The sequence below is a fragment of the Ambystoma mexicanum genome, chromosome 6p, assembly GCF_040938575.1.
Source record: "Ambystoma mexicanum isolate Mex_15411 chromosome 6p, UKY_AmexF1_1, whole genome shotgun sequence".
Lineage (NCBI taxonomy): Eukaryota > Metazoa > Chordata > Amphibia > Caudata > Ambystomatidae > Ambystoma > Ambystoma mexicanum.
The window spans coordinates 399,272,499-400,425,931 of NC_090935.1; the positions used below are offsets into that span (position 1 = coordinate 399,272,499).

At 45.7% G+C, this 1,153,433-nt stretch overlaps 1 protein-coding gene across 10 annotated transcripts; it reads right to left on the reverse strand.

Annotated features, from left to right (window-relative positions):
- Positions 1–69,574: 69,574 nt before the first annotated feature.
- Positions 69,575–890,509, reverse strand: TTC33 (tetratricopeptide repeat domain 33). 10 transcript variants are annotated; one of them, XM_069627185.1, is made up of 8 exons: positions 890,393–890,509; positions 884,951–885,049; positions 884,538–884,625; positions 878,427–878,612; positions 781,803–782,024; positions 348,189–348,270; positions 154,472–154,603; positions 69,575–71,264 (listed from the first exon to the last, which is right to left on the reverse strand). In XM_069627185.1, the coding sequence occupies exons 5-8, from the start codon at positions 782,021–782,023 to the stop codon at positions 70,914–70,916; spliced, it is 786 nt and encodes a 261-aa protein (XP_069483286.1). In that variant the 5' UTR covers position 782,024; positions 878,427–878,612; positions 884,538–884,625; positions 884,951–885,049; positions 890,393–890,509; the 3' UTR covers positions 69,575–70,913. The 10 variants fall into 10 exon arrangements, with proteins under 10 accessions (XP_069483286.1, XP_069483289.1, XP_069483287.1 ...); XM_069627188.1 differs by lacking the exon at positions 890,393–890,509 and adding an exon at positions 889,613–889,703 and having other exon boundaries at positions 884,534–884,622; XM_069627186.1 differs by lacking the exon at positions 878,427–878,612 and having other exon boundaries at positions 884,534–884,625.
- Between the last annotated feature and the right edge of the window lie 262,924 nt (positions 890,510–1,153,433).

Below are 1,153,433 nucleotides of genomic sequence, written 5' to 3' on the forward strand. Positions count from 1 at the left end.
TTTGGTCTGTGTACTTCTGTACATTTTCCAGGCTTTTTGTAGGTCTATCAGCATTTGTTCTAGAAGTACTAGATCATCTGCATAGATTATCTAGCCCAACATTACACCATTGATCCTTGGGGGGCAAGTTGTTGATATATTTAGGGCCTATGATATCTGAGATAAAAAGTCCAAAAAGAGTTGGTGCCAAAGAACAGCCTTTTTTCAGACCTTTGCTTGTCGGAATCTTTGAGGATAAGAGCCCCGCATTATTTAGCCTCACTTGGGCGTTCTCAATTTTTGCCAAAGGCAGTTCCGATCCACACTATCAAAAGCCCGTTTTACGTCTATAAAGGGTATATATAATGGCCTTCCAGATTTTAATGCACAGATTTTTAGGATGTTAAGTAGGAGCAGATTGACATTACATCCAACTCCTTTGATGAAAGCCAGGCTGTTTCTTGTCAATGTTTCCAGTTTTTAATACCCAGTTTTTGAATCTTTTCAGCAGCATTGAGGGAAAGAGTTTCCCCAGCACATCCAGAAGGGCGATTGGGCGATAGTTGAATGGGTCCAAGCGCTCTCCTTTCTTAAAAATTGGAACCACAATGCCATGTTTACAAGTAGGCAGGATTTTCACGACCTTCAATATGCGTTTGAGAAGGATAGAACAGAAACCGACCAAAGATGCTGGTCTGCCTTCAGCATATAGTTTGTCAGGCCGGCTGGTCCAGATGCTCGCAAACTACTCACAGTAGTTTGTCTCTTTCTTCTTGCAGGTTCAATGATGACCAAACCATTTCTTCCAATATCGGTTTAACAGCACCTGAGGCACTAAATATTTGTCCATAGTGTCGGACCCAGACTTCCTCCGAGATAGGGTTGCATTGCAGGGCTTCCTGAGGCGAGCTCAGGGTATTTACTATTTCCCAGAAGTTTCTTGGATTTTTGCCCAGTACTACATATAGCATCCGTTCCTCATCATTCTGGATGAGGGTAGATTGGTGGGATATCAACATGTTTCGATATTGTTGTTTCCACTTCCTTATAGTTTCTGCTTTTATTAACTTTGGAAGTTCCCTCATTGCTTTTAAATCTTTCCTAAGCTCTCTTCTTTGTAACTTTATTTGAGGGTCCTAGCTGTGTTTCCGGTTAAAATAGGTTTCTTTGTTGCCAACCTCTTCTCCATATAACTACTGAGGAACGGGGCATAGTCTTCCCCCTTATGGCTGAGCTTCAATGTATCTAGCAAAATTGCTGCTCAATGTTGTATGTCATTTGTTCTTATCCGCAACCTATTTCATACAGGTTCACCTTCGATCTTTCCTATGTTTACCCCAAGATTTTCATTTAGGGTTTTGCTCTAACTTATCTCAATAATGTCATGAGCACTCAGATCAATCTTCAACACTTTCAACAAGGTGATTTCATCTAAGATATTCAGGGAAATGAAGCAATAATCGAAAGTGTCTGATTGGTTTCCCTGTCTCCAAGTTGCAGCACCTGGTGTGTCTCCAAGGTGTTCCCGTTTAACATGTGGATCTCTCTTTCTTCCATTGCCTTCATCCGGCAAAAGGTCCTCCCTTTCTTGGATTTAGAGATCTTGATGCAGAATATTATCGGCAAACTCATGTTTCAAACAGTCAATGTTCAGGTAGGTCTCCAAATATCATTACTCTTAAGGTGGTGTAGGTAGTTATTTCCTAGTCTATTAGTCTGGTTACTTGGTTGACCAGATTTTGCATTTCTGAGTCTGCTGGGTTTCAATAGATGTTTATTAGTAGTAACTACTTGCGTATAGACGCTATTCTAATCCCTAAAGCAATCATTAGATGTTGAATATGCATGCTCTGCTTTTGATTTTCTAAAACCTTCCAATCCTGCTAATTTCTTATGATGGTTAACAAGCCGGATTTTGGGCTTCCTTTAATTCCTTACACAGCTGGATTGAGATATGCAAAGAAACCATCAATCAGTGGTTTCTCCCGCAGCCACGTCTCTTGTAAGCAGAAGATGTTGATTCTTTCCCAGTCCAAGCTTGTCTTATTAAAAAGATGTTTAAAGCCTCTAGAGTTCCATGATAGTATTCGAGTAGGTCCCCTGTGCTTGTCTATGGGGAGCTACTTCCTATTCCTTGAGGCCAGACTTCCCGCAAGCCAATCCCATGAGTAGTCACTCACTTTGTTAATGTCTTCCCTTCTTCTTGTTTCACAAGAAGTACTTCTAACCCCATTAGATGTGGTAACACACATTCTTAGGGGTTTAGCGTCATTGTTGTAGTTATCCCTAATTCCGTCATTCCCCATATCGGAGAGTGGTTGTTTGTCCTGTCTTATGGATGATTTCTTTTTTCTTTACCATTAGTCCATTCTGACTTTCTTCTCATTGTTTGATCCTCTACTCTCATGGTTATATTGTTTGTCTTTTCCAGTTCTTGTATTCCAAAACCTAAGGATCTTATAGCTTGTGCCGCTTCCAGGATTTGGTTGCACGCAATATTTGAAGGAATATGTATACTGACACAATCCAGTTTGTCTTCAGAATAGAATTCAATTACTTATGTCCCATGAGGAAATCGACATCCGATTTGTTTCATGATGGAAAATTCAGAGAATATTATTCCAGTTTAGAATAAGCTTGTCCTCAATACTTAGGATGCGTTCCAGGATAATCACATTGCCCATGGTCATCTTTTCTTGTTTTGGCGTGACTTCGATTCTTTACCTTTATGAACTACACACTCTGTTATACTTTGATTCTTATACATTACTTTTAGTATTTGAGATAGTCCTACAATTGTCTTCTGTCTCATTCCATTTGAAACTTACTTCTCTAGGGTTTTCATCTAATAATTTATTTTGGTTATATTGATCATTTGGTTGTTTTTTGGCAGCCCTAGATCTCCTCTCTTCCAAAGGTATAAAACAGGGGCTCATACTGGCTCCTGTGGATGATTGGTTTCCGTGAGGTCGCAGATTTGATACACAGGTCTCAACTGATTCTATCTGTGCCATTATCTTTGCTGTGTTCTAAATCGTTATCATCGTCATAGATGGATAAATAAAACACAGAGATGCCGGTACACTGCAACTTGAAGTGACCTACGCCCACAAAGACATCTCCTTGGAAGACACTGATTGATACGACTGGCCAGATAAGCAAGGCCAGAGCATTGAAGGCATTTATGTGTCAAAGTTTGAATTTTGTGTTCAACATGTGACTGGACTGGAAGCCAGTGGACTGCCTAGCAGGAGTAACATGGTCCCGATGAGAAAGATTACAAACAATTCAAATCGCACTGTTCTGAATAATATCCAATTTATGGAGGTTATCTTCTGATGTGCCTATGAAAAGGTCATTGCAGTAATCCAAATTTGAACTCACAATTGTCCCAGATAGAAAACATCAATTGATATCAGAGAGGTAGGGTCTGGTATGTCTGAGCAATCTAAAATAGTATGCTCAAGAGGATCTAAGCTGGCTGATATGAGGAGTCACAGAAAGATCAAAGTCCAATATGAATCCTAATCTCTTAACATTGTCAGTTGCTTTAATGTTGCAGACCAAGATTAAGAAGGACCAGTAGCAGGCAAATGTAACTTCTTAATACGTTGATTAGCACCAAGGATGAGCCGCTCGGTCTTCGCGTTGTTCAGTGCAAGAGAGTGGGCAGCCATGCAGGCCTGAATACCAGAATAGACTTGATTGATAAACAGGGAGTCTCTGTCATAGTGACCAGATAATGGTAGCAATATCTGGGGGTGATCTGCGTAATTAGTCTAGCTCACACCCATGTGGTCAAGAAGATCAAACAGAGGGTGAAGATGAATGTCATAGAGGATGGGAGCTAAACAGGATCCCTGATGGACTCCACAATCAAGAAAGGTTGGAGCTGCAGAGGTATCAACTGCAAAGGCCTTGGCTTGTCTATTGGAAAGAAATGAGTTGACCCAACCAGAGCAAGATGGGGAAAAGTTAGAAAGAGCAGCAAGGGACCGACCAGGAGGAGATGATCAATCAGGTCGAAAGTGGCACATAAGTCCAAGCATAAAGAGTGCATTATGACCATGATCAATGATAATAGAGATGTTAAGGTCAATCAAAGAAGTTTCAGTACCATGGCGCGATCAGAAGTTGGAGTGCTTAGGAAATAAGTTTCCAAGACGTGCTGAACCGGCAAACAAGCCACCCTATCAAGAATCCTGAGTAAAACGGTGTGATGGTAATAGGCCTGTAGTTGGAGGGGAGTAGCGGGTCAAAAGAGTCTTTCTTTGAGAGAAGAGTGATCCTGGCCTGTTTAAGATCGCTAGGCATAAAGGCTGCATCAAAAGTATTTCTCTGTAATAAGAGGTATTAATTATTCTGCACACAATTTGATAATAGAAGCAGGACAGGTGTCTCCCTTACATGCTGTGGGTTTAAGGTGATTGATCATTTGCTGCGTTTTCGGAGACATAGTTGAAGAAGTGGAGGATGATGCTCCTTCGTATCAGATTTGGCCGAGTCAATACATGTGCCAAAAGCAGCTTTTTTATCCTTAAATATCGATTGAAAGCTTGGTTGTTAGATAGTGACCACTGTGTTCTATTACCTTGATTATTAAATATAGAAACCCCGACCCTACATGTATGCTCATCCGAAAGAACAAGATTCAGCTCCTGTGATAGTGAGGTGTGATAACTGCAGGTATTCTCTTCAATAGATAGATGAAGAACATTTTAGTAGTCGTGACATGTTATAAAAAAAAGTAGTCAAAGCAAGATCTACAATGTCAATTTGCTGGGAATATCCTCCAGTGTTCTTGTGTTAAACATACCCATGTAATGTTTCACAAAGAACTGAGGCCATCTATTCCCCTGTTTATTACCTCCAGGCCAAAACAACATAACCTTTGGGACTCCACTAGCACCCATCGTAGTAAGGCATACTGAATCATCAACAGCTCCACCGTCGGTATTAAAGTCATCCCATATTAATGGAAATGAGTCTTTATGCATCATGCTGATAAGATTAATGGCTTTCGCAATTGTGGGCATAATAAATTGTGTTTGTTGCCAACCTCGAAGGCCATAGATATTAACAATCAGGAGCGGGGAGAGCCATTCTTCAAGGTAACATTTACAGACAATGAACCGAGACAATGATCATTATGCATCTCCTCTGTAATATAATTGTAGATTACTCCTATAAAGATTCTACCATCTTGTTTATCTCTACCGCTTCCTTTAGTACAAAGCAATTATGGTATAATGTCAGAATGCAAAGCAAACTGCAACAGCACCGAATTGCGGTGCCGATCACACTCGGAGGACACCCTGGAATAATTTATGAGGTGCATTTTGAATAGCATAACTTGTTGATGGCTGCACCTTCTGTTTGCAAGTAAGCAGAGCCATATTTAATTGGGAGCCTATGCTTTTGCAAGCACGGAATTACCTTAGAGACTTAAAGACCCAAGTCTTAGAACCATAGATCACCTGGACAGTAAGCCTTACTTCTAAGTATGTAAGGGCTCCTGGTTTGGACCCTATTCTGCCCAGGAGGGCTTTATAGTCAAAAAACAAGTGAACAGGGTCACTCTTGCCTATTCAATTACCCCAAGAGTATTATCAATATAACATAGTAGACACATTATCTGTTGTAAAATCAAGTTTCTTGATTAAAACAACTTAATAAATAAAAATAAAAAAATAGTCAACACCTTTTTTTTTACGATAAATGTTTATATTCAAAGGAGGAGACCATATGGTCTAATAGCACACGGAATACATAGAAAATTGAATTAGAGGCCAAACATGAACCAAATGCATGGTACTGTAAAACATACATGTATGAGACATTTTGAACTCATTAATGCTTGTGTATCTTACCGTGTTTTAAGGTAAGATGCACAAGCATTAATTGATTTAAAAATAAATAAGTTATGCTCACCACCTTGCCTATTCGACAATACTCAACATTGATTCTGCCCCATGTCTTTCTTCCTCTAGGCAGCACACACACAGAACAGGCTATTTCTCAAGTTTTTCCGTTTTGATGAAGGCCCGCTCAAGATTGGCTTGTACAGTAGCCTGTGAGGGCCGAAACACACCTGTGTAGACTCTCTCAATTCTACTCCTTATGTCAATTGTCAACACTGTTCACCACCTCCCAATACTGTGTCAAGTAATTGTATTATCTATTGTGACCCCTGTTTTTTCTTCCAACAGTAGGCAACTCATTGTTTTTTAGTTTATGTGTACTGAAATTTGAGCAAAAATGTCTCAAACATGTATGTTTTACAGTTCCATGCATTTGGTTCATGTTTGGCCTCTAATGAAATGTTCGATGTATTCCGTGTGCTATTAGACCATATGGTCTCCTCCTTTGAATGTAAACATTTATCGTAAAAAAAAAGGTGCGTCTACTATGTTATATTGATAATACTCTTGGGGTCATTGAATAGGCAAGCTTTACCCTGTTCACTTGTTTTTTTTACTTCTAAGCATTACTTACTAATCATTGGGTCATGAAGAAAGTGGAAACAACAACATACCCCACTGAAACGGGTCAACCAGATACGTAGCGAGATGCCCAGCCAATAACTGGGCATCCGTGACAGAAATATACAGTTTCTATTTTTCACAGTTGGGCTAATAAGTAGAAGCATTAAAATTGCTCTTCTCCCACTTAAGCCCACAATCCAGGCACTACACTTTGCCTTTTGGATTTTTTAAAATCTTATTCTGACACAGATTCTGCTGTCTCTGGACTTTTTCAGCCATAGCGTAAGCAGGGTCAGTGTCTTCTCTGTCCCCTAGCAATAGACAGGCGGCTCACCACCTCCGTCTATGGAGAGTCAATCATCTAGGATCCAGCTGGTTTCAGTTGGAGGGTCATTTAGGCTATTGGTTAGCAGTTCTTGGAACAACATAAGTGAGTTAATGATCCTGTATCTAATGTGTGTGATAAATGTTTGGGTGTTGTGTTCAAGAGTCGAGTTACCCAACTTCCGGTCCTTCTGTGTATTTATTGTCAGAAGGCAAAGACCACTTGTCTCAAGAACACAACTTCCCCTAAAAACAGGTTTTCCTTAGTTTAATCACCTGTGGACTTTTACCTTTTAAAGAAGGGATCTTCCACTCCTCATCTGGTTAACTCTTGAACAAATACCCGAGGAACAAATAATTGGATCTTTGTTGGGAGAGTTGTCTTTCCAAAGCTCTCCACCAGTGAGGAGAAGACTGAGTGTTCAAGGCACAGGCAACCTCTGCTTTCTGCCCATCCACAGGAAAGATTGCATGTGACCTTCGCTGGAGCAAGACCTGCATCTCTGCCAGCCACCCTGCTGCGAAGCACCTCACTGTGATGAAGGTCCTCATGGCCCGCACTCCTTCAAAAGCCCCTTTGAACTGCAATCGACTTCAGCTCAACATCCGCTCCCATCTGGAACTACTCATCCTTGTATGTGACTGCTGCGTTCAAGCCACTTTGAACTGCATGAACAGTACAGAAGAGCATAGTTCACGGATGTCGAAACGCCAAGACCAGCTAAAGGTATTATTAACTGATAACTACCCACTTGGTCCATCTTTGGGCGCTGGAGACTTGTTAGGTTCACTGTTAGTACCTTTTTCGCACCAGAACATATGCTGCATAAACATTGTGCTTATTTGTTGCCTTTCTCCATTTGCTTCATTACCCAGAGTGCGCGCATCTTTGTTTCTTTGCATATTCTGCGTTCTTTCTATAGGTATGGGTTTTGTGTAGAGGTAATAGGATTCATTGGTCTGATGCTAATTTAGCAAAGGTAAAAAAATGTTTCCATAATAATAATATTGATCATCTGATTACCTGCTCTGCGGATAATATAATTGCCTGGCTATCTAAGCACCTACATGATATTATGCCCTCTGGAGGTAAACTTAGCCCTATAAGAATAGTCTCAATAGAACGAGAGTATATGATAGGGTCATAAGAGATATGGAAAGGGAGAGGCGCAGAAAGCTGCGTGTCTGTGACTCGAGTGGCATATGTCCTGAGATGCTGTATAAAGAGAAGGATTAGAAATATTTACCGTAATGAGATAAGAAGATATTGTCAGGTGTATCGACCCACGTTCAAGTTATTATGCTGCAACATTTGGTGCTGTGGGCTTAGAAAATCCAAGATGGGCGAAAAGCCCACATTTGCGCCAGAATCCAGGAAAACCACGCAGTTTTTGTGCACACCAAAATGGTCACCTGACCTGCCACCCACCAGTGCGAGCGTGATGGCCCAGAAGCGCCATGAGTGAAACGTGGTGCCAAAGGAAAAACAGCATTGCCCGTTAGCTCAAAAAGCACTTTAAAATAACCTTTGTTTCTCTGAATGCAAGCTCAAAATGCCTATTTCAAACATTGCAAGATATTCAAAAATCTTACTGAACACCAGCAGACGTCTGGTAGAATGAAGTCTTGTGTGCATACCAAATCTGGAAAGATGAAGAGCCTAAAATAATGTTCATAACAAAACTGGATGAGCTGTGGATGTCAGCAGCTTAAGTGAAATTGGACTTAAAGCCACTAAAATTGAAATGTTTAAAATAAATGAGTGACCTACTTTGGAGTGTCACATAGGTTGCAACTGTTTAAATGTCATAGTTTTGAACTTAGAATCAGCGTTCTAGCTGCATGTGTCAAAATTGTAAGTTTGATTTGAATGAAGAAAAATGGGAACAAAAGTGACATTTGGCTGAAGCCTGGCTTAAAGGGATTGAATTCTGCCCAGCAACTACCCCCGACAGGAGTTGAAACTTGCCCAGCAACTGCATTCACAGGCCTGGCCTGCCTTCTGCTGCACCACCAAAAGGAGATTACACCTCTCTGAATGAATCATGGGAGGAGTACCTGGGAGCAGGGAAACAGAACAATGAACTTCCCTTTGCTGGAAGCAATTCTAAATCAGGGGGTCGTAAATGGCTTCCTCTTGGAAGGAAATGGGAGGGGCACTGTCTCTGTGAGCCAGCTGAGCTTGAAGGAAGTGGACAAACCAGAAATCCCCTATGTGCTTTGGGAAACACCCCCCCTCTGGGCCAGAGCATAATTTTAGAAAGATGGATAATTCATAGTACATAATTGTCAAAATTATATCAATATCATCATGATTCCTGTGATTTTTCTGAGTACATTTTAAGAGGTGTTAGGACTCTGTGGTATGTTATGAGGGGTAGTAGCGTAAAATAGGGTATTACTCCAAATGTATGTATGTTAAAAATCTGACACCATCATCTGATGCCCATATTCCTTGCGCACATTTGTGTAAATTCTGGGGCAGAATTCTGTCAGAAGTGAACACAACATCTTACAAAGACAGGGATCGGATGGTTTGGCGCTACAGAAAATATGTTAACTGGACATATAATATTAGAAAAATTGTACATAGATAAATATGCATTTAAGTCAAAAATAGATTTGTGTGCAAGGTGACAAGGGGAGTGTTCTTTCTGTATGCCATAAAAAGGATGCCGGATGACTCACAACTCTGTTCTCCTGTAAGAGCACAGCAAATCCTTTAACCTATCAGGATCCTCAGCGGGTTGGGCATGGAAAGTCAGCCTTCCCAACCACTTTCAAAAGACATAAAAAGAGCCATTGAGACCCAGGTAGGGACTGCTCTTTCCACTTTCTTGCGAAGCACTTTGCCGGACGACTTCAAGTCCAGACAATATTCAGAGACCAGAACTTCGAAAACCAGATTCCAGAACCAGAACTTAGAATCCAAACTTCAGAACTTGTAGAAGAGAGGTCTAGTCTACAAGCTGACTCCTTCAAAGACCTCAGAATCCAGCTACCTAACCAAACTATTCAACAGCCGGGCGAGCTGTTTGATTCTTGCTAGAACCCTGTGCCAGAACCCAGAAAGCAGAGCTGTATCCAGACGGCCGTGCAGTGGCGATAGAAGACCAGACCCAGACCAGACCGCTGTGCAGTGCCAGAACTTTTGCCAGAACCAGAGATCCAGACCAGCAGAGCAGAGTGGACCGCAGCTAAACCTGTTGACCAGATCTGTGACGAGGTCCATTCCTTCCAAAATTAGGAGTGAGTATCCAGCCAGAGCTGTGCAAAATAATCTCTTAGTTTAAAATAATCTAATTCAACCAATTTCAACCTATTTAGAACTGCATAGAAATCGTGTGTCCATTCTGTGATTTCAAACCTGTGAAAGTGTCCTTATAGGTTTTCCATAATCGCGTTTTACGCACTTGGAAAAAGTGCAGTGAATTGAAAACTAGCTCAATCTCACCACACGTTAAAACATCGCTGTCTCTTGCTTGCATTGCTGAAATTCGTTTTCAACCTGATAATCCCTCATGAATCACTGATAGTGTTGACCTGAACCAATCTTAAGTAGCTGTCACCTACCCTGAATCTCCTATAGGGAATTAAAATCATTTTTAGCATATTTTCACTTCTTTGCAAATCACATTTAAAGTATGTTTGCCTGTGTATTAAAATCATCCCTGTTGCTCTAAACTTTCTAGGGGGGAACTGAATTGGTATTGCATTTGATTGTATGCTCTCCTTCCATCTCCTTATATTGCATAGGGGGAGTGATTTGTCAAAAGAAAAAGTGATCATATTATCTCTTGTGGAAACCATCTCAGTTATTTCTGTGCTGCATTGTTTTCCATCATTGCATTTCCTTGAACCCATAAAAGCCTTCTCAGCTACTTTATCCTCTCTATACCAACTCCTAAGTAATTAAAAAAGTGTGCTAGTGTAATATTATCCATTGTTGATCACTGTCATATTCATAAGTGTGCTATCAAATATTAATTTATTTATAAAAGTGTGATATATATCTTGTTTAATTTTTCAAATAAATCTTTTAATTTGCAAAAAAAACCTACTTCTTGGCTCAGTGAGGTAAGGGGGATTCAAAGAGAGGGGCATTCTACAAGGGTTTATCATCCAGATCTATGAACTTGTCATAAAAATATATAAATAAGGGCTTTAATAAAGTTGGGGATCCCAGACTAGGCACTGACTTAGTTGGAGTACTGAATTGAAGTCGCTTAACAATATCTGGTCTCCGAGAATAACATCAACTGGCAGTATATGGTTCGCCTTCTCTTGGATGGTCATACTAGGAAATTTTGGGCCAGTTTTGAATCTCTTGGTAAAGTTGGGGATTCTGAGCCAGCTATTCCTATTGATAGCCATACGTGGGTCATGTATCTTGCCAATAAATTTAAGGGTGACGCGACAATTTTGGTTAAGAAACCTATCTATACTCTGACTATATTAAGGGAAGACATTTTAATGGCAATTAAGAATCTTAAAGTATCCAGAGCCCCAGGGCCAGATGGCCTCTGTCATTGTGAAGGATAACCCGGAGGCCTAGTCTAATATTTAAGGGATCATTTTCCGGAAATTCATCGATACTTGTGTTATGCCTATTTCCTGGAACATGTCACACATTATTCCTGTCTTTAAGTCCGGATGTCGGAGTCTACCTGAGAATTATAGGCTACTTGCTCTTACCGAGGCGTCTAGTAAGATTTCTTGTACACTAATCCTTCGCGAAATCATGAAATGGATTGACAATAATAACATCCTAGATAAGGCCCAAACTGGTTTTGGCAAAGGGTGTTCCACCAAAGACAATATTTTTATAGTCACTATCCGCATTGAATAGGCTAAGGGTAAGAATAGGCTGCCTCTATACATGTTATTTGATGGTTTTTCATCAGCTTTTGACTCAGTTGAGCATAAGAGGCTGTGGGCTGAACTTAAGTTACTTGGTACGCCATCCCACCTCCTGTATGTCTGTAAAATGATATATGACGAAAGTAAGGCCAGGATTCGTATAGATAATGAGGGTGCTATGTACGAGCCTGTCATTATTGCTAAAGTGGTAAAACAGGGTTGTACATTGGCACCTACATTATGTAATTTATTCAAGGCTGACTTTGGTGGAATATTTAAAGCAAAGATGAATGCTTTCCTAAGAATGGGCTCCCACAAAATTGGCTGGATCTGCTTTGCAGATGACATCGTCATTTTCGATAATACATATAGTGTCATCTGCAACGCGCTAGTGCCATCTGCGAATATGCCAATCCCAATGGCCTTATAATCAACATCAATAAAACTCAGTTTATGGCCGTCGGCCTGAATAGCTGTAAAAAGTCTGGAATTATTTGTTCGCTGGGTGAGATAAGGAAAGTAATTTCCTATAAATATCTGGGTTATGAGTTGTGTGGTGACAGAGGAAAAATTAACAAGCTGGTCCAACAGAATAAAAGAGCAAAAGTTAAGGCCACACTTACAGCACTTATGTCCTTCTCTAAAAAAACGGCTAGGTATAGCTCCTTGGAATTATTAATATCCATGCCTCCTTCGGGTCAGTGAAGTGCATCGTTGTACCTGCATGATAAATCTTTCACGTTTAGGGCCTGGAGCTTTCTTTTAAGTTGGTCAAACGACTGCTTGGTTTTTTGCACTTCCCTCGTATAGTCTGGGAACACCACCACTTTGGACCCATTATAGGTCAGTGTGCCTTTGGCGCGTGCCATCTGGAGTAGCGCATCCCTGTCCCTATAATTTGGCAGCTTTGCGATTATGGTGCGTGGGGGCGCTCCAGGTATCGGTCTTCCAGTGGGCATCTGGTGCGCACGCTCGATTGAGAAGAACTTTGAGAATGTCTGGAGCTCGAACATATCAGTGAGCCATTGTTCAAGGAACAGTTCCATGGAGGGACCTTCAGTTTTTTCTAGCAAGCCCAGGATACGAACGTTATTTCGCCTTGATCTTCCCTCACTGTCCTCTACTCTCTCCTCCATTGTTTTCAGACGTTTTGTAACCCCAGCTAGTCTCAGTTCTAGAGTGCGCAGTCCGTCCTTGGTCCCAGAGATTCGTTGTTCCGCTTCCCCTGTGCGGGATGTCAATTTCTGTAAGTCGTGGCGGAGGAGTGAGACGTCCATACCGATGTCATCCATTTTTTGTTCCATGGAGGCCTTGGAGTCTGCTATTGCAGCCATGATGTCTTTCAAGGATATAATGTTTTCCGTTTCTGCCATGGTGTCTGATTGCTTGTGTGCCAGTTGGGAGCCCACCGTGGACTTGGTCAATTGGTCCATTTTACTTTGATTGGTCAGCTTTCTTGTTTTATCCTTCCCCATGACAGCTGCAGGTGCCAAACAGTCTTGCTTGGCAGGTTCCGTGGCAATGGTCGTCAGGCAGTTCGCCGCGATTTGTGCCTATTTGTCAAAGACAGATTGCAAGGGGTAGTTGTTAGGCTGGAACGTGTGCCGTTGACAAATATGGCAGTTTCTGCCTCGCTGTGTGGTTCCTCGCCACGGCCCTAGGTATGATTACGTTGGTTCTCGAATCTATGTTCCATGACTTGGCTGTGCCTGGAGGGGGTAAGCGGTTAGCTTTTGTTATTTCTCTAATCACACAGAGGCTTGTATTGGATCCGCTGGTGTTCTTTCAGATCAGCTCTCACATTATCCCTCTTATGTCAGCGTTCCGAAGTAAACTGTGTCAGGAGGATATGTTTCGATTTTAACCCTAGGGATTTTGCAGGTTTCATTGTGACATTTTGCACCCTTCTCTTGATCTACAGTCTCTCGATGCTATATTATGAAAGGGGCAGCAGAGGACAACGCAGTTTTGCATTGCGGGCCCCTAGTGCGCCCTCCCTGGTACGTTTGCTTATATGGTGTTACTTCCCATGGGTGTCCAGCCTGTTTCGCCGTGCGGGGTGGCTGTTTCTGTCTGTGTTCTTGGATGTGGCCCAGGGGCCCATCGCCGCTCTGCGGTATGTGAGCAGCCAGTTGAAATGAGGCCTGCACGCTTTTGGTGTGTACTCACTTATGGGCGTACTGCTGGCTGGACGCCTGGCTCTCCCGCACTCCGCCAGCCGCTCTGCTCCGCCCTCGCCGTCCTTGTCTCGCGTGGGGCTCCTCTTCTGGGGCTGCTCACGGACTCAGTGGTTGTCCGGGTCACCTCCGTGCATGGCTTGTGGACACTGCAGGCACATCGCGGTCACCGCGCCAGTTGCCTGTGCCACGGTCTCATCCAGAGTGCACCGGAGGTTACTTTTGCTGGCGAATCAGTGCGGTCTGCACCAGGCAGCAGTCAGTGTGTTGTGTGCCGATGGAGGCGCTCCTCGATTCCTCCTGCTGGGCAATTCGGGCACCGACCACGCCGCAATGGGCTTACGTCCTACAGCAAGCTCTGTGTGAGTTTTGCCTACGCGCACCGCATCGGCTGCGTATCATAGCCGGCGGCCATCTTGTTTCTCCTCACCTCGCTCCACCATGGATTTTCAAACTGTCAGAATATCACTTGTGGGTCGTTTCTGGTTCCCCAGTTTAGATCAGTCTGTGCTCCAGCTTTTCAGCCACCAGTGGTGCTGTTTACGGCTCATAGCAGCGCGGATGTCAGGCTTTTTCCACAGGATATTAGCAACAGCAGCAGGAGCCCCGGGGGACTCACGTCTGCATCGCACAGTAGTTGGCCACACCCCCCTGAATCAACATTATTGATGCAAAGAGAAAGGCATTGGCATCATGACAACCACTTTTACTGCCAAGACTGTCTCCATGTTTATCTTTAACACTGTACGGGATTCCTCAACACATTACTGATTTACAAAGGTAATAAGTTCAAAGTCCTTTGAGCTTGACAACCGCATCACAGGTGGCACCATATGGCCTGCAGCACAGCAGTTCCTGAGGCCTGATAAGATGGGAGTTGGCTGCTTTTCTTTCACAAAACAAAATGAATAAATCCAAAACCTTTTCAACAATGTTACTGGAGAATGATGCCAGCTGGTCACCGTTAATATAATTAAGTCAACTAGGGTGGTTTAGAGTGCTTTCCCTCAGGGGAAATGAATCGAAGTTTAGTAAATCCTGGCAGCACTTCTTATTGTGGATCTTTGTGGAGATTTGGTGAGCTGTTATGTCAGTTCAAGATCTTTCCATTATTTTCACAACTTGCAGGAGTTGACTTATTAGAATAAAGGTTTTTCTACAAACAATATCAGTGTCTAGTAACACTTTTAGTATCCCCAAAGCCATCCGTTCTAAATACTACAATGTCTGCAACCAGAGCAAATCCATTAACATTAATTCTCTTTAATGTAAGCATTTTATTGAAGTATGAATACAATTATACCAACGTACCAGACAAGAATTAAATTAATATCTAACAAATTCAGCATTTGTATTTGTATTTATTTGAAGAACATGGGTGCCAATTTCCAATTTCTAACAGATATTACTTACAATAACACATTTACAGATGATGGAAGTATTCCCACGAAGGGTGCATGTACAATAGAGTAGTGAGCCAGTGTATGATGGTGTACAATTATTAGGACAATGTACCAGGGACAAAACAAACAGAAACCAAATGTTGCAAGAAAACATGTGACTTACATAGGACACATTAGCCTGAGGGGCAAATGCTTCAAACCAAAGAGGAATACTGATTAAATATACACAATTCCATTATTAAGCATCACTGCAGGCATTGGTGGGGTCAGGTTAGGGTGTATGGAGTACGGGTGGGGTTGGGATAGAGGTTGCTCTGTCTTTATCAAGTAAGTGAAATTCAAGCCGAGCTTGAAGAGATCCACAATTGAGCTGGCTTTCATCATTATGGGCAGTGGGTTCCAATGGAGCGGGGTGAGTAGGGAGAAAGAGTGGAAGTGAGAGGAGGCACAGGGAGGGTATGGGACAGCGAGATCCAGTGCAGAGGAGGATCGGAGGGAACGGGATGGTGAGTAATTTGGGATACAATCACACAGATACTGAAGAGCAAGATCATTGATAGTTTTGTAGACTAAGAGAATGAACCTGAAAAGAGAGTGGTTGTGCATGGAGAGCGAACCGGAATGTTGTCAGTAGGTAGAAGTGGAGGAGGATCGGGGTAGATTGTAGAGAGGGTGGGTAGTAAAGTTGAGGACTTTGACTAGAGGGAGAAAAGAGCAGAGAAGGAGGACACGGAGTAAGGAGTAGGCTTGAGTAGCAAACCAGTTTTCTTTTTAAAAAAAAACTTTACTAAGGCCAGCAAGCACAAATTATACATGTTCTTATGAAGTTAAGACACAGTACAATCATTCCATAGCAGGTCGCAAAAACCAACAACAATAAAACATAGGCAGTATGCATCCACCCCGATAGCAATAGGAAGACTTCTCTAGTCTCTGGCTCGGAATGCGCCCCATATATCTTTCAGAGATCAGCTGCATTGTCACATGTGTCCCAACAATCACTTACCCACGTCAATTCCCGCAGCAATTCTCGCTCACCTGAACGATCCTTATCTTTCCATTTTCGTACAATGCATGTCTTGGCTACCATACATGCAATATTTAAGAACAACAACAAGTGATGCTCTTGGACCTCCCCACATATCCCAAACAACATGCTTATAGGTGACTTCTCCACAGGTCTCGCAACCATGATAGTCAATGTTGCAAATACATGTTCCCAGAAGTCCACAAGCTCTGGGCAAGACCACACCATCTGTACGCATACATCTCAGGCACCAACCATTATGATCCAGGTATATGTTCCTCAGTGGTGTGTAGTGCAGAATTTGTTGGATTTTATATTGGATCTGTTTCATTCTGATGTTCAAGGACACTGATTTAGTAAACATGCACATAAGTTTCCACTGTCCATATGTTATATCCAACTCCAATTCAACCATCCACTTACCACAGGAACTATCTACACCCACTGGGGTTCCCTCTAATATTCCTTTATAAAGGGTAGCTAATATCTTCCGTCAGCCAAAGGTGTTGGATATAAGGACAAGCAGTTTATTCTCGGGAGATTCTATATGGTAACATTCCCATTGCTTCTGTACAGCAGCCCTTAGTCTAGAAAGCAGAAGTAGCTCTGTGGGTGTACCTCTGTGCCCCACCCTCAAAGTATGAGGTGTCAAAAATGTCCCTTCTGGGAACAAATCCCCTACTGTTTGGCACCTCAAACTATTCCAGTGCAACCTCATTGAAGCATGCCATGTTGGGGTTAAAGCAGGGAAGTTCTATAAGGGTAACCAGCGCCATTTCAGACTGTCTGCGTTAATTTGCATAAAAATGCAGAGGTACTCAGAGCTAATTGTGTTGTCTGCACAGGATCAAACTGGGCAGTCATCCTTGTAGGCTGTGTCCAATATCAATGACTGCAAGTTAGGATTCCCTGATGCTGTCTTTTCCAGTTTGACATGCAGTGGGAGCTCATCTACTCCGTAACAGTAAGATACGCACTGCCCCTTAACTGCCAACCAATATAACTCCATGTGTGGGTTAGTAAACCTCCCTATCTTACAATTTGTTCCTTACGGTGCCATAGTACCACAACAATCTAGACATATCACTATGCAGGTCACAAAAAAAAACATTTACCTGGCAACATCAGCATGTTTAGAAAAATATATAGCAGTTTATGCATATTATTTATCATAGTTCACTGTGATTCCTGAGTAACGGCCAATATAAGTTATGTCCTCCATGATGGGGTCCAGGTTAGTTTGGGTGTCCCTGACATACAGCAGCACTTCATCTGCATATGGTGAGATGATCTCCAGCTGTCCTGTTATTTCAATTCTCTGCCTCCTATGGAGGAGCCTTATCAAATCTGCCATGGGCTCAATTGCCAGGGCAAATAGTATGGGTGATAGCGGTCAGCCCTGTAATTTCCCCCTATTAAGCTTGAATGGTTTAGACTGTACCACGTTCACGCAAACAGTGGCAGTCGGGTACGAGTACAGGCGTTTAATGTACCGGATTAGGTGCTCCCCTGTATCACATTTACGCAGAACCACAAATAGGGATGACTAGGACACCATGTTGAATGCTTTTTGTGTTCCCAATGGTACTGCTTGAGCCATTTGGCGATATGCGGGATATGAAATTAAACAGCCACCTGAGATTCAAGGATGGAGATCTATCAATAAGTAAAGGGCCAGCAGGGGCCCATACTCAATGTAAAATTCAGCTGTTTGTCCATCTGGACCTGAAGATTTGTTCCTTGGCAGTTATCTAATTACCTGCAGGATTTCTTTCGCCGTGAAGGGCATGCTGATCTGCCCCTGGACCCCCCCTCCGAGAGGACAGGCATAGGGATAGTGTCCCACAGAGCTTGCAGGCCCTCTTCATGGCTCACCCCTTCAGCTTTGTACAGTGATTTTTAGAATTTGGCGACTACCTCTTTGACCCCCTGGTCTGAATATTCTATCTACTGATGTTCATCCCACATCCCAAAAACATATTGCGTGACCCCTTCCATCTGAATCATTTTGGACAGATTCCTGCCCAGTCGCTCTCCCTCACCATACCTCCTGGCCAAGTTTGGTCCTCCAAATATTTCACCTCCCTGTCTGCATTCAATTTAAACACCTCCAGGTGGGTCTTAATGTCTGCCAGTGTGCCATGGCTGGGCAGAAAGAGGGAGGTACTTAAAGACTACCAGACATTAGAAGCCTTGGAGTAAAGAGCAGAGATTTGCAGAGCAGATGAGGAGCAGAGTGCCAGACAGATGCTGTAATGGGTGAAGCCCCTAAGGCCTCGCTCAGAATGCAGGAACTTTGGTGAAAATGGAGCTCCCAGCCAGCGAGGGGCTGCTGAGGCAGGAAGCACCACCAGCACTGAAGGCGAGAGCTCCTGGCGTCCCTGAGCACTGGTGCCAAGACTCCCAGGAGGAGGAAGCCACTTGGAGCCACAGACCAACCCGACTTGGAGTCAAGGACGCAAAACCACAAGGGCAAGGCACACCCATAGCCTGCGAGGGGCTAACGGAAGGACTACCCCACACAGAGGGGAACAAAAGCTAGCAGCCAACAGGGCCAGAGAAGCCCATTGCCCTCAGGCGGCTAACCAAAGGACTACCCCATACCAAACCCAGGAACTGCCAGGGCTAGCGAAGCCTGTAGCCCATGAGCAGCTAACCGAAGCACTACTGCATGCAGGGGTGAACCAATCTCAGCAATTGACAGGGCCAGAGAAGCCCATATCCTGCAAGGGACTAACCAAAGGACTACGAAGGGGTGAACCTAACTGAGAACCCAAGAGGACTAAAGAACCCCATAGCTCACTTGGGCTGAGAGGGGGACCATCCCACGAAAAGTAAGAGATCGGTTAAGAAGGGCCGAAGAAGCCTGTTGCCTATCCGAGGCCAACAGGAGCAAAAGCACAGGAGGGCCCAAGAACGAACATGTTTGGACTTGGGTGTACCAACCTTCCGGGTCAAGTCTACAAATCCCTGTAGACGGGATAAAACCAGAGTACCTGAATAGAATATTACTTTAGCACAAAAAGGAATTTTGAGAGACAATTTTCTTTTGGAGAAATCATTTCTTTTCTTTTGAACTACAGGAGACTATGAACCATTGGGTGGAGATCAGAAAACCAGCCAACACTAACTCTTGAGGTGAAAGAACCCAGAGGGCTGCAGCAAAAGGCCCACGAAGGATTTATCTGCTGGTCTCGGCCAGAGATGCTGCAATGCTGTGGACTACCTTCAGACCTCTTTAGAAGTTTGTCACCGCAAAGCCACTGCCACTACAAAAGGTAAGACTAGTGGGCCGCCTCTGGCTTGCAAATCTGCTTGGTATATTATGTCCCCATACTGTAATGCTGCCCGTTTCAGATGTCTGCTGATCTTGCATACGCCACAACCCTCCCCATTCCTCCCTTCGAAAGCACAAGTTGCATGCACAAACTATTTGATTAACAACACGTTCTACTTGGACACCTGCCTGAGGAGAGCACTGCAGGCTTCTCCATTCACGATGTGGAACTCCTGCGCCATTCGAATACCACGACCGCACCCTCCAGTGCCCCGAAACGCTCTGGCAATTTCCCTGACATGCTGCTGCAGGCTGCGGATGGAGTCCCATAACCAATGGTGAACCTCTGGGAGGGAGCCACCAGGCGACGGCGGGACCCTCAATAGGCCCATGAGACATATGCTTGCTAAATCTTTAAGTCTGTCCTCCTTGCTGCAGCAAAAGCACGACATGCATGTTTAGACTAACTTAACACTGATTACTTTTTTCTATATATTATCCTTGTGCACACTGATGTAGCCCCCAGCAGCTGGGTGTGGCTTTTCTGATGTGCACCAACATGACACTTGATGATTCCATTCTGCCTTACTGCACACACCTGAGGTTGTCCCTCCTAGCTTCATTGGGTGCTACTTTTCTGGCACGCATCAACACTTCTTTCATTTACTGCTCCCTTCTGCCTGCTGTGATCCGTACACCCACCATGTTGATTATGGATCTAGCAAGTGAGGCATGCCCAAAGTTATCCCTATTTGTCTCGCAACTTTGTAACCTGTAACTGTCACTTTACTAATGTTCCCCTTTTGCATGTTTTGACCAGTATACCTACCATGCTTAATATGGACCCATTAAGCAGGGCATGCCCAAACACTTAACTGTATCACAACCTTTTTACTTGATCCTGTAACTATACCTAGATACCTCAGAGCTTTGTGTGCTGCTATACATGTACAACAATTCATTAAATAAATAAATATTGGCTCTCCAGCTTTTTAAGTGCAGCTTCAAAGTGGGCTATATCTCGGTGTATGGCCTTAAGCAGACCAAACTCTCTGTAAGATAGCCATACCCCTGATAAAGAACTTGAACGTTTGCTAAAGGGTGCCCTGGGATACTGTGTTGTCATTCGTGTGAAAGAAAGTGTCTTCCACGATATTCGTTCTGAAAACTAAGTCTTGTAGTGCCACCTACTTAAATCACCATGTCGCTCTGTTCCAATGCTTCCTGCCCCACCCGACAGAGAGCAGTAGCAGTGAAAGATCCAAATAGGTACAGGGCAGTATGTCGACTGCCACCGTCTGTCCCACCAGGACCTCAGAGATTAAAAACAAGTCCATTCTGGATGACATATCATGTGCCAATGAGTAATAGGAGAATCCCCTTGCCCCAGAGTGCAAATTCTGCCATATATCATAGAGTCGTAGCCTATTCATACAGTTTAGAATGTATCCTGCCACCCTCGAGAGCGATCTGGGCTCCATCCCCACGCGGTCCAGGTCCAATATTGTATTCATTCTTCCCTCCTCCATATAATCAGTGTCAGGGGACAAGTCATGAGAAGCACCTCGTAGAACTCTGGATCATCCAGATTAGGACTGTATGAATTTGCCAACAGCACTTTCTTACCCAACAGTTTACAGTGTACAATAACATAACGACCATCAGGGTCAATATCTGAGTGCATTAGCTTGAACTTGACACGCATATGGGTCAGGGTCAAGATCCCCCTGGACTGTGTCGAAAAATGTGTGTAGAATCTATTGGTCCCCCACCCCTTGAATGAGGTGGCATTCACATTCCCAGGAGTTTCGGCAGTCATAACAGAGGATTTGGAGTATACGGCCATCTTGTCCCTGCAGTAGTCCAGTTTTCTGAGCACAAGAGTGTAGATTAGAGTAGTTAGAAAGAAAAGGACACATTTTTACTAATGTTGCAGAGGTTAATACCAACAGCAGAGGCAGTGGTAGTGATGAATTGTTGCACTCGTATGTCCATATCAAAGAGGACACCACAATTGCGAGTCATTTCCATTCTTCAGTATTCAGAATTGACCGCTTTACCATAGAAACGGAAGAGATGTAACACTGTGAATAATCAAGAATGGAGATGAATGTTAAAGCGAGGTGTGGTGCAAGAGTTAAGTGACCTCACCAAACATGAAAGAACACATCTGTATTATGTATGCACTGTGCTTTATCATAGGTACATGGGCATGTCCGATTTACAGACAACATGATTTGCAGCTTCAATTTAAAGCATCCACTATCATTTGCAATTTCGACCAACAATATTTCACAGGTCGAATTCTAATTCGCAATCACAATTGCATCTCCCTCACAAGTTGCATATGCCATGATTCACAAACAAAAATACATATCCAGGCACAGGTCCCTACATTGCACAAAAAACACTACCGATTAAAAAAGTGAAAAAATAGAAAAGTACATTTTTCATGAAAACTGCTGTCAAACTTTGGGGAAAGAGAACCACTCTTAAGGAATTTTATGTTTAAAAATATTTAACTTGCTCATTCAGGTATGTGATATGCCATATTGGTACAGGGCCAACATGTTACTGGAGGAATCTTTTTTGTTTTGTAATATCCGCCCTTCACAGACACACCCACATGAAAAGTATGTGTTGCAGAAAAGGGTAAATCCTACTTGGATCTGTTCAGACCAGAAGGACCCAGGACCAGAACACCCAGCTCCTCTAACAGCAGGTAAGAGCCATTCAATATGCAAAACCTCACCCGTGTTACCATGCACTCCATCATCCACCACTACATGAAAACTGATGCTTGCCAATGTATGCTCAGCAATCAACCATGCAGCTGACATCGCTGACTTCATCACCACACATGACTTGGATGCCATCTACATTACTCAGACCTGGAAGACATCATCCGCTGCCCACATCCTAGCTGTCCTCATCCCCAATGGCTTCAGAATTCTACAACAAGACAGTCCAAACAAGATAAGCGGAGGCCTTGTCATCATTTACAAAGCATCATGGCCATGCACTCAACTGGACTTGGCTAACATTGACTCTTTCAAAAACCTATCCTGCCACTTCCCACTCTCACATCTTTTAACTGGCACTCACTTTTCACCTCTTGCACAGACCACCCAAGCCCAACACCTCCTTCACTGAACACATCACTGACCTGGTCAATACCATGTCTCTCACGCATGCCAATATCTTCCTTGGGGACTACAACATCCCTGGAAACCCAGCAACCAAGTCAATGAAGGAATATCTCCACTGCCTGCTTGACGCTCTGAACCTCACACAGCACACAAAAGACGCAACTCACAGGAAAGTTAATATCCTCAACCACATCATCACCGCCATACCCACCCTCCATTGGAGAACTATTCCGTTCAACTGGTCAGACCATCTGGCAATCCCCTTTGAGATTAGTCACACCACACCTCTCAAACAAACCCATCGGAAACCCAGCATACAAGCCTTCAAATCATTTCAAGAACTTCCCAGTGGAGGCTCCCATGGAAGACTTCACACCAAACTCCACCTCAAATGGGCGGATTTAAATCAGACGAACTAGGACTGCGACTTGGTTCTCCAAGTCGCAGTCAGCACCATCCTAGCAAACAACCTCCAGGCCCCATTGAAAAAATGCACCCTCAAGTCTAAAACTTCAGCACCATTGTAAACTCACAAACTGTACTTCAATAAATGAACCATAACAAAATGAGAAAGTAATTGGTGAAAATTCTGCAGCGCATCTGACCTCGCCCTGCTCAAGGAACTCTGTGCTACACGCAGAAGACTGATCACCACTGCCAAGGCCACCTACTACGAAAACACCATAGCAAAAGCCAACAATGAAAGCAGGGCCCTCTTCAAAGCCATCAAGCAATTCATCGGCCCACTGCCCAGTCCACCCATACCGGACACCATTGAAAGATCTACAGTCATCAACTCTTTCTTCGTCAATAAGATCAGTCTATTCCGCCAACACATAGACACCAATGCCACTACTGAAAGCACAGCACACATCCCATCTCATAAAACCACGATACCTCAACAACTTTCAAGACTTAGTGTCACTCATGGCCACATCATATGCGTGTGACATCCTTCCTGCCTCCGTACTCAAGACCCTTCTGATTGAAGCACTCCTACCTTACATGACAATCATCAACTCCCTAACTCAAGCCACCTTCCGATCGACCCTCAAGACCGGACAAATCCTTTTGCTTCTCAAGAACCTAAAACTGGTCCCTGACAACCTCAGCAACTATCACCTCATCAAATATCTTCCCTTCCTAGATAAGATCCTTGAGAAAGCAGTAGCCATGCAACCCCGCCAAGACATTGAAGCCAATAAATTCCTCCAGCCCTACCAATCTGGCTTCAGACCCAGATACAGCACATAAACAGCTACCATCAAGGTCATCGACGATGCACTTAAAATACTTGAGGATGGCCATGCTTGCCTCCTGGTTCTCCTTGACATCTCAGCAGCATTTGACACAGTAGATCACCAGAAACTCACCGACAATCTAAGTTATCACATGGCAATCAGTGAAATCATCTTCAGCTGGTCCAGATCACCAACTCTACCAATCACCTGTGGGATCCTGCAAGTATCCATCCTGTCCACCGTGATCTATAACCTTTACACGGAACCGCTGGGACCCCTCGTCGCCACACACCATACACATTAACAAATGCGCAGATGACACGCCTCAAGAATGTAGTGGAGCAGGTAGACACTTTCTCCCTGATCTCTGCCCCCTTAGCACCATCCCAATGGAATGACAGACGAAGAGCCACAGTTGGGAATCCATGCATGAAAACTTGCAATATTCCTGTATCACGTCGAGCGTATGAGAGATGATCTGCACTCAGGCAACCATTTAGAGTGTACCCACAAGCTGACATAATGGAAGAAAACTACCAAGAAGGATGCCCTTTGCTGAGCTGGCGAAATGCAGCCATGAGCAGAATGGATGTACGTTAAAACAAAGTCTGATGATAGTAAAAGAATGTCAAAGAAGATATAAGAACCTATGGTGAAACGATATGAAAATAATTGAGGGTGACAAAGTAACTGGAGTACTAAGAGAATCGTGTACCCAATGATAGTGTAATCATGAGCACAAAGAAGAATGAAGTGACTCGCTGGTCAATAACTGTAAATACGCCATACCGCAAGGTAGAAAGAAGACATATAAGCTTGCTTATAAGATGTATATATTCAATGTTTAGGACGGCCATTAGAAAAAGATGGTCGACGGCTTATGTCAATCAACCCAGCTAACTTACAATACAAGCCCAGGATCCTGAAGTAAAAAAACAATGAAGAGGCTGTTTTTCCCTTGCAAAATAAAGGTGTACATTGGCCTGAGACCAAGGATGCTATTTTGAGAGATGAAGGCAAAGTACGAAGGGAGTCTAATGAGCAAACCATGTGCAAAGGACATATATCAAGATTAGGAGGAACAAGAACATTTACAGATGCCAAGTATTGGACAATTAAAAGCGTATAAAGGTTCTATGGGATAGAGTGAGCAAGTCTCTAAAGGCAAAGAGGAGCAACTGTACCCAGTGTAATTGAATCAAATAGTGTTAAATACACTGTCGAAATAGAACAATTTGCGGTCTCTTGACACGTGACGAAGAGCATGCAAACAATGGCTATTCATTAGGCTTGAAACTAAGATAATGGTATGCCTACACTCCATTGAGTGTTCCGGGACAGTGCAGACTGGAAAGGTCCATCTTCAAAGAGAGGACACTGGCAGGAGGCCTACCGATGAGAGGGTAGACTAATTAGGAAAGCAAGGGAAGAGCTGACATATCTCAAAGCACCTGGGGTTTGTTTCTATGTACAAGCTGCTAGTGAGCCGAATGTCCAAGGTTGAATTTGGGTTGCCAACCAATTAGAAAAGCCTGCCATGCACTTTTACATACAATGCTGAAAGTATTATTCCACTGCCATATTCTTTGCTGTAATCAGTATTATACGTACTTAGGAGTCGCTCAGGGTGTGTCCTACAGACAAGAGACCGCCAATGGGAGACTAGTACTCATGTATTCTGTATATAGACATGTTGCCATAATCCAATCCCACCCCTCAATATATTTTTGTAATATGCCACGTAGGATGACGTCATAGATGACATATCTAGCATTATATAAACTAAGTATAATCAAGAAGACATTGTGATCTTGCATGAATCAATTTGATGAATGACGATTAACCCTGCTTTCCTTCATTGAGATAAAAGCAGTATTTTACCATCTTCTTTGAGTCTGTCTGATTATTTGGTCTGAGACATTTTATTGTTCATTCCATCTAGCCCCAAAGATGCTTCAAGGTGCTAAAGCACATTTGGTAGCAGAGGATGGTTCAGGTCTGTTCGACCTAGAACCCAGACCCAGATTCCTAGACGATCAATGGCTCCCGCCATTAGCCAGACGATTGCATTGTTTCCTGCGGAGAGCAGCGTGTAAAGAATCACATGATGAACATATGGTCGAGCAGGTCCCCCTTTGATGAAATTCCTGGCTGGTCCCCGCAGGTGCCCGCAGACAAAAGGCGATAGGTCGATTGTGAGAGAGTCGATGCTGAGGCACTCGATCTGAGTGACAGATCTAAGTAGAACAATGCAGATGGTAAAAATATAGAGTGGGGAGGGACTGTGCTAGTGTTGTGTTGTATATATAAGAGACATAAAGAGTAAATGGATTTTGGGGATTATAAAAGGAAAAGAGATAAGAATACCTTGAATTCACAGGCCGGAGAGGGGCAGAAAGGGCACATGCTATAGCTCCATATCAGAGCATTAAGGACTCCTAAAGGCAGAGCCAATTATAAGAGCGTGTGTCAAAGTCCCAGACGGAGTAACAAAGACAGAGGAGTTACATTTACTAAGATTGTAAAGGGAGACGTATGTAAGGGGAATATATATATTACAAGGCCTGCGGTAGCAGCCCTGTAGTTATGGTTATGTTGCTCAACCCATAGGAAGAGCACTTTTTGGGCGGCTTATAACTTCGCCCTCCCTGAACCTATCCTCACAGAACTTTGCAGAAAAAGTATATGGCCCAGTCAGATCAGATCGATCCTGCCAAGTTTGGTGAGGTTCCGTCAAGGGGAGGCATAATTATAGGGGTGTGGAGTGCCAAAATGTGTCGTTTTTCCCATAGAAGCAATGGAAAATAAATTGTGCCCATGCCTACAGCCCAAACAGCTGGAAGGATTTTCACCAAATATGCAGCATGAGCGGCAGCTTGGTCCCGAAAGCGTGCTTTTGTAAATTTGGTATAAATCCGTCCAGTAGTTATTTAAAATGAGTCAAAAGTAGGTAAAAAACCATCTCTGGGTCCCGTCGGCAGACGCACATCCCTGTTCGGTCCGTGGACGGGCATCCATTTGTTCTAGAGGGCCACATGAGGTCTGCGGACATACTTGCTGATTGATCAATAAGGTGCGTCAGATATTTGGAAACGCCCGACATGTTGGATTTGCGGTGTCCGCAAACATCGCAGTAAAAACATATTAAAAAAACACAACATTGCACTTGTCAAACTAATGAAACAATCTCTGGGGAGGTGAGGGGTGACGAGGCTGGGATGCGATACGACCTTGAAAAGCCCAAAGAATAGGTGTTTTTCTTCTGCGGTGTGCGCGAACAGACCGGGGCAGTCCTGTGATGTCTGCGGACATATTAGATGTTCGGGGGCATTTTTGCTTATTTGTGCATTACAGGGTTGTTGAAAAGCAGTTTTTGGATGGCTTATAACTTTGGCTCCACTCAATGAAACTGCATGAAATTCCGGGATTTGATTCTGAATGTTTATTAAAATTGTGGTGCTGTTTTGTCAAGAGGGAACAAAATAAGAGGGGGGTCCCAAAATATTATAAAGACTTATAAATGTGGTGCCATTTAACAAATCTGTACAGAAGTTTGCAAAAAGAGTCTAGATCTAGATAGATGTTTTTGCAAAGCGTGGTTGGATTTTGTTAAGAGGGGGTTAAATTAGAGGGAGGTCTCAACATTTTTAGATGGCTTATTACTTTGTTGCTGTTTGACGAATGTGAACAAAGGTTTTCAGAAAGATTAGAAACCCAACCTTGAATGTTTGGACAAAGTCTGAATGGCTATTGTCAAGTGGGGGCTAAGTTATATGACTATTGTATGTACGTATATTTTGACACTTTTGAAAAAATAAAACATTGCGGATTTCCAGCAAACCTGTGCAAGGAGCAATGGCAAGGTACTGAAAGCATGGTTTTGCAAATGTGTCTGTGTTATATTTTATTGACAAGTGTCATAATGTAGGTACAAAAAAATAGTAATATACCTTTGGTGGCTGAGGTATATAGCCTGTGGCCATGGGCAGTGGCCAGATTGTCCGGGTCATGGCATAAGGTCATGACCGGGACAATCTCGCTACTGCCCATGACCACGGGGGACGACTAATGGGGATAAAGTGCCATGTGCACCAGGGACAGGCTATGTGGTAAAGTTTGCGAAATTGTGATGAGTTTGAAAGGGAAAAAAATATGCTTGTGGTAATAAAAAAGTTACTCACCGTAGTGACTACCTTACTCCTAGTCGATAGTCCCCTTTCCTCCACATTTGTGGGACATTCCATCCTTCGGTAAGGGACTGGAGCACCTGTGTCTAAAAGCATCAAAAATGTAATTTTCGCCCTTCAGTCCTTTTCTATCGCCAGGTCGGAGACCATTTAAGCATTCATAGAGGATGCTTATTAGAGGGGATGGTGGGCAGGCGTATGGAGCAAAGGGGACTATGGACTAGGAGTAAGGTAGTCACTACGGTGAGTAACTTTGTTATACCCCTTTCCTTCATACTTGTGGGAGATTCCCAAGCACATACCATAGGTAGTACGGGTGGATAGAAAACCCCTTTACAGGAATAAGTTCTTAAGAACAGCCTGGCCAAATTGGGCATCAGCCTTGGAGCTCAGGTAAAGCCGATGGGGAGGCCCACAAAGCCCCCTTGGTGATGGACTCCCAAGGGACATACTTTGGCAGACAACAGCAGTCGCTTTGCCATAGACTAGCTGTGCATGGATACTCTTCGGTGGATGAAGGCCTTTAATGCTTTAGGCTACTGAAAAACATGAGGCAAACCAGCAAGGAATAGTTCCTTTGGAAGCTGGTTTCCCCTTTAGGTCTCTGAATGTGACAGGAAAGGAGACAGATTGGTTCAAATGAAAATCAGCAACCACCTTAGGCAAGAAGAAAGGATGAGAGCGAAGCACTAGTTAATCCCTGTGGAAAGTGAGGAACGGATGCTTCAAGGAAAGAGCTTGAAGCTCACTTACTCACCTTGCCGATGTTATTGCGATCAGAAGGCAACCTTCCAAGAAAGGTACTTAAGATTGATAGCGGCCATAGGTTCAAAAGCTTATAACGCCCCGGTGGGAAAAGATGGATTACTGGATGACTGGATTAGTCAACGAAAAGGAACAGCTGTGCGTGGACAGATAGGCCACAACAGCAGATAAGTAAGATCTGCATAAAAGAACATGGATGCCAGAAACGGCCAGATGAGCCTGGGATTGAGGTGTTTAGCTAAACACAAACGGCAAAAACGGAGTCATTTCCTCCTGTACTAAGCTCTCGTAGGGGCTTCCTGGCCGCTTGGCTAATGCGCACAATGTCCTCGGAAAGATCAAACTGTGTTAACGATCTGAAATCAGGCCCCCGGCCCCCAAGCTGACCGATTGTGGGGGTGGTGCCACATCTGGCGAATGCTCAGGTGAAGCAGGTCGGGAATCTGCAGAAATCTGATCGGGAGGTACCGACATATGCTGTAGCTCTGTAAACCAGAATCTGACTGCCCACCAAGGAGCCTTGAACAGGAGAGTGCAGTTAGATATGCTCCTGAGCTTACAGAGCGATCGATGGATAAGAGGCAATGAAGAGAAAGCATCAGCTTACATGTTGTTCCAAGGGATCACAAGGGCGTCTACCAGGGAGGATGCTCTAAACCCATCCCTGGATGCATAAAGAGGCAGTTTCTTGTTTAAAGAAGTTGCAAAAAGGTCCACCTTTAGAGTGTCCATTGATGGAAAATGTTGGAGAGGACATTGCTGTTCATCTCGCACTCGTAACATGCCGACTGGCGACTCAGTGCATCTGCGGCCACATTGAGGTGGCCCAGGATGTGTACAGCCTGAAGCCAAAGCATGTGCTGGATGGTCCAGTCCAAATTTTTATGGCCAGATCTACAAGGAGAGGAGACTTGGTGCTGCCCTGCTTGTTGATGTAGAACATTGCCACTGAATGGTCTGTGCAAACATGAACTACACTACTGCTGTAAGGGAGGTATTCAAAATGGCCGCTGTGCTCTGATGAGGTTGGGCCACCATTTTGACACCTGCGGTGAACTGCGTCACAGTGAGGCAATAGTCTCCTCGGGTGAGTCCAGTGCCTTGCGTGCCATCTTAACCTTGAAACAAGGAACCTCGGCGGAGCCGCTACTGGCAGTGCTAGGGTGTTTACTCGCCATGTTAGAGACTGCCCCAGAATTAGCCTCTAGTGGAGGATCCTCAGCAGATACTGGAAGGCCTATGGTGCATGACCACCTTCTTTTGCCCCCCTCTACAGAACTGGTCTCACCACGGCCGTGCGCATAGGAAGGCTGAGGGATATACCTTACAGCCAAGACCCTCGATGAGGGCCCTCAATTCTGTTGGTGTCTGATTTAGCCCCAAGAAGGGGAACCTCAGGTTTAACCCTGGTCCATATAGCCACCTCGAGAGGGGCCTCAAGCCAGGACTCGGTACAGTTAGCTCCAGATGCAGAAGCCTCAGGGCAAACCCTGGTATCCAGAGCCACAGAATAACTGGGCTCAACCTTAGCCCCAAATGGGGAACCTTGGAAGAAAATCTGGTTTTGGCAGACCCCCTGCATGGCCCTCGGATGAGTTTCCGGTGCGTCTCGGTGACGAGAACTGGAGATATATCCCATGGGGGGTCCAAATCAGAATGTGCATGTACACATCCTGGAGGTCCAGCACACAGAGCAAATAGGACTGTGAAACAGACAGGAGTAATAGCCCTGCTCACCCCCCCCTGCTCCCCGAGAGGAACAAGTTCAACCGCTCTGAGGTCTAGAAGTTCCTGTACCCCGGCTCTGGGGAAGGGCACCCTGATCTGTAGGAAAGGAGGTTTGAAGGGTGGGGTAGGGGGGAAAAAGCAATCAAAACCAGCCTGAGCGATGGACAAACCCACCGGTCTTCAGTGAGGGGCTGCCAAGCCTCCAGATGAGACGAGATTCGTTCTCCCACCGACAAAAAATATGATTTGGATAATTTGTCGGCAGGGAAAATACCTGTCCCTGTAGAGGAGGGTGATGGCCGAGAGAAAAACCAACCACCTTGCCGCTGCTGTTTTCGGCGGGGCCACCAACTGGAGCTTCAGACCGGTATGCACAGCGACCCGGAAGCCCCCTGAATCCAGAGAAGAACCGAGTCTGGGACCCTGACCACTGTGTAGAAGGGGCCTTAGCTGAAGCTTTCGCCAGGACCGATAAACAGGTTTTGTCAGCCACATAGCGTGGAAAGGCTGCTCATCCCCAAAAGAAAGGCTCCCAGCACCAGACGTTGTGAACGTTGGTGTAAAGGAGGTATCCAAAATGGCAGATGTGGCCCCAGAATGTTGGGCCGCCATTTTGTCAACACCTGAGGAGAACTGCGTCATTGGAGAAAGTGAGGAAACTGTCTCCTCAAGGGAGTCAGGGGACTCAAGTAATACTTTAGACTTGAAACAAGGATCCTTGGCCGTGCAGGTGCTGGCAGATCTAGGATGTTTACTGGACATCTTAGGAACTGTCCCAGAATTAGCCTCCAGTGGAGGAACCTCAGCAGAGCCGGTACTGGAATGCCTGTGGTGCTTGACCGCCTTTCTTTGCTCCCTCGAAAGAACCGGTAACACCACGACCCTGATTGTGGGACGGTTGAGGAACGTACCCTACCGACAGGACCCTCAGAGGATCCCTCGACTGTCAGTACTAGATTGAGACCCAAGAAGAGGAACCTCAGGTTTTAACCCAGGACGAATAGCTCCCTCACGAGGGGCCTTGAGCCGAGGCTTGGTGTGAAAAGCTCCAGAAACGGAGACCTAAGTGCGTACCCCGGTATTAGTGTGGAAAGTCCAGAAATGGAGACCTCTGGTCGAACCCCAGTATCCAGAGCCACTGACTAACTGGGCTAAACCTTAGCACCCAAATGGTGAACCTCAGAATGACATCCGGTTTTGGCAGGCCCTCTGGAGGAACCCTCGGAAAACACTCTGGTGTGTGTATTAGGAATCCCTGGTAACAGAGCTACACAAGCCCCTCCCGGTCATGGCATGTTCTCAGCGAGCGGGGCTGCTCATCACTGTCCTGATCCGCTTGAAGATCATCCAATGAGTTGGGAACAGAAGACTGGTCCCCCATGCCTACACCTTCAGGTTTTAAAGTATTGTCCCTGTCCACCGGTGTCTTCTCTAAAAGAGACAATGGGGCAGACGAGGAAGAGATGGAGGAGGTCCAGAAGGAAGGGGCAGAGGGAGTGGCAACACCAGAACCTGAATCAGAACAGCCGGAACAGGAGGCCCACGGTACATTTCCCTTAACAGATGCTTGAAATATGCCCTCATAGGCACAAAATGCCTGAGCACCTGAAACTTGCCAAAAAACTCTTCCTCAGCCGAGGGCTTAGGCATTGGAAGAGGAAGATGACCCTCGTAAGGGGCATACCCCCACGAAAGCAGAGAGGATGGCTGCCAGGAGGTTCCAACACCGGCTGGGTCGACATAGATCAGTGGAGCAGAAGCAGGAGGGAGCGAGACAGTATCAGGCAGCGAAGCCCACGCACGCCAGTCAAAAGGAGGACGAAACAGATTTTTGTTGTTCACATGGCATGGAGAAGGCGGCTGAGCCCAAATGGAATACTCCCAGCAATAGACGTTGTGAACATAGGTGTAAGGGAGGTAGCCAAAATGGCTGCCGTGGACCACGGAGGTTGGGCCGCCATTTTGTCCACACCTGAAGAGAACAGTGTCACATGTGGAGATGAGGCAATTGTCTCCTCAGGGGAGTCAGTGGAATTAACTAACACTTTAGCCTTACAAGGATCCTCGGCAGAGCCGGTACTGGATGGACTGATGTTTACTGGACGTCTTAGAACAAGCCCCAAAATTAGCCTCCGATAGGTGAACCTCGGCAGAGCCGGCAGTAGAGGAATAATGGTCCATGACCGCCTTCTTTGCCTCCTCGACAGAACTGGTACTACCATGACCCTGAGGATGGGATGGTTGAGGAATAAACCTCACTGACAAGACCTTCAAAGAGGGTCTCTCAGATCTGTCAGTGTAGACCTTAGCCTCAACAAGAGGAAGCTCAGGTTTTGACCCGGTACTAAAAGTTCCCTCAAGAGGGGCCTCAAGCCATGACTCGGTACATAAAGCTCCAGAAGAGGAGCTTCAGGGCGAATTGCGGTATCGCTGTGGAAAGCTCCAGAAAAGGAAACCTCAGGGTGAACCCTGGTATCCCGAGCCACAGACTAGCTGGGCTTAAACTTAGCACCCAAATGGTGAACCTCGGAACGATGTCCGGTACTGGCAGGTCTGCCACGGGAACCCTCGGAGAACACTGCGGTACGCCTATTAGGCCCCCGGGGGCACCTCAGGGGAACCCCTGGTGACAGAGCTAGACAAGCCCCTCCAGGACCTAGAATACCCCGGAAGGAGTCCCCTGGCCGGGGCACCCTGAAAAGTAAGGAACTTACCAGGCGTTTCTTATGAAAAGCTTGAAATGAGGTGGAGGAATGCGCTGAAACACTTCCTCCTACCGAAGAAGACGACGTTGGAATGAGCGGACAAAGAGGGAGTCGCAGTAGAAGCACGAATCTCAGCAATGCTCCGGGCCTAGACACTCCACAAAGAGAGTGGGGAGTCACCCATGCAAAACAACGTTCGCATGAAGAACAGGACACGAATCCCAGACGCTCCGGCATAGACGGAGGACTAGATGACCGAGGAACCGGAGCAGGAAGGAAGGACAAAGGGAATAAAAATAAAAATTCCCAGTGATGCTAGTGCAACCAGCCCCGACCGTGCGGAGAAAAAGACTGAAAGGCGATGCACAGGGCAGCGCTCAGGAGGGCAGGGTTACGGCCACGTGCGGTGCCCCGCATAAAAATGAAAGGACAAACATTTTATTTTTGATGCGTTTTGACAAAGGTGGACGGTCGAAGGATGGCATGTCCTACAATATAGAGGAGGGAGTTGGGACGTAGGATTATATGCTCATAGGGTTCTCTTTCTGCCTTCCGCAGGATGCCATGGAAAGGGCAGAGGGGCTCTGTACGGAGCCCCACCTTCCCTTTGCATGGTGGTCATCTTGGAAAAGGATTTTCCTTCTGACAGTGGGACGCACGCACGTCCTGGTGTATGAAGAAAACTTTTTTTTTGGCAACCATGAGCACTAATGGCCTTCATTCCTCATTGCAGGGGCTGGAATGGGGGATAACGGGGGATAACGGTCCAGAGCTTTCGTTATCCGTCCTTGCTTCGCTTGGCCCGATAACTTGAGCTGGCGGGCCGTCAGCCCACGTTCCAGTCCCTGGAACTGGGGATGAACGCCACATTATTTCCATTAGCATAACACAAATGCTAATGGAAATGTTGGAAAATCGTATTGAGTGTTTGTACTTTACTGAGAAATGTAGATGAGTGTATAGGATTTTATTTTTAGTTCTATCTTTTAACTGTGAAAGGTGGTTCCTAAAAGGAACCTTATTTGTTTATTTGATTTTTTTTTTTTTTTTTTTTAAGAAGGTTAGAACGTAAGGTGGGGAGTGAAATGAGGGAAGAGGCACCAAGCATATGGAGGAGCAGGGGGACAGGTGGAATATGGAGGGGCAGGTGGACAGGGGAAGATGTTGCGTGTGTGTTGCATCTAAGGTAGGGGGCAGTGTGTCTCATGCTCCTTGATTACAGCTTCAAAAGCACTTTGAAATTGCTCCTCCCATGCAGAGTGGTGTGTTGCAGTATATACAGAGGACTGTTGTCTTCGAAAGATATGGATCAATAGCCTCTTTTATTGCTTGCAAGGTAGCTGGTGGGATTTTGTTTCCCACAGAAGTAGGCTGTGTGGTTACAGTACTGGTTGAGGAAGGAGGTGGAGAAAGACAGCCTACTACTTGCTATGAAAGGAACAGTCTTTCTGAGAGCATTGCGGTGGTTGGATTGGGTGTGGTGGCACATGGAGGTGGTTCCGTGGGAGTACTGTCCAGGTAGTCTGTGACTGAGTGCAATGCACTCAGTGCATTTCACTTTGGTAGCTTTAGCCTTTGGTACATTTCCAACAGTGGTAAAGAACTGCCACACCCATGATTCTCTCTTGGTGCTGCAGGTAGGCACTTCCTCTACCTCATCTTCTTGGTCCTCTTCATTGTCTTTGGAAGTACTGTGTTTTTTTGTTGTGTAGGTCCTCCAGCTGGTGGTGGTAGTTGTTCTTGGGGGGGAGGGATGGCAAAAGCTGATGCCATTTTTAAGATAAATAGCAGTTTTGCTAATATTCTTCCAAGTGTGTGCTCTGTACTAGATTTTTTTAATGGATAACGAGTAAGAATAGGTGTAGCAGTAGTGCAAGGTGAACATTTTGAGCTCGAAAGTTCCTAGATCCGTCGAAAATGCAGTTCCAAACTGTCCACGAAGCACAGACCCGATCGCGAATTGTGGACATGTTCACCGATGCGTGATCATGCTGTGCATGGTCACGTGACACTTTACCGAAGGTCCGCAATGATGTCAGACGTCTGCGAACGTCAACTGACACAAAAAGAGTGGCATAAGTTGCAAAAAGTGTATAGAAGTGTTAAAAATGCTGCAAGTAGGTGGGAAATGGCAGTTTTAAGGTGAAACTTTGTATATTTGCCATGAATGTTGCAATATTGGGGGTAAGTGTGATATTAGCAGGTTGTAGGAAATTAGCATGCACTGGTAAAAACCCATGACATTCACTGAAAAATCTTTGTTAAAAGGGACCTTATGTTTAAGTTGCACAAATAAAAACCTACGAAATTCAATGAAAAAACGCTGTTAAAAGGGACATTATGGTTACAAGTAAAACCAAAAAACCTCAGAAATGCACCAGTTATGGTAAGCTAAGCAACCATAACTCGCACCACCACCGTGCACTGTGAAGATTAACACCCAGGACATCAAAGATGACATTACAAATGTCATTGATGACATCACTGATGATATCACATGTGTAATTAATTTTGATGAAAAGTCCCTCCAAGGGGTTGTGTTTATAATGTTGGTAAAAAGATGTCATAGGTGATCGGAGACCTATCATGAACTACTTAATCTATTAAAGAATGTAATCATCTAAAAAAAACCTTGTATTGGAGTGTTGTTAACCATTTAAGTGCCAAGGACGAGTATACTCGTCCTTTTTACATAGACTTCAATAATAGCCTGGCACTTAAGAAATACAGGAACCTAATCATACGTAAACATAGGCAGTGGATGCAGCATGCACCATGGAAGTACACTATTTGTAATCTTGTAATTTTGGATAATAAAATAATGAATGCTACCTTATCAGAGTTTTGAGTAATGTTAAACATGTAATAAATAGCTAACAATTCAAGACTTACTACACATTTGTGCTAGTACTAACAATACATATGAAGACCCACAATGCATACAAATCAGAGGCAAACACAGGGAAACTAAAGTAAGTAAGGAAGAAATAAACACCATCACCAGAAAATGTTAACATTAAAACTCATCGTCATGTATACAAATGAATTGTGTGTTTAAGGCCTGCTTATTGCCAATTGTATGTGCACCATGAGCTTAGACCAAACCCTAAGGAAAGTATTTTAAAAACATACGACAAGGTTAACGTCTAGATATATAGTACCTTTTGAATTTTAATATTATGAATGTAAGTGAACAAAACCACCTGGACTAGATATGTCAGTGAAGAAAAACAAGTGGCCTAGATATGTGATGCCATCAGTGATGTCATCAATGACATTTGTGATGTCATCTCTGATGTCTTGGGCATTCGCCTTAGAAGTGCACGTTGGTGGCGCGAGTTATGCTTGCTTAGCTTACCATTACTGGCGTATTTCTGAGGTTTTTCGATTGTTACTTGTAACAATAACGACGCATTAACAAAGTTTTTTCTTTGATATATATATATATATACATATTACACAGCCACGGTAGTGGCTGTGTAGTTATGGTTAAGTTGCTGTTTCCACAGGAAGAGCACTTTTTGGGCAGCTTACAACTCCGCTCCCCCTGGACGAATCCTGACCAAACTTTGCATAAGTAGTATATGGGCCACTCTGAATTTTCTTGCAAGTTTGGTGATGTTTGGTCCGGGGGTGGGGGGGGAAATTATACGAGGGGTCCCAAAACGTCTTTTTTCCCATAGACTGAATGGGGGAAAAACTTTGCGCATGCCCACAGACCAAACCGCTGGATGGATTTTCACCAAATATGCGGCAGGAGGAGGAGCTTGGTCCCGAAATCGTGCTTTTATAAATTTGGTGACAATCCGTCCAGTAGTTTTCTTTAAAACAACCAAAAAGTATGTCTCAAAAAATTTGTGATATCGTGTCCGCTGATTGGCTGGAGTGCGGCATGATGTGCTTCAGATTGTTTGGATGCACCCGACATCTTGGATCTGCCGACAGCGCGCCGGCGAACAAAGGTGAAATGCAGTTTTGGGGAGTGTTTTGGTGTGTCACAGTGCTTGGAGAGGTTTAGCGAGTAAGAGATGGGTGAAATACTGTATTTGTTTAGGCGGCAGGTGCTAATTATGTATTCGCCATGCTCGCGCTGTCCGGGATGTTTCTAATTACTGAAAATGAGGGGTCTCATAAGGATAGTATTTCTGTCCGTGCTGTGCGCAGGCAAGTTGAAACTGTTCTAAGGACACGTGTGGTGTCAGCGAACATTAAAATTGAGTACATGCCGCAGTTAAAATGTTTGATTCTATGGGTGTGGTACTGATTTATAAGCCGCCATGGGTTTGATATGCTGCAGTGGTTGTGGGCAGGGCCTAGAGTCTTGGGTGCATAGCCGTAGGCCATACACCCAAGACTCTAGGCCCTGCCCACAACCACTGCAGCATATCACAGCAATAGATACACCCGTGGTATTGAATATTTATTAGGTGGTTGTGGGGAGGGCCTAGAGTTTTGGGTGCATGGCCAAAGGCCATGCACCCAATACCAAATTTGAAGTAGTGAAGTTATAAGCCACAATGGGTGTGATATGCTGCGGTGGTTGTGGCCAGGACCTAGAGTCTTGGGTTCATGGCCCAAAGGCCATGCACCTAAGAACAAAGTTAGAAGCACTGATGTTATAAGCCACCATGGGTTTTATATACTGCACACCCATAGATTCGAATATCTACGCCCATACACCCAAGACTCTAGGCCCTGGCCACAACCAGCACAGCATATCATAGCAATAGATACACCCGTAGTATCGAATATCTATCAGGTGGTTGTGGGGAGGGCCTAGAGTCTTGGGTGCATGGCCAAAGGCCATGCACCCAAGACCAAATTTATAAGTAGTGAAGTTATAAGCCACAATGGGTGTGATATGCTGCAGTGGTTGTGGCCAGGACCTAGAGTCTTCGGCCATGCACCCAAGAACAAAGTTATAAGCACTGAAGTTATAAGCTACCATGGGTTTCATATAGTGCGGTGGTTGTGGGCAGGACGTAGAGTTTTGGGTGCATGGCCATAGGCCATACACCCAAGACTCTAGGCCCTGCCCACAACCACCGCAGCATATCACACACATACATCACACCCATACAATCGAAAATCTATCTGGTAGGTGTGGCCAGGGCCTAGAGTCCTGGGTGCAAATTGAGTACATGCTGCAGTTACAATGTTTCATTCTATGGGTATGCTAATGACTTATAAGCCACCATGGGTGTGATATGCTGCGGTGGTTGTGGCCAGGGCCTAGAGTCTTGGATGCATGGCCGTAAGCCATATACCCAAGACTCTAGGCCCTGGCCACAACCACCACAGCATATCACACCCATAGATACACCCATAGAATTGAATATCTATCAGGTGTTTGTGGGCAGGGCCTAGAGTCTTGGGTGCATTGCCGAAGGCCATTCACCCAAGACCGAAGTTATAAGCACTGAAGTTATAAGCCACCATGGGTTTCATATACTGCAGTGGTTGTGTCCAAGATCTAGAGTCTTGGGTGCATGGCCAAAGGCCATGCACACAACACCAAAATTCTAAGTACTAATGTTATAAGCCACAATGGGTGTGATATGTTGCAGTGTTTTTGGCCAGGACCTACAGTCTTCGATGCATGGACAAAGGCAATGCACACAAGGCCAAAGTTATAAGCAGTGCAGTTATAAGCAGTGCAGTTGGGTAGTTATAAGCCCTGAAGTTATAAGCTATCATGGATTTTATATACTGCACTGGTTGTGTCCAGGACCTAGAGTCTTGGGTGCATGGCCGAAGGTCATGCACCCAAGACTGAAGTTATAAGCACTGAAGTTATAAGCAGTGAAGTTATAAGCCAGCATGGGTTTTATATAATGTGGTGGTTGTGGGCAGGATGTAGAGTCTTGGGTGCGTGGCCGAAGGCCACGCACCCAAGACTGAAGTTATAAGCACTGAAGGTATAAGATAGCATGGGTGTGATGTGGTGCGGTGGTTGTGTGCACGACCTAGAGTCTTGGGTGCATGGCCGCAGGCCATGAACCCAAGACCAAAGTTATAAGCAGTGAAGTTATAAGCCACCATGGGTTTGATATACTACGGTGGTTGTGGGTAGGACCTACAGTCTTGGTTGCATGGCCGCAGCTGTTGGTTATACATTCAGGACTCTAGGCCCTGGTCACAGCCACAGCACCATATTACAGCCATAGATCACACATATAGATTCGAATATGTATGAAATGTGTGAAATTATACTTACTGTTTCATTTGTTGAGATTCGATATATTTTTTACATGACTTTAGTACTTGGAGGAAATATTCTTTTTCAATTTCTGTGATAAAAGAAAAGAGCATGTTAGTGTTTGTATTTTATAAAGACTTATTACATTGCATAATAGACATTTTAGCTTTTTTTTACCCTCATATTTAGTTTACAAACCAGTGTACTGTGCATTTTGCTCAGTTTCTGCGTTTGTTGTTCAAATCATTGGGTCTGGGGTAAAAAAATCCTCGTCAGATTAAAACAAAACCTTTCTTTGCTATGCTACAAACTATTTCTTTGTTTCCTTTGAGTGTTGGCTGGTTGCGGATTTTTGAAGCAGTTACATACCTGTTGGCGTATTCAAACTGTTTATAGTCTTTTAATTGCATTTTTGTTAATGTTGAAGTACAGATTAGTTATTAAATTTTGGCTCTAAAAAGATTAAATACGTGTTTGTAAGATTTGCTGGTAATCTCTGCCTTTGAGTAATGGTACTATCATTACATTCGACCCATCTACATTTCTTTTTAATATATGCAATGTAATGACCTGCATTGGTTGTGTCTCCTGCGTGGTAGATTATATCTATTGTTGTGAAGGTTTTATCAAGTGACACTTGACCGTGTGTGAATCCAGTCAGCTTGCAGTTGTTTTTGGTACCATGTGCATTTTAACGTAGAAGCATTAGTATTACGTAGTTACTATGTGTTTGTATAAGTAAGGTGGAGCGATTATCTGAATTGCAGATATCACATAATCTGCCATGGTTGCATTTTGTACAAGTTGTTGAAATGGAATGGATTTACAATTAGGTATGGATACATACACAAAGCGTTCATTAGGGATTCGTTCCTGTGTCACATTGTTGCAGAGAGTGCATGTATGTTTCCACATGTATGAAATCTGGAAGATTTCATTTATAGGTATGTTTTTGTTTTCCAGTACTTGTAGTAAGTACATTAGAAATTCTTGTGGATCTTCTTGTGAGTTTATAGTGAACCTCACCATTCCAGCACAGTAGTCCAATTCTTGTCTTATTCCGTGAATACTATACATGTTGTCAGGATTGTTTGTTGTGTTTCTATGAAGGACTAACATTTGCAAACACAACTGGTCTGTACTGTGTAAGTAAATGTTGTTAACAATTGGTGGCAATTGAAAGACTTATTACATTGCATAATAGACATTTTATCTTTTTTTTTTACCCTCATATTTAGTTTACAAACCAGTGTACTGTGCATTTTGCTCAGTTAGCAACTTACACCAGTTACATTTGAAAATTTGAATGGACCAGATAGTTCTGTGTCCGAGTCATTTTTTCAGAGTTTGTGTTACTTCTCTGAAGTACCAGAGTTACTTTCAATAATAGGTTCTTCTTTGGTTGTGGTAATAGATGAAGTATTAGCATCTTTTACCCTCTTTGAAGGATTTGCAGTCGGATCCTGTTGCATTTCCGTTTGAATTAGTTTTCTTTTACAATGTTTTCCTTTTTGTGGAACAGGATATGATTTGAGATGGGGGGTGTACAGTGAACGTAGTCTATTGTATTATAAAATGCAAGGATATCAGCGTTTACTTTATTTGCATCAAAGTTGATTAGAAATAGACGGTCAAGTGTACATAAGCGTGATAGTGCTACATAGCTCATGCCTTCTTTGAAGACAGTGTTCCCAATATCTATCAATGCTTTGTCTAGGTTAAGACCTTGGGATTTATGAATGGTGACTGCATATGCAAGAGTTAGAGAAATTTGTTCTCTACGTTCATACATGTCTTTGAAGAGAAGGAATGGAGCTGTTGAGCGCCCTATCCTTTTTACTTCTGAAAGTTTGTCAAAGAGAATATTGATAAACTGAATGTTGTTGTCACGTGGGTATGTTTGAAAGCCAACAACGGTACCCAGTGCTCCATTAACTAGTCCTTGCTCCACATCAAGGTTACGTTTAAGTATTACTCTACAATTTAAGGATCATTTTAATTTTGTTTCAACTCAGCTGTGTTGGAAATAGAATTTTCTAAGGTATTTAGTCTTGTTGTGGCTTGTTGACACATGGGTAGTGTCATACCATGTACGTCCAGTTTGTCTGTGGAGCAAATTTAAATTATTGGTTGCATTTCTTTTTTTAACATTGTTTCATTGAATTTGGAACAGCTTGCAAGAGTTGCCATCAAGGCCATACAATTGACAGTTTTGTGCGCCAATTGTTCCATAACATCAGTAGCACATGCGTTATCGCCATAAAGTGAATGGATGTGCCAGGTTTTCAATATTGCTTGTGCTTCTTGAGATAGTAAACCAACACTAATACTTTTTAAAATGTTGGCGTAAGTGAGGTCTGCAGATTGACGCATGTTTTCTGTTCATTCTCTGTATTGGAAATGTTGCCAAAGGTTGACATTTCCTATGCTGCCAACAGTCTTACAGCACAGTTTGTGTCCTAAGGTTTTAAAAATAGGTTCACCTTTCACTGGTGTCAATTGCAGAAGATTTCCGAAAACAATGTGTTTTCCTCCAAAGAGTTCTTCGTAGTTTCTTTTGAGTACTTCTGGCAATCTAATGTGAATCAAAGCCAACATTAGGTTGGAGACCAGGCTCACTTCGTCTATTAGTAGCATTTTCATTTGTTTTAATACTTTGCATAGTTCCATTGCAGCTTCTGTAGCAAGTTTGTAATAGTCAAATGTGTTTTGGTGTTTTACTGGAAGGAGTAGTAATTGGTGCAAAGTGACACCGCCTATGTTGTAGGCAGCTAAACCTGTGGGGGCAGTTACAACAGCTGACAGTTTTTTGTTTGTCAATTGTTGAAGGAACTTGCTGATGATTTTGATTAAGAATGTTTTGCCTGAACCAGCTTCACCACTGACGTATAGCAGTATAGATTTGTAATTTTGGCAGGTACATTCTTTATTTTCGTGTTGTACACGATGTGCAATTTCTCTTGTTACTTCTTCAAAATGGTGCACTGGTCTTTGTTAAGTTTTGACAGTAGTACAGTTAAGTCTTCTGTATCTTCTTCATAGTGACACATAGTGTTTTGTACTTCTGTCATAGCTAATTCTGCCTCATTTGCTATTAGTGGCTGTCCTAGTGGTTCTTGGCTTCCTGTTACAGAAGGTTGACTACTGTCGGAAGTGTCCTTATCTAGTTGGGCCTGGAGTTCTTCTTCGTGTTGCTGTTCATTGTGCAACATTGTTTTGTACTGCGTAAAGTTCACATCGGTGATAGTGCTTTCATTTGCTTTGAAAACGTCTTCATAGCAGTCATAGTTATCTAGTATCTCCTTTTCTCCATGGTTTAAAAAGTTGTAGCAGGGACATGTAATATAGTTCTTTCTGTTGAGGAGTTTTTAATGACAATTTGACATGATAAATTAAGCTTTGTTTGGTAAGTTTCACTAAGCTGCCTTCACAATCTGTCACTCTATATCTACCTTTGTTTTCATCAGGTTTTATATTATTTTTGTATGCAAAGTATTGGGCTATGTGGTATAGACACATGGTTTCAAAAGTGGTACTCCTGTTCGTGTAGTATGTGTCTAGTAAATAGTTTTTCAAAATGTCTTGGCTGTTGGAATAATTTCTTGCTATTGTTTCTATGTCCTCATATGATTTGAGAACTCTTTTTCTAGATTTAGAAGGACCAAGACTTAGCCATACTATATTTTCAGATTTTCCATACAAAGCAGTAGCGGTTAAACAATCTGCAGCTTCATAGCTGCCACATTCTCTATGAGCGAGCATTTTTATGCCTAGGCTGTACAATTTCTGAGATAGAGTTTTGTCTGATGATAGGTCATTCCAGAGGTCTTGAAGCTCTGTTATTTCGGCTTTTGTTAAGTAGGCTGTAACATATCGTGCAACTGCAGTGGAATTGTCTGCAATGTACTGCATATCTATGTTTGCATTCCATAAGAGGGCAATGATTGCATTGTAATCATTGATATATTTTGATTCTTCTGTTCTTTTTATGTAATAAGTGTTCTTAGGTGATTTACCTTTAACACTGTCAAACTGAAGACATGAAGTTGTTCACTTCACCTGTTTCTGTAACTGGTCTAGGGAAACCAAAGCGGCATTTGGTGTAGTATTTCCCTTTGTTTTTGTATTTGCGACGACAATATTTGCCACATTTGTGTCTTTGAAATTGTTCAATTTGTCCATGAAGGTCACTATGTGTTGTTTGTGAAGGGATTTCACAAGTGACATATTTTTGGATGAACTGCAAAACAGTGCTATCACTGTCCTGACCAAATTTAGGAGCATCTTTAATCCATAAAAATATGTGGATATGTGGTGCTCCTCTGGCTGGTTATTCTTTTCTCCAAAAGAAGTGCTGCACTTCTCCGAGGGGAGGAACAGTTTTATTACAAATAAAGTGTAGCATAGCAATGAAACGATGGTGGAAATATCTTGAAACATTAACAGGATCTAGAGAGCAAAGTTCTCCAGGTGTTAGTATGTCTATATTGGTTTTGTTTTTGTTTGATATGCGTAGGAAATTATGTAAATTTTGCCATGCTTATTCTGCACAATTTAATGTAACAAACCAAGTGGGTGGTCCAAGATTTCTGATCGTACAACGTACACTCCGTGATGTCGGAACCAGTATTCTTTCCTACCACACGTTTGCAAACAGATTTGTTATGCTTGATTGTAAAACAACATCTTTTTCTTGCACTTTTTGTATTAATTGCGTAGCTGACATATTTTGATAGTGGGTTCCCGATTTCGATGTGTGCAACTCCGTAACATAGGGTTGCTAGTTCACTTTCAAAGAGTAGGTGGAATATGTATTCCACATTTTGTCTAAATCTGGGATCTTCAGAATACATCCGTAATGAGCGGTATTCTGATGCTGTTATCTGAGTGGGTCCATCATCGTACATTCCTCCTTTGTCGGTAGGAAATAGTACAGAAAAATCACGTGCTTCTATACTTTTTTTGCATATGCTCATTGGTGATCCTTTGGTTTGTCGCATTTGATAAGTTTCTAGTACATCATCTATGCTGTCAGAGTGCAATGGATGAATTGTATAATGGTCCAAAAGAGTGGATACTGCAGCAGGATCCAGAAGTTCAAATTTACCAGTTTCTGGTGACTTTTGAATTATTTCAGTTTTTTCCCTTAAGCTTTCTTCAATATTTAGGTCTTTGTAATATTCATTATTGTCTTTCAGATATTGCAAGGCTTGTCTAACTTTATGTAAGTCCACAAGTTGTTGCCAATTTTTTTTGTCTTTTGTTGGTACACCATTTACTAAGACAATTAAAGATTGCTTTATTGGATGTTGCACTCCTAGAGTGTGCACATTTTCTGTCAGATCTAATGGTAAATAAACTACTTTGCCACAAATGCCTTTCACCAATTCAGAGGGAGGTAATTTTGCTGTTTTTGGTTGAAGGCGTATTATTGCTTGAAATGGCTGTTTGAATAATGATGCTCTCAGACAAATTGAGTTGTTGCAGGGGTTTTGGTAGTGGGAATAATTCCAAGTTATTTGTGATAGCATGTGAAGGAGTTTGGTTGTTGTCAAGTTTTGTAGTGCAATAACTGCAACATATTAAGGGTTCACTTATTTCATATTTGTTTTCTGCTAAAAGGTAGAGAGCTAGTTCAAATCATTTGATTCTTCATTGTCTTCCATTTTGTATGTTGCATCTATAGTTTTTGTGTTACTTTTGTAAAAAGTTCTGCGGCAACACACATGGTTTGGTACTTCAGCGGATGTACTTTTAAATTTTAGTATTTCTTTTTTGTATGGGTGTAATAGGAGGTTGCCATGTACAGAATTGTCGCTAGTCTGTTCTAAAGCTATTGAATTTTGTAAGTGGCTTTCACTTCCAAAATATTTTCTCTGGATACGGTCGATTTCTTCTTGTAGGTATTTGGGTGTACCATGCAGAAGAGTGTTATTGATATGATATGGCATTTGTAACACGCCTATACACAAGTGTTTCAATTGTGTTTAAATTGGCTAGTTTTAAAGCTGGACTTTTAGCATAGTACAGTTTATACACTAGATTTCTTACATTTGAATGATGTGTCGATATCATTTTGATATTATGGAAGGTGCTTTTGCAAATAGGTCCTGAAATGCAGGCTAATGAATGTCCTTTTAGTCCTGTGTATTTGCGCACTGGACAGGTATCCATATTTTGCACCACTTTCATTTTGATTTTGCCTTTACCTTTCACATACTGATTGAGGAACTGGCGTGAAGATTTTAAAGATTTGTTGGGAATGTTACACATTGACGTGCACGGCCATTTGTATACTGGACATTCTGGTTCAGTCAAATGGAGAGGTAATTCTGAGTTTTCTGAGGATACTTTTGTAAGCAGTGTTTCTTGTTCCATGATGGTATTATTGATTTTTTCATATCCTCGTCCACTGCTATGGATGGCAATTGTGTTTGTTTGGTTTTGTTTGTATGCTTCTTCATTAAAATATGATTCTGTGGTCGTCGTGTGACTCCATTCACCTCCACAGATATTTAAGAAGTTATTTTTGTTGACATTCCGTTTATTGAGAAGTTTCTTTCGTAGTTTAGTACTTTGTTTTGTTAGTGGTTTCATCCTGTTTAAAAATAAAATAAATAACTTCCTTTTGAGAAGGATTGCACGGTCTACGAGAGCTTCTAGGATTACTTTTCTACGATAGGTGTTAAGCGTTGTGGATGATTTCGCTGCTCTTCTTATTAGATTCTGAAGGGCTCTGTGGTGTAACATTTTCGCTAAAATACTTTTTTTACTATGGTTTCTTGCTAATATATGAGGATTTATAGGAACAGTGTTCGCAGTAGTGGTAGCCAAATTCTTGTTAAGGATTTTCTGTTTCGTGCCAAATTTTGATAGAGGAGGCAAAGTTTCTGTAGTTGAAGCTTCTTTTGTTTCGCTAAATGACTGCATTACTTGTTTAGTTTGAACATTTTGTACAAACTCTGGTATAGATGGATGCTTACTTTGGACACAGTTTTATTTGCTCCATTTCTGCATTGCTTCCTACGGACTTGCTTTTTGGTAGGCATTCTTTGGGGTCTGTTGAAAAAAAAAAGAAGGTATGGGTTGGTCTTTTTTACAATGCATGTGTGCTGTGTGCATGTGTGTACGAGTTTGATGGGGAAGATGTTTGTGGTGGTGTGTGAATGTGCATTGGGCAGTTACAATGAGTTGGGAAGGCTATTTTCCTGTTTGTATGTTACTACACTGTGCTTCAGATGAGAGTAGAAAGTGAGCTAGTGGTGAGGAGAAGCATTAATAGTAAACCTAATGGTATAATATTTAAACAGTTATTTGTTTTGTAATACTAACATTCTAAGGCTCGAGTATGTTATTTTTGTTCCAAGAAATTGGGGATTTGTGTGCCAATCTGCTTGTTAATCTTTGTTTAATAAATGGGGATTTGTGGGCAGAATGATTCAGAAATCAATTTTTTTTTGGTGCGCAAATGAAAGGAATTAACCACACAGTCTCTTTGAGGAACAGTAGGAATATAAAAGTAGTAATGTACTTACTTTTTTTGTGGAATGAGCAGGTTTCTTCGGATATGTTTGCAGTTTAGATACTGTTGATTTTCAGGAGTGTGGTCTTCAGTGCAATTGTAAAAGGAAGAAGTTAGTAATTTTGTTTGTTTATGTACACGTTGATTTTTATGCGTTTGTGGTAGTATTCTCGTTTCATATCTGAGCATAGTGTATGCATGCATTTCATTTGACTATGTGCAGCCTTTATATGTTATTTGCAGTATGTTAGTTCAACCTGCTTCGCAAATGAGTAGAATATTAAGTTCATGAAATGCCCTTGTTGTTTTGCAGCTGTGTTGTAGATAGCAGAGAGGTTTGGAAGTGATAGTTTATTATAGTAGATGGGAAAAATTTGAATAATTTCATAATATAACTAGACCTGCGAACAATCGGGAGCACCCGAGAGGGAGATTTCACCACAGCAATTGGGACCGTTTATTTTTCTCATACGCTCGCATTGGCATTAGCATTAATTTAGGCGGAAGACAGTAAAAATTGAGTTTCGCACATAAATCGGGAGGGTTGGCATATATGTATAGGTTATGGGGGAGATAGTAAAAAATAGTGCGATTTTTCACTGAAAAATCGTGAGTCTCGCACTTAAAGCGGGAGCGTTGGCATATGTATTGGCTATGCAGATTTAGTGGCATTGCTTGATTTATATGGAATCATAAGAGTTGTACATGTACTCTGAATAAAATATGCATACCTGTACTTTGTAATCATGCATGTGGATATGCATGGAGCTGTAAGTAGAAATCTTCGAGACTTGCACAGTAGGTTTTGTAGTAGGTGCTTTCCAATGATATGACACTTGTATTCAGAGTGATCAACAGTACTTTTGAAGTGCGGAACTCTGAAGGAGTTAGATGTAGAGGTCTTGGCTGTGATTGGTGGATGGTTGTGTGACTGCTTAGCTGTGTCCAATGAGGGAATGGATTTGCAGGTGATGCGGAAAGGGTGGAAGGGCTGGCTAAGAGAAGTGTGTACCATTATTATCGCTATCTTCCGACATTTCGTCACGCGGAACATTCTCTTTGAGCCACTCCAAAGTACTGCACATTTCTGTGTGAAACACACCAATACATTAATTGTTCTGTAGCTCATACAAAAAGTCTACAAATAAATAAGACAAATGAAGTTTATTTACTAGTTTCTGGAAATTTGTATTCGTTGTGTTGAGTTTGTGAACGGTCGCTTCTAGCTATGTAGTTTCTGTGAGGTCATTATGTTGGAGGCATTTCTATTTTGTTATGGTATAATCCATTTCATTATATATGGTATTTAAATGGATGGTTGATGTGTTAGACGTGTAGGTTCCACTGCTTATTTGTTATTACTTATAATGTGTTTATGTGCTGCTTTTTAAACGTGTGCAATTTTTATATGGTATGATAGAACAATTTCAAATACCCCCTGAGTGTTTGGGTAGTGTTGATGTTGTCCGCACCCGCCCGCGGACATACGCACAGTCCGTGGCCTTCAAAAATCATTAGCAAGGAGGTTCTGTATGTTCTATGTTACATGTATATATAACATAAGGGATTCCTAGTAAACATCTCCCAAATTCACACGATGAAAGTGTATATTCAGTAAAAAAAACTTTGTTAAAGGGATGTTATGGTTAAGTTGCGCTACTAAAAACCTATGAAATTCAGTAAAAAAAACGTTGTTAACGGGACATTATGGTTCCAAGTAAAACCGAAAAACCCTTGAAATTCACCAGTTATGGTAAGCTAAGCAACCATAACTCCCGCCACCACCATCCACTGCTAAGACGAACACCCAGGACATCAAAGATGACATCACAAATATCATTGATGACATCACTGATGACATCGCATGTCTAGCCCTTTCTTTTTTGTTCACTGCCATATCTAGGCCAGGTGGGTTTATTTACTGACAGTCAGAAACTTAACTTTCAAAAGATATTAAATTTATAGATATTGCTATTCTCACATGTTCTTACACTACTTTCCTTAGAATTTAATCGCATCTTATGATGTACATATATGGGGGAAGAAGCAGGCCTGAAACACAGCAATCATTTTTGTGCATGAATACAGTCATGTAGATTATACACAGTTGCTAAGGATACTGCCTCTTGTTTGCTTACTTTACTTTTCATATATAAGCCCCATATTTGTATGCATTGTAGTCTATTTATGTTTTGTGTGTATTAGTAGAAATATGTAGTAAGTGATGCATTATTAGCTACTTAGTACAAGGTTCACAGACCGGAAAAGTCTGATACTAAAGCATTCACCGTTTTATTATATAACTTTGGAAAATTACAAATATAGCACCTGTGTCGTGTATGCTGAAGCCAATACCTACATTTCTGTATGAATAGGTTCCTGTACCAGAAAGAACACTGCAATGGAATTTTCTTTAGAACACTACATTGCGTGATGAAGTATTTAGTTTATTACACATCTCCCGATAATCCCTGAAACTTTTTTGCCAACATTACATTCACAACCCCTTGTATGAAAAGTAAATGCACATGTGATGTCATCAGTGATGTCAATGATATTTGTGATGTCATCTTTGATGTCCTGGGTGTTAGTCTCAGCAGTGGACGATGGTGGCGGGAGTTATGGTTGCTTAGCTTACCATAACTGGCGAATTTCAAGGGTTTTTCGGTTTTACTTGGAACCATAACGTTCCTTTAACAAAGTTTTTTTTTACTGAATAAATATATATATATATATATATATATATATATATATATATATATATATATATATATATATATATATATATATATTTCAATAGTAAACAGCATACTAGAACGCTGTTCCGGCGAGCAGCACTCCACACACAGTAGTTCCAAACACAAGGTTTCCAAATATCTTGTCACGGGCAGGAATCAACAGGAAAACTGCTACGCGGGTTGTGTATAATATAACATTTATTTTCATATTTAGCAGTTTAAAAAATCAGGACGTCCCAGTCAAAGCTTTTGCCAGACGGCAGCCTGACACGTTTCGCCACAACCTAGTGGCTTGTTCACAGTTACTCCACCCCATGAGGAAATTCATTTTAAAAACACCACAGTGATAAACATAAAAGAGGTGACTTGCACAGTTCACACCATATATATATATATATATATATATATATATATATATATATATATATATATATATATATATAGAACGTGCACACATTTAAGGGGTATAATATATATGTATAAAGGATTACGTGTTTAAAATGAACGACGAAAAAATAAGAAACAGCACAAATAAATAGAAAAACGATTTTTCCTTACCTTTATTGGACAAAAGATTGAGGTAATCAAATAGTCTGAATTAGATGAAACCAAAATATAAAGAAGACAGCTTAAAGATACTAAAAAACTAAGAATGATATAAAAATAAGTAACGGCATGTGTAAACTAAGGAGCGAGAAGAACCGTGTCAATAGATTTTTTCAAATAATAATAAACATGTAGTGAAAATACTGGATGTTCCTCCAAAGTATTCCACATCTTTGACATGTATCTTTGACATGTAATGTCCACAGCTGTGCACTTCGGAAACATTTTCAGCAGGGAGCGTCCTACGTTGATGACGTTGGGTTGATGTCCCTCGAAGGCCTCCATCGAGGGCGACGTCACCGGATGTTACAAATAGGACGCACGGCGCCCATAGCCTCAGTTTAAGTTTTTTCCCTCAGGACGTGTGGCACCAGTCTCATGCCTGCTTGACTGCACTTAGCCTTGCGGAAACTGAAGCTGCAATCACATAAGAAATTCTGCAGAGGGGCAGGCTGGGAGGGCGATGTGGAATACGTTGGAGGAACGTCCAGTCAAAAGAAGGTTACCAGTTGGTAAGTAACTTGTTCTTCAAATGGATTGTGTCCTCCAACGTGTTCCACATCTTTGACAGACTCCCAAAGCAGTACCAGTAAATGGAGGAGGGAAAAGAATTTAAAGTACCCTATTAGATTGCAGAATAAAGAACCGCCTTCCCAAAGGCCATATCCTGTCCATGGAATGTATCCAGGGAGTAATGTTTAACAAAGGTGTGGATTGAAGCCCATGTGGCTGCATCACAAATATTCCCAATAGGAACCCCCCTACTGGAGGGCTGTGAAAGTAGCCATGCCCCTAGTGGAATGAGCTCACAACCCTTCCGCAGAGTCCTTACCCGCCAATCGGTAACACTCCGTAATGGTAAGGCTAATCCGCCTGGACAAGGTCTGTTTGATAACAATCTGGCCCAATCGGTGTCCAGCATATCCTACAAAGAGTTGATCGTCCACTCTGACCCTGGACATCCTACAAATGTAAAAGCTCAGAGCTCTCCTAGGATCCAACCGATGGAGTCGCTCCTCTTCCTTACCAGGATGAGGAGGAGGGTAGAAAGATGGAAGAACCACCTTTTGACTCAAATGATATTCAGATACTACCTTAGGTAGAAAAGAGGGACGTACCCGCAGTACAACCCTGTCCTTATGAAACACAGTAAAGGGTGGCTTAGATGAAAGTGCCTGCAATTCACTCACTCTGCGAGCGGAAGTAACCGCAACCAAGAACACAGCCTTGAAGGACAGTAATCGCAAAGTACAAGAGTGCAAAGGTTCAAAAGGAGCACCCATGGGAAATTTCAAAACCAAATTCAAATCCCAAACCGGCACCTGTAAAGGAGACGGCAGGAATACATTAGTCAGTCCTAAGAACTTTCTTCAGACGAGCGCGTAAAGATGGACAGCGCCGGCAGGTAACCCTTAATGGTACCCATTTAAAGGCCCCTGTGGGCCAAGGAAAGTAAGAAAGACAAAACCATAGGAATGGAGCACTGAAAAGGATCAACCTTGTGACCTCTGCACCAGTTGCAGAACTTACGTCAACATCAACGGTACAGGAATTTTGTTGCAGGCCGCCTGGCCGAAAGCAACACCTCCATCACGTCATCCAGAAGGACCCAATCCTTATACCTCAACTTTTCAGATACCAAGCGTGAAGGTTAAGAGTCTTGACCTCTGGATGGAGAACCTGACCCCCCTCGCACGATAGCAGATCCTCTCGGTAGGGAAACCAGCGTGGCGGGCAAATGGACATTTCTAGAAGGAAGGTCCAGGTACCACTCTCTTCTGGCCCAATCTGGAGCAATGAGGATCATATGGGAACCGAACCTCCGTAACCTCTGCAACACTTGAGGAATGACAAGGACTGGAGGAAACGTATACAGCAGAGGGAATGACCAATCCACCACGAATGAGTTTCCTAAGGCTCCTCCTGGAGGAAATTCCCTTGAACAGAATCTCTTGCACTTCCGGTAGACACTGGTGGTGAAGAGATCCACTTGCGGGGTTCCCAAAGGGCGAAGATCTCCTGAAGGAGTTCCTGAGCCAACTCCCACTCTTGAGAGATCGTGCTCTGCCTGCTCAGAGCGCCTGCCACTGCATTTTCGTCTCCGGCCAGATTAACTGCCGAGATCGAAATTCCATGCTGGATGGCCCAGAACCAGAGCTACATTGCTCTCTGCACAATGGGAGTGACCCTACCCTCCCTTTTTTGTTGAGGTAATGCATGGCCACTGTGTTGTCTGTCATGATCAGGCCACTCTTCCCACATTTAGAGGGCAGAAAAGCCTTCAGGGCTAGCCTGATGGCCCTCAGCGCTAACAGGTTGATGTGGAGTCTGGACTCCGACAGAGACCAACGACCGGTGGCGGTCAAATGTTGACACGAGCGCCCCATCCTCTGAGGGAAGCGTCCGACACTACAGTCACCCATGGTAGCCAAAACTGTTCCCCCCCCCCCCATCAGGGTCCCTTTGTTGGCTCACCACAGAAGATCTTGGGAGACCGAGAGTGGAATCTGAACGGGATCCGACATCTTGCCTGAGAACTGTGACCACTGCATCTTGAGAACCCATTGCAGGGATCTCATCTGCAGCCTGGCCTCTGGCACCAGAAAAATGCAGGATGCCATGAGGCCGAGCAACCTTAAGAATTCAAAAGCCGGGAGACTCTGGGCATGTTGAAACTTGTCCACCATCTGCACAATGTGATGAGCCCTCACCTTGGGAGGCAAGCACTTCCCCAAGGATGTGTCTAACACAGACCCTATGTACTGGAGCTGTTGGGAAGGTGTCCGATGCGACTTCTTGAAATTCAGGGAGAAGCCCAGCCTGTGGAGGGTGCAGCAGGTGAGACCGAGGTGATCCAACACTTGCTCAGGAGAGCGCGCCCGGATCAACTAGTCATCCAGGTAGCGGTAGACGTGAATCCCACCTCACCTGAGATACACTGCCACCACCACCATTAGCTTGGTGAAGACCCTTGGTGCGGAGGTCAATCCGAATGGCAGGACCTGAAACAAAGTGCGAGTCGCCAGCCGCAAACCTCAGGTACTTTCTGTGCTTGGGATGAATCAGCACATGAAAGTAAGCATCCTGTAGGTCCATAGACACCAACCAATCCTGAAGATGAAGGGCCTGGAGGACTTGAGAAAGAGTAACCATCTTGAACTTGTCCTTCTTGAGAAGTTTGCTCAACCAACACAAGTCCATGGTGGGTCTCACGTCCCCGTCTTTTTTCAGGATCAAAAAATAAGGTGAATACCATCCCTTGTTCCTCTCCGCTACAGGCACTAGTTCTATAGAGCCTTTCTCCAGTAGGGTCAGGATTTCCTGCGCAAGGAGCGGATTCGGAAGCTTCAAAGGGTTTGCCCGGTGGATTGTCGTGAGGCTGCTGACGGAAGGGCAGGCAGTAGCCGTGGGCAATGGTATACAGCACCCACACATCTGAAGTAATGGCTCACCATTCGTCGAGATGCTGAGACAGTCTGCCCCCAACCGGCAAACCATGGGACATGGCCTCATGAATGTTTGGAAGCGGCTACGGCAGTGCCTGAAGGCAAAGAGGCAGCTGCCTGAGCGGCTCTGGCACCATGATTTCCCCGACCACCACATGTACTTTTCCGCTGGCCCCTTTGACTGGCAGCCCCTCTCGTTCTACCAAAGGAGGAGTAGTAACGAAAAGAACCTCCCCTCCATTGCTGTCCCTTAGGACGAAAAGGCAGAGGTTGAAGCACAGCTGCGCTTAAAGATTTAGCCGCAGCTTTCGAGGGCTGCAATCTCTCAAGGCTCTCGTCAACCTTGCTGCCAAACAAATGTGCGCCATCAAAGGGCATGTTGAGAAGATGGGCCTGCAAAACCGGAGCAGAATCCTAATTCCGCAACCACGCAAATCTGCGTATAACGGTGCTCGCAGGCATGGACCGGCTAACACTGTCGGCCGTATCCAAACCCGACTGAAGGGATTCACACATGGCATCCTTGCCGGCCTGCACTAGAGCAAGGAACCCATCCCTTTCTTCCTCCTAGGGAATATGCTCAGCTGCTAAAGAAACACAGTTGCACAGAGTGTGTGAGAACCTTGCCAAGGCACAAGTGGAGTTGGCTGATTTCAATGCCATGCTCCCAGCAGAAAATACCTTCCGGGCCCAACCGTTAAAGCGCTTGTTGTCCCTATCCAGAGGGATGGTAGGGTACGCAGCCTGCCTCGAGGAGGCCGTAGCCACCTGAACCACCAAACTCTCGGGAGTGGGGGGGAGTAGATAAATAGCTGGGGTCGCTAATAGAAGGGTGGTATTTCTTTGTGAAAGATTTATTAACAGCCGGTAGAGATTCCAGGGACTGCCAAGCAGCTGCCACCCTTTTCTGTAAGGTGAGATGAAATGGTAAAACTGGGTCAGGGGACGGACATTGATGTAAGATGTCCGTTAGATCATCCTGCACAAAGTCTTCAGGAGGACTGTACCAGCACAGATTCTCCGAGACCCTAGCCATGAGCCTCCTGTACGAAGACTCCGCATGAGCCCCAGGTTCAGGCCTACCAAATTCCACTTCCAGGGAAGTGTCCAACCCACTGGCATCATGGAGGGTCTGCTTCAACTCCTCCAACTGACTGTCTCCAGATAAAAGTGGAGCTTCATCAAGTTCACCAGGGTCCTCAAACTCAGACCTTTTCTAAATGTCAGCCAGAAGGATTGGAAACCTAGGTCTGGTGACAGAGGAGGGCCTGGAGTCCAAAACAGGCCTCACAGACTTCACCGTAGCCTTCCTAGGAGGATCCACCACATTGGGGTACTTCAAAGGTAGATTGCAGGCAAAAATACCCGAAGGCGCTGAGAGTGCCGAAAAGGCTTAGACATCGAAAGTGTCGACAACTTCAACGTCATGAACGCCGAAGGCTTTCGGCGTTGACACAGGTGCGGAAGGCGCGGTGGGCTGATACAACGTCAAAGTGTCAACGTCCGAGTAGGACGGACACGGCGCTGACCGAGTCAACGCCGGCATCGAGCCCTCAGTAGGTTGCTGCGGTCTTGCTGGTGACGAGGACCGAGACCTAGAAGCACGTCTCTTGCGACTTTTCGAATCCTTGTCCGTACAGGACCTAGAAGGCTCCCGATGCGAGTCGCATCGTGGACCCGAGCCGGAAGGCGTGCGAGACAAGGTATGAGACCGATCCTGGCCGGCTTCGTTAGAAGGTGCGACCGGACCCGTGCCCTGCGACTGAAAAATCACTAACATTTGTTCTTTAAACGCAGCCCATTCCTCCAGAGTTGAGGACTTTGTTGGCCATGCTACCTTCCTCGAGGCACCATCCTCCGAGGACGGGGAAGGTGACCGGTGACGGCACTTCCTAGAGTGCCGGGACAAGGAAGAAGAATGGCAGGTACCATTTGGGACCGCGATCCTCGGGAACACATTCCGACGCATAGAGAGTCGCCCCTTGAGTCGTCGTTGGAAACCCCTTTGGACGATTTGGATTTTCGGCAGTCAGCGACTGGTGACTCGCCCAGACACCACAAACAAATGTGATGCAGGTCGGTGATCGACATTTTCGACTCGCAGTCCCGGCAGGTCTTGAAGCCAGACTGCAGAGTCAGAGGGGTCGAAGAAAAAGAAGAAACTAATCTAAAAACTCAATAGGGTTTCATGTGATATTGATGGTGATAGCAGCTGGTATTATGTTTTGTGTTTTTCTCTTTAGTATTATGGCACCGCGAAGTGTTGCAGAAAATATCATTAACATGGAGGGTATTAATGACACAGATATGAAGTGTATTAATCAAACACGTATTATTGTCCCCACTATAAGCACGGATAGTGTGTTATATAATATAGCTACAAGGATATTGTGGTTTAAGAGAAATACTGAAGACAACCATGAAGGTATAAATACATACCTTGAAAATTCAGTTAATTTAAAGAATCACCTATGGTACCAGCACATAAAAGAGGCGGGTGAAAGAATGTCAGATGAGAGTTGTTATGTTTGTTCCTTAATACAGTATGCCATTAATGTGGCAAGAACCTTTATTGCAAGAGAAATTTCTCCACATGATGCAAAATGCATCAGTCGTCTACCAGCATGCACAACTAAAGGACAATTTGAAGGAAAATGGGCAATGTCACGATGGCAAACAAAAGTGAGATTCCCTGTGAAAACAAGAAGGATGGAAAATGGATTAGGATGGAAAAGCAAGAAACTCATGTATCCATCCCAGATAGGAGAACGAATAAAGGTTGTCCAGATGAAGAGGTTGAATTGCTCAGACATCACTGAAGAACCAGGAGAGCCAAGGTGTGGAGAAAGACATCAATTGTTGATATATGGATGTGTTTTCACAAGTACTGGATGGGAAGAATGACTATTGGCCTGCCCTGCACATCTCTGGAAGAAGAAATTAGCAAGTATAGTGCAGATAGTGAGTGACAAATGTCTGGAATCATGGATCAAGTATTCAAACGTACTCACATGGGTTGACAACGAAGCAGGACCAGTTGCCACGATGCATAGGAATGTGCACTCTCCAACAAGCCGAACACTTGGTAAAACATTATTTTTGTCCGCGCACCTGGCAGTTGGCATGGCGCCTCTTACAACGCCCGGTATGCAGACGAGTTAACGCTGAACATCCTAATGTTCTATTGCGGGGGGCATGGCTACATGGCTGCGGGATAAGATGTGCTTCCCGTGAGCTCCTGCTGATCCTCTGAAAAAGATGCATCTCTAACCCACCATGTGCGCTGGATTTACATCTACAGATGTATGAAGGTTCTGGCCACACAAGGAGCGTAAACGGGGAAGAACCTGTAGTGCGTGGAACGAGCACTATGGCAATGAAGTCCCGCAGTACCTAGCTTGTGGTGAATAAAATATGGCGGCTGGGAAGAACAAAGGACTGATGAGCCGACGGCCCAGCGCACCACAGTGAGAAGAACTAAGGGTGTAGAAAAGCAACCCTGCTCATCGTGATATGCAGAGACTCATAAGAGGGACACAGTGAAGCGGCAGGGGCCGGTGAGGCATCGGCGCTAATGTGGGTCTGGGCGGCTGCATCAGGGCGAAGGAGGCTGAAGGGGATACAAACAATTTTGCAGTAAACGGATGTAAAGCAAACAAATCCCCCGACCCCGCATCAACGACGGAGCGAGCCCCGACTGCAGGAGCAACGCAGCGGTGCAGGAGAAATTGGGAGCCTCCTGGATGCATCCCGCTAGCTGAGAAGGGCACGAAGAGGCTTGCGGCACTGCAGCCAGGTAGTGTCACTGGCAGGACGTGATCGCCGTGGCTGAGGAGTCACGGGGGTGCGACAACAGCACTGGAGAGCGGGCATTGGGATAGGAGTAGGAGAGTCTAACACGGCACGGTTATGAGGCAGCTGGGAGTCAGCGTATAAATAAACATTGTGCTAATACAAAGTAGCACAGAAGATACCGTGCAAGCAAGCGGTATTGAACCAGCAAGGTATCCGGATGTGAGGCAGGTCTGAGAGCTCGCTGAAAGGACAAGGAGCTGCTGCAATACGCTCAATATCAGGAGAGAGCCCAGCAAGGGACAGACAGGGGCGGCACAGAGGCTGGCAGAGAGTGGGCCACAAAATGGAGACACAGGTATATCGCCAGCTGCAATACATAAGGATGGTTTGCTGGAAAAGCCACAACTGCGAGAGCACTCCCACATGCTTGGAGCGCAAAGCCCTGAAACCAAAAACACATTGCTCGGAGCAAGCTAGGGGGCAGCACAAGGTTGAGGCTATGGCCCCACATGAGAGAGGGGTGCAAGCCAATGAGGAAGCCCCTACATGGAGAGCTGGAGCAAGGTCCAGGGTCAGATGGCAAAAGGGATAACCGCATAGACAGAAGTGAGACCACTATAGCCTGGCAAAGCGGGAAACCCCTCCAATACCACGAACGCATAGCGGCTAAAGCACGACGGCCTTGCTCAGCACCACAACAGCACTGACCATGGATTTAGAGCAACAGCAAAGAAGAAGCCCCCACGAACAGAAAAAATTGGCCCCAACACAGGAATTGAGACCTTTTGCAGTGTAGCACCTGATACAACCGCCTTTACACATACGAAGATGGCATCTAAGTTTCTCAAAGTCAAGGGGAAACAATCAACACTAGAGAAGTTCTCTAAGTCACCACCAGCAATGGAAGGGGCTAGACCTAAGGGACAGCACACACAACAAGAAGAAACCACAGCCCGCAACGACAAACAGATACTAGCTGCTATAGCGGAATTAAAAGTATCTTGGGAGAGCAAGATGGGCGCTGCTATCCTGGAATTGAAGACCTTGCTTGAGTTCAAGATTGATGCAGTTAAGTGTGGATGTAAATCTACTACGACAAGATGTTCCGAGCACTAGCCAAGCGCACAGGAAGCTTGGAAAAGGAGGTGAAAGCCAACACAGGCACGTGCTCGACCAATGCCAAGGAGATCCACACGTTGCAACAAGTGCACAACCTCGAAAGCAGAGCTGAAGAAGCAGAAGGACGTGCGCGTAGAATTAATGTACACATTGTGGGACTTCCAGAAGGTGAGGAAGGATCAGACCCGACAAATTATGTTGAGAATATGTTATTGCAAGAGATAACCGGCGGAGCACTCAGCCAGGGGTTTGCAGTGCAACGAGCGCACAGAGCCTTGGTCAGGAAGCCACCACCGGGAGCCCCCCCCCGCAGACAATCATCGCTAAGATACTGATTATAAAGACAGAGAAGATCTTTGGGCATTTCCGCAAAGGGGGGGGACGATAAGCAGAGCATCAGCAACCATCACGACGTACCCGGACTACACCCTCTTGGTGCAGAGACAGCATATGAACTTTGTGGCGGTCAAAAGGAGGCTGTGGGAGGCAGGCCACAGTTGCTTGCTGCTACATCTGGCGAAAATGAAAGTCCTCCATAAGAACAAGGCCCTTTTCTGACTCTCCAGAGGATGTGACAGCATGGCTGGATGCAAGGAACTGCCCATCGGGGTCGGGAGACCAAGCAGAGCGTGAGACGGAGAAGTGAATCAGTACCTTTGCAGGGCCATATGAGCGGAGATATAGATCCCATGAAGATAAGTAAAGAGCATATATTGACTTTGGGACTGGACTATAATCGCGCATTATATCCGAACCCCTGATCTATAATATATACGGAAGATAGTTGGCCTGAGATGTGACAGTCATGCAGCGCTTAGCATATAGAAATGTATGACAAACTGTAGCTTCAATGCAGGAATGGAGGAGACGCACCTTTACCCCCAGTAGTTAGATTAGTTAGGATATTAGTAGTATAGTATCCCCCTGCTGGGTTCCGAGTATCAGAAAAGCCGCAGAAAGGCACTAGATGCAGAGTAGCCCGAGATCTGGGGATGGAGCTGGGCAATTGTTTGGGCAGTTGGAGCAGTTGGGGACGGGAAGGGCAGGGGGTGGGAGGGGTGTTGGGGGATTTGCAGTGTTATTTGTTAGGAAACGAGCTTACACATATGCGCGCTGGTGCTTAGAGCAGGGAACGAGGGACAGATGTCGAGACGGAACAAATTACTTACCTGTAACATTGCCAGCAGCGGGGGGAGCACTTCTCTCGTGTACATTTTGTAGAACTCACTGGGGAGGCCATCTGCACCCGGGGTTTAACTGGTGGGTAGTTGCTCAACCACCACTTCTAGTTCATCCAGTGTAATTGGGGCATCTAGGTCCTCTCGCTCTTCGGCACTTAATTTTGGTAAGCCAATATCCTCTAGTGTTTCCACTATCTTGCTCCCTTCACCCCCTCCTGCTTCTCCATACAATCGTTTATAGAATTCAAGGAAATCTCTGTTCACGTCCTCTTGGGTATCCAATATTTGTCCACCCTCTCCTATTACTGCTCTGATCGTTGGTCTGGGGGTCTCACTTTTATACAACCATGCCAGCAGTCTCCCCGGCTTGTCTCCCCCAGCGTGCTGTCTCTCTGTATATTTCTTATAGTTTAAGTCACATAATCCCTCCCTGTGCCCTACACATTCCTGCTGTAATTGGTTTATGGATTCAGCATCCTCCTGGGAGTTACACCCTCTACCAAGGATTGTCTCTAGTTTCGCATCTGCCTTCTGCAGCTCCCGTAATATGCGTGCCTGAAACCCTTTAGATTTGGCTATAGCTGGTCCTCTCATCACCACCTTAAATGCTTCCCATAGGGTACCGGCTGATTCAAGGCTCCCAGTGTTATTTTGGAAGTATTCTACAATGTCTTCTCGCAGGTCCTCCCTAAACATTGTGTCTTTCAATGCTTCGGCTCTGAGTCGCCATTTTGGGATCCTAGCTCTAGCCGGCACATATTGCCATGTTAAGACCAATGGTCCGAGAGGACCCTCGCTTTGTATTCTGATCGCACTATATCTCCCATCATCTCCTGTGAGGCAAACATATACTCTAACCTTGTGTACAAATTTTGTGGGGAAGAGTAATGCGAGTATTGTCTATCATGTGGGTGGTGTAGCCTCCACATATCCTTCAGCCGAAGGTCTCCCAACAGGGTATTTAGGATCTTAGCAGCGAGGGTGGGTTTGTCGAAATTGCCTGTCTGACATGTATACCCTTGGATCCAACATACAGTTAAAGTCGCCTCCCCATATAACCGCCCCCCCAGGTACGGACTAATTTTACTATATAGGGTCTTGAAATATGCCACTGTGTCTTGGTTCGGGTCATATGTATTAATAATACATATTTCTCTGTTTTCTATCAATCCTCGTATTGCCACCATCCTCCTCCACTGTGGTCTGTAGCAACTGGAAAGGGACATGTGGTGCCACCCAAGTGATCGCCTCTCTGGCATATGCCGAATACGTTGCACCTATGGTGGTCCCCTTCCATTTCCTCTGTATCACCTCTTGTTTCTCTTTCATGAGATGTGTTTCCTGCATTAGGGCAATTTCTATTTTTCTGCCTTAAGTATATCATGATCTCGTTCCTCTTCAGGTAACTGTTGAGCCCCCTGACATTCCAGGTAATATCTTAAGGTCTCCTATATTTCAGTAGCTCCCATTCTCCAGCATGGGGTCTGGCATGGATTCACATGCTCATGAATATTCCCCGTCGTCAGGCTGGGAATCCTCGGTAAAGAAAAAACCAGTATCAGTTTCGTTTCTGATCTGGGCGTCGAGCTTCCCTTCTCCTGGGCCATGTCCGGGGCGGGCCCGAGAAAACTTCTGGAGTCCTCCAAAAGAGTAGCTCGACGAAATCTTCACCCTTGAGGGGCGCAGACGAATCCGACACAGGTCCCCGTTGATCGGATGGAGAGTCGGTGGAGCTTGAGGCTCTTTTGACCGAAAAAAACGTTTTTGAGAAAAAACGTGAAAAAAATAGCACTAACGCTCGAGAGCAATAGCACGAGGATCCCAACACATGAACGTGTGGTAAAAATCTGAAGATGGCTGCCAGAGGCGGGGCTTAGGTAGAGGGCAGTCATTGGCTGTGGTCAGTATGACGCAGAGACCAGTGATTGGTTATTACTACGAAAGACAGATCAGAAACGAAACAGAAACTGATTTTTTTTTTACCGAGGTTCCCAGCCTGACGACGGAGAATATTCATGAGCATGTGAATCCATGCCAGAGCCCATGCTGGAGAACCTGTATTATTCAGTAGGCCTGACTTATCACTGGGTGTCCTCCTTGGTAACGGGATAGTTTGCACTGGCATGTTCTTCCTCGATTTACTGGATTACGCTCTTTCAACAGAATTTCCTTTAAACCCTCTGATCTTCTGATGAAAATGTTTCTTGTTCAATTCTTTTCATTCACCTTCATCACCAAGTAGTTTCCGTTCCATGCAGAATCCACCTATGGTCAATCTTACTCTCCTTCTTAAACGTTTATTGCCATTTTTAGAATCATTAATAGATACACTGTGACATAGAACTCTCTCTCTATTCATTTAGGAAGTTGTAAGTTACAGCAGATCATAAAATATATCTTCCAAAACCTTTTCTTACTTATGGTACAAATTATCTTCGGGAAGCATCTAACATGTCTGTTCAGCGATAAAACCCAGCAATACAGGACTAGCAAATAATGGCTTGTTAGATAGAGTACTCGCATGACACCTTTCCCAATTACTGATTCCTCCTGTGATCCACCTGAGTTCATGTGGAATATTTAGCATCTGAGGATTTAAATCGGTTCAAAAAAATGGGACCAGGTTTTGCGGAAAATACCCACTTTCGCTCTCTGTATGTTCCTTTCCACCTCACATGTCAAATGTACATTTTGTACCCACTCCTTCTTTGTGCATGAAGTGGGGGACAACCACATGCTCCGATCATGACCGCATTGAATAGCCAACTAACCCATTCCTCCCTAAAAAGAGTATTCAGAAGTAATAGTTAAAAATCTAAGCCTAATACATATCTCATTTCTTCCGTAACTGATATCCAGTAACTCCTCATCTTACTGCAGTCCCATATCATATGTTCAAGACTGCCCACTCTGGTACATTCTTTCTGTGTGTTCAGTGTAACATGTTTGGGATTTTCATCTGAAATACCCTTACACTCTAGTTTAAAGATGTCCACTTGAAGGTTTGTGCAGAAGTTACATCATGTGTCATGGCTCAACTTCTGCTTTAGTGCTCATGAAAATTATACAAAATGTCTCCCCTCTATAGTGCTCGGCCTATGAACTAGGCTGCACGTTGTTGATGCAGTTTGGTTTAGCGCAAATGTACAGAATTTGCTAAATTAGTTCACTCAGCAGGATCTTTCAGGTGCTCTAACTGCCTTTCCTTATGCGGCTTGTAAGGTAAATTATTCTCCACAGGCACAGCTGGCTATACATCTCGTTCTTCACAGTACACACTCCCGCCACGGGAATATTTGCGATATGGGCCGCTGGTGGGGGTAATCTGGGCATAAGCAGTCGTTCACCGCAAGGGAGCAACCCCCGAGGTAAGCCGCTGTCAGCAGCCAGGATATATAAGCAGCTGTCTCGGGGCTGAGCTCACGGCGAGGCATAAGATTGAGCCAGCTTGGGGGGGATGACTGTGGGTCAGATTTCCTGGGAGATTGCTGGCAAAACACATGGGCAAAGATTCAGTGTACCTCCACCTCTGCATCTACCACCCAAACCCTATATATGGTTTACAAAAGAGCCCTCTGGACTCCATCAAGGCTGAGGAAAGGAGACTTACAGGGCCAAGATTCTCTCTGTTGATCATGTCAGGAGGGAGGGAGGGGGGGTATCTTATGCATATGCTGTTCACAAGTAGATTGGCCTTCTGACTGTCAATCTGACCGTCCATTTTGAAGATATGTAACATGGACCTACCGTTCTCACCTAAGACATAGTGTGGGTTCAAAGTTGCTTGAAACTAAGGAGCAGAACAACAAATTAATTACCCCTGGGAATGTTGTTTCAACTGGATGTTCCTCCCATGTATTCCTCATGTTTGATATACTCCGATATCCTGCTTGCAGCTCAGAAACCTTTTTCAGCAGAGGGCGCCGGGCGTCGTCATCGACCTTGTGTCCCTTGAGAGCCTCCGACCTACTCGAGTAGGATGTTGATGCTGGTATATATGGCACGCACTGCGCCCATTGCCTCAGTTCGTGTTTTTCCTCTCACCAGCACAGCAGTCTTCAAGATGAAAATAAGAGAGTTAACGGAGAGGAAGGTGTAAACCACCGAACCTCCTTCTTGGCAGAGGGGAAGGATGGGAGGGCGATGAGAACTACGTGGGAGGAACATTCAGTCAAAAGAAAATTACCAGGGGTAAGTAATTTGTTCTTCGAATGGATTGTGTACACCCACATATTCCTCATCTTTGATATTCTCCCATAGCAGTATGTTGCAGGAGGTGGGAAAGAAGAGTTTGATTTTTATTTAATTTTCGTGTATGCTGTGTACCACAGCCTTTCCAAATCTGGATTCCCGGTGCGAAAGGGAATCTAAACAGTAATATTTTGCAACGTGCGCACAGAAGACCAGGTGGCAGCATTGCAGATGTCTTGTAGCGGTACCCCTCTCAGGAGGGCTGAAGTGGCTACACCTCTGGTCGAGTGGGCCCTTAGACCTTCTGGAACCTCTTTCTTGAACAGGTTGTAACATTCACATATACAAAGTATGATCTACTGAGACAGCGTTTGTTTGGTGACCGCTTGTCCCATTCTGTGGCCGACATAGCCAACAAATAGTTGGTAGTCTACTCTTATTTTAGAAACCATGTTGATGTAAAAGCTCAAGGCTCTTCTAGGGTCCAGTCTGTGTAATCTCTCCTACTCTTTAGATGGATGAAGAGGAGGGTAGAAGGCAAGGTTAAAAGGGTCTTTATTCAGTTTCACAACTTCAATTTCCTTGTTTTCTTAGTCTCTGGTATACTTCTTTTACCATGTGTTTTGCAAAGTAAGTATGCAAGTAAGTTTCTTTCTGTGGTTTTAGTGGACTTCCTGGTATACTCCCCTGCCACAAATCATTTAGTAGGTTCATCAGATCCCCTGGTATACCCTCCTGCCAGGTATCTTCACACAATTTTAGAGTGCTTTTTTTAACTTGAGCTTGCCTGGTCTTTTGACTGCCAGGACATCCTTTCATCTGGTTCTTAGATCCCCTTGGTATACTCCCCTGCCAGGTATCTTGCTACAATGTCTGATTTTTCCTTATATTTTGAATGGAATACCAGGTGTACTCCCCTGCCAGGAATCCCCTTCTGGGGTCTTACAACAGATCCCCTGGTATGCTTCTCTGCCAGGTATCCTCCCCCCAAAAGTTCACTGCGTGATGTTCTACTTTCTTTAGGACCTCTTCTCTGAGTTCACTGTCTTTTAGTATGGCACAGATGTATTACTTCACTGTGCCTATACTACATTGGAACCACGTGCTCCACCAACCTTCCCCACATTGATCTCTCATATATGGAGACTTGTTCAAGCTCTGCCTTTTAACTTCTTCATTAGTATTCATTTCCTTGTGGTAATACTTGCTCCAAATTTCCCCATATTTACATCTCATCCATGAGGACTTGTGCAAGTTCTGTCTTTGTATTCTACTTGTTCGGTATTCGAAACAGTTTCTTAATTGCTTACATGCCTGTCGGTACACCCCAAGGTCCCCAATGGCTCTAGGCAGACTCACTGGTGTCTGGTAGCGTTCCCAACCTGTGGCACCTTGCTGCGTTGAAGCTTTCTCTCTGGGATGGAGTCTCGCACTACAGACCTTCTACCAGCTCTCCTGGCAGCGCTGCATTCACCCACCGGTAAGTCTGCAGCTGGCTCACCAACGCTACACAAATGGTGCCTGCTGTGTCTTTCTTGGCCTTGTGCCACGCTGGTAGGTAATGCTTGCAAGCGGCTGCCTGGATGTGCCTGCTTTCTCCAGCACAGTCCGCTCCCGTGCTGCTGCCTTCTCCCTCGGATCTGCTTCCTATTCTCTGGTTCTCTTCCCCTGAATGCGAACACCATTATTAAATGTCCTGGGCACTCAGGCTTTATTACAAATAGCCTGCATACTTAGCTTAGTGTTTCCTTCGATCCACATTAACTCCTTCTTCCTCTTCTCAGTACATGAGGGTTTATGGAAATTGGAGTCCATATGATTTCTGGGACTTCTAAAGTGATATTGTTTAGGATTTTTGTTTAGAACAAAAACATCAGAGATGTTAGGTGTGCGTTAGGTGTATATGAGGCATGAATGCTATTCTGCCTAGTGTATCCTGAAAGAAGGGGTTTTACAATGGGAGGGGGTTGTATAGTGACAACAAGCCATGAAGAACCTAGGAATTATGAGGTTATCTTCCTCAGAAAGGGAATAATACTGCATCTCTCCTGATGTGGTCACCACCTTCCTAAGACAGCCGTCTCCTCCCTCATAATATCACCCCCACCGTCAGCATCAGGTAGTGGCTGCCGTCTCCTGGCCATGTGGGAGGAGATCTTTGATGGGGAATCAGTGATGTCTCCACAGGATTCATCACACAGGAACCTGTTTCTGAACTACCCTCCCTCTGCTCAAGGAGAAAGATGTCAATCACTGTAATCAGAAACTTTGATGGATGAAACCCAAAGCCTGCTGTGCATGCAGTGAGATCACTGCCATTGGTGACTCCATTTGTCTCCCCGTTAGTAGGCTAAGGGCAAGCTTCTGCATATTGTCTCCCACATGCCTCATGAAGGTCTGTCAAGTGGGTTAATGAGTTTCAGAATTATTTCATCCAGCTTCTGCAAAAGAGCCTTTACCAGGGTCTTGCATTCAGTGCTAATCAAGTCACCAGTCTGTAGCTTTCTGATAGCATTGACCACTTGTCTTTTTCCAAAGCACCAAGATGGATGAATGTCTCAAACTTTCCAGCTGCATCACTCGCAACACAAACGTCTATATTTCTTGCAATAGATTATGTTATGCTATGTGGGTTTTTCTTGTAGAGCGCTTAAACCACTAAAAGTGGTCTTCTGCCACTGAATCAGAGCTAAGCTGTTACATGTGCCAACCACTCAATAAGATCAGCTAGACGAGAACAGGAGCATTTTTAGTTGTTTTTTCAACAACCTGTAATCATGTGTGGCCCTAAATACAAGAGGAATAGCATTTCAATGCTTGGATGCCTGTTAGGTGCCTATTGGATTTGCCAAGCGGCTTTCGATTTGGTGGAGGACGATTGCCTCCTACGTCACCTGGGGCATTGTTCGGAGGAGGTGGTCGACTGGTTTAGCTTATTTTTTTTAATCGGACTGCGAGTCGAGAACCCAGTGAGGTTGAGCTTTCTGTACAACAGCACTTATTCGGTGTGTATTCCCACACAATCCGAGAATGGGCACCATCTCCGACGACCATATCTGAGAACCCAATGAGCTGAATCTCAAGGCAGATGGTGTAAAATGTTGCAAAGAGGTCGAAAGGGATCAAAACGTCCACTTCTCCTCCACCTGGTTCCCATGTTAAATAATCAAGCAAAGCAGTCACTATAGATTCTGTACTATGTAGCAATCGAAATCCTAACTGGGATTGAATTAGCAGGACAAGGGTACTTACTGCAATAGTTGAGTGGCTCCACTCTCCAACAATTTACCAGGAAATGAAAGATTAGAAATAGGCCTCCATTTATTTATTTAATTGGTTTTTAATAACGCACCTAATACCGTACCTGAGTTTGGTTTCTAAGCGCGGATCCGTGATTTGAACCTCTGTTGCTCTGCATGGTCTTGCTTCCAGGACCAATGTGTTCCCCTGTGCTGTCCTCCGTTTAGACTGGTGTTTCATACTCAGCTGGTATTTTAAGGAGGGTGGTCACAAAGGCAACCTTAAAGACTTTTGGATAACTTCAGAATTTCTCACAGGTGGGTAGCTTTGGGTTCTGAGGATGCCAATTCCTTGTAAGCCTTTGGAGGTCAGCAGGTGATCTGTCACACTCATCCTCGAGGCTGAGGTATCACTGCAAATTAAGAGGATTAAATGCCAATAAAGTAGGCAAAGTACCTGGTTCAGCCTAAAGAAGGGAATTACAATAGTAGATAAATTAAGGTAATTGTGTGCTATATGTTCCTTAATTTACTTTTCCATTGAAGGAACTAAAAATGATTTTCACATTAAGGTTGTGATGGAATTATATCATCATAACATGCCGAGAGGCTGCATAGTCCTCGATCTGGTAAAATTCTGTCTGCATAGGAGCAGACACAATCCTCTTCTGATAGTAATGTTTACGGCATTTCTATGAATCTTTTACACTTTTTGTGCTTTCTCTGGAAGATCAGTTTGGCTACAGGATCATCATTTCATCTCCAGTCACTATATTTTTCTGTTTATTCATTTCATTGAGTTTTTTAGTACACCATTTGGTATTCTGCTGCTTTTTTCCCAATTATTTTTTTTATCTCTACTGGAGTTTGTTCATCCAGTACTGCTATAACGAGTCACTGAACAATGAAAACTGACCATTTAGGTCGACTGAACCGTTATCCTCCTCTAAATCACTAGTTGACAAACTTTCCATACGTTTTTATACAGATACATCCTTTCATCTACAGGGTACTGCATTTTTTGTTAATATCAAACGGTTTGATCACAAAAATGGGAGTGCAGACGGACCTTGCTAAGTCGAGTCTGCACTAAAGATCTAGAGTGTGGCCTTTTTCATGGGAAGTTCTCCATGCATGCTGAGGAAGATGAACATCTTCCTTAAATGTGAGTTATTTTTTACCCTAGGATCTTTCTTAAAATTGAATTTTATGTTACAATCCTATAGTATATTTATGTTTGTAAGTGGCAAATACTACTGTGGCTAAATTGGCTAAACGTTGTTGTGATATTTTCTGTTCGGGTGGCCTTGGGCATGTTCCCATAGAATCTGGGTGCCAGCTCATCCAACGCGGGACATAGTCTGAAGTTAAGACTATCAATTCCTCACTTTATAGGCATTCCTCCAATCTGGTGATCAGTGTCTCTATTAACTTTGGCATCTCTATTTCCGAGAAGAAAGATTGCATCAGGACATCGTGTAGTATGTGTTCCTGTGAGTACAGTTCCTGAAGGAAATGTCAGAAATTGTTAATTAATCTCACTATGGTCTTAAGTTAGTGTCATGGACTCTTTGTCAACCATTGGAAATTATATATCTCATTTTCTGCATGGAAAAGTTAATAAGCCACATGATGGCTGTATCTCTCCACTTATGCAAAGTACAAGCTTCTTGTTTTGAATTAGGCTCATTCAATCTTGTTTGACACTGGCTTGTTTAGTCCATTCTTTTTCTTGTCTCTACAGATGTGCCTTCAGCGTATATATTTATTTTGGAGTTTCGTTCTAGTTCTGTGAATTCTTTTGCCCTGGTCCTCTTGCTGTTGCTAGATAGGCTCATCAAAATACCTTGTATAATGCACGTAAAGGCCTTCCAAATGACTCTCCTTAACTGTCAGATAAAAAGTATTCTACATTTAATGGACAGAGCGTGGTTTCATAATGTATTATTCAGCTTATTTATTTGTAATAACTTTGGCACCTCTGCTTAAATACCCCTTAATCATTGTCAAGGATTGGAAACGTTGGTCTAATTAACACAATTCAACATCTTACTCGATTTATACTTTTACTCTCATTGGCACTTTACGAAAGAAACAAATAAGACTGTATCCACCAGATCTACCACTTACCTTACTTTCTATTAGTCTTGATTGGACAAACGGTCCGCATTACTCCTTGCTTCATAAAAGACACAGCTTTACTTTCTCAAGAATGCATCTCAAAGTCGCAGTTCACCAACTCAGTTTTTTTTTATTTAAAATGCTCCATGGGAACACACATCCTGAAAATTGGACTACATTAAATTAATTTACCCTAACACAATCCTCTTTCACTTCAACTTCTAAAAACATGTCCTTGGAAGGAACACCAGCACATGAAACAGTGCCTCTCACTGCTTATTATTACAACGACCTTGAAAAAGGAAAGCGCAGAATTCTTTTCAGAGACGACAGCATGTTGAGTTCAGCAGCACTCGCCCTCGCACACACGTGCTGTGCCCTGGAGAAGCCTCTCTGAGATTTGGAAATGGAACTCCTCTGGTTTTTAGACTGGTGTATCTTGTCACTTCCGATGGTGAGGAAATACCATCCAAGATAAAACCATATCAAACTAACTAACGATACCATCTCAAATATTATATTTACGCCTGTTGGGTATAGGTCTGAACTTGAGTGCATACAGACATTTATTGTGCAGTGTTTGCCACACTCCCCATCACTTGGGGAGCAATAGCTATTCACTTGCAGGCATCAGCCTACATGACATCTAACATTTTAGTACTATCTTTGGTCAAATTCCTGGCATAATATCTGCAAATCTATCAATTCTTCAGGTCATCCATTGATTAAGTGAGATATCAACGAATATATCAATTGCCCACAGATCAATTCCAAGAATATTTATGTTGCACATCGCAAAAAGGTGACCAGACTGTACCCTTGACAGCTTAAATTGTGCCTCCCTGGTCTGAGACTACTGCAGATTTTACATTTTTAAAAGTAGAGCCAGATCCAATTTACAAATATAAATACAAGGTCCTGTGGCTATAAACCATTCACATGGCAATTCACGCGGGATAATCTGGCAACCTGGCCTGTTTACAGAGTCTGGAAGAGTGCACCACGGATTTAAGGCAACAAAGAACCTATTTTTAACTATTTAAGTGGAGACAGGCTTGTGTTTTACATACTCGAGTACGTGCCAAAAAGTTGAACATATTTTTGAGGGAAAAGTCTCAAAAGGTTCTCCCGTCAGAAAAGAAATGTACTGCATTACAGCATGTTGCTCTCCGGAATTGATATTTAAGATCAATGGTTGCCTGCCATTGCTTACAAAACCTGTCAGTTTTGATCCAGAAACAGGGAAGAAACACCCCATTTTGCGCACTTATTGGATATATGAAGGGTACATTTTCATTGTAATTGCAGTCTATCACATAGGATGTCTGCCATCTCAACAGTGGGAGCTTTGACGTGCAGGATTATTTAGAAAACAACTATTTTAAACACATTCTTCGGCTGGACGTCATACAACAATTAATATTTGTTCAGTCTTGCAACCTCAGTGCTCTATTTGGCTTTTATGAATATATTTTTGTCTGGAGTGGATGCGTTCTCCTCTTTCTCAGTCCTGGTTTCCACGGTGCCGGACGCAGACATGATGACCACCGTCTTGTCATCAGCCTGTGCCGATTTATGCTTCTGTGCGATGGCAGCACATACCTCCACTATCTCATCACTTTCAAAGTCATAGTCTGGGATCACTTCTAGAGCAGCACCTTTGCTTTCTCCCCCTGGCAGCTCAGCCTTCTCAGCTGCCATCTTCTTCTCCAAAAGTTGTCTTGCCCATGACAGATCTTCCTCCCACAGTTCACGATTGCTTGGAAAGATGTGCAGAGCAACTTGGAAACTTCGAACAGCCTAAAAGCAGAAAACGCAGGTTTTACTTATTTAAATTTTACACATAAAAAGATGAAGAAGCAGCACACATATATATATTATTGGTTTTATTAATAAAGAGTAAACTCTTCTCAAAGCTAGGAAAAGTTACTGCGTCTAACCATTGCTCCATAGGCTTTTCCCGTATACCAATAAGATTGGAGCATGGTATGTGTTTACAGGGATGGAAGGTCAGCTGTCATGAAGGGGGGGAATCTATCCCACCGCCAGGAAACCACCAGGTTCGAGAACTATCTATTCCTCCTATTAACTATCATCTATATACATCAGAAAAAGGAAGAACATGCTCACAAAATCTAAAAGACCTGTGTTACTGCTGACAAGAAACGGGCAACAAGTCATCCTTTGATACATTTTATTTATTAGTTTGGCATAAATCTGAGTTATTACATCACACAAAGGGCTTAATATTCATAAATGTAATTGATAATTCATAAAGGATACTTGTTAAAAAAAGACACTTCTAAACAAATCATTATATATATGTATAGAAAACAAAAAACACATGCTGACGAGAGAGACATACACACATTTCAAATCCATGTGTTTGTTTCTAAACCAAATTCAACAAATTTCATAGCCTCCACTGGCTCATGAAATTGCTGCTTTACTTATTAGGCATTACGCTCAACCAGCGGTGAGCTATTTACAATGGGTTAGGTTTGAGGGACATTCTGAGCAGGTTATGGAGGGGAGTAAATGGAACAATGACAGAGGACAATACATAAGTAGACATACATAGATTAATTTCAAAGAACATTGGACATTTTTAAGTGCTGGTAGGTGGCACGGCCAGCTGTGCTCGGGATGTGACCATGATGGGTGAAGTGCTGTAGTGGAGGAAGAGGAAGTGAGGGACAGAGGCAGGTTAGAAGCGAGGAATGTTTATTAGCTATCAGGCAGATGAGAGTTTTGTTAAGAGGGTAACTTGGAGGTGAAGATGTAGGCTCTTAGTTTGGTTTTGAACAAATCCGTGTGCAGCGTTTCTAGTATGTCCGGGGGAAGTGCGAGCGGTTAGAAATGAAAGGTGAACACAAAGTTGTCATGCTTTTGGTTAAAGACATTGATCTTCATTAGGAGTGTGGCAGTGCGGAAACAAGGGTGCCGGTAAGTTTACAGGCACCTTTTTTTAAAAAAAAATGTATTTGGTTAGTTCATTTTATTGAACCTTTCAATTTGTTTTTTTTTACAGCATAATCAAACTTAATACCTTTTACATTCTAGGATTATTTATAAAAATATAATTTTCTCAATACAATATGTTAATTCCATAGTAATAATTTCATTTATACATAAGTAGACATACATAGATTAATTTCAAAGAACATTGGACATTTTTAAGTGCTGGTAGGTGGCACGGCCAGCTGTGTCCCAAAAATGACGTTGTTTAGGTAGTGTAGATTCGACCCCATACGTAAGGATAGGAGTCACGTTTTGTTTATAAAATAGCAGTATATGGGAGTAGGAAAATTTTGCATATTTATGTGTTAACCTTGCCTGGGCGATTAGAGGGAGTAATATCTGAGTAATTCCCATCTCATTGTCATTCTTTCTCAGAGAATTGGAGATCATAACACCCAGGTATTTATACGTATTACATTTTTCAAGTTGTTCACTTCCCAGATAACACTGATAGGAATTAACCTTCAACTGCTTTTTTGGTTTGCAAAGCAATATTTGCGTCTTTGCTGTGTTAATCACCAAATTGTTTTTCACTGCATACAGATTTAGTGCATTCAGCATATTTTGTAAACCACTCAGAGTTTTGGATAGCAAAATAAGATCGTCTGCATAAAGCAGATAGTTTATCAAATAAGAACCCAGTTTTGGAGCATCACAAATTATATTCTGAAAAGCACGACCTATGTCTAAAATAAAAAGATTGAATAGTGTTGATGCCAAAATGCATCCCTGTCTCAAACCTCTCAGTGTGCGAATGTAAGCAGATAGTATTCCATTTAAAGTCATTCTTACTCGCATGTACGTATTAGAGTGGAGCAAGCCAATCAGGGCCAGTAGAGTATCAGGACAATTGTAGCGCTTTAGGTTCTGGTATAGTAGCAAACGGTCCACAGAATCAAAAGCTATTTTAAAATCAACAAATGCTAGGTAAATTGATTGACCAAGATTTGCATACTTATCCTTGATTAAGTTCAGGATCATTATGTTAGGTATTGTGCCCACTCCTGTAACAAAACCTGCTTGGAGAGGATCTACCATATGTTTATTTTGGGCCCAGTATTTAAGTTTTTTCAAGATAAGACGCGTAAAGATCTTCCCTGGTGCGTCTAATAATGCTATTGGCCGGTAGCTATTAGGAGCCTGATGGTTACCCTTTTTATAAATCGGTACTGTAATTGAATGTCTCCATGACTGGGGGATGGTTTGAGAAGCGTTCACCATAGTAAAAATATTATAGAGAATTTGGGCCCACATCTAAGGGCTCTGTCTTAATGTCGGATATTTTCAGACCGCCATACTACGAGTCGGCTGGTAGGCAGACTCATCACAGAACCACTGACATCGTTAGTGACGGTGCCAGTGCTTCCATGAACCCATGGAGTCCTATGGGACTTCATGGGAATGGGGACTAACATTTTTCAGCACCTAGCTTCCCGGTCCGCCAGGATTTGTAATGTCCCAATGCAAGGGTGTTGCTAGGTCTGGAAAAGACTCGGGGCTCCGCTGATGTTGGAAATGTCGAGACCTGGGACTAGCTAGCCTTTTGGTTGTTGCTCCTGAGATTCTATCCGGGGCTACAACCAAATGATCAGGGGCTATAGCCCATTAGCCCCCCCCCCCACCCAGCAACGCCTCTGTCCCAGTGGCAACGGGAAGGTAGGTGCTGGAAACAGGTTGGCGGCAACCCACCGGTAGCAATTTCTACAAATTACCTTTTGGACCTCGTAATGAGGCCCATTCATTAAATAAATATGGGTTGGTAAAACGCCTCTTTGGTCCTATTCTAAATAGGATCTTCCCTATCTAGAAACGAAATCTAAGGCTCTACATGTGTCAGTATGTCAGTATCTGAAAAGCCATCCTTGTGTCCAAAACGTCCTACCCTGACCCTCACACTAAAAAACAACAAAGGGTGCAGGGAAATGTCTGATGTTGGCAAAAAGTGTTCAAAACCAAAACTATAAGAATGACTTCTACAAAAGGTTCCGGAGGGTGATCCCGTTCCCCTGGATTAAAAAGAATGGAAAACATCTCTCTTTAGTTACCAGTTCCTTTGTGGCTTCAATGGACTCACAAGGTTCTTGTTTAAACAATAGGTTCTGTAACTGTCTTTCTGTAGTATTTCTTTTAACTTTGCAGATCGCCTGGTATACTCTTGTGCAACGAATTCTGATACAATTTCAGCTGCCTGGACTACTCGCCTGCCAGGACTTCTCTTATGGTTCTTCAGATCATCCGGTGTACTCTCCTGCCAGGAATCTTCATATAATTTCAGCTGCCTGCCTGGTAATCGCCTGCCAAGAGTTCTCATTTGCGAGTTCTTTGGCTATACCACAATAGCATATGCTGTGAGGTGCTTGGTATATCTGTCTATGGTAACATTTGCTCAAACATCTCCCCCCACACTGGTATCTCATGCATCTGTACTTGATTGGGGTTGGACTTTGTACTTTGCCTTGTCTGCATTCAAACTTGCTTCTTATTGGGTGTTGAATTTGTACTTTGCCTTGACGGCATTCAACCATTCCCTGCATCAGCAATCTGTACCATGCAAGCATTTGTTGGCACACTTGTTGGAATGCCCCCGGTCCCCAGCTGCTTTGGGCAGACTCACTGGTCCCTTCCAGCATCTACGACTCGGCTTGCGCCTCTGTGGTGTGGTTCCTTCAAACGCTTTCCACTTTGGAGTATGCAGAGTTCTTCCAGCATCATGTGCGGCTGCGCGGTTACACGCCACCTTTCCTTTTCGGCTCAGACTGGAGAACACTGCCTCTTGGAGTGGCCCAACTTCCAGGAGCTCCTGCGCAGCCCTCAGCGTCTCCACAGACTTTCCTGCTCGGATGCAGCATTTCTCCTCCTGTCCCTGTTCCACCACACCTGTCTGTGTGCCCCGCGTTCGTGAGCGTCAGCCTGCGGTTCAATGTCTTCTCCTGCACTGCTTGAATCAAACTGGTAATCTATGGGACCTGACAGAGCCATGTGTGACTAACATATGAAGAATTTATAATTACACAATGTAGCAGCAATGTTATGAGCCTTAGGAAAATTACAACAGGCCACAGACCCTCGGCAGAAGTTGAGCTGAGCGAATTAAGGCTGCTCAGAGGAGCGAGAGTTTGAGACAGGGCCTGCTGCCAAGGCCACCAAGATACGACTAACATTCCAGTCCCTGAAATGCAGTAACACCGGCACAATACATGCAAATAAATCGGAGTAGTTCAGTTCTCCAGAAGCCCCAAACACGGTCTCTGAGCATGTGACCCCGGCCAAGCCGATTATGAACCAAAACTAGCAGCTGGGAAAGAGGAGAAATCTCACGCAGCCAGACAGAAGAAGCCGAATGTTGCATGATATAGACGGGCACTCTCATAGTCTTTGGTGGTGCACAAAAGTTACAATGCAGACACATAGATGTTCTTATTACCTTGAAAAGGTACACCTCGAGCTGGGAAGTATTTTGGATCCCAGGCCTGGGGACGCCAGCTCTAGCCAACGACAGCCCAGGACCCTAGGGGTGGGTAGCAATGGATAAGAACCAATGATCGGACCCTCACACTGAAACATTGTTTACTAACAGCCTTAGTGGGACGTGCCAGGCCGGACATCTGACATGGTAGAGCCAGTAAACTAACACATTTAGGGTCCACTATAGGTGGACTACCACTCAACACCCAATCCTGAGTGATGATAGGTTTTCTGGAGAGGGGCCCAGGTTGTGATGCTTTTGTGACGCAAGAATCTATCAAAACTGGCCTGCGAGCCAGAGCTCACTGAGATGTCACTGGATTCCTTTGTCCATGTACTGATACCGGTTGGTTTTCTCCGTAATAAACCGCAGTTTGAACTTGCTGTCTGGGCCTGCGTTCCTTTTGGGGAAGGGAAGGAGTTGAGCCTTCCATGAGTTCTGGGTCCGCGAACTCCTAGCAGCCCTCAAATCTACCTGGGAGTTTTATCTCAAAAGCAAAGTAAAGGGGCTGGAGGGCTACAAGGGTGCACACCGAACAGCTAAGTGTATGAGAGGGCAAGTGCAGGATAAGGGTTGGGGGGGGGGGACAAGGGAATACGTGCAAAGGTAGATGGGGCGGGGGGGCCTAGAGCCCTGTAAAACTGAAGGAACCAGACCACCAGGCTCAGCCAGAGGGGACCTTAGCAGGGGAGGAGGAGGGCGGATGAAGAAGAGGAAGGCCTTGAGGAGCTTCCAGAACTTAAGGAGGTCCAGCTCAAGTCTGAGAGGGGCAGGGAGGCCCTTCCAGAAGGAGGCACCTGTGGAAGAGAGAGATCTACCCCTCACTCTCTGCTTGGAAAAGCGTCTTATTTGCAAAGAGTTAGGGCTAGACGCGCGAATGGCTCTAGTGGGGAGGTATTCTGGGAGAGAAGGTTGGATAGAGCATGGTCCCATGCCCCAGGAAGCCTTGTGGAGTATGCAGAGGGTCTTGTACTTGATCCTCGCAGCAACTGGGAGCCAATGGAGAGATTTAAGGGCTGGAGAGATGACGTCCCTGGGCTCCAGGTCAAGAATACTTTTTGCATCCCTATTCTGAATTAGCTGAAGTGTGCTAAGAGAAGAGTTACGCAGACTGAGGAATAGGCTGTTGCAGTAATCCAGACTGGAGTGAACCAGAGCTCTGGACACATTCAGTTTGTGGGAGAAGGTGAGGAAGGGGAGAATGCCTCTGAGAAGGTGTAGTTGAAAATGTGCCTTCTTGGCCAGGTCCATGATGTGAGGAGTCAAGGAGAGGGAGGAGTCGAAGATGACCCTAAGGTTTTTAGCTTCACACAAGAGTGAGGGGATGGGGCCCAAGCAGGGTGGTCAGAGTGTGGGAGGGAAAAGGGGAATAGGGGTCCAAATTAGAAGGATCTCAGTCTTACTGGCAATTAAGGCATAGATCGTTAGTAGTGCTTCATACCTGAATAGCAGACAGGCAGTCAGGAATGAGTGAGGAAGAAGCGGGGGTGGGGTAGCTTGAAAGAAAGCTGCGTGTCATCAGCATAACACTGAAAATTAGGAAAGAAGGTGGAGATCAGATGGGCTAGGAGGGCCAGGTAGATTTTGAAGAGCCAGGGTGAGAGGATAGAGCCACGAGGGAAATCGCAGGTGGAGAATGCAATGGTGGAGAGTAAAGGGCCCAGTTAAACTTGGGAAGGACGGTCCAAAAGGAAAGACATCAACCAATCCAGAGCCCGGTCCGTGATGCCAAGGGTATCTTGGAGCCGATTTATCGGGTTGGTATGATTGACTGTATCAAAGGCAGAGGAAAGTTCAAGAAGGATGAGAACATAAGGGGAGCTGGAGCCAAGATTGGAGAGCAGGTGTTCACGGGTGTTCAGGAAAGCAGCTTCCAGGCTTCTGGCTGCTCTGGAGCCAGACTGGTGGTCGTGCAAAAAAACAACCAGCCTTCATGCTGTACTTCAAGCTCCTGTAACTTTGCACAAACTCCCTCATCCTCCTTCTTGTCTCAGTACCTGAGTGGTTATGGGAGTTGGATTCCATGGATGAGGTTTCATATAAATGCATATTAGAAACAAAAGGTTTTTGTTGTGTGAGTTGTGGGTGTTTGATTCAAAGGTTGACAAATCGGCCATTAAAAACTCGGGTATTAGAGGGTCTTCCTCATGGGAAGGGGGGGGGGGGGAATACTGTGTTTGGTCCAATGAAGTCAAAACATCTCCCCGGTAGTTGTCTCCTCCCATGTGATCCTCCCTCATATAACCGCCCACAGGGTCAGGATCAGGTAGCGGCTGCCGTCCCTTGGCCACACGGCAGGAGATCACTGCTGGGGAATCTGTAATGATTCCTCCACTGGATTTATCACAGAAGAGAATTCCAGGCAAATTGAGAAAGAGGAGAGGAGTGGAAGCTAGCCAAAGCTAGCTGTAGGGGGGTCTTGAAGGTTGTGGAGGTCTAAGAAATTAGTAAAATGGTTGACCACAACAAAAATTACAATGTAAATGCCTGGCCAAGTCAATGCATACAAAGTAAATGTCTGGCGAAGTCAATGTGACAAAGTAAGTGTTGCCGCAGTAAATGCTGGCAAAGTAAAGACATACATCTGTGTGGATTTTGGGTGCATGCATTCCTGTCATGTGGTCGGATTTTGAATATGGACTCTCAATGTGGTGCTTCTGACAGCATGCAGTTGGAGTTTATACATGGAAAATCTGCATGTGGTTGTGTCTCAGCAGCATGTATGAGAATACCCACAAGGTAAAAACATGCATAAATAATATTTCTGCATATTTCAAATTACTTGAACATCCATCAGAATGGGTTGTGTGTGTGTGCAGAATATAAACAACTCATGATTTACATTGTATTTGAGATATTAATTTCCTGAAAATTAAAAAAAATAAGTGTGCAGTTTAATGTATTGTGGCCCATTGAGCACAGTCTTAATATGCAATGATTCTCATATTTCTTCATTAACAGTTATTTGAAGCTGTCTCCTTCTGTAGATCTCATTATCTGTGTAACACATGACTCTGTTTCATAATTAACTCTGACCTGTTTGCTAATGCATTTCTTAAGTGATCTGAGAATGTTGCCTACATAATAATTTGGGGTGTAGGCACACCAAAACACAAATGGCAAATTCAGTTGTACAATTATAAACTCTGTGTTCGCATATCTAGACATATTCTTTGCAATAACCCCAGTAAAAGACTTCAATTCAGAATACATTTTACAAACTGAATGTAATGTTTGTCTTGCTGGTAACTTACATGAATTTCAAAAATTGTGATTGCATTTATTTATAGGGTGGGTCCCAAGAATGACAGGGATCAGAAACCAGAACAAGCCTAGATCTTTGAGAAATAAACTCTTTATTAATTGATTTACCACTGGATGGCAAAGTCAACCAATATAAGGAAAAGGTTAGGCATAATTATCTCAAAGTAAAAGAGAAAAAAAAGATGTTTTCCTCTTCTCTGTTCGGTTAACTAGGCCACCTGGGATCTTGCGTTCATTATTCTTCTTTCACTCCTCTTTCAGACTTAAAGGTACCCGCTCCATTTGACGCTCCTCCACTCAGTCATGGGCTTGAGATTTGTGAAGTAATTTCTTTTATGTGCTAATCTCATGTTTAAGGGATTCCTGCACCCTTTTATTTTCTCACCTACTCTCAGGCTAAGGGGTTTCCCAAGTTGTTCTTGCTCTACTAGACCCAGGCTTAAGGTTTTCATGTACTCTTTTCGTCTGTTGCTTGAATTCAGAGTTTGGTTTTAGTGCTTAAATATTCTCATGCACATGTGAGGAAACTGGAAAGGTAGAGCAGAGGAGCTTTGATGACCCCGACCTTTCCCAATGAGCCCAGAAATGTCCTCCGATTTCCCAGACTTTGGAATTGTCCCCTCATTGATGTCTCCTTAATCCAGTCCTGGCTCTCCTGGACACTGCACCACACTCTCATGCCCCTTCCAACACGGATCTAACCCCTTCAGATCACAACCTTCCGCTACCTATTGCCTGGAGCCCACATTGCTACCTTGAACCTCCCTATACTGTGGATCTAACTTGCCCTTCTGTTCTTCTCCAACTTCGTCTTGTTGTTCACCAATCTTCTCCTTGTCTCCTCCTACCACCTTCTCTTGATATTCATCCACTTCAGTCATCTTCTCTTTTTCTTTCACCTTCTCCCCTTGTTGGCCAACCCTGTCCTTTTTTTATTTTACCACCTCCTCTGACATTTTCTCTTTAACTTCTGTCAAATATAGCCCAGTTTCCTTCCCAATCTCCTCGACTACCTCCACATGAGATACACCAACCTCTTCCACTTCCATCTGATGTTGCCCAACCTCCTCCTCAATTACGGTTTCTGAAGTCACCTTCTCAGTTTCTCCTACCACAGCCTATTCCTCGATTCCGGCTTCCACCTCCTAATGATGTAGCCCAACTTCCTTCTCAATTTATCCATCTACCTCTCCATTTAACCTCCAACCTCCTCTCCAAACTTCACTTTTGTCCCAATCGCCTCCTATTCTCCAAAGTCATCTTTCTCTCCAGGCCCCTCATCTCCAATCGTTGCCAAACTCTTACCAGTAGCTCCTTCACTAAACATCCATGTTAATTGACTGAGTCTGAGCTGACATAGCCCTGTTGCCTCTTCCAACAGGCCAGATTCTCATTGAGGATCTGAACCTGTGATGGGAAATTGGCAAATACCAATAGGCCCACTAACTGACAGTGGAGACGGACCAGGCCTTTAAATGGCTGGTCTGCCATCTTGAATTTGATGTGCATCATTACAGGGGTCTGCTGGGAGTCTTGGCTGAGTGGCATTCTGTTCCACTGGTGCCAGCACTTGAACATTTTTGTAAACATGCAGTGAGTTGTTTAAACTCATTCTCTTCTGCATTGTCTGGCCAGTGTGATCATATGCAAATTCACTCCATGGAGTTTCTTGCATCCTCTTTTCTCTCCTCATTTGGACTTCAGGGTTCCCGCTTCTTTTGGAGCTTGAAGTCTTGCGCTTGAGGGCTGTTACACACTTTGTCTTGCAGTCTTTCAGACTTCCCGCACCCTTTTTTCTCTGTGCTAATCTCTGATTTAAGTGTTTCCTGCATCCTTTTCATTTCTCTACTACTGTCAGGCTTAAGGGTGTCCTGCACTCTTTTCTCCTAGACCTATGTGTAAGGTTTTCCTGCACTCTTTACTTCTCTTGCTCCAAGCGTCTTGATTTAATTCTGGGTTTGGTCGTAACTCTACCCATGAGGTTCCTGCAAATGACTGATGCCTGCACCAGGCCACAAAATAGTACACAAAGGGTCCCTTATGTCAGCTTGGCCTCTAGTACAGAATAGCAATTTCTCTCGTGATGTGCTTTATGTTTCCCTGGGACAGTTTGGGCTACACTTTCACAAAGGGACAGAAAATGTAGAAAATGAGGGAGCGCTTCTACCAGGATCAAAGGGATGGTGGGTTACTGACCTGTCTTGAGCCAAGGTGCCTTTGATGTTTCTAAGAAGGGCAGAATCATTGTTACTATTCCTATGACTGTTCCCCCGCTCTACAGAGAGATATGTGGGGGTGACCAGGAGATCCTCAAAATACACATGAGTCCCATCATCTTCTACCATGGGGAGGTACCCGGCCCACTTGGCCACTGCTCTAGAACTTCCCATAATCAGGCGGGGGACTTATCAAGTTGTGGAGGAATGTTATGAAAAAATAACTTTCAGAAGATGATCAAATACTTATGCAACTAAGACTCGGCTGAATTTTTAAATGTATCCACTAAGTGCTGTAGGTCAGTGACTTGAAATTCTGCAGCATCAAAAGAAAACAAAGAACATGGAAAACAAAGTGATTATTTTACCCCCTTTACTGTAATTTGCTTAAAAACAACAAGATCTAGGGGACCAGAAAGAGGTGGCGTTGGTGTGGGAGAATATATAATGTAAGGCAATTATTTCATAGTGCTTGGTAAACTTCAATAGTCAAAATCACAGTATAACACACATTGATGGCAGAATAACTGAGAGCAAACGTATACTTGGACACCAGGGAGCAACAAAGTAGCACACACATTATTAGGGGGGTACCACTGAGCAAAGTCACAGTATAGTACACATTGATAATGGTATGCCAGGGAGGAAATGCAATGCTGAGATTGAGAGCTCTACTAACCATACAAAAAAACGGTTTGAATTTTTTTTTAAATTAGAAAATCCTCATTTACATTCAGTCCTGCCGTCTCCCACAGTGGATGACTGTTCCAACATTCAGAAAGCCTTTTCAGACAAATTGTGGTGGCACATGCTAAAATGGCTGCAGACCGGGGTTGGGGTACACCACCTGAGGATAGGGCAGCACATGTGAGCGAGTATTCTCAACTCTCTGACTTTTCCTCCATCTCAGTGACAGCCATGGAGGAGGTTTTAGGGAAAATGCCTCCCACATTCTGTGATGGCGACACTTTGGGGACAGGCGTACTCTTCTCAAGAAATGTCTAACTGTGGAGTTCTGCAGGGAGGGGGTTTGTCCCCAGCTCTTTTCTATGTTTACTTGTGTCCTTTGTGTGATACTCTTGACACAGTAGTGGTCAGTTTCACAAAATACGCAGATGGCACTCAGCTGTTGATCGGATTGAGCGGGGATTGCCGAGGATGTAAGGAAGGTCCAGAGCATCTACCAATTGATCAAAAACTTGATGACAGATAACAGCCTCTGCTTGAACAGTGCAAAGACCGAGTTAATAGTCTTCAGTCTCCCCAAGCAAGAGCAAAACTAGGTCCAGGGTATGAATTTTTTTATTGATGGTCACCACATTAAAACTTTAGACAAAGTTAAAACCCTGGGAGGTATTGTGGACCACTCACGAGGGGTGGATGTGCACATGGAAAATGGTGTAAAGAAATCTCAATACCATCTTTGGCTACTTAAGTTGGTGAACCTTATGTCAGTAGTATAAACTGCAAAACTTTGGTAGGGGCTACCATTATGTCACGTATAGACTATTGTAATGCTCTCCTTGACGGAGCAAGTAAGAACAGTATAAACAAGCACCAGATTCTGCAAAATGACACGGTTTGAATCACTAAAAAAGGACCACATAACTTACGCCAGGAAGGAGCTTCATTGGTTGCCAGTGGTGTCCAGGATCACCTTTAAAATTCTCACACTAACACATACATGCTTACAGAGATCTGCACCCGTGTATCTGAAAAGTAGCCTTACCCTTCAATCACAGCAGAGAGCAACAAGATCTAGTAACACCTTCCGGCTCGTCTGCCCAAAGATAAACAGAGCCGTGGCACGGTAAGCTCTTTCCCGGTTCTAGCTACACAGACATGGAATGGACGCCCAGCGAAGACGCCTACAGAGCAGAGTATCCCCACATTTCGCAAGCAGCTTAAAACCATGCTATTCAATTACAGAGGCTGTCATCCAGTGCATTTTATTTGCCTTTTTGTTGTGCATGTTGTGAGTTGTTCCGTTATCTGTTTTATGTGCGCCCTGATGCCTCCAGACTGCAGTACATTATAAGCAACAAATAAATAAATGACTTAATAATGGGATACCAGGGAGCAATCAAAGGACTTGTGGCAAGGCTGTCCCAGATGGCAGAAGAGGAAATCGAAGTATAGAGGCCCACTGTGTGAAAGAGAGATGTATTACTTGAAGGAACATTGTTAAACAAGAAACAATACGCCAACAGTGGCAAATATCATTTCATGTATAAAAACAGTGGTCGAAGTGTAAGAAAAGTAGTGGAACTATCTTCCCTGCTAGCCTGCCCCGCCCCTCACAAACCCCATCGCACTACCCCATCCCACACACAATACAAACCCCCAACCACATTTGCCTGCAGTTTAAGGGAATGTTCAGTACAGTGCACTGAAAGTGCAAGTTTCAACCTCTTCCTACACTGTTATTTTAAAACGAAACCGTTCCGGAACGCTTTCTTTTTAAAGTAAAAGTATAGGAGTTGTAGAACTCAATTAAAAAAAGTATAGGAGCACTGCTCTCATCCGTTCCCGCTCACTTCGACCACTGGATAAAAGAAAATCTCATTGTGTGAAAGCCCTGGCAGGAGAGTAGACCAGGCAAAGTCCAGAGTGAGGAGAATTCCTAGGAAGTCACATGCCCTTAGGCGTTTAAATTATTTGAAACGTAAAGAGAAACCTGGGGAAAGGAGCCATTTTCCACAACTGCAAATGAGGAAAATTGGTCTGGCCTCAGTTATTTAGCTAAGGGAGTGCAGGGGGTTCAACAGGATGTTATTTATGTATCTTGACAGGTGGAGGGCGAGCAATACCCGACTGCCCATGTTAGCACATGGTGCCACCGCAAAAGGACTCGAAGCGCCAAGGCATAACAGGGTGGAGGGGCTGAGCTCCCCCCCCTCCTTGGCCCCGCCTGCAGCCTTTGTATGGAGGCACAGGCATGAAAAGGAAGTGGGGCAATATATTATGGTGCCTGCGCAGGGGGAGCAGCCTCTTTGCACGTCCGCTCCCCCTAGCAGGATCAGTTTTGTCACATCCACCCACCCACCCGAACATAATTTCTTTGCAGGTTGTCTAACGATTGTGTTTTTTGTCACAGGCTGTAACTCAGGCGATCAAACAGTGCATAAATTAGCCTTTTCCATGGTAGCCTAACACGGCGGGGGTCCTGAGGGGCACCCCCCATGGTCGTCCGCTTTCAGCTTGGGCTGGTGGAAAAGGAAAGCATAACGCCACTCACTGCAACCCATCAGTGGCGCCGGCCCATGTGTGTTGCCCAGACCGAGACTCTGGGAGTTTAGGGGAGTGGTGACCTAAGTATGCTGGAAATGCACCAAGAGGAGGGAGCCATCCTCTTGGGGTTCTAAAGAACTTGGTAATGCTTTGTTTAAACGTTTCATATTGGTAAACGAAAGTCCTTCCCTGGAACTGTGAATATTAACCACTTGGAACTTTTTGTTGGATTTACATCTTTGTGATGAAGTCGAACATTTGTGAACCTTACGATCCGGAGACACTATCCTTTGCACTTTAGAGTTCGCTTTTAGAGTATGAGGGCCAAAATAGGATTTCCAGACAAAGGACATAGTTTTACTTTTGGACATATTGACAATGGACAAATCCCTTCGTTTTTGGTTGATGTAGGGAAATACCTCCTAGATTAGGGATAGTGAGGCATTTTCCAACCCCTTATTATTTTGAACGAAGTATATAACCAAAGCCATGAGTCCTGTGTCCGTATCTCATTTTTGGATCCTCACACTTAAAACTTCATCTTTTTCTAATGAAGTGCTAAAGGATATTGAAGGGGCTAGTCCCTGGGATATATAGGGCAAAACACGAGAGAGTCGACATGTATCATAAGTTCCACTGCATATCCAGGTTTTAAAAAACTGCTGGTTTTGATTTTGAAGGCAGCGCCACCAACAGTGGATAAGGCGTTTGCTTTACTGGGGAAGCGGAAGCCCCTTCCCATGAGGCCAGGGTGCTGAGGTCGCTACTCCGATAGTCACCCGGGGGTGGTGCTCAGCGGGAGAATCTCATGGGGATAAAATCTTTGCATCTATTCAATGGATGGCATTAGTTTATTACATTTTGTAACAAGATGGAGTATGATACCTGATGCTCCCACATTACAGTACATGTGGATGTTTCAGTGCATGTGATGACATACTCTGTGACACAGCAGTGAATCTGCAGGTTTCTTGTTAGTAAACTGAAATCATGTCTGTACTCGACGGACACTTGGAAGTTGCTTGGAGCATAACATGTCAAGTGTGGGCACCACATCATCTAAAGAGAACAAAAATAGGGAATTGAGGAAAAACTGCAGAAAGTCGAGATGTAGAGTTGATAAAAAAAATCCCTTCATAATCCATCGATCGGAGCTCAGCAAAACTAATCTACAGCACAATCAAATGTCTTCATCCAAATGACTGCTGTACAATACCACAGCTTAGTGCTGCTTTGGGCAGCCTTTGGTGAACTCCAGTTGCAGCAACTTGCGGCTTGTGGTTGCAGACAATCTGCAGAGCCATTCTCTTGGTCCAGTGCCAGACAGACTGCCCTGAGGGATTGGCCGTGTCCAAGACACGGCACAACTAACCACTTAAATATAAGAACATAGCCGAATACATGCAGTGTATATGTTAGTTGTGGAGATGTTTTTCTGAAAGTGTTTGCCCATAATTCTGAGTCCGTTTCAATCAAGGGATATTCACTGTGATGATTTCCGGTGCTTCAAAACTTTTACAGGAATGAACGTATGCGCTATAATGAATTGTACTTATTTCTCCAGCTACTGCGCTGTGCAATTTTCTCCGCACAAGTGATTGGGGAGATGATGTAATCAGCCTTTACTGAAATCAAGAAATCCACATGAGAGATCCCAAAGAATGCTGTTTCAGGTATTTTCTACATAAAAAATAGGAAAATAGGTTATTCTTTGTAGTTACTTGATCAGTCTGAACATTAGCAAAATAATATTCTCTAACTTGATGAAGGCCGTTGTGTAAGCCACAGAAGCCGGTCTACCGTACACCAGCAACAGTTTATAGTCCCATTAAGTGCATATTCCTTCAAACCCATTGGACATTTCTTTCGGAGCTCATTCCCAGATAATGCAAGTTTCCATTTTCCGATTGGCCGTACCAAGGTGCACAAAATGGAGGGATTGCTATTGTTGATGCTGGCAGTGAAAAAAAGCATCCCGGGACAGTGACAGATTTAAGCATTAAGGGTTGTCCTCCCATTCTCATCATATAGCAACACACAAGCGATCACGGCTTCTCATAAGAAATGAAACAGTTCATTTTGAAAAGCCAAGCGACTTTTTTGTTTACAGTTGCTCCAACTTACTTTTTCTAAATCGATGTGCTTTTTTTTTTACTAGCTCGACGTTAAAACATAAAAACAAATACGCACTGAGATGCCATTCTCACAGCCCTTTAAACTTGGATTGATGTATTTAAAGAAATACAGGCTTGGGAAGACATTTTTCTCCTGGCATAAAATAAAAATATAGAACATATTTCTAAACTGTAACAGCTGCCACGCCATGAATAATGGCTGTCCGCTCTGTAGGTCAGCCATTCCCATTAATGCTGTCAGCATGTTTACAAACTTCATTTTTTTCACAAATTCTATTCTGTTTATTTCTTTACTGAGACTGGTATTGGTTGCTTATTTGCCCTCATGCAATCCCAAGTGATTTTAAAATGTATGCATGGTTTTGCCAAAGAACCCCTAAAACAATGTTTATTCGATACAATTAATATGTAGTAGTCAGTCAATATAGTTGGCCAAAAGAAGCTAGTAATTTCTAAAAAATCGAATTTGAATCAATATAATGTATTGAGTCTTGGTTGAATGTGCTGGTGAATGATGACATTACATATATTGTTTGCTCTATATATCAGAAACTCTCAACTCTCCCTTAAAGCACACGATCCTAATAATAATATTATTTGTGTTTCTGCACAGCCCTTCCAAGTGCTAGCCCATTTAACTGTGCTCAGCGGAAGGATGAAAGGCAGAGTTGGCCCAGTCACCAGTTTCAAAATTGCAAAGTGGAGTCTGCCCCTATGGCAGAGGTGAGTTCATAACTCGTGAGCTATCCTCCGACAAGGCTAATTTTGGATTTGTGTTCAAAGTCTCATACTCTTGCACATTGATGTGGTGTAAAGTGATCCATCCGAGATGACATGTTGGCCACTAAGAGCAATATTACATTCTCCTTCTCGCTTGATAGGTTGAGGCTGGCAGCTCAATCAGCGACCTTCACTGGCCTCAGGTAATCGTTGTAAGCTTTACAAAGCCTTCTCTACATAAGAGGCGCCTAGTCTACTTGAGCAGGTCCATGGCCCTTTCAGATGTTCCCTGGTGAGGCAGGAACAGACTTGTAATCAGGCCTATTAGAATTCCTTGACTGTTACTCTTCAGCTTGCCCCTTCTAATCCCGTTTCCACCACAATGGAAGACAAGGTTATTTTCTGAAGGTTTTGGGTAGCTTGTAGGTCCAAGGTGACAGAGGTTTTGGATCCGTATCCTACTTATTGTTATATTTATGTTTTTGTGTACTAGTAAAGTGCCAAAGGTATCGCATAAGGCAGCCTGGAAGCGCGCAGCTTTAGAGGATTGGCTTTCTGAGAGTCCGCAGTCTGGCATAGCATACATTACAATCTTATACAACACTCACACAGGCATTGATCGCCAGAACAATTAACATAAACTCAAAGGAAGATGTACTATCTGGGTTAATAAGTGTGACCAACCGAGGTCGTGAGACTCTTATAATAATGTGTGTGCATGTATATGCCCGATAGCCCATTTTCCCATTGGCACTGACAGCAACACATGGAGTTAAGCATCAAACATATAAGCTTAAAATCTGCTTGAATCACTCAATTGTTACAATCAATAGCCGTCAGCAGGTGTCCGGCATGACCGGAGCACGAAAATGATCCTTTAAAGTAATTCAGTACACATTACGGCTGCCATACACCCACTTAGGAATATATCATGTATTCACTTGGGCTCAACACAATGTTGGATGTTATGCTCTGCTGTATACAGAGAGTCTTTGCAAATTGACATTTCTCCGAGTAACATATAACTGAATATTATGCAGCAATCATTTAATGACTGTCTATATAAGCGTACAAACATGACTCGATGCTGTATTACATGGAAGCAGCAGGGATGTGTGGGAGCTGGGAGTCAGAGTGCAAAGGTGCAGGAAACACAGTGTGATGAGTAGGGCATGGCGGAGTGACAAGAAGGAGGAAAGAGGCAGAGATGAAGATGTGGAGAGAGGGATAGTAGAAGAAGAGAGCGCGTGGAAAGGTGAATTAGGGGAAGAGAAGGTAAGAGAAAAGAGTGGGGCAGAGATGGAGGAGTAATAACTTAAGTGAAGCTCAGCCGGGTAGGAGGGTGTTAAGCAGACACTGGCGGAGAGAAGAAGAGGAGATGGAACACCACAGGAAAGATTAGGTTAATGTGGAGGAGAAAACAGAGGAACAATTAAGGGAAGAAGCAGGCGAGCAGCCAGGAGAAAGTGCAGAAAGACAAGGGTAAGGAATCAGTGGGGAGGGACAGAGAGAAAAGCAGACCAACCAAAATCATGGGGCGGGAAGAAAAGGCATCAGAGGAGTAGTAAACCCGGGTAGGAAGTCAGAGAATGTGAAGTCCTTCACAAACTGTGCTAAAAGTGTGTTCCTGTAACAGCGAATGAAGGGCTAGAATAAGAGCACAAATGGGAACCAAAGAGCCTAAGCTGATGTAAGTTTGAGAGACGCTGGAGGGGAATGCTGCTAGTACAGCAACACAAGTGGCAAAAAAGTCCAAGGGAGTCCACTGCGCTTGCAAATAATTAGAAAGGGTAACGCAGGCTGCAGGTAACTGGTGAATGTGGGTACATTGCCTGTGTACACCACAGAAATAGAAAGTTCAAACAAGGAATCCAGTCACACAGCACCAATAGTCCCGTTTTTGGAACTGCTAGAGTTGCAGCAGCATTTATTGGACATAGCCTGATGCGTGTTTCGAGCATACTGTATCATTTGTGTCTGCAGCAAAAAATATATTGGCAGTACCATCAGAACCCTTAAAATACGGATAAGAGAGTATTTGTCAACCATTGCTAGCCATGATGCTAAATATCCCTTGGGCAGCCACTGGCAAACATGTCATCAATTGGATCTCAAACAGGACATTACGTTTGTTGGCCTAGCCTGGCCAAAATCACGTTGCCTCCGCGTGGGGGGGCGGGGGGGGAGGAGGAGACCTAACATTGCAGTTACAAAGGCTTGAAGCAAGGCTCATTTGCAAATATAGACTGTGTACTGTGGTTTAAATTCGGACCATGAATTTGCTGTTTTTTTTATAAATTAGTTTTTCTGAGGGTCTTTATAATAAAGTATGTCTTTGATCTGGGTTTAAAACATGCCAATGCAGCTCAGGTTTGGTTTACTTTAATATGTGTCACTTGTTTAGATTTAGAGAGTGTAAATATCTGCATATCACCAATTGGGGTGTAAATGTTATTTTGTATCAACAAATGCCCTAGAAGTTGTTGCATGGGTGTACAGCTGAGCAGGTGTTATGCACAAGTTTGTGTGTTACTGTGTGTTACTAATACCTTGGACTTCCTGATGTCACACCACATTCTAATTAGTTCACAAGATCCAATTTACAGTGAACGTGTTCATTTCAGCTATGGTTTAGCCCGTTATATTCTGCAGTTTATTTTTTTTGTCCCTGTTTGGGTTTTCACACGGAGATCGTCTACTCTGGCTATTGTAACTCTATATAGTTTAGTCTTGGGAAAATAACCTATTTTCAATATATGCAGCATGCACTTACTTATTTGTTTTTGCATTGGTTTTGTATCAACACAATACTCATTGAAGATGGCGGTGGAGCCTTGCCGTTTTTGTTATGGGCCAACTACTGGCTAGTCACCCTTCTAATACTCTAGAGTGTGAGCGGCTCGGCACTAGTGTGGGGATTACAATCCTAGACCACCAAGGTAAGACAACTGATACACAGTCCCCAAGACCACCGCTCAGATACAGGCTGAGCGCTTCACTCGGAATTAGATGTGAGATGATAACGAGTAGTTCAACGATGCTCATACTTGTCCTTTTATTTCTTTTCACGGTCTCGCATCGGATAACTGTTTACTTCAATGATGCTTGACCGCTCACTCAAATTGTTACGCCTATCGCACATGCAGTATATGCCGCACCTGCAAAGCTTAAGAGGTATGTTCACATTAGCTTATGTGCACGTTATTGAGAGTGCATTCTTGAATCAGGCACTTTCACCTACATCAATACAGACCCAGTTTTATAATCTGCCCATTACTAAACAGTAACCCTCACATTTTTTGTCTCTTTACTACAGTATTATGAACATTGACAGGTTTTGCAGGATAACATACCTGCCTTGTCCCACTATCAATCTGCTAAAATCCTTCTCACATATAAGGTACTTTACAGCAATATGGTTGTGCATATACAATGGCTCTAGCGAGCATCCGCCCAGCTGCAATTGACCCACGAATCTCAAATGGAGCCAAACTAATATTTGCGTTTTTGTCTCTCTTTCTTCATCTCCCAATATACCCATCTTCAATTTGAAAACATGTTACACAGTATTTGGTTTTTCTTTTTCCTTTGTCCATTGTAAATCTCATTAACCTTGTGCATTTTGTATCAAATTTTCTGATGACTTTCTTAAATTTATATATTTTGTTTTGTTGTTGGATTTTGACTAAACCCTTCTTCCAACCCCCACTCCCCTCTTTTTTCAATGGAATGTCAAATATGGTTGGAGATATTTGATTTGTTTGTCCGCCTTGCCAATCTCTCTGTTGATTTGTGACCATTGTAATTGTATATTATTTGGCCTTCTCAAATGTCCTTTATATACTACCAGCCTCAGAAGAAGAGCACGTTTATGCTCGAAAGACGTGTCAAGCTGTCCATGTCCAATAAATACTACTGCAACTCAAGCAGTTCCAAAAACTGAACTAATGGCGCTGTGCGACTGGATTTCTTGTTTGAGAATGCTGCTAGTGCTCTGGGGTCTAACCAGCTACTGCCTGATGCCCAAACCCATCAGACCTAAGGCAGTAGGTGGTGGTGCCTGAGAGAAGAGATTTGGTGGACCGGCACATGACCCGGATATCATCGGACACAACCAAGAAGGACACAGAGCCAAGATAAAAGAGTGGTGCACTAGAAATCCTACAGTCTGTGAGCGACTTTTTTGCCCACCATCCAGACAGTTCAGAATTAGAAGAGAGGGGGAAGAATTGAGGTCTATGGTCCTAAGAATAGTCTAGGTTTAGACCCAGAATGTTGATTGTACTAATATTAACTGCATCCCGTGGGCTCAATCAAACCTAATCCATACTTTGTGTGACTAAAACAAAACAGATAGTGACCTTTAAATTACTCTTGTGTCCTCTGTCCATTCAAGATCATGAATTCACAACCTACAAAGCAGGGCATGTGTTGGGAGTTATAATGCAATGCAATGGGCCTCATTACAAGTGTGGCGGTAGGAAACAAGGGTGCCAGTAGCTTACCGGCACCCTTGTTTCCGGGCCGCCACACTACAAGTCTGCCTGCCAGGGCAGCTGCGCCCTACAGGTCTGACCCTGCCGGGCGCAGCAGCCCTGGTAGGCAGATTCTTCACAGAAGCTCCGGCAACGTTGGCGACGGTGCCGGCGCTTCCGTCTGCCCACTTCAACAATGGAGTCCTTGTAATGTCCCGGTGACAGTGGTACCGGTGGCAGTGGAGAGTCAGGCGCCGGATCCGGTGTTACAGGGTTTGCGGCAAACCACTAGTCGGACTGGCGGGTTACCGCCAACCTTGTAATAAGGCCCATTAGTTTCGAAGCAGGAAAGAAGGTGCGAGTGACCCGACAGATTGGAAAAGTGAAAATAAACGCGAGAGACAGCAAAGAGCGACCAGAAAGCAGGAATGAGGGTGCAAGCAACCCGAAAGCAAGAAAAAAGGGTACGAGCAACTCAAAGGCTGAAAAGGAAAAGTGAAAGAGGCATGACAAAGAGAAGGGCAGGTGCAAGGGTGCACAACCAAAGGAGTAACAGAGTGTCCCAGGGGCACGATAAAGACAAGAGCAGTGTGCATGAGGCACAGTAAAGTGAGAAGAGGGTGCAGTTGTGAGCAGCAAAAGGAAAGTAAGGTGAAAGAAGAAAAACCAGAGTGGAAATAGCTCAGGAGGGACAGGTGCCAGAAGAAACATACAGAGTACAAATGGAGGGGTAAGAAGTCAGAGTGGTCGTGCAGGAGAAAAGCCAACGCCCAGCGTTTTTGAAAGTCTCTGACACTACCCTATGGAAATAATTGTGTGTGTTAAAATGGTGCATCCTGACAAGGTGAACTTTTGTTTGAAACTAGAGGGGCCTAGACTTTGGGAATGGAACCGTATGAGTCCCACACTAGATATTGTTGACCTTGGTGAGGAGAGGCTTAAACTTGGGGAAGGGAACCCTGAGAGGCCCAACTAGAATTGTGCAGAGAAAAGTACATCCAGACAGGAACATTTATTTTTTGAAAGATAAAAGGGGCCTACAGTTGGGGAAAGGAACCCTCAGAGGCCCACAAGGACATTGTGAACTTTACAGGAGAGGTCTAGACCTGAGGAAGGGAGCCCTAGGAGGTCTGAATAGAACTGTGAATCCTCAGTTGTGTTGTAAAGTAAGAAACTGTGAATCATTTGAACCCTGAGAGGACTGGAAAGAACAGTGTCTTTTTGTTTTGAACTGGAAGGATCGAAGCTTGGGGAAGGGACGACAAGAGACCCAGCAACATTGTGAACTCTATTAATGTATGTCAAGAGCTCTACATGGAAGGTTCCAAGGGCAACCCTTTTGAGTTGAACTATTATGAACTGGCAGAACTACACCTATTGGTAAGACTAACTGAAACCAGCTATGGTTTACATTTCCATTATTTTTTAGTCACCATTTTTTCACTTTAAGAAAATCCCCTATCACATTTGGTTTAAGAGTGAGGGCAAGCATAGGTTTGGACAGAGGCGAACTTTGGTTTTGGACTTATGGACATCAATGGATCTTAGAAGCATCAGAAGGGGGAACAATCCCCTTAGAGTTAGGGCCAGGTAGGCATTATACCAACCCCACAAAGTCTGATAATAAAGGTTATCAAACTGTTACTTTTGATTCTGTGCCTCTCTTGATACCATGCCTGTCTCACATATGGTGTCAGTAGTGGGATACAGTTCAAATGATAAAAGTTGAAAGCCTTAAGTTACTTGTAGTGTTTCGCCCAGTGGGAAAAAGATCATTATACAGGCATAAGACCAAGATAGAGCATTTGCGGAGAAGTAAATTATTCTGGGCAAAATCAACATTCTTATTTAACACCAGGACTTGTTTTTCCAGGATCAACCTCTTATTGATACCCTTCCACTATGTACCACCTAAAGCAGTGGGACCACCTCATTCTGAAGGTTAGATACCCCCACACCTATATCAGACCCAGTGGGTTGGGAGGGACGCTTGCAGAAAAGGGGTTAACCACCACAGATTTACCAACTGTCTCGACTAAACCCACCTTCCATCCTCCGGAACAACTTCCCGGAAGCACAAAGGATTTAGAGCAGGGGTCTGACACCAGCTTTGAATTCTTTTAAGACTCGGATCAGGAGAGAAGTCAGACAAAACTTTCACATCATCTATAACCATGGCATCCATTGAGGCAATACTAGTCCGCTTAGCGGACCATCAGATTGAGGTGGAGAACAGTTTGCAACCAGGACTTGAAAAACGAATAGCGGTGCAGACTAAACCTAGCATTCCCCAAGATGTCCTACAGCCGTATAAAGAAGGAGAAGACTTGGGAATTTGTTTTTTGAATTTTGGTTTAAGAGTGAAGGCAAGCATAGGTTTGGACACAGACGAACCTTGCTTATGGACTTACGGATACTGACGGCCCTTAAAAGCATCAGTTGGGTGAACAATCCCATTAGAGTTAGGGCTAGCGAGGCATTACACCAACCCCACAAAGTATGATAATAAATGTTTTCAAACTGTTATTTTTGAGTCTGTATCTCTCTGATACCATTCCTTTCTCACAGGTGGTTATTGGGTTTTAAAATATAGTAATGGCCTTGCAGGCTTTTTTAAAATGCAATGTATACCAAAGTGCATAATCACTACTAATGGTTTGTTTTATTTTTTCTGCTTCTTTCTCTAAATACACCTTTCATGCTCCATCTCCTGTCCCCTTTTCTCTCTCCCTTTTCTTTTGAAAATGATACATTCACGCAATTATTATATATTTGTTCTGATGCAACTATTTGCTTCCAAGTTGCCTTACAATTGTTAAAATCATGCACCCCAGCCTTGATAGCCTTGATAAGGACTGCAGTATGGCTCACACGTGTCGGCTTGAGGGAAAATAAATCTCCAACTTTTGGCATTGTGAACATTAAAATTGCCTAACTTTGGACACTTGAACACAATTATTTGTACAAATTAAAATACTTTTCATAACTAGTGTTATTTGCCATTTAATTGTTTGGGCAAATAATCTGCTCAATCATAGTCAGGGTGAATTATTGTAATTCTATTGTATGTATAGATTCAATAGGACTTTCACAAGAGTCTAGGGTGTACCACCATTGCTTTCAAAATGCATACATCACTGTTTGAGCAATCATGTACTTCTTTATGTACATATAGAAACAGTAGTCAGTTTGTAAAGTAACAAGTTGCTGGCTCTTTGCAAAAGAATGCATCACTAAACTAGCCTTGGTGAATGACCTACATACAGAAACCTAGATAATTTTAAGTATTGTAAGCACACTTGCGCTGGAGCCAACATAATTTCACTATATCTACTAATCTAGCATGAGGTTGTGTGCTATGCTCTCCACAGCAGAGCCACATTACTAGTCACTCACTCATAAAACTTAAAGAGTGGTGCAGTCACAAAGTTCTAAGAACTCCTCGGCACGCCTTTCGTGCTTGGTAAGGCTTGGAGAACACTTGAGAATCCGTGTTGGCTATTCAAATTTCGCCCTCTTCTCCCTGGACACTTCTGTATGCAATCTGGCCTTTTTGGCGGGGTAATATTCACAGAAGACCTGTCCGGTCAAGCAGATATTCAGCTTCTCACAGATGCTGAATCTGACACCAGTGTCCCCTCATCCAACCAGGCCATCAAGAATGAGTGTCTGTCGTATGTCTTAGGGGAAAAAGATTATCAAATCTCACAAGCCCAAAAGTGTTTTGGTTTGGTCTCCTGCTATTGTGAGGTTGTCTATCGGAACACACACACTTGAGCTCAACCCCTAAGGTATGAAAGGGCGTGACTTCCCTCTTTCCAGAGAACACCCGGTGGAAGAAACTATCCGAACATGCTCAAATATGATATATCTTATTGTATGCAGACATGTCTTTTTTGAAGTTGTAGGTGAAGTTTAGTCATTCAGTCATAGAAAACATCAAGCACATGTAGAGCTTCTGAGAGGAATCCCTAAACAGGTCATACAAAATAAAAATATGTCCCCCGAAGGCAGAGATAAGATGGGCTGTTGCACATTGCCCAGGAACCAGATGGCCCAAAATAAAGTTAATTGAGCACTAATGTGAATGCACGATTTTTGTTTATGTACATCTAAACTGCTCTGTCATGGTACAGAGGAATTCCAGCCTAGTCAATACTCTATGTGAATCTATCAAAGAGCCAATGTTGGTGAACAGGGCTACTATAGCTTAGCATGAGTTAGAGTGAAGAGTGAGCCAAAAGGGTGCATGGGGTAAACCCAACCCCAATTAAAGAAGGGAAAACTGAATTTTCAATGGTAAACGTTTGTATACCCAAAATCAGTAAAACATATCATCATTGGAAATATATATATCTTCCCCAAAGGCCACATGGAGTGTTTTATGAAGTACAGAACGAGTGTATAAGAGTAGATCTCTCCAGCTTTGAAATCCCTTCATTGGCTCCCAGTGGATGCAAGGATTAAATTCAAAACCCTCTGCATTGTCCACAAGGCTTTCTGGGGCCTGGGTCCAAAATACCTTTGACTATCCCTCCGTAAATACCTCCCCTCTCGAGCTCTTCGCTCCTCTACCCCTCTCAGGGTCAGTCGTTTTTTCAAAGAAACAAGCCGGGGGTAGATCTCCGTCTTCGGCTGGGGCCTCCCTTTGGAACAGCCTCCCTGCCGCTCTGAAACTCGAGGAGAGAATCATCTCTGGTTTCGGAAGCACCTCAAGACCTTCCTCTTTGCTTCAGCCTTTGCCCCTCTGTCCTCCAGGCCCAGGTACCGGCTCACCCTGCCACTCCCCTGCACTGCCTCCTGGCCACCCCCTGCACAGGGGTCTGTATCTGTACCCATACAGTCCCCCACCCCCTTTCTTTTCTTCTGCACTTATCAGACATACCCTGTCGGCTAAACCCAGCACTTGCCACTTGCTGACTGCACTACCGCGGTCTATTGCATTCTTTCTTTAATGCCTTTATTATTTATTTATTTAACTTATTTATTTTATTTATCTGTTCCCCCCTGTTCCGCACTTTCCATTTCTCCCCCCTTCCATACACTTTTCCCCTTTTCCCTTCCGATGCACTTGCGCGTTCTCAATGTCACTGGGCCTAGTAAGATCGCTGTTTTTGTCCTCCTCCCGTTCCCCTCCCTTGCCTTGTCGTGCTCTGAAACACTGGTGTACGAGTGCAATATAAATAAAATATCAATTCAATTACAAATAAGTATATGTTTAAGGTAGAGAGACTGTAGTCAAGGGAAGAAAAACTGGAGTAGCCTTCTGAAAGAAAGCTAAGACTGACTGTTGCAGTCTGTCTCACTAAGTACTGCTAAAAGAAGACCAGGGGGGGCAGATGGTGGACTCCATAATACACAAGCAGAGAGGAATTCTTGACACAGATTCAATGGGGCAATGCTATTTTTCAAAAGCATGCAGGAAAGTGGGGAGATGAAAAGGCACCCAGGGATAATAAAATAAATATGTTTGGTTCGACCCACTGGATTCTCGAATATAAAAAAGGCACCAATATCTTTTGGATCAACCCTCTGGGTTCTCTCTGCTAAAACTTATATCTGTCCCATAGCATAAAAAATAAATACACCATCTGACACCATTGGCTAAAGAGCACTAAACAGGCACATTTTTCCAAATTTGCACGCAACATATGATTTTCCATGGACATGGTTTGTATTACTATGAAAATATAGACCGGACCAGGCTCATCCCTGGGTTCTGTAAATCTAGCCCAAAATGCACAAACTGTTTCCAGTTAGTGCCCTAAATTGAAAAATGCCTTTGTTATTTTTCTAAATGAATGCTAATGAGTTGCCCTGTAGCTGTCTGGAATACAATGGTTTGAGAACATGTCAAGCGTAGGAAATACCCTACAGGGTTCGTCTGGTATGGATAAACTACAAAGTGCCTGAGATTTCTATTCATATTGTGGACTGTGGCCTGGTGGGAAAAACTGGTGGATTCACCCTTAGGAAGTGATGGTGAAATTAGAAAGCAAAGATGCACTTACCACAGGCAGTAAACACTGCAACCAATGCTAATCAAAAGACTGTCTCTGAAAGAAAAAAAAAAACAATGTGCCTTTTAATATAACGTGTTTAACAGATTGTATTGTCTCTGGTTGAGTGCAACCGTACAGGGTGTGGTTGTATGTGATCACCAAGAGTTGTGAAGATCCGAGGTACATTGAGGCCCTGCAGACCCTATCAGTTACTTTATGTCAAACAAGAAATATAACATAGTGAAGATAAGTGGAAACACAATTTAACAGTATGGTTGGAATTATGAAGAAACAAAATGTCATGTAAGTTACAGATCCTTCAAAGGCTCACTGATGAGTCTCAACAAGGCCGAAACGTGTCTGGGGATGCTTGTGGTCTCGTGCAGATGGGATGTGACCTAGCAGTTCGGGCTGGACTGCCCCTTTTGGGGTGGGACCAAGCCTGATTGGCATATGGTCTTTCCACTTCTGTAATGGCTTGGCAGGCGAAGAGCAATGGTCTGGAGGGTTGCCAAGAGCAATGTCAGAGGTTAAGATATATTATAAACCTTCCAGCCATCACCATTTGTGTTTTGCTATTTATAGGTTACTACAGAGGTTTTTACTATATTGTAGCACTATCCAATATACTGGTAGTCCAGTTATTGCCCCTGGAAGAATGAAAGAGCTGAATCTGCCATGCCAAATCTATTCCAGTAGCTACAGGGATTGATCTGCAACTAATTTATAAAAAAGCAGTTCCAAGTTTATATCAAAGAATGCACACTGCCTTACAATACATCAAAACATTATGAAGACTGGCGGACAAAACGGTCTTCGGGTAAATACAATTTTGCTTATATATGGGTACAGCACTTAATATTAAATAAGTGCTACAAACATGTTTCTTGTTAAATTGAAACTGCCGTTATAATGTTACATAGCTAAAAAGCATTCACAAATGCTATTGTTCTGGCTTTTGAATTTGTTTGGTGCCTTTTACATTTATATGCATGAAATTTAGTTGACGCTTAGAAAGAACAGACCCAAACAACATGCAAGCTGAAGGGGTGATCATCAAGTGACTATTATTGTGTGAGCTCTTAGCCTTTACTGGCTAAATCAATACTTCTAACAATATAAATCGGCAGCTGAGGCACAAAGCCTGCAGTTCACAAGGCCTACTACAAAGGCCCATAAAATGTGTTTGATCTTTATTTATTTATATATATAGGCGGAACAATACTCTTAGTCACAAAAAAAACGTACAATAGATAAGAAATCTGATGTGACAGGAATCAGGGAGCTACTTACAACAGGGTGAGTTTGAGGGAGATTCTGACCAGGTTGTAGAGGGGAGTAAATGGAACAGTCACCAAGGACAATACACAAGTGGACATATATAGATTAAGGCCAATGAACATTGGACATTTTTAAGTGAATATAGGCGGTACGGCCAGCTGTGCTCAGGATAGGTGAACTGCTAGAGTGGAGGCAGAGGAAATGAGGGATAGAGGCACGTTACAGGCAAGTGAAAAATGTTAGCTAGCAGGCAGATGAGAGGTAGGTTAATAGGGTAACTCTGAAACGAGGAGTTAGGCTTTACAAGTTTCCCGAGATACTTATAAAGTCCACAAAATTATTTTTGTATGTTTGTACTCTTTATTCAGGTATACCAACACTCATTATTACATGCAAAACTCGTTATTAGGCACGTGCCATCAATTACACTTCTTGTTCACTCAACAGAGTGGTGTTCCAGCACTTCCAGCTCCACCTTTTCACCCAGACACAGTTTTTCTGCCTGGGGGTCTGACCGGGTCTGACCGTATTGTGCTTTGTTAAATTACACGCCATCAAGATAAACATCTGACTTTCGTTTCAGACAGATCTATAAACCCATGCTCTTGAGACACAATACGCATGTTTAAATATTGTGTATGCAGATGGGCTCACTTCCTATACTTATCTAAATCTATGTAAAAATTACAAGCAGAAAATTCGCTTCATTCCTTTCATCCGGAAACGCTGTCGGTTGCTAAGTAACCCACTAATCATGTGCCTGGTCACATGACCAGAAGTGAATCCCAGAATCCCTTAGCAACCGGCACTAACATCTGACGCTATACACCTTCCGACGGTGCACTTCAACACTAAAATTAAGCAGAAGACTTTGAACGCAACAATGCGAATAATATGAGTGATACCATTAGAGCGAAATCTGCAAAATGTTGTAAATAGAAGGACAATCTTTACAAGAACCTTTTCACCCGCATTCACTGAGCCTCTGGGTCTCTATTGCCATTGCAGATCACTGCAAACTTAGGAGGATGTTACTGGCGCCATTTTCCAGAAACGTCATGGTTATCTCAAGAAAATGAGCATCGCAGCTCCCAAGTTTCAGGTAAACTGAAAATTCTGTATGTACGGAGACTGACAAAGAGGTCGGAACATTAACTTATAGTAGCGTCACCTCGCTTTTTTCTATAGTTATGAGCAATCCTATCACTATGACTAGTACGAAAGAATAAGAACAGCGGGTGCTGTATAACGTCAGTCACTACTGTCCGCATCACTTAGCGTCTCTTTCAAAAACTACAGGTAATTTGAATCTAACGACTACAGTATTGAATTTAACACTGTGTTCTGGGTGAAAACATGGTTCCTGTCTGCTGTTAAAGAAAAATGGTTATCTATAAGATTGAAAAACCAGAGGGAACTAGCCTCAAAAATAATACCGTGCCACATGGACATTATTTAAGTTGTCGGCCATAAAGTTGCAAAAATATCTATTATTCTCTGTACACCTGAGAATAGTAATTGTAAGCAATCTTTTATTTACATGCTTTTGCAAACAAACATACTTACTTGTATCAATATACGTATAATGTGATCTAACATTTTGGTTTTGTTCCACACTTAGTAACTCTGACCTTCTCTCTTTTTTTTCTCTTCTCCTCCAGATTTTGGTCCCTTTCTTCCTGTCATATTACTAGATTGAACCAGTTTGCTAACCAATGTGATTTGACATACGATTATGGACAATTGATTTAAAATTTGAGTGGACCCGTTTTGTCATAAGTATTATTTTACGCCCTGAGGACGACCTTAGAGGGTCGAAACACGTGTTGGCGTGGCGTGGCTCAAAATGAAGTTACATCTTTCCACAATGATATGATATGATATGATATGATATGGTATTTGTAACGCGCCTATACACAATATTTATAGTGTGGCCTAAGAAAAATGCACAACTATTACTGCAATAGTTATACTGCTATGTGTGGAAACTCAAGTGTGATGCACACGATTGGTATGACAATTTATTAATACCAATCTGAAATTGTCAATTATTCTCTCATTATTTGTTTACACGTGTTTGAATTTACATGCATTTGCAGATGTTAAAACGTATGTGTGCTTTATAAATTTGGTATGACAACTACTTAATATCAACCTGTACGCCTAGATTATGGTTTCATATTACTAGTTTTAAGTTGTTTACCAATAAACCAAGCACCCACAAAGTGCTTTCATGTTTTAACAATGGTTGGTTTGTTATATCTTTAGGAAGTGAGCGCAGACAGAAGGATACCCATTCAAGTTTTTAAACACTATTTTAGGTGACAGTGAAAAATCACCTAACCTTTCCCACTGCTGCAGCACACTCTAGTTTAAGGCCTGTTTACTCAATTCAGAAGAGGATTGCGCACTTCCAGCTTAGGGCTTTTTTCACAAAACTTTACGTCCTTCCTGTGGATAGATTTGTGAAGCAGGAGAAGAAATTTAGATCTGGCCCTGTTTTGCATTATCAGCCATCCAATCTGGTGATTGTATGAGGAAGTAGGTGTAAAGTAACAGAGTTCACAGAGAGTCTTTGTAGCAAAGTTTATGATCTTGTCGAGAGGACAGAAAGCATAGTTGAGGAGACCAAAGGGGATGCTGGCACAGTAGTCCAGTTTAGAGAAGACAAGCGTGGTTAAGAGATGCTTGGCAGTGCTGAAAGTAAGGAGGTGCCTTATTTTCCAAATATTTAGGAGGTTGAGGCGAGCTGCTGTTCCAGTTCTGGAGATGAAATTAGAAAAGATGTGAGAAGTCACAGATGACACAGAGGTTTCTAGATGAAGAAGAGTAAGGGAGAGTGACATGTGGGAACTGAATAGGCAGAGGAAGAGATGAGATGGAGCTTTTGTCAGAGAAGAAGAGCACCTCTGTTTTGGTGGAGTTCAACATCAGAGAGTGTGAAGCTATCCAATATTTACTGATAGAGGAACAGTAGGAAATGTGTATAGAGAGATCAAAGGAAAATTCAGGCAAAGAAGAAGAATTAGGTGTCATCCGCGAATAGTTGGTATGAGAACCCAAAGGAGGAGATTAGTGCCTTAAGAGTAGAGGAGTGAACCCAAGACAGAGCCTTGTGGCACACCAACAGTTAGAGGAGTGAGTTATGATATGTTGCTCCAGGAGACAGACAATTGGCGAGGTGCAAGGTAGTATTCAATCCAGGCAAGGGCTTGAGCGCGGATCCAAATAAGAAAGAGTATTAAGAAGATCAGAGTGATCGACAGTGTCAAAGGCAGCAGACAAGTTAAGAAGAATTAGGCTAGAGGATAAGTTGGGTGCTTCGCATAGGCAATGATAAGAGGAGTCTCCGTGGAGTGACGGGAGCGGAAACCTGCTTGTCGGGGTCTCGAAGGTTAGGAATGTCTCTGAAATTGGTAAAACGTCTGAACACAACCCTTTCGAGCACTTTAGAATAGTGTGGAAGGAGAGACACAGGGCGAAAGTTAGCCAGTAGGTTCGGGTCAGCCCCTTGCTTTTTTAGGAGAGGGATGACCATGGCTGTTTTGAAAACAGAGGGAAAGCAAGCAGAGTCGAATGACAGGTTGAAGAGTTTGGCCAGGTGAAGGGCCACTGAAGGGGCAATAGGCTTGACTAGCTGAGCAGCAAGAGGGTCTGATGGGGCACAAGAGGGTGAGCCTTCATCAGTAGAGATAGCAGTTTGTCAGTATTAGTGTGACTAAAGTGGGTGATAGAGGCAAAGGGTGATTGCAGAGTGTTAAATGTAGGAGGAGGGAGTGTGAAGGAGGTCAGGAGAGAGTCTCTAATTTTGGACATTTCTGCAGCAAACTGTTCAGCTAGGTCATTAGTTGTGAGAGTGGAGTTGATAGTCAATGACTTAGGAGGAGTGAGTTTACGATGCCCTGTAGCCGACAAGGATGTTGGAGTGCGAGTTGATGAGGGATAGGTAGAATTCTCTTCAGTTCTATCAAGAGTGGACTTGAAAGAGGTCAGTGCAGAGAGATCGTCATACCATCAAGCAGGGCATCAACAATCATGTTAAAACGCACCTTTAAGTGTTAATTACCCTACCCAGGGCAGTAAACAATAAACACCAGAAAGGCGTAACACTTCACAATCCATTTGCTACATGGGCAAAAAGCAGGATTGTACCACTCCGGAACAAAATGCAGACACACATGATATATAAAATAATTTGCAGGAGGGCATGTACTCCATGATGACTATCTTTGCAGCAAGATGATAATATTGTGCGGTACCTAGACCAAGCAACAATTTACCAGCAATACCTGTGCAAAGAGAGCATAAAAAAAAAACTTAGGAGAACACAATTGTCATAACTGATGTCAGGAAGTTCCAGTAGTGTTAAGGACATAAGCTCAATTATGGCTATGAAACCTTTGAGCAGGATTCACGCCAAACCATTTACAAATCCTTAATTTAATATCCAATAAATCAAAAGAGATTCCAACTTGGTGCAATAGGAATATCTATAAAGCCAAAAGAGAATTTCCTTCGAGAATACACAGCCTGAAAATGTTCAATCCACTTGGACTCTAAAATAGGATTGAGTTGCACACTTTCTTGTGGGTTTGTGCAACTATTAATCATACTTCAGACTTCTCTAGTATTCTTACTACTAATCTGTTGGACCATGCTTTGGGACGTCAAAGCCAGTTTCTATATTGGTGTTTTAAGGTCTTGTGCTCGACAAAATTGCCAAGGGGTAAATTGCAAAGATTGACCCGCAATTCTCTTTTTCGTGCACAAATTACTGGATCGTAACAATGTTTATTCACGGTACATATTTTATGAGACTTCGGCATTTGATTATAAAGTGTTTTATAGTGATACTCCGTACTCAGTGTACAGACTATCTCGTAAATAGGTATTCATATCTGTATGATTCGCACAATAAAATAATTTTGAATTCAAAATGTAGACATTGCGAGGGTTCCAAAATAATCTGGTCCTGCCATTATTAACAGTAAGCGCATAACGGGGGGGGGCACTGATCCTTTTGGAGAAGGGTGATGCTCCACACCAAATCGAAGAGTGATCACTCAACAAGCAAACTGAGATTAATAAAGAAAGAACATTATGAAATACCTCCTCGGTCACAAAAGATGTACTCCAAAATTAGTTGCCATGGCCCCCAGACCAAATAGCGTTAGCCAGAATTTCTCCCTTGTTGTTGCCATTCATTACGAAACCCCAATAGTCCATTAATGACAACCATGCATTATCCCTACGTCATGTGGCTACCTCAGAGGAGCCATTCCCCTGTGAGACTGGCATGCAGACTGAATTTAAAAGCCAGACTAGGAAAATATTATTGGACCCTCTGGTACTGTGCCAATCAAAAATAATTTTCTTGATTACAACAAATAATTCTGATTGGGAGATGCCAGTGGGATTCCAATATATATTGATAAATAGTGAGCATTTTAAAGAAAGCACAACCTTGTCGTTCCATTCAACGGAACTCTACTTGGCATACATCATTCTTTGAAAAGGATCAACAGATCATGGAGAAATTTGATAAGTCTGTTTTGGAAAATGATATTGATGACACTTTGACGGCCACTGCAAGTTCTGTGGAGGATACGCAATATGTTCTGAATGGTGGTACAGTAATTGCCACAGGTAGGAGGGGAACGATTTACAGACATACCACACTGCAAAGCATTAGAAGACAACAGCAGTTATCTTTAATGGCTACTGCTTTCATGGCTATTGCACATCCGGCATTATGGATATGGTACATCTGCAATGGCCAAAACCATCAGCTCTCAGAATACTTTTGGACTGAAGCTTTCATAGAACCATCACAAACAAGAAAGCTTGTGTTTCAAATAAGAACAAACAATAGTTTGTAGATGTGTTTAACACAAAAAGGACATTAATTACTATTTTATAACACTCTTTATACCGGAGACCTAAATTCAAACCTGTGTTGCTCTGTGTTATCTTGCTTCCAAGACAAACGCCTTGCCTTGCCCCCAAGTTATCGTCTCGGCACTGCTTAATTTATACGAATGACCTTCATACAATAATTGTAAAAACAACATTGAGCAGCCTGATTTTTATTTTTTTTAAATAAAAGAAGGAATATCTGAATGAAATATTTAAATGGAATCAATCAGAAATGTGCAAAGAAAAGGCATGACACCCTTGAAATGAAAAGGACAATTGGGGGAAAATGTATACCAGAGCATCCTATTCTGCTTTATGCTTTAATGAGTTGTGATACAAGTGCCTTGTTTGAGAAGAGCACTTTACAACTACTGTATGCTACACACACGTCACCAGAAGTTGATATACATGATCACAGGGGTGTTGCCAGGTCTGTTTGTTTTTATTATTTATAATGCGCGAGGGTACCCGGGGGTATCAGGGCGCAGCCTTTACAAGAATATTCGAAGCTGGGTTACAGTACAAAGAATATACATAATACAGGAATAACTACACCAGTGTTATATACAAATCAGTGGTAGGCCTACAGGCCATTATATACAGGTAGGCAAGGCACACAAGCAGGTAAGCAGGAAGGCACATATAGTTACAATGTGTACAGGTGGTGCTGGTCTTAGTGGGTCTCGCTTTTCAACCATGAGATTACCAGTGAGCGGAAATTCTGGAAAAGACCCGGGGCTATGCTGATGTTGGAACTGTCGAGACTGGGGGCTAGCTAGCCTTTTGGTTGTAGCTCCTGAGATTCTATCCGGGGCTACAACCAAAAGATCAGGGGTTATAGCCCCCTTAGCCCCCCCCCCTAGCAACACCTCTGCATGATCGGATGAATATTGCAGCAAGTGTTTATGTAGTGAAAATCTAAATTTGCTGTGCTGCAAACAGTACTTGAGTACTTGAACAAAATGGCCACTGCCAAAATAGAATCCGCAATTGATTGGGGGTGGGGGGAGGCGTCTCCTACATACAATGCTGCACAGTACCATCTGGATTCCTGAGCACAGTATAGAAGAATCAGTCCATTGATGTTCTAAACCTAGCACAGCATGGCAGGGGAACTGTAGATTGAGAAGCCAGTAACTATGGATCGTGATCTGGCTACAAATACATCACTGGACAGCAATGCAGTAGAACTTGCAGGTACAGACATTCAACGCACTGTGCAGAACTGTGAAGTATTGCACAAATGCAGGCACTGAAGAACAAGAGGGTGAGGAATACCAGATGTATGGTGCATCTAGTGGTGTGAATACTGTGTAGTCCTTAGAACATGTTCAAATTGTACTCGGGTGAAAAACGAATTGTTTTTAAATGACATTTTATGCTGTTGAGATCGGTTTTATTTTTGTACTCGCTGTTTGATGATTCTTTTGTGCATTTCTGCTACAAAATCTTGCTGTTTTTAGTGTTTTCTCTTTCATGTGTGAAAAGTTTTGTTTTGAAACTATAACGCACAATAAATACATTGTTTGCATAAATATTTTTCCATATGTACCATTTATTTTTCCAATGGTATATTTTACTGCCCGGGTATGATAGGTTGCGATACAGTGCGCATGCTTCCGTTAAATCTTAAGAAACGTGTCTGTGTTATTTATTCTGCCATTAAGGGCTGTACAGAAAGCTAATCAACATGTGATACTTTATTCTTTATAATGTTTTTCCTGCAGATCTTTTATTGTCATTTTTGTCTACGTGGCAATACAACACATATGCTCCAAGCTACCTGCAAAAGATGCATCAGTATTATTTATTCTGACAGAATGTCAGAATAATTTAAGAAACATGTTATCTGTAATTTACTGTTTAACTTTTTTTCCTGTGGGTCTTTCATGATGTCACATTTGGACTTGTTATTTTGGAAGTGTTTCTCAGTGGGCGGAGCGCTTGCTGCTGCGATCTGTGTGGGATCTTCAGGTTGCGGGTTTGAATCCCGGCAAAGCTAACTCAGTCTTTCCTCCTTCCGAGGTCGATAAATGAGTACCAACTTGGGTTGGGTGATATTGTTTGTAAATAGGACTGTGTAAAGTGCTTTGGCGAAAATGCTACATAAGTCGCATATTATCATAATGTTACAATACAATGCTAATTCTTTACAGTAAAACAAGAATTATTTTTGTGTACTGAGGATCGATTCCTTTTTTTAGCATTTGTGTACTGGACTAACTTCAACCACCATCTGCAGAATGAATGCAGATCACAGCAAGCTCTCACCAAGCTATTTTATGACAAAATCAGGGTTCGAAATTGAGGTGAGCTTGGAGATATTTAGCTCCTGCTTGTAGCCTAGAAGAGCCTGGTTAACTTGACAAACAGTTAGCAGGAGCTACTTTTGTCTCCCTAGCCAACCGATGCCAAACACACCTATGTGCATTTAACTCTGTGAATTTGGGACAATCTATAAAGCAACATTAGAACACGTCTATATGACATTTAAAACATACGGGTTGATAAATAATGGACAAAATGATATGCTTGCATCTTACTGGCAGTTAGATTTGTGAAACGCTGTGTACTAGCCCCGTGTTCCTCAGTGGTAGCCCCTGCTCACTGGTTAAGGCTAGATACCCAGGAGCTGCTTTAGCTCCTGCTAATACTTTTTAATCTCACTTCCTGCAAAATTATTTTAAAAAAGAATAAAAAAAGTCCTTTAAGTCAGAAATATGAAGAACTGAGGAAGAAACATTAAGTCCATTAGAATAGGCCACCGGGCCCCAATGAGAGGATGGCATTGGTAGGGTACAGCACAATGAAATGGCCCTTATTGGATACGAAACATGCTTTACCATTGAGTCTGAGTGACGGATGAAACCACCCACAAACCTAGAGGGAATGAACAGGGGCAAACCTGAGAAAATTGCCAGCCTTAAACATATGTGGCCGCTGCAAGGCTTTAAGAGGAAATTTACTGAAAAGCGGAGGCACCGGGTTATTTTCCCACAACCAACAAAAAGGATTACACGTACTGTGACATTATTCACTAGATGGCCCGTGTAATCATTTTCCAGAGCGGTCGGCACTGGCAGCCCAGACGGAGCTACTGTATACATCTTGCGTTGACTGATGAATAGGCGCACGTCTACTGCTGAAAGTTTCATCCTTAGAAATGGAGATGTTTTCATACTGCCGGACTGCTCTACTCGCATAACTATCGAGTGCGTATCTGAGTGTTAGTTTTAATGCACTGTGAGACAAAGGCTCTTTTAAAAAAGCATTACTGACATAATGCAGGTGGATCCGTCTTTTGCTACATGCAGTTAAACGGATTTGGAGTGAGCGCTGAAGGGCTGAACAGTTTGTGCTACGGCAATTAAAAGTCTGAGTCATATGTTCTCGCTCCCATCCCAACATATTTCTCAGGTTTGTTTCCATTTATTTGCGGTCTGATTACAATCTGGGTGATCCTAACGCACTGTAAAACGCGCTCTGCTATTGCCATGGCAGGCGAGGGAGTTTGCAAACAAAGCTGCGGCGCACGGAAGGCTTTAGACGAGACTGCTATTTTCAGTCAAAATGTACTCCACCAAAAACGCAGCAAAGAATGACGCTACCACGGGTGCGCTTCTAAGACAGTCCAGTGGGTCTTATTGCGTTGATTTACAAGAATGGAGTGAATACTCCAAGAAAGCATGTAAAAAGGCTTGGGAAAAACAGTTTTACCTGAATTGTGTAAGTAGGATAGTTAGTCCATTTGCGCCAAGTCACACATTCCACAACTCCACCCAGGTTCGGACTGGCCTATAAGGCAACAGTTCCATGCCCGAACCAAAACCACAGAATGCTGGTGTGGGCAGTTTTTTGGGTCAAAGTGGGCCAGTTTTCTGGTCAATATGGGTCAGTTTGATGCGTTATTTCACCCTGCGGACAGTAGTTTTGACCAGTGCTGCCGAATACATATTTTTTAAATGCACAATTTGCATCACACTTTATCAAAAAACTCCCACCCTGGTTACTAATTAAACAGTGTCATTTGCAACCGTGGGCCGCTTTTTTGGCCCAGTCCGACCCTGACGCCACCCACAAGCCATTGCTGGAAGTTCACCTCAAGTTCTGAGACACCTCCGCATGACATTGTGGGTATGCAAATTAGCCCAAATGCAAGCCTTTCTCTCCTGGAAATTGCCTTTGTTTTAGAGGGTAGTGCTGCATTATACATAGCGTAAGCAACCCAAGACAGACATTTTTCAAGGAAGGACAACTACATACATGATTTCACCCTTATTAGGGATCACCAGTGCAGTATAGTCCCGACAGCCTTGTGGCTGGATCATTGGGGCATGTTTAAAATACACCAAAAAAGAAAACGCTTAAAAAAAATCTCTCACCTGAAATGCGAAAGTAGGATAGCTCATTTCAGCCAAGTCACACATTCCACAATGCCACCTGGAAATGAATTAAATTACTACTAATGGGGACTGAGAAACGTTCACTGCGCGTGAGGTTTTTGACACCAAGGGTGCCAATATTCTGATCCCAGCAAAGTGGAGGTTTACTTACCACTGCATAGATGAGATGAAACCCACCAGGGGTCTGACATCACTTCAGCCCCTGCAGTTTAGACAGCGGTGGCTGGTGAGATTTTTTTTAATGGAAGGTTTCCTTAACCAACCAAGTGCGGTTTAGGGCTATTTTCTAACGCCCCCACCCCGAGAACATTTTTTAAATAATATGTTGAAATGGTGCATTTTACAGAACACCTTTTAGAAAAATTGGGTAAAAAGCAACATGGTTAGCAATCGGTTTGTTGGGTGACTCATCAAAAATAAAATAGATTCAAGTCACAAACAGTGGAGAGGAGCATTTCTTTATATGCCACAGTAACACATATCCAGACTGGCCACCAACATAGGTCAGTCTTGCCACTTAACACAATGTGAGGGTGAGGGGGGGTATGCCTGGACATGACATGCCAGTCTCATCACCCCTGCACCCACAGGCTTGCAGGCTCTCTGACTGTGCAGGTGAAGGCAGCGGTACCGAGACCTCCCTCTATTCCATACACAATCAGACCCTGATTGGGCATTGGAAAGAGGGGGCAATCCTTTCCCTTCCTCCCACAAAATCAGAGGCTGATTGTGCACGGGAAAGGGAGGACAAGCCCCTCCATTCCGCAGACACAATCGGAGGCAGGCTCGGTCTCCGGCACACACGCATTCAACAGACGCTCTTTCATTCACTCAAACGCTCGCACACATGATGCATATATACAAACATACATACACTGTGGCAAGGAGCCAGAAGCAGAAGTTGGATACATAGGTGGTATAGTTCAAAGTGAGATTTATTTATAAGAAAAGAAAACCTAACTATTCCTAACTCTATAGGGATTCACCAACCTAATAAACAATAATCTCGGGTCAGTCTAGTCAGAATGTCTGTTCAACGAATAAACCTGTCCTCCGTCCAAACGTCTGATCTAGCCCTATCACTACTAACAGAAAATCACTAAACACTATTCGGGAGGATGACTCCCTCTTCCTCATTAACAAAAGGTTTTAACTTTCCAACCCTAAACATTTAGAATTCAAATCGGGACACCAGGAAATCTCTTCTCTTGACTCAGTTCCAACAAGGATTTCCAATGTTTTAGTTTGTCTGTTACTCTACGGTCCGATTTGTCAACCAGGAGAATGTCTCCTTTTTCCTGGTGTAAATAGTTCCTTGGTATGATCAACAAACACTTTCCATCAGACGTTATAACTCCTGCCACAGTTCCCCCAGTGTGTGGTGCACTTTCCTCCTTTGCACCCTGGGTAATGGTCCAAAGATCCTCTCTTCGGTTCTCTGATGATTTACCAATGCTTCCCAACTTTTAACTGGATCTCTCTTGATGAGATTGGTATGAGGGAGTTTACTTTTGACCCACACTGCACAGGTATTTTCTTCAGTAGTTTCTTCAGTGGCACTGAACCGAGGGAGACCACCCCCGACGTCATGATTAGCGATCTTTCCTTCAGTGGTTTTATCTCAACCACTGGGCCATAGGAGATCACTTTCAGCGTACCGATTACAGTCTCTTTGCCTAGTTGCATTGTCTCTGTCACTGATGTGGATAAGAGATGTAATCTTCCTGAGAACATGGGAGTTTGTTATTCAGTGACCAGTGAGGCCCGGCCACATGGTAGGGTCGACTTGAGGCCAGGTAATAAACCTAGTGCAAGAGGTCCTTAAGGGCAAAGCTGGCAAATGGTGTAATGGTTTCTATTAGGTTATCAGTGAAATTACCAGGATGTGATGAGAGGCCATGTGAGAAGAAATGGTAGTTGTAATAGACAGCATGAAACGAGAAATACCATAGATGCCATAGATGCCAGCATGTCTGGGTGGATAAGATGTTTATCATTGGTTCAAAGGAAACTTGTTTTTTTCTCTTCCTCCTCATACTGATGAAGTGTTGATTGATTGATTTGTTATTATCGCCTATAGACAAGTGTTCCAAGCTGCAACAAGGCAAGGGAGGGGTAACAGAGGGAGGACAAGAAAACGATCTTACTAGGCCTTGTGCAAGTGTGCAAACAAGAAGTGCAGGGGAAAGGGAACAGGGAGAAAGTCACCCAGAGCAGCAGAGCCCAGAGTTAAGTGCTGCAAAGCGGCAATCCCAGCACAGCAGTGCAAGTATGACCAGGCAGCAAATGCAGGGGGACTGGTCAGAGTGGGATTGGTGTCCTGCAAGACTCAAAGGACAACCACGGAGCCAGTCAGCAGACAGGAATGGAAGGTTAGCAGGGTAGAGGAAGAGAGAAAGAAGCAGAGAAAAGATAGGTCTTGAGGATTTCCCGTAAACTAAGGAGGTCCGGCTCGAGGCAGGGAAGCCCTTTCAGAGGGAGGCACCTGCAGAGGAGAGTTCTAACCCCCAATCTCTATGTGGAGAAGCGACTCTTAAATTAAAATATATGGAACAGAAACTTATTTTTTGTACCAATTGGCACATTACGGGGCTCAATGAAGAACTTGAATGGCCAGTATAACTGCACCTTATTTCTAGGCTTCCAGCCCTTAGATGAGCTCATTCCCTTTGTTTCTTTCTATAAAACTTTCCCTGTCTTCAGTAACTTCCCTTCGGTCCAAGAAGGCAGCCGCGTTTCATGGATTCATTCACATAAGTTTGCGTTCAGTTTCTGATCAATCATGTGATCAACTGGAAACATTATACTTCTCTAACTGCCTAACAACGGGCCAGATTTTTCATTCCATGTGCCAGTAGAATTTCCGCGAGGTAGCCAACAAGTGGCAGCAGCCCCCGTTTAAAGAATTAAAAGTATTCAGGTAATTGATGTATCCTGAGCCAGTGATGACAGGGAACAGGAACCAGGCTGACTCAGGTAAGTGTAAAAGGAAACAGGCTTTAGTCTTCTTGGTTACATAGCATAGTCAATGAAAGGTAAGAGTAGGTAATAAGCCTCTGCCCTGGTTCCCAGTCAATCTCCCAGTCCCAACCGTCACTCCCTAGAATCATCAGGCCGCCCACACTCCAAGCTCCACTTCAACATTCTATGAGGCCCTTGCATACATGCAGCCATTCACCACAATCATACCAGGATACCACCCATCCCCCTCCTTAACAAACAAAATAAGAAAATAAGAAACAGCCTCTCCATCATGTTAGGATCACGATCAAAACAAACTAAACACCTTCTACCCCGGCCTGCCACACCGAGGTCTCAGTGCTGCCACCACCAAGCGCGTACCTTGCCACATGGACAATAAAAACTAAACTACCATGATAAACCCTCCTAACCTACCACCTTTTGCCAGAACTGTCACTCCTGGCCTCAAGTCTGCCACACTTGAGCACTAACCATGTCCCAAGTGAGACCAACATACCTTCCAAATATAGTGTAGCAACACGTACACAATTGGCCTGAACAAAATCCTAACATGCCAGCAACAAAACCAACAGTATCCAAAACAAAAACGCCTCAACACCTATCCCTTCTCCCCTAAAGAAAACATAGAAAAGGATGAATAAAAGCAAAGTGACTAACTGGACAAAGACCACATAAACCACAACACAACCACAAAAGACGTGGTGCATAAAATGCGCACAGCCACTACCGTGCAAAACAAAACTACCACCCAAGCACCACAAAATTATAAAATTGCGGCACTTGCTGAAAGTTCCCACTACAAAAACACTAAAAGATTAGTGTAAGCACACACAAAGTGGAAAAATGTAGTGCTTCTACGATGTTAAAATTGTTAGATAATAGTACAATAATAAATTCATTGTCTCCCCATTGACAATTAAAACTTCTCAACTGTCTGTGTGCTAAACTCGCAGTAACTTCAACCTAACTAGGCATTAAAAAGAATAAACATCTCTCATGAACTGCACTTCCTGACACCACAGACATTAGGAGTCCAATAAATCACTCCTAACCCCGACACTATAACATTCTACAGGAGACAAAAACCAAAACACTAAAAAAATATATGGTTAGTGTAGCCTACTCCCATAACTTCACGCGTACTACCTACGCCTCAATGTCTCCTACTATAGTGTCCTACTATAGGATGTTTATATATTAAGATCCTCCAAGAATAGGATGCTTCCATCTAAAGATCCTTCCCGAACACAAATCACTTATTTGTGTTCAACCTCCAAACACCGGTCTCCCTAGGGTCTCCATAAGGCATCACACCTGGCCAGCATGTGATCCTCACCCTCAACTATATGCGTGCTACCTCTCACACGCCTACTTCTCCCAACGTATGTACTCACAACTGCACACACCCATTGCAATCACATTCACTTCAAACTCGCTACTTCACACACGCTCCCAACATACACATGTATGTCACAACATACCTACAAGTTGCATGCTCCCAATGCACACTCATCTCCAGATGCATACTAACTTCGCAACTTCAACATGCATGCAACTTCACTAAATTGCATTAAACTTTACATATGCACTCAATTTTCGCCCACTATACATCTACTGAAAAGGGATGATAGAAACTAACAGACATGGTGTTGATCAGGCACCACCTGGAAGCGTCATCTCAGAGATAGAAATTTCGTTTTTTAACAATCCCTTATTTGTGCAATATTAAGTTCAAAATACATTTTTTTTTGTAATTGCATAAAAACTCTGGACATTAACATCATCATATTATATAAAAACATCATTGTCTTGCTAAAACTTCATTAAAACCTCAAGAAATACTTCTAACCCATCTCAAACTTGCGCATATTCATCAACATTCCCCATATATATGCCGTACAGGATGAATAGAAAAAAACGTTGTGCATGCATTTTCAAATATACTATCTGTATTTTGACACCTTCATCTTAAATGGCATCCTAAATTCCACAACTCTCCATGCACCATTCCAATCAATCACGCGACAACTCAACTTCAATATATATAAATCCATTCTAGTATTAGACCTCTATGGTGCCCATAATCTAGACATCGTCTTTTCCTAAAAGCAAAAAATATCTCTTGAAACCAATAACATTATTATTCCCATAAACTTGGTTACACTGCAACCTCGTTTAGCATCTCTTCAGTTTTTCCCTTTATTTTTTTTCTGCTAGCAGTCACCGAACCGGAATCTAATAATGCGCAGAAAGCAAAAGGTTTCCTTTATTATATATATTTTTTCCAGCACGGACGAACATTTATAATCCGTCCGGAGCTCCAGCTCTCGCCCAATGTCATAATACACTGCCAAAAATGCTTATCCTACCGCATGTCTATGTGCCTGTGCTGCTTTAACAGGACGCTGCCGTATGATCCGAACTGATCAAACTCCTTGAACTTTCCACTCCAACATCGCTGCTATCAGTGTCTTCATCGTCTGTCACATAACGTTGCAACTGCAAGTAAACTCCAATGCCCGTTACAATAATTGTTCCTTTTTATGCCGCATTACCCTCCTATTGGCCACATCACTCTGAAAACAAGTGCTTCCGTGTGCATCATCACGTCGTTGAACGCCCGAAGGCCCTTTCCTCGAAAGTCTTCCCGAACACGGAAGGCAAAGTGATGGGGTTGGGCACTTTCCACTGCGTTCCAGCCCAACGGCAGCGGTGGAACGCAGGAGGGCACATTTGCGCGCGTGCCACCCACAGCCCTCCAGGCACCCTAAAATTGTTTAGATTACACCCGGCATTCTCCAAAGTACCTGTGCGTTGTACTCGTTCTCCTGTTAATAAGGGTTGCATCGCCCAATTTCTGCATTTCTTCACTTCACGAAGCAAATGGCGCGTCTACTCGAGCACAGCTGCTGCACAATTCAAAGGTTGGTTTCCTCTCCTCTCCAGGCAGCACAACAATTGGTTGTTCTACTCTCCAGGCAGCACGGCAAATAGCAAGACTCCTTATGCCAATATCGTTTTCACTCCGGTTGACATCCTAAAACTCCGGTCTGGTTTGGATGGGCTGTGAACTGCTACTTTTGCCTGATGCAGATGCCATCTCCGGGGCTTCTCTAGTTTTTAAACAGTTCACTAAGTCAGCTCTACTCTCCAAACTCGTAATCAGCATCAGGCACCTCTACTCTCCATATGATACGGTCTCCGCCTCAACTCTATGGACTCTGCTAGATATGTGGTCCGACATCACCTCTGAGGCCTCACTTCTCCGTCTCTCTGGGTCTCCTACTCCAAATTACAACTGCTTCCCACTGTCCTTCAGGTTCTTTAACTCCTCGTCGCCAAATGATGTATCCTGAGCCAGTGATGACAGGGAGCAGGAACCAGGCTGACTCCGGTACGTGTAAAAGGAAACAGGCTTTATTCTTCTTGGTTACATAGCATAGTCAATGAAAGGTAACAGAGTAGGTAATAAGCCTCTGCCCTGGTTCCCAGTCATTCTCCCAGTCCCAACCATCACTCCCTAGAATCATCAGGCCGCCCACACTCCAAGCTCCACTTCAACATTCTATGAGGCCCTTGCATACACTCAGCCATTCACCACAATCATACCAGGATACCACAGTAATGCTCTCTGCATTTACCCTGGTTCCCTTAAACTCTCTTTTGGGGTGACCTTGCACTGTGTTTTTTCCATGCGCTAAACGTAAGACCTCTGTGTCTCCGCGCATTACATCTTCCATTTTTAATGCAGACCTTGGACCACATTTTCACAATTGGTTTTTGGTAATCAGAATGGCTACATCCATATGATAAGGGGCTCTCTGATCCTACTGTTAACGCGAGTGGCCACCCAGTTTCAAGTCCACGCTGCTTCTCCTTAGCCTTTTCACCCCTTGGAGCCAACAGATCAGGAAAGTGTATTTCCATTCCAGGGAGCATGTTGCTTATATACGTCACTTAACTACATCTGCATTTAAAATATACAATGTAGATGCGAGAACGTGTAATGTTTGGTTTGGCTATTTTTAGTGATTGTCCCTGCCAATATTGACAAAGTTTGTTGGATTAGTGTCCTCCTCCACATCACGTCATTAGTGTGAGGGTGGAGGGCCCCAATGTGAGTGCATTAGCTTCTGGCACCTAAGGGAGATGGTGGAGAACTCATTCTCTGGTTCTTCACATAGGGGAATCAACCTGGATGGTGAAGACTTGCAGTCATTTTCAGTACCTATGCTCTACTGTTGAGAGTATTTCAAGTAAGAGACACACATACATATACTTATTTGTACATCTTGACACAATAATTCGTACTTCGATACAGGTCATTGCATGTTTCTGTCGCACATTATAATTAATGCATTTCATATATTGTCCACAGATGATATATGACGGTACACCACTTGGCATCTGAGCCATATGGAGATCTGAAATATCATTTGGAACTACTACTCATTACTATTCAATTAAACCCCCTGAAGAATGTTCCGTACCAGTTGGAACTGAAACATGTCGGGGCACAGCACTGAGTATAGGAGACATTCCACAGCGGATTGATTTTCCATGTTTAGCGTGGCTTTTTGTTCCACACTATGTCACTGAGTATGGTAGTGGTTTATTATTTTTGAATATTCAGAAGGTTATTTTCGATTTATAGAGGTAATAGTACCGCTTCAGGGCAGTTTGTTTATACTCCGGCTTTTTAAACCCTTAAGTGCCAAGGACTAGGTATCTCGTCCTTTTTTGGCTCTTCACTTTGTGCAATCGCTGCAACGCTTTTCCAGGCCAGCCAGAACTCCAGGATGGTCGGAGGTGATGCCTCTGGTCTTGGGCGCCTGTCTCCCATTTGGGTCGACTGTCCCTAAGTTCAGCAGCAGCTCCGAGGAGCCCCGGCAGGGACCCCATTCCTCCCCGCAGGTGAAATCTGTAATGCAGCACAGCCAGAGGTGCAGCCTTGACTTGCGGAGGGTCAACCCACATGGCCTGGGACATCATCCCGACCATCCTGGAGCTCTGGCTGGGATGCGTTACAGAATTGACCTCCAGGAAGGGAGGGGGACCCTGCTGGGGCTCCCTGGGACTGCCACTGCACTTGGGGATGGTCAACCCACATGGGAGACGGGTGCCCAAGGCCAGGGACATGACCCCCAACCATCCTGGAACTCTGGCTGGCTTGCATTACAGCATCTCACTCCAGGAAAGGACGGGGAAATGTGCCAGGCCTCCCTGGAACCACAGCTGGGCTTGGGGACGTTCAACCCACATGGGAGACAGCTGTCCAAGGCTCGGACATTACCCTCGACTTTCCTGGAGCTCTGGCTGGCCTGCTTTACAGCTTCACCCTCCGGGAAAGGTCAGGGACCCTGTGGGGGCTCCCTGGAACCACTGCTGGGCTTGGGGATGGTGAAACCACATTGGAGACAGCTGACCAAGACCAGGGACATCGCCCCCGAACATCCTGGAGCGCTGGCTGGGCTGCGTTACAGAATTTCCCCCTTGGGAGGGAAAGGGACCCAGCCAGGGGCTCCCTGGCGCTGCTGCTGTGCTTGGGGATGGTACACCCACATGGGAAACGGATCCCCAAGGCTGAGGACATCACCTCCAACCGTCCAGGAGTGCTGGCTGGGCTGTGTTACAGCTTTTCCCTTTGGGGGGGGTATTTGCCCACTGCCAGGGCTCCCTGGTGGTGAAAAGGTGTAACACATGGCTAGCAAGAACTCCAGGACTGTTGTAGGTGATGTCCTCGGCCTTGGGCAGCTGTCTCCCATGTGGTTTGACCGTGCCCTAACACAGCAGCTGTTCCAGCGAGCCCCGTCCTTTCACGCACGGAGAAGCTGTAACGCAGGCCAACCAGAGTACCAGGATGGTCAGGGGTGATGTCCCTGTCGTTGGGAACACATGTTTTCATCCAGACACATGTGGGAATGTGGGAAGGTAGGACAAGTGTTGTTGGTGGCGTGTTTCAGTAGTTTCCAGGTGGGAAATGTCTGAAAATTGTGTTTTTTTCCTCAATTTCAGACTTTGCCTTGGCGCGTGGGTAATACATTCTAAGGCGATTTACCCAAGTCAGACCACTGTGGATTCCCACGGGAATCGTCTTTTCAGAAATGCATGGGGTTCCCTGTTTTCCTTGGTGACTGCGACACCACAGGCCGAAATCTGTAGGTTGGCTCGACAACCCCTTTGGGGGATAGCAGTGGTTTAGCCTTTTCCTTTCGCGCCCAGTGAGGTACCGTCTCTGTCGGGACACCTGTGGGAACGCAGGAAGGTAGTGTTGTTGGCGGCGTGTTTCGGTGGGTTGGCAGTGGGAAATGTCTGAAAATTGAGGTTTGTTTGGCCACATTTTTGACTTGTGCGTAATAAATTCTGGGGCGATTCGGCGCAAGTCAGACCTCTGTGGATTCCCACAGGTGTCTTCTTTGTATGGGGTTCCCTGTTTTCCTTGGTGGCTGTGACACCCCAGGCCCAAATCTGTAGTTTGTCCACAAGAGCTAAATCCTGCAAAATCTGCTCTGCCAAAACACTTGAGGTTACCAGTGGTTTAGCCTTTTCCCTTTGCGCCCAGGTAGGTGCACCCACACATGTGAGGTACCGTTTTCGTTGGGACACCATTTATATAATTATTTTTTAACATTTATAAAGCACGCAGCAGCCCGTAGCATCGTGGCGCTGTTCCAGACATTGGTTATAGGTTGCAGGAAGACCTGTGGGAATGCAGGAAGATGGGACGTGTTGTTGGCAGCGTGTTTCGGTGGGTTGGCGGTGGGAAATGTCTGAAAATTATGTTTTTTCCCCAAATTTCAGACTTTGCCGGGGCTTGCGAGTAATACATTCTGGGGCGATTTGCGCAAGTTAGACCTCTGTGGATTCCCACGGGTGTCCTCTTTTCGGAAATGCATGGGGTTCCGCGTTTTCCTTGGTGGCTGCGACACCCCAGGCCCAAATCTGTAGATTGTCCACATGAGCAAAATCCCACAAAATCTGCTCTGCCGAAACACTTGGTTACCAGTGGTTTAGCCTTTTTCATTTGAGCCCAGGTAGGTGCACCCACACATGTGAGGTACTGTTTTCATCGGGACTCCTGTGGGAGCGCGGGAAGGTAGGACATTTGGTATTTTTATTTTATTGTTGCATTTAGTTTTTCATACAAACTTTAACAACATTTCAATATGGATAATAAGATATCACCTCAAAAATACAAATTGATACAAAATGTTTCTGATGTATTACAAGCTAGAAGAAAGAAGAGATAAATATAAACAATCATAACACCACTGGATAATAAATCTTTGAAACTAACCAGAAGCTTGATCGTAAGAAGAGAGGTAGTACACATGCAATGTAAACATACATACATACAAAACAGATTGCACCGTGGTATAGCTTGATGTGCAAATAGCAAACAATTTTTTAAGAACAGTCGAACACAATAAAATATAAGCACCTTGTATTTGCTGCAATCATTAAAAATAATCAGAGTATAAATGTTAAAAATAACAGATACAAGATTAATACCAACACTAAATAAAAACATTCTGCCTATTACATATACTCAGGGACGAGAAACCATAAAACATTAGCAATCAATCATATCTCTTATTGATGCATGAGGTGCATCATCTTATTGGCACATCTCATTATACACCTCGTATTAACAACCGTTACCCGTTTTATCGTGGTTCAACATTTCCCCAAAAATGTTTTCAAGGTGGAGACCATTGTGTGTATTTTAAGCAAGTCGTAGGCCTTCGTATCTGTTTGTACTGTGTAATAGGTGTTCTTATCAAATTTCAAATTTTAATAAGGCATAACTTAGAGAAAAATAGTGTAGCCTTAAATCGAGACCACCGAGTCTCTGAGTTTTGTACAAACCTACTTGGGAAGTGCAGTAAAGCAATCTTCTAAACCTTGCAGATACACATTTCGGTAATCTCCTAACACGTTCAAAGCCCCTATTGACAGAACAGAAGCACCCCCTTTTACATGGTTTATACTTCAATACGGACGACATGAAGTCTTCCCGCTCCACACCTGGAGGAACATAAAATATAGTTCGGACACAACCTCTATAGTCCTGAGTGTCTGGGTATACAAACATTTTGAAAATAGGCTACCGTTATAACCAAAATGAGAAGTAAAACATAATAAATCATAAATCAGTTGGTTTTTAATGCAAGTGCCTCATTAATAATCGAGAGTAACCGAGTAAATGCCTGAATACATTTAAGATTAGTGCTACTCATGTAACGCGCCCACAGCGATTCGCGAGAAAGCAAGGAGTCACAAATATTTTCCTCGCCCAATACAGTAATACTGTGACGATTGAAATATACACAAAAAATCACAGAGTGCTTTCAAGATTCTGCCTGCGTGGCAGAAGCGCAAAACCTACACAGGTCTGTAGCCGAGATTGCCTTCTTTTGGAGCCAGTATTTGTTTCATAGGTCAACATCTGGTTAAGCTTAAATCTTCAGGTCAATCTCACAGGCTTTGTTACATGGGAAGCATAGTAAGTATAACTGGGAAGGTAGTCTTCTGGTGATGAAGGCTGCATTCTCTTTGTAACATGTGTAATTACTTAATGAGTTGACAGTCACACCAGTCGAATTCAGAGGTTTTTTTTCTTTTTTACATATCCCGGCCTTAGTTATAGATCATCAAGAGACGATCCAATTTTTAAAGTATATTTTCCATATTCTCATGAAACAGAATAGAGGGAAGATGTCCTGTTTTTAGCATTGAGCAAAAGTCCTCAGAGAATTAAGTCGGGGGGCATTAATTTTGGCATAGTTATTTAAGAGCCTCCACTGAAATCTGGAAAGAGGGAAACCAACCCTAATTCGTGGTGTAATATGGCATTTGGAAGAGAGTTTGTCAACCTCAAACATTGCTTCCAGATTCTCCCTTGCAGTTTGTCAAGAAAGAGGTGTATTTTAGCTAAACACATATCTAGAACATACAAAGTTATCGGTTCCACTTTTAGTAGATAGAAGTCAAACAACAGCCCGATTGAATATTTACATACTTTTCTATATATAATCCTCATTTGGTAAATTAACAGATTAATTTTGGAATTCAAAGTGGCTCTCCCCATCACTAAAGATTGAATATCACTAAGATTATACCCCAAATAGTGAACTGCATGTGTGCATTGTATAGGAAGATCATTAATGGACCACTTGTAAGAAGACACTTTTCGGTTTAAGTTGTTAAAGATAACAATCCTTCACTTGTTGGCATTCAATAGTAGATTTAAACCATTTGGGTACTGTGCAAAGAGATGGAGTTTAGCCTGTAGGCCAAATGCAGTACGATCAAATAGTAAGATATCATCCACGAACGCCAACCAGTTAAGAGATAGCCTGTCAAGTCTCACAGGGAAAGAGACTGCTGAGTCCCATATCTTGTCCATATTACAGAGGTAGAGGTTAAACAGCGTAATTGCCAAATTGCACCCGTTTAACCCCCAAACAAGTCAGTATAGGGCAAGTTAGGGCTCCTTGTTCATTTGTTTTAATCATATAGCTTGTATTTGTGTGGTGTTTCGAAATTAGAACAATTAGCTGCAAGGGAAACCCAATGTTATCTTTGTCAATAAAATATTATGAATAATGCAGTGAAATGCAGAGGTTAGATCCAATGATGCCTTATAAACAGGACCCGTATTCGCAATTTTAGATCTATATAAAACATGAGCCAAGACGGTAGCATTTAGGGTTGTTCCCATTTGCTTCTGAAAGCCACAACGAGATAGAACTTTATTGTTGAACATGTAAGTCTCCATTTCGCCCAGAATTAAAATTGCAAACACTTTTGCTGATGAATCCAAGTGCGAAATGGGGCGAAAGTTAGACTGATCGGCCGGGTTTCCTTTTTTGTATAAATCGGCACAATTATGCCGGTAAGCCACATGGCAGGCAGAGTATCTGTACGAAAGATGTTGTCAAATTTGATTTTCAAAATGTGTGCCCACAAACTAGGATCCTGTTTCAAGACGCATGGAGGTATGCCATCTGGGCCAGGGGCTTTAGAATGGTTCAGTTTCAAGATCGCACATTGAACATCTATTAAAGACCAAGGACAAGCCCCAAGAGAATTCCTCAGACTATGATTAAATGCAACATGTCTAAACTCCAAAGGCAATTTAAATATATTGGTAGGTAGTCCATACATCAGCTGAAATGGAAGTTTGAAATTAGACGGTAGAGGGAGACGAGATTTTTCTGAGCGCCGCCCAAAAAGGCCATCTATTGTTCCTAGATAGGTAACCTAAAAATGTTTGATTGTCATGACTGTGCAAGAGATATTTTATTGCTTTCGCTTTGTTCCTATACGAGTTGACAATCTGTTTCTTCTGCAGAAGATAGGACTAAATAGGTAAGTTAGCACGTTTTAAGGCTCTTATGTGCACATTTTTTTCCCTCTTCAAAGAATAAATTTGTCGATTAAAACCATGAGCATGTAACGATTTTGGACTTGTTTTTTAAAAAGTCGGAACATTTCATTGATTATTCGCGTATTATGATTGTCTATGAATTGTAAGGTATTATCATTCGTATGTGGAATTGATTTGAACATATATGCCTTCAGAATCATATAGTTCAGCTTCTTGCACAGAAGAGGATTCCAAGGTATAGATAGAGCAAAGCGATCCATTTCAATATGTGCCACATTTTCATTGAGATAAAGAAGATGACAAGGTGAATTTATCATAAGGGATATGATTAAATTATACCCTACCCCCAGGGCAATAGTCGGAAGTGGAGTGAAAGCCTGAATAAGGTTTGTAAAAACTACAACAACAAAAAAATCGATGTGATTTCTTCTTCCCACTTTGCCACGTGAAGGGAGAGCCGTTCAAAGGTTTATCAAGAAATAATAAATCCCAATGAGCAAAAAACTCAAGCCACTTTCTACCTCTTTTATTAGAGCTAGACTGACCAACAGAATCAAAAGTGTATGCTTGAGAGGTAAGGTTAGAGGTACATACAGAGTTAAAGTCACCCCCGACAAGAATCCTATATTTGGGGTTATATACAAATGCTTCTTCAAGTATCAACTCCAAAGTTGCAAACATTTGGAAATTATGAGAAAAGTTGCAATATCGTCATGAGGCAACAGCTTCTACGGCTAAAATATCATCATGTGCTTCAACTATTCTCGAGGAAAATTTCATATTGTTATTAAGAAGAATAGCTAAACCACCATATGGCCTGCCATACAGCCCGATGTTGGCTGGAACACAGTAAGTAGTATAGCCATTAATATACAATCTGTTGAGGTTCATGGATTCATGACATAATAAAATCACAAAATCAGTGGCAGTTGATGTAGAATTAAGATAGAAGAACAAGTTACTTACCAACTGGTAACGTTCTTTCGATTGGATGTTCCTCCAACGTATTCCTCATCTTTGATAATCACGTCCAGCTTCAGCAAAAGAATTCTCGGCAGAGGGCGCCATGCATTGATGGCGTTGAGTCGATGTCCCTTGAAGGCCTCCGTCGAGGGTGACGTCATTCAGTGTACAAGTAGCACGCACAGCGCCCGTTGGCCTCAGTTCTGTTTTTCGCCCTTGTTCTTGTTGGTTGTCAGTGTAGACAGGCAGTAGGCAGCCCTGCGAGAGCTGAAGTTGTAACAGCATATGAAATTCTACAGAGGGGTAGGATGGGAGTGGGAAGAGGAATAAGTTTGAGGAACAGCCAATCGAAAGAACATTAACAGTTGGTAAGTAACTTCGAATGGATTGTGTCCTCCAATGTATTCCTCATCTTTGATAGACTCCCAAAGCAGTATGCAGAATTTGGTGGACGGAGTAGAATTTGAGATGGTCTGTATTTTATAAGGCCGAATATAGTACTGCCTTACCAAAGGCAAAATCCTGAGAGTGGGAAGCATCTAGACAGTAATATTTTATGAATGTATGCAGTGAAGACAAAGTTGCTGCATCACAGATTGATTTAATAGGATCGCCCCTTTAAAGGTCTGCTGAAGAGGCTACACCTCTGGTGGAATGAGCCCTCAAGCCTTCTGGCGGGTCCTTGCCTGGCAATTTGTGACATTCCGAGATGCCAAGTATAATCCACTTTGATAAGGTCTGTTTTGAAATAGCTTGACCCAATTTTCTTCCGGTGTACCCAATAAAGAGTTCGTCATCCACTGTGAGCTTGGAGAACCTAGAAATATAAAAGCTTAAAGCTCTTTCAGGCTCCAACCTATGGAGCCTTTCCTCCTCTTTACCGGGATGTGGCGAGGGTAGAACGCTGGCAGAATAATTTTCTGATTCAGATGGAAATCCGATAGAACTTTAGGTAGGAAGGAGTCTCTTACCCCCAACACAACCTTGTCCTTGTGGAACACGGTATAGGGTGGCCTGGAAGAAAGTGCCTGCAACTCGTTCACACTACATGCAGATGTCAATGCGACCAATAATATGGTTTTAAAGGTTAACAACCCCAATGGGCATGTGTGCAAGGGTTCGAATGGGGCACACATTAAAAACTTTAGAACCAGATTAAGGTCCCAAACTGGGACTTGAAAGAAGAAGGTGGGAACACATGTGTGAGCCCTTTTTAAAGAATTGAATCACTAAGGGAATTTTTAAATAGGAGCATTCTTCCGAAGAGCGATTGCAGATGGAATGCGCTGCCAGGTAATCTTTAATGGTCCCAACATTGAGACCTTTATGTGCCAATGATGAGAGGAAAGAGAACACCTCTGGAATTGTACATAGAATAGGATCAACATTCTTTTCCCTGCACCAGTCGCAAAACTTGTTCCAACGGCAAGGATACAGATACTTTGTTGCTGGCCCTCTTGCCGAAAGCAACACCTCCATGACGTCATCCGGGAGGTCCCAATCCTTGCATCTCAGCCTTTCAGAAACCAAGCGTGAAGGCTGAGAGTGTTGACCGCCCTTCATTTGTGAGAGAAGATTCTCTCTCTGCGGAAGCCAAATCGGAGGACAGATGGACATGTCTAGAAGGTCTGTGTACCACGTTCTCCTGGCCCAATCTGGGGCAATTAGGATCATGAGGCTTCCGAACCGTCTCAACCGCCTGATTACTTGAGGAATGACAGGGATCGAGGGAACGCGTATAGTAGTGGGAAGTCCCAATCCACCACAAACGCATCTGCTAGAGCTTCTCTCTGAGGAAATTCCCTTGAGCAATACATTTTGCACTTCCGGTTGACCCCGGTCGCAAACAGGTCTACTTGAGGGGTTCCCCAAAGGGCGAAGATCTCTTGAAGGACTTCCTGAGCTAGTTTCCACTCGTGGGACACTGCACCCTGCCTGCTCAGAGCATCCACAGTCGTGTTTTCCTCCCCAGCCAGGTTAACTGCTGATAAGGAGATTCCTTCCTGAATTGTCCAGTACCAGAGCTGCATTGCCTCTCTGCACAGTGGTAGTGACCCTACACCACCTCTTTTGTTGAGGAAATGCATGGCCACTGTGTTGTCCGTCATTATCGGGACATTCTTTCCCATACAGAGGGCAGGAAGGCCTTCAGTGCTAGTCTGATTGTCTTCAGCCCCAAAAGGTTGATGTGTAGTTTGGACTCTGATGGAGAAAAATGACCGCTGACTGTCAGATTGTTGACGTGGGCTCCCAACCCCATGAGAGAGGCATCCGGCACTACTGTAATCTCCGGCCATGGTTGCCAAAAATGTTCTCTTTTCAGAATATTTTCCTCGCAGGCCCAAAACAGGAGATCCTGAGCGACACTGCTTGGAACCTGGAGCAGGTCCATCATCCTTCCTGAGAATTGGAACCATTGAGTTCGGAGAGCCCATTGAAGAGATCTCATTCTCAGGCGGGCTTCTGGCATCAGAAAAATGCAGGATGCCATGAGGCCGAGCAAACTCAAGAAATCGTAAGCTGGAATATTTTGGGCACTAAGAAATTTGGAAACCATCTGAAGAACGTCTTGAGTCCTCGCCTTGGGTGGCGAGCTCTTTCCCAAGGATGTGTCTAATACAGTTCCGATGTATTGGAGCCGTTGGGAAGGTGTCATCTGTGACTTCTTTAAATTGAGGGAGAAGCCCAGTCTGTGAAGGGAGTGGCAGGCAACTTTCAGGTGATCCAGGGCTTGCCCTGATCAGCCAATCGTCCAAGTAGCGGAAGAAATGAATCCCCCCTCTCCTGAGATACGCTGTCACCACCACCATCAGTTTGGTGAAGACCCTCGGGCGGAGGTCAACCCAAATGGCATGACTTGAAACTGATAGTACAAGCCACCAACGGCGAACCTCAGGTAATTTCTGTGCTTGAGATGGATCGGCACATGAAAATAAGCATCCTGAACGTCCAATGACACAAACTAATCCTGAAGATGGAGGGCCTGAAGGATCTGAGAAAGAGTAACCATCTTGAACTTGTCCTTCCTGAGGAACTTGTTCAAGTATCTCAAGTCAAAGAAAGGTCCCAGTCCTCCCGTCTTTCTTGGGGATCAAAAAATATGGGGAATACCAACCCTTTTTCCTCTCCGCTACAGGTACCGGTTCTATAGCACCTTTCTCTAGGAGGGTTAATATTTCCTGCACAAGGAGTGGATTGTCTTCCGCACACTGGTGTTGCATGACGCAAGCTCTCAAAGCGGATTTGAGGCGGTTGCTGCAGCTGCTGATGGCAAAGAAGCTGGAGCTGGTATTGCACTTTTACCTCGTCCACCACAAAGGTTTCTTTGGCCTATTTGACTGGCCATTCCTCACGCATTTCCTAATGAGGAATAGTAACAATAGGATCATCCCCTCCAAGATTGTCCTTATGAACGAAAAGGCTGATGTTGCCCAACAGTGGCCCCTAAAGATTTGGCAGCCGCTTTCGAGGTCTGCAACCTCTCAAGACTCACGTCAGCCTTGTTGCCAAAAAGGTAAGACCAGTAAAATGGAATGTTCAGAAGACGGGACTGCACATCTGGTGCAAAACCCGACTTCCGCAGCCACGCAAACCTGTGCATAACAGTGCTAGCAGCCAAGGACCCGCTGATGCTATCTACTGTGCCCAATCCAGATTGAAGGGATTCCTGCATGGGTTCTTTGCCATCTCTAACGATAGCTAGCAAACCCTCCCTTTCCTCCCCTTCTGGTATGTGCTCTGCCGGCATGGAGCTGCACTCCCACAGAGTGTACGAAAACTTGACTAAGGCACAAGAGGAGTTGGCCGACTTTAAGGCCACACTGACAGCTGAAAATACCTTGCGTGCCCATCCATCCACACAGCCAAAGGAGGAGAGTTCACCGTCTCCAGATGAGCGATAAATTCATTCGCTTCATCGTTCGAAAGAAACAAAAAGAATGTTAAGCCCAGTTGAATTAAGTCTGCACAATACTCCCAAACGAGTTTACTGATATTGGCAGAATGAAAATGTGAGATAATTCAGTGATTGTCTATGTTATTAAGGGTTTGTCAATCAAGATTGGCCGAAGTATTCTCAGAGGTGGTATATCATCGAAGGCATGAAAAATGAAGGCTCGGATGATTCTCCTGTCACCTTTAATTGCATGGTCACTGACCCATCCCATTGTATTTATGGTTTGAGATGAATTTATTCCTTACATTTTCCAGTCGATTAGCTCCATCAAGCGTTTGACCAGTGAGTACCTGTAGAGTTGGGTCAAGACTAGTTCCAACAGGAGAGCTGGTCGCGTCAAGAATAGTGCCACCAGGAGGAAGGGAGGAATCAGTTACATTTGTCACAGGAGACGCAACTCCTGGCAGTGAATTGATAGGTAATTCTGCTGGTGCACAGGCAGATGGTGGCATATTCAGAGCAATGTTACAGGGTACCCCTATCGACTGCCGATTAGAGCCAACCCGTTTTATTGACGTTGATGGAAAGATCAACGATAATTGAGTCTGCTTAGTAAAGAGAGTATGTGGAATAGCCAGTGATACATTAAGGTTAGAGGGACCAGAATTTAAAGATTAATTTTCAGGAGCAGGGTCCTCACCACTCTTACAGGAATCAGCTGGATGATTATTTGCCGTTGAATCTGTCTGTTTTCCCTTATTAGTGTTTTTTTTAGTTTTCTTGTTATTTGATTTGTTAGGGTCAGAAGAGATAGATGGTGTTTGTTTTACTTGAAGAGCAAGAAGACTTTCGTCATTTAGCTGATTTCGATCAAGAGTACCATCTTCATTAGACAGGTTTTTAATTTTCGAGCTGTGCGATTTAATTTTAGGTATAGATTGATTCTTTGAGAGCCTCAGCCCTTTGAGTTTTTTTGAAAGCCAATCTTTTTATGGCTCGATTCTGGAGCTGTCTAGCTTTGCGCGACAAACTGTTTGGGAGAAGAATCTATCCCACAGTCATCATTGCTCTCCTCCTTTATTACACTTGACCCAGGTAATATATCCTCTTGGTCAATGAGGTCCGCGAGAGCAGAGGGACTGTCTAGAAGTGTAATGGGAGGAGCAATTTCCTCCATGCTAGATGCATTTTGAGAATAGCTGTTATGTAAACGAAAAATGATCGAGGCATTCGTGGTTTCAATTGCATTTTCCATTTCACAAATTTTGGCAGAATTTGTTAGCACATTATGCCATAGATCCCTCATTTCAATATGCTAAGTATCCCGCAAGATCTTGGTCGTAAGATTTTGGCGGGTCACAATCTAGTGCATTGATACAGCAAAACAGGCTTTGCAAAGGACACAGCATGTGATGGATTAGTTGCAGTGAAAAATTCCCTGGCACACATAAATCCTTCTAGCTTGTTAAGTTTGCCCATTATATATCGACAAGCGAAGTTTTAATGTCTTAGTTCCAAATGAGTACGTTTGTGGCCCTTGTCCAACAGGTTTAAAATTTGTGTTAACACTGGAAACTCATCGAGCATCATGATTTTCCTTTGACGGTCATAGCCCATATGACCAGATTGAGGAGGAGTAGGGCAATACTGGTGATTATCATTAACAATTTCATGAGTAACACTTTCCTCCAAATTAATTTTGGACTTTAAAATAGGAGAGCTCGTGGAGGGGTTAAATGCATTTTCTATGGGAGGAGTGTCAGGTGTATTAGAAGCATACATGACCTTTGGTTGGGATTGCCTCATTAAAAAAATGCACTTCATCAATACCTCTGCGGGATACAATCACAAGTGTAGATGGTCCTAAAGAAAGACATACTCTTTTTCCCAGCTCCGCCACAACGGCGCGGGCTAACATGGATACGTCAGATATTGATTTATTCAAATATTCAGAGGAATGCGATGGTCGAATAGTGTTATTCGTGTTTGTAAAGTGCTGAGCAAGTCATGGATGGATTGTAAACTCTACATCATGGGCCCTGTGCAAGGGAAATAAGGGAGTTTGTTTATTTACTGCATCTATCTGTTGGGTAACCCCACCGACATCCTTTGCTTCTATTTCCACTCCTTGTGTGGAACACACATGGCCCCCTGTGTTGCGTGCAATGCTGGCAGACGACATAGAAGCACACACTACAGCGAGTGCGTTTGAAAGACATCCACTTTTCTTGTTAATACTATCAGAATCACCAGGCGGACCAGGAGTGGTAGCAACATGGAGTGAGGGATCAATACAGAGGCGCCTGCTGCGCAGTCCGCCCACCATACTAGGTTCTTAAATCCTCTATACACGTGATAAGTATGCAATACAAAAGTTCAAGGTGGGGCCTTATTAGGGAGATCCTCTGAGCCTAATCAGAGGAAGGGCGCAGAGAAATCGTCGGTCGTTTGCTTATGCTATCAATACGAGTATAGCATTTGCCTTCCCAGTATATGCTAGGAGTGTTTGATAAAGCAAAACCGGCTTGTTGCTAAGGAAGATCAAAACCAACACACACCACCCAGACCAAGAATAGTAAGGTGAGAGATGGAGTGACTTCAACAGTGTTATATAATACAGGCGGATTGCAGTATTCAAACACAGGGCCAAAATCGCTATTGGACCGCAACAGATGCATAAAGACTTAACTTAAACCGAAAAGTCTTGCAGTGCATTGCCAGAATATACTGATTGGTGGGTGCACTGCGTTTTCAAATACAACAGTAGAGCGGACTTTCAGAGATCACTGGTACGCATATCACAAAGCAAAGAGTTGATTAAAAAATGCCATAGGGCACATCATGAGAGAGGGGAGCGTTTATAAAACAGGATATTAGGGGAAAGGGTGCCATGCGCACAGCCAAACAGCACAATTAGGTGCACTTTGGGTGCGCGAGCACATAGAAATTATAGGATTAGCAAACAGATAGAAAGTATGGAGGTTTAAAAGTTTGTTTAAATTTCAAAGTCAAAGTCTTTACTTGAAGGAAGAAAATGAGTCCTCACACGGGAAGCCGGCTAAAAGCCAGCGGGATTGCAGCACAGGTTTCCACACTGTAGGGCTTCCTTTAACTGACGAAGACGGGGCAAATACACAGAGCCACAAGCAGCACCATGAGCACAACAGCACACGTAGGTGCACATTTGTTTTCTCTTGGTTTTCATAACGTTTTCATACATTTGCTGCTGCACTTTGTCACACAACCCTTTCATTTCCCAAACGTGACCTACATTTAGTCACTGCTTTAGGCACTATGCACTTTTGTAACCTGCATAAGTCACCTACTCTTCAAAAGGTCTGCCATTGCTCTTTAACAAAATGTATGCCTGCCATTCCACACCATAATTTTTTCCTTATTTACACATGCTAAGGCCATTAGCATAGAAATCCTGTGTAACACGGCTCAGTTTTTGGCTTGTGGCATTGGTTGTTTTGTGAAACATTACGAAAAATGTGTGATTTCCTAACTGGAAGAGTTGGGGAATGTCGCGGGGCATTGCTTTTTACAATACTCACAGAAGCCGTTCCCTTACAGGGTCAACCATGTCCACCACATACCTTTTTTATCTGTCATTTTTCCAATTTTTCCCCAAACTCTGGGAATTTTCCCTACATAGTTGTTGCCTGACCTGCGCAAATCGCCCCTTTGGAAAATTTAAATGTGGTCTACATTTCAGAAATGTATGCCTTTTTGTCTTCCCTTTCAGCTTTCCTACCCTCTTCCATTCCGTCCACACATATCCTATTGGAAAAAAAGGGCAAAATTGCCTACCTCACAAAACTGATGTTAACCTTATAAAAATATGTTTTTTTGGTTTCCACTCAACCTGTTCTTGAAAGCCTGTAAAATGGCGAATTCAGCACAGCAAACCATGTGTTCCTAGCTCACGCAAGGAAAAAAACACAGGCTTCTTTGTACATTATTTTATTTCAATTTTCTGAAAAAACACATTTGCTCACTTTTTAGTTATTTTCTCTCACCCCCAATACAGCAAACTAGGATTCCTTGGCGGCGTTATGACCGCCTACATGTGGGGGGAAAAAAAGGAGCCGAATTTGGCTAAGATATCACATGTAACAAAAAAGTTACAAGGGACTGAATGGCAACAGACCGAAATCACCAAAAAAGGGCTCGGCCCTGGGGGATGGGGGAGAACCATTGGCAGTTAAGGGGTTAAACTATGATGTTAAAAAATAAACATTTAATAAACTTTGTTTGTGAATGATCACTTATGTACTTTAATTGAGTTGTGATTTAACAGTATTAAGTAAATTACATCTGTATCCTTTTGGGAGCCCTCCCCTCTTTTTCATGGGTATCATATTTTGAAGCACCCTGGTTTCAGATGTGCTCATTTTTTGGAACTAGGTCCCTATCTTTGTTCTTTACCAAGATCCAGTTACTTACACATTTTTCTCTGTGTTTTAAGGGCAATGGCAAGGTGCCTGTTGGCACAAATGGGAACGGCAGCTTTACACTTTGCATTGTTGATTTGACACAAGGTACATCAGCACTCCTCGATGTGTCCTGTCTTGTGGCAAGTTTTCTTACCAACAATTACCTCCAGCCTGGCGAGGTGTGTGCAGTCTCACTGCACTGCATGTGCCTGTTCTAGTTGTACCTCAAAAACATTTGCTACTTGCCAGCCCCATGCCTAAAGCCACATATGTGCCCATTTTGCCCCCTGTGCCCCTTGCATCCCCTGTTTCATCAAATATGAATAATCTATTGACTTTGCGTGGACATAAGAAAGTGGAATCTTCAAATCAGACTAGAAGGTCAAATTACACATCTACAGCATCTAAAGAAGCCCTGATGAACTTTCCTGAGCAAAGCAAATTGTTTAGTAGAACTCACACAGTCTTTTCTTCTCTTTTGGCTCCCAGTGTTCAAGCTATTGCTAATGTGAAGTGGCTCCAGGTCACTCGCTGTAAGCTTTTACGGTTTTTCAACTCTTCAGAATCAGCTTTCAGTGCTATAAAAGAAGAACTGCAGGCCTTGAGGCTTATGGCTACGCAAAACGGGTACACCCTCGGCCAGGGCCGGTCTTACACCAGATTGCACCCCAAGCGGGAAGCATCGTTGGCAGCCCCCCCCCCCATCAGAATGAGCCCCTCCTCCCCCAACTGGCTCAGGTCACTCCCAAACTACACCTCTGTTGTGCGACAAAACCCCTCCTCAATATGAATAAATAATTGCTATATAAATGAAGCTAGTTTCATTACATTGTAATTCAAGTACTTTACAGAAGAATGCTGTTGCTCTCCAAGTAAATGGTTTTTCTGTCACCTGCTCTTAGGGATGGCCTTGCCCGAATGCAGTTTCAAACTGTCCGTACTAGCACACTACGGGATCCGAGGGCCACTGCTATCTATCCGTGGGCACCACTATTATCTGGGGTAAATCTTGGGGACAAGGGCTGCCTTTGCGAGCTTGGTGGCCACTGGCTAGACCAGTATCAACGGGCCAATGCAGGCACCACTACTTGTGGGTACAGCACTTTTGGCGCTAAACCTGTCTTCAGGGGCTCAAATTGGCCTATTGGTCAATAAATGCCCAAAAGCACTGGCTTAGCATCTTACTGTTGGGCAGTTTTTTAGGGGGACAAACGGGTCTGTTTAAATATACTTTAAAATGCACAATATGTCACAGCGCCCCCTAGGTAAATAGCACCCCAAATGTCTGTGCCCAAAAGTATCTAAAAGAACTTTTGCGATTGTGGCTCACTTTTCATTAGCGCCCAGACACATTTAAATCCCGGTCCAACCCAACCCAGCATGCGCGGTCTTATTTTCCTTGGCTCATTGTAGAGTGGGCACAGTTGGTAACTTAGAAGAACCCCCACTATGACCACCGACCCCCGTGATGAAAACCCAGCTATGTACAGCAGAAACACGAAGAGGACAGGGGGATGAAGGGGGGGAGAGAGAAAGAGAGAGAAAGAAAGAGAGAGAGAGAGAAAAAGAGAAAAAGAAAGAAAGAACAGCCCAGGGGCATGGAATAAGAGAGAAACCGACATTCTGTACTAGCAGCAACACAATGCAACAGCATGCGGTGCGGAACAGAAACAGCAACTGGAGAAATCAGAGTAGAAAATATTTTATACAATTATCTGCGTCTGCGAAAAATCTGCCTGCCCTTTTACACCTGTTTTGCTGCATCTTGGACAGATGTCCCCTCAAGTGCCTTACAGTAACTGTTACCTCACAAACTGCCATACCAAAGAGCCCCACACAAGGCTCCCTCATGTTTGAGCATAATCAATCAGCGTTGACTGGCATGTTGGCCCAGTGTGAGGTGTGAAGGTCAAGAGGAGGCTGAGTTTGTTGAGTGTGAGTCGATGCTTGGTATACTGCTCGGGTAGAGTAGAGCGAGGTGGGTGATAGCGGTGAGAGGCACAAGGTTCCCTCAGAGTGATAGTGTCGAGGATCTAGACTGGCTTACAGGGAACCACTTGAGAGATACTAATGCCGGGTCACTGCTGTTTTCACAATTTATGACATTGAGTTGTGAATGTTATCGACAGAGTTGTCGTTGTTGTACTCGTCATCATTGCAACCAATTAAATGGTGACAATTTCAGGAGATTTTGCCACAGGTTGAGTACTTGGTACGGTGCTGAGGTGCCAATAAGCCGGTCGGCCAGTCACTCTTTGACACTAACCTTCATGATCTGCGGGGCACGTGATGGGGCTAGAGCTTAACATACGAGGGTTTAGGGTGCAGAGGACCCCAGACTGGTGTGCAGTATGGCTGAACCTGTTTCTGGAGCTCTTACACAGTTTCTTTTCTGAATGTACTTAGGGGCTGGTCTGAAGTCCGACTGGCATTTCTGTATATCGTTTTATTGTGTATTAAGTGTGTCCACGTCTGGTTTTCCATAACTCTAATCACTCGTTATGTTTTCAAGGTGGGGGTCAGCTCTCCATACATTGGATGCATATCATTTACTACTAACAGCACAATATTGCCCAAAAAGCGCAATTATTTTTTTCCATGGCACTCCGTTCTGATGGTGCGTGGAGACCCCCAATTGATCACAGAATACATGCAATAAGAGCCTATGTCTCGGGAGGAGGGGCAAAGTGCTTGCCTTGGAAGGAAAACGACACAGAGCAAACACAGGTTCGATCCCTGCATCGGTGCTTAGAAACCTCTGGGTATTTAAGCGCGTTATAAATAACCTATCGTATCATATGTAATATGACATATACAAAATAGTTTATGCTTCAGGACTGCATAACGCCTCTCCACCATCAGCAATTAAATGAATCTGATATTACACAATGCACTAGTGTAGATAGCCCACGGGCGAGAGAGCGGAAGAGGAGATAGTAAAGCAGATAAAAGAAGGGAATTTAAAGAAAAATAAATAGGAGTTGCAGAGATGGAAAGAGAAAGTGGGCGGGAAAGGAAATCGCAGTCTGGAAAGAAAATGAGGGTGTCTGCAGTCCATGACAATCACCGTCCACCCCCTTCCGATCAATGCTTTCTACCTTTCCCTCCTGCCACTGTTTAACTTAATGACCGCCTGGCGCCGGGAAAGTAGGTCTGCCTGCCCGCTCGCCTCCCTGCCCCCCCACCCCAAACACTTACCTGCGCGCACGGTTGCACTGCACGTTGCAGGACCCACTCCTGTTTTGCAAAAAGAGGGTTTTTCAACTGTGCAACGCCATCACCAGCAGCCCCCAATCCCAATCAATGTCAGAGTAGCAGTGCACTTCTGTGTGCGTGCACATGGCCTGGAGGAGGGCACGTGCGCCCATGGGCGTGGCTGGCGCCAACGCCACCCGGGAAGTCAATAAAGCAACAAATAGTCAAAATTGGCCTGCCAATTGCTGCCCTGCCTGAGGAACGAGGCTGCCTGCCGCCAGCTGCAGTGTGGAATACAAACGTAAGTTAACCACACATGAAAACGATGCATCATTAGGCAGTTTTAGGCTGCCTAATGATGCATCATTTGAATGTGTTGTTAACTTATGTTTGTATTCCTAGGCTGGCTGGCTTTGGCTGGTGCGTGCGACCTAGCCCAGTGGCTTTGCACTGGCTTGAGGCTCAGGCGAGCACCCCTTAGAGGCTGACTGACATCAGGCAGCCGCCTGAGCTGCCTGACACAAAGACCAGCCCTGCCCTCGACCTCTTGACAGCCATGGAGGAAGGGAGGGGGTGTTTGTCAGAAAATAGGGAGCACATGTTGCACCTTTATGCCCCCTAATGATTCGGGATTTGGGACTCTGACAAAGACAATGGCTGCACTGCATAAAACCTAGGGTGGTCATGGAGAAAGAAGCAGGAATTATGAACGAACCTTGGTTGGACTTTCTTTTTATTTGGGTACCTTCTTGGATGAGCGTAGCTGTGAAGATCCTTAAGCTGGTTTTTGTTTTGTTGCTCATTTTTCGTACCCGTCAGATGCTCTTACGATGCTGTTTTGCTAAGATACTGAAAGCAGCTGCTATGATGACTGACACTGGCCAACACTAGGGCCACTGCCCTTTCATATCACATCAGTATTCAGACGGAATTAGAAATGGATCCAGGGTTGGTTGGGATTCCAGGTGCTGTCCTATGTCCTCCACCAAATTGGGATGATTGTGTGGAAAAGTGGGTAGATTGCGGAAACAGTGGGGAGATGAGTTTTGTTGGTCATAGTGGAACTAGCATGAGAGATGTTTGTAGCATTTTGATTCCCTGAGAAGATATTTTAAAAGGACAAGGAATGGGTTTGTTAGTTAAGGAATTAACTAAAGGTGGGAATGTTGGGATGGTCAATAGTGGTTTCATTGAGAAAGAAGGGCTTGAGTTGCGTGCGTCATATTGGTGACTGGGGTAGACACAATGTTAGCGCGATATTGCAATCAAGTATATATCTAGTATAGTTAATGAGAATGGGATGATTGTTACTATTTGTGTTATTTTGTGTATAGTTGATACATTTTAGATTTGCATACATGTAGCAACATACTGACAAGTATGTAGATACAGTGTGAACACAATGCATTTGTGTGACGTGCAATGTAGTGCCTAAAGATGGGAAGAGAGGAGCTTTATATGTGCACATGAGAGGAGATTTGCAAATGGGGAAGACACTGAAGGGACGCAGTAGTCTTGAACACATGTGCACAGACATAAATACACAGGGATTTTCAGGGAAATGCGTTTGTTACAGTTGGTGAAAAGGGGGTTCATGGTGAATACATGGGGAGGTTGAATACCGTAGGTCCCTCATAGCTGGGGTTTGTGCAAGCATCAAGCCTCAAATATGGGGGGCCAGACATGTATAGTTGGTTGACCAAGGCAGAAGGATGGGGGAAGGCGGCTAACTGCATTCGGCCAGTTGTGATAATAGCAAATGGTCAGTTGCAGCCAGGACGAAAGGAAGTGCTAGTGGGTCATAGGTTTACGACTTGGTGCTGATGTGGATAAGAAATGTAATTGTCCTGAGAACATGGGAGTTTGTTATTCAGGGACCTGGGAAGTCTGGCCACATGGTAGAGTCGACTTGGGCCAGGTAATAAACCCGGTGCAAGAGGTGCTTATGGGCAGAGGTAGCAAATGGTTTATGGGTTTTAATTAGGTTCTCAGGGAAATGACCAGGATGTGGCCAGAGGCCATGTGAGCTGAAATGGTGATTGTGATAGAAAAGGAAACTTGTGTATTTCTCTCTCTCCTCATATTGGTGAAATGTTCTTGTAAATGTCATGTGCATCACGCAGAGGTTAAACAGTGGCCAACCAGATGGAACTTGTAATAAATTAGGATTGTTGTAGGTAATTATGTAATCGTTTGATTATATCATGACTGACTATGGAAAGAGCACAAAAAGGGCTTACACTTTAAATAAGAGAAAATGTAAATGTATGTTGAAGGGGATGGTGGTTAGTTGAATGTATCCAATAAAAGTGTGGAACTTCGGGGATTAGATTTCCTTGTATAGGTTTAGCTAATCATATTTGGGGGGATGACTTTGTAATGGAATATGTGAGTGTGTGTTAAATGTTGCAATAATGTATGTGTGGTGCGAGGAGAATCGGGTTAGTTCGGTCTCTAAGGAGTCAACTAGCCCCTCCTGGCCATTTGAAGACAAACTTGCTTTACGTACAAACATGCACCTGCTTCTTGAGAGGTGGGCTTATTTGGAGTAAAGAGATCCGAGGTCCACCCCTACACTTTATCCCACTTTCACAATTCAAATCATTACTGTACTGTTAGTAAGAACGCAAATGACAAAGTGAACAGTTAAGTAATTAGGAAGTTACATAGGAAGAACAGATAGGATATATACATGTTTGGGATGATAGATAGGGTAGGGTGTGTAGATCAGGAGTAAAGGAACGTTGAACATACAGATAAGGTGAAATGAATGATGGGTTTGGCAGGATGCATACATGGATCACTGGAAATTACTCTCCAAAAGGAAATAATGAGAAGATATCCAGATAGAAAGATGGTCATATACACAGCTAGAAGGATAGATATGAAGGCTACTTTCTTTGTGTGCAAGGCTGGTCTAATGAATTGCAATGCTTTTAAAAAGTATTAATTTCACACTGAAGGCTATTCCCATTTACAATGGAACATATTAATTAAACATGAATTTGGGTTTCATTTTCAATCTAAAAATGTTTGTATGCATTTCTGTGATGAATAATTCTTTTACGACGGGTTGTGGGCTAGTATAGAAAATGTTAAGGTTGGACACTATCTCAGTCATATGGAAGCATCTAAAGCCTATTCTCTCGCTGTGCATTTTATATGAATAACAGGTATGAAGAATGTTGGTGGATCTCACATATGTGTTTTATGTAATGCTGTTGTTGACACTACTGTATCACACTGATTAGTTGGGCTATGAAATGAGAAAATATATTACAACACTTTTTTCAAATTCTTCAAAATGTTGTAATAAAATAAACAATTATCCATAAAGGTAACACACAATATATTACAATGTTCATTATCAACACAACATCCTTTTCCTAAGAACAGAAATTGGGTCCTTTCGTACAGCAAAACATGCAACTGATCAGAGAAGAGCTAAAGTTAGATCAAAGTTGCGCAACACAGGGCCTCATTACAAGTGTGGCAGTCTGGAAATAAGGGTGCCGGTCGCACCGTACTGGCACGCTTTCTGGACCACCACACTCCAACTCTGCCTTCCATGGTCGTTGAGCGCAGCAGAGTCCTATGGAACTCCATGGGAATGGGGACTTACACTTTCCACCGCCTGATAACCTGGGCTGCCAGGAATTGCAATATCCCGGTGGCTCCGGAATCTCAGGTGGCGCAAACAGTGTTATGAGTTTGGTGGCAAACCGTCGGAAGCACCGGCGGATTACTGCCAAACTTGTAATGAGGCACACTGTCTAAAATAACCATGCTTAAAAAATTGGAAATAAACTGATCTGCATAGGTTCAGCATAAAAAGGATAAAAGAACAAAATCATGCAACACACCTTTTTATCCTGATCTGAAAGACATGAACAAGCCAAGTGCTCTAGATAGTGAGTATTTTACTCTCTATTTTTAAACTTTGAGAGTAAATATGAATTTAAGGGAGTAAAAATGAATGTTCTCCTTCACAGGAGAGTAAAAGATATGTGACATCCAGCAGACGCATGCAAAATGTTCAAACTGTATGATAATCATTATCATGCAGCAGCGTTCCACATTGTGATAGAAAAGCAGGTTTCTCGCAATCAAGAGCTTAAGCAAAGGGTGCAGTAGCACAAACACCATCTAGGAAGAGATGATCATTAACAATCTGAGTTTCCCGTGCATGCAAAGAATAGGTACAATAGCAGAATCAGCTTTTTAAAGCTTGGCACACAGTACAGGTCAGCTTGAGTAGGGCAGTGCAAGCTACCTTCACACAAACAGGAAAGGAGAGTCAAGGCAACAGCAATGTAAGCTTTTGTGTTTTAGTACTGATGGAGCGAGGTAAAGCCAGGTTAGGAGATCCACACAGAACAGATAAGCAGTGGGTGTCTGCTGTGAAAGCTTCCCTAACATAGCACTCCTGCAGCCTATGCTGTACCGTTTCTAACTCTGTTTCAGGAATCAGAAATGCTGAACATGGCATGAAGTTAGTAAACCATAATTAGAAGGAATTCAACCTTAGAACAACAAATGATTTAAATTCCAGGGAACTCTAAAGCTGGTTCACTTCCTGCAGAACAGGATGTCATTGTGCAGGAGGCTAAATCACTCAATACATCTTTCATTATTCCTTTACAAAGGGTTGCACATTTAATCTCTTCTGTACAGATTTTAATTCTTAAATCTCAAACAAACCAGGCCAATCACAAAGTAAAGCAAACAAGACTTGTACTTATACTATGTGATTTGAGGATTGAAAGCTGAATTGCGTTTTGATGATTAATGAAAGTCCTAATTTGCCTGAACGAGGACTACATAATGGAATGCCTGTGCTCATTGCTAAAATCTATATCTAATCTCATCTCATGGTCAAATGTTGGCTGGACCGGAGGCACCGTTGCACGAGTTCCAAGAGGGCTGCTTTACTTTAGAGCTTGAGACGCAGAGCCTTCACAGGTTATTATACAGCCCATATCATTACTAAAATTGCTGCAGAAATGACAATGCATTACTACCCGTAAAAGCATTTATGATGGTTGTATCTGCTTAGATTCACATGCTGTGCATAGTCCGACATCCAGTGGTCACTGCGGAGTATTGCATTTTGTTTTCGTAGTCGAAAAGGGGACGTCGACAAGGCGTGTCTGTAACACTATCCCTATAGTGACGTGCATTGTACCCACAATCCCTCACGCGTCGAGGTCCCTTTTTTCTGCCCTGCAGGAGCCTATTAGACGTGAGTGAGTACAGAAAAGAGAGAGATAGATAAAGGATGTCTATGTTCCTTCCATCCGAGCGGGGAAGGAAGGGTGGGCGCATGTGAATCTAAGCAGATACAACCATCAGAAATGCTTTTACGGTAAGTAATGCATTGTCTTCTGATGTTTGTTAATCTGCTTAGAATCACATGCTGTGCATAGACTAGCGAGCAGTACCCGTAGTAGGAGGTGGGTTGTGAGAAGGAACAGTAGAGAAAAGATGTCTTAATAATACTTGTCCCACCTGGGAATCAGATCTAGAGTGAGCATCTAGACAGTAGTGTTTTGTAAAGGTGTGTACAGAACTCCAGGTTCCCGCTTTGCAAATGGACTCAAGAGGGACATTTGCAATGAATGCTATGGAAGCCCCAGTGCCACGAGTAGAATGTGCTCTCGGCTTGAAGGGTAGTTCTCTCTTAGCAAGAGTGTAACAGAGAGTGATGCATTGGACAATCCATCTAGATATAGTGGATTTTGAAACTGCATCTCCTTCTCTTCCTGCTGCCACTGAGACAAAGAACTGATTAGTCTTTCTCAGAGGTCTAGTTCTTTCCATATAAAACATGACGGCTCTGTGCACATCTAGTGTATGCAGGCTCCTTTCTCCTAAATTTGAAGGGTTTTGAAAGAACGTTGGTAGTTCTATAGACTGGTTGACATGGAATTTTGAAATACATTTTGGTGCAAAGCTAGGATGTGTGCGAAGAACCACCTTATCTTTGTGAACTGTTACAAAGGGGTCTAGCATAGAGAGCGCCAGTAGTTCACTCACTCTCCTAATGGAGGTGATAGCTATTAAGAAAGCAGTCTTAAGAGTGAGGTCCTTAAGGGATGCCTTGTGCATGGGTTCAAAGGGTGAGCCCATAAGCCTGGTAAGTACCACATTTAGGTCCCATCCGGGAGCTGGGTTGGCTATAGGAGGGTATATCCTCTTTACTCCCTCCATGAAGGCTTTAATAACTGGGACTTTCCACCAGGACACTTTGAGTTGAGAAGTGGTGTATGCGGAAAGTGCAGCTAGATGAACTTTAATAGACTTAAAGACCAATCCTGAGTCTAATAAGCGAGTCAGGTAAAGAACAATATGTGTGGGAGAGCAGTCAACGGGGTTGATGCTCTTATTTCTACACCAGATGACACATCTCTTCCATTTGCTAGAATAGCAGTAACGAGTGTTAGGTTTCCTAGCCTCCCTAAGAATCTCCATGCATCTTTGAGGGAGTTGTAAATGTCCAAATTCTATGACCTCAGGAGCCAGGCTGCTAAGTTCAGGGTCTGTGGGCATGGGTGTAGCGTTCTGCCCTTGTCCTGTGACAGCATGTTGTACGGGCAGGGAAGTTTCACTCGAGGAGTTAGAGACATCTCCAAGTGAGCGAACCATGGGTGCCGGGCCCACATAGGGGCCACTAGTATCATGGTGACTGGTTCCTGGTGCATCTTGTGCACTATCTTGTTGAGAAGGGGAGTCGGGGGGGAAAAGTATAAACAAATTTCCCTGACCATGTTATCCAGAGACCGTTCCCTTTGGACTGGTTCTGGGGGTACCTGGAGGCGTAATCTTGGCATTGGGAGTTCTCCAGAGTTGCGAAGAAATCTATTTCTGGGAATCCCCATTGTATGAAAACGTCGAAGACGATGTCTTCTTGTAACCGCCATTCGTACTCTGCGGGCAGAGGGAAGTCTCTGCTGAGTTCGTCTGCTAGCAGATTGAGTTCCGCTGGTACATGTTGTGACAGGAACATGTGTTTCAGAGCCCACTTCCAGATGTTCTGGGACAGCTTGGACAGCCCTGGAGAGTGAGTGCCCCCTTGCTTGTTCAGGTAGTACATGGCTGTGGTGCCGTCTGTGAGGACCATCACCGTCTTCCCTTGCAGGTGTGCCTGGAAAGCCTTCAGTGCTTTGAAGACTGCTAGCAGTTCCAGCATGTTTATGTTTTTGGACGCTACACTCTGAGTCCAAATTCCGTGTGCAGTCTGATGGGATAGGTGAGCCTCCCATCCTTTGAGGGATGCGTCTGTGGTTAGAGTGGCCGCCACTGCGGGGGTGGCGAATGGTTTCCCCATTACAAGGTTTTCCTTCGATCACCACCGCAGCGAGAGAACCAAGGCCTGCGAGACCTCCACTAGATCGTCCCATTGTCTGCTGGCCGGCACCACTGGCTGTTGAGCCACTCTTGTATTGGGCGCATGCGCAGACGCTTGTGAGGTACCAAATATATAGATGACGCCATCATTCCTAGCAAATTGCTTTGCGTACCATCACCTCTCGACCGGCCACATATTGAGGGATCTGAAACAGCATATTTTGGACCCTCTCGTTGGAGGGGAAGTCAAGGCCGTCCTTTGTTGGAATTAGAGCCCCTAGGAATAGTTTGATCTGGCTGGGGTCTATGCTGGACTTCTTCTCGTTGATGGAGAAGCCCAGTTGGACCAAAAGGTCTACAGTCTTTTGGGTATTTGAGAAGCATGGCTCGTAAGAATCCCCTGTTATGAGCCAATCGTCGAGGTAAGGGCATACTGGGATGGACAACCTGCGCAGGTGGGCCGCTGCCTGGGCCAGTACTTTTGTGAATACCCTCGGCGCTGACGCTATGCCGAAGGGTAGCACTCTGAACTGGTAGTGTTTGCCCTCTATCATGAACCTGAGGCATTTTCTGTGCGCTGGCAACAATATGAAAGTATGCATCGTTCATGTCCAGTGTTGTCATGTAATCTCCCTGTGAAAGTAGGGGGATTACTTCCGGTAGGGTCACCATGTGAAATTTTTGAGGTTTGACAAATTTGTTTGCTGGGTGCAGATCTAATACAGGGTGCATGGTTAAGTCCTTTTTGGGTACAAGGAAGTACACTGAATAAATACCTTCCATTACATGTGATAGAGGCACAACCTCTATTGCTCCTTTTAGTAGCAGCAGTTCCACTTCTTGAAGAAGAATGGCGAGGTGCTCCATTGATAAGCGTCGTCCCCTTGGGGGTCTGTACTTGGGGGACCGACTGAATTCTATGCAGTAACCGCGGGCTATGGTTGACAATACCCAGCGGTCTGATGTTATTCCCTCCCATGCTGGTAGGAAAGATGTTAACCACCACCGACCGGCGATGCACGGGAGGGGACCAGAACCTTCGGGTCATTCGGTGTTGGTAGCCGGGGATCCTCTGGGAGTGGGGCCCCGACCTCTACCCTTGCCACGGTGCTGTCCTCTTTGCATGTACTGGCCACTGGTTCCCTGAGTAGAGGACCAGTTTCCTGCAGTGTACTGCTGTTGTTGCTGTTGTTGGCCTCGAAAAAAGCGTTTGTTGCCGAATCCTCGCTTATTGGGAGGCTTTGAGATTTGGTCTAAAGTCTTGAAGGTGTCGAAATCCTTCTTCGCAGTCTCCAGTGCGTCGTCCACTGCTTTCCCAAAGAGGTTAGAATCCTCTATTGGTTTATTAATGAGTGACGCCTGGGTTTCTGGCTTAAACCCGGAATTACGGAGCCAGACATGACACTTCAGAAGTATTCCCTGGACTAAAGAACGGCCAGCCGTTTCTGCACCATCAAGAGTTTTTTTAATGATGCTCTGGTTAACCAGAGTTCCTTCCGTTACTGTGGTCAATAAGCAAGTTCTTAAAGGCTCAGGGACTTCCTCGAGGTCCTGCTGTAATTTGCCCCATTGGACATCAGCATAACTTGCCAGTAGGGTAGTAGTAGTGGCAATTCTGGTTGAAAAAGCTGCCAAGGCTGTAATTCTTTTACCCAGGGCGTAGAGTTTCTTTCCTTCTTTGTCTGGGGGTGCTTCACTGGTTGACAGTGGAACCCCTGCTCTTTTCCTTGTGGTAGTTACCACCAAGGAGTCTGGAATTGAGTGACCTCTAATATATAATGGGTCTGAATGAGAGGGAGTAAGCAGTTTTTCAATTCTGGGATGGACCACTCTGACCAGTGCTGGTGTAGACAGCGATGGAGTGATTTGTCTCTTAACTGAGGCGAGGAGGGGAATGGTTTGGCTAGTGGGAGGTTTTTCTTTAATGATTCTTTCTACAAAATCAGTATCGGGAGTAATTTCACCAGTTTCAATCCCAACGTGCACTGCTGCCTTCTGTAGTAGTGCATTGAAGGTGGGTTGATCATCTATTGGTGAAGGATTCCTGACCGGTGTGGTCTGAGGAGAGGGAAGGTTTATGATCTCAGAGTCTGTAGACACTGTTGGCGACTGCCAAGGCTGTGTGCCACCTTCATCTGGGTCTTCCTCGAAGCCCCCCCCCCCCAGCCATATCAAGGTTTCCCTCAAAACCTTATTCTTTGAGGTTCTGTTGGTCTTTATTATCCAAGAATTCTTCATCCTCTTGGAAGTGATGGTCTTCTTCAATGAGGTCGTAGGTATTAGATTCCTCTTGAAGGGGGTTAAATAGCCTAGGGTATTTAGCCCTGGGGTCCTCATGCAGTAACTCTCTTGGCCTCTTGGGAGTTTTTTGTTCAGGAGTGGACATAAATCTATCCAGTTTCTCCATACACAATTGGAATCTCTGAAGAGTCCAATGTGGTAACCCAGAACGGTCTGGAGGCAAAAAAGGAGGCTGTTCTGCCCCACAAACCATACAGGAAAGGATGGAGGGCCTGAATTTATAGATGCCTGGTGAGTACTTAACACGTGCATCCGTTCATTCTCCTTTTACTTTTCCGTTCATGATTCCTACTCCTGCATCGATATGTGGCTCATTTCAGATGTGCTTCTTGATGGAGTCACAGACATTTCTATGTTACCCACAACATACTCAGACCATTCCCCTATCTGCATTACTCTGGGACTAAGCAGGCATCTTAACCCCCGTAGTAGCTGACGATTTAAATCCCAGGCACTGTTGGAGGTAGCCTTTGAAGCTACTATGGGAAGCAGGTCCAGTTATACATTCAGCAAAACGAGGGATTGGCATTGTCGATGAGCACACTTTGGGAGGCCTTTAAGATTTCCATTCAGGGAATTGCCATGACCACCGAGTTTGGGGTTCTTGAGATAATTCGATGACACATTAATGACCATGACCTACATGACTTGGAACACAGACATTTGGCTACCGCCGCCCCCCCCCCACTAACCTCTGCACTAGCACAGATTAAGGAAACGGTTGATAGGTTTACAGATAATGCTGCAAGTGAGTTAAAATATTTAGATGGTCCGGCAATGGCAAGACGATACGGAGAAGGGGAAAGGTCTGGAAGATTGCTTGTCCACGCAGTGAGGCAGGAGGGTGCTTGTGGTTCTATCCCATTAATGCAAAATGAGACGGGAGAGCTGCTATATAGGCATGCAAAGGTCAATATGGTGTTTACAGGAGTTATTCAGATATATACGCTAATAAAGATATTAAAAAGGAAGAGGGTATTGATCAGTTTCTTGAAAGACTCCCGCAGCTGTCATCAGACGCTGGACCCCAACTAGACCTCCCTATTTTACAAGACGAAATAGCTCGAGCAATTGATGATCTACCATCAGGGAAAGCCACTGGCTCGGACGACCTCACAGCTGAATTTTATAAACTATATAAACTTTCGCTGACAACCTATTTGCATAAAATTTGGGTTGACGCCCTTGAGGCACAGACGCTCCCGAGCACTACGAGAGAGGCATTCTTAATGGTCCTGCTGAAAGGTAATAAGCCTGCAGAGGATGGTAGCTCTTACAGGCCTCTATCATTAATAAATACAAATGTTAATATTTTCGCGAATATTCTGGCTAATGGATTGTCACCATACATGGCTCACATAGTGCACCCTGATCAATCAGGCTTAATCCCGGGCTGTTCAATGGCACTGAACCTCCTTCGACTCTTCCATATAATGGCACAGATGAACCCAGAGGCCCAGCCGGTAGTCGCTGAGCTTGATCTACAGAAGTCCTTTGTCTCAGTTTCGTGGCAATAGATGTACGAAGTGTTTAAAAAGAGTGGGTTTGTGCAGGTGTAGCCAGGGTTTGTACTAACCGAATGGTGTTACCATCTGTTGGGATCGATAGGGGCACCCTCCATGGTTGTCCTCCATCGCCTTTATTGTTTCCCATAGCCATAGAGCCTTTAGCCTCTCTTGTCAGAAGTAAGCATATCCATAGAGGAATAAGAACTGGTGTACCTGATGGCGCCTCACTCTATGCTGATGACACAATATTAGATATTAGGGACTGTGACAAATCTCGAAGTAGCGTCACTGCTTTAGATGGGGAAGTCCCTTCTTACGAGGCCAGGGTGGTGAGGCCGCTACACGATAGTCCACCTGGGCGTGGTACTCAGAGGGAGGATCACATGGGGAGGGGGACCCCATTAAGAGCAATGACCATGAAGGGAGAACGCAGTATCCCTTTAACCCTCCCACCTTTCCTGTAACCACTTCTCTCACCCGTTCAATAAACAGATCAATGTACTATTGTGACATATCTCCAGTAGAGGTCAAAGACACTCACAAGATATCAGAGAAACCTACTCAACCCTCGCTGAATTAGGGTACTGAGATGAGGAAGAGGCAGTGAGTAGTGCAGAGCACGTGCGAGTACTGAGGGCTCGGTCTAGTCTTTTACTTCGCCCGATTGGTCCAAGTTCATTCAAAACACAAGAGAGAACAGGAATATGGCGTTCTTGTTTCTCTCGGCAGAGACGGAGTGCGGCAGCTGGCGAACACGTAGGAAACGGAGCAGCAGAGCGGATTGAGACTTTAGACCAGTGACAGGCGTGCCCAGGAGAGTGCCGCAGAAGCAGTACAGAGGCGGGGAGAAGCCAACAGCACTTCCCGACAGCCGAGAGAGCGACGACCGAGAACAGTCTGCCAGGGGAGCAGAGAAAGCGCCTCAGCAGAGTTGGGGAAGTCAGAACACCAGAACAAGTATCTGTGAGCCCACGGGGAAGGGTTGGGATGCCAAAGCACTGTCGGGCGAAGCACAAAATTCCCTGAACAGTGGAACCTGGGTCTAGGACCCAAACAAGAGGCAGAGAGAACTTCTCCTGGCAAACAGCCCATGTCTGGAGTGGAGACTGGGTTTGCTGATTACAGGGATCGCAGATAACTGTAAAAAGGGGCTCTGGGACCCACATGGGGAAAGCACACCCCAAAGTTGTAAAAGAAAAGATACAAACTTGGCAAACCTAAGATGCCCAGACACACCTTGGCAGGAGAGTAAACCAAGGCTGTAGAAGGGGATAAAAGCAGATACAGAGAATTGCAGAACTGACCACTTGAAGGGGGCCCGAGACCGAGCACAAACACAGAGGAATATAAGATTGAGTTGCACAACAAACACTCAGGGACCTTGGCAGGAGAGTACTCCAAGAATCTGGGTAAGGCTGAGGTCCAACAGTGAGAAAGAGATCATTGAATACTCTACTTGGCAGGAGAGTGGACCAAGGTGGAAGTATTGTGAGAAGGAGGCCAAGGACATCAGCACGGCTTGGTGAAAAGAATTCAGGTCATTTTTCTTGTTGCAGAGCGCCTGGGAAAGCAGACCTCCTAGCTACAGACAAGGATTCATTTGTAACCAGTGAAGATACAGGAATCAGTTTGTGTAAAGCTGAAAAGACTTTGGGGGAAAAGGGGAAAAAAAACAAAAGTCTTGTGGAACTTTTCAGTTGCTTTTGTCTACAGCTTTTGTTTGAACTTTTATTTGAGAACTGCACAGACGGGCTGCAGGACAGCAGCCAAGAGACATTCTCCCATTACTGTATTTTCAGTTTAGCTTTTAAGGGATAGGTTAGAATTTGGACACAGAACAACAAACTTTATTTAGGACATCCTGACACTGACAGTTTCATTAGCTAGTTTTCTTGACGCAGGGAACTCCCTCTTAGAGTTAGGAATAGCTAGGATTCCCTCAACCCCACCCCCTATCTTTTATGAATAAAAGTCTTTGCCAATGAACATGCCACCCTTGTGTCTGTCTCTTACTCCTAGACCCTCACAGGACCTTCATATACACCTAGTGCCAATTATGCAGGATATCTGTGATACTGGAGAATTGTCAAAGCTGCAAGTGAACTATACTAAGTCAGAGGTGTTCCCCTTGACGGGAGCTACAGTTAGGCCTTGTAACCTACAGGGTCTTGCATAGGCTCCATCTACCATTCGATATTTGCTAGACCAATGCATTATATGATTGTAACTATGAGAAGTATATGAGGCATTTCGATTCTAAGTTTAGAGTCTGTGCACAGCTTCTGATGACCTTCGCTGGTAGGATTGTACTGCTTAAAATGATTGTGCTTCCACAGCTACTCTGCCTTTTCCAGAATGTACCGGTCTGGCAAGGTGAAGCCTTCTTCATGGAGCTGGAGATCACTACATTTGTCTGGCATTTGAGCGTAGTGCGATTAAAATGGACCACATTGACCAACCTGTACGGGAAAGGTGGGTTGGCAGCCACTGATTTTCATTTATATTGGATAGTAGCACAGGCGCAATATGCGCTGTTCTGGTTTGCAGAAGGTGCACCTGCTCCACAAATAAAGCCTGAGTGATAATCAGCTGGAAGTAGAGACCTCAGGTCAATGGTAATCCCAGCCGCATTCGCACTTGATTGCCTGTATGATACGGCAAGTGTGACTTCGCTGGCATAGTGCAGGCTATGGAAACTGCTGGTGGTATCCAATCTGTATCAAGCGATGTTCCACTTTGGAACTGTATACCAGGCTTTTCTCAGGTGGGTGAAACTGTCAAACAAAGCTGGATTTGCGGCTCATTTAGTCTACTGGGAAATATGTATCTGTAGGGGAATTTCATAACCACGGGCGATACTCCTGCGCTTTCACGTGCAAATCCTCACAATGGCTACTCTACCTGGGATTGCGCAGAGCGTTCAAGAGTATATGGTGCATCTTCCCAGTGGAACCGGATAACACCACTATCATGGGATATATACTATCAACTGTGGCTTGGCACCCTATATCGACTTGTACAAGACCGTATACGTGCACCATTGACTGGGGTATTCTCCAAATACGTGGGAGACATGCACTTGGACATTACAGATGACATTTGGAAAGTTATGTGTGCGCAAACACGGGAAGTCTCATGTAATTCTAGAGTTAGACTGATTGAACTTAAAGTTCTACACAGATACCACTATACACCAGCACCGATGTGGCTAGTTTCACCTAGGGGGGGGGGGGAGTAATTGCTCTAAGTGTGGGACAGACGATGCAGGATATCTCCATATGATTTGGGATTGTCCAATACTTCAAGGGTCCTGGAGAGATGTATGTGTAGTACTGGGGGAGGTCACCAGCAAGGATATAACTGGTGCCCCTTTGCAATGTTTAATTAATGTATTTGATCAAGAGATGGGCTGGGAAATCTGTCTGTATCTGCTTATTGCTGGCTACACCTTGCATTTTAACACCATGGATGAGCCCCGAACTTCAACGAAAGAAGGCTGGCTATGGTCAGTTACTTGGGCTAACGACATGGAAGAATAATGGTCTTTTATGCAGCCGGCTAAATTCCGCTATAAGGATATATGGTCCCCATTCAAAGCATATGTTAAGCATAAACACCCACACAGGAGGGTGCTGTGACCTCGCCTACGTGATAAGATCATACTTCGGACTACAAGATATGACTGCACTTGGCTGTAGATGTCACTGACGTTTGTCTATAAAACAAGAGTCCCTCTTTTTAGCAGTTCATCACACATTTGTCCGCTTATGTCATGAAATACTGGTGAGTAATGTGTGTTGCTAAGTGCGTTAGTAAAATATGTTTTAAAAAACAAAGAAATGTTGGCTCGACCAAGTTATCCTTATATTCTTTAGAAAACGGTAAACTGAGAATTTCTATTTCAGTTGCAAATGTAATACTTTCATTTTTATTTGTTTTGCCTGAACTTGCACTGACCGGTGAGTCAGGTTTTTGAAAGTTGGAATAGTAGTGTTGAAGATTTGAAAGGGGTTTTGACCCCTGTTGTTCGTTTAATGACACTCACCCACCATTAACCAAATTGGCTCTAAGTTAAGGTTCAATGGATGTTTGTCAGACGTCGCATTTTTATTGGTGGCCCAGATAAGGGTTTGAGGTAATATTATTGTATGCATTGGGACTCGTTATGAGTTTGGCAGTAAAATCAGTGTTGAATCTGCCATTGTATTGCCAAAATGATTTACAATTACTGCCACTCAGTCGTGGTATTACCACAGGACTACTAGTGATGGTACAGCAGTGTAAATCCCCATTTATGAGTATTGCCACATGATAAGTCCGACGATTTTTGGAGATAAAGTATACGATTCACCTCCAGCTTTTTGCTGTTTGTAAAAGGTTCCTCTTTTTACCTCCAAGCATGGAATTCAGTTGTGCAGTAACAGTGGCAGTAATTCCGTTAATGCCAAAAAGTGGCCTTATTTGAATTAATGTCGCTTTTTTACTGCACTGTAGACTATTAATAAGGCTCACTGTTTTTATAATTAGACCGTGAATTTAATTTTAAGAGTACAAATTATTTGCCTCCATTAGAGTGGCAAAAGTATGTGCCAGGCAACCAAAACATGACTGGACTTGAAAACTAATAGAGCACATTAGAAAAAAAAACACAATTGTATGATAAAGATGCCTGGCTTCAAACAATATATTACATTAGTCGAACACGTTCTTCTACACATTAAAGTGTACGACCACACTACATGTATTCATTTAAAAAGCAGTACAATTGTTTATAATTAATATTTCTCAATGATAACTAGGTTTTCTTGGGTATTACTCAGAAGGTCCTAAAATGCTAGAAAACTAAATATTCATGAATAGTGCTCTTTTCTATGAGCATCTACATACACGAAACACAGCAGAAGTTGGGCAAAAAGAAACCATTCCTTAACTCAATGTGTGCCTTTTTTTCTGACATTAGTGCATACCACAGCTCAAAGAAAAAGATTCCTGTTTTTAGTCCATGAAGATAAAAACCAAGAGATCTTCTATGGTTTCTCTCAAGTCACCTGTCCTTTGCACATGCCTTCTGCTTCCAACTGGTGTGATCCATACAAGGTGTCCTATTTACAAGAAGTTAATGCAGAAAAAAGGCCCAGTACGACACTTATCTGGAGGCCTGAACAAGATTTACTCTCACAATAACCACCACAAAGATTTGCTATGATTGATCAGAGCAGTATCGTCCTAAATCTTGTCAATAAAGAGAGTATGTACATTTTTATTCCCAGGACAGATAAGATAATCAAAACTGTATTTCCTTACAGCCAAGGAAAAATTCTGCACCTGCTCAACCATGGCAAACTGGACGTCTGACATAAACTGGACTTCTGAAGTTGGGTTAAATTCTTTAGCCCAGTTTCTCATGTTTGTGCCAAACAGCTTTGAGGCCACATTTTGATTGATAACATTTGGGATAACCTCAGTCACCTTCCACAAAATGTGGGACGACAGCTATCAGCCCCCATGGCTTTCCCACTAGTCAGACAGGAGACGTCATCTTAAATAGAGACATAGGTACATGTTGTCTTGTCTGACACAACAATAATTAGCATGGAAAATATCTGTGGAGAGTGAGTAAGCAATGCCCACTTTTCTCACCCAACTACCACATTTACACCTGTAAAATATGTTGAAACAAAGCTTTGCAAAATTGTTTTGTAAATCTTGGCTTCAGTAGCATGTGTCAACTTCAGGGATCAAAATTAAGATTAGATAAGCAGGAGCTGAATGCAGCCCCTAGTATCCAGCATTAACCAGGAGCTACCACTGGAGCACAAGGAGCTAGTACATAGCATTCTGCAAATCTAACTTCCACTTATGATGCAAACATATAATTGTATCCATTATTTATGACCCCATATGCTTTAACTGTCATGTAGATGCATCCATATGTTTATTTGATGATTGTCCCAAACACATAAAGTAAAATGTACATAGGTGCATAGCGTGTTTGTTCGGCATCGGCAGACATGGGGAGCCAAAAGTAGCTCCTGGTAGATGTTGGTATGAAGCTAACCAGGCTCTTCTAGGCTGCACACAGGAGCTAAATAGCTCCCCTTTCCCCTCAATGTGGAGCCCTGCAACTTCCATTCCAGTACAGTTTATAAATACAACATAATTGTGAGGTTAAGAGCCTAATTCCCACCCAGCATGGACAACTCGAGATCCTGCCTAATGGGCTGCCCTACTTTCAAGGCATTGACACTTTCCAGGATGGCAGCTCTGGTAAAGTGACATGCTTGCTGACACAGGCATCCAGCCAGTTGTTATGCATAACATGCATGATGTTTGCAGTTCCACAGAAAGGTTTAACATGTTTTGGGCACATAAAATAAACAAAAATGCATCAAAGGATGTGCGGAAAAATATAGACAGATGAAATTTGGCCAGGTTGGCAGGCTGCGCGCGGGGACGTGTGTTCTTTGCCCCTCATGTCACAACCTGTGTACATCACTGAATGATTCTGAAATTAAGCTTACCATACGATTCTGCCTTTTTCTTTCCAGCACCAAAAAACGTCCTTAAACTATCATTTGAGTCAGAAGCAGTGAAGGGGCTCATTCAAATATTCATACTTTTGGATTTAAAAATGTGCTGCTGTTAAAGGCCTCCATTGCCCTCTCTAGTGAGGTTTACATCGTTTCTCTACACTGAGAAGTTCTGTAAAACTGCTGACTGAGCAGATGTGGGAATTAATCTACCTGTGTCTCTTTGGTTCTAATCCCACATTTTCCACTTGAACGGTCTTTTCCTAATCTGAAATGTTTGCAATTGCCAAATAGGGGTCTTCAAATGTATCTATGTTGAAGGCTGTAATTTATTGTGTGTTTTGTTCCAATAATAGATATTAATTCCAAAACAGAATAAGCGCAGTATTTTGTTATGCTGGTGGCACACGCGGCATCGGACTGAGCAATTCCTTTCTCCTGCAGAGTTTGTGCGCTTATTATCCTTTTTATTATTATTATTATTATTATTATTCATATCACTATCTCTGTTCCCTACAGTGGCCGGGCAGCTTTGAATCATAGGAAAAGAGGTCTTTCAAATGTGTCAATATCTTTTCCTGAAAAAATTAAAAATTATTCGGGGTGCTTCACCAGTCGAGAGAGGAAAAAAAAAGTTGTACGCCAGGCAATAAAATGCTTAAGGGCCATCATTCTTTCAATTTTTTTAAGAATGCTGGTTGAACATGTTTGTATTTTCCCGGTGTAAAATAACAGGAACAACACAGGCTGCAAACAGTCCACAAACACTTGCACAGTTGAAACGCCACCACACAAACGTTGCTTGTTTCCCTGAATCGGGGCGTCTTCTAGCATGTAAGCCTGCAGAGCAAAACGCTCCTATGCAACTGACAAGCAATGCCTACTTAGAGGAAAACGCCAAATGACGGCGTGGGGGGAAATCATATGAAACACCCAAGGACATGAAGCTGTCAAATATTTGCAGCATGAAAGCTGTGATTAAAAACGATGCAAGCCATAACTAGTCGAGGGTTTAGGAACCAGCGGAGTTATGATTCTCAAAATTCCTGGCTGCAAAACAAACTTACAACATAGTGGCAGACTCATCAATCATCCAATAAGAAGGTTCTCGGGACGGTAATACCAAAAGGGGAAGAAATGCCTATGTATACTGTGGCATTCTGCAGTGGGGCCGCGCGCAGCTGGGGCAGGAAGCATCAGCTCTGCCTGCAACGTGACAGAGGGCTCATATAGAAGGGAAGGGCCCGAGCCACGCAGTGCAAAGATTAGCGTTCCTGGGTGAAATGGAAACTAAACACACACTCCCCACCCAATAGCTCCTTACCAAGGTGATTTCTCCCAGGCCAAGCTGTGCGCGCCCCAGGGTCTGCCAGGCCTCCCAGCAGAGAGGATTCCGCGCAATAGCCAAGTTCGCAGTTTGCACCGCAGGGAACATTTCCTGCAGACACAGCAGCACCTATGGAAGGAACCGACAGATTTCCATAACATGAGCAATATATCGGCAATTTAAATCAAGTTATGTACCTTTATTTTAGAAGGGACAGTCACACTAAAGCATCAACTGAATGGATTTAGCCAGGCAGCATTCATGTAACATAGTAATCACAAATTGCTCCATATGATATATGACATGATAGGTTATTTATAACGTGCTTAATACCCAGAGGTTTCTAATCGCGGACCGGTGTTGCTCCGTGTCGTCTTGCTTCCAAGGCGTGCACGTTGCCCCTGAGCTATCCTCCCGAGAGGTACCCAAAATAGAACATATTTCTGGAAAATAGATACTCGAGAGGTCATGAAACAATAGTGTCAAACCAATTATATCACAAGGTGGCATGCAGTGATGATAGATGACAGCAGGAGACATCATTACTTTAAATTCTCAAAAGCTCAAAACTGGCACGGGGACAGCAGGATATTGTACAAGTTATAACAATGAGAACAAAATCAGTCACATGAGATAAAACATTAATTAAAAGGTAAACAAAGGAACAGAAACACACAGAAAAACAAATTATGTATAGGCAAGTCTTAAGTGCTTTCCAAAGTTCATTTAAAGTAGGAAGCAGTCCAATGGAAGGTTGCAAGGAGTTCCAAGCACGTGAGGCTACAGCCGAAAAACCCTGAATTAAGAAGATAGAATGACTAAATCGAGGCATGTATGCCACAATACAGGAGGACTCCTGGCGAGCCTTGACTCACCAGAGATGTTGAGTTTAGTGGCTAAACAGACAGCCTGTCCCAATACCAACATTTTATAGGGGATGCAGTAGGCCTTCAAATGTGATTAGAGTGAATTGGGTGCCAATGAAGAGACATTAAAGCGGATAATGTGCTTGAACCGTCATACACTCAATATTACATGAGCTAGGGAATTCCAGACAAGGAGGACCAGGGTGCAAGGTGGATGATGGGAGACCTATGAAGTTAGCAATACCAACCTACCAAGCGTGAAATAACTAAAGCTTGGACGGCAGTATGAAAATCAGAGGGAGGAATACAAGTTTCAATCTTCCTAAGCAACGGCAACTGAAACAAGCAAGTGAGATAAGAGGTGAGAAAAATGTGTTTTAAAGTTCAGATTAGAAACCAGAATAAAACCCAAAGATTTTACTGAGGATACAAGGGTTAATAATAACAACAATAATAATAAATTAATAATGAATAATTAATTAATAATTATTAATTATTATTATTAACCCTTGTATCCTCAGTAAAATCTTGGAGTGATACCAAGAGAAGAGAGTGGAGAAAGGCACTCTTGTAAAGCTGCAGCAGATAATGAGGCAGAGCAAACCAAAATATACAGTTAGTTTTAGAATGGTTCAGTTTTAGTGAAAGTAAAGATAGCCAGTCCTCAATGACAACTGAACAGTTATGAAGGTGGACAACATCAGTCACAGCCAACAACCTAAGCGACACCTGGGTTTACTTGGCATATTGCTGTACATTGAGACTCCATGTAGACATTAAACAACATGGGGGATTGGATCGAACCCCAATGAACTCCATACCACATGACATGGCCAGCTCTTCATGAACAAACTGCACACGGTTGAGAATATTTGAGGCAAAACCATTTGCTCAAAGCAAATTCATACTGAGAAACTGTGCGGTTTCCTTTTTAATGTGTCGGGTATTGGAAACCGAATGGAAAAAGTTGTTTAAATACAGAAGAGAACAGGTAATGGCTTATAACAGCACCAAAAGAGAGAAACGGAGAAACTGTTGGAAGTATAACACTCACCAGGAACATTTATGCAAGAAAGCCCCGTTTTGCTTTCAAATGGACCGAGGCACGAATGGTTGAGAAAGATACTCTTCGAACTAAAGGACACAAGACACAGACACTGCCTCCATTTAATGCTAAAGGTGCTAATGGAACATGTGTATATTAAGTAAAAATACATATCTATCCACCATTTGCTTCATCGAAACAGCAATGGGAGCATGAGAACTATATCTCTGTTGAAATTGGAACATTGTTACATCCAAAAGTGTTGACGCCAAAGCAGTTAGAATGCCATTACTAGCAAAATAACTCAGATCAGCCCACTGAACATTATTTTGAAGCTCTGAAACATAAATGAACCAAACTAGGATTTCAACATATTGTCACACTCCTGATGTCATTTCCATAGAAAGTTGCAGTTTTGAATTAGAACATGATATATTACTTGTTTTCAATGATTGTGTATTACATGGTACATCTTACGCCATTCAACAATATAGCAATTTCCTAAAATCTTTTAGCAGATGGCACTCTGTACTCCAACTCAATATAAAAAAGAAAAGAGAAAGCAGAAACATCTCTACTTTATTGGTGTGCCATCTCAAGCTTTCATGCATTTCGTCAGCATCATACTATCTAAAAGAGAGCTATATCTAAACACCATCAGCCTCATCACGAGTTGGGCAGTAACCCTTAAATGCGGCTGAAACAGTATTAGCGCCGCAAATACTGCTCCGCCGGATCACGACTTCAAATCCCAGCAGCGCTATTACAGCAGACTGTAATAAAGCCAGCTGTAACACCGCCGGCTGTAATAGCGCCAGCAAACAAACGCGCTATTACAGAGCTATCACAAGTACAGCATTGGTGCTGTTAGCGCCGGAAAACCGTCCGTAATACCGCCAGAAATACCCCCGGCCAAATGCTGGAGGTAAAAACACACACGAGACAGCAATAAGGGCCCAGGTGACAACAATGCACGCAAGAGGCCTACAAAAGACCCACCCATGCACAAAACACCCTCCCCAACACCATGTTTCCATCTGGAGCCGGGAGCCTTGATGTGGACATGTACTTGCTGCGCCTGGAGCTACAGAGGCCTGCCAACCAGCCCAGGCCCCTGAGAGCACAGGGTGGTGTTGGGGATGAGGAGACCAGCACCAGCAAGGTGGCCAGCCATCCCCAGGGTCAGTCCAACACTGTGGGCCCTGACTGATGGGCAGTTGGTGACAGAGTACATGCTGGACAGGGCAACCATCACCCAGTTGCTGGACACAATCCAGGCTGACATAGGCAGCCGGATAGCCATCAGCACCGCTGTGCCCCCACTTGTGGAGCTTGTGTCTGTCTTAGAGTACCTTGGGACTGGCAGCTTCCAACACACCGTTGCCATGATGCATGGTATGGCCCAGTCCACCTTCAGTGTCGTCCTGGGACAGGTGCTGGATGCATTGCTGCTCCATGTCAATGAGCACATTGCACTGCCAGACACACAGGCACAGGTCAACCAGCTCAAGGCACAATTCCATGCCATTGCCCAAGTTCCAAACATCATAGCAGCCCTAGACAGCAACATGTTGCACTAGTAGCACTCCGGGAACATGAGGCAGCCTACAGGAACCGTAAGAGTTACCATTCCCTGAACGTGCAGATGACCTGTAGCCCCGACCTAACTTTCAGCCACTGCTGCGCCTGCTAGCCAGGATCCACCCACGAATCCATGATACTGTGCAACAGTACCCTGCCAGCCTACATGGAGAGGCACCGAGGTCAAAATACATGGATGTTGGGTGAGTACAAATCTTGAGTGAAATGCATGCCAATGTTCACTTGAAGGGGGGGGGGGAGGGGAAGACGCACAGGAATCCCTGCATGCCACCAGGCGACACAGCCAGCAATAGCACTGCACCATTTCCATGCATGTGTGTCGCAAGAGAACCCTTGCACACATTCCACACATCAGAACACAAATTGAATGCCACACACTTGTGAAAGCACAGTCACATATGGAAACCCAAATACCACAATGCATCTTGTGTGTGTTGCAGTGCTGCTCCCCACCCTGACACACAAGAGATATCCCACCCAGGCCACCAGACAGTCATGCCAATAGTCCTAATGTAGGAACATCCTGAAAACCACTTCACATGAGTAGATGGAGTCATGACAATGACTATCCCTGAGATAGTGACCTCTGAATGGACATTCATATGCCTGGCCAAATGTGCATGATTGTGCCAGGTAGCAAACGCAACACCAGCCATAGGTACTGTCTGAGTGTGACACACATAACCATTAGCGTGAAGGATGTATGAAAACATTGCAGTGAAATAGCATATACCTTTTCTACACATACATTACTTTGATGTTTATGTCATTGATGTCTGAGCCTTGTACATCCACTGAACCTACATATGCCTAATGTACACGTTCTCTTCCCTGCAGGAAATTCTGGATACCCGCAGTACACATGGCTCATGAACCCTGTGCGTAATCCACACACTCCAGCTGAGCTGCCATATAACATTGCCCATGGGCGTACACGCAGCTGTGTGGTAATGGCATTTGTATTGCTTAAGGCACGCTTCCGGTGCCTAGACCGTACGGGAGGGGCATTGATGTATGCACCAGAGAAAGTAGGCAAAATCATACTCACCTGGGCCATGCTGCACAACATTTGCTGTCGCAGGCATGTGCCACTGCCCCGATGCTGATGGCCAGCCACCTGGGGATGGGAGTGATGAGGAGCATGTGCCCATAGCCGGGGCAAATGCACAAAGGGATGGAGTGAGGGAGGGGAGGTTGGCCAGACAGGCCTTGATTGACAAATATTTTTCATCTGGTGGATGGGTACATGTAACAAATATTACCTGTAAAATAAAGAGCTCTTTCAAACAATTATGAATGTCCATGCTTTGTATGCATTATGAACAGGATTTATTAATTGTGGAACAATCCCCTCTGCCTCCTGTGAACACCCTAGCACACAATTCCCCCCTGTGAACACCTCAGCACACAAACACCCTCCAACCTGTGAACACCCCAAGACAGTGTCGGTGGGTCCATGTGCCCGTGCCTCGGCACAACTGTGCTATGTCGATCTCTGATGGTCATGGACGCTTACCACGTCGGGGTCCCGCTGGTGAGCAGCGTGGGAGATTGTGCAGGGAACGGCGCCCTCTGTGGGTGTGGTGGAGATAGATGGAATTGCACCTGCTAACTGCAGCTGCCGGTGGAGCAGATTGTTTGTTCCCGCATCTGCTCAGCATGTGCAGATTGCCCCTCATACAGCTCACAAAGTCTCTGTCAAAAACCTGTCAGGTCAGCTGTACAGCCCTCCACCACTCTACGGGTGCGGGCATTGTCACGCACCATGGTCTTGGCTGCATTACGTATGGTGCAGCTTATTGTCTTGATGTGGTGGCTGTGTTCAGCCGCCATGGCCTCAATTTTCCGCTATCGTTCCTCTATCACGTCCAGCCGTTCCATTACAGCAGCTCCCATGACTATGGGTCTGTCTGGTGTGCTATGGATTGGACTGACAGCTCTGCGCAGGGCGGCAGGGGAGCTGTAGGGGGACAATGCGGCCTCTCTGATGGGGCTGCCACGGTTGGAGGGGCTGCCTTCAGGGGAACCATAAGAAGGTGTGTCCACATCAGGCTGGGGTATGCGGGCACGGCATACACACTAAGTGGTTTCAACCCAGCACCCCAACTAAGTGAATGCCTAGTATGGGATGCCCAATGGAAACCCTTATTTATATATTTATATGTCAAAAGTTATTTTATTTCTGGAAGATGTACCCTTATATAACTCCCCTCTCTTTGAATCCCCCGGCCTCACTGAGCCAAGAAGTAGGTTTGTTTTGCAAATTAAAAGATTTATTTGAAAAATTGAATAATATATATCACACTTTTATATATATGAATAATAACTGAATATCACACTTATAAATATTTAGGCAATGATCAGCAATAGGTAATATTACAATATCAACAATCTCTTTAATCAATTAGGAATAGGAAGAATAATGTAGCAGAGAATAACTTTGTATGGGTTCAAGGAAATGCAATGATAGGAAAGAATGCAACACAGAAATACAACTTGATATTACTTCAATCAAAGACAAGGTGATCACTCTTTCCCCCTGTTACTACTCAGTCCCCCCCAATATGCAAAATGAAGAGATGGAATGGGGGCACACAGGTATCAGGAATAACAATCAACAATTGCAATTTCAATCCCGATTCCCCGCCACAATCTTAGAGAGAACAGTAATGATGTTAAACAGGTCAATTGCTTTTAATTGTGGTTTGAATTGAATGGGAAAAATGCTAAAAATGATTTTTAGTTCGCTAAAAATGGGATTCAGAACTAGTGAGAGTTGCTTTGGATTGGTTCAGGTAGACACTAGCAATGATTGTAGAATGATTAGCAGGCGGAAAACGAAATTCAGAAGTTGAAAGCAAGAAATAGCTGTTTTTACATGTGATGAAATTGAGCCAAATGCGAAATCGCAGCAAACTTCAGCGCACGAAAAACACGATTACAGCACAACTATCAGAAGTTAGAGGTTTTAGTGAAGGTCGATTTTTTTTCTCAAAAAGAGGTCAAGATTTTACAAATGAGACTGCGCTTTTGAAGATTTACCAACAAAGATGGGCTTATACTAAGGGGCTATGAAGATGCAAGATACATAACAGTCAGCCACCAGAACAGGGCGCCTTCCGCTCTGATTTTTGTCCGCCAGGACACTTTACTTTCTTCAGAAAAAGATTAGTGCACAGATGATTATCACTACAATTATCACAGAATTATATGAATGAGAGAAGAATTCAGGATAGCTACAAGAGATTCTACAATGCAGTTATGGATATGTTGGAATGGGTTGGATTGGATTACTTAATACTAAGAGATTTGCTATGCACAGTTCTATGCTAAATACTCACTACTATGGCTTTGGAATGGAATGGATCCGTCAAAGATCTGGTCAAAGGTTTGGCTGGAATTCGCTCGCCACCGGACAGGATTCAGGACACCTGGACTGCTCTCAGCAAGGCACTCTGGTCTGCACGGCCTCTTGGACTAGATCTGACAGGTTCTGGGTTACAGCTCTGCTGGACTGATCTGGATCTTGGGTTCTAGCAAGGGTTTTTGGCCGAAAGCAGCAAACAGCTCAGCCAGGTTGTTGAATGGTTTAGGCCCCATGGAAGTTTAGGGGTTAAAATCAGGTTGCTAGATTTCAAGGCCTGCTGAAAAGGGTTCAGCTTTTTGGGTTAGGCCTCTGCTTCAGGGTTCTGGAATCTAGTTCTGGAGTCTGGATCTTCCTTCAGAGTGCTTCGCCAGTCGATCAGTGATGAGTGAATGTGTGTCTTTCTGGGTCCTCAACAGTCCCTATTTATCCATCTTCCAAAGGGGTGGGGAGGCTGATTATACTATGCCCAACCCAACTAAGGATCTGATAGGTCAGAGAATTCCCCCTCTCCTGATTTGAGAAAGGAACAGTGTGTCATCATGTGTCAGAGTGACATGGTGTTTAGGTCCAAAGAAAAATCCTCCCCTTTTCTTCTGTTTCAGAAAATCTATTTTTCCTAAAAAAAAATATTTCCAAAATCCCCAACTTGATAATATTAAATATACACATCACAGATTCATTAAGGCACGTCTCTGTTCAAGTCCCATCTTCCTACGAGTTTTGGTTCACAAATGACAGTTTTTCGCGCTTTTGGGCAGTTACTCTGTGTTAGTTCTGTACCAATTTTTACACATGCATACACATACCATCTGGGCATATTCCTGTTATTTGTCATGTTCCTAACATAATCACAATAGCTAGAATATGAACTTTTTCGTGGTTCAGTCTCTGAATGTCGCACACATTCCAGAGTCCAGTGTATTTTTCATTTTAATAACCTATAAACCACATATTTTTACCAGTTCAGTACAATTTGCTATAAGTCTTTTCCACAAACATACAGTTACTTCAGTTTCAAATCCACATTTTCCGTCTGGCCCGCCTCCAAGGCTTGGCTGAGCCAGAGAGTGTGGTATGTTTTTCCCCCCACTAATCCAGACCCTGCAACATTACTGTGCACTGCTTGCATCAGGAACATCAGAATGGCCGCCGGAAAGCATGCTGCTCGCTAAAAATCACCCAGAAGTGCACAGTAAAAATCTGAAAAATAGGCCGCCATCCACTTTTGCCTATGTCAGTGGTAACACAGGAGACCACTGCCAAAACCCATCATTTGGCTGCCCAAAAAGCAAGGCTGATTGCAAAAGGAACACAGAGCTGTGTGAAAATCCGTTTTTCTTGGTTGTCAAATTTGCAAAAATCATGGCTCACAAGCCACCCAAAAGATCCAATCTCCTTGTTGGGTGTTAAACATCATTCTACTTCAAGAATCCACATAAATACAATGTCCATAGAAGTACACTTATCAGAAGAAAATCCACATTGAAGATTGCTTGCTTGGAAAATTATGTTGAAAATGGGCGCAATACCATTACTCACCTCTGTCAGAAGCTGGCGATTTCTAAAACCTGTCATGTTTAAAGTTGTACATTGAACTCAAAGTATGCCAAGGAAAGACTTGCTATTAGGAGCCTCAGAGGTGGATACAATTCAAAACTATATTTTAAAAAGGCTTGAATTAAGAAATTGGTTGATGTATTTGTTAAAAATGTAATTTATATTTTAGGACAAGACAATTTCAGACATTGTGTTTAAAAGTTAAGGTTTCCCACACTGAGCTTCAAACACATTCCACACCTTCTCCCTAAACAAAGGAATCTTTTCCCCTGTTCTCTGCTGAGTATCTGACAGGAAAGTGAAAGGAAATGGGAGGGGCACTCTTACATGTTACTCTGAGTGAAGACAAAGGACTCCCTTCAGCTGAATGAAAATGCTAATGTGACTGACATCAACTGCCCTGGCAGGAAGAAGCCCATGTGACTCTCTGACTCAGCCGAGCCTTAGAGGCGGGCCAGAGTGAAAATGTGGATTTGAAACTAAAGTAACTGTATGTTTTGGGAAAAGACTTATAAAATATTGTGCCGAACTGACAAAAATATGAAACTTAGAGATTATTAAAATGAAAAATGTGCTCACAGTTTAAAACTAATCTGGAATCTGTGCGATGTTCTGAGACTGAACCACAAACATTTTAATATTGTAGCTATTGTGATTATGCTATGAAGATGAAAATTTACAGAAGTATGCCCAAATGGTATGTGCAAATGTGTAACCAACCAAAAACGCGAAAAACTATCATTTATGAACCAAAACTCGTAGGAACATGAGACTTTGACAGAAACGTACCTTAGTCAATCTAGCATGTAAATATGTATTATGAACAAGTTGTGCATTTGTAAATGTTTTTATGAAAAATAAGATATACTGTACAGAGACAAAGAGGAGGTTTTCTCCCTAAGCCATAAACATGACACATCATGCCACATTTTGACACACTGTTCCTTTCTCAAATCAGGAGAGGGGGAATTCTTTGACCCATCAGATCCTTAGAGGGTTGGGCATAGACAATCAGCCTCCCCACACACTTTAGAAAATGGATAAATGGGGACTGCTAAGGACAGGCAAAAGGACACACATTCACTCATCAACTGATCCACTGGCGAAGTACTCTGAAGGAAGATCCAGAACCAGAGTCCAGAACCCTGAAGCAGAGGCCTAACCCAAAAAGCTGAACCCTTTTCACAGCAGGCCTTTAACATCTAGCAACCTGATTTAACCCCTAAACTTCCACAGGGCCGAAACCATTCAACAGCCTGGCTGAGCTATTTTGCTGCTCTGGCCAAGAACCCTTGCTAGAACCCAAGATCCAGATCAGTCCAGCAGAGCTGTAACCCAGAACCCGCCTGATCCAGTCCAAGAGGCCGTGCAGACCAGAGTGCCTTGCTGAGAGCAGAACCAAGTGCCTGAGACCTGTCCGGTGGTGAGCGAATCCCAGCCAAACCCTTGACCAGATCTTTGAGGGCCCATTCCATTCCAAAGCCATAGTAGTGAGCATTTAGTATAGAACAGTCCATAGTTATTTCTTACTTTAATGTAATCCTATTCAATCCATTTCAACCTATCCAGAACTGCATTAGAAACTATTGTGTCCATCCTGAATCCTTTTCATTATATAGTCCTTGATAATTGTAGTGATAGTCATCTGTGCGCTGATATTTTTCTGAAGAAAAAGTCAAGTGTCCTGGCGGACAGAAGTCAGAGCGGAAGGCGCCCTTGTTCTGGTGGCTGTCCCATTGGGCATCTTGCACTTTCATAGCCCCTTAGTACAAGTCCATCTTGGTTCCTAATCTTTAAAGCGCATCTTTCATTTTGAAATTTTGACTCACAAGAAAAATCTACCTTCACTAAAACCTCTAACTTTTGAACCGTACGTCCTAGAAACGAAATTTAAATGTCATTTTGAAGCTAACATCCTCAGCTTTCAAACAAACCTTCCAATTCCTTATAGTTCTTCCGTAATCTCGTTTCTCGCACGTGGAACAGTTGCCGCGAATTTGCATTTGGCTCAATTTCACTCCATGTAAAAATTGCTATTTCTTGCTTTCAAATTCTGAATTTCGTTTCCCATCGGCTAATCATTCTACAATCATTGCTAGTGTTGACCTGAACCAATCCAATGCAACTCTCACTTGTTCTGAATCCTATTTAGCAAATTAAAGTCAATTTTAGCATTTTTCCCATTCAATTCAAACCACATTTAAAAGCAATTGACCCGTTTTAAAATCATACCTGTTCTCTCTAAGCTTGCTGGGGGAATTGGGATTGAACTGCATTGTTGATGGTTATTCCTGAAACCTGTGTGCCCTAATTCCATCTCTTCATATTGCATAATGGGGGGGTGGGGGATTGAGTAATATCAGGGGGAAAGTGTGATCACATTGTCTCTGATTAAGTTCATATCAAGTTTTATTTCTGTGTTGCATTCTTTCCTATCATTGCATTTCTTGAACCCATACAAAGTTATTCTCTGCTACATTATTCTTCCTATTCCTACTCCTAATTGATTCAAGAGATCGTTGATTGTAATACTACCCCCATTGCTGATCATTGTTCATATTCATAAGTGTGATATTCAGATATTATTCATATTCATAAAAGTGTAATCTATATATTGTTCAATTCTTCAAATAAATCTTTTAACTTTGCAAAACAACATTCTTCTTGGTTCAGTGAGACCGGGGGGGGATTCAAAGAGAGGGGCGTTATATAAGGGTACATCATCCAGAATTAAAAGAACTTTTGACATAAAAATATATAAATAAGGGTTTCCATTGGGCATCGACTAGGCATTGACTTAGTTGGAGTGCTGGATTGAAAGCACTTACAAGAGTCACATGGGCTTGTCTTCCTGTGCAGTTGGTGTCAGTCGCACCCGAATTAGCATTTTCTTTCAGTTCAAGGAACCCATTGCCTCTTTCCCAGAGCAGCAGAAGAATTCTCCTCCCCTTCTCATTAGCATTCCCATGAGATATTCTCTCCTTTTGGTGGGAATGTACAGGGTGGTGTGTTCTCAGTGGGGGAAAACCTCTAAAGTTTTAGCTGAATCAGGATACCTTATAATCAATTGTGACATGTATTCCTTGTGAAAAATTACAGTTACAAATTTAAAATAAGCAAATATATCTTCAATTCCAGTCTTTTTCAACATGAAAATCAATGTGTGGCACCCTATATTGCATTTGATGGAAGTCCCTTCTTTGGCATATTTAGCTTTTGGGACACAAGTTTCACCTGACAGATTTAGAGATCGCCAGCGTCTGACAGAGGCGAGTAACGGTATTGCACCCATTTGTGACATATTTCTTTCCAGAAAGCATCTTTAAAATGGATTTTGTTCTGATAAAATATACTTCTCCTGACATTATATATTATGTGGATTCTTGAAGTAGAATGATGTTCAACACCCAACAAGGAGGTTGGATCTTTTTGGGTGGTGTGTGAGCCATGATTTTTGCAAATTTGACAACCAAGAAAAACGGATTTCCACACAGCTCTGTGTTCCTTTTGCAGTCATTTTGCTCTGTGGGCAGCCAAATGATGGGTTTTGGCAGTGGTCTCCTGTGTTACCACTGACATAGGCAAAAGTGGATAGCGGCCTATTTTTCAAATTTTTCCTGCGCACTTCTGGGCGATTTTAGCGTGCATAATGCTTTCCAGCTGCCATTCTGATTTTCCTGATGCAAGCAGCGCACAGGAATGTTGCAGCGCCTGGACCAGTGGGTTGAAACATCCCACAAGTCATAGGGAAATGGGGAGTGTGTGCTTCCACTGGCACCTGCTCTGGGCTCCCTTTGGGTGTGCCCATCTCATGAGTGGCACCCTGGCTGGGTGAGCACACCAGTGCACTGTGTCCTTCCTCAGTGGATGTGTGGCCCCGCACTAGAGTTTGACCCACTGGTGGGCTGCCTGCACATCCTGCAGACCCCTGGTGGCTCCAGATGTTTGAGGCGGTGACACCCTGCAGCCTTGTTGATGTTAAGCCGGTCTGAGTGGGCTCCGGTGGGTGACATTGGATGTGTCCTGCGCCTTGCCTTCTCATGCGGTATCTTTGCGGGGTTGTGGTGCTGGTTGATACGCGTTGGGGCATGCGGCTGGATGTGGACGCTGCTTCCGCATCAACATTGCCCTTCAATGATCGCTGCATGCCTGTAGGATACATATGGTGTTGTATGAGTTGAGGGCAGCTTACATTTGTATCATGCATTTCATGTCTCACAGTGGGTTAGGGCACAGTTTGTATCATGCTTGGCCATTGCATATTTGTCATTCCCCATCTTGTGATTGCTGGAACGTCCACCGGGGAGGAACACTGCTCGGATATGTTGGTGTGACATCTTCAGATGTCTGTTGTGAATACACAGATCCCATGTCGCTGTGCGTGAGAGGGGGCTTTGATATGCGCACACACACACACATCACGTTGCTCTGGTATGGCCATGGTTCTGTTTCCCTTGGGGCTTACATTGTAGGTACTTAGTCATGGTACCAGAGGTCGCTAGGGTACGGTGGTACAAGGGAGCACTAATGGGTGGCTGCGGTGCATCACACACATTACAAGCACACACATTGTAAACACATACATTCACACTAGGATTGGAGGGGTGGGCCTATCAAGATTATGCATTTTCGAAGTGAGGGGGGGTCCTCACCTGCAGCCTTCTGGGTACTGGTGCCTGCCTCCGCTCCACTGACTCCCTCGATTGTGCCCATGTCTATCAGGGTGGTCATCCGCTCCTCCCAAGGTGTCATGTCAGGTGGTGGTGGTGATGGCCCTCCTCCAGTCGCCATGCTCTCGCTCCTGTGCTGGGCCAGGAGACCACAGACAAAGACCCGCAAGTCATTCAGCCGCTTCCGTCAATCCTCGCCGTCCCTAGGCACACGGCCCACCGCTGACACCATATGGGTCACTTGTCTCCATATCTGTGCTCGCCGCTGTGCACTCGTCTGGCGCTGTTGTGGCCTATATAGCTCTTCTCGGTGGCCTATCACCTCTTCCACAAGTACAGCAAACTCCTGATCTGTGAAATTGGGTTTTCGGACCCTGTCCAGGGCAGACTTGCCCCTGATACGTTCCTGTGATATTTGTCAGGCTTTGGAAGAGTGGATGGCTTACAGGGGCTGAGATTTTTGGCGGATTGTGATTTCCAAGATGGCCACCACTTTATTTTCTGTTCCGGGGGTGACGCATTTCCCGTGGCGCTAATAGCGTGCCGTAGCTCGGCAGTATCGCAATGCGCGCTTGATTTATGGGTTTGCAGCCACTTTTCCAGCTGGACGCTATTTGCGTTACCACCAAGGCTGTGTGCGTGCTGAATCATGATCTGGCGCTGTTTCCGCCAAAAATTGTGGCGTTAACGCAAATAGCGCCCGACACAAAATACACCGGGAATACCGTCAAACTCGTGATGAGGCCCTATAAAAAGTTAAAGTAAACTCGTAGATTGGGTTACATAGTATTAAAACACAATCATAAAAACACAATACATTTTGACCAAATTCATAGTGAATACATAAAGTGCAAAATCAAGATCAACAGTGCAAAGTTTTTCTGACAGCAGTTATTTTAACCGGGTGAAAGAAGATGTGAAATAACATTTATGTTAAGAGAAGAACAATGTAATATTTAAAATAATCACATGAATTGAGTTTCCTAATGCTTAAAATAACAGTCCATTTTACCAAGTGCAAAGTAAGTCCATGATGTGCAACATCAGGATCAAAGCTACATAGTCTATCTTATAGGGGCTATTTCTTCCACAGAATGGACACGGGAAATGGGGGAGGGAGAGGTCAGATATACTAGTTCAAAATCTAAGGTGCTAATTTTCAGCAATAATCCAATAAGTATAACTCATTGCAGCTATAGAGCATGTCCTCTAGGTTTGTTAACAAACAGTGCCTTATTCGCTCCCACAAGCAGGTTCCTGTCTTGGACATATATCTGCCAAATACTGCAGAGCGTAGTGCAGACAAATCATGAGCAGTTTTAAAGTCTCAATGTCAGATCCGCAAAAGCAGCATAGTCTCTTCTGCCTCAGAGTTTTTGTTCTTGCTTCAAGCACATCGAGAGTAGGGAGCAGGTTGAGATTTATTCTTAAAAGAACACTTCTACATACGTGTTTCAGCAGAAGCGGCAGCAAGGTGTTTTATGATTTGACATCCAAATGAAAATGGTCATACACCTTGTAACCAACCAACAAATCATTGTTAATAATACAGCCTTGTTATAGAAGTTTTGTTTTGTTTACCTTGAAAGAATAATGTTCTAGCTCCAAATCAGTGGACTCAACTTTAGCAGTGTTGATAGACAAGCACCAACCCATGCATTAACTATCTTGCATGAGCGACTCATCCACAGGGAATTCAGCATAACAAAAAGAGTGCTTTCTGGCCGCACTAACAGATTATAGTAACAATTATCGTCGCCATTCAATTCGTGCCTGTAGGGAAACTAACCCTAATTCGTGGCGAATTGCTGCCAGTGGAGTGCCCAGTGGGAGACACAAGACCCACTTCCAGAATCTCGATTCAAACCATACCCAGTTTCAGCCACCATCTAGTGTCTCAGCGCCATACATTTTCTGATTATACATTATTACCTGTTTCAGTGAGAATCAACCTCATCTCTTATCCAGTAATCACAACTGGGCAGCTGCACTTGGTGATTTTATCAATGCATCACTTGTCAATTGGGACCCCCTATCACAAAATCAGACGCCCAGGTACTTCGTTTTTAACAATACCAATGGCTTGGTTTTCGATTGGCCATTTGTACAAACTTCTTCTCGTCTTTCTTTTCAAGGGATTCATTATCAAGATTTTTGATTTGGGAATGTTAAGTTCCAAATCTATGTTTTTAAAGTATTTATTAGCTGCCTCCAATGAGGGCTGCAGTCCAATCGGCATGTAGTCAATGAGTACCAAGTCATTTGCGTAACGCAGATAGTGTACCTTATTGGTTCCCACAACCATTAAGCTGTTACCAATGTCAGATATGTACATAATAAATAGAAACAGGGCCAATACTCATTCCTGGTGCAGGCCCCGCTTACTACTCAAGCAATCTGATAAAGTTCACATTGGTCCAACTTAATTTGTATCCTAGTGCCTGAATGAAGTGCCACTAACATGGCCAGTAGAGGAGGACAGCCTTGCAAACTCATTTTTCCCCAAAGTTTAGCTCTAATGATGCAATCAATAGCTTAAGTTATATCCAAAAAAACAACATAAAGCTGTCGCTTTGCCTGTACTACTTGCCTAGCTCAAAGATGCAGCACCAGGTAATTCAGTGATGTATTAGTATCTCTTTTGAATCCAGACTGATGGGGATCTAGACACAGCGTTTTCTTTGCCCAGATGTTAAGGGCCCTCAAAACAAAGGTTTATCATTTTATATAGGATGCATCCAGGAGTGAGATTGGCTGATAATTGGCGGGATTAAGCCGATCCCGAGATTTAAAGATCACTACTACTGTTGCGTCTTACAATGATGGAGGAAAAGCTCAGTCTCTCACGATGTTACTAAACACATTGAGCAGGATCTTTGCCCAAAGCAGCAGATCTGATTTTAGTGTCATGCTTGAGGCAACATCTAGCCCAGGGGCATTGGAAATGTTTGCTTTTAAAATTGTGCAATAGATGTCATTTAACTTGATTTCTTAAATGTTCCAGGATGAAAACTCTTTACATATTACAGCAATTGTTAGTTGATGTTTATCCCAATCCTTGGTTCACGAATAAAGACTGAAAAAATAGCACTCCCAAGCAGGCCCTGCGATCGGTACATTGTTCATCAATAGACTTCAGCAATGACCAAAAACGTGACCCGTCGCTAGATTGAAGGCATTTCAGCATTGATTCTGCATTGTGCTGAAACATTGTATGTCAATAACTCTTAACCCAATTGGTATAGTTTGTTTCCGTTTTTTTATACAATTCTAATACTCACCCAACCCTTCTTCATAGCTAATTGTACCTTAGACCTCAGTTCTCTTTTTCTGCAGTATCATAATATTGTGTCTGTGAAGATGATTACCCATACCAGAACCCTTATTAAGTTTCCTAAAGGGGACTAATCCTCTTAACAGATTTTGCAGCAGGGATACAAAGTCAAAAGCTCAGCGAACTTCCTTCTTCATACCATTTGTTTATTGAGAGTTAAACCTCGTCGACATTGATTGACACCAGATGATTGCGTGATCTCTCCCCCTTATTTCTAAGCATAAATTACTAATTCCTGTCTCGGCATTACTTGGCAGTGGGCTCTAGCTTCCTGAGATCCAACAGTCACATTTTTGCACCTAGGCACCAAATCATGAGAGAAAATATATAATCTCAAGTTGACTCGGCAACAGAACTAAACCAACTACACTTTGCAGGCATATCTCCTATTTGATTACCATATAAAGGATTTATATCCCACTCATCCAGGGTACTTCTAATAATACGACCTCTGTCCCTCAATGTCTTTGAAGCTTTTGTAGCCCCTTTCTATCATAATAGTGTTCATCGAGACACTCCCTATTAAAATCCCCCAATAATATAACACCCATACCTAGTTCTGGTGCATGTTCCTCAAGAATGTAAAATAAATTCCACAAAGTGCCATAGTCTAGTAGTTAGTGGATTAAAATACACATTCAAGACAATGTATACTATATGTACACGGGAATCAACATCACACCAGTCTAATCTATCACCTCTTCCTATATTGAGCATTGTCATAGTAATCGCACTAGTCAACCATAGCGCACATAACAGCCCTCCCACCCCGTAGGGGAACCCGCTTGTGCCCCTTCATGCTGGCTCAAAACAGACCTCAAACACATCCATAATTGGGATATCAGTGAGCCATATCTCTTCTAGACAAAGTATATCCGCTATAGACCCAAACTGATAATTTGATGTAAGGTGCTGAAAACCATGTGTGTTCCATGACACCACAGTTGTTTGCTGATTTCACATACTCCCTTTCCTTCTAGCCCCTCGTTCATGCAATTTGTTCAGGATGGATGGCCAATCATAGGACACTATTCGTTTTTCTGATAACCCTTTGTTTTATCATGCCCACCTGGCCTTTGTGGTTTTATTGTAACCACTAAGGGCTCTCGTGGAATAGGCTGATTAATACTAAACATCAGATCTATTATTGATGTAAAGTTCGGGAATCTTAAACATTCTTGTAGGACTATGTTCTTTACCAGCTTAGATTAGAATCCAGTGGCCTCGTAACGAGTCCGGCAGTAGCCATGTTGGTAAAACCGGCAGGCTGCCACCGGACTCGTAGCGATTTACTGGCTCCGGACTTGCCAGGGCATTACAGCCTTGTTGGTCCGGTAATTCCGGAGCTGGCATTCCGTTACTCCTCATTTGACTCCACGGGAATGGGGGCTGTTGAAACACTGGCACCATGCGGTAATGGTGCCATTGTTTCCACGTCCATCTGCGGCCGGTGTCGTTACGCCCACCAAATTAGACTCGGTGGGTGTAACACCACACGGCCGCAGAAGTCGTAGTTAGCCGGTCCGGAAAACGGTGCTGATACGGTTTTACCGGCACCGTTATATCTGGACCGGTTAACTCGTAATGAGGCCCCAAGTCTCAACAGATCCACTCTTCTGTTGTCAATAAATTCTACCTGAGCTAAGTCCTTAGATGTTAAACATTTTAACCTGGGCAATTCCATGAGAAAAGTTAACACGTAACGCCTATTCAATGGAAATGTACCACTTGCTACAGTCGTTCTAAGGTAACATATGTCAGAGCTGCCGTCCTCTGCCCCTCAGCAGACTCAGAACTAGAGCTCTGTATCCCTACAGGCAGATCTCCTATTCAAAATTGGTTCATCGACTTAGTGACTTGTTGCACAGTCAGATTTACTGAGACTTTAGCTGATGTGCTTAACTGACTTATTATTTTCTTTCTTTTTTCCTCCAATGAGAGGAAAAGTGAAATTATATTCTCTGCAGTACATGTTTGTTGACTAGCTAGTACAAAGGAAATTGCATTCAGTTTTAGAGATGATGGACCCATATATAAACCCTTTGGCCCTTCTACTGATGAGGCTTTCTCAACCTCAAGTACATTGCGATCTTCTGTATGCTTTAACAGTGTGTCCATCTCATCCTCGTCCCCATGGCATGGATAGAAATAAAAGTGGAATTTTCAGAACTATTAAGACCTGTCTCTCGAAACGGTTTTAAAAAGCTTGTAATTAGTCTATTAAAAGCTATTTTGTTTTTATTAATGCACTTAGATGTTAGGCACTTCCCTTTTGGTAGAACATGTGTCTGGCCTGAGGCAGATTACTTTTCTTTACTATTTTCAGGTGGTATTTTTCTTGTGTTTACTTTTGTCGTTCACATCACTGAGATCTCAGCTTCATTAGTCTCCATCGAGGAGCCTACTACAAATTTTAGTGAGCAGAGGAATTTTCGAGATCCCTTTTTTCTCAGTTGTAGAAGGTTTTTGACATTCTTCAATTTCTTTTTCCTTTTCTGTTGTTGAAATGTTATAGTCTCAGCATATTCCTCCACCTGGAGGAGCACCTCTTTAGAGCAACCTTGTTTCGGAATGGCCAGAAACATAGCATCCTCAATATCCTGGTCAACCACTTTCCCACGTAGATCGTTGGGCAATGTTAAACCTCAGTTATATTTAGGTCCTTCCAAAGGGCTATGTATGCTATCAGACGATGACATGGTTTGACTTCCATTGTCGGTTACCATTGATTTAGGTTTAATTGAATTACTTTGGCAGGATCCTACAAGCCCAGTTTGATGTTCATCGATCTCTATGGCAAGTAGTCAACCACTTGCCATAATGTATCCCTCTTTGAACTAAATGTTTGCACATAAGTCCCGAGGTGCTGTTCGTATTTCCCTTAGTTCATACTGGACCAGGTCCTGGCCTTTATCCACTGAGTTTAGGATCCTCTACAATACAGGAAATGAGAAAGTATCTATAATCTGCTCCCCTTGTATACTGTGGTTGATTGTGTTAGAGGGTCCCAGGCAATCTATCAACTGGCTCCTCTGATTGATGCTCGATAGGTGAGGACTCCTCTGTAGGTAATGGATTCATGATTTGCAATTTCTTTCTCCAAATAGAATAGGCGATGATTCAAATGACCCTTTTGTAGGTCTATATAGAGGAACTTCCTCCCTCCTGTCCCATGATGGACTACAGTGACTAGCAGACCTGCATAGCTAGTTCTTGTGATACAGCTGGGGCAAGAATGTAGACATCTGGGATTAAATCGAAGACAATAGGTCCTCTTCAATTTATTCCATTGAGCATAAGGCACCTGCACCCTCACAATCAGCTTCACAGTTGATATTAGGAGGCCACCCAAAGGGGCTCCTAATTTGGAGGTGGTGTCTGTCAAAAGTTATTGGCATGCCTTCAGCCCCTCGCACATGCAGCGCTGGTGGTGTCTGATAATAATCATCACTTCCTCTAATCCCTGCCACAACTTGCGCCACCATTCTTTTTCTCAAGAGGACTGTTTTTTTAATTTGCTGGCTTGGCTGACAAAGTCTGGTTTTTATTTTAAACCATTTTGCTGGCTGTGAAAATGGGAGGCCCCCTTAGGTTGCTGTTGCTGTTGCTCCTAAGGCTGTAAACCGTGTAAGCACACCAGTGTCAGAGTCACTATATAAAATTCAAAGCAATTAAGATGGATATTAGGGCTGGTCGATGCATGATCTTGTAGTTAGGATAGGGGTATAACCTTACCTCTAGAGAGCGGCCGCCGGACTGCAGAAATGATCACTCAGCCTCACTCCGCTGCAGCGAGCGCTACGCGCTGCATGTTTCCAAATGAAGGATTTTTCAGGCAGACTGGGCAGTAGCACCCATATTCAGCAGACTAGAAAATCCAACCAGGAGCAATAGATCATCAGGGTCCACACGACAACCTCCAATGACTTTTCCACTCTGTTCTGTATTGATTACAGTAACAATGTAACAAGCACTGTTCCTCTGCCAGACTGCCAAGATAATCACCCAGCCTCACTCTGCTGCATCATGAATAATGAAGAATGAAAAGAATGAGTATCTGTATTTATTTATAAATAATGTAAAGTGTTTCATTAGGAAGAACTAAATAAAGGGCATAGTGATTATTGGAACAGTCCCAATGCTGGGTGTTTTACAGTCACTAAAAGGGACAGTGGTACGGAAGTAGCTTATACCAGTAAACGGAGAAAGCACAAGACATACATTTAAATATAGATGTACAAATTACAGGATTTATAGCTATGTACAGATATGCAAACCAGGGGTTTTGAGTCACTGGGAGTTTAGTGTCATTGCTCTATTAGACTTTGTGACTCCTGTCAGAAAATATGGAGACAAAGATAATTTTCCTAAAGTAAAATGAGAACAGAAAGTGTTTCAAAAGAGGCATTGCTCAAATGAGTTTGTTTCTGCAAAAATGCCTCTTGCTTGCTACCATGATAAAAAAAGTATACCTGCCAGATACAAATAATTACCTGTGCACCCGAGAGACATAAAAATAACAATTTGTAGAGCCTTGCAGTACATTGCATCTAGAGACTAGGTGGTTGATGCCAAGAATATTCAGAGAACTCTTCATGTGGAAATAAATCAGGAACATAAAAGTGCTAAGACACAGGCATCTGGAGTTTGATTATGAGCAAAAGAACATTTATTTTGGAGCTTTAGATAAACTAACAGTTCCAGGATTTCACCAGTGCCATGTTCCTGTGACCCAAGAACAGAGGGAAAATGTACTTGTGTATTATAAAATAACATTTTATTAGTTTTTAACAATTGTATCTTGCAATGTATTTTAGTAAATCAATTATAGCAAAGTTTAAATAAAAGGAAAGCAAACGCCATTTGAAGTTTCATTACTTTCCATAAAAGTGTATGTGGTTGGTTTGAAAATGGCACATCCCTATATCTGCAAACTGGATTCAGCTTGGAGGTCCTCACCTCAGGAATTTGTCATCGTCCCTCAGATCCTGAGTCTGGTTATGAGACGTGTTTACCTCAAGAGAAAATCATATTTGAAGCTCTCCCCCATAGGCGTTTTACAGAAAAGAGCTATTTGGGATGTGCCAATGGTGACACCATGTGGCCAAAACCAGCATTTATTACATACATTTCTGGTCAAGTTGAGCAATAAAAGTTCCATGTGTAGTAATTTAATTTAAAAAAAATAATCTATAAAAAATGTATAACTTTACAGTAGAAGAACCTAGAAACTTGAAATAAGTTGGGATTTATAGATAAACAGTATTTTTTATTTAGCAGATACACGAGCTGCCTGGTTTGTAATAATTAAAAGTATAAACAATATAAAAAATTATCATCTCTGGAAATATACATATCGCAGAGGCATGGCATGTCTTGAATTGTTCGCACTGAAGTGTTCATTTTAATGATCTTCATTTTTTATAAAACTAGCATATCCACATCAAAAGTTATGTTTCAAAAACAAAATGCCCTCCATAAATTTAGGAGTCTGTTTCCCCCTCCCTCTTCCAGTTGCAAGACTAGGGGAGGATCTTAATTTATTAGAACACAAGAAAAAGTCAGTTCTTACACAAGGATACTACAGCAATCCTGGTATATTTGAACAATCTTGTTTTGGAGATTGTAGACATCTACATCGTGACTATGGACATGGAGTCATTATACTCTAAGATCCCCCAGGGAGAAACCTTGAGAGTCATTGCAAGTGTGTTACAAACTAAAACTTTGGAAATGCCCGTTTCACTGATAATGCAACTAGCGGAAATAGCCCTGACCAAGAATTATTTTTTGAATGGAGAATGCTATTACCAACAGATAGCCGGAACAGCCATGGGCGCAACATTCGCACCCACCCTAGCGAACCTGTATGTCGCTAATTTTGAGGAAAACCATATATACCTAGAGACAAATCCCTTTGCCACCAACATTGTGATTTGGCGGCGCTACATCGACAACATATTTTTGCTGTTAGATGGAGACAACGCCACCCTGAACAACTTTATGAGATGGATCAATGGATTAAATCCCTTCCTTAAATTTACCCATGAGGCAAAAAAACAGTAGCCACATTCCTCGATTTGAAAATCATGAGGACAGGCCAGACATTTGAAACCACGGTTTTCCAAAAACCAACTGACAGAAACTCCTTTTTGGATTATACCAGCTTTCATCAAAGGTCATTAAAAGAAAATCTACCTTTTGGTCAGTTTCTCCGGTTCAGGAGGAACTGTACTACGAGAATTGAATACGATCAACAAGCGGAAAGACTCTCAAACAATCTAAAGGAGAGAAACTACCCACATCGAATAATAAAACAAGCCAAAAAGAGGGAGAGAAATATACCCAGAGAAATAACCCTCAACCAACATGGCAAAAGAAAGAGAGATGACAATACGATTACAGCTGTATGTAGTCACTCCCCAATAATTAACTGTTTGAAGTAAGAAATTCGGAAAGCCTGGCATATATTGAACATCGAAGAAAATCAATTACCTAAACCACTGTTTGCCATAAGAAGGAGAAAAAAACATAGGGATTTGTTGGTCCAGACCTATAAAGAAACAACCCCTTCCACTAATACAACTACACTTTGGAACACACCCAGACCACAGGGCCACACCATGTGGGAACTGTACTGTGTGCAAATTCACCCAACGCACCACAGCTATAGATATTGGCTGGAAATATCCCTGGGAACAGATGAGTCTGACTAATTGTAACACTACAAATGTAGTGTATTTAATTCAGTGCCCTTGTAATAAGAAGTATATCGGTATGACGACAAGAGCGATAAAGATACGTATTGGGGAGCATAGATCGAACATCAGAACTCAAAAAAGAACTGCCCCATTGGTAGAACATTTCATCGAAATGCAACATACTGAAAATGACCTAACATGGACCATTTTGGAAAAAGTCAGAATACCAAAGAGAGGTGGAAACATAGCAGCCCTATTGTTGAGAAGAGAACAACAATGGGTATATAGGACTCGTAGCCACCTGATAGGCCTAAGTGAAGAGATTTGCTGGCAAGCTTTGGCGGTCCTATGAATAGTCTGCTAGTCAGTAGGGAATGCACAGTGAAGAGAAATATTCTGCCACCTATACTCAGTGAAACACAGCTCTGGTCCCGCACCCCCCTTCTCCCTTCCAGAATGATATTAACAACTGCCGATAGATGGAAGGGCAAAGTTAACACGTATCCTCTCTGGACAATAACCGCAAATCCTTTCCGTGTTTGGTGAATAATTAATACTTCACTTCTGTAAGATACGGCCACCAGACATCCATTACGATAGTGCCAAGGTTTATATACGAGGCAATTAACCGCAAGATAATGTACACATAATTAGAAAGGTGTATTCGCGCTACAAATCCCAGCAACACTGGGGATTTAAATACACTACACCATCTCTACACATTATCTCTCTTAACCGAGAGATAATGTACTTATAACTGAATGGTGTATTTGCACCAAGAATCCCGACATCACTGGCGTTTGCAGTTACACTACAACTACACTTCCCAGGTGAGCTTGGGAGAGTTTTGTAGTTGATACGCGGCGTCACGCTCACGTGAGCATGACGCGATTATATAAACATACTGAACAAACTGAACACTGTATACATACAAAGTGTTATCTTGATTACTTTAGTAAGCAAATGGGATTCTAGGATTGATTTCCATCTCTTACAGAATCCTGCAAACACATGCAGCTGAGGTCAAGATACCCGCAGCACATAGGCATGAAAAAGAAATCCGATATATAGAGGTAAGGAGCCCTCTACCTCTACAGAGATGGTAGGAGCATCTATAATACAATTTGAATAGGGTTTTAGTAGCACTTTGAGACTGATGACAGTCCCACCTGTCTCTCTTGTTTTTTTTATACTTTAGGATCAGGGACCATTCCATTAGACTGAGGTGGACCCCAGAAGATATCCTCAAAAACTTCATAGAATTGAAGATACTTATAGAATACTAGATCCACAAGTATTTGTCCTGAAGAAAGCGGCCACTCAAGAATCCTGCTGAAAACGGTTGACTGTTTTTATAGAAGTACTGGTTGATAACCCAGACTCAGATACTCTTACATATAGAGAAAAGGGCTTGTAAAAAGAAATCGCCACTCATTCTCTCCCCTACACAACATATTGGCGAGAAAATACGTTTAAAAAAAAATGTCTCTATTGACCAATTGTCATAGAGTTTTTGCTAGTTTGTTTTTTTAATGATAAGACACATGGCTTAGGTGTCTTATTAAAAAAAATATGTTTTTTTTTTTTAATTTCTCTATTGACCATGTCGGGTGTCTTGACCCACGTTTGAATTATTAGGCTACAACATTTGGTGCTGTGGGCTTATAAAATACAAGATGGCCTAAAAGCCCACATTGCGCCAGAATCCAGGAAAACCGTGCAGTTTTTGCGCACACCAAATGGTCGCCTAACCTGCCACCCACCAGTGCGAGCGTGATGGGCCAAAAGCGCCATGAGTGAAAGGTGGTGCCAAAGGAAAAACAGCAGTGCCTGTCAGCTCAAAAAGCGCTTTGAAATCACCTTTGTTTCTCTAAAATGCAAGCTAAAAATGCCTATTTTAAACATTGCAAGATATTCAAAAATCTCACTGAACACCAGCAGACATTTGGCAGAATGGAGTCTTGTGTGCATACAAAATCTGGAAAGATGAAGAGCCCAAAACAATGTTTATAACAAAACTGGCTGAGCTGTGGATGTCAGCAGCTTAACAGAAATTGGATTGAAAACCACTAAAATCGAAATGTTTAAAATAAATGAGTGACCTACTTTTGAGTGTCACGTAGGTTGCAACTGTTTAAAGGTCATATTTTTGAACTTAGAATCAGCATTCCAGCTGCATGTGTAAAAAATTGTAAGTTTGATTTGAATGAAGAAAACTGGAACAAAAGTGACATTTAGCTGAAGCCTGACTTGAAGAGATTGAATTCTGCCCGACAACTACCCCCGACAGGAGTTGAAACTTGCCCAGCAACTGCATTTGCAGGCCTCACTGCCTTCTGCTGTTCCCACCAAAAGGAGATTACACCTCTCTGATTGAATCAGGGGAGGAGCACCTGGGAGCAGGGAAACAGAACAATGAGCTTTCCTTGGCTCAGGCAAATTTTAAATTAGGGGGGGGGTCGTAAATGGCTTCCTCTTGGAAGAAACTGGGAGGAGCAGTGCCTCTGTGAGCAACCTGAGTTGGAGGAAGTGGACAAAACAGAAATTTCACCATGTGCTTTGGGAAACCACACCCCTCTGGGCCAGAGCATAATTTTAAAAAGATGGATAATTCATAGTACGGACTTGTCAAAATTATATAATTAATAGCATTATTCTTGTGATTTTTCTGTGCACATTTTAAGAGCAGTTAGGACTCTGTGGTATGTTCTGGGGGGAAGTAGCGGAAAATAAGGCATTACTCCGAATGTCTCTGTTAAAAATCTGACACTATCATCTGATGGCCATATTCCTTGCGCATGTTTGTGTAAATTATGGAAAAGTTTAGAGGTTGTGTTCTTGATGAAAAGCGCAGAATTCTGTCATAAGTGGACACAACATCTTACAAAGACAGGGATCGGATGGTTTGGTGCTACAGAAAATATGTTAACTGGACATATAATATTAGAAAAATGGTACATAGATAAATATGTATTTGGATCAAAAATAGATTTGTGTGCAAATTGACAAGGGGAGTGTTCTTTCGGTAGGCCATAAAATTGATGCCTGATGACACTCCATTCCTTCCCCCAATCAAGGGATAGAGGAGAGCTTGGCCAATGATAAGTTGTGAGGGGCAGGCTTAGTTATGCCCACGCGCACACCCATTTTCAAAAGACATAAAAGGAACACTGAAACCCAGGTAGAGAATTCACTTTCCCCTTTCTTGCGAAGCGCTTTGCCGGACCAGACAATATCCAGAAGGACCATCTCCAGAACTTAGAATCCAGACTTCAGAACTTTTTCAGCAGGCCTCAAAATCTTTTGCAAATTATTCGAACAGCCGGGCTGTGCTGTTTGATTCTGGCTAGAACCCTGTGCCAGTACCCAGAAAGCAGTGCTGTATCCAGAATCCACTTGATCCAGACCAGCAGAACCAGGAGATCCAGACCGCCGTGCAGTGCCAAGTGCCAGACCAGACCAGCAGTGCAGAGCTGACCCAGAGAGCTGTGACTTCAGAACCACCTGCCAGGAGTCCAGTCCAAACCTGACCAGACCTTGACAGCCTATTTCAAATTTAGAGTGTGAGTACTCAGCTAGAACTGTGCCAGAACCAATCTCTTAGTCTAAAATAATCTGATTCAAACATTTTAAACTGTCCAGAACTGCATCATAGGAATCGTGTGTTCATTCTGTCATTTCAAAGCTGTAAAAGTGTCATTTTGTCATTCTGAAGTTTACTTTAATTTCGAGAAACTACCTCCACAAAATCGTCCGTATCTTTTGATTCCTTATAGTTTTTCCGTAATCACGCTCGACGCACGTGACTAAATTGCTGCGAATTGAGAAATTAGCTCCTGTCAAAAATAGCCGTCTTTTGCTTGCAACTGCTGAAATCTGTTTTCCCTATGATAATCATTCCTGAATCATTGCCAGTGTGACTTGAACTAATCTTAATAGCTATCACCTACCCTGAACCTCCTACAGGGAATTAAAATCATTTTTAGCATATTTTTCCCTTCTTTGCATACCACATTTAAAGTACTTTTGCCTGTGTTTAAAACCATCTCTGTTTCTCTAAGCTTGCTAGGGGGGAACTGAAATTTGTATTGTATTGTGATTGTATCCTGAAAACTGTGTGCTTTACTTCCATCTCCTTATATTGCATAGGGGGGAGTGAATTGCCACAAGGGGAAAAGTGAACATATTATCTCTTGTGAAACCATATCAGTTTATTTCTGTACTGCATTTTTATTCATCATTGCATTTCGATGAAATCATAAAAGTATTCTCAGCTACCTTATCCTCCCTATACTAACTCCTAAGTAATTAAATCAGTGTGCTGGTGTATCATCCATTGTTGATCACTGTCATATGCCTAAGTGTGCTATCAAATATTAATTTATTCATAAAAGTGTGATATATATATATTGTTTACTTTCTCAATAAACCTTTTAGTTTGCACAACAAACCTACTTCTTGGCTCAGTGAGGTCAGGGGGATTCAAAGAAAGGGGCGTTATAGAAGGGTTTATCATCCAGATTATAACATGTCATAAAAATATATAAATAAGGGCTTCCCTTGGGCGTCCCAGACCAGGCATCAACTTAGTTGGAGTGCTTGATTGAAGTCATTAACAGATTGGGGCTCGAGCCTGGGATTCTGGATTAGATCTATCACTTCTGCAGCTTGTTACAGTGTGCTAACTGATAGGATACATAAATCCGGTTGGATCACCGCACTGTTATGCTGTAAAAACACCCCTCAAAGGAACGTTCTAAGGAAACGGTCTGTTTTGCAAAATAAAATACAAACTTCTGTAAGTCAGGAAGGAAATCAATTTTCAGAATGACATTAGTAGACATCAAGATAGCTTGAGAACACCTCTTACATAAACTATTTGTGAGAGGTGAATGGTCTGAACATGACCAGGCGGCGTGGTTGCAGGCAATCGCTCCCCAGATCACTGCAACGGGGTCAGACATATGGAGAGATCAGGGTCCATTACATGTGGCCCTGAGTGAACTATATATGGCCCCTAAAGCCAAAGATGAGCATGACAAGATTGCCAGGATAGCGGCATATTTGTATTTATGTATCGGGGCCATACAGCACAAATGTGCTGAAGGCCAAGATCTGGCCAATAGGCAACAGATGGCATTAGAGAAGTGCCAATCTGACCTGGTCTCTTCTGAGCAGAGGCTGCACAGGAGCCAGGAGTCAGAAAATGATAGTAGGCAGTATATCATTAAAATAAAAGATGATATGGGTATCCTACAACAGGAAAAGTCTGACCAGGATACCAGATTTCTGGCCTTGCAGAAGGAGTACCAAGAAGGTTTGGACTCCCTACTGCAGAGCCAGAAAAAGCTGGAGCAACAACTTGACTTTAACAGGGCATGCACAGAGCAGGTAGCCACCCTGAAAAGTCATCTAGATAGGGAGAAGGCAGAGAGCAACAAACTGATTCTGAAAGACCTGGATACGCAGACAGAATTTGAGGAAGAGCGCCAGAAAGCTGGTGCCTTTCAAAGGCAGAGGGACGACCTGGCTGCACAGATGCAGGCTCTTAGCCAGGAAAGGGACACCTTAGGCCAGGAAGTCTGCCAATTAAAAGGAAAAATTGAAGAAAATCACTTGGCCCTCCAGGGACTGGGTGACCTCCAAAAAGAGCATCGGAACTTGTTAGAGCACACCAGGAGGGTGAAAGATGCTCTGGCAAGAAAGGAGCAGGATAGTAGGGATGGGACTCAGGAGGTAACCCTCCTGCAGCAAAGACTGGCCCAGTACTCCAGGATCAATCAGGAGGCGCAGAGAGAAAATTAGGCTCTCTGTCAGCACAATGATAGGCTCCAGCAACAGGTAGCCATGCAGGAGAGACTGATGGAGTCTAGTAAGGCCTTAACTGAGGAACTGAAAGCGCAGGCTCTTGCATTGCAACAGGGAGCAGGGGCTGACCGAGACGAAGTTCGCTGGGAAAGGGAAACACCTGAGCATAACCTCAGGAGCCCTAGTACCAAAGGCCTTCATCTCTCCCAGTCCTTGGACTCTGCCACCCCCATGTCCAATGGTGCACATGTGCCCAGGGCCACAGGGATGGCAGATTACTATCCAGCCAAAAGTATGGGGTTCATAGGCCAGTACCTCCCAGGAATGGATGGGCGGGCATCTCGGTATGGGCACCCAAGCACAGTGCAATTTAGTGGGGAACCCCAGGAGAGTAGGCCCACTAAGGGCATCCTAAAAACCTCTGCCCAGTTAGGTCAGTGGGGGGGTACCCATCAAATCCTGGCAGCAAGGAGGGATCTGAAGACTCCTCTGAGCGGCCCAGGACACAGGAGACTAGGTCCCCACATTCTGCCAGCCATTCCCAGTCTCGCAGAATCCGGGAAAACCTGGAAGATATGACGGGCACCTCTGGGAGCAGTGCTTCGGAGTCAGAGGATGAATGGACCAGGATTACCCGAACCAAAAAGGCCAATAAGGCAAAAAGGGCCTCGCTTAAGGACCCCTTAAAACAGATTAAGGCAATAAGGTGTGTCATCACCCCTTATCACAAGTATTCTGTTTGGGAACACTTGGAGATTTATGAGCAAATGATGGAGACTTTCCATTTGAAAGACAGCAGTAGCTGCATTCAGTATGTCAAATGGACATGTTCCCCAGAATACTCCAGTTTCTTTGCGGGGCTGGAGGACCAAAACCATTCAAGATGGTCCACATATAGGGCGGCCATCTTGAAACATTTTTCTGTTCACAGAAATCCCCAAGAGGCTCGCAAGGCAGCCTACAATTTGCAATGTGGGGAGGATCAGGCCCCACAAGAATTTGTGCAGGAATTGAAGCATGCTTTTCCACAAACTACAAAAAGGGTGCGCACGGACAGTAAAGAATTTGTTAATACGTTTTTCCATGTCTTACCCAAATACATAATGACCCAGCTCGTGATAGATTTTCACAAGAAAAGATCTTTAGACTGGGTCATTGAGCAAACCACCCGCATCTATGAGGTGCAGAAACCGGTGGAAAATAAGAATCAGCCCAAAAACCCCAAAACCAACAGCACCCCTGCTGCTGCCAAGGTGGTTGAGGTAAAGGTTGCCCCTGTTTTAGATTTGGAGATGGGGGGCCTAAAAACCTGCCTGCACCGAACAATTCACAGCCCAGAAGGCCCTCAGGCCAGTCACAGACAGGGAGTCAAGAAGGTAGTCCCACAAATGGGGCCCCTCACTCACCTGATTATGTAAGTCCCCGTTTCAAGGGAAACCGACCCATCCTGGGTTATGTGTAGACTCCTCCAGCCCAAGGGGGGGATCCAGCCAAGCACCTGACCCAGGGAACTTCCCTCCTAACTTCCCACAGGAGGGCAGAAATTCCCCAAATTTGTTCCCCAGGTATCCACCCAACTTCCAGCCCCAAAATCATCCATCCTTCTTTCCCCACTTCCCTGAGCCCAGACCACCTAATCCGGGAGAGGGGATGCCAAGGGTGGAGGGGTACCCAAATCTTCCCAACCCGGGGTACTACCAGAGAAGGGATAGCTACCCTTCCCGGGTTCAGCCCAGGGGAGAAAACAGAACCCTGTATAAGCCTGAGCGGGTTTCCCAACTTGAGCGGCAGGTCCAAAATATGGCACAGAAGCTGGGTCGCGTGCTAAGGGCTCAGCAGAACCCTCAGATGGGCATGCCGGCACAGAATGCACCAAACTCTGGGCCTGGTGCTCCAGAACAATTTCGGGGCAGCACCCCGATAACCCACCGGTTACCAGGGAGGAGGCACAAGGGGAAGGGTGGTGTAAAGGCTTGGAGGGAGCTTCCTTCCCCACTTGTAAACAGCCCCTGGAAACACAGGAACCGGAAACAAAATCTCCTACCCCTGAAAGTCTGCCACCCAAGGAGCAGAGAGGAGGTAGGAGAAACAAAGGACCCAAACAGACCCATTTTGTGGAGGAGGTAAAGGTCTTCCAATTTGAGGGAGAGGGATCCTCAAAAGATCCTGTGAAAAGGATCTTCTCCTTCAGAGATGGGGGAACTCCTCCCAAGGAAAAATGGGTCCCAAGGGATTCCAATCCAGACTGGGTAGATGTGGGGATTGAGTTGTCGCCGCCATTCATTCTATCCCAGAACCAACAATACCAAAAACCCCTGGTTCAAACCCATCCTGGTGACTGCCTCCAAAAGGGGGGGAGGGGTGGCCCAGAACCAGGGGAACCCAAAACCGCATCAATATCTAATTGCCAACTTTTTCTTTCAGATTACTAAAACTCCCTGCCGAACTCTGTCCAAATCTCTTCTCCTTCAATGTCCAAAACCAGAAAATTAGCCCACCAGTTGTCCAAAAATGTGCATTATCTGTGCCGCCTTGAGGAGAAGGAGGGAAGATACTATGCCCCGGTACAAGTACAGGGGGGCAGGGTACAATTTTGGCACTGGTGGACACGGGATCCCAAGCTACCCTTTTGTCCAAAAGGGCCTTTGATGAACTAAATGCAGGAAGGGGGAAAATTACCGAATTCCTCTCACCTCTCTTCTTGGACAACTTCAGAACTTTGACGGGAAGGAAATTCCCGTTGAGGGGACTGCAGATTTAGACATCAAAATTGGGCGACAAGGTGAAAAACCCAGTCATAGTAGTGACTCCAGAGGGCACCCCTTTTTTACTAGGGAATGACCTCCTGAGAAGGTTGTCACCCCTAATAGATTGCGTAAACAAGGTCCTCTGGACCCAGACTAGCCGACCAATAAAATTAAAACAGAGTGTCAACCATGTTAGTTTAAACAGTACATGCCACATGGTTGAACAAAAATCTGACCAAGTAGAATTTCCCTTCCAGAACAACCAAATTCCAGATGTGACAGTAATAGCAGTAGGACAACAGACTGGTGATGGGGGGTCCTCTCTATTTCTGAAAATCAACCTTCCCTCTAGTTTAAGGTGGTATTCCACACTGGAAGGAAATACTCTGAAATTCTTTACTAATCCACAATCAGAAACTCCCACTCCTATAGTCCAGAAAGATGTGAAATCAGCTCAGAGCCTGGCTGATGTTTTGGAGACCAGTTGTTCATCCCTGTTCAGTTAAATGATGGGAAGGACTCTGTTCTCGCCCGAGTGTGTGTGAACAACGGTAAGAGCTTAATCAGCGAAGCCATGTTCCGCCAACTCCAAAAAGATCCAGCCATTCCCACATTCAAACTGATAGACAAATGGGAAATGGACCTGGAAGCACCCAATGCTCAAAATCTCCACTGGCAACAAGAGCATAGTCCATAATTGTTGGGTCGTGTGAGACGTCACTGCCGCCTTTTACTTAGGCAGTGACATTCTCAATCGCTTTGCCATTAGTTTGGACCTAATAAACCTCAAAGGTTGGTCCAGATTAGCGGATAATCCCATGGGCTTTGATGATCCAGAAAAAGCATTTAGGTCAGCTCAATTGCTACCTTATGCAGTTGAAATTCAGGTTAAAGAGGAAGTCACCATCCCAGAAAGGACCAGACAATTCTCCCTGGAAGTGAAAGTTAAAAGAGGACAAAAATTGAAAAACCCTGATGCTTATATTCATCTAAATGCTTCTCTCCAACAGCAAGGGTTGGGGGTAAACCCAACACCATTAGTCACCATAGAACATGACACCATTCCAATAGAGGTGGTTAACAGCGACAAAGAGTATTAATCTAGCCGCAGGCACCATTATTGGAATGGCGGTTGATGACTGACATTTCTCCATTGATTTAGGAAATGAACTGTTAGGACCAATCCCCAAGGACTGTTTTGACAGTGACGGTGATGACAACACAACCCCAGACAGGATCTTTACCCGGCATGGGGGGAACTTCCTGGTGCACACTTCCTGCCCTTATGGTAAGGAAGATGTGACTTGTGACTTCAGGAGGGATGAGGTGATTTTCCAGGTCCATGAGGGCTGCCTTTCCCACCTGAAGCCTCCAGTCCAAATCAGCACTCTGACCAGGGACTTCTCCACCCAGCTGGAGGAGGCCGCTGAGATAGCCAAACCAGAGGTCTTTCCAGGCTTCAGGCAGATGGTGGAAGAGAGAGTCAACATAGGTGATGCCTGTGTGACTCTGGAACAGAAGCAAAAGTTGAAACAAGTTTTCTTGGATTTCCAAGATCTCTTTGCGGTAGACTCATATGACTGTGGTCGCACCGACATCCACACAATTCCCACAGACCCTGGCATGACTCCAGTGTTTGTGAAGCAATATCGCTTGCCTCTTGCATCAATGGAGTCCCTTACTGAAATAAAGAAACTTGAGTCCCAGGGAATAATCCGTCCAGTTCACAGCACCTTCAATACTCCAGTGCTGGGAATATTGAAGCCAAACGGCCAGTGGAGACTCTGCGCCGACCTTAGGGAGCTCAATAAACGGGTCCATACTTCCCGATGGCCTCTTCCCTACATTGAACAAGGGCTGGCCCAGATACAGGGGTCACAGGTATTCACTGTAACAGACCTGACCAATGGATACTGGACCGTGCCTGTCAGTAGGGAGGACCAATACAAACTGGCTTTTACCTTTGGGGGCCAGCAGTACACATGGACCCGGACTCCCTTCGGATACCTCAAATCCGGCAATGAGTTCAACATTTTCCTACACAAGGCCATGCCCGACCTGGGTGCGAGGGGTAACCTGGCTTATGTAGATGATGTCCTCATCAAAAGTTCAACTGTGGAGGAACATATAGCAGAGAACCGTTATGTTTTGACCCAGTTGAGGGCCGCCGGAGCAAAACTTTCCTTTCAGAAAGCACAGTGGTGTAGAACCCGTGTTAATTTCTTGGGGCATGAGATTTCTCCTCAGGGTCTCTGTCCCCAGGAAAAGAAAGTGGAAGCACTCCAGAAACTGAAAGACCCCACAACTCTGCGGGAACTAAGGAGCCTCCTTGGACTGACTAATTACAGCAGAAAGTTAATTGAGGGCTACACAGAGATCACCAGACCCCTGATTCATCTCTTGAAGGGGGGGGGTCAAGTGGGAATGGGGTCCAGAACAATCTGAGGCAGTAAGACAGCTCAAAAGAAGCCTCTCACAAGCGCCCTGCCTAGCTTATCCTGTCAGAAGCAAAGAGTTTTTCTTGGAGACAGGGTTCTGCAATACATGCTTGACTGCAGTATTATATCAAAAGCATGACAAGGTCAATAAAGTAATCTCCTATGCGAGCAAAACTTTATCCTCTGTGGAGGAAAAATTCAACGATTGTGAGAAGGCACTCCTGGCAACGGTGTGGGCATTGAAGAATTACCACCCGTTTATCCAGGGGGAACACATCATAGTGGAGACCCCACACCAGCCTCTGCAATATCTCCAAAGTGACAGAATCCGGTCAGGAAAGGTGAGTAATTCCCGAATTACTTCCTGGATTCTGTCAATGCAAGGCTTTCCTGTGGAGGTCAGATATGGCCAAAACAAGAAGAGTCCCCTCGCGCAAGGTCTGGCTGACTTGCATGATTGTGCCAGAGAAAACTGCCTCGAGGACGAAAGTCTAAAAATCAAGGACAACATGGAGGCATACCTTAATTCCCCCCACAAAGTCTTTGAAGAAGACAAGTGTGAGAGAATGCCCACTATCTATGTGGATGGATGCTCTTACCATGTTGACAACAACAGGGAAAAATAACTTGTGGCCGGCGTAGGGAATGCATGGGTGAATGAGCCCCCAGAACCCTCCGCTGGATACAAAATTGGTCCCCGAAGTAGTCAGGTGGCAGAATTGATGGCTGTGTATCAAGCCATCCTCACTGCTGTCCAACATCAACTCCAACACTTTGTTAATTGGAAAACCAGAGGCATGTTATGTGCTAATAACAAACCCTTGAAACATGGGAAGTTAATTCAAAACATTGATGATCTGGTCACCGTGAATGGGATGACCATCTACTCGAAAAAGATCAATGGTCATTCCAAAGTAGAGGGACCAGACAAAACTGGAAATGACTTAGCTGATCAGCTTGCCAAAACTGGGGCCATCCAAGGGGATCTAATAGAGATTGAGTCCCTATTGGGGGAAATCCAGGTCACTGCTATCACTAGGTCCCAGACAAATGCTCACAATGATCTTTCAACTGCACAATGGAGTAAGGAGACCCTAGATGCTGATTTGATTACGGCTCAGAAGGGGGATCCAATAATTGGTAAGTTTTACCAACACATGGAGGACCCTGAGAACTTTCCCCTGACGGATACTGATTACATTGGGAAAGAGGACCTTAGAGTGTTGATGAATTGTCCAAAAATGTTCCGAATCCAAGACGGTTTGTTGGTAAGGAAATCCCAAGCTGGCCATGATCAGTGGGTGGTCCCTACCTCATTCCGAAGCCTGATGTTAAGTCACGCCCATGATGCGGCCACCGCCGGTCATAGGGGGTTTCACACAACACTTGAGATCTTAAGAGAGGTTGCATACTGGCCACACATGGGGCAGGACCTCGACCAATATTTGAAGGGGTGTCTTGTGTGTGCACAATTTCAGCAAACATCCCTCACACACCGTGCACCTCTCCAAACAAGGGGGATGGCACTGCCATGGTCAGATTTGCAAGTCGACTTCATAGGCCCCGTGATTCGCTCCTCTAGGGGGAATAAGTACATGTTGACATTGACATGCTTATTTACCAAATGGGTGGAATGTCTCCAGGCCCCAAACTGCAACGCAGAAACAGCAGCTGCCCTGTTGATCAACCACATCTTTTCGCGTTTTGGTCTACCCCAAAGGATTGAGCCAGACAATGGTAGCCACTTCACCAGCGAAGTAATGATTAAGATGTGGGAGATACTGGGGGTTAAAAGGAAGCTACATATTGCTTACAGGCCAGCCTCTTCTGGTGCAGTGGAGAGATACAACAGAACCATTGTGTGCATCTTAAAAACGTTTGTGGCAGATTCTAGGCCAAGTTGGGATATTCGATTACCTCTGGTCCTAATGGCCAACAGATCTACCCCTTCATCTGCAACTAAAATGTCACCATTTGAGCTGATGACTGGACGCAAGATGGTGCTTCCCCAGCATTTGCTCTACAGGACTCAAGAGCAGACATTGATAAATGCCTCCACAACCCATGAGTATGTGGAGAATTTAAGGAAACACCTTCAACGTGCTTTTGCCTATGCTCAGCGGAATCTAGAAAGATCAGCTGATAGCATGAAGACCCATTACGATTTGAAAACTACCAGGAAAGAATACAATGTGGGAGGCCGGGTCTATCTATACAATTTCCAAAGGAACCAGGCCAAACAGCAACAATGTTTGTCTACATGGAAGGGACCTTTTGAAATTGTAGACAAGATCTCACCAGTCGCTTACAAGATCCGCATCCCCAAAGGTAGTTTGGCGGAAGGGGAAGACAAGTGGGTCCATATAAATCAGTTAAAGTGTTGCTATCCCAGGCACACTCTGCAGCAATACCAGAGGGGGCCGCTCCATAGTAATTCAGTTCCAACCCTAAAATATCCCACATATAGTCTCTAAAATATTATGATTCTTGAATACAAATGTCTCCTGATTATATCTTGTTTTTTTTAAATGAGAATGCAAATGTCTCTTGATTTACAAAATGTATATGTCGCCCCACTATATCGATAGTGGGGGAGAAATGTCTACGAATAGGTATTGGCGCTTTGCTTTGTCATCCTAGGAGAGATAAACCATGGAGACTGACCAAGGACGACGACCGGAGCACCGGGAGCGAAGATCCGAGGGGCCCGGGGTACCGCCCAATACTCCCATCAGGACCGGCGAATAGAACCGATCGATCCACCCTGATGGAGGAAAAGATGCTGAACTTTACCATCTACGGAATCGGAAGATGATGATGCGGACATCCCAGCACGTGGATCAAAACATCCTTTGCACCCGACTCCCCATCGACTCGAAATCAAAGTGCAGTCGGGCGGGGGGGTTTGTCGGGTGTCTTGAACCACGTTGGAATTGTTAGGCTACAACATTTGGTGTTGTGGGCTTAGAAAATCCAAGATGGCCGAAAAGCCGACATTGCGCCAGAATCCAGGAAAACCGTGCAGTTTTTGCACACACCAAAATGGTCGCCTAACCTGCCATCCACCAGTGCAAGCGTGATGGGCCAAAAGCGCCATGAGTGAAACGTGGTGCCAAAGGAAAAACAGCAGTGCCTGTTAGCTCAAAAAGCGCTTTGAAATCACCTTTGTTTCTCTGAAATGCAAGCTAAAAATGCCTATTTTAAACATTGCAAGATATTCAAAAACCTCACTGAACACCAGCAGAAATTTGGCAGAATGTTATCTTGTGTGCATACAAAACCTGGAAAGATGAAGAGCCCAAAACAATGTTTATAACAAAACTGGCTGAGCTGTGGATGTCAGCAGCTTAACTGAAATTTAAAACCACTAAAATCGAAATGTTTAAATTAAATGAGTGACCTACTTTTGAGTGTCACATAGGTTGCAACTGTTTAAAGGTCATAGTTTTGAACTTAGAATCAGCGTTCTAGCGGCATGTGTAAAAAATTGTAAGTTTGATTTGAATGAAGAAAACTGGAACAAAAGTGACATTTAGCTGAAGCCTGGCTTGAAGAGATTGAATTCTGCCCGCCAAATACCCCCAGCAGGAGTTGAAACTTGCCCAGCAACTGCATTTGCAGGCCTGGCTGCCTTCTGCTGTTCCCACCAAAAGGAGATTACACCTCTCTGATTGAATCAGGGGAGGAGCACCTGAGAGCAGGGAAACAGAACAATGAGCTTTCCTTGGCTCAGGCAAATTAGAGGGGGTTGTAAATGGCTTCCTCTTGGAAGAAACTGGGAGGAGCAGTGCCTCTGTGAGCAACCTGAGTTGGAGGAAGTGGACAAACCAGAAATTCCACCATGTGCTTTGGGAAACGACACCCCTCTGGGCCAGTGCATAATTTTAAAAAGATGGATAATTCATAGTACGGACTTGTCAAAATATATAATTAATATCATTATTCTTGTGATTTTTCTGTGCACATTTCAAGAGGTGTTAGGAAAATAAGGCATTACTCCGAATGTCTGTATGTTAAAAATCTGACACTTTATCATCTGATGGCCATATTCCTTGTGCATGTTTGTGTAAATTCTGGAAATGTTTAGAGGTTGTGTTCTTGATTAAAAGGGAAGAATTCTGTCATAAATGGACACGACATCTTACAAGGACAGGGATCGGATGGTTTGGTGCTACAGAAAATATGTTAGCTGGACATATACTATTAGAAAAATGTTACATAGATAAATATGTATTTGGATCAAAAATAGATTTGTGTGCAAATTGACAAGGGGAGTGTTCTTTCTGTATGCCATAAAATTGATGCCTGATGACACTCCATTCCTTCCCCCAATCAAGGGAGAGAGGAGAGCTTGGCCAATGATAAGTTGTGAGGGGCAGGCTTAGTTATGCCCACGCACACCCCCATTTTCAAAAGACATAAAAGGAACACTGAAACCCAGGTAGAGACTTCACTTTCCCCTTTCTTGCGAAGCGCTTTGCCGGACCAGACAATATCCAGAAGGACCATCTCCAGAACTTAGAATCCAGACTTCAGAACTTTTTCAGCAGGCCTCAAAATCTTTTGCAAATTATTCAAACAGCCGGGCTGAGCTGTTTGATTCTAGCTACAACCCTGTGCCAGTACCCAGAAAGCAGTGCTGTATCCAGAATCCACTTGATCCAGACCAGCAGAACCAGAGATCCAGACCGCCGTGCAGTGCCGAGTGCCAGACCAGACCAGCAGAGCAGAGCTGACCCAGAGAGCTGTGACTTCAGAACCACCCACCAGGAGTCCAGTCCAAACCTGACCAGACCTTGACGGCCTATTTCAAATTTATAGTGTGAGTACTCAGCTAGAACTGTGCCAGAACCAATCTCTTAGTCTAAAATAATCTGATTCAAACCATTTTAACCTGTCCAGAACTGCATCATAGGAATCGTGTATTCATTCTGTTATTTCAAAGCTGTAAAAGTGTCATTTTGTCATTCTGAAGTTTACTTTCATTTCGAGAAACTACCTCCACAAAATCGTCCGTATCTTTTGATCCATATTTGCTAGGGACAAGATTTCTTTCATTTTAAAGCTAAGATTCTAAGCTTTCCAACAAGCCTAAAACCGACCTTCTATTCCTTATAGTTTTTCCGTAATCGCGCTCGACGCACGTGACTAAATTGCTGCGAATTGAGAAATTAGCGCTAGTCAAAAATAGCCGTCTTTTGCTTGCAACTGCTGAAATCCGTTTTCCCTCTCATAATCATTCCTGAATCATTGCCAGTGTGACTTGAACTAATCTTAATAGCTATCACCTACCCTGAACCTCCTACAGGGAATTAAAATCATTTTTAGCATATTTTTCCCTTCTTTGCATACCACATTTAAAAGTACTTTTGCCTGTGTTTAAAACCATCCCGGTTTCTCTAAGCTTGCTAGGGGGGGACTGAAATTCGTATTGTATTGTGATTGTATTCCTGAAAACTGTGTGCTTTACTTCCATCTCCTTATATTGCATAGGGGGGGGGGGACTGAATTGCCACAAGGGGAAAAGTAAACATATTATCTCTTGTGAAACCCTCTCAGTTTATTTCTGTACTGCATTTTTATTCATCATTGCATTTCCTTGAAATCATAAAAGTATTCTCAGCTACCTTATCCTCCCTATACTAACTCCTAAGTAATTAAATCAGTGTGCTAGTGTAACATCATCCATTGTTGATCACTGTCATATGCCTAAGTGCGCTATCAAATATTAATTTATTCATAAAAGTGTGATATATATATTGTTTACTTTCTCAATAAACCTTTTAGTTTGCACAACAAACCTACTTCTTGACTCAGTGAGGTCAGGGGGATTCAAAGAGAGGGGTGTTATATAAGAGTTTATCATCCAGATTATAACTTGTCATAAAAATATATAAATAAGGGCTTCCCTTGGGCGTCCCAGACCAGGCATCGACTTAGTTGGAGTGCTTGATTGAAGTCCTTAACAACCATTGGTCATAGAGTTTTTGCTAGTTTGTTTTTTTAATGATAAGACACACGCCTTGGGGGTGGAAAAATTAAATATAAGATACCGACCTCCACCTTGTGTGCACTTACTTGTAGACACTAGGAAAGTGGCTTAGAGAGGATAGAGTCAGGATCTCGACATCCCCTTGTAGTCGGCGCAGTAGCAACAACTAGGGCCGTCAACATACGGATACGAGATATTTTACAGATAGGGTCATTTAACTTTGTGCTAGGGACTCAGCGTTAGGAATAATTTTATAATAAATTAGCCTTCTGTTACATATGTGTTACTATACTGAGGTATAAACGGAAGGTGAGTGCCTTTCGATTCCACTTTGTAGTTACTAGGGGAGGATCTTGCCAGTCCTAAAACAAGGAGCGAAGACCGCCCACCACACAGATAAAAAGGAAGAAAAGAAGAGAACAGTCAGATTTCTGGATATTATTGAAAGCTAGCTGGCTGGCTGGCGAAGAGAACTGAGGCAAATTGGAGACTTGCTTACACACACGCTGCAGAAAGGAGAGATGAGTAGGCCATATTAGAGACTGGGTTCGAGACAGGCAGCTGAACGGGGGCTTGCTGATGGAGTAAATCCAAACAGAGAGGGCACAAGCGGATTCTCCAAAAAAGAAGCCACATTTAAAATGTAAGTTAGAAAACCCCAATATAACTCCAGACCTATAGTGCTGTCCAAGGTAAATGCTGGTAATAAGAGGGGCTGGGAGCACCAGAGAATACTAGGGGGATAATAGTTTTAACAGGGATACAGGGGCAGTGAAAGAAGAAATGGCACCAAGTTCTCTGTTTGAAACTGAAGGAGAGTGAGATTTCATGTTCAACAAAAATAATTGCATTTTGTAATGTGTCGCTTCAAAACTGACATTTTGTGAAATTTTAATACAGTTTTGTTTTGGTAAAATGACGTATCCTTTAAAAGAATCCTTGAGTTCCTATGGGCATAGCGAATGATGCAGGACATAATGTCATGAAATATTATTTCCTGATGGAATACCACTTAAAACTTTTGCCGGTGGAAGACTAGTCATTAAATAATGAGAATTAATTTTATTCACAGAACATCATGCAGTTTAAAAACCATGCAATCCATTCTCCTGAATGAAAACCTATGTGTGATGTGAAATTGTAAGGGTGTTTTAATACTGTACCTTTTACATGAGATACCCACCTCTAGCCCATATTCTGTAGATCGCAAGGCAAATGAATAGAAACAGATTGAAATCTGGACAGACACGTTAAAGAAGCCACTGTACCATGTTTAGTTAAGTCGCTGTAAATTTTACAATAGTCCTATGATTTTGTAAACGACGTCTCATCTGGGAAAATGACAATTTTATGCCTCACGTTGAAATACTTTGTGAAGTTAAGAATTTTGATAGACATTGACAAGGAATAAAAGTGTGTTTATAATGCCTAGTATTCTATACAGCTGAATATATACATAGGATTGATTATGGTATTGAGTGCTTCCATGTGAGTTAGTAAGATTTATGTAGGAAGTGCTTACCTTTGCACTCCTTCCTGGGAGAGAAAGTTGTATTTAAACGAAATCTTGAAGACAGCCATTGCTTATTGTCCTCCATTTCTAGAGTTGGGAAATTCGAGTGATGGGTGCAAGGAGCGAACGCTGGTGAAGCATATGAGAAATGGTTGAGTTGATGATACAAAGCTAGGTGGATGGCTGGGGTCTATAAACAACTGAATTTCAATAGGGAGCAATATTGCAAGGATAGCCATACCCATATAAAGTATGGGTGAGTATCTCCAGAGGTTGTAAGGGTTAAGCAGTGCACAGATTAATAGCTTGTTGAGAGTAGGAGGAGAGAGTCCCATGAGAATGTCACGGCAATAGTCCAGTAAACTCAGTACCAAAGTCGTAATGTGTGTTTTAGAAGAGGGAAAGTTAAGATGAAGATGGATTTCCTGATGTTTAGGAGGTTAAACCCAGGCAGCCGTAGCAGACAAGGGGGTGAATTGCTCATGTTTCAGGCCGCTGTCAAAGAGAACACCCAGATTGCTATCACTGGTACATGCTGTTAGGAGGCCATGGGAAAAGGATGCTTAAAAAGGAGTAGAGGGCATGGCATTGAAAGCTATAAGAAAGACGGCTTCAGTTTTAAAGTAGCTGGATATTAGACAACACCGTGCTATCCAGTGACTAATAGCAGATAGGTAGCTAATGATGGAAGAGAAGATCAAGGGTGAAGGAGGAAATGACAGATGACATACGAGAAGCCAAAGGAGGGGATGAGTTTGCCAAGAGCAGAGGTGTAAAGTCTAACAAGGACTGGACCTTGTGCATACACTTGCAGGGCCTGTACAGGGTGCAAGTGATCTCTTGCTTCAGGAAACTGTGCAATCAACTGTCCTGCAGGAGGCTACCCACACGAATGTTGTAGGCCTCTTTGTCTTGCATGCAGAAGGGAGCATTGTTCATGCTGCAGGGCCCACAGCTGATGCCCAGAGTCATCTGAAGTGGTTGGATGTGGAAAAAATAATGTCTTTAAAATGTAACATGTGATAATCGCATTTGAAACCCACCTCTCTCAATACAGCCAATCTGAATAAGGTTGAGCGAAAACATATATTGAACAGGGAATAAAGGGTTAAAAGGTTAACAAGAAAGTAAAGGAGGAAAAAAAAGTGATGTGTCCAAAAACATCTAAAATCAGTCAGGCTTAGAGAAATGGTGATACAGAACACTGAAGGAAATTGTATTTTTCACTTCTTGTAATGTGATGTGCTCACATCACCCTCTGACAGCCAAAGAGAATGGCTGGGGTGTCTTCCCCTAGGTTCAGGAAGCTGTTGCAGGTTCCTTGGTCTTGCAGAGAAAGGGGAGCTTTGCTTTTTTACTGTATAACCCCTCAAGAAGATAACTATGGTCCTCATAGGTGTGAAAACTGGTATATTTTTAGATGACAGAAAACATAAATAGCTGAGATTACAGAGAGAGAGAGAGAGAGAGACAAGAAAGCGGAGGAGGATCCCACACCCACGAGAGAAGTGGTTAAGTGCAGGGGCAGAGGGAGTACAATACAATGGGGTTCAAGGATATCAAACAAGACCCTGGTGCACGGCAGAGATGTGGGACAGAGCTGTGGGACCAGACAGGCACACGAGGAGAAAGGCATGCAAGAGGATGAAAGGCATCTGAAAACAAGAGTGGTGTCTCACAGCAGCACTGTAAAATGTTCGCTGTGAAATGCAGGAGTTGTATTTCTCCAACCCCGTTGTCTTCAATGGAGCAGCCAATGTTCCAATATTACAATGAAGATTAGTACCCCGGGGAGTGACATTTCAGTTCCTGATGGGTGAAACCCAGGGCTTAACATTCTGAGTGTTTCCTCTTGTGAAAGCATTGAGTTTCCCAGGTTGGTACTGCTCTGTAGTCCCCACTCACATTCTACTTCTCCTCTGCCGCAGCTGACATCTTCTCATTCCACAACCTTTCCCAACCAGTCTTCTTGCGTCTCTCTGACAACTTCATTGCTCGCAGCCTTGACTCAAATTTTTTGGGTGTCCAGATGGCCCAGGTCTTCTGGATAACTCATGTTTCCAATTCGCTGGATAACACCAGTGTCGCAAAGTGCTGCCCTGCCTCACCGCTTAGCGTCTCACCCCCCACCCCAGACACCTTTTCATATCAGTATCCTGGGTCCACAGCTTTGCAGCCTTTCTGGAATATCTAATTGCCATAAACCCCTCAGTTGGTGAGTGTGGCTATAACACCTGGTATCAGCACTGGTTGACATAATAACATCTGTCAAGTAGCTTAATATTATAAAGGCTTGACTGGAGAATCATTTTTAACATTCAAATTGTGTTATGGCAATCTGACAAATTAAAGTAACTGTATATATAAAGATACTTAAAAAGAATACCCACAGGGAACAAGAAAAGAAGCCAAAAAAATCAAAAGTTTTATTTACCAATCTCATGGTAAAATATACAGAATGGCGACATGTAGATGTTTTAATACATTTTAGACCAGATTAAGTATTAAGTGAGGTAGTGAGGTGGCATGTTCACAATCATACATGTGCAAATACCATAGTGTGAATGGTAGAAATGATACTAGAAGATTATAAAGAGAGCAATTATCTCCATGTTACTTTGCTGTTTATCTAATCCCAAACATCCACAAGAACATACACCTCCTTTTCCGATAGCTGCTATCATCGAAGACATAGGCAGGGGTCTGCAACCTATGGCTCCCCAATTGTTTTGGACTACAACTCCAATGATCCTGCACCATTGATTATCCTACCTAGGGATGATGAGAGTTGTATTCCAAAACGTCACGAGATCAAAAGATCACAGACCCATGATAGAGCAAGTGGAGAAAAAGACATGTGCCTTGGTTTCTGAACTGGAGTTATGAAAAAGTGTGTATGTATGTAAAAATGGCGAAAAGCGGAATAAGCATAGAAGAGGTGTAGGGGAAAATGTGCAGTGTTACCTTTTCACGAACACAGAAAAAATGTTTTGTGAAGTTTATATTTAGAATACAATGTACAACATTTATTTTATAAAAGGAACAAGTGAAGAAGGAAGAAACAGTGAGCTATTGCTCCCTTAAAGTGGTAAGACATTTAAACAGGGTTGGCCAACTCCAGGCCCCGGATCCTGACAGGGTTTCAGGATATTCCTCATTAATATGCATGAAGAAAAATGTGCATATGTTTAGAATCATTGTATGCAAATTTATCTCATGAATATTAATGAGGGGTATCCCAGAAACCCGACATGGATCCGGCCCTCGAGTTGGACAATCCTAAACTAGTGGATTTATAGTGTGGGCATGCAAACAAATATGCTGTTCTTCTTAAAAATTAGCTTTAATCAACTTTTGGATTGTTGTGACATCCACAGCAAAACAATATATTCACAGCGAACATGGTTAAAGTTATAGAAAACAAGTTGATTCAAAGAAACATCTTATCCACCTTTAGAAATGAACTTGTTCATGATGAAGTTAATGTTACATTTTGCTGTAGCCCACAGTGAGTTTCCCAAAAGCATCTGCGGATTGCGTCCAATAGGGAGTCGATAAATAGCAGCCTGATGTACATGGAGCCAATGTGTGAGTCAGCACGAACAAACTGCCTGATATTTTGGATATAATTACATTTTAAATGCCCATGAAGCGGATTGATTTCAAATCTGCTGCATTGTTTTTTGATGCCCTATTTAGTAGTTAATGGGCGTTTGTTCTCGGTTAGCATACAAATTGTGTTGGCAGCCAAGATAAAGCCACTTTCCTTTCCCTTACTAATGTCCCTTAGTGAATCAGTCATCCGAACAGGATACAGGGGCTCAGTTGACACTATATGTAGGTTGACACAGCCATGTCAATTTAGTCATGAGATGAGCTGATCTTGTCCTAGAGTTTGCTAAACCTTACAGGGTATATGGCAAGCTATTAATACCAAAGTGGTGTCAAGAACCCCAGATACATGTATTTAAGCAGGGTTACATGGCTTGCATTAGTATGGATGCATGATTGTTCACTATATATGGACTATCTTGAAGAGAGGTGGCATAGAAGAATATGTGTTGAGCTAATATACGGACTGAGACTCCAAGGCAGTTTTGGAGAATTATACAATAGAAGCCCCACTTTGCTGTTCTGTATACAGTCAGATTTTCCAAAACTTGTGGTCAACTTTGGGACCTCGTCAAGCTGATGCTCATTGGCATCTATGCAGTTACTTGCTCGATTACCTTTGGATCAATTTGGGAAGCCCTCGGCATCTTAGCACAGATGGCTTAACGTCAGATGTTTCCAAGAACCTAAAGCATGGTGCTCTGCTTTGTGTCCTCCATCATTACTATACTCGCCTCACACTCTTTTCCCAAGCAGTCTTCTATTGCTTTGGCCTGCACCTCGGCTTCATGGTCAGGTGTTCATGAAAAGAGAGAAAATACTCATCTTTCATTTTTTATGGGGTTGACAGAGAAAATGGGTCAACTTCATCAAATGAGCTAATCGTTCACATAACTACGCTCAAGTAAGAACAAAAATGTATTTTGAGTCACTGGCCACTTTAAGAATGCCTTTCAGCACTACCTAGAACTTTTGGAAGTAATCTCTCAGAGATAATGCTTTGAGGTTTACAGTTATTTGTGGCTGCCATCAGATCCAATTAGCATAAAACACGTCTGGGGATTTTAAATGACACAGAAAAAGAGTCACCTCAACCTTTGTTATGGTGAAAAAACCCAGCCACGTTCATTTCACAGCAAATTGACCAAAGCCCCAGTATCAGTCAAATTAGCTCACTCATCTGAACTTAGTGATGCACTCATCAGAAGTGGTCTGCTGCAGCGACCTCTTGAAGGAAAAACTGTTGAGACATTTTGTATGTGGGCAGTTAATTTGGGAGGCCCAGATGGAGAACGAGTGAGGGGGACCATACCCACTCTCTCCCCAATCCATACGCAAGTGCGGATTTCTTCATTGTTTCCGACTTGATTAACATTTTCTCTCTCCTATGCAGTCTCTGAAGAACCATTTTCTGTGGACGGGGATGGTACAGAGCTGGTAAATGCTTTTGATAACTTCATGGAGTGCAATGGGTTGAGTGGGAATGAAGATGGAAGGCCTCACAAACTCTCACACATAAATCTCAGGTCCAGAGATTAGCAGTACCTACAGCAGTACCTCCTGTTAACATTTATTAATGCCTATCATTGTGCTCCCTCAGCGCGAATTCCTAAGTAAGGCACAAGCATTGCGATGTCCGGTAATTGGCATAAGGGGCTACAGATGTCACAGAAGGTAAGCTCATACTGTTTGCACTAAGGTTTACTATTATTAGTGGGTGCATTATTCCCCTGCATGAAGGCAGAGAATGCTAACGTGCTGGTGGGTAATTAAACATTCAAGAAGGAAGGTTTTAGAGACTGTCTGCCAAACTATATGCCTGTTGTCCGCATAACAGAAATATTTTAGTCCAAAGTCACAGATAAGAGTGAACAGTTAAAAAAAAATAAATCATATTTCATTGGTATTTTGTAACATAACATTGAACAGTGTATTAGAAAAAATAAAGAGCTTTAAGTGGCTCATGAACACCCCTAACTGTCCCCTATATGCATTTACCCCTCCCACCGGCTCCCCCATCCACTCTCCCACCCCATCTAGCACACAGTACATATAACCACATTTAACCATGTGAGGTTCGAGGCAGTGTCTGAACATTACCATGTGCACCTTGGGTCGTTTCTTTAGTGACCATATTTTGAAGAAAATAGGGCAGCCACATTTCTCCAACCTTAACCCTTGATTCATTAAGAATGTGTCATGTATTCCATTTTGTCTGACTTTCAGCAGCCATTCCCCTTCTGTGGGGGCTTTGTCCCGCTTCCAAAATGTTGCCACACAGCACCTAGCCGGCACCATCATCATCATCATGGTGTGTGTAATGTAGTTTCCCTGGTCTGCCCCTTCATTTGTATCCCATACCCCAAACAGGAGGTCCCATGGTGATAGTCCTCTTGAAATCCCATCAATCCCCTTGATCCATGAGAGGACCTCCCCCCAGTAGATCTGTATATGGGAACATCCCCACCACATGTGATAACAGTCGGTGCCAGGGTGCCGGAATCTCCAGCACCGCAAGTCTGCGCCCGGATACATCCTAGCCAATAGGGCCGGAGGGAGGTGCCAGCGGTGTATGATCTTAATTGCCTGCATCCTATACAGGGGAGATGCTGAGGATTGTGTGACCCTTCTACACATGGTTAGCAATAGATCATCTGTTATTTCCCTCTGCAGGTCTTTCGGCCATCGTTCCCTAGCCACCGGGTCCTGAAGAGGTTCCACTCTCAGCAGCACCTTATACAGGCATGCTATGCGGCCCTTTGTATCCTTATCTTGTAAGAATGGCAATTCAAATGGGGTGAGAGCTATACGCAAGTTGTTTCCCCATCGTGTATCATTGATAGCTCCCTAGATCTGCAAGTAGCGGAATGGAGAGACTCGGCCAACCTGCAGAAGGTCTTCCAATTTCCCAGATAGATAAGAACTTCTCCTTGTCCCAAATCTGCGCCACTACTCAGGCACGCCTCATACCATTTCTGAAACTGCAGGGCCTCATACCATTTCGCCGACAGGTTTCTCACAACAGAGTGGGCCCAGATGCAACTCAGTGGGAAGGGCCATGTCGTGATCCACCTTGTATTATTTCCTTCTTTCCAGATCGTCCATAACGCCTCTAGGATGGGGTGTCGCAGGATCCTACGTGGGATCTCTCTCTGGGGTACCAATAACCACTTCCCCAGGGAGACGGGGTCGAAGATAGAGTTGTCCATGGCCACCCATTGCTTCTCTGATTGCGGCTCTAGATGTTCTATAAGTATGCATAACAGTGCCGGTTTATAATAGGCCTCCAGGTCAGGTAGCCCCTACCTCCCTCTTCCTTTGCCATTGTGAGTACTCTAAAAGCTATTCTGGATCTTCTGCCAGCCTACAGAAATGTCAGAAGCCTTTGTTTGACCGTATTTGAAAAGTGTGCGGGTACTATTACTGGGAGCATCTGGAACACAAATAGAAATCTGGAGAAAACTGTCATCTTCAAACAGTTGAGTCAAGCCATCCGTGAAAGGTTAAGCCTGGTCCAACAATATAGGTCTATCTTGACTTTTTCTCATAGGGGGATAATTTATGTCAAACAAATAGCTGATGTCCCTGGGAATCTCAACTCCTATGTAGTGGAATCCTCCCCCTATATTGAAACCCAGCCCCCTGATATAGGCTCCGTTCTGGTCCCTCCCCGGTCCGATCGGGTGTGCCTCTGATTTGCTACGGTTTACCTTGAACCCTGATAATTGTCCATATACTTCCAACCTATCTAGCAGCATTTGGGAGGGAGGTTTGGGGTTGGGTGATGTATAAAGGCGCGTCATCTGCAAAAAGGTTGAGTTTGTATTCCACCTCTCCCACCCTGACCCCTCGAATGTCCGTCTGTGTCCACACATCTATTGCCCATGGTTCCATCACCAAGGCATATAGGAGCGGTGATAGGGGGCAACCCTGCCTCATTCCCCTTCCTAGTCTAAAAGGCTGTGACTCCTCCCCATTCACTGTCACCCTTGATCGGGGTCCCGAGTACAGGGCTTATACTTAGCTCACCCATCTCTCTCCCATTCCCACCTCTGCCAGGACCCCCCGCAAAAATGACCAGCTCATCCGATCAAAAGCCTTTTCGCCGTTGAGTGATAAAATTAGAGCTCTCTCTTCTCTGGCCTCTGGTGAATGATGTATATGTAGGGTTTTTCGAAGATTATTTGCCACCTGCCCGTTTCTGATGAAATCCGTCTGGTCGGGATGGATCAGCCTTGGGAGATACCTTTCCAAACTTGTTGCCAGTCCCCGTGTGAAGAGCTTAGAATCGACGTTAAGGAGTAAGGAGTCTTTATGCTTGGCCATAGGTGCGGTCCTTACCAGGTTTTCGAAGCACTACTATCTTTGCCTCCAAAAAGGAAGAGGGAACCCTACCACTTTGCCAGTGGGTTTCAAGCAGTTCCTGAAACTGTTTATAGATATCTGCAGTGTAGCCTCTTCCCCAGGGGCTTTCCCATTCTTTAGTTTCCCTGTGGCTGTCACTATCTCTTCTGCCATAACTTTGGCTTCCAAGACTTCTAATGCATCAGTGGAGAGCCTCAGGATGGCCAGGCCTTCCAAATATGGTTAACCGTGTTGGCCCTTGGTCCTGGTGCCTCTCTGTACAGTTCCTCATAGTACTCTGCAAAACGTCCAGGGATCCCTTTCTTCGGGTCCACCAGCTTCCCTCCCCGATCTCTAATCTTCACCACCTGCTTGCCGCCTCTACATCCCCGGATCCTATTTGCCAGCATCGTTCCCACCCGGTCCCCCTTCACATAGTCTCGTTGCTTGGTTTATCTCATTTTCTTGATCACCTCTCCTATTAGTGTGGTATGTAGGGATTGCCTCTTGTCCCGGATCTCCTGCAGTAGGACTGTTATATCACCTATCCAGCTATTCAACAGTGCCCTAAGCCCCTGTATATCTGTCCATAACCTACTCTCGATGAGGCCCCTTTCCTGCTTTTTCCTTGCCCCTTCCACTATTAGCAGCCCCCTCATTGTGGCTTTAGCGGCTTCCCACACAAGGTTGGGGTGTACTTCCTTTGTGTCATTGGTCTCATAGAATGTGTGCATTTCTTTTCCCATAAACTATCTAAAGACCGGATCTCCAAGTAGGGTGTCGTTGCAACACCACCCTGGGGTGACTTCTTTTTGCCTCAAACTTCCAGGGCGCCGTGAATCTCTCATGGTCCGACCATGTGACCGTCTACACCGTGGGGGCTACCATGTCCTCCTCCTGTTCCCTAGGGATCAGCAAGAGGTTGATCCTGGTTTAGGTCGATTGGGGGTGGGGGAGTGAGAAGACTGTGTAGCCCGGCTTCGGAGTGAGAGGCCCTCCATACGTTTATCCAGAAGTGGTCTTCCAGGAGGGCGGCAAAATCCCTGTTCTCTTTCCCCATTTGTTTGTCTTATCCCCCTATCGCTGACCACCAAACCAACCTTGGGTCGGCTACTAGGTTGAATTCCCCCGCCACACCCGCATGTGTACCTCTCCCCACTCCTCCAGTACGTAAGGATCTTTCTCAAGAAGGAGAGTTGGCCCGAGTTGGGTGCGTATACCGTAGCCAGTGTCAACATGACCCCATCCATTTGTCCCTTGACCGTCAGAAATCTCCCCCCAAATCCTCTCTTGACCTGGAGCTCTTTCATCTGAAAGGATCACGATTCCCAACCCCCTTCCTTTTTATGTCCTTTGTTGGGGGCCCAGAACAGCTGTCCCGCCACACAATTCCTCAGTGGCCATTCCATCCCCTGCTTAAAATGTGTTTCCTGTAGAAAAAGGATGGACAGCCGGAGATTCCGGAACATATTGTATGTCAACCACCTTTTGTTTGGTGAGTTAAGTCCTTTGATGTTAAGGGTTGCTACCTTGAGCTCAACCATACCATATTATGGGGTGTTTTCTTATGGCCAGGACCGCCCCACCCCCTGTTCCGGATCCTCGCTGCCCCTCCCGTGTGTGTGCTCGTTCCCTTCACTCCCCTCTTCTCCATGTCCCCCCTCCCGGTTTGCCCTTCTCAGCCCACAACGGTAAACCCCAAACAAAACCATAAACATTCAGGGAATATAGCCCAACTAAGTAGAGACATCTGGATATCTCCAGGTCACCAGGATATGTGGAGGCTAGCGACAGGCCAAGCAGCTTCTACCCTGATGCGTACTTAAACATGAAGGGAAGCTGATCCTTGTGTAAGGCCCCCTTTTTCCCCAGCATTGTCTAGCCCTTGTTTCTGTTCTTCTTTGAGGCGGTGAGTGCCAGATCCTCGGCTTTCTGGTCCGCCTCAGGCTCCCTTCTCTCCTGCGTTCCGTGGGTTGGGCGAATGCACTCTTTAAACGTTCCCTCAATTAATGCTGGCTCTCCCTTTCCGGCAGTGTTTCTTCGCTTTGTAGTTCTTTAAGGAGGTCATCTGCGTCCACCCCCTCAGTGCAAAACAATCTTCACCATTAAGCTCGAATGCTTGGGCAAAGGGAAAGTGCCAACGATATCTCACCCCCTTTTCTTGTAGCCATTTTGTTAAGGGCCTGCATTTACTGCGTTGATCTAAGGTGTACATCGATAAGTCTTGGTAGATTGTCACTTGGGCTCCTTCCCAGTCTATTGTTGTTAGGGAGAATTCTCCTTCTAGGGCTAATTTCCCTCACCTAGAGAGTCCCCCAGCAGCTTTGCTGGTTTTCTGGAGTTTATTTTTTCCACCTGGTAAGAGTACATCCTTTTTCCACTCTTACATGTGTTTTGGCCTATATGTTTTTACTCATTGTGTGATCTTGGGCACTGGAGCACACCACTCCTGGTGCCCCTGTTCTTGTAAGGGTTACACAGCACCGTTTGTGTAGTAACCCAGGGTTGTCTTTAAGACTTCCCTCTGACTCCATTTCGCTGGGGCAGACTACTGTCCCCCAGAGAAAGGTAAAGTTGCCATTTACTTTACATAGTCATTTTTACCACAGACCCAGTACACCCCATCTTACATGGAATACTGGAAAGGGCTAATCTGTACCCCTTTTCTGTCTGTACCTCCCTGAGCATTGTTTCACTCTTAACATTTTGACTTGGCTGGTGGCAGTGGTATCTACCTTAAATTTTCTACCGCGATTATATTAGATAAACGTGGTACTGTTCTTGGCTATTATATTAGCCTGGAACATAACCCCGCTTGACCAAATCGTCTTTCTTTTGGCTCTGGTTGGGTTTATTCGCCATTTCTTTTTGTTAAAGTCCTTCTTGTGTTTTACTTTGTGCGGCAAACTAGGTTCGCCTTCTTTGTTCACCGTCTTTTGGCGGGCTTCTGCAGAGAAGCCCTCTTCTTGGCGCCTGGGTGTCTAGGTAGACAATGTGGGGAAGGGGTGTAGTCACCCCCTGCATAGGGTATCCTAGGAAACCCAAGTCGCACTTTGCCATGATTGGCTGAGGTGGTTGTCCCGGCTGGACTGCGTGATTGACAGCCAGGCTGTGTGAATGGGGGTTTTGCGCATAAAAGACAGGTCTCTTGGGCTAGAAGTCAGAGTCGCCTCTGGAACTACAAGGAACCGAAGAGAAGCGGAGAGAACGACAGCTGCTGCAACTACCCCGTCCGGGTGAAGCCCTGCTGCAGTCCTGAGCTATCTACCCTTTGACGACTAAGAGGAGATCCAGTCCGGAGTCTTTTTCCCTTGAGCCTGGTGGGGATAACCAGCTCATCTTCTTCAGCCAGAGATCTCCACCGTGGTCGAAATCGCTGCACACTGCTGTAGTGGTCCGGATAGCCACCTGCTGAGCCTCTCCTGTTTTTAAGAAGCACACCTTTTTTCGTTGTCGCTACTGCCGGCTTCATCCCCGTGTGGTGCAGACCCCCTTCAGAAGTCGTCCTTCACAACGAAGCTCCAGGAATCGTGGGTCTGCGGGAAACCAACAGGAACAACTGCCAGGGCACCAGCTGCATCGTTGGAATAAGGTACTGTGCTCTACTCGAGGAAAATGGGTGAATCCCTTTTCTTCATCCTCAAGGCTCGTCCTTGTCTTCCCTCCTTCTTATAACTTTTGCTTCCGAACATTGACAATATCCAAGTACTTTTTGGCTACACTGAATCGTGAACTGTCTAACGGTGTGATCTTTGGCACAGGCCTCCGGTGTCCCCTAAACCTGGCTCCGACCCTTTGACTTTTGAACTCATGTTTCTGAGTGTTTCTCTATACTGTCTGCCTAACCTAAATATTGCCTGTGATTTTGCCTCCAACTCCCTCTGGGTATCTCAGGTGCTAAGTGTGTTTTTGCCCCGGTAGCATTTCATGTCACGGATACGCGTTTATTGAGTAGATCGAACTGTCAAAAAGTGATCACAACTGTATCCGTGGTATCGTGTTTTGTTCATAACAGCGGTTCATTCAAACACAGGGTACTTACCTTGAGACTTACTGTACAAAGTGAATTGGTTAGTTGTAGTATATTTAACGTGTGGTTTTGTTTAAAGTTTAATAGAGGATTTGTGTTTATAACTGATGGTTTAAAAAATAAATGTACTTATATTTTTTACCTGAAACCTTGAGTCAGTGTTTGCTTGAGTCAAAGTAATTGTTGTCCCTTTGTGTAATCTCTGCTACTGCTCATATACTCTTAAGATAAACTTGGCTGCTCTGCTACTGCTACCACTATAACTTATTAGTACAGGCTTGTACCAAAGGTAAACATGTATTGCCACCTGTGGTCTTAATTGTGTGTAGTGGTCCCTAAGGGCACTGCACAGGATTCTGTCTAACAATTGTGCCTTTCTCCCTTGCCTTTCGAAGATTTCCACTTTGTTCCGATAATAGTGGCATTTAGCCACCACAGAGCGCGGTTCCCCTCTAGACCCGGTGCCTCTGTGGACCCTGGCAAATTTGAATTCTCTCTCCTCTATGGCCCCTAATAGCTTGCGAAGCAGTCGCTGCAGGGACTTTTCAAGGCCTTGTGGTGTTTCTGTGTCCTTGCCTGGGAATCCCCAGATGCGCAGGTTATTTCTCAGTTCCCATTTTTCCATATCATCCACCTTGTGTCTGATCTCCCTGTCCCTGCGCTCCAGTTCCTTGAAGCTCATGCCCACCTCCACGTCCAGTATGTCTGCCACCCGTTGCGTGTCCTCTAGTGCTTCGACCCTGTCCTCCACCTTTGTGACCCTTTCTGTAATGACCCCCATTGGGCCTTGAACCTCTGCCCTAAAGGTGTGCAGCTCTGAGTGCTGTGTGGATGTCTTGGTGTAGGCCTCTCAGGGCCCTTAATTGTTGTGCGGCCCCGCCTATCCCGCCATCTTGGCTTCTGGGATGGGACCCCTCTGTGTGGCTCAGCTTCCCTCAGATACTAGCCTCGTGGGCTCGAGTGCCCTCGGCTGTGGGTTTGCTACTTGGAAGCTTCACTCAGGGCTGTTTCTCACCTCCCAGGGCCTAGTTGGGCCCATGTTTTATCTGGGTCTTCACCTGTGATATTATTGGGTTACGCACCTTCAGGGACTCCTTGTTGTCTGTCCAGGACTGGGGGTCTCCACCTCTCCCATCTCCAGCTGGGCCCTCCTCAAGCCTCCACCGATCTCTGCTGTGTTGTGTGGGGGGGCTCTCTTCAACTTAAATTCCTATTTACTGTGTAACGGTGCCAGTGCTCCCAGCCCCCTTCACCTTGACGTGGGGGGTATGCCTTGCTGGCCTCCTGCCTTCCTCTCTGTATCAGGGGGGGTGGGCCTGCTGCTGGCGGCTGATTCGGGGCCACATCACTGTTGCAGTACAGAACGCAACATGTCTCTCCTCGGGCCCCCTCCTTCCGGTGCTACCGTATCAGCTCTCATCCTTGTTGGGTGCATTTCCAGCGTTTTCCGGTGCACTGCGCTGTGGCGGGAGGGGCTAAGATAAGGGGGGGCTCCTTCCCTACCATGCCTCGCTCCCGCTGTGTACCTTGTTTTGCAGGCTAACAGTGCCGGTGCCCCTCGCTTGTCCTTTGCTGTCTGATGTGTGGGGGTGTGCTAGTCTCCTGGCACGCTCCACACCTCTAGGCTCCCACTTGCAACCGGATCTCTTTGCCTCATTAGGGGGGTGGGGGGAGGTGTCTGCAGTTTGCCACGTTCGGTAGGTGGCTAGTTTGCATCTGCCTCCGCAAGGGACGCGCCTCGTCCCGCAGTAATCACACTTCCCTCACTGTGTCGGGTCTTGCGGTGCAGCTCTCCTTGACTTCTGACACCTTTGCTGCGTCGCCCTTTCACCTGTCGGGGTCCCAGTTATACTTCTTTTAGTCGCCCGTACGCGGAGCACTTCACTCACGCGGCCATCTTCATCCGCTCCCCGTGATCAGTTGTTTTAAGTGGACATTAAAGACTAGATGGCAAAGTGTTGGCCCTGGGACAAACTGCAGTTCATGATGGTTGGGGTGGAACACCAACACTGTCCTTAACTTCCAGGCATGATTCCAGGCACTTAAAATCCATTATTTTGAATGGAGTACCCCAATGAGGTGAACAGTTTTCTATGTCTAAGCTAATTCAGTAAATTGTTGAATAAATCAATGATTTGTAGTTGGCTGTTAGAAATAATGAGAATATATGTTTTTCAGGGGTGAAACTTGGGGAACCAGTAACATATGCAAGGTTATTTGATATAGAACCTTCAGAAAGTTCCCCTTCTGAAAGGGCCCCTCCAACAGACCTACTCTGGTAATCTGAGCATGGAGTGTAAATAGACGGAGATACCAAAACAAATCAAGAACAGTTGAGGAAACAGATTTCAAACGTGATGCAATTAAGAATAATTCATCCAAGTGAAAATGCAACTCTGCAAAAGACACATTAATGATTGGAGGGGGATGCTGATCCGATGCAGCATTCTGCAACCGAGCGTATGTTGTTATGTGGATCATATTGGGTACAGAATGTATTTTTTAGTTTGAAAGCAGCGGCATGCAACCACCCACTGGAGCAACACTTAAGTAGCAGTGCCCGCTGCAGTAATGACATTTCAGGGAGCATGAACTGGACCCCTTACGGTCCCAGTGGCTCTGAAGTGTCTTCCTGCATTGGCAAAAGTCAGCAAGATCTCCCGCTGCGGACACATCTAAACTGATGGTTCCCCACATGTCTTACTTCCTTGCTTGTGTTTAGTGTTTTGTAGTCTTTCTTAGGGTGTAAACTTATTAGCCCACTGATGTGAGGAGAGTTAGTGGATGACAACAACAAGGAACATTTTACACTGTACAACATCGTTATAATAGTTATCATAAAAGTATGTTTTTAAAAAAGATATTAGCACCCAAAGGCAATATCGAGAAAAACAGCACAATAGTTACTTACGCTCGATTAGATGCTGATAGATCACAGATTAAAAACACGTGGCTGTGATATAGAGGTTTTATCGGTAAAGGAGACAAACATATCACATTGAGAAAACAAGCACAGCATTTACGAAAGACAGACAGCAATTATATTTAAGGCATCACAGAAATAAGTAATTCGTACTGCAGTTACTGGAAGACACATTTCAATGGTGTTTTTCGTGTGATAAAAGAGCATTTCCTAAAATGGTGAAGTATATTGCAAAACAATCCTTGAATGAGCGTATAAGAATCTGCCGTTCCATCTTGCTAGCCAAAACATCTTGTATCTCCAAATACATAACAAAAAAACCCAATCACAAGATGCAGTCAAACATTATTTGTGGATCAATGTAATTGTCGCGGCATGAAGTTTACCCACAGTGGTTGGATTTACTTTGAAAAAACATTGAACTAAAAAAGCAAAATGGCAATGACAAAAACAAAAGCTGTTTTCAAAGCATAGATATTACGCCCTTCGCTATTGTTATTGCACAAGCAGCAATTTTAACCAATGTGCAAGTATAGGAGATGCAGAGGCGTTGCTAGGGGATGGCTGAGGGGGCTATAGCCCGGGGTCTTTTGGTTGTAGCCCCGGATAGAAGCTCAGGGGCTACAGCCAAAGGGCTAGCTAGCATCAACAAGTCCAGGCAGTCCCGACATTAGCGTAGCCCCGGATCTTTTCCAGACCTAGCACACCCCTGGGGAGATGCATGCTTCACTATGCCCGAAGCGAGGCCCTGGGTTCGAAATTGCTGGGCAAAGTGCCTCGGGAACTGCACTTTGAGCAGCACTGTGACACTACTGGAGTGGCTGCGAGAAAGAAGACGCTTATGAGTGGAGAGGAAGGAGAGGCAGTGAAGAGGTGGAGCTTATTTAAACTGGAGGCGTGCACTTAGTACTTGAGAAGGGCCTTAGGAACGTGCAGTTGAAGCAGCACTGCAACACTAATGTGTGCAAGAAAGAAAAAGCTTTCGAGTGGAGAGGCGGTGAAGAGGCAGAATTTATTTATACCGAGGACATACACAAAGCGCAGTAAATTTCAACAGAAAGTGCGGTTGGAGAAGTTACAGCGGTAGCTGCAGACCATGGACAACTCGTTTAATGTAACCTGCTATCCAGCTAAAAGCGGAACGGCAGGTTGCCCATAACCTACAGGCCAATAGGGACAATAACGAACAGAAAAGGAGTGCCTATGGTAAAAATGTAAAGCACAACACTTCTACTAAGCTATTTTAATAGTAGACACATACAGACATTTATTGAATAGACAGCATGGCAGGAAAGAAAAGCAAAAGTATACAACGGTTGTCAAACAAAAAATGAAACACTGATAGACATGTGATCTAGTTGAATATTAAATACATGTTCTGGCATGAACATTTCATCATCGCCAAAAGACTTTACTCAGATGTTTTCTTAGACATATAGGAAAATTCAAACATACAAAAAACAGATCAATCTTAGAGTTTGTGTAATATCTAATCATAGATCAGGCAAGTTCAGTAACAGGCATAGAGTTCTCTTATGTATCATAGATAACTATTTGACTATCTCTACGAAAGTGATTCAAGGGACATTATTTGAAGCGAAATATGTCCTCAATGGTAACAAGGAAATCACTGACCGGTTTCGACGTGCACTGTAATGTACTTCAGCATGTCTTCATCAGGATGCAACAAAAATGTGTAAAGAAAAAACACGAGAAGACTTGATTTACACTGCACTATCGGTCTAGTCATTAATATTTAATGAGTACAAATATTGGGTCCATTTCATACTCGAAGTCCTTCAGAGTCAACCAATACAATGCTGACCTGAAAAAGGCAGCGGGAAAACAAACCTTATCAGGGTGTTCCCACATTCAACTATAGAACCCACACCCAGAGTGAGCCACCACCTGAAATACTCACAGACCAGGCCAAGGACTGAGATACAAAAAGAAGGTAAAAATAAGCGAACAATGAATAACGTATCCACGCTGGAATTAATGAACATGATATTGTCAAATAAAACACCTACTTGAGGTAGGTTACAGACGTGACTGGGAGTTCAGCCGCCTACTGTAGTCCCAAAGCAAAGCGTACATCCATAATGGATGCCTCAGCAGCTTAAAAATAAGCTGCCAAGCAAAGGAATACCTTAATTTACTCAATAGTCTCGCAACATGCAATGGACAGCCTAAGCAGCTCTTCCTGACATTAAGAAAGAGACAAACCGTTGACAAAACAGCAGCACCAAGGCAAAATCTGCATATGTCTAAAACACACTCAAAGGAGTCTCTACATAAGGAGCACTAATCAGAGCATGTGGCGCCTTACCTTTAGTCGTAGCCATGCTGGGTATGCAGTGTGTGCACTACACAGCACTCTGTGTTCATGGTAATCTGCGCTGTTGATGGCCAGATTTAGACAGACTCTGGGGCTGCAACTGGTAGCCAGCACCCCAAGGGTACCGTGAGATTCTTTGCATGGAAATGAAGAGGAAGATTTTCCAGGGGAGCTAAAAAAAAAATAGGTTGGACCCGGTGTAAGACTGGAGGGCGGTAACTGTATTTCTGCCCCCTATATGGTAGGCTAGTGACAGAGCACCCCAGTCAAGGTTCTCTATATGGCATCTATGGACAAGCAACCAAGGCTTAAGCTCTCAGGAGGTGATGCAGGCCGGTTCTTAAGTACAGTGAGCCTCCAAACCCCCAAAAAATGAATGTCCACACACTATGTTATGTGCTAACACAGTTCTTTATATACAATTAAGGTTCAGATATATATACACAATTCAATAACATACTTTGTACTCTGGTAATACTATAATGACACATCTATACCATTCTATGTGGTACCACACTTAGACTTTAGATTCCTTTAAAATGCATCAACTGCTGCCAGTTATAATAGAGCATACAAATAATTCAGTAAGGTGCATCAACATAGACAATAGGGAAGGAAGACAGTTTAAGGTTAAGCAATGGCAGAATGCTTTCTTTGGATATAGATGCACAATTCTGAATGAGGATCTCTCTCCTGAGCAACCTGTAATAAAAGAATTAACAAGCCCAGTCCATAAATGTTCAATAAGCCTTGATTCTTGGTTAAAAGGTTCAACCACCCCAATGCACCTGAAGTAGGAGAGTTTCTTCGATGGTTCTTCAACGATGGATCCCCTTTGAAGAAGGTGCCACTGAGCATCGGGATCCCAAAGGAAAAGCAAAAACACTTGCGGCAATACAGCAGTTTCTCCCTTCGCAGTGCTTTTCCAACAATCAATGGTTTCATCGATGGTGGAAGTCCTGGGAAGATGAGGGGTGCGGTGGGCCTCGATGCAAAATGTTCAGTGCCGCAAATAAGACTCAGTGGACTTGAAAACCTTTGGTGGTGATGGATGCCGGCCCGGCAGCGGGCGTCGGATGTCAGTGGTCGGCGTCCTCTAGCCAGTCGGTGCTGCAGCACATACCTCGGGATAGCTTTAGCAATCAGGACTCGACCACCGGCTGCACCTCGGATCTTCAGTCCGTCAGTGTCCTTGGGATGTCTTTGTCGGCTTCTGGTGGCGGGAAACCCACCAGTTGACTTTCCTCGGTAGCAGCGACCTGGACTTTCTCCGGCGGGACAAAGTGTTCGGCGGTGATGGCAAGGGAGCCCTCTTTCAAATGTTCTTAGACAAGGTGGAACTTTCTCTGCTCCGAGGGTCGAGCAGCACGGTGTCATGGTGTCCCCAATTCTGGGCGAAACGATTTGACTTGGCCTCCAGCAGTCACAAATCTCTTCTGACCCCAGTCAACGCCAATGGACTTCGACAACCCTCGATGTCCAGGTGCTCTTTTCAAGATTCAAGATTCTCAGTGGACCCCTTCTCCGGACGCTAGATTCACAGAACTGGTTTCCAGTGTGCTTCGATGAGGAGCAGCAGTTTTTGTATGATGGTCCCTTGTAGCTCGGATCAAGGTCTCCTAGCCAAGTCCTCTCCTGGATCAGTCCTCAGCAGACTCAACAGCTTTTGGATTACATGGAAATAAATTCAGCAGCAATCTTCTCCTCCAGCTGGGCTTCAAGGATCTGCTTCAAGTTTGGACTTCAGCGTCTGAACAAATTGGTAAGTGAGAGGTCTCCAGATATACACATCCATCCCTCATTCACTCTGGCTGAGCCAGGCTCAGTCAGCCAAACACACAGAAGGGCATTCATACAGGCAGCCAGCCAATCAGGCTCACAGGCAATTCACTCCACCCAGACACCTATAACAAGGAATGTGGATTGGAAAAGCACCCAGCCTTTCAGCACACTACACTGCATCCATGTCAGTTTCAGAGATGGCTGTCTCATTCATTGTGTCACACACACAAACTAGACACCCATAACATGAAATACATATTGGTCACACACTCCATTCACACAGGTTCCACCCCAAGGGTGTACCCACAACATACAGTCACTGGGAAGGCTCCAGCCAGTTGGCCTGGATTTCCCCACAATACCATATATGGTTCTTCCACCCAACAGCCAGTCAGAAGAAGGGACAGTCAGGGCTTCCCAGGACTTTGGGAATACAAGGTAACAGGCAATAGAAACCAAGAGGCCCCAGGGGCCATCTTGTCTTCCATCAGGAATCCACAGATTCCTATGGCAGGGCCTGGGTATCCCAAAATGGAGGATACTTAGAGCTCCCGTCACATCAGCATGAAGCTGCCACCAGCCCATACCCTGCTCTGTGGGCAACACACAGGTGCCCATAAACATACACTAGGGGTACAGGATTGTACCCCCACCCATGGGTGCCATAGGGGTACCCCAAAGTTCTCTGTTGACATAACCAAAAAGAGGACAAGCTTGCAGCCAGGGGTCCCAGCTGGACTCCTCTGCAGAAAGTAACAGAGAACACACATGATAAGGGAGTACAGGACAGGGACAGGGAGGCCATGTGCCTCCAAAGCATTTCCAGCATCACACCCGGCGGCCATCTTCAAATAGCAAATGGAGCTGGAAAATTATGTTTTATACACACGCAAACCATTCTTCCAACTGAATGAATCCATACTCAATATTTTTTAAAATATAAATCCAAACCTTGTTCTTTGTATGAAAGTTTTTTAGCCAACAGGTTTGACTCCACTCACTTTTTCAATGCAAAACCAGAGCATATCAGCAGCAGTGTGGCCCATTTCTAGGAAATGTGTCACCAGGGGGCAGCTATTGTACCAGTCTGTGTTTTTGAGCGATGTTCATTAATTTGCAATTGCACTGCCTGCAATGTTTTTCCTACACATATTTTCCTACATGGACAGACAATAGTATATATGACGTGCCTACTCTTAAATGTAGAATAGGGTATGTATTTGCCATGTGCGCCCTCTGAGCATGACCCGCAAGGCACATGGTGTAAAAAGGGTACATTCCACATATTGGCGATAGATCCACCACATTTGTGAGGTGAAAGTCTCGAGGCCTTCACCAATTTCTCTTTGACATTTTCCTGGTCAACTTGGATCAAGTGCTCGTAAGATGCGCCAGATCTTTAGGATCGCTCCTTTTACAGCATTGCTGAATTGGCAGAAAATGATGACACAAGTTAGGCGACCAGAGTTGTTTTTTAAATGTTATCATTAGTTTCAAGGAGGACATCCTTATTAGTGTACCACACTCTTGTGTACATTTGTTACAATTAGGATATGAGTTTCCCATGTTAAGAAACATTATTTCAAGTGACATTGACTTTGTAGAGTTTGTGGTTAATAGTAGGACAGACAGCGTACATATGCATCTTAAATACAAAGTAGTAGTTGCATTACTATTAGAGGAGACATAACATTCATGTTGGGAAATGATGTGAACTGTGTTTCTAATAAAGGTTTATGTTGATAATCAAGACAAATCACTGAACCAGAGGTTCCACAAGGTTCAGGTCACAAATCCTTGGTCTTGCTCGTCAATTAAGACCCGATCTTTTCTCAATGGGGGGTGGGAGGGCAAGACAACTTTCACCATAGACACAAGAATCAGATCTCACAAAATGAATTGTGTTGCTCTTTGCAAATATCTTGTAATACTGACATCAGCAAACGTGGGGTTAATTTTGTACAGAATACTGGGCTTTTGTTGAATGATTCATCAGATTGGTTATGGCTTCCCACTGCTCTTCTGGGGATGGACCCTTGGGACAGCCAAGTTGTCCTTTTTAACACATACTCATTTAAATTAATATCATGGAATTCGATGGGCACTTTTTCACTGTTATGGTGTGATACTTCTTCAAGAAGTGTGGCTTTTGGATACTTGGTTTCTTAATGGGTATACTACTAAGTTATGTTACAAAATGCACCTTGCCCAAGCAAAGGTAGGCCCATAGGAGGTCTATTGACAACAGTAGATAATTGAATATTTCCTAAAACTACAATGTGGTCAACAAGTCATTTGGGACTCCTTGCAAGTCAAAATCACTGCCTGCTGAGCTACTAATAGTAAATGTTTATTGGAACCCTTATAACATCTAACCTGGATAAAATCATGGAGGTTCTTACGGAAAATCTGTCCTCTTGATTGGAGGAGGGTTATCCATGTAATTTTATAGTAGCTGGGGATTTCAACTGCTCACCTTGACCAGAGGAGGTAAACATTTTTAATACTCTTTCAGCACAACAGAGAGACAAGAGCCTCAGTTGGGAATTTTTTTTAATGCATGGGGCCTCATTAAATTAAATCGAAATTTGTTGCTGATATTCCAGCTGCCCCTACGTCGCATAGCGGCTGTAGTCATTAACATACTGACAATGTTTACACCTCTTCCTCGATGTCCCAGTGTTGTTCTAGATTCCGAGGCAACTATACAGATCTAAGGGATCACAATTGGTTGGAAGCAGAATTTTGCATTCACCAGCCACGGTTTGAACTATTTCCCTTATTGAGCTGCTTACTTATATCTAAGAGAGGTAACAGTGTGTGCTGGAATCCTACTAATATTCAACATTCTAACACAAAACATTTTAATGGGTTTACTAGAGTTATGTTAACAATAACTTTTGCTAAGACTTCCAATGGATCCATTGATTTGAGGTACGCAACTAGAACACATTGCATTGATTAAAAGCACAAAAACACGCTTTGGGAGGAGTGGAAAGCTAGAGAAGCAATTACCCCTCTTTGGTTGCCAAAATAAAAGGTTATAAGAACTGGCTTTAATTTCATTAACATACTATGATACTTAAAGATAACCAAATGATGTTAGAAATAATATATCAAAGATATGATTAAGATTGTTGGAACAGACTAAATGGGGTTTTTGCAACCCATTTTCAATACAACAGACCCAGATAGGAGAGCATATGTTATGTTATGTTTATAACATTTATATAGCACCAAAGCCGTAAGGCATCCAGGCGCTCACTCACAAGCAGAAAGAGGACAGCGAGGATGGCCGATGATTAAGTAAACAGTATCGTTTTCAAGGACTTTTTAAAAGCCAAGTGATTAGTTTCTTCTCTGAGCACTAAAGGTAGATTAGAAGCGTCCATTTCCACGTGCTCCCTTGGTCCTCGCCACTTTTAGGAACTGGGCAGAAATTGATCGAAGATTTCTAGTGGGCTGGTATATGGAGACTTTCCTTTAAAAAACTGGATGCAGCCCCATAGATGCACTTATGACAGAGTCAACATTTTGAAAGAGATCCTGGCTGATATAGGCAGCCAGTGCAACTCCTTTCTGGCAAGAGTGGTCGGTTCATACCATTTCATACCATAAACAATGTGAACAGACATATTTTGATTTTCTGCAGTCTGAAAGTATCTTCCCTGCTGGCACCCCCCAGCAGGGCATTGCAGTAATGCATACGTGAGAGGATAACAGCGCTCACTAGTTTGGCTCGATTATTTTTGGAGATTAGCAGAGCCACCTGTCTCAATACTCAGATAATATTGAGTGTTTTTTTTTATGGCATCTACTTGGCCCGCTGCATCCAGGGAGGCTTCCAAATATGCACCTAGGGTCTTTACCCATGGCGTTCATATTTGTCGCAATTATTATGCAAACCCCTGGATCTATGACTACTTACATGTAAGATCATTAGGGGCCGACGACATCTTAACATCTTAGAAGAGAAGGTTAAATCGATAGAGGCAAAAACTACCCACGCTTGTGGCCCTGATGGCATATTGAATCTTGCTTTAAAGTGTGATTCTACACTATGGGCAGCGATTCTTACAAGTTTTTTTAAACACATTATAATAAACAATTGATTGCAATGTGGTGCCATGATAAAATAATAGTACCAATATATTAGAAATTAGACCATCTGTCTCCTTTGAAGTATCACTCTGTTTCCTTATTAGATGCATTGAGCAGGGTATTTACTTCAATAATTCTGAACAAACTACAAAACTGGTCTGTGACATCAGGTAGGATGGACCCCCATCAATCCCGTTTTAAAAAGAAGGTGGGATGTCAACTGAATGTGTATGTGGTTGCCTGCATGCAAGGGCAAACCGAACGTAGAGAATGCTCTCATATATATGCTGCAAATGTGGACTTATTTGCTGCTTTCGATTTTGTGAATGTGTTTCGTCTATGGCACAAATTAGATTCCTGGGGTATTGAATAGGGCCTTCTCTGGATAATCATTGCTCTCTAACAGCTATACCAGAGTTCTAATTAAATTGTCTGCTAGAGGAGAGGTATCAGCCCCAATGGGCCGCACAGAGGCGTGAGACAAGGATGTGTTTTGGCCCTTTCTCTTTAAACTCTAAGTGTATGATTTGGGGTCTGCCTTTAAACAGCAGAAGTGATTTCCTCTGGGTATTGGATAGACACATATCCAGTATTTAACGTATGCATTCAACATTCTTGTGTTCAATTCCACTCCGATTGGGCTGTACAGGGCACTTACTGCACTTCATAATTATTTTAAAAAGAACGGGTTGAAAGTGAATCCTGCTAAATATAACATCTGCTTTTCAGGGGGATAAAAGGAATTCATAATTTTAATCGGAACCCTGATGGTCATCAGTTGGACGTTATCAAACCATTTGCGTTATCTTGGGTTCCCAATTTTTATAACATCAAATAACTCCTATTCTCTTTAATAAGAAAAATGATTGTGATATTTGCTGCTCAGGTGTGGAGTATTCAAATTAACAAGGGGGGTCCTGGGAGTCCCTCTGCCAGACATTAGTCCTGGTTACGAGAGACTTACCCAGAGTCTTTAGCTCACTATCTTTCACAGAGAAGAAATCTCCTAAACATATCAGTCTTTGTCCTGCCCTGGGGCAGTCCAGCACCGAAATGCTAGGCAATTCTCCTCTGAACAAGAGTACCAACAGAAACCCCAGACACGTGTTTCGGTCTGGTTGGACCTCATCAGTAGGGTGGATCTGTGCCTCTCTAAGAATAGTGAGCAAGGGGTCCACGTCTGGATTCCCCTAGTAACTTAGGGTGAGACCCAAAGTTACTTAAATATGCAAATTAACAAGGGGGGTCCTGGGAGTCCCTCTGCCAGACATTAGTCCTGGTTACGAGAGACTTACCCAGAGTCTTTAGCTCACTATCTTTCACAGAGAAGAAATATCCTAAACATATCAGTCTTTGTCCTGCCCTGGGGCAGTCCAGCACCGAAATGCTAGGCAATTCTCCTCTGAACAAGAGTACCAACAGAAACCCCAGACACGTGTTTCGGTCTGGTTGGACCTCATCAGTAGGGTGGATCTGTGCCTCTCTAAGAATAGTGAGCAAGGGGTCCACGTCTGGATTCCCCTAGTAACTTAGGGTGAGACCCAAAGTTACTTAAATATGCAAATTAACAAGGGGGGTCCTGGGAGTCCCTCTGCCAGACATTAGTCCTGGTTACGAGAGACTTACCCAGAGTCTTTAGCTCACTATCTTTCACAGAGAAGAAATATCCTAAACATATCAGTCTTTGTCCTGCCCTGGGGCAGTCCAGCACCGAAATGCTAGGCAATTCTCCTCTGAACAAGAGTACCAACAGAAACCCCAGACACGTGTTTCGGTCTGGTTGGACCTCATCAGTAGGGTGGATCTGTGCCTCTCTAAGAATAGTGAGCAAGGGGTCCACGTCTGGATTCCCCTAGTAACTTAGGGTGAGACCCAAAGTTACTTAAATATGCAAATTAACAAGGGGGGTCCTGGGAGTCCCTCTGCCAGACATTAGTCCTGGTTACGAGAGACTTACCCAGAGTCTTTAGCTCACTATCTTTCACAGAGAAGAAATATCCTAAACATATCAGTCTTTGTCCTGCCCTGGGGCAGTCCAGCACCGAAATGCTAGGCAATTCTCCTCTGAACAAGAGTACCAACAGAAACCCCAGACACGTGTTTCGGTCTGGTTGGACCTCATCAGTAGGGTGGATCTGTGCCTCTCTAAGAATAGTGAGCAAGGGGTCCACGTCTGGATTCCCCTAGTAACTTAGGGTGAGACCCAAAGTTACTTAAATATGCAAATTAACAAGGGGGGTCCTGGGAGTCCCTCTGCCAGACATTAGTCCTGGTTACGAGAGACTTACCCAGAGTCTTTAGCTCACTATCTTTCACAGAGAAGAAATATCCTAAACATATCAGTCTTTGTCCTGCCCTGGGGCAGTCCAGCACCGAAATGCTAGGCAATTCTCCTCTGAACAAGAGTACCAACAGAAACCCCAGACACGTGTTTCGGTCTGGTTGGACCTCATCAGTAGGGTGGATCTGTGCCTCTCTAAGAATAGTGAGCAAGGGGTCCACGTCTGGATTCCCCTAGTAACTTAGGGTGAGACCCAAAGTTACTTAAATATGCAAATTAACAAGGGGGGTCCTGGGAGTCCCTCTGCCAGACATTAGTCCTGGTTACGAGAGACTTACCCAGAGTCTTTAGCTCACTATCTTTCACAGAGAAGAAATATCCTAAACATATCAGTCTTTGTCCTGCCCTGGGGCAGTCCAGCACCGAAATGCTAGGCAATTCTCCTCTGAACAAGAGTACCAACAGAAACCCCAGACACGTGTTTCGGTCTGGTTGGACCTCATCAGTAGGGTGGATCTGTGCCTCTCTAAGAATAGTGAGCAAGGGGTCCACGTCTGGATTCCCCTAGTAACTTAGGGTGAGACCCAAAGTTACTTAAATATGCAAATTAACAAGGGGGGTCCTGGGAGTCCCTCTGCCAGACATTAGTCCTGGTTACGAGAGACTTACCCAGAGTCTTTAGCTCACTATCTTTCACAGAGAAGAAATATCCTAAACATATCAGTCTTTGTCCTGCCCTGGGGCAGTCCAGCACCGAAATGCTAGGCAATTCTCCTCTGAACAAGAGTACCAACAGAAACCCCAGACACGTGTTTCGGTCTGGTTGGACCTCATCAGTAGGGTGGATCTGTGCCTCTCTAAGAATAGTGAGCAAGGGGTCCACGTCTGGATTCCCCTAGTAACTTAGGGTGAGACCCAAAGTTACTTAAATATGCAAATTAACAAGGGGGGTCCTGGGAGTCCCTCTGCCAGACATTAGTCCTGGTTACGAGAGACTTACCCAGAGTCTTTAGCTCACTATCTTTCACAGAGAAGAAATATCCTAAACATATCAGTCTTTGTCCTGCCCTGGGGCAGTCCAGCACCGAAATGCTAGGCAATTCTCCTCTGAACAAGAGTACCAACAGAAACCCCAGACACGTGTTTCGGTCTGGTTGGACCTCATCAGTAGGGTGGATCTGTGCCTCTCTAAGAATAGTGAGCAAGGGGTCCACGTCTGGATTCCCCTAGTAACTTAGGGTGAGACCCAAAGTTACTTAAATATGCAAATTAACAAGGGGGGTCCTGGGAGTCCCTCTGCCAGACATTAGTCCTGGTTACGAGAGACTTACCCAGAGTCTTTAGCTCACTATCTTTCACAGAGAAGAAATATCCTAAACATATCAGTCTTTGTCCTGCCCTGGGGCAGTCCAGCACCGAAATGCTAGGCAATTCTCCTCTGAACAAGAGTACCAACAGAAACCCCAGACACGTGTTTCGGTCTGGTTGGACCTCATCAGTAGGGTGGATCTGTGCCTCTCTAAGAATAGTGAGCAAGGGGTCCACGTCTGGATTCCCCTAGTAACTTAGGGTGAGACCCAAAGTTACTTAAATATGCAAATTAACAAGGGGGGTCCTGGGAGTCCCTCTGCCAGACATTAGTCCTGGTTACGAGAGACTTACCCAGAGTCTTTAGCTCACTATCTTTCACAGAGAAGAAATATCCTAAACATATCAGTCTTTGTCCTGCCCTGGGGCAGTCCAGCACCGAAATGCTAGGCAATTCTCCTCTGAACAAGAGTACCAACAGAAACCCCAGACACGTGTTTCGGTCTGGTTGGACCTCATCAGTAGGGTGGATCTGTGCCTCTCTAAGAATAGTGAGCAAGGGGTCCACGTCTGGATTCCCCTAGTAACTTAGGGTGAGACCCAAAGTTACTTAAATATGCAAATGAACAAGGGGGGTCCTGGGAGTCCCTCTGCCAGACATTAGTCCTGGTTACGAGAGACTTACCCAGAGTCTTTAGCTCACTATCTTTCACAGAGAAGAAATATCCTAAACATATCAGTCTTTGTCCTGCCCTGGGGCAGTCCAGCACCGAAATGCTAGGCAATTCTCCTCTGAACAAGAGTACCAACAGAAACCCCAGACACGTGTTTCGGTCTGGTTGGACCTCATCAGTAGGGTGGATCTGTGCCTCTCTAAGAATAGTGAGCAAGGGGTCCACGTCTGGATTCCCCTAGTAACTTAGGGTGAGACCCAAAGTTACTTAAATATGCAAATGAACAAGGGGGGTCCTGGGAGTCCCTCTGCCAGACATTAGTCCTGGTTACGAGAGACTTACCCAGAGTCTTTAGCTCACTATCTTTCACAGAGAAGAAATATCCTAAACATATCAGTCTTTGTCCTGCCCTGGGGCAGTCCAGCACCGAAATGCTAGGCAATTCTCCTCTGAACAAGAGTACCAACAGAAACCCCAGACACGTGTTTCGGTCTGGTTGGACCTCATCAGTAGGGTGGATCTGTGCCTCTCTAAGAATAGTGAGCAAGGGGTCCACGTCTGGATTCCCCTAGTAACTTAGGGTGAGACCCAAAGTTACTTAAATATGCAAATTAACAAGGGGGGTCCTGGGAGTCCCTCTGCCAGACATTAGTCCTGGTTACGAGAGACTTACCCAGAGTCTTTAGCTCACTATCTTTCACAGAGAAGAAATATCCTAAACATATCAGTCTTTGTCCTGCCCTGGGGCAGTCCAGCACCGAAATGCTAGGCAATTCTCCTCTGAACAAGAGTACCAACAGAAACCCCAGACACGTGTTTCGGTCTGGTTGGACCTCATCAGTAGGGTGGATCTGTGCCTCTCTAAGAATAGTGAGCAAGGGGTCCACGTCTGGATTCCCCTAGTAACTTAGGGTGAGACCCAAAGTTACTTAAATATGCAAATTAACAAGGGGGGTCCTGGGAGTCCCTCTGCCAGACATTAGTCCGGCTCTCTAACAGCTATACCAGAGTTCTAATTAAATTGTCTGCTCGAGGAGAGGTATCAGCCCCAATGGGCCGCACAGAGGCGTGAGACAAGGATGTGTTTTGGCCCTTTCTCTTTAAACTCTAAGTGTATGATTTGGGGTCTGCCTTTAAACAGCAGAAGTGATTTCCTCTGGGTATTGGATAGACACATATCCAGTATTTAACGTATGCATTCAACATTCTTGTGTTCAATTCCACTCCGATTGGGCTGTACAGGGCACTTACTGCACTTCATAATTATTTTAAAAAGAACGGGTTGAAAGTGAATCCTGCTAAATATAACATCTGCTTTTCAGGGGGATAAAAGGAATTCATAATTTTAATCGGAACCCTGATGGTCATCAGTTGGACGTTATCAAACCATTTGCGTTATCTTGGGTTCCCAATTTTTATAACATCAAATAACTCCTATTCTCTTTAATAAGAAAAATGATTGTGATATTTGCTGCTCAGGTGTGGAGTATTCAGCACAATTTTGTCATTTTTCAATAATCCCCGGGTTCGATTCTGCAATGCAAACGTTGTTCCCACTATAGCCTATGGTTGGGAGTTTTGGCACTTACAAAACTGGGTAATGCTCACTCGACTGGAAATAATTCTGTGGAGGAGAGTTGTGACCCTTCCACAGTGTGTGCCAATTGCTAGAATAAGACATGAACTGGGTCTTTCTTCTTTGGGGGCCTGGATAAAATGTAATATGCTATCATTGCATTTCAAACTTTTAGAATGTCTCCCCATCTCTATGTTCGAAGTCCATTCTGCTTGCATTCCAACGCTTGTGTGCATTTAAACGAATTGGTATTCAGGTGTGGGAACATTTTGGCCGATAATGGGATTGCTCTTGATGCTTTTAAAGGTGATCGACTCAGAGCTAAAGTGAAATTCATTGAGACTAATTGGATTAACACAAGTGACTCTCTTTCGTCATGTACATTATATAACCTGCATCCTTCACAAGTGAAGAAACAGACGAGTTTACCGCCCTATCTGGAGCGCTTTCCCTGTCAGGTATTTCGGGGGACTTATCTCAGATTTCACATGAAGACTCTTCATAACGCTGAAATCCGAAACATCTGTTTAGGGGTACCAGCAAAGTTTAGAAGTTGCAGCTTCTGTAATACTAAGGGTCGGGCAGAATCCTGGTGCTATCTTTTAAAGGAATGCGCTGTGTGAAGAATCAGCCTTGATTCTCCACAAATCCTGGGTCAAAGACCCCTCTCATTTGGCCAGGACACAACAGATGCATCTTGACCCAATCCCTGAGAGCAGTGACGTGAGGATGAATTACCTTGGGGAAGAATCCAGTCAATGGAGGAGGGAGATTAAAAACCTTAATACCACTAAAATATTCAGAAATGACTACAGGGCATAAGTTACGAAGAACCCGGACGTTTTTCGGTTTGAACTACAAGTCCCAGAAATGCCAAACCCCTGAACGTAGGAAGAAGTAGCCTAAGTGAGGGACATGGTATTCCCCTTCTCCCCATTTTCCATCAAAAACCACTTCCTCAGCTTTCATGTGATATTTCCAATCCCATTCCATATCTCCCTCCCCATTGCCAACTAATACTGGGAAGAAGAGGAGGCAACCGAGAGTAGAGAGGATTAGTCATGGGAATCACCTTGAGAAACAAAGAGAAGACTCCCACCAGTTACCATTAGGTTGTCCCTAGACAGATTGAGTCAGACAGGGTCAGGCATTTAACAATGACCAATTACACATGACTCTACCTTGACTATCTTTTCAGCACTGAAAGACAGTTATGTCCTGTTAATTGGAGTATTGAAGGTCAGGCAATCCCAGCCCTGAACACACACCTGAAGCCCATTGGTACAACACAGGTGTATAAAAGGAGACTGCTGCAAAAGCAGGCCTAGCAGCAGTTGGGAAACAGAAGGGAGGTGTGGCTGAGTCCAGCAGGGGATGCCTTCTCAGTCCCAGTCCAATTTTTGTCAGAAGCAGAGAATGAGCTGGGGCTAGTGTCTGGACCAGAAAAGCCAAACAGCAGAGGCAGAGAGTGGGGGGAGCTGAAGGCTGGAGAAGAACAGTGTGCCGATACGCTGGCCCAGTGTCTGTGAGGGGCTGCAGTGTGACGGGGGGGGGGTGTCTCCAAGGAGCCGGAGTGAGGCTGCCTGCATCCTGCTGGCGGTGTTCAGTGGAATGCTCATTCCCTTGGGACCTGTGCCGGCCCCAAGAGTGTCTGAGGGACAGGTGGTGAGACCCTGACCTCAATCCTGTGTATCCTGAAGGGACACCCTGTCAATGCGATGCTGCCGCGTGAGATTTGTGAAAGTCAATGAGAGAGAAACGCTGGAGCGTGCAAAACTATAAAGCAGCACAAAACGAAAAGCAAGTGACAGATTGCAAAGAGGCATGAAACAGAAAGTAAGTGAAAAGAGTGTGAAGCGAGATGAAGCAGGAGAGCGAGTGAAAATAATCCTTTTGTGAACTTACAGTCCACTATGTCCATAGGAAGAGGGGTATTGTGGGACTTGTAGTGAAGAGCCAAGTTATATGAGAAAGCCCAAAGGGGTCTGGGTCCCGCATAAATTAGAAAGTTAAAGGGGTCTGGGACCCATGTCATAAAGAAGAAGAAATACTTTAAACACCAGCATTGCCTCAGCCAAAAGGAAGCCAGCAGTGTTTCGCGGAAAGACAGAAATAAGGGGGCGTGAGCGAACCGAATGTAAACCAAGAATAAACGTTTAAAAGTGCAAAGTGTGCAGAGGCAAGACAACGAAAATGACTGGTGCAAGGTTGCACAAAAGTAAAAAAGTAAACGTGCAAGTGGCACAATGGAGAGAAAGTAAATGAAAGGAAGGTATGAGCGGCACAGGAAGTTGAGAGAAAGCAAGACAAAGAAGGTTCAAGTGAGGACGATAACCAAGGGGTGCAGGAAGCACCTGGAACAGGAAAGGACAGAAGAGAAGCAAGTACAGGAAATACAGAGAGGGGCCAAAGATCAGAGTGGTCACACTTAGGATGAGCCAAGAACCTAGCGTTTTCGAAACTCTCTGATATTACCCCAGAAGAAGGTTGTATGTGAAAGAAACAGTAAACAAGAGAAGGGCACAGCTTGACAAGTTGAACTTTTTTTGGTTTAAAACTGAAGAGGCCTAAGCTTGGGGAAGGGAACCACACTGAGAGGCCAAAGAGACACTATGGAGAAGAAAGGTCTTACGAACAGCCCTTTTTGATTGAACTAATTTGTTGTGACACTGACCAAACTATATCTTGTGAGAAGACCACCTGAAACCAACCTTTCTATTTCTATTTCATTTATATTGCGCTGGTAAGGAACAAGTTACTTACCTGTAACTGTTGTTCTCTAGCATGGGTCTGGCATGGATTCACATGCTCATGAATATAAGAATACATAGTACACACATGCTCAAGAATATTCCCCGTCGTCAGGCTGGGAATCCTTGGTAAAGAAAAAATCAGTATCAGTTTCGTTTCTGATCTGTCTTTCCTGGTAGTAACCAATCACTGGTCTCTGGGTCATACTGCCCCCAGCCAATGACTGCCCTCTACCTAAGCCCCTCCCCTGGCAGCCATCCTCAGATTTGGTAGCACGTAAAGTGGCAGTAGGACCAAGTGAAGAGCCGCAGAGGGGAAGGAGGGAGGGTTTGCATGTGAATCCATGCCAGGCCCATGCTGTTGAACAACAGTTACAGGTAAGTAACTTGTTCCTTCTCCAGCATGGGGTCTGGCATGGATTCACATGCTCATGAATATAAGAATACATAGCAGTACACACATGCACAACCACGGGAGGTAGCAAGGCTCAACATTAAGCATTACATAAACTCAACATTAAGCATCTCTTACCTCCTCACCAGGCCCACCTTCAGGCGAACAGGTTGCGCAGCACTGCTTGGCCGACCCCGGACTCCTCCCTGGAATCCCGGTCGACGCAGTAGAATCTCGTGAAGGTGTGCGTCGACCTCCACGTAGCAGCCCTGCAGATGTCCAGCAGGGGTACACCAGACAAGAACGCCGTGGTAGCAGCGATCGCTCTGGTCGAATGGGCTCTCGGACGGCCAGGCAACGGTCGGTTTGCCAACCGGTGGCAGTGCATGATGCAGCCGGAGAGCCACCTGGAAATGTGAGCCTTCGAGAGGGCCTTCCCTTGGTTCACAGGTCCAAAGTTCACAAAAAGTTGTGATGTCTTCCGAAAACTCTTCCTGAGGTCCACGTAGAACTTCAGCGCTCTAGCTACATCCAGCGAGTGCAAAGTCCTCTCGGCCGGTGACGAAGGCGACGGGAAGAAAACTGATAACACCAAGGGCTCGTTGAGATGGAAGTCCGAGGGCACCTTGGGCATGAAGGAGGGGTGCGTCCTCAGCACCACCCTCGTCTCGTGAAAAGTCAAGTATGGAGGCTTGCAGGATAGGGCCTGGATCTCTCCCACTCGCCGTGCGGAGGTGATGGCTACAAGAAAAGCTGTTTTCCACGACAGGAACTTCAACGGTGGGGGCTGACGCTGACAAGTCCAGAAGGTCTGGGGGTCACGCCTGTGTGACGAGGATCATCCTGCACCAGGACCTCTTGAGTTGGTTGACGAGTCGCAGTAGCAACGGCAACGGGGGGAACGCATACAGGAACAGGCCGTCTCAGGGGAACGAGAAAGCATCGCCCATGCTCCTCGGCTGGGGAAACCTGCTGGCGAACCTCTGTCACTTGGAGTTCGCCGCCGTCACGAGCAGGTCGATCTAGGGTTTGCCCCATCGTCGGAAAAGTCGATCCACTTGGTCCTGACGCAGTTCCCACTCGTGGCACGAGCGCAGCTCCCTGCCGAGTGAGTCAGCGATGGTGTTCTTTATCCCTGCTAGATGGAAGGGCACCAGAAACATCCCCTGGGTAATGGCCCAATGCCACAGATCCTGGGCCTCCTTGGATAGGGCCGGGGTCCTGGTTCCTCCCTGCTTCCAGATGTAGAACATCGTGGTGGTGTTGTCGGTGAAGACCCTCACCACCTTGTCTTTGAGGGCTGGGAGAAACGACCCAAGAGCCCAGAACACTGCTCGGAGCTCCAGGATGTTGATGTGGAGTGACCTCTCCTCCGGCAGCCAAAGGCCTCTCGCGTGACGATCTCCGGTGTGCGCTCCCCATCTCTCCAGGGAGGCATCCGTCGTCACCGTCTCCTGGTGTGCTGGGGTCTGAAAGTCTGTGCCCGCCGTGAGATGCGCGCGGGTGCCCCACCACCGAATTACTTGGTGGAAGACCTCGTTGAGCGGGATCTTGTCTTTGAAACTGCCCGCTGCTTGCATCCAACAGGCGTCGAGGAACTCCTGTAGAAGACGCATCCGCAGCCTGCATAGGTGCACCAGGTAGATGCAAGAGGACATCATGCCGAGAAGGGACTTGATGGACCTCACCCTGGCCACATCATGGCCAGCAGGCGCTGCACCTTGCCCAGGATGGCCTTTGTTCTTTCCTCCGACGGAGAGGCCAATCGCACAACTGTTTCGAGCTTGGTTCCCAGAAACAGTGCGACCTGCGACGGAACCAGGTTGGATTTGGGGAAGTTGATGGAGAATACCAGATCCGTAAGCAGTTGGACGGTCTTCCGTGTGTGCTAAACGACGAGTTCCCTTGTCCTTGCTCGGATGAGCCAATCGTCCAGGTAGGGGTAAACGTGGATCCCCTGCAGGCGCAGCCGCGCTGCCACTGGTGCTAGGAACTTGGTAAACACCCTGGGCGCCGACTTCAATCCGAATGGCAGGGCCTTGAATTGGTAGTGCCGTCTTTGGACTACGAATCTAAGAAACTTTCAGTGTCCTTTTAGAATGGGGATGTGGAAGTAAGCATCCTCCAAGTCCAGTTACGATAGGAAGTCGCCTTCCTCCAGCTGTCCCAGCACGTGCTGGAGGGTGAACATCTGGAACTTCTGGGCCTTGATGTATTTGTTTAACCGACGCAGGTCCAGGATGGGCGCCAACCGCCTGTCTTCTTTCTGACAAGTATCTTGAGTATACTCCGGAGCCCCGGAGACTCTTCGGGACGAGCTTGATGGCTCCCTTCTTGAGCATCGCCCTTACTTCTAACAGCAGTTGAGGTACGTGATTTTCCTTCCTGGCCACGGGGGGAATGCGGGGGCACTTCTTTAGGAATTAGAGAGTGTGCCCGTGGGCCAGGGCATCCAGCACCCAACGGTCGGTGGAGATGGACTCCCATACGCTGACTAACTTTGCCAGCCGGCCTCCCACTGGGGTGCTCAGGTGGGGGCCCGACGCTACGGCCGGTTCAGTCCTGCTTGGAGGCGGCCTTGCTGCCCTGGCCTCCTTGGCGACGAGATCCTCCTGACTTGCCGCGCCCTCTGTAGGCCTCTTGCGATGAGGAATGGGATGCCTGGCGGTACGTAGAGGAGCCACCGCCGAATCCTTTGGAGGCACCTTGCTTGCCTCCGGAGTTACGGAAGGGCGGCCGTTGTTGCTGCAAAACTCCCAAGGCACGAGCCATCTCTGCGTCGGTCTTGATGGCCTGAAGTGACTCATCTACTGTCTTTCCAAACAGGTTGTTCCCGTCGAAGGGCATGTCCAGAACTCTGTTTTGCCCGTCCTGGCGGAAATCTGTTGCCTTGAGCCATCCCCGCCGTCGAAGGGAAACACCGTTGCCCAACTGGGGGAACCCAGTGTCCGCGATGTCCGTGGCCACCGTTATGGCGTGGTCCGACGCCACCTCACCTTCCTGTAGGATCTCCTGGGCCTCTGCCCTCTTGTCGTCCGGTAGGAAGTCCAGCAGAGGAGTGATCTTGTACCACAACTCCCCGTCGTAGTGGGCCACAATCGCTAGGGCGTTGGCCGCCTTAATTGTCGTCGCCGCAGACGAGATGACTCGTCGTCCCATGGCGTCCAGTTTCCTTCCCTCGCCATCAAGTGGGGAGGTTGAAGTTGAAGCCGTCGCCCCCGCCACTTTCTTCTTGGCTGCCGCCGAGAAGACTGAATCCAGGTCGGCTGTGCCCTAAAGCAGAAAGGGGCGGAATCGGGGACCCGGTACTACTTCTCATACCGATCCCTCTTGGCAGGCGTTGTGGACGGGTTCTTCAGGAGAGCAAGTCCCTCGTCCCAGATGTCGTCAAGCAACGGCACCACGAGGACCGTCTTCCTCTTGGCCTCGCACCGTTGATAGAGGAAGCCTTCCTTCTTCTGCTCTTCGGGGCAGAGCTGGAAAAGCTCAGATGCCCTGGCAATCTTGAAGGAGCCAATTTCGTCGGGTGGGGAGGCTCGAGGGGGTGATGATGGAAAGACAACCCAGTCGTCACCACGGTCGTCGTCATCCATCCCCGTCGTGGCCATATCTGTTCCCGTGTCATCCCTAGGATCAGGGGAAGGAGATGAAGGCTGAGCGGGCTGGAAGGGCGGTGGGGATGAACTCTCCTCCGCTTATTTGGAGGGCTTCCCGATGGCCTGGTTCTGCTGGGTCGTCCGTTGGGGGTAGAGGCAACCTCGTCGTCCTCTCCGTGCATAAGGTTTGGATTGCGATCAAAATGGCCACCGAGTTGTCCTGAGGCTCGGGCATCGGCTGCGACGGGCGCAATGGTTGCTCCTCCTCCATGGGAGCCTCATCGGCGCCGCCGTCGCTCTCTTCGTCCGCCTCCCCGGAACTCCTCCCCTGCGACCGGATCTCCTCAAACCTCTTGTTGAGGCCCTTCACTACTTCAACCAGCACCTCCGCAGAGGCTGTGTCCATGTCCGTAACGGCCCTCCCCTGTTTTTACACCGGGGTCTTCACAGGGGCCTTATCGATGGGCTGAAAAGTGGATTCCCTCCGAAGTGGCAGGGAAACTCTGGGCCCCGAGGTCGCCTCCACTGGGGTAGCCTCCACAGGCTTTGCCAGGGCCGCCATGACTCCCTCGATAGAGGCCTTAGCCGAGTGAATCAGGTCCTTCACGACTTTTGGCGTGCTTGATGCCTTCACCTTGGGGGGGGGGTCACCGCCTCGCTCCCCCTCGGCTGCTTCTGTTGGGATCGACCGGGGCTTCTCCAGAAATTTAGCCGGGTTCTCTGTCTCTCTTCCCCGAGCCAGAGCGTTGGCTCGTGGTTGATGGCGTCGGTGAAAGTGCACCCTGCCTGGCAGCCGAGGAGCCCGACCGTTCGGCACCCGCAGACTCACGGTGCTTAGCCTTCTATTGGGGCCCTGTCACCGGAGCGCCCTCAAAGGACTTAGAAGACCGCTCTGACCTCTTCTTCTCACCTACCGCTGGGCTCTTCCTTTCCAGCCAGTTGGTGAGGCGGATTCGCCGATCCCTCATGGTCCGCTCCGACATGTTCTTGCAAAACGCACCGTCCTTCTCCACGTGCGTTTTGTCTTCGTGAAGGCAGTAGAGGCATCTAGAATGCTTGTCCTCCTTGAACACATTCTGCAATCCGCATCCAGGGCAGTTCCTGAACAGCTTGGATCCGGGCGTCGAGCTTCCTTTGTCCTGGGCCATGTCCACGGGGTAGGCCTCAAGGTCTTCTGGGATCTTCCAAGAAGCGTACTCGACGAAATCCCTGTTGATCAGAAGTAGAAACGGTGGAGCTTGAGGCTCGATTGAGCGAACTCTTTGAAAAATCGCAAAACACAGTAAAAGCTCGAGAGCTATAGCACAAGGACTCCCAACACTTGAACGTGCAGTAAAAATCTGAGGATGGCTGCCAGGGGAGGGGCTTAGGGAGAGGGCAGTCATTGGCTGGGGGCAGTATGACCCAGAGACCAGCGATTGGTTACTACTAAGAAAGACAGATCAGAAACGAAACTAATACTGATTTTTTCTTTACCGAGGATTCCCAGCCTGACGACGGGGAATATTCATGAAGATGTGTGTACTGCTATGTATTCTTATATTCATGAGCATGTGAATCCATGCCAGACCCCATGCTGGAGAACTCGCGAGTCTCGGGCGCAGATACATGGACACATGAATACAAACAAAAATCACGGGACAGGCGCAGATTGAGCAACTAGATGGTTGTTACTAGTCAGTTAACTGAAAATATGAGTCTTCACATGCTTCGGAAAGTCTAAGTAGTTCACCTCTTTTCTAATGTTGATGGGCAAGTTATTCCATAGACCTGCAGTAACTGTCGGAAAAGATTTGCCTAGACCTAGCTTACGATTGTGCTTTGCTACCACCACTTTGTTTTGATCAGCTGATCTTAGACAGCGGGTAGGAACATATATATGTATTTTTGATTTCAGGTACCCCGGAGCTTTCCCATAAATACAGCTATGTGCAATGGTGAGGGCCTTGAATTGGATTCTATTCTCTACTTTAACCCAGTGCAATTCTCTCCTGGCATTGCTGATGTGGTCGCGTTTAGGTATGCGCTTAATGATCCTGACGGCATTATTCTGTGCGATCTGGTAAACTTTAATGCTTTTGTTGTTTGCCCCTACCATCAGGGCATTACCATAACCCAGCCGAGATAAAATGGTTGCCCTATCCACTGTGGCACAATTATCCTCTGATAAGTAAGGTCTGATGATTTTAAGGAGTCTTAGATAGTTGCTGCAAGTTTTCTTTATATATTGCGACTGTGCTTCAGATCCTAGTGATGCTTCCATCATTATGCCCAATATTTCAACTTTATCCAGGACCTTAATCTGTGTATTATCGATCTGGAAAGAGTTGTATTCTGGGGAGAGAGAATTTCTGACCTGCTGGGAGCCGAAGACCGTCAGCTCTGTTTTTTTCCATTTAAGCACATCCAATTCGTATCCATCCACTGCTCAATACTAGAATAGATGCTAAGTAGATTATCATTATCTTTCTTATGATCTCCAAAGAGTTCAATCACTGAGTATCGTCTGTGTAGTTCATAAAATATACATTTAGCTGGTCCAGTACGCGATAGAGGAATCTGAGATACAAATTGAACAGAAGTGGGGACATGCTGGCTCCGTGTGGAACCCCACAGAGGATTTCTCTTTCTGACGAGAACTTGTCACCCCAATGAACCCGTGATGTCCTGTTTTTAAGGAATTACATTATCCACCCATTGGCTGCAGATGAGCAATTGGCCGGTTTACTCAGGGCAACTTCGAAGAGGTTGCGGTCAAGAGGATTGAAAGCAGCACTAATATCCAATAGGACAAGAAGGCCTGCTGTCCCATTGTCCATAATGCTGAGCATCTTTGTTTGATGGTCTAACATAGTCGTCTCTGTACTATGGGCCAGTCTGAGGCCCGACCGTTGGGGATGAAGAGATTCAGATGCTTCTACATGCGCCTGTAGTTGAGATGTAGCTATCCTATCCATAATTTTCAAAAGGAAGTTACAGTTGGTAATGGGCCAGAGATTGCTGGGATTCAGGCCTGGTTTCTTGACAAGTGGAGTAACAGTAACCCTTTTTGTGTCCCGAGAGACTATTTGATCCCTAAAGGAGGAGTTAACGATTTTAGATAATATGGTTGAAAAAAGATCAAAATTATCAAGGATCATTTTTTCTGGTAGGATATTTTCAGCGCAAGATGTTGGCTTCATAGAGGCGAGTGTTTTTTCCATCTCCTCAGACGTAATGATAGAGAAGTTAAAAGTTTTGACATTGCCAATGGCCTCTTCAATAGGTGGTTTTGAGTTTTTTGGTTTGTCTAATTGGGATTTGGTAATTAAGTCTCTAGCTGTTTCAATTTTCAAAAAGGCTTGTTGTGGGTTCTCACACTCCTGTTGAGACAGGATGAAAGGGGGTGAAATGGCCTTTGGTTTTTCAATAGACTTCAGGATGTTGAATAGTTTACCTGTAGCATTACCTGCTGTTGTAATTTGATTATCATAGTACTGTTTTTTGCCTCTGTTATCTCTTTCTTGTATCTTAACTATATGTTCTTCCATTTTTCCTTGTTCTCTACTGTAGGATTTTTTTCCATACATTTTCTAGCTTTCTTTTTTTCCCTTTAAGTTCTGACAGGTCTTTAGAAAACCAGATGATGCCCAACAAGGCTGAAACACGTGTATGGGGTTGCTGTTGGTACTCTTCTTCAGAGGAGAATTGCCCAGCATTTCGGTGCTGGACTGCCCCTGGCTAGGACAAAGACTGATATGCAGGGATATTTCTTCTCTGTGAAAGGGGCAGTGAGCTAAAGACTTGGTTGAGACTCTCCCAGAGGCCATCCTCCCAAGAACAGGTCATTGGGCTGTGTTCGTGCTGGTAGAGAGAATCCCAGACCCCCCTTTGTTTTGCATATTATGACATGTCTTTGCATCTCATATAAAAGGTAGATTTGCAGTGCACTATGCACTAGCTTCTGCTTCTCTATGGGTAGCTCCTGCCTACCAAGTGTTGCCCAATACCCAGGGGCAAGTTTTAGCTCCTGCTCATGAATTCTTAATTTTGACCCCTGAAAGCCTGGTGTGGGGCGCATGCGAAACCAAGAAAAATGAAGCATGACATGACACCAACGTGCGAGTAGGAGCGATGCATATTTCGCTGTTTCAGAAGCAAAGCGAGACATTTTGCGTATGTGCAAAGAAAGTTAAGCACATACGGGCTCCTTTGTGGGTGAAATGTATTGGTGCAAAGTGGAACAGCTTAACAAATTGACGTTTTGCACATTTTAAAACAAGAAAGATCACACCAGTGAATCACGCTTAAGCAGTACATTTTTCTGCGCACTCATCTCAAGTTCTCTGCACAGCATTTTACCCCTTCCTAACCCCACTTTCTGTCCCCCTCCTATAACGTCATGTCTCATGCTCAGTGTGGGGCCACGCCCTGCCCTCCAAGACATCCGTTGCTCCCCATTTCAACCCACCTGCCAATCTTCTTTCGTGTAAGCCATATTTACAGGGGGGACTTGCATTCCTGGCCCCCCTCCCCCACAAACCATTCTTGACGATGCACCTGCAAGTTAAAGAGCAAGGGGTCTCCGTGCTGAGAACCCCTTGCCACTGAGCTACGCTTGTCCGCGAAAAACTGACTGCAGTAGCATGACCTGCTCTTCTAGGTTTGAGGTTATTGTCAAACAACGGGAATCGGGAAAACATTTACATACACAATATACATCAGGCAATGTGTACCACTCCCATACAACCATTTTATATATATATATATATATATATATATATATATATATTTGGTTATTTATAACCACTGGCACTTAATACCCAGAGGTGACTAAGCCCCCGGGAGCTAACTTGTGTTGCTCCGTGTCGATTCCGTTGCCCCTGAGCAATCCACTAGTATCCTGTCACCAGACCCCTTGTATGGCAACTATGTGCATGCAGCATGTGCGCGAGAGCCTCATATTCACATATTCAGCACATAAAGGAAAGCCAATCTATATGGGGTTATACAGTCAGTTATATTGTATTGATAAGAAATTTCAATAATACTCTAAAAATACGGATAAAGCATTACTGCTGTTTCAATCCTCACATTGATCAGAATACCGCAGTGGGTGACTAAAGAACACTGATCCCGCAGCAATAACGGCAGCGTTTCCTTGTAAGGCTTTGGTTTACAAATGATGTGTCCGAGACGACCAACCCCCATAAAACATGCATCTGAGTTTAGAAAACATGGGCCATTCATGTTGTAAAACAGATTTATAGGATTTTCGTAAAACCTGATCTGCGAACATAAAACGTCGGGTCTCATGAAAAATCGCTGCATGGGGTCTACTTCCTTGAGTTTATATAGAGCAGCCTTGGCCTTCGAACACTTTGTCCAGACGTATGAACGTTATGGCAGTTTGACTTTTCCTGTCTTTTTACATCTACGACAGATTTTTGAATGGCCGACGCGGAGTTTGTCAAAATTACTGTTAAAGCCATATTGACATTTTCTAAATCAACATAGAACGCTCTATTTAAAATGTTTGGATGTATGTGCTGTTGCCGTTTCCATATCATCCCAGCCGCCGCCAACCCCAAAACATGTCTGTCACCCAAAGGTACTGGATGAAACCTGGACATCACATGAAGCGTGTGCACTGGTGGAATAACACTGCATAGTCTCTGGGTATGCCAATGCTGCTATTTATTTGCATTTCTTTTGTATCATCGGTCTCCTGTTTCTCACTTCATGCCTCCTTCCTTTTACAGGCGTTTTTTCTACTCCGCTTTGGTCCCCTTGATTTTTAGCCCATCCTTTAACCTCTCATCTCATTCACTTAGAAAAAAAACATGTCTTCTCCCTCTGTTTTCTCAGGTCAGAGCAATACCTACCCCTACCTCTCTATTCCCCCACCTACCCATGCTCTACCACCCCTTACGATGCTGGCCTGTTTCCTTTCAGTACAATTTCCTCTATTTAAATGGCCATCCACCTTTCACTCCACACCCCCTTCAACTTCCCACCCTGGGACCTTCCTTACCTTTAGTAATGTATCTGTTCATCTGTCCACGCCGTCCTATTGCCTTGTTTTCAGTAGCTGTTAACTATATTTTCCAGCAACTTCAAAAAAGTTCAGTTATTTGAAAATCAGTTGCTTTTTTCAACGCGCGCTTGCACTTTTGACTCGCACCTGTCGAATTATTTTTATCATTTGAGCTACCCCCTAAAGAAGGATGCTCAACCATCCACCCCCGAATAATGTTAACACAACAAAAATGTATATTTTGAGTTTCAATTTCAGTCTCGGGCAGCCCTCCGTTTGATAATTTAGAGTGTAATAACCCCACCCTCACTCTCGAGAAAAGAAACAAACTTGTTTGCACTTACAATTTCTATATTGAATAAAATTGCATCAAAATAATCTGCCAGATAATACCCCAAGTACACCCGCACCTCGATCTAAGTAAGCCAAGTGTAATGTGTGACATCACTCTAAAAGTATGTACACAAATTAAACATTTAATTTGCGATGTGTGAAACCATTGAACAAAACTGAAATATAAAGGTTCTCCAGTTCTCGGGCCGATTTAAATAGAAAACGTTGGACACTATGATAAACTTGAAAACATTCTTAAATTCATTTTCTATGATGTCGGGCATATTACAAACAATTACAAAGGCTTAGGTTTCTTAAGCTTTCTATTGCTTTTGGAATGATGGGACAGTGGTACGTAATGCACCGAATATGTTCAAGACATCAGAAGCTGGGCAAGCACAAATCAGAACAGCACAGTGGAACAGAACTGGTTGATAGGAGATGAAAACACCACAAACTGTGGTGAGAGATTTTATACAATTAAAGGTTATTTGCATAGTCGAAAGCAGCTGTGATTAATGTTGCAAAATACTAAACATCTTACTAAGCCAATTAGTGGGACCACGTCTGTCCCCTATAGCCAGGCATCAACGATGATTGTAGGAAACAATCTTGACCCCTCTGTTTATCACCTCCCCTGTGGCGCCACATTTCTCCCCGCTCCTCCCCAAGAAATACCCTTTTGTTTTTATTTGTAATACAAAATCGTGCTGACGTCCGGGTCTTTATTATTCTGCCATTGGTCAGCACACATAGGCAAAGACGCAAGACAACCTGGGTCTGTGGGATGGAAGACATTCACACAGCATCCGACCAATGAGGTGCCTCGTGGACATCAGTGAGAACACTATATACTTCCTGCCTTTCAAACTCACCTTTTGATTGGCTCCTTCCCACATCAACCCGTCATCCCACATCCTTCTTCCCAGATCCACCTGCCAAGGGGTAATTTGAAACTGCTGACCACACTCTGTCAGTACTTCCCTGAACATGCTTTTATTAATTTAATTCTCCCCGGTCCCTGTACCTAGCCCTCCGACCTTGTATGCATCTGCTGGTTCCTGTTCCCAATGACTACTGTCTCCTGGGTACAGTCAGCTGGCATCATTCTTCCCGCACCCCATTTACCATAGAGCGCTCATGAAATGTTATGTTTGCCCGTCATGCAGGGTCTGTCAGTGTTATACCTACGTTATTTACTTGCCTGTGGTTCTCGCCTCATAATGGCTATAAGGGGGTTGGCCTTCATTTTAGGTTCCCCTAGTTATCCCGTTCTCATAACCCACACTTCCGAAACCCCCTCATATTCCCCCCTTGAACACTCCACCCTGATCTTGTCCATGGACTTCTGAAGCTGCATGTGTGCCTTAGACACCTTTATTACAGCTGTCAATGATATCTTATCCTTCTAGGGCTGCCCTGCTCCAATCATTCCTGCAGCTGATAGTTACGCCCTCTTTGACAACACTGGATCAGCACCTTTACTGCAACATCCCAGTTCAATGTGTTCATTAAGGAATAGATTTCAATTACTATATTTTCTATGACTGATACCCATCATAATCACTTGTTCCATTTGAGATACCCAAAGCTTACAGACACCTCCAAAGTTGCAGAAGGAAGACCTAATCCAATGATGCTACGTAGTGTTTCTGTTTTAATTATAAATCACAAAGCATATAGCCCTTAGACTATGTTCCCTTTTTCAGTTATGTAACTTTTAAACAGGGTGCCCAAATAACGTTAAATGCTATCTGGGATTGAATTAATTCTCATGCTCATGAAAAATATTCAAATAATGTTCAATCTGTGCACCAGCTCCAAAATCGCTCTCAGGTAATCTGGTCCTGCTTTTCGTATGGAGTCTGTATTTAGTGCAATCTGGATAAGGATCTTCAAAAGGTGTTTATCCTCATCAGCTACATCAAGTTGGAACGCAATCAGCTTCTCTGCCGGCTGCACCCTATTGAAGGGTTCTCTAGTTTCTCTTCTCTGTTTTCACAAAACTTCTTCCTACGCGTTTGAGCTTAAATACTAAACCAACTCCAACCATGGAGCAAGGGTGGCGTACAGCTGATTCCTAATGATCAAATCACAAAAGAAGGTTGGACACAGGGGTGTCTTCATTTTTATTTTAATTTCCTCGTAAGCCAAACACACAAATCTGACATTACTGAATTACAGACTAAGTAGAATAAATCCACAACTGAATAAAACAGAATCACTTGCTCAGGGGACTCCCTCTGGATAAACCGTGTCCCCACTTCCATTTGTCTAGAATGTGCCTATGCAAAATTATTATTCTAATATCTTAGTTGCAAAACTTCACTGAATTACTACACATTTTATGTATGGATGCAGCATATGGTCACACTAACAAACATATGTTACATATGTTTATTTTCATTGTAGGATATTGTGCGGACAACATATGGCATTTTAGGTGGTTCTATATTGTAAGATGATTCAACTAATGAACTTTAAACTTTGCTGACAAAACAATAAGGTAAGAGTCGGTTTAATTTTCTCAGAGAATTCTCTATTTCGCTATTTATTTATTTATTTATTTATTGGGTATTTATAAGGCATCTATACAACAAAACATGTTTTCAAGGTGCCACAATGCAAAAGTGGGGAGGGAGCATGGGGAGTAGGCAGGCAGTAATAATAATAAATTAACAATTATGGTCCTACTATGCCTTGTGACATTCGGAACGTGCACGTGCAGTGTCATGAGGTGCAAGGGAGAGGGAACGGGGGAATGGGGCATGGGATAGAGGGATGGGCAAGTGCTGCTGGGAGCCCAAAGGGAAGTGCCATAGGGTGCCAGGAGTACGCTGGCTAAGTGCTAGGGTGGAGCGGTCCATCCACCCATAGGATAGTGCTAAGGGGGGTGCTGGTGTCGACTGGGCGGAGGGCCTGGTAGCCTATAAGACACATGAGGGACCAGGCCGCATGTCTGAACAGCGATAGGGAAAATTAGCATGGGAGGGAGAGAAGGAAAGAGGTAGAGAAAAGAAGAGTTCTTAGGAGGTCCGCCTCAAGTCAGAGAGGGGCAGGCAGGCTTTTCCAGAGGGAGGCACCAGCTGAGGAGAGAGATCTGACCCCCATTCTCTGCTTGGAGAAGCGTTTGATCAGCAGAGAGTTGGGGCTAGAGATGGAGCAGGAAGATATTTAGGGAGAGAAAGTTGGAGATAGCGAGGCCCCAGGCAGCCTTGTGGATGAGGCAGAGGGTCTTGAATTTGATCCTCGCGCCCACCCGTATTCAATGGAGAGATACGGTTCCTGGGCTTGAGGCCAAAGATAAATCTTGCAGCCCTATTCTGGAGAAGTTAAAGGGGGCAAAGGGAGGAGAGGGGCACATTGAGGAAGAGGCTGCTGCAGTAGCCCAGCCTTGAAAGGACCAGAGCTCTAGAGACATTGGGCTTCTGGGAGAAGGTGAGGAAAGGGAGAATTCCTCTGAGGAGGTGAAAGTGGTCCTTCTTGGCAAGGTCCAAGATGTGAGGGGTGAAGGACGGAGATGAGTCGAAGATGACCCCAAGATTTTTGGCCTCCTTACATGGAGAGGGAAGAGGGCTAAAGTTGGGCGGCCAGAGGGCTGAAGGGAAACATGGCGCAGGTGTCCCAATAAGAAGGATCTCAGTCTTACTGGTATTAAGTCAAAGATCATTGGAAGCGCAGCATGCCTGAATAGCAGCCCAACAGTCGGAATGAGGGAGGAGGAAGAGGAGGTGGTACATGGAAGCTTGAAGGAGAGTTGTGTGTATCAGCATAACACTGGAAGTGAGGAGAGAAGGAGGAGATCAGATGGGCATGGGCAAGAGGAGCAAAGTAGATGTTGAAAAGCCAAGGCGAAAGGATAGAGCCCTGGGGAACCTAGCAGGTATAGAGAGGTGGTGGAGGAGAAAGCACTCAGTTGCACCTGGGAAGGGCAATTTCTAAGGAAGGAGGTCAGCCAATCCAGTGCCCAGTCTATGTTGCCTGGGGTATCGCAGAGCCGTTTTAGGAGGATAAAATGGTTGACAGTGTCAAAGGCAGAATATGAACAGCAGGAGAGTTAGAATCAAGATTAACAAGCAGGTCTTCACGGATGTTCAGGAGAGCAGTTTCTGTGCCTCGGATGCCCAGAATCCAGATTGGAGATCGTGGATATAACCAGAAAGTTCCATGTGATGGATACAAAGGGGAAAGACCAACGTCTCCAAGAGTTTGCCCAGGAAGGGGATAGTAGAGCTGGGACAATAGTTTGCTGGGCAAGAAGGGTCTGCAGACAGCTTTTTTAGGAGACGGTGCACATAGAAGCGCTTGAGGGATAGAGGGAAAGAGACAGTGACAAAAGAGTTAGAAATTGGCTAGAGCCGGGGAAAGAGAGGAGCTATTGTCTTTAATGGTTCTGGAAGAGTAGGGGGGCACCTGCTTGCATAAGACATTCATAGAGAGGATAACTTTAGAGACCTCATTAGGTAACATAGGTGAGAAGGAGGAGAGAGTGGGGGGAGGGCCAAGGGAGATGGGGGAGTAAGGAGGGGAGTAGAGGTGGCAGTAGAGGAGAGTGAGGACAGGATGTCCTGTGTTTTAGATGTGAAATGGGAGGTCAAAGCAGTGCAGAGAGCCTGTGAAGGAAGGGGAGAGGTAGAGACTGTGGTTGGATTGGCAAGTTCCTTGCAGATTGCCATATTGTTAGGGGGTGCCAGAGATGCAGGCTTGAATGTGGGCCCTCTTCTTGGAGTGGAGAGAGAAACGGTAAGGCCAGTTTATCAGTGGATGTACCCGAGGTCTGCCACTTCCATTCAGCAACTCTGCACTTGCATTTCAGAGAGGCTATATCAGAGTCATCCCAGCGATTGCGCTTGGAGGCAGGCTTCAGGCGGATCCTAATGACAGGGGCAAGGATGTCAAGGGTATTAGAGATGGAGACATGAGGGTTTACCAAGGCCAGAGTCAGTGGGAGAGTCAATAGTATGGGTATTAGGGGTGATGAAAGTGAAAGCGAAAGCGAAAACAGCAACTGACACTTGCTTCACCGGTCGTATGACTGCAAAGGAGGCTGGCAGTGCGGCAGGTGGCTCAGCCAGAGGGCCAAGGGGCCTCAAGCGAGAAGAGTGGAGAGTGGAGAGGGGGTCGGACCAAAAGAGAGGGGTAGTGATCGGGTTACAGATGGGGATGTCAACAGAGATGGAGGCTTCCAGAGTGTGTCCGGCTGAGTGAGTCGCACCAGAGGGAAGAATAGTAAGGTATAAGCAATCACAAAAGGTCACGGAACAGAGAGGTGGCTGATTCAGGAGAGTCAAGGTGGATATTGAAGTCTCCAAGAAAAAGGAGTTAAGAAGTAGGTCAAGAGAGAAGAGGTGAGGTCTGCCCATTCAGCGAGGAAGAGAGAGACAGGGCCAGAGGGCCTATAGATGGTAGAAAATGTAAGAGAGGGAGTGGTAGAGCCTACAGATGAGGCATTCAAAGGAGGAGTATGACTGAGTAGCTATGGGACCCATTCAGGGAAGATCAGGGCCACTCAACCTGCAGACCAGTTGGGCCTTGGTTTGGAGAGGAGTTTATAGCCTTCGGGAAGGAGAGTGTCAAGAGCAGTGACAAAGGTGGCATTGAACCACGTCCCGGTAAGGACGAGGATGTCTAGGTCAAAGTCTTCGAGAAGGAGACAGATGTCAGAGGACTGTTTGTTAGCAGAACAAACATTCAGAGTAGCTAAGTGGAGCTGGTTACCACCTTTGAACATTTTACGAGGATGGATACTGATGTGTGGTACTCCCATCGGTGGTGGTGAAGAGGTTAGAGGGGAGGAGAAAGGAGGAGGTGCAGGAGAAGGGAGAAAGTTAATGAGACAGCAGACACCTGTCAACAAGGAGAAATTATGTTACTCACTGTAGTGACTGTACACTTAGTCCTTAGTCCCCTTTCCTCCATACTGCAATAGCGTCCCTTCCGGGAGACAGAACCTTTTTCACCAGAAAAAAACCTTCCCTTTAAATTTAGAGGCGCGTGGGTGTGCGGCCCTGGGACCATGCGCTGCCCTGATTCCGCCGATCGACGCCACACCTCAGTCCTCATTGACAATATTTTAACATTGTCCAATGACACCAGTATTATTAGGGGGGGGAGGATGGTGGGACGTATGGAGGAAAGGGGACGATGAGTAACATAATTACTCTTACGTCCCGTCCCCTTTCCTCCATACTGCATGGGCGATTACAACTGAAGGTAGCCCCAGGGTGGAAAGGAGACCCTCCGTAAGTGAATAAGTTCCTCAGAACCGCCTGTCCGAAGGCCGCATCTGACTTAGAGCCGGTGTCCAAACAGTAGTGCTTACAGAAAGCCAAAGGGGTGGCCCAGGTGGCCGCCCTGCTTATGACTTGCCATGGAACCTGCCGCTGGAAGGCGATGGCCGTGGCCTTGGCCCTGACAGCGTGAGCATGCATGTTAGCTGGCAGCGGCCTGTGCTGCCCCTCATAGGTCTCATTGATGGCTGCAACCATCCACTGTGCAATAGAAGCCTTGGATGCTTGATACCCAGGTCTGGAGCCCCCAAAGGTGACAAAAAGCACATCCGACTTGTGGAAGCCCTTGGTCCTGTCCAGATAAAATTTCAGAGCGTGTCTGACATCCAGACAGTGCAAATCTCTCTGAACCTAGTCCTTGGGGTCAGCAAAGAACCTAGGTAAAACTATTTTCTCGTTTAGATGGAAACCGGAGGGTACCTTAGGTAGGACTGTAGGGTGAGTCCGCAGGACCACCTTATCCCTGTGGAAAATGGTATAGGGTTCTGAGGCACCCAGAGCCTGGATCTCGCTGACTCAGAGCAGAGGTGAGTCCCACTAACAAAGCTGTCTTAATGGTAACCGGCCTGATGTCTATGGATGCCATTGGCCCGAAGGGTTTTTGCGCCAACGTGCCCAACACCACATTGAGGTGCCGCACGGGGTGTGGCTTCTTGATGGGCGGGTAGAGCCTGGACAAGCCCGCCAGATGTTTCTTGTCTATCAGGTTGGAAAAGGAGAAGACCTCCTCCTCTCAGTTTCTGTAGGCCCCTATGGCTGCTAGATCGTTGCAACATGTGTCCACCTGCACAACCAAGTGCGCTAGGTGTGCAGAGAAGGAGAGCACATCATCCAGCATGCACCTAAGTGGGTCGATCTCCTAGAGTCCGCCCAATGACAGAAGCTTGTCAATTTACTCTTAGATTGGCTCCTGGTAGCCTTGCTCCTGGCACCCTGAATGATCTCCAGGTTAGCCTGTGATAGGCTCAGGTGCCTGAGGGAGACCTGCTCAGGAACCTGGCTGCTAGGGCTAACTTCTGTGGGGCAGGGTGTATAACCTGCCCCCTGCTGGGACAGGAGATGGGCTGGGCCCAGCGGAAGGTTAATGGGAGGTCTGTCAGAGACTGAGCAGTTCGGACACCAGGGAGCTGTCAGAATGATGCTGAGGTGACAAGCTTCCTTTATCTTGCTGAGTACCCTGTGGACCAGGGGTGTGGGAGGAAATCCATAGGCTGTCATGCCATCCCACTGTATCTGTAATGCGTTGACCAGGGAGCCGGGGCCCTGCGAAGACGCAAACTGGTGGCACTTCCTGTTCTTCCAGGAGGCAGGCAGATCCACCTGAGGGTGCCCCATCTGCTGAAGACCTCCAGCAGCACCTGGTTGTTCAATTGCCATTCGTACATTCGGCCCATTCCCACATGCTAACTGCTAGGGCGCACAGCGCATGGGGCCTGGTACCTCTCTGCTTGTTGACATAGAACATGCTGGTGGAGTTGTCTGTCTGGATAACAACGGTCTTGCCCCCAAAGAGCGGAAAGAAAGCTCTGAGAGCTAGCCAGGTGGCCCCGAGTTCCAGCCAGTTCACGTGCCATTCCTGCTCCTGCCGGGTCCAGACACCATGGACGCTGTAGCTGTTCAGAATGGCTCCCCAGCCTTCTAGGGAGGAGTACGTAGTGATGGTGACCTGCGGAAATGGCTGCCGGAAGGGCTTGCCTGTCCGCAGGTTGCAGTCCCAGGAAAATCATGTGAGGTTGACTACGGAGAAGGAGGTATGCCGATTAGCTCCGCTTGGGAGCCCTTCTCCTGATTCCATGAGGCTACGAAGTGCAGCTGCAACCTCCTCATCCTGAGTCTTGTGTGTTGCACAGCCAGGAGGACCGCTGCCATGAGACCCAGTAAGGGTTGGTACCACCAGGCCGAGGTCACTGTCCTGGTAAGGAAGTGTGTAGAGGCCCTCTTGATGGCCGTAATCTTGTCCTCCGAGGGAAAGACTTTCTCGGAGCCCGTATCCCAGATGAGGCCCAGGAAGGTGAGGCTCTGCGTGGGCTGCAGCTGAGACTACTCCTTGAGGATGATAGTAAACCCCAGTTTGTGGAGAGGGTTCATAAGTGCGGAGGAGGTGTGGGTAAAACCTTCCGGAGATCTCACGCTGGCGAGCCAGTCGTCCAGGTATGGGTAGATAAGGTAGCCATGGGCCCTGAGGAGGGCTGCCACTGCATTCATGAGTCTGGTAAATACCCTGGGGGCTGAGTTGAGGCCGAAGGGTAGCACCTTGTACTGAAAATGGCAGCCCATGATCGTGAAGTTCAGGAAGGCGCGGTGTGGTTGCCAAATCGGGACGTGAAGACAGGTGTCCTTCAGATCCAGGGAGCACATTGTGTCTCCCTTGTCTAGTGTCTCTGCAATGAGTGCTGGCATAACCATCTTAAATTTCTGAAGAGGAAGGGACAGTTTGAGGGTTGATAGGTCCAACACAATTCTCAGGCCAGCCTGGTTCTTCTTTTGTATGGCCAAAACATCCTGGAATAAAAGCCCAATCCTCTCTGGGAGGCTGGGACTTCTTCCACAGCCTGGCTCTCGACGAGCGACCAGATCTCCGACAACAGAGTTGCAGTCACAATCTGTGGGAGTGGAGGGGAGGAAGGAGGAGGAGGACAAGGGATTAGGGTTAAATTTAGCAGCCAGAAGCCAGGCCACCCTTCTCATGTCCGTGGCGATGCAGGTGGCTCGGCCAGAGGTATTGATATGGGCCACAGGGGACTCCATGATGTCCTGCGCTACCAGCTTGGCTTCTCCTAGACCCGCTGTGAAGAGTGTCTGGCTCTGTGCCGGAAACTCCGGCAGGAAGTATGCTATTTCCCGCCAAAGCCTCTGGTTAGCGGCTGCCAGCATGGCATCCGCGTTGGATTGGTGCAGGTGCTGCAAGGCGTTGGAGTACAGTTTCTTCCTGTGCGCCTCCAAGATCATCTCCTCCTTGCCTAGCAGCGCCGAGGATGAGGTGGCCAAGGACGACTGAGGCTTAGAGTAAAATGACGCTGCAGCAATCACTGAATAGTGCAGTTGAGGGTGCACTGATAACAAGAGTGAATCCCCCCTCCGTCTATACTTGGCGCCGATTGACAGGTTGGGCCGAGTGTGGCTTGAGCCACCCCTTCTTGACAAAGGCAATATATCCTCCTTCATCGGGATACCCGTTTTGGTAGGAGGTCGTAGGGTGAGGACTTCTGCCAAGACCCCTTCCTCTGGCTGCTCGACCTCCCGTTGAGGAAGGTCCAGATATTCAGCCAAACCTGCGAGCCGGTCATGGAAGGCCTTCGCTGACAACGGCATGTCCGGGTGCTCCTCCTCCTCGTCTGTGTCCACCCGAGTGTACAGTTGGTCCAGAACAATTGGAGGAGTGGTGGGTGCCGTGGGCTGCAGTGTGGGAACGGAGCCAGAGGCTGAAGAGGAACCGCCTGAACTGTGGGAGGCAGGGGTGTTGGAATCAGCGGGGGCTGCGGTGGGGCCTGTGGCGCCAGAGCCATAGGAGGAATGACCATGGGCGCCGGTGGAGTGACCGGTGGGAGCAAGTCCCTGACTGCATCCCACAGGATAGCCCCCATCTGGGGTGTTCGCATCAGCACCAGGAACCTTTTGCAGAATCTGTCTTCGGAGGCAGAAGAGGTGGCAGGTGATATTGATGGAGTGGCTGGGGGCTGTTGGGGCAGAAGCGCCCTCTGCCTAGGTTGTAGGGGAAACATGCCCTGCGCTGCTGATGGATAAACTGCAGGCCACGTACCTGGTTGACACCAGTCCCACCTTGTAACTCGTTCACCAGCCTGCTCTGTTCCTAGGAGTGGCATCTGACGAGCAGCCATGTTGTTTGGCACAGTGGCAATTTTGTCGAGCTGTATGCCACGTGCCAAAGTCGTGGTCCCTCCCTGGGCCCGACCCCCTCAAGACTCTTGGTGGTGGAGCATGAGGCCTGCCCTGCACCTCAGGTCTAGGCCTGGAAGGCATATTGCCCTTGGCATTGTCGCCGGTAGTGCTGCATGCAGGCGTCCCTGCGGACATTGAACTGGTACTAGGGCATTGCCCCTCGGGTGTACACCCGGTAAAAGAACCTTGTGGTCCCTCAGCACTGATTCTGGAAGGATCTGACAACCCCTCAGCCATGAGGCTGATAGCTAGACTAGCCTCGGTACGTGTGCTGGTACTAGAACCCGAGAAGTTACTCTCATTCGGGGGTTTCCTCAGAAAGTAGTTGCTCTTACGGGGTTCGAATGAAAATAGTGGCCCTCCCGTCGGCCTCGATCTCTGTTTGACAAAGTCCAAGTCCTCTGCAGACGACCTTTCGAAGAGCTCCTTCCACCTAGCTAGCCTGTTCTTCAGTGCTCATGGAGTCAGTGCGTCACACGCGGTACAACCATCCCAGCCGTGGTCAGGGCCAAGGCAGCGGAGGCAAAGAACATGTGGGTCGGATGTAGAGAAGAACCCCTTGCTGGCTGGACACCTGCTGAAGGCTGCAGAAGTCTACATGCGCCGGGGAGGAGTGTGACGCCGGAGGACAGAGTACCTGAATGACAAAAAAGACAAAATGACACGACGAATCCGGGGAAGAGGGTGTGGTATTACACGGCTGAAGCCAAATCCAGGAGTGCTGGCGAAATTGGCCCGTTCCCGTCAAAGCGGAAAAGGGGAATGAGGTGTGGCACCGGTGGGCAGCGCCAGGGTAGTGCATGCTCCCAGGGCCGCACCCCCACGCGCCTCATAATTTAAAGGGGAAGAAGGTTTTTTCTGGTGAAAAAGGTTCTGTTTCTCGTCTTTAGGAAGGGACGTCCATGCAGTATGGAGGAAAGGGGACAGGCCATAAGAGTAGATAGGGTTGAGAACCCTGGGTCATGACAGGGCCATTGTGATAGACATTAATGATGCACCTAGAGGATGAGAAGTATGACAAGAGTACTTCCCATCTACTACCGCCATTTATGGGTGAAGAAGAAAAAGGGTAGAGGGTTGATACCAAATGGGGGATCCATAGGTCTGGGGAGGAGACAGAAAAGAGGATGTCAGTAATAGTATTCCTGGAGGACGCATTGACATAAGTGTCAGCAATAGGTAGGCCTGGGTTAGAGACCAGGAGAGCTTTTTTTAAAATGTGGTCTTCCAGGCTTTGAAAGTGAGAATAGATAGGGTGGATGGAAAGCGCCATGCGGTAGGTGGGGGGAAGAGATGCATAGAGGAGCTGCACTGTCCACGAATGAACTCACCAGGCGGCCTAGCAGCCGATAAACAGGCAGGTAGAAGTCCAACCAGACTTTAAAGGCCGAGGTCAGTCAGCTCCTCCTAACCAAGATGGGTGCAGCACAGAAGTAGCAGTAGGTGAGGCCAAGGGACAGTCAGCAGAGATGGGGGATCCTCAACGGAAAAGGGCATTAGGAGGAGGCAGTTCATTGTAGGAGGCTATCACAGTTGCTACAATGGGACAGGTGTGGCACCAGGGGCGCGGGCAGGGAGCGGTTCTGCTTCTCAAGTGACCTAAGATAGAAAAGAGATCTGCTCCACTAGATTTGCAATGTGAAATGCTGTTACCTTTTAACTTACTATGCTTAGTGGCCTGTATATTACCTGAAGATGTTAGATCATATGTGGCAAGCTTTGCGACTCATAGTATGCAATTAAACAAACAGTTACCCTGTCAACCAAAAAGAGACTAATTTAAGAATACTCCAGACTGTGCAGCAACCCCTGAAGCTTGTCACATGTGCAGTAATTCATTTGTTGCGTTCTGCATTGCATTGTGGTGGCCTATTTACAAATGTAGCTTCTCTTGTGTCTTTTTTTGTCAGCCCTTCAAACTTTACGCTGAGTTTGCAGCGGATTTAACTATATTTAGCTTCTCTTTTCTCCAAATTAGATTTGCAATGGTACTGACCAGGTACCATAGTTCCTGAAGAAGACCACATGAAAGTAAATTAAATTACATATGAAGGTCGAAACATGCTATGTCATAACACAGAACTCTAATTAAAGGACAGAACTATTGATAAACCTCTTCTGAAAGTCCCAATTAGAATTGGAGGGTCAGTTACCCTCCTGAATAAAACAGTTGTTGAACAAATCCTCATATCTATGACTCAGCTTGTAGATTATTCTATCCAAGATGGTATTAATCTTTGTAAAGGTTTTCTGTTGTATATCATTTATGTTTTATTTAGTGTCATTTGTAATGACTTATTTTAAATATGACTACGAGTGTATTGTTCATGTACCAGCTCTTTCTGTGTTAAATGATTTAACCAATGACTTATTTTACATAAATTTGTTATCACAAATCTATCACTGCAACACTCCAATTTATGTGTGCTATTTCTGACTATTAATTATGAAACAGAGAAAGATACTACGAACACAGTTTTGTGACAGATATAGCTATAGCTATAGCCCATAGGTTCCTAGGGAATGAACACCCTTGTGACTTACATTATTTTAAAATCAACCTAAATTTTCAGATTAAAAACAGCCCGTTCCAAAAGTTTGGGGTGGGATTGTCGTGGGGCAAAAGGCGAAGATCAGGGGATGTTTTTCCATAAAAAAAAATATTCAAAACAGATATATTCCATATCTTAAAGCCATTATAAGTCCCTGAGCCCCCTTTCCATCAAATGTGTGTTGCTCTTAGCTATATTACGATGTTGTGGAGACTATCTTGTAGAGAGTTCTCCAAATGCTTCTACATGTTGTACTTTTCAATCCTTTTTTGTTCACAATCCAAGAAACAGTCATGTTCTGAATGCAACAATGTGTTTATAGTGAATACATGTTTTCTCGACTATAAACATGGTATGTGGGTCAGTCGCTGCGTGCAAGAAGCCTTGTGGCTCTACACTGGCAGCTAAATACCATAATGGTTAATGGTTTTACAGGAGATCAGGAAAATTAACTCAGTTTACTGAGAAATTAACAACTGGTTTCTGCTAGAATTGTCAGTTATACACCTATAATAAAGGCAGTAAAATAGCTACACATCAAAACAGAGCATTGAAAGAATGAACCATCGGGAAAGAGAATGCTCTCTAAAATAAGGAATAACAAATCTATATTTTTGGGGGTTGACTGCAGTTGTCACAGATGTCTACAGTTAGATGGAAATAGAAGTGTCTATGCCCTGGGAAAAGGTGACTACTGCGGCACATTAAACAGGAAACTTGATGTAGGCCATCTTTACACAAGAAGCAACTGCGGAACAAGTGGACTCACGACTAAGTCATCCAATGTTGATTTATGTGACTGTTCAAAAAGGTCACTATGGTAACTACTGCCTCTAGCTGTGCTTTAATGTAATAGCGGAAGGCACCCCAGCTAAGGGCCCATGTCTGACTGATTAATGTGAACCAATTCCCACTCAATTAAATAGGTAAACAGGTATACAATTCTTTGACTTAGTCTTTGCTCATCTACCTGTGATGACAAGGTCCAACAGACTGAACCAGTTACAGCGATTATACCTGGGCTATCCGGAGAGGCTGCCACACCAGGGAGTGGGGAACCCCAACTACATGGGTAAAACAGTTTGCAGACGTCTGAAGCCTGTTGCAAGCAGTATAAAATGCATGCTCTACCAACATGCCATTAAGCCAGTCATCCATGAAATAAATTAGTTTTAGTGCAACAACCGTTTAATGGAAAGAACATAAGAGACCAACATCAAATTAAAATGCACTACCAAGCCATTTGTCAGGAAGGGGAGTGATATATGCTTAAGGCAGAACAGCTTGACAGTTAAAAGATGTTTGTATTGTATTGGATCACCGGTATAATGGTGACATTCTTGACATTATACTAGAAAGTTGAAATGGAAAAATACTCAGATACGACTAAATGTATTCATAACTATTTTCTGGTGATGTGATATATTAGAAGACGTAGTCCATCTGATGGTTTCTTGGGAGAAATACTGCCGACAGGCATACAGGTACACCAACACTCAAGTGTGTCCACTTAATTCCGTGCCAATGGCTACACAATGCAAAATGTCCTATGTCCAAACTAAAAAAGCAACATGGAAATTATAGCATATATCACATTCATCTTGTCTGGCCTTTATCTGGATAGACCTATCAAAGTCCACACTTCCAAGTCCCAATACGTCCTAAACAGACAGTGAGATTTATAAACCACTACTTTCTATGTGATTCTGATCAGGATACACCAGTTGGAGTCCAGAAATAAAGCTGTGTCATTTACTTGGAAGCTCTACAAATCTGCCACAAGAACAATTACGCGTTGTATGCTGCATGCATCTGTACATCAGAACAACTAAGACACCGTTTGAGAATAGAGTGCAGCAAAACACGCACCTGGCAGAGACAGAAATCTTTCACCTATACAGTAACTGGCATTAGTACCCGGCGAGTCAAGCAGAATGCAACACGCATTCTGATTGGCTCTCGCCGGGTCCTTACCCGCCCGGGAATCCCTCTGTCGGGATTCCACTGACTTTGTCCCCGGAGGGGGGGGCGTGGCAGCCCCTCTGCCAATGAGGAGGCTCGAAGCGGGGCCATCCCAGCTCAGAGCCTCCACGCAGCTGAGAGGCTGCCTTCGCCCCTCGCCGGAGACTCGAGTAAGCATTATTTATTTTTTTATTCCCTTCCCTCTCGATCTCCCACCCGCCCCCCCAACTTACCTTCTTGTTCCTGCGTCGGAGGAACTCAGAGCTCCACACAGCTGGAGGCTTCCCTCAGCCCCCGCTGGGGACGCAGGTATGTTTTTTTTTTTTTTTTGTGTTACTTTTTCCTTCCCCGTCCCACTGCAGCCTTCCCAACCTGACTTACCGTGTTTTTGTTCCTTTTTCGGGAGCAGACGCGCTGCGAACAAGTGTTCCCAGCGCGTCCGCTCCCGATGGCCGCCGCCATGGAAAGGGAAAACGGACTCAGTTTTCACGTTCCATGGCGGCGGCCATTTTCTTGGTCTTTTTTTTGGGACAAAAAAAATGCTTTTAGTGCCCCGGTCACGCACATAATGCGGGCCGGGGTACTAATAGCAATATAACCCTTGCGGTGGGGGCATTACCAACTCAGGTAATGCCCCAGGGCCTTCAGTAAGGCCCTTGCTTCGCTTGGGGCCTTACCTATGGGCCCCAGGGCATTACCTGCGTCGGTAATGCCCCCACCGCTCGGGTTATATTGCTTAATTAGATTACACTTCCTTGGCTCCCAGGTGTGCTTTTTTCATACTTTTCTACACACACCTCTTCTGCTACGCGACCTAATTGCACTGTGATCTCTCTCACTGACAGACATTAATGATCTGGGGATTATGGCGTTTCTAAATTAAATTGTGCGTTACAGCTAACACGTACCAGAAAGATGCTACAGTTTGCCGATTGATTGAAGAAGCCTTCAACCACATGACGCAAACACTTGTTTGTTGTAACTTGTTTGTTGTAACAAAGCCTTGTTGTTTACAACCAAAAGCCCTACTGATCTTTGGTGAGGTAGAATCGCTCAAATCAAACTACCACCTTGTAAAACCATTATATCCCCACTATATGTATGATACACTTCCGCGAATAAAATCGGTTTACTCCAGTAACTTTGCAAATTTTGAACCAGGAGAATCTAATACAATTCCATGTGTACCAATACCAGATCCTGCATTTGACCAACATCTCCTGATTATGAGAAAATCACCCAGTTTTCAGTAGAAAAAAATTAGAGTGCTTGTAAACATGCTGCACATCAGAGTTAAGCACTGTAAACATACACGAACCACGGATAAAATTCTGTTACTTTAGTGGTAACAACATTTACACTGCTGGGCTATGCAAATGTTTTCATGCATTCATTCATTGATTTCATCCTATGCTGTTTTCCTATGTATTGTGTGAGATATAGAGTGACAGGTTTATTAAGGGTTAAAGGCAGAGAGACCCGTTCAAGCAAACCTGTCTGCATGTCAACCAATGGTATTTGTAAAAATCGAAGTTTTGTAAACCTTGTTTACTGTTGAGTTTCTTAAGATTTGGCAGACCTTGGGAGAAGATTCAGAAAATGTGTGACTTTAACAGGAAGATAACCCTTGACCAAAGATACTTTAGTGAAAGTACCCCACGTGCGTCTAACTCTAGGGCAATGGTAGTCAAACCAGGCCCTCAAGCCTACAAGCCCACCAGGTTTAAACAATAAACATTGCATATGTACATTTTGTCCAATTTGACCCCATTGGATGCAAATTTATCTCATGACTATTGTGGCGGGGCGGGCCGCCACAAACTACCACGCTGACTCTTGAATAAAAGTTCAAGGGTGTTTATTAAAATAAGTTGTCAGAATAGCGGTTTCTTGTTTCTTTAATTCTCGTGGGCGTCTAAAGGACTGGGGATTATTGGCGCTAGGGCCGTCCCTTTCCTCTCTCAACTTTCCCGGGCATGTAACTCACCTCCCAGACGCCCCTATCGAGCTGTTAGTAATCTACCGATCGGTAACCCCTCTCTGTCTTCTACTTCTCTACTCTTCAGGGCCTTGCCCTAATGCAATGGCTACCTAACTCCCCAGGGAACTTCTAACTATCTCTCTCCTAATGTTGGTTAGTTACTGGGAAAATAGGGAAGTGTGCCTTCTTTCACGCAGCGTCATGAACACTCCATCCACAACCTCTCACTCCTGACCCTTCACTAATCTGACCTCGTAAACTAATCTCCTCCCTCCACGTCACTGTCCCTTCCAATCTCTCACTTTGCCTTTCCACCTCCACCCTCCGGTTTTACTTCCTTTCCCACTTCAATTCTTAGTAATGCTTCTAATCCCAACTATCCTTCTCCTTCTGTTATTCCTTTTCCCTCCTTCCTCTCACTCTACCTTTTTGCCTCCTACTATTCTTCTAATCCTAACTCCTGTTCAACTCTATACCAATATCAGCTCCTATTCTCACACTCACTGTCACTCCTTTAATCCTAACTGTTGTTCAACTCCATACCAATAGCTACTCATATTCTCCCGCTCACCGTCCCTCTTCCTGCTACTACCACGACTACTGTTCCCACTCCGCTACTACCAATAGCTCTCTCTATTACCTTCCAGATCACTCCGGGAGATGGTCCCTGCACACCTTCTAGTGACCCCTGTTCGACCCTCAGACTTGCAGGGATATGGTGCCCTGCTCACCATTCTATTAACTTCCACTCTACACCAATGTCCTGCGCTAGCTAATCCCACCACCTACCACCTCTACACCCAACCACTACTTCCTCCGTCACTACTATTACTACTACTACTACACCACTCCACTACTCCACTACTCCACTACTCCTACTCTCAGCCCTACCGATAAGGGGTGTATTGGCCCCTTTTACTCTCTAAAAATAGGCAAATATACCCCCCCAAAATGGGGTGTAAAAATACTCCCAACAAAAAATACATATGACCTTGTGTCCCTGCTTTCACTTACACAACACCATGGATATGTTTGGTCCAGCAGTGCGCGTAGTACCACAGGAAGAAACTGCCATTATTACTGCGTGGTTGGAAGAAGTAAACCTGTTATCTTTAAATGTGCATGCATAACTAGGCGCAAAGAAACCATTATTCCAAAACATTTGTTTCCTAGTATTTTACCTGCTTATAAAATACTCCTATTAGCAATTGAATTTACATTTTTACACCCGAAAAAAATCATTCTACTCCCAACTTTAAAAAACAGGGAGTAAAATACTCCCACTTCAAATTATTATCTGGAGCACTACCTACTCTACCTCTACTGCTCACACTCCCCTCACTCTCTCACACACGAAACCTCTGTACAGACCCCCTCCTACCAATAGCCTCCAAACTCCAAAATGCTCTCTGCTTCACTGATCTCTCGGACGTCCTCCACTCCCTCCTGTCCTCGCCCAACTAACCCACACTGACATGCACTTTCTTAAATAGCCCACCCCTTCACAGGATTGGCCACTTACCTCAACCAATAGTTTACCTGGTTCCAGGGAGTGTGACAGTGGTAGGACATAGGAGGGCTTTAATGGGCTGATAAGCCCGCCCCTTTCCAACATGGACCCTGCTGGGGTCCCAGGACGCTGGACTGCTTAAGGGCTGCAAGCCCTTTCAAATAATATTAGTGTCCCTGGTGGCATAGTGGCTAAGGCCTTCATGGGGCCTGTATTTAATTTAACGATAAATGCCTGGTGGGCTAGGGTTAAAGGCTTCTGCGCTGCCTTTATGTTTTCACAAAAATCCTTGGTGGGTTAGTCGTGTCATTTTTTTCCAGAGGCTCCAGCTGACAGCTGTCAGCTGAAGCCACGTTCCTTTGCTGGACATTGTAGGGATTAGCGTGACACCCTTTTCATGCCGCGCGCCCCTTTCCGGCATTGCTTCCAGGTGTGCCGGAGCTCTGTTTCTTCCTGCGGCCTGAAGGCTGCCGTTGTTGCAGGTAAGGAGGGGTAGGAGGGGGCCTGCCTGCATCCAGGCACCAGTGGGGTTGGGGATACCCACCCCCACCCCCTTCCTGACAGGGCCACCGAGCTGGCCCTATCACACTATTCATGTCCAAAATCCTGAGGAGGTTACCTGTTTGCAGCGCCCGAGGACTGGAGCTCTGCACCCCACCCACAGCAATGAAATAACTGGACATGGTGCTTACAAAGGGCTAAATGCCCTTAATCCTCTTATTTTACTCATAAGCAGTATCAATATGAAATTGCACTATCTTGTTGCACACAGCTGCACGTGTGGTAACCGTTTGAGCCCACTTGTTAAAAATGCAGGACCATAAAGAAACGTATTACCCAAGCAAAAGTAACAATTTGAATTGTAGAAATAATTGACATTTTGCACTTTATACTATAACATCCAGGAGGCCTGTAGGTGTGCTTTACAGAACCTGCACATGTTCTTCAAAATGTGCACTTACCACTAACCATTGGCTAATGATATTTGACACTTGGCGAGTAAGAACGGAGTAGTATCTTATCTGTTACTCCACTTCTCCAGCGTTGGTATCTTTCATAGATTCACATGCTGTGAATATTCCCCGTCGGGCGGATGGGAATACCCTGTTACTTTGATTTAGTAATTTTCCTAATGAAAAACCTGACACCTTGAGTGTGCCATCGACGTTGTTGTGGGTGCTTTTGGTCCCCACAAACAGGACATTGAGTGTATGGCTCTGCCGCAGCAGCTTCTCCTCAGATTATATCCACTCTAACTGGAAGATTACTGCCTGTAGAGGATGTTTGCCTGAAGGGTGGATGCTTGAGGGCACATGTGAATCCATGAAAGATACCAATGCTGGAGAAATGGAGTTTCAGGTAAGAAACTACTCCATTCGCCAGCATTGGATCTTTCATGGATTCACATGCTGTGAATAGATTTTATAGCAGTATACATGCTAGGAGGAGATAAACCAGGCAAACAAAGATTAGACACGTTTGCATTTTTTCTGCGCTGATGCGAGAAGTATACATACGTAAGTGAAGGAAATACGCTGGAAGCTGCAGGGCTTACCTTACTGGAACAGCCATTGAAGGATTGCCTGTCCCATCTGCATGTCTTCAGAGTGCTGCTGTTGTAGGCAGTAACGTCTGGTAAATGTGTGAGGCACTGTCCATGTTGCTGCCTGACAAAAGTCTTTGATGGGCACTCCGGAACAGAGAGACGCTGAGGCGGCTGTAGTCCTTGTAGAATGTTCTCTAGGCATAGTTTGCAGAGGCCTGTTGGCCTTTGTGTGGCAGAAGGAAATTGCTGAGGATATCCACCTTGAGATGCCTTGTTTTGAGATGGCTATTTCCTTGTTTGAGGGACCAAAGGCGAGAAAGAGCTGTTTTGTTGCTCTAAATGATTTTGTACGGTCCAGATAATATTTTAACGCCCTTTTCACGCCAGGAGAGTGTAGCGCTCTATCCGCTGGGGAAGTGGAGTTTTGAAAGAATGTAGGCAGAGTTACTGTAGCATTTTTGTGAAATTCCGATGGCACTTTTGGGATAAAGTAAGGATTGGTGGAAAGGATTACCTTACCCTTCCCGAATCAGAGTTACAGAGGGACCACCACTAAAGCCTGTAGTTCAAAAACTCATCTAGAGGATCTAACAGCAATTAAGAATGCCACTTTCCAGGTCAGAAATGTAATGTGTGCTGTTGATAGAGGTTTGAAAGGAGGTTTGAAAGGAGTTTTCATGAGGCCGGCCAGGAAGAGATTCAGGCTCCATACCGGAGGAATCCTTTTCTTTGGAGGAAAAGTATGAAAAGACTCCTTTTGGGAAGTGTTCGAGTAGCCTGTCGCTGTAGAGAGGAGGTGATCCTCTGTTCCTGGTGAATCTAGAGATTGCAGCCAAGTTCACCTTTATAGAGGAGATTTCTAGACCTTCTTTTGCCAGTTTGAGAAGGTAGGGAAGAACCTGTTGAGGATTTATGGTCATTGGTTGAAGGTTGGGCTGCTGTGCACACCATGTACAGATCCATTTCCATTTGTGGTTGGAATAAATGTTGGTGGACGGAGCCCTAGCTGCAGCTAGAATGCATTGGCAGTCTTGCAGAATGTTTAAGTAGCCGAATTCAGCGTGATCAGGACTCACGCTGTTAATTTTAGGGAGCCCAGGTTGTGATGTAGAATCACCCCATCGTTCTGCGATAAGAGATTGGCGTGTTATCCTAAATGGATTGGAGTGTCTGCCGTCAGTTGAAGGAGGTCCGAGAACCAGGTTTTTCTGGGCCAGTATGGTGCTACCAGAATTATTTTGCAATGATATTTGTGTATCCTCTGGATTGTTTTCCCGTTGAGCGGAAATGGAGGGAACGCATATGCGGACATGCCTGTCCATGGGAATGAGAATGCGTCCCGTTGAGAGTCGGGATGTGGGATCCTGCTTGCACATTTCTTTCACTGCTTATTGCTCTCAGTCACGAAGAGGTCCAGAGGAGGATGACCCCATGTCAAGAAGATTTTGGATATTTGGTTGTTATGTAGTTGCCATTAGTGGGACTGCAACAAATACCTGCTGAGGGTGTCCGCTTGTTTGTTGTGAATCCCCGGGAGGTGGAAGACTTGCAGCAGAATGTTGTTGTAAATGACCCAGTGCCAAATGGTTTGGGCTTCTTGAGACAGGGTGAATGACCATGTTCCGCCCTGTTTGCGCAGATAAATCATTGTGGTTGTGTAGTCTGTGAGGACTAGGCACAACTGAATTCCTGATTAGCAGGAGGAAAAACTTTAGGGACCAATTTACTGCACGCAGATCCATTACATTTATGTGGAGGATGGATTCTTCGGGGGTCCACAGGCCTTTGACTTGGTGTTTGTCTAGGAAAGCTCCACATCCCGCTAGGGAAGTGTCGGTCACAATATTGGGTTCTACAAGGGGCATCTCCTTCAAGATGTTGTAGGGGACTGACCACCATTTTAGTGTGTTTGAGAGAGTCCAAGTGATGGTAATTTTGTCTGACCAGGACCCGTGTGTTTGGGAGCATCTGGTTCCAAGAAACCTGTGTACTGGCCACATGGTTAGCCTGCAGTTGGGTATTAGTGGAATGCAGGATGACATGGTCCCTAGTAGAGCCATGTATTTGTGCACAACGATCAGCTTGTTTGGAGTGTAGGAATTTGTCACGGTTATTCATTTTTTATGAGGGTTTGATGGGGCTTCTGTCTGTGAGAAATTGAGCGCCCAGAACCACACAAAATTTTGAGGAAAATGTGCAAGATTTGGTGCAATGAATTGCAAATCCCAATTGATGGAGAAGAGCTTCTGTTTGTCTCAGAGAAACCATGGTTTGCTGCTATGTTGGCCCTCGAACCAACCAGCCGTCTAGGTATTGTGGGATGTTTTAACCCACATTCTGCACTGCTATGCTGCAGCATTGTGTTATGATGGTGCCAGAAACATCGAAAATGGCTGTAAAACCCTTGTGTGTGCCAAAATCTCTGAAAATCACGCTTTGCTACGCCCAAAAAGATGGCTGCCCAATCTGCCATGCATGTTGTCAGTGGTGGAACAGAGATCTCACTCCTGGAATATGTTACTGGGCTCCACAACAAGCAAACAGGGAGGAGAGTGCTTCTGAACTTCAGGGAGACAGAAAGAAGCGGAGACAAACAACCATCTGTGATTGAACCTTCACAAAGAACACTTTTTAAAAGACTTATAATTTGCCAGTGAAAATTGTGTAAAATATAGCAGAAACAGATTTGTGAATCTAAATTTTGGCTGCACGTTTCAAGAGGCGGCAAAATCATGAGGCAGGTTCTGGAAAGAAACGGCAGAAAATGTGATTTTACACAAAATGTATTGCTGCTAGAAGTATGAAACTTTATACACTTATGCCCATGTTAAACGCGCACACTTGTAGAAATGTACTTATAAATTGGACATTGTGTTCCTGATGAAAAGGGCAACATTTTGTGAAAAGGCGAGACACCGCTACGGGGTTTGGAGGTATAGCGGCTACATACAATATGTAATTTGTATATGTGATTCTTATAGAGGTTGCACATGTGTAAATATGTATGGTGCCAAAAGTAGATTTTGTGTTTAAGGGGCCAGGGGTTGATCCTCAGCCTCATAAAATCACACCATAAAGGTGACACTGTTTTTCTCCTCCTATCAAGGCAGAGAGGAGACTCTGACCCAATCAACTGTCAAAGGGACGAGCTTAGGATAAACCAGCCCATACACCCCTTTACCATATCATAAATAGAGACAGCTCACCACTCAAAAAGACAGACAGATTCACTCACTATCCCGATGCTGGCGGAGCCCCCTGCTAATGAACTTTACATCTTCCTTGCTCCAGACTCCAGAAACTTGGCAAAGCAGAAACCCATTGCATAGCTGAACCATTTTCAGCTAGGCCTCAAACTCCAGAACTAGAACCCCACAAACCTGAGGGGAAGCATCAAAATACAGCCGGGCTGTGTTGTACTGCTTGCCTGCTGAAAGAATTATCATCAGAACCAAGAAGGGCTGATCCAATCCAGTCCTGTGCCGTGCTGTGACCACAGAGCATTGCAGATCCAGCCCAGTCCTGTGCCGTGCTGTGACCAGAGCACCTTGCTGATTGCATATCCAATCCGATGTGCCAAGGCGTCTGTCTTAGAGCCAGATGCAATTCCCTGACCAGAATCTTGACAGACCAGAATCTGGACGGTTCCGTTTAAAAACATATCTAGTGAGTATCTATAGATAGAACTGTGTCACTAGTATAATTACAATGCTTAGTCAATCCCTATCTTAAACCCATGCTATCTTGTATTCAGAACCTGTATTGTTAGGAGTCTTTTTTAATTGTCTGAACTCTCTGTCCATTCCCTCCTATCTTCCTCCTGTGCTACTATTGCTAAAACTATTTCTGCGCTGATATTTTCTCATCTGAAAAAGGCGAGTTTCCTCTGCAAGCAGTCATTCTGATCAAGTGGCTGTGTTCCTATGGGGTATTTGTTTGTTCATAGTCATCCTCTAGTGTAAGAAATCCTTTTTGTCATTTTAAAAGTGCTTTCCTGTTTTCCCTTCTTGCGCCTATCCCGAAAAAACAACCTCCACTAAAAATGTCCATAACTTCCTCAGTGTTTTTTCCCAACTTTTGCTTGTAGCTAACATCCACAGCTTTTAATCACATCTAAAACCGCATCCCAAATCCATACGGTTCTCCCGTTATCGCGATTACCGTGCAGTGAAATGTTTGCCACAAATTTCTGTTTAGGGAAATTCTGACACGTGTAAAACAGCTTTTGATTGCCTCCGACTTGTATTTTAAGATTTCAAATTATTTATTGGTATTAAATCATTGCTTGTGTTTGTGTGCAACTATCCAAAGTGTCTCCCATAAGAATTCATAACAATTTCAGCAATTTTGACCATATTTAGTGTTTTACCCAGTCCATTCTAAGATAACGTTAAAAGCCATTCTGACAGCTTGACAGTCGATTCCGTTTTTTTCTTGTGTTTGCTGGGGGAAAGTGGGATTGATTTTCTGTGTGATTCTGCCATTCCTGAAAACCTGTTCCCTACTCCTATCTCTTTACATTGCCTATTGGGGAGTGGAGGGGTGTGCAGGGGGAACCTTTAACCACAGTGCTATCTGATCTGTACACACACACACAAAAGTATTATTTCTGTGATGAATTGTTTTGCTCACTATTACTCCTGGTGTATTAAAGAGATTATTCTGTTTTACATCACCCCATTGGTGATTATTGTGTACCCATTAAAACAGTGTGATTAAATTGTAAATACATAAATAAATATTTTAACTTTGTAAACCAGCCTGATTCCTGGTTCAGTGTGACCGGGTGGGTGCGTGATATGAGTCGTATATCATTCAGAATAAAGAACTTTTAGACAAAAATAAATAAGGATTTCAGTTGTGCATTACACGCTAGGCATTGACTAGGGTGTGTGCCGGATTGAAATCACTTACAGCATGGTCAGACGTGGTGGGCCTTGTTTTCTGAGAAAAGCTGCCACTGGTGCTAGGAATTTTGTGAACGTCCTGGGGGCTGATTTGAGGCCGAATGGAAGTACTCAAAACTGCTAATGGCTTTCGCCGACCTTGAATCTGAGATACTTTCAGTGTCTTTGCATCTAGCAATCGTCTGCCTTTTGGAATTTCTTGGTACTTGTTGAGATAAAATGCCACACTTCCTCCCAACTGTGTTCCCCTGAGGCAGTCATTGTTGGGCCGTGTTCTGTCTACCCATTTGTGAGGTGGCTGATCCGCGTTTGCGCTGCCCCTGGTGATACTACCTGTTGCGCTGGGAGGACTGGTAATTTCTCTTGCCATGGGAGAGTAATATTCAGAACTGCTGTAATATTTGTTGTTGCTTGAGGACGAGAATCTAGAATTACACACGGCACCTCAAAAAGAACAAACGACTTTCTGCCCTGTAAGGTTGTTCGAGATTAAGCAGTATCAGAGTCTGCTTTCATTGTTTTGAGGGCCTCATCGATCCTGTCACCAAAAAGGTTTTCTCCCTCAAACAGCATGTCAACCACTTTATGTTGTACCTCCTCCCGAAAATCTGTGCAATGTAGCTATTGTTGCCTTCTGATGACTACCACATTGCCAGTTTGTTTGAATCCTGTTTCAGCGAGATCCACGGCGATGTTAATAGTGTGGTTTGATGCCTCCTCACCTTCACGCACCAGTGTTATGGTTTCTTTACTCTGTTGAACTGGCAAGTGCTCTAATATAGGAGCCAAACGATGCCACATTTCTCGATTGAAGCGAGCAATTTGGCTGCTTTGACTGTTGTTGCTCCGATGGTGAGCACTTTTTTACCAAAGGCATCAATTTTCCTGTCTTCATTGTCTGGGGGAGTGGTGCATTTGTGCTGTGCACGAGCCTTGCGACCCGCAGCTGCTGCCACCGACTCTGGAGAGGGTTGTGAGGTGAGACATTTTGGTGTTGTATCTGGTGCCTTACAACTGACTTAGAGAGACCAGAGGTAATTTTTAACGACCACTTGTGACCAGCCCTCTATCAAAAAAATTTTTTTTGTTTCGCAATACACTATGTTCACCGGGTCGCTTGCTTCCCCAAATCCTTTCGTGGTTATTTCTTTTTACATATATGATTAATAGTTGATGGATTCTCATGTACTACACCAATTTATATCAAAAATAGTTATTTTTTTAATAGCATTTCATCAATTACATTTTTTTACTTCATCACATCTACAAATATAGAAAAATATTTTTTACAAACTTTCTCAAGTAATTTTTAGACAACAAACAATTTTTCAATAAATCTCAATTAAGTTATGCACATTCAATATCCTGTAGTAATCAATTATTAAACACTTTAGAAGGATGATAATATCATCAGGATCTGTAATTTAATCACCTCTTTCATAGAGGAGTAAATCTCAGTCCATAAAACTTTTTCTTTGTACTCATTCACACATGCTCACTTTCATACTGCATTCATACCGTACCCGACATGTTTCATTCCTTTCACACTTTCACGCTATTCACAAGGAAATTCTTCAGGGGTAAAAAATTCTACCACATTCTATTGACATGTACAATTATGTTTGTCTTCTTGTTGGTGATTTCTCTGGGATCAACTGTCAATGAGGTCCCTTTCGTCTTTTCTTACAGTCCAACCATCAGGCGGATAGCTATGGGAAGCAAGTGTGGGATAGTCGAATATTAATGCTCGAACATATCCAAGTTGACATTTTTAATACGTACAACATTCTGCATTTAGTAGCAGCAAAAAGGAGAAGTTGTTACTATTAACTCTTTCTCCACATCTATTCTGACATCATCTGTCTGTCTTGCCGAGTGCAGGGTTCACATGAGTAATCGCTGACTGATAAATCCTTTATCCTCCTTCATAAGGTCAGTCAATTGACAATGTCTAAACTTATGGCTTTCTCCATGCAAATAATCAATTGTAATTACTTTTTACCCTCAAATTCTGTGTCCACTTTGCCAGGAAAGTCTAATATCTCGAAGGGAATGTTCAACGGCTTCTACCTCTCAGGGACCAATAAAATCTGCCCCTACTCAGGAAAATTAGATTGTTAACAATTTGATATTTTTCCCATTTTCATCTATGATTACTGTCACATGGATCGAATTGTTGCCATACTTATCATACTGACCTAGTGATTGTGTACATCCGATCCCTGATCTTGATAATGATTAGCTGTTCCCGCAGTGCATATTATTGCTTGTAGGACCGGATCAAGTAGTTCAACATTGTTTGTGATTGAGGTCATCCGCATGTGTTTTTCTAAAATGGAAAAACACAACGGACACGATACTTTAATTTTTTAATTTTTTGAGTATTCGAGTCATTTAGTACAATTTAGCTTGCTCTATTCATTGGTCTACTCTTACCGTTGTATTCTCTTTTTTCGTCTTGCTTTGTCCAGAGCTCGAGATTTGGATCCTCTTTAGTACATCCACTGTTTGCCCCGCCGATGGCGTCTCTTTCTCTCTTCGTTTTTCAACTGCTTTCCTTTATGTTGTCCATCATCTCTTTTTATTATGTAAGACCTGCCATGTGACCTCGTTGTCACGTGATTCTAAGGCGCAACGTCGTTAGCTACCTTTTGTATTTATTCCCCAATTGTCATATCCTGCCTTCGGCCCCCAGTAGGCCTACTTGATGACTCTGCCACTCGACCAGACCTGCACGATACGACCCCGCGGAACACCGCGCGAACAGACACCTGAGTCCGTCGTGATCTCCCCACAGGTTTCTCATGCTTCTGTGTTAATCCAAATTTTATTTGTCCACATAGTTTATAATTTTTAGTAAATTATTAGTCTAAAACTGAACCATCCATTTCAACGTTGTTTTTGGATACAAATTAGCGTATCCATAATGGAATTATTATACCTAACTAGTTTCAGCCATTTTTTTCGAAGTCATCAACATAATGTTGTTTAATCAGTTATACCTCGAACTACTTGCCTGATCCTATATCTTCATCTGGGAACGAGTGGGTTGTTATTCTGTTTTCTCATTCAAGCCTAATTCTGTACTTTTAGTTAGAAAAATCAGTTCTTTTTCTTTTTGGGCTAGCTTCCTTCTGTCAAGATTTATGTCGTTCGTTGGCCTCACTAGATAAACAATTGACCATTTCAAATCTTCCGGTTTGTGTATCATCTCTATGAAGTGTCCGACTAGAGGGGCAGAATGCACTTTATTTTTTATGCAGCTTTTGTGTTCTGTGATACGGATTTTGATTTTTCTTTCCGTCTTCCCTATATATAGCTTTTTACAGGGGCACCAGATCACATAGACAACGAAAAAGGTATTGCAATTTGTCAGAACTTTTTGTTTCCATGGGCTTTTAAGGCCTAAGTCTATTTCCGTGGTTATTTTAGTTTGTTGACAACAAGCACAGGATCCACATGGATAGTGTCCCTCTGGTGCTGTAATATTTGTTGTTGCTTGAGGACGAGAATCTAGAATTACACACGGCACCTCAAAAAGAACAAACGACTTTCTGCCCTGTAAGGTTGTTCGAGATTAAGCAGTATCAGAGTCTGCTTTCATTGTTTTGAGGGCCTCATCGATCCTGTCACCAAAAAGGTTTTCTCCCTCAAACAGCATGTCAACCACTTTATGTTGTACCTCCTCCCGAAAATCTGTGCAATGTAGCTATTGTTGCCTTCTGATGACTACCACATTGCCAGTTTGTTTGAATCCTGTTTCAGCGAGATCCACGGCGATGTTAATAGTGTGGTTTGATGCCTCCTCACCTTCACGCACCAGTGTCATGGTTTCTTTACTCTGTTGAACTGGCAAGTGCTCTAATATAGGAGCCAAACGATGCCACATTTCTCGATTGAAGCGAGCAATTTGGCTGCTTTGACTGTTGTTGCTCCGATGGTGAGCACTTTTTTACCAAAGGCATCAATTTTCCTGTCTGGGGGAGTGGTGCATTTGTGCTGTGCACGAGCCTTGCGACCCGCAGCTGCTGCCACCGACTCTGGAGAGGGTTGTGAGGTGAGACATTTTGGTGTTGTATCTGGTGCCTTACACATTTTGTCCAGTCTCCCTTTAAGTGCCAGTTCAGAAAAAGAATGCTTTAGAGTACAAAGGCCCTCTGCCAAACATGATCTAGGATGGGTATAGAAAACACAGCCTAGCTGCGCTTACCCACGTGGTCAAAACCAAACATTCCTTTTCCTCTGTAGGAGTTAAACCAAATTCCTGGCACGCCTTACATACCCATAGAGTGGAATGCCCCAATGTCATCTGGAGGCGAGGGTTGAGCAGAACTACTTTGTGTATCTTGGTCTGGGTCATCCGTGTCCCGCGTATTATCTCTGCGAGGAGATGAAGAGGCGGTAGAGCTTGTGTCCCTTGGACCTGTATTTTGGACTGTATCTACTAATCATCTTGTTTGTGTATGCGTGGACTATCCCTTCTTGACGGTGGGGGTCTAGGAGGAGATTGGGCTCTTGGAGGTTTGTCTTGGTACCTGGAAGAATGCCCTGGATCCCTTTGTTGTTGCTGACATGGCGTACCCTGGTCTTTCCTGCATTGCCTGCGGTTGAGGAGGTGGACGCCTGGCATTGAGTTGTCCCAGCAGTGCTTGCCAAGTGGAAAGCACTTGCAGGGAGAGCAAGGATTACAGGTTTAGAAGGGGGTATGTGGAGTCATACCTCCCATTCCCGAAGGCGTTGATGGCAGAGTAGGTGGTATGTGTATTCTTAGAGGTGTTCCTTCTCCTCTTGATGGTAGATGATCAGAAGATTTATCCTTAATATGAGGCTGGGACCTGCCTTCCTCAGGATCAGAGTCTGTGACCTCTGGGCACTCCTCTGCTGGAGGTTCGAAATCTGAAGTGATTTCATGCTGTAAGATGTCATCTGGCATGATGTCTAGGTAGCTTATAGGGGAGACTCCTAGAGGAAGATGTCCATGATCTACGGGGTCACTCCTTGGTGTTGTTAGAATTCCTTTGCCGGATGATATACTGTCCTTTATAAGTAGTTCTGTGGTTTCAGTCATGATACTGGTTGACGGGGTTGATGGCAGTGCATCTTTACTCCCGGACAAATTGTGTTTTTGGTCGTCGACGAGGGAGTCGTCGACGAGTGATGTCCCAATGTCGTCATTGATTTGGTCATCGGAGGGTGCTTCGTGGACTACTCTTGTCCAGAAGAGGATTTGCAAGACTCCGAGGGTTAATGGTGTTTCTTTTTTGTGGACGAAGATGGGATCTTCGTGGACGACTTGGATTTGTGTTTGTCCGTCGTCGGAGAGGACCTTCTCGACGAGTCGGACGTGGTGTTTGTCGACAGGCGTGAGCCTTTATCCTTTGGTTGTTCCAATGGTGACTTTGTCAACAGGACTTTGGACAAGTGCTTAGACTCAGGATGGGAACCCTCACCGCCACCTGGTTTTTTTAACAGGAGAGAAATGTTTGGCCTTATTTTGGCTCGTGGACAAATTTGGCTCACCCGTTTTTTGTTTCTTTGCCAAAGGTTCTGCAGACTTGGACTTGTGACCTGATGGCGACCTATTGTCAGAGGGAGTGGTAGCTCTCCCACTCCTTGGCAAACCTCCTTCCGACGCTGGGTATGCTCCTTCATAAAGCCAAAAAATGAGGCAATTGTTTCTGTCCTTAAGGGTTTTCTGTGAAAAACCTTGGCAGATCTCACATTCCTCCAGGGAATGCTTAGGGTAGAGATAGTATAGACAATCTGCATGCCTCTCATATTCGTACACGTTGCTCCGATTGGAAAATAAGTTGAACAAATACACATTTTGTGTGGAACGATATTTTCTCTCAGGAGAGAAGAACTCAAGGTATCCCACTAGCTCAAAAGACGGTTGAAATCTGAGGGGAAGCTGCTGGGGTGGAGCTATACACTCAACAACCTATTAGTGGGGACCAAAAGCACCCACACAATGACGTTGACAGGACACTCAAGATGTCAAGTTTTTCCATAGGAATATTACTAAATCAAAGTAACCAGGGATTCCCAGCCTAACAGGGAATATTCACAGCATGTGAATCCATAAAAGATTCAATGCTGGAGAAATGGTGTGCTGTGTGCATGTATAGAATTGATATGATCTGACATTTATAACGTGCCTATACACAAGTGTTTCAAGGCGCGTCGAGGCAAGAGGGGGGAAACAAAGGAAGGACAAAGACAACGATCTTACTAGACCTAGTGACATTGAGATCGTGCAAGTGCAGAGGAGAGGAGAAAAGTGCCAGGAGGAAAGGGAGGAAGGGCAAGGGTGAAGTACAGTGTCTGATAAGTGCAGGTAAAGGGACTGTAGGGTTTCAGATACAGACCCAAGTGAAAGGGTTGCCAGGACGCAGTGCAGGTGTGCAACTGGGCGAGCAGGGACCTGGGCCCGAAGTTCAGAGGGTAGCTAGGTGACCAGAGCAGTGTCTGATAGCAGACCAGCAGGGAAGAGGAAGAGAGAAGGCAGAAGCTAAGAGGTAAGTCTTGAGATGCTTCCAGAACCAGAGATGGTTCTGCTCAAGTTACAGAGAGGCAAAGAGGCTGTTCCAGAGGGAAGCACCAGCAGGAGAGAGATCTGCCCCTGACTTGTTGCTTGGATAAGCGCCTGACCCTCAAGGAGTTGGAGGTGGCAGAGCAAAGAGCTCAAGTAGGAAGATATTTCCAAAGAGAGAGTTGGAGTTATTGCGGTCCCAGGCCCCAGAAGGCCTTGTGGACAATGCAAAGGGTCTTTAACTTGATCCTTGCAGCCACTGGGCGCCGATGGAGATTTCAGGGCTGGAGAGATACGATCCCTGGGCTTGAAGCCAAGGACAAGTCTCGCCGTCCTGTTTTGGATGACTTGTAGAGGATGGAGAGTAGAGACAGGCAGATTTTAAAAACAGGCTGTTGCAGTAGTCAAGCCTAGAGAGAACCAGAACTCTAGAGACAGAGACTTCTGGGGGAAGGAGAGGAAAGGAAGAATACCGCTGAGGAAGTGCAGTTGGTAGTTTGACTTCTTAGAGACGTCAGTTATGTGAGGAGAGAAGGAGAGTGTGGAGGTGTAGATGACCTTGAGGTCCTTAGCCTCATAGGTGGGAGCAGGAAGCGGGCCAAGGGTGACCGGCCAGAGAGTGGCAGGAAAAGAAGGTGCAGGTGTGCCGATGAGGAGGATCTCCGTCTTATTGGCATTCAGGCAGAGATCAGTGGTTGCACACCACTGCTGGATTGCAGACAGACAATTCGAATGAGAGAAGGGTAAGAGGCGGCACAAGGGAGCCTGAAAGGGAGCGGAGTGTCATCCGCATACCACTGAAAGTTGGAGCAGAGAGCAGTAATGCAGTGCACGAGACGTGCCGGGTATTGGTTGCACAACCAGGGAGAAAGGTTAGACTCCTGGGGAACACCACAGGTACAGAGAGTGATAGAGGGAGGACCCAAGTTGGACCTGGGAGGGTCAGTCCGAGAGCAAAGAAGTCACCAAGGACAGAGTCTGATCAGTGATACCCAGGTTATCACGGAGCCAGTTGAACAGGATGGCATGGTTGACCATGTGAGAGGCAGAAGAGAGATCAAGTAAGATGAGGAGAGAGGGGAGATTAGCATTGAGGTTAAAGGGTAGGTCTTCACGGATCTCCAGGAGAGCAGTTTCTGTGCTTCTGGATGCTCTGAAGCCAGACTGATGGTCATGGAGACAACCAAATGATTCAGTGTGAGGATTAAGCTATGAGATGGCCAGCTTTTCCAGGAGTTTGCCCAGGAAAGGAGTGATGAAGAGAGAAGGAGAGAAGGAGAGAAGGAGAGAGATGCAATGGTCGCCAAAGAGTCCTGTGCCTGTACAGGAAGCATCCAGGTGGATGTTGAAGTCTCCCAGGAGGAGGAATTGAGTGGTCAAGGCCAGGAGGGAGGAAGAGAGGTCCGCCTACTCGGAGAGGAAGGAGGTGATCTGACCAGATGGCCACTAGATAGTAGCTACTGTGAGAGAGTGGCCCGGAAAGAGAGAAAGCCTACAGATCAGGCACTTGAAGGAGGAGTAGGCCTGCATGGGAATAATAGAGGCAGGAATCCACTCCGGGAGGATCAAGGCTGCACCCCGACCGGAACGGTTGGATCTGGGCACGGAGAGGATCTTGTAGCCATCAGGGAGGGGAGTGTCAAAGCTCATGACAGAGCTGGCCGTGAACCATGTCTCGGTGAGACCAAGAACATCAATGTCAGAGTGTTTTACAGCTGAGCGAGAATTTTCTTATTTTTTTATTAGCATTTTAAAAATAAACAAGCACACATTTGGCATCAAATGCCAACGATCCCTTAATCCCTTCCCTCCCCCAGTACATCCCTCCTGCATATTCCATTTCTCTTGACCCGAGTCTTCTGAGTTAGTATGTGTCACATATAAGAGCGACCAAGTTCATAGTTCTTATCAATGAGAATTCAGAGCATATTGTAGCATTACAATTGAGACCCCTCTAGTCCATGCACTTTGCCGAACGTTTACAGCTTGGCGTCGTTAAATGGCGACCCCGCATCCTCGATATTAGATTGTTGAAGCAGATGAACAAGTTACTTCTTACCTTGTAACGTTCTTTCGACGGGATGTTCCTCCGACGTATTCCTCATCTTAGATATCTCCTTCCAGCTCTGCTGGCCTCGGAAAATTTTTTCTCTAGAGGGCGCTGTGCGTCGACGTCCTCCGAGTCGATGTCCCTCGACAGCCGCCGTATCGACGCCGACGTCATCCTGGCTATAAAGGCCGCGCGCAGCGCCCGTTGCTCAGTTCCGTTTTGTAGCCCACAATAATGATTTCTGGACTAAACTAATCACCCTGAAGGAGCGTAAGCTGCAACAACAAGGGAAGTAGAACTGCGGGGATGGATGGGAGGGTCGATGAGGAATACGTCAGGGGAACATCCCGTCGAAAGAACGTTACAAGGTAAGAAGTAACTTGTTCTTTGAAGGGATTGTGTCCTCCGACGTATTCCTCATCTTAGATAGGCTCCCATAGCAGTATTCTATTATTGGAGGAGGGTGTAATGACTTCATGCTGTCTTCTATTGATGAATAGAATGTAGTACAGCCCTTCCAAACCTAGTCTCTTGATTGGAGGAGGAATCCAAGTTGTAAAATCGTGTAAAGGTATGGACAGACGACCATGTAGCGGCCGCACAGATGTCTTTAACCGGCACACCTCTTTTGAGGGCCGATGAAGCTGCAATACCTCTGGTCGAATGAGCCCTAAGGTTTTGAGGGGGCTCTTTTCCTGCCAGTTTATAACATTCCAGAATGGCTAGAATGATCCATCTGGAAATGGTCTGCTTAGTTATTGGTAACCCCAGCTTGTGACCTGTGTAACCTACAAACAGCTGGTCTGCCTGTCTTATCCTGGCTAGTCTACTGATGTAAAAACTTAAAGCCCTTCTAGGGTTTAGCCTGTGTAACCCCTCTTCCTCTTTCCCCGGGTGAGGAGGAGGATAGAAAGATGGTAGGGTAATCTTCTGAGTGATATGAAATTCAGAAACCACATTTGGGAGGAAATTAGGCTTCACTTGCAGGACAACTTTGTCTTTGTGAAAGATAGTGTGAGGGGGTTTACAAGAAAGAGCTTGTAATTCGCTCACCCTTCTAGCAGATGTAAGTGCTATTAATAAAACAGTTTTAAGGGTAAGGAATCTTAACAAACAAGAATGGAGTGGTTCGAAAGGTGTGCCCATCAGGAAAGTTAGAACTAAGTTTAAATCCCATAGGGGAACTTGGAATGGTCTTGGGGGATAAACATTGGTTAACCCCTTTAGAAATTGTATTACCAAGCGTAACTTGAAATAGGATGGTTCTTCCGCAGTGCGCTTAAAGATGGATAGCGCTGCTAGATAGCCCTTAATGGTGCCAACTTAAAGGCCTGAATTTGCCAAATATAGTAGGAAGGACAAAACCATTGGTGTACCACATGAAAAAGGGTCGATATTCTGTTCTCTACACCAGCTGCAAAATCTGTTCCAACGGCAGCGGTATAAAGACTTTGTTGCTGGTCTCCTTGCCGAAAGCAACACCTCCATAACATCATCAGGGAGGTCCCAATCCTTGTACCTCAGCCTTTCAGAAGCCAAGCGTGAAGGTTTTGATGACTGGATGGAGAACCTGACCTCCCTTCTGTGAGAGTAGGTTCTCTCTGAGTGGAAGTCGAATTGGAGGGCAGATGGACAAGTCTAGAAGGTCCGGGTACCACGTTCTCCTGGCCCAATCCGGGGCAATTAGGATCATGGTTCTCCGGAATCTTCTCAACCTCCTGATGATTTGAGGAATGACAGGGAGCGGTGGGAACGCGTACAGAAGCGGAAACTCCCAGTCCACTATGAACGCGTCTCCCAGAGCTCCTCTCGGGGGAAACTCCCTTGAGCAGAACAGATCGCACTTCCTGTCGAGGCTGGTGGCGAACAGATCTACCTGAGAGGTTCCCCAAAGGGCGAAGATCTCTTGAAGGACTTCCTGAGCTAGCTCCCACTCGTGGGAGACTGTGGTCTGCCTGCTCAGAGCATCCGCTCTCAAGTTCTTCTCTCCGGCTAGGTGAACTGCCGATAGAGAGATTCCTTCTTGGATTGCCCAAAACCAGAGCTGCATCGCCTCTCTGCACAGGGGTAGTGATCCTACGCCTCCTCTTTTGTTGAGGTAGTGCATGGCCACCATGTTGTCCGTCATTATCAGGACGTTTTTCCCTTGTTCAGCTGGCAGGATCGCCTTCAGCGCAAGTCTGATGGCTCTCAGCTCTAACAGGTTGATATGTAGTCTGGACTCCGATGGAGACCAACGACCGCTGATGGTCAAGTCGTTGGCGTGGGCTCCCCACCCCGTGAGTGAGGCATCCGTGGCTACTGTTATCTCCGGCCAGGGTTGCCAAAACTGTTCTACTTTCAGAATGTTCTCCTGACAGGCCCACCACTGAAGGTCTCGAGCCACCCTGTCGGGAACCTGAAGAAGATCTGTCATTCTCCCTGAGAATTGTGACCACTGAGTTCTCAGTGCCCACTGGAGGGATCTCATTCTCAGGCAAGCCTCTGGCACTAGGAAAATGCAGGATGCCATGAGGCCTACCAACCTCAAAAAGTCGAAGGCTGGGAGACGTTGGGCATGTTGGAACTTGGTAACCATCTGTAGAATATGTTGAGCCCTCACCTCTGGTGGTGAGGCTTTTCCCAGGGAAGTGTCCAGGATCGCTCCTATGAACTGGAGTCTTTGCGATGGTATCATTTGTGACTTCCTTAAATTGAGGGAGAAGCCCAGTCTGAAGGGAGTGGCACACGTGATTTAGCTGGATCTGAGCTTGTTCCGAAGAAACAGCCCTGATCAACCAATCGTCCAGGTAGGGGTAGACGTGAATCCCTTCCCTCCTTAGACTTGCCGCCACTACCGACATTAACTTGGTGAAGACCCTCGGGGCGGAGGTCAGCCCAAATGGCAGCACTCGAAATTGATAGTGAGAGTTGCCAATTGCGAACCTCAGGTATTTCCTGTGTTTGAGATGGATAGGCACATGGAAATAAGCATCCTGAAGGTCCAGAGATACCAACCAGTCCTGGAACTGAAGGGCCTGGAGGATCTGAGAAAGAGTGACCATCTTGAATTTGTCTTTCCTGAGGAATTTGTTCAATTCTCGCAAATCCAAGATGGGTCTCAGTCCTCCGTCTTTCTTTGGAATGAGAAAATAAGGGGAGTACCAGCCCTTGTTCCTCTCCGCTACAGGTACCGGTTCTATGGCACCTTTCTCTAGCAGGTCCAAGATTTCCTGCAAGAGGAGCGGATCTGGAGCTTTCTGAGAGCTGATTCCCGGTGGATGACTCTGAGGTATACGTAGGAAAGGTAGGCAGTAGCCTTGGGCAACTGTCTCCAATGCCCAAGCATCTGACGTGATAGCCTGCCATACCGCCAGATGTTGAGTCAACCTGCCTCCTACAAGTGTCCTGTGAGGGAAGTCCTCAGAGTGGTTTTGGGGCGGCTGATGCAGATGCCGATGGTAAAGAGGCACCTGCTGTTGCTGCGGCTTTTGAATATCTACCCCGTCCACCTCGGGTAGTTCTTCTTTGTCCCCTTTGAGCCGGTCGTCCTCTACCTCTTCCGAAAGCGGAGTAGAAGCGAAAGGACTTGCCCCTCGCAGAGGTTCCTGTGGGACGAAAAGGTGTCTGACGGATTGCAGCGCCTAGGGATTTTGCTGCTGCTTTTGAAGTTTGCAGTTTCTCTAAACTGTCATCCGCCTTTTTCCCGAACAAAGAAGAGCCATCGAATGGCATGTTCAAGAGCCTGGCTTACACATCTGGGGCAAAACCAGACTTTCTCAACCAAGCGAATCTCCTGGTCGTTGTACTTGCCGCCATTGCTCTGCTGATACTGTCAGCCGAATCAATGCCCGTCTGGAGGGATTCGCACATAGCGTCTTTACCGTCCTGTATAATATTCAGGAACACATCCCTTTCTTCTCCCTCCGGGATGCAGTCAGCCGCTGTAGAAGCACACTCCCAAAGTGTATGGCTGAATCTAGCAAGGGTGCAAGTAGCATTAACAGATTTTAACGCCATGCTACATGCCGAAAAAACTTTCTTTGCCATAGCATCGTATTTTTTATCGTCCCTGTCCTGTGGGACGGTAGGATAAGCCGTCTTGACATCGGTAGAGGATGCTGCCTGTACCACCAGACTTTCTGGGGATGGGTGTTTAGACAAAAACTCTGGGTCTGTAGAGGATACCCTGTACTTTGTAGACAGTTTTTTATTTACTGCCGGTACGACATCTGGGTTTCCCAGTTCGTCATAATCTTCCTATGAAGAGCTTTATGAAAAGGCACCACAGGATCCTCCTGTGGGCCTTTGTCAAGAATGTCCGTGAGGTCATCTTGTTGGAAAGATTGTGAAGGTGCAGACCACCCCATAAACTCTGTGATCCTGGCCATTAAGGCTCTATAGGGGGTTTCAGCATGTTCCCACGGGTCTGGCCTAGCAAACTCCACCTCAGGGGAGGTGTCTAACTCACTTGCCTCATGTAAGGAATCATGAAGATCCTTTAACCTGCGTTATTCAGAGGAAAATTCCTCTCTAATTGGGGTTACAGGTCCCTGTAACTGAAATGTGTCTTCCTGTTCAGACAATTCACCCTCTTCCATAATTGAGGACATAGTTCTCAATTGTTCTGAACTCATAAAGGGTGTAAACCCCATTTCTAAGGCATAGGGTGCCGAACTTGTCATAATCGGCCTCGAAAACGTCGATGTCGTCGACGCAGACGTCGAAGGCTTCGAGCGTGGCATCGAAAACAAAGGTGGAGGCCTCGAAGACCTCGACAGAATTGGGATTCTGCTCGACAATCTCGACGCCATCACGTCGAGGACCTGGGGATAGTCACTGGGTGTGTCGTAACCGTGACTTTTCTTGGCGTCGACACCGGTGTCGAAGCTGGCGTCGAGTCGACAGACTCGTGTGTCGAAGGTCCCTTCGACAACGGCGTCGAAGACATCGACCTCGACGGAACCTTCGTCGATGGCGTCGATGGAACCTTCGAGGAAGGTTTGGAGGTCATAGTCCTACTCGAGGGTTCGTGACACGCTCTAGAGGTTTCCTTCGCCGGGTACTGCGACTCGCTGCGTTTTTGACCTTCGGGTCTTTCGACCAGAGCATCGCTCTCGGCAGTCTTCGAGGGGGTCGAGGCCGCTTTCTCGAAGACGCTCATCATATTTTTGCGGAATTCCTCCCATTCAGCCCGGGAACTATGTTTCGTGGGGCACGGGATTCTCTTTGGCGAAACAGAGGAGGAGGAAGATGGAGAAGGGGGATCTTCGACATCTCCTCTTTGAGTGCTTCGATTTCGAGGAGTGATGAGACCCACTCTGAGATCTAGAGCGCAAATGGTGACGAGGAGACGAATGTCTCGACTTCGTCGACGAAAAAGAAGCTTTAAAAGTCTTACCTTTCTCCAGCTTCCCCCTACGCTCCTTCAGGGCCTTAGCTGTTATGGACATACAGTCCTCGCACTCCGAACAATGGTGTTCAGCTCCCAAACACCACAGACAAACTCTGTGAGGGTCAGTCAGCGACATCTTTTTCCCACAATCTCGGCATTTTTTGAAGCCGGATCGAGGAGTTGTTGGTTCCGACGAAGAAGCCATCGAGTACGGATCGAATAACTCGAGGTAAATAGGTTTAACCTGACAAAACTGAGCAACGGTATTCCGAGGCGCTGAGTAAGCGCGGAAAAACGGAACTGAGCAACGCGCCGAGCGCGCGGCCTTTATAGCCAGGGTGACGTCGGCGTTGATACGACGGCTGTTGAGGGACATCTACTCGGAGGACGTCGACGCGCAGCGCCCTCTAGAGAAAAAATTTTCCGAGGCCAGCAGAGCTGGAAGGAGATATCTAAGATGAGGAATACGTCGGAGGACACAATCCCTTCGAAAGTGCGTGTACGCATCCCACATACTTGCAGTGAGAGATACAATGAATCATACTTGCATTTTTGTACCATTGTACTGTTGCCGTTTCTTGCTCCTCATCCATTTTCCATGTCAATACAATACATTATGTTATCTTTCCATTGTGACATTTTGGGGCTCCATTTCCTCCTCCCCCCACCCACCCCACTGCGCTCCATTTAGATAATATGAGGAGCAACCCGGTCAGTTTCCTAGTGCTCTTGGGGACCACCTTAGTGTAGCCCAGCAATCCCACCAGTGGGTCGAGGTTTATCGTCTGGCCTGCAATCCCACCAATCGTGTCAAACACCTGTTGCCAGAACTGCCGTACACCCGGGCAGCTCTATGCTATGTGGAGGAAGTCAGCCTGTTCCGAGTGGAATCTGTTGCAGCTCCCCAAGGTATCCGGGAAGTATTCCTCGAGGTTAGCCGGTGTATAATAAAATGTATGTAAGTATTTAAAACAAATCAATTTGAACCTGCCATTAATAGCTCCTTTTCTGGTCCCTTCACAACAGTATTTCCAAATTTCTTCCAGGATCTCTCGGCCAAGCTTTCTTTCCAATTTCTCCCATGGTTGCGACCTGGTTATACACCTAGATTGTATGAACATAGAGTATAAACCTGTGGTCAACCTACGGCCCATCAGACACCTGAGCAGTTCACCTAGTATGGGGGAGATCTGTGGTTGCTCTGAGAATGTGGTAAACACTAGGCGCAGGCTCACTTTAAATCTGAAATACAGAAATATGTCCAGGACGGACAACGTCCTCTTCACTCTCAACTACTCTCCAAAGTGTATAATTCTCAACTTTTTCACCATATTCACAAACCCCATTTCGCTCGTAATTGGGATCCCCGCTGTGTGTATTGCTGGGAGTCGGGGTGAATAGAGTACCTCCCCCCTCTTTTTGTGTTCTATTCTAACACAGGCTTTGGAGGTCACCTCTACTAAGCTCTATGCACGTTGTGTTCTGCCCGGAGCTGTCAGAATAATTGACCTGAGCAGGTTTTCTGCGGCTACCGCTCCCTCCACATCTACATGACTTCTATCCCCTTGTGTCTCATACCAATATGCAAGAAACCCGGCTTGTGCCACATTGTAGTATGCCTCAAATTCGGGCAGAGCTATTCCTCCCTCATGTATGGGTGCTATCAGTTTGTCCCAAGACACTCTGGCTGACTTACCGGCCCATAGAAATTGTAAGACAGCAGCTTTCAGACTGCGGAAGCAGTCTCTCGGGACTGCTATCGGGGCATTTAGGAAGACAGAGGAACCTAGGGAGCAACATCAATTATACACTATGATCGGATACCTGGCCATATAGATTCCCAGGTAGCAAGTCTGAGTCATGTGCCATTGGAACCCCCAGCCATCATGGCATTGGACAACCTTTTCTGTCAATGGGAAGAGCACTGACTTAGAAGTGTTTACCTTCAACCCTGATACCTCCCCAAACACCTGAACGTCCCTCATAACCGGATCGAGGTTCTCACTGGGGTCTTTAATAAATAATACCATATCGTCAGCATATAATGATATTACTACCATATGGGTATATAATTGAATTCCACAGTGTATGTGCGAGTCCCTAAACTTTTCAGCAAACGGTTCAATTGCCAGGGTGAAGAGCAGTGGCGACAGAGGGTACCCCTGTCATGCCCCTCTCTCTAATGGAATAGTCGCTGTCAGTTGGCCATTCACTCTCACCCTGGCTGTCGGCTGCGTGTATAGTAGTTGGACCATAGCAATGTAGTGGTCCCCCATTCCCATACATAGCAATACAGTAAATAAAAACGGCCATTTTCGAATAAAGTCGAATGCTTTAGTAGCGTCCAATTGTGCCGCTACCAGTGACTCTCGGTATCAGGTAATATTATCCCCATATATATGGTCGCCGTAAATAATATCGCTGAGAAAAGGTCGTGGCGATATTATATGGGTGACAATATATATGGGGACAGGGGCAAAAAAATAAATAAAAAAATTGGGGGGATGCGAGGGTGTCCCCCGCATGTTCCATGCAATAATGTTGCCACAAAAAACGGCCATTTTTCGGCGATATTTTTGCATGGCGAGATTTTTGTGGCGACATTATTACATGGAACCTGACTCTCCGGGGGTGGGAGGTACTGCCGCCATCAGCCCAAACATCCCCCGTAGACCATATGAGGTGGACCGTCAGGGATGAAGCCTGCTTGGTCCGCCGCCACAATAGTCGGCATCATGGGCGACAGCCGAGACGCAAGGATATTCGCTAAAATGTTATTGTCAATGTTTATATTAATGAGATTGGGCGGTAAGAGGAGCAATCATTACTAGGCTTATCTGATTTTAATAACAACCACCATCACCTCTCTCAGCGAGTCCAGTCTCTAAACTATGTTGAAACATCCCTAGTAGATGGAGCACAAGTTTGTCTGCGTAGTGTTTATTGAACTCCGCTGTGAACCCATCGGGTCCCAGTGATTTCCCACTCGCAGGGATTTAATAGCATCCAGTACCTCTCCCGGTGCTAGAGGTTGACTAAGAGGTTATCTTGGATCATCAGTGCACCAATGCAGAGCCACCTGGTCCAGATATTCCTCGATATCTGCCTGAGTAGCGTGTATTTGTGAGGAGTAGCGGTGGCTATAAAATTTAAAGAATTGTCGAACTATCTCTGTGTCCCCAAACCTATCAATCCCATGCTCATCCGCTATAGCTAGGATTCTACCCTTCATATCGTCCATCTTTTTTGCCCCGGCTAGCGTCCGACCAGGTCTGTTCCCCTCCCCATATTGACGAATATTACTCATATTGCCCATATACTTGACTTCTTTGAGTGCTAATGTCTGGAATTCTTGCATTTGTATCTGGAGCCCAGCCTGTATCTTGTCTGTGGGGTCGGATTTATCGCCTGAAGCTTCCGTATGATGCTCTCTTTACTTGCCAACTACCACCTGATCTGCTTAAGAATCCCAGCTTCTTTGGATATGCATACGTCCTGTATCACACACTTAAGGCTTTCCCATAATATCCCTGCAGACTCCACAGATCCCACATTCAGTTCAAGTAAAGTGGCAATAGCCTCTGTTAAGCCTTCCCTAAAGATCGTATCTGATAGGACTTCAGTTTTGAACCGCCACCTGGGTGCCTCAATCGTATGACCTACCAGACTCACTTCCATTTTCACAGTGGTGTGGTCCGCGAGAGTGCAGGCTAGGATCTTCACCTCTCTAACCCGGCCCAATAGTGATTGCGAAACAAAAAAATAATCCAGCCTTGGTGCCGAGTTGTGAGGTGCAGAATGACATGTAAACTGACGCACCGTTGGATTCCTCACTCTGCACACATCAGCAATATCCCATAAAAGGGTCATATCCTGCAACCGTCTGGTCCCTTTGTTACCTACTCCTCGACTTCCCCCCCGTCCTTTCTAGTTCGGGCTGCATCACTGCGTTGAAGTCACCGGCCCAGACCACCTCCCCGGTTGTTAACTCCCCTAACTGCTGGTCTACCCAATCTAGTGTACTCACTGTATCTTGATTGGGCCCATAGTAGTTGATCAGTGCGTACATTTTTCCCTTGGATGGTGCCTTGTACAATGAGGCCCCTGCCCTCCTTGGCTTTCACCACTTTGGTTTGATGAAACCTCACCTTGTTAAGTATCAAAGTGCCCACTCCCCTAGCATACGAGGAGTATGATGAAAAAGACCTGTGGCACCTCCAGGGTCTCCCGAAATTGCACTGTGTCAGAAGTCAGGCGAGTCTCCTGTAGGAATGCTACTCCAACCTGTTGGCTTTGCATATACAACAATATGTTCCGATGTTTAGTGGGGCATTTCAACCCTCTAACATTCCATGTGCAAAAGTTAAGTGTAGCCATCTCCGACTGCATTGTCAAGCTTCTCCGCATATTGACCCCCCATTACTGAACTGGTCAGGTATTACAATCCACAAAATCATAAGAACAGGTGTACCGTGTCCACCCCCCACCGACATCCCCAATTCATCAGTGATGACAACCCCCTGCCCCCTCCCCTCTGCTGATCACCCCAACTTATCAGCTGATGTCTATTACCAACCCACGATTCAACCTGCAGCCTTAACATGAGGAGCTGCCAAGAGCTGCCAAGAGCCCAGCCACCCTCTGCACCTCTGGAATGTCATGTTCCGCCCCCACCCCCATCCCAACACTCGGGCAATTGGGCACAGGTGTTGTGCAGTGTTAAAGGATATGCGTCAGTGAGCACGTCATCACGCCTTGTTCTCCTGGTGTCTGGGCGGTCTCGGCTGCATTTCCAAAAAGTCTTCCTCTAGGGTGTGAAAGAAGACAGCCGGTCCCTCATGTTCTATTCGGAGTTTTGCAAGGAACATCATGTCGTAGCGGATTCCTCTGTCTCTCAATTGTTTCTTCACCTCCATAAATGTTCTCCCGGAGGCTTGGACTTTATCTGAAAAATCTGGGAAGAGCTTGATGGTGACACCCTTGTAAGTTACTATCCCTTTTTCTCGGGCCTTGCAGAGGGCGGTGTCCCTGTCTCTGCAATTTAACATCCAAACTAGGATTGGTTGGGGGGGGGTGCTCCTGGGATCGGTCCCTTTCTGCTGGGCACCCGATGCGCTCCTTCAACGATATAAACTGCTGAGAAATCCTCTGGGCCTAGTGCCTCCCGCAGCATGTCCACCACCTTCTTCTGTTCCACAATCTCCAGTACAATAATTGGCAGGTTAATCCTTCTGGAGCGTGATTCCAAGTCATCCTGTTCTTTCAGTGCACTTTTCACAAGTGTCATGTCCCTGACCAGTGAGGTGGATTCATCATCCACAGTTGACACTCTTCTGTCCACTTCATCCTGTCTCTCCCCATGTTTGTCTAAGCGGACCTGCATGTGATCCACTTTGCAGGTGAGCGTGTCCATTTTCCCGTCCAAGGATTGAATACTGGACTGCAGCTGGTTGAACATTACTTTAATGTCCTGGAAGGCCCCAGATGGATACAGCGTGGCAGCCGGGGACTGCACTACCAGGGATTTCTCCATTGGCTTCTTTTGTTTTGCCTGAGATGGGGTGTCAAATTGCAGCTTGGATTGTTGCTGCTTGCCTCCCTTGTCAGATTTAAACATTTCCACTCACGCCTGGGGGTGACCTCCGTAGTGTGTGTGGACTTGATACAGGCGTATTCTCTCAAGGGGGTGTACCGTAGTTAATAATGCCTCTGTGTTCTCCTTGTGTCTCCCCCCCATCCTCTCCCCTGGGTTTGATGATTACACTGTGTTGGGGCTCGGAGTGCTCGGTAGCCGTGGGGTATCCCCTCCCCTCTTACTTCTGCTGTCCGCAACAGCCAGACCGTTGCTTGCAACCGCGCAGTCCGTGCATTCAGTTCAGGCCGTAATCATTAGCAGGATCGTCTACTGCATTCACTCGATCAGCATCCGGAGATTCTCCTGTTACTGTGGCCTGTGATTAGTGTAATCTCGGGGGCCGAAGCACATGGACTCCCTCTCCAGGTTTTTGACGTTGTTCGCATGCCCAGGTTGGCGGTCATCCGCAGGGTCAGGGCATCTGCCCGTGAACAGCGGTTGCCCCCACCCCTCCAACACCACCAACACCAACACTTTATTGTTCCTCAGTATTCAGTGCCAGAGATCCCTGAGGTGCCGTGTCGACCCCACCTCATGCTGCATCAGCGTCTCCCGACCCGAGATGCAGTTGATCACAACATGCCAATGAGGGTTGGCTGGCCTTCTCAGCTGGCCCTCGGTATGATCTTCCCCTGGAGGTGAAGGGCTGTGTTATTTACACAGAGCCAGTTCTAACTCAAGATAGAATACGGCTCAGCCAGTTTATGGCCCCCAGCAGTGGCAGTGTGCTCCTTCCTAATTTGCTGAGTGTACCAGCCAGTCCCTCTTGGGGTTACTCTATTGTAGCGTCAGCGGCTTCCCCCTTCCTCTGCTCTCTGGGACCATTTGATGTAGGATTCCCCACAGATGTTTCTCAACATGGTGGTTCCCTCCAGGGGTGAGCTGTGATTCCCCCAGTAGATGCAAATGGAGCACTCTTCCGAGGCATGTGGGGTTCGGTCCTGCCTGCATAAAATGTACATTGGTGATATGGGCCAGGTCTGTGCGTGGTCTTGATTACGCCCAGTTCTCCCAGCTGAGGTGAGTGGGCAGCACAGCAACCGGGGCTGGGTTGCGCCTCACCTTCTTTCCTTCTGTTCCCTCAAGGACCGATCCTGTTGCACCTCTGCGTCTCCGGCGCAGCTTGCCTTTTGGTGGTGTGTGCGCCGTCTTTCCATGTCCCTCCAAGGGGATCGGAGTTCTAGCTGTGTAGTTTGTGCACCAAGTGGAGTTCCCCGCCAGCCAGGTACTGTTGCTGGCACTCAGGGAATCGTCCATCCCCCCCCCCGAGTGTTATGGTGGTGCCACTCCACCCCCAGGTGCCGCCAATTGAGCCCTATTGCCGCTCCGGTTCCCGAGCAGTGCTCCTCCGCCCTGCCAGCCTCGAGTGACTCGCTTCTGATGTTTGGTGGCAACTCACCAAGCCGGCAGCCCTAGGTTTGTGTAGGTTGTGCAGGGACACCCCTGGTCTCGCTCGACGGCTCCTCCGTCACCTACTGCTTCCTGCGTTTCGATTTATTGGTCACTGTGTATGTCCATGGGGCGCCAGCAGGTTCCTACGGACACCCCGGGGGTCATGGCTCCTCCGGACCTTCCTGCAATAACACACGTTCGACTGTTGAGTGTGAGCTGAGTTTACCAGCTCCAGAGCGCCATCTACCTCAGTGTCCACCTGCACAGCCTCTCCAGCCGCACCTCTTCAACAGCCCGGAATTGTTGCTACGTGAAAGAGATTTTAGTGTTGCTCGTAGCAGTGCATCCCAGCTCCAAATTTCCTCAGGATTTCACACGCCTATGGGCCTCTCCTTCCTGCAGCTCTGCACCGTATATGAAGATTGGATGTGGCGAGGGAGTCTCCGAATTTTTACCGGATCTATGAGGGTGTCGGAGAGCTCACGGCATTGCGGCCATCTTGGCTGGGCTCTCTAGCGCCCTCTGAGAGGGAGAGTCAAGAGTGGCTAGGTGGAGAAGGTTGCCATCCTTGAAAGACTTTCGGGGAGGGATACAAATCAAAGGTACTGTACTCCCTGCGGAAATGTAGAAGGAGCCCGAGGGTGGGCAGAGGAGGTAGGAGAAGAGGGCAAGGTAGCCAAGAAGGAAGAAGAGGTTGCCAGAGAAGTGGCAGAGCAGGAAGGCAAGGAAGCCAAAGAAGGAAGAGAAGGGACAGCGGGAGAGGAAAGGAAATTGATAAGGCGCAGGAAGCGTCTATCGAAGAGGAGGAGGTTGGCATGAGGGCTTTGGACCAAGACAGTGCCATTCAGGTAAACATTAATGATTACCTTCGAGGAGTGAAGGAAGCCAGGAGGGCCTCCCACCGGGTGCCACCATTAATGGGAGAGGAAGAGAAAGGAGAGAGCAGAGACCATATGAAGAGTCCATAGGTCTGGCGAAGGAACGACAAAGAGGATGTCGGTGAGGGTCTATCTGGAGGAAGCGCTGGTGTAGGTATCAGCAACAGGGAGGCCTGGGTTGGAGACCAGGATATCCTTTTTGAGCTTCTTCCTCTAGACTTTGTGAGGAGGTTAGGATAGTCAATAGAATAGCAGTTGGAGAAGATAGGAGAAACCAAGAGCACCATAGATGATGTAGAGGAGGGGGGAAGAGAAGCGATGAGAGGGGTGTGGGTGGGGAGTGTTAGAAGAATGGAAAGGGTGGGAGGGAGACACTGGGGGGAGCACAGAGGGGGTTGCAAGCAGTAGAGACGGAACGAGACAAGAACAGGTGGTAAATAGATAAACTAAACTGAACTAGATGGGCGGCTGGGAGAGCACAAAAGAACACATGGCAGTATGATGAACAACAGCCAGGTTAGCAGGGCAACAAGACACCAGAGCAGTCAATGAAAGAGAACCTGGAGGAAGGAAGGGCACAACAGTACAAAGGACAATTCATAGGAAAAAAACAGAACAGACGGTGCAAGAAGACCTAGAAATGGGGGTAAAAAGCAGAACACAGCAGTACACAGCCAAAACAGCAAACCCAGGTTAGTTGACGCGGGAACATAGAAGAAGGAAGAGAGCAGCAGAAACACAGCAATATGAGCAAAACAGAGCAGTCGATGAAAAAACCATAGGGGGGGGGACAGCAGACAGTGCAAAACACCAAGGAGAGAGAAGCGGCAGGGGGAGGGCGAGGAAAAGGAATTGAGATGGCGACTTAATTGTGTGTGGCTGGCTAGTAGCTTGCAACTTGAATTGTTGCCCCCTGTCCGAAATTTTTAAAGACGTCACACCTCTGTTTCATTATGTGTCACAAAGTCAATATAGACACACACACTATAAATAAAAGTAAATGTTTATCGGCAAAAGTAATACTTTGAACAGCAGAAATAATTATTGAAATATTGTAATTTATACTATAACATCCAGGAGGCCTGCAGGTGTTTTTTTTTTTTTTTTTTTACAGAACCTGTACGTTAGTCAAGGAAATACGTTTGATTTAATTTTGAAAAAAAAAGTTTAACGTGTTTTTGATTCATCGCTTAACCATTAACAACATGTGTGCTCCATGACCTGTTTGGCAACTTAAGAACAAACATTTTAAAGTGTATTAAAGGCGGCCACATTAGCTGTGTTTGCTGATAAGCACATTGTAAAATGTTCACTGTTCAAGAGATTGGGGAGGAGGCCGCAAAAAGCGGTTTATCTTTTAACCTTTTACAAAAATACGCAGCTGTTAAATTAACACTTTAACGTTTAAACAGTTACTGTTTTACACCCTTGATACTGACTGTAACTTTGGAAACGCATGATGTAAAAAGAGGATACAATCAATTACCATTTGGGGCGGAAAGGTATTTAGTAGCAGAGGTTGGTTTCTAGGAGGGAGAGCATTCCACATTTTGTTTGGGTGGTAGTAGGTCTATGGGAATGAGCCTTTAGCTACACGCTTGAACGCTGCAGTCACGCTGCTCCAGCTCCCATTCCTCATTCTGTACCAGTCTATAGGAAAAGAACACTGGCTGTTTTAGGTGAAAAATCTAGTGCCACCTTTTGATCCCCTACATTAGTTTGCAAAACTCTTTCCCTCCAGTAGGGCCACATCGTCTGTCTAAAGAGGCCAATCAGAAAGTAAAAGGCCAATCAGCGCTCCATTGAGCTAATATAATCTTGTCATTTAAAATATGGCCGTTTCAAACCCAATCATGTATTAGATGTCTAATGTGGTGGGAAAGCAATGGCTTAAGGGCTATGTCTGCCTCATGAATACAATGTACCTAAATACATCCCTCTACACATAACCTACTTTTTTGTTAGATATTATGAAATGTTGAGTTCGTATATAGTTCAACAATATTTGAGGATATGCTTAGCTGTTATTTATTCAGTGCCAAGACCTGATTTGTTACATAGCATTGGTTCTCTTGAACGCTGCTTTTCCTTACTGTTGATTCATTCCCAACAGTTCTAACAGTTTCGTTCAGATTATTATTTTTTAATTGATGTTTTGTAAAGCTCACAATTAAAAAGGTGGAGTGGTGGGAGGGGGTGGGGGTGGTGGGGGTGGTGGGAGGGGTGGTAAGGTTTGCCATAATTGGCCTAGTGAGTGAAAGAGTATAATGAAATGCATTTGACCAATGGGTGTTGAATGAGAGGAGCTACAACTTCCTAGTAAACAGAGCAGCAATTGCATCACATGTGATGGCGGAATGGACAAGTGTTTAACCTATGTAAAATGGCACCACGGTATTGATGATGCAACTTCACAAGACCTGACAGGAAACCAAGAAAGGAGACGCCAAAGTGCTCGGTTTGGTAGGAGCTGCAAGGGCCTATAGTATTTAGGAAGCCCCAAACATAAGTGCTGTAAAGTCAGGGAACCTACACCAACTGCAGGGTAGAAGAAGAAAAACGTGATAGCCGCCTCCCCACCCGTATTAACCACTTACCCAACCCACCATACATTTTTACATTTTTTTAATTTTAACAATTGATATTCTTTGGTTTCGTAACAAAATCATTCTGTTATTATTTCGTTAAAATCACTGGATACCAGCAGAGCAGTCAGTTGATAAGTCTTGAAGGCCAATTGGAAAGGTTATCCTGAGAAAGCAGGTCTTCACTGCTCGTTTGAATCTGAAGAAATTGTCCTCTAGTTGCAAGGCTTTTGGAAGGGCATTCCAGAATTTGACTGCGTTGTACACAAACGACACCCATCTGCTGTTTTCTTAAGAACTTCTTATTCACGTATTTTAGCAATCTGCAGCACGATATTTAGCTACTTAATTACCTATGTATTTTGGTCCTTCCGTAGAGAGGCTATGGTGGGCAAGGCATGGTGTTTTGGAGTGTTACGCAAGACTCTACGGAAGCCCGCTCAATGCTTTGTGGACCTGTGTGATAAAGACGCAGGCCTTAAAAATCCATAAAATCGGTCTAGCAGTAAAGTTCTGTGCACTCCAGTAGAGTTGGTGTGTTTTTAATTTGTTACGGCCTAGCTTAATTTTTATTACAATCATTAAATTTAGATAGTATCAAGAATCTTGCTGGGTCTGCTGTTTGTAACATTTTGAGAAAAAGGAAAGTGTATCTGCAAGTGGTATTTCCTAAGCACATCATCTGTATCTGAGGAGAAAAATGTAAGTTACTCACCGTAGTGACTAGAGTACTCAGTCCATAGTCCCTTTTCCTCCCTCCTGTGGGGCGTTGCCCAAGATGGGGACGGTACCGGAACCTTTGGCAACCTTTACATTTAGTATAGCGCACAAGGGCATGGCCTCAGGCTTTTGAATGCCCCGCAGAGGCACGGCCCTCCGGCGCCTCACCTCAGTCCCCCTTTAACACGTTGGATGCCTAGATACCAGACTACCCTTTTTAGCCCCTACCATACAAGCGGGGGGAAGGCGTGTGGGACGTCAGGCAGAAAGGGGACTAAGGACTACGAGTACGCTACTCACTATGGTGAGTAACTTTAATTACTCATATGTCCCCTCCCTTTCCTCCATACTTGTGGGTGATTCCACCGAACAAGACCATAGGGTGAACCTGCAACAACCTTCCTCATGCCTAGGTAGAAGCAAACAAATTCTTCAGAACCGCCTGACCAAACTGAATATTGCAACTGGTTTGCCCATGGCCATGTATGCCTCAGAAATGGCTTGAACCATCCAACGAGGGATAGAAGCCTGTGAAGCCTGCGAGCTGGGGGAGGAGCCCCTGACAGGGGCAAACAGTGCCTCAGACTTCCTGAAGTATTTTGTCAGAGAGAAATAAACATGAGGACCCTCTAGAGGTCCAAGGAATGCATGGCCCTTTCAGCCTCCGACTGCGGGTTTGGGAAGAACACCGGGAGACAGATCTCTTGAGTCAGATGAAATGAAGATACCACCTTGAGCAAGAGGTTTGGCTGAGTGCGCAAGACAACCTTGTGTGAAACACGTTAAAATGCTTGTACGAAGACAATGCCTGAAGCTTGCTGACCCTGCGCGCAGAGGTGAGCGCCACCAACAAAACTGTCTTTAGTGCATCAGCCGAATGTCCATCAAGGCATCGGCTCGAACGGTTTGCGCTGCAAAGCTGCAATAGCCACGTTGATCTCCCAGGCCGGGTGTGGCCTGTGCCTGGGGGGAAAATGCCTAGACAACCCCTTGAGGTAGGCCTTAACCACCAAGTTGGGCACCAGATAGGTGCAGCAAGGATGCACCTGCACTCCAGAACGAGCCAGGTGCGCTCAGAAAGCCAGAACATCGTCCAGCGGATAGGTGACAGGATCCAGACGCGTGCCACAAGCCCAATGGCAGAGCCTTGTCCATTTGCTCTTATACTGGGAAGGGTAGAGGGCCGGCTGGCCCGTTGAATGATGTCCCAGTTGTCATCTGAAAATTGGGCATGCTGAAGCCTTAACCAGTCAGGAACCAGGCCGCCAGTGCCATCCTGGCTGGGTCCGGATGCTCCACTGCACTGCTCTGCTGCGTCAAAGCCCCAGGCAAGGTATTGTAATTGGTTATTTATAACGCGCTTAATAATGGAGAGGTTTCAAAGTGGATCCGGGATTCAAACCTGTGTTGCTCTGCGTAATTTTGCTTCCAGGACGAGGGTATTGCCACTGAGCTATACTACCAGTGCTGAAGGAAGGCAGACAGGCCCCTCGGAGCACAACTGCAGAAGATCAGAAAACCAGGCTTTCGAAGGCCAGTGGGTGGCAATCAATATGAGTTTGCAGCCCAATGAAGACCGGAACGTGCGGAGGGGATTCAGGAACACATAACACCTGCGACCATGCCAACAGATCTGGAAGGCATCTGCCAGAGATCCCCGACCCCCGTCCTGCCCACAAAGCAAACTGGGGGCACTGGGCATTCTGTCGAGACGCAAACAAGTTCAGGTCCGCAAACCCCCAATGCTGGAACAGGGGCAACATGGATTCAGTGTGCAACTCCCACTCTGTAGAAGCCCAAGCTGCTCAGCTGGTCCGCTTCCACATTGCTGTCCCCCAGAATGTGAACTGCTGAAAGGGGGGGATGCCACACTGCTTGTTCAGGTAAAACATTGTGGTAGAGTTGTCCGTCGTGACCAAAAGCGACTTGTCCCTGATAAGAGGCAGAAAAGCGCTAAAGGTCGGGCCCACTACCCTGAACTCAAGCAGATCGATATGCAGGAGGGCTTCCGCCCTGGACCATGCACCTTGAATCTCTCCAGGGTAGCCCCCCAGCCCGAAAGAGAGGATTCGGGCGTTACCTCCAGGGTAGGCTCTGAACAGGTGAAGGGGGCTCCCACAGAAACATTGCCATCAACCACCAGCGCCGATCAGGCAAGAGGAGCATGGGTATTGGGAATCTGTCTGACTGACTGAGACCCAGCCTCCTGGCTCCATTTGGCCCCCAGGTGGGGTTTTGTGGTGAGCGTGCTGAACCGTGAGCACGCAGGAGGCTATCAGCCCCAGAGGGTGCTGGACCCACCATGCCGAGATAGTTGAATTGGCCAGAAAGTGCCTTATCACCTTGCAGAGGGAGAGGAGCCTCTCGGGCGTAAGGAACACTCCTAGGAAGGCCAGGTTCCTGGGAGGGGCACAACTGTGACTTCTTCTGGTTAAGAGAGAATCCCAACTGATGAAGAGCATCCGCCAAACTATGGCAGGAGTGTACCACCCCCTCGAGTGTCCCCATCCTCACCAGCAAATCATCCAGATATATGTGATGGCCCTCCAAGTGGAGGAGACCCACCACTAGGTTCATCAACTTTGTGAAAATACAAGGGGCAGAGTTGAAGCCGAAAGGGTGCACCTTGTATTGGAAGTGGTATGACATAATCCTGAACCGCGGAACCTTCCGATGCAGTTGGTAGATGGGGACATCCTTCAGGTCTAGGGAACACATCCAGTCCCCTATACACAGAGACTGCTATGTGTGCTGGAGTAATCATCTTGAAGCGTTTTAGCGGTAAAGACAGATTTTGAAATGACAGGTCCAGGACAACCCTCAGACGAGCCTAGTTGCAGGAAAATTCTATGGAAATCCTCCAGCCCACCCAGGTGAACGTAACGTGTTGCACACACGCTCCCAACTCTGAACCAGAGGTGGCTGTGGAGCACGGCTCCACAGCCGTGGGGGTGCGGGAAGACAACTGCAAGCAGAACCAGCCCTACGGACTGGAAGAACGAGGGTGTGACTGGTGGATATGGACCCACACCCCAAGCAACAAGGGGAAACTAACACTGGGCTCGGCCCTGGCACCAAGTTGGAAAAACACCCCACAATATACACACTCGCACGGTCCTTGGCACCGTCCTTCATGTGGTGCCTCCGAGGTCCCGGGTGGCACTGGACTGACCCCATGTCATGGGAAGTGTGTACCCAACCCAGCGAACCGCACCAGGCAAAACTACAGCTGAAGAGACGCGAAGGAACACCATCCCTAGTTTATACAACCACCGAGTTAGTGGTGAAACCCAATCCGCAGCAATAGCTAGTTATCAAATCAACAACACATGATATACACACGCTGCTACTTCACTGCGATGAAGCAAACACTAAGGGTACAGAGATCTACTGACGGTACGCACACACTATAATAGCAATAATTCACCACAGGAGACTACTTGAGATTAACCTGCTCGATACGGCATATATGAATAAAGCCGTAACCAAAGAAGAGCAGCAGAACTCAAACCTGAAAAGTATACTTCGACGCAACGCTCCTGATTTACGAGGGTAACTCACGATTGAGACACCAGTATATTATACACAACGGTGGCTGGAACGCCGGAAACAGGCAAATCGGCTATTATGTCACACCTGCAACGGCAGGCACCAGAACCAACTATTAGCTGAAATTGGGAGATCAATACCCTTCTGCCCCTATACGACCCCACCTGTGCACCACCACCACAACTGTGCTGAAGGCAATCAGAGGAGCACTCCCTCACGAACGCACCTGCCAACAAACCAAGCCAAACCCAGAATAACCAAACTGATCCATGCATGTGTCTTAATCGGCTTTGTGGACACAACCAAAACTGGACAACGCTACACAATAGATGGGAATTATACCTCAGCTCACGGAAAATCACAGTACAGGGCAAGGAAGGTATACCCAGCAGACATCCTGATAGTTATAAATAGCATTGAAGTCCTATGAGCACCTTGTAGCCTCCCAAGAAAAGGAAAAGATCGGGGCAGTGGGGGCATGCAACAAAAAACTGCACCACCTGGAGAAGTGGTGGTGGATCTTCGAGTGGGTCAATTGCGCCATGGTTCAGCTTCAACAGACAGGGAGACCTCTGCTGAGATCGGACACGTGGGAGGCGCTAGGTATACCTAAGAGACTGGAACGACTCAGCGCCAACACCTTTAGCCACCCACCCGGGCACCCATTAACCTTACAATATACAGGAACTGTTCAGACACTGGCTTGCCCTGGCGCCTCAGAGAAGTGAGCGATGGTAAAATCTAGGTAAAAGACTGAATCTACAACTGGAGAGACACCTGCTGTGCTCGATTGATGGCGGTCTCCCTCTGCTAAAGTCCCTGCATGGCCTAGTGAGGTGCACTGAGATATCTGGGATAATTGAAGATCTGGAACGGAACCAGTCAAAAAGGTTGCTCTACCACACAACTAAAAGTTCTGCATTACACACAACGTCTACAGCCAGGACCAAACTTCCTCCACACCTACTTGCTTCTTGACCTGGCTCATAGGACACTGAGGGACAGCCCTTTCCTAAACATACCTCATCATGGTCAAGGATAAGCTTAAAAAGGTGTCTACCCAAAGCAAAATGGACCAATATGCTACACCTGCAACGGTTACCCGCGCTGGCCAAATGCAATCAGACAGCACGGTGGGAATGGAAGACACCATCTCTTTGAAGGACATCATGAACGCCATTGCTAACTCACACACTTGTATGGAGAAAAAAATTAACGGGATTAGTGCAGAAGTGTCCCTTCTCTGACATGACTTGCAAAAAGTAACATCTCGTGCCGGGGAGGTGGAAAATCGTATATCTGGGGCAGAAGATGGGCTCTGCAGCATGGAACAACTAATGTCCAGAGTAATGGCACGTCTGAAAACGATGGAAGAAAGGGTGGATGAAGGGGAAGGTAGATCTCGGTGCAACAATGTCTGCATCCTGGACCTGCCTGAAAACACGGAGTGGTCAAACATGGAATTATTCTTGGAACAATGGCTGGCGGACATCTTCGCGCCCAAGACATTCTAAAAATGATTTTCGTCTGAACGAGCTCATCTTATGCCGACCGGTCGACCAACTCCTGGAGCACCACCACACACAGTAATTGCCAAATTGTTGAATTACAGGGACCGCTACGCGCTGCTCTAGATGGCCAGCACCAAAGGAGCAATAACATACAATGGATCCTGGATTGCCTTCTTCCCGGATTACACCAGAGAAGTACAACGTGCGAGACAATCCTTCAACCAGTTTAAGAAATGTTTACAATCTCTCAATGTCAAATATGGCCTCTTGTTTCTGGCGCAGCTCAAAATATACCACAAAAGGCATAACAGTGCACTTCATGGTTCCCAGGGACGCTTGGAGACGGGTGGAACACCACATTGAAGGAGACTGGAGACCAGACATGACAAAACAAAAATAGGCCCAGGGCCCAACCCAAACAAATTCCACCAAATCAGCCACTGCATGAGCGGGAACCTGAACCACCATCACCCATGGTCGACTATTAACTGAGAGACCTGTTGAGAACAAGATGATAATCCAACTGACCAGAGGCGCGCTTGCAGAGTGACAAGCTCTCAAACACTGGAACTAGAGCACAACAGCATCTGCCATGGCTGAAATTAATGATGTACGGCCCGGCGCACCCCCACACCAGATATGTGTTACTTGAGCCACCAAATTCACCTGTCCTATTGCGATTGACGGCGCAAGGTGTATGGTTCTTGTTTGATTGTTGATAGACGACTGTTTCGCCTATCAGTAAGATCGGGTGACAAATGCATCAGGTTGGGCTGGAGTATAGGGAAAGGGGAAGGGAGTTTTGTGAAGTTTGTTTTTGTTTTCAAATCCATCAACTAGATCTACCAAGACAATCATCCATCCACACCGCGATGCACATATATAAGGCACTCTCCCCACACTGCCTGATACACAGATGCACATCAAATAACAGAAACAGCAATGACCAGAGATAGCGTAAAATCCCTGAAATTCCTTACATGGAATGTTAATGGCCTAGGCACTGGGATATAGCGACGACTGGTTACACAATTCTTCAATAGGCACTTCCCGGACATTGCTCTTCTCACCGAAACACACTTAGCCGGCCCAACATGCAACCTCTTCCGACGCTAAAACTATCTGACAGCACTGCATGCAGGCTTCTCCATAGGTTCCAGCGGGTCTTGATCTTGCTACACAAGAGGCTTCCCCTTATACTCTCCAAGGTGGTACAGGATCCCAGGGCAGATTTGTATTGCTGCAAAGCTCGCTATAGAATGAGACACTGATGATTCTGGCAGTATATTTTCCCCGTCACTTATGAATGAACTGATCAATGATATCACACCCATGATCACAGCCCACACATCAGACCTCTGGGTTCTGGGTGGGGATTTGAACAACGTCATGGATGTAACACTGGATCATACACAATTACGAAATAGAAACCCCAAAGTCTGCACCAAACTTGCCGCCCTTGCTTCGTCCCTTGGTCTAAGCGATGTATGATATCTACATCCCACAGAGCAGGGGTACTCTTATCACTCCAGGGCCCAGGCCTCTCTTTCAAGGCTGGACTATTTCTTTCTCCCAACAATAGATACCCATAGAGCAATCAGAACAACCTTGCTCCCCCAATTAATATCCGACCACTCACCCCTGAAGATGGAACTAAAGACAAACAGACCGCTTTACCCCGGCAATTAAATAGTTATTACCTTGGCTGCCCGGAATGGATTGACCATATGCGTGGCAAAAGAACCACCTACTTTGAAATTAACAACGGAACGGTAGACAGTCCAGCAATGTTGTGGGACGCATACAAGCCGGTTCTCCATGGAGAGATTCTCTCCTGGACGCCGGCTGTTAAAAAAAAAAATACAAAATAATAATCACATCAGAAAAAAGTGGTAGCGGCAGAGCAGGAAGTAATGCAGCAAGAAGCTGCACATGTAACTAAGGGATCGCCTGATACGCACTGATCCCTCCTGGTAGCCAAAAAACACCTCCACAGTGTCGCTCTAGATAATGCCAACCAAGCGAACTCAGAGATGCGTACACAACTATATGAGAACGGGGACAAAGCCGGAAAGATATTGGCCTGAATTGAGCGAAAGGATTGCAGGTCACTAAAAGGTCGTGGAACTCCAAACCACACAATCTGAACTATTGCATCAGATTGTGAGTTTGCTGAGGGCTTTGCAGACTATTACGAAACCCTATACAAATCCCCAGTCAGATCCATTAACACTGCCGTGCTAGACAACATCACACTTCCCTGTTTGGCCACGACACAAAAATTACATTTGGAGGAATATATTATGGAGGCCGAAATCGCAACGGCCATCTCTCAATTATAATTGGGGACACAGCGGGATGTAATGGATTCCTGATTGAAGCATGGAAAAAATTGAGAGAACGAAATTACCCCTCACTTGCTTAAAATGTTTTTTCACTGTAGACAACAAGGGATCCTATACCCGGATCTATGCAAAGGCAGTATAGTTGTCATCCCAAAACAAGGGAAATCCTCGGAATTAAGCAGCTCATATAGACCAATCTCACTAATCAACAGCGAAACGAACATTTTGGCAAAAGTACATGCAAATCGATTGCAAAAGGTAATCTCCTCACAGATCCCCCCCCCCGGACCAGTGTGGATTTATGCCACAGCGATCAACACGCATCAATATTCGCAGACTACATTTGATGCTGGAGAGAGCTCCGACCCTCCAAGAACCCCTTGCACTGCTAGCTGTTGACTTTGAGAAGGCGTTTGATTCCGTCTTCGGGTAAGTCCTGTGGGAGATCATGAGGCGAATGGGATTTGGGGAGACCCTTATGGTCTGGGTCCAACGTCTATATGAATCTCCAGGGGCTGGGGTTAGAGTTAATGGTTGGCCTTCTCGAACCTTCCAATTGGGCAATGGGGCTCGTCAAGGATTTCCCCTATCAGCATTGCTTTTCGCAATAATCATTGAACCGCTTGCAATACTGCTGCGCCAATCGAACTCATGGAAAGGATTTTACTGGGCCAAGGGTGTAGAAGACATGGTCACACTATACACCGACAATTTCTCAACATACTTGGGTGACCCAATTAGCTCCTCTCCGGAGGTCACAAAAATACTTGAACAATATGGGACATTTAGTGGGTTACAAGTTCATTGGAATAGGTCCACCCTCTTCCCAGTCAAAGGGGCGGACCTGGCAATCCCCCCACACTGCAAAAAAAATAGGGGTACCTGTATTAACGTCCCTAGTCCTACAGGTCATTGAATCAGGTACAGAAAGGGGGGTTGAACTAGTAGACAAAAGGATGGCGGGATACACAAAAAGTTTTTAATAACTTGGTTTATGTTTCCAAGGCTTTCCTTTTATTCAAAAACAAACCTAAAACAATTATTAAACACAATTTCAATAAAACATTGTGGCTCATTCATTTTCAATCATTCACATTCATACGCTCTTCAACACACTATCACAATTGTCTATACACAAAGAAACAATCATATGTCTGTTGCATCTTTAGACATTCAAGACGTGAGAATCTTTGGGAACACCACAACACTGACTTTTGTTACCCCAAATTGATGGGGAGTTCTCCTTGTTAATTTTGAATGTCTAAAGATGCAACAGACATTTTTAGGTTTGTTTTGAATAAAATGAAAGCCTTGGAAACAAACCAAGTTATTAAAAACTTTTTGTGTATCCCGTCATCCTTTTGTCTACTAGTTCAACCCCCTTTCTGTTCCTAATCCCCTCACACTGCCTTTACTGTATAGAATTAGAGCACTTTCGCTATCTGGGGATTCAAGTGACAAACCTTACAGAGTATATACCCCGGAATTTGCACCCAATCACAGAAAAATTCACTGCAGATGTCCGGCACTGGGTACTGCTCCCACTGACCATGCTGGGAAGAGCAGCCCTCTTTAAGATGCTGGCACTACCATGCTTTTTATATATCCTCCAGAATGCCCCACTCCGAATATCACATTTGGAATTCCACAGGGTGGAAACTGCCCTCTGAACTTTGATATGGGGAGGGGGACACCCACGAATTGCACTACAGACATTGCAACAGTCCGTCTGGGAGGGTGGAATTGGGCTACCAAACCTTCAATCATACTACTGGGGGAGTCGTACGGTGGTGGTTAACGACATCCTACATGGGGATAGGGATCTGCCTCATATCCGAGCAGAAATCAACCCGATGCAAGACATGTCCCAACACATAAGTCTCTACCAGACTCTGGCCAAACCACCCCACCCCCTCCCCCCCACACACACACAATGGCAACCCACACTACACTAATATGGCGACAAGCCCACAAATACATTGGCTGGGATAAGAAAGTGACCCCTATAAAAACACTGTGGCGAAACAGTAACCCACCCAAATTAAATAAACTACTGGTATGGCTGGGATGGATATCGGCCGGAATTGTAAAAATCAGGGATAAATTTGCACAAGGCAAATTGACATCCTTTGAGGAACTAATAGATTTGAGCTCCCGCCATAGAACACTACCGCTACAGTCATCTCGCTCATCCAATACAGGCACATCTCCCCACACTCTTGGATATGCCAGAATGTAAAGAGACGAATGTCATCTCAGAACACATACCTACTAAAATCACATCAGTAATGTATAATGTCATAACCCTCTTTTGCCACACACAAACTCTCTAACCTCAAAATGAAATGGGAAATAGATGTTGGGCCAATACAATCAGAGGATTGGCTGGTGGCATTGATGTACCCGCGGGAAACTGATCTCGTCGAGACTCCGGCTGATACAGCTTAAAATCCTACACAGAGTGTATTACCCCTGAGTCGCATTGTACCGTTGTAACCGTGCCACCATACCCAACTGCCCTGGCTGTCTGCAGGAAGAGGGTACCTTCTTTCATGTCTTGTGGGAATGCCCCCGGATCCAAAGATATTGGCGCCAATGCTGTAATAAACTAACTGAAGTCTTGGGACACTAAGATGATGCTATTGGGTATTGAGGAGGAGGGAACCAACACTTGTTTTGAGAGGATATTTCTCTCCACGGCCACAGGGTTAATAAAACGAATTTTACATTTTTTAATAAAAATGTGTTTATAGTTTACATATAAATTTTAAACTTTTACAACATATATTTCTTTACATAACTTAAAGAAAGGAAAGAAATAAAAGTCAGCTAAAATTGACGTGTTTCCAAGTCTCTATAGCATTAACTAAAATGCTTGTCAGTATTTACACTTCACTCCGATCAGCGAAAATTTTCAGTTGCCTACTAAGACAACATACCAACGACTGATAATTAACACATTTGGTATATAGCTTGCGACAATTCCCTTGATGCACATAAATCATAAGCAAGATAAAGCATCCGTTACTCTGAGTTTGATTGAACCATAGTTAGATTCACATTTTTCTTTGACAGTTCATCTTCAATTTTAAATATTACACGAGAGAGTGCCAAGATCAAACACATGCTGTTTCCATTCATGCAACGTTCCCAGAATGCATTCCTTGCTATGTCTGTTTCCTGCGGAAAAGAAATGTCCCAAAAAATAACGTCTGTCTTCCTAGAAATTAGAACAGTAAACTAGTAGGTGTTTTATAGATTCACACTGTTTTTTACATAAATCTACAGCTCAGGTCACTTTTTAACCCCTTAAGTGCCACCGACGAGCCGGCTCGTCAGTGGAAACCGGTCCAGGTTGCCACCGACGAGCCGGCTCATCGGTTTTTGGCAAAGCAGGGATCGCTCAAAACCATAATCCAACCCCCGGGCTATGTGAGAGGGAGGTCCCCCCCTCACTGCCAGGGGGCTGGATTACCTTCAGTTTCACGTCGGCGTGCGTAAAGCACGTCGGCGTGAAAGTAATTTTCATTGCAGCAGCCATTTCGGGCTGCTGCGGTGAAAACAGAAGGCGAGTGTTCACCTTTCTCCGCCTCGATCTCTGGCTGTATTTCAAGCGGGTATCATTAGAAAGGGGAGATTCTCCCCTTTACAACAATACCCATTGTGTGGCATTGCTGCCTGCGGATCGGGCGCAGGGCGCGCTATCCATGGGCAGCAATGTCACCGGATCAATACAGATCAGTTTGTGACGTGGGGGGAGGGGAGGGCTGCTTACTAGGTAAGCGGCCCCCTTCCCCCCTGTGGCCCCAAAGCATGGGGCCACAGGGTCGGAGACCCCTGGGGGCAGATGATCACTGCCCCCAGGGGTGAAAATGAAAAAAAAATATTAATAAATCGAGGGAAGGGGGGTGGTGGGAGGGGATTTGGGGCCCTGTGGCCCACTAGGCCACCAGGGATAGAGGAAAATGTGGTGTCCCTGGAAAGGGGAGGTTCTCCCCTTTCCAAGGACATCACATATGAGGCATTGCTGGTCACGGATCAGCGCAGAGTGCTCCATCCATGACCAGCAACCCACTGGACCACCATGGATCTGTTTGTAACTTGGGGGGGAGCGGGGGCTGCTTCAAGTAAACAGCCCCCCTCCCCCACCGGCCCCCAAAGCAAGGGGGCACATGTGTACAACCCTGGGGGCAGATGGCTGATCATCTCCCCCAGGGAAGGGGGATATATTTTACAGAAAAGGGGGGTGGCCCTCTCCCCCTCACCCCAAGGGGAAATGGGGGCACCCCTTGTAGCCCTCCCTGGGGGCAGATATCTGCTCCTAGGAAGGGGCATCTGACCCCAGGGAGGGCTGAATGAGATGCCCCCCCCCCTGTATTTGGTGTGGGGGGGTTGAGGGTCACGTGTCCCGATGAAAACGGTACCTCACATGTGTGGGTGCACCTACCGGGGGCGCAAAAGGAAAAGGATAACCCACTGGTAACCCCAAGCCTTTCGCCACTGCCCATTTTGTTCATGTGGGCAACCTACAGATTTGGCCCTGGGGTGTCGAAGCTAGCAAGGGAAACAGGGAACCCCATGCATTTCCCAAAATAGGACACCCGTGGAAATCCACAGAGGTCTGACTTGCACAAATCGGCCCATAATCTACTACCCAGAACCCCCGGCAAATTCCAAATTTGGGGGTAAAAAACACAATTTCCAGACATTACACTATGCTCAACCACCGAAACACGCGGCCAACAACAGATGTCGTACCTTCCCGCGTTCCCACAGGTGTCCCAACGAAAACGGTACCTCACATGTGTGGGTTCACCAATCTAGCTGCAAAGGGAAAAGGCTAACCAACTGATAACCACAAAAGGGTTTGGGGAGATAACGAACAGATTTGGGCATAGGGTTTCCAAGCCACCAAGGAAAACTGGGAACCCCATGCATTTCTGAAAAGAGGGCACCAGTAGGAATCCACAGAGGTCCAATTTGCACGAAGCGGACCAGAATGTTTTACCCGAACCCCTGATAAAGTGAAAAATGTGGGTTTTTCGGCACATTTCGCACTTTGCCAGGGCTTCTGGGTAATAAATTCTGTGCCGATTTGCGCAAATCATACCTCTGCGGATTCCCACGGGTGTCCTCTTTTCGGAAATGCATGGGGTTCCCTGTTTTCCTTGGTGGCTTGGACACCCGAGGACCATATCTGTATGGTGTGCCGGTCGGCAGAGAGTCTGAAATTCCGGTCTGAAAACAGACTTGGGGTTACTTGTGTTTTAGGCTTTCCCCTTGGCGCCCAGGTAGGTGCACCCACACATGTGAGGTACCGTTTTCATCGGGACACCTGTGGGAACGCGGGAAGGTATGACATTTGTTGTGTTTGTTTGGTTTTCATAACATTTTGACCCATTTGCTGGTGCCCTTTGTCACACAACCCTTTCATTTCCCAAATGTGACCTACATTTAGTCGCTGCTTTAGGCACCATACACTTTTGTAACCTGCACAAGTCACCTACCCTTGAAAAGGTCTGCCTGTGCTCTTTCAAAAAATGTATGCTTGCCATTCCTCACCACATTGGTTTTCCCGATTTACACATGCTAAGTGCGTCTTTTCAGACCGTGAGCGTAAAACTCCTGTGTACCATGGCTCAGTGTTTGGCTTGTGGTATTGCTTGTTTTGTAAAACACTAAAAAAAATGTGTGCTCTCCTAACTGCAAGAGTCAGGAGAATTTAGCAGAGCATTGATGTTCTCAAAATTCATAGAAGCCATTGCCGTACCAAGCCAACCATGTCCAACACACCTTTTTTTCGGTCATTTTCCCGCTTTTCCCACAATCTATGGCAGTTTCCCCTACCTAGTTGTTGCCTGACCTACGCAAATCACCCCTTCCTAAACTTGGAATTATATGCCTTTCTGTCCTCCAATTCGGCTTTCCTACCCTTTTCTCACAAAACGGTTGATAACCACATCAAAATACTTTTTTTTCGTTTCCACTCAACCTGTTCTTGAAAGCCAGGAAATTGGGGAATTCAGCAAAGCAAACCATTAGTTCCTAGCTCTTACAAGGAAAAAAAACACAGGCTTCTTTGTACATCATTTTATGGGCATTTTTTGAAAAAACCCAAAATGTTCCCCCTTTTTGGTTATTTTCTCTCACCCCCCCCCTACAGCAACCTAGGATTCCTGGGTGGCGTTACGACCGCCTACATGTGGGAAAAAAAGGAGCCAAATTTCGCCGAGATATCTCATGCAACAAAAAAGTTACAAGCCATTGAATGGCCACATACTGAAATCTCCAAAAAAGGCCCTGGCACTGGGGAGAAATACCCATGGCACTTAAAGGGTTAAAGAAGTGACCCGATCCCACCTCTGCATGCACTCCAATGTGGAAAACTGATTTAACTTAAATCTCATATACAAGTTTCTTACTCTATTACAGGGACATTTAATGATATATAAGGAGCGACACTCCCTCTTTCGTGGTCTCAGTGCATATTCCGTATATGTACTATATTCTTTGTTTGCATCCAGGGTCATTGACCAATCCCCGTCATAATTTTCGTTTAGTTCTAAACACACCCATTTCGTCTCGGAGGCATCAACATTTTTGCATATCTACAGAGTTGTCGCCAATTTGACCTGGCTGCTAAAGAGGATAATCCCAATTCATGTCGAAAAAATTGAGTTTGGCACTGAGGCAGCCAAACCCAACGTCCGTTTCCACAGATTTCCCTGAATCCTATTCAGTATGAGCTCTGCATTCAACAAACACATATCCAAACTGAAAAGGATGATAGGTTCCACCTTTAGTAAATAAAATTAAATGCGAGGCAACATAGAAAATTTACAATATTTCCCGTATATAACCTTCATCATAGATGCCAGGGGACGAGCTTTGATTTTTAAGAGTCCCTCCCAGGATTTGTATGAATTAACATTTGGTTGCTCTAATCTTGTTCCTGCAATATGCCAGAAGTAAGATTTAATTTTTTTGTTGTTGTGGAAAATAATAATTTGGGACTTTGTTGGGTTAGCCACCAAATTGTGATGAGTGGCATACTCAAAAAAGATGTTTAACTTGTTCTGTAAACCTGTGGTGTTCTGTCAAACAAAACAATACCATCCGCAAAACATAGCCAGTGTATCTTAAGACTCCCAAGTTTTGCCGGAAACATGCCCGAGCCATTCCATAGATTATCCATATCACAGGGATACAGGTTAAACAAAGTGATTGCCAAATTGCAGCCTTGTTTTACACCCGTTTCTGTTGCAACTCTTTGTTAACTCTTACTTGGAAAGTCGTGTTGGTATGAAGCATAGCAATTAACTGAATCAACCTTTTTGATAACCCAAGATGGATTCGTTTTGCCCATAACACTTCCCTAATCACAGAATCAAAAGTACTAGAGAGATCTAGGGCTGCAATGTAGATCGGCCCTGTGTTATTTCTTTTGGATTTAGCAAATATGTGAGATATTACAATTGCATTTAGGGAAGTTCCTATGTATTTTCTAAAACCGGTTTGAAACTTCAGGATATATTATTAAGATCAATAAAATTCTGTACTTGTTTTAGTACCAAGATCGCAAAAAAGATGGATCTTTTGGGTCACCTTTTTACATATAGGGACTATAATCGCGTTGAGCCAAGATTTAGGAATGGAATTTGTTGCCAGGATGTTTGTGAATTTGGTGTGTAAAATGGAAGCCCAAAAGTCTGGGTCATCTTTAAGAATATAAGATGGCAAGCCATCAGGGCCTGCTGCTGTCGAGGCCTTCAGGCTTTTAATGGCCTCCACTATGTTTTCCATTGAAAAAATTATATCATCATTATAGTGACACATTCATATCTCAGGCATGAGATTCTGAAACACAGTAGGTAATTTAAATTTTGCTCCAATATAACTTTTCCAGGTTTCACGGGATATTGAAGAGCCCATGTCATGGGATTCAACTAACTTTTTACCATTGAAGATGAACCATAGACAACAGGTATCGTTCTTTATTAATACTCTCATTATCCGTTGATTGTCATTTAGGCTAATCTTATATCTCATTGCCTTAATCATATTTCTGTATTTTAACCGCACTTTCTGTTTTAGAGCAATTTAAGAAAATGTATTCAGATTTAGCCTCAAAAACTTTCTTAGACTGCGATTTTTCTCGCATTTGAACATGGCTATTTCGTTGTTCTATTTTTCATGCCATCCATAAGGGGGACGCCTGGAGCATTCCAAAAGGGATGAGATATGATTCCTAATTACCAATGAGTTCCATTCCTCTCTTAGATCTGCATTGTAACTCACATCACCTCCCTTGGGAGCTCTCCATACGTCCCTATGTACCAGATATGTCAATTGACTGCAAATTCTGGGATGCCATCCCACTGAGGTCTGAGCCCTTTCAAGTTTCACCAACTCTAACATTGAGTTTTTGGTTAGAGGGGCTGGTTGCAGTCTAATAGTTAGCAAAATGGTTGCATGATCAATAAAAGGTGTATCAACTATGAAAACACTATTTACCATCCCCATTAACCCCGAAGAGACAGAAGTAGTCTAAATAAGATGCAATATCCCCTCTAATCCATGTGCCCACATCTGTACCGGGTTGGTAGTCAACCCGCACAATGTTCCAATCTCTAAAATATCGGTTCCATTGTTTCCCCCTATTGTATGAGATCCCTTTTCGTTTAACTGTTTTGGGATCCTCACCAGTGTTACCCAGGCTAAGACATATAGAATTAAAGTCCCACCCGATCAATATCCTGTAGTTTGGATTCTTCAACATTGCGTCCTGTAGAATTCCATCCAGCACCTCTAAGCTGTTATCTAATGTGCTGACTACTGGATTGAAGTAGACACATATCATTAAATATACATATGAGGAACATCCAATAGGACTCAGTTCAACAGCTAAGATACCATCTGCAGCATATATAATTTCAGATTTGTGGTCAATTGCATTGCTTATCAATATAGCCACCCCACCCGAAGGGCGACCAACCACTCCTTGGTGTGCTGGTACACTGAAAGTTGCAAAACCATCTAACACAAACGCATTCACAGACACTGTCACCTGTATGAGTAAAACCGTGGGAGAGCACTTAATATTCAAACCTTTAAACCAGTCTCCCAGGTTTTTCATCCCACAGCAATTCCATGAGATGAACGTGTATTCAGACTGACTAGGATTGCTTTTGCCATGTCTAATATGGTGCTGAGATCTGACCAATAAAATCAGCTGTCTGTTCCGGGCTAGAAGAGGTGCTCCTGACACCAGACAGATTTGGTTCACTAAGTAACGGTTCGTCCAGAAAGGCATCAGCCTCTTCAATAGACCAAAGTAGGCATAAATCCAAGCCTCGCAGTCCGAAGTCCTTCCTGTGTTCCCAGAACAACCGTACTATGATTATTGATTAAGGAGCACAAATCATACGCAGGTAGTTATGGTTTGCCAGTCTGATCCACTCTATATCATCAGAGTGTAGCGTCCTCAATTGGGGCTACCCTTTAAGACATTGAATGAAAACGATCTGTTCAATCTTTGCTGACCATTAATCTTGGGGTCTCTTTGCCATTCCAAAATTTACAGTGAGTCCCTTGTGATGGAGACTTCATCCATCTCTACCTCAGAATTTATCAGAGGATTTTGCGTTTCAGGTCTAGGCTCCATCTCTTCAGGAGTGGAGTTTCTTGGGATGTTTTCCTGCAGAATACAACCACCATTCCCTATTGACACAGCCTTTTTTTTCTGTGATCTTGTGTGTGGAGTGCTCTACACTTCCATATTCATCACACCTCCCTTTGGAGTCTTCAACAATACCTTGGCCATGATAAGTGGATTGAGTATAATAGGTCCTGGATTATTGCCTTTAGCATCAAGACTGGAAAAGCTCAAAGGTTTGTCAACCGGGTAATTGTTTGGTTTGTAAATACCCACACTCCCCTGTTTGCTTGTTTTATTTATAACTATGGGGGTAATAAATTGACAATCGGCCTTGTTTCTGTGGATGTGATAAAGCGGTAGCCTCCCCACTGAGGCCTACCCCTTGAATTTCATTAGCCTTCCCTCTGGGCATTCCCAGTTTTTGTTCCAAAGAACTACTATATCTGGTTCTTCTTATGGATTCCTCATTAAGTTGCGTTAGATCGATCACTAGTTCGTTGACCGACTCATTGGCACAGCTTCCCATAATTATCTCTTGCTCACCATTTACTGCATTTTCATTTCCCAATTTTTTATATTTTTTTATTTTTACACATATCTTTTATGCCTAAATTGTTGTTTTTTTCTCCTTTTGATTTGCTTTTTTTAGCGTCTTAGCCTGTGCGCGATTCATTTTGCAGGAAAAGAAAACCGTGCTGGACTCCTCTTGATCATTTTTCTCCATCACGGTACTAACAGCATTGCTCACTTGTTCTGTAACTAGCAGCCTTTTTGAGCTGCCACTAACCGGTTCTACTGATGTAAGGGCAGCATTCTCAATCAATTTAACAAGAGGTGATGGGCTGTTGGGAGACTCCTCCATCTCTCTCAGAACTATAGTACCAGATGCAGCCGGCTGTGTACCTGACACATTACCATCATTCAAATTATTATGTTGTGAGGTGAGATAGCGAAACACATCATCCAATTTTAGTGAATTAACTTTAATAGCCCTAAATACTGCTGGAGATGATGAATCTGCAGTGATGTTCTCTGCTTTGACCCCCTCTGCTGCCACTTTTGCATACGATCCCGCAAGCTGGATTCAATTTTCAGCACTTCCCCAGTTTGGGTGCTAGAGACAATCTTCCAATGTTACAACAGGTGGGATCATTTTTGCAATGTGTGAGTCTAATAGGTTCATTCTCTCAGACTGACGGGTCACATACGCTAATATAAAACATTCAATTTTGCAAATTTTCCCCGATAAGTCTGACATTGTATCCTTTATGGAGTTCAAATAAGCATGGGTCAAGTCATGTCCTTTATCCAATAGGTTTAGGATTGATGTTATAACCGGAAAAGGCGCGTTTTCCTCTCCACTACCCATTGGATGGGTATAGTTATTCTCGTTAGGAGCCAGGTTGTTATTCACACCCTCCTTACTAAATGATTGACTATCATCATCCTCAAAAGTTGCGTTATCATGGGAATTAAGTCCTAACCCTGCCTCCATTACCTCCCCTGCTGGATAATTAGGGGGAGAACTAGTTGATGGTCTTGGTAATATTACAACCGGTGTACAGCCTTGGCCTGCTGTTGGAGCACCATTAGTCTCATCATTAAGATTATGCAGACATATGCTTTCCACCTCAGAAGGCAGAAGCACTGCCGGTGAGCTGGGTCCCAATGAGATGCGATAACGCTTTTTCCACTCATTTGTCAAGGTAATGGCCATAATAGATACAGATAATTCATTTGGGGGTTCCTTAATAGAAAGTTGAGTTTGTTTGCCTGATTTCCTACGTGATTCATTTGCTCTACAAGGAGTCATAAATTGCAATTCATTGTTGTTAAATCTACCCCTCCATTTTTGACACATAAATGAGTGCCCAAAAGGGCACCTGCGCTGTCATTAGGTTCAAATGACAGAGATTGTAAGCTATAGGGAACAGTATTGCCATCCATTTCCCGTTCCCTAGCCAAGAACACATATAAAGTGGGAATGCTCACCTCCACGCTAGAATCATGTGATTGAATGGGCACTGTTCCATCTAGTGCTGGATTCAATTTCACATCGGAGATGCTCTTCCCACTACGGAGGCTCTCCACCATTGTCAGTCACTAATGTGTTCACTATTTCAATGGACCCAATCACTTCCCTTTAGATACAAGGGGAGGTAGGACTGTGGTAGTTGTCAACAGGTACTCTCTATCAAAAAGATGTCCTACTTCCTTTACAAATTATATTTATTTATAATAATTACTGAATAAATATTTCATATTTTTTTATGTTGAACACATTCAATATAATACTCTAAAGATACAATTAAAAATAGTAACAAAAATTGTTTTCTAAAAGGATTTTTTCAAACACATTTATTAATATGTAAAACAGCCTATAGGAAAAAGGTCCTATTAGGTTGGGGTATTAGATCAATCACAATCTCCGATTATTTTTTATCACCAGTCTAGGATAATTCCTGGACTGTAAACTCGACATGTTTTAGTCCTCTAGGTGTTGACGGGACTTTCTTCAGGAGTAGTTGTTAACAATATTAGAGTAATGAGAGTCTTCTTCTTTTGAAGTTATAGTTCGCTATAAATAGGAGCAGCTGTTGACAAAAACCAGAACGGAAAAGAATCAGTAAATCGCTAGTATTCTTTAGACACTGTTAAGGTGTCTGGAACAATTCAAGGTTACATTAGTTACCTGAATTTCCAAGTGTAGTTGGTCCCTCTGAGGAGGAGAAATATAGCCTTCATAAGTAGGCAGTTTTATCTTGTAGGGTGAGCAAATCTTCCCCAAACTCCTATAACCAAATTAGAAAAATAGAGGGTGACCAATAGAAATGGCTTTTCAACCCAAAAATCAAGAATCGGACAGTTCTGACGAGAGAGTTAGTTAAAAATAGGACTTTCAAAAGACCAACAGGGTCAGTTGTATCTAGCCGGAAGAGGGCTTATCTTACCTCTGTATTTTGAGGTAGGATCTCACGGGTTAAATGTTCTGTCAGTGAATATAAATAACATACAGCCACCCATATATTGATGGTATTTGCTGATGATGTTTAAGGATAGTAGTGATTCTCTAATATCTACGCATTGTCACCATGTCCATAGATACAGACAGTGTACTGAAAAAATAAACCCACGGGGGGGGGGGGGGGGGGCTCTTTGTCCCTATTTACAGATAACTTCCGGAAACAACCAGGCAGTTTGACCAGATTTACACTGGAAAGTGTTCAAGACAACATCACTGACAGAACATTTAACCCCTGAGATCTTTGGATATGGAGTTTTAAAACAACTCCATAGGCATCAACTTCTACTTGTGTGTCACACAGCACCTTCAGTGCAGTGGTACATGGGTGTCTTTCAGGCGCCTCAAGGTTTAAATACCTTCTCTGGGACTGACTACTGTCTCCAGGAGCATGTAAAGTTAAATTGACTTTACTAGTCTCTTTAAATTTACAGACCCAGCACACAATATCTTCCTATAGAGTGCTGGAGGGTTTGCCTAGTATTCCATGAGTCTAAACACTCATGTAACAGTCAAATGTTACCCTTTTCTACTTGAAATGGATGGCGACAGTGTTTTTTAACAAATTACCTTGATTTTTCAAGACCGCAAACACTGGTAGCTAAAAATCCGGTCATGTTTTCCAATATGGCGCCCAAGACCTATCTGTAAAAACAGACTCCGGTCGACTTTTTTCGCCGTTTCTTTTAGAAAAAGTCCTTCTCGTATTTAACTCTGTGTGCCAAACCAGGTTTGGTCCCTTTGTCCGTTGGCCTTTTGGCGGACTTCAGTGCTGAAGCCCTCCTCTGGCGCCTGAGTGTCTGGGAGGGACAGGATGTGAGGGAGGTGCCCGAAACTATGTGCTTAGTCTCCTAGGAGACCTGAATGCACTCTGGCGTGATTGGGCGGCTGGCTGTCCGGCAAGGACAGCCACCATGCTGCGTGAGTGACAGCCAGGCTGGAATGAATCGGGGAAAACTGTTTAAAAGCAGGCCTCTGGGACTTGGAAAGCAGAGTCAACCACTGGAACCGAAGACAAGCTGAAGGAAGACTGCTGCAACTCCTGGTCCACCGGTGAAGCCCTGTTGCAGGTCCGAATTGCCTGAAACTCCATCGACAGAGAAGCCCTTCAAGGTTAACTTCTTCCCTTGAGTTTGGTGGGAACAACCAACTCCTAAGCCACCTGGACACCGTCCCCATACTGGTCGAATGTTCTTCAGAGTGCTGTTGAAAACCGGATAGCCAGTGGGAAGGATACCAGTTTGTGGTCTTTAAGGCACTCATACCTTAAACCGACGTTTTGCCAAGCTTGTGGCCTCTTCCCTGGGCAGTGCAGGAACCTCCCGATGTCATTGTCTTTGTCCCCACGACTGAAGCACAGGAACAGTGAGATCTGCAGGAACTGCCAGGAACAACTACCTCAGCTACAGCTCTTCTTTATTTTAAAGGTACTGTGCAAGTGCGGTTCAGAACTCTGTTTGTGTGGGATGTATTGACCCACTTTTGCTCTGCCATGCGGCATCCCTGTGTTCTGATGGTGCCAGAAATCTTAAAATTGCCGCAAAACCCTGGTGCACACCAAAACCGCTGAAAACCACGCTTTGCAACACAAAAGGTTGGCTGCCAAATCTGCCATGCATGTGGTCAGTGGTGGAACAGAGATCTCACTCCTGAAACATGTCACTGGGCTTCACAAGTAAAAATGGAGCACAGAGGAAAAAGCAGTGCGTTGCTGAAAGAAATCCAAAATCTTGCGTTTAAATCCTTTTTTCTTGGTTGCTGAAACTGCAGAATGCCAATACAAAACACCCTCAAACATCTGATATTCTTGCTGGGTGCTACAATTCACTTAGTTCAAGAAATCATTGTGCCCTTACAATGTCCTGAAAAGCTGAATTTGTCATAAAAACATTCACAAGCAAAAGTTGCCTGCCTGTGGAATCTGTAAATATCTGGGCGCAGTACCCTCTGCCGCCTGTATGACAGCTGTAAGGAGCCTGCCTGATTAACTTTAAAAATGTACAAGCTGAAAGCAAATGTTTGCAATGTAAATGGCATGTTACTGAGAGTAACCTATGTTGTAATTGTTAATCCCATGGTTTAGAATCTGAAAGAAGTGTTCTAGCTGCCCGTTTTGAAATTACAAGTTGGTTTTAAGCAAAGGAAAAATGCAACAGAAATAACATTTAAATTAAGGCTGGCTGAGCTGCAAGAACTTGAAAGGCAGGTTTCTTCCAAGAAGGAGGACACTCGAAGCTGAAACTCACATGCAGGTGCCAATTGCTGGGGAGCCAGAAGGAGACAATGGACTTCCTCCAGCTCAAAGGAGTGCCAAGTGTGAAGGGTCGTAAACGGCCTGGGCCCATGAGGAAATGGGAGGAGCCTGCTTCTGAACTGCAGAGAGGCAGAAGGAGGCGGAGACAAACAACCATTTGTGGTTGGACATTCACAAAGAACATTTTGTTTAAATACATATAACTTACCACTTACAATTGTTAAAGATACCAAAATAACATTTGTGAATCTAAATTCTGGCTGCACATTTTAAAAGGCGCCAGAACTCTGACATGTTCTAGGAAGAAACAGCGGAAAAAGTGATATTACACAAAATGTATTTTTGATAGAAGCATGAAACTTCATACACTTATGCCCATGTTCAATGCACACATTTGTACACATTTTCTGATAAACTGGACATTGTGTTCTGAACAAACAGCAAAATTCTGTAAAAAGCAGACACAAGATCTTACATCGCCGGGGTTTGGAGGTGTATTTGCTACACACAATATGAAAACTGTATATATGCCTGTTATGGAGGTTGCACATTTGTAAATATGTATTGTATTAAAAATAGATTTTGTGTTCAAGAGGCTAGGGGTGGACTCTAGGCCTCATAAACCCACATCATCATGGTGACACCCCGTTCTTCTCCTCCCATCAAGGAAGAGAGGAGACCCTGACCAATCCCTGGAAAGGGGGCACACTTAGGATAAGCCAGCGACCACACCACTTTATCAAAAGCATAAATAGAGACAGCTGAGGACTTAGAAAGACACACAGATTCACCCACTAACCGATTGCTGGCAGAGCACCCTGCTAGAGAACAATCCATCTTCCTTGCTCCAGACTCCAGAAACTTGGAAAGCAGAAAGGCCCATTCCATTAGCTGAACCATTTTCAGCTAGGCCTTAAATTCCAGAACTAGAATCCCACCACCAAAGGGGAACATTAAACAGCAGGGCTGTGCTGTACTGCTGCCTGCTAAAAGAATGATCAGAACCAAAAGATCAAATCCAGCTGTGCCATGCTGTGACCAGAGCCATTGCAGACCGGATCCAGTCCTGTGCCGTGCTGTGCTGTGCACGACCCAGTCCAGTCCTGTGTGCCCAGCTGTCTATCCCAGAACCAGGTTCCCTTCCCTGACCAGAAATCTTGACGGACCAGAATCCTGACGGTTCCGTTTGAAACATATCTAGTGAGTATCTATAGAATAGGACTGTGTCACTAGCATATGTAGCATACTAGCATATGTACTGTCCATAGTTAATCCCTATCTTAAACCCATCCCATCTTGTATTCAGAACCTGTAGTTTTAGGAGTATTTTTGAATTGTCAGAACTGTTCTTGCGCTAAGTTTCTCTTATCTGTTTTCTAAAATCATAAATCATTAGTGTTGTGAATAAATAAATTGAATCCCAGAAAGAAAGCGAGTATCCACCATGTGAAGGGTCCCTGGCCAGGACTGTGGAGATTCATGTGTGACATTCTCTTTTTCTATAGTCATAATACAGTGTAAGAAATCCTTTTTGTCTTTTAAAAGCGCATTCCTGTTTTTTCATTCTCTTTTTTTAAAAATATGTTTATTTTAAATCAAGGCAGGTTGACAATTATATCACATGAACAATAGATGAGACACAATGACACCCAAACATTCCCTTCAAGTCCCGTTCCCCCAGTCCCCCAATCCCGTTTCGGGGCCTCCACCCCCTGGGCCGTCCACTTTGTGGCCCCAACGGCTATGTGACCCCTCCGGGGTCTTCCTGGTCCCTCAGAGTCCACTGGGCATTGATGGGTTTGTAGGTCAGGGCGGGGAAATCGCTGGTTGTATTCCAGTACTGGGGCCCAAATGTTCATGAATCGGTGGAGGACTCCGGCTTTTGCCGCTCTCACCTTCTCCGCGATCAGTATGTCCCATAATTTCGTCCACCACTGGGTCATGAGGGGGCCGTCTGGCGATTTCCAGAAGCGAGCCAACACAGTCTTCCCAGCTAGGAGACATTGGGTCAGCAATTTCGCTCTGTTCCCAGAGCGTGGATAGTTCGCGGGGACTGGGACCCCCAGCAGGACAGGTTCCGGTGCCAGCAGGATTACTGTCCTGGTGATCTGTGCAATAGTTGCCAAGCATAGTTTCCAGAATTGCTGGCTCTTCGGGCATGTCCAACACATGTGAAAGAAGGAGCCTGGTTGACCGCACCCTCTCCAGCAAGAATGGTCCACCTGGGGGTTCATGTGGTGAAGCCTAAGGGGGGTGGGGTAATACCACCGCAGCAGGATTTTATATGCACATTCCCTGTTGGTGACGCAGGTGGACGAAGAGTGTGCTCGGGTCCAGATGTCCACCCATGTCTGGTCCTCTATTGGGTGTCCCAGATCGGCCTCCCACTGGGCCATGCAGCGGGTTATTGATGCCAGGAAGTCCCCCAAAAAGCGCCTATATAAGGTGGAGATCCTGCCTCGAGTCGGGAGGTCCTTGAGTGTTAGTTCGAGGGCGGCGAGGGTGCGCGTTGCCGCCTGAAGGGTCTGGGGGTGTGAGCACCAGTGACGCAGTTGAATATATGTAAATCTGCCCTTTTCCTGGAGTTGGAACTTTTCTTTGCGCTGTTAAAACGTGTGGGGTACATTTCCTGTGTATAGCTGATCTAGGGCCTCGAGGCCGCCGTTTATCCAGTTCTGAAAGCTGCGGGGGTTCAACCCGGGTGAGAAGAACAAGTTACTTTCTTACCTGGTAACGTTCTTTCGATGGGATGGTCCGACGACGTATTCCATATCTATGACATGTAATCACCACAGCTGTGCTGCTTCGGAAACTTTTTTCGGCGTCTGCGTCCTGTGTCGATGACGTCGATGCGCCGTCGTCGAGGACCTCCTCCGACGTCCGACGTCATCCGATGTGATAAGTAGGACGCACGACGCCCGTAGCCTCAGTTGTAGTTTTTTCCCCCAGAACGTGTGACATAAGTCAACTGCCAGTCAGACACAAAGCCTTGCGGAACGTAAGCTGCAATCGCAAAAGAAATTCTGCAGCGGGGAAGGCAGGGCGGGAGCGATATGGAATACGTCGTCGGACCATCCCATCGAAAGAACGTTACCAGGTAAGAAAGTAACTTGTTCTTCGAGGGGATTGGGTCCTCCGACGTATTCCATATCTATGACAGACTCCCAAAGCAGTACCAGAGCAAGGAGGAGGGAAAGAATTTAGAATCAAAATTTAGAATAGCCAATCAAATAGCACAGCAAAGGACCGCCTTGCCAAAGGCCAGATCCTGCCCTCGGATGGAATCGAGGGAATAATGACGTACAAATGTATGTACTGAAGCCCAGGTGGCTGCATCACAGATGCTGCGAATAGGAACACCCCTCTGCAGGGCAGTAGATGCAGCCACACCCCGGTAGAATGGGCCCGCAAGCCAGCCGGTGGGTCCTTACCCGCCAAACGGTAACACTCCGAGATGGCTAAAATAATCCAGCGAGACAAAGTCTGTTTCGTCACAGCTTGCCCCAAACGCTTCCCAGCGTAACCAATAAAGAGTTGATCGTCCACTCTGACCCGGGACATGCGTGAAACATAAAAGCTTAAAGCTCTCCTAGGATCAAGCCTATGGAGCCTCTCCTCTTCCTTACCAGGATGCGGAGGAGGATAGAATGCCGGAAGAACAACCTTCTGGGCCAAATGAAAGTCCGTCACTACCTTCGGAAGAAAAGAAGGACGAACACGAAGGACAACCCTGTCCTTGTGAAATACAGTGAAGGGAGGCTTAACTGAAAGCGCCTGTAACTCACTCACTCTGCGAGCGGAAGTAACCGCAACTAAAAACACAGTTTTCAGAGTTAACAGCCTCAAAGGGCAAGAATGTAAACGCTCAAACGGAGCACCCATAAGAAACCTAAGAACAAGGTTTAAATCCCAACCGGGCACCAGGAAAGGTGACGGAGGGAACACATTAGTGAGCCCTTTCAGAAACTGTGAAATTAAAGGGATTTTAAAGTAAGAACACTCTTCAGACGAGCGCTTAAAGATGGACAGCGCCGCCAGGTAACCTTTAATGGTACCCACTTGCAAGCCCCTGTGGGCCAAAGAAAGTAAAAAGGACAGAACCATGGGGATGTCACATGCAAAAGGATCCACATTCTGAACTCTGCACCAGTCGCAGAACTTACGCCAACGGCAACGGTACAGAGACTTTGTTGCTGGCCGTCGGGCCGAGAGCAACACCTCCATCACGTCTTCAGGGAGGTCCCAACCCTTATACCACAACCTCTCAGAAGCCAAGCGTGAAGGTTGAGGGATCTGACCTCTGGATGGAGAACCTGACCCCCCTCCCGTGAGAGCAGATCGTCTCGGTAGGGAAGACGACGTGGAGGGCAGATGGACAAGTCGAGAAGGTCCGGGTACCACGTCCTCCGAGCCCACGCCGGAGCAATGAGGATCATCCGGGAACCGAACTTCCGTAACCTCCGCAGCACTTGCGGGATGACGGGGACTGGAGGAAACGCGTACAGCAGCGGGAATGACCACCCCACCACAAACGCGTCTCCTAAGGCTCCTTTTGGAGGAAATTCCCGCGAGCAAAACCTTTCGCACTTCCGGTTGACACTGGAGGCGAAGAGATCCACTTGAGGGGTCCCCCAAAGGGCGAAGATCACCAGGAGAATCTCCTGAGCCAACTCCCACTCGTGAGAGATCGCGCTCTGCCTGCTCAGAGCGTCCGCCGTCACATTTTCGTCTCCGGCCAGATGAACTGCCGAGATCGAAACTTCCTGCTGGATGGCCCAGAACTCGAGCTGCATCGCCTCCCTGCACAGAGGAAGTGCCCCTACCCCCCCTTTTTGTTGAGGTAGTGCATGGCCACTGTGTTGTCCGTCAGGATCAGGACATTCTTCCCTCGCACAGTCGGCAAAAAAGCCTTCAGGGCTAGCCTGACGGCCCTCAGCTCCAACAGATTGATATGGAGTCTGGACTCCGACGGAGACCAACGACCGCTGACTGTCAGCCCGTTGGCATGAGCTCCCCATCCCGTGAGAGATGCATCCGTCACGATCGTCACCTCGGGCCAGGGAAGCCAAAATGGAGCCCCCTTCATCAAGTTGCCTTCGACGGCCCACCACAGAAGGTCCCGGGCGACCGAGGACGGCACCTGAATAGAGTCCGACATCATGCCGGAGGACTGCGACCATTGCGTCTTGAGTGCCCACTGCAAAGATCTCATCCGCAGGCGAGCCTCTGGCACCAGAAGAATGCAGGATGCCATGATGCCGAGCAACCTCAAGAACTCGAACGCTGGGAGCGTCTGGGCATGCTGAAACTTGTGCACCATCTGCTGAATGTGAAGAGCCCTCACCTGGGGAGGAAAACACTGCCCCAGGGAAGTGTCGAGCACTGCTCCGATGTACTGGAGCCGCTGTGTTTGCGTCAAATGGGACTTCTTTAAATTGAGGGAGAAGCCCAGCCTGTGAAGGGAGTGACAGGTGACCGATAGATGATCCAGGACTTGCTCAGGAGAGCACCCCCTGATCAACCAATCGTCCAGGTAGGGGTAGACGTGAATCCCCCCTTGCCCGAGATGCGCTGCCACCACCACCATGAGCTTGGTGAAAACCCTCGGGGCGGAGGTCAATCCGAACGGCAGGACCCGAAACTGAAAGTGCGAGTCGCCAACCGCGAACCTCAGGTACTTCTTGTGATTGGGATGGATCGGCACATGGAAGTAAGCATCCTCGAGGTCGAGTGACACCAACTAGTCCTGAAGCTGAAGGGCCAGGAGGACTTGAGAGAGAGTAACCATCTTGAACTTGTCCTTCCTGAGGAGTTTGTTCAAACCGCGCAAGTCCATGATGGGTCTCAATCCCCCGTCTTTCTTGGAAATCAAAAAATAAGGAGAATACCATCCCTTGATCCTATGGCGCCTTTCTCCAGCAGGGCTTGAATTTCCTGCGCAAGGAGCGGATCCGGACACCGCAAAGAGAGGTTCCCCGGTGGATTGTCGTGAGGCCTGTGCCGAAAGGGAAGACAGTAGCCGTGGGTTATGATCTCCAGAACCCACACATCTGAAGTAATGGCTTGCCACTCTACAAGATGCTGCGCCAGCCTTCCCCCAACCGGCGAATCATGGGACATGGCCTCACGACTGAGTGGGAGCGGCTGCGGCGTTACCTGAGGGCAAAGAGGCAACTGCCCGAGCGGCCTTGGCACCACGGGTACCCTGTCGTCCACCTCTGGTACCCCTGCGTTGGCCTCTTTGACTGCCAGCTCCTCTCGCTTTACTGAAGGATGAGTAATAGCGAAAGGAACCACCCCTCCACTGCTGTCCCCTAGGACGAAAAGGCAGAGGTTGGCGAACTGCAGCGCCCAACGACTTCGCTGCAGCTTTTGAGGTCTGCAACCTCTCAAGGCTCTCGTCAGCCTTGCTGCCAAAAAGGTGTTCACCGTCAAAGGGCATGTTGAGGAGCCGGGACTGCACATCCGGAGCAAACCCCGACTTCCGCAACCACGCAAACCTGCGTATCACGGTGCTCGCCGCCATGGACCTACTGACGCATTCAGCTAAGTCCAAACCCGACTGAACGGACTCACACATGGCATCCTTACCATCCTGGACCATAGCAAGGAAACCATCCCGTTCGTCCTTCGGGAATATGTTCAGCCGCTAACGCAACACAGTTCCACAGAGTGTGCGTGAAACGAGACAAGGCACAAATGGAGTTGGCCGCCTGAAGCGCCATACCACCAGAAGAAAACACTTTCTTCGCCCAGCCATCAAAACGTTTGTCGTCCCTATCAGGAGGGATGGTAGGGTACGACGCCTGCTTTGCCGGGGCCGTGGCCGCCTGCACCACCAAACTCTCCGGAGTGGGGTGCCTGGTCAAGTAGCAGGGGTCGCTACTGGCTGGACGGTATTTTCGCGACAAGGATCTGCCCACCGCCGGGAGACTCTCCGGAGCTGTCCAAGCCGCCGCCACCCTTCTCTGTAAAGCCATGTGGAACGGCAGAACCGGGTCAATTGGGGGACCAACATCAAGGATGTCCGTCAGATCATCCTGCACAAACTCCCTTGGGGGAGCAGACCATCCCAAGTACTCAGAAACCCTAGCCATAAGGCGCCGGTACGAGGAATCAGCATGAGAGCCAGACTCAGGCCTACAAAACTCCACCTCCGGAGAGGTGTCCAGTCCACTGGCATCATGCAGCGACTGTCTCAACTCGTCAAACTGACTATGGCCCGAGACAATTTCATACGGAACCTGACTAGGAACCAGGCCATCAGAATCCTCATCCGCCTCTGAAATATAGTCCAGGTGGCGAAAAGAAGGCACCCTAGAGTGCTTGCTCTTATCCAGAGCCTTCCTAGGGGGTTCACCCGTGCCACGGGGTACCTCCAACACGAAAGGCGTCGATGGCGTCGAGCGAATCGGTGCCAGCGTCGAGAGAACCGGCATCGGCGCAGAGAGGATCGGCGTCGAGGAAATCGGCATCGACGTCAGATGCAGCGCCCCCAGAATCGGCGGCGTCGACACAGCCCACAAGGCCGGAGCCCCGAGCGTGTCCCTCGACGGCATCGATGACTTCCTCGGAGCTGGAGCCTCGAGAAAGCCTGTCGACGCCCTCGACGCCTCAGACGTCGATGCCTTCTTCAAAGACCTCACAGGTGCACACGGTCTCGAACGCGTCGAGGACCGGGACCTGGAACGCGTACATCGAGAACGAGTCTGCTTGTCCGAACGGGACCTCTCCCGTGACTCGTGCCGACCACTCTTGCAAGCGGTGTCTCTCGACCTCACACGACCGACCCCACTCGGGGGCGCGGACGGCTGAGTACCCTGCGACTCAAGAATCGCCAGCATCTTCTTCCCGAAGGAAGCCCATTCCTCCGGCGTCGCACGGCTGGTGGGGTAAGCGACGTGCCGGGCAGAGTCCTCCAAAGAGGACCTGGAAGACGACCGGTGACGGCGCTTCCGAGAATGCCTCGAAGAGGCTGAGGAGTGGCGAGACCGACTCCTAGAAGAAGACCCACAAGACTTCCGACGATGACGCGGAGAGTCACCCCTCGAATCATCTGTCGAAAGCCCCGCAGACTTCGACTTCCGGGGCTTGGACACCCGACCTACCGACAACAACTTCTTACGTTTGCGTAAGGCTTTGGACGTGAGCGACTGGCAGTCGATACAGTCATCCGTGTCGTGGGCCTCCCCGAGGCACCAGAGGCAGGCGTTGTGCGAGTCCGTCACCGACATCTTGGACCCACACTCCCCGCACTTCTTGAAACCTGGATGCGGGGTCGAAGACGAAGTTCGCGGCAAAAACGGAACTGAGGCTACGGGCGTCGTGCGTCCTACTTATCACATCGGATGACGTCAGACGTCGGAGGAGGTCCTTGACGACGGCGCATCGACGTCATCGACGCAGACGCCGAAAAAAGTTTCCGAAGCAGCACAGCTGTGGTGATTACATGTCATAGATATGGAATACGTCGGAGGACCCAATCCCCTCGAAAGCTGGGTTATGGAAAATTGGCGATTGTGGGCCCAGACCCCTCGGGACTCCGTTTCGTTTTAGTGCCCAGTCCCAGGAACTCAGGGTGTGTTTGGTTGCCAATAGAAGACCCCCCCCAGCACATTCTGAGGGGGGTGGGATATGTGGCAGAAAACGCAAGGGGAAGGGAAGCAGCGACTGCTCCCGTTCGACCCATCTGGGGCAGTTTGTGATTGTCTGCCATGCGTGGACATGTGCCAGTTGCACCGCCACCCTGTAGGCTTGTAGGTCCGGGACCCCCAGCCCTCCCAGTTTGGAGCCACCCAACAGTGTCTTGTGGGGGATTCTAGCCCTTTCTCCCCTCCAGATGAACTTTAGCATTTTCCTCTGTAGGTCTCGAAGGGTTGGTGCAGGGATTGCCACTGGGATGGAGGAGCAGGCATAGAGAAACCTCGGGAGAAGGTTCATTTTGCAAGCTGTTAAGCGTCCCATCAGCAAGATTTCCTGGGTCGTCCAGCGTTTCAGGTCTCCTAGTTCCTTGAACAGCTGGGGACAGTTGGCTTGGTATGTATCTTTTGGGTTCGCCGGAATGTAGACTCCCAGGTAGGGGATGGCCCTTTTCCACGTAATTGGGCACATCTTGGCCAATGTCTCCCATTCCTCCAGGGGGAGGCCGATGCCTAAAGCCACCGATTTGGTGAAGTTGGCAGAGAAGCCGGAGACCTCTCCGTAGCTGGCAATTTCCGCCAATGCGTGCTCCAAAGAGGAGCGGGCCTCCGAGAACATGAGCAGAACGTCATCGGCGTACAGGGCGATTTTATGTTGCGATGAGCTGACCTGAGGGCCTTTAATCTGGTTGGTCCGTCTGATTCTCTGAGCAAAGGGTTTCATGGTGAGTGCGAAAAGCAGAGGCGATAGCGGGCAGCCCTGTCTGGTTCCGCAGGACAGGGGGATTGGGGCCGAGATGGATCCGTTGGTCCTCAGGAATGTCTTTGGCGCTTTGTAGTTGGCCAATATCATTGTCTGAAATGTTGTTCCAAAGCCAAAGGCCTCTAGAGTGTGTTTCATGAACGACCAGTCCACCTCATCAAATGCCTTGGTAGCATCTAAGGCCATTAGTACTAGTCTCTGGGAACTTCGGGCAGCGAGGTCAACCAGGTTCTAGGTTCTGCAGATGTTATCTCCTGCTGTTCGGTTTAAGATGAAGCCCGCCTGGTCAGGCTGGATTATCTCCGGCAGTATGCGAACTAGGTGATTTGTGACAATTTTGGAATACAGGTTCGTGTCTATGTTCAACAGTGCTATTGGCCTGTATGAGGTCGGGTCTCTCGGGTCTTTCCCTGGCTTGGGCAGGAGGATGGTGGTAGATTCCTGCATCAAGGGGGTCACTGTTCCTGTTTTCCAGAAGGAGTTGGAGTGCCACCAAGGGGGGGGGAACCAGCTGGGGTCTGAATAGTTTGTAGTACCTGGCAGAGAAGCCGTCTGGGCCTGGGGCCCGAGTTTTAAGAGCTTTGAGGGCACCCTCGGCGTCCTCCTCCGTGATGAGCGCCTCCAGGCTCTCTCTTGCAGAGTTGGTGAGTCGGGGAAGAGCCGCACTTTGCAGGTATTGCACCTGTTTGAGCTGGTCTCGTGGCGGAGCAGTCATTACCTGGGTCAGATGATCCACAGCCAGTTGTTTTTTTAGTTCGAGTATTGGATGACTCCCTGGGAGTCGCGCAGGCCAGAGATGGTATTAGTTCATCTTGTTTTGGCCAGTTTAGCTACCAGGATTTTGTTGGCTTCATTGTTCTTTGCATAATAAGATTGTTTGGCCTTGGCCATTAGTTGCGCCGTTTGTTCAGCATAGTGGGCTTCTAGTTTCTTCCTGGCTGTGCGTATAGCTCGCCGCATCCTAGGAGACCAGCCTTTTTTCTTGTGAGCTTCCTCCTCAGCTCCAAGTTCTTCCTCCAGGGCTATCCGGATCTGCCGCCTGTTCCGGTGGTAAGCCACCCCATGTGCAATGAAGACCCCTCTAATCACTGCCTTCATGGCATCCCAGTTATTTGCCGGAGAAGTGTCTGAAACTGGATTTTCTTCAAGGAAGTGCTTGATCGCGGTTGCGATACTGTCCCTTGTTGATATGTCATTGAGCATTGGGTCGTAAAGAGACCATTTACGTGGGGAGTTGGGCTTGAGGTTTTGTGCCTGGATCTCCATGATTACTGGGGCGTGGTCGGATAGGATCCTTGAGCCAATAGACACTTCGTTGACAAAGGCGAGAGTCTGCGGCGACGTTAGGAGGTCGATTCTTGAGAAAGTTCAGTGGACGTAAGAATAAAAGGAGTAATCTTTTTCGGTGGGATGAAGCATCCGGCACAAGTCCACCACCTCTAGGGATCTAAATAAATGCAGGAGGCTAAGCGCCTGGGTGAAGTCGCCTGGAGTCAGTGGATGAGATTTATCCCTTATAGGGTCTAGTACTCCGTTGAAGTCCCCTCCAATTATCGTCTGGCCTTCTGCAAAGCGTGAGATGGAGGAACTCAGTGAGTTGTACAAGCTCGATTGTCCAGAATTGGGGGCATATACTGAAATGAAGGTGTACAGGTCTCCCAGCAGGAGGCATTTGATTGCTACAAAACGGCCTTCTGGGCATGTTTTTGTGTCTAGGACCTGAGGGTGTAGGTCCTTCCTGAAAAGGATTGCGGTGCCTCCTTTTTTAGTCCCTCCTGACGCAAAAAACTGGAGTGGGTATAGCCCGGGAGCAGAGCCGCCTGACGTCTGCCAGTAGTAGGTGAGTCTCCTGGAGCATTGCCACCGCAGCCTCCTCATCCTGAAGTTTTTGCAGGATTGCTCTCTGTTTGGTGGGAGAGTTCAGCCCATTGATGTTAAGAGAGAGGAGCTTTAAGTTTTGATAGTCCAAGGCTAGGTCTTTCCCCGCCATCTCGTCTGGAGGGGGGTGGGGGGGTAGGTGGTAAGCGGGTCAACCGCCATCTCTGGTAAGAGCTAAAAGTGTGTCATCCTGCACTTGGAATTTTAACACAAGCCCCCAACGGGAGGCCGTAACTTTAACTGGTGGGTGGGCTTACATTGTAAGTGCGGTCGCACCCTTGGCCAACCAGGCCAACATGTAGATTGAAGTACTGTGGGTTTCCAAGGACTCGGAGATGGGTCGTACCTTGGAATGGGCATGAACCGTAGGTGTATCCCGCTGCCAGGGTTACAGGTGTTCATTCGCTGGATCGAAAATGGTAATTCCCTGTGGAGCAGGGTAGGGCTGCCGGTAAGTAGATAAGGCGTGGGTCTACAGGACGTGGACCCGCCCCCAATTAGCTCCTTCTATTGTTCCGCTGCACCTTTGAACATGACGACCGCCTAGGTTTCGGGGATGGGGCTGGCTCTGGATTTTCGGCCACTTCCAGGTTCGGTGAAGTGGTCTTTTTGGGTGAGGTTGCGTGCATGATTTTGTTGGCGTCTTCCAAGTGACTGATTCGCCGCATCGTGCCCTTGTATGAGAACTGCAGGGCCATTGGGAATAGCCATCTGTATCGCACCTGGTGGTCTTGGAGAAAGTGTGTCAGGGGCCGGAGTGATTGTTTCTGGAGAGTAAGCATTGAGAGATCTTGGTAAATCTGGAGCGGTGAGCCCTGGAAAGGGAGTTCGTCCCCAGAACAGCTGATAGCTGAGATGGCCTCTTTTGTAGTGAAGAAATGGACCCTGGTGAGGACATCTGGGGTGAGGTCTGAGTCCACTCCCCGGCATGGGCGCAGTCTATGGGTGCGGTCCAACAGAAGCTGGGATTTGTCCAGCTGTGGGAGCAAGGACTGGAAAAAGTCCACTACGTATTCCGCCAGGTTTTTTTTTTTTTTTTTTTTTATCGAGGATGGAGGATGGGATCCCTCAGATATGGAGGTTGTTGCGGCCTGCCCTATTTTCGAGGTCATCCTGTTTGAATTCTAAAATTTTGCATTTGTCTTGTACGGCTCTAATTGAGCGTTGGACTTCTCCCAGAGTGGCTGTATGTTCTTGTGAGCGATCTTCAATCTCTCCTAGCCTCTGCTCCACCTCAGTCACCCTTTGATCGGTCTGTTGTACTTTGGTGGTGAGTTCTGTCATGCAAGAACGTAATTCAGACTTGATGTCAGCCATAAAAGCCGCTATGTCTCCTTTGGTAGTGAGAGCTTCTTCTTGAGGTTTCTGCGGGGTAACCCTAGGAGGGTCCTGCTTCTTTCCTTTGTCTGATGTTGAGAACATAGTGGCCATATCTGAGTTCTTGCCGGCCTTTGCTTGTTTGGTCATGGTGGCGGTGTTTGGGGGGGAGGAACGGGTAGCGAGGTGCCGAGGGTTCCCAAAGGGCAGCGACGACAGTGGTTTTTCTTGGGGGGGGGGGTGGAGAGCTCCGCAGGTTCGGGACAGGGCCCGTCAGTGTTACCGGACCAATAGATTGCGTCCTCCCAATGTTAGGCGGAGTGGTGCAGGTGGTCCCAGTTCTTCCGGTTGAGAGGAGAATTCCAGAAGCGTATTCCGCTCCCCGGGCAAGGGCGGTCCGGCTGAGTGAGGGTGTGGGCTGGGGCGCCCCAGGAAATGAGCAGGGGGGCAGAGGCTAGAGGGGTCTCTGTTGGTCTTGGCGGACCCCTTTTGGTTGCCGGGGCCTTCTGGTAGCTTAGCTAATTATACTGCGCGGCGAGGGGCCCTGTTGAATGCGATCTGTTGCCTGCCGTGTCAGCCGGTGCGGCCGCGGTGTCGTTGAGGGTTCGATTCGTCCCTCTGATGGGGGGGGCACAGCCAAGGGGCCTCCCGACCCAAAATAGGCAGCCCAGGCCTCTACTGTGCAGGGCGCCGGGGTTAGCCCATGGTATCGCCAGCCTGGGAGGGCGTAGATCAAGTACGTGGGGTAAGGGTCGCCTGAGTTGGGAAGTGAGGCAAGAGGGAGTCTCATGCAGTAAATATCTGAAATGCTATGGAAGAGCAGATTTAAAGCGACACAAAGTGGTGTTTACTTGATTTTTGGGTGTCCTCGATGCGTTTCGCCGTCGTAGCTGAAGAGGTTTGCCCCTTGCTGGCTCGAATCCAGTACAAGCCCTCAGCTGCAGCCCTGATGTGCCAGCCTCTGCCGCACATCACGCCCCGGAGCCGGGGTCCACTTTTTGGAGTCTTGTGGGAGCGGGACCCTTACTGCGCCGTCCGCCTTGGCTGGTGCTCCGGTTGTAAGAGGCACCCAGCCACGGCCCTCATGCGCTTGCCCCCCTCGGCTGGTGCTCCGACCACAAGAGGCCCTCAGCCGGAAGCCCCGATGCAGCCACCCCTGCTGCGCACCCCGCCCTGGGGCCGGGGTCCGGATATCGGAGTATTGTGGGAGCGGGGAGGGGTACTCTCCCTGCGCCGCCTGCCTCAGCTGGTGTTCCGACTGCAAGAGGCTCCACGCTGCAGCCCCGGTCGCCGCTGCTGTGTGTCACGCCCAGATCCGGGGCTAGCTTCTCGGCTGGCTTCAGAGGAGCGGCCACATCGATGGCGCTCCAAGCCACGCCCCCCCGTTTTTTCATTATTGCGCCTATCTGAAAAAAACGACCTCCACTTCTGCTTGTAGCTAACATCCTCAGCTTTCCATAGAACCTACAACCGCATCCCAAATCCATACGGTTCTCCCGTAATCGTGATTACGGCACGCTGAAAAGTTTGCCACTGATTTTCATTTTGGGAAATTCTGACACGTGTAAAACAGCTTTTGATTGCTTCCAGCCTCAGTTTTAATATTTCACATGGCTCCTTAGTATTAAATCATTGCTAGTGTTTGTCTGTAACTATCTAAAGCGGCTCTCCTAAGAAACAATTTCAGCAATTTACACCATATTTAGTGTTTTACCCAATCCATTCTCAAGATAACTTTAAACCATTTGGACAGCTTACCAATCAATTCCGTTTTTCTCTTGCGTTTGCTGGGGGGAATTGGGATTGGGATTGTTATTTTGTTCGAATTGTTTGAATTCTGCCATTCCTGAATACCTGCTCTCTCCTCCTATCTCTTTACGTTGCCTATTGGGGCTTTGAGGGGTGTGCAGAGGGAAATAGTAACCACACTGCTATTTGATTTGAACACACACACAAAAGTATTATTTCTGTGCTGCTTTGTTTTTGCTCATTATTACTCATTGTGATTAAAGGATTAAAGAGATTGCTTAGTGCTACATCACCCCATTGGTGATCATTGTGTACCCATTAAGCATAGTGTGATTGAATTGTGAATACATAAATTAATAGTTTAACTTTGCAAAACCAGCCTGATTCCTGGCTCAGTATGACCGGGGGGGGGGGGGGGGGTTCCAAGAGAGGGGCGTGATATGAGTGGTACATCTTTCAGAATAAAAACTTTTAGACGCAGACAAATAAGGATTTCAGTTGTGCATTACACGCTAGGCGTCGATTTAGGTGAAGTGCCGGATTGAAATCACTTACATCGGCCGTGGTGAAAGTTTCTGAAACTTTCCCGACTTTGAAGGCTTGTCCTTCCCTAAACCAACATCTAACATTTCGTCTGACCAACTACTTCTAGAAACCGTGGCAAAGACTTAACCGTTTACTACCAGAACTGTGCTATCCTATCCCAGACTCTGAACCATTGACTTTGAACCAGGCCTATTGAATTGAATTGCTGGTTGTAGTGAACTGAAACTATTTGCCCTACCTCTGAAAGTATTTGTGCTGTTGATTCTTATAACCTTGTCTTTTTACCCCTTTTTAAAGTAAGTGAAGTGCCATTTTGCTCCCACTTCAGGGGAGCTGAACTTGTTCAGAAACTGATTGGTTGTGTATTGTAGTTTATTAGATTGTGATATTGAGCTTCTCTTGCTTGAGTAACTGTTTGTTTTATTTGAATCACTGATTGCTAGTCCTTTGTGTAACCTCTTCTACTCCTCACTTTACTCGAGATAAGTCTGGCTGCTCAGCCACTGCTACCACATTACGGTGTACTACGGGCTTGTACCAAAGGTGAAATTGTACTGACACTTTTAGTCTTAATTGTATGTAGTGTTCCCAAACGGTACTTCATGTGATTCTTCCTAACAGGTACGACTGCTGTTTAGTAAGCCGGTGGCTAGCATCAAGACAGGCAACCAGATTTTGGAGCAGTGAGTTCGAGAAAGGTACGACAATGCTTTCCCTGGTCCCCGATGTTATTTATACCTTCCTTAGAGCCTTCAGCAGCACACCTCTGCAAGGAATAACAGCAGGCAGCCATAGTAACACACAGCAGGTGGAATGTAATCTCCTTGTATGATGATGACATGCTCATCTACTTGCAGAACCCAGAAACCAACTTACAATACATATTAGACCTACTGGAACGCTACACAGATTTCAGACATCACCGAAAGTGATAACAAATTGTGCTTATTCCCCTTGGCAGGTTACGCAGGGAAGCTACATAACACACTACCTACACAGCCGCTGAAATGGGAGGCGGAAACGTTTAAATACTTAAAAGTCAATATCTAGCACGACCCCAAAAAGGAACATACACTAAAACACACAAAAAGCAGTAGACAATGTGATGAGGTCTATGAACTTCTGGACAAAATTACCCCTATCGCTGATGGGCAGAGCAGCATTACTAAAGATGGTGGTGCTCCCTAGACGCTTGCATTACTTTGTGAACGTCTTGTTGAACATCCCAAGAAGTTATTTTAAACAGTTGGCCACAGCATGCAAGGGGTTCCTGTGGCGCAAAAGCCGATGCAAACTAGCACTTGAGAAACTGCAGAAACCACATGACCAAGGTGGCATAAAGGTTCCCAACTTTGAGGAATATTTTGTGGCAAGCCAATTACAGTTCGTTACAAAGTGGCTTGCAGACAAAGTGTCACAAGATACCCACCTGCTCCAACCAGCATGCACATAATTTTTCCTGAAAGAAATGGTCTGGATTCAAACGACCCATTTGCCGAAGCCCCTGCACTTGCTGACGCTTGGTAAGGCGGTATGGCGCAAAGCTTGCCGCCTATTAGGATGTCAGACGCCCTATTCTCCTAAAATCCCACTAGTAGCACTTAAAGCAGAGGACCCGCAAACCAGATTAAATGTAAGGAAGCACTGGGGAGCTCTAGGAATTGTGACACTAGGCAACCTGCTAGGGGAGGGAGAGCCAATAGAATTTAGCGCGCTCAACTCAAACTGGATTGCACAAGGGACAACATATACTACATGCCACTTTCCTCACAAAGCTGAAACAGACATGGCCAGTAACAACAAGGGAGTCGAAACTGACAGCAGCGATAGAAACACTGTATGACATTTCCGAAGGGGGACATGAAGTTTCTAGGATATACGAACTGCTCATGTCCCAGGACAAGAACGGCCTGGTTAAGACCTGACACAGCTGGGAAGAGGACTTAGAGGAGCCAATGACAGATAAGCAGTGGGAAAAAACAATGTCATACCATAAGCAGGTGTCCAGGAACACAAAACTACAGCTCATACAGTTATATGTAACCCACAGAGTACTTAACGCTCAAGAAAATAGCGAGGTTTGACAAGAATGTAGAACAAAGTTGCCCGAAATGTGGGCAGAGTAAAGTCGACATGGTACATATGTTCTGGGCCTGCGTGAAGATACAACAGTACTCGGAAGAGATAGCCCGAAAGTTAGCAAAACCAGACATAATACTAGAGACAATGTCCCCCACAGCTTGCCTCCTGGGCATATTCATGCGCCCGAAAGCGATGAGATGTTAGCAAACTAAAAGACTTGCCATACATCCTGGCAAAAAGGAGGAGAGCAATAACCTGGAAAGCACACAGAAGTCCTGATGCAAACTGGTAGTGGAAACACCTCCAGAAATTGTCACTTGTGGGGACAGCAGTTTGGCAAGAAACAGCCCAAAGGAGCCAAGAAGGACAAAACACGAACCGTGATGAGTATTATTACATGACCTGCATGCCTCAGAATAAACCACTACCTAGGTGACAACAGAAAACCTGGAGATACCTATGGTTGCAGAACAGTAAATGTAGAGCTGGAACAACATGCACAAGGAATGACACAAATAGATACTCGGATGGCTTAGGCTGTTAACGGGGTTGAGGGGGGAGTTTGGAGGCTAAGAAACAATGTGGCAGACGGACAATATTTTTAGTGTGATGCACATACATTTGATGGCTGTATTCCTTGTTTTTGTTTTTATTTTCTTGTTTTTGTGAAAATCAATGAATTTAAAAAAAAAAAATCTTTGCATTTTTCTTTCAATCCACTGTACACACAGGTAGCTTGGGGCTCAACGTCTCACTGCCTTCTCAGTTCGGATTGCCCCCTTGGATTGATGGAGTTCCGTTGGTGGGGAACATTATTTATTCATGTCACACAATAGTATCTGATCCATAAGGGGCCGGATGCATACTGTATGTGTGTTCACAATTTTTTGGAGGACAAGGAGATCATTGGAGGACCGTTCAGCTAATCTTTTGTGGGCTGGCTTGGGATTTGTTTTGTAGGACTTGGGCTTGATTTTCTGGAAGCTGCGTTTACTTGCGGGAAAAGCTCTGAAGTTTCCTTCGGCTTGATGCACTACAATGGAGGCATCATTGCCATTTTGGGTCCAGCGGAGCTCTCTGTCATACTTGTGCTGTCACTGTGATCGCCACTTAATATATTTGTGTAACAGGCACGGATCGAGTTATATGTATTTATTTGAAGCATCAACACACAGGATAATCTCTTGCTCAAAAACCCTCTCCTCCAGTTGACATGCAACACTTCTACATTCCAGGCCGTCATGTATATTTCATGTCAAAGGAAAGGGCATGATTAGAACATGGGACATAACACCACAGGGCACTTCATCACAATAAGGTCTTTCAAGGATGCTTAGTCAATTACCTTGATGATAGCAAGAGAGCCCCTGAGCACCTCTACCACAAAAAACCCTCCCCTGCCAATCTTTCTAAGCTCACCTAAGCAGCCAAACAATATAAGTCGACTGTTTTACACCCATAAATCCAACTCTTACAACACCAGAATTTCTAATGCTAGCTCCGACTCCAAAGGATTATTTTCCACCCTGCTTGAGTTAGAAAATCCTGTCACCCCCCAACATTCATTCCAGGGTCGACAAAGAATTGTGCACTATCATTCAGGATTCCCCATGCCTACATAATCCCCTCGCTACAAAACAAAATTGCCATAAAAAGAACAGTACTAGTCGCTAAAGCTTCCTCTCTCCCCTACCCTCCCCTTCTCCCTCCTCTTCCCTACGTACTGGCTCCAGGGATACCCCTATTCTCTTTCTCCCAAGTCACTGAGAACTTCGTGCAGGATACCATTCTCTCTCTCTCAAGCCCTCAAACTGTAAGTGCGACTCTTGGTCTCTGCACATCTTGAAGCTGAGTGCACGCCCGGTGGCTCCTATTATCACAGACTTTGTGAATGCCTGCTTCGAAACCTGCACACTGTTCCCAAGAACCTCAAATCTGCCTGGTTCACCCCTCTCCTCAAAAAACCCTCTCTCCACCGCGTTACCTACTAACTACCGACCCATCACCACCATCCCCTAATTAATTAAAATTCTTGACTGCTGCGCCTACTCACAAATCCAACACTTCCTTGAAGCTCACCATCTCCTAGGGACCAGACAATCTGGGTTCAGATTAATGCGTAGCACGGAAACAGCTCTTTTGGACTTGAAATGCAGTTAGAAGGCATTAGGGATGCAGGTAACCTTGTGGTACTGCTCCTCCTTGACCCCTCTGCTGCCTTTGACCTGGCCGACCATGACACACTCTGCCGACACCTTGACTCCCACTTCCTTTTCTCTAGGGAAGCAATTCCTTTCTGGGGTACCACACTTCCAGAATACGCCATGGGAACTCTGCAGTTGACCCCAACCCAGCTGCTCTGGGCATCACTCAAGGTTCCTGCCTGTCCCCCATCCTCTACAATACCTACACTAAGCCTCTCATCGACATACTGGACTCGCTGGACATCAAATACACTAACTTTTCTGACGACACGCAACTCCTCATTACCATTACGGGCATCCACTCTGAGGTCACCTTCATCATCAACTAGATCAATTCCACCATCCAAAACTGGATGGTCGCTCACAGCATGCGTTTAAATGATAAACCAGAGCTGATTTTTGGGTTCCCCTTTTCGTCTCAGCAAGCATGACCCTGCCTACTCCTCCTTCTCCGTTGATGGCACTCACATCCCTGTCATTAGACATGTTAAAACGCTAGGAGTTTACCAGGACACAGAACTCAACATGTCTAAGCACATTAAGGCCCTTGCGTCATCCACAGCTTACATTGCAAAACTTATTTCTCTCAGTTGACAATTCCCATCACCAACCAACTGCCTCACACTGGCTAGAGCAATTAGCATCAGCAAGCTTGACTATTGCAACATCCTGCTCATGGGCACATCTGCTGCCAACCTAGCCAAGCTGCATATCTCACAGAACAAAGCTCTCCGGGTCGCCCTGGGTCTTTGCAGATCTGAGCACATCTCCTCCGACAGGTGAGAAGCCCACTGGTTACCCATTAGAGCACGCTGTGAGAAACCAGAAGGTGTCTCACCCGCTAGTCCCCGGGGGTCTGTCATTTAGGTGGCCAGGACAGGGCCATCGCATTTGGATCCAGTTCCTGGAGGTGGACCAGTGCTGGAGGATCACCTGGGTTAGGGGTCTTTGGGGAGTGGAACATCGGATGGCAAAACGCGGTATCCCCATCTTTAACACCTTTACCCCATCCTACCTGGTAGGATATTTGGGAACTTTACCCTCCACCCCTGTTCCTTCATGAACACTTTCAAACGGACAGCCGGCTCTTGGAGAAAACAGACTCACACCCGAGCATTGTACCTGCCATGTCCCACTGCCATGGTCAGGCAATTACTGGTAACCACGCACACCTGACTTCCATTAATCTTCCCCACACGGATAAAAGGCGGAGCACAAAAGCACACTCTGAGCGAGGCAAAGCACACGAAGGAACAGCGTTTTCCAGACAGCAACTGACCAAGGGGAGAAAGACAGCAAAACAAGAAGGGTGCGAAAGGAGGGAGATGTTGAACTTTCTGGGGAGAAACCGCTACTTTCCAGAATCCTTCAGATTAAAAATCGTAAGACCAGGAAAACAGGCTGAAGAATCCTGCATTGTATGTCGGAGATACCTGAGGCCCTCCTGCCTAGCTGACCGACTTGGGGAGGAGCAGCAGTCGCAGTGGTACCATCCTTGGCTCCAGGATCAAAGCAGTGCCAGAGATCAACACAGCCGGTGAGACCGGACTGTTTTTGAAGTCAAGGTTGCAAGCAGCAACATTGTATAAAGAGCGCAAGAATCGAAAGTAGTAACGCGTGTGATGGACGACGCGCGGAAAGCTTAATTGCTGATGGATGTTTGAACTTTAACAGAGAAAGATACAATACTACTGACAGAGTGGTCCGGCACCACGAGTGTGCTCAATCGAAGGTCTCTGTGAGGTATCCAGCCAAGAAGTGGCGGAAGCGAAAGTAAAAGATGAGAATGAGAAATTAAGTGAATCGAAGTGGTTTTGCGACGGTTTAAGTAAAATCCATTGCACAATCAAAAGTCTTTGTAAGCTTTCCTCTTTGTATCAAAAATCAAAGTGAGATTACATGGTCCAAGCCCGAACAAGGGAGGCCAATTGCGAACATTGTGCTTAAGGAGTCCGTGCCCGAACGAGGGAGACCAATTGTGAAAATTGTGATTACGGGGTCCGAGCCCGAACGAGGGAGATCCCTGGTCCAAGTCCGATCGAGGGAGACAAATTGTGAACATTGTGTTAAAAGAGGGTCCGAGCCTGAAGAAGAGACACATGGTGAACAGTGGACCTGAGAACGCGTGAATATGAAAATCCTGGTAAGAAAGGAACTTTGCTGCTTGTTTGTTACATCAGGCCCCCTGCAATAAGAGACTTTTATTGGGAAATAGACACAGAAGGCCCTGATACCTATGCTTTGAACTATATCCTGTGGCAGAGAAATCAAAGTGTGTGCGAAGATAGAACGTGCTGGCTTGTCCCATGCTGAAAATGTGGGGAAGGGAAGCCAACTGCTCAACTATCCTGACATATTTCCTGAACACTTTTCATTTTGAATACATTGTTGTCCCACACCATTTGTATTTAGAAGTATTAGCATAGGCCCTTTTATTTTGACAAAGGCTACACTAACACTGTTATTATTTGATGGTTGTAGCTTGCCCCCATCCTTAGATTTAGGGATAGATAGGCGTTCAACCAACCCAGTGAAGTTCAATAAACCCGCTTGAACTGTAATCACGTGCGTCTATCTTCACTGTTTGATACCATGCCTTCCTTACAACCCATAGAGTTCAAAACTCTCACTTTGACTCACTGCGGCATCTACAATCCTGCCCCATCGTATCTGAACAAGAGTATCTCTCTGAAACACCACCCGAGAACTCTTTGCCCTACCAATAATACCACACTTGCCAGCCCATGATTAAAAGAAAAGTTGGAGATGTGAGCTTTGCGGTCACCGCCCCCTCACTCTGGAACTCTCTTCCTTCAAAAATCATGCTGGAATCTTCTTACACCACGTTCAAGACATTCTTGAAAACCTGGCTGTTGAATAAATATGAATAGTGTCTTTGTTCCTTTCCCACACCCTACTTACCCGAGTATGCTACGCTGTGTTACACTCCTGCCTGATGTACAAACGCTGTGATACCCTTGGGTTTGGGCGTTACAAAAATGGTATAAATCAATAAATAAAATACTATGTTTGAAACCACATTAAATCTTAATCGCTTACATATTTTAATGAAACATAAATCATCGCCCTCTGCTCAAACACTGCCGTTCTGAAGGAGCATGCTAACATCCAAAAAGGTGACAAAAACATGTTCTAAGTATTGTCCCCTAATAAACTACAAGCATTTCACTTAGCCAGATTTGAACAATGGAAAGAAATAATAAGAACATCAGGATTCAGGATATGGAGCAGGATGGTGTATAACAAGGTCAAAGGTGTGCTTCTTATTGTTTTATGCATATTTGTGTTCCAGTCCCAACTCACAGGGTGCCAAGAAATAATAAAACACAAACGGCTTTTATTAATCCCCCATGCAACGATTGTCTTAAAATATCTTTGGAAATGTTCAAACAATTTTTATATGCGTCATTCTGAGCTATAAAAGTTGTCGGTATGGCAGTGGCAATGACAAACATTACTCACTGCTGAAATGCCAAGGTGCAAGCAGGAGATAAAGCAAAGTTTGCCCATTATGAAGGACAATTTGGCACACAGACCATATAACATGTAATTATTCAAAAACAACAAGTTCAGTAGTCGCCCAAAACGATTACAATATTGAAATATTACGCTCTTTTAAATACAACTTTTAACCATTGCTACAAACTCATTGTTATCCCTACATTAGCCTAATAGCCTAATTTCCAAATCATTAAAATCAGTGATTTTCTTTAACTACAGTGAACTTAAAAACTGCTTGGTTTATTTCCCATGTCGCGTCAGTTGCATTTTTTTTAAAATCTATTCATACTTGACCGGTTTAAAAATGACTCTTAAAATGTTCCATGTACTTCATTTGGTGGTAGCATTTGCCATCACTACACTGGTGCTTGTGACCCCTATGAACTACTTTAAGAAGTAGTACGCCTCTCTATGGGGGTAAAGCTTATCCCAGTATCGGTTCCTGCAACCATGCGCACAGTCACCGCCAAGCAGTAACCCCGCTGACTGCCCATTCCATTAACAAGTACTCTACCATGACCCACCTACCAAGCACTAAGGCCCTACCTCGAGACCATGATAACACGTGTCCAGAGCCTGCTACTAACTAGGTCGATCTGATTAACAGGGTCTCCAATAGCACCCGATATACACCTACCCTCCCCCCACCTACCACTGTAAACCTTGGAGAGAACCCCCTTGCCAAAGCCACCCCCTGGAGGCCAAGAGTGTTATGATGTGCTTGTCTGAGTCTGCTGAAGCTGGTCATGTCCTTAGTGATGTCATGCCAGTGTCAAGTGGAATGTTGATGTATGAGTGAGAATGCTGTGTTGAGTGTTCTGTAAATGGTCAGTTGGTCCCTCCCTCCCTGGATGATGGGTGCCGGTGATCTATTGTCCTATACCTGATGTCCCAGTGTCATGTAACTGTAACTTAAGTAACTGAAGTAAACTTATAGAGAAGCAACATAGACCTGTCTGGACCTTGCTTCATAACATTGGCGACGAGGATCTCTAACAGAAATGTTCCCATGGTGCAAGGAGAAGACTGACTGAAGAGGACTGCTGCGGGGGGTGCAGAAGACATCAGGACCAGGAGATAAAAAGGACAACACCGCCCCCAAGTAAGAAAACCCATCACACAGGGCGGATAAGCGAGGAGGTTCAAGGTATAACTATTAATAGGATCAGCAGCCTGTTTGTCATTGGGAGTGCTGCATCCCTGGACTTGAGAAGTATGGATGTGATTCATAAGGTTAAGCGCCCTTAGCAGACATTGACCAGCAGCCCATCGACCTTTGGGAGTGCTGTGTCAGGGCTCATTAGGGACTTCCAGGGCCATCCCGAGTGGATTGTGATTTGGACTTTTTGGCGGATGCGTCCAGAATACAAGGTGGAGTAAGGGAGACCTCGGTGAAATTCAGATGCATCTCATGTTTCCCTCGTGGTCCACATGGGCATTGGAACAATGTTTTGCGACCGCCTATTGCATTTCCGAGTATTGGGAAGTGACTTGGTGCTATTTTGGCGGTGCCTTATGAGAGCGCAATTCACATAACAGTTGGTCATTTAGCAGTGCATGAGTTCTGCAGCCTTTGACTGCTGGTTTGAAAATGATGACGTCATCAATCAGAGGGAGCTGGCGGTGGAATCGAATGCGTCTTCGACGCGTTCTTCACGGAGAACTGTAAATGGGACAGCTCCAGTTTCAGAGTAAAGGACCTTTCACGCAATGTCACGTTTCAGGGAACTGTAAGACGTTGTTTGATGAGGAAGTCGACCTATGGAGAGCAGGAGGGAGCGCGCCCATGTTTGTCACGTAGAGTCAATAGCGCCGAAGTGACCGCGGTGCAGCAATGCACACCCATCGCATGAGCGCCGTAGTGCCTGCGGTGCAGCAAAGCCGCTCTGACTTTTTGGGACTTGAGCAATCAGCCAACGACGGCGAGCACGTTGCAGGCGACTGTCTGGCCGTCATCCGATGATGAGGATGTGCGCAGCAGGTGCATGCACAGCCTCATTGGGATAGAGGCTACATGCAGCAAATGCCGCTCCGCCCGGATAGCGAGGCGTCATGTAGCGGCCATCGTTCCGGTAAACATAGGTTTGTGATATCACAGGATACGGTGAAGAAGTTTTATCATATTTTGTTAAGAAGTCTTTAAATGATATTTAGTTCATTTTGACAAAAGAAACTTGTGCTCGGGAATGCACTATGTAATCGGTTATTGGAGAATATTGAAGTCCAAACATGCAGTGTGAATCTGTTTTAATAACTGTCACATGTGTGAGGATTGGCACTATGAAAGTGCGTTCTGGGTGTATGAGAGAGCGTTGTTTGTTTTGCTTAGAAACCTAACATATTTTGAGGATTTACAGGTTTATGGACTTTCATGAATATTGTTATTATTGATGGCATAATTAAATGCGAAGCAATAATATAGCTGTGGAAAGCATTTACGTACGGAGCTTATGTGGAGTGTATGTGGGTGAAGGAGAGCTAGATTAACATTTTGAGGATTTTCAGGTGTTCGGTTGTTATTCAACGATTTGGACTTTTTGGCATTTAGTACAACATGGACTTTTAGGCATACCATTTTATCGCGATGTGAACCAATATTGCGTGTGCTAGGTATAAGATGCTAGAATTAAAAAAAAAATGTTAAATGAAGATGTAGAAATGTCATGTATATCCACGTACTTGCGAAGTATGGAAGTGAAGACATGTCACTAGTATGTTATCTAATTAATATGTATGGATGTATAAAAGAATGAGTGGGTGCAACATTCGTTTTTATTTATGTATAAGTATTAGATATTGGGGAGGTAGCGCCTCTGTTGATGTTAACAGTAGGTAGTTCCACTGCTTTGAGGAGTATTGTTTACTGAGGTAGCGCCTCATAGGAGTGCTGCCATTGAGATGACAAGTATGGTTTACTGTGGTAGCGCCACATAGGAGTGCACTCTCTCAGTGATTTTAGTAGCACTGTTTGGAGTCACAGAGATTGCATTTTGTGATGCGACGAAGGTGAGGTAGCGCCTCTGTAGGTTTTATGGCGAGTACTGTTTAGTGATGCAACTAAGGTGAGGTAGTGCCTCTCTAGGTTTTATGTGTGAGTAAGGTGAATCCTGGTGGTAGCCTTCGACAGGAATTTTAGTGAGTGGTAAGTGAATGTTGCACTAAGGTGAATGGGAGTGGTAAGTCTAGCGTCTTTTGTTATGACAGTAGTGCACTCCCTGGTGAAGCCGATTCTCATCTTAAGGGACAGCTTGTTGAGTTGGATGAAGTGTGTTGCTGGTAAGGGACGCCCTCTAGTTGATGCTATGTTAAAGTTAAGAATGCTGTTCAAGATGAAGACTTGCATGGTGATTTGTTATCTTTAAGTGTTATGTGTTAGTCCTGGCTATTGTCATCTGGTCAGGGTTTGTTTATGGGACTTGTTAGTGCTGCCATTGAGATAAGTAGTTAGGTCAACCCCATGTTTTGTTGGTGGTCTTGGAGATGGATGGCCAGCATCTTCAAGTTGTTGCAGGATCTCTATATCTTGGTGAGGTTGGGTGGGCTCTGTTGGCACAGTCCATATATGTATCTGTTTGTATGTTGTGATGCAGGCATAGTTGGCGATATCTGGTAGCAGTGTTTTCAGTGGTTCATGGGGTCTCTTAACAGGTATGGTGATTCTGTTGTCATCCTGGATGACTAGTATTGCGGCAGGATGGCAAACTGTGCTTCAGGGTGGCAGCCTGAAGGCTCGCCTGTGGCGGGCGGAAGGATATATGTAATTGTAGTCGTGGATGGGCTGGTATGTGTCTAGAGTGTGAGTCTAGAGTCTGTTCGTGGCAGGGACAGGCAGAAGGTGATTTGTGTTATTGTTGAGGGTGACCTGGATTTGTAGGTTGTTAGGAAAGATTTCGTAATTGTAGGTAATTTTCCTTCCATGTGGCAACCACTAAACTTTTTGCTGTTGTTTTACACCTTGTTCTCGACTTTGCCAGAGAAGTGCAGCCTTCTGCCGCACTCCTCTGGGCTTTCGCTCCTTTCTTACGGGGAAACTGACATGCCCTTAAGACAGTCAGTACCGGGAAACGCTGTTTTCCGTAGTTTCTTTTATCATGTTGCGGCTTTCGTGCAACATGACACAAGAGGGCACTGTAAGCTAAGTTACAGCTCTCTTGGGTCTCTAGCCTTCTACAGGCCCTAGATACTCGTTTAGGATTGTAACTGATCGGTGCAAGTGGCTCACGGACGGAAATGGTGGCAGCGATCGTTTCTTGTGTTTTGAGCTTCTTTTGGCGTTCTAAGTGCGTTTCTCGCGCTTAACCCAAAATGGTGGCCTGGCTTCCAAAATGGCCAGACCACGAGGCTCCTTTGTCCTGTCCGCTGACCGTCTTACTCCCTTCACCTTCCCCAGGTCGAGCCGACCCGGGGCCTTCCTTATTTGGGCATGTACTTTCCAGCGAAACACAGATGCTTTTGCAGGCTTCTACATGCCTGGTGTGTGCCTCCAGGATGTGGGCTGGGATGTCTGGTCCCAATACACATCCTGGGTGCCAGAGAGTCTAGGGTGGTGTGAATGCCTGGGACCACCGTGGTCCGTGATTGGTCCACGAATGGTGTGAGTGTTGATGAGCGGATCTCCCATTGGATCCCCTCCATTTAGGCGTGAAGGGAACCGTGGATAAGAGGGGGCTGGAAACACCACTACCATGTCGATCTCCTGAGTTCTCACGAACGAAGGAATACAGGAGCCAAGTATCCTGCAACCAAGAGGCTGAACCGAGGAATCGCTGGTGACCCGCTGAAGGACTGCTCCTCTGCACTGCTGTCGCCTTGTGAAACCCTTTTCACCTTTGATCGAACCAGAAGGCCTGTACTGGTACTTCGACCCTTGGAATAGCAGGGACAGCTATTCTCGGCATCTTCACCATCTCCTGCTAGTAAGCCTTCGGAAGCGTCTCTGGGCCATCCAGCAGACTGACCGGCCTACACAGGAGTCTTGCTCTGTAACTGCCGCCAGGTTGTGTAGTATTTCGAGTCCTTGTCACTCTCACACGCTTTGTACACTTGGCGTTCCCAGGTCTGAAGTGAGTAGTGTACATTTGGCTCAGATACACACGGCCGCTCCGTTGCCCTGCTGTGGTAACAAACTGTGCGGGTTCCTTCGTTTGGGACGTGTTTTACTCAACTCTGCTGCTGCAGACTCAACACGACGACGAGACGTCCCCTGCTCTTCTGAACATGCCAGCACTGAAACTGACGCAGAGAAGCATGGGTCTGCTTGCATCGGGGACCGGTGAGTAGCATAGCTAGAAACTGGTCGCCCTCCTGCAGGAGCCCATAGCTTTTCCCCGCTGTGTCAAAACAGCACCCTTTTCCGTACTCGCGCTCTGCTTCTGCCCACAGTGGAGGCTGCGCTTGAGTCGCGGAACTTGTTCTTCTTCATTTGTGCACTAAACTGAACTGCCTGATTTCCCTCGAAGAGACTCCCCTTTTGCCCGTTGGCACCAGTGTGTGCAGGTACTTTTGAGCACAAGGCTCCACTCTTCGTAGGGCTCGGACTTCCTTTTAGTTAGGTGCCTCTGAAGGCGGTTTGGGCCTAAGCATTATTTCGCACTGCCTGTTTTCCTTCCCTTTTAGGTGGACTACACATTTCGTGCATCTAACGCTTGAGACTTGTTGTATTTGTATATATATTGTATTGGTATGATATGTGTTGGTTTACTAGAGTTATATTGTGATTTCCCGCTACGGTCATTGTTTTAAAGGCCTTGGAATAAATGTGTATATATTTTTAATATAACACCTGTTTGGAGTAGTTTGTAAGTGTCCTTGCTTTGTGTGCTCATTGCGGGCTTTCAGTCACCCTCACCCCTCTTGAGACCTAGCCTTGACCGCCGCGATCGCTACCTTGATTGGTCTGGCTCGTCCAGAGGTTACCCTGTTCCAAGTAATTAGGTTGGCCTTCTGAACTTCTGCGCCACCAGGACAGAGTTCAGAAATCCGTCTTAACATAGGTGAAGTTCGGAATCGCATAGTTGTGAGAGTATCTTGTGAAGTTTGATGGTGGATGGTAGTCTGACTTGCCTGAATGTAAAGTGCCTGTTTGTGTAGGTGTTTCAGTAAGGAGGGAGATGTGTTATGGTGTGCTTGTCTGAGTCTGCTGAAGCCGGTCATGTGCTTAGTGATGTCATGCCAGTGTCAAGTGGAATGTTGATGTATGAGTGTGAGAATGCTGTGTTGAGTGTTCTGTAACTGGTCAGTTGGTCCCTCCCTCCCTGGGTGATGGGTGCCAGTGATCTATTGTCCTATACCTGATGCCCCAGTGTCATGTAACTGTAACTGAAGTTAACTTATAGAGAAGCAACATAGACCTGTCTGGACCTTGCTTCATAACAGAGGAACCGTACTAATTACTGCCATGGATTTGCTGTAATCCTGAGTGTTACCAGAAATGGGACCAGTGACATTCTCCGCCATGCCACTGATGCCAGTAATGTTGCTCCAAGTGAGACCCTATGCCCTACTAGTGATGCCAATAATGTTGCTGAAAACTAGAACCTATGCATTACTAGTGATGCAAGTAATGTTGAAAACAAGAACCCATTCCCTACTAGTTATGCCAGTAATGTTGCTGGAAACGTTAACCTATGCCCTACTAGTGATGCCAGTAATGTTGCTGAAAACGAGAACCTATGCATTACTAGTGATGCAAGTAATGTTGAAAACAAGAACCCATTCCCTACTAGTTATGCCAGTAATGTTGTTGAAAACGAGAACCTATGACCTACTAGTGATGCCAGTAATGCTGTTGGAAACAAGAAACTATGCCCCATTAGTGATGCAAGGAATGTTGTTGAAAATGAGAACCTTTACCCTACTAGTGATACCAGTAATGTTGCTCCTAATGAGACCCTATGACTTACTAGGGATGTCAGTAATGTTGTTATAAATTAAACCACCTGCATTACCAATGATGCTAGAACAGCTTTGTCTAAGATAAGAGGCCGATGGAAAGGGGACCACATCAGTCGTCATAATAGGGTCATCAATAATGAGTGGTACATCCTCGATTTCAGCTTTCTTAGCCGACTCAGTTGAAAGAACTTCGCACAGTATCTCCTCAGCGCTATTGCCCCGCCCGTTATCCTGTACAAGACAACTGGCTTGGGGACTCTCAGAAAGGCAGTCATTTTAGTTTGATAATCATTCCTGTGACTAAGAGCCAACCTAGTATTGGAGGGCATGGAACTAAAAGTATCTTGATGGTGATTCGTCTCCCGCTCCCTCTGCGATGGGACACCCGGGATCATCTACTTAGAGGTTGCCAGTTCCTTTCTTATTGCCTTTGACGTGCAAATACATGCCATAAACCCTAGAATTGGCATAGGGCGGCCGGACCCCTAGTCCGATACTCTAGATGAAATCTGAGAGTTCCCTTTCGGGCAGGGCAGTGATGTTCCCCGATCAATGTCACCATGATCCAATATGCTGCCCTGTGAATTTAGGTTGATAATCTCATCCGTCACAGGGAGTTGGCATAAATATTTGAGAGCAGAATTTCTGCGTTTTAATTTTGGTGCAGGCTGATTTTTATTTATTTTTACTTTTACCATACTTTCTCCCTTTGTTCCTCTTCTTACGTTTTGAGTGAATGGTGAGTAAAACCATAGGACTCACCTGTTCCTCTTCAACCACACCCCATTTCTTACGGGAACTGGAGAGTCAGCGAATTGGTGACGCGCTCAATCTAGATACACATTCTAGCAATGGTGAAGGGGAGTTAGGACTTTGACTAGTGATCACTAGGTCGATTATAGAAGCATCCCCCCTTTCAGTTTTTACATTTTCATTTTGAAAAGGAGGGCCCTTCATCTGGAGCAATAGCTAGGGGATGTTGGTTCCAATTTGGTATACGTTGGTAGTAAAAAAAAAAACGTTTTCCAAAGTTGAAAGTTTCATAGCATTATGCGAAACAATGTCTTTAATATTATCATATAGTCTCAGCAGAGACTCTAGTACCATGTGTAGCGCAGATATCGAGGATGGTCCCAACGCTTCAACCTTTGGAAATATCTCTGATTGCCTCCTAAGTTGTATATTTTTGTGTAAAAAAAACAGAATTTAGATCATTCAATCAGTTTGTGGGAAGGGATGTCTTGGTAGACTCTTGTACGGTGGATGAGAAGGCTGTACCCCCCTCTGAGGTTTTTCAACGCTATAGGGGCTCCCCGATTGAGGGTGGAGAGTTCTGTGTCCTTACAGAGTTTGAGGATGGATTCATCAAGTATTACTGAATTATCCAAAGTAGTGGAGGGGTCCTTACGTTGTACCACCATATCGACCCCCCAAAGGTTCTACTGGTGTATACTCACGCTAACCGGCTGAGAAGCCATTGCCAGCATGATCATATCCATTTCCTCTGATATGTTAGAACCCCGTTTAGTAAGAGTTTTTGCCAGGTCAAGGTGCCCAGTCGACGACCCCCTTCTCCTTTGGAAACAATGGGATCACGTGGAGGCTCAAGTCTCCTGTTTCTACTTCACAAAGTGCCTGCCATGGAGATGTGTACCAAGAAGGCAACCCACTTAAGTCAGAAAACATGAGTACCACGTCTTAGTACTCGGTCCTGTTCCTTCGAAGAAATAATGTAATCACGATCAAGCCAGCAAGTCAGTATCAGCGGGTAAAGAGTTATTCTTTCTTACCACAGATCGGGGGTCTGAGTGTTTATGTTCTGGTGCTGTCTCTGCCACTCACGGGTCCGCCTCCAGGGAAATGACAAAGAAATTCAAAAGCTGCATTGCCTATCTCGGCCACATGCACTTCGAATGAACAAAAGTGAATCACTACTACAGCTAACACCCACAACATCCTCAAGTAAGAGAGCTAAGAGAACAAGACAAAAAGTATGAAACACAATATATTGCTTTGTGCCCATAAAACATCTGAGACTGCATAGGTTGGTAATTGTATACAATACAATACTTTTTGTTGTACATTCTGCAAATTCGCCAAACTGTTTTCCTAGCGATTGTTGGATCCCTTGGTTACAACACTAAAAAATGCTATGTAATAAAACTGGACCCTGGCAAAGAAGTATTTCAAACGTAATAGTATGGTCTACTCTGTATGCTTCTTCAAGGCTTCACCAGGGCGTATTAAAGTAAGATTGTTTAAGTACATATTTAAAAACAAAGAATCAATCACTTTTCCTCAGTCAAAAAAACAAGATCTGCATGTGATGCTTATTTGTTTGTTTGTTTATTTATTTATAGCGCGCGCCAGACCTGAGGGTATTCGGGCGCGTGTTCAAGAATACTTTAAGCTTACATGTTACAGTTACACATTTCAGGATGGTTACAGGGTGCATTAACAGTAAATGATGACAATATACATGGTTACATACACAGGTGATTGTACACAGGGGTGTATACACAGTATACATTGAATGTTAAGGAGCAAGGTAGGTTAAGCAGGGGTGATGAGCGAGGTATGAGTTTTAGCTGCAGATTAACAGGTGGGTCAGACGTGAGTAGTCCTAGTCTAGCCTAATTTGCGTATTATTTTACAGGGCACGTTTTATTAAGATGATGCGCTGGTAATATGGCAACTGCAAGCATATCAGGAAAGAATTTAATCATTCCTAAGGGCACAAGTGATATTCTCCTGTCAGGGGTCCATTTGAATAATTTTCCAATGGTAGTTCATTCCAGGCATTTTCTTTTTACAGTAATAATGTGATAAATCCTTTCTTTGCCTGAAAGACATTGTTTTGCAGATTACACGCAATGATCTAGTGATCATTTGCTTCTCGAGGCAAAGACAATTTAGTAATATTGCCACTTTGATTCCCAACAAGGCTTAAAATGGCTGTAGTTGCTTGTAATCCTGTGCAGAAAGGATGGGACCTAGCAGTTTGGGTAGACTGCTCCTTGTGGGTTGTGACCAAAACTGATTTGCATGTTTTTCTCTTCAATAACGTCAGAGATCCCCTTAGAAACGCTGCTCACAGGAATTCGTAGTGGTTATGATTGACTGACGGCTCTCTTTCCATCGTTTTCATGTTAGTTACATAGGGAGAAAATCATTATGGAGATTATGAGTAAAGGCATTGAAAAAACAAAATATGGGCAATATTTGAGATTGATATTGTAATAATCCTCAACTACAAATAATTGTATTTATTGGAGCTTAATATCTTTTGAAATATTAAAAAATAAAGTGTTAAAAGTAGACGTTACCTATGGAGAACACAGTGGAATAATATTGCAATGGTACAGGGCATGGCTTGGCAATGTGGAATATACCTCTTGGAAATTAGTAGGAAATGTGCCATTGACAATAGAAAGATGTGACATGCAGCAATACATACTGTGTGTCATATATCATTATAGGTACTTTACTGAATGGTGTGACCAGTGATCCAAGAACACAAAATAATGGTTTCATGAAAAGTAGATATAATACATGGCAGCCTGCAATATCCATATAAAAGTCTGGAAATAATGCTCGTATTACAGGCTAGTTGTGACATCACAACTGACCTGTAATAAGGAAATGGCATCACAACTTCTCTGTAATCAGTTATTACGCTTTGGTTACAAGGTCACAATACCTGTTGCTTGACCCAGCAAAGTTCAGAACTCCAGCTGTCAGTGCAGCATTTAATTATTATGCCTTACTACCCGATACAGCCCTAACGTCCAGGAGCTCTTCCATTTCCACGGCAACCACAGAGGACAGCGGGAGGAAGTAGCAGCAGCCGCGTTATGTACCACCGCCATGCTAAGCAGGTAAGTGGGGGAGTGTTAAAATAAATAATGGAAGGGTTGGAGGAAGATGGGGGAGGCAGCAATCAGGTGGCTCGGAATACAGGCTTGCATCGGTACTTGCTCTTTCTGAATGCACTTTCTGAAGGGCTAGTAGGTCTGCCTCTATCTTTACAGTGTTATAGCTCTTTTTCACTCCCATGTTCCCTCCCTGTTGCCCTGTGGGCGCTTTGAAACACAACTTACTTGTTTTAGAAGCGCCTTACAAATGCACAATAAATAAAAATAAATAGATAAAAAATAAGTAGATACAGCCCATGTTCCGAGCAACCTGATTGGTTGCACATCTGTTCCCGGGTGCTAAAAGTCGTTACAAGCTTTCCAAATTCCTTGCTTGTTAAATAGTTTTCTGTGACACTTTACAGCGATTAATTGCCAAGGAACTGGTATATGATACAATGTTTAATGTATGCACTGCAGAGGATTAACGGAAAGATGCGTGTTATTACTTATCTTTAAGTACAAAATGAAAAGGATTTTTTATATTCAAAAATTTTTCTGCAACATATAATTAAATCTGCATATTAGCTTTTGTAAATCCAAACAGATTCGACATTGATTATATGGTTCAGCAAACGGAAGATCTTACAATAGATTAAGCAAGAGGCCAGGTATTAAAGAGCATGATAGTGTGAGGTCATGTATTACAAGTAATAAAATACCCCATATCGTATGTAAAATGGATATTGTCAGTCACCTCAGCGTTCCGTGACCATATAAAGGGACTTCTAAGCATCTTGCAATAGCCTTATAATGTACGGTAGGGGGTACTTTATCCCATATATAATGGCAGTATTCCAAAGAAGGCTGCCAAAACAGCACATGGTTGAAACAAGTTAAGGTATATAAAAATGTGTACAAAGATTCTAAATTATAGCCAGGTCCCTACTCCCTGTTCATTGAACTTCTACACTGTGTATTGTTTTTAGTCTGTTTTAAACGGCACAATAATGTGTGGTTGGTGAATACAGTCTTCTCGAAAAGCATTGCTACAAGCTCTCTTAATTCCTGAGGATCCACCATTCGCATTCCTAACTCAGTATCTCATCAGGAAAATAAAGTGAAGATGGCCCTCTCATAATCACTTGCATCAAGCTTCTTAACCTCAAGTTATATTACAGAAATGGCAACAATGGTTCTCCGAGGATCTCATGTTATTGAAATGAGCGGCAGGTCCCTCAAAAGATCCAGACATTAAGAGACCTTGCTGAACGCAGGATTCTCACTTGTTGCCATCAATTAGCCTGAACCAAGGTTATGAAGGACATTTGTAACTTTGCATCAATAGTGCTGACAAGGTACCTAAAGAAATCCTATTAATCTACTTGGATTTGGTGGGATTAAAGCCAACATAGTGCCATTTTCCCCTCTGCAAACACTATCTGTGACAATCATTTTTGCTTTTTATAAAATGAAATCAGTAACCTGCGGTTCTATGCCCTTTAATTGCAAGTTTTATGAATCACTTTAATATGCAATCATTACTCCAAAACTGAAAAAATAAATTCTGATCTTGTGTCTGCCGCTACACGATTCTACTCCCACCTAGAATTAAACAGTATACTAAGTTACTTCCAGTCTGGGTTTAGCCTTCAGGAGAAAGCAAAACCACTCTGCTGAAAATCGAAGAACTACTTTTCAGAAAAGATCAAATATTATAATTCCTCAGGATTATCCCTGCACTTCCAGCTGTGCTTGTTTTTTGTTAAATCGTTTTAGTTGCAGTGGCACGAGTGACAGCTTTAGCATTTTCCAAGATTTTTTTTTACGAAATCACACTCATCAGATCCTCACTTCCTCAAATTGCACCGTGGTGCCATTGGATTTGTCTATTTCCCCAGGCCCCAGGGCTTTTCAAAATATACATGGCACTGCTTTCCTCTTTAGCAGATTCCCTCAATATCGATTATCAGAGACTTACGGATGACGCCCAGATGAATTTCAAAAATAGTTAAAGCACCAAGAAATCACTGCACAATACGAAACTGTTCGTCATCAAATCCAACGATGGATGCACAATAATTGGCTTTGCCTCAATAGACAAGCGACTGAGCTCTTATTCATTGGTTCTGTGTGCCTGCACCCCCATACAAAAAGGTCAAACCTAGGTGTAATACTTGATAGCCATTTTCATTCACTGTTCAAGTGTGTTTCAATATCTATGCCAGTTTTAAAAAGAACCTCTCCTTCTTACACCACTCTTAAAAACATGCTTTAGTTCTTGCTGTGGTTGCATCCTACCTATACCACTGTAATGCCATCTACACAGAGCTCTTGGCAAAGACCCTTGCAAAACTCCATAGAGTGCAAAACTATGCCAGCTCATCTTTTCCTTAAGAAGCCATGACAGCATCACTTGCGCTCTGAATTTCTTCACTGATTACCAGTAAAGGAATGCATTCAACATGAAGCAAGGAGTCTTGTGCATGAAACACTGAATGGGTGGATTCCAGGTAATCTCTTCCAACATTTATCCTGAAGTCAATGAGCAAAAGCACTGACCTTGGATCTATGCATATTCCGAGTTCCTTACTCGCCAATACCATCACTTCCTAAAATCCAGCAGGGATTTAAAAACGCATCTCTTACACTGCTTATGGTGATGACTAACTTAGCTTATCTGCCCAACTTCTCTGTTTATTTATTCATCTACTAAACCACCTCTGGTAACATATCTAAAACCAGCTACTCCAATGCTATGGCTTGGCTCAGGGCGCAAACAAACCAATCAAGCCAAGCCACAGCAAAGAAAACTCTCAAAGCTTTGAGGGCCTCCTCATTTTCTATTATGTACATTTGGATTTATTGGCTAGAATGACAGATGCTTTTATCAGAAACACTGAATATAAGCATTAAACACACGGCTGGCAAAGTCCCTTTGCACGGCGCTTTGCAATGTTGGATAATAATTACTTGTCACTTTGCGGCATGTAGTGCTTAATGAAAATAGCTTGTGTTCGGTGAAAATGGGGGCACAGTAACATAGCATGGATCTGTTAAATAAATAAACCATGCACATCTTGTAATAACTTTGAAAATGAATGCAATGGTGCAAACAAAACATACAGTCATAAAAGGCTTCAACTGAAGGATATAGGATTGGTAGTATGACCGGTATTCAAAAAAACCTTTACACTACTGGCAATTTATAAAACACATCATAATACAAATACAAGTTGATATTTCGGCATACACATTACACACCATTAAAATTAACAATTACATTTTTACAATAAACATAATACCAATAAAATCATCCTGTTATAAAGAAATTCCTATATATTTACAATTTTCAAATATCTCCTTAGTTTGTATATAGGCAGCACCAGATATAACCCTCGACGTTGCATAATAAATTGTAGACCAAAACTGGTTCCCCCAGCATCGTCCATTCTTGCCACCGTGAAGCCATAGTGCATATTGTTTACTTAATTCTGGGCACTGGGCTAAAAGATCTCTAGTATACTCTATACTCCTGTTACAGATTCTAAACAACCTATTTTCAACAGGGATCTTCACCCAAGTCCCAGTAGTAATAAAGTAAAGAAGTAAATTAAACCTTAGCAGCATAAGGAATCGGCATAAACCCTGGTCTGCCATGTGCTTTAAGTACGCCAGGGGTTGTTTGAATGGAAAGCATTGGCGAGAGTATTCCATGAAAGTGGTTTTGCCTTGTAGATAATCCATGGCTCTGACCCTATCCCAGACATACGCTTCGTCAATCTTTTATTACCCGCTGCCATAGAGTGGAAGTCTTTTAGTTTCCAACCAATGGATTTCTGGAATGCACTGCACATATTTTTTAATGCACTAACTGCATAATTGTCCCTACATGTTTTCATACTGCCATAGACTAACTTATCATAGTGCCCCTTCCCCCGCCCCCCTTATCCCCTTCTAACATCTTCAGGTATAACATGGATCTCTTGGTCTTAGCAAGCGTGGAGAGAGACATCTAAATTCCATCTGTACCGCCTCCACCGGGAATAACGATTAATATATTATTGCACAGAGATTATACATATGTTCTGTTTGGAATCGTAATCGCTCTGCCCCAAGAGTGTCTTGCAAAATAACTAAGGATGGCTTCAGATACATTTTTATGAAAGCATAAAGTGGTTTAAGAAACTTCTTTATTTCTATATAATCTTTTAAATCAACCACAGAAATGATGTAACGCAAAACGCAGAATGTGGTGAAAAGTGTTGTAATGTTTCTGGCTCCTCTGAAAACAAAAGCGGTAAACTAAAAGGTGCAGCTCGGCAACTGCGGATAGAGATGAGAACAGAAATGTAAAATATATAGATTGTCATGCCATTGGTCTGAAAACACATCTAATCCATGTTCGTATGTACCTGAGACTTCATTTCATACAGCGCTGCATCCTCTGGGGTCAAGTGAAGTGCTTCATCCCATTTCTGAACTGCTTCCCGGTACCTGCAGGTGTAAAATTAAGTTTTATTGTCAGGAAACGGTGAACATTTAAAACATGTCACTTCAGTTTGCAGATATTTCATGTTCCCTAGACTACACATCTTAGACTCTGAAGTTGGTAGCATAGGCAGGCACTGGCGCGCGGGCTCCCGCGGATGGAAATCGCATGTCTCCGCTCACTCCCTCTTGGCACCCCAGAAAATCTAGCTACCCCACTGGTACAAGTACAGGTTCAAGAAGGGAAATAACAGCCGTGCACCTTCATCCTTCAGCCAGCTGATATTGCAGAATGACAGGAAGCAGCAGCCGTCTTTAACTGCTTACTTACCTACTTACTTTTTTCGTTGCCAACATATTTTGCCAAATCGGTCCACCAAGGGCTGGCTAACAAATTAAACACGGACAGGCGCTGCCACCAAAGGCATTACGGGCGCTGCCATCCGGCATTTGCCTCATGTTTCACAAAGACGCCAAACCATTTAGTGCCTTTTGCTAAATAAAGATAACGCACACGACAGCCACAAGCGACAGTGGTGTGCTCGATGAAGCATTCCACCAAACTGGCTTACTCGTTCTGTTCACAAATGCAGGCCTTATTTTCATCATTGTGTACTTATTAAAAAAAAAAATACCACAACCTTTTTTTTTTAAACGAAAACTTTCTATATTTCGCATCATATTTTTAAAAGAAGATATGTTCAAACATTTTACTCTGCTTCATTAATTTAGTCGAACACCCTGGCACCAACAATAGCGTTAACGATTAAAAAAAAAAGGGCTTGTCATTTCGCAGATTCGAAAGATTTTGTTCGTTTTTCAGGATCACAAATGTGCATTTGGTGGTCACCACTAAAATTCATTGTATGAACCTTCTTCAAATGTATATATTCTTTCTGGATGTGCAGAAAAACTGGCTGTCTCTAGAGACCAAACATGCTAAGTGCATGCACATTTTATAGAACCACTTCTTGCGCCTAGAAACACTTGTTTACAGGCGCGTTAAAAATGTCTTATCATATAATATTACCGGATGGCAAAAAGAATATTCCATGTCAAAGCACTGTTTATTCATCTATTTTTGTTTCTCTTGATAAATCCTTAAAATTGAACAAACAAAAGGGTACTGGCAAAAGCTTAGGGTCAAATATTAATATCCAGATAAAGCATTAGTAATTAGTAATAAACATGCATTATTAAGCTGCTAGTTGTGATGGCTGTGTATGATAACGGAACAAGCAGAGACTGCGGAAGAAGCAGGACCCATTCAGGCAAATTAGATATCCGACTGCAGCTGTGGTCTCTAGAATACAGTTGGGTTAGGAAATGTTCAGGTACCTTCATTCCTTTTATGAATTTTAGGCGAGAGTCATGGAGAAAAAAATGAGTTTTTTTTTTGTCCCTTCTAATGAGCAAAGAAGGACGGGTTGGCTCTGGGTGCAAGGTGCCCACAGCTTGCCACGTCATTGTCAAACACATTCGGACAAAATATATTGTGGCTCAGGACGTGAGTGTATATTTTCCTGGGAACACCTGACAAGCAAATGGAGACAAAGTTGACATGCAAAAACCCTGGATGTGCAATGACCTAACATGGGTCCTGCTCAAGGGCACAGAGATCGCTTTTAAAGTCAATGGGCCTCATTCCAAGTTCGGCCAAGCGTCAAAAAGTGGTGGCAACGGAATGACCACCCCTTTCACCACTCCACCAAATGCCGAGTTTGGCCATGAAGTGGAGGATTTACCTCCAGCATCACCATGCTGGAGGTAAAACCTCCACCTTACTGACGAAAAATCAGCACAATTACCACCAGTGGTAATTCCACCGAAATTCCCATGGAATCCTACAGACTCCAAAAAATGGGAGCAAGTGGCAGTAACGGTAACTGCGTTTGGCAGTATTTCGCCACTCTCTTAATGAGGGCCAAAGAGTAAATGACTGTGGGTAAAACCTGTGGGACAATAAAGAGCTACAACAGTTGAAATGTGTATGAAGTTCCATGGTAGAATCTAGTGCAATGGTACCCAGGAGCCGTGTGGCGACATATAAAGAATGTGCTATATACCTTTTCATTATCTAAGTTTAAAATGGTAAAAGGAAGAAAATGCTTGCACAGACTAGTGAATTTATTTGTTGGGTGTTCTGGAAAGCACTACATGGCCCCTTAAGCCACTTCAAATTGTGTGTCCTCCAGACGGACGTTATCAACGTGAATGCTTAGGTCTCGTGTTAATTAGTCATTCTAACTGACTGGGTGGCAAAAGGATCGTTCATCTGGGGATTAAAGAAAAGCAACTAGCAGAGTGATCTGACTATTTCATTGACAAACGAGCTGCTGCCTTCCAAGGTAAGATCATGACGATCTAGGTCAATATCAGGTCCCAAGAACGGTCTGCCCGTTCCCCTCCCATTTAAAGGATCCATCTGGTCACACCTAACCACTCTTTCTTCTTTGGCACGCCATTGAAAGGCAGTAATAGTTTTCTCCCTTAAAGCATCTGTCAAACTGTCTCACATGTGCCCCATATAATTACTAAAGGAATCCATGACTGTACTAGCCACACTAATCTCCTCCGTATGCAACGCTTTCCTCATTGTGGCTCATTGCCTGAAAGCCACAAAAAAGCCTCCATCATCTCATGCCTTAAAAAGTTTAAACTAGATGCATCTGACGCTAATAACTATTGTCCAGTCACTAATATCCCCTTCATGTAATGTAATGTAATACAGCATCTGCATAGCGCCTTTTCCCATTGGTATGGCCTCAAAGCGCTGTAGGTGAAAGCCCTTGGAGGACCAGAGTCCGGGGTATGAGAGATTTGTCAGAGGAATTTACAATGCGTTTGTACATTTTAGCCAGTACTCTGATAGGTAGGGGTCGCTAAATCCCTGCTAGTAACACCCGTAGAGCCAGCATGTAGATTGGTGTTGTGAAGGCTGTCAGGAGAGTATGCAAGTCAAGGAGACTGATTATGTGTCCAGCTAGACTGAATTTGTATCGTGGGACTTAGCTGTATTCTAATGGCAGAGGTGTGCGATATGTCATCATGTGGCGTATCATTGCAGATGGGTGGCTATTATCCATCGACATGGAGTGTGATACGTACCATTGGTACAGCCTCAATGCTCTGTAGGTGAATGCCCTTGGAGGGCAGAAGTTCGAGAAGAGAAAGAGAAAGAGAGAGAGAGAGAGAAAGAGATAGAGATAGAGAAAGAGAAAGAGAGAAAGAGAGAGAGAGAAAGAGAGAGAAAGAGAAAGAGAGAGAAAGAGAAAGAGAAAGAGAGAGAGAGAGAGAAAGAGAGAGAGAAAGAGAGAGAAAGAGAGAGAGTGTGTGTGTGTGTGCGTGTGCGTGTGCGTGTGCGTGTGCGTGTCCGTGTGTGTCCGTGTGTGTCCGTGTGTGTCCGTGTGTGTCCGTGTGTGTCCGTGTGTGTCCAGTACTCAGATAGGTAGGGATTGCTCGTCCCTGCTAGCGACCCATGTAGAGCTGGCTTGTGGATGGGTGATGTGAAGGTTGCTGGGCGAGTATACGAGTCAAGGAGACTGATTATGTGTCTAGCTAGACCACATTTTTACCATGAGACTTAGCTGCATTCTAGTGGCAGAGGTATTGGGCGATGTGTCATAATGTGGCGTGGGATTTCAGCTGCGTGCAGGTGGGTGGCCGTGCCTGTGGATATTTTCCATCTACATGGAGTGTAATACATACACGAGTCCTGGGTGGTTTCTTATTTTGTTAGATTTATGTTCTAAAATGTAGCTGGATTCAGAACAGTGACTAAATTCTAAAAGCGCAGCTAGATTCAAAACAGTGGCTGCATTCTCAATGCAGCTAGATACAAACCAGTGCCTACATGGCTAAAAGTGTTACGCTCACCTGGTCTCTGTGGAGGCGTTGGAGCACTGTTGCAGCCCTCCCGGGGGTGTGGTCGTTCGGGTCAGACTTTGCCCTCTCCGCTTATGTGGTGACTGGTGGTAATATGTGATGCTGCTCGGGGCTGCTCCTGCGTGGAGAATAGGGGGTGTGAGTATGTCAGCTTGTGCGCCTGATCCACTTCCAGACCCCTTCTCCCACACCGTGGTACCCGTGGGATGCGCCATCCCTGGAAAGCTAAGGGGCGCTTGTATGATCTGGACTAAGTTCCTTCACTGGTCACTTGCACGTGGTAGTCCAGTCCTGCTGCAACTAAGCCACTATACTTTAGGCAAGTGTTCCTGTTTGCCTTTGTCTTTCCTCGTCTGTTTAGTTGTATTGTAAAGTTTGTTGTCTTGTATTGCTGTCCGTTCCACTTTTGATGTTTGCTCTTTTGCTTTCTTCCCTTGCAGGTGATATTGCTGGCCCGGCAGAAGCTGCGGAGCTCGATGCGGCAGCCAAAGGGAACGAGGAACAAAGCTGCAGAGGTACAGTAGCTGGTAAGTTGTTAACTAGGGGGGGCATTTCGGGGTGCAAATGCGGCACGGCCCTAGGACAGATATTCTAACCTTGTCTTTCTTCTTCTTCACAGGGTCCGAGTTCGTGGATGCAGAGTGTGATGTTGCGGCATCGGGATCAAGATCACTGGATGTCAGGAGATGAGTCTGCAGATGAAGCGATGAAGCAACGGTTTCCTGGAGGTGAGTATGCAGGAGAACGCCTGGTTTCAGAGGTAAGTAAACTGGTCCAAGCGGCGGTGAGCGTCACGTTGCACGCGAGTGCATAGTAACGCAAAGCATCGGCCTTAAGGATGGAGCACCTCATATAGCTGAGCTTCTGAAGCCATGCCCACCAGGTTCAGCCTGCCTACCACACCCGATGAGTCAGCACATGACGATGTTCGCTGTAATAAAGGCTTTCAGCTCCTGGAAAGTTCTTGTAAAATAAAAGCACTCCTGCACTGAAATAAAGTGTTCCTGCTCACATCTTTGGTGCCAGGACTGAGTCCATCCAGGGCCCCTTTGTTTATGGGTCCCAAAGGGGCATAAGTGAGTCAAGTGACCCATTGCCCCCATCACTAGATGGTGTGGTTTTTGTGTTCTGGGGCCTGTGGCCATGACAAAAAGTGCAGCTAGATTTAAAACAAGGGGTAGATTGTCAATGTAGCTAGATTCAAACTAGTGGCTACATTTCTAAAATGTAGCTAGATTCAAAATGCTAGCTAAATTCTAGAAGCGCAGCTAGATTCAAAACAGTGGCTAGATTGTCAGTGCAGATAGATTCAAAACAGGGCCTAAATACTACAACATAGCTAGTTGTATGGTTAAAATCATGATAAAAGTGGTTACAAACCAACCTTTAAATCGCTGCAAAAACCTTTCCTTACTATTTGAACACCCATTATAACACTCGAACAAAGTCAAATCAGGGAACCCTAAATCCATAGCCTTCCGTCAAAGCATACATACATTCTTTGATCCTCTAACTTCCAACTTTACACTTTAAAAATTCCAAACTGACCAGACTCATTTTCACATAGACTTGATCAATGAGACCCTGCCTAAACTAATGGAGAAGACAACCTCAGAATCACTTTTGATACCACTCTCTCATTTAGGCAACAAGATCATTATTTCATTAAGACATTCAAAAATATAGAATTGAAATGGAATGAATGCCCTGTATCTTAAATTGTAAGAAATCGACATCACTAGTTCTCTATCCAATCTGTAGTACTGCAATAGTTTATACTTAGGTTATAAAAGGAAACCATAAACCCAATGCAACTCATTCAGAAGACTGCAGATTGACTGGTTTTGAGCATACACATAGAGACTGTAACGCTCACCTGATTCCCACGGAGGCGCAGGTCTGGCTTCGAGTGCTGATGCTTCTTCAATGGTGAAGCGCAGGGCTCTGAAGATGGACAGGAAGGGCCCTCTACTCTGGCTTCTCCGGCTCGCAGGAATATTCCCCTGTGGGTGAAAAGGGTATTACCTACTGACTGAGTTATGCTCGAGCCTCCCACTCTCTTCCAACCCTCCACGATACCCTTCCACGATTCCCCGTGAAGTCTCACCTTAGGGTCAGGAAGGATGAGCTCTCCATCCTGCTTCTGATGCAGGGGCGCGTTGAAACCCAGTTACTTCACTGGATTGAGGATTGGTGGGAGTTCAGGTAAGCTTGACTGTTCAGGTAAGGCTTTGTAAAAGTTCTGTTGCAAGTTCAAAAGTCCAAGCTTAATAATAATGTTCATTGTCTTTTGCAGCAAGCGCTAATGCTTATGTCTTTTTTCCCCATAGGGGCCGGGGTCCGGAAAATGCCTGGAAGCGGCAAGACCCGAAATGAAATGGGAATGACCCAACAGGTAAGTCTTATTCCCTTCCTTCTCTCACCTCTTATTCTTGTCTTTTTCGCTAGGCTCTGGGAAGTGGCTGTGTATCCGGATGATCGCTGCTGAAGATGGAGGAACCCAGGAAAGGTGAGTGAAATACAGCGCTGCAGCGATCGTAACGAAATGCTTTTAAAAAATAATGTCTTCCCTTTCAGGATCGTCGGTGATGTCTCTGTGGTGCAGATTCAGCTGATAAGGTCTCTTGTCTCCCTTTGCAGGTGATCCAGGATGCTTTTCCTTCTTCTGTTCTCTTGTTCCCTTCCTTTGCAGGTGATTCAGGATGCTGACAGGCGTGGCTGAAGTCCAGATGCAGGAGCTGACACGGTGAGCGTCCAGCTGCGAGGAGCAGAACAACGCGAAGCATGAGTTGCTGATCGGGTGTGGTTTAAATAGCTTTGGAAGAAGTTCCCAGTGTGTATCCTTCCACCGATCAGGTATGTATCCTTCCCCGACCACACCCGGGTGGAAAGTAGTCCCACAGGTAAAGTAGTTCCATTCAGGCCTCAAGAGGGCCTGGATGTAGCAGCATGGTCTGCATCAGGTAAGTGCACATTAAAACACTTGAACACATGCCTAGCTTTATGAGCCTGGCGCCTAAGGCGCCAGGACAGGGGTCCAACATGAGCCTGGCGCCTAAGGCGCCAGGACTGCGTCCAAAGGGCCCCAGCTTGGGCCCGCTGGCACTCTCCTGGGGGAAATGATGCCTGCCTCTGGGGTTGCTGGGTGGGACCTGGCTCCTTGGAGGTAGGCATCATGACAGTACCCCCCCTCAAGGCCCCTCCCAAGGTTATTCCCTCCGGGGGTTTGGGCTTGTTCGGAAATCTCTGGTGAAACCTTTGCACTAATCGAGGTGCGTGGACATGGTTACTAGGCTCCCACGATCTCTCCTGAGGTCCATATCCCTTCCAGTCAACAAGATAGAAGAGTTTCGACTTTACCACCTTGGAGTCTAAAATGTCTTTAACTTCGAATTCTAATTCCCCTTCAATTTGAACTGGATCTGGAGGCTTGGACAATCGGGTTCCTGGTTGTACTGGCTTCAAAAGTGATGAATGAAAAACTGGATGAATACGCATGTTGGACGGTAGATCCAGTTTAAAGGCCACTGGGTTGATTATAGCTTTGATGGGATAAGGTCCAATGAATCTGGGATTGAAGGTTCGCGGGCCCTTGAGGGGTAAATGTTTAGTTGCTAGCCATACCTGGTCTCCTACTTGGTAAGGAGGAGTTTTACTTCGGTGCAAATCAGCGTTTTCTTTATACTTTTTCTTGGCTTGCTGTAAATGAGTTGCAGCTTCTTTGAAGGCTCGGGTTATTGTGGAATGCAGATGATTTACTGCAGGCATTTCCAGGGTCAGAGGTGGATCTAGGTCAGAGGTCCGAGGATGGTGACCATACAAAGTATAAAAGGGGGTTTGTCCGGTTCCTGAATGCACTGAATTGTTGTATGCATATTCTGCGATCCAAAGGATGTCTTTCCAATTTAACTCGGATTGGTGTAACATGCACCGAAGATATTGCTCGAGAGTCTGATTGGTTCTCTCGGTTTGTCCGTCGGTCTGGGGGTGGTGGCTGGTGGATAACCGCACATCTATTTGTGCTAGTTGGCAACACTTCTTCCAAAAATGTGAGATAAACTGACTTCCACGATCCGAGACTAATATGGAAGGGAAACCATGTATGCGAACTATATTCTCCAGGAATTCCTTGGCCAAGGTGGAAGCTGAAGGCAAACCCTTTAAAGGGATAAAGTGGGCCTTTTTGGAGAATAGGTCCACAATTACAAGGATTGTGTTGTAACCAGCACAAGGAGGCAGATCTGTTATAAAGTCCATTGACAGGGTGTGCCATGGCGCCGGTGGAATATCCAAGGGTTGAAGTAGGCCGGCTGGCCTTTTCTTTTGAGCCTTGTTTTGGGCGCAAATTCCACAAGACAGTACAAAAGACTTTATGTCTTTTCTCCAAGAAGGCCACCAGAAGTGGCGTTTGATTTTTTCCTCCGTTTTAGCGATACCAGGGTGTCCTTCCATTAAAGATTCATGATGATGGGCAATAACAAGTTCTTGCAATTCTTTACTTGGCAGAAACAACCGCTCCTGGAAGTAGGGTAAGTCATCCTTAACGGTGTAATGAGGACCCTTTTGGCTCCATTCCAGTAAGGTGGAAGAGTCTAGAAGTTGTTTTACTTGCGTTTGGATATCCTCAATAGTTTGCAATGAAGTTAAGCCTAAGATTCTTTGCTCAGGTATGATGGGCACAGGTTCTAAGCTCGAATTAGGTTCTTCCATGCCAATCCGGGATAAGGCGTCCGCTTTTCCATTCTTGCAGCCAGGGCGATAGGTAATTACAAAATCAAATTCCGCAAAGAATAGAGCCCATCGGAGTTGTCGTGAAGATTGAGCTTTGGCCGTTTTTAAATACTGTAAGTTTCTGTGGTCCGTAATTACGGTGATGGTGTGTCTTGCCCCGAGAAGGTAGTGACGCCAAGCCTTGAAAGCAGATTTGATGGCCAGTAACTCTTTATCGGTAATTGCGTAGTTGATTTCAGGAGGAGAACATTTTCTGGACCAAAAGGCCACTGGGTGTAGTTGGTTAGTTTTTGGGTCTCTTTGCGACAGGACAGCTCCCATGGCCGAACTGGATGCATCGGTTTCCACTATGTACGGGAGATCTGGGTGCGGATGCTTCAATACAGGTGCAGAGGTGAATTTGGTTTTCAGGTCCTGGAAGGCTTGTTCGGCCTGAAGAGTCCATTCGAAGCGTTTGTTTTTCTTTAGGAGAGCGGTGATGGGTTGGACTGTTCGTGAAAATTCCGGGATGAATCTTCGATAGAAATTGGCAAAGCCGAGCATGCTCTGAACTCCCTTCACCGAACTTGGAGATGGCCATTTGAGGATAGCGTCCACCTTTCGCGAGTCCATTCAGACTCCTTGAGGTGTCAGGATGAATCCGAGAAACTCAACTTCTGTGGTATGAAAAACGCATTTTTCGAGTTTTGCAAATAATCTGTGCTGGCGCAGTTTCTCAAGAACTGCCCTAACATGTTTTCTGTGATCAGATTCTGAAGAAGAGTACACCAGGATGTCGTCAATGTAAACAATGACACAGACATCGATAAGTTCCCGAAGAACATCATTCATAAAGTACTGAAAGGCGGCAGGTGCATTGCACAAACCGAAGGGCATCACCTGATATTCGAAGAGCCCAAACTTGGTGCGGAATGCAGTCTTCCATTCGTCGCCTTCTTTTATGCGCACCAGGTGATAAGCTCCTCGGAGATCTAACTTGGTGTACACACAAGCGTCTTTCACCTGGTCGATAAGCTCAGGGATCAAGGGCAGGGGATAACGATTCTTAATCATTATTTGATTTAGGGCGCGATAGTCTATACACGTTCTAAGGTCGCCTTATTTTTTCGGCACGAAGAACAGAGCTGAAGAGACAGGAGACTTGGACGGGCGAATAAAACCATTGGCTAGGTACTGATCTAAATACTGACGCAAATGCAGGTTCTCAGGTTCCGTAAGAGCATAAATCCTACTACAAGGTAGTTGAGCATTGGGTACCAGATCGATTTGGCAATCATAAGACCGATGGGGAGGTAACGTGTTAGCCTGTTCTTTCTGAAAAACGTCTTGGAATTCTTGGTATTCTGACGGGAGCTGTACAGGGGTGGAAGTTGCTGAGGCTAAACCCATAGCTGGATTTCTTGGATAACAAGTTGGTTCACAATCAGGAAAACTTATCTTCTTTGCTCGCCAGTCAATTCTGGGATTATGTGTTTCTAACCAAGGAATTCCAAGAATTACTTGAAATTGTGGGGCCTTGATCACATCAAACACGATTGCTTCCCAATGTCCATCCTGACCCACCAGTGTCACTTCAACAGTGGAATGCGTTACAGGCCCTGAGGCTATTTTGGTTCCATCTACTGTAGTAATGACATCTTTGGTTACTTTCGGGCGGAGAGGAAGCTTAATCCTGGAAGCCAATTCACGGTCTATGTAATTTCCAATAGCTCCACTGTCGATGTATGCTTTTATAGCATGCAACTGCTGAGGCTGTTTTGGGTCCACGAGCACCATTGGCATGACAAAATGCGAGGTCAAAGAGTTGCCGGGCTACGCTTGCCGGGCTAGGTCGTTTCCCGAATCAGGTGTCACTAATTCGTTATCAGTAGCTCCAACCACCTTCTTAAGTGGTTTAACTGGACAATTTCGAAGAAAGTGACCGGAAGTCCCGCAATACAGACAAAGTTGCATTTGCCGCCTTCTCTCTCGTTCTTTCTGCGTTAATGGACCTTTAACACCACCGAATTGCATAGGTTCAGATACGTCGGTACTCTTGGAGTTAGCGTGGGTTTTGATCGGTGCTCGGTTTTCATACTTGAACCGATCTGCTTTTCTATTTTGAAGTCTGTGATCAAGTTGAACCACCAAGTCAATGTAGTCTGCGCAGACCTGGGGTGGGTTTACTATCTGAGCTAGAACATCCTTAAGCTCTCCGCGCAGGCCTCGATGAAACAATGTGATCCTTTTGCATTCTGGCCATCCAGTTTCCACAACCAGTCTGTTAAAGGTGGCTATGTAGGACAGAAGATCCTGATTACCTTGTCGTAAGGATAGCAGTTCGTTATCAAGGGCCTGTCCTTGAGAGTGTCGAGCGAACAATCTTTCCATGCTGGCCTGGAAGCCCTGAAAATTCTGGAGAATGGGATCATCCTGATTTACCAATGGAATAGACCAATCGGCAGCACTGCCACTGAGGTAAGATAGTATAAAGGCTACCTTGGTCTGGTCGTTAGGGAAGGCTCCGGGTCTGCATAGAAAGTGTAAACAACATTGGTTCATAAAGACGGCATATTTCTTGGGATCCCCCGAAAAACGTTCAGGCGGGGCCAAAGGCATGTGTCCAGGTAGATTAATTTGTACCGGGTTACTCAAACCCATTGATGTGGAAATGTCTCCGGAATGAGGTAAAGGAGTGTGCCCTGCCTGGGCCTGTAATAACCTTTTGGCTAGGTCATCTGTTCTTTCCTTGGATAAGATCAGTTCTCTTTTGAGAGCGTTAGTCTCCTGGCGGGCTGAGTGCACCTCTGCCCGTAGTTCCCCCAAAAGCTGGGCCAGCTGGTCAGTCTCGGAAGTCTCCATAGCGCCCGGGTGGGAAATTGTGGGTTGCTTCGCGTTCTGTAACGCTCACCTGATTCCCACGGAGGCGCAGGTCTGGCTTCGAGTGCTGATGCTTCTTCAATGGTGAAGCGCAGGGCGCTGAAGATGGACAGGAAGGGCCCTCTACTCTGGCTTCTCCGGCTCGCAGGAATATTCCCCTGTGCGTGAAAAGGGAGTATTACCTACTGACTGAGTTATGCTCGAGCCTCCCACTCTCTTCCAACCCTCCACGATACCCTTCCACGATTCCCCGTGAAGTCTCACCTTAGGGTCAGGAAGGATGAGCTCTCCATCCTGCTTCTGATGCAGGGGCGCGTTGAAACCCAGTTACTTCACTGGATTGAGGATTGGTGGGAGTTCAGGTAAGCTTGACTGTTCAGGTAAGGCTTTGTAAAAGTTCTGTTGCAAGTTCAAAAGTCCAAGCTTAATAATAATGTTCATTGTCTTTTGCAGCAAGCGCTAATGCTTATGTCTTTTTTCCCCTTAGGGGCCGGGGTTCGGAATGCCGGAGATATGGCACCGACCCGAAGTGAAACGTGCAGTTCCAGTTCCAGTAAATGGCAGGTTAGATCTGGATGAGCGCTCGGGAACTGTCTTTGCTTACGCTCATTCTATGTCTTTGTCTTTTTTCCCCATAGGGGCCGGGGTCCGGAAAATGCCTGGAAGCGGCAAGACCCGAAATGAAATGGGAATGACCCAACAGGTAAGTCTTATTCCCTTCCTTCTCTCACCTCTTATTCTTGTCTTTTTCTCTAGGCTCTGGGAAGTGGCTGTGTATCCGGATGATCGCTGCTGAAGATGGAGGAACCCAGGAAAGGTGAGTGAAATACAGCGCTGCAGCGATCGTAACAAAATGCTTTTAAAAAATAATGTCTTCCCTTTCATGATCGTCGGTGATGTCTCTGTGGTGCAGATTCAGCTGGTAAGGTCTCTTGTCTCCCTTTGCAGGTGATCCAGGATGCTTTTCCTTCTTCTGTTCTCTTGTTCCCTTCCTTTGCAGGTGATTCAGGATGCTGACAGGCGTGGCTGAAGTCCAGATGGAGGAGCTGACACGGTGAGCGTCCAGCTGCGAGGAGCAGAACAACGCGAAGCATGAGTTGCTGATCGGGTGTGGTTTAAATTGCTTTGGAAGAAGTTCCCAGTGTGTATCCTTCCACCGATCAGGTATGTATCCTTCCCTGACCACACCCGGGTGGAAAGTAGTCCCACAGGTAAAGTAGTTCCATTCAGGCCTCAAGAGGGCCTGGATGTAGCAGCATGGTCTGCATCAGGTAAGTGCACATTAAAACACTTGAACACATGCCTAGCTTCATGAGCCTGGCGCCTAAGGCGCCAGGACTGCGTCCAAAGGGCCCCAGCTTGGGCCCGCTGGCACTCTCCTGGGGGAAATGATGCCTGCCTCTGGGGTTGCTGGCTGGGACCTGGCTCCTTGGAGGTAGGCATCATGACAGAGACTCCATATCTTTGGGCCCCAAAGCATTTAATCGCTCCCCATACATGACATGATCTTAGTTAAATCTATCAAAGTACATCAGAAGGTATTCACAACTGGACACAAATTATCTCTTTCCCTGGAAAAGTATCTATCGAGGAGAAGAAAGTTAAATGCAGCTAAGTACAAGAAGGAAAGAATAGGTAAACTCTTATTTGCCTCCTTAGTGTCCAAACTGTGGATGTCTATCCCTAAAGTAGTCTGAAAGGGCACAGAATTGGTCAGCTTCAAGAAGATCCTGAGAACATGGCTCGCAAACTAAATGAACCTCCTTACCTCAGCCTGTCATTATTTCTTCATCCAATCAAGATCAACTCCTAAGAGACACTGTTGCACTTCTCTCCTACCATCTTCCTGCGGACAGGCAGTCTCGACTGGGTTAAATACTTCCATCGTGACCTTCCACCTTCTATGACCAAGTAGTGTCTCCACTGCATTCCTCATCATCGTCGTAAGCCCAGACGTTTTCCCTGCAGCCCTTATAACAAGAAGTACATGGCCATTATGATGATAATTTCCTTTTCTTTTGATTAGGTGCCGATATATAGCATGAATGCACTTCTTGGGTACTTTGAAAGTATAACTCTGGACGAAAATGGATGTCTGGTCTGACCAGATAAGAGGGATGTCATCTTTCAAGATGGCTGTAGTGATAAAAACGAAACACACGTAGTCTTATTACTACTATTTAGAAGGCAAATCTGTCTTGCTTAAGCGAGAATGCTATTGGTTAAATAAAACAAGGGTTCTCAGGTGAGCTTTAATTGCTGCCATTAACAACCAGAACGTTGACGTCATAGATCCAACAAATCTTCCTTTGAGAATACGTCTGCATATTAATTGACTGCAAATTGAAGACATGGCAAATATAAGGACAGTTCTATTTCAGATGTTTCTTCTATGCGTTGCATCTTCTACATGGTAAGGTGGGAAGCTTGTCATCTTTCTTATGTGAACACATTTGCACCCAAACATTTGCTTAGATTTCTTAGGTCAGATTTCTTAGGTCAAGTAGTGAAGATTCCCATATTAAAACCTAGATTTTATTTAGCTTTCTTCAATGAAAGAACATTTTTAGCACTGCTTCTTGCCTGTGGAAGTCTACATGTTTACCCTGCCCAAAACCATCTTATTATGTTGGGAGAACTGTGGTCATCTTCAAAAAGGTAATTGCCACCTTTGGGCTTTTAGTTATTCTGATAAGTTTCTCTGTGCTTTTTCAGGAGAAGCTCACATATTCGCTAAAACATGGAAAGCGCAATAAGGTTTTCAGGAGCCTTGTACTAAAGCATTGCACAGTAAATCACATAACAGAACAAGCCTGGTCTTTCCGAAAATCGAGGTGATTATGTGGCTAGTGTCTGTGCCTCTACTTACACAAGCCCTTCAAGCTATAGATCCTAACTACAATTTATTTTACTTTATTCAATTTAAGTTCTATGTATAGTGCTTAACTCCATTGTAGATTCGCTTTAAAGCACTACAAGACAAGTGGAGGAGGAGAGTTGTAGAAGTGGGAAAATAACGGTTCAGGGCTACTAAGTCTAAGATCTCTATGATACTAGAACCAGGTGAATCTTTACTGGCATTTTGGAATTTACTCGATAAGGTTTGAGGCATAGATGCAATGGAAGCATGCTCCATGGGGTGGAAACCTGATGATGGGCAGATCTACTACCCAAAGCAAGTGCATTTTGATCAGTGCTGAGCCAGCAGGTTATGAAACGCCACATTGCTACCTAATCAGACAGTGGATTTTGAAGCCAGTGCTTTGTTTTGTGGTTAGCAAACACAAGTAAAGCACTTGGGAGTTAGTCGATTTCTTTAGCATTAAAACTATGCCGAATATATTCCCATTTTTGTTCTACTAAATGTATTCCATAGAATGTAACACATATATGTTCCTTAAATTCACTAGTGTCTTATATGTTTTGTGTATTACTCTCCCTATAGATGAAATCCAGGTTAACGACAAATCAATAATTCCATGTGGTGGCACAAAAGGCCCCACTGTTCTGATTTCTGCTGTGTGAATGCTGTACATCCTAGCGCACAAATAAATACTAAGTATGAGTCAAATATTTTCCCTGGTTTTTCGGAGTGATGTGCTACTGCTATGTAACTGAAATTTCGTATGCTCCGGCATATGACAACCGCACACATTTTCAAGACAGCTTTCAAAGCCAACGCTTTCTCTTCTTTACGATTAAAACTATAAATCAGGTTCATCCATTTTGAAGCAGTCAATACATGATTGCACAATCCATAAAGGTCTGCAATTCAATATTTATACTCTCATTTTAAACCTATATCCTACCTCTTGGGAAGTGACTCTTCAACTTTAGCCTCCTGATAGAATCAAATTAAATACTTGACTGTTCAAGATGATGGGTGAGTCACTCCCTGAAAATGACCTCGAGGATTTTAGAAAAAAAACAGAATACAATAAAGTGCAGCTGATATACAGTAAACATGTCGCACAAAGGGATCTGTGTTCTGAAGAATGTCAGATGTCAACGTTTCAGTTAATTTGTTTTCGCCAGTGGCCCACAGTGCCAGGATACCCTAGGACAGTCCCCCACACCGAGGCACCTCACATGTGATCTTGCCACAGATGTTTTTTAACACCGTTTTAAAGCTTAAAATGCCTGCCTCATTTGCAAGGGTTAATGGCTAATGGGGGCATGTGGGGACCATCAGGAAGAAACTATAACCTAAGAGGGGCATGTCTAAATAAAAACAATCTGAGGGCGAATCAGGGACACAACCTGAAAAAGAGTGATGTCGTTCTTCTACTCCAAGCAAAGACCCAGCAGTCCTAAAACCAAATTGCCTAATCTACGAAACAAAGGGGCATAGTCAGGGTTTGTGTTACCCTTATAGGACCCACTCTGGGTAGGTGCCTTTGGTTGATGCCATTCACTACCGGGAATGGTGGACACTCTCCATGCTTGAGGAGTCATACACAATGTCATTAGTGACGCCAAAAGGGATCCTATTTGTGATGTCATCACTGTTGTCAGACGCTGTGCAATAGGGTGCGAGTGCTGAATTTCAGAGGTTTTGTTGTGTTAAATCTGATCACCTTAACTCTCTCTTAACCAAGGTTTTTTCACTGAATTTCAAAGATTTAGTTGCTATGGTTTTTTCTTGTTAAATCTAATCACCTTAACTCTCAACTTTTCACTGAATTTCAAGGGTTTTGTTATATTATAGTTTCTTTGGGGCAACTAGCTATGGTCTCTGGCCATAGCCAGCGGCCAAGGCTGAAGTTTCTTTGGGTCCCACTAGCCATGGCCTTTGGCCATGGCCACTGTACTTGTTGCACCAACCAGTTTCCTTGGGGCCCACTAGCCATGGACTTCGGCACTGGCGACTGTACATGTTGCACTAATAGGTTCCTTTGGGCCCACTAGCCATGGGCTTCAGCCATGGCCACTGTACATGTTGCACCAATAGGTTCCTTTTGGTCCACTAACCATAGCCTCTGGACTTGGCCACTCTACATGCTGCACCAATACATTTCTTTGGGTCCCACTAGCTACAGGCTTTGGCCGTGGCCACTGTACATGTTGCACCAATAGGTTCCTTTGAGCCCACTAACCATAGCATTCTGCCATGGTTAGTGGCCACAGACTTCAGCCTTGGCCACTGTACATGTTGCACCAATACGCTTCTTTGTGGCCCATTAACCATAGCTTCAGCTGGGGCCACCGTACATGCTGCAAAAATAGGTTCCTTTGGGCCAACTAGCCAGAGATTTCGGCCTTGGCCACTGTATTTATTGCACCAACCAGTTTCTTTGGGGCCGACTAGCCACTGCCAGTGGCCACGGCCACTGTACTTGTTGCACCATTTATTGGGGCCCATGCACCAATAGGTTTCTTTGAGGCCCACTAGCCATGGCCTTCAGCCGTGACCAGTGTACATGTTGCACTAATAGGTTTCTTTGGGGACCACTAGCCATGACCTTCGGCCGTGGTCAATATACATATTACACCAAAAATGTCTTCCCAAAGACCCATTCCACCTGCATAGTAGTTGTGATCTCCGATGTTGTACATTTTTTTTTCTCCACGTTATATTCCCACTGTATGACCCCGGTATGTCCCCCAATAAGGGGAAAAACCAGCAGAAATTGCTGCAGTAATTACCCGGTATTCCCCTGTTAAGCCAAACATTGCTTAAAAATCAAACTCTGTTCCCTGTTCTCACAGGCACTTACCATGCGCCAAATTCCTCTTTCCTTGCTCACCCAACCCGCTCAACTACTTCTTCCCTCCCTAGCCCTCTCCCATTACCTGCGAAACATTTTCTTTTCTTGTGTTATAACTGTGGTAATCTCGCAAGATTCCCCTGGTATTCCCCCGATAAACCGAAAATGTCAGAACTAGAACGGGCTCGTCAGACCACTCCAAATACCTCAGCTTCACATTGTGCCCCGTTTTCCCCTCCCCACCTCTAGCCTAATGTGATTGCATCTTATTTCCTCCTTCAAATAGCTTTTTGAGAACTTTTCATTTTCGCATTCCCCAGATATTACCACGGTAATTGCTCGCAAGTGAGCACAGAAAAAAATGTAGGCTTTTTATTTCTGTAAAGCACCTTTGCTGCAAAGCTCCGTGGTAGATATGCCAATTTGTTTGCAAGCATGAGACGCCCCCTTCTCCGTCAAATATTTTTAAAACTGCTGGAATGGCTTTACCCCCAACACCTGTCCCAAAAATTGAGTCAACGTTTTGTACCCAATTTGTGTCTCATTTGGTCCAAATACGCACAGTGGTTTTTGCGCTTCGACCTTCCCAAAAATGGACTTTTTCTCTATGTTAAAATGAATGGGTGTCAGCCGAAAACAGTGTTTCTTTGCTTTCTTAATATATTTTTCATTTTTAAACAATTCTTTCCCAAAATATCCAGTGGGTGGAGGGCCAAGGACAAGCTTTATGTTTGGAAAATATCAGCCAAATTCATTCTGCAAGTCAACAGTTATTAGCAATAGAATGTTTGGATTTCCTATGACTCGTAGGTATCACCATAACTACAGGGTGGCACCTGCTGCCCTATAATATATAGCTATAGTAGAATAGTCCGCTTGAGCCATATCATACATTCACCTAGTAGCCAACGGTTGACGTTCATCTCCAGTTCCGCGCCACCTCAGCAAGGCATTATAGGTATGCAAATTAGCTGAAATGCAACCCTAGGACATTGCCTTTGTCAGCGATACATTATACATAGCTTAATCAATCCAAGACGGACAGTTTGCAAGGCTAATAAAGACATACCTAGTTTCAACCGTATTAGGAATCATCAGTGCTGTATAGTCCTGGTCGTTGTCTTGGCAGCCTTGTAAATGGTCTGTGCTGGGTTGATTAAGCTATTTCTATTCGAATTTATGACAGTGGACATCCAGGCTTACATTAAAATTCTGAAAAATGTTAAAGATTCAGTGTCCGAATACACCTACCAGATTTAACATTGTAAGAAAATGTAGCGACTGTGATGAAATTGGCAACGAAAACAATGCCTGTAATAGCAGCAACTTTAAAACTAAGAATTGCAATGACTTAAGGGTTTTATAAAGTTTTAAATGTTGTCATTTTCAGTCAAGAAGTTGCACGTTTATTTGTCCAAGTTGGCAAAACTTGGCCTTTATTTTTTAGATAAATTTGGGGCCTACCGTGGAACCTAGACCCAGATCGATGGTGGTACCATGGGTATGTACGAAAGGGTAGCAGGAACTTTCAGGTGACGTTCCAAGGGGTTATTGGCCATGGTAAGAAAGTAGTTCTCATTGAGTAAGAGCTGTCCTTAACCACTGAAACTGGATTAGCAGTGAAAAGCATTTTTGGGAAGGTTGGAGGATTTGATTGTGTTACCTAGCTTTACTCCCTTGTCTACACACACAGGGATTCAGCATAGCGATGGCAGACACATGGAAATTGTTTGGTCAGTGGGTAGTGTACAGTAGTCTCCATGATGTCACAATGTAAGTGCAATATGAGTAAATCAAGGAAATATTTCAAAGGATTCTGGATTAGCCGTTTTCTGGATAATGTTGAGCATTTACTTGGTTGCTTTTTTTCATTTACACACTTGGCATGTTAAACACTTTTCGTCCTTTTAACTGCCTTGCAGCACCTGCTCACCCGCTATTAATTCTGTACTGCCCTATTTGGCGATTGAGTTGGACTACTGCAACTAGTAATCTGTAATACAGCCTGCACTCTTCACACAGACAAGTTCAATGTGTGCCTATTTTCTCTAGTATCGCTCCATTTTTTTCGTTTTTTTTCTCTCTAGGAGGAGGAACTTTGTTGAAAGTCTTTACTGTGTTTGGTGGGGGACCTCTAGCAGGCGCTCCGGGGTTGCAACATTTTCTGGCTCTTGCAGGTATTGTGGAAGACAATCTTGCTAATGTATTGATCTCATGGTGTTTAAACTAAAGTTTATTGCAAGGGCACAGCTGGTCTTTTGCATTGGAGAGATAAAATGAGATCCCAAAATGATCTGACCATTTGGTATTACACCGATTCTAGTTCCAGCATATGACTGGCTGCATGTGTGGGACCTTTTTACTAATTGGTTAAAATCTAGGATATGCTGTTTTTTTGTTATCTTGATGCAGCTTTGTTTCTCGAAGCTGTAAACACACTGTACATTGATGTTTTTAATTAACTGGGTTCACTGAGCCATTTTGCATGCATGTCAAAGATATGACTTTATGTAAGATTGTATTTTAGTTGACAGATTGCATAAGGAAAGGAGTACTCTATATTGTGGTGTGGTAGATCACTGCTATAATGGGCAAAATGTTTGAGTTCATGCCAGAGAGCATGCGCATGTCGGCTGGTGGGCGGAGTGGCAGCTACCGTGGTTACTCGAGCAACGCAACGACTGCTGAACTACAATTCCCAAGGATGCAGCATGCGCATGACATCATGCACACACGGAACGCTGTGTGTGATGTTGTAAGGTAGACCCAAAAACGGATCGAAAAAATCAATACAAAGAAGCAATAATGGAGTGCATGATTTGCAAGAACAGTTTTAATACATACAAATTACGTACGGGAGGGACAGTGAGCTCTGTGGAACCGAAAAGGCTCTCGATCCGCACACACTGAGCTACAGCAGGGGTCCCCAACCTTAAATGCACAATGAGCAGAATGTGCATATGAAATGAAATGGTGAGCAACATCAATTGTTTTAGACTGACCATATTGGCGCTCAATTGGCAAACAAATGATTGCAAAACAAATTAAAACTATAATAAACTTATGACTGCTTATGCAACATTTTAATTTGCAGTACTTAATAGTTACTAGACCACACGCAATTCTAGTAAAGGAAATTTGCAAAGCCTTTGACGTCAAGTGGTTGTTTACAGGAGATGTTGAGTAAATTGAGTGGTCAGTAGTACATTTTTAGACACATAGGACAGTCATGTTGTTAAAAAATAAAGTAGGACTAAATAAACATTACCAGGTGCTTCAGGTACTGAGCAAAATATCTTAAAGAAATGTAGTGCAAATGTTTGGACAGTAAAATTGGTCACAATTGAAGCACTGATTTTCAGGTGTTTTGGGGTTCTGCCTGGGGATTTTCTGGGATCTTTAGTGGCAAATGGTGCACTCCTAAGCATACAAGATCAATAATACTGTTCCACATTCATCGGTTAATGTATTGTGGATTTTCTATTCAGGAATGTTGGGAAATGTTGCATTTCTGTTTGGACAAACTGAACACTATGCTCTTGAGTTCATTTTACAATGGTCATTGTAGGCACCATGAAGAACATTATTAAGTTCAGTGCAAGAGGGTTTGAAGCCTCCCCACAGCAATGGTGGTGCATCCAAACGTAGGCTGAGCTTTTAAGCAAATGCAGACCATTATCCAGACTGCGTAAACATTTAAACGCAAATTGCGGTGTCTCAGACAGAAGGGACTGCTCAAAGTGAGTTGTGATGGAAGTGGTTGGCCTGAAATGTGGAATGCCTGTGCCGAAATATCATTATGCTAATCTATGCCCTGAATCGACTGATATAGCAGGTCAATACATTGTATACAGTACTTCCCCTAATACTCAAGCGATTGTTGGAGCTCTTCCTTGGTTTGGTGGGAGTCCAAATTTGTCTGGCACAATGAGCGAAGACAGGGGCTCTCTGTAATTGTCTGCTCCGTCCTTATCGAATGATCGGGCGAGAAGCATTGCATTGCCCTGCGGTCTTCTTACCTGATGAAGAACAGGCATACCTCTGGTACGCCTAACCCATCATATCTGTGATGATGCAGCTTGCAGCTGGCGCACATAGACCTGGAACCTCCAGCAATCGTTATTTCACACAGATGCGAGAATTGATTTTTTAAAGATTTGACAGTACACTACATTTGAGTGTATAAATTCGGCCAGCATAACTCTGTATTTTCCAGATCCCAGCTCAAGAATCCAAAAATGGATACCTCGTGACTGAGACCAGGGTGGCAAGCTCTTTATCTGGTGTACTGCACAGTAACCACACCAAAGTCTTAAAAGTTGTGATCTGCAACCTGCGATTTGCTGGATATTTAGGGTCATAACTCCCATGATCCCACATCATTGATAATGCCTATTAGTGCTTAAGGAAACTTAAGTCCATAACATCTGGCGAGCGAACGCTTTTAGATGCCAGATTAGTTTAGTGACAAGAATACCCCCCCAACCCCTGGCGGTAATGCTAGGGTATGATTTTGATTTCAGGAATGCTGCCCCATTCTGCAACATATTCTGCAAAGCCACAGTGCCGATCTTGAAGTTTGTACCGCAGAGCATAGCTTCCCATTTTCCCTGACCCTGTAGTTTTCAACTTTCAATGGTGTTTTGTATGTACAATATATGATAATTAGGACCAATAAAAGAGTGTAGTCTATATCTAATCAATCTTTAATTTTGCATTGTATGCACATGGAAATGTCATGACTGTCAACAACTCCCAACTCTATCAATGATCACAAATGCTCCCTGGGAGGAGTCGCCAAACACCCAGGTTGTTGATTGTCAAACGCATCAAGATTAAAGTCTTTGGGATTAAGGTAACAATCACTTTCATGTGACACAACTGGACACCAAAGTGGAGATGCTGACCTGATAGCAGTTAATGCCAGAGGGGAGGGGCAACATTTATGCTGTCTGGCTCACAATCGCCCACCATCAAGGTTCCCCCGATAAAGAGACGTTGCTAAAGTCGATGCCATGATAGCAACACAAAGTCAGGTGTGAAAGCTTCACTCTGCTATAAAAGCAATCTAAGTCTGTGCACCTTTTCATAGAGCCAGGTTTCTGTCGGTTGTAAACAGCTGTGGCAGGAAAGTTGAGCATAGGAAGGGCAGCTTGTGTTGAACAGCACTTCTGAAATAGGTGGTGGACTGTGGGTTCATCGAGAACTGTACATACTATACATCTATATTCCACTCGCCTCCCACACAAGCCCATCTAACGTCAGGGCCAACGGATAACGTTTCCACACTGCTGTACGGTAAGTAGCCTCTTGGGTGATGAAATGATCAACGTCTGGAAAGGCTGTGTAGAACCAGTATCGTAGATCAATTGGGACCACAACATGCACCGAGATCGGTGGACGATTTTCCACATGAAAAAAAGAGATCTACAAATGTCACTGACAGTTACAGACAATATTTAATCATAATTTTCCCTATACTAACAGAAGCAAAATCTCAATAAGAATCTAAATTCTCTTTCTACTTGCCCCTCCCCCTCCATTCTGCATTCCTAAAAATAATACCTGTTGTGTTTCTTTTCACTTTTCTAGTTTCACAGCCATACAGTTGCTATAATGAAATCTGGGAACTGAACCAGTAATATCTGGTCTACTTTCCAACTATATCACCACTCGGACATGTGCTCATAGTGTTCTACGTTCTACAGTGTTGTTGTGCTGGCCTCTTGTTAATCACTAATAAAAGGCAGACAATAATAGGGATGTACTTACAAGAGGGTAAAACACCGACCAAGTTACAAGCATACAGCAGTTTCCAAATATTCTACTAAGTGGAACACTCACACAATGCAAATTGACATTCATTGCTTATATCAAATTAAGTTATGTCAGACAGGAAAGATTTGCCACCTCGGCGAGACCGCTTGTTAGACTGATATTGACAAATAGTAAGAAAGAAAGATTTCTTGTATATTTATCAAGAATGACGTCTCAATGTCTAACATAGATATGTCATTGAGACATCTTTGTCATTCCCCATGGAAGAACATATAATACAATCAGAGGGGCCAAGAACTTCCACTCAACTAACAAAGGGTCAAATGTGTTGCCTGCAAGGTATGTATATATTTAGACATCTTGTTGCACACTCGTGCAATCAGATGATCACTTTAGAGGGTGAGATCCAGAGAAAAGGCAGTTAGGAGAAAGGAAAGAAGAGGAAAGGCAGAATATAAAAATGGCCATTTTAAATAAATGTAGGAAAAGAGAAGAAGCGTCTTACAAAACTAACAGCTGCAATGCAGTAATTTTATATTATTTATTTATATTATTTGTGTTTAGTCAACAAGCGACTTTTCACAATTTAAGTTAGAAAAATCCATCATTACATAAAATACAATATGTATAAAAAAACAGACCGAAAAATACATAGAAAGGAAAAGAAAGAGAAAAACAAAAAAAAGAAATAAAAGAAGGGAAACTGAATAAAGGAATTTAGACACAGCTCAAGGGCATAAGCAATCGATACAACCTAAACTGAAAAGGTGCCACTACATCATCAGTAAGTTCATCACATCCTCATCGATGCCAAGATCTTCCCCCACACTATTAAAGAATGATGGTTTCAAGTTCCTTCAATATTCTTATTACTTCCAATGATAAAAACGTTTCCACTCTGGCAGCCAACCTATTCCAAACTTCATCTGGGTCCAACCAATCAACATTATGGATAAAACAAGAGAAATGTTTCACTCTTTTCTCTTTCGTTGCCACACATGATATTGAGAGATGTTTCACACTTTGTTGTACGTCAAGCTTGCACTGATTGCATGAGTCCTCTAACAAGCATCTTTTATTCCTAACTCTCTGCAATTCTCTTGTGTTGAAGAGGTTCGGACGTAACCTCAAGAATTCCTCTCTCTAACTGGCATCTGGAAAACAACTAAGATAAGGTAAAACGAAATTTCTTGACTTATCACAAACGGGGAAATTCTTGAAAAACGTCATATCTGAGAACTGTTCCTTAGTTGTAATCCAATCATTCTGCCGTAACATTTTTTTTACCTTAAGGCGATTCTCTATCAACACCTTTTGAGTTAAGTCCCAACTAATTAACACATTCCTCACTTCTTCCTTTAGTGCTAGTAGGAACCCATTTTCACCCCGATTCAGAAGCTGCCCACATCCTTGTACAACGATTTCTTTTGGGGACTTATGATTGAATTATACAGCAACACCCTTCTCCACACCATGTGGGACTGCAGAGATTGTAAACCCAATTCACAACTTAAGCGTACTATGGGGAGTGACATAGGTAGATTTAGTACGCCTTTCCAAATTTGGCCTTGAATTCTAACCAATTGATCTGCGCAGCCATATTGTTAATCTCAATGCCATACATCAACACCGGGACTACCTTGCCCTTATAGAATTTAATAAGAGGAAGAACAGTAAATATGCAGTATGAATGTAGTATCTTTTTCATATGGCATATTAATTGGGTTACTTTTCCCTCTACGTCCAGGACTAGACCTTATGATGAAACCTATGTATTTAATTTCATTCACTACTGGGAGGTTCTGTGAGTCTAAAACCAACCCAAATCTAGAGTTCTTTTTCCTTTTGGAGTGGTTACATATTAAAGGTCTTCTTTAGGTTAGTAACCAAATCATTTTCCAGAACATATTTGGCAAATGCTGCGATCAGACATTGTAGGCCATCGGGTGTATGATTTACCAATACTGAAGTAATTACCTTTGCGTCAAAGATGGGAGGGTAGGGAGTTCAAAAGGTTAGGAAGTTGAAAGAAAACGAGTGCTGTCTAGTTTCAGTTAGAACATATAAAAGCAGTATTTAGAGTAGGAGTCTTGCATCATAGTAGATCTTAATGAATATTTTGAGGAATGGATGTCCTATAGCTCTGTGTGACAAGCAAGGCCTTTTTGAGGTAATGAGAAAACAGTTGACATCTGTTTCGTGCCATAGACACTTTTTCAAGGCTACTTAGATAATTGCAGATACATTAATAGGTCATAAATATTGAGTTTGAGAAAGGGCCATTATCATAGTTGCGCAACACAACCAGACATGTACTTCATCAATGGTGACCTAGCACTCAAAATTGAAAGACTAGCTCAATGAATCTACAGGAGTTAGTCTAAAATGTACAGAAGCAGCAGAATCTCTTTACACTCCACTTCAGGAATGCCTTCAGCGACTGATAACCACCCCATCTGACATAATATTGAGACATATCCATGTACCCGTCACTATTTAAGTAACCTTGGAAAAGCACAGGGCACGAAACACGTACTAGCTTTTTTCACATCATGACAATAAAAATCTTCTTGCACTAAGGAGTGGATTACCCTGATTTCTATCATCAGCAAGTAGAAATGTATACATTATTGAAAAATTACTCCAATAGATTCACATAGAGCATAGCTGCCAGCGAGCAATAACCTATTCAATTGTCATCAATTACAGGCCATTTAATATTTATTCTAGTATTAGACAGTGAACCCATGGGAATAGGGTAAAAGATCTGATTTTGCTTTGTATAAATGATCAACTCTGATTATTAAGTGAAGAGGGTTGAGATCAGTTCTTGTGGTGAATAATTAATGGCATCTTTTTTTATAGGTACCCAGTTTGCATAATAGGTAGACTATACTCTGTGCTAGCTAGTCCAGATAATACTGTATATATGAGCCAGCATCACAATTAGACAGAATTGTGAAGATTAACATGCGTCACATCTAGAAAGAATTGTGAAGATTAGCACTGCATCATATATAGACAGAATTGTGAAGATTAGCATTGGGTCACATCTAGACAGAACTGTAATACTAGCTTGCGTCATATTTAGACAGAATTGTGAATGTCAGCTTGCATCACATCTCGACAGAATTGTGAAGATTAGCATTACATCATATCTAGACAGAATTGTGAAGAGTAGCATTGTGTCATATCTAGATAAAACTGTAATACTAGCTTGCGTCATATTTAGACAGAATTGTGAATGTCAGCTTGCACCACACCTAGACAGGATTGTAAAGATCAGCTTGTGTCGCCTCTAGACAAAACTGTAATACTAGCTTGCGTCATATCTAGACAGAATTGTCAAGATTAGCTTGTGTCACTTCTAAATAGCAAAGCCACTAACCAACCCCACTAAACAATCTCACCCCTCTGCATACACATCTCAAACTAACTAAACACAACCATACCTCTAATGCACAACTAACCGCACACACTTCACCACACTGCAACAAAATCAATATACTACACATAGCCTCACACAACAGCACACGACAGCTCCCAACCAAAAAGTACACCTAAGCTCAGCGAACGGTGCAAACTGAGGCTGCCAACAGCACATCACTGCTCTCTTGCCTTTCTCTCGCTCATTCCTACTAACCTTCCTACCCTCTTCCCTTTTCAGATCCGCCAGAGCGCCTATGCACCACTCCGATGGTGACGGTGTGCGGTGCAAATACATTTCAATCTAACATAATAAAATCATCCAGAATACTTGCAGACCTACCATCGTTACAGGCTGGCTTTCCTAACTTAACCCGGAGTGATTCATCCAATAACAAAACCTGGACTCCAATTTTGAAGAAATACCGAAAAATGCTAAACCCTTGCTGATAATTAATTCATAGGTTAGTACAGAGGGGGTGGGGTAAAATTACAACATCCAAGGTCCATTTAAAAAAAAAAAAAGAATGCAACCGAAGATCAAACAATGACTAAACTGTTTCCTTTGAGACCTGGGTCAAGCAGTGAGATACCATCTCCTTTATATTCTCTGCAGAAGGTCTCTTTGCAAGACCACGATATGAGTTATAGAAATAATTAAGAGCCACCATGGCACCTCTATGCCCTCACCTTTATGTCTGAGCTACCCTACTTTAATTGGAAAGAAGGATTTTAATAAACAGCAATCCATTCTTATTATTTTCACACTGAGCATAGCCTCTTTCTGTTTGTTGTGGTAGGGGCACAAAGCATTCATATACACGGACCAGGATGACCGTTTCATGAAACAGGACTAGATCATATTGGTTGACATAAATGGATAAATCCAAAATCCCTAGTTTTGATTTCAGTCCTGCCATCTTGTAAATGAGAGTTATCAAGCTTGCGTACTCAGGTTTTTGTAATTGACCAAGTGTACAAACTGATTAAGAATGTCAGCCCAAGTTGATTACTTCTACTTAATTAAGACCATCTATACCTGGGAAACGTCCGACATGGTTAATCCTTCTACTGCATTGCCATGTTATTGAATACTCGTACTTCCATGACCACTGCACTACAGGTTGGGTTCCTTGCAAAGGTCTGGGCTTGATCCCCTGATCTGCACACCCTAAACCACCTCTCTCGCCAAACGCACCTTCTACTTTATCTACATCATATTTGCTGAAGATAATAAAATCGACTTTCCTCTGAGCAGTCCTCAGTAAATGAGCAACTGCTATCTGCCACTAGATGGCACTGCTTTGCCTGATGCTGAACTCCCTTAAAACCAAAGTGACCTTTCTCACAGATTCCCATACGATTTTTCTTCCTACATCCGCCCCTCCCCCCCCCAACTACATTACCCTATCACCCAAGGTTCGCCATTTTAGGGTTTCTTTGACAGTCACCTGAAAACAAAGTACGTTATCATTTCCACTGATATGGCAACCAGGATTAACCACCTGAAATCTGTAGAAATACATTCTTATCTCACCTTGCACTATACATAATCCTTCATGGACAGTCCAATCCTCAGCGGGTTGCATTACTGCTCAAGTCGCCACACCAGACTCCACTCTACTCCCTTGGCCCCCCTCTACGAGGTACTGCATCTTGCTATCCATACCGTCTACAGCCTCTCATGATCCTTCAACATCTCTTTGTATTACCTTCTGAAAATCTTAATCACCACCCTGTTCCCAGACAGTCTAGATTACTGTTGCAGATACCTCTTGGGGCTTCACTTCACTCCTCACAAAAATATTTTGAATCTTACTATCTGTAGCCTCTACAACCTCCAACGATCCTCAGCTATCACCCCTTATTGCCTTCAGCTGGGATGGCATTTAATGCCATGCAAAATTGCTATTCAAATTCTTTCTTCTTATGTTTGAAAACATCACTCCCAAGCTGTCAGCCTAACTACACCCCAAGCCCCCTTATGCTGCCTCCAGTTTTCGCTCTGCACCCTCATGAATCCCCAGCACTTGAACTCCCTAAATCCAGAAATACAGGACAGCCCAACAGGGTCTGTATTCAAGATTGCCTTCTGTGATGGGAGGAAGCTCCAGAGCCTCATCAGCCACAATTATTCCCAATCTTCTCCAACACTGGATCATATATCGGTATATTTTGTAAATATGGCAATTGCTTGAATATAATTAGCTGTCTGTTTTGCCGTGTGCCGTTTACTTTTTCCATCCGCTTCCCCAATACCATCTGGCTTAAAATAGTCATTTTATATGTTATACTGTGTAAATAAATTGGCACTAGGACTGATGCAGCCAACAATATTTAATTTCTACAGTGCCTCGAGGTGAAGCACTTTTAATCTTCCTTAGCACCCAGAGCGGGGGGAGCAGCTAATCACGTTCCGCGGATCACGGGCTGAAACCTCTGATCTTGGCATGCATTCCACGTAACCCACTGGCTGCCCCTGCTGCTCCCTGCCCCAGCCCCCAGCAGAACCCCCCCCTTCAATTTCTTTTATACATTTCCCAACCCAGGGCTGGACCTAGGATTTGTGGGGCCAAGTGCGGCAATTTAAGTGTGGGCCCCTTTATTTACATGAAGTGACATCACAGGATAAGGACCATTACGTATGTATGCAGCAGCGTAAATATATATATCACCTATTGTCAAATTTCAATAATGTAGATGGCGCTGCTAGTAACTTCTATTCGTTTTCCCCAGTCAGGATTATGGGATTGGTGGGTGAAAGCCTACCTGGGTTGTCCACACTACCAACAGCATTTTATCCTGAAAGGTTGGGCGGGGGACAGACCTGCATTGTTAGTTGGAACCGATCACCCCAACATTTACTGGGGCTAGTTGGGGTTCTATCACAGTCTATTTATAATCTGGTGACGCTTCAATCTTACAAACGTTTAACTCTTCTTCACATCTGAAACACACACTTCAGGACTGCTGTGAGAATGAGCTGCCTCCTGTCCCCCCCTACCTTTCCAAGCCCTGCCCTGACATGCAAGTACTAACCCCACACCACGATTTCAATTGCCTAAAAAATGTATGCATATGAATGCAGGTGCTAATAACAATGAAATGCTTTAAGTTAGTAATTGTGGGGCCTTTGTTAACAGCAAGCCCAGGTGCCGTTTAACATCGTTGTCCTGTTCTGTCCGGACACGACCAGGTTGAGTCAACATAGCCTAAAATGTTTTGGGGAGGGCGGTGGCTAGAGCCTCAATTGTGTTGCACCACTGCAAGTCTGAGTCTCGCTGTGCGCTGCCCGCCTGCTCTATCCTCCTTTGCCCCCATGCTTGCATTTAAGTGCAGCTATAGAGTGCCGGCACCAGGATTTGTGGAGATATGCTCACCTGCAAACATTCGAGCTAAAATCAGTTTGTTTTGAGAAGTGTTTTCCACACAGAAGCCCCGAGCAAGTGTGAAGAGTTTGGATGCCCAGTTGGCCTTACATACAGAGCTTTTGTATAGTGCTCACAGCAAATTGACATGTAGGGGCTTTATTACACACACACGTATATAATCAGGCAGACATTTGGGGATAGAAGAAAAGTTTTCTTCCATACTGTGCTAGATTGGGACAAGTTCTTATTGAGAAGAACATGACATTCCAGAGGAGAGAACCAGCATGTGGAAACCTGGTGCCACCTTTGAAGAAGGTGGATTTTTGGGAAATCAATGAAAGTGAAAGTGAACAACAGCAGAAAACTCAGAAAGGGACATGTGCTGGAGGAGGGCACAGATTCTATTCAGCAAACTGGTGCTTTGCATGTGCTCTCAAAATAAAAATGACCCTTTGCACTTCTTAACACGTTAAGTACACGTTGTCCAAAACAGTGGTCTCTTAAATAGGCCATCACTAGTAAATAGCACTCCCTTCAAATGCTCTTCTTTAAGAAAGAAAGTGATGAGCAGTGTTTAAAAGGCCAGCAGTGCCAATCGGGCCAGTGGGAGGGGGGTATTTGTCTCTCCAGAGTCCCAGCAGGAGGTTGAGATGAGACATGTTGTCTCACAGGACAAACAAAAAGGGAGCTCAGCCTCGAGGTAGAACAGCCGCATTTGATTAAGATATTCCACAACATCGGACACCAGCAAGCTTCCCCATCATCATGCTGCCTGTGTGCTCGGATTGCACTGCAGCAAGTTTAGTTACTCTGAGCACACATCCCACGCTGCAGCCTGCAAAAATGGGGAGTCAATGACACCCTCTGTGTGGGGCTCCATCACTGCGGGGCCAAGTGCAGCCACACATGCTGTACACTCCTGGCGCCAGCCCCGTCACAAACCCCCTCCTGTGCCCCACTTACCCGATTGTTGCGGCAGAGGCATCTGCTACTACTGCAGCAGCTTCCCTCCTTTTTGCTTTTCCGACCATCATGGAAATAGAAGAGAGGCTACGTATAGAGCCCCGCCTTCCACAACAATGGCAGCCATCTTAGTAAAGGCTTTTCATTAATTGAACGGGACACATTCGGCGTCCCATTCAATGAATTAAAAACCTTATTATTTAGCACCCCAAAGCGGTAACCAGGGGTGCTAATGGCATTATGCAGCCGTTCCACAGGCAACACTGGGGGGTAACAGCCCGGGGCACCTGATATCCGCCCTCACTTCGCTCCGCCCGTTTACTCTGGCCGCCGGCTGTTACCCCCTAGTGTTGCCTGTGGAACGGGTGCATAACGCCACAATATACAACATAGAAAAAAAACTACGAATAAATGCAAAAGTTGGATAGCGGATAATTCAGCAAATTACATCAATAGTGAACAAGTTGGACTGGATGGCCTGTTTTTTATCTACTTAAAAAAATAGCTGCTTTTCTTTTCACAATGTGATGCATGATATAGGTGGGTGGCTTTTTTGTGTTATGATGTACTTTCCTACTCGGCCCTTATTCTGCCTGCTCTGTGTCCCCCAACTTTTTTCTCCCTCCATCTTCTCTGCCTTGTTCCCTTGTTCTGTCAGAAGTTTGGAACCTGGCAACACTCCAGATTTGTTATGTATTGGTTTGTAGAATGTTTCAGTTACAGTTATTGCTGATGCCTTAATGGAGGTGGCTGCAGCCATTCCTTACACCACTTACCTCAATAAATATCTTCATGCTGAAGGTTCAACTTCTGTAGTGTCAGTCATTTCATTTTGGGCTTGGCCCACCAATAACTATCCTTTGCGATCTTGGAGCACCTAAAACGATCCTTTGCAAGCGATTGCCACATTGAGAACAGCAGAAGCAAGGCACTTGACAACAAATGAATCAGTATGCTATTTTTGGCAGGATCGACTCTCGTATTTCAGTAGCAAGTATCAACAAGCACCAGCCAGATACAATTTATATTCACTCCAATATAGCTCGAAGCTAATCAGGTGAATGATGGAAGACTCTCTGAGGGAGAGAGAATTAAATAGCAAAAAAATTCCCAAGGAGAATAGGCCACGGGGATGAGTAAGGCAACGATGGCGACTCAGACAAATAGGCTACGTTTTCTTTTGGAAGAAATTAAGGATATCCTCAATATGTTGCAAGAATGAAGTGAGTACTCACAGGAAGCAGCTGGCATGTTTCATTCAATTTAACGGAGCCGTTCTGAAGAGGTGTGATGACATTAATGGCAATTTTTGGAACTCCACAATGTGATTATCTGAGGAATCAAACTTCTAAATTAGGAGGGCTCATGTTTCTGACGACAAATGACGGCCACATCATTGTAATCTAGCACTTGGCATTCACGTGCTATGTGACTAATGTTGTCGAATGCCCAGGAAAAGCATTTCCATTTGATCTTACTTCCCATCCAAATATGTTATCTGCCAGTAAAGAGTTTGCCTCACGCAAAATGGTTGGGTTCGGTCGGCAGCTTTTCTAAACACGATAAGCATGGCTGCCTGCCTGGCTATTTGGAAGCAGATCCACACAGACTGAATTGAGAGGCCTACTGTACAACATGTCTTTGTTTTGTGTATCAACAACTTTGATTTCACCAACTATCATGGAACAGAATATTCGTTCTCAATACCAAATAGTTTCCCTTGTCAGACTTAAAGCGGGTCGTTATTTGGAAATGTTTTTTTAAATGTTTTTGAGATCAATATATTTGTTGTTTGCCTAACGCATCACCAATACCAGACCAAAAAGCAATCGGTGAGGCAAGCATTGTTTGCCCATTAATCACTTCCTGTCCTGTAAATCACGAGTATCCTTTTCTTTTGCTGGTAACATCCTTGTCAACGACCATATAGTGTCACAAGATGATGCTTCAAAGAATCCTCCGAGTCTAGAAGGCCCTCATATATTGAAGGGTTTGTTGGGCTATGTACCATCTACTCGTGCCATTATGCTGTAATCCATACTCCATTGGGCAGTGAGACCAAGTGTCATGTACTGGATTTTGCCCTTTATGCTGCTGAACGATGCAAGTTATGCTGTCAAAGACTAAATACTGATAAAGTAGGGTACTGGTGCTGATTTTGGTCAGTGCAGCGTCTGCTAATACATACCTACCATGTTTAGAAATATGAGGTAAACTGTAACAATGTACAATCGTAGTCCGGTAAGTTCACACGTAGTTCTTTTTAGGTTGCTTTATTGTCTCTTACAGCAAGCTTGTTCATAAGTAGAGAAAGCACTGGGACATCCATCCAGCCCAGCATATTAGGTCCAACTGACATCAGTAGAACCCAGCACTCCAAACACCCATCGAAACTCCACCTAGAGTCCCAGTGACATCACCACACCAACACTCCACCTCACCTAGAATGTCAGTGACATCACCAGACCCTCATAACACTCATATCCATAATCAGGCCCCGGCACAGATTATGACAAAATACCTTTGTTAGGACGTTACTTTCTTAATTGATTTTGATGTTTTGAATACGATGTATCTTGCATTCCTCAATCATCTCTTGCACAGTTCAACCCTTGGGTACAACCAACCATCGTGAAACAGGGAGTCAGGGGAAGATGAAGACTGTTCAGTAAAATAGTGGCGTTCAAAAGTGTCAGGAGCATATAATGAGTATTTTGTAAACAGGCTGGGAAGATACTTAAGAGAGGGAAGAGCGTTAACAAGTGAATAGTCTTCATTTTTATTAAAACCTCAATTAACTAGGTGATAACTGCTCATGCTGGAATATGCGAGAATAGCACTTGAAAGCAAGGATTTAAGCACTTTGAAAACAAATATATTTTTATTAGCATCATCGATTTAAGTACTGATAATTGGAAAACGTATCATAATGCATGAATATTGACATCATGGTTAAACTGTCAAAATGGGCTTTGCATTCTGTGGGAATATAAATAAACTGGCAAAGTGTATGATAAACTAGTTCAAATGTATGTTTCTGTTACTTATTATATTCATGTGTATCGCATTACTGGCCATGAATGAGAATGCACTCGTCCATTCAGCCACAGGCGTTTTAACAGGATAGCATTGGGGGCTCATGCCCAGCTGGCGTTCAGCTGGTGGAAGCTGGAGCATGCTGGAGCATGCTGCTTACGCAGGAGTAAGGGACTCAATGTGGGAATGCAGATGGATACAGAGCTACACCAAAGGGATCGTGGAGGGAAATTACATTCTTCATATGGATGTGTCTTGACCCTGGAACCTGCAGCTTTTGTACTGTGCCAAATCACCACCATAGCTGTATCGCAGCACCTAAGCATGTCTGTAAAATGGCATTTTATGCCCGGGCCAGGGATAGCCAGACCTTAGTCTGATTGAGGAGTGAAAAGATAAGATAAGAGGATGAGAAAGAGGTAATAGGTGCTAGAGACAAAAGGTTGGGTGGAATGCACTAGGGGATGAATGGGTAATGTCAATCCTGCCAAGTGGGCCATAGCTCTATAATGCAGAAATGAAGGATATATCCAGTGTTATTTGGGATTCATTGGACTTTTTTGTTAGGTTGCTTTGGTCAATGGTCAAGTACCAGGAAAACCCTTGGTTGACCATTTAAATCAGTAAACATCAAGTTGGAGATTTGTTCTGGTTTGTTATCTTGCAGATTTAAGGAAACAACAATCTTGCTTTTTTGCTCCAGAAGATTGAACAAAGGCTTATCAAGAAATGTAACACAGTAGACAAAGGATTTAATGTTAGTGTGGAATGGGAGCCCCTATTCAATCATGAATGGATCTCTTAAAGAACATGAGGGTAAGACATGAGATTTATAAGAGATGCAGAAGAAAAATGCAACAGCACCACAAATTTACATCACTACTTCAATGTATTCATAACTTTCTCTCATCCAGGGTAATTTACACCCCCTTATCTGTGTGGGTTGCAACATAAATTATTCGTTTGTCTGTTACAAATTATGTATATTGGTACATTCTATGAATTGAGGTCCGTGATCACTATCTGGCCCCTTAGTCACATACTTAATAAGATATGAGCCTTGCTCATTTGATTAGTATGCATCACACGAGTATCTCATTCTGTTACACAATTGGAACATGCACTGAAAACCTCTCCAAGATGGCGCGAAGCTGGCGCGGCCACCGTGGAGACTTTTGTTTGACAACAGGTGACAACATTGTGATGTCGTTACGTCTCATTGATGCAGATGTTACACTTTGGGATGAAACGAGTCACAAGAAGCTGTATGCGGTATGGAAGCACTTGCCGAAGGGAACAGTGCTGCAAAGCCTGGTGCAATATGTGGAACTAAAGGCAGTAAGTGAATTAAACATACATGTCTCATTTGTTGTTATGCCTCAGTAAACTGAAGCATGCATCCGTCGACGCGTTAATGAAATAACTGGGGGTGTAGGAGGTGAGTGAAATGAATAGACTTGTACTGCCCAAGCACTTTCATCAACAACTTTAGGACATTCAAGTGTGGGATGATTGATATATCAGGCGATTTAGAAGAATCACCATGCGTGCCAGAGACTATATGTAGAGGTATTCTGGCATGTGAGTCTCATATTTTGGAATCCATCAAAGAAATCGAGTAGGAGAAAATGCTTAACTCCGCACTGAAAAAAAGAATGAAAAGGAAAATATTGAGCAAGGGAATCCGGAGTGGCGGGGGAGGGTGGGTCCCCGTGGTCTCCTTACTCGACAAAAATGGAAATCGGGGTAGAGAGGTTCCCCTAACAAGGAAAGCGGGGGACAAATAAAGTTTTTTTTTACAAGGGGAAAAAAAGCACCCTGCGGCAGTAAGAGCCGCGCAGAGGAGCAGCAGGCAAGTGAGCCGCAGAGGTAAGTATGGATGGTTGGGGGTAGAAGGTGGGGGGGGGGGGATATCGGGTTGGGGTGATGTGCTTGATTATTTTGTAACAGACATTTCGAATTCGACATTATAAACAGAACAAAAACATGGTAGAGTAACACATTTTTGTTCTTGGCACATTAGTTGATATAGAAAAAATGGTTTCCCACCAAAATTAAAATGAGTGCGAAACTCACATATTTTGCGTGAGTTTCTTCCAGATCAGGAAGAATGGCGGATGGGAAGACAAAAAGTACGGAATCTTATCCCAGCATACTGACTTAATATTAACAAGTGAGTTTGAAAGAACCGCACTGGCAGAGAATTAGCTCATATGAACAACTATTTATGAGTTAATATTGTGCCTGGTAATACAATTAATAGGAGGATCGGTTTCATTTGTCACAACCTTGTAAGGGCATTGAAGCATTAAGAAAAAAAAACAAATAGAACATTTGAGTGATGAAGTCTGACTGAATAGAGGTTTGCTCAATTGAGGGAGCCATTAAGCCGTCCCAAGTAAGTGTATATAGTCCTGTTCCCAAAACCTTCAAAGTTATCTCATTTAGACTTGATAAAAAATGTGGATAATCAGCCTTTGAACATATGTATACACTTAATTTGTAGGTGAAAGCGCAAGAAAGACATGCTGCATCCAGGTGCTGGTGCAAAACAAGTTACAATGTGCACCGAAATGTAGACGACTGTCAAAGATGATTTCACGTTCCGATGAAGGCTTAGGTTTAAAGTAGAGATCAGGGTGATATCGTATGTAGACAGAGCCCCATAAAGTAGCGCCGAAACACAGTTGTATCGACATATATATTCATGTTTATTGTACAGTAGGCGATTGACCAATGGTTTAAGATATCCACACAAACGGAATTAAAGCAGAAGAACAGCTCCTGCTTGTCTGCTGCCCATTTGGTCTAGAGATCGAGCCTCATTAAGAGTTTGGCGATAGCAGTGGCGGTTTTACCGGCACGGCATCTGTCAAACTCGTGAAAATACTGGCACCCGGCAATGGGCAATTACCGGGGTATTCCAACCCCACCGGACCCAGTAATTACCAATTGCTGGGTGCAGGTAATTGTCAGTCCCCATTCCCATTGAGCCCCAATGGGCTCAATGGGATTGGGGAGTACGGTAGCACCGGCACCGTTAATAATGGTGCCGGTGCTACCATCAAGTTCTGCTCGCGGGTGCCGGTATGGCCGCCAGGACACCCCAGGCGGCCGTAATGGCACCCGCGAGCGGAACTCAGTTTGTCAGTCCGGGAACTACGCTACCAGCAAGCTTACTGGTACTGTAGTTCCGAGACCGGCAAACTTGTAACGGCCCTCCTAGAATTTGAAAAAGATTAAGAATGAGGACAATTTGAGGAGATTTCTTAGGCAGAGAAAATCTAAACTTGTACAATATCAATACAAGTGTTGTTTCAACAACTGATTAGGTTTATGTTTATTGAATTTATATAGCGCTTTAAGCCAAAGGGCTTTACAATATAACGGGTACAAAAGTGAGAGAATCATATTTACAAACATGAACAGGTCATTAGAATAATAAGTAGAACTATTTACAAGGGGGGGATAGGGTAGAGGAGGGCGTAGGTGAAAGGAGTTACGGTGTAGGATTTGAGGTGGGGGGAACGGAAGGGGGAGTGTTTAGTGATTAGTTGATTCTTCGAATGTATTCACTTTGTTTACTAACCCCCTGCATTATTGAACTGTTTTTGAGATGTACGGCGTAGGAAAGTACATATTCGGGTCCCAATTTTTGTTGTAATTTGTATAGTGCCTACTGCCATTGGTATGGCCTCGAAGCGCTGGGAGGTTGAACACCCTTCTGAAGACTGTAGTCCGAGTTCTGAGAGGTGAAGGAGGATTTCTAAAATGCGTTAGTGCATTTTTAGCCACTGAAAAGGTAGGTAGTGGCTAGGTCCCTAACAGTAGCCCATGGTTATCAAGTGAGAGAATGGGTGCCCTGACAAATTGTCAAGGGAGAAGGAGAGTACAGCTATGTTCTGTTGCGATGGAGAGCTTGAAGTCCATCTGAAGAAAGGCTGATAACTGGTTGGATGTGGCATTGTAGAGCTTGTCATAAGGCCTGCCTGATCATGCACATAGCTGCCAAAACAATGATAATGAACCGAAGTATGTATACGTTCATGTGGCATGCATTTCACTATTGTAATCAGTATGCTAGAAAGGGCAGGCACAATTGCACATTTGTGTCTTATATGGACAAGGGAAGAAGAATGGAATTAGCCCACAATGCTAATTGTATGTCCGGGATGGGTGCACATGTGAAGTAGGAGAGGAAATAACAAGCACACCATGGAATGCAGGCTTCAGAAGTCAATGGAGGATGGCACAGCCTGAAGAAGCTCCCTCCCTAAATGCCTGGTAATACAAAATCCAACTTAATACAAAATCCAACTTTCTTTCTTTGCTAACTTCAGTGCTAGAGCACACTACAAAACTGACTACGGTAGAATGGGACAAGGCCTATACATACAGGTTTGTTGTCCTATGTGCACTTGCGAAGAAGAGCTGGCAGGAGCCTTAAGCGGATTCGATCCAAAAATGGCTGCGGCTGGGCCTGCCGAAGAACGATCGGGGTACCATAATGCTCAGTGTCGAACGGAGACTGCCTCGTCAAGTGCGACTTACGGAGGGAGCACACTGGCCCCACCCCCCTGTCATGATGGCCCCCTCTCCATCCACTTAATGGCTGGCAGATGGTCTGAGGGGTTTGACACCCTCCCCATCTCTCCCAAGTGTGGGGAGCGTAATGTAGGGCCAGTGTGCCTCGTGGGGGCTGCAGAATTGGAGCCGATAAGCAGGATTCGATGTTCGGCTGAGGAGACAGAAGGTTAGAAGACTCAGCAACAGGACACTGGCAAAAAGACCTCCAGCTCCCTGAAGAAACCATGCAGACCTATATTAGGGCAAGATCATGGAGAAGAACAAGAAGACTGGTAGATCACAGCAAACCAATATGGACACATTTACCAAGAGACACGGGTGCAAAAGGGGTCCAAGAGGCGATGACTCTGGCAGGAGGTTCACCAGAACAGAAGAGTACCACAACCAACAATGAGAGCCCTCAATCACTGTCACGTTAGGGGTGGAGCAGGAATCTTAGCTCACTCTTGAAGATCAAATTGGCAGACCTAGAGTAGTTGGGTCTGTAATCACAGCAGACCTGCATTCAGTTGCATTTGGTCAGTGAAGGGTGTCGCATATCAGAATTGGAAGACACTGACTGTAATAAAAGGCCTAATAGAGGAGCTTGTAGGGGCCTTAAAAATAACGGAAGCTAGAATGGAAGACGTGAAGTGTAATTTAAGAAGATGCAATTTCTGTATCCTGGCCTGGGTCTTCTGGAAGAAGAGAAAGGCAGAGTGGCAGACCAATTCTTTCGGTACAGCTTAGTCTATATGGCTGATGAAATAATAGGTTCATGAAATTCTACTGAAAGGGCACGTTTTGTCCTGGCCAAGCCTCCCCCTCCATCGGAGGTACCAGCCAGCGCAATGATCACAAATCGCTTTAACTATAGGGACATGGAGGCAAGTCTCCAGGTGTCCAGATGAGCAGTGATACTCAGACAAGGGAATGATAGCAGCTCCAAGTGCAACACCGTAGACCCTCCTTCAGGGAGGCAAAACATTACTGAAAGGAGCAAAAGTGAAACACATGCTCCTCTTCCCAGCAACATTAAGGGTGTTGCTTGAGGGGAAGACATGGATATTCAAAGAACACAGGAAGTCCATGAGGGCTGGAAAGTGGGGCTATGAAAGGGACTTGTTCCATCCTTGCGTATACAATACAAGAAAATGCTTGAAATGTTACACACACGTGTCCAGAAATATAAGAATGCTACCAAACTGGAAAACAATACCAGAGAAATCTGAGAGCAAGAATCTCTGTCTCGGATGATGGCACAGTCGAGGTGAAGGACTGGACTCCACTGGTGGACACAAAAGGATCAGGAGAGAAGTCTGCAACAGAAACCATAGAAAGAGGCACTAGTTGCGCCAAGTGGATGAAAAACCGAGCAGTCTCCCAGGAAGATGGACATGGCTGAAGTTGGGGAAGCTAGAACCGATAAAACAATCGCAAGATGCATTTCAAGTCCCTAGATTAGCCTCCCCTCGCACCCTCATTTATTCAGTTGTGATATGCAGACCATACCTGAAGAGACAAAACTTCTAATTCTGTGTATGGTGGTTTTGATGTCTGGTGGGGGGACTAACTATATCATTGCATGCAGACAGGGCGTGCTTCACAAACCCGGCCAAGGAGGGGGATTTCACTGATTTAGGATATAGATCAAAGAAGATGAACAATTCATAATAGTTGGTATGAAAGGACAGGGATGGTCCCCTGAGGCTGATGGTGCAAGCCCAAAGGAAAAAAGGAACATGAGAACAACTGCAATACAGAAGTTAGCAAACACAAAAAGACCGTGAGAAGTGAGATTAATACAATTCGGACAAATTGAATTTCACAATGGTATAAGCTTTTTAAGGTCAATTCAAGGAGCGACGGATGCTTCCAATTTGGTGGGGGATGAAGGCTGGTTACCTTAAAGAATGTATAAGTCATCTTGCATACAGGTTCTTATGAGGAATAACTTCAGAAAGAATGTAAAACAATTGGGGTAATGATTGGCTGCATATATTCGGGAAAGTCCCAATTTGACAACATAAAGTATCTCATGGAAGGTCAATGGAATGCTCATCAAAGCAAAGAGGGGCTGTTTTCCAATATATTAGGAGGCATAAACCAAATACCAAATATAGTTCTGCTTCAAGAGAACCACCTGGGTACTTGTTTTAGGTTCCTGGTTAGGGTACCCAATGGCTGAGTCTGGAATTCTAGTTTCTCAAGAGGATCCAGGGAAGAATTGATTTTTGTGAAAAAGTCGCTCTCATTTATGGTCACAGTGGAGAAAATAGACACGCAAGGTTGATTTTTATGTCCTTGTGGTTCTATTAGGTGGACAGTTGGGAGATCATTCTGCTCTGTGGCGTAATGTAAATGAAAGGCGTAAAAGCTGTGTGCAAGGCTTTTATGCCTTTCATCCACATCATGCCACATTTTGATTCATTTGAATGGCAGAGAAGAGGGGCAGATCGTAACTTATGATTCAACCGCACCCTTCCTCTCTGCCATACATATACTTCAGCATTTGCCCTAGCATGGAATTTGATGCTGGCGAAAATACTGCTGTTTCCGCCTGCATTTTACACCAGCAAAAAACAGGCAGATTCTATAGAATGCATTGTAAATGTTGCCTGTCATGCGTACATAGCAGGCAGCGTCTACTTCATTTGTTAGGTTATGTTATTTGATATTTGTGTGGCGCTTACTGCCATTTATATGGCCTCGAAACACTGTTGGTGAACGCCCTTCGGAAGACCGTAGTCTAAACAGCCATGTAAAAGAAAAGAGCTGTATACTGCCTGAGTATATTTATTTCCAAAATCGATAAGCAGAGAGTGAACTAGATTCCAAGCAATTATTTATAGTCATTCAACGCATATTGCAAAGGCCTAAGGAAGAGAGCTGTGTCAGTGGCTGTGACACAGCTGGACCGGGTTTTTCATGGGACTCATCTGTATTCTATGGCCTGCGGTATGAGAGAGGGCGAGGATGAAGTAAGAAGTTATAAAATACCGGAACGAGAGGTCTCGGGGTGGGTGCTAGGACAGCTTCAGTTAAGGGAGCCTACGGTCGTTTATATTCAGCTAGCAGGTAGGCTCTGGGAGGGGATAGACAGAGTTATGCTGGTCGAGCCTGATTTTGCATGGCGGAATGCAAAAGAGCGGCGTACAAGCATATACACCACCCTTTTCCACTCCCTTTTGCACTGCGCCATGCAAATGAGAAAATATCAGCGGCAAAGATCTGTTCAAGCAAAGTTGCAAACGTAAATGGTCCCTGCCACTGAATTACGGGAGGCTATAAAATTACCTCCTTAATGTTTACTTGCCGACCATCATGTTGAAGACACTCGAGAGGATGTGGGCTCCAAGTGTGGTAGTTGTGTCTGGGGCCTTTAATGCAATAATAAAGGGTAACTAGATAGATAAGCCCGAGCAGGAAAACAGAGAATAGTTCAACTATGTTAGCAATCTGTTTTAATGCATTGCGTATGAGGGAAGCCTGACAGTCTCTACATCCTGTAAAGAAAGAATTCTTATTTTACTTTGCAGCACAAAACTCCTTCTCCATGTCTTGGTCGTGCGGGTTGATTTAGGGAAGATCCCAGAGGCGGCGTACCTTCCAAGAAGCATTTCTGATCATAGCTACTTTACAATAAGACAACACCTTGTGGCAGTAAGGGGCCCGGAAACTAAACGGTTTCCAGATAAGGAAGTAGTGGAGACCAGACCCCCGATACATTGTTGTAAGACTACTGTAAATTAATCTCTCTGGCTGAAGTTTGTAAATAAATGACTTCCCAAATCTGTATGTAAAGAATTTAATCAGTAAGCAAATCACCCTCATTCTGTAAAATAATCACCCAGGATTTCGGTTTGGGCAAAATAAATAGCTCTTCTTAAGTGGTATTTAGGTTTGCTGCTCATCAACTAGCAGTTTTTCTTTGTTCTGCTATGCCTAGGCCCGTGTATCTGCCCCATGATAATCGGCTGTCATTTGCCACCTTCCTCCATTGCTTTATCTAAGATTTTGCCATAGAATAAAGACACAAGATGGGGCTCATGGTATGCGCATACTCTCTATGGAAGCATCAGTGTTCACAAACTGAAGGCTGGGCCATTTTAAAAACATGTTTGCAGGCCAAAGATAGACAGTGTTAAATTACAACGATCATGTGTTCTGCTGCTTTCTGCTCTTTGGTATGTAGCAGGTAAAATGCTTGAGGAATGAATGAAGTTCATGATGGAGCACCCTCAATGATAAACCCATTGAAGTTTGCATTAAGACACATTGTTATCTCTGCACCACACAGCTGCCTCAGAGGGGAGGGAAAGGGGGCAACCAACATCCTTTTGAAATTCGTTGCCTTGACACATCTTCAACGAATCCTGAAATCACTGTTGAAAAGGAGAGGGAGGCAAATCGCATCAAGATAGGATGTGCATCAATGTATACTTGTATAATATCAAAGAGCATTTTGGGAACATAGGAATGCCCACAAATGTTTATATTTGAGAAATATGTCTGCAACAACCTGCAAACTCTAAGCTCATAATGCACATTGGCCTTGCCACTCATTTCATGTGTGGTAACACCCCAACAGTAAAATGTCTGCAAACCACGAGTCAAGCATGCTTATTTGGACAACTTGAGCTTTGGGGCATGAGGCAGCGACTGTCCTGCTTGAGCGGAAGCCATCTCGTTTCCCTGCATGTATTTGATCCATCCTTTATATTGTAAACTAGCGCAAGTTTCCAGTGTGTGCTTTTAGGCACTTGACACATGTTGCGGAAAAAGTGCTCCGGGTGTATTTTTATAGGGATTCAGGAAGCCCATGCAGTGCCAGGAGCCAGGGTAGAGTTAATGCTCTGGGGCATGGTGACAACAAATGAAAACATGAATGGGTGCTAGGGCTTGCATATGCAAGGACATTAAGGGGAGGGGGAGGGTTTCAACAAGATACTGGTGAAGGTTAGAGGGAGGGGACCCAAGACAGTTAGGAAGAGGCTGCAAGATGTAGGATGTTAAAGGCAGGGATGGGGAAGTGTGAAAACAGAAAGGGCAATGAGAAAAAGAGTATTGCGACCATACAATAGGAACATCAAATAGAGCAAAGCATTCATATGTACTGGGAAATTCATAATGAACCTGACTTACTACCAAATGAGACAGACTGGTGATCCTGATCGTCTCATCTCAGCCCCAAATCCCTATGCCAATGCCAAGCTGCCTGGCCATATACCACGAGTGAAGAGGTGAGCTGATGAAGGGGGTCGTCTGGAAATGGGGCCCAGAGACCAAGACCAATGTGGGCAAAGACAGGCCTCCTCTAATTACTCCTCACCCTACTAGAGAAGCAGAGGTGATTTTGTTATGCAGGTAAAGGGGCCATGTCCCAGGAATGACAAAAGGATTGCTGCCAAAGCCATATGCTTCCATATGCTTAATTCTAAAATGGACTGACAGTCAGAACACACCCATTCCTAATCTATAATGAAGAACACCCAGGTTTACAGTGCAGGGAGTCTTGATTCAATTAAAGACACAGAGTCAAGCATTATGCTTAAACTTCCTTATGGCTTTAGCAGCTTTAAATGTTCCATTTTTTCTTTCTTAAAACAAACTTATTCAAATACAACTGGAAAATAAATTCTACAAGCTGCAGAACTACAAATCCCAACAAGGCAACCCTCTTGAGTAGTTTTCCTTTGGATTCAATTCTACCAATCCAGGCCCCTCCAGCCGTAATATGACATACCCTGTCCAAGTCCTTTCCTCTTCTTTTGATGATCTGCTAACTCCTAACTCCTCTCCCACAAGTTCTTTGTCAAACCCCAAACCCCAGATCTCAGTCCTTCCTAAACGTGGAACCAAACTATCATTGCAACCAATACGTGGACTGACACTCTCTGTCTATGAGCTTCTTCTTGATAGTATCATTCATGCTACCTTTCACCCATACTTCTGCTTCTCACCTGCAATGTAAACAAAGGTATGTTAGGGTGGGAGATACGCAACCCGCAATGTCCAACATATCGTGACACATCTTTCCTTTCCTTATTCCAAGTGACGAATCCTGGAATGTCGTCACTTCATCCCAAGGGGAAGCCCCTTCCCATGAGGCCAGGGAGGTGAGGCTGCAACCCAATGGTCCCCCTGGGGGTAGTACTCAGATGGAGGATCTCATTGGGAGAGACTCCCCCTCTAGGGACAACGACGAACATCTAAGGGCGACGTAGTACAATACCCCTCACCCAACACTCTATACATCTCCCCACTTTGTAAACCCCAATCACATAGCTAGCAAACCCATGTACCTATGTAGGTCCATAGACTTGACTTCCACTGAGACGAGGAAGAACATGTACTACCCAAGGGAGAGTGATGATAAAACTACTGGGACGAGGAGGAGGTGCAGAGAAACAAACATTGAAGGGACAAAGACATTGAAAAGGGACTTAAAAACAGAATGCCAAAGGACTCCATGAAGAGAGCCAGCAAACAAGCACAAGATGCAGTCCAGCCCGGGAATTTCAAGGAGAGGATGCCAAGGAAGCCGTGAGCAACCCGTTTCCCAAGTCCAGAAGAAGGAGAGGGGAATCCTTAACCCGGTGGTGTGGGGCAGATCCAAAGCAGAGCAGGATGCTGTAGAGCGGTGGCGTGACCCGATGCAGCTGGACCGAATGGTCACAGAACAACGCAGTGACTGCCAGAAGCAACCTGTAGTGGAGCCGCGCAGGAGCACACAGAGCAGGAAGACCTAGTGCAACCCAAGACCCGCAATCCTGTCAAGAACTGGCGAAGAGCTCCCGGGAAACAGGTAGCGGTAGTAAGAGGAAGACCCGGTGTGACAAATGTTAAACATAATAAAAGAGTGCCTCATGAGTCATCTTCCTTGGCACAGTGGTTGGTCACAGACCACTTCTGAAGATAACCATAATAGAGAGCGACACAGGAGTCACCTTCCTCGGAAACAGTGGTTGGTTGCAAACCATTGTTGAAGCAGAAAGAGAAAGCATAAATACCATAATAATAACTTGCAGGTCAGTGTTCTCGTGGCAGTACCTGGCAGAAGAGTAAACCAGGTCTGCCAAAGCCAAGTCACATAGAAGTACGGGTCTGGGAACTGCACCCACAAGAAAAGGAGACTGCAAACCTTTCCCCATATCATAGTTCTTGGCAGGCGAGTATACCAAGTACTCCTGGGGAAAGAAGAGAAACCTGGGTCTGGGACTCTCATCACAATTGGATCTTTGTTTTATGAGAAAGGCCAGGGGGAAGGGAGTCATTTCTCTGGTGTTGTGAACTGTAAGCTCGAGTCTGGGAAGGGCTAGGGTAAGCAAGTCATTCCCCTGGTATGGTGAACTGTAAAGTACAGCCTGAAAAAGATCAAGGGAAGTGAGCCATTCCACCTAGTGTTGTGAACTGTAAAACAAAGCCTGAGAAAGGCTATGGGGAAGGGAGACATTCCCCCGGGTGTTGTGAACGCTGAATTAGAGTCCAAGAAGGATCAGGGGAAGGGAGACATTCACCCTTATTTATTTTATTTATATCATTTGTTGATAGCCCCCAGAGGTATCACAGTACTAGGGCTACATTAAAGTATGTTCATTGTGACAATGATGTTGCAGTGGTGTCGTGAACTGGGAAAACAAAGCTGCAGAAGGCAGTCATTGCCATGGAAATTGAACCCACAAGGAGGATCAACCAGTGATCCAGGGGAAGGGAGTAATTCCCCCTGGGAAGCAAAGTATTGAACAGTGTGACACAGAACATCAGAGGATATGCAAACTTTATTTGTGAAATACTAAACACGGGAAGGGAGTCATTCCCCCTGGTGGAGAATTTTCAATCAGATCTGTGCCAGCCAGTCCAAGAGGGAGGAGAACTTTTGTACAACTGGTAAGTTTAGTTACAAGTGTAAGGGACAGAGATAGGAACATGTCACTGGACGGTGGACTTTTTATGTTACTAAGACATCCTGACAGACACATTAGCATTTTACATGAGGAAGGCTAACCCCTGTTAGAGTTAGGGAAAGTTATCTCAAATAAAAGTCTATAGCCCCAAACATGCCACCTGTGTGTCAGTAGCCTCCTTCTGCACCCTTGCAGACATTATAACAACCTGTATACTCTGGTAGGGATAATGCTCACCTCTGTGTTTTTCATAGAATCAAGAGCTCCCTGCGCTGTAAGTCTGGGTAATATTTATTCTATGTCGGGACCAGAGGCAGTTATTAACCTTGTTCAATGCTGTTAATAACTGTAGCTGACAGTTGAAATTGGCTTAAAGTAAAACGTCTTAAAGGTAGAATCGTTAGATCAGAATGCCAGTTTCAGTATGTCTACCAATCTAGTTCTGGCGGCCAAAGCTTTGAAGGCTCACCTTACAGAATGCGCCCCAAACAACGTTACATCAATGCCTGCTTTGCTCATCACTTCTCGCACCCATCTGGCTATAGTAGCAGACAGCACTTTCCAGAAAAGCTTCCTACGAGCAATAAAATGCTGAGTCACTCCCTGCCATCTCAAATTTCCTGTCACCCTCTCATACACCCTAATGTATTTTGCTACAAACAGCTTGGCATCCTCTGGAAAGTATGGCTAAGCGATGACTGCGGAGATAGAGTTGGTACGCTTCGCATTGCTAAAGGCTTCTCCTTCTGGATAAAATACCTTCCCATCCAATTCCAACACCTTCACATCAGACACTCTTCTAAATGAAACTAGGCAAAGCAGCACTGCTAATTTTCCTGACAACTGATGCAGAGAAAGGCTTTCATTTTCCGGCCAACTTCACATCAAGATCCAGCACCAGGTTAACATCCCGTAAAGGTGTGCATTTCGGCATTGGCGGTTTGCACAGCTTCACATCCCTTGAGTAAATGCATTAATGCCGGAGGTTCCCGTACTGGTGATCAATCTACCTGTTCATGACCAGTCGATATGGTTGACCTACACACTCTGATATTCCTTAATGCTCTCACCTCCCCTGGCAGGGTCGCTAAGAATTGTAGAACCTGAACTACGGAGGCAGAAATGGGATGAACACCGTTTTGCTTGCACCAGACCTCACACCCACCGACACCATACTTCACAATAGCTCCTGAGTGTAGCTGGTGCCCTTGACTTTTTGATGAATTTAGCAGTCAGCACCGGAAAACCCGGCAAACCCCCTTTCAGCACTGAAACCTTGCAGGCCAGTAATGCGAGATTCCGTGTCACTACTAGAGGGTGAAAGCGCAGCGCTGGGTCCGTCAGCAGGTCCTAGCACTTCGGAATCATTAGCGGAAAATCAGAAGAAAGTTCGATCAGAACTGGAAACCATGCTTGCGACTTCCAGGCGGCGCTACTATCACTAGATCCACATTCTCTCTGCAAAGTTTCGCTAATGCCCTGGCTATCATTGCAAACAGCAGGACGAAATAATGCACTGCTCCGTCCCACTTCTGCAGTAATTAGTCCGTTCCCAACGCTCCTGTGTCCAATAAATAAATAAATAACCCATCATATCAACCTCCTGATAAAGAATCTGTGAGTCTGTCGTTCAATCTGGAAGCCAAGAGATCCATTTCTGAAGGACCCATAACTTCTGTAAGATCACGAATAAACCCCTGTTCAACTTCCAGTCGCTGGAGTCTTGAAGGTATCAGGAAATCCAGTATGCTACGACATTCTCCTCTCCTGGGAGACACTCTGTAGTGAAAGAGTTATTCCTATCCAGGAAGTAGTGCCAGAACTCCTTCGCCAACTAGACCAGCATCTTGGATACCGTGCCTCCCAAGTGGTTGATGTACCCTACCGCCGATACGTTGTCCATTCGGAGGATGATCTGACAGTTCACTCTGTCTCTTGTGAACGGCTTCACTGCAAATTAGCCTGCTAATAGCTCTACACAGTTAATGCGAAGGTCTAGCTCTTCTTGGGATGCTTTGACATCCATTTCTAACTGACCGCATCTAGCCCCCCCCCATCCTGTCACTAGACCTGGAACATCTTAAAATGGCCTGACCATTCTGTGCTTCCTTATTCTGCAAACACCACTCCAATTCCGTTTTTTCATCTTCATCTAGAGCAGGGGTACATAACTGATTTTGGCAGAGGGACGAATGTACCCTACATGCAGCTTATAGTGGGCCGAAAAGTAAATGTTTTTCCGGCGGGGCAGTAGTCGGACGGTGGGGGGCAAGCAGGAGACTTTCAAACCCAATTTATATTCAACGCATGGCCATCCCTCCACCCTGCATTCACCATCAATGGCAAGACCCTGGTTTCCCCTATTCCTCCAACCCCCAACAAGTTGCATGGCCATGGTCCTGCTCTAACCCCCCCTACCTAGCAAATGGCATATCCCATGGCCGTTGAGCCCACCCACCAAACTGCATGCCCCCACACCCACCACTAAACAACATACCGTGTGTCTGACGCGCCACACTGCATGGCCCCAGTTCCACATACCCTAACAATCCCCACCAATGGCGTGGCCCTGGTCCCTCATATGCTCCTAACCCCCCCACCAAACAGCATGGCACTGGTCCCGCCTATTCCCTCCCACCCACCACCAATGGCATTGCCCCAGTCCTCAATATCCTCTCCTAAACCCCTGACCAATGACATGGCCCTAGACCCACCCCCCCAAGACAATCACCCTTAATGGGTTAGCTATGGTCCCCCGAAAAACCACAAATGATATAAAGTGCTTATTGAAAAATTAGATTTATATACAGGCTTCTGGGACCAGTCCTAAGGGTCGAGACTATGGAGTGATTTTTGTCTTTTATATATTAAACTTGCTCAGTTTTTTTTTATTGGGGTGTGTAAACAAAGACACAGATGAAATACTAAGAACCATGACGTTTACGGGAATGCTACGTCCTGAAGAAGATGGGCATCATCTGCATTTAAGTTAGATGCGCTATTTCCATCGAAACTACTAATTGCCAATGGGGTCAGGCCTATTGAATTGTTTGTAATTTTTTGCCTTGACACTTGAGTAGTTGACGCACAGTTTACCATGGTTAACTGTAGTGTGTTTTTGATTATTATATGCTTGCTTAATTTTTGCATATTTTTGTTTCAGCAATTTATTCGTCTAGATTGCTTTATTACTACATTTCTTGGTTTTCAATTCAAATTTGTCCAGGTGACCGAAGGCTCCCCACCCAAGTGATCTCCTTACCTTGCCTGGGGTATCCGACTCGACGCGTGTAGATCAGCGTCTAGGGCCATTTTGAGCAGTTTATTCCTCTCTTTTTCTGCACTCTAATTTTTCAATAAGCACTATCATGCACTTTACTATTTGTGTACAAGTGTTTACTATTGTTTATTATTGTATATTATACATGAACCTTAGATGATTTAATCATTATTTTAATATAAACATTTAAATAAAATACAGTATTTTAAAATGATTCATTTTTCTTTGTAAATTGATCTGTGATGTGGATTAGGGGGCCCTTCCCCCTCCTATCTCTTGTCGGATTTAGTTTCTTTGATTGAACATAGCTATATTCCACTGGCTTGACTTCTGGTTAATATTTATTTATTTATTCTTTAATGTGATACAGATTGAAAGTAAATTCAAAATGTACACATAATAAAACAATTTCCATTAGTATCCTTAAAACAATACACAAATAATATTCAACAATTGTACACAAATATACAAAAAAGAGAAAAAAAATAAAAATAAAAGAAGACAAGTGAATATAACATATGCCAACATAAGAATGCAGAATATCATTATTATTGTTAACTTGACCCAAAATCTTATGCACTATGCATAACAATATGTGGGTTTACAATAGCAGCTCAGATCAGGCTCATATATGCAGCTTAAATTCGGGCTGTGCCAACGGCAAGTTCGTGCTGACCTAAGTTTACTTCGAATTGTGGGTCGCAGGTAACTCAAATCAGTGGGCCCAGATTTAGCTCGATTTTTAGCCATACATTATAAAGGGCTATAAACAAATGCATATTACAAGTATTTGTACAATATAGCCAAAAAGGCATTTCACAGATATATTGGGGGTTATGTACAAATTCACCGAGGTGCAGTAGTATTGTGCTGGTTAATATTGTCTGTTGCTTCCCCTTTGCCAGCGAAGAACAAGTTACTTTCTTACCTGGTAACGTTCTTTCGATGGGATGGTCCGACGACGTATTCCATATCTATGACATGTAATCACCACAGCTGTGCTGCTTCGGAAACTTTTCGGCGTCTGCGTCCTGCGTCGATGTGCCGTCGTCGAGGACCTCCTCCGACGTCCGACGTCATCCGATGTGATAAGTAGGACGCACGACGCCCATAGCCTCAGTTGTAGTTTTTTCCCCCAGAACGTGTGACATAAGTCAACTGCCAGTCAGACACAAAGCCTTGCGGAACGTAAGCTGCAATCGCAAAAGAAATTCTGCAGCGGGGAAGGCAGGGCGGGAGCGATATGGAATACGTCGTCGGACCATCCCATCGAAAGAACGTTACCAGGTAAGAAAGTAACTCGTTCTTCGAGGGGATTGGGTCCTCCGACGTATTCCATATCTATGACAGACTCCCAAAGCAGTACCAAAGCAAGGAGGAGGGAAAGAATTCAGAATCAAAATTTAGAATAGCCAATCAAATAGCAGAGCAAAGGACCGCCTTGCCAAAGGCCAGATCCTGTGCTCGGATGGAATCGAGGGAATAGTGACGTACAAATGTATGTACTGAAGCCCAGGTGGCTGCATCACAGATGTTGCGAATAGGAACACCCCTCTGCAGGGCAGTAGATGCAGCCATACCCCTGGTAGAATGGGCCCGCAAGCCAGCCGGTGGATCCTTACCCGCCAAGCGGTAGCACTCCGAGATGGCCAAAATAATCCAGCGAGACAAAGTCTGTTTCGTCACAGCTTGCCCCAAACGCTTTCCAGCATAACCAATAAAGAGTTGATCATCCACTCTGACCCGGGACATGCGTGAAACATAAAAGCTTAAAGCTCTCCTAGGATCAAGCCTATGGAGCCTCTCCTCTTCCTTACCAGGATGCGGAGGAGGATAGAATGCCGGAAGAACAACCTTCTGGGCCAAATGAAATTCCGTCACTACCTTCGGAAGAAAAGAAGGACGAACTCTAAGGACAACCCTGTCCTTGAGAAATACAGTGAAGGGAGGCTTAACTGAAAGTGCCTGTAACTCACTCACTCTGCGAGCGGAAGCAACCGCAACTAAAAACACAGTTTTCAGAGTTAACAGCCTCAAAGGGCAAGAATGTAAAGGCTCAAACGGAGCACCCATAAGAAACCCAAGAACAAGGTTTAAATCCCAACCGGGCACCAGGAAAGGTGACGGAGGGAACACATTAGTGAGCCCTTTCAGGAACTGTGAAATTAAAGGGATTTTAAAGTAGGAACACTCTTCAGACGAGCGCTTAAAGATGGACAGCGCCGCCAGGTAACCCTTAACGGTACCCACTTGCAAGCCCCTGTGGGCCAAAGAAAGTAAAAAGGACAGAACCATGGGGATGTCACATGCAAAAGGATCCACATTCTGAACTCTGCACCAGTCACAGAACTTACGCCAACGGCAACGGTACAGAGACTTTGTTGCTGGCCTTCGGGCCGAAAGCAACACCTCCATCACGTCCTCAGGGAGGTCCCAATCCTTATACCTCAACCTTTCAGAAGCCAAGCGTGAAGGTTGAGGGATCTGACCTCTGGATGGAGAACCTAACCCCCCCTCCCGTGAGAGCAGATCGTCTCGGTAGGGAAGATGACGTGGAGGGCAGATGGACAAGTCGAGAAGGTCCGGGTACCACGTCCTCCGAGCCCACGCCGGAGCAATGAGGATCATCCGGGAACCGAACTTCCGTAACCTCCGCAGCACTTGCGGGATGACGGGGACTGGAGGAAACGCGTACAGCAGCGGGAAGGACCACTCCACCACGAACGCGTCTCCTAAGGCTCCTTTTGGAGGAAATTCCCGCGAGCAAAACCTTTCGCACTTCCGGTTGACACTGGAGGCGAAGAGATCCACTTGAGGGGTCCCCCAAAGGGCGAAGATCTCCAGGAGAATCTCCTGAGCCAACTCCCACTCGTGAGAGATCGCGCTCTGCCTGCTCAGAGCGTCCGCCGTCACGTTTTCGGCTCCAGCCAGATGAACTGCCGAGATCGAAACTTCCTGCTGGATGGCCCAGAACTCGAGCTGCATCGCCTCCCTGCACAGAGGAAGTGACCCTGCCCCCCCCTTTTTGTTGAGGTAGTGCATGGCCACTGTGTTGTCAGTGAGGATCAGGACATTCTTCCCTCGCACAGACGGCAGAAAAGCCTTCAGGGCTAGCCTGACGGCCCTCAGCTCCAACAGATTGATATGGAGTCTGGACTCCGACGGAGACCAACGACCGCTGACTGTCAGCCCGTTGGCATGAGCTCCCCATCCCGTGAGGGATGCATCCGACACGATCGTCACCTCCGGCCAGGGAAGCCAAAATGGAGCACCCCTCATCAAGTTGCCTTCGACGGCCCAAAACAGAAGGTCCCGGGCGACCGAGGACGGCACCTGAATCGAGTCCGACATCCTGCCGGAGGACTGCGACCATTGCGTCTTGAGGGCCCACTGCAAAGATCTCATCCGCAGGCGAGCCTCTGGCACCAGAAGAATGCAGGATGCCATGAGGCCGAGCAACCTCAAGAACTCGAACGCTGGGAGCGTCTGGGCATGCTGAAACTTGTGCACCATCTGCTGAATGTGAAGAGCCCTCACCTGGGGAGGAAAACACAGCCCCAGGGAAGTGTCGAGCACTGCTCTGATGTACTGGAGCCGCTGTGTTGGCGTCAAATGGGACTTCTTTAAATTGAGGGAGAAGCCCAGCCTGTGAAGGGAGCGACAGGTGACAGGACTTGCTCGGGAGAGCCCCCCCTGATCAACCAATGGTCCAGGTAGGGGTAGACGTGAATCCCCCCTTGCCTGAGATGCGCTGCCACCACCACCATGAGCTTGGTGAAAACCCTCGGGGCGGAGGTCAATCCGAACGGCAGGACCCGAAACTGAAAGTGCAAGTCGCCAACCGCGAACCTCAGGTACTTCCTGTGCTTGGGATGGATCGGCACATGGAAGTAAGCATCCTTGAGGTCGAGTGACACCAACCAGTCCTGAAGCTGAAGGGCCTGGAGGACTTGAGAGAGAGTAACCATCTTGAACTTGTCCTTCCTGAGGAGTTTGTTCAAACCGCGCAAGTCCATGATGGGTCTCAATCCTCCGTCTTTCTTCGAAACCAAAAAATAAGGGGAATACCATCCCTTGTTCCTCTCCGCTACAGGCACCAGTTCTATGGCGCCTTTCTCCAGCAGGGCTTGAATTTCCTGCGCAAGGAGCAGATCCGGACTCTGCAAAGAGAGGTTCCCCGGTGGATTGTCGCGAGGCCTGAGCCGAAAGGGAAGACAGTAGCCGTGGGTTATGATCTCCAGAACCCACACATCTGAAGTAATGGCTTGCCACTCTACAAGATGCTGCGCCAGCCTTCCCCCAACCGGCGAACCATGGGACATGGCCTCACGACTGAGTGGGAGCGGCTGCGGCGTTACCTGAGGGCAAAGAGGCAACTGCCCGAGCGGCCTTGGCACCACGGGTACCCTGTCGTCCACCTCTGGTACCCCTGCGTTGGCCTCTTTGACTGCCAGCTCCTCTCGCTTTACTGAAGGATGAGTAATAGCGAAAGGAACCACCCCTCCACTGCTGTCCCCTAGGACGAAAAGGCGGAGGTTGGCGAACTGCAGCGCCCAACGACTTCGCTGCAGCTTTTGAGGTCTGCAACCTCTCAAGGCTTTCGTCAGCCTTGCTGCCAAAAAGGTGTTCACCGTCAAAGGGCATGTTGAGGAGCCGGGACTGCACATCAGGAGCAAACCCCGACTTCCGCAACCACGCAAACCTGCGCATCACGATGCTCGCCGCCATGGACCTACTGACGCATTCAGCTAAGTCCAAACCCGACTGAACGGACTCACACATGGCATCCTTACCATCCTGGACCATAGCAAGGAAACCATCCCGTTCGTCCCCTTCGGGAATATGTTCAGCCGCTAACGCAACACAGTTCCACAGAGTGTGCGTGAAACGCGACAAGGCACAAATGGAGTTGGCCGCCTGAAGCGCCATACCACCAGAAGAAAAAACTTTCTTCGCCCAGCAATCAAAACGTTTGTCGTCCCTATCAGGAGGGATGGTAGGGTACGACGCCTGCTTCGCCGGGGCCGTGGCTGCCTGCACCACCAAACTCTCCGGAGTGGGGTGCCTGGTCAAGTAGCAGGGGTCGCCACTGGCTGGACGGTATTTCCGTGACAAGGATCTGCCCACCGCCGGGAGACTCTCCGGAGCAGTCCAAGCCGCAGCCACCCTTCTCTGTAAAGCCATATGGAACGGCAGAACCGGGTCAGTCGGGGGACCAACATCAAGGATGTCTGTCAGATCATCCTGCACAAATTCCCCTGGGGGAGCAGACCATACCAAGTACTCAGAAACCCGAGCCATAAGGCGCCGGTACGAGGAATCAGCATGAGAGCCAGGCTCAGGCCTACAAAACTCCACCTCCGGAGAGGTGTCCAGTCCACTGGCATCATGCAGTGACTGTCAACTCGTCAAACTGACTATGGCCCGAGACAATTTCATCCGGAACCTGACTAGGAACCAGGCCATCAGAATCCTCATCTGCCTCTGAAATATAGTCCAGGTGGCGAAAAGAAGGCACTCGAGAGTGCTTGCTCTTAACCAGAGCCTTCCTAGGGGGTCCACCCGTGCCCCGGGGTACCTCCGACACGAAAGGCGTCGATGGCGTCGAGCGAATCGGCGCCAGCGTCGAGAGAACCGGCATCGGCGCCGAGAGGATCGGCGTCGAGGAAATCGGCGTCGACGTCAGATGCAGCGCCTCCAGAATCGGCGGCGTCGACACAGCCCTCGAGGCCGGAGCCCCGAGCGTGTCCCTCGACGACCTGAGCGTCGACGGCATCGACGACATCCTCGGAGCCAGAGCCTCGAGAAAGCCTGTCGACGCTCTCGACGCCACAGACGTCGATGCCTTCTTCGAAGACCTCACAGGCGCACACGGTCTCGAACGCGTCGAGGACCGGGACCTGGAACGGGTACGTCGAGAACGAGTCCCCTTGTCCGAACGGGACCTCTCCCGTGACTCGTGCCGACCACTCTTGCGAGCGGTGTCTCTCGACCCCACACGACCGACCCCACTCGTGGGCGCGGACGGCTGAGTACCCTGCGACTCAAGAATCGCCAGCATCTTCTTCCCGAAGGAAGCCCATTCCTCCGGCGTCGCACGGCTGGAGGGGTAAGCGACGCACCGGGCAGAGCCCTCCGAAGAGGACCTGGAAGACGACCGGTGACGGCGCTTCCGAGAATGCCTCGAAGAGGCTGAGGAGTGGCGAGACCGACTCCTAGAAGGAGACCCACGAGACTTCCGACGATGACACGGAGAGTCACCCCTCGAATCATCCGTCGAAAGCCTCCGTCGAAAGCCCCGCAGACTTCGACTTCCGGGGCTTGGACACCCGACCTACCGACAACTTCTTCTTACGTTCGCGTAAGGCTTTGGACGTGAGCGACTGGCAGTCAATACAGTCATCCATGTCGTGGGCCTCCCCCAGGCACCAGAGGCAGGCGTCGTGCGAGTCTGTCACCGACATCTTGGACCCACACTCCCCGCACTTCTTGAAACCCGGACGCGGGGTCGAAGATGAAGTAGACCTCTTCAGAAGGATTTTCACAAACGAACAGGTTCGAAGAACCGAGAAGAACAGAACTCCAAAGAGTCGAGGCGTTTAAACCGAGAAACACGAAGCAACACGTTCGCGGAAAAAACGGAACTGAGGCTATGGGCGTCGTGCGTCCTACTTATCACATCGGATGACGTCGGAGGAGGTCCTCGACGACGGCGCATCGACGCAGGACGCAGACGCCGAAAAGTTTCCGAAGCAGCACAGCTGTGGTGATTACATGTCATAGATATGGAATACGTCGGAGGACCCAATCCCCTCGAAGTAGGGGTAACTCATCCATTGTCTTGTTATATTAAAAATACATAACATGTATTCAAGCACTTTGAAATCAAACACAAAGCAATTATCAACAGTAATACTTCAAACCAATACAACACTATTATAACACATATATACAATACCACGTGGCCTAAAGGGTTTAGGCACAAAAATGGGTCCACAACCTAGAAGGAAATGGGGCAAGGAGTGCAAATAGACTTTAGGCAGTTCTTCATCAATCAATCCTTAACTAAGAGGCAGTCCGGTCTCTACGAAGAGTGGAGCCAATCGCTCAAAAGTACTTTCAGGTGCACGCAAGGGGGCAGAGGAGCAAAAACAGGGTCTCTTGCAGGGGCTGTAGCAGCTCAGAAAGGTGGGTGAGGCAATGAAGAATAGGTTCCCACTATTCCAGGAGGGTCTCCCCAAAAGGTTCCAGGAGTAGAGAACTGTGCTGTAGCACAGGCTACCTGTGGAAAGGTGAGTGGCCCTCAAGGGACACTTGTGCGTAAAAGTGGATGGATGCGCTAGGGGCCACTGGTAAGGGTTGCAAGTACTCACTGACCTCAGCGCACTCCGGACCAAACTTCGGCAGTCGAGTCCACTTTGGTTGCAGGTTCAAATGCGGCAATTATGCGGCTTTGTAGCTTTGAAGGGCTGAGATACAGCGATAATTCTGTGGCAGGACAGTGGTGATTTCACCGATCCTGGTGAAGAGATCAGGCCAGTTTCACAGCAGCATGTTTCAGAGCACAGAGGGGCATAGCAGCAAGGCACCTGCAAAGTGTGTCACCATGGCTGGGCGACACAGTGACCAAGTGTACTCCGGTTTCGGGCGCTCTCTCTTTATTCAGACTTGGGAATGCCAAGTGTACGAAATTTGGTGCGAGAGTGCCGTGAACACAGAGCATACGATCTACCAAGTTTCAAGTGTCAACTCGGCAGTGGTTTCTGAGCAAAGGTCCTGCGCAAGCTGGTGAGTTCACTGGTTGGACCAGGAACACTTCTGAATAAGTTTACTTGCAGGTTCAGATGAAGGTGCCGTGAATAGTTAGACCCACTATTCAAATAGGTTGAAGCACCTTTGCAGAACTCCTGGTTCGATCACATGCAGAGGGATCCAGCAGGACCCGGGTGCCAAACCTTCCAGCGGGTCACCAGCGGTTCCTCGACTCAGCTTCTTACTTTCAAGATGCTTGGATCCTATCCTAGGTTCAGTGAGAACTCAAGCGATCGACCTGGTGTGGGTGTTTGTGAGGCTTCTCTTATCCAGAACTCCTTTGCGCCAAAACGAAGAGGACCCAATGGGAAATCTGCTCACATACAAGCATACCAGACGCGGACCAATCACGGACCACGGTGGTCCCAATCGTTCCCAGCACACCAGACTCTCTGGCACCCAGGATGTGCATTGGAACTAGAAAGTCCAGTCCACATCCTGGAGGGACACAGACAAGGCATGCAGAAGCCTGCAAAAGCTTGGCGTTTCTGACTCGGGTGGCAACAAAGAGTTAAAAATATGCAAAACAGTAAGCGTCCACCAGCCCTGTCGAAGGCACATCTGCACTTCTCCTAAAAAATCCTTTGAGGGCGTCTAGGGCCTTTGGAAACGAAAGGAAGACCCAAGTGCACTGTACTGTAAGGTACTATGTGCACTTTTAAAATGTTGCAGAAAAGTTGCAACATAGGAAAGGACTAAGGGAAACAAAGTCTCCCAGTACTGACTTGTCTTTAAGGGCATGTCAGTTTCCCCATAACAAAGTGAGCGAAAGCCCAGTGGAGTGCAGCTGAAGGCTGTGCTCCACTGGCAAAAGTCAGACTATGGTGTTTAAACAGTAGCAAAAAGTTGTGGGGTACACTACTGGAGGGGAAATTACACATAAATGGAAATCTTTCCTAACACCCACCCCCAACCAAACACTATGCTCCATGACTCCCACCCCCAACCAAACACTATGCCCCATGAACCCTACTCCTCAACCAAACACTATGCCCCATGACACCCACCCCCAACCAAACACTATGCCCCATGACCCCGATCCCCCAAAAAAAGGCCATCCCCATGAGCACCCCAACAAAATGCCATCCTCCCTATGACCCTCCAGACCTCCAACAAAAGGACATCCCCATGACGCCCCAACAAAAGGCCAACCCTATTTCCCCCAATTAACAACAAAGGTAATCTCCATACTTCCTGACCCCACCAACCCCCAATTAGAATGCACTTACCTGGGAGCACTGGCGAGCAGGCAGGCGGACGAGCAAGCTGGAATGCTGGCTGACTGGCGAGGTGGCTTGCAGGCAGACCTCTTCTGAACCTGTACTGCGGCTGGCATGGCAAGGCTGAAATGCCAAGCCAGCTGCAGTGCTGGCCTTCCATTGGTGCAGCACACGCACTACGTGCATTTTAAGAGTCGCATAGTGCATGCACCGGACCAATGGAGGACCAGTATTTTTCCTGACCCTGCTAAGTAAACAAAGACTTTCCTAATATATGGTGGCCATTGCTGCTTGCGGGCTGCCCTCGATTAGGAACGTTTTTAACCCTGGTGGGCCTGGAAAACCAACATGCTGGGCCACACCTGGACAACGGGCCTTATGTTGTGCACCTGTGGTATAGAGGTACTAGCTGATGCTACCTCAAGCCTTCTTGTATTTGTCTGATCTTCAACCTCTGAAGGACCCTGTAGTGCAGGGGGCCTGGAAAGATGGCTTGCATTGATGATGCTAGAAAACCTACTACTCTGGCTAGACTCCGAAGCGAAATCGTCGTCCTCCTGAGGGCTAGTCTCAATTCCTTTTTTATCGCTCTCCTATTCTGTGCTGGTAGTTCCAGCATTGCTAAGAACTCCATGTGCTTGGCACAGTATCGGTTCCCATTTCTGCATATGGATCAGAAATCAGAGACGATAATAGTTCCTCGCCCACTCTACTTGCTCCTGGAGTCTTTCTTGAGCCTGGATAAAAATATCATCTAGATACATTATGATCCTCACTCCTCTTTCCCTTATGGCGGTTACGATCGCCCCTCACAGCTTGGTGAATGCCCAGGGTGCTGAGGAGAGACTGAAAGGCAAACTCTTGAACTGCCACGACTGCCCCTTCTAAAGGAACCGCAGAGAACACTGATGCTCATAAGCTACTAGAACTGTGAGGAACACACCCGTCAAGTACATCCTCGTCAGCCAATCCTTTCCTGAGGATGTCTCTGAGGATGTGTATGCCCTCCATTTTGAAGTGTCTGCACACCAACCACCCGTTCAGTTGCTTTAAATGTATCACTGGCCTGACCTTGCCTTTCCTGTGTACCAGGAACATGCTGCTGAAGAACCTGGGTGATCCTGATCGCTCTGTTTTATGGCTTCCTTGCTGCAACTCTGATTTTAACAGCCTTTTGTAATCCTGCGAGAACGTTGGAGGTGCCGGGATCTTGGTCAGTACCGGGATGCTTATAAACTCTAGCAAAAAACCCTAAAAGGTCTGCAAGTGCAACACCCAAGCAGCTTATGATTGCTCTTGCCAGTTTGTTACAAACAATGCTGACCTGCCCCTCCCACCCCCCACTAGGGGGGTAGATTTTTCTCTGGCCACTCACCTGTAGTGGCATTCTGTTGTCTGACGTATCTCCTGCTTCTACGACCTTTTATGCCGCTTCCACGGACTGGGAGAAATTCATCTGGCTGCCTGGTCTCTCAGTACTGTGCTCTGCAAATCTGAGGCCTCCTTTGGGAAGCATAGAGACCGACTGAGCGACCTCGACTTTGGCCGGTCCCGGCAAAAACCCTGCTGGAATTTATCTTCCGGATAAGACGATTGAGCATTTTCCAATGCAATAAACGTGCAAACAAAGGTATTCATATATTTGGGGAAACCGTCGCCCAAAAAGCAGGCCTTTCGCTCCTTCCCCCGCTTTGTATCAGGACAAATCTTCTAGTTTGCTATCAATTTTCAGAAAAAGGCTTCTTCTCCTCTCTGATGACTGAGCGCAGTTCACATTGCCCAACAGACAGACTGCTCTCTGCGCCAAGCTGCCCATGGTGTGTGAATCAACTGGCTCATCTGTGTGCCTTGCTCTCAACTACATCCATAATTTTCGCAGTAGGTAGGGCCAGGTCCAGAAGCGTGTCCTGGCAGTCCTTCCATGCTCTGCCCATGCCTTTCCTGACATCTTTGGATGACTTTGTAAATGAATATAATAATTCTAGGGTCTAGCTCCGTCGTCTCGGCTACCTTACCAGGCAGATCTTGCCTTGGGCTGTGGGATGTTCTGACCCACTAGGCTCTGCCCTGCAACATCACTGTGTGCTGCATTCATCAGAAACAACAGGATGGCCGCCAAAAAGCTCTGTGCGCTAAAATTCTCTGAGGTGCGCAGGGAAACCTGAAAAATAGGCCGCCAATCCATTTTGCCTTGTAAGCGATATTCAATCAACACTACAGCTAAGTCAATGACTAGTCTGGGATGCTGAGGAAAACCCTTATTGATGTATTTTTATGTCCAGTTCAGTACTCTGGATGACAACCCTTGTATAACACCCCCCTCTTAGAATCCCCCTGACCCCACTGAGCCAAGAAGTAGGTTTGTTTTGCAAATTAAAAGGTTTATTTGAAAATTTAAACTATATATATATATATATATATATATATATATATATATATATATATCACAATTCTATAAATAAATTGATAATGGATATTGCACTTGTGAATATGAGCAGTAATCAGCAAGAGGTAACTTATGAATAGGAACAGAAGAATAAGGTGGGAAAGAATGCTTTATATGGTTCAAGGAAACGCAATGATGAATGAAATGCAGTACAGAAAATAACTTGATATGGCTTCAACAAAAGACAATGTAATCACTTTTCCATGACAATTCACTCCCCCCCCCCTATGCAATGTAAGAAATGGAAGGGGAGCACACAGTCTTCAAGAATCCCAACAAAATGCAATACGAAACGCAGTTCCCCCCCCAGCAAGCTTAGAGGAAAACAAGTAGCGGTTTGAAACACAGGCCCAAAATGCTTTGAATGTGATGACAATGAAGTGAGAAATGTGCTGAAAATGCTTTTAATTCCCTCTAGAGGTTCAGGGTAGGTGATGGCTACTTTATATTAGTTCAGTCTCACTTTAACAATACTCTATGAATGATTAGCAGATTGCAAACGAATTTTAGCAAAGAGAAGCAAAAAGCTGCTGATTTCTACAGATGAAGAAATTGGGCCAAATCGCAAATTGCGGTAAATTTCGCAGATGAAAGTTAAATCTTGTTCCTAGCACAAACGGTTCCGGAGATACGGATGATTTAATAAAGGTAGATTTTCGGATTTAAAGTAAAACTCAAAATGACAGGTGACAGCTTGCAGCTGCAGAATTGACAGGTGACAGTTGTGCAGCTTAAAAAATGACAGATGACACGATTTCTAGGAGGCTGTTCTAATTAGGTTAAAATAGCTTGAATTAGATTATTTTAACTAAGAGATTGGTTTTGGCACAGTGAGTACTCACACTATACTTTTGAAATAATGGGCCTCGTCACGGATCTGGTCAACTGGACTGGACTTCGGTTCTCTCTGCTGGGCGGGTTAATCAGGCACCGGTTCTGCTCTCAGCGGTCTGGGTCTCTCTGGATCTCTGGTCTGGTATCTGGCAATTGTTCTTGGCAAAGAATTCAAACAGCTGTGGAATAGTTTGCAAATGATTTTAAGGATGCTGAGGCCTGCTGAGAAGAGTTCTCAGTTTGTGGGTTTAGGCCCTTGCTTTAAGTTCTGACGTAAAGTTCTGGTCTTTGGAGATTGATGGATGTGAAGTCTGGAGTCTCCCGGCAGAGCGTCCCACAGAAAATGGAATTGAATGTCCCTACCTGTCCCAGCAGTCTCTTTTTATGTGTTTTAAAAAGTGGGTGGAGAGGCTAGCATCCCTAAGCCTGCCCCTCTCTTGATTTGATAGGTCAATAGATTCTTTGGTCGCTGATTTGGGAAGGGATAGTGTGTCAGAGTGATGTCATTTTGATGACCTGCAGTAATGACACTCCCCTGGTCAATGTGCACACAAATCTATTCCTGATCCAAATATATATTTCCTAGGTACACAGTTGTTTGACATCACATGCACACATCATATATTACTAAAGATAGTCCCTGTCTCGACTCTGGCGTTTGTAGGAGCTTGCATTCAAAAATGGCAACTTATTTTCGATTTTAGTATTTTAGTGGGTTGTGCAATATGGGATTTTCATCAAAAATTATACAAAAGGTACATTTCCCTTCCACATATATCCCAGTAACTTTCCATGTCTCTAGCTTACATACATTGTCTACAATAATCATAATTAGTGGTACAAATTGGAGTTTGGACTCAAATCCTGAGGGCATTTTTCAAACTAAGTCTCTCAAAGTTGTATATTCCTGTCATTTGGTTACAATAAATTATCACTGTTTCTATAAAATATATATTTGTTGCAATTCAACTCCCCAGAGTGTTTGGGTCCGCCTCCAGGATTCTGGGTGGGTCAGTGATCACATGTCTCTCCTTGCTGGCAGAGGGCTGTTGACAGGAAACACTCAAAATTAACATACCCCATTCAACAGAAAGAGCCTTTTGTGTGGGCTCCAGCAGGCTGCCTTGAAGTCTCTCCTCAATCAATCAACAGGCTCATGTGATATCCTGCCTCCTAGTGTGGAATCTCTGAGGTGTTAAGGTTTCCCAGCCTCTTGGCCTCTGGGAACAGAAGGTGGCTAGATTTTCAATTAACCAACAAGCTTTGAAGTCCCTGCCCCTCTTGCAACTCCTAAATAAAGTTTCCCTGTCAGAGTTTAGACCGCTAGCGTAACCTTGGGGAATTTGTCGGTACTGCATCCATTTTAGAGTTGTCTTGAATTATTGCATTTCAATAGAGTCGTCTTTTGCTTGATAGTATAGGACCCTTGCTTAACATTGTTTTGATGGCATCCTTACAGTAGAGTGGTGATGTGGAACCCCCCACAAGAAGGTTGCATCTTTGGAGTGGTCTCGTGCCAACTGCGCAGTTCTCCTATTGTGGCGTGAATGTGGGCGGTGATAGCTCATCCCCACATCTACCCAGTCTATTGATTCAACATGGGTCAAAACCCTTGACAGCCTGTGTCTGTGGTGTAACCGGAGACCACACTACCAAAACCTGTCATTGGGCTGCCCACAGAGTGAAATGGAACTATTTGAAAAGGCAGTGTTGCATTGCCAGAAAAACCCAGAAGTGCTTTAAAATCCGTTTTTCCTTGGCTATTGAAAGTACAAAATCATGGTTCCCAAACATCAGAAAAGATCCAACATCCTTGTTGGGTGTTAAACATCACTTTATTTAAAGAATCCACCTAAGCACAATGTCAGGAAAAGCACATTTCATCACAAGAAAATCCAAATTCAAAAAGGTGCTTGCCTGGAAAAATCTGTCAGATATGGGCGCAGTACCGCCGCTCGCCTGTGTCAAAGCTGTCATTTACTTATACTGGCAGTTTAAAACTTGCGTCTTAAAATCAAATTGCGGAAAAGAAGTGACTTGCCATCAAAAGCAATATAGGTTGCTACAATTCAATCTCTATGTTTGAAAAAGACTGGAATTATGAGATCTGTGGGTATATTTGTTGTAAATGTAAGTTTATTTAGAAAAGACAATTTTAAACAAGGGGTTTTAAAAGTGAAATAATGTTAGCCACAGTACTTCAAAGGCACATTCTACAGTTTGCCCCAAACAAAGGCATCTTCCCCCTGCTCTCTGCTCAGGAACTGTCATTGAGTTGTTAATTGAGGTGGGGGGAGATTTTGGCCTGTTGCTCTGAGGAGAGACAAAAGACTCCCTTGATTGAAAAGATATGCAGATTCAACTGTCAACAGAAAAAAAAATGCCAGCAGGAAGAGAACCTGGGAGTGCCTGGACTCAGCCAAACCTGGGGGCGGGACCAGACACATGTGTATCTGAAACTGTAGAAAATATCTTTTTGAAAAAAGACTCACAGAGAACTGCAAAATGTGTAAAAATCTGTAAATATAGTGTTGTTAAAATGAAAATTCTGCTCACAGTTTGAAACTACTGTGAACTTGGTGCGATGTTCAGAGACAGGACTACCAAAATGTTGATGATGTAGCAATTGTGATAATGCTAGAAATATGAAAATTCACAGGATTATGTCCAGATGTCATACGCATGTATGGAGAAAAATGTGGACAGATCCGACACTTGGTACTCCAGCAAAAGCGCGAAACTGTCAAATGTGAACCGAAGCCCTCACAAAAATGGAACTCTGACGGATACGTGCTCTACTAAATCTGTAATGTGAACATGTATTATTAGCAAGTTGGTGATATTGTAAATATGATTTATGTGAAAAATAGATTTACTGTACTGAAACAAAGGGGAGGTTCTCCCTGGATTGTAAAATGCTGCATCACTATGACACTAGATTTCCTTCTCAAATCAGGATAGGGGAGAATCTCTAACGAATAGGATTCCTAGAGGGTGTGCTTAGTATAATTCAGCCTACCCGCCCCTCTGGGAAATACATAAATAGGGACAGTTTGGGACCTAGAGGGAGACACAGATTCAGCCATCAACTGATTTACTGGCGAAGCACGCTGCAGGAGAACCCTGATCCAAGACTCCAGAACTTTGAAAGCAGCAAAGGCCCAATTCCAAAGATGAACGCTTCTCAGCTTGGCCTTTAAAATCCTGCAACCTGATTTTACCCCCAGACTTCCAAGGGGCACACCAAAAATTGAACAGCCTGGCTGTGCTGATTATGCTTCTTGCTGAGAACTCTTGCTGGAACCCAGAGATCCAAACCAGTAGAGCAGAGCTGTAACCAGATAGCTGTAACCCAGAACCAACCCGTCAGATCCAGTCCAGAGGCCGTGCAGAGACCAGAGTGCTGTGCTCAGGGCAGAACCGGGTGCCTGAATCCTGTCCGGTGGGCTAGCAGAATTCCAGTCCAGGACCCTTTGACGGGCCTATTCCAAACCACAGTTGTGAGTATCTAGCATACAATTGTCCATAGCCAATATCTTATCCTTAAGTAATCCTCTCCAACCCATTCTATCATATCCAGAACTGTATTGTAGAATCTCGTTCTCGTTTTTCTGAATCGTCCCCTCATCCATATAGTCCTTTGTTAATTGTAGTGATAAATTCATCTTTGCGCTAATATATTTTCTGAAGAAAGACAAGTGTCTTGGTGGGCAAAAGTCAGAGCAGAGGCGCCGCTGTTCTGGTGGCTGTCCGTTGGGTATCTTGCATCTTCAGGTGTTACCCCCTCTGTCCCGAGAGGCCATCGCCACCCTCTCTGGTCCCCCTGTGATGTTCCCTTGTGCCCCCCCCTTCTTGCACACAGGTGCTGCCTGTTTCGCTTGATTCTTCTACACTGCTCCCCCACCCCTCCAGCCTACTTCTGCAGGAGTCTGTCCTGATACATTCTGGTTTCACCATCACCGTCTTGTGGCCAATGCTGGATTTGACTTTTATGGACTTCATTCATTCACGGTGCATCACTCTTTCTCAACTCTCATGCTGGACTTCCTTTGCATCTTGTACTCATGGTGGCCCTGAATCATGCTCTTCCCATCTTCATCTTGTATCCTGACTTGCAAAATGGTGTTCCTTCTGACTTCTGCAATTGTATTCGCTCTCCACTCTTGCTTCTCCACTCTTTTTGACTGCTTATTCTCTGTTCTCTCCTCCTTTCCCTTCCCCCTTTTCCTATCTCCTCCCCTTACTTTCTTCTATGCACTTACTCTATCAGAATTGTCCCTGGACCTAATGTGATACCAACCTTGTCTGTTTCCTCCACCCTCCCATTACTGTTTTTTCCTCCCCATCGCCCCTCCAGCACTATCTGAAATGTCGTCAGGCCTAGTATGATAGTCGCTTGTTTTGTTCCTCCCCTCCCTTTCTGCACCCCTCTCCCTCACCTTTTGTTTTTCTCCGGCTCTACCAGAGATGTCGTCAGGCCTAGTACGGTAGTCGCCTGTCTGTTTCCATTTCCTTCCCACTCTCCCCCACCCTTCCTTATCTATGTCTTAGCTCTTGCACTATCTGAAATGTCAGGCCGAGTGAGATAGTTCATTTCACATCCTTACTGTTCATGGCCTGTAAGAATGTCACTGTATTTTCCCTTGTTCCCTCCCTTGCCTTGAAGCGCTTTGAAACACATTGTGTATAGGTGCTATATAAATAAACTATCATATCATAGCCTCATTAGTGTAAAGAATATCTGTTTGTAATTTCAAAAGCGCATCTTTCATTTGAAAATCAACCTCTACTAAAACCTTTGTAACTTCCATACCGTACATGCTAGAAACAAAATGTAAGTGTCAAATTGAAGCTAACATCCCTAGTTTTGCCGCAATCGCGTTTCTCGCACGCTGAAAAGTTTGCAGCGGATTTGCATTTGGCTCAATTTCATCACGTGTAAACCAGCTACTCTTTGCATCTGAACTCAGATTTCAGTTTTCAATCTGCTAGTTGTTCACTAATCATTGCTAGTGTTTACCTGAAACTATACAAAGCGGCTCTCACTAGTTTTGAATCCAATTTAGAGAATTAAATTAATTTTTCAGTGTTTTTCCCATTCACTCAAAACCACATTCAAAGGCATTTGACCTGTTTTGAAATAATTCCTGTTTCTCTCTGCTTGATGGGGTGGGAATTGGGATTGAAACTGTATTGGTTGAGATTGTATATTCCTGAAACCTGTTTTCTCTCCTTCCATCTCTATATTGCATATCAGGGGGGATTGAGTAGTATCAGGGAGAAAGAGCATTTGATTGAACCCACATCAAGTATTATTCCATGCTGCATTGTTTTCCTATCCATATCAAGTATTATTCCATGCTGCATTATTTTTCTTATCCATACTCATTCTGATTAAAGAGATTGTGGATTGTTGTGATATCACCCAATGCTGATCATTGTATAAATATTAATAGTGTGATCTCTAGATATTGTTCAAATTCATAAAAGTGTGACATATCTTGTTCAAATTCATAAAATAAATCTTTCAACTTTGCAAAACAGCCTGCTTCCTGGTACAATGAGACCTGGGGGGGGGGTGCATTCAAAGAGAGGGGCATGATATAAGGGTACATCATTCAGAAATAAAAACTTAGACACATATATAGAATTAAGGGTTCCAGCTGTGCAGCACACGCTAGGCATTGACTTAGGTGGAGTGGTGGGTTGAAATCACTTACAGGGCACTCTGCTTATCATTCTGAACTTCGCCTCTCTCTCCAATGATTTGCCCCATGTTGGGCATCACTGGGTGACGGCAGCCAATCCATGGATCTGGGATGCCTGATGCTCTCCAGCTTAAACATATTGGATCACTCATCCTTTGATCCTGATGCTGGTTTTCCTTGCTCTACACTTTTTTCTTATTATTGTTGTCCTGCTCTTCGAAGGGCTCTTCTGTCTCATTCTCGTCCGACGAGGTTCCAGTATTGCTATGTTATGCACCCCTGGAAAATGATGTATGAGGCTGGGCTCTGCGGATCATTATAAGAAAGCAATCTTCAGATTATCAAAGGCTTCGGCGGCGCTGTGGGGGGACAGGATGTAAAGGTGATTTCTCTTCCAGGCATGTTCACTCCCCTTTTGTTCAACCCCCTTTCGGAGGTGTCTAGCGGATGTGCCTTCCCGTGGGCTGGTTTCTCTTTCCTCCCTTGGTTTCCCTGTGTCCTTGTCCGTGACATTATGTGCCCACAGGGCTCCCAATTCCTCTCTTGCAGAGGCTTCATCCTATGCGAGACTGCATCCATCAGAGAATCACCCAACACTCTCTTGAAGCTTACTTAAGGCAAGGTCTCTGTCTTCCTCTGCAATGTAATCCCCCTGACTTTCTTCACTCCAGGCTTTCTTTTCCATGTTAGGGCTTGGCAATTGTCTTTTATTCCAGGGCCTGAACTCAGCAGGCTAATGTGCACATCCAAGTAGAGTATTTCAGTTTCCTTGAGCGATATTCACCCTCCGATGTAATTTCTTGTTCAGTGCATGCACTTAGCAAGCAGGCTCTCATTATTGTGGTTGCACTGTTTGTGCCATCGCTCTTAGTCGTCTCCAGACCACACACAGCCGTCCCGTCCTGCACCTCTTTAAATCCCCTCATGATGTCTATCATTTATGAATAAGTTAATATAACATAATATAACATTTACCTAAACATTACATCCCTGTGGAATTGTGTTTTTTAGACACGTTTAGGTTTTTGTATATAATGAGTGTTTTCATTTGTGTCTTGTGCATTTAAGTGTAATGTTTAGGTAAATGTTGTTATATTATGTCATATTAACTTATTTGAAACACTGTGGTTGTTTGTGGTCTGAATTCATTTGAACGAAATTGATTGTTTTCTTTGAATAAAATGTTTTTGGATTTTGAATTTATTGTATTATACACAGTCTATTTTTTCAGACTAGGTGCATTGGTAAATTGTGAAAACCTGGGATCCTAGATACAGAGATAGTGTGTTAGAAATTGATCCATCTCCTTTGTATATTATTACATCTGACTGCAGCCAGGATCAGACTGGGCCAGAACATTTTCTCGGGCACCAAAGAAAAAGTAGCCCACAATTGCAAATGGCTATTCATTCCTTTTGTGACAAACTGTTTGAATGATACCCAAGGGGGACTTTTTTGATACAATGTGATGCAAATTGTGCATTTTAAATATGTATAAGCAACACTGGTCAAAACTACTAGCCACATAGTGCAGTACCTCATCAAACTGGCCCACTTTGACCCAAAAAAAACTGGCCTACACCAGCATTTTGCGTTTTTGCTTCGGCCATGGGCCTATTGCCCTATAGGCCAGTCCGAGCCTCACTGCTGCGCTAGTCTTTGCTTAACAAACCTTCACAAAATATATCTGAGGTCGTTAATGTAATGTTGCTCATGGCGAAGCACTTTCAATATTCGCGCTGGGCTCAGATCCGTTAATCGGAGCATACATTTGAACGAGGGCTATAACGGGGCAAATAGGCTGCAAATAAAAGGACAACCAACACATTCATTTGTAAAGCAGACTGCAAAAAATAACAATCTGATGAACCATTGAGAACGGGTCACTTTTCTACGAAAAAAGAGAAGCAGCAAATGACGACAGAATTAAAACAAGGATAAAATAGCAACACAGGGGAAAGCATCAGAAGTTCCTTCTGCAAAGGATTCTCTTGAACAAATCTCCGAAATACTTCGTGGCATCTGTACTTTATTTCACCTCGTAACCAAGAACCATCAGAATATGCTACTGTACCTTGCTCCACTTTTAAACATGTATGGTTTTCTTAATCCTTCCATAGACAGAAGGCCAGCCATCTGCCTTACCCTTCAAACACAGCAACCTCTCAATTGTACTACCCAGCTGACACAGATTTGCTACCTTCGTTATCCAAATGTGAGCTCATAATGTAATCCGGAGAAGTCGCGGAGAATTACTACAACAATGTTCTGGTCCATGCTGAGCAAGGTCGATCTCTCCCTCCCGCAAGGCTTTCTGAATCTACAGTAATGGACTTTTGTTTATCCTCCCACTGGTAAACAACTCTCAGCTGTGCTTATTTCTCTGACCACAGTTGTCAATATCAAGAGGAGTGATATGGGCCATGCACGAGACGCAGATTATACGAGAGAACACATTTCAGGCTGTATACATTCCTGTTTCGTTTGGGGTTCACAAAGTGTGGTGAGCTAGCAAAAATCTTCCTTTTCTCAACTAACCAAGCATTGGCAATGCCAATAGTGCTGGCGTTTACTGCTGTTCTTTGCATTTTGCATATATAGGCAGGAGGGTGCAAGGAGGAGAGTGCAACGTTTTAAAGAAGGATGGGATAAGAAAGGCCACTGTCCCGTTCATTAGTCGCACGCCAGGTCTCTAATTAAGAGGGGCACCTTGAGTACATACGAGGCACACTCTTGAGTGGAAGGATTGCAGATTTTACCACAGACTCCATTGTAAACGCAGAGCCATGGATTATTAGTCCGAACCACGGCGGCCAATGGAAGTTCCATTTAGCAAACCGGGTTAGAATTCCTGTGTGTCTAAGGTGACTGGTAAAAAAGAAAAACAAGGAAGGGCATAGAAGTAGGACCACAGAAACACAAACAGGACCCAGATAAAACAACAGTCCTACTTCTATGTGGCTGGCCTGTTCTGGGGGAGGGTTGCGGGGGAGGAGGGCACACTCCTCTCATTGGAGAGTGGGCAGGGAGGGGAAGGGGGAAGAAATGGGAGCGTGAAAAGCCTTCACGCGCAGGAAGAGACGCGCCGGGCCACCGATTTTGGGATTTCTGAATTGGTTCCTGGCAAAAACTGGGACCGTAGCCACACACCCATCCAATCCCAAAATGGGGTTTATCAAATTAAAAAACTCTGTGAACCCCGGCACAGTGGGAGATTTCCCGGACTGTCCTGGGAATACCAGGATGTCTGGTCACCCTATGTGTGATCAAATACTGGTCACAAACAGAACACATTCTGACAGGGCCGTTTATCTGCTCCTACTACTTGATTGGATGTAGCAGACATCGAACACTGAAATAATGAATTACCGTTTTGTAGCGCGTGGGTGTATTGTATGGCAGGTTGGGAAGCTCGTGTTATATACACTCTTGTTATCGATCCCGCACCCATCTTACTGGGCAGTCAATTTAATAAACAATGCTGAACACAATATTTTACATAGAAGTGCCCCATCACCCTGCACCCTGTCTAACAGAGCAGTAGAACCCATGAGCCTACATTTTACAACGAATGAGAAATAAGCATGCATGGGACGATCTGAATGACACAAGGCCTAGTAAAATCATTTGTTTTGTCCTCCCTCTTTCACGCCTATAAACACTGTACACGCGCGTTATATATGACTTAGCATATCATATTCCATTTAGCTATCTGAAATGATACTGACCAAATTGAAGACACATATTGTAAGACTTAAGTATTAAACTGAACATTCCACTCGCTATACGAAAATACTTAGCACATTCCATTGCACGATTTCTGGGAGCCCCACTTGGGTTAGTAAACACATTTTGAGAAATCCTGAGGGCAACTCATGAATCAGCGGGCCCAGTCAGCCTTTTATCATTCGGAGGACGACAAAATGTGTACCAGTGAGCTGGTCAATATTGACACCTGTAATTCACAACACTCTCAAAAGAGATGTCCGGTGCCATATTTTATTACTGTAGCAGACTGGTCTGGGGAAACACCACCCTGGTGAACATTCCAGTTGTATGGTTACAAAAGGTTTCTACCCTGGCGAAACAAGAATTCTATTGAATAAACCCAAAATAATACCTCAATACAGCAATAGCCAGTTAAAAGACACATCTGGAATAACTGGTGTTTGTTCCGGGCCAGTTCAGCATATGCCATAACGGACACATGCCAACAAATCCATCCAGTAGAAGCCATCTGTAGATGGATTGATGCAATTTCTAGAGGGGCACATTTTTCCTAAGCACATTATACCCGCGTTGTTGTCACTGTTTAACACGGGCATGAATTGGTACATAAGTGATACTGGACGGTGCACGGTTATTACCTCGCACAAAGCTCATCGCTGCTGTGCAGCCCCATGGCCCGCCATACACTCTCCCACCACTCAGGCTATAGCAGCAGGTAGTTGGTGACGTGGGTGATCCCCTAGTGGCACCTCAAGTCGGCCGGGGAGCCCAGCGGACAAGGCGGGCTTGGAGGGAACAAGAGCAGGTAGTGGCTGCTTTTGGGCAGCAGGGATTCAGCAAACAGAGGACACTTGGTGGACAACTCATCGCTCTGCAGCAGCTTGGAGCAACGGGCGAGCAAACAGAGGGAGGCCACCAGAGGTCTGGGCACTGTTTGGCTCTGCTGTTGCTGCTGCAAGGTGACAGACACTGAGCGGTTCTTCCAGGAGCAGAGTGAGGGTGTGGGTGAGGTGCTACAAATGGAGTCACTGAGCATGCACAGAAACATTCACCACTTTCCAGGGTACAGCTGCCAAAGGGGAGTGCCACGAACACCCCCGCTAAGGCGCAGATAATCCCTTTTCCGCCATGCAGAGATAGTGTCAGGCTCAGTGACAGGGAGTCCTTATCCGACAGTGCCTTTAGCTCTGCAAGCCAGGCCATGACTATGGAAGGCAGCAGAAACAGTTACTGTGCTTTGCAAGCATGGCTGAAATGAGCACTACCCCCCAACTCCCAAGAAATAAAGAAACATTAAAAGTATACAATAATAAAAATAACCGTAAATCAGACTCATGAACATCATGCGCGTGCCGGGATCCCGGCAGCAGCGCCAAACTGCAAATGGCAGCAGCTTTGCCTCGAAACAAGATCACTCCGCTGCAGACTTTAAACATAGTCCAACAGGAGTTTAAGTGTCAAAAAACATTGGTGCATATAAATGAAAATAACCGGCATGTAGTTAAGTACAGTCATTTTGCTCCTATTCTGGAGCCCACAGCTCCCTGGCAACAGCAGCAGGCCTGCAGACGTGAGCGAGATGATCAAGGCCCGGATTGCCATGCCAATGCCATACAGCACTCCCATACTCCCCTTTCTCCTTTTTTTACATTTGCATTACCAATGTTTTAGCAATTAGATGGTTTATGCCGCCAAAGCACCAAAACCAAAAAGGAACAGAGCCATAGTTTAATTTTGTTTCCATTGCTGCCTTAAAATAACATAAAATAATCCTATGAAACAAACAAAAGCACATTTCACGTTGTCTATATTTATAATATCTTTATAATATGCAACATTTTATGTTTAGACTTGAATTCTCAGTCAGAACGAGATATAATCACTCTCCGTGGTTGTTCCTTCTTATCTAGCAGGAACTGGAGGATACTTTCTTAGCATGAAGTCTAGCTACCAAGCGGAACTTCTTCCAAGTTATAAAAATGGTCATCAACGGGGGCAAGGCCAGCAGCGGTCCAAGATGGCCACATAGGAGAGGAGCTCCCGCATTCCAGCCCTGCCTCCTGGTAAAATGGCAGCTGACGCAACCCTACTGATCTGAGACCAAGAGCACTCTGCGGCAGAACCAATGTTGCATGCTGAGATGTCCCTGGATATGGCTGCAGTACCTTTTTCCCAGGCAATCAGTGTGAGGTCACAGCGAGACCCGAAGTGACGAGCAGCAAACTAAGACTCAGTATGCAAAGGAAGGGAATAGTTTCTTACCTGTAACTCCATTTCTCCAGCATTGGTATCTTTCATGGATTCACATGCTTAGAATAGTCCCCGTCGTCAGACTGGGACCCCTCGGTACACATATATAGCCTTTTCCTTTAGGAAAACTTCAGACACTTTTGTGTCCTATCTATGTCCTTTTAGGACCCGCCTACGCACGCTCCGTAGGCCGTCCCAGTATAAGAGGCCCGCCCCCGCGGCTCCCCTTCAGATTTCGGCCCCTCCAAAGTAGGAAGGGTTAAACTTATCAAGCAAATACATTGCATTCCGGGGAGGCTGGTGGGCGCATGTGAATCCATGAAAGATACCAATGCTGGAGAAATGGAGTTACAAGTAAGAAACTATTCCCTTCTCCAGCATTGGATCTTTCATGGATTCACATGCTTAGAAAAGATTGTATAGCAGTAACACCTGAAAACGGCGGTGAGAATGTAATGTAATATACCCTCACCACAATACACAATGCATAGGTACACCAGAAATATGTTTACTCATATAACCGTACCCCCATAAAGCATACGGTCACCAAAAGGTGGAAAACAAAACTCTCCACAGTGTGGAGCTTACCTTATTGAAACAGATGGCGCAGGACTGTTCTTCCCATCTGCACCTCGTCCGCATGCTGCCTGTCAAGGCAGTAGTGGCGGGTAAACGTGTGGGGCACTGACCATGCGCAGCCTGGCATATGTCCGTTAGCGGAATTCCTGCCCATAATGCTGCTGAGAAGGACATTGATCTCGTAGAATGGGCTCTAGGATGTCCTTGCAGCGGGCTTCCGGCCATGGAGTGGCAAAACGCAATCGTCGATGAGACCCATCGAGCCAATCCTTGCTTAGAGATTGCTTTCCCTCTCATCAACGGACCATGTGCGATGAACAGTTGTCGAGTAGACCCGAGTTCCTGTGTGCGATGTAGGTAAAATTTCAGGGCCCTCTTAACGTCCAAGGTATGCAGAGCTTTTTCTGCTGTCGATGATGGGGTCACGAAGAAAGTAGGGAGAACAATGGACGAGTGTTTGTGATACACTGTAGGAACTTTTGGGACGAACGTAGGATTAGTTGCCAGGACCACCTTGTCTTTAAAGAATCTTAGGTATGGCGGGTCTACGACCAACGCTTGTAGTTCCGAGATTCTCCTAGCTGATGTGATAGCAATTAAGAATGCCAACTTCCACAATATGAATTTCATGTCCGACGTGGCCATAGGCTCAAAGGGTGGTTTCATTAGGCCTGCCAACACTATGTTGAGACTCCATGTTGGTGGGAAACGTTTTACCGGGGGAAAAGTTCGAAATAAACCCTTCATGAAGTGTTTCACAAGTCTGTCACTGAATAGAGGAGGTGACTTTCTCTTCCTTGTGAACCTAGAGATGGCCGCCAGGTGCACCTTTATCGATGTGAAAGATAAACCCCCCTCCGCCAGGAGGAGCAGGTAAGGTAGAACTTGCTCCGGAGTCACCTTCAGTGGCTGTAGGCCTTGTTGTCCTCGACACCATTCACAGAACCTCCGCCACTTATAGGTGTAAGATTTGTTGGTAGAAGGGGCCCGAGCCGCCTGCAGAATTTTCTGACAATCCTCCGAAACGTCTAAGGCACCAAACTCCGAAATGTCAGGAGCCAGGCTGCAAGGTCCGGGTCGTGATGCCACACCGTGCCTTTGTCCCGGGACAGTAGGTTCGGGACTCTCGAAAACGCTATTGGATGTTCCAGCGACAGGTGAAGCAGGTCGGAAAACCACGGTTGCCGCGGCCAGTACGGTGCCACTAGAATTAACCGGCAACTGTATCTGCGTATCCGCTGTACTGTCCTCCGTATGAGGGGAAACGGAGGAAAAGCATAAAGGAACATGTCCGTCCATAGGAAGGAGAATGCCTCCCCCATGGAGCCCTCCTGAGGCCATCTGCTTGCGAATTGCTCGCATTTCTTGTTTTCCTTGGTTGCGAAAACGTCCAGTGGGGGGTGACCCCATTTCTCGAAAAACTTTCATCAGCTGAACTGTGTCCATTTCCCATTCGTGTATCTGGGCCATCCTTCTGCTGAGGGAATCTGCTTGCAAATTTATCACTCCCGGGAGATGGTGAGCCACGATGGAAATCTCGTGCTTTAATGCCCAATGCCATGTTTTCTGGGCCTCTATGGAAAGAGTCCTTGATCGCGTCCCTCCTTGTTTTCTCAAATGGCCGTCATATTGTCCGTCAGCACTCGTACTCTCGATCCCTTGATGTGTGGTAGGAACGCCTTCAAGACCCATTGTACTGCTCTAACACGTTTATGTGTAGGAGTGACTCCGTTTGAGACCAACGACCTTGCATTTGAAGAGTACCCATGTGAGCTCCCCATCCGGTTAGGGACGCATCCGTGACTATGGTTCGCTGGAACACCGGTTCCTGTAGGGGTACACCGTTGTTCAGATTGTGGAAACTCTGCCACCACTGAAGGGTCCGAAGCAGCTTGTCGCCGTTGATGGTTATCTTGTCTGACCACGATCCTTGGGCCTGTGTCCATCGGTCCGCGAGGAATTCCTGGACTGGCCTCATCAATAGGCGACAGTTTGCCACCAGATGAATGCAGGATGCCATGGCTCCTAGGACCGAAACGTATTTCCTCACAGAGCCTGGTGGTTCGTCGTAGTCGGCTCGCCAGCTGATTGAGTTTTGAGGTTCTGTCGAGCAAATGCTTCACTAGCCCCGACTGGGTCTCGAACTGTGCCCCCAGAAACACCAACATTCTCGATGGCCGCAGAGAGGATTTTTCGAAGTTTATGGCAAATCCCAGCTGTTGTAGAAGCTGCATGGTGGCTTGCAAACTTGTGTTGGTCGACGCTGGGGAGGATCCCCTTACCAGCCAGTCGTCGATGTATGGGTTTACGTGGTGGCCTTGCTTCCTTAGCCAGGCTGCTACTGGGGCCAGGCATTTCGTGAACTGAACGTTCTAGGGGAGGTCTTGAGCCCAAAGGGAAGAACCGTGAACTGGTAGTGAGTCCGCCCTATTAAAAACCTCAGGAACTTCCTGTGTTTCCGACACATTGGAATATGGAAGTACGCGTCCTATAAATCCAGGGACGCTAGAAAATCCCCTTCTTGAACGGCTCGGATAACTTCTTGCAGCGTGAGCATTTTGAATTTCAGGCTCTTTAAAGACTTGTTGAGATCGCGTAAGTCTCAAATGGGATGCCATTTGCCGTTCGGCTTTTTTACGACGAAGTATCTTGAGTAGACTCCTTGACCTTTCTGTGATGTTGGAACTAATTCTATCACGCCCTTTGCTAACATGAGTGTTACCTCTTGTTGCAGTATCCTCAGATGGGAATGAGCGGTGAACGCAGATGGAATGTGGGGAGGGCTGTGCTTGAATTGTAGAGAGTGCCCGTTCCTTATAGTGTCTAGCACCCATTGATCCATCGTTATTCGTTCCCATTCGTCGACATAGGCTGATACTCTTCCCCCCAGAACGGTGTGTTGTTCGTCATTGCTGATCTTTATTTTGCTGGTCTCTTGACGACGAAGGATAGGATGTTCTCTTGCTGGACGTCTGGAAGTTCCGGCGTCGGTTTGCAGTTTGGGAAGCACGCCTGTATCCCTGGGAGGGGTAAGCCGACCTACCAAAGGATCTGTCTCCCGACGCAGAGAATCTGGAATTACCTGAAGCCCCTCTAAAGGGACGAAAAGACTTGTAGCTTCGGCCACTCTGGAGGGCACCCAATGAACGTGCCGTGTCCGAGTCCTCTTTCATTCCCTTTAGGGCCTCGTCTACCTTCTCTCCGAATAGAAGGTCTCCCTCAAAGGGCATATCTAGTACTTTGTATTGTACCTCTGGTCTGAAGTAGGTACACTTAAGCCATGACTGTCGTCGTAATACGACCCCATTATTTACTTGCTTGAAGCCCGACTCAGCAAGGTCAACCGCAATGTTTATTGCATGATTGGAGGCTTCCTCACCCTCTCGGACAAGTAACATCGCTGCCTTCCTGTGTTCTTCCGGAAGATGATCCAGCAACGGCGCCAGTCTGTGCCACTTTCTCTGTCATATCTGGCTACAATAGCCAGAGAGTTTGCGGCCTTTACTGTAGTTGCTCCCACAGATAGCACTTTTTTGCCAAAGGCATCCTGACGTCTTGCCTCGTTGTCAGGCGGAGTCGTGCACTTGTGTTGGGCCTTCGCCTTCCTCGCCGATGCCGCCGACACCACCGAATCAGGCGTCGGTTGGGAGGATAAACACTTGGGGGTAGACTCTGGAGCCTTAAACTTTTTCTTAAGGCGTCCTTTCACTGCTGGCTCCGAAAAGGGGTGACGCATTGTCTGCAAACCCTCCTTCCACACGTGGTCTAGTATGGGTATTGAGAACACTGACCACCTTCTCTTACCCATGTGGTCGAACAAAAAACAGTCCTTTTTCTGTTCTTCCTGGGACAAACCAAATTCCTTACACGGCTTCCTCATAGAATGGAATGATGCAATGTCGTCCGGGGGGGACGGGTGAGCTGGGCTTCTTGGGGTTTCTAACTCCACCTCTGACTCCCAGGTTGGATCCCTGGAGGGGGATGATGAGATATCTGACATACTCCGAATCTGGCAGCTCACCTTCCTCTTGGGGTGCCAGTGGTGCTGAGATTGGCGTGCATAAGTGCGTCAGTGGACGGGACGGGCCCGGCTTGTCGACGGGTGACTGTGGCAGGTTTACCTGAGGTAGTCTCTGGTCCAACGACTGTACTAAAGACTGAAGCGTGGACAGAATCTCCAACGACAAAACGGATTGAGGATTGAGAAGAGGGGAAGACACCGGAATTCCGGATCCCCTCGTCGACGACTTGTCAACCACTTGTAGCCAGAGGTCTGCCGGGCCAGCTATTCTCCCGCTCTCGTCCTCCCTCGAGGACAGCGACACAGCCTGTTCCTGCAGTAAAGTATCTGGGGGGATCGGATCAAAAACTTCAGGCCTCCGGGCTTCCTGTAGTACCTCCGTTGACGAGGCCACCGTCGCAGTCATTGTCGGTGGGACGGTGGATACCACATGCGTCAATGGCAGGGTGGAGGCCGATGATTGGACCGCCGTCGACGACGGTGGCTTAGCAGGTGGTTTAGGCGGTCCCGCCTTTTCCACACTTGGCCTGCCTTTACTGGACTCTCGACTCGTGGTCGATCTATGGTGATCGCCCGAGGAGGATTTCACCCTTTCCTTGTCATGCTTTTTTGATGAAGATGACAATTTTTTCGACGAGGATTCTCTAGCTGAATGACTCCGAGATGACTCTTTCTCCATCGGTCGAGATTTTTTCGCCGGTGGTTCCGACGAGGCAGCGCGGTGTGAGGTTTTCGCCGATTGTGTGGAGCCTACCTCCGAAGGGGGGTATGCCCCCGCTCCATCATTCAACCATGCCACTAGCCGCCGATTTCGGTCTTTGAGGGTCTTTTGAGAAAACCCTTTGCATATGTCGCAGTTATCAGCCGAATGATGAGGGTGGAGACAGCATATACAATCCATATGTCCGTTCTCCTCGTAAACTTTTTTCAAGCCGCACGTTGCGCACGAACGGAACAGCGCTTTTCCTGACATGAAGGAAAATGTCCCTTAACTCCAACTCCAGGTACACAACCTTGTACAAAATAGTAAGACGGCGCGAGGAGATCCCACTACTTTGGAGATGGTTGAAATCTGAAGGGGAGCCGCGGGGGCAGGCCTCTGGGACGGCCTACGGAGCATGCGTAGACGGGTCCTAAAAGGACGTAGATAGGACACAAAAGTGTCAGAAGTTTTCCTATAAGAAAAGGCTATATATGTGTACCGAGGGGTCCCAGTCTGACGACGGGGAATATTCTAAGCATGTGAATCCATGAAAGATCCAATTCTGGAGAAAGCCTCTTACTCAGGCCCGACAATCTCCCACCCAAATACAAGGCGATCGAAAAGACAAGGGGAGTAGGAGGAGTAGAGGATTCTGTGAGGTACATTTACCTGCCCAACAGAAATTCCTGCCTCACAAAACTGCATTTGAACAGTTACAGAAATAATGGCTGCGCTGTGTCCGCTGTGCACATATGGGGCGAGATGGAGCACAGACACCCCGAGAGGCTGCAGTTATTTTCTTTATGGGAATCCAAAAAAGGAAGCCGTTATGCTGCCAGCTCAAAACTTCCAACTGAAAAAGAAAATGTTCTGCATTTAAAATGACTTGGCACTGGTGCTATTTCCATTTTAGGACATCACCCAGCTTGGGTGTTAGTAAAACACAGCCATATTCATCCATATTCAGGTTGTACACTAGCAAATGGGGGCATTCCTCACTTAATGGCATGTTGTGTTAAGCAAAATCTGAGAAGAGCAGAGAAATACCTTTCAGGCTGCACAACCTGCGCTCACTCTTGCAACAAAGTAACCCATGAAAAGGACATCAAAAATAAAATCTTTTTCTCCCTGGCTAGACATCAATTACAAAAAACAATATTTGCAGCATCTTTACGTGCGCTAAAACTGATCTGATCTGATCTCTCGAGGCTTTGTCTGAAAATGTGTGCCAAAGAAACCACATCTTGTGAAATCCAGATGTAAAATAAGTATGTTTAAATTAGTTTTGCAAAAGCAGGGAAATCATATGTTAAAGTGGAAAATGTGAAATCATCCCAGATACTCGCACAAAAACAGTATGTCATGGGTGGAACTGGGGTGGTTTAAGTGTATATTATATTTATTTACTAAAGACTTGGTTTCTGTGAAAGAAAGTAAGGTAGAAAAAAATGTGTTTGAAAACAGCTGCATAAAGAGGCCTGGACAGGAGATTCAAAGGCACTAAACATTCCTGGCAAAGGAATCTCCTCCACAAACTATGAAAGGGCCAGGGTGTGAGAATTTGCGACTTCGTCAGACTGACTGGCATTTCTCCAGCAAGGGACAATGGACCAAGGGGAATCAGCACTTCAGAGAAAAGTCTGAATTCCTTGTGACACCTCCCCTCAGCTGTATCTGCCAGAATCAAAGGGTGCTATGGTAACCCTGCTGCCCAGAAATGACACAGAGGGGGAAGGATGGCTGTGGAAATTTTAAGGACCGCCCTCCAATGGCAGATGCCATCCATTTGAATTAAAAGACTGTTTATATTAAAGCATGTATTTAAGTAACCTAATGAAGCAGTAATGTGAAATTATGATTTATGTAATTTGTGTACCATTAAAATAAGACCATGTGGGTCTTTTTGACATTTGGTGGGCGCAAAAGACAGTAAAAAGACATTTCTGGAAAATGTGTATATGAAAGTTATGAAAGTTGATGAAAATATGCCCGACATTAATAGACTTCTGTGTATTTATTTGTAGATTTTTAGGGGAAATATTTTCCATACAAATGGCGAAAGATTGCTAGAAGGACAAAACAGCATTGCACAAACTTGGGGTGTGGAACGGCATACTCCTTGTAAAATAGAGGGTCTGCCCATCTGATTTTCGGGAGGCTAACAATTGGAAATATTAGCGTTTTGTTTCATAACTGATTTTGTCAAAAGTAACTGTGGTAGAACAAAGCACATCATAAAAACACCCACACTAAAACTGATGTCACTTCCCTGGATCCAATCTGCTTTCAGGGAGGCTGTGACACCCACAGACTGACCTATCCCATGTTAGAGGCAGGTCCAGCTTATTTCCGCCCACATTATAAAAATCCTCTGATGTCATCCGGTTTATAAAAGGAGTGAGTTTAGGGAGAGTCAGGACTTTTCAAGAAACAGCCATTCAAGAATCAGGACATTGAAAAATCAACATCCAGCCTGTCCATATTCACCCTACAAAACTCCAATGCCAGGTCAGGGGTAGCTGATCCAGATCCAGAACCTACTATCCAGGCAGAACTATTTATCCAGAGTTCAACCCTACAAAAATCCCAATAATTCAGGGAGAAAGGAGGAAAGGCTGCGGACCCCTTTGGGAGAATCCTGTGACCAGACCTGTCTTTGCCCAGCTGAAGCACCCGCTGTCCACTGAGACCAGACCCAGAGCAGGGCAGAGTGCATTCGAGGAAATCCTCCTCATGTCTGTGGCAGAGAAGCCCACAGACCATGAGCTAAGGGCTTCGGACCCCAATATCAATAAGATTTGTGACTTTGTTGATGTAGTGAAAAAGTGTCACGATAAAACCAAAGTTGAAAAAGAACTCTCAAACACCAGGAGAAGTGAGTAATTTTCCTGGTAAGAAAACAGAATCCTTTCTGACTTCAGGGGAAGTGAGTCATTCCCCCTAGTACCTTTTTGCAAGAGAACATTTTTGAATCGCCACCCTTATGTCAGGAGAAGGGAGTCAATCTCTTGGATAAGGAACTTTCTGTTGGATTACTGTGAAGGATTCCAATCCGGCATCACACAACGGACCAGGACCTTCGCCCTTAGCCTTAGATGTAGCACGCAATGAGAATGCTTTTTCTTTATTTTCTACGAATTCGAATTGAGCTGATACCAACCCGTCTCACACCGCCTTTTACAAATAGCCCGGGTCACAATGGACCATGAACCAGGCCGATGGGTGGTAATACGATATTTATTTATTTTAATTTCAAATAAAATCCCTCAATTTTTATATTGGGCAGCAATCACCAATGGGTTGATAATTACGATGAAAACCACTGAAATACACTTGGGTAACCTTCTACAAGAACATATCCAAAGCACAAATGAATATGAGCACTTTTTCAATTAGGATAGATAGCACCCGAGTTAAGGTTTCCCCTGCAATGTTACCTCAACCCACAATTAATCGAATCCTGAGTGGATAGAAGGACGCAGCAAGGAGTCAGGGATATTATGCAGCGAACAGAATCAAATTCCCTCAAAAAATAAGAGGCAAAAAATGTCAAAACCCTTTGCAATTGCCAAAATGACACTCAGACTTTGACAAATAATTAATTATATGTGTGGTTAAAGATTGAGGTACATATGTTTTATCACAGTGACAGGGATGTAATTTCACTAGTTAATATAAAGCAATGTATCACAAAAGGCAGAAAGTTAAACAAGCAATTTGAAAGTGAGAACCCCAGTGCAGTCAAAATCACACATTTTTTTTAAGAAACAGGTGAAATACACAGAATCGGAATGCGGTTTTTAGGCTGGGGAAGAGATGCACATCACAGGGACAATATAGAAGTGAAAGAGTGACTCTAGCTAAAGAATTGGATGAGATTTTTAAGGTGAAAGAAATTCGGTTTTGGTGAAATAAAGCAGTTACAATGAGAAAATCTGTTTTGGAAAGAAAAAGACAAATTTCCCTTAAGCTAGATTTAATGGCTAGAAAAGGGGAACGCCACCCGTGAATAGAAAAGTTACGCTGCAGTTTTAACCCTTCATGTAGTGTGCCTCTTTTCTTAGAGAGCATTAATTGATTTAATCAAAATATTGCTAAGGAGTTACAAGATGAGGTGAATGAAAGGATGGCGCCAACACTAGGAATCAAGACAGGATGCACAAAGAATCATAACAGTCTTACACAAGTTACCAGAATATGGATAGGATTACTTAGAGAGTAGGACAAAGACAATGGTGAAGATGGGGTATACTATGTGCTGCTATGAGATGGGGGAAATACTCACAATCCACACTGGGGTTTAAGATTTGGAACAGCCAACCGGGTTCTGGACTCAAAAGGTTCTAGTCACAGCACGGCGGGCGCCCCTTATAGCAAACAGCTGGACAAGTCTGGTCCCTGGATGGCAAGGGTACAGCAGGCATGCAGGTAGTGGGCAAAAATCAGTCCGGTCTGGTAACAGGAGAGAGTCCCAAGTGTGTGTCAGCCTCTCTTATTTATAAGACTGGTGACATCACAGAACTTATTTTTGGGCAGAACTAAGCTAGTTCAACCCCCAAGAACCGGATAGGTCAGCCTGTTTTGGTCGCCTCCTCAAGGAGGGGACTCAGTTTAGGGGGTTGTGTTTTATGAGGTGCAAAGCCATCCCACAGTCCTTTTTGCCAAAAATCTATCTTAACGCAAATCACACCTTTGTACATTTGTGGCACTTTTGCCAATTACATAAGCAGATTACATATTTCACACAGAGCATGGCAGTCCAACGCTCCAGTTTGTAGGACTTTGTTTTGTCCTAATAATTTTTCGTTCTTTTCAGTGAGAAATGTCATACCTTAAATTCTATAACTTTATACATGTGTACATATTATCATAAAACATTTTAATCTTGAATGTCAAAGTGGCACTATATAAACTTTTGTGAAACTTTCGCATTTGTGCGTTGTCCAATTGCGGAGATAAAAGTCTCAAAGTTTTATTAATAAACTAGTCTTTTGAGCCAAAACAGATGGGCCTTTGTCCTCCAACTGGAGCAATTTTTTCTTCAGGCTAGAACCAAATGTCATTTTAGCCCAGGGCTTCCCTGGAGTTTCCTCAGTTTGAGTGATTGGTGGTTGTCACTTCCAAAAGTCGCACGTATGTGTCCCAGATCTATTGTCTCAAGCTGAAGCCCAGACAGAAGTCTGACGAGCATGTGGTATTTCTCTCTTGGTCCATTCAAAGTTTTCAAGGGCGGCAATTAACATACATGTGTCCCAGAAATCCCTTGTGGCTCCTGTTGGGGGGAAGCCCCCAGCCCCCAACTGTCCCTTGAGCCATAGTAGAACCCCGTTGGGCTAATTTGCCAATATAGCCAATGCCTTTATTTCTTTATTTTATTTTGTTCTGGATCAGCAGCAAGCCTGTTGAAATAAAACCGCCTACATAGGTTTCCTAGCAAAACCCCCTTTACATTGCTAGACCAAGACAGGGCCTTCTTTCAACATTACACTTTTAAAACGGGCATTTTTCCTTATGTATAAAAGCGCATTTTAACACATGGTGAAGTCTACTGGGCTGACCATTTCAAAAGGTTTTCTCTTCCTTCTGACTTCCCAACATTGTTTTGCCCAAGTCACTTTCACTTATACAGCAATCTGTTTAAGACACAGGTCCACTGAAATGGACATATGCCCTTAGAGCTAGGGTTTCTTTTGAAGCATGGATTTTTGACACTTTGTAGCCCCAAAGTCAAGCGTTTTTCCGTGCAGCTAAAGTAAAGCTTCTGTTTCCTAGACTTGGTCTGACACAGCCTGCCATTCAGGAATAATTCTCTCTTCTACTGGGGCACAATCCAAATATGGATGGGCATGGCAGGGCCTTACTGATAAAAAGCAGTGCGATGTTGAACAGATGAAGAGCGTCAGGGCAGTATCCTTTTTAATATAAAATGTTCCATTTTCAATGGGACTTTTCAGCAAGCAGCAGAGTAGCGCTGATTTTCAATTAGCTTTAGTGCGCACAAGAAATTACACTGGCAACCTTTCTCGGGGTGCTCCATGTTCCAACTTGCCCAATGGTACTTGGCAATACAGTACAGCCATCATTTTGTATCTGCAAACCGCAGTTTTGATGCAAGGCAGTGGTGCTCAAAGGAACCAGTGCAGCCATTTTGCTGTTAACTGCTGAAGTGCAGCTTGGTTATGGATGGGAATTCTGCTAAGTGGGTCAATGTATCCCACATTACCATAGTCTTTAGTTATAGCGTAAGGGATAGAAGTAGGTTGTGACACAGGACAGTGGACTTTTCATTTGGACCGACATTCTGACAGATCTTTTGCTATTTGTTTTAGGCAGGCCACCCCCTCTTAGAGATAGGGATAGTGAGGGTCCTTTTACTATCAATAACAGTCTATAACATGCCACCTTGTGTCAGCATCCTTCGACACCCTTACAGTATCCACTTTAGAAGCTTCACTTAAAGGGACAGTGGTGAATTCCTATTTATCATGACAAGCCTCTGCCAACCGAACAGGAGAAACCTGTTCCCAAAGGTCCCTCACTTCCTAACCCAACGGGTCAGGCAGGGGACTTCATCTGAGATTAAGACTTTAAAAATCCCACTTTGATGCATGCATTAATATTGGCTCTCCTTCAGCTACCTACAGTCATGTAATGACTTTGAAAAGTAGGACAACAAATGGGAATACTATCCTCTCATCTCTGCTTTCATACTTAGAAGAGCATGCTAGCCCCATCATCATGGAAAAGGAAATATCGATTCGCGGGATGACACTCAGAGAGTTGAGCCAACTTTCATGGGTGTTCGTAAGAAAAAGATACTGTGTGCAGTAAGGGCCCTATATGGATGCAGGTACTTATGAGAAACACTAGTAGTTTTGTATGACATGTATCCATTTTTTTAAAAACATATTTTTATTGGTTTTCAAAATATACAACAGTGATAACCGTAAACATTCCCCCCTACCCCACCTCCTCCGTCCCTCCCTCCCCTTCCCAGAAGGGTCCATTCCGTAGAGCCTATGCTTGAGCTTAAGATTCATGTGCCGAACAGGTCTAGGATTCTGATTTTGTGTGGGCACCATTGATCCATGTAGTCGCTTTGCAAGTGAGTATTGATCCCCATTCGATTTTGAACTTGCCTTGGAGTTTATAAGTGATCCGTTCCATCGCTGCGAACGACCATACTCTCTGGAGCCAATAAAAGACAGACGGTGCGGTTTTCTGCTTCCATCTTTGAGCTATTGCGAGCCATGCCGCTATCAAGAGTCCCATAAAGTTTCGTTTTTGTTACTTTTCAGAAGCTTTACCCCGGGGTCCCACATCTCACACAACCACACCTTTTCTTCCACCCTTCCCATGTCTTTGAACATCCCCTGCATCTGGTCTTTCACATCTGTCCAAAATTGTTCGATTCCAGCGCAATCCCACCAGATAGGTTTCCAGTCCCCCACTTGGTCACAACCTCACCAGCAACGATCTGCTGTTTGGGGGTGCATCGCATGTAACCTGTCTGGGGTGTAATGCAATTGGACTAGGATTTTTACCCACATTTCCATGAGTTGAATTGCCCTTGTCAATTTGTTGCCCTCCATATATGTTCCCACAGTGTCTTGGGTATAGTGTCCTGTAATGTTTTTCCCCCATTTCTTCATATAGTTCCATTGGATTTCTTCTGTGTGTGTGTTTAGAAATCTATACATGTCTGAAACAAATAATTTTGAGCCTTTATGGGTCGTTAGGAAAGATTAGAAGGGAGTAAGTTCCCTTGTCGCTGCTTGCCGTATATACGGAGTCGACAGCCAATGACGTAGTTGTTCATATTTGTATCTATTTTTATTTGTTAGGCCTAGCAAGGATTTACAGTCAGTCCTCATATGTCCTAACCTTCTGTTTTTGATGCATGTCCCCCTATTGTGATGCATCCCGCTTCTTCCCATTTCTTGTACAAGCCCTTCTCCATCCCCGGTGGAAAGTCTGGATTGTCAAACATGAGTTTGAAGGGGGCCAGGTCTCGTGTCAGTGTTCACTCTCTTGTTGCGTCATCCCAGACCACCAGTGTCACCTTCATTACATTGCTTAGTTGAAGGTTTGGATGTCTGTAGTGTTTCCCTTTCCAGAGCATTTCTGATAGTGGGGTGGCCGCCACCGCTCTGTCCTGGGAAGCCCATATCTTGTGCGAGTTCCCGGGGACCCATTCCCTCAATACCCACACCTGAGCTGCCTCATAATATTTGCAGAAATGCAGTAGGGCAAGACCTCCCATTTATATTGGTGCAGTGAGGACCATTCTAGCTACTCTGGGAGGTTTCTCTTTCCAAATATATGCCATGTTTGCATATGATATGATATGATATGATATGGTATTTGTAACGCGCCTATACACAAGTGTTTCAAGGCGCGACGAGGCAGGGAGGGAGGGAAACAAGGGGAAGACAGAAACGATCCTACTAGGCCAGGTGTCATTCAGATCGCGCAAGTGCAGAGGTAAGGGGAAAAGGAGAAAGTGCAGGGGGAGGAGGTGGGGGGAAAGTGCAGTACAAGGTAAGTAGCGTAATAAAAAATAAATAATAAATGATAAATAAAAAGGGCCAGCCGGTGGCAAGTGCGAGGTAAGTGCAGAGCAAGTGCTGGGAAGTGCTGCGAAGGGGGCTGTAGGGATACAGTGACAGTCCCACAGTGCAGGGGGAGCCAGGGAGGCAGTGCAAGTGGAGAGTGGCTGGGCCCTGGGCCGAGGTCGCTGAGAGTGGCCCAGATGCAGGTTTAGTGCAGAATTCAGTGGGGAGTTAAGAAGGTTTAGCAGGGGAGAGGGAGAGAGAAGGCAGAAGCGAAGAGGAAGGTTTTGAGGTGCTTCCGGAACCGGAGATGGTTCTCCTCAAGTTTCAGGGAGGCAGGAAGGCTGTTCCAGAGGGAGGCCCCTGCTGCGGAGAGAGATCTACCCCCAGCTCGTTGCTTAGAGAAGCGGCTGACCATGAGGGAGTTGGAGACGGATGAGCGAAGGGCTCATGAAGGAAGATATTTAGGAAGAGAGAGTTGAAGGTATTTAGGTATTTTAATATTTGCCATACACAACGAAATGAGGATAAAATGGGTATATGAAAGTGGAAATGTTGATGCCCACTGCCAAGACTGAATACTAAACTACTTCACCATTTCGACGTAAGAAAGTATTCAGTCTGGAGCAGAGTGTGCACAGGCCCTAGTCTGACCACAAAACAAACAATGTAAGGGATAAACGATGGGCCTAATTCTTGCTGCTTTTGTTCACATGAAGTGGAGTTATTTTCATGATGTAAATATGTAAAAGGAATCTCGTGGGAAAAACAAAGAAAAAGCAGCAGAAAATTATAGCAGGAAGTCAGAAGGAAAACAACTGCTAATTGAAAACAATGGTCTTAATGTGGGAGAAGAGAAAACTATTTTATTAGTAGAATATGCAGAGTTGCTTACAGTGAGAATATTAAATTGTGCATTTTACACGATTGCATCATTTGCTCTGTCGTGAGCAAAATCATGAAATTGTACTGTAGAAACTGCTGATAGTAACTTGGCCATTATAGAAATGAAGCAATATGTCTAAATCAGTATCGGAGGAAGCACTTCCACAATTTGCTTATAAAACCACTGCCATGTTACAAAATAAACACTTGACCATCAATATGTTATGTCACTAGAAACAGAGTCAAAAGCGCAAGTGTTTTAAATGTATTTCCTATCACAGGAAAATGCTGTACATTCATCAGATGTTATACAAAATGAGTACAACAGCCATGTATAGATACTCTAATTATGCGTGAAAGCCAAAAATCAAGGCGAGGAAGTTGAAGTGAAACACATGTCCTGTAAAAGTAAAATATTTTCTCAGGACTAAACAAAATTAAGCAATAGATTTTATGAAATGAATAACAGCGATTTCCCTCCTAAGTAGCAGAGTGTCCGTCAGTCACAATAACATGATACAATTGAAAGAAGAACACGTGATTAAAGTGAATGTTATACAATGGCCCTCATTACGAGTTTGGTGGTAACCCGCGAGTGCTACCGGCAGGTTATCACCAACCCCGTATTACTGTTACTGCCGCCTGACATTCCGGTGCTACCGGGCTATCACAAGAGGTGGTGGCACAGTAAGTTCCCATTTCCATGGAGGACTCCATGGGACTGGGAACCCTGAAGCACTGGCACTGTTAGTAAAGGTGCTGATGCTTCAGCGAAAAACATGTTGGTGGGGGCATGAACTCCCCGCAAGTCAGGCCTGCCGGTAGCACAGTGCCCCTACTGGCAGACTCGCAGTGACCTGGTCCTATAACGGTGCCGGTAACTTGTTATTCGCACCTTCATTACCGGAGCAGGTCACTTAAAATGAGGTCCAATGTTTTTCTTAAACTAGCCATGATAAAGGTATCTTAAATTGTTCAAGATGTTGAATTCCTGATCAAGTAAAATAATCCTTTAAATACAACAAGACGCTCTAATCACTAAAAATTACACTTGGATAACATTATACAGAGGGCCTGATTCAATGCTTGATGTGAAATAAGAAAAGTGTCTTCCATGCTGAAACAACACTTTTCCAATTTGCTCCATATTCTGTATAACTTTATAAATGTATGCACATAATATGGGGCAAATGAGAAAAATGCCATTCCATCCCTGAATGACACTCCCGATTTTACGTGGAGCTCAGAATCAGGCCCATAACTCTTTTGGAACATCTATCCATTATCGACTTCAGACTTGGAGGGATCCCAACAATCTTCCTTGGAGTTACTATCAACTCTGTATAACAGATCCTTCATGCAATTTAGAAAGGGTCCATCTATTTGGTGTGGAGGAAGGGGGCAGTGAGGCTGGTAAGGAACTCCAAAGAATAAAAGGCTCTTGGGGCAGTGCCCAGTGTAGAATTGCATACGTGTGTGTTATCATCGTGTAAAGTGCTTATTGTAGCTTTAATTTCCACTCAACCAAGCATGATTTTGACTACCTGTACAAGGGATATCATAATGGCATCTGCATTGCAGTCGTTCAAACTGTCTCTGCTTATCTGCAAAAAGTTGAATATAATAGTTCTATAAAAAAAATAAAAAATGTACTAAAAAGCTGCAAGGATAACAATAATGTGGGTATGCTGCAACCACAAGGAACATTGTACTAGAATGAATGGATCATAAAGTTTAATGAATTCACTTTGTGGAATGATTTATGTATGACCAATTTCAATTCATGATTTAGAGACTTATTAATGTGAGGGTTTCTGGAAATGGCTGCACTGCAAAGTTAAATAAAGCAATGGAGCCCAAAGAAAACAAAAAAGAACAGACAATGCATAAAATGTGATACTATGCAACAGAATCCAAGCTGACGCAGAAATAGTCCACACTCACAGTTGTATACAATCTCAAACCCACATGTAGAATTTCACAGTGCACATCTCGGGTGCATACCTTCGACTGCTGTGAGCGTTGCTCAAACATGTGCAAATATTCTTATCGTCATATTTCAGACTATGGATCTATATAAACTGTTTAAACATGTGTTTTCATTTCTTAATAAAGTTTTACTGCGATGCGATCGCTGCTGGCTCAGTAGTAGTTTGGGTCTGAGCAGACTGTTTAGCCTCTACTCATCCCGTACTCCTGCAGAGCCGTAGTCCTTTCGTATCACACTCGCATGCACACAAACCACTCACTCTTACATGCAACATTTGCGAATCAAGCATTCAAACGTATTACTTTGTATGTTCATTTTACACGATGTCTACCAAGGAGAACATGCCTGAAGACGGACACAGGCAAGAGAACTGGATGTACTTAACCAGACCTACAAGATGATTAACAAAATATAGGCCAAGAACTTCACGCAGACACCACATAACGCTATATGCTTGTTAAGCAAAAGACATCCTATTCATCCTCCTGTCCTCTTTCCCACAACTCCGAAATCCACACCATAAGTAAACTGATAAACACATCATTGCCTTCAAAAATAGAATTTGCATCCATGCAATTTGAAAAGCCGTCCATCACAGTTGTAAAATATATCATATTAAACAATACACCGAAAAATGCATCTGTTCATACCGAACTTCGGATCCAGCACATAGCTGGACTGGAATCCTCCACTTTACTGCCAAAGTCGTAATTCAGGTAAACAGTAAAAGTGGCAGTAAATCGGTTCCTGCCAAAACAAAAGTGTGGCAGTGGTGTGAGGAATTCGACCATCCGCACTTGGAGAGTGTGCTTGCCTGGGCTTTTTTGATTTTCGATAATGAAAAGGAATGATGGGAGACCAACCTCCGAGGACTGTGTGAGGCCATTCCACACACAGTCCATCTGCTTCCCGCACAAAACGCATAGTCACATGTACTCAGCCTACAGGCGCCGTCTTCCGCGGTCATTTTCAGCTGGATTATGACAACCCCGGGTAGATCAAAGCATTGCAAGGAGGGGGAAGGCGCACCTTCCTCCAGCATGGGCAGTCTAATTTAAATATCAAAGGCCCCATGGATCTGCTTTTCTCTGTCCTCTGGCTGTTGGCAGTGCATACTAATGAGAGATAATTAAGGCAAGCCTAAAGGGGCTTGGTTGCCGGATAGACAACAGGAAGGCAGGACTAACACCCCTTTGGTATGTATGTGCCAACTTGAAGCTAGTTCCCATCCCTCTGTATGAAAGGTAGTGAAATGCATGTCTGGGTCCACCAGTTCCCGTAGGCAAACCCCTGCAGAGCTGACCCCTTTCATATGGGAGAAGTATGTGGTTTGGGGTAGACAGGAGGTCTGCTCCCAGCACAAACTTCAAGGTAACCCTGCACTTTAATCAAGAGTCACAGAGGGCTCAGTTAACCAGACTTTCACAGCAGCAATTTTTCTATTTTACCATTTTGCTATTTTTATATTTTCAACATCTGCCAACTATTGTCTTTGAAGTATCATATCTAATGTATCAATATTGTCACAATTGACTTAAACATGTGAGAATGTCATCACAAGACCAGTAATAGTACATTCTTACATAGCATGAGCATTTGCTATATGGCATGCAACCAAAACACGAAATGTTACTAATTCAAAAATGGCCGCCGGCACACGCAAGTTGATGACGTCATCACACAACGCATGCCAGTGATTTTGTACATATATAAACAAGCAGGGCACACGGACATGCGCATCTCTGCGAGTCGGGTGCCCTGCTTGTGGAAACTTTCTGCTTGTTGAAGATAAAAACTTTGAAATTATGGAACTATGGATCTTTTTTCAAATTCTAAAACTGGGGGCACCTCTTGAAACATTTACACATGTTTTGTACACAGGTCTTGTTAGGATCAGGACCCATGAAAACCCACTTAGCGCCTTAAATAAAAGGTACGATATTTTTGACATTTACGTTTGTCTTTACACAAAAGTACTGTGATTACTCTATGATAACAGAAGTACTTTAAGGCTACTGTAACACTAGTGGATCAACTAATGCATTGCAGTCTAATGAAGGGCACCAGATTGAATGCAAGACAAACTCGGGTTATCACCAAGTAAAGAAAAAAGAAGCCTGGTAAAAAGTGAAGGTAAATAACAATTTAGTATGTAACGAAGCAAAATAATCACAGCTTTTTAAAACACTTAGCTTTAATATGGTCTGTGTATATGTCTTTCTTTACTTTCAAAACAGTCCCTGAAGATGTTCAAGGTTGACGGAAATGCATTGGACACAATTTGCCACAGGCCTACTTAATGGTTTCTAGAATAAAGACTACCTTTTGTGAAAATGTACAAACCTCTTGAATCATCATGGGGGGTGGAGGGGATTTCCCACATAGATCCTTCCCCTTGTCAGGGACAACTGACCCAGACTAACAATTGGCAATATTACAAATCACCCCATGGTGCAAATGGAGCAGGATCTGGTGAAAGGACCAAATAACTGAATCAGAACTACATAAGTTGTCTACAAACGTTGTGATATACACAAGGTGTGCCCACTCACCCCTACTTGGACAATTAAAACATAGATATAAGCCATATCTGAGTTTGATTTACTTAGGGTAGCATTTCTCATAATTAAGCAAGCCACATCAATTTGATGCCAGCCCTGTGAGCCCAGCTCCGGTGTGAAAGGCTGTGTCACCCTCCCCCCACAAACTCCCACCCCCCGGCCATGCTGCCCTTGCAGCTCCTTGCAACTCTCTGGGGGGTTGCCTCTCCTTGTTCCTTTGTGAGGGCAGGTAACACACCCCTCATAGAGACGGCCATTCCACAGGAAGCTGTCCTGGGAACAGGAATCAAGGGGCACACCCATCCCACCCATTTACAAAAGGAGTAACCTCACACCTGGGTGCTGCTGCATACCAAACAGGCCTTGTGAGGTGGGGTTAGTGTAGACAGAGGGAGATCTTCGTAGCTGGAGGAAGGTTCCACCATCTTCTTTTTCTCTGCCTCCATTTTTCCTTCCTGTCCCCTCCATTTCCTGTAGCACAAAGCACTTTCGTGCGATGCCAGAAGGCAAGGTCCACTTGTCCTAAGAACATGGATTGGACCCCTAAGGTAGGTTAGCTTTAGTCCAATCAGCTGTGGGATTTTGACTTTACAATAAGTGGTTTCCCACTCCTCCTTAGAATCACTCTTGAGCAAGAAACGTAGGGGGTATTAATCAGAGCTTTATTGGAAGAGTTGATATTTCGTAGGTCCTCTGCTGAATTGTCCAAGGCAGAGACAAGCTCTGTCCCCTAGCCATGCCCAGAGCACATTGAGGGTGAAATGCTGCTGGGACAAGCCCTACATCTCTGCCAGCTACAATGGTACCCAGGAACGCACTGTGTTGTAGGATGGCTACAGTTGTTTGCCAGCCTCTCTAACGATTGGGAGCCCGAAAGCAACGATTAAACCTATCCTTGAAACCCTGGATTTGGATTCACAACAACCTAAGAGTCAAGGCAACCAGGAACCCTGTGTTTCCACAGTGGAACCAATTGGAGGCATGATTTGAGCCCCAATTGACTGCATTTAACCCGCACTGCCTTTGGCCCTGACCCGCTGATCTGCACGTTCAAACCTGTTTGCAACCAGGCTGTTGCCTCAGTTCGAACTACAAGCTCTTTGTTCCATCTGCTGCCTTCGAACCACCGATCGCCCCGTCAGCATCTTTGCTGCTGATCTTCATAGCCAGTCAAACCAACTTTGGGTGATCTGCAAGCCGTGATCATCGGAGGCCACACTGAACCCCTTGAACCAGACTGTGCATCCAGTCTCAAGCATCTTTGCCGTCGAATCAACTGTCAAACTGAGCCTGGGGACCCTTACTTTCTGCATCTGAAGCATCGCCTGCAAACTACACAAACACCTGCTCAACACCGCTCCCCATCAAGAACAACGTGACCGCTGACTCGAACTGCGTCGATCAGCGCGAACACCAACAAGAAGGCTGGTTCAAGGCTGTTTAGGTCACCTAAATCCGTTCTTGCCCCAGAACATATCCTTTATACAAACACGCTGGTTCCTGTGTGCCTGTCACCACTTATTCACTACCCACAGTGCTGCATCTTCTATCTTTTACATATTCTCTGTTGTTTCCTCAGAAGTGGGGTTTGTGTACGGTTTGTCGATTTAGTTATTTTTGCAGATGATATGTTTAATTAAACCATATATAGTTTTATAGAACCTGGATTGGACATACATTTTCATTTAATTTAATTTTGACTGTTGTCTATTGCCGTTTGGGTTGCTACCAAATTATATTCACACCCCTCTTGAGAGTCTAGCCTTTCTCTGGCCCACGTTACTAAAAAAGACAAAGAAGGTATATCTCTTAACTGTGCTTCTTTTACCTGTATAATTGTGTTGGCTCTTTGGAGAGGTGTGAGGGTTGTGTAGGTGCTTTAGTCTCTGTTCATCTTTGTACTTCTTCATGGCTTAAGGCAATTTGTCATAGTAAGGTGTTACGGACAACATTGTGGCAGCGGAGCTGGACAACGAAAAATGGAAAAAAAACACTGACACCAACACACTGTCATTTTCCAACACATTAGCATTATAAACAAAGATGTAAAGTGTAATAAAAGGTTCAAGTTTTGTCTCTATTGTTCTTGAAATAAGACACTTGTCAGTGGCAATTTCCAATCAACAAGTTTCATAAATGTACAAGGTCCATCATATATTAAAGTCATTTCTCTGACTCCATTACAATCTAGATTCATAAATTTCACTAATCAAAAGAAGCATTAGATACAAAGAATATAATTTCATCTGTCTCTCTACGTAACCACAAGTGAAATGGGAGGAGGATAAGGCTCACCATTAGGCAAACAGGTGTCGAAGGACCAGTTCTCCAACTGAGTTATTGTCGATGCACTAGAACTCAGTGAAGCTGTGTGTGCAACTCCACTAAAATGCCATGCAGATGTCTGCAAGAGGTACACCAGATAGTGATGCAGCTGTAGACGAGAAAGCTCTTTTGGAATGTGCTTTGGGCCAATCAGGAAACTGTCTAGTTGCAAACCTATGGCAGAAACCTATGCAAGCCGACAGCCAATGTAAGATGGATGCCTTAGAAAACCCTTTACCAACAGCAAAGGGACCAACCACAACTAGCAGACGTCCAGAAGAGCTTTGCACAGTCACTATAAGAGAGCACTCAGCAGGTCTAGTAGGAGAAATGAAGAACACAGGCAAGTTTACAAACCTATTGAGATGAAAGGATGATGGCACTTTGGACATGAATGTAGGGATGGTCCAGAGAAGAACCTTGGATTTGATGAAGATGCGGTAAGGCACCAGCATCACACCTTTGCTCCTAGCTGAGGTAATGGCGACCAGAAAAATTGTCTTTTATGAAAGAAATGTGATGCTGGCCTTTTGCATTGGTCCGAATGAATGGCACATCAGCGTAGAGATTAGTTTTACATTTGGTTCCCGAACAGGAGCCAGTTTACAGTCTGGTGGGAAGGTACAGAAAGACCTTTCATAAACTCCTTGGTGAGCCTATGAGACCACAATGAAGGTGTAGCTGATGTGCACATGATGCAGGATAATGCGGTCAAATAAACTTTGAGGAGCTATGGGCCTGACCTCTATTAGCCAAGGAGAGTAACTATGGAAGAATTTGTTGTGGATGGTAACGAAGGGTATGCACTCCATGAGTAGAGCACCAATCTGTAATGCATTTCCATTGCATGTTGAAGCAGGAGATGGTAGAGGCCACAAGCTTAGACAAGATATCCCTGCAATCTTGGAGCTTGTCAATATGGTCGAATTCTAGGGGTGTAAAAGCCAGACTGTGAGGTTGAGCAAGGTCGGGTTGTGATGAAGCATTGTTCCCTTCTCCTTCGATAGCAGATTGGATACTGGTGGAAGTTTAATGGGAGGGGCTAAGGAAAAAGCTATAAGCTCCAAAAACCAGGTTCAGTCTGCACTGCTGCTGTTTGTGTGCAAGACCCTTGTTATTAGCAGGAATCAGGGGGGTGGGGAAGTAGCACACAAGAATCTCCCGATCCATGGAAACGTGAAGGCATCTCTCAGGCTGGATGACTCTGGAAATCTGGTGGCGAATGCAAGGCATTTGGAATTGTCTGGTCTTTCATGGCACAGAAATGTAGCTCCGGCATCCCCAATGTGTGAAACAAGAGATGAACTTGACTGTTGACTAGTTCCCCTTTGTGGCAGTAGCGGATATCCGTGCTGAGGCAATGGACCAAGGAATTGTAAATGTCTAGAAGGAAGGGGGCAGATACATCCTGTTGGACAGGGCCCATTTCCAGAGAGATTGCGCCTTGGAAGACAAGATTGGAGACTTATTGTCACCTTGTTTCCAGATATAAAATCCTTTCATCATTCCCAAGCCCTAAGTACAAACCTAAAGTGGTCAATGGAGGTGAGGGGAGGGAAAATCTTATGAATATAAACTAGTGGCTAGCCCAAGGCGAGATCACCAACAGGGGTGGGGGGGGGAATTCAATTATATATTTTCCTTTGAAATTAATCCAGCCAACTAGAAACCTAATTGCCCTCTACTGGTAGCCCTGGTAGAGGGTTGAGGTAACACAGTGTTTAGCCCAAATAAGGGTCAAGTAGCTCCTATCCTTTCGCCTTCTCTGATCATCGGTGAAGAAGTCCCAACATAGAATTGGTTCCTATCACTAATAAGGGCCAACGCTGAGGATGCTGGTGAATGTGCAACAGGAGCAGTGTAAACCTTTGGGCACTGAGGGGACTTGGTGTGAAGGCTGTGATTGGACCAAAAGTGAAAAATGGTGGCAGTTCAATCACTGACATATGAATTGAAAGCAGGAAAGAGGTACATGAAGCAAACAATAGATTAGGAGGGTAGCACCCCTGTGTCAACCAAACCAAAGGTTAGACCCTCTAGTAAGGAAAGATTCGGGCCTCTCGAGACATGTGATCGATCCTTACTGGGTAAAAATGGTTTGAGAATATTATGTATTTTGCTGGAAGGATTTTCTGCATTCCAAATCCCGGCGATTAGAACAAGGGAGTGGGGTAGGGCGACCGAGTGGGGGGCTATGTCTATGATCAACACGGCACTTAATAGTCAAGCTCAACAATGAAACTAAACTGCATTCTGTAAGGGTGCAGAAGTAAGACTCCGAAATGGAGGGGTCATGTTGGTTCCTACAAACATTTGTTTAACAGTAGAAAGGAAAAGAAAATCCTATCTCACCCTATCTCTAAGAGAACTTTCCCTGCCTCAACGGAAATAACTAGAGGCAGAATGTTCAAAGTAAAAGTACCAATGTCCAGTGTCAGAATCCCAACTCTGTCCCTTACACACTATTATAACTAAATTAAATAAGATGTCTTCTTGATCCAAAGGAGTGACTAACTTTCCCGGGACAAAAGGCAGTTCTTTTCCTGATAAGAATTTCCCAGTGTGATTTCAGCCAACTCATTGGCTGTTGGAGAAAAGTCTCACTTTCCCCCAGCCGTCCTCAGCCTTGTTTCTTTGTTTGTTTATTTATTTTTATAGCACACCAAACCCGAAAGTATCTGGGCACTTTTAAGTAGTCGTTTAGAGCAGGTTACAGAGTAAAACAGATATGTGAGAATATTTACATAGCATTATAAGAGTTACATTGCATTATGAATATACATGGTTACTTTAGAGATATGCACATGCAGGCAGATATGAACATGAATATCAGACTAATGCAGATTACATATCAAGAGAAAAGAGACAGCTTTTGGTCTTTTTTTCTAAAACTGTAGAAGGATGGGTCAGATCCTAAGGCTACAGGCAGGGAGTTCCACAGCTGAGCTGCCATAACAGGAAAGCTACTTACCCCTACTTTTTTAAGCTTGTATCTGGGGACCTTAAGGCAGTGTAAGTGCATGGTTCTGGTAGGACGTTCCGATGTATTTTTGGAGAATGTATCCACTTAGTATTTAGGGGCCAAATCAGATAGACATTTGTGGGTGAGGGTTAATGATTTGAATTTGATTCCATCCTTGACTGAAAGCCATTTAGTGTTATGTCTGGCATCCGAGATATGCTGCATTATAGGAATGCTTAGGGCCGTTCTTAGCATGCTATTTTGCAGTTTATTAACATTATGTTTACTTGGCCCAAGATAGAGTGCATTACAGTAGTCTAATTTCGAGAGAATTTGGAGCTCTTGCCAAGGTAGTACAACTTTCTGTGGAAAGGAACGGTTTACAGGCGTTGATTAATTTACGTGTAAGCTGTAGCTGAGGCAGTAGTATTGATTGTCTGTTCAAGTTCAATGCTACGTCAAGGTAGAAGCCCAAGGTTTTTACCTCTTTGGATACTTTGATATTTAATGCCGTCAATGTTAAATGATTTAAACTGGTTGCTTAGTTTATTTAGTTTTATTGGTGACCCGATGAGAAGGAGCTCTGGCTTTTCGTTGTTAAGGCAGAGGCCATGGGTGGCCATCTACGCTTCGATAATGATACATTTTCTTTATTATTTGTATTTGGTTCATTTACAAAAATTTTGCAGAACCTTTACAAAGCAAGATACAAACGAAATAGACCATAAAATAATTACACGTACATCATACAGATTTACAACATTATCTCAACAAATTTACAAAATTTATGAAATTTTAAGAAATTTAAAAGAAAAAGGAGGATAGCTAATTAAACACTGTTTCCTCCTAATACTTAACATTTGAGCAACTCATTTTCAATATATTTACAGAAACTAATTAATTCAAATATCAGAGGTTTATGTGTGCCTGGCATCATACGTGCCCAAAGAAATTGCATACAACCCTCAAAGTCAACATTCACAAACCTCGAGAGCCAGTTGGTCCTCATTACTTTAAAATGTGGGCATTCTAGAATAAGATGTTTCAAAGATTCAATCGGTTCATTACAAAAAGGGAATCGACATTTCAATACCTTTGGCTCACCGTGATTAGACCAATTAGCAGTTCTCTCCCTAGTATGATATAGATTCAGTCGGTACCTAATATATGCTTGACGCGTATGATTACATGGGAATAGAAGTACATGGCCAAAGCGGGGTGTGCGTTGTTTAAGAAAGGCACATACTCTTTGTACATCTTGTATGTTGATATGCTTTCTATTGTACACCTCCAATCGTGTTCATAGAGCTTCTTTTTAGCAATCGCAGAGTGCTGGTAAACATAATTTATCGTAATGCATAAAGAGTTCAAAATACATTGCATATTCACATGATATTTCTTAAAGGAAGCAGAAGAGGCAGAGTTCAACAACCCCTTCAAGTCAACGTACAAAGAGTTTTTCAAGGGAAAGCAGATCTTTGCATAACCAGATAGTTGACGCCATTTCCAGTGCGATAATGCAACCAAACCAAATTCGTGACGTAACACAGCATTAGGTATACTCATTGGAAGGTGCATAGCAGATTTTAACAGTGATCCCTGCAAGGTATCCAAGAGTGTGGCAATTTCACTTAGGCACATTTCAGTAGCATAGAGAATGACAGTTTCTATTTTCAAAGTCAGAAATTCTAATATCGGTGTTAATGAAAATGTACAATATTTTGCATAAATCATTCTTAGTTGGGATAGCAAAGGACGCAATTTATTTTTAATTAGTTCTGTCCAGTATTTGATCGAATTTTGAGCAGCTAGATTATAACCCAAATATATTGCACTCAGGGAGCAGTGAATTTTAGTTTGCATAATCTCCCATTGAAATCCTTTGCTATTTTGCTTGTTAACAAATTTTAGGATAACTGTCTTTGCAGGATTTGGCGTAAGGTTGAAAGAGCTCAAGCTTGGTTTGCAGCCCAGCCGGCGTGGGATCAAAAATTATGATATCGTCTGCAAATGCGAGCCATTTCAGCCTTAGGGAACCAATTTTAGCAGAAAACAAGTTACTATGGTCCCATTGCTTATCAAGGTCGGATATGTACAGATTTAAAAAAAGTAGCCGCTAGGTTGCACCCTTGCTTGAGGCCAATAAACGTGCTAATGGGTTCAGTTGTTCTACCGTCTGCTGACATTTTTATTTTGTATGAGGTGTTTGTGTGCAATTTGATAAACCAGTAAAGTAGTGCTAACGGTATTCCCATCGACCTCAATTTATGCCATAAGAGGTTACGAACCACAGTATCAAATGCTGATGTCATGTCTATCTTGGCCATATATAGAGATTGAGAGTTCTTTCCTTTTGTGCCTGCGATAAGATGGGACATGATAGCAGCATTCAACGAGGTGCTCATGCCTTTTCTAAAACCGGTCTGGAATTTCGAATAAAGACACTTTTCTTCAATGAACTTTGAGGTCATGTAAAAGAAGAATAGCGAACAATTTCGCCTCTGTATCCATCAGGGAGATAGGTCTATAATTTTCCGGTAGAGAAGGAGCTCTATTTTTAAGTATTGGAACAATGTTCGCTGAAGTCCAAGAGGGTGGAAGTTGACCAGTATTGAAAAGAGTCAAATTTAGTTTTCAGAATTTCTATCCAAAACTCCGGGTCAGCTTTATAGAGGCAGGGTGGAAGACCATCCGGGCCTGCAGATTTAGAATATGACATTTTTGATATTGCCCATTTTATATCATTCTGGGTCCATTTCAACCGGCCAATCTTGCTATAGCACAGCTGTACGTTTGGAAGAGTCTCAAATCTCACTGGAATGCGATATTTCTTAGTTATATAATCGCATCATACTCTATCAGCTATACAACAGAGTGAAACTGGTAGGGTACCTTTGTCATCCTTTTTCATTATGCGCCAAATTGTTCTTGTATCATGCAAAGCGATCGCTCTGATGAGATCACAGTTCTCTCTATTGTATTTGAGTATTCATGCATGTTTTAAGTTTCTCTTAAATTCCTTCAGAATTAGCAACGGCATAAATCGACATTGCTGCACTTCAAGCCCAGATGTTTTCAATTGTCTGAGTGCCTTATTTTTCACACGTTTAAGGATCTTACAATTGGAATCAAACGGGTGGAGGTGCGTACTCCAAGTATGTCTTCTACTAAAGGTGAGCAAGGCATTCGCTATCACCTCAGTATAACAATTTGTGAATGGAGTTTGAGATTCGTTATTGGGAAATTGATATAAATTCATCTGATTGGATGGGTAACAAATTGATGACAATCCTTGATTCCATCTAATAGAGATATGTGGACGATCAATCTCAGCTAATGCTAAAGCCGGTACAATATTCAATTGCGTGCAATCCCATTTCAAATTACATACAATGCGTGCGTGATCGCTAATTAGAATGGAACTGCATTGTGAGGATGAAATAAGAGTATACAGCGCTGTGGTGACAAAGATAAAGTCGACTGTCGATGATTTGGATCCGCGGGACCATGTAATTTGAGAGTCTACATCATTATTTGTTACCATGTCCATATCCCAATTGTCCAATAACTCTCTAAATTGCGCACCCCTACCTCGTGACAAATGTGATGGTTTAAGTGGTCCACATTCACTAAAATTCCTACAGTCACAATTGAAATCGCCTCCAATAATAACTTCTAATGATTGATATTTCCTGGATATTGTCACTAGGCATTCGTCTAATTCATCTAACATTGCTTCAATCGAGTATCCAGCAAGGTTCCAGTATAGACAAATGATCAAAATGGGCACAATCTTTTTAGGTAAGTTATTCCATATAAGTCCACCCAACAGATTTGCAGATTCTCATATCCATTCTCACTGGAGGTTCACCGAGTTATTAATAGGTATTGCGAGGCCACCACTAGGTCGTCCTAAACAAGGCCTCCCTGCAATCTTACAGTAAGTGGTGAACCCTGGTATGGTAAATGCAGTCAATTTCATTGTCTCCTCTAGAATTAATACCGTTGGTTGCTCGTTGGGTGAAACCGATATGTACCATCTCATAAAATTGGCATGGCCACAAGTATTCCAAGAAAGAACTTTGAGCATACCCTGTTCTGCTTGCTATGCTGAACCGGGTGGCATTTTGGTTTCCAAAAAAGTATTAACCATTGGTTCTAACCAAGGCATACATTTTGTTATCGCTACATGTGATAACAATGCATGTAAGTCTCCATCGACTTTACCGGCACTTTGTTGGAAGTCAGTGCCACTCAGAGCTTTCGTAGCCACGACAGGGTCAATATAAGCTAAAAAGTAATTAGCTGTTGATTCCAATTCAAAAGTATGTAAACTTAAACCTTGAGTTTTAAACTCATCATGATTGTGCCAAAGAAACTTCAATATTGTTTCACAGCTCAAGTAACATACTGCTCTACAATTATCAATCTGGGCCATAGACACTCTCAGGAGATCTCTTCAGATTTAACCATTCTTAGTTGTGGAATGCGCAAAAAAAGTGATAATATAAAAGATCGATTGATGCGCTTCCCCGCTGTTGAGTCCCTATTTCCCTCAATCCCAACCAAATAGAATCTATTGATATCCTCAGGTGGCTTCTCAGATTTTTATTCCTCAACCCGGATTATTTTCGTTTTCTACATTTAAATCATTGGTATATAAGACCTTTCTAAGTATTTCTAATATCTCATGATGAGATTTTGAAAGGTTTTTTTGTTCAGTACATATAGGAAGCGATGTGTCCACATCGCAAATCATCTTCTCGGATGTTTCATTACTGGACATACCCTTCCGATGTTTTTTCAAGAAGTCCTCGAGAAACTTGATAAGAAGTCTCAAAGTCATTAGAGTTAATCTCCGGAATACATCTACATCTAATGAGATACATTTTATTCAACAGGGTATTCAGTCAATGTCATAATCACCAGAGATGGGAATGAGAATCTGAGTGTCATCTGCATAGTTAGTGTAGGTGACACCCAGATTGTCACGGTCATCAAAAAGAGGCTTTGTGAAAATATTATACATTGTAGGAGAAGCACACGAGCCCTGAGGTAACTCCACAGGTTATGGGTATAGGCTCCTCTGATGCAGTGAGTGAGAAGACTCTCATGGAACAGTTATACAAAAAGGATTGAATCCAGGCCGTAGCTTCATAGGAAAAATGTGCAGCTGTAGCCAGAAACCTGCAGAGCGCCTTATGATCCACTAAATCAAAAGCGGCAGACAAGTCCAATAGGAGGAGGAGGGCCAGTTCTCCTTTGTCCTTTATCTCACCCATTTGATTTTTCAGGTCAATCAGAGCAGATTCTGTGCTGTGTTTAGGTCTAAAGCCTGACTGACTGAGCCCAAGAAGATTGTTAGCCTCATGTTAAGTCTGGATCTGTAGTTAGGCCGCCTTGTCTAGAATTTTTAGGAGAAATCGGACAGTTGTCATAGGTCTATAATTGGTTGGAATGTTAGGGTCTAGATTGTTTTCTTTTTTTTTTTTTAGAAGAGGGAGATCTCATGCACCCTTTAGATTAGTCGGGACAGTACAAGAGTTAATGAGGAGTTGATTAAGGAAGTGATTAAGGGGGCTAGGTCCGTAGCTGCCTCTGGAAGGTTTAAGGGAGGCTATCATGACCTCCACTTTGTGGATAGAGACCAGGGCAAATTTGAATCGATTGCAAGGTTTTATGGGCATCGACTGACTCTTGCACCGGTGGTTCATTAGATAAGTTATTTTTTTAGCTTTAATTTTCTCTTGTAGGAGAGATATTTTGTTGGGAAGCGTGGTTTAAATATTGGTACACCAAGTCTTATTCTTGATACAAATATCAGTTGGAGGAATAGGGGACTCGAGTTTTCTAAGGATGACAGAGTTCTCTTGCACTTGAGCAAGCTTGGTTAATTCCGTCATTATACGTATCTCACTTCGTTTGGAGGATCTCATATTTGTATCTTAAGGTGATTTTGGAAAGATTATCCTTGTTCAACTCCTTGCTATGTAATTCCTTGTGGTCCGAGACCCTGGCCTGGGTGGCAGCTTTGGCTTCCTCTTGCCAGGTACTGCGCTCAAGAAGAGCAACCTGGATAAACTCTCCAAGTTGTAGTGGGTCCCTAACCCAGGTGTGCAGATCTGGTTCCCTCTCCCCAGATACTGTGCCGAAGAAGAATAGCCTGGACACTTCCCAAGCTGCAGTGGGTCCCTGACCCTGGTATGCAGACGTGGTTTCATCTCACCAGGTACTGCGACGAATAAGCGCTGCCTGGATGCTCTCTCCAAGCTGTAGTGGGTCCCTGACCCTTGGGGTCAGACCTGGTTCCCTCTCAGCAAGCCCTGCAATGAAGAAGCTTTGCCTGGACATACTCTCCAAGCTGTAGTTGGTGCCTGACCCTTCGATGCAGACCTGGTTCCGTCTCACCAAGTACTGTGACGAAGATTTATCTGGATGCACTCTCCAGGCTTTAGGGGGTCATACAGAATTGGTTCACTAACGGGCCACGCAACATTTGGACTTTCCATACTTTCCAGTTCTCCTTATTTGGGTGTGAGTCCCAGACCCGCAATTCCAGATTTACTTTTCCCTTCTGTAGACTTGGTTTACTCTCATGCCAAGCCTTGGTACAAGTATATAAGTTCTCGCTTTTGTCAGATTTAGTTAGGGTCCCAGGCCCTTCTTTCCCAGCTTTGCACCCAGCTCCTTGAGCTTACAGAGCCTTTTTGACTTCCTACATACCTTGTGGTATGGCTTACGCGAGTGCTGACTCCCTTGAGGCCGCTGAGTTTGTTTGCAGCGATCCAGCATCTTTCAAGAGCCTGCCTTTTCCTGCAGCGGCTCCATAGTCTTCTTCCTTTCCAGACATGCATGCTTTCGCATCCTTGCAGTCCTCAGATCTCTTTGGCATCTGGAGTCTTGGTCTGCTTGCGGGCTGCGTGGTCCTCCCGTCCTGGACCAGCCCAATACTCACTCTCCTTCCTCTCGGCGTCCCGGTCTGCAACCGCCTGCAAGTCTGGCTCGCCCTGGTTCTCGCGCCTCCTCCGGGGAAGGTGTGATGTCCTGTCAAGTCCTTCATTGTTTTTTTATCTTGTTTCTTCCAATTACTGTTCGTGAACCACTAGACGGGTGAAAGTGGTTCCAATGGTTACTCAGTATTGCTCTGCATTCCCTCCTTGTCTCAGTACTAAGTGAGCGTTGATGTGACAACTCATTAATAGTCCTCTTACACTGCAGAGGGTGTCAAGCAGAGAGGAAGAGAATACCAAAGTTGCTGTCCAAACCCAAGGAGAAGAGTCTGTGAGACAGACTACCGGCCCAGTTTCTAGACAAGCCCAATCTATGAAAGTCTCGTCAAAGCAGGTTCTCCCCCGCTCATCCAGAACCATTAAGGACCACATTAACACCCTGACTCCGATTTCTGCAATTACTCCTTTGCCACTGGAACCTTCCCCTCCCCACTTAAGCACTCCCTTGTGCATCCCCATTCTTAAGATGCACTATGCAGATCCTTCCTCTCTGGCTAAATATCACCCAATCTCCATCACCCCTTCCATGGGCAAACTCCTGAAAAAGCTGGCCATCTCCCAGCTTAATCTGCATACTAAATCTGTTGGTTGTCTCCACGACCACCAGTCTGGCTTCAGAGCTGCCAGAAGCATGGAAACTTCTCTCCTGAATCCCCGTGAAGACTTGCTTTCTAATCTTAATTCTAATCTTCCTTCTGTCCTCATTCTTCTCGATCTATCCTCTGCTTTTGACACCGTCAACCATGCCATCCTGCTCAATCGCCTCAGTGACAACCAGGTATCACTAATCAGGCCCTGGATGACCTCCTTTATCACTGACCAACCCTCCCATGCCCAACTGGGGTCTTTCCTCTCTTCTCTCTCTCTGGTGTTCTCCAGGGGCCTTTTCTCACTTTCTCCTAGAAGCTCACTGTCTCTAAGCTCACTGTCTCTAGAACCCTGGTCCTCTCCAGGCTGAACTACTGCAACAGCCTCTTTCTAAATCTGCCCGTGTCTGCTCTCCAACCTTTACACCTAGTCCAGGACAGGATTGCGAGCCTCAAACCCAGTGAACATCTCTCCAGCTTTGAAATCTCTCCACTGGCTCCATGTGGCTGCAAGGATCAAATTTAAGACCCTTTGCATCATCCACAAGGCTTTGAGGCCTGGGACCGCACTACCTCCAACTTTCTCTTCCTAAACATCTTCCTTCTTGAGCTCTGTGCTCATCCGCCTCCAATTCTCTGAGGGTCAGGTGGTTTTCCAAGCAGAGAATGGGGCAGATCTCTTTCCTTGGGTGGGGACTCCCTCTGGAACAGTCTCCCTGCCTCTCTCAAACTTGAGCAGAACTACCGGTTCCGGATGCAACTCAAGACCTTCCTTTCCGCTTCCGCTTTCTCTCTTCCTCGCCTCTGCTAATGTCCGTGATAGCTCTACACTCTGGTCACCTGACTATCCCTGAACTCGTCCAAGGCTCCTGCATGTCCAGTTGCCCTTTCACTGCCTCCGGACTCCCTCAGCACTTAAGGATCTGTATCTGTAAACCTACAGTCCCTTCTCTTTGCAGTTAAGAGCAACCCTCTGGCAGCACTTATTGAGTCCCCTGCACTTCTCCTCCCCGCACACACTCCTTGGCATTCCTCCCCTCCCCTCTTCCCTGCACTTGCACAATCTGAATGACACAAGGCCTAGTAAGATCGTTGTTTGTCCTTCTGTTTACCCTCCTTGTCTTGTCGCGTCTAGAAACTCTTGTGTACAGGCACGTTATAAATGATTTATCGTATGTCATATATCATATCAAGATCACAAAGGTAACGTGAGGAGCAGGAGTCCCGGGGAGGGTAGAGAGTATAACGAATACAATACTCGCACAGTAAGATTCGAGGAACTAGAAGAGTGAGAATCACTACTGGGCCCACCATATTCGGATGACCAAAACAATCGACTATTGTACTAGGCCTGACAACATTTCAGATAGTGCTGGGGGGCGCGGGGGAGGGAACGTTACTGGGAGGGGAGAGGAGACCGACGTAGTTGCTATCATACTAGGTCCAGGGACAATTCTGATAGAGTAAGTGCATAGAAGAAAGTAAGGGGAGGAGATAGGAAAAGGGAGAAGGGATATGAGGAGAGAACAGAGAGAAAGCAGTCAAAAAGAGTAGAGAAGCAAAAGGGGAGAGCAAATGCAATTGCAGAAGTGAGTAGTAACACAATGTTACAAGCCAGGATACAAGATGAAGATGGGGACAGCATGATTCAGGGCCACCATGAGTACAAGATGCAAAGTAAGTCCAGCATGAGAGTTGAGAAAGGATGACACACTGTGAATCAATGAAGTCCACAAAAGTAAAATCCTAGTCAGAGACAGTAATGATAGTAATGAGAAGCGTGAGAAGCACTATTAGGTCAATTATATTCATACCAGTGAGAGACCAAGTAACCGGAAGAGTGAGATTCATTAATGGACACTTCATACTCATCCCAGTGGGAGACCAAATACCCAGAAGAGTGAGTGTCTTCACTGGAGTCATCATACTCATCTCAGTGAAAAGCCAAGTAATAACATGATTGAGAACTGTGACAATAAGAACATGAACATTGTTTATATTTCTCAAGATATAAATTGGGCATTAGAGAAAGACAGACTTTCAATTATCTGTGAGCAAGACAGATTGAAATAACCTCCAGGAAAAGGAGCGCCTGGAAGTGGAGCTTGAAAAGCCACGAGATGGAAATATCCCCAAAGTGAACTGAATAAACTGTTGCAGTTGATCGCCAAGAACTATCTAAAGATCTTATATTGAGAAGAACATGCAGAGAAAGCAGCGCAAGAGAAAAAAGTCATAACTCCTGGTCTTTAGTTGTTTTGCATTAGTGGTAGGGTCAGAGAAGCCTAGTTTTGGACAAAGGACAGACTATTATTGGGACTTCACAACTGACAAGCATCCTAGTTAGTTGTGTTAGGGAAACCGAGGCATTTTTCTTAGGATTTTAATAAAGCCTTGTTGAAGATGGACAAATCTGGTCTGTCTCCTTCTGACCCTCCACACATGTAAAAGGATATTTTCCTTGTAAGCTTTACTATAGAGAAGATGCAAGGTAGTTAGTAGGTTATGGATAATATGTACATCATTATGGAGGGCAACCAGATGATAGATAACCAATATATACCAAAAAGGAAACTGACTGCAGCTAAGAAAAATAATGATGGTCTACTTCATTCCCATTCAAAATAACAGTATCCGGGTGGTGTTTTGATTTTTAATTTAGGGCTGAGCAAGCACCAAGAAACCGTGGAAAGTTCATTTTTAGATAGCATTTCTTTTGGCAGGATATCCTCTTATCTATGAGGTGCTGTGCATTAAGCCGTTCATATAAATATGGAGTGTGACATCACATGTAATGTCAGGTAAGGTCAGCCCGGACAGTAATTCAGCCTCATGATTACAGACACCAAGAAGTGTTGGAGAAGTGTTGGTAACATCGCAAAGTAATTTGTACAGTGTCACAAGACTTCTTGGTCAAGGTTGAAGCCGGGTTGGAACCCAGATCTCCATTTCAAAAGGTCAGCAGGTAAACAGAACACATTGCTCTTAATTACCTCTTCAATATTTGCCCATTAATGGTTCATGAATCTGAAAAACAGTGACACAGCATCCAATTGCATCTGAATACCAGGGTCATAATTGTTCAAATTCATGGCCTCCTTTTACGTCCGAGTTGTGCTGTATCCGTGTGCCTCTTCCTGATCTATTGAAATGCAATTTGAAAAAGTGCTCAGAAGATATTTTCCAATAGAAATATTATTAAGCAGCTCACATCCTTTCAAAAGCAAATGCAGAATGCCTCAATGTTTTTTAGAATTTGATTTTCAGTATGGTGTATTGGGTCATTCTTTCCGGACGATAAATATAAGGAGCAGAGTAGTTTACAATTCAAGAACCCCTAGATCATTGGTCAAAATCAGAGCTATAGGTCATCCTCATGATACACAATTCTCATCTTCCCAGCAGTATCGTAATTACTGTCAGGTTTTTAAAAAGCTTTGATCTTTAATGTACAATTGGTGGAAATAAAAGTATTTGCCATGGTTTCTTTGCTGAGTTTTATAGGTAATTTGAAAATCTTTTAATTCCACATCTTTTAACAATGCATCGACAGTGAAAGGATTTTTCCCCAACCCTCCCAAACAACTATGGAGGAACTAATTATATTCTTGATTAAACATGAAGTCAGGTGTGGCAAGCCGGTTGCCATTTCATCTTGACAATTAAATTAAACCTAAGCTGTTTGGAGGCCTGCTTCTATCCCTTACACAGCATCTGGTTCTTTTGGACCATGCCGTTTTAATACTGGGCAAAACTAAGTGTTTATTTGCTTACATCAAGTCGATCAGAGAGTAAAGGCGGAAGAACAATGCTTGATGCAAAGGAACATTTTATTCTTTATGGCTATGTTAATAATTTACAGAATATTCTCTGAGAGGAAAGATAAGGCAAGAGAGCCCAGGTAGGTTTTCACACTCCCTTTCCCCTCCCACCTTACGGTTGTACAAGCTGTTGAGCCATTGGAATGCATTGTTAGGGAGAGAGAAATCGGAACATTTTCTCCAAGATAATTTGGCTTTTTACCATGCCAACTAACTCAAAGACCGGAGGGGAACTCTGGCACATGAAAGGGCCAGGGAACGCCACATCCACCCCAGCAACCCCACTGCTCGCCCTCCCCTCAGTTCCAGCCCTCTAGAGAAACACAAACCTCCACTCCACCCTGTCCCATCTGGCCTCCCAATAGAATCAGGGCAACTAACAGACCAAAGGGGCACTCTGGCACATCATAGGACCGACCCCACTCTCCCTGTCCTTGGATTCTGCTACCTAGAAGAACACAATCTTCCTCCTTTCGACCCTCCCAACAACACATACCCCTGCAACACCCCCATACCACCGTATTGGGAATCAATCGCTACCACACCTATCCTCTTCCAGCACCCATCACTTCTTCATCCACTCACTCTGCCTTCCCTCACTCCACTACCCTCCAAACCCCCTTTACCTAAACCTTCCCATTCCCAAGTCTTCCCAGACTAGCCCTTGTTTACATGCTAACATCCCCTCCCCAGCTGACCCACCAACTCTCTCGCACACAACACAGACACCCAAGCATACCTTCAAACATAGAACCTGCCTCACCCACACCATCCCATCCCTGCACACCCCTCCCTACCTACACCCTTCAACCACATTTGCACCCTTTACGCACACAACCGCTTCGCCTCCCTCCTCACCATAACCAGTAAAGTCCCTATTTGGCACATGCTCAAATTATTAATCCCCCAGCAACCACAATATCCCCAGGAAATCGAGCAGCCAGACGCCTCCACAAATCTCACTCGACCCCCACCAATTCCAACTCCACTCCCATCCACCTCTCCCAATGAGACTCTTCATTACCTTGCACACCCCCAAGAAAATCCAGCCATCTCTGGGACCTCAAATGAAACCCCCCACAACTGATTCTCACCCACAAACACTCTTTCCACCAAAACCCCTTCCAGCAATTTAGTCCACACACCCCAGCAAGACTTTGACTGGGGAATCCCCTCCACCATCGCCTAAAGCCAACTCCCCAATCTCCCAAACCAGCACCCCAAAGGACCAACCTCCCCCCCCCCATCTCTGCAACTTACCTGTGTTCTCATTAACACCAGATCTGTTGCCAAAAACAGACAGCATATTTGACTTCAGCACTTTACAAAACCTCCTGTTCATCACAAACTTGGTTTGCTGAAGACATCCGACCCATCACACACAAAGCTTTCCTCTCTGAATACACACTCATTACTAACAACAGAGTTAGCAGAGAAGGAAGAATTGCCATCCTATACAAACCTTACCTAGCCATCTTGCACCCCGAGACACATGTATGCAGTGCCGACTGTGAATCACTCAGTTACATTCACCATCAACCCCCTCACTCACTCAGTTTACTCTCATCTACAGGCCTCCCGGCTACGACAGGCATTTCGCTAACATCCTAAGCAAAACCCTAGCGACCATACTGGTCTCCCACCCTTCTAGGAGACCTCAAAATATGGTTCGATACCCCAGACAACCCCATGACACAACTACTCTTAGATACCTTGGGATCCCTAAACCTGATGCAGCAGGAAACATGTGTCACCCACACAGCAGGGCACACTCTTAAGATTATCTTCAGCTTCACTAACCGTATCGCTGTACTTCCCCTTTGACCGTTCTTATGAACAGAACAGGCAGCTATCCTCTTCTCTCTCTCCTGTCACTTTATCTATGAAAGACATCCCACTCTTGAATAATGTCATCATAACCCCAGACTTAGCCAACACCCTGCTCTCTCCTCCCTTCCAGTCGAAGGAGGAACACTTCCCATCAACCTATTCGACTCATGGTTCTCCGATGCTCTCCTACCTCTCACCCCCTCAAAATCTAATCCCTCAAGGCAAGGTCCCTTACCCAGGTGGTTCTCCCTCACCTCAAATCCCTCAAAACACAGAACCACTCCCTGAAACATAAAAGGCAGACCAACCCAAGTACCCAAAATAAAACAGCCTACGTGCAACAGCAGCATATCTACAAAGTTGAAATCCATAAGGCCAAAAAAACATTTACAAGTACAGAATCTCCAACGCTTGTAACACTAGCAAGGAGTTTCACAGGATAATCACAGTATTCATGCCCCTCCTACATCTCCCCCCACTCACATCTCCAAACTCTTTGTAATGCTCTCTCCTATCACTTCCACAACACAGCACTAGAAAGACCATGCACCATCTACATTCAACTGGCAGCACTCCCACCCCTTCTACCCGCTACCAAACACACCATCCAGCCCACCCAGCACCCTATCTTCTCCGCTTCCACCCAATCTCTATTCCGGAATTCCTTAAACTTTTGAGTGACCACTGTCCATCTTGTGCCCAGAGAAACCCATGTCCCGCACCCTCCTCAAAGAATCTGTGCAGGGAACATCGCTAGATCCATCCTTAATTCCTTCCTTACCTCGGGCATCTTCCCAGCAGTGTTCAAAATATCCCATGTCAAACCCCTCCTGAAAAAACCTTCATGTGACCGCCTGCAGACTACAGACCAATCTCTAACACCCATTACCTAGATAATTTATTGACGGCACAACCTATTCCCAGTTCAGCACTTTCATAGAAACCAATCACCTCTTCGACCCTGCACAGTCTGGTTTCATATCTGCATATGGGAGGACCTCAAGAACACAAGAGACAGGAAGGGCTGTGCCGCACTCATACTACTTGGCCTCTCAGCAGCTTTCGATACCATCAACAGCAGCATCCTCATTGAAAGGCTCCACTCCCTTGGCATTAAAGGCACATCACTAAAGTGGATCTCCTAATTCCTTGCAAATAGACAGCAAATCACCCTGCTTTCATTTCCTCCACTCGATCTGTCCCCCAATGCACCTTCCTATACCCCTCTCCTCTTCAAACTCTACACAACCTCACCTTCTGCAACTATGCGGACGACACACAAATCATTTTCAGAATCCCGAAGTTTGTCTCCGTCGCCCAACCAGACCTCACAGACATGGATCGCTGAATGACGGCCACCCACCTCCTGTTTTCCCTGGGTTGAGCAGATCATGATCTGTGCCAAGACATCCCTATTCCCGCAACCCACTGTGATGAATCCAATGGAGTCATCACAGATTCCCCGGTGGTGTCCTCCTCCCATGCGGCCAGGGGATGGAAGCCGCTACCCAATTCTGACCCCTGGGGTAGTTTTATGATGGGGGTTCACAATGGAGGAGACAACTACCGGGGAGATGTCATGACTTCATTGGATGAGACACGGTATCTTCCGCTTTTCCAGGAGGAAGACCCTTTTATACCCAAGACCTTATGTCCCCCTTGTAAAGAAAGTAAATAAACATCTTCTCCTTCTTCCTTAGGTTAAAATCCAGTCTTTGACCTAGACACACACACACACACACACACACACACACACAACTCCAACAGAACTCTTTTTCCTTCTAATACACCTATGTATGAAGATGTCCGCTCATGTAAAATTACTGAGATAAACTAGCAAACTACCCCAATGCTGTATGTTCGATAACATCTATGAACTCAACTCCTATAACCCCCGAACCACTGAGACAAGGAGGATGAAGGAGTTGGTACAAGGTAACAGAAGGCTGAAGCTCAATGTGCAGACTAGTTCTACAGAAATACCTGTGCGCAGGACATTTAAAGCAGGAAACCTGCTAAGCCCAACGGCAGTAGCGCAAGAGAATACGTCAGCTCCAAAGAGAAGGCTTTTGAGCGTGGGAGATACGATATGATATGTTATTTATAACACGCTTAATACCCAGAGGTTTCTAGACGCGGACCCGGGGATCGAACCTGTGTGGATCCATGTCGTCTTGCTTCCAAGGCGAGCACGTTGCCGCTGAGCTATCCTCCCGAGACGTACCAGTGCAGCGGAGTAAAGCCATCGCAAAAGAATAGGACGGAATGACGAGCGAGAGCAGGAAGGGCCGTAGAGACGCCGGGAGCTGAGAGAGGGTTCCTGGACACTCGGCTGCTCAAAGAAGCAGCGTTTTCCAGACCGGGACCTGAAGGGAAGCAGGAGTGCGACCACAGAGCTGCAAAGGGAGCCAGAATGACGTCTGCAGCATCCAGAGTGGGAAGCAAGCCGCAGAGTCAGCTGTGGCAGTGCGAGCAGGACCAGAGACGCTGGAGAGAACTGGGGGGGAGGGCTGGGGACCCTGGGGAGTTCTGACAACCGGGACAAAAAAAGGTTTGAGATAACATACACAGAAAAGGCAAGAAGTTTGTTTGAATGCAGAAGGGACAAAGTGTTTGAATGCAGAAAAGTCAAAGTACAGAGTCAGGCTCCAACGTGATACAAGTGCATGATATGCAAGTGTGGGGCAAAGTTTGAGCCACCATTATCACAGACAGATATACAGAGCACATCCAAAATATACAGTTCTGGTGATACAGAGGAACTATGAAAAGTATATAGGCAGTCCTGGCAGGAGAGTAAACCAGGCACTTCAAACTACATAAAGAGTCCTGGCGGTGGAGTATACCAGGCGACTTTTTTCAGTTATGACATCCTAACACAGACAGATCCTTAGTTTTGGTTTATAGGTAGGAAAACATCTCAAGCATAGGGTCAGAGAGGCATTTTTCAAACCCACCTTAATTTATATAATAGTCTTATCTAAAACATGACAACTTTGTGTCCGGCTGTCACTTCTGTACCCCCACACCGTCCCTGGTCTCTCTCTCTCCCTTGGCCCGCCAGCCACTGCATCCACCACAGTAAAATATCTGGGCTGCACTATGGACACTGACCTAACTTTATCACAACACAAACACTATGTCAAAATACTGCTACCTATACCTCTGCTTACCCAGACGCATCTTCCCTTCCCTCGCTTTCCCCCACAGAGGGGTATAGCAATCATTTTATTGTATTGGTTATTTATAATGCGCCTATACAGCAAATGGCACTTCAAGGCCAACAAGATAAAGGGGAAGCGGGAGGGGGGGTGGGGTGGTGGGGGATCAGGGATGAACAAAACAAAAATGGTCCTATTAGGCCTTGTGTCATTCGGATTGTGCAAATGTGCTGTAACAAGAAGTGCAGGGGGTAGGGCAAAGGAGGAGGGGGGGGGTGCCGGTCAGATTCAAATGCGCTAATGCTAAGGAGGGAAAGGAAGTGCAGGTTGTAGGCGAGCGCGCAATAGCAGTGGGTGGGGGGAGAAAGGGCCCATGGGTTAGGTGAGTGCTGCTGGACAAGTTCCAGTGAACGGCAGAGAGTGCCGGGGAAAGAAGGTCCACAAGCTAAGTGCGAGGAATATGCTGGATGGGCTCAAGGGGTGCAGGCCCAGCCACGCTAGTGCAGGGGGTGGGAGCCCAGTAGGGCAAGTGCAAGTAAGGGGTTTGGGGGGTCATGGGAGACCAGGTACAGAGGTAGACTGGTCGAGGAAGGCCTGGTGCCCTGTATGAACCAGAAGGAACCAGGCAGCCAGTCAAAATGAGGCAGATGGGGGGAAATTAGTTGGGGAGGGGGATAGAGAAGGAGGAAGAGAAAAGGAGGGTCTTGAGAAGCTTCCAGAACTTATCGAGATCCAGCTCATGTCCGAGAGGGGAAGGGAGGCTATTCCAGAGGGAGGTTCCTGTGGATGAGAGATCTACCCCCCCACTCTCTGCTTCAGAAAGCGTGTGATCTGCAGAGTTGGAGCATGAAAAGACCGAAGGGCTGTAGCAAGGAGGAATTTAGGGAGAGAGAGTTGGATGTAGTGGGTCCCAGGCCCCAGAAAGCCTTTTGGATGATGCAGTGAGTGCGTCTTAAACCTTGCAGCAACTGGTAGCCAGTGGAGAGATTTGTAGGGCTGGAGAGATGCGGTCCCTGGGCTTGAGGCCAAGGATACGTCTTGCAATTCTATTCTGGATTAGTTGAATGGCGCGAAGGGAGGATTTAGGCAAATTGAGGAAGAGGCTGTTGCAGTAGTCCAGCCTAGAAAGGACTAGAGCTCTGGAGACATTGAATTTCTGGGGGGAGGTGAAGAAAGGGAGAATGCCTCCAAGCAGGTGCAGCTGGAAGTGGGCCTTTCTCACAAGGTCTCTGATGTATGGAGAGAAGGATAGAGAGGAGTTGACGATGACCAAGGTTTTTTGCCTCAGAGGAGGGTGAGGGGGGAGGACCATGGAGGGTGGCCATAGAGTAGGAGGGTGATGGGGTCCCAATGAGAAGGATCTTAGTCTTACTGGCATTAAGAAAGAGATTGTTAGCAGCACATCATGACTGTGTAGCAGTCAGTCGGGAATGAGAAAGGAAGAAGAGGCAGTGGATAGAAGCTTGAAGGAGAGCTGCGCGTCATCCGCATAACACTGGAAGTGAGGAGAGACGGCGGAGATCAAATGGGCTAGAGGAGCAAGGTAGATGTTGAAGAGCCACTGATAGAGGACAGAGCCCTGAGGAATGCCGCAGGTGGAGAGTGTGACGGAGGAGAGAAAATGGCCCAGTTGAACCTGGGATGGTCCGTCGGAGAGGAAGGAGGTCAACCAATCCAATGCCAGGTCTGTAATGCCAAGGGTATCACAGAGCCGGCTTCTAAGGGTGGCATGATTGACTGTACCAAAGGCAGAGGAAACGTCAAGAAGGATGAGAACGGAGGGAAAGTTGCAACTGAGATTTGTGAGCAAGTCTTCACAGGTGTTCAGGAGAGCAGTTTCCGTGCCTTTGGCAGCCCTGAAGCCAGGCTGGTGGTCGTGGAGATTCAGTGTGCTGGATCAACTGGGAGATGACCAGCTTCTCCAAGAGTTTGCCCAGGAAGGGGGTAATGAAAACAGGGTGGCAGTTAGCCGGACAGGAGGGGTTAGCAGAAGGAGTGATTGCAGAAATCAACCACGGCTGGAGCAAGGTAGACAATGTAGTCCTCAATAGTTCTGGAGGAGCAAGGAACCACCTGCTTGGAAGAGACTTTCATGGAGAGGACTTGCGTAGAACCCTCATCGAGTGATATGGGCGAGAAGAACAAGTTACTTACCCCTGGTAACATTCTTTTGACTGGATGTTCCTCCCATGTATTCCTCATCTTATGATACATCATCTTCCAGCTTCAGCTGCTTTACAAAAATTGTTTCGGCAGAGGGTGCTGTGCGTGGATGTGGTCGACTTGGATGTCCCTCGAGGGCTTCCATCCCGGAGACATCATCATTGGTATATAAAGCACGCGCACCGCCCGTTGGCTTCAGTTCCGTTTTTACGCCTTCCTCATGCCGAATTACCAGCCTCAGTGAGTCTTAGACAGTATTAGACTGAAAGAGCGTAAAGTGCAATGCCTGCAAGGCATAAAATAAGCAGTGTCGCATAGCAATTTGCTATGCAATTCAGTAGGTTTGCTAATTAAATTGACACGCGTGTAGCAAAGTTAGCTATTTAAGTTACCCTATGCAATAAAAATACCGCTCACCCTGAATTCCTCTCTGGCTCTCAAGGCTCGCAAGTTCAAAGGGGCTAATGGAGTGAGATAGTATAATAGTAATCATCTCCTTCACTCTTAAGTGCTAAATGCCTGTGTGGGAGTGCTAGGCAAGATTTGTTTTTTTCTTCAAACATTTGAAAACCAGAAGTAATCTGGATGATACTTTTATCAAGTTAACTATATCCTCTTTGGCAAAGACTAGTATGTGTAACTGTATTAAAAACGGCCATGCAATTCCATTCCTAGCAATTTAAGTTGTTGCATAATTCAGAGCTACATTATTGCTTCTGTGAAAACACTGCATTGTCTCCTTCGTTTACAGTAAAGTTTAAATTGGTGTATATAAATCTCAGTGTCGACTAGATTTGAGGGGGTTGGGAAGATGCATCACATTGTAGAGTGAACACTTTTGAAAATATACAACTGCTTTTAATGGCAAATCTAGTTCTGTGACCTGACCGGCTGGTTGCATTTATCTGTGCAACTGGTGCTCAACGCATGAGCAGTTTTATACCAGTTACGCTAAAAGTGCGATGGTAGCAGACTACAATATTTCACCAAGTTTGACCTGTTCTCTGCCTGCTACACCTACTATGCTACTTAGTCTCTTTCTTTTGTCTTACATAATGAATACACAAGGCTGACTAGATGTTTACTCAAAAGAATGATCAAAAGTTCCATCCAGACTGTACATCAACACATCTACTGAAATACCACACACTGTAGCTAGCCTCCAGGGCTCACTTTGCTCTATGATTAGGATTGCATTATATATTAGCACCTACAGGAGAGAGTTGGCCAAATGGTTTTCAGAGCCTTATTAAATCTATTTTTATTTTGTATCCATTCATGTAGCTAACCTTTTACATTTTACAGACACTCGGCCAGAGCTTGCAAAATCCACTCACTCGCATAGGCCATTCCATTTTATGAAGGGCGAGTACCATTTTAAGGGGATATTTGAAACTTTCATGAAACATTTACTTTTTCTGCAGTAAATATCGAAGACGTTTCACTGTACATAGCTGGCTTTTGGGTGGCAGCAGTGTGCAAAACAAAGTGGGTTTGTGGTGAAATTAACAATCTTACAGAAAGCACATTTACATTTTTTGTCACCCATTGCTATAGGCCGAGGGCATTTTTTAGGTGGAGTAGGTAAACCAAATTACTTAACCTGCAGGTCTAGTGGAATTTTAAAGAATTTGCATGGCCTGATTCATCTCACTAATATCATACTTCAGCGGTACACAAATATGCTGTCTTGATGCTCATTTGATGTGTTGGATGCAAATAACTTCTGGTGACATTAAAAATATTAGTACAACATTGCTAATCAAATGGGTGTGTTTGCTAATCAAGAACATTTCAATTAGCAAACACTGCTAATCAATGTTTGAAAATTAATGTATGCCTTGGCCTGGAAATTCTACAGCGGGGTAGTCTGGGAGGGGCGATGAGGAATACGTGGGAGGAACATCCAGCTGAAAGAATGTTACAGGAGTAAGTAACTTGTTCTTCAAAATGCATTGGGTCCTTCCACGTATTCCTCATCTTATGATAGACTCCCAAAGCAGTGTTAGATTTTGGAGGAGAGAGTACAAATTTTCTGTTTCAAAATTTGGCATGGATCGAGTATAAGACTGCTTTCCCAAATCCTCCTTCCTGGCTAGTGGATGAATCCAGACAGTAATGCTTTGTAAAAGTGTGGATAGTAGACCAAGTGGCTGCCACACCAATGTCTTATCGGTACCCCTCTTTAAAGAATGGAAGATGTTGCCATGCCCCTTGAGGAATGGGCTTGTAGGCCTTCTGGGGGATCTTTCCCAGACACTCTGAAATAGCCAGAATTATTCATCTGGACAGAGTTTGTTTAGCAACCGGAAGTCCCAGTTTATGTCCAGTGTACCCAATGAAAAGCTGGTCATGTTGACGTATTTTTGGCCTCCGAGAAATGTAAAAGCTCAAAGCCCTTCTGGGATCAAGCCTATGCAGCCTTTCCTCTTCCTTGCCAGAATGAGGGGGCAGATATAAAGTTGGAAGCACAATTTTCTGGGCTAAACAGACATCTGACACAATTTTTGGCAAAAAAGAAGGTTTAACCCTAAGGACAACCTTATCTTTGTAAAAAATGGTAAATGGAGGCTTACTAGATAGGGCCTGAAATTCAATCACCCTGTGGGATGATGTTAATGCAACTAATATGCTAGCAGTTTTAATGGACATGAGTGGAGTGGTTCAAAAGGAGCACACATCAGACATTTTAATACCAGATTAAGATCCCAAATTGGTACTTGAAAAGGTGTAGAAGGGAACACATTAGTGAGCCCTTTAAGAAATTGCATAATCAATGGTATTTTAAAATATACATCTTCAGAGGTGCGCTTGAAGATTGAAAAACGCTGCCAAGTATCCTTTAATGGTCCCAATCTGGAGCCCCAGATTAGCCAAATGGGACAAGAGAAGACAACACCATAGGTGCATTGCATTGAAAAGGGCCCACATCCTTTTCCCTACACCAGCTGCAGAATTTGTTTCAATGGCAGCGGTATAAGGATTTCGTTGATGGCTTTCTGGCCGAAAGCAAACTCTCCATTACATCATCCGGGAGGTGCCAATCCTTATATCTCAACCTCTCAGTAACCATGCGTGAATGTTGAGTGCCTTGACCTCTGGATGAAGAACCCAACCCTCCTTTAGCGAGAGAAGGTCATCTCTTTGTGGAAGACGCATTGGAGGTCAGATGGACATGCACAGAAGGTCCATGTACCACGTCCCCGGCCCGATCCGAAACAATTAAGATTATGGATTTCCCGTACTCTCGCAACCTCCTGATCATGTGAGCAATGACAGGGACTGGAGAAAACGCATATAGAAGTGGAAACTCCCAGTCCACTAAGAATGCGTCCCCTAGAGCTCCTGTTGGGGGAAATTCTCTGGAGCATAACAGTACGCACTTACGGTTGACACTCGTTGCGAACAGATCCACTTGAGGGGGTCCCCAAAAGGTGAAGATCTCTCGAAGGACTTTCTGAGCTAACTCCCACTCGTGGGAGACTGTGCTCTGCCTGCTCTCAGCATCCGCCACTGTGTTCTCCTCTTTGGCTATGTGAACTGCTGATAGGGAGACTACTCTGGTCAATCCACTCTCAAGGATGGTCACCCAGATGCAATCTCCATTGGTGAGACCTTGCGGCTGTCAGATGGTAAGTTTCAGCAGCGCTCTCGCTTCCTCATACTGCATTCACTTAATATAGCAGTGATGACACCATCAAGTTTACAATCTTGGGGAGTACCCTGTCAAATAAGATTGGACAGTTATCCTTCCCACGCCTCCCAAATCCATCCCCTCTCTAAGGATTGGCTTAGGTTATGAGCAGACATATGGCAGCTTCCATTTGCAATTCCCATTTGTTCTCATGTTAAATTTATGGCAAAAATGAGTTATGTGTCAAAACTTTGTGATTTATTAATAACTGCCCGAATCTATGTATTTTGCGATTCAGCTAATCAGACGGAATTTAATAAAACAGCAGCAGGGTCCGCACCATGTTGCAAGCCCGTTTGGCATTTTTCCGCTGTTCATGCAAAAAGCATAATTGTTAGGAAAATGCAATACGTTCCCCACATACCTAATTTAACCAACCACCAGCACGCCAACTCTCACATTTGGGACATGTTAAAAACAGCCAGAAACCCATTTTAGATGGCTAATAGAGTTCCCCGAGTCACAGGTGGATGAATTTTATGTCACCAAAATGCCTGGCAACTATCAAAAAATTGACATCAATCAAGAAAGTACGACCTTTGGTTACTGAGAAAAAGGTGCAAGTTATAATAGTCCTTTGAAACTAATTGTAAATCTTCATGTTGGGAAAATGGGAGCTCTGCTTCCTCCAGGCCATTTGTCATATGCCACTCTATCCATTAGTCTCTTTGAAGTTGGTAGTTTGAGGTGTAGGGTGCAGATCGTAAATGGGGGATGCATTTGCTACACGGAGAACCCCCACCGTAGTTCCTGTATTTTTTTCTTTCCAGAGTTCAGCCTTGATTACAGCGCCATGTCCACACCTCCCCCCCTACATTCCAGACATGCACAAGCCAAAGCATTTGGCCTGCTCAGAACTGCCCTTGGAGAGAGCAAGTCTGACAGAAACTTGGTTTTTGACACCCTTAGCAGGACACACTTTACATCCCCCCAGCTATTTACAACTGTGATAAACGCAGGCTTTCAGTGGGGGAGTTGTTTGTGAAGTTTACCCACCAACAGGCCAAAAGGGTCCGCCTTGGGCCTAAATGAAATCTTCTTGTGACCTATAGAACAAAGATTTTTTTCCCATTGTTGCCAGTATTTTGCATGTGAGGCATAATATACATTACATCTTGTTTACACGAACCAGGTCTTTTCCCTGGCATCTTTATGTTGGTAGGGGAACATTTTTCTCTTGTCTTGCTTTAAACTGGAAACACACATGCAGAGCCATTTTGGTTTCAGTGTTTAAAAATCCTGTTTTTCATATGAAAGGGACCTTTGAATTTCTTCTGCCTTTGTGAATTAAAACGCTGCTTTTCCTTTGTTAATGACAGGTAGGCCTTTTTCGCATGGCTGACACCTACACCAGTGCCTCCTTCAAGGAAACTCTCACTGACATCCTCTTTTTCGTGCCTTCGCCTGACCTATGGACCCTTCATATGGTCTCTGTGCTCTCTCCTTTCTCCTATTCTCCCATTAATGGTGGCACCCGTTGGGATATCCTCTTGGCCTCCTTCCACTCCTCTAAGGCCATTATTAATGTCTACGCTAATGGGACCGTCTTGGTCCAAGGCCCTCAGGCCAACCTTCACCTCTTTGATAGACGCTCCCCACGCCTCATCAATTTCCTTTCCTCTCCTGCTGCCCACCCTCCTCTGTCGTCAGCTACCTTGCCTCCACCCTCCCTCCCTCCCTGCTCCCTCTTGTGCTCCTTCACCTCCGCAGGGTGTACCTCTGATCTGTACCCCTACCCGGAAATCCTTCAAGGCTGGCAATCTTCTCCACATTGCCACTCTTAACTCTCGCTCTGCTGTCAAACATTCATCTGACATCTGTCGCCTTCTTGAGGAACTGGACCTTGACGTCCTCGGTCTCACCGAGACATGGTTCACAGCCAGCTCTGTCACTAGCTTTGACACTCTCCTACCTGACGGCTAAAAGATCCTCTCCGTGCCCTGGCCCAACCGTGCTGGGGGGGGTGCAGCCCTTATCTTCCCCGAGTGGATTCCTGCCACTGTCACTCCTACGCAGACCTACTCCTCTTTTGAGTGCCTTGTCTGCCGTCTCTCTCTCTATCTCCTAGCCAGTCCCTTACCGTGGCTACTATATCGACCCCCAGGTCAAATTTCCTCCTTCCTCTCCGAGTGGGAGGACCTCTCCTCCTCACTCTTGTCCTCAACCACTCAACTCCTCTTTCTTGGAGACTTCAACATCCACCTGGATGCATCCGGTCCCCCCTCTGTACTCTTTTGCGACCTCTGCAACGCTCCCATACTCTCTATTCTCCCGTCTGGGCCGACTCATTCTGCAGGGCACACTCTTGATGCTCTGATCTCTTCTGACCTTCCCCTCTCTGTCCCCCTCTCCACTCCTCTCTCCTGGAGTGATCACATTCTCCGATCCTCCCACCTCACCTTCCCTACCCCACAGGCAAAGCCACCCTCATCACTGCCACCCTCCTTCTCGGTCATCCGACCTATGAAGCGCGTGTCAGTTGAGGCTTTCGCTGCCACCTCCTCGCCCGCCCCCTCCCCCTTCGGCTGACTCCCACCCTGACAAAGCCCTCTTCACGCTTCACTCTGCTATATCTGATACTCTTGATATCCTTGCCCCTGTCATAAGAATCCGCCTGAAGCCCAAAGCCAAATGTAACTCCTGGTATGACTCGGATCTCGTCACCCTTAAACGCAAGTGCACAAGTGCAGGGTGGCAGAGAGGAAATGGCGTGCTTCATGTGCATCCTCTGACAAACTGGCCTGCCGCCTACTCCAAAAGCAATACCGGCTCTCCGTTCTCACCAAGAAGAGAGCCCTTATCCAAGCCTTCATCTCTGCGGCATATAATAATTCGGCCGAATTCTTTAAAATCTGCAAGGAGCTGGCCAACCCTGCTGCAGTCTCTACCGCTCCTGTCCCCTCCCAGGCTCTCTGCATGGCACTGGCCTCTCACTTCATTTCAAAAACTCAGGACATCCTGTCCTCACTCTCCTCCTACCACCTCCCCCCCTCTATTCCCTGCTCTTCCTCTGGCCCTTCTGCAGCCACCCCTCCTCCCTCCTTCTCTACCTTTCCCCTTTTTTCTGCTGACGAGGTTTCGAGACAAGTCCGATCTATGAAAGTCTCGGCAAAACAGGTCCACCCCTGGCTGACTTCTGCAATCACTCCTTCGCCTCTGGAGTCTTCCCATCCCCCCTCAAGCACTCACTTGTGCACCCCCTTCTTAAGAAACCCTCCTCCGACCCCTCCTGCCTGGCTAACTATCGCCCAATCTCTATCACTCCCTTCCTGGGCAAGCTCCTGGAGAAATTGGCCATCTCCCAGCTTAATCTCCATGCTGAATCTGTTGGTAGTCTTCACGACCATCAGTCTGGCTTCAGAGCCACCAGAAGCACGGAAACTACTCTCCTGAACATCCGTGAGGACCTGCTCTCGAACCTTGACTCAAACACTCCTTGTGTTCTCATTTTGCTTGATCTCTCCTCTGCCTTTGATACTGTCAACCATACCATCCTGCTCAACCGTCTCTGTGATAACCTGGGTATCACTGGTCAGGCTCTGGCGTGGCTGTCCTCTTTCCTCTCCAATCGACCCTCCCAGGTCCAACTTGGGTCCTTCCTATCTGACATCTTTTTCTCTACCTGTGATGTCCCCCAGGGATCTAACCTCTCTCCCTGGCTTTTCAACCAGTACTTGGCACTTCTTGCCCACCTCATCGTCGCTCTCTGCCCCAATTTTCAGTGCTATGCGGATGATACCCAGCTCATTTTCAGGCTACCCTCAACCGCCTCCTCTCCTTCCTTCATCTCTGACTGTCTTTCTGCTATCCAGGAATGGTGTGCCGCCAATGACCTCTGCCTTAATGCCAGTAAGACTGAGATTCTACTCATCGGCACACCCACTCCCTCCTTCCCTGCAGCTCTCTGGATGGCCTCTCTTGGCCCTCTTCCTGCTCCTACATGCAAGGCTAAAAACCTTGGGGTCATCTTCGACTCCACACTCTCTTTCTCTCATCACATATCTGATGTCTCTAAGAAGTCACACTACCAGCTTCACCTCCTCAGAGGTATCCTTCCTTTCCTCTCCTTCCCACAGAAGCTCACTGTCTCTAGAGCCCTGGTTCTCTCGAAGCTGGACTACTGTAACAGCCTCTATCTGAATCTGCCTGCCTCTACTCTCCGCCCTTTGCAACTCATCCAGAACAGGACTGCGAGACTTGTCTTTGGCCTCAAGCCCAGGAACCGTATCTCTCCAGGACTGAAATCACTCCACTGGCTCCCAGTGGCTGCGGGGATTAAGTTCAAAACCATCTGCATTGTCCACAAGGCCTTCTGGGGCCTCGGGCCAAAATACCTTCAACTCTCTCTTCTTAAGTATCTTCCTTCTCAAGCTCTTCGCTCATCCACTTCCAAATCCCTCAGGGTCAGCCGCTTCTCCAAGCAACGAGTTGGGGGTAGATCTCTCTCCACAGCAGGGGCCTCCCTCTGGAACAGCCTTCCTGCCTCCCTGGAACTTGAGGTGAACCATCTCCGGTTCCGGAAGCACCTCAAAACCTTCCTCTTTGCCTCCGCTTTCTCTCCCCTGTTAATATTACTGAAACTGCACTGATTCTGCAACGGGCCACTTACCTATCCCGGTCCGCGGCCCTGCCACTCTCCCCTGCACTGCCTCCCTGGAAACCACTGCACTGTGGGACTGTCTCTGTATCCCTACAGCCCCTCTTCCCAGCACTTGTCTGCGCTTATCCTGCACTTGCCACCAACTGGCCCTTATTATTTATCTTGTTCTACTAAACCTGTACTGCACTTCTCCTCTCCCTTTCCCCCGTGCACTTTTCCCTTCCCCTCCACCCTGCACTTGCGCGATCTGAATGACACCTGGCCTAGTAGGATCGTTGTCTGTCTCCCCTTGTTCCCCCCGCCTCCTCGCACCTTGAAACACTTGTGTATAGGCGCGTTATAAATGCCATATCATATATCATATCGTGGCCCTTGTTTTCCGTTGGTTTGGGGACCTTTGACTACACTCCACAACACACAATGCACTACTGTATAACACATCACACAACACCTCAGTCTTTAGAAAACAGTTATCCACCGCTAGGAATTCAGTCTAACTGCACACAATGTTTATCCTGCTCTCACATACTCTCCAGTCCACCTCTCAGCCTCCCACTACATGAACTACTCTATACCACATCACACACCACCCCTGTAATCAAAATGCAGCTATCCCCCATGATGAATTTGCCCTACCTGAACATGTCTCCCTTGCTCTCATTTACTCTTCAGACCCCAACTCATTCACCAATGCATTACATGTACTACCCTAGTGACACACTGCACAACACCTCTCATTACAATGCAGCTATCCTCACACGATAAAATTTGGTCTAGCTGCACACAGTGTTTCTCATGCTCTCACACACTATCCACACCCCCTATCAGCACCCTGCCTAACATTACACAATACCACTGTCATAAGAATGTGGCTATCCAAGATAAAATTCGGTCTAGCTGTACACATGAAGTCTTCTTCCATACTCTCCAGACTACCTCCCCGCACCTACTCTCTTGTCTGCTCAACATAACTGACTAACAGAGACCTGGCCACCCCTACATACCTTCGTATTGGGCAAAATGCACACAGGCCTTCAATGACTGACAAATTTCCCACACCTAGTCTTCTGGACCCTCCTCCCCCCCAAGGGTGTTCATCAACCTACAGCACGTTCTGACAGTACCAATGGTGAAAGACGCTATACAAATTACTATTACATTACATTGTATTTTATTTTTATGCCAATATCATATACTTCATATACTTTATAAACAACACAGTTACCAACTTGGCTCCTACAGTGAATATGATTCAGAAATTCATGCAGTATTCAGGCTTTGTCAGATTTGAACAAGGTGGGCCGTTTCACATGGACAGGTGACATGAAAAAGAACAAGTTATTTACCGGTAACTCCGTTCTCCAGCATGGGTGTGAACTGAATTTCAAATATAATCAACCATTCTCGGGCATGGGATTGGGCATGGGATCAGGCATGGACTCACATGCTCATGAATATTCCCCATCGTCAGGCTGGGAATCCTCAGTAAAAGGAAAAACAGTTTCACTTTAGCTTGAAAACTGAATTTCTCCTCTAAACCAATCCCTGTCCTTCAGGTCATAGTGCCCACGTCCAATGAGAGTCCTCTCACTAAGATCCACCCCTGGTGGCCATCTTCAGATTTGGTAGCACGTAAAGTGGCAATATGAACTAAAAAGAGCCACAGAGGGGAAGTCGGAAAGTTTTGCATGTGAATCCATGCCAACTCCCATGATGGAGAACAGGAGTTACAAGTAACTTGTTCCTCCTCCAGCAGGAGATCTTGCATGGATTCACATGCTCATGAATAAGATTACACAGCAGTACATCTACACAACCACAGGAGGTGGCAAGGCTCAACAGAAGTAAAACACTCACCCCTGGAACAGACTCGCCTCCAGTGAACAGGTTGTGCAGCACTGACTGACTGACCGGCCCGGGGCCTCAGTAGAACCTTTTGAAAGGGTGCATGGACCTCCACGTAGCAGCCCGGCAGATGTCTAGCAGGGGCACACCAGAAAGAAAGGCCATTGCTGCTGAGATGGCTCTGGTGGGGGCTCTCGGACGGCCTGGAAGAGGTCTGGTAGCCTGCCGATGGCAGTGTATGATGCAGACAGAGAGCCATCTGGAGTTGTAAATCTTCGACAAGGCCTTCCCATGAATCACAGGTCTCAAACAATTGAGAACTCTTCCGAAACCACTTTGTGCGTGCCATGTAAAACTTCAAGACACGAGCAACGCCCATCGAATGCAAGGCCCTCTCCGCAGGCAACAACAGATGCAGGACGAAGACAGGCAACACCAAAGGATTGTTGAGATGGAACTCTGACGGCACCTTCGGCATAAAGGTGGGGTATGTACGCAGTACCACTCTTGAAGCATGGAAGGGCAAGTACGGCTGCTTGCAATATAGGGCCTGGATCTCCCTCACACACCTTGGGCATGATGCATCAGCTAAAAAGGCACCCCCATGAGTTTAGTCAAGACCAAATTGAGTTCCCAAGCTGGAGCAGACACCTTCACTGGCGGAAAAGTAATGAAGAGGCCCTTGAGGAATTCCTTGACGAGCCTGTGTGACCACAGGGGAGGCCTACCTGGTGTCCTGGTGTAACGCGATATGGCAGCCAGGTGCACCTTGATAGAGGAGTTGGCCAGTGCAGTATTGGCCAAGAAAAGCAGATATGGTAGGAGCTGTAGGGCTGCCACAGACAGAAGAGCAATCTTCTGAACCCGACACCACACTGAGAAACTCTTCCACGTATGGCCGTAGCACATCAACTTTGAAGAGGTTCTGGCCTTGGCCAGGATATCTGTACATTCCGCTGTTAGAGAATAATGTCCAAAGTCTAGGGCTACAGGAGCCAGGCCCTGAGGTTCAGCGACGCTGGATCGTGGTGTAGAACCCCCCCCCTTATTCTGGTGAGAAGGTTGGGAAGAGGTGGCAGCCTGATGGGCACAGCTGCTGACAGACATAGCAGGTTGGGATACTGGATTTGCCACGGCCACGCCAGAACGACGAGTATCATCCTGCACTCACACTGTCTGAGTGTGTTGATCACTCGTAGCAGGTGTGGGAATGGCGGAAAAGCACACAGGCAAAATCCTTCCCACGAGAACGCATCCTCCATGCTCCATTGCAAAGAGGTTGATCTGGGGTTAACCCCACTTGTGGAATAGAAGATCCACTTGGTCCTGGCAAAGCTCCCACTCGCGGCAAGAACGTAGCTCTCTGCTGAGCGAGTCTGCAATGGTGCTCTCAGTGCCAGCCACGTGAAAGGGATGAATAATATGTCCAGAGAAATGGCCCAGTACCACAGATCCTGGGCCTCCATGGAGAGAGCCGGAGAGCATGTCCCACCCTGCTTCCGGATGTAGAACATGGTGGTGGTGTTGTCCGCTAAGATCCTCACCACCTTGCCTCTCAGCAATGGCAGGAAGGACTTGAGGGCCCAGGAAATGGCCCTAAGCTCCAGGACATTGATATGATTGGTCTTTTCTTCTGGCAGGGTGATCATGTCTGTCCAGGATCCCGAGACATGCAGCCACCTTGCATCCAGAAACTAATAGAGACACCTCATCTGTAATTTGCAAAGGAGGACGAGGTTGATGCAGGAGGACATCATGCCCAGCAGCGACTTGATGGCTCGCACAGTAGCGGATAGCACCGATGACAGGCGCTACACCTACCCTAGGATGACATCAGCCTCTCTTCTGAGGGAGACGCCAGACAAGTTACTGTGTTTAGTCTAACTCCCAGAAACAGAGCATTCTGTGATGGCTCCTAGTAGGATTTCAGATACTTTATGGAAAATCCCAGATCCGTAAGCAGACGCATGATCCTAGCCGTGTGCTGGCTTGCCAGTAAGTGGGAGCGGGATCAGACAAGTCAATCGTCCAGATAAGGGTAGACGCAGATGCCCTCGGGACAAAGACGAGCAGTCACCGGAGCCAAGAATTGTGTAAAGATCCTTGGGGCTGATTTCAGGCTGAAGGGGAATGCCTGGAACTGATAGTGTTGCCCCTGGACCATGAACCACAAGAACTTGTGGTGCTTCCAGTCGATAGGGACGTGGAAGTAGTTGTCCTCCAGATCCAGCGATGCGAGGAAGTCGGCTTCCTCCAGCTGGCCTAGCACGTGCAGCAACGTGACCATCCTAAATTTCTGGGGCTTCAAGCACATGTTGAGGCATCTCAAGTCCAGGATCGGCCTCCAACCTCCTGACTTCTTTCAGACGCGAAAATATCTGGAGTACACTGCGGAGCCCCGAAGGCGCTGGGGGACGGGCTCGAACACCCCTTTCTTTTACATGGCGTGGACTTCCTGCAGCAGCTGCGCTACGTGTTCTTGTCGAGACACCGGGAGAATACAAGGACATCTATGTTGGAACTCCAAGGTGTGCTCCTGTTCAAGAGTGTCCAGTAACCGTCTGTCTTGGAACAGCACCAGAGCTTCCACCTTCTTGTCCTCAGATGAGAAGTCTAAAATAAGGCCCAACTTATACCACAGTTCCCGATCAAAGCGGGATAAAATGGCCAGGGCATAAGCGGCCTTAATGGTGCGGACAGCAGTATAGATGATTCTTTTCCCCCATCATGTCCAGCTTCCTCCCCTCCTGGTCTGGGGGCACCATGGACAATGATGACGGGTTCGTTGAGTGTTTCCTGGCTGCGGCTGAAACCACAGAATTGGTTTGAAGTCTGGGACCCTCATTTCTTCTCAAGCCTATCCTGCTTGGGTGGAGCGGTGCTCAGATGCTTCATTAGGACCAAGTCCACATCCCAGATATCGTCCAGCAAGGGAACTGACATGATGGTCTTCCGTCAGGACTCCTGTCGCTGGTAAAATAAAACCTTCCGTTTTAGTCTCCTACGGCACCATTTGAAAAAGTTCTGAGGCCCTGAACATCATAGCATGGAAAGAGCTGAACTCATCCTATGGAGAGGCCTTGTGCAGATCATTCGCACCCACTGGCTCCACCGTCAGCTGCTATGAAGTCATCGACTTTGTCATTGTCTGTTGCTGTAGTATCCGTGCCTGTCCGTGTCGCCGGATCCCACGTCAGGAGTAAAATCCTGAGATGGACGTTTATGTCTTGGGCCAGTCGGGTCCTTGGACTCGCGCTTGCGCTGAGCAGGACTCCCGGGAAGCGGCCTTGGGGGACTCTAAGGCTGAGCAGGGCCCAGTGTGTGGAGGAAGCCTTTGTTGAATTTTCAAAATAAGCGTGTGAAGTGTGGTCAGAATGTCCAAAGACATGTCCCTCGGCTGAGGTGTGAAATTAACGAGAGGTGGAGGTTTCCGGAGTGATGCAACTCATCTGGCAAGGTGAGGGACCCTGGCCCCCTTCGTTGTCCAAATAATCATCTTTGTGCATATTATCATTGCCTTCCTGGGGGCACGTATAAATCTGCATTGGTTCCACCGGGCAGCTTGTGGTTCTGCACCCTTCTTAGGGCCAGCAGAAGCATTACCCTTTCTCTCTGGAGACTTCTTGGGTAGGGCAGTCCCCATATCAGAGGTCTTTGCCAAAGCCACTGCCACTGCTGTTTCACGCCATAGGGTTAGGGTCACCCACAGAGTAGCCGCTGCGGAAACCACCTTCACAGCCAGCCCTCCCTTTTACGAAGTAGTAGTGGTTGTCAACAAGACCGTCGACGGGGTGGTAACAGGGGCTTTCGTCGACAGGATTGTGACCGTGGATGACGAGGTTGTCTTGGCCGGCTGAACTGCCGATGGTGTCACCAAGGGGGGTAGGGAAGGGCGACCTTCAGATTTCTCATTCGCCGTCTTGTCCGCCAATTGTAACCGGATGCATTAAAGGAGTCAGGGACTTTCTCTTAGATGAAGCAGCCCTCACCGGCAGGCTCGTCGTAGAAGGTGATGGAAAGCTTGTCCTCTCAAGCTTGGACCCGTAGCTGCGGCAAACCCAGTGGGACCAACATCTTGCAGCATAGCCTTCTTTTGGACCCGGGTGGGTGTGGCATCCTCAAAGGACCTCCACCTCTTTTCTGAGTGAGTTCACTCATGGGTCCGCCCAGTCCTGGGGGAAGCATGACCATGCCTGGAAGCAGAGTCAGAGGTCTTGCCCGATTTGAGTCACGCTGCCAGCCTGCTGTAGCGGTCCTTCGTAGTCTTATTGGAAAATGCACCGCAGACCACGCATCCCTCCTCATCAGGGTCCGGATGCAGGCAATACAGACATTTATGGTGTCGATCTTCAACATATACATTCCTCAATCGACATTTCGCGCAGTTTGAAGAGGCATCTCTTCTCCTTGGTCACGATGGAAAGGCACGAAGTAGGCCCAAGCCTGGCCTTCTCGAAACTTGATGGAAGATCTGTGATGTAGAAAGACCGGATCCCCGGTGCCGGTAATTGACCTTCAGTCGAAAAATGAGCCAAAAATCTGTAAAAAAAACTTTGAATGTGCTGGAAAAACACATCATATGAAAAAATAGCTAGGAGAGCGAAACGAGGACTCTCAAAACTGAAGCGTGCTGTAAAAATCTGAAGATGGCCACCAGGGGTGGATCTTAGGGAGAGGACTGTCATTGGACGGGGGCAGTATGACCCAAAGGACAGTGATTGGTTTAGAGGAGAAATGCAGTTTTCAAGCTAAAGTGAAACTGTTTTTCCTTTTACTGAGGATTTCCAGCCTGACGATGGGGAATATTCACGAACATGTGAATCCATGCCAGATCCCATGCCAGAGAATGGTTGATTATATTTCAAATTCAGGTGCCAATCAGATTTCAACAAATACATGGGAATAATTGCTTGGGACAAGCAGGAACAGATCAGTAAGAAGGATTCGAAGTTGATGGAACACTAATGCAGAAAAATGTATTAAACTCCCGCTGTATATAATTGCCAGTATATTATATACGCAATTGATAATTCTGCCTAAACAACTATGCTGCTGTATAAGTAGTCCTGTTAGGCCTACAAGAGCTTTTTTTTCCAAGGTTATGCATCCCAATGATAAGTGTTATTCAGGCATGAGAGCAGGCAAATGTGTTTGTGTAGGAAGCAGGGTCTAGAGTTCCTATGTATCCTACCTGGTAGGATGGGGTACAGGTGTTACAGGGAAGTGGATACCGCGTCTCACCATCCGGTGTCCCACTCCCCGAAGACCCCTCACCCAGGTGATCCTCCCGCACCGGTCCACCCTCAGGAACTGGATCCAAAAGTGATGGCCGTGTCCTGGACACCTGGATGACAGAGCCCAGGGACTAGTGGGTGGGACACCTTCCGGTTTCTCACACAGTCCCCGACATATACTTCATTGCATCCCCTGATAACTCTGAATAGTCCAAAAAGTGGGTATTCAGAATCCATTATGGCTGTTACTTTAATCCGATAACAGAACTTCCTAACAAGTTTTTTTAAAAAAAAAAAATATATATATATATATCTTTTCAAACGAAAAGTTCAGCCCGTAACAGGGCAAAACCAATGGATTGCACTCCACAAAGCAGCTGAATCAGGAAAATCCAGTCGTCAGCAAAATGAAGGGCTCAGACGGCAAAGACAGTTAGCACCAAATGTCCTTTATTTAATCAAAAGTGCATCAGAGAGGAGGACCTGAAGAGCACAACAACGCGTTTCGCGGTCCTCCGACCGCTTGATCACGTAAGTAGGGAGAACATAGAAGGAGGACTCATGTAAGCATCGCTCGAACTCTATGGTAACAATGCATAGAGAGGACCTAGACACTTGTTGATACAATGAAAAATTCACTAGGCGGCCATATTGGAATGTGCAAATAACAGCATGTGCATTCATGTACCATCAAATAAATAGAATAAAGTACACTGTATATTAACAGTCAGCAGTCACCAATTTCAAACTGGCAAGTAGCCTGAACAGCCGCAATATTCAATTAAAGTGGGAACTAAAAAAAAGAGACGGAAAACTAAACGTATACAATGCGTGTAAAATACGCGCATACAGAGGATAAAACCTCAGCCGGAAGCAAATGCCGCTATCAAATGAAAACCCCTTATATAATGGGCCATTAAAGAAAACCTATGCCATTAGTGTTGGCATACTCGGCAAAGTCATACCATCTCAAAAATTAGTCCCACGAATTGAAAAAAAGAGCGCTAGGTTCAAACATTTGCTAAAATGCAAAAAATCTCATGGTCAATAGTCTCAAAATTTATATATACACTCAGGCAGTTCATCATGCATAAATGGAATTTTAAAAAAACGGGAAAATGCAAATCAATAATGGCTGTATGCATGGACAGAATAAAGTGCTATATATATTTATTTATTTATTTTCCTTCCAGAATTCCACAAAAGACTTGAAAACAATTGGGGATATTATCAGCTCTCGTTCACTATGCAGGTTTAAAGAGCTGCAATTATCAACTCCTCCTGCGGTCTTCCTCTATGATAGGGTTAGACATTCACTGGAGAGATACGCTGCAAGCTGTGCTGCCCCCACTGAGCTTTAATGCTACATGTGCGTGCCACAGATGTTTGGCTGATCTCTGGAATGTACCCAGTTCTATCCATCGAGGAAATCATTCTAACTACAATTGTCAGGTTAAAGTGGCTTGGTGACCTTAGCATGGTTTTGACTGAGAAGCAACAGGATTGTAGACTGACACAGCGAATCTCAAAGAATTACCATCACAAAGTGTTACACTTTAAGATTCTGTATCATATCTGTCACACCACTAGATCTATCATATGCGAGCATGACAGATAGGGTTAGGAAGCTGCAGTTGTCTGTTTAGATTGGTATCGCGCTCCATTTCACAAAAATTGTGATGTGCTTATTTCCATGTCACTAATATGGGCTTCTGTGTTACACTTCTAGATTAGATAAGCGAGCTAGAAAATTCGGTTGTCTGGCTCTTTGTGAAGCCTCAGTCGGTTAACATGCCCTCTGCTATCACTTCAAAAGTTCAGTGAGGAACAATTGTTCCCACATTAACACCAACTGACACTTGGTCACATTGTAAGTATTATTTTTTCAAGAATTTTATTACAGATTAATAGGTATATCCTTCACTGCCCGTTTGGCACTAGAAGAAGAGTGCACAATATGTATTGTGCTGGTTGGGTGAACAAAGAAATTCAAGCATGGTACATTGCACTTACTCCCTTAGCACTGTCTGGACACAATTACATGCCTTAAAACAAACCAATGATTTGTTTGCATGTCCTTGTATCCACTGCTCTAGTATTTCCTTTTGCATTCATTCTCTATATATGTAAGCCTTCACTGTACTCGGAAAATACATGCTGATAATTGTGTGCTAAGTATGTTACTTAAAAAGCTTCATTTTTATGAAAAGAGTTACAATAATGTGTTGCAATATGATAAAAAGTTACTAATGAGAACAAATGGCATTGTAGAGTCAGTGATGAACAGTTCCACTTTGGGGACTAAAAAAAGTAAACCTATATGTCCACTGTACTAAAGAAAAAGTAAACATTTATGTATACTGTACAGGAGGCACGACCATTATGGCGGCTTGTGGCGTTTGTCTGGGAGAGAGTATGGAGTGCTAAAATGAGTCAAAGCTCCCATTGATAGAGAGAAGAATTAGCTAGCTCAACCGGGATCTGGTTTTTGCAATACTGTTTTGGACCTGGTCTTGTTATTTATTATTCCAAGATATCTGCTGAACTACACGTTTTTGCTTTCAGCACTATATTTAGGATTTAATCTTCCCAGGACATTATGGTGGATGACTTCATTCCAGCCAGCTAACCAGAGCACAGTATATACGGTCTGTGAGGAAGTTCCCTGCCAAACTCTGGTGACAACAGGAGGGTGGGTAAGGTGGCTCGAACTGAATGATGAACCCAGGGGCAGTATGTGGAGGATCCCCCAGCCACTCTCCCTTTGTCCCCGCCTCGAGGGAGGGGCCAGTCACACAGAGTCACTAACAGGAAGGAGCCTTCAAAATATTACAACCCAAGAATTCACAGATCTAAAGCTCCTCCTATCTAAACCAAGCTCTGGCACTGCAGATGTGTGCAGGACTCAGTTTACACAGCAGTGCAGGTCTGCAAATTCCCCTACTGCAAACCTTGAAGGGTGGTCGTGGAAACAAACCACCCAAACACATACTTTCCCTGGGACTGTGCTAGAGATTGCATGTATGGAAGGGAGGGAGTGAGGGACAGAGACTGTCCCGGCATAACCCATTCAGCGAGTCCACACGGAAATCCCAAACCTGGCCCATGACTGCACTGTTTTGTAACTGTCATCAGGTACACAGGTAAGTCATGTTCATTCAACTTCTGGTGAAGCCTGCTAAAAACAGAAAGAAGGAAAGCATAGTCAACCCATTCACATCACAGAAGTACCCGCCACAGGGAATGGCGGGGGAAGAAATAGTAACACTGCAGGGACTATCTAAAAATGGCCATACGTAGTTTTAGAAATGTAACCCCCACCTAGCAACCAACTGAGTCCAGGTGTACACAAGCTTTTCCAACCTGGACCTGGTACCAAAATGGTAGGCAAAGGTTCAGAACATTCCTAAAAGGACAGCCTTGGAGAAGGGCTCTCAAAAATACATAAAGCCGAATTACACTTGAAGCGGTGTGGGGGATTGGTGGAAGGAAGCCAAAGAGTGAAGAAGGAATAAGTGCAGAAGATTTGTAGATCAGTGGCAAGCAAAAAAGGAGGCCGGAGGAGATTGGTATATACGGTGGAGCCAAGACAGGGAAAAGGAACAACAGCAGGTAGTAAAAGAAAAATATCAGAAGATGTTTTGTGAAGAAAAGGAGGCAGAAGAACAGGAACAACGGGAGGTGGATGGATAAGAACAGGGAGTAGCACAAGTTTATCAGGGAATGGTTGGTAAACCTAATGTGGTGGTTGATAAAACGGTATTAGGTCAATAGACTCATTTAAAAAAGACGAATTAAAAAAGGATTTAACACGCACAGAGCGGTCTTTCTAAATCAAACTGTCAGTCCCTGCCGTGCACACGGTACGCCAGGAACTGGAACCGGCAGAGACGAGAACGGGCAAGTAAGTGGGTGTGTGTTGTGCGCGTGTGTGTGTGTGTTGCGTGTGTGTGTGTATGTATGTGTGTGTGTGTGTTGCATGTGTGTGTGTGTTTATTTTCGGGGAGTGTGGGAGGTGCTGAAGGAGGTTGGTTGGTGGGGTAAAACCCCCTGATTGTGAACAAATCTTGCCGGGGGTGGGTTTTGGTCAGGTTGGGGGGAGGAGGGGTGAGGCAATGTGGGTTTTCGCTTTTTGTACGCCCCCCAAAATCGGTCTTTTTGATGGGTGACCTACAAAAAGCGAAATTATCACATAGAACCTGATAAACATCAGCAGATGGTTGGTAAAAACAAGAAATGGTAGGAAAAGAACCTTATGAGGTGGCTGGTGAACAAAAGGAGGTGGGATGTGAATACTTTTTAAAAAAAAAATTAATATGGTTGAATATAAAAGAATCACCAACCTTTCAAATTATAAAATTACTGTAGTATAAATATTTCTTGCATTTATAGGATTACCAGAAAAACAATTAAAATATGAAACAACAAGGCCATATTGCTCTCTCTTCTCTTATCTCTTAAAATCAGGCTACAATTAGTTAACATGTAAAAATTATTGAACATACTTAACATATAAAAACATCATGAATCGACTTGAATTATGTCTAACGAGAAAATAAATTTGTTGACCGCAATTATTACTGTTGTTCGTCTGGTACAGAAAACTTCATGCCATAGTACTTCTGGGGTTAGAATTCTGACATCTTTAAAGTTTTTCTTTAAGTAAAAGTTCTGCTTGTGCGTGAGCATGGGGCATGCCGTTATTAAGTGTTTTAGAGACTTTGACTGGTTAGTTTCTTTGCAGAATCTGTATACATCGTCAGATTTCACAATGAGTTTCCATTTTTCCAAGACTTCTTTTGTGCGCCTGATGTTAAATCTGGGTCGTAGAAATGCATTTCTGAAGACTGGGGTGGGGAATCTCACTAAATAGGACTCAGACACAAAACCTTTTATGGACAAATGGATTGTTCTTGAAATCTCTAAGTCAAGCACACGTGCGACGTATTAATCCAATCTTGTTGCCAAAGCTTTTCTTTGGCACATGTTGGATTTCCCAGCAAAAGTTCAGATGATATGCCTGCTGCTTCCAAGATGCTTATAGTTTCACACTTACATGTCACTATAAACTGATGGCTGGAGGACATTAGGTAGGTAGATAGTACATGCAGTAGAGAATCTGATCTGGTTGACAGTAAGCACTTCCGGTACAAAGAGCACAGTTTCCACGAATACAAACTATATAGGGATAACAACCCTAGTTTGTGCCTAATTATAGGCATCGGGTGACTTGGAGGCTAAAAGAGGAAACGTTTCCAAAACATCCCTTTAAATTTGAGCCAAAATTATTCGGGTCTCCATATCTTGGTCTCTGCACTATATAAAACTGTTAACACTACCTTTTGGTTGTAGAATGTTAGCACTGGTACACAGGAAAATGTGCCATATTTAGGATGTATTATACAGGCTTGTGCAATAGCCGTTCTCATCTTGCACTTTAGCTCCGCAGTGTACGGGAGATCGGAACTGTGATCATTCATATTTACACCTAAGTAGCGATATTCAAAAACGACTTCCAGCCATGTTTCATGCAGGGACCATCTGTAAGAGCTCACAACACTTTGTCTCTTACCACAGTGTAGGACCTTTATTTTGTCTAGATTAACCAATAACAGATTTTCATCAGCATATTCTCCTAGTGCAGTTAGAAGATTTTGTAAACTTCTTGGAGTCTTTGATAAGAGAACCAAGTCATCCGCAGTCTTTGATAAGAGAACCAAGTCATCCGCATAGAGTAGCCATGGTATAGGCTGGTGTCCTTATTTGGGCGAATCAGAAGTAACATTAATATATTTTTTTTTAAGATCAGAAATAAATAAATTATACAAGGATGATGCAAGGATGCATCCCTGCTTCAGCCCCCTAAAGGTCGAATTGCAGAAGATAAGTTACCATCCAGTGCTAAACCGAGTTGTACCGTTGAGTTGGTGTGCAATTGGTTTATCAAGGTGCGGATGGAATGGGGGCACTATGCATTATACAGTTTTGCCATCAATAGTTCTCTAGATACCGAATCAATCAACTTAACTGCTGTGCCCAAACCAGCGATTAAAGTCTCTTAAGACCAATTGTGCAAATATGTTACCTTGAGTATCAAGAAGAGCAATTGGTATATAATTGGCAGGGGACTGATGATCACCTTTTTTTAAAATGGGCACGATTATCGATTTTAGTCACAAGGGTGGAAGGGCTTTTGTTGTTAGTACCTGTGTGAATATAGTGAAGAGAATGTTGTCCCATGCCTCAGGTTGCTCCTTGAACATGACATTGTGGAGACCATCAGGTCCTGGTGCTCTGGAAGAGCTTAATCTCAGAATGCAATACATAATGTCCTCTTCGTCAAACCTGAGTTTGGTATTTCCAGGCATCAATTAGCAGGAGAGAGGTCTAGTAGATGAGGGTGATGTATGCAGGGCAGTATAATATTTGTTCCAGTGCTTCTGTGAAACTGCATTGATTTGCATAGGAATCTGTGTAATATGGTTTGCTCGATTTAGTAAGCTCCATATCAAGGCAGAATCTTTTGTTTCTATGGCTGGTAACATTTGTTTTCCATATTTCTGTAGTGCATTTCGCACTCAAATCCAATTTTTATATTGGGTGTTGAGATGTCTAAGGGTGCTAGAGCTGTATTCCTGGAGTAAATGCCAAGTCAACCTCTCTGCTCGGCAGTAAGCCGTTTTTTTTCCTGCAGTTCCCGGTTGTAAGTAGGTTTATGCTTATGGATCTTTTTTGTCGTCATACACCGATACTGACTTAAGATATGCAGAGTTCCAACTTGAAGTCCTTCAGAGAGAGCTGTAATTGGAGATAATGCTTGCAGATTAGATGAAATACTATCATTTAGATCTTTTAAAGATTTTCCTGACCATCAAAACTGGTTTCTACCTCCAGATAAAATGAGATTACCATCGTAATCATAAAATGGGATATGGATTTGCTGAGTGGACCAGGTCCATGTTAAAGAAATTATCTCATGAGCACTATGTTTTTGTGGCTTGATTTTAATGGTCTTTGCGGCCGCAAAAAGTCTATCTGTATAAATATAGTTGATGATGGCTTCTTGCTTGAGCCTTCTCCAGGTGCTTTGCGGGGGTGTATCACCGGGAAGAGCTACATTCAGCATTACTAGCTGCCCATCGGTCATGAGAGTAATCCAACACTGCAAAGAATAATGGAGACTGAAGTCTCCAGCTAAAATTGTACGAGTTATAGATGGTTCACTCATGATGAGGTCTAGAACGGTTTCAAGGTCATTGAAAAATGTATTAGCATCGATGCCAACATGGCTCCAATAGATATTAACTAGAGCTATGATTTTGGAAGGGAATCGAATCTTCACCAGCTGTGTATAAGTATTATGTGCAGCCCAAGGTTCCAATCGGAGACCAGATGTTATTTTTGTTGCAACCAATAGTCCTGCAACAGGTCTACCTTAAGGGGAATTTTGCTGTCAGTAATGAGATATTATGGCCATCCCAGATGGGCGGTTCCAATAACCAAGTCTCTTGGAGGGCCACAATGTCAGTCATTTAGGTTGTTTACAGATGCATCCATTAAGTACAAAAATCCTTGGTTATTCCAGATGGCGAGATTATAGCTTTGGTTATTTTCTTCCTTTGTTATGCATGACTCGCAGGTCGTGTGGATGGATGTTTTTGATTTCCCATGAATATATGATATGATAGTTTATTTATATAGCACCTATACACAATGTGTTTCAAAGCGCTTCAAGGCAAGGGAGGGAACAAGGGAAAATGCAATGACATTCTTACAGGCCATGAACGGTAAGAATGTGAAATTATCGTACTCGGCCTGACGCCATTTCAGATAATGCAAGAGCTAAGACATAGATAAGGAATGGAGGGGAGAGTGGGAAGGAAATGCAAACAGACAGGCGACTACCGTACTAGACCTTTTCTGGTAGAGCCGGAGCAAAACAAAAGGTGAGGGAGAAGGGTGCAGAAAGGGAGGGGAGGAACAAAACAAGCGACTATCTCTGGCTGATGTACAGAATGGGGTGCCATAGGAGTGCATGTGACTTTTAAAGATGGTAATGAAGTTGCTACAGAGTTAGCGTAATCATGTAAATTGGAATAGATCTGTCAAGAGGGGTGTCTTGCAAGATGGAGAAACCCAGGTCAAACAAAGCCGCTCTCGCTTGCCACACAGTGTTGGAGGACGACTCCAGGCTGTATCCATAGTCTTGCTACGGATAGGTCCGAGTCCCTCAAAAATTCAACTTGGCTTATGTCATAAGACGATATATCTTCCAAGCTAGGAATGTCACTAAATATATTGCGAATGCTAGATCTATTAAGATCACAGGGCAAGTAGGGACTAGGTCTACACTGAATGATTAGATGGTGATCATGCACTTGCTGAAACTTGTGCTGGCTTTGTATGAAGGAAGACCCAACCTTTTTAACTGAGTAGGGGCCATTGTACTATTAGTGACTGAATGCAAGTGGTTGTCCAGGTTAGACGAGGATTGATGTATAAGATTGCATTGCTAATATTTGGACGCATTCAGTGTCTGGAAAAGACGAGTGGCGTATGTTAGGTTCCATATTAGTATTACCATCTACATTTTGTTAAGAGTTGATATACATTGAGAATGATTTTGCCATTTCTGCTCGTCTCTGTTCTAACGTTAGAAATTCACTGTCTCTCACAGGGGGTGATACAGTGAGAGGTGCCTCTATGGTTGGAAGCAATATTATTTTGGAAGAAGTTGAGGGCAGTGGGTTAGGCTTTTGTTGGTCTGTGCCAGCTGTTATGAGATCATCCAGAGGCCGATTTCATAAATTGGCTGCCAAATCCTTATTGTTACTAGCTAGCTGTTACCAGCTATTTTGTTCTGCGCTTAATAACTGCTGTTCTGGCTGTCTCAATTGTTTGTTGGGGAGAGCTATGGATCGTATGAAATGCTTTGAGCTAGATCGTATTTGCAAAGTGCTCGCCATCATATTTTTTACTTTTTTTACTGTTCAAAAGGGTTTAAAACACATGTGTTCTTAGTTTCTGCAAAGATAGTAAAAGCAGGCTTATCCTCAATTTGGGGGCACCAGTTGGATTGCTGTTTTCGCAAGCATCTGCGTGGTCTCTAAATGAGCAATCGTAGTAATAGTGGCATCATTGTCTCGTGCTAGTTGTAGCAGGACTACTTGGGTCTTACATGGTATAGACAAAGGAGCCAGCGTGATTACCTTTGGCTTTGCCTTCTGATTTGACTCATCAATATCAAGAACTTCCACCTCTCTTTGAAAGAGTTGTAAAATGAGGGACGTTTGTTTATTGATTTTGCTATTCAAGATTTGAAATAATTTTGTTAGCGACACGAGAGCTGTATTCATGGCAGTTAGAGTTAGGTCCAGTAAGTGAGTTGCAGTAGGTCGGGCTGAAGTAGCTTGCTGAGAGCGTGTCAAGATGGCTAGCTTTTTCGGGGTCCGGTTGGCAAAGGATATTGAAAGTGCTGATGAGTTGTGTGAGGAGTGAGCAAACATAATAGGTGACTGGGAAAGATTAATGGCACACGAGGGAGGTGGGGAAGCGAGTAAAGGTAATGGTCAATGGATCTGTCATGGTAACAAAGATCTCGTGTACTGTAGTCAGAGAATCTCATGTTTTGGCAATGGTCTGGATTGAAGATGGAGCATCCTGTTTCGGGGTGGTATCAATAAACAACCTTTCAATGGTGTTGGACAAATAGTTAATTTTGTATTTGTGCTGTGGTAGATGTTGCATGCACCAAGTTTTCTACTGGAGTGTTTACAAAGCCTGCCGCCATTAGAGAAAATAAGAAATCGCAAACTCGATTGATATCACAGCGATAAGGTCGGTAGTTCGGTGGCTGCTGCACAGCTAAGCAGCCAAGCAGCGCTTCCAAAGCACTTCTGGAATGCGTGTGCGCAGTCTTTAAATAGGGGTTCTGGGTAAAGTGGGAGGTGCTTAGGTGTTCTTCAAGAACATATCACCAAACAAAGGCAATCATGATTTCTAAAAGAAACAATATTCAATCAGTATGGTGACGGGCCTTCCAGTGACAGCAGTTCAAAAGGATCAGTGGAGGGGGAAAGGAAAGTCTTTTCATTCATACCGAGATGATTTCCTTTGATGGAGTTCCAGAGTCTGGGCATTAAAGGCAGCCAAGCAGCATTTCCAAAGCACTTCTCGAATGCGCATTGTGGATACTAGGAAGTGGCTGCGGAACAAAAAGAGGAGGTAGATGAGGCAGAGGAGTAGTAGGTAGCTGACAGACAGTGGTAAGTGAAGAGCAGCTGAAGCTAGTCACAAATTAAGAGAGAGGAAGAAAATCAGAAGGTGCCAGAAGGTTTGATCGGCCAAAGGCAGGTGCTAGCAGTAGGAGGGGGCCGAGGGACTTTATTGAGGCTCTGCGAGGTAAGAGGGGCCCCAAGACAGACAGAGTGAGGGGCACGGAGGGGTAGGTGAGCGAGACAGTCTACATTTGGGAAGACCCAAAACACTTCTCTATGGTTCTACTTTTGCGAACAGCTCCAAAAAATCCTCACTATGACAGAGACGGAGATCAAAAAAAGGAAGAATGTGACTGAAATGAAAAGCCTCAGACATTGAGGGGGAAAGGGTTTGGTAATCCCACAACGGACAACCAACCACCAACAGGCAAAGGAAAGGATTGGAGACCCCAAAAAGCAACAGCGACCAGTACACAAAAAAGGAAGAGCACTGTCAATCTGCAATTGCTAGGGGAAGATGCATGAGGCGGACAGGGTAAGCAACCCACCCAGAAGGGGATTAATGTCAGGTGAAGCAAAAACCCCAGATTTTAAATTGTGTTTTACCTTCCTATCTACTTTTTTTTTATTGTTTACAGCTGAATTCATCAACTTTTACAATTTCATTTAAATTCGAACTTATACAATATTTAAAACAGTAATGAAAAATACAAGTACATATTGCAACTGAAATGAAAACATTTCTATTTTTAAATTAACTCATAACGGCAACATCTTTGAATTCACTAAAAGAAGAGAAAACCAAAGATACTTTCCTACAGTTAGATTATCTCAGTACGTTACATCTGTATATACTGTTTCTTCCCATTTTAATATTTTTAAAAAATTGATTGTAGGCAATCCTCACAGTTACCAGGAATCCTGAGAAAATAATTTGCCATATATATTCAGGAGACACCTCTCTGCACCTATTTTCTTAAATGACAGAGAACGTAAGCTTGCTACATTTTGACACACTGTCAGTAAATGTTGTAACATCTCTTTACAGGCATTATTCTGACAAAATCGACAAACAAAACTGCTGAGAGTGGTTAGTTTGCACCTGATCTGAATTTCCTGTGTTGGCCAAAGATTGAATCTAAGCCTCAGTCTGATCTGTGAGCTGGAGAGGGAGACTATTTCAGATATGATCCAGGTTGGCTAAATTTCTTAAAGCCAAATGGTTGATTCTGAAAATCTTGATACTTCATGCAACTCTCACGAGTTTTTATCCAATCTAGTTGGAATAATAGTGTTTTTTACCTTAGTCGGATTAGATATTAATGTATATACAGATATATTTGCATCTGTCAAAGCTCAAATTACAGTCACTCTCCATCTACTGACTGACAGATCCTGAGACTGAAACATGTGCCTTAAAAGTATCCTTATAAGCAAAGTTGACTTAATAGAGAGCAGGCATTTTCTGAAAAGTGCAATTATTTACCAGAGACTGCGAGCATGTAGGGAAATGATCCCCAGTTCATACCTAATCATGACACTAGGGACACATCCTAGCAATTTAAGCATACATTTCCAAAATCTAAATTCAAGCTTATTCCACAAAGTTCCTATCTACTCATTTTGACAAATCCTGTAATGGCATCTTATAAAACAAAATCTCAAATATCTCCCTCCAGTATTAGTATGCTTCTTGACACAGCTCATGCGGTGAGACTAACAAAATGACTACTGCCCAGCAGGAGTACAGGGATGAGTAGTGGTTTCTAAAATCCTACTCAGCCCCATATTATTAGTAGAGCAGCAGTGATCACAATCACAAAGGTGAAAAAAGCACAACATGAATGGTATAGCTGCGTGTCCTTAATGTAGCATGAGACGAGGGCAGGCTACACTCTTCAAGAGTGTGTGAGCAGCATGGAAGCATCCAAAACAACAATAGAACAGTAAGTACCAAAGTAAAAGAAATGTCCAGTCAAGGATTAATTAACATAAGACTTTAAAATAAAAGGACAAACAAACTATTAAACGACCCATTGCTGTAATGAGATACACAGCAAATGCAGACTTTGTTATGTTACGAACCCTTGTAACACACATGTACGCCCGAAGGCACCTCGGCTAGAATCTGGAGTAGTTGCAGGTGGCGAATAAAACAAGCCAACTGAGCCAAAAAAGGGCATTACAATAATCTATCCTGCTTGAGACCAGTGCGGCCGCCACCAGCGTGCGCAATAGGGCAGGAAGAAAGGGCAGGACTTTACAAAGAACCCATAAAAAATGACCAGACTGCATACTACGCTAACCTGTGCCGCCATAGAAAGTGACGAGGACAGGTAAACCCCCAGGTTCTTCACCACTGTAACCGGAATGGGAAGAGTGCCCAAAAAAGCAGGCCAGAAAGAAGACCAGGATTCAGACGTAGCCAAGGATCCCACCACCAGGACCTCTGCCTTGTCCCTGTTTAACTTGAGCCAACTGGTTCCAATCCAGTCCCCCACTGCCAAAAGGCAATCATACAAGCGAGACGACACACCGTCCCGATCAAGATCTAAACAGACCAGGATTTGCGTGTCATGTCTAAGAGTAGCACCTAAAGCCGTGGGATCGGATAAGGGCAATCGGGGAACAAATATAGATGCTAAATAATATCGGGGACAACAGCGGAACCCAAAGAACAAAGAGTGAACATGAGACAAGAAAGGAGGAAGAGAAATGGTCTGGCCTCGACTGGTCAGAAAGGAGGTGAACCAGGCCAGCACAGGACCACATATCCCTAGAGCCGCCAGCCTGGAGAGGAGGAGGCGATGATCGACATCAAAAGCCACTGACAGGTTGAGTAAAATCAGGGCTCCCACTCCACCACCATCAGCCAGCCGGACGAGGTCATCCGTAACAGAGACTAAAACACTATCTGTACCCCTTCACGGCTGAAAGCTAGACTGAAAAGAATTGAGAATTACAGACGACTCTAGGAAGGAAGAAAGGAAGGGGGGAAAGCAGAGCTTCAAGAAGTTTCATAAAGAAATAGGGTGGAAATTAGACAAGATGGAGGCATCCAAAGATGGCTTTTTAAGTAGAGGGCCTACAGTTGTTTGCTTTACCTCAGCTGGGATAAACCCACGACTGCAGGAGAGGTTCAGTGCCAGGTTAATTAAAAGGATTAATCCTAGGCAAGAGATCCTACAAGACATATAGGGGAACTGGGTCAGATGGAACTGCCAATTTAATATGTGAAATGGCAGATAGGACACTCTCATCAGTGAACACCGGAAAGGTGTCCCAACTAACCCTGGCTCGAGAGCTCATGTCAATCACTGGTGTCACAGTCTGAGAGGACTGAATATTATCACAAATGTTAGTGATTTTTTAATGTAAAAAATGTGCCAATGCATTACAATGAGACCGGGATGGCAAGCCGCTTGGGAGAAAACATGCGCTGGAAGAAAAGGATTTCACAACCGAAAGAAGCTCCTTGAACTGATTTAGAGCTTCTTCTATACTGTTTGTGAAAAACAACTGTTCAGTAGCCTTAATCAGCAGATGATATTTTCTAGATACAGAGGAAAATATAGCTTTGTCAGTTTATACGACAAGCGACATTTGTGCTCAGCTTGACGAACACTAGGCTTTGCAGTTCTCAGGTCATCTGAGAACCAAAGTTGAGAGAGATGACCACGAACCTTAGCAGGCTCTAACGGAGCAAATTGGGCTGAAAATTGCTACAAAGATAAAGACAGTAGATAAATCAACAGTGCTATCTGCACAGCAATTTTCCATAACGGTAGAAGCAACATGAGACATATTCACACTGCGCCATTATTATTATTAATTCTTAAGAATAGAGCGTTTAGCGGGAGGTAGCAGCCAAATCATGAGAGGAACCGTAAAAGAGACCAAAAGATTGTCTTTCCAAATGAGTGGCATAACAGCAGACATCACTACACCTGGGATGGCTGAAAAGACAAGGTCCAGGATGCCGCCCAACTTATGGGTAGGTTCAGTTATATGTTGTTTAAATCCAAGATCTGACAAACTATTGAGAAACTGCTCACAAGACGGAGCTAATGATAAGATTAGCTCTAATATTGAAATCACCTAAAACAATCAGGTTGGAATAGTTTAACTGCAGTGAGGCAGCTAGTTCCAAAAAAGGCTGTAGAAAGAGGGAATAAGTGCCTGGAGGACAGTAAACCAACAAGAGGTGAACCGACTGAGATGCAGATAGTATCACCTTAACTAATAGTGACTCCATCGCCAACACGAGGCAGAGGTACCAAACGGGTTTTTGGGGTAGATTTAAAGATAATGCATGCCGCCCCCCCACAGGGTGAGGCGCATCTCCGTCTACGTGCAAGATCTTAAATCCATCCGCTAAAAACTGTTGAAACATAGGAGCTGAGGAATCAGTTAACCATGTTTCAGTAACACATAGTGCGTCAAGCTCACCTGCAGAGAGTAGGTCATGAATTTAATTGTAATGTGCTACCATTGACCGGGTATTAACTAATTTAACTCTTAAGACCGGTCTAGGAACACCCAAAACCGGCCTAGTGACTAGAGGGGCCAAAAGCAAACTAGTAGGTAACACTGTTTGCAGGCGCCAGTTCCAGTTGCCGGCTGTGTGTATAAGACACTAGAGTAAGCCCACCGGGCCTGTCCGGAACCCGGACGGGCCCAGACAGGCTTAACTTTGGCGCAACTTCAGTGCGCATTAGACATGCCCGATGCGCTGTCTATAAGGGTGGCACATAAGTGACTTTAAGAGAAAAGGGTATTCTGGGTATTGAAGAACGGTGGTCTCCAGGGAAAAAGTCTTGTGGAAAAGTCAAAATAGTCAAAAAATACATCTTTAAGGCATTTAGTGGGGTTCTTAAATATCACTAGGGGCCAATAGAATAATACCAGGGGGACATAATGACTTATATATGCACCTCATCTTCTTTCAGGATCTCAACAGCACAGAGCCAGGATTATAGAGTCTTCCCTGCGTTTTGAGCCGGGTTCAGGTTGCCAAGGTGTAAGCCACGGCTCATGGCTCGAACTGAGTGTCGATGTGCATGTCGGTGTAGCCCGTGAACTAGACAGGGTCCCTAATAAAAGGAAAGTGGAGATTTTGCTTCAGCTGCGAGCTGGCTCTACTGGATCTGACAAGAGAGTGCAGTTAGACATGCAGCAATGGCTTGAAGAAGCTTTGAGTAGGTAGCGATGTTCAGGTCGGCGTCGATCCAAGGTACTCAAAGCAACTCAAAGATGAGATCATCATAGGCAGCTACGTTGGGTCTTTGCAGAAGCATCTCAAAGGCGTTAGGAGTTCTCCTAGAAGCCTAAAGTGGACATTGCAGAAAGAGCCAAAGGCAGCTTCTTTTTGTCATTGTGGTGCTGTGGGATCCTTCAGCTCCGTCCCTGAGGAAATGTGAATTTGTCCTCCGATCTTCCGGACTAGGAAGGTTGGCAGGGACACTTGCAGGGTTGCCACTTCAGTAACGTCCAGGGTACCTCATTCCTGATGAAGTGATTTTACAGCACATAACATAGGTTAATGTTTTATTGGAGGAAATGTGTCTTGAAACCGTAAAATTAAGAACATTGACAATTGTTCTTAATTTTTCCTGGAAAACTCTGTCCAGCCATAAAAGCGAAGTTCTCCAAATGTATACACAGAAAGAAAGAAGTAACGTTCATTGCAAGTTCATAAACCAAGATGGACTAGCGTAAGCCAGAATCTGTGCCAAAATCTCTACATGGTTCTATGTTCATTTTTCGGCAGTCATTTTTTTCAATTTTTTTCTGCCTCATTTTCTTTTCTCTGTACAACCCATCTAAACATTGATTTTTTTGTTTTTGGGGGTTCCCCCTAAGCCCCACTTTCCTTATTATTTTAACGCTATTGCCAAAACCCCCACCCCTAAAATAGACTTCCACAAAACTCCCAATGTTCATGGATGTTTTTTTTGTTCTTAGATAAAGAACATTTGGGGACAAACCCATCGGAAAAAATGACTGGGGAAAAATGAATGTTGTACTCTCCGCATGATTCTAGCGATAATGGTAAGTCACTACACTGCTTTGGGACCAATGTATAACACCCTGACAAGATCACACACCAAACAACCAGCAAAAGGGAGAGACCCCACTAATTTTGGAAAATATGATAAACGTCACAAGGCAGACAAGGAGGATGAAAAGAAAAAGTAGTCTCATGATTACCGCATTTCACAAGGCAAGAGACAGCATTTGTGAACACATATTCCCTAAACACAAACACCAAAGTTTCATTGTGTCTCAGATTCATTTGTGGATGTAGGACATTTCGCTCCCAATCTGAACTGACACTGTTTCATGGGGATGCTGTGAACGTATTTTTGTAAATTGGATGACCATGCAGCTCGTCCGTGATGCCACACTTGCACGTTGTCCAATTTAGAGGCTGAAGTCTGTGCCAAATCCAACCTAGTGATGAAGGAATAGAGGGGTAAAGGAAACAGGAGCCATGTGGAACATGTGTCACTTTTGGAGAGGCTGATATGAATCCCAATAATTGGAGAGATTTGTAATGATGTTACAAGATTCTGCCATCTAATGGAAGAATCAAGTCTTCTGGTTCGGTGGAGAATATGCGCAACATACATTAAATAATAGATGCGTTTGTCCTGATGAAAGTTGGTCTTCCAAAATAATCCTTACATACGGTCGAAACACTGAGTATTGACAGTTACAGGTTAAAGTGGTTTGCCTCATTCAGTAGATGATCTCAGACTATCAGAAATGAAAATAAAATAGTGCAAAACAAATATACTTTTTGCCTGCTGGTGTAAAGATCATATGAAAAGGAATTAGTCTCCATGGCCTAGTGATGTTTTGATGTAGGGCGGGTGTGATGTGGAAAACGCAAATACCGATTTAAGTAACGTGTTTATATAGGTTTCCAAATATGGAGGTTGGAGCAAGTGGTTACCGTGAGTGCAGAAGGGTGTTTGCAAGTATGTAGACTAGTCAGTATGTTAGGTATCCATTAAATCATCATCATGGTGTATACTGATGTGTATTGTTTCTGAATCTTCTTGTAAGTCTGGGTACCACCAAGAGGAACAAGCCACAGAGATGGTTGTCCATCTTTACTTTTATATTTTCTATAAAAATGTCATGATTTGACTGGTGTGTAGGGATGAGTGCTGTTTACCCTCGTTCCTTTGTTTGTGCGGTGATTGGTAAAGGCAGAAGACACTTTCTAAAAGGGAACTTAAGATCGAACAGGAGTGCATTTCTGAAGAATCTGCAAACCACTTTTTTTGGAGTCAAAACAGGTTGTTTTAAGAAATACCATTACAAAAGGGTTTGGGGTTGAGGTGTCTCACAATAAGATCAGAACAGGTTAAACAGTGCCCAATATGCCATAAAATACATTACTCCGCGTCCTTCAGCGTTGGCCCAACATGAGCTATAAAACTGCTTGACATATCGAACAATCAAGAACATAAGACAATGACGAGAACAAATGTGTTATGATGCTTCAGATCTGTAACCCCGGTTCTGTTTTTGGTGTTCGTTTCTTTAAAGCCATCCTACAGTTAGTAAACTGGATAATAAGTTGTGTAGATTCCTGCCTGTTCTTAATTAATGAGTTACTTGATCTGGAATTTACTATGGTTTTAGTCGTAGAAAATATGCAGATACATAAAATTGGTAAAAAAAACGTTCATAAAACAGTCACAACCCTGGAGCTGAAACATTACCTTCATCAATCTGCCTTCACTGTGCAACAAATCCTAACTAGATCGAAAAATGCAGCAGAAAGCAAAGCAGGAAAATGCTGGTATGTCGTCAAGTAGGTTAGACGTTGTAGCACAACATCAAAGCTACCAACTGGTACCAAGTCATCAGTGCCCTTGCTACTTTTTAGACTATAGCACTTTAACCCCTGGGACTATTGAACGCACTCACACTGACAATTGTCAAAATTCAGTGGATGCTAGGTGTTGGTGGCCTAAAAAAATAGAGCTTCGTAGAGGTGTGCCTGATATGGGCAAATAGGCAACTCTGCAAAGTACAAGTCTGGATTCTGGTCTGGGAATTCTGGAATTTAACACGCCAGTGCTCTCCTAAAATGCGGGCACCTGCCTCCATCTTCCACTGATACAAGACACCAGTAATTGAAAATCGGATTGTGCAAGTTTTATGATTTGCATGTGACTAGTCAGCTTACTTCAATTTGGGGGTGGGGTTTCAAAAGAGACGTGGAACCCCTAAACAAAAACATTTGTAATGCGGCCCTTTTGCTTGTTTTATGTCTGTGGCAGGGATCATTGATGTGGAACCCCAAAGGCAAAAAATGTCTAATGCAGCCATTTTGCTTGAATCCCTGAGGTGTTATGCCTGTGACAGGGATCATTGATGTGGAACCCCTAAACCAGAAAATGTCTAATGCAGCCATTTTGCTTAAATCCCTGAGGTGTTATGCCTGTGACAGGGATCATTGGTGTGGAACCCCTAAACCACAAAATGTCTAATGTAGCCATTTTGCTTGAATCCCTGAGGTGTTATGCCTGTGACAGGGATCATTGGTGTGGAACCCCTAAACTACAAAATGTCTAATGCAGCCATTTTGCTTGAATCCCTGAGGTGTTATGCATGTGACAGGGATCATTGGTGTGGAACCCCTAAACCACAAAATGTCTAATGCGGTTTGGAGATGCAGCCTCGCGAGATCACGGCCTGCGTGTGGTCCTGCCGTACGAATGTGCGTGGCTCGGCACGCAGAAAGGCAGATGAGAGCGACCAAGCGACAGAGGAGACGCTCTCTGGCGCGCCTCCTGCTAAAGACTTGGGCCACGTATAAGCTGCGTCATTCAAGGCCCATTGCAGACTTTGTTCTAAGACTGTCGACTTCAGTAGTGAATTAACTACAGCACATTATTAAAAGGACTTAAATGCCGATTGCTTCTTCCCATCAGATTTATATGCGTGAAGTATACCCCTCCTTCATTCAATCATCATTCTGTGCGGAGTCTTGTATAAGGCCACTACATGTGGCCAATCTGCTTGAACCTGTAACTGAAATTAATAGCATCCCATGGGTTTAGGAACAACCTTGGAGAAAATCCCATTCTAGAAGGAAGTCTTAAAAGCCGCGTGATTTGGCGAAGATTCTAGAACCGGGACAGCTCTCATTTAAGGAACATAATGCAACAGAACAAAATTGGTGTACTTTGTGCCAAGCACCTTTATGTGCCGTACAGTACCTTTTTCTTGACAATACACATAATCAGACAGTAAATGTGTGGTTCCAGGAATCACTGAAGCTTCTTTCTTGCTCTGAGCAGCGTTGCCCCATTGTTGCAGTGCTACGCTTCCTCACTCTTCTGGCACTCACCGCCTCATCTTCATGTTCCTCTGTCCCGACACACTAACCGGGCTCCTTGTGTGCTCATTACGGAGCTCCTGTCCTCGTTCCTGGATTACCAACACTTGATACGCGCACGTCGTCCCTTTTCAGATGTGTGCTCCAGTTTCTATTGATTCATGCTACGTGAAAATGAATGCAGAGGAAGTGTGCAACGTAAGACGAGGTGAAAGATATTCCAGGCTGCAGTTACTGAAACACAGCCTTCAATAGCCAGTCTCTGATGTAAACAGGCACAATGTATGTATGGAAACAACAGGAACATCGTTACATCTAGCTACAAAGAGAAAACTACACTAAACAATACATCACTTGCCACTCCCCTTATGATTGGTCTCTTTTCGCTGCTAAAAAAAAAAACTCTACTTTTCCTCACTACTTTTCTTTCTCATCATCCTCACCATCTCTTTATTTATTTAATTTATTTGTTACACACCAAATCCCGCAAGCATCAGGGCGCACATTAACACCACTGACATATCAAGATGGGAAAGAGAATCAGAAAAGAACCAGACCATTTAATCAAACAGGGATGTCTTCAGGTGTTTCCAAAAGGTAAACAGGTTATTTCTTTACCCAAGTCAACAGGCAGGTTATTCCAAGCACTTGCTTCTTGGAGTGGGCGCTTCCCCTTGCTTGTTTTGCACTATGGCATATTAGGCGAGAGGTGTTACAAGATCGTGTGGACCTACAACGTGTATGTTGTATGAGGCTCTCTTTGAGGCAAGATAGGGCCAACCCATAGAGGCATTTGTGTGCGAGAGTTTCTTCTAAAAAAGATTATCGATGACACAGGCAGCCAATGGAGTTCTTTCCAAAACGCAGAGAAGTGCTTTCTTCTGGGTACATTCTTGACTATACAGACTGCATCATTCTGCAACATCTGAAGCCTGCAAATGCAATTTTTACTGGCACCACTCAAGAGCGAGTTACAATAGTCCAATCTGGGCATCATTGTTGCCCTCTCCAATGTTTTGCCGATACATAGATTTGAACTAACATCAGTAATCTCAACTGGTACTTTGACCTTTTTACCATGCTATCAACCTGGGCAGCTGCACCAAGGGAAGACTCAAAGAAGAAGCCAAGAGTTTTTACTTTGTCTCGCACCTCAATACAATTGTCCTCGATATAAAAGCGCAAGATTAAGGGGTCTAGATTAGCCCTTCCTTGTGTTGACCCGAAAATTAGGAGCTCTGTTTTTGCACTATTTAGGTACATCCAGTTTGCTGACATCCAACATTTTACAGCTTTATAGATGCTTAAGATCCTATTAGTATTGCTGGTGTAATCATCACTCAGTTCGATATCAGCAACTGGGTGTCGTCAGCGTAGTTTTTAAATTGTGCCCCCATTTTTTCGAGTAAGTTACAAAAAGGTTAACTACAGACATTAAAAAGAGCTAGCGAGAAGCCCGTGCCTTCTTGTACTCCACAAGTAATTTGTGCTGAGTCGGCCGCAGCATGACCCCAGCAGATTTTAGATATCCTGTTAGTAAGAAATTGCCTGATCCAGTTAACAGCCTCCGTGGAGCAGCCCCCTGTAATGGATATGAGTTCTCAGGACCCTCAAGATCGAGATGATCAAAAGCTGCTGATAAATCGAGTAGCATCAGCATCCAAGTCTAACCCCTATCGAGAAATCCCTAGCATCAGAGTCTGAAGGTCCAACAAGGCACACAGTCTCATAATTAGACCGAAACCCCTACTGCCTAGGATGCAAAATATCAGAATGTTCTAAATGCTCCTGGAAATGTATAGTGGCAATCTTGTCTATGATGTTGAGTAAAAAAAAGGCACATTTGTGATAGGTCAACAGTTTTGTGATGAAAAGTTGCTTCGGTGAATCGTAAGAGAAAAGGGGGCAAATGATTTAATGTTAGCCAAAATTTACTTCGATGGGATTATAACTCCAGGACAGGTTGTGAGATGCATTTTCTTAAGCACACTTTCCATCTCAGACATGGAGATGGGGTTAAACTTAAATGTAGGTTGCGGTTTATGTCTCGGGGCCTACAGAGAATTGGGAGGCATATCCAAAGCAACATTGCTGGGAATCCGGGAGTGAGCCAGCTTGATGTTATCCAAAAAAAGCCTGTTGAACACTAACACAGTCTTCATTAGTTGGAACAAAGGTGAGGTTGCTCTAGTTTTTTTGAAAATATTTATATTTTTCTTGGTATTCGTCCCAGCATTCTCAATTTGTTTGTTAAAGAAATTCATCTTGGCTTCGTATATTTCCAGTCTATAGGTCTTTTCCAGAGATTTCAAAGCAATCCTATTCCTTCCAAACATTCTTCTACTGGCTTGTTTACCTCCAGGTTTGCCTACTTACCTTCTTTACACCATCCACCCACCCACCCACCGTTTCTCTGCCTTCCTCTCTCTGTGCTTCAGATACTGCCACACATACCCATCCTGCCTCTCCTCTTAGCCCACTTTCGTCACTCCCTATCCCTTCAATCTACCCCTCCTAGATTCCTTTTCTTAATTCCCTTTTCAATTTATCCCTGTCCATCTCTACATTTCCTTCATCTTTAAAGCCTGGTTCTATTAACCCCATTCTGAAAAAAATCCTCTGTTGACCCCTCACTACTTTAAACTAATGAACAATGACCCTCTTCCCTTTACTTTCCAGACTCCCAGAAGAATGGTTTACTCCTAAATCTCGATTGCTCAAGTCAACACTCTTCTGCCCTGCTCACGCCATTCAAACAGTCCGGCAAGTCTGCTTTATTTCGGCCTGTAGCCATAAAAGCAAAATACATATCACAATCACAAAACACACCATTAAAATACCAGATATACAAAAGAAAAAAAAATGTGCATACAGGTTCATCTAAATTTAGGGAAGGTACATCAAAATACTTGTTAGCAGATAAAATGCCATACATAAAAACATTCATAAATAAATTCATCTGGATTTAAAAAGATAAGTCAAAATACGTTTATCAACTAGTTTTCCTCCTTCTCCAGGCTCTAAATAGGTAGTTGTATACTGCAAACACATCATCAGGAAGAGAAGAACTCCTACATAGGACCTCTGCATTATACAATATACACACTCTGTGGTTCATCAAACACAATATCAAGTTCACCCTGCGAATTCGAGAATAACCCATGCAAATAAACATAACATGTTGGACCGATTTGATATTTGCACAGAAAGGGCAACAACCCTTACCTGTTTTATACCAAATGTTGGTCAGTGGAGCAAGTGGAAGAATATGAAATCTTAGCTCACAAAGAGAAGGCGCGAATGGGGATTTTCTATCCATCAAATAATGTTTGCAGTCCCACGTATTTGTATGCACCAGATAGTCCCGGCAAGCTACCAGAGATAAACAGTCAGTACATTTTTTGGAACATTGTCCATCACAGTAGGCCTCCTAAAACAGCTCTTCATGTCACACATCCCCTTTCTCCTTGTGTCACAACCAATCTTCTTCTATCCTTTTCCTCCTCAATCTCTCAGCAGCTTTTAACACAGATGATCATCCCACTATTTTCTGACCTCACTGCTCTGCGATACTCTAATCAGGTTACTTGTTGGTTCCACTCATATCTCTCCAACTACACCTACTCCATCTCTACTATGGGTTCCCCCAAGGCTATATATTGGCCCTATGCTCTTCTCAATCTATACTATTCCCTTTTCTCAATCATTGAGTCTTTCAATCTCTCATCTTACTTTTATGCTGATGATACCCAGATCTTTTTCTCATTTTTCTCTTTCAGTGACTCTCCACATTCTTCCTTTTCTGCTCGTCTTCTACTCTGTGCAAACCTAAATATCATCTCACTTTCATTTGAATTACCCTACAACATAGGTTCTCCTCTTTCCACCTTACTCCCTCCGCCGGGGTCTTTCCTTTCACCCTCTCTCCTCTTTTTCACCCCCTCTAAAGTTAATCTTGGCATTATCTTTGATTTCCCTCTTTCCTCCTCCACTCACATCTCTAACCACACACATCTGCGCCTTTCATCTTTATAACATCCATCTAATTCGTCTTCGGAGACGTAGCCAGGATTGTCCAACAAGTGGGGCCTAAAGCTAATGTAGCTGGGCCGACCTCAGTGACAAACATCTGTAAACGTCCACACAGTGCTGCTTAGAGGGCATTTACAGATTTTGGGTGGGCCTTGCATACTCATGCCCTACCCGGTCTACGCCCGTCCTTCCCGACTTTTGATTACACAAAACCCCCCAATACATCTACTATTTTCTCCCGCCTGGACTAATGTTCAGCCCTCCTTATGGGCCCTCGTTCATCTCATCCTCCCCTGCTCTGTCTTCAACTCCACTTTGTTTCTCTTATCTGTCCACCCTCGTTCATCTACCTCTCCCTCCCCCTTTTGAGTATGCCTTTACTCCAATACTTCTCTAGGCTTTATTTGCACTTTCTCTGTATTGTTTTCAAATGCAACCACAGCCTTATCCCTCCATATCTTGATGCCTTAATCTCACCATACCCACTTTCTCATCATCTTCGTTCTCAACATCTTTTCCTTACATCATCTCCTAAACCTCCTTGTTCCCCTTCTCGTTTTTGTCTTTTTCTCTAATAGCTCCTAAACTCTTGAATTCCTTCTCTCCTGACATACGCTGTGCTCACCCTCTTCACATCTTTCACTGCAGCTTAAGATCCTATCTTCTCACCCCTCTTTACTGCGGTTAAAATTATGTTTGCAAGTACTTGTCATGTCACCATTACTCACCATTGTATCTTTTTAGTGTAATTTTATGTGCAGCACTTTGGAGAAAGCGCTATGTAAATACCAATAAAATACAAAATAAAAATCACGAGACCCGGCAAACGTCTATCCATAGCATATCAGGTTGCTGTCAGTACTCTTGCTCAGAGGAGAATTGCATGGCATTTCAGTGCTGGACTGCCCCAGCGCAGGACTAAGACTGATATGCTATGGATATTTCACCTCTGTGAAAGAGATAGTGAGCTAAAGAATCTGGGTAAGACTCTCGAATCTGGGACTTATTGGCTGGCAGAGGGACTCCCAGGACCCCACTTCTTTTTGCATATTTAAAGTAACTTTGGACCCCTTGTACACTGCTCTTAGAAAGGCACAGCTCCACCCTATTGATGAGGCCTAACGAGGCTGAAACACATGTCTGGGGTTACTGTCAGTACTCTTGTTCAGAGGAGAATTGCCTGGCATTTAGGTGCTGCACTGCTCCAGGGCAGGACAAAGAATGATATGTAATTGTAATTCTTTATTTGTATAGCAGGACAAAGATCGATATGTTATGGTTATTTCTCCTCTGTGAAAAAGAAAGTGAGATAAAGAATCTGGGTAAGGCTCTCGAAACCTGGAATGTATATTTTCTACCAATCACGAGGTGTTTTTGAAGGAACCGAGACTAACCAATGTCTGCATGTTTGAAGAGGCTGGAACTTTCCAATTTCATTTTTCAAGCCTGCTGGCACAATGGAAAGTTTTTCTTATCCAGCCAAATAGTAGTCATACTGACTGAATGGAGGGTCTAGCACGGAAATGAACGCCAAATATACTGTGAAAGTAACATGTTCTCACTATGAACCACAGCACTGATTAACAATTAACAATTGATCAAATTAACACCTCTACCTCTGCCTGCATTGGCCATACGTTTTAGAAGCTTTTCGGACCCATCACCTCTCGGCTACTGCTGCATGCTGCGCTGGGAAATGATTTTCTCAAAAAATGGAAGCCCACGTCAATTTCCTGATTACTAATTCCTATGTACACATGCACACAGAGGCATCTGAGTCATTTCCACTTTGCTCCTAATTGAATTTCATTCTATCTCGGGCTCAGAGAACTACTTCCTTTGCCTCGCGTGGGGATCGCACGACGTTTTACAACCTGCTTCAGCAGAGTCTAATTGTCGAGCCGATTTAATCACATCCAATAGCAATTAAGCGAACACTGCACAATGCGCGAATGAGAAGCAAAAAGGGAAATATTTACTTTGGCACTTAGATAATGTTTTCTGTCCGGATGAGGGCTGTACAAAACCATTTTTTGGAGTGGAATGCGTTATGCTACACTGTGTCATGTGGCATTATATGTATTTGTATTTATTAAAAAGAGTGAAGTGGTTGAGTAGAAACACTGAAAAAAGACCATACTGGTAGCAGTAACAATCCCGGAGGGGGATGCTTTACAAAAGTGACAGCAAAGTATAATGGATGATACAGAATTAGTTTAGTGTATGGACGTGGCTTGAATATTGGAAAGGGGACAGCGCAAAATCACAGATATAAAATATGGCACATTCACAATAATAATACAATACACAGGAATTACATAGTTGAAGTGTGAGGGTAGAATTATAGGGACAGCAGGTGTCTTTTGAGCGTGATTTAGCATCTTACTATTGAAGGATGTTGTTAATTTCAGGCATGGCCAGTTGCAGTACTGGTGGAGACAGGAGGGAGAAGCAGAAACAGGACAGAGCACAGTGGGTAATCGGGAGAGCAGTGATTTTGAAAGCAAGGGATCTGACAACACGGGTCGGAGAGTGCCGAGTGTTCACGGCAGTAAAGTGTGGGTGGTGGGGTGCAAGCAGGTCTGTGCACAGATGTAAAGGCCAGAAGAAGGCATGTGAAAAGCGAGCTTTTGTGCACCGAGAGCCAGCCAGCATGGAGGTGGTGGACTGAGGTTGGAGAGGATCGAGAGAGAGTAAAGTGTGCTGGAGGCAAAGTTAAAAAGAAGGCTGGACAAGAAATCCAGGTGCTGGGGACTAGAGTGGAGGTCAGAGTTCTGGCAATGGAAAATTATATAGGGATACATTATCCAGATTTTAAGAGTAAGCCTGGCAGCTGTTTCCGTAGAGGCAATACATTAATAGAGTTTAAGAATGCACGAAAAAGGACCTCCAGGTTGCAAACTCTCAGGTATGATATGGGACGATCAGGGAAAAGAGATAAGGAAGGGGAGAAGAGGGTTAGAGCTCAGGGTGTAGAGAGATATCACTTCAGCTTTTGAGGGGTTCAGAATTATACAATGCAATGACATCTAGTGACAATTGGCAGAGTCGGTCAGTGATGCAAGAAAATCATTCAAGGACAAAAAAGGGGAACTAGATGATTCAGGTATTATCAGCAAAGAGATGATATGAAAAGCCAACAAACGGTGAGTTTTGCAAGAGAGGAAGCATAATGTGTTAAAAGCAGTATGCCCAGGATTGAAATTTGATGACCCCCTCCAGGGTGGGGATGGCGTGCAGGTGCCAGTGTTTTCAGAGATATGAGGGAGTGGTAAGCCCGGTAGGAGGAAATCAACATGGCTGTGTCCTCTAAGCAAAGATGAAAGTAGTAGTTAACAAGTCTAAAGACATGAGAATGGACGAGGAGCAACACTAATGAGCAGCTGTTAGAATGTTGAGAAACATAGTTTCGAGGGCATTTCTGTGAAGTGTCTACTATGGAAACCGGACCGTAGGAAGTCGCTGCATTCATTAGCTTCCAGGTAGGTGTTGATGCAACATGTTCCATAATTGACCCGGCATTTACAAGGCAATTATAACCCGCCTAAACACAAGTGTGTCAAGGCGCGACGAGGCAAGGGGAAACAGAGGGAAGACAGACAACGATCTTACTAGGCCTGGTGAGATCAGTGCAGGGGAGGGGGAAACTGAAAGTTTGGGGGACAGGGGGGAAGTGCAGTACATAGGATCATCAGTAATAATAAATAGAATAAATAAAGCAATAGGTAAAAGATGAGGCCAGCTTGTGGCAAGTGCAGGGGTAAGTGCAGACATCAAGTGTCAGGGTCTGGTGGGGGCTGTAGGGATACAGAAACAGCCCCAAGTTTAGGGGTTGCCCGGGAGGCAGTGCAGCTGGCAGGGATTTGACCTGGGCCCGTGATCAGAGGGTAGCCAGGTGACCAGTGCATTTGCAGTCAGGAGATCAGCAGGGGAGAAGAGGAGAGAAAGCAGAAGCAAAGAGGAAGGTCTTGAGGTGCTTCTGGATCCAGAGATGGTTCTCCTCAAGTTTCAGCGAGGCTGTTCCAGAGGGAGGCCCCAGCAGAAGAAAGAGATCTACCACAACTCGTTGCTTGGAGAAGCGACTGACCCTGAGGGAGTTGGAAGCGGATGAGCGAAGAGCTTGAAAGGGAAGATATTTAGGAAGAGAGAGTTGAAGGTATTGAGGCCCCAGAAGGCCTTGAGAACAATGCAGAGGATTTTGAACTTAATCCTTGCAGCTAATGGGAGCCAGTGCAGAGATTTCAGTCCTGGAGAGATACAATCCCTGAGCTTTAGGCCAAGGACAAGTCTCACAGTCATGTTCTGGATGAGTTGAAGAGGGTGGAGAGTAGAAGCAGGCAGATTTAGAAAGAGGCTGTTGCAGTAGTCCAGCCAAGAGAGAACCAGAGCTCTGGAGACAGTGAGCTTCTGGGGGAAGGAGAGGAAAGGAAGAATACCTCTGAGGAGGTGCAGCTGGTAGAGTGACTTCTTAGATATGTCAGAGATGTGAGGAGAGAAGGAGAGTGTGGAGTCGAAAAGGACCCCGAGGTTTTTAGCCTCACAGGTGGGAGAAGGAAGAGGGCCAAAGGAGGGCGGCCAGAGAACGATAGGAAAGGAAGGAGCAAGTGTGCCAATGAGGTGAATCTCAGTCTTACTGCCATTGAGGCAAAGATCATTGGCAGCACACCACACCTGGATAACAGTCAGACAGTCAGAGATGAGAGAAGGAGAAGAGGTGACGAAAGGGAGTATAAAAATGAGCTTAGTGTCGTCCGCATGGCACTGAAAGTTTGGGCAGAGAGCAGAAATGCGGTGGGCAAGAAGTGCCAGGTATTGGTTGAACAGCCAGGGAGAGAGGTTAGACCCCTGGGGAACACCACAGGTAGAGATCTAGATCGAGGAGAGGAAGGAACCAAGTTGGACTTGGGAGGGCCGATCGGAGAGGAAAGAGGTCAGCAAAGCCAGGGTCTGATCGGTGATGCCCAGGTTATCACGGAGATGGTTGATCAGGATGGCATGGTTGACTGTGTCAAAGACAGAAGAAAGATCAAGTAGGATGAGGACACGGGGTATTGGAGTCAAGGTTTGAGAGCAGGTCTTCACAGATATTCAGGAGAGCAGTTTCTGTGCTTCTGGCAGCTCTAATGCCAGACTGATGGTCATGGAGACAACCAACAGATTCAGTGTGAAGATTAACCTGGGAGATGGCCAGCTTTTCCAGAAGTTTGCCCAGGAAAGGAGTGATGGAGATTGGCCGGTAGTTAGCAGGGCAGGAGGGGGTCGGCTAAGGGTTTCTTAAGAAGAGGGTGCACAAGGGAGTTCTTCGGGGGGGGGAGGGGAGACTCCAGTGGCGAAGGAGTGGTTGCAGAAGTCGGCCAAAGCAGGAGCCAGGGTGTCAATGTGGTCCTTGATGTTTTAGAGGAACAGTGGAGAACCTGTTTTGACGAGACTTTCATTGATCGGACTTGTCTAGAAACTTTGTTTGGGGAGAACAGGGGAAAGGCAGAGAAGGAGGGAGGAGGGGAGGCCACAGAAAGGCCAGAAGAATAGCAGGGAGTAGAGGGATGAGGAGGGGAGGAAGAGAGTGAGGACAGGATGTCCTGAGTTTTAGATGAAATGAGAAACAAGGGCCGTGCAGAGGGTTAGGGAGGGGACGGGAGAGGTAGAGGTAGAGACTGCAGCAGGATTGGCCATCTCCTTGCAGATTTTAAAGAGTTCGGCCGAGTTGTTGGATGCCACAGAGACGCGGTTTGAATGAGGGCTCTCTTCTTGGTGCAGATAGCGAGCCGGTATTGCCTTTGGAGCAAGCGGCAGGCCAGTTTGTCAGAGGATGTACAGGAAGCACGCCATTTCCTCACAGTCACCCTGCACTTGCATTTAAGGGTGATGGGGTCTGAGTCATACCAGGAGTTGCACTTGACTTTGGGCTTCTAGCAGATCCTCATGACAGGGGCAAGAACATCAAGAGATATAGCAGATTGGAGCATAGAAAGGGCTGTGTCATGGTGTGAGTCAGCCGAAGGGTGAGGAGGGGTGAGAAAGTGGTGGCAAAAGCCTCAACTGACACACGCTTCATGGGTCGGATACCCGAGAAGGTAGGTGGCAGTGCTGGAGTCGGCTTGGGCTGAGGGGTGGACAGAGTGAGCTTGTAGGAAAGGAGAAAGTGATCACTCCAGAAGGGGGGAGTGGCGAGAGGGATAGAAAGGGGAAGGTATGTAGAGATCAGAACATCCAGAGTGTGCCCTGCAGTGCGGGCTAGGCCAGGGGGGGAGATAGAGAGTGAGAGAGAGTTGCAGAGGTCATAAAAGAGTCTAGAGGAAGGACTGGAAGCATTCAGGTGGATGTTAGTCTCCAAGAAGGAAGTGTTGAGTGGCCGAGAGCAGGAGGGAAGAGGAGAGGTCCACCCACTCAGAGAGGAAGGAGGAGATCTGACCAAGTGGCCGATAGATGGTAGCCACAGTAAGGGAATGGCTAGGAGAGAGAGAACGAGCCTACAGATGAGGCATTCGAAAGAGGAGTAGGCCTGCATAGAAATAACACAGGCAGGAATCCACTCAGGGAAGATCAGGGCTACACCCCCATTGGAACGATTGGACCTGGGCGCAGAGAGGATCTTGTAGCCATCAGGGATGAGTGTCAAAGCTTGTGACAGAGCTGGCCATGAACCATGTCGCGGTAAAACCAAGGACAGCAAGTTCAAGTCCTTTTGGGAGGCAACAGATGTCAGAGGAGAGTTTGACAACTGAACGAGAGTTTAGAGTGGCAATATGGAGAAAGTTGTCGTCCTTGAAAGACTTCCATTCAGGGGTACACATCAGAGGTACTCCCTGCAGAGGCGTAGAAGAAGCCTGAGGGGGGCAGAAGAGGAAGGAGGAGAGGCCAAGGTAGCCAGGGGGAGACACCAGGGGGAGGCAAGGAAGCCGTGGAGGGAAGAGAGGGGACAGCAGGAGAGGAAAGAAAATTAATGAGGCATGGGAAGCATCTATCAAAGAGGAGAAAGTTGGCCTAATGGCCTTGGACCAACCGGTACCATTCAGGTAAACATTAATGATGACCTTAGAAGAGTGGAAGGAGGCCAGGAGGGCCTCCCACCAGGTGCCACCATTAGTGGGAGAGGAAGAGAATGGAGAAAGCTCAGAGACCATATGAAGAGTCAATAGGTCTTGCGAGGGAATGACAAAGAGGATGTCAGTGAGGGTTTGCAGGAAGCATTGGTATAGGCATCAGCGATAGGGAGGCCTGGGTTGGAGACGAGAATGTCCTTTTTAAACTTCTTCCTACCAGATTTAGTGAGGATAGCAGGATAGCCGATAGAGAAGCAGTTAGAAAAGATGCGAGAGACAGAGAGCACCATAGAGTAGCTAGGGAGAGGAGAGAAAAGGAAGGGGGGTGGGAGAGGGAAGGGCACAGGGAGGGGCGCAAGCAGACGAGACTAGAGTGGACAATTGAACAAAAATGTCAGGAGCTCGGACCATAGAATAACAGTTTGCTAGATAAACACTTTGCTAAGAAGGCAAAACCAAAGGCAAAACTACTTTCACAATGTAGTTTAACACCAGAGATAAAGCCCACCTTGCTCATAAAGTCCTGTATAGTGGGAGAAAGGCCTAAGTTTCGCAATGCAATTGAAAAACATTCACAATGCAATTTAAATATGTTCACAGTGCAGTTTGTACCGGAGAAAAACACATCTAGGTCTGAGAGTCCTGTATAGTGGAATAAAGGCCTAGGTTTCACAATGCAGTTTAAATACGTCTAATAAACTGTAGTGTTATCTCAGAGTGTCACAGGCTAATAATCACAGCATTATTCTATTGTAGGTAAGGTTGCTATGTGGCAGGGTATACAGGGTAGAGTGATGATTCTATTCCTAACCTGGGCCACTCCTACCTTACTAGTCGCTGCTGGTTGATGGCTGGCCGCTGGCTTCCCCTGCTAACACCTGCAGACACGATATGGAGCCGCCTCTGTAGGAGCCACCCTTTGCCTTGGGGCCCTTAGCCGCAGGGGCTGCACAGGCAGAGGGTCTGTTTAGACCAGTGATCCGACCTACCAGTGGAGGGGCCGAGAAAGGAAGCAGGAGGAGGGAGGAATCAAGGACGTGGGAGGTGGGAGGGATTCAGTGGAACAGCAGAGCTGGGGGCTACAAAAATGGGGGCAAATCGAAAATGTTAAGGCCCAGGAGGGTCTTCTGATGAACAGACTCACCTGCGTCGCCAAAAGGCTAAAGAGGCGACCAGGGAGTGAGGCCGTACACTAGTACGGATAACACCGGACCAACAAGCCCAATCAGAGCTGGAGGCGGAAGGAGGACAGAATCAAGGTCGTGAGAGCCAGAAGCGATGCAGTGGAACAGATAGTGAAGAATAGGTAAGGGGTGCCACATCTTTGAAGGTTTGCGACACAAAGCTATGAGCACAGCATGGATTGGCTAAAGGCTCATGGGGAAAAGGACTAGGGAAGAGGGAGAGAAAGACCTATGAGGGTGTGGCATATTTGGGAGATTTTTGAGACATATCAGGCAAAGGCAGCCACTCAAAGGGAGGGAGAACACAGTTAAGATGGTGCATAACTAGGTGAACAGTAATCGAGGGAAGGAGGAGGAACGCGTGTAAGGTGTGAGACAATGAGGTGACAGATAGAAAGGAGAATGTTGGAAGCCATAAGCAGGCAAAAAAAGCCCAAGAGCAAGCAGAAAAGAGAAAGCTGGAAGCCATAAGCAGGCAAAAAAGCCCAAGAGCAAGCAGAAAAGAGAAAGCTGGAAGCGATAAGCAGGCAAAAAAAGCCCAAGAGCAAGCAGAGACTTACCAAGAGTTCAGTGCTTGGGAAGACTAAGGTGGTGGCAGAGCAGACGAAGAGGAGGCCAGAAAGCTTAGAGTAAGGTATTAAGCCTCAGAACCCAAGGAACTCTTTAAGAGTCTAAAGAATGACCTACATCCAGACAACATAGGCACAAGGGGTGGTAGTACCAGGTATTTACTAGGGCAAGAAAAACCTTCAAGAAAGCCTGACAAGCACAGTGAAAGACAAGTGAAACCCTAAGACTGGGGGACTTTTTCCCATCTGAAAGGTGAAGTCTTTAGAAGCGAGAGGGTAATATTTCCAACTATTGTTCTGAGAAAGACTGAAAAACTGCAACTTATTTGTTGCGAGGATTACCCCATGGGCTCAGTGAACCTAATCCCCTACCCTTGATCTAGGTTCAATGTATACCTTGGTTTTGAGTTGTCTGTTGATACCCCCGTCTGTGACATATCATTTCTGAAGTAGAATCAACAGGACCCAACCCAAGGTGTCAACTATGCATGACCCAACCCAAGGTATCATTTATGCCGGTACACCTCACCTGAAAGTGGTGAGAATTTCTAGCCATGCTAAAATACTTCACAAAACGGCATCAGGGCTGCCGGGTTATGACCTGTATAGTGATAAAGACATTCCAGTTAGAGAAAGGTACTTGGCTTCCATCAGATCGAAGCTATGGCTAAGGGATGGAGACTTGCAGACGCATCACTTCTAAGTCAGAATTGGTTGCAATTCATGACACTGATGTGGGGGGCTAGTATTGTTGAAAAAGACTATAGGAAGAAGTAATGGTCTTCCAGATAAACCACTAATTTAGCCCTTTGCATGTCCATGTTGGGGATTTGAACACCCAACTTATTTGTGAGGTTGTATTCCTTCCCAAGGTGAAAGAGGTAAATGTAATGACCACCAAAAGGGTCGGGAAAGGATTCTGGTTCCTCAAATCTATCCCCTTGTCGCACTCCTTACCCCTCGAGTTTATGGCAGGCCAATACAACAATGTCTCATTAAGACACGCTTTCAAAAAGGTAATCTTAGTGGAGAAAAACGGACAAAGGTGCATTCTTTGTCAAAAGAAGTTGGAGAACAATGTGAAGCGGCATGGGGCCAAACGGTACCAACTGCTCTTTCCCACACTCTCAGGAAGGCTGTACTTGAGCTTCCCACTCCCACCTAAAAGATGGTTAATAGGACACTGCCAAAACCCAAGATCATGCCTTCAGTCGTTTTTTCTGTGCAGTGATATTCCACCACATTAATGAGTTTCGTGTCCATCAGTCTTTCTCCACCCCCTGGCAATAATGAATGATCCCTTCTCAAAAGTTGACATGGAGATTATGGGAGCCATTAGCCCTCTTCAGGTGAGACACTAAAATATACTGGTGATAATCATTTATGCTAACTATTACTCGGAAGCCTTCTCCTCATGGAATAATGTGGCATGTTTACAGGCAGCCCCAGTGAATGCATTAGATAAGGTAACTTGAACAATGTGCAACACAAAGCTGCGTCGGATCGCTAAGCAGTCAATAGACCAGATAGGAGCATAAATCCAGGCCCTACCTGCACAGGTTTGCGGTGACCAGCGCTATGCACACAGTGAACACCCCAGAATCTACCCTACATCCATTCTCATGATCAAAGTCGTGGTCACCACCCATTGTCTCTAGATTCCTAGATTACCTATACGCAGGAGTTGGCAATCGCGAGACAAGAATAACAGATCAATGCCTTGCATCTACAGTAATCATCACTTCTTTGGGTGTCCACTAAGGCAGAGCACCTTTTACACTTTTTCCAGCTTAGTGAAGTAAGGCTTGGGCGTAATGAAGGGTATTCAAAATTAAAGACCCAGTCACCCTGGTGATACACAATATAGGAACAGCAGTAATTGTTATTTCTATCACCCACCCCCCCTTGCTCCCTTCCAAGACAAACTGCACGTTTAGGTGGGCAGGCCATCATATTATGGAAGTAAACCATGTCATCCAGAGGTGATGCCGTAAAAGTAGGGTCTGAAGGCCTCCTAGTGGGAACCACATAATCCTCCTATTCATCCTCCACCAGGTGAGGAGCAGACCAGCAGGAAAGGTCATTCTCTAGATTGTCCATATGTTCCCTGATATCCTGTGTGGCTTGTATCAGCTGCAGGCCATCATCATGCGAAGCGCAACCTGCCTTATGATTGAATGCATTGATGAAGGTGTCACGTTAGAGGATGTTGTTGACAGGGGTTGTCAGTGGAACCATCCATTAACGAGGGTGACAACGGGCCAGTGCCAAGGCCACACACAGTGTGTGCACAATAGATAGACATGGCCGCTGGTGGGCGCTTAGTGGGCAGCCATACCAAGGCCAGACACTTGTCATTGATGGTGTTAGCAATCTACCCGCCTTTTACACAGTACCACTGTATGCACCTATGCATAGACTTTGTTCATAGCAGTACTACCATGTTAAAACCCACACATGGGACCAGCATTCATTTTGTCTGTTTTACTGCAGCAATTTTGTACCAAACTACTTTCATATTCCATTCTGGGTTTTGGGTTGAACCAGCTGATGCATTCTGGTAGATGTAATCTGTCCAAGAGACAAAGGGCTGGGGGAGGCAAACTAAATACACTCACTTGAAAAATGCTGCTAGGAGCTGGAGAAACCCTGATTGCATTGACCTGTTACAAGCTCTTGCAGGCTAGGCGATCAAAAGAGGGAGAGGCCTTAATTACAATTCAATCCTGCAAGCTATTGAAGCATGAACTGAGCTTAATTGGACATAGCTGCCTTTGGCTGCAGTCATCTGTACCCTGTTGGGCTGTGGGCTGTGAGGGCATCATAGGCTCACTGTGAGGATTAGCAAGTTTTCAGGAAAGGCAGTTGATAGGAGTTCCTGTTTTATGTGTACTGGAACAATTAGAACAATTGCCACACGGGTAATGTCCCACAATTGGGGGGGGGGGCATACCCCAAGTGGCAGTGATGGTGGGTTGGCTGTCTTGTACTTGATTTCTATCCGCCTTAGACACCCAATTTTTAATATTCCTGCCCCTTTTAAAAGCATAAATGGGTTTAGGTAATTCCAACATATTCAACTGAAGTAAGTGCCAGTGATTAGATATCTTCTTGATTTTATTATGTTGTGTTTTGTACGTGAGGGCACAGACTAATTGATCCTCTCCCAACCGTGCCAATGGGTTTCCTATCTTTTGAACCATTGACCCCCAAATTACTAAAGGGTTTAGATGGATAAGTGAAACTATGCGTATAGGTATGTGGCAGTTTATTCCACATTTGCTGTATTTAGGCATTTTGTGAATACTTGGACCTAAATTGTGTTTATAAGGCCCTGACAAAAGGCTGAACTTTTTGGGTATAGAGACAGACCTGATGGATTTCTCCCCTAGCTTTGGTCCTATATAATTGCGAGCTAAGCTGAGTGAAGGGAGACAACAGTCTATATTTGAAACAATATTTTAAGTGCTTGTTTATCTGTTTGTTTTTAGAATTTTGTTAACGTTCATCCAATCCTGATGAAGACATACAATTTGTCAAGTCGAAACTATTTACCAACTGGGAAGCCCGTTTCTTAAAGAAGATCCATATTTATGGGCACCAATAGTCGATATTTTGTCTGGAGTGAACAACTATTAGCAATACAATGGAAATGAATTGGAATTTTCTTCAAATGTTTTAGGGATTTTATTAGTTGAATGAATGTATGAATGCATGATGTTTAGGATGTGTTTTTTTAAAGAACTGATTAAAAATGTTTAATGATTTTTTACATGCAAATCAAAATAAAATAAAAATAATGATTTGATCCTTATAGTCTTCTGCCTTCCTTCACCAGTCGTTCGTTACCCTGGCACCACCCTTTTCTTTATTCTAATTAAGATGTAGCCTGACTCTCATCCTCCAACAGATCTTTAACATGCTTCCATACACGGTACAGCGCCAGTTGGGCAGAAATAGATTTTTTGTTCAAGTAATAGTCCCAAAAGGTTTTGGTTTTAATAGACTCATATGAGCGGACCAGATCCGCCAGATTGCACATATAAATAGGACGCAATTTAGCACACTCAGTTAGTACATGTTTTGCACTTTCCAATTTGTGTGTTAACCTGCAGATGCGACAATATTGTTCCTTAGCATCCAGGCGTAATTGGGGACTGTGTACAGATAACAAAGACAGTTTATTTATGCGTAACAAAAGAAAACGCCTAACCTCTGGTGCTGGGCATAGCATTAGATAAGGCTGAGTCTTGCTATAAGAGTGTATTACCATAGAAACACCATCATAACATTTTAAACTCACTAGGTGAGATAAGTATTGTACCAATCACATTTGTTAAATATTTTCTCAAAGTCTCGTTTCATCTTACCATAGGACCAACCGCACAATCTCGATGTAAGGGTACCACTCAATCTGTGAAAAGAGATCTTCAATCATACTGAAATAATTTCTTCCACCAGGGGATTTTCCCTTTACATAATTATCTCCAATGCACTTTAGTAACCCACATCTGGGGTTCATTCTTGATTTTATGTAAAGTATAACCCTGTTTCTAAGTACCAAACCCGGCAATGAAGTCAGACCCAATTCCAGTCATTCAAATTCGACCGGACAAGAAGGCCAAAGACCCAATAGCTTTCGCCGGAAGGTTCCTTCATTCCAATCCAAGCCACGAATTGCCAAAGCCCCTACAAAACTGCCAGACAAAAGCACTGTTTGTATAATTGGATCACACCAGCAGAGTCGTTGCTAGGCGGTGGGGTGTATAGCTCGGATCCTTTGGTTGTAGCTCCGTATAGAAGCTCAGGAGCTACAACCAAAAGACTAGCTAGCCCGAGTCTCGACAGTCCTTACATTAGTGTAGCCCTGGATTTTTTTTCAGACCTAGCAATACCCCAGCACACCAGCAAGTGAGAACCCAGTCTGTTCTCTCGCCACCATTGATATTTGAGCAGAGTGAGCTGACTTGCCCTTCTCAGTTTGTTTTCAATCAGCTTACCATAACCCTGAGTGTGAATTTCAACTCCAAGATATTGATAAGTGGGCATATAATTAATTAGCCCCAAGTCTGTCTTCAATTTCACCCTTCTCACCCTTTTGTTTGTTAACATAATCTGGGTCTTATCGATGTTGATCGCCAGACTGTTCCACCGCAAACTTGGCCAGTTCATATAGCAGGGTTCTCATACCCGAGATGGTTCGAGCAAACAATCAAGTCATCCGCATATTACATAAACACAATTGGAACTTCACCAAGCCTGGGTGAACATGGGAATTTAGCCTCCAAACAAGACGGTAGTTCAGATATATACGGATTAAACAGCAGGGGAACCAAAACACATCCTTGCTTGACTGACCTGTCGATCTGCACCCAGGGTGTCACTGTACTCATGTTGTTACAATGTACACATGCCCAATTATTGGTGTGTAGCTCACTTACCATTTGCAACAGCCAAACTGGGCACCCTTGCTTCTCCACCTTAACCCATAAAATACATCTGTTGTCCTGGTCAAACGCTGATTTGAAATCGACAAATGCCACATAGATAACAGGTGCCCCCTAGGATCGAGCCTCCTGGATTAGCTGGTCAAGTGCTCTGATGTTATGAACTGTACCAGACCCTGCCTGGAAACCAGTCTGAAAAGGATGGAGGATGTTATTATCTTCCACCCATCTTGCCATTTCCTTCAGAACTAAGTAGCAAAGAGCTTACCAGTGACATCAAACATGGACCGCAATCTGCAATTGGTGACATTTAACCGTGTCCTTTCTTATACACTTGTAAACAAAAAAAACAGGATGTATTAGTTTTGGCCGTGGCACAATTGTTTGCGGCCGAATTGACCGTGGTCAATTCGTCCACGAAACCAACTTTGCTGCTGCCAAAACCGCCTATAGAAAAGCCCCCACACACGCCCCCCCACCCACTCCCTACTTACCTTTTTCCCATCCATGCAAGTTGTGACCCTGAAGTGTTAGATCCGTCCGGCCTATGTGGGTCGGATCTGACGCAGCAGGGTCCGCTTTTCTTTCTTTCTTTTTCTTGGTCGCCTGCTTTCAGACCTCCGGAAGGGGGGACATCCCAGCTATCCCCAAAGGCAATCACTACCAAATATGAGGAGCAGTGGCCACCCCCGATCCCCATGTTTGGTAGTGATTGCCCAAATTGGTCATTTCTAAATAATCAAATGGTACTGGCCGAATTTGACCAGTTGTACCATACGGTCACTTAGAAACAACCTATTTGGGTAATACCATAAAAACAGATTGCTGCCATGAGGACGGCTCCATACGCTCCCTCCAAACTCTGGCAAATGATATCAACAGCACCCACGCCCAGTTATCTGGGTCACTTTTTAGGACTACATCTGACAGGCCATTCGGGCCAGGAGGTCAGTTTCACAATTAGCTCCTTGATCCCATCTCGTCTCATTGGTAATGGCCACAGAGAACCAATGTCTACAAGGTTAGAGTCTACGGAAGAACCTGAGAGTGTCTTGCCCATATACGCACACCAAACATCACCCGAAATGGGATTTATCCGTTTCTTTCCAATTGGATCCTTATTCAATGCTAACATGTCCGATATTGCACGGGTGTCAAGTTTTCGAAAAACAGCTATATCGTTTTTCCCAAGCCTTCCTGCACTGATTTCCTTTGTGCGCTTTTAGCCAATGACTATAGTCCTTGGTTATAATAGCAAATTCCCTAACTGCTATGTTTTTCAAAATTTTACCCTTAGACCTGGTTCTGACCGCTCTAATTATCCTCTGTTTAAGGTATTTCGCATTTCGTATCTCAATGTCAAACTGCGTGAAATTCGACTGCCTGGGTCTGACCTCCCGCCACCACTTTATGTATGATGTCGCTCAACCAAGTCTCAATTTCGTTGACTTTTTTACCCTGTAGAGCCCATCACTTAAACTCACCCATAGGAAAAACTGACCTACGTAGTTTATCAATGTTGGTCTTGGGCCATCTAAGTGAGTTGTCAGCTGTATTTGTTTGCTAGATCCCCCAACATGCCTCAACACGGACTTCTATCGTGCCCAAGTCGATCTCAAGAATTAGCATAGTGTGATTGCTATATTGGTTTGGGACAGATTTTAATGTTAGTACCATTTCTAACAAACAGTTACTACCACCAAGATAGTCCAATGAGGACTTTATATTTCCGCTAAACCATGTGTAGGCGCCTGGGTTATCACCCTCCGCCCGCCCATTCAATAGTGTCATGTTCTACTCCTTAAGATAGGCAAGCCACTGGGAGCCCCGAACATTACAGGTAGCAAATGGCATAATGCTGAAATCGGAAACAGGTTTGTGTTTCTCAATGTCACTGGGTCTAGTAAGATCATTGTTTTTATTTCTACTCTGTTCCCCTTCCCTTGTTGCGCTCTGAAACACTTGTGTATGAGCGCGATAGAAATGAAATATCAATATAAATGTCTGCACATCTGGCGTTCCAGTCGCCACATAGGACCACTGGATTGTCAACTTTCAATTTGCCCCACTGTGTTAAGATTAAATCTAGATATTCAAATATAGCGTCAGCAACTTGACCAGGAGGATCATAAACATTGATGATTAATATGTGCCTAGAGGAACCTTACAGTGTAAGTTAAACCTCAACTGGTAGGACATTCCCACCAGGGTCCCTAGATAAGACCAATGACGAAACAGTATCATTCTTGATCCCGATTAGTAGGTCCCCTTCTTGTCTGCCACGTGAGCCCTTCACAGCAGGCGACTGATAAATTATATGACCATCTACCCTAAGGTTAAAAGATGCCAGAGTTACTTAAATAAATGTGTCACTGGCTGTTATCTCCGCCAAATAGTCAGAACTTTAAAGTAAGTGGGTAAAGCCCAGAGAATTCCAGCTTTGGATAGTCAAACTTCATTTGATTAAACCAATTTTAGGCAGAAATCGTTGTAGCCAATCCCAGCCCTGGTTATACTTCTTGTTAGTTTTAAAGTGAACCTGTGGGTTTACAATATTAGGGTTGTTATTTTTAGGCAATAGCTGTTGTCTTGAACATGTAGAGCAACAAGATACCTCCTTCGGTTTATCAGGTTTTATGTCCAAAGACAATCCCAAGTATTTTAATGATGCTTGATGTTGTTGCATCAATGTCAGCATTTCTGGGAGGCAACAGTGCATTCTAGATAGCTTACCAGGAAGGGTAAGTAGAGGTTCCACAAAGTCAAAATTGCACGAAGACAACAGTCTCAGAGACGGGACCTTATGTTAAGTATTTCAATCAGGCGATACACCCTGGTCTCAGCCTAGTATTCAGCGCACAGCTGAAATGCTTATTTTATTATGTCTGTAGGTTCAATACTCTAAGTGATATACCACTCATATCACACCCCTTCTCAAATACCCCAGGTCATAATGGACCAGGAATCAGGCTGGTTGGTAACGGTAATATTTATTTATTTAAAATTCAAATCAAACATACTTTTGAATAGGGAGCAGCAATCACCAATGTGGTGACAATAACAGATAGGAAGGTATGTAGTGCACTTAAATTCACTCTTTAGCAACACAGAAGGAAAACACCAGAGAAAAGAACACTTTTGGCTTGTTTGGAAAGATAGCACTTAAGTTAGGATTTCCCCCTGCATTATTCCTCAATCCACAAATGAACAATTCTAAATAGACATAAGGAAGCAGCAGGTAATCAGGAATTGGGAATGATAAACAGAATTCGAATACAACATTCCCTCCCCAAACAAGAGAGAAAAATGGATTTGAAATCTTACACTTTAAAATGACATTTCGGAAATGGCTGGGTAAAACAATTAATGTGTGCAAAAATCCTTAAATCAGTACAAATCTCTATGGGAGCAACATTGGAAAGATACTAACAATCATGAGCTATAGTTTGAGCAAAAGTAACCACTTTGAATCTGAATGGAAGGTTGAAAATAATGTAAAATAAAAATCACACATGTAAAGCTTTGCTAAATTTTGGATTCCCGCCTAAAATTAACCAAACAGTTTTTAAACAAAACGGGTGAAATATACTGATTTGGTGCGGTGTTTGGGTTGGATGTAGCTATAGGTCTTAGGTACACTACAGATTTGAAATGAGGTCTCTAGCTATTAAACTGATGAAGATATGCAATGTTGAATGAGAGGCGTTTTTGGAAAATTTGTGTAGTGAAAACAGAAAAGAAATCAGTTTGGACAAGAAAATATTTACTATAGTTTTATGCTAGACTGGAGCATTCCGGCTAGAATACCATGAAGGGACAAAGTAAGCTCTGGAGTTGATTCATGACTTCCACACCAAATACCCAGTGGCCGCCCCGGCAGAACCAGTCGATCACTCGAAGTAGGATGGATAGTTAAGATTTACACAAGATAAAGATGACTAAAGAAATGGCGCTTAGTAAGATAACTCAAAGACAGGATGGCAATAAGGATTCTGATAATGTTACAATTAAGTTAAGGATAGGATGATTTAGAGATTGGTATAAGACAAGGCAAGGCAAGGTAAGCTATGATTTTCTATGATTCCTATTAATACTTACAGTGCGCTTTAATTTAGGATTTTGGACCGTCAAGGGTTCTGGTCATCACACGGATCGGGTCTAACCAAGGACAGCTGGGCAAATCTGGTGGGACAGGATCTGGGCCTTTTTGGTCACTGGACTGCTCTGAACTGGCCCTTCCGATTACTGGAGACTGGAGATCAGTGGCATGGCGAGTTTGCAGCAGGCCTACATTTAGTAGCAGCAAGCCAGACTGGATCAGGATGCTTCCCTTGGGTTTTGGGGATTTTTAGAATTTGAGGCCTAGGTCGAAAGGGGTTCAGCAATGAATAAGCCTTGGCTTTGCAATGAAAATCTGGAATCAGGATCAAGGATGAAGTCATCAGGAACAGGACGCCATGCAGGAAATCAGCAAGAAAGTCAGGAATCAGTCTGTGTGTTGTCAGGTTCCCTTATTTATCATGCCAAATGACATCACTAAAGTATATGGCAGGGGCAGGCATACTATCCACACCCATAATGCTAGTATTGGGCAAGAGCACAGTTTCCGCCTTGCTCTTCGCTGTTTGGATCACAGTAAAGGATGTCATGTTTATGGTGTTACTTTTACAATGTCTAGAAACCTCCCTTAGCTCCTAGAACCAAAATCTAATTTGACCACAAATACATATTTATGCAGTTATAACCTCTGAGAAAATCAGGTGCACAGGTTACATATTTAGTGGGTCACATTTCAAGCCAAACCCCAAGTCTATGGGACCTGGTTTTGCCCTTCTGCTACATTTTGCCAATTTTAACAATGAAAGATTTGGCCTAAAATTTCCCAACTTTGTACACAGTTGCGCAATCACCCCTGGAATGTGTGTACAAAATGTTATGTTCGCAATATCAATACTTTCCGCACAATCAGTCATTCTTTGCAACTTCTGTTCCTTATGCAGTAATATGTTCTAGCAAGTCTTCACAGAAAAAGCATAAAATTAGATTTAAAACTACCAACTTTCATATCTTTCCTCATTCTTGTTGCAATGTTAAATGTCTTTAAAGTTTAGTTACAAAATAGGCTTTTTAAAGCCAACAGGAAGTCTATTGTCAGTCAGTTAATTTTTATTTTCCCCCCCAACTGCAAGCAAATGTCAATTCCTTTGAAGCAGGATGGGGGGCCTCTCTCTTGACTTACGTTTACTGCCCCTCCCACTTGAAAGGTGAGAGTCTTAGCCTGATATTGTCTCAGCTTGGAGCAAAGAGGAATATCTGATGACGACTTGGGAAGTCCCCTTGTCCTGGGTATTCAAAGGCTCCAAGCTAGCAATTAGCCTTTCCTGTGCCAGCAGTTTATGAGGGGTCACCCATTCCCAGGTCTAGACTTGGTAGAGCAAGTTTTTTTTATATAGTTTACCAACTTATCCTGGGTTTAGCTTTTATTTTCTCATTTTAAATCTTGACTGAAACCTATGGAAAACAGTTTATAGGTGTATTTTTAACAGTAACAAATCCTTTTACATTTCTAAGCAATCAAGCCTTTACACACAATGTACTTTTAAAGAGGCGATTTTGCTCTTCATTCAGGAAAAAGCACATTTAACTTATTTCTTTAAATTCGGTTTTCATCTGCAGCAAATATACACTTTGTGTAGCTCTAGTTCTTTCTTCGAGTTCTGGAGTTGTTTGCAGCATGGATACATGCATCAGCCACCTGTTTAGAGTCTTTCTCTTACAGCTGATTCTTTAGATACACTTGCAAAGTTTTAGCCGCATTTCCCCTGTCTGGCTCACCAACTGGTCCAACTCCTCAGGGACACTGTCAGCAGCTAGTATCACATCCTGTGGTTGCACTGCACAGTCATCTTTCACCAGCCAGCTTGTTAGAGTGCCCCTTCGCTGTGCAGACCACCTTTTTCCACTAGCTTCTTTTTTACTTAACTACTTCGATTTGGGTCTTGGAAAAGGTTTTAAGGATGAATGCAAAGGGTGTGAGGTTAGCTCAAGACTAAAACCGTTACAAGCTTGAGGTACCCTTTTATTTTTAGATGCCCGCTCCTGAAGGTGCTTCGCTAAATGTTGCTGTTTGAACGTTGGGTTGGTGGGTGGTGAGGAAGCTTTGTCATCATTCTGAAAACATTCTTCCTGGTTTCCAAGTGAAATCTCCATACCATGCTGCAGTGGGGTCAAAACATCATCAGTTGGACCTACTACTAATGCTCCAACAACCAGATAAGATTGCCTCGCCCTGGCATTTGATATCCTCATGAATTGCACCGCACACTTTGGGTAAAATCTTGACAGCGTCATTTACTACCTGTACTTGGATGAGTTAATGAGACCTTGTTGTCCGTGTTATTGTTACTAACGACTGGCTGATTGGAGGCAGGCAGAGGTGAGGCTGGGTTCTCACTGGTATAGACCAGTTTAGGGCTCCTGTAAGTCTTTGCTGAGTCGTTGACGGTGACAGGGCGTCATTCAGTACGATTCCGTCAGCCACTGCCTGGTGATCATATTTGTTGTCATTAGTGCTGAATCCAGTTTGTATACTATTATATAATGAAAGACAGAGATTCAATAGAGTTAATATTGATATCATAGAAAGTAGCACTAATGTTCTCATTAAGAGTAGTCATGGAGTCAAGCGTTAGGGTCAGAGATTAGGATTTACACGTCTTGGGGTAGAATGCAGTCATTTTCCTTTGCTTCTTTTCAGGGGTGGGCTCATCTCGAGCCAAGACATCCTAAACAACCACTTCTTCGTGTACTGGCAGCGGTGGCAAGGACTATCAAGTGACTTGATGGTTGCTTGCCGGGCTGTTGGTTGTACGGCTTTGATTTAAGCGAGAGACTAGCATTACTGCGGAGAGAAGCCTTACCCGGCATCCCAAACGTGTAAGAAATGTAAAAAGCTCCCCTCTGATGTACCAGCTCCCGTGGGTATGATCACTGCATTTTACCATCAGCAGGCTTCCTGACACGGAAGAAGCAGAGATTCCCTATCTCCCCTACCAGAACACTGCCAGAACACACTGCGCACATCACGCACACTCCGCAGTGTGTGCAAGTTTTTGTATGTTTGCCAAAACTCCACCTCCAGATGGACAGTCGCTGAGGAAATACTGCACACAATCCAATAAGGCAAGAGAACTGCCGGTCAATGAGAACAGACTGAGCACGCTCCGTGCGCTCCGCAGTGTTTGCACATTTTTGTATGTTTGCCAAAACTCCACCTCCAGATCCCTGGTATTGAAGGATCTCTATGAGGAAGGAACACCCGTACCATTTGAGGGCTGGAAGGCTAAATTTGATATACCAGAGTGTGAAAGGTTCCATTATATCCAACTTAGACAATGGCTATCCAACACGAAGGTCAGGGAGGGAGCAACTCGGGATCCAGTAGAGTTGGAGCTCACAATACAAGAAGACCAGCCTGAAAAAGGGGTGTCGAAACTGTATCGCCTGATAGCGTTGGTAGACCTGGAAGAAACCCTTGCGTATATTCAAAGATGGGAAGCAGATGTGGGGAGACCTGGAGCCGCATATGGCATAGGGCCGCCCAAAGCTCCAAATGCGCTTCAATCAAAGAGGCGGCATACAAAGTGTCTGTGGTGGTATATGACGCCATCACGCATGCACTCCATTAACCCAGAAAACTCCATGCCCTGCTGGAGAGACTGCGGACTACCTGGGGATTTTCTTGAGCCACATTAAGGAGATAACAGGGGCGCAACTGCCTTTTGACCCAGTGGTAGTCTTATTGGGGGAGGCGGTCGAGGGGTGCTATGCGAACTCTGGAACTAAAGCCAGCCTTATCACGCACATGCTGAGCACTGCCAGAATCACCTTGGCGCAAGCATGGAAGAACAAGCAAGGGCCGGTAGTAGCCATGTGGTGGGTGAGGCTATGGGGAGTGATGGCCATGGAAAAAGTTACAGCAATAACTCCTGGTTCCTATTAAAAATACCAAAAACACTTGGATGCCATTGCATGAATGTACAGACGACAAGGAACAGATGTACTTCAAGCCTAAATTACTGCGCAAAATGTCTGTTATCTGAAAGTGCGAACCTTGGGCCGAAAGGGCGACCCAGCCCGGAAAACATTGAGAAAAGCCTGGGAAAATGTAGTATTCCACCCAAATGTTTGGAGGTTATGTTGGGGGGAGGGAGTTCTAAGAGTTAAAACTCACAAGCAAATGGAACCCAAAGACTGGAGCGAATACAGGGGAAGACATGGGGCAAGGCTATTGTTTGCTACTCTAATTCATGCATGTCTCTAACTTATGGTCTTGAAAATCTAAATAAAGTTGATAAAACATTTTTAAAAAACTCCACCTCCAGATGGACAGTCACTGGGGAAAGACTGCACACAATCCAATCATGCAGGGGAACTGTTGGTCACTGCCAGAACACACTGCAAACCACATATTTGCTGAGTTGGAAGCAGCCCCTTCTCTGGTCTATGACAAGTGCACTGAGATTCTTGAACCATGTATTCACCGAGGTGGCAGTGACTGACTGCCTTTCCTATGACTAAAGCTTTATGTTTCATGATATTTCTAAAACGGTAGGTTTTTAAGGTTATGTGTGGCAACTTTCCTTGCCTAAGTCCCAGATACCTCTTCTGATTCTTGGTCTATGATTTCCTCTATGCCAACATTCACGTGTGCCTTCTAAGTAGTACTTGTGTTGCTTCCATCTAGAGCCTCTGCCTACAGTTTCTGCTCTTTGCTTCTTTTCTTTACTTATCCTGTACTTGGTTATTTCTATTCTCCACTTTTCTTTCCAGTCTCGATTACAAATTTGTCCCCTGTTGTGTCTCAGCTCTGTATCCATATGCAGTGCGACTCAGATAAGGGAAAGACTTATGTTGTCTTAGTCTAGTTAGTTGGGAGTCTCACCTGTCTCAGTATATGGTCTACAGCTTCAACCTTACACAGAGTACAGCCATCTCCTCAGCATGTCCTACCCATGACGTCGCTGCATGATTAAGAGTTATCTGCTGGTACCGATCCTAAGGGCTTTTCATTATCTCCCCTGAGACCGCTTATCATATTACAGTGCACCCTTTATTCTGATTACTCTGTGTTACCCAGTATATTTGCCTGCCTTCCCTTTCTCTCTGTGTCACTTTGCTTTCAGTCAGCTTCTGCCTCTACAGTTTCTGTGACTACCTGTCTCCATAATGATCAGCCTGCTATGTACCCTGTTTCTGTTATATGCTAAGTGTTACCTCCCTAGCCGCCGCAAAACAACAGTGTGCACTCCGACATATATCTATTGCCCTGTGCACTCCTGACAGATGGGATAGGAAGTGCTATTCTTTAGGGATTGTGGGCTAGTGCGACGGTGGGAATGGCACTGGCGAGGAAAACAGTTTTCCTGTATCTTTTGAGATCTTTTTCCCAGATTTGTATTTGTAGACTCTGGATTGTTGCAAAGGGAGAGGGCACGCATGGGCTATCATGAACCCCTTTCTTGGCAGCAGTGGACTGATTTTGCCGTGATGGGACCCAATTTCTCAAGTGATCCACCCTTAACAAAAGAGGCAGGGGTGGATGTAGTTGAGTACTCAGTGAGGAAACCATCTTGGCTCACGAAAGAAAATTGGCGGCCAGCACTGCCTGCCCTGAAGGGGATATATATCGTTACATGCTGGTTAAAGAAAGAGATTAGGCAGGGTCACGACACATGACAGCAGATGTAGTCATTGCATCACTTATACTGTTTTCAATTAACTCAATACAATGGGCCTCTTTACGAGGTTGGAGGTAGCCTTGCCAGAAAGAGCGACAAGGCTACCTCCATACCGGCATGAAAGCCCAGCACCCGCGAATGGGAAATTACAGGGGTATTCCGACCCCGCCGGACCCGGTAATTGCCCTTTCCCGGGTGCCTGTAGACCCCATTCCCATTTCAGACCCATTGGGCTCAATGGGAATGGGGATGCCTGTAGCCGGTGCTACATGCATGCTGTGTTTGCGGGTGCCTTTAATTCCGCCAGGGCAGTCCTGGCGGAATGAAAGGCACCCGCGGCACATCTCGGAGTTTGGTGGTCCGTTAACAATGGTACCAGCAAGCATAACGGTAACGTTGTTACCGGACCGGCAAACTCGTAACGAGGCACAATGTTTCAAAGAGAAGTGGTTTGTAGCCCAATAAAATAAATTGCAGCTATGTTCTGCAACACCTAACCCATCTTCTTTGGCTATTTCCCGGCTGTGGGAAGGCAACAGAAAAGTGGTCCAAAAATGTAAGTTTAAAAAATTGTGAAAATAGCACATTTAGCTAAATTCATGTCTAATTTAAATGTAAATCTCTTGCGGTTTCATGCACCGTACCCACATGTCCTGGCTCTTTATAAATGTCTTGTTTCTTCCAGTGAGCTTCGGTTAGGTGGCTATTTTGCAGCATCAGGAACATCTGAGAGCCCAACAATTGAGTGGATTTAGCCAGCACTGAGTAACATTTGCCTTCTCTCCCCTATCTCTCTAATGAGAGCGCCCTCCCCTTGTGTTCAGCATAAGACCCGCAATATTCAAACAATGGTCATGTCAAGCGGAACAAATTCAAATTAGTGCATAACAGTAAAGCAGTCTACAACAGAGAAGGACCCAGAGAAGGACCCAACAGATCAAACCAACAAGAGAATTCTTTTTTTTTTAAAATATTGTTTTCATTTTATTATTATTTGACAAATTGATAAAATTGCATATTAAATCTGCATAGGCCTATACTAAATATGAGCTCATTGTAATAAGGGTAAAGTGCATCACAATTAAAGTGCTAGTCACGCCCTTAAAGAGGAACACCTAAGCAGTCTACGCCACGCGCACACGAGTGAAGGGCCTGAAACCCCAATTGAGTGCAGGGAATCACTCAAGAAGGGGGCTGGTGCTCACAAGTGTGTCTGCGGAACACTAACACAAATCTCAATGGCATATATTCAAACAAAATTAATATTGTCCTAAAAGAGGGGGATACCCATCCTTTGCTTTATTGCTTTAGTGCAGCTTCTAGCTTCATGGGTTTAAATTTGTGAGGCTCTCAAGTTCAATATTGTGAAGGAACTTCTGGACTGTTGATTTTTGTGCAGCGCCAGATATTTCAAGTGACTGTCCCTGTTTTAGCTGTGGGACGTGACCAGGTGAGTGTGTGCCAGGTCTGTGAGCTGCCCCCATTTTAATACAATTTAAAGCAAATCCACGTTGCCAAAGGCCCCGGAGCCCCCTGTTTCTCTCCCCTTCTCTCCCCACTCCCTCTTCCTGCTTCCTCGAGCCCTCCCGCCTCCCAGCCCGCCCCCTCCCCTGATTGGTCCCGACAAGAAGATCTGCACTCATTGCCAGTCCTCCCAGGGCAGCCCTCTGCCTGGCAGCCCATCGGCTAAGGACCTGAGGCAAAGGACGGCTCCTACAGAGACGGCACCAGATCGTATCTGCAGGTATCCGCAGGAGAAGCAAGAAGCCAACAATAAGTAAGTGTGGGAAGGGCGGGGCCAGAAGCAATTACTTCACGCCATCCTACCCCACCACTCATCTAACAAAGCATCACCACTGTAAACTCGTTTTATCTGTAATATATTTGCATTTGGAAACTCTGTTCTATACATGTGAGAGTTGCATTTAAAAGTATGCCCAATTGCCTCTCTGTGAAAGTTGCATTTAGAAGTGTGCCCAATAGCCTCTCTGTGAAAGTTGAATTCGAAGTCTGCCAAAATAGCCGCTCATTGAAAGTTGAATCTACAAGTACATTTAGAGGTTGCATTTAGAAGTGTGCCCAATAGCCTCTCTGTGAAAGTTGAATTCGAAGTCTGCCCAATAGCCGCTCATTGAAAGTTGAATTTAGAAGTACATTTAGAGGTTGAATTTAGAAGTGTACCCAATAGCCTCTCTGTGAAAGCTCAAATTAGAAGTGTGCCCAATAGCCACGTTGTGAAAAGTTGAATTTAGAAATACATTTAGAAGTTGTATTTAGAAACGGGCCTAATAGCCTCCGTGTGAAAGCTCAATTTAGAAGTGTGCCCAATAGCCTCTCTGTGAAAAGTTGTATTTAGAAGTGTGCCCAATAGCCTCTCTGTGAAAGTTGAATTTGAAGAGTGCCCATATCCGCTCATTGAAAGTTGCAACAACCTCTGCGACTCTATTGCCACCCTTCAACTAAACCATCCCAACCTCACCCTTCTTGGAGACTTCAACATATGGCTCGACATCCCCACCAACCCTATGACACACTCTCTGGTTGACAGTTTAGACGCAATTAACCTCCAACCCCACAAATTGCCCGACTCACTTTAATGGACACACTCTTGATGCCATCTTTATCTCCAACACCCGGATTCATTTAAACCCCCCACCCCTATCATCTGGTCTGATCACTTCATTCTCTCATTCGCCATACGCTCACCCGACCCCCTTCCCGTACTCGAATCTGAACCTCAGAATCTACGCAAATGCTGGAAAAAAATAACTATCGTCCCGGACCTAGCCGACGCGCTCCTCCAGTCTCCACCACCTACCTGCCAACTCAATAAACAACTAACCCCCGATGCCTTTGACTCATGGCTCAAAGCATCTCTGATGCGGCTCACACTCCCTTGCAAACCATCAACCCGCCATTGCCTCTTCCCCAAATGGTTCACTCCTGAGTTGAAGACCACTAAACAACTATATAAATACCTAGAACGCAAATGGCAGAGCAGGGCCACCTTGGCCCGACACCTTTATCAGTACAAGGCCGAAATCAGGAAAGCAAAAAAAGCCCACTACAACTCCCGAATCCTAAACTGCAAAAACCCGAGCAAAGAACTCCACAAAATCATATCCGAATTCACCAAACCGGCTTGCACCATGACTGTCCCGACCCCCTCACAATCACTGTGCGACTCACGCTCCCTCCACTTTTACACCATAGCTCTCGAAAGAACAAATACTCTCACCACCAAACTGGCTCTCTTACATCCACCAGGCAATACTCTCACCATACCGACCTGCCCACCAGCTGCAGCCACTACGCAACCAACGTTCGCATCCTTTAGTCCAATATCACCAGAGCAATTTTGTTAGGCTCACCTGGCTCCCAGAGGGGCGTCGATCTGAACTAGACAGCTGCGGTCTCCACCAATGTGATGCGTAGTGCCGAGATGACGGACTGGACTGGCCCACCTAGCTTCGTTTGCTCGGCCTGTAGGAGTATTCTTCTGCAAATGGAGAAAGGGAATCAACCACCCGTGGAGTTGAGCGTAAACCCCCCACCCCCGCTGTTCTCCCCACGGATCACCTTTGATGTCCCCTCTTATAGTCTCACCTGATGGTTTGGAAAGATGAGCTCTCCAACCTGTATTGAGCGCAGGGGCGCATAGATAACCAGCTGCTTCACTGGCTCGAAGGAATTGATGAGTTCCAGAAAAATATTGACTCTGAGATTTCCGGCAAGACGCCGTAAGTATGTAGTTCATAAGAGTTCAAATGTCTGACTTTCACTCTTGTCTGATTCCTTGCAGGTTGCAGCTTGACCCTAGCGAAGAGTTCCTCGTGGCAACCAGTAATATTCAGGTAAGGATTTGTATTATGCAACACAGTTCGATAAAATAATGTCAGTATGTAACCTGTTGCTTTCTCCCTTATTCAGGCGCTGAGAGAAAGTATGAAGTCTCGGGGAATAATGCCTCCGGCGGTAATATTAGGTAAGTCTATTGTGGTGAGGAGGTTTCCCCTCGTTTGTCCCTTTGTTTCACCTTGCTGTCCTTTTGTTCCCCTTGGGGGCCGGGGTGCGGCGAGGATGCGGTGGAGGCTGCGCCGACCCGTGAAGAGGAAAAGTTACCCCGGTGGTAAAATCAGGTAAGTCTATGGGGGGTAACTAATATTGCCTCCGTTTATTCCCTTGGCTCACCTTGCTGTTCTTGTATTTCCCTTAGGTGCCGGAGTGCGACGGGAACATGCTGAAGGATGCGGTGGATAGTGAAGATACTGCGAAGGCCGGTGAGTTCAGCGCAGTGCTGCAGCAGGCGAGGCGACGCGCCTAAAATAACTTCTTTCTTCCAGCTCGAAGGCGCAGTGGATCGGGAATTCAGGTAAGGATCAAAAGGTATTGCTCTTGTTCTAACCTTTTCTCCCTTTTTCTAGGAGCTCCAGACTCTAGGCGGGCGTGGCAGAAGACTGGTTGCAGACTTGCAGGCACGGTGAGCGTTACGTTGCTGGATGCAGAATAACACGAAGCGTGTGCTGCTCTTCGGGCGTGCTTTAAATAGCCTCCAAAGTAGTCCCAGGTAAGTATTCCTCCCCGACCCCACCCGAGTAAAAAATAGTCCCAAGGTAAAGTAGTCCCTTTCAAGCCTCTTTTGGCTTGGAGCTCTTGCAGCATGGTCTGCATCAGGTAAGTTTTAAACTATGAGCCTGGCGCCTGGACTGACTCTCCATATGAGCCTGGCGCCATAGACGCCAGGACTGCACCCAAATGGCCCCTAGCAGGGGTTGTTGGGTTTGCTTGGAATAACTTGATGCCTGCTTCCGGGGCTGCTGAACTTGATCTGGATCCCCGGGGGTAGGCATCATGACAAATTTCTCAAACTTCTATCTGCCCGCAAACCATCTGGCTCTCCGCTAGACCCTTGCCCAGCCACAACCCTCAAAGAAATGTTCGCTTCCACCTGCGCAGGAGAACACGCAAGATCCCTCATAAATGCCTCCCTTTCCTCTGGTATTTTTCCCGACGCATTCAAAACGGTTCATGTCAAACCTCTAATTAAAAAACCTTTGCTCGACCCTCTCGAGCACAAAAACTACCACCCCATCTCAAACACCAGGTTCCTTGCCAAACTCATTGACCAAACCGCCTACTCCCAACTAAATGCCTTTGTCGAAGCCAACAATCTCCTAGACCCCGCTCAATCAGGTTTCAGAGCCCGTCACGGAACTGAAACCACCCTACCCTCAATCTGGGATGACCTTAACATGACAGCAGACTCTGCGGGATGCACAGCACTAATCCTTCTTGACCTATCTGCCGCCTTTGACACAATCAATCACTCAATCCTCCTAGATCGCCTCTACTCCCTAGGAATTCGTGGAACCGCTCTTAAATGGATAGCTTCATTCCTCAAAGATAGGTACCAAATAACGATACTCTCCACCTATACCTCCCAAGCCCGACCGGTCGACACGGGAGTCCCACAAGGAGCATGCCTATCGGCCTCCTGTTCAATCTCTACTTGATCACCCTCCCACCAATAATTCATTCACACATCATCCTGTGTTACAACTACGCCGACGACACTCAACTAATTCTAAAACTCCTGAACTCAAAACCCAACTCCCGGCCTGACCTGACCTGCTGCCTCCTTGACATAGAACTTTGGATGACCCAAAGCCACCTCTTGTTAAACCCCTCCAAAACGGAAATCATGGTTTGTGGCAACTCTGAACTTCTTCCGCACCCACTACCCTGGCCACCGACATGGGCAACTCACCGACCCCCTCCAACTCCGTGAAAAATCTTGGATGCACCCTTGACTCTGACCTAACACTCTCGCGCAAAGTCAACAACGTCTCAAAGTCCTGCCACTACCACCTTAAAACCCTTAGGCGCATCTTTCCATATCTCTCCTTTCTCAACAGACTCTCCGTGGTCCAATCAATCGTTATATCAAGACTTGACTATGCAAACCCCCTATACCTCGGAATCCACGCCTACCAACTGAATAAACTCCAAAAGGCACACAACGCGGCAGCCAAAATGCTACTTGTGCTCGGCCCAAGAGACCACATCTACCCAGCCCTTAAGACGCTCCACTGGCTTCGTGTAGCCCGAAGGGTGACTTTCAAAACCTTATGCATCTCCCATCGAGCACTGCATAAAACCGGACCTCAATATCTTCAAGATAATGACACCAATCCAACAAACTACCTGATGCGAAAAATTGACAGCTAGTAACCCCTAATATAAACTAAAAGGACAATCAGAATTAACCGAATAAAATAGATCAAAGCAATTAAGTGGTTAATAAGAATAAATCATACGGAAACAGTAAAGAGACTTAAACTCCTGAAATGGAAATAATGCATGAGGAGTGAACGAAGTGAATGGCGTGGATGAAATAGTTAGAATGGATGAAGCGTGTGAACCAGATGAATGCGCAGAGTGGAAGAATGCACGAGAGGAAGAACAGATGACTATATAGTTCGAATGAGTGTGTAAGAGAGCGGACGAATGCATAGAGCGCGTGAGTGCATAGAGCGCGTGAGTGCATAGAGCGCGTGAGTGCATAGAGCGCGTGAGTGCATAGAGCGCGTGAGTGCATAGAGCGCGTGAGTGCATAGAGCGCGTGAGTGCATAGAGCGGATGAAGGTACAGAGCGGATGAAGGTACAGAGCGGATGAAGGTACAGAGCGGATGAAGGTACAGAGCGGATGAAGGTACAGAGCGGATGAAGGTACAGAGCGGATGAAGGTACAGAGCAGATGAGTGTAGAGAGCAGACAAATAGATAACAACAGGATTACTGCGTATTAGCGAATGACTTTATAAGGCTGATGGGTGCATATTGCTGTTGAATGCGTGGGGACCAGATGAGCGCGGGGCGGATGAGTGCGGGGAGCGGACGAGCACGGGTGTGGATGAGTGCGGGGAGCAGATAAGTGCGGGGAGCGGATGAGTGCGGGGAGCGGATGAGTGCGGGGAGCGGATAAGTGCGGGGAGCGGATAAGTGCGGGGAGCGGATGCGCATGGAGAGCGGATGCGCATGGAGAGCGCGCGAGTGCGGGGAGCACGTGATTGCATAGGGTGGGTGAATGCATAGAGCAGATGAAGGTATGGTGCATACGAGGGGATAAAGCGGACAAATGCCTAGAGCGGAGGAGTTACATAGACCGGCTGAGTGCGCAGAACGGATAAGCATGTAGAACGGATGAGTGCGGGGAACTGATGGATGAGCAGAGCGGAAGAACGTATAGAGTGGAGGACTGCATAGAACAGACTAGTGTGTAGTGCCGACAAGTATATAGAGCAGACAAGTGCATATGAGTGAAAGAATGCATACGGAAAAAGGGGTGCATAGAGGGGACGAGTGAGCAAAACAGGTGAATGCATAGTGCGTGTGAAGGCATAAACAGGACGAGTGCCTGGAGCGAACAAGTGCCTGGAGCGAACGAGTTCCTAGAGTGGAACGGACATGTCGGGTAGAGAGGACGAGTTGCGTAGAGCGGATGAGTACGTAGAACGAACGAGCGCAGATTGCAAGCAGTACTGATGAGTGCGTAGAATGGAAGAGTACGTAGAGCTGCTGAAGGAGTAGAGCGGATGGAACGAGTGAAGTATGTAGATGGAGTCTATATGGATAGAACAATTGATATATGTGAATAGAATTGATCACATATATGGATCAAATGAGTGACATACGTAGATGGAACGGCTAACATATGTGGATAGAATGGCTGCCATATATGGATGGATCGGGTGCCGTAGGTGGATGGATTGGGTGCCGTATTTGGATGAAAACAGATGACGTAAGTGGATGAAACGTGTGAAATCGGTGGATAGGAAGTATGAAGATGTTACGGGCAAAATATGTGGACTGAGTACATAAAAAAACTTAGTATACACGACACGGATCAGATAAATAGGGCGCATTTGAGTGCGTGTGGCGGACAGGAGTGCATGCATGGGGCAGACACGTGTGCATGCTTGGGGCAGACTGGAGTGCGCGGGGCGGACTGGAGTGCATGAGTGCATCGAGCGAACCGGAGTGTGTGAAGCAGATTATGCATGGAGTGGGTAGGAGTGTATGGAACGGACTGGAGCGCATAGAATTGCGTGACGTATATAGTATGGTTTGGAATGCAGACAGCATTCTGAAAGAGCATATAACCCATCATATCACACCACCCCGCTTACTCTCCCCTCTACACCACCACTCAACTAGAACACAGAGATAATATGACACCATTTGGTATAACTGTTCTCATACCAACATCCGCCGCATACTCCACATCATTCTAAGTCAACACTGCTGGTTACACACCCCCCAGCCAAGCGTTCTCCTCAGGCCTAACGCAGCCACACTCGGTCTGGATAAATCCTGCCAGACCTAACACATACTCCTGATCTCTCAACCACCACACCTACTGCTAAGAAGCAGCTATTACACGAATAGCGCACCAGCTGCAGACATACCCGGTGCTCAGACGCACCTTTGACTCTCTCTACCATCTCTACTGATCTAAACTTCGGTTCCCAAGGGCGTTCAACCTACCAGCGCATACAGACCATACCAATGGTATATAAGGTGCTATATAAATGCAAAATAAAGTGTGGACAGACGTGCGTTTTCCACTATGGCAGCCATTGATACTTTCTCCTTCAGTGAGGAACAATTGGCCGAGGCAATTCAAGTGCCATCATTTTTTGATTCACTTAACCAAACGACCGGCGAAGATTCCATTACAGGCATTTCAAGTGAAAGTATCCTCAAATTGAGGAAAACAAAGTTTAGAACAGAGATGCATGGACATCTGCGTACAGAATATGTTACGAAGAACATAAGCCCACAGGGGCTCCTGGTCCGGAACAAACCTTGTCTTTTTATAGACGACCAAGACTACAAAACAGCCTTTTCAGGGGTTGGAACAAAGTGCAGCAGGGATTGGATGCTGCTTACCATCAATACCGCCGAAAAGCATCTTGGTGGGTAATGATATAGATGATGCAGAGGCAGCCTTTGCGCTTGATACTACCATCTTGAATATAAAAAAATAATGTGATTTCATTGATGAACACACTAAAGAGTTTATTAAACTAACAATTACCAAGACGATGGAAAAATTGAAAAAAGACATCTCTACTTTCACTAAAGAAAATGCCTATCCTTACCTTAGCACCGACTACGCCGTTCCGGGTCACTGCCACGATCCATCTCGCCAAAATAATGGCCAATTAAACTACAAGAAAAGGGTTACCTTTTCAGACAGCTCCTCTGATGGGAGTGGATCTTTTCCAAATCAAAATTCTAGTGGCCAGAGAGGCCGACAATGGAATAGAGGAAGAGGACGTCAAAATTGGCATTACCAACAATATGGACAAATGCCCATTTACGCACCTCAGGGGCCATATCCGGCCTTTCCACCACCTAATCTTACTTTTCCATCCACAGACCTAGGATCTCCTCCTATAGAAAACGTATTCGAAACCAGGAGGAGAGCCTACCGGCGATAAATATTCCATCAGCAGTTTATAATATCTCTAAAAGAATACGGACTCAAGAGGAAACAGGCATTTTAGAGAAAGAGAAAGATTTCCGATTTATTCCCGTGAGAAACCCTACCAAAATGGATTTGGAAATGGAACTCCGGAACCTTTTCCGTAAGGTCCATCTCAGAGACTATTTTGGGACTACTGCCACTGACCTAGACAAAGACAGCAATACACCTTTTAGACCCAAATCGTCTTTTACTCCTACCACTCAAATGGTCTCGAATGAAACCATCACATTGAAGCGAGCCGTTCTAAGAAATTTTCATTCTATTTTTTCATCACCGGTAGATTCCAAACACAATAGGTCATACAACTTTTCCAAGAAGGAATGGGAGTGCCTTCAAAACCTTAAGGGAAACACCTCGATAATCATTAAGCAAGCCGATAAAGGCAGAGGTGTAGTTATTTGTGACTCTACCTATTACGATATTGAGGTGATGAGACAGCGAGATAATTCCTCCTTTTATCTTAGACTTAGTGGTGACCCCACGGACAGTATTAGAAATTAGATTCTAGCCGTTGCCAATCGGGCACGTGACATTGGCAGACAGAGCGAGAAAGAATTGTAGTTCCTCACCATCAAAGTGACTAGGATTCCGCTCATATACATCCTCCCTCCCCAAGGTACACAAAAAAAGCCTTAATACTCCTGGAAGACCTATTGTCTCTCTGTGCGGCTCTATTTTGGAGCCGCTAGGCAAGTACGTAGATTTCTTCCTCAAACCACTGGCGGCCGATACAGCAATTTATCTGGCTGACACCACAGAAGCAATCTTGCATTTGGAAGGTCTACCATTCGACCCTTCCATTAATCTATTTATCACATTCGATGTGGAGTCCTTGTACTCCAACATTCCACAGTTGGAGTCTTTGCCCATAATTAAAATCTTCTTGGACTCGAGAAGTGACCATCAATTGGTCCCTAGTGAGTTTCACATTGAGATTCTGGAAATAGCATTGACCAAAAATGACTTCCGGTTCAAAGATTTCTTTTTGCAAATCAAGGGCACCGCAAAAGGTGCAGCATTTGCCCCAAACTATGCCACACTTTTCATGTGGGCTTTCGACAAGGTTTCCATTTTTGACGAGTCCAATACTTTTCTTCAATCTATTGTGTTCTATAAAAGGTATATAGGCGGCATCATCATCATTTGGGACACAACTAAGGGTGACCATGAACATTGTTTGACATGGATGAATACTTTAAATGAACACCTACGACTTACCATGTCTGCAGACAATGCGTCTATACCTTTTGTAGATTCCTTTTGAAAGCTAAGGATGGGTCCATTGCGGTTGATTTGTACTGCAAAGTTACAGATAGAAACACCATTCTTCATTTTGAAAGTTTTCACCCACAATCCCTATGGCCAATTTCTAAGGGGTAGACGGAATTGTACAGATAAACAAGACTTCTCAGTCCAGGCTGACATCATCGAGAACACACTGTCTAACAGAGGTTATCCTCCCCATGTGTTGCGACAGTGCCGTAAGAGGGCACGCAATCAATATTGCGATGTCCTGTTGTCTCAGACTACTCGCGACAATATAGGAAACTCGCGCATAGTCTGTGCCATGATTTACAGCACCCACCACTCGGCTAGCAAAAAGGCCATTAGTAAACATTGGCCTTTGTTAAACAATTCCAACTTGGACACCCCGATGTATGCTTTTAAAAAGGGCAAGAATCTCAAGAACTGGCTATCTCAAGCCGATAGGTCCCAGGTTAAAAAAGAACCCAAGCCTATCTCTGAACTCTGGGGGATGAACAAGATCTGTGGCCATTTTCAATGCGGCTACTGTTGCCAATGTGGGTCCACTTCGGCTAGTAGCACGGTTACTATCAACAACAAGCTCTGGAATCTTAGGGATCACACCACATGCAACTCTAAGAATGTGATATATGCTGTGACTTGTCCGTGCGTTATGACATACATAGGGAAAACATCCAGACCAGTAAAATTTAGGATTACCGAAGACAAGTCCAGGATTAGAACTAAAAACTTCACTTCTCCTCTTGTTTCCCATTTTGTTGAAAACAATCACAGTTGTGACGATTTCCAGTGGTGGGCTCTAGAACGTGAGAGGCGCAGATATGTATTCCACTGCGAACAGACTCTCCACCCGAGAACATTGGTGGATATATAATACACAGTCATCTGGTTGGCCTTAATGTCCAAGAAGAATGGCCATTGGATTTTTGAGAACTAGTGCAATGCATCCCGCACTATTACATGATTGACCCCTGATGCACGGGTTTATTACTGTGTTGGGCTTTGGGTCATTTTGGCTTTTTTTTGGTTATTTACTCCTATACAGCTGTTAACTGTCCACATATTGGTGTTTACATCACCAATACTTGCCATATGGTTGTATTGGCTGCAGTATGGACATTAAGATATTAGGACATGACAGCAGCCTAGCTGGGATGGCATTTATCTCCATTGACAAATGCTGGTTAGATCTTGGGGGCCGATTTTCTCCATATTAATGTGTCACCTGACATTTTCTGTGGCATATTAAAGGGATACATGCATTATCTATTACTCTTGACTTTGTAGCTTGTTTCTCCCTCCCGCTCTCCCCTTTTTTCTGATATACTAGTGGTCTACATTGCATGCTATGGGCCGTCCCGGATCCATTACAATTTGATCCTTCGAAAATGTATGCCGTAGCTTCAATGTTCAAATTTATTTACAATTAACGACTAGAGCGTCATCCATCTATTGCCCTTGCTTTTTTGTTTTTTTGTTGTTGCTTTTTTGCTGTTTTTTTTGTTTTCATCGCTGATGGCCAAGGAATTCTGGAATTCTTCTGTAATTCGAGAGAAGAGCGCCATTGCCATTTGTTATGCGCTGGCCACCTGTATACGTCAGCTGTTGTACATATATCCGGCATGGCTTTACATTCATAACTACAATACCACTAGCAGTATCTAGCAGTAAATTTCTAGTCCTGACGGCTGGTGGTGTTCGCAACACGTCAGACGACAGTCATCACATAAATTAATTATGCTTAAGTGCATGCGCAGATTTTGAGCATCCCGATGTGATTCCAAACAGAGGACTCGCAGCGCCCTCCAGGTTTGCATGGGTAATCTGTGCATTTTCCTTTAGTTCATTACTGGAATAAATGCATCACTCTTTGAGGGCAGCGGCCTTGCCACGAGGGTTCCTTGCGACCTCATGTGAACTGAGAATATTGCAGTTTGTAGTAAATAGCGTCTCATGCTTATGTATCACAGCGCAAATTATCACGGTATAAATGCCTTCCTGAGACGCTAGTCAGTTGGGCCGCAAGGGACAACATGACCCTGTATAAAATAAACCACCTAGACACTTACGGCCCACTTACATATTTGCAATATTTTGCACAGGATAGAGCTGTAGAAAAAATCTTTAACAAGCACCGCTTTGATAAACCGGTGGCTCACTATTTAACATTAGACTTAAATTAGGTAGTTTTTCTGCTAATAGTTTTATTTCTTCCTGTCCAATAAGAGGCGTTCTTGAAGTCAATGTCATTCTGTGGATCATTCATACATTTAAAACAAGCTCTGTTTCCTCGCCTTGCATGTGGGCGTCTAGCATTTGAAATCTATGTAACATGACGGCATTGGCGATGAAACATGGCTAATTAGCACAATCCTTTCGCTTTCACGATCCATCCATTGGGATTGTCCCTGCCTTAATCCATTCAAGGCTTTTTTTCTCCAGCCATTCCAAATAGGTGGGTTGGAGTTCATATTTTTGTCTCTTGTGCAGTGTCTGGCGCTGCACCCCCGAGAATTAACAGTCTTCTCACTTCACAATTAGGATTTAGGGAATTCTTTTCGCATTTTCACTAGATGTTCTTGTGTTTTGCCTCTACAGACTCATTCATTGGGATCTACGTGTAGTATGGTTGACACATCACTGGATTAATCTACATGATGTTGGTACCAGTTTGCCTGGTTGAGAAAATGGTATTTATCAGTTCTCCTGGTTTTGCTTTGAGATTTTTCAGAACTTTGATTATGAATTATGTTCCCTGCAGAGTTCTTGCCAGATCATTTTTTTTATTTGTTGTTTTGGTTTCTTCTTTTTTATACTCTTTTCTAGGATTGACCACCCATCTTGGGCATATTTGCTCATGGTTGGTTTCAGAATTTCGCACAATTGAATTTGCCCACATCACGTAGCGCTCGACACCAGGCGAAGGGCACCCCACCTTTGTTATTTGTGCAATTCTCTTTTAGGACAATATTAATTTTGTTTGAATGTATGCCATTGAGATTTGTGTTAGTGTTCCGCAGAGACACTTGTGAGTACCGGCCCCCTTGAGTGATTCCCTTCACTCAATTGGGGTTTCAGGCGCTTCAATCATGTGCACGAGGCGTAGGTAGACCTCTTAGGTGGTCCTCTTTAAGGGCTTGACTAGCACTTTAATTGTGATGCACGTTACCCTTATTATAATGTGCTAATTTTTAGTGTAGGCCTCTGCAGATTTAATATACACTTTTATCCATTTGTCAAATAATAATAAGAAAACCGTATTTAAAAAATATATATATATATTTCTCCTGTTGGTTTGATCTGTTGGGTCCTTCTCTGTTGTATTCTGCTTTACTCTTATGCACTAATTTGAATTTGTTCCGCTTGACATGACCATTGTTTGAAAATTGTTAGTTGCTTCCCCTCTGTCAGCGATGAAGGGGATACCCATCCGTTGCTTTACAGCATAAGACCCAGCCACTGATTATCCTCTTCTGTAACGTTTACGTGTGCTATTATTTGTACACACAACACTCAAATAGGTGTTTAAGTCAGAATATAATGTTTGTCCTGTAATCTTGGGTTGCCTTGATCAAGTGTTACCATAAGAACACACTGGCTAAAGCTCATGCAAACAAAAAACAGTCCATAATCTTAATATCGGGTTGGAAGTGAGGAAAAAAAAAATAAAAAAGAAGAAAGGCAATGTATGAAGATGCCATAGAGTGCTCTTTCACAATAAGAACAAGCCCCGGTTAGCTGGATGAGCAACGAATACGTCAGAGGCACGTATTAGCATACCTGATGTTTGGAAAATAGCCATGATTTAAGAAGCTTTGAAATATCTGCAAAGGTAGCATGGAACAGCATTAAGCACATTCCTCCCAAACAGTCCTTTTTACACAATGGGGTAGATATTACTGTAGAAGGGCAACATTTGAGATAAAGGGTAATGGGTTGTACCCATATTCGGCTAAGATGACCCAATTGTGTCGCCAGACCCACAGGCCACAGACTTGCCCACACAGTGAATACGCGATAAGCAAACGCATAGTAAGATTTTTTTTTATAAAGAGCCAGGAAGTGGATCGGGGTGAGCAGCGGATGAGCAGGTAAAGAGATTGGGGCGGGGTTGGAGGTAATGAGTGGGGTTAGAGTGCCTGGGGGGAGGCTTGGTGGTAGAGTGCATTGAAGGGGCATCGGGTGGGCTGGGCCTCACAGCAATCGGCATGGGGCAGAACCCCCCCTTTAAGCATACAGACAGGAGAGGGGTTGGGTGGAGGAGGACAGGGGCATGGCATAGGGGGGTCAAACCCTCATGATCGAGGACAGTGGAGCCCAGGGGTTAAGCATAGGGTATTCAATATAATGGTAGTCGATGGGTGGGGATGACGGAGAGGGATTTGGTGTGTGGGGAATCAAGTGTTTAGGATTTGACCAGATTTGATCGAATCATCTAGATCCAGGTAATATCGCTATTTGAGATGCTGAAGATATAAGCTGCCACATATTGGCAGTGCCTCATTTGGGAGGATGTAGATGAAACCATTTGCTACCTGTCACACACTACTGTTCCTGATGCCTGACCACTCAACTGTACTTTATGTACTATGTTGGAATTTATGATGTTTATTCAAGATATGTAGATTAATTAAAATGGACCCCTGATGCACTGGTATAACCGGGAATTTGGACTGCCTATTGTGAATGGATACGTTTCACCTTTGTGTTCCATGTTCCACCAAAATTACACTTATCCCCTTCTCTTCTACTGCACACTAACCCATTCCTTCCTATGGTGATTGCTTTAAACAATCAAGTGCCACCCAAAACACCCTAAAAACCATCAACAAATTAATAGAGAACTATATATTTCAAATATGGATAATTGGGCCTGGCTAGGCAGGGTTACCAACCTGTAGACTAAGGGAAATTAAGAAGTAACGATACAGACACCAGGGTGCAGGTACAAGTATTTTATTTAATATGTGTATAGTGTTTGTGTTCAGGGATGCACTTACCTGGACTGAACCATCCAGCCCACCATGGGCCTGAATGGAATGTGGTAGGAAAAAAGGAAGAATAAAAAAGACAGTGCTCCCATGCCCAGCAGTGGGCTGGGCAGGGGAGTGCTATATAACATTCCGAAAGAAACCGCTTGAAGGAGAAGACTGCTTGAAAGAAAAGACTGTGGAAAAAGAAGGTAAGCAGAAGGACACAAGATCCAATCAGCTCTCTGTGGGGGCTGTGGCCTCAGGCAGCCCTCCCAGGCATTAATAACATTTGACAACCGGGCAGCATGTAAGGAGCGACTCACGTGGCCGATGGGGCTGCCTAGGAACCATTTAAAGGTGAGGTGCAGTGCTGTGAGAACGGGTGGCCGCTCATGGTGGATTGAGGCCACCCAGAAGAACTACCACCATGGGGAACAGACTGACTAGGAGAAGCAACAGCCCCATGTTTTCCATCAGGGGGCAGATTGCCCCTCTCCACCAACCACCAGAGACAAAATACGGCACCACCCATAGGTACTGAGAAGGGGTGACTGACTGCAGCAGTCACCCTAGGTAACATAATATATGTCTTTATATGTTGTTTGTTGTATACTTAATTTAATATTTAGGTGTATGTTTATAGTTATGTATATTAAAGGTAATGAGTTAAAATGCATGTTAATAGTTAAGTAGGTGCTTAGAATTGGGGAGGGGGGCCAAGTAGGGGATGTATATAGTGTTGGGTAGGTAAGAAGTGAAGGGGGGGGGGGAAAGGTGTTGACGTGTATCCCGATGTGAGGCAGGTAAAGGAAAGGTGGCCTGTCAGAAGCAACGTTAGGGGTGGAACCACCCGTTGAGGCCATCTACTACCCCACATCGACAGTGGGTGGTGAGGGGTGGAGGTTAAGGGTCTGCTCCCTCAGGCCCAAACTATAGGTCTACCTGTGACCCCTCTAAAGAAAAGTGGACTGACAGGGCAGGTCACTCAAAAAGAACTCACAGCCGGGGAACAGAGAAGAGGTTTAGTGTTGGGAAGAGCTGTTTAGGGAATGGTTATTAAGAAATTGTGCTTTATGTTATTATAAATAAAAATGGGTGCCTTTTGGGATCCTTAGAAAATCCACCTTGTTGTCTGTATCTCATTAAGGAAGAAGATGAGGACTATCGGTGGAACGTATTTACTCTTCTGGCAACGATGTTATGTGCCGGCTGCAGTGCTCCCCTTCCTTTTCAGCAGGTCTGGGGAGAGAGGGTTGTTGGTTCCCGCGGAGATGCACACTGTGCCCGTGAACAGATCTAGAAAACAGGGGCTACTGAAATAGCAGCATGAATGTTCAGAGCAGACAAAATACAATTGGTAAAACAGCCAAGAACTTCTGGATCAAAGTTAGGTGCTGTTGATGACTACACTCAGGATTGTGGGCTGGTTAACATGAGCCCAACACAAATAGATGAAGTAATGGTTTTCAAGATTTAGGTAGTGGGACAAAAATCCGATTCGCTGAGTTAGCTGGACTGAGCTACAGTGATAATGTGTACACTTGTAACCCTGCATTCCAGTGCAGGCCAGCCCAAACGACTGAACTGTGTATTTGCCGAAACCATTAGTGGAGATGTGACTGACCTTCACATATTAAGCAAGAGAAATATGTTGTCTGCTTCAATTTTCCTATTACCGGCATAATAGACTTTTTTTACCAGTTCATTTTGAAAATGTCAGAGTTCTAATTGCTACGGTCAGACAGAAAAAATTACATTTTATGTAGCTTTTATTATTTGAGAGGTTTAAAACTGACGGAAGCTTACTGGCAACAAAACAAAAAACATTAGTAAGACAGGAGTGTTCGGAAGAATACAACATTGACCTTAGCAAGTGGTGTAAACGGACATCTATGCATGCTGCACGTGGCCCTCTTTAACTACATACATCTGTTTACTTAGTTGGGACACATTTAATTGTCTGCAAGTTTATTATCGTGTGGATTTTGGACATCCCGACTATACATGCCGATTTTCTAGGCGTGTTTCTTGCTAGGTTTTCTTTTTTCTTTAAGGATCAGCTCGGTTTGCTACAAGATTAAAATGTGAAACAGGATGAGGGACTACAGTACCAACAGCAGGGGTGAGTCAAGCAGCACTAGAGTAGTCCTACAAACAGATGTTGGCACCATTGCACTGGAGGCGGTAATAAATCCCTGTGATTACCCTCGACACTAGCAACTGCAGAGGAACAGGGTGAGATTCACAGAACATCAGGAGTCCATTCTCATGACAACTGTGTACGACTCAGAAGCCGAGAGAGAATCGTTACATATCCCATGGTTACATTTGGGTGGGACAGAATGCTATCTGCGCGGGTAGGTAATCTAAGCCATTTTGTTTTTAGCATAAAAAAGTTATGCTGGTAATACTATCTCAGAAAGTCAGCGTCGCTAATTAGGTTTCACTTTCCTAATGCTGCATTCTAAAAAAGTATAGTGTACAAGAGTTTCCTTTACATGAACCTTTCTACTGACATTCCAGCAGCTGCAATGTCATTTGGCAACATGGCAGATGCACGTTAACATGTACATTACTAACAGCCTGCTGGAATCAAAATCACTTCCAATAGCCATGGGCTAACAGTGGCCTTCCATGATCCAAATTACATATAACTCACTATACCTCAGTATTTCCAAGGCCTGGTGGCAGTATGGTTAAATATAAAGTGATGTCTGAATTTATATTGCTGCATATAAGGTAATAGAGTTATATATTGCAAAAACCAGCTGATGTCATTTTCTTATCCACTGGTTTCCCATGAGATCTCCAGTTGTAAGACACGTTGTTAATCAATGTCTGGGGCTACCATTTACCCATCGTAAGGTAATGGGCCAAGCCCTGAAGGTTCCCTTTGCTCTCTGCCTGGGAAGGTTTGGCACCTGGACAGAGGAACAGGACATACCTCACAGGGTATGGAGGCTGATGCTTCAAAGGAAGCTCTGGCCACCAGAAAGCGATGTCACAACAGAGGGATAATTACCCCCTAGTGACTCTTTGATCTTAGGCAGACAGAGGGGCAAGAGTATGTTGTAGCCCAGGCGTGGGGTTGCATCCGATAGAGAGGGAATCCACCATCTTAAAAATACTTTGGCTAAATTGCCTTCCAACTTCCTGCAGAAAAAACACTGTGGGTGCCGACATCAGAAAGCAATAACTCTTGCTAAACAAATATGAAATTGCACACTTAAAGAAGACTTGATATGCACTGATCTGCTGTGGCAGTAGGACTATAAAAAAAGAGGTGACACCCCACTGCCTTTAGTGAATCATCTTTGCTATCAAGAAAACAAAGCATGTTTTCAGGAACCGGACTTACTGGGTTACAGTTTACTAAAGTGGAGATAAAGCTTTCCAAGGAAGACCACCTCCCCAGACACTTTAGGGGGAATGTCTGGTGTAATCTACTGTCTGACTAAGCCTGCCTACTAACTAGGCACGGGTGTCCAGGAATGTGCCCACTGGACTAGGCAGCATAGCATGTGCTCTCTGGCACTTTCCTGATTGTGAGGGGTAGAAGGAGGACTCACAGAAGCCCAACATCAAAGGAACAGCTTTAGTCTGTGTCTGGCGGCAAAAGCAACAGAGCTGATTGACATTCTGCACTTTTCAAACCACTTTGATCTGTTTTTGACTTGATGCCAGCTATGCCCATTAGGAGAAAAACAACTCAACTGTCTTGACGTGGACTGGACCCATTGGGAAGTAAATGACATGATGTCAACTCGACTCAATGTAAAGCACCCAAAAGCCAGGTTTGACATTGTTGAGTGTAATGAATAAGTCTGGGGTTTTTGTAGTGGTTCTGCCCTCATGGCCTGGTTTTAGGAGCTCTAGAGTGTATTGATGGCAGAAGGTGCATATGTGAATTTTAATAGAAAATACAATTTTATTAATTTTCAATCAATGTCTATTGCTATAAAAGTCATTTAATTTTGAATAGCAATGCAATTTTATTTAACTTGAAACAGAACATGTCTGAACAAGTAACTGGATTTGACTCGGAGCAGCATCCCTAATCTTAGGATTTTTAGTCATCGGACTTTTACTTCAAGTAAGAATCACATGCTGAGCAAGGTTTGTTCAAACTGATTTTTCAAGGTCCTAGGCACAAGACCATATTGACATCAAAACAAAAAAATGTTGAGCTTCTATGTCAGTAAAATGGAAAAGTGCGCATTTCTCAAGCACTGCCAGTGACACTTGCAGCAGAAATCAGCATTTGTTTCACGTATAATTCTTGTGAAACTGAAAAAAAAGCTTTTTGTGTGCATTTCAAAAGAAATGTAATCATTTGAAAATTAATTTCTATCATGGAAGGCCCTACCAACGTAAAATAAATACATCAAAATAATATCTTCCAATTTATACAATTTATATAAAATTCGGGTGGGGCATAATGAATTTCCTTTTTGAAAATTTAGAAAAATAATTATGTCCATAAATACAAACTTACAGGGACATTTGGCGTTTTACATTGTACGTTCTTATCTACAGAATATAATGGCGTTTACTTCATGAAACTAGAATATTTGAATCAAAGGTTATTGCGATTAAACAAAATGTCTCTGCATGCAATTAGGAGTGAAATTCTCTCCCACCATTTCACTCATGGGACTTTGAGACACGAGCCCTTTCTTTCAATTCACAAGATCAAGGGAGGAGTTGATTATATAATAGCTGGCACACAAAGATAGAAATAGTTAGATATTAAAATTAAAGAATATCTTTGGATACAACTGGAAGGAGATGGCTGGGGAGCGTAACTAAAACAAACTGGATGACTGGCATCCTGGCTGGCTGGAGAGAGGAGCCGTTTGAGGAAGAGAGATGAGCAAGACATATAATGAAGACTAATTTCCAGACAGGTAGTCCCAGCTGATTCTCTGAAGTAAGAAGAAACATAAGGCCAATGTAACCTGAATTTGGCCAAGTGCTGTACACAGTAAATCCTGGGAATAGCGGGCTGAGAGCCAAGCAGGGATGCTAATCTGATAAATATACAGATACAGTTTAAAATATGGTGCCATGTGTCTCTCATTTTAAACTGAAGCAAGTGAGATATAATTACCTTAAAAGTCAATGCATTTTTGTATTCAGAAACAATTTAAAACTTAGAGCATTTTGTACAGATTGTTATTATAGAATTAAATCAAATAAAAATAGAATCCTTGGCTCATGCTGGTATGGAATCACAGAGCAAAAAACACACGTGTCGGACCATATACGGTTTCTCGCCTGGATATTTCCCTAAATATCGTAATCACACAAATCAGACACAGAAATATCATTCAAAGTAGTTTACAAATACACCAAATGTATGGAATTCTGCCCTTCTTGCCCTCCAACCAGCTAAACTAAACCCTCTTGTATTGTCTACCCCTAAATTGCACTGATGCTCCACTTATCTAGGGTGAGAGGATAGGTACAGAGGCTTGCTCTGTCACTTAACTAATTAAATGGTCACTCATTCATTCAAATGTGGTTGCCCATTGATCTGGTACATTGGCTTCCAAGCGGAATAGTTTTATCAGCTTGTTCGTTTGATTCTCCTATCTAAGGCTGGTTCTCAAAGGTTGTTTTAATGCAATGTTTTTAGCATAGCCACACAAAAATATTTTAAATATAATGAAAGAAAATCGGTGCTTATATAGTCAGAGTTTATTGTTGTTGAGCTTGACGACAAATCTTGGAATTGCCAGTACTAAACCACTTGAGATGCATGTTTTGATACCTTTTATTGGACTAACTGAGAATAATATGCAGAGATGGAAGAAACCATTAGCTGACAAAGTCCCACAGACTTCGTCAGATGGTGCAGTGTAAAATGAGTCGTAAAAATAAAAGCCACAGTGCAGTTTGTTCACAAAATGAAGACGAAACAATAGCATTTTAAAACTTTATTGGCTGAAGAAACCGAATGCCTGGAATGTGGGTCTGGAAACTGCATTCTTATCTAAAAAGGCCATAAAAAAATGGTGGGAGAGGATGCCCCTTATGGAATTAGGGATGACCATCCCCCCAAGAATGCGGTATACCTCCACTATGTTAGACCCTCCCTCTTTCCCCAAGCCAAACTCTAATTCCCTGTTCCCTATGTGATTGTCGTTATCCCCTAAGCGAGGAGGGCGGGCTAATGCCTGCCGGAAAGCATCCCGGCTGTTGAAGTTGCTAGGCAACTGTAAGTAAACAAATTTGGATGGCGGCCTCAGCGGCCATTTTAGTCAAGGTAAGAAAAAATGCCACAGAGACACGGCTCAATGTGCAGGCTCACCACAGCTTTTGGCAAGGAGGGTCAGGGTGCAGGTGGAAGGGTTGAGGGATCACTAGCCGGATGATGCATGAAAGTGGGGTCTCCGTCACGGGCTGGTCACTGCTTTTGCAGCATGCAGTGCCTGCTCCAGCGGCATGCAGTTCCAGGAGGGGGAAGGAGGCTGCTCCGGCAGTTCCGGTGAAGCAGGCTCCTGCCTGTGTTCTTGTAAAGGCTTTTGGCTTTGAGTCCTCCATTGATCCCCCCCAGACGTGACAGTCCGTAGTTTCAACTATCAAGCTCTTAGTTTGACAAATGTCCCTCTTCCTGCTGGTTTACTTGCTACAACATAGGAAAGGGTTTTTGAATTGATGGGGCGGAAGGGATACTCACAAGATCATATTTTCCTCACCTGATAAGCAGGTTTCATGCAGTCTAAGAAAACGTAATTTGGTAGGTATTTGCTTTCCAAAATTATATCACCATTGTATGGTATGCATAATTCTCAACTGCTCTTAGTAAAACTCTCAAATGGATACTGAGAACCTTCTTTAATAAATGATGAGCACTCCCAGCTCTGTTTTCTGTGGGTTTAACATGGACCAGGACCTCCCCTGTTTGAGCCTGTGGTATCCATTCACTGATTGCGGTCATCAGTCCCTCTAATGATACTAACAAAGATTGAAATAAGAACAACAAACTGAAAGGGCCTTCGATACAAATCTAACAAAGCGTGTCATTCAACATCTTTCAATTTGTGGGATTAACCTGACCCAACTGTTTAGTTAATCTACTAAAATGTCCAAGTATGGCCAAAGTGCCCATGTTAAGCAGCTTCTCATGGAGTTGTTTTGCGGCACACCATGATTTTAGATTTATTCACATAATGTATGTCTTCCTTCTATTTGACATCAGCCTAAAATAAACCAGGTGCATTTGTTAATCTTTGCTTAATTGTTTGACACTGGGCTATTGATATTACTTCACTTTTCAATTACTCATTTTCTTCTTCTACCAACATTTAAACTAACTATTGTGCCCTATTAAAAAAAGCCCCATTAACATATGGCTTAATAGAGTGCAGCCACTGGCCCACCTTATGCACTCAACTGGCTCCCAGTTCTATTTACACAGTTATGATACCCAGATCATTCTTCCATTGCATCAGTGAGATTTACTGCACTGATACAAGGATATGGGGGCAATAGGATTGGGTGGCAGGTCACTGGCTTAATCTCAATTGGATCAGACCAAGGTTTTATTAGGTGGCAGCGTGGCACACTACACCCCGTCCAGCCTTGGCCGGCATCAAGGATGGGGTCTCCTCATGTACAGCAGTTGGTGCAGTTCCCATTATCGACCACGCAAAATGGTACCTTCATGCATGGTGTGATGACAGTATGATGCCGAATTGTGAACTGGCAATCGGGAGCACCTTAGAACAGATCCCTACGACCATTGTCATAAAAATACACTCAGCCGGGTCCACGGCACTCCTCAACCCATTTGTTTACGGCCCTCAGATTTTTCAGAGCAGCATTTTCTTTTTATTTCTTTGGTTAATACGACCATTAATTTGTTCCCTGACTCCGATTTTTGGATTAACATTTGCTACAGCTTGCTTCGTCTGTGTCTTTACTGTAAGGAGTCAGGAATGAAAGGAACGACACAAGTTAGACATGGTTCTGGCTAAAGGCTTTCATTGATGAATAAAAGGAGTTGGGAAAATACCTGGCTTTCCCTATACTAGAAGTGTTTCCCTACCTAAAGTCAAACTAAGGATCTGCCAGTGTCAGAATGTCCAAAACAAAACCGTTCTGTGTCCAAAGTACTGCTCCAGCGCTCACAGTCTCAGGAAATCTAGTTCAAAGTGAAAAGGATGTTGTCTTTGGCCTTCAGTGTTTTAGAAATGGGAAAAGCAATAAGTTACTCTAGCAAAAATTCTTTCAGGTATATTGCTCCTTAATCCAGAGGGTGTCCTCCCTTCCCATGGATACTTCTTATTGGGTTCTTGAATATAACAGTTCTGGTCTTTCCACTTGATCAAAATCATGCTCAATTATCTTTGGTCTTGGAGGCATCAGGATACCTGGTGTACTCTCCTGCCAGGGTTTTTCAGAAACCTACAAAAATGACGCCCTCATTTGTGCACTCCCGCAGTCACTGCGATTTTGGGGAGGCGCACATATTACCGACTCCCATTAATGCACCCATTCTGGTAAGCGGGGGACAAGTAAAACAAATAAGCAAACAAAGCAACCTGCAGCGTGAGCTCCGACCCACGTAAGAGGATGGAACCGACACTGCAGGGATATCGGGGAGTCTGCAGCGCACAAAGAAGTGTGCGCCACAAAGTTAAGTGGGGTGGGGGGTGGGTCGGTTAAAAGGAATGCAGGCTGGGATGTGGGTAAAGTGATCTATTTGATCACTGTGGCGCACCGTAATTGGCTTTTACATTTTAGTCTACGCAGTTACGGGTGGCGCAGTGATCACATAGATCCAGGTTTTTCTGCTCTCTTATATTCACACATTAAGTAGTTGCCTGGTATACTCTCCTCTCTTCTTGTATTCACACACTTGTAATTTATTTATTTTTCCCTTTATAAAGCACACTAAACCCTGAGGCATGAAGACACTGTTACAGTCCTAGTTACACACAAGAAATGCCAAACAGTCTATGCGCTTAAGAGCTCCCAAACGAAGTTATACAAACAGCCAGGTTTTCAGTGCTCTCCTGAAAGCCCAATACGACATTATTATGGATCACCTGCATCTTCTGGATGTTATGTGTTGAGGTGTCAGCAAAGAGGATGTGTCAATAGTTGAGTCTTGACCCACTGACAGTTTAGGCAATGGTAAGGCAACTGTCCTGAGAAAGGAATGACCTAGATGCATTAATCAGTTTTGTCATGTAGGAAGCAATGGCATTCACTTGTCGCGTGAGCGAGAGAGTAGCGGCAGGGTAGAGACCCAATGTCTACACTGAAGACAATACCAGGATATGAATGCTGTCGATATTGAAAGAGAGGTATTGGGCATTGCGCTTCTTGATCACTGCCAAAGGATCTCATTCTTTTCAGTATTCAGACAGAGGCAGTGAGTAGCCACTGAAGCCTGGATCGTCGTGTAAGCCTTGTTTAGGGTGTGAGTGTCTTCAGGGTAGTTGTCCGAAAGGATGAGGAGGATATCATCGGCATAATTGGTGCAAGATATGCTGATGGAGTCTAGTAAGTCAAATAAAGGTTAACAGACTATATTGGATAAGGTCGCGGATACACAGTATCCTTGGGGCACACAGCACGAGATAGGTGTTAGAGGGTTTGCTGTGAATGCCAGTACTTCTCCAATAGATCTGCCCTCTAGAAAGGATGCAACCCATGTTGTGGCTTCTGGTGGAAAATTGGTTGCAGTGGTAAGATAATGGCAGAGGATTGGGTGATCGACCATGTCGAACGCTGCCGAGAGATCAAGGAGAAGTTTCCCTACATCTCTGATCTCGTGAAGCTGGTTCTTTAGGTCGAGCAGGGCAAATTCTGTTCCGTGGCCTGGCCGGAAGCCTGACTGGCGTGTTCCCAGGATGTGGTTAGTCTCCATGGATTGCTGAATTTGGATGTATGCCGCTCTGTGCAAGATTTTTCACAGTAGTGATCAGGTGGTAGTTGTTGGGGACAGAGGGGTCTAGCGAGGGTTTTCTTTTTATCAGAGGGAATACCCAGGCTTCCTTGAGGCTGGAGGGGACTAGGCCAGAGGAGAAGGAGGCGTTAATGAAGCTGGTGATGAAGGGCAGCAGGGCTTCTGAGCAGTCCTTAAAGACGGTAGCAGGGCAGATGATGCCTTTCCACCTTGACGGTCTCAGACTCTTCAGGATGGCTGGGACTTTCATCTCTGTGACCTTGCTGAAGCAAAACATGGGGACGAGACAGGTAGCATTCACTTGCAGGATAGTGGCGGGTGGCAGTTGAGGGGTTTTCAGTAAGGATTGTTTGTGGCAGATTTTCTTGTGCAGGGTGTCAATTTTATCCAGCATAGCATGTTGAATATTCGTGCACCATGCCTCATTTTTGTTAATAGGGAATCGGGGGTCACGGTGGGCAGCTAAGGATTCCAATTACCTCAGGATGATGAAGATCTCTAGTGTGTTAGATTAAGCATTGGCAATTCTTGTATTGTAAGATGTGGATTTGGCCAGGATGAAGGCTTTTTGATGAGATCTGCTCTGGGACAGATGAGTCACAAGCCATTTTGAAGGTAAGACCTTTACTTAAGTTCAAGGTGCATTTACAGGAGAATAGGTACAGGTAAGTTACACAGAGGGAGAACATCCACCAGCCCCCTTACTCTGCGCCAGGCTCTCTTCAACAGACATACACAGAATCTCCAGGGGCATTCACACAACACCATTCCACAGGCATTCATTCCACCAGGCATTCTATCAAGCAAGCATTCATGCAGGACCAAGGCAGGATAACACAAGACAACAACGGTCTACAGTGTTTCGTTGTCGTAGTGCACAGCATCTTCTGGATGTCTGAGGGTGTTTTTTTTCCAGTTAGATTCTACAAGACGTTTTTTAGCACAAATCTCTGGGAGTTCAGGGGTAAACCAGGAATTGATATGTCCGAATGGTTTAGTTTTGTGGGCCACTTAGGGAGGCAACAGTGTCCACTGCTGATGTCAGAGTCTTAGAATAAAGGTCAGTAAGTACGCTAAGGTCATTGGCAGTGCTCCAGATAAGATTTTGAGGTGGTATTTTTTTACTCCCCATTTGTAAACTTTGAGAGTAAATGTGATTTCAAAAGAGTAAAAATAATTTTTCTCCTTCGTAAGAGAGTAAAATGTATGGGACATCCAGCAGATGTTTGCAAAAACTGTATGGAAATCATTAATATGCAGTAGCTTTCTGCATTGTGACAGAATACACCCTTCATTATTTCTCTACGGTCTGGCCATTTGATCTCTCCTGTATATATTTAAATGTTGAAAACACAAAAACCTAGCCAATTACATAGTAAAGCAAACATGAACTGTGTGTTTTTAGGTTCCATAGCAGAATTATCTTTTGATGTTTAACAAAAGTCCTCATTTCCTGGAGCTATTACTACCCAATGGTATGCCAATGTTATGATACAACAGTGCAGAGAGGCAAAGACTCCATGCTAAATTCTATATCTAATCTAATTGTCAAATGCTGATTTATATGCGCTTTTGGCAAAGCACTGTATATAGAACATATTTATCACAATTATCACCAAACCGAAGTCGATACTCCTTTATGGACCTCAAAAGGATGAAAGGCTGAGTTGGCATTGCCGGGATTCAAAACTGCAACCTTCAGATCACACACAGATCACAGCAACGAGAGCTCAACCGGCTGAGCTATCTTATTGGCTAACAATAAGTGGTCGGTAAACTTGAGTATCAACTGAGGTATAATAATCACAGTGCCTAGATGTTGGACAAACCATGTATGAAGCGCTACATAAAAAGGTAAATACCTATCTGGATTTTTACAGAGACATGGTTTCGCTGAGTTTTCATTTTAATAATTTAATTACAAATGTAACTTTAGTTTGTTTCTGAACAGTGCTTGCACTTCCTGGAGAGACAGGGTTTAGATGTTTTGATTGTAGTCTTGAAGATATGAGGCTATAACACCTGTGATTGGTGTAATGACAATCACTCACCCTTGAGCAAAGACTCTGCTGCCACTAACCATTTATAGTAATGCACCAAATGACTGCACGGTTGAATGGATGTAAACTAGACCGTGCATACTCATCAATTTACACACTGTTTTTATAATTAGAGTGTAAATTAAATTAAAAGAGTAAGAATTATCTGCACACAGCACAGGAACTCTGAGAAATACAAATGTGCAATACTGGTTTGCTTTCACTGGACACAAAGCATAATTTGTTACAAAAGATTAATTCTCAATTGCAACTTAGTTTTCCATCTTATTAATTATATAATCCTAAAAAGCTCGAAAAATAAGTGCTTCTGTTTGCTCCAGGAGCATCAACGCAGCAGAAGCTGAATAGAAACAAACCATTCCTTTTATCACAATGTGCAGTTTTCTTTTTTAAAAGGCTTCAGAGAAATGCATACTGTTTCAGAGGCTTTTCTCAAAGGCTTGCAATTACACCCATGTAGATAAAAATCAAAAGACGCGTTCTGGTTCCTGTCAAGTTACCTGACCTTTGCACTGCCCTCTGCTCTAAACATGTGTGTGAATGTACACAGCAAAATAATAAAGCTGTCGTATTTACAAGATTTCCATGCGTAAAAAGGCCTAGTACGCTCCTTATATGGAGGCCTGGTCATTGGTGTGTAGGTACTGTGGCTGCAGTGCCTGTAAAAGGGGCGCAATACAGGCTTTGGAGAGGTTACGGGAACTGCAGGCCAATGTGGGTGGCAGAGAAGGTGGGAGGGGGTGTGGGTGATGTGCCTGGTAGGCGAGATAGTGGAGGACACAATGTGGTGGTCAGACGAAGGGCAACTGGAGCAGACAGATACCTGGCAATTAAGGTCTTCTACCCACTCTAGAATACGACCTTTAGCGTGGGTAGGGTCACTAACAAGGTTTAAAACTTAATGCGCTGAGTGAGTGATAGGTAAAATTTTACTTACTGCTGTTTTACCTCCATATTCGTGGACCCCCCAACATTTTGCGTTTGTTTCAGACTAAGCACAGCCTTCAGCTGCGCTCCACTGGGCTTTTGTTCATCGTTCTGGGGAAAAGGACTTGTCCTTATGACAGTAAGTTCTGGGAAACATTGTTTCCATTAGTCTTATGACTTTGTTACCACTTTTGGCAACTGTATTTCAGTGCCCAAAATATATTACTTTGCCGCACACTGGGGTCCTTCCATTTTTGGGCCCTAGAAATCCCTTAAAGATTTTTTGGTAACTGGCCAACGTGCCTAGGAGTAGACTAGTAGCAGCAGAAGCTTTTCGTGTATTTGTATTAACTTTTACCGAGCCATACCGTGCTTCCCGTGTTCGGCTCCTGACTGTGGCTAGTGACCGTCCTGGCCGTGCCATAAGATCTTTTGTCTTCTCCTTTAGCCATTTTGTCCTTTTGCCTTCTCTTTGCTCTCTGTGACCCGGGGAGTCTTTATTTGGGCATGCATTCACCTGCGAAAGCTGGCACTTTTTGTGGGCTAATGCATGTCACATGTATGGGTACCCAGGAACTAGGCTGGGACTGTCTGGTCCCACTCCACACTACTGGTGCCAGGATGTCTGATGTGCACGAGAGCATGAGTGCTGCAGTGATCCCGGATAGGACCACTGCTAGCGTGCATGAGTGGGGCAGATCTCATTGGCCACCTGGGATGCGAGCACTCACTGGACTTTAGGCTATGAGGAGGGGCTCTGAGTGCACACCCGCAGATCACCCTGAGGATCGAATCGATCTCTACACAGCCAAATATCTAGAGAAGCGAAGCAGATCCAAGGACTGTCAGGAACCGCGTAGAAAAGGTTTGGCACCCTGAGCCCGCGGATGTCCCAGTAAAGCCCTGCTTTGCGCTTGAGCTTTGGGAGAACCCTACTGCGCACCGTAAGGCACCTTCTTGCCAAATCTCCCTACTGCTTTTTGACCGCGACAGAAGCGTGCATCAGTCCGCAAGACTTGGGTGCTCCTGCGTCACTGTGCGACAGTGGCAGTCAATGCTGGTGACTTTCCCGCCTTTCTTCAAGTGTCCTGAGACCCGCATATGCACCTGCAGCGCCTGTGCACGTTGAAGCAGAAGCAAGGAGCAGATTTTTGAAGTCCAGCGACCTCCTTCAAACCTGCCAAGTTTAAACCTGGAGTTAGCTATGGTCGGTGACTAATCATACCACTTACCGGTGGACCGTATATCATCCATGCAGTTTTTATGCACAAAGAATCCCTGGTGGTCCTCGACTAGTGTGGCTCTTGCTTCCTATAGTCATCTGAAAGTTGAGGACAGCTTTGTTAGCCGTAGCAGACCCACCTCTGACTTTTGGAACCAAATTGCTCCCACTCCAGTGTCCTGTTCTAGCATTTCCTTCCCATGGAAGTGTGTCCCTTGTGAACTTTACGCATCGACAATCACTTTACGCATGAACATAACATTGAGCACAAGGCTCCAATCTTCTTAGGGCTGTACTTCTCAAGTTAGGGATATACATTTCTGGAGTTGGCCATTGTGTTAAAGTTTGCATGCTTTCCCTTCTTACTGGTTTTGGGGGAAATCCGCACTTTACTGTATTGACCGAAAAGTGACTAGACATATATATGTTTTATTACTTTCAATTTTATTGACATTTTAACATTCAAAACAAGGACCACGTTTACATATCACTTTAAACTTTGCGAGTCCTCATAAACAACACGTTTTCCCTCCCTACTCCCACTCCCCATTTCAAACAATGGTGGTTTCTCGTACAATTTAAAGCAAACAGTTCAGTGAGTCTTCACTGCGAGTTAAACTCCCCCACACGGAGACAGTACTCTCAGTCCTTGGATTCCTACTTGGCTTATCGCCCTTCTGGGCATTAGTCTGTTATAGCATTGGACCCGTCCAGGGCTTCTTACCCCTATTCGACCACTCGATCCTGCCCCGGCCTGTTCCAGGGAACCCTTCTTCCTTCTTCTTGCCACCTTATTGCATCATCATCACACCCCCCCCCCTTCCTTGAGCAGTCGGAATCAGCCCACCACTAATGTACATCCCATTTCTGTCGGACCTCGTCGCAGGCTTTCCTGAACGCGCCCACCTCATCAGTCACCATTGCCGTCAGCTTCTCCATCAGGAACATATTTTTCAATTTGTTCAACCAATCATTCTTGTTTGGTATCATTGCACTATTCCACTTCTGGGCCAGAGCCACCATCCCCGCCCGCAGCATTGTCTCCCACATTCTGAGGTACCTATACGTCACCGAATCTCTTGGTGGTATCCCCAATAACATTTGCAGAGGGTCTCGCGGGATTGATTCCCCTATGACCTCTTCATCCACCCCCGTAGGTTCCCCCAATAAGCTTGTACACGTGGGCAGTACCACCACATATGTCCTCTCGAACCAGTCTGGCTGCACCCCTTCGGGCCCAGTGGGGACGCCCCAGCAAACATATTGGATATCTTGAGAGGGTCTCTATTAGGGGTGTACCGAACTTCAGCTTCAAGTAAGTATTCGGCCAAATTCCGGCTGAAAAAAAGCTATTCGGCAAGAGCCAAATAGTTTCTTGCTATTCGACTCTTGCCGAATACTTTGACATTCTCATCTGAATACAATGCAACATCAACTAAGAAAGGCAAATTTAGATTTCAGTTTGCAAAACTGAATAGAATTAGACCAGACAAATTGCTATCACAAAGCTGAAAAATATCTTATATTGTAATCCGCTCTTTAAGGCATGTTTTGTTACAGATTCTTAGACATAGAAGGTGCTCATCGTTTATACTTAGCTTGCAACAATACAGGAAAATCTTTTCTTTTGGCAAATGTTTATATGCAATGTGCACTTTTTCAGATGGAAAAGACAAACAAAGAAATGTGCATAGATACTTTCAGTTCCTGTCATGTCACTTTCCATTGCGTACGTCATAGCCCCCCCCCTATTCTTTTTTTTTTTTTAAGGACTCAAGGACTCGAGTCCTGAGTTTAACATTATCTGATATTTTATCAGGAATGATAGTTGCATTTGTTTGTGCATTGGCGAGAAGGAGTGGATAAGATAAGAGAAAAGTGAGCAGCATTTGTTTGGGTGGGGTGAATAGTTGTGAGATGGAGTTCAACCATTTCAGATTTCCTCTTGACTTGTGTCCTGCATGAGTTGACATGAACCATTTTATACATTTCTATGTGAGCTGCAAAGAAGTTTCAAAACTCGACCGCCTCTTCGTTGCAACTGGATAGAGAATGCAATGCATCTGATGCACAAAGACAGTCTCTTTTGCATTTGTGATGCTTCCTACTTTAACTGCCACTGAATATGCAACAATCTTCTGTACATTTGGTCCCTTCATTTTGCTTAAATCTGCTTTATTTCTGGCTTTTATGCTTTAAATAAAGATGCTACATTAATTACAATGAAGAGAACTAAAAGTATAGAATGCATTTAAAATGGTGCTTTATTTGTTTTTTTAAATGTGTTTTTTGAAGTTTGGAACATGATTTATTAAATAAAGCAACTATTCGGCTTCAGCCGAATAGTTGACAAACTGGTTCATAGTGATAACATCGAAAACAAAAAAGTTGAAAGTCATAATTTCAAGAAAAAAAACGTCGAAAAATAAAAAAATAATTTCTTTTTTAATACGTTTTTTATTCGAAATGGGGTGGTTCCCCCCCTAACCCCCACCCCCTTTTTTTTTTACCTTTTTTTTATATACTAGAGCCAAAAAATAAACAAATAAAATAAATAAATAAGTCGACTTTTCATTTTTCGACGTTTTGTTTTCGACATTATTGTCTTTCGACATTTTGTTTTCGATATTTTGACTGACCAGCTGACAAACTATTAGGTATTCGGCCGAATACTAAATATGCTATTCAGTACAGCCCTAGTCTCTATGCCATCCCTGGAGTACCTTGAAATTATGTTCCATAGGGGCCGTAAAGAGGTTCACATGAAATGCTATCGTGTATATCTTACCCCACACCTCCTCTGTAAGTTCCTCCCCCGCAAGCTCATTCCAGTATTGTTGAAACCCTTGCCTTCTGTTTTTTGTCACTGATGTTCATAACCTTGTACAGTTTGGACACCATCCCTTTCCGCGTGTTGGCCGAGTAATACTTTTTCGAACAAGGTTAGTAGTCTCTTCAATTTCACTCCCCACTTTTGATCATTCGGGAGTCCTTTCAACAGGAGATACTCAAATACTGTGATTTTACCAACTCCCAGAACCTATACTGCTATCTCATAAGGTTGGAGTTCTCCCTCTTGGAACAGCTGTCCCACCCTTTCGAGTTCTTTCTCCAACCAGTTTTGTGAGTTACGGAAACCCCTGCCCCCCACTTTTATAACAGGACCCCAAAGTGAGACCAATGAGGAAGGCCATGTTGATAGGTTCTCTCTGTGTTTATCCTCCCAGCACAGGGACCACAGCACTCCTAGGGTGGGATGACCGAGTAGTCTGCTCGGTATGTCTTCACAGGGGGCCCATAAAAGATCCCTCACTTTGACCGGGTGCATGTCCATATCCTCTAGGTAGGTCCAGTACGTACATACCCAGCCCATCCTGCATGTGTTCCAATAGCACCCTAGGCTAATATATGGTATAGTCATAAGTCTGGAAGGCTGAAGCGCCACTCCTCCCTGGGGAGGATAAGAGTGGACCACTTGAGCCTTGGGGTCTTGCCCTGCCATATCCATTTTTGCACTACTATCTGGGGCTCTATAAAGGTTCCGGGGAAGGCTGTAAACAGGTACAAGAATCTCGGCAAAAACCATGTTGACCCACTGGTTCAAATCTGCTTTAATGGTGGACAGCAACGTGTCAAAATTAGCTGTTGCCAGAGCTGCCAGGTTTCTGGTCACTTGTACTCCCATGTATTGCATTGCTACTTTTTCGACTTTGACCCCTAAGAAGCTGTTCACTGGATCTAGGTCCGGATCGGCTGCTCCGAGTGGCATTAGCATAGCTTTACATTTAATAATTTTTAAGCCTGAGAAGACTCCAAAAGTGTCAATTAGTGAGAGCAGGACCGGGAGTGTCGATGGGGCATCAACAAGGTACCCCAAGATGTCGTCCGGAAACAGAGCGAGTTTGAATTCGACTTGTCCCCTTTGAGTCCCCTTTATTCTAGGGTGGTTCCTCAAGGCTATTGCCAGGGGTTCCATTGTGAGGGCGTATATTAGAGGGGATAAAGGGCACCCCCGTCTCGTGCCCCTTGTGAGGAAAGCTCCCCATTCACTTGCACTCTCGCTGTAGGAGCCCTATACAGCACTCCCACCCCTTTTCTCATGTGTTCCGCAAATCCCATTTTCTGTAGGAGAACCGCCATATAACTCCATTCCACTCTATCAAAGGCTTTCTCAGAGTGAAGGGAAAGCATGCTGGCATTAAGTTCGGTCTCCTGCACATAGTGCGTTAGGTCAATGGTCTTCCGGATATAATCCGACGCCTGACGCCCTTTATTGAAGCCAACCTGGTCTCCATGGACAAGGGTAGGCATAACCCCCTCCAACATCTTACCAAGCACTTTTGCTAAAATGTTGACATCCGTGTTCAGTAAGGAGATTGGGCAGTAGGAGGAGCACTCTGTTGGGTCTTTACCCTCTTTTGGCAATACCACTATATTGGCTCCCATCATTGCCTCGGGCAGGTTCTACCCCTCAAGCACTGCATTGAAAACCCTAGCTAGGTGTGGGGCCAGGGTGGACCGATCAATACAGCTTGAAAAACTTTACTGAGAACCCATCCTTCCCCGGCGTCGTACTTCATTGCTTGGACAATTTCTTCCTCCTATACCGCTGCCTCAAGTCTTTCGGCACTGTCCCGTGTTAGACCCGGTATGGGTAGCTTTGTTAGAAAGTCTTCTATAAGGGTCTCATCGCGGTTGAATTATGATTTAAACATTTGTTCATAGTACAGCTTAAAGGCCGCCCCCCATACCCGGGGTGTCATAACTCAGTGTCCCTTCATCTGTTTTCATGGCTTTAACCATTTTACTTTTCTGGGCCTCCCTCAGTTTCCACACCAATATCCCCCCCCCCTTTCATGTGTTTGAGGAATAGGAGGTTCTTCTCGGTGTTGCTCAACAACAAATCCCTAAGTTGGGCCTTGTACTGATCTAGGGCCACAGCCTGCTCCGGGGTGATAGAACTGCCGGATACCTGTCACGGTTGTATTTGCGCTATTTTTTTCCTTGTAGGTTTTTTTTCCTGGCTTTCCCTTTCCGTCATTTTCTAATGCCCCTGCTTTTATTAGGACACCGCAAATGGTGGCTTTAAATGCGTCCAATAGGATATGTGTGCTGACCTCCCCATTATCATTCAACTCTAACTATTCTACTATGTTTTCCAATATCATTTGAGCTGTTACTGTGTCCTTCAAAAAGGGCGTCATTACATTTCCACCTCCCCATTCACCATCGTCGCTATCCTCCCTCAGCGTGACCCGCACTAGGTCATGGTCAGGCCAAGGGTCTGGGTCCACCCATAGGTTTTGTGTATGGGCGAGTAGGGCGCATTCCACCAGGATATAGTCGATCCTTGAGAATGTTTCATGCATTTCTTTTGCAAAATGTGTAAGGGGTCTCCCCCACGGCGGAGCTAGGGAGTGGGTCCACTAGGCCCAGGTCGAGGTTGATTCTGCGGAAACTCTGCGATATAAAGTTGTCTGTCGCTGTGGTTGTTTGAGATGAGATTCTTTTCCTGTCTCTAGCAGGGTCTAGTACCATGTTGAAATCCCCTGCCACTATAAGAGTACCCTCTACAAATAGTCTGTTTGTCCCTAACCCCCTCCCAAAAGACACCCGACCCTCGTTCGGGCCGTAGATCACTCCCAACATATCACTCTGTAGTTCACCTCCCCCATACTTGCGGTAGCAGGGGGTGCAAACCAGGTCCTGGCTCGTATGCTGGTTTACTTTCCTTCGCCCAGTCTGTGTCCTTCACTCGTTGGAACCTCCTGAGCTCCATTGTGAGGAGGTGAGGGGGTATTCAGTTTCTTGAACTTTCTCGATCCCGGAATACACCTCATGTACTTCATGCTCCCTCTCCTGCTTTTCCCTTTCACTCCATCCCCGGTGGGTTGTCTCTGGTCCTCCGCGCTGTCCACGTACTCTCAAATTGCCCCTTTAATGCCATTTTAGGTGACCAGTCGTGATCGTTGGCCCATGTATTCGAATGAAAGCGAAAAGGGTAACCCCATCGGTAGCAGATTGCCTTCTCCTGTAGGCATTTTTCCAGTGGGCCGCACATCCGTCGCCTACCCAGGGTGAATGCAGAAATGTCCTGAAAAATCATTATCGCATTGTTATATGTGATGGTATTGGCTTTCCTGTCTTCCTCCAAGATTTTCACATTTTCAGCACAATAGTAGAAGCAGACGAGGATAGAGTTCAGGGCCTCCCGCTCAGCCCCCTGCCCTATGTGCCCCATCAATAGTGGGATCAGTTGTTGCATCATTCCTGAACAGGAGGTGGATCACATCTTTGACAGCTCGGCATATGTCCCTATCAGTTTCCCGCTCTGCCTCCGGAAGGCCGAAGAACCGCAGGTTATTTCGCCTTTCCCTGTTCTTGAAATTGTCCATTTGCAGTGCCCTATCCTCGTTCTTTTCCAGGGCTGGCAGTCTGGCGTCGATCTGGGTTTCCAAGATGTCGACCGATGATTTGGGTGGCCTCCAATTCCTGTAGCCGATCTTCTACTTTGTCCATTCTCTGGTCCATTTTCTCGAGCCTATGCCGAATGTCCGCTCACATGTCTCTTATTTCATGCAGTATAGTTGCAATATCTCTTTTCGTGGACATAATGTCTCTCGCCTGTTCCACTGTTTGATCCATCATTCTGCCTGGGTCTGGTCTGCCTCGGCTCCCCAAGAACTCCTGGTAGCGGAATACCTGGAGTGTCTCCCTCCAGCTCATTCAACTTCGTCCCCCCGGTTGTTGATGCCTTTCTTGTGTAAGGGCCGGCTGGGAGAGATGCTCCTTCCCACCCCACTCTCAGATGGGGAAGTTATTGACCATCTCTGCTCACCCCTTCAAGTTAGTACCCTGTTACTTAGCCCCTACATAGGATTCCTGGGTGCCCTCACCTTAGCCAGGTTCACTTGACGTTGTTAGGGCTCTGTGAGGCAGGTGGGGGGGGGTGTATTCCACTCCGACTCTTCTCCGTACCGTCCTTTCTTTCCTTCCTGCACCGTAAGGATGGTGCCCTCACTGAATGGGGATCATGGGTAGGGTCCAACTTTTCCCTCTACTTCAGGAGCAGGGCAGGAGTCTGTGCTGTGTGAGGGGGCGGGGTGTCGTGGCACAGTGTCTGTTCTCTCTCGATTTATCTCACTTGTTATTGTTGGGGCCCAAATCCCCCAGTTCCGAGGGCCCAAGCGCCGCCCCTCGCCTCTGTTGCTGTCTTTCGGAGTTACAGTCTGGGTCCAATGGGTGTTTGCTGTGCGTGAGGGGGATTGCGTGCTGCGGTGTGTTCTAACTTTGCCCTCTAGTCCATGAGCTAGACCGGAAGCCGTTGTGTATGAGGGGGGTTGTGACACCGCGTTAGTTCCCTGAGGATTTGGCTCACTTGTTCGTATTGAGGCCCAGTTCCCCCACCTCCGTGGGCCCAAACGCCACCGCCACCACCTCCGTTGTTATCTTTTTGGTTTCACAGGCCGGGTCCACTGGACACTCGAAGTGCGTGACAGGGGCTGGGTGAAATGGTCTCTCTTTCCTTCCTCTGTGTTAAATGGGGCAGGTTATTGATGATCCTTGTGCTCTCCCCCTAGAAACAGGATATCCAACAATCTGCTTCTCCGCCGGGTGGGCACACACCCAAGGAAGGAGTCCTGGGGGCCCTTACCCTAACTGGGTTCCGTTTGGCCCCACCGGTTTGGCGGTGGGTGGGGGTCGTACTCCAATCTAGTCCTCTCTCCTTGCAACGTCCTCGCTTTCCCCACCCCGCATGGATGATTCTCTCGATGGGCTGGGCCATGAGCTCCCCCAAGGAGCGAACCCGGGGTCCCTCACCACTGCAGATACCCCCAGATGGATTGGGCTCAATATGCTCCCCACTTCCTATCCCGACTTGCTTCAGTTTTATCTCAAATCCTTGTGCGCCTACTCCGGGTCGCACCCCTTTCCTCCTAGGCCTCCCTCTATGACGTCATGTTGGGGGTGGGGTCCCCCGGGCTGTCAGTCCTGGCTCCGGCTAAACCCCCCCCATGGAAATGCCTACTCTGGAGGCACTCAGTAGGGGGAAGGAGGAGCTTGGTTGAGAAGCATCACTGGAGGATGAGGCGCTTTGTACTTCATTCCCTTCTCAATTGCTGGGCTTTGTCTCCTGAGGCTGTGTGGGGTCTCATAGCACACCGAGAGTCTGACAATTATGCTGAGCTAATCTCATTCAGGGGCCAAGGGGTGGGGGGGCGTGACCTCTGCCCTAGCGTCCAGACCTGGCCGTTCCCCCTGAAACAGCAGTGTTGGGGGGGGGTCTGGAAGCCCATCTCTTGATGATGCAGGGTGTCCCTTGCTCCGGACCATGGATCAACAGGAGGCGGCCGCTCAAGTGCTACAGAGCTCCCCTCTCTGCTCCCTGGCAGAGACAGGGGATCTGGCGCTTGTGCTTTCTGCCTGGGATTACTTCTTGCCCCCTTTCTTATTTTCGCATCGTCTTTTTTATTTTTATTTATTTTTCCCCCAATTTGTACTTCTTCCTTTTGACTTGCACTGCCACACCACTGTGGGATCCCGTCGGGGGGCAGGGGAGGTGGGGGCTGGAACCCCCCGTTGCACAGTTCGCTCACGCTCCTGGGAGGAACAATGGCTTACCCCCCTCCCCCCGGGTCCTCTCTCTGTGTCCCTCTCTGCTTGGGGTGGGGTGGTCCTCCCAGGGAAAAGTCAACTCTGGGTGGGGCGGGCGCCCCGGTAATATTCACATTCTGGACTAGAGGGCCGCCTCTGGGTCTGAAGAGTCGTCAGGGAGGCGGGGCCGGCCGCAAGGGGCTAGAGCACCGGCCTGGCTGGGGAGAGCCCACACACCCTGGGTCGCTCATCTTATTTCAGGCTCCTTCCTCAGGGGGGCACCTCTCCAAAGTCTGGTGCGGGTGACCAGCCCGACACTTCGAGCTCGGCGGGCTGAGGAGCGGGACGTGGCTCTGAGCAAGGAGGCTGCTCACAGTCTCCCGCTGCGTTAGATAATCTGCTGCAGCGTGACGTAGCACAGGGTAAGGAGGCTACCCACGATCTTCCACTGCTCAGGAAGCTCCGCCGGGAGTGGGGAGGCAGGCACTCCATTGCTCCTTGAGTCCGTTGTGGGAGCGTACCCACTTCTGAGCCACTGCTTCTAGGCAGTTCCGTGTGGAGCTGCAGCTCTGGACCTGGGTGCTAGCAGTGCCGCTGCGGGCTTCCCACCAGGTTAAAGGGCGAAGGAAGGGTCCTCCCAGACCACCGTTCAGTAGCACACAGTTGGGGCACGCCAGGGGCACCTCTTTTTGGGGGCAGCTTGGGGGGGGCTCTTCAACAAAATGTGCACAGCTGAAGGGAGCGACCCAGGTATGCTAGTGCATCTCTGTGCCCCCTGGTGGCTGACCCTGTACATATATTTTGCCTAGTGAGTGTTTAAGTAGTAGTATTACAGTGTTCTTCACCTGTAAGGCCTAATAAATTGTATATTGCTCATATACTACTGTCTAAGGGTAATTCTTGTGTCCTACTGTGTGTGCTCATCCAAGACCTCGGATCAACCCCACTGTTCTCCAAACGACCTTGAATTGCCCTGGCTAACTTTATAGAAGTGTTCCCCGTTTCACTAAACTAGGGTGGCCCCCTGAACATCTGTTCACCAGAGCAAAGTTCAGAAATCCATTCTAACAGTGAGTTTGCTACCAAGGTAGCATTCAGGTCGGATAGGTCATTGAGGCAAAGGTTTAGATCACCTAGGAGAATAGTTTTGGTAGTGGGCTTAATATTGGTAGAGTGTGTAGGAGGTCCTCTTCGAAGGTTAAGTTAGCGGGCGATAGATGACATGGGGGAAGATAGTGTCTGTGAGTGAGATGGTCAGTTTGAGAGAAAGCAGAGACAGTTCCCCTCCATAGAGGTGATGAGGTGTTTTATGCAGAGGCAATCTTACGCAATCAGTGTAACACCTCCTCCTCTAGCATTAGGTCTGTTATTTATGAATATAGTGAGGCCAGTGGGGATTGCTAGGAATAGGGCAGGGGCAGAGCTTGCATGTAGCCAAGTTTCTGTGATGGCTAGAACATCTAGGTTGAGAGTGGTGATAAGGTTGTTAATGTCAAAGGCATGTACCGGGATGGTTCTGCCATTGACAAGTGTCCTTTTTAGTAGTGGCATTGGGGACCTGGGATTATTAATGTGAGGTGCCTGGGCGAGGGTGGGGGACAGGGTATCAGGTTGAACTGGCTCCCCGAGTGTGGGTGGGCTAGCTTAAGTGGCATGAGTAATGGGCAGTTTGGAGACCAGAGTGGGGTGGAAAATTAATTTCGTCATGGTTGAGTCTAGCGAGCAAGGGCCTGTTATTTGGGGGCAGCTTGGGCCATAGTAAATGATGCAGTGAATTGGGCTCTGGCTGAGGGTAGCGTGTGTGCGCTCACCTAACCAATTATTTCTTTTAATCTTGGATTCGGTGTATGAGGGATGGGGCAGATGGCTAGCCCATAGCCGGAGTCTATTGCTTCTGAGGGTAATGTTCAACAGGCGTGCAGCAGGTGGTAAGGGGTACAGGTCTCCTGAACCAAGCAGTTAGCGCGGCACATTGCCAGGTCTTGGAGCAAGGTGCAAAATGTGCCATGGGGGAGCTAGGTCTGACTATTCGATGGGCAGAGGTGGGTTTGGAGCTCGGAGATATGGCTGTGTATGGGTGCTCAGCGGTGTGTGAAGCAGACTTACTTGTAGTATCCTGTAGTTCAGACGTGCCTGCTAATCTAGTGTACGTGATCAGCATGATAGATCTGGTGCTCTCAGGTGAGTCAGGGGCTGCATTTGAAGCTAGCAGCAGGGTAAACTCAATGCCTGGAACGACAGTAGCTCCAGGCGTGGGGCTTAACGTAGTTAGGCCGATCGGCAGGAGGAAGGAAGGGACTAGGCTTCGGGAGCGGGATCCCTTCAGCACAAGTGAGGCAGATAGTGAGGTGAGCGACAGATGCAGGCAGACATTTCTGGACACAGCCGTTAGTATTGCTATCAGGTGCAGGCTTACCTTCGCCTTGCATGGGGATGTTTGTTCCGAGGCTGGCTATTGTTTGCAGAGCACAATCCTGATCAGACTGGGTACGGCGGCGAGCAGCTCAGAGCGAAGGAGGCCTTAAATACAGGCCTTGGGAACAGGACTGCTGTGCTATCTGGCTGGATGTCGGGGCTTTCTTTTCAAATACAAGCAGCCAATCACGATTCAGGCTCCACTGAGCCCTGTTGTTGCTGTTGCTTCCAGGATCTGCAGCGGCAGCCATCGTTACCTGCACACCATCGACTGTGTGCACAATGGGCTCAGCATGTAGATGGAGGCTGAGAGTTACTGGGGATGGGGGGCGGCTTCTGCTGCAATGCCTGGTATACTCTCCTGCCAGGGCTTCTTGTGTTCACACTTGCAATTGCCTTTCTCTGCAACTCCACTTTTGATAATTCACCACATTAGCCCTTTTGGCCAATTCCTTTAGTCCATGGTATCTTGCCTCCTTAGTGTTTTGTTCACACTTCCACTCTTGACAATTCACCACTTCAGCCTTATTGGCTAATTCACCATGTCCATTATATATTAACTTGTTACAGTTTCTTATATGTATATTTCGTACATATGGATAAACTTCACAGGTTCCCGTCTTTAGCAGATCTACTTTCACTTTCTCTCTTTCGGTTTTAATAACTGGATTTCTCTCTTCCTCAGTTCGGTTTTGTTCAGTTACTAACATGCTTCATGCTCACCAACACGCCTAGGTGTTCCCTTCTTCCCAGCATGGACTCGCCGGCTCTTTGTCCTTGCAGCAGCCTGCCGATAATAGTTATCAGAAGGTTTCTTCCTCGTACAGCTCGGCTTTCCAAGTCACTGCTTCCCGCGGTTCCAGCTAGGCTTCTCTGCTTCGCACGGCTCTCTGGTGTGCGTCTTGCTGCTTCTTTCCACCGGCGAACGACCAAGAGCCCTGCACTGGCTTCTGGCATTCCCTCTGTGTGTAGTCGCCCTCGCGTAGGTTTCTACTTCTCGGGGCCAGGCGGATAGCTCAGGGGCAATGTGCTCGCCTTGGAAGCAAGACGTGGTGGAGCAACAAAGGTTCGACCGCCGGGTACACACTTAGAAAGCTCTGGGTATTAAGCGCATTATAAATAACCAATTACAATCATTTGAGCCGGATGGCTCCACTGTCCTTCTCGGAGCCTGTCGGTTGTACAGAGAGGAGAAGCCTGCTCCCCCACCAGCAGTCTACTTTGGTTTCTGGCAGTCCTATTTTAAAATGTCTCTGGTACAGATGCGTTCTTCCAGCACTTAGAACATTGCCTGTGCTTGGGGGCTTTTCCTGCTCTGCATTCCTCCACTCCTCTTCTCCGTCACAGCGTTAAGGTGTTTTTAGGAACAGTAGTCCCTTATGGTTAAATAGCACGAAAACAGTGGAGGAATAGCTCTAAAAGGTTTTGAGGACAAGTCAGTGTTTGAAGTTGGTCTGTATACTGAAATGAGAGAGAGAGAGAGAGATTCAGCACTCTCCTCTAAGGAAGCAGGGAAATATCACAATAGGCCATTAGAGTACTAAGAATGGGAGATTCACCCTGCAAGGGGATACCAGGTCTCATCAGTGGATACTACCACCCCTCCCGGTGATTGTCTTCCCCCCTCATTGTGATCCTCCCTCATAAAGCCGCACCCAGGGTCAGGATCAGGTAACAACTGCCTTCCACAGGCCACATCGGGTGGGTCACCAACAGAAAGAGTAATGATATCATTGGATGCATTACATTACCTAGCCTGCCTTCTAGACAGACTCTTGATATTCCCCAGAATAGTCTACATGTCTGGACTGCGATTTGAGCTTGCCTGCCAACGAACTGCATCTGCAGCATCCATCAGCTAGGATACCTTAGACTTGTACGGCTCCCTTCAGTTGTGTCTGTTTTCTCTGTGTTCCTATTAGGGGTCTTGCTTCCCCGGTATGGGTTTCCACATCCAGACAGTTCTCCTGCTCCTATAGATCTTCCATTCTGGTATTGTAAGAGTGTTCCCCAGAGACTTATTCCATGTTTAACATCCTGCTGAGCACTTCAAAACACTTGTCTGTAGTCACTGTAAGGTTCTGCTTTTTCCTGGAATAAGCAATTCCATTGTCAACTCTATTGTGTGTTCCCTTACTCTTTAGTAACATCCTCGTACCACCCAGGTCAGATCCTTTGCAAACTTCTTTGAGCGTTCCTCCCATCCATTTTGGCAACAGTGCATTGAGTGGTATTGTCTGGTCTGTGGACTCTGCTTACTATCATGGGGGAGGGGCAAATACCGGATTTGGTACTAACAATCTCTCTGCAGGTAATTGGTGTACTGTTGGTTAACCTGTTGTGTTTTTCTTGTAGCCAAAGTGAAAGCCATGCAGTATTCCTCTCGCCTTTCAGTCTGAACTCTCCGAACAGGAGTTTTAGTTCTCAGGGGGAATGTCTTGCTGCCCTTTCGGGCCTTGTGCAAAGCCTGACAGAAGGGCTCGACATTCACACCCACATTCTGACCTCCTACTAAAGGTTCCTGGTGCTCCTCAGATATGACAGAGGAATCTCAACATCTTGCCGAATTCAGAACTCCCACATCTAACACAAATGAATTCATTTATCAGATACTACTTTACACCTAATATTCTGAAAAGTCATTTTTCCTCCACCTGAACTCAGTTTTTGGGTGAATTTTGACACCATCTTTACTATGTTAGACTGAAGTAATAGCAGCAGACCTATCGCTCGAGATAGCTCCACTGCTCTCGAGCTAGGTTTGCACTTTAAACGATACAATTAGAAAAATAAAATAATTCCAGAGACAACTTCAAAATGCAGCAGGCCAATTTTTCACTGTTCTTTCGATTAGGACCACATTTTTCTGGCAACGAAATCTGTACACCTACTCCCTGTGAGAAAACGACTAATTTCAATGCATTATTTTGGCTCATTGAGCATTTAATGAATAGACACTTCAATACTGCAGGCCAGGCTCTAACCTTATCAACTTACCTGGCCTCTTTATTCCAACAAATTAGCACTTGAGTCCAATTCACTACTTTCAATTCAAGGATAGGTCCGTCCATCTCTCTACAGTCTCTCACCTTGTGCAATGCTTCATCCTCAGTTATCAGACTTCTCCAGTATGTCCTGTGTTAACATAGAGCTGTACAAATACTTCAGGTCTGTATCCCAGTTAATAACTAAGCTCCTGCTTAGTTCAGGTTCAAGGAGCCTGTTGTTGATTTCTCCTTTACACATCTTGATCGGTTAACCATTAGACTGCAGTGTTTGCTCATGAGCAATAATAATATTGGCAATAACATGGTGCACACAACAAATGGAAATGGCTTTAGCCGACTCATGGCAACCCTAGTTGGGAGTTATGGCCCTACAACCAATTGCAATGGAAACGTCATCCATTCCACTGTTTATAAGCAAATGTATTCTAAATAAATTTATGTAGTGCTACAAACAGTAAGGTATTGCTTCCTCTTCACAGTTATCTATTATTAGCCAGTGAATGCCCAACTGTGTTTGAACCCCCTTGATATGTACCCCTGGCCACACTATGTACACGTCTAATAATTTGTAGGCTCAACATTGGAAATCTCTAACTTAGTCAGAGGAATTAAAAAGCACAGTAACACTGACAGAATGCAATCTGTCGAGAGCGAGAAATCCCCCAGATTATTTTTATCATCATCAAATGATGTTGGTAATTCTGTTTATGAAAGTGGAGTCTGCTAATCAGACACCCCTTTCATAAAGCTCCATGCCAACAACAGTGTATATATGTACCTTTGCTGCAACTGTCTCCCGACATCTACAGTCCCTACTCTCCAGTGGCACAGGGAAGGTTCCAAAGACACATGTGCATCCCTGACAATTGCTGTGATTCAAAGCCATGCAGTGAGGGGTAGCATTTTAACTTCTGCACCTCTGAATGTCTGCCCCCGTGGCAGGTGAGGACCGGTGTACATTAGGCGCAAGGAAAGCTTCCCGGCTCGGACACCCCCCAACTTGATTAGCATTAGCGCCCACCCATCCTGTGGTATTACCGCCGGATCATGGGTTGGCCGCTAACTGTTAGTCCCCATTCCCCATTGGGTTCATTCAATGGGGAATTTTTGGTGCAATTACCATGCAGTAATACCGCTGGCGGTAATTGCACCATAAATTGGCATTTTTCCTGCGCGTTTACCCCCAGCTCAAAGCTGGGGGTAAACACGCCAGACTCGAGATTGTGCAAACCCTTAAATGTGGCAGTAACACTGCTACCACTGCATTTAAGGGCTACCGCCCAACTTGTGATGAGGCCCTCCGACTTCTGATGAATATAATTCTTCCTTGAATCTGAATGAACCATTAAGCCATCTAAAACCCTTCCCATGGGATCTATTCACTAAGCAATGTAAATCCAATAAAGATGAAGTTTATACCTTAAAAACAGCAGACTCCGCGGGATGCGCCGCGTTAATCCTTCTTGACCTATCCGCCGCCTTCGACACAATCAATAACTCAATCCTCCTTGACCGCCTCCATTCCCTAGGAATTCGTGGAACCGCTCTCAAATGGATAGCTTCGTTCCTCAAAGATAGGTACCAAATAACGCTACTCCCCACCTATTCCTCCCAAGCCCGACCAGTCGACACACCGGAGTCCCACAAGGACCATGCCCATCAGCCCTCCTGTTCAATCTCTACATGGCCACCCTCCCACGAATAATTTGTTCACACAACATCCTGTGTTACAACTACGCTGATGACACTCAACTAATACTAAAACTCCTGAACTCAAAACCCAACTGCCGACCTGACCTCGCTGCCTGCCTCCTCGACAGAGCTCTGGATGACCACAAGCCACCTCTTGCTAAACCCCTCCAAAACCAAAATCATGGTATGTGGCAACTCCGAACTTCTTCCACACCCACTACCCTGGCCATCTGCCATGGGCAACTCATCGACTCCCTCTAATTCAGTAAAAAACCTTGGATGCACCCTAGATTCTGACCTAACACTCTTGCGCCAAGTCAACAACGTCTCAAAGTCCTGCCACTACTACCTTAAAACTCTTAGGCTCATCTTTCCATACCTCTCATTTCCCAACAGACTCTCCGTGGTCCAATCAATTGTTATATCAAGACTGGACTATGCTAACCCCCTCTACCTCGGAGTCCACGCATACCAACTGAATAAACTACAAAGAGCACAAATCGCTGCAGCCAAAGTGCTACTAGCGCTCGGCCCGAGAGACCACATCTCCCCAGCCCTCAAAACTCTGCACTGGCTGCCGGTTGCCCAAAGGGTGACCTTCAAAACCTTATGTATTTCACACTGAGCACTGGATACAACTGGACCTCAATATATTCAAGCCAAACTAAAACCCCATCACCCTCCATGTACCCTAAGATCAAGCTCAGCCGGCCTCCTAGTCATACCAAAAACAAACTCAGTCAAGTTAGGCGGATCATCATTCTCAGGCTTGGCCCCCACACTGTGGAACGCATTCCCACCCCACATCCGCCTCACTGAAGACCTCATGTCTTTCCGCAGATTACTGAAAACTTGGCTCTTCCCCTAAAACCGACCCCGTACTCAAACCAACTCAATCTGAATAACAGCATCTCAATGAAAGCATCGCAACAAACTGCTAGATCTTAATAATAAGACAAATAACACATCAAGATCCAAGCAAGAAATCAACCAAATAACCGCTAATGTAAACTAAAAGGACAAACAGAATAGAATGAGTAAAGTAGATCAAAGCAGTGAAGTGGATAAAAAGAATAAAATAGTACAAAAACAGTAATTGCGGTTGAAATTAATGAAATGGATGTAATGATTGCAATGGACGAAAGGAACAAAATGGGCAAAATCAATAAAGAGAAGAGGATGGAAAGATGAATACAGGAGACTGATGACTACACAGACAAATGGCATGGAAGGTATGAGTGCATGGCATAAATGGAACGTACAGAATAGACGATTCGAGTCCATGAGACGGGTGTAGTGCATGAGACAGATGGAGAGCAAGGAACGGATGGAGTGCGTACGACAAGTGACATGGGCTGAACCGATAATACAGGATAAATGCACGAAGTGAGTGGAGCGATGAATGCGTTGAGCAGATGAGTGTAGAGCGAATAAGTGGTAGAGCGGGCAGGCGCGTAGAGCGGATGTGTGCGGCGTAGAGCGGACGAGTGCGTGAACGGACGGGTAGGTGGAACGGACGAGAGTGCAAAATGAATGAGGGCATGGAGCGGATGAGAACGTGGAACAGACACGAGCGTGGTGCAGATGTAGATTGTGGTGCGAAGGTACGTTGTGTGAGTGGTTAATAGAGTGGAGCAGATGTATGTGTCGAACAGATTTAGGGTGTTGAGAGGATGTAGGGCGTGATGGTCTCGAACAGACGTAGGGTGTTGAGCGGATGTAGAGTATGGTGTGAGTGCGGAACGGGTGTTGAGCGCAGAGCGGGTGTCGAGCGGGGAGCAAGCGGGTGATGTATGTAGATGAATGGGTGAAGGGGTTGGAAGGAATGATATAGTAAAGGGAAGAAACGGGTAGTGGGTGGCAGGAATGGAGGATGGATCTGGAAGAACGGGCGATGTATATAGATGGGACGGGTAAAGTATGAGGAAGGAACGGGTGAAGTGTGTCGACAAAATGGGTCAAATATATTGAATAGAACGATTGAAGTATGTGGATGGAACGGGTAAAGTGGATCAATCAAATGAAAAATGTAATCAGAATGAAGGAAGTATGGAAGTATGGGTTTGGAACAAGTGTAGTATGCGAGTGGAACGCATGAACTGGGTGGAACCGATGAACCGGGTGAAATGGATGACCCAGGAGAAATGAGAACAAATGGAGTACATGGAACTATTGGAGTGAGCCCGATCTCAAACACCTAATGTAAACCACCATATCACATTTCCACACTTACTCTCTTCTTTACACCACCACTCAACTAGAACACAGCGATACTATGACACCATTCGGTATAGCTGTTCTCATTCCATCATCTGCCTCATACTTGCACTCTAACTAAACACTGCTGGTTACACACCCTCCAGCCTAGGCGTTCTCCTCAGGCCTAATGCAGCCAGAATCCGTCTGGATAAAAAACCTTCCAGAACAAACACATACTCCTGATCTCTCAACCACCACACCTACTGCTAAGAAGCAGCTATCACATGAATGCCACACCAGCTGCACACATATCAGGTGCTCACACGCACTTTTGACTCTCTCTATTCCCTCTACTGACTTGAACTTCGGTTCCCGAGAGCGTTCAACCTACCAGCGAATTGAGACCATACCAATGGTACATAAGGCGCTAAATTAATGCAAAGTAACAGGTCATCAGAACATTGGGGACTTCAAGTCCCACAATGCCCTAAGAACTGGGACGAGAAAGGAGGACTGAGGCACTAAGCAGCAAGGTGCAGTCTAGTGGTTCTAATGACGCTCCCCTGAGTGGGACAGTTGAATATAAGGCCCCTGAAGGTGTAGGCCATGAGAACCAGAAGGTGGAGTTGCAGAAACCACGTGTTGCAGTAGCAGAGGAAGAGAGAAAACGGAGACACCGGTGCTGCTGCTACCTTTGAAGTGAATGTTGGTCCTGAGAGGGTCACCAAGATTGAAGAACTGAATTGCAGAGGTTGTGCAGTGGGAAGTAGCATTGCAGCAAGCTCCCCACTAGAGAGAGGGGCACTCCTATTTGTGTGAGGTGTCCCGATGGCTGGCGAGAACCGGTGTACATTAGGAGCAAAGAAAGCTTCTTTCCTGTTCAGCGTGGGCCACGGGAACCCAGAAGCCATCTGCCGTGCAGGAGGCTCCAGAGGAAGCAGGATGAGCAGTGGAAGTGGATCGCACAGACGCGTGTGTAGAAACTGGCGAGTTTACCATTGTTAGGTAATCCCGGTACGCTCCGTAATCCACTACTGGCTACCGATAATTATTTTGAATACCGAATTAAAATAAGGAAGTTATATTGACATAATAAGGACTTTGTTAAAAGACCAGAAGAGAACGGTTACAGTCATTACTGTCAAAACCAACATTATTGCCAAAGTAAAGAGGGGGCCATACTGAAGCAAGCTACATATAACCACCATTGCCCAAGTAAAGAGGGGCAATACCTCACAAAGTATTTACATCCCAGTGGCAAAATAACAAGAGAACATTATTGCAGAAAGATTGTAACCATTATTGCCATAGAAAGGGAGAGGCAATATTTATGCAAGACATCAACAAGCATTACACAAGTCAAAGAGGGGCAAGCGCAATAAAGAAACACTGTTGGGAGTTATTTGAGTGGAAAGTGGGAAAACAGTGGCAGGAAAGAAGCCCTCCTGAAAGAGTGCGTCAGGGCATAACCTGCATTGCAAGTGGCAAATACAACAGTGGATCAAAGGGCACCAATGTGTATCATGTTTTCCTAGAAGGAGTTGTGAATTTTGTTGTTGATGAAAATCTAAGACTTTTCCAAAAGGTCTGAAGTAAACCTTACCACCAAGTATTTGTAGTAGTGTTAGGAGCTTTTGTCCTGGCAGGCGAGAATACCAAGATAGGGACCTTATAGGGACCACTGGAAGTCCATATAAGGATTATCTTAGCCTTCTTCTTGGCTTGTGAGGTCAAAAGACAAGATGGTCAAAGAACAAGCGAAAAACCTTGTGGCATGGCCATGTTTGACCACTAGCCACAGTTAGTAGCCAAACGCAGTAAACGCAGTAAGGCTGAAACTAAATGCACCAAAAAGTGTAAAAAGTCACTACTACCACCACCTTGTCCAAATCCTCTGAGTGTTAGTCTAGGGCAAAACAAAAGTTTTACCCCATTGTACTGCATGATAAGATGCATTGCACAATGATGAAAATTACCACAAGTGGTAATAAGTTACTAAAGGTAGCAGAAACCTAACTAGACTAAGAAAGACAATGTTTTCCAGTACTGACAGCCTGAAGGACATGTTAGTTTCCCGATAACCGATGAGCAAAGGCCAGTGCAGTGAAGCTTAAGGCTTCACTGCACTGTATAAAGAGCAGGTCAGATACAAAAATGAAACCAAAATGTTTGGGGGTCCATAGAAACGGAAGGAAAGGTGCAGTAAAGAGGAATCTTTCCCAACAATCATCGACGGGATCATTGCTGGAACCGCTGACTGAGACGTAGGAGGCAGAGATACCCTGGGCGTGGTGACGGTTGAAGAGGTAAAGGTAGCAGTCATTGATTAACCCTTCGGGGCAGCAGTCGTGGAGGGGAGACTTGAGTAGTTGATGAGCAGGTGACAGTCTAGATGGATGAAGTTGTTGACTACGGAGTCGCGACAGTGCAACCAGTGACAGGTCCTCAGAGGACTTGCTCGTCTTTGACAATGACTTGTGCTTGGATGATGAGGTTAACTATCCTCGCAAATGGAGTTAACCCGACAGACAGCAGGCTAACCGTCGATGGAGCTGATGACCGTGGCCAACCATTCTAAGAACTAGGTCCCGCACCTCGACCTCTTCTTACCAGAGGGAGTGCACTCAGTGGACCAGACTGCCCTGGGAGAGGCATGACTATGCATGGAAGCAAATTGTTCGAACACAATTGTTCGAATTACCTAATTGACCGAAAGTCGAGGGTCCGAATTGACCTTTGCGCAATTGATATATATATATATATATATAAAAATAATGGGGGTTGCGGGGTGGTTTCCCCCCGCATATATGTAACAATTGACCTTCACAATTCGGTCAATTGTGCAAAGGTCAATTGTAATTCGAACAATTGTAGTTCAAAAAATTTGTATACAAGCTGGAGGCCATGTCAGAAGCCTTTCCTTCCTCGATCCGTGCCACCAACCTCCAGTGAAGGTCCTTCTGAGGCTTTGATGAAAAGGATTGACAGATTGAGCATCCATTCATGGTATGGTCGGGATGAAGACAGTGAAGCACTGTGTGCGATCCTCGAAGATATTCTTCAGACCGCAGCTTTTACAGGTCCTGGAGAGGCTTTTCTTCATGGTGTCCCCCATGGTCGAGGTGTAAACTCAAGCCTGTAGCGCTGAATATCTGACGGTGGATTGAAGATCTTCGCAGACAACAGGTCTCCACGGTCGGTAGTCAGAGTGATGGTTCGCAATGACGAGATGGGGAATTTATTAAAAAAAAACAGCAAAAAACTAACATTTGCGAGAAACGGCGCACAAAGACCCCCAGCAATAGAAAAGTGTGGCAAAGTCTGAAGACGGCCCCCAGTGGTGGAGCTTAGGAGGACACGTGTCATTGGCAGAGGCAGTATGAATCAAAGGACAAGTCTATATAGGAAGCTAGCAGTTTTAGTTTAAAGTTAAACTGCTTTCTTTTAAATGCGGATTCCCAGTCCGACGACTGAGAATATTCATGAGCAGGCAAGACCTCATGCTGGAGAACTCTATATAATTAATACTAAGAGCTATAGGCATAACGCGGAATAAGCAGTACAAGTGCCAAGTTCGCATATACTGTGCTAGAGTTATATGCTCAGCATAATGGATACAATTGCTCCACACCCAGAATCTTCTATAGAAGAGGTAAAAGGGTGAATTTGCACGCTGCAGATAGAGCTTTGGGGCAGATCGTAGTTACTATTAGTGGAAGGAGGGAGTAAAAAAGTATTTCAGATCCTCCACTGGAGTATTTTTAATCAAGTAAAAATATATTAGAAATATAAAAACATTTTTGTTGTAATCCATAATGCCTTTGTACTGAGTATTTCCTGTAACTGTACAGATGTATTTTTAACATTAATGCTCTCATACCACTGGGAAACGCATTTACATCCTCCTTGTGGCACATTATATGGATGGCACGGGTGTGAACATATCAGCGGGGCAGTGGTGGTGGCGGCATTAAGGACAAACTCTGGTGCACTGTTATGCCCTATTTTCTTTGGAGTGTTAATATTTTAGCAGATACAATGAACAGGTAAGCGCTTATCAGGAGCTGTGGGTATAAGCAGTACTATGAATATTAAATATACACCCTATATATGCCATGAAAAAGCCATCTAGTCTTTTTAGTGGATACAAAGATATACAGGACATATGTATGGTATTAGCTGTAAAAGAACTTAAACTGGGTTTTGGTGTCCACAAGCTATAAATGTAAGAGTTGGCATACCATATGTCTAAACTCGGCATCGGGTGTATAAAGATCTTGAAATGTTGGACCATGTGAGGCCAGGTCTCTACGACAGACCTGGTTTATGCTCAGTATAGAAGCTGTGCTAGCTAAAGGCTCTGCAACGCCAATACAAGAGGTAAGGAGACAACCACTACAGAGTGTTTTCCACTCCAAGGACCTATAATGGAATCTGCCACAGTGGTGCCCTAAGCTCGATATCTGCTGCACTGTACTGATCTCTCAATTCTGATCCCAACCAGAACATACATTTTGACTGCTAGAGATCCCGGCACACTATGACGAAAAGCTTGAAGGTTTACGTTTCTACCTTATCTAAGGTTACCTCATCGAAAAAGTCTACCTCCAAAGAAATCACGCATGTATCAGTTTAAGTGATAGGCATACAATCATGCCCTCTTCCTGTCAAAGCTAATTGCATATTATGTTAATAAAGCATTCCAATCTGAAGTTTGGCATTCATTTGCACTTAGTATTTGCACTGAGGCTACTCCGGGAAAGTATCGAGGAAGTGGAACATACAGGTATGGTAATGCATCTCCTATTGGACACACACCCTCAACTGTTTCGCACCCACTATGCAACTTTCTCAAAATGTATATAGGATGTCTTCTTTGATAAACATTTCAGACCATCAAGGCGAAACAAGGGCTTAGGTTGTAAACTCTAGCGTGTACATTACAAAGTCACATTTTAAGTTACTAACAGCATAAAATTACTCTGTATAAGGAACAAGTTACTTACCTGTAACTGTTGTTCTCCAGCATGGGTCTGGCATGGATTCACATGCTCATGAATATTCCCCGTCGTCAGGCTGGGAATCCTTGGTAAAGAAAAAACCAGTATCAGTTTCGTTTCTGATCTGACTTTCGTAGTAATAACCAATCACTGGTCTCTGCGTCATACTGACCACAGCCAATGACTGCCCTCTACCTAAGCCCCACCTCTGGCAGCCATCTTCAGATTTGGAAGCACGTGAAGTGGCAGTATGACCAAGTGAAGAGCCGCAGAGGGGTAGGCGGGAGGGTTCGCATGTGAATCCATGCCAGACCCATGCTGGAGAACAACAGTTACAGGTAAGTAACTTGTTCCTTCTCCAGCATGGGGTCTGGCATGGATTCACATGCTCATGAATAAAGAATACATAGCAGTACACACATGCACAACCACGGGAGGTGGCAAAGGCTCAACATTAAGCATCACATCAAACTCAACATTAAGCATCTTACCTCCTCACCAGGCTCACCTCAGGCGAACAGGTTGCGCAGCACTGCTTGGCCGACCCTGGACTCCTCCCTGGAATCCCGGTCGACGCAGTAGAATTTCGTGAAGGTGTGCGTCGATCTCCACGTAGCAGCCCTGCATATGTCCAGCAGGGGCACACCAGATATGAACGCCGTGGTAGCTGCGATCGCTCTGGTGGAATGGGCTCTCGGACGGCCAGGCAGCGGTCGGTTTGCCAACCGGTGACAGTACATGATACAGCCGGAGAGCCATCTGGAAATGGAAGCCTTCGAGAGAGCCTTCCCCTGATTGACAGGTCCAAAGTTCACAAAGAGTTGTGACGTCTTCCGAAAACACTTCGTGCGGTCCACGTAGAACTTCAGCGCTCTAGCCACATCCAGCGAGTGCAAAGTCCTCTCAGCCGGCGACGAAGGCGACGGGAAGAAAACAGGCAACACCAAGGGTTCGTTGAGATGGAAGTCCGACGGTACCTTGGGCATGAAGGAGGGGTGCGTCCTGAGCACTACCCTTGTGTCGTGAAAAGTCAAGTACGGGGCCTTGCAGGAAAGGGCCTGGATCTCTCCCACTCGTCGTGCGGAGGTGATGGCCACAAGAAACGCTGTTTTCCACGACAGAAATTTCAACGGAGCTGAGTGCAGAGGCTCGAACGGAGGTCCCATGAGCTTGGTCAGCACCACGTTGAGCTCCCACGCCGGGGCCGGAGCCTTCACCGGCGGGAACGATCTGAACAGTCCCTTCATGAACTCTTTCACCAGACGATGAGACCACAAGGACGTCCGCCCCGTGGTTCTGGTGTATCGGGAGATCGCAGCAAGATGAATCTTGATGGACGCGTGTGCCAGTCCAGCTTTGGCCAGCGTTAGCAGGTACGGCAGTACTTGGGGGGGCCGTAATCCGTAGAGGGTTAATCTTCTGTGCGAGGCACCAGACAGAGAACCTCTTCCATTTGTGTCCGTAGCATTTAAGAGTCGAGGACGCCCTGGCCTTTGCAAGAACCTCTCTGCAGTCGGCCGGTATGTTGTATCCTCCAAACTCTAGCGCTGCAGGAGCCAGGCCTGCAAGTTCAGCGATTTCGGGTCGTGGTGGAGGATGGCGCCTCCTTCTCTGGAGAGTAGATCCGCGTCCACCGGCAGCTTGATTGGTGGGGACGCCGACAAGTCCAGAAGGTCCGGGAACCATATCTGCCTCGGCCACGCAGGTGCGACGAGGATCATCCTGCATCGTGACCTCTTGAGCTGGTTGACGAGCCGGATGAGCAGTGGCAAAGGAGGGAACGCGTAGAGGAACAGGCCCTCCCAGGGGAACGAGAAAGCATCGCCCATGCTCCTCGCCTGGGGAAACCTGCTGGCGAACCTCCGGCACTTGGAGTTCGTCGCCGTCGCGAACAGGTCGATCTGGGGTGTGCCCCACCGTCGGAAGAGGCGATCCACTAGATCCTGCCATAGCTCCCACTCGTGGCACGAGCGCAGCTCCCTGCTGAGTGAGTAGGCGATGGTGTTTTTTATCCCAGCCAGATGAAACGGCACCAGAAATATCCTTTGGGCGATGGCCCAATGCCACAGGTCCTGCGCCTCCTTGGACAGTGCTGGGGACCTGGTTCCGCCCTGTTTCCTGATGTAAAACATGGTGGTGGTGTTGTCGGTGAAGATCCTCACCACCTTGCCCTTGAGGGACGGAAGGAAGGACCTGAGGGCCCAAAACACTGTACGGAGCTCCAGGACATTGATATGTAGGGATTTCTCTGTCGGGAGCCAAAGGCCTCTCGCGTGCAGATTTTCGGTGTGCGCTCCCTACCCTTCCAGGGAGGCATCCGTGGTCACTGTCTCCTGGTGGGCTGGGGTCTGGAAGTCCAAGCCCGCCGTCAGATGCGCGCGGGTGCCCCACCACCGGATCGCTCGTCGGAAACTCTCGTCGAGTGTGATCCTTTCCTCGAAGCTGCCCGTCGTTTGGATCCAGCGCCCGTCCAGGAACTCCTGCAACGGGCGCATCCGGAGCCTGCACATGGGAATGAGGTAGATGCAGGAAGACATCATTCCGAGGAGGGACTTGATGGACCTCACCTTGGCCGTGTCGGCCACCAACATCCGCTGCACCTTGCCCAGGATGGTCCTGGTCCTCTCCTCCGACGGGGAGGCCAGAAGGGACACTGTGTTGAGCCTCGCTCCCAGAAACAGAGCGTCTTGTGCGGGTACCAGGTGAGATTTGGCGTAGTTCACGGAGAATCCCAGGTCCATGAGAAGTTGGACGGTCCTTGCCATGTGAACCACGGCGAGCTCCCTCGTCTTGGCTCGGATGAGCCAGTCGTCCAGGTAGGGGTAGACGTGGACCCCCTCGCGGCGCAGCTGCGCCGCCACTGGTGCGAGGCACTTGGTGAATACCCTGGGTGCCGACCGTAGTCCGAAGGGGAGGGCTTTGAACTGGTAATGACGCCCTTGGACCACAAACCTGAGGAATTTTCGGTGCCCCTTTAGGATGGGAATATGTCCAACGACGACAGGAAGTCTCCTTCCTCCAGCTGACCCAGGACGTGCTGGAGGGTGACCATCCGGAACTTCTGCGCCTTGATGAACTTGTTCAGACGTCGCAGGTCCAGGATGGGGCGCCATCCCCCCCGTCTTCTTCTTCACGAGGAAGTATCTCGAGTAGACTCCGGAGCCCCGAAGCCTCTTTGGGACGAGTTCGATGGCGCCCTTCCTGAGCATCGCTTTTACCTCCAGGAGAAGTTGAGGGACGTGAAGTTCTTTCCTGGCCACGGGGGGGGGGGGACACGCGAGCACCTTCTCTGGAACTCGAGCGCGTTGCCCCGGGCCAAGGCGTCCAGCACCCAACGGTCGGTGGAGATGGACTCCAACACGCTGACGAAGCTCGCCAGCCGGCCTCCCACCGGGGTGCTTCGGTGGGTGCCCGACCCCACGGCCGGTTCAATCCTGCTTCGACGAGGCTTTGCCGCCTTGACCTCCTTGGCGACGACGGCGGGGTCCGCCAGACTTGCCTCGTCCTCTGTAGGCCTCCTGAGACGACGAGCGGGCCGCTTGACGGTAGGTGGAGAAACCGCCGCCGGAACCTTTGGAGGCGCCCTTGCCTCCGCTGCTCCGAAAGGGCGTCCGTCGTTGTTGCAGAACTCCCAGGGCCCGGGCCGTCTCAGTGTCCGCTTTAATGGCCTGAAGGGAATCGTCCACTGTCTTCCCAAACAGGTTGTTCCCATCAAAGGGTATGTCCAGGACTCTGGTCTGAACGTCTTGACGGAAGTCCGTAGCCTTGAGCCATCCACGCCGCCTAAGGCAAACGCCGTTGCCCAACTGGCGGAACCCAGTGTCGGCGATGTCCGTCGCAACGGTAATGGCGTGGTCCGAAGCCACCTCACCTTCCTGCAGGATCTCCAGGGCCTCTGTCCTCTTGTCGTCCGACAGGAAGTCCAGCAGGGGAGCCAGTTTGTACCAGAGCTCCCTGTCGTAGCGTGCCACGATAGCCAAGGCGTTGGCCGCTTTAATCGTCGTCGCTACCGACGAGATGACTCTGCGTCCCATAGCGTCCAATTTCTTTCCCTCACCGTCCGGTGGGGAAGTCGATGTGGAGGCCGCACCCCCCCCCCGCTTTCTTCCTGGCCGCCGCGGAGACGACGGAGTCCGGGGTAGGCTGCGCCCGGAGGCACAGGGGGGCCGTGTCCGGGACCCGGTACTTCTTCTCGTACCGGTCTCTTCTAGCTGGCGTCGTGGAAGGGTTCTTGAGGAGGGTGAGGCCCTCATCCCAAATGTCGTCCAATAGAGGCACTGAGAGGACCGTCTTCCTCTTGGCCTCGCGCCGCTGATAAAGGAAACCTTCCTTCTTCTTCTCCTCAGGGCAGAGTTGGAAAAGCTCGGATGCCCTGGTGATCATGGAGTGGAACGATCCAATCTCGTCGGGCGGAGAAGCCCTAGTGGGAGGCGACGACGGTACATCCTCGTCGTATACCTCGTCGTCCGTACCCGTCGCTGCCGTGTCAGTCCCCGTATCATCCCCTCGGGTGGACGGGGAGGAGGGCGGGACGGGGCGCGACGGCTGAAAAGGAGGTGGAGGGTGGATCCTTCTTTTCTTAGTAGGGGGAACACCAGAAGGTCCCGGTTCTGGGTCCCCCGACGGGAGAGGTTCCTCCGTCGGCAACGGTAGTCTCGTCCTTATCTCTGAGCATAAGGACTGTATAGCCAACAAAATGGCCGCCGAGTTGTCTTGCGGTGCTGGCAGAGGGGAAACCGACGGGCGATCAGGGGCCCCGTCGGTACCCTCGACGATGTCGTCGTCACCTGCGTCGGGATCCATCCCGACGGGCTGGTCTTCTTCCACGCCGAGGCCGTGGCTTAAGACCTCGACCAGTTCCTCCTCCGAGGTTGAAGCCGAATCTACGACGACGCCCTGCCCCCCCTTTCTCTTCCCCTATCGATGGGCACAAAAGAGGACTCCCTCCGAGGTGGCAGGGAGACTCTGAGCCCCGAGGTCGCCACCACTGGTGTAGCCTGCACAGGCTGAGCCAGGGCCGCCGCGACAGTTTCGATAGAGGGCTTGGCCGGATGGATTAAGGCCTTCACCACCTTAGGTGCGCTCACCGCCTTATCCTTGAGGGGGGGGGACACCGCCTCACTCCCCCTCCGCCTTCGAGCTCGACCGGGGCCTTTCCAGGAGCTTCACCGGGTGCTCGGCCTTCCTCTTACCCGACCCAGAGCGTTGGCTCGTGGTTGATGGTGCCGGGGAGGGTGCGCCCTGCCTGGCGCCCGTAGAGCCCGACCGTTCGGCGCTCCCGGTGCCAGCGGACTCGCGGTGCTTGGCCTTATGTTGGACCCCCGTCGCCGGGGCGTCCTCAAAGGTCTTAGAAGACCGCTCGGATTTCTTCTTCTTCTTCTCGCCGGACGGGCTCTTCCCTTCTAGCCAGTTGGCGAGACGTTGATGGCGGTCCTTCATGGTCCGCTCCGACATGTTGCCGCAAAACGCACAGTCCTTCTCCACGTGCGTCTTGTCCTCATGTAGGCAGTAGAGCCAAAAAGAGTGTTCGTCCTCCTTGAAGACGTTCTGCAGCTGGCATCCAGGGCAGACCCTGAACAGCTTTCCGGGCGTCGAGCTTCCCTTCTCCTGGGCCATGACCGGGCCTGAGAAACTTCTGGAGTCCTCCAAAAGCGTAGCTCAACGAAATCTTCACCCTTGAGGGGCGCAGACGAATCCGACACGGGTCCCCGTTGATCGGATAGAGAGTCGGTGGAGCTTGAGGCTCTTTTGACCGAAAAAACGAAGTTTTTGAGAAAAAACGTGAAAAAATAGCACTAACGCTCGAGAGCAATAGCACGAGGATCCCAACACATGAACGTGCGGTAAAAATCTGAAGATGGCTGCCAGAGGTGGGGCTTAGGTAGAGGGCAGTCATTGGCTGTGGTCAGTATGACGCAGAGACCAGTGATTGGTTATTACTACGAAAGTCAGATCAGAAACGAAACTGATACTGGTTTTTTCTTTACCGAGGATTCCCAGCCTGACGACGGGGAATATTCATGAGCATGTGAATCCATGCCAGACCCCATGCTGGAGAAATGTCAGTTTCTCCACATGCACTCCTTGCACAATTTCTTACTCGCCAAGAGTGAATTACAACCATGTTTTGGACTGATCAAACCTATACGACTATTTTAATGGCAGATGGAATAGCACTGGTGTTTGCTTTTTTGAACCATAGTCAAGCTTCGATTTAACACTCATTCCATCACAGGACTCCACAGCGAAGAAAACACATTCAGGGATTAGTGAAATGCCTTATAGAGATCACTGATTGGCTGAAGAAAACCGAAAAACACCAATGATTGTTGTTTTGGTTTGCTATGCACTGCACCCCTTGTTTAAACTCCAGCTATTTATTTTTTTGTGTTATAGTTCACAATTTCAAACTTTTCACACAACACTCAGTAAAAAGACAGACGCAAGTAATACATTTAACTACAAAAATAAACAACATTATTATCACACACCATGCTTGAAGTTTAAAGAAACACATTACTATTCATCATCACAGGACATAGGAAATAGCATCAATTCAACAGAATAATTAATCGAAAATGTATCTAAAGCTAAAACACTCATAATCTACACAAACTTTATTAAAACCTAACCTATAATCCTTAACTAAAAATCATCATAAATTCTCAATTTCATTTAATATAATAGCCCAATTTCTTCAGGAAACCTCAAATCTAAAAATCTCGTTGCTGCAATCATCATAGAGGTTGTCGGGTCTCCAAGCAAGGTATGCCAAATTCTGTCAGGCACTTCAAACGCTTCAGGGCGTAGATATTAAGCCATTGTTTCAAAACAAATCCTAGAGAGTTGAGGGCATACTGCTACCAGATGGTATAAGGTTTCTACTTCCCCAGAGCAGAGCCGACACAATATCTTGGGTCGAGGAATACTCTCTCGCGCCCCCCTCACTACAAGTGTTGCACCAAAAGGCACCAAAACCAAAAAGAAGCTAGTGAGTGGGAGTGACCAGGGGTGAGGCTCAGGCTCAATTCTGAACAAAGAATTAGGTTTCTGGTTGTGTACAAAGCTTGAATATAGGGATATCATGCTTTATACTGAAAGTGGAGGCTGAGGATATCACAAATCGTTTTGTTGACATGTCTTTACATCAGCACATTTGCAACTCAGTAAACATTGGTTTTACACTTATGTTCCAGGGAACAAGGAAAATGTGGGGGGAAAAAAGCTAAAGAAGGAGTAGGATAAGGGGCTTGCCACGGTTTAAAAAGACAAATAAAGAATGCAGACGCACTGATGCAAATGCACAGATACAAAGACATGCAACTGCCTAAATTAATCTCCATTAAGTCGCAAAAACAAAAAATAAGTAAAGAGTGGCTTTGAAAGTATATGTTCACACTGCTTGGCACAGGTAAGGTTAAGGACCAGTTTGTAGAAACTAATAGTGCCAAACCAACAGATACTTAAGTGAAAAAGAGCATCATGCACTATGTAAGAAGGATAGTCTCATATTTATTGCGCCTGTTGATTTAAAATGCTCCCCTGATCATTTGTTGCCTATCTTACACTCTTTAATCAAAAAGTGGTTCTAATTTAAATGTGTACATACTACAGTACTAAAAAGCTTCCAAACAAATTACCCATGCAACCCAAAGGTCCGACTAGGACATTGGGAATGCACTGAATACCTTATCAATGTCAATTTAAAAGGGGGAGCAGCACAGCTACTTGTGAAATGAGAGGCTGTTTCTTGGAAAGAGAAGAATGACATGAAAAGGCTGTCTGAGAAGAACATTCCTGGCATTGACCACACGCTTTTCACTGCTATTAAGTTAAACCACTTCGCTTACTTCTCTGCAATCCATGTTGAAACATTAACTTCCATTTACTTCTCTAATGTGAAATGGGATTACCTTTTCTCATTCTAAAGAGCGTTCCAGTATGGCATTGTTTTAGTAAAGCTGGCGCTTTTCCAGTCACTAGGGAATCTCGCATTGTTGAACAAGAACTCATCCCCCTTTGATTTTTTTTCCCGAAAGTGTCCATTGACTTGTGCATGCAGTCAAAGCCTGCTAAAGTGAACAGCTGAAGCTAGAATTCAGATCTATAAAACTGTTTTTACAATAGAATCAATACCAGGGGTCCATCTTCCCCAGTCATCGGTGAGTAAGACTGATATCTACCCTTAACTTCACTAACATCTACTATCCTATTTGGCGCATTGTTTACCATATCTCAGATAACAAAGGCACTTCTGATCTGCGTCTCCTTGTGATACCTGCCATGCTTCAATCTCTCCAATCTTTTGCTTGTTTAGTTTTCCCCATATGTCTCCTCTCCAGCTACCTCCTGTGATTAAAACTCGTCTTTATTGGCCAGTTTCCCCTTCCTTCCTCCTTTGGGAATCTAAACAACCTCCTGTGTCTGTGGCGAGCTCTCCTTCACTAACCCCTGTATATATTCACCGTCATCTCCACTTTGCAGGCAGTCATTCCTTCCATTGTTCCACTTATGGTCATTCTACCCTGCTCCCCTTCGTCAGCCAACACGACCAACTTCTTATGATGTATCTCCTCCATTCATTCTCTACTGGGTTTGACAGGTAATCACCACAGCTGTGCTGCTTCGGAATTTTTTTTCGGCGTCTTCGTCCTGCGTCGATGACTTCGATGCGCCGTCGTCGAGGACCTCCTCCGACGTCCGACGTCATCCGATGTGATAAGTAGGACGCACGACGCCCGTAGCCTCAGTTGTAGTTTTTTCCCCCAGAACTTGTGACATAGTCTACTGCCAGTCAGACACAAAGCCTTGCGGAACGTAAGCTGCAATCGCAAAAGAAATTCTGCAGAGGGGAAGATAGGGAAGGAGCGATATGGAATACGTCGTCAGACCATCCCATTGAAAGAACGTTACCAGGTAAGAAAGTAACTTGTTCTTCGAGGGGATTGGGTCCTCCGACGTATTCCTATGACAGACTCCCAAAGCAGTACCAGAGCAAGGAGGAGAGAAAGAATTTAGAATCAAAATTTAGAATTGCCAATCAAATAGCAGAGCAAAGGACTGCCTTGCCAAAGGCCAGATCCTGTCCTCGGATGGAATCGAGGGAATAGTGACGTACAAATGTATGTACTGCAGCCCAGGTGGCTGCATCACAGATGTTGCGAATAGGAACACCCCTTTGCAGGGCAGTAGATGCAGCCATACCCCTGGTAGAATGGGCCTGCAAGCCAGCCGGTGGGTCCTTACCCGCCAAGCGGTAACACTCCGAGATGGCCAGAATAATCCAGCGAGACAAAGTCTGTTTCGTCACAGCTTGTCCCAAACGCTTTCCAGCGTAACCAATAAAGAGTTGATCGTCCACTCTGACCCGGGACATGCGTGAAACATAAAAGCTTAAAGCTCTCCTAGGATCAAGCCTATGGAGCCTCTCCTCTTCCTTACCAGGATGTGGAGGAGGATAGAACGCCGGAAGAACAACCTTCTGGCTCAAATGAAATTCCGAAACCACCTTCGGAACGAACTCTAAGGACAACCCTGTCCTTGTGAAATACAGTGAAGGGTGGCTTAACTGAAAGTGCCTGTAACTCACTCACTCTGCGAGCGGAAGTAACCGCAACTAAAAACACAGTTTTCAGAGTTAACAGCCTCAAAGGGCAAGAATGTAAAGGCTCAAACGTAGCACCCATAAGAAACTTAAGAACAAGGTTTAAATCCCAGCCGGGCACCAGGAAAGGTGACAGAGGGAACACATTAGTGAGCCCTTTCAGAAACTGTGAAATTAAAGGGATTTTAAAATAGGAACACTCTTCAGACGAGCGCTTAAAGATGGACAGCGCCGCCATGTAAGCTTTAATGGTACCCACTTGCAAGGCCCTGTGGGCCAAAGAAAGTAAAAAGGACAGAACCATGGGGATGTCACATGCAAAAGGATCCACATTCTGAACTCTGCACCAGTCGCAGAACTTACGCCAACGGTAGAGAGACTTTGTTGCTGGCCGTCGGGCCGAGAGCAACACCTCCATCACGTCTTCAGGGAGGTCCCAATCCTTATACCTCAACCTTTCAGAAGCCAAGCGTGAAGGTTGAGGGATCTGACCTCTGGATGGAGAACCTGACCCCCCCTCCTGTGAGAGCAGATTGTCTCGGTAGGGAAGACGATGTGGAAGACAGATGGACAAGTCGAGAAGGTCCGGGTACCACGTCCTCCGCGCCCACGCCAGACAACTGAGGATCATCCGGAAACCGAACTTCCGTAACCTCCGCAGCACTTGCGGGATGACGGGGACTGGAGGAAACGCGTACAGCAGTGGGAATTACCACTCCACCATGAACATGTCTCCTAAGGCTCCTTTTGGAGGAAATTCCCGCGAGCAGAACCTCTCGCACTTCCGGTTGACACTGGAGGCGAAGAGATCCACTTGAGGGGTCCCCCAAAGGGCGAAGATCTCCAGGAGAATCTCCTGAGCCAACTCCCACTCGTGAGAGATCGTACTCTGCCTGCTCAGAGCGTCCACCGTCACGTTTTCGTCTCCGGCCAGATGAACTGCCGAGATCGAAACTTCCTGCTGGATGGCCCAGAACTCGAGCTGCATCGCCTCCCTGCACAGAGGAAGTGACCCTGCCCCCCCCTTTTTGTTGAGGTAGTGCATGGCCACTGTGTTGTCTGTCAGGATCAGGACATTCTTTCCTCGCACAGTCGGCAGAAAAGCCTTCAGGGCTAGCCTGACGGCCTTCAGCTCCAGCAGATTGATATGGAGTCTGGACTCCGACGGAGACCAACGACCGCTGACTGTCAGCTAGTTGGCATGAGCTCCCGATCCCGTGAGGGATGCATCCGTCACGATCGTCACCTCCGGCCAGGGAACCCAAAACGGAGCCCCCTTCATAAAGTTGCCTTCGACGGCCCACCACAGAAAGTCCAAGTTGACCGAGGGCGGCACCTAAACCAGGTCCGACATCCTGCCGGAGGACTGCGACCATTGCATCTTGAGTGCCCACTGCAAAGATCTCATCCACAGGCGAGCCTCTGGCACCAGAAGAATGCAGGATGCCATGAGGCCGAGCAACCTCAAGAACTCGAATGCTGGGAGCGTCTGGCCATGCAGAAACTTGTGCACCATCTTCTGAATGTGAAGAGCCCTCACCTGGGGAGGAAAACAATGCCCCAGGGAAGTGTCGAGCACTGCTCCGATATACTGGAGCCGCTGTGTTGGCGTCAAATGGGACTTCTTTAAATTGAGGGAGAAGCCCAGCCTGTGAAGGGAGTGGCAGGTGACGGACAGATGATCCAGGACTTGCTCGGGAGAGCTCCCCCTGATCAACCAATCGTCCAGGTAGGGGTAGACGTGAATCCCCCCTTGCCTGAGATGCGCTGCCACCACCACCAATAGCTTGGTGAAAACCCTTGGGGCGGAGGTCAATCCGAACGGCAGGACCCGAAACTGAAAGTGCGAGTCGCCAACCGCGAACCTCAGGTACTTCTTGTGCTTGGGATGGATCGGCACATGGAAGTAAGCATCCTTGAGGTCGAGAGACACCAACCAGTCCTGAAGCTGAAGGGCCTGGAGGACTTGAGAGGGAGTAACCATCTTGAACTTGTCCTTCCTGAGGAGTTTGTTCAAACCGCGCAAGTCCATGATGGGTCTCAATCCCCCGTCTTTCTTCGAAATCAAAAAATAAGGGGAATACCATCCCTTGTTCCTCTCCGCTACAGGCACCAGTTCTATGGCACTTTTCTCCAGCAGGGCTTGAATTTCCTGCGCAAGGAGAGGATCCGGACTCTTCAAAGAGAGGTTCCCTGGTGGCTTGTCGTGAGGCCTCTGCCGAAAGGGAAGAGAGTAGCTGTGGGTTATGATCTCCAGAACCCACACACCTGAAGTAATGGCACACCACTCTACAAGATGCTGCGCCAGCCTTCCCCCAACCGGCGAACCATGGGACATGGCCTCATGACTGAGTGGTAGCGGCTGCAGCGTTACCTGAGGGCAAAAAGGCAACTGCCCGAGCGGCCTTGGCACCACGGGTACCCTGTCGTCCACCTCTGGTATCCCTGCGTTGGCCTCTTTGACTGCTAGCGCCTCTCGCTTTACTGAAGGACGAGTAATAGCGAAAGGAACCACCCCTCCACCTGAAGCACCATACTACCCGAAGAAAACACTTTCTTCGTCCAGCCATCAAAACATTTGTCGTCCCTATCAGGAGGGATGGTAGGGTACGACGCCTGCTTTGCCGGGGCCGTGGCCGTCTGCACCACCAAACTCTCCGGAGTGGGGTGCCTGGTCAAGTAGCAGGGGTCGCTACTGGCTGGATGGTATTTTCGTGACAAGGACCTGCCCACCGCCGGCAGACTCTCCCGAGCAGTCCAAGCCACCGCCACCCTTCTCTGTAGAGCCATATGAAACGGCAGTACCGGGTCAGTTGGGGGACCAACATCAAGGATGTCCGCGAGATCATCCTGCACAAACTCCCCTGGGGGAGCAGACCATCCCAAGTACTCGGAGACCCTAGCCATAAGGCGCCGGTACGAGGAATCGGCATGAGAGCCAGGCTCAGGCCTACAAAACTCCACCTCCGGAGAGGTGCCCAGTCCACTGGCATCATGCAGTGACTGCCTCAAATCGTCAAATTGGCTATGGCCCGAGACCATCTCATCTGGAACCCGACTAGGAACCAGGCCATCAGAATCCTCATCCACCTCCGAAATATATTCCAGGTGGTGAAAAGAAGGCACCCGAGAGTGCTTGCTCTTAACCAGAGCCTTTCTAGGGGGTTCCCCCGTGCCACGGGGTACCTCCGACACCCTGGCCCCGAAAGGTGTCGAGTGAATCGGCGCCGGCGTCGAGAGAACAGGCATCGGCGCAGAGTAAATCAGCGTCGACGTCAGATGCAGCGCCGCCAGCATCGACGGCGTCGACACAGTCCTCAAAGCCGGAGCTCCGAGCGTGTCATTCGACGACCTGAGCGTCGACGGCTTCGACGACATACTCGGAGCCGGAGCCTCGAGAAATCCTGTCGACTCCCTCGACGCCTCAGGCGTCGATGTCTTCCTCGAAGACATCACTGGTGCACACGGTCTCGAACGCGTCAAGGACCGGGACCTGGAACGGGTATGTCGAGAACAAGTCCCCTTGTCCGAACGGGACCTCTCCCGTGACTCGTGCCGACCACTCTTGCGAGCGGTGTCTCTCGACCCCACTCGGGGGCGCGGACGGCTAAGTACCCTGTGACTCGAGAATCGCCAGCATTTTCTTCCTGAAGGAAGCCCTTTCCTCCGGCGTTGCACGGCTGGTGGGGTAAGTGACGTGCCGGGCAGAGTCCTCAGAAGAGGACCTGGAAGACGACCGCTGTCGGCGCTTCTGAGAATGCCTTGAAGAGGCCGAGGAGTGGCGAGGCCGACTCCTAGAAGGAGACCCACGAGACTTCCGACGACGACGCGGAGAGTCACCTCTCAAATCATCCGTCGAAAGCCCCGCAGACTTCGACTTCCGGGGCTTGGACACCCGACCTACTGACAACTTCTTACGTTCCCTTAAGGCTTTGGACGTGAACGACTGGCAGTCGATACAGTCATCCGTGTCGTGGGCCTCCCCGAGGCACCAGAGGCAGGCGTCGTGCGAGTCCGTCACCGACATCTTGGACCCACACTCCCCGCACTTCTTGAAGCCCGGACGCGGGGTCGAAGACGAAGTAGAAGACATCTTCTTACGAAGGATTTTCTCACAAAAACGAACAGGTTCGAAGAACCGAGAAGAACAGAACTCCAAAGAGTTGAGGCGTAACCGAGATTCACGAAGCAACACGTTCGCGGGAAAAAACGGAACTGAGGTTACGGGCGTCGTGCGTTCTACTTATCACATCGGATGACGTCGGTCGTCGGAGGAGGTCCTCGACGACGGCGCATCGACGTCATCGACGCAGAAAAAAGTTTCCGAAGCAGCACAGCTGTGGTGATTACCTGTCATAGATATGGAATACGTCAGAGGGCCCAATCCCCTCGAAACACGCTTTTCATGATGGTGGATCCAAGGTGTATAATGCTTTATTAGGGGGGGGTAGGGCTTGGGTTTTGTTATGGTGGGTGTGAGGAAGGTGAGCAAACGTGCAACAGTCACGCTATTTGAAAGATGTCAGAAATCCCTGCTCTGACCGGCATCAAAGTCTGAGTAACCAGGCATTCTGCTTACACCGAGACCCTTGAGAACAACACTCTTGCACAGAAACTGGTTCCTCCACAAGTGCCTTCAAGAGGTTTTGCTTCGGACTGACTCTGTTAAACGTGGGTTCTTGGTCTGACCTTGGTAATCAACTCGATGATCATGGCATCTTTTACTTTACTTTATTCAATTTATATAGCGCAACCATGGACCCTTAGGCGTTCGGGTCGCATAACAAAACAAACAAAAAACAAAGGTGGGGCGATATCGGGTCAGTCGGGTCCAAAACAGAACTAAATCGGAGAGAAAAAGGGTCTGGAGGCATGTCAGTCAGATTACGAGAACAGCCACGTTTTCAGCTTTTTTCTAAAAAGGTTCAAAGAGGTCATGCCACGCAGCTCGGAGGGGAGCAAGTTCCAAGCTTTCGGGGCTGCAACGAAGGCGGCTCAATTTACGGTCTTCTTCGTTCTACATCTGGGCACGACCAGCAGATCTTGGTCGTTAGACCGAAGGGATCTGCTATTGACTTTTTTACTGATGAGCTTTTGCAAGTACAGGGCGAGAGGCCGGATCTGCATTTCAATGTCATGACTAAAAGGCGCAAGCGAATTCGTGCTTCGACCGGGAGCCAATGTAGGGCTCACCTTGCAGATGAGACATGGTCATGGCGGGCGAGCCCAGCAATGACTCGGACCGCACCATTCTGGACAACTTGAAGTCTATTGAAATCTGTTTTTCGGAGTGTTTTGCTACAGTAATCAATTTTGGAACAAATAATATCTCTCGCGATGGTAGCCGTGTTGTCCTGGCAGATAAAGGGTCTCGGGTGCGCCAACAGCTTCACATAGTATACAGCTGCCAAAACAAGGCAGCCCACATGAGTCCTCATGTTCAAGAATTGTTCGAGAGTAACACCTAGTATTTTTACTTTCACCTGTGTGGATAGTTTCACAACGCCAAGAATAAAACAACAATAGACATGGTCCAGCTTAGCCAGCATCGTTAGGGTGCCTATAATCATCAGCTCCGTTTTACTTCTGTTGAGAGCGAGGTACTTATGATCCATCCATTTTTCAATCCCAGAGTAGACCCTGTTAAGTTCAGCTTCAACTGAGGCATGAAAGCCAGTCAGCGAAATGACACACTGAGTGCCATCCGCGCAATTGGAGAACATGACCCCCTCCTGCTCCAGAGTGGTACAGAAGGGAGCCATAAATATATGACAGAAACATGGGGAAGATACATGATCCCTGTGCAGCCCCAAAGTCAACTGGCAGCGGAGTTGCTTCCACCTCATCCACAGAGACCCTACTTTCTCGGTTGGCTAGAAAAGACCTAATCCACTGGGCCGCAAGGGGCGAAAGATTGACAACCTCCACCACTCTGGAAACCAGAATGGTGTGGTCAACCAAATTAAATGTGACCCACAAGTCCAATGCTGTTAGTAGGGATAGAGAACCTTTGTCCAATCGCTCCAGGAGTCTGGATTTCAACCCTGATTGGTATTGGTTCAGGATGGGGAATCCCTCAAGATGTTTGTATATTTGATTGTAGGCGATACCATCAAGCATTTTTAATAGGAACGGCCTGTTAGAAATAGGCCTGTAATTGAAGGGAACCTCTGAGTCAAGGCCAGGCTTTTTCAGGATGGGGCTGTATCAAACAGTAGGCGTGAGACAGTAGGTAGGTATAAGCAAATTGTCCTTTATTTAGTTTAGCAACCAGGCCCCTTTACAAGCTGTTCTTTCAAAAACCACTTTCAGACGTTTCCTGAGGTTTCTTAATATGAAAAAAACATAGGCCACCATATGCTCAGCCCGAAAATAAAATATATATATATATATTGCTAGTGTTTAGTCCAGTTTTCACCATCTTTATGTGGCCTCTCTGCTGAACACTCTGTTGAACACAAACACCCGCTGTATTTCTGCTCGCCGGGAGAAAATAAAGGAAAATGTCTGTTCTTTTAGACCTTGCCGCTCAATGCCGGCACCTGCTTTAATGTCCTAATCACGAGAAAAGAGCCTTCGTTCAGGACCCTTCGCTCCTGCTCACTCTTGCTACGTGCTTCCGGGACTTCGGTCTGGCATACGGGGTTCCCGGAGGGCTGATGCTTCCAGACCTAGTATGCCCATTCAAATCCTGCCACGTCTTCTGGACTCTTCACCGCCCGCACTCCGTCCCTGTATCTGAAAACAAAGACAACCTCTGAATTTTTTACATGCTGGTTTTAAACCTCTTCCTCTTCTTCTTCCTCTTCTTCTTCCTCCCTCCTCCCTCCTCCCCCACTCTGATCCAGCCCCTCCCTATTCCCAACTGCAGTTCCTGGCGTTTTCCCCCTCTCAGCACGTCCTCCTTGTTCCTTCAGTCATTCAACCTGCCGTCCCTGTTTGATACTGGAGGTCCTTCCCCCTCCTCGATGGTAAGGTGAGTGAATCCTGTTGTGTTTTTTCAATGATTGGACTTAAGGCTCTTTAAACTCCAGACGGATTGCCGTGATGCCGGTAACTGCATTATGGGATTAGTAGTTCCAGCTTCACCTGTTGCCGGGCACTTCTTTGGGGATCCTGACACCGTAGTGTTATGCCCTGGGCTTCTCACTGTTTCACCTTTCCTTTCACTTGCTACGCTTAGCTTCTTACTCTTTCAGTATGGATTCTTCTGGGGTGTGAGCATCCTCTGCTTTTGGTGCTGAGCGGACGGGTATATCTGTTAACGCCATCGTTGTGGATTCTGGTGGCCCCTGGCGCCCGTGTAATGCGGTACCCACCTCACAGGGTGACCCAGGCTTTTTTTATATCCACTGGAACAGAACCCTCTGATAAAGAGGAGTTAACAAATTTACAAATGGCAACCAGGAGGGTGAGGGGGGCATGATTTAATTATCATTGAAGAACACAGGTCTCCCCTGCATCTTATAGCTTTCAGCTGTTCTATGACTGTAGCTAGGTCCTTAACCTCGATCAGTGTGAAGTTAAACTGGGGGATAGAAGGACATCTAGCAAAGGACCTCGGTCTCATCAACTGAGACAGACTTGTAAGGGTTTTTATTATTTTTGAAAACTATGACGACCTGATGTCAGAGCTGCTTTGCATCGCGTTTTCAACTTTTTGACACCAGGATGCGTCCTTAATAATGGAGCTCGCAGGCAGAGGAGAAGTGTTCTCTTGTTCCCTCAAAACTTTGAATAATTCTTTCACATCAGACTTGGCATTCTGAATTCTTAGGTTGTGGAAATTTGTCCGAGCAACCACAATCTTTGATTTGTACAATTTTGCAGCTTTTTTGTAAGCCGCCAAGGATTGAGGGCATAGATTGGCTTTCCACAGATGGAAGAGCTGAAGAGAGGAGGATTTCAATTTTTCGAAGTCAGATAAAAACCAGGGTTTACTTTTCTTCCCTTCAAGGTTGTATCGAGGCTTCAGGGGAGCCGGGGAGTTAGTAATAGCAGGTTGTCAGTAAGAATTTTAGATATGTCTGCAACTGGAGTGGAATCCCCAAAAAGAGTGAGAGAGCCAATAAGAGCCAGTGTAGAATGGGAGCACTCCTATCCACAGGTCACAGCAACTCACTGACGTCTGTGGTAGGGACATGCCTTCCCTTCCCCAACACTTGCCTGCTGTGGTACCTTAGCAAAACACAAGAGGTGATGACTGGAAGAATTAATCTTAACCTCTGGCATTGCTCTGGGAAACCCTCCAGACTATCATTATTCACCTGCCAAGTCATTACAGAAGGGGACATACCATATGCAAGTCAGGCTTGGTCCCACCCGAAAAGGGGCAGTCCAGCCCAAACTGCTAGGTCACATCCCTTCTGCACGAGAGAGACCACAAACATCCCCAGACATGTTTCAGCCTTGTTGGGCCTGCTCACTGAGTAGCAGCTTGGGTCTCTAGGCCCAGAAGGCACGGGACTCACATCTAGGCATACCCATCCCAATCGGGGTGATTATAGGAAAACACAAGAGGTGATGGCTGGAAGGTTTAGAATGAATCTTAACCTCTGGCATTGCTCTGGGCAACCCTCCAGACCATCTTCTTCGTTTGTCAAGCCATTACAGAAGAGGAAAGACCATATGCAAATCAGGCTTGGTCGCACTGCTGTGGTATCTTAACCTTGTTAATGAGGTAACTTTACCTTGTGCATGGTAACATTCTATTTCCTTTGGAACGTCATCATGCGCACAGAGGAAAGTTTGAAGTGTAGCTTGGAGGCCAGCAGCGATCATCACGGCTGGGGTATTATATTGCTAATAAATTTACCTGACTTAGATCTTGGAATCCTCCGAGGTCATTTCATGAGTGGCAGTGAGGTGGAGGAAACAAGGGATTGACTCCAGCCAGCCTTGTGGTCTGCAACTTAGAAATCTGAGGCCATCGTTGTGGTCGGCGTCTTGGAACCTGGAGGCCATCAGAGTATGATGGCATTGGATAGGCTCAGGGGGACTTGTGAGCAACCGTGAGCAGCACAGTACGGGTGCACCGAGGTGCGGTCATTGGAATAAAAAGGTCCAGGAGCTAGCAAAGTGAAGGTGATACAGTACTGAGTAGCAGAGTCCCAAGCCTCTGGGGAGAGGTGCCTTGACAGCAACTTTGGAACCAGCTGGGCATAGCACTGGTGTACCCAATGCATTGAAGGTGCAGCAAAAATAACGTGGGCCCTGCCAAGGGAATAACGCTGATGAATCAAGAGCAATGGACATATGTTCCGTCATTCAGATAAAGGCTGTCGGCCATATTGGAATCAGGCAGTTAATATTACAGTGCAGGTGACAGGCCTTAATGGTGGCCATATCCAGGCCAGGCTTATAGTGGCATAACGGACTGCCACACCAGATTCAGGCAACGAGTGTAGAAAAAGGTAACAAAAACTTTGCGCACCGTTTGGGGGATAATTAACTAATTAGTGGAAAAGTCCTCCTGCTAAGGATAGGATTTAGTGGATTTTGTTGGATTCCAACTGTTGTTGCGCTAGGGTTGCGGCAGACATATAAAAGTCAAGCAGGCTCAGTCTACAACAGCAGTGAACTGGATGCCACCGAGTGACCAGGCCACCACTGGTTTGAGACTTGAGAGTGTGGAAAACTTCATAACAACATGGACGATTGTGGGGAATTGGGGTAGTACGAACTGTGGCAAGAAGAGAACCACAAGGTTTGCCAGACGTGAAGGAGCAGTGAAACGGGCCACACTGGAGCAGATCCTATATACCGTGGCTCATTGACTTGGTAGAGAGAATGAAAAATTCACAATTTAGAACCCCCACTAACATTTTAGCGACCCCGGTGAACCACCAGTACAATGGGAGGATTGAAAGGATTTGTTCACATTATATTGTGCATCTTCTGGGGGGGGAGGAGATTTTCGACTAATGGAAATTTTCAGCTCTAATGTGTTTGGCTGCTGAAACAGTGAGAATAATAAAGAAGCTACATATTGTAGATCAAAGTGTGGCAGGGGGAGGATGGGAGAGGTGAAGGAGGAGGGTTGTACAGTGCGGCTATGAAAAAAAATTAACGCTCACTTTGGGAAGCAAACAAATGTGGTATTAGAGAGATGCACTTTTTTTTAATACACAAATTGCATAGCATTTCAGTGTTGGACTGCCCTTGTGGATGCAACCAGACTGATATGCAAATGGATATTTCTCCTCTGTGAAAGGTGCATTGAGCTAAAACGTGGTCGTAGACTCACCTGAGTGGAAGAAATTCCAGAGAACAGGGTATTTGACTCATGTTCATTCTCAGCAGAAGGGCTCCCAAACCCTTGTTTAATTTATAAAACGTGGGGTTTCTCCTCAAGTAACCCAGGGTAATCGAGCCATGGACCCCCTAGCTCACTGTTCTTTAGAGGTTCAGCTTCACCTGATTGAAGAGGCCCAACAAGAGCGAAACACGTGGCTGGGGTTGCTGATGTTACTCTTGTTCAGAGAAGAATTGCCTAGCATTTCGGTGCTGGACAGCCCTTTTGGGTGGGACCAGACAGATATTCAAATGGATATTTCTCCTCTGTGAAGTAAGCTGTAACGCTCACCTGATTCCCACGGAGGCGCTGACCCAAACTGGACTGCTACAGTTGCTTCTATGACTATGATGAGGCGTAGAACTCGGACGACGCTCTGGGCAGGACCTCTGAATATTGACTGTCTGGCTTGTAAGGTGAGTTTTCTGCAGGTGGAAGAAAAAAGGGGTAATTACAAGCTGGTTGGATAAGTTCTCCCACCAATCTTCTGCATTTCCCACTTCTTGGTTCTCGACTGGTCTCCACGAACTCTCACCTTTGGTTTAGTAAAGCCGAGCTCTCCATCCTGCTTCTGGTGCAGGAGCGCGTGGAATCCAGTTACGTCACTGGATGATTTCAATGTTTAGGCTCAGTGTCCTTTTGTGGCTTGTAATAGTCCTTCAGGTGCCGAGGAGCTGTTGGCGACACCACCACTGCTGTGCAAGAAGAGGCTCGTGAGTATAGAAGATCTGAGGCCGCTTCTGAAGGAGCACCCTTTTATAATGTCCTTTTCTGTCTTTCAGGTGCCGAGATGCTGTGGGCGATGCCGCCGCTGTTGCACGTGTGGTGGCACGTAAGTACAACTGAATTGTGGCCGTTTCCAAATAGGCACCTCTGATAATGTCTTTTCCTTCCTTTCAGGTGCCGAAATGCTGAGGGCGATGCTGCCGCTGCTGCGCGTGAAGAAGCGCGTAAGTATTACTGAATTGTGGCCACTTCAAAATGGGCACCTCTAATAATGTCTTTTGTCTTCCAGGTGCTGGGATGCTGCCGAAGCGAATGCCGGGGTAAACTCCGGTGTGATCACGGATGGATAAGGTAAGCGAGCGCAGCTGCGAGCGTGTTGCCCGTTTTCTAACCTTATGTCTTTATTTGCAGGTTGTCGGAGACTGGACTCTTGTGGCTGAATTCTGGTGAGTAGATGTTCCTGTGCCTTTTCTTCATCCACAGGTTGCTGCTCGAGAAGCTGAGGGTGTGTCTGGACCTGGAATGCAGGAGCCGACTCGGTGAGCGTCCTGCTGCTGTTGCAGAATAACGCGAAGCACGTGAATTCTATCGGGCGTGGTTTAAATAGTGGAGAAGTGCTTTGGTACGTATTCTTCCTCCAGCCTCACCCAGGTAAGAAAAGAGTTCCTGTAACAGAGGATTGGTCCCTCCCAGCCAGTGGCTGGGACTTCACCCAGCTTGGATTTTTCTAGGAGAGTATGCAGCATGGTCTGCCACAGGTAAGTCCACCCAATCACTACTGCACACTTTAAGAATATGAGCCCGGCGCCCATGGCGCCAGGACTGTGGTTCCTTATGAGCCTGACGCCAGAGGCGCCAGGACATGGTCCAAAGGGCCCCTGTAGGGGTCTGCTGGAACCGGGGGTGTGGATGATGAGCCTGCTTCCGGGGACGCTGGGCCAGTCTTGGCTCCTCGGGAGTAGCGCTCATGACATCAGCGTAAACGTGGTTCTAAACCCTCCTGCATGGAAGAAATTCCACAGAACAGGGTATTTGACCCATATCGTTCTCAGTAGAGGTGCTCCCACACTCCTGTTTAAGATTGGATCAGACATTTTGGTGTTGAACTAGGAGTCTGGGGGCTATCAGGATGAGGCCAGTGTCGAGGGCAGGAGCGGCGGCACTGGGTCCAATGATGCAGTGATGTTCAGATGCCTTGACGACTTGCAGTTTGTAGACCCTGGGGATGTTAGGTGATGTTGGATTGGCGGCTATGGATGACTCAGCGACCTCGGGCACAGAGAAGAGGAGAATAGGTCAAGGCGGCATAGGGCTACTACTGCGGTGTTGGAGAAAGCCTCTAAGAAGCTAAAGACTAGCGGCGGTATCAAGTTGGAGATGCTAGAAGACTTGGTGGCTCTCAGATGTGGAGGCAGCAGAGCTTCAGGATCAAGTGAAACTCAGAGATGCCAAAGCATCAAGGTCAGAGAGGAATCAGCAGTTCCTGTGTAGCAGTTTGGATGAAGTTAAAGGTGTCCAAATAGGCATCACAGTCATTTACAGATGCAGGCAGAGCCTCGGGTCACTATCTTGGTTCTGTTGTTGGGATTCCAAATCCAAGCTCCAGGAAACTGTGAATCCAGGTGCATTCTCACTTCAAGAAGAATTGCTTTCACCTACAAGGGATCCTTCACCTCCAGTGAACAGGAGCCTGGTTCCAGTGCAGCCACTATAGTGTCCTTGGTCCTACAACAGTCACCTCCTCTGCCGTGGATGCTTTTGGTCCTTACCTCTGTGGCAGAGGACTTTGGGATAGGCTATATCCTCAACAGGGTCCAGATGAATTCTTCTCGTCCTTGTGGAAGTCCAGAGGTGAATCCAAGAATGAGGGGTTTCCCCTCTCCTTTTAAAGGCAACCGGTCGGAGGAAATGTGTAAAAAGAAGGCCTGCTCGAAGATATCCAATACATATTGTCGTGACAAGTGCACTTTGCCTTATGACATCACACCTAGAGTACCATTTAAACATGAAATGGTGGGACAGGAAATGCAAGAGTGCCCTGACAAATGTTAAGGTGGTGGAAGGCTTCTCCTGACTTACCTCTTCTTTCTGGATAGACTAACAGTACCCCTTCGCATGTCTGACGACTTTAAGGAGACTCCAGGAATCATCACTATGCTGTGAGAGGGGATTTGTTACGTCAGTGCTTCCTCAGCACCGGTTTGCATTAGACCTTCTTGGGGAAGTTCCTATGGTCAGTGGGAAGGTGTTACCCTTCCTGCAGATGAATCAAAGGGGCAGAATCCTGGTCATTGTTCCATATGGAGGTATCAGAGACAGTCAGAACAGACACCAAGTCACATTAGTTCAGTCATAGCGTACCCTGCTCACATAGCCGACACTGTGTGATATTACATTTCAAAGGTTTTATAATTGTTTGTTTCTAGCAACTACCATGCTAACCCAGGGATGGCGTATATTTAGAGAGTTATGAGCCACCAGTGACTAGATCACGCAATTATTCTAACTTGGATCAGAGGCGCAGATAGTTGAAAAGCCTCCTCTGCCTGCATCTGTCAGAAATGCAAACGTAACATTTGAACCTTTGCCACTACAGAGTTGGGGCTAAGAGTGCATATAGGCTATCTCAGCAAAAACTTATGTAAGCACCATCATTTTGACATTGAGCATTTTGGAATGGGGGTCTGATTAGCAGACTTTCCTTTCAGAAACAGAATTACCTGCATCGTTTTATTTTCATAAAAATAAAATAACTCAGTTATCCACCCTCACCAAATAGCCATTCTGTCAAACTATTACTAAAGCGACTAGCTGCTAACATATACTCTTACTAATATATTCATACATTAACATGCCAAGTACAAACAAGCAACAACAATATGCAACTAAAACACAAAAGACTATCAACACATTCAGATATTTCGTACACCAAGATTCAAGACTTAAGTTGACAATTGATTTCCAATCTCGGAGTACTATTCTTTTGCTGACATAAGGCCTATAGTTGCCCACAGAGCTTCCAAGTGCCTCCAAATGTTGTACTTCATATAGGTAATTGGGAAAAATCATCAGCTTTTCCAGAAAAATGCAAGAACGCGTCTTCTGCAAGCGCACACCTACCTAAGACTGCCACTCTCTGATAACATGCCAACCAACAAACACATGCATAAGGCCAGCTTTCGCATTATGGCATCACCAACACTGGTCATAATTGGTTAGGTATGTCATTTTTTGCAGAGTACAACCTACAGATGCTCTACATCCATTGTTGTCTCATTATATCCTTTATTACCTCTTTACCCTGATCCATTCTGTTTTTGTTTACATGCAGTAATAGACTAAACATTTGAAGACTGTTGATGCACTAGTACTCTCTCATGGTGGCTTTTGGTCCATATAAAGGAGTGAGCGTCAAGCATTGTTTAAATGAGAACTGTCATGATTTCTTTTAAGCATTTATGTAATTTCCACTGGCCCTGGAGAACACTAACATATTAAATAGTCTCAGAAATTAGATCTCCAATTGGCTCATGGGGGCTGCCATCGTTCCCACTTCCTTGCATGGTGTAATGCTGTCTCTTTCAGCGATTACCTCTCACTGTTGATAAGATAACAAGAAAGATCGAGAGAAAGACAAAGAAAGAAACAGAAAAAAGTAGAGCAATAAAGACAAGGTGACAAAGAAAGAGAAATGGGGAATGGAGAGAAAGAAAGAATGAAAAAGGCAGAGAGAAAGAGATGCAAAGTAAGAAATTAAAAAAAGAAGGAAAGCGAAACATTGGAATGATGGAAGAAATTAAGGAAGGGGTGGTGGCATGAGGGAAAGAAATATGGAAAGGAAGAAAGAGATAGATGGAGACAAAGAAGGAAAGATAGAATGAAGAAACAATTGAATGAAGGAAAGAATTATTACATGAAATAAATGTGACAAAATCCCTTGCCTGTTCCTTGGTGTGATGGTTGTGGTGGACAAAGGAGCCAGGAGCCGCCACTTACGCCAGTATGCCGGTCCCAGGGGCAGATTGGGGAAGATGCCCTAGCTAACCCCACCATGCTAAGAAAAGGAAGCAGGGGCTTTTCACAATGGGGCAGTGTCCCTTTCAGGGAGCCGGTTATGGCCAAAGCTTTAGTGCCTCACATTGTTCACTTAAGAGTATTATATCACACCCCAAACACCTGTAACCCTCATATGTCATCATGCTCTGGCGGGAACAAGAACCAAACAGTGCAGAGGCAGATGTATTGTTTGCAGAGTGTGGGACATCATTCCAGAGAAAGATACTAGGTGCTATACAGGCTTTCCACAAGCAGAACAAGCTTGGGAGAGTGACAGTATATGCAGAGCACTGAGCTCCAGCGGTCCAGTCTCCCTATTGGCATGCATGGAAAACAAAGATGGCAGTCCAATCCTTTATCGGCTCACAGGGGAACACCAAGGGGAAGGAGGCAGAGCTTGAAACGATTGCAGCCAGCCCATCATAACCTGGACATCCTGAATTAGCACACCAGAAATGAAGTCAGGGCTCTGGTAGAAGTGTTTGAGCATTGGATCGGGGAGTTTATTTGGGAGAGGCTAGTGGACACAGCATACTGAGCGAGAGTAGGAGGTCAGGAGTTGCAGAGAGGAGGAGGAATAGAGTGAGAAGAGGAGGGATTGAATATCTGGAGTTGGAGCGATGAGGGCGAAAATGGGATGAGGTGATGGGTAAAAGCAGAAGTTGTGACAGGGTCCCTGATCCTGCCAAGTCCGGAGTGGGAGGGAGCCTGACCCAAACAGCCCTGCGTGCCGGGGAATGTGTAGACAAGTGTCGCCGCATCATCTTCTTACCTGGCGTCGCCCTGCACAACATCCTCGCAAGACAGACCACAGGCCAGCAAAGGAGAAAAGCCAGCTCACCAGGACAAATTCCCAAAGAGATCAAAGCCACGTCGAAAAGGGGGTAGGGCGTAACACCCATATGTAACCTCCCAATCCCTACCCTCTCACACCCCTTGAGAGCAATGTAAGCCATTGGTAGGATAAGTGGCCAATCCAGAGAGGGGGATGGATATATAAGAGGGAACTTGAGAGTTGTTTGGTCTGGGGTGCAGTTGGGTGCGGACCAGCAGCGGCAGCGGACATCTGAGAGAGCAGAGGAAGAGATATCGACTGGAGTGCAGAGACTATTGTTAAGGAGGAGGTCTGGGGAGTGTTTGTGCGAGAGAGGGGAGAGTGTGAGTAGTGGACGTACAGTAGGGGTAGTGGTGGAGTGGTGGTAATTGGGAATAGGTAAGTAGGCAGTGGGAGTAGCAAGTGAAGGGGATAAGAGGTAGAGTGGTGATTGGTAGCATTGGGGTGAGCAGGGCACCATATCCCTGGGAGTCGTAAAGGAGTGAAGGTAGTACAGTGAGATTAGGAGTAGTTAATGGTATAGAGGGAGAGGCAGGTGGGAAGAGGCAAGAACAGACAGAGGTGTAGTTGGAGGTACGAACTTTAGTAAGAACAGGAGTAGGAAAGGATCATCAAAGTAAGATCAAAGGGTGGAGGTGGAAAGGCAGAGTGAGAGGTTGGAGAAACTTTGAAGTGGTGGGAGCAGAACAACTTAAGAGACTGGTAAAGCAAAGGGTCAGGTTCGAGAGGATCTGAAAGGAGTGACCGTGAGACTCGGCAGAAGACACCATATATTACTCCCTGAGACTACTAAGCGGGGATAGGTAATGGAAGTCCCCTAGGGAGTCAGACTTTGTATTAGGGCTACCACCACCAGTCTTAGAAAGAGAACAGAAAGCTAGGTGTTACCGATGGCAAGCACCAACATCCCCGATAGGGGCGCCTGGGCTAGGGAGGAGGAAAAACCAGGGAAAGTTGAGCCAGAGAGGGACGGCTCTAGCACCAAAAACCCCCCCAAGACCGGAGAACCCCCAAGACCGGAGAACCATCGAACATTTTCTCGTTGAACATCAAACCTGTCTGTAAATCAAAAATTAACACCCTTGTACTAGTCATCAGATTCAGCATGGTCCTTTGTGGCGGGTCACCCTATCACAAAGGTAACAAGAGTGGCAAGGAGGACGATGGCACCAGAGAAGAGTAGGAGGGTGAGAAGAGTGACAATGGAGGCGAGAAGGAGAACCAATAGTGAGAAGGAGAGAATGAGGAAGTGAGGGGAGTGTAGAGAAGGGCATGTCTGTCCTATAGACGTCACAGATAGCCTCAATAACACACCAACTCCCAAGTACAGTCCAAGGGTTTTTATTGATTTTCTTAAAAGGGGCTCCAAGGCCTTCCCTCCCTCTGTCATTTAAAAACAGCAAGACCCTCCCTTACATCTGCCGATTAATAACGCCTGCTATCTATGTTCTAACTGTCAGGTTGTGAGGGCCTAAAGGCAACTACCATATTCATTTGACTCCCTCCTAGGCGTGTGTGCGTGCGCGTGTGTGTGTTTGTGTTTCTCCTCCTCTGACCTCAATCGAACAACCAACACTTTTCGGTTTCCTGTCCCCAGCTTTATCCTCTCACTCCATCTCCCATTGGTCTTCCTCCAATGGTTCCCTGGGCCAATCTTGCCTGCCCTTCCCCACACGGGAAGTGTTACAGATAGGAGAACACATAAAAAGGCGGGTTACGCCCCTGCCCTTGTGTCTCACAGTTCAGCCAAACCTGGTCAATTGTGGCCCATGTTGAATAATGTTTCAGTTCGTGTCAGGGAGCTGCTTGTGGCTAGATTATAGGTGAGGGTTTGAATCATGCTCAAGTTCATGCCAGGATGCCACTCCCTGCTGAATTCCAGGTAAGCATTTTTTAAAGTCCATCTCAGTTAGCTGAGCCGTGGCCTCTCTATTGCTGCGTGCTTGGGTCTCAGCTAGCGATGCATAGTGTTCTTTGCTGCTGTGTTTCATAGTTCTCTCTCTCCCAGGTGCCGGTGGAGATATCTTGACAGCAGATGCCTGGCTGGAGGCATTGGGGGGGTGCCATGTTTTTTGGACGATCCGCAGTGAATGCTGGTAGATGAATTTGCCTGAGACTGGCCAGCATCTTCATACAGAAGTATGGGGCAATTAAGAGTGGTACTGCCCGATAACATACAAGCACAGGAAAGGAACAGGAGCTGGGGCCCTCCCAATTGCCACATTTTCCCTCTGGGTAGGAATTGCTGAGAGGAGTCCCCAGCCACTCTTGAAAAGGTCATTGTGCCGACCCCGTCACACACATCCACCCTTTCTCCCCTGTCCTAATTTTCCCCTGGTCCAATAGCAACCTGGGGATATCAGGACAGGAAATCAACATTCTCTTGTTTGGTTCCAGCCTTACGTTAAGCTGGGAAAGAGTAGGGCTATAGGGCCAGGAAACATCTCAGTTTAAAGGGGCTGATGTCTGTATTTCTGGCTTTGTGGAGTTATTATGATGAATTACTTTAATGTATCATTCTCGTTATTTTGAGTATATTGATGTTCTTTTTGCATCTAAATTTGATAGACTGTTTTAGGAAGATTTTATTTATTTGCAGGATGGATGTAATTTGTATTTGCATTTTGGGTCTTTGACCCGAATTAAATATAAAATGATGATGTTGACATGGGATGATCTGGGATTTTACATGCATTCTTCAACAATTATGTGGCTAGAGTCTTTTTCATCGCCACAACGCTTAACTGTCACAGTAAGAGTTCAGGTTCCTAGAGGATGGGAAGCTCAATACCGTCCCGACAACAAGATCACAGTGGTCCCCGCATTGGCCATTCTACACTCTCGAGTCAACACTTAAAACGCTTTTAACTCACGATTGTGTTTACGCATTTGAAAAGGGAGGGTGCCATGGGGGGCAGGGGGAGGAAACACCTATCTAATACTAAATCTACAGATGGGAGCAGGCTACGACCATCAAATAATAATGCAGTCCTAGTGGAGTCTTGTCAAAATAAAAGGGCCTATACTAAAAAATACTATAACCAATCCTTATCTTCTAAATACAAATAGTGTGGGGGTAGTGTTCATGAAAAAGAAAGAAGTGTTCACAAAAATGATATATTTCAGGATGTTCAAGCCGTTGATCTCCGTTCCCCCATGTTGTCAGCATGGGACAAGGCGGTTCACTCGAGCATAGCACACTCTTGCGCTTCTTCGGCAGAAGGCCACAGTTTCATTACCAGCATCAGGGTCTTCTGTGCCCAAGTCTCATAAGTTATTAAAGTCTCTTAATGCAGGGGGCCTGATGTGCCAAAACAAATGAAAAGTTCCTTTCCTCTTACAAGTACTCAAGTCAGGTGATTCACTCATCACCCTGGATCCCCCTCAGCCGGGCTCAGATCCTCTTCTCCAATGGTCAGAGAATATCCTTACTAGGGTGACTCACGGTTCACCCCGGATCCCCCTCAGCCAGGCTCACATCCTTCCTCTTACACAATTAGTCTCTCTCAGCTCGGCTCGGACCAATTGCAGTTCGTATTAGCCATCAAAGACGTTCAAATGTGCACAGGGTTTAGCTTGACCCATTGCAAGACCCCTTCGATTTCACAATTCACAGTTTACATTTGCCACTTCTTAGTTGGATACATAAGAGACCTTCGAATGAGCACCCACATGGTGCCGGACCACTCTGTAAATGGTATCCATCTTGGCTTTCCTCAGATGTTCAATTATATTTGCGTCGCTCATCACATATGCTTCAGTTTTCTTCATGCAATATTGCCGCTTGCAACCTTAGTTCTAACACAGACCAGTCTGCTATCAGTCTCCCCGACTCACCAGCTGTGCTGACTTTACTGGCGCTTCTTTGTTGTAGGTGCCAAGGACAGTACCAATGGCGGTGATCCCTCCTCCCCGCCTTGGCTATCGACGCCAGAGAGCCCCGGGTACCTCCGACACACAATGCACATCTCTTTAGTTTTAATTCCAGGTCTTATGTTTCTTGTTCTCGAAGGCTTGTGAATGAAGCAGTTTTTCCCTGAAAAGGTAATGAATACTTCCCTCCTTGCAACGCTCTCTGGTCTTGCTGTCTTTCTCCCCGAATTAAACTGGCATCTTGGAACTACTACTTTGGTGTGTGTTTTGCCTTGCTCAGAGTGTGCTTACGTGCTCCGCCTTTTATTCGTGTGTGTGTAAGTGTGATGGAAGTCAGTGTGTGTAATGATCAGCAATTGCCGGACTCTACCTGACCCTTGTGTTGGGACATGTCAGGTATATGTCTGTGATAAAGTGTGTGTGTCAGGAAAGGGGGCGGGGTTGAGTGCCTAAGTGTCCTACCTGGTAGGATGGGGAATAGGTGTTACAAGGTATCCTGCGTCTCACCGTCCAGTGTCCCACAAGTGATACTCCCACACTGGTCCACGGCCAGGAACTGGATCCAAAAGCGATGGCCATGTCCTGGCCACCCGGATGACAAATCCCCAGGGACTAGCGGGTCAGACACCTTTAGGTTTCTCAGTGTGTAATTTCACCATCTTTCACTCACGTTTTTGGAGGCTAAGGGGATGCAAGCCCATTTAAAAATGTCACCATTGAAATAATTGTTATATTTTTTTACTGGGTATTTATAATGCACCTACACAGCAAAAGGTGATTCAAGGTACAACAAGACAAGGGGGTCGGGGGGCGAGGGATGAATAAAACAAAAATGGTCCTATGGTCCTGCTAGGCCTGTGTCATTCGGATCGTGCACGTGAAGTAACAACAAGTGCGGTGGAGAGTGGAGAGGGGGAAGTGCAGGTCGGAGCAGAATGCACTAGTGCTAGAGTCAAAAGAAGTGAGAGGGCGGGCAGGCAATTGCTGGGGAAGGGGGAAGAGGGCCCATGGGCTAGGCGAGTGCTAAGGGGAGGCCAGGTGGACAGTGCCAGGGGAAATGCAGAGGGTGCAGGGGAAAGAAGGTCCACATGCTAAGTGCGAGGACAGGCTGGATGGGCTCAATAGGGGTGCAGGCCCAGCCAGGCTAGTGCAGGGGGGGGGGTGAGGCTGGAAGGGCAAGTGCAGGTTGGGGCGTGGAGCCAACTGCTGGGGTAGACTGGTCGAGGGGGGCCTGATGCCCTGTAAGAATCAGAAAGAACCAGACAACCAGTCAAAAAGAGGCAAAGGATAACATTAGCAGAGGAGGGGGAGAGGGAAGGATGAAGAGAAAAGGAGGGTCTTGAGAAACTTGCCGAACTTAAGGAGATCCAGCTCAAGTCTAAGAGGGGCAGGGAGACCAGTCCAGAGGGAGGCACCTGCGGAAGAGAGAGATCTGCCCCCCACTCTCTGCTTGGAAAAACATCTGCTCCGCAGAGAGTTGGAGCTAGAAGACCGCAGGGCTCTAGCAGGGAGGTAGTTAGGGAGAGCGGGTGGGATGTAGCAGGGTCCCAAGCCCCATAGGGTCTTGCGGATGATGCAGAGGCACTTGAACTTTATCCTTGCAGCAACCGGGAGCCAGTGGAGAGATTTTATGGCTAGCGAGAGGCAGTCCTTCGGCTTGAGACCAAGGATAAGTCTCACAGTCCTATTCTGGATTAGTTGAAGGGCGCAAAGGGAGGATTTAGGCAGATTGAGGAAGAGGCTTTTGCAGTAGTTAAGCCTATAGAGGACCAGAGCTCTGGAGACATTGAGTTTCTGGGGGAAGGTGAGGAAAGGGAGAATGCCTCTGAGGAGGTGCAGCTCGAAGTGGGCCTTCTTGGCAAGGTCTGCGATTGTGAGGAGCGATGAAGAGAGGTGTCAAAAATGACATCTAGGTTTTTTGCCTCACAAGAGGGTGAGGAGAGGTGGCCCATGGAAGGTGGCCAGAGAGCAGGAGGGAAGGACGGAGCTAGGGTCCCAATGAGAAGGATCTCAGTCTTACTGTCATTAAAACAGATTGTTAGCACACCATGCCTGAATAGCAGTCATACGGTCAGGAATTAGAGAGGAAGAAGAAGAGCAGTGGAGGGAAGCTTGAAGGAGAGCTGTGGGTCTTCCGCATAACAGTGGAAGTGAGGAGAGCAGGCGGAGATCAAATGGGCTAGAGGTGGAAAGGTAGATGTTGAAGAGCCACGGCAAGAGGATAGAGCCCTGAGGGACATTTCAGGTGGAGAGTGCGATGGAGGAGAGAAAAGGGCCCAGTTGAACCTGGAAAGGTCGGTCAGAGAGGAAGGAGGTCAACCAGTCCAGTGCCAGGTCCATGATGCCAAGGGTATCATGGTGCCCGTTTATAAGGGTGGCATGTTTGACTGTATCAAAGGCAGAGGAAAGGTCAAGAAGGATAAGAACGGAAGAAGAGTTGGAATTCGAGATTTGAGAGCAAGTCTTCATGGGTGTTCAGGGGTGCAGTTTCCAAGCCATTGGCTGCTCTGAAGCAAGACTAGTGGTTGTGGAGGCAACCAGCAGATTCAGCGTGGTGGATCAGCTGGGAGATGGCCAGCTTCTCCAAAGGTTTGCGTGTGAGGAGGTCATGGAGATCGGGTGGTAGTTAGGAGGGCAGGAGGGGTGGGCAGAAGGCTTTTTGAGGAGAGAGTGCACAAGGGAGTGCTTGAGGGGTGACGGGAAGGAGCCAGTGGCAAAGGAGTGCTTGCAGAAATCAGCCAAGGTTGGAGCAAGGAAGGCAATGTTGTCCTTGATAGTTCTGGATCACCTGTTTGGAGGAGACTTTCATGGAGAGGGCTAGATACCCACTGAACTATGTTTATGTACTTGGAAACATTTACTGAGACAGTAACTAAACTCTTGTCAGCAATCACCGATCTTTAGATCAACCATTATTGGGGTACCTGAATCAAAAACAGGAACTGGGGAAATAAATACACAATCCACTACCCTCAGAGCAAGGGACATTAAGACTAACCCTATTGGATCTAGACCTTCTTTAGGGTGCCTCGATGACTTTGATTTACAGCAGTGTCTTGCCTTGTGAAACATCAGTGAAAATATCGCCATGACTGTGGCTAGGCTAAATAGCCCTTGCTGACCCTGGTAGCACACTCCGAGGTAGGTCTCCTTCCCAATGACAGGTCTCAGACATTTGAGAAAACGTTGATAACTCCTGAGCAGCAAAGTAGTTTCTTATCTATTAAAAAGTATTACTTTGGGGTGGTTAACCATCAGTGAGTGGTACAATCAGAGGGTAACCTTGCCGAGATGCCCTAAGTAGTGTGCACTTGCTGTATGAGGGTCAGTTAAAGAGGACTCTTAAAGATAGCAGTCCTTCAAATAGGACATCACAGATCAAGCCTCAAGGGTACTGAAAAGGACACACCGAAAAAGAGATGCATGCAAAAGACATGCCAAGAGGGGAAAGAAATATGATTAGATGTGTTGCTTATTGCATGGCGAAAAAACAAAGATCTGAAGGGTTATATGTATGCAGGAGATGCAAGGATGTGGGGGTCACAGACACGTGGGATGAACGTGGGTGGCATCAATAGGTCTCGCATGTTTTACTTTCTACGACACATTTATCTGACATGTCATAAAATGAAGCAAAGTTTCCAAAAATTTGAAATGCAACAGAGAACATGAAAAGATATAACAAAGGATATTATTTGTTACATAAACAATGTACCTTTTAGCAAACATTACAGAAATAAGCACATGCCCATTTGAGGGGTGTCTTATGTCACACATTACAAAACATATTACGCAAATGTAATTCAGTTCGAACCTCAATGCAATATGGCTTGATGAGAGAGCCAGTGAGAGATAACCTCAGAATACCTTTGATCAAATTACATATTTGTTTATATATGAATAAGATGTTGCAGCTGTATCTGGCATTGATAAAACCATTTTATGTAAATGAAACTCGAACACTAAAGCACATCCTCATATCTGTTGAATATTATGCTTGCTTAATCGTATTGTATTGACAAATGCTACAAATTATACCTCTCTTTTTCGGATCCAATAACGATGCTTCATGTTCTTGGCAGGAATATGGAACAATTCTTTAAGTATTCTGTCAACAAAGCATCAAGATTACAGAACATGATTGACTTCATTAGATAGTATTTTTACATTGTCCCGGAAAGTACGCCTGAAAGATATTGGTGGACAGCTTTGCCCTCGAGACCGCCACAGAATGAGATTTCAGCATTTTTTGATCCCAGAAAAGGCACCATTTCAAAATGCAAATAGCGTACGGGAAGTGGTGGTCATTTCTTTCGTTTAATGAGAGCTCACAAACTTCACTACAGTTGACTACAGTTCACTTTTGCGATGCAGAGTGCAAGCCAAGCGAAAAAATTGACAATTTCTCCTCTTCTGGAGTAATAGGATCTGCCAAACGTACAACTGATGTTGAATTGAACAACCCAATACATACATAGCAATTAGATTCGACAGCCCCAGTAAGTTGAAGTACCCACCATAGTGGACAACCATCTAAGCTGGTGTAGTCAATGACTGAAGGCAAAACATAGCTCCTGGACAATGGCATGCAGACATCACATTGAATTTTTCTGCATGGTCAATTCACCCGTCTGGTAGAATATTGCCCCTGCTCAACTTGCCACCAATGCACAATAATTCAAACAATTACTGGGGAATAACAGAAGTATAAAAATAACCTACGGAAATGGTCAAATAAACAGGTTTGATATGATATGGCATTTATAACGCACCTATAAACAAGTGTTTCAAGGCGCGATGAGGCAAGGGAGGGGGAACAGAGGGAAGACAGATCCTACTAGGCCAGGTGACATTGAGATTGCGCAAGTGCAGGGGAGGGATGAAGGGGAAAAGTGCGGCGGGGAAGGGGTGGGGGTACTGCAGTATATAGGATAACAGTAAAATAAAGAAAATAAATATTAAATAAAAGTGCGGCCAGCTGGTAGCAAGTGCAGAAAAAACCGTAGCCAATCGGAATACACTAAATTCTAAATTATTTCCCAAAACCTTGACAACTACAGAGCCTGGTTCCATTGAAAAAGTTCGACAAAACAAAATATATTTCAATTCAAATGATATAGCATAAGAGTACAAAGTGACAAAACCATCCAAGTGCGCATAGAAGCACATTCAGATATTCAGATCGTGTATTTAACGACTCATCTTGCATAAGTGCATCTCGAAGAGACAGATATCATTCAAGAAAGTATCCAGCCACACCCATCGTTCTGGCCAATTAAACACTTACTCAAATGACAATGTATTATTCAGTCAATTAAGACTTAGATTTCATGCATTTTCAAATCCCTATAAACCACTATTTTTCAAGTTCACATTATTTCGTGTCTTTCATATACAATATTAACCAACTTCCCAGAAGCAGCAAGTAAACATTATAGAAACAAGCCTCCAATTTAAGGTTGATGTTGAGTTGTGTACTTTTGATAACGAGTGCTGCTTATTCTGTTCGTATACACAATACACAAGACACAAAAGAGTTAATGCGACTGCGGCTTATTGTCACAAAAATGGGAAAATACATCTAATTCAGCTGGGCACACCTTTATCATCTATTAGGATGCCGCCATAACCCTGGTATGTTTTCCCTGATTTTGTTCTGGCACCTGAACTCCTAAAAATGAATAGGCCATAGACATAGCCTGTCTTCTCCATCAGCTAATGGAAGCCACAGAAGACTTTTTCCCCGATCGTGAACCCCTGAAGGTTATGAACATATTCTCCGATTGCCTGAAGACCACCATTTTGTCCAAGTATGCCAAAAGTCTTGTTTACAACGTTCTTTACTTTAATGATTTGCCACAGACCCGGAGGCTTAAGGGCACTAATGGACAAGACAAACAACATACACATAATTAAGACAGGAAGAGAAGTACCAGTACATTACAGCATATCAGAGGGGAGAATTTAGTTTGCTCCCTAATCTTCTACCGGAAAGGAGGGATTAGGAAAAATAATCCTCAACATCCTGTGACTAATAAAATTTAGAGATGCCTTTGGGCAAAATGAATGTGTCCCACCTAAGAATCAAACTTTCTTATTGGCTCAGAAGGTAGGGCCGTTTACACAGAAAGCCGCAATCTCTCCAAACATCCAAGCCGAAGTGATTTCCAGGAGAAAGGCCACTTTATTTAAGCTAAGCATCTTGATTTAAACAGAGGAAATGGGTACAAAAGAAGGAGCATGCAAGGATATAAGAGCTAAAGGGAGCAGCAAAGGAGGGATCCCTGAGTGAATCACTGGTTTGGAAAACAAAATCTTTGGGAGCTGTGCCACAAGGACCACCCTGTGTGCTCGTAGGGATTGAGGATCTGGATGCTGTTCTAACTAACTAGTCTTCTTCTAAATGTTGGAATGTGTGAATCTCCTGAAGAGAGTGAAGAGCCACCACTGCCTTCTGAATTTTGGTGAAACGCCTGGAAGGAGTCTTGAGGCTGAATGGAAGTATCCTTAACTGGAAATGAACTACAGAAATGGAGAATCTCCAATACTTAAAGGTTCTGATGGATAGTAATGCAGAAATGCAGCCTGAAGGTACAAGGTTGCAAGAAAATACCCCTCCCAGACTAGAGGGTTAATCCTTTAAAAGGAACTTAATCTTGAAAGGCTGATCCGAAATAGAGATATTAAGTCTCTTCAAGTCTGGAATGAACCTGAATTTCCTTTAGAACACGGAAGGTGAAACAATAGAAGCCCTAACCCTGAAGATTCCGAGGAACTGGAAGGACTGCTCCTTTCTGGATAAGTGTGCCAGCCTCCAATTGGGCTGTCCTTTCGACCTTGCCCCTGGTAAGAGGTCTTTTAATCATACCCTAGTCCCCTGGAGGAACAACCAACTTTATTCTGTAGCCTTCTCAAATCTTGTTAAACCAGGACTCCGCCGAGAGCCTTCGCCATAGGTTTGAGAACCAACGCAACATGTCCACTCTCTTGGCATCAGGACTTCTGCTGGGAAACGTTCTTCCTTTGAAAGTGGATTGTTTCATCGTGGTCTTTGAGAGGGAGCGAAGGCACAAGAGATTTCTAGCTCCATAAGTTCTCTGCTTAGATTTCGTACTAGCCTTTTTTCTGAGTTTAGCCACATGCCTATCTGCCTTGAGGGTCCTATGAATCTTCTACAAAATAATACCTGGACAGCATTTTTTTATCAAAGGGAATAGGTTTTCTGATGCCTTTTTGGATGCCAGTCTCGTAAATGTAGATCAAGAAACCCTGAAATGGCTGCAGCATGCACCCATAAAAAGCCTTCATATCTCCAAGAATTGGGGTGCAATCTGCCCCTTGTTCATTGGTCTTATTCAGACTCTCAAAAACCCGCAGAGCAGCCTCTGCCACGTAGCAGATATAAACAATGGAATACAGGCTACAATGGGCCACAGTAATGGATTCCTTAAATACAGCCATCCGCCCCGTGGCAGGGAGGATGGGGGGGGGGAAGAAGGCGTACATGGCTGGTAATGGCCCACCAGCTGGATAGCCCCAGTGAGGGCTATGGGCCATTACCAGCCATGTATGCCCCCCTAAACCTTATGTGACGACTTTATGTGACGGTGATTACGATACGTGGTCATTCCCACCCACCACCTGCCCCTCTCTGCCGAAACCAAACACCCCTAGAACCTCTTTGAGTTACCCATGTGCTTTTAAGGGCATGCTATTGCGATTCCTAAGCAGTCTTCTGAAAGTAAACAGATTAATTACAACTGCAAACTAACTGCTGGTGTAATTAACATGTCTTCACCAAGTGTGCCTTTAACAACTTGATTTATAAAAACTGTGTGTCCTTGAGATGAATTACTGTATTAAAACAAGCACCGACAAAGAATCGTTTTGGATCTTGTATCAGCATTAGATAAGCATTTGCCAGGCATTCCCATAACATGACCAGGTACTAACATCATTTGACAGCTGTTGCCATGGCCATGTGGCACCATGCCTACACGAAAACCACAATTGTAAGCTATTCCAATGCTTGTTAATCATTCTAGCAGGGATGTAAAGAAGTGGGTACATGTGCCTAAGAGTATATCAATATATCAGTATATGCCCTCGCAGATGTTGCCACTAACAGCATCTATTACATGTTCGGATCATCACCTAAATCTGAGTTTTCTCTAACGGACAGCACAAAGCTGCTTTTCACTCCCACCCCAGGTTTAATGACCCACTGACAAGAAATCAGGAGACATTTGATGGTTTATAAGAGACAGGATTAGACAATGGACTCGTATTCCGTTTGATATCAGGCCTTCAAATATGATTTCCAACAATGCCCCTTTAAAGTGCAGTATAAAGGAAAGAATTATGCACAATGTTATATGTGCCTGACTTCTGCCCACCTCGACACTGGAAGAGGAACAAAATCAAGTAGACATATTCTGAAAGTTAAAGGGGATGTTTTAATTTAGATGAGCACATTGAATTGGAGCTCCAAAGGAGTGAAATGACCAGTAATTCCTAAAATACTTGTATGGGGATCACTGGACTGCAGCCCAATGAGGTGTGGAAAGAGACTCTGTGTCCTACTCATGCATTTTAGCCGCGAAATATACGAGGCACAAGGCTGTAGGCATCACATACTATACATACCAATTTCCATTCAGCAAATTAGCAAAAATAGGCGTGAAAAATCGATCAGTGCATCGAAATTGGGTTTTGCCCTGATAAAAATGTGCACCCCAGATTCAATCTTTCCGAAACACAAGTAAAAAAGCCTGTTGCCAAGAGAAACGGGGATCAAAGAAGTTAAAGAGGACAAAACAACCATATGTTTTAACGGGGGAGTAACAATAGGCACATGCACTCTTTAATGGCACTGTCATTTTGGTCTAAGAGGGTCTGTCTGGAATAGAACAGCATTCAGCAATGGGCTATTGGTAGAAGCTGGCTACTGCTATCAGCACATGTGAGACTAGGCAAAAGATAAACTGTGCCATCAAAATCAACGATGGCCGGTTTTATAGAATAAAGGTAAGGTTCCCACAGAGAACAAGGAAAAAGTAGATAATACAATTGAACAGTTTCTTAGCAATTTATATCTGGTGGGGAGAGAAGCCAAATTGCATTTGGATTTCTATTTACAAGATAAAAAGTAATACAATATATGAATAATGGATATATGAGAAGAGTCACTCAAATGCGCCAACTCCTAAAAATCATCAAATGAAAAGTTTCCGTTGGGTGAGTCAAAGCTGGTGATTCAAATCAACTTTATTGACATAGTGTTGTCTTCACACTAATTCAATTTCAGCTTGTTATATCCTTCACTCAGGTCAAAACAAATACAGCTAGAGCTGTTTTATTCACAATCAAATTATTGTTGTTTCCTCAATTAAATAAAAAAAACCTCTACACGTGTTTCCCCATTGCCAGGTTGCAATGGTTCATCAGGAGAAAACAAATAGTATTATTCTGTGGAGAAAAAAGAAATGGAAAAGGAAAAAGAAGGAAAACAAATATCAGATTAATGTTTCCCTTACCTGTTTATTTATAGTCAAATAAATGTGCTTTTTTCTTCGTTTGATTTGTGAAAAAATTTAAATAATGGTGACTCACCCCAAAATATGACGATATTCTTAAGTCAAAATCCTAAGTCAGAAGTAAAATACATTATATGGTTTTACAGGTATGATGAATCTGATGATATCATCACTTCTTTCCCAGAGGTAGGCTCTTCCCCATGTGGCCAGGGAATGCAAGCCGCTACCTGATCCTGACCCTGGGGGCGGCTATAGGAGGGAAGACCACATGGGGGAGGTGACCCTCAAGGGCATAACACAGCATCATCAGATGAAAACACATATCCCCTTTCCATTCTAGGGATATTCCCTCCATGTTGCATGCCTTCATGGCTTACTGTGATAATTCTCACCAACTATCCACAAAACTTACTAATGACATCTTTCAGTATGACATGTCAAAAAGTGACTATCCTTCCTGCGTATAGCGGAAATACTGTGATGAAAAAGATGACTGGAGCGATACAGATCACTGATGCCGAGAAGCTGGAGATGCTTTCTAGTGGTTGTAGGTGTCTAACAAGCACAAGGGCATTTAAAAGGTTTACACCTGGAGAATGGAGAGAGAGAGAGCGAGAGAGAGAGAGAGAGACATGACTCCCGGGTCAGGGAGCCTAGAGGAAGCAGACGGTCACGCAGAAGGAAGCAGTTCGAGGAGATGACGCTTGTGAAAATCCTGCTGGGAGAGAAGCCCCATGTAAGCGTTGGGAGCGAGGGAAGAGGCGATGCCATGGGAACCATAGAGCAAGAGAAATGCCAGCCGTCAGTCACGACCTGAGACGAAGCAGCAAAGGCTGTGATGAGTGCCGGAGCAGACTAACAAAGCCAGTGAGCCCATAGCAGAGAGCTGGGACACTGGGGTGCTTCGCTAGGAGCATTGTGTAGGAAAGCAAAGCACTAAGCAAGTGGAAGCCAGCCGAAAGCAGGGACGTGATACGCTGGGGCGAAGGTGTGGAACTAATGAATGTGAGAATGGGTAGGAGGACCTTATATCTGGGGAAAAGAAAATCCAATTGGAAGAGTGAAGTAATGAGAAAAGTGTTATGGACCTGGAACCCACACCCAAATGTCAATGAGTTCCATTACATGAGAACGCCCTGGCAGGAGAGTATACCAGGCAAACTGTTTGTGTTGTAGAAAGAACCTGGAGAAGGGAGTCATCCCCTGGAACTGTGAACATAATCCAATTGGAACATTTTTGTTGGTGTTTTTCTTTTCCTTTGAACTTAAACAATCGTGCACTTACAAGACCATAAACAATACCCTTAGCACCTTATAGTTACTTTTAGAGCGTGAGAGCTAAGATACGATGTCTGACACAAGACATTTTGCTATGGACATCTTGGCACACGACAGACCCTTCATTTTGGTTGAGGTAGGGAAATGCCTCCTACAGTAGGGATAGTGAGGCATTTTCCAACCCTTTTATTATTTCAATAAAGGTTTGTAGCAATCACTACGAGTCCTCTGTGGCCACGTCTCTTTCCTGGTTCCTTGCACAGGATGGAAAGATGCAGCTAGAACTATAAACATGTAATCATAGAATCTGTGAAGGACGGAAGGTTTTGAATCCAAAACAGGTCTGGTGTTGCTTGTGGTCGTGCAGAAGGGGTGTGACCTAGCAGGACAGGCTGGAATATAACCAGCCTGATTTGCATACATCTTCTCCCTTTCTGTAATGAACAGCAGGCTAATAAATGATAGAATGGAAAGCTGCCCTGTCCAATTGCCTGTAGTGAATAATTCTAAAACGTTTCCTGCATTATTCTTCTTTGCTGCAAAGAATTTAAGACAGGTGTAGGCTTCAAGCCTATACAGTCTGCACATTACCAGATATAAATGAAGCATTCAACCCATCTACTTATCTTCAGTACTTTCTAGCAGCTCTTGCTCCATTATGGCTCTCCCTGGAGTTAAAGCACTTTAAATATCCTGTGCCCACTACTTCTAATTGCGGGCTGTTTACTCAAGAGCTCCTTTGCACCCAAAGGTTCACATTGGGAGATCTCGAGCTCATTTGCGGGAAGAAGGGGAGGGGTTTCAGGAAAAAAAGATGAGTTATATATTTTTGCAGAAACTGTATTAAATGCCTATGACAACCTTCCGGTGTGTACAGTGTGTTTGGCAGTGCCTGGCAGGAGACTACGTTCTATTTTTTCAAATCCCAGAGTCGTTCATCATTAAAGCATTCAAATAATCACACAGCACTGAGCGTGCGCGGTGTGTGCAGTGTGTTTGGCAGTGTTTGGCAGAGGCACGGCTTGGGACTAGAGAGCCTACTCAACTGAAACGCGGTAAGTGCTTCTCTCATTGATGCAAGTCTTATAACAGTTGAATAGCTTTGTAACCCTGCCATCACTGACTTGAGAGAGTGTGGGTAAACATTTTTCCCACCTTCCCCTTACAGCTATTGTTCTCATAAGTCCCCCGGTGCAGTCTCTGACCTATGTACCTTAGGAGCAGAGCCAAGAGTCAGGACCGGGCAGAAAGAACGATAACTGATACGGAACTAATGCAACTGGAAATTGACCTCCCGACTCCTCTATCCCTGGGAGAAGGGCCCTCGAGTGTAGAGGCCGCAGCACTAACTGGTTTGGTAGTGTGTGAGAAGACAGAAACATGAGATGTGGCAGTTGGGAATAGAACAGTGCCACAAGAAAGCACGATTACTGCCTTTTTACATGCATTGCAGGCAAAAACCAAGTGACGCAAACAAAACCTGGAAGACAAGAAATCTCTGCGACATTACACAGTGCTGATCAAAGGAAGAGTGATGGGTTTGAAACCGAAAGTCTAGTCAGAGAAACAGACAAAACTGATGGTTGGCAGAGTGAGGTTTACACCTCCCCAGATCTAACCAAATTCTCAGTATATGATTCCGACTCTCCTGCCACATACATCCAACCTCCCACCTTCTATCCATCAAGAGGAAACCTGAATCGGACGCACAGACGTGTGTGTCAATGGGGAGGGGGAAAAGACCCTGACCCCAGTGCTTGAAGAAATCAATCAGGTGCTTAGCATCCTTGTTACACTGCACGAAGGCTTCAAAGTAGAAGTCAAAACGCAATCCACATTACTGGAATTGTTGGTATTTAAATGTAATAATGTGAAAATGATAAAAGACTTCCTGGACCAAAACAAAACCATTCAAAGGGCACAGAGGGAAATTATGGCAGTGGATTCAATAGGAAACTTGACAAATGCACCCGAGAGTCAGTTTGTGCCCCAGACCCATGGGAACTGGAACGCAAAAAAACTGAGAGCCGAGCATCACCCAAACTCAAGTATGTAAAGGTGATCAAAGCATAGGAGACAGGGTGCAACAGACACAGCGGGAGGTTGACACACATGAAGAGGTCGTGCAGCCTACTGTTGCCTCCTTAAATGCCGAAAAATACAATCGCATCAGGTGAAGAAGACTATATTCCAAATGTTCAACAGAGGAAAGCAAAAAAGAAACGGAAACACAGGAAAGCAATGGCCATGGCAAATGAAGATGAAGCTAAACAGGACCAAGTAGAAGCAAAGAAGAAAAACATCAATAAACAATCCTCCAGAAAGTTCATACAAACATTATCTAAACAGCCCTCACGTATGCCAGTACTTAGAAGTCAGCAAACAAGGCCTACTACTAGATCTGGAAAAGGTCCTACTCGAGTGACCGCCACTACAGACAAGCCGCCTGTCACAGTAATGAAGGCTAACAGGAGCACACAAGTAGTTGACGCTTTGGAGACAATATTATGATGGAAGAAATTGAGACTACAGACTAGTAGAGGGACGCAAAGTACGCCTTCTGTGAATGCCTGGTTAGATGCTGAAGGGTGGAGTAGGGAGCATTTTGATGGCATGACTTCAAATATGATTCCATTCTATCAACGTGGCATAGGGGTAGGGGGGCACAAGAAGGGGGCAGCATGGGCAAGGGATCACAATATGGGTGAACTCCCCAAGGCAGCCCTGTGCACATGGGCAATTGCCCCTTGTTTAATCTAAGGCCCGGTGCAAATCCCTTTGGACTGAACATAGTTGCAGTTCAAGATGCAAGGTTAGAGAATTGTTCAAGCGACTCATACAAAAGTGTTCTCGCAAGAGGTTTGGAGCAGCCCCAGGTAACCTTCCGAGCCGCCTCAATTTTTATTGGGGGCAATGTGAAGGAACTAGCTATTTTAGCTCCAAACTCAGCTCCCCAAACTTTTAACAGGGGCAACGTAAGGGAACCCGTTTTTTTGGCTCCAGACCATCACTTGTAGAACTAATTTCAGTGGCAAAAAGAAGTTTACTCAACTCTGAAGGGAGCAAGAGGGTCAGAACCTCCCGTCCTGGAAACAAGGGCAGTAGTAACCCCTGTAGGTGATGGGCCAAGGTCTTGAATTAAAACACAGATAACCTAGCAGGCCTCTCTAGTAGGAATGTTACCACTTGGAGTCGAGTGCTTGCTACCTGAATGATGGGAGGTGTCTCTAAACAGATCCAACCTCTTGAAACTTCTTTGCATGTGCCAGGCCTGCGTGCCATTGCATCCAGGGACACTACATAGGTAGATTTTAAGGACCTCTACCGTACAGATCGTGCCATGCTGTTTATTAGTTCTAAAGTGGTTTTTGACTTAATGATAACAGAAAACCCAAAATAGGTTTTGACATAATTTCACAATCATTACTACAAGATAACAATGAAAAGGAATGTCGTGACTCATTGATGAGTTTTCAACCAAATGAGCTTTTTGTCTCAACAAGTACCCACAATAATAGAGGCGGATTAGTCACTTCTCTTACTCGCATGAGCAACGGAAAACAAATAGAATGCGATTGGGCTTGTGTGGCGGGGATCCTAAACGGACCTAGAAAGGAATTACTGAACAAGCGTCCCTCTAGTAATGATGGTTCTGTCAGCCTTTTGTCGTGGAATACTAAGAGTCAGTAAATTACGAGGTTCTGTGCTGGGGAATTACTTAAGAAAACATCTGCCTGCAGGAGCCCTGGTTGACGAAAGATGTTCATACAGATGGCTTTGCATCTGTTTCACAAATAGCGAGGCCAACTAGAACAGGCTGTCCTGCAGGAGGGCTAATCACTTTGTTAAAAATCAGTAAAGGCACAAAGATAATTTCCTAACATGCTTTGCTTAAAGCCTTACTAAGTGTTCATGTTGAATTGAAAATGGGGTAAATCTATGGTAAACCTCCTACTGTTAAATGTTTATTGGCATCTGGGTATTTGTCTCCTAGAAACAATGTTGGATGCCATCACTGCCTTGGTTGGTGGTTGGCATGACCTAAATCTGTGGGGAATGGTGTTTCACGTAGGAGACTTAAACTCGCCCTGCTTGGACTTGTGTACCCTCCGCTCTGTAAAAATATTCCCACCATCTAAAAATAAACAGACTATTTCGTTGGCGATGATGCGCCAGCCTGGAGGGTCTTGGCTTCAGAATGTTAATTGGACTACTCCAGCAGAATATTGAATTTCTAACTACACCTGGCACAATAGCACTTTGGCATACATATTGGACTATATGTTTATAGACAAGGGCTTGTTTAGTCATTGCTCTCCTTTGTTGATTACATGACAACACTAAGTGACCACTCAATGCAGAGTACAGGGTGGTAGGGTGGAAATGACTTGGAGGTAGGTCTCCACTGGGTGTTGAAGTGAGGAGCAAAAATAATAGTGTTTTCTGGAACCAGAACAAAGTCGCACAGGTGAATCTCACGCCTGACCAATGGTATAGCCTGACTACAGGGGATTGGAAAGTTAATGTCTTTTTATTTAAGTATTTTTATTGGCATTTCATTATTATAACATTAACAACCCTACCCCCACCCCACCATTCTCCCTCCCCACTTCCCGAACAGCTGCTTATCGTTGTACATCGTCCAACCACCACTCCTCAGTTGTACCATATTCAGTCCTCAAAACAAGTCTAATAAAGGTATTCTTTGCGGACACCAGTTCAGTCGAGAGTCTTTGTGGAGGAAATCCAATACAAAATCCTAGTCCTCCTTGAAGTTCCTCTGATTGATATATGTGAGACATAGTGCCAAATCTTCATTATACATTCTTGTTCTGTAGGAGCAGAAGACGGTTTCCATTTTTGTGCAATGAGCGACAAAGCTGCTCCACTAGGAATCATGTATGCCTTTAGTTAGTACGTTCCACGCTACCCTTTGTTTCTTTCCTTTCCATATAAAAGGTCCCCATCATTTTATGTATGCCTCTGATATACCTCTCTTCCCGGATCCTATAGAAAAAAGGATTGAGATGAATCGTGTACAACAATGGGGATAACGGGCATCCCTGTTTAGTACCCCTAGATATACTGATTGCCTGAGAGAGATATCCATTAATTGCCAATCGTAATATCGGTGATTGATAATTTGCCTTGACCATTTGCAAAAATCTCAGCCCCAAAACCCATAGCTTCCACAGTGTGAAACAAAAAAGACCACTAAACCTGGTCAAACGCTTTTTTCCGGATCTAATGTTATTACCCCTTCACATTACCTTCTCAATCAGATGACTCACCTGTCTTATATAATCAAATGTTTGCCTTCCCTTAACAAAAAACTGGACTGATCGGGATGGATACGTTTCGGTATTAATTTTTCCAATCTTGATGCTAATATTTTAGTATATATTTTCGCATCAATATTGATAAGGGCCATGGGTCGATACGACCCACGTGGTGTTCCATCTTTGTCAAGTTTAGGAAATAACACCACTTCTGCCTCTACCGTAGTCTTTGTAATACATCCCAATCTGATGAAGGAATTAAAGAGAGGGGTCATTACCGGGATTAATGTATCTTGGTAAATTTTGTAAAATAATGCCAGAAAACCATCCAGTCCTGTGGCCTTATTAACTGGTAAAGACAATATAGCTACCTGTACTTCCTCAGGATTGATTTCCCCTTATAGCTCCTCTCTTTCACCAAAATCGATTTTTTTTAACTGGCACTGCCTCAAATATACCACCTGAGCTTATCCATCCGGGGAGTCAGTGGTATATAGCGCAGAATGGTATTCTGTGAATACTTGAAGTATATCTTCCAAAGAGGAGCTCACTGTGGCCTGTCCTGTGCTAATACGAAGGATTGCCCTTGCTTCCTACTCCTTCCTTACTTGCTGTGCCAACATACGGTCAGCTTTGTTAGCCTTAATATAATACTGCCGTTTTAAATATAATAAAGACTTCTCGGCATGTCTAGTCTGTAACAAATCTAGTTGTTCCTTGATGAGCCAATATTCCTCCCTTAATGATACTCCCCTGTTAGTTTCCATTTTACTCATAACCCTCTTCAGTCGTACTTCTAAATCTTCTTGTACTCAGGCCAATTGTTTTTCTGGTAGGGCTTTCTTTGCTATTAACTCACCCCTCATGGTTGCTCTAAACGCGTGCCACGTGTCTTTCCTGTATTCCAGGTGTCTTATTTATTTCAAAATATTCCCCAATTTTACCACGTACCTCGTTACATATGACCGGGTTCCCCAGTAAATAATTCAAAAATTTCCAACACTACAGTCCTGACCCTTTCAATTCCTGTTGTAAATCTATTGTTATGGGTGCATGATCTGATAGATTGATAGGACCAAGGTCGTTTTTCTGAACTTGGCCCAGCAAAGTGGAAGTCACTGTTACGCTCACCTGGCATCCACAGGGACGCCACCCAGCCAGGTTACTCGCTGGTATGCTTCTCAGCTTTGCCCTGATGTGGTCTGCGGGGAAGGTTCTGCCTGAAAATACAGGGGGACTGTGTTCAAGACTGACCAACTGGGTTAAGTATCCTCCCTCCACCCCCGTATGATTTCAGTCCCTCTGGCACCCTCTCATCACCTTTTAGTAAAATTAGGCATGCTCTCCGTCTTGCCTTCTTTGCAGGAGCGTGTTGTCTTTCAAGGGCGAGTGCGGTCCAGTTACTTCACTGACGCCGGCCCGTTTGATATTGTTCAGGTAGGTCTTATTGCTGTTCTTTAGTTTTGTTGCTATCCTGCAAGCCTTTCTTTGTTTAAAATGTCTCTTTTTTTCTCCCTTAGGTATGCAGAGCTTCAGCACGGCGAACTGGCTTGGTTGAGCCCCGCTGGTAAATGATGGTTCTGTCCGGGAAACGTGCAGATTCGAGGAAGCTGTTCAGTAGCTGCGAGCGTTTAAAGATGAACACTGCAGGTAAAATGCTGCTGCTAATGATGATCCTTTTGTCTCCTTGCAGGTTCTGCTTCTCCGAGGTTCGAGGGAATAGCTGGACACGGTGAGCGTCACGTTGCAAGCTGCAAAGTAACGCGAAGCGTGTTGTCTTGCTCGGGTGTGGTTTAAATAGCCCCAACAAAATAGTCCAGGTAAAGTAGTCCATAGGCTACCACACCCAAAACACTAGACCGCATAGCTTGGTTCACCCAAATATAATCGATCCTCAAGAATTACCAATGAACATGGGAGTAAAACGTGTACCCCTTAATTCCCCTCCGAGTTTCTTTCCAGGAATCTGCTATAGCTAATTGGGTCATGCATACCTACACCAGTGCTTCCTCCAGACAGACCCTTAGCGACATACTCTTTGTCGTTCCCTCTCTAGGCCTATGAACTCCTCATATGGTCTCTGTTCTCCCTCCTTTTTCCTCTTCTCCCATTAATGGTCGCACCCGGTGGGAGGCCCTCCTGGTCCCTTCCACTCCTCTAAGACCATCATTAATGTTTACCTAAATGGCACAGTCTTGATCCAGGGCCCTCAGGCCAATCTCCACCTGTTTAATATATGCTTATCGCGCATTATCAACTTCCTTTCCTCTCCTGCCATCCCTTCTTACTCCTCTCTGGCTCCTCGGTCACCTCTTCACCATCCTCCTGATGATTCTCTGGCCACCCTTTTTCTTGCCTCCTCTGGCACTCTCTTCTCCCTCTCTGACTAACCTGCCTTCTCTTCCTTTCTCCTCTGCCCATCCTCTGGCACCTCCAACACTTCTGCAGGATGTAGCTCTGGCCCGTACCCATCGCGGGAAGTCCTTCAAATGTGGCAACCTGCTCCACATCTCGCTACTCTCAACACTCGCTCAGCTGTCAAACCCTCCTCTGACATCTGCCATCTCCTGGAAGAGCTTGATTTGGATGTACTCGTTCTCCCCGAGACTTGGTTCGCGGCCAGCTCTGTCACGAGTTTTGACACTCTCCTTTCCGATGGCTACAAGATCCTCTACGAACCCAGAGTCCTGGTGGGGGTGTGTTCTTGATTTTCCCAGAGTGGATCCCTGCATCTATCATTCCAAAGCAGCACTCCTCCTCCTTTGAATGCCTTGTCTGCAGGCTCTCCATCTCTCCTGGCCTTTCTCGCTCAGTGTGGCCACTATCTACAGACCAGGTCGCCCTCTGCCTCCGAGTGGTTTGACATTTCCTCCTCACTCCTTGCCTCTACCTCTCAACTTCTCCTCCTCAGAGACTTGAACATCCACCTGGATACTACCAGCCCTTCTTCATGTCTGTCTCTCCCTCTCTTCCTCTCTCCCCCTCCCTCTCCCTCTCACCACTCCTCTCTCTTGGAGTGATCACTTTCTCCTTTCTTCCCACCTCTCTCTTTCCCGCAGGTCAAGCCGACTCCCACATTGCCACCTACCTTCTCGATCAACTGACCCATGAAGCATGCGTCAGTTGAGGCTTTCGCAGCCACTTTCTCTCCTCCTCCTGCGCCTTTGGCTGACTCCCACCCTGACACAGCCCTCTCCAACCTTCATCTCTCTATCTCTAACACTCCGATTGTCCTTGCCCCTGTCATGAGGAGCCGCTAGAAGCCCAAATCCAAGTGCAACTCTAGGTACGATTCCAAACTTGTCGCCCTAAAACGCAATAGTAGGGCGGCGGAGAGGAAGTGGAGGGCATTGGGGGCACCCCCCGACAAACTGGCCTCCAGCCTGCTCCAAAGGCAGTACAGACTCTCTGTGCTCTCTAAAATGAGAGCCTACATCCAAGCCTGCATCCCTGCGGCATCTAACAATTCGGCCAAACGTTTCACTATCTGCAAGGAGCTGGCCAATCCTGCTGCAGTCTCTACCTTTCCTGTTCCCTCCCAGGCCCTCCGCACGGCCTTGCCTCTCATTTCACTAAAACCCAGGACATCCTGTCCACCCTCTCTTCCTCTACCTCCTCCTCCTCCTCCTCCTCCTCCACCACCACTCCTGGCCCATCTGAGGCCATCTCTCCTCCTCCTTTCTCCTCTTTTACTCTGTTCACACATGATGATGTTTCTAGACAGGTCCGATGTATGAAAGTCTCGTAAAAGCAGGTTCTTTCCTGCTCATCTAGAACCATCAGGACCACATCAACACCCTTGCTCCAGCCTTGGCTGATTTCTGCAATCACTCCGTTGCCACTGGAACTTTCCCCTCTCCCTTAAGCACTCTCTTATGCACCCTCTTGTAATGAAGTCCTCGCACAATCTTTCCTCTCCGGCTAACTATTGCCCGTTCTCCATCATTCCTTTCCTGGGCAAACTCTTGGAAAAGCAGTCCATCTCCAGCTTAATCTACATACTGAATGTGGTGGTTGCCTCCATGACCACCAGTCTGGCTTCAGAGCTGCCAGAAGCACAGACACTGCTCTCCTGAACACCTGTGAAGACTTGCACTCCAATCTGGACTCCAATCTCCCCTTCTGTCCTCATTCTCCTCGATCTATCTGAGGTCTTTCCTCGCATCCATCTCTCTCTCTCTACTTATGGTGTCCCCCAGGCGTCTGACCTCTCTCCCTGGCTCTTCAATCACTACCTAGCACCTCTTGCCCCCTGCATCGCTACTTTCTGCTCCAGTTTTCTATGTTATGTGGATGACACTTCGCTCTCTTTCAGGCTCCCCTCAGCCACCCCTGCTTCTTCTCTCATTTCAGACTGTCTGGCCGCAATACAGGCATGGTGTGCCTTAATGCCATTAAGATTGAGATCCGCCTCATTGGGCCACTTGCCCCCCCCCCACTCCTTTCCTCTCTCTGGCTGCCCACTCACGGCCCTCTTCCTGCTCCTTCCTGTAAGGCTAAGAAGCTTGGTGTAATCTTCGACTCCACCCTCTCCTTCTCTCCTCACATCTCTGATGTCTCTAAGAAGTCAAACTATCAGCTGCAAAATGATATTTGTGAACCCTCTAGTTTTCGCGCTCACTTAAACATCATTACGTAGGTGCAAAAAGATCACTCGAAAACTTCTCATTATAGTCCAACACTTTTTATTCATTACTAATTGAATTAAATAATTGTTGAATTGATGTCATTCAAAAAATGGTGTCCAAAAAACAAAGTGAAAAACTACTGTGTGGATAAACAACTTAGAAGGTATACACTTTTGTTTTTGTCGATATCCAAGAGTAGAAGTGTTAGTGCTTATCCCTTTTCCTAAACAACCTAGAATTTAGGCATTTGTACTCTAAGGTATCCAAAAATAATTGTTGTGCCCATCCCTTTTCCACTTGTTCTCTTGGGTTTCAGAGAATAGTCATATTTGTACTTGGTATCCAAAAATAATAATTGTTGTGCCTGTCCCTTTTCCGACACGTGTTCCCCCGTCGTACATGAGACGGTTCATCAGGGTTTTGGGTGGCTAATTTAATAAACTGGTTATTCATTCAACACTAAAAAATCCCCCAACTGTTGTGTTGCTATGGAGAGCTTCTACTGATGTTGATTCCAATTTGGATCAGTATGTCAGGTTGACTGTTGAGACCAATCTTCCATATGGTTTAGAGGTCTGAGTTTATGAGTTGAATCTCGCGCTTCTGTGCAGGGTGGTACGATTGCCGGCGTTTCCATTGAAAAACTATCAGCCGCACCTTCTCAAAGGTATTCTTCCTTTTCTCACTTTCTCCCAGAAGCTCACTGTCTCCAGAGATCTGGTCCTCTCTAGGCTGGACAATTGCAACAGCCTCTTTCTAAATCTTTCTGCCTCTACTCTTCGACCTTTACAACTTATCCAGAACAGGACTGCAAGACTTGTCCTTGGCCTCAAGCCCAGGGATCATATCTCTCCAGCTCTGAAATCCCTTCACTGGCTCCCCGTGGCTGCAAGGATCAATTTCGAGACCCTCTGCTTCGTCCACAAGGCTTTCTGGGGCCTGCGGCCGCTCTACCTCCATCTTTCTCGTCCAAAACATCTTCCTTCTCAAGCTCTCCGCTCATCCACCTCCGGAAGCAACTCAAGACTTTCCTTTTTGCTTCTGCTTCCCTCTTCCTCTCCCCTGCTGATGCACCCGACTGCTCAGCGCACTGGTCCCCCTCTGAACTCGGCCAAGGCTCCTGCATGTCCAGTTGCCCTGGCACTGCCTCCAGGCTCCCCAGCACTTAAGGGTCTGTATCTGCAACCCTACAGTCCCTTCCCTCTGCACTTCAGCCACCCGCTGGCTGCACTTGTGAGTTAACTGCACTTCCCCCTTCCCCTGCCCCCTGGCACTTCTGCCCTTCCCTCTTCACCGCACCTGCAAGATCAGAATGACACAAGGTTTCCCCCTCCTTGTCTTGTCACACCTAGACACACTTGTGTACAGGCGCATTATAAATGCCACATCTCATAACATATCATGCATGATTTTAAACTTTGTGTGGGGCCCCTATGAGATGAATGTCCAGGCACCCTCCTGTCTACTAGTGGATGCCACGCTATGTTAAAATGCCCCGTTAATATAATTTGTCCCTCCGCAGATTTTTCAAGCTTGGTCAGTAGCCCCCACAAAAACCTATCCTGCCCTGTATTTTGTGCATATAGTGTGGCTATCGTGTACCATATCCTCCCCCACTGAATACAGGCTAAAATGTATCTACCCTCTTTGTCCACCGCATTTGCGTTTATATGTAATCCAACCAATCCTTTGATGACTATGAGGACCCGTGCTTTCCCAAGTTAGATTGTAATATATGTGGATACCCCCTTATCCTCAATTTATGACTATCACTCCTATGTATATGCGTCTCTTGCAGGGTCACCATGTCTGGCTTGCCCCGTTTTAAGAATGTACCTACCTTACTTCTTTTAACTGGGGAATTTAGGCTCCTAATATTCAGCAGCAATCATTGAAACCCTTTTTTACCCCCCATAACCTCATTGGTTCTTTAAATGGCAACCGTCCCCCCTCACACGTCCCCCCTGATGCCCTTTCCCATCTCCCCCCTACTCCCTCCTAACTCCCTGGTTGGACTCGACCTATTCCCCCCCCCCCACCCATGCAACAAGGTATGGAGGTTGAATCTCACTACACACACAGATGAATTGTGCGGGTCTACTAGGACCCTTACCCTCCCCAATTCCAAGGGCCAGGATCACTTCGCACCTACCCTGTTGCCGTCTCCCCAACTATCAGCCTCTCCATGGTTCTGACTCAACTTCTACCCCAGCTAATTCTGGTCCCTCCCTCCTCCCCACCAGGCCCGGAACATAAAGAACCTATACCCTCATGACTCTGTACATTTGTCCATGGCTATGGCTGGATCACTCAGGGCCCTTTTCTTCAGCAGCATCTCTTGTACTTTTTTCCATTCCCATCGTTTAGCCTTTGCCATCTCTCATGTAGGTCCAGAGTCATGTTGGGCACCCCTTTCTTCTTCAATTTTCAAGATCCTGAAATCTTCTTCACAGGAAGTGATGCGATGTTGGTGTGCATCTATATCGAACTTGAGCCTGTAACAAAGCTTTAACCACATGCCCCATCATTCTCTTTTTCATTCATGTAGATTGCGCCAAATCTTGATATAATTGTATTTCTGCACCATTCACTTTGATGGGGTTTGCCTTTCTATCCGCCTGTTAACATTACCTCCTTTTGTCCATATCTTTGAAGGGATGTTACTACATCACGGGGTCTGGCCCCCATGTTCCCCTCGCCTAGGTCCCACTCTATGAATATGATCCAAGAGAACTTCTCCCCCTGTATCCAACTCAAGGAGTCCACAAAGACCTGTTGCATAGTATCTTTTATGTCCTGTTCCTCAATTCCTTCGGGAAGACCTTTAACCCTAATGTTAGATCGTCTTGAAAGACTTTCAAGGTCCTTCGTCTGGATCTTCAAATTGTGGGTGGCTATTGCAATTTGATCAGTTGAAGCGTTTATCTTACGCATATCAGCCAGTTCCTGGATAGCATTTTCAGTGGTATCTACTCTCTCGCCCAAATCATTGATGTCCCCTTTCACTTCATGCAGGGATTGAGCTAGCTCAGATCTAATCAGACTTAACTGTGTTTGCAGAGTCTGTCATATGATCGCTGAACTCTTTAAAGCACTGTTGGAACACTTCATTAGTAACTGCTTGCCCAGATGTCCAAATTGGGGATGATCTCGGGGGCTCCTGCTCCTCAGAAGTCTGTTCTTCACCCACCACCGATTCTCCCTCCTTACACGCCAAAGCTTCTGGTTTGGAAGTGGGAGCCCCGTTCTTGGGTTCTTTAGGCTTTTCCGGAGACATTTGTATGCAGGGGAAAGGGTAACCTTCATATCTGAATATTCCCTAGTGCCCCTTGATGCGCTTTCAGTGATCTGTGAGTCCCAGTATATTCCAAAGGGCGGAGGCTACCGCCCCCTCATACTCTCATATATGGCTGGTCAGTTCTCCTCCCGCTGCACCTTAACCAAGCATGGTGATGGTCATTTCTTTTTCCTGCCGATTATGGTGTGTCTCCTCCCGATCCCCATTTCGCCTTTACCTTTCAATATGACTTCCTTTTCAAAAGCCACATATGGCTTAAGGTAGTGCCTCCTTCCGCTGGATACGTTGCAATTTCACCCCTCCACTCACACCTCTAATTGTATTCTTAATGCAACGTTTATCTCTCTTCACCAGCACTCACTATTACATTCCACCTTCTCTCCCCAAGTCCTCTGGCGTCTCCTCTTGCTGAATGACCCAGGAATGCCACTAGTCGACTCCCCAGAGAGGATAAGGTCAGCACTGCTGCACGTTAGATAGTACTCGCTCTGCGGCTACACTTTGTGCTCTACACTGCTGCAGGTGGGGGGATGAGGGGGGGGAAATCACTCACTCTTTCCAGGGCCTTCTCAACTTGCTCGAAGCCAATAAGGCATACAGCACACCCTAGCCAAGCCACGTGGATCGTTGCTCACTTGCTCAATAACAGGAGGAATAGTCCTCCATTTGATGTCCCTATGGCACCCACAATGTCCTCTGGGCCACCACGTTGGTCCTCCAACACCATGGAGAGGTGGTCAGCAACAATGGGGTCTTCAATGTTATAGGTGTCGCCGGTTGGGAGCCCTCTCCTCATGGTGTTTGTGTCCCGACGGCCATCTTGGAATGGAAAGTTAATGTCTTAAAGGCAGAAAGGTTTAACCAGTTTGTTGAACACATTCTGTCTAAAGTCTTTAGATCCAGAAGTCACAAAACCAAGAAACCCCAAGAGCCACACGTGCATAGGTTTTATCACGAAGTGTAGCAGCTCATAAAAAAGTGTCAGGGCTCAAATTCAATTGATAGAGGTCACACATGGGAAACACTCCGCACTCAAGGCAGTCAAACAAATTAAGAAGGTCTGGCTTAGAAATAGAAACTGGGCAAGAGGGAGAATATCCCGCCTATATCAACAGGATAGTGAGTATATGCTGGAAGCGTTCGACAGTAAAAATGCTTTATTCTTCTGACGTATTATGAATGGAGCACAGACCTCAAAATCATGTAAGCCGTTAAACGCAGTAGCAGAACCGGTTTGGACAACCTATTTGGAGAAAATATATTCCTTGGATAATCGAAACATCAATTTCAAATTTTAATTGAACCCGGTGGATTGGCAATTAAAAATTGAAGAATATGTCCTGAAAATTCTGAGCAAATTTAGTACATCGCGGGCCCCGGGACCCAATAAGTAAACTAATTTGTTGTTCCATGGTAACCCATCTATATGGGTGGGACTTTTGGCCCAAATTTTCAAAGACGTGATAGATACAAATTCCTTCCCGACCACCTGGCGTATGGCACATCTGGTCCCACTTTATAAAAAAAAAGGTCCAAAAGATGATCCAATCAATTATTGCTCTAACCTTGACGCAGAGAGCAAAGTGTTTGCTGCCTTGCTGCTGCTTCATGTAGAGAAATGGGCACAGGAAACGTGCAGAATCCAAAAGTGGCAAACCGCTATCATGAAGATGATTAGGAAGTCTTTAAATGGCTTTCTAATGAAATGTATACAAGCAACAGCCTGGTTGAAAAAATACTCTTCAGTATTTATTTCAACAGTTGACTCAACTGCAGCTTTTGACAGATCCACCGTGATCTTCTCTGGAAGAAGCTACAGTGATGGAGAATTCCCTCGGGTTACTAATTGTTTTACACAAGAATTCCACAATGCAAGTGAGACGAAACCAGGAGGGTGCACTCTCAAGTAAGATTTGTGTTCCACAAGGTATTATATTAGACAAGGCTGCGTCCTCGCGCCACGTTCATTTAATCTTTACACCTCAGACGTAGGCGAACACCTGATGAAAGCATAATTCACACCAGCAAAATTAGCTCATCTTAGTTATGCTGATGATTTCCTCCTATTTGACAGCACAGAACGAAGTTTACAATACTTACTTGATGCATTTAACAGCTATGCTAGTGCAAGCTCTTTGGTTATAAACCCACAGAAAACAAAAATAATGCAGTGTTCGACCAAGACAAAAGAATCCTAATATACATGGTGGTCAGGAGCAGAGGTTCTGGAAAAGGTGGACAATTTTATTTACTTAGGCTTTCCAGTGTACTCTAAACCCACTAGCTCTAAAGTACAGGAATGGGTTACAGCACGCACAACAGCAAGGGTAAACTAAATGAAGCATGCTGATTCTAAATTTTTCGGTGAGACCAATTGTTAGATTTCATGAAGGTAAGCTTTTACCTATAATTTTATATGGAATCGAAACTTTTTATTTGTGGATTTTAAAAGGTTTGGAAGGTCTGATCTGGAAAGCAGTGCTGAGTTTACAAAAATCTATTTCCACTTCTGTCGTTCGTTATGAGCTCGGGTTGTGCTCATTAGAGTTACAGCACACTGGAGACTTATCTTCAACAGAAAACCTTCGGTACCAGTGAAATACTCGCTGTTTTTTAGATTTGAATTTGGCGAAGTCAGGTCAGAAGATCTGCCATTTAAAAGAGTTTGTGCCATTCCGTTCTGGGTTGCTCACTAAAATTGGCTTAACTGACACAGACCTTATATGTAACCCAAAGAGGGTTAAATAAATGTTGTACATGGACAACTGGGTGCAAACTATCCAGAAAGTCCATTCTCATCAATCCCTTGAACATTGGACCATGGATCATATGAAACAAGGTGTGATTGCCCCATATATGTACAGATATCCAAAGAGACATTTTAGAAGATATATTTTGAAAATGTAGATTTAATCTGTACCGGACTCGCGAGATCTGTGGAAAAAAATGTGTTGTATGGTTTCTGTGCTCAAATGAATGTGAAAGAAACATTGTATCACTTGTTGGCAGTTTGTCCTAACCTAAAGGGAAAAGGGTAGCTGTATTTGAACAAAATCCTTAAGGGACGAAGTTTGACTGGCTATAATGGTGTAGAGTTTTGGAAAGATTGGCTGACTGGCTGTACCACTTCTATGGTAATCTCAATAATTGTTTTTTTTTAGATAGTCTTCAGGTGGACAAACCTTTATAGGATATGTCTAATTACTCATGCCCTTTATTGAAGGCACCTTATTGTATGCATTTTACAGAACCCACTCTATTGAATTTACTGTATTGAATGTATTCTATTGAAATGCACTTTACTAAAGCGCACTTTGAATGTAATCTAGGTTTGTACTGGAAGGACTATGAGCAGCTGCACTTTATGTTAAAGTACTGTACTTTAACTTTCTCATAATTGTAATATAATGTGCTTTAATTGATTGAGTTTTTATATGCCAAATGGTTTATGTCATGAAAACAATTTCTATGTGGTCAAAAGTTATGTAATTAGCTAAATGACCAATAAATAAAATTCAAAAAATAACCTTCCAAAATAACGTATTAAAAAGATAAAAACACAGTTTTGGCATGGAAATCACTAAATTGTGGGGTAACATGCTTTCTGTTTATGTTATGTTGTATCTGCAAGATATGCTGCAATACTTTCAGAATACTATTCATTCATTGCAGAGTAGGCTAAAACGACACTGGGGACCACAACAGGTTCTTTTAACTTCTATGATGTTTTTTGGAATTTCTACAGAAATGCCCAACACCATCTTCCAAGGCTCAAAGATTTTAGAATGAAAGGATTGGATGTTTTGCTATAATGTAAATAATATTCTGGTACAGAGCTGAAAATTCCATCAAAAACAAATACAAGCCCACGAAAAAAATCTAATAATAATTCTGTTCAGACCCACTCACCACTGTCCTGGTGAAACATTTGTTCAGTTACAGCCCTTTACCAGCCCCATGTTAATTCAGAGGTATAACATGAAACATCAGGATTAATTCATTTAATAAAGCAATGTCCTTAAAGCAGCACCCTGGGCGTCATGCCACTGTCTGAACTCATTTTGCCGTAAACCATTTGCTAGCCTGCAGGATGCGATGCAATCCTGAAGAATGAAAATATTCTACAGGGATTCCAGCTTGCAAGAAATGGGAAAGAAGTGGAAAGCAAAACACTGCTGTTGGGGGTTGGGACATGCCTAAGGATGTTAGTGCCCACTGCCCAGGGTATTCTTTGCTACAAAATGCTGTTTTGCCACATATCTCAGAGCCGATAGGAAGCCTCTGCCCAGAGAACAACAACTGAGCGAAAGGGCCATCGTGTGCAGATCTCTTTGCATGTAGTTAGTCTGCAAGTATTGGTGTGAGCGACGCTTCACACTGTGTAGTTGTATTTGAGGGAAGGAGGCCAAATAAGGCAGAGAACCGTGGTGAATGTGAAGGCCAGAGCTTTAAGTGGCCCGGGGCCAGCCAGAGCTGCACCCTGCCAGTCTACAAATATTTCCTTTGAACCATCTGTCTGCAAAGTCTCTACAACTGACTTCCCTGACCAGATGATTTACCGCAGTAACGTAATTAAGATGATAATAAATGGCAATACTGATCTTGGCTAGTACATGTCCCCATCAGCCATGCATAAAAACACACCATACGATAAAAATATTTGAATTTCTTGGAAGGGAAATTATAAGTGAATACATCTTTTCACTTTTGCAACATATTGTATTAAAGTACTGTCATAACAATTTGTATCATTACATATGAATTATGGAGTTTTTGCAAAAGAACTGTGGGATTGTCTGGTGCACCAACTATTGTGATTTGAAATTCAAATTTTTATATTTGAAAATGTGTATTTGTAGTCCATATTTGTACACCACATTAATTATATTTTACTATAAATTTTATAGTAGAATGTACTCCCTTTCATTGCAAGGAGGAAAATTCGATTGGGTCCGTTTTGTCACTCCTAAAAATACATAGGCCCACGTCTTTTAAAGGTTTATTAGCTAGGTGGTTCGAGGCTTGACCAGACCCTCTTAAGGCCCCGGCCCCGAAATAATGGATCACAGCACGTTAAGAGCCCTCCTCAATTTCTTATCCCATTTAAAAACGCATATCACAAGCAAGCCATTAGGTCTGGTTTTGTAAGTACAGTGAAAGGTAATTGTTTGTTTAGCTCAAAGAAGTGTTTTCTATCTGTAATGTTATCATTGTTTAAGTAACTGCTTCTCAACGGCTAAATAATAGGGGAGAAAAACAAGAAATTAGGCTGAACTATGCTTGAACACCCACCAACCCTACACGCACAGCTTATTCGCAGATAGACGTGAGAAATGTACTTCTAAAATTCTCCTGGCCCACGGTTTGATAGTTTATAGAAGCACAAGGCTCAACACTGCAAAACATGATGGGGAATCAAGACAGAGCTGTGACGCAGTGCCAAAACCTTCCAGACAAGTAATTAAGTTTCCAAGGTATATAAAGTTTAGGATCACTTATTGGGATCCCATTTTTGTATTTATACCTCCCCTCTGTAAGTTGGTAGATTGCCCTTCACAGACACTGAGGCTCTCTAAACCCTCAGATTTGCGATTCACTTCTATGGGTCTGGTCACAGGGTACTGGCGTCTGGGTTTGCGAGCCCTCTTCCAGGTGCCTTTGTTTCCACGAGATGGTACATCCCACAATTTCGCACTGCCATCCAACAAGCTGTATGTGCCTATCACTCACAGGACTGCTTTCTCTTTCAGGTCCCCATCAGCATTTAAGCATGGTGTTGGTTCTCTCATCCTTGCTTTCCGCCTACCTCACGGACAGTCATCTTCCAGTCAGCAACTCTTCCATTCCTCCATCAAACGTTTTGCTTTTTGGTTCTCTGCCCACACTAGACACACTCACATTCCGTCTGCCACATCTCAACTCCTGTGGGTCTCTGCCTTCAACCACACACATCTGCTTAGCATTACCCACCTATATGTGGTATCAGAGGCTGCTCAACGTGGAAAGGAAATACCAGCTCCTCCGAGTCAAACCGGTTTTGCTTCATCCTGGATCCATGGATGGGACTGCAAAGGGGCATTTCATCACACAACATAACAATCCAAAAGACTAAGAATGCAACGTTCACAGAAATAAAATTACAAATCTGCAAAATCTTGATTAAGTGAGTTCCAATAAATAGTTGTCTAATGCAAGTAAATGTCAAAAGTAAAGAAAAATGTTGTTATGGAAAACAACGTTTTAAAAAAAGAAAAAGGCTTCGGAACACGCCAATGAAACCTATATTATGAGGAAAAATCATCATAAAAAGAATTATTCAGGAATATTGGAAATCAAGGGTTCCATGCCCCAAAATAGGAAATATAACTATCACCAATCCTCTGTGACTCCACATTGACGTTCTTCATTAGAATGCTGCAAAGGTTTGTATACATTTTGACATAAAATTCATGGTGCTAGACACAGTCACAGAATTACTCGCCTACCATTTCAATTTTGCCACCAGAACCCATCATACAAGTTAATGTCCCTAATCTATTGCCAGTCAATAGGGTAAAATGGAGCAAGAGGTGCATGAGTTTATCATTATACCCATGCCCAGGGGCTATACTATACCCCACTGACAGTGATTTGACTAATCCTTAACGAGAATGCATCCATTATGCTCCCAGCGCCAATTCCGCGCTTTGTCCCTAAATTCCCCCTGGCACCTCTTCACGTTTTCGCTCCTTTGCCTTCTTTACCCCCCGTGCATTGGAACTCCCTTCCTCCATCTATCCCTTCTTTTACCTCTCTTCGTATATTTCAGACTAATCTTAAAATGTACCTTCCATCACAGCTCTCCAATTAACTGTCAATTATTCATCAATCTCTCTCCGAACGTAGTAACTAATTTTTTGATGTACTGTTTTTCTTCATTTATGTTCAGTGCTTTGGTGTAAAGCGCTATACAAATATATAAATACAAATCCTTGACCTTGGGACAGTTTCTGTTTCCTCTAATCAAACAATAGTATCGCCTCTCCTGAATCTAAACCAATCATTGGACAATCATCCAATTTTGAATCTACGGTAATCAGTGAATCTATTAAAAAAGGCAGTGGTTAAAAAGATTTAGGACAGCACAATATTCTTTATCTCGGTAGAGGTCTCAATTTTGAATGGCCAAGGGAGAAAGTGGGTCATTGGCAGTGAAGAAACGCTTACTTTGTTAGATCCGACAGTGGCTTTTGGCGTCGTCGACCAGACCCTACTAAAAAGGCTGCTCCAATTGGATTTGCGTGACTTGGCCCTTTCTGCAAATCAGAGAACATCACTTAGCTACTCGCCTGGTTTCCTCTGCCTTCGCTAGAAATACATGCTGGGTTAACACAGGGCTCAGCGCTTTCAGCGCTTTTGTCCACGAGTTTCAAACTTTGCACCTTCTCCCAGACAGCATCCACTTTAACAATCCTGCTAAAGATACTCTGCTTCTGCTCAGAATAAACGCTGGGACATTTTATGCCACTGTCTTGTGAAGATAGTTGATGCAACTGCCACTGCATGGCCGATCGATATGTGGTCCCTCTTGCTAGGCCTTTGCCCTCACCCTATCACAATGGTTAAAAACCTAATTATGCTAAATGAAGTTGAATTCTCGTTGGCTATCAGAGTGCCCACATTACAGAACCCATCTTCTGCCCAACATTGCTAAAAGGATTTTTTCCATTCCTGACTCTTCTTCAGGATGTCCAGGTATCTTGGCTCTGTTGCTCTCACATGCTGCTTCAGATTCTGATTTTTAGTGGGCGAGGGTATCAAGCCAGGCCTGGCTGGCAAGTGTAATAGATAGCCAGCAGCAAAGGTTGTACCTGTGGAACAGTGAACTTCTGATCTAGTAATTTTCTGAAGAAAAGGAGCTGTAGCTGAGGGTGCTCCCAAGGTGTGTCGTCCAAAGATTGACAATAGCTTCCAGTCAAATTGTTGAGTGCACAAGTACTCTTTCAGGTGGGAGCTGATGCCGAGGGTCATCAAATGAGAACATGTGCTCTGCTTAACCCATCTGTGACTCCCAGGTAGCTTCTACTCTACAATCAAGAATACATTTCGTTTGCTCTGATATTTGCATTTAACGTGCCTACAGTACAGCAGCAAGCAGGCCAGGCCATACTGGTTGGTAATGGCCTGCCGACTTGACAGAATGAGCCTAGCATAGCGAGGGCTATTACTGTGGGTGGCAGGCCCCCTCGGGTCGCTACAGTTCAGCCTATCGGCAAGAAACACAGGTGTAAATGGTTTCAAAACAAAAAGAAAGTTCCTTCATAAAATGATGCTCACTTGCAAGCGTCCCTTCAAAGTAATTTCATATCAAACAAAAATGGCTGTCAAATAGGCCCTTCGCTCTTTCTTTGGGAGCTATTCAGAGAAGAGGAGACCAGTGGCATACGAGTTAAGTGATTTCGTTTTTTGAATAGGGTTGGGAGAAGTGGGTGGTGAAGGGCCAGTGGCAGGGGAAGCACTCTGGTGGCAGGCCAGGTAAGGAACGTGGGGTAATGGCAGCAATAATCCCGAGCGCTGCACTGCTACAATGCTGTCGTACTCCTAATAAACAGGTTGAACCCTAATGAATACACCAGAGATTATTCACTGCATAAATGCTGGTGTACAGACCAGAATATACCAGAAAGTTGCCATCGCGGAGTTTTGTAATCAGGCCTTCCCCTGTACTTGGTCTCACCAGAAACACAGGAAAGCAGTCCTGGTCTAAAGAAGGGGTGGGGTGAGGGGTATAAATGTGCTGACAAAGAGAAATTAAACAGTCCGAACTGTGCTAGCACAAACCCAGTACTTGGGTCTGCCTGCGGGTGTGCGTTGTGCACATGCTAGATCTCCCATTAACCCAAAGCATACACAGTTTGGATTTTATTTTAGCCGTGCATGTGCAAACAGCACTTAACTTCCTTTAAGTAGGTCGCAGTAGGGAACCTTCTGCTATGCCCAGATTGTTTTGATTTTGGATTGTCTGAAACAGTGACTGACATGCAGGACCAGACAAATTCCTACTTTACATTTCACTGCATTCTTTATAAACAAAGTGTGGTGACCCTTGCTGGAGTTATCATGTATTGTCTCTAGACTACCCTCCATTTATGTAGGCGATGGGAAAGGCGTGCCAACTTTTACCCCTGAAAATGGTCATTTATGTCTCTGTGTCTCGGGGCAGAAACAGTCGCGGCGTTTGCTTTTTAGGTACACGCGTTTGACGATCACTGGAGGAATCAAAAATAAAAACTGGTTTTATTTTGAAGAAAGGTGCTAAAGGTTAATTGTGTTCTTTATATGTAAGGCAACTGAGACGAAGACGACTAGGGGGTATTTTATGTTGTACAGAGTCCCCGTAGGTCCCCAGTCTCATTAAAAGGCCAGGGTTCCTCTGAGATGCCACAGCCTCTACCAGGATTGGAATCCTTCATCTCTTTACAGTGTCTACTTGGGCAGCCTAGACCCTTTGAAAGGGGCTCTCTGCAGGAGACCTTGGGGTTTGAGCAAGACCCCTTGGCAGTTCACTCCTTCGTGCAGTTTTCTCAAACGTTTCACTCGGAAAAATGCTTACCCATTTCTGTTGATAAGCAGCCTTGCTCCCGGGAGACCAGCTGAGTAGGGGCGCAGTGAGTTGCACTTGGCACCTGGGGGACCAGCCGAGTAGGGGCGCAGTGAGTTGCACTCGCTTTAAAGGGGATATTTCATTAACTTGTATATTAAAACACTGAAATATTTACCAGCGGCATCTGGAGACCACCAACAGACTTGTAATACCATTTTAAACAGACACAAACATAAGCCCTCAATTTGGCTCATGGGGGCTGCCATGTTTCCCAGGGTCCCACATGTTGCCATCAGACCAGTTATAAAATATCAATTATAAACTCAAATGATACACATCTAAACAAAGACGAGAGGGAATGGCTGCTGGTGTTAGAATGATCAATACGGACTCCTCTTTAGAGTTCTTTAACATTTGTTTAACATATTAGTGTTGTCCAATATGCCACTGGTATTTACTTCAATGTTTTGGAATACAATATGTCATGGCAATTCCCCTTTACATTCCTACTCTGTTTCTTTGTCTTTTGTCCAAACAGTCTTCTGCTCCACCTACATCTCTCAAACACCCTTTTTGGGTCACCCTCATGCAGAGGACGTTCCCAAATGCCTCATTTATTGTTAAATGCCTGTACGAGTTAGCTTTGAGGAGAAAAGCAAGGTTTCTTTTTTGAACAAGACCGTCTATACCGGACTTGAACGTTTGTCGAGTTTAACCGTGCTGCTTTACGAGTGCTTCTAAAATGAGAGTCATGTTTCTAGAGCGTCCCATTCTACCTCGTGTGTAATATTATAGCTGTGAGACACACATACTGGATGCAAAGCCTATCTGTGTCCTCCCGATCATTAAAAGCAGACCTTCTTAGTATTTTAGAAGAAAGGTGCTTGAAATTCTTGCGCCTCATCAACCGCAAGACACAGGGGACAGGAGAAATGCGCGAAAGCCCTCGGCTCGTGTTTATATTCGCGTGCGCCTTTTCTCAGCCACTACAAGGCAGCCAAAATACTCAATAAAGGAGCCCTCCTCGAGCAAACGTTTGTAAAACACGGTGTGCATTTATAAATCAAAGAATTAAATAACAACGCATGACAATTTATGGCAAAACAAATTTAAAAAAGCAATACTAAAGGTTCAACGATCCAGAAAGTTTCAAATTGGGATCAGAATACTGTTTAGTCTATGGTAATGAATACAAATGCGTATTCATCTGCAGATGAAGCCAGAACAAGGACTGGAGCAAATGATGAGCGTTAAGCACATTAATACCCAGGCTAATGGAGGACAAATAGAGTTCAGTGCAGGCACATGGAGAATAATTAATGCCCGAGTATGACGGGCGGACTGCGTTCCACATGAAATGTCTTGGTTAACTTGTGAGCCTTTAGACATAAGACGCTTGAAAGCCACAGGTAAGGGCAAGGCCCACTTTCATCTTTATAGTAAAACCGAGCAATAATCTGGGGCTTATTTCCACTCGCATCATATGACCTGCAATTAGTTTGATAACTACACAAACATGTTTAATACACACATAGCGTCAGTGGATAAGTCAAGCTCATAAAAGCTGAAATGTCAGTGAATGCTGAAACAGTCCACACCATTAGTCTCTACTCAGCCAATGCTCTTACATATCCATCTAATCTTTCCTTTTCTTTCGTACTAGAAAAGTTCAACCCTCCATCTTTATTCACACCTTGCACCATCCACCATGTATATTGTTAAGGGAAACTTCCATCACTACCTTACCTTCCTCAGTGGAAAGCAAAATAAGGAGTGGCTTACTGCAAAATGTGGCCAGTGACCAGAGATTCAAGCAAACCTACTGTTGGGAAGGAGAGAGGGTCTCCCACCCCCCAAGGCTATTCCAAATGAGAAACAAACGATAGACTGCACTTTGAGAGAGCAGGGGGGAGGGATGTGTGCACGCAGGAGAGTGCACGATCGCACAGTGCATGCATTAGAAGCTATATAATAGAGGCAAGTGTAAACGCAATAGTTATTTATAGCCATTTCGGAACGTAGGCCCAAGTGCAGCAAAAGCACCAACCGTGTGAGCATTTGGCCTACATTATCAGCACAGCCATAACCCACACCACTACATGCCTTTCATTGTCTCAGAGGCTTTAGGCCTTCGCGCCCTGGGAAGAATGTGCTCTGCAAGGCCACGAGAAGGGAGCAGAGTGCCTCTTGGCAGTTACTATCCCACAATACAGATAACATGGCCCCTCAGCCCCAACATCCCACCCACCCCCGCATCAGAGCTACAGCCCTCCTTTGCTTTGATCCCAAGACCCCCGCATACCACAGTGCCAGCCAGGCCCAGATCCCCAACCATAAAGCTCTAAGACCCAGGATCGATCAAAAAAAATCAGAAAGCAAGGCTATCTCGCCTTCACAATTGGGTCACATGATTTGTGCTGCGAAGTGCCTGGGAGTGTTGAAATTTTAGCCCAAAACGAGGGTGAAAGAACTTGGGAGGTTGCTGGCATTTCTGGGAATGAGTGAAGTATGCAAATGAGTATGACCTCGCCTCTCCCCCTGGGCCCATTTCTATGTCTGCCAGGTGGACAGTTACAGTGATAGAGTAGCAGTGTTTTCAAAATAACTAATTGCTTATTAGGCGCTGTTGTACTGCAGATGATGAGCCCAGCAGCACCCACGTGGATGGAGACAAACTAGAAGGCTGGGCCCAATAGCCTAGCATCCCCTATGGAGTGGGCCGCCCATGTATAGGGTCTTGCCAACCAGCCTCATGATTTTTCACTGTATGTAATGACGTCCCAAAAAACCTCAAAGATTCGTGGGTCATGCCGCTCTTAAAAAAGCCCAACCCTGACCCGAACATCCAACCAACTTCAGACCTATTACTACCGTGCCTTTCCTCCTTAAAATTTTAGATAAGATCTTGCTTATATCCAGATGCAAAACCATCTAGAATCAAACAACCTCCTAGGCCTCAGACAATCGGGCTTCAGACCAAGATATGGGACAAACAGCCCTCTTGAATCTGAAAATCCAAATGCATGAGGCTAGGGATAATGGCAAACCTGCACTACTCCTCTTATTGGACTTATCAGCAGCGTTCGATTTAGTCGACCACAATATCTTAACTAACCATCTTACCACTGCTGCTTTGTTCTCTAGCCAAGCAGCATCCTGGGTCAAATCCTTCTTGGCTGACAGATCCATGAGGGTCTCCTCTCCCATCGCATCGGCCGACCCATCCCCTATCGCATGTGGAGTCCCTCAAGGATCCTGCATATCACCCACCCTCTACAACATATACACAAAGCTACTATTCAAGCATCTTGACGATTTAGGCATCTCATACATGAACTATGCTGACGATACGCAAATACTCATCACCCCATCAGGCAACTACCAATCCAACACTACTGTCCTCAATGAAATCTACAGCAAAATACAGGGATGGATGGCCAATCAGGGCCTTTGTCTCAATGATGACAAAACCAAGATTATCCTCATCGGCTCCAAACTAAAACTTAGCAAACTAGTCCCTAGCTACACTTCATTCACTATTGACGGCAACATCATCAAAGTAGACAAAGTAGCAAAAACCCTAGGCTTTTATCTAGATTCTGCCTTAAACCTCCAAAGACAAATCAATGCCACTGCCTCCTCTATGGCATACACTTCAAAATTGATAAATGCCTGTCGACCATTCCTGAATACCAACAGCTGCCTTACCCTTGCTGGAGCCCTTATAATGTCCAAAGTGGACTACTGTAACACCCTGTAAATAGGCACTAGTCAAATAATCTGCACAAACTACAAACATTGCAGAACAATGCACTTAGGGCGGCCCTTAACATTCACAGATCCAACCACATTACTCAAACCAGAGTAAATGGCAACTGGCTGCCGATCAAAGATAGGATCACCGATAGGATCACCTTTAGAACACTCATGCACTCATGATCACTCATAAGTGCCTTAACAACTCCGCTCTGAAGTACCTAATAAACAAATGCTCCAGGAAAGAGGCATCTAGGCCTACGAGATCCCCGTGCGCCCACTGCCTAAACGTCCCGTCCTTTAAACTTAAATCAGGAGGAACTCATTTCCCGGTCTTAGCAGCCAAAACTTGGAACAAGCTTCCACCTACACTAAGATCTGATCCTGTGTTCCTCTCATTCTGGAACAAAATCAAATGTTGGTTATTCTCACACCCTATTCTCACACCCCAACTAATAACCACCCCGCTCTTTCGTGATTTATTGACCCCTTTCTATTCTCCTGACTACACCTATTGGCTACAGGTCGTTAGCCTAGGCCCTACAGCCAGCCACGTCCCCACACATGTCCCCACACATGCTCGAACGTTTGAACATGCTTTGCCTGTATATTCTTTTGTAATTTCCATAACTGTGTATATATCGGTAAACCCATACTACTGTCTATATTCCAAATGTATAATACCACCCATACCATATCCACACATGCTCTAATGTATGAACATGTTTTGCCTTTATATTCTTTTGTAAATTCCATAAGCATGTATCTATCGGTATACCCCTACTACTGTCTATATTCCAAATTGTATAATGATCACCTGCATCATATTGTATTTTACTTTGTAACATGTAAAAAAGTACCCAGATGCCCTTGGGCTCGGTGTGCTATACAAGCAAATAAAACAAACAAGGACATAGAGGACACCAGATTCCCTTTTAGCTTACTGAACACCCCTAATTTGGCAGAGCATTCGGCGGCAGCAGAGTTCTTTGCTGATGCACTTCTGTTTTGTAGGAAGAAAAACGTCCTTTCAAGCAGTGAATTGGGCCTTTTATCCTAGCGGTTGTATTTTTCTGGTGTGAGCTTGCAGGGGCTTGCCTTCATTCGGTGACCCCGGCGTGATCCCAGTGACCCCTGCGCTGACGGAGGCTTGCAGGCTGCTTCTCTGAAGGGGCCACACCCACCTGTAGCATCCAGTCCCAGAGGTGTGCAGGAGCCATTATTACAGAATTCCTGTCTGCTCTTTGAAGAGGGGCGGGGAGAGTGCAGGCCATTGTTGGGACCACGTGACGGAGTTTGGGTGAACACGCATTAGTGAGTATACCTTTGCAAATGATAACAAGTAGGGGAACATAGTGTGTAGGTGTGTGGAAAACCGGGATTGTGCGAATGATGGAAAGGAGTGATTGTGTGATAAAGGAGAATATTTTCGCTTTTAATTACAAATTTTTAAAGAGGAATAATAAGGAAGAAAAATAAAGGAGTGCAGGAAGCCTTGCTGAGTGAGGGGAGATGATGGTATCATTTGTTTTGTGACAAGGAGGAAAACAAGTAGGAGTCTTGCATAATTAGTGGGCTCGAAAAGAGTAGTATTTGTTTTAGTTTGTTATTTTGGCATGTTGTTTTAGTGTATTGCGATTTTTTATTGGTAAGGAGTGGAGGCTCACAGGGGCATTTAAAGAATATTGAGTGTAGTGTAGTGTGGCGTGGCATGACATTAAGTGGGTGCGACGGAAAGGGGAGAGATCTTTGACTGGGGGCGACAGAGGAGGGGACAGAATTCTGGTTTTGACTGACAATTGCAGCACGGCAGGGCACGTGAGCGTAAGCTTAGGAGATCTGAGTGCGTTATTTGCTAAAATTGCTAAAATGGGAGGAGGGACTCCTTTAGAATGCATGTTTAGTGCGCTGCCATTGCACAGGGACAAGATCGAAAAGTACCACAAGCAATGGGTGGTAGAAATACAAGGGGGGATGCCCCGCTCCTAAGAGCAAGGCATTCACAATAGGGGAGTGCTAGAACAAATGGGCACATTTTTAGTGGCAAAATACAAAGGCAAGCAGCTGCAGAAGACGAAGGAGATTTTAGATCTTTGTAGATGATTGAGGATGTAGAGGACCCTGATGAGGGAGAGGTGCAGATTACCCATGTAGGGGCTACCATAACAGAGGGGGGTGGAACCTCAACAGAACAGAAGGGATTATATCCATTAGCTGCTTGCTCAGCAACGGGATATACTAACCTGACCTATGTGCCCACCCCAGCCACCGCCCCGCCGTCTTTGTACATTTCCGCCCCAATTACTGCTCCACCTCAAGACTGTAAGGAGCAGAAGGAGTTAGAGGAGAAGCTGGAGGCCGCGCGAGTAGAGCTGGCTCGATTGAGAACAACGCAGAGTTTGAGAAGAGTGAATGGGACCGGATTAGAATAATGGAGGGCGGAAGACATTCTATTTAGATTGGATAGTACGGCCATAAAGGATGTGCATGTTGAGACGACAGAGGGTGAGGGTGGGCGAGCTAAGAGCACGGAATATGGGACAGCAAGGTCCAATAGAGAAACAGACAGAGTTTAGGGAGGATGAATGGGACACAACAGACTAGGTTGAGGATGAAGAGGAGGGACAACGGGCACCAGATATAACATTGCAAGTGAAGAGCTTATGGGGGCCGCTATTGAGGAATAAATATGGCCAAGTGGCAATTGCAAGGAAAAAGGAAGTGTTGGGCGGAGAGAAAGGACACAAATGGATACAAATAATTTCATCAAGCAACTCCTGACGCTTACTGCTGAGGCTGGGAAATGGATTTACACATTCAAAAAACAGACGGCAGGCATCCCTCTAGCTGTGGGGGATATGAAAAGTTTGCTAGTGGCAATTGTTGGTGATCAGGCCAGGGACATATGGGTCAAGGCAGGATATCCGGTAGTGAAATTGGACGACTATGCACACGATGGGGCACCTTTCAACAACATTAGGGCACAAGTGCGGAAAGCGCTACGGAGAACATATCCCGACACTCCAGACTTACAGTCTATAATGCAATACACTATGGGAGAGGATGCGGACCCTGTGCAGTACATTATCAAAATTCAAGAGATGGGGCAGGCGGAGAGGGCGGACCAGTGGGACCGATCAGTTCCAAGTTATTGTTTAATTATAAAAACGGGGCCTTCCCAAGGAGGTGCATAAGGCACTCGACAAAATAGTGGGCATTGAAGCGAAAGGGTGGACAGAGATTCAGACGATAATACACCATTGTAAAAGAATTATGGAGCGCAAAAAAGGAAGCAGCACAGCGAATACATGCAGAAGAAGCGAAACTGGTACAGAAAAAGTTAACTAAAATAGCTGGAGAAGGGACGGCACCCGCACCTGCGCCAACATAAATGACAGGGAGCACACAGGTGCCTGCAGACGTGAGGATAGCTGCATTTCATCCAGGAGGAGAAGGTCAAGGACAGTGGGGAGAGGGGCATCAACTCCCTGGCCCGAGTGGCAGCAACGGGTCAGCAGCGGGGAGAGGTGGGTTCAGCGGGTAAAGGGGGGGGGATCTCGAGGGGTTGGAGGTATAGGACCTCGAGGTAGTGGTATGGGGCCCCCGCAATGTTGGTGCTGCGGGAAATGGGGACACTTTGCAAGAGAATGTAGGAGCAGGAGGGGCTGGGATATAACCCATATAGCAACTATTGTCCACAGCCCCATCCACAAGGACAGCTCCAAAAACCAACTTCTATACCGTATGAGATTCATCAGGCATATATCCAACTGCCCCCTTGATCTGCAGGTGCACAAACGCAAAACCAATAAGCTGCCCAGCCCCATATGCCCCCATCCAATGCTTTACACGGAAGACACATGCCCGCAAATGATGCTGTACCTAATGGAACCGTTGTACCTCACCGGGGGGCCAGCGCTGTGGGAGGTAACTTTTTCGTTCCCTGGTAAAACACCTACACTGATTAGGACAGCCCACTGAAAGCTCTTGCGTACCCTGTACTATCCACGACAATCCACCCTGACGGGGAGCCCTTGGAGATCAGAAACAAACATTTCATCTTTATGGTCAACACGGGTGCCACTAAATCATCCATCAGTGAGGGAAACCTCCCATTATCAGGTGAAACATTTGACACACAGGGCTTCTGTGGGACTATCGCCACAGTTCCCTACACTAAATAGGTTGACATTACAATAGGGGGGGGCGGTGGGGGCTCCCCTGTCGTATTCTGAAAGTTCCCTAACAAACATGTTGGGCCGCAACCTGCTTAGCAAATTGAACATGACTATCCTTTTCAGACAGTGGCATAGTATGTGCCACCCCAGGAAGGTGCGCAATGAGAGCAATGGTTATCATATATGCAAGAGGGGGATTAGTAGTGGTTCGCAGGATTCCCGTCGACCCAGATATGTTCATGTATGGGATTCCAGTGCTTCTTGAGGCGGTGCCCAAAATTGGCAAAGGTTGCTGGTGAGTGCCAGCTGATTTTATTTTTCACCCTGTGATGACCCCAGAGTTAATGGCAGGTACAATATTGTCCCTAGATTTGCAAGATCAGCAAATTATTATCATAGGTATTGACCCTGATGGGGGCGAGTGGCGCACAGTGCTCTATATTGATCCCACAGTGCCTCTTAGGGAGGTAACTGATGCAGAGTTGTTTGAAGACAAATCAGACGATGGTGAAATTGGATTGGCTATTTGTATCCCCTGTGAAATTATGGTATAGTACCGGAATGTTCAATGTCCCTCATGGCCCTTGCAGCCACGCCCCACGTCATTGACGGAGACCTAGAACAAGTACCTGAAAGACTTTGGAACACAAATGCCCGTGATGTAGGGATGTTACAAGGAGCGACACTGATGCGAATAACACTGAAACCAGGTGATGGGCTGCCCAGAGTGAGACAGTATCCTCTATAAAGGGAGGCAGACGAACGATTAGGGACACCATCACTGCCCTATTAAACCAGGGAATAATAGTGCCATTAACCTCCCCATGCAACACGGCTATCCTATAAAAAAGGCAAAGGGGGCAGTTGGAGGATGATCCAGGATTTACGCCCCATAAATGACATTGTACAGGCCGAAGTTCCTGTGGTCAAAGTGTTAGGAAGAGTTTGTATGCAGTACCCTTTGGGACCACTACACACAACTAGGACTACAGGTGTAAGCAAAACCAACTGTTGGTATAAGCCTCTACTACACAATTTTTGGTAGCGAGCTGAGCAGCCAGGCTTATCTCAACAGGGAATGTGAGCTTGTAAGGGTGTTACACAAAGGTCTACAATGACAAGTATTCAGATAGACAATTCTACACAAGGTTTCTTGGTAAAAATACTTATTAATTTATTACACAAACATTTATAAAGCATTCACTAAATGGAGGCCACCAACATCAAACAAATTATATTACAATACTGATTACTAAGCAGTTGAGCTCCCTTGAAGTCAGAGCAAAATAGCATTGAAGTAGCAGCTAAAAAGCAGAAGATAATAAAAGGAATATTACAGTTACTCTAAAACAGTGCAAATAGTTTGAGTTCACCAGAGGAGTTGATTCAATGCAAAAGGTAAGCCAAAGTCAATGGGCTAGTGTCTTGCATAAGTAAAAACGGTTCTGGTATTTAAACTGAAAAGTCTTTGCCACGGTTCTTAGAAGTAGTTCACGGAAGAAAGGTTTGTATGTCAGATCACAAGCTGAATAGGCCTGCAACTTGCCCAAGTTGTATGCACTTTCGCAGTGAGAGGTAAGTTCTCTCGGTCGGATTTTCACAGTAGCTTATATTGAAGAAAAAGATGCAGCTGAAGACCTCTGTTCCTGGCAGTTCCTGCAGATCTCGCTGTTCCAGAGCCTCAGTCGTGGGGATAAGAGGGAGGATGTCGAGGGACTCCTGCACTGCACAGGGACTGGTCGTAAAGCTGGCAAATTGGCAAATCTTCAATTCCGGTTGCATTTCTTCAAGCACACAAGCTGGTGTCCGTCCCCCTGGTTAATCCTAACCAGCTCTGAGAAAGGTATCCAGGTGGTTTATGAGTTGATTGGTCCTAAGGGCTTCTCCGTCGAGATGAAATTGGTGATTCGGACCTGCAGCAGGGCTCCAGTGGTCGACTCTGCCTTCCAAGCCAAGAGACTCACCTTTTAAACAGTTTTCTCCCATTCATTCCAGGCTAGTTGCCACTCACCCAGCAGGGTGGTTGTCCTTGCCGGACAGTCAGCCAGCCAATCACGCCAGAATGCATGTGGGTCTCCTAGGAGACTAAGCACAGGGAGTTTCAGGCACCTCCCTTACTTCCTTTCCACCCCAGACACTCAGGCACCAGAGGCGGTCTTCAGTCCTGAAGCCCGCCAAAGGCATAGAAACAAAAGGGACCAAACCTAGTTTGGCGTGCAGAGACAAACTCTGGAAGGACCTTTCCAAAAAGAAATGGTGAAAAAAAGAAGACCAGGACCCATTTAAACAAAGGAGGCTCAGACGCCATCTTGAAAAACATGGCTCCCAAGATTTAACGCTACTGGTGTTCGGAGTCGGGAAAAATCATGGTAGTTCGTTGTAAAACCATTGCCACCAGCCAATTCGATAGGAAAGGGTAGAATCTGACTGTTACATGAGTTTCTAGACACAGGGGATACTAAGTAACTGTCATGATGCCTACCCCCAGGCATCTGGACCAAGCCCATCAGCACAGGGAGCAGGCATCTAGACATTTAGTAAAACCTCAGCAGCCCCGGCTAGGGGCTATCTGGGTTCAGTCCTGGCGCCTTAGGCGCCAGGCTCATAGTAGAAACCAGTCCTGGCGCCTAAGGCGCCAGGCTCATAGTCATTACTTACCTCAGACAGACCATGCTGCAAATGACTCCAATCCAACATGAAGCCTGAAAGGGACTATTTTTCTACAGGGACTATTTTTTACTCTGGTGTGGTTCTAGGGACTTCTTACCTGGGACTACTTTTGAGGACATTTAAACCACGCCCGACCAGCAACAGACGCTTCGCGTTATTCTGCATCCAGCAGCGTAACGCTCACCGTGCCTGCAGCCTGCATCCAGTCTTCTGATACGCCCACCTCGAATCCGGAGCTCCTAAAACAAAGAGGAAAGAAAGGGACAAGGTTAGAAAACAAACTTATTTCTATTCCACACCTGATTCTGGATCCATCTCGTCTCCGGACATGTAAAGAACATCATTTCTGCACGCGCCGCACCTCCAGCTGCAGCGCTGCGCCATACTCGCCATTCTTCACAGCATCCTTCGGGTCGGCACTGCCTCCATCATTTCTTCGCCGAACTTCAGCACCTAGGAGACAAAAGAAAACTACAAGGTGAGCCGAGGGAACCAACAAATATAATTCTTACCACCATAGACTTACCTGATATACCACCGGAGGCATCCTTTTGTGACTCTCCATATTTTCACGTGCCGCCTCTGTAAAGAGACAAAACACGTTTTCCACGTGCAACATTTACCGGACAGCGCCGGGTAATACAGACTCTTACCTGAGCGCCACCAGCTGCCACAAGAGCATCTTTTCACGAGCCAGCTGCAAGAAAGTAAGGGGGAACAAGAGTGAACATCGGACATATTGAACTCTATGAACTTAATACTTACTGGTCCTCACCAGGAACCTCAGAGTCAATACTCTCCGGAACTCTCCCGAGCCTTCAAACTAGTGAAGTAACTGGAATCGACGCGCCCCTGCAAATCCACGCAGGATGGAGAGCTCATCTTTCAAGAATATAAGGTGAGATTGCTGTGAGGGCATTTCGGAGGTGATTAGTTGGGGTGGACTATGGGGGTGCCATCACTTGAATCCACAAGTGGCTAAATCCATCTCTCCACTTGCAGGAGAATATTTCTATGGGTTAAGCAGACAAGATTAGGAGGGCAGATCCAGTCAGTCATCGCTGTACTACGCATCACGTGGGTGGAGACCGCAGCTGTCCGGGTCCGACTGACGCCCCTGTGGGAGCCAGGTGAGCGTAACAGTAACCCCTCCAGCACACTATTGGAAGATAAAAAGACTAGTAAAGTCAATCAAACTTTACATTCTCTGGGAAACAGTAGTTTATCCCAGAAAAGGTATTTAAACCTTGGGACAGCCTAAAAAAGGCTTCCCTGTGTTACTGCACTGAGGGTGCTGTGTAACACACAAAAAGATGACACCTATGGAGTTGTCTAAAACTCCATCATTAAAAAAAGAGAAACACAGAAAAACAGAATTAAAAAGTACAGATTCCCAAAGTTCAGCAAAAGAGCTGGGGGTCTCTAAGGTAGAGAGGAAATAACACATTTTGAAAATCCTCCCTAACACTCGTCCCCCCAAGACTAAGGGACAGACGGCGTGAATCCCCACCAGGATGGATCTCCTGTTGCAAGTCAATTAAATGGCCTGCTGAGTACACCAGCAACCTTTTGTAACCCCTGCTGTGGCACTTTTTATCAGTTGTTTTCATCTATAAACTATATGACCTACAAACCCTGTTTGTTACATCTCTTAATCTCTTATTTAAGGTATAGGGGATCTGATCTAACAGTCCCTCAGAATTTGTGACAACCTCTGAACCTACAATAGTTGTTTCCAAGGGGTCCTTAGAAAGGAATCCCTTAGATCTAGAGGGGCCTCCATGGTTCCTCACCACCTCTCTCACAAGAGCAGGTTGGGTGTCAGGTATTTATTATTTATTTATTTATTCGTATTTGTAGAGCGCACGTCAGCCCAGGGGCATCTTGGCGCTTGTTACAGAGATATCTTAGTTGCATAAACACAAGTAACATAATTTACAGGAGCAGGTATGACATTTGTACAAATTTACAGTGCAGTATATTTACATAGGTTAGCGAGTGTCACATATTATTGTGCAAGGAAGGAGGTCTTAAGTTTCCTACGAAAAATCGGGAGCGAGTTCTCTGCTCTAATGTCTTAGGAGGGGCTGTGGTCAAGCAAGGTACATGTTTCCACTTCCTCTGAGATCTGACCTTACCTGTTTTAGTAGTTTCCCTCCTAACACTAAGATTTACACTGGAGCCTTCAGTAGAAGTTCCAACAGTCTCACGATGTTTAGCTTTAGACCTATTGTTCCAGGTTTTCCACCAACTTTGAGAATTACCAGTTCTCACAGGCCTAGAGTGGGGTCCAATTTGTCTATCCACCTCTTCCTCAGAAGCAGGGTAGGTCAGAGACTTAACAACTGGATGGGCAATTATGGCACTTGGTTGGGGCTCCCATTTCCCTACTATTCTAGCCTCAGATTTGCCTTAGTTAGAGGTCAACTTACTAACACACAGGCTTACAGTGGGGGTCTCTGTAGAGGTTCCTATGGGCTCAGAGTGGTCTCTTAAGGTTGCCTCTCTAGCCAATTTAGTTTGGTTCGGTTTCCTCTCACTGGGAGGCCTGGGGGTACTGGACACTACGAGTTTTTAAGTCATTCCCCAACAGGACTCTCCCAGGCACGTCATTCTGAATACTGACAGGAATCCTCACTGTCATATTGTTACACTGAATGAGAGCTGGTAGAATTGGAACCAATTGGACAGGGCTTCCAGCAAATCTAGTGGGACCTCTGGGTGCCTTAGTAACATCCTCAGGCTTGAAAAAGCCTTCATCCAGTACTGTTCTGCTGGCCCCAGTGTCTCTCATGGCAGGAGTGTCCTGGCCATTTACAAGAACACTGTCCATATAATACCCTCTAGAATTCTCTGGAATGGAGTTGTACACATCCATATTCTGTTTCTTACCCAGACCCAGGGGCTCTAAGGATACATTGGCTTGAACACCCAAGGGTTCTTCAGCCAATAGGTGAAAGTGGGCACTAGCCATATGTACTTCTTCCTCTGGGGTGAAGACTATGGAGGCAGTGCTGACCCCTGCAGATTTACCATGGCATCTGGGATATCCTTTCACATGGTCTACAGACCCACAGGCATTGCATTTACGAAATGCTCTCTGGAATGGGGGGGGGGGGGGGAGTTCTGCTGACCTCCCTCTGCTTGGACACCAGATGATTCACTAGACCTACCAGGTTTCCCATGGGAGCTACCCTTATGTGGTTTGGGGGCCTCTTCTGGTGGGCTGGAATTAGAATTATCTTTATTCTCATCTTTGTGCTGCTTCCCCTCATCCTTTTTGTGAGTGGCCCAAGAATCCTTAACAGTGGCCCTGTTGGCTACCCATGAGTCAGCTGCTCTTGCTAACTATTTGGGATCCATCTCTTTAGAGTCAGCCAAATGCTGTCTCAGCTCAGGAGAGCAGGCATCAAAAATAGTTTCCAATAAAAACAGATTTCTCATTCCTTCAAAAGTGTTAACTCTGTAACCCTTTACCCAACCAACCAAGTTCTTCAAACATTCACACGCCCTGGTAGCACAAGGGGTACCGTCATACTTTTTGAGGGTCCTAAACCTCTTAAGGTACTGGGAAGGAGTTTTCCCAGATCTATCTATCAAATCTAGCTCCACATTTTCATACTCCAATCTTTCAAGTTCCCCCACCTCCATTGCAGCATCAGTTGCAACCTGGGGGAGCCTAGACAAAAGCCAAGTAATCAACTGATTCCCCGAAAAACCCTGAATCCCATAGTTATATTCAAAAGCAGCCAACCAATCTAAAATATCAAGTTTCACCTCATACATACACAGCTTCCTTAGGCAAGCGAGGTCTCAGGACTGGAAGACTCTGGGAGAGAACCATTTTCAAGAGACAATTTCTTCATTTCAAGAGCAAGATGCATTTCCATTTCTCTGAGTCTGATTTCTTGACGTTTACTTTCAGTTTGCAATTGGAGCCTTTTGAACGCTAACTCAAGTCTCATTTCTTCAAGAGAGACACATTCTGGACTCAGTACTGGACCTGGTAGGGTCCCTGTGGCTAAAGGTTGAGGCCCAAGAGCAGGTAGAGGGGCAGTGGGGCTCACACCCTGAGACTAAACTATATTGTATGGACAGAAGACATGCTCACCAAATTCGATCCACTCAAAGGAGTAATATCTACTGCACCAGGGCTAGCCACCCCAGACTACACCCAAGAGTTTTGCCTATTCTCTCACTCAACTGCCAACTTATGACGGCAGTATTAAAACAAAAAGAGCATGATGGGCCACAAACCATTGGCCTACTATAGCAGCATGTTAGATCAGCATTTGTAATTCAAAAGAGCTCCACTATAGTAATGGAGTGCGCCGTCAACTTATACATGGAGCATGCAGTGCTAGCTATCCTGGAAAGATCAAAGTCCACTCTAACCACTAAAAGCACGCATGCCTATGAGATCATTCTATCCAGCACAAATATTCACATTGTAAGATGCAAAACGGTAAACCCTGCTACATTTCTGACTGAAATGTGCACAGTCCAAGTCATGGCCCAACATGATTGTGCATCTTATGAGGGGGGAGGACGACGATATTCCCAAAGAAAAGATAGCCCACTCGAGGGGGGATCCTCTTTGTTGATGGGTCAGCAACAATTGGCCAAGGCACACTAGAAACACACTGGGGCGGCTGTAGTGCGCCTAGTGGACAGTAAATAGGAAAGAGTAGTGCAAAAGAGATTGCCAATGCACTTTTCAGCTCTGGTGGTGGAGCTCATGGTGCTCATAGAAACACTACAAGCATCAAAGGGGTGCCACATGACCATCTATTCAGATTCGGCATACGTCACTACAACAGTGCACACCGGTCTCGCACGTTGGAAGAGGGGGTTCAGGAGGGCTGACGGGTCCCCAGTTAAACATGCTGTGTTATTAGATATGCAAATTCTACCACTATCACAACCACCTGTAGTAGCAGTCGTGAAATGTGCCGCCCCCACCAATAATATGGACGAGGTCTCCCTGAGAAACGCCACTGCAGATGCAGCGGCCAAAATAGCAGCATATCTTCCAGTACATCAACCAGCAGAATACCCTGTGTTAACCCTCACCATCGAGCAACCCCGTCCCCCCTATGATATACTGCCAACTGCACAAACTATTGAGTTACAGGGACAAGCACCCAAGGAAGAAAAGCAACTATGGATAAAAATAGGTACAATCCCCTACTGATTTATTATGGAGACAGGAGGCAACGGGGAACGCAGTTATGCCACATGAGTTACTGATAGTAGCATTTGACCAGCTTCATCATCCATCCCATGTTTCTAAGCTGCACATCGCTGCAGCCATCCAGGAAGACTGGTTTGTTCCAAATCTCCTGGAGCATTTAGCAAATTTGGTTATCCACTACATCACATGTCAGAGCTACAGCACAGGAATGACACTGCAAACAATAAGAGGTACTCTGCCCTGCCATACTGGGTTGCATATCGACTACGCAGATATGGACGAGAGGTTTAATGGCTCCAGATATTTCATCATTGTCGTCTGCCTCTTCTCCCTGTGGGTTGAGGCAGGACCTTGTACACATGCAGATGCCAAATATGCAGGTAAATATTTGGTCTGCAAGGTTTTTCCTGAACGGGGTGTGAGCCATGTATTGAGATCAGACAATGGCACACACTTTTTTTAATGAATTGTCTGAACAAATTACAACATTGCTTGGCATTAAACATCGAATATGCACCATTTACCACCCCCTTTGGCCAATGAGTTGTGGAGAGGATCACAGCCTACTGAAGAGTAAGCTCTCCAAGCTTTGCACCACATTAAAAAAGAACTAGCTGCACTGCTTGCCATTGGCACTTTTCAGTTTGCACACACAGCCCTGCAAATACCACCATTTATCACCCCATGAGGTGGTCACTGGGTGTCACATACACACGCCCCTGTCTCCTCTTAGGAGAGCATGAGACGCACACAAGGCAGCATCTGTGTTATGAGAAGAATTTAAAAACTACTTGACGACCCTAATACAGGCCATTAAATTTGTCACCCGGCAGATCGCACCACCCCAATCGGAGGGAACACTGGGCGCTGCAGCACCACCTGATTTCTCAACCACTCAACCATTACTTCCAGGCGAACTGGTCTATGTGCAGAATTTCATCTGCAGGTATAAAGGGCCCTACCAGGTCGTCTTTTCCACACCCCTTATAGTAAAAGTAAAATAGCTCTGCTACTGGATTCACTTATTGGATGTCTGGAGAGCACCCCTGAATATATATGTATATATTTGCCATAAAAGTTTCGAGCCTTACGATTGATGGCGATGCAGAACCGCTACGTTCTTGACCTCCTCAAAGCGATGGAAGTAGACGTGTGCAGAAAAATTGGCGAATCATGTTACACCTTCATGCTTCCTAATGATGCAGAGAATGGCTCCCTCTCACAAATAGGAGCTGTATACACCCTGAAAGTGTGCATGAAAAAAGAAGCTGGAATGCAAAGTGAGCACTGGTTTGATAGTAGTTTCTCCTGGGTCCCGTCCTGGATGGTGGCAATAGTGAAGATGTTGGTACCAGTGATCACATTCATGTTGGTCACCTTCTGCACCTGCCAGCTGGGCCTCAGATGATGTGCCAAAGCAATCCTTAATAGCGCTAGGATTATGGGTACAATTGGGGTATCCAATGTACCTTGCGGTACCATTGAACATGGTGCCCAGATGGATGACCCAAATAAGCCCTGCATGGCCCAAGATGAGCAGTGTTTACACCCCTATGGCACTATTACTACACCCCAGCAGATCCTGAGAACTATACAGAACATTGGGTTGATTTAGCCTGGGATGGAGGTGGGGGAAGATATATATATATTTCTCTTGCACCCCTGAGGAGCAAGCCCAATATGGAGCAAGTTTGCGCAATGTGTGTAGAGCATGGGTTCCGAAGGAGGAATCTCCACCATACTTGGAAGTTGAAGAGTTACTAAGGGTACAGAGATTGGAAGAGGATCATTGTTGGAGGATAATCATGTGGAGGCGTTGCAAATTATAAAAAATCCCACAAGACCTGCAGGGCTAGTTCCTTAGTTTACATACTCCACCTAAGCGAAAAGCGCTCGCCCGAAGGTGACTGGTAAAACAATATTTATCAATGCTTTTTGTAAAATGGTGCATGTCGCCATAAGCACACTTCATATTTGGTGTATTTGCCAGTTTCTGGAAACAAAGTGTGTTTGCAGTAAATGCAAAATAATTTTCTAACATCCCCATACTCGCCAGTAAGGCCAAGTAGCCTACAAATGGTGCTCGCCCTTCATAAAAACTACACATCAAAACTAGTGTGCTAGTAGATTTTGCGAGCCCTGATGGGTGACAATTTGGGAGAGTTTGTTAATGTAGGATTAACGAAAGGGGTGAATGTTGGGATGGAAAGATGCTCTTCCCACCCCCCAGGAGATTCTGAATGAGAAACAAATGATAGATTGCACTTTGAGAGAACTGGGTGGTGCATACAGGAGAATGCACAATCGCATAGTGCATGCATTAGAAGGTATATAGTAGAGGCAAGTGTAAACGCCATCTTAGTTATTAGCTGCCATTGTGGAACACAGGCCCAAGTGCAGCGAAAGCACCAAAGGTGTTAGTATTAGGCATGCCTTATCAGCACAGTCATAACCCACACCACGAGTGAGCTTCAGGGAGTTACAAGCCTTTCATTGTCTCTGAGGCTTTAGGCCTTCGTGCCCCGGGAAGAATGTGCTCTGCAAGGCCACGAGAAGGGGCAGAGTGCCTCTTGGCAGTTACTATCCCACGATACAGATAGCATGCCCCCTCAGCCCCAACAATCCCCCCCACCCTCTTCTGTCAGAGTTACAGCCCTCTCATCCTTTGATCCCAAGACCCCCACATACCACGGTGTCAGGCAGGTCCAGACCACCGGCCATAAAGCTGGAAGACCCCAGATCGATCCAAAAAGATCAGAAAGCAAGGCTCTTACACCTTCACATTTGAGTCACATGATTTGTGCTGTGAGGTGCCAGGAGGGATGCAATTATAGCCCAAAACGAGTCTGAAAGACTTTGGGAGGTTGCTGGCAGATCTGGGAATGAGTGAAGAATGCGAGTTAGTATGACCTCGGCTCTCCCCCTGGGCCCATATGTGTGCCTCCCAGGTGCACTGTTACATTGATAGAGTAGCATTATTCTCAAAGTAACTAATTGCTTATTATGCCTTGTTGTACTGCGAATTAGGAGCCCAGCAGCACCCACGTGGACGGAGACGGACAAGAAGGCTGGGACCAATGGCCTACATCCCCTATGCAGTGGATCGCAAATGTTTAGGCTCTCGCCAACCAGTATTGCAGGTTTTCACTGTATGTAATGACGACATAGATGACGCCAGACACCCTTTTAGCTTACTGCACACCCCCAATATGGCAGATCGTTTGGTGGCAGCAGAGTTCTTTGCTGATGCACTTCTGTTTTGTAGGAATAAAAACGTGTTATCCTTGCAAGAGGTGTCTTGGGCCTTGTTCCCTAGCGGGTTGCATTTTTTCTGGTGTGAGCATGCATACTTAATAGTAGTAGTAATAAGATTATTTATTAAGCGCAAAATACAAAAAATACAATGACAATAAATATCATATACATACAAAACAATGCATCAAACAGCTAATCAAAAACACTAAATCAGATCGATCTTACTGATACTTCCTTTTGGCCAAGGTGGGGCCTCAAAATAGTCTGGGGCTAACTGCAATGGACCAGCTGCAGATGCACGCTGCAGCTCTGCACTCCCTCCACCAGCCACTTGTTTGTTTTATTTTTTTTTAATGCAATACGCCATTAAGTATGTTAAAAGAATATAGGATAAAATAAAGGGGCACTGATATTTTACATGCCATTTCTACAACATTGCTACCCCTCCCCCGCTGCATGCTATGAATATGATTCTCTTAGAATGTCTGTATATTGGGAACTGGGCATGTGCTCAGCCATCCTTAGCCAGAGACCGGCCTTATACTCAGCGCTGGGAAAGCAGACATTATGTGTAGACGGCATTAGGACACCATAGGAGTGAATGATGCCACAGCCATTTTATCCCCACATCCAAATCCCGATGCTGTCCGAATCACCTGCACATGTGAATACAGGATTCGAAATTGCTGGGAGCTATTTAGCTCCTTCTTCTACCCTAGAAGAGCCTGGTTAGCTTAAAAGCAACAGTTACCAGGTGCTACGTTTGGCTCCTCAGGTCAACTGGTGCCTTACATTCATGCACAGTGTTAGAGAATGTACACTTAAGAAAAAAAGAGTTAGGACATTTAAATATAATGAATCATGCATAAATCGAGTACAAGTCAAAGTAGCCGTCTCATGTGGAAGTTAGATTTGCAGTGTGCGGTGTACTCGCTTCTGGTTGCACAGCGGCAGCTTCTGCGTACTATGTGATGCCTGACACCAAGTAGCTGGTTTTAGCTCCTGCTCATCGAATCATAATTTCGGACCCTGGAATATGTGCCTTAACTGCAGGGCGTTTTCTAGGCAAATTCATTATTTACGTGCATTAGATGGGCGATTTGAGGCTGCAATCTGCATACAATGGCCGTGCCTATGCATATGGTCACTAGAACATAAGTATGATGCATTAACTGGCATTATACAGAATTTCTGAAGCTTATGATAAAGCACTTTGCATTAGATGGAAGTACCTGCACGTGTGATATACATTGCATATGGAGACTATACCAGAGATATAAGGCAATACGTTTTATTAGATGGCTTTGCAAAGGAAGTGGAGATTGCATTTGGTATATGAAGACACTATCTGGACATGTCAGGCTCTAATGTACATATTTTGACATACTTGTCACATGAGGCTATAACAGGCAAAAGTAGGCAGCAGATGTTAGTAACTGGTCATATAACGCTGCACAGGCATATGTTAGAAGAGCACCTAGTCTATGTTGGTTCTGCTAGGTGTACCCAAGTCATGACATAAACTTACCCCTGGCTTACAAGGCAGCATCCTCAAATATGTTTGCTAACAGAAACAGTCTTGTTTGTGTTGGTGACTATTCACTATGTTGCTAATCAGAAGCTTAGTAAAGTTGTTTTTACATCCACAATGTAACTTCCAGGTTATTCACCAAAGGTCACGAAACATCAGTTCTTGTGAAATCATTAGGTGTGTGTGATGGCACTTCCAATATCCCTGGCATTTTGGTGAATTGACGTCCCTATATGGTATCCTTCTCAAACATTTTCCAAAAAGGGGTATGTGCCCATTTCATCCTTAAGGGATATAGTTCCCTTTCTACTAATAAGGGACATGGTGCCTTATCCATCTGCAAGCATTCCAATGCCTTTCAGGATTCAGGGGTAGTCTACAGGGTTTGAAATTGAGGGGAGAATAGAAGAGCCTGATTAGCTTGACAACAGCAGCTACCAGGAGCTACTTTTGGCTCCCCGGGCTAACTGATGCTGAACACAAACACCTATGTGAATTTAACTGTGTTTGGGACAATCTACAAGTAAATATTACGACACATCTTTGTAAACGTTAGAATATAAGGGGCCATAAATATGGAAGTGTGGAAGTTGGAAGTGTGGAAGTTGGATTTGTGGAACGCTATGTGCTAGCTCCGCATTCCCAATTGGTAGCTCCTGGCCACTGTTTAATGCTGGATACCGAGGAGTTGCTTTTAACTCCTGCTTACCCAACCTTAACTTCGAGTTTAACAGTTCTGCTGTTTGGGTGTGGTTTAAATAGCCCAGGAAAGTAGTTCCAGGCCCAGCTACACCCAAAACACTAGACCGCATGGCTTGGTTCTAAAGAACTAAGCTGTGCAATAGGCCTCCATGTTGGATTAAAGTCCAAAACTGGTACTGCTTTATTCCTGATAATGAGCCTAGCGCCAAAGCCGCCAGGACTGACTCCATGTATGTTTCTGATGGAGTTTTAAGGCCCTTGGGGCCAGTGTGAAGGGCTTTAGCCCCACTGCTGCCAGGTGGTGGTTATACCTGAGGGGGTCAGGGGCATGGATTGTGACAGTAAATTAAACCACAATAAATCCAAACTGTCCATATACATTGTTGTTCATACTGTGTATGTCAGACTACGATCCGGGCAGGACAGACAGCAAGCTCCTCCTCCCCAAGTTAGGGAAGGTGGAGTTTAGTGTGCTACTGTATGCGAACAACACTTATCTTGGGACTTACCCCTGGCTCCCTTAAGCTGAGTTTATTATATGCCAATGATTTTCTTGAAAAGAAAACTAAACTAGAAAAAATAAAACTAATATGATTTTGGCAAGCATCCAAAACCCTGTAGGTGGAGTATAAAAGGAGTACCACTAGCGGAAGTTCATTCCTATTTGTATTTGGGCCTACTGCTATCTAGATCCGGTAGGTGGGCTACTCGTAGAAAATGTCAGGCGGATCGGGAAGCTCTTGGGTTAAAAGGGCTATTGAGATTTGACCATCTGTATGGGGCACATAGGTTGGCTAAGTGTTTGGATGTTTATAAGTTGGAAGTAGCATCACTAATGCTGTACGGTAGTGAAGTATGGGAACACCAGGACTGTAAAACTCTGGAGGTAGTCCAGAACAGGTTCCTGAGCCAATTTCTGGGGCTCCCGCCTGGTTGCCCAAGCAGTGCTCTAAGGATTGAACTTGAACTTCAGAGTGTGCATTTACTAGCCCAGTCCAGAAACCTATCCTATTGGTCAAACATTTTAACTGGGTTTTGCCGATAACCCTAAAGTGGTTAAATGGTTTTTAAAGATGGAGGCGTCGGAGACTATGGCCATATATGAGTGGTTCACATCTGGGTTAAACATGTGGCAAAAGTTCCTGTCTACATCTGGGAATAATCCGGTAATGGGTACATTGAAGCAAGCCAAGGCAAGTATCCACATCTTGACTAAGAAAAAGGGATCTATGTGATTACAGCAAAAATAAAATATTCAAAACGAAAAAGTTGACTTGTTTTTCCTTCTGCACATTTCAACGCAATTAAATGTGGGGGAGAGCCTCCACGCAATTCCCCCCCATGCTCCCCTCACATCATTCATTACCCTATCCCAGCCCTCACATATAACTGTATAGAAATGCACAATAACAAATTCAGCATTTTCGTCTTCAGTGTTTTCAGCTGTGCAGTGATGGGGCGATACCAAGAAAAAGGACTTGGGAGTCTGATGTAGGCATATCTAAATCTTTACCCTCTTGGCCTGGTACACTAAACTGAAGAACTGTTGGGTCCACATCGTATTATTAAGTTAAACTCTCCGGCAGGTAGGAGGTTGTTAATCTTGGCCTGTCTGAATTTACTCCCATTGTTTTTAAAAGGTTGAGCTGTATGAAGGTATTATCAAATGCCACTACAAGATGGGGATGGACAAGGATCTGGCATGTTTACTTTTGATTTGCCCACTATATCATATTTAGAGGAAGGAATGGTTAAACCATACTTTAAAAGTAATCATACTAGGACTGTTAAGGAAGCTATGTTTTTTTTTCCTGAGGATATGAAATTTGATACAGTTTAGCAGAATTTATAAGAAGAGCCATACATTTGAGACTGTATACTTTGCACAATATATTAGAAGTCGTGTGCCCTTTTTTGATCCTGGAGCTAAATCGCCTGTTTTAATTATATTTAATCTGAGAGGAGGTGGATGATTTTAAATTGGGTTTTATTGTGTTATTGTTTATGACTTTTAAAAGTATAAACGTGTTAACTGAGAAATCCAAAATAAACTTTGGACTAATTGATTAGCTTGTAACCAGCAGCTACCAGGAACTACTTTGAACTACCCAGGACGTTGTGCAGTACAAACAAAGCTACGTGATTTTTAACAGTGAGGGTCTGGGAATGCGCATTAAAAAAAAAAAGAATAAAGGAGCCACCTAAGGGACACTTAAAGCATATTCCATAATAGGAAAAAAAGGTAGTTTGCATCTTGCGCACAAGTTAGATTTCATGCACACTATGTACTAGATCCTAGTTCCCCAGAGGTAGCCCCTGCCTGACGGGTGATGCGAGATATCCAGGAGATGTGTTTTGCTCCTGGTCAACAAATCCCAAATTCGACCCCTGTATATTCAGAGCTGAGTGCAAGAATATTTGCAACTCACATTTTCTGAATTCAAACGTGCAGGAGCCAAATAAATTGACAATTTTTTACATTTACCTGTACATAGTCATTAGATTCACAACCTCACACTTATACGTGGGAGAGAGGTTAAGAATATTTAACTTTTAATAGATTTAATAGGTGCGACCCACACTAAAGGCAAGACCCTCAATTGGATAGCAGAGCACAATTGCCAGACATCCATCATTTCCATAACACTGCAGCCCTGGTCCGACAACCACCTGATCTCCTTTTCCTAGAGGCTACATCTCCCCTACCTGTCAACAGCATAGCTCCCGCCATTCTCACTAGAAACAAAAGAAACATTACAGCTGAAAAACCATTCCCCTGATTCTTCCCACTTTGAATTCACTTCCTGTCCACAAAGATCCCTTCAACTTGGTAGAAGAGTACAACAAAGTAATGTTATCTCCTTTAGATACCATAGCACCATTGAAAATCAGAAAGAGCAAACTGATAAAACACGTGAATACATGGTTCTCTCCCCACCTGAAAGCAATCAGACTAGAGAAACACAAAAGTGAACAAATCTGGAGACTAGATCCCTCTGACACCAACAAAAACAACCTCAGTAAATTAGCCTCCCTTTACAAAAGAAATTATCCTTGCCAAACTATTGTCATATAACCTGCGTATTACTCAAGCCAATTCAAACACCAAAGAATTGTTCGCAATCCTCAAAGAGATATAAACGCCCATCCAAGCCCCAGACACCTGCCTCAAGGACAAGAGCTGGTGCACTAGCACACAGAGCGCCCTCTCCAACAAGATAACAACCCTCCAGGCTAAGATCAACAATAAAAAAGAAACTCTCTCCTTGCCCCTAATCCCAATAAAACTTCTGTGCCTTTGCCCCAGACCACCCTGCCTCTACCCATTCTACCTGTACCCCTCTTCAACTTCAATAAAGTATCCATCCTAGAAGTTGAAAAAGTCATCCTTACCCTCAAACCGTCTAACTGCCACAGCGACCCCTACCCAGCACAAATCATAAAAGATGCTGCACGTGACCTCTCCCCATTCATCGCCAAACTCATAAATGCCTCCTGCTCCACCGGCACCATACCCAACCATTTGAAACAATCTTGGTTCCTCCCACTTCTTAAAAAACAAACACTGATCCGTCAATACCCACAAACTATCGCCCTATCACCATAGTCCCGTTTTTGCTTAAAATCCTAGATAAGGTGGCTTACCTTCAAATCCAACAATATTTAGAATATAACCACCTTCTAGGAGTACGTCGGTCAAGCTTCAGACCACAACACTGAACTGAAACTGCGCTTATCGACCTTAAAGCATAAATAGACGCACTGAGAGACAATGGTAAAACAGCACTATTGCTGCTACTTGATCTTTCAGTGGCATTCGACCTGGTGTACCATAAGATTCTATGCAACCACTTGGACTCTGCCGCCCACTTCTTATAAGAAGCAATAGGTTGGATTCAGTCCTTCCTTGACAATAGAACAATCCACGTCTTCTCCCCCTTAGCAGCCGCTGACCCCCTACCCATCACCTGTGGCGTGCCCCAGGGCTCCTGCGTTTTGCCTACCCTGTACAACATCTTTACAAAGACCCTTTTTGGTGATCTAGACGGCCTGGGTATCACCTACACTAATTATGCTGATGATACAAAGATCCTTATCCAGTTGACGTGCGATTACAACAAGGATTTGGCCTTTGTGAATAGAGTGTAACTCATCATCCAGGGATGGATGGCATGGTCTATGCCTGAATGATGACAAAAAACAGAACTTCTGATTCTCGGCACCCCTGCTAACCTCAACAAACTAGACCATAACTATTCTAATTTCAAAATAGACAATAACAACATTACAGTAGCCAAGGAGGTCAAAACCCTTGGATTCTATCTAGACTCCACATTTGTCATGATGCCCGCTTCCGGGGAGCCGGTTCAACCTCTGCGTCCCCGAAAGCGGACATCCAGTCCCCAAGGAAGGACCCAGCAACCCCATATAGGGGCCCTTTGGACACTGTCCTGGCGCCCATGGCGCCAGGCTCATTATGGGAGTGCTTGGGTGCACTTACCTGATGCAGACCATGCTGCAGGATCCCGGCCTCCTTGAGGCCTGAAAGGATCTACTTTACCTGTGGGACTAATTTACCATCCGGGCGTGGTCGGGGAAGGATACATACCTGATTGGAGGAAGGATACATACCTGGAACTTCTTCAAAGGCTATTTAAACCCCACCCGAACAGCCACACGTGCTTCGCGTTGTTCTGCATCTAGCAGCTGGACGCTCACCGTGTCTGCTCCTGCATCCTGACTTCTGCCACGCCTGCCAGCATCCTGGATCACCTGCAAAGGAAGAGAAGAAGAGAACAGAAGAAGGAAAAGTCCTTACCTGCTAAATCCGCATCCCGGAGACATCTCGCTGACAATCCTGAAAAGGAAGACTTTAATTTAAAAGCTCATCGCGTCGATCGCTGCAGCGCCGTATTCCACTCACCTTTACAGGGCGCCTCCATGTTCAGCAGCGATCATCCGGATTCGCAGTCACGCCCCAGCGCCTAGGGAGGAAAAGACCAGAACAAAAGGTGAGAGAGAGAAGGGAATAAGGAAAGCTAAATCTCCATGTTAAGACTTACCTGTTGATTCATTCCCTCTTCATTTCGGGTCCGCGCCGCATCCTGGCATTTCCGGACCCCGGCCCCTAAGGGGAAAAAAGACATCAGCGTTAATGAGCGAATGAAAAGACATTACCAAAAAACGCTCATTACCTGATTTCTACAAGGATTTCACCTCTCATCTCGGGTCGGTGCCTGTTCCCCGGCATTCCGTACCCCGGCCCCTATGGGGAAAAAGACACTAGCATTAGTACATTAATGCATGGACACTAGGGGAACCTCTTATCAAAAAACTTACCTGGAAGCCAAGCAAGTTTGGTTCTCACCAATCCGAAAATCCAGTGAAGTAACTGGATACCAACGCGCCCCTGCATCAGAAGCAGGATGGAGAGCTCGTCCTTCCAGACCCTAAGGTGAGACGCTACGAGAAATCACAGAAGGGTTTCGAGGAGGGTGAGAGGGGAAAGTGGGAGGCCGATTGCATTACCCCGCAGACAGTTAATTCCCTATTTTCGCCTACAGAAGGATACTTCTGCGAGCCAGGCAAGCCAGATTTGGGGGCCCGGTCCAGTCCGTCTTCCGAACCCTGCGCATCACCTTAGAAGAGGTCACAGCAGCGCGAACCAGGCCAGCGCCTCCGTGGGAGTCAGGTGAGCGTAACAACATTAACCTTCAAAAAACAAGTCAACTCCATGGCCTCAGCTACTGCTTATACTTGCAAGCTAATCAGAGCAGCCAAGCCCTTCGTTTAATCTAACAACTGCATTACCCTAGCAAGAGCCCTTGTCTTATCCAAACTTAATTACTGTAATGCCTTATATGTAGGGAGCAACAAATATATCACCAATAAGATCCAGATTTGACAAAATAATGCCTTCAGAGCAGCCCGAAAGCATTCCCAAGAAAACCCCCATCTCTGACCTCAGAAGATCTAATAACTGGCTCTCCACGAAAGACAAAATTCTCCTCAAAACAGCTTCCCTGGCACATAAATGTCTCCACCATGCGCCCCACAATACCTCATAGCCAAATTTACGAGACAATCCTCCAACCGTCCTTCGAGAAAGGCCAACGCCAACCTCCTATTAGTGCCCAGATTTAAACACACGAAGACTGGTGGAAGCAGCTTCCTGGTCAAGGCTGCCCAATACTGGAACTCCCTCCCTCCGACCTTAAGGGCAGACCTACCCTATCCAACCTCACCCATTAGATCAAGGAAAATGACCTATGACACTCCACTACACTTAGAATATAACTCCTGCCCTGTCTGTACATACTGTATATAATGCTTCACAGTGTTTTTTGCCATAGTGTGTAACCTGCCTTTCTTATGCCTGTATTCTGTACATACTGCCTATCCACAATTTTTGTATAACATCTACTGTACAAAACTCTACCCGGCCAAATTGAAAGTTTTTTACAGAAACAGATCCCTGTTCTTTGAAACACCGACTGAAGCAATGGACTGGCTGGACGCGCTGGGCAGTCCTCAGGAACCGGGCATCCAGGCGGAGACTACGGAAGATAAGTAGCTTACGGCTGTGTCGCCTAGGGCAATGGGGCCGAGACATTGGGACTCGAATATAGTCATTTATACGGCATATGGTGCGTGTGATGTGGTGCTGACTGGCTGGCCCATTGGGCGTGCCTACCCGTGGTTACTTGGTTGGGAGCTCCAAGAGGCTTCCTTTGTCCCCAGTAGTAACATATCTAGTTAGTTAGGTCGCTATTAGATCGGCGACGCCCCGCGGGGTACTACTCCTTGAATACTGTAAGAGGATTCAATTCAACACTACAGCTAAGTCAATGCCTAGTCTGGAATACTGAATGGAAACCCTTATTAATATATCTTTATGTCCAGTTCATGCGTTCTGGATGACTACCCCTATATAACACCCCTCTCTTGGAATCCTTCTGACCCCACTGAGCCAAGAAGTAGTTCTGTTTTGCAAGTTAAAAGGTTTATTTGATAATTTAAACAATAGATATATATATCACACTTTATAATAATTTAATAATTGAATATCACACTGAATCTGAGCAGTAATCAATAATGGATAGTCTGGCACTAGCACACTTCTTTATAATCAATGATGAGTGGTTATAGGATGGATAAGATAGCAACAATACTTTATGGTTTCAAATGGATGCAAGGTGGAATGAAAATGCAGTACAGAAAATACTCAATAGGCGTTCAACAAAACAATGTAATCACTTTTCTCTGGCAATCCCCTCCCCCTTTTATGCAATGCAAGGAAATGGAAGGAAAGCACACAGTTCTCAGAAATGCAATCAACTGTAATTCAGTTCACCCCAGCAAGCTTAGACTACAGAAGTTGGAAACACAGGCCCAAAATGCTTTTATATGTGCTGGCAATGAAGTGAAAAATATGCTAAAATGCTTTTAATTCCCCCTAGAGGTTCAGGGTGAGTGGTATCTAGTTAATATTAGTCCAGGCTCACTTTAGCAAGGATCTAGGAGTAACTAGCAGGTTAAACGAATTTTTGGCAACTGAAAGCAAGAAAACTGCTGTTTTCACACGTTGAGAAATTTGCAAATCGTGGCAAATTCGCGAGTGCGTTTTTCGCAATTGCGGCAAAACTATAGGAATGCGGTTCTAGGTTCGTTGAAAAGCTGAGATTCTAAGCTTTCAAAGGAAAGTTACTGCAAGTCTTTAGGACAAACGGTCACGGAGATATGAGCGATATGGTAAAGGTCGTTTTTCAGATTTGAAATTTTAAAGTTCAAAGTGACAAATGACAGCTAGCAACTAGAAAATGACAGGTGACAGCTTTACAAATGACAGGTGACAGTTAGGAAGCAGTTCTACTTAGATTAAATAGATTGAATTATATTATTTTAACTAAGAGATTGGTTCTGCACAGTTCTGCTAGGTACTCACACTATATTCTTGAATTAAATGGGCCTCGCCACGGATCTGGTCAGGTTTTAGACTGGACTCTGGTCTGGTCTATGCACTTCACAGTGATCTGGGTCAGCTCTCTCTCTCTCTGGATTCTGGAGATTGATGGATTTAAAGTATGGATTTTCCCGGCAGAGCGTCCTGCAGCAAATGGATTTGAAGGTCCCTATCTGTCCTGTCTGACTGCTTTTATGCGTTTTGAAAATGGGTGTGTGTGCAGCATCACTAAGTTCTACCCCTCTCCACTTGTCATTGGCCACTTCATCCGCTTCCCCTTGATTGGGGGAATGAAATGAAGTGTCATCATGATGAGGTCTGTTTATGGTACAGAGAACCCACCCCTGTCAAATTACACACAATCTATATTTTGACCTAAAAGACATATTTGCACAGGTACACATTTGTTTAAAATTACATGCACCTATCACATATCACAGGAGGTATACCCTGTCCAAATCTGCTCTTCCTGGGAGCTTGCATTGAGAAATGGCAACATATTTCACTTTTTAACTGGTTTCGCAATATCGGACATTACCCCAAATTTATACACATGTGCGCAAGGGGTATGGACATTACTTGATGAAGTGTCAGATTTTTAACATGCATACATTTTAAGTAATACCCTCTTAACTGCTAGTTTGCCCCCAGATCATGCCACCGGTTCTAAAAACCTCTTAAAATGTGGGCAGAAAAATCACAAGAATTATGGTATCATTTAAATAATTTTCACAAGTCCGCTCTATAAGTTATTCATCTTTTTCTAAAACCATATTCTGACTACAGGGGTGTGGTTTCCCCCCAGCACAAGGTTGAATTTCTGGTTTTTCCAGTTCTGCCAAGCCAGCTTGCTCTCACAGGCAGTGCTCCTCCCCTTTCCTTCAGGAGGAAGCCACTTTTTACGGCCCCCATAATAAAACATTTGCCTGAGTCAGGACAGGGCTTTGTTCAATTTCCTGCAGAGCCCAGGTAATTCAATCAGGGAAGTGTCATATCCCTTTTGGTGGGAGCAGCAAAAGGGCAGCTAGGCCTGGGAACACAGCTGTGGTGCAAGTCTCAACTCCTGTCGGGGGTAGCTGGTGGGCAGAATTCAGTTCCTTAAGTCAGGCCCCAGCTAATGTCACTTTTAATTACCCAGTTTTCTGCATTCAAATAAAATGAACCATTTTTACGTATGCAGCTAAAATGCTGATTCTAAGTTTAAAACTATGACATTTAAACAATTGCAACCTATGTGACTCTCAGAAGTAGGTCACTCATTTCTTTTAAACATTTAGGCTTTTAGTGTCTTTCAGTCCAAATTTACTTAAACTGTTGAAATACACAGCTCAGTCAGTCTTGTTATAAACCTTCAAGTCACTTCAGAATATAACTTTACATTGGATCCACCTCTCAGTAAGTCTTTCTTTGGCATGCTTTGGGTTCATCTATTCAGTTTTACACATATAAAAAAAATCTGGTGCTGTTTTAAAACGCCGGCTTTCCGATAGTGGTGAGTACTGGTACTGCACCCCTTTTTGGGATTTAAGAAAATGAATTCCCCACAATTCTAGGTTGCTTTTGGCAATCAGCATTGCCATTCCCAATGGTTTCAGACTACTGTGTGGGTAGTCCAATGGTGGTTTTAGGAAGTGCCCTTCTGTGCCCATAACATCGGCAAAATGGGTGGCAGCCTATTCTTCATGCACTTCCCTGTGCATTTTCTGGGAAGCTCTGGCCATCATGATGTTTTCCATGTCAGTACTGCACAGTTTTTTGAGGTAGGGCTCGGATGCATGGGTAAAAACATCCCACAATACGGGATAAGACCAGACGCGGGTGGGCCTGAGATCCAGGGATGGAGCTGGACTTTTGTTGGGGTGGGATGGGTTGTTTGCTGTGGTGTGTAGTTGGGATACAGGGAGGGGGGATGGGGATCAAGGATGAAAGAGCCGGCGGAGAGTTAGACAAAGGGAGCATTGTGGGGAGGGCGGGGTTGAGTATAGACCGAACTGATGGCATCGGATAATCTTCGCATAGCTACCTGGAATGTCCGAGGCCTCAATAGCTACCTCAAGCGGAACAAGGTAATGCTATACCTGAAAAGGATGCGGATAGATATAGCCTTGCTACAAGAGACCCACCTCACTAGGGAGAAATTGGAGGTGGTCAAGAGAAAGTGGAAGGGCAATGTGGTGGGTGCCACGTACTCGGCGTATGCTAGAGGGGTTATCACCTGGGTGGCGCCGCACGTGCCGTTCCGGGTGCTTGACTCGATAGTGGACCCGGAGGGCAGAATGGTGGCGATAACAGGACTCCTGGAAAACAGGGAAGTACACATCCTCAACCTGTATGCCCCCAATCATGATACTGCAGCCTACTTTAGATCCCTCTATGGCAAACTAGGCCCCCTGGTAGGGGGTGCGATGGTGTGGGGTGGGGACTTCAACTGCGTCTTGGATCCCAGAATTGACCGGTCCGCTGATACCAAAGGGAAAATGTCGCCGGCGGCCAAGGCGCTCGGGACATTGCTAGGAGACCTGGGACTGGTAGATGTGTGGAGGAAACTCCACCCCACAGATAGGCAGTATTCGCACTATGCGGCGCCATACGATTCATACACGAGATTGGATTATGTGTTTGGAACTGCTGAGATAGCGGGTGAAATAGTGGGGGCAGAATACAAGGCCCGAGTATTGTCGGACCATTCGCCCCTGGTGGTAGAGTGGCGACACCAACCCCCTAGGCCTCGGGTCCCCACATGGAGGCTTCGGTCGGAGGCACTGCAGGATGAGGGATTCCGGGAGGACTTGAGGGTTGCCATTGGGGAATACTTTGAGATAAACACGGGTAGCGTGCGCTCTGTGGGAACTCTGTGGGAGGCCTTTAAGGTAGTGGTGCATGGAGTGGCCATCTCTAAATCCAAAGGACTTCAAGGGGGTATCGAGAGGGAGCTTCAGGACACCGAAAGGGAACTGGAGAGCCTAGCTCGTCTCGAGAACGCCACTCAGGAGGACAAGACTAAGGCGAGGGACCTTCAGGTGGCGTGCAGTGCTCTTTGGGATCGACTATGCAGATTGAACCATAGGAAATACACCGAGAGGCTGCACGCGGGGGGCGACAAGCCAGGCAGACTGTTGGCTTGGCTGTACAAGAGCGAGTCCCCCCGGGTGGTTATTCATGAGATCTGTGGTGAGGACGGTTGTCTTCGCAACACTCAGGACGGGGTGAACGAGGAATTCCTCAGGTTCTACAAACGTTTGTATGAGGACACTGGGGAAGACAGGAGTCAGGACATCAAGAACACACTCGAAGACATTGGTCTGCCCACCCTAGACGACCTGGAGCGGGAGGAATTGGACGCCCCTGTCACTTCAGACGAGCTGGAGGTGGTGATCCGGGGCCTCCCCACGTGTAAGGCACCTGGAACGGATGGACTGCCTAGTGAGTTTTACAAGGTGTACGTGCAGGAGCTGCTCCAGCCACTGCTGGCCTTGTTTAACGAGGCATACGAACAGGGAGAACTGCCGTTGTCCCTCCGTGAGGCCATGATTGTCCCATTACTGAAACCAGGCAAGCCGGCTGTTGAGTGTGGATCTTATAGACCTCTGTCCATGCTAAACCAGGACAGCAAAATACTCACGGCGGTGCTGGCCAACAGGTTGAAGAAGGTGATCGGCAAGCTGATCCACCCGGATCAAACGGGATATGTCCCAGGCAGGAATATCACTGATAACCATAGGAGGCTGCACCATGTTATCGACCATACTAAGGATGACATGGGCGAGATGGCGGTAGTGTCGCTGGATGCGGTCAAGGCCTTCGATTCAGTGAGATGGCCTTGGCTGAAAGCGGCCCTGCAGGGATACGGCGTGGGCCCTGGGTATATCAGATGGGTCCAGTTGTTATATAGCAGCCCGGTGGCGAGGGTCAAGACAGGGGCCACAGTCTCGGATGCCTGGCAACTCAGCAGGGGGACCAGGCAGGGATGCCCTTGGTCACCCATGTTATATATACTCGCGCTGGAGCCGCTGGCGATATGCCTGCGGCAACAATACGGAGAGGTGGGCATTAACACCGCCAGCGGCAGTCACTTAATATCTTTGTATGCGGACGATATGCTGCTTTACTTGCGCTACCCGGAGGAGAACCTGCAGTACGTACTGGAGGTACTGGATCATTACGCTGTCCTCTCAGGCATATCAGTGAACCCCAGGAAGTCTAGCCTGTTCCCTCTGGGCGGGTACAGGGACGTCACGCTGGAGAGGCTGTCTGTGTTGCCAATACCATGGCGGACCGACACGTTTAGGTACCTGGGGGTAAATATTTACCACCGGACTGAGGCGGTACACAAGCATAACACAGAGAGAGCCATAGAGGGGGTCAGGAACAGCATGGCATTCTGGTCCAGATTGCCCCTGTCCATGATGGGGAGGGCGGCTTTGCTGAAAATGGTGGTCCTTCCCAGACTCCTGCATTTCTTCGTGAACGTCCCGTATTTGATCCCTAAGAGCCTATTTGTGCGATTTCATAGTATGTGTAGGGGCTTCGTGGGGGGTAACTCTAGGAATAGGGTGGCCCTGTGGAAGCTCCAGAACCCGCACGAGAAGGGGGGTATAGGCTTGCCCAACTTCGAACTATATTATCTGGCGGGGCAGCGGTTGTATGTGGCCAGGTGGTTGTCTGATGAAGATTCGGCGGAATCTAGGTTGCTGCGGGAGGATGCGGCCCCATACTTCCTGAGAGAGGTGGTGTGGCTACAAAGGAATAAACTGACGGGAAGAGGGCGGCTATTGAGGTTGGGATGGGAGGTCTGGCATAGAACGTGGAAATTGATGGGGGAGTCAGAACCGCTATCTCGGCAGGTCCCACTGGTGGCCCTGTGCGAAAACGACTCCCAACTGTTTCAGTCTGTCCGTAGGCACTGGGAGCCGGTGGGCCTGGCCACGCTCGGGGACATATGGCAAGAGGGGGAGGTGTTGGACTTCCAAAAGTTGCAGGATGAGACGGGGGTGCATAGAGGCCAATACATCACCTATGCCAGGCTAGTGAAACGAGTAAGAGAGAGATGGCCGGTGACGGCACTGGCAGATGACCCTGATGCCTCCCTTGAAACTATGTATGATGTCTCAGAGGGCGGGCATGAAATATCACGGATATACGAACTCCTTAGAGCGAAGGCTGGGAAAGAGTTGCTCCAACTGAGGCATGAATGGGAGGAGGAGATGGGTGGACTCATGACGGAGGGTCAGTGGAAGAGGGTCCTGGGGTATCATAAAAAGGTGTCCCGAAATGCACGGCTCCAACAACTCCAGTTCTACATTACTCACAGGGCCTACCTGACTCCCCAGAAGATCGCACGGTTTGGAGGCTCGATCACTCAAAAATGCCCCAGGTGCGGGGAGGTGGACGCAGGGTTGCTACACATGTTTTGGGCCTGCCCGGAAGTGTATAGATTTTGGGAGGAGGTCAAGATGAAGCTTGCAGGTGGGGGAGTGGTGTTGGACGTGGGATCGGCCTGGTCGTGTATGCTTGGGATCTTCCCCAGGCCCAGACACTCTAGGCACCTGAGCAAGATAAGGGACCTGGCATATGTTCTGGCCAAACGCAGGATTGCCATAAACTGGAAAGCGGCCAGCAGGCCGAGAGTGGAACTATGGTGGGCGGACCTTGTGAGGTGGGCGGAGGCGGAATCCGTGGTATGGTTTGAAGCGGTCACTAGAGGGGGCGAGGTGGAGATAGGGCCCTTGCTGGCCTGGCGACAATTGGTGGCCTCTATGACCAACCCACAACAGGGTTTGGACGAATCTGAGAATTCGGATGACGGGCATACAGACAATGCTCCACCTGACGGTGCCCCGACTGAGGATACAAGGGAGCCGGCTCTGGCTTGATGGGGGGTGGGGGGAGTTTTTTCGTATTTTCTTTTGTGTTTCTGTAATGTAATATGGTGCTTCGGTGCTGTAACAGTTGTATTGTGTTGTGTGTTGTTTGGTTTTCTAAAATATAAAATCAATAAAATATTTTTTTTAAAAAAACATCTACTGTACAAAATGTGTGATGTTGCACAGCAAGATAACCGAATGTAATTGAAGCTGAACAACCCTCTTGATGCCTTTTGCGCCCCGATACCCTCGGTTCTAGCACGCATTATAAATATTAAAACAAACATTTGATTAAAATATGATGTGTTCATTGTCATTTCTCCGATACCATACTTGTCTTAATACTGGAGAAAAGCAATTATTCAGAAAAGTGGTTTGAAATGTTTCCATATGAAAATGCATACTATTGCCTTATGTTGACATGTTAGTATTGAAGCATTCTGTTGTCTAGGTAGCAGCAGTAGACACGTTTAAGATGCCTATTATACTTTAGAGTACAATCCTTGAAACACCTGTGTATAGGGGCGTTATAAATACCTCATCATATCAATCCATCTATTTAGAATTAGGAGTGAGTACCTGACTGACTACCAATAGTGAGATTCATGTAGGCAAGTAAATTCGTTGAGCTATTTGTTATTTATAACATTCTGGTGATCACCATGGTGAAAAGCTGGAAACCACCTTTGACTACATTTAGTTCATTCTTTTCAAAACATGTCGAATTTTGAGAATCGCACTGTGCTTATTATTCAGAATCGGGGTGTGGGATGGAACCTAGATGAGATATTAAATCACGGTCGTTACATAACATAACATAATCCATAACATACACACTATCGGCCTATCAAAATGTCTGAAGAATGAGGTCAAAAATACAGACGTGGAATTTCAGATTTTCTTTATGACAATAAAATGCAGCAAAAGCTTCTGTAATTTCCTACCACACTGCAGAGTGTTCTCTCTCTCTCTCTCTCTCTCTCTCCATTCACTGCATATGTTCTCAAATGCACCTTTTCGTACGCACTACTACTGCAAAGACTTATTTGATACATGCCTATTATTCTCTAGTTGGATAAGTGTAGTTACTCAATGCTTACCAAGTTCTTATATCCACCCTCTCGTGGGGACTTATGGCATTTACTATTGCAGAACTACTGCAAAGTTTTACATATTATAATGTCTGATATTCTTTGGGGGAGGACCATAGATGTACTTAATACCACGTTTCAAGATATCCATTGAATTGCATTCTCTTTGATTCATGTAATGTCCAATGTAATTTCCTTTATAGTGCACAACCTTTTATACTCAATTGAATGGCAGTAGGCTTGGCAAACTGTAAGTATAGCAGAAAGCATACGTGTAATAGCTGCAAATACATGTGTGATGCAATACCAACTATGTCAATACTGCATACATGGTAGTTTGGCACTGCAATAAAAACAACTATGGGGTGGTTTTATCCTATCCGCTTAACTGGAGAGGGTTCAGAGTCTATTTTCTTACTATAGGTGGGTACACATTACGGGCATTTTCTCTCGAGAGGATATCCCTCTGCTGTGAGATCAGTACTCGGGTCATGACAAGGCACAGCTCCGAGAGAATCAGGAAGATGGTTGTGCATAATGGACTATCCCCGTTGGTTCAGCTAATGTGCCAGGCATTTTTTTTCACACTCTTACCTCTTAGTGAATATTCTCAAAGGGAAATCAAATTCTCTATAGCATGCGTGATGGCTATTAGACTCTCAATAGGAACTGTATTCTATAGGTCTCTACTAGGGTATCGTTTGGACTTTACTGGAATAGTGATTTCGTGGAACACTGGTTTTGACTGCTTTGATGTAAACCTTTATTTCAGTCAGAGTGCATTGCACAATTTCTTCCCAATCACACTGCACGCAGCAGTGTAGGTCTGGTACCTTGAAGGACAGTCCACCACTGCATACTCCTCCTCTTCCCTTTTGTGTCCACCGCATTCCTCTTGCCATGCAGGTGTGGCACCCTGAAGGACAGTCCACCACCGCATATTCCTCTTCCCTTTTGTGTCCACTGCATTCCCCTTGCCATGCAGGTGTGGCACCCTGAAGGACAGTCCACCACTGCATACTCCTCCTCTTCCCTTTTGTGTCCACCGCATTCCTCTTGCCATGCAGGTGTGGCACCCTGAAGGACAGTCCACCACCGCATATTCCTCTTCCCTTTTGTGTCCACCGCATTCCTCTTGCCATGCAGGTGTGGCACCCTGAAGGACAGTCCACCACCGCATATTCCTCTTCCCTTTTGTGTCCACTGCATTCCCCTTGCCATGCAGGTGTGGCACCCTGAAGGACAGTCCACCACTGCATACTCCTCCTCTTCCCTTTTGTGTCCACCGCATTCCTCTTGCCATGCAGGTGTGGCACCCTGAAGGACAGTCCACCACCGCATATTCCTCTTCCCTTTTGTGTCCACCGCATTCCTCTTGCCATGCAGGTGTGGCACCCTGAAGGACAGTCCACCACCGCATATTCCTCTTCCCTTTTGTGTCCACCGCATTCCTCTTGCCATGCAGGTGTGGCACCCTGAAGGACAGTCCACCACCGCATATTCCTCTTCCCTTTTGTGTCCACCGCATTCCTCTTGCCATGCAGGTGTGGCGCCCTGAAGGACAGTTCACCACCGCATATTCCTCTTCCTTCTTGTGTCCAGCGCATTCCCCTTGGATACAATCCATTTTGGACTCTCTCACTTGTGACAGCCGTCTGGAAAATCACCGAGTTTCTCTGTTACGTGGGCAAAGGTAACACCTAACAGACAAACACGCATTCATATTTCAAGGGAACGCTGCAGCAACCACTAACTAATTTCAGTTCTTAAAATAGTGGAAATTGCTCTCCGGACTTGTATGCTTGTTCTCAAGGGTGTTCGCACGTTTCCCGATTAGCATTATGCTTTGTTCGCTAGCCCTACCCCACTCTTAAATGTGCACATCTTTGAAGCTGGTTTAACTCCGTTCCCTACGTCTGATACTCTTTCCCATTTCTCCACAGACAGGCGCAGTACACCACTTTCAGAACAAGCCCTGGCAGTGGTGGCGCTGGCTGTCGTAGTATAAAAACGATAACTTAACAACATTGAATACATCATTAATTAATCAATGTTTAGTAACAGCAAAGTGTCTTAATAATAAACCACACTGCAAGAATTATCTGTCCTCCCACTTTCATGTGTTGGTTTTTAAAGGTACCATTTGCTCTGGAACAGATGAATACATCTCTGAACGTTGCTCCCACCGGAAGTGTTATTGCTGCGAGGAGTCTGAGTGAGCAGGGCCATTCGCTTTGTGCGCACTGCAAAGCGACCCATCTAAACGCCCCATATCGTGGATTGATTTGCTTTTACATGCGAGATGAAACGATCCAGCCAAGTTTTTTCACTCGCCCATTAAATTGCAGATATTTTCCAGCAGGTGTTTCACTGTATATCAATTTCCTAATTTGTGAGCAGTCTGCTATTAAGATTAGTTAGCTCGGGCACTATGCGGCCTTGAACGTGGATCACGTCAGACTCAATTCTGACATAACTCTGCAATTACACTGAGTTCATGGTCAAAGTGATACAGCACAAAGTCTAAAGGCCTGACCCCTCTCACCCACTTTTGTGCGATTCAATTGGATGAACTTTAGAAAAAGCGTGAAGTCTCAGGCGACAAAGGACGATCCTTTGCATAGCCACTCCACACCCTCTGATCTTGGCCCACGCTAGCCTGAGAGGCTTATCCGAGAGCTGAATATACACTGTTATATTTATGTTGCATTACTTTAGGAGACGCTGAATAATTTAAACAGGAACAACAGTTTGTGTTGAGGGATCTGCCCATTGCCACTTCCCTTCTAATGCCGCAAGCCAGCTGGCAGGACAGCCAGGAAGCATCTAATGATAAGGAATTACAGCAGTCATAATAATTGACTTAAGGATTGCAGGCAAGATGCAGCACTGATAGAAATGAATTCCTTAAGGGACACCACATGGTTTATTTTCTGAAAGGTCATCTGATCTGCTCTGCTTTATTTAGTTAGTTAGTAGTCTTATCGTCCAATCCAATAATATCGGATCAAATGTAACCCTTTGGGATGCAAATAGTCTTCATAATGTGGGGCTAGCTAAGAATGACCTAAAGTAAGGGACAGCTTCCATAACTGCCATTATGACTAGGAAGGGCTGAAGTAATGGCCATCCCATAAGACTACAACACGGGCATTTCCTGTTACATGCACCTTTGAGCAGTGTTTGTTAGGCTTGTGTTTGGAACATTGTTTATTTTATTGGCTTTTATAGCTCCTTATGCCAAGGCGCGTTAAACAAATGAATGAGATGGTACAATATCATGATAGGAATACAACAAAGATAAAGTGAAAATGAATATCATACAGAGAGCATGAATTGATGGGCCAGGAAAACGCCAAGGGGACAAGTCAAGCAACATCATAAAAAATAGCACAACGGAAACAGGCCACCATTGGAGGAGAGTCAATCTGAAAAGTTTAACAATTAATAACAATCCAGCACAGCAAAGGGACGCTGGTCACAGGCCCAGGAAACGGCTCCAGGGTGTAAATAGGAGCTAAAAATGGCTCCATTACCTAGATTTAGGAATAACGCCATTGAGCTAATCAGGCTTCACTGCATTTCCCTCCGTCCCTCGCCCACCACCCCCCCCCCCCCAAATGTCAGCTATGGGGAGGGGTTGTAGCACGATTAGCTCAAGGGTGTTGCGCGAAATCGTTTTTTTTTGTTAGTCAGAGAGGGGAAATGAGCCTTTTCTGAAACCAGCGGCTTTAAAGAGTTACTGTGTTTGTGCAGATAAATGTCTTTGCACAAACACAGCAACGCTTTAAAGCTGCTAGTTTCAAGAAAGGATTCCCTCAACTCTCTGGCTAGCACAAATCAAATGCACACATCAGCCCCCTCCCCACGGATGCGAGCGAACATATAACGCTGTTATATGTTGTTTCACATCTGAGGGGAAAGGGCTGTTGCTGTTGCGCACACTTGCTTTTTGTTAGGCAGAGACGTGAGGTAAGCCTTTTCTGAAAGTAGCAGTGTGTGGTAAACTAGGCCACCTTCATGGAACACGAACCGGAAGGTAAGTAGTTTACAAGTAGGTTTATTCTTTAGTTATTAGGTAGAGAAAGCACTGGGACATCCAGCCAGCCCAGCACATTAGGTTCAACTGACACCAGTAGAACCCAGCACTCCAAACCTCCACCAATATTCCACATTGAATGTTAGTGACATCACCACACCATCATAACACCAGATAGCCCATAATCAGGCCCCAGCACAGATTATGACACAGTGTTAAAGGGTGTTGTGTTTTATAATGTATGCATGTGTGCAAGGAGTGTGTATGTAATTAATGAGTGAGTGAGTGGGTGATGTATGGCGGACCGGGTGTGCATGTAAACGAGTGAGTGTATGGAAGCACGAGATTTTAAACAATGTACTTCAGCAATTGCTACATTTTAACCGTGCAGTCATAATTAGCATAAATGCACCCAAAACATCCAGCTGATATTTCAACATTGCCCTTTAACACAGTAGTTCTAAAAGCATATAGCACCATATGCATACTACGGTCCCCACTGTGGTGTGTGCCCATTCACACAAAGCAAGACACTCGTAGATCGGGCAGTGCTTTTCAAAATGGACAATATCACACAGGTAATAAGATAAAAGGCCATTATCACCGACGTTTAAAAAGCGACAATAAATGTATTTTGTCATTATTGGTCATCGTGGAAGCCGAATGTGAAATGTCACAGCTACCGCAGAGGGCATCGTGCTGTGAAGACGGCTGCATAATTACATAGTCCAGTTCCATGTGAGAGGAGTTGGGCTTTTATAATTATTGTTTATAAATTAAACAGCAATTTCCGCTTAGGAATAAAAGTCAAAAGTTGCAAGTTTAACAATGGTACATTATTACAGTGGGTACTAACAAGTGGCAAATGGACAGAACAACCTATTAAATACTGTATATAACTTCAATTTAAAGTGGTTCATTAAACAGTGGCCACACGTTATTTGCCACCACCTTAAATGTATAAGATTAAAGTGATTAAACATTCCACATGTGCCCCTAAAACTTCGTGGAAAAAATCATGATTAAAAAGCGCCCATTTTATGAACAGCTTGATTAGAAATCAGAAAGACGGAAATGCAGTATTAAAGTGAGTCAAGTAAATTTTCGAGGCAACAAAGTTAATGCAATGCAGGCCTGTTTGCCTTCTATACAAAACATGTTCAGTATGAATAGAAAATGAACCTGCGGCATCAGATTGCCAACACGCATTGCAATTACTAAAAACAACATGAGGCCAGCACCGAATTCACAATAAACTATACATCTACTGTCAGCATCTTCAACCCAATTGAGAAAGGCCTGCACAATGCCACAAATATCCAACAAAGATAATTTGGAGAATGTGCACATAAAGGCCAGACACCACGCAAGTGAAAACTCAAACGAACACTACCATAACAGTCAACACACTGCCAGAATCAATTTCCTGGATAGTGCTAGATAACTCGCACCCAGATGGTGAAATACACCCCCCCCACTTCATAAATAAGTCTTTTCATTTACCTCCTCTCCTCCACAGCTAACCTAGTCTCGGGAAGATAGCTCAGGGGCAACGTTCTCGCCTTGGAAGCAAGACGACATGGAGCAACACAGGTTCGGTCCGCGCATAGAAACCCCTGGGTATTAAGTGCGTTATAAATAACCTATCGTCATCAACCTACTCACCTCTAAAATATATGCTCACCTTATATTATAAATTCAATGCACACAGACACCACAATCCTATCAGTTACCGCATTAAGTTGAGCTATTAAGACGCTCATCTCTTTAGCTGCACCACTCCCTGCTCCAACACATCAGCAGCTAAACCCGGCTGAGAGCGATGCAACTGATCAGCTCTTGGACTCTCTCCTCCCCCATCAGCATACTCCCAACTCCCAAGTGTCCCAAGTGTCCCAGCCAAACACAAAGAACTGGAGCAGATCTACACCACATGTGTTGCACCTGCCTCTCTCTCTCCATCTATCCCATTAGCAACTCCCCCGCCACTCTTCATACGGGGCAGCATGTAGGGAGGCCACCAAAATAGCATAAGGCACTACAGAACAACAGTTTTCACTATGACTTTGCAGCAGATAGGCCATGACACGGGGAGAAAGACAAGGGGCCTCATTATTATTTTTATTGTGACACAGTCAAAATGTGACTTTTTCCAGGGGCCTCATTATAAGATGGGTGATTGGGCCAAAAACGGTGGTAAAGCAGTGGCAACTAAGTTACAGCGGCATTACTGCTGCTTTACTGCCCACCATACTATCGTTTTGGAGGTAAGGTGGAGGAAAAGCTTCCAGCAAAATGCTGGATGTTATTCTGCCAGTTTACTGCCAACAAACATACATTTAGGAAGAATTATCGCTGGTGAAATTACTGACGGTGGAAATTCTGCCAAAATCCCAATGGGTACCAAAACTGCCATACCACCACTTGTAATCTGGCAGTAATTCTGCAGGACCAAGTGGCGGTAACAGTAAATCTACTTGGTGGCATCTCGGCAGACATACCGCAACGATACCAGCGAACTTGTAATGAGCTCCACGATAACATACAAAGAACTTAAAGAGTAAGGCCACCACCCACAGTCAACGGTAACATACATACTGCAGATAGAACAAATGTACTTTGTCTAGGTCAGTGGGGAGGGCTGGGGTCAGTTAGTGGTGAGTAGTACTGGGGGTAGGAGGGGTACCTTCCCAGGTCAATAAGTGATTCTTGAGTCTGAACTTTAATTGTACCTCCAACAAACTGGCTTTGATATCCAGGGCAGGGCGCATCAATGAAGGGGGCAAGTAGGGAGAAGGAACATAAGTGAGAGGAGGTGCTAGTGGTGTGGAGGACAGAAAGCTTGAAAAGGAAGCGGATGGTAGGGAATGAGCGAGAGTACAGGGAGATGCAGATTACAGGTTTGGGGCAGTGGGGGGCGGGCAAGATGGTGCATAGATATCTAGACTGGGATTAGGAATTTAAAGAGGCCAGTTTTGCATGGAGAGTCATCGAGGATGGTGCCTGTGTGCGGAGGTGGTTATTATTAGTAGTGAAAAGCGTGGTTGTGGTAGGTTACTTGGGCCTAGCCTATTTAGTTCAAAAAGGATATTTCTAGAATGGTAATTCATATCGGTTGTAAACGAAAATAGTGCTCTCAATATTGCCTGCAATATTAAAAAGTGGCAACCTACTCCGTTTTTCAGGCACGTGCAATTGTTTTGCCCTTACCCAGGCTTTTACAAGGCACAGTTACAATTAGGTATGCAGTATTATGCATGTGATTCAATGAGTACAATCGTACTCATAATACATAACTCAAGCAGAGTTGAATGTTGTCTCACAGCGACCAAGCATAAATAGTTCACATACGCAGGTACATTATATTCTGAGTAACTGATAGCTACGTAGATATGCTTAGTAACTCTGTTATGAGAGGGGGAGAGGGGGGTAAAGTAGAGTGGTGCTAGTTGTAGATGGGGTTAGACCTATCAAGTGTCAAGTCACTGGTGTTATATTCTGAGTTCTGCCCAAAATAAGTCTTACCTATAGGGTTCAGGTCGGTTTCTATTCTTCCTTCTGGGGTATTTACTGAGCGCAGACCCAGCTTCTGGAAGCAATGGAGCGCTTTGCAATCATCGAGGGAAGAACACAGTGAGGGAAGCAGAGAAAAAAAGGGTAGGGAGCTAACGGGATGGCAAGGGCAGGCAATTGGCAGCAAGGCATCTACAAGCAACCAGGGTGGACGGGGGGGTCAGTGGGGAGCAGATCACCGAGTCTCAGTTAGGGTGGGTAGTGCAGGGTGTGTGGGCCTAGGTGTTAAGGGGTAGCCAATCCTTGAAAAGCAAGGTCTTGAGCTCTTCCCTCAAGTGTAGAAGTGATGGGTGAAGTCTAATGTTGACAAGGAGGTTCTAGTGTCTTGGACTGTAGACAGAGAAGGCCTGTCTTCTGGTTCTTTCCTTCCTGCACCGACGTAATTCAAGTCCGCACATTTCATTACTTCTGGTGGATCGCAGGCCTACAGAGATGCTGAGTTTCTCAGTGAGGTAGCTTGGGGACCTCTATTGCATCATCTACAAGGCTGTCATCCTGGATTTGAAGATGATATCGGCTAGTAGTGAGAGCCAGTGCAGTTTGAGGAGGGTCATGGTGATGTGGTCGAATTTGTGGAGTACTTTAATGAGTCTTGCTGCAGCATTCAGGACACATTTCAGGGGTACCAGGATAGTCGTCGAAAAGCCTTCCAGAACGGCATTGCCACCAATCGGGTGGGAGAGGACCAAAGCTTGAACAGCGGATCTGAAGTTGTTTTCTGGGATGAAGGTATTGATTTTCCGCAGGAGAGAAAGTTGGAACCAGGCTGTTTGTGTCTTCCAAGCTATGTGCTGTTTGAACATGAGAGGTCTGTTGATGTTCAACCCAAGGGACTTGGCATAGGTGGCTAGCTGGGGTGTGCATTCCTTGAGGGTTATAGCAGAGAGCCAGGCCTGGATGTCAGGGTGTTTGCTGCTGTTTGTCAGCAACAGGAATTCAATCTTGGAAGGGTTGAGCTTCATATAAGCAATGGACATCCAGGACTGGAACAATGTGAGGCAGGCCTTGAGCCTGTGGATGTCTTCAATGGACGATATATTGTGTGAAGCGAGGAGGGCTCCAAGCATTTCCATGTAGAGACTGAAAATCAAGATGGAATCTTGCAAGACTCCACAGGCGATCGGTAGAGTTGGTGATCTGGTAGAATCCTTTTGTACAAACTGTTGGCGATTCGCAAGGTAGGATTGGAATCAGCCGAGGACGATCTTGCTTATCCACTTACGACAATGAGGTTGGTGATGATCGAGGTAGGATTGTACATGTTGTTTATGCCGAAGTTGAGGATATTGTTAAGGAAAGAGAAGTAGAGCGATCAACAAGCAGGCTTGAGCAGTAGTTGCAGAGCACAAGAGCAGAGACAAATCCTTTGGCAGAGTGATGTGCGAGATGGTGCAGATTTCTCCAATGGTGAGGTTAACTTACGCAGCAGTGGCAGTAGCCATAATGACTGTTCAAGTTGTTGTCAAAGAGGGCTTCACAGTTGCAAGCCATGGGTGCATGGGAAGGTGTGGTTGGCATTGAAGACATGGAGAAACGATTTTCGTTTTGGAAGGCTTAAGCATTAGGCAGAGTAGCACAATCCGGTGATGGATGGCTGCGAAGCAGCTGGTAATTGGGGAGGTCAGGGGTGAAGGAGGAGAAGAAGATCTGGGTGTTGTCAACAAATATGTGTTAGTGAAAGGTAAATAATAAATTAGTTTGCCTATGGGGAACAGTGTAGAGTGTGAAGAGAGGTGATCCAAGGAAAGATCCTTGTGAGACCTACACTGGAAGGGGTTAATGGGAGGGAGTGTTTCATTTCCAAGTGGACCAGTTAGGGGCCAACCAATCTTTAGGGGCCAACCAATCTTGTATGGCGTCCTTGCACACGAGGAAGTAGGAAAGTTCAATGAGAAAGGGATGACTCACCACAAAGAAGGCTGTAGTAGGATAAGACTAGATGAGAGGTGAGAATGAGGAGCAGAAATTAGACCACTGGAGACATGGCATCGTTTTGGGAGATTATTTGCCCCAAAAACCAGATTGGAAGTGACCATAGAGTGAGCATTCCTCGAGGTAGTCGATGAGGTGGTTGTAAACAACTCACAGAATTACTTTTCAGTACCAGGGCAGGCGGGACTCGGGACTGCAGAAGGCGGGATTGTTAGTGTAAGCAAAGGCGGGATTGTTAGTGTAAGCAATTGTCTTCTTAACTATGAGGATGCAATGGATATTTCATAGTATGCAGGGAAAACACCTGTGGAGAGAAAGAAAGAGAGAGGAGGGATAAGAGAAGACGAATGGTGTAAGCTTTTTAATTTTATGTGTAGCAAAGGGGTAACCAGGATTGCAGGATGGAGTAGCTATCAAATAACTCAGTGATTTTAGAGAAGTAGGGGGCTACGTCATTAGCTGAGAGGAGGATAGGAAGTGGTTGAGGTGAGAGAACAGCTTGGAAGTTCATGGAGCGTTTCAGACAGCAAGAGAGTAGAGACGATATAAGTCTCATAAGATGCTTTCTATGCGTTGACAGCAGTAATGAGAGCAAGGAGAGAGTATATGAGTTAGTTGATTTCTAGTTGAGTGGTGTAAAGCTTATAAATAAATAGAAAATATGGTATATAATAGAATGGTATAACTGCATGTGGTTTTCATAAATGAAACTCTATGCTTAGGAAGTCAATGGTTTATTAAATAAGTGTGTGTTACCCTACGAGGAAACCAATTGTTTTTAAGAGAAATGAAGACATTCAGGCCATCACGTGTTCACCTTTGGAGCTTCCATGTTAGACAGACTCACGGAGCATCCGTGAAGTGACTCCATGCAGGACACCTCACCCTAAACCATTTACACCTGGGTTATGAGCATGTAATGATTCTTTATAGAATCAGTGGTGGCAGAACAAGTTTGGTAAGAATTACAGTAATATCAAACATACATGGTAATAACCATGGCAGAATAACACCAAATTGACACCCAGGTTGCATGGGATTCTACAATGGCTTTTAGTGGAAACACTTTTTATATTATTAGGCACATATCACACACAATCCAATGTGACACTGTCAAATATGTTGAATAACACATTGTTGTATGTACATATTTCTCTTTCCTCTTCCTCGTATCCTACTTCCCCGAGGGTATGTACTGATAAATGTTATGCAACTTACTGTACTACATAACTATTTCACATGTGCATTGTACAACTGACTGTGGTAAATATCTCAAGTCAAATCAATATTACTGTGGCATCCATTAAGCTGTAATATGCTTATGAAATACTAATGTACAGCCTTGAAAAAGTCTTTTAAGTCGAAACACGTGTTGGCTGTTCCTGCTTACCTAATACCAGACGAACTGGAATACCAATCAGTTGAAGACTTTGGGATACTTTCTAAGTGGACAATTATCGCGAATTGTATTGGCCAAGCGTGGAGCGTAAGTGGTTTCTCATTTTAGACCAGTATACGTAGTGGTATCAGGGTTAACCACATACTACTCAACAGGCAGCTAGCAAACACTTTTATCTCCCCAGTGCAATAGGACAGTTCATCCCTGTTTTAGGTTTCTTGCATCTTCTATAAGCTCTGGGAATGTCTCACTTTCCCTCAATTTTAGTTCACTGATGAGTCAGCAATCAGTTAAGGGTTTTCTGTGATCTGGATAGCAGAATCAAGAATGCATCAGGAAATAGTAAACACTCTCAGACAAAATATTTTCAGATTCAGAAACCTCAGGCAAAATCAAGTTTATCACCAAAGTTGAAACACAAAATGGCAGCCCGACGGATTAAGAGTGGGCAAACACATCATTAAGTAAGGGCAGCAGGAGCGGTCACTGGCAACAAAACAGTAATTAGATGTCTGGCCAAGCCAACAAGCATTCAACGGCTTACAAAAAGGGATCAGACCTAAATAATGGAGGACGTATGAGTACCAAACCTATGCCCCCCTAGCCCTATGCATAGTTAGCGGTGCTCCCATGCAGTCGGAACAAACCTGAACAGTATAGTCTCTTTTACAACTACGCCAAGCGCCATAAAAAAACTATTGGCTGTGCCAGCATGAGTGGCTCAGATGTGTGGTCAGGATCGGACTGGCAGAGGAAAACAAGACCATGATGGGTCAAAGGGTAAGGAACACTTTGACCAGCCTCTGGTAACACAGAAGCAGAGGATTAGATGTGATCCAGGAGCCATACATCTCGGCATTGGTAGTCTGTTTGGAGACAACATGGAATACAAGACGTATTGTCTGCCGTGGAGTGCAGAGGAATAGGGCCAGCTGGATTTGGTGAAGAGAATAAGGAAATGAAAGAGCAATGCTGCTGGATCAATCTTTGATTTTGTGGGCAATCAATGAATGCCCCAAGAGGAGCACTAATGACACAAAACGGAGCATGCATCATTCCAGACACAAATAAGAAAGGGATTAGCTAAAACAGTAAGAAATGGTAACCCAGAGGAAGAAAAAAATTAAGATTAACAAAGCAAAGTAAGTAGTGGCCCATTAGTATGCATTCCAGAATTAGAAACGCATGCATTTTGGACCATAGTGTCTGGAGGAAATCCTGGGTTAACACAGCTACTTTGCATTTAAGTACAACATTGGAGATATTAGCTTTTTCAACCCTACTTAGAGAATGAAATAATATAATCAGAAAACTCATGTTGATAGTGGGTAACACATGTAATGAAAACTCTGCGATGAATCACAGATTTCCTTGATACAAAATGTATGCTCTCGACAATCTGTTCTCCAGGATGTAAATCATGAAACCCAGCCACGCGAAACGTCTTACCTGGAGGAAGATGCGAGTTCACAGTTAGACTATGTAGCAGAGCTGTGTGTGGTTCTGTGGAAGCGCTACAAACTGCATCAGCAAAGAGAGGGGAAAACCAAGGCATGTTGCTCATTTTGCTCCAGGCGAGGAGAATAACTCAGGAATTAAGGAGGGACCATCATGGGCGCACACATTGTTTAACACTGACCCAGTGAAGTCGGGTGAACAAAAGGAAGCAATTCCTGCGAAGGAACAAACACGAAGTGAGCGAGAGTGAAGCAGTGGGGTTTCAGGGGAGCTGTACCATCACAAGGAAAGTTATTTACTGCAGTGACTCCTGTACTCCTAATACTTAGTCCCCTTTCCTACATACTTAAGCATCTGCTCTACCGGGATGGGGCTGGTACATTTGCATAGCAAAAACCCTTGAAAATTACATTTGTAGGTTGGAGCATGCATGGGGTGTGGTCAAAGCATACACTCACTACGCCCACTAGCAGCACCCTTTCCTATTTTCCCCTGAATTAGATGGGCTGTCTAGCTACTTTTCTTATTGTAGGACAATGGAGCAAAGGCTTATAGACTAGTAGTACAGTAGTCTCTACGGTAAGTATATTTCTTTTTACTCCTCCGTCACATCCCTATTCCTCCATACTTATGGGAGCACCAGGCATCCCTCTCTGTGGCTGGAAAGAACTGTCTTAAGCAAAACGGTTCTGTATGAAACGTGACCCAATCTAGCCTCTGATCTACTATTGGGTGTCCATGCAGCAGCAAAAAGCAGACTTGAGGACCTTGTGGCTGCTCTTGCTATGATCTCTCACAGAACCTGCCTAATAAAAGCTTCAGTGAAGGATTTAGCTCCAACAACTGCAGGTATGCATTTTAGAATAGTTATGTTTTGTAAAGCATAGGATTTAGAAATACAAGCCACTATCCCATCATGCAATAGAGGCCTTCAACACATTTATGCCTGGCTGAAAGCCTTGAAAAATAACCAAATAGGTTATTGTGCTACCTGAATAAAGTTGCTCTGGCAAGATAAAAATGTCAATGCTAGTGTAATACCTGCTCTTATCAGAATGAGGATTCCGGAAGAACACTGGCAGAGAAATCTCATTGTTACTGTGGAACCAAGATACTATCTTAGGGAAAAACGTCAGGTGAGTGACCACCTTGCGTTAGTGAAAAATTACATAGTTCATGAGAGGTAAGAGCTTAAATCTCCCTTATGAACCTGGCTGACATAACTGCAACGAAGAACATGGTTTTTCATGTGTCCATCTCGATGTGTGCTGAAGCCAAAGGCTTGAAATGCTTATGCGAAATTGCTGACAGAACAAGATTAGGATCCCATGCTGGATGTGGAGACTTCACTCGTAGATCGAGTCCGAAGAGCCCTGAAAAAGGATGCTGGATAACAGGATTAGAGGTAGAAAAATATATTTCAGAGGTGCTCCTGAACATACTCCTACGGCTGTTACATAAATTCAACACAAGTCTACTTGTACACCAGAACTTGCGAGGTGAGACATCAATGACAGCACAGATCTAAAGAGTAATTGAGAGGTTTTAAACCCTGGGCAATGGACAATTCACAAACTGAGCAATTTGCTTCTATCCTGGGATTGAATGGGAGGTTTTGCTGCAACCTGTATAATCCTCAAATTGTATTCCAACAGCACTCTGTGACCCATCGTTCGTGTTTCAGGAGCCAGCTGCCCAAGTTCAATGATTGTGGGGAGGGGTGAAGAGCAGTCCCTCCATGTTGGGTCACAATCTCTGGAAAAACTGGAAGCAATATCAGGGACTTCTCAAGCCCGTTCCATTAGGTCTGGAAACCAAGTCATGGGTGTCTGGCCAGTGAAGAGTTATCAGGATCATGGATGAGTTGTGAGATATGCGCAACTTTGGAATCAACTTCAGAATGAGAGGCATTGGAGGGAATGCACCGAGCATCCAAGTGGACTGATGAGGGACAAAAGCATTTCCTAAGAAAGCATTGAACCTTTCGAGACGCAGAAGTCCTGCATTTCACGTTGCTCGCTGAAGCAAAAAAATCTAACTAGGGAATGATCCACTTTTTAAACATCTTTTGAAGTACCTTATAGTGAAGCTATCATTCGCTGTTCACTCGCAAAAGCCTGCTCAGCCTGTCTGCATCCACATTTTCTATGCCCAGAAAGTGAAGTGCTTTGAGAAGGATGGGGTAATTGAGGGCCCACTCCCAGATGCCCACCTTAAGTCTGAACAACACTGGTGACCTGGTGCCATCATGCTTGTTGATGGAGCATATGCCGTTCATGATAACTGTCTGTATAATTACTCTCTTGCCCTCTATGTTATGTTATGTTATTTTGCACTTATATAGCGCCTTATATACCATTGGTATGGTCTGAAGGCGCTGGTAGGTTGAACGCCCTTGGGAACCGAAGTTCATATCAGTAGAGAGAGTAGAGAGAGTCAAAAAGGTGCGTGTGTGCAAGGGGTATGTGTAAAGCTCGTGCGGTATCGGTGTAATAGCTGCTTTCTAGCGGTAGGTGTGGTGGTTGAGAGGTCAGGAGTATGTGTTCGTTCTGGCAGGATTTATCCAGATCGGATGTGGCTGCGTTAGGCCTGAGGAGAACGCCTCGCTGGGGGGTGCGTAACCAGCAGTGATTACTTAGAGTGATGTGGGGTGAGCGGCAAATGTTGATATCAGAACAGTTACACCGAATGGTGTCATAGTATCTCTGTGTTCTATTTGAGTGGTGATGTAAGGAGAGGGTAAGCCTGTTGGTGAGATATGATGGGTTACAAGCCCTTTCAGAGACTTCTAAATTCACAGAGAGGTTATTGGGTACACTTCTATATTCAACTTTCCACGGGAGGCTATTGGGCGTACTTCTTAATTCACAGAGAGGCTACAGGGCACACTTCTAAATTCAGCGGGGCTCTTGGGCACATTTCTAGAATCACAGAGAGGCTATTGGACGCACATCTAAATTCAACTTTCTAAATGTACTTCTAAATTAACTTTCCACAGAGAGGGGGCTTGGCGCCGATGGCGAGCGGTAGCTGACCTGCCCAGCTCCGGCCGAGATGGCGTTTCCTGATCCTTTTCTCCGGCTCATGTGAAGCACCGGCCCTCAGAGAGGAACGTGCTGTTGTGGGAAGCGGACCTGCACCCGAACCACCTTTGGGCCCACTAAATCGGACCTCCTAGACACTGCCGTAGCCCTAAAACGGCTCTCCCCCCCTCCGCTCTGATTGAATCCAAGATGGCGCCTCGTACCGCATAGCGGTGCCTCTGAGGGGAACCCCTCCCCCAACGGACTCCCAGGCCTGGAGGGGCGAAGCGGAGGCACGACAAGGAGAGCGACCCCCCCAGGGGCCGCCCAACTGGCACCAACGCAAGGCCCGCAGCCCGGACGCTCTCCCATCCCACAGTGCGGGGTCACCCGGGCCGGATCACATGCGCTGAGGAAGCGCACCACGCGGGCCCCGCCGCAGTTACGCATGGCCCACTGAGGTGAACCAAGCTCCGGGACGGCGAACACCTCCACGACTGGGCAATCGTGGACAAGGACACATCGAAAACCCAATCCCGGGTTCCCCGGGGTCGCAACCGACTGCACTGCGGCTCACCGACTGCACTGCGGCTCATCTCACCGGGACGGCGCCAGATCTGATTCCGGCAAAGATCGCCCAGCACCCGATGCACAGGAGGAGAAGACAGACGCGCCGAGGTCCGGTCCCACAAGACAAGGTGCGTGAGACCTCGCAACACCAGAGAAAGGGGCCCCCCGCATATCCCTATTCTTCCTGCACGCCCAGGTCCGGGGGCAGGCAAAACACTGTCTTGGGCCCCCTGCCCCAAACCCAGCATTGGAAGAGGGCCTCGATAGCAACCCCGCATGCTACCTAGCTCCTGAGGCCCAGGGCATCCACAACCACCACCTCAAGATGGCCGCCAAGAACAAAACCAGCGCTGCCACCATGGACTCCTTTGTTTCCACCAAGGTAAAGACCCCCCACTCAAGCCAGGGCCAGTCCCGCTGAAATCGCCCAGACGAGCGAAGGGGTGGCCGCCGATAATCACTCTCAAATACTGGAAGCCATAGCTTCACTAAAAACGCACATAGACTCCAAGATCGACGAATTCAAAATAGACATCCAACTAATTCGCCAGGACGCACGCAACTTAGCTGAGAGGGTAACGACCGTTGAACAATCAACAGTGGAAACATCTGCGGCCACCACAGCTATACAGTCTGAAGTCGCCCACCTGAAGAGGAAGGTCGCCTTCCTGGAGGAGAGGGCGGAAGAGGCCGAAGGCTGGGCCAGACGGGGCAACATTAGGATACTAGGTGTCCCGGAGGGAAGCGAAGGGGCAAACACCACATCCTTCGTCGAAACCCTTCTGATACAAGAAATTGGGTCCGGCAAATTGACACAGGGATTCTCGGTTGAAAGGGCCCACAGGTCCCTCCAGAAGCAGCACCCCCCCCGGGCTCGCACCCTAGACCAATAATTGCTAAGATACTGAACTTTCAGGACAGAGAAACTAGCTTAAGGCAATCCAGGGAGGGTGGCCCATCAAAAGAGGGGACTCCAAAATCTCCATTTACCCGGACTATACGCAGAAGGTGCAAAGAGAGAGAAATTCATTTGTCCCGATAAAAGCTAGGCTCCGCCAACTGAACCTAAAATACAGGCTACTATACCCGTCGCGCCTTAGGGTCATCTATAAGGAGAGAGTGGTATTCCTCGACAATCCAGTCGCAGCCAACATGTGGCTAGAGGACAATAATCTGGCTGACGGCAAGGACAATCCACGGACTGAGGCCTAACCCCCTCAGATTTCACAAGTAACTCTCAAGTAACCATAAAGAACCAGCAAATAAGACGCCGGCAACCAGAAGGTAATCCAATCTCAGTTTATCACACGGAAACAGCCTCGCTCGGCTCCGCCGCCAGGCCCTAGCCCTACCCCCAGCGTAGAATCCAGCCGGTCCAGGCACCCGCCTGACCCAGCTCGCGCCTGACTCCCGGATGGGCTTCGACGGCTCGAGAGCGCCTGAGCACCGCAACAATGTTGTAGTCGCTGGGCGCAACAGTTTGAGTTTTGTTATTAGTTTCATTAGTTGCAGTCTTCAAATTTCTCTCGCTAATAAAGACCGGGATGGGCCCAGGACTTGACCCGGGAGCCAGTGGTGTCTCCCTTGCAACCTGCTCACTGCGGATTAAAGCAGAGCCAAACCCTAGGGACGGAGTTCCGTGCCAGACCCGAAACTCAGACCCGGTGGCGGCACAACTTACCGTGATGACATGGAATGTGAGGGGCATGGGCTCATACCTCAGACGGAATCGCATACAATCCTATCTCAAAAGGAAGAAAGTCTCGATTGCACTGCTTCAAGAAACCCACCTCGCGACGGAGGCCATGTCCAAGATTGTAGACCGATGGGCCGGGACTGTGAGAGGGTCCCCCTATTCCAAATACGCGAGAGGGGTGCTAACATGGATAAGCCCGGACGTGCCCTTCCAAATGGAGGGGTGTGAACTAGACAAAGAAGGGAGATATGTAGTGATTTGGGGCACAATGGAACAGACCCCGGTTTGCCTGGTCAACTCATACTTCCCACACCACGGGATACCGGCATACCTCACCACAATGATCGCAAGGCTGACTCAACACCGGGACCGCACCTTTATATGGGGAGGCAACTTCAACTGCGTCGCTGACGCAAGCATGGACAGATCACTGCCTCCCCCCCACCCGAGCAACCTTGCAGCCCGGACCCTGAAGGAAACTCTGGAGCAGCTCAACCTGGTAGATATCTGGAGGGAACACCACCCAGCCGAGAGGACCTACTCCCACTACTCAGCTCCGCACGGAGTCCACACAAGAATTGACTATCTGTTCATCAACAAGGAGCTCGCCCCACGAGCCGCAGCCACAGAGTATCTGGGGAGAACGATCTCCGACCATACCCCACTAACCATGCTATGGCAACAGAAGGGACCCAGACCCCCGATCCCTATGTGGAGGATGCCGACTGCGGCACTTGAAGACCCCGAGTTCAGGGAAGACCTCGCCGGAAAACTGGAAGATTATCTGGAAATCAACAAGGGGTCGGTATCCTCCTGGAGCACATTATGGGAAGCTATGAAGGTGGTGACCAGAGGAGAAATCATATCGAAAGCCGGAGGAATTTGTAGGCAATTAAAGACAACACTCGAAGCACAAGAAGCAGAGATCTCCCGACTAGAGTCCACCCACGACAACTCCACAGAGGCCGAGAGCAAATTGAAGGAAGCTCGAGTAGAATGTCAACAAGCATGGGAAAGACTGGAGAAATTCGATTTCACCACATACACCAGCAGATCCCACAGGGAATCGGACAAACCGGGGAGATTACTGGCCTGGCTCTGCAAGCGAGAACACCCCAAGCACCTCCCAATGGAGATACGGGACATCCCACACGACACAATTGGGGATCAACGACACATTTGCCAGATTCTATTCCAAATTGTATGCCCACGAAGCACAAATTCCCACGGAAGACATTATAGAAACACTTGAGGAGATAGAACTCCCCTGAATATCAGCCGAGCAGAGAGAGGAACTGGAGATGGAGATCACTCTTGAGGACGTGCAAGGGGCAATCAGGTCCCTCTCTAACAGCAAAGCCCCCGGCAGCGACGGCCTCCCACCTGAGTTCTACAAAACGTACGAGCCCATCCTCACCCCAGTTCTTCACGAAGTCTACCAGGAGGCATACACGTGCGGGGTCCTCCCCAACACCATGAAAGAGACCATAATCGTTCCCATGCTCAAGCCACACAAATCAACCACCGACTGTGAGTCCTATCGCCCCCTGGCCATGCTAAACTATGATGCTAAGATTCTCACATCCATATTAGCTGGAAAATTGGCCAGAGTGGTGGGTTCCATTGTCCATGAGGACCAGAACAGATTTGTGCCTGGGCGCAACACCACAGCCAACCTTAGGAGGCTACAACATATAATGGCCGAAACATACGAAAGAGATGAAGACCTGGTGGTGTTGTCACTCGACGCTATCAAGGCCTTCAACTCCATATATTGGGAATGGATTAGGGAGGTCTTGAGGAGATTCGGCTTTGGAGGGGGCTTCATCAGGTGGATCGAGGTAAGAGTGAAAACGGGAAGAATGGTATCAGCAGCATGGGAAATACAAAGGGGAACGAGACAGGGGTGTCCGCTATCGCCCATGCTGTACATACTGGGCCTGGAGCCGATCGCACTATACTTTAGGCAACAGCTCTTCGACGCTGGCATCAAGGTGGGCAATGTACACCACATAATATCTCTATACGCTGACAACGTTCTTCTATACCTAAGAAACCCCGAGGTCAACGCACCAACAGCACTAGAGGTGCTCGACAATTATGCGAAATACTCCGGGATCAGATTCAGCAGAAGTAAGTCCTCTGCATTCCCCCTGGCGGGCCTACGCGGCATACCAGAAAGCGATCTCCCGGCAGTAGGAATAGGGTGGCAACTGGTCAAGTTCCGGTACCTAGGGATCAACGTGAGCCACACCCCGCTACTCAAGCATGAACACAACACAGAAGTCGCCACCACGAGTCTTAGACGCTCTATAAACTTCTGGTCCAAGCTCCTGCTGGCAATGGTAGGCAGAGCAGCGATAGTCAAGATGATCATACTCCCCCGATTCCTATACTTTTTCGTGAATATTTGTCACTATATCCGACCGCCCTTCTTCAAGAAACTGGAGGCAATCATCAAGGACTTCCTATGGGGACCTCACAGACACAAACTGTCGCTATCCATCCTTTCCCTGCCACATAAAGAGGGAGGAATAAAGCTACCAGATCTCCAGTTATACTACCTGGCTGCCCAGTTAAGCCACATAACGAAATGGCTCTCGGACAAACCTTCGGCTGAAACGGAACTACTGAGGCAATCCTCGAACAACGTGATCCCCAAGGAAACCCTATGGCACCCCACACGGCAATCCCCGGTCACCTTACAAGTGATTGACCTAGGTAGGAGGATATGGACCAGGTCCTGTTATATCAGGCGAGCGAAACACCCGTACTCTCCGGATAACCCTATCTTGGCAGACAGCTGCCGAACGGAGGCAGACCTTTCCACAGCAAGGAGGTGGGAAGAAGCCGGCATATACACATGGGGTGACATGTTTGAGAACAGGGAATTCAGGGACTTTGAGTCACTAAAGGCCATTGAAGGAATACCCCCAGGCCAGTTTCACTGGTACCACCGCCTCAGGCAGACCGCCAAGAAACAATGGAACAGCTGGCCTGAGGAGCCCTCCCCTGACCCTCTACTACAAGAAATGCACGACCTCACGGATGGCTGGAGACCAGTCTCCAGGCTCTATAACAGACTATGTGATAAACCCAACCCTAAAGGCAAAGCTCTGAGGGCGAGATGGGAAGCAGACCTCGAGACCCCGATCACGGATAAAGAATGGGAAAGTGTTAATATTTCCCAAAAAAGTGTCTAGGAACGCTAGATTCGGCCAGATTCAGTTGAACGTCCTGTATAGGACATACATGACCCCACACAGGGTCGCCTCCTTCAACAAGTCATCCTCCCCATCATGCCCATGGTGTGGGAACGATAATGCGGATATGATCCACATGTTTTGGACTTGCACTAGGGCGATGACACTATGGTCCAAAGCTAAACAGACTTGCATGGACGCCGGAATGCGGAGGTACGAATGGATTCCCGGCTAGTGCCTACTGGGGAAGTACCCCAGACCCAGCAAATTCAAACATGCTGTTAGGTTAATGGACATCTCATGCATCCTGGCTAAGAGAACCATTGCGATGGCTTGGAAGACGCCATCGGGCCCCAGGCATGAACGCTGGCTCAAAGAGATGGAGAGATGGACGGCAGCCGAAACCAGAGCCTGGCAAGAAGGAACCACATCAAGCGGCGAAACAGAGAGCGGCACCTTGGAATCCTAGAAGGCCCTCCTGAGAGACATACGTTTCAGCGCTGACTACAAACCCCCCTGAAATCCCATAGCATCATACCGACACTAACTCCCTGCATTTAGCCCGAACCGACAGACCCTGTATGCGACCTCCCCTGCTTCCTGAAACACTGGGACATTGGCCTCGACCCATCCATCCACCGAAAAGTTCGCTACCACATGAAGACTGTTGTTGTTTTGTTTGTTCCTTCCCTCTTTTCTGTTCTCCCCCCTTCACTATTTCCTCCTTTGTTTGCATCACTGCTTAATTTCAGGTTGTATTGCACGTATTCCCTCACCAAAAACCAATAAAATACGTTTAAAAAAAAAAATTCACTTTCCACAGAGAGGCTATTGGGCACACTTTTAAATGCAATTCTATATTCAACTTATCACAGAGAGGCTGTTGGGTACACTTCTAAATTCACTTTCCACAGAGAGGCTATTGGGTACACTTCTAAATGCTGTTTCTAAATGCACTTTCAATTCAACTATCTAAATGTACTTCTAAATGCATTTTTCCACAGAGAGGCTATTGGGCAGACTTTTAAATGCAACTTCTAAATGCAATTCTAAATTCAACTTTCACAGAGTGGGTACGCTTCTAAATTTAACTTTCACAGAGAGGCTGTTGGGTACACTTCTAATTCCCTTTTCGCAGAGAGGCAATTGGGTATAATTCTAAATTCACTATTCACAGTTCTAAGTGTGGGCATGCTAACATTCATAATTCCATCTAAGAGTGGACATTCTAATTTTCACAATTCCATCTAAGAGTGGACATGCTAATTTCACAATTCCATCTAAGAGTAGAAGAGAGATGGTAGCTGAATGGCCTGGGGCTCTAGCACACTGCTCTGTAACTGAGGATTAGCATGAATGTACTACCACCATTATTATGGCAGGCCTTTGAAGTGAAAGCAGGAAGCCCATATAATACATGTTACATTGCCACTTTAGAGATGTGTGAGAGACAAATAATTAAGAAAAAGGGCCAACATATGAAAGGAAGCTGTGCTGGTAAAACAGAGTGCTTCTGTGTGCCTCTCCACACTGCATACATATCGCACGACCCTGTGGGATAATATAAAAGGTAATGCTGCCCACAATGAGGGGACATGTATATTTCCTACCAGGAGTAGGGTAGAGTCATGGATCACTGGATGAACTGCCATACTGCCACAGCTAACCAAGTTATTACATTTGTAAGCCCCAAGCGTACTTCTATGAAGGTGGCACATATTACGCATCTGGCCTACAAAAGGGCAAGAGATTCAATACAGTATTGTGTACAATAGCTGGACCACCAATAAAGACACAATATGACATGTCCCAAAAAGTGTATGGCAATGGGAATCAACATCAGGAGGTGGATGTTTTGTGTTATGAGTTCGTCACCTCTCCCCAAGGGGGAGCAACCCCCTTTGGGATTAGGGAGATTTGCTTGCTGTGCATGACACCCCTAGGGGACAGGGTAAGAAGGATCCCTCAGGAGGTGGCTCCTGAATAGGGGACAGAAACCCCAGAGAGACACTTAAATCACCATCCCCTTTTCCCAGAGATGTGAGGACCCTTTACTAATGGCTGACTCTGCTTCTGATTCAAACTTCATTTCATCCTCTTTAGGGAAAACAGCAGAACAGAAAAACCAGCATCCCGAAGTCACATGAAGTGAGAAACCAATTAGGATGGAGCATCCACACAGCCCGAGGAGTTTCATTACGTTGCAGCGCACATTGAGGAGACGCACAGAGAGACAGTACACCAGACGTGGTGTAGTAGCCGTAGGTTCTCACTAGGAGAATGCAGCCCGGCCAGCAAGAAACAGAAGCCATGGGTGTAGCAGCCCGAGCAAGATCGAGTACCAAAGCGAGTCGAGGCAGAGTCCAGAGAAGCGACCGCCCACAAGCTACCACACCAATTAAGAGGGTACCAGGTGGAGACAACTGCTGTGGAGTCTAGTTGAGTAGTTGCATAAGCAACTCCACTACAAGAGGAGAGGTAGTTGGCCCACATGGCCTTCCCAAGGAATGGGAGGCAGGCAGAAAGGCCAGAGCAAGGGGCTCCAGAGTAGGAATGACAGGGGAGAAGAATCCCAGAGTGAGGAGAGACTCAGAACACACCAGAGTGTTGAGTGAAAAGGAGAAGCCCAGAGTGGGGAGGGATACCGAAAGAAGCGAAGTGGGGGAAAGAACCAAGGAGAGAGACTGAGACAAGCCTCGGAGAGGGGAGAGCATCGAGAAAGACTGAGACATGTCCTGGTGTGGTGATAGAACTGAGAATCCCTGGAGTCGGGAGGGAGATAGAGCGGAGGCCCAGAGTGGGGTAAGAAGGAAGGAACCTCAGGGTAGGGAGTGAGAAGGAGAGGAGCCCCAGAGTGGGGTGAAACAGACTAAAGAAACCCCAGACCGTGGAAAGGAAGAATACAAAAGTCTCTCCGCAGGGTGATGGACAGACACAAGCTTCAAAGAGAACCAGAGAGACCAGGCTGGAACCCTGGGATGGTACTCCAGCCATACATGAACAATATGTTTTGGACTGTGACTTTAGGCAAGGCTTATGGTTAAAAGACAGAAGAGTGGGGGTCCGACATCAACAGCTATCACTTTCCCTTGGGCAAAGCCCCAAAGTATGCCTTGGTTGTTTATATTTTATTTGGAGCATTAAAGAGAGAAAGTATGTTAGAATAGTATTTCTGGACAGAGGATTTCATTTATGTTTAACCATCTTGACACACAGACGAGCACCCATTTTTACCTTCATTTGTATAGAGTAGGGTTTAGTATCACAGGGTTAGGGAAAGATTGGGTATTTTGAATCCGAGTTTTAAAGAAAATAGATTATAAAAAATAGGAAAGAGACTGTCAGTGTTACTGGAAATTATGTTGTGAGGAAATCCTTTTCTTTATGGTCAATTAGCACTGACGTGCCACTTGTCGACAAGCTTGTATAAATGCTCCTTCATCTAAGGTCTGAGGATGTCCATTAGCTTGAGGTAGCATTGTCTGGCTGTAAGCGGTCTCCTTGATTCAGAAATGTACTTCTCCACATCCATGACAACCACATTAACAAACTTTTCAGATGGTTTTATAATAATGAGCTCATCCCTCGGTAGTGTGTGCAAGGCACCTACAAGGGTCCTATTAGGGTCCCAATGATTGTGGGTTCTGCAAGAGGGTCTTCGATTCTTCAATCACAAGGTATTTTACTCTTAAAGTGAGTATGGATATTATTGGGATGCACATATAGCTCCCAGGCCCACCCAAACAATTCAGGCTTAGAACAATCTATTAGCACACAATAAAGTGAAGGTGTGTGGCTGCAGTGGGGGTGGAGGGCGCAAATGAGAACAAATGCATTGTGTTATATAATAGTTATGAAAGTAGTTATGAAAGCGTAGGTGGGCCCAGGTAAAGGGCACGGGTGAATGTGTAGCAGTAGTGAGATAGAATGTGTAATGATGTAGAGACAGGGCCTGGTGCGGAAAGCTGAAGCATAGCAATGCTGGAAGCGAGGCCTGGCATTCTCCCTGTTGAATGTGTAGCAGCAAGGCATAATGAAGAGTTTGAATCTTTTTCCCTTTCCCAAGCCCCAGGAGCGAAGCTAAGAATAGTGGGTTAATTGCAACAATCATTAGGCCTGAAGGACAAACCCATGAGAGCCAGGTTAGAGGTCTCAAACTGCCAAAATGCTTTGTCTAGATTTAGGGCTCTAGCGCCCCCTGGGACAATGGCCAACCCATTTGAACTGTCAGACGGCTGGAAAATAGAGTACATAAATCTATCAGAATTGGGCCGATTAATGTGGTCCTCGAGACAGCAAGGAGGTTGACCGAGGGTGGGCAACAGATAAGGGTGGAGCAAGGAGCAGAACATCCCGTGATTTGCGATACAAGGAGCAAGAGGTGATGCCAAAAAATCTAGTCCCGCGCCAGGGAGGCATGGTTGGGCGCCCGCATGTCTGCTATCAAGAGAAGCACACTATTAGTTCAAAGGGTCAAATTAACCTCGTAGTTATCCACTGAGCTCAGGCTAATGACCAGGCCGATGGCGAGGGTAACATTCCACGTAACTCGCAAATCCAGTAGCTGGGACCAAGGTGATGGATTAGGGGGACCACGTGTTACAGGGAAGGGGTGGATTAAGATGTGGCCAATCGGTCAAGGGACTATAGCGGACTGGTAGTATGGTAGTACGTATATAGGTGGTAGCCAATGAGTGTGGGGGATTAACACTATATACTGTTTACATCATGAGTGACGATTTCTTTCCTTAAAAATCTTGTACTTGCTTTGAACTAACAGAGAGCTCTGTGTCAGTTTGGTTCTTCTACGGGACCTTTCGTCACATTTTTCCTATTTGTATACAAAATAAATCTTGTTTTCCTTGCAAAGCGGTGCACTGAGCTTTATTGCCCTAGGAGTGCTTTTATTGTCTGGAGGTCTTGCCTTACACTATGCCAGTTAGTGTCAACGATGAAGAGGAGATAATCATGCTCCCACCCTTCTGATTGGACAGGGTCATCTCCAGGTCCTACATTGTCACCTAATTTATCTTGAGCGACCAGTTCCCACAAGGTTGGTGTGACAAAACAACTAATGCTCTGCAAGAGCACAGTGATGAATAATGGCTAAACCTACTCACCTCCACATTATTACTAAACAAGCACCGATTCCAGTCATAAAGGTGACGGCAGATGCCAACACACTAAATTGAGGGATACTGCCCAGCGGTGCCACATACCACTGAACGACAGTTGTGCATGCAAACAAGTCTCAAAACACTGCCACTGGTCTGTATCCAATGCCATTTTAGTACCACCACCTGGATCTTCAATGCGTTCTTGAATGATTGATGTTGCTCGCACCTACCTTCAACCATGCATTAAGGTGGTAACTGTGCAAAGGACTCACACAGAATAAATGCCTCTCCCTCAGCTGTAATTCGCTGGTGGATAGAGGGAGAAGAGAAGCAGGCATGCGAGCATACAGAACCGTGCTGTTCTGTATGATTTAACAAAGTAACAAGAGCAGTCCGGAAGAAGGATCAAGCATCCTACACGTGGTAATGGGCAAGCGCATGGACTATCCTCACATGTTCATCCCACCTCTAGGACAGGCAAGGGCAGTACCTCTACTGGTAATGGAGCATACTTGTGCGACATTGCTTGCAGTACAAGAGGAACACGATCTGAATATCTTTTTTTAAACATTCCTTCACACCACTCTTCCCCCCTGTCATAGCACGTTCTCAAAATGCACTGACATTTGATAGTGTACTTAAATAATGCTTATATGGCTAGTAAATACCTTGAAATACTTTAAACCATGTGTAGGATTTGGACAGTTTTACTCAAGCATAGGCAACAGTTAAAAGACTTCTGTTCACTGCGATGAACTGAGGTATTTTTACTATGCCTGCTTAATGCAAGACTGTGCATACACTAACCTTTAGGCGACCCCCTCATAATCTCACCCCCAATGCCCCTCACCTATCTCTACATGAATGTCCAGGGTGTGCAAGGCTTCTACTGCTGTCTCCCTAGACAATACAAATGGGATCCCTCTGCCTATAAGATGCAATGGGAGCTGTGATTATCCCATTGAATCCAATGACTAGACGATTTTCTATATTTGCTCGAAAGAAAAGTGTGGATCACAACATAAGGCTCAACAGCTTCCTGCAGCATCTTTGCATTGTTATGGAATTGAGCAGTATTAAAGAGATCATGGAAGGTTTCTTCATCTGCCATAGCTTGTGTATGATAGGCCCTCGGAAAGCAATACATCCTGAAATGTCTGATGCATGGTGTAAGGCACGTGTCAACCTAAAGCTATGCTACAGTGTGCAGTAATCTTGGTTATTCCTGTAACCGCTCAATATGTGTTGTAAACTAATGGGTGACAGAACATTCTTAAAACAAAAATGAAAGAAGGTTTCGGAAAATGGAAATGTTATATGTAAAATGTTCAAGTCGTGTTTATGTACCAACTGGGGGTGTAGAGCTAAAAAAAAAAAAAGTTCCCCACCCTCATGTCGAATTTTGGAGAGTCCATCATTTTTCTACAATGACTGCTCCAACCAACAAGGTCCAACGAGTACGTTTGTAGTATTAATATGCAAGGGCTACTTTATACCCTTCGATTTAATTCTGGATAGACACATCCAACGGCAACCATACCGCCCACACTTATTTAACATTATGCATTTTAAAAGGCAAGAAGATAGAAGCAATGAGGACACAGACAATTGATGTCTAATGAAGTCAACAGTAAGGCGCCCCATGATGCGTTCATGTGAAGCACTAAAGGAACATTTCATTCTTTCACAGTGTGGAGAAGAACAGTTAGGAAAAGCCTGGCATTCTGGAATGACAGCGCCATGGGGAAGTTGTAGAGTTAAGAAAGCCCCTACATTTGAACCGTGTTTCCACTCAACATATCATGCCATACTGCCCGCAGCATTTGAACCCAGCGCTGGTCAGTGGGCGGGATTTTTACGATCCGAGATAAGGCAAAATGTGTCTCGTCAGATGCCTGATCCGGAAAAACAATGTACTGGCTTGAGGGGGTTTAATGGTTTTAATGTTTTTGTTGTCGAGGCTGTATTTTAAAACACAGGTCTTCAGGGGGGAAGGTCGAAAGACTTAATCCACTTGACCACTGGAATGTACGGTTCAGGGTACATGTGAAATGCTTGTTAGGACTGCATTCTGCAGAAAATATTTGTGCAAGCTTTCTATGTTTCAAATGCGTGCACCTTTTATACTTTGCTTGCAACATCATACGAAATACTCTCCTGGGTTATTTTAAATAATCTCATACGTTAAAAAGTAATCTCCTGAAATGTAAATGTTTACTTATAGGGGCTTAGAAAAAAATCTCTTGCAGTCATAAACTCCCCTTTCCCGCTCCCCAGACTCGCTGGTGGGATCCCACAGTTAATTTCCAGCACTGTTTGAACCTTGTAATGTGAACAGTGCACTGAACAATCCACTCTCAAGCAGAGGGCAGTTCCCCTGCAGTCTTATCAAGATATAGCAACCGCCCTAAAACCTCGGAGGGAAGGAATAGAGCACAACCACGGGTCATTCATTAATCTCATGCTCTGCAATGCTCCTCCATTAATTAAAACGCCAATACATGCGTCAAAAAGGTTAAAAGGCTCTTCGTCTCCTCTTTACTCCCCCTCCTGTCTACTGTGGTTTCCTAGTAGTGGCCATCTCAGGTTCTTACTCGGGTCGCCTCAATAGTCAAGTGCTGATAAACCAATCATTAACATCCAGCTGGATACATTTCAGAAAGTAACTGGATTCTTTAATCGACATAGAATGAACTGGGTGAATTCGCCCTCTAGAAGCATTTTAGAGGTGACAAAGTATGCATATCCTGCATGACTGAATACGGATGCGCACTGTAAAATTAATTAAAATAATGCAGTTTGTACTGCTAACAGCCGATGTCCAGAGGTAAGACAAGTCCTCTTCTCCCTTCAGCACCCAGCATGTCATTATTTGTTTAATCAAGTGAGTGTGGCTATAATCCTGGAGGAGAAAAAGCCACCCGTTTGTTCCCAATTAAATATTATGCCTGGTAAATAAGGTGGCTGAAGTTGCAACAACAGTGGCCCACGAATATTCCTGGGAACCCGACTAGCTGCAAGAAATTAGAGGGAGTGGTGAAGTTTTGAGAATCACTTGAGCATCTCGAAGCCCACCATAAATTATAGTGAATTTCGGAGGGCGTTTGAAAGTCTCTATGCTACGAATGACCCATGCTAGATGGAAAAATACTGTTTAGAACCGGGCAGGGTAGGTTTTTGAACAATAATAGGCTACACATATGCTCTAAAGTGAAACCTTATTGCTGAAGTTCCACCATACATCAGACGCCGGCAGTACTTTACAACCTTCAAAAGGGCCTAGTATGGTTTGTTCCTGAAGGTAATACATTTCTAAATCCATGGAGGGCATCCTCAAAGTACGGCAAATATTCGAAAATATCTAAGAAGAGTGTAGGGAAGGGAACAGCCCCGTCCCACCCCCCTAGTTGTTTTAAAGTGAGGCGAGATGCATTTGAGGTATTATGATGGGCCAGGGGGGAGGGAGGATAGTGAGGGGGACACCTTCCAATCTAACAGCACTTCATTTTAATATAACCAAATATAGTCTAACCACATAATATAGACCAAGGTGCGAGGAGGATTGCTATTTTGCATAGATATTAGTAATCAAAGGGAGAAGGGAAGGCCTGTGCAGTAAATACAGCATTGCATGCACTAGGCCCAAATTCGCGAGACCACAGAAATCCAGATATGCCCGATCTCCCATGAGGACGCCCATACCCCCAACCGCCACAATGCCTATTCATTGTTCTAACAGTGTTGCAAAGATGTGTTTTTTACCCAAGAGGAATGTGCCCTACAAGGCCGTGATCAGAGACCATGCGCATGGTGTGCATGCTATCTCACACTGGCCAAAGCATGACCCGACCCATTCCCGGGTGACCACATGTTATAGCCCATATACCTGACTAAACCGTAAGATCCCTGAATTCCATGGCACCAGGTGCCCTTTGACCACCAACCCCAAATTAACAAGTCGTGAAATGTTCAAAGAGGACAGACCGGGCATATCGTCGAAGTGGCAATCGTGTGATTTGTATTGCGAGGTACTAGGAGGGATACATTATAGTTCAAAAGGAGGGTGGAGACCTTGGAGCTGGATGGTGCGGAGGGTAGTGAGTGAAATGTTTGTGTGAAGGTTTGAGTGCCTTGTGTCCTTCTTAAAGCCTGCCAAGTGCACAGTATGAGTGATCAAACAAGTTGTATAGTAGGAATATAATTAATTTGTTTTCTGACCTTCGATGTGAGAAGATGAGCCCCGCAGCACCCACGTGATGGAAGATGGACAGACTGGGCTGGGACCAAGAGACCGGCACTCTTTATAGGTAAAGGTGGAAGGGGGCGTGGCCTGAGCTCATGTGGTGAGGCTGAGATTACACCAAGCTCCCACTGTGATCATTTCCTGATCCTGACCCGAGGCAGCTAAAGTGGTTTATTTTAATATCCAGAGGGATCAACCTGCGTGGGATGCTGGCGCTCTGCTGCTCGGCTTCATTCTGGACAAAAATCAAAGCTGCTGAAACAAAGTTACCCTGTTTGAAAAGTTGCTCCTGGGCGATCTAAAATGGCCACCACAGCGGCTTTCTGAGGCTTGTGGAGTGCTGATGATGAGATTGTGCCTTGTTACTCGCTGGGGGCTGGCCAATATTGCGGTCATCCCTACAAAGAGCTGCTTAGTGGGATCGAGGGCCGCTGTGAGTGCCCTGTGGATTCCGGCTGTTTCCTGCTTGGTGCTACGAGGTGCACGGGCTGGGAGGGACGCTCTGCCCTAGCCTGCGGCACTAGGGAGGGCACTCCGACACCTGGCGCTTACCTCTGGCGAAGTTTTCTGCTCTGCACTCGCGCAAGCTGGAACATGCTGCATGACCCTCTTCCACTCCTCCACAATGAACAAATCGCCCAACGGATGCCTGTGCCTCCTTGGCTTCAGCTACTTTTGCTGGTGCGGATCGGGAACTGGAGACCAGTACTTTATGCTGTTCCCTTCACCGCATAGAATCTATGCCTTTTCCTGTACCCTACACCGCCTCCTGGTATCCAGACCACACGCAGGGGGACACATTAAACTTTAGGGCTTTTTGATGTTAAACCTGGACAGTGTGTGGGTGCTGGGGGACTTGGACTTTACTGGCTTCCTCCCCATGAGAGCGTCAACATCACAGACATGCCACTTAAACTCTGCATTGGGCTACCCCAGACTGGATCTGGGCCCATTTCTTCGCTGCACGCTGCCTAGAGGAACCGGGCCTCATTTGTCACTTATTGCGTCTTTATACACCTCATAACTGCCTAGCTGCCCAGCTTGGGAGCCTTGAGTGCCAATGTCCTTACTGCTGGCAGTGGCCACCTCTGGCGCACATATAAACAAAATACTGACCTGACTTGTGTTTCGAGGGGCCACGTGCCTGACCCTTACTGCTTTCTCTGGCCACGAGTTGGGGCATATAAGCCCGTTTGCCCTCCCTTCTGTCCTACATGATGTCACCTACCAAATACAAGGGCAAACCAACCATTATGGATTTGTAGAGGTGGAGCGAAGTACCCCCACCCAAAGCTCCTCCCCCATGCTGCCTATATGTTGGGAGCCAGAGAGTGAGACACGTGCAGTACCAGTGAAAATACCTATACCGATAAGAATTTTGGAAGTAAGGTTCCCATTGAGGAAGGCATACATTAATTCACGAATATATGATGGCCATTTGAATGAAATCCCGGAGGAAGTGTGAAAACTGAGCAAAAGAGAAGATTGGTGACGTCATAAAAAGCAGAGCCGACACACCTAGAAAAGAGCCAAGAAGTTGAAGACCATAGACATTCTATAGGCTCTTAAGAGGAGGTGTCAAAGATGAGCAACATTTCAGGCTTGAGATGGAGATGCTCATGCTACAGAAATAATGAGGAAGATAACAAGTCATTTTACAATTGTACAGATGCAGTAACGCAAGTAGACAAAGTATTCTTAAAGGCTGGCTATGTAGTGAATAGACTGCAGTAATGCACCAACATATGTGCATAGGAATGTATGGACTATGGATGATTCTACAACGCACTTTAGCAGAGCTGGATCCCGTGAGCAGAGAGGCTTTTCAGTATGTCACAGTTGGAAAACAACTGAATTACAAAGGTGGATTGAAGAAAGGCTTGGCTGGCCCAGCACCAGGAAGGTCACCGTGAGCCTGAATGTTCGTGCAGTGGTTACAGAACGTATGAAAAGAACAAAACTCCTGTCTTAAGGTGAGGAGCGAGAACATTGAAGACGTCAGAGGTTCATCATTTAATAGTATTTTAAATACAGAAAGACTCTAAACCATGGTCTGCAGTCACGTGGTCGGATGAAAATAAGACAATGGGATGAGCTGTATCGAAACGGAGCCAGAGCATGCCTATACTCCCTCTCATTCTCAGGCGCAGAGAACATTTCCAAGGCTGAGTTCAAAGCCTTAATTGACTGGCAGAAGGCAAGAGTGATGATAGATGACAGGCTAATTGGTGGGAAGCTATGGTCATGACCAGCCCACCAGCATCTGGATGCTAGCCTGCGTGCTGCTTGCATGTGTGGAATATTACAGAGTGGTACGAGGGTGCCAACCAATTATAGAGGGCCACGTAGTAGAAGAGCCCTATAGTTTGTATAACCAATGGGACATTGTGTATTTGATGACGTTCGTAGAAACCTGCACAAGAGGAGGAGGGCTTAGTTGCCCCACCTGACATTAGACCCAATCACCTTCCCTGACAAATATAGAGCGTATACCTAGATATTCTCTGTAAACCAATCACCTTCCCAAGTAGGTTTTTGTAGTTTACCATGTAAGTTGATTTTCGTTGTAACTCCCCGTTTTAGATAATTGATATTAAAACAGACGTATTTTGCCAAATTCCTGAGTCAGTTTAATTATTGATGTCAAGTATATTCTGCATCCCCATCCATCTCAAAGTATTGTTTCCTTGTCTTAAAGGGCTTGTGTTGGACACACAAGTTCACGTGGTAGCAGAGAGATGATGGTTAAAAATCCATCAACCTAGTAAGCTTTGGGGTCCCAGAAATATCAGCCATCCTCCACCATTTAGCTGGAGGAACGTGAAGCTCCCTGTGGATAGCGGCCAATAGTTAAATAAAACTTGAAAGTACAGGTGCGACGGGTCCCTCGGTTTCAAGCAGAATCCCCTCCGGACTTCAGGAAGCTGAGCAAACCAAAGGCTGAAGCGGCTGGTTGAGGAGGAGGCGATCCCGAGTTTGGAGGGGGAAAGAGTGATAGCAGTGAAAGAGTAATGGAGGGTTGGTTGGGGCATTTTATTTTTTGTTTAAGAGGAAGAGCGTCATAGTTTAAGATACATAGATGAGGAGCGATCTATATGGTAAGGCCAGACTCCTACGTCAATGATGTTTAGAAGAATTTGACCTAAAGTCCAAGTGGACGTATATAGGCTACGAACGATCAAGGATCATTAAAGAGGACAGTTCATACTCCAATCTGAGTCATTATTAGGGGCAGGAATAGTCACAAGGAGCGTTGAGGGAAGTATATGTGGGCCAAGCAAGTCTGTCAGTTTGTCTGTCTGTATATTGTATATGATGTATGTGGTGAAGAAATGAAATATTGAAAAACAAGGAAATAATAGACTGTGGTGGAAACATTGAGATTTGAAATGTAATTATTTATTTATAGTCGACTGATAATGTTCAGTGAATAAGTAGATGTGAAACAGAGGTTTGGAGCTGCGACAATTGGTGCACGCTCATATTGTATTCTTTTTCTGAAAAGCATTTATTTGTGTACAATAATAGTGGGTAGTGACAGTCGATTGTGACTAAGTCATGATGGAGGATATTACTCTGCTTATACACTTGTGCAGACAGCTGCAGAAACATGCACTGAAGCTCAAGCAGTACAGTGCAGAATGGGTTAAGGGTACAGCAGATAAAAAGTTCATGCCATGTGCACAAGGGGGATCACTGTCCAAAGCAGTTTTTCAACACATGACGACATATTTGCACGCTGCATACACGGGAAAAAAACTAGAAAAGAGGTTAGCTACCTTAGAGCTTTGGAAGATGTACCAGGAGAAAAGGGAAGACCCGCCTCCTGAAGACTGGATGCTTAGCCAGTGTAAAGAGGGGAATGAAGAGCCTTCTGCTCCCCCTAACACGCCTGAAGTAAATGGCGATAGTACGAAAGATGAAGGATTATATCCTTTAAGAGAGTTTAAGGCAGCTACAGGGTATAGCAACCCAATGAAGTTGCCTGCATGTAGCAGCGACGAGAGTCCCGAAAATAATCTAGAGAGATGTGATCCCTAAAGTCCCACAGGACAAGGAGAGAAGTGATCAACCAGATATGCCTCTAGACAGAGAGAGAAATAAAAAGATGGAAAGGAGAGAAAGATAAAGCTGACAAGGTAGAGCTCATACAGAACTAATGGATGGGCAGTCAGATATTGCTAAAATTTGATGGAAAGAGCATCGAGGAAGTAAGACAAAAAGAAGATCAGGACGAACAGGATAAAAAAGAAAGAATGATAGAAACGATTGAAAGATGAGGCCAAAAGAAAGAGTAGATAAAGGCGGGAACAGCTGTATCAAGATGAAAAGTTGAAAACACAGGAAAGAGCAGAGGAGCAAAGGAGGTATGATAACAGGCAAAGAGCAATCGAAGAACGAGATAGGCTAGAAAAGAAAAGAGAAGGAGAGGAATAACAGAAATTAAGGGATAAAAGAATGCAAAGACACAGATGAAGAAGTGTGTAGGGCAAATGAGAGAAGAGAGATGAGAAGACAAGACGAGGAAAGGGTTAGGGAGGAAGCAAAAAAGCAAAGAGCTTGACGAGGAAATGAAACTCAAAAGAAGGCAAAGGGCAGGTGACATTAATTGCATAAAAGAAAATTAATGGAACCTAATCCAGTGGTAGCATGGGAGGACATAGAAGAATTCTTCCCAACACATGAACCAATGCCAGGACCGTCTAGAGCAGATCTAGAGGTTAATTTTGATATAAGAAGCATTGGAGAGAAAATCGATAAGGTTTATCATGAGATGGGGACCAAAAGTGAATAAAAAATTAAAGGAAAAAATGATCTATTTGAAGGTACACAATCACAAGGTAAAGAGCCTAGTGCCTTGACTTTTAGACAAATTGACACTTAGAGATGAGAAAGAGGGAAGCCACACTAGTTGGGGACAAGATTTGTCAGACGGAGACAGCAAAACCTTCCGTGGGGATGAGGGAGCTAGTGCATGTGATCTTGAGGGGTGTTCACCGACAGACAGGGAAGTGAAATGGTCAGATCTGGACCTACCTAAATCAAGGACGCCAGACCCGCTGGCATGGCCAGATCAACCTAAAGGGCGATCCCATAGTGTGAGGGGGACTTGCCACATTACGTGAGCAGGCTAAGGTCATTACCGGGAAGAAGATGGTGTGGAACCAATAATCCCTGCTATGGACAGACAGACGATGGGAGAACAGTGTGATTGTGGGATCTTGCAGTTTCCGTTGTTAGAAAAAGGAAGGGTCAGACCACAGTACATACCATGGCCCAAAATGGATAAGGATAATTTAAGGTATAAACTCCTGAGTTTAACGTCGGGTGCTGGAAAATTGATCTATGAATTAGAGAAAATGACAGGAGGAAATACGCTAGATATAGGGGACATTAAGGGTCTTCCAGCAGCTATACTTGGGGAGAGAGCTGATGACATTTGGTCGAGAGCAGGATATGTAGGTGTCACTGCCCAGAACACAGCTCATGACAGAGCACTGTTTATTAATTGTAGATCGGCAGTCTGGAAAGCGATTAGAGTACAATATCCCGATGCATCAGACATAGGAGCTATAATGGCACGCCATATGCAGGAAGTGGAGGGTCCGCTTATTTACATTCATAATTTCCAAGAGCAATGGAGCTTGGTAACGCGCGAGCCGTGGGGGAAATGTATACCTGTATTCTATCATATATTATGTCAAGGGCTACCAGACAAGGTGCAGAGACAGCTCAAGAAGCTGGTGGGTGTGGAGACAAAACCATGGCCAGACATACAGTTGACTATTGCGCATCATTGCTGATTGATGCAGGAGAAAAATCAAAAGAAAGATGGTTGGAAGCTGAGTTAGTACAGAAAAAGCTATCGAAGTATGCTATAGAAGGGGGCAATTTTAACTAGTGGAGAAGGGCCAGTGTCACAGCAAGCAGCAGGTATGCCGCAGGTGAATAACCAACGTCAGTTTGATCAAGGAGGGTATGGAATTATACCGCGAGGTAGGGGAAACTTTCGCAGAAGAGGAGGATTTCAGAATAATCAAGGACATTTACAGAGTATCCAAGGTAGATTTCAGCCTTTGCAGAATGATAATCAAGGCAGGCAGGGAGGGCAAATTAGAAAACTCCCTCATGTATGTTGGACATGTGGAATGACAGGGAACATAGCACCAACATGTGGGAGGCAAGGGTATGGGCAGTTCTCAAGAGGGGGGGGCCGCTTATCCGCCTGCATATAGCTCACAAAGTAGGGATGGGTTTGCCCAAGATCAAACAGTGTATCAAGCACAAGCACTGATAATGCAACAGGCTTTGTAACCACAGCAAGCACCATTGAATCTGCCACAAGGACAGTCACAGCATGCACCCATGCAGATACAACAGAGCTCAAACACAGGACAGTTATTGACTCCTATGATAGGGGGTGTCACTATCAAGGGTGGGAATCCTTTTATGGGCACAGGAATAAGCATGTACGCACAATAGGACAGCTCAATGGGTGACTTGATGTGTTCAGTACTATCAGTAATGCCAAATCCTCAAGCGGAACCAAGGGTTGACGTCACGATAGCAGGCAAATCCTTTTCTTTTTTAGTAGACATGGGTGCAACTCGCTTATGTATACGGGAGGGAAAGGTTTTACTATCAGGTAATGACATGAATGTTCAAGGTTTCACAGGAGCTACAAGTAGAGTTCCTTTTACTGAAAAATTGCCAGTCTCTATAGGGGAATGTGATATGTATGGCCCATTGTTGTATTCAAAACAGACACCAATTAATATAATGGGTCGAGATCTAATGACGAAACTGAACATGACAATTTCTTTTACAGATTAAGGCATAGTGTGTTCAACGCCAGGCATACATTTTTTAAATGTGAGCAAATTCATTATGGCATTTACAGGACAAATAGTCATACGAGGGGTACTGTTAGAACCAGACGTATTTCATTATGGGGTACAGATTTTGTTGACATGGCTGTCTCGTTTAGTAAGAAAGGCCATGAGAATACCTGATGAATCTCTTTAGGCCTGAGATTCCCATGGACGAAGAGGAAGGACAGATTTTTCAGTTAGAGTAACAAGCAGCTGTAGTACGAGTGGTCTTGGCCATGATCAAAGGATTTGATGATAATGCCAGATCATGGAGAACAGTAATTGCTATTGGAGAGGGTTACAGACTAACTGATGTCACTAATAAGGACATATTTAAGGATGATCCATCTGACGACTAAGTAGCGTTCGAAATGACCATTACATATTGGGTTAGGGCAGAGAGATGCAAGGTTCCACAGAGAATGAGGATAGTGTGACAGCGTCCTGCATTTTTTGATGAAGGCAACAGCGAAAGTGCCAGTTTCACTATGGAATATGGGCCCTTATGACATAGGCCTATTAAAAGGGAGTTGGAGAAGTTAAGATTAAATTGAAGCCAGGGGCAATTTTACCTCGAGCACAACAGTATCCTATGTCTCGAGAGGCAGACAAGGGCATTTTCAAGCCAATATCCACCATGATGGATCAAGACATTTTAGTGACGTCAAGAGTCACCATGCAATACTGAAGTGTATTCGGTAAATAAATTGAAGGGGGGTTGTGGTGTTTAGTGCAAGACATGCGCCCAATCAATCAGATTGTAGAGGCCGAGTTTCCTGTAGTTCCTAATCCGGCAACGATATTATGTAGTATACCTGTTGAGGCATGACATTTCACTGCGATTGATTTGAAAAATGCGTTTTTTTCAATCCCGTTGCATAAAGATTCTCAGGATCTGATGTCATTTATGTTTCATCAGACTAAGTTATAAAGTACAAGATTATCTCAAGGGTATTGGTGAGTCTCCATCGGTTTTCAATAGAGTCCTGCAGATGGACTTAAGCAATATTGATTTTCCAAGTGTTGTGCTGCAATACGTAGATGATATTTTTCTCTGCAGCATGTCAGAGGAAGAGCACAAGCGTGACTCAGTTCAGCTAATGATTATCTTAGCCGAGAAACGATACAAAATGGACAAAGAAAAAAATTGCAGTATTGCCAGGGGTCTTATACATAGGTCAATTAATTTTGCATGAAGGAAAGAAAGTCACACCTGAAAGGGCTGAGGCAATTTTGAAAATGGTGAAACCGCACACGATGAAGCACGAAACAGTTTTTAGGACTGTGCTATTATGTAAAAGCATGGGCATTTCATTATAGTTCATATACAATATATTGTTGCAGGCCCTGAAAAAGGCTCAAGCAAATCAGGAAAAGATTGTAAGGACTGAGGAAATGGAGGAAGGTTTTGAGGAGTTCAAAAAAAAAATACATTTGTACAGCTCCAGGCTTAAGGATTCCCAATTATTCGGAGGAATTCTTTTTAATTTTCACACATAAATGGAACAGTCATGACAGCGGTACTCCCGCAGAGGACTACGTTGGGTTACAAGCCTATAGCATATTACAATGGGACTTTGGACCCAGTAATGAAGGGTAATTTCCCTTGCAAACTCTCTTTGGCAGCCGCCGCATTCGCTATTGAGAAGTCTGCTAGCATAGTAATGGGGAGTTCCATGACGACGTTTGTTGAGCATGCATTATTTGCTGTTTTGGAAAAATCTAAAAGGTACACTGACATCTCAAACATCTTTTGCTTAGGAGGTGGTCATATCGAATCCAGCAATAAAAATAGTAAGATGTAAAACAGTGAACCCTGCCATGTTTGTAGCTGAACCACTGGCAAAGGACGAGCAAGCACATGATTGCTCAAACTATGATGAATTCTATGATGAGATCCCAAGGGTGAAAGAAATGCTTTGGCAGCTGGGGAGATACTTTTTATTGATGGTTCTTCAAGGATCGATCAAACGGATGGGCAAAGACATTCAGGTGCTGTTGTAGTAAGGCACAGAGCTGATGGGGAATTTGAAGTAATGATTAGTGCAAGACTACAGTCTCCCTTTTCAGCACAAGCTGCAGAATTAGTGGCGCTGATTGTCATGCTCAAGAAAAACACAGACCAGGAACTAACCGTGTACAGAGACTCCGCCTATGTGATGTCAACAGTACACGCAGGGCTAGCATGTTGGAAAAGAAGGGGCTACCTCTGAGTGAACAGCACTCCAGTGCAGCATGCCGCCTTATTGGACAGATTTATTAAACTCCCAGTAGCCATTGTGATAGTTAAGTGCGCAGTGCGCAGTGCACACTAAGAGAGCAGACTTTATTTCATGCGGAAAACAAGCTGCAGACGAAGCAAAAAGAGTTGCATATACAATAGACATAATGAGCTTCGATATGCCCAAGAATGGTGGTGATGATGATGGTAAATGAAAGCTTTAATAATTTATTGAAGACAATTGATGGAAGTTCAAGGTGGAGCACCACAGGATGAAAACGATCTGTGGACACAGAAGGGGTATTCTTTATCCCCTTCCAAGGCATTGTGGTGACAAGAAAGCACTGGTAAACAAGTGATACCTGTAGCCTTATTAAGGGTGGCATTGGAACAGCTACACTACCCTGTGCATGTCACTAGGGAAAGCCTTGCAGCAACTATTGCAGAGGACTGGTTTGTACCAAATTTGTTAGAACAGATTGCTTTTTATGTAGTAAATTGCATCGTATGTCAAAAGTTTACTGCTGGGCACACGCTGCGAACAGTCAGGAGTTATACCTCGACCGAATGGTCCTTTTCATCATTTACATATTGACTATGTTGATATGCTGCAGGTCTGTAATGGTTATAGATATCCGATAGTAGTGGTGGGCCCCTTTTCTAGGTGGATCAGGGCTGGTCCATGCACACACCCAGACGCCACTTGCGCTTACTTCAATAAGTATTTCCTAGATGGGGAAAATGTGAGGTATTGAGATCAGATAATGGCCCATATTTTGTAAATTAAGTATTTGAGCAAATTAGCTTATTGCTCAGTATAAAGCATAGGTTTTCCTCAGATTATGACCCGCAAGCAAACGGATTATGTGGGAGACTCAACGGTCTGCTCAAGGAAAGGATAGCCAATCTAGAGTTAACATTGAAAAAAGGATGTCTGCATTGCCTTCTTCTTGCATTATATGCACTGAGGAATCAACCAGGGTCTGACCATCACCTCACGCCCAATGAACTAGTAATGGGGAGGAAAATGAGAACGCCTCTTACTCCTCCTTTGAGGATTAGAAGTGATGTCCAGACAACAGCAGAATTGTTAGGGGATGAGCTACGTGGCTACTTCACATGTATGACTACAAGTATTTCTGTCATTTCAGACTAAGTCAAGCAGACAGGATGCCGGTCTCACTACACAGATGAAGACCATACATTAACGGACCAAAAGAACTATTATTGCCAAAACTATTTCCCGGAGCTCAAGTTTTGATCAGGAACTTTACCCGTAAATAGCACCAGCCCAGATTTAACGGTCCTTTTATAGTAGAGGACGTAACTCCATTGGCAGTGAAGGTCCTAGGGAGACGTGCTTGGATGCACCTGGGAGACGTGAAAATCTACGCTGGTGCCCCCACCCGATTCGGAAGCAAGCCACGGAGAAGTTCAGCATATGCAGACTAGATCAAGGAAGAAGGACGCAGAGACTGTCCAGTAGACAGATAAAGAGTACACTGTACTGTAGTTCTTCCGAGACACTCTTTGTAGCTGCTAAGCAAGGAGTAAAAGAGCTATTGTTCTTGAGCCATAGGAGTTTGTTAACATTGGATCGAGACATATTCAGGTCTTGGAGGAAAAAGAAATGCCAGACCTACAGTTCATCTTTGATGACTGGAAGAGGGAGCAGTTCCTCGATTCCTTTCTCACAGAGTTTCTCTTTGGAGGCGCCCATGGTGGTATCTAATGGCAACATTCATCGGATCATTTTTGCTGTTTTCTTCTTCATTCTTCGTGCATATCCTGCAACTGTTGGGAGAACTACTGACATTCACCTTTTTCTGAAAGATCCTAAAAATTGTCCAATCGTGAGGAGACTACTTGCAGTCATAATTGAGCAAATCCCCAGTTACCCGAGTATAGTACAGAAAGTACAGATGGTCCTGTCTGACAAAGACGCTCACAAACTGCTTGGAATTGTCTTATTTCTTGATTGAAGTGCATCCTTATCTTGTTGGATGACAAACCAATACTCGTGTATTTCTGAGAGATCCCAGAAATCGGCCTACAATAAATTGGCTGATACACGAAATTCACAAACAGATTAGTTTACATCCTGACGCATCTCTTTGAACACATGGATGGGTCTATCGAGTGATGACATTCACAATCTACTGGCCCCGGTCTTTTATTATTTGCTGGAAGCTCATCCTCATTTGGTTTGGCGAAAAGACGACTCTTTTGTATTCATTCGGAATCCTATAAATCGTCCTGCAATCAGCCAGCTGCTTGTGGAGCAGATCCAACAGCTGACAGAATATTCTATGAGATTGCCTGATTAAAATTGTTTTTTCGTTTCTTAAAAGTAATTCCAGGCAATATGGGTAACATTGATAGTAACAATAATGTAGCAAACAAGAGACCACCGCGACCGAAGAAGGCAGTGTCCCTTAATGGCAGCATTAACTCCATCTCAATGAAGATTTACAACATGTACCTTCACAGTTGTGGACTACAAATCCACATGATTATTACTGTATACAATGGACATATTGGTATATAATATATACATGCATCATGTTCATTGTCATTCTTCTCGCTCTCACGATACATACTGTCTATTATGTAGATTCATAGAGGGCAGTAGTTCATGTACATCTTCCTATGCAGCCAGAAGCTACAGATGTGACAATTGTAAGGCATCCAAGGCCCCATGCGATTGTTCCTACAGCAATATCACATGTAAAGACGCTGATTTCACTGACAAATGTCTCTATGATTGTCCCAGTGAGAAGAAATTATGCAGATATACTTCATGAGATGATCATAAAAGCTCACGAGACAAGAATGAGACCTAAGAGAAGTACAAGGGAGGATGATCATGACTTGAATGATTATCTATACAGCACAGCACATTTGGGGAACATGTGGTATCAGCACATGAAAGAGGTAGGAAAGGGAACCTCAGAGGAGGAATGCTGCGTATGTGCACTGCTGCCTAATAGTATGGGAAGTCTAAGATATTCATAGCCATTGAAATATATGTTCAGAGAGCACACTGTCCATCTCACATTTTACTCTGCTGAGCAAGAGGTCAGTTCATGGGCCGAACAGCCTCTTTAGTATGGGCAACAGAATGGACAGCTCCAGATGAAGATGATTATGTTCAAGACACAAAGACAAGAGCAAGAGCCCACACCAGAAAGCATGTGATAAGATGCGAGCAGCCTGGATTGAAAGGGCTGGAATCAGATGGGAAGTGAACAGAAGGCTTGAGAGCACAGGAACATCAGCAGAAGAAATTCAAAGATGGAAAAATGCAAATTTGGGGATCAGTACTTTCTCCAGACGGATGGGAGGAAGGAGTGGTTATTTGCAGAGCGTGGGCAGTGACCGGATGCTACAAACTGACTATTTATATTGTGGAGAATGGATGCAAACCTTTATGGGCGAGACTTGCTAAACTACTGACGTGGGTTGAAGATAAAAGAGGGCCCCTATAGATAGTGCCTCTGGATAGTACAAAGCTATGTTTCAGAAATAATGTCACAAGAAAAGTTGGGGAGAATCAGAATCTTTGACATGCCAGGAATGAAGGATGGGACAGCAGTGATAACGGATCACTACTCAGCTTGTGGATCCAGAGCTTACATGAAGCTGCCCAGTGAATGGGGAGGACTATGTTCTATAGTGAAGTGACTTGAACATAGGTGAATTTCCCAAAGCAGATGCTCACCTGAGGAAAAAGAGATCTGTTGAACTCCTGAATCGAATGAAGAGGGAGAATGATTTCTCAGCCAAGTCAATGGAAGCCTTTGATTCCATCCCATATGAACACAGATTGTTTAGTAAGACTTCATCGATATTCACGATAATCTTCATGCCCAGGATCCAGACGGATGCAAACACCAAGTGGTTACAGATGACCAGATGGGAACTGTTGCAGACAATCAACACTACAATAAAGGGATTCAATGCTATCAAGGAGGAGCTGAGAGCCATACGACTGATGACTCTTCAGAACAGATACGTCCTGGACATGATTACAACTATGGATGGAGGTGTTTGTGCCGAAATTGGGGAATCATGTTGCACATTCATACCTTCTCATAATGATGAAAATGGCACATTGCCACAGGGCATAACGATGCTGACAAGGTTAAACGTCCAGATAGACTAAGTGGAAGACATTGCTGATGACAGTTGGTTTAGATAAATATTCTCATGGGTTCCACAATAGATAGCAGATATGTTCAAGTTCCTTGGAGCCCTGATAGTGATATTGCTCAGATTTTGTGTGACATTCTATGTGAAGACATTCTATAGGCTCTTAAGAGTAGGTGTCAAAGATGAGCAACATTTCGGGCTCAAGATGGAGATGCTCAAACTACAGAAATAATGAAAAAGATAGTAATTTTACAATTGTACAGATGCAGTAGCGCAAGTAGAGAAGGTAGTCTTAAAGGGTGGCTATGTAGTGAATAGATTGCGGCAATGCACCAACGTATATGCACAGAAATATATGGACTATGGATGATTTCACAACGCACTTTTACAGAGCTGGATCCCATGAGCAGAAAGGCTTTTTAGTATGTCGCAGTTGGAAAGCAATTGAATTACAAAGATGGATTGAAGAAAGACTTGGCTGGCCCAGTACCAGGATGTCAAGGCCACCGTGAGCCTGCATGTTCATGCAGTGGTTAAAGAACATGTGAAAAGAACAAACCTCCGGTCTTAAGGTGAGGAGCGAGAACATTGAAGACGTCAGAGGTCCATCATTTAATAGTATTTTAAATACAGAAAATACTCTACACATGGTCTGAAGTCACGTGGTCGGATGAAAATAAGACAGTGGGGCGAGCTGTATCGAAACCAAGAGACAGAGTCTGCCTATACTCCCTCTCATTCTCAGGCGCAGAGAAACATTTCAAAGGCAGAGTTCAAAACCTTAATTGACTGGCAGAAGGCAAGAGTGAAAATAGATGACAGTCAAATTGGTGAGAAGCTATGGTCATGACCTACTCACCAGCACCTGGATGCTAGCCTGCGTGCTGCTTGCATGTGTGGAATATTACAGGAGGGATATGAGGGTGCCAACCAATTATAGAGGGCAGCGTAGAAGAGCCCTATAGTTTGTATTACCAATGGGATTTCGTGTGTTTGATGACGTTTGTGAAGAAACTTGCACTAGAGGAGGGCTTAGTTGCCCCACCTGTCAGTAGAGATTCAATCACCTTCCCTGACAAGTATGGAACGTATACCTAGATGTTCCCTGTAAGCCAATCACCTTCCCAAATAGGTTTTTGTAGTTTACCACGTAGGTTGACGTCAATGATGACTAGTTTTTAGTATATAAGCTACATTTTTTATGAAATGCGTTGAGTGAGAAGATCGAGCGAGTTTATTGATGTTCATTGTGACTCCCTGGTTCAGATAATTGATATTAAAACAGACGTATTTTGCCAACTTCCTGAGTCAGTTTGATTATTGATGTTTGAGTACATTCTGCATCCCCATCTATCTCAAAGTATTGTTACCTCATCTTAAAAGGCTTATGTTGGTCACACGAGTTCAGATTCATTTGTCGGCCAAAATAAAAACCGTGATAACCGGGGACACTGTACAGAAGGAGTACAACACTCCCGCAAAAAACCCTCAGGAAGACCAAGTTCTTGCTGCAATCGCTTCCTTGAGATCCTCACTGGAGGCAAAAATAGATGAGGTCAAAGTGGACGTCCAATTGCTACGGCAAGATGTCAGCTAACTCGCTGAGAGGGTCACGACAGTCCAACTGGGGTTGAAGGACTGTGGACACCATTAAGGATCTTGTGACAAGGGTTAAAGAATTGTAGAGGAGTAACACTGCTTTGGAACTACGTGCAGAGGACGCCGAGGGCAGGTCCCGCAGGAACAATATACGTGTGCTTGGTCTCCCTGAGGGGACGGGGTGAGAGGACAGAGGCTTGGCCCTGACCTCATATAGAAAATGTGCTGCTTCAGGAGATTGGGCCTAGCAAACTGTCACAGGGTTTTGCAGTCGAACGAGCCCACGAGTCACTACACACGTGACATCCGCCTGGATCCCACCCTAGACCTGTCATCACTAGGATCCTAAATTTCTGCGACAGAGAAGTGGTCCTGAAATATTCTAGCGAAGGTGGCGAAATACAGAGAGATAGCTCTAAAATTGCCATTTACCCAGATTATATAACTGCGATTCAGAGAGCCAGGAACTCGGACACCTGAACCTTAAATACATGCTAATGTACCCTGCTAGACTAAACATGATTTACAATGGCAGAACACACTTCCTAGACAGTCCTGCGGCAGCGTCCATGTGGTTGGATCACAACAACCAAGCCAGTGGAGACGGAACTGGCACTTAACCTAACATTTGACCCTGTTTAAACCGGACACACCGTTGGACGGCCCTGGACCTCTGACCGTCTCTTCAGACAAGGGGCATTGCTCGATATGGGTGGCTGGATACTGGGGATCCAGAGACTGTACTTACTCTGTTGCTTGTGCCATTGTTATGCTCTTGAAGTGTAACCCTGTATGCCCTGAATTATGTTGTAGTGCCTTGGTGGTACGGGAATGCCCGAGCAATGCACGATTGCTGGGCAATGTTATTCAGTTTGGTTATTGTTAATGTTTTTTTGTTTCCTCCATACATTTTGGCTCACAAGCTGCTGCTTTTGGTCAAGCGGCTGCACAGGGAAGACGTGTTTTAAAATCACCTGTGGCTACGTAGATGGTGTGGGTAACCTAGACACTTGCGTGATGAGGGTGCTACTTCTGTTCACCTTAATGGGCTGGGGATGGGGTGCCTTGCTTAATACGCAGACTGACTGGTATATATCGCAACTATGGCCTCCATTACAATATTTACATGAAATGTGTGCAGGTTGGGTTCTCATCACCGCAGAAACGGGGTGAAATTTTATCTGAAGCAGAAGAAGGTATCAATAGCTCTAATCCAGGGGACCCACCTGTTGGCTGAAGAACAGGAGACAGTCTTTAACTGCTGGGGTGGAACGGGCCATGGTGCCACATACTCTATACACAAGGGGAGTGCTTACATGGTTTGATGGGTCATTGCCATTTCAACTGCTAGAAATGAACAGAGACAGGGAGGGGCGGTAGTTGATTATACAAGGTTACCTTGATGATACAGAGGTTTGTATTGTTAACTCCTACTTCCCGAATCATTGTATCCCATCCCAAATCCGCACACTATGTACCCAAGTCACGTTTCGGCAAGAGTGTTTTTTAATTTGGGGGGTGACTCCAATTGTGTTAGAGATGCTGTGCTCGACAAATCCTCTCCTCCCCGGGGGGGTCCATCAAAAGCAACAGTTGCGCTGAATACTGCACTAACTGACCAAGATCTAGTGGACGTCTGGAGGGAACTTCATCCAGAGATTAGGGGTTTCTCCTTTACTCATCTCCCCACGACTTACACACCAGGATGGACTATTTCTTCATTGGGTCGTGACAGGTGGCTGACGTTTGTGATACGGAGTATATGGGCCGATCGATATTGGACCACTCCCCCCTGGTAATTACATGGAACATTAGGAGTTCTAGACCCCCAATCCCGACGTGGCGCATGCCTATTGACGCTTTGATGGACAATGTCTTCAAAAGGGAATTGCAAACCTCATTGAGTTTTTGAAGCACAATGTGGGAAGCGTAGAAGAGTGGGGCACTATTTGGGAAACCATGAATGTAGTGACTATAGGCGAAATTATAGCTAGTGCTGGGGGCATCCGTTGGAAACTGAGGGAGGAGTTGGAGGCTATGGAAGAGAAGATCCGAACGCAAGAGGCCCGGCATACAAGGCCTGCTGTTGGATGAGGAGGCACTGGCTGAGACCAGGTCCTGTTGCCTTTAAGCATGTGAAAGGTTGTGTAAATTTGATTATATGACACAAACCACTTGGGAACATGCAGAAGGGGACAAACCTGGAGGCTTTTATCGTGGCTGTGCAAACAAGAACATCCTAGACCCCCAACTACCTTCCTTCATGATGAATGTGGGGCTCCTTGGAGGTCCCAAACTAAGATTAATGAAATCTTCACCACATACTACTCTCAGTTATACAATCACAAAGTCAAAGAACTAGTGCCTCAAGGGTATGTGATGGAAGCTCTATCCTTCATTGCACCCCCAAAGCTTTAGATCAGCCAATCACAGTGGAGGAATTGAGCGAAACAATTGCTTCCCTTTCTAAAGGTAAAACACCCAGGAGAGATGGACTCCCCCCTGAATTTTATAAAACATAGTTCTACTTTGGTTCCAGTGTTGCTAAAGGTTTTTGAAGAAACTTACAATAATGGTGTGCTCCCGGCTAGCATGAGGGAAACCTTGGTGATACCCATACCTAAGCTTGCGAAGCCGACTGGCAGATGTGACTCATATCGCGCCCTGGCTATGTCAAACTATGTTAAACTATGATGTGAAAATACTTACTATAGTGTTAGCGGGGCGACATCGTAAAGTCATGGCAGAGCTGATACACATTGACTAACAGGGTTTGTCCCAGGTCGTAGTACCACCCTGAATCTCTGCAGGCTGCCCCACGTCATTGAACAGACCAATGCCCATAGAGAACACTGTTGTGGCCTCACTTGATGCAATCAAAGCTTTGGACTCCCTCTATTGGGAATGGTTGTTTGCTGTGTTGCAGAGTTGGTATCCGGTGATTCCATCGAATACAATTGTAAGTGACTTCAATCCTTCAATCCAACTAAGTCAATGCCTAGTCTGGGATGCCCAATGGAAGCCCTTAATATATTTATATGTCAAATTCTTTGAATCTGGATGATGAACCCTTATATAACGCCCCTCTCTTTGAATCCCCCTGACCTCACTGAGCCAAGAAGTAGGTTTGTTTTACAAATTAAAAGGTTTATTGGAAAAATTAAACAATATATCTATATCACATTTGTATAAACAAAATAATATCTGATAGCACACTTATGAATATAATAGTGATCAACAATGGGTAATATTACAATAGCACACTCTCAATGAGGAGTTGGTATAGAAAGGATAAGGTAACAGAGAATACTTTGTATGGTTTCAAGGAAATGCAAGGTGGGAAAGAATGCAACACAGAAATAAACTTGTTATGATTTCAACAAGAGATAATATGATCACTTTTTCCCCTGTGACTACTCACTCCCCCCTTATGCAATATGAAGAGATGGAAATGAGAGCACACAGGTTTCCAGAATACAATCAAATGCAGTTTAGTTCCAGTTCACCCCAGAAAGCTTAGAGAAACAGGGACGATTTTAAAACACAGGCCAAATGCTTTGAAATGTGGTTGCAATGGATGAGAAAATATGCTAAATGCTTTTTAACTCACTAAAAGAGATTCAGGGTAGGTGATAGTTACTTTAGATTGGTACAGGTCAACACTAGCAATGATTCATGAATGATTATCAGATTGAAAACGAAAATCAGCAGTTGCAAGCAAAAGACAGCAATTTTGACAGGTGGTGAAATGGAGCTCATTTTTCAATTCGCGGCACTTTTTCCACGTGCGTATATCGCGATTACGGAAAAACTATAAGGAGTTGGAATGTCGTTTTGGGTTTGTTGGAAAGCTTAGGATCTATCTTAGCTTTAAAATGACAGTTAAATCTCGCTTCTAGGACGTGCGGTTCAAAAGATACGGACGTTTTTGTGGAGGTAGATTTTCAAAAATAAAGTCAATCTTTCAGAATGACAGATGACGCTTTTACAGATTTGAAATCACAGAATGGACACAAAATTCTAAATGCTGTTCTGAATAGGTTGAAATGGATGGGATAAGATCACTTTAGACTAAGAGATTGGTTCATTACAGTTCTAGGCTGGATACTCACTCCTAGTTTTGGACTGGAATGGAAATGGGCCACGTCACCGATCTGGTCAGGTTTGGACTTCACTCGCCACCAGACGGTCTCAGGCCCTCCAAGTTCTGCTCACAGCACGCTCTCTGGTCTGCTATCGGCACTGCACAGCGGTCTGGTCTGGCCTCTTGGACTGGATCAAGCGGGTTCTGGATACAGCGCTGCTTTCTGGGTCTGGATCTGGTGCTGGCACAGGGTTCTAGCCAGTCGCAAACAGCACGGCAATGCTGTTGAATAGTTTGGTTAGGTTGCTGGATTCTGAGGCCTGCTGAGAAGAGTTCAGCTTTTGGGTTAGGCCCCTGCTTAAGGTTCTAGAGCTGGGTTCTAGAGTCTGGTCTTTGGATCTATCTGGAATCTAAGTTCTTCTGGATATTGTATGGGTCCGGACCGGCAGAGCGCTGCGCAAGAAATCAGTTGAAGTGGAAAGTAAGTGTCTCTATCTGGGTCTCAGTGGTTCTTTTTATGTGTTTCCCAAGGGGGTGTGGAGGCTGACTTTCTATGCCCAACCCTCTGAGGAGCCTGATAGGTTGAAGGATTTACTGTCCTCTGACTGGAGAAAGGAGTAGTGAGTCAGAATGAGTCAGACTGATGCTATGTTTATGGCTTGCCTGAAATCACTCCCCTTTGCTTTTACCTAGAAAAACAATTTTTCATAACCAAACATGTTGCACAGATACACAAGTTGTTGAGAATACATGTACATATCACAGATTAATTAAGACAGGTCTCTGTTCAACCCTGATCTTTGTAAGAGCTTGGACTCAGAAAGGACAACTTATTCGCGATTTTAGTGGGTTTCCCAATATTGGTTTTGCACCAAATCTTACACGGATGTACACACCCTCTCAGTGCATATTACTGTAAGTTTTCAATTTTCTAGTATAAACACAGTGTCTACAATATTAATAAATACGGGGCTTGGAATCAGAACATCCCAAGGCGTCCAACTTAGTCTTGAACTGTGAGTGAAGGTGTCATTTTAAGAATCTCAAAATTGTACATTTCTATCAGCTGGTTACAATTAGTTATCAGTATTCTTATAAAACATATTTGCCTTCAATTCAGTAAGACCCGTTGGTTTGTCCCCGCCCCTAGAAGACTCAGAGGTCACATGGCTTGTTTTTCCTAGAGCAGTGTTGACAGTTACACCCAAAATCAGCATATTCTATTCAATTGAAAAAGTCTATTGTCTTGTTTTTCCTGCCAGCAGAGCATCAGTCCAGGGTGCCACGCTCCATCTGATTAACAGGACCATGCAATCTCCTGTTCTGTTTCTGAGAAGACTAGGTGTGAAGGCTTCCCAGGGACAGCAAGCCTTTTGAAGTCTTAGCTACATCAGGTAACTGTTCTGATCAATTGCAATAGAGTTCCTTGTGAAAAAAATATATAACATTATAAACTGAAAATAAGCAACATATCTTTAATCAAGTCTTTTTCCACATTAAATCAATGTGTGGAACTCTATATGGCATTTTGATAGACTTCTCTGCTTTGGCTTATTTAGCTTCTGCAAAACAGCTCTCCTGTCAGGATTAGGAATCGCTAGCACCGGTCAGTGGCGAGCACCGGTATTGCACCCATTTTTGACAGCTGTCTTTAAATCAAATGTCTTTAACAGGGGATTTTGTAATAATAACATAGGATTCTTGGTGACATTGTATTGATGTGGATTCTTGCAGTAGAGTAATGTAGAACACCCAACAAGAAGTTGTATCCTTTTGGTGGTTTTGTGAGCCATGATTTTAGCAATTTTGACGATAAAGAAAATGTATTCCCAAACAGCTCTGGGTTGCTTTTGGCAATCAGTATTGCTATTTCCAAGTGGTTTCAGGCTACTGTGTGAAGCCCAATGGTGGTTTTAGGCAGTGACCTCCTGTACTCACTAAGATAGGCTGCCATCCACTTTTGCCTATCTTTCAGATTTTTTTCTGCACATTTTTGGAACATTTTTGGCGAGCAGCATGCTTTCCGGCAGCCATTATGATGTTTCCGCTGCCAGTAATGCACAGTTCTGTTGTAGGGCTTGGATGAGTGGGTTAAGACATCCCACACAATGCATCGAATGCAAAAGCCTTGAAAAAATGCATTTGTTTTGTAGGTAAAGGTTGTTTTTAATGAAATGAGTTTTAACAGGTAGAAAAAACAGGGGTTGAGGGGGGAGCCCCCCATTAAAAACACATTTTTTAAATACATTTTTTCGATGCATTTTTTTTGAGGCTTTTGCATTCAATGCGATCACTATAAACCGCAGTTTCGGTTTAGGAGAGTTTTTTTTCCCCAATAAGTTTTTATGTGCAAATTGAACAACAACATTTCCCAACCAAAAGGTCCCCCCCGCCCCTTTTCGTTTCCTGCCTCTCCCCATTCCTTCCCCCATTGTTCCAGGAGCAGTTTTGCGCCGACAGTGTTTTTGAAGTGGTGCTGCTTTGGTGGCCCTGCCTTTCTTGGTCTCCCTTGGCGTCGCTCCCCCGGTTTTGTGTCTTTTATAGGTCCTCTTCCCCCAGAGGGACTGTTATCCCCAGGAGACTCATCGACCTGGGGCACCAAGCCCGGCGTGCTCAGTCTCTTGTATCTCAGCAAGGTTGACCATTCGGTGTTGAACCGGCTGTGCTCACCTTGAATCGAATAAGTAAGCCATTCCATGGAGACAATGGACCAACTTTTCTACACCCATTCATGCTCTTGGGGAGGGTCTCTTGATTTCCATTTACGTGCTAGCACCAGTGCTGCCGCCATCATAATGATGTAGAGTTTGCAGTTTGCTTTTGCTGGAATGCCCTCAAGGACCCCGTTTAGCCCCATCATTGCTAGCCCCCTGTTCCCTTCGCCCTTGATCCCAAGGACAGTCCCACCATATATGACTCCAGGTGCCCTCCCCTAGACAGTTTCACCAGCAAAGATGTGAGGTCTTTGGATACATTCTATGTAGTCTGACCGGTGTTAAGGGCCACAGCAGTATTAGTATGAGCCAGATCTCTCTGATTTGGAGGGATTTTGATAACTTCTGAATCTGTGCCCAGAGTTTCGGCCACTCACTTTCCCCAATCGAGCATCCTGTGTCTGCTTCCCATTTTGCCATATATGCACTGGCCTCTCCCTCCTTAATGTGTTTGTATATGGAAGAGACCACTCTCTTGTCCCCCGAGTCTGTGCTTAAGTACTTCTCGAAAGGGGTCAGCTGACAGCTCCCCGCTTCTTTCATTTGGGATGTAGCAACCAGTTGGAGAGGGTTTTATTCGTTAGGTGACACTGTTGTACTCCTCGCCCACTACCAGGGTCAAGTCTAGTAAACAAATATCTAGGAGTGTGGAATATTCAGCGTGGGACTCTCCAAGGTTGTCCGTTATCACCCATGCTATATACAATGTCTCTGGAGCCCCTGGCAGTGTACCTGCGCCAAGAATACTTAGATGCAGGGGTTGTGGTTGGGGGTGCTAGATACCTAGTGCCGCTGTACACCAATGATGTCTTGCTTTATGTGAACCACAACACAACCTACCAATGCTCCTGGACGTACTGAAAAACTTGCAACCGTTTCTGGGATTTCTTTCAACAGTAGGAAGTCTTGTCTTTTTCCTCTGGCTGGCCTTCGTGGAGTGTACATAGCTGCCTTACCTGGCCTAGGGCTCCTGTGGGAGGTGTGTTCCTTTAAATATTTAGGCATCCAGGTCATGCATACAACGGAAGACACACACACACCCACAACATTCTTAGGGTGGTGAGGGGCCTTAACATTTTTTTTTTAAATAATAAAATAAAAAAAAAGAAAATAGGTGTCCTTTTGGTCCTGATTACCACTCTCACTTATGGGCAGAGTAGCAATTGTTAAAATGATTGTTCTCCTAAGATTGATGTATTATTTCATAAACGTCCATTATTATTTTAAAGCATCCTTCTTCCACCTGTTAGACACACTGATTAGGAGGTGCTTATGGGGCCCAGCCTGTCACAAGCTTGCCCTTACAGTACTATGCCTGCCTTATAAAGAAGGCGGTGTGCAGTTACTTAAATTAGAGTTTTACTACCTGGCGGCCCAACTAGGTTTTGTAGCGAAATGGTTATCAGATGATATCACTTATAAAACACTGCTGCTCAGGCACAGGTGTCCCCAGCCAGTCTTAATGACATGCTCCCGGCCAACTGCATGAATTCTCTAATGTTGCTAGTGGAACTGGGCAGGAAGATATGGACTAGGACATTAAAACTACTTTGGATACCTTGTCTTTATTCACCCAACGTTCTGATAATGGGTGATGTGTGTAAAAACAGGGATGACCTTAAGGCTGCAAGACACTGGGAGTAGTGGGGTATTTCTACATGTGGCAATATGTATGAGAACGGTAAATTTAACGACAGATAGCCGAGCCCAACAAGCTGACCTGCCCAAGGGGCAATTCCTAAGGTGGGTGAGTCGAGATGTAAATGGTGCAATTGGCCTGTTGAGCCAGAAGAGACTGAGCTAATGGCACTAATGTATGCCCTAGAAGACTGTTGGAGGCCGGTGTCTAGATTATATAGCTACTTGCTAGCCCAGCCTAATTCCTGAGCCCGGAATTGAAGATGTGATGGGAGTTGGATCTGGGAACTATAATAACGGAACAGTACGGACAATAGCACCACAAATTTGAAATCTGGAGTGAAGCCGACACTAAGATGTGGGCTAGGACACTGCACTGTTTGAATAAGACTTCTGGGGACACCTATGAATCTTGTAAAACACTTTTCTTCAACAGCTTGTCTTCAACATGTTTCATCCATCGGATGACAAGCCACTGTGAACACCCCACTACTCACTCAATGTGTTCAATGGGCGTAACTGAGTTTCCTGTGGCTCCAACCCCCTTCCCCCCCCCAAGCCCAACAGGACCTCAACCAATGCCATTGTCAACTAGTATCCCACCCCGCAATACTGTAATCATTATGTCTTTTATTTTGTACTAGAGCCTAGCTAACATGCCTGGAGAGTTAATTCCTTTATTGTTTTGTTTTTGTTACTCCTACTTGAATCAGATTTAACCTATTTGCATTCGGTCATATGTTTAACCATGATCTGTATGCTCACAGTTTTCTTGATGACTGCTGTAATCATCAATCAGTCGCTCAGGTTTTTACTGTATGTTGTTGCGTCATTTTGACGCTGTGTACCTTTAAATGTTTCTGCTTGTACTGCTTTTCGGCAGAACATTCTTAGCAGCAGAGTTCTTTGCTGTTGCTCTCATCTGCGTGTGAGATTAAATTTGTTATCCTTACAAGATCGACTTGGGCCTTTCTTCCCTAGCGGGTTGTATTCTTTCTGATGTAAGCATTTAGGGGTGTGCCTTCAAGAGCATGGATCACAAATGTCATTCAAGGGGCTTGATGAAGAAACAAGGATAGCCAGGAAGAAGGGAGCCAGTGACAACATACAATTAAAAAACAGTGAGAGCAAGTTACAATAAGAAATAGAGATATTCAAAAAAATCACGGAAAAGGAGGAGCGGTGAGGAGAGGAAGAAAGGTGAACATGTAAGAGGCTGCATGACTGATAGGGCGAGAAGAATACATGCCCTTCGCAGGAGCCTTCATGGGAACACCTGATGCCAGGTGGAAGGGAATTCCATAGCTGAAGGACAGCAGCAGACAATGCTAAATTAGAAAAAGGTATGTGTCCAGAAGTCTCACGATCTGACGCCTCTCTGGTTGGTACAACCAATGTCCCCTTGTCAGAATAATAAAGATTTGCAGGCCTGCTTAAACTGGGATTTAACGTTCAGTAGAAGCAAGTGACAGGAAAACAGTTGGTGTGATATAGTTCTATTTCTTGGAACCTGTAAACAAGGGTGTTGTAGAATGAAGGAGGGATTTTCTGAGGGAGGGGCAAATTGACAGCAGGGAGAGCAACGAACAGCACATTCCAATCGTTCAGAAAAGACCAGAGCTTGGACTAAGGACTGTAAGTCAGATATAGGGATCTGCAGTAACCGAACCAGTTGAAAATGGTAAGTATGGACTATTGCTCCCATGTGGGCTTTCGGATTTAGGGAAGCATTAAGAATGAAGCCCAGGGAAAAGGTCTCTGGAATTAGGGTGAGAGTTATGCAAAGCAATGAATATGATAGACTATGCCTTGCATCTCCTTGTCCTATCATCAGAAGCCAGATACACAAAGCTTGCAATAATTACAGTCGACTGTTAAGATATATTGTGGTAATAGGAAGAGAAAACATGTTTTTGTTACACAATTCTTTGAAATAAAGAACTATTTGCATTTGGGACCCTCCCTCCTATAAATTATATGAAAACCTGATGAATGTACAATGAAGCTCTTTTGGGAATCTGACACATAGCGATGGAAAGATTAGCTAAAAAAAAAAAAACATTTCAGCTTCCTGCGGAATCATAGCTCCTCTACCACTCCCCGTTTGAGGAACCCGAGTGTATTCTCCCAGATAAACCTCAGGGAAAACCTTATTCAAGTGGTCAGGGGAGGGCTGGCGCTCTCGGGTTCCCGAGCCTGGGGGTGGGCGAGTGAGGGAGGATCGACTTGGGTGAGGGGCCCCGAGGTAATGCCCCAGATGAGATGCGGTATGTTACCCGTGACGAGATGAGGAGAGTGAGATTTCCTGAGACCTTTATGGGCTGTCCCACATCTGCCTCTCATCTTCAGATTGAATCTCTCTTAACCTAATCCACTGACCACTCTGTATATAACCCATCCCCTAGGATATAAAACCCTGTCACATTCAAAAACCATCTCTCCCAAAACCCCTGTATTCCCGTGCCTTACCCGCATACACCTGGTCATTCTTTTCCACGCCTCTCTGGTCATTATTTCCCACACGCCGCTTCTACTCAGACAAAACACTCCCATTCCTACAATTCCCCTAATTTACTTCATACTAATAATCCAGGTCATTCCCACTTGCCCCACAGACCCTACCAATCCCGTCCCTCAGATTGTCATCTTCCAAACACCCAATCTACTATGACGGAACACCACTGTTCCCACAATACCCTATGTTCTGTTCTCCATCCCGGTCATTCTTGTCCACTGCACAAACCTTCCCTATCCCGTCCCTTAGGATACTCTGACACTTGAAACCCCCCCGCCCCCCTGTTCCGACACAAATACTTTTTTACATCCATGACAATGGACTATTGTAAAGCCTTTTCAATCAGACATGTCCCAATACAAGGGTTAGGCAAAGTTAGGCAATTAACCTGAATGACACACACCAGACAGCCCATTCCCTTTTCCACAGGGATATAAGGCGGAGCAAAAGAGAGCGAGGCGAGCACGGCAGACAGCACGAAGGTACAGCTATGCAGGCACGGCAGTTCAAGAGAAGGAGAAAGGCAGCAGGAATCGAGAGGGTGGCGAGCAGAGAAGTGACCTTGTCCTTTCCATCCCAGGCCTGTGGGAACCTTCGTGGAAGAGAGCCTACGACCGTGAAAAATTGCACAAGTGTCTTGCAGCAGATGTCAACGGTACACGGGGAAAGCGTATGTCGATATTCAGGATTGAGGGAAGCTCCCACGCCCTTGGTACTGCCCTCGATGCCAGGAAAGCCAAAAGTCAAGCGGTCCATCACAGACACTGAGTCGAGGGGGAATCGATAAGAACCGGGGTGTGTTGAGAGAGAGAAACGCAAGGTGGCAAGTTTAATGAACTGTGTAAAGAACTGTAAAACGTGTTAAGGGGAGACCAGCTGCAGAAGGAAAACTGGCAACACGAGGGTGCTAATTCAAGAGACTCTGGTCGATCCCCATTGGAACGAAACTACGGGTACCAGAAGGCTGTAGGAGAATCGCCAAAAGAGGTCAAGGTGGTCATACAAGAGGTCTAGTAAAATCCCAGTACAATTGAAATACTTTGATCTGCAAACTATGTGAAAGCAAGGGAAGTGAATCCCGTATATACAAGCGAATGTGAAGTTGGTAAGAAGGAGCCCGACCAGGGGATGCTGACGAGAGGGGCAAAGTCTAATGTCTCGAGAAACGGGGTGTTTACAGCCGTGAACCCGGCAGAGGGATGTCCACCATGAACTGTTTGAAAAAACATTGAGAAACCAAGGGAAATGAATCCTGCTAAAGAGATTTCAGAGGGGTCCGAGCCGGCAGAGGGCGCTCCAGGGGTGAAGCCATTACCCAAGCACCATCAGTCAAGAGGGGTCCGAGCCCGGCAGCTCTCACCCATTGTTCATTGAGAAAAGAACTGATATGTAACACCGTTGTAAATAATAACAAAGGGTCTGCGCCCGGAAGACGGGAACCTAGGGGTCAAGCCATCAACCTACGTGAACTGTGATAAACAATTGAGAAGGATCAGTGCCCAGAAGAGGGGGACTCAGGGGTGAACCCGTCACCCAGCGAACATTAACTAACTTTCATTTGTTAAAGGAACCTTTGTTTTGTTAGTTGAAGACATCAGGTCCTCGAAGACAAGAGACTTTCAAGTGAGGCGAGACTTGGCCATCAACGGTCCTGAGACCTGCCATTAGAACTGTAGTCTCATGCTGGAGAAGCGCGAGACTGTGCTGTGCTCAGAGGTCCCACTTTAGCCTGTGCTCAAAAGTGGGGAAAGGGAGACCCAGGACACTGCATCCTGACATTATTTGAAAACACTTCTTTCTTTTCTTGAGAACTATCCAACACCTTTTTTTGTATTAGAAGTAAGGTTTGGCAATAGGTTGATTAGTTTAGGCCATTTTATTTGACACATCACTAGGACTGCTTTATTTTTCATTTTATGGTCGACGCTGCTCCCATCTTAGATTTAGGTTTAGATTAGGTGTTTTTCCATCCTGCATACAGAATTCATTGTTCAATAAACACCCTTGAACTGTGATCACTTGCGTCTGTCTTTACTGTTGTCACCATGTGTTCTTCACACCGGAACCAAGCCTCAAGGAGACTTGCCGCTGGGTAGCTGATCAAACTGTCAAAAAACATGGAATTTTAGAAGAAATGGTAATGGTAGATGTACTGTGATGAATCCAATGGAGTCATCACGAATCTCTCTGTGGTAACCTCCTCCCATGTGGCCAGGGGACAACAACTGCTACCTGATCCTAACCATGGCAGGGCTATATGAGGGAGGCTCACATGGGAGAAGACACCCTCTGGGGAGATGTCATGTCTTCATTGGATGAGCCACGGTATCCACATTTGCCCGTGAAGATGACCCCCTTTATACCAAATACCCTCATAGCCTATTGCCATACATCTACACCCCGTTTTAGGGAAAATAGAGAAACCCTTTCCCAAGATTCTATACAGCAAACTTCCATCCCTGGTCTAAAATGTGGAAGCTCCAAGACCACCTTTTCCAGTTCTAATTATTCACCAAATAGAACTGGTTTATCATTTAGAACTGTTAAAAGTGATTTTCCAAGTGATCTACATCACCCAACAACAATAGACTCCTTTTTCCTACAATCACCCAAATACTGGGACGAGGAAGAGGGAAAGAGCAATATAGAATGAAAGGAGTCAAAACCTCAATGAGCGTTGTAGCCGTTTTCAAGATGCACCTGTACGTGGGAGATTTAAAGACCGGAAGCCAAGTCATAGAGGCTGCTGCTGTTTGGAAGAAAATGTATCATCCATCCGCGAGGATTGTGAAGCTTGGAAGCAAGAACCGGCATGGCAGAGCTGAGCGGCTCCCGAGCAAGGGAGAAGAGAAACGCTGCAAGGACAGGTCCTGCCGCAGACATGCCAGGAATCAGTGGAAAACTCCTGGGTGTGCGTCAACAACAGAAAGCAGTGTTTTACCTACCGGGGCCTGGATCGAGACAGGCATGTTGCAGTGAGGCTGCGGGAGACAGCGGAGCGAAGCGAGAACGGCCCAGAGAGGAAAGCAAGTGATAAACATGTGATGCTTGAGCACTAACGGGTGCAAGAATGCCGGTGAGTCAACCCAAACACAGTGGGGACCCTGGGGCGTTTCTGCCAATGCGCCATATATGAACTATAATAATTAAAGCCACAGAAGGAGGGAAAGTAAAGAGTGAACGAGAAACAATAAAGGATATTGCGAATAAGGCCCTTAACAAGATATGATTTTATGGAATACAAATATGTGGTGAATCCAAATCGAAGGATCCATCAAGGAGATATACTATACCAAAAAGGGTATGCGCAACTGTGGAAGTAAAAGAGGAACAACCTATAAATATAAGAAGTCCTGGCAGGAGAGTATAGCAGGCAAACACAAGTGAATGAAAAGTCCTGGAAGGGGAGTATACCAGACAGTTGCAAGACTACAAGAAGTCATAAAACGAAATATAGAACTGCGATTACCAGATAAAAGGAACTTTTTTTAAATATGTGGAACTACCACGCTAAGCAGCTTTGTAAATACCAGTACTGTTGTGGGCCAAGAAAGACAGACAAAGAACTGTTAGACAAAGAATCATTTGTATTGGGGAGAATTCCAGTGGAAGGGAGCCACCCCCTGGAGCCAAGGCTTTTTTCATCTTTGCAGAACTTGAGTTGGAACGGTTTATTCTTCCTTTACAAATTATTTTGCAATCACCTAAGGTTAAAGACATTTCCCTGTTCACCTTATACTTTAGTTTATAGTGGGAGGGTCGGAATAGAACTTTTGGACACAGGGATGGTTTTTGATTTTGACATCCTGACACAGACAGATCCTTAGTTTTTGGTAGGGAAATTCCGCTTAGAGCAGGTTCAGAGAGGCTTTTTTTCAACCCTTTTGTTTTCAATAAAAGTCTTTAACCAAAAACATGACTAACTTATGTCCGAGATTCATTCCTGACTCCTCACAGTACCCAATAAGAAGCCATGCCTGGGGACACTGGCAATCTATTTTCTTAGTGGCATGAGTTTAACAAAACAGCTGGGTACACAAAGAGTCCAGGTTCAAATAATGGGGTCTAGATACTCCTGACATAGAGCTATATTATCTTGCCCCACAGGTGTCTTTCGCCTTATACTGGATACCAGGTTCCCAGCCCTTCCCGCATGTTAGGATTGAGAAGAGGTGAGCTTACCCCTATTCTTTACAGAGCACCCTGATTTCCAGCAGATTAATAAGTGCCCTTTTGATCTGTCGGCGGATTCCTCTTCCATACACCCCTGAACTTGTGGTCTTGGATATTTAATGTTTGGCCCCAACGTGTGATGGCAGGATCAAGATGGAGTGGTCTCTTTCAGGGTGAACAATAGGTTTGATATTTTTACACTAATGGTCCGTTTGTTTCTTGGGAGCAGGTCCGGGCCAAATTGGGGGATGCAGTTGGGCTGGCGTTTCAGTTTTTCAGAATTTGTGAGGCATTTTGGGCCTGGTCGATATCCTTTCACACAGAACCGCAGATATTCCCCCTTCTGAAGTTCTTGATTAATGCTGCCAATTCAAGGAGAGTGGTTTCAACAATCTATCAGATGGTATTGGGCTTCGCACAAGGGAGGCTGCGGCATGCAGGTCACTGTGGGCAGCTGATGATGTTTTTACTTAGGGGACAAGAGGTGGCAATATATGTGCTTATACAATAGGAGTGTAGCGATCAATTCCGGCTTAAAGCTCATACAATTAACCATGTTACACCGGGTGTACATGTCACCTACAGTTCAGAAGAAATCTGACAGCTCCAGCAACGGTTGGTGCCCCAGGTGTAAAATATAATGCTGGATTAATTAATGTCCTCTGGAGCTGTCCCTCTCCGACAACCTTCTGGCAGCGGGTAATAGAAATAACAGGGTGTATTATATGCCAAGAAGTTCCTCAAGATATCCTCTGCTGCATTTTTGGGTGGCGGCCCAGAGGTTTCCTGGGGTAGGAGGGTTGCGAGGGAAATTGATGTCCGTCTGTATGCTACTAGCGAAGTGCTGCATTTCAATGCTTTGGTCAAGCCCTGTGGCTCCTACGGCAGAAAAATGACTGGAGGACCTGGTATGAACAGGAATACTGCAGGATACAGTCCGCTGGAAACTAGGCCTGGCGCTATTTGGGACCCGGTACGCGCTTTCTTACAGGCTAGGGAGGAAATGAGTTAAGGCAGTGCTGGCTGGTGAGGGGGAGTATGAGTGCTGAAATAATATGCTTTTAGCTTGTACTTATGTTCTTCATAGGGGCGAGGACGGCAGGGTCGTGTCATCAGGGAGCTTTAGAGCAGGGGCGCTTGCTGTGGTTAGGAGGCCAGTGCATCTAGCACAATCCCACATCGTCTATTGGGAGATGGCGTGGAGAGCCGCTCCACAGGCCTGAAGAGGACACAGGATATGCGAAATATGGCGGTTTGCTTGTTGTGTACGGGATTGGGGGGACAGCTGTTTCTTATGTCGTCTCCTGGAATACGTGTATTGTTTACCTTTTTATATGTTTTATACGACCCCTGTGTACTCAAACTATTGTGCGATATATGAACCTGTTCATAAATTAAGTTTAAAAATAATTAAAATAAATAATGGGATCTAGCAGTCTAACATTAAAGGAAAGGCAGGAAGAGCCAGGCCCATATTCAGCTAGAAAGAGAAAGGGCAAAATCTATGTAGGGGGACTGTGCAGTACCACGGTGTGGTAGCTGGGAAAGATTTAAATTAATCGTAACCACTGGCAATTACTGGACATTTTAGCACAATGTTCTGTCATGTATGTTTGTAAAACGTTCACACAAAAGAAGCACAGCACACTGCGAAATGACCATCGTGGTTTTTTTTAATGTAAATTATATGAAGAGAATATATATGAAGTAATACAACAGGGCAATGAGAAACGTCCAACTCAAGAAAGGTTTATAAAATGGATTTGTATTTAGCACTATGAATGGCAAAAACACATGCGTTGAAGGCGAATGTGTATCAATTACGACAGACAAATTAAGGAAATAGCATGAAAAGTGATGCCTTTAACCTTTGATTATCCGGACACTTCTCGTCATAGCAGTATTGTTGCCCTAAGTCCTAATATTTCAGGGCCACCCTTTTGTTACATATGCTAGAAAGGTGACCTAGCAGTTCGGCCTGAAGTGCCCTTTTTGTGATGAAAATAATGCAGGCTAAAAGATGATGGAATGGCTGTCCAGAGCAACTGCCACCTTGTTTCCATTAATCCAAAGCTTTTCCATCCATCCCTCCTCAGTCTTGTGAAGCGTGCTGCGCCATTCTTGGACGTGTCGTGTGGTGGAAAAAACACATTTAGAACCACTCCGTATGATCAAAAATGTTCACACGGGAGCACAAATTTGAGGGAATTGATTTTGCAATCCGTCTGCAGGCAACATTATAGCATATGAGGCAAACAGAGTCGGACTCGAAAGTAGTCCCTCCCATCTTTCAATTGAAAAAAGGAAGGTTACTACAGTATCTCAGTTCCTTTTTAGGTAACTGCAATGCCCAAAAATAAAAAATAAAAATCTCTTATTTGTTCCCGGTTCCAAAACTTTATCTACCATGGTCTCGGCTAAATTTGACGGACACCTGGTAACTCAATTCGCCATCAGGGAGCAGCAGAAGTGGTGATAAGTAAATCATCTTCAATGGTGCATATTATGAAAATGTTTGCATCAAACGTGTTCCTTCTAAACGTGAAAGTGGAAAAGATCTCATGGATATTCCAAAACATGTGTTTTATGCGTTACAACAAATAAATAAATTGGTAGCACTTTTCAAAAGACTTCGAACTGTTTTTATCCCGGGATTGGATGCTGTCAGAAGACATTTCCATCTTGGAGATCATTTCCACTTAAGGTAAGCCTCATGAAAGATCAATAGCGCCATCTTCTGGCTCATGGGTAGAAGATAGCCAGGACATTTTCACGGTCATTCGAAAGCTCCTCACATTTGAGACTGGAAACGTACAATGAGGATCCGAGAGAAATCACAAAGATACTCCCCTGTGGGGCAATAATATGGAGAGAAAGAGGGCGGCAATATGATGCTAATAGCCAAGACTTAAATACAATTAGACTGCATTTCTAAGAAAGCACCTATTTCAGTGTAGGTGAAAATGAAGACATTAAGAAAAATGAAGGAACAATGAATGAGACATACATAGAAGCGACCAGCGCTAAAAGACATATATAGAAGCTGGAGCCGCCTGACAAAGGTTCAATATATCTGGAAACCCTGAAAACGGATTGATAGTATTTAATATTAATACTCCTGTATAGTATGGAGTCTCATAGAACAGACGTTTAATACGAACCCATACATAAACGTGTTCTTTATACAACTTTAACAGCAATGTATACATGAAAATGCACATTTTTCACAACTTCCAATGAAAAGGTGTTGTGAAATCGATTTAAAAAAACAATTATGTCAAGCGCGTGCTTTTCTTTTGATCGTCGGAGTACTTGTGCAGAACCTCCCTTCACCGCAGGTAACGTCACGAGTATAAAGAATGAAGGGGTGAGATAAACTATCTGCAATATGGCACAGGAGTAAAATAGCCCGGTAGATTAATAACATTAGTATGGCCTGGCGAACCACCCAAAAACGGACCCACAAATATTTGCCGCCTCAAAAAAATTAGTGACCCGCAAATATTTGTGAGTGACTGTTAAGTGAATACAGTGGGGAAGTCGGGCAATTACAGCGCCCTGTGAGGGATGGCAGTGACCTGCCCCCTTCGGCGTCGTCCTAATTATTGACCCTCAAACGTTTCTGAAAGAATTTCCAGGAAAACGCTAACGTTTGGGATGTCGAACCACCAGAAATGTGGGTAGATGGAGTTCTCCCAGGACTAAATATATAGTTCTAAATTGAGATCGCATGTCAGTTTCATGGAGTGGATTTCTGTAGTACCATTTCAACTTCAGTGAATTCAAGTCTACTAAATAAGGGAGATTAGATTGATGCAGAGCCCATGAGAGAGAGGCCAGACATCAAGAGAGCAGAGAGGGCTGCTAGAGAGACTAAATGGGTTACATTGTCAACGGAAACTTGTTGGCTGCCATTTCAGACACCAGGGGGCATAGCTATACTGTGCTCTGTGATGGCCATTGAGTTACATGCGAGGAGAGTCAACACTTGAGAAAGGGACTGCATTACTGATGCAGTCAGAAGGCTCTCTCCTGGAGTTAAGTGGCCACGGAGCATTCACATACATTGTGGATATACCATAGTTGAGTGAGCTAAGCACAGGGGCATATTCTGCCGTTAATAATCATTAGCACTGCAGACTTGGATGGGAGAAGCTTAACAGCATACTTACCCTTCAGCCTAGGTGTGTCAGATGAAAACATGGAAAATAGACGTTCACGTTTCCCAAAGGACTAGGCCGACGTGATAAGCTCAACCTTCCCCCAAATAGTGCCCTCTGCAAGGTTTCCTCTCCTGTTGCACATACCTCAAGTCATCAAAGGACTAGGCCGACGTGATAAGCTCAACCTTCCTCCAAATAGTGCCCTCTGCAAGGTTTCCTCTCCTGTTGCACATACCGCAAGTCAACATTAGTAACGTTTAATTGCTAGCTCTGTATTTATTGTTGGTGTTTTGTGGAGCGCCGTGCGAATACAAAGAGTTTTCATTCTGCACAAATGTATGTTGAGTAGTTTGCGAGTGAAGTGCCATATTTTACATGACGGTTGTAGGTGGAAATCGCACACTAACATTCGCCTTGTAAGCGGATTTGGAAGTATAGATGGCTATATATTTCAACAATGTTTAGAATAATTCTAGCGCCGCCAACCGGACAGTGACTAAACACACTGAATAATCGTACAAAAGACAAAACCTGCAAATTCAAGAACCACAATAAGAGAGACAAGCCACACAACCCCCTCCTCCCCATATGTTCGACAGCACGATGCCACGGTAGTGTCCTAGCGGAACTTCACAGTCAGCTGCACGTAATTAGTTAGCCAGTCTCCGATTCTTTTAAGCAATGCATTGGCAGGGAAGGGGGATTTGCTTTGCAAGAACGCTGTAGCAGATTCATGGATATACTTGCTTCCTAATTAAAGTCACAGCTCACTGGAATGGGCGATTGGCATTAGAGGTGCAGGTAGCTGCTTAAAGGATAGTTCCGGGACTTTTTTTTTATTGTCCCTACGGGTCGGCCATGTGTTTGTAAGCATAAATCGGTAGATCGTAGGAAACTTTCCTATGGACCTTACCCGACTTTTCGCCCATTATCGCACTCGAAATCAGCCTCCATTTTGTGATAATCCTATCATTCCGCCGCATCGACCTGGCTCACCTGCCTTTGCGGCACTAAATCAAATCCCCCGCCCCTGAGCCTGACATCAGCAGACGCGTACTGCCCATTTCAAGCACGTCTCGTGTCAACAATCGCTGCGCCTCAGCTATTGACGTGTTGCCATGGAAATGGCAGGACGCCTCTTTCCCCAATAAGTATAAACAGACCGTTTCACAACATACAGCAGCAGATTTTCGATTCCATTCCTCTCTCTGTGTTACTTTGACTATTCTGTGACTCGTTTCAGTGCTCTGATCAGCTACCTTCGCCGCTTGTAGCCCGTGTGAACACCTGTACCATCTCTGTAAATTATTTTACTATCTTTACCGCACAATGGCCACAATAATGCCGTATATGTACGAGCCCGAGTACACCGAGGAGGAACTACTGGAAAGGCAAGCACGCGAAAACGATGGGGATTCGGACGGCAGTTGGGAGGACCAGTCAACGGATGAAGAGCCTGGACCATGTCGCATGGACGGCGTCTCCACCTGGTGCACGTGCAATCGGTGCGAGCTAATGCCAACTGAGGAGGAGAACTGCTGCTGCCGTGAAAATTCCGGGTGCTTGGCCTACATTTCGGAAAGCGAGCAAAGTCTGCAGGAAGGCGAGCAAAGTCCGCAATGCATCACCGAGCTGCCAGAGTTCAGGGAAGCCTGCCTCTCACGGACAGTGTTGAGGATGATGATGGTGCTTATGCACGAACTTCGTGGCACTGTTCGTCCGCGTAATCCGAGTAACGAGTAAGTATACTCTGTTTGTGATGTCAGTGATGCCACCACTATTTCATGGTCGTCTCCCACATATAAAATTACATTTACATATCATTCGAACGCATGTAAATTGGTTCCATATAGTGCATTTTCTAGATATAATTTTTTTCTAAGAAAAATGACATGTGTTACCTGAATCGACATTGATAAGAAAGTTTGGTCAGTTTAATACAGTTTGCATCTTTTTTTTTCACAGGTGGTACAGGCTGGTGGCCTATCGTTGCTTCACTTGGTGGCTTCACGGGAGGCTCGGACACCGCGTTCGGAGAGTAATACCTGCCTGTGCGGTACTTGCCATTAGACAACATTTCCCCAGTGACAGTGGACAATACCGCGGATTTTCCCTCGATGTGCTGCAACCTCAACTTTACAATGTGTAATGTTTATTATTTATGTTTAACTAAAATCTAAAATAAAGCCCAACATATATTTTAGCAATGGTTGTTTTGATTTTTTAAATGAATCTAGTGTGTCTCCGTTGAATAGCCTTCCAGTGCCTTGTCTTGTCACACCACATGTCTCCGGCCAGCATCCTCCCTCACGCTGGCCGCACACCTTCAATCCACATAACCGTTGAACCCATATATGCAGCAGTCATACATATATTATTTTGTGGGTTGGCATCAAGCGTTGGCAATAAAAAGCTGTTGGATTTTATTGATACAAAACATGGTTATAGGTAAATAATAAATATGGTTGATCATAATAAATCCTCTTTTTGGGCACCGGGTACAGAGATGACCCCCATATATTCTCCTGGGAGGGTGAGGTATTTATAAACTCACCCCCCTGCCTTCCATGTAGTAGATCCTGCAGCCATCCTCTTACATTCAGTTAGATGGCCTCTCCTTGGTGAGGCCCTGCGGCAAACGGGTCTTGTCTGCACGACCACCGCCCCGATCCACCCCCCCGCCCTATCAAAGGCAGTTCGCACCGGGGTACTTGTGCTGGCAAGTGGAGCTGTCAGGGAGCGATAAAGGCCAAGAGGTGCCAAAGACCATGTACACTTCAAAGTGGTCTATAGAGCATGGGTTGTTGTTCCCATGTCTACCTCCAGACCCCGTGTCTCCTGCCAAGCATCCCCCCTCACGCTGGACGGCCCCCTGCAATCCACATAAGTGTGTCTCCATTCACGAGTCTTCCTGTGTCTTGTCTGCACGACCACCGCCCCGATCCACCCCCCCCCCCGCCCTATCAAAGGCAGTTCGCACCGGGGTACTTGTGCTGGCAAGTGGAGCTGTCAGGGAGCGATAAAGGCCAAGAGGTGCCAAAGACCATGTACACTTCAAAGTGGTCTATAGAGCATGGGTTGTTGTTCCCATGTCTACCTCCAGACCCCGTGTCTCCTGCCAAGCATCCCCCCTCACGCTGGACGGCCCCCTGCAATCCACATAAGTGTGTCTCCATTCACGAGTCTTCCTGTGTCTTGTCTGCACGACCACCACCCCGATCCACCCCCCGCCCTATCAAAGGCAGTTCGCACCGGGGTACTTGCGCTGCTGGCAAGTGGAGCTGTCAGGGAGCGATAAAGGCCAAGAGGTGCCAAAGACCATGTACACTTCAAAGTGGTCTATAGAGCATGGGTTTGTTGTTCCCATGTCTACCTCCAGACCCTGTGTCTCCTGCCAAGCATCCCCCCTCACGCTGGACGGCCCCCTGCAGACCGCATAATGCCACGACATATACACGTCATTCATTCACAAACACACCCCTGTTTCGAATTCTTTATAACCCACTTCATATTTCTAATGAGAACTTCTTTGCGCTTTGCTAGTCAACCCGTGAAGGTGCTGGTTATCTGCTCTTCGTCTCTGTGAACTTCCGTGACCACTTTGAGCAAACTCGTCAGTTTGCAACCTGTGAACTGCTCCCTGTTCTACGACAAGAAACTACTCTGATCCCTGCATCTAACTGTTTGTTCGTCAAGGTAAGTCCATGTACCATAATCATTTTGCGTCCAATTTTTTAATTTATATCTATTTGCTAGTAGTCATCAAATTGCATCCATGTTTTCTTTTCGTTCACGACAGTACATGCAAGGAACTAGTCACATGTTCTGAGTTTAGTCAAATTACTTTTTCTATTTTTTGAAAGTTATTGAAATACTTATCCGCATGTGAATAACGTGTATAGTTCCAAGAACCAAAACGGACCTTGCATTGAACCTTTTATGTGTCATTTAATGTTTTAACACATTGGTATTCATAGAGAATTGTTGATCTTTACTTTTCAGAACTTTCCATAATGCCTGCCTGTTCCATTGGCGGTTGCCCTTCGAAGACCCATAACAAATCTGAAGATACTATAATGCATGTTTTCCCTAAGACAATAGATCAGATAAGAGAATGGGTCCGATATTGCGGATATCCAGCCTCTGAGCTAGAAAGTAGAGTCCTTGAAGTCTTTGCGGACAAGAGGGGTGATCGATACCGCATCTGCAGCAGGCACTTTAGCCCAGACAAGTACTCCACATCATTGCTAATAAAGAAGAAAACACCGCGAGCGAGGCGAAAATTGCTCTCAACCGCTATTCCCACTCTATTCGTCCACATCCCTCCACTGGTGAGTCAAGTTTACGTATTTGTCTCTCGGCCTTGCGGTAGTGTGTAGCATTAGCTAACAATAATTTCCCCATTTATGTATCCACTCAATATGAAGGCGGAAGATTCTCCATCCGTGTCGTTATTGCAGTCATCAGCCACTTCAAGCGCCTATCGGGTAATCTTACTTAGCTATTCTGACACTGACTTGTTTTAGGCATGTAAATCAATAGTTTTAATTGATCGTGTAATCATTTTACCTAATAGTACACCACAGTACTCGTCCTCTAGTCTTTGTTTTCAGTTATAATTATTGTTATCCAAAATAATGCAAGTACTGTCTTTCAGGGAGATGCTGAGGAGTCCAACGCATTGACGACAACCGTAGATGTCACTCAGATGCTCGAGGTACGTTTCCGGACAGTTCCATCGATGGAGATCATCAGATCTTGCATTCTTGTAGCGTGATTGTTACACACAATGTTTCTTTCGTTTTTAGCCATTGGTATGTCCTTCTGTCGTCGCCCTCCTATGTGTCTTCTTTTTTCAATATTGTGTTCATTACTAATGAAAGTCCTATGTTTCAGGGAGTCGATGGAGCATTAGTCCAAGAAGAAGGGGGAGCATGCAGTTACGGGTCGGCGCAACAGCTTGCAGAAGTGTGCACCGCAGTTACAGCGTCCCTTGATGTTCTTATGCATTTCGAGGTATGGATACTGACAGATCAATCATGCGAGATCAAATGACGTGATTACATCCGCTATACTTCCTTCTTTATTAACGCAAGTACTATGTTTCAGGGAGCTGACGGAGCTTCTTCAACAAGAACATCACCCCTAGTAGTTGATGCAGATCTCTGGGTGGTGACACTTCCAACGATGGAGCAAATCGAATCATATTTAGATATCCATTATTTATTTTAGACAACTGATCATTTGTGCAGGTCTATTTAGATGAGCCGTTGACGCCTGCAGAAAGTTTATGTTCTTTTAAACAAAATAGAAAACCATACTAATGCAATTACTGTGTTTCAGGGAGTTGTTGAAGCGTCATCTTCAATAATATCATCAATGGAAGTCTATGCGGAGCCCGAGGTATGGATCTTGACAGTTCAATCTAACTAGATCAACAATGCGTGAACTATTGTCGTTTGAATGTTCTACACAATGCGTTCATTCGTGTTTTGCTATTGAGATGTACGTATGGGTATTGGTCCCCAAGTACATTTTGTGTTTTCAATATTATTATACATACTAATGAAAGTTCTATGTTTCAGGGAGTCGATGGAGCCTCAGTGAGTGATGGATGTGCTTATCATGAAAATATAGTCGTTGCAGCGCGAGAGGAAGTGGAGACATGCACACACGAGTCGGAGCAACAGCGTCCTGATGTTGAATTTCTAGGCAAGAAAGTTTCAAAGAAAAGAAAGCAAAAGAAGGTCAGTGTCCTGGTCACTATATTATGTTGTCTTTCACTGTCAATAGTTCAATACTGTAAGTTGTGTTTAAACTGAACATCCCTTTTCTAATCTGTCCTCTAGTTGCGAGTGGGTGTAAGAACTAGATCTACACAGACAGTGAAGCGAACGAGAGATGTTGCTTGTCAAACCTTTTGGCAGGGACTTGAGACTGGAGATGCATCGTGCCAATGGGAAGAATATGAAGTGATTGACAACGGAGCTATACCACCACCAGCCATTGATAGTGAATGTCCTCCTGGTAGTTTGGATGCAGTCGGAGATCAATTCACAGAATCCACACCCGCAAAAAATAAGAGCGCGCGAAAGTTGAAGACATTGTTTTTTTCTCCCATCTCCGGACAAGGAACAGATGTTGCAATGGAAGAGAATGAAGTGGACGACAATGAAACACCATCAATATCACTCAGCATAGCGGAAGACGATATCAGAGATTGTACCTTTCATGCGAGTGACCTGTCCTCAACGTTACAGGCCGAACCAGCTGGGATGCAGAGTGACAGTATAAGGAAAGAGGCCAAATTCATTGTATTCGATAGCTGTTTGATGGATATTATTATGATGATGAAATGTGGGCATTGGGTTGGTGGGGAAGTATGTGGGGAGCCATTGATTAATGTGACTCGTGCAATTCGAGGCACTAACCTTAAAATACATGCCACCTGTACACAATATCATCCGTTCGCATGGTCTGCACAACCCATGCTGGGGCAACTGCCAGCAGGCAATCTACTTTGTGCAGCGGCCACACTTTTTAGTGGTTCAAGTTTTAAAAAGTTACAGTATTTCTTTCAGTTTGTGGGAATCCATTTCATTGCGAAAAGTCAGTTCTACAAATACCAAACCGATTATCTATTTCCAGCCATCAGCGAAGCTTGGAGAATGGAAAAAATGTCAATGGAAAGTACATTCGCGGGCAAACGCTTCAGGCTAGCCGGTGATGGACAGTGCGACAGCCCAGGATTTTCAGCCAAGTACTGCACCTACCACTTTCAGGACATGGAAAGTAAGAAAATTGTGAGTTTGGTGGTCGTGCAGGTGTCACAAAGTACATCCTCAGTGGCCATGGAGAAAGTTGGCTTTGTAGCATCATTGCAAGAACTACAATCGCGGGGAATGGTGATCGACCTGATAGCCACGGACAGACACGTTTCAATTGCCAAGACAATGAGAGAAGAGTACAAAAATATAAATCACCAATTTGACGTATGGCATCTTGCAAAAACAATCAATAAAAAATTGTCGGCTGCAGGAAAAAAAAAAAGATATGCAAGGTATTTCACAGTGGTCCAAGTCAATCAGCAACCATCTTTGGTGGAGCTCAAAAACATGTGAAGGGTCGTTGGAAATTCTACTGGAAAAATGGCGGTCAGTAATGTTGCACTGTAGCAACGTACATCGATGGTCAACAAATGAGCATTTCCACAAATGTGAACATGGCCATTTGTCCACAGAGGAGGCACGGAAGAAGAAGTGGTTGATTCCTTCATCACCCACTCACAAGGCCATTGAAAAGATTGTATTTGATAAAACTATAACAAGAGATTTGAGGGGACTCACGGAATTCTGCCACACAGGAGATTTGGAGGTGTTCCACAATATGTGCCTAAAGTACAGGCCCAAAAGATTGCATTTTGGCATGGAAGGCATGATAAATCGGACTCTTCTAGCGGTCTTGGCACATAACCATAATGTTGGCCGTCAACAAAGTAGGACGACCGGAACTTTAGGGACGCTTCGCTACAATAAGGCCTTCACTAAAAGAAGTAAACAATGGGTGATCAAACCAGTGTTTGAGGATATGCAATATGAGTTTATTGAGAGACTTATCGTAGATGTCCTCGATAGGCACATACATGGAGTGGTGAACGAACCTATGCAGGGGGACAACTGCATTGCCACCCAACATTGCCTCTGTTCCATGTCCACCTAAAGCAGAGCTCATTGAGAAATACACATCACGGTTTAAATGATTGTAATTTGATTGTCTGTTCTCTCGAGTCTCCTCATGTTGCAGGCCCATTGCAATTAAACCAAACAGTAATATAAATCATTTTTACAAAAATTATAGAATGTTTCCGTATTACAAACACATGGCCGACCCATAGGGACAATAAAAAAAAAGGCACGCAGACAAGATGTCCCTAAAACTAACTGCAGCTAACTAGAAATGTGTGCTCGCTCAAAGTGAAGGTCAGCTGCTTTGATGTTTTGCTCGGGTGGCGGAACGGCCCACGACCCAATATAAGGTTCTATTGTGATTTGACCTTGACAGGCCGGGACCATCCTGAAAGACTAAGAAAAGATAATGAATAAAATTTCAGAAACAAAACGATGAGCCACGTTCATTAGAAGAAGTAACGTCGGCAAAGAAGGAGTGGTGTTTCGGGTCTGCCCTACACAGAGACACAATGGAAAATGCAAATATAATGTAAGTAACTTTTGATGAGTTTATACCGCAATTTCATTACTATACAGTGGCTTTAAAGACGGGTTCAGTTGTACTTGTTCGTTCTATGTGGCATATTGTTTTCTACCGCGCACTATCTTGAGGAGAAACATCTGCTTTTACTGAAGCACCTCAAAACCTTCCTCTTTGCTTCTGCTTTCTCTCTCCCTCTCCCCTGCTACAACTGGTCCACTGTCTGCGACCTCAGTCCTGGGCCCTTCCACTCTCCACCTGCACTGCCTCCCTGTCAACCCCTGCACTGGGGGACTGTCTCAGTATCCTACAGCCCCCCCTTCCCAGCACTTGTTCTGCACTTACCTTGCACTTGCCACCAGCTGGCCCTATTTATTTATTATTTTATGCTACTTACCTTGTACTCCACTCCCCGCCCCCCATGCCTCGCCACGCCTTTAAACACTTGTGTACACCCAGTAGCGCTGTCCTCGCTATGAAATGAATAATTTTAATAAGGATCTGATGGTGAGACTAATTTCATTTTTTATGTTTTTAGGTACATCATTCACTACTGTCTGTGTCACGAGTACCAGACACCGGCGGACGGCTTCTACAGCCGCCAGTTGCTTCTCCGCGTGAACAACGTTACCACCCTGACCATTTTATGGGACGATCGCCAAGTACAAGTATGCCCTTACGCGGTACTAACGGTTAGATGCAACATACCTACCGTTGTGGTGGCCTAGTGCCTCGTTGTTGGAACAGCCATGCGATTATCAGTGCGACCGAAGAGCTTATTTTTATCGTAAACCAACACCCTGTGTACTGCACACGAACATCGCTTCCCTCAAGACGAACTAATTTGGATCGAGAGCAAAGAAAAATGCAAATCGCTGAATATTCTCTAAACATTTGATGTCCAATAAACGTACTTTGCCAAATGTACAATCTTGCCGTTTGCTTTTAAACCACGGTTTCACATTCCGAATTGTGGCGCTGTATTGTGAGATGCTCTAAGACCCTGTGTACAGCAAAGGACCATCGCGTTCCTCAATACGAACTTTTTGGAACGTGAGCAAATAAAAATGCAAATCGCTGAATATTCTCTAAACATTTGATGTCAAATAAATGTACTTTACCACATTTACAATCTTGCGGTTTGATTTCAAAGTACAGTTTCATATTCCGAATTGTGGCGCGCTGTATTGTGAGCTGATCTGTGTTGATTTCCGGGGTCTGTGTGGAGTCGCGTAGAAGACGCCTGGGCGCGTTTGCCTACGCAGCTCAGTCACGTCACGGATAGAGGCGGGGAATATGAATGTTTTGATAAAGTCTGTTTCAGGGGCGGGGGATTTGATTTAGTGCCGCAAAGGCAGGTGAGCCAGGTCGATGCGGCGGAATGATAGGATTATCACAAAATGGAGGCTGATTTCGAGTGCGATAATGGGCGAAAAGTCGGGTAAGGTCCATAGGAAAGTTTCCTACGATCTACCGATTTATGCTTACAAACACATGGCCGACCCGTAGGGACAATAAAAAAAAAGTCCCGGAACTATCCTTTAATAAGTAACGCATGAACGATGCTTGCGCTGCTGCTACAAGCTATGCGCATAGTCTGTGTAATGGAAGCTTGCATAACTGCTGCGTGTGCTCAAGCTCCGTCTAGCCTATAGGGCAATGCCCGAATTACAGACCCAGCATACTAGTGTGGGACACTATGTTAGTCAAAGCGAGCCAGTTTTTGGGACAAAGTGGGTCAGTTTAATGAGATACTTCAGAGTACAGCTAATCATTTTGAACAATGTTACGGAATGTGTATTCTTTACAATGCAAAACGTCCAACACATTTTACCAAAAACGTCCTCTTGGTAATTACAGTCATAAAATGCACACATTGACATTTGCGCGTGTGAGCCACTTTTTCATTAGTGCCTGAGCCAATTTTACAATTCAGTCAACCCAGCACACAGCAGCAGCAACGCTTGCAATGCCGCCATCTCTGCTGGAGCTGTTCCGAGAAAGAAGGGACACCGGGAGACTGCACTCCCGCTGCATGTTCTGTAGTGTGTACTGCTGCAGCCTGCGCTTAGGGAAGGTGGTCTAGACACCTAGTAATGTGCTCATGGAGGGGAATCGCCCATGCTGCCTGGCTGAAATGCCCTTCACATGGACCCATAATATCACTGTCACCCTAATGCCAGCACTTCTCGACTGGCGTGATATGCTTTTTGGATAACAGTACTTGCACTTCTAATCAGGACCCAATCGTTTTTCTGGACAGTATTAACATTACAGAGCAGAGCTGCTATACATTTAATGAGGGAGTGCAAACAAACACCCAAGCAGGCTTAGTTTACTAAGACAGTACTACTAGCACATCTCTGCATTGCCTGTTCCCATAATGGACAGGAACAGCACAACTCTTCAGGTCTGCTTTAGCATAAAGCAAGAATGCAGGCACCTCTCTACATGTCGGCTTTACTTTTAATGAAACGGTATTGCATTGTGCCAGGTTTTATACCTCCCTCGCTAGCTCTTGAAGAGTTGTTTTGCTCTCAGCACAGCCAACATACGTTTGCATTATAATTGGCATTTGAATAGCACACATTTGCCACTTGTGTGCCCTAATAATGCTGTCAACTGAAATGTCAGCAGGGGATGCTGGGGTAGGCTGTATTCCATGTCAAGTGCAAGGGTCACAGACCTACTCTGTTCGTGGTGTTCTTATCATGCCATCTGAGAAAACCAGTGTAACCCACAGGCGTTGGAAACTCGAATAATGCACAGTGTACCAGTGTGGCAAACGTGCGGCAGCAGTGTGTGCTCCTATTTGGCAATAATGGGTGTTTTGAATAAATCGGCCGAGATTTGCTTCAATCCTGGTTTGTAAGCTCTAGGATAGGCATCTGCAAATGGTGGCGCTTCAAATGGGTCGGACTGGCCCATCAGCCATTCGGCATGTTGCCAGGCCGAAATCTCTTGGAGGGAGGGGGAAGCCCTGGGGGCTGGTACCATGCCTGGGCTCGTGGGCCGGTTTGGTGGTTACTAGCACCAGCACTATAAATGCTAAGTTTCTTTATGTCTTCTGCAGTTTTTCAGCCAGTGGGGCGTCAGTGATCAGGCCCCGCTGCTTGTGAAAGATATGCGCAAACAGCACAAGTTGCAACATGGCGGCCCTGCTGTGTGCGACTGACAGCGGAACAGGGCCAATCTGAAACCAGGGTCTGCTGTCATGTTATGCACACATTCAATATGCATTGACTGTTTTATGAGCCAATAGAAATTGAATGTCTGCTGCTAGGGTGGGGGCTGCTGGCAGTGTGCCACACCTTTACTTGTTTGTTGGCTTCTGGAATGGATTTGCAGGACCGCTTTAAATTAGGAGAAACTTCTTGGCCCAGGGGAGGTCTCCACCGCAACGGCTGCCAGGTCCCGAGGTGACAGGTGAGCCACTGTCAGATGACCTGGGGGATAAGGGATCACACACGTAAATGGTTAATGTATACAGGCGACATGGGGAGATTACAATTACCAGAATGTAAAGCGCCAGTATTGAATGTGCCATTAAGGGCAGGAGGTCACTGCTGGGTTGTCCGGTCGGTGGAATTGTGTAGTAATATGGAGGCTGGTGCTAATAATGTGGTGGGTGTGCGAGAGCATTGGGGGTAGGGGCGCGCGAGAGACCCACATTAACACAGGGTTGATGTTTTCGTTGCGGAGTGCATGGAGTAGGCCAAAAAATACATTGCCGGTTGCAGGTTGAAGGGATTGTCAGGCAGCGCGAGCGTGCCATGTTAACACAAGGGAAATTTACGCTATGCAGCAGCTTAAAATGCATCACTATCGTATAGAGCTATATTATGCATGACAACAGGCTCCAGCTCCAGCAGGGGAAGGGCAGGAGCCCCCCTCCCTCCAGCAAGATCCACGTCTGGATCGACTGCTGTGCAGGGAGAGAACTAGCCTCCATATCTGCATTTGAAGTCGATGCCCCCCCCCCCCGTGCAGAACGATAGAACGTGTGGCCACTCTGCCTTCTGCCACTGCCACGCTTCGCTTTTTCGCGGTGAAATCCGCAGGTCTCCTTAACCCACAGAGCTGCCAAAATGGCTGCCAACAAGAAGCCAAGCGGTTGCTAGACAACCAACACACGGCCACCTGCCCATTGGCCCAGCCACCTACTTTTTCCGACTCACCGGATGGCGTGAGCCGGCGTAGGAAGGGCCAAGCCTGTCTCTCGCCTGTCTGCGCAGGTCGGCACTCAAACCGCCCAAACTCTACTCAGCTGTCCCTTACTCTAAGTACATTGCAAAAAAAGAAAAACACGCTAGTTAAAACACAGGATTGTCACCCCTACCCACGCCACCACTGCAGAAACCCATCACATTACCCATGCTGCATCGCCCTATCACCCCACGCCCTCCAATTAAACTGTAATATGCACCACTACCTTTATTCAAAGCGCACGGATAACCGGCAATCCCCGCTGCCACATGCTCGGTAACTCATGCCCTAACAGGCCTCCAGCCCACAGATCCAATCACATGGACGCTCACTATCCTATTGGCCCACTACTGCCCTGCTACCCCAATGGCTCTAGCCTGCATTGTATGTATTGCTGCACTGCCCTGCTGCCCAAATGGTTCTAGCATGCATTGTTTGTATTGCTGCACTGCCCTGCTGCCCAAATGGTTCTACCCTGCATTGTTTGTATTGCTGCACTACCCTGCTGCCCAAATGGTTCTAGCCTGCATTGTTTGTATTGCTGCACTGCCCTGCTGCCCAAATGGTTCTAGTCTGCATCGTCTGTATTGCTGCATTGCCCTGCTGCCCAAATGGTTCTAGTCTGCATTGATGGTTTTGCTGCACTTCCCATACTGCCTTGTTGCCCAACTAGACCAGCCTATTCTCGAGCAACGGTTTGCACTGCTCGCCATCCACACAAAGGGAATAGCTCTCACCCTCTGTCAACTACATACATCTCCCACCACAAACACCCTTAACTGGGATCTCTCTACCAGCCCACAGACTACCACCAACTGCTCCCGCACACATATGGCACCCTCACTCCCTTGCTCTCACACCATACCACCTACACCATTCCTACTGGGTCTATTTACCACGATTAGAGCCACTACTCACCACACCTGCCCTTGTAGCTCAAACCCTACCCTCACTCCATCCATCCATACCATCCAAATACTATCAGTCTAGACCTATGCCCCTCCACATAAGAAATCTAAGGCTAGGCCACCGCGCTAATCAACGTGCATCCACCGCCAAGACACTTCAGGCTAAACCCGCCCAGCCTACATCCAACTAGTAAACCCATACCTAACACATCTAGCACAACCAATATTTCTCATGATACCTTGGCACCAAATATACAAAAAAACAACCAGAAAACTCAATTCCTGTGCACACTTATCAACGCACGCTCGTTACCAGCTCATGCAACTGAGATCCATGATCTCATTAATGACCTAGACCTAGACATACTAGCCATAACTGAAACCTGGCTACATGTAGCATCCGGACCAGCTGTCTGCCAAACACTACAATCCGGTTACATCATCCTGTGTCAAGACAGAACCATTAGCAAAGAAGGAGGGGTAGCCCTAATCAAAGAAACGCTCAAAGCTAGACAAATAAAGACGAACAAAGCGGACAACTTCGACTCACTATCAGTTAAAATATCCCCTCGCCGAATGACACTATAACAATGCACAGTCTACCGCCCACCAGGCCCAACCCTAGACTTCCAATCCAACATCACCCACATCCTAGGCGATAACCTGAAAGCAAATTCCAAAGCTATTCTCTTAGGCGACCTCAACCTGGGCTTTAAAGACCCAAAAGATAAAAAGAGTAAAGCCCTGGCCAAAGCTCTTAGATCTAGGCTTTACACAACGAGTAACTGAACCTACCGACACCAAAGGTCGCATCCTTGACTGGATCGCTGACCACAACTGTGTGGCTGAGAGTAGTTCTAACACCCCCAGACCATGGACAGATCACCACCTATTACACTTCTTCATTCCAGCCAAAACAGCAGTGAACCCTTACCCACCTGCACCATCTACTATGGCAAGATCAAAAAAACTGCTCATCACATACAGACTAATCCCACTCCTGGAAAAGTCAACGCTATCCCATGCTACCTCCAAAGACCCTACAACACTAGCTGAGCTCTACAACAACACACTAAAAGACATAATAGAAGTAGTAGCTCCACTTGAAAAGAAAAAAGCCAAAAAGATACTCCATGCTAACTCCTGGTTCACACAAGAACTAGAGGATACACACACTGCCAAAAGAGCAGCACTAACTGCTTGGCAGGTCAATCCCTGCCCTACCACAAAGGACTCCTACCTCACACTCGCTAAACAATATAAAAAGGCCATCTCTACAGCCAAAGCAGCGATTTACAATGCCAGAATTGAGAAAGCTAGCTCAGTCAAAAGAGCTTTTCACCATATACAATGAGCTTACTATTCCCATCTCCTCCGCTCTACCCACCGAGAAAAACTCTGCACGGTGCAATAACATCCAACACGCCATGTTAGACAAAATTCTAACTCTCAAAAAGAAAATCAAAACTCAATTTGATAAACTACCTAAATTCAACACTGCTCCAAAGCGGTCCATATACAAACCAGATGGGAACATCAAAAATAGCAGTAACCCACCTAAAACCTTCACTTTCGGAGAAGTAACCACTCCAGAAGGACATCAAGCCCTCACTATGCAAAGGCGACATCTGCCCAGCCAACCTAGTCTAAAGATTGCACCACTGCACTTGCCCCTTTTAGGACCTCCCTCATCAACGCATCCTTCGCCACCAGTATAGTACTGTAACGCTCACCTGATTCCCGTAGAGGCGCCGGTCTTGACTGGGCGTATACCGTATCTTCAAAGGTGATGTGTAACACACGGCTGGCTCTTTGGGCTGGACCTCTGTGCACTGTATGTCTGACTCGAAGGGTAAGATGTCTGCAGATAGAAAATATGGGATTAAGGAACTGGGTTATTGAATGTCTCTCTCTTCTTCCCTTTCTCTTCTCCTGTAGAACCCCAAAGGTTAACGCTCTCACCTTAGGTAAGTGAACGCTGTGCTCTCCATCTGCCTCGGGGCAGGGTGCTGTAACCAGTTTCTTCACTGGATAAGGGGAGCAGGCCTCTTGACTTCAGAGGACTGCTGTCCGTCGTTTACTGCACGAACGGTAAGTTTCGAGTAATTCTAATGTCTTTAAAGTCTTTAGTAATGATGTCTCTTGTTTTGCAGGGTTCCGGCGATGGGGGATGACGGGCTGAAGTGAGTTGAAGATGGAGCCCGTGTGATGAATAGAAGCGCCTGGAAGCACGTAAGTAAGCGCTTGTTGCCTGCTTCACGATGAGTATTAAAGTTCCCCAATGTCTTTAAACGCACCTTGTTTTGTCTTTCAGATGCGGGATGCAGCGCCGAAGGCCTCCGGAGCATGCGAAGAGTTGGTAAGCTTTTGTCTTTCAGATGCCGGAATGCAGTGTGAAGACCTCCGGAGCACACGAAGAGTAGGTAAGCCTTTGTCTTTCAGATGCCGGAATGCAGCGCGAGGCATTGGTGACAGCCGATGGACCAGGTAAGTGAAGAGCTGTCACTGAAGACCGTAATGCTAACCTGTTCTTTCTTGTCTTTATAGGTGTTGCTGAAGATTGGATTCAGGATGGCAAGCCTTTTTCCTTAGGCCCAGGATCAGATGCAGAAGACACAATGAGCGTTCTGCTGCAGAGGATGCAGAATAACGCAAAGCAAGATTCATCCATCGGGTGTGGTTTGCAGAATAACGCAAAGCAAGATTCATCCATCGGGTGTGGTTTAAATAGCCTCCTGTAGTGCTTAGGTGTCTCCTTCCACAGCCACGCCTAGGTAAGAAAAGAGTTCCTGCTTTCCAGAAGAGTTCCAGTGTTCTGAATCTAGGGAGTGGCTCCTGCCCCACCCAACAGGAAAAGTAGCTCCAAACAGAAGAGGATCAGAGGCTCAACTAGCAGGCAAGTAAGCAGCATGGTCTGCTGCAGGTAAGTCCACCCAAGCATTATGAGCCCGGCGCTTCCAGCGCTGGGACTGGGCATATTTATGAGCCTGGTGCCACTGGCGCCAGGACTGGGTCCAAAAGGTCCCAATTGGGACTGGTTGGCACTCGGAACCTGGGTTATGGATCTGCTTCCAAGGGAGTTGGGAAAACCCTGACCTTTTGGAAGCAGAGATCATGACAAGTACCCACCACCCTCAAGGAAGCCTGGGTGCGGCCTCTACTAAAAAAATAAAAAAAAACTCCCTCGACCCTGATTCCCCCAACAACTACCGCCCCATTACCACAGTGCCATTCCTATTGAAAATTCTAGTCAAAGCTGCATATCTACAGATTCAAGCATACCTAGAAACACACATCATCCTGGGTAAAAGACAATCAGGCTTCTGCCCCCACCACGGCACAGAGTCAGCCTTACTCGACCTTACGAACCAACTACTCGAAACCATGGACAAAGGCAAAACCTCACTCCTCCTACTCTTAGACCTCTCAGCAGCCTTTGATCTGGTTGACCACAAGATCCTTTGCAAACATCTTACTGACACAGCCCACTTCACTGAAGAAGCTACAGCGTAGATCACCTCCTTTCTGGATGGAAGAGCTATGAGAGTCTTCTCAGACCAAGCATCGGCCAAACCCTGACCCATCGAGTGTGGAGTCCCACAAGGCTCATGCACCTCCCCCCACGCGCTACAACCTCTTCACTCTCCAACTATTCAGTGACCTAGAAGATTTTGCCATAGCCTTCCCCAACTATGCCGATGACACACAAATTCTCATGCCCTTAACAGGCAATTACGATCAAGACCTCAAAACTCTCCAAGACATACGTCCGCATCCAGGCTTGGATGGCGGCAAACGGCCTATGTCTAAATGGAGAAAAAACAGAACTACTACTAGTAGGTCCCAAGGAAGCCTTAAAACGCCTCTACAACACATACAGCTCCTTCATCATCGAAGACATAGTCGTTACTACGGCAGCCTCAGTGCAAACCCTAGGCGTCTATTTAGACTCCACATTGTCGAAGGACAGACAAGTCAGTGCCATCTCATCAGCAGCAGCCCACACCTCTAAAATAATAAATACTGTGAAACCTTACCTAACACAAAAGAACCGCCTCAACATCACCAGAGCCACCATAGGTGCAAAACTAGACTACTGAAATATCCTACTCTTGGGCACATCCACACAACTTGAAACGATTACAAACAGCACAAAACAATGCCCTAAGAGTGGCACTCAGCATTACCAGGAGAGAACACATTGCCCAGGCCAGAAGGGACGCCCACTGGCTCCCAGTCAAAGAACGTTTAACATTTAAAGCCCTCACCATCACACACAGATGCCTCACCCAATCTGCGCCAGCATACTTAGTAGAGAGAATACACCGAGCACCATCACATAGGCCTAAACGTAACAAATACTCACACCAACTCTCTGTCCCAACATTCAACAGAGTGAAAGCCGGAGGAACCAGCTTTGAAGTTCTAGCTCCCAAAGCATGGAACTCGCTACCGCCCAGTTTAAGGAGTGTACAATCCCCCTCGGTCTTCAGAAAAACACTGAAAACAAGACTGTTCAACTAAACTGTCAAATACTCTGCACTTCCTTCAATACTGCTCCTCTGTAACCACGGAACACTTGATCAACAATGTTTATTGTCATCTGCATTTACATTTGTTTGTCTCTGTACCAAGCTGAATATTCTGTAACGGTGCCACGATGCCTCCGGGCCCTTGATAAATCCAAAGAAAGAAAGAAATAAATAAACATTGCAGCGGATTCATTATAATGTGTGCTATTAGAAACACAATGCCGCAAAACTCCTTGTCCAGACACATTACCAGAATGTGCCTGCAATGCAGGAACAGCCACGTCTTAAAGCGTTAAGCTAGCCTACACCCTGCTCCAAACTAACTTAGGGAGTCAGTCACATGCACAATGCATGCGGGCAACACAGGGAGACTACAATTATCAGAATGCAAAGCTGAGAGTCCAAAGTGCGTTTGATATGGGTGTCTTCCATGTCCTGGGTGGCGAAGGGCCTCTTGTTCCACTACGTGCTGCGGGCAGCAACAAAAAATAGAAGCAATGGTTGGTAATATTATGCCCATTACAGTGTTTTGCCAGAGATCAGCCGCTTTCAGGCACTGCATACTTCGTTTTCAGGCATTTCAGTGTATCTATCCCCTGGTTTCGCTTTCTCCACTCGTTGCTAAGCGCTCTTGAAGAATCTAACTAGCACCGTATTCGCGTTAAAAAACCCATGAATAATCAACATAAACGTGTCACTGTCACAGATCGAAGCATGACTATGGAAGGTATTTATTGCACCGAATCACAATGCCTGCATGGCAACTTGTGGGTCGCTGTGCCGCCGTCGCAATCAGGGCCTTGTGGCTAATGGTGGCTGTTGATGGTTGTGGAATGGGATTCAGGTGCAATAGTTTATTTTGCTGTGCATGCAGTGCTGTTACTTGGTTGCATGCTAAGGGGGTAGGGGTTTTGTAGATGTGGAGCATATTGGCAGAGAAAGACAAATGAGTTGTGAAGTGGGGCTTGTTGTGTGCCATATCCAGTTTGTCTGACAGGGGGTGGGGGGGAATCGGAATGGGCCCACAGGAGTTCAGATTAATGTTCGTGTCATGGCAGCCAGAAGAGGGAATGGGGGAGGGTCGGGGGGGGTTTGTGTGTTCACTAGTTAGCTCACAGCACCGCAAGGATGGGTGCTTGAGGGGCTGTCATTTGTCCGTTGTCTGGCGTTCTGTGTTCCACTGAACTCGCTCTCCGGCCGTGATGTGGTTGTGGAATTGGGTGCACATGGCAGTACGAGTGTATACCTGTTCTTTTCGTTGAATGCTCCCCCCATATGTATGCCTACCTGTGTGTTTATGGGGTGCTGAGCCCTCAAATATGGCATCCACGCTGAGCACCCCATAATGCCCACATGCTTCTGCCCAAACGTAAACAAGCCAGTTCTGACTAGCTTCCTCCAAGAATCGTCACCCTAACCCTCCTTCCCCTGTTGGGTTTGCAGAGCCATGTACAAGCATCGACTTGCAGGTCCCAAAACTGCAGTGGGGTGGTTGGTTGGTTCATGCCACTCCTGTGCCTCAGAGCTGTGGACTCAGTCACAGAACTTTAAGTATGCTAAGTTATGTTATTTTATGAGTTGTGTTCTAATGTAATATTTGAACATAAAACTTGCAAGGTACTTTCCGGTGTCGTCATTACTGGTGGCAACTAGTAGAAATGCCTCGAGATTGGTTCTGCAAAATAAGTATTTAGCTATGTGATGATGTTTTTAAAAAAAAAATAACAAAAGGAATGTTATCAATTTCTCAAGCGTTTACACAAACAAGACATGCAACAAGCACCCCTCCATAAGTAGCATTTTCTGTAAAGTCGTGAATTGACGTGATTCACAGATGATGGTTTGGGGGCCACTTTTTTTTAGGCCCATTTCTTGTCCCAGTCTGACCCTGCTGATACCTCACCATTAACTATTATGGCTACTGCAAAGGAGATAACTGCCCAGCCCAAATCATAAATGATGCAGCTAGAGACTTGGCCCCTTTCATCTCAAAGCTCATCAACGCCTCCTTTAAAAATGAACCATACACCTAAAAATATCAAACAATCCTGGGTGTTACCATTGCTCAAAAAGCAAACATTAGACCCATCTATACCAATCAATTACAGACCTATTACCACAGTCCCCTTCCTACTCAAAATTATTGACAGAGTAGCCTACATACAAATACAGGACTACCTAGAACCCGACAACTTACTAGGCTCACGCCAGTCTGGCTTCCGCCCCCTTCATGGCACAGAAACAGCCTGGATTGACCTCAAGACCCAAATTGACGAGTTGAAGGACAATGGGAAATCAGCTATGCTACGCCTCCTTGACCTATCGGCAGCCTTCGACCTGGTGGATCATACAGTCTTATGTAACCATCTCAGGTCAGCTGCCCATTTCTCAAGCGGTGCCATAACCTGGGTGCAATCCTTCCTTGCGAACCGTACAATGAGAGTCTTCTCCCCTCTAGCAGCTGCTGACCCCATACAAGTCTCCTGTGGCGTTCCTCTGGGATCATGTGTATTCCCCACCATGTAGAACACCTTTACTAAGCCCCTGTTTGACAAGTTGGACAAATTGGGTGTCACCTACACTAACTACGCAGATGACACTCAGATCCTCATCCCCCTTTCGGGCAACTTTCTGGAAGACTCAGCCTTGGTAAATAAGATATACCTCCTCATTCAGGCATGAATGGCATCCCATGGCCTCTGCTTGAATGACGATAAAACAGAGTTACTGATCTTAGGTTCTGAGACGGCCATTAAAAAACTAACTCCAGCAACGCCTCATTCAACATCGATGATAATGTCATCAAAGGGTTGCCTGCAGTCAAAACCCTTGGTTTCCATCTCGACTCTGCACTCAACCTCAAAAAACAAGTTATCTCACTAGCATCATCTACACCATATACTTGCAAATTGATCCAAGCCTGCAGACCATTTCTCTCTGAAACTAGTTGTATTACACTAGCCAATGCACTTATTCTATCCAGACTGGATTATTGTAACACTCTATACGCTGGATCCAATAAGTACATTATTGATAAAATGCAAAGACTCCAAAATAAATGCCCTTAGAGCAGCTCTAAACATCCCGAATAGAGAGCATATCTCTGCATTCAGAAGAGATGCTCATTGGTTTATAGTCATATTTTCGAAATCAATAATTTCAAATGCATTATTGTCGAATCAGTAATGTCGAAAAAAAAGTCGAATCTTTTTTTTTTTTGCATTTATTTTATGGGGGTTGCCCCCCCCCCCCCCATCCCCCCACTTATTTTTTTTTATAACCCTTATTTTACTATCTAAACCCCCATAAAAACATATCAACTAAAAAAAAAAGATTCAACATTTTTTTCGACTTTTTTTTTCCGAATTTAATGCATTCGAAATTATCGATTCGACATTTTGACTACACACCATGCTCATTGGCTTACGATTAAGGATAGGATCTCCCTTAAAACCCTTTCTCTCACCTCTAAGTGCCTTAACAACATAGCACCACCTTACCTAGCAGAGAGAGTGGTCAAGAGAATATCTGACCGACCCACGAGATCGTCCAACGCCTACACCTTAGAGGTTCCTAGATACAAACGAACTACAGTCGGCAGCTCCAGTTTCCTGATTACAGCGCTCAATCTTGGAATCAACTCCCTTTAGATCTTAGAACTGACCAACCCTATTCTAGATTTAGACGGAAAGTCCTCACCTGGCTACGGACTAATAATGCCTAACCGTACATCCTAACGGATCCCTCGCCCTACCTACTCCAGACTACTCTCTCCAAGGACTGCCCTGCCTGACTATATTAACTGCATTTGTTCTTTGTATCACTTGCCTGTATGGTGGTATATCTATCAGGACCATTGGCCAATGCAAACTTGTGGCAGTATTGATGTTTCTTGATTATAACCTTGTTTATCATTCTATGTATGTACCTACCTTCCACCACTGTAACTAAGCTTCCTAAGTATCCCTATATTTATTGCGCCCAGCTACCTGAGGGTTTGGTTTTGCTCTATACTAAATAAACAAACTCTCGAGATCCTGAACGAATTCAGATACCCCGGAGTAACACTGAATAAAAACGGTCAAAGAAGACCCGATGTGCGAAACCCTTCTGAAAAAGGTCTGTCTTCTGATTACACAGACCAGAATCTTATCCAACAAACATGGACACTTCTCCCTGTCTCCTGTCCTGACATTCTACAGGATGAAAGTCATCCCCACAATAACATATGGTGTATAAGCAATGCCCTACATACCGGCGATCTTCTAGTAGAGTAGAAGGTTTGTACTGGCGAAAAGTACTAAACCTACCACAGTCCACGCCTGTGGTGTTGATCAGGAGAGAATTAACACTTCAATCACTAAGCTCCATCATAACTCCGAATGAGCTCCTGCTCTATAGAAAGACGCTCCTGACACATCCACCATTGATACTGAAGGCAATAGAGCAAGAAACTTGGGCAGGAACATGCAAGATGCTTCAACAATGGGCAGAGAAAAATAAACAACAGCTAGACTGGGCAGGCTGCTCCCAAGAGGACCTTATCTCTAATCCAGGTAAAGAGGCACTTAATGGAGAGAGACTGGATCCAAACTCTGGATGAAGCACAAACCTAAAAACTTAGAAAGGAAGGACCTGATAATCTGGCAAACGGCAACGGAACCAGATCCTACTTACTAAAATGCCCATCCAGAAAGCTCCGGGAAAACTTCTTGCGCATCCGATTGAACATCCTTTATACAAAGGAAACACTGGCCAGACGAAAACAAAAACACCAGCCTCTGCCGATTCTGCACTCAACCAGACTCAATCGAAACACTTAAGCATCTGCTATTAAGATGCAGAGGGGTGGACACAGCACGCACCCTCTATTTGGGCCGCTTATTTGGCAATGCTTATTGTTTTGATGAAGAGGAAAGATGGAACAGTGGATGAGTGGAGAAAACACTAGATGGACCATAGCCGTGGTGGGCTTCTTTAAAAGCTTAGGCTTACCGAAACGCCCAGTACCGTTAAATAATTTTTTTTTTTTTTTAATTGTAATAAAAAAAAAAAATCAGCAACTAGAAGGGAATAAACTTTTCCTCTAGATGTCAGAGGCTGGTGCGATGAGGACTTATCGCGAAGACTCTAGATCGAGAGAAGGATTCTTGACAAGGAATCTTGTAAAAATTGTTTTCTTTGTTTTAACAATTGAATCAAGTAATAAAATTTCAAAAAAAGCTAAAATCTTCTTCCCATGTGTTCTGCTCTGCTTGAGTGCCTAGAACCACCCCGCCCCCTTCTCTAGACCTGTACTTCAAAGATCCTTTGTTGGGCAAACCCCTATTGGGAGGCAGGCCTCTGAAATGTCATTGCCTTTTGGAAGCCAGGCTCCCAGGAGATCTCCTGTTGTCAGTCACTGGGTCGGGCAGTGAGGAGTTACCCAACTTCCCAGAGTGTCAACAGAGGCAGGCATCCTGCCCTTTGTCTCAGTCACTGGAATGCAGACAGGAAAGTGCCTGTAATTCAGAATGCCTCTCAAAGCGGATCAGAGCTCACAAGTTGGAGTCTGGTATGCTACAAATCAGATGTGACTTTTAATACTTATGTGAATTATCAGCCACCATACCAAGACCTATGTATGGCTATATTTCTAGATCATCCTGCCAGCAGGCTCATCATTTGGCATAATGATGGTTTTGGAACAGAGGTGCAGATGTAAATGCAGCCTCTGCACTGCAGTGACTTTGCTATCACAACAGGAGCTGCAGATCTGGATACTGATGCAGAAGAGCACAGGTGCACACATGTTTTCGTCACAGAGTTTGATGAAAGGGAGCATTAGTTAGTTGACCACTCTTTCTGAGATGGAGTACCCGCATAATTGTATTAATAAAAATCAAAAAAAGCCAGATGTTCGCTACTGTGGTCAGAGGCAATCCTTCACAAACAATCCTAGATTTAGTAGATAGATTTTTTGTACCAACCGCAGAGGAAAGACCACCAGACATGTACAACTTTTATACTGACAAGAATACATTACACTTTTGCTTGGCTGCCTCGTGGTTACAAAACTCTAGCAGGAACTAGCAGACACTCCAAACTATTGGAAATATGTCAATGATATAAATATCACTGGGGACAATTTGTGATTGGGCCTTCTGCCTGTGGTGCTCGGCAACCTGGGTCTGCCTTCCTTGCCTGCCTCCGAGCCCTTTTAAAGTCGTGGCTCGAAGCTGAGGAGAGTGGTGGGTTTCCCGGGGTCCCCATTGTTGTGTACATTTTATTTATTTTCCTCCCTCCTCATCCCCGTGCTAGAGCGCGCTCTGTGCCCCCTCCCCACCATGACCCCCGTTTTGCCACCTCCATCCCGCCCCCCAGAGTGTTCCGATTGGGCCTTCTGCCGACAGCTCCCTTCAGCTAAGGGCCGCAAGGCAAAGGGAAACTCCCAAAGAAGCAGCTGCGGGAAGTGTCTGCAGGAGTAAGCAGGGGAAGCAGGAAGCAGTCAACCAGCAGCAACTGACAAGGTAGACGACAATGAACACCGTTATCTTTGGAATCCATCCCAACTACCAAACTAGCCCATAACCTGTAAATTACACTCATCGACCTCTCAACGCCAAGACTAGGTCTCACAAGACATATCACACCGTCCTAACACAACCAGAACTACACATTGGACATCTGTATGAGAAACACTATTCTACGTGTGTTCTCATTACCTGCTGTATCCTGAAACCTAGGCCTTTTTTCCCCACTATCCAGGTGACTCGAATGTAGGCGTGTTACCATTACCTGCTGTATCTTGAAACCTAGCCCTTTTTACCACTATTCAGGTGACTCAAATCTAGGCGCTACTGTATTTTACAGTCTACTGTGGTATGCCATTAGGCCTTTCCCCCCTCTATCCAGGTGTCCCAAACCCAGGTGCTACTATATTTTACTGTCTACTGTTGTATCCCCATTTATGTGCTATCCAGGTGTCCCAAAACTAGGTGCTACTGCATTTTACTGTCTACTGTGGTATGCCCATTTAGGCGTTTCTCCTGCTATCCAAGTGTCCCAAATCTAGGTGCTACTGTATTTTACCTAGTACTGTTGCATGCCAATTAGGCCTCTCTCCCTTTATCCAGGCGTCCCAAACCTAGGTACTACTGCATTTACAGTCCACTTCTGTAAGCCCATGTTGGACTCCGTCCTCTTCTCTATCCAGGTGACCCAAAACCAGTGCTATTGTACTTTACTGTCTAATTTGGTATCCCTTTTAGACGCATCCCCATTACCCCTGTATCCAGGTGCCCCAAAACCTGCTCCAAATACCCTGACCAGTTGGCCAAGGCCAGGTAAGACCCCACCTGCCCAGTCATCCCTCCAGGCACTCTCCCTCTGCTCAGACTTTCATTCCAGGGAGACCACAAACAGCGAGACCAGCCAATCACACTAGACCAAGAAAAAAAACACTGCAGTCAAACCTCAGCCAAGCCTATGGTACGTATATCTTACACCACGTCTGTGGACACAGGCCACAAGCATGGCCACCCATCCATGCACCCTAGAATGCAGCTATGGCTATGCTTTTCCGGTCTAGCAGCAAACAGCCATCCACACTGAAACCCCAGACATACCTCAACACCGCTGCCACTAGTATACATCGATAACCAACAAAACAAATTTGGTCTAGCTTGGCACACACTGAATCTTCAGCACTAGAACTCTATCCTAAACCACCAACAGCGCCCACCAACATGCCTGACCTCTGGGCTGCTTACTGGAGCCTAGCCAGCACACCAAAGTCCTAACCTGGCAAAAATGCACAAATACATCTTTAATTCAAACTGTTAGAACCTCCTGCACATGGACTGCGGTCACCGAGGGCGTTCCAACCACAAAGCGCATTAAGGCTATACAAATGGACAAAGGGCGCTATATAAATGACAAATACAATATCATACAACAGAACTAACTGATTCCACAAATACCCTGAAAACTGCAGGCTCTGTTGGAATTGCTAAACTATGGAACAACGTATGTTCCATACTTCGCAGCTTCAGTCAAACCACACTCTGATGGCACAAACAGGCCTTTACAGGATAGACACAGAAAACGAATTAACTTCCAAGACCAAATGAATTTGCATACTCAGTATACAATGTAGTAGACATAAGACCAGTGCTTACAGGTCACACATCTATCTGATGCCTGAACAAAGATTTACGCCAGAAGAAAAAAACACTGTTGCACAGGTAATAGTACAAAAAGGTATGCACATTAGCAGCCAATAAAAGTATGCAAATTAGCACAGCTTTGGTACAATTAGAAGCTTTGAGACGTACTATTGCTATAAAAATGCTAAAGCTTTGCACACCCACTGAATAAACCAGACTGCAACACAATCTGCCCCAGATATGAAACAGTACCACAAGGCAAATATAAGGAAAAAGTGCATTTTCGCGTGGATAATGGACACTGACCTGCTATCCCATTATATATGTTCTTTCACGTTTTCCACAGGGTTGGGCCTGCTGTGCCTCCAAATAGTAGCCGCAGTGTAAGGGTCAGGTTGATGACCCTGTCACAGTGGAAGGAGGATATAGGAGAGGACTCCATTGTCTCAGAACTCCTCATGTGGTATGCATGTTGTTAATGGTGACACACTGTCGCAAAATGCTTCACAGTATGTTCTGGCCACTGTTCGGTTTCTTCTTTTTAAGAACTGCAACTCCCAGGGTGCACCTGGGAGCAAACAAGTAAACCTGGACCAGAACCAAACAAAGGGGAACACAAACACAACAAACTATATGAATTATGAGCCTCCGCCACAACCTAACAGTCAAGCATCTCAGAAAAGCACTGAACTCACACCACCACAACAGAAAAATAAACTCCCAGGCACTCAGCATGCCACAATAACAGCAAAGAAACTAACAAAGACTGTCAGCAAAATGTGCAGGAATGGAGGAGGAGCATAGAGGGAGTTCAAAAGCTTTTCAGCTGCGTAACCCAGCTCCTGGGGAAAAGACAGGCAGGCACATATCGGCCATCAGTCAGGCCAACGCTGGAACCAACCGAGAGGGGCAGGTTAGAGGCAGGAGAGCTCCCGTATGCAAGTGGAAAGAATGAAAGGCAGAGTGAGGCCAGGAGGTGTGGAGGTAGATCGAGATACAACGCGGAGGACAGACAGTGGAGTGCTTAGGAGTTGGTGGCAGAATTGGAGCAGAGGGCAGGTGAGGTATTTATGAGGGCGAGGGGTACCAGTTTGTGAGAGCAAAGTAGTGCATGAGAGAGTTTGTGAAGTTGAAGGTAGTAGTTAGGGGAGAGTGGGAGATAGGAATATGGGAGTGAGGGTACTATGGAGAGTTTGTTGGGAGAGAGTAAGGATAGCAGAAACGAGTGTTGGAGTGAGGTGCGAGGAGAAAGGTGCATAAAAGAAGGCGGATGAGAATAGCGAGATTGAGTGTAGGGAGAGTGAACCTGGCAGTATATACCTCAAAGGGTGAGCAGCGCATCATATCCCTGAGTAGGGTGTGAGAAGAAAGGTATAGTGAGAGGTGAGGAGTTTAGTGAGAGGTGAGAAGAGGGGCAAAGCAAGAGGTGAGTAGTGTCGTGAGAGATGAGGAGAGGGGTGCAAGAAAGGTTAGAGGAGAAGTAAACAGTGTGCAACATCAGAGGGACATGAGAGAGGATATTAAATTAGAGCAGGAGAGGGAAGGAAGAGGAGTAGTAAGATCACAGGAAAGGAGAGGGGGGAGAGAGAAAGACAGAGAGAGAGAGGGAAGCAGGTGAGTGTGAGAAAGGTTCAGGGTGTCTACATTTGGCACAAACAAACTATCACCTCTGCTAAACTCACTTGGGATAGGTACCCTTAGAAAAAACCCAAAGACATATGTAATTTCCCTTCAGCCCCCCACCACCCCCCCACCCATCTAAATTTGCCTTAGATAGCAGGCGCTAACGATCATTTGTAGGGAACCTGACATTTAGATATGCCTGGGCAGGGGAGGGAAACGGGATATCCCACTGCGATATATTTAACAATCTATACGTTGAACAATATGCTCATATTCAGACAAAAACAATCTCCGTATCCCAATCGGTTGAAGATAAATAAAAACCCTTGTACTGTAGCCCAGATTCTGTGAATTATTAAGGCCATCTGTGACAACTATTCAGCTGCACATGCCTTAAAATAAATGACATTTTACACATTACCTATACTCCAGTGCATGCAGTCTAAACATTCGGGCAGTACTGGAATTTCAGCACAGAGTTAAGATACGAGGTCTTCTGACAGCAATCGGACAGCTGGAAACAAAAGCAACACTTTAGTGGTGTCAGATTCAGACTACTGTGGCGGGGGGAGGCGCCGTTGTGCAAAATCAAAGATGGAGCGGAGGTCCTGTTCTAGAGCTACAGCAGCCCGGCGCCGCCAACGGCGAATAACTACTCCTAAAACCGGGATACCTTCTTTCTACATGGTCGCAGGCGTCTGAACACAATAGCAGCTTTCCAGTCCGGAAATTAATTCCTGGAGGAGCCTCTAGGGAGAGCACTGTGCGCCCCTGCTGCAGCACCCACGGGGTTCCAAGAACGAAGAACGGCACCCGCGATGTATGCGCCGCTGGCCTAATTGCCCCGATCAAAGTTTGCGCTGCAGCATTGGCGAAACGGAGCACAAGCCCGTGGCGGAGGGGAACGGGGCATCAGAAGCTCGCCTCCGGCACGCTCCTTCCTGTGACGCCAGCATCCTCCATGTAGTTCAGCCGACCAGGGAGCGCTGCGGACACCTTGGTCTGGGTGGCTGTCCTACGGCCTCGCCTCAATGCCATATTTATAACAGCATTCGGTTACATGGAAGGTGCCGGCTTCCCTGGATATCCCATTGCCGTGGAGGTGGGAGTGCTAGGGAGCCCTCGCCTCCCTGGTTCACGGGGTTAAGTGGCGGAGCGACTCCTTAGGGGATTACCATTAGCCGCCTTAATTTACTACATGCCCGTTGTCTCCAGTTGGGGCGAGACATTGACAGATACCAGCCGCATCACACTTCACAAGGCGGTATAGTAGGTGCACTGTGGGAATAAAGCTACAGCTCTGCTTGCCTGTGTTCTGCAGCACGCATTTAAAGGTTACATACTGGGCTGCTCGTCTTCAAGGCACACGGTCCTCAGCTGGACAAAATGACAAAGGACATTGAGAAGAAGCAGAGCTCTATAAACCTATACACTGAGACTACCACAAAGAATTCCGACATTGCAGGATTGACCGTGGCCATGGACACCGCTGCTGCAACTGCTGAACTCGCCAAAACCCAGCGAATGATGGCCTGCATGCAAGAGGGGTTCTCAGCAGTGCATAACAAGTTGGACGCAATCCCAAGCACAATTGGGTCCATTAAGTCACGTCTGGAGAAGACTGATCAGAGGCCAACCCAAACTGAGATTAGAGTGGGCATGGTTGAACATCAGGTCCACCTGGCCCCAATCATGCGAGACGTATCGCTTTCGGGGAACTGTCCCACCTCTGTGGAAACTGTAATAAGTCAGAAATCTTCCCCCTAACGGACACAGTGCCCAAACCGCACTACTTGTTATGCTTCTCATGGTCCCCATTAGAGATGGGATATTTAGGGATTGCAGTAACCAGACACCACACTACCTTGTTTGCTCACAATTATGCTGCATACATACACACCTCATGCTTAAGCTTAAGGCTTGGGCACGGTTGCCATTGACCATTGCAGGTACAAATAGCTTTGCTGAAAATTCTAGTCCTCCCAAAACTATTTTTTCCAAAATATGCTGCTATGGCCGGGAACAAAATTTCTTAAAGAGCCTCAAGTAGGACACATCGACTCTACCCTACACAGGGGTGAGGGGGTTCGCCACCCCTCATTTGAAGGTATACTGGCTGGAGGCACAGTATGCAGCTTTCTGGTTTGCGCAGAATGCACCCAACCCACATGTTAAGCTCAAAAGGTATTCTGCGGGTGAACGGAATATTAGATATCTCGTGTTGCCTCCTGTCTTTGCAGACTCCTGCCCATTTGACCCTGCGAGTGGGACTGCCTTGGCCTGCCGTAAAATGTGGAAACTCTTAGGTGTAGCCCAACCTTACCATGGTGGCTTCCCCTAACGAAACTGTATTACAACCTTTCCCAAAGTAGAGGCTGCTACAGAGCGGCAGTGGGTACAACATGGATTTGGCTCATTGGAGCACAAGTATATAGACGGGAACTTTATTGCTGCCGATGATATACCTGTGCTCACACAATATAAATCATCCCAATGGCTTCACAACATTGGCTTGCGCAGTGTTTACAGGGTTGTGGGTTGAATTTCCACAAGTCCTGAGCTTCCTTGGAGAGCGAGTGCCCCCTGCTTTCTGATGTAGAACATGGTGGTGGTGTTGTCCATGAAGATCCTCACCAGCTTGCCTTTCAGAGGCGGTGGGAATAACGTGACGGTCCAGAACAGGGCCCATAGCTCCAGGATGTTGATATGCAGATCCTTCTCCTCGGGCAGCCACAGGCCTGTGGTGTGCAGATGTTTGGTGTGTGCTCCCAAACTTCCAGGAAAGCATCTGTGGTGACCGTCTCCTTGTATGGGGGGCTTTTGAAATCCTGTGCCTCGGGCTATGTGGGAGCGTACCCCCCACCACTCTATCGCCGTCGGAACTCCTCGTTGAGAGGGATCTTGTCCGTGAAACTTCCAGACACATGTATCCAACGGGCATCTAGTAATTCTTGTAGGGGTCGCATCTGCAACCTGCAGAGACAGACAAGGTAGATGCAGGATGACATCATGCCCACTAACGACTTGATGGCCCGCACCGTGGCCGAATTCGCCGACAACAGTCGTTGCACCTTTCCTTGAATGGCCACTAGCCTCTCCTCTGACGGGAATGCCAGGCAAGACATCGTGTTCAATCTGGCGCCAAGGAACAGCATGTTCTGTGATGGCGTTAAGCAAGACTCTGGATAGTTGATGGAAAAACCCAGATCCGTCAATAGTCGGATGGTCGCCTTCGTGTGTTCGTCGGCCAACTCCGGCGTGCGGCCACGTATCAGCCAATCGTCCAGGTCCGGGTATACACGTATGCCCTGCACACATAGATGTGCCAGGCATTTTGTGAACACTCTTGGGGCCGACTTCAAGTTGAATGGTAGGGCCATGAACTGGTAGTGCTGGCGTTGCACAACGAAACAGACATTTCTGATGTTTCTTGTGAATGGGGACGTGGAAATAGGTGTCCTCCAGGTCCAACGTCAATCCCCTTCCTCCAGTTTGCCTGGCACATGCTGCTAGGTGACCATCCAGAATTTGGGGATTCTATTTGTTCAGACATTGGTCCAGGATGGGTCTCCATCCCCTCCACCCCCCATCTTCTGGAGCCCCAGAGCCATTGGGGAACTAGCTCTATTGCCTTTTCCGCAGCATGGCTCGTACCTCTTCCAGAAGTTGAGGGATGTGCTGCTCCTGACAGGGAACCAGCGGAATACGAGGACACCTGCGTTGGAATTCCAAGGTGTGCCCCTGGGCGAGAGCATCTAGCACCCATCTGTCGGTGGTGATCTTTCTCCACTCGCTGACGAACCTCGTCAGCTGGCCTCCAACCGCCATGCGCAAGTGGGGGCCAGGCGTCTTGGCCAGTTCAGGCTTGCTTGGGTGCTGGCGTCCTGCCCTGCATGCAACAGCGACGCAACCCTCTGCTACCGTAGGCCTCGGAGCGGCCTCTGTATGCTTCTTGTGTTGACGACCGGGAAGACTAAGACTTGGAGAAACCTTTTGATGGCCTGCTCCATTTCCACTGGAGGAGCGAAAAGAAGATGAACTGTGCTGCTGGAGAGTGCCGAGGGAACGGACCAACTCTGTATCTGTCTTGATGGCCTGGAGGGACTCGTCGACAGCCTTCCCAAACAGATTTTCCCCATCAAAGGGCATGTCCAGTACCTTTGCTTGGACCTCCTGACGAAACTTAGTGGACTTCATCCATCCCTGCTGACGAAGGCAGACACCGTTCCCCATCTGCCGGAACCATGTGTCTGCGAATTCCACCACCACCTGTGATGGCATGGTCCAATGCCACTTCCCCCTCCTGGAAGAGGACGAGGGCATCCATCTTCATATCATCGGGGAGGAACTGCAGGATCGGTCCTAGCTTGTACCACAATTCCCTGTCGTACCTGGCTAGAATTGCCAGGGCGTTGGCAGCCTTGATTGTTGACACCGTCATGTAAATCACCTTCTTCCCCATGCCGTCCATCCTTTTTCCCCCTCGCTGTCCGGAGGGACTGATGACGATAAGGACGGGTTAGCCGACCGTTTCCCCATGGCCGCCGACAGTACTGAGTCCAGCAATGGTACCAACCTCAAGCACTTGGGTGCAGAGTCTGGCACCCTATACACTTCTTCTGCAGCCTATCCTGCTTAGCTGGAGCCGTGCAAGGTTTTTTTTTTTTTATTATTTTTTTTTTTTTAATAAGGGTCAGGCCCTCCTCCCAAATATCGTTCAGAAAAGGCACAACCATGATCATCTTTCTTTTGGTGTCTCGCCTTTGGTACAAAAAGCCCTCCTTCTTGGTCTCCTCGGGCACCAGCTGAAATAGCTTGGAGGCCATGGGTATCATGGATCAGACCTATCCCACCTCATCAGGTGGGGAAACCCTGTGAGGAGCATCCAAATGTCGCAATTCACTGTCCACTGGGACAAAGTCTTCGTCCTCATCCGTGCTTGTGGCCATATCTGTCCCAGTCTCAGACTCTGGGTCCAACGCGGGGCTCGGGCTAGGGGCACGGCGGAGGAGGTTGACATGGGTGCATCAAGTGATGCTTCCTCTTTTTAGACGGGGGGTGATCGGGGGCCTGGGGCACTGCAGGTACCGGTACTGATGGCATTCTGATCTGGATCTCTGACACCAAGGTGTAGAGAGTTGATAGAAAGTCCAATGAAATGTCCCTCAGCTGAGAAGGCAAAGAAAGAAAACGCTGCCCTGCGCTGTCATCGTCCTCATTGTCCTTGTGGACCGTATGCATGGACTATTGATCCTCCTCGTCCATGGACGACAGCTCCATAGTTTAAGCAGGGACCTGGGATGACTGTTTCGGGGCCTCCTCGCCCCCCTGCTTTTTCCTCCCTGTGGGTTCTGAACAAGGACCTGGGCCGGTACCTCTACCCAGTGTGGACAGTCAGCAGTCTTTGCCAAGGCCTCTGCAGTGGTGGTGTACCGTGGGGGCAGGCACGCTTTCTGAGCTGTGGGAGCCAACATCGTAGGTTCAGTGCCCATAGCTGCTGTGGTAGTAGTAGCCGCCACCAAAGTCGATGGCGAGAACTTTGTCTGCGCCGGTTGAGCCTGCTTGGGCTACGTGGCCACCTTCTCTGTCCTTGGCTTAGCGGATTTCTCCCGTAGTTTAGCTTGGATGGACGACTTCCTTTTTAAAGAGGAGCTCAACAGTAAGCTGGCAATGGAGGCCAAAGGCAATGCTGAATGCGCCCTATCCAATTTGGGACTTACATCAGTGGCAAACCCGGTGGACTGGGAATTGCAGATCTTAGCCTTATCTTGGACCCCCATGGATGGGGCGACAAAGGACTTTTAAGACCGCTCCTTGGACCGCCCGGTCCTGCACGAGGCATGATCCTGCTCAGAGCATGGGTCAGAGGCCTTGTTTGAGTTAAGTCAGACCGCCAGCCTAGTATGCCCATCTTTCATCATCTTCTTAGAGAAACCTATGCATATCTCGCACTCTACCTCCTTATTGCCCGGGTGTAGGCAGTAGAGGCATTGTAGGTGCTTGTCTTCAGAACTTCACCGACAACAGATCCCGGTTGCCGGCAGATGAGGAAAAGAGAACAGAGGGTTTTAAAAAACTCAAAAAACTTACAAATAGCTCAGAGACCAACTCGAGGACTCTTCTCCCAACACTGAAGCGTGCAGTAAATATCTGAAGATGGCTGCCAGAGGTGCGGCTTAGGGAGAGGACTGTCAGTGGATGGGGGCAGTATGACACAGAAGACAGTAATTACTTTAGAGGAGAAATACAGTTTTAAAAGTGAAAGTGAAACCGTTTTTTCTTTTACCGAGGATTCCCAGCCTGACGACGGGGAATATTCATGAGCATGTGAATCCATGCCAGAACCCCATGCTGGAGAATAGACACATCCCATGAGAGCTGTTGTACTTGCAATGGCTCAGAACAAGCACATCCCATGAAGGCTGCTATACTTGTAGTGGCTCGGAACACACATCTCAACTGGGCTCCTATTCTTGTAAAGGCATACTGTGCTGGTAAAACATCTATATTCAAGCAAGTGCTGCATCTGGCGAGACAAACCTCTAACTATCATTCCCAGCCTAACAGCCAAAAGAAGGTTTGCACACATCTTAAAAAGAAGCATCTGATATCTAAATCTGCACTAGATTTGTAAATAGAAAAATAATTTCAGCTTTTTGAATATATATTGGTGCTATTTCACAAGACAAAAAGGAGAGGAAGAGCCACTCTGAACCTAAGCAATATAGGAGAACAAAGTGGGGTTTGCGGTCGGGGGCAGATAGAACAGAGAACGTTTTAGACAATCCAAAACAGGAATTCGAGCAGCAGGAAGAGAGCCCAATGAGCTACATAAGAGCAACAAAGAAAGTGAGAAGGGAAATGGAGGTAAATAATAGTACAACCACACACAATAGGAGTGAGGCACAGAAGCAGAGCAAAAGAGACATGTAGAGACAGTAAAATAAGAAAACACAGAACAACAGCAGACAGGAGAGCTGGAAATATAAAATTCAGACTAGAGAAAGGCAAACCAATAACATAAGAGGCAGTGTAAGAAAGATAATTAAAAGGAGTAGCAACCACAACAGAGAACATTTTAAAACAGATATAGCCAGAGTAATGACATGATAGAGGAAGAGGAGTTGTATATATCAACCGATACAGCACAATGTAGGAGGGAAACATCAATAATAGAATGCAGAGATGGGAGAGGCAAAGTGACAGAGCAACAGACCTCAAAACGTGGCATAGAAACACTTAAGGTGAGAGGCAGAACATCAAAAAGTGAGAGACAGGGGAAACAGTACCAAAGGGCAGAAGAAATGGAACAAAAACATGAAGTTCCTGTCAAGCAGGTAGTGACAGGCAGCAACAGTAGGCCAGAGAGGCAGAGAAGTGATGCTGGTAGAATGTGGGACTTGATGTAACCAGCTGACATCTGTAGTAGTTCTTAACAGAGTTTTAGTGTTCAAGTATAATTAAGATGAAGCTGGGTAGTACTCATCAACAAGTTCTTTGTCGCTAATGTTTTCGAACACAGTTTTAATGTTATGCACAAATGGCATAGTTGTCAGACACTTTTTTACTTTCTTGCAAAGGAAACTCATTTTTACTCTCTTGAAAGTTGATTTACTCTCCAATTCTAAAAATTGGGAGCAAAAAACTCTCATGCCAAAATCCTATCTGGACCACTTGTGGTAGTAGTACAAAGGCAGTAGTGGGAGTAGGAAGAGGACAGGTGGTGGAAGTAGCAGTGAGAGGAGAGGTAGGGGTATGAGGAGACCTAGTAGACAGTAGGGCAGTAGAAGAATCCGTGGTGAGGCGGTAGTAGCAGAATAAAGAGAAGTGGTAGTAGATAAGAGACAGCAGTGGTAGAGAGGATTGGTAGTGATAGAAGCAAGTCAGTATTAGTGGGTTGAAGGAGTCATTGGAAGCAGGGAGTGGAGGTGTTGAGAAAAGAAGGAAGAGAGGAAGAGGAAGGTTAACACCTAAGGGTGGAGGTAGGAAGGTAGACTGAAAGATCAGGGGGACAGAAGTGTGGTGGGGAGGAGTACTTGGGACAGGAATAACTAGTAGGGTAAGGAGAGTTTGTATACAATTGCTTGAGTGGTTCCAATGCTGTGAATGCAAGGCGCTGTCCCCAACCTTTCCCACATAATACTTAAAGGGGTTAGGAGAGGGACAGGTAGAAGACCCCTAGGGAGTCAGCTAGCCAACACCTCAGGGCAACCATAGCAATTTCAGTCCAGAATTAAGAGCGTATAGGTTACCGTGCTGAAGTAATAAGGGGATTACAGACGCCTGGTCTAGGGTGACGGTACTCAGAGGGAGACATGATAAAGACGAATGACCAAAGTGCCAATTCCCGGACTCTGGACTCGGAGAACCCACAATTTCAATTGAGCCTACCTTTCTATGGTTGAAATAAACACCCTTGAACCATCTTTAGGCTGTCTGAGTGAGTTAATTAGTGCACCCCATCAGATGTGGTGTCAGAAGATGGATCCACCAGACCCCGACACAGAGGTCGATCACAGTCTTCAGGAGATGGGAACCCAAGAGGAGAAGTATTGCGGAGGTAACAATTATGGGCAATTAGCACCAATAACTCGAATTGCTGATACCCATCATCCACCCATTGACCAAGCAGGCATACATTCGAACAAGAATGCACCTTTTGGGAATTTCATATGAGGTTTGGATTGCCTATACTTATTGGGCCCCAGGGAAGGAGAAGGTGGTAATGGAGATGGAAATCTAGCTTGACTTATTATGCAGTATATTAAAAACAGAATGTACTTGTATACCGTTACCACCATGCTCATAATGAGGTCCATTAAAGAGATGGGAGTCTATCCCATAGACAATGAGCAACTTAGAAACTTGAAAATGTTAGAAAACAGACCATTTTATTTCAGTATGGATAGCTTACAGAGCATCAGCTAGTCAGTTATTGTTTACAAGCTTGAGCTATAATCTCATCCCACAGCCTGAACGCTACCCACTGCCTTTAGGTAGAACAGAGGGTCAGATTAATGTTGCTGTGCATTGTGCCAAATGACACACATGTAACCACCACAATCCAAATATTTAGGGGCACATGTCATTACCAAACTTAAAAGTTGAATATCAAAATTAATTCATTTACTGTGACAGTGTCAGGAGGGGGTTTTGCGCTCCAAGTATTCCTGCAAGGGAATGGAGCAAAACACTCGGCTTGTTTGCTTGCTGGGTAGAAAACTCCCAGAAGCTAAGTGCAAGAAAACCCCCCCAGCTCTATACAAAGCATGACTGATCTGCTAAAGAAACGAACCGCTGTCGGCACCCCTCACACATGGAACATGTTTACCACAAGAGCACATGAAGACCGTGCAAATGGCAGCAATGTCCGGTATAAATCCCAGTAACAGAGCAGAAGAGAGCATAGCCCTTATGGCATGCACAAGACTGGATCTAACCCATGCTCACATACCTTTTCACCAACATGACTGGCATTACATTAAAATATTGCTTCATTCTGCAGCTCTTTCTCTGACCATGATCTCATTTCCCTACCACGCAAAGTTCTCAGGCTGCAGCATAATAAACAGAATTTTAAAAAAAAGCCAGCATTGCTTTTTACTTCCTCCACATGTGTCATATGTGTGACCCACCAATGTATTTCATCCCTGGGAGAAATCTTTTCCTATGAATCACTGAGCAGCAGAAAGATTAACACCAAGAAATTCTCTGACAAAATGTTTTCTCAGCACAATTATTTAGGTAGCCTAAGATCTTAAGAATTTTTTTTTACAGCTTGATAAATAATTATTTTGTTAAACTGGTTCAAATTATCTAATCAAAGTGAACTGAATCCTACTTGCCTGTGTGAGATAGAATTATAATATTAAGAAATACCTTTCGTTTTCAGCCATTAATATTCCTTCATCCTTCAATCGTTTACTTTTTACAGTGTTGTCTTCTTGAAGGACCTCCTTCTTACGCTTTATTGCACTGACCCAATCCACATTTTCAGAATCCACCAGCAAACCTTCATCAGCTGCTTCAGCTTCAAACTGTTTCGACGTTGTCTTTGATACTTTTTCACCAACCTTTCTCTTCCAACCAAAGGAAGCCATTCTAAAGAACAAGACAAACATTTCACCAACGTAAACCCTTTTGCAATAATAACCATGATGATAGTATTCAATTTTTTGGGTTGCGTTTGGTTTGAACATCAAGCCTTCCACATCACAATTTTTGCATTTCAAGAAACAATTTAGTCAAATTTCATATCATAAAAGTAGTAAATAAAACAATAACATCAAAGTTCAAGATAAAAACTACAAAGTTACACGGCATTCATCAATAAGTCAGAAATCCTCATAAAAAAGTAATCTAAAAATCGAATTGTAGCTACAGCCAAGTCCAAGTAGGGTGCTACTTAAAAGCTTTAACCACAAATCCTCTGGAGATATATAATGATGTTTCAGCAAAATGTTCTCCGAAAACTATTGTTTTAGGTCAGTTAAACCTATACAATTTACCAGAACATGTTCCAGAGTCTCTATAGATCAAGTCAACTTCCAAAACCTACATTGTCTGAGGTTTCTTTGAATTTTCGATCTAGCACCTATCATCTCATTTGTAGGGAGTAAATTCATCCTGAATATTAAAAACGTATTCCTCCAATATATATTTGGAAATTTCAGCAAATATCCAGGTACAGTATACAATGATTTTTCAGTTTTTGAAACAAGATAAAATAATTTATATTCATTACATTCTGCATATGTTAAAATCCAGGCAATCAACTATAATTTGTGCCTATGTTTTTACAGATTTGAGAGCATAGTCTCTACTGGTAAATCTAATATTTTTAAAGTAGCCAAACAACAGTTCTGCCAGGCCATTAAAAAATGTTCTTTAGCATTCATGCAATATAAAATATAACGTTATCCTTCTTGGCTACTGAAGCTTTACGACAGAAAGATGTAATTTTCCATGTTACTCTTGCACTTAGAGGATAAGAGACCCAAATGGAACCTAATTACAGACAATGGTACTTTTTAAGGTAAACATAAGACTTTCTACCAAAACATTCCCTCTAACCAATACCAGAGTCAGGAGGGCACATTAAATGTTGTTTTAGTATCATATGTTATTACTGGAACTTCTGTTTTATAAAATTTATAATAGGCATCAATTAACATATTCTAAATTTAAAATGTATAGCTCGAGCTTGAGATGCCAAATACAAAATGTATTGTTTTAACATAGTAAGATCTACAATACTGCTTTTCCCGGAGATACAAAAGTCCAAATAAATAAAGGATTCAACTATTTCTAGCATCTCCTTATGAAAATACCTCTTAAAGGTATTTTTGTTCACAGATTCTTGGGGATTTAAAACCAGGATTTTTGTTATCGGAACATTAACTGAAAGGTCACTTAATACAGTGTAATTATGTAATTTGATAATTCATTCAACTGGCACTTAAGACCTATAGGAGTTTGGTCCATCGGTACCAGGTCATCAGCGTACAGCAATCATTTTATAGTGTATGGCATAATCGGGGAGAACACTTGTTTTATTCAAGTGTTCTCCGATATCAGAGACAAAAAGATTAAATAAGGAAGGATCTAGCATGCAGCCTTGCTTTAGACCTCGAAGTTCACATTTGCTTTGATAGCACCCCTTCCTGATTTACTCGAGCAAATATTGAATTATTATGATGCTCCCGCCCAATTTATGCAACTTATTCCAAAGTAAACGTCGGTCTATACTGTTGAACGCAAACGCAAAATCAAAGTAAACCTTCCAGAAAGAGCTCTCTGTTTAATGAAGTTTAGAATAAGTCTGTTCAATGATGTATTAGAATCCTTAACAAAACCAGATTGATATGGAGCAAGCCTTTTACTTAAAAGGCCCAGTCATTAAGATTGGAACAAAAGATGAAAAAATGGTGCCTGGGATATCCAACAAGGTGATAGGACGCACATTTTTTGGATTACCTGTGAGTTGTCAGGAATGAGAGGCGTACACAAGGTTGTCATGTTTTTGTCAAAATATATTTATTAAATGAAAATGGGTTGGAAAAAAAAATGCCTCTCTGACCGTATCCTAAAGAGGAGTCTACCTACCTATAAACCAAAACTAAGGAGTTTCAATAACTGAATAGCCATCCTTGTGTCCAAAACATCCTATCCTGACCCTCACACTACAAACAAAACAATACAAATGTGTAAGGAAATATATTCTACTTGATACTGGCAAAAAGTACTCTCAACAGAAGAAAGAACAGTTCCAGCAAAAATGTTCTCCAAGGTAGAAGCCCTTAGATCCAGAGGGTGTACTCCTTCCCCTGGATTCTTAATTAGGATGACAATAGTCTCTTTTACTAACAGTTCCTTTGTATCTTGCCTTGATTCAAAAGGTTCCTTTTAGACAACAAATTCTGTAACAGTCTTCTTTAACACAACATTCTCCTTGGTTTAGAAAACACTGTCTTTAACATTCCTGGAAGCTTTGCAAATTGCCTGGTATACACCCCTGGCAGGTTTTTTTAATGCAATTTCCGACTGCCTTGTGTACTCTCCTGCCAGGACTGTTTATGCAACATCAACTGCTTGGTGTACTCGCCTGCCTCGTGTGAGAAACCTGTCTCACCCGCTAGTCCCAGGGGAACCGTCATCCAGGTGGCCAGGACACGGCCATCGCTATTGGATCCAGTTCATGGGGGTAGACCAGTACGGGAGGATCACCTGGATGAGGGGGTCTTTGGAGAGTGGAAGTGGGACACCGAAGGGTGAGACGTGGTATCCCCTTCCCTGTAAAACTTTTTCCCCATCCTACCAGTTAATAAACCTAGAAGCTCAATCCGCCCCCTTTTCCAACACAAACACTTTCTCACGGACAGTTCATTGTGAGCGACAATGGCCTAACACCAGAGCCGTATACCCGACATGTCCCAACACCATGGTCAGGCAGTTACTGATTACACACACCTGACTCCCATCACACTTCCACACACGGATAAAAGGCAGAGCATGAAAGCACAGAGCCGTATACCCGACATGTCCCAACACCATGGTCAGGCATGGTCAGGCAGTTACTGATTACACACACCTGACTCCCATCACACTTCCACACACGGATAAAAGGCAGAGCATGAAAGCACACTCTGAGTGAGGAAAAGCACACGACAAAGCATCAGTTCCAAGATGGCGACTTACCACAAGTAGAAAGGCGACGAGACCGGAGAGGGTTCCAAGGAGGGAAGTGATCTTGACCTCTAGAAACTGCTACTTTCATGAGCCTTCGAGAGTGAGAAACCTAAGACCGGGAACTGACGCTGATCTGTCCTACACTGTGCATCAAAGGTATCCGGGGCGCTCCTGTGTTGATAACCCAGGCCGGGAGGAGCAATTGCTGCTGTGGTACTGTCCATGGCTCCAGCAAGAAAGCTGTGCCAGTAAAAGCAGCACAGCCGGTCTGTCAGAGAAACGGATACAAAATGAACTTGTCTTTGAACCAAGTTTGCAAGCGGCAACATTGTACGAAGAATTCCACAAAGACTGGTGGTTGAAGCGCATGTAATGAGAGGCACAAACAAGTGGAAACTATTGGAGTGAATGTACTTTGAAGATACCGTGTACAGAGTGGTCCGGCGCCACGTGGGTGCTAATTCGAAGGAACTTTATATCCAAGTGTTCCTGCGACGGGTCAAGCTAAACCCTGTGCACATTCGCAAGTCTTCCATAAGTGTAAAGTAAACTGCAATTGGTCCGAGCCCGGCTGAGGGAGACTAATTAAATATAAAGAAGGGATCTGAGCCCGGCTGAGGGGAATATGCAGTAATGGAAAAAGGACCGGTGCCTGGGTGAGGGGGATCCAGGGTGATATACCCAAAGTAGAAAATTGTAAGAAGAAAATAAATTTATATTTGTTTGTTTGCTTTGTTCATCAGGCCCTCTGAATCATGAGACTTTGATGAAGAAAGACTTGGGTGCAGAAGGCCCGGATTCTGGAATTTGAACTGTATCCTAGTGTGGAGGAAACCAGAGTGTGTGCTTGGCTCGAGTAAACTGCCTTGCTCTGTGCTAAAAATGTAGGGAAAGGAGGCCAACAGCCCGAAGATCCTTAATCATCATTTTGTGAACACTTCTTCCTTTTTCATGAACATTCCCTCCACACCATTTGTATATTAGCGGTAAAGATTGGCAATATTTATTTTTCGTATAGGCCCTTTTATTTTGACACCACTAGGACTACATTCTTTATTATTTGATGGGCGTAGCTTGCACCCATCTTAGATTTAGGTTTTATCACACCTCTTTGAAAGTTCAATAAACAACATTGAACTTTGGTCACTCGTGTCCGTCTTACTTCGATAACATGCCTTCCTTACACTCGTCTTCACTTGTGGTTTTCACTTGCATGGTATACTCCCCTGCCAGAACTTCTTAAGTGTTTCAATTGCCTGGCATTTTGCATTGCCAGGGATTCTCATGCGTTTCAGTTTCTCTGTATCACCATACTGTATATATTGCTCTTGGCTTGGTATATAGGTTTGCAGTAACTCTTGATCACGATTTGCCCCACACTTGCACTTCATGCATCCACAGCTCATTGGGGGTTGTACTTTGCCTATTCTACGTTCAAACAATCTTCTTGTAGTGTTAATAATGGTATTACGTTCAAATTGCTTTTGGCATGGTCAGCGGAATGCCCCGGGTTCCGCACTTGCTGCGGATAGACTCACCGGTCTTATCCAGCATCTCCAGTCTGGTTCGCTCTTCCACAGCGTGTTGCTTTCACCTACTTTCCACAATGGAGTGTGCAGACACTCTTCCGGCTTCCTTCTTGGCTCTGCTGTCACCCTCCTCCTTCCCTTCAGGTTCCAAAACGGAGAACACTGCTTTCTCAACCTGCCGAGCGGCCAGGACCTTTCACGTGACTCCCAGCTTTTCCACGGCACTTCAGTCTCCGGCACAGCATCTCTCCCTCATACGTTGCGGCCTTCCTTGCTCTGCCACACCGGTACGCGATCTCTGCATTTGTGAGCCTCTGTGCAGAATCCCAAGTCTTCTCCTGCACTGCCTCTCCCAATAGTGTGCTGACTATGTTCAAATGTCCTGTGCACAGGTGCTTTGGAAAAAACAACTGGACTGCATGTTGTGTTTCAAGCTTTTTGAACCTTCTTCAAACTCCTTCATCCTTCTCGTCTCAGTACTTGGGGAATTCTGGGAGTTGAAGTCCATAGGTGTCATTGTACACATGGTATTTGAACAGTTCATCTTAGTGATTTTACATAAAAGGGTTTCAGAAGGAAAATGTTTACTGTTGGAGCTTTGTGTGTTTGTGTAATAGGGGGGTGTTTGACCAGAAAAATATGAAGACGTGTCTTTACTTCTTCTACAAGCAGTTGAAAATATGCTATTAGGGTCTTGGGTATTAGAGGGTCATCCTCATGGGAAAGAGGAAGATGCTGCATCTCGTCCAATGTCTCCTCCCATGTGATCCTCCCTCTTAAAGCCACCCCCAGGGTCAGGATCAGGTAACGGCTGCTCTCCACTAGCCACATGGGAGGAGGTAACCACAGGGAATCCATGATGACTCCATTGCATTCATCACATAATCCTATCACCTTTTTTGAATAGTGAAACAATGATAGATTGCTTCCGGGAATGTGGGATGAATTTCACTTGAAGAACCTTCTTGAACAGTAATGCGAGACTATTCACCAGTAGTTCTTGATTGGCTTTCAGAGTCATGTTTGAAAGACCGTCCGGGCTACAAGCTCGAGAGTTTGTGCTATGTATAATTTGGTTTTGAACATCTTCCACTTCAAATGCCATGTTAAACACTCCTCCTGCCAATGTGGGACGACAAGGAACATTTTGCATATAATTTATAAAAATGAGAAACCATGGTCTTCCGAGATGGGATTAATCTAAACTGAAATCTGAGGGTTTGTAATTCCTTTAAAATGTTTCCAGATTTCAACAGTATTTTTGAAGTATTATTATTATTATTATTATACGATTTATTTATTTTTACATTTGTAGAAGCATGCAAAGCTCATAGGCCTCCAGACACTAGTTGCAGGCATGGTGCATTAAAGGGGTGCACACAGTCTTAGCTGAACAGATTTGTCTTGATCTTTTGTCTGAACAGTGGATAGGAGGGTTCAGATCGAAGGGAGAGCAGTAGATTTTACGGAGTTTGGCTGCCACTACTGGTAAGCTAGACCCCCCGCCCGTTCTTTTGTGGCAAAATCTTGGCATGACGAGGCAATGGTTGGGCGTGGATCTCAGTGCTCTGGAGGCCGTGTGTGTGATGAGTCTCTGAGCTGCGTATGTAGGGATGTTGTCATACAGGCATCGATGGGTGATTGAGAGGATTTTGAATATAATTATTTCTCTGTCAGATCTTCTAGCTTCAGAGATGTGGTCATACTTATTCAGGTCCAATTCAGCCGAAAGAGCATTGTTTTGGGTAACCTGGAGCTTGTTTACGTTTAGGATAATACTGAAAGTATGGATTCAGCATCTCTTTGCAAAATAGAGGCCTTATGATGTTTCAGCCAATTGTTATACCACTGTTTTAGTTTATTGACCTCTAATTTATAGCTTTTATAGCTGACAATATTCTCCTTACTTATGTTTCTTATGGCAGATCTTAATTGATGTTTCTGGTTTTGTATTTGTAGAGTAAAAATATGCCTATTTTTAAAATGTACTCTAACCTCATACAAGTATTCCTGGTAAATATACATTCATTAATGCCAGAGTTTACTTTTCTGGAGAAAATAAAACATTAAGGTACCATGTACCATTTTGTAAAAAATCATTAAACCTCAAAAGATTGGATGTATTCAATTTTATCTGATTCCCTGTGCAATTTACTTCTAAATTGTAGGCGCAATTTGTTTATGCTTACCCACAATCTACAAAATCCCATACCATTCTTAACATTTGGTGATCACTTAAACGGTTCTCTAATATATAGAAGGAAACAGATCTTCGAATTGTATTTTTCTGAGATCCAAAACAATAAGCGCTTAGTGAGACCTCCGTTTCCAAGAATCCTGAGATGGTATCTCTCAGACACTTTTTCTGAGAATGGAAAAGCCCAGCTAAACATCAAGGATAACCACGAATATCCTTGAATTTTAGCTGGAGAGGGACCACTACTCCCTGTTAACAACGTTTAATAGTCCTTTTTCCTCTCCTATGCACTTGCCCGTTCTCAATGTCACTGGGCCTAGTAAGATCGTTGTTTTGTTTCTCCTTTGTTCCCCTCCCTTGCCTCATCGCGCTATGAAACACTTGTGTACGAGCGCAATACAAATAAAATATCAATAAGAGTGAACATGAATAACAACACTATGCAATATTTTGTCATCAAAAAATTCCACCCGATTCAAATATTTTGAAGAAATAGCACGCAACCGAGGAATGGAATGTAACAAACCCAAAACATCTGATTTGTTTAAAACTATTTTATCCTGACAATATTCTCCTTATTCAGAAGGGATAACAATCATTAAGTACTTAACAGAAAACAGGTATGCATTGCTAGATATACAACAAAGTTTACACCCACTTCTGCAGCTCATTAATAGGCAACACATCAATGCAATGCTATAGGTGATGACATATGAGATGGTAACAAAGTTGTCTTTAGAAGCTGGTACTGAATGACCGCACCAAATAGCCAAAGGAAGCTGCTGCCCATGTCCTGTTACACGGGCCGCTAATGCCTGTGCTGCACAGATGGAGTGGGAACGTGGAAAAGACACTGGCAAATACAGCGGGTGTTCCTCCACAAATCAATACTCCCATCGTCATACTTATACCATTAGATGTCGGCTACACAATGGCAAACTGATTGCAGTGAGTATTATAAATAGTTTCATCACTGTGTTCTTTCGTTTCAATAGAGTGTGAAGACAAAGCATTTATGGTGTCAATTGAAACGTTGACTGACAAATACTGGACATGAGGATAGGAAGTGTGATGACATCTTCAGAGTCATCACTGATCTCTAGTCTAAAGTCTCCTCCTATGTGGCGAAGGGAAGGCAGCCGCTACCCGATCCTGTCCATAGGGGTGGTATTCTGAGGGTGGATCACATGGGAGGGGATGGCTGTCGAGGGGAGGGGATGGCGCCAAACAGGGGAGACGCTGTATTCTTCCCTTGACTTCAAAGAAGAAACCCTAATCCCAGAGTGTCTAATGCCTGCTGCCATTATTCATAGCCCTTTAATTGTGAGATTGAAACGAAAACCTACTTCTGTTAAACATCTTAAGCAGAACTTTATTCATCCTTCACATGTAGATACCTCCTCTAAAAATCCTTTGACGTCTAATTATGAAGATCATTGTTATGTAGATAAAAGTGTGCAATAACCAAACTTAAATACTAATGTGCTGTCTAGTTGTTGTCGATTCTATCAACTACGTGGTTTATTTAAATCTGAGAAACACCAGCAGATGGGTGAAGGAGAAGCCAGATCGGGCTGCAGAGGGCGCGTAGCAGGGAGTAGAGCCGCAGAGAAAGGTAGACGTGCAGGAGCGAACCAGGCTTAAGGAAGGCGGTGCTCCCGACCTGCCACTTGACAATCCGATGTACCGGAGTGGCGGGAGACGCAATGGAATCGCATGGGCTCTGGGGAAGTGCAGCAAGGGAACAGGAAACTGTAGAAAGGTTGTCCACAACGCTGACAGACAAGAAAACACTGCCTTTATCGGCAAGGAACCACAAAGCCGGCAGAAGACCTGAAAAGGGGTTTGACAAGCTAAGAAGTCCTACCCGAAGCAAAACTCTGCCGTTACAATGAAACACGGGTCAGAGACATCAAGAGATACTGGTGAGTTGGCCCTTTGATAGTGGTAATCCTGTGGTGTTCCGATAGGTACATAGACAATTAAGTAAGAGTTTGGAATACCGAACAAATAGAATTACAGAGAGAACAAGAGGAAAAACATGTTGCAATTCTCATAAGAGATATCAATTGGGGGAAACCTGGAACCAGACTTGCCATAAACTAAAAGATATTATAGAAAGAACAAGAGGGCAACCGTGGTGCAAGTCTCCTGACCTGAGATGACAGTTGGGAGATACCTGGAATAAGCATTGCCAAGAGACATTGTAAAAGAGGTTGATAGAAGGAGCTTGAACAAACCCTCATATAGGGGATGTCAGATTGGGGTACACTGGTGCAAGTGTTAACTGAGGTCAACAAGGTTGTGCCACGGAAGAGGTGTGTGATATTTAAGAGAAAGATGAATACTGCAGAGAGAACTGATAAGAGCATCAAGTCGTGAAACCTTTTTTCAAAGATACCCAGCAGCAGAGTAGACCAGGGGATCCCTACGAGTCAAAAGGGGGATATTCCTGGCATGGAAGGAACCAGGATACCCAGAGTTTTAAGTTGTACATTCTTTGGAAAAAGATACCTGGCAGGAGAGTACATCAGGGGATCTGTGTGGCCAAAAGGAGTATTTCCTAGCAGAGGAGTGTACCAGGAAATTCAATGTTGTGTTGGAAAAGGTGTTTTGTCTGAAGACTTTGTTCAAATTGGATAGGCCAGTAGAGGCGTTCCAGGCAGGGGAGTACACCACCAAATCCAATGTTTGGTTGAAAAATAACTTGGTTATATTAAGCCATCATTAAAACAAAAAAAAAAAATCTTTGGTCATCCCAGGCCTCCAGATAAGGGTTGTGCCAGGCCTTTTTACGCATGAAAATCTTGTAAATACAACAGCTTTTATATTTTTCCTTTGCACATTTACCCACCAGTTTAGAGCAGAGGACAGTGCAAAGGTCAGGTTACTTGACAGAAACCAGAATGCTTCTTTTGATTTCATCTACATGAATATAATTGCAAGCCATGGAGAAAAGCCTCCGAAACTGAATGCATTTCTCTGAAGCCTTTCAAAAAATTAAACTGCACACCGAGATACAAGGAATTATTTAATTCCATTCGACTTCTGCTGTGTTGTGGAGCAAACAAACACTGTACATATTTATTTTTCTTGGCATTTTTGAATTGTATAATTAGGAAGATGGAAAACTAAGTTGTAATTGAGAATTAATCTTTTGTAACAAATGATGCTTTTATTTGCCAGCGAAAGCAAACCAGTATTACACAATTGCATCCGAGTTCCTGTGCTGTGTGCATAATCATGCAGAGGCAGGTAATTTTTACACTTTATCATTTTACACACCGTCTTTATAATTAGAGAGTAAATTAAATTATGAGTATGCACAGTCTAGTTTACTTCCATTCAACCTAGCAGTCAATGGGGTACATTACTATGAAAGGTCAGTGGCAGCAGAGTCCTTGCTCAAGGGTGAGGGATTGTCTATTACACCAATCACAGGTTCTAGTCTCTCAAATGTTCAAGACTACAATTAAAACATCCAAAACCTGACTCTCCAGGAAGTGCAAGCACTGTTCAAAAGCAAAGAAATTAAAGTTACATTTGTAATTGAAATTGAAACTCAGAAAACCTGTCCCTGTGATAATCCAGATAGATATTTAACTTTATGTAGTGCTTCATACATAGTTCGTCCAAAATCTAGGCACTATGATTATTATACCTCAGTCAATACTCCGTTTACTGTGCCTAATATTTGTATCTGTGCTGTTATGATGGTTAACAACTGCTCAGTTGTCGCATACGCCGCCATCCATTACCTTCTAGCCAACAACAACCTTGACTCCATATTCATTGCTAAAAACATGGTTTACACCCTCCACCCCACTACATCTTTGACATATTCCTACCCCATGGCTACAGTATCCAACATACGGACCTCTTTATATTGTGAACGCCTCCTCCAATTCCAGATGTATTGAAGACAGGTTTCATACAAGCCATTCTCAAAACAACCTCACTTGACGCATTGGACCTAGCCAACTAAAGACCCATCACAAGCCTCCTGTTCACCAGGAAGGAAGGGTTTGTAACCAAACTGCTTGCCAAAATTGATCAGCTTGGCCTCCTCTGCCATTACCAGTCCAACTTTCACCCAGAACACAGCATTGACACTTCAATTATCCAAGTGGTGGGCAATGAGCTCAGAATCATTGTCACAGAGGACCCGTGCCACCTAGTGCTCTTAGACCTCTTGGCTGCCTTCGACTACCTAACACTCCTCTCTGTCCTCATTGACAGTATGGGCTTCTCTGGAACTGTCCTAAAATGGGTCATGATCAATATATCTAGCAGGCACCAGACCGTATAGATGGGCTCATTGTTAAGATGGATTTCTAAACTCCGACCTGGTGGGCAGAAGTTTAGGAGGCCATCTTCAGTTTAGTGAAACAGTGAAACCTTCAGGACAAGCCAGACCGATCTAGGTAGCTTGGCAGGCTGTCAGGAGGGGTGAGAGTGATCAGAAGCCCACAATGAGCACACACAGCAACAAACTACAAATTACTCTTATACAAGTGTGTATGAAAAATATCTATACATATATTGTCGACCTGACTAAATAGACGGGAGTAACTTTAGCACGGAGTAAACAATGATCACACAAATCCTTAATCTATACAGTATATATACACACAACACATTTCCTAATGCAATTTAGTTATGGGATATCACCAAAACCTGAGAAGAGAGGGTTAAATTAGCATACAAATGGCATTATGTATTTCTTTACAGTTCGTTCCCCAACTTTCGAGTCCAACCCTAACAGGATGCTATGTGCTCAACAGTACAGTTGTGCATAAAAACGCACAATTGCGCGATCGCACAGATGAACAAAAGAGCGGGTCTTCTTGAAAGGGTTTTAGCAAGTCAGGAAGGGGCTTGAGATAATGAAGAATTAGGTCCACTATTCGAGTAGGCCCTGCCCTTGGCGGCAAAGCAGTATTCAAGTGGTGAGAATACCTAGGGACCCAGCCAAGTTCGAATACCTTTAAGTGATATTTGTGCATAAAAAACACTTGGCTGTGCTGGGGGGCCACCGGTAAGTTATGCAAGTACTCACCAACCCCAAGCACAGTCCCGACCAAACTATGCCAATTCAGTCGAGGTTGCTACTAGGTTTGAGTCCTCCAGTTTCGCTGTGCTCCGGCTCTCAGCGGCTGCGGTACAGAACGATCGCCCGTGATGGGACAGTTGCGTTTTGTCAGCTTCCGAAGGAGGTATGAAGAAAATTCCGGTGCAGCTGGCTTCAGTGCACAGGAGAGCAGAACAGCAGGGGATCTGTAGGAACCGTCACCACCAGGTAGTGATGCAGAAATCGTGGATGCGGACAACGTTACACATTCTCCTAATTCAGGACCCAGAGAAGCTAGGCCTGCAAATTTGGCGGGAGAATGCACGGGACCACAAGCAAGCGATGTCCGAAGTCTCGGGTCTGCACTCGAGATGGCGGCGGCGCTCCGGGATACCCTGAGGTAGAGCTGAACAGTTCACTGTATGGCCTAGGAACACTTCTGAAGGGGCTGGTTCGGTGGGTAAGCAGGGGGCGGCTACTCCAAAGAGGCGAAGCGCCTTGGCAGGCCTTCTTGATCGAAGAAAAAAGCAGGTGTCCGACGGGACAACAGAGGGCATAGGGTGCCAAAACCTTCCAAAGCATCTTTGGCGTTATTAGGAGTCCGTTTCCTCATGTAGGAGACTTGGCTCCTTCTGTAGTTTGGTGAGAACACAGGTGATCGACCTGGAATGGCTGCAGAGCCACTTTGCGCCAAAATCAAGGACTTCCAATAGAAGATCAGCTCTCTTGCAGGCATCCCAGATGTGGTCCAATCATGGGCCACAGTGGTCTCAGTCATTCGGGCACTCCAGGAATCCTGGCACCAGTAATGTGGATTGGAACTAGAGAGTTCCAGCCCTCTTTCTGGGTGCACATACGTGGCAGGCAGAAGCCTGCGAACGCGATTGGTTTTCGCGAGAGGCTGCATACCCAAATAAGGAAAACCCAGGTCATTCGACCTGGATGAAGGCAAGAGACAAAATGGCCATGGGACAGAGCAAAAGACTTTGTGGCTCAGCCATTTTCGGACTTGGCCACAGTCTTGGGCCAAACGTGCTTTAACTCAGTAAAAAGAAGTATATCATTGTTAAAAGTAACTGCTGCCATCAGTTTGTCGCAGGAACATACGTACAATCACCAAAAAAATCCTTCGAGTGTGTCTAGGGCCGTAAAATAAAAGAAAGGGACCCCAGGGCACTGTACTGGAAGGTACCTTGTGCACTGTTAACAAGTTACCAAGAAGTGGCAACATAGTCAAAGACTAAGGGAAACAATGTTTCCCAGTACCGACAGTCTGAAGGAGGTGTCTGTTTCCCCATAACAAGTGAGCGAAAGCCCTGGGGAGTTCAGCTGAAGGCTGGCCTCTACTGGAAAAAGTCAAGTTTAGGATAGGCAAACAAAAGCAAAATGTTTGGGGGGGGGTCCATAAATGGAGGGAAAATTGCACATAAATGAAATCTTTCCTAACACTCATTCATATCCAACCGAAGTGCAGTCACATGTGGGGTCTGCGAAGGTTCCATTCTCTCCCCAATCATTCAATCCATACATGGAACTCTTGTAAACTCTCCTCTCAAGATATCGCTCACCTCCACCAATGCCTTGCCACCATGCAAACATGGATGTCAGACACCTACCTTAAACTGAACCCCACCAAGAGCGAATTCACCCTTATCGGTCCGCCCACCAAACAAACATTTGTACAACAATGGGTGGACAAAATGCACTTACCTGTAGCCTTTCCTTGAAAAGGCACATAGATAAAAAGGTGCAAACAACGTGGCTATAGAGCGTTGCACTCTGCAAAATCAAACCCTTCATCCATGCATGACTTCAAAATGGTTGTGCAGACCCCTGTGATCTCAGACCTCGACATCAGAGCGAGGGACACACCCTCCTTACAGAGCTTCCAGCTGCACACCTGTCCTGCCTCAAGGCACCCCACCACGTCTCAGCCTGCCTCATTACAGGCGCCCACAAATTCGACTGCATCTCTCCTACATTGTGTGAGCTCACTGGTTTCCCCCCCCCTCCCGCTACGATCATACTCAAAACTGCATGTATCACCTACAAAGCAGCCTCGAATTAGACACTACAAACTTGGCAGCTGAACTCCACCACTCAGGAGGCTCTCACGCCTCCCGTAGCAAAACAATCAAAAGGTTGCTGTCTTGGTAGCCTGAAAAGAGAAGACTTGCAAGTAGTTCTTCTTTTGCCAGCCCCTGATCATCTGGAACTCAGTCCCGGAAGAGACTTGAAAACCCTCCCCATCCTCCAGTTCTACAGAACAAAAATAATGGTGTCCCTTTGAGCAACACCTCCAGGATAAATACAAATCCTGCCTTCCCTCCACCAACAGCACTAAACTACTGTATAAAAGGCCAAGTCCAATGTTGGCATCATCTTGTTTTACAGTGCTTGGACTTGGGTTCATGTTATAAGCAATAAAAGAAAAGAAAAAAAGGAAAGTGCAGGCCAAGAAACGTGGAGGTGGTTTTAAACCTATAGGTGTGCCGTTTCCAGGCACAATTCGAGTATGCAGGAGGTGTTACAAACAAAGAGAGAAAACAATTGTCAGCAAGGCTTTTGGAGTGTAGACATTTTTTTTTTTTTTTTTAAAGAAGCACCTAACATGTTTAACACCACCATCATATTCACTGGGTGTCGGTGACCTACAGCAGATTAATGACCAATAGCTAACATCAAGGGAGAATAATTAAAGACGCCACATGTTTAAGTACACACTGCTCCAGAGGCGGTAACGGCAGTGTGGCTAGCTCAGAACAAAAACTTACAGCTTCAGGCATGGGCACTGTAACCATGTCTAACTACAGTAAGAGATTAAACGGTATTCACTATGAATAATACAGCATGGAAAATTTAACTGTATCAGATATTACTAAATACGCCATCAATGTTCCCCAATAATCCGGATAGTAATGTTTCCAACACATCCAGTCAAGATTTTAGAAACTACGATGCAAAACGGAAAAGGCTAATAAAAACTAAACTTTATGGAAAATGTATGTTCGAATACCTTACATTTGGTACAATCCCGGAAGGACTGCAAGTCCGAAATATCACCCAGGTTTTAATTGACAATATAAAATGCAAACTAGCCTGGAGTGGTGTTGGAAACTAATGTAGTAGGTATTGGATTATACTCATCATTGAAACAGCAGAAGAAGAAATAAAAAAACAAGTGGAAAAGCGGCAAATATTGCAACATAAGATTTTAGTAGCTTCTATGGTATTGGATGACAAGCTCAAAAGAGAGAAAATGAACAAAGAAATTAAAAAATGTAAACAAGCCCTGGACAAAAGGTGTGGAAATTAAAAAAAGGTTTTGGAATCATATAGAGAAGAGAACGTGTATCCGTTTTAAAGTACAAACTTTTATCACAAACACAAGCCAACAGAGCCAAAGTACAAACTTTTATCAGGAACACAAGCCAACAGAATATGGTCCATTTTGCACCACAAAAGAAATGTGCCACTTTCTCTTACACGTCACACAGTTCAAGCAAAATTGATTCAGAGATTCTGAAAAGAGATGAAGTCGCCTCCACATTTAAGTAGGAAGAGGAGGAAGATGAGGCAGGAACAGACAGAGGGGCAGACAGGTAGAATACAGGCTAAGAACCCAACAGTGGACCAGCAGGCAACAGACAGGACAACCAAATTGGTACCCCCCATTTTCAACATATCTCAATACCATTTGTCTAGAAATAACCCCGCCCCCCCAAAAAAGCCTTTTCTGACCATCTTACACCAATTACACCTGCTTTCACATACTTCCCAAAAGTGCATAAAGATGAGAAACATCCTCCGAGTAGACCTATTGTTTCTGCCATAGCATCGGTACTGGAACAATTTTTTATGTATGCCGATAATGTCTTAAAAACATTCGACTGGCATATTGAACATCCTCAAACATGTAAAAATAGCATGGGATGACATAATGCCATTTGAGGTTGAGTCCCTATACACCAACATCCGCCAGACAGGAGTCCTGCAATCATCACGAAATATCTAAACACACATAGTGCGGACTCCCGGCATGGAACATCTGACTTCGTTACAGAATGCACTTTAGATAGCTTTAACAGAAAGCTTTTTCCATTTCAAGATTAGCTGTACAAACAAATCAAAAAGGCACGAGCACGGGAGCAGCATTTGCCCCTCATATACCTAACCTCTATATAGATAATTGTGAAGAAATGTACAGGGTTTGAAAGTTAACAGAGCTGGGAGCTAATTGGCGCCTAACTGTAGCCTAAAAGTCTGGTTAGCTTGACATCAACATCTACCAGGAGCTATTTTTGGCACCCCATGCCAACTGATGCCAAACAAAGAGACCTATGTGGTTTTAACTCTGTGCATTTGGACTAATCCACGACATTTAAAGCATAAGGGGTTACAAATAATGGACATAATTATGTTTCCATCTGCTATGGAAGTTCAGTTTGCGGAAGGCTATGATATTTATAATGCACCTGTTAAGCTCACCTGGCTCCCACAGGGGCATCGATCGGACCTGGACAGCTGCGACATCCTCCAACGTGAAGTGTAGTGCAGAGATGACAGACTGGACTGGACCGCCTAATCTCGTCTGCTTGACCCGTAGAAATATTCTCCTTATGTTTGTAAATGTTGAGCTCTCCATCCTGCGTGGAATGCAGGGGCGCGTAGATACCAGTTACTTCACTGGTTTGAGGGCGTTGGAAGAGTTCCAGATGAATAACTCCGAGGTTCCAGGCGAGAACCCGTAAGTCTAAAGTTCAAATAGTTCAATATGTCCGATGTTCACTCTTGTACATTCCTTTCTTGTGTTGCGGCTGGGTCCAAGGGAAGATTGTCTTGTGACAGCTGATGGTGTTCAGGTAAGAGTCTGTATTACCCGACACTGTCCGGCAAAAGATGTGTGTGTTTAAATTGTTGGTTTCTCTCTCCTTACAGGTGCGGCGTAAGAAGTTGCGGTTTGTTACAGAATAATGCCTCCGGTTGTTAATCAGGTAAGTCTATGGTGGAGAGGTTGTATTTGTTGGCTCTCTCGGCTCACCTTATGTTTCTTTTGTCCCCTAGATGGTGGAATTCGGCGAAGAAAATGGAGGCGGCTGCGCCGGATCGAAAAATGCTGTGAGGACTGGTGAGTATGGCACGGCGCTGCAGCTGGCGATGCGATGCATGTAGAATAATGTCCTTTTTAAGTTCGAAGACGTGATGGATCCGGAATTCATGTAAGGATTGAAATAATATCTGTTTTCTAACCTTTTCTTCTTCTTTCTTCTATGGCTAGGAGCTCTGGATTCGAGACGGGCGTGGCTGAAAACTGGATGCAGACTGCAGGAATGGTGAGCGTTACGCTGCTGGATGCAGAATAACGCGAAGCATGTGCTGCTGTTCGGGCGTGGTTTAAATAGCCTCCAAAGTAGTTCCAGGTAAGAAGTCCCTAGAACCACACCAGAGTAAAAAATAGTCCCTGTAGAAAAATAGTCCCATCCAGGCCTCACGTTGGCTTGGATTCATTTGCAGCATGGTCTGCATGAGGTAAGTAAAGTCTATGAGCCTGGCGCCTAAGGCACCAGGACTGAACCCAGACAGCCCCCAGCAGGGGCTGCTGGGGTTTTATTAAATACCTGGATGCCTGCTCCCGGGGCGGATGGGCTTGATCCGGATGCCCGGGGGTAGGCATCATGACACCGGTACACAAGTGTTTCTAGGCGGAACAAGACAGGGGGGAGACAGAGGGAGGACACGTCTACTAGGCTCTTTGTTTCCCACTGGTAGCTCCTGGTCACTGGTTAATGCTGGATACCCAGGAGCTGCTTTTAACTTCTGCTTAGCCAATCTCAAATTCGAGCCCTGCATCTAGGCCCAAACCAATCAGTTTAAACATAGCATTAAACTCTGGCGTTTGTTTATTGAAAATATCTTTATTATCTAGCAAGATAACAAGGAAGAACGGGTTATGTTCCATGCATGCATGAATGAGAGAGATGTCAACATAAGATTCCATTTGACACAGATCTGTTTCTGGATATTCCAGTGTCAAAGAATAATGCACATCTTATAGAGACCTCGTTATATCGCAAGCCAAATGACAAAAATACCTTATTGCATTTTACCATCTTTCATCCAAAGCCGTTAAACGAAAATCTTCCCTATGTGCAATTCCGACGAATAAAAAGGAATTGCTCTTAACAAAAGGGACTTTGAATCCATTTGCGGGATCTTCACCGCAACCTTAAAGCAAAGAGTTACCCATCAAAATCCATAAAGAATGCAAAGAAGAGAGCACAATACATTGACAGGAATGTGTGCCTCACTAAAAAACAAGAGAGGATACCCTGACGTGTGTGACCACACATATAGCCGCATCAGTAATTTATTACATAAAGCAATTATTAAAAACTGCCACATTCTTCAAGTACCTGAATTTAAACCCAAAAAAAACAGGATTTTCTTTGACACACTCCAACAACCTTTGGCAATCACTAGTGCATACATATGAGACAACTAAAAAGTAAACTCCATTGCACATATTTGGGGTCTCAAACAAAAGATTGGTCATTTTAGATGTGGAAACTATTCAGTGTCCCCACCGACTCAAAATCTCAAAAAGATTTAACTAAATAGACTAACATGGCAGTATAGGCAATTTTTCAGACTGTAAAAGTAGTAATGCCATTTATGGCGTCCAATGTGCCTGAAAATTACTTTATATTGGGGAAGTTAGGCAAAGAACCTGTTGAAGACAGGTTATGCTAAGGAATAAAGTAAACCACAGGTTGAGCATTCCATAGGTTACAATCACAGACCAGATGAGATGCTATGGTTTAGCATTCAAATTGTCAAAGCACATCCACGAGTTGGGGACAGACATAACCAGTTGAAACAGATAGAACAAAAATGGATCCAACGCTTACAATACCAGTGTGGAATGGAATCTATTTGATACTTTAAATGGATCTGCTGCTAAAATTGGCATTTTTGCACATTATAGGAACTGCTTTTGAAAATTATTTCTGGGTGACTTTTAGTTGATTTTATTTGAAATCTTGGGGCTTTTTTACATATTGAAACTGAAGCAATGCATTGCTTTTTTACCTTGTAGGCTTGACGTTGCTTTTAGTTAAGATTTTATCTCAACTGCAGCCTCTATCTAGAAACTACAGCTCCTAGCAGTTTTGCAGTCCTTGGGGACTACTTTTTTGCTTCAGCAACCAGCCGGTCTGTGCCGGTTTAAAAGGAACTGTTTGCTTGGTACTTCATCTTTGACACTTTAAATTAATCTGCTGTTAAAATCCACACTGTTCTGAGTGCGCTCACACAACCCAGAGCTGCTTTGATTGATTGGTAGTTCTAAAGAACTACATATCCCAGCATAACCGAGTATCTAAATGACGATGGCCCGTAAGCTCTGGTGCGTTTGCAAGGCCGGTTATAGCTGGTTTGCGCACAAAGAGCGCTGCTCGCAGCCCCATCTCTTTCAACATCATAGTGCTTTCCAGGTATTGTACCTATTGTAGCCTCTTGTCACCATGCAAGATATACACTGCATCATTGGGGGTCTGCGTCCCAATACTCTGGCTTCCCCAGTGCATAATCCTGTGCCTTACCACCTAAAGCATGCAGACAACATTTTGTACGTCCAATGCACCGTCCACATTCCAACCCACCACACCTCCAGCAGCCCCAATCTCACACTGTCGACACCGGGACTCTACGGGCATAAGGATGCATGGGTTGTCAAGACCTCTCCCACATTGCCCAAATCCTCCTGGCCAGGTGGAAATTATGTCGCCCTGCTGATACCGGCACCTCAGGCAATGACCACCCTAACGGCAACACTTTAAACCCTTGTCACAGATATAAAGCAGGCCCAAACATCATTATCCAGGACACTAAAGGGTCTCCTACCAATGCTCTCGAGACCACTCCTATCTTAATATGTCCTCTCCCGCCACAGCGCGCTTACATGTCTGGCAGCCCACCCAGGCACGCTGTTGCCTTTCGTCCTATTAAACACGCACTCTATCCATCAGAACAGGTTGGAAATTGAAGATCTCCCGACGGACACCTCCCCTGACCTCCTGCCGTCACAGAGACATGGCTAAATGAATCGACACCGTCTGATGCCAAGCTTGCCATTCCCCCTGACTATCAAATCTTTTGAGCTGACCATCACGTCCAGAAAGCCTCTTTAAATCAATCAATGATAACTTAACTCTGATCATTCTAGTAATCTACAGACCGCCCAGAGATATGCCTCTATTTGAGGAACAATTCCTTGGTCTTTTTTATTTTTTTATTTTATTGTGCATTTAAATTGTGTTTGAAAGCACCCACAGGACAACAGGGAGGGAACATGGGATTGAAAACATTAATACACTGGAGGACAGAACGTGCAAGTGCAGAGAGAGGAGAGGGGGAGAGGGAAGAGGGAAGTGGGGGTAAGTGCTGGAGTGTCCGTGCTCTTGGGTGAGTAGCAAATATAAGTGCACAGTGTAGGAAGTGTAATATCACCAAAGTTAACACCACCCCGATTGTTTTAGGAGACATCAATTTGTGGGGCGATGATCCGCAAGGCAAGCAAGCCGGGAGATGTTGTGGTGAGTCTGTAGTGAGTGTTATGAAAGGGAGATGTGAGTGGCGAGTCTGGTATGAAAGGGAGATGTTGTAATGTAGTCTTGTCCTGCCACTTGCCTGGATGTTTGCTGTAGAATGTTGGTGCATGAATGCAGCTCAGGAGAATGTTGGGTGGATCTGTGTGTGAATGTTCTGTGAGTGTCAGTTGGGGCCCTGAGCTGGGTTGAATGGATGGCCGGTGGGTCTGCTCCTTTGTCAGTGATGTTTATACCTTCCTATGTTCCAGTCCATGTCTACGCGTGCTGTAAATACATGAAGAGTAACTGGAGTATTGTACAGATTGTACATATGTGAATAAAGCCTACCTAGAACCAAACCTAGACTACAGCTGGTCTGTATTTCAGTGATGCATCCTGAATGTCTAGCATAAGGCTTTACAACACTGCCTTTGACACAATTGGTTTTACAAAATGTGTGAAAGGACCAACTCACATAGTGGGGGGTCACACGCTTGAATGGGTTCTGTGGCACCATTTGTCTATCACAGACACCACCGTCACTCATTGTCCGTAGTCCGACCACTGCACAATGAACATCTGAGTCCATCTACCAGCTCCTCCATCGAGACTGGACACTTTACCCAGAAACCTGAAGAAAGAGAAATGATCCACTGCGCTTACGGCCAGGTTATCCCCCACTTGACTCCATTAGTAATTCCACCAACCTTGTGACGCATCTAACAGCTACCCTAGACGTACCATCGAGGCTCTTCCGCCAGTAAGGGCCAAGATGATGAAATCCGAAACCAGTAGGAACTGCTGGTTTAATGATACCATCTTACAACTCAGGCACAAAAAGAAGGCATCGGAAAGGGAATGGCACAAACACCCGTCTCCTCAAACACTGCTTTTATACAAGCAACCATTTTTAAAAAAGTAAGACCGGCATCGTTAGGCAAAATCCACCAGCTTTAACAACAGATAGCCCACGCAAAATCCAGCTCTTGGGAGCTCTTTACAATTATGAGGGAATTCGAAGGGAAATCTGCCAGGAAATCGGGTCCTAACAAAGACTCAGCTTGGTGTCAGGAAATTCATGATGAATTCTCCTCTAAAATCATAGGACACCAACAGGCAATTTTTGCCCAAAAAGGAGTGCTCATAAATACAGGGAATTCTCACCATCCCTCTTCCTATTCCCCCACCCCTCAAGACAAGAAGGTTTCCACCAAATTTGAATTCAAATAGTCACCAAAGCCAAAATCCGGAAGATAATATCAGACTTGAAATCTACCTCCTGTCTTGGAGATAGCTGCCCTTCTAGTATCTTCAAATACTTATCTTGACGTATTAGGCCCATGGGTTACTAAATTGGTTAATCTCTCTTTTAGCAAAAGCAGTGTCCCGCTCTCACTCAAGGAAGCATGCATTACACCCTTACCAAACAAGAGCAACCTAGACCCGTCGATAGGCAAAAACTACCGGCCAATAACAAACGTCCCTTTCTTGCTAGAGATCATGGACCATGTGGCATATATCCAGCGCCAGGAATTTATTGAATGTACTAATATCATTAGCCCATGGGAGTCTGGCTTTAGAGCAAAACATTGCACTGCCCCCCCCCCCCCCATGTTGGACCTCATGTCCAACCTTACCAGCATTGTGGACAGAGGTCAACTAGCTCTTCTCATGCTTCTAGATCTCTCAGTGGCCTTTGATCTGGTCGACCACTCTTTGGTAGTGACCAGATTAAAAGGGCCAGGCTGCATGCTCTAGCACGGCAACATAGTGGATTTCATCCTTCCTGGGGCCCCAGAATGCTAGAGTAGCACTGGATGATGCCAGCTTTTCTCCAGCTGACATAACCTGTAGTGTCCCACAGGTGTCATGTATCTCTCCCTCCTTATTCAGTATTTGCATCACGCCTCTCCTCAGCCTCCTAAATGAGATGGGTGTGCAACATACTAACTATGCCGATGACACCCAGGTGGCCCTTGAACTCCCAGGCATTTACACACAGGATTCCCTTGCCATTAACTCCATCTATGAGGCGATCCAAGCGTGGATGGCAGCTAACTCGCTTACCCTCAAAGCGGATAAGACAGAGCTCCTGATTGCGGCCTCAGGGCTAAGACTGAAAAAACGTGCCTCACTGTTGCCGGCAGCAGAATTACAGTGGCATCAACAAACTGCTCATCCACATTCGTCCCTACATTTACTTTAGGAGCAGGTCACTGATGGCCACAGCCTTGGTGAACTCTCGTTTGGACCTGTGCAACATTTTGCTGCTTGGCACGTCCTTACAGAACATCAACCGCTCAGAGTCACCCAAAACGGGGCCGTTCGCGCGATTCACAGTCTCTCGCGACAAGACCATATAACCAACACCAGGAGGGGCCTTCATTGGCCCCTATAAAACACTGAATTACACACAAGCTCCTAACCCTCGCTTACAAATGTTAGAACTACGAGGCACCCAAATATCTCACAGCCCACCTCAAGGGTAGCCAACTGAACAGTAATTTACGGACTCAAGACCAGTTCAAGATGATACAGCCTAATTTTAAGCTGGTCAGATTTTGCGGCACCAGCTTCCATGTCATAGAGTGATATTTGAGCATTACAGTCTTCTAGGAAATATATGATAAAATACCAACATGATGTACTTAACCTGTTTATGATTTATAAGGTTAACCAGGTTTTCTATTTAAGGCATATCTTGCCTACTTTAGTTACAACAGACATTTTATACATGATATATATCATGAGCATATTTGGTATTGGTACCTAGGGATTCCATATCTACTGGTATCTTTTGGTATTGTTTGTACCCACTAAGTCTTTCTCCCCCCTTCTAGGTGCCGGCTCCTATGTGCGTCCACTTGGGCTGTTGGTTGCCGTTCAGTTGCCCCCTACCCCCTTCTCTAGTCGTGCTGCTCCCAGTTGTCTGCCTCTTCAGCCCTTTCCCCGGAGTTTTCGTTCCCAGTTGAGTCTGTGTGTGTGTGTGTGCCTCTATGTTGCATTCCTTACTGTGCCTCCCTCTGCGTCACCTCCCCCCACCCCTGGCCCCAGTTATGTCCCCACCCGGCACATCCTGTGTCGCGTAGCTGTGTGCTGCGCTTCCTCTCCTCCCGCTCGCTTTCCCTCTCCTTTTGACCTAGACCCCTCTATGGTTGCTCTCAATCTCCCATCGCTGACACCCACGTCAGTTTCTCCTCAAGACACTCTTACCGACATCCTCTTTGTCGATCCCTCTCCCGACCCATGGACCCTACGTATGGTCACTGTTTTCTCTTTCTCTTCATCTCACATTAATGGTTGCACAAGATGGGAGGTCCTCTTGGCATCCTTCCTGTCCTCAAAAACCAACATTAATTTATATCTAAATAGGACCGTCATAGTCCAGGGCACTCAGCCCAACCTCCTCCTCCTGGATAGTCATCTCCTACGTCTTATCAACTTCCTCCCTTCTCTTGCTACTCCATCTACGACCTCTCTGGCTCTCATCCACCTTCCTCCTCTAACCTTCTCGCACTCCCTTCCACCCCTGCTGCCTCCTCTGTGGCTCTCCCCTCGGCCTCCTCTCTGGGCCCTTTGCCACCTAGCGCTACTTCTACCACCTCTCTGGCTCCTCTGCCATCTTCCTCTTCTACCAATCCGGCTCCTCTGCCAGTCACCTCCTCCTCTGCTGCCTCCTCTCTGGCACCCTCCTCTTCCTCCTCTCTGGGCCATCTGCCCTCTCCTTCTACTAATGCCCTCTCTTTGGCCCCTCTGCCTCTTTCACTAGGTGTACCTCACTCCTGTACCCCCAGCCCTCCAGATAAGGTGCGTATCCGGCCTTTTTACACACAGAAATCGGGTCAATAGGGCCCTTTTAATTCTTCCTTGTGTACCACTTACACAGGCTATTTATGGCAGCATCCCCATAAAACATGGAGATCACTGGTGACAGCATGGCAAGCAGCAGCTTGCAAATTCACACTTTAGTTTGGTAATCCACACAATTTCTTGAAAGAGGCAACTGTGATGAGTCCTGGTCTGTTCATTCTTTTTTAACACTCTCCTCTGTTAATGATTCTGTCAAGATAATACTTTGAGTAATGTAAAATGGAATTTGTGGTTTGTTCACTTTGTTCAACTGCCTCCATGTTGTAGGTTACAGTGTTACTAAATCATTTTGAATCATGAACATGCTTTTCACTTTACTTTAGGACACTGGTAGTATTGTGTAAAATGAAAATGGTCTTAAACAAGGGCTGGATTTCCACTTAATTTTCCTCGGTCTTAATCAGCTTTAATAGAGGCAACGCAGTTGCAGCAGCATGGGCATTTCATACTTTTTTTTCTTTTCATCACATAAGCACACCAATTGCATAGCTAGTCAAGTGGTCTGAACTTTAACTCGCTTTCTGACCACCCACCGCAAGCAGGTATAATGGATACAGGTAGAAGCAGTGCTTATGTATTTTCTGTGGCACAGATTGTACCGGTACCTCTGAACAGGACTGATATATATATTCAGGCAAAGAAGCCTAATTTATCAACAGGGCTGCTATATGCATGCCATGGCACACTGCCAAATATTCACAGCAGGGCCGATTGCATCATGCCCACATTTATTAGCAGGACTGCTATGCTTTGGGACAGTACCTGAATTTCTTACCAGAGCTGCTGTTAAGAAAGCACGAACATGAATAATATGAAGAATATTTTCTGCAGCAAGCTAAAAGTACTAAGCAAGAACAGTGTCTGAGCTCTGCCCACCAACCTCTGACATTGTGAGAAGATAGCATTGCTATCATATACTTTTATCCCTTCTACTCGGTGTTGCGCTTTTCAAAACCTCTGCTTCTTCCATGTCCGATTACTGAGTCCCACTGCCTTGTTATGAATCTCTTGACTAACGTAGGATAGTCCAAACAGGCTTACAGCTTTTGACAAGCCATTAATGTCAGGCAAGCCTCACATGGATCTGCCAGTGCCTTTACCCTATATGCCGTTCAGTGTCAACAGCCTGTTGGGAAAGGCAGCTCAGTGGGTCAATAACCCTGCTGCATAGATTATTATGTAACGTGTTAGTTCAAATCATGTTGAGAGGTGAGTTAATGAGTCTGTATCAGAGATATGCATTTAAGATGCAGGTAACATTCAATTGTAACAGAGTTAACTTAACGTTTGGCTTATAAGGCTTTACTTGTAATGGCTCCCAACATACAACTCATCAGGGCTGCTATACCTGCGATTGCTCAGAACACACTTCATCAGGGCTGCTATACCATTAATTACTCAGAATGACTCTTCAGGCCACTTTGCTTGTAATGGCACAGAACAAACATACCTCATTGGGGCTCCTATACCTGTGATGGCTCACGACAGACATATCATCTGGGCTGATATACTTGTAATGGCACAGAAGAAGCACATCCCACAAGGACCACTATACTTGTAATGGCTCAGAACAGAATAGCCAAACAAATGTCTCTTCCACAAACTGGGTTGGAATATAACAACAAGGAAGTTTCTCCTTGTTTTTCAGCATGGCAAATCAGAATGTCATTTCCACACCACTGGTAGGAATATGGCAAAAGGAAAGTCTGTCCTACTTTTCAGGATGGTTAAACAAATGTATTTTCTCCAAAATTGATTAAATTAAAGTATGGCAAATTCCCTGCTTGACAAAATTTTCAAATGAAACAACAACTTAATATGACAATGTTTCTCTTCAACACGCCAGTTCAAAGTGGGTTTCCTGGTATACTCTCCTGCCAGGAAACTTCTCAACTGAAACTTTTGATATCCTGGCTTACTCTCCCGACAACAATATCTCCCCTTTGACTCACAGAGATGCCCTGGTGTACTCCTACCAGGTATCTTTTTCTAAAAAGGCTTACTACCCGATGCTCTTATCAGGTCTCTCTGCAACATTCACATTCCTCTTAGGGTTTAAACAATTATACTACTTCCATAATAGACCTTTGTTGACTACAGATACTACTTGTGCCAACTTACCCCATAGTGACATCCCATATATGAGTTTACCCAAACTCTGTCCGTCAATCTTTCGTTCAATTTCTCTTGGAAATGCTTGTTCCAGGTTTCCCTCAACTGACATCTCATATCAGGAGAATTACCATATTTGCCTTTTCTTTTAAATTCTATTTTTTGTCAGTATTCAAAATTGCTTCCCAAATATTCTTTAACATGTTCGCATGTCCTGGGGCCCCCTACTCTTAGGTTGACTCACCGGTTCACTGTGACACTGCTGTGAGTAGTTTTTGCAAGGCAGGCTTCTTTGCAGAATCTCTTTTGGTGCCCGCGCCGGCTTCCGAGTGCTTCGTCGACAGAACCAGTGCAGCTCTGCAGGAGCGCGTCTCCCATGGCACCCGTGAGCACCGTTCACTTTAACTTCACCAGAGTTCCTCTTCTCCGGTCCCGATTGCCACCAGTCTGCTACCGGCAGACATTTCCTGATCCCTCCAAAGCTCTACTCTGAGTTTACCTACCTTCCAGCTCTGCGCTCTGTGCAACCTTTCTCCTCGCTCCTTCTTCAATCTGTCAGTTGCAGGTGATCGTGATTTGCAGGTTTAAATGACCCATGCAGCTGACTTAGATTCTGACAACTAGACTGCACATTACACATGATGTCACATTCTCTCCTCTTCATTCACTCCTTGCTTCTCTTCCTTGTCTCAGTACTTGAGGTTTTCTGTGACTTTGAGTCCAAGGAAGTGCTAAATGATTTCAAGTTACATTGTTAGACAGTTTTATGCAGAAGCACAGAAACTGCTCTCCTGAACATCTGTGAAGATCTGCTCTCCAACCTTGACTCATTCCCTGTCCTTATCCTACTTGATCTCTCCTCTGTCTTCGACACGGTCAACCACACCACCCTGCTCAACCGTCTCTGTGACAACCTGGGTATCACTGATCAGGCTCTGGCTGACCTCTTTCCTCCCTGATCGACCCTCGCAGGTACAACTTGGGTCTTTCCTTTCATCGATCTCCCTCTCTACATGTGGCGTTCCCTAGGGGTCTAACCTCTCGCCCTGGCTTTTCCACCAATACCTGGCAGCTCTCGCCTACTGCATCTCCATGATCTGCTCAAACTTCCAGTGCTATGCTGATGACAACTCATTTTCAGGTTGCCCTCGGCCACCTCCTCTCCCTCCCTCATTTCTGATTGTCTAATTGCCATTCAAAATTGGTGTACTGCCAACGATCTTGGTCTAAATGACATCCTTTCCCCCTTACTCTCTGGCCGGCCGGCCTCCCTTAGCCCTCCTCCTACCCCCACCTGTGAGGCCAAGAACCTCGAGGTCATCTTTCACTCCACACTTTCCTTCTCCGCACACATTTGTGATGTCTCTAAAAAGTCAAACTTCTTACTCCACCTCCTCAGAGGTACTATGCCTTTCCTCTCCTTCCCCCAGAAGCTCACTGTCTCTCAAGCTCTGGTTCTCTCCAGGTTGGACTACTGTAACAGCCCCTTTCTAAATCTACCTGCCTCCACTCTCTGCCCTCTACAACTAATCCAGAACAGGACTGCGAGACTTGTCCTTGGCTTTAAGCCCTGGGATCGTATCTCTCCAGCCCTGAAATCCCTTTGTTGGCTCCCAGTGGATGCAAGGATTAAATTTAAAACCCTCTGAATTGTCCACAAGGCTTTCTGGTCCCTAGGTCCAAAATACCTTCAACTATCCCTCTGCAAATACCTCCCCTCTGGAGCCCTTCGCTCCTCTACCTCTAACTCCCTCAGGGTCAGTCATTTTTCAAAGAAACAAGCTGGGGGCAGATCTCTGTTTTCGGCTGAGGCCTCCCTTTGGAACAGCCTACCGGCCACCTTGAAACTTGAGAACCATCTCTGGTTCCGGAAGCACCTCAAGACCTTCCTCTTCGCTTCCGCCTTTGCCCCTCTTCTTGCCTGCTGACCTGTTTTTCTCTCTTGGCACTGTGCACCTGGACACCCTCTGTCCTTCGGGCCGAGGTACCTGCTTACCCTGCCTCCCTCCTGCAATGCCTCTGGGCCTCCCATTGCACTGGGTTCTGTATCTGTACCCATACAGTACCCCACTCTTCCTCTGCACTTATCAGATATACACTATCTGACTAATTTTGCACTTGCCACTTGTGGCTGCACTACCACTTTTTTCATTGCCTGTATTTATTTAACTTATTCTTTTCTCTCCTCTGTTCTGCACTTTCCACTTCTCCCCCTTCCACGCACTTTCCCCCCTTTTCCCTTCTCCATACACTTGTGTGTTCTGAATGTCACTGGGCCTAGTAAGATCGTTGTTTTTATTTTTTTGTTCTCCCTTGTTCCCCTGCCTTTGCTTGGTCGCACTCTGAAACACTTGTGTACGAGCGCGATATAAATAAAATATATCATGCAGACAACAATCACCATAAGCATTAAATATTGAATATGTTCTAGGCTTACCATACATACATGAAGAATGACTGGGATTTTGTTGGAAAAACGTAGTTGTCAAATTTGGATCTGAATGACGACAACATGCCATCAAAAAGTCTGGATTTAAGGGATCTTCCTCGCAAGCAAGAGAAGAATACTGCTTCTCTCCTGCTGGAGTCACCACTCTCCCCTGACAACAATTTCCTCCCATGTAATCCACCCTCAGAATACCACCACCATTGTCTGGATCAGGTAGCGGCTGCCTTCCCCATGCCACATGAGAGGAGACTTTAGGCTGGGAATCGGTGAGGACTTCACAGGATTCATCACATAACAGAGCAATCTAAGCACAATGAACTGTGATATTTGCACATCGATCCTAACCCCTAAGCACTATATTATGCGAGGTTGATGGTTTTTAAAAAATATTACAAAATGTATATAGTGTTTTGTAATTAAAGTGGTGAGAAGTGAATAAGATTGATCAATGGAATGTGATGTTTTTGTAGGACGCATATATTGTGTCTGTTGCATAGCACAAACCTGGAGGATCCTGCTAGGAGTGCTTATTCAGTAGAGATATATACACACACACACACACACACACACACACACACACACTTATGTACGCTGTTATTTCACATACTCATTGCATGTGCTTGGTTATTGACAGCTGGAATCTTGATGAAGGTTCCAGGCTGTTCGGTTGGAGTCAGTGTGCTGGCTGGGGGGGTGGGGGTCGCTATATGAGCAGCTTATGTCAACTGTTGCAAGGACGTAAAATAAATGTCTCTTTGTTGATACAACTCATGTGTGGTTCCTCCTGATCAAACCTAAAAATTTGGCGACGAAAAAAAAAGTGAAAAGGAGCAAGAAGCAGCGACATGCCGCACAGGAGGGAGGAGAGGCGGCGCGGTGCGTTTGAGACCTCACCATAAGCCACAGGTGAGATCTGAGCCAGCGACAGCAAAAGTGGATTGAAGGATCCACGGCCTCTGATAGAGATATTGGTCTCTTAGCTGTGAGGCAAAGCGGATGCTTTAATGAGGGTGCGCATGTCGCCATCAGACAGAGAGAACAGTTACGGTCATTCGAGGAAAGGATCCAAAGCCGCCAGACGGCATGCCGCCATCTTGGTGGCGGCATCTGGTTGCCAAGGCAACCCATACAAAGTGAAGCCCACGCAACCTCGGCTGTTATGGGGAGCGGACAATCTAGGTTGGAGATTGTCATTTACACACAATGAAATATCAGGAGAAAGGCACAAGCCCAGTGGTGCCCGTTTAAACCTAATGAAATACAGCCATATTGAGAAAGGCACTATCACTGTGAAATACAGTTCTAATAAGAAAGGCTCAAGCTCAAATTGACTTTAATACTAACATTAAGAGTGTGAGTTCCCAAAGGAGGGGGGACACAGACTGGCGATCAAATAGAAGGTTTCATCACAAGAGGCGGGAGCTGACCCAAGCTGCAGCATCAAGAGGAATTGGCCCATGAGAATAGTATCACACTCCAGAGAAAAGGAGATACTCCTGTTGATTTTCATCGGACATCATCCAAGTGGTGCATTATGGCCAACATACCTGGCCCAGTATTTTTTTTCTTCCTACTCCTGGTGAGCCCAGAGTGCGTTGGGCTGATTGGAGGGATGGTTTCCACAAGTAGGTCTTGGCTGTGTTTGGAACCAACTATTCCAATGAGAGGAAGGAGGCATTGCTGTGCCATTGTCTAGGTGTTGCTGGGCAAGACCTTTTACAGTAGCTGCCTGAGCGGACAGGGTTGGATAATATGGGTGTATAAGAAAGGACAGTGGCCAAACTCGACAAGCACTATGAGGTGCAAGAGAACATTATACTAGCGCAATATCACTTCGCAACCAGAGAGGAAAAAACTGGCGAGAGCATTGAGGAATTTGTCACAGCCCTGAGGAGGTCTAGCTGTGAAGTGCCAGTTCACTCATTGTCAAGAGGAACACTTGTGAGATCAGTTGATGATTAAATGCAACAATAAAAATAAGGGAGGAAATGTGGAAGGAGCGTAACCCCACCGTATCAAGAACGATTGAGATTGTGAAATATATTGAGAGAATTGGATCAAGGCTCTTTATCCTGACAAAAGTGCTGAAAGCAGTAGGTTGGCACCAGAGGAAGGCACTGCGAACAAGTGTTGAAAGGCATCTCAAAAGCAATGGTCCAGAATTTCGAAGAGAAGTGAGAGAGTGGAGAGACACTCCAAGTGACACTGGTTCACAGAACAGCAGGAACATAGGACGTTCGGGGGGTCCTCCAAAGGAGTTCAAGTCTTCCATGGGCAAAAGGTACTAGAGGTGTGGCAGTGGCTCGCACTTGGCATACAATAAGGAATGTGTCGCGTTCCATATTATCTGCCGGGAGTGTGGACGCAAGGGACATGTGGCCTGCTGTTGCAAAACCCTGTGGGCAAGCGAAAGAGATTGATGAAGATAATGAAGAAGGGTATGGAAGCATGGGAAAGGAGATAATAGGCCTAGTACACTCAGTGTCAGGAAAAGTGATAAGAAGGAAACCTTATGCCATCAAAACAGTCTAAGGGGTACCAATCTCAATGTTGATAGACAGTGGGACTGACTATACCCTCATAAATGTTCAAGTTTGGAGGAACAAGTTCAGCTGTTGTAAGTTACAGGAACCAGAGATGAGAGCCAAAGCATATGGTGACGTTCCCATAGATATTCATGGTCAGTTCAGCAGAGAGTTGGAATTCAAAGGCAGAAAGGCATAGGGGAGAATTTATGTGGCGAGTAAAGGAGGGGTGTTATTATTGTGGAGTGATCACACGGAAGTGGTGATACATCTTGACGCAAGGGTATCAGGTAATATTATCCCCACCAATAATATCACCATACACATGGTCGTCAGGAACGACCATAGGCAATATTATTAGTGGGGATAATTTTTGGGGTAAATGGGAGGTAGCAGGGGTGTGCCCCGCGGGTTTAATATCACCGCAAAAATATGGCACCATTCTTGTATGGTGATATTTTTGCGGTGATATAAACACATGGCACCGACACAAGACATCCCCAGCAAGTCTTGGCATTAGAGCGGGTCAAGCTTGGTGATGACTCAATGATATTGTCAGAAGTTGAGCAACCCATTTCTGAGAAAAGATTGGGTAGTCTTAAAGGTTTTGTACACTGTATCAGACTCAGACGAGGAGCTCAACCCAAGGGGGCCAAGTTACGCATGATACCTTTGGCGCTGCGCAAGAAGGAAGAGATAACCAGAATGGAAAGCGATGGGGTCATCGAGAAGATTCAAACTTCAGAATGGATTAGTCCTATCGCTGTTGTGAGAAAGCCTAATGGTTCTGTGAGACTCTGCATAGATTTAAGACATTTGAACAGCATGGTGGTGGCAGAAAGGTTTCCACTCCCCAGGATGGATTACCCATTAACTGGATTGCTGGAGCTCGAATGTTCTCCAGTTTAGACCCGAGATCGGCCTATTACCAGATTGAGCTGCATGAAAACTCCAGGGATGTGACTGCGCTCATTAAACCCACTGGTCTTTTTAGGTGCTGGAGGATGCCTTTTGGGCTTGTCTCAGAGGCCAGCGTATTTGAAAATTGTATGTACCGGTTGTTGGGTAATAGGGGTGTGTTGTTTTACCAGGATGATGTTCTGATCTGTGGTGGGAGTGAGGAGGAGCATGATAGTCGGTTGAGGAAAGTTTTGGAAATTCTCAGTGAGGCAGGTCTTACCATTGCCAAAGACAATTATACTTTCAGGGCACGCAAGGTAGTGTATCTGGGATATGAGATTTCTCCGGAAGGGGTGAAACCGAAATATGATACAGTAGAGGCCATTAGGGGGATGGTGTGGCCCAAAAGCAAGGGCGAGGTTTCCTCATTCCTGGGTCTGGTGGAGTTCTCTGTGGAGAAGTTGTCAGACAGGACAAAACATGAGGCGACTTGCCAGGAAAGCGGTTGCTTTTGATTGGGATGTGGCAAAGAGTTTGAGGATATAAAGCAAGCGATTGTAAATGCTACAGTACTATTTAGTGTTGTGGAGGGCAGAAAGACCTTAGTAAACGCGGAAGCCAGCAATTTTGGTCTTGGTGCAGTTTTAATGCAAGAGGGTGGGGGTGAGTTGTGCACCATTGCGTTTGCCTCAAGGACTCTGAAGGAAGCAGAAGTGAGGTATTCAGTGGTGGAAAAGGAGGCTTTGGGCTTGCATGTGGGCTGTAGAAAAGTTTAAGATGTACTTGTGGGGGCGTGATTTCACCATACGAACGGACCATAAGCCACTCATTAGTATCTCCTTTCGAAGGGTGGGTTGGAGGGGTGTCAAAGAGAATAATGAAGTGGGTTAGTAGTTTGCAGTGGTCGCAATTTTGCACAGAGCATATTCAAGGTAGAAACAACGTGGTTTGCGGACGCTCTTTCAAGGTCGGTGGTGGAAGGGCAAATGATTGGTGAGGAGGTTGAGAATGATGAGGATGGGGGAGAGATCTTTTGCGTCCCCGAGTATAAAATGGATGGATTGGGATGTGGCGTGTGCTGAGGATTCTGCGTATCAAGTGGTTATGAATTTGGGGAGTACACATTCCACGGAGACTGGTGATGAAAGGACTAAAGGAGTACAGGAGAGTGAAGAATTAACATTGCGTTAATTATAAGTATTTGTATAGGGGGCATAAATTGGTGCCAGAGAAAATGAGGAGTGTGGTAATGGATTTAGCACATTGTGGTCATTCAGGGTTGGCAAAGACTAAAGGTTTAATAAGGTCTGATTTTTGGTGGCCTGGAATTGATAAGGATGTAGAGGAGTTGGTTAAAAATTGTGCAGACTGTCAGAAAGGAGATAAAGGTGTTCCGGGTTCACAAAGTTCTCACGGTAGTTAAAGAGAGTCCAGAAACACAGTGGGATGCAATTGCTTTGGACTTGTTGGATCTGTTTAATATTAAGGGGACCAAAGATGCGTATATTTTGGAGGTGATGGATCTCTTATCTAAGTGGCCGGAGTGACCAGTGACAGTGGTAGCATTATACAGTTTCTGGAACCTTTATTTTGGAGAGAAGGTTGTCCCCATAGGTGTCTGCCGGATAATGGTACCCAATTAGTTTCGAGGGAATTTAAGTAGTTTTTGGAAAGGCATGGTGTGGAACAAGTTACGACCTCCATTTATCATCCTCATGGTAATGGATGTGTTGAAAGGTTCACCCATACACTTAAGTATGTTATCAGGATTGCGTTGGCCACTGGGGGAGACTGGGTGCGGGCAGTTATGGAAAGGATATTCCAATATAGACTTGCTCCACATGCACTGACCGGGGTATCTCCATTTGAATTGTTACGAGGTAGGAAGCCTAAACACACCTTAGTGTCCGGGTTGGATGAGTAGGTCTGTGAGAGAGAAAATACTTGTCAGAGGACACTAATCCAAACGGAGGTATGACAAGGTGAATTGTTGCAGACATTTTTCAGTGAAGCCGGTGAGATGACTAAGGGGAAGTTGCCGGTGAAAGTGAGGAAAGGTAACTCCGAATATTCTGAACCCAAGGAGGTAGTTAAGGATCCAGGTTCCTCCATTCTGGTCAAGGGAGGGGGGGATTTGGAACAAAGAGGTCAACAGTATTGCATTGGAATGGAGTGTTGGCTAGGAGAGTAGGAGGAAGGGAAGGATGAGGTTTAATTGTTGTATGATTCAATGTCCTGATCTGTGCAGGATTCAATTTTAATTGATTCAAATTTAATTGAAGAAGTTCATTCTATCTATATAGTTTTGGGAGGAAGGGAGGGAGCTGTTAGGAGTGCTTATTCAGTAGATATATATTGATCATTCATGTGTATTTATGTACGCTGTTATTTCATATACTCATTGCATGTAATTAGTTATTGACAGCTGGAATCTGGAGTATTGATGAGGGTTCCGGGTTCCAGGTCCAGGCTGTTCAGTTGGCGAGCTTGTGCTGTCTGGGGGTCGCTATATGAGCAGCTTACCTCATCTGTTGCAAGGACATAAAATAAATGCCTGTTGATACAGCTCGCGTGTGGTCCCTCCTCCTATCAGATCCCTATAAACACAGATGAAAGGGGAGGGTTCTGTCAGGAAAACCATTTACTCTTGGTCCCTGTGGCAGAGGTGGAAAAAGCAATGTAGTTTAAGAGATGCTCCACTCCAAAGAGGGCACTTGACAGGCCCTTGTGATGAATTGCAGTCAACATTCTAGCATTCCCACAAGATAGCACCCCTGACACGGAGGCCAGAATCGAAGACCTAGAGAATAACAATATTCACAACGCAGAATAAAAACATGATACAACAGGTGCGTTGCTTCTACCTCGCAGGCAAAGCGCTATCTAATTGTTTCTCTTCTTCCTTCTTGCTTCCCTCGATTCCTTACATTTCCTTCCTGTATTCGCTTTTTACTCGCTACAAGTTCCTGGCTTTGCTTGCATCAGCTGTTTCTGCTCAATCCTCGCGCCTGCTTCAGTTATCAGTCCAGCATCAGACTTCAACCAACACTTTGCTCTCAAGCTGAGAAGGTTTTCTTTTATTCCCTTTTTGCTTGCCAGCATCCCTGGGATTACTTGAGGTTCTGTTCATTTCAGGCCCTCTAGTGTTCTCTGGATTTTGGGAACTAAGGTCCATTGCTGTAACTTGGACATGAGGTCTGTGCTTGCATGTTAATCTGATAGGTTCCTAATATATCCTTAGATTTTAACTACTGTAAGGTCAGTGTACGTATACGCTGCACTGGTCAGATACTAGGGGCACGCTGTTGTGTTCGACTGTGCATAACCAACTGCCAGCCATGTTCAGGACTAATATCACAGGGTTCCTACACCCTCTACTCCAGCACCGTCTAAGCGCTAAAGTAGGACGCCTGGGAGCCGAGGAGTTAGATGAGCGGACTGCGCACAGGGTACTGGCCAGAGCGAGAAAGATCTTTTCTGTTTCAAACAAAGAACAGAACGTAGACCATAACTCTGCACCCCCCACCTTGGAAGAAATTGGTTCAATACTTCCTCTTACTGAGAATCTCCTTTGGTGCCACTTACCAAGGAGACTGGGAAAACAAGCAGTCAGCCGGCAAATGGGATACATCCGGAGCTAAATGGGTGAGATAGGTAGAACAAAGGAAAACTACATGGGGCTCAATTTCCAAGTCTAGGTGAAAGAGGAAAATGGACCTACGACGTGAAAAGAAAGAGGGAAAAACAGACGGTGTGAATGGGATGCAGACCCAAGCAACAGGAGCTTTGCTTTGCAATGCTCCTTAGTCCCTTTTTCCTTTTAATGGGATTCCTTTCATTCCACACCAGACGTGATCCTTTGGAACTAAAGAGAAATATTTACATGCCTGTCACCCAATTGTCGATTCAACACAAACTGCATGCAGAACTGACACCAACGGGCATCACCTATGAGGTGAAGCACTACTGGTGCACCAAAGGACAAAGAAACTTAGAGTAGTACTTTGGTACCAGAGTTTCGGGTAGCAGTTGTGATCTGGGTACTCACTATGTGACAGCATCAAAAAGTAGACACAGACAATGGATTCAAGATTGGTTCTCAATAATTTTATTAACTTAAAAGACAAGATATAGGAAGGCTTAACTTGCCCTATGCTAAGGTGGGATACCTAAATAAAAACTAAGGATAATCTGTGTCAGGAAGTCCAAATAAAATTTCTGTCTGTGTCCAAAAGAAATACTTGCCCCCACAACTAACTGCATACAATGTGTAGGGATGTCAGCATCAAAATGAATAGTGTTCAAAATAAAGTTCAGAGCTTCTTCCAGCTCTTGGCTTGTAATCGGCTTCGGCTTCCCCTTCCTCAAGTTCAAAACAGTTCACAAGGTATCAGGGATCCCTTTCCCACGAGTTCAAATCTTCCAGCTTTTCAAAACAATTCCTTGGACAACTACCCAGTTCTTTTAACATCAGTAGTGTTCACTAGTTCACATCGGTAGTTCTGTTTCTTGACTTCAAAATCACATAAAAGGTTGTTGAAAAACACAAGCTTCTTTATGTATACCTTCATTGGCTTTTCCATACAGGGGGGCACTAGGTCTAGGTGCAGTTGTTGGACCTTACTGCCCAACCATTACAGGTCACGCAACCAATAACCCCTTCTTGACTGCTTTCCATTAACAATTTGCCACTGCTTTCCTTTGACAGTGAAGCTTGGTTCTTTCATCAGTGCCACACTCTTCCAACAATGTACCCTGGCCTGGATATATGATGATATGGCATTTATAATGCGCCTATACACAAGTGTTTCAAGGTGCGAAAACCATGCAACCATGACCACCATGCACTTTGTTACACTTTTCTGGATTCTTCTGGCTCTTGCCAATACAGGGTTCCTCTTAGCCTGCAGTTCCTTGAACTCTTTTAGCTTTGGCCAGTACTTGGTTTCTCATCTCATACCCTTCTTGGTATTCCCTTAGCTTTGCAAACACTTGTGTCTCAGACAATACATTCTGTGGTTTCTGCTACATGCACCATCTTTCTTTCACTCCACTCACAAGTGCTCAAAACATGCTTTTAATCTGTATGGCATTCAAAAGTGCTTCCAATAACTTTGTTTGTTCGGCATTAAAAAGTGCTTGCAATGATTTTTGGTTTGTTCAATATTCAAAAGTTCTTGTTATAATTGACCTGCTCACTCTGGTATAAATGTTTCCCTGGCTTCCACTCACCGGTTGCACATGGCTGCTCCCTTCGGTTTGGCGTCCTTCGTGGCGTTCATCGTTATGCCTTCCACAAGCTTTGCCTTCCCTTCGTGGCAGCCACAGAGCACCCCTCACTCTCTCTGTGCATACCCAAGAAGGAGGGTAGCAAGACCTCCAGAGCCTCTCGCGGCCATCCTCGGCCTCTACGTCTCGCTCTCCTGCATGACACGGCTCCCGGCTCTGGTGTTTCCAGCTCCCTTCTCTCCAGCCTGTTCCGTCTTCCTCAATGCGGTGAGGATTTGTATAACTGTTAGAAGTATTAAGTGACCGCAGGTGCGGGTCATTAAGTCAAATTGCCCGACTATGGCGAAAACCCATTAGGTTGACATGCCTGGTTGTTCCAACTGTATACCTCCATAGCTCTTCTTCCCAGTCCCAGAGTGGTGGTTGGGGAGGTCTGAATTAATAAAGGAAGTATGTATAACTCTGTATTGTCTCCCACTCGTCTTTGTACCAGACTGATGTGTGTCTGTATTTACAATAGGAGGCTGAAATGTGTTTTTTCAACCAAATGAGGATGTGCCCTCCTAGTTCCCTCCACCCAGGTGATCCTCTCTCGCATATCCACCCCCAGGCTCAGGATCCAAAAGCAACAGCCTTTCCCTGGCCACCTGAGAGGAGGATACAAGGGGAAAAGAAGCGAGGACGCCCTTAGGTTCGTCACAACTATTAAATGTTTACGTCCTCTACTGCAATCTCCTCTATGGTCCAATTCCTTTACATTTATGTTGCCTTATGCTGCCAAATGCGGAAGAAGTATTTTTAAAGATTTAGGGCCAAGAAACAAGCGGAACAAAAGCAAGACTGAGCACGGTGAGGTGTGAAGAGTCTGATAGGGGGAGCAGAAGAAATTAAGAGAACAAAGATAAGAAGGCACAGATGCCATGTACTCGTTAGAAGGCAATATAAAGAAAATGACATTGGAGAGGGACAAGGAAAGAAATTCAACAAAGAGCATTGAGGGGAGAGGTATAATAACAAAGAGGGAGCAGACAAAGAAAATGGATAGCAAATCCCACCATTGCCCCACACTTTATAACCCCTTACCCAACTACTCAATTATTTTTTCATTTTTTCTTTTATTCAGTATTTTCATTCGGTTTTTTTTCTGAATAGAAATCACTGCATATCAGCTAGGGCAATGGTAGAACGAGAAAAAGTAAAGGGCCAAGAACTGAGCCTTGTGGAATACCAAAGAGTAAAAGCAAGACAACCAGCCCAAGAATCAGGAAAAAGCTGCCGGCCCAAAGAAAGCACTATACCAAACAGAGTGATAAAAAGAGAAGAATGAATAAAACATAGTATGTTGTGATGAATCCTACGAAGTCCTCACAAAGACCCTGCCTAAAGTCTCCTCCCAGGTGCCAGGGGAAAGCAGCCACTACCTGATCTGAACCCTGGGTGTGCTAGAAGCCTGGAGGATCACCTGGGAAGATAAGGTCCCCAAGGGAAAAGGGAAGACTCCATTGGGAGGGACGCAGTATTTCTCTTCCTCAGGAGGAGGAAGGGTCAATAATGCCGGAATATGTAACAGCTTGCTGTCGGGGGGAGATGTTCTTTCCCAAAGTGTCAGGAGTTGCACAGGACACGCAGGTAGGTTTGTGGTGGCTGTGCTGATGTAAGGGGGCAGGCAAATGCATAGAGTAGGGGGGGCCGCCATTCTGAACAACAGAACAGGAAGAAAGGGGACACCTTGATGGTGAAGAAGGGATGGGAACCATGCACTGGACATTCAATGAGAAATCCCACTAGTGGTGTATACACTGGTTGGACTAGAGACTGCCTAAAATATAAGGGAAGCTCAATGCCTCTGTGTAAGTTACATTTACAGCCACAACACCCTGCAAGCGCATGGAAGGGGGAAGCAAGAGTGGCTTCTGTGTCTGGACCTTAGGGCACAAACAAGGAGTGTACTTACTCGAGACCAGCCGGTATGGGACCAGACGGAACCTATGGCGGATGCCCTCTGGGGGAACAGAATGCAACACACTGTTACGTTAAATTCAGTATCGACTACAAGTAAAACGAGACAAAGGAACGGGCAGAGATTGCCTGCTGGGAAACCCAGCAGCCAAACTCTGTACAAAGGAATAATAGAAGCATGAGTGAGAACAAGAACAATAACAGAAATATCTAGCGAAAAATAGGCAGTCAAAGTAAGCAAAGTTCTGGGCAGAGACCAGGAAAGAGGAAAAGAAAGTAGAAAATAATCTAAGTGAAATGGTAAAGGAGACTGGAACTGCAGAGTAGAAACTATGGACCAGAATCAAAGAACAGCGGACTGAACTGTAAACAAGGAAAACTCAGTACTGAAACTCTGGCCTAGGATAACAAGGAATGGGCTGTAGCAGGTAACAGGAATACAAGGGACTGTAACACTGGGCTAGAATAACAAGGCCGGAACTGCGGACAGAGAACAACGAAACTCAGGACTGGAATCTAGGAAGCTAGAGCCAGTAAACATGGACTATGGGCACAGAGCAAGGAACTGCAGGCATGGAACAAGAGAATTTGTGGTAGGGAGCAAGGGGCTGCAGACACGGAACAGGAGACTGTAAGCAAGGGAGCAGGGCTGCAATGCAGGAAGCAAGTAGGTAGCGTAACTGGGCTGCCAGGCAGAGAGCACAGGGCACCGGAACAGGAGAAGGTTCTGGCAGCAACAGAAAACAGTAGAATTCCCAGCATCAAGGCACAAATGGCTGGGAGCGAACTCAATGCAAGAGCCCTGTGCTCCTGCAGGCAGCTACTTAAATACTGACTTGCCCTGTGCTGAATCAGGCTCATTAGCAGCACCTAGAGCAGCACAACTGAAGGTAATCTGCCTCCTCCCTCTCTGGTTCTGGGGAAGTGAAAGCAGCACTGATCTCTAGGGCTTCTGGGGATTGTGGTTCTAATCTGATGCATAGGAATAACCAGGGCATGAGAACTGCCACAAGGTGCATTATGGGAATTAAAGTCCATATTTTTGGATATGGATACAAAGATTTGTGAAAAGAAATGTTAGATAATGGTTTAGGGTCTTATCTGAAGATGGTAGAAAACACCCTGCAGGTCTGCAGACAGTGCCACCCAGAGGCAGAGATGCAGAAACATGACAAAGTTAATTATCCTGATGTTGGTAAAAACTGTTCTAATCAATCATGTATTCAGAGTAAGAATGTTCCCCCGCCCAAAGTTATGCACAGTTGTAGAGGTGAAAGCTCCCATGTTCAACAGGGGAATGTTAAAGATGAATCTTTAAATATTAATATAGATTCTGAAAGTCCTAATTTCCCTAGAGAGCAAAGCCTTTCAGTAAAACATTATAATACTCCTTTTCGAAAGGTGATTAAGGATAGAAAACAAATTTGGTAACAATTATACCCTTAAAAGAAATACCTTGAAGATTGGGTACTTCAAGTCCCGCAATGCCAAAGGTACTGGGATGAAGAAGAGGTATGCAGAGGCCCTGGACTGCAAGTTGCAGGCTAATAGGGCTAATGAGCCACACCCGAGGGAAACTGGGAGGCATAAAAGCCCCCCTCAGGTGCAGGTCATGGGGAGAAAGAGGAGTAGTAGTGGGAGCAGCAGTAGTAGGTGGAGTGATTGCTGTGGCTCCACATTTAAGCTGCAGCTGAAGGAGAGCAAAGACGCCAGAAACGTCGTAGTTTGCAGTACTGAGACAGTCTCTTCCTTCAGAGACTTTGTTTGCAGAGATTGTGCAGCGGGAAGCGTTCGTTTTAAAAGCTTTCCCCCTGAAGATCGTGCTTGCAGAGGTAGTGCAGCTGGATGCATGAAGTTGAGAAGCCTCCCCCCCCCCCCCAATCAGGCAGGCTCTGGTGACGGGCGAGAACCAGAGAGCCTTTGGAGCACGAATACTCCTTTTATGATCTGCACAGGAAAAGGAAAACTGAGTTAGGCAGCTTTCCATGCGCCCAGAGCAGAAGAAACTGACAACCCGAAGGCAGCGAGGGGAGCAGACGCGCACGTCAAACCCGGTGAGTACACTTGTGTATTATGACCCTGGATTGCTCCGTAACTGCCGCTCGCTGGACCCGCAAAGTGGCAGAAACATAAGTATTATGTATGTCGAAATTATGTGAAGCCCAAAGATACGAAGTGGAGAAAGCGGCAATATAAAAACTGGGCAAGCAGGCCAGCTGAGTGTCATTATGGTTTTAATGTCAGAACAACTTCCAACAACACGAGGGGGAAATATTGCTAGAAACAAATATAAACAACTAGTGCCAAAGCCAAAGGAGTGCAATAATGAATCCAGTTAAAAACAGCCAACACTGGCAAAGCCAAGAGGGGCAATTAAGAAGCAAGTTGTTTATAGACTATTGACAGAGGGAGCGAGAAGCAATAGGGGGAACGGCCCTAAATAAGCATTGCCTAAGCCAGAGAAGAGCATGAGTGAGAAAAAAATCATTGTCAGAACTTGGTTAATGCAAGAGTGGGAATGCAAGAGTGGCAGAAAGGCTGCCCTTCTGACACAAGGTTTTCAGGGAGAGAGGAGCATAACCTGCATTGCATGTGGCAATCAAAAGTGTAGAACGAGCGGCACCAAGGTGTCTCATGTTTTCCCAGAAGAAGTCGTCAAAACTGATGTTGTGGAAAGTCAAAAGACTTTATAAGTTGTGTGAAGTAGAACCGTGCCACAGATGTATTTGTAGTAGAGTTGGTAGTTTCATTAGTCCTGGAAGGAGAGTACGCCAGGGCAAGGGACCTTGTAATATAGGATTGGCAGGTGAGTGGACCAGGCACAAGTTATTGAAGAACTGTGATGTGGTTAAAAGTGTTGAAGAAGAAGTGCAAGACCACAAAAGCTCATGGTCAAGTGTTGTGGAATCATCCTGACAAAATGACATTGCTGATGCAAGTGCATTGTGAACTGTTGCAGAATCATCCTGACAAATATCTTTGTTGACACTGCTGCACTGTGTAAATATACTTATTTGCTGAGATGCAGTTATGTGGAGAGATAAAAGACTTACTGAACATTTTTAACTTTTGGTCAAGTACAAGTGAGAGACTTACTTGAGTAAGAGGGACTTTATTAAGGCTTTGATGCAAGACGTGATTCCCTTATTCGTTTGAACTGTTGATTGAAATCCTGATCGAATCTGGGGAAGTGGAACTCAACCAGGTTTTTTTTTTTTTTAAACTTTCTTTATTGGCATTTTCAACATAACATACAGTGAGGCCATGCGCTGACCATAACTTGAGACCCGCTCCCTATCCCCGCCCCCTCTTGCCTGTTGGAACAGCATTGTTTTTAAACCAAAACTGTTATCTGCGTAACGCCACCTCGGAGGCTGCAGCGTTACGTGGCGCGCTGACGACAGGGCTCTGTGATGGAGATGGTGGTTGCGAGTCCAGGACGTCTGTCGTTGACACAGGAATGCAATGTATGGTCCCCAGATGTCTGGGGGGCGTGAGTGGAGCGGTAGAGTCTTAATGAAGTCCGTCTCTACGGCCTGACAGTATGTGATGTCCTTAAGCCAGAGTTGAGAGCTTGGTGACAGACCCCTGCCCCAGGTGTATGCGACTCTCCTCGTGCTAGAATAAGCAATAAGTCTGTTAATTTCCTGACAGCGTTCGGCAGCGATTGGGTCAGACCTAGCATTGCCATCTTCGGGTCGATGTTGAGGTCTATTCCTATTATTGCTGATGTTTTTTCAAAGATTGCGTTCCAGAAGGTGGCCACAGGCGGACAGGACCATGCCAGGTGAAGAAAGTCCACTTCTGACGCTCCGCATCTGTGACACTCTGCTGATGTTGTTTCTCTTTGAGCATGGAGTCGCTTGGGGGTATGGTACGCTTGGTGGAGGAAGTTGAAGTGAATCAGCTTAAATATCAGGTTTATCGCGACTTTCTGCACGAGATTGAGTATGTAGGCCCATTCTTTGTCTGAGATTCTGGTATCTAGTGCTTTTCCCCCCCATTTGTTTTTGCTTTCGAGCAAGGCGGTTTCTGTTCGCTAAGGAGGGCTTTATAGATATTTGTCACCAGGCGCCCTTCTCCCTGGGCTTGGATTGTGTTGTGTAGCAGCGGCCAGTCGGGTGGTTGTTGCGGGAAGGTCGGAATTGCCGCCTGTAGCGAGTGTCGTAGTCTTAAATAGATAAAGGTATCAAGGGTGTTGTTGCTCCCCCTTTCTCGTGCTTGTTGCAAGGTCAGGAAGGTTCCCTCAGGGAAGAGATCATGCATGGAATTTAACTGAAGTTTAGCTGACCATAGCAGGAATACTTTCTCAGACGTGACGGGAATTCCCGGAATGTGTTTGATTGGGAGAAGCGGGGAGAATCTGGATATGACGTCATTTTTCTTAGCTATCTTTCGCCAAATTGAGTATGTGGTAGCGACAGGGTTCATTGATTGTTGGCTGGCTGCAAATTGGCCGAAAATTATGGCACGAAGGAGGTGTGGAGTCGTGAGCGCCCTTTCTATTTGGACATGGGTCCTTATAGACTGTGTTGCGTACCAATGGCTCAGGATTGAGCTTGGGCTGCCCAATAGTGTTACAGGTTGGGGAGGGCCGGACCTCCCTGCCACGTTGGTAGAGTTAGTGTGGTATATGAAACTCTTGCTACTTTACCAGCCCAGATGAGGTCGAGGACCATACTTTTAATGCATTGCAGGAGCCTCTGGGGGAGCAGCAAGGGGATATTTGTAAATAGGTACAGTAGTTTTGGCAAAATGATAATTTTTACCAGTGATACTCTGCCCCAGAGGGTCAGCGGCAGCGACCTCCACCTGTCGATCCTGGATTGAATGGAGACCAATGTAGCCTCGTAGTTGTCGCATATGATGTCTTCTTTCAGTCTGGACAGAGATGCCAAGGTATCTCACGCTTGAGTGTTGCCATTGGAAACCAAAGTCATCTGTGAATTCGGCGTTAGCGGCGGTGAGTGGGAAAATGACTGATTCAGTATTATTAATCCTTAATCCTGAGAAGCGTCCGAATTGGATTACTGCTCTCATCACAGGGTTCAGGTTCTCGTCGGCATTCCAGAGAAACGGGGCCACATCATCTGCGTACAAGGAGATGATCATCTTGTGGGGGCCGAATGAGAGGCCTCTGTGGAGGTGATGCAAGCGCAGGTCGGATGCCAAGGGTTCCATTAAAAGAGCGAATAACAGTGCGTAGATTGGGCAGCCTTGTCTGGTCCCTCTTTTTAGGTGAATATCAGCTGAACGTAGACCACCCAGTATGATGTTAGATGTTGGTTTTTTATAGAGCAGCGAGATCAGGCGTATGAAGCATTTGACCAGTCCCATCCTCTCCAGAACCGTGAAGAGGAAGGGCCACTCGACCGAGTCGAATGCCTTTTCGGCGTCTAGTAATGTCGCAACCGCTTGGCTCTCTGGGTCGAGGGCTTCTATTGCTCCAAACATTCTTCTTATCCCATATGAGGTGTTCCTTCCAGGGATGAAGCCTGCTTCATCGGCTAGTACCATGGCGGGCATGAGGGGCAGTAGCCTCTTCGTTAGGATTTTTGCGTAGATTTTATTGTCAAGATTTATTAATGATATAGGTCTGTATGAACCGCGTTGGGTTGGGTCTTTGCCGGGTTTATGCAGGAGTATAATGTTAGCCATATATAGAGTTGGCGGCAGTTGGTCGTTGGTCAGGGCTTCGTCGTACACCTGTAGGAATAGTGGGGCGAGGAGGTCTGCGTAAAATGTATAGAATTCGCTGGACAAGCCCTCTGGCCCGGGTGCTTTCGTGAGGGGTAGCTCTTTAATGGCTTTGAGGATCTCGTCGATGGTGATAAGAGCGTTCAAAAGTTCCCTGGGCTCCGAGTCGACCCAGTAGAGTTTCACTGTATTTAGGTATTGCACCAGCTCGGAGTAGCTTGAATCATACAGGTCTTGATAAAAACTGCGAAATGTTTAGACAATTTCGATTGCGGAGTGGACAGTGTTACCGGAGTGGTCCGTCACTGACTCAGTTGATTTGGGTATTCTGTCAGCTGTTATAAATCTCGCCAGGAGAGCTCCGGGTTGTTGCCCTTTGCCGTACTGGCGGATTTTGCAGTGTTGGTCCAGGAATTTCACTTCCCTTTCAGCTGCGTTTCTGAAGGTCTCCAGTTCGTTTTTGATCTCCGCGAGGACCTGTGGGTTATTGCTCGCTAGGAGAGAGCTCTCGAGACCTTTGAGTCAGATTTCGCTAGTGTTCAGTTCTCCCCATATTAGTTTTAGGATTCCGCATTCTTTTGCCATGTAGACTCCTCTGGTGAAGCACTTGATGGACTCCCACTAGTCCCAGCCGAGGATACTGACCCTTGATTGATGTCTAGGAAGGATTCCATTTCTGATCAAAGTTCATCTGCGAAAACAGCGTCCTGTAACGCTCTGGGTTTGAATCTCCAATGTGGAGTAGTCTTGATTGCTTGTGTGGTAATACATTCTAGGGACACCATGGAGTGATCCGACAGTGCTCGTGGTTGAATGTGGCACTCTCCCCATTGCAGGAGGCTGTGTGTGGACACTAGGAGATAATCTATTCTTGAGCTAGTTTTATGCACCCAGGAGTGGAAGGTGAAGTCTCTGGTGTCGGGGTGTTTGTGTCTCCAGATATCGACGAGGTCGCAGGCGCTGCAGATTTCCTTGATTTGCATGCTTGCCTTGGATGGGACCGCTGTCGATTTATGCGACTTGTCTTTGGAAGGATTGAGTGTTGTGTTGAGGTCTCCGCCCCATATAAATCGTGGATTGCCCTGCTGAGTTTAGTTGGGTCATTAGCCATTCATAATTGTTGGGGCTGTCAGCGTTTGGCCCATATGAGTTTACCAGGGTGATGTCTTCTCCATCAATCGTTCCACGTATCAGGAGCGATCTGCCCTCTGTGTCTTTTTTCTGAGATTGGTCTGAAATGTATTGTTTTGTTGATGAGGATAGCCACTCCTCTGGCGTACGACGAGAATGATGCGAAGTAGCGGTGGCAGCCCCAATCTTTTGTCCAAAGGCATTCGGTGGTCGGACTTAGTTGTGTTTCTTGAATAAGAGCTACGTAGATCTTGTGTTGGCGTAGGTATGGAGTCATTTTTCTCACTTTGGCTGGCTGATTTCCCCCTTTAATATTCCATGTGGCGACGGTGAAGGTGCTGTCTTTTGGATTCTCTGTGCCAGCTGTTTTTGGTGATTTGCTGTTGAAAGGTGGAGGCGGCGTTTGATGGCAAGCGGGTGCAGGTTGAAGCGTGGTTTCCTCGTGGGCGGCGCATGTGGGTAGCCTCGAACTCGGTGAAACCTGTTAACCCCCAACTGGTGTGAATCCCCCTCCCATTTCTCACGAGCAACCCCCAACTCGCTCGTCATTATGTCCCGTAACGTGAAACTAGTAAACTTAAACATTGCTGTGCTAGGGCTCTTGGATCCTCCCAAGTCGCACGGCCATGGGGTGTACAACCCCTTATGTTGTGTTCCGGTGGAGTACTCTTTCACTCAATGCTGTGTTCTGTTGCCTGTTATTGCCTATTGCGGGTTCCGCTGGGCCCGTTCTCTCTGCGCGCGTGTTTGGTTATTCTCTGGTGGACCACAACCAGCTTGATCTAGATAGGAGTTCGCCTCTTCAGGTGTCTGGAAAAACTGGTCCTTCCCTGATGTTGTACTCTTAGGCGTGCAGGAAACAACATTGAGTATGGGATTTGGTTGGATCGGAGTCTTTGTTTGATGTTGGTGAAGGACCTTCTTTGGGCCTGGACGGCCGGTGAGAAGTCAGGGTAGAAGTGAACTGTATCGCCGTCATGCTGTAGCTCGCCTTTCTCTGGCCATTTGGAGGATCGCGTGTCTGTCCTTATAGTTAAGTAGTTTTGCAATGATTGGTCTAGGAGGTGCTCCGATGATGGGTTTCGATGCCGGTATTCTGTGAGCCCTCTCCACGACAAACAAAAGCGAAAGCGCCTCTGGGCCGAAGAGGGACCTGCACATCTCCTCCACATGGTCCTCCATTCTGACTGGAAGTTGTTTCTCCCTCACCTCAACTATCCCGATGTTGTTCCTCCTAGAGCGCCCTTCGAGGTCTTTGTTCCGTGCGTTGGCCGTTTTCATCTGGGCTTCGAGGGTCGACACTCGGGTGGTCAGGGACGTCATTCCGTCGTCGAGATTGGATATACGTTGCTCTGCCTCATCCAGGCGCTCGCTGTGGTTGTCAAGCCTATGTTGTACCTCATCCACTTTGGACGAAAGGTCGTCTAGTTTGCTATCTAGGTTGCCGATTCCAGTTTTCAGTTCCAGGAGCAGTACTCTGATATCAAGCGCATGGGGCTCGCACGCTTCCTCGCCGGGTGCCTGTGATGGGGATTCTGGTTCACTGCTATGCCTAGGTGTTTTGGACGAGGTGCCAGCTTCAAAGTTCAATTTGCGTTGTGCCTTGTCGAATTTCCCCATCGCGAGCTTGTGGGCGTTGTTCTGCTGGTTCGTCAAGCTGGTGGGCTAGGATCTTGGTACAAGGTGCTGGTTCTAGGTGACCACGCTTCGGGGGGGGGGGGGGTGCGCCACTGGGGAGTTTTCAGAGTTGCTAAGTTGCATGGTATAGCTGAATGGCACGTGGCTCGTGGTTCTAAGCAAATGTCCCAACAAATGCCTGATGGGTTGGGGTGGTGTCGGCTCATTTAATTACCAGTGTGGCTCAAAATTGCGTGGGATCAGTTATTCTGTTTTAGCTTGTTGCTAGTTGACAGTGGCAGGGGAGCTTTGAGGTGACTTAAAGAAGCCGGGCCAGCAGTGGTGTGCGCAAGTCCTGCTCGCCGAGACCCCTTTGCAGTGAAGGCGACATGGAGGTCAGTATGGGGCAGGATTATCAGGGCGGGTCCAGCGCCTCAGCCTGGGTGCCCAGAGGATCCTGCACCTGGACCATGAAAGTCTGCCTCCAGTGTGCTTGGTTCGCCCCCCCGCTTTGCTGCAGGCGCCGTACCTGGATTTTCTGCTCTTCTCCCGCTGTGACGCGGGAGCTTCTCCCTCCTCCGTTCCGCTTGGTCGAAGCCTCAGCTGCCAGTTGGCCCTGCGCTACCGGGGTGGCGCGGGGGCGGGTGCAAGGGGGCCCGCTGCCCTCTCTTCCTCGGGATAAGCGAGGACGTGTGCCCGCGGCCGCTGGGAGCCGCTAAGGGGTTGGAGCGCAGAGTGGCCAGCTGCATTCAGCCGTGGGGAAACCCGGCCCGGGCGCCGCGTTGAGACGGCCTCCACACCGCCAGGGGGGCCTCCCTGGGCGGCGCTGCACCGCGCTCGAGCAGGGGGGGGGGCAGCAGAGTCATCCCGCCCACCTCGGCCCCCTCCGCGAGCCTCAGTTTGTAGCAGGGCTTCAGGGGTTTGGGCCCGCGAGACAGAGCCGGCGCTTGTGTTCCGCTCGCAGCCAGGCCGCGTTCTCCAGAGTCGGCTCCCGCAGCAGGTGACGGCGGTGTCTGGTTGCATCCGAACCTCCAGGGAGTGACCAGGGCTGCCTCAGCTCTTCTTTACTCTGAGGCTTGCTGCTGTTCTTTTCGTCTGCTGCGAGGGCCCCAGGGGGCGATTCGGCAGAGGCAGGCGGGTGCCGGCAGGCTTCCAGGCCTCCCCCGTTGTTTGGGGGCGTCTGGGTGCGCTGGTCTGGATTTCGGCTGTGCTGAGCACCGGTAGCTGCCCATTATCTGATGAATTGCTGCCCAGTGCTTTTGTGGCAACGTCTGCTGCTGTTATGGGGCAGTACTCCACCGGAAAAGTCAGGATTGATCAGGATTTTGTAGGGCCGTGCGGGAGCTCACAGGGGAGCGTCCATCTTGTTCCGGTCTCTAGCGCCCTCTGGAACTCAACCAGGTTAAAAGGAGGAACAGTTACCAGGCTTTGAACATAACTGTTTTTTTTTGTTATATCTGAATTCCTATATATTATCCTGTTGAGTTTGTTTTAAGTACAAGTGTGGGGGACAGAACTCTTTTGTTAAGAGTGTTTCCTTTAGTTATTTTGATAAGTACGGAAATCCTTGTTAGGGTAGGGATAGTGAGGTGATTATCGAACATTTTTGAGTTTAATAAAATGTCATCTTTTGAAAAACCTGCAAAGTTATCTGCCTCACAATATAGATTAGGACGAGACACAATTATCCATTGTATCAAAACCTGCAGATAACTCTAAAAGAATAAGAAGAAAACATTTAGAATGGCAAAAACAAGTAAGATAATTTGTGACATGTAATTCAATGAAATGAGCAGGCTGAAAACCAGGTTACAGTGGGGACAAGACAGAATTAGAATCAAGATATAGAGATTATTGGGAGTAGACTGCATGATGAAGGGTTTTAAAAACAAATTAAAGAAGAGAAATGGGTCTGTAATTGGAAGCAAAAGACAGGTCGGTAGAGGGTTTTTAGAGGTGAGAGAATCAAGGCAAACAAAACAAAAAGAGGGGCAAATACCCTTAGGAAGAGCAGAATAAAAAAAAGAAGTTAGATAGGGTAAAAGGCAGGGATATACCAAAGAAATAAGAGTGATGGGAAGGGGATATGACAGCAAAACAGTTAGCATGCTGACTAATGCATGCTAATCAGGAGACTAATGGTAGGTTGTGAAATGCAGGGGGGTAAATCTGAGATAGAGAGCAAAGAATGAGAAAGCAGAGACATGGAGGAGGGGAAAAAGGAGAATGAGCATTATCCATTTTTAAGTGAAATAAGAAACAAAGTTTGAAGTGATTTGGGGGGAGTTCATAGTAGGGTCAGGACAACGACCCGATTGTTGGGGCGACAAAAGAGAAGACAAGGATGAGTCGAAACTGTGCAGGAGTAGTGACTTACATTGGTGAATTGCAAGTGTCTCAACTCTGAATGTTTTTCCTTTTCCTGGGGAACCAGTCATCAATTAGCAGAAATAGAAGGGATGCTCATGTTATCTCAAGGCCAGATGCAGTTTGAATATCAGTGCTAACCATAACACGTTCTTCGTGATACTGTATCAGCGACAGTGGACAAAAAGTAGTTGGAGAATATTCTACCACTCGCCAGCAAGGAGTCAAGAAAAGCATGAAGAAGCTGGCCAACCATTATGCTATGAAAGATAGTGTAGTAGTGGAACTAAACAAAATCAAACAAAGGCACTATTGTTGCACATCAAAATACTTAAGGCACCACAAGTAAACCTACGGAAATGATTCTATTACCTTAGTAACAATGCAAAATGTATACAATTCACAATATAAAAATAAAGACATAAGACCCTTAAAACTGAAATACAATTACTTAGCGTGCCAATACTGGACTCAATCTTGCTTCTCGTACATGTGTTTCACTAAGTGAGTTCAGGATATAGATACCATCTTTCCCACAGTGAGCTTCTTCAGGACTTTGTTACTTATACAGTTAATAAATAATTGGTATCTCCTACTGAAGTTTAGTACCATTGTCTAGTATATTTGTTTGTTTAGAATTGTAAATCCGTTGTTCCGATTTTATGATTTGTTTATTCTCTTTTAAAAACTGGATATAGCAGTGGTAATAGACCTGCCAGCTTCTTATAATTCGGAGCAACTATTGGATGAACGCATAGGCAGGAGTAAAATTTCAAGCTGCAAGATACAAGCCAGTGTGGTGGGTCGGACGAAAGAGTCGGACACATGTGGGACATTTCTCCAACTTTTTATTAACATAATAAAGATAATGTCCATCTTGCCCTATTGCTATAGGGGTGTTGCCTGCCTATCAAACTAAGGAGTTCACCGGTCGTCAAGATGTCATATCAAAAACATCCAAAGTCCAAAACCTAAATCTACCTGACCCTACCACCAAGTATAAGAACAAAAAATGGGCCAGAAGAATGTGGTCTCTTTTAACTCTCTTTTTTGCTTCCCTCTGGTAGTCTATATCTCTTCGATTTTTCTTCAGGGTGTGCTTGTGTTTTATCAACTGTACAAAAGTAACTTTGCAGATGCAAGTTCATAAAGATGATCTCCTCTTAATTTTCCTCAAATAAGTTCCTCTAAATCCTGTAAGAGGCTCGTGGGTTTTATATTCCATACTCGATAATGTGTCTCAGGGTTCTCAGAGATCTCTTTAATACCTTTCTGGCTATATTCTCTTATAGTCCTTCCTCAGAGTATTTTACTCTTCCTCCATTCGAACCCTCTCTCTTTTCTTATGTTTTGGCTAGGGACGTAACACCTCCCTCCACCCATGTGTTCCCTCTACTGTGTTAGGTCTCTGGTTTCTTGTTTGTAGATATACTCATCATATATTGGTCACTTTCTCTCTCTGAAGATTTTCCACTCTTGTTCTTGTATACTTTGGTGGCTTCTTCCCGCCTTCTGGCTTTCTCATGGTTTAAGTCTCTAAATTACATGTAGCACTTGTAGCCATTTTATATCAGATATTGTTTGGCCTTTCCAGGTGTTCCAAACGTAATATAAGCCTTCACAACTTTCATCACTTTCCCCGGTGTCCTCCCCTTTCTGAAAATCTCCCTGTTACCTTCCTTCAGTGGGATTGACCTTCTGGGTTTAGGTGCTTGCTCAGGTTCTCTTATTCGATTTCTTTTCCCTCCGCATCAGGCTTCAGCTCTGTCCTGTTCTTGGTGTCTTTGTGCAGGATATGGTTCAGTGACACCTCGCTGGTGGGAGGTTACAGCGCTCCCGCTTGCGCTGGTGACTGTCATTTTCAGAGTGCCCGACCCAATACCGTGCTTCTGAGGTCACGCCACCAGCTTGGATGGTCCTCCATCCTCCGTTCAGGCACCGTTCTACCCGTTGCTGGTTAAGATGGGTCTCCAGCTTTCCCACTTGGCGATCCTGGCTTCTGTTATTGCCATCAGCTCCAGGGCTTGGTGCTGCTGCACCCCTTCAAGACATCAGCTCGCAGGGCTTCCCCTGCGTATGGATCGCTCTTCCTCTTCCTGATCCACTCACCTTCCTTACATACTGGATTTCTGTTAAAGGTACAGTACTCTGCTTCAGGATTCGTAATGAAACCAGCATTGCCAGAAAGCAAATGAAAGAAAGAGTATTCCTCGTTGTAGGTAGTCCCATATATGCAGATTTAGGGCCCAGGTCCTCCGCTCTGTTATCAATGGTAAATTCTGTATGCGTCTTTGTGCCAAAAATGCATTTCATTCATTTTTATTAATAAATTAAATAATAATAATGTACAGCTTACAAATAAAAATGTATAACTGAAAACCTAAATATTTCTACAACTTTGGATTCAACCATTTTATTTTAAAAACAAATGCATGACAATTCATTTCATGTCTTCTATAGCGCCTGGTTCCCTACGATTCAATCTCCAACTACCAGGGAACACCTCACCCACAAACCGCAAAACAAACTTACTGCAAGGTATACTTTACGGCTGCATTTTCCCTCTACTGTACACTGTGCCATTTGCGCTTTCTTTCCCCGATATAGAGGTGCAGCGAGCCTGGCGAAACCCCTCTATTAAAGGCTCTCCGGGCCTCTATCCCGTATGGGATAGAGGCCCGGAGAATACCACATGACGGTGTATGGGAGGAAGTGCGGCAGAGCGGCTGCGCTGCACACAGAGCCAAGATTGCTGCTGGCCTAGGGGCAAAAGACCTGCACACAAGTGGCCCAACCTCCGGAGGTTTCAGTGTGCAGCTGTTAGGCAGTCAGAGAGGGATCACTGCAAAACCAATGGGTGTGGTGCCTACAGAGTTCTGTCAGGGCCTTTCACTAGGATGGCGATGGCAGTACAGGACAGCCACTGGGAAGGTGAGAGAGCAGAGGGAGGACGGAGTTGTGGTTCCGATCAGAGAGCTAAAGCACAGCCATCCACAGGGCAGGCAGCCTATACTGTGATCCCGGCTAGAGGAGTCAGGCCACTGAAGACCCCAGGGTGCGGTGGTGAAATGGTGAGAGGAGCTCCTCTCGTGGCTGTGCACTGAGACAAGATGGAGTCACTTTGCAGGAGACTAGGGGCAGTCTTGCACTGGAAGGGTGGTGTGACGCAGTACAGCCAATGAGGACCTGGAACGTTTCGGCTTCCTGAGATCAGGTATGACGGGGTAGAAAGCTGGTAAGTAGCAGCTGTGCCACACGGTGACAGGCCCTGGGGCCTGGTGTGTGGACATAGACCAGGGCACCACGCCAGGCACATGGGTAGAAGGTGCGGTGAGGAGGCTGACTGGCCCTATAATGTGGGCTGAAGTGGGTACACTGCATGAGGAATCTTCCTGTGCACCCAGATGAGCGTGTGATACTTTGAGCCGGGGGAATGAGGTCCCCTCTCTGGTGGGGTGTGGAGCTGCGAGCTTCAGTGCTGGAGACCATCTATAAACAGAAGTCGGTGCAGCGATCAAGGCCTTGTAGAGGTTTCCCTGAAGAGTTGAGACTGAGGCAGGGGAGCGTCAGCCCTCCCTGGAGGAACTGAGCAAAGAAGGCGCCCACCTTGCCATGAGAGAGGACATGGCAGATATCCTGCATGAGATGAAAGCTTGGCAGGGAGACATTCATTCCACAATTATGGACCTCCACGACAGAGTTGATTTGATTAAGGGTAAGCTGGAGGGTCTGAAAAACTCAATGCAGATTTGATGGAGATGAAGATGGATGCCTGCCGTTTGGAGTTGGAATCTAGGGACGAGGAGCTCCAACTTAAAATGGATGTCAGACTCCTAAAAGATGTGGTGACGAAGGTGCCAAGCATTGTGCATGCCCTTTTCGAAGAGGAAGGGGGCAAAGTGATGACAATCAGGAGAGAGCCTACAGAGCGGGCCATGGTTACAACAAAGGACCGAGATCCGCTGTGGTTCGGTTTCATGAATATGGAGATATGGGTGAGGGGTTGCCAAAGGCCAAGCAACCGAAGGAGGTCCTCTTCAAGGGAGAGAAGATCACAGTTTACCAGGATTTTGTTAGCCCTACGCTTTCAAGGAGGAAGGATTGATATCAGCTAAACCAGTGGTTTATGTCAAAAAGGATCAGACATCATTGGGCCTTCCCTTTTGTTTTGGTTTTTGAGTACCGAATCACGCAGGAACCGAAGTGACCCAAGTGCTACAGTGCCTCTCCGAGGTGAAAGGTGATGGGACCATTGCAAAGGGGGATTTGAGAAGTGTAAATAGACATGTTTCCCCAGGGGCCCGGGCTCCAGGAAAAAAGCAGTTGGCTGCCGAAAATTGGTGAGGCTCGATACTGTAAGGAAGGCATGGTATCAAAGTAAGACAGACACGTGACCCCCAGTTCAAGGGTGTTTATTGAACTTCATCTAGGCTGTGATAAACGCCTATCTAAAGCTAAATCCAAGATGGGAGCAAGTTACGACCATCAAATAATAATAATAATGCAGTCCTAGAGGAGTCTTGTCAAAATAAAAAAGGGCCTATACTAAATAAACCTATTGCAAATCCTTACCACTAAGTTACAAATACTGTGGGTAATGTTCATGAAACAAGGAAGAAGTGTTCACAAAATGGTAAGTCAGGAGGTTCAGGCCGTTGGCCTGCCTTCTCCACGTTTTCAGCACAGGACATGGTGGTTCACTCAAGCACAGCACACACTGGGGCTTCTTCGGCACAAGGACACAGTTCCATTACAAGCATCAGGGCCTTCTATGCCCAAGTCTCTAAGGCTATCAAAAGTCTCTTGCTTCAGAGGGCCCGATGTATTAAACAAACGAAAAGTTCCTTTTCAAGTATTCACAAAGGGTGATTCACTCTTCTCCCTGGATCACCCGCAGCCCAGCTCAGATCCCTTTTGCTTCCTCAATCCCTTCTCAGGTGATTCACGGTTCACCCCAGATCTCCTGCAGTCGGGCTCAGATCACTTTTCCACAATAAGTCTCCCTTAGACAGATTGGGACCAATTACAGTTCGTATTAGCTATTGAAGACTTACGAATGTGCATGGGGTTTGGTTCGACCCATTGCAGAACCACTTCGATGTTACATTTCACAGTACACTCTCAGTTCGATACCAAACAGAGACCTTCGAGTGAGCACCCAGGTGATGCTGGGCCACTCTGTATATGGCATCTTAGGTTGCCTACCAAAGTTCAATCACAAAGTTCAATTATTTCTTCAGATCCAATTATACTTGCGTCGCTCATCGCCAACACTTCACACTCCTTTTTCTTTACATAATGTTGCTGCTTGCAACCTTGATTCTAACACAGACCGGTCTGCTATCAGTCTCCCCGACTCACTGGCTGTGCTGACATTACTGGAGCGGCTTTGTTGTCTGAGTAAAAGACAGCAGCATCGCTCATCTCCACCTCGGCTATCGAGGCAGGAGAGCCCCGAGCACCTTCGACACAATGCACCTTTCTTCCGCTTTAATTCCCGGTCTTCGGTCTCTTACTCTCATGGGTTCTTGAAAGTAGCAGTTTTCACCGAAAAGGCCAAGGGCAACAGACTCCTTGCAACTCTTTCTGGTCTTGCCGTCTTTCACCTCATATTAAACTACCAACTCGGAACTTCTGCTTCTTTGTGCGTTTTAGCTTGCTTACAGTGTGCTTTCAAGCTCGCCTTTATCCATGTGGGGGAATTGTGATGAAGTCAGGTGCGTGTAATTATCAGTAATTGCCCGAGTCTGCCTGACCCTTATAATGGGACATGTCAGGTATACGGCTCAGGTGTTGGTTCGTTGTCGCTCACGGTGAACTGTCCATGAAAAAGTGTTTGTGTTTCGGAAAAGAGGGGTGGGGGGTGGTCAGGGAGGGATTGAGCTCCTAGGTATCCTATCTGGTAGGATGGGGAAAAGGTGTTATTAGGAAGGGGCTACCAAGTCTCACCCTCCGGTGTCCCACTTCTACTCCCTGAGGACCACTCATCCAGGTGATCCTCCAGCACTGGTCCACCCCCAGAAACTGGATCCAAAAGCGATGGCCATGTCCTGGCCACCTGGATGACAGATCCCTGGAGACTGGCGACGAGACACTGTCAGGTTTCTCACATAGACTTCCCCTATGCGAGGTGGATATACCTGTTCTTGGACAAGGTTCTTCGTTAAGACCTGGGAGAGAACAGGGACGAGATATGTTCAAGAACTCACGCACATTCCATTGATTTTCTTTTGCCAGTGTAGGTGGTTTTATTGTTCTCTCTAAAGTAATCCATGCACTAGTCTCTAAAGGATGACTCGGGTTTCATAGGTTCTTATATATTTCTAAGTAGATTTTGTGTGGTTCTGATTTTTCCCAGTCCCATGTTGGAGTTTTGAGAGTAATAATTTGACTGCGAGCAATTCTGAGGTACAAAATCTCCAAAGGGAGGTGGGGGTATGCTGCAAGAGAGTAGAAAAGGTAGGGAAATCTCGACCCAGCAAAACTTCCTCGGGTAGTACCGGACTGATGGCTGACGATATTAAACAGTACTCGCCCCGGATGTTAGTGTACGGATATTTTGGGGTATACTTTATTGTCCCTGTGTACACAGGTAACTAACTAGGGCAGCGTTTGAGGTCTTTTGTTGAGACCAAGTCAGCTCTTATAGCGGTTTGCTTGCAAGCGGAGTCAATTAATGCCTTTACTTGCTTCCCATTCACCCTAGCCTTTTCATATGTGAAGCCAGCAGAAGGCTGACTTAAAACATATGCTAAAGGTCTCTTTAACGGGTTCTTCTGACTCTTCTCCCTTTAAAAAGCCTATTTCCATAGATTCATCCCTTAGATTTTTCGGGCAGTGTCTAGCTAAATGAGCTGTTTCTCTACAGGAAAGGCAGATAAGATGGGGTGGTCTGCTTCCTTTAATTTCCTCCCTTCTGCTTTAGTCTTTAGTTTTAGGGTCAGATCTCTTGAATTCTAGTCTTTCTTTTGGCATCACTTCCTGGATTCTGTACGACCCCCCCACCCCATGTTTGACTACTCCCTAAGGTTGAGGGAGGTAGATAGGTTTGTAATCTTTCCGTTCCTCCCCTCGATATGAAGAGTGGAAGTGTTTAGCTGCATCTGAGTGGTTTTGAGTAGTTTCAATGGCCATGGCTAGGGTAGGTCAACTTAACTAAGGTTTTTGCAAAAAAAAAAAGGGGGTAAAGAATTGGTTAACTGTTCTAAGGTGATCCTCTCTATTAACTCTTGTAGGCATTTGTTATTGATCCAATGGGCTACAGTGTTTTTGACATGTTCACCCATTTCTAAGGGGGTTTCTCCCAGGTTTCATCTAATGGCCCTCAATTTCTGCCCTGGTAGGATGGGGAAAAGGTTTTATTATAAAGGAGATACTGCGTCTCACCCTCCAGTGTCCCACTTCCACTCCCAGAGGACCCCGCATCCAGGTGATTCTCTCGCACTCATCCACCCCCAGGAACTGGATCCAAAAGCAATGGCCGTGTCCTGACCACCTGAATGACAGATCCCTGGAGACTGGCGGGTGAGACACCTTCAGGTTTTACAGTACTTGGATAAAGGCCTCAGAGATGCACTCAGGAGAGTGCAGGCTCATGTTTCAACCAATTGCTAGTTATTGAAAAAAGGGGCAAGACTTTTGGAAGAGCTTTTTTGGTTATGGTACTTTAGTGTGTCGAGGGTTAGACTTGGTGGAGGGGGAGCTGCCTAGTAGTGGCCCATTTCCTGATGGGCATCTCACATTCACTGTTAAGAGTGGTTAAGGGGAGTGATGAGGGGTGGGTGGGGAAGGGTTGCAGGGAGAGAAGGAGGAGCAAAGTGTCTTGGGAGGGGAAAGTTATGGCTAGACATCAGGTTGTTCGAACACACTCAAGTTGGCCCACGGGTGAAAGCATCGGTTTAAGTGATGGGATGGCAGATGACATAGGGGACAGGAACACCAGGGGTGCCTTAAAGAAGAGACCTTGAATGTCAAGGGGCAGAATTCCCCCCACCAAGAGGTCACTGGTGGCTAGAGAATGTAAGTGGGCAGGGATGGACATTCTGTTTTTACAGGAAACAAGACTGAAGAGAGGATGAGAGACCAATTAGGGTGGTGGTATCGGGCATTCCATATGGTCCTCAGGAGAGGTGAAGAAAAGGGGCATTGGGATTTTGCTGCACAGAAACTTCAGATTTTTGGTACAGGTGGTAGGGAAAGCTGCTAGTGGTACAGAGTATTTCGGGAGAAATGAAAGTAGCAGTGATTTCTGTGTATGGCCCAAATACTGGGCAGGCCCCGTTTTGCAAAAATAGCACTAGATTTGCCTCTGGAGATAACTGCTGTTGTGATCATTTTAGGGGGTGATTTTAACTTGAGGGCAGATCCAAACAGAGCCAGGATTTCATGCTGGTGGCCAAGGGACTTGGTGGTATCTTGGAATTGCAAAGCTTGAAGGAATTGTGCTGACAAGTGCCCCCATACACCTTCTGGTCTGTCCCCCATAATGCCTACACTAGCATTATTACCTGTTACTAGATAAAAGAGTGGTGGACAGGGTTAAGGGCTGTGAGCCGGGGCGGTGCAGGGGGGGGGAAATCGTCTGAACATGATGTGGTGGCAATGGGTATCTGCACAGAGGGAGACAGGGGGAGGGGATAACTAAGTGGGTGTCCAGATGGGCATGCAATTCATTTTGTGGTGGGACAGTGTTTGCTGAGGAGTTGGGAAAAGAGATGGGAATAGTTTCTTACCTGTAACTCCATTTCTCCAGCATTGGTATCTTTCATGGATTCACATGCTTAGAATATTCCCCGTCGTCAGACTGGGACCCCTTGGTACACATATATAGCCTTTTCCAATAGGAAAACTTCCGACACTTTTGTGTCCTATCTACGTCCTTTTAGGACCCGCCTACGCATGCTCCGTAGGCCGTCCCCGTATAAGAGGCCCGCCCCCGCGGTTCCCCTTCAGATTTCGGCCCCTCCAAAGTAGGAAGGGTTAATTTTATCCATTAAATACATTACATTCCGGGGAGGATGGTGGGCGCATGTGAATCCATGAAAGATACCAATGCTGGAGAAATGGAGTTACAGGTAAGAAACTATTCCCTTCTCCAGCATTGGATCTTTCATGGATTCACATGCTTAGAATAGATTGTATAGCAGTAACACTTGAGACAGTGGTGAGAATGTAATGTAATATACCCTCAACATACTACACAATGCATATGTACAGTAGGAATAAGTTACCTCATATAACCTTACCCACATAAAATGAACTGTCATTAAAAAGGTAGACAACAGATTCTCCACAGCGTGGAGCTTACCTTACTGAAACAGATGGCGCAGGACAGCTCTTCCCATCTGCACCTCGTCCGCATGCTGCCTAGCAAGGCAGTAGTGGCGGGTAAACGTGTGGGGCACTGACCATGCCGCAGCTTGGCATATGTCCGTCAACGGAATTCCTGCCCACAAAGCTGTTGAGGAGGACATCGATCTTGTAGAATGGGCTCTAAGATGTCCTTGCAGTGGCCTTCCGGCCTTAGAGTGACAAGACGCAATCGTTGATGAGACCCATCGAGCCAATCCTTGTTTAGAGATTGCTTTTCCTCTCGTCGACGGACCATACGCGACGAACAGTTGTCTAGTAGACCTGAATTCCTGTGTACGATGTAGGTAAAATTTCAGAGCCCTCTTAACGTCCAGGGTATGAAGAGCTTTTTCTGCTGCCGATGATGGTGTGGCGAAGAAAGTAGGGAGAACAATGGACGAGTGTTTGTGATACACTGTCGGAACTTTTGGGACGAACATAGGATTAGTTGCCAGGACTACTTTGTTCTTAAAGAATCTTAGGTTGGCGGGTCTACGACCAGCGCTTGCAGTTCCGAGATTCTTCTAGCTGATGTGATAGCAATCAAGAATGCCAACTTCCACGAAATGAATTTTATGTCGGACGTGGCCATAGGCTCAAAAGGCGGTTTCATTAAGCCTGCCAACACTGTGTTGAGACTCCAAGTCGGGGGGAAACGTTTTTCCGGGGGAAAAGCTCGAAATAAACCCCTCATGAAGTGTTTTACAAGTCTGTCGCTAAATAGAGGAGACTACTGCCTTTTCCTTGTGAACCTCGAGATGGCCGCCAGGTGCACCTTTATCGATGTGAAGGATAATCCCCTCTCCGCTAAGAGGAGCAGGTAAGGTAGAACTTGTTCCGGCGTCACCGACAACGGTTGTAGGCCCTGTTGCCCCTTAGACCATTCACAGAACCTCCGACACTTATAGGAGTAGGATTTGTTTGTAGAAGGGGCTCTAGCCGCCTGTAGAATTTTTTGGCAATCCTCTGAAATGTCTAAGGCGCAGAACTCCGAGAAGTCAGGAGCCAGGACGTAAGGTTGAGACTGTCCGGGTCGTGATGCCACACCGTGCCTCTGTCCCGGGATAGAAGGTACGGGACTTTCGGAAACGCTATGGGATGTTCCAGCGACAGATGGAGGAGGTCTGAGAACCATGGTTGCCTCGGCCAGTATGGTGTCACTAGAATCACCCGGCAATTGTATCTGCGTATCCACTGTATTGTTTTCCGTATGAGGGGAAACGGGGGAAAAGCATAGAGGAACATGTCCGTCCATGGGAAGGAGAACGCCTCCCCCACCGACCCCTCTTGGGGCCATCTGCTTGCAAATTGCTCGCATTTCTTGTTGTCTTTGGTCGCGAAGGCGTCCAGAGGGGGTTGGCCCCATTTCTCGAACACTTTCCTCAAGTGATCCGTGTCCACTTCCCACTCGTGTATCTGGGCCATGCTTCTGCTCAGGGAGTCGGCTTGGCCGTTCCTCACTCCTGGAAGGTAATGAGCCACGAGGGAAATTCCGTGCTTCGCTGCCCAATGCCATGTTTTCTGGGCTTCTATGGAAAGAGTCCTTGATCGTGTCCCTCCTAGTTTCCTCAGATAAAACATGGCTGTTGTATTGTCGGTCAGTATTCGCACTCGCGAACTCTTGATGTGTGGTAGGAACGCCTTCAAAGCCCATCGCACCGCTCTGAGTTCCAGTACGTTTATGTGTAGGAGTGACTCCGTTGGAGACCAGCGACCTTGCGTTTGGAGAGACCCCATGTGCGCTCCCCATCCAGTTAGGGACGCATCCGTAACTATGGTGCTCCGAAACTCTGGCTCCTGTAGGGGCACACCGCTGTTCAGATTGCGGGAACTCTGCCACCACTGAAGGGTCCGACGTAGCTTGTCGTCGTCGACGGTTATCCTGTCCGACCACGATCCCTGAGCCTGTGTCCATCGGTCCGCGAGGAATTCTTGGACTGGCCTCATGAATAGTCGACAGTTTCTCACCAGATGGATGCAGGATGCCATGGCCCCTAGGACCGAAACATACTTTCTCACTGAGATCCTGGTGTTTCGCCGTAGTCGGGCCGCTTGTTGAATGAGTCTTGAGGTCCTGTCGAGGGAAGGTTTCACCAGCCCTAACTGAGTCTCGAACTGTGCCCCCAAGAATACCAGCGTTCTCGATGGCCGCAGAGAGGATTTCTCGAAGTTTATGGCGAATCCTAGCCGTTGTAGAAGCTGCATGGTGGCTTGCAGACTTGTGTTGGTCGACGCTGGGGAGGATCCCCCTTACCAGCCAGTCGTCGAGGTATGGGTATACGTGGTGGCTTTGCTTCCTTAGCCAGGCAGCCACTGGAGCCAGGCATTTTGTGAACGTTCTGGGGGAGGTCTTGAGCCCGAAAGGAAGAACCGTGAATTGGTAGTGAGTTCGCCCTATTACAAAGCGTAGGAATTTCCTGTGTTTCCGACACATTGGAATATGGAAATACGCGTCCTGTAAATCCAGGGACGCCAGGAAATCTCCCTTTTGAACTGCGCGGATCACCTCCTGCAGAGTGAGCATCTTGAATTTCAGGCTCTTTAAGGACTTGTTGAGATGGCGTAAGTCTAGAATGGGACGCCATTTGCCGTTCGGCTTTTTTACGACGAAGTATCTTGAGTAGACTCCTTGACCTCTCTGTGATGTTGGAACTAATTCTATCATGCCCTTCGCTAACATGAGTGTAACCTCTTGTTGCAGTACCTTCATATGGGACTGAGCGGTGAACGCAGGTGGAATTTGCGGAGGGTTGTGTTTGAATTGCAGAGAGTGTCCGTTTCTTATGGCGTCTAGCACCCATTGGTCCGTCGTTATCCTTTCCCATTCGTCAACATATGCTGAAACTCTTCCCCCCAGAACGGAGTGTGGTATGTCACTGCTGATCTTTATTCTGCTTGTCTCTCGACGACGACGGGTATGATGGTCGTTTTCTGGAAGACTGGAAGTTTCGTCGACGGTTAGCCGATTGTGAGGCACGTCGGTATCCCTGGGAGGGGTAAGCCGATCTGGCAAAGGATCTGTCTCCAGAAGAGAATCTTGAATTACCTGAAGCCCCTCTAAAGGGACGAAAAGACTTGTAACTTCTGCCACTCTGGAGGGCACCCAATGAACGTGCCGTGTCCGAATCTTATTTCATCCCTTTTAGGGCCTCGTCCACCTTTTCACCGAAAAGAAGGTCTCCCTCAAAGGGCATATCTAAGACCTTGTATTGCACTTCTGGCCTGAAGTAGGTGCACTTAAGCCATGACTGTCGACGCAATACCACCCCATTGTTGACTTGCTTGAAGCCTGACTCAGCGAGATCCACCGCAATGTTTATTGCGTGATTTGAGGCTTCCTCACCCTCTCGGACCAGTAGCATCGCCGCCTTTCTCTGTTCTTCTGGAAGATGGTCAAGCAGCGGAGCTAGTCTGTGCCACATCTCCCTATCGTATCTGGCCACAATTGCCAGAGAGTTTGCGGCCTTTACTGTGGTCGCTCCCACGGAGAGCACTTTCTTGCCAAAGGCATCTTGGCGTCTCGCCTCGTTCTCCGGAGGAGTCGTGCACTTGTGCTGTGCCTTTGCCTTCCTAGCTGCTGCCGCCGACACCACAGAGTCCGGTGTTGGTTGGGAGGATAAACACTTGGGGGTCGACTCTGGAGCCTTAAACTTCTTTTCTAGGCGTCCTTTCACTGCTGGTTCTGAGAATGGGTGTCTCATTGTCTGCAACTCCTCTTTCCATACATGGTCTAGTTTTGGTATCGAGAACACCGACCTCCTTCTCTTGCCCATGTGGTCGAACAAAAAACAATCCTTTTTCTGTTCTTCTTGGGACAGACCAAATTCTTTGCACGCCTTCTCCATCATAGAATGGAATGACGCAATGTCGTCCGGAGGGGACGGGTGAGCTGGCCTTCTGGGGTTTTCCAACTCCGCTTCTGACTCCCAGGTAGGATCCCTGGAGGGGGATAATGAGATATCCGACATGGCTCCCCTGTCAGACTCCGAATCTGGTAGCTCACCTTCCTCATGTGCCAGTGTTGATATTGGCGTGCGTGGGTGCGTCGGTTGACGGGACGGGCCCGGCTCGTCGACGAAAGACTGTGGCAGGCTTGCCTGGGGTAGTCGCTGGTCCAACGACTGCAACAAGGATTGAAGCGTGGACAGAATATCCAACGACAGAACCGATTGAGGATTGAGGAGAGGGGCAGATACCGGTGTAATGGATGCCCTCGTCGACGACTTGTCAGCCGCTCGTAGCCCTAGGTCTGCTGGGCCGGCAACTCTCTCGTTCTCGTCCTCCGAGGACAGCAACATAGCTTGTTCTTGAAGCAAAGGCTCCGGGAGGGTCGGGTCAAAGACTTCAGGCCTCCTGTAGGAACCCCGTCGACGAGGCCCTCGTCGACGCCATTGTCGACGGGACGGAGGATGCCCCCTGTGCCACTGGCAGGGAGGCGGCCGATGACTGGACCGCCGTCGACGACGAAGACTTCGCAGGTGGTTTCAGCGGTCCCGCCTTTTCCACACTGTGCCCGCTTTTACTGGACTCTCGACTCGTGGTCGATCTGTGATGATCGCCAGAGGAGGGTTTCCTTTCCTTCTCATGCTTTTTTGATGAGGATGATTTCTTTGCTGAGGAGTCTCTAGTGGAGTGACTTCCAGACGACTCTTTTTCCGACGGTCTAGATTTCTTCGGCGGTGGTTCCGACGAGGCCGCGCGGCGTGATGTTTTCGCCGACTGTGTGGAGCCCACCTCCGAGGGGGGGTAAGCCCCCGCTCCATCATTCAGCCATGCCACCAGGCGTCGGTTCCGGTCTTTGAGGGTTTTTTGAGAAAACCCCTTGCATATGTCGCAGGTATCCGCCGAATGGTGAGGGTGGAGGCAATATATGCAGTCCATATGTCCGTCCCCCTCGTAAACCTTTTTTAAGCCGCATGTCGCGCATGGACGGAACACAGCTTTACCTGGCACAGAGGACATCATTACTCGAAATCCAATGACGCAACCTAGTACAAAACAGCAGGACAACACGAGGAGATCCCACTACTTTGGAGACGGTTGAAATCTGAAGGGGAACCGCGGGGGCGGGCCTCTTATATGGGGACGGACTACGGAGCATGCGTAGGCGGGTCCTAAAAGGACGTAGATAGGACACAAAAGACTTGTCAGCCGCTCGTATTGGAAAAGGCTATATATGTGTACCGAGGGGTCCCAGTCTGACGACGGGGAATATTCTAAGCATGTGAATCCATGAAAGATCCAATGCTGGAGAATGTAGAGTATTTAAAAACGAACGACATGGGGGAGACAGTTGCAGGTACAGTGTGAAACACAGGGAAGGCGACTTGAAGGGGGCACAGAAGAAAAGAGAACCAAGGATAACAGAGTGGGTTATGAGAGGAGATAAGGGAACTGGAGAGTCAGCTACAGAGCAACCCACAGGGAAAGGAGGATATCTCTGGGGTGTTGAGGTCGAAGAGAGCAGAACTGAAGGACCTGGGCTGAAGAAGACTGTACGTAAATTGAGGTTTCTCAAACAAATGTTTCATCAGAGAGGGGACAAGGTGGACTCCCTCCTGGCCGTTAGGTTGAGAATGGAAAGGTGGGTGAATAGGATCCAGGACCCAGATGAGTAATGCACGAGAAGCCAGAAGGGGATATAGGTAGCATCAAAGCTTTTTATAAGATGTAGTATGCAAAGGAGGGCGAGTCACCGTATTGAGGGGTCCAATATATCTAGAGAGAGTCAATCTTCCAGTACTGTTGGGAGCAGACGGCGAGCAAATTACACTCTCCCACACTGGTGGGTAAACTGGTGTCGCCATATGGTGCATGCCATTGGGTAGGGCCCTGGGAGACGATGGGTTCATACTGGGTTTGACAAGCAGTATTCGACGATCCTATTGTCCCATTTGACTAAATTGTTCAACCACATCCTTGATACGGGGCAGCTCCCATCTACATTCCATCTCGGTCATACACATGGAGGGGAGGCACCCTACTAAATACAGGTGGTATGGATCAACCTTACTGTTGAATGTTGATGAAAACATCTTTGTGAGGATTCTGGCAACTAGGGATGCTAGATTACTTCCGAAATTAGACCACTCTGATCAGGTGAGGTTTATCCTAGATCATCAGGGAAAACTCGGAATTTGATGGAAATAGCCAGATGCGGAAATGAAGAACCAATGTTGCTCACACTAGACACAGAGAAAGCCTTTGGTTGCCTAGACTGGGGCTGGGGCTTCCTCCTGGATGTGTTGTGAAAATTTGGTTTGGGGAACAGTTTCGAAGGGGGCTTAGGGCATTGTACTCCAACACTTAGGCCAGGGTTGTGGTGAACGGCAGGACAGACTCTTTTCGGTTGCAGAGGGGAACCAGGCAGGGGTGGTCACCCTGTACGCATACAGCCCCCCTCTTTCTTCCTGCACTTATCTAATCTACCCTGTCTGCTGCCTTAAACTCAGCACTTGCCACTTGCTGGCTGCACTACCACTTTTGTTGCTTTTATTATTTAATTTATTATTATTTATTCGGTTCTCCTTTTGCTCTGCACTTTCCACTTCTCCCCTCCCCCTCTCCCATGCACTTACATGTTCTCAATGTCACTGGGCCTAGTATTAGCGTTGTTTTGTTCTCCCTCGTTCCCCTCCCTTGCCTTGTCATGCTCTGAAACACTTGTGTATGAGCGTGGTAGAAATAAAATATCAATATCAGGATTTACTTAAGTGGCAGGGGATGACCATCTTGTGGATGGGCCGCCTTAATGCTCTGAAGAGGACTCTGTTGCCAAAGTGACCATACCCATTTCAGATGCTACCGATTAGGGTGCCAGATCGGATGTTGGAGGAGGCAAAAGTGAAGTTCCTACGTTCGTTATGCAAGGGAAAAAAAGAAGAGGATCCCATACAACACGCTTATCTTAATAATAAAGGGGAGTGGGATACCCCAACTTAAACTGTTACTACGCAGCATTATTGCCGCACATAAAGCTGGATAGGGAAAAGCAGTGAGTGGACTTGAAAAATGAGTGGAGGAGGCTGTAACTGTTGGCGAGTGGCGGTTGGTGCCGAGGGAGAAACTTCCCGGAAGGATTAGAAAACATAAAATACAGGGATTGATATGGGTGATTTGGGCAAAAGCGAAGACAATGAAAGCAGTAAGCACTTGGTCCCTACCATTAAGTGACATACGGCCCCTGCAATATGGGGCGATTTCCCAGATTCATTGCGGTTCCAGATGTTGTTTGAGGCAGGACTGGAGAGGGTGAGGCAGCTGTGAGTGAATGGGAAATGTATCTCCATCCAAGAGCTTGAGGACGGTTTAAAGACAGGGAAATTGTCTATTTTTAGTTACCTGCAGCTGAAGGATGTGATACCTTTGAGTAAATGGAGGCTAAACATCCAGAGAGCTGACCCCACAGACAAGATACTTGCCACACACCCGACGGCTAGAGGGAAAATAGGTCGAATAGGGATTGGGGGGGGGGGGGGGGTTCGCTGGGTGAAGCGATATATACTAAATTGTGAAGGGGTACGTTTGAAACCTCGATAGCTTGCCAATACAAGCTCCATGGCATCAAGCTGCTACACCGGTGGCAATATTACCCTGTACGTTTGTCCGTGATGTTTCCTGGGGTCAGCCTTCTATGTTGGAGGGAGTGCGGAGACAAAGCGACTTATTGGCACATGTGGTGGTCATACCGTAGAGTACAGTTTCTCTGGAAGGAAGTCATGGGATGGATAGGGGAACCTTAATGGAATTCAGAGGGCTGTAGACCCTCTGTTGGTACCGTTTGTCCTTGTGGAGGAGGAGGAGTGGGAGGGACTCCCCCAAATGGTTCCCTTCGCTCTGTTAGCTGCCAGTGCTTGCTCAACGATCCTTTCGAAGAGGAAATATTTGCTGATTGAACAGAAATGATCAATTAAGCTGTGGAAACAATTCCACATGGAGAATGTCACTGGTATGTAGCACAACATTATCCCCTCGAGGAGATGTTATGGGCCCCTTTTCTCACAAAATATAGGCTTATTGAACTGCCTGTTCTGGGGGAAATCGTGTCTCGGTCCCTCGACAGGTACTAAGAGGAGGGCTTCTGTCAGGAAATGTCTACCTGACATCAGGGGGCCGAGTCGTCCAAGTCACCTGTTGCTGGGGCGCCTCCGGCAACCTTCCTGGAAATGGCGAAATATCCGTAAGGTCCCAGTTCCACTCCCTCAGCAGGACTGCCATCAACGGGACCACCGTCATCAGCCATGGATGCGTCCCCATCCAAGGTGGTGGGCGCTCCCACGACGTACGGAATGACATTGCGACACACACGTCCTCAGATCTCAGCAAGCCTCTGCGAAGACCACACATCTTACAAAAAAGGAACTTCATACTTCATGGACCCAGAGCTCTGCAGCGCGATGCCACAGACTTTTATTCTAGGTAGTTAGGCTTTTGTTTTTCTTCTTTTCTATTTTGGTGGACGGTCTCAAGCGTGAATGCTTTGGCACCCATTTTCTTTGGATTATTGAGTCAGCAGTATAACAATACATGAAGGCTGAGTTAACAGAGGCCTTGTGCCTTCCTACAGGGAGGATGGACAATCCCTTTCAGGTACATTATCAGGGGAAAGCCAAGCGAAAAGATTGGGATTATATACTGAGAGCTATGTTCCTTAATTCTGCGGTCTAATGCACAAATTGCAAGCGGAAATTGCTTCAGGAGAATATTGTCCTGTTTAAACCCCTAACTGCCTTATACGGTAGGGTTGAAACTATGCAAAATAAAAGCCCTACAGTAGGGTATCCATAAGGTATACACAGAGTGTATGGGCCGCTCCATCTAGCAGTCAAATCTCGCCAGGGGATGCTCATCCCTCACCCACTCCAGCTGCTTTGCCTCCCCACAGAATGGAGCCCAACATATCCACGCCCCCTATGCCCATGAGGTTTGGAGTGGCCCTAAAGAATTCAGATCTTTTCTCACACAATGTAGGATACATTTCCTTAATCGACTGCAATTATATGCATCAGACCATGCTAAAATAGAGGTTAACCTGCTTAACTTGGATAAGACCGCCTTATCTTGGCCGGCTCCCTTTATTGATAACTAGCAAAAAGGACCCGTTCTCCAAGCGGGTTCTGTGGACAGACATGGCAACACTTTCATAAATTGTTGAGAATTAATAATGCTGTAAATTGCGGTTTCCGATTTGCTTATCGCTTAATATGCTTTGCACTCTCATGTAAACTGCACTGAGAATAGGCATGTGTGGCTGGCTGACATACCCTGGAGCAGACATTGGAGGAGATGAGAGTTGGTGTGCTGCTGCAGACAGGGACCTACTGTATTCTCTCTCCACCTGTTGCCTCGCCCTGGCGTGGTGCAAGTGTCTGAGAAACCTTGCATTCTAGGATTGAGGACCGGTCCTTCCACAACCACATTGATGTTTTGCCAATTTCAGGCAACCATCTCCTGTGTGAAGGTGTTGAAAACTGGGGAAAGGGATGGGGTTTCCAAATGTTATATACCCAGTAATGTCAGGAGGATCCTAACAGGTAACTATACAAACATTGTTGCATATTGGTGAAAAGGTCTGTAATTGTATAAGGAACAATGCTTTGTCAAGCCACAAACAAATTCAGGGTTTTGCTGAAATCCAGGGAAAGGGGTGGGGTGTACAAATATCACATAGGATTGCTAACAGGTAACTATGCAAAATTTGGCACAGATTTTTGAAATAGTGTGGAATTATATAAGGACCACTTCGCCATGCCACAAACAAACACACACTTTCACTTTTATAAATATAAATGATAATAACCCTATACTTTCCAACTTTTAGGAGTTCTACAAGCCTTACAGGCCATGTTTAACAAACAGTGTGCTGTCCAGTCAATCAGAAATGATTTTATCGATCTTGGCAAAGTAATAAGGATCTACTGACCTATATCTCCTCCTCCTCCTTCTCCTTCTCTCGCCTCCTACCCTGCTAGCCTAGCTCTCTGCTCTTCCATCCCTCCCTCCCTCCCTCCCTCCCTCCTCTTCCATACAGCTTTCTGACTGGCCGCCTGGTGTACCTCAGTCTCACAGGTCCCTGGACACCCCTGCCAGTCCTCTCTGCACTTGCCTACGGACCCTGGACCCCAACCCTCCTCACTGCACTTGTAATAAATCCTAGAGAGCTTCCCTCTCTACACTTACCCCAGTCTATACCGATTGGATGCATTTGGACAACCTTGCCCGTCCTGCACTTGAACGATCTGAATGCAGCTCTACCTGAAGATCGTATGTCTTCACCCCTCAATGTGCACTTTTTTCGTCAGGCTTATTTGCTGTATCTAACCTCTTCAATATATTATATTCACTTACTCTGCCTGTGCAGACCATTATCGTCTCAGAAATTCAAGTGCTCTGAGCAACTTTTTTCCCAACCATGTGTTCCCACCCTCCGGGAATGCTTTGAAACACTGCCTGTGTATAGGCACTTTATAAACATTACCATTATTGCTCCGTTCAGAAATGTAACCTCTCAAAAAACGTGGCCTGATGATGTTCAATTGACCTTATTCTATCCGGGTCTTTAAGAAGACCTCAAAGATGCTCTCAGCCAAGTTGTAAACCCCCCTACTACCCTAAAAGACTATGTGACTTTAGTAGTCCAACTAGACCAGAGATGGGGTGAGAGGTGGGGAGAACAAAGACGCACTGAATGGAGGAGTACTCAGCATCGCAGCGACAAGGAAATAGCAAAACCCTCGCCAGAAAGCAAAGCTAGGGAGTTAGGTAATACTCGAGGCCCGTTTTCCCCTGTGGAGAAGGAAAAAAGAAGACGTGGTAACCTGTGTTTCTATTGTGGGGATCCGGGTCATCCAGTACGAAAATGTCCAAAGAAACGCACACCTTGTCCAGGAACCTAAATGGCTTGTCAACCAGAAGGGAGAAGCTGACGATTATGAATCCATGCTCCTAACCAATACAAAACACCAGCCACCACTGAAATATCCAAAACTTAATCATTCAAGGCACTTTAATGGAAGGATCAAATACCTGGGTAGATATACTAGCATTGGCTGACAACGGTTCCATACGCAATTTGATAGATCTAACCTTTGTCACAAATCAACACTTTCCCTTACAAGACTAAGATCAGTGTGAATCCATAATTTCAGTGTATGGACCGGATTTGTTTTTGGACCTAAAAGCCAACAGACTCAACCCTCGACCATGATATGTTCCCAAATGCATAAGAAAACTATGTTCCCGATGCTATTGCAGTACCTCATTTGAGGTTATATTAGGTATTCCTTGGTTTATCATAATCCCATTATTGACTGGAAACAACATAGAGTGACCTTTTCAGGTGGCTGATTTGTCCAACAAGTTATCAAAGACCCACGATGGACACTCCACTGGTAACCCTGGATCGGTAAACCTCTTCTCGCTCTATAACTATTGCGAATATTCTGAATCTACCTCCTGAAAATGAATATTTCTCTGATGTCTAACCGGCTACAAGCAAGAAAGCTTCTGCTTCACAGGCCCTACGATTACCAGATTAAAACTACAACCAGGAGCTCAAATCCCTTACAGAGGTACATATGCTCTTACGGAAAAGGAAAATGTAATTCTCAACCAATATATAGATGAGAATCTGGACAAAGGTGTTATAGGGCATTCCACTTCCCCCGCTGGGGTTCCTTTTATTTCATCCCAAAGAACGATGAAGCTGAATTAATACCATGTGTAGACTATCGACAACTTAACGATATCACCATAAAGCACACATACCCTCTACTGTTGATTCAAGTTCTTCTTGACCAAGCACGCCACAGGACCATGTATACCTAACTGCACCTCAAGGAGCTTATAACCTGGTAATAATTGCCACAGGAGATTAATGGAAAAGGGCATTTCGTACACGCTTTAGCTATTACGAATATCTCGTAAATGTCCATCGAACTATGCAACGTCCCGGCGGCCTTCCAGTTCTTCCTGAATGAAGTCTTTCGAGACTCCTTACACGTCTTTGCTGTAATCTGTTTAGATGACATCCTGCTTTTTTTCTCTTCCTTGGCAGAACAAATATAACATGTTAGAGAAGTGTTGTCTCGACTTTGGATCAACCATCTTTAAGCTAAAGCAACCAAAGGTGTTTTCAGCAAGAACACGTTGTCTATCTGGGATGTATTCTTTCCCCGAACAAAAGTATGAATGGATGCCCTGAAGATTGATGCCATCCTGGATTGGCCTGTACCTCAAACAATTAAAGAACACCAACGATTCTTGGGATTCTCACATTTTTATTGCCAATGTATTCAAGGATATTCACAGGGCTTACTCCCTTTGGCATCCCTTCTGAAGAAAGGAACGTGTTATAGGGATTTGAAGACACAAGAGGCATTCTACAGACTGAAGTTGAGGTTTACCACAGCCCCAGTGTTAAAACAAACTGACCAGGACTACCTTTTATTGTTGAGGCCGATGCATGGGACTATGCCATAGGAGTTGTCCTTTCAAAGAACAATCCTTATTCCGCCCCAAATCATCCTGTGGCATACCACTCCTGGAAACGCAACACAGCTGAAAAGAACTATATTATATTTGATCAAGCCATGTTAGCTATAAATGATGCCTTTTTATTCTGGGGAAATCCTCTAGAAGGAGCCAACCACCATATCCTTGTCATTACAGATCAAAAAGATGAAATTTCTGCATACTGCCAGAGCGATCAACCAACGGCAGACTTGTTGGATTAATTTAGTTTCTTGTTTTAACTTCCATGCAACCTAAAAGAACAGCAATCAAAATATGAAAGCCGATGCCTTGTCAGGTCGAGGCTCTCCTCCTTCTGAGCCTGTCACAGGAATCTCCTTCATGGCTCCGTATCATATTCTATTGACTCTCCAAACTGATCTTGAAGAGTATGAGGCAGACCTAAAAATCAGCTACACCGTTACCATGAGGAAAGCCTTCCTCAGGAAAAAAACAGATTCTGGGTTTGAAATTGGAGGGAGCTGATTAGCACCTGGCAGCTGTTGGTGTCGTGCTACTTTTGGCTCTGCTTGCCAACTGATGCTGGACAAACACACCGATGTGAATTTAACTCTGCCTTTGGGACATCTATATATAAATAACATTCAAAACAAAGGGTCATCGATAGGAGACAAAATTATATGTTTACATCTCATGTGGAAGAACAATTTCCGGAACGCTATGTACTAGCTCCTCGTTCCCTAGGCGTAGCCTCTGGTCACAGGTTAATGCTGGATAGCTAGGAGCAGTTTTGGCTCCTTTTTATTCAATCCTAATTTCTAGCCCTGCGATACATTGTGAACATCAGGGCTTACTGTTTCATAGATCAAAACTATGGCTACCAACCAAAGAGTCATAGGCGCTCCTACGCCAATGGTGTCATGATTCCCTGGGGCAGAACATTTTGGAATTAAGAAATCCCAGAAGAAAGTACAGAGGTATGTCTGGTGGAAAACCTAGCAAGAAGATGTAAAAGACTGCCGGAGGATGTGGAATGTGTACCAGGTCCAAAGTCCATCACAAAAAAAAAAGAATGATGGGACTACTTCAATCTTTATCTATCCCCACTGACCCTTGGAAGGCCTGTTCCACAGATGTCCTGTGGTGCAAGGTTAGACTTCTATTCTGACCATAGTGGATTATTTTACCAAGATGGCTAATTTCATTGCTCTACCCAAGCAGTCTCTGTACTTGCACATCATTTTATGCAACAGATTTTTCGCCTTCATGGACTCCCAGAATCGATAATTTTGCATAGGGTATCTAAGTTTGTCTCGCAGTTTTGAAGAGAAACCAGTAGACTGTTGGGAATCGAACAACATTTTTCATCGGCATACTACTCCCAAAGTGATGGACAAACAGAGATGGTAAATCGGGTAACTGGCCAATACCACTGCTGCTATACTACTGAAAGGGACGAGGATTGTGTCACTTTCCTGTCACAAACAGAATTCGCTTATAACGATTCCCATTATGCTTCCTTATCAGGCACACCATTTCATCAATCTTACGGGTACCATCCTACCTTCATTCCATTGTACAAGACATAACATTCTAACATCCTGGTAGCAGTCGACAGAATACGTCTTACATCAAGTTTTCCAAAAAGCACCCATACATCAGACATGCTCAAGATCATTTGGTTGTCTACCAAAAACATCCAGGTTCCTTCCTGTGTAAGAAGTGGAAACCTACATTTATAGGTCCTTTTCCCACTGATAAAGTAATACATCCAGTAGCAATTAGGTTGCGTGAGGAACCTGAGTGCATCTTCCCCTCTACTCCCCTTGGATCTGCCTCTCAGGTGGTCAGGGAAAGGCCATCACTTTTGGATCCTGACACTGGGGGTGGCTATGCGAGGGCTGATCAACTGGGTGGAGGGACCTCGGGAGTGGGAAGAGAATGGTATCCCCCTTTCTGTACAAGAATGCGTCCTACCCTACATTTGTAGGTTATTGTCAGTCTTTATCCCTTCCACACACACATACATACTGTCTCCACAATCATATGCCTTTAACACAGGCAACTATGAGTGATGCACACGTTTAGTCAATTTCACCACTGTGGTATTGAGGCGAGGAAGAGGACTATGGAGGGTCAGGCATTGTCCAGTTAATCGGTGCAAGTATGGTCAGGCAAAGGACTCTCACCTGCAACCCATTGAAAGGCCACAGGTGCTTAAAACGAGAGCCCAGCAGCGTTGAAGGGGGACCCTGCCTGGTGAGAAGGACGCAGCTGCCAGGTGAGGAGAGGGCTGGATAGGACGATGTGCATTGAGGAGGGATGAGAGGCATTACGACCCAAACAGGCCGTGAGGAAGTCGGAGCCAAAGCAGTCCCCCCTGCCGCGTGTCCCAGCTGGAGCTGGGGAACACAGAAGACTCAGAAGAGCTGTGAGCTGCTGCCACAAGGTTCACAGGTGGCGAGCGCTGCTCGCTGGAGCTCCCGACACGTAACTGCGAGTGAATTAGAAGCCAAAGAACAGAAGGAAGGCACCCGGATTAGTAGACAAGCCCCGGTGAGTGCAAGATAGGGATAGCTCGTACTGGGGTGCTACAGGGGCAGGAATTGGACATTTGCTAAGAGCGATCGAACCGAAACTTATGAGAATGGAGTTTGGAACCAAATGAAAGAACATTGAATCACAAACAAGTTGCCCGGTATTTTGTGAAATAGAACAACATATATTGAATACCGAACTATAAAAAGAAGATATGGAAATAATGAGGAAGTACAGCAAGAGTGGAAAGCAAGTGATGTGCTATTGTGGAAGTACTGAAAACCGTTAAGAAGCACTGATGAACAAAGTGGAAGACAAGTTGAATACTTATGAATCAAGTGCAAAGTAAGTGCGAAAGACAAGTTGTTGAACTTAAATTAACAATGTGAAAGCAAGATGGTGGAAGAGGATATACACCACAGAATAAAGTGAATACAAGTTGTGGCAAAGCCAATAGACTGCCGAGGAGAAACCACAGCAAATGTTAAGTACTGGCACAGGTACATGGTGGAAAACCTATTTTGGTCAAGGAAAACCAAAAGCAGCACAAAGTGCCATGGGTTATAGGTGGCGTGACCTGTAATGGGTGGACCGTGTGGTCCGACAACTGCACCTAGACCGAGTAGCCTGACTTGGGAAAGAGCAAAGAGGAGCCAAGAGACAAAGGCTGTGTGGTAGAAGTGTTGAGGTAAAAGGAAAGCATCTGTTTGAACTGTTATGAAGTCTAAAGGATTATAAAGTGAATTTGGAAATATCATTGAAATTCAAGAGAATGGAACTATGTTGAACTTGGGGGAAGGGAATCACGAGATGTCCTGGAATTGTGTTGCACTTGGAGAGGGGAACCCTGTGCCTTTTTGTGGAACTATTTGAACTTGGGAAAGGGGAAGTTGAAAACAAGCCAGAGCTGGAAGAAGCTCAGAACTTTATTTTGAACATGGTTTCTTTTGGTGTCAACATCCCTACACATTGTATATATTTAGTTGTGAGGGTAAGTATATGTTTTGGACACAGGCAGGCTTTTAAGTTGAACCTACTGACACAGACTGAGCTTAGTTTATTTAGATAGGAAAATCCCACCTTAGCATAGGGCAAGTTAGGCCTTATTCCATCCTGACATTTAAAATAAAATACTTTTGTTAAGAAAAGTGAATCTGTTGTCTGTGTCTTGCTTCATGAGGCCTTCACAGTGGTCTCTTATGGAGAACTATAAGATACATCCGGTGTTCCACGTATCTCTCCTGAAACCTGTGACACATTCAACAACATATGGAGACAGACATGTCATGTAATTTAATTGTGATGTAATTGACATTTGTGTAGCACCTTTCACCAACGCCCTTGGGGGACAGACATCCAGATGTGGGAAATTCATTATAGAATGCATGTGTGCATTTTAACCAATACGTAGGTAGTCAGGGGCTACCAAGTCCCTGCTAGTCACCCATGTTTGTATTTGTATTTATTGATTTATTAAGCGCCTTACGCCAAAGCGCTGTACAATTGAACAACATAATACATAAACAAACAACATAACAGGTGAAGCAAATACATAGTGAATCATTAAACAAAAACAGTGAAAAGAGCAATTAACTGAGGGGGATAGATAGGGAAGGGGAGACGGTGAGGATGGGAGTGGAGTGGTGATGAATGGTAGGAGGAGGGAAGAGGGAAGGGTAAGAGGGGGGGAGGTAGGAGAGGGGGGTTAGGGGAAAGAATGAGGAGGGGGGAATCAGGAGGTGGGAGGAGCAGGGAGGGGAATGGAGGAGGAGATATTTAAGGGAAGTGTTGAATGAGGGGAGGGAAGAGCGGATAACAAGAGGGAGGGAGTTCCAGTGTAGAGGTGCTAGGAGTTGGAAGGAGCGGAAACGGGAGGAGGCACAAGGGGAGGGCGGTACAGTGAGAAGGAAACGGTCAGCAGACCAAAGGGGACGGGAGGGAGAGTAGAAGGAGAGATAAGGGGGAGCGAGACCATGGAGAGTTTTGAAGACAAGGCAGAGAAATTGCAATTTAAGCTGGGAGTGAAAAGGAAGCCAGCCAAGAGAAGAGAGGTAGAGATGGAATCGGGGGTGGTAATAAGACAAAGGGTACGGACAGCAGAGTGGTAGATAGATTTAAGAGCATGTGGATGGGTGCAGAGAGGTAGTATGGAGAGCAGTAAATAAGGGGCCCCAGGCTATTCCCTGACCATTCCAGGTATTTACAATATGACAAGAAACAGTTGGTAAAGGCGAATCTGGTCAAGACCACATGTAAAGGGAAGAATAAATCTACTCCAACCATTTTTTAACCACAATTATTGTGTATTTTTTCTTTAACAATGTAATTTTGAAAAGCATACATAACATACCATACTACCAGGTAATAGTGAGCCTAACACCATCCCTATAGAACAAACAGTTTTACCAAATCATACTTTCGAGAACATCTGGTGATTTATAACATATCGGCCTTGTGTTGTCAAGAGTTAACAATGACATAATGTATCAAGAAGATACGATTTCTTTTTGCCATTTTTGGCACATTCAAACAGACAAATAGGCGACACAGAAGTGTTTCGGCCTATTATATTTCATCGGCTTCAATTACAATGGCCTTCATCAGGACGCGAGTGGTGAAAGTGATTCTCACTGCCTGTAGTATGTATCGTGCTATAGAAACGGTGCACAGAGAGTGTACAATGCTGCCAAGCTGTGCACCATGCATGCATGTTGCTGGGGAAAAAGGGAATTAATGTTTGCCTTTTGCCAATACTGGTAAATCATTTACCATAGGCATATGTCTCTGTGGTGAAATGCCCATGGAAAAACTCCTGGCACTGTGATGTGATTATAGAGGGCGAATGGCACTGGAATAACGAATGTCCGTGTACTCTCTGTATACCGAAGGTTTCGCCGCCTAACAGGTCGGCGTACTCCTCTCTGCTGAAGCTTGCAGCCTCACGTTACTGAGCATGCGTGCGTTTTGCTGGGGCAAAAGGAAATGTATGTTCACCTTATGCCAATACTGGTAAATCATACACCATATGCATATGTCTCTGTGATGTGATCATGAGTCCTCTAAATGCCCATGAACGCTGTAATGTGAGCATGCTCGGTAACACGCGGCTGCAAGCTTCAGCAGAGAAGAGTACGCTGCGCTGCTCAGGAAGGCAGTATAGCTTGGTGGGGGAAAGGCTGTGATTCCAGACAATAACCAGGGCACAACCCTCCCAAGGCAAGGTATCTCCAGCTCACTCCCACCTTCAGCTGGAAGTCTAAAAAGCCCCCACCATGAGAGATTAAGAAGAGGAGCAGTATTTCATAGACGCTCACCACTGTGCTTCATTAAAGCCTCAACGTTGCAGCTTCCTTTGCTTGAACCTGTTCAACGTGCAGACATCGCAGACTGCGTCACTGTATTGTCTATGTTTAGCGATCCTTTCGCTGCCACACGCTGTCATTACATTGTTAATAGCAGAACAAATAGAGCAGCTTTGCATCCAAATGAAGCCCCACATTCATGAGAATGCAAACTACAAAGCTGACGAGTTTGTCAGCGCACAGTCCTTCCAATGACATATGCCCCTCACTAAGGGAACCCAGAGCGAGCAGCTACATTTGACGAAGGCTGCATGCGCCCTCCATGTGCCTGGCAAAATTGCTAACTGTGCACTTTTTCAGGTAAAGATTAAAAAGATCACAATTATAACCTGTAATTGCATTTTATTGAAACTCGAGAAATCTAGAGAAAAAAAATCCAGCAGGACAGTTTTTGTGGAATAGGATGTGCGGTCATTATCATTAAAAGATAAACATCCCATGCGGTTTCTCTGCTTCTTTGGAAGGAATCCAGCCTTTACAGTTACACAGGAAACAGAAACAGAGTGCAGGAGGAACAATTACTAAAACTGCAATTTGTTATCTCTGCCCCTGTCCTTGATATTACCCCTTCCCGGGTCACTTGGATTCTTTCTGCAGGTCATCAGTGATAGGGCGGGCTTTGTGTAACCTGCAGTAGGTGCCAGAACCATTGCACAAAGTCCCATTCCAGTTCACCCCTGTGTTTATAGCTGGGGGGGGTCCATTGTCTCTCACAATTAGCATGGTCTGAAGGAGGTTAAATGACAAAGGCGCTTCTACAAACCCATGTAAATGACTGAGAGCGCACCAAGCCCTGGGGTGCGAGGCAGTGTTCAACACCTATCTGCCAGGTGACACATCACAATGAAGGCTCCCTTTGAAGTGCTGTGGGCCCACCTCAGGATTTCCTTTCTCACTTAATGGCCGGAGCCAAGGTTTGCATTCTCTTGCACTCAGTCTGCATCTGCCTTAACAGCATTGTGGTAGGGCCCAAGTAACACCAAGAAACTGGATTTCACGAGGGAACAGCACAGCTGCACGGAGGCTTTCACAAGGTATTATGTATTTATGTTAAGCCTTGCACAGAGTCACCATCTGCACAAGCTTCAGGACACAACCAGACCTTTTTCGTAGAAAAATGCACCCCAGTTAATCTGTGACAAAACAAAGAAAGGGGCTCAAATATGATAGGGTATTTATGTGGTAGTGTGACTAGTGTCACAAGAAATGAAAACGCATTTCGAAGAACACTAATTAATGCAAATTTAAGCAGTATTTTTGAGTTTGGAATTATTTTTATATGAAAGTGTAAGATGCACATTTGGAAAACAATAGTCTGCTCAGCATTGGAAAGCCTGCTTTACCAGTGATGGACCCTGCCCCAGTACTAGTAATTGGTGGACACTACATAGGTTTCAAGTAATACATAAGCAATGACAGCTTATTCTTTCTGCCATAGGTGGGAAAGAGCTATTCGGTACACCTAGTTTGAATGTGCCAAAAATGGCAAAAAGAAAATGTTCTTGATACATTATGTCATGGTTCCTAGTCATTGCAGCGTATGCCAAATCATCTAATTCCTTACCATAGAAAAAAAAATGCTTTTTTGTTCTTCATGGAGTGAACCTCAAAAACCCATTATAATTAAAATAAACCCTTTACCATTGAAAAAAATGCATTTGATGCTTTTTTCTATGGTAAGGCTTCGATGCTTTAGCATTCGATGCAAAGACAAGATACCCACAAGGCCGATCTGTTATAAAATCACCAGATGCTCTAGGAAGCATGATTTGTTAAAACTGTTTATGCTCTATAGGGATGGTGTTAGGGTCACCATTACCTGGTATTATGATGTTATGTATGTTTTTCAAAATTACATTGTTATACAAGAAATACACAATAACTGTGGTTAAAGAATTGTTGGAGTAGATTTATTCTTCCTTTACATGTGGTCTTGTCCAGATTAGAGTATGGAGAGCAAGACATCTGCTACAACTTCTGGCGGTAGGTCCTCAAGACGAATACGAAGTCAAAAAGATCGGAGACTCATGACAATAGAGAAACCCAATACAGTATCTGGTTGACTGCCTGGTGTATGGGCCAGAAGATCGAACCTGGGTTTCCGCAAAGCAGGCTTTCGCCTATAAGCAGTTTCACTCCTTGTTTCCAGGAAAACCAGGTTAGGCCTCGAAATTCTGTGAGGGGGTTTTGAGGCAGAGCATACCGTCAGGAAATGCCTACCTGACATCAGGGGACCGAGTCATCCGAGTTGCATGTTGCCTCTGGCAATGTTATTGGACACAGCAATATATGCCACGAGGTCTCGGTTCCACCACCACAATGGAACCAATGTCCACGGGACCATCGTCCTCAGCCATATATGCATCCCAATCCAAGATGGCAGGCGCTACCACGACATAAGGGATGACGTCAGGACACATGCATTATCGACCGTTACCTTGATGAGGTGGATGTCATGCTATTTTTGGAAGTACAGTAATTAATGTTCGAAGGGGCATGTAGTGTGTTGCATGGTTTATGACTCTAAGATCAAGGGATCTGCATCTGCGAGAAGATAGCTCGATGGGTTAAGGCACCTGCTGAAAAGGTGTGTGCATGTGTCATGTGCACAATCTGAAGTTTATAGGTTATAAATAATACCTGCAGTGGCTGCCCTTTTCAGCTTTCCGCGGCCCAAATCAAGAGGCAAACACGCTCACCCCCTAATCCCGATAGTGGCGACTTGGGCATGCCGCAAGCAGGTAGCAGTGGTGGGTGGCGGGCTAAGTTACAGACGTGTTGGAGCCTGGGATTGGTGCACAGGTTCTGAGAGCAGCGCTTCGGGGCGCTAGGGTGGGCACTATTGTGTTGGTGGGGGTTGGTAGAAGATGGTTTTGTTTGGCGGGTCCCCAACTAATCTACACCAGCGAAAGGGCATGGTTTGTGATGTTCCGTCATGTTTGTGCATCTCTCTGACCTATTGCAGGCATGCAGGTTTCCTCCCCGCAATGCATCAGGCAAGATGTTAAACAACACACTATGTTTATGTTCCTGCCCATCAACCAAAGGCAACTTCTGGCTTGCAATTCATCCTCAGCTTTAGTTTATGCACACCAGACAAAGGAAGAAACACAAATTTCACTTCAGAATCGTAAGACTGCAGAGCCTGATCAATGGAAAGAGTTTACTTGCGAATATTGCGTAAGAACACAGCATGCTAATACAGAAATGGCAAACAGGTACGTTTAGTAAATGGATAGCATAGCAACCAGTGAAAGTGAAACTCAATCCAGAACTACCTGCAGAGTGCACTGTAGTCATAGGTGAAAAGTATGCTAGGTGGAAATAGCCGAGTTGATTAAGCTCATGCGACCCACAGCAACCTTCACATCAGTGGGTTCAATCAGGCTTGTACTTGTGCAGGGCCATGTCAGAAGTGCAGGCTCAACATGCTAGTGGGGCCATGTTTTTTTGGTCAAAGTGGGCCAGGTTGATGAGTTACTTTGCTGTGCATCAAGAGGTTTCGACCAGTGTTCTGGATCAAATATACTTTAAAATACACAATGTGCAACACTACAAAGGTCTCTCAAAAAAGGATGAAAATTACTTGATTAGGGGAAACTTTTCCATTGTGGTCCATACCAAGGCTCCAGTCTGATCCTGGGTTCAATCCTTTTTAGGACAGCTCAGCATTTTCTCGTGTTGAGATCCTTACACGAGGTGCTTGATACAGGTTCAAATCCCAGAGAAGTCCATTCGTCCTTGTGATGCTGGAAATGCATCGGAGGGACAGGGCCTCCGTATCCTTGTCCTTTACTGGTTTATATCGTGTGTTCTGACGTGTTTTCCACGCAGGAGTTCATGTGGGACTCCTGGCGGTGGAGCTCTCTTGGTTTGGTGAACAGACCCATGGGATACCCTTATGGCGCCCATGGGTAGGGGTGCAACCCTGTGCCCCTAGTGTATGTTTTTGGGCACCTGTGTGACCCACAGAACAAGGTACGGGCTGGTGGCAGCTACATGCTGAATTGACTGGTGCCCTGAGGGTCCTCCATTTTGGGATGCCCAGGCCCGGTCATTGGAATCGGTAGATTCCTGATGGAGACAAAATGGCCCCCATGGCCTCTTGTCTTCCATCCCCTGTTACCTTGATCTTCCCGAAGTCCCGGGAAACCCTGACTCTGTCCCTTCCTCCTGACTGGCTGTTGGGTGGAAGTTCCATATATGGTAGTGTGGGGGAAGTGCTGACAAGACTGGCTGGAGCCTTCCCAACAACCGTATGTTGTGGGTACGCCTGTGGGTGGGACCTGGGTGAATGGAGTGTGTGACGAATACGCATTCTATGTTGTGGGTGTCTAGCATCTGGGGTTTGACACAATGACTTAGACAGCCCTGCCCGAAACCGGTATGAATGCAGTATGGAGTGTTGAATGGCTCAGTACTTGTCCCAATACACAACTTGTTGCGAGTGTCTGGAGAGAAGTGAATGGCCTGAATGCACCGTGTGCCTGATTGGCTGCCTGCCTGCCTGAATGCCCTTAGTCGTGATTGGATGCTTCAGTATGACCCAGCGGAATGAATGGGAGATCAACAGTATATCTGAGGACCTCTCACTGCTAGGAATCGTGTTCAGAAGCTGAAGTCCACTATGACGAGTAACTGGAGTGAAGCTTGACCTTGAAGCTCTGTTGGACGAGAAGAATTGCGGTTGTTCTCCTTCACAATCTGAAAGCTGCTGTGTCTCCAAGGACTGACCCAGAGAGGACCTGGTAAGGTGCCCTCTTCCTGAGCTAAGAGGGACCATCGTGCACCAGCAGATATTTGCCAAAGCTCCCTGGTAGACAGACCTTCAACAGGCTGCCGAGACTGGGACCGCCACAGAATCACAAAGTAAAGCGACCGGACTGTTGTCCGACACTGTCGACGACTGCAGTCGCCGACTGGAGCCGCCATGCTCCCGTTTTGCCTAAGAACTTCATTGATCCAAGGACGCTCTCGTCTGCATCGTTGCCGGTGTATCCTGCTGGAGAAGGCCTGACCGTTGTCAAGCCGAGGAGCATCCACCGGTGGGTTTCATGCCACCCAAAGACCACACAGACACCGACGACTCGACGCCCTTGCTGGGACACAGTTCTTCAAACACTTTGCGGTCCAGAACTACCAACACCGAGGTGCACCGCACGCCTCTTCCTTGCAGGATGTTTACGCTTCCCCGTCAACGAACAGCGCTAGGAATGACGCGGCTACTTCACCGGCGTAGCTCAACCTGTTCTCCGTTGGACGCTCGATGACCCATGACTCCTGCCTTAAAGGGAGGGCACTCAAGAAGTGCCATCGATTCCCCGACGAGGAACGCTACAACGCCAGGTACTTTGGAGTTGCAGAACTATTGGGAAGTCTAGTGTGAACAATATATGGACTGGGCTTGTATCTTTTATCCTACAGGTTGCCCAGGTTGGGCGGGGGGAGCGGGGGGGGGGGGAGGGGGATCTCCACACAGGGCTGTGTTTAACGGTAGTGTCCAGTATTCTGCCACTTGTTCAACCATCTTGCTTTCCTTCCTCTCTCTCTACTGCTGGTTTACTCTTTATTGATCTGTGTGCCATTTTGACCGTATAGTTGATGCACTTTAATGAGATCTAATAATCGTTGTGGTACCGCTTTAGAACTGTATATACTTACCATTGTTTATTTTCCGAGCACACAGTGCGTTATCATGATATTGTATATACCTTTGAATATTAATTATATAAAGACTGTTTAACCGATAGTGTGTGGACATTCCTTTGTGGGTGCTTGGGGACTACACTGTACTTAAGAACCAGCCCGCATCACCTCCTGAGAATCTAGGCCTTGATTGCTCGTCCATGCTACCACAATAAAGAATCTCGACTGGGGTCCTCTGTGCCTCTCCTCTGCCATATAGAGAGCGGAAGTACAGACACCCCCCGCCGGCGTTCTTCACAGTCCTTTCAAATCTCTGCCGAAGGCAACATGGAGATGGAGAAAGTAAACACACGTGGGGTCAGATTGTAGAACTTTTGCCCCAGTGCATGTGCAATTTTGCATAGTATTAGCACTAGGGCAAACATGACTCTAGAGCAAAACAAGTATTCATGCAGCAGGGCAAAGTTTGTACACGTTCTAATAAGCTATCTTAATGAAAAAATGTATTCCTTCGGTGCCTTTTTGCACCAGGACAAAGCTTGCCATAGTATTAGCACTAGGGCAAACTTTGCCCTGGTGCAAAAATGCATTGAAAGAATACTTTTTTTGCCGATGGGCAATTTTTGACTGAGTGTTAATATTGTGCAAAATTGCACTTGCATCGGTGCACCATTTCTGTAATGTGGGCCTGGGATTTACACAAAACGAGGCTGTAATCGCGTGATAGAACGTAAATAGTAGTCTCACAATTATGCCATTTTGTTTCAGAAGCTCTTTACAGTTATTGCATTGGGGCTAATGGAGGAACACAGGTACATCTGGTGCCCTTTTACTGAAACTAGAAATGTTATTTACTCTTTAGTTTGAGGCAGAGCGGTCTATAAACTCTTAAACAACATTGGTTTTGAACCAAACACGAACATTCACTTACTGAACAATGCAAAATGGAACAATGAAAAATGCGTGAGTTCAAACACAGCCGACTGCTCTGGTCCGAAGAGCAGGTGTGCACTGAGCTCAGGTCTGGCCATTTGTTAGTTTTGTTAATATGGTGTGCCAAAAGTAAGCTCCTTCAGCATGCTGTGCAGTTCTTTATCTCACTTATGAGAAAATGTGATAATTTATATGACTTGATAACTTCATGAAGACCCTTTTGTCATATGCTAACTGTGCACGCATTGCAGTGTGTCACCACATAGCGCTCAAGGAAAGCTTTTAAAGTTCAGAATGGGTGTTAAGGGCTCCCCTCATTTCCTACGTTTAATAATGAGGAGACGAGTCCAGAGCGGGGGTCGATCACATTCGCAGGAGACATGTCCTCTAACAAGGCTTGGCAATGCCAACATTTTGGCCTTTTGTGCGGTCATGGGAGAGGCACTTACCATTCACAGCCATAGTGGTATTAACTACCCATTGTTGGTAGCAGGTGCAAAATGGTGCGAGTACCTGGACTTCTAATAGCAGTGCCTGGCAAATGCGTAAAACGTATGCACAAGCCATAAATGTCTTTTGCCAATGCCCCTTTTTAACAGGATCTCATTGAAGGACATGCAGAGCGCTTATAAATTGAGTGGCTTTATTTCCATCTCATTTTTTATTGAGTGCCCCTATTTACAACATTTGTAATATCACATGTTTGTTGTCAGTTTGGGGATGGGAGGTGCGCAATGATCATTCCTGCCTGTGGTGCAATCTGGTCTAAGATCGGTCCTGTCGTCATGCTACAGACTGCCTGAGGAATAATCTAGATAATTAGGCTTTTGTTTTTCTTTTCTTTTCTTTTTGTTTACGGTCTTGAGCACGGACAGCTTCTGCACCCATTTTCTTTGGATAATTGGCATTCAGCAGTATTGCAATACACAGGCCCTGTGAGTTAACAGAGGCCTTGTGTCTTCCCACAGGGAGGACTGACAATTCATTTCAGGTACATTATCAGGGTGAAAGCCAGGGGAACAGAATGGGTTGTATACAGAGACCTATGGTCGTTAATTCTCCAGTCTCTTTTCCCCATTATAGCTCTTCTGGATAAGAAGTCTTTGCTGTTTCCCCGCATCACCCCCCCCACCCCCACCCCCGAGTCGCTCTTCCGGTGCAGAGGTTTGTGGAGACATACCTTGGTGGGATAGGAAGCAGGGGGTCTCTGTGTATGTCATGGCCTTCAGGGACCACCACCTTCTCCCTCGCAAGGGTGTGTTCACAACATGGTACCTGAGAGTCAGTTTTGTGCTTCCGATCTGGCAGCTTCCTGGTGGAAGAGGGCCGGCAGCTTTCTCGTTAGTGTGGGATGTTCTGGAGGTGGTGCATGTTGACCCACCTGTTGGAAGGTGTGCTGTGCTTTCAACTTTTTCATAACAAGTCCATGAATTAGGTATGGACTCTGCAAGGGGTTATGCGGAGAGGTGGGTGGCTGGGTTCTTCGGATAGGTTATAATTGACTGTGATGCAACATGATGTACTTTTTCTACTGCACATAAAAATCTTAAATCCAACTGAATTGGGGGGAAAAACTAAACCAAATAAGGAGCAGATGTGTGAACATTCAATATAAACACGCAGAAGCATGCTGCACCACTTTATACATTAAAACGGCAGAGCAAGGTCTACAAGTTACATTCAAATCAGTATGGTGCAGTGAAGCCTGTATTAAAGGCATTGTTAACTAAATTAAGCTTTTCAATAGCAACGCACATCTGTGTGTGTTTGTTGTAACATGTTAGACCAAATATAATAGTCCTCATTACATATGTTCTGAGTAATAGCTGTAATTCGTTTGTAAGACATTCAAAGGGTGTGCAATTAAAATTATGTGAAGCTTGGGTACACATTTTTACTTGTAAAATTAATATAGGGCAACAGTCCATGAGGCATACCAGAGAGCAAAGTTAATGTGGTGCAGCAATCATAAGGAACACCACGGAGAAATATTAAAAATGAAGAAAACTAGAGAGCTAAATTCACAATTAATAGGAGATAACAATCAATGAGGGACCCCAGGGAGAAAAATTGCAGTAGGACCACTATGAAGAGGAATACCAGGGAGAAGAGTTCACAGTGTGGCAACAATCATGAAGAGCAACAATCTAAGGGATACCAGGGAGCAGAGTTCCCAATTGAACAACAGTCATGAGGGACATCGGGGAGCAAAATTCAAAGTGGAGAAATAATCAATGTGGGATATCAGGGAGTACAGTTCATGCTGGAGCAACAATCATGAAGGACACTAGGGAGTAAAATGACAGTGATTCAGAAACCACAAGAAACACCAGGGAGCAAATTTCACAGTGGGGCAACAATTAAAATGAGGCAGCAATCATTGAGGGTCAACAGTGGGCACGGGTCACATTGGGCACAGTCATTAAGGACACTGAGAATCAATGACTGACATCAGGGAGCAGAGTTCACAATGGTGAAAAATCATGAGGGGCAGCAGTGAGCAGAGTTCCTGGGATCAATGCCAAGCTTTTAAAGACTTAAGGAAACTCAATGGTTCTCGGTCCTTGCATAAGACAACTGAGAGGACTATCCAAAAGGTGACAGCGGCCCCTGAAAAAAGATACCACAAACAAAAAGGACAAACTGGTACACCTAAACATAAAACCAGTATTCTTTATGAAGAGTTTTAATCACTGTCACTTTTTGGTGACAACTATTTAAAGGATCAGTAGTTACAGGACCCAATAGGATCCGAAACTCTGGTATGTCTGGAGGAGCACCCACCCTATGTATGAATCGTTCTCTCAAGAGAAGAGCTCCACAAGCCTTAACACACAAACGATTGACCTTAAAGCCAATAATTATATGAGGTGTTAAAAGTCGACAAGAATTACAAAAAATATATCTTACTGCATGTATGCATGAAAGGAAAATACAAATATGGACATTTTGTGAAGAGGGTACACATTAAGAAATCCCACCAGTCACATGACAAAGCAGTCTCTGCATAAGGTATTGAACAAGAATAGCTCACATTGCCAGATATTATTCCACGGATGACCAGTGAGTGTTATTTATTTTTAAAGTATGTAACATTAGGGGAAATGCAACTATGGAAACGGCACTGGATGTCATTACCTATATGTGTATGTCCTAAAACGTGTAGGAGTGCCAAATTTACACACATCTCTAGGACACATCATGTGTACAGTAGCCCAACATTAAGTGCCAAATATTAGATTTTTCTACAACTGGGATCAAAATGAAATATAAAATACAACTATTTGTTTATATCCTATGTGATTCGTGGATAGATAATCCAGACAGTCTTTTTTGCATTCTGGTTCTAAATGTTTTGCTTTGGCCACGTATCCTGCAAGACTGCCACGATCTTGAAATGCACAAAAAATATTATGGGAAACGCCAGACGAGTGGTAAGCAAAGGAGACATAATGCATCAATCTTTCCCTATGTTTCACCTCACTGAGCGCTTAGCTTAGCTTACTTAAAAGTGCACCTACTGCATAATGCTTTGATTTTCCCAGCAAGCCCTCGCTTTTCCCTGCTGGATTGCTGCCAAAAGTCTGTGCATTGTTTGGTCAATGTGTGTAACCTGCCATCTTTTGCAAGTTCTCGTTAAATATATAAGAGAGCTGCAACTAGACCATGATACACAGCATAAGCTGTCAGATAATTTCAAACGATCAATAAATACATTTAAAAACAAATGTACCTCCACACTGTGCCTCAGTGCACAGGTTCGAATAGGATAGCTCACCCTAAACTTCACTTGAAAGTGAGACAGGGGTCGGATTGTGCTTGTGTGAAATAATGATGAAATGGATTATGCGACTAACTGTACAACAAGAAATGCAGTTGAATCCTATGACAAATGGACTAATGTGACACAACAAGCTCCAGCAGAATCAATAACGGGCAGGAACAGCCTGTACTATACCATCGGCACTGCTAGTTACACACACTCAAGCAAGTCTCTGTTGTCATCGACTTCCTGCTGTGCATGAATGTCACCTAAAAACTACCCAATAGTAACACAGCTTTCACTTTCAATAGATGTTATTTGTAAGACCTCATCAACCATTGGTTGTTTGGACAAACATTTCGATTTGCTGGTGTAACCTTAGACGAGTTTTACGTTTCATTTTATGCCATCTAAGTTTGTCAGTCGATTCGATGTGTGCATTTGCCATTTATAATTTTCGACCCAAATCTTTATTTTTACTTATGGCACTCGTCCATATGCAGCCTACATCTTCAACAGGGTTGAATTTCTGCATTGGCAATACTATCCCCAGAGGGTATTGTACGATTTGACCGATTTTATAAGTGCGACCCCACCAAATGACCTAAAACAAACACCACGAAAAGTTCAGACTACCAAAAGTCTGAAGTTTGTGGTATGTGTTTAGGTGCGGTCAGACTTGGGGTTGGGGGTGGTTGTCCCCCGCAACACCCCGCTCACTACGGTGAGCGAGGGCTGCGGGGGACAAACCCCAGCCCCTGCCAAATGAAGGAAAAAAAAAAGAAAAAAAGCTGGGGGCTGTGAGGGTGTCCCCCGCAATACCTCGCCCACTATGCTATACAGTATAGTGAGCGGGGTGTTGCGGGGGACATCCCCGCAGCACACTCAAAAAAAATAAATAAAAGAGAAAAGTAAAAACGACCATGCCGTGTTGGTTGCCGATCACGGAAGTGAAACGGAACTGGCGCCGCAGGGACACAGCGTGAAGGAAAGTTAAGTAGGGTTTGGTTATGTTGGGGGGGTGTGTCATGGGTTTGTAGGGGTTTTGAATGGGAGTTCACATTGGAAATGTATGAACCTTCTGTGGTTCGCACATTTCTAATGCAAACTTTTCCATCGCTGACTTTTGCGCGACAGAAAAATCACGCAGATCCATCCGAGAGTTGTACATTATTGTTACTGTGACTATCACGCTGATAATGCTGTGTCAGAAATAAATGCCATTGGAATTGCTACATCTTATTCCTGGAACCTACTCATAATAGGACTAAACATGGGCAAATACATTTGACCAAATGCCTAATCACTTGAATTTTCGCTGTATTTGGGTTTTGCCAAATTTTTAAGAGATTCATCCCAAGTCAAAAAGGAAGATCGTGAGGGGGTCGTGGCCAGCTAGCACACGATGAGGACGTGAATCCTCGGTGCTCCGTGGCCACCAGCCGTATCCTTCATATATCCTGCAAAAGACTAAACCAACGAACATAAAATAACCCTTCTCCAGCTCCGGATACCTGCAGCATCATTTGCTCTCAGTGCGGAACAAAATTGGTGAGTGGAGCTGAAGTTACTGCCTGTGGAAAATGACACCACCCACCACCGAGATTTAATCAAGATGGCCGCCGACGCTGAGGGGGATAGCTGCGACCCGACGACGGCGGTGCGACCGCACCTCGCTGCTGATTTACCCTACCGGCGGAATGCAGTCCGGGAGTCGCGGGACCCCAGTGTTCCCGAACGGACTATCTCTGCATAACTGTCCTTGCAACCAGCCAGAGGAGAGACATTTCGGACCCTTGTACTGTGACCAGCCTCGGCCCGCGCCGTCATACGGAGCTGCCTATGGCGCAGTGAGTTGGGCCTGAGGAGGCACACCGACCACAAGGGGGAAGCCCAATGCGCTGCCTGTACGCCCGGAACCAGAATGAAGGAGCAGCTTGGGGGGGGCCCACGCAACGCACGCCTCATAGACATACATAGACATACACCCGACATAGTGCTCCTGAAAGAAACACACCTGGCTGGAACGATTTGCAACCTCTTTAAGAGAACTAATTACCGCACTGCGCTGCACGCAGGTTTCTCAATGGGCGCTGATCCTAATTCATAAGAGACTCCCACTAACAATATCCAAAGTGACCCATGATACTGGGGGCAGGTATGTGCACAAACACGCTACACTCTGGAAACAAACTCTTGCGATAATGACGGTGTACTCCCTGCCGGCATTATCATCTACATTACTGGAGGAGATCACACCCATCCTGACCACGAATACAGCAGACATATGGGTACTAGGTGGTGACTTCAACGAGGTCATGGACAATACAACAGACCGCACACACATAAGAGGGAGAAATCCCACAACCAACACCAAACTATCAACTTTTGCCTCCGCACTAGGGCTAAGGGACGTGTGGCGAGATTTGCATGGGGACACACGCAAATACTCCTTCCACTCAGGCGCGCATGCCTCATTCTCCAGAATAGACTATTTTTTTCTACCAGCACAAAATATCCACAAAGCAAGTAGCGCGTCCCTACTCCTGCGCGGCATATCCGACTACTTCCCACTATTGATAAAACTTGAAAATGAGAGACCACGTCTGCCACCTACATGGCGGCTTAAAAATTATTATCTGGGGTTCCATGACCAGTTGGAAAAAATATGTAATACTACATCCACATTTTGAGCTGAACACCGGTTCTGTAGACAACCCTGAACACTGTGGGAAGCTTATAAACCAGTATTGAGGGGGGGAAATACGGTCATGGACAGCAGCACACAAGAAGGCACACCGGAAAGAGGTCGAAGAAGCTGAGCAGCAGGTAGTACACAGAGAAGCACAACATGTAGGCAACAATACAGCTGAGACAAACAGGGCGCTGTTACTGGCACAAAAGAAACTGCATAACGTATCACAAGACTGCGCTAAAAAGGCACACAGAGCCATGAGAGCACAGCTGTACGAAACAGAGAAAAGGCAGGTAAATTATTAGCGTGGTTGGAAAGGCGAGATGAGGGTCATCAGCAAATTAGAAATATTAAAACTGCGAATGCAGAAATAGTCTCAACTGACAGTGAAATAGCCGAATGCTTTGCGTCGTACTATGCAGAGCTCTTTAGCTCCCCAGATACCCCGATAGACACACAGTACTAGACGAGATCGCTTTCCCCATAGTGGACGCTGAGCAATCAGACTTACTGGAAAGCAACATTATGGAAGATGAAATATCGGCAGCCATCTCCCAACTGCAGTCAGGCAAAACCCCAGGCCCGAAAGGCTTCCCAGTGGATGTTGGAAAAAAACTTAATGGTGACGATATTGCACCACACCTGCTAAATATGTTCGAAAACTCGAGAACAGCAGGGATGCTCCCAGCAGATTTACGTAAGGCCACCATAATAGTAATGCCAAAGGAAGGTAAAGCTCCAGATGCATGTAGCTCATACAGGCCCATCTCCCTAATAAATAGTGAATCCAAGATATTAACAAAAGTACTCGCCAACAGACTCCAAAAAGTAATCACGTCCCTGATCCACCCGGATCAATGTGGCTTTATGCCAAAAAGGTCCACAAGGATGAATATCCGTAGGCTGCACTTGGGGCTTGAAAGAGCACCGGCCCTACAGGAATCCCTGGCTCTATTGGCCATTGATTTCGAGAAAACCTTTGACTCAGTCCGTTGGGAAGCCTTGTGGGCAATCATGAGGAAAATGGGCTTTGGTGAACGATTCATAAGCTGGGTTCAACTCCTGTATAGCACCCCCATAGCAGAAGTAAGAGTGAACGGCTGGCTCTCTCGCAACATCCAACTGGGAAAGGGAACCAGACAGGGATGGCCCCTATTAATCATGCTATTTGCACTAATAATCGAGCCTCTAGCAATACTGCTGAGGAATACACCGAGGTGGTCAGGATTCCGGTGGGACCCAACATGGGAATACAGAGTCTCTATACGCTGATAACTTACTGATTTACCTGGGCAGCCCGGCAGTCTCCTGTCCGATAGTCACAGAGGTTCTGAGACAATATGGCAGGTTCAGCGGTCTAAAAGTGAACTGGAGTAAATCGACACTATTCCCGATTAAAGGTATAGACTGTATACCTCCCGAGGGCTCCCCATATTCTGTCGCGAGGGAACAATTCCGATATCTGGGCCTCCTGATCTCGAATAAGTTGGAAGACTATGTGCCCCTTAATCTACACCCAATTATAGAATGATTCACACAAGATGTGAACCACTGGGTGTAGCTACCATTCACATAGCGGGCCGCCCTCCCTCTCAAACAATAACACACACGGCTCAGATCTGAGTGGAGGCGCACAGACATAGGCTGGGGAAACAAAAGCACTTCGATACAATCCCTCTGGAATAATACACTCCTCCCCGAACTCCATAAACTAACTAAATGGCCGAGTTGGGAAACGGCAGGCATATTAACAATTCAAGACGTGATAAAGGAAGGCAAGATTATACCTTTTGCAGGAATTAGCGACCAATCATAATCTCCTACCAGCTGAACAATACCACCACACGCAGTTGTCCCATGCACTTAAAAAACATATGCCAAACCTCGCGGACATGCCAGAATGCACACCCATAGAGAGGAATATTGTGATGGACAGTGTGAATGTCAAAACTACATCTGTCATGTACAATGCTATCTCTTTCTTTGCCACGAAAGAACTCTGCAGTCTGAAGGCAAAGTGGGAGAGGGACGTGGGCCCACTGTTGCCTGTGGGCTGGACCTTGACCTTAATGTACCACAGAGAGACAGCAATTTCAGCTAGAATCAGGCTAATACAATTGAAAGTGTTAGAATATATTACCCACGGGTGACTTTGTATCAATGGGGCAAGATCACGGATGCAAACTGCCTACGCTACAAACAGGAAGAGGGCACTTTCTATCATATTCTGTGGCAATGCGCACAAATACAATGTTTCTGGCAAAAATGTTGTGACAGACTATCAAGAGCTATGGGCCGGGCAATCCCCAACGAGCCAAAACTGTTGCTTCTGGGAATTGAGGCGGAAGGGGAAATGACTTGCTCTGAGAAACTGTTATTTTCAACAACCACAGGGCTGGCAAAAAGGGACATGGCACAACTGTGGGGCTCAGAGATTTCCCCCCAATATGCCCAATGGGTAGCAGACAGCAGACGTAGATGCCTGTATAGCAATGGAGCGCTGAGTCTATACACGAGAGGATGCCCTGGGAAAGCTCATAAAATATGGCAAAAATGGGAGCAAACTATGTAGTAGAAAATAAAGGACAGTGGGAGTATACGAGGTGTGTGAATATACAGAAGGGATATGGTCGAACTGTCGACTTGTACTGAGCTGCATAGATACAACTGACTATGGGAACAAATCATCACGATGCCTCCGATGTACGTATTTAAGTTCGTTTGTATACTGTATGTTGTTTTAAGTAACAAAACAATAAAAAAATATGTTATTAAAAAAAATACAAAAAAAGAAAAAGGAAGATCTTCCTGAAATCATCAGGTGACTCAATCCTAGAGTCATCCATGGCTAGTTCAGGGAGATCATCCGAAACCATCCTGAAGTATGTGTATAGGCCCAAATATTCAAATGAGATGGCTCTAGCGTTATCACAGAAACTACTCCAAGAGGAGTTCTGATGACTCCCAGGGATGATCTTGTATTACTCCAGGATGCCCCCAATGACAACTTCAGGATGGTGCAGATTACTCCAGGATGACCCTGTGACAACTTTAGGATGGGTTTAAAATTGTGAACGAGTATTGCAGACAACTTCAGGAGGATGTTGCTTTCAAGCGATTTAGGAAAAGGTTTTTGATTCCTTGTGTGTAAGATGGGTGGTATTACTATAGGGTTAGACTTATGGATATTGTACTGGAAAACTTGGAATTTGCAGCCGTTACTTGCCATCTTTGCTAGAGCAATCAAATGTCATTAACAAAGGTTTGCTGATTTAGTATACAAAACTACAAATCCACCCCACAATGTCACAAATCAACCTCCAAACTCCCTCATTTCATATCTCACCTCTAGCTAACATGGCATCACACCCAATAAACTCCCACAAATACAAATCACTGCACTAAAATAAACACTTTCAGTGACCTAAACAGAATCCATTAAAGGTCTACCTGCATGACAAGACTGCTGATCACTTCACCCATTATCGCTAGGAGCAGCTAGCAATTAGTTCACCACACCATTTACAAGTTGGCACCAACCTACAAATTCACCAGATCAACTATAATAGCTCTACACACAAGAGCACTTGCATCTTCAGTTTCACAGAGCAGCATGTGATCTACAATTACAATTGTAGATTAGTAGCAGAGGCTGACATAGCAACCAAACTCAGGTGTGGGGATGTTCCAATTCCATTGTTTTTTTTAAAACCATAATCTGAAAGACTGCGCAGGTGTGTGGTAACATGTAGGTATCACTTCTTTGTCCAAACAGGTATGACCGTCATACTGTAACAAGAACACACTGTTAAGAAGACGTGCTGATAGAGTTCAGCTTGTCAAATTAGATCTGTCCGACAAAACATTTGTAGCAGACAATTGACGGGTTACTTTATAGTCCAATATTTTTCAGTTGTTGCGCAGCTACATCTCTGGGAACTGCAACATTTCACAGACATCTGCCAATTTAATGCTCTGTACCAATTGTCCAGGTGAAATAAGAGGCAGGTCCTGAGAAAGGAATGAAGAACACTAGCCAACCCTGCCAAAAAGTTTTCCATCTTTTGTGAACAGCCATTAATAAGTTCTGGAATAGTCCGTTTTCACCCATCAGCTTTAACAATATAATTCTCAATGCATCTTCTTTTTCCAGATTCCACCAGTAGCTGCTTTTTCTTCTCTACCTTTCTTTTTAAAGCCTCAATTATAGCTGTTCGTTATTTCATCAAATGTTTCCTGTGTACTGTTTCTTGGCTGCGGGTATGAAAAAGGCAAGTTGAAACTTCATAATGTGACTACCAATACAACAAACATTTTGCCTGAGCTGTACACTGGGGTGACTCCCCTTAAGCGCGATCCTATCCGCTCCCTTAGTTTTGCTTATTCTTGCTCTCCTTGGCGCTTTCTCTCCCTCCCCATGAAGCTTCCCACAACTCGGTGTAGCTGCACAGTGTTTATGGGTACATATACCCTTGAGAGTGCGCGGTGACCACTATAATTTATAAATAGTGGTAAGCTGCGTCACCAATTCCACAAGGTCTACGCATAAAGACCTTGAATAAATAGGACAGAAAACGGATTGGTATTTTCGAATCGCGCTCTATTGGTTCGCCAACCCATGGACTACATTTTCAGGATTGCCTCTAAGGTAAAAAAAAAAAAAAAAAAAAAAAATTATAATAATAATTCTTAAAAGATAGTTTAGGAATTTCAATTTGGGGAACCAATCTAGGATGTCCAAGCATCACTAACACTTTTAGCACAACACGCCAGCTGTCGTCTCTCGGGACTCAACCCTTTATCATCAAGTACTATCAGAAAATAGTTTCAAGATATTTTCGCAATCAACTGGTCCAAACCAAACCTGGTCACCATACAAAGTGTTCAATTTCAAGGCCTTGAAGACGGCTAAGGCCGAAACATGTGTTGGCTGACTTCATGGGAATAAATTCACCTACAGATGAATAACCTGATGATATTGTTTTACTTTCATTCTAAAAGACTGTATACCTAACTTTAAGGAGGTAGAGTGCGAATAGCCAATACCAATCCATTCTCTGGCCTAGCTGCACACATACTGTGACCTGGACTACGGTCCCCGAGGGCGTTCCATAGCGCTTTGCCAATAACATAAGAGAAATCAGTAGACCATATATACTTTACTCTAGGTGCTGTAAATGAGGTGGGCATTGTGCAGCATTCATCTGTACGTGTGAAAAAAGGGAATGACTCCGCACAGGGATGTCAAATGAACCCTCCTCCCCCAAACAACTAGATGAACAACAAAAAAAAAAAAAAAGAATTACATTGCTTACCTAACTAGAAAAGCACGACTGCCTTGAAATCCTTTTCTTCATGTATTTCTCTTCTACTTTCAGCGATACCCTCTATCAGCAATTTACAATTAACTTCACCAGGAATTGCAAAGGCTCAAATTCCCCATCCTTTCAAATGCACAGAGAATTGTCGGAATCAAAGAGTGCCATGATTTGAGTTACTGTCTAAAAGAAGAAATAAAAAAAGTACATTTAGTATGCGCCAAGTATTTGTGAACCAGGTCTGTACCAAAAACCATTAATTTATAGCGGGCTTGCTATGGATGTTCTTGCCTGATGTGTCCCGATTTATGAGTGAAGTGCTTGGTTAACTTCCTCCAAGACTTCCACCCATTGTGGCTTTAACTAGTTGCATCTGTTTGCAAAATTAGAGGTGGGTGTTCTGGAGAGGCAATACATTCTTAACTGCAGAGCTCTTGTTCCTAAAATGCAGCAGTCATTTTGTGGGTTTCCTTATAAAAGACAAGCAACTGTTTACGTTTCCTAAACGTAAATATCAACCATAGAGAAGAGATCCCTAGCTTGCAGACAGCAACATGTACAGGAAATAGGAGGGTATGCAGCGACAGAACCCATGACTAAAGTGCTCTTTACCGGGGGAGCAAAAAGTAAATATTACACCTTAGCAGGAAGGCCTTTGCTAATATGAACCAGGCACTATCCTCCAGAAGGGTCTGAAGTCTCCCTCCCACCCCGAAAAGCATCACCAAAGTGCAATAAATGATGCACTACAGCTGAACTAGTGCAGCACTCACAGCAGTGGAAAAATCCTGCAAAAAAAGTAACCAAGCCATGGGTAAACTTTGTAGAGGCATGGTTTCTCACACATGCACCACAGCTGGATAAATGTAGATAATCTATTACATAGAGGGTCGGGTGCACCTATCTGAGGAAGCCATGGACTATTTGTGTGGAACATTGTGGGGGTATTGGAGCAGCAACAGCATTAAAGCCAGAGAGGGGCAGCCAGTAGGAGCATTTATCCTCTACTTGGCGACGGTTTGAAAGCAATCAGCCCGATCAGTAGAAAAGTCATTGTATGGAACTGGGAAGGAGGCGCCCCACCCACGAAAAGGGGGCCTCTGTATGCTGAACAGCTAGGACGCCTTATGGCAGAGGCCTTCAAACTGGGAGGCCCAGGGGATGCCAGGTGGTGGGGGTCTTGAAGGATTATGGTGACTTTTTAATAGAAAATATAAGCATTTGTAGCGGGGGGGGGACAGAAATTATTTTACTCGGGGGGGCTCAGCATAAAAAAGCTTGAAGACCACTGCCTTAAGGTAATAAAGTGACCTCCCACTTTCAAATAGCAAAGCAATTTACAGCACTCCTTTCACGCCCAGGTCAGAAAACTCCCACTACCACGCCAGTCCTCTGATAGACGAGGCTGCTGAAAAATCCAGACAAGCAAGAAACTAGCTCAACATCATCTAACGAGAATGAACTGGTCCCATCATTAGAGAAAAAGAAAAATCATCATCATAAACAATGATCAAAAAAGATATTTTCAAAATTAATGACAGGGATCACCATCCCTAGCAAGCATTCAATAAAGTTTACAGGCAAACTAATGTCAATTAACTGCCGAGGTCAAGTGGTTGGGGAAAAACAAAAAAAGAATGCATTGAAGGGGCAATAAAATCCCTCCAAGAACCTCATCAACCTATATAGAGAATGCGACATAAGTATAACTAGAACATGCAGTAATCCCGAGTTCCTGAAACTTACATTTGTATATATTAAATCATGTAGCGATTTCCCCAAAGTGTTGAACAAACTAAACATAGATGGAGTAGAGTATGAGTTATGGGGAGGAATTAGAACACGGTCCCCTGCACATAAAGGCTGGCACAACTAGCCCTACTATGAATCGAAAAGGCAATGGAAAACGGTGGGAAACAAGCCATCCATGTGATCTTTAAAATAAATGGCGTAAAAAGCTCTGCCTCACGGGTATAGCATCCGTAACTTCCCGCAATGAAAGCATTGAATGCCAGTTAGCTTTATATGGTGGGGGCAGCTTTACATAACCTCTTTAGGGGTGCTTTGACCTTGAACTTCACAGAGTACCTGCCCTGTACACTTTCCACATTACACAAATCTCAACAATCTCCCCAGCTTGAAAGGGGGCGGCGGGGGGCGTTGAGACTCCTTAAATGCCAATTCAGTTGCTGGACAATTAATGTATGCCACTTTTTTTTAGTTGGCTGGTGTTGAATGGCTTAAGTGAAAACAATGATCAGGTTGCAAGCAGTGTTAAGAGAAATAAATAGATGTGGGTGGTGGGGCATCTATCCACTGTTGATTAGAGGAGTATTTTTCTCTCCCTTCTTCATGAGAGCTTGGATGGCCAATATCTGCAACCATTCTCTGTGCGCAGAATCACAACAGCAAATCTAAGCCCAAAGCACCCTGTGCCACCAGAAGGAGGACTGCAGGAATCAAGGAACTCCTTCATCAAGGCATTTCAACCATCCCCAGGCTGAGACTACACCTGGCGGTGTGTGCAGCACACCCCGTACCACACAGGGGCTCAAACAGTCTGCCACTCACTTCAAAACATAGCCAGCCTTCATACTAGCCAAACAAAACTTTGCCACTTGGCACCGTACTTCAGAATTAAGCAATATTAAAAGTTGCTGTGTAAGTCACACGCTTCACACAAGCCACACATCAACAATCGCCACACAAGGGAAATCTATGCCAACTGGTGTCTGCACTGGCATGCAGCTGTCTGGGCAACTTATTGAAAATTACAAGCATTGTGCCCTCTATATACAATAGACACATTCTCACAGGGGCTATGCAACACTGCAATGTTCTTAAGCAAGCGACAGTCAAATCTTGAGTATCGATGGGTCTGTGCAACTCTTTCCATCACCGTAAAGCACTGGAATGATTTCAATCATACCTACTGAAGGTGCGGTCATGTGTACAAGTTGTATATGCATCGTACCAGACACATAACGTCACACACAAGGGCACAGCAAGCACATGGATAAAGGACCACTTTAAAGCAACCTGGGATTTTGCAAAGATTTGTTTAGCACATTAAGCTTCTGCCGTTTAAGCCCACACGTGCACTGTCCCCTAGGGACGAGGGAGGATAAGTGCTCATCCAAACTAGCAATCAAAATATATGTTAACATATAGAGGTGCCAGCAAGATAGCAATTAGGTTTTTTGCCTTTTTTAAAATTATTATTTTTTTTTTTAAATGTCTTGATAAGAAGATATTCACTCTACAGGCATTGGTCTTCAAACTTTTTTTGACCACCGAGCCCTCCATAAGAAAAAAGGTACCTGGCTTGGGCCCCTCTATACACATGGACTTCAAAATGTTTATCTGGCGTAGAATGGTGCCAAATGGAGGTGAGAGTGCCAGACAACATTCTTTCAACAGCATTCCTCGCAAGAACTCAAATTAGAGGGCAATTATTTGTAAACGCATCATTCATCATTTTTTGCTACAGGGGACTTGACTAAAAGTACAACAACTTGATTACTATCAATGCAGTCACTTGCAAGTTGGACATTGGCATACTGGAGAACTAGTGTGAAGGGTAGGCCTGCCTTTCAGCAGCCAGCCATCACTATTGGGTTCCATTTTTGCAATAGCCAACCCAAAGGTTTTCTTCCAGCTTTGACCGATATTTAGTCTTTAGGGCTGCAAGTGATGAAAATCCAATCTTGCAAAGGTATGAGGTGCTGAAAGTTAACAGTACATTGACTGTGCATTTGGATAAAGTAGTAAATCGCATTTTGCAAAAATCAACCCATGGACAATTTTTGGAATTGGCTCTCCAGTAGGCAGTCACTCTGAAGTTACATTAGTTCCTCCTGGAGGTGTATTGGGAGGTGGGCGGGCCCCTACGTCTGCTAGGAAAGGCTGAACCACTCAGTCATTAATCCTGCAATTGTCTTCTGGAAAGTACTTTTGAGAGTGGTTCTGAGATGGTTTCCCATTAGTTCAGCAACACATGAAAATATCATACTCCGCCTCCTCAAGAGCATCTGCTAATAATAGAAATGCATTGGAATACAGACATTAACCCTCCTTCTCCAAAGCTCCAACTTCTTCTTGAATGCTGACATTTTTGCGTTCATAGCCAGTGATGTGGTTTCTTTTCTGTGCCTCGCAGGGAGAGGTTTAAAAAAGTGTAGCTTTTCAAAGAGGTCGCCATAGTAAGCCAACAGTACAAGCCGGTGTGAATCACACAGAGGCTCTTCTTTCGTCTAGTCTAAACCCAGGAGAAAGCGTCTCACTTTGTTCGGAGTTCTTAAACACAATTTAAAACCTTTCCCCCTGGAGAGCAACCTGACCTCCGTGTGAAACAAAGCATGTTCAGCTCCCATTTCTGCACATAATGTGGCAAACAGACGGGGTCTTGTGCGGTGCATCTCAATAAAATGCACAATCTTTACAACAGAAGTCAGCACCTCTGAGAGTCGATTCCCCATATTGTGCACAGGCAAAGCTTCCTGGAGGATCACGCAGTGTGTCCACAATATATGTGGAGCTACTACCAACGCTTCGCTTTTAACCCAGTTCTAGCACTAGACATTGAAGGAGCACCATCCAAGCAAATACCAACACACGCCTCTATAGGCAGTGGGAACTTGGGAAGTAGTTAATGTCAATGACTATAGATGCAGTTGCTCTGCCCTGAATTGGTTTACAAAATATTTATCCAATATTTCAAGCACGTTATCAATTCTGTATTAATAGAAGAGGACAAGTCAGTGATGCTGCAGAAAATTGTGGTGTCAGACATAAGGATACTTTTGCATTTCTCTCCTGCGCCATCACTAAGCATTGCCTGGTTGACAGAAAGAATTGTTGGCAGAATTACTCTCAGCATCTGTAAAGAGTTTTTTTCCCCCCCCAGATAATGTGGTAAGAAGCTGCCAAAGCATTTGCAGGTACTGAGGCCATGTTTTAATATTGTCTTTTTGCTTGGGTATGCCTTGCAGCTGCCGTACAAACTAAGGTTTTGTTTCCAAATGTCGCCTTAATAGTGTTGGCTTCAAGCTTGCTAATGTAGCGCCACAAACCACACACTGCAGCTTAACAGCAACTGCGATCCATGTGAACCCAAAATTTTAAAAAAAGACATATTTATGCGTTTTTGCATTTCTCGTGTCCATTTCCACCTCTCCTTCCACTTTTCATTTGAGATTCCTACCATCTCTGGGCACTAGGAAACTATCCATTTCTACGTATTATTTCTGCATTTTAAAGCCTGAACAAAAAAAAGACCGAATTGTTTTCCGGCTGTTTTTGTATTGGCTTTAAAGTGCAGGAATCACATACTGCCCCCCTCCTTCCCCACCCGTGCATTAACTTGTCAATCAGGGGGCACCCCCCTGAACACCCACATGCACACACACACACATACAGTGCATCTTACCCACATGCGCACACACATACAGTCCAAAACTCACCTCTGCCTCCTGTGACAACTCTGCTGTGGCTCACAGCACCCATCAGCCCCTGCGCGCACTTGTGTGCGACAGGGGTTTGACAAGTATTAAAGTTTGATTTAGAAAGACAGCTCTGTGCAGTCACAGAGCGTTCTTTCTAAATCGACGCCCCCACCACATCGGTACAGTGAAAAATGTATTTTCACTTAGTACCAACGATCCATCTAAGGAGCCTGACTCTGAAAACACTACAAACCCCACGTTAATTTGTTATGGTTTTAAAAAAATAACGTTTCAAGTTTTCACAAAATAAAAATGCTTTAAAAGATTTAAATTGACAAACACCACATAATATTTAAAACGAACCACGTGAAAAGGCTGGGGAAGTCCCCAAATGAAACAATGTGAACAGCTTGGAGGAAAAACAAAAAAACTCTGCAGAAACGGGTCAGAAATGCTGCTTGGATTAAAAAAACACCACATTGATACAAGTCTCAGAAGACTCCCTGTTCAGATCGTCAAGTTCTAGCCTGAATTTTTGTTGAAGTGTGGGGTCCTGGACTTGGCCACAGATGGCGGCGAAAACCACACTTGGATGCACATTGATATACACCTTCAGCACTTCTACTCAACCAATGTTACATAGAGAAAAGAAATCCTTACTTGCCTGTGTGACTGGGTCAAGTGCTTCACTGGATTTTTCTTGCTGGGACACAGGTGGTTAGGTTGACACACCGACGCTTGGAGTGATGCTGCTGCAATGAAAACAATTAGTCAAGGATACATGGGTCTACCTGCGACTTCAATAATGAGCAGGGGTTAAAACCAGCTCTTGGGCGTTTGGCATCAGCTAGTAAGCAGGACACAACGCTGGGAAACCAGGAGAGAGTACACAGTGCACTGTAAATGCAACTCCCACATGAGACGTGAACTTTGAGTACCGCCCCAAACTGGACATGAGAAAGGAAAAGCCTCAAAAATAGGTTTGAAATCCCCGATTGTGACTCCTACTATACCTTTAAAATTACCCCACCATCACCCACAGCAAAATACAGTACTTTTTAAAAAAGATATTCTTACCGTCGGCAAGTCCTAATACAGATGTCAGGATTTTTTATGGTGCCATTGCTGCTGGGGACTTTGCTGTCCAAGATGGGATGATTGAGCCAATTTGTGTTCCTGCAATTGAAAAAGTACAATAAAAAATATTATAGACGTACCAGTTTGACCGTACCAATATTTGCGCACTACACTCTGCCAGTTGGCACACATCCTCCCCCGCACACAAAAAGGGACCTAGGGTGCAGGGTCCAACTGGGAAATCTCCAAAGTTCCCTATAGGCCAGTCCACCTCAGCTGGCAGAGAGCGCAGTCAGAGCACATACCTGAAAACGTGACTCAGTCAGACAGACAAAAAAACCGATAGCGCGATCGTGAGAAAAACAGTTCAGAAGTCCAGCCTGCTAGCATACAAATCATTCATATACAGATACTGCATATAATACGACACAGTAGTTCTTAACTCACCAAGCTAACTTTCGGAAATATTAAGTAATAGAAATGTAGCTTATACTGCAGTTAGGTGACAGCAATGACGCAGCAGCAGACAGCCGCGGCTGCCATGCCAGACACGAGGGCCCCTGGCACCCACAGCAGGAGGATATACATGAATTTCACTTTAAATCACTTCTATGGCAGCGGTGCACTTAAAGTACTGTTGGTAAAACAGTGATTTTAGTACATCAAGGGAAGCATAGACTTGCTCTATAGTAGATGGCTCCCAGGGTAGCTCAGCTGGTTCACAGACCATTGCTGAGACTGTGCTTAAGGTTGAATTTAACCAAAACAATAAAAACAAAAATATATGCAAAACTTGTTAAATCGAATGACTTTTTGCAATTATTCATAAAAAAAGGAAGTGCTATAAAATGTGTTTAGCCAAGGGATGGGTTGGGGTACTTCTGCCTCTGTTTGGCACCCATGAACCCAGTTTAAATGTCCTAATTTATTTGTAAACATAATGTTGAGAAGCGGCTCCCAGCCTTCTTAGGTTGACATGCTAGGTTTATTACAGCTTATCAGGACACCTTCACAAGCAGTTACATAGTCCTTAAGCAAGTTACATTAATAGGACAGAAACACTGGCAGCCCATCACCCAGGCTTCAGGCAGACTACCTTCCCAACATAGAACCTTCCCTCAAGCATTCCGACACTCAGACACAAACACTCCACATAACATCACAACATTCTTTCTGCATTCCCACTACCAAGCTAAGCCAGACACAACACATAACATCTTTATAAATATAACCTGTGATAAAAAAAAGCAAGGGGCACACAAATTAAAATATATTGGTGTAGTGCTCAGGGGAAAAAAAAACATGTCAAAGAAAACTAGTGAACGCAAGTTTCAGCAGCATTTGAGTTTGGAAATTACTTTCTCTTTGAATGTGTAAAACGCACATTTGAACAATAATGTAAACACTTGCTCTCACACACAAATGCCTTTACGGCATGGCACCCTTGTACCTTGCACAAAGGATCACTAAACAGACTGCATCTAGACTGTCGAGGACAGCCTACGCTAATCGGATTACTGTTCCTCACACACGCAGAGCGCGTGCAGGAGGGTTGAGTTTCCCCAACCATAGCCGCGACCTTCTGGAACACCCTCCCAGCCCAAATCAGGACCATTGATTCACATGCAGCCTTCAAAAAGGCCATGAAAACTAGGCTGTGTCTAAAAGGGCCACCCACATGTATTACCATGCATGTAACCATTCTTTAGCCTAACTATGGTATTTTGAATGGGCCTGTCCTATAGGCTTTACATTATATTTGTTACCACTATTCCTGCCTATTCCACTGTAGCCTCTAGCATGTAACCAAACCGACTGTAACCAAGCAATTTGTATCAAATATCTATATTCGGGCTGCTTCCTGTAACCCTCAAGCAAGCATTCTTAAATATCATTATAGCGCCTTGATGCCCTTGGGCTGCAGTGCACTCTACAAATCCATAAATAAATAAATCCAGCAGGTAGAATGCCTGCTTTCAACAGTGACCACCCCCCCTCCCCGCCACAGTGATGTTCATGGCTCATTGATTTCCGTGTTATCCCCTTCAGGACAGATGAGCAAACAGAGCCAGGAAAAGCGTGAGTGACTGCTGGGGAAAAGAGCACTGCTTAAATTAGGTCACCGACCCCCCCAGCTTACCTCTGCAAAGCTGGGGGCTTGGTAAAGCCTGGTCATGGCTGAGGGACAGCCAAAGCAGGGGGACCAGTGTTGGATAATATCTGGCTCCCCCACGGCAGATTGCTGGAGAGCCCAGCAATCTGCTGTGGGGGAGTTGGATATCATACAACATATCATATCATACAACACTGGCAATGTGTGCTTCTGCCGCTGCTCGCCACTTCTTCCCCCATGACCAAGCAAGATGGGGGGCACAGAGGGAGAGGGGCGCAGGGGCAACCAGCATTGAAGTGACCCGGTCCCCCGCTCACCTTTCCCCACGTGTTAGTCTTCGTGGGTCCAAAGGGGGCGAGGGAAGCAGAGGGACCGACAAAGGCCTGAAACGCTTGCTTCCCGGAACTCCCTCCAACTGTGGTGTGGCGGTCTGAGCCGAGAAGCAGCATCCCTCACCAGGCAATAAGAACGCTGGCGGCACCAGCAGGTAGCAACAACGCAGCGTGGACACGCGATCCAAATGCAGGAAAGCACACTACCGGGCTGCATTTATTTCCCGCTCCCCCATCACGTTGCACTGACTGAGCATGTATTTTCCATTTTCTCGCTGTCCTGGATCACAAGCCCCACATACTGAAGACCTCTGCCTACAGTATGGCTATTTTTTTGGGCTAAATACTCATTGTTATCTTGCTGGCAAGACTACATAGGAGTTTGCATTCTCACTGTATACTAGCAAAGCAACCCGCAGGCACTTAGTCAGTGAGACAATGCAGGTAAAAAAAAGTTGCAGGGATATGAAGGAAGTCGGTCCTATACAGGGAAAAAGAAATATGGGGACGGCGGGTGTCAAGAAAGACAACTTGTGGTACAGACTCTGGCCGGTACAGCTCAATGCACTGCTGGGCAGCACTGAGCAGTAAAGTCAGGCACATCTCCCTGTAATGTTCAGAACCCCTCACCTTGTAAAAGGCAGTAAAGTTACAGAAATCATACCAAAGGAACTGCATGCGGTCGTAGTGAGCTCATTTCTGTTTTAACAGTGAAAGCTGTGTTGCGCAGATAACAGCATCGCTGGTCATTGGGCCGGCTCTCGCCGGCCCAGATGTGTAGCCGGAATACAGGATCTGGCCAGAGTCAGCCACCGCAAACCCAAAACCCATGTTCTACACTGGGTTACTTGGAAAAAAAAGAAAGTGCCCGCGGTGGCCTGGAGTAGGGGGGCGGAGCAGCTCATTGCTGCCATGAGCGCGCTGATGGCTCTGCCCATCCCTACGTGTACACAGCAGGACTTCGATACAGCTCACAGCTGCAGGAAAAGCAAACTAACTGCCTCTGGTGACCTCTTGCAGGGTGTACGAGATCACCAGAAGATACAGTCCTCAGCTACGACCTGGTTTATTTATGCAATGTTTGTCGGATATTAAAAAATAAATATACAGGTATCCGATAATCATTGCATGAATAAATAAATACCCCTATTATCATTGAAACTATCCCACACAATACAGCCACCCAATTGCTTTCAGAGGGGAGCTGCAGGAGCTGTGCTGGGTGTGGCTCAAGTAAAAGAAAACGTGCTTATGGCGAACAGAAATCAGCAGGTTTTAAGAATGAGGTTGCAGGACAATCCCTCGTTTTAAACCAGGATTTCCCCACAGATTATCTGCTCTTTCACCATTAGCTAGAGTAATTGCTCTTCTTAACGATTATTTCACAATACTCCTCTGCATGAGCTCAGATCCCAGTGCAGCCTTTGCAGTTGGTAGTTAGATGCACAGATGGCTGGTATGGTTTGCTCCTGTGTACATGTGCGGGTCGTACTGGGCCATAAAATTATCTCGGGCACCAAAGAGAAAAGTAGCCCATAGTTGCAAATGGCAATTCATTCCTTTTCTGACCCTGTTTGAATAGTACCCAAGAGGGAGTTTTTTTTTTTTTTAAATATAAAATCGGATGCACATTGTGCATTTTAATGAATATTTACTCCGCAACACTGGTCAAGACTATTATTCACATCGTGAAGTAACATCACCAGTGCCATGGAAGTTGAACTGATATAATTTGGAAAAGAAGCAGAATGAAAGAAATTGCGCCGTTTTAAACTATTATTTTGGACATTAACTTTGATCGGAGGTCAACTGCCAGCTACCACGCCCCCTATACCCCCAAAACCCCTGCCTCTTTGGCTACCGCCCCCTTCAACAACGCTCCCACGCCGGCCCTTGTGGGACCCGCCACCAAATTGTTTCCATTTCCACCACTGGATAAGGGTGAAGATGGCCTACAATCCGACTTGATGTCTGCAGCCGAATGTGCCCATAAATCACTTGTGTTTGGGGGTGGGTGGAGGCGAGAATGGGTATACCAGCGAAGAAGACACACAAAGATCCGATGTTGGTACAACTAAAATCAAAATACGAAAAACAAACCCATCGGTGTTTTGTTCTCCCCTGTTCCCCTCCCTTGCCGCGCTCAGAACCACCTGTGTATGCGCGCGATATAAATAAAAATATCATAATTAAATATACCTGGCGCTTAATAAATACCTGCCCGTGCACGGCGTGGGGCGCCCCTTCCTCCAATCCTCTTCCTAAGCACGTAGACTTCCCACGTGAAAACGTCACGACGACGTAACAAACACGTCATTGAACCGTAAAGGCATTTCAGAAAGTATCGACACACTTTTAAACAAACACCCAATGCTATCAGGTCTCATAGGGACTTAAAATGTGTGAAATAATGAAAGCAATACAAGGCCAGCGTTTGGGTAAATGAAAAATCCCCTCCCCGGGGAATGCCAAATCGCACCCCCATGCAGGAGAAATAAATAACTGAACTGTTACGCTGGAAATTCGCACCCAAATGCGCATCCCCATCTGCTGCACATACCAAATCCTCCCACCCCCTGCCCATCCAGCGGGGAGGATAACCGTTCGCTGTACTGTGCACTGGTACAGTGTAAGTCCCATTGGGCCCAGCCCCACTCCATACAACACATCTCCCCGGGGCACATTGCACATCTGCACGAGAAAACCCCAAAACGAACTGAATCCACCTGTACTTTAAATAAATCTCAACAGATGCACATTCCAAACCCCAAAATATAGAAATACCCCCTCCCCAATATCGTCTCAACCACTTGATGCACATTACATAGCCTCAACATACACTGAACGAACGAAAAATACAAAACTGAATCCACCTGTACTATAAATGTCACCCCTGATGCACATTACGAACCACCAAAATACACAGAAATACCCCCTCCCCAATATTGCTGCTCTGCATTAAAGTAACAATCAACATGAGATAACTTTAAGACTTACCAGAAACCAAATAACAATCAACTATAGGAAATGTGCTTTGCAACTGAGGAATCGCTGTGCAAAAAAGATGAAGTAGTAAACATTCAGGGCCACGTGATGTGGTGGACGTTAAAGCCCACGTGATGCAGAGAAGCCCACGTGATGAAGGGGGGGCGGGGCATTACTATGGTCCGTTTCTCGAATGGGAACTAGACACTACCCTTTACAAAACGTTCATGTCTAGTTTCCGGGCAGCATCAGGTGGCTGCACGCGATCCAGCTCTTGTAGTGAATTTTAAATGCATTTCTTTTAGCATCCATCAACCTAGACGTGTTCACCCTTTGTTGTTATATTGTTAAAAGGAGCCCGTTTGCAACTTCTAGGAATGCAGGTTGAAGATGTAATTCCTTGGATTGTACTTATCACTTGTTAACGGTGCTTTAAGTGGGCCGAGGCCCGGTGTAACTTCAATTTTTGCTCTCTGTCAGAAAATCCTATCTTGCTGACTGAGCATGTCCCCTGGCAGAATGAAGTCGGGGCTGATCCCCCCCCCCCCCAGAAGAGACGCAGTATGGATGGCCCTTTGTTCCATCCATACTGTCTCTCTCTCTGGCGGCCCAGGTAAAAGCCGGGAAAAAACGATGTTTAGAAATTGTGGGACAGATGAAAGAAAGAGGCTCTTGCTTTGCATCTGACCCTCAATTTCTAAAAATCGTTTTGGGTTGGATGTATTTGTACATCTGTGCACCCCTCTTGGCAAGAGGGGTGAACAGATGTAGAGGTACACTCAACCCAGAAGGATTTTTAGAAATGGAGGCACAGATGCAAAGCAAGTCTGTCCCTCAATTTCTAAAAATTGTTTTGGGTTGGGTGTATTTGTACATCTGTGCACCCCTGTTTGCAAGAGGGGTGCACAGATGTAGAGGTACACCCAACCCAGAAGGATTTTTAGAAATGGAGGGACAGATGCAAAACAAGTCTGTCCCTCAATTTCTAAAAATCGTTTTGGGTTGGGTGTAATTGTACATCTGTGCAACCCTCTTGGCAAGAGGGGTGAACAGATGTAGAGGTACACCCAACCCAGAAGGATTTTTAGAAATGGAGGTACAGATGCAAAGCGAGGGGGGGCAGGGAGAGGGAAAATGAGACTGTTTGCATGTCTCTGAGTGTGCACGTGGTGAGGGTGAATGCTATGGGTGGGGAGCGGAGGCGTATGAGCCAGCATCTTCTAGTAGAGCTGCCATATTTGAAATGGGGCAGTGCTGGTACTCCTCAGTTAGCTGGCTATTCTCTTGATGGGATAGTACTGCTGTAACAGGGCTTCTATAATTGTTGAATCTTCTCAGCGATAATACTATGCTTTAGTTGAGGCAATGCTAGTTCATCTTAGTGGGGCTGCTATACTTTTGATGGGACAACATCAGCACCTCTCAGTTGAGCTGCTACACTCTTATTGACAAGGCCCCAGCACTTCTCAACAGATGTATTTCTTTTTATTTTAATTGGTTATTTATAATGCGTGTACTACCCAGAGGTTTCTAAGCGCGGACTGAGGGAGCGAACCTGTGTTGCGCGGACAGAGGGAGCAAACCTATGATGTGCGGACTGAGGGAATGAACCTGTGTTGCGCGGACCGAGGGATCGAAACTGTGTTGCTCTGTGTCGTCCTGCTTCCAAGTTGAGCACGTTGCCCCTGAGATATCCTTCTGATACTCTAAAGATCTGAAGTGCATTTAATGATACAGAACCAGAACTATTGAGCAAGTCTGTCATCATCAGAATAACTCAACACTGTCGTGGTTATAAAAGAGCTCATATATTTAAAGGGATGGAATTACTCAGAATGTAGCAGCACTATTCAATAACCCAAAGTTCTTAAGCATAGTTAATGTGAAAATACTACACTTCTCACCATTGGGACTGTACTGCCACTTCTCACAGAGGCTTCTACACCTTTTATGGGGCAGCACTGATCCAGCCTACTGCTCACATGCTCAGAATTGTTATTTCTCAGCAGGACTGCAACACTATACCATTGTGTTCTGTATGTTGAGTGCTTCTTCACCACCAATGTGGATTCATGGCTCTCTCCCAGTGTCTAAATAGTAGATCTGTCTACATTCAATTGGCAACAGGCATGTCCGGAGCTGCCTGCTGTCCATAAGCTGCCGCTCAGGATGTTGGGAGCCCTGATGGGGCAAGGGATAGAAGGCTGGAGCCTGACGGATAGCCGAATCAGCAGGGTCTTAAAACCTGCTCCCTCCTGGAGGGGCCATGGGGCAAAATGAGCCTGATCCCACATACAGGGGGTTGTTACCCCTTTATCTCAGTTGTGAGATTACCAGCAACGGTTGATACTATGCTCCAAGGAGTGAGGTGCCCACTTAATATATCACACTGTTTATAGGTGTGAGACCCATCTTGAATGCTTGCCCAAAGAGCCTTGGCCAGAGTTTCACACTGAAGAAGTGAGCATGTGATCCGGGGTCTGCAGCCCATATACACGCAGGGGATTCCCATGCTCCTACTTGCGAGATTTGCACCAAATGAGTGAGATTGTGCTCCAAGGTAGGAGGCACCCGCACAGTCTTTGCTCTGACGTTTGACACACTCACAGAATGGGACGGCATTTCGTTTTCCCATCCTAGTTGTGTTGCTCTGCCTTTTGAGGGCTACTACAACCTGGATGATTATAGAGGGGTGGAGTAGGGGCAGTGATGCCCTACTGGAATGCAACTCGAAGGCTTAAATCTCCTTCTTACTTGACTTTAGTATATGCAGTACATGCTAGCCAATGTTTCCACTGTTCTGCGCTGCGCGCGACTCCATCCCCCCCACGTGCCGTTGCACCAAGTTGGCGACTACATGCAAATCTGTGGTCCTATAACTGCCAGTGATGTCACTTCCTGTATTTGGGCCCCCGGGAAATTTATAAGTCGGCTCCCCTGCCACCATGTACACGGGGCATGGGTTTTGGAATGGCACAGAAATGTGTTGGCAGTTCAGCTGTGCCATGCTACGTCCAGGTATATTGCGAGGTAGGATGATTTTGGACAAATGTTATCATTTTAGTAAAATAAATGAAAATTACTATGTGGGAGACTACAGAAAATTTGAGGTTCTAGCAGTGTGCAAAATTGGATTGTATATGAATGGGTAAGACTCAGGTCCACAGGATGAAACTTGAGTTGCTTGAAGCTGTTTGCATCTCTATCATTCTGCCAACACCCCAAAAATATGCACCCATCACTGCGTGGTAGGCCAGCATTCTGATGTCAAAGGAGCCTCAAAGTACAATTGTAAGGTGATTGCGGTGCATGTTTACACTTCATTGCAGACTCTTAAGGGCACTGCAAAGACAGAGAACCTCCCCAAATGCCAAATTACGGAGCATGTTACAGAGAAGTATGGAGATGAAAACCCCACCTTTTACAGCCAAGATGATTTGAAGATGTTGTAAACTCGACTTTATCCTGGTACTTCAGTGAGATGGAAGGCATTTCACTGGGAATATTTATAGATAAGAATAGCCTCTACCTATCATTGAGGATGGTTTCACCCCTCCACCTCTGTAGACCTCTTCATTCTTCAGGCATCTGACAGTTCAAATAACAGATACAAAGTTCATTATTGTGGGGTACTAATCCGTGAGGACAATTCTGAGACTATCTTCAGTTAAATGTGAAGAAATTGGATAGATGCATTGGATGCTGTAATGCCTCGCACATTAATGAGACTTCACTATTGACTAGAAACTGTTGACTGTTCTGGAGCAGTGTGGACATGCTCACGCCTGCCTTATCAGAAGTGAATGTGGGTTAGTTCAGTCCTGGACCACAGGCACCTGGATTCCGTAGACAGGGATAGTCTTGTGCCTATGGTCATCTTTCCCGGAGAAGGCTCTCTTGCTGGCCCCTTTCTAGAGTATGCACTAGTGCCTCCTATTAATGAATGCCACTTTGCCTACGAGAATCCACCTAGCACCTGAGCTGTCTTCCTAAAAAGGGCTGCCATGTGCCACCTCTTGAAGTGCCACCCAGTGGAGACACATTGCACGCCCACATTTCTAAGGATGGCACATGCAAGGCTGACTATTGCCCATCTACTGGCTGACTCTGAGTGGACAGGGGTTTTGGCATCATCTTAATTGATATCGGGTGGGTAAGGTGTAAAGAGGTTCTGGTGCTAATGGAGTAATAGAACGCAGAGCATTTGATTGGAACATTCCTTCCTTATGTGCATGGCTGCCAGTCAGTTTGTTTATTTCTATTTTATGTGTATGTTTTACATTTTTATAGCATTTTCGCAAAATGCTGAACAATGATACAAGATGGTAAAAAGTCATTTTTTTAAATTGCATTTATTTATTTATTACTATAGCGCCGAAGCCTGCAGGCATCAGGGCGCTTTATATAAAGACAAGGACAACAGGAAAGTGATGGGACAGCAGAGCACAATTACTGGTTCTGAGTAGATTAACTTTACATGGTCTTAAGTATTTATGCAGATCCTTCATTTGAACAACAGTGTCTTCAGTTTCTTCCTAAAGGATAGGTAGTTAGATTCTAGCCTTATGCCGTTTGGGATAGTTAAATTATATAATTTAATATAAAATGTCATATTAAATAATAATATGACAAGTAAAATAAACGGAAATCACGAATTATGATAGTGAAAGCAAATGATTTTTAGGGCAGCACAGGAGCGATGAAAAGAGGTGGCAGAGCAGATAGGGAGAGGGAGAGTTCCAAAGTATGGGAGCAAGTAACAAAAAGGAGCAAAACCGGCATGGAGCCTAGGGGATTTGCGGACAGAGATACGGAGAAGAGGTTCAGAGCAAAGAGAACGTGCAGAAAGGTAGAGAGAGTTAAGAGGGCAAGATAGGAATAAGCAGGACCATTAAGGCCTTGAAGACCGTGCAGAGAAAGTGAAAGAGAAGTCGGTTGTCAAATGAAAGAAGGAAATTGGAGCTTCGGTGACTGCTAATGGGATCACGAGCAGGAAGAGAAAACATGAGACGAATAGAGGAGTTGAAGACTGAGCGGAAGAGACGGCGAGACTGGAGACCAGAAGGGATGGGCACGACAACTGTTATAAAGGTTATAGCGGCCGCACAAGCAGACATTGCTCCAACAGTTGCCAGAACATGTGTAGACTTGAAATCCACCGCTGAAGAAAGGAAAGGGCCAGAAAAAAGTATTCTCTGTCTATGCCCCAAGACTATGCAACCTCCTCCTTGTTAGCATCAGACTCACCCCCACGCTCCTACAATTCAGAAAGGAACTCAAGACCCACCCCTTCAAGGAGTCGCTCATACTCAACACCTAGGCCATCACGTCGCCCCTTGCACCACCTGACTCACTAGATGGCGCCCACCCCTCTCCTCAACACCACCCGGTACAGCTGTACCCCTCCTCTGTGCTCAATGTATCCTACACCCCGATGTATATCTATTCTGTTGTTACCTCTGAAAAGCACTCCGTTATGCATCTGTACTTTTGTATGCCTCTCTAAAGAGCTCCATTATACATCTGTACTGTTTTATACCTCTCTTAAGAGCTCTGTTATGCATCTGTACTGTTGTATACCTCTCTAAAGAGCTCTATTATGCATCTGTGCTGTTGTATACCTCTCTAAAGCACTCCGTTATGCATCTGTACTGTTGTATACCTCTCTTAAGAGCTCTGTTATGCATCTGTACTGTTGTATACCTCTCTTAAGAGCTCTGTTATGCATCTGTATTGTTGTATACTTTTGTAAAGTGCTCTGTTGCTTCTCAAAGCTACGTCCGCCTCAATAGATACCATCATATTAATAATAAAAGCAGTAGTAGAGATATGAGTAGTGAAAGAGTGTGAAGACTCAAAGATTACACCAAGATTTCTCACTGTAGAATAAAGGGGATTAAAGCAGGTGGGAAGGAAATACCAGAAGGGTAGGCAGAGAGAGGTAGAGTGGAGGAGGGGAATAAATAGAAGCTCGGATTTTGACTGGCTTTAAGGTGAAGAAAGTGGGTGTGGATTCAGAGTTTAATAGCTGAGAAGCAAGCAGAGACATTGGCCTCAAGGGAGTCAGAAAAGTTAGAAAGAGAGGAGAAAAAGTTGGGTGCCATCTGCACAGAAATGAGGCAAAGATTAAAGGAAGATATGAGATGGGAGAGCAGGAGTGTATAAGGGGAGATGACAAGAGGGACAAGCACAGAACCCCGCAGGACACCAAATTGGAGAGGACGAGAGTCAGGTGTAGAGCCAGGCCAGGATACCAAAAAGATTGATACGAATGGTAAGAGGTGAACCAACGAAGGACAGCACGAGAGAGCAAGTGAGGCAAGGGAAGAAAGGAGAATGGAGTGATCAACAGTGTCGACAACCGTCGACAAGTCAAGAAGTTTGAGAATGGAAGAACGTTAGTTGTGCTGGGCAGAATGAAGAACGTGGCATGAAGGAGGGTGGTGTCTAGTTAACCTTATCACTGAAACCCACTCACTCTAGATCACCCCAGTAGTGAATCCAAACCATCCAAGCACACCCCAGTCCTATGTTATGTTATGCTACTTGGTATTTATATAGCGCTCTATATATCATTGGTATGACCTCAAAGCGCTGGTAGGTTGAACGCCCTCGGGAACCGTAGTTCTGGTCAACAACTTACCTGCCTCAGCTTTGCCCTTCCTCCATCCATGTACCCTAGCACATGCCAGCCTAAAGCTCACCACACCCAACCCCACCCCACTTCACTTCATCCACCCAGCCTGTCCCAACGACCTCACCTCACCCTAAACCCTCACCCAGAAATCCCAGACCGGCCACAATCACCCCACTAATACACCCAATTCCATCCAACCACCACCTCTCCTCAACCAAACCAAACCCCCACTACCTCACATCACCCCATCTATAGCACTCACCCAACCATCTCACCTGCTCACCCAACCTCATCACATTAGCTCGCCTCAGGCAACATAATATCACCCCACCACCTCACTGACTCCTTGACTCCTCCCACCTAGGCTAACAATAGCCCATACGCTTGAGGACCCTAGCTTACCCTAGAACAATACCCACCTACCCTAGCTCATCCAGGCACAACAACCAATTTTTCATAACTAGCCCCAGAACACCATAGCTCACCCCAACACCCCACTCACACACGCTAGGTCACCTCAAAGTAACACACCACCCACCCAACCCAGCGTGCCCCAGCAACCCACCCAGAGCTCACCCCAGGAGTCCACCCACCCAAGCATCTCAATAGCTCACCCACACTTGCTACCCCAGGATCACACCTAACCCTCTAGCCGCTCTTCCTCACCTAGAATCCCCCCTGCTCGTTGCAGCATCACACCAACACACACAGTCCCCTAAGAAGCCACTCAAGCTCACTCACATACCCTATCCCACCCCATACCCTATGACACCCTGATCACTCTCAGCCCGGATACATCACTGCAACACATGCGGCTCACCCCAGCACCCCAACCACCCTTGCACACCTTAACAAACCCTAGCTCACCCCAGCAAACCTACCTCACCCCAGCACAACCTACCACACCCAGGATCCCTAGCTCAGCCAAACATTCACCCCCAATGCAAATGCAATAAAAACAAGCACAACTCATTGAACATAGCTCATCCCAGCAGCCCACCTATCCAACCACTGCCAAAGCACCCCAGAAAACATGAGTTCACCCCAGCGCCCCATTCTCCCCAGTCACACAACCTCCCCCACACCTCACCCGACCTCACACACCCCACCAAACGTCAACAAACCACTTTGCTGCATCCTACACAAGCTTACCCAATAACGTCACCCCGCCCTAGCTACCCAGCATAACACTGACCCACCCTAGCTCTCCGCAGCACGCCACCATCTACCCTAACTAATCCCCGCACAATACATATCCACCCTAGCTCCCTCCAGTACATAAACCTCCCGGCCTAGCTACTTATTGTAGCTCACCCAGGGCACCATAAGCTGCCTCAGCAAACCAATCCACACACCAATCCCAGCATGCATCAGTACACTCCCGACCTTTCCTCTCTCCAGCTCACAACCAACCCACCCTAGCCTGCAACATAGCTCACCACAAAAAAAAACATTCCACTCACCCTAACTCTTACTAGCATACAATCTACCCGCCCTAGCTCACCTGTGCAGTACAACCACCCTCCTCTACCTCTTAGCAACACCCCCTGCACCCTATATCACTCCAGCACAAGATCACTATAGCACCCCATCTGTCAACTCAAGCTCACCAAAGCATCCCATCATCCAAGCATCCTATCCACCATAGGCTCCCCCAACACTGCGCACATTTTAACTCATCTCAGCCCCTAGCCACTCACTCTAGCTCAGCACAACACAGCACCCACCCACCTAGCTCATCAGGTACAACATCCACCGACCGTAGCTCACACCAGCAAAACGCCCCAGCCTAGCATGACACAGACTAGCACGCCAATCCTAATTCACCCCAGCAAACCATCCATCCTAGTTCACCCTAGCCCCACACCCACCAGAGCTATTCCCACCAACCCCACCTGCCTACCCTAATTCACCTCATCATCCCACTGGGCCTAAGCTCATACCAGCACCCAGCCCACTTAACCTAGCCACCCAGCATCTGAACAAGCTTACATAGTTTATCACAGCACATCACCAACCCACCCTAGGACACTAGAGCAAATAACAACATCACCGTGGCTCATCCAAGCACCCCACCGTAACTCACCCCAGCACCCACCCAGCCTAGCTCACGCCAGCAGCCCACGCCAGCAGCCCACCCACCCACAGAAGCTCACCCGAACTGTATAACCAAGCACCCAATTACATCCCAGTACAGGCTCCTCTCAAGACATCAACACCACCCTAGATTGCATCTTCTTGATGCCCGCCCACTGCATCAACTGAGCAAACCCTAGCTCACACAAGCATCTCATAGCTCACACAAGCATCCTATAGCGCACACAAGCAACCCATAGCTCACACAAGCATCCCATAGCTCGACCAAGCACAACACACACCCAACTGAGCTAAAAGCAGCACACTTTAAGGGCCTCATTACAAGTTCAGTGGCACGGCAAAAAGTGGTAATTCCATTACTGCCACCTTTTTGGGCGGTAGCAGAATTACCGCCTTTTTTCACAAACCACTGAACACAAACACAAAAGTATGCCAGTCAGGTAACACAATGGTGTCCCCTCCAAAACATCTTTTTTTGGCAGATACCCTGATTACTGACAATTATCAACACACTTGTTCTGTGACCAAATCGTACATTTTATCCTCATGGTGTATGAAATGGTAGGATGATCCTATAATTTTAGTCAACCGCGCGTTGCACCCTGGATCTTTGAGTTCCATATTAAATTTGACATATAATAAATACTACAAGCACCAAAATGCAGAAGCCTGTAGCGCTATGTAAAGTGTGCAGTGGACCTCTGCTGCACCCGTCTGTATACAGACCTGTCCACATTGGCCTCTTGGTGGCCCCCACACCTAACACCTAGTGGTGAGCCCCCGCCCAGCCATGGAGATTCACCGGCTTGGGGGGAAGGGATGTAGGCAGCTCCAAGGGGAAGGGACGCCTGGCAAGGGGAAGGGACGCCTGGCTAATGGGAGAGTGTGATGAAAGGGAGGGCATGCTGGGGTGAAGAGGATGGCAGAAGGACATTGGCCGAATACTGGGGCAAGGTGTGAGGGGCTGTCCAGAGGCAAGGCTGGATAGTGGGAGGCAGTGAAATGTTTATATGCACAGGTTTGAGGAGTAGTAGCCCTCTTTGTTTGCTGAATTGGGCGCTGAAAGGTGTAGAATCCCTGAGTGGTACTGCTGCTGCCTTTCCAGGTAAGTTTGTTCTTAAATAACTTGCATTTGCTTTTGTTTCCCATTTTGCTTACTTATGGAAACTTATTCAAAAGTCACTTCCATGGTTGGATTTGTGCTGTAGAAAGACCGGGGCATATTGCCTCTGTGATGTTTGTGTGTAGTGAAGCATTGGGGGCAGGGGCACCGAAATAGCAGAGTCTCCTCTGCTCGCCACCTCAATAAGCGGCGCTCAGATGCGCTATGTATATGCATTTTTGAAAGCCAAATAAAGCCCAGCTCCTGCTCCCCCTGTGAAAGCAGTCGGGTGGTGCCGTTCTGTGTCGAGTGTGATGAAAGGGAGGGCATGCTGGGGTGAAGAGGATGGCAGAAGGACATTGGCCGAATACTGGGGCAAGGTGTGAGGGGCTGTCCAGAGGCAAGGCTGGATAGTGGGAGGCAGTGAAATGTTTATATGCACAGGTTTGAGGAGTAGTAGCCCTCTTTGTTTGCTGAATTGGGCGCTGAAAGGTGTAGAATCCCTGAGTGGTACTGCTGCTGCCTTTCCAGGTAAGTTTGTTCTTAAATAACTTGCATTTGCTTTTGTTTCCCATTTTGCTTACTTATGGAAACTTATTCAAAAGTCACTTCCATGGTTGGATTTGTGCTGTAGAAAGACCGGGGCATATTGCCTCTGTGATGTTTGTGTGTAGTGAAGCATTGGGGGCAGGGGCACCGAAATAGCAGAGTCTCCTCTGCTCGCCCCCTCAATAAGCGGCGCTCAGATGCGCTATGTATATGCATTTTTGAAAGCCAAATAAAGCCCAGCTCCCGCTCCCCCTGTGAAAGCAGTCGGGTGGTGCCGTTCTGTGTCGCGTGCGATAGAAGATATATTGGAAATATTAAAGTTAAAGGAAGTGTTCCAAAAAGTCTGGTCTGCGCTCTAACTTTTGCATTAAATGTGCCCTCTGGATAGCCCCCGTCCCGCTCATAACAAAACCATGCGTGGGGGCTGTAAATCCGGCTACCTGCACAGTGTCTGGCTCTTCGGCGAAGGCCTCACAAGGCTGCCAGGTGCTGCCTCTTACCCACCTCGTCGCTGACCCTGTGTGTGCTGGTGCTTGACAGTTTATTCTTTTATTTATCATTTTAAGTAGATATGCAATGTTTACCATGAACATTACAAATTCAAAATAGAGCCATGACTACCTTCATTAAACGCTACTTCTATTTTCCATGTTTTTAAAGTACGATATCTGCACTGGCGACTCTCTCATTCTGAAGAGCAGAGCGAAGAAGGCTGGTGTGTACCGGGGACAAGGGAGGGAGTAGGGAGTGAGGAGGCTCGAATAGTGGGCTTAAGAATACGAGAGAGGCACAACAGAGTAGGGTGCAGCGGGGGGAGAATAGGGAATGGGTGAGGCCAATATGTCTGTATGTACCTTGGCTGGCAGGAGTAAGTGGAAGGGTGAATGAAGGGAAGAGATGGAAAGTAGGGTACGTACCAAGGGTATATGTGGATAGACGAACAGAGGTGGCTTATATGTTCCTTTTCTTAGTGCCAGTCTTGGCGGGGGAGGCGGTGTACAACAAGGGGCCAGGTGGATGTATTTCAAGAAGTATGGTACCAGCAGGAGGTGGTGAGAGAAAGAGGAGATCTTAGGTTTTATGTATGGTTGTAAGTTGTGATTGTTAGCGAGAGGGTTGGATGGAGTAATGGTTTGAAGAGGAGGAGCTTCCTTTAAATGGGGGTTGTCTTAGAGGCGCTCGTGCTGCCAGCACCAAGTAGGTGGGTAATGGGTGAATCAGTTCACAAGTCATCAAGGGAATTGTTGGAGGGTTATGAAGGTGTGTAGATAGCTATGGTGTGAGTTGGAAGGACTAGGCGGTCAGGGTATGTGTGACCGGTGGGATTGTAGTGCCTCGTATTGGAGGGGGTTCATGTAGTGAAGGACGAGAGGATGGGACTTTTGGGGGAAATTAAATGGCATTTGTGCAGCTGGTGATCGCAAAGTGGCTAAACTTGACGAGGAGAGATGTGGGGAGGGCGGGTGTATGGAATTGTGATGTGTTCGACAGGTGGCAATTATATTAGTGAGGGTAACTAGCGCTCAGTTGCTGGAAACATCGGGTGACTTGGCCGAGTTCAGCTTTTCTGTTAGACCAGCAGTGGGGTTTGCATGCAGACGGATTGTGAGCTTGTTAAAACAAGACAGTCTGGGGTGTAAGGTGTTTATGTTGGCGAACAGTTTAGAGAAAACGGTGGGTATGCTTTGTGGGTGCAAAAGAAACTGCAGTAAATTGTTTTGGGGGTGGATAGACGGGTCCGTATCGTTGGAGGTGTTGCTGTGTACGGACGGAGAGGGATCGTTTGTGTTTTTAGAGTGAGATGTTAGGACGCTTGCAGAGGAGATTGCTTGGTGGGTTATTTCTTTGATAGATTGAAGGTCTCTGTGTGAGAGGGGGTTATGTGCTTGATGTAACGCCGGCGAGTACAACGGTATCGGGGTCTTTAGGAGGCGAATGCGTTGCCTCTGTATATTGTCGTTTGTGCCTCGAATAATAGTTGTTAGGGTCTGGGTTTATCGGTGTCGTGAAGGAAGGGTTTCAAAGTGTGTTTTTGGTGTCATTGAAAATATGCCAACGAGTGGTTGCATAGTGTGTGAATTTGAGAAGCCATCGAGGATGGGATGGACGTGTGTGTAGATGGAGCGGGGGGCTGGATGTTCTTAAGAGTGAATGCTGGTTAATGATGGCCTGCATCGTTCCAATGGCTGTTGTCTCACTCCCTGCCTCCTCTCCGCTGCTTGCACGCAGACTGCACCCGATGCATAATTGATGCGTGATGTCCCTGGTGGCTAAAGTTGTGCCTGTGCAGACCTTGCGCCCCAGAGACATGCAGGCCTGAGCGGAAGTAAACTTGAGGTCCCTGCGCATGCGTACAGAGAGCGGCAGAGACCACAGGCTTTGCCTTGCGCTGACCTTGGCAGAAGAGGGTAGAGCATGGCATCAGCGAGGCAGTGCCCTCACAGGAACATGGCTTCAGCAGGAGCACAGCTGCAGAGCCACCAACAAATCAATGAAGCCGCGGTCGGCTTTCCTTCCCTGTACCCCTCTCTCTATGTCCTTCCCTGAATTCTCTTCTCATCCATATTAGTGTACCCCATTACTGCAACCTCTTGTACGGCTACATGCGAGCTATAAAAAAGTGAGTGCACACCTGCATGCAGATATGTACCCTATGTGTGCGGAGGTCGTGGCATTTTTCCAAACGGAACCAGAAGTACCTGGACCAGGATACAGACCCCACTTACCCAACCCTCAATTTTCTGCATACTCAACCCACTCACAAAACCATTTCTATCACAGCAACCCCCACACACTTTACCACACCGCATCATCAACACATAGAGCGAACCTACAGCACACAAGGCCTCGCCCGATCCGATACTTGCACCAAAGCCCAGCACTCGGTGTATACCGAGCTGAAGCTGCCAACAGCACACCACTTCTCCCACTCTTCTACTCCCCTCCTCCTCGACTAACCCTACCGGCCCTCATCCTGCTTACAGATCCGCCAAAGCACCTGGGGACCAATTCCGTTGGCGATGGTGCGCAATATAAGTACCTTTAACATAACATAACATAACATTTCCAATGATATGGACATCTCAATATGTAAAGTACTGTTGTGACATGTTGCCAGAAAAGGTGCAGACAAAGCTCAACCTGTTGGCAAATCTCTAAGTTGAATATTGTTTGAGCTTATAGCCGTCTACAATTATGTCCTTGTACTGTTTCTTCGCAATACTAATGATCAAAATAGTAAAGCAGTGGTGGGGCATATAGAAGTTGCGCAAGCTGCCATCCTTAAAAATGCACTTTGAGGCAGTACGGTGTATGTCATCAAACTGAAAAAAGAGGAATTGTTTCCATAACCTCTTACTCCACTTACCCCACTTTCCCGGTACACGGGCAAAGGCCAGCTCTCGGTAGGATTTTTTGACGGGTAGGAAAAAATGGTTTCATGTGTTAATATCCACACAACAATATTGCGATACATAAATATTGCCGTATTTTTGCAGCGATATTGAGCCATGGACCCTGTGAGGGACACCCTCCCGCAACCCCAGCATTGTTTTAAATGTATGGGGGAGACCTCCGCAACCCCAGCTTCCACAAATTATCCCTTCAAAAATATTGCCTACGGCAAGACAAACAACCATATATATGGCAATATTTTTGGTGGGGATAATATGTAGGGATACCGAAAAAATGACAGGTCAGGCTGTCAGATTTTCCTACCCCGTCACTTTTACCTACCCCTGTGTGAGTTGCCCAATGCCTGCTGTCGGTAGGATTTTCTGACGGGTAGGAAAAAATGACAGGTCAGGCTGTCAGATTTTCCTACCCCGTCACTTTTACCTACCCCTGGGTGGGTTGCCCAATGCCTGCTCTCAGTAGGATTTTCTGACGGGTAGGAAAAAAAATGACATGTCAGGCTGTCAGATTTTCCTACCCCGTCACTTTTTCCTGAACCAGGGTGGGTTGCCCAATGCCTGCTCTTGGTAGGAATTTCTGACCGGTAGGAAAAAATGACAGGTCAGGCTGTCACTTTTTCCTACCCCTTGGTGGGTTGCCCAATGCCTGCTGTCGGTAGGATTTTCTGACGGGTAGGAAAAGATGACAGGTCAGGCTGTCAGATTTTCCTACCCCGTCACTTTTTCCTACCCCTGGGTGGGTTGCCCAATGCCAGCTCTCGATAGGATTTTCTGACGTGTAGGAAAAAATCACAGGCCAGGCTGTCAGATTTTCCTACCCCGTCACTTTTTCCTACCCCTGGGTGGGTTGCCCAATGCCTGCTGTCGGTAGGATTTTCTGACGGGTAGGAAAAAATGACAGGTCAGGCTGTCAGATTTTCCTGCCCCGTCACTTTTTCCTGCCCCTGGGTGGGTTGCCCAATGCCTGCTCTTGGTAGGATTTTCTGACGGGTAGGACAAAAATGTCAGGTCAGGCTGTCAGATTTTCCTACCCCGTCACTTTTTCCTGCCCCTGGGTGGGTTGCCCAATGCCTGCTCTCGGTAGGAATTTCTGACGGATAGGAAAAAATGACAAGTCAGGCTGTCAGATTTTCCTACCCCGTCACTTTTTCCTGCCCTGCCCCTGGGTGGGTTGCCCAATGCCTGCTCTCAGTAGGATTTTCTGACGGGTAGGAAAAAATGACAGGTCAGGCTGTCAGATTTTCCTACCCCGTCACTTTTTCCTACCCCTGGGTGGGTTGCCCAATGCCTGCTGTCGGTAGGATTTTCTGACGGGTAGGAAAAAATGACAGGTGAGGCTGTCAGATTTTCCTACCCCGTCACTTTTTCCTACCCCTAGGTGGGTTGCCCAATGCCTGCTTTCGATAGGATTTTCTGACGGGTAGGAAAAAATGACAGGTCAGGCTGTCAGATTTTCCTACCCCGTCACTTTTTCCTACCACTAGGGGGGTTGCCCAATGCCTGCTCTCGGTAGGATTTTCTGACGGGTAGGAAAAAATGACAGGCCAGGCTGTCAGATTTTCCTACCCCGTCACTTTTTCCTGCCCCTGGTTGGGTTCCCCAATGCCTGCTCTCGGTAGGATTTTCTGACAGGTAGGAAAAAATGACAGGCCAGGCTGTCAGATTTTCCTACCCCGTCACTTTTTCCTGCCCCTGGTTGGGTTGCCTAATGCCTGCTCTTGGTAGGATTTTCTGACGGGTAGGAAAAAATGACAGGTCAGGCTGTCAGATTTTCCTACCCCCTCACTTTTTCCTACCCCTGGGTGGGTTGCCCAATGCCTGCTGTCGGTAGGATTTTCTGACGGGTAGGAAAAATGACAGGTCAGGCTGTCAGATTTTCCTACCCCGTCACTTTTTTCTACCCCTGGGTGCGTTGCCCAATGCCTGCTCTCGGTAGGATTTTCTGACGGGTAGGAAAAAATCACAGGCCAGGCTGTCAGATTTTCCTACCCCGTCACTTTTTCCTGCCCCTGGGTGGGTTGCCCAATGCCTGCTCTCGGTAGGAATTTCTGACGGATAGGAAAAAATGACAGGTCAGGCTGTCAGATTTTCCTACCCCGTCACTTTTTCCTGCCCTGCCCCTGGGTGGGTTGCCCAATGCCTGCTCTCGGTAGGATTTTCTGACGGGTAGGAAAAAATGACAGGTCAGGCTGTCAGATTTTCCTACCCCGTCACTTTTTCCTACCCCTGGGTGGGTTGCACAATGCCTGCTGTCGGTAGGATTTTCTGACGGGTAGGAAAAAATGACAGGTGAGGCTTTCAGATTTTCCTACCCCGTCACTTTTTCCTACCCCTAGGTGGGTTGTCCAATGCCTGCTTTCGATAGGATTTTCTGACGGGTAGGAAAAAATGACAGGTCAGGCTGTCAGATTTTCCTACCCCGTCACTTTTTCCTACCACTAGTGGGGTTGCCCAATGCCTGCTCTCGGTAGGATTTTCTTACGGGTAGGAAAAAATGACAGGCCAGGCTGTCAGATTTTCCTACCCCGTCACTTTTTCCTGCCCCTGGTTGGGTTGCCCAATGCCTGCTCTCGGTAGGATTTTCTGACGGGTAGGAAAAAATGACAGGCCAGGCTGTCAGATTTTCCTACCCCGTCACTTTTTCCTGCCCCTGGTTGGGTTGCCCAATGCCTGCTCTCGGTAGGATTTTCTGACGGGTAGGAAAAAATGACAGGTCAGGCTGTCAGATTTTCCTACCCCCTCACTTTTTCCTACCCCTGGGTGGGTTGCCCAATGCCTGCTGTCGGTAGGATTTTCTGACGGGTAGGAAAAATGACAGGTCAGGCTGTCAGATTTTCCTACCCCGTCACTTTTTCCTACCCCTGGGTGCGTTGCCCAATGCCTGCTCTCGGTAGGATTTTCTGACGGGTAGGAAAAAATCACAGGCCAGGCTGTCAGATTTTCCTACCCCGTCACTTTTTCCTATCGGTAGGATTTTCTGACGGGTAGCAAAAATTGACATTACAATTCCTGTCAGATTTTCCTACCGATAGGATTTTCTGACAGATAGCAAAAAGTGACGTGACTCCGGCAGTCTCCAAAAAGTGGGGCTGAGCCAGTGTCCCACCCCCCTACCACCGCAACATTGGCAGAATGCATTATGCGGCCGCAACGGGAGATGCGCAAGTGGCAGCCAACCACAATGATGCTGTGCCTGGCTGCCACATCCGTCAGTTACTGTTCCTTTGTTTCTCCAGGTCGCCGAGGCGTCTTTAACCCTCGGTGTCCTCGACATTTTTCGAGGTTTATTAAAGATGGCTTTGAAAGTACATAATTCAAGCCATCTTTTATAAAGCTTTGCCGACAGACTATGGTTTGTGTACTTTGCAAGCCATCTTTTCCAAACAAATATATAACATTTATATATATTTGTGTGCATACCTTGCGATTTACGTACTTTTTAGGCCACACCCCTCCCACAAGCCATGCCCCCAAATGAGGGCCCCCCTCGATTTCTTACCCCACTTAAAGCCCTGCTGGTTGAAATTAAATATTGTAAGTACGGGGACAGCCTGTTGTTGATATTATAGACACAATAGCTGCTGCGAAGCTCATTTACGGTACGGTTCAGGCTCTACAATGCTCGCAGACGCAGTAACTGCTGTGCAGCTACTACACAGACCCTTTCTTGGTGTAAGTTACTATATATAGTGGTGGAAATGGAAAAAGAAAATGGTGGGGGACAGAGTTTGGAATTTAAATTTAAAAAAAGTACTTCTCCCCATCGCATAGGTGTGGGGAAGCTGTCTCCTGAGATCCGGCTACACATCTGGTGCCGGATATATATATATATATATATATATATATATATATATATATATATATATATATATATATATATATATATATATATATATATATATATATATTTAGAGATAATACGTGTGCCGGATCATGCTTGCAGACGAAGTAACTGCTGTGCAGGTACTACACAGACCGTGCTCTGGTGTAAGTGACTACATATATAATAATATCTGCACAGGCTAATTCTCGCAGAGGCAGTAACTGCTATGCAGCTGCTACACAGACCCTGCTCTGGTGTAAATGACTACATATATAATTATACCTGCGCAGGATAATGCCCGCACAGACACTATGCAGACCGTGACGCGTCCCTCAGCAGAAGGAAGCAACTGAGACAAACCTTTTTTCGTGCTGGATCGGGTACAATACGGAGGCGTATGCCCCGTCTTGAACTATGGAAGAACTCGGGTCTCCTATTGACAGAAGAGCATTATTCCCTCTGCCGACCCTCATCGCAGCAAGCAGGTTAACTGCAAGGTACATTTTCCGCACCTGAGCCATTTAGTGACCTGGAGAAAGGTGGTCCAAACGGACGTAGTACATTCACTGATTGTCGCTGCCTATGTTTCAAGCCGCATCCGTCTAATTTTAAGGTACACTTCCCGTATCTGTTTCCATTAGACCCGGAAATGTGGGTCTTAACGAATCAAGCACATTCATTAGGTGTGCTGTTTTACTTTGATCATCTGTCCCTGTCTGGTCCACTCAACCAGAGGTTGAACAAGAGGTTAGAAGATTTAATTTCTACACGAAATATCACTTTCTTGTCCTGACGAAGCCCCTATTACACCAACTGAGAAGACCAGAGCATGGATGTGTACTATTGTAGTGATAAACAGTACCCGCACCCCCCTGGGATCCAGCCCTTTGTGCAAAGTAAATCACTCCTAATTACCTTCCCACACAAATAAGGTTTAAGGCGCACGATGAACTCAGTCTGGAAAAAAGCCAATCACACAGAATATATGATGCTTGCATTTATTATCTACAGTGTCTAATGAGAACTAAGCAGCAATTTACAATAATGTAGAAATAGAAAGTGCAAGCTATATAATGCCAATTATCAATCACAGATGAATATACAATTATTTGGTCTTACGCTCCTAATAAAATGTAGATGAAGGTACAATCTGATCACACCCAGGACCCTCGCCACTACAGGTGCCCGGCACTCCTCGGAAGAGGAGGGGAGGACTGGCCAAGCCCCCACAGTCCTACACCAGAGCGGGGATGTGATGCTAGGAGTCTCGGCCCAGATAGTGCTCAGCTGGTCATCCAGGCACTGTTCCTCTTGGTATGCGCGTCTTTCCAACAGCCCAGGATGAGTCCTCTCTTCCCTGGTCCAAGTATAGTTCTCTTATTAGGAGCTGCACGTCAATCATGACGTGTCAGCTCTTCGAGAAGCTTCTAGGCTCAACCCCTTTCGAAGTGAGGCCTGAAAATGGTGACTCAGTTCCACGATTTGGAAGCATGTACAGCGTGCTCTAGGCCGATTAAGCGTTTCTCTAGCGCAGTCATTCTAGTATAAAGGAAAGACATTCTGCGCAAGAGCCCAATGAAGACGATAAGTATGAATGTTAGGGAAATCAGCAACCACAGCAATGGGTGCAGTATTATATTAAGCAGCTTAGTGGAGGAGGGAAACCATCCAGTGAATATATCCCACCAGTGGTGAGTAGTAACTGATTGCAGATGGTCAGCAGTTTTGATTAATTGGTTTCTGTCTATTATCAGCTTGTACTCTGCAGAAATAACCGAGGTAGCTAGCGTCTGGAAATCTTTCCAAGCAGTTTGGGCAAACTGTCTAATAGCTTGAAGCCGGGCAGTAATCACCCCATAGGATAGAGTCCAGTTAAGCAAATGCGTGAGCTCAGCATGCAGAGTAGTGTGAGACCACTGAGTTAAAGAATATAAGGTATGAGTAACAATGTCTAAGATAGTCACAACTTGATCTACGCAAAAGACTTGAGGATTCCCTAATAGCTTATAATTGTTAATAAGCAAGGAATGATTAGTAACTATGCAAGCTTTATGCTGATCTATCTGGAAGATGTCAGTCCCATTAATGTGGTATTGCATCCAGGTGCACTCCCCTGCTACGGGATGCATGCATGGGTCCGGAACACTCGGGGTTAGGGGACACACCCACCCCTGATCCCAGGGCATGCAGGTGTGACTGTGGATGGTGTCGTTTTGGCTGTCTAACCATTCCCCTCGTATTTGCGGAACCCACCAGGAACCATTGATTTTCATAGGCAATACTATAAAAGGGCACCATATTTTTAGAGCATAAGCGGTCCTACCAACTTCCATTAACGCATGGCATGTGTTATTCATGCAATCAAAAGCAAGCGGCTTAATCCATATGTTTGCTGGTAACTGTAGCTCTGTGTGCCAGTGGGTTGAAGATAGTCGCCCCCATTCGGAGCGGAAAGCCAACACCTGCTGATTTAGCAAAGTTTGCCATAGAATGCATTGTGTGTCTTTAGCAGTTTTGTTGACCTGCCCTATGGCAGAGAAAATGTCTTCATAGCTGAAATTCTGCCACTTCCAGTGGTTGCCAATACTTGTAGCAGTGTTGCGCAGGGTAGGGCTTATCAATGGGCCCCACTGGGCCAGAAGCCTTATAGCGCCGCTGGCATCAGAACCCATAGTGGCTAACTTGTTGGCTAACTTGTTGCGCACAGTTTCTATGTCAAAAGCATTTAAAGCCCCCGTTCCCACTCCCGCTGCACCCGCAATCAATGAATCTAAACCCCTAGCTATGCACAATTTGGTGATGGGCCATAGAAATTGACTCCATTTATAACAGCTTGGTAGTACTAAGGAAACATTGCCCCGTGACAAATCTATGTCTAAGTGTACCTCTGTAATGATAGTAGTGTGCATCACATGCCTGCAATTTAAATGTTGTCTTACTACTGGAAAATCTAGCATGTTCACAGTTTCTACTTTGTGTGATTTGAAAAACACCATCCTCCAAGTGGGATGCCTACCATATACAATATTGGTTTTTGATATAAACACCATACTACCATCTGGTAGAGGCTGTTTCAACATAAAATTGTATGAAAGGCATTTGGTCAAGTTATAGTCCAGAAAATCTTGGCGAGTACACTCGCTGCAGTTCTTGGGGCAAAAGAAACATGAAACATCAAACAAATTATTTGATCCATTCACTGAAACGTTTGGGCCTAAGATTTCATAAGCACCAGTCATATGAGTTAGTGACAAAAGGTGTCCGACAATGTGCCAATCTAGAACTCTTGCAGTTCCATGTGGATACTCATTTGTAACGCTTTTCTCACAGGTTACGGTGCGGTTTTAGTTATCACGCAGGACTGGTGCATCAGGTGTAGTGCATGCGATTCTCAGAGTCCATGTAGCGTCTTGCATCAACCCATTCTTTACAGAGAAAGCGTTGGTTTGGCAGGCCAGGAGCACCCACAGCAAGGCAAGTCCCATCCCCTTCACACTGCTCTACGTTCGTGGTGTGAGCCTAGTAGCTGGAATATAAACAGGCACGTCAGAATTATGCAAAAGTACAAAATAAGTACTTCCAACACCTTGACTTAACACTTCCCCAGCCTCAGGCTTTTTGTTAGGATGGTGCACCCACACCTTTTTTCCCGTGCTACCGAAGCCTCCTTCCCCCCTCAATGTAGTGTCTGGGGATTGCTTGCTCTCTACCACTAGGGGAACAACTGCTCGTTCACAAATCAATTGTGCAATTCGGTCATATTTGGTTAATGGTACTGCAGATGCACCAGCATTATGTAAAAGTAACAAAACAGTCCCTCTATAATCAGGATCAATCACACCTCCCAATATGTCAATGCCTTGTTTCGCCAGGCTGGATCGTGCAGCAATGCGTCCATAAGTGCCAGCCGGCAATTTGATGCCAATACCCAGCGAGATAGATTTGGTTTGCCCCGCCAGTATAACATCATCTTCACAGGTAGATAGATCAAGTCCAATGCTGCCTGCAGTGGCTTGCACAGGCAGCTTAGCTTCTTTGTCACACAACAAGAGTCTTTGTAGATTCCATTTTCTCACTTGTCAGTCTCACAAAGGGTGTCTGGCGATTTCCCAGTGGACGATTGTTCAGTTCAAACAGCGCTTGTGCCAGATATTTGGACCACCCCTTGAGAGTGTGAGTCTTAGTCAGCTTCTTTATTTGTTGCTTGAGCAGCCCATTGCTACGTTCTACCAGAGCAGAGGATTCTGGGTACCGGCTGATGAGCAGTGTCCATTTTATGCCTTGCTCCAGTGCCCAGTCTTGCACATTGTGTCCAGTAAAATGGCTGCCTTGATTGGATTTCATCCGGGATGCCATAGTGTCTGATGAGGTATTCCATGCCCTGCAAGGTAGCCTGTTGATCTGCATGGGCGGCTGGATAAGCTAATAGCAGTCCAGAGTATGTGTCTACCATGGTCAACACATAATGCTTTCCATTCTCGGGCGGTAAAGGGCCAATGTAGTCAACTTGCCATACGCTAGCAGCTCTTTCACCTCTTCTCAAAGGGCCTTGAGGCTTCCTCTCCAGAGGGTAGTGCTTCACTTCACAGCACAAGGAACATTGGGAGGCAGCCTGTCTGGCTTGATCCATGGTAATGGGCAATTGTCTCTTTTTTGCCCAATGATAAGTTCCTGTTTGCCCTAGACGCCCTGAGGTTTGGTGTGCCCAATCCGCCATCCCTTGCAGCACCTCAGCTTCTTGCGGTGTTGTCACTGCGCGAATCTTTGCCATTTGGTCCACTTCATTGTTGAACAGGGCAGCCAGTGAGGTGTCGGGGGGCATGTGCGCATCGACATGCCCAATGCAGATTTTGCACCTCTCACCTTTGCACCACATCTCTTCCCAGATGTCTGGCCCTCCCCAGATCGGAGTGTTCTTGATCTGCCAACCGTCTCTTCTCCATGCAGGTGCCCAATGTGTCAGGCCTTGATATGTGGCCCAACTGTCTGTGTATATGTATGCAGTCTCTGTTTCCTTCACCTGTTCAATCACGGAGGCCACCGCCTGCAGTTCAGCATACTGACTTGATCCTCCCACACCTTCTCTCATTAGCAGTGTTTCTCGGTGGGGCTGGAATGCATTACAGCTTGCCAGTGTCTTTGCCCTTCATCATACTTTGCGGTGCCGTCCGTGAACTATGCAGACTTTTGTTCTTCCTCTGTCAATGTATCATAGGCGGGTGCGACTTTGAAGGGAGATTCTGGCAACGCCACAGGGGTGTTTGGTTCAGGCACCACTTCCAGATCTACTGCCTCCAGCATTTGTTCTTGCAGTCTGGAAACCCCTGTGCGGCCAGCTTTCGCACGTTGCTGTAAGTACCATTTCCATTTGACATGAGTGGCGTCTTGTGCTCTGCCACTTTTCCCGCTTGCAGCAGTGTCACGCACCCAGCCCATGATTGGAATTTCTGTGCAAATTGTCACTGGTTGCTCGCCTGTGATTCTTTCAGTCTCAACTAGAGCCCAGTACACTGCAGCAACTTGTTTCTCAAGCGGAGTGTATCTTGTCATAGGATCTGTGAGCTTCCTTGACCAGACCCCTGTGGCACTCTTTTCTGTCCTTGCTTTTGCCACAAGCTCCACACAGCCACATCATTGTAGACAAGAATTTCCAATTCAAAAGGATCAGTTTTTGTCATGGGCCCCAGCGTGATGTAATTTTGCAATGCATCTTTAGCCTGTTGGAAGGAAGTCTGTTGCTCTAGGCCCCATGTAAAGTCATGTTTCTTTCTGGTGACTTTGTAAATGGGTTTCTTTATCAGGCTTAAATGAGGTATGTGATTTCTCCAAAAACCCATTAACCCAATGAATCTTTGTGCCTCTTTTTTATCTGCTGGTGGAGCCATCTGCTGAACCATATCAATTACCGGGTCGGGAATTTTCTTAACTGACCCAGACCAGATTGCACCTAGACATTTCACCTCTTGAGCAGGCCCCTGTACCTTTTTGAGATTTATGGCCCACCCCCGATTTTGCATGTGTGTGATCAACTTTTCAGCAGTTTTTTCTACATGTTCTTTCTCAGCACTGGTCAGCATGATGTCATCAATGTAATGAGCAATAAATACATCATCCAACTGCACCATCTTTAAGTCTCTGGCAATCAATCCATGACACAGAGTGGGACTATGCACATACCCCTGGGGCAATTTAGTAAAGGTAAATTGTCTGTCTCCCCAAGTGATAGCAAATTGGTCTTGTGATTCAGTGTCAATATCAATGGAGAAAAATGCATTGGCCAGGTCAAGGACCACATGCCATTCACCCACTTCTCTCGTAAGGTTTTCAATCAGGGTGATGATGTCTGGCACCGCCGCAGCTAAGGGCGGCACCTTCTTGTTCAAAATGTGGTAATCAATCGTCAGACGCCATGCCCCATCCGGGCGGGGGACAGGCCAGATCAGCGAGTTGAATGGGCTGACTGCCGGCCTCATTATGCCAGCTTTCACCAATGACTCAATAGTTTCACCAATCTCTTTATGTCCTCTTGGCAACCGGTATTGTTTCACGCACACTGGCTCAGCAGGAGGAGGTAAATGCAAGGGGGACCATTTGGCATGCCCAACCACAACAGGGTTAACAACTCTCACATGGATTTTTCGATTGCCAAAAACAAATTTGCCTAAATCTGTAGTCACACTTTTGCCCAACAACACATCCATGCCAAGGATGTACTCCGGTATATCTGCAATCAAAACATTTGCTGTGAAAGGCAATCCCTCGCCAATTGACATTTTTATATTAAAGGCTTTTGCAACAGTTTCTGCTCCCCCATAACCATTGACCAAAACTCTGGGACCAGATAATTTACTGGGATTGCCATTCAGAATGGTTACCTCAGCTCCTGTGTCTAATAGAGCCAAAACATGTTTTACTTTCTCATCCAAATACAATGTAAGTGGCACAAAAGGGCGTCTGTCTCTGGGACTAGTTCTCTTTATTAACCGTACCTTAAAGACAGAGCCAGCCCTTCAATCAAAAATGGGGTCTGGGACCTCCCACTTGTCCTTTGCCAAATCAGGGTAACCTTTTGCTCGTACCTTGGGCTTCAACACCTCCTCTTCAGAGGGTGCAGAGGGCTTAGTTTTTCCCAATCCCTGTTTTTTCAATTTCTTCTATTTCTCAAGCAGCACAGATGTGGGTTTACCGTCTATCTCTTCCCTTGGAATTCCCGCTTTTAGCAGGTCCACCCACATTTGTCTGCGTGTGATCTCAACAGTATCAGTTTTCTCTTTAGACTTTACATTTTTGCCACACTTTTTCTCTGAATCATTGTTTGCCGCCATTAGGCGCGCTGCTTTACGCACATCCAGCCCTTCTAATTGCCCTAACAGAAGTGCCACTTCACCAATGGCTTTGCCTTGCGCTGGACCCAGCAATGAAAGCAATGCGCCCTTTATGTGACTCGGTGCATTTCTTAACAAACGTGCGCGCATGCCAGCTGTAAACAACTCCATGTCAGGCCCTGCAAAATTTGCACTGTACAGTGCACACTGTAAACCCATTTCTCTAAGCTGATCTGTTGCTTCAGTTAGTGATTGCCAACCGCCCCAACTCTCTTCCATATCCATTGCACTCCCATACAAAGTCATTAGGGCAGTCTGAAGCCAATTAAACAAGGAATGAGAGCCTTGCTGCCCGAGCGCACCTCACACTATCTGTCCCAACATTACATTAGTAGTGAGTGAACCCATCTTTAACAGTTCTTCTGGGGTTAAGAAAATACTATCGGCACCCGTGTCCCAGAGGCGAAGGTACCACCTCAGAAGTGCTTCACCTGGCTTCTGTCTAAATAACTTAGCAATCTCTAAAAGCTCTGTTTGTGTATAATCGCAGACAATCCTAGTATTCTGAATATTTGCACCGCCAGCTTGGCCTTTTGACTTGTTAGTGATTAACGGCTGCACTGGATAAACACATTCCTTTGGAGCACATTCCAGCTCCTCTTCATCAGAACAATCTAATTCTGCAAGCCTAATTTCAACAGATTCATTCCAGTCATATGCTTGCTCAGTTTCGCTGTCACTGACTTCACCCGACCATAAATTTGGGTCCCAGTTATCTTTCCTAATTAGCGCGCGAATCCTTATCTTTGACGGATTGCCCCACCGCTGTCTGCGCTTGTGTGTGGCTACACGCACAGCTAAAGAGGCACACCTGTCCTCCATCTGATCAGCCCGCTTAACGGACGATTCAAGGGTCTCTCTCATAATGATTTGTTGCTCCTGGAGCAGGGAAATCTCATCAGTTAATTTGTGAATCTGCGCATCTTTAAGCAATTCATTCTCATGCACCTTTCTGAGCGCCTGCAGGAATAACCAGCCTATGTTTCCTGCTGCCTTTAGCTCCCTTCTGCATTTCTCAAGCGGTAAACTCTCCAAGGACTTACTAATTACCGCCGGGGAAACATCATTTTCAAGCATGTCCCATGCCCTTGGTACCGAGTACCAATGCAAAATATCTGCCACTCCCGACCAAGCATTTGATGCCGGCCATCCTGGAATGTGACAGAGTGTACTATCTTCTCCATTGCATTCATCTTTTGCATGTTTTTTCCAGAATGGCATCGTGCTCGTAAACCCTGCTCACAGTGCCAAATGTAGTGATAAACAGTACCCGCACCACCCTGGGATCCAGCCCTTTGTGCAAAGTAAATCACTCCTAATTACCTTCCCACACAAATAAGGTTTAAGACACACAATGAACTCAGTCTGGAAAAAAGCCATTCACACAGAATATATGATGCTTGCATTTATTATCTACAGTGTCAATGAGAACTAGGCAGCAATTTACAATAATGTGGAAATAGAGAGTGCAAGCTATATAATGCCAATTATCAATCTCAGATGAATATACAATTATTTGGTCTTACGCTCCTAATAAAATGTAGATGAAGGTACGAACTGATCACACCCAGACCCTCGCCGCTACAGGTGCCCGGCACTCCTCGGAAGAGGAGGGGAGGACTGGCCAAGCCCCCACAGTCCTACACCAGAGCGGGGATGTGATGCTAGGAGTCTCGGCCCAGATAGTGCACAGCTGGTCATCCAGGCACTGTTCCTCTTGGTACGCGCATCTTTCCAACAGCCCAGGATGAGTCCTCCCTTCCCTGGTCCAAGTATAGTTCTCTTATTAGGAGCTGCACGTCAATCATGACGTGTCAGCTCTTCGAGAAGCTTCTAGGCTCACCCTTCCGGGCAGTAAACATGTTTTTGCTTGGAAAGTTACAAGACTGGAAACAGCCAGTCTTGGCTCCCAGGCTTCGGGCACTGTGTTTTGAGAAGTTCTGACATTCTTGCCTTATCAGTACACCTGACTCGCAGAGCGAAGACGAGCAAAGCTGTGCCTGGCTCCCAAGGGCTGCATAGAGCCTCTTGCAAATGCTAGATGTTTTATGTCTTCAGGAAAGGCCTTCGCAATTAACCCCTTGCAAGCATGCAGGCTCACCCAGTTCGAGAGGCCTGGTTAATGTCAGCATTTTCCTCCACGCTTCGAATAGGCTCTAATACACACAAGATAGCTCAGTGGGTTAGTGCAAATGCAGGTTACTGCAAGCGCCTAGCAGCTTATCACGACATTCCACCGCTTTCGAAGTGAGGCCTGAAAATGCTGACTCAGTTCCACGATTTGGAAGCATGTACAGTGTGCTGTAGGCCAATTAAGCGTTTCTCTAGCGCAGTCATTCTAGTATAAAGGAAAGACATTCTGCGCAAGAGCACAATGAAGACGATAAGTATGAATATTAGGGAAATCAGCAACCACAGCAATGGGTGCAGTATTATATTAAGCAGCTTAGTGGAGGAGGGAGACCATCCAGTGAATATATCCCACCAGTGGTGAGTAGTAACTGATTGCAGATGGTCAGCAGTTTTGATTAATTGGTTTCTGTCTATTATCAGCTTGTACTCTGCAGAAATAACCGAGGTAGCTAGCGTCTGGAAATCTTTCCAAGCAGTTTGGGCAAACTGTCTAATAGCTTGAAGCCGGGCAGTAATCACCCCATAGGATAGAGTCCAGTTAAGCAAATGCGTGAGCTCAGCATGCAGAGTAGTGTGAGACCACTGAGTTAAAGAATATAAGATATGAGTAACAATGTCTAAGATAGTCACAACTTGATCTACGCAAAAGACTTGAGGATTCCCTAATAGCTTATAATTGTTCATAAGCAAGGAATGATTAGTAACTACGCAAGCTTTATGCTGATCTATCTGGAAGATGTCAGTCCCATTAATGTGGTATTGCATCCAGGTGCACTCCCCTGCTTCGGGATGCATGCATGGGTCCTTAACCCTCCCAGTTAGGGGACACACCCACCCCTGATCCCAGGGCATGCAGGTGTGACTGTGGATGGTGTCGTTTTGGCTGTCTAACCATTCCCCTCGTATTTGCGGAACCCACCAGGAACCATTGATTTTCATAGGCAATACTATAAAAGGGCACCATATTTCTAGAGCATAAGCGGTCCTACTAACTTGCATTAACGCATGGCATGTGTTATTCATGCAATCAAAAGCAAGCGGCTTAATCCATATGTTTGCTGGTAACTGTAGCTCTGTGTGCCAGTGGGTTGAAGATAGTCGCCCCCATTCGGAGCGGAAAGCCAACACCTGCTGATTTAGCAAAGTTTGCCATAGAATGCATTGTGTGTCTTTAGCAGTTTTGTTGACCTGCCCTATGGCAGAGAAAATGTCTTCATAGCTGAAATTCTGCCACTTCCAGTGGTTGCCAATACTTGTAGCAGTGTTGCGCAGGGTAGGGCTTATCAATGGGCCCCACTGGGCCAGAAGCTTTATAGCGCCGCTGGCATCAGAACCCATAGTGGCTAACTTGTTGCGCACAGTTTCTATGTCAAAAGCATTTAAAGCCCCCGTTCCCACTCCCGCTGCACCCGCAATCAATGACTCTAAACCCCTAGCTGCATGCAATTTGGTGATGAGCCATAGAAATTGACCCCATTTATAACAGCTTGGTAGTACTAAGGAAACATTGCCCCGTGACAAATCTATGTCTAAGTGTACATCTGTAATGATAGAAGCGTGCATCACATGCCTGCAATTTAAATGTTGTCTTACTACTGGAAAAACTAGCATGTTCACAGTTTCTACTTTGTGTGATTTGAAAACACCATCCTCCAAGTGGGATGCCTACCATATACAATATTGGTTTTTGATATAAACACCATACTACCATCTGGTAGAGGCTGTTTCAACATACAATTGTATGAAAGGCATTTGGTCAAGTTATAGTCCAGAAAATCTTGGCGAGTACACTCGCTGCAGTTCTTGGGGCAAAAGAAACATGAAACATCAAACAAATTATTTGATCCATTCACTGAACCGTTTGGGGCTAAGATTTCATAAGCACCAGTCATATGAGTCAGTGACAAAAGGTGTCCGACAATGTGCCAATCTAGAACTCTTGCAGTTCCATGTGGATACTCATTTGCAACGCTTTACTCACAGGTTACGGTGCGGTTGTAGTTATCACGCAGGACTGGAGCATCAGGTGTAGTGCATGCGATTCTCAGAGTCCATGTAGCGTCTTGCATCAACCCATTCTTTACAGAGAAAGCGTTGGTTTGGCAGGCCAGAAGCACCCACAGCAAAGCAAGTCCCATCCCCTTCACACTGCTCTACGTTCGTGGTGTGAGCCTAGTAGCGGGAATATAAACAGGCACGTCAGAATTATGCAAAAGTACAACATAAGTACTTCCAACACCTTGACTTAACACTTCCCCAGCCTCAGGCTTTTTGTAGGATGGTGCACCCACACCTTTTTTCCCATGCTACCGAAGCCTCCTTCCCCCCTCAATGTAGTGTCTGGGGATTGCTTGCTCTCTACCACTAGGGGAACAACTGCTCGTTCACAAATCAATTGTGCAATTCGGTCATATTTGGTTAATGGTGCTGCAGATGCACCAGCATTATGTAAAAGTACTGAAACAGTCCCTATATAATCAGGATCAATCACACCTCCCAAGCGAGATAGATTTGGTTTGCCCCGCCGGTATAACATCATCTTCACAGGTAAATAGATCAAGTCCAATGCTGCCTGCAGTGGCTTGCACAGGCAGCTTAGCTTCTTTGTCGGTTTTCCACACAACAAGAGTCTTTGTAGATTCCACTTTCTCACTTGTCAGTCTCACAAAGGGTGTCTGGCGATTTCCCAGTGGACGATTGTTCAGTTCAAACAGCGCTTGTGCCAGATGTTTGGACCACCCCTTGAGAGTGTGAGTCTTAGTCAGCTTCTTTATTTGTTGCTTGAGCAGCCCATTGCTACGTTCCACCAGAGCAGAGTATTCTGGGTATCGGCTGATGTGCAGTGTCCATTTTATGCCTTCCTCTAGTGCCCAGTCTTGCACATTGTGTCCAGTAAAATGGCTGCCTTGATTGGATTTCATCCGGGATGCCATAGTGTCTGATGAGGTATTCCATGCCTTGCAAGGTAGCCCGTTGATCTGCATGGGCAGCTGGATAAGCTAATAGCAGTCCAGAGTATGTGTCTACCATGGTCAACACATAATGCTTTCCATTCTCGGGCGGTAAAGGGCCAATGTAGTCAACTTTCCATACGCTAGCAGCTCTTTCACCTCTTCTCAAAGGGCCTTGAGGCTTCCTCTCCTGAGGGTAGTGCTTCACTTCACAGCACACGGAACATTGGGAGGCAGCTTGCCTGGCTTGATCCATGGTAATGGGCAATTGCCTCTTTTTTGCCCAATGATAAGTTCCTGTTTGCCCTAGATGCCCTGAGGTTTGGTGTGCCCAATCCGCCATCCCTTGCAGCACCTCAGCTTCTTGCGGTGCTTTCACTGGGCAAATCCTTGCCATTTGGTCCACTTCATTGTTGAACAGGGCAGCCAGTGAGGTGTCAGGGGGCATGTGTGCATCGACATGCCCAATGCAGATTTTGCACCTCTCACCTTTGCACCACATCTCTTCCCAGATGTCTGGCCCTCCCCAGATCGGAGTGTTCTTGATCTGCCAACCGTCTCTTCTCCATGCCGGTGCCCAATGTGTCAGGCCTTGATATGTGGCCCAACTGTCTGTGTATATGTATGCAGTCTCTGTTTCCTTCACCTATTCAATCATGGAGGCCACCGCCTGCAGTTCAGCATACTGACTTGATCCTCCCACACCTTCTCTCATTAGCAGTGTTTCTCGGTGGGGCTGGAATGCAACAGCTTGCCAGTGTCTTTGCACTTTATCATACTTTGCGGTGCCGTCCATGAACCATGAAGACTTTTGTTCTTCCTCTGTCAATGTATCATAGGCTGGTGCGACTTTGAAGGGAGATTCTGGCAACGCCACAGGGGTATTTGGTTCAGGCATCGCTTCCAGATCTACTGCCTCCAGCATTTGTTCTTGCAGTCTCGAAACCCATGTGTGGCCAGCTTTCCCACGTTGCTGTAAGTACCATTTCCATTTGACATGAGTGGCGTCTTGTGCTCTGCCACTTTTCCCGCTTGCAGCAGTGTCACGCACCCAGCCCATGATTGGAATTTCTGTGCAAATTGTCACTGGTTGCTCGCCTGTGATTCTTTCAGTCTCAACTAGAGCCCAGTACACTGCAGCAACTTGTTTCTCAAGCGGAGTGTATCTTGTCATAGGATCTGTGAGCTTCCTTGACCAGACACCTGTGGCACTCTTTTCTGTCCTTGCTTTTGCCACAAGCTCCACACAGCCACGTCATTGTAGACAAGAATTTCCAATTCAAAAGCATCAGTTTTTGTCATGGGCCCCAGCGTGATGTAATTTTGCAATGCGTCTTTAGCCTGTTGGAAGGAAGTCTGTTGCTCTAGGCCCCATGTAAAGTCATGTTTCTTTCTGGTGACTTTGTAAATGGGTTTCAGTATCAGGCTTAAATGAGGTATGTGATTTCTCCAAAAACCCATTAACCCAATGAATCTTTGCACCTCTTTTTTATCTGCTGGTGGAGCCATCTGCTGAACCATATCAATTACCGGGTCGGGAATTTTCTTAACTGACCCAGACCAGATTGCACCTAGAAATTTCACCTCTTGAGCAGGCTCCTGTACCTTTTTGGGATTTATGGCCTACCCCCGATTTTGCATTTGTGTGATCAACTTTTCAGCAGCGTTTTCTACATGTTCTTTCTCAGCACTGGTCAGCATGATGTCATCAATGTAATGAGCAATAAATACATCATCCAACTGCACCATCTTTAAGTCGCTGGCAATCAATCCATGACACAGAGTGGGACTATGCACATACCCCTGGGGCAATTTAGTAAAGGTAAATTGTCTGTCTCCCCAAGTGATAGCAAATTGGTCTTGTGATTCAGTGTCAATATCAATGGAGAAAAATGCATTGGCCAGGTCAAGGAACACATGCCATTCACCCACTTCTCTCGTAAGGTTTTCAATCAGGGTGATGATGTCTGGCACCGCCGCAGCTAAGGGCAGCACCTTCTTGTTCAAAATGCGGTAATCAATCGTCAGACGCCACGCCCCATCCGGGCGGGGGACAGGCCAGATCGGCGAGTTGAATGGGCTTACTGCCGGCCTCATTATGCCAGCTTCCACCAATGACTCAATAGTTTCACCAATCTCTTTATGTCCTCATGGCAACCGGTTATGGTTCCCGCACACTGGCTCAGCAGGAGGAGGTAAATGCAAGGGGGACCATTTGGCATGCCCAACCACAACAGGGTTAACAACTCTCACATAGATTTTTCGATTGCCAAAAACAAATTCACCTAAATCTGTGGTCACACTTTTGCCCAACAACACATCCATGCCAAGGATGTACTCCGGTATATCTGCAATCAAAACATTTGCTGTGAAAGGCAATCCCTCGCCAATTGACATTTTTACATTAAAGGCTTTTGCAACAGTTTCTGCTCCCCCATAACCATTGACCAAAACTCTGGGACCAGATAATTTACTAGGATTGCCATTCAGAATGGTTACCTCAGCTCCTGTCTCTAATAGAGCCAAAACATGTTTTACTTTCTCATCCAAATACAATGTAAGTGGCACAAAAGGGCATCTGTCTCTGGGACTAGTTCTCTTTATTAACCGTACCTCAAAGACAGAGCCAGCCCTTCAATTAAAAATGGGGCCTGGGACCTCCCACTTGTCCTTTGCCAAATCAGGGTAACCTTTTGCTCGCACTTTGGGCTTCAACACCTCCTCTTCAGATGGTGCAGAGGGCTTAGTTTTTCCCGATCCCTGTTTTTTCAATTTCTTCCATTTCTCAAGCAGCACAGATGTGGGTTTACCGTCTATCCCTTCCCTTGGAATTCCCGCTTTTAGCAGGTCCACCCACATTTGTCTGCGTGTGATCTCAACAGTATCAGTTTTCTCTTTAGACTTTACATTTTTGCCACGCTTTTTCTCTGAATCATTGTTTGCAGCCATTAGGCGCGCTGCTTTACGCACATCCAGCCCTTCTAATTGCCCTAACAGAAGTGCCACTTCACCAATGGCTTTGCCTTGCGCTGGACCCAGCAATGAAAGCAATGCGCCCTTTATGTGACTCGGTGCATTTCTTAACAAACGTGCGCGCATGCCAGCTTTAAACAACTCCATGTCAGGCCCTGCAAAATTTGCACTGTATAGTGCACACTCTAAACCCATTTTTCTAAGCTGATCTGTTGCTTCAGTTAGTGATTGCCAACCGCCCCAACTCTCTTCCATATCCATTGGACTCCCATACAAAGTCATTAGGGCAGTCTGAAGCCAATTAAACAAGGAATGAGAGCCTTGCTGCCCGAGCGCACCGCGCACTATCTGTCCCAACATTACATTAGTAGTGAGTGAACCCATCTTTAACAGTTCTTCTGGGGTTAAGAAAATACTATCGGCACCCGTGTCCCAGAGGCGAAGGTACCACCTCAGAAGTGCTTCACCCGGCTTCTGTCTAAATAACTTAGCAATCTCTAAAAGCTCTGTCTGTGTATAATCGCGGACAATCCTAGTATTCTGAATATTTGCACTGCCAGCTTGGCCTTTTGACTTGTTAGTGATTAACCGCCGCACTGGATAAACACATTTCTTTGGAGCACATTCCAGCTCCTCTTCATCAGAACAATCTAATTCTGCAAGCCTAATTTCAACAGATTCATTCCAGTCATATGCTTGCTCAGTTTCGCTGTCACTGACTTCACCCAACCATAAATTTGGGTCCCAGTTATCTTTCCTAATTAGCGTGCAAATCCTTATCTTTGACGGATTGCCCCGCCGCTGTCTGCGCTTGTGCGTGGCTACACGCACAGCTAAAGAGGCACACCTGTCCTCCATCTGATCAGCCCGCTTAACGTACGATTCAAGGGTCTCTCTCATAATGATTTGTTGCTCCTGGAGCAGGGAAATCTCATCAGTTAATTTGCGAATGTGCGCATCTTTAAGCAATTCATTCTCATGCACCTTTCTGAGCGCCTGCAGGAATAACCAGCCTATGTTTCCTGCTGCCTTTAGCTCCCTTCTGCATTTCTCAAGCGGTAAACTCTCCAAGCACTTACTAATTTCCACCGGGGAAACATCATTTTCAAGCATGTCCCATGCCCTCGGTGCCGAGTACCAATGCAAAATATCTGCCACTCCCGACCAAGCATTTGATGCCGGCCATCCTGGAATGTGACAGAGTGTACTATCTTCTCCATTGCATTCATCTTTTGCATGTTTTTTCTAGAATGGCATCGTGCTCGTAAACCCTGCTCACAGTGCCAAATGTAGTGATAAACAGTACCCGCACCACCCTGGGATCCAGCCCTTTGTGCAAAGTAAATCACTCCTAATTACCTTCCAACACAAATAAGGTTTAAGACGCACGATGAACTCAGTCTGGAAAAAAGCCAATCACACAGAATATATGATGCTTGCATTTATTATCCACAGTGTCTAATGAGAACTAAGCAGCAATTTACAATAATGTAGAAATAGAAAGTGCAAGCTATATAATGCCAATCATCAATCACAGATGAATATACAATTATTTGGTCTTACGCTCCTAATAAAATGTAGATGAAGGTACGATCTGATCACACCCAGGACCCTCGCCGCTACAGGTGCCCGGCACTCCTCAGAAGAGGAGGGGAGGACTGGCCAAGCCCCCATAGTCCTACACCAGAGCGGGGATGTGATGCTAGGAGTCTCGGCCCAGATAGTGCACAGCTGGTCGTCCAGGCACTGTTCCTCTTGGTACGCGCGTCTTTCCAACAGCCCAGGATGAGTCCTCCCTTCCCTGGTCCAAGTATAGTTCTCCTATTAGAAGCTGCACGTCAATCATGACGTGTCAGCTCTTCGAGAAGCTTCTAGGCTCACCCTTCCGGGCAGTAAACATGTTTTCGCTTGGAAAGTTACAAGACTGGAAACAGCCAGTCTTGGCTCCCAGGCTTCGGGCATTGTGTTTTGAGAAGATCTGACATTCTTGCCTTATCAGTGCACCTGACTCGCAGAGCGAAGACGAGCAAAGCTGTGCCTGGCTCCCAAGGGCTGCGTAGAGCCTCTTGCAAATGCTAGATGTTTTATGTCTTCAGGAAAGGCCTTCGCAATTAACCCCTTGCAAGCATGCAGGCTCACCCATTTCGAGAGGCCTGGTTGATGTCAGCATTTTCCTCCACGCTTCGAATAGGCTCTAATACACACAAGATAGCTCAGTGGGTTAGTGCAAATGCAGGTTACTGCAAGCGCCTAGCAGCTTATCACGACAACTATCTCAACTTGAGAGGCCGAAATGCAGTGTGTTGACAACATCTTTGCTTATCCATGTTTTCCATCTAAAACCCGAAGGAAGGTGACAGTTAACAAGCACTTTTCAGATACGGTGCTGAGTTTTTTTCAAGGAAAAGAATGACTATGAACTCTGTAGAACACACCTAAGGAGTGTTCTTCCCACGTTTAACAGCAATATGGGGTCTGATTATCCCATGCCAGGGATACCCAAAATAACCTGGCTCAAACTAGAAAGCCACTACTGGAGGGAACTCTTGAATTTACCCAGTTCCACGCCAATGGTCTTAATAAGACGAGAATTGAGCCAGCTCTCGCTACTATCGATAGTGGAACAAAAAAACACCATGATGCTGTTTAGGAAGCTTCTGTTGGAAAACCGCCCAAAGCTATTCAAAGCTGTAAACAACGAGGCAGATGGAGGCCATTGTACCCTCCTAAACCATTGGTATGAAGAACAAGAAGCCAAATTGAAACTGATTCAGTGCTCCAAAAAAGAGCTAATGGAGAATCCTATGAAAATTCACAAAAAACGGAATGAACTTGATTGGGCCTATACCTGTGATCAGGCCACATCAGATAAAATGGTCTCGCACTTGCCGCCCATGAGCCACAAACTCCATGTCCTGCAACCATTTGTTGAAAAATATCCTAATCGGAAGATGAGGAGTACTTCTTTAAGAGCTCGGCTCAACTTGCTACACACCAACGAAATTCTGAAGATACGAGGCAAGGCAATTTCAAACAAATTCAGATTCTGTAAAGACCCTTCTGTAGTTGAAACATCGAGGCACCTCCTCCTATCATGTCGAGGAGTCGAAACCATCAGAAGACCGTATTTGAAACCTGTTCTAGCTGCAGCTCATATTTTCGACGAAAAGGTCTGGTGGTCAAGGCTAATTGGGGGTGGACGAATAACCTGGGTAACGGCCACAGCAAAAATTCTGGATTAGATTCTATCAACCATAGACAAAGAAAAATAGTCAAACAGACAAAGGATCTGGTAGCCAACGAAACACAAAATCGTTTAAAAACACTAGGGTTAAATAAAGTATAAAAAAAAAGAACAAAAAATTACCCTGTTTTACCCTTGAAACATTCTCTATAAGACACTTCTCTGATTTAGGAAGCTCATTAGATCGAATAGAACTTCCTCTTGAACTGGACATTAGCACAATATGCCTGGTATGACCATGAACTAACCCAGTATGAATGATTTTTGAGTTGTGTATATTGATTTGTTTTTATTGATGTATAAATAACAATATGTTTTGTTTAGATATTGATAGGATGTTTTTTCTGAATAAAATGTGTTGAAACCAATTGGTCTTCAGGAGTTAGGTAGAGTGACTAACCCCCCAGGGGTAGTCTGTGGGGTCTTTTTTGAAGAATAAGTCACTAGGATAACAGGAGCAGGAGGTAGTTGGTGGTTCATATTTTCACATATAGAAGTACCTTTTATACCACCTTCCCCTCGTACACAAAACATTAGTAGGTACGACCTTTTGTTTACTGGTGTAAGTGACTACATATATAATAATACCTGCGCAGGCTAATTCTCGCAGACACAGTAACTGCTGTGCAGCTGCTACACATACCCTGCTCTGGTGTAAGTGACAGTCACAAAGTGTTTGTGTAGGGGTGATGGAGTTCTTTCTGTGAATTGTGGCGTAGTAGTTTTGTTTGTTGTTGTTGCTTTGAGGACTGTTGCTTTGTACAGTTTGAGTTGTCTGGTATTTTATTTAGTCTTGTCTGGTGTATTGTTCTCTCCATTTTGTTTCCGTTTTGTGGTTGTTTTTTGGTGTTCTTTTCAGTTCTTCTGTGAACCATTTTGCTGCCAGTTTTTTTTGGTGTTGCTTTGAATGTTTTTGCTGGTGCTAATTGGTCAATGGCCTTGGTGATCCAATTGTTGAGTGTGTCTTCTGTTGTATCTATGTTTGTATCAGTGGGATCTCTTTCACCTAGGTTGTTGTGGTGGGATGATAGCATGGTGGCCTCGTCCGCTAGTTTTGTTGCAAAGTTGGTGTTGTAAGAATATGGTCTTTAGATCAGTAGGAATATTATGTTGGATTGGTCGTTGAGTTCTATCTTGATTAGGAGGGATTCATAGTCTTCCGCGTTGTTTGTCATGATTCGAGATGCTCAGGTGTGTTTTTTGTGTATAATTGCAATTTCACCTCCTCTTCGGTTTTCTCTGTTGGCGTGTATTGATTTATAATTTTCGGGTATTGCTTCGTTCGCGATGGCTTTATAGTTGTCTGAGAGCCAGGTTTCTGTAAGGAAGAGCACGTCTGTGCCTCCTTCGCTTAGGAGGCCATTGATTTCTGTTGAGTGTTTTGCCATGTATCTAATGTTGAGGAGGCTGCAGGGTAGTTTGCTGGATTTCCCTTTTGTGTTGTTGTTAGTATTGTTTGTTCTCACCGGTGTGTTGTTGGTTGGGTTTCCCGGTTGAGTCTTTTGGGTGGGGTGGTTCTTTGTTGGTCAGTCTCTTTTTTCGAGTAGACCGATAAGGTTTATGGCGGGGTTGGTTCATTTCTGGATGGTAAATAGGGTAGCTACCCCTCTGTTGTTCCAGTCTTGGTTATATAGGGGGTGTAGAGTGAGTGTGATGGTTTCCAATTTGTTCCTTGTTCTGGTTGTGGTATTGTCCATGGTGGAGACCGGGTTGGGATGGTTGATTAGTTGTTATCCGTTTGGTGTCCTGGTTGGGTCTGTATTCGTGAAGCTTGTTGGCTGTTGGTTCATTGTTGTTGTGCTGTTTTTTTTACCACGTTGTTATATGTGGACAGGTAGCGAGCATTGTAGTCTATCTTTGCTCTGTTATTTGTATGTTTCCTTGGGCCATCGCAGATGTTTGTTGAGTTTTTTGGGGTTGTGGGATCATGCTGGTCCGTGCCTTCCCGAGTGGTTTGGGATTTCTTATTATTTCTGTTGTCTTTTCTGGCTTCCTGGTCTTTCTTGTGGCGAGGCATGATGCATGGGTTGTGTTCCTTATTGAGCGTCCTCTTTCGATTGGTGTTTTTCATGGTCTTTTGGGTTTAGTCTTTGCTGTTTGTGGTTTGTTGTTGCTTGTATTTGGTAGGTTGTGGGTAGTTGAGACCTCGGTTGATGGGACTTTGTGTTCCGTTTGTTTCTTGCTTCTTTCTTTTTTGCATCCTTTTCTTTTGTTTTTTTTTATCTTGGACGTACTTTTCATTATGGTTGTTGATTATTGGATTTTGCGCAAAGCAAACATGAATACGGTGCGAAGGAGTGTATGTGAATACTATCATATATTGGTGCAGTCATGTTAGGGAGAATTCTCATTTCTGTGCTAATTCCCTTCAACCTTAGAGACCCCCAGCTCTTTTGCTGGACTGTAGGACTTTTTAATTTTAACCCCGGAGTGAGTGAGACGCTTTTCTCACTGCCTCATGTGTTTTGACCTTTGGATTATGTGTTTTCACTGTTTTGGGAGTCTGACAAACTCCATATGCATCTACTTTTTGCATGTTGACACACAGCACCTTCAGTGCAGTGTCACTGAGAAATCCTTTAGATTTCTCATAAGGTTTAAAATACCTTTTCTTGTGTGAACTATTGTTCCCAAGAATACTAAAGTGAAATTGACTTTACTTACCTTTTCTCTTTGTGGGTCCAGCACACACCAACTTATGTTGAGTGCTGGGGGGATACCTATTAGCCCCTTATCCTACATTCTCATGCAACATTTGTATGTTGCCCTCCCTACTTTTAAATAGCTAGTGGCAGTGGTTTAATTTTTCCTACCATTGCGCTTTTCTACCGCAGGCTGAACCCCCAGCTGCAGTATAGCACCCAGGGGTGACAATTTTATGAAAACGGCCCCTGTCTTCTTTTTTGCATTTTCTGTTTGTAAGGTCTTTCTTGGGTTTTACTCTGTGCGTCAAACAGATTGGAGCCCTTTGTTTGTCTTGACTTTGGCGCACTTCAGCCCTGAGGCCCGCCTCTGGCTCCAGTGTGTCTGGAAGGACAGGATGTGAGGGAGGGTCCCGAAACTCCCTTGTCCTTTGTCTCTAGAAATGCCTGAACGCAACCAGTCCTGAAAAGCTGGCTGGCTGGCTGTCCTTTTAGGACAGCAACCCTGATGTGTGATTGACAGCCTAGGCTGTGCATGAATGGGAAAAACCTGCTTAAAAGGGGAGGGTTTTGGTACTAGAGGCCGAGTCGACCACTGGGAGAAACACCTGACTAAGAAACCTTGAACGAAGCTTGCTGCATCCTCACTATCTTGTAGCCTTGCTTTTCTCAGTTGGGAATTGCAGTGGCTTACTTTTAGAGTTGATTCCAACTCTGGATTCACAGCTTGTGACCCTGCAAGTGATTTTCTAACAAACCCTCTAACTTTGTGCAATACATTTGATTCTAAGAAGTTCCTCAGCTCCATAGACTGTTTCAAATTGACTTTGGCTGTCCTGGCTCCCTACAGACTCTTCTAGCCCACTGACTTTGATATGGTTTGTCCCTCATAGGAGGTAACTTGGTTTAGACTGTTACTGCTGGGAAAGGCTTGTCTAGATTTCATTGGAAGATTTAGTTGTCCTCACATATACTGAGAACCTGTTTAACCCTTTTCCTTCCTTAAACCTTTCCTTTCTGCAACCTCAGAATCTGCAAAGTATAACTAGTGTGATATATAAATGCCATTACTGTCCTTGTGATTGAAGTCACCCCAGGGTGTAGCAATTGTGTATGAAGCATATCCAAATAATATCTACTAACTTGCTCTGATTCTGAAAAGTAATTTTAAAGTATATTTACATTGTTACATGAATTGCCTTTCTAAAGAAATCTTATTTAAAAAATGATGTTAATTAAATAAATAACTATTTATAACTGAAACCTTGAGTGTAAGGGTTACTTGGCTACTTGTATTTACAGATTTCATTTGTACAGCTCACAGTTATCCCTCTTGAGATAATCCTGGCTGCTCAGTCACACTGCCAACCTGTGTAATTCAGACATATACCAAAAGGTGGGCTGACCTAATACCAAGCAGATACGTGTTGTGTAGTCTCACACAGTGGGACTACGCCAATTCATACCTAACATGTCCGCATGGAAATGTATTGATTGTGAGGGTGCTGGGTTCCTGCTTTTGACTGGGATGGCAAAGGATTCTCACCCATGGGGTGCATGCTATGTTTAGGCCTCTTTCTTCCACTTTGGCCCAACATAGTCTCAGGCTTTATCAATGCCACATTGGGGATTGTGATGGTGATGGGTGCCTGCTTTTGACTGGGATGGCAAAGGATTCTCACGGGTGCATGCTATGTTTAGGCCTCTGGCTTCCACTTTGGCCCAACATAATCTCAAGCTTTACCCTTCCCACAGTATGGGATCATTCAGCATAAGTGCAACTAAACAGAATGAGAAACTGTATTGGTCCGCACATCATCCTACAAACTCTGAAGTTCTGAAGTAATCAGTAAGTCATCCCCAAATCATCAAGAACAAACATGTTTCATGGCAATGCTCTTGAAGTAATCAGCAGGTCATCCCAGAATCATCCCCAAATCATCAGGGACAAACATGCAATCTCTTGAAGTGATCAGTAGGTCATCCGAAAGCATCAGGAACAAAGAGTTTTCTAAAATGGGGAAGATGTTAGCATATTCATTAAGTCATCCTAAGCTCATCCCCAAATCATCACCCACCATTCTGAGATATTTTCTGATGACTTTAACAGTGTGATGACGTCTGATGATGTGGGAATGATTTCTAGTGTAGTTTGATGATCATCAGATGACCCCAGGATGGTCTCTAGAGTTATCCTTTTAGACCAGGGATGTAACAGATTCCAGATAAGCCCAGAACAGTTTTGTGCTGAAATGTGAGAGTAAAACACTGGGTTGAAAATGAGCGCTTTCCCGCCAGCACAATATTCAAATGAAGCAAAGTATAAACCTAATAGAAAAAATCGCAACCTTTCCTGGCAGAGGCATCCGAAGAAGACTGGGTCTAAATGAGTAATGGCTTGATAGAACCAAGAATATGTTTTCAGGTGACTAAAAATGAATCATACAAATATGTATTGCCACAAAATTTAACACAAACATAAAACACACATAGGGGGCTTTGTTTTTATTTTAATTAGTTTGGAAAATGCACGTGTCACCTTAGTCATAAAGGTGACCTTCTAATTTCCAGGTGGGTGTGCAGCAGTGCAAATAATGCTCTGGCCAACACCTTGCATACATTATTGTTTGGAGCACACTCCCCAAAACTAATGTATGACAGGGTTCTAGTACCAGTCTATGGGAGCATATTTGACCACGATGGGCCCATAAAGGGCTTGTCGTTGTGAAACGTGTACAAATGGGAAAAAAAACAATTCTATCCCTATTAGAGTGTCATTACCTCCCGTCCACTCTTCCTCGTCCCAGTACTTACCCCATGAGGCCCCTGCCTCTGACACATGACCTTCTTCTATTTCTTTTGTTCTGTATAATTCCCCCCCCTTAACCCCATTCCTGCCAACCCTCCCGTTTTTAGGCTGTAGACTCCGGATTTTTTTGTGAAAAATACTGCTATTTTTCACATTCTCTTGCCTAGAATAATTATTTCCCCAATGCATTCCTATTTAGAAATTGTTGTCTGCCGATTTCTCTGTATAAATCTCTCTCCTAGGCGCGTTGGAATGTTGGCATGTATTTAACCCACGTCATCCAGTTTAAATTTTCCTGCCTCCGGCAGGTTGGTCTGTTCCCAGCGTGGGGCTCTGGGGAGCTACAGTAGCTGGCCCCCTGGTGGGGCTGCATGGTGGGGCCTTGGTTCCCTACAGGTGCGGTGTGCTCCCGGTTCCCCTGCTGGGCTTGGGCTCCGGTTGAGCAGGGACTGGAGCCTCTCTCGGTTTTTGCATGGCATTGAGCCGGAGTTGAGGCATCACCGCCCAGGGTCCTACAAGCCCGGGCTAAGGTAAGGGGCTCTGCCCTGGTTTTTTGTGGGGTGAGGGCCCTGTGTATGCCCCGGGGGCTGCCCAGAACGTTCAGCGCCCTCTCGGCCTTCCCGTTCCTCAACGGACGGTTGAACAATTCAGCTGTTCTTAAACCGGCAGTCTAATGGGTCTTCCGGGGGCAGGTTGGGCCAGCCTCAGGGGAGGTTCTGGGGGGGGTTGTTAGTGTTTCTCTGGAGGTTCCTGGAGTGAAACACTGCCGTAACGGCCCTTTGCCAGGGGGATTAAGTGTTTGTTCTCTGTCATTGGTTGAGGGTTTCTCTCGGTACTGCAGTTAAATATGGTGGCTCAACAGGGGTTTTGGCATTCCAATTTTTGCTGTTTATGCTTCTACCTACACCATGGGAAAGCGCTCTGCTAAACTCAGGAACCTTGCCCTTTCCTCTTCCTCGTCTTCCTCTTCACCTGAGCTTTGCAGGAGGAAGAAGAAAAAATCAACACATTTTTCTTTGTCCAAGAAGGACATTAAGAAGTTGCTTCTTCGGGATCATGGCCAAACACATGGGCACAGCCGCCGGCATTGGTCGTCATCTTCATCCTCCTCTTTTGGCGCAGAGTCCTCCTCTGCCACTTCCTGTTCCTCATCGACTGATGCAGAAGGGAAATATCTGGACAGGGAAGAGGTAGGGGAAGTTCTTGCACAAGTTTGGGACTGCATGGGATTTTCTGAGCCCTTGGTACAGGTGGAAGGGGCTGACCCCACTATTCGGCAGTATAAGCATACCCCGAGGATGGGGTTGCCTTTGGTCTCTGACATCCGGGCTAAGATCCTGAGTGGAATGATCCGGAGAAGATTGCCATGCCCCGCTTACTGGCCAAGCTCTACCCGTTGAAAGGGGGTGAGACGTTGCTCTCGGACTCAGTTGAAGTTGATGATATCCTCACCAGTCTGGTGGGTCACTCCTCTATGCCGGCCAAGGAGGTGGCTGTCCGGGACCCAGTGGACTGGAGGGTGAATTCCAGCCTGAAGAAGGTTCATGCTGGTGCACATCTGGCCCTAAGGCCGAATATCTACGCCTCCTACACTGCAGAGACTGTGCTAAGTGGTTTCAGGAAGTTGAAGAAGGCAGTGGAAGGGGCTCTGACTGTGCCCCACTGCTGGCTGACATGCATCTGGCGTTTGATGGAGTGCGTGGCTCAGGCATGGCCATGGGTGTGGGTTTGTGTGCCCGGAGGCATATGCATCTGCGGGATTGGACAACAGAGGAGTCACAGAAGGCGGCTGTTCTTAAACTTCCATTTGACGGATCCAAACTCTTTGGTGATTTGCTTGAGGATAAAGTGCATAAGGTGTTTCGTGCTGACAAATTACGGCGGAAGTCTACCTCGACGGTCAAGACATCTTCTGGTGCGGGTGCAGAGACTAGACGGTCATTCCCTGGTTCTTCTTCCCGCTCCTTTCGGAGACCAAGGGGGGCCGCGGTCCTCCGCGCTCTTTTCGTCTGGGCAGGCCCAGAAGTCCTGATGGTTTGGGCAGGCCAGTGGGCGGATGTCTCGGCTGTTTTTTCCGATATGGGACCGGTGGCTATTGGATTCTTGGGCTCTGTACAACATTTGGAGGGGTTATCGAGTGAACCTCTTGTCTCCCCCTGTCCAGGGTTGCATGGTTCGGACCGCTGTTCCCTGATCGCTGCCCAAGAGATTGGCTATGTCAACTGCTCTGCTGAGTTGTTGCTGAAGTCGGCTATAATGCCCGTTCCCTTCGCGCACCGGAGTCTGGGTTTTTACTCACGGATGTTTCTGGTCCCCAAACCTTGATGGAAATTTCGCCTCATCTTGGACCTCAAGGCTCTGAACTGCTTTGTCCGGAGGGAACGCTTCAAAATGGAAACCTTGCAGAACATTCTCCCAATATTGCACAGTGGGGACGGGATGGCATCCCTGGATCTCCAGGATGCAAATTACCATGTGTCTCTTCCCCTGCCAAATGAAGTTCTTCCATTTTTCGGTGGGATCCCGGCCTTTTCAGTTCCGAGTGCCCCTGTTCGGCCCCCAGGGTGTTCACCAAGCTGGTGGCTCCCGTGGTGGTGCATCTGCACCTGAGGGGCATTCAGATTTTTCCCGACCTGGACGACTGGTTGGTGAAGGCGGCCCTCCATCGGACAGTCCTGGCGCATCTCCAGCTGGTTTGCCAGGCATTGCGGGGCTGGGGGTTTCTGGTGAGCTGGCAGAAGTCTCATATGGAGCCCTCTCAGGATCTGGTTTTCATCAGGGCTCAGATTTGCACCAGGACGGTGCGGGGGGGGAGGGGAGTTCTGTTCCAGGAAAGGGTCCAGCGCCTGCTGTCTGTTCTTGCGTAGGGATCTCAGGAGGCGGTGTGTCACGGCTCGCCTGTTGCTCATGCTTCAGGGGCCCATGGCATCTTGCGTCTGTCTGGTTCCTTGGGCTCGTCTACATCTGGTGTCCTCTGGTGTCTTACCCACTCTCCCACTTGCTCCCAGCTTCTCAGGCTTACGAGACCTTGATCCCAGTGTCTCAGTCTCTGTGGGCCTCCTTACTGTGGTGGTTGCGTGTTCCGAATCTCCGGGCAGGGGTGCCCCTGGTCCGTCCTCGTTTGACCACACTTACTGCAGATACCAGAAGGAGTTGGGGGGGGCACTTGGGCATCCTCTCGGTCCAAGGGTTGTAGGCTCTGGAGGAGGGCCGTCGTTCGTCCAATTGGAGAGAGTTGTGTGCCATTCTCTGGGCCCTGTTGTACTTCAGGGTGTTTCTGGAAAGCCGGGAGTGTTGGTCCGGACAGACAATACCACAGCCTTGGTATATGTCAACCGCCAGGGGGGTGGGGGGGTTTGGCCGCTCCTTGAATGCTCTGGCAGCTCAGATAGGTTCCTGGGGGGAGTTGCATCTGTTGTCCTCGGTGGCCTCTCATGTCAGGGGGGTGGACAATGTTAGGGTGGATCTACTCACCCGCTGGTTCCCCTCCTCTGCTGAACTGGTTCTGTCGGACGGGGTATTTGCAGAGATCTGTGTCGGGTTCGGGCTACCCGTGCTGAATCCCTTTGCCTCTCCAGCCTCCATGAAGGTTCCTCTCTTCTGCTCCCGGTTCTCTGCCAAGGGCGGTTGGGGATAGATGCACTCACTGTGGAATGGCCTTGGGGTCTCCTTTATGCGTTCCCTCCTCTCCCCCTTCTTCCCTGGGTGGTTCAGCGCATCAGGGAGAGCAGATCGACTGTGTTGTTAGTTGTTCCGTTCTGGCTTCGCCGGAGCTGGTTCCCCTCCCTGTTGAAACTTCGGTCCAGGGAAGCTTGGTTATTTCCAAGGTGGCCTTGTCCCCTTCGGGCAGGTCTGGGGTCAGACGGATTTAATGGGCCGAGTGGCTATTGCACCGTCTCGCTTGATTTCCCTGGGTTTTCGGGTCCTGTGAGCGAGTCTATCATTAATGCTCGTAGACCTTCTACTCTGAGGGCGTATGACAGACACCACGGTCACTTCCGGGATTGGTGTGGGCGGTCTGTGATTCTCCCCCTGCGTTCTGGTCTGCTCGCTATTCTCCAGTTCCTCCAGGAGGGTTTTGACAAGGGCCTGCCGAGCTCCATGCTTCGCTCGTAATGGGCCTCCATTAAATTCCTCTTGGAGGACTCTGATGGTGTCATGATGCCTACCCCCGGGGACCCAGACCAAGTCCAGCAACCCCAGAAGCAGGCATCAAGTTATTCTAAGCAAGCCCAACAACCCCTGCTAGGGGCTATTTGGGTGCAGTCCTGGCGCCTATGGCGCCAGGCTCATAGATTAAAACTTACCTGATGCAGACCATGCTGCAAACTCAACTGATGCAGACCATGCTGCAAGAGCTCCAAGCCAAAAGAGGCTTGGAAGGGACTACTTTACCTAGGGACTATTTTTTACTCGGGTGGGGCTGGGGAGGAATACCCACCTGGGACTACTTTGGAGGCTATTTAAACCACGCCCGAAGAGCAGCACACGCTTTGCGTTATTCTGCATCCAGCAGCGTAACGCTCACCGTGCCTGCAAGTCTGCATCCAGTCTTCTGCCACGCCCGCCTCGAGTCTGGAGCTCCTAGAAAAAGGGAGAAAGAAGGAGAAAAGGTTAGAACAAGAGCAATACCTTTGATCCTTACCTGAATTCCCGATCCATTGCGCCTTCCAGCTGGAAGAAAGAAGTTATTTTATGCGCGTCGCCTCACCTGCTGCAGCGCCGCGCTGAACTCAACGGCCTTCGCAGCATCTTCACATTCCACCGCATCCTTCTGCATGTTCCCGCCGCACTCCGGCACCTAAGGGGAAGACAAGAACAGCAAGGTGAGTCAAGGGAATACACAGAGGCAATATTAGTTACCCCCAAAGACTTACCTGATTTTACCATCGGGGGTACTATTCCTCTTCATGGGTCGGCGCAGCTTCCACTGCATCCTCGCCGAACCCCAGCCCCTAAGGGGAAACAAAAGGACAGCAAGGTGAAACAAAGGGACAAACAAGGGGAAACCTCCTCACCATAATAGACTTACCTGATTTTACCACCGGAGGCATTATTCCCCGAGACTTCATACTTTCTCTCAGCGCCTGAATAAGGGAGAAAGCAACAGGTTACATATTGACATCATTTTATCGAACAGTGTTGGATAATACAAATCCTTACCTGAATATTACCGGTTGCCACGAGGAACTCTTCGCTAGGGTCAAGCTGCAACCTGCAAGGAATCGGACAAGAGTGAAAGTCAGACATTTGAACTCTTACGAACGACATACTTACGGCGTCTTGCCGGGAATCTCAGAGTCAATATTGTTCTGGAACTCACCAATTCCTTCAAGCCAGTGAAGCAACTGGTTATCTACGCGCCCCTACGCTCAATGCAGGAGAGCTCTTCTTTCCAAACCAGCTATAAGACTATAAAAGGGGACATCAAAGGTGATCAGTGGGGAGAACAGCGGGAGTGGGGAGAGGGGTCAACGCTCAACTCCACGGGTGGTTAATTCCCTTTCTCCATTTGCAGAAGAATATTCCTACGGGCCAATCAGACGAAGCTAGGCCAGTCCAGTCCGTCATCTCGGCACTACGCGTCACATTGGTGGAGACCGCAGCTGTCCAGTTCAGATCGACGCCCCTGTGGGAGCCAGGTGAGCGTAACAGATGGCCACCTGGATGGGGAGGTCTTGGTGGGGAAGTTGCTTCAGGGTCTTTCTTCTTTCCGTCCTTGTACTTATAAGGACCTTCCCCCTTGGGATCTCCCTCTTGTCTTGAGGTTCCTTCAGAGGCCGCCTTTTGAGCCCCTTTCTGAAACTGACATCAATCACCTTACTCTAAAGACTGCTTTCCTGATCGCTATCACGTCTGCCCGCAGGCTGGGGGAGATTGGGGCTCTGTTGTGTCATCCCCCTTTCTTGCGGGTTCTACTCGGACTCTGTGGTTTTGCAGTGTGATCCGAGGTTCCTGCCTAAGGTTGTGTCTCGGTTTCTTACCTCTCGGGATTTGGTTCTCCCTGCATTTTTTCAGGCTCCACAGATGCTGGAAGAGGTGGCTTGGCATGACATTTAATGTGCGGCGGGCGGTTTTGGTGTATTTGGCTCGGGCTGCTCCTTTCCAGCAGTCTGATAGTCTTTTGGTTACTTTTGGCCCCGCTGGTGCAGAGCAGAAGGCCTCTGTGGTTTCCTTTAGCCGGTGGATCCGTGTTCTTGTCTCCATGGCTTATGTGGCTTCTGGCCTGCCTGTTCCTGCCCACGTTCAGGGTCACTCTACCAGGGGGTTGGCTTCTTCCTGGGAGGATGCTAGGGGGGTTTCTCTGTAGGAGATTTATAGGGCAGCCATCTGGGCAGATCAGAGCACTTTCATCAACCACTATCGGTTGAATGTCTCCCACTCTGGGAATTGTTCCTTCGGGATTGGGGTTTACTCTGTTGGGATGTGATTTTGGAGTTAATAAAGGTGTGAGTTTTTGTTCTGCACCTTCTGACGTTGTGTCTCATTGGGACCTCTTCCCGTTGCTGATATGGTATGCCTCTTGAGGTAAGTTACGGGAATGAGGAGGAGTGGACGTGAAGGTAAAGCTCTGATTACTTAGCAGTAATCTTCATTACTCCTAGTCCCACTCTTCCTTGTTACAGTACTAACGACCCTTCTCTCCCTCCCTGCGGGGGAGTCCCATGCTCTGGCTTGGATATGCTAAACTGGATGACGTGGGTTAAGGGGAGGAGTTATACAGAACAAAAGAAATAGAAGAAGGTCCTTTGTCAGAGGCAGGGGCCTCATGAGGTAAGTACTGTGATTAGGAAGAGTAGGACTAGGAGTAATGAAGATTACCGGTAAGTAATCAGATCAGTAATACAAAAGGCACAGCTGCAGTTCATACTGCTGTTAAATTAATCTAAGTATCAGAAGAGGACCTGCATTGAGCATGCCCTGTTCGTCTTCCAAAGAGATGCAGAGGAATGTGTTTGTTTTCTGAACATTTTAAAGTGCACCCCATTTGTTTAATTCAGGATATGCATTCTGGTGTGCAGGAATACCCCATTATTTGCACAAAGGGGGTGAAAAAAGGGCAGATACATACATTCAAACTATCTTTGTGAACAGGGCACTGTTATGGGTCTCTGCACCTTTAAGGAAGAGACGAGGGTTAAGGGAGGGTCCTGCCACACACCCGCTCCTGTGGCCATCCACCACTCCTCCGCGCAGCACTCTGCCGGCGGTCTGCCTCCAGTGATGGGCGAACCGCTGAATCAGCTGACGGCGATCCCGCCAACCACATGCAGCAGGAGCTGCCATCCCACAACGGCTGCCATACATACGCAGCAGGAGCTGCTGTCCCTCAACGGTTGCCACACCAGTGCACCAGCCAGTGGTGATCCCTCCGACAACACGTGGCGTGTCCCTCATAGTGCAACCACACTGCTCCACTGTTGAGCGCCTGCAGCGGAGCCACGACCAGGCACACTCCCTTCACAGCAGGAGCTGTGCAACGTGTTACCAAGGCTGACCTCAAAGAGGACATCAGCAAAGTGAGATCAGAGGACAGAACACCTGAAGAGAGTGAGGTACATCACACATCCAGCCCAAAGCCCAATAATTGCCACGGCGAACACACCTAGACCACCATTTGTACAACCACAGACCATCCGCCCATCATGGGCATCCCAGGCTCCCTTACCCACCAGGGGACACCGCCAACCACGTCCCCACCTACGTCCAAGGGGGCACTGCTACGCAAAACACTTCACACTGACGCCCCAGTGCGATAAAGGTCCGAGATGGATTGAGCGGGTGCAGGACTTCAACCCCTTCGTAAAAGCTGCGGGCAAAGAGAAATCACACACACTAAATTACATGTTTATCAACCTGGTGGATAACGAGATCAAAACTATTGTCAAAACCATTGCCCCGGAAGATGAGACACACTTTACCTCGCTGATCACCGCTCTCAACAAAAAAAACTATATTCGAACCAAATACAGATTATGAATGCTACCTATTTAACCAATGCACACAAAAACCTGAGGAGACCATTAACAAGTTTAATACTTGCATCCGTTTGTAAAGCGCTCACTGCCAGTTCCACCCATTTTCCACTGACAAAGCGATTCGACTACGTGTAATCGAGGGTTGCCTATCGCCCATTTTCAGGAAACAGCTACTCTCTCCATTGATGAAGTAAGTGAGATGGCCAGAATCTTTGAAAGGGTGGACGCGCAAGCAGCCTCCTTCAAAGGAAACCCGAATTCGAAAACACGAAAAAGGAGAGACTATCGCAGCCATCCACCCGGAAGCTCAATGACTCACAGACCGGAGGGCTACACCCAGTAGGCCAAAGAGCCAAACGTTTTTCAGGCCACACAGACAGTGCTACCGGTGTGGCATGAACTTCCTGCAATCAGGGATCTGCCCAGCTCTATCCCAAAAATGCTCAAACTGTGGCAGGGAAGGACATTTTCAGTCGGTCTGGAGAGAAGGGAGACCATTCCCCACCCCCCAAATGAACATTGAAGCACAAAGCAGAACGTACGGCCACCCACCCCAGCCTCCAGTCTACCAGAACAGACCCAACATACCATATTACCAAGGTCAAACACAGTATTTTAGGGCACTAGAAGAGACCCATCTGCAGGACACGGAACAGGGCTATGACCCATAAGACCCATACGCTTGCTTTGGAGATGAAAACGACGAGCCCTCACACACACACCAAGCCTACGGGGAGCATAAACACACCTTACAGTACCATTACAGCGATGATTATGACCAAAGTCATCTCGACAAATACATCAACCTCATCCAAGATGATCATGAGGCGAAAGAGGCACCCAGAATTGCAGTCAACCTGGGAAACAGACCATTTGGTTTTCTAATTGACTCAGGTGCGACGGTAAACATCACTCCATCGGACAATTCAGGAGACGTCTGATGCACAATGGACTGACACTTGACACCACCATACATGTAATTCAAAGCCCAATGAAGGGCAGCTGCCTCCTCCGCTACCACACAGCATGCTGCCATGGCCTCATTAACATCCATTTCCAAGAAGGCAAGGTGATTCAATTGACCATGTCAACCTACAACAATAGGGAACTGGTGTGCAAAGTCAGCGCCACCTCGAGAGAACATAACTGCATCACAAAAGACACAATCCTATTCAGGTTCCCAAATCTATGCAAGGGCCTAGGGAAGCTCAAGTGAGCACCCATCAGATTGCACATCGATGAATCCATCAGACCTGTCCCTCAGCACCCCAGAATGGTAGGGTTCCACCTCCAGGACGCCGTCTCGAAGGAGCTCGATCAGCTGTTCCACAACAAGATTATCGAACCAGCCACGGGACCCACACCATGGGTATCCCTGTTCATCATCGTCCCAAAAGATGGAGGATGCCTGCGACTCTGTGTTGGTATGAGGAAGGCCAATACTGCCATACAACGGGAGAAGCACCCAGGTCCATGCATCAAGGACATTATCATACAGCTAAATAAATCAACCACTTATTTTCTTTCAAAACTGGACCTCATACAAGGATACCACCAGCTCAAACTCCACCCAGAGTCGAGAAGGTAGTACGCAAACTGCTATATGGGCCAATTTAGTTACAACAAAGGACCTGGAAAATGTGGCCCTAGTTAGTTACATGTGCATATGGAGACAATGAAGTGTACGCTAAAATACCTGTACACATTAATATCCGGGGTGAATCCTGTGAAATATCATCAGCCATAATTCCTGGGCTCCCAGAAGAAGTTATTCTGAGGTGAGATTTTCCTACCTTCTATACTCTCCTACAGGAAACTCCACCTCCATTTGGAAAAGTTCTACCCCAGAGCTGCTGGCAAGCAGACTAATACTGTCAAAACTCTCCAGTATGGAACTTGGAAAAAACAGAACCTATGAAACCTGAAACAGCCTTTAAAAACCAATTCATAGGCTACTGTTGAGAGACCGGTAAAACCACTACACCTCTACTGACACCGGCCTCAGCAAATCAATGGAATATGCGAGAGTTCTTGGTCATCTCTCATCCATGTTCTCTCCCAGGTCTTAACAAAGTGGGACCTGGACAAAGAACAGGCATATCCACCTCACATAGGGGAAGGATATGTGAGAAACCTCAAGGTGCCACTTGCTAGTCCCCAAGGATCTGTCATCCAGGTGGCCAGGACACGTCCATCGCTATTGGATCCAGTTCCAGGGGGTGGTTCAGTGCGGGAGGATAACCTGGATGAGGGGTCTTTGGGGAGTGGAAGTGGGACACCGAATGGTGAGACGCGATATCCCCTTTCTTATGAACCTTTTTCCCATCCTACCCAGTAGGATATCTAGAAACTCAGCCCTCCCTTTCTTGGCATGAACACTTTCTCACAGACAGATTACCGTGAAAGACAACAGACTAACAGCACCAGAGTTGTATAACTGACATGTCCCAACACAAGGTTCAGGCAGAGTCAGGCAATTGCCGATAACTACACACATCTGACTCTCTTTCACTTCCCCATAGAGATGAAAGGCAGAGCACGAAAGCACGATCTGAGCAAGGCCAAACACATCAGGAAGCAGCTATTCTAGGACGGCAGTTCAAACGGAGGAGAAAGTCGATGAGACCTGAAAGGACAACAAGGAGGGAGTTGCCCTTTTCAAACCAGACACGCGGAGCCTCTGAGAAGGGAAATGTACGACAGGGAACCATAGCTTGCAAATGGTGCGAAGGATGTCAGCGGTACATGGGACACTCCCGCACTGATAGCCAGGGCAGGGAGAAGCGGTTGCCATTGTGGTACTGTCCTTGACTCCAGAGGCAAAAGACACCAACGGAGTCAGAAAGCGCTGATAATAGACCGGACTGTGTTGGGCTCAAGGTTGCGATGAGCAGCATAGTATGAGAAAGAAGACTAAAGTACAAAGGTCTTTTGTGAGTAAAATTGGCATTCTAGTGGTCCGGTATCACGTAGGCGCTCATTCCAAAGGACTCTAACTGGTGCCCCACTCCTGAACAAGGAGAGTGTGTTGAATAAGGGGATCAAAGTGGTCCTGCAGCGGGTTATGTTAAATCCTGTACATAGTCGAAAGTCTTCAGTTGTTATAGTGACTACAAGTACCAAGAGGCCTTAGCTGAGGACGGATTGAGGTGTCAAAGTGATCATACAAGGGACAAGCCAAACCACTTGTACAGTCGAAAGTCTTTGACACATTGTGAGCAAGCGTGAACCCGAGGGATGCCAAGAGGAGGATCTACGTGAAATTTCTGAGGCGGAATAACCCACAACGGAAATGTACGCACTACAAAATGTTCATACATTTCCCATGCGAACATCCATTTCAAAACCCTACAAGCTTACACTCCCACCCACACCACACCCACACCCACACCCTACTTACCTTTTAAGACGTGCTGTGCCCTTGCGGCGCCAGTTCCCTTTCACTTCCGTGATCAGGAACAGGCGCTGCAGGGTGCTTTTCTTTTTCTTTTCTTTTTTTCGGGAAGCTGCAGGGGTTTCCCCCGCAACACCCCGCTCACTATACTGTATACTATAGTGAGCGGGGTGTTGCCGGGTACACCCCTGCAGCCCCTGGCTTTTCTTTTGGGCGGGGGTTTGTTCTGGCACAGGGCTGGCGGGGACACTCCAGCCCCCAGCAGCCTTTTTTTTTTTCATACCGACCCCACCAAAACACCTAAACACATACCATGAAAAGTTTGAACTTTTGGTAGTTAGAACTTTCGTGATGTGTGTTTTCGGTCTTTTGGTGGAGTCGGAAATTTTTTTTTCTGACATTTCGTCCTATTCCCCAAGAGGAAGCTAAGGAAAGTGTGTAAATGAGGCAAGTGTGAACCCGACTGAGAGATGCCCGCAAATTAGGGTAAACAGTAACCCATCTGAGAACATTGTGCTGACAGAATAGTGGAAAGCCTGCCTGAGGGTTTGGGGGAAAGTCTGACTGGGGGCTATGACCCGGGCTTGGGCAGGGGAAGAACCTGGTGTGTCTGGGATGACTTTCTGTTGAACTATGCTTGAATGGCGGTGTGAACCCGACAGAGGGATACCAGAGAAGGTCTGAGCCTGGATGAGGTAGGACCTAAATAAAGTGGAAAAAGCAAACCGAATGGTTGTTTGAAAAAAGATGATGATATTTTGTCTGAAAAGTAAATTGAACAGTGTTACTGGGGCAAATGTGAACCCGACTGAGTAATGCCTGCAAATTAAGCTGAGCAATAATATACCCGTGAACATTGTGACGACAAGTGTGAACCCGACTGAGGGATGTCCACGGTGAGTGGTTGGTCTGAGCCCAACTGAGGGAGGCTAACATTGAGAGAAGGATCGGAGCCCGGCTGAGGGAGATCCAAGGGTGAAGAGTAATCACCCGGCGTGAAGATTACCAGAAGGAACTTTTATTTTGTTTTTTATGGCACATCAGGCCCTCTGAAGTAAGAACCTTTGCATGAAAGAGACTAGGGCACATAAGGCCCTGATATTGAGAAAATGAACTGCGACCTCGTGCCAGAGAAGTCCAGGAGTGTGCTGTGCTCTAGAGTCCCACCTTGTCCCATGCTGAAAACATAATCTTGGTGATTGGGTGGCGTCGACTAACTATAGGTGCAGTTGTGACGAGCCGCTCCGTGGTTGGTGGACATCAGCGTGGTGCCATCGTGGGGCGGATAGGTCAGCTGGGCTCATCGGGGTGGGGCTGCCAGGCCAGGCGCGGTCAGTGTCGTTGATAAACGGGTGCCCTGACTTTTCTGCCCTTGTGGCCACACACACAACATTCATTCATTTAGATAATTCCGGTTGTCCTGTAAATCCTACAATAGGTTACTCTAAAGGTAATAAGACACAAGAGGAATGCATATAATGTGGGGCTTTACCAATACATCAGGACACTGTTACATCTAACCTGTTGACCGTGTGTCGTAAACCTGGGGGTCTTGGTCTGAGGGCATGGGGTGGGCTGCACTGTCATTCTGATCTCGTTAGATGTAGTAAAGAATTACTTTATGATGTGTTAGTACAGGGTTGAATATCTGCTTCACAAGGCCCATTAACTTAGGGTGAACCGGAGGGCCACTGATCAGCAAGGGTGTACCTCTGGCCCCTTGGGGCGCTGGGGTTTTAGGGCCGGGTTGTAAATAATTCATTTGGCCAACCATGGCGGTCTGGGACATGGGGGGAGGCGAATACTTGAAGCGGGTCCAGCAAAATGGGGGGAGATGAGGCTGTGCTGCTCGCACACCAGCTTGTCCTGGCGTGCCTTGGTGGGAGGGGAGGGGAGATGGCCTTGGGTGTGTTCGTGTGAGCAAATCTCTGTGCTTAGGTTGCACACTATGTAAACCAAAGAGATGATTAATAAAGTTGGTAATATTAAAAACGATCACACATTTCTACCGTCTATACATTTGCATATTATTATACATCTGTCAATGATAATTTGGCAGTGTTACATACATCATTCAACATTGGACGACTATATTTTAGCAATGTCACACGGTAGCAGCTGAATAACACATGAGATAGCATTAGGTTTGATGGTGTACTCAGAAGCATCAAAGCAATACATTCAGAGACGATAATACATTTTCATTCTGGTTTATACATTTAAACGTGTCCATCTATGCACATACACACACACACACACACACACACACACACATGCTTGCAATAATGATCAGTTTGCCTTCCTTTGTACTTAGCAGCATTCGTTAGTTAACCCTAGGCAGTCGGTATCACTTTCTTTTCATTACACATGGTACCGTATGTGAACTGAGACCATGCTTGTTTTACCAAAATGTATGAATCATTTCTTTCTTAAACATGGGTGTTTATATTTGATTTAGCAATCTTTGTAAACCGTCAGGCATTGGAGTGTGGTTGGACATCGACAAGGGTTCATACAAAGAGGGTATTGACATCATATATTTTACATGTTAGGTGTAAGATGCAGGGTCGAGGCATCTTCTGTTAGGATGGTTTTCTGTTATTTTCCAGGCTTGAACAGCGAGTCAGGTCAATTCGGGGACAGTGATGTACTGCGGAAGGTAAATGATACAGTGTTTGTTCTGATACTTGTTAGTGTCTGGTTGCTCGTGAGAATGGGCCTTCAGCAGATCTGCCATGGAGCAGAGGCGCCAGGGGGGGGAAGGGCATGGCTCTCTGTGAGTAGGGGCCAAGCTGCAGCATTCGCAGGCAGGCTGTCTCATTGGGTTTCAGGTTGTCAGTATCTAAAATGGAGTCCCGATGCTTTCCAAAATGGTGTCCATGGTACAGCATGATCAGTCCTGTGTGTCGATCAGTAGTCACCCCGTCACCTGGGCCCTGGTGACAGGGGGGCCCCTGACGAGCCACAAACTGCCCATAGGTGGGGCTTGTCTGGGAAGGGGGTCTTTTAGACCTACCCTCCCATACAAGTGATTAGGGGAATTGTGTGTGCTGTTCCCTCACTGGAGGCAGGGTGTGATCAGAATTTGTCCAGCTCAATTCTATATTGATCTTAGTGCTTATGTTTCGTATGGTCCTTGGGTGGTGAGAAATACATGGCTGTGTGGGAACTTGTGGGAACTACCTTTCAATTAACGGTGTGGTCGTGGTCTCCTCACGGCACCCTCTGGTTGCACGACAGCTTCACCGGGTTCCACTATATATATTTTTTTATTGTGTTTGGTTAAAAACCTTTACAAAATAATTCAGTATACAAAATCTAATACATTACACTTTACAAATTCTTTAAGATATACAAAACGTACATTTAAAAAAGAAAAGAACAAAGTTTACACGTTTCGATTAATCAAAAACATTCATGCATCATAAACCTCTTATAAAAAAAAAAAACACTCCTCATATATCATTCATATCCTTCAGCTTTGAGTCAATGTTTGTTATGATCGATAGCAATCTTAAAATGAGCTTAGTACTTTCACCCAGGATACATCTCTGCCATAATGCTTCACGAGACAAATTAGAGTTGGATATCATATAATTCCCAAACCTTGATTGTCGCAAATCTTCAAAATATTCGCAATAGACAACTAAATGTTTAAGAGTCTCGATAATGGACACATCCTTACAAAATCGGCAGGAGCCATTGTTGGATTGTTTGTAACAGGTGCCCCATTTACACAGGCGTTCATTGGTGTGAAAAAAATTGAGTTTAATTCGTAAGTAAATATTACGACCCGAAGCAGAAGGAAACTGCATGATGTAAGCTGGTCTATCACCCCACTTCCTTCTAAACTGGGCAAACTCATAGTAGGAGCGATAGAACCCAATTCTATCAGCCTGGCAACTCCAGTAATATAAGTACAATTTTTGTTTACAACTAGGTAAACCTAATGTTAGATCATCTTTCAAAATACCAAGTAGAGCCATTAAATCGTTCATTTTTCCAGCATATTTGGTGAAAGATCTCATACAACCCTTAAGAAGATGTTCGTTCAGGTCTTCATAAAGAGAGTTACCAGGGGGATCCAACATTTTTGCATAGTTGTTCAGAAGCCCCCAGTTCCTTTTAGCAGATAAAGGAAGAATACCTAGTTCATGACGAACTATATCATTTGGATCGGATGCAGGAAGCCCTAAAACACTTTTCCAAATTCCTCCTTGAAGAGTGTCTAAGATGTCATCTATCTCGTATGTACACATATCTAATATATAAAGTAGTGATGGTTCAACTTTTAGGAGGTAAAATTGAAGAACGGGCAAGAGAGAGAGACCACAGTATTTACCCATAATTATTCTCATTTGAGAAACTAGGGGTTTGATTTTCTCACACATTTTATCTTTCCACCAGATCTTTGAGAAAGAGTTCGATAGAGGATACCCCAAGTATTTGACTTCTTGGATAATGACAACCCGGGTATCTTCCATGAGCAATGTGTACGTACAACTCTTTTTATGGCCATACTTAAAAATCAAAATTCGTGATTTGGAATGATTGATTTTCAAATTGTGAGCATTGGCATAACAGATGAAAGCATTTAGTTTATGATAAAGGCCGAACAGTGTTTTGTCGAAGATAAGGATGTCATGAGCAAAACCAATGTAGTTCAATCTCGTTCGACCAATTAAAATGGGATAGATAATTTCCTTTGCCCAACATTCCTCTATATCACATGTATACAGATTAAGCAGCACGGCAGCCAGAGAACAGCCTTGTTTCAACCCAACTTTTGATGAAAGTTTGTCAGTTAACATACATTCCTTATTGAGGTGCACTCTGTAAGTGGTGTCAGTATGAAGTAAGCGTATTAGCGCTATCAGATATGCCGGAAAGCCCATCACCTTCATCTTCCACCACAAATGATCCCTTAGCACCGTATCAAATGCTGAGCTCAAATCAAGAGCTGCCATATAAACTGCACCCGAGTGATTATGTTTGGAATTCCACTCAATATGGGCAATAAGTGTAGCATTGAGAGAGCATCCCATTTGCCGACGAAATCCAGTCTGGAATTTTGAGAGAATGGCATTGGTTCTCATAAAGACTTGAAGTTCTTCAAGAATTAATTGACAGAATACCTTAGATGAAGCATCAGTTAAAGCAATAGGGCGAAAGTTACCAGGGTCGTTAATGGGGCCTTTTTTGTATATGGGGATGACATTAGCAGAGCACCATGAACTCAGAATTGCTTGTGAAGAAAATACTGCATCAAATTTATTTTTCAAGATCATTGCCCAGAATTGGATATTTGATCTAAAAAGACATGCAGGAATACCATCGGGTCCCATAGCCCTAGAAGGATTTAATCTCTTAATTGCCCGTGAAATATCTTCAATGCTCCAAGGGGATTGCATAGGTATTATATTCTGAATCACAGTTTTGGGATTGTTTTGGAACACAACAGGTAACTCATATTTCAACCTAAAGTAGTTGACCCACTGATCAGCTGAAATAGCATTTTCTTTCGACCCTTCATTATTGCCATTAATCAGTCTTAATAAGGACCACATTTTGCGTGTGTCACTTTTCAAAATGTGATATAGCATATTCTGATTGTCTTTCAAGTAAAGTTGTGTTTTTAAATTTTTGACAGCAGTTCTATGTGTCGCAAGAATGGTCCTTTTTTGAAAATAATATTGTGTTGGTTCAAGAGACAACTTAATTAGTTGTCGTAAGTTATAATTCCTAAACTTCTTTAGTTTGAAGATTTCAATATTAAATATATGTAAATGATGTTTTCTGTCCAGTGCTAGTTTTCTGTGCTTTGACATTTCTATCAGGTGGAATTCGATCTTCTTAGAGATAATTTGATCAACACGTGCAGGATCACGGGCAGTCAATAATAAATTCAAATCAAAATCAACTCTAAGTCGCTCAGTTAGCTGGTTGCATACCGAAGAGTTCCATCTGACAGATAGGCCCACTCTATCATTCTCAACCAATTTTAGAGAAGAAGTTGGAGTAAATCCCCAGCCCTCTAATTTTAATTTGATAGAGATAGCGTTATGATCACCAAATCCCAAGTTCTTAATGTTCACAGTATCAGATAACAGACAAAGATTAGATGATTTGAAGAAGTGGTCAATATGAGAATGCAGACCTCCCCTAGACCAGGTATGTGTGAGCTCCACCTTTCCAGTGGGAATTACCTGGAGGTCCCAGTTAAGAAAAAACTCCACCCATTTTTTCTCATTCTTAGCCGAACTAGAGGCTATATGGAATTGTTGACCCGGGCCTTGATTGTGTATGAGACAAGAGGAATTGAAGTCACCCCCTACCACCTCTCCAATTTGATCATGGAGTGTAAAAACACCTTCAAGGATGGAATCCAGTATGTCGATGATATTATTAAGCATTATTATCGATCTATTCCAATAGATACACACAAAGAAGAGGTATTTGTCCTGTGAGGATACAGGGGATACTTCTATGGCTATTACATTAGCATCCTTATAAACCAGTTTCGTTGAAGATTTACATGCGTTGTTTACTAGGATAGCTAAACCCCCCGAGGGTCTACCCTTTTCCCCTCGAGTTGCAGGTTGAGAGTAGCAGACAAAACCTTCGACAGTCAATTGAGAAACATGCATTGTTTCCTGTTATAGGATTATGGCAGGAAATTCACTTTCGTCAATGGAGCCCCACCATCTATTAAAGTTAACAAGCCCACAGCAATTCCATGACAGGCATTAAAATAATTGTTTGTGAGGAACAGGGCTAGGATGGTACCGACGACAAAGTCGTAGGCGTTGATTGCGGAAATGTGTGTAAACCAGATAGTGCAGCAGCCATTGCTATTATCTGTTGGACCAGATCACCACTGATTTGAGGTGGCTGAGTTTGCATTGTGTTTTGGTCAATGGTGACTGTAGGTGCAATGGGCTTGTTCAATAATATTCTTGCATCAGAGTCAGAATGGATCAAGAAGGGGGTCAAACCAATAAAGACAACATTTTCTTTTTGTTCCCAAGCAAGTTTCATGATTAATCTGGAGTAAAAACCACATGTCATCCTGTTATTATATCTGTTTGCTAGTCTTACCCAATCGATTTCATCGGATCCTATAGTTCTCAAACAGGGTATTGTGTGAAAAGCTTTTAACAGGGATGAGCGATTCAGGTTTAGTTTGATATTGATACTGGGATCACTTTCCCAACCCAGTATGTAGGATGGATCGAGGATAGACTCAAATTCATTGTGGACCACCTTATGTCTGATATGAGAACTGCCAACCACATTAGATTCGGCCAATTCGATTGATGTCATATTAACATTTCCTTTGGATGGCTTATCTAATGGCGGTGGTGGCTTGGACCCCGAATCAGCGTTTAGGTCCTTGACAAATTTCTGGGATCGTAACGGGTCCCTGCCCAATACTCCCAACATCCAGGGCTCATCAGAGGAAGCATTGTCTGAAACTTCATTAACAACAGGCTTTATGTTGGTACCACTAGGTGCAGTAACATTACTTTTCACTTTGCTAGAGGAAGTTTGTTTATGACTCATGGGATACAACTGAGATAGAGACATTTGCGTCCCCACCCGTGGTGTCTGAGGGATGTGAGCTAGATAAGTTCGAATGGCAGTCTATCCTCCCCCCGTTCTTTTTTACATTGTCATTTACTTTATTACTCATTTTTTTGGCCCCATTTGTTTTCTCTTTATTTTTACCAGGGGGATTGATATCTAGTAATACCCTAGATTCATCATCCAATTGTGACAGATTAATCACCGCCTCATTCTCGAATAGAACAGGCATTACTTTTGATTGCGCAGTTTGCGCAGCCTTCACCTGTTTCTTTGCTAAGGCTAACGCTTTGGCTTTCCTTTTTTGGGCCCTTCCCGCTAGCCTCTTTTACCTCTGGGATAGGACTATTATGGATTTATGTAAGAGATAGCATTCGATGGAATCAGACATTTTTGAAACTCCCATCAGGGAACATTCACCCGCAAGATCAATTAAATCCGTCAGTTGAGAGGGACTATCAGGACTATGAGACTTGTTTGTGTCTTCAACCAGTATAGCAGAGGGAATAACCACTGGTTGAGGCAGTGAAGTCTCTATATTCATTTTGTCCAGATGAAGCTCAATTTTTTGGACTGTGGACAAGACTTTGCACAGGTCATCCACAATAACATCGGTCTGTGTACAAATCGAGTTAAATGATCTGGGGTTTAGTGTACCAGCATAGGAGCGCTTTTTCTGCATAGGTAAATTGAAAATGCCATCAAATTGAATGGCACTGTCCACCATATCCTTTTTCTTGGACTGCCTATCAGAAAGAGCAGCTACAGCGTCACATGTAAACAAAAGGCCTTCAATTCTATTAGTTTTGTTAGATAGTTCAGTGATGGCTTCTCTCATAATTCCTATTTCATAGTGTGAGCGCTCATGTCCCTTATCCAGTAAATTGAGGATTCTCGCAAGGACTGGAAAATCAGGGCTTAGTGATGGTACATCGAGAATGATGCTCGCAGATCGTGCGTCATTATTGGAAGCATCTTTGTCTTTTCCATTGAGACTAGACTGGAATTCTTGGATATTCAGGTTCATTCTATCATTGAGTGCTATTTGGGCACTAATCGCTTTTGGAGAACTCACCATGGGTTTATTGGGGGAATCATTGGACTCAAAATCCATTTCCCAGGTCAATTTAACAGTTTTGCCACTTAAAGGTCCAGGATTACTTTCAGAAGCAATATTGCCTTTAGTACTCAACATGAAGACATCTTCTCTCCCAACCAGTTTCTGATTAACTGGAGTAGATGGTCCAAGGGAGAGGGGAATACGCTTACTTAACTCCACTTCGATCGTGGGGCCCATCACTGAGCAATCCAGTTTCCTCTTTATAGGAAATATTGGAAATGCTGTATAATCCAATATCATTTCCCTTGATTAAATCAGTTGTGGGAATATCACTAGGAATACTATTGTTCTGGTCCTTTAGCTTAAATTTGGAGTTCCTAGCTGAGGTATCAACCATATTTTCAGCGCAGTGAATCATGGCAGAAACATCATATTTAGGAACAATACCCATTTCCTTGAAGACCATAGTTTTCTGATCAACTGTAGTGCTATCACTAGCCCCCACTCCCTCTGTTGACATGATAACTTGATGGACCGGTGAAGCCGCAAAATCAACAGGGATGTCCTGGCTCGCAGGATGGGAAGGTATTTTGGTTAGCGGCTCGATGAGTTTCGATCCACTACGCAAGCCATTCACCATTCTGTGATTCAAGTAGCAAAGAAGGTAACAATGGGTTTGGTCCATGAGCACACACTCTATTTATTCCCAGGGACACCTTGCAGTGGCGCAAACGGTGCACTACACAAATCAGTATTCTAGTAATGCTCACTAGAATGTGTGTACATTAGGTTGACAGATGAAATATAGAATAAATCACAAAAGATACAATATTACCGCCATATTACTGCCCCTTGCCCTCGCCGCACAGCCGAACAGCAAAACAGCACTTGCAGTGCACTTCCGGGATGCGCGCGCGGGTGCGCGTGGTCCTGTGTAAAAAACACTGCGAGGAACGGCGAGTGGGTGGGAGGGGGCGTGTCATGCTCATGCTGGATTCTGGTATCAGCAGTCCAGGACACCCGTTTCGCCGCACAGAGGATGATGGGCTTCCTCTTGGGCATAGGCGTCTGCCAGGCAGAATTGGAACACACGCCAATAGAGCTATGCATGAGGCTTCTGCTAGAAAATGGGGAAAGCACCAATATTACACCAGTTACTCTACACAGTCACAGTGGTAGCCGACATTGCTTCATAGAACTGTTAAATTCCGGCTCATCTCCTCCAAATGTGGGAGATTTGTAATAGTGCACGTGGTGCTAGACACGGTTACACTTCTGATTATTAATGTGTATCGGTGGACTATAGACGGCCCTGACTTCTTCAGCCACATCCTCCGATTGGGTGATGCAACATCGGACATCCCAGTCATATGGGGAGGAGATTTGAACACGCTCCTGGATATGGGGTTGGACCGGTCCAACACGTCTCACAGGGTGCTTACTGGGGCTGCTTGTACGCTCTTGAAGGGTATGGCGGACAGACAGTGAGTCGACGCTTGGAGATCCATGCCCGGCACTGTGCGCGAGTACCACTTCTGTTTGTCTATTGGGTGGTGTCAGACTACCTGCTCGGACAAGTGGCTAGGTGTAATATACTTGAACGTACATTCTCATATTACTCGCCTATTATGCTTACTGTTATATCGGTATCTGTGGCAGACTGCCATGGTGATTCTAGCCGTTGGCCTTGCTGGACTCTGCACCTGAACCTATTCTTCAAGAAGAACCATGGGATGGTGGACTATGTGGGTACATAGCGTGTAATACGGGGAATCGCAATGAGTACTGAATTTGGGGTTCTCAGGGTTATATAGAGAACTGGGAGAGTCTGGGTGAAACTGAAGGATCTACAGACGCAGCAGGCCAGGAAACATGATGTAAATACATTGGGTAACATTAAAGTGAACTTGACCATTTCTGCAGTCTCGCGGATAGGGAAATGCAATACTTTGTGGTGCCGGCCTGTGCTACAAGATATGGGGAGGCAGAGAGACCAGGGAGGCCTCTTTGCTAGGCTTGTGTGAGTGGAATTAAACAGCGTGGTTCCAATGGCAGTCAGGGATGACACAGGGAAACCCTGCCCCTGACAGTAGAAGATATTGGAAGTGTTTCCTCCAATTCTATAAGATGATGTATGCTGCTCACCAGGGCAAGTCTGTGGATGAGAATCACCCGCTCTAGAATAGGCTTCCAACAGCTCAGATCTCACAGGAGGCGGCAGTGAAACTAGAGGAGCCTCTCACATTGAAGGAAGTACTTGCAGCCATTGATATGATGCCCACTGGCAAGGCGCCAGGTGCCAGTGGCCTCGGGGTTAAATTCTATAAATGGTATAAGCAAATATTGGGACCTCATATGCTGTGACTTGTGGAAGAATCACTGGAGAATGGGGGACATCCATCAACACTAAGCAAGGCGGTCATACACTTCTGTTAAAACCTGGAATTCGGCAGAGTAGAGGGGTCTAATCATCCTCTCTCGCTGCTGAATGTAGATACTAAAATATTTGCAATGGTTCTTGCCACATGGCTGCTCCCCATCCTGTCCTTCCTGCTGCATCCAGATCCATCAGGCTTCGTTCAGGACAGATCTATGGCATTGAATTTGCATCGGCTCTTTAACTTTATGTCTCAAGTCAACCCAGGGGCACAGGTAGTGGCTGTGGAGTTGGATGCTGAGAAAGCGTTAGACTCTGTATCTTGGAACTTCTTGTTCAATATGTCGAGTCATTATGGCTTCAACACCAATATGATTTCATGTGTTTGCCTGCTCTACATGCGACCACTGGCCAGAGTTAGAGTTGGACATGGGATATCACAGGCATTCCAGTTTGGCAGGAGTATGAGGCAGGGCTGCCTTCTATCCCCCTTCTCTTTGCGCTTGTTGTTGAACCATTGGTGGACCTGCTGAGGCATAGGCACGGTAGAAGAGAGCTGAGACTGGTGGCAGGGCCTCATATAGTGTCACTATATGCAGATGATGTCCTGATTTACATAAGACACCAGGTAATTCATTTGCTGCCGATGATGGTAGATGTGCTAGTGTTTGGTGAGCATTCAGGCCTTCTTGTGAACTGGGCCAAATCAGAGGTTTTCCACTTACTGACAACACGACCCCCAATTGGAGAGGGGGTGGGCCTAAAATGGGCACCAAGAGAAATTCAATATCTGATGATCACTGTGTCCAGGAATAAGGAGCAGCTTTATGACAGGAATTTGGGGGCTTTTCCTGAAATTCTGTAGTCTAAATTGGATCGCTGGGTAAAGATACCCATATCACTGATGGGCAGAGTTGCTCTGCTCAAAATTATAGTGCTCCCAAAGTTGCTATATTATTCCTGATTGTCCCCATAATGTTCAATAGTGTCTCACTTCATATGGGACCTGGGAGGGGTGCACATGAATGTGGCGGATATGGTTATGCCATATTCCCAGGGTGGGTTACATGTGCGAGACTTGGAATTGTACTATGGTGGCTCAGGTTAGTTTCGCCACAAATTGGGGGGGCGGGTGGGGCATCTCACCCGCATGCATAGAAAGGAGAGCAGCAGCCCCAATGCTCCTGTGGGCAGTGCTTGTCAGTAAGGGGTACACTGACACGTGTCCATATAACCCATTAGCGACTACACTCCGGGCATGGTGTGGAATTCGGGGAAGTGGACCAACCATATAGTGGACAATGCATATGGGTGGGGAACGTTGAATGTTAAAGCCTCGCTGGACAAGGTGCTGAGTGGAGAATAGCAGCGACATGGGGTGGAACGACACAGTGACCTATTCAGGAAGGGCAGGTTCCTTACGACACAGGAATTCCATGAGGAGGTGGGAGGGTATTCCCTAATGCTACTGCAGTACATCTGCATACAGAAGGGTTTCTGTGTAAAGGGCACCAATTTCCTGAAGAACCACCCCGCATAAATATGTTAATTGTATGCATTCGCCTCACGCTACCGGGATGTTCATCACCGTTTACTATAACCTCATTCAGACTGAGTAGAGGAGCTCCCCAGGGAGGACATGTCAGAGTTGGGCGGACAGTTTGGGTATAGAGACAACTGACAAAATTGTGGTACAGTGCATGCATGTTAACAAAACAGGTCTCATACAAGTCTAAATTTAGACCAATTCAGTTAAAGATTCTACAGAAACTGCATTATATCCCAGTCATGCTGAATCAATACAGTGGAGCGGACCCAGTGGGCTGTGCTCATTACAGACCAGAAGAGGTGGGCCGCTTACCTATGTTCTGGTCTTGTCTGTGTCTATAGGGCTTCTGGTCAGGTAAATGTGCAGAGCTAACCTCAATGGTGGGGATGCTATAGTAAAATGGCTTAGGTGATGCGGAAGATCCTGCATTTGGCATTCTTGCTAGCCAATAGGGCCATATTGTTGCACTGGAAGCAGGCGACGCTGCCTAGGCTAGAGAACTGGCTGGCGGCTTTGGCCTGGGAAAACAATAATGAAGATGTTTCTCCAGCATGGGGACTGGCATGGATTCACATGCTCATGAATATTCCCCGTCGTCAGGCTGGGAATCCTCGGTAAAGAAAGAATCAGTATCAGTTTCGTGTCTGATCTGTCTTTCTTAGTAGTAACCAATCACTGATCTCTGGGTCATACTGCCCCCAGCCAATGACTGCCCTCTCCCTAAGCCCCGCCTCTGCGTTTTCGCGCTTTTTTAGGAGATTTTCTCATTTTTCGGTTTAATCGAGCCTCAAGCTCCACCGTTTCTACTTCCGATAACGGGGACCCCGTTTCGGAATTCTTCCACGCCCCTCGAGGGTGAAGTTCTCATCGAGTTTACGCTTCTTGGAGGATTCCGGAAGATCTGCGGCCTACCTCAACGGACATGGCCCAGGACAAGGGAAGCTCGACGCCCAGATCCAAGCTTTTCAGGTGCTGCCCTGGATGCGGATTACAAAACGTTTTCAAGGAGGACGAGCATTCGCAATGTCTCTACTGCCTTCATGAGGACAAGACGCACGTGGAGAAGGACTGTGCGTTCTGCAAGAACCTTTCAGAATGGACCAAACAAGATCGTCGTTCCCGCCTCGCCGCCTGGATGGAGAAGGGCACAGCAGGCGAGAAGGCGAAGAAAAAGTCTGAGCGGGCTTCTAAGTCCTGTGAGGGCGCCCCAGCGATGGGGGCCGAACAGAAGGCCAAGCACCGCGAGTCCTTGGGCACCGGGAGCACCGAAAGGTCGGGCTCTTCGGCTGCCAGGCAGGGCCCGACTTCCCCGGCACGTTCAATCACAAGTCAGTGCTCTGGTTCGCGGAAGAGGAAGTCCGAGAACCCGGGTAAGCTGCTGGAGTGGCCCCGTTCGATCTCGAAGGGACCCGAAGGGGAGCGAGGTGCTGACCCTCCCCCCAAGGCGAAGGCCCAGGACGCACCTAAGGTGGTGAGGGCTTTGATCCAGCCAGCGAAGGCCTCTATCGAAGTGGTCGCTGCGACCTTGGCGAAGCCAGCTGAGACTACGCCAGTGGAAACGGCCCCTGGGCCCTGAGTATCCCTGCCACCGCGAAGGGAATCCTCTTTCCAACCCATCGTTAAGACCCTCGTGAAGTCCCCGGCGGAAAAAGAGGGGGGGGGCGGTGGCCATTACAGACTCGGAATCAGCCTCTCAGGAGGATCTGGTGGAAACCGGGAAGGACCTCAACGAGAGGTTCATAGGCCTCAACGAGAAGTTCGATAAGGTTCGATCCCAGGGGACGGTCCCCGCTGATGTGATGGAAGATAGCGATGATGGTGACGAAGAGGGCCCAGTGGAGCGGCCATCCCGTCCGTCGCAGCCATTACCCGAGCCCCAGGATAGCTCGGCGGCCATTTTGTTGGCGATCCAATCCTTATGTACTGAGATAAGGACGAGATTACCACGGACCCCGACGGAGGATCCAGAACCAGGCCCGTCGGGAAGCCCTCCGAACAAGCGGAGGAGAGTCCACCCCGCTCCTCCCTTCGTGCCCGCGAGGCCTGTGGACCCCTCATCCCCCTCGCCAGACCCTAGAGAGGATACGGCGACGGATACAGCGACGGGGACGGACGCCGACGGCGGCGATGACACAACGAACATCCCGTCACCACTCCCCCATCGGGCTTCTCCACCCGACGAAATTGGCTCCTTTCACTCCATGATAACCAGGGCATCCGAGCTCTTCCAGCTCTGCCCTGAAGAGCAGAAAAAAGAAGGGTTTCTTTACCAACGACGAGAGGCCAAGAGGAAGACGGTCCTCGCGGTGCTGTTGCTCGACGACATCTGGGACGAGGGATTGCTATCCTCAAGAACCCTTCCACGACACCCGCCAAGAGGGACAGGTACGAGAAGAAGCACCGAGTCCCCGATGCCGCCCCCTTGTGCCTCAGGGCCCAGCCCACGCCGGACTCTGTTGTCTCGGCAGCGGCCAAGAAGAAAGCAGCGGGTGCGGCGGCTTCAACTTCCACTTCCCGGACAGTGAGGGCAAGAAGTTGGACTCCATGGGACGACGAGTCATCTCGTCGGCGGCGACAACGATTAAGGCGGCCAATGCCTTAGCGATCGTGGCCCGCTACGACAGTGAGCTTTGGTTCAAGATAGCTCCCCTGCTAGACTTCCTACTGGACGACAAGAGGGCGGTGGTCCTACAAATTCTGCAGTACGGCGAGGTGGCGTCGGATCACGCCATAACGGTGGCAACGGACATTGCCGAATGCGGATTTCACCAACTGGGCAACAGGGTTTGCCTCCGACAACGAGGATGGCTCAAGGCGACGGACTTTCGCCAGGACGTCCAGACCAGAGTGTTGGATATGCCGTTCGACGGCAACAACCTTTTTGGGAAGACGGTGGACGAGTCGCTCCAGGCCATCAAGACCGACTCTGAGACGGCCCGGGACCTAGGGGTAATTCAACAACGACGGCCCTTTCGGAGCTCTGGAGGCAGACAGGGTGCCTCCAAGGGATCCAGCGGTGGCTGTTCTACATACCGCCAGGCGGCCCGCCCCTCGTCCCAGGAGGCCTACAGAGATCGCAGCAAGCAAGGGGGATCCCGCCGTCATCGTCAAGGAGGCCAAGGCGGCAAGGCTTCCTCCAAGCAAGACTGACCAGGCCGTGGCGTCGGGCCCCCACCGAAGCACCCCGGTGGGAGGCCGGCTGACGAAGTTCATCAGCGTGTGGGAGTTCATCTCTACCGACCGTTGGGTGCTGGACACCCTGGCCAACGGGCACTCGCTGGAATTCCAAAAGAGGTGCCCTCGCATTCCTCCTGTGGCCAGGAAGGAGAATCACGTCCCTCAACTGCTGTTGGAGGTAAGGGCGATGCTCAAGAAAGGTGCCATCGAGCTCGTCCCAGGAGGCTACGGGGCTCTGGAGTGTACTAAAGGTACTTCCTCGTCAGAAAGAAGACAGGCGGTTGGCGCCCCATCCTGGCCTGCGTCAGTTAAACAAATACATCAAGGCGCAGAAATTCAGGATAGTCACCCTCCAGCACGTGCTGGGACAGCTGGAGGAGGGCGACTTCCTATCGTTGTTGGACCTGGAGGATGCTTACTTCCACATCCCCATTCTAAAAGGACACAGAAAGTTTCTCAGGTTCGTGGTTCAGGGACGCCACTACCAATTTAGAGCCCTGCCGTTCGGATTAAAGTCGGCACCCAGGGTATTCACCAAGTGCCTGGCACCATTGGCGGCACGGCTGCGCCTGCAGGGGATCCACGTCTACCCCTACCTGGACCACTGGCTAATCCGGGCAAGGACAAGAGTACTCGCCGTCAAACACACAGCGAGGACCGTCCGGCTGCTCACGGAACTGGGATTCGCCATCAACTACCCCAAATCCCACCTGCTTCAATCGCAAGTAACACTGTTTCTGGGAGAGAAGATCGATACAGTGGGGCAATTGGCCTCCCCGTCGGAGGAGATGACGAAGGCCATTCTGGGCAAGGTGCGACGCCTTCTAGCCACGGACTTGGCCAGGGTGAGGTCCATCAAGTCCCTCCTTGGGATGATGTCCTCATGCATCTATCTTGTACCCCTTTGCAGACTTCGGATGCGTCCGCTACAGGAGTTCCTCGACGCCCGCTGGTTTCAGGCGACGGGCTGCTTCCAAGACAGGATCCCTCTCGACGAGGAGTTCCGTCGTGCGATCCTATGGTGGGGTACCCGTGCGCACCTCACTACAGGCACGGGCTTTCAGACCCCGGCGTTTCAGGAGACGGTGACGACGGACGCCTCTCTGGAGGGTTGGGGGGCCCACACCGAGATCTCCACGCAAGAGGTCTTTGGCTCCCGGAGGAGAGGTCCCTCCACATCAACATTTTGGAGCTCCGAGCAGTGTTCTGGGCGCTCAAGTCGTTCCTTCCGTCCCTCAAGGACAAAGTGGTGAGGATCTTCACCGACAACACCACCACGATGTTCTACATATGGAAGCAGAGAGGCACCAGATCCCCAGTACTTAAGCAGCCTATTAAAATTGTTGAACAGATTGGGCCTCATTATTAAGTTTGGCGGTAGCCTTGCTGATAAAACCGGCAGGCTGCCGCTAAACTTGCAAATTTTTCCGGTGCCCAGGAATGGGCAATTACCGGGTCATTATGGCCTTGCCAGACCCAGTAATCAGCCATTCCTGGGCGCCGGAAAATATTATATTATTCCCCATTCCCATTGAGCGCTATATGGCTCAATGGGAATGGGGAAGCCGGATGCAGCGGCACCATTTGTGAATGGGGCCGGAGCATCCGACATGCTGTGCTCGCGGGTGCCAGTCTGCCCGCCAGGTCAGACCTGATGGGCACACAGGCACCTGTGAGCACAACGCGTAGTTTGCCGGTTCAGTAGTAACGATGCCGGCAAGCTTACCGCCGCCGTTACTACTGGACCGGCAATATTTTAATGAGGCCCATTCTCTTTCACAAAACACATGGTGCCTCATTAGGAGTTTGCCGGTCTGAAAACAAGGGTGCAGGTTAGCTCACTGGCACCCTTGTTTCCTGACCGGCAAACTCAGAGTCTGCCTGCTGGAGCCGCTGTGCCCAACAGGTCTGATCCTGCTGGGCATAGCGGCCACAGTAGACAGAACGGTCACGAAAGCACCGGCACTGTTAGCAGTGGTGCCAGTGCTTCTGTGACCCCACTCCCATGGAGTCCTATGGGAATGGGGACTTACATTTTACCGGCGCCTGACTTCCCGGGCTGCCGGAGTTGTAATCTCCCAGAGGCGCCGGGAAGTCAGGCGCCGGTAAAATATTACAGATCCGGCGACAACCCTACGGTAGCACCGGCAGGGTTACCGCCGGACCCTTAATGAGGCCCATGGTCTCTGTTCAAACAAGGGGCAAGCCACAAGCAAATGCAATTTAAGCTAAATCGTGTAGTAAAATGTGCAGCACGAAAGATGGTAAATACATTATCAGTTATAACCTCTAAACCCTTTGTTGAATTAGGAAAACAGATATAGATATGAATTCAGCAGACAAACAAACATAAATTATATGCATATGGAAAGGATATATCAAAATGTAGGATTTATTACTACTTTGCATATTTTATTAACTTCAGTATGTATGAAAGGACAGAGATGCAACTGACATCGCTGAATTCAGAAATTTCTTATGAACCTGAAAATATAATTCTCATCATTGGCATATGTCCACATAGAGAATTATTTGAAAAATGAATATTCTAGTGCAATATTGTTTTTACCCCAAAGTAATGGGCTTTTTTGCAGTTGATGCAACTCCCCATAACATATTAAAATTCAAAGGGCCAATGGATTCAAGGGGTAGGGTCCTTGTTGTTGTGTGAGAAAGTTATGGGAACCTATCACAGGATCTGTCGAATCCAAAAGGCTTTGTCAAATGATGCTGTGTGTGTGCATTTCTTTGGTTATTTAATCTCAAACACATAAGAAGAAGGGAGAATTTTGGTGAAAATGAAGGATCAAATGAAGTCGTCTGCAGAAGAGAAGCAGATTTGGATTCCAACCGGATGTATAGATGGGGAAATAGTTTTTCACCACAATAAATTGAATACAGAGGGCTTTCCCAACCAGAATCAGATTACTTAGAGTGCGTTTGGGAGCAGACTGAAAGGAAGAGCTTACTTGGTGGAGTTGCGTGAGGCCGGTTGGTATCCCTACCTGTCCTGGACCTTTGAAAGACAAACAAATAGTGAGGATATTTGAACTTAGATTATTTAGACAGTTTTTCCTAACAATTAAATCCCAAATAGAAATGAGAAGTATTTTGGGGATCCTGTTCAAAAGCGATTTACTGCAATGACACCCTCACTAGTGTGCCAAATGTATTTTGCTCACAGAGTCACCCTTCGTGAGAAAAATACATTACTCAAACCAGTGAGGGTGGAATTTGCAGCTGCCAATAAGCAAATACCTTATTGGCTGCTTCCGCCTTCACCCAGCAATATTTTGTCTGCAGTGTTTTGCTCACAGAGCATCGACAAAGGAAATACTTGGAGACTCTCTGTGAGCAAAATACATTCTGCACACCAGTGAGGGCTGTATTTACATAATGCCACCTTACTGATATGCAGAATGTATTTTTGTCAAACAAGGTCTCCAAGCATTACCTTTGCAGACGCACAGTGAGAAAAATACATTCTGCAACCAGCACACCAGTGAAGGTGGCGTTACACTGTGTCTCAAGCATAGGTATGTTATGGCAATGCCACCCTCACTGGTGTGTAGAATGTATTTCCATAACGTGCCACCAGCAGTATATAAAACTTTATTATAGTGCTGGAGGCATGTTATGGAAATAGTGCAGTATTCCTATGGGTATCTAAAGGAAACTTCTGATCCTCTTCCATAATGTTCCTCGAGCAGTATATTAAACTTTCTTTTGTAGCAACTGAAGCAGTTTGCCCCCATGGTGAACTATTTGGCTCTCTAGTCTGCTTCAGCTGTAAACCTGGCCCAACTATTCTTTATTTGGCTGAATAATAATTTCACTATTCGGTACACCCCTACTTTCTACCCTCTTGTTTTATGAACATGCACACTGCAGAACCATTATCACTCCAAAACCAGCAACTCACCTTCTCTACGAACCTCCTCCACATGCTGTCACTCCATCCTTCTTCCTGCTGGTCTCTTGGTCATCCTCTACCTCCAAACTCACCCGAAAAACCCACACTTCCTTCTTCCTGCCCTTTGCTTAAATTCCCCTCCATTACCCAGGATTAGGTAACTGTGGTTAATCTGGACCTGTCTTTCCAACCCAGGGTGTGTGTGTGTAGTGAATTTCATAAGGATCACTAAGCCCAATCCAATTTTCCCCATATGCTCTTTCATCATAATAGAAACACTGGCAACTCGGGCATCTTAGCCTGTTGTTTCAGGCTTGGAATTTATTCTGGTGGCTCAAAAGTAAATCCTACGGATATGGGGAATGGGGTTCCCCTGCATTAGTCAGGGCTGGGAGGATATCTCAAGTGTAGCACATTTGTCTGGAAGCAAGACAACACAGAGCAATACACCACGAAAGGGTAAATATATATGTTCCCATACAAATATCTCATTACATCACCTTCAAACGGACTCCATCACATTCAATGGTATGACAAAGTCTCCTCCTACCTGACTGAAGGACTTCACATCCCTAAGGGCCTCCACATGAGACATCCCTTTTTCCTGACATGCTGCTTTGTTCACACCGCCGCCTATCAGGAATTGCTGCATGCACATTTCGTTAATGGCTGGGGGATAGAGTGGAAGCTGGAGCAGCACGGTTAGGAGTGGAACAGGGGTGGAGGAAAGTCAGGTTTCTTATGGGGTACGGGGCACGGGAACGGAGAAAGGGGCTGGGTTTGGGGGTGTGTGGAAGGAGCGGGCCTAGAGGAAAAACGGGGGTTTTGTCCCCCACACAGCAGAAGGGAAGTTATATGGGGAGAAGGGACCATTGAGTGGGGTCAGCAGAAGTGTCCCCACACAAAATGAAGGTCAGGGGGAGCGAGGTAGCAAGGAAAATTGCCTGCAGCGCCAAAACCAGATGCAGGAAATCGTATCTCAGAAAACGTGGCCTGTTGGCAGTTTTCATGGATCCTCCACTACACTAGAAGTCACATTATTGCCAAACTAGAGTCTAAGTAGTACAAAGGTCTTCTACTATGCCCCTGGACATATAGGCACCAGGATATATGGGCCAGTGGGGCTCAATCACCACAAATAATCAATGCTCTGGTGTTCTAGGGGCCGGTGCAGCCAGCCATGATGCCCCTGTTATAACCCTTACTAAACGGCGGAACACGTCTGCTTTACTGAAAATGCATAACAGGGTGCTTTTTTAAATTTCAAATTGCAGAGGTCTGCACATCTGGTGTTGTATCTGTGAGGTCATAAGCGTGTTGTGTAAGCTGTGAAATGTATGGAATGTTGTGTTCCCAGTGTTCTACCAGTGTCAGCTGGAGATAACCTGGTGGTGGACTCTGGTGGCTCTCGACTTATCTCCTGCATTTGTACCTGTTGACTTCACTTAATAAATGGGGTTACCATGAACCAACAGTCTCAGTCGCCCTTCTTCCTTGGAACTTACCTGGCACATATAACATATTTGGCAACAAGTTTGCTCCTGCTGGGCTTCAAGGAACCTCATTTCAGCACAGTGGTGGGGGATGAAAAGGGACAACCAGCACTGATGGCTGCACACTGACAGAGATCTGACCATCACCCAGAAAACGTTGGCTTTTCCATATGCATATGTCAAAGTAAGGACCTTAAGTGACTCAGAGGAATCAGAGTGTGGTGGTGCTCCCAGCAATGGGTTTGCAGTGCCGAAGCTCCAGCCTGCTGCGGTGGCCCAGGCTGACCTAGCACCGGGAGCAGCAAGGCCATTTAAAGGCCGCACGTAGAGGAGACAAGTGTAACGGGACATCCAGAGAACCTGGCATGGCCGCTATAAGTCCCAGTGCATCCAACCCAGGAACAGAGGGATTATTTTTCAGCTTACAGTTGAGCATCAGGATGTCCATGGAGACTAAAAAGGCCCTAAACAGGAGCTTACCTTGGTCCCAATCCAAAAACAAAATGATGACGTCAACAGGTTGTTCTCCCCATTGTCTGACTGCAGTAAGCAGGCACATGTAGAATGCTCCCTGCAACAGATGCAACCAGCCCCAAAGTCCCAGTTTACAGGGAGAAAGCTCAGATATGATCTGCCCCATTAGAGGTTTTGAGGACTAGAGAAAGGGCTCTCCTGATCTAGGCAGGGTTTCAGGCAGGAGGCACTGTCTGCCACCAGTTTCCTGAGATTGTGCTTTGCATTGGAGCGGGGGCCTTGTCATAGCTGTTTTTTCTCCATACGGTTTACTGTTTGTGGCTGGTCAGAAGAAGGATGCGGACACACTCGGTGGACATTTTCACTAGATCGTTATTAAAGAATAAGAATAAGGCCTATCTTTCCCTATCGCTATGGGGTATTCCCTAACTGCTTTACTAACTAAGGTGCTTGTCAGTCTTCAGTGAATGTTCAAAAGGAATAAGTCCACTCTCCAAAACTAATCCTGAGCCGAACTAAGGCCAGGAGAAGGACTCCCTTCTCTTGATGTTTGGACTTTTGCAGTTGTCTTCTCTTTTTTTTATAATTCTTGTTAATATGCAATTGTTAAAATAGTCTTGTGATCCTTTGTATTAGGTCCTGTAACTACCGTATGGGTCTGGTAGAATTCCTCTCCTCTATATCATGGGGTTTCCTTTCCCTTGTCTGAATCCTTAGCTCTGTTTTAGAGAGATCTGCATATTCTTGTATAGTTCCTTCTCCTCTGGCGCTTTGGCTTTCCAAATAACTATAGTTTACCTTTTCCTGGTATGGCCTTTCTTGTACAATATTTATCCCAGGGACCTCTGTGGTCTTTAGTACACAGGTATATCTCTCTGTAATGTTCCACTTTTTGTTTCCTTGATAATGGGTTATTTTCCCCTATTCCCAAGGTAGTGATACTCCAATTCTATTTCTCTCACTGTGAGGTTTCTATGCTTTTCTTTATCACATTAATACTGTTCAAGTTCATCAACTTGGTTTTCATGCTTTCATCATTTATACTGCGACGGGTTTCTCTGATTCTATAAGGTGTCCCTTTTGGCTTCCCAGTATTCCTGTTCTGCCTGTTCACTTCAGTAATGTAGGTGAATGTTTCCGGTGTCTGTAGATACTGGGAATCTTCTCCTTCCTTCTGTTTGCTTCTCTGGCAGCTTTCCGCGCCATTCATTTCTTGTGGGTTTCTCTCTCCTTCTCGGCTTCTCAATACTGCTATGGGTAGCTGGTCCATTCATTGCTTCCTCCATGGGGTGGTGTCGGTGTCGTTGAACGAGCAGCCTGCCCTCCATTATTGCTTTATGGTCACGCCACCACCAAGATTTCCGCTCCAGCCGTTTCGGCTTCTGGCTGCTCATATACGCCGGGCTTCCAGCACTTGCTTCTCCTGCTTGCAGCAGTTCTGAACTTTTTGGACTTCTCGGCCTGCTTCAGCTCCACCTCCACCTCCTTCAGGTACTCTATGCACAGGGAGCCTCCCCTGTCGGCATTTGCCTTCCTGTCTATCTAGTTCTCGCTCCTCTTCTTTGTCATATGATCCCTCTTCAACGCACTCATCGCACTTAATTGGAGATTTTGATTTAAAGAGAAAAATTCTTTCTTTTTGGTAACAGCATAAATTCACTTTCTCTTCAGCCCAGTCTTCAAACAAATAATTATTTGGTGTATTAGATAGTCCCAAATATTCCATCATGTGGAGGGCATCAGGGAGTTCCTCACGGGAGTGGAAGTCCTTGTCCCCAAAGGCAGAGTCGCTCCCGGTGAGGTCCCTCTTGCCTCGACCCCTAGGGAGGGTGCACAACCATAACCTCCCCCATAGGGAGAATGGACGAATTTGTTAAGATGGCCCCAAAAAGTCAGTAATAACCCAGAGGACCTGGAGTCAATCATAACCTGGACTCAAAGACAGAGTAGAAAAAATGCGAGGCAAAATCCAGCTTTATTATCAGTCAAATAAAGCAGGGACAGCATACGAGCATTACCATCTCTCGCTGCATCCATTACAGATGATTTAAAGTAGGAAAACTTCATCATAAATGACGTCATCACATTTAATCAGTCTACTAAAACCTATGGGGAATGGGATTGGTTAGTGGTGGTGGCTACACATACACTCTGTAGGTGTTAAAATCTCTATTGGGTTATCCCTATCTGATAGCTCCACCTAGATTTAACAGGGGTGCACAACTGATTTTGACAGAGGGCCGAAAAAACCTTACATGATGCCTAGAGTGGGCCGAAAAGTAAATGTGGGTGTGGCGATAGGCACGGCGGGGCATGGCGTGTCAGGTGGCCTTTTCAACCCCCACTTTTCATTAAAAACATGGAAAAAGAATATGTTTTTGAGGTGTCACAGTGTTTATTTGTATTTCAGACTTGCATTTTGTACTACACTTTTTCCATTGTTATTTATTTCTATTTAGTTATTGCATATCACCTGTTTAATTAAAGTATATATATTTTATTGACCACTGATTGGACATTCCGTCATTTTGGACTGCTATACTTTGCTGTTTGGGTTGCCCAAGAGGAGTATGACCTTCTTTGAATCAGGTTTCCACAAAAAGCAAAGGAGGTACATCTCCTAATGGTGGCTGTTTTAGCTTTATTATTGGGTTCACTCTTGGAGTGTGCCACTATGCTCCATGGTCACCACCCAAACACTATGCCTCATGGCCCCCACCCCCAACCAAACACTATGTCTCATGGCCCCCACCCCCAACCAAACACTATGCCCCATGGCCCCCAGCCCTCAACCAAACACTATGCCCCATGGCCCCCAACCAAACACTTTTTCCCCATGGCTACCAACCAAACACTATGCCCCATGGCCCCCAGCCCTCAACCAAACACTATGCCCCATGGCCCCCAACCAAACACTTTTTCCCCATGGCTACCAACCAAACACTATGCCCCATGGTCCCCACCCTCAACCAAACACTATGCCACATGGCCCCCAACCAAACACTATGCCCCATGGCCCCCAACCAAACACTATGCCTCATGGCCCCCACCCTCCAACCAAACACTATGCCCCATGGCCCCCAAACAAACACTATGCCTCATGGCCCCCACCCCTCAACCAAACACTATGCCCCATGGCCCCCAACCAAACACTATGTCCCATGGCCCCCAACCAAACACTTTGCCTCATGGCCCCCAACCAAACACTTTGCCTCATGGCCCCCACCCTCCAACCACACACTATGCCCCATGGCCCCCAACCAAACACTATGCCTCATGGCCCCCACCAACCAACCAAACACTATGCCTCATGGCCCCCACCCCCAACCAAACACTATGCCCCATGGCCCGCAGCCCTCAACCAAACACTGTGCCCCATGGTCCTCAACCAAACACTATGCCCCATGGCTGCCAACCAAACACTATGCCCAATGGCCCCCACCCTCAACCAAACAACATGCTTCATGGCCCCCAACCAAACACTATGCCCCATGGCCCCCACCCCCCAACTAAAAACTATGCCTCATGGCTCCCAGCCCCCAACAAAACACTGTGCCAGCAATAGATGTTTTGTGTTTGGTGATGGGGAGAGCCTGGTCAGGGTGCAATAGATGGTTTGTGTTTTGGTGATGGGGTAGAGCCTGGTCAGGGTGCACCAGGTCAGGGTGCAGTGGATGACCAGCAATAAATGTTTTGTGTTTGCTGATGGGGAGAGCCTGGTCAGGGTGCGGTGGATGACCAGCAATAGATGTTTTGTGTTTGGTGATGGGGAGAGCCCGGCCAGGGTGCGGTGGATGACTAGCAATAGATGTTTTGTGTTTGGTGAAGGGGAAAGCCCAGTCAGGGTGCGGTGGATGACCAGCAATAGATGTTTTGTGTTTGGTGACGGGGAGAGCCCGGTCAGGGTGCGGTGGATGACCAGCAATAGATGTTTTCTGTTTGGCGATGGGGAGAGCCCAGTCAGGGTGCGGTGGATGACCAGCAATAGATGTTTTTTGTTTGGTGATGGGGAGAGCCCGGTTAGGGTGCGGTGGATTACCAGCAATAGATGTTTTGTGTTTGGTGATGGGGAGAGCCTGGTCAGGGTGCGGTGGATGACCAGCAGTAGATGTTTTGTGTTTGGTGATGCGGAGAGGCCAGCCAGCGTGCAGTGGATGACCAGCAATAGATGTTTTGTGTTTGGTGATTGGGAGAGCACGGCCAGGGTGCAGTGGATGACCAGCAATAGATGTTTTGTGTTTGCTGATTGGGAGAGCCTGGTCAGGGTGCAGTGGATGACCAGCAATAGATGTTTTGTGTTTGGTGATTGTAGGAGCCTGGTCAGGGTGCAGTGGATGACCAGCAATAGATTGTTTTGTGTTTGGTGATGGGGAGAGCCTGGTCAGGGTGCAGTGGATGACCAGCAATAGCTGTTTTGTGTTTGGTGATGGGGAGAGCCTGGTCAGGGAGTGGTGGATGACCAGCAATGGATGTTTTGTGTTTGGTGATGGGGAGAGCCTGGTCAGGGTGTGGTGGATGACTAGCAATAGATGTGTTGTGTTTGGTGTTGGGGGGACCCTGGTCAGGGTGCAGTGGATGACCAGCAATAGATGTTTTGCGTTTGGTGATGGGGAGAGCCTGGTCAGGGTGCGGTGGATAACCAGCAATAGATGTTTTGTGTTTGGTGATGGGGAGAGCCTGGTCAGGCTGCGGTGGAGGATCAGCAATAGATGTTTTGTGTTTGGTGATTGGGAGAGCCCGGCCAGGGCACAGTGAATCACTGCAAATAGATACTGTTTTTCACTGCGCAAAACATGTAGGAAAGAAAGGCCATGCAGTGTCAAATAGACACAAGGCATTCAATAGGTTTTGCACTGGTGGTACGGCGTGGAGAAAGAAATGAAAAGGAAATCTCGAGAGGCATTTTCCCATAGCTGCACGCCATGGAGCTGGGAGCAGCCATCAGGACTCCTCTGTCTGCTGTTTCGTTTGAGATGAGAAAGGATTCTCAGGTAGGATGCGTGGGCTATTTATAGAGTTGTTAGTTTTATTGAGAAACAGGATTGTTAAAACATGACATCACCAGGTTTTGCACCAGATTAAGTAATTGCTGCCATGGGTAAGTGATGAATTGGTACCCATGGGAGAGAGGCACTGACTAATCAGGAGGCCAGGAATGTGGGCTTGAGTCCACAATCACCGTCTGTGCTGCCTCCCGGTACCTCACCAGCAGATCTGAGTTTTGTATTCCACTGGGCAGCACAAGCCAAGACCCCTTCCCCTCTGGATCCTGAACGTACAATCTTGCCCTCTGCCCCCTACAGACCCGATCCACCCCCACCACAGCATACAGACTAACAAGCATACACCATGCATACATACTCATACAGACCCGAACCCCCCACCATACAGACTAACAAGCATACACCATGCATAAATACAGAACTGAATCCGCCACCCACAATTTAGCATACAACTACAAGCATACACCATGCACCCATACAGACCCGAATCCCCCAACACAGCATACAACAAACAAACATACACCATGCACCCATACAGACCCGAACCCCCACCCCCAACTCAGCATACAAGCATACGCCATGCCATACCTGCCTAACCTCCAGAATTTTTCCGGAGACTCCGGAATTTTAAGCATTTGCCTGGGTCTCTGGAAAAGTCCCTTGAATCTCAGGAATTTTGAGATTATTTCCGGTCCCGTCATATTCTCCACCTGATTGGCCTCTGCCGGTAGCCAATCGGGTGGAGAAGTGGGCGGGACCCGGAAACGCGCGAAATGTTCGTGCCCACTGACTGCATCACCACTATATGAGACCGTTGCTCCCTCAATGCGACCCCCGACTGCTGTAATTATAGTGCTTTCAATCCATATAATTGGATAGAAAGCAGCATTATTTCCGCTGCGGCGCCCCTCCATTTTGCTTACTATAGCATTGAATTAATGATTTTCAGTGCTATGGTAAGCAAAATGAACGCAGCACTGCTGCCGTAATAATAGTGCTTTCAATCCAATTATATGGATTGAAAGCACTATTATTTCCGGCGCTGCCTTCATTTTACTTACAATAGCATTGAAAATCATTAATTCAATGCTATAGTAAGCAAACTGAAGGCAGCGCCGCCGCAATAATAGTGCTTTCAATCCAATGACATGGATTGAAAGCACTATTATTTCGGCGCCAGGGGCGCCGCCGCCTTCATTTTGCTTACTATAGCATTGAATGAATTATTTTCAATGCTATAGTAAGCAACTGAAGGCTACAACAACCGAGTTTATCTTTTTGACAGGTGGGCTGACTCATGTGCAAATGGGCAGAGTCTTGTGTGGCTGTGGGCAGGGAATAAATCCCAGGAATTTTGATTATCAAATGTAGGCAGGTATGTGCCATGCATACATACAGATCCGAACCCCCCAACCCCAACTCAGCATACAACTAACAAGCATACACCATGCACCCATACAGACCCGAACCCCCACCCCCAACTCAGCATACAACTAGAAAAGCATACACCAAGCATACATACAGACCAGAACCCCCCAACTCAGCATACAACTAACAAGCATACACCATGCACCCATACACACCCGAACCCCCGATCCCCATCTCAGCATACACTGACCATACACACAAAAACAAACATACAAACAGACCCGGCATCCCCCCACAACCGCATCTCAACATACACACAAAAACAAACAAACAGGCAGACCCGACACATCCCCCCCACCCCGCATCTCAACATACACAAAGTAACATAAATGCAGGCAAACCCAACACATCCCCCCCACCCTGCATTTCAACATGCACACAAAAACAAAAATACAGGCAGACCCGACACATCCCTCCCACCCCCGCATCTCAACATACACACAGAAACAGGTAGGACAGATATAACCGCGCGCCTCCAACCCTGGCTGCAAATCTTAAAATTTTTGTAATTCCTTATAAAACCTAGTGCTATAAAATGTGTTTGACCACATGATGTGTTGGGCTGGTAGCTTGCTTATATTCAGGGCGAGGGTGGGGGAATTTTGCCCACATAGAGAAAATCAAAAGTTCGCACCCATGTAAGTGCAATAGAAGCATTTATTTGTGATTAAGCAGTTTGACAACCTTTAGAAATATAAAACAAAGGAAGGGACACAAAAATCACAGGGGATTTCCGTGGCAGTCGACAAAAAAAGAAACTGATTTCAATCCGTGGCAGTCGACAAAAAAAGAAACTGATTTCAAAGAAAACTATTTAAAGTTCAAGAAGCATGTTTAAGTTTCAAAAATTTGCTTTTTTTCTAAACAAGTGTAAGCTGCACATTTGGAAAACAATAGTGTGTCCACCATGGAGGTAGCCTGCTGTTATCAGTGGTGGCCTCCACTACAGTGATATTCATGGCCCATTGCTTCCAGCGTTATCCCTTTCTGGCCAAAAGAAAGAACACAGGCTATGCAAACCAGCCTGCTAATGTGCGCGAACAACAGCTGGACAAAGGAGCGCCTTGGATGCTCCTGGAAAGAGTTATTTGCAGGAGAGGGAGATTGGAGGGGGGGGCAGGCTATCAATTAGGGGGGCAATGAGAGCCCTCTAGGGACGCATTGTCAGCAGTATCTCTGTCAAAAAAGACTTTGTAACTAAGTGCGGCCCTCTTTGTTTTGTGGCTTGAAGTGGTGCGCACTACATTATGATAGTTCTACCCACTGGGGGGCCACAAAGCACAATATGGAGGGCCGCATAGGGCCCGCGGGGCGTATGTTGTGCACCCCAGACCTAGAACCTCCTCTACATCAGCTCTACAACAGATAATTGGTTAGCACCTTACTTCATGGGCGGGATAACACCAGGTACTCTGATAGGTTGGCTTTCTACTACCCAATCTTGGACAATTGACATGTCATCAAGACATGAACCAGGCATAGAGTAGGGAGAAGAGGTCCACGGATTGCTTTTCTTTTAATTAAAAAAGTTACCATCCCTTATTTCTAGGCCATGAGCCAGTGTGATCTCTTTGTACTTGAGCTTGTGCAGCGTCTCTGTATACGTGTAGGAGTACAGCAGGTGTCCTATCTGTGTTAGTGTCCAATGAATAGGCATTGTTTTCCAATAGTGGATCACATGTGATGGGACCGTGTTTGAAAAAGATTTAGCCTGTATTTATTGAGAATTTTGTTAATATTAGTGTAGGTGTCATGTTTTCTTTTGCCACTGCAGACACTCTTGAGTTATTCTTCATGGAGTCTTTTGGCTTGCTACTTTACTGCACCTGACCAAGAAAGACTGATTGTGCTCTTAATTAATCTGGGAGTGTTCTGCTTTCTTCCTGGGAATTGCTATCACGTACCTGCCATTCCTCTCCTCCCTTTTTCACAGTAACTTTGGCTCGGGTTGTTAGCTACTGTCTGAGCTCTGCACAGATCTGTATTTCTGTGGATTTAGCATTCTGAATTCTCTAGAGAGAGGCCTCAGTTTATTTAGAAGCGTGCTGCGGCTTCCATTTTGGAGAAGATGGCTGCCCCATTATTCTTGTTTTTCTATGTTAGTGAGCAGTATTTGTGTGTATTTCATGTTGCATTCAGTATGCAGTGATTTTAACGAATTAAATTACAGAAAATGCTGTAATAGCAAAAACCAAAAAATATCAAATTGCTGTTTAAAATGTAAATGGGGTGGGGTAAGGCTTAAAACGGGTTGGGAGAGGTTTGGGGTGGGTTTAAAAGCATAGGGAAATGGGTGTTTGGGTGGGCCAAAATAAAAACATTCTCTGTAATTTAATTAGTTAAAATCACATGTAACCGTTGCATTCAGCTCATACATCAGTTATGTTAGTGTTCTTCATGTCTAGTGGATGCTATGTTAGAATTCTTCTCCATGTATATATACATATATTACCTATTGTACATGTTCTTCAAATTGAGTGCACATTTGCTTTGTGTCTAAACACATGCACATGTATTGTTACAACGTTAGTTTGACTACTTTTGCCATCTTCAGCTTAGGTTGTTTCCGTATCCTGCTGTATCTGCCTTGGATAACGGAGGTATGGTTGTCTTAGTAACATTTCCCACCTGTGCAGTATTGGGCCAGGGGTGGGCAGAAGCTATGGATGACGTATTCATCTGCCTCCCAACAAATTCCCTCGATTCATCACGTTACACAGACCATAGCAGATTAATAATTGATGACTTTGCCCTTTAGCTAGGAAGGTATATTCTACTTGGAATAACCTTACTGGTCTCTGAGACTCATTGGCTCCTCACCTTTATGAACACTTATTTACATCGGAGGAACAATAGCTTGTACCTCCCAATAGCACAATTTATATTTATGCATATATTTTAGCATCCCCCTTATTAGTAATTGTGATGTGAGGCAATATCAGGTCGTGTGGTTGGCTGTTTTCTTGCCGTTGCCTCATTTTTATATTTATGTCTATACATTTCTATAGCGCCTTAGGCCCATAGGCAAACGGGCACACAGTTATGACAAACACAACATACACAGCATAATGGCATAGTAAAAAAAGATACATGTGACATAAAAACAGAGATAAAACATGTATGCAATAATAAAAACATAATTATTAGAAAACAACCACATAAAACCAGCAAAACCATGTTATAATGTAACATTGCACTACTTTACTTCTAGCATGTTGGGGGCATATCACTATTGTTATTGTGATTTTCAATGAGCCATGTTGTTTCTCCTTCCTACAGGTGGACTGTTTTAGTTAACAAAGTTGCTTGCATCCCACTGAGTCCCTTCCCTGAGGGTTGTTGTTGGTATGTACAGCAGTTAGTGTGTTGTCATTCCTATTCACCTTTTTTGGTTTTCTGGGAGATTGGCCGGTGTGCTATTAGTTTGTACACAGTTATTCTATCCCTCAGGGTGTGTTTCTCTCGGGGGATGTGCCTAGTAATGCCTATTTCATTTGTCGCTGATCATGTTATTTAGCATAGTAATGACTACATCGTTTAGCACTGCCCATGTTGTTTAGCACAGCAATACCCATCAACCTTAGCACTGGCTGTGTTGTTTGGTACATGTTGTTTGGTTAGCATGCCTGTACCAGGTTACATCACAGTTCTAGCTGGGTGAGCCTAATGCTGATTGTTTTTCCATGTGTGGTTCTGTTGTGGTTGCCGCACGTTCTGGTGCTGGTGTGGTTGCACCAGTTCGGTGCTTCATGTTCAAATGTTTTTGCTGTATGTGCCATGTTGATTTTCTTCTATACCCCCAAATGAGTGTGTCTGAACCCATCTTTCCTTCATGCTCCTCTTTCCTGCTGTCTTTTTTGTTGCTTACTGACCCCTGATTTCTAGGGGCTCTTCTCTCCTCCTGTGACCTTTATGGAGGTTTTAGTGCCCAAGGAGGAAATGCCACTATCAAGAGACCCAGTTGGAGTCACTCACAATGGCATGGCCACTCCGTCTGTTATATCAGATGGCAGCTGCTTATCTGGTGTAGTTATCCCTGTTGCTCCTTTGTCAAATCTGGGCAATTCGTCCCTTCTTCCCAGGGGGCAACCTTCCCCTTTAAGGATAGGGAGGGGAATTTGCTTAGCAAGGCCCTCCCTAGGGGCCTGGGAAAGCGGGACGTCACTGGGAATAACTCCCTTCTAGGGGACAAGGACTCCCATCCCTATAAGGCACTCCCTCCAAAGCACTCCCTGTCTGCCTATATGGGAACAGAAAAGACTGATATTGCTGTGGCTTGGCATACTCAACATACTAACATTAGCCCCGGATATTTGGTTGGAGGCAATGCTGGGATACTCATGAAGGTTAATTCCTGGTCTCCGTGCGAGAAGTACATTGACTGTCGAGCTGGGCAGACAAAGGGAAGCAAACTCTCCTGAGGAGGTCAAGCTGGGCAGAGGGAAGCACAATTACGTCCCTGAGTTAATCAAACCGGATAGAAAAAGGATCTTAACAACAGAGAGTGAGACAAGAAGCTGGAGAAGCCAAGGTGGTTACAGGAGCCCAAGAATCCTGATTGCTGGACACAGGCAGATGCCCAAGAGAAACCCTGCTGAATGGAATGAATCAGAGGGCCAGAAGGCTTTGGGGAGCCCTAGACATTTTTTTCAACACTTTGAAAACAGTGTATAATTATTCAATACTAAATCAAGAACAATTTGAAAGACCATGTGCAAGCTGTCAGAATCACACTAAGAACATAATGTTTCCTTTTAAGGAACTGGAACCATTGGATTGGTGTAAAGACTTAAAACTTGTAATCAAGAACCTTAAGAGAGGACTGAAAACCTTCTGTTGATAAATGTATGGAAAACCCTTGTTAGACTGATGAAGAGCACTTGGGAGCAATCTAAGTATTGTTGGCCAGAAGAAGCCTGAGGGGGCAGGCTACTGTTCTGGTTACTTTTTATGTTAAGATTTTCCTAAAGTGGTAGGGCCAGATAGAGGTTAGGTTTCGTACTGAGGATTATTTTGATTTGTACAATTGATGAATACCCTTAGTTTAGTTTTTAGGCAAGGAAATTCCCTAATAACAATAGAGACAGGTAGGCATTTTCTTTTTATTTCAAATAAATACCCTTGAATTGTTAAACTCTAGTCCAACTCCTTCTTCTGGTACGCGCCAGTCCTTGTTCTATCCTTTAATATATAGGCCACAACACAAGGTTTCTTTTTCTTCTTCAGGTACTGTCATTACTACTTGATCTGTGTTTTTTTCATTTTTTGATGTGTGTGTCCTGGGGTAGGCCACATGATGGGGTCTTTGGTTTATTTATTTATTTATTCATATTTCTAAAGCACACATCAGCCCGACAGCATTATGGCGCTGTTACACATCAGCGTGTCTGGTTACAAGAAATCTTAGAAGTTACATAGAAATTAGCAGTTTACATAGAAATTTAATTTACATAGAATTTGACAATTACAGTTAGATTGAAGGTACAAAGCGGGAATGCAGTTGTATGTGTAGGTGTAAAGTGTGTGTAGGTAGTAGAGTGTTGTTGGTGTGGAGGATGTACCGATGTGAAAGGCAGGTGAGAAGGTGTGTTGTAGGCTTATACAAATAGTGTAGTTTCGAGGGATTTGCAGAAAACCAGTAGAGAAGGTTTAGCTCTGAGAGCATGGGGGTGTGCATTCCAGAGCTTAGGTGCTATGTATGGGAAGCTGATGCCTCCTGCATTAGCTCTTTTTATGGCTGGCACCCAGAGTTGGTTGGCATAGCGGCTTCTAGTAGGGCGTGTGGGGTTGTTTCTGAGTATGGTATCTGAGAGGTAGGAAGGGGCTGAGAGATTGATGCATTTGTGTGAGGGTGAGAATTTTAAAGTTGATCCTTTCCTTGACTGGAAGCCAGTGGGCTTGGCATCTGGCCTGGGATATGTGGTCCTCTTTGGGAATGTGCAGGGCAGCACATAGTGCGTTGTTTTGTGTTATTTGTACCCTGTTGATGTTTTTAGAGGAGGTGCCCATCAGGAGTGCATTACAGTAGTCTGATCTGGCTCTGATTGTGGCTCTGGCTATGAAGAGGCAGTTATGAGTGGTTAGAAAAGGTTTTATTGCCGTGATAAGTTTAGTGGTGGGGGCAGAAGCAGAAGAGATGGCGCTGACCTGTTTGGTCATGGAGAGTGTAGAGTCTAAATAGACTCGGACGGTCTTTACTGAGGTGAATACTGCTATGTTAGTGTGGTCTATGGTGAAGTGGGAGAATTTAGAATTGAGCTTGGCTAGAATTTCCTTGGGTCCCAGGATGATGATTTCCGTTTTGTCTCCGTTTAAACAGAGGCCGTTGATTGCCATCCAGGATTGTATGGTGGATTATATTTGGAGTAGGGCTTTGGCATCAAGATCATAGTCTCCAGTAAGGGGGAGGAGCACCTGAGTGTCGTCGGCACAGTTAGTATAAGCTATGCCGAGCACATCCAGTAGGTGAAACAGGGGTTTGGTAAACAGATTGTAGAGAGTGGGGGCAGTACAGGAACCCTGAGGGACTCCGCAGTTGATGGTGGTGGGGTCTGCGTTGGCTAGGTCAGAGTAGACCTTCATGGCCCTTCCTTCAAGGAACAAGGTTATCCAAGATGTGGCTTTGTCAAAGAAATGGGCGGCGTTGGTGAGGTATGAGGTGAGGATGTTATGGTCAACAAGATCTAACGCAGCAGAGAGATCGAGGAGGAGCAGAAGAGCAGACTTGCCTGTGTCCATTATTTTTGTTATTTGGTTCTTTAGATCTAAGAGGGTGGTTTCTGTACAATGGTGTTTGCAGAAGCCTGATTGTCCTCTGCCTAGGAAGGCATTGTTTTCCAGGAATTGTTGGATTTGGATATGGGCGGTTTTATCTAGGATCTTAAGGAGGAAGGGGACAGTAGTGATGGGGCGGTAATTGTTGAGGCAGGTGGGATCTAAGGAGGGTTTCTTTATCAGCGAGCGAACCCAAGCTTCTTTTAGGTTTTGTGGTATGACTCTGGAAGAGAATGAGGCATTGATGAATGCTGTGATGATGGGAGTGAGGGAGTCAGAGCATTCATTGATGATGGTGGGGGGACAGATGTCTCCCTTGCAGGTTTAGGGTTTGATATGTTTAAGAAGATCAGAAACGTCCAGCTCAGTGATGTCTCTGAAGACAAAGAGGTGTGTTTGAGAGAGGTGTTTAGGTGGGAGGCGATGGGGTGGACTGTCTAGAGTGGGCTGGGTTTTGCGTTGAGTGGATATTTTTTCCTGCAGCATTTTTACTTAATTTAGGAGGGCGTCCTGAATGATGGAGCACCATGCTTTGTCTTTGATGATTTCATCAGGGGTGCTGGCAGGGGAGGAGAGTTCTTTAAAAATAGTGAACATTTCTCTGGATTTAGAATTGGCTTTGGTGATTCTTTGATTGAAGGATTCTGATTTGGCTTGGAAGATGGCTTTTTTGTATGCAGATGAGGCTTTTTTAATTCATTTATGGAGGACTGGTTGGGTGATGATTGCCATTTAGCTAAGGCTCGACACTTAATGGTGCGTAGAGTGGCTAGTTCATCTGTGAACCAGGAGTTAGAGTGTAGTGATTTTTTCTCTTTTTTGTTTTCTAAGGGAGCTATGAGATCTATGGCTTGATTGAGCACATTGGCATAGGTGTTGGCCAACGAGATGGGGTCATTGCTGAATGGAGGTTTGAGTTCAGGGATGTTGAGGAGTAGTGCGAGGTTGGTTTTAGTGAGTTGCTTCGTGCTTCTGACTTTGGCTGGCGGGGCGTATGAAGGTAATTTGCGACTAGGCGATGAGGGAATGGTAAATTGGATGAGGTGGTGGTCAGTCCAGGGGAGGGCTGAGTTTTTGGTGATGGTCGAGGCACAGTTGTGATCTGCGATCCAGTCTATGGTTCATCCTTTGCAATGGGTAGGTGCAGTGATTTTATGTGCGAACTTCATATAGGTAAGTTATTTGGCTAGAGAGGCAGCGGCTTTATCTTTTGGGTCAAGTAGGCCAAGATTAAGGTCGCCGAATAGGATGGTTTTAGTAGAGCTTTTTAGGTTGTTTCCTAGGACTTGGAGGAGGAGTTTTTGGTAGTCTGGTGATGAACCAGGTGGCCGGTAGGTGATAATGATATTTATTGTGCAGTTGGGGGAAAGGTAGAGTTTGGCAGTGAGGAGATCAGCGTTGTTTTCCCATTGATGGTTGCTGAGTCTTAGGGAGAGGGTGTCTTTGAAGTTGAGGGCGACACCTCCACCTTTGGACGTTTTGCGATCCTGTCTTAGAATAGTATAGCCTTGGGGTAGGGCAAGGGAGAGGGATGGGCCTGATGATTCATGTAGCCAGGTTTCGGTGATAGCCAATAAGTCAATATTGAGGGTAGTGATAAGGTCATTGATCTCGAATGCATGAGCTGGGAGGATCTGGCGTTAATGAGTGCACAGTTTAGTTCTGTGTGAGTAGAAGTGAGAGGTCGTTGAACGAGATGGGGTAGGGTTGGAGAGCGAGAGGGTGGTGGAGGTGTGTGGCTGTGCTGGGGCGGGGGTCGGCAAGGAGCATAAAGCTGAAAGAAGGGTGTTGGGAGGGGTATGGCAAGGAGGTTGTGAGTGGATTTGTGGTGTGCGAGAGCTGAGTCTGGAGTTTCTAAAGTCTATGGTGGGTGGGGTGCATCGGTGGGGAACATGTAGTTTGGTGCAGGCTCTGAGTCTGTATAGCCTAGGGTTGATGTGGGTGTGGATATCGAGTATGGCAGAGGGTTTGTTGTGTTGAGTGTTCAGTAGTGGGTGTTGGAGGGTAAAGTGGTGGTCCAATGGAGGTGTGGACTTTATGTGTGCGTGAGACATGTTGAGGAAGGACCAGATGGCTAGGGTGATGAGGGTTGTGGTTGCGTGCGTGAGTTGGGGTGTGGTATGTGGAGGTGGTGGTGCGGATAGGCAGGACATGAGGGGAAGCATTTGGATAGGAGAGTGAGGATAGAGTATTCTAAGGCTGTAGGTCTGGGGTAGAGCACAGTATACAGTTAGGTGTATGCTAGTCTAGTAGATCAGCAAGAAAGGTTAGTCCATCCTAGCGGAAAGATCACAATATGCAATGCGGGTGAGCTAGTAAGATGAGCACATGGGGTACAGTCTATGGCAAATGGGCAAATCACAGTATGCAAAGAGGGTAGCCTAGCAAGATGAGCACACGGGGTACAGACTATGGCAAATGGGCAAATCACAGTATGCAAAGAGGGTAGGCTAGCAAGATGAGCACATGGGGTACAGACTATGGCAAATGGGCAAATCACAGTATGCAAAGAGGGTAGGCTAGCAAGATGAGCACATGGGGTACAGACTAAGGAAATAGGCAAATCACAGAATGCAAAGAGGGTAGGCTAGCAAGATGAGCGCATGGAGTACAGACTAATGCATTGGGGCATAATAACAGTATGCATTTAGGTTTGGGCTTGTACGATATACATTTAGCATATGCTAGTATGCTCTGGAGATAGTTTACAGCGTCGTGCAGTATGAGTGGGCTGGTCTACTAAACAATTTATACAAAGGAGGCATGTGCTAGGGGTTGAGGTACCATGAGGGTATACTAGGACAAGTGCAACGTGGTGTCGCGCATTTAATCACCACAGAAATGGCGCTGCGCAGCAGCAAGCATAAGTGAATGCCGAGCAGGTACTGCCATGAATACAATGGAGCTCACCTTGCTTATTAGAGTCGAGGTACTGTTAGTTGATGTAGAGTGACGGAGTTTGAGCAGAGTAGCGTCTCCTGTGTCCGGTGCGGTCCAGACCCCAAAATGTTAAGGCACTGTCCATCAGGATTTTACATGGTACAGCTATTTTTTCTCTCTTGCTCCTAAGTCTGTTTCTTTCAAGCAAACCATTTGGTGCGTCTTATTGCAGGCTAAAGCAGACCCAATGTAGCTCATGTTGGCCAAAAGTGTAATTTGACTGCGGGGAGTCGTTACGTTCTTTGGCATACACGTAGGCGGCTCCACGCTGCTAAATTTTCATCATTTGAACAGCAGAGTGCAAAGGGGCAGGGCAAAAGATGGCACACACGTCTGTATGCTGCCTTTTGCCCTGCACTTTTGTACACCACCGTGCAAAGTGAGTACATGCTGACTGGCATGCAGCATGTTAAGCATTGTCCACAATTGAAATTAAACCCTGCTCGACATGTTCGTAAGTCGGGCGGGGGGTAATTGTACACGCTTCCTGCCATTCGAGCAAGGCAGGCAGCGTGTACAGTGGTTTCCATTGGGGTCCGCCTGCTCTATATGCATGAACCTGGTAGACCCCCAAAGGGATCTCCAACATTTTTCTAAATCCATGTCTCCGCAAATGTTGGAGTATTTGGACAGCAAAGAGGAAGGGAGGCGGCGGAAACGCAAGTAGCATTACGCCCCTCCTCTCCACCATACAAATGAATGAAAATGGGGCGTAATGTTAATGGAAGGCTTTTACGCCTTGCATTAACATTACGCCGCCATAGAACATGATCTCCAGTGTGTGAGACACAAGTGAGATGTGACATTTGGCAAATCACATCTCACTGGAATGGGCACATTAGCATGTAAAAGCCCCTTCATCTGCACCTACTCCAAAGTAAACATCTTCACGACATGAACCTGGTTTTATACCCAAGAATGCAAATTAATCTACGCTGTGTCTGCTTGATTTATATGAAAATGTGATCCCAGTTTGTGTGGGATGGGATATTGTATCCATGTCCTGCCCAACAAGATGCAGGTCAGTGTGAATCAATTACTAAAAACTACAAATACACACGACTGCCACGCAACATTCACTAAAGATAAGACTTGCAGCATACTTCTAAATAGCTAAGCCTGGCTTAGCTAGTCATGTTAGATGAGAAGCGTGTTGAGTGGGTTGTCTGCATTACTAGCTTTAATGGGGTTTAGACGCGTTTTAAAAGGCTGCAGGAAAGCTACTCCTTGCACCTTTTTCACTGCCCTGGAGTAGCTCGTGCCAAAAGCGCATGGTGCGTAGACACGGGGAGAGTGGCACAGGAAGGCCAATAAAAAGGCGGCTTGTTGGGGACTAAGCGATGTCAATATGCTCTGTCAAGCATACGGGCATTGTGATGGACTTGGTTGTGGATGTAACTGGGGGTAAAATGTCGGAAACGAGGATAGGGAGTGCTTTCAAGAAATGGAGGTTGAGTATGGGTACTCTTTAGACTAAGAGTGCCAGCACAGGCTTGAAGCCACATGAACAAGTTCTCCTATTGCAGTTTCTCCTATGCTGGAAGCAAATCGCTGAGTGTGGGTGTCCCATTTTCCAGCACAATGCCCCGAACTACATAGAGCCAATTGGTCCCCTCCATTAGCCGGAGTGATGCCCTCTCCCAGACACAAAGGGATACGGGAAAACTCTACACTACAGAAGCACTTTAGGCGTATCACGATGGCACCTCCTCTGATATCTTGGTCCAGAGAGAACCGAAGTCACACACCTAACTGCTCCAGCCCTATCTCTGACTTTTCCCCAGTCTCCATTCACAGAGGCCTAGCCTGCCTGCTTTCCTTTACTCAGGGATGGAGAAAATACAGCTACAATTACATTCCTTTGGATCAACATCTTATATAACTATTTCTTTGTTGTTTGGCTTTTTTATTATGTGATCTGTGCGTTTTTAAAGTCATCACATAAAAAGAAACATTATTTTAGCGCTAGAAAGCCATACATTAACATATATCAGTACCAACTAGAGCTGAGGTAAGATATGTGCTCAAATGCCTACGTTGCAGAATGCAATTAAATCCCAGCTTCACCACTTTTCCACAGTATTGATCTTGGGCAATCATTTAATCTCATTGTGCCTTATCTGGCAAAACTGTGAGTAACTAAAAGTGTTTCACTTTGTAGTGCACGCCATTAGAAGACAACTCAGCCATGGTTTACCAAAGTAGCAGTGGCAAAGCCAAAAAGTATGGCTTGTGAACAGTGAAAACGTTTTCTTTGTTGGAACATGTTCACCATACAAAGAAATATATTTGTTTTGTGCAAATTTGTGGGTCACACTGAGGATCTTGCTACATATGCTGTTGCTAACGATCGAGAGGAGTTTCAGTAAATACAAAATGAGACTGATGCTTTCAACTATACCTTCAATTGAGAGCAAAAAGATCGAAAATATAGATAATTAGATGTGTTGTAGAACATGTACATATTCAGGATATAACGAAAGTGAATCCCTATTGTCTACTTTCCTTTGTCTACATATCACTTTTTTTAGTATTTAAATTAAAAGTTAATAACATATTTTGTTCACATTGCAATTACATTATAATTTTGGGGTGGGGTTGCAGTGCAGATTTAGCTGTATGGGGCAGTAAAGCTTTTCATCATTGGCACTAAAATGTCTAGAACGTGCCATGGAGAATGGGTAGAATGAGACAGGCAGTGTTCCATGCAGATGTTAATGGCCAAACAGCCAACGTTAACAGAAAGCTGTTACCACACAGGATTGCCTGAAGAAAAGTGGGCATTATGGTTATAACCTCAGGGCAAATGTCCTGGTTACAAACGGTGGGGTAGAAGAGGAAGACGGACAGGAAAGCTCACAACCGTTTATGTGAAAGAGCAACGTGGCCACCATACAAATGGAGGCTGGGATTTGGAGCAGGGTCCCTCTTTCATTTCCATGGTATAGGTGTCGAGGTGCCAGCGAGTGGCAGGGGGCCAGTCATTGTAGAGGCGGTGGGAGAGGGCAGACACAGGAAGGTTGAAGGGGAGTCCCAGGGATGTTGCACCTGCCAATATCTTCAAATGTGGTCTTGCATCTGCGAATAAAGGCAGTGTTAATGTGAAGACAATTGTCTGGCATGGATTCCCTGGATGCACATAACACATTACGGCTCTCTGGTCTCCCTTCCATTTTGGTGATTCATTTTGATGCACGGCCATGACCCCACATTTCTTTTTTTTATTTTGTGTATGATTTACAAATTCAAAATAGAATAACACAGTTGAGTAATGCCAAATCTTAAAATAACCCAATTTCATTTTAGCTTAAAAAGAAAAATTCATCCTTAAATAACATCACAATTCATTTCACAATCAAATAAGTAAAACAATATTTAACAATATCAAACATTAAAAAGACTTTAAAAACGTAACTACAGATAACCCATCCTTAGGAGTCTCTAAACCTAAACACCTTTTCCAGAGGTTATCCTCATTCTGCCAATCAATTTTTACAGTTTCTCCAAATATGCCGATCTCTGTACATTCAAAGCACTACAGTGCATAATCAAGTGCTTCACTGGCTCTTTAACATTGCTGTCATTACAGTATCTGCCCATTGTGTCTCACTGAGCAATCTGCCCTCTCCTCAAAAGAATTTCTCTACTGGGCAGAAGATGAAAACGGAATTTTAGTATAAGCAGCCTAAGAAAACGATTTGGAAGCAAGTGTAAGAGGGAGAAGAGCCTCTTTTTTTATGTTCATGTGCTAGATGTTCCAAAGAAGGATAAGCATGGAAGGAATCAACTGCATTTACCCAATCATAGTCATGGAGGGCATTTTAACCCTATCTGGGGTTAAAAGCAAATCGCCCTTTTCCAATTGTAGTTGGTTCAGTAAATGTTCACACGGGTTCTTCAGATGATTTGGATAGGTTGGTTTCCCTTCCACAGAAAAACCAGTAGCTATAGAATTGTTCATGTAAGAGTACAACATACTTTCTGAGGAACCTATAATACTCTAATACAATGATAACAGTTTCCAACTCACTCTAACTCTTATTGACAACAAGCCCAGCTCGTACCGTATAGCCAATAAAGGCAGAGATTTAGGCAGAGTTAAAACACGTCGCCAAATTGCAGCTTCCACTAAATCTAGGTATTTAAGCAAACTTTAAGCAAACTTTCTGACTATAATTCAAGGACGTATATTAGCTTTGGAACAATTTCTCCTTCATAAAAACAAATCATCGGCCCAATAGAAAATCGTTCAAACCTTTTATCAAACTTTACTAATTGGTTTGAGAGGCAGTTTGCCTTTTGAGTGACAAAAGAACACATTAAAATGTAAGGGTTGTGCAGTAATGTAAAAACCCAAATAAATAATATTAGTGGAGCACTTAATCTTAACATCCACCAAGTTCCAACCCACCGCAGATTTATTTTTCCCTCTTGACAACTTCAATATCTTAGTCTTGGTGGGATTAATTACAAGACGATTGTCCTTAGCATAATTCGCGAAAGCAGGCGGCAGTCTCTGCAGATCTACTCTAGTGTTGTCAAACAGGAGGAAGTCATCTGGTACCCCATATATGCAACGTTTTCTTTGCTTAGCTTAGGAGGACCAAAAGAGGCAGAAGCCAAAGAATCATCTATGACGGATGCATATGATATTTATAACACGCTTAATACCCAGAGGTTTCTAAGCGCGGACCCTGGGATCGAACCTCTGTTGCTCTTGCTTCCAAGGCGAGCCCATTGCCCCTGAGCTATCCTCCCCGAAATTAAAAAGGTAAGTGGCTAAACACATCCCTACCTTAGACCATATCGGGTGGGAATCCTTCTAGACATTTCACCATCCTTGTTCAGCCTATCTAGTTTTGGGCAGTGGTCGAAGTGTACGAAAAAAAGTAGTGGACTGGTCTACTCCCCACAAACCCCATCACCACGTCCCCTTCCACACACAATACACACCCCCAAACACTTGCACCTGCTGTTTAAGGGAACGTTCAGTGCAGTGCAAGTTTCAACTTCTTCCTACACTTTTATTTTAAAACGAAACCATTCCGGAACGGTTTCATTTTAAAATAAAAGTATAGAACCTGCAAAACGTAATTAAAAAAAGTAGAGGATCACCGCTCACGCTCACTTCGACCACTGAGTTTGGGTTGGGGTTGCAGTTCAGGTTTAGCAGTATGTGGCATTATAAAGTTTCACCATTGGCACTAAATTGTCTAGAAAGTGCTATGGAGAAGGGATATACAATGAGGGAGGGAGAAAGAGAGAGAGAGCGAGAGGAATGTTTCTATGCAGGGAATAATGCTGTATTCTAAGAGCCTTACCATATGGTAATGGCCAACAGCCAAAGTGAATAGCAAGCTGTTACCACACAGGATTGACCGAAGAAAACTGGGCATTATGGTTATTACCCTCTGGGCAAATGCCCAGGTTGCAAACGGTGGCATAGAAGAGGAAGACTACGGGACAGGGAAGCTTACAACTGCGTATGTGAAAAAAGCAACATGGCCACCATGCAAATGGAGGCTGGGGTTTGGAGTAGGGTCCCTCTTTCATTTCCATGGCATAGGTGTTGCTGTAGATGCGGTGGGAGAGGGCAGACACGGGAAGGTCGAAGGGGAGTCCCATCAATGTAGACCAGGGATGTTGCACCTGCCAGCAGCTTCAAATGTGGTCTTTCATCTGTGAATAAAGACAGTGTTAATACGAGGCCAATTGGCTAGTGTGGATTCCCTGAAGATTTATTTGAAGAATTGAACCATATATATATTACACTTTTATAAATATGGATAATATCTGAATATCACACTTATGAATATGAACAATGATCAGCAATGAGTAATATGACAATATCAACAATCTCTTTAATCAATTAGGAGTAGGAATAGGAAGAATAATATAGCAGAGAATACTTTGTATGGGTTCAAGAAATTGCAATGATAGGAAGGAATGCAACACAGAAATAAAACTTGATATGACTTCAATCAAAGACAATGGGATCACTCTTTCCCCCTGTTACTCACTCCCCCCAATATGCAATATGAAGAGATGAATGAGGGCACACAGGTGTCAGGAATAACAATCAACAATTGCAGTTTCAATCCCGATTCCCCCCAGCAAGCTTAGAGAGAACAGTAATGATTTTAAACAGGTCAATTGCTTTTAAATGTGGTAGAATTGAATGGGAAAAATGCTAAAAATGATTTTAATTAGCTAAATTAGGATTCAGCACTAGTGAGAGTTTCTTTGGATTGGGTCAGGTCAACACTAGCTATGATTATAGAATGATTAGCAGATGGAAAACGAAATACAGAAGTTGAAATCAAGAAATAGCTGTTTTTACATGTGGTGAAATTTAGCCAAATGCAAATTCACAGCAACTTTTCCACGTGCGGGAAATGCAATTAAGGAAAACATATATGGAATTGGAACGGGTTTGTTTGAAAGCTGAGGATGTTAGCTTCAGAATGACATTTAAAGTTTGTTCCTAGCACATACGGTTCAGAAGTTACAGAGGCTTTAGTAGAGGTCAATTTTTCTCAAAAGGAGTCAAGATTTCTAATGAAATTGCGCTTTGAATTACAAACAGGTTGGCTTACACTAACAATGATCACAGGATTAGATGGATGAGAAAGGATTCATAATGGACAGAAGAGATTCTACATTGCAGTCTGGATATGTTGGAATGGGTTGGATGGATTACTTTAAACTAAGAGATGACTATGGACAGTTCTACGCTAAATACAACTCTGGTTTAAAATGGACCCGTCAAAGATCTGGTCAAAGGTTTGGACTGGACTTTGCTCACCACCAGACAGGTCTCAGGTGCTTGGTTCTGTCTCTGCGTGGCCTCTTGGACTGGATCTGATGGGTTCTGGGTTACAGCTCTGCTGGACTGATCTGGAACTTGGGTTCTAGCAAAGGTTGTTGGCCAGAAGCAGCAAACAGCTCAGCCAGGCTGTTGAATGGATTAGGCCCCGTGGATGTTTAGGGGTTAAATCAGGTTACTAGATTTTAAAGGCCTGCTGAAAAGGGTTCAGCTCTTTGGGTTAGGCCTCTCTGCTTCAGAGGTATGGAGTCTGGATCTAGGTTCTAGTGTCTTGATCTAGGTTCTGGAGTCTGGATCTTCCTGCAGGGTGCTTCGCCGGTGGATCAGTTGATGAGTGAAAGTGTGTGTCCTCTGGGTCCTCAACAGTCCCTATTTATCCATTTTCCAAAGTTGGTGGGGAGGCTGATTTCACAATGCCCAGCCCTCTAAGGATCTGATAGGTCAGAGAATCTCCCCTCTCCTGATTGGAGAAAGGAACAGTGTGTCATGATGTGTCATCATGTGTCAGCCTGACACTGTGTTTAGGGTCCAGAAAAAATCACTCCCCTTTGCTTTTACTTAGGAAATATACTTTTCCCAAAAAACATATTTTCAATATGCACAACTTGTTAATAATACATATACACATCACAGATCGCCTAAGGTACGTTTATGTCAAAATATTATCTTCCTACGAGTTTTGGTTCATAAATGACATTTTTTTGCGCTTTTGGTTGGTTACACATTTTCGGATGTGTACAATTTTTTATACATACATGCACATACCCTCTGGGCATATTCCTGTAATTTTTCATGTTCCTAGCATAATCACAATAGCTACAATATTAAACATTTTGTGGTTCAGTCTCTGAATGTCACACAAATTCCAGATTAGTTTTAAATTGTGAGTGAATTTTTCATTTTAATAATCCCTACATTTCATATTTTTGTCAGTTCGGTACAATATTTTATAAGTCTTTTCCCAAAACATACAGTTTCTTCAATTTCAAATTCACATTTTCAGTCTGGCCCGCCTCCAAGGCTTGCCTGAGTCAGAGAGTCACATGGCTTGTCTTCCTGCCAGGGCTGGCTTCTGTTCACACCCGAAATAGCATTCCCATTCAGTTCAAGGGAGTTCTTTGTTTCTTTCCCAGAGCAACATACCAGAGTGCCCCTCCCATTTCCTTTCACACTTGCCTGTCAGATACTCATCAAAGCACAGGGGAAAAGATTCCTTTGTTTAGGGAGAAGGTGTGAAATGTCTTTGAAGCTCAGTGTGGGAAACCTTAACTTTGAAACACAATGTCTGAAATTGTCTTGTCTTAAAATATAACGTACATTTTTAACAAATACATCAACCAATTTCTTAATTCAAGCCTTTTTAAAATATAGTTTTGAATTGTCTCCACCTCGTAGGCTTCTGATAGCAAGTCTTTCTTTGGCATACTTTGAGTTCAATGTCCAACTTTACACATGACAGGTTTCAGAAATCAGCAGGTTCTGACAGAGGTGAGTAACAGTATTGCACCCATTTTTGACATATTTCTCCAAGCAAGCAATCTTCAATGTGGATTTTCTTCTGATAAGTGTACTTCTGTGGACATTGTATTTATGTGGATTCTTGAAGTAGAAGGATGTTTAACACCCAACAAGGAGGTTGGATCTTTTGGGTGGTTTGTGAGCCATGATTATTGCAAATTTGATAACCAAGAAAAATGGATTCTCACACAGCTCTGTGTTTCTTTTGCAATCAGCCTTCCTTTGTAGGCAGCCAATGGTGGGTTTTGGCAGTGGTCTCCTGTGTTACCACTGAGATAGGTAAAAGTGGAAGGCGGCCTATTTTTCAGATTTTTACTGCATACTTTTGGGTGATTTTTAGCAAGCAGCATGCTTTCCGGTAGCCATTCTGAGGTTCCTGATGCAAGCAATGCACAGTAATGTTGCAGGGCCTGGCCTAGTGGGTTGAAACATCCCACACTGCCTTTCCTCTCCTTCCCTCAGAAGCTCACGGTCTCCCAAGCTCTGGTTCTCTCTAGGTTGGACTATTGTAACAACCTCTTTCTAAATCTACCTGCCTCTACTCTCCACCCTCTACAACTTATCCAGAACAGGACTGCAAGACTTGTCCTTGAGCTTGAGCCCTGGGATTGTATCTCTCCAGCTCTGAAATCTCTCCATTGGCTCCCAGTGGTTGCAAGGATTACATTCAAAATCCTCTGCATTGTCCACAAGGCTTTCTGGGGCCTGGGTCCAAAATACCTTCAGCTATCCCTCCACAAATACCTCCCTTCTCGAGCTCTTCACTCCTCAACATCTAACTCCCTCCGGGTCAATCGTTTTTTTCAAAGAAATGAGAGCTGAGGGTAGATCTCTATCTTCGGCTGGGGCCTCCCACTGGAACAGCCTCCCTGCCACTCTAAAACTTGAGGAGAACCATCTTGGGTTCCAGAAGCACCTCAAGACCTTCCTCTTTGCTTCTGCCTTCGCTCCCCTTCTCCCCTGCCGATCTGCTCCCTTTTGTCACTGTGCACCTGGCCACCCTCTGTCCCCTGGGCCCAGGTACCTGCTCACCCTGCCATCTTCCTGCACTGCCTCTTGGCCACACCTTGCACTGGGGACTATATCTGTACCCATACAGACCCCCCCATTTTTCTTCTTTTTCTGCACTTATCAGACTTACCCTGTCTGCTGCCTTAAACACAGCACTTGCCACTTGATGGCTGCACTAGCACTATTTATTGCCTCCATTTTCTATTTATTTTTATTTATTATTATTTATCTGCGCTCCTCTACTCCGCACTTTCCACTCTCCCACTTCCATGCACCTTTTCCCTTTCCCATGCACTTGTGCGTTCTCAATGTCACTGGGCCTAGTAAGATCCTTGTTGTGTTGTGCTGTTTTCTCCCCTGTTCCCCTCCCTTACCTAGTCGCGCTCTGAAACACTTGTGTATGAGCGCAATACAAATAAAATATCATATCATATATAAGACTACACCAATCGCTCCTGCATCTCAGGTAGATACTGAAGACCCTCCTCCTCAAGGAACACCTTGTCCCCCATTCACTCCTGATAGCACTTCTCTAATACCTCCTACCATTCAGTAAGGAAAAGCCTCTCCACCCAATGGTGGGATGGCACATGGTACTATATAATTAGTAACCTCTCCTCTCACAGGAATAGGCATCATGTTTTTCTAAGTTCTGATCAACTAAGGGATATGGTCCTATAATATCTTTCACACACAGCTAGCTTTTCTCCATGTATTTATTTATTTTATTTTATTTATTTGTAGCGCGCTGCAGCCCACAGGCATCAGGGCGCGAACATATAACAGTGGGTACAGACACGACAGGGCAGGGCCGGCATTTGGTAATGTTCTAAGTAACTACTTGAAAAGAAGCATTTTAAGTTTCTTTTTAAATGCCGTGTAGTTTGGTTCAAATCTGAGCATGGCAGGAAGATTATTCCAGCTGGTAGCAGCTCTAACTGGAAAGGATCTTCCTAGGCCATTGTTTTTTTTGATACGAGGGGTTTTCAGTAGGCCTTGGTTTATTGAACGTGGGGATCGTCCTGGTTGGTACAGTGATATTTGTTCTTTTATGTATGCTGGTATGCCCATCATACACTTTCTCTAGATAATGCCTAGATTAGGAAGCCTGGTTTATACTCTTACTGCAATAGTTCCACCTAAGTCATTTTGATGTCTCTGACCGATGCAGAGTACCGTAGTCCAGGAGAATTTGAGACACTGTTTTTTTTGTTAAGTATTTTTATTCAATTTTATAACAACATATAAAAGATCAAATATTACAATTCTTCATAGGATCACAGTTTGGTATTGCTTCCATTCCATATAACTCCTGTAATTCAAACTCCTCCTCCTTCCTCCCACTCCCCAACTAGCCAGACAGTAGTAACCTGTTTTAGCAACTTTCATGCTTTGCATACCTCCCAATGACATCTGCGCCCATTACGAGTGACTCTTTTATGTCTTATCCTGTTCTGTTCTAAACAGTGTTAATGTTAGCCCTGTCCATTGTAGCATGTCTTCACTAAATTATTGCTTCTGCCCACTAATCGCCTCCTTCCACACCCCTGTCTCTGCTATAGTCCATCTTTGCAGGTTTTTCTACCACCTTTCTACTAACGGGCCCTTGTCTCATTTCCATTCCATTGCTATGCAGCGTTTGGCCAGTACGTATGCTAAGTCTTTCAATTTCACCAGTGCCTTTCCGTTCTTACTCCTCGAGTAGAGCCCCAACATGCATGCCTCTGGGGATTGGACATCTAGTTCTATGTGCCCACTGGATACTTTTTGTGCTATGTCCCTCCAGAACTTTGCTATGACAGTACAGTCCCAAACATATGTAGCATTCCTGCATTTTCCACCTTACATTTTGGGCAACTTTGCTTGCTCGCTCCTTTGAATCTTGCTATCGTCCCTGGTGTTAGGTAGGCTCTTTGTGTAAGTTACATTTGTAGTAGTTGAAATCTAGCATTTCTGGAGACTTTCTTGTGATAGTATGATAACTTCTGCCATTCCTTGTCTGTGAAGGTCTTGCCTAGGTCTGCCTCCCATCTCACCCTGGCTTGCAGTTCACTCTTTGAGTCATTTTCTAATAGTACATCATATAACCTTGATATTGCATGCCCACGTTAGGAGATGTTTATCATTGTTTCCACTTCTTCACATTCTATCGTGTCTTCACCTATTGTTGGACATCTCTTCTTAATTGTGTTCACTATGGTCTGGTGCAGAAGGTATTGTCCACTGTGCATCCCTGTTATGTCCTGTAATTCACTAAAAGTCATTAAGGAACCTTCCATCAACAAATCTCCTACTGTTATGATCCCGCAGGTCTCTCAGTTTAGTTGCACATTGGCCCTCAGTCCTCTGCTATCTAACATCACCGCAGCCAGTGTTCTATGTGGCGATAATAGGTCTTTGATCTTAAGTTTCCTGCAGGTTCTATGCCATATCGGTATGCCCAATTTGACTAGGTGTGGGTACTTTAGTGGTTCTGTTGGGGTCACCCATAATACTTCCTTTCAGTGTAGGTGCTGTATTGCAGGTTGCAAGAGTGCCGTGTCCATTGTGGGATCATCTGCTAGCCAGTCCACCACATACTGCACCTGACTTGCCAGATAATTTTATTCAAAATTCGGGATTCTCAGCCCTCCCTTTTCGTGGGGCTTTTGTAAGGTGCTCAGCGCAACTCTGTGTCTGCTGCCTTGCCATAATAGCACTTTAGCACTCTTTTTCTAGTTTGGTGAAGAATGGTTTAGGAATGTTGTAGGGGATATTTCCAAAGCGTGCAGTTTTCTAGGCAGCGCTACCATTTTCAATAGTGCTGCTCTCCACATCATTGACAGTGGCAGCTTTCCCCAGAATTTCATCGAGTTTACTAGTCCCGTCAGCGCTTTAATGATGTTGAATGTGTGTTCCTGCTTGAGTGTGTTATTGTTATTGTTATTTTGCATTTATATAGCGCCTTATATACCATTGGTATGGTCTGAAGGCGCTGGTAGGTTGAACGCCCTTGGGAACCGAAGTTCAGATCAGTAGAGGGAGTAGAGAGAGTCAAAGGTGCGTGTGGGCACCATGTATGTGTGCAGCTTGTGCGGTATTCATGTAATAGCTGCTTCTTAGCGGTAGGTGTGGTGGTTGAGGGGTCAGGAGTATGTGTTCGTTCTGGCAGGATTAATCCAGACCGGATGTGGCTGCGTTAGGCCTGAGGAGAACGCCTGGCTGGGGGTGTGTAACCAGCAGTGTTTACATAGAGTGATGTGGAGTATGAGACAGATGTTGGTATGAGAACAGTTATACCAAATGGTGTCATAGTATCTCTGTGTTCTAGTTGAGTGGTGGTGTAAAGGAGAGAGTAAGCATATGGTGGGTTATATGGTCAATTCAAGTGTTTTCTAAAATATTCTAAAGAGGCTATTGGGAACACTTCTAAATTCTACTTTCTCAGAGAGGCTATTGGGGACACTTCTAAATTCAACTTTCACAGAGAGGCTATTGGGCATACTTCTATAGTCAGTTTTCACAAAGGCTATTGGGACACTTCTAGGTTCAACTTTCCACAGAGGCTATTGGGCACATTTCTAAATTCTACTTTCACAGAGAGGCTATTGGGGACACTTTTAAATTCTACTTTCACAATGAGGCTATTTGGGACACTTTTAAATTCTACTTTCACAGAGAGGCTATTGGGAACACTTCTAGGTTCAACTTTCACAGAGGCTATTGGGCACATTTCTAAATTTAACTTTAACAGAGAGGCTATTGGGCACACTTCTAAAATCGACTTTAACAAAGAGGCTATTGAGGACACTTCTAAATTCAGTTTTTACAACAGGCTATTGGGGACACTTCTAAATTCAACTTTAACAAAGAGGCTATTGGGGACACTTCTAAATTCCGTTTTTACAAAAGGCTATTGGGCACACTTCTAAATTCAACTTTTCACAAAGGCTATTGGGGACACTTCTAAATTCCGTTTTTACAAAAGGCTATTGGGCACACTTCTAAATTCAACTTTCACAGAGGCTATTAGGCACACTTCCAAATTCAACTTTAACAAAGAGGCTATTGAGGACACTTCTAAATTCAGTTTTTACAAAAGACTATTGGGGACACTTCTAAATTCAACTTTAACAGAGAGGCTATTGGGGACACTTCTAAATTCCGTTTTTAAAAAGGCTATTGGGCACACTTCTAAATTCAACTTTTCACAAAGGCTATTGGGGACACTTCTAAATTCCGTTTTTACAAAAGGCTATTGGGCACACTTCTAAATTCAACTTTCACAGAGGCTATTAGGCACACTTCCAAATTCAACTTTAACAGAGAGGCTATTGAGGACACTTCTAAATTCAGTTTTTACAAAAAGCTATTGGGGACACTTCTAAATTCAACTTTAACAAAGAGGCTATTGAGGACACTTCTAAATTCAGTTTTTACAAAAGGCTATTGGGGACACTTCTAAATTCAACTTTAACAAAGAGGCTATTGGGGACACTTCTAAATTCCGTTTTTACAAAAGGCTATTGGGCACACTTCTAAATTCAACTTTTCACAAAGGCTATTGGGGACACTTCTAAATTCAGTTTTCACAGAAGGCTATTGGGGACACTTCTAGGTTCAACTTTAGCAGAGAGGCTATTGGGCACACTTCTAGAATCGACTTTTCACAGACGCTATTGAGGACACTTCTAACATGCTAACGATCCCATTTCTATCTAGATGCGACGCAGGCTAGGGTTCAGAATTCTAGGTGTGGTGCATGTTAAGAATACCAATTTTTATCTAGATGCGGTGCAAGCTAAAGCTCAGTTCCCTACACGTGTGGCACTAGCTAAAGTTGGCAAGTAAGTTCATGTGCATCGTAAGGCAGTATTTACAATCCATTTACAGTGGTCGCAAGTCTTCCTAGGTATGTCTTGATTTAAGTCTATGGCAGTCTATGCTATGGAAGGTAAGGTAGAGTGACAGGGGCTTTCTGGAGTAGAGTGATTGCTCTACACCCCACCCATGCCATACTCACAGTTTTGTTGGTGTCTGGCTTCCTTTGCTTCCCCTGCGGACACCTGCAGACACGTCCTGGAGCCGCCAATGTAGGAGCCGCCCTTTGCCCCGGGCCCTTAGCCGCAAGGGCTGCCGGGCAGGGGGCTGCCCTGGAAGGGTCAGTCAAAAGGAGCCAGCAAGCCAAACAGACCACGGGGGACGGCTGGGGGCGGGAGGAGGGAGGAGAGGGGAAGCAGGGACACGGGGCGGACAACGCTGCAGGCAGGACCTGGGGGGCTCAAGCAAGAAAACAAGGCCCAGATCACAAGGCCCAAGAGGGAATGGGCTCGCACCCACGCTCACCTGAACACGCCCGGATGGAAAGGCGGTCGGGAGCTGGGACTGCGACTAGGTTCGCCGGCTGCCTTACAGCAGCCAATCAGACCACGGGGGACGGCTGGGGGCGGGAGGAGGGAGGAGAGGGGAAGCAGGGACACGGGGTGGACAACGCTGCAGGCAGGGCCCAGGGGGCTCAAGCAAGAAAACAAGGCCCAGATCACAAGGCCCAAGAGGGAATGGGCTCGCACCCACGCTCACCTGAACACGCCCGGATGGAAAGGCGGTCGGGAGCTGGGACGGCGACTAGGTTCGCCGGCTGCCTTACAGCAGCCAATCAGACCACGGGGGACGGCTGGGGGCGGGAGGAGGGAGGAGAGGGGAAGCAGGGACACGGGGCGGACAACGCTGCAGGCAGGGCCCGGGGGGCTCAAGCAAGAAAACAAGGCCCAGATCACAAGGCCCAAGAGGGAATGGGCTCGCACCCACGTGTGATATATATCTAGGCCTAGGTATCTGAAGTTGTCTGTCTTCCATGGGAGTGCTGGTGTTGGTAGCTCTGCACAACTCATAGTAGCGAGTTTGGCTAGCGGGAACTGGTAGGATGTGTTCTTGTTAATCGTAATTCCCGACAGTACACTAAAGTTATCTAGTACGTCTAGTATATGTTGGAGATTATCCTGTGGGTTTTGTAAATACAGTAGGCAGTCGTCTGCATACATCGATGCAACAAGCCTCCTACCGTCTATCCTGATTCCTGCCTCTTGATATTCTTGCCTGAGGAATGCTGCTATTGGTCCCATTGCCATAATATATAGCATCGGGGAAGTGGGCAGCCTTGTCTGTTTCCCTTCTGCAATTCCCATTTCTCAGAGTAGATGCCTCCCGTTTTGAACCTCGCCGTTGGTTTAGTGTAAATCAATTTGATCCACTGCATATACATTGGCCCGATGCTTAACTTCGCCATTGTCGCATATATCCAATGGACTGAGTCAAACGCTTTTGTTACATCAATCCACCGCACAATACTCATCCCAATCCTTCGTGCTGGTAATTACATGATGTAATCTGCGTAGATTCTTGGAGATATTCCTTCCTGGCACGTAGCCCATTGGATCAGGGTGTATTAGTTCAGTTGTTACTCTCCTTAGCCTGTTAGCTAGCAGTGCTGTGAGGATTTTGTTATCCAAATTCAATAGGGACAGTGGCCTGTATGAGTCGCAGTCCATTGTTCCTTTATTAGATTTACAGAGGGGAATTAATACAGCTTCCCTTATACTACCTGGGAGCATCCCTGTTTCGAGTGCCTCCATGTATACTTTCAGCAGGATCGGTGCAAGGCTGTGCGTGTATTCTTTATAGAATTCGCCCGGCAGCCCGTCCATGCCCAGTGTTTTCCCCAAGTGCAGTGCTCTGATTGTGGCCTCTTCAGACATTATGGGTTCTTCTAACATCTGCGCTTTCTCTGACTCTAGTTGCGGTAAGGTTATGAGGTCTAATGCTTCCTGTATTACATCACAACTCTCCTCTCTGACGTCTTCATACAGCTCCCTGTAATATTCTTAGAATGTGTTGTTCACCTCTCTTTGTGTATTATATACAGTGCCCTCTTTATTCTGTACATAGTGTATTGGCATTTTTTTATTGGCATTCTTGCATAACCATGCCAACAGTGTGCCTGGTTTATCCCCTCACGCATGTGTTTTCTCTATATGCTTCGCATAGCTAAATTTGCCCAGCCTGTCCCATTTTGCTATGCACTTGTGTCTTAATCTAGTTTCCCCACCCCAATTCTCCTCCCCTGCACTGTTCTTTTTGTCTACTTCTTCTAGTTCTAGTTCAATCTTGTTCAGTTCTGCAGTGATGATTTTGGACACCCCTTCTGCTTGGGCTATCATCTCTCCCCTACTCACCACTTTAATTTTCTCCCATACCATTCCATAGAATTCCTCAGTGTGTTTCCGCATATGGGACATGATCTGATAATACTATGGCTTTATATACCACTTCCTCAAATTCTCCCATGTGTTCCTCTCCCATGAATAAGTAGTCTAAGCTTGTGTAGACTTTGTGTGGAGTGGTATGATGCGAGTAATCTTTCCCTGTTGGGTGTAGCGTCCTCCAAATGTCAACCAGGCTAAAAGACTGTAGGAGGTTATTTAGGACTTTTGCTGGCAGGGCAGGTCTCCTGAACTTATCGTGCAACCTGTCCAATTTGGGGTTGAGTGTGCAATTGAAGTCCCCTTCCTACAATAGCACTCTGTTTCTGTATAGAGGGCCTAACCCTGCATAGAGTGAACAAAAAAAGGTTGTAGCGTCATGGTTTCGGTGCATAGGTGTTTACAATGCATATTTCCCTGTTTTCTATCATGTCAATGATCAGTACCATCCTGCACTCATCATCAGTCTTAGTATGCAGTACCTTCAGCAGAACTGTAGGAGCTATCGATATGAGAACACCTGTAGAGTAAGCTGAGTACGTAGACCCCGCTACCATACCCCTCCCCCCGCCATTTTTGTGCTAACTTTTCTTGTCTGGTTTTGATGAGGTGCGTCTCCTGTAATAAGGCCACTCTTGTTTTATTGTGCTTTTAGTTTAATTACAAAACCTTAAGCACATGTCTTTATATCACAATTATTCTAAACATTTTAAGGCCACTACTACTTTGTTCCTGTGCAGGTATGTTATTGTTCTGTGTCTTTTCACATGGTTGTTAAGGCCACGTATGTTCCATGGCATTACTTTAATACTACCCTCCATAATATATGTGCTTAAGTGTCTTTGTTTGATGCCACTCTTTTAGGCTATTGTTTCTCGAGGTTATGGCTCCGGTTGCGACCACCTTTCATAATATACTATCTGGCTTTCCCCTCATACCCAATAACAACTCCCCGCCCTCACCCTGCCCAAATGTCCCATCCCCAACTTAAACCGCCCAGCTATGCTCCCTCCCCTCCTAGTCGTCCGACCAGGCGTTCAGTGCCCAGTGAGTGGGTACTTATGGTGCACCCTAACAAATGGGTGGGGAAGCTAGGGCGTCACCGATTTGAGCGACCCCCCTACCTTTGAAGACTGTGTCCATCCAACTTGTTCTCCTGCACATTAGCCTTGGTTCAGTTACAGCTATTGTTGTGTCCGATTACGGGGACATACCGGCTGTGACTCCAAATGCTGTCTAGTGGCTGAGCTCCTGAGACTTATGTACAGGGTTGGTTGGCTGGGCCTCTGGTCCTTACAAATGGCTGTGTCGCAGGGCTTGCTCGTACCTCAAAACGTATTGTGTCAATCACTGCTTGTTGTCAGTGCTTTCACACTATCTTACCAGTCTTGGGATTCATCCTGGTTGTCGAAAAATAGTGTGCAACCATTATGCAGTATCTTCACCGTGGCTGGGTAGGTTAGCATGCATTTCAGCCCAGCCTTCCTCAGTCTTTCCATTGTTGCAATGAAGTGGGCTCTGCATTTCTGGACTTGGAAGGCGTAGTCTGGGTATATTGCTAGTTTGGCTGAGGCTCTTTGTATGGTTCCGCCCGTCCTCGAGAATGCCAAAATCTTTCCCTGTCCTTCTAGATTAGGATTTTAGCAATGATGGGCCTGGGGGGTGCTCCCGGTGGTGGTTTTTGATTAGAGATCGATGCGCATGCTCTACCGTGAAACCATGTATGAGATTTCCTGGTTCAGTTCTTATAGCAGTAAGATTTCGACATAGTGGGGTTGGTGCCCTCCATACCTTCAGGCAGACCGAGGATCCTAATGTTGTTTCATCTTGCCCACCCTTATGCCTCCTCAGCCCTGTACTCAAGCAATTTATCTTTTTGCTGCAGTATTCAAACTTCTGATTTTGCCTGAGAGATCTCATTAGTGTTGTCTGTGACCTGTGTTTTCAGCTGTCCTGTGCATTCCGCTAGCGCACGCTCATCTTGTCGCAACAAGCCCACGTCCACCATTACTGCATCTATTTTCACTTCCAGTGCGGTCTTCAGTGCTGCTATGGTGGCTAGTATCTGTTGGTCCCGTTTGTCCAGCGTGTCTTTTGCGTTTTCAGTCAGTGCCAACGATATTGCTCCTTTTGGGCTGCCTTGGCCTTTTAGTGAATGCCTCCATGGTGGTCTGTTTCCCTTTTGCCTTTCCGCCTTTGGACGACATTAGCACCACCCGTCTTGCGTTCCGCTTGATTGCTTCCTGCTTGCTTGGCTGCTTTTTGACTAAGTTCTTTAGCAGGGGTGTATGTAGTTGTATTTTCGCGTGTGCCGATGTCTGTCTGCTTCCTGCTCTGCCCGCTCTGTCGGGGCTTCCACTCGCTGGCTTTCCGCACACTGTGGGGTGGTATTATGTTGAAGTATTAGCATAGCTCAGGCTGGCTTATCTGCATGCTGAGTTTTTCTTCTTAATTTGCCAAACCAGCACTTATGCCTCAGCGCTGTCTGCGGTGCTTAGTCTCAATTACTGGTTCATGAACTCCCCCCGCCGCCTGGCTCCCGTTCTGATCTTCACATTAGTGCGCGCTTCCTTGTGGTATCCTGTGCTGTACCCCGGGATTTGTTATATGCATGCTCTTTGTGGCGCACCCCTTATTGCCCGTGCTTGTTTGTTGTGCCGTGTCCACTCTCACCCTTATGGGCCATCTTGTCTGCTTCCCCCACTCACCCGCTTTGTTTCTTAAATCCCTCTGGGTCCAATTACTCAGCGACCTGTCGCAGCATCCGGAGGACACAGCTGCGCTCCTCCGGATACCACCTCCTTGTTCCTCCAGTCTCTCGGGCCCATGGGGTCTCGGTTGCACCTCCTTCGGACGCTTGGTGAGCCTGGGCACTGTTCACCGTCGGGCGGGTACACGTCCACTACTGTGCTCTGTGTCGTCTCATGCCAACCTCTGGCTTTTTCCGCAAACTGCTCTGGAGCATTCCTGCCATTATTCGGTCCCATTGGTCGCCATCTTGGTTTCCTCCACGTTCTTCTGTGACTTGGGAAATGCTCTTTATGCCACGTATCTTGAAGCGGCAGATGTCCAGTTTCAACGCGTCCCTACAGTCTCTTGCTGTTTTGCACTTTCTTAGTTCAAGATGACTTTGTTTTCTTGCCATATTCGTCGGATCGATGCCGGATCAGGCAGGAGTTACTGTGCAGCACGTCTTCTCTGCATGGCAGTTAGCCACGCCTCTCCTTGAGAAACAGTTATGAATGAACTGTGCAATCTTGTTCAGAGTATCCATGGGCGAATCATTTTGAGACCTTCGCCAATTATAAAAGATTATCCTCATATCCAATCATGTCTTTCACTGCTACTCCTCTTCCTCTGTGCTGCTATGCGTACCAGCCAATTTCCCCACCAGAGGCCAAGTGCAAGTCAACTAACAATGTCTTTCTCTCTCGTTGTGGAGTCTGGCTGAAAATACAAAGTCCTGCCTGGCCATCATGGTGCAGCGTACCAATCCCTTGAGTGTGGACAAAAGGTCAGGTAAAAGAAGGGCTCCTACCCTGCTGAGGTCCAGAGGCCAGGAATCTCTTGTCCCATTCCAATGAAAAATGCTGCATATTTATCTCTAGTCTGAAGTTTTCTCACCTCTGCAGTCTTGGTCCATCTGGCAGCACGGAGAAACTGCCACAACCCGGCCCCACGAGTCCCTTCCTCTTAAAGAGTGGAGTAAACAACGTGCCGCTACTGCAGCTGGTTGGGTCTAGAGCCATACATAACATCTATGGAAATAAAGTTGGAGATTACATCACCTACTGGAAATGTCCAGCACTGGCCCTGTGTACAATAGTGTCAATGTTAAGTACATGACAATCTCTGCCATTCAAATCAAGATTTGGTCCATTACATGAGAAAATAACAATGACTTTCACGAAAGAGCATTTGGTTTTACTCACAACTCCTTGAACAATGAAGTACTTTAGAATACAAATGTAAAAATAGCAAAACATTCTGGACAGGCGCTCTACTATATAATGGCTCAATCGTTGTGCTGCCTTACCACGTGTTGGGGGGCTCTATCCGCGCCCCCGATGCGGTCCCGCAAGCCCCGCCACACATAGCACACGGAGACACGGTGTTGCTAGTTCGGGCTTCCCGGTCGCTCTGACGCGGCCGGGAACGCCCCCTTTATTTAAACAGCACGCGGCGGCGTGACGTGTCACGCCGCCGCGTTCGCCCGTCATCGGGCAACGCCACACTCCTCCTTTTCCGGGAGGATCAACAAACAACACAAACCTTTCAACTTTATTAACCCAATAACCACACTTATGAAAACTTCACTGCACACCCAGAAGAGCAGAACCCCTTTAATTGCAGCCACCCCCATTAGGATCCCCAAACTCACTGGCCATCTGTCCAACAACATAGTCACTGAGGTAGGCGGGCTTCCCACGCCCAGATCGCTGGGGGTACCTCCGGCCTACCTCCGGCAATCGATGTCCATCGGTTGCTTCACCTCGGAGGGGAGACTCCGGCACCTCGTCCTGGAAGCTGTCGTTGAACGATGTGTAGGGAGGATCAGGTTCAGGGGGGGTTTCAGTTCGCGAATCCCCCAACTTCTTGAAGAAGCTGACGTTCCGGGTGACGGCCGACCTGCCATCAGAGGCCGTGACCATAGAACCTTTCACCGCCACCACATCCAATGGTTCGGGTTCGTAGGGTAGTGAGAGTTTGCCCTGGGGATGTCTATTCCGGATTAGAACCTCATCCCCTGGTTCAAGCCTCTGAGGTTGAAGGCCCCGTCGAAGATTTTCCTGCTCAATCCGAAGCCGTCTCTCAACCTCAACTCGCTGATCATCAATGACCCCTGGTTCCCTGTCCCCCGCTTCCGGCAGCAGTCCTCGGGGGCATCTCCGGAACAGCACCTCCGCCGGGGCCACTCCGGTGGCGGCATGTGGAGTGGTACGGTACACACGGAGAAATTGATAAAGGGCCCGTTGTAGGGATTGGCCTTGTCCCTGAGCAATTCGGAATGTTTTGTTCAATGTCCGCATCAGTCTCTCGGCATCTCCGTTTGCCCGGGGCCACAGTGGGGACACCTTCCTATGATGTACTCCACAGCTCTCCATCAGCTCAAAGAATCTCTCGCTTTGAAACGGCGAACCATTGTCGGAACAGAGTGTGTGTGGAAAGCCATGGGCCGCAAAGATCTTCTCAACAGCGATCACCACATGCTCGAATGCCACGGACTCCACAAACTCAACCTCTGGATATCTGGAGTATTCATCTATTATCACCAGGAAATGAGTCCCCACTGACGTCGAGCCAAAGTCCGCATGAACGATCTCCCACGGCCTCGTGCCCCTAGGCATGGCCTCGATGGCAGGCTCCCGTTGGAGAGGGGAGGCCGCTTGACACCACACACATGCTGCCACGAACTCGTCGACCTTTCTCTCCAGTTCGGGAAACCAAACCTTCGAGCGGAGTCGCGCCTTGGTCTTGGCGGCCCCTTGGTGTCCGTGGTGGGCGAGACTGATCACCTCGAGGACCTTTGATTGTGGAACAACAATGCGGTCCCCCCGGAGCAGCAGCCCGGAGTTAGAGAATGATAACTCTTCCTTGACCTTCCACAACTGTTCCAGCGATGCTCTAGCTTCTGGTGTGCGTCCGGCCACTGCCTCCAGAATGGACTTCCAGGATCCGTTGTGCATCGATTGTTTCAATATCTGAAAACACTCATCTCCTGCTGCTGCCAACTCCAGCTCCTCTATGGACATCGCATTTGGTGTTGCCGCCTCCACAACCATGCTTATATGACTGTCCGCTTCCTCTTCACAGGTATCATACCCCTCTCCCCCACTCGCTCCAGGATGGCGGGATAAGTAGTCCGCCGCATTGTTGGCTCCTGGTCTGTAGACAAGGGTGACGGAGTATTCAAGTAGGGCAAGCATCCATCTCTCGATTCTTGCCGGGGGTTTAGATGAGGACCCTGCCAGTATTGGAATCAGTGGTTTATGGTCTGTGACCACGGTCACCGGGTGCCCCAACACGTAGAGCCGGAAGTGGCGGCAGCCCCATAACACCGCCAAAGCCTCCCGTTCAATTTGGGAGTATCTCTGTTCCGTGTCTGTGAGAGCCTTGCTGGCATACGCCACCGGTCGAATGGTCCCCGTGATGTCTATTTGGGTCAACACAGCACCCAGCCCGAAAGGGCTCGCATCGACCACAATTTCCGACTCCAGCGCTGGGTCGAAGAATGCCATAGTGTCCTCCATGGTGAGAGCACCTTTGATGTCTTCGAAGGCAGCTTGTTCCAGGGGGCCCCAGTGCCACAGCGTATCCTTCTTGGTGAGCGCCCGAAGAGGTTCCGACCTTGCGGCCAGATTCTGGATGAAACGCCCACAGTACGTGACCATCCCTAGGAAACTCCTCACCTCCGTTACCGACTCAGGTGCTTTCGCCGCCTTAATGTCTTGGACCTTCTTCGGATCCGGCGACACCCCGCCCTCCTTAAAAATGAACCCAAAGAACTCGATAGACGAGCGCAGGAACTCACATTTCTCCCTGTGAAGGGTGAGGCCCAGCGACAGAAGGCGGTCTAGAGTCTTTCCCAGTCTCTGCATATGGTCCCCCTCGGTCTTGGCAAACACCAGAATATCATCGCTGATATTAAGGACGCCTTCCAGATCTGCCAGGGCGCCCCTGATGATATTCTGGAATACCTCGGCGGCCGACGACACTCCAAAGCTCAGCCGCTTGTACCGATACAACCCCCGATGAGTAGTGAAGGTTGTAATGTACCGGGACTCAGGGTGGAGTACGACCTGATGATAGCCAGCTCGGAGGTCCAGCTTGGAGAACACACGAGCCCCTTGGACCTCAGCAATAATGTCATCGATGGTCGGTGTGAGGTGCCGCTCCCTCCGGATGGCTTTATTGGGGAGCCTCATGTCCACACAGATGCGTACTGAGTCAGGTTGCTTAGGTTTTCTGGCAACCACAATCGGGGACACCCAGGGTGTCGGGCCCTCCACTTTCTCGATGATATCGAGGTGCACCAAATTGTCCAGTTCTTTGTCCACCAGTTCTCTTAGATGGAAGGGCACTCTGCGGTGTTTCAGCGCAACAGGTTGCACGGACTCATCAATATGCAGTCGGATCGGTTCTCCTGTCATCTTACCGATCCCATTGAAGAGTTTAGCGTAACGGTCAAGGAGGTCATTTATGTCCTCTCGGTGCACGGCGTATGCAAATCTTACGATCCCCAAAGCTTCCGCAGCCGCACAACTGAGCAGGGTATTGCTACTGACTGGGGTTACGTAAAATCGAGCCTTGATGTGCGACCCATCATGCTCCACCTTCGCTACAAACGCCCCATCCAGTGGTATGGGATCTTGACCACCGAACGCAAATATACGGGCTCTCGGCGTTACCAAACTTGGGGGGGGTCTAAGAGAGTCATAATGTTCCCTGGCCATCACATTAACAGAGGCACCTGTGTCCACCAGGACTGGGACCGGGGCGTTGTTGATCTCAACGATACACCGTGGCTGCCTTCTGCTCTTCCCTTTGAGCATCTCCACACTCGAGACAAAAAATATGTTTTCCTCGTCCTCTTCATCAGCCACCTCCGCCTGAGGATCACCCTCACCCTGTTCCACCTGGGCTACGCTGGGCTGCTGGTATTGGCGAGGGGCCCATATCCGAGCCTGACCTCTCGGTACCATCACGGGCAGGGCTGCACGGCACACCCTCGAGAAGTGATCTGCCAGTCCACACCTCCCACAGACCTTTCCAGCCGCCGGGCACTCCGCTGCGTGAGGGAGGTCATAGCCGCACTTTTGGCATGACTCACCGGCTCTTCCTGCCCTGTCTCGGGGCCCTCCGCCCAGACGCCTCGCTCCTCGGCCACCTCGCCACACGACGCACACCTCCTCCGACCTCACTGAACGAGACCCAGACTCCATCTTGACAGCCCGGGCTTCAGCTACCTCATGGCACCGGCCTAGCTCCAATATGCGTGGCAGCGTGATGCCAGGCTCCCTGAGGACTTGTCTCCTGAGTTTCCCCGACGAACATGCTTGAATGAGCATGGTGCGGATCATGTCGTCCGCATCCCCCCATGCACATCCCAGAGAAAGACGGCGTAGGCGACCATAGAAAGTGTCCAGCGTCTCCTCCTCCTTTTGCTTGGCCGAGAGCATGACAAACCTCTCATAGTCCGCGTTCGCAAGAGGGAGAAAATGAGTAAGGAGTGCCGCCTTGGCCGCATCATACGTGTTGTTGGCAGGCGTAAGGGACTCAAAAATGTCTTGGACTGCGGATCCAGCCGAATACAGCATAGTGGCGATTCTGCTGTCATCATCCGTCACGTGTGCCGCTCTGAAGTACATATCAAGACGACTCACCCATCTCCTCCATCGAGGCCCCATGCTTGAGGGTGGACCTGACGCGTCAAACTCTGGAATGGGCTGCAGAGCTGCGTGAGCGGTGGGCACTGGTTGTTGAGCCATGATGGGGGGTGCAGGCTGGCCCAGCAGCAGACCTGGAGGAGCCTGAGTCCCTGGGGGTGCAACAGCCGGCTGTTGGGCGGTCCGCTGGGCAGCCCCCTGGCCACGATCCTGGGGTTGCGACGTTGATGAAGTGTCGTCGTCTGAACCGTCAGATCCGTCCATGGACTTGAGCGCACAGGCACCCCCACCTACTGCGTTGGGGGCCGCAACTCAAACCCGCGACCATTCAGGCGTTCGTGCAGCAGCCTCAATCTGGTCACCCCAGCACACCACCAGTCCCCATGGGGTAAATCCGGCAAGACCCACCACGCCAGGTGTACCTGATGATGAAGGAGATGAAGAAAGAGGTGCACCGCACCCTGATGATGAAGGTGATGAAGAAGCTGACATGCAACCACTATTGACTGTCCATCCCAATTTAGGAAGTTCCAAAAATTAAGCCTGGAGCATGGACTGGTTTCAGGCAAGCCCAGTCATACCAATCCTTCTCCGAGCTTCCACACGACGTATGAGTCCCAGAAAAACTCAAAAATCCATAACAAGGATATGGGCGTGCAGATTGAGCCACCCGCTCTTAATGTGTCCAAAAATTAGGCTCATAAAACGTTTCTGCTCCAAACCGGAGCCTGAGAAAGATTTATGGCCTCGAGACAAAATGGCCGCCGGCCGCGTGTGCGTCCTCGCGACCCAGCCTTGATCGGAGCGAATCTTCGATCCGCTCCGTTACGAAAAATATTGTGAAGTCATTCACCGCCGGGCCCGGGTCTCCTCTACACCTCGTCGCCACTGTTGGGGGGCTCTATCCGCGCCCCCGATGCGGTCCCGCAAGCCCCGCCACACATAGCACACGGAGACACGGTGTTGCTAGTTCGGGCTTCCCGGTCGCTCTGACGCGGCCGGGAACGCCCCCTTTATTTAAACAGCACGCGGCGGCGTGACGTGTCACGCCGCCGCGTTCGCCCGTCATCGGGCAACGCCACACCACGGACATGAAATGTAAGCAGTACATAATAGCAATGGCACCTTTTCATGTTTGACAGAGCTCCACACGCATTTCTGAATTTAAGACCGAACTAATTCCCACAATCTCCAATCTCAGCGGTGTTAAACAAGAGACGGGTTGCACATATTGCAGGAGATGGCGATTCGATCTGGTGTGGAGTTCTCTCATGGATATGGTTAAGGTGGTTGTATTTTCATTGATCGAGGTGTATAGCTGGTGGCAGTGTTCATGGCCACTTTCATTTTTGCCAGGAAACAATTAAAAAAACAGTAAGCAGATCACTGCACTAGCTATATGAAGGTAAATTGTGACGTGGACAGTTGAAGAGAAGTATTGAGTGGTAGTCATGGGTTTATTTTGCTATGTAAAGAGAACGGATATAAAGCTGTCCGATCTTTTTTTAACAAATGGTCATTTGAGGGTTAGACTGGCATCAATATAAAGGCCACGTGATTTGGTGAAGTTTCTGAGGAATTAGGTATTTTTTGATTATCCCAATTTGCTTTGGCATAAGGACTATAAACAGCAGTTCAGTATTGCTGGGGAGAGACATACCAGAAATACCAAATTCATACTAATACATTCTTTGACTGGTTTCTGAGAAGACCCATACCTGTGACAAAAGGTCCATACTTTGGTACCATACTTGCAGCAGATTCAGGGTAGAAGAGTTTTAGTTAGTAGCGTAAGGCGCAGCCTCACTGGTTGGTGTTGTATAGCCATTTTGAAGAGGCACGTCAAACTCTCCACAAAAACATTAAATAGGTAAGAATATATAGGGTTCTAAAGCAGAAAGTAATTTGCTGTGCAGGGGGACAACTCAGCAGATTCACAACCCTTCATCAAAGGTGCCATCATATTCCCCCAACTTGCGGTCCATTGGCCAGTCAATCATATGCCTGCAGGGTACTAAGATTATATGAGCCAATAATGTTTTGCTACAATAGGATGGGAGCTTCAAGGAGTTGGGTGCCTAGTGCCATCACATAAGCCTTTGAGCTGTATCATATGCAGGCTGCAAGTTCTCCTATAGGACAGATACAAATTCTGTCTATTCTGTTTAGTGAGATACAGTGTTGGCAAAGTAAGTAATGTTCCCTTTAACAAATCATCCATCAGACAACACCCATTTTAGACCCTCTTTGTGATTCCCAGTTTTCTACACACCTCTTTACTTTGATTGGTTGAAATTAAATGCCCCGCAGAGCGAGGATGAGGTGTGAACAGTAGGCCTTCAATGCAGGCAGGAAACAAAATACACATTGAATCACCTGGACTGCAATTCACAGGCTTTCGTGTGTAGCATTTGCAGACATTCTTCCCATTGGAAAGGTTATCGATTTTGCTACACATGATGTTCTATTCACACAGAATATAGGAATACTGGACATCTGCCATCTTTTTTCAGTTTGGTTTGCTATAATTGTCCACCATTTTCTTTTTCAAATAAATAGTTCATTTGATTGATACACACGTTGTGCATGCAGTTCTAGAGTAAGCAGAATTGTTTTGGGGTGTTACTGCCATATGCAAGTATGGGATTTCCATTACACAAACCTAAATGGGAAGCATCAGATCACTGAACTTGGGGGACCCACCCAGAAGGTTACAGCTAAAATGGGTAGGAGGTGCAAGGGAAAGGGTGAGTTCAGAAGCAGGATGGAGTATCAACAATTGGGGAGTTCTTTGAAGAGTATGGTATTCATGTGTTTTCTGAATTGTGGGATGCAAGGGAGTAGTTTGGGTGGAGTTGGTAACTTGTAGAGAGAGAATGTGTAGTGGGACAAGGCCTATTTCCTAGTTGCTTCCCTCTTGCAGCTTTCTATTTCCATTCTGTTGAGGCTTCTCGTAGTGCATTTGCGTCTGGACAGTGGATGTGTTTTGGACGTATAGAGCAGTGATTGGTTGTGACTTTTTTTTTTCTTTTTTTCTCGATTTTATTGGTTTTATTGAGCAACAGAGAACTTATTCAAATAAACAATATAGGGTGCATGCCCCTAACAATCCCATGAGAAGCTGTAGTTCCCCGATGTGTTCACCCACCCTCCCACCTCCCCCCCACACCCATTGTCTCGGGTCACGGGATCCGTTTGTCCATGGTGAACCTCTGTCAGTTGGTAGCGGACCGACTCCCCAAACTCAAAGATCATGTATTCTGTACTGAGGAGGTTTTGGGAGTGGGTCGAGGGATCATGTGGTCTTCAGGGCATGTCTTCGGGTTGGCAAAAGCATTCATAACCAGTAGCCATACAGTCCCTATCTGTGCCCTGGACCCCTGTATTACTGCTGTGATTCTTTCCATAAAATAGATGTCCTTGGCCACTGCCACCCATTCTCTCCTCGTGGGGAGGGCGGCCCTCTTCCATGTTCTAGCCCGACAGGCTCTGTCTGCCAGAAGTAGTGAGTGTGTCAATTCCGGGAGTTTTTCCCAGTGCTCATCCCTTTTCTGTAGCCCAAATAGTAACAAGATTGGGTCCTGTGGGTAATCATCCTCTCTCGCCTCTTTGAGCCAACTGAGCACCTCTGACCAGTATGCTTGGACTTTGTTGCAAGAACACCATATGTGCCAATAGTTGGCTTTCTCCCCACATCTGTGCACCAACATAGGAACGACATCTGGGACATCATGAACGCTCCGTAAAGGAGGGAGATGCGCCCTTTAATTTCTGTGTGGGTGTCTAGGATTTTTTCCACAGGAGTTAATTTTCTTTGTAAGTATGGCTTTAGTTTAGACTTCATTAGTACCCCCTTAAGCCTTAGGTATAGGAGTGGGGAGAGCCTGCCAATTCCCAATGCCTCCTCTAGCTCCTGAATACTTATAAAAGTGTCTTCCTTCACCAGCTGGCCAACCCTGCAGAGCCCAGCCTCAAACCAGGACTGGTAATGTTCATGGCCCGGGATTTCCTCTCTCACTGGCGGCGATCAAATGTGGCTCAGTGGCAAAGGCCACGTGGTCACCTTCTCTCTATTTCCCTTCCCTGCTAATGCTTTCCACATTTTTGGTGCAAGTTTTCGAGGTAGACCCATTGTTTGTTAGGGTCCTCTCTAAGGTGGGGGGCCAGTGCCCTTAGTTGGGCCGCTCTGTGGTAGGTCTGCAAGTCAGGGAGGGTGACCCCCCCTCTTTCTTTGGGGAGGGTGATGGTCTAGTATCCTATTCTAGGTCTTTGGCCCTGCCATATGAATTTCGTTATGTGCTTTTTGGCTTCTCTAATGTAGGTTTCTGGAGCGTCCAGTGGGAGCATTTGAAAGATATATAACACCCTGGGGAGAAGATTAATCTTTATCGTGTTTATCCTTCCCATCCACAATATCTGCCACTTCCCCCATCCCTCCATTTTCCTAAATAATTTATCAAACAGTGGGGGGTAGTTTGCCTGGCTCAAATCCTCATTGGGTCTGACTATGTTGATCCCCAGGTACTTTATCCCCTCCGTCCGAATCTGGAGGCCCAAGGGGGTCAGTACGGCCAGGTTCCCCTCTGTGTCTGGTGCAAAGGGAAGATCGCAGACTTGCCCATGTTTACCCTGAAACCTGAGAACCGTCCAAATTGTTCAATAACCTGTAGGGCAGCTAGGACCGACCTGGTCGGCTCCCTCAGATGTAGCCAAATGTCATCCGCGTAGACGCCAAGTTTAAAGGTTCGGTCGCCCACGTCGATACCCCGTACCACAGGGGAACCTCTGAGGTATTCTGCCATATTATGGTCATGGCGAACAAGAGCGGGTAGAGAGGACAACCCTGCCAAGTCCAACTCTGGAGGCCAAAGATGCGTGACAGACGCCCATTCACCGTGACTCTAGCTGATGGGGCTGTGATAAGGGACTTAATAGCTCGTCGAATCCCCTTGCCAAAGCCCAATTTCTCCAGTACCCCATGCAGGAACCCCCAGTCCTCAGCATCAATGGTCACCAAGACTGGGTTATCCCCCCTTGATGCTGCCTCCCTCATGAGATGCAGAGTTTTACAAAGAGTGTCTGCCCCCTGCCTCCCCTGTATGAAACCCAACTGGTCGGAGTGGATAAGCCCCGGCATATGGCCGTCAAGTCTCGTTGCAATGATCCTAGTGAATAGCTTTGCATCCACATTCAAGAGGGAGATTGGTCTGTAGGACCGGCAGTCCGCCGGGTCTTTCCCCTCCTTCGGGATCACCGTAATGAATGCCTTGGCAAAGGATGGAGGAGCCCTCCCAGTTGTCGTCATATTAGAAAATAGACCTGCTAAGAGTCCCACGAGTTGGCCCAAAAAGACTTTGTAAAAGCTCGCTGTGAACCCATTCTCTCCCTGGGCCCATCCCAGCTTCAAGCCCGATATTGCCCTGAGAACCTCTTCCTCTGTTATCGAGGCATCCAGGGTGGACACCTCTCTGGATCAAAGGGTAGGGAAGGTAACTCCGTAGAGGTAGGCCTCTAGTGCTTCACCCTCTACTTCGCCTTCTCTCCCATATAGGGTCTCATAGAAGCCAGCAAATTCCCTAGCTATCCCTTCTGGGTCTGATCTTTCCCCTTCTTCCCCACTCCTAATTTTTGCCACCCATTTGTCCGCCCACTGGCCTCAGAGTTTGGCTGCCATCATGGCGTTGGCTTTGTCGCCTTTTTCATAGTATTTCTGTTGCAGATGTTGGAGGCCCGCTACAATTTTGCCAATCTCCAATTCTCTCAGTTCTCGTCTCTTCCCTCTTGCAATGCCTTGGTCCCTATCCTTCTCTTCTTCCCCCTTCCCCTCCGACCTCTCCAGTAGGCATATCTCTGACATCAGGCTGTGAGCCAGGAGGGTCGTGATCCTCTTTTTGGATGCCTCTTCATTGATCAATCTACCCCTCCAGGTTGCCTTCGCCGCCTCCCATACTATCTCCCGGTTAACTTCTCCCGTATCATTCAGCTCAAAATATTCTCTGATCGCCGTTACCATCTCCTCCTTAAAAATCGCATCCCTAAGTAGGAAGTCGTTACATTTCCATAGGGATTCCCAAGGTTTCACGCCTAACATGCTAATGTCTTCCCAGAAAAGGTCATGGTCCGACCAGCTGACCGGGCGGATATCACAAGTGTCTATTCTGCCCATGCACTGGTGCTCCATGAATATGTAATCTATCCTTGTCCTAGTACCATGGACTGCGGAGTAGAATGTGTATCCTTTTCTGATTGGGTGCAACTCCCTCCATACGTCCACCAGCCCATGGTCCCACATTATGTCTTGGAACCCCCCATGTGGCCGTCCCCCTCTGCTGCCTAAAGGAATAGACCTCCCACTGTGGTCCAACTCCCGGTCCGCCCACATGTTGAAATCCCCACCCAGGAGAAGGATCCCTTCTGCTTTGTTCATCACCTCTATCAGAGCTGCTTGGATGAATTCCATCTGACCCACATTAAGGCAATATCGGCTGCTAATGTGATTCTGGAATTGTGTAAATTTCCCGACACCACTATGGCCCTCCCATCTGCCCAGCCCCACACCGATGCTTCAGTGAGCTTATGGCTCCTGTGTAGTAGGATTACAACTCTGCCTCTCTTTGTGGGGCTGGATGCTCAAAAGGTCTGACCCACATGCGATCCTGGGATGGCCCTCTCGTCCCCCTTCACTGTTCTAGTTTCTTGAACAAAGAGAACGTCTACTCCCGCATTCTTCATTTCCCTCCCCAGAAAGGAGCACTTTGCTGGGGAGTTAAGCCCCTTCACATTGAGAGCCAATCCTAAGTGTCTCGACCCGGCCCTTCCTCTCACTGTCTGTCTTTGGGTCTAAGCCTTTTGCTCATTGTCCTCCCGGTCACGTGGAGACTGCTCTGTTCCCTTATTAAGCCAGATCCGTGCTGTACCCGAGAACCCATAACCCCAATTCCCTCCCCTCCCTCCTCTGCCCTCCCACCCATGTCCGGGACGCCTGCCAACGGGCAAGCCACCAGGGAAAATGATCCGTCCGTCCACCGCCGCTCCCCTGGTGAACTCTATACCCCCGGGCGGGGTTGCTTGACTGTAGGCCCCTCACGCACCAATGGTGCGTCGTAGTTCACCTAGTCCTCTCCTTCGTTCATTGTCTGGGTGTTTAATTTCTTGAATTTGCGCCTGCCCTTCGTCATCTTCTTTGTGGTCCAGGGGCCCTCCGGTTCTCTCTTGGTCTCTGGTGATGCCTGTGTGCGCCCCTCGCTTTCCTCCTCCGGGGATTCTCCCTTATGTACTTGCAGCACTTGTGAGGCCTCCTTGCTGCCCGTGACTCCGTAATCCACCCCAGCTTGTTCAAAGGAAAGGGCCACCTGTATCGTATATCCTGACTGGTGAGCCACTGGGTGAGCAGACGTCACTCCCTTCTGCGGGTGCGCAGGAGGGTGGACAGGTCTTGGTAGATCCTGATTGTATCCCCTTCGAAGATGAAGCTCCCCAGTCTTTTTGCTTTCTCCAGAACCTCCATCTTCTCCCTGTAACGGAGGAAACGTACCACAATGGATCTTGGGCCTCCCCCTCCGCTACCTACACCTCCACTGGACTTCCTTGCCCCCCTCTAGGGAGAAGAGTTGGTTTATCAGCCCTTGGACTTTCCTCCCCACATCTGCCACAGTCTCTCCTCTTTGCTGGGTCACCCCCACAATACGCAGATTGTTTCGGCATTCCCTATTTTCGAGGTCATCCATCTTCAGGATTATGTCCTCCTCCCTTGTTTCCAGGTCTGTAAGCCTTGCCTCGTATTTCATGTCCAGCAGGTCTGTCTGGAGGTGATTGTTTTCCATCCCTTCCATTTTTTCTTCCAGGGTGTCCACTCTCCCTCTAAGGTCCACTATCGAGGCCTGTATATCTGTACAAATTGCTTTGATTTCCTGGAGAATGTCCTTGAGGTCGTCCTTTGTGAGCGCTGCAGGGGGGGGAGTCGTTTCCTGCGGGCATTGTGGCTCCGAGTGCCTCCCCCCGGAACGTTTGGGTCCTGCGAAAACATTGGAGGGAGAGGATTGCGCCAGTGGATGCCCGTTCCCTCGGGACCCTGGCCAGGCCCTGCTCCAGGATCCTGCTTCTTGGGTGCACCTTGGTGTGGTCCAGCTGTCAGGTTTCCCCTGTCTGTTCCCCCATCTTCCACTCTGGGTTCCTTCAATAGCACCAGTGCCTCTGAGCTTCAGGGGTGCAGTTCTCCTGTTTGTGGGGCCCTAATGTCAGCCCGGGGCACTTTGGGGATTCCACTGCTTGGATCCGGGGCCAGTTTATCAAACAGGGCCACTACTGTTCGGCCTTCCTATCATCTGTTTTCCTTCCTCCTGGTTTGCCCACTCTCCTACCTTCCTCGACCCTGAGCGAGGTGTGGGGCCGTTAGCAAGGCTACGATTGCGCCATCCCGCTTCTTTTGTGTGAGGTGCGCTTTAATATAGCCCTGTGAGGGGTTATCTCCCTCACACCGGCACCCCCTCCGGTGTTCGGGAGCGTTCAATGGAGGGGGGGTTGGCCCCAGGTGCGGCATCCTCTCGGTCGCCCCTTCCCCCCGCTATCTCCTCACCTCTTCTCGATCGGTGCCTCCGGTTTGCGCCCTGTGGAGTGTACTCCCTCTGGGTCCACCGGAACCTGATGTGTGTCCTCTGGGCGCAAGCGCCTCCTCAATTAACGCTGTTACAGGAGGGTGCCTGTCCGGGTTCCTTACCTCTATCTGCGGGTTTGGCGGGCCTCTGGCACAGTGCAGGTGGGGCGCTCTCCGAGTCCCGCGGGGCGCCCACCTCCGTTCTCCTGCTCCGACTTGCTGTCAGCACTGGGGGACCCAGATTGGGCTCTTCTCCGCCGCCAGGCATCTTCTGATCAACCTGGTATGTGATGAAGTTGAAGATCTCATCCCCACTCTCCTGCCTGATCAGATTGACTCATACAAGGGACTGAAGGACGCTCTGTGTGCCAATTCAATCCTCAAAGAAACGTAAATCGAGAGAGAGGCACATTCAACAATGCCCAGCAATCTCCAGGAGAGTCAACAGATACCTTTACAACATGGCTCCGAAAACTGGTAGGTCACTGTGACTTTTATAATTTCACAAATGAGGAAGCCATTAGACTCCGGATCATAGGTGGGTGCTCATCGTCTGCTTTTTGGAAAAAGGTACACAAGGAGCCGTTGCCACTAGAAAAGATTCTCATGATGGCTCGAAATAAAGCAAAATCGGAAGCACAAGCCATGCAAATGTAAACAGGCAAAGAACCTAAAAGTGAACAGCTCTACCAAGTATCACATTCACTGAAGAACAGGACAGGATGTTTCTGCTTGCGAGGAGATATCAGTCACAGGGACGATGCTATAGATGTAGTCTGCTGTTGCTGCACAAAGAGAATGGGAAGTTTCCTGCGATACGGCAAACATGCAGCAATTCCAATAGGGAAAATCACCTGGCATATAAATGCAATTCAATACCAGTCAGATGTAATATGGCTGACTAAACCTCTGCACCCACTAGACATATTGCAAAATGCTCTAATAGACCTGGTGAATCACGTTCACCACGTGACGGGACATCCTCCATCACATGCAGCATCCAGACAAGTCGAAGGTGACAACTAGGCATACATGATGTCTGATATGGTAAATTCGCAAGTAAGTGATCTATTAGTGGGAGCTCATGCTGCAAAGATTATCATAGATCTGGGAGCAACATTGAACATCATGTGTGTCTCTAACCTCAAGAGAATGACCAAACCACCAATCCTAGTGCCATCTGAACTGAGAGTAGTTCAATGGGCAGCAAAGGGTCCAGAGATGAATCATGGCAAGTTCAGGACCACTCTCAATATAAGGGGAAAAAAGCTGTCATCCGAGAGGTCACATCCTGCATGGAGTCGTCCCTGGGAACATCCTGCAAGTGAGATAAGGGAGCAGTTTCGTATCTGTAACTCCATTTATCCAGTGTTGGTATCTTTCATAGATTCACATGCTGTGAATATTCCCTGTCGTCAAGCTGGGAATCCCTGGTTACTTTAATTTAGTACTTTTCCTATGGAAAAACTTGTGACACCTTGAGTATCCCATCAACATCGTTGTGGGTGCTTTTTGTCCCTACCAATAGAACGGCGAGTATGTAGCTCCGGCCCAGCAGCCTCCCCTCAAATTGTAACCACTCCAGATGAAGGATAACCCCCTGCTGAAGGGGATGTTTTCCTTGAGGGGAAGGCCGGAGGGTGCATGTGTAATATACCAACGCTGGAGAAATGGAGGTACATAACTACAAAGATCTCCGGAAGCTGCAGGGCTTACCTTACCGGAACAGCCCTTGAAGTACTGGTTGTCCCTTTTGCACATCTTCCAGGTGTTGTTGCTGCAGGCAGTAGTTCCTAGTGAATGTGAGGGGCACTGCCCAAATTACTGCCTGGCAAATGTCTTTGATGGGCACACCCAACTAGAGAGCCGCCGAAGCCAATGTAGCCCTTGTAGAATGTGCCCTGGCTGTAGTTTGCAGTGGCCTGTTGGCCATTGTGTGGAAGGAACTAGCAGAGGATATCCATCTTGCAATACCCTGCTTTGTGGTAGCTTTCCCTTTGTTCGAAGGTCCAAAAGCGATAAAGAGCTGTCTTGCCACTCTGAAGGATTTTTTCCGATTCAGGTAGTATTTTAATACCCTTTTAACGTCCAGGGAGTGTAATGCTCTCTCCTCTGCGGAGCTGGCATTCTGGAAGAAAGCAGATAACCTGATTGTTGCATTCTTGTGGAATTCCGATGGTACTTTCGAGATAACGTGGGGATTGGTGGAGAGCATTGCCTTGACCCTTGCAAATTGGAGGTATGGAAGGTCCACCACTAATGCCTATAGTCCCGGGACTTACCTGGAGGACGTAATAGCGATAAGGAACACCACTTTCCAGGTCACAAACTTGATGTGCACCGAAGAGAGAGGCTCAAAAGGGGCTTTCATGAGGCCAGCTAGGACTAGATTTAGGCTCCATACAAGGGGTATTCTTTTCTTTGGTGGAAAAGCACGAAATAGCCCTTTTATAAAAGGCATGAGGAGTCTATCGCTGTAGAAAGGAGGTCTCCCTCTTCTTCTGGTGAACCTGGAGATTGCTGCCAGGTGTACTTTTATGGAGGAGATAGAAAGACCTATCTTTGCCAGCTTCAGCAGGTAAGGAAGCACCTGTTGTGGCTGTATGGTCAGCGGTTGCAGGTTGGGTTGCTGTGAACACCACGTGCAGAACCTTTTCCATTTTTGGTTGTACGAGCTGTTAGAAGGAGCTCTAGCTGCCACTAGTATGCGCTGGCATTCCTTCGGGATGTCTAGGTGGCGAACTCAGCGTGATCAGCTTGAGGGGCCGTGGTCATGATGCACAATTGCACCGTTGTCCTGTGACAGTAGATTGGCATGGGACCCAGATGGATTAGGCTGTCCGCCAATAGCTGGAGGAGGTCCGAGGACCAGGCCTGCCTGGGCCAGTATGGTGCTACCAGGATTTTGCAAGGGGATCTGCAGATCATCTGGACTGTCTTCCTGATCAGAGGAAGTGGAGGGAACGCATAAGCGAAGATGTCGGTCCATGGGAATGAGAACGCGTCTCCCTGCAAGCTCGGTGCGGCAACCTGCTTAGGAATTCTTTGCATTTCTTGTTGGACATTGTGGCGAAGAGGTCCAGAGGCGGCTGGCCTCACGCTGCAAAGATCTTGTTTATTTGGTTGCCATGAAGGAACCATTCCTGGGACTGTGTAGAGTCCCTGCTGAGCGTGCCTGTCTGCTGGTTGTGTATCCACGGCAGGTGGAATGCTTGTAGAGCAATGTTGTTGCGAATGGCCCAATGCCAAATGGTTTGAGTTTCCTGAGACAAGGGGCCTCATCACGAGTTGGGCTGTAGCCCTTAAATGCGGTGGTAACGGTATTACCGTCACATTTAAGGGCTGGCCCATCGCAAGTTGGATGCTAAATCGGCTGTTTTACCTCCAGCTTTTTTCTGGAGGTGAAAATCCCTGTATCGGCTGTATTAGCCCAGAGTATTAGCATCGAAAAATTCCCAATTGGATCCAATGGACCCAATCAGGAATGGGGATTTACCGTTAAGGCCCAACCCATGATCCAGTGGTAATACCACCGGACCGGTCGGTGCTAGTGCTATTACCTTCGGCGGTATTACAGCCGGGAATACAGCCCAACTCGTGATGAGGCCCAAGGTGTTTGATCTCGTTCCTCCCTGCTCGCGCAGGTAAAACATTGTGGTGGTATTGTCCATGAGGATCCACACTACTGAGTTTTGGATCAGTGGAAGAAAAGATTTTAGGGCCCAAATGACCGATCGCAGTTCGGGACATTTATGTGCAGGGCTGATTCTTCTGGAGTCCACAGTCTTTTGGTCAGGTGTGCTCCCCAACCTGCCAAGGAGGCATCAGTCACGATCGTGAGTTGGTGGGGCAGTTTTACCAGTGGAATCCCTTTCGAGATGTTGTTGCTCACCGTCTACCATTTCAGTGACCTTGAGAGAGCAGAAGTGATGGTTATCTTGTCTCCCCCGGAACCTTGGTTCTGCGACCACCTGGTAGCCAGGAACCGCTGCAACAGTCGCATGTGCAGTCTGCAATTGGATATCACTGGAATGCAGAAAGACATGGTTCCTAGTAGAGCCATGAATCTGCGCACCATGATTTGTTTGTTTGGGGTGAATGAGCGTGCCAGGGTTATTAATCTGTGCACTCTGTCTGCTGAGGGTTTGACTAGGCCTTGTGCTGTGAAGAAGTGTGCATCCAGGGACACCAAACCTTTCATTGTTACTACACAGGATTTGTTGTAGTTGTTTGAATATCCCAATTGTTGGAATAGAATCTCTCACCGTGTCAGTGAAGTCGCGGTTTTTTGTTGCTTTGGGCCCCTGACCAACCAGTCGTCTAGGTACGGGTAGACGTGGTGATCGTGTTTTCTGAGGAAAGCTGCCACTGGAACTAGGCATTTGGTGAATGTCCTGGGGGCTGATTTAAGGCCGAACGGAAGGACTTGGTAATGACTTTCCCTGACTTTGAATCTGAGATACTGTCAGTGGCTCGGATGTATTGGGATGTGAATGTAGATACTCGTGAGGTTGTACGGCTTTATGATGTCTTGCAGCGTGACCATTTTAAACTTTTGTTTCTTGATATTTTTGTTTTACTTTCTTAAATCCAAGATTGGACGTCCCATCTGGCTTTCTGACTACAAAGTATCTTGAGTATACTACTTTCCCCTCGATAGAGGAGGGACCCTTTCTATTGCCCTTTTTGCTAACATTTCTTCCCACTGTTGTGCCTTTGGGGCAGTCATTGCTGGGATTTGTTCTGCCTACCTCTCTGCAAGGTGGCTGAACCGCGTTTGCGTTCTGGTTGGCGGTACTCCCTGCTGCGTTGGGAAGACTGGTAGTTCCTTCTATATCCCTGGGAGTAGTAGCCGTATCTTGCTTAGCTCTTGGGAGTCTCTTGTGGAAGACAACCTGGTTTGACCTGAGGCTCCCCGAAAGAGACGAAAAGACCTTCTGCCTTAGTAAGGCAGTCAATGATCGAGCAGTATTTGAGTCTGCCTTCATTACCTTAAGAGCCTCGTCGATTTTGTCACCAAAAACATTTTCTCTCTCGAATGGCATGTCCACGACCTTATGTTGCACCTCCTGCCTAAAGTCGGTGCAGTGCAGCCACTCTTGCCTTCTCAGGACAACCCCATTACCAATCTGCTTGAATCCCGTCTCTGCGAAGTCCACTGCGATATTTATACTATGGTTTGAGGCTTCCTCGCCCTCACGTACAATTGTCATGGCCTGCTTTCACTGCTGTTCGCGCAAATGCTCTAAGATAAGAGCCAGCCGGTGCCACATTTCACAGTCATAGCGGGCCACTATCGCTTTTACTGTTGTTGCCCCGATGGTTAGGGCTTTCTTGCCGAAGGCATCGATTTTTCTGCCGTAGTTCTCTGGGAGTGTAGTACATTTGTGCTGCGAACGCCCCTTGCAACTTGCCGCAGCTGACACTACCGGCTTCTGAGAGGGTTCAGAGGTTAGACATTTTGGGGTTGGGTCCAGTGCCTTGAATTTCTGGTCTAGTCTTCCTTTTACTGCAGGTTCAGTGAAAGGATGTTTCAGGATTCACATCACTCTTGCCACACGTGATCTAGAATGGGTATTGCAAATACAGCTTTTCTGTGCTTACCCATAGATCAAAAAGTAAACAGTCTTTCTTCTCCTCTGCTGATGTCAGCCCAAATTCTTGTCACGCCTTTAAGACCATGATGTGGAAAGCACTAATGCAATCTGGTGGAGAAGGCTGTGCTGGACTACCTTGTGTTTCCTGGTCTGTGTCATCTGTTTCTCAAGTATCATCTTGGTGAGGGGAGCTGAAAGTGTTGGAAGAACTTGTGTCCCTTGGATCAGTGTCCTGATCTGTATCCACTAGTTTCCCTTCCTCTTGTTCGCCTATTAGTGGCTACTTCTTCGTGGAGGAGGCCTGGGTGGGGATTGAAACCTGTGCGCTGAACATGAGCGTTTGGCGTGGTCTCGGGACGAGTGCCCCTGATCTCTTCCTTGTACTGTTTGTGCTTGCTGACTTGGCGCTACCTGATCTCCTCTGTATTGAGGGATCCCCTGAGGCTCAGACGGTGGAAGCCTAGTGTTGAGTTGCCCAAATAGACTTTACAGGGTTGAAAGTACTTGCAGGGATAGCAGAGACTGTGAGTTTATAAGAGGGTACGTAAAAGTGTACATTGGCGTCATCCTTCCTGTTCCTGAGGGTGTAGAAGGAAACCTGAGGGGAACACTTTGCAGCCTACTTTCCCCTCTTGGTTGGGGTTGAGTGGAAGATCTGTCCTGTGTATGAGAATCCAAATCTGTGACTCTTGGGCACTCCTCCCTAGGAAGTTAAGTTAGACATTATTTCAAGTTTTAGGATTTCATCAAGCATGATTTTGGTGTATTTTATGGGTGACACACCTGGTGGGAGTTGCCTAGGCTCTGCCAGTTCCTCCGTTGGAGTTCTTAGTATCCCTTTAGTACAGGATAGTACTTTCCTCCTGCAGCTGTAGGATATGTTGTTCGAGATTGTTCTTGGTTGGGGCTGCGGTAGAACTCATTGTCGGGTGTGTGTGTACTGTTGTTTCAGTCCCTGGATTTTTTTCGTCGACAAGTGATGTCCCAATTTCATCATCGAAGGATGTACCATCGAAGACTCTTGTTCGGAAGAGGATCTATGCCCCTCTCTGGAAGTACGAGACTCTGCCAAGTGGTGGTTCTTGTTCGTCGATAAAGGTGGAGTCTACGTGGATGATTTGGCCTTGTGCTTGTCTTTCGTTGGTGAGAACTTTCTCGGCGAATGGGAGGTTGACTTTGTTGACGGGCATGAGCCCTTGTTCGTATGCTTTGACGACGATGGTACCGTTTTGGTCGTCGTCGCTATTGACGGTGGGTTTTTCGATGACTGTTTACTCACCAACTGTGAGCCTCCGTGGCCAACTGTTTTTTCTTTTTTTTTGGAAGGAGGCTGGGGTTCTGTGGCTGCCTTGCCGTGGCTCGTCAATGATTTCGCCTCACTTGTTTTCTGTTTTTTCGTAGGTCGTTCTTCCAACCTGGATCTGTGGCTTGATGGTGAACGCTTTTCAGAAGGAGTGGTAGCTCTCTCACTCCTCGAGGTTCCATGTCATTTCATTGCCTGCCTTTTCATCTCCAGGCTTTTTAACGTGCACTTTGCATCGAATGTGCTCATCGTTTTTTTCTTTTTTTCCTTTTTTTGGGGGGTACCCCCCAATCCTTCCTTCCACACTTATTGTTTGCCATTGCCCTCCCGCCCAAACCCTTATCTGCCCTTTCCCACCCCCCCTAAAAAATGTGATGAGCACATTTGATGGAATGTGCACTTTGAAAAGCCTGGGATTGAAAATACAAGCGATGAAAGGACGTTGCACCCTCCTTGAAGAGTTTGCCTCCGACGTCGGGTATGCCCCCTCGTTTAGCCAGCAAATCAGTCGACGCTTTCTGTTCTTGAGGGTTTTCGGAGAGAAACCCTGGCAGATTCTGCATTCTTCTGAGGAACGGTTAGGGAATAGGCAGTATATACAGTCTACATGCCTGTCACCTTCAAAATGTTTAGTCCACACGTTCCATAGGACCTGAATAAAGAATTTTTAGAGCCAACAGTCTCCATGTTCATTGCTGACGCCACCGAATAGTCGTCAGTTGCTTCGGATTGACTGTGTTGTTGAAAAATATATTTTTTGAGTATAAAGAAGATTTCTCAGTGATGAGAAGAACTCGAGGAATACCACCAGCTAAGAAGATGGTTGAAAATCTGAGGGGAAGCTGCTGGGGCGGAGAAACATACTCTACGTCCTATTGGTAGGGACCAAAAGCACGCACAATGACGTTGATGGGAGACTCAAGGTGTCAAAAGATTTTACATAGGAAATAACTAAATTAAAGTAACTAGGGATTCCCAGCCTGACGACGGGGAATATTCACAGCATGTGAATCTATGAAAGATCCAATGCTGGAGAAACATCCATAGCAATGAAAACTGCAGCCATGACATACACCATGCAGCCGTCACACTCCATATTGCACCAGTTTCCCTCTCTTTTCCAGGGCTTGGGATGCCTTAAAGGTGATCCAGTAGTGTTGCATGTAGATGAATCAGTCACAACAGCAGCGCAACACTCGAAGACGAATAGCGATTCACCTCCAGCCACTAGTGGAGAAAGATCAACTGTTTACTGGCTAGTGACATCATTGAGCCGGTATCAGGTCCCTCTCCCTGGTTTTCCACATTGAAGTAGTTCCAAAGAAAAACACAGTCAACGAGATAAACGTCAGTGTGGACATGCAGCAGGCGAGCAAAGCAATAGGAATTGAAAGGCATCTGGTATGTACCTAGATGACATGATAAACCAGCTCATTGGGGTGTGCTTCTGCTCAAAGTTAGACCTGAACAAAAGGTTATCAAATAGAACTAGACCCGCAATCAAGGTACATAACTATGTTCTCCATGCAAATGGGCCTATTTAGCTAAAAGCTCTTAGGTGTTGGCATCTCCTCAGCTGCCGAGATCTTCCATGAAAGTAGCTGTAATGTAATCCAACACATTGGAAACTGCTTTAACTACAGTGATGGCATTTTAATATTTGGGTCGTCGCTGGAACAACATGACCTAGCGCTCTCACAAGTATGCAGTGTATGGGTGGAAGCGGGCCTGACCCTTAATGCTGAGAAGTGTGCTTTTCACAAATCCTATCTGAGGTTCTTTAGGCTCATTTTATCCCATACGGGAATGTAACCTGATCCAGAAAAGGTGAAAGCCATCGTAGAAACATCAGCTCCCAAGGACGTCAGAAATGAGTGGTAAAAGGGGTCACCCCTGCTGTGTGGCCCATTGGAGCTCCCACTGCAATTAGTATGTCTTACCGGTTTTCTCCCTCACCAATGGTTTAGCATACAATAGCCTTACCTATGTTATCAATGCCAGTCCAAACCCAAACATCCTCATTGTAGCGAATAGGAATTCCCAGCTCAGGTAATTGGGCTTTAGTATTTTTATGAACCATTTATAATTGTTAGCCATTGCCTCTGCATCCCTCTGGATACCTAGAGGTTATTGTACTTCATTCTGTTCTCCATACTTTGCTTTAAAGACAGAGGCAGGCCAAAAAACGCAAATAGATTATCATGGCTGAGTCCCTGGACCACATTCTCAAGTTCAATCGAAAATTAAGAAACGTGGTTGGTGGGAGTGCCTTTCAAGGTGAAGGGCCCTTAGAGGGCAGGTCACAGTGAAATGTAAACAAAAAAACCATGTTGAGAGATAGAAATACAGGTTTCACAGCGTCAGGTCAAACTTAAAAAAAATAAAATAAAATGCATAACAGGGTCAGAAATGACCAGTTCATGATTTGCGTATGCAAATGTCTGGCACAGGGAATGATCATTTTCTGCACTTTTCAAAGTGCAGCCAGTTTGTGGATTTGGGATGCTCCTTAAAATGAGCAGAAACGCCCCAATACGAAAGGGGTGAAAAAAGACATTTGAATGTGCACGTCTGTGATGCACAAATTCAGATGGCTTTCATGGATTGGGCTGTACCCAAGTGATGAGAAGCGCTAGCACATCTCAGCACTTGCACGCAAAAACGTTTTTAGCATATGGCCAGCTCTGGTTATTGGGCCGGCTCTCACCGGATCCGAGATCCGGCACCGGGATCCGGCCAGTCAGCCTCCCCAAATCCCTGCTCTGCGCTGAGGAGAAGGGGAAAAAAAATAGGCGCCTGCGAGCAAACTAACTTCTTCTGGTGCAGTGGCATTGACAGGAATCAAATTTAGGAGGGGCACAGAGGGGGCCAAAGACAAAAGTAGGGGGGGCACAGATAAAAGTGGGGGGCCACCTCTGAAAGGTAATGTGTGACGTCCTAAGCACTCCTGCAGAGAGGCTTTTGTGCACACCAATTACCCACACCCCGCTGCATCTCCCCTTCCATCAGAATGCAGGCACAAGACCATTCAGTGACTAATGGCCCACCATTAGCAGTTTTGTGCGCTCCATTCTGATGGGACGGGCTGCAAGCTGCTCTGCACACTATGGAGGTCGCTGTGCAGAAGCCGGGCAGGACACCTGAGAAAGTGTCTCGTGCTCATGTTCATACGGATGACAGAATGCATACCAAGATCACTGCTAGCGTTCAGGCAAAAGGAGAGTATTTGTCGTGTGTGATATGCAGACATTTACCTTAGTGTCACAAATAAAACCACGAACAGAGAATACAGTCACTTCTCGCCTTAGGTAGGAGGGTTACAAGGGGGGGCACAGGATTTCAGAGGCGGGGCCCGGCCCCCCAGACCTTCCCCTAGAAATGCCACTGCTCTGGTGATCCCATGCAAGAAGTCACAAGAGGAAGTTACAGTCCTCATCCATGACCCGGTTTATTTATTTATGCAATGTTTGTCGGATACATGGACCTGGATTATTTATTTATTTATGCAATTTTGGTCGGATACCTGTATCCGACCAACATTGCATAAATAAATTAATATGCAAGTATCCAAGAAATGTTGCATAAATAAATTCCCCTATTAAAACGATCACACACGATGCAGCCACCCAACTGCTTTCAGAGGGGAGCTGCAGGAGCTGTGCTGGGTGGAGTAAAAAAACATTGCTTATGGCGAACAGAAATCAAATAGTGCATTTTAAAGAATATTTACTCAGCAACACTTGTCAAAACTATTATCCGCATAGTGAAGTAACTCATCACCAGTGCCATGGAAGTGGTTTAAAGTGGAATTGATATATGGTTTGGAAAAGCAGCATGAAAGAAATTGCGCCATTTTAAACTATTATTTTGGACATTTCCTTTGATCAGAGGTCAACTGCAAACTCCGCCCCCTTAAAACGGCCCCCTCGGGCATCGCCCCCCAAACTCTGTCTCCACCACGGCCCTTGTGGGATCTCCCACCAATTTCTTTCCATTTCCACCACTGCATATGGCCCTCAGTATTTATTGACCAGCTACAACTTTTCTACTGCTTTCTGCATATCATCTTTCAGTTTATAAAATCTCATATTTAGGCCATGGCATGGATTTCTCCAAGTCTGGTGAAAAGTCTTGATTTGTGTCGAGTATTTTCCTACGATCGCTTACTTATTGTATTCCTGGTTTCGCCCTGTGCAAGTCTTTCCACTGTATGCCCAGTTTCAGATCACTTTCCTCCCAGTTCTGATCTTTATTGTTGGCATTCTGCACACGCAGACTCCAGCCCTTCCTTCTTTACTGGAGACTCCTCTTTTTGCACAGCTACTGGGCTCACTAATCCCGCCTTAATTTGGTTGTGGTTTGAATCCAAATTACAGTCCACCATTCAATGCTTGATGTCTAATGAGCGTCTTCAATGCAGACCCTGTACTGTAGGCAACTGAATAATGTAACGTTTCTGATGCACTATTGTACATCCGGGCACCTTGTACAGGTCAATTCATCTCCCTTGCACGTGTTGTTGTAATGCCAGAAGAAAAAAAAAGAACATTAAAAAATGTTTGGTGCCAAGCCAGCTGTTTAGATTTTGTGATCATATTTTTATGTATGTGATCTCATACAGTGCCCTTCTGCCACTGTTGGTGACCGCACTGCATGTATTTGACTAAAACTATGCATTTGACTGATTCCAGTGAGACCTTGGAATTTAACACAGATCAATATCTTTATTTATTGAACATGTGTATGGTGCCTATCCATCAAAGAGTGTTTCCAATCCATGACAACCAAGTCAAACTTGCAATTGCAAACTATCTTTCCAATGTCACCAATTCCACCCGATGCGCCAGAAGAAAGATTCTTCAAGGAGCTTCAAAAGTGCTTAAAAGGTATTCCTGATCAATAACTTGACCCAGCCTAAAGTCTCAGTGTAGAGGAAATGGCTACAATGTTTGAAGCAGAAGATAATGTGATGAATCAGTAACTATTCCCCCAGAAGACTTGGCCTGGGACCCTCCCCATGTGGCCAGGGAAAGGCAGACACTTTCTGATCCCAACCATGGCGATAGTGTTCTGTGGGAGGATCACATGGAGGGGGCAGGGGGAGCACATCAGGAGGAATGGGAATCCCCCTTGTGCAGCTTTACCCAAAAACCCAACCTTTTAATGGTTTATTGCAAAATAGAAGAAGTGAGACAATCTAACTTTGCAATTAGGGACTTCAAGTCCCATAATTCCCTAAGTAATGGGACGAAGAATAGGGCTAAAGTGGAACAATGCTGCAGGAGTGGTCAGTTTTTAGCAGAAGACTGGGAGGCTTAAAAGGCCCCCTCAGGTGCAGGCCATTAGTAATAAGTGAGAGCAGAACAAGCAGCAGAGCGAGCGTGAAGAGCAGTGTAATTTGTGCATGTAGCCGACGCAGCAATTGGAGGAGAGAGAAGACGCCGGGACCACTGTTAGGCAGCAAACAGCAGCCAGTCCTGAGAGGTTCTATGCCTCCAGAAGTACCAAGTGCAGAGGCTGCGCAGCGGGAAGCGAAAGCAAGGGAAGCTTTCCTTCCCAGGAAACTGTCTCCAGTGGCTGGTGAGCTCCAGATACTCTCCTTTCTTAAGTGGCGCGGGTGACAGCAGACCAAGAGCAGCTGTTTGCCAGGTGGCAAGAAGCCACTGAAGCTGAACACCTGCCAGCAGGGCTCAGAACGGACGTGCCCGCCTTACCTGGTGAGTTCACAAGCTGATAGTCAGACCCCAGAGTGCTCCTTGACCATTCACGTGTTCAAGGCAGGCGTTCACCAAATAAATACATGGCTAGAAGTGATAAGCAAAGTAATTTTGAATACTGAAATATCCGAAAACAGCAAAAGCCCTATTGGTTGAAACCAAATCACTAACTTAAACCGCGCAAGTTCGTTGAGAGCCCATTAATCTGATGGAGCAATATTTTTAAAAGCTAATACAACCATTGCCCAAGCCAAGAGAGACCAAAACCTAGGCAACTCAAATCTAACAGATATTACAAAATGAAACTAATGAAAGGCCCAATGGCTGTGAAACCTGTTGCTCATATTCTGAGAGGCATATAACAAAAGCTTGTATAAACTTACATTGCCAAAGCCAAGGAAGAAGCAGAATAAGATCCCACACCTATCTATATGCGTGTTATAAATGCCATATCATATCCTGGTCAGTATTTGGTTACTTATGCAGTGGTGAAACGAGAGTGGCAAAAAGGCTGCCCTTCTCGAGCAAGTTATTCAGAAGCTGAAGAGCATAATTTGCATAGGAGTAGTAAAGAGCATGAATGTTAATCTTGTTGTGCCTTAAAAGTTGCTAATAGCTTGACGTTGCAAAGACAATGAACATTGTGAACCAGTAGTAAAGCTGCTATAAATTGATCCTAACCACAGAAGCACTTGCTATTTATGAATCACTGGTTGGGCTGGGGAGTATACCTGAATGGCAAACCTTTGAAGTAGTAGGCCTGGCATGGGAGTAAACCAGGTGTATTTGAGGTAGTAGGCCTTGCATGGAAGTAAACTAGGCAGAAGTTGATGAAGTGTTATAGAGTGGAGCTGTCAAAAGACAATTTACGTTGTTTATATTGCTGACGAGAGAATTGTATAACACTGCTGCAGAGAAGTTATATTTCTTCATAAATACAAAGTTGTTGCAAACATCCTGACAAATAATTGATGTGGCATGTGGTACTGAATAAAAAACTGTATACTTCTGAATCCTTTTTTTGCACAAGGAAGCGAAAGAACGCCCGGGGGCGCTGTAGTTCAGCATTCGTTGTATTGAGTCCCGTTTACGCTCATCTACATTAAATCTCTGCGCTCCACACAAATTTTGCTTGAAATCTATGTCACCCTGTGCGATGCTCATGAATTATCCATGCCGGACCCATGCTGGAGAACAACAGTTACAGGTAAGTAACTTGTTCCTTCTCCAGCATGGGGTCTGGCATGGATTCACATGCTCATGAATATAAGAATACATAGCAGTATACACATGCACAACCACGGGAGGTGGCACAAGGCTCAAAATCAACAAATACAACAACTCAACCTTAAGCAACTCTTACCTCCTCACCAGGCTCACCTTAGGCGAACAGGTTGCGCAGCACTGCCTGGCCACTCTGGAATCCTCCCTGGAATCCCAGTTGACGCAGTAGAATCTCGTGAAGGTGTGCGTCGACCACCATGTAGCAGCCCTGCAGATGTCGATGCATGATGCAGCCGGAGAGCCATCTGGAAATGGAAGTCTTCGAGAGAGCCTTCCCTTGATTCACAGGTCCAAAGTTCACAAACAGCTGTGATGTCTTCCGGAAACTCTTCGTGCGGTCCACGTAGAACTTCAGCGCTCTAGGTACATCTAGCGAGTGCAGAGTGCTCTCAGCCGGCGACGAAGGCGACGGGAAGAAAACTGGCAACACCAAGGGCTTGTTGAGGTGGAAGTCCGACGGCACCTTGGGCATGAAGGAGGGGTGCATCCTCAGCACCACCCTCGTGTCGTGAAAAGTCAAGTATGGAGGCTTGCAAGACAGGGCCTGGATCTCTCCCACTCGTCGTGCAGAGGTGATGGCCACGAGGAATGCTGTCTTCCACGACAGAAACTTCAATGGCACTGAATGCATAGGCTCGAATGGGGCCCCCATGAGCCTAGTTAGCACCACGTTGAGCTCCCACGCCGGGGCAGGGGCCTTCACCGGCGGGAATGATCGGAACAGTCCTTTCATAAATTCCTTCACCAGACGATGAGACCACAAGGATGCCCGTCCTGTAGTTCTGGTGTAACGTGAGACGGCAGCCAGATGTACCTTGATGGAAGCGTGAGATAGGCCAGCCTTGGCCAAAGACAGTAGGTACGGCAATACTTTAGGGGCCGTAATCCGCAGAGGGTTACTCTTCTGTGCCCGGCACCAGACAGAGAACCTCTTCCATTTGTGTCCGTAGCACTTGAGAGTTGAGGATGCCCTGGCCTTTGCAAGAACCTCTCTGCAGTCGGCCGGGATGTCGTATCCTCCAAACTCTAGTGCTGCAGGAGCCAGGACTGCAAGTTCAGTGACTCTGGTTCGTGATGAAGAATGGCGCCTCCTTCTCTGGAGAGAAGATCCGTGTCTGTCGGTAGCTTGACTGGTGTGGACGCTGACAAGTCCACGCCGGTGCGACGAGGATCATCCTGCACCGGGACCGCTTGATCTGGTTTGCAAGCCAGAGTAGCAACGGCAACGGCGGGAATGCATAAAGGAACAGGCCGTCCCAGGGGAACGAGAAAGCATCGCCCATGCTCCTCGGTTGGGGAAACCTGCTGGCGAACCTCTGGCACTTGGAGTTCGCCGCCGTCGCGAAGAGATCGATCTGGGGTTCGCCCCATCGTCAGAAGAGTCGGTCCACTTGATCCTGGCACAATTCCCACTCGTGGCACGAGCGCAGCTCCCTGCTGAGTGAGTCGGCGATGGTGTTTTTTATCCCTGCCAGATGAAAGGGTACCAGAAACATCCCTTGTGCGATGGTCCAATGCCACAGATCCTGGGCTTCCTTGGACAGAGCAGGGGATCTGGTTCCGCCCTGCTTCCAAACGTAAAACATCGTGGTGGTGTTGTTGGTGAAGATCCTCACCACCTTGCCCTTGAGGGACGGAAGGAAGGACCTGAGGGCCCAGAACACTGCGCGGAGCTCCAAGATGTTGATGTGGAGAGTCTTCTCCTCCGAGCACCAAAGGCCTCTCGCGTGGAGGCCCCCGGTGTGTGCTCCCCAGCCTTCCAGGGAGGCATCCGTCGTCACCGTCACCTGGTGGGCCGGGGCTAGGAAGCCTGTTCCCGCTGTCAGATGAGCGCGGACACCCCACCATCGTATCGCCTGACGGAACGTTTCGTCGAGCGAGATCCTGTCCTCGAAGCTTCCCGTCGTCTGGATCCAGTGGGCGTCGAGGAATTCTTGCAAGGGCCGCATCCGAAGTCTGCAATGGGGCACCAGATAAATGCAGGAGGACATCATCCCGAGGAGGAACTTGATAGACCTCACTCTGGCCACGTCCGTGGCCAGTAGACGTTGCACCTTTCCTAGGATGGTCCTTATCCTTTCCTCCGACGGAGAGGCCCGCTGCGCCACTGTGTCGAGCTGTGCTCCCTGAAACAGGGCGTGACCAGGGCGGGACCAGGTGGGATTTTGGAAAGTTGATGGAGAACCCCAGGTCCGTGAGCAGCTGGACGGACTTCGCAGTGTGTTCCCGTATGAGCCAGTCGTCCAGGTAGGGGTAGACGTGGATCCCCTGCAGGCGCAGCCGCGCCGCCACCAGTGCTAGGCACTTGGTGAACACCCTTGGCGCCGATTTTAATCCGAACGGGAGGGCCTTGAACTGGTAGTGCCGCCCTTTGACCACGAACCTGAGGAACTTTTCGGTGCCTCTTTAGAATAGGGATGTGGAAGTAAGCATCCTCCAAGTCCAACGATGACAGGAAATCGCCCTCCTCCAGCTGTCCCAGCACGTGCTGGAGGGTGACCATTTGGAACTTCTGTGCCTTGATGTATTTGTTTAGTCGTCGCAGGTCCAGGATGGGACGCCATCCTCCTGTCTTCTTCCTCACGAGGAAGTATCTTGAGTAAACTCCAGAGCCCCGAAGCCTCTTCGGGACGAGCTCGATGGCACCTTTTCTGAGCATCGCCCTTACTTCCAACAGCAGTTGAGGGACGTGATTTTCCTTCCTGGCCACAGGAGGAATGCGGGGGCACTTCTTCTGGAACTCGAGGACGTGCCCCAGGGCCAGGGCGTCCAGCACCCAACGGTCGGTGGAGATGGACTCCCACACGCTGACGAACTTCGTCAGCCGGCCTCCCACTGGGGTGCTTCGGCGGGGGCCCGACCCGACGGACGGTTCAATCTTGCTTGGAGGCCGCTTTGCCTCCTTGACCACCTTGGCGACGACGGCGGGATCCACCTGATTTGCCGCGTCCCCTGTAGGCCTCCTGTGACGAAGACCTTGCCGCTTGACGGTAAGTAGAGGAGCTGCTGCCGGCTCCCTTGGAGGCACCCTGTCTGCCTCCGGAGCTCCGAAAGGACGGCCGTCGCTGTTGGAGCACACCCAGTGCACGGGCCGTCTCCGTGTCCGTCTTGATCGCCTGAAGGGATTCATCAACCTCCTTGCCAAAAAGGTTGTTCCCATCGAAGGGCATGTCCAAAACCTTGGTCTGAACGTCCTGGCGGAAATCCGTCGCCCTGAGCCATCCTCGTCGTCTCAGGCAAACGCTGTTGCCCAACTGACGGAAACCGGGGTCGGCGATGTCCGTAGCCACCATAATGGCGTGGTCCGAGGCAATCTCACCTTCCTGCAAGATTTCCAGGGCCTCAGCCCTCTTGGCATCCGGAAGAAAGTCCAACAGAGGGGCGATCTTGAACCACAACTCCCTGTCGTAGCGGGCTACGATGGCCATGGCGTTGGCCGCCTTGATGGTCGTCGCTGCAGATGAGATGACCCGTCGTCCCATCGCATCCAGTTTCCTACCCTCGCCGTCCGGAGGGGAGGTTGAGGTCGAGGCCGATGCCCCCCGCTTTCTTCTTGGCCGCCGCCGAAACGACCGAGTCCGGGGTAGGTTGCGCCCTAAGGCACAAGGGGGCAGCGTTGGGGACCCGGTACTTCTTCTCGTACCGGTCCCTCTTCGCAGGAGCCGTGGCAGGGTTCTTGAGGAGGGCGAGCCCCTCATCCCAGATGTCATCAAGAAGCGGTACGGCGAGGACCGTCTTCCTTTTAGCCTTGCGCCACTGGTAAAGGAACCCCTCCTTCTTCTTTTCCTCGGGGCAGAGCTGGAAGAGCTCGGATGCCCTGGAGATCATTGCATGGAAGGATCCAATCTCGTCGGGCGGGGACGCCCGGGCAGGGGGCGACGGGGGACACATCCCGTCATCGCCTCCGTCGTCATCCGTACCCGTCGTAGTCGTGTCCATGCCTGTATCATCCCCGTGGGTAGTGGACCGGGGGGAAGGCAGAGAAGGCCGCAGAGGCGGGAGAGGAGGCCTAGGATGCGTCCTCCTCCTCTTAAGCGGTGGGCTCCCTGAAGGTCCTGGCTCCAGATCCTCTGTCGGGTCTGGCTCAGGCTCCTCCGTCGGGGGAAGGGGCAACCTAGTCCTTATCTACGAGCATAAGGACTGGATGGCTGACAAAATGGCCGCCGAGAAGTCCTCCAGCGCCAGAAACGAAGGGAGCGAGGGCTCTTGAGGAGCCTCGTCTGCGTCACCGTCGCCTTGGTCATCGCCCTCGTCGGGATCCCTCCCGATGGGCTGGGTCTCCTCCACGACTTGGATGAGCTCCTCTTCAGAGGTTGTGTCCGTATCCACGACGGCCACCACCCCCTCCCCCCTTTTCCAACGAGGACTTCGTGGGGGTCTTCTCGATGGGCCTGAAAGACGACTCCCTCCCCGGTGGCAGGGAGACTCTGGTACCGGAGGGCGCCTCCACTAGTGTAGCCTCCACAGGCTGAGCCAGGGCTGCGGTGACATCCTCAATCGAGGTCCTAGCAGGGTGAATCACGGCCAACGTCACCTTCTGTGCGCCTGGGGCCTTCATCTTTGGGGGAGGGTCCGAGCCTCGCTCCCCCTCTGCCGGAGTCTTCGAGATCGACCGGGGCCTCTCCAGAAGCTTCGCCGGGTTCTCGGACTTCCTCTTACCCGAGCCAGAGCGTTGGCTCGTGGTCGATGGCGCCGGGGAGGGTGCGCCCTGCCTGGCAGCCAAGGAGCCCGACCTTTCAGCGCTCCCGGTGCCCGCGGACTCGCGGTGCTTAGCCTTTTGTTGGGCCCCCGTCGCAGGAGCACCCTCACAGGACTTAGAAGACCGCTCAGACTTCTTCTTCTTCTCGCCTGGCGGGCTCTGACCTTCCAGCCAGTTGGCGAGACGGAGGTGGCGATCCTTCATGGTCCGCTCCGACATGTTTCCACAAAACGCGCAGTCCTTCTCCTTGTGCGTCTTGTCCTCATGGAGACAGTAGAGGCATAACAAATGCTCGTCCTCCTTGAAAACGTTCTGAAGCTGGCATTCAGGGCAGGTCCTGAATAGCTTCCCGGGCGTCAAGCTCCCTTTCTCCTGGGCCATGTCGGGGTAGGCCTCGGAACTTCTGGAATACTCCAAAAGCGTAACTCGATGAAATCGTCACCCTCGAGGGGCGTAGAAAACTCTGAAACGGATCCCCGTTGATCAGAAGTAGAAACAGTGGAGTTTGAGGCTCTTTTAACCGAAAAAATGAGAAAATCTCCTGAAAAAAGGGTGAAAACGCAGCAAAAGCTCGAGAGCTAAGCACGAGGACTCCCAACACTTGAACGTGCGGTAAAAATCTGAGGATGGCTGCCAGGGGTGGGGCTTAGGGAGAGGGCAGTCATTGGCTGGGTGCAGTATGACCCAGAGACCAGTGATTGGTTACTACTGAGAAAGACAGATCAGAAACGAAACTGATACTGATTTTTTCTATACTGAGGATTCCCGGCCTGATGACGGGGAATATTCATGAGCATGTGAATCCATGCCAGACCCCATGCTGGAGAAGTTCTAGTTCTTTAATGCTTCCTTTAAGAGTGTGCTGTTATCAGTTGTTTGTTAATAGACACACAATTGAAAACATTTTGCAATGGTACACGTGCCGGGAGAGCACCAGTGGTTGGCAGAGGGCAGTAAACTTGCCATTCAGGAGCTTGATGTGAGGCTTCTTACCCGGTAGGTGTTCTTAGGTTGGTCCAGGTGAGACGCACTGTGGTTCAGCAGAGTCATGAGATGGGCCGGTAGTTGGTGGAGAAGTATGTAGTTGGCTACCCAGAAGGTTCATAGTGGCAAGTGCAGGCGGAGAGCAGACTTTGTGCCAGCTGCATGGATGCAAGCGTTGGGAGCATGCTGCTTGTCTGTGGAGGCTGGTAAGATCGCTACTCAAGAGTTTTCAGGATTGCTTCTGACCGGGTAGGTACCGTCAAGTGGGTCTACTTGAGACACTTGGTGGTTCAACGGGCATTTATCTTAGTGTGATGAGGTGGGCCAGTGGCCGGTAGAGGTGCAGGTGGATGTCAACCGGGTAAGTGCACAGGGTCGGGTACAGGAGAAGTTTAGACTTTAGGTCAGCTACATACGTGCAAGGGTTGGGAACACTGCGGTGGGTGGCAAAGCCTATAACGGTATGCAGAGTACTTTCGGAAACCTTCCTTTTGGCAACATTGGTAATACAAAGGGGGGATATTATGGGATGCATTACAAACGAAACATCGGTGGTATCATAAATTTAAACCAACACTGGCCACATGTTTGTGCTCTCGTTTGTGCAAAAATGGGTATTGCATATGTTACTAACATGCCATTCTTTTTGTTATGCCAATAGCATTATCAGCAACATAAACACTGGATAGTTTAACGTGGTGGCCATCAAGGGGAACATGGAGTCCATCTCTGGGCTGAAAAACAGCAGAACTAATTAAAGGAATGCCCTGCCTTCTATCGCACTACCACGGACACTTCATGTTGCGGGCTGGCCTTGCTCCTCTGTGCCTGCAAGACATGTGCCTTAATCCTGATACATGGTGCCACAAGATCATGCGCAGTAGTGATGCCCCTACCCATAACGTCTGGCTTTACTTTCCCTCTAGCATTACCTTTTTCTTTTGCTGTTCTTCCTGTAATTTTAGTTATATAGTCTTATTGCTTGTTTTTTTTTTAAATTAGCAATGTCTCCAATATTTACCGTCAGTCCTTTTGGCCAATCCAGTATCCCGAGTATTGCCAGTTTCTAGCACCAAGCTCCTATAGCTGATGAAAACATCTTCTAACTGTGCTCGAATGACCAGGATGGCAGTGTGATACCCGGCAAAAATATTTCTCATTAGGAGCAATTACACAATGGGGATCAAACAAACGGTCTGCATTCTCCCTGCCTGCCGTTTTATTTTTGAATGTGCTCAAAAAGGTCTTTGTGGGGAAAAGGTGGGCTCGGTTGCTGTGATACAGAGAAACACTCACTCCAAGTCATCCGTGGCAATTTGCCCCCTACCCCACTAACTCCCACCCGAGAGGAATTTCTCACTTTTCCCCATGCTGAGCAACCAGCACAGCCCTCGTCCCAAAACACATGCATGCCACACTAGCACGAGCAAACTTTCGCTTAAAGACATACCAAAAACTCTCTTTAAAAACACATGCACAAAAATGACATAATATTTGAAACACGCGGGCACACAGTTCTGTTTTAAATGTGCTTTTTCACGAGCAAACTGGTCTGCGGTCTGTGGTGTGGGGCTCCAGCATCAACTTGAGAGTCCATAAGATCCCACTGTTGCTTTGTTACGACATATGAAGTTATTCATGAAGGCACATACTCTGAAATCTTGAATCTGATTTTTGTAGGCTAATATATGGGATATGGTATATATGTGATATATCTCTTATCTCATCTTTTCTACTGTTCTTCTCTCCTCTTCAGACTCCCTGCTTCTCATCTTGCCCCCCTCAAATCCCTCTACAACTCTGCCATTCGCACCCTCTGTCTTCTCTCTCCTCACAACTCCATCTCCTCCTCGCTCTCACAGCTTGGCTGGCTTTCCTTTCATTCCCAACTCAAATACCACTTCCTCTGTCTTGTCTTTAAATCTCTTCATGATCTTGCTTCCCCATATCTCTCCTCTCTCATCTCATTCTACACTCCCTCCCGTTCCCTCAGATCTGCTGATCACTTCCTTCTCCTTGTTCCTCCGTCCCCATGTGCCTCCTCTTGCTTTCGCTCCTTTCAGCTCCTCGCCCCCCTCCACTGGAACTCCCTTCCCCTCTCTATCCGTTCCATCCCCACTTATTCCTCCTTTCGTGTCTCCTTAAAATTTCTTCTTCTCCACTCCCCTCCCTGATACCCTGATCCTCCTCCACCGTCCCATCTCCCTCCCCTTTTATTCTCCTCATCTTACCCCTCTCCCCCTGCCTTGTCTCCTCTTATGTCCCCTCTCCTACTCTCTTGCCTTCATTTTACCTCACTTCCTGTTCTCCACTCTCTTCCCCTCTCCACCCCTTCTTCCCTCATTTATCTCCACTGGCAAATTGTTCTAGTTGCTGTATTACTGGTTTGACTCATATTTTGTAATTGCTTCTACTGTTATTGTATTCTTGTTGTTGTAATGTACAGCGCTTTGGCGTAAAGCGCTATATAAACACAATAAACAGAAACATAACATAAACATGGTATTTGCAAATGTCGTTAATGGACATACATGTTTCTAGATATATGGTAATTTGAGGATGCATTTAAACATGCCAAGCGTTCCCTTAATAACGCTATTTACATTAATTGCATGGAGCATAGAGTCTTAATAGAACGGTGCATATAGCATAATTGAAGAGGGGTTAAATATAACTGGGTGCTGCAAATATAGTTGATCTTATAGTCTCTGCTTGATAGAGTGGATGGAATGATGTGGTAAGTCTTTAGCTATAAAATTACTTATTGACGATCAGTGGAGATTAACAGGATACATGCATTTAGAACTGGTTAGACTAGTTGTGCACAGAATTGCATGAATTTACTATTTCTGTATATACTGTATCGGTATGTGCGAACTGTGGGGTGGAGGGCACATGTTTTAAATGCTTTCTGTAATATTCTATCTGTTCCTGTTACCTGGTGATTCATCCACTTGGGCCTGATAACAGGTTTTTCCTGTTCACCCATACCCTTGTTGGGGTTGGGTTCTGTTTTCTGATGATTTATTTTCCTCTTTTTTTTAAATTTTGTTCATGTTTGTCTAACTGGTTTTGTAAGCATGCCTTCTTTGGATTACTAAAATTGACCATTTGAACTTAATCTCATGGAATGTAAATGGGCTAAACACCCCAGTTAAACGTACTTAGGTGGTGTCCTGTTTGAAATCAATGTCTTGTGATATAGCCATGCTCCAAGAAACTCACCTCGACGATGCCAAAGCTGACATGCTCAAGCGAGGTTGGGTGGGGCAAACATACTTCTCAACATTCACAGCAAGTAAGAGGGGGTCTCCATATAGTTTAGAAAAACTTGCCTCTTCAGATACTCGCAAGCAATGCAGATGAAGAGGGTAGGATCATATCTGTGAAGGTATAAATCCAAGTCACTGTAACACTGCTATGCTGAGTATATGCTCCTAAAACCATAGACTCACTTTTTTTCCATGCGCTGGCACAACACATCCAAAACAGCCAAGTAAACTCTGTTAATTTAGGGTGAGACTTTAATCTGGTGATGGATCCAATGCTTGACCGCTCCAATGGTGCAAGGTGTAGAATACCAAGACAGAGTCATCAGGCAATGAGCAATTTGATTGAGGAGTTCTGCTTGTCAGACATATGGCGCCTGAAACATCCTACGGAAAGGGATTACAATTTTCACTCCGCAAATCATGATGTTTATTCTAGAATTGATTTCTTCCTAACTTCCGGATGTGTGACACCTAGTTGCTATGATTCAGATATTGGACTCATTGGGATTACTGATCACACACCAGGGTCAATGCACTAATCGCTGCACTACACTTTGACTAAAAACGTTCAGTGAAGAATTAATACCTCTTTAACACATAATGAGCAGCATAAAGAAGAGGTTGCAAAAGAAATTGACAATTTCATTGAAATAAACAAAACAGAAGTCTCCATTTCTCAGTCAGGGAAGCACTGAAATGATATATGCGAAGATACCTAGCGGCAAAGACTGGTCGGATCAGGAAAGAAAAGGAGAAAGAAATGAAGCGGCTCACAAAGGAGGCAAAACATCTTGAGCGATGCTATATTGATAGCGGAGACCAGTCTGTAAGCATGGAACTGAGAAAGAAGAAATATGTATTGAACAAGATCATGTCTGAGATAGCAGAGTATGCATTATTCCAGAGAAAGATCAATTACTTTGAAAATTGAGAAAAGGCCGGGAGACTACTAGCATACCAACTGAAAATGGCAGAAAATGGGAAGACGGATTTGGCAGTGATAGATAGGACCGACAACCTGCTGCTAAGACACAAAGGGCCTCATTACGACCCAGGCGGTAAGGGGTTAATGGCACCGTAAAAGGTTGCGGCGCCGTTAACCCCTTACCGCCTAAATACGAGGTCTCTTTGTGGGTCCCTACCTTAACGGCTGGTCTTTACCAGCCGTTAAGGATTGGACCCGCAAAGGGACCTTGGAGGTAATTACGGTACCACAATTTGCGGTACCGTAATTACCGCCTTCCCCATTCCCATTGAGCCCTATGTGGGCAAACATGGGAATGGGGAAGGGCCAATGGTGAATGGGGAATTACCGCCCCGCCAACCTTGGAATGGGGCGGTAATTCCACCATCCACCATGGCGCAATCGTTAAAATACTGGCGTCAACCACGCCTGGGTCGTAATGACCCCCAAAGACATTAACATTTTTTTTTTAAATTTTTTTTTATTAAAATGATATGGTTCAAATTTTAAACCTTTCATCTTTTATACATTCCAAAACAGAAAGAAGGTCTCTTTCTTAGACCATATCCTTTCCTCTATTAGATTCAAATAGTACATTAAAAAAACTGACAATTGCGATAATGTCTTTCTTTGAGCCACCGTGTAGAAATTTTGCCCATCGATCTTCTGGTAAGAGTTTGATTGCAGATGGGAGATACATGTCTCTAATTCGGGATTTGATTTCATCAAGTGCTGGACATAAGGTAACTATGTGCTGTAGAGTTTCTAGTTCAGTTTGTTGTTTACAGAACCGACAGAAGGAATTTTCCTTGGTTAGAAGTTGCCTGGATTGTGGCAGTTCTCGTGTTGGTAGTAAATTAAAACGGAACCGTAGGAAAGTGTCTCTGACAGAGGCAGATGGAAAACATTGTAAATATAACGGGAGACCGTTTAATGGGTGCATGTCCAACTTGCATTCCTGGTTAAGTTTTAATTGTCTTTTTGCTTCGATAGTTGTTATCCAGTCGTCGAGCGCAAGTTTTTCTTTTGCTTTTACTGGACGTTGAGTTAGCTGCTCCATGGATATGTCTGCCGTTATTCTAGTATTTTCCATATGACTCTTCCAGGTTTGTAAGGCAATTGCGTGAGTTGTGAGTTCTTTTTGATGGAAAATATGTAGCGCTGGAATATGCAAGTCAGAGACGATTTTCCTGTAAAGATCTAGTTTTCGCCATGTTTGAAGTGAGGTGAGAGACTGAAGTGCCAGTTTGTATCGGATTCGGGCCATCGGAAACGATTGAGGTAAAGAAAGCACTTTCCGCCAGAACATGCCTTCCAGACGCAGCCATATAGATATGTCGATGTTAATCATGGATTCGCTTCCATAAAGTAAAATCGCTGTGACTTTTTGTCTGTAAAATGATATAATTGGTTTAAATGTGAATCTTCCATACTTCAAGTGTAGAACTCGACCCTGCCGGGCTAGAGATAAAGCTTTTGCCAGTAGATAGCTGGACCAATACGATTCAGTGGGTGATTGATTCATCCAAATCCCCAAGTATTTAACTGTTGTTACTTGTTCAAGGGGTTGATTATTAAGAAGAAATGGTTTTGGCTGTTGTTGTGTTCTGTGGGATGGTGCCAGGAGCATTATTTTGGATTTTTGTGTATTTATTTTAAGTTGATTTATCTTCATTAGATTCAAATAATTCTATGAACACTTACATAAATCAATATCAAGCAGTGAGTCAGAGTCTATCACTTCTTTTTTTAACTGAATTCAAGTTCCCAGATAGCCAGAAGACATTGCAACACCGTTAGAAGTGGCAATCACTGTCGAAGACATCGAAGCAGCAATACTTGGACTACGGACCAACAAAACACCTGGAATAGATGGTCTGCAAAGTTCTACCGGATAGTGCCAGAAAGTGCTCTTGTACTACTGCGCGATGTGCACTTTACATCATTTGAGAAAGGATTTCTACCTTCCACCATGAGACATGCAGTAGTGACCGTCTTACTGAAGAAGGATCGGTCTCCAACGAGGTGCGAAAGCTACAGGCCAATTAGTTTAATAAATACGGACTGTAAATTGCTAGCCATAATATTAGAAAACGTAGTACATAAGCTGCTACATGAAAAGCAATTTGGTTTTGTAACTGGAAGGTCTGTGGTGGACAATATGCGGAAATTACTTTTGACCATCGAAGAAGGTAGCAAGTTAGAAGCTCTGGTGGCGGCAATCTCGCTCGATGCAGAGAAGTCCTTTAATAGGATTGAATGGTTATACCTATTTGAAAATCTGAAGATGATGGGATTTGGGCAAAGCGTTTTGGGTTGGGTGGGTCTTCTGTATGCTTGTCCAACTGCAAGTGTGCTCACAAATGGATTAGTCTCTGAAGCATTCTAGTTGAGAAGAGGGACAAGGCAAGGTTTCCCGCTTTCTCCGAAAATATATGAGGAATTGGAAACAGTGTCTGTTCCGATAAACTCTGGCTTTACACGAATGACCTGTTGCTGGTTGTGTGTGATCCTTATTGAGCGTGTCCTACCTGATGGAGGACATCCAGATATTCTCTGTCGTCTCTGGATGCAAGGTCAATTGGAGTAAATCGGAGGTCCTTGCGTCATATGTTTGACAAAATGGATTTTATTTGGTGTGCAGAATGGATAAAGTATGTAGGGATTTGGATTAGCCCTGAGATAAAGGCACTGCCTAGGATCAATTTCGATTGCCTAATATCAAAACTGAAGACAGATGTGGATCAATGCTCGCTTCTAAGGCTTTCATTAAGGGGCAAAGTAAATTGCATTAAGAAGAATATGGCACAGAGAGTCAATTATGTTCTATTCATGCTTCCACGAAAAACATCGAAACAGATCTTTAATTACTCGATGGACTAATGCTAACATTCCAGTGGGATGGAAAACAACCTAGGCTTGCCTTGAGAAAGATGCAGTTACCACTGAAACACAGGGTATGAACTTGCCAAACTCTTCTGAATACCACATAGCATTTTCGATGAGACTTTTGAATCGAATAGTGGAGGCTGAACCAGACAGATGGGCACAACTTGAATCCAACTGTGTATTCCAACTGGAAGCCCAGGTCCTATTATCCACAACATCAAACGGTTCCTGACAGCTGAGCCCACTTACCACCTTTTTACATGAATGTTGGCACTCCTTATTCAAACGCATTATCCACAACATCAAAGGGTTCTCGACAGCTGAGCCCACTTACCACCTTTTTACATGAATGTTGGCATTCCTTATTCAAACGCATGAAGTGCGACCCTTTTATCTTTCCAGAAGCATCGATCTGGCTGAATCCATCGATAACCAGACAAGGAAAAGTGCTACTCTGGACTTCCTGGTATCTAAGTGGAATTCGATATATATCAAAGACCTCCTTGAGAACAGAACATGGATCCCATTTACTCGACTGAAGGGGGATTTTGGGTTGCTAGACTGCAGCTATGCCGAATACAGACTACTGAGAGGCTTGATACCTGCTAAACATGAGCCTAGGCCTGCAGATTGCAGACAAAGTACAGCCTGGCTTACGTTGAAACTTTGTGCCCAAGCAAGTCATCCAGCTGCCACTGTGTATAATATCCTCACATGCAAAAGGAGGGGGGTTTCTGAACTTGCAGTTGTCTCGCACGATGAATTGAATGAGGAAGTTAGTCCTGAATGCTGGCAGATATGTTGCAATAATATCCGGTTCTCGAACATGGATTGGGGGCTGAGAGCCACACAACCTAAACTGCTTTTTAGAACATACTGGTCACCAGAAAGGTTTAGAAGAGGCCTCTCAGATAACAACACATGCTGGAAGTGTAACCGATCAGTAGGCACACTGAGTCACTTACTATGGTTTTGGGTGAAAACGAGAGCTTTCTGGGAAGGGGGATGTGAGAGGATGAGTCTGGTGCTACAATGTTCGATCCCCAGAAAGGCCACACTTCTGAATCTTGGGGATGTCAGACTCTTAGATGGCCTGTCATTTCCAAAGAAAATGTGGGTATTAAGAGGCTGCATGCTTGCAAAAAAAAAAGATCTTCTGTGCATGGAAATCCCCCAACAGCTTCAACATTGATGATTAGGTAGAGAATTTGCTGACTATATCCACGAACGAAAAGGCAATTTCAAAATACAAAGATGAATCTGACAAATTCAATGTTCTTTGGGGCCTGTTCTTAGACACTGTAAGTGAGAGACTCCCAATAATGCAGGTAAATCACCCAATAGAGTCAATAAAAATACATCCCAGGAGGGAATGAGACCAAGACCAAGTGAGAGTGATGTCAAAAGCTTTTATCAAAATGAGAGCAAGCAGAATCTACTCTGCTCATGCCGAGAGCGCTATGCAGAAAACATGTTACAATTTGGTTATATATAAGAAAAACGTCATCAGCTGTGGGAAGGCCTAGGGGGCACAAGAGAGATTGGGATTGGACACTAAGAGTATAGGTGCTATAGGGTCGGAGACATCTGGTTGGTTTGAGGGCACGTGATGAGACGACGTGGTGTCCTGGGTCAATCTGTCAGCTGGGCTCATCAGCCTGGTATGCCATGTTGACTTTTATGTATCCTCTGACATCCTAGCCATGTAACATTTGCCCTTGTGGCCACACACTCCCATTCATTCAGTACTCTGATCTGTTTGTCCGGTGGAAACTCAAAGGCCTGTATCTTAACACTTGTGAAAGGGTTCAAAGGCAGGTTATTTATTACTAGCCATGAATTAAGCGTTCCCCATCAAATGCAGTGCTCCCCTTGTTCAAACGCATCTGGATATACTGGCTAGGGGGTAGAGCTCATGGGGTCATTGTATGGTCGGAGGTGTCAACTTGATAACAACAAAGAGGATTCAGAATAGATGGCTGAAATGACTAGGTCACAAAAGTTACATATCATTATAGGCATATGTTTCATCGTGGGGGTTCAGTGATCGAATGTCCAAACATCACTAACTCTCTTGTTAATTTATTTTGGCACCCTGATGGACTGGAGAGAATTGGGACCCCTTTGCTACCTGGTTCCTTGTTGTACAATAGATCAGGGCCTTTTAGAACACAATTTTTATATGCAGGCTTTTTACACGTGGCTGGCTGTTTTACACTTAAATCACACTGGTTAAGGACATGCTATATTTTCCATTTAACTAGGCACTCTCATCATAACGAAAGGTAAACAAAGAATTCATCAAGAAATAATCAAGAAATAAAGCATATCTTTGACTCGAGATTCACTTGTTCATAAAAATGCAAATTACAGCTCGGGCTCTGTGGGTGCATCTTTAACTGGGAATGTGGCTTGCTAGGAGTGATTAACTTCTGTGTTATGCCTACACGATACTTCACATGTATTTACATTTGAACTTATAAAAAGTGAGGTAGCGTGGTGCTGGTGTGTACAGGTTTACATTTGGTTATGTGTTGTGCTGTTACAAACTATCACTATGAGCATTTCTGTATCATAGATTAACATGCATCATGCTCAAATCGTGGTGAGTTAACATAGGGACTTCTAATTACACACGTGTATGTATTTGTATTGTTCACTCGTAGGCCCACTAGCCCACCATTAGGTTTATACGACCTTGCATAGGAAAAAGGCGTGCTTACTTTATCCATATTAAAGCGAAAATAGGCACACGGGGCCGAGGGTCCTTTTAACTGTTGGCTCTACCCTAGAGGGCACTGGGATTATGTTTTTATGGCCAGGGTCTGTGGGGTGTGGGGCAGGTATATAGAGACAGATAGCTTTTGCTCTGGCCCCTGCTCTGGGCTGTATCTGGGTCAGTGAAGTGAGACGGAAGGCAGAAGATACAGTGTGGATTTTGTTGCATTCTCGCAGCCAGCCTTCTCATGGGAACCGAGCAGTTACGGAGACGGCACAGGGGAGGATGTGGGGGGAGGCACTCGCTCGCTGTGAACGCCTGATGGGGAGAGCTGCAGGCTTGAGTGAAAACTCCCCTGCTGTTTTAGCATTGTAAAATGGAGTCTGTGATTTGCAAAATGGAGTCTTATTCACCTCTGGTCTTATACTGTTATAAGGGGTGTTTGCAAGGGGGTCACAGTTCCTAAAGGTATACCCGCACGAGTGCTCCGGGGCCGGGGCCCTGAACCCAAAGCAGCCATGGCTGGGCCTATCCAGGAAGTGTAGGAATGGGGGATGTGGGTTCAAAATGCCCCCTCCTTCCACCTATTTCCTCCTTTCGTTACTTAAGTAACAAATATTGTAACTGTCCCAATCTCTTACGTTCTTCCTCCTCCGCTACTGCTTCATTCCACGCAGGTGTCCCCTTTATTGGCATCCATGCCTTGCATACCGCTCTGAGGCTTTCCCCCCTCCTAGCATATTCATCAGGAGTACAGGTCATATAGATGCACCCTCCCTCACCCTCCAGGTCCACCCATACTTCCTTGTACCATTGCAACTCTCTAGGTTCTTTTATGGTGGCGTGGTATAGACTATCCACTCAGTGCCCTGTGTTATATATGGCAGTCATTCTATATTTGGGCTCTGAGCTGTCTCCTGTTTGCACCTCCGCCTCATGTCTGATTTGTGCCACACCATTTGCACGTCCCATTGTTACCATCATCAGTGCACCATTTGGTACTGCCTTTGCGCAGCATCAGAGTCCCAATTGACACACACAAAAAATGAGGAGCAAAAAGACGGTGAGTGGTATGAGGAGCTTTACTGTCATTCAGAGCCATGAAGGTACCCATGAAAAAAGGTTGTCGAACCAGGTGCTAGGCTGTGCCCCTCCTTCGTCCTTCATCCGCTCGCCGAGGTCATGAACTGCTGCTATCACATGTGAGAGGGAACCGTTCTCAGCATCTGCAGAAGGTACAAATGTGCAACATGCGCTCCCGATTTTTCGTCAAACACCTCCATCGATCGCTGTTAATAAATCCAGCACGTATCTGTTCTGCATCGTCATTAACCACAAGGCTCTAAGGTCAACTTTGATGACATTGAACCCTTCTTCAGTGTCGTTAGCCAATTGGATGAGCTCCCACCTTGTGATTTGGATCACTTGGCATTCGCTCTCGCCTGGATGCTGGGAACGAGGGATGCAAAAAATGTCTCTACGGAGCTGAACAATCGGAATCGATCCAGTATTTGGGCCAAAAGTTCTGAGGACTTGGCTGAAATGTAGTTTGAGGATCGCTTCTTCCTTTGGAGTGGAATTTGTACACCTTCCTTGTCTATGGCATACACAGGAACTGTATCGCGGCTTTGGGGATGGTTTCTCTTGGGTTGCCGAATGTTTGCTTCCTTCATGGATGTGGCTCTCAGGGATCACCATTAGCTCAGAATGCAGCGTCGCCAGGGAACACATGCCTCTCTATGATTGCGGGAGATGCAGGTATGTCATGCTGCCGCAAACCCAATATGTGTCCATCATTGCAGCTGTTCCCTTTTTCATGTCAGGTATTATGAGAGTTTTGGTGCAGTTTTTGTTTTCCCCCATGTCCCTTTTCCCTTCCTCACGGAAGCACAGTTCATAAGAAATGTTTTTCTGTAGCTTGAAGGGTTTCTCGATGGCGGTGACCCACATGAGTTTGGTTACGTGTTCAGTCCATATGGGAGCGCATGTTCTCTGGACCCAGGAAAGGTTTTCATCAGATAGCGCTCGCAACGCTTCTGCTTTGCACAATATCTCTTCCTTCTGCCATTTATTGTCCATGTGCAATGTCCCCTTTATTACCAGAAAAGGCTCTTTTACACAAATCACTCCTTGCGGCTGGGAGTAACATGTCCGCTCGTTCTGCAGAAGTTCAAATGAAACTGTGTGTGCTTGAAAAGTATTTTTAATTCGGCACAGTGCAAGATGTAGGAGACATTGGGCCTCTGCAAATGGAATTTCTTGTGGCAGTAGTACCTTGGGATTACCTGAGGCATGGGGTATAAGTGAGCATACATAGCAACTCTCATTAGTTGCTCATTTCTGCATACCACTTATTTGTCTGGTGGGGGTGCTGGGGATCATCGACTGTGTCTAAGCCGAATTTATAGTGTTCTTCCTAACTTTCCTGTTGCGTTTCCCTCTTTTTCCTCTTGGGCCAGCCTCCCTCAGTCCCCTGGCCCTGCCTGTCACTCTCCTTACCTTCCATTTGTGTATATAAACTGTAGTACGTGCTTGCCACGTGTTCATTCCTATTACCCCCTTCTCTGGTGGTTGGGCTTTTAGACGTTGCCATTTCTGGAACCGGCATAGTTGTTGGATACGGTGATTCTGCACCCAAGTGAGTTCTGAAGGGGTTCTGTCATTCATTGTGTACACACTGAAGTGGGATTCATTTATATGCGGGTACTGTGGGGTGGTTTGCATCGTTGTGATATGTGAAACACTTGTGGTACTATTATGCTCATCCTCGGGAGTCCCGTGGCACCAGATTAACTTGGCACCATCCCAAATTAGATGGGTCCCTTTCTTTGTTTCTATGCCCACATCCCACCTGGCCAACATCAATTTAAATATATGCAATTATTCAATACAGGAACAGGCCAAACAATGTTGAAAAGAATACTACAGCACACACAAACAACACACACTATCGTTTGCTGCAGCTGTAGCCTCGTCCATGCCCATTGAAGCTCCTAATAAATAAAATATGAGCAGTTGTTAATCATGCATATTATTCGCATGTGTTTTTCACAGTCATTTGGTATATTTTAAGTTAGCTTTTCCGGGTCAAGATTATTTCGCTTTATCATTCATAGTCGACGTTCATTATCATCCTTGTATATACACATTTTTTTCCCTCCGCATCCTTCTGTTTCCCTCCCCCACACCTCAAGTCTGGGGAAGGGAACCAAGGGAGGCAAAGTACTGTCAGTTAGATCCATTGTTAAACAACATTTTAATATCATGCACATGTTCAACTGTATAATAAGACTGAAGGGAACAATATATACAATATATATAGAGAGAAATAGAGAGTTCATTGTTATCTCACTCTGTCATACAAGCACCAAAACATTATTTCCCTGTACAACTATTTACACGTTTTAACAGTCTTGAGTTTTTTTGTGCTTTAAATGGCACCTGTCCCTGTATGCCTGCGCTTCTTATTTTCTATGTTTGTGTGCTACCCTTGTCCCCACCTCCTTCAGGGTCTGTGTCATCTATGTTCCCATGGGCTCTACGCACATCTCTCAAATGTACCCAGTACTTCAGGCCCTGCACCTTGACCGCCGTGGGCGTACAGTAGACCACCTTATATGGGCCATGAAATCTTGGCATGTTCCATCTCCGCACAAAACCTCTCACGTATAGCATGTCACCTGTCACCAACTGGCAGTCTGGGCTCTCTGTAGTTGGCGTTACTGTGTCAGTAGAGTTGTCCTGTGTAAATGGGGGTGCTATTTGCTTGGCTATGGCTCGTGCCGCTCTTGTCAAATTTCTGAGATACTCATGGAATTCTTCTCCTAAAAAGGTGGCACTTTGGTGTGCATCTGATTGCCTGCCCACAGGTGAGTGGGCTGTGTGCATCCTCCTACCTGTCACGATTTCATGGGGTGACAGGTGGTGGTCCTTGCTGGGTTGGTTTCTCATTTCAAAAAGCGCCAGGGGTAAACAATACACCCAGTTCTTTTTGAGTGTGTGGCACAGTTTCGACAATATTCTCTTGAGCAATCCGTTCATTTTCTCCACAATTCCATTCGATTGCGGATGATAAATCGTACAGAGCTTGTGGGTTATTCCCAGCATTGCAGTAATATGCTTAAACATGTCATTTACAAAGTGTGTTCCGTTGTCGGAACGTATGACATCACAGATGCCCCAGCGTGGAAACACCTCTCTTACTAAATATTTGGCGGCACACCGTGCATCTGGGTGAGCGCAGGGGCCGACTTCCACCCACCAGGAAAAGGGGCACACAACAACGATCAAATATATAGCCCCATTACCCCGCTCTCCCATGTCTGCATAATCTATATGAAGTTCTCTAAAGGGCCCCTCTGGTTTTGGTAATGTTCCTCTGAGGGTTCGTAATGTCATGCTGGAGTTGTATGTTTGGCAGGTGATGCATTCTTTTACTAGCTTTGTGACGTGTTCCTGTATTCCGGGGGCAAACCAATTTTCCTGTATGTCTGCAATGAAGTGTTGCTTTGAATTGTGAGCTGGGTAGTGTAACTGTTTAAATGCTACCTCTAGCAATTTTGCTGGCATCACTACCTTGCCAGTGTTATTTTGTCTCCATAGTAAATCAGTGGATGTTTGGGTGCACCCCCTTTTTACCCACGTCTCCTTCTCATCGCTGGGCGCATCGTGTTGAAGCTCGATTATCTGAGAGACTGGTAGCGAATTAAAGCCTACTGGTTGCGTTTCCTCTACTGCCTTCTGTAGTATGTACTCACCTGTTGGGACTTTTGGTAAATAGGAGGCAAATTTTACGGCAGCGTCCGCTGCTGCATTTCCCAATGATATGACATCATCACCTCGTGTATGGGCCTGGCATTTCACAACTGCTACAACCGTAGGTTCTTTTAATACATCATTCAACTCTCCTAGTAGTGCTGCATGTTGTACTGGGGACCCTTCTGCCCTTTGAAATCCCCTCCTTCCCCACCTCGCAGTGCTCCATGCACTGTTGTCGCCATATATGCAGAATCTGTATCGATGGTGACTATGCACCCCTTTGCGGTGTGAAGCGCTTCTATGAGTGCTACTAGTTCTACGGCTTGGGCTGAGAAGTGTGGTGGTAACCTTTTCTGCACAATTATTTCAAATTCCCCATCCTCCACCCGAACTACTGCTGCTCCTACATGTTTTTCTCCCGTCTCACAATCTATGGAAGCAGACGCGTCTATGAAGTATATTTCCCCTTCTGACAGTGCATTTTCATGTGCTTTCGGTGTGCCATCATCATCTCCTGTGTACGTGGCGCAGTCGTGCTGCTGCATGTCTTCTATTGTGCACAATTCTGTGATAAATGTGGCCGGGTTTACACTTTTACACCACACGATATGGATGTTAGCACTAGAAATAATCAACTCATATGCTGTGGCCCTTCAAGTAGTTAATGTGCTTTTTGATCTTTCAAGGATGGCAAACAGAGAGTGTTCTACATATAACATGACCGAGCATCTCATCACAACCGTAGAGCTTTTTTCTATCGCGAATGCAGCGGCTGTGAGACCCTTTTCACACGTGAAATGTCCCTGCATTACTGCATCGATTGTTCCACTGTAAAATGCCAAGGGCTTGTGGCTCAAGGATGTCTTTTATGTCAGTACGGCTGTCATGAGTGTGCCATTGCAGTGCGAGAATAGATCAAATTCCTGCTCATAGTTGGGGGTCGAGAGAACTGGAGCAGTGGATATCAGTTCTTTGAGTGTGTCAAAAGCTGTGTGCATTTCCTCTGTCCATTGTAAATTGGTGTTTTCCTGCTCATAGTTGGGGGTCGAGAGAACTGGAGCAGTGGATATCAGTTCTTTGAGTGTGTCAAAAGCTGTGTGCATTTCCTCTGTCCATTGTAAATTGGTGTTTTCCCACTGTGCTTCCTTGAGTGCCTGTAGCAGTGGTTTGGTGTATGCTGCATAGTCCAATATCCAAGCTCGGCAGTAGTTACACATGCCAAGGAACTTTTGCATCTCTTTGACTGTATTGGGCTCTTTCACTGCTCTTATTGCTGCTGCTCTGTCAGGTATGATTCTTTTACCGTTTTTGGAAATCAATTGGCCTAAGTATAGTACCTCTGTCAAGCAGTATTGCAGCTTTTGTCTGTCTACCTTGTACCTTTTCTGTGCAAGATGTGTTAACAGGGTAATGGAGTCCTCTCTGCACTCTTTCTCACTTCTCCCGCAGACTAACAAATTGTCTACGTACTTAATTATGGGACTTGTTGTGTGTATGTTTCCAAGGTGCAATATTCTGTTGAAAATACTAGGGCTTTCACAGTACCCTTGCGGCAGGCTGCAGTGCTCATATCTTTTCCCCCCCAGCGTGAATGCTTTTAGGTACCATGAACCTTGATCAAGTGGGATTGAGAAGAAAGCCTTTTTTAGGTCCTCTACCGTGAAATGAGTGGCTTCTGTTGGGATACTGCATAGGATTGAGGCAGGATTTGGGACAAGAGGGAACTCCTTCTGTACTATGTCATTGAGGGGGTGTGGGTCCTGGATCATCCTCCAAACCCTTCCCTTCCCTTTCTTGATTGGGTAAATGCATGTGTGCACAGTGAAGTGGAAGGCACTATTAGTCCTTGTATCATTAAAGCATGAATTGTGTCTTTTATCCCTTCCTCAGCTTCCCTAGATATGGGGTATTGCTTTACCCTGGGTAGGATGGCTCCGGGTTTGAGCTTGATCTTTACTGGTGTCACTTCGTGCAGTAACCCTACATTGTGTGGGCCTGTGGTCCATAGCTGCTGTAGCACCTGGGATATGTCTTCCTCAAAGTATGCTGGTGGAGCTTTGAACACTGCTACGAGGGGTAGTGGCACCTCTCTTCTTTGGATCATGACATCACAGGGGATTGCAATTTCTATCACTATTTCCCCATCATCTACTGTGTCAGAAAAGAGTTCCTCATCTGTCAGGTCTCGGAGGTTACTGGTGTCAATGCACAGCACTGTTCCCCACTGGCATCCCTGCATGTCCATTGCTATTACTGTTATTCTTTGGGTTGATACTTGTACTGCATGTATATCCAGGGACACTATGGACCCTGGCACTATTTCTGGGTCTGCTATTGGATGGAAAATTAATTCTGAGGGCACCCTCCATTTTTCATTTTTCAATTCTGGCACTACTCTTCCTAGTATCCTCAAACATTGTATAAACATGTCTGGATTTACAGGTATGCCACGTGTTTGTGGGAAACCTGCTTGGGTGTGTATCACTAACAAGGCACGGAGCGCACATATGCCTGGTGTGGAACACACTGTTCCTCTGTCAGTAAAAGAGATTGTCATGTTGAGCTTGCTAAGAAGATCCCTTCCCAGCAAGTTGATGGGTGACTCATCATAATACAGCAGGGGGGCACGTACAGTTTTCCCTCCCACCGTTAACTCTAGCTCTTCAGTGTATGGAACCTCGACCACCGCCCCAGAGAACCCTGCATTTCCAAAGTCTGATTAGAAAGCGGGAACCTGCCTTCTTTGAGGCATGATTTGTCCGCTCCCGAATCCACCATAAAAATAAATTTGTTTGTTTCCTATCGCCGCCCCCACCAGTGGTTCCTGTGCTGCGTTGAGGGCCGTCAACAGTACTGGACACGCAAGTGTTCTCTGTGGGCTGTCCTATGTTGAATGCCATGGAAGTTCGTCAACATCAAAAACATTCCCTGTCACCATTGTTGTCCCCCTGCCCCATTTGCCGTGGTAGCATAAGTGTTATTGCGCATGGGAGCGGTATTGTCATGACACTGGGGGTGTGAAGAAGTGTTTTGTGGGGGCATTGGGCGCTCGTTCATGTATCTTGGGTGGGGCTGGCTGTCTCGTCTATTCCCGCCCATCGGTAGCAGGCTTCCTGGGTGGGCGTGTCCGAACTGGTGTTCATTTAAATAGGAATTGTTGGGCCTGCTTCGACATTCGCTCATAAAATGACCCCACCTCCCACAATTCTAGCATTGTCCTTGCATTCCCCCTCTGAGCCCTCCATACCCTACGCCCCCTCCCCTTGATCTCCTGAATCCTCCTCTATTGCCCCGCCCCCCTCGATGGCCACTGTGGTCCCTCATATACATTTTCCCCTGACCATTGGTCCTGGCCGTTACCTGTCCAGTTTGCCACCATCTGCATTGGTATTCCCATCTGTCCGTCTTCTTCTTCCCGCTCCCTTCCTGTCGCGCTGGTAGCTGCCACTGCACTGACCTTCAGTAGTTTACTTTGCACTAATTTAGCTTCGTCTGCCAACCGCCGCTGAGCTATCTCCTTTTCCTTCTCTTTGATCCTCTTGCAGTGGTGCACTTTGATGCTTTGAATTTCAGGCCACCCCTTGACTTCTATCCCAGCTATTTTATCAAGGGCCTTCTGCAATTCCTTTGGGAGCCCCCTTTTAATAATGAAGTAAAACAGGGACGTTGATTAGTCCCATGCCGTACCCGTTTCCGCTATCCACATGTCTTGCAACCGGAGAATTAAAGACATTGCATCTTCCTCATCATTCATTGTACATTTCATCACGGACTGTAAATCTGGAGTGTCTGGGAATGTTTCCCTCAATACATCCCACACGTAAGCTCGCACTGTGTTGAATGAGGCCCCATCATGGCGGTCACAATCGAACGTTATTCCTGGGAACCCCGCCTTCGCCCAGACCCTGTTGGCTTGGTCTCCCACTGCAGATACCAGCAGGCTTTTAACATCCCCCACCGCCAAGGGCACTCCTGCCGTGTGTTTTTCAAAAGCATATATCCACTTACTGGCGCCTCCTGACAGTGGGGGTAGCTGTTTGAGTAAATTGACCTTGTCCATTTGAGCCCATGGTATGTAATTTGGCCTCCCCACCCCCCTGTGTATTTATGGCAGCTGCAAATTCTTCCCCCCCCTTTTTAGCACTCACCTTTTTCCCTTTCTTCCCGATCACAGCCATGCACCCTGTTATGTTTCTTAGCCTCCCCCTCCATTCTTCCATGGGAGACAACCCCTCTCCAAATGAGGCCCCACCAGTGGCAATTCCCAGCCTTCTTCCCTCTTCTTCCTGCTCCTCTAAGTCACTCCAATATTCTTCCTCTCTGTCTGATGCTACCCCTTCTCCTCTATCTCCCGTTCACTGTAAGCTGTGTTTATTTCTATGATTCGGGTGGGGGTGTCATTTGCTCTGAATAGGATCTCTCCCTTCTTCCAACCATCTTCCCCTACACTTGGATGGGGCGTCTCATCACGTTCTACCCGGGGGGTGGGTAACCCCCCTCCTTCTCCCATGGCCCTTATGCGGGACAGCTCAGTTTGAGCCATTGTTAGTTGTGAGTCTAAATCCTGTGCAGGTTTTCCAATATCGATTGTAGGGGTATTCAATTGCCTTGTTACACCTTGGCTCTCATACAAGGGTGGTGCCGTGGCGGATGGTTTACGTAAAGGGGGTGCTGTGGGTTGTGCTACGTATACAGGGTCGCTATATCCTTCCGCAGGTACTGGCTTTGATAATAAAGGATAGACACGTGTGACCTCTATTGTCTTCTCATCCTGTGTGGTTGGCCCTTTACTGCCAGTTGTCATTAGGGGAGATACATTGTGTTTGCTGCCTTTCTCCGGGGGCACTTCCTCAAATAGGCGCCACAAGTCCAATATCTCTCTCATATTTTGCAACTGCTTTCCCTTATATTTAACGGACAGGCAAGTGGCAACCATGTCTAATACCGCCTTATCAAAGGACCCTCCCTCCGGCCATACTTGGGGCAATCCTTCTCCCTTCAACTCCATGACCCATTGGTCTACCTTAACTGACAATTCTAACTTATACTTGTACACTTCTCATATGACCAATTCAATGCACTTTGCAATCCTTCTCAACCGAAATGAACTGTTCACTTACTTTTCAATATTTTGAAACTGCATTAACATACATGCAACTCTTTTTATGCAATGTCAAATTCAATTATTAATCATTAATGCTCATACACAAAAAGACTCACAAAGACGTTTAACAATTCACATAGACAACAGACAACATAAACAACATAAATTATATTTCACCGTCCATAATACGCCTTCCACTTTTACCCAGCTCCCCCCTTGGATCTATTCTCTCCCTTCACCTTGCTCTAGTCCACCCACTGGGGAAAGAGAGAGAGAAATAAGATTAAGCTGGAGAAAGCGTTTCTAAATATTCTTCCGGGTCTCCCCTTGGGACTGCTACGTTATCTTCTTTTACCACAATTCTCCACACTCATATATCCTGTAATAGTCGAGATAGCACTGTGCAGCGCCGCCTTCCACCGCCTACCGGAGATAGGATCCCTGTTAACCTCTTTTCACCTTGTACTTCGTCACTGTCCTAATGGCCATATGCAATAGAATAAGAATAGAACGGAATATAGAGAAGGAGAGACCTCCAGGTTCCCAAGACCTTTTGCCCCTTATACTACAAATCTCTACACCTTTTTTCACCCAAATTATACTGATTATCTCAAGACCCGCTAATCTGACTCCCACCCGTGCTTTCAATATCAGCCGCACTTGATACTCACGTGTCTGTCTTCATCCGAGACCCTCTGGACCTGATCAGTCAGTGCGCCACTCCTCGCTCAAAGACCACGCCCGGTTCCGGCGAGTGGTACGATGGGTTTTGTAAAGGGGGATCCCGTACCCTCTTGCCCTATTGCGTGCGCGCATCTAGATGTACCGATTGCCGTTGGTGGGTAGCTCTTGAGGGAGCGCGCTCTGGGTTAAAGTAGGGGGCGTTTCGTGCCAGAAGGACAGGAAAGAACGCTATCGCATCGGGGTCACCAATGTAAGTGAGAGACCCCCAATAATGCAGGTAAATCACCCAATGGAGTCAATAAAAATACATCCCAGGAGGGAATGAGACCAAGTGAGAGAGATGTCAAAAGGCTTTTATCAAAATGAGGGCAAGCAGAATCTACTGTGCTCACGCCGTGAGTGCTCTGCAGAAAACATGTTACAATTTGGTTATATACAAGAAAAACGTTATCAGCTGTGGGAAGGCCTAGGGGGGCACAAGAGTGATTGGGATTGGACACTAAGGGTAGACACCTATAGGTGCTATAGGGTCGCAGACATCTGGTTGGTTCGAGGGCAGGTGATGAGACGACATGGTGTCCTGGGTCAATCGGTCAGCCGGGCTCATCAGCCTGGTATGTCATGTTGACTGATATGTATCCTCTGAAATCCTAGCCATGTAACATTTGCCCTTGTGGCCACACACTCCCATTCATTCAGTACTCTGATCGAAGGCCTGTATCTTAACACTTGTGAAAACCGGGTCCAAAGGCAGGTAGGGGGTAGAGCTCACAGGGTCATTGTATGGTCGGAGGTGTCCACTTGATAACAACAAAGAGGATTCAGAATAGATGGCTGAAATGACTAGGTCACAAAAGGTAGATATCATTATGGGCATGTGTTTCATCGTGGGGGTTCAGTGATCGAATGTCCAAACATCACTAACTCTCTTGTTAATCTATTTTGGCACCCTGATGGACTGGAGAGAATTGAGACCCCTTTGCTGTCTGGTTCCTTGTTGTACAATAGATCAGGGCCTTTTAGAACACAATTTTTACATGCAGGCTTTTCACACGTGGCTTGTTGTTTTACACTTAAATCACACTGGTTTAGGACATGCTATATTTTCCATTTAACTAGGCACTCTCATCATAACAAAAGGGAAACAAAGAATTCATCAAGAAATAATAAAGATATAAAGCATATCTTTGACTCGAGATTCACTTGTTCATAAAAATGCAAATTACAGCTCGGGGTCTGTGGGTGTGTCTTTAACTGGGAATGTGGCATGCTAGGAGTGATTAACTTCTGTGTTATGCCTACACGATACTACACATGTATTTACATTTAATTTTATAAAAGGTGAGGTAGCGTGGTGCTGGTGTGTACAGGTTTACATTTGGTTATGTGTTGTGCTGTTACAAACTATCACTATGAGCATTTCTGTATCATAGATTAACATGCATCATGCTCCCATCGTGGCGAGTTAACATAGGGATTTCTAATTACACACATGTATGTATTTATATTGTTCACTCGTAGGCCCACTAGCCCACCATTAGGTTTATACAACCTTGCATAGGAAAAATGCGCGCTTACTTTATCCATATTAAAGCGAAAATTGCACACAGGCCCGAGAGTCCTTTTAACTGTTGGCTCTGCACTAGAGGGCACTGGGATTATGTTTATATGGCCAGGGTCTGTGGGGTGTGGGGCAGGTTTATAGAGACAGATAGCTTTTGCTCTGGCCCCTGCTCTGGGCTGTATCTGGGTCAGTGAAGTGAGACAGAAGGCAGAAGATACAGTGTGGATTTTGTTGCATTCTCGCAGCCAGCCTTCTCATGGGAACCGGGCAGCTACAGAGACAGCACATGGGAGGAGGTGGGGGAAGGAACTCGCTCGCTGTGCACGCCTGACGGGGAGAGCTGCAGGCTTGAGTGAAAACTCCACGGCTGTTTTAGCATTGCAAAATGGAGTCAGTGATTTGCAAAATGGAGGCTTATTCACCTTTGGTCTTATACTGTTATAAGGGGTGTTTGCAAGGGGGTCACAGTTCCTAAAGGTATTCCTGCACGAGTGCTCCGGGGGCGGGTCCCTGAACCCAAAGCAGCCGTGGCCGTTGCTGGGCCTACCCAGGAAGTGTAGGAATAGGGTTCAAAATGCCCCCTCCTTCCACTCAACACCTATGGTTAAAAGTTGTTTTAATTACTTGTTGCATGAACTACGTACAGTTCACATGACCCCTGATGTATATCATCATTATGATCTGTTGCATTGCTGTTTTACATATGAATCTGGTCAGATGGATATTAGCTGGAACAATGAGTTTTGTGTTTGATGTGTTTTTTTTTTCTTTTTTTTATTCTTTTCTCTTTATCGTGCAATGTGACAACATAGCTGTACAAGAATAGTTGTTCGATTAGGTTCACAAAGTTCCATGATCAATTTGTTTTGGTTGTACTGTGTCTATAGGCATATGTATTTTTTTTTGTTGCTAATGTTAAAATAAAAACATTTAACATTGCAAGGAAGTGGGGGAGCTGCAGACCGCCTTAGGTTTACACAATAGATCTGTTTGTTTGTTTATGTTTGTTTGTTTATTTATTTGATATGGCGCGCAGAACCCAGAGGTAACAGAGCGCAACAGAGAACAGAAAAGTAAGTATACATAAAGACTTGGTTACAGGGTAGGAAACAGTTGAATGGTCAGCAGAGAATTGCATTTCTTACAGGGGGCCCCATTACACGGACGGCGGTAAGGGTTAATGGTCACCGTTAATGGCAACGGTGACCGTTAACCCTTACCGCCGTACTACGAGGTCCCTTTGCGGGTTGGAGGATTTAACGCCTGCTTCCTGCAGGCGTTAACATCCAACCCGCTAAGGGACCTCGGAGCTAATTACGGCACCGCAAAATTGCGGTGGCGTAATTAGCGCCTTCCCCATTTCCATAGAGCCTTATGGGGCAGAAATGGGAATGGGGAAGGGCAATGGCAGAAAGGGGATTTACCGCCCCTCCAACCTTGGAATGGGGCGGTAAATCCCCTTTCCGCCAAGGCGGTGCCGGTATTTTACCGGCATGAGCCATGGCGCTAATAGCGCCATGGCTCACCGCCTACCGTGTAATGAGGCCCAGGGTCTGTTAAGTAGACCTATATACAAGTATACATACAGTATTATACATTTCAGCAGGTCAGTTTATCTACATATATACAGTGAGGTTGTCTAGGGATGCAGGGGCACTGTTCAGTCATGGGGATTGTTGGAGCGTAACCAGGTGAGGGTGTTTCGCCTAAAACTGTAATACGATTGGTCAGTTCTGATGTTGAGAGGGAGGGCATTTAAGTGTTGGGCTGCCATGACAGGGAAGCTGCTACCGCCCGTTTTTGCTGTCTGAATTTGGGTACTTGTAGGCAGTAAGCGTTGGTCATCCTGGTGGGTTTGGTGGAGGTTCTTTTTACTATGCTGGTTGCCAGGTATGGGGGGCAGCGTTGTTTAAGCATTTGAAGTTGAGTGATGCTGTTTTGAGTGAGATGCGGTCGCAGATTTTGAGCCATTTGTGTTCTCTTCTTTTGTTGGGTATGTGTTCCTTGTGTGGTAAGTTAAGGGCTGTCCTGAGTGCATTATTTTGCAGAGTTTGGAGCTTGTCTGTTATGTGTTTGTTGGCTCCTAGATACATGGCATTACAATAATCGAGTCTGGATAGTATTAGGGCATTGGCGATGGTAATGCAGCTAGCTTGGGAGAGGAATGCTCTACTTGCCCTGATAAGCTTACACGTGTAAGCGGTAGAGGATGCTAGAGAGTTCACTTGTTTTGGCGACTATGATAGTGTTGCCATCTATGTTGAAGGCCTTGTAGTCTGGGCTGAGTTTTTTTAGGTTGATGTTGGATCCGAGAAGCAGTATTTTGGTTTTCTCATCATTCAGGCACAGGCCGTGTGTGGCCATCCATGCCTGAATGATGAGGTATATATTGTTTACCAAGGCCGTATCTGAGTCGAAATTGCCCGAAAGGGGTATGAGAATCTGGGTGTCATCTGCATAGTTAGCGTATGAGACACCCAGTTTGTCCAACTTGTCAAATAAGGGTTTGGTAAAGATATTGTAGTGGGTGTGGGAGACGCAGGATCCTTGGGGTACACCGCAGGTTATTTTGATGGGGTCTGCTGAGGCTAGTGAGGAGAAGACTCTCATGGTACGATTGTCCAAAAATGATTGTATCCAGGCTATGGCCTCTTTTGAGAAGTGGGCAGCCGAGGCCAGGTGTTCGCACAGGATTGTGTGATCTACCAGGTCGAAGGCCGCCGACAGATCGAGGAGGAGAAGCATGGCGGTGTTTCCTTTGTCGTTAATCTCATTAATTTGGGTTTTAAGGTCCATTAAGGCTGTTTCTGTGCCTTGTTGCGGTCTGAATCCGTATTGGCGGGCACCTAAGAGTTTGTTGGTTTCAAGATATTGCTGGATTTGTAAGTATGCTACTCTGTCTATTATCTTTAGCAGGAATGGCACCGTGGTAATGGGCCTGTAGTTGGTGGGGATAGCGGAGTCTAGGGTTTGCATCTTGAGGAGCGGCAGAACCCAGGATTGTTTGAAGTTGCTTGGTATGGTGTTGGAGGAGAAGGATGCGTTGATCAGTTTGGTTATAAAGGGAGCTAAGTCACTGGCTGCGTCCTTTATTATCTGGGGTGGACAGTTGTCGCCGTTGCAATTGGAGGGTTTGAGAGAGGCGATGACCCTTTCTGTTTCTGGTATGGACATTTTAGTGAATCCGAAGAGATTTGGGCCTGGTGGGTTAGTTATTTTAGCAGGGATGCTAGGTGGTGAGTCGTTAGTGGTTATGGAGTCTTTTTTTAGAGCGATTTTTGTTTGGAGAGTTTTGATTTTGTTGTTTAGGGTGTTTTTGATGCTGGTGCACCATTGTTTGTCTTTGGTTATATTATCTGGTGGGGGTATTGGGGATTCCAGTTCTCTTAGGATTGCAAATAGTTCCCTGGTATTGGAGCTGGAGTTTTTGATTCTTTCATTGAAAAGGTTCTTTTTGGTGAGTAGGATTTCTTTTTTGTAGTTGTTTGAGAATTGTTTAAGCTGTAGTTTGTTCTCTTCTGTGGGGGTATTGCGCCATTGGGTTTCTAGTTTCCTTTTTTGCATTCTTAGTTCTTTCAGATGGGGGGTGAACCATGCGTTGAGGAGGGCTTGTTGTTTACTCTTTTGCATTTTTAGGGGGGAAATAGTGTCTAGTCCTGTCTTCATGGCATTGTTGTAGCTTTCTACTAGGCACTCTGGGTGTAGGTTGCCAGGGAGAGCGTTAAGGGTTGGCAGCAGTAGTGGTAGGAGGTTGTCAGGCGTTATGTTTTTTTTTGCTCTAGTGGGCAGTGGTGGTGCCATGATTTTTTTCCCACTGACTTCTTTATGGATTGAGAGAGTGAAGTCGATGAGGTGGTGGTCTGTCCAGTGTTGAAGGGTAGTTTTGGAGATGGAGGTATCGCAGTTCAGTGTGGCGATCCAGTCCAAGGTCCTACCTTTGTTGTGGGTGGGAGTGAGCACTTTTTGGATTAGGCCGTGTTCAGCAAGCATATTGGCTATGGCTTGTGCTGGTTTGTCATCAGGATCATTGAGACCAAGATTCAGATCGCCTAGTAATAGTATTTGGGAGGTTTCCTTTGTGTTGTGGCTGGATAAATCTGACTCGAAAGAGCCAATGGGGCCGGGTGGCCTATAAATCAGGTAGATGGTTAGGGTACGGCAGTTGGACATGGGCAATTTGGCTGTGAGGAGTTTGCAGGATTTGAGAGAAGTTTGGGTTGATAGTCTTAGCTCAAGATCAATCTTGGCTATGATGGCCAGACCGCCTCCTCTGTTGATGGGTCTGTCCATTCTGATTATTTGGTAGTTTTCAGGGATGGCTATTGAGAGTGCTGGGCCTGCTGCTTCATGCAGCCAGGATTCGGTAATCGCTAGGAGGTCGAGGTTGTTGGTGGATAGGGTGTCTTCTATTTCTGTGGCATGGGCTACTAGTAATCTAGCGTTGATTAAGGCTCTGGATATAGTTGTTGTGTTGGGTGTGTCCTGGACGGTTATCGGGATGAGTTTGGGTTGAGTGGGGCTATTGCAGTGTGTAGTTAAGTTAAGGCATGTTTTAGGGTGTCTTAAGGTAGATCTTATGAGCTTGTCCTGGTAACTGGGCTCAAAGATGCGGGGTAATCTGGCTCGAAGCCTGATGTTTCTTTCTGAGGTCGAGCAGGGTGCGTTTTCTGCAGGGAGCATTGTTAAAGTAACAGTGGAGATGGTGAGGTATAATAAGGGTAATAAGGGTATGAGGAGGTATGGTAAGGTGGCCGTTTGGTTCTTGCTAAGGAGCATTGTATAGTTTGAGGGGGCTGAGGTGGAGGGTGTGTATCTGGAAAGGTCGTTGGAGGTTGGCCGTGGGCGTGTATGCTAGATGCGATATTCACGCGATACAGCAAGTTAGGTTAATTCCACGTCAGAGTGGGTGTGCTAGATGTGACATTCCAGTAGCAGGGCCAAATGTGAGTATTCTTGCATCAAGATATCGTTCAGATAGCAGGGCTAGTCCCTCATCGGAGTAGCGGTTGCTAGAAGTGACGTTCCAGTAGTGGGTCCAAGTGGGCTAGTCTCACACCAAGATAGCGTTCAAGTAATAGGGTTAGACCTGCATCAAGGTAGCAGGTGAGCATATGCTAGATGAGCATACAAGTAGCAGGGCTAGTCTCGATGAGCATCCAAAGGCAGTCAATAAAGTGACGGGGTTAGAAAGCATTCAAGTGGCATTCAATAAGATGGTGGGGCTAGATAAGCATTTAAATGGCATTCAATAAAGTCATAGGGCTGGATGAACATTCAAATGGCATTCAATAAAATGGTGGGGCTAGATAAGCATTCAAATGGCATTCAGTAAAGTCATAGGGCTGGATGAACATTCAAATGGCATTCAATAAAATGGTGGGGCTAGATGAGTATTCAAATAACACTTGGGCACATGTTAGATGTGACAGGGCACCACATTAATGCAGTTAGAGGGCTGGGGACTGACTGTCAGGATTGAGGCTGGTGGGGGCTCTAGCAGTGTCGCGGGTACCCTAATGGGGCGTAGGATTCATCCTACATCATTCCCCAGGCGTGTCCTTCATCCCTATTTCAGGAAACAGCCTCCGGGACGAAGGACAGCCCAGGAACTACGTTTCCCAGCAGGCCGAGCGTGGCACAGGCCTGCTGGGATGAAGTCAGCCACGCCCGCGCGAATGCGCATGCGCGAGCCACACCCGAAGTCCCACGCTTGCGATTCCGGCCAGCAGAGAGGAAGGACGTGCAGAGCTGAGCTCCTGACGGCACGCCTACGCGGGGCTCCCCGCCGCCTGTTAGCCACCCCAGGCCCCGCGTGACTAATCAGATAAGTGCAGAGCACAGCGCGCACGTTCCGGCAGCATTCTAGAGAGACAGTTAATTAGCGGAAGTCGCGCTTGGATTTCCGAACTGGAACCGCGCCCGACGCGGTTTAGGAATGCATGGCGCTCCGTCCAATAACCCAGCATGAGACACCATTAACACGCGATTGTGTTCCTAGACGAAGCATGCTTCCTATATGTGTTTAGACTGGAAAGACACCCGAGCAGAAGTGCAATTTCTGAACTATTAATCCCTAAACAGCGACTCCGCTCATATGTACGCTTTCATTCTGACTTATTTCTTGCCTCTTGCAGTGCTTGTGAGGTACAGAACGTCATAGGGGTCTAGCAGCCCGAAAAGACCAGAAGACTACACGGCAGTGCCGAAGCTAAGTGCAATTTCCATTGTTACTGTAGGGCATGTTTAGAAACTGGGCATTGTATGTATCATTCTGTATGATGTAAATGCAGACACAGCTTCCCTCCATGAAGTAATGGGTGGATAGCGGTAGAACTTAAGGTCCAGAAACTGGTAGAGGGCTCCAGTACAAAAGCCTAACATCACCTGGCATCTGAGTGTATTGTTGAATGTGAATTGAACATAGTAACTGGTCTGGGGCTCCAGTACAAAGGCCCATTCCGTCTGGTATTAGCAAGAGAGTGCCAGTGAATGCAAAAGCACCAGGGCGGAGAACTCCAGATACTGGAGCCGGAGCTGAGGAGCATGTTACCCTGATCTTCCCCATCCCCATCCATAACTTCTTCCTCTCCCTCTTTCCGGTGTTCCCAAACAACCTCTACCCATCCAACCATCGGACCCTAACCCTCTTTCCCCCAAGGGTCAAGGCGGCCTGCGTTACTTGCTCCCAGGTACCAAGACCCGACGGGGAGGGAGGTGTTCTAGCCGCGTTTGTGCTGCCTCTGCGTTGAGAGGAAAGAAGTCTGACACTGTCATTGATAGTGGCTATGGGCATGGGGGTTGCAGCATGGGTGGGCACGGGTTTGCACATACAGAGATTTCTTGTGTGCCAGCAGTAAGTAGTTAGAGTTTACCTGACATGGTACCTTGTGCTGCCGTTGCTCAGGAATGTCCGTGATTTCGGTGAGCAGGGTCCCTGGCAGTAGTCAGAGTCAGGCATAGGCAGGCTGAGGCAGGAAACAGCCTTGGATCGATGGCCTTAGAGGAGATGGCCGGCTCGCGCCTCCCGGCATGCTATTGGCTGATATATGAGCGTCGGCGGCCAATGGCAGTGGCTGGTGGTGCGATGCAGGGTGGGGAGGAGGCAGTGGATGGAGCCTAGATTCCCTGTGCGTCCATCTTGCAACGGGTCCCCATTTGCAGCCCGATAGGGAGGCACAGTGAACGAGGTGCTTTTCGGTGGAATTAGCAGTCGAGTTCTGATAATTTCGCAATTTGCAGATTGCGGCTGGCGTCGGGCACAATTACAGTGCTTTGGTGAAATATTGCAGGCACGCAGCACGGATGCTGTGTGCAGCCTCAAGATGCTTACCTTGATGACGGGAAGCTCCTGCTTCTCCTTCTCAAGGGGGACACTGCTCTCTGATGTACATAGGTGTGCTTTCATGAAACTCTGTGTTTATACTGCTCGGGGATGTCTGGAGAAGGCTGCTAAGATCGGTCACAAATGGGAAGAGGGGGACGGGTGAACCACAACAGGTTTAATTAAATATGTAAATTGAGAGGCATAAACGACTGGGCATAACAATCGCTAGTGCTCTCTAATACTTGTGGGACTACGTTATCACAGCAAATGTAATTAAGCAACTTAATGATGGAAAACCGATGGAATGTTATTGATTGATTGTATGTCACATGTTTCAAAACTTTAATAAAAGGTTATATTTGAGAAAGAACTTTGTTTTCTTTGTTGAATCACTGGAATGTTGGAACCTTCTGTTGTCATATTGGAGTCACAAAGAACTGTGCTGGAATTTTATTACAGAGCAGGATTTCTTTTTGGAACTGTATAGCAGAATCTTGCTTACATCTGGGGAAGGGGAATTCACCCAGATTATAAGGAGATACTGTTGCTATATTAGGAATTCAATGGTTATATTATTTGTATTGCTTTTGACTGGCCATACATTATCTCATTGATTTATTATATATAAGTGTGAGGGACAGATATCCTTTGTTAGAGAGTTTCCTTTAGTTTACTTTAGGCAGGGAAATCCTTGTCAGGGTAGGAGGGATAGTGAGGCATTTATCCAACCTTTTTATTCAATAAAATGGCATCTTTTGAAAACCTTCACAAAGTTGGGGGTTAAAGATACGGTTTGAGTGCTGACTGATATCGAACGATGCTGAAAGCACCACATCAACTAATGGTGCTGCTTGTGGGAAACATTGGTTAATTTTCAAAATAATGTAGATGGAACCACCTTAAAATGTCAAGGGGACTTTGAAAGCAACCACTACTGTGACAGTCTTTCTTGGTCCACTCAACCAGTGCTTAGTTCAGGCACACTTTATTTTGAGTTCAACCTTCACAAAAATTAATTTTATGTGAATTTGTAAAACAGTCGCATCCAATAACACCTGCTGCAGATGAAATACTGCTTCCCTGCAATGGATGAAGCAGTAAGACAAGAACACACAGTACTGGACAACAAACTTGCTGGGAAATAACTGTGCTCTTGTACTGATCATCCTGAGCCAAACAGACTCTAGTGCCAATTAATGAACTTAATTTCAGGAATTTGACTTGAGGAAAAAAGAGCTCTGTGGTTGTTCAGTTTATAGAATGTAGTTCCTCTTTTGCAATGGAGAAGCATGGTTTTCCAAAAACGATTGACCATCTTCAATGTAGAGGTTGAACAGGTAGCAATCAATAAAGAAAAGCATAACCAAAGCCACCCAAAAGAAGATCCCACAGATCAGGTATTCTTTCAATATGTGTCTAAACCAGAGGCCAAGAAAATCAATGGTGCTTGGAAAAAAGACACGTTGTGAAGAACATAATGAAATCGCCACAGTCATAATCAAGTCTAGTGGCATTCTCAAAATATACTTGTCAAAAAGTGTCAATCCACTCTGCAACAAACAGCTAACAAATGTGTGGGATGCAAAGCGAAAATACCATGCTTGCATACATTCACCACTGAGCGACAGGAGTAAAATGGCTGGTGTGTGGGTGGCACCTGATGCAGCCCATGGAGATGAATGTCCTCATTACGTGTTTGGCGGTATTTGGGCAGATTTACTGCTGGGATACCACCAAACTGCATTACCGTTACCGTCACTTGGTCCGGAGGAATTACTGTGGTGGTATGGCGGTTTTAGTCCCCATGTATGGACTCTATGGGGATTTCACTGGAATTATCACTGGCGGTAAATCTGTCAATTTGGAGGTAAGGTGGAGGAATTATCTCCAGTATTTTGCTGGAGGTTTATCTCCACCCTACCATGGTAATGTGGCTACCGCCAATTTTAGCCACACCACCCAACTGCTAATGAGGCCTTAAATGCCATAATGGATTCACTAAAGATTTGAGGTACCTTACCAAATTCTGACACTGGGGATTTAGAGGGATTCCACAATGTGAATGGAATACCATTCCAAATAAAAATGTAACTATCGATGGACGGAAGCACAGACAAGGTCGGCTGTCAATGCAAATGTGGGTGTGTAACAGGCTAAACCTAGCATATGTGTAATGGGTAAGCAATGTAGTTGCTTAGTCTTCACAAAAATGAAAGTGGGTTGCCAAACCAATTCATGAAAACAAACGATTTTTCATATGCTACCTTATGTGTCATGGCAACTTAGAGGCATGGCATTGAAAACAGATATTGAATGCATGCTGGACCATTGCCACATATCGTTGCACACAAAGAACCTCCCGCCAAGTCTGCCATTGCCACACAACCTCTTAGCCGATTCAAGTAGTATGTTGTGTGCTCTTTAGATCATGCCTTTGTAAATGGTCACAATTTGAACCCCATATGACCAACTAATCATGGAATACATCCTGTGTACACTGTAAACCATGGTTTTCACATTGACAAATCCATTTCTGTACAGTTTCACATATTATTGTGTAACATACTGATGACATTCTGTAACAGGACTTTTAATGCATTTTACAAGTCAGTGCAAAGTTGTTTCACAAGATGGCTCAGTGGGTCAAGCACTTGAGGTGATCTGTGTTAGGGTGCCAGTCAAATAGGGTTCGTTGGATGCTTTTCTTAACAGGGTGGGTCAACAACAAAGTTGTGCCCCAAGCATGGTGCCTGCTCAAACTAAAGTGAAATAACATTATTTTATTGAATTATTATATTTAGCTTAAATTAAAATTGCTCACTGTAGTGACTTGAGTACTCATGGTCCATAGTCCCCTTTCCTCCATACTTGTGGGCGTCCCCCAACATGGGGACAGTAACAGAACCTTTGGCCGAGAATAATTAAGCTTCCCCTTTAAATTTAGAACAGCACGTGGGGGTCTGGCCTTGTGCGTGGTAACGCCCCTGCTGAGGCCCCGCCCTCCGACACCTCACGTCAGTCCTCCCATCAGACGCTTAAGTGCCTGGCTATACTTAATATTTTAGCACTTGGCAACAAGCAGGGGAAGGTGGATGGGGCATATGGAGGAAAGAGCACTAAAGACTATGGGCCTCATTACACGGTAGGCGGTAACCATGGCGCTATTAGCGCCATGGTTGCCGCCGGTATTTTACCATGTCCGCGGGGGCGGTAAATCCCCATTCACCAAGGCACTTCCCCATTCCCATTTTGGCCCCCATAGGGCTTAATGGGAATGGGGAAGAAGCTATTATGGTACCGCAAATTGCGGTACCGTAATTAGCTCCAAGGTCCCTTTGCGGCACCCTACTTTAACGGCTGATAAAACCAGCCGTTAAGGTCGGGTCCCGCAAAGGGAACTCGTAGTAAGGCGGTAAGGGTTTACCGGTACCGGCAAACCCTTACCGCCTAACGTGTAATGAGGCCCTATGAGTACTCTTGTCACTACAGTGACTGACTTTAATTACTCATACGTCCCTTCCCCTTTCCTCCATCCTTGTGGGGGATTCCACTGAACAAGACCAAAGGGTGGAGCTGTGACAACCCGCCTCATATCTACAAACCAAAAATGTTCTTCAGAACCACTTGACTGAACTCTGCAGCATGCCTGGAGCTGGTATCCAGAGAGTAGTGCTTAAAGAAGGCCGACAAAGTGGCCCAAGTATCTGTCTTGCAGATGACATCCCAAGAAGCATGCCTCTGGGACCCAACAGCCTTCGCCCTGACCACATGGGCATGAATCCCCTGCGGGACTGGCTTGCCCATGGCGGTGTACGCCTCCGAAATGGCCTGAACCATCCAATGGCCAATAGAAGCCTTGGAAGCCTGAGAGATGGGGGAGGAGCCCCCAAAGTGACAATGACTACAAGAGGGATTTTGTCTGAGAGACGTAAAGCATAAGGACTCTCTTGAGGTCCAAGGAATGTAGGCCCTTTCGGCCCTTGACTGCGGATTTGGGAAGAACACCGGCAGGCAGATCTCTTGATTCAGATGAAATAGAGAGACCACCTTGGGCAAGAAGTTTGGGAAAGTGCGCAAGATGACCTTGTCATCTTGAAACGTGCTGGAGGGCTCCCATGAAGACAATGCCTGCAGCTCGCTGAGACTGTGCGCAGATGTGAGAGCAACCAGCAAAACTGTCTTCAGCGTTACCAGCCGGATGTCCACAGAGCCATTGGCTCAAAAGGTTTACGCTGCAAAGCTTTACAAGCCAAGTGCAGGTCCCAGACCCGATGAGGCATTTGCACGGGAGGAAAAAGCCTAGACAGCCCCTTGAGGTGGGCCTTAACCACCAGGTTGGCCGCTGAAAACACATACTTAGGGGAATTCTTGTAAGCCCTGATGGCTGCCAAGTAAGTGCGACAAGTACCCACCTGAACTCCAGAATGAGCCAGGTGCGCTGAAAAAGCCAGTACGTCATCCAGAGGACAGATGACAGGATCCAGACCTTCATCAGAGCCCAATGGCAGAACTTTGTCCCTTTGCTCTTGTACTGGGACCGAGTAGAGGGCCTCCTGGCCTGTTGAATGAAGCCCCAGTTGTCATCTGAAAATAGAGCATGCTGTAGCCTTAGCTGGTCAGGAACCGGGCAGCCAGCGCTAGCCTGGTCAGGTATGGATGTTCCACTGCCCCACCCTGCTGCGTCAGGAGGCCCCTTGTTGGGGATCGGAAGGTGGTCAGACCCCTGGGAGCACAAATGCACCCGATCCAAAAAAACAGGAACTCGAAGGCTAGTGGGGGGCAATCAGGATGAGGATGCAGCCCACCGAAGCCCAAAGCCTGCAAAGGGTCTGCTGGAGCAGAAGGGGAGGTGGTAACGCATAACACCTGTGGCCGTGCCAACAGATCTGCAGGCGTCTCCCAGAGACCCCCAACCACGGCCTGCCCATGAAGCAAACTGGGAGTACTGAGGAGATGCAAGCAAGTCCAGGTCTGCAAACCCCAAATGCTGGAACAGGGGCAACACGGAGTCAGTGTGCAACTCCCACTCGTAGGTGTTGAACCCCAAGCGGCTCAGCTGGTCCATTTTATGCATTGCTATCCCCCGGGAGGTGGACTGCTGAAATCCAAATCCCCTCCATCAGGGCCCATTCACAGATCATAAGCGTCTCCATGCAGAGGAGGGGGGGATGCGCACCACCCTGCTTGTTCAGGTAAAATATCGTAGTAGAATTATCCGTCCCGACCAGAACAGACCAGTCCCTGATGAGGGGCAGGATGCCTGATGGCCAGGCCCACTACCCTGAGCAGATAAATATGCAGGAGGGCTACTGGACCATGCAGCATGAATCACGTAGCCCTCCAGGGACGCCCCCCCCCAGCCCGAAAGAGAGGCGTCCATCGTTACCACCAAGGTAGACTCCGGAATGGGGGTGGGGGAGCCCACATAAACATTTCCGTCCATCAACCACCAGTAAAGATCCGGCAGGGGGTGCAGGGGTATTGGGATCCTGTCCGACTGAGACTCTGTAACCTGATCCCAATTGGCCACCAGGTGGAGCTGGAAGTGCCTCATCTTGAGGCGAGAGTGCTGCACTGTGAGCACACAGGAGGACATCTGCCCCATAAGGGGCTGGAACCACCATGCTGTGGTGGTCGAGTTGGCCAAAAAAGTGCCCAATCACCTTTGAAAGCGAGAGAAGCCTCTCAGGCGTGGGGAACACCCACTGAACAGCCGTGTTCCAATGCACCCCTAAGAAGACCAGATTCTGGGAGGGGCACAACTGTGATTTACTCTGGTTGAGGGAGAACCCCAGCTGATGTGGAATATCCGCCAATTTCTGGGAGGTGTGCACCACCCCCTCGGGTGAACCCGCCCGCACAAGCCAGCCTTCCATATAAGGGTAAAGGTGTGATGGCCCTCCAAGCAAAGTTTAACCTATATTTGTTATCGGGGGACCAATTTTCAAACAGGAGATTTCGTTACAATCAATTCAAGAACACAGAAAATTGGTTACCCCTTTCTATGCTCACAGTAATTTTCCATTGGTGATGTTTTTTCATACTCTTCATGATTACATCAAAGAAAGGGCTGAGTCTCAGTTTAGGTTAGAACAACTCATCATAGAACCACATATTGTCGTTAAAAAAGAATTTATTGGGGTAGTCTGGGAAATGCTTTTTCTCTTTTGTAAAACCAATAAAAAGAAGTTACAAAAAATAAAAAGAATTTGTTTATTCATCACCAAAGAGTTTTTTTTAACTCATCATAACTCATTTGTTAAAACAAAATGCAAAAATATGCATATTATCAAAGACTTAACATGCTTATATTTTTGTTATTAAAAAACAGTTTGAAAGTTTGTAAATGGCACACTGTGTCGGGGTACCAAATGTCATGTATATATCTGTATATACACTCTCAGATCTTATAGGGACACATCAAATAAGATAGAGAAAAGAAAAGAGACTGTTCTTATTTCAAAGCTCTTTTTAGATCGTCGACATGTTTTGGCCCATAGGTACATTATACACCATCTCTAGTGCATTTTCCTTGTAATTCTGCAGGCCTTCTTCAGGACACAGATATTTCTTCAGAGAAATGGTTTACTCCTGTATACCCCTTTGGTTGTCGTACAGAAAGAACTTTCTACAAAGACAACATAAAAACAAGTATAAATGGGGGCGCTGTTGCGCACTGCAGAAATGGCCGCCTGATTTTAGAGCTCCCGCTCCACTGAGAAATCCTGTGCCTAATTATCTTCATTAGAGCCCCCTGCCAGGCTGAAAAAAGCGGCACGGATAGCACAGATATCTGTGTGTATTCTCTGAAACTCCTGGCAAGCTACGGCCAAAAGTGCCAGAGTTACAGCTGGATAAACACCAGCCGACCCACGCAACTGGCGCGATCCGGCTGGGAGCACCAAAGATAATCACCCAAAAGCCATGGATGCAGAGGGACGGAAGGCCGCGGATGGGCAGAGCCTGTGCCTGCAACCCGCGCCCAGCCTGAATCCTTAATACGAAGCTGTAGCGCGAATGCAGAGAGGGTGAGTGGAGTGGAGGTGGGCGGACGGACCTCCGGATGCGACCTGGGCTTGCAGCGCTCTCCCGTTACTGAGCCCCAGGGCTGCCCCCAGTACCCTGCTGTGCACCACGACGAAGAACATGCAGCAGCGCTGCAATGCTACATTGTGCAGAGGCCTGGAGGGATTACAGCATACGCCCCACAGTGCCAAGTAAGGGGGTCGGAGGTGCGGCGTAGGGGGAGTGGTGCCATATAGACATGACTGATCGGTGCGTGCCGGCGGGCTCTTGCCGTTGAGGGGCTGTTCTGCGATGGACCAACGGCCCCACTGTTGACGGCATGTAATGCAGGCGTGGCGCGCCCTGATGGATGCACGTTGGCCACGGGTGTTTGGCCCCGTACCTTGCAGGCTGGTTGGCTGCTGCTAGAGGATCTTAAAAACTGATTGAATAGACCCAGTGGCGCCCTCCCCTTGTGCGACCCCGGGCAGGCCACAGTGATCACCTGTATTCAAGAGCGCAGCGCTGTGTGTAAACACGGACCACAACACACGCGAAAACACAAGGCAGTGCAAAAGTGCAGGTTTTTCAAAATTGCACACTGATGATGGTCCCCCAGACATGCCATAACATTTGAGTGCATACCACCAAGTGGGACGGGCTGGCGGGAGAGCGTCGGACTCATATAACCTACCTTGCACAATGGAGGCTGAAGGCGCTTGAAAGATTAGAACACCACTAACTAACACAAACTTTATAATCCAACAATAAAATACGTGGGAAGACGCAGTCCACTCGTGGTAAACGAGCTCTGGCAAGCTATATCCTGTGATTGCCCGAATATAACGCTCCCAACCTTAGAGCCTTGTCCTGGCCCCTTACAGGAACATCATACAAGGAGCAGAACTGAAAGTAGGCGGAAGTGTGACGAGCCCAATAACAGGCCACTGAGGGAAATACAACAGCAAATATCACGACAACATTATGGGGTAACCACACAAAGCAGGTACAGGGGCCAAGACTCCTGGCAACAAGAAGAAAGGCCCAATGGATGCTTATACTGGCAGCCAAAATCAAAATTCTGCTACAGACGTTCACACTAGCACTAATGAGGCCTTGGACCCAGAAGTTGGAGATCAAGAAGATAGGATGACAACAATAGTGCAGAACGGATTTCGTGCAGTGAACATGAAGATGGATGATATAGTAACCACTATTGGCTCCCTCAAGGCCAGAGTGGACAAAGAGAGCGACCTGTCACGGAAACTGAAAACAGAATAAGCACTAATAAAGACACCATTGCACACCATAGCCGCCACATCACCCAACTTAAAGATACTGGGCCTCATCACGACTTTGGCGGTAACCCTTAAATCCGGCGGTCGCGCTATTACAGCCGGATTTAAGGGTCCGCCAAATCAGGACTTCGGCGGATTTTGCCCCAGCTCTTGCTGGGGGGAAATCCGCTGAAAATGTGCATTTTTACCGCTGGCGGTAAATCCGCCGGCGGTAAGAGCGCACATTTTCCCCATTGAGCCCAATGGGGAATGGGGCATTCCCGAATGGGCTCAATGGGGATTGTGGAATTACATTACAGCCGAACTCGTGATCCGGCGCTATTAGCACCGGGGAGTTCGGCGGTAGGGCTAATACCGCCGGCGGTAATACCGCCAGCGTTACTGCCAAAGTCGTGATCAGGCCCACGGTGTCCAAACTACAAAAAAAATGCGAGGACCTCGAATCGAGATCAAGGAGAAATAACATCCGAGTAGTGGGCGTGTCGGAATCCTTTGGAAAAGGTCAAATGGAAAAGCAGCTTGAAATGCTACTCAAACCATTGTTTGGGCCGGAGGCATTCTCCGAACACTTCCTAGTCGAGAGAGTGCATCGCACACTGGCGCCAGCACCTAAACTAGGCCCACTGCCACGCACGATAATTGCAAGACTCCTTAATTACAGGGACAGGGACACAATCCTGCGAATGGCGAGGGAGGCTGGAACACTCCAATATGACGAAAACCGGATACACATATACCCAGATTTTTCCGCCGGGTTTCAGGCGTGCAGAAGATCCTATGAGCCAGTCAAAAGGCTCCTGAAAGAATGCCAAATCCCATATGCCTTGATGTTCCCGGCCAAGATGAGGATCCAACATGCAGGAATGGCGCACTTTTTCCAATCCCCGACGGAAGCCAAGCAGTATATCGAAACTTCCATACCACTGCCTCCCAGAGGAGGCAGACCGGTACAGAACAACAGGCCCCGACCGGTGGATTAAGAGACATTTAGTGGATGAATATATGCTAAGCTGTCGTATCCTTGGGGCTGCAGCCTCGACAATTTAATGGCTAAGGCGGTCCCACGTAATGTGGTCAAGTGGAGTGATGGAACCAAGTCGGCGGCCATGTGAAGCAACATGGCTACCCCTGGATTATTCCATGAGTTCAGATGGGAACATCGTCAAGTTGGGGGTGATGATGAGGGTGGGCGGGAGGGATGAGAGCGGAATTGGTTGTTTTTGTTTTGGAAGGGACTTATTATGGAACAATGGGTGGGTTTGTGGCCACTGTAAGGTATTAGGTCCAGATGGAAGGTTGACGGAGGTTAACTGTTTGTTGAATATTAAAATTTTGGTTGCACTGAGGCTGGCACTGGCCAGGTCGCAGAAAAGTTATAACTCTGACAGTCGAGACAAGGCCAAAATATCTCCCTATAATGCGCTGGTGATGGGTTGAGGATAAAACTGCTGACATGGAATGTACAGGGACTAAATAACCAGATGAAAGTCAAGAAAATTGGTGATTACATTACCATCCATGGCCCCCATATCCTAATGTTACAAGAAATGTATACAATGGGAGTGAACAACATGCATATACTGCCCAAGTGGGGGAATTTACGGTTCCACACTGACTACTCTTCCCAGTCTGGAGGGGTTATTAACCTTATTCATCCAAGTTTGGGATTCAGGCTGGAGGGTCACAAGGTGGATCAGCTGGGCAGATACGTTATGGTGTGGAGGAAGGTCGCAGGCCAACAATTGCTGATGTTTAATACATATGGGCCCAATATAGACGACCCTGCTTTCTATATGAATGTATATCAGATGTTTGCTTCACTTGATGTGTGATTGGGGAGGACTTCAGTGTGGCTCTATATCCCTCACTAGATAGGTGCACGAGAACTATCAGAGCTCTGAGCAAGACAGTCCTGACCCTGTGCCACATTCTTCCGCAGCTTTCACTGGTGGATGCCTGGCGGGAAATACACCCTGCTAGTAGGATATACACATACTACTCTTCGGTTCACGACTCTGAGACTAGAATTGACTATTGGTTTGTTTCCTCGGTTATGTCTGCTGCATTGCAAACGTGTGAAATTCTGCCCCGTACATTATCAGATCATTCCCCAGTGTTGTTGGAGTGAACACTCCGAAATGCCCCCTGTCCCGAAAGAAGGTGGAGAATGCCGAGTGGAATGCTGGGAGACCCCGGGGTGGTGGAATCACTACATGTCGAGATAGCAGAGTTTTTCACCAACAATATAGGATTGGTTGGTAGATACTCCACAGTGTGTGAATCCTTCAAGGTCTGGATCAGGGGAGTCCTGATATCCAAGTCTGTTGGCATGCTGAAGGGTGTGCGAGCCGATCTAACGGACATTGAAAGTAAATTGGACAGATTAGAAGAAACCTACACCAGTACACAAGACAGAGAAATATTAGCTGACATACACACACACCGCCAAGAATTTGATAAGCTGGCCATCAGAGAAGTGCGCTATGTGGCAGCCCCCATAAGGGCATGTAGATACAGGGAGGGTAATAAGGCTGGCAGAACACTGTCCAATTTACTCAAACACGATAAACAACCAAATCAGATCACTAGCATACAAACAGCGCAGGGGGAGGTACTCCTGAGGGAAGAGGAGATCAATTGGGAATTTGTTAAATGTTCTAAAAAATTATATGCAAATAAGGATAAGAAATCGCACACAGAAATTAAGTCATACCTTGCGGCTCTCTCCCTTCCTAAACTCCCTGACGAGGATCGCTTGGCGATGGACCATTCGGTAACTGTAGAGGAAATTACAGAAGCAATCAAAGCACTGTCATCAGGCAAGGCACCGGGGTCAGACGGGGTAGGAGCCGAATTTTATAAAGAGTTCAGCGAAGAACTCATTCCGATACTAATGCAGGTATGGGAGGAATCCCTCGAGAGTAATATATTACCCCCAACTATGACAGAGGCTGTGATAACTGTGCTCCCTAAGCCTCGGCGACCACCACAAGATGTATCGTCCTATAGGCCCCTGTCACTTATAAATACTGACGCTAAAATATTTGCAAAAGTGATGGCCAATCAACTTCTACCGGCAGTACCTACTCTTGTCCATCCCGATCAAAACGGGTTTATCCTCGCAAGATCCACGGCCCTGAATCGCCACAGGATCTTTGGCATAATGGCACAAATAGACCCGGGGAGAAGCGCAGTGGCCATATCCCTCGAAGCTGAAAAAGCCTTTGATTCTGTCTCATGGGTCTATCTCTTGGCTGTGCTGGAGGCATTTGGGGTGGGCCCCAATTTTATAAGATACGTAAGACTATTATGCACTGAGCCCGGAGCTCAGGTGTTAACCAATAGGTCCATCTCCGAATTGTTCTTATTGGGCAGGGACACTAGACAGGGATGTCCATTCTCGCCCCTGCTATTCGCATTAACCATAGAGCCTATGGCGGCTGCGGTGCGACTAAGACATGCAGACAGGGGGATAAAAATGAAAGGGTCCACTCAGTTGATCTCACTGTATGCTGACGATACGTTATTATATGTCCGTGAGCCTGAGATAAACATAGCACCCTTCATGGCAGAAATACAAGAGTTTGCAATTTACTCCAGATATACAGTGAATAGGGCCAAATCGGAAATATTTCCGCTCACACCGGCCACCAGATGCCCCAACATAATAAATGGACTCAAATGGTTAGAACAGCACATCAGATATCTGAGGATCCTTGTGTCCAGGGATAGACTCACATTATATTCAGATAATCACAAAAACGCGCTTCAAACTCTAAATACAAAACTTCACATGTGAGGGTGCCTCCCAATTTCGTTATACGGCAGGGTCGCCATCCTCAAGATGGTAATCTTACCCAAGCTGCTTTACTTCTTTGTCAATGTCTCCATATGGCCTGGTAGGACTTTTTTCCGCTAAACTCCGATCCATGGTGGTAACATTTCTCTGGAACGGGAAGGCAGCGAGGATAGGCTGGGAAAAAATGACAGAACAATACTCCTCGGGTGGTATAGCTGCCCCCGACTTTGAGCTTTATTATTATGTTGCTCAAGCGCAATTCGCAAAATACTGGTACAATCCTTCAGATAGAGCACCCCACACATGGATAGAGGAATACACCACACACCCTTCGAACATACAGTCATTTTTGATACACAATACAAGGACACTTGCGAATACAATCCGGTAAGCTGCACAGTCAGGGCATGGGAGGCTATATACAAAAGACTGAAACTGGAGACACCCTATAACCCGGAAATACCCTTATGGAATTTTCCTGGTATACCCCCTACACATGACAGCAGCATACAGGAATCCTGAGACCCAAATAGTGAGATGAAAGTGGGTGACATGTTCATCAATGGGAAATTTGTGACATTGATGGAATTGATGAGAGCGCTGGGAGGTGGGCCACTCAAGACACTTCAATATTACCGCATGAGATCGGCATTTCAGAAAAGATGGCCGCTATTCCCCGACAAGCCTCCACCACATCCATGTGTACAGTTGGTAACCGCTAAAGAGGGCCTGGGACTCTCTAGACTGTATTCATCAGTGCAGTCCCAGACCCCCAAAGTAAATCAAATCAAAGAAAAATGGGAAAGAGACTTGCAGATGCCCATTGAAGAGAAGAAATGGGCCAGGTACTGCTCACTCACTAAGAATGTGTCACTTAATTCTGGGCTATGGTTAATCCAATTCAAAATTCTAAATAGACTATATTACACACCGGCTAAAATAGACATTGGCAAGCGCTCTGAGAAAGCTAGAAGATTGTTTAATATTCCATGTGCGGTGGGCAAAAAATGCATCCTGCAGAAATGGAAAAACGCTGGTCCGCCCAGCATGAACCAATTTCTTCGTGAGCTAACACATGTCAATGAAACAGAAGAACAATATGTCTTGACCCAACCGGCGGCATGCAGGCCCAAAGACATCTGGCGCCCATTCAGAGTGTATTGTGGAATGGTGCCGTGTATCTCTTCGTGACCACTAATAAAAAAGAGTTAAAAAAAAAAAAAGTAAAAATGTGGTCTAGGGAGGTTCACAGAGAGTCACCAATTTAAGGAACTCCCAACAGCGTATCGTTTAGATACATCCGTTCATTGGATACCAACAAACACCAATCTCTTGCTTTTATCTACTGTCAGCATGAAGGTGAAAAATGTCACCGTAATTTCGGCAGAGACACAGATTTCTTCTAGAACATTGTCAAGTCCAGGTAGCAGATCAATTACCAATCGCTTATTCCCCAGAGAAAAAAATTGCACTTTTCTCCTTGTTTCCAATAATAATACATTGTTTGTGATGACCTATATTGTATACAGAACATGTTATTTTTCTGAAGTTAGATGTATTTCTTATATGTATATGAATCTGTCTAATTTGTTATACCTCTAATTTAACTTCGGGCAATATGCGGGGAAGCGTTTCCGTAGGTAAGTCTGAAGGCTAATTTTCAGGGAATGAAGGTATCAATCCTCTTGCAAGCACAATTATTTGGAAAGCCAAAGTGCGTGGCCCGTGGTGGCACCGTCCAGTGTTGTTTCTAAACAACAAATAACTGACACACACAGTGTCTTATTATACAGGTGGCCGCTCTATTTGTGGAGTAGCAATGCTCAATTCTAAAAACAAAGTAAACATTACCCACTGTTCTGATCATAGCAAGTTCTATTTTGCGCACTTACGTGTGGGCTCAGAACATCATTGTGTTAGCTGGCTGCATTTTCTTGGCATTCAGCCGTCCGAAAATTCCTTTTCACATACAAAGAGCTTCAGTCTCACTAACTACGTTGGAGAAACAGAGCAGAATGAAAAATGGGGGAGCGGGTCCTGCTTTGTACTATACACGTTGTTTTACCGATTTCAATCGACTTCAATCGCACAGATTTTGTAAAAAGCATCAAAGAAGGGGTATCTGTCATTACTGACTTCATTGGTTTTTGGGCGCAGGTGAAAGAAAAGGACAGCTGCTTCTGACTGCCTCGGCCTCGATCCTGCGGATGCCGTGGACCGCCGGGCGAAGCTCTCAGGCACTATTTATAATGCGGAGCCGCGGCACATGCGAAAAAGAGGCCGTTTGGGTCGATTACGTGCACACTGGTTTCTGGTGCCAGATGCTTCTTAAAAGGCCAGTAGCTGACAGAGATATATTTCTGTATGTGGCTACATCTCGCATAGTGGGTTGTTTTATTCTAACAGCACTGTTATAACATGTATGCAGTGCTGTATTTCCATTGTCTGTTAGGCTTAATAAACATATCTTTTTTCTTGAAAATTTAGGGACGAACACCAAAATGCAGTATTAATTATCTGGGAGCACGGAATGCCTCTTGCCCACGAGTTGCTTACTGGGTACTAGAGAGAGCTTAATAAGAAAGATACAATATGTAGCGTGGCCACTTCTTGAACGGCTGGTGCTTAGAAAGATTTCCACATCCGTGACCTAAATTACAAAAGACGGACATATTAGTCCGGAAACCTATCCACTGATACCATTAGATGTCAGTACTCACTATAGTACAGGAAGGAGGTCAGATATAGGCATCTGGAAGGGGTATACATACCCACTGCCAGGATGTCATAACTTGGATTATGACACCAAAAGGGTGCTCACTCGACCGAAGAATTCAGGGCGTGTTTTACGGTGTCTAAGGTATAAATTCAACGCTGTTCACATCTACTTAACATCATGTCTTTTTTGCCCCCTCTTTCAGAGAACTTCAATTTTTGAATGACAAACCAAAATATTTCAGTGAATTTGTGTTTCTTAGCTTTGTAGTGAGCAACCAATGGTTTATTTTCTACTTCATTTTTCAGGCACGATCTATGTTCGCAAATGCGTTGTCGGATAGGTCTTTTCATTTTTCCTATATATAATAAATCACACGGACATTTAATGCCATACACCAACCAATCGCTGTTGCAATTTGAGAAATCTCATAGTTCCCATGGTTTCCCATTTAGTTCAGTGGTTTTTAGAGCAAGGACACCCACCACTGCGTTCATCAACTTCGTGAAAACACCTTGTACCGAAAGTGGTACAACATAATCATGAACCGCAGAAACCTCTGATGCGGCTGTTAGCTGAGGACATGCAGGTACGCATCCTTGAGGTCTAGGGAACACATCCAGTCTCCTGCACACAGAGATTATGCAATGTGCGCAGGAGTAATCATCTTGAAGCGTTGGAGCAGTAGTGACAGTTTGAGAAATGACAGGTTCAGGACTACCCTCTCGCCGGCCTGGTTGTTCTTGGGTACTGCAATAACTCCCGGAATGAAACTGGAGCCCGTCTGACTGAGGAACCGGTTCCACCGCCTGCATCTCCAAGAGCTAAAGGACCTCCCGCAAAAGAGCTGGTGACCCAATCTGGCGAAGAGGAGGAGAGGATAGTAGAGGAAAAGTAAGAGGAAGACTGAACCCCGTGGAGACTACGGAAAGGATCCACGGGTTCTTGAAAAGACGCTTCCAGCTGTCCTGGAAAAGAGACAGTTGGCCTCCTACTGGGCTGGGGAGCTGTGTTCCCAACCGTGACATCACAGTTTTTTGCCATCAGAGGCAGGAGCAGAGGAGGGGGAGCGCGAAAACCCATGCAAAGTCCTCTGCTGTTTACTCCTGTTGTCACTGGGTGACCAGTCAGGCCTCCGCGTACCTCAGTCCCAGCTGGTGAATGCGCAGGGTTTGAATTCAGTCCTGCCCCAAGAGTAAGGGGAAGGACTATTGCCCTGGCTTTGCCAGGATGGCCAAGGACTTGGCGGTTTGAGTGGAGTTTTTCTTCTTCGTCAATTCATCATCGGTTGACGAATGGAAGAGGTTCACGCCCTCAAAGGGCAGATCTCGGATCCGCTGTTGCACATCACATGAAAATTTGGTGAACGCCACCCTTCTCATCTCGACACCCAGGCACAGCCATCTGCTGACTGTGTCGATGTGGGAGACCGAAGACTCCATGAGGTCCTGCGCAACGGCTCAGGCATCCACCAGTCCGGCCTTGAAGGAGGCTTGACTCTGCAGGTGGAGGGCATGACGAAACTTCCCCAGCTCCCACCACCACTTCTGGTTAGTCACGACTAAAAGGTCATCAGGGTTGCCTTTCCGCAAATGCAGTCCTGATATTGTGCAAGAGCGTTTGCCCAAAGACTGAAGGATCTGGGGTTCCTTGGAAAGACAACTGGAGGTGGCTCCCAAGGAGGAAGTCAACGAGGATGATGATTTCGAATAGGGGGAGGCCACACCCACTACTAAAGCATGCAGCTGAGGATGGGAGGCCAGGAGGATTGGCTCCCCATCCGTCAACCTGAGCCTGCTGTCCAACTTTTTGTTCATCTATTTGTTGGCCGTGGGCTTCTCCCAGACCTTTCTTGCCACCTGCAGGACATCGTTCTGGAGGGAGGGTGCCAGACCGGATCATGGTGTGCTTGCCCAAAACCTCTGCTAGCACTCCCGACTCCTGGGGGGCTTCCTCAGGCAGATTGACCCCCAAAAACTCAGTCAGGCCATGAAGGCGGTCATGAAAGGCCTTAATGGATGCCGAGGGTTCGTCATCATCAGTGTCCTCATCCCCCCTTTTTTTTAAAGACAAGGGCAGTTTGGGCCCTATACACAGGTGCCGGCTGTGCGCCCCCCTAGGTCTGGAGCCAAAGACAAGTCCAACAGCTGTTGAGGGGTGGCGTTGGTGGTACAGAAGGAGGTGGAGGGGTCTGAACAACCAGTAGCGCCTGGACGGGGAGAGGGACTGGCATCAGAAGCGTTGGAGGAACAGGCAGTGGGCCCAGAGGAGGAGGAGGGCGTGGAGGCACCACCTGTGGGATAACTTCCTTCACTATATCCTTCAGGAGACCTGTCATCTGAAGGGAAATGCATGAGGAGGAGGAAGCACTCAAATAAGCAATCCTCGGTAGTCGCTGGATCCCCAGGGGCCTTGCCTTCTGAGGTATTGGGCCGCCACTCCTGGTAAAAGCGCAGAGGCACTTCAGATGTGTAGCCATAAGGCTGCGGTGGGTAGATGTACCCCTTAGGAGACCAGATGCCTGTACCCTATAGTCTGCTGCTGCTTCCAGATAGAAGGGGACTGGAACATTCTCGCAAGGCCCATTCAATGGGTGAAAGCACAGGTGGCCCTGGGTCAAATACAAAATTGCATCTGGGCAAGCAGGCTCGACCATGTGCCTATACGCCATTTGAGCCATGCCCTGGGCAGGATGGCGCATAGGCTCAGAGCCACATACAGACTCAGACTTCGGAGGACACATCCTGGGTCCAGAACCCGAAACAGCAGCACCCTCGGAGACCACTCTGGTAGGTGCTGAGCCCTCAGCCAATTGGCCTGTAGTCGAAACGCCCTGACTCACGACCCCAGAGATAACTCTGGTAGGCTGTGGGCCTCAAGTTAAATTGTGCAGAGGACTGACTCATGGCGGTATCACCCGATAATCATTTACCCCACGGGGTTGAAGAAGAGGACGAACTTGATTGTCCTTCTGAGGACAGCCCGATAGGGCCCCTGAGCCCCTGGCTTGGGAGCCGGTATCCTTGACAGCCTCAGGCCTGCTCACAAAATACCCGGAAGACCTCTCAGGCCCCACGGCTTGGGAGCCAGTAGCCTTAGAGGCCTCGGACCCACCAGAAACTGAATCGAAGGAACCCTTGATCGTGGGAACCCCCAGGAAAGAGTAGCTACGCTGGGAAGCAGTGCTGAATAGGGACCTTACGTTGTCCTGCCGAGAGGTCCTTGAGACAAAGTCCTTAAGGTGCGCCTGTGGAGAAGTGTGGAATATCTCCCTCCAACATGACAATCGAATCTTCAATGCCCTGTGACAGAGCGCTGAGGTGAGGTGCTGGAGGGCGGGGCCTCGGCAGAGGGTTCCCTGCCCCGACGCAGTGTGCTAAATTTAAAAGAGAAGCTCAATTTTTCCCTGCCAAAGGTTTCGGTACCATCCCCATGTTGGGGGAGGTGTCCAGTCAAAGTTTCGAAACATTAGTTCCAAATGTCAAAAGTTCCGAAACAAAAGTGTTGGAAAAAAAAGTTTTTAATTGATTTAATATTAAAGGGTTTATTTTAATTTAGTATAGGTAAATAAGTGTTTAAAAAAGAAACCCTCCCCCCCAAAAATAATTGTAAAAAAAGTGAAACTTTTTTTTCCACACTTTTGTGTCAGAACTTTTGGCATTACTAGGAACCGTTGGGGGACACCCACAAGGATGGAGGAAAGGGGATATATGAGTATCACATGGACCTTCCAGAAGTTTACACTTCTGACATTTATTTTATGATTTTAACAAAAATGTTATTATAAACAATCAAAATGCCTCATTCATTGACAAACAAATCATCTACATAGTTTTCAGGGCACACAAAACAAGATGTGTAAGAAGGGCTCCCTCTTATTGCAAATGCCTATATCTGGCTTGTATATTAATATGTTTTATGACAAAAATTCAAATTAATGAAAAAGCACCAGTGTTTGAATATAGAATGTACGGGTGGTCCTCGGATCTCCTTACCCAAAAAATAGGCCAACCTCTTAATAAGTGAGTGCACATTTGTCCATAAAGCAAGACTCCTTAGAGACGGAACTAACCCAATTCTCCTCGAACCACAAAGGTTGCAGTTTTCATGCAGTATTGCAACATTTAACACACTCCCACATGTTTTGTTACAAAGTCATCCTCGCAAACATGATTGGCTAACCCTGTACAAGGAAATCTAATCCCCTCCACCCCCAAGTTTCCACATTCTCATTGGAAACATTCACTTAACCACCATCCCTTTTCAACACATATATGCATTAGCTCTTATTTACAGTGCAGACCCTTTTTGGGCTCTTTCTATAGTCGATTGTGGCATCACATGGTTACATATTTGCTTACAATAATCCCAATTTATTACAAGTTCCATCTGGTCGGGGACCTCTAACACTGGGGAGAGAACCAAACAAGTTCCCTTGAACCAGTGATAAACATCTTATCCACCCAGACTTGCTGGCATCCCTGGTATCTCTTGTTTCATGCTAACCTATTACGAATACTATTTCAGCTAGCATGGACTCTGGCCAAATTCTAGTAATTGCCCAGAGAACCTAATCAAAACCCATAAACCATTTGGCACCTCTGCCCTTAAGCACCTCTTGCAATGGGTTTATTATCTGGCCCCAAGTCCACCCTGCAATGTGGCTGGACTTCCCTGGTCACTGAATAACAAACTCCCATGTTCTCAGGAAGATTACATCTCTTATCCACACAGCACCAAGTTGTAACCCTATGCCTGGCCACAAATGACCATTTGATGTTATTGTTGCTGGCAGAATGCAGTTAACCACCGTCCTCCCCATCCGTCGACCTCGTTCAACCAACTTCCCAGGTTGCACAGAGTTTAGTTTATCTTGCCAACCCACGTTTCTGCAGCCTACAATATCTCCAACTATGAGGGACCTGCGGTATACATCATTCCCATGTATTCACCATGTTCCCCCTGTTCCCCAACTGTCCCAAACACATCTTCATGAAAACTCCCACATATATGTGCACATGTTCAACACTACCGCGTCCCCTCAAAGTGGCTTTCCGATCTGCAAATCTCCTTTCATACGTGTGCATATAAGGCTCCTTGCGTCCCTTCTTTAGGCACTACATTGCACGCCACACAACTGCTTTATGTTCTAACTGTTTCAGCATACTTGTCATTATGTTGCTATGCATATGCAAATCTAAAAAGCATCAACTAAACACAAAATAACATTAATAGTAACTCATCCCATTCACATTAACTTTACTAGATGAATCCAGATTGCAACATCGCGCTAACAGCACATCTACCCGAGTAACCAATATAGCAATGCAAACCCTTCTTTACCACTGAAATCATTCTCAATCACCCCAACAATAACATGGAGATATCAGCAAACTAAAGTAAGCAGTTAAAATAATTAGTAATTAACTTGCGATTCAGGATATTGGAAGACAATATTGATAAGCAGATTGGGGGTTATCTGGGAATTACAACACTTGTGTTTAAGAAAACAATGTACAGATCCCAAATCATGTTATTTCCATAGACATGCATGATGTTCAATATTTTATTTGATAACCCATTATATATGTTCAACTTAATTTACCATATAGCCATTTATGGTTACTAATTTATGTTTACTAAAAATACAGCATATATGTTTGCACTGGAGATGCAACATTTCAAATTACCCTATGGGTTGTGCTAATTCCACAAATGAACCATTATTTTTTGTCGTGCTCTTTTATTCCTTTGTGGAAGATATGAAATTCCTTTAGGTACATTGCATAATGAGCACTTATGGTCTGCTTGTCAGACCATCATCTTCTCTCGGTTTCTATTGTTTTAATGTCTCCTTCTCGCACTTCGCCTCTGCCAACTTCTTTTTCTTACTCTCTTTATTTCAACCTGCACACTTAAACTGGCTTTGTCAGCATCCTTTCTACTCTGACAGCTGATGAGGCAGCATCTGTTCTTTCTTCCTCACTCTTCGTCTGTTGCCTCGCTCTACCCCTCCTCAACTTTTTATCCCACACCAAAACCTCTTCAGACATGGCTCTCTCGCCATCTCTGTGCCATGCAACGTGTTCTGACTAGAAAGATGCTGGTTGAAGCTTAAACACTGTGGGAAACCACAGTTCCTATGCCTCTTACCATGCTCTGTACTACAACTGTCTCCACTCGGCCAAACACACTTATTTCTCTGATCTTTTACACTCAGTCTTCTCATCCTAGACAGCTTTTCACAAACTCTTTCCCGTCTCCTTTCTCACCCTACCCCCGGTCACTCAATCAATTTGACTTTTACTTCTTCTGACCTTGCACTTTATTTCACCTCTAAAGTCTCTTCATTTTGATATGCTTTTAAATCTTCCATCTGGATCCTTCTATTTCTTTGGTATCACCTCTCCTTTCTGTTTTTGACTCCTACACTCTGCCCTTCACTCTTAACACTCCTTTCTTCTCATTCTTTTGGATCTTCTGCAGCTTTCGACACTTGACACACGCTCCTATTGTCTGATCTTTCTTCCTTTGGCTTTTCAGGCTCTATTTTATCTTGGTTTGAGTCATGCCTGTCCCAGAGGACTTTCTCATTCTCTTGGGCTCGGGTTTCCTCCAAAATCTTTCCTCTTACCTATGGTGTTCCTCAAGGCTCTGTCCTTGGTACTTTCCTCTTTTCCCTCTATACCTCGTCTCTTGCTAGTGTTATTTCTTCTTTTGGACTATCTCACCATTATTACGCTGATGACATTCAACTCTTTCGATCCTTGCCACACTTCACTGATGATATCCACCTTAACCTTGCTATTCAATCTCAGATGACGGACCACCTTTTGGTACCCAATGCTGCTAAAAGTATGGTGATCTTCTTTTCATCCACTACCATTTCACCTCCTCTTCCTCCCCCATTCATATGATTTCCCCCAGCACAATTACCTACTTCTTCTCTGGCCCGTAATCTGGGTCTTTATTTAGACTCATATCTTTTGTTTAGTCATCACATTTCTCTATCTGCCCGTTCCTGTCGATTCCATTGCACAATATTCAGAAAGACGGTCCTATCATGACTTTTGAAGCCACTCAGCTCCTGGTGTCTGCCTTAATCATTTCACAGCTTTTCTATTGTTCTTCTACCCCTTTGGTCTTCCTTTATCCCATCTGGCTCCTCTGAAATCAGTATTTAATGCCTTCATTTGGGTACTTTGTCTCCTTGCTCCTCGTGACTCTATTTCATCCTCTCTGGTTGGCATGGGATGGCGCTCTTTTCTTCACCGTTTAAAATTCAATTTTGTGTGTCTAGTTTTTAAATCCCTCCATGGCCTTGCACTCCCTTATCTTTCCGCTCTCATCTCATTTTATACTCCATCTCGGTCACTCTTCTCTTCGTCCCATTTTCTTCTTATTGTCCCTCGTCCTCCTTGTGCTCAATCTAATTTTTGTTCTTTCAATCTTCTTGCGCCTTTACACTGGAATGCTCCCACTCTCTCTTCGTTAGCTCTCTCTCTCTTTCTCTCTCTCTCTTGCTCTCTATTCTTCTTTCCGAGTCTCTTTGAGATCTTACCTTCTTTTTTCAGGTTAATGAATGTTAATGTAACTACAGAATCCTGCTGTGTTTCAAATTTTCTCTCTCCATTTTAAATGTACAGTTTTTGTTCCCATGTACAGTTCTTTGGTGTAAAGCGCTATATAAAAACTGAATAAATACAAAATACATATACAAAAAGATACATTGCACAAGTTTAAAAGCCATTTCAAATTGTTCCCAGTTAGAGCAGCCTGCTTGGGTAGGCGCTTGACATATCTAGTGATTAGTGACTTTTTTGGGCATTTCTTGAGGTGCACCGAGTGATTGGCTTTATTGAAGTACTCCGTGTGTAAAAGTGTAGTGTGAGCAGTTACTGGCATGCATAAATAGAAACGGTATGTAGTAAAAATTGAAGTATTTCCCAATAAAGGATGTGTCTCTAGTAGCATGAGGCTTTATTCCATCATGGAAGACATAGGGGATTATAATTTATTTATGTAAATGATGAACGCTTTACAACTAAAGTTGTGTAATGACTGATATTTTTAAGTGGCTTAGGAGCAGCACAGCAGCAATATCCTGACAAACATTGCTCAAAATGAAAGTTTACCTGTCGTGAAGCAGCCTCTCAACAACACGGGTGTGAGTTTATAGTTCCAAATCTTAGCAAGTCACTCAGCCTTTCAAGTTACTGCAGCAGATAAAGTCAAGACCGTGATGTGAAAGAAAAGAAAAACGCACTGGCACATGGTGCTTCATGCACATGCCTCCTTCCGGAGTGTGCAAGAGTGTCATGTGACAGATTTCCATCTACTACGGGGAATCTCCCAAAGGTTTTGAAATTTTAGAAGCTCTAGTAAATGGATGCTGCCATGAAAAAAACGATCTGATTAGCAGCCTCACTTTGAGAGCACTCACTTTTAAAAACTGGTGTTGTACCCAGATGGGCCTGCTGGTCATTGGGCGTTTAATTGATTTTACCAAGCTCTATATAACGGACAATCCATGTATACTTGCTGCTGAGCATCAGCAATTGGCATGCCAGCAGCATTGGGCTATCATTTTAGAAAGTGCCCCAGCCGTTTTGTTTTCTAAAAAGCATAAACCTATTTTGGTTGTCAATAGTGCCTCACATGCGCTAGTAGTCTACGCATGAAAAAAAAATGAGAAGCCCTTTGAAATAATAAAATCATGCTTGAAAGGTTGGGTACCACTCAAGGCTGTGTGGCAGCTTGGTTAACTAGATAGATCTGGTTTGATATAGAGGCTTATGAGGCGATTGTTATAATTGTCCAATGCTTCTTGGTGACCTCTACATCTGTCAGATTTATTGTGTACTGCTGTCTGGGGCAGTGTTTCATCCACAGCAAACTGTTGGGACAGTCCCGGAAGCCTCCTTTGTTCTCTGCTGGAAATGCTCAATACCTTCCCACGAGAACAGGGAATACCCCAGGGGCCTGTGTAGAAACCAGCACTTCAAAGGAAACCTCTACACCATACAATGGAGGAATCACACCAGGGTGAGAATTAATGGAGACTTAGTAATTAGGCAGAGATGGAGGGTGGAATAAGCATAGATTAGAAGAGTAGTTGCCCCTAAAGAGAAAATGTCCCCACCATCTCAGAAGTATTAAGGACACTCCACCTTTGCCCCTCTGCCCCCTCAACCTCCAGAAGACAAGATACTTTGAGAGCAGACATTAGAAGTTAAAACTCCTGCTACATCAGCTGGGGTTGGCCCCTTAAAGGAGGCTAGAAATTAATCAATAGTTTGTGGAAAAAGTACTATATAATGTGGAGGGAGATACAGCACCTTTGTTCAATCATCTTTGGACGCAAGGAGGATTTTTCTGGAAATGTACCAGAGCAAAGATACATCTTTGCAAGGAAACACCCAGAACCTCACCTCAACCAGTTCACAGGTACACTTGAAGTGACTGCTGTTTAAAAGGCGTGCCTGCTGCTTGGACACTGGTACCCATTGATCCCTAGCAAACCTCCTTCCTGAGAGCAGAATTATTCCCCTTTCCTCTGAGCCCCCAGACAGGGTTCTATGTCCTTTCATCGATGGGTGAAATTTCGATGTTTTTTTTCCAAGTATTGGTTACTGAAAAAAATCATTGATAATAATAAATTATTATTTTGGGGGGTTCCCCCTGAACCCTCCATCCCCTAGTTTTTACATATTCCTGACCACCCCCACCCCATATATATATACTTTTCTAACCCACCTAAAAATTTCGATAAGTTCTTTAGGTAAAATGTACTCGGGACGGGACCATTGAAATTTCACCCATTGCTGAACGAACGCTATACCCCAGACAGTGACTCTCAGCACACCAAGGACCTGCTGATGGTGAAGGCCAACATTCTGCTTGGGCACTGGTATCCAGGACTGCCTTCTGAAGTGGCAAATGCTGCAAGTGGTATGTGCTAGTTTGTGACTCAAGAGCATTCGACTTTAACTTCCCCAGGTGTAATTTTTTAATTATACTAATATAAAGAGGTAGAGCATAAACAGCCTATATTGTGAAGCAGCAAGTTAAACAGTAGTGAATTCACCGTAAATAAGACTTTATTAGGTAAAAAAACATTGTTAAAAAGTAGAAAAATACAAAACACAAGTAGTGGTAAATATTCTAAACACTCATACTAAGAGTATAAAGCAACAACTAAAATAGTGTCAAGTCTATATAGAGTTGGAGCGCTCTGCTAGATAGACGTCTAGTTGCTTCATTGGGACATATATCTTTTATGGTCACAAGTATGATGTCTATATCTCTGCTCAAAATTCACCATGTATAATCTAAGCCCTTTGGCTTAAGCTATGTCTCGAGGTGTTTCTGTTCAATATCCTTCAATTGGTGAACAGTCCTCGGGAGATGTGTCAGTGTGGTCACTAATGATGACTGGACTATTACAACCTTGGTGCAGACAATCATTCATAAAACAATTTGAGTTCAAAACTGTTTCACAGTGCAGGCTGTAGGTAAAAACCAAAGTACGACAGTGCTTTTAATGCACAATATAGAGTTAAAGATAATAATTAGTCTCAGTGTCACATTTTGGTGTCTTATTTACCTTAATTGGCAATTGGGGGAGGTGGTAGAGTGTTCTCATTATATAGTCCATGTTAGATAGCTCTCTAGAAAACACAACAATGGGTTTTAGAATACTATCCTGTATAATATACTTGCTTTAAATACGGACTTCTCTCTCCAGAGTAAAAGGTTAGTAGTAGACATAGTCACCTGAATAATTAGCCGTGGATAAATGTAAGTCTCGAGCAACGGAGATCTCGAGGTTGGGTAAACATTATCCACAGCAGAAGAGGAATACAATTCCACTACACCAGCACAGTTAAATGGTGATTCACCGTGACAGAGGGTAAGTTGCCCACTCTGGGTCTTTATAATAGTATTAACAATGGATGAGTAGGATTGCAACTATTTACAAAGGATCTATGTTACCCTATAGAGTCCTTCATACAAAAGGGATAGAAAGGTAGAAACCCAAACTCGAGATATCCGTCACTCAAGATTTACATTTCTCCATGGCTAATTATTCAGGTGACTATGTCTACAACTAACCTTTTACTCTGGAGGGAGAAGAAAATATTTAAAGCAAGTATATTATACATGATAGTATTCTAAAAACCCATTGTTGTTTTCTAGAGAGCTATATAACATGGTCTACAACTGGCAATTAAGGTAAATAAGACACCAACATTTGGCACTAAGACAAATTATTATCTCCAACCCTATATCTTGCATTAGTAGCACTGTTCTTTTGTTTCTACCCACATCCTGCACTGTGAGAGCAGTTTTGAACACATATTGTATTATGAAAGATTGCCTGGACCAAGATTGTAATAGTCCAGTCATCATTAGAGACCACACTGATAAATCTCCTGAGGAATGTTCACCAATTGAAGGATATTGAACACAAACATTTCGAAACAGAGCTTAAGCCATAGGGCTTAGGTCATACATGCTGAATTTTGAGCACACCGCTATAGACCTCATACTGGTGACCATAAAAGATATATTTCCCAGTAAACCATCTAGAGCTCTAGCTAGAAGAGCGCTCCAACTCTATATAGACTTGTGTCACTATTTTAGTTGTTGCTTTACACACTTAGTATGAGTGTTTAGACTATTTACCACTACTTGTGTGTTGTGTTTTATATTTTTCTACTTTTTTGTTAAGGTTTTATACCTAATAAAGTCTTATTTACTGTGAATTCACTACTGTTTAACTTACTGCTTCACAATACAAGCTGTTTATGATCTACTGCTTTTATATTAGTATATATTTTTCCTCTGGGAATAGTTTGAGATCGCACGTTGTAGCTTAAAGGTTGCGACCCGGTTCTCCCTCTTTTATCACATATGTACATTTTTTATTACCACACAATTAAATGCATTGAAATTTAAGTCATGCTCCATTACAACACATGCTTACAATACATCAATATGAGATGAGGAGTGGTATATAACCAATTGATCAGGAAACTATGTAAGAGGTGACAATTCCTTTGAGTGCTCAAGTGTTATCTGTAGTTTTGCTCTGTGCTGGCCCATGCAGCAGACATTGGGACATCATAACACTGCTGAAAGACATTGCTACAAAAGTGAAATAAATATTCAATTGCAGGTGAGTAGTGCTATCGGTAATAGGGAGATTTCTAGGCTATTGCCGGCTTTCATGTTTGATAAACTGTCACATTGCGCAGATAGAGTTTGTGGAAGTGTTGGCGGCTGCCTTCCTGGTTGGTTCTATCACGTTCACGCTGAACGTGTGCCTGCGGTCTAGTGTTCAACTAAGATGGCCACCGCACTATTTCTACACAGTATTGATGTGGCTCGGAGCGTTGCAACCCTTGCAGTTAGCTTGCCGAGCTAGACACTGTTGGTACTTCCATTCTCAGATACGCCATTACTTCTCCTTGCTTCCCTCTTTCTTGTTGGTTCCTCCCATGGTCCTCCCTTCTGCGGTCTCAGTGTTTCACTTCGTGGACTGGCTTGCCTTCTCTTGTGTTCTTGTCTGTTCTTTCCTCCTTCCATTCCCTCGGTGCTGTGTGATTAAGCACTGGCGTTTACATCACTATTTCTACAACGGAAAAGCAAGCAAGAACTTTAGGGTTTTTTTGTACCATTAAAGGCTTTTTCCCCATCTGGGCTGTCTCCCTGAGATCCACGCCACCGAGGGAGACAAACCCTATCTCTTCACTAAGAAGAAAACAAGTAAGGAAACAAAGAAGAAGGGAAGATAGCAATCTCATAAGGACTCTCCAGAATCTTCAGATGAGGAAGTAGCACTCCAACTTGAAGGTGAAGAGAGTGAGTGTGATCCTACCTTGCTTGGGCAGCATGAACCAACTAGTTTTGAGATAAACACATACCACTGTTTTTACAGATAATTTTAAGTAAAGTCTAAATATTGGAAATACGTTAAGATTTAACCTACACTTCCATTTTTGTTGGATGGTTGTGTCTAACATTTTGTGTTTAATTTGTACACTGATCTTATATGTGATCTTATATGTGCACTTTTGAAAGATTGCATTTTAATACTAGTTTGGTTAAAAGATGGTAGTATGTATATACTATGTGCTAGTGATTTTAATAACTGCAAGTTTATGTGTTCAGGACATCTAATCCATGGTGTGATCATCAGGGTATATTTTGAGTTCATTTAAGGAAAGCTGCACGTTATCAACTTGCATGGCAATGTGATGTTTTAGGATGTATTGTATGTGTGTAATGTAGGTGTGTATTGTAAAGATATATGTAAATGGGTTAACAAACATTCACTTGAAACAACACTCAGAAGAATGGGCGTCCTTCATTAGCCTAGTGTTTGAAAGATGCACGAAAGCAAAGGAACTACCAGAATCTTTGACCTCTTCGGTAATATTTCCTATTTTCAAGAAAGGCAACCGAGACGACCCCAGAAACTTTCGCCCCATCACCTTATTAGACGTGATCGGCACTCTTATTACGTTGATTTCAAAGTTGGTCAAGAGAAGCAGCATGTGACAACCCATTCCAGTCGGGGTTAAAAAAAACATTGGTACCAGCACAAACATCTTCACCCTGACTATCCTCAAAAGTAAAGCATTGGCAGGAGGACCGCGAATATTCATGGCCTTCATTGACTTAAGCCAGTCATTCAACCAAGTAGACAGACCAAGATTGTGGGAGAAACTACAGGCGTGGAAATGTCCAGCAGAACTCCTCCAACCGATTGTAGGCCTACACAACAACACCAGAATGCAGGTCCACCTAAGCCACGAAGGGACCTTGTCGGAAGAAATACCAATAAATCGAGGAGTGTAACAAGGTTGCCCATTGGCTCCAGCACTCTTCCTGTCCTACATGGGAGACTATAAAGACGTGGAGGCAAGAGTCAGATAATTTCCCCCACAACTCGGCCAAGAAAAAACATTGAGGATATTATATGCGGACGACGTCATACTTCATGACCAAACGGCTCTTGGCCTCCAGAGACAGTTGACCAACTTTGCGCACTACATCGCTGATAACCATTTGGAAATTAATAAAAACAAGATGAAAATCTTGTCCCTGGGAAAGGGGAGAGTAAGATCAGAAAAATTCAACAGGCAGCTTGACGGTGCAACAATTGAAAAGGTGACAGAATTTAAATACCTAGGAGTCATGCTAGACAGCTCACAACAGGAGAGGGTCACGCAAAACACCTTTTATAAACTTTTACAAAGCGAAGGTTGTATCATCGATCTGTTATGGAGCGCAAGCCTTGCCAAACCTGCCCAAAAAGACCTGGAAAGCACTTGAAAGCTACTTCTGGAGGAAAGTCCTCAATCTGCCAAACTTAACGCCAATGGTTTTGATAAGGCGTGAACTGAGCAAACTGTCACTGGAGGCAGTGGTAGAGAGAAATGCTATGATGCTGCACAGAAAACCTCTTTTGGAGAACCGTCCAAAGCTACTCGAGACCATAAACGAGGAGCTGAGGGGAAGACGTTGTGCTGTTCTAAACCAGTGGGAAAAAGAACAAGAGGTAAAACTGTCCGAGATCCAATGTTCGAAAAAAGAACTGATCAAAAATCCAACAAGGATCCAAAAGAAAATGAACGAACTGGACTGGATTGCAACGTCCGACCTAGCAGCAACATATAAATTGGTCGCACATCTCCCGCCACAGGCATGGAAACTTCATGAACTACAAGCCTTTGTGGGCAAATACCCAAACAGAAAGCTGAGAAACACTCTTCTGAGAGCCCGACTGAATGTCCTCCACACAAACGAAATTCTAGCAATCAGAGTTCTCGCAACATCGAATACATGTAGATTCTGTAAAAACCCAAATGTGGTTGAGACAACAAGACCTCTCCTATTATCATGTCAAGGGGTTGAAAACATCAGGAAACCTTACCTGAAGAACACCTTAGCTTCAGCCCACATCTTCAGAGAGGATATTTAGTGGACAAGGCTGATTGGAGGTGAGAAGACAGCGTGGGTGGCGGCCACGGCCAAAATCATGGAACTGATTTTATTGACTACGATTACAGACAAAGAAAAACAAAACGAGACAGACATAAGCAAAAGTCAAGCGACTTATCTTGTAAAAACCATTTTGGTTAAATCAAGAATAATAAAAAAAATATATATACATATATGCAAATGTCACATTTTTGTGAGGGTGATTTAAGGTTTCAACCAAGTTTGATTTATTTCATGTTAAGTTTGATAATACAATGAATTTCAATGTTGCCATTGAACATTTATAGAAGTCAACATTTGAAAAATTTGAAACCTTTTCTTTAAAAAAAGAAATCTCACGTGTTTCCTTTTTCTTTAAAGGGACTATTCACTTACCGAACAATCCAAGTTTATACAGGGACTACAAGGTATCACAACAGGGTTGCAATTTTGGTGAATTGATAAAGTAATGGCTCAATTAAGCAATACATATACTGGTTTCCTGTTTTGAGGATAGTGTGACACTGGAAGTATGTGAATTTTTTTAATTAAGGGAAAGCAACATGAGAGATGTTGGCACTTCTACTAATCTGTTGTTCAAACTGGCTTTGGTAGGTTTTGACCTATTAAGACTCTTAGGAAGGCACACATTGTCATTTAGTGCATGGAATTCAGAGCACATGGTTATGTCGAACATGTGTGTATGCCAAATAACATACTTCTTAGTGATGATTTCTTAGAATATTGCGTTTGTAAAAATAATACATTTGAAAGTATGCTTTAGCTTCTTTTTTGGTTGGGATGAAAGTTTTGAAGCTAGTTTTAGAACAGATTTGAACATGTTGAGAAAGGACACATGGATTTTGCCAGGCAAGTAATTTTTTATTGTGTAGAATGGTTATAAAAATGCATCCGTTTAACATGCCAGAGTTGTATGGATTTCATGAGTATTCGTATGTATTGATTTGGGTTGTCGAAAATATGTTCTATTATTCCACTGTAGCTAAAATCGACAGTTGGTATTTTTGGACTTATTGTATTTTTTTTTTGCAGATTATTATTGCATATGAGTAACCGACCCATGGTGTGTATATAAAGGAAATTGAGACTTTTGCTGCATGTGATATTTTATTACAGCATAAATATATATATATTATAGGGTGGCAATAGCCACCCTATAGGTAAGTTTAGTCGACTCCCATAGGAACCCCTTACATTTCTATCGTTAATAACTTTTGATTGGAATAATGGATTTGACAGAAATCTCGGAAGTGATTAATACCCTGCACCCACCTCCCCCAGCGTACAATGTTTCATAAAGATTTGTTAAGAAATGAGAAAGTTATTAAGTTTTTCCAAAAGTGCGGCCTACTTCCCAAATTCAAGGGTTTTGTTATTTCATAGATGTTTAGAATGCTTCCAGACCACTATCATGGCTGATACCCATGGCTGGAAGGCATGGCCGAACACTACCAAACCACTAGCCATGGCCTTCAGCCATGGCCAGTAGGCATGGTCACTCAAGATTTTAAAACACTTGCAACCCCCTTACTCAAAGATGTTCATGAATCACAAACTCACTTTGACCTGTTTTGACAGTGGTATTGTTATTTATAAAATATTGCATACTTTGATAACTCACAATGTTTTTAGACAGAGAGAGAAAAAAAATCCTGAGGATCCCTCACTTTGGTTAAACATCGTTCTACAAGCCCCTTGTTTAATGGCTGTCTTTTGGTGACTGTTGTGCTACACTGTACAACCCCAACTAATCACATTTAAGCAGCACTAAAGTTTTCTCCTTGAATATATATATATAAGTACGAAAGTCCATTTGAGCAAAGTCACACAATCCACAACGCCACCTAATAGCCATTGCTGGAAGTTCACCTCCAGTTCTGAACCACAACAGCAAAGTATTGTGGGTATGCAAATTGCTTCAAATGCAAACATTTTTCTCCACGAAATTGTCTGGCAGCCTTGCAAATATCTGTCTTGGGTTTATTAAGCTATGTATAAAGTAGCACTGCTCTCTTAGACAAAGACAATATTTTGGGACCCCCATCTAATTTTGCCCCTTCTTGACAGAATCCCACCAAACTTTGCAAGACTATTCAGAATTAGTTCTACATGCAGTTTCATTGAGTGGCGCCAAAGTAATAAGCCATCCAAAAACTGCTTTTCACAAACCCTGTAATGCACAAATAGGCACAGATGTCCTAGGACATCTGAAGCGTTCGCAGACACTACGGGACATTCCCAGGACATCTGGAGACTTTCGGTGGATGAATAACACCTGTTTTTTGGCTTCTTATGGCCATATCTCATCCCATCCTCATCACCCCCACCTCCCCAGAAATTGATTGTTGAGTTTGACAAGTGCAATGGTGCGTTTTTTTTTCTCTATCGCAGTGTCTGCGACACCGGCAAAAGTATGCAAATCCAACATGGCAGGCATTTCAAGAAAACCAACACATTTCCTGCTTTTCCTCATCCAATCAGAGGGCTCGCGGATCGAATAGGGAAATGGGTCAGCGGACCGAACCTAGATATCACACATTTTTTAAATTACTTTTAGCCTGTTTTAAAATTGTAGAAAAATAGCATGCACTGGTAAAAACCCATGGAGTTCTCTGAAAAACCTTTGTTAAAGAGATGTTATGGTTAAGTTGCATCAAAAAAAACCTATACAATTCACTGAAAAAACTTTGCTAACGGGACTTTATGGTTAAGTTGCACCAATAAAAACCTATGAAATTCAATGAAAAAACATTGTTAAAGGGACGTTATGGTTACAAGAAAAAACCGTAAAACCTCAGAAATTCACCAGTTATGGTAAGCTAAGCAACCATAACACTCACCACCACCATGCACTGCTAAAACTAACACCCAGGACATCAAAGATGACATCACAAATGTCACTGATGACATCACATATCTGGCCCACTTTGTCACTGAAATATCTAGGCCAGGTGGTTTTCTTCACTGACAGTCAGAATATTAAAATTTAAAAGGTGCTGGATATATAGACGTTAACCTTGTCGTATGTTCTTAAAGTACTTTCCTTAGGGTTTGGTCTCAGCTCATGGTGGACGTACATGGAGCAATAGGCAGGCCTCTAACACACAATTAATTTGTATAAATGGAGATAAACTTTAGTGCTATTAACATTTTCTGATGATGATGCTGCTTCTTTCTTCCTTACTTTAGTTTCCCTGTATGTGCCTCTGATTTGTATGCATTGTGGGTCTTCATATGTATTGTTATGTATTGTTTGTACACGCACAAGTGTGTAGTAAGTCTTGAATTGTTAGCTAGTTATTGCATGTTTAACATTACACAATCACCCCTGACGTCATGTAACCAACATTAGAAACACAACCCATTGTAGGGACTTTTCATCAAAATTAATTTCACATGTGATGTCATCAATGACATTTGTGATGGCATCTTTGACGTGCTGGGTGTTAGTGTTAGCAGTGCACGGTTGTGGCACAAGTTATGGTTGCTTAGCTTACGATAACTGGCGAATTTCTGAGGTTTTTCGGTTTTACTTGTAACCATAACGTCCCTCTAACAATGTTTTTTCATTGAATATATATATTCTCAAATTTGACACTTAAAGCTAATTTGGAAGTTTGGTCTAAATTATTATCAGACTTATTTGCTAGTATTCTAGCTAATAAAGTGTTTCAGGAAACTTGGTCTGCTGCTACCATAATTGTGATGTTCAAAGGTGGGGATAGGTCATCTACTCTATTTTACAGGCCTATATCACTTTTGGACCCTGCAAACAACATTTTCACAAAAATGATCCTTAAAGAGCTTCAACAATGGGCGCGTGAATCTAATTCCCTCAATATCTATCAGTGAGGGTTCCGACAGGGTATGGGCAAGGCCTTAAATAGCTGTGTGCTAAACCTACTCGCACATCAAGCAAAAGACAAAGCTACACCAGTCTTTTGGGCCTTTTTGGACATTGACCATGTAAACAGGGCCTTGCTTTGTAAACAGTTATATGAACGGGGTTGTCCACCCCGCTGTTGGGGATACTTGAGGCATTACACACAGGCACAAGAATCAGGGTGAGGTTGGATGCCTTTGGAGGGTATTCATCATGGATTGAGACTAACATGGCACTACGCCTGGGGTGTGTGCTGGCCCCTTTTCTTTTTTGTTTTTACCTATTGGGTATATCGGGCCATTTGGAAAAAGTTAGAACAAATCCACCAAGGCTGGGAGAACATGTGATACAATACCTATTGTATGCAGATGATATTGTAATTTGTGATCTAACCGCCATAGGCCTACAAAGAGCCCTTGTTGCAGTAGAAGAGTTTTTGGACAGCTTGGATTTGTTGCTAAATACATCGAAATCGAAGGTTTTGGTGTTAAAAGGTGGTAGGAAAAAATGTAAAATGAATCCCTGGAAACTAAAAACTGGTAGCCTTGAGGTGGTCAGCAAGTTCATATATTTAGGCTCGCCTGTTTATGATAATTTTGATGGTCCTGAACTTGTGGTGGACCTCAAGGCCAATTTCTTGGGAGCACTTGTTAAGTTACGCCTATTTGATGCTAAATTTAGGAGATTTTCGATTCTGCCTGTTCTAAAACTGTATAAACAGAAAATGGTTCCGAAATTGATATACGGAGCCCAAACAAGGATTATACAAACGATTGGCCTAAATTGGAACGTTTAATCTGGCGAGGGCTCCTCCGGTTACCTCAGCCAGTCCTGGGGATTCTTTATGAACTAGGCCAGTGCCCCATTCAGACTATGATTGTCTGGGGGAAGCTGCAGTTATTTGCAAGTATTCTGTTGCCACCGTCTGCGTAAATGTATGTGTTTGAACGCCATATGGAATAAAGGCTCATGTATGGTTTCAGTAGACTGGGCTTCTGATTGCTTAAAAACAGTACAAGCAAAAGGTGTATCCCTAGAAGAACTGGGAACTACTCCTAAATTGACTAAGATAAAATTATCCAGATATGTGTGGGCTAACTTAAGAGAATCTTTACTGCAATATCAATGTTTTGGTGATCATTTTGTCTGGACAACTAAACATTTTAATGCTGTTCCTCCATACTTGAAAAAGCATCCTTCAAGGCACTTTAGGTTTCAAATTTTAAGACTGAGGCTAAATCTAGTGCTAACGCAAGAAATCCTGGGACAACGGAAGAATATCCCATGGGATCAGAGGCTCTGTCGCCATTGTCACAAGCATATAAAGACTCTAAAGCATTTGTGTGTACAGTGCCCCAGTCTATGGTTTTTGCAGACTCAAACCTTAGCCATGAATTGTATTCCTACAGATCAAGAATTGTGGAGGAGGATCTTAAATTGTAATGAATTGTGTTCATCTATTCGCATTTTAGAGTTCCTAAAGGCCTGTACAGTGGATTTTTAGTTCATGATGTTGAGACTGATAGATTGTTCAATAATTCGCTATTGTTTCATTTTATATGATGGTAAATTGTGATGAATTGTTATGATTGCTGCTTGTTTTTGTCGTGTGTTAAAAGTACAATTTGTACTGTAAGACACAATAAAATAAATACAAATTGAATATTTATATGAGCAATATTTGTATGCATTATGCACTTTATATGAGCAATATTTGCACACACTATGCACTTTATGATTGATAAGTTTTTAACTTACTGCAGCCCATGCATGCAGCCATTCATTTGTGAGATATATTTCTGACTTTGAGGGTTACACCTCTTTAAACATAAAATTGTTAGGAAATAGTCATCTTATCTGCATTTGATTATATAGATAGTAATTATTACTGCTTCTCATAGATATGATTTGTATAGTTTTAATATCAGGTTGATGCATGCATGGATGGAGAGCACTACGCACTTTATTTTTGCTGCTTTGGCATATTTTGCACATTTCTGATATTGCTGCTTTGGGTATTTGCACCTTCCCCTTACAACCATTTCGTCATGAGTTGCCATAGTGGAGAGCTCTGAATGCTTGTTTATACACACATTTGGCAGTTGATTGTGAGTGTATTGAGAGGGATGGAGACTGCCGCATAGCACATGGAGGAATTGTATTATGGCCTCCACGGACTGTATTTTTACACGCCAACTCTCTCTTTTTGAGAGTACTGACATTGAGCTGTTGGAATTTCGATTTAGTCGATCCTTCTCATATTTATGGTTGCTTGTGCCTAATGAGGCTTTATATTTGCATAAGGTGAGACTACGCTTTATTAGCATCCCATAAATCATCATTTATGATTTAAAGACGCTTTTCCAACGCTTTTGCCTTTTATGTCAGTGAATAATAAATCTTGGTGGTTGACCTCCATTAATGCGTTGCGGCGGCCCCTACCGGACCCAATACAACCTTTAAGAGGAATAATGCTTTTCATATGTACTGATATTTAAAGGCATCACAACATTCAAAAATGGTTGATTGCATAACCAAGCTATGAGCTGTTTTATATATGTGGACACTCTATATACTACCATAGAGTTGTCACGGCATAAAATGTTGTCCATCATCTGTGTTTCCTATACTTCCGTGATCAAGCTGTTGGAACATCGCAAAACGCGTTGTTATTCTTACCAGGTTTCTTTTTCACCAAGGCACATTTATTAATAAAGAAATGTTGTGTTGCTTGGACCTTTAGTGATGACTTCTTATTGCTGAGCGGACAGTGGATCTCTCAGCTGCTCTCAGGAGTGCATCGACCGTTAAGGTGAGTAGTATGCTCCATAGGAAACCGGAAATTGCTAATAACTTTTAATACAGATTTGGCAGATATTTTGCAAACAAAAAGGTTGTCCCCAGAGCCACCCCTGTGAGTCGGACTGCCATAGGAACATGGAAAAATGCTATCATGTCATGATGCCTACCCCCGGGCATCCGGATCAAGCCCATCAGCCCCGGGAGCAGGCATCCAGACATTTACAAAAACCCCAGCAGCCCCAGCTAGGGGCTGTCTGGGTTCAGTCCTGGCGCCGTAGGCACCAGGATCATAATAAAAATCAGTCCTGGCGCCATAGGCGCCAGGCTCATAGACATTACTTACCTCATGCAGACCATGCTGCAAATAAATCCAAGCCAACGTGAGGCCTGGATGGGACTATTTTACTACAGGGACTATTTTTTACTTGGGTGTGGTCCTGGGGAACTTCTTTCCTGGGACTACTTTGGAGGCTATTTAAACCACGCCCGAACAGCAGCACATGCTTCGTGTTATTCTGCATCCAGCAGCGTGACTCTCACCGTGCCTGCAGCCAGCATCCAGTCTTCTGCCACACCCGCGTGCCTGCAGCCAGCATCCAGTCTTCTGCCACGCCCACCTCGAATCCGGAGCTCCTAGAATAAAGAGGAAGAAAAGGACAAGGTTAGAAAACGAACTTATTTCAAATTCCTCACCTGATTCCGGATCAATTTCATCTCCCGACCTGGAAAGTACATCAGTCCTGCACGCGTCGCTTCGCCAGCTCCAGCACAGCGCCATACTCACCAGTTCTCACAGCATCTTTCAATCCGGCACTGTCTCCATCATTTCTTCGCCGTACTCCGGCACCTAGGGGCACAAGAATAACAAGGTGAGCCAAGGGAATCAACAAATAACTCTTACAACCATAGACTTACCTGATTTACCACCGGCGGTATTATTCTCCATATCTTCATATGCCGCATCTGTAAAGAGGGAGAAAAACAACACGTTAACGCATGCAATAGTTACCGGACAGCGTTGGGTAACACAGACTCTTACCTGAACGCCAGCAGCAGCTACGAGACCTTCTTCTCACGAACTCAGTTGCAACTTAAGGAAGGAAGGGGACAAGAGTGAACATCGGGCACATTGAACTCTTTGAACTTGATACTTACCAGTCCCGCCTGGGACTTCAGAGTCAATGCTTACCGGAACTCTCCCAACGCCTTCAAACCAGTGAAGTAATTGGTATCTACGGCCCCTGCAAGACACGTAGGATGGAGAGCTCATCTTTTACAAACATAAGGTGAGGTTACTAAGGGGATATCGGAGGTGATTAGTGGGGGAGAGCGGGAACAGTTGGGAGGCCATCAATAAAACCCACAGGTGGCTAATCCCTGTCTCCACTTGCAGGAAAATACTTCTTCAGGTCCAGCAGACAAGACTAGGCGGGCCAGTCCAGACAGTCATCTCTGCACTACGGATAACGTTGACGGAGACTGCAGCTGTCCAGGTCCGATCGACACCCCTGTGGGGTCCAGGTGAGCGTAACATATCATTAACTTTTGATTTGGGCGATGTATTTGGCTGACATTGTGAAGTTAATTAGGGATGCATAGGCCCCTCCAGACTGCAAAGTTTCGTAAAGATTTGTTAAAAAGAATTATCAAAAAGTTATTAAGAATCCCAAAGAAATAAAAAAAAGTTGCAGCCTACTTCCCATTTATTTTGCCATAGACAAAAAGATTTTTGCTGGACCGCACATCCAAAACCGCTGGAAAGATTTGGACCAGGTACGAAACAACTTGGGCATGAAGAGATTACTAGAGGCCTTTTTGTGGTATTCCGTGGAGTAGATTTTTAAATATTTGATGGAGACGGGGTTGCTCCCATCTCAAAATTAGATGGCTATATCTTAGCTAAATTGACAAAACTGTTTTTTTTTAAAGAAATGAAATGACCACTATCTTTTTTTTCTCAAAGCAATAGTGAAGAAATCCGAAAATGAAAAGCAGGAAAAAGGCAATTTTTATGGGTCAGAATACCTTCAAATCTCATTAGGCAAGAGGGGGCGGGGTGGCTGGAGGACACCAAGTGACATTTGGGAGTTGGATAAGGTCTAGGGACTGAGTCTGCAACACATAGCTTTCGATAGCCTCGGCTTCAGCTACAAATTGCTGCCATTTGAAAAGAAACGTCATTAAAACAGCATATGTTAAGGGAGGAATGAGAGAGGGGAGGTGAGGAACCCATCAATGTTGTGTGGGGAGCCAGCAGTGAGTTTGGTGGGTCACTTTGTGTGGGTTTGGGGGCGGGTGTAGGGAGGGATTTTGAACACACAATCGTTTTCCCTGATAACCAGTGTTAATTAGGACTACTGAAAGCTAGGGCATCTGTAAATACATACCTGTGGCTATAGATTTGTTGTGCTTATTTTTCTTTGTTCAAAAGATTTTTACAGGTATAGTGATGTCACGGGTGAACAATCACTGGCCAGGACCAGTGACATGGTAGGCATTGGGTATTCATCCATTTTGTAAGTGAGTTTCTTTTTTTACATTTTTTTTTAAATAGAATTCTGGAAATTATACCTTTTATATGACACCTATTAAGTGTTCATACATAATATGAAATCCTCTCATTTTACCCAAATCCGAATAAATGGTAGGCATTTGGGATTCATTCAATAAGTGGGTTTTATTTTTCCATCTACTCAGATTAAGTGTTAGTTAATTCTCGATTTCTTTTTAACTTTCACTAACATGCTGCTTAAAAAATACATTTTTAAATCAACAGCATTTATATCTATTTCCCCTTTTGTATGCAGGTTTCTGAGGGTGAAGGTTTTTGCTTGTATTTATCCTATACGTTCTTGCACCTCCACCATGAAGTGCCTCCACCTGTCTCCAGTTTTCTGTGAGATCGGACAATTAATGGTCCCCGGCATAGTCCATCCAAGTAACCTTTTTTACTCTAGTACTTTTTTATGGCTGCTTCTCTTCAGCATCTTCCTTTGATATTTCCACTTCTGTGTCATAATGTAGTTGGTCATAATGTAGTTGTCAATTGTAGGATGAGAATAAAAAACACTGTTCGTCACCTCATTTGTTACGATAAACAATGGAAGAAAATGACATTATAAATTAATAAACAAACAAACAAGGTGGGATTGTCTGCATTTACTTTATGACTGCGTCTTTGTTTCTATGGTGTGCAGCTGTCAATAGGATGTCAAGTACCTCAGGTTTTCTTTAGCTACTGAACCTGTAACACAATGGGCCTCATTACACGGTAGGCGGTAGGGGATTACCGGCACTGGTGAGGGCACCAGTGCCGGTAATCCCCATGCGCCCTTCTACGAGGTCCCTCAGCGGGTCCCGTCCTTAACGTGTGGTCTGCCCAGGCGTTATGGAGGGTTCCCACTGAGGGACCTCAAAGCTAATAACGGTACCGCAAATTGCGGTACCGTTATTAGCTCCTTCCCCATTCCCATTGAGCTCTATGGGGGCTCAAATGGGAATGGGGAATGGTTCCCGGAATGAGGACCTACGGGTCCCGCAAAGGTCGGAATAGACCGGTAAGTCCCTATTCCGGGAACCCGGACTCCGACGGTGGTAGGGGGTAGCCATGGCACTAATAGCACCATGGCTACCGCCTACTGTGTAATGTGGCCCAATGTCATTTTTTTGTGTGAAATCTATATATACCAATTATACTGGAGATTATGTTGCCTCGTTATTAAATGAAAGCCATATTAATAGTTGCATAAAGCATGGTTTCTAACCTAATGCTTGTTTTAAATCACCTAAGAATACAAGGAGTCATTGAGACTGAATTAAGAATACAAGGAGTCATTGAGACTGGATATGAAGAACTGTTTGGAGGAAAACATGTCATTGTGTTTGGAGATGTTCTACAGTTAACACCAGTGAAAGGCCAACCCATATTCGAAACATTAGGTTACAAAGAATACTCCACCCGCCTATGCAGCATATGGAACGATAATCTATGGCATCAGTTTTTGTGGGGACAGGGATGATTTCTTCATCCAGCACCCCCACACTCCCTATATTCCTGCCCATGCATTGTTTCTTCACCCTCTGTACCGCTGTGCACCATACTCTGGCCCTCATTACGACCCTTGCGGAAATCGAAAAACGATGGCGGAAATGCAATACCGCCATCGAATAGCGCTCGGTGCGATTATGACCCGTCACCGTAAAGTACGATGCCATTAGCGACACCGTAGTGAACGCCAACGCTAACTGCACCAAGTACGCGCGCGCGCGCCATGCCAAACCGTAATTACCACCATGGCGCAAGGGTACGCGAATTCCGACCCTAGCGGACATGTACTTAACGCCATCAAGCACGGCGGAAAGTACCATTCCGCCATGGTGAGAAGTACGGCATCGCGAATCAACCGTAAACGGCCCCACTGAGTGCCTGTACACCGCTCCCTGGCCACATAGTACAACTCCCCGTAGGTGCAACGAAGTCACAATGCAACCAGTGAAATGTACAAGTCACCCATGCATGCCAACGAACAAAAGAATCACAAGAGGGGCCAATGGGAGCTGCAGGGCACAGATGGCACGAATACAGAAGCTATACCAATGGACATGACCCCAGTCTCCCACCAAGAAACGCACGCAAACACAGGCACCTGTGACCAGCAACATTCCGATAATCACATCATTCCACCAATCCACCTGGCTGACCGGCATCTGTTACACAAAACCTAATCCCCCGCCCCTGAGCATGACATCATCCAAACAGTCATATTGGCAGCCCTCACCCCTGACCTCACTGGGCTTCGTAGGCAAACGCGCCCAGCACAGTACCACGCAACTATACTCCGAAGCTGGAACCCAATGCAGATCTCCTCACAATACATCGCTCCCCAAATAGGAATATGCCACATCACTTGCAAAGAAGAACGCTACACGGCCCATATCAGAATAGAAATTTAATGCACAACAAATTCACCAAGCCCATACAGCCATTAGGCCATGAACTCCAAAACACATTTCACCATTGTGGGCTGCATCCGCAAGAAATGACCAGCTACTTCTTGTGTGACGCCCTGTTCCTTCATGGTACACAGGGGCTACATTCTCGTACGAAAAGGCAACATGGAAGCGCCTAGAACCGCAGGGCCGTCCCAATAGGGAGGCACTAGTCCAGCTGAAAGGCCGAAATGTTGCTCCTAGCCACTAGTACTGCGTAAGGGCATGTGGCCCATTGGCGATCGTCCCATAAGATCGTAATGCTGCTCCACTGATTAACACGAAGCAGCAGGTGTCGGGAGTAAAACCCATCTGCAGGAGTGGCATACAGATGGCAGTGGCAAAAGGGGAGGAGATACCTGTCAACCAAAAGAAAAGAAAAAGAAAAGAATGGCCATCAGAACTACATTCGAACAACTCACTTCAATGATCACACTAGATCCACAGCCATATGCATGCTAGCCCACTCCAAAGGATCATCACCACCCCAAAACCACTTGCGACTCATAACTATCCATATCGAGGTGAAAACACCATCACAAACGAGTGTACCTGTGCATGCGTCTGTGAAAACAGAATCCATCAGATGGGATTGGTAACGTGCATGGACACAAGTGTCTGAAGGCGCGTCGAGACAGGGAGGGCTCAACAAGGCCAGATAGACGATGGTCCCACTATGGCAGCCCTGCATCACATAGCGCAGGGGAGGCGGACAGATTCCAAGAAGCCCTGTACATGGCAAACACAGTATCAAATCATCTGCCCATGCATCCATTCATCATTCCCTCATCCCGTAATGATAACGCCTGTTTCCATACTCACATAACATGTGAGAATTCCATTGAGTCTGTGCGTTATGCAGCCTGCAAAATCCACTGTGCCCCAGCCCGTAATTCCAGTGTTGTGAAGTAACATGTATTTGGGAACGTCCGGCCTCATCATCCACTTCGCTATTGCGCATCCCAAACTATTCATATCAATCATTGCATCCTCGCCATGACCCCTGTCCCAAGGACACTGAACAATAGAACGTTATATTTGCAGTCAGACCTGTGGGCATCTCCTCGCCGCTAGCTGAAGACCGAAAGCGCCGCCCTTCGAATTCCTCATTTGCAACATCACGTCGAAAAGGCATCTGTGGCCGCTTGAAATCACAAATTAATCCATCTAGTGCGGCTGTGTGTGAAAATGGCAACTGCCTTCACCCACAAATGGGACGCCCCGCCCGTCGGTGCAACTCGGTACAGTGATGCATGAGGGCCCACCGTTACTCGAGTACTACGTTCCACTGACCCTTCACAAGTCTGTTCGCGACTGCAAAGAATGCATGTGAAACAATGGGACCATAGCCGAATGAACATATCAACCAATGTTACACGGCCATCGGGTACTAATACATGATTGTAATAGCAAGATGCCATTCCTCGAATTGCAGCGTTGTGTGCGGGACGTGCTCGCCCAAAGGGGAGAGCAGCTTGCACAGGTGGAATGAATCACCACAGGTGGAGGCCATACAGCCTGAAAACACATAAATTGCACGCCCAGTCTCCTCCCACAACCACTCCGAAATGCTACCGGCAGGACTCGCGATGTTGGCCCTGGGGGACCTGATAGCACTGCAAGTACTCCAACTCCAAGAAGAAGACGAACACCAACTACAACCGGCCGCATGGAGGAGACGCAGGAGGAGGAGGAGGAGGGCAAGGCAGGGCCAGCAAGGGCTGCCAGCACAGCCACTACCACCACGCAGGCAGCCCGCAATCCCACGCCTCCGAGCACATCCGTTCAACCTCACTGATGAGCAGATCCACACCCTCTACCGTTTGGACCGGGACACCATAGCCGCCATTGTGGACATGACACAGGCTGACCTTGTCAGCATGATAGATAGCCCAACCGCCATCCCACCCCTACTGAAGGTGGTGTCTGTACTACACTTCCTGGCCACAGGCACCTACCAGCACACAGTCGGACAGTTGCATGGCATTTCTCAGCCACTGTTCTCACGGACACTATTGCAAGTGCTCGATGCCCTCCTGCAGCACGCAGACGACTACATCTCTCTACCACGCTCGGAGCAGGAAATAACCAACACAAAAGTGGGATTCCATGCACTTGGCGGCATACCGGGTTGCATTGGTGCCATCGACTGCACCCATGTGGAATTGGTCGTCCCACATGCCATGGAGGCCCAGTACCGCAACCGAAAACAATTTCATTCACTGAATGTACAAATGGTGTGTGACTCCAACAGGATCATTACACATTGTTGTGCCCGATTCCCTGGATCAACCTATGATTCTATGGTCTTGAGGAACTCTACAATACCACGCTACATGGAGCGACACGCAGGGAACAGATCCTGGCTACTCGGTGAGTCTCATTTCATGCATGATGATGTGGGGTATGTGATGCGGCAATGACCTGGCAGGAAGGGGGGGGGTGCGTACGTAGCAATGGCATTCCACATAATTCGTTTATCGTCCACATACAGGTGATGCCGGATATCCACTGAAGAGATGGCTCCTCACACCAGTCCGGAACCCACGGGACCAGCATGAGGAGGACTACAACCATGCCCACTCACGTACCCGTGTAGTCATTGAACAGGCATTCGGCCTACTGAAGACTCGTTTCCGGTGCCTCAGCAGGTCTGGCGGGGCACTCCTGTACCGCCATGAGAAGGTTGCAAAGATGGTGATGGCATGTGTCATGCTCCACAACATGTGCGTACGTAGAAATGTGCCCATGCCCCCTGACGCAGAACTGCAAGCACCTGAAGATGGTCATGATGAGGGTGGGGATGTGGCAGCACCTCAAGGAGTCTGCTAGGCACAGGAGGGCCGTGAAATTCGTCAGCATCTCATAGATGCATGCTTCTAGCACTCACGCCTGGTGGCTGATACATGGACACGGGACTCGTGGCACTGCGTGTGTCTGGTACATGCACAATATGGACTGTACGCCTATGATGGCCTAGTACACAAAGATCATTGTCCACACATCTCATTGTTTGATCGTGCATTGTTTATGGCATATGTGATATCATGTGGAACACCCTATCGACCCGCCACCCAAGTGAGCCCAACACACCCCCTCCACCCTCCCACCTCCCCCCCGAACACCAGTGTCCAAAGATGCTCATTGTCAGTGGGCAGTCGCTATTGCAAGCCCCCTCTGCGGGTATCAGGGGCACCCCTGCCTGTGGAGCGCAGGTTCCTCCCAGATCTACGTTGGGGGCTGCCCTGGACGGAACTTGCAACGGATGATGTCTCTGCCTGCTCACGTCCATGCATGTCCCTAAGGGTTTGTGAGAGCTCAGTGAGCACACGGCGCACTGCGGCAAGTTCGGCACATACGTCTTTGGACGTCGCATGCAGTTCCCCCCTCAGGCTCTCGGTGCTTCTCTCCATTTGGACTCTCAGGCTCTCGGTGCTACTCTCCATTTGGACTCTCAGGCTCTCGGTGCTACTCTCGATTTGTGCCCTAAGTGTCTCAGTTGATGTTTCTATGTCTGCCTTAGTGCCCCCACATCCATCGGCATGGTCCTTGAGGAGCGTGGCCAGTTGCTGCTGTTGCACGATTAACTGGTCGAGGGACTGTTGCCTCTGCTGGGCCATGGCCATTTGCGGTGGTGTCACAGAGGGGCTGTTCGCCTCATGTTGCCCTGCCACAGGGCTTGTGGGGGATGGCCAGTCGTCGTCTTGTGGGTGCCCCTGCGTGGTATCCTCATGGTGTACGGGATGGAACAGACAGGGGGATTGGGACAGGTCATGGATGGATCTGACTTCGACATCCCCATCTTCTGTGTCGGAGCATGCTGCCATTAATGGGGTGTCACCTATGGTGCTGCTGCCACCAGAGGCAGTGCCTTCTGTGGCATCCATTGGGGGGACCTGTGGTGGTGCTGTTGTGGGCATGCTGGCTGCTGGGGTGCCTGTTGATGTTCCCTCCTGTGTGCTGCCACTTGATATGTGCTGCTGCCGTGTCTTGATGCGTGCAGCTGAGGTGGAGGGTCTTTGGCCGTCGGTCTTGGCCCTCTTTGCAGGTGTGCTGGTAGGGGTGTCCTGGAGCTCATCGTTTGGATGGGACCCTGTGGTGGAGTAAAGGAGGGCGAGCGTTATTAATGGGTCTGTGGGAATTGGAATGGCAATGTATCACATGCATTGGGGTGGTACCTGAGGGTGATTTGGGTCGGGGCCTTGGAGGTGCTTTCATTTGTGTGTGGAGTGAGGGTGCAGTTGTTTGGCAGCCTGCAGTTAGGGTGTGCCTGCTGCACGTGTAGTGGGTGTTTTTGGGGTTTTTAATTATTTATGTATTTATTGTGGTTTTAAAGTGCGCTATCAGGCCAATGTGTGTGGACGTTCTCCTGGCCATGTGTTGCTGTTGCGCTATGTGGACACATGTGAGTCACATGATTGGACATTGTGGATTTGGCATGGTTTTATTTGGGCCACCTACCTGATTCTCCGGATGTCTGCACTCCTTTCTCCATCCCTCCGACTCCCTCTATGCTCTCCATTCCAATGGTGGAGGCACAGATTTCTTCCCAGGGGGTCAACTTGATGGGTGATTCCGACCCTCCCCCGGTGGCTGTGGCAATGTTGCGGTTGGCAGAAAGTATGCTACGGACGCGTATCCGCAGGTCGTCCCACCGCTTCCTGCATTGCTGTGGGTTGTGGGGTGCGGTCCCCACCGCACTTACCCGCTGTGCCACCAGGGCCCATATGACCTTCTTGTTCGCAAGTGCCGTCCTGGTAATTTGCGTGGAGAAGACGGCGGCGGCATTCTCCTGGAGGGTCTCTGTAAGCACGGTGAGTTCCTCACGGGAGAAGTGGACCTGCCGCTTGCGGTCGCACGCTTTCTTCGCTACTTTTCCCATTTTTCTTGGTTTCACTAGGGTGGATGACGGGTTGGGATGTGTCTCAGGGTGGTGTTTTTAGTGGTTGTGTGTATTTTGTGGTTTTATAGGTGTACGGGGTGTTGTTTCCCGTTCCAGGCCCATGTTTTTACTTCCGTTTCCGTATATTTACGGTCGCCGTACTTTCCGGTTGGCGCTCACTGCGGTGTCCGCTATGATGGGTGGCGGTATTGCACCTAGGGCGCCGTACGGCGGCGGTGTGGGCCGTTTTGGGGTCATTTCCACCATCGCGGACTTTGCACTTCCGCCATGGCGTGGTGCTCGTGCCCGATGGGTCGGAATGGGCCGCACTTTGCTCCATCGTGCAATGGCGGAAACGCTATTTACGCTGTGGCGGTCCGGTCAGTCACTTTCCGCCAGGGTCGTAATGAGCGCCTCTGTCTTTTTATCCAACCCATCCTATCCCCTCCTTTTGAACCTCAACCACACTATCCTAGTTTTAGATTCTTCCACCCACTGTATTTCCAGCCTGTGTACTCTCATCCACCCTACTGCAGCCTGTGTACCTGTGCCCCTTCAAAGTATCCCCACCGACTTTACACCCATCCATTTACCTTATTGATTTATTAGTGTGTTTTTCCGCCAATGATTGCTATGTGTGACGAGAACAACAGTGTACTACGCACAAATGTTGTATCGAATATAGCACATATGATGCACTACATACGAGTAAAAAAAAAGTGTGTACAAATGTAGCTAATTGTATATCATAAAGTATGTGCTCTAACTAATTGTGTTTTTTTATTTTTTATTTAAAAAAAACATATTACTATGGACATGGCTGGGACAATCCGATTGTGGCATATAGTAGATAGGATTTTCGTTATTAAGTGCCAGTGGAATAGCAGCAGGTGGATTTGAAGTACCAGTTACAGAAGTTGTAGCTTTGATGGTGGATGGAGGTAATTGATAAGGATAGATGTGCTCACACTCTGTGATGGAACAGTTGAAGGGACAATTTGTTGCAGTGCAAATTCTGACAATCACTGGATTTATTACTGCAGCCATGGGTAGTGTTTCTATGTTTAATCACCCTACACCGTCCCTCTCTACTTTAACTACCCACCATAACTCCCCGTTTATCCTCACCCAGTTTATCTAACCGAGTATCTCTGTTCATTATAGTGACACTTTATCTACCTTTATTGTACCCCTACCGTCTGTTCCATTAGTTATACCATATCCACACCCTGTATACACCATCTATTCTTTCGCGTTCTCAACAAGATTTCATTCCTGTGGGCCTCTTCTGCAGCGGGGATGAATTTGTAACTGAATATACATCATCCTCAAACCACTTCTGTCAGACATGAAACATTGGGTGCCAGTGGATTGCCAGCAGGTGGATTTGAGGCACCACCAGGAGAAGTGGGGGTGGTAATGGAGGCAGTGCAGATTCTCGCCAACGTAATGAATGACGACCATGCATCTTGATCTTGTGATGCTGATGGGCCTGCCTGTACACATTGTCAACATTATCCCACCAAATCTTGGGCGATTTACCTTATTCATTTGATAGTATCGTTTTCCACCTTGGATTGTTTTCTCAATGACCCAGTGATTATTATATGTAAAGACAACATTGTACTATGCAGAAATGCTCTATAAATGCCTCCGATGTACAACTGTAACTAATTGTATTTCATAAAGTATGTTCTGTAACTAATTATATATTATTTTGTACAGACAAAAGTGCAAATTATGACAATCACTGTGGACATACTATTGTGGCGATTGCTAGTGTCTCTACCTGTGCGTACGTATTGTTTCCCACTTTGTTGACATTCACCCAACCTGCCCCCCCTCTGTACTGCAACCATCCACCATACTCTCCCGACGTTATCCTCACCCAGCTTCTCTAACCCAGATACCACCACACACTCATCCTACTCACACTTTTTCTACCCTCATTGTACCCCTACGTCTCTTCCCTTATTGGTATACAATATTCACACCCTCTGTTCATGCTCCTGTACCCTATTCCCACTTTCTCCAACAATGTATATATTGCAAAATGGAACCTACAAGTACTACAGAATACACACAATGAAGTGCTGAGCTTTGGAGGCACGTATAATAGCAGAATGTCTAGAAGTCGTATCCGCAGCTACATGACCGCCATTCATGCACCGTACAGCCGCGGCTACAAGGGAACAGTTTGAAAAATACATTTTAGTTAATCAAACTACATACAATTGATTACAAAAGACATTATAATGTATTTTTGCAATCTGTGTTTCATTGCATCTATTTTTATAACTTTGAAGGGGGCCCCTAAAAGGTCCTTTTTGGGGGATGGTAATAGGGGGTGGAACAGGGAAGGAAAAAACATTAGGATAAAACATGTGACAAAGGGAATTAAAACTAAAGGGAAACTTTTTTTAGTATGTTTTTCTTTCTTTTTCTTTTATAAGAGGAAACAATTTCCACTTTAAAAAAACGAAGTACCGCAACAGTTCCGATGTTGAGAGATGCTCTTTTGCCAATCCTCTACTGTGGCACCGCCCATCGTGTGTGGCATATAGCGCATATGATTTTCATGACTGATAAATTGGGTGCTGGTAGAATGGCAGCAGGTGCATGTGTTGTCATAGGCTGGGCAAAACGGGGCCTGAAGTCAAGGTGGGTTTAGCTGAATTTCAGGGGTTTTGTTGTGTTAATTTCTCACCTTAATGTCCCTACAACTAAAGTTTTTTCCTTGAATATATAAGTGTACACAGTCGCCCAGGTTTTGTATTCTTTGTCAATTAACATTTGGCGGAAATTATGTACGACTAATTCTTTGGATGAACAGAAAAAGGACTAAGGCTAATAAGCGGGTGGTGAGAGCTGCACAACCTGAAAGACCTTAAGTCGTTAGATCATAACATAGTGTGTGCAGGATCTGCTGGATTCGAATTATGACACCTATGATCACTGCCATTTAAATCTCTTGTTGTTAGGACTGTCAATTAATCCTTCTGCTAGTGGTTCGAATTGAAACAGCTTGTAAGAAAGTGGTCTACGTCAAACTGCAGTCCTGCAGCATGTCACTTCTGTGTCCTCACACAAGGCGATAGGTACGTGCATTAGGACTCCAGTTTGGAGCAGACCACTTTATTGCATGCTATTTCAATTCAACCCACTAGTAGAGGGATTAATTGAACATTGCTAAGAACACGAGATTTAAGTAGCAGTGATCATAGGTTTTCACGATTCGAAATCAGCAGATCTTGCCCTGATGAAGGACCTTGTGGGCCGAAATGCACTGGCCAGACCTGCAAATATCTGCTAATGATACAGAGACCATAAAATGAACACATCCCTGCCATCAGCATTTATAGAAATATTTTGAGAATTTAAAAACAAAGAACTACGTTATGATTTAACAACTCAAGGTCTATTAGAGTGTGCAGCCCTCACTGACTGCTTCATAGCCCTGGTCCTTTTTCCATTTGTTCTACTACAGTGTCCAGTGCAGAGACATGTTTAGAGGGTTTGTGCCCCACTCAAAATTTGGTATGTGAAAGTACTAATAATTACTGGAATTATACACCAGCTGTGCCCACTCATCAACTATCTAGTATTAATTCCTAGGATGTCATTTTTCAAACGTATTAACTTATCATAGTGATTATCGTTCAGTTGTATTACATGGTTTTGCAGTACAGCCACATCTCTGCATTTGCTTCTGAAACCAGAACGGTGTTTAGGCATTTCAGACAAGATATGTCTGAGTTTAGATAAACCTAGTCTATTTTTCCTTGTGGTCTTGGTAAAAGGAAAGGTTAACCAACACATGGTTGGGCATGTTTTTGGATGTTCATCGCAGTTGTTTGTGGGGGTAGTGTGACATTTTCTTGTTCTTTGAATTACTGTAGTGTAGCAGGAAGAGATAAAGGGGCTGATTCATGGAATTATTTGCGCCGAAAAACAGGGGTTTGTGCGCCATTCAGCCTGCAAATCCTTGTTTGACAAATGGGGATTTGCAGGCAGAATGGCGCACAAATCCCTGTTTTTCAGCAGAAAAATTCCATGAATGAGCCCCAAAGTATTTGAGCTTGGTTTTGTGAAGTCATCAGCCCTAGGATTAATGAAAACGCTGTAATATTTGTTGAGCCTATGCATGTGTACAAGATTAACACAACCTGGACTTGAGGCTATTGCTTGATTTTAAATGGGGCATATATTAAACAAAACACAGCTGTGGAAATGTAAACTATTCCCTCAACTAGTAGCGCAGAATGCTCATGGGTTAATCGCAGGCTATACTAGCATCCCTGCAGCGTTGTGTGGCTCTGTGATTATAGTGATGGCATACGTTAGAGTAGAGTGTCTGTCACAAGTTTCTTAATGGGGGGCGGAATGGTATTGCGGTGTAGGAGAATGTGAGTTTGGGACTTTATTTCAATGACAGTTTGGGCACAAAGTGGGTTGATTTTCCATAAACTGTCAGTAGGTGAGTTTGCCATGGAGTCTTTCATGGAGGTGGTGGTGTGTTGGTGAACATCATTGACCAAGGTCACTTGCATGCACGGGTAAGGAGGAAGTCTCCATCAGAAGGAGCTGGCTGGAACTTCCTTGGTTTGGTGTTCTTGAGCAGTGAAAGTACACAGATTCACATTTAAAGCTGTACAGAAATGTGTATAAGCTATTTTCACTTTTTACGTGTTGCCATTTAGTTTGTAAATTCGTAAGCAATGATAGTTTGTTGCTTATGGCCGCTAAAGGAAGCACCATGCTTGATCCTCTTTGTGCTAAGTCATGGCACACTATTATCGAATTTGAAATTGACTATGCCCCAACAGAAATAGTATACAGCATTTTTTTCAGATGAGTCTCTTTTTGGGATTTGTAGTATATTGTAGAACGTGAGAACGAAGCAGAAAGCGGTTCGATTTGAGAACGGGTGGAAGAAGAAGAGGACGACGACGGTTGGAGAGATGGAGGAAACTAAGAAACGGAAGGGGCAGCATTGATACCCCCTTTTAATGATATCTACTTACTTTAATATAATGAAGTTTACTATATCATTCTCCTGCGTCCGTGTACACTTTAAGTTGCAACGAGGATCTGGGTGAACAGCCTGGAGCAGCCCGTCGAGCCAGCGTTCCGACGAATGAGCAAACAGAATCCGAACAACAAATGGGAGAGGCACCAGCGCATATCTGCTGCAAAATACTAAAAGCGGTGTATGCAGCACAGCATGCAAAGGACTGCGCTGAGTCGGGAAACCGATTGCACTGCTCAGACCGTTGGGCCATATTAGATGAAAGGACCCCATAACTTGAGATCGCTCACACGATGTGCGGCCATTTTGAGGGGCTAGGCACCGTAACAGCATCCGCATAGTGAAAGGACCCTCTTCCTTGTCCCATTTTCTGTAATAAATGAGAATCACTCCAGGATAGAAAGAGGGAATCCACATATACATGCTGATGCAAAGACTGTGAAGAAACTCAATACATTTTTTTTTAAAAACACATAACCTAGCACCTAGGTGCACCTCTGCCTATGTGATTACACCATAATGGCCAATCTAAGTGGAGCAGGAGACATGTCTATGCACAGTGTCCCTCCGCCTCCAATGTTCCTACCTGAAGTCGGTGAACCTGCATTACCATGGAAAAGATGGCTGAATTAATTCGAGCACTATGCCAATGTAGGATGTTGCACAAAAACAGTTTGTAAAGAAATCTAGTAATGGTGGTTACAGTTAAAACTACGTTGGCGACTAATACACTGTAGTCATCCAGTGAAGAAGCGATTGCGAGTGTAAGCAATAAAAATATGAGAAGAAAAAGTAACAGTGATAATAGAGAACCCAGATTCAACAGGTATAACTGGGTAAACAGGGATACTAGAGAAACCGTGAATAGAGAGCGGTCAAGGTCACATCACTGGAATTTCGACGTGGTCGAATCAGTCAACGAGGAAGGGGACTGACTACATCCAGCACATGCTACAGATACAATAGTCCACCCCAGTGAGCCAATAGCCCAATAGCCCAAATTGACCTGCTCTAAAAATAATAAGCAGAAACTGTAATGGGAAATGACACCTGGCTAGATGCTGCAGAAATAAAGGCACTAAAATGAATTTGATCAGAAATGAGGATAGTGATGAAGGGGAAGAATGTGTGTCAGCAAGACGAAGAGTTTGATAGCCCAAAGACCACCATTCTAGTAAATGGGAACCCGATAATTCTGATGGTAGATTCAGGAGCCAAATACACACTCATTCCAGAAGTAGTGTGGAGGAAAAATTCGGACCAAAGTTTTTACATGAAGTGGACATTAAGCCAAGAGCATGTGGTGGATCAAAAATGGACCTAATTGAATTGTTCAAGGCAACGTTAGGGTTCAAAGACAGATGGGCTGAAGGCTGCATATACTTCGTAAAGAAAGGATCATCTACTTAGCTGCACACAGAAGTTAAAGTGTGCCTAGACCGGAATGCAGCAGAATCAGTTTTCTTGATAGAATCTAAATATTTAGAGATGAGATTGGCTGTGTGAAAGGATATACACATCGCATTTTACTTAAACAAGGGTGCAAACAAGTGGCACAGAAACTACGGGATGTTACGATATCCATGAGCGAGGAGGTGAAGTTGGAACTCAGTAAATTAGAAGAAGGAATAATTGAAAGAATTGATGTATCAGAAAGGGTGTCCCCATTAGTAGTGGTGAGAAAGAGTTCAGGTAAGGGTGTGCATTGACTTAAGAGAATTAAATAAGTGTGTAATTCCTGAAAGACACCCTTTACCTAATATCCAAGAGTTGATTTCGACAATGGGCTCCGCAAAAATATTTTTGACACTTGATCTTACTGCTGACTACCATTCAAGTGAAACCGCATAAAGAGTCAAGGCATCTAACTGCATTCATCACACCATAGGGTCTGTTCCAAGACCGCAAAATGCTGTTTGGTTTAATATCGGCAGCTTCAGTATTTTAAAAAATAATGTATCAAATTTTTGATGGAGAGGAAGGGGTCATTTTATTCCAAGAGGATATCTTACTATACGCCAACAAAGAGGAAGAACATAACAGGAGATTGAAGAGGGTGGTTAAGAAATTGCACAATGTAGGAATGACACTCCTACATGTAGGAATGACACTCCTATAATAACATTTACTACATCATTCTCCTGTGTCCATGTACACTTTAGGAATACTGCATGTCAAAGGGAGGGTGCACCTGGCTCTTTTTATTTTTTTTTTTTTTTTAAATAGTTGGTCTCCATTCTGCACTCAACAATGGTCTATGGGTACAGAGCATGGATAGCAAAAGCAATGCGGGTGGCCATACACACAGCACCTTTCGAAAACATGGTAGTCCACCGTAAAAGTCAAAGTAACAAACCTGCAGCTGTCATCTTCTCATTAGATTTCACTTTTACCCCGTATTTATCCTCTAGTTGATAGGTACCCATGTATGATTGTATATGTTCAGTCCATACCAACATTAGTTTAATTACTAATATTTTAATTTTCCTTTAATATAGTGGCTGATTTATTTTACTAGCATGCTTTTTATGGACTCCCGGTTTTATGCCCACCAGCTTTATTTGTTGAGAATGATGCATCATTGTGAGCCCTGTCTGGCATTCCTTCCACGGAGCCTTTGACTTTTGAGTGGCGCTTTTATGTGCATGCTCAAACATGTACAGCTGATTCCTCAAGTAGATGTATATCACACAGCCCAACAACAAACTTATAAGCACTGAAGTTATAAACCAACATGGGTTTTATATAGTGCGGTGGTTGTGGGCAGGATGTAGACTTTTGGGTGCATGGCTGCAGGCCGTAGGCCATACACGCAAGAGTGTAGACCCTGCCCAGAACCACTGCAGCATATCACATTCATACATCACACCCATACAATCGATTATGAATCTGGTAGGTGTGGACAGGGCCTAGAGTCCTGGGTACAAATTGAGTACATGCTACAGTTATAATGTTTCATTCTATGGATGTGCTAAAGATTTATATGCGACCATGGGTGTAATATGTGGCGATGGTTGTGGCCAGGGCCTAGAGTCTTGGCTGCATGGCCGTAGGCCATACTTTCAAGGCTCTAGACCCTGCCCACAACCACTGCAGCATATCACAGCAATGGATACGTCTGTAGTATTGCTTATCGATCAGATGGTTGTGGGGAGTGTGTAGAGTCTTGGGTGCATGGCCAAAGGCCATGCACCCAAGAACAAAGTTATAAGCACTGGAGTTATAAGTCACTGCACACCCATACATTGAAATATCTATGGACATACACCTAAGACTCTAGGCCCTGGCCACAACCACTGCAGCATATCACAGCTACAGATACACCTGTAGTATCGAACGTCACTCAGGTGGTTGTGGACAGGGCCTGCAGTCTTGGGTGCATGGAAGACCACATTTATACGTACTGTAGTTACAAGCCACAATGGGTGTGATATGCTGTGGCCGTTGTGGCTAGGACGGTCAATACGTACTGTAGTTACAAGCCACAATGGGTGTGATATGCTGTGGTCGCTGTGGTCGTTGTGGTCAGGACGTACAGTCTTTGGTGCATGGCCAAAGGCCATGCACCCAAGAACGAAGTTATAAGCACTGGAGTTATAAGCCACTATGTGTCACGCTCACCTGATTCCCACGGAGGCACAGGTCTGGCTTCGAGTGCTGATGCTTCTTCAATGGTGAAGCGCAGGACTCTGAAGATGGACAGGTAGGGCCCCTCTACTCTGGCTTCTCTGGCTCGCAGGAATATTACCCTGTGCGTGAAAAGGGAGTATTACCTACTGACGGAATAATGCTCAAGCCTCCCACTCCCTTCCAACCTTCCACGATACCCTTCCACGATTCCCCGTGAAGTCTCACCTTAGGGTCTGGAAGGATGAGTTCTCCATCCTGCTTCTGATGCAGGGGCGCGTTGAAACCCAGTTACTCCACTGGATTGAGGTTTGATGGGAGTTCAAATAAGCTTGACTATTCAGGTAAGGCGCTGTAAGAGTTCTGTTGCAAGTTCAAAAGTTCAAGCTTAATAATAATGTTCATTGTCTTATTACAGCAAGCGCTAACGCTTATGTCTTTTTCCCCTTAGGGGCCGGGGTTCGGAATGCCGGAGATATGGCGCCGACCCGAAGTGAAACGTGCAGTTCCAATAAATGACAGGTAAGTTCTGGATGAGCGTTGGGGTAATGTCTTTGCATTCGCTCATTCAATGTCTTTGTCTTTTTTCCCCATAGGGGCCGGGGTCCGGAATGCCAGGAAGCGGCAGGACCCGAAATGAAATGGGAATGACCCAACAGGTAAGTCTTAGAAGGAAACTGAGCTTTTCCTATTCCCTTCCTTCTCTCACCTTGTGTTCTTGTCTTTTTCTCTCTAGGCTCTGGGAAGTGGCTGCGGATCCGGATGATCGCTGCTGAAGATGGAGGTGCCCAGGAAAGGTGAGTGAAATGCAGCACTGCAGCGATCGAAGCGAAATGCTTTTAAAAATGATGTCTTCCCTTTCAGGATCGTCGGTGTGATGTCTCCGTGATACAGCTTTAGCAGGTAAGGTCTTCTCTTATCTCCCTTTGCAGGTAACCCAGGATGCTGACAGGCGTGGCTGAAGTCCAGATGCAGGAGCTGACACGGTGAGCGTCCAGCTGCGAGGAGCAGAACAACGCAAAGCGTGAGTTGCTGATCGGGCGTGGTTTAAATAGCTTTGGAAGAAGTTCCAGGTATGTATCCTTCCACCGATCAGGTATGTGTCCTTCCCCGACCACACCCAGGTGGAAAGTAGTCGCACAGGTAAAGTAGTTCCATTCAGGCCTCAAGAGGGCCTGGATGTAGCAGCATGGTCTGCATCAGGTAAGTGCACATTAAAACACTTGAACACATGTCTAGCTTTATGAGCCTGGCGCCTAAGGCGCCAGGACAGGGGTCCAACATGAGCCTGGCGCCTAAGGCGCCAGGACTGTGTCCAAAGGGCCCCAGCTTGGGCCCGCTGGCACTTCCCTGGGGGGAATGATGCCTGCCTCTGGGGTTGCTGGGTCGGACCTGGTTCCTTAGAGGTAGGCATCATGACAGTACCCCCCCTCAATCCCCCTCCCAAGGTTGTTCCCTCCGGGGGTTTTGGCTTGTTCGGAAATCTCCGGTGGAACCTTTGTATTAATCGAGGTGCGTGAACATGGTTACTAGGCTCCCACGATCTCTCCTGAGGTCCATATCCCTTCCAGTCAACAAGATAGAAGAGTTTTGACTTTAACGCCTTGGAGTCTAAAATGTCTTTAACTTCGAATTCTAGTTCCCCTTCAATTTGAACTGGGTCTGGAGGCTTGGACAGTCGGGTCCCTGGTTGTACTGGCTTCAAAAGTGATGCATGAAAAACTGGATGAATTTGCATGTTGGACGGTAAATCCAGTTTAAAGGCCACGGGGTTGATTATAGCCTTGATGGGATAAGGTCCTATGAATCTGGGATTGAAGGTCCGCGGGCCCTTGAGGGGTAAATGTTTCGTTGCTAGCCATACCTGGTCTCCTACTTGGTAAGGAGGAGTTTTACTTCGGTGCAAATCAGCGTTTTCTTTATACTTTTTCTTGGCTTGCTGTAAATGAGTTGCAGCTTCTTTGAAGGCTCGGGTTATTGTGGAATGCAGATGATTTACTGCGGGCATTTCCAGGGTCAGAGGTGGATCTAGGTCAGAGGTCCGAGGATGGTGACCAGTCAAAGTATAAAAAGGAGTTTGTCCGGTTCCAGAATGCACTGAATTGTTGTATGCATATTCTGCGATCCAAAGGATGTCTTTCTAATTTAACTCGGATTGGTGTAACATGCACCGAAGATATTGCTCGAGAGTCTGATTGGTTCTCTCGGTTTGTCCGTCGGTCTGGGGGTGGTGGCTGGTGGATAACCGCACATCTATTTGTGCTAGTTGGCAACACTTCTTCCAAAAATGGGAGATAAATTGACTTCCACGATCCGAGACTAATATGGAAGGGAAACCATGTATGCAAACTACATTCTCCAGAAATTCCTTGGCCAAGGTGGAAGCTGAAGGCAAACCTTTTAAAGGGATAAAGTGGGCCATTTTGGAGAATAGATCCACAATTACAAGAATAGTGTTGTAACCAGCACAAGGAGGCAGGTCAGTTATAAAGTCCATTGACAAGGTGTGCCATGGTGCCGGTGGAATATCCAAGGGTTGAAGTAGGCTGGCTGGCCTTTTCTTTTGACCCTTGTTTTGGGCGCAAATTCCACAAAACAATACAAAAGACTTTATGCCTTTTCTCCAAGAAGGCCACCAGAAGTGGCGTTTGATTTTTTCCTCCGTTTTAGCGATACCAGGGTGTCCTTCCATTAATGATTCATGATGATGGGCAATAACAAGTTCTTGCAATTCTTTACTTGGCAGAAACAACCGCTCCTGGAAGTAGGGTAAATCATCCTTAACGGCGTAATGAGGACCCTTTTGACTCCATTCCAGTAAGGCTGAAGAGTCTAGAAGTTGTTTTACTTGCGTTTGGATGTCCTCAATAGTTTGCAATGAAGTTAGGCCTAAGATTCTTTGTTCAGGTATGATTGGCACAGGTTCTAAACTCGAATTGGGTTCTTCCATGCCAATCCGGGATAAGGCGTCCGCTTTACCATTCTTGCAGCCAGGGCGATAGGTGATTACAAAATCAAATTCCGCAAAGAATAGAGCCCATCGGAGTTGTCGTGAAGATTGAGCTTTGGCCGTCTTTAAATACTGTAAATTTCTGTGGTCCATAATTACGGTGATGGTGTGTCTTGCCCCGAGAAGGTAGTGACGCCAAGCCTTGAAAGCAGATTTAATAGCCAGTAACTCTTTGTCGGTAATTGCGTAGTTGATTTCAGGAGGAGAACATTTCCTGGACCAAAAGGCCACAGGGTGTAGTTGGTTTGTTTCTGGGTCTCTTTGCGACAGGACAGCTCCCATGGCCGAACTGGATGCATCGGTTTCCACAATGTAAGGGAGATCTGGGTGCGGGTGCTTCAATACAGGTGCAGAGGTGAATTTGGTTTTCAGGTCCTGAAAGGCTTGTTCGGCCTCAAGAGTCCATTCAAAGCGTTTATTTTTCTTTAGGAGAGCTGTGATGGGTTGGACTGTTCGGGAAAATTCCGGGATGAATCTTCGATAGAAATTGGCGAAGCCGAGCATGCTCTGAACTCCCTTCACCGAGCTAGGAGATGGCCATTTGAGGATGGCGTCCACCTTTCGCGAGTCCATTCGGACTCCTTGAGGTGTCAGGATGAATCCGAGAAACTCAACTTCTGTGGTATGAAAAACGCATTTTTCGAGCTTTGCAAATAGTCTGTGCTGGCGCAATTTCTCAAGAACTCACCTAACATGTTTTCTGTGATCGGATTCTGAAGAAGAGTACACCAGGATGTCGTCAATATAAACAATGACACAGACATCGATAAGTTCCCGAAGAACATCATTCATAAAGTACTGAAAGGCGGCAGGTGCATTGCACAAACCGAAGGGCATCACCTGATATTCGAAGAGCCCAAATTTGGTGCGGAATGCAGTCTTCCATTCGTCGCCTTCTTTTATACGCACCAGGTGATAAGCTCCTCGGAGATCTAACTTGGTGTACACACAAGCGTCTTTCACCTGGTCGATGAGTTCAGGGATCAGGGGCAGAGGATAACGGTTCTTAATCGTTATTTGATATAGGGCGCGATAGTCTATACATGTTCTAAGGTCGCCCTCTTTTTTCGGCACGAAGAACAGAGCTGAGGAGACAGGAGACTTGGACGGGCGAATAAAACAATTGGCTAGGTACTGATCTAAATACTGACGCAAATGCAGGTTCTCAGGTTCCGTAAGAGCATAAATCCTACTACAAGGTAGTTGAGCATTGGGTACCAGATCGATTTGGCAATCATAAGACCAATGGGGAGGTAACGTGTTAGCCTGTTCCTTCTGAAAAACGTCTTGGAATTCTTGGTATTCTGACGGTAGCTGTACAGGGGTGGAAGTTGCTGAGGCTGGACCCATAACTGGATTTCTTGGATAACAAGTTGGTTCACAATCAGGAAAACTTATCTTCTTTGCTCGCCAGTCAATTCTGGGATTATGTGTTTCTAACCAAGGAATTCCAAGTATTACTTGAAATTGTGGGGCCTTGATCACATCAAACACGATTGCTTCCCGATGTCCATCCTGACCCACCAGTGTCATTTCAACAGTGGAATGCATTACAGGCCCTGAGGCTATTTCGGTTCCATCTACTGTAGTAATGACATCTTGGGTTACTTTCGGGCGGAGAGGGAGCTTAATCCTGGAAGCCAATTCACGGTCTATGTAATTTCCAATAGCTCCACTGTCGATGTATGCTTTTATAGCATGCAACTGCTGAGGCTGTTTTGGGTCCACGAGCACCATTGGCATGACAAAATGCGAGGTCAAAGAGTTTGTTTTCAAGCTCGGCAAGCGGACCCCTACGCTTGTCGGGCTAGGTCGTTTCCCAAATCAGGTGTCAATAAATCGTTATCAGTGGCTCCAACCACCTTCTTAGGTGGTTTAACCGGACAATTTCGAAGAAAGTGACCGGAAGTCCCGCAATACAAAGTTGCATTTGCCGCCTTCTCTCTCGTTCCTTCTGCGTTAATGGTCCTTTAACACCGCCGATTTGCATAGGTTCGGATCCGTCGGTACTCTTGAAGTTGGCGTGGGTTTTGATCGGTACTCGGGTTTCGTACTTGAACCGATCTGCTTTTCTATTTTGAAGTCTGTGATCAAGTTGAAACACCAAGTCTATGTAGCCTGCGCAGACCTGGGGTGGATCTACTATCTGAGCTAGAACATCCTTAAGCTCTCGGCGCAGGCCTCGATGAAACAATGTGATCCTTTTGTTTTCTGGCCATCCAGTTTCCACAACCAGTCTATTAAAGGTGGCAACGTAGGACAGGAGATCCTGATTACCTTGTCGTAAGGATAGCAGTTTGTTATCAAGGGCCTGTCCTTGAGAGTGTCGAGCAAACAATCTTTCCATGCTGGCCTGCAAACCCTGAAAATTCTGGAGAATGGGATCATCCTGATTTACCAATGGAATAGACCAATCGGCAGCACTGCCACTGAGGTAAGATAGTATAAAGGCTACCTTGGTCTGGTCGTTAGGGAAGGCCCCGGGTCTGCATAGAAAGTGTAAACGACATTGGTTCATAAAGAGGGCATATTTCTTGGGATCCCCCGCAAAACGTTCAGGCGGGGCCAAAGGCATGTGTCCAGGTAGATTGATTTGTACCGGGTTATTCAAACCCATTGATGTGGAAGTACCTCCGGAATTAGGTAAAGGAGTGTGCCCTGCCTGGGCCTGCAATAACTTTTTGGCCAGGTGTTCTGTTCTTTCCTTGGATAGGATCAGTTCTCTTTTGAGAGCGTTAGTCTCCTGGCGGGCTGAGTGCACTTCTGCCCGTAATTCCCCCAAAAGCTGGGCCAGCTGATCTGTCTCGGAAGTCTCCATAGCGCCCGGGTGGGAAATTGTGGGTAGGCTTCGCGTTCTGTCACGCTCACCTGATTCCCACGGAGGCGCAGGTCTGGCTTCGAGTGCTGATGCTTCTTCAATGGTGAAGCGCAAGACTCTGAAGATGGACAGGTAGGGCCCCTCTACTCTGGCTTCTCTGGCTCGCAGGAATATTCCCCTGTGCGTGAAAAGGGAGTATTACCTACTGACGGAATAATGCTCAAGCCTCCCACTCCCTTCCAACCTTCCACGATACCCTTCCACGATTCCCCGTGAAGTCTCACCTTAGGGTCTGGAAGGATGAGTTCTCCATCCTGCTTCTGATGCAGGGGCGCGTTGAAACCCAGTTACTCCACTGGATTGAGGTTTGATGGGAGTTCAAATAAGCTTGACTATTCAGGTAAGGCGCTGTAAGAGTTCAGTTGCAAGTTCAAAAGTTCAAGCTTAATAATAATGTTCATTGTCTTATTGCAGCAAGCGCTAACGCTTATGTCTTTTTCCCCTTAGGGGCCGGGGTTCGGAATGCCGGAGATATGGCGCCGACCCGAAGTGAAACGTGCAGTTCCAATAAATGACAGGTAAGTTCTGGATGAGCGTTCGGGTAATGTCTTTGCATTCGCTCATTCAATGTCTTTGTCTTTTTTCCCCATAGGGCCCGGGGTTCGGAATGCCAGGAAGCGGCAGGACCCGAAATGAAATGGAAATGACCCAACAGGTAAGTCTTAGAAGGAAACTGAGCTTTTCCTATTCCCTTCCTTCTCTCACCTTGTGTTCTTGTCTTTTTCTCTCTAGGCTCTGGGAAGTGGCTGTGGATCCGGATGATCGCTGCTGAAGATGGAGGTGCCCAGGAAAGGTGAGTGAAATGCAGCGCTGCAGCGATCGAAGCGAAATGCTTTTAAAAATGATGTCTTCCCTTTCAGGATCGTCGGTGTGATGTCTCCGTGATACAGCTTTAGCAGGTAAGGTCTTCTCTTATCTCCCTTTGCAGGTAACCCAGGATGCTGACAGGCGTGGCTGAAGTCCAGATGCAGGAGCTGACATGGTGAGCGTCCAGCTGCGAGGAGCAGAACAACGCGAAGCGTGAGTTGCTGTTCGGGCGTGGTTTAAATAGCTTTGGAAGAAGTTCCAGGTATGTATCCTTCCACCGATCAGGTATGTGTCCTTCCCCGACCACACCCAGGTGGAAAGTAGTCCCACAGGTAAAGTAGTTCATTCAGGCCTCAAGAGGGCCTGGATGTAGCAGCATGGTCTGCATCAGGTAAGTGCACATTAAAACACTTGAACACATGTCTAGCTTTATGAGCCTGGCGCCTAAGGCGCCAGGACAGGGGTCCAACATGAGCCTGGCGCCTAAGGCGCCAGGACTGTGTCCAAAGGTCCGCAGCTTGGGCCCGCTGGCACTTCCCTGGGGGGAATGATGCCTGCCTCTGGGGTTGCTGGGTCGGACCTGGCTCCTTAGAGGTAGGCATCATGACACTATGGGTTTTATATACTGCACACCCATACATTCAAATATCTATGGCCTTACACCCAAGACTCTAGCCTCTGGCCACAACTACTGCAGCATATTACAGCTATAGGCACACCCGTAGTATCAAACATTATTCAGGTGGTTGTGGGGAGGGCCTAGCGTCTTGGGTACATGCCGAAGGCCATGCACCCGAAACCAAATGTATACGTAGTGAAGTTAGAAGCCACAATAGGTGCGATATGCTGTGGTGGTTCTGGCCAGGACCGAGAGTCTTGGGTGCATGGTCCTAAACCATGCACCCAAGTCTGAAGTCATAAGCAGTGAGGTTATAAGTCAGCATGGGTGTGCTGTGGTGCGGTGGTTGTGTGCTCGACCTACAGTCTTAGGTGCTTGGCTGCAGACCATGCACCCAAGAATAAACTTATAAGTAGTGAAATTATAAGGACCATGGTTTTGATATGCTGCAATGTTTGTGGGTAGGACCTATATTCTTGGTTGCTTGGCTGCAGGGTGTAGGTGGTAGGTTATACATCCAAGACGCTAGGCCCTGCCTTCAGCCACTGCACCATATTACTGCCATAGATTAGACGTATAGATTTGAATATGTATGACTTGTGTGAAATTATACTTACTGTTTACTTTGTTGAGAATCCATATATTTCTTACATTACTTTAGTACTTGGTGGAACTATCCTTTTTTAATTTCTGTGATAAAAGAAAAGAGTATGTTAGTGTTTGTATTTTATAAACACTTATTACATTGTATAATAGACATTTCTGCTTTTTTTTACCCTCATATTTAGTTTACAAACCAGTGTACTGTGCATTTTTCTCAGTTTCTGTGTTTGTTTTTCAAATCCTTGGGTCTGGGGGAATAAAAAAATCCTTTCTTTGCTATGCTAAAAACTAATTATTTGTTATCTTTGAGTGTTTATTAGTTGTTTCTAATTAATGTTATGTCTTTTGGCTTGTTGCAGATTTTTAAAAATGGTTAGATACCTGTTGGCTTATTCTAACTGTGGATTTTTTGTTACGGATCTGTGGTATTCATTCATCTGTGTGGTTGTTATACACTCTTGGGCAGTTAGATAGCTGTTGGCGTATTCTAACTGTTTACACGCTTTTACTTCAATATTTGTTAATGTTGAAGTACACATTAGTTATTAAATTTTGGCTTTAAGAAGATTAAATACGCATTTGTAAGATTAGCTGGCAATCTCTGCTTTAGAGTAATGGTGCTATCATTACATTCGAACCATCCACATTTCTTTTTAATGTATGCAGTGTAGTGACCTGCATTGGTTGTAGCTCCTGCGTGGTAGATTATACCTATTGTTGTAAAGGTTTTCTTCCCAAGTGACACTTGACCGTGTGTGAATCCAGTCAGCTTGCAGTTGTTTTTGGTACCATCTGCATTGTAAAGTATTTATGTAGTTACTATGTGTTTGTATCAGTAAGGTTGCGAGATTATCTGAATTGCACATAGTACATAATCTGCCATGGTTTGCATTCTGTACAAGTTGCTGAAATGGAATGGATTCACAATTAGGTATAGATACATACACAAATCGCTCATTTGGGATTTCTTCCTGTATCACATTGTTACAGAGAGTGCATGTATGTTTCCACATGTATGAAATTTGGAAGATTTCATTTATGGGTATGTTTTTGTTTTCCAGTACTTGTCGTAAGTACATTAGAAATTCTTGTGGATCTTCTTGTGAGTTTATAGTGAATCTCACCATTCCAGCACAGTAGTCCAATTCCTGTCTTATTCCGTGAACACTGTACGTGTTGTCAGGATTGTTTGTTGGGTTTCTATGAAGGACTAACATTTGCAAACACAATTGGTCTGTACTGTGTAAGTAAATATTGTTAACAATTGGTGGCAATTGAAATAGAAAATTCATTGCTACATTTGCATAGCAACTTACACCAGTTTCATTTGAGAATTTGAATGGACCAGCTAGTTCTGTGTCTGAGTCCTTTTTTTGGACTTTCTGTTCCTTCTTTGAAGAAGTACCTGATTTACTTTCCCTAATAGGTTCTTCTTTGCTTGTGGTAATTGATGAAGTTTTACCTTCTTTTGTTTTCTTTGAAGGATTTGCCGTCAGATTCTGTTGCATTTCTGTTTGAATTAGTTTTCTTTTACCATGTTTTACTTTTTCTGGAACAGGATAGGATTTCAGATGGGGGGTGTACAGTGAATGCAGTCTATTGTACTCTAAAATGCAAGGAATATCAGCGTTCACTTTACTTGCATCAAAGTTGATTAGAAATAGACTGTCAAGTGTACGTAAGCGTGATAGTGCTACGTAGCTCATGCCTTCTTTAAAGACTGTGTTTCCTATATCTATCAATGGTTTGTCTAGGGTAAGACCTTGGGATTTATGAATGGGGACTGCATATGCAAGAGTTAGAGAAAATTGTTCTCTACGTACATACATGTCTTTGAAGAGAAGGAATCGAGCAGTTGAGCGCCCTATCCTTCTCACTTCTGAAAGTTTGTCAAAGCAAATATTGACAAACTGAATGTTGTTGTCACGTGGGTATGTTTGAAAGCCAACAACTGTACCCAGTGCCCCATTAACTAGCCCTTGCTCCACGTCAAGGTTACGTTTAAGCATTACTCTACAATTTAAAGATAATTTTAATATCTTTTCCAACCCAGCTGTGTTGGAGATTGAATTTTCTAAGGTATTTAGTCTGGTTGTGGCTTGCTCACACATGGGTAGTGTCATACCATGTACATCTAGTTTGTCTGTCGCACAAATTTCCATTATTGGTTGCATTTCTTTTTTTAACATTGCTTCTTGAATTTGAAACAGCTTGCAAGAGTTGGCATTAAGGCCATACAATTGACATTGTTGTGCGCTAATTGCTCCATAACATCAGTAGCACATAGGTTATTGCCATAAAGTGCATGAATATGCCGGTTTTTCAATATTGCTTGTGCTTCTTGAGATAGTACACCAACTCTAATACTTTTTAAAATGTTGGCGTAAGTGAGATCTGCAGATTTCCGCATGTTTTCTGTTAATTCACTGTATTGGAAATGTTGACAAAGGTTGACATTTCCTATGCTGCCAACAGTTTTACGGCAGAGTTTGTGGCCTAAGGCTTTAAAAATAGTTTCACCTTTCACTGGTGTCAATTGTAGAAGATCTCCGAAAACGATAATCAGGGTAATTCAAAGAATTTCGCACAAAAGTGGCGCACGCGGCTGGCGCACAGTGTGCTCGTGCGAATGTCTGCGCCAGCCGTGTGCGCTAAAATCGATATCCGCGCACAGCGTATTCCTGGATTTTAGCCTCCAAAACCAGCCGTGGCGCAGCGACCTGCAGCAACACCAGTTACGCCCCCAATAACGCCTTCGCGCAAGGAAAAGCCATCAAAATTCCCAATTCAGCGCAAAGGGCTGTGCTAACCCTGGACCAGTATACAGGGCAGCAGGGTACGTGTATTTCTGGGGTGCGGGGAAGTTCTACACGCGATTTCAGCAGGGTACGTGTATTACAGGGGTGCGCGGGAAGTTCCACATGCGATTTCAGCAGGGTATGTGTATTTCGGGGGTGCAGGGGAGTCCTACACGTGAATTGGCAGTGTGGGTCCTCCCAGGTGTTCCCTCTACACCCTCCACGGCCCCTGCATGCAGACCACACCACAGGGGACTACCCCATCCACGCCACATGTCACCTTGCACTAGTGATCACCAACGCATTACCCCCTTGCACCCCCACCCCACAGCAGTGCAGGGCACCTGCCAGCAGGCCCCCACTCATGTCCCCCAGCACCCCCACCCCCCAAACAGTGCAGGGCACCTGCCAGCAGGCCCCCGCTCATGTCCCTTTGCACCCCCACCCCCCAAGCAGTGCAGGGCACCTGCCAGCAGGCCCCACTCATGTCCCACTCATGTCCCCTTGCACCCCCAACCCCCAGCACTGAGGGGCACCTGCCAACAGGCCCCCACACATGTCCCCTGCACCCCCACCCCCCAGCAGTGCGGGGCACCTGCCAGCAGGCCCCGACACATGTCCCCCAGCCAACACGTCATCACAATCTAGATCCCTGGCCCTTATGGCCAGCCTCTACATGCCAAAGACCCACCCAAGTATTGCATCAACCCACATAGAAATACAAATTACATGATACAACCCCAATGGCAAGTATGTAAATGAACACATGTCCGTCACACACACACAATGGGTGCAAGTGAATGTCAAAACCCATATCATGACATGCATGAAACCAATGAGATGATACCACAAATGGAAGTATAAAAAAATATATATTAACATGAATGTAAATCAAATTAAACACACAACAATGGGAATAACAAAAGAAATGGTCCATGTCCGATAAATTATGAAAATCAAGAAAACATAAGCAAAAGAAATCCAAAAATAAATGTTGTCCAAAGTCACAGTTCAAAAAATCAAATCCAAGGGAAAATAAAAAGTAAAAACCATTGCTCCATAGTGAACAACATTTTTTTTTCGAAAAAGATGAATCCTATGTACAATTGAAGAATCCAGGGTCCATGAGCCCAACTTAAGAAATAAAACCTACCAAAAACTACTACCTAATAAAAAAACTATATACAAAAATGTGGTCCATTGTCCAAGCGGTCAAAAATAAAGAAAAAAACCAAAGGAAACCTAATACTAACTAACTATTTACAAGGGCAGCGGGCAAGTCCAACGGCTCACATGTTGATGTTCCGGGCCAGGGCATCATCGAACTCCTGCTCGATGTCCCGGAGGTGGTCCTCTTCCATGGCCCCGAGGGTTCGCAGGGACGATGACATCTGGAACTCCAGGTCCCTGCGAATGGCCTCGAGGCACTCGGCCCCCCTCAGGGCCCTACGCACGGAGTTCTCCGCCCTGACCATCGTGAGCCGTGCCTCTTCCGCCCGCTGCCGCTCCGCGACTATCGCATGGCCCAACCGCTGCCACACAGAAGACACTTCCCGTCCAGGGTCCTCCTGCCCTCCGGCCGATGCCTGCCCCTCCGATGTTGATGGCCCCGAGCCATCATTGCTCCCACCTACAGCCTGCTCCTGCTGCTGCTGTCCATGTGCCTGCACATCCTCCATCTGCTGGTCTCCAGTTGTGGTGTACACCCCTGCTGGACCGCCAACTCCCGACTGTGGCAGGGATGGGACCTCCACCAAGCTGGCTGTGTTGGTCAGGCCAGGTCCCCAGGGGGCCCTGGTGGAATCTGGGCCGGAAGACGATGTGGAGAACGACTGGCGCATAGCCTCCACAGAGGAGGAGAGGTCTGCCAGAGTGCGCGTCACATGTAGGAACCCACCGACCAGGGCCCCTCCCAGCAGTGCCACGTCACGATGCTGCTCTTTGTGATGGCGTGTGTTCTCCGCCCAGGAAGAACGCACGTCATCACGAATGACACGCGTGCGCAACGTGACACCCACCAGGACGGATCCCATACGGTCGCGGGACCCCTCGCCCGCAGGTAGTGGAGCGGCAGGTGATATGGCACTCTCCCCTACCTGCGGACGGGCCTGGGACGGGGCCTCCCTGCTGGTGCATGATGGTGCAGTCACAGGGTCAAGGACAGCGACATGCACAGGCCCCTCTGCGGAGACCTGTGCTGCCTCCTGACCCTGGCCCTGGACTGCACCACTTGCACCAGTGGTACTACCCCCACCAGGCCCCATGTGCAGCTCAGTAGCGGGCTCCTCCTCCTCTGTGGAGACCGCCAACCTGGATGTCTCCACACTTTCTTCCGCCATTGGAAGCCCCTTTGGGGGCTCACCTGGCCCTTCCGCCACAGCCGTTGTGGCAGACGCAGCACCAGCCCCCTCGCTCCCGGATGATGGTAATTCCTGGGAGGGTGGCTGGGCCTTGCGTCGCCGCCCAGTGGAGGCATCCCCACCGCTTGGCTCCACAGCGCCGTCTCCGCCCTCTTCTTCACTTGACGCTGCGTAGACGGACACATAGAACAGAAGCATCAGGGTACAGTACAAAATACCCTAGACAGGAAGCAATAACACATGAGTGGCACTGTCAAATGTCACTTCCATCCTGTCATTCCACAACACATGGGTGAATGCACACAACACACATGCAGAAACAGTCCCGACGCCTGCAATCAACATCAACATCCATGTAGAAGGGCACCTGTAAACCAAGATGTTGCCTTCAAAGTCACATGCATCCATGATGTTTCACACACACACCTCTCAGGCACACACACACATGTGCACCATACATGTACATGACATCAGCACCCATTCCTCACCCCCCCTCCATGTCCAGGAACAGAGACAGCCATGCTTTCATGTGTGCATTCTACATAGAGCTCCCCATGTTGCATTAAAACACATGCACCAACCATGTCGTTCACACATAACTGGTCTCACATGCATGACCATGATGTCCCTGCACACACACATCCATACATGGCCTATGTCACACATACAGGCAAGCATCAGACTTCCAGCACACTGCAACATGCCCTGTCTCACACAGCAATGCTTGGCCACTTACCGCTCAACTCCAGACGGGCCTGCCTCCGAAGGATTTGGGCGTGGAGTGCTGGGCCTACGCGTTCCAGGACCCTCATCTGGATGGTACTCAGGCGTGCCCGGCCCGCCTCCGCGAGGTGCCAGGCCTTGTGGAGGGTCCTGGACCTGAAGTCCTCCCAGCACTTCTTGACGTGCTTGACGTCGCGGGTTGCCACCCCCTCCGCGTTGATGGCAACCACTACGTCGTCCCAGATCCTCTCCCGTCCTTCCTTGTTGGCGCGTGATGTTCCGAAGAGGGCATCATAATGCCCCAGGACATGCTCCACCAGGACACCAACTTCGGTGGCAGTGAAGCTGGTGGCCCTCTGCCTCGCTGGCTGGGGGTTGCCAGTGGTGCCAGATGGAGATGTGCCCAACATGGCAACCCCAGAGGCAGGAATGGGTGGGCAACTGGGTCCTGGGCTGGGCTGTGGAGCGATGGAATCCCAGTCAGGAGACTTCTGTTCCAGCAGGGGTGGACACAGCAACTGGACCCCTGCAGATGGCTGACGTGCAGGCACCAAATAGCAGGGCACGTGGGCAGCAGGCAGACAGGCAGCAGCAGCAGATGGCTGGTGGGAGCGTGCTCGGGGCTCTGGGGGGCAGGAAAATGGCCTTCTGGGCAGGAGCGTGGTCTCCCGTGTGTGTACGCGTGGCCAGCTTGATACGGAGTGATTTGGCACGTGACAATCTTGCACGTCAGCGTGTAATTTGAGGAAAGGCCCTTAGCGTGTAAGCGCGTCAGCACGCGTATGCAATTTCATTGGACCAAAGGCCCGAAGCGCGTAAGCGCGTCTGTGACGTGCGCGCGCAGGCGTTTCCCTGAACCCGGGTGCATGTTACACGTCCAAGAACTGCACGTCCGAGTGTCAGCTCGTGTAATTGGAGGATAGGGCCTTAACGCGTATACCCGGAAGTGACGCTGGACGTGTGGGCCGGTTCAAAAGGTACGTGTAGGACCCCATTTCCTTGTACGTGCTTTTCGTGGAGAGCGAGTGGGTGAATTCTGTACTTCTTGTCGGTTCACACGCGATTTACTTCACAGCGTTTCTAGTTCGTACTCCCTGTTATCTCTGACAGCTTTTTTCTGATTTTCTGTTGGGCCTGTTTCCTCAAACAGCGTTCACTTCTTCTTTTGTCCTGTCTCCTCAGACAGCATACAAGTCTTCTTTTGGCGGGGGTATTGCCAACACGCACACGCGCGTATTTTTCACGCTCTTTTTACAGGCAGACGGTGATCAGGGGCAGCTATGTCATCTGCTGCCCCGAGTAGGCAGGGTGGGGAGTCTGCAGGGGCAGCTGCAGCTCCATCCACCCCAGCTCTGACTCTCCCAGCCAGGGCAGTGTTGGTCCCAGTCCATCTTGCTAACGTTCCCCCTGACTACGTCACACTTCAGCCAATGCCTGCACCAAGTCCCATCCTCAGTGTGCATTCCCACACTCCAACTACCCAGTCCACTGGTGCTCCTGCCCATAGTGGCCAGAGCGGCGTAGGCCACTCAGCATCCCCACCACCTTCCAAAAGAAAGAGGAAGAGTGCTCGTCCAGTACAGGCTGATACCCCAGACACGGCTACGCAGTCCGGCAAGCCAAGAAAGCCTAGCTTCAGTGATGCCGAACGTGATGCACTTGTGCAGTATGTGTCCGCACATGACAGTGAAATGTTAATCACTTCAGGGTGCAAGACCACAGGCACACTGGCAGATCGTCGCGGACATCATAAGTGCCCTTGGATTTGTGAGGCGCACAGCTGGTGAGTGCTACAAGCGCTGGAATGACCATAAGCGCAGGGCAAAGAAAAAGCTGGCCTCAAGTCATGCCGCTACTCTGGTGACTGGAGGTGGGTCTCCACAAGAGGACATTGAACTCACTGTACATGAGTGTTGCTGGGACCTACGTCACAGAGGAACAGATCCAAGGTATGGGAGAACTGCCAGATTACGAGGCATTGTCCGGTGAGTGCACATGCATGTGTGTGTGATCCATGTGTATGTTGTGTGTGTGAGGGGTTCTGAATGAGTGCCAGGTGAGGGTGTGTGTGCCTGAGTGGTTTGGGTCGCCCATGTGCTTCATCAAAAACATTCTGCACCCCTGGATTTGGGTATTACAGTATCCCTTCTGCCCACAGTAGACATTTTGTGCAACATCACACCAGTTGCCCTTGAAGTAGCATCTTGCAACAACGTTGTTCCGTATTTTTCAGTGTTCATTCAGGCTGATTGTTTCAATTCCCACACTTTCACTACGCATTTCTCAGCCCTATTGTCAAACAATATGTGACATGCCTATGGTACATGCCATCTCTGTGATGGCATGTGTCATGTATGTGGATTGGACAAGCCACTCACAGGCCAATGTGTGATGGCACTGCTAGCCAGCATGCAGCTAATGTGTTGCTCTTCCATCTTGGTGACATCAGTGTCTGACATTTTCCTCCCCATCAAACTCAGTGACAGTGCATGCATGGGAGGGTTATAGTCATGTGGGACATGTGTCAATGAAGTACTGGTTCTGTAGCTTGTCAGGCCTAATTGTGTGCCATGGTGCTAATGCCTGTTTCCATTTTTTGTCTTTCATGTTTTTGCAGGGGATGACGCACTAGATGCTGTTGAGGGTGAGGAGATGGTGCAGACCCAGGAGGGATCTCAGGCACAACCGGGCACCAGTGGGGGACGGGGTGTGGTGGTGGGTGAGAACCCACTCTTGCTGCAGACCGTTCTCTCCAGGGGTGTCTCTGGGTGCACCTCCCCAGACCTCTATTCAGGTGTTGATTCGGATGATGAGACCTATGTGGCTTTGCAGGTTGGTGTTTCTGGAAGGGATTCTGTTCTGTACGACCCACCTGCACCAGGGGTACAGCCCACTATGGGGATGTCAGTGTTGGTAGGTCCGCCTTTGGTGGTTACGGATGCAGGGCCACACTCTGCAACATCTGATCCTGTTCCTGGGCCAGCAGATCAGAGGGGGAATGCAGTCCTGCAGCCTCGGGCAGTGCCGACACAGCAAGGCACAGTTCGCCTTGCCCCAGACAGGTGTGGTGCCCGCCAATGCGGTGGCCTTACGCCACCAGGCAATACCGCATGGGAGCAATCCATATACGGTATGGCAAACCAACAGGCAGCATCATCTGAGATGATGGCTCAAGCAATGGAGAGGGTGGCCACTTCCATTGTCCCCCCAGAAAGGCAGATGGAGCAACTACAGCAGGCAACAGACTCCATTTGCCAATCACTCAAGGAGGACATGTTGGCGTCCAACAGGGACAGACGGGCGGCCCTGGAAACTCTGCGGGAAGCCATTTCTTTAGAGTCCCAGGGCCAGAGGGAAGCCCTGAGGGTAGAAGTCCATCACCTCAGGCAGACTCTTGTGGATCTTGAGGCTTCCACTGTCACGAGGACAGAACAGCTGCTGGAGCGGGTCACACGTATGCTCTCAGCAGAGATGCAGGCAACTCGGGAGGAGGTCCCGGCATCACGTCAGGTGGTTCATGGGGATCTCCGCACGATATTCCTCCAGAACGAGACCTTTCACACCCGCATGCTTGCTGCCATGGAGGACCAGACTAGGGCTTTGCATGGGCTGCCTCCCATAGCACCACCACCTCCTGTGGCGGCAGCAGCACAGAGTGATGAGAGCGACCACAGCGATTCAGAATCTCTCACAATAGCGTAGCCGTGCAGGCCATGAGCCCATGGAGGTGTTTTTTTTCTGCAACATCCACACAGGTGGCTGTTGGTGTGCACCCTGTCCTCGGACCTCCTGGGTGGCCTCCCCCACCCCCCCCTGACCCCTGCATGGCCATTTTTGATTTTTGATTTTTTGTTATAGTGTGTTGCCTTGTGTAGCTCCTGTGGGCATCCACTGTATTCCGGCTGCGCACATGCAGGCTTGTCCTGAGTTTGGGTTAGATGCTTGGGTTTGTGAGACACACACCCCTCCTGCTTCCCGTTTCCATGGGCTTGCAAAGGGTGTGCCCAAGTGACAGTGACTTACACAGTGACGTTGGACTCCCATGACATGTGTGGGCAGTCTGTAATCAATACTGTGTATACATTCCTAGTGCATATTGTTGCTATATTGTACACTGCATGGTGTATTGATGTGTGCTTGTGCATCCATGTCTCCCTCCTAATTTGCAGGTTCATTCCTCATGTCTTCACAAGGCCGTCTACTTTGGAGATGGAGTTCATGTTGTAAACAGTGCACTTACACATTTGCGTGGCAGCAGCACTGTACAGTTGGAAGTGGTCGATGTGCTAGCATCACCAGGTTGTAAGACTATGTATCCTTTAACTTAGTACTGTCATGTGAATGCTATGTTTGGGGTTAGGTAGCTGCATTGTAGTGTGGTAAGTATTTGGTCATGTGTGTTGTCAGTTCTACATTAATGGGAGCATATTGTGTGTGGCCAGTTTCCATTCGGGACACTGTACTTTGTGACACTTGTGTCATGTTTTGGGGATTCCTTTGTTTGCTCTCACATAGCATGACATGCCATGGTGTGTTGGGTGGCGGTGCTGGGGAGGGGTTGGGTGACATGGCACTGTTGTCATGTTGTATCTTGCAAGGGGGTAATGATTTTAGCAGCATAGAAGTGTGTCTTTTGATGACACAGCGTTGGTGGTGTTTGTGTAGGTAGGGATGCACACAATGGAACACTTCCAGGTGAACAATCTCAGGCTGGTATGGTTGTGACTGTTGACTGTCACTTGACTCATCATCATTGATAGTCAGCTGGTATGTGCCAGGGATGTGTGCACTCCACAGGGGTGTGATTTTAGGTGAAGTAATTATCCACCAGCTGCATACGGGCTGCCTCACCCCGTGCCCTTCCCCTCCCATGCGCAGCGGGCGTGCATGTGGTTGGGGATGTGGGGGCACCACCATGTCCACAGCCAGGCCCCGGCGTGTTGCAAGGTTGTGCAGGACACATGCTGCCACTATGATCCTGCACACTACTGGGGGAGTGTATAACAGCTGCCCGCCAGAACGGTCAAGGGAGCGAAAGCGTGACTTGAGCACTCCGAATGTGCACTCCACTATGCCCCGGGTTGCAATGCGGGCTGTGTTGTATCTTACCTGGGGTGGCGTGGTGGGGTTCCGAATTGGCGTCATCATGTGGGTGCTCATAGGGTAGGCACTGTCCCCTGGGGAGGTGGTGATGGGTATCTTTAGTGGGGTTGTGCCATTACTCAGTATTTGACATGCATGCATGTGCAGTGGCATTTATACTCACCAAGCAGCCATGTATCGCCATGCCGCCCAGCTTCTAGGTCTCGGTTTAGGGTTGACATTCTGTAAATGAAACTGTCGTGGGTGGGCCCTGGATAGTTGGCATATACTGAGGTGATGATTCCCTTGGCATCACATACTACCTGCACGTTGATGGAATGCCAGTGCTTGTGGTTTCTATAGATGTGCTCAGATGCCCTGGGGGGACGTAGAGCCACATGGGTGCAATCAATGGCACCTAGCACTTTGGGGAATTGTGCCACCCCGTAGAAATCCTGGGCGGCAGCCTGCCTTTCTGCAGGTGTTCTGGCCAGGTATTTGTGCCTGCGGACTGATGGGCGTGTAGTGATGATGGCCAAGACCTAGTGTAGGCAGCATGACTGCGTGGCCTGTGACACCCCCCCCACTATGGCACTTGTCCGCTGAAATGATCCAGTGGCCAAGAAGTGCAGTACATTAAGGACCTTCTCCAGGGGGCTGAGTGCTTGGGAGCACAGGGTGGGTGATGTGAGGTCATCCTCCCACTCACTGACCAGGTCGAGTATTATGTGAGGTGGAAACCTGTACCTCCCATACATGTGGTCATCAGGCATCCCAAAAAGGCTGGTTCTGGGTGTAAACATTCTGGCCCTGACTATCCTCCTCCTCCTCCTCCTGCGGTCTCCCACGGCCACTGCTGCTAGGAACGGTATATTCATCCTGGCGTCTGAGCTTGTTTGTTGTTTGCGCACACTTTTATGATGCGCGGGTCGACGTACGCCTGCTTCCTGCTGGTGTACGTGTTTCCGGATTGGCCCGTATTTTTGGGCGCATGCCTTAGCCACGTTCGATTCTATGAATATGTGTTGTAGGCGAGCGTGTGATACTTCCCGCGCACCCCATTAATACACGTACCCCGCTCGGCCAGGCCCAATCGCGTGTGAAACTTCATGCGAACCCCTGAAATACACGTACCCAGGCCAATCGCGTGTGACACTTCCCGCGCACCCCAGTAATACACATAACCCGCTCACCCAGACCCGATCGCGTGTGAAACTTCCCGCGCACCCCTGGAATACACGTACCTCGCTCACCCAGGCCCGATCGCGTGTAGAACTTCACGCGCACCCCTGAAATACACGTACCCCGCTCCCACAGGCCCGATCGTGTGTAAAACTTCCCACGCACACCCGGAATACACGCACACGCTATTTTTCACACAGCGGGTGTCGCTGTTTGTCGCATACCCCTTTGCACGTCATTTGTCCTAGGGGGCCACAGTATGGGACATTCATCAGAGCTGTATATTCGTGGTTTTTGTTAGCGCACATTTTGGCGCACATTTTTTTCCAGCGCACGGACGCTACCGCCTGCCTTCGTGTGGCGGACGCGTTTGGGTCTGTGCGCGTCTTTGCCCGTGCGCTGGTTTGCCCTATTCGATTCCATGAATACGTGTTGTAGGCGAGCGTGTGGGTGTTCCGCGCACTTGCCTCCTGTACTTCCCCTGTGACGCCCACATTTTCACGAGTTGTTCCCCATTCCGAGTGTTACGCCCCGTGTTCCGCCTACTTTTGTTATGTGCGCCGCGCTATGTGCACTTTCGCTGTGGCCTTAGCGCACGCCGTTAGATGACCTGTGCGCCGGCGTGCGCGCGCCCTTTTTCAGCGCACATCCCTGATTTTACTCACGCACAAACTTCCATGAATAGATGTGCGCTGGTTTCCCTGCGATATTCGCACTTGCACTGCGATTTTTGCTCTTCACTGCGAATCGCACGTTTTGGCACGCTTGCGCCGAAATTTTCAGCGCACATTGATTCCATGAATCGGCCTGAATGTGTTTCCCTGCGAAGTGTTCTTCATAGTTTGTTTTAAGGACTTCTTGCAATCTGAGGTGAATCAAAGCCAACATTAGGTTGGAGACAATGCTCACTTCATCTATTAGTAGCATTTTCTTTTGTTTTAATACTCTGCGTAGTTCCATTGCAGCTTCTGCAGAAAGTTTGTAATAGTCTAATTTGTTTTGGTGTTCTACTGGAAGGAGTAGTAATCGGTGTAAAGTGACACCGCCTATGTTGTAGGCAGCTAAACCTGTGGGGGAAGTTACAACAGCTGACAGTTTGTTGTTTGTCAGTTGTTGAAGGAACTTGCTGATGATTTTGATTAAGAATGTTTTTCCTGACCCAGCTTCACCACTGACGTACAGCAGTATAGGTTTGTAATTTTGACAGGTACATTCGTTATTTTCGTGTTATACACCATGTGCAATTTGTTTTGTTACTTCTTCAAAAATGGTGCGCTGATCTTTGTTAAGTTTTGCTTGTAGTACAGTTAAGTCTTCCATATCTTCCTCATAGTGACACATGGTGTTTTCCACTTCTGTCATAGCTAATTCTGCCTCATTTACTATTAGTGGCTGTCCCAGTGGTTCTTGGCTTCCTGTTACAGAAGGTTGACTACTGTCGGAAGTGTCCTTATCTAGTTGGGCCTGAAGTTCTTCTTCGTGTTGCTGTTCATTGTGCAACATGGCTTTGTACTGCGTGAAGTTCACATTGGTGATAGCGCTTTCATTTGCTTTGAAAGCATCTTCATAGCAGTCATAGTTATCTAGTATATCTTCCTCTTTTCTCCATGGTTTAAAAAGTTGTAGCAGAGACATGTAATATAGTTATTTCTGTTGAGGAGTTTTTAATGACAATTTGACATGATTAATTAAGCTTCGTTTGGTAAGTTTCACCAAGCTGCCTTCACAATCTGTCACTCTATATCTACCTTTGCTTTCATTGGGTTTTATATTATTTTTGTATGCAAAGTTTTGAGCTATGTGGTATAGACACATGCTTTCCAAAGTGCAACTCCTGTTCGGATAGTATGTGTCCAGTAAATTGTTTTTTTGGGATCATTTCTGGCAATTGTTTATATGTCCTCATATGATTTTAGAACTCTTTTTCTAGATTTAGCAGGACCAAGACTTAGCCATACTATGTTCTCTGATTTTCCATACAAAGCAGTATCGGTTAAACAATCTGCCGCTTCGTAGGCTCCACATTCTCGATGAGGGAGCATTTTTATGCCTAGGCTGTACAATTTCTGAGATAGTGTTTTGTCTGATGATATGTCATTCCAGAGGTCTTGAAGCTCTGTTATTCAGCTTTTGATAAGTAGGCTGTAACATATCATGCAACAGCAGTGGAATTGTCTGCAAAGTACTGCACATCTATGTTCACATTCCATAAGAGGGCAATGATTGCATTGTAATCATTGATATATTTTGATTCTTCTGTTCTTTGTATGTAATACGTGTTCTTAGGTGATTTACCTTTAACACTATGTCGAACTAAAGACACAAAGTTGTTCACTTCAACCGTTTGTGTAACTGGTCTAGGGAAACCAAAGCGGCATTTGGTACTTGCGACGACAATATTTGCCACATTTGTGTCTTTGAAATTGTAAAATCTGTCCATGCAGGTCACTATGTGTACGTTGAGAAGGGATTTCACAATTGACATATTTTTGGATGAACTGCAAAATAATGGTATCACTGTCGTGACCAAATTTAGGTGCACCTTTGATCCATAAAAGCATGTGAATATGTGGTGCTCCTCTCACTTGGTATTCTTTTCTCCAAAAGAAGTGTTGCACTTCTCCGAGGGGAGGAACAGTTTTATTACGAATAAAGTGTAGCATAGCAATGAAACGATGATGGAAATATCTTGACACATTGACTGGATCTAGAGAGCAAAGTTCTCCAGGTGTTAATATATCTATGTTGGTTTTGTTGTTGTTTGATATGCGTAGGAACACATGTAAATCTTCCCATGCATACTCTGCACAACTTAGTGTAACAAACCAAGTCGGTGGTCCAAGGTTTCTGATCATACAATGTACGTCTCTGTGCCGTTAGAACCAGTATTCTTTTGTACCACGCATGTTTGCAAACAGATTTGTTATACTGGATTGTAAAACCTCATCTTTTTCTTGTACTTTTTGTATTAATTGCGTAGCTAACATATTTTGAAAGTGGGTTCCAGATTTGAAAATGTGTGCAACTCTGTAACATAGGTTGCTAGTTCACTTTGAAAGAGTAGGTGGAATATGTATTCCACATTTTGTCTAAATCTGGGATCTTGAGAATACATTCGTAATGAGCGGTATTCTGATGCCATAATCTGAGTGGGTCTATCATCGTATCTTCCGCCTTTGCCGGTAGGAAATAGCAGTGGAAAAGCATGTGCTTCTATACTTTTTTCCCATATGCTCATTGGTGACCCTTTGGTTTGTTGCATTTGGGAAGTTTCTAGTGCATCATCTATGCTTCCATTGGAATGCAATAGATGAATTGTGTAATGGTCCAAAAGAGTGGATACTGCAGCAGGGTCCAGAAGTTCAAATTGACCAGTTTCTGATGACCCTTGAATCATTTCAGTTGTTTCCCTTAAGGTTTCTTCAATATTTATTTCTTTGTAGTATTCGTTATTGTCTTTCAGATATTGCAAGGCTTGTCTAACTTTATGTAAGTCCACCAGTTGTTGCCAAATTATTTTGGCCCTCATTACGACCCTGGCGGAAAGTAACTGACCTGACCGCCATAGCGTAAATAGCGTTTCCGCCATTGCACAACGGAGTAAAGTGCGGCTAATTCTGACCCATCGGGCATGAGCACTACGCCATGGTGGAAGTGCAAAGTCCGCGATGGCGGAAATGTCCCCAAAACGCCCCTCACCGCCGTCGTACGGCGCCCTAGGTGCAATTCCGCCACCCATCATAGCGGTCACCGTAATGAGCGGCAATCGGAAAATACGGTGACCGTAAATATACGGAAACGGAAGTAAAAACATGGTCCCGGAACGGGAAACAGCACGCCGTACACTATAAAATCAGAATCCCAACACAACCATAAAAAATCCTACCCTGAGACACATCCCAACCCGAAATCCACCCTAGTGAAAACAACAAAAATGGGAAAAGTAGCGAAAAAAGCGTGCGACCGCAAGCGGCAGGTCCACTTCTCCCATGAGGAACTCACCGTGCTCACAGAGACCCTCCAGGAGAATGCTTCCGTCGTCTTCTCGACGCAAATGACCAGGACGGCACTTGCGAACAAGAAGGCCATATGGGCCCTGGTGGCACAGCGGGTAAGTGCGGTGGGGACCGCACCCCGCAACCCACAGCAATGCAGAAAGCGATGGGACGACTTGCGGATACGCGTACGGAGCATACTATCCGCCAACCGTAACATTGCCACAGCTACCGGGGGAGGATCGGAATCACCCATCAAGTTGACCCCCTGGGAAGAAATCTGTGCCTCCACCATTGGAATGGAGAGTATAGAGGGAGTCGGAGGGATGGAGAAAGGAGTGCAGACATCCGAAGAATCAGGTAGGTGGGCCAAATAAAACAATGCTAAATCCACAATGTCCAATCATGTGAAGTACCATGTGTCCACATAGTGCAACAGAAACACATGTCCAGGAGAACGTCCACATACATTGGCCTGATAGCGCACTTTAAAAGTCACTTTAAATACATAAATAATTAAAAATCCTAAAAACACCCTCTACACGTGCAGCATGCACACCCTAACTGCAGGCTGCAAAACAACTGCATCCTCAATCCACACAAAAATGAAACCACCTCCAAGGCCCTGACCCAAATCACCCTCAGGTACCACCCCAATGCATGTGATACATTGCCATTCCAATTTCCACAGACCCATTAATAACGCTCGCCCTCCTTTACTCCACCACAGGGTCCGATTCAAACGACGAACTCCAGGACACCCCTACCAGCACACCTGCAAAGAGGGCCAAGACCAACGGCCAAAGACCCTCCACCTCAGCTGCACGGATCAAGACACGGCAGCAGCACAAATCAAGTGGCAGCACACAGGAGGGGACTTCAACAGGCACCCCAGCAGCCAGCATGCCCACAACAGCAGCACCACAGGTCCCCCCAATGGATGCCACAGAAGGCACTGCTTCTGGTGGCAGCAGCACCATAGGTGACACTGCATTAATGGAAGCATGCTCCGACACAGAAAACGGTGCTGTCGATGTAGGATCCATCCATGACCTGTCTCAATCCCCCTGTTTGTTTCATCCCGTACACCATGAGGATACCACGCAGGTGCACCCACAAGACGACGACTGGCCATCCCCCACAAGCCCTGTGGCAAGGCAACATGAGGTGATCAGCCCCTCTGTGACACCACCGCAAATGGGCATGGCCCAGCAGAGGCAACAGTCCCTCGACCAGGTGATCGTGCAACAGCAGCAACTGGCAGCGCTCCTCAAGGAGCATGCTGATGAATGTGGGGGTACTAAGGCAGCCATAGAAACATCTACTGAGACACTAAGGGCACAAATGGAGAGAAGCACCGAGAGCCTGAGGGTACAAATGGAGAGAAGCACCGAGAGCCTGAGGGTACAAATGGAGAGAAGCACCGAGAGCCTGAGGGTACAAATGGAGAGAAGCACGTAGAGCCTGAGGGGGGAACTGCATGCGACGTCCAAAGACGTATGTGCTGAACTTGCCGCTGTGTGCCGTGTGCTCACTGAGCTCTCACAAACCCTTAGGGACATGCATGGACGTGAGCAGGCTGAGACATCATCCGTTGCAAGTTCCGTCCAGGGCAGCCCCCAACGTAGATCTGGGAGGAACCTGCGCTCCACAGGCAGGGGTGCCCCTGATACCCGGAGAGGGGGCTTGCAATAGCGTCTGCCCACTGACAATGAGCATCTTTGGACACTGGTGTTCGGGGGGGAGGTAGGAGGGTGGAGGGGGTGTGTTGGGCTTACTTGGGTGGCGGGTCGATGGGGTGTGTAACATAATTTCACATATGCTATAAACATTTCACATTCATCCAATGAGATGTGTGGACATTGATCTTTGTGTACGAGGCCTTTATAGGCGTACAGTCCATATTGTGCATGTTCCAGACACACACAGTGCCACAAGTCCCGTGTCCATGTATCAGCCACCAGGCGTGAGTGCTAGAAGCATGAATCTATGATAATCTGACGAATTTCACGGCCCTCCTGTGCCTCGCGGACTCCTTGAGGTGCTGCCACATCCCCACCCTCATCATGACCATCTTCAGGTGCTTGCAGTTCTGCGTCAGGGGGCATGGGCACATTTCTACGTACGCACATGTTGTGTAGCATGACACATGCCATGACCATCTTTGCAACCTTCTCATGGCGGTACAGGAGTGCCCCGCCAGACCTGCTGAGGCAGCGGAAACGACCCTTCAGTAGGCCGAATGCCTGTTCTATGACTACAGTTGTACGTGAGTGGGCATGGTTGTAGTCCTCCTCATGCTGGTTCTGTGGGTTCCGGAGTGGTGTAAGGAGCCATCTCTTCAGTGGATACCCAGCATCACCTGTATGTGGACAATAAAGGATGTTTGTGGAATGACATTGCTACGTACGCATCCCCCCCTTCCTGCCAGGTCATTGCTGCATCACATACCCCACATTATCATGCATGAAATGAGACTCACCGAGTAGCCAGGATCTGTTCCCTGCGTGTCGCTCCATGTAGCGTGGTATTGTAGAGTTCCTCAAGACCATAGAATCATGGGTTGATCCAGGAAATCGGGCACAACAATGTGTAATGATCCTGTTGGAGTCACACACCATTTGTACATTAAGAGAATGATATTGTTTTCGGTTGCGGTACTGGGCCTCCACGGCATGTGGGACAACCAATTCCACATGGGTGCAGTCGATGGCACCAATGCAACCCGGTATGCCGGCAAGTGCATGGAATCCCACTTTTGTGTTCGTAATTTCCTGCTCCGAGCGTAGTAGAGAGATGTAGTCGTCTGCGTGCTTCAGGAGGGCATCGAGCACTTGCAATAGTGTCCGTGACAACAGTGGCTGTGAAATGCCATGCAACTGTCCGACTGTGTGCTGGTAGGTGCCTGTGGCCAGGAAGTGTAGTACAGACACCACCTTCAGTAGGGTGGGATGGCGGTTGGGCTATCTATCATGCTGACAAGGTCAGCGTGTGTCATGTCCACAATGGCGGTTATGGTGTCCCGGTCCAAACGGTAGAGGGTGTGGATCTGCTCATCAGTGAGGTTGAACGGATGAGCTCGGAGGCGTGGGATTGCGGGCTGCCTGCGTGGTGGTAGTGGCTGTGCTGGTGGGCCTTGCTGGCCCTGCCTTGCCCTCCTCCTCCTCCTGCGTCTCCTCTGTGCGGCCGGTTGTTGTAGTAGTTGGTGTTCGTCTTCTTCTTGAAGTTGGAGTACTTGCAGTGCTATCAGGTCCACCAGGGCCAACATCTCTAGTCCTGCCGGTAGCATTTTGGAGTGGGTGTGGTTGTGGGAGGGGGTTGGGTGTGCAATTTATGTGTTTTCAGGCAGTATAGCCTCCACCTGTGGTGATTCATTCCACCTGTGCAAGCTGCAATCCCCTTTGGGCAAGCACGTCCCGCACACAACGCTGCAATTTGACGCATGGCATCTTGCTATTACAATCATGTATTTAATCCCGATGGCAGTGAAATATTGCTTCATATGTTCATTCTGCTATGGTCCCATTGTTTCGCATACTATCTTTACAGTCGCGAACAAACTTGTGAAGGGTCAGTGGAATGTAGTGCTCGATTAACGGTGGACCCTCATGCAGCACTGTACCGAGGTTCACCGACGGGCGGGGCGTCCCATTTCTGAGTGAAGCCAGTTGCCATTTTCACACACTGCCGCACTACATGGATGAATTTGTGATTTCGAGCGGTCACAGATGCCTTTTCGACGTGATGTTGCAAATGAGGAATTCGAAGGATAGCGCTTTCGGTTTTCAGCTAGCGGCGAGGAGACGCCCACAGGTCTGACTGCAGATATGAAGTTTTATTGTTTAATGTCCTTCGGACAGGGGCCATGGCGAGAATGCAATGATTGATATGAATAGTATGGGATGCGCAATAGCGTAGTGGACGATATGGCCGGACGTTCCCAAATACATGTTACTTCACAACACTGGAATTCCAGGCTGGAGCACAGTGGATTTTGCAGACTGCATTACGCACAGACTCAATGGAAATTTCACATGTTATGTGAGTAAATAATCAGGCGTTTTCATACCAGGATGAGGGGATGATGTATGGATGCATGGACAGATGATTTAATAGAGAGTTTGCCATGTACATGGCTTTTTGGAATCTATCCACTTCCCCTGCGCTATGTGATGCAGGGCTGCCATAGTGGGACCATCGTCTATCTGCACTTGTTGAACCCTCCCTGTCTTGACGCGCCTTCAAACACTTGTGTCTATGCACGTTACTAATCCCATCTAATGGATTCTGTTTTAACAGACGCATGCACACAAACACTCGTTTGTAATAGTGTTTTCACCTCGATTTATATAGTTATGATTCGCAAGTGATTTTTGGGTGGGAATAATCCTTTTGAGTGGGCTAGCATGCATATTGCTGTGGATTTAGTGTGATCATTGAAGTGAGTAATTCAAATGAAGTTCTGATGCCCATACTATTCTTTTTCATTTCATTTGGGTGACAGGTATCTCCTCCCCTTTTGCCGCTGCCATCTGTATGCCACTCCTGCAGATGGCTTTTACTCCCGACACCTGCTGCTTCGTGTTAATCAGTGGAGCACCATTACGATCTTATGGGATGATCGCCAATGGGTCACATGCCCTTACGCAGTACTAGTGGCTAGGAGCAACATATCGACCTTTCAGCTGGACTAGTGCCTACCTAATGGGACGGCCCTGCGGTTCTAGGCGCTTCCATGTTGCCTTTTTGAACGTGAATGTAGCCCCTGTGTACCATGAAGGTACAGGGCGTCACACAAGAAGAAGCTGGTCATTTATTGCGGATGCAGCCCACAATAATGAAATATATTTTGGAGTTCATGACCTAATAGCTGTATGGGCTTGGTGATTTTGTTGTGCGTTAAATTTCTATTCTGATATTAACCGTGTAGCGTTCTTCTTTGCAAGTAATGTAGCATATTCCTATTTGTGGAGCGATGTATTGTGAGAAGATCTGCATTGGGTTCCGGCTTCTGAGTATAGTTGCGTGGTACTGTACTGGGCGCGTTTGCCTACGAAGCCCAGTGAGGTCAGGGATAGGGGCTGCCATTATGACTGTTTTAATGATGTCATGCTCAGGGGCGGGGGATTAGCTTTTGTGTAACAGATGCCGGTCAGCCAGGTGGATTGGTGGAATGATGTGATTATCAGAATATGGCTGGTCACAGGTGCCTGTGTTTGCGTGCGTTTCTTGGAGGGAGACTGAGGTCATGTCCATTGGAATAGCTTCTGTATTCATGCCATCTGTGCCCTGCAGCTCCCATTGGCCCCTCTTGAGATGAGCCTGGCTGCTCAGTCACTCTGCCAACTTGTGTGGTACATGCTTATGCTGATGGTTGGTTTGTTTACTGGCAGGAGTACAGGGCTGGTGCAGTCTCCCTCAGGATACTGCTTTGAATGTTGCCTTACACTGGTGTCAAGCGATGGGGGGCCTGTTGTTGTTTTGTCTCATATTTCAGTTCATGTTGCTGTACTTGAACCTTCACATGCCTCTGCTGCATCAGTACGGCAATGGTGACATGGCAAATATGGATGGCCACTCACAAGGCACTTGGAGCCCCTACATTCATTTGTTCGTTGGCATGCATGGGTGACTTGTACATTTCACTGGTTGCATTGTGTGACTTCATTGCACCTACGAGGAGTTGTGCAATGTGGCCAGGGAGTGGTGTACAGGCACTCAGTAGGGCCATTTACGGTTGGTTCGCGATGCCGTACTTCTCACCATGGCGGAATGGTACTTTCCGCCATGCTTCATGGCGTTAGGTAAATGTCCGCTAGGGACAGAATTCGCGTACCGTTGCGCCATGGTGGTAATTACGGTTTCGCATGGCGCGCGTGCGCGTACTTGGTGCAGTTAGCGTTGGCGTTCACTACGTTGTCGCTAATGGCATCGTACTTTACGGTGACGGGTCATAATCGCACCGAGCGCTATTCGATGGCGGTATTGCATTTCCGCCATTGTTTTTCGATTTCCGCCAGGGTCGTAATGAGGGCCTTTGTCTTTTGTTGGTACACCATTTACCAAGACAATTAAAGAATGCTATATTGGACGTTGCACTCCTAGAGTGTGTACATTTTCTGTCCGATCTAATCAAATAAACTTCTTTGCCACAAATGCCTTTCACCAATTCAGAGGGAGGTAATTTTGCTGTTTTTGGTTGAAGGCGTATTATTGCTTGAAATGGGTGAACTGTTTGAATTATGATGCTCTCATACATTGAGTTGTTGCAGGGGTTTTAGTAGTGGGAACAATTCCAAATTATTTGTGATAGCACGTGAAGGAGTTTGGTTGTTGTCAAGTTTTGTAGTGCAGTAACTGCAACATATTAGGGGTTCACTTATTTGGTATTTGTTTTCTGCTAAAAGGTAGAGAGCTAATTCAAACCATTTGGAATCTTCATTGGCAACACACACACACATGGTTTGGTACTTCAGCCGATGCAATTTAAAATTTTAGTATTTCTTTTTTGTATGTGTGTAATAGAAGGTTGCTATGTGCAGAATTGTTGCTAGTTTGCTCTAAAACTATTGCATTTTGTAAGTGGCTTTCACTTCCAAAATATTTTCTCTGGATTCGGTCGATTTCTTCTTGGGTGTATTTGGGTGTACCATGTAGAAGCGTGTTATTTAAATTGGCTAATTCTAAAGCTGGACTTTTAGCATAGTACAGTTTATACACTAGATTTCTTACATTTGAATGATGTATTGATATCCTTTTGATATCATGGAAGGTGCTTTTGCAAATAGGTCCTGAAATGCAGGCTAATGAATGTCCTTGTAGTCCTGTGTATTTGCGCACTGGACAGATATCCATATTTTGCAGCACTTTCATTTTTATTTTGTCTTTAACTTTCACATACTGATTGAGGAACTGACGCAAAGATTTGAAAGATTTGTTAGGAATGTCACACTTTGACGTGCAAGGCCATTTGTATACTGGACGGTCTGGTTTAGTCGAATGGAGAGGTAATTCTGAGTTTTCAGGGGATACTTTTGTATGCAGTGTTTCTTGTTCCATGATGGTATTATTGATTTTTTCATACCCTCTTCCACTGCCGTGGATGGCAATTGTGTTTGTTTGATTTTGTTTGTATGCTTCTTCATTAAAATGTGGTTCTGTGATTGTTGTTTGACTCCATTCACCTCCACAAATATTTAAGAAGTTATTTTTGTTGACATTCCGTATATTGATAAGTTTCTTTTGTAGTTTAGTACTTAGTTTTGTTAGTGGTTTCATCCTATTTAACACTAAAATAAATAACTTCCTTTTGAGAAGGATTGCACTGTCTATGAGAGCTTGTAGGATTAATTTTCTACGGTAGGTTTTAAGGGTTGAGGATGATTTTTGGCCTCTTCTTATTAGATTCTGAAGGACTCTGTGGCGAAAACATTTTTGCTAAAATACTTTTTTTACTGTGGGTTCTTGTTACTATATCAGGATTAATAGGAGCATTGTAAGCAGTATTGGTAGCTGATTTTTTGTAAAGCGTTTTCTGTTTCGTGCCACATTTTGATAGAGGCAAAGTTTCGGTAGTTGAAGCTTTCTTTGTTTTGCTAAACGACTGTATTAGCTATTTTGTTGCAACGTTCTCTACAAACTCTGCTACAGATGGATGCTTACTTTGGACACGTTTATTTTCATTTGCTCTATTTCTGCGTTCCTTTCTATGGACTTGATTTTTGGTAGGCATTCTTTGGGGTCTGTTGAAAAAAAAGAAGGCATGGTTTGGTCTGTTGTACAATGTATGTGTGCTGTGTGCATGTGTGCATGAGTTTGATTGGGAAGCTGTTTGTGATGGTGTGTGAATGTGCTTTGGGAGTTACAATGAGTTGGGAAGGCTATTTTTCTGTTTGTATATTACTACACTGTGCTTCAGATGAGAGTAGAAAGTGAGCTAGTGGTGAGGAGAAGCATTAATAGTAAATGTTATGGCTTAAAATTCAAACAGCTATTTCTTTTCTACTACTAACATTCTAAAGCTTGTGTATGTTATTTGTGTTCCTAAAACACAGGGATTTGTGCGCCATTCTGCCTTTTATTCTTTCTTTAATAAATTGGGATTTGTGGGTAGATTGGTTCAGAAATCAATGTTTGTTTTGGTGTGCAAATTACATAAATAACCCACACAGTCTCTTTGAGGGACAGTAAGAATATAAAGGTAGTACTATACTTACTTGTTTTTGCAGAATGACCAGGTTTCTTCGGATATGTCGTTTGCAGTGTAGATGCTGTTGATTTTCAGGAGAGTAGTCTTCACTGCAATTATAAAAAGAAGAAGTTAGTAACTTTGTGTGTTTAAATCAGTGATGGTACTGTACACGTTAATTTTGCATCTTTCGTCGGAGTATTCTCCTTTGATATCTCAACACAGTGAATGTGGGCATTTCACTTCGTGTTGCGTTTGTTTGTTATTTGCAGTATGTTAGTTGAACCTGATTCGGAAATGAGTACAATTTGCAGTTTATGAAAATGCCTTGTTTTTTTTTTAGCTATGTTGTCGATAGCAGAGAGGTTTGTCAGTGATAGGTCAGTATAGTAGATGGGAAAAATTTCACTACTTTTATATTATAAGTATGAATCCGAAAAATCGGGAGAACCTCAGAGGGAGATGTCAGCACAGCAATCGGGAACGTTTATTTTTCTCATACGATCGCATTGGAAGTAGCATTAATTTAGGCGCTGCACAGTAAAAATTTGTCACATTTTCTAATGGAAAATCGAGTTTCGCGCTAAATAGGGAGGATTGTTACGTATAGGTTATGCGGGAGACAGTAAGAAGTAGTGTGGTTTGTAAATGAAAAATCGGAAGTCTTGCACTTAAAGGGGGAGCGTTGGTATGTATTGGCTATGCAGATTTAGTGGCATTAATTTGTTTAAATGAAATCATAACGGTTGCACATGTTCTCTGATTAAAATATGGATACATGTACTTTGTACTCATGCATGGAGCTGTACGTAGAAATCCGCGACCCTTCCACCGTAGTTTTTGAAGTAGGTACTTTGCAATGATATGCGACTTGCATTCAGAGACATCAATAGTACATTTGAAGTGCAAAATTTTGATGACGGAGTTAGATGTACAGATGTTGAATTTGATTGGTGGATGGTTCTGTGACTGCTTAGCTGTGTCCAATGAGGGAATGGATTTGCGAGTGATGTGGAAAGGGTAGAAGGACTGACAGAGTTACGTGCCGCACGTAGACAGCGTTTGTCCGCGGTAGGGCGTGCCACATACGGCACGTACAGGTTCTACAGCATATCCAGCATGGAAAGGGGACTGTAGGCATCAGCCAATCAGATGTTCACATTGTTCTTTTGTGTCGAAAGACGGTGCATGCACTGAAGATGGCAGAGGTGGAGACAGTCAGGGTTTTGGTGCTTGGTGATATTTTTGTCAATGGTTTACAGCACTATTCTCAATGTTGCAGCAATTCTCCCAAGTTTGCAGAGATATGTGTAGGATGACCAGTCCCCATGTGGTACTTTTGCACTATGGCGCTTGCCATTTGGGCTACGTGAGTTCACATACTTTGTCGGAAGATTTGGAACAGTTGGTGCAAGCAGTCATTAACATATTTCCAACTGCGAAAGTTATTTTTTCTGGCTCTGTAGAGAAAAATGAGAGAACAGTTCTGTTTTCTGTCGTGATCAAAGTATTGGGAGGTGTAACATCAATCGCGGCATGCATGCTTTCATGTTACGAGCTGGTATGTTTTTCTGCAGCCACGTGAACATTATTCCCAGTAATGCTGCTTATTTTGAAGCAGATGGTGTTGCGTTATCTTCTTTGGGAAATGCCATGTTCTTTTGGAATGTAAGGCTTGCTTTAGAGAAGGTTCTGTATTGATTGTAGGAGTAAAGTAAGAAGAAAACATATTTTAAAAAAATAAAATAACAGGTGTCTGTAGGGCATCTGACCAAAAAACAAAAAAAAATGGCTCTTTTCAGAGCCCACCTTAAAGGGGAAAAGTGGAATCATATTTAAATGTACAGTCATCATGCTCTGATCCTGTACGTGTCCGCGGGCATGGCGGTAGTCTGAAGGCAGCACGTATTACAAACAGGGTTTCTGGGGTGGAGACGCATGAAAATGAGAAGGTGCGAAGGTAGGGATTGGTCAGTAAAGTTCAGTGGGTGTGTTTTGAACGGAGAAATTTAGTGAGAACGTCTTTTTCCTGACAGGAGACTAGACAGCCATGGATACATTGGTTGAAGGTGCATGCAGAAAGTTGCGGTCTATCTGCAGATCTTGGATTTCCATATGTGGAAGTGCACTGGCATGGAGTGCATGGAATGAAGTGGCTGGACTTGGTACCTCTCTGTGCTACTTTACAGACAGAGGGGGTAATTCATAGATTCCAGCGCACAAGCGGTGCACGTGGCTGGCGCACAGTGTGTGCGTGCAACAGTATGCACCAGCCACGTGCACCGAAATCCATTTCCGCGCACAGCGTATTCATGGATTTTAACATCCATTACCAGCCGTGGCGCAGAGTGGTGCAGCGACCCTGCAGCAGCACCAGTTACGCCCCCAACCCCTCCCCGTGCGCCATGTACGGCGCACAAATCCCGTA

Coding starts and splice junctions, on each gene's coding strand:
- TTC33 (XM_069627185.1), bottom strand. CDS start 782,023: ATGGCTTCCTTTGGTTGGAAGAGAAAGGTTGGTGAAAAAGTATCAAAG. Junction 154,604..348,188: donor TGTATGAAATGAAGTCTCAG/GTACATACGAAC, acceptor TTCCTTCCATAG/GTGCTGCTGTGTCTGCAGGA. Junction 71,265..154,471: donor GCCTGGGAGAAATCACCTTG/GTAAGGAGCTAT, acceptor TTCTGCTTTTAG/GCTGTTCGAAGTTTCCAAGT.